The 1,076,181-nt window shown below is 46.8% G+C and overlaps 2 protein-coding genes across 17 annotated transcripts; one reads left to right on the top strand and one right to left on the bottom strand.

Moving 5' to 3' along the window:
• The first annotated feature begins 64,929 nt into the window (after positions 1–64,929).
• On the top strand, positions 64,930–629,340 carry PACSIN3 (protein kinase C and casein kinase substrate in neurons 3). 16 transcript variants are annotated; one of them, XM_069623177.1, is made up of 13 exons: positions 64,990–65,051; positions 155,061–155,130; positions 364,145–364,231; positions 366,150–366,247; positions 403,750–403,906; positions 442,756–442,991; positions 484,357–484,512; positions 538,200–538,375; positions 550,097–550,217; positions 574,134–574,273; positions 581,893–581,958; positions 585,979–586,139; positions 625,449–629,340. In XM_069623177.1, the coding sequence occupies exons 4-13, from the start codon at positions 366,194–366,196 to the stop codon at positions 625,562–625,564; spliced, it is 1,383 nt and encodes a 460-aa protein (XP_069479278.1). In that variant the 5' UTR covers positions 64,990–65,051; positions 155,061–155,130; positions 364,145–364,231; positions 366,150–366,193; the 3' UTR covers positions 625,565–629,340. The 16 variants fall into 16 exon arrangements, with proteins under 16 accessions (XP_069479268.1, XP_069479270.1, XP_069479278.1 ...); XM_069623168.1 differs by lacking the exon at positions 155,061–155,130 and adding an exon at positions 177,051–177,121 and having other exon boundaries at positions 65,001–65,051; XM_069623167.1 differs by lacking the exon at positions 155,061–155,130 and having other exon boundaries at positions 64,930–65,051.
• Positions 71,936–80,426, bottom strand: LOC138503442 (uncharacterized). The gene is made up of 2 exons (XM_069623179.1): positions 78,574–80,426; positions 71,936–75,987 (listed from the first exon to the last, which is right to left on the bottom strand). Exons 1-2 carry the CDS (start codon positions 78,848–78,850, stop codon positions 74,885–74,887), a joined length of 1,380 nt encoding a protein of 459 aa, XP_069479280.1. The 5' UTR covers positions 78,851–80,426; the 3' UTR covers positions 71,936–74,884.
• Positions 629,341–1,076,181: the final 446,841 nt, after the last annotated feature.

Below are 1,076,181 nucleotides of genomic sequence, written 5' to 3' on the forward strand. Positions count from 1 at the left end.
GAAACTTGACTGTATAATGGGAATTGTGCAACCTAAATCTCCACTTTCAAATTTGATCTTATCAATATTGAGAATATAAATTGGAGGGTCATCTGTGCTCCCTCTGGCTTGGAAATTCCAAACCTTGTTTTCGCCGCAAAATACGCTCGTAATAGATTCTGAGTGCGTACAATATCCAGAAGTGCGCGTTTACAACATTTATTGGTATTGGCTCAGCTTGTATATTAGCTGCAATAGAACAAGCATGAAAACCTGCATTAGGTTATGACCTGTGGCAGCTGATTATGAAAGTGAAAACACAGTTAATATGACAAAATAAACGCTTATCGAAACATACGCTCTGAGATAAGTTTAGCCGTCCAGGTAAATCTCAGAGGCTAGATGCAGATTAATATTCGCCGCCTTGTCTTTAATAGAATCTAAACCCCCATCTCACACTAGTGTGGAGGATTAGGTATTCTATGGCAAGACAGGAGGCTCCTATTATGCAAGTTCAAAGCCCTTGCAGAACATTAACAGCTACGTGAGCAATGCGTTTGATAAAATGTTTTGAAAGTTGACTCTCTTGACCAATCAGCTGCTTTAAGGATCTGTTCTAGGCTGCCACCCAAACAAGTGGCTTTAGAGGCCATAGCACCCCTGACAGAATGGGGACCAAAAGAGGAAGTGTCAACTCCCGCGTCTCGCATGACCCACTTAATCCATCTGGCCAAAGTGGAAGGGGATATTGGTTTATGGGGCTTCCTATAGGAAATCAGCAGCTGAGAGGTATTAGGAGGCCGCAGACTCACAGTTTTTAACTCAAAACATTTCAAACATGCTATAACACACAATTTATTGTTTTCAGGGAAGGCTGGATAAGATATTGAGGAAGTCATACACTTTGTTCTTCGTGAAACAAAAAAGGTAACTCCTTGAGGAGTAAACATTTTATTATCTACATCTAAAGCTCTGATATCTGACACTCTTTTAATAGACACCAGGCACAGCAACATTGCTAACTTGGAGAAAAGTTGTTGTAAAGACAGATCTTCATTAGGGGACCAGGCTCTAAAGAGATCTAATACCAAATTAACATCCCAAAGAACTGAATACTTAGGCTTTGGAGGGATTTTGATACGAATAGACTTGAGGGCTCTTCGCACTAAAAAATGTCTACCAATGTTTACCAAGAGGTGTCCTGCTGAGATAGCAGACCTGAAGCCATTAATGGTTCTATAAGCTTTACCTTCTTTAAATAAATCCACTAAAAAATTAACCACCTCTACAGGAGGGGCAGAAATGGGATTGAGGTGCCTAACCACACACCAGCTAACCCAGCGGTTCCAAGCTGAAGAGTATCCCACCTTGGTAGAGGGGGCCCAAGAGTCTCTGATGACTGACATAGAGTCCTGCGAAAGTCCTCGGAAGCACCAGGAAGCGCTGAAATCTTCCATGCCATAAGGGAGAGGTGCCCCTGAAGGACCAACTTGTGAGGAAAACCTGCCGGGTTTGTTAGTAATTGTGGATGAAAGGGAAGAAGGCGAGGAATGTAAACTGAGAGCTCTAGGAGAGCCGGAAACCAAATTTGTGAAGGCCAAAAGGGGGTTATTATCACTAGCATGACCTCTTGTCTGCGAACTTGAACCAATACTCTGGCTATCATTGCAAAGGGAGGGAAGGCGTACAGCCTCTGACCTGACCAATCCTGTAGAAACGCATCGGTAGCTAGAGCGCCAGGATCTGGTCTCCAACTGAAGAACTTGGGCACCTGACAATTTAGTCTCGAGGCAAACAGATCTACCGTAAACGGACCCCAAAGGGATTCTATCTTGGCAAAGAGGCCCCTGTCTAACATCCAGTCGCTTTTGTCCTGGAGGTGTCTGGAGTTCCAATCTGCTACCTCGTTGCTGATCCCCGGAAGGTATTCTGCCCTCAATACAATATTGCGGTCCAGACAAAAATGACAAAATTCCTTCACCAGATCCGCTAGGACCTTGGACCTGGTCCCTCCCAAATGATTGACATATCTCACTGCTGAGACATTGTCCATGCGAAGGAGTACACAACAATTCCTCTGATCCTTGAGGACTGCAAAAGACCCCGCTAACAATTCCAGACAGTTGATATGAAGCTCCTTCTCCCCCTCGGACCACTTTCCCCCTGTGGAGACCTGCCCAGCCTGGCTCCCCAACCTGCTCTGCTGGCATCGGCAGAGGGACCAAAAATTGCTTTGCCATTCCAGGCCTCCATGTGTTTGAGCCACCAAAGGAGTTCCACCCTGGCTTCCGGGGACAGCACCACCATCTGAGAGTAAGTAAGACATCTGCGAAGATGTCAAGCTTTCAGACGTTGCAATGCTCTGTAATGAAGAGGGGCTGGGAAGATAGCTTGGATGGATGCTGACAACATCCCCACTATTCTGGTTAGCGATCTGAGGGAAATTTTGTCCTTCTTGAGGATAACACGGATCTCTTTCCTTTTCTTGGCTAGCCTGCTGTCTGGGAGGAGAAGGATGCAATCTTTTGAATCTATATCGAAGCCTAGAAACTGGATATATTGCGTAGGCTTCAATATGGACTTTTTGGCATTCAACACAAACCCCATGCTCTGAAGAAGAGTTACCGTAAACTCCAGATGAGAGAGCAGAGTCTGAGAGCTCTGGCCTAACAGGAGCATGTCCTCCAGATATATAATAATTCGGATCCCTTTGGACCTGAGAAGAGCCATCACAGGCCTCATCAACTTGGTGAAGCACCATGGGGCTGAGGACAGGACGAACGGGGGGGAGGCAAATTGCCAAACCCGACCCCCCCACTGAAACTGGATAAACCCTTGGTGCAGAGGGAACACAGGAACCACTAGGTAAGCATCCTTGAGGTCCAACTTGACCATCCAGTCCGCTGTAAGGAGGGTGTGCCTGAGAAGGTGAATTCCTTCCATCTTGAAGCGGTGGTATACTACAAAGGAATTGAGGGCTTTTAAGTTTATCACTCGGTGAAACCCCTGATCTGGTTTCGGAACTAGAAAAATGGTACTCAGATACTGAGAAGCCCTGTAAGAGGCCGGGACTACCGCTCCCTTGGAGATGAGGTCTTTGACTTCTACATCTATTAGAGACTCTTTTACCTTGTCCAGAACCAACGGATGGGGAACTGATAACTGGCAAGGAGGGGAATAAAACTCTATGTGATAACCTTGGACTGTCTGTAACACCCAGGGGTCCGATGTGAGGGATTCCCACTGTGGGAGAAACCTGTCCAGTCTGCCCCCTAGACCTTTGTGGGAAAAACTTTTAATACTCGAGAAAGTACCTGATGCTCCTCTGGACCTCCTGGTACCTCTTCCTCCACGTCCTCTCCAACCCGCATTTTGTTGAGGGAAAAATTGGTTGTGCGCTCCTCGAGCAGAGGAGGAATTATGTGCGCCTTGCGAGGCAAACTGACGGGGGCGGGAATGGCCCTGGGAGAAGCGGCTGGAAGAGCAGGCTCTACCTCTTCCGGCCCTGGGGAAAACCTTTTGCGTGAAAACCTTTTTTAAGTTGGCCTGAGCTTTATCTAAAGCCGTAAACGTATGCACATATGCTGAAAGGTCTTGGAGAAAACTATCTCCAAACAAATTTCCTTGAGCGGAAGGCCCAGCTTCCCTTTCAGACATATCAGCAAACTTTGAGTCCAGTCTCATCAGCAGAGACTTGCGCCTCTCTTTGCATATTGAGGAATTGGCATTGCCGAGCAGGCAGACAGTTCTCTGTATGCAACCCGTTAAAACATTCACATCCACAGGGGAATTGGAGGCCGCAGCCTCCTCAGCCATCTCAAATATCTGCGTTACAGGACCCAAAACATCTAACAGCTTGTCCTGACAGCTGCGCCAGGCCTTGTCAACCCCTTTTCTGGGGTCTTTACCCTTCGGAGTCAGAAAAACCGCCATAGGTTGATCTATTTCGGGAGCACAAGCCACCTTGTCCTGCAGGACTGGCCTAGGGCATTCAGCCCTTAACTTGTTCCTGTCCCCTTTACGCAGCGGATGTCTGATCCAATACTCAAGGAAAGAGGAAATCTCTTGAGAGGGCTGCCACTCTGCCAATCTAGGGTGCAATATGAGGCCTGGATCAAAAAAGGGGACCCCATTAACATCTAACACAGGACCTTTCTGTTCGGGGACCGGAGCTACCTTCTTCTTACGCCTCTTAGGGGGCGAATCTGAGTCCTCAGAAGAATCTGAGGTAGAAATAGGTATAGGGGATACTGTGGCAGGGAGCTGCGCATATGATGACCAAGGGGTCGAGGAAAGGGGTTGAGACTCATCTCGCCTGCGCTTCTGAGCTTTGCTAGGGGAAGACTCAGGGGAAGTGACAGGGCAAGGTCTGAGTTGTCCTGAAATGTGTTTTGTTTTCATTGTACATTTTTTTGGGGCTTGGGGCTCGACAGAGGGACCCGCAGACTGAGGGGGATGAAAATCAGCGATGCAGTTAATCAGTCTATCAAATGCTGAGGCTAGTATATTATTAAGACCAGACAAGGCTGAATCCAGGGAGGACTGGATAGCCTGTGCCACAGACGGCTGTTGACTCAACTGGTCTACCCCATTATCTGTTTTTTTCGAAGGCCGCACCTGTGTACTGGCATTTGCTGAAGCTGGGACCATATTCCTTGCCATGACAGTCTTATCCATATTTTTGTCACCACAGAAGTGAAAACTTCCAATCACCAAAGCCGAGCAGGCTGCGTGCAATTGCACCCGAAATTAGCCAAGCAGGCTAAATAATTAACTGCATACACCCTATCTGGGTGTGAGAACCGGTGACAGCCGAGCAGGCTTAATTCAAACACCCTAGCAGGGTGATAGGAGGGAGACAGCCGAGCAGGCTGATCAAATAGAGCACTTAAATAAAATAAAATGAAATAAAATAAACCACTCCGTTAGGTGTTATATCAATGGGAATGCTCTTGCACCTAACCAGGCAAAGGCAAACAACAGACAGGCCTAGCCTCCGTGCCCCTTAATCATACACGAGCAGCGTATATAAACAATCAAACACACGCGACGCGTGTGAAGCATAGACTGTATAACTCAATTGCCGTGACGCGTGTCGGCAAGAAGCTGAGCTTCTTTAAAAAGAGTGTGCGCGTCACGAGCCCCGCCTCAGAAACGAGCGTGAACGCTCTGAGAAGACCGGCAAATGTAAATAAACCCTCTCATGAGGGATAAAGCATTCCACGCATCGCCGCCTGGGTTGAAAAGGTTGGCGACGTGAACAAATTAAACTAAAAGCAATCAGCTTGACAGAAAAACAATTAATCAATGACAAGTGGACGCTCCACACGGAGCACTGCCACAATGAATCAACTTGACCGGAGGTCAGCGTTTGAGTGCGAACACGGCTTCCAGTTTGCTAATGTAACATAAAGAAATTACAATCTTCACAAGGCTATAAATCAATATGACAAAGTAACACTCAAAAGTAACACTCTACCTCCATATAATGCACAGAAAGGCAAGAACTAGGAGGAGTGACTTAGCTCTGTTAGTCAGCAGCAAAGAAAGAGGAGTTGGTGTTAGAGGAAGGGACATTTATGGAACTGGCTCAATGCCCATTGGTTACCTTGAGGGCATGACCTGTCCTCCATTTTGGATTGGGAATATTTTATATATTGTTTGTTGAAGTTGTGAAAAAAAGATTCTTCAAAAAGTTTTATACAAAAGTTTTTTCTTCTTTGCTGCTGTGATGTCAGAGTAAAGATTGAATGCATAATAGGAGCCTCCTGTCTTGCCATAGAATTAGTAAGGCATGCCAAATTACGTGCTTATCAGATGTTATGCTAGACGACAAAAATAAACACCCATTGCGTCTTAGAAATCCAGAAAACTGCGGCGAAGTTTGTTTGTCACGTGATGAGTCATGTGAAGTATAGTGAACGAAATAAAGTTATTGATTCGAATAAGACTGGAATTAGAATACGCAAGTGCGATTTAGAGGTTATTGCCTGCATATTATAATCTGAACTGGCTAATAGGCTGTTAAAAAAACAATTTAAAAAATCTGTATTTTACAGCATAACTAAGTTGGTTAATCACGTGACAGTTCATGTGACATGCGTTGTGAAGAAAACAAATTGATTTTGTTGTTGAGACTTATAATCAGTTATAATATAAATAGGCTGTTATTATCAAGAAATACCTTGATATCACACAAAGTGTTGTAATGTGTTTAATTCTCATAGAAATGCGGTTGTTGATCACATGAGGTTCACATGTGTTTGTGTCAGGGATGGCACTCTATTTAGAGTGGCACAGGACACCCAGAAAGGGTTTGGGTGGTTGTGCCAAATAAAGTGGACAGATAAGAACACACACAGCGGAAAGGAAAGAGAACGAAGAGTAGGAAAGAGTTGCAAGGGAAAAGATACAGAATGAATACCCTCTTGGGGTGTATGCAGATATAGGAAAAGAGTATTCCACGAACCTTGGAAATACTCTAGCCTTCTGCACCGTTTGCTATAACAGAGGCCCACGCTGTTTGCTCATGACTTGGAACAGCAGCTATGGGTGTCTGTAATGTAGAAACGAGACAAGGGAAGGGGCAGAGGTTGACTGATGGGAACCAACAGACAAGCTCTGAACAAAAGGGTCTACAAACAGTACGAGAGAAGATACTACAGACAAATCCAGGAAAGGAGGTGATAGCAAACTAGCAGAAGGAAATGAAAGGAAAGTCGTGTAACAGGATAGGATAGCAGAGGACAGTAAGGAACAAGGTTGAGAGCTCAGAGGAAAAGGGCTTAGGGCAGCAGAGTAAAGCAGACTGCACGGCAAGGATCCCAGAAGGGCCGGGCAGTAAGGAGTGAACCCTGAGGGGCAGGGCCGCTGAACGTAGAAGGTAGCAGGGGACTGTAGAGGGCTGCTAGGCCGAAAACCCAGCGGAAAAGGTAGGTAGAAGGCAGCGGAGCGTGATAAGCTGCAAAGTAGGAAGGCCCAGAGGACAAGGGCTGTAGGTAGCCGGAGTGAGGTAGGCTGCAGAGCAGGGAGCCCAGAGGACAAGGGCTAAGTCAGCCGGAGTGAGACAGGTTGCAGAGCAGGGAGCCCAGAAGACAAGGGCTGAAGGCAGCTGGAGTGAGGCAGGCTGCAGAGCAGGGAGCCCAGAGGACAAGGGCTGAGGCTGGAAAGCAGCAGAGCGTGATCAGCTGCAATGTAGAGAGCCCGCAGGGCAAGGGCGGAGGCTGGAAGGCAGCAGAGCGTGATCGGCTGCAATGTGGAGAGCCCGGCAGGGCAAGGGCGGAGGCTGGAAGGCAGCAGAGCGTGATCGGCTGCAATGTGGAGAGCCCGGCAGGGCAAGGGCGGAGGCTGGAAGGCAGCAGAGCGTGATCGGCTGCAATGTGGAGAGCCCGGCAGGGCAAGGGCGGAGGCTGGAAGGCAGCAGAGCGTGATCGTCTGCAATGTGGAGAGGCCGGCAGGGCAAGGGCGGAGGCTGGATGGCAGCAGAGCGTGATCAGCTGCAGTGTGGAGAGCCCAGAGGAGCAGGGCTGTGAGGCAGGGAGCCTGGAAGGCTATGGCTGGAGGCAGCAGGGTGGAGCAAGCAACAAGGCAGGGTCCAAGCAGGAGTGAAGGTAAACAGCATACAAGATCCGTAGGAAGACGCGAAAGGTGGAGGAAGGACTCTCAATGCCAGAGGCTGAGCCACTGCAGGCAGCAGCCTTTATACTGCCTAGCCCAGCACAGAGGCAGGCTAATTGGTTGCACCTGGCTAAGCACACCTGCAGGCAATCGGCCACCTCCCTTTCTGTTCCTGGGCTGGTGGAAGCAGGGCAAGTCCCTAGGGCTTCTGGGGTGTGTAGTTCCTTTGATAACCAATAGGAACAGTCAGGAATCGATGCTTGTAGCCAGGTGCATTGTGGTATACGTAGTTTGTTGGAAAAAATAATAAAGCACCAAAGTCTCGCAAATGGGAAATAAAGTCCCCAAAGTAAATATAGATTGATCCAAGAGTCTGTTGTAAATAAATGATAACCAAATAGTCCATATTGAGTGCAAATGGATGGGCCCATTGCGCAGGCATGACAGTTTGAGGGAAAATGTGACTGTATTGTTAAAGGTGCTTGTAGCATGTGTATTGCGACCAATGCAATGTGATCAAAAATAACCCAGGATATTAGGAATTCCCTTGGATAGCACAGTGTTATGCTGACTTGTGAATTATGATCAGATAAGTGCTACTACCTAATTAATTCATTCATGTGCTCGCTCACTATGAAGTTAATAATATACCTGTTGCACCTAGAAAATATTTATAAATGTATGTTGTCAACCTCATTATTAGGTAAGTAATATTAGTATAATAGCATCTGCTCATTGCATACTATGGACAGCAAACCCTCTCTAATATCGATACCAATTCAGGTGCAATGTTTAAGCTGTAAATATACTCTCTTACACCTGATGACTGCAAACGCAATCACAGAATTATAAGCAACTAATGGTGCAATAGTCATCGCCTATGTGAGACATGGGTCAGATGCAACGTCAGATGCCCCACCACCATGGCAGACCCCACAAGCAGTACTAGTCTAGCATATTTAAATCATAAAGAGCCTCATACATTGTCAAGGTAGATGAGCTAGAAAATAAACCTGCAATTTCACACCAAGGTTCTCACCAGGCTTCATACAAAAGGAGGCAGAGCGTGAAGTCAAAAATATACGATTATTCCGACAACCACAAACATCATCAGAAAAGATGATCTTAAGTGTAGATCTTCTATTCCTCACCAGAGTTCACACAGGGAAAGACACAACTTCAAGCCTTCAAACACAATATTTCACAAAAACACATTAAGTTTGTGTTCCTTGTTGAGTCCGTATCGAATACATCTTAATTTGCAAATCATTCGCACCTCCAACTGACGGAGATGCAGTTGGCGATCACCACCTCTTGTAGGCCGACAAAACTAATGTCTTTGCGATTATCATTCTGATGACAAATTTGCCAATGTGTGGCAAAAGGAAGCTTGGGGTCTTGACTGTTCAGATTTGCCAGATGTTCACAAATTCTCACACGTAGCTCCTGAATGTTACTTCCTACATAGAACTTCTTGCATACACATACCACTGTGTAAACAACATACTTGGTTTTGCAATTTATAAAGTCCTTTATCTCAATTTGAAGGCCCCCGTGCAGACAAAATTACTGATCGATGAGAGTGCAAATTGGCAAAAGTTGCAGTCTCCACATTTGTATTTGTAGTTATATTTATTTTATTTGTAAAGCACTCCTGGCCCTGGGGCATCTGGGCGTGTGTTTTACAGAGCATAGTGTTAACACAAATATGCAGTCTTTTTACATAGATTACAGCATGAAGTCAGGACAATACACAGTATTGAATACAGGCATGTACAATAAAAAGGGTCACAGCAAGAGGCAGTGCCACAAAGGGAACATAGTAAGATTATATTACATTGGGGGAACTAGTGGGGTAAGGTGTGGTAGGGTGATCCTCTAGTACTTCCTGCCAAGAATAGCTAGGCTTACGAGTACTGCCCAACAAGATCGAGTTCCTGGAGCCAACGTTTAGCATTGCTCTTAAATAGTTGGAAAGAAGGTTCGTATCTGAGGGAGGAGGGAAGCGTGTTCCAGAGCTCGGGCGCCAAAACCGGAAATCTGGAGCCTCCGGATTTTTGGAGCTTAAATCTGGGGATGGACATGGTGTGAATTTGAGCAGCTCTTAGTGGCCTTGAGGAGGTGTGCGGAGAGAGTCTGTTGGTGAGGTATGCTGGGGCAAGATTCACCCTTGCTTTGTGTATTAGAGCAAGCGTTTTAAGGGAGATTCTGTGCTCAACAGACAGCCAGTGCAGGTTGCGTCTTGTGTCTGAAATGTGGAGCTTCTTAGGAATGTTGAGGGCGGCCCTGATGGCATTGTTTTGTGTTACTTAGAGTTTATTGATATTTCTGTGACTGATCCCTATGTAGAGGGCATTACAATAATCAATGTTGGCCATAACTAGGGTTCTAGCAAGAGCAATACTGTTGGAAGTTGTGAGGAAAGGCCTACACGCAGTGATTAGTTTCCAAGCGTATGGTGACGCTGCTACTACAGTGTTAGTTTGTCTGGTGAAGGAAAGTGTGCCATCAAGGTAAATACCAAGGGTTTTAGTTTTATTAGAGACCATGATAGTGTTGCCATCAGTGGTGAAGGATTTGAAGGCAATGTCTAACTTATTAAGTCTAGCATGAGAATCGAGGATTAGTAACTCAGTTTTCTCATCGTTTAGACAGAGTCTGTGATGCGCCATCCAGGCTTGGATGACTGAATAGATTTCGTTGAGGGCGTTTGTATCTGTTGTGTGGTCTCCAGTGATGGGAATGAGTATCTGGGTGTCGTCAGCGTAATTGGCATAAGTGACACCCAGATGATCGAGAATACCGAAGAGAGGCTTTGTGAAGACATTGTAAAGTGTAGGGGAGACACATGACCCTTGCGGGACACCACAAAGTACTGGCAAAGGTTCAGCGGACGCAGAAGGTATGAAGACCCTCATAGTTCTATTTGCGAGGAAAGATCTAATCCAGGATGTGGCTGTATCAGAGAAGTGGGCAGCTATTTTCAAGTGGTGGCAGAGAGTTTGGTGGTTGACCAAGTCAAAAGCCGCTGATAAGTCAAGCAATAGTATGAGCGCTAATTTCCTTATCTTGTATGTCGGATTTGTGTTATGAGGTCAATCGAGGCCGTGTCCGTACCGTGTCTGGGGCGGAAGTCTGAATGCCTGAGGCCCAGGAGATTGTTAGTTTCTAGATAAACTAGTATTTGCTGGTAGGCTGTCTGGTCCAATATTTTTTGTAAAAAGGACACCGTTGTGATGGGTCTGTAGTTGGAAGGATTACTAGGGTCAAGGGTAGGTTTTTTGATTAATGGGATGACCCAAGCATCTTTTAGGTTATTAGGCACAATTCCTGTTTTGAAGGAGGCATTAATGAGATTAGTAATGAAAGGAGCAAGGTCGTGCGCAGCCGCTTTAATGACAGGTGCCGGGCATAGGTCACCCTGACAGTTGGACGGTTTGAGCTTCCTGATGTTTTCTACTTCCCACGTGGACAAAGGTGAGAAGCTAAATGGTGAGGGCTCAGCAGGGGTGATATTGTACAAGATTGGTTTGGATTCTGGATCTGAAAGTAGGTTACATTTTTTGGCATTGATTTTAGTTTGTAACATCGATATTTTATCAAGGAGAGCCTTTTGGATGTTGGTACACCATAAGGCGTCCGTGATAGATTTGTTAGTGGGGGCAATAGGAGATTCCAGTTCTTTGAGAATCTTGAACAATTCTTTTGTATTGGATTCAGCTTGTATGATTTGTTTATTGTAGGTGTCTTTTTTGGCTAGAATGATGGCTTCTTTGTAATTAGAGGACACTGTAGTCAGGGTATTTTTGTTAGCTTCAGACGGGCCGTTTTTCCAGTGTGCTTCAGCATTTCTCTTGGCTTTGCGCAGGTCTCGTAAATGCGGTGTAAACCAGGAGTTAAGTTGAGATCGTGGTTTGGGTTTGCGCAGTTTTAGAGGGGCTATGGTGTTTAATGCTTTCAGGATGGTGTGATTATTTATATCCACTAAGACTGTAGGGTCTGAGTGGGAAGATGATGTGTTATTGAGGAGGGGAAGAATAAGTGAGAGAAGTTTAACTGTTGTAATATCCTTCTTTTTACGTGTATGAGTAGCCGGGGCCATGTTCTGATTGGGACTGTGTGGGGTAGCTTTAATAGAGAAGGTTATTTTGTGGTGATCAGACCAGATCCAAGGTGTGATGGATATCAGATTAGTCATGCAATTAAGGTCTGCGAGCCAGTCAAGGGTTCGTCCTTTGATGCTTGTAGGCTCGTGAATGTGGTGGGTGTAACCAAGATCTGATAATGTACTAGCTTAGTCAAGGGCATTGGTGTTCATGGGGTCTTTGAAACCAAGATTAAAATCTCTGAGTATTATGCTTTGCGAGTTAAGTTTGGCATTGGTGGTAAGTAGTATTGCAATATCCTCTGAGAATGTAGAAATAGGTCCAGGTGGCCGGTAGATAAGATGTACTATGGTCATGTGGTTTGGTGATAGTGGCAGTTTAATAGATAGCAATTCAGCAGATGGGTTCTGAAGGTTGTGAATAGTTCTGGTTAGTGTTTCTATCGCATCATTTCTGGAAGCCTTTAATCTGGCTGCTTAACCAATTGTAGACAAGCCCCCTGTAAGGTTCTGGTTCAAGAAATGAGGGGCTGAGCTTATTTTTCAATGTCTGTGATTTTGTATAAATTATTTTCGGTCATGAGGTGATATATTGAAGCAAATCGGTATCCAACTTGAGTAAGTGCCAATGTTTGTTAAGTAGTCTGTAGCTACATTTACTATTTGGTAATGAAACCAATCTTCTCAGGATATCCGTCCTTCTGTGCAGGGTCTTGATTCAACATCGTATTCCTGTTAAGCAGATTGGATTGAGAGCAGGCTTTATCTACAAATTTGGTAGGGTAGCCCTGTTTCTTGAATCTTTGCCCGAGCAGTTCACATTCTAAACGAAATGTTTGATCCGGGCTACAGTTATGTCTCGCCCTGTGGAATTCACCGATAGGGATGTTATTGATGACTGCTTTTTTATGACAACTAGTGGCATGTAGGATTGAATTCACTGCCATCAGTTTCTTGTGTGTTCTGGTATGCAAGGTGTTATTATCAATGTAAATATGAAGATTAAGAAATATAATGGATGTTGCATCTATTTGCATCTATTTGTCCTGTAAATTCAATACCAAAGGGGTTTTGATTTAGATATTGAAGGAAAGTAGCAAATCTTTCATTAGACCCATTCCATATTACAAGGATATCATCAATGTAACATTTCCATAAATAAATCTCATGAGAATATTCATGTGTGTTATAAATGTATGAATGTTCAATGTAACCCATGAACAAATTTGCAAGTGACAAGGCATATCTAGCTCCCATAGCTACCCCACTACTCTGAAGGGAATACTATTTATTGAAGAGAAATTGATTGTGATTGAGAGTGAATTTTAAAAAAGATGTTATCATTCTAATGTGGGTGGCATGTGGCAGAGTACGAAATGAAAATTCATATGGTGTCTAGTGCTAAATTGTGTTGGATCGACGTATACAAGGATTTCACATCTAGTATAGCTAGACAGAAATGGGTTTGCCAAGACATTTGCTTTAATAGTTTCATTGTTTGGGTAGAATCTTTAAGAAATGCTGGTAGCCTAGGCACCAAACCTTTGAGTGCAGAATCGATGTCCATTGCCCAACCCTGTCCAGTTATAATCGGACGGACCGCAGGAAGGCGGTCAAAGGCTTTGTGAACCTTTGGCAAAAAATACATGGTAGGCAATAGGTTAGTGAATTAGGTTGTGACGATGAGCCAATGTATACATATAGGAATCTACAGAACCTGGATATTCAATGATGCGCTTTAGCAAGGCTTGAAACTGCATGATTGGAAATGAGTTCAGTGTTTCGCAGTTGAAAATAAACTGTTGGCGAAGGAGAAATTCAAAAAAGGCTTCAGTGTGGCCCAGCACCAAGAAGTCGAGGCCACAGTGAGTTGGGCGCCTGTCAAAAATCCTACAGTGAACGTGAGAAAAGAACAATCTTCTGTTTAAAACAATATAAACAAAACACTGAAGGCGTCAAGACTTCATCATTTAATAGTATTAAATGCATAAAAAGGCTCAAAAGAGTGGTCTCCAGTCACATGGTCGAAGATCAAAATATCTTGGGTCAAGCTACACCAAAACCAGAAGACAAGACAGTGCTATACTCCCTTTATTTCCCAGACACAGGGAACTTCTGCAAGACCACGTTCAAAGTCTTAATTGACTGGCAGACTGTAGGAGTGATGATAGATGTTGGGCTAATTGGTGTGGAGGAAAGACTATACCAACCCTCCATGCACCTGGGATGGTAGCCTGCGTGCTGCTAGAGTGTGGGATATTCCAGAAGGGTACAAGTGTGCCAACCAATTGTAGAGGGCCACTTATGAAAGAGCCCTATAGCTTGTTTAACCAATTAATCATCATGTATTTAGTGACAATGAAGATGACTGTTCACTTGGGATGGGCTTAGTTGCCCACCTGACTTACATAACTAATCACAACCCCTGGCTGTATGGAAGGTATACTTAGATATTTCTCTAAAAGCCAGGCACCGTGACTCATAGGTTTTTGTAGTTTGCCACATCATGTGACGTCACAGATGATGATTTTCTGCTATAAAAGTCATGCTTTTTTGTAAAATGTGTTGAGATTGTGCTGTGCAGGGCTTTAAGTGGGCCGGGGCCTGCCGGGGCTGGGCCCCGGCAGGCTCCGAAATTTTGTTTTGAGGCGGGGCCCTGCCGGGGCCCAGTAATCTCCCCTGGCAGCCCCGGCCACTACATAAAAAGGCATTTTTTTCTACAGCCTGAAGCGCTCGCTCGTTTGCGAGAGCTTCAGGCTACAGAAAAAAATGCCTTTCAGCCATAATGGTGGCGCCGCACCTGCGAGGCATCCCTTTAATCAAGAGATTCCCGTCGGCCGGCGCCACCATTATGGAAAAAACGTGAGGCCGCTGAAAGCAGAGGCCTTGCTTTCTAAATAGTGGAGCTGCCGCGCATTCGCGGGAGTTTCAGTATTTAGGAAAAAGGCCTCTGCTTCCAGTGGCCTCACCCTTTCAGCCTTAATGGTGGTGCTGCCCCTCCCCAGCTGGCGAGGGGCAGCACCACGATTAAGGCTGAATAGGCAAACGCTGTCCCCTGCCAGGCAAGCCTACACAAAATAAATGCAGAGATCAGCACCCTCTCCCCCATAGGGGAGAGGGTGCTAATCTCTACAAAAGGCTGCCTGGCAGGGGTGGCAGTAGCCCATTGAGCCGGGGCTCGTCAAGGGGGCGTGGCCTAACGGGCCATCAAGACCCCCGCTGTTAGGCCACGCCCCCTCGATGAGCCCCGGCTCGATTTGTAGTGCCACTTAAGGCACTGGTGCTGTGTGACGTCAGATGATGTCCATTGTAACTCCCTGTTTTGGATAATTGATATTAAAACAGAACAAAGTTTTGCCAACTTCACGAGTCGTTTGATTATTGATGTTTGGGTAACTTGCATCCCCATCGACCTCTAAGTATTGCTGCCTCGTCTTAAAGGACCCAAGGTCTACGGGTTCATGTGGTAGCAGAGGATGGTTTAAAAGACCCATCGACCTAGTAAGCTTAAGGGTCTCGGATTTTTGGGCGTCCTCCGCCCTTTAGCTGGAGGCCAGCGAGGCTCCCTGTGGATAGCGGCCACTAGTAAAAACTTGCAAGTCACTCAAAGATATGTGGGCGGGTCATGGAATCCCCTCCCGGTTTCTACAGGCAGCTCAGCAGACCGAAGGCTACAGTGGGCGGTTAAGGAGGAGACGATCCCGAGGGTCAAGAGCTGAAAAACAAATGGTGAGTAGATTTAGAAATGTGGCAAAAAGTATATTGAATGGGGAAAGTAATAATAGGAAAAAGTAACAGAAGGTTGGTTGGGTATTAGGGTAACGATAGAGTGTTAAGTAAGAGTATATGGACGAGGAGCGATCCATAAGATAAGTCCAGGGTCCTGCGTTCAGGAATGTCAGAAGAGGTTGTTTCAGAATCCGAAGTGGATATTTTAGGTGATGAGCAAAATAGACTTTCCTAAAGGAAACAATCTAAACTCCCTATCAGGAGTCACTTTAGGGGCAACGAGCCAGATTGTCTGTGTGTATTGTATGTTACATATTTTATGTGCAATGGAAAAAGCGAGATGTCGAAGAGCAGCAAATAGCAGACTGTGTTTAAAGAGGTAAGAGTAAAAATGATTTATTTATTTAGTCATTGAGAGTATTGACTGGGTAGGTAGATTAAAGTAAAGAGAGATATAGAGGCTTGGAGCTGTGACGATTGGTGCATGCTCATATTGTATTGTTTTTCGGAAAGGTATTTTTTATGAAAAAAGAACGGTAAGTATTGACTGTCAATTGAGACTCATCACAATGGAGGATGTTACTCTGCTCGTACACTTGTGAAAACAGTTGCCAAAAGATGCACCTAAGTTTAAGCAGTACAGTGCAGAATGGGTTAAGGGCACAGCAGATAAAATGTTCATGCCATGGCCACAAGGTGAATCGCTGTCAAAGGCAGTTTTGCAACACAAGACTACATACTTGCACGCTGCGTACACAGGAAAGAAATTGGAAAAGAAGTTAGCTAGCTAAGAGCTTTGGAAGATATACCTGGAGGAAAGGAAAGATCCGCCTCCTGAAGAATGGATGCTTAACCAGTGCAAAGAGGGGTGTGTTGAGCCTTCTGCACCCCCTACTGTGCCTGAAGTAAACAGCAATAGTGCAAAAGATGAAGGAGTATATCCATTAAGAGAGCTTATAGCAGTGGCAGGATATAGTTATCCGACGTATGAACCACCTGCTTATAGCTGTGACTAGAGCCCAGAGAAAGCTCCAGAAAAAGATCTGATCTCTAAAGTCCCACGGGACAAAGAGAAAAGTGAGCGATCAAATGTGACCCTAGATATGATATGTTATTTATAACGCGCTTCATACCCAGAGGTTTCTAAGCGCGGACCCAGGGACCGAACCCATGTTGCTCTGTGTCGTCTTGCTTCCAAGGCGAGCACGTTTCTGCTGAGCTATCCTCCCGATATAGAAAGAGAAATTAAAAGATGGACAGGAGAGAAAGATAAAACTGACGAGATGGCGCTCATACAGAATGAGTGGATGGGCGGTCACTGGGGCGTAGGAGACACATAAAATCTGGGGGGGACAGGGGATACCTTGGGGATTTTGCTTTTTTAATTTATTTATTGTGTTTTATTCAAAGAACTCGACTTTTCACAACATTAAAATTAAAATAGCAGTACATATTAAATTACAAATATCACTGTATAAAACAAGAGAAAAGAAGAAAAGAAAACAGAAGAAAATTAAAGGATGCAGCAGCAAAGAACATGTCTTTATATGTTGCATTTCTGGATTTGTCATCTGACTATGAGCTCATGGTAAGAGGGAGGAAATAACAATTACTTCCAGTGGGCCACAGCTAGGACGCCAGCTCGTTAAGAGGCAGAATACCTGAAAGTGGATTCCTGCCAAATAAAGCTGTTGCAACCTTTCTACCAACTGCAAGTTGCTACTTTTTTTGTGTGGGCAAGGAGACGTGTGTGTCTCTTGGAATGGAAGGAGGGGGGTTTAAAAGAAAGAGGAAATCTTGCTTGTGCCTCTGAGTAAGCCCTGTTATTGGAGTAGAGGGACCAGGTGTGCTGCTTTGACTGTCCTCCGGGGGGTAGGGGGTACAGCAAACAAGGAGGATGAGCGATCGCAAGCCCACCCCCTTATAAGCACTCCCCAGGTCCGCGGCCGGATGGGTCGGACCCGGGGGAGGCCTAGTAGGTGGGGTGTATGTGGACCCAAGGGGGTGGTCAGAGGGGCAGCCCGCTATGTGGGCTGCCCCTCTAGTGCTCCTGTGAGGGCCGGGCCAGGCTCTCACGATGAGTATGGTCCCTCTTATTCCATCTCATGCTGGCTTTAGAGCCGAGCCTTTCTTTGCCTTTGTTATTCTGAATGCAGAGCTGGACTCAGTTCCTTTCTCGTTTAACATTTGCTGCAAAGCCTGATCTATTTGATTCTCTCATATGTTACTAGGACGACAGAGCATGGGTCCTCTGCCCTGTTACACTATTCAAAGAGCCCCTCTGGCCTTTCCTTGCCCCTCCCTTATCTCACTGCTTGCTTGCTTAATACATACCTCCTTGCTTGAACACTCAACATATTCTCCCTAACACAGCAATGGCAGATGCAGTCTGTCTTAACTGCTATTTGTTCCGTGTCTTGAATTGGCCTCTTATTTCGCTTTACTGTCTGCCGGGGAAAGGCATTTGCCAGTCACTGCCATAATGGTTCTACCTGGCCATAAGAGGGCAACAGCTAGCCAATATTGGAAGAACATAGGCATATTATGCCAGAGGCGGGCAACTGCCTTCCTAATGCCTACAAAAGAGACACAACTGTTGCCTTTGTTTCTACCAGTAATTCAATGGATGAAGAAACGCGAGAACACACATATTGCTTATAAATGAAGGGGATTATGTCACACTTGGTTAAGACATTTTGATCACACTGGGAGCTAATTTCCAGCTGCAACTAAGCGATCACCTTTTAGACTTCTGGCTTTAAATAATGTTAGTATCACCTGGAAAGCAAAGTGGTTGCTCAACAGGGTTCCTGGAGCACGAGGGGTACCCTACTCGTGGGCATGGATGATTGGAGGGCATTCTTTCTGTGGTTTGGATCCTGGAACCTTACCGCCATGATGGGGGGAAGGGCTTATTACTTTTGGTCGTACGTACCCTTTGAGGGTGGGCAGACATTGCCTCCTGCTGTAGCCCACTAACAGCTCTGCTTTGCAACTTTATCACATATACCTGTCAGAAGGCATGTAAATCAATGCTACTAATTTTATCAGCCTCGGAAGTCTGGATTCCTTTGCCGCATCAATTAGGGTATAGGCTTGCCACCTGAGACTTACCCATGTCTGAGTCGGCATCTGTCATCCTGTGGGGAAGACACACAGAAAGAGCAGGGCATGGTGCCCTTGTGGGTTTTCACTCTTCTTCCTCGGGGTGGGCACAATTCACTCCGCAGAGAAAGTGGCACATTCTGGGCAACATTCTCCCACTTTGACAATGTCCCCCAAAGAGCTAAATTGGCCATTTGAAATACCTCTGTCGACTTATTATTGCGCAATCCACACTGATGGGTTTAAGCACCTGTTTAATGTGAGAAGGAAATTAAGGGCATTTGCCAACGCACTCAAGAAGCACAGGACACCCTCTTACCAGCGACATGCCATGCTCACTCATTCTGATCATGAATTGCCATTTATCTGGGGTCATGTTAAATGTATTTATTTATTTATTACATGTGTAGCATCACGCAAAACCAACAAGCATTAAGGCACAAAGTAAACTGCATGGGGTGGACCACTTCCATTGGTGCAAGTTTTTATTTTTCAGCCACAAAATGGAAGATTTTAGCGTAAAAGGCAGGTGAAATCACATTGCTTTTCCACTCTGGAAGAGAGTAAATACCTCACGCAATTAGCGATTGCTGGCGGAATTGACAATGGCTTCCTCTAGACTCACCCGCTTTTACCAGGTTTAATTTCCAAGGAGATGCCAGAGGAATCCCTTTCCTTATTTCCAGCATGAGAATCCATGCTGGCAGTAAGACCGCATTTGTCTGGTGGAGCGGGAAATACAGGGGGTCCTGGTGTGTCCACTCAGCTCCCGAACTCCACACAGAAAATGCACGAAAATCCAGCCAATTACAAAAAGCGACAGTAATAGTGTTTTCCACCACTTTTTCTGAACCAATTGACCTGGAAAATGCTGTGTTGCATCGGAAGCTCAATTCATTCACTCTGCATATTATCCCACCGCAAGATTAAGCCAGGTGTTGAACACAGGTGTTACATATTCCTGTGCACAATCTGCATTTGGAGCATTAACTCACTCAGCTACCTTACAAATTATATCTCTTCTTTGGCTTTACCGTCTTAACCCCTTAACTGCAATCAGTATTTCTGCCAAGGCCTTTTGTGGTGATTTCGGTATGTCGCCATTCAATCCCTTGTAACTTTTTTGTTACAAAAGATATCTGGCCAAATTTGCCCCTTTTTTTCCCCAAATGTAGGCAGTCGTAACATTTCAGACTTTGCCGGGGATTGTGGGTAATAAATTCTGGGGCAATTTGCGCAAGTCAGACCGCTGTGGATTCCCACGTGTGTCCTCTTTTCGGAAATGCATGAGGTTCCCTGTTTTCCCTGGTGGCTTCGACACCGTAGGCCCAAATCTGTATGTTGTCCACATGAGCAAAATCTGCTCTGCTGAAAGGCTTGGGGTTACCAGTGGGTTAGCCTTTTCCCTTCGCGCCCAGGTAGGTGAACCCACACATGTGTGGTACCGTTTTCATTGGGACACCTGTGGGAACGCAGGATGGTTGGACATGTGTTGTTGGCGGCGTGTTTCAGTGGGTGTCCAGAGTGAAATGTCTGATTGTGTTTATTTCACCAAATTTCAGAGACATTTCCCTCTGCCCACCCACCGAAACACGCCGCCAACAACAGATGTCCTACCTTCCCGCGTTCCCACAGGAGTCCCGACGAAAACGGTACCTCATATGTCTGGGTGCGCCTACCTGGGCGCAAAGGGAAAAGGCTAACCCACTGATAACCCCAATCTAGCAATCTGCCCCCGGGGAGGGCTACATAAGATGTCCCCCATCTATTTGGGGTGGGGGGTAGAGGGCCACCCCCTTTCCACTAATAACATCCATGGTGGTTCAGTGGCCCCCCCACACCCACCCAAAACAAGTTATAATTTGTTTTATTTTTGTTTTGCCCCTTTCCTAGGGGCAGATGGGCACATGTGTGTGGCCATCTGCCCCAGGGGGGCAAAATGTACTGCCCCAGGCTTGGGGGCTGGATCTACCAATATTTGCAGTGGCCTCTTCCCCCCAAATGGATGGGGGGCATCTCATGTACCCCTTCCTAGGGGCAGATATCTGCCCCAGGGAGGGCTACATAAGGTGCCCCCATCCACCCAGGATGGGGGGAGAGGGCCACCCCCTTTCAAACAAAAAAACTCCTGGTTGTGTAGTGTGTCTCCCCGGGCCCCCCACCCCCACCCAAGACAAGTTATAATATATTTTTTGTTTTGCCCTTTCCCTAGGGGCAGATGGGCACATGTGTGTGGCCATCTGCCCCCAGGGGGGCAAAACATGCTGCCCCAGGCCTGGTGGGGTGGCTCTGCCAATATTTGCAGTGGCCTCTCCCCCCACCACAAATGGATGGGGGGCATCTCATGTACCACTTCCTAGGGGCAGAAATCTGCCCTCAGGGAGGGCTACATAAGGTGCCCCATCCACTTAGGGTGGGGGGAGAGGGCCCCACCCACCCCCACCCCCACCCAAAACTATGTTTAAAAAATATATATATATTTTTTGTTGTTTGCCCCCTTCCCTGGGGGCAGATGATCACCCATCTGCCCCCAGGGTATTGGCCCCGTGCTTTGGGGATCAGGGGGGAGGGCTGCTTACATAGTAAGCAGCCCCCTCCACCCACTTCAAAAACAGATCCCTGCACAACACACCAAACATATTCTGGGGGGATAAAAGATATTACATCCCCCCACTTACAATTGTGGAGGGGATTTGTCCCCCCTGTCCCCCCCATGTCCTACGCCCATGCGGTCACATATTGCTCAAACTTGATGGGAAGATCATCGAGGAAGTACGGCAAAGGGAAGATCAGGATAAGCAAGATAAAAAAGACAGGGAACGAGAGAAACAATTGAAAGAGGATGGGGCTAAACAGAAGAGTAGATTGAGGTGAGAACAAATGTATCAGGAAGAGCAGTTGAGAAAGGAAGAAAGACCAGAGGAGCAGAGAAAATATGACAATAGGCAGAGAGCAATCAAAGAACGAGACAGGCTAGAAAAGAAGAGAGAAGAAGAGGGGAAACAGAAATTAAGAGAGAAAAGAATAGAAAGATGCAAAGACGAAGAGGTACGTAGGGCAAATGAGAGGAGAGAAGCGAAGAGACAAGAGGAAGAAAGGGGTAGGGAAGAAGCAAAGAATCGTAGGGCATTTGATGAGGAAATGGAACGAAAGAGAAGACAGAGAACACGTGACATTGGACGCATTGAAAAAGAGCTAATGGAACCGAATCCAGTAGCAGAATGGGAAGACATAGAGGATTTCTTCCCATTGCAAGAACCAATGCCAGGGCCCTCTAGGGTAAACCTAGAGGAGGAATTTGAGATAGGAGACATCAGGGATAGAATTGAGAAAGCCTATGAAGAGTTGAGGACTAAAAGTGAATTGAAAAATAAAGGGAAAGAAGATTGATTGGTGATTTCCCAGACACGGGGCAAGAGGGAAGTCCGTTTAGTATAGAGCATAGAGCTTCGTCCTTGGACAGGCTAACTCTAAATAGGGATGAGAAAGAGGACCATCATACAAGTTGGGGACAAGATATATCAGACGAAGAAAGGGAAACCCTCCGTGGGGCGGAGGGAGCATACGGTCCCGAGGGATGTTTTCAGACAAAGCAGTTAGATGGTCAGATCTGGATCTACCTAAAGAAAGGATGCCAGAGCCTATGGCATGCACAAAGCGATCTAAAGGGCGATCTCATAGTGAGAGGGGGGAATTGCCACTGTACAAGAGCAGATTACGGTCAATGCCAGGTAGAAGACGATCAGGAACCATTGTCCCTACTATGGATAGGCAGATGATGGGAGCCGTTTGTGATTTTGGGATTTCACAATTCCCTTTATTAGAGAAAGGAGGGGTCAGACCACAGTATATACTGTGGCTTCAGATGGATAAGGACAATTTAAGATGTAAGTTTCCCAGCTTAAAGTCGGGTGCAGGCAAATGGATATACGAGTTAGAAAAAATGATTGGAGTAAATACTCTGGCCATAGGGGACATTAAGGGGCTTCATGCAGCTATCCTTGGGGAAAGGGCAGATGGTTTTTGGACGAGAGCAGGATACTCAGGTGTCACTGCATAATAGTACGCCCTTTAATAATTGTAGAGCGTCAGTCTGGAAAGCACTTAGAGTACAGTATCCTGACACATCAGATATGGGAGCAATTATGGCGCGCAAAATGCAGGACGGCGAAGATCCGCTTGCTTATATTCAGAATTTCCAAGAGCAGTGGTCTTTGGAAACTCGAGAGCCGTGGGGAAAATCTATACTGGTATTTTATCATATTCTATGTCAGGGATTGCCACAACAGGTATAGAGACAGCTTAAGAAACTGGTGGGTATGGAAGCAAAGCTGTGGCCAGAGATACAACTGACCATTGTGCACCACTGTCGGTTGTTGTAATAGAAAAATTGGAAGAAAGAGCATGCTAGGAAGATCAAGGAAACTAAACTAGTACAGACGAAATTGTCCAAATATGCTCTAGAAGGAGCAATGCTAACTAGTGGAGAAGGGTCAGGATCACAACAGACAGCAGGTATGCCACAGGTGAATAACCAACAGCGGTCAGATCAAGGAAGAAACAGGTTCATACCGATAGGCAGAAGGACAGGTTTCAGAGGAAGAGGAGGCTTCCAGAATAATCAGGGAGGCTTCCAGAATAACCAAGGTGGTTTTCAAAATGTACAGAATGATAACAAAAGGATGCAGGGAGGAGAGGTTAGGAGATTCCCTCCTGTATGTTGGACATGTGTAATGACAGGACATATAGCGTGAACATGTCAGAGCCAAGGGTATGTACAGAATGGTCAATTCTCAAGAGGTGGGACATTTTATCCTCCAGCATATAGCCCACAAAGCAGGGATGGGTTCGCCCAAGATCAGACAGTGTATCAGACTCAAGCACCGCGAACACAACAGGCTTTGCAATCACAGCAAGCACCATTGAATCCGCCGCAAGGGCAATCCAGCATGCACCCATGCAGACACAGCAGAGTGCAAACACAGGGCAGTTATTGACTCCTAGAGTGGGAGGGGTCACCATCGAGGGTGGGAATCCTTTCACTGGTACGGGAATAAGTATGTACCCACAATAGGACAGCTCACAGGGTGACTTCATGTGTTCAGTAATATCTGTGATGCCAAACCCTCAAGAGGAACCAAGGGTTGACGTCACGATAGGAGGCAAATCCTTTTCTTTTTTTACTAGACACTGGGGCAACTCTCTCATGAATACAAGAGGGAAGATTTTCATTGTCGGGAAATGCCATGAATGCTCAAGGTTTCTCTGGAGCCTTTTACCGAGAAATTGACAGTCTCTATAGGAGGATGTGATATGTCTGTCCCATTATTGTATTCGAGACAGACTCCAGTTAATATACTGGGTAGAGATTTAATGACGAAGGTAATCATTTTTTTTTTTTTAACTTCTTTTTATTGTTTACAACATAACGGAAAAGACCAAACCAAAAAAGAACGCATTCCCCATTTCCCTTCTTTCCCTCCTCCCCCCTCCCTCTCCCAAAGGCTGCCGCAGTATGTTCGTAGTCCATCGCCTCCTCGGGCTTGGCTCTAACAGTTGTCGCGTTTATAGCGGAAGGACCGGTCTCTCAGCAGCCTCCTTCCTTTCACTGGGAGTGTCCCTGCTCTCGTCTATGCGTGTGTATGCTGGCCTTTCCAAGTAGGGTTTCCACTGTTCAGCGTCTGCGCAGGCTACGGCCAGGCCTCTTTCCACCCAGTTCTTTCCTATCTCTGAATCATATGGTGCCCTCTGGCGTGGGCGGGCCAGTTTCCTCATTTCCTGAGTCGCCCTGGTCGCTCGTGTCATCCCCGTTTCTGTTACCTAGCAGGTCTCGTACCAGAGAGTTCCATGCCAATAGTCTGGCTCCACTGTTACTCTCCCCCCTTTGAGTGGCTCTCGCCCAGACTGCCGTCTCTGCTATTGTCCATTTTTGTAGGTCGGCCCACCAGCCCTCCTTCGAGGGGCCTTCGCTCCTGTTCCATGCCATCGCTATGCGGCGCTTTGCCAGTATTATCATTAGGTCTTTCATTTTTGCCACATGTGACATCTGCCGGTGCCCCCTTGGGAACAGGCCCAACAAGTATGATGCCGGCGATCCCGCTGGCATGTGTATGTCAGCTGTCAGCGCCTTCTCCTTCACCATGTTCCAGAAGTCTGTTATCTGCGGGCACGACCAGAACATGTGCACCATGTCGGCTTGTTCGACTCCGCAACGCGGGCAGCACCGGGCCTGTCCATCTCCCATCCTCGACATTCTCTTGGGAGTCAGGTATGCTCTATGCACTATGTAGAGTTGCAGCTGCCTGAACCTGGCGTTCCTGGAGACCCTTTTCGTGTACCAGAGGACTTTGTTCCATTCCTCTTCTTCAAAGGGTTGTTGAAGTTCCTCTTCCCATTTCATACGTACTCTTAGTGTCTTTTTGTTGGTGATTCCCAGCAACTGCTCATAGAGTCTGGATACGGTGTGCCCCCCTTCGGAAATATCATACCATGCGTCCAGTGCTCCTTCGGTGTCCTCGGGCTCTGGCATGGTGTTCCACCTTTTCTTTATTGCGCATATTAGGCTATTATGTAGGATGAATTGGCCCTTGTGCATGTCCTGTTCATCTACCAGGGTTTGGAATTCGACCCATTGTCCTTCTCGCCACAGATCCCCTATTTGGGCTACTCCTTTGTCTTCCCATTGTGTTCTGTACGTGGCCAAACTGGCCACTCGGATGTCCACTAGCCCTGCTAGTGGAATATGTCTTGAGCAAGGGTCTCGTATGCCTTGTGACTTCCAAGCTCTTTTCCATAGTGTTTGGCCTAGCTGAACTATGTTGGGAAGGTCTTTGGCTTGGGTGGCCTTTATCCATAAAAGTTCTCTCAGGTGGTATCTCCGGAGTGTTGGCCCAAAAAGTATTGCGTCTATGGAGATTTCTTCCCCTAGCCATCGCACCACAAATTGGAGTTGTGCTGCCAAGTAGTAATGCTCATAATCTGGGAGTTTTATGCCCCCCCACTCGTAGCTCCTTTGTAGTGTGTTTAGTGCCACCCTGTTTCTCCCCTCTCCCCACAGGAAGGTTCTCACCATGGTGTGTAGGTGTTTAAAGAAGGACCTCGGTATGTTATATGGGATGTTTGTAAAGTAATATAAAAGTCGGGGCAGGACCGTCATCTTTAGCAGTGCCGCTCGGCCTATCATGCCCAACGGTAAGGTCTGCCAAAATTTCATGGCGTTTTCGATTTTGTTCAAGGCTGCTAGTGTATTACCTGCATGTGTTTCCGTGGTGTCGTGGTAAATGTCTACTCCCAGGTATTTAAAGGTGTTCGGGGTCCATGCGATACCTAGGTGCGGCAATTGGTCTGTCGGTATTGCGCGTAGGCCAGCTAAGGGAAATAGTGAGGATTTTTCTCTGTTGACCACTATTCCGGACAACCTACCGAACGCGCTCAGCGCTTCCAGCAAGTCCTGCAGGTGGGCGCGTGGGTTCTGTATGTAGAGGAGTATATCGTCTGCGTATATGGATATCTGATGTGTTTCCCCATCTATCTCTATGCCCGTGTCCTTGTAATCCGTTCTTAGGAATACTGCGAACGGCTCCAGGGCCAGAATATATAACATTGGAGACAGGGGGCATCCCTGTTTTGTGCCTCGCTCTATGCCCCATTCCTTAGAAACTTGTCTACCTGTCTTGACCCTCGCTCTCGGATCCTTGTATAATAGTTCAATCCATCGTATGAACCCTTGACCAATCCCGTAGTGGGCGAGCGTTCCCAGGAGCCAGTCCCATCCCACCGAATCGAATGCTTTGATTGCATCCAGTGAAGCCACAGCCCTCTCCCCTCCCTCTTGGTTTGTCCTTTCTATGACATAATGGAGTCTGCGTAGATTCCAGGACGTGTTTCGTTCCGGTACATACCCGGTCTGATCTGTGTGGATCAGGGTGGGTAGCACTTTTTTAAGGCGGTTAGCCAATGTCGCCGTCAGGATCTTGGAGTCCTGGTTTATTAGGGAGATCGGTCTGTAAGAGCCGCATTCGAGGGGTGGCTTTCCTGGTTTAAGGATGGGGACTATTATCGATTCTGACATGCTTCTCGGGAGTCTTCCTTTCTCATATGCTTCCTCTAATGTTTCCAGCAGTCTCGGGGCTATGTCGTTTTTGTATTGTTTATAAAATTCGCCTGGCAACCCGTCTGGCCCCGGAGATTTCCCTGTCGGTAACCGGGTAATCACTTCTGTTAGTTCCTCTACAGTGAGAGGGGCTTCTAACATTTGGGCCTGTTCCTCCGTCAATTGTGGGAGGCTGATTTCCGCGAGGGCATCCTCCAGGTCCCCCTCCTCCGCTTCCTGGACCCTGGAGTATAAATCCTCGTAAAATTGCGAGAACACCTCATTTATACCATCCTGGGATCTTATCACCTCTCCCTGTCTATTTTGGATTGCGTTGATCGGTTCCCGCTTAGTATCCTGTTTGGTTAGCCAGGCCAGGAGTCTGCTGGGCTTGTCCCCTTCGGCGTGTAATTTCTGTATATATTTCCCATAGTCAAGGCGCCCTAGTCTTTCCCAGGTCTCTACACACTGTTGTCGCAGGGTGGTGAGGTTCCCCTGTTCCGCTCCCCTCTCCCCCGCCTGCTCCTCAGCTCTCTCGATTTCCCTCTCCAGCTCGTCTAGTTGCGTTAGGGTTTCTCGCCTAAGGCCTCCCATCTTCCCCATCGCCTCACCTCTGACCACCACCTTGAAGGCCTCCCATACCGTGCCCGTGCTTTCCACACTACCCGCGTTATGCTGAAAATAATCGTCTATTACGTTTTGAATGTATTCTTGGAAACCTCCATCTAGTAATGCTTCTGCCCTTAATCTCCACGTGGGTATAGGGGCTCTCCTGTGTGTGTGCTCCCATGTGATTCTCAGGGGGGCATGGTCAGATAGGGTTCGCGCATGTATATGTGCCTCAGTAAATTCCCCCAGTGTCTCCTTGCCCGTGAAAAGGTAGTCTATCCGTGTGAATGTCCCAGGTGGGGCACTGTAATGCGTGTATCCCCTCTCTTCCCCATGTACCTTCCTCCAGATGTCTTCGAGCTCGAGTTGGTCTAACATCTGTCGTAGTGCTCTCGCTGGTGGCGCCGCTCTCTTGTGCTTATTGTCCGACCTGTCTAGCCGGGGGTCTAGTGTGCAATTGTGGTCGCCCGCCCAGATCATCGTAGCATTCCTGTACGGGGCTAGCCGGGGCGGGAGTGTCCTGAAGAAGGCCGTCGCGACATGATTGGGGGCATAGGTATTCACCAGGCATATCTCCCAGTTTTCCAGCATCCCATGGACCATCAGGACCCTGCCTTCCGCGTCTTTTTCTTGGTTGATGAGCTGGAATGGGATTCCGGGAGCGACCCAGGTCATTACTCCCCTTGCGTAATTGGAGTATGTTGCGCTATACATCTGACCACCCCATTTTTTCTCTATCTTGGCTTGTTTTGCGGCCGTCAGGTGTGTCTCCTGCAGCATTGCAATGTGGGTCCTTGTTTTGTTCAACCAGGTATATATCCTCAATCTCTTGACATATGCGTTCATCCCTCTAACGTTCCACGTGACAATCCTCAGGTCGTCTCGGTCCTTATGGAGACTCGCTCTAGAGGCCTATTTTTTCCCATGGGCCTGCTCAGTGTTCCATTCCCTCGATTTACTCTTGCCAGGAATTTGTACCCCTTCTTCTGCCTGTTGGAATTTAAATAGTCTGTTCGTCGGCCCTCTCGGGTCGGTTCCCCTACTGTTCGCTGTATTCCGTTGTTGACAGTCTCGTTTCGTGCTTTCCGCCAGCTCTCTGCTTGTGGGTGCTGTTCCCTGTGTTTGTCTTCCATAATGATTCTTTGTGTATGACAACTGTTATTTCTCCTTCTGCTTTCCTCTTTTTCCTGCGGGCTTAGCCTTAACTCTCCAACTGCTATAACTGTTAACCAAAAGAACATCAACAAACGCCCAGCCTCCCTCCCCCTGCTCGGGCCCCACCGCTCTCCAGGTGCCGTCTTCCTCTCCTTGGGCCTGCCTGTCGCGGCGTAGTGTCTCAAAACTGACACTATAAACATTGTCATAACTGGGGTTCCACTGTGGGTCTTGGCGGTTCCGCTTCCCTGAGTTTCTTGCTCCTCCTGCAATTCTCTTTACTGTAGGCTTTTCAACTTTGAGGCTGTCGGTCACCCTATTCCGGTATTTCACGGCAGGGTGTCTCTACTGCTCTGTTGCTGTGGCGTTGGGTATGCATATCGCGCTTGGTTTCACTCTCTGTTTCGCCGGGGGGAGTTTCTGTTTTGCTCGCCTCCCTCTGCCAGCTGCGGAATCCCTTGTTGGTCCATCCACTCCTGGGCGTCAGCCGTTGTCTCGAAGATCTGTGTCTTTCCGTTATGCAGTATTTTAAGTTTGGCTGGGTACAGCAGCATGAATTTCACCCCTGCCGCTCGAAGGCGCCCTTTGGTCTGCCAGAACTGGGCTCTCTGTCTTTGCACAAGGACCGTATAGTCTGGATACATCGTTATCTTGGCCCCATTTCTTGTTATGCTCCCTCCTTCTCTCGAGAAAGTCAGGATTTTTTCCCTGTCCTTAAAGTTCATGATCTTTGCAATCATTGGTCTCGGTGGTGCTCCTGGGCGCGGTTTTCTGGTTAGCGCCCGATGTGCTCTCTCCACTACAAAGCCCTGGGACAGGGTCCCAGCTCCTACTTCTTGGATCAGGAGGTTCTCTATGTAATTCGTGGGGTCTCTTCCTTCCTCCCCCTCCGGCAGCCCTACTATGCGTACGTTGTTACGTCGGGCCCTGCTTTCTGCGTCTTCCGCTCTGCGTTCTAGTATATTGATTCTCTCTATTGCTTCTGACATTTGTGTACGCGAGGTGGATACTTCCGCTGAATTGCTGTGCACTTGTTGCTCTACTGTTGTCATCCTCTCCGCCAGGTTCCTCGTGTCTTGTCTGAGGAGACCCACATCCACCATTACTGCATCTAGCTTGCCTTCTATTGACGTCTTTAGCGCCTCTATGGCTTCCAATATGCTGCTTTTCACTTGCCTGATCTCTCCTTGCGTGACATATGGCTCTGGCGTGTCTTTCTCTTCCGCCTCAGGCTGCTGGTCATCACTCTTGCGGGCAAATGTCTCCATGACAGTCTGTCTCCCTCTGCCGCTCTTTGGCTTGTCTGTCATGTTGATACCTGCTCGTCTTGGCCTGTAGTGGAGTCCTACTTGCCCGGGGTCTGCTTTGCGGTCTTTGCCCTCACTTACACACTTCCTGCATGTGTTGGCCTCTAAAGAGCTTCTTCCTTCTGTCTCTCTGTATTTGCCCTTCCACCGTGTCTCTCTGCGGTATTGTCTTCTCGCACACCCGTGGGTGCTTGCGGTCTATCTTACCGTGGGGCGGTTCTACCCCTGGTCACTGCCCCTGTCCTGGCGTTATAGCAGGCGGCCAGTCTTACCAGCTGAATTTGTAGCTTGTGCTTCTATTGAGGAGCCGCCTCGGGGGTTATTTTGCTCTCTTACTTATTGTCCTGAGGCGGCCAGCTGGGCCGGGGTCTGCTTCTGTGTGTGTCCCCTTTGGTTCACTTCCCTGTCGTTATGTCAGCGCCGTCCCAGTGCGGCCTCAGCTCTCCTCGCAGGCTCCGCTTAGTCCTCAGTCCGGGTTCGGGCTTTGGCGTCCCGGTCGCTGCTGCACCTCTTTCTCCTACCGGGTCTCCGTTACAGATGCTCGCCTCCGCGTCGGCAGGGGAGGGCTCTTCTTCGGTCCGACCTGTGGGCCGCTTCTAATTTCTCGCTGCGACTCTGCCCGCTCCAGTTCCACGCAGTTGGTACTTCGCGCCTACTCGTCTCTACGCCGTCCCAGTTCGGCCGCAGCTCCCCTCGCAGGCTCCGCTTGGTCCTCGGTCCGGGTCTGGGTCCGGGCTTTGACGTCCCGGTCACTGCCGCGCCCCTTTCTTCCGCCGGGTCTCCGTTACAGTCGCTCACCTCCACGCCGGCAGGGGAGGGCTCTTCTTCGATCTGATCTGTGGGCCGCCTCTCGTTTCTCGTTTCTCGCGGCGACTCTGCCCGCTCCAGTTTCACGCAGCGCGACTGCTTGCAGTGCCGTCGCGGGCTCCTTCCTCCGCCTGCTGCAGTCGGTACTCCGCACCTACGTCGCTCGGGAAGTATTCCGGTTCTGCCGGAGCTGTGTGTTGGTCGGCTGCCTCCCCCGTCGCCTCCGGTCTCTCCCTTCACCTCCGGTCCTTCTTCGTGTCCTCCTTCGTGTCTCAGGACGCGGGTCGTGGTCTCAGTGTTGCGCGCCCGCCATTTTGTTGGTGTCGCCACGCATCTCTCCCTCTCCATTTTCGCTCGTTCCAGCTTCTGATTTTTCTCGGGTCTTCTCCCGTATGCGCCCTGAGCCTTCCGATGCCTTTCCCTGGCGTTCGTTCGGTCTTCCGACGTGTATTTCGGCCTTTTTTCAGGATCATTAGCCGGATCGAGTGGGAGCCTCTCAGAGTTCGCTCACGCTTGCATGGCCGCCAAGCCACGCCCCCCGACGAAGGTAATCATTATGAATTCTTTCACTGATAAAGGCATAGTATGTTCAACACCAGGAATACACTATTTAAATGTAAGCAAATTCATCATGGCATTCACAGGGAAAATAGTTTTGCGATGGAAGCCGTAAGTGCCTGAGGTTTTTCATTATGGCATTATGTATTTTGTTGACATGGCTACCTGGTTTAGTGATTATGTGAATACCTAATTAATTTTTGTTCAGGCCACAGATGCCCATGGACGAAGAGTGGGGACAGGTTTTTCCCTTAGAGTTACAGGCAGCCATAGTGTGAGGGCAATTGGTCATGCTCGAAGGTTGGGATAAGGGCAGGCCATGGAGAACAGTGATTGCCATTGGGGAAGGATACAGATTGACTGATGTTACTGACGAGGATATGTTCAGAGACGACCCGTCAGACGATGAAGTGGTGTTTGAAATGAGCATCACTTATTCGATCAGGACAGAAAAACGAGAGGTCCCATAGAGAATGTTGATAGTGTGGCAGCGACCCACGTTTTTTGATGAGGACATGGAGAAGATACCGATTTCATTATGGACTATGGGCTCCTATGATGTAGGCCTGTTGAAGAGGGTGGGAGAAGTCAAGATTAAGTTGAAACCAGGAGCAGTTTTACCTCAAGCAAGGCAGTATCCCATGTCTTGAGAGGCAGACGAGGGGATTTTTCAGACTATATCAGCTATGATGGATCAAGGCATCTTAGTGACGTCAGAGTCACCATGCAATACCGCAGTGTACCCTATCAGCAAATCAAGGGGGGCTGTGGCGTTTAATTCAGGACATGAGACCGATTAACTAGATTGTAGAGGCAGAGTTTCATCTAGTCCTGAATCCTGCAATGATTCTGTGCAGTATTCACCCAGAGGCACGATATTTCATGGTGATTGACTTGAAAAATATGTTTTTCTCAATCCCGCTGCATAAAGACTCCCAAGATCTTACGTCATTTACGTATCGTCAGATGAAGCTAAAAAGCACACGTTTACCTCTGGGGTACTATGAGTCACTGTCAATCTTTAATAGGGTCCTGCAGATGGGCATGAGCAATATTGATTTGCCGAGTGTTGTGTTGCAGTACGTAGATGACATTTTAGTTTGCAGCACGATAGAAGAAGAGTGCAGAAGAGACTTGATTCAGTTAATGATTATCCTAGCAGACAAAGGATATAAAGTGGATAAAGATAAATTGCAGTACTGCCAGGAAGAAGTGTTGTACATAGGACAGTTAATTTCACGTGAAGGAAAGAAGGTTATACCTGAAAGAGCTGAGTCGATTATGAAAATCTCAAAACCGCACACGATTAAGCAAATGCAACAGTTTCTGGGACTGTGTAATTATGTAAGGGCATGGGTATTTGATTATAGTTAATACACAAGACCCTTGTTGCAAGCCCTATAAAAGGCACATGGGAATAAGGAAAAGATTGAATGGACTGAGGAGATGGAGGAGGGGGTTGATGAATTGAAAAAAGCTATTTGTACAGCTCCAGTTTTAGGAATTCTCAATTATTCTGAGAAGTTTTTTTGTTTTTTCACACCAATGGAACAGTTATGACAGCAGTACTCACACAGAGAACTACATTGGGGTACAAACCCTTAGCGTATTACAGTGGGATTTTGGACCCAGTAATGAGGGGTCACTTCCAATGCGAACAATCGCTGTCGCATTCGCCATTCGCCATTGAGAAATCTGCAAGCATAGTAATGGGTTGTTCTATGGTATTGTTTGTTGAGCATGCATTATTTGCTGTTTTGGAGAAACCTAAGTATACACTGACATCTAAAACGGCCTCTGCTTATGAGGTGGTTGTATCGGATCCTGCCATCAAAATAGTCAGGTGCAGAATAGTGAACCCTGTCACGTTTGTAGCTGAACCTGTGGCAAAGGTTGAACATGTGCATGACTGCGCCAGTTATGAAGACTCATATGATGACGTACTGCATGTAAAAGAAAATGCATTCCCTGGAGGAGAGACACTCTTAATTGATGGTTCTTCAAAAATTGATCAAAATAATGGAGAAAGACTGACTGGCTCATTTGTAGTGAGATATAGAGAGAATGGAGAATTTGAAAATGTGGCAAGCATAAGGCTGCCATCTCAATTTTCGAGCACAGGCTGCAGAATTGGAAGCGCTTATTATTGCGCTCGAGAAATACAAAGGGGAGGAAGTGACAGTGTACAGTGACTCTGCCTATGTGATGTCAACCGTGCACACAGAATTAGCATGTTGGAAAAGGAGGTGTTACCTCCGAGCGGATGGCACTCCAGTTTAAGACGCCACGTTATTGGATAGACTTATAAAAGCACTACAGCTCCCAGCAGCCAAAGCAATAGTTAAATGCGCACCACATACTAAGAAAACTGACTTTATTTCACACAGAAACCAAGCCGTAGATGAAGAAGCCAAAAGAGTTGTAACTTCTTCAGACATTTCGAGTTTTGACACTCCTTATGTAAGCAAGGGAGAAATCATGGCTGTAATAATGAAAGAAGGTTTTAACCATTTGCCAAAAACCCAGTTAATGGAAATTCAAGGTGGAGCCCCACAGGAAGAGAAAGACTTATGGATATGGAGGGGTTGTTCTTTATCCCCCACTGAAGCACTGTGGCGACGAGACAGCACTGGGAAACCGGTGATGCCTGTAGCCTTATTAAGGGTAGCTTTAGAGCAGCTACACTACCCTGCGCATGCCACTAGGGAAAGCCTTGCAGCAACCATTGCGGAGGACTGGTTTGTGCCGCACCTGTTAGAACACATTGCTTTTTATGTAGTAAATTGCATAGTATTTCAAAAGTGTACTGCTGGGCACATGCTGCCAACAGTTAGAGGAGTCCTTTTCAACATTTACATATTGACTATGTTGATGTGCTGCAGGTCTGTAATGTTTATAAGTATATGATAGCGGTAGTGTGCCCCTTCTCAAGGTAAATCAAGGCTGGTCCATGCACACACCCAACGCCACTTGCGCTGCAAAGTTTTTAGTCCGAGAAGTATGTGGGGAGTATGTGAGGTGTTGAGATCAGATAATGGCCCCCATTTTGTGGATGAGGTTTTTGAACAAATTAGCTTATTATTGAGCATTAAGCACAGGTTTTCTTCTGCTTATCGCCTGCAAGCGAACAGAATATGTGAGACACTCAATGGTCTGCTGAAAGAGAGAATAGCAAAGTTGAAATTAACCCTGAAGAAGGGATGGCGGCATTGCCTTCCCTTTGCATTATATGCATTAAGGAATCAGCCTGACTCAGATCCCCACCTTACACCCCACAAACTAGTCACAGGGAGGCGAATAAGAACGCCTCTAACTCCTCCATCAGGGACTAGGAGTGATGGCCAGACAACTGCAGAATTGTTAAGAGATGCTACGTGCTTACTTAACATGTATGACTGCTAGTATCTCTGTCATTTCAGGTCAAATCAAGCAGATCGGGTGTCGGTCTCAGAACACAAATGAAGACCATACAGCAACCAGAGTTCAGGAATTACCTACACCTAAGGTCTTTCCTAGAGATCAAGTGCTAATCAGGAATTTCACAAGGAAGTGGCACAAGCCCAGATTTGGCAGCCCTTTCATTGTGGAGGACGTCACTCCATCAGCGGTCAGGGTGCAAGGGAGACGAGCTTGGATTTACCAAGGTGATGTGGAAGTCTATGCTGGAGAGACCGACAAACCCCCAAGACATTCAGAAGCAAGTCAAGGAGAAGAGGTTCAGCATGTGCAGACTAGATCGATGACGAGGAAGAAGGATGCATAGACTATCCAGTAGATAGACAAAGAGTGCTTTGAACTGTGGCTCCTTCATGGGCACTCTTATGGATACTTTGTAGGAGTGTGACACAGCAATTGTTCTTGAGTCACAGGGATTCTGTGGCATTGGACTGTGGCTTCCCTGGAAACACTCTTTGTAACTGCTACAGCAAAGAGTGAGAAAGTTACTTTTCTTAAGCCACAGAAGTGTTTTAACATTGGACTTTGGTGTGCGAAAGTAAAGCTAAGGAAGCCAGATTTGGATTTTCGTTTTGACGACTGGAAGAGGGAGCAGTTCCCTGATTCATTCCTCACTAAGTTTCTCTTTGGTGGGCCACATGGTGCTCACTGATGCCGATGTAAACAGACTACTTCTTGCTGTCTTCGTTTTTATACTCAGAGCTTACCCTGCTCTTGTTGGCCGTCATGTTGATGTGTGCAATTTCGGCCAAGATCCTAAAACTGTCCCAGCGATTAGACATCTTCTGGCAGCAATTCTAGACCAGATTATACAATTACCTGAACATGTCTTTGAGAGCACAAATTATTCTTTCTAACAACGTTGTTCGTAAACGATTTGCCAGGATACTCTACTATTTGATCCAAGTTCATCCGTATCTTGTTTGGAGGACCCATAACACTTTTGTGTTCATGAAAGATCCTATCAATTGCCCTGCAATCAGTCAGCTGCTTGTGGAGATTGTGGAGCAAATTCAACGGCTACTTGAGCATTTCCTGAGATTGCCTGAATAAAAATAATTTTTCTTTCCTTAAAAGTAGTTACATGCAATCATGTGGTCCATAAACCACCTAGCTATTCTAACCAATGATCAAAGACAGCAATGAGTGGAGAGAAATTGATGGTGGAACATAATGTACTAGTGTCATGCTCCGCCCTTGGAAGAAGTGGCAGCAATGGTGGTTCCTCTGATGGCCGCTATGTAGTTGCATGTTTTTCTAGAATTGGTCTAGTTTTTTCTTTGAAGATGACTGCCGCCGTATAACTTTCCTTATGGCTGTCAGTGCGGCGCGTTGCAAACTCAGTATTCCCTGCTACGGTTAGAAGCTGCTTACTACCGTGTATTTCTAACTTTTGCCTCCTGTTCGCCTCTTGTTTCTGTTGATTCTCTTGCTCTAGTGCCGCTCGAGGCTGCCTCCTCGAAAAGTCTCAAGCTCTATCTCTCTCCCTTCGAGTATTCTCCTTCTGCCTAGATCCTACCTGCCTTGTTATATCCCGTCCTTTGCTAGTCTCCTGGATATGGATCCTGTTCCATTACTGTGTATTCCTTCCTGGCGGACACAGCAGTTCTAGTTCAGCTGCGCAAAGCCTTCCTGGTGGATACCTAATTGTTTCCCTTATCAGCTTCACTGGATCATTGCCTGTGGACCCTGCATCCTTTGTTCAGCTGTGCTCTGCCTCCTCAAGTGACAGAGTACGCTCCTGATTCTGCAGTTCTGCTAAGTTACATAAGGACACAGTATACACCTGTTCAGCAGCTAGGTGAAATCTCAGCCGTCATTGTTTCCATCACTTGCCGGCTGAGCTGCATTTGGAACATTCCTTTGGGAAGCACCATCAGTAGGTTTTTTCAAGCTGCAAGGTTTTTTTTCCCTGAAAGGGGCGTGCTCCACGGAGTTCCCCTTGCCTGGGGCTCAATTACCTGGTCAAGGTGGCCTCCAGGGAAGCACGTCTTTACCTCTTCGAGAAGAAGAAGGACCACAGGACAGAGAAACCCAAGAAGGCGGGCAAGAAGAAGTCAAAGACATTCGAAAGCACCACTGAGGACTCAGGTGAGGATAAGCCACGGGAGTAGGGCCCTGTTACGCATCAGAACTGGTGCATAATATATGCTTGCTCAATGTTTATTGTTGTTTTCTTGATCCTGATAATTCACACTGTGTATTGTATTGGTCCAAAGAAAGTTCTTTCAATTCGCCCTACTCCAGTAACCAACGTAGAACTAGACATTGTAAGATAGCCTAGGCCCTATGTGATTGTTCCTACACCAGTGGTGCATGGGAAAGCACCTACATCTATAACAAGTAGTTCTGGGCTTCCCTTTGGAGGGAGATCCGCTTTGGAAATTGTTCATGATCTTTGGCTGCCCATTTATTATACAAGAGAGAGACCCAAGAGGAGTGCATGGGAGAATGATTTTTAATTAAATGATTATCTAGACAGTACAGCACATTTGGAGAATAATATGTGGTAACAGCATATGAAAGAGGTGGGCAAAAGAGCCTCTGTGGAGGAATGCTATGTATGTGCACTCCTGCCCTATGCTATGGGAAGGTTTAAGGTATTCATAGCCATTGAAATAGATGTTCAAACAGCTCATTGCCTATCTCATATAGCACTCTGCCTGGCAAGAGGTCAGTTCATGGGCCAAACAGCATCATTGGTATGGGCAACAGAATGGTGAAGCCCAGAGGAAGATGATTATGTCCAAGATTTGAAGACAGGAGTAAGGACATTCACCAGAAATTATGTGATAAGATATGACCAACCTGGAGTGAAAGGAGCTGGAATCAGATGGGAAGTAAATAGAAGACTCGATTGTCAAGGAAAGACTAAAGAAGATATTCAAAGATGCAAGGAAAGAGGCCAGATGCAAGTCTGGGGAACAGTGCTTTCTCCAAATGGTTGGGAGGAAGGTATAGTCATATGCCGAGCCTGGGTAGTGATTGGTCATCATCAACCAGTTATTGACAAAGTGGAAAAAGGATGCAAACCTTTATGGCTGAAACTTGCAAAATTACTGACATGGGTCGAAGACAAAGGAGGTTCTTTGCACATAGTGCCTTTTGACAGTGCAAAGTTAAGTTTTAGAAAAAATGGCATGAGAAAGGTTGGAGAGAATCAAAAGTGTGGTCGAATCTTCGATGTGCCAGGAATATTGGGACAGCAGTGATAATGAATCACTACTGGCCCTGCAGATCCAGATCTTATATGAAGCTACCCAGAAATTGGGGGGGACTATGTTCTTTAGTGATTGTTCATGTTCCAACATTGGTGATTCCAAAGAGTGACCTGAACATCGGTGAGTTCCCGAAAGCAGATGCTCACCTGAGGAAGAAGAGGTCTACCGAACTTTTGAAACAAATGAAGAGAGAAAACTATTTCTCAGCCAAGTCGATAGAGGCTTTTGATGCTATTCCATATGAACATAAACTGTTTCTTTGTGCCTGGGACCCAGACAATGACAAATACCAACATGGGAGCTCCTGCAGACGATCCACACTACCATAAAGGGATTCAATGCTATCAAGGAAGAGCTGAGAGCCATACGACTGATGTCTCTGCATATATCGTATTTTTCCAAGACATGGGGCCTCATTACGAGTCCGGCGGCAACCAGCCGTTTTTTCCGGCTCGGTTACCGCCGGACTCGTATTACCATTCCGCCTCCATGACTCCCGGAATTACCAGGGCATTACAGCCCTGGTGTCCCGGGAATTCCGGAGGCGGAATTCGGTAAATCCCCATTCCCATTGAGTCCCAAAGGACTCAATGGGAATGGGGAAGTGAAAACACTGGCACCATCTTGTGATGGTGCTGGTGTTTCCACGTCCGCCTGCAGGTGGGCGGTGTTAAACCCGCCAGGTCAGACCGGGCAGGAACGCCACCTCCCACCTGCAGGACTCGAGATCGGGCGGTCCGGAATTAACAGTGGCAGCGGGTTTACCGCCACTGTTGTTTCCGGACCGCCCGACCCGTAATGAGGCCCATAATGTTCCTAACTGGTATTCCTAATGTAAAACGAAAGCAGCCTATATGTGTGTGTGTGATCTCATTGCAGTAGTGAATTCCTTCTCTGACTATCATGACAGGGACTCTAACCTAATTATCTCTATTATTCCCCAATCTGATGAAAAATTTCTTCTTTTTTCATATCTCCAAATTCTACTTCTCTCTACTTCTCCCAATAAATCAATTCATCATGCATAATAGTAATCCATATTGTGCTCAATAATTGTGCCAAGCCTTCCTTGTTTTTCCTTGTCAGTTGTTAGCCTGCTTGTACTTATTCATGAATATGTTTCATTTAAACAAACCCTGCAAAGAATATAAATAATGTACTCCTTATTCTTGAAACTCAAACTAATCAGGGTGTGTGCTCTATAAATAAAATACTCCTTTGATCTATTGGCACACTCCTTTACATATTCAGGCCTTAAAAAATAGTAGAGTGATTTCTTGTATGTCTTCATAACTAATCCCTAATTGAGTGCATGTTATCTCCTAGTTATTTACTGAGAGCTCTCCTCAATACAACTGTTAATTTATTATAAAATATATCATGCTTTTTATCTATATTGTGTGTAACCTTAGCCTTGGTGCATTTGAGAGTACTTCTTCTCATTACGTACTGCTTCCCCATTCTAAATACAAATGGTTGCATCAATACATGCACTAACATTGTTGCTGGAGAAAGGAATTTTATCTCCTTAATTCTTGCTATTCCCCATAAATATTTACTGTGCTTAAGCTAGTATCATTTACTATTGTGTTAAACTAATTTTTAATGTAATTTGCACTCATAATTACATTTTTATTCTCGGTGCATGTTTCACAAATTGTGTGATTTTAGGCATTTTTTTAATGCTGCTGTGCTGTGCAGTTGGGAGAAATGCTGTCTGCCGCTCTTGAAGCCTGTCTAATTTACTGTGGCTTTGGTGCATATGCTTGAGTCTGCATGCGTAATATCCTTATGACTCTGTATTGTATTGTGGTGCATATGCCATGCCTCCTCTCTCTGTCCTTAATTACAAATATTCTCACTGTTCTGCTTACTTATAGCACTCTCATTGTCATCAGGGGCCCGGCATGGAAGTTATGGAGTCGATGGAAGAGCCACCATTGATTGTGACTTCACGTCTCTTCCGCAGCAGTCTAGTCTTTTTCTTCCAGCAGCCTTATCTGCCTCTTGACCATGCCCCTCGTAGTGTTGCAACTGTTTCCTTCTTGCATAACGCTCGCCCAGGTTCGCTTGCGTTTCCAGCGCTCATCCTTTGCCTTTCCTTCATTTTCCTTATCCAGCTTCTGCCCTCTCCTCTCAGGTCTTTTGCTTCATTCCCTCTGCCTCTGTTTCTTTTTTCTGTTTGTGCTGTTGTTTCCTTTTGGCATTTTCCGATGCTTTCGTTTGCCTGCTGACCTTTCCGGTATTCTCGCTGTCATTCTGTATTTTACTTTTTGGCTGTCTTTGTTTTTTTTGGCTTGCACCTCCTTCCACGATCCTTGTATTGCCTTTTTCTTTTCTTTTCTTTTCTTAATTGCTGAACTGCGGCCGTATTTTACCTTTTGGCAGCGTTCCGCTCGGTGTCCTTCCTACCTCTCATATGGGATGACTCTCTCTCTCTCTCCCCATCTATCCCACCGCTCTCTTGCTTTCACTCTCTCTACCTCGTTACCTCTTTCGTGTGGAGCTGTTTGCTGTATTCTATCTTCGGTAGGGTTCTGCTTTATACACTGTCCAGCTTGATGCTCTTTCCACATGACACTTTACCCTTGCTGCTTTATCGCTTTTCTTTTTTAGTGGCCTGTTGGGGCTATACTTAGCTTCACTCCTACCTTTACCCAGAACGTGCTCTTGCATTCTTTTCCTCCGGGGAATTCAGGACTCCGGGTCTTCTGTCATCCCTCTGCAGTACCCTTCCTATATCTAGTGAGAAGGCACTTTCTCTGGTACAGCTTCCTATATCCAGTGAGGAAGCACTTTCTCTGGGGCAGCTTCCTTACCTCCACCTATTTTCCCATTGGATTCCATCCAGAGAGAATATGCATACTATTCAAGAAAACAATTGTCTGGCCATTGTGATCTACTGGGGTTTTTTCTGCCATTGGCTTTTTCCCCAGAACCTGGGCTGTGCAGCGGGGGCGTCACTTTCGTTGTGGTGGTCTACATCCGACGACAGTGGCGAGTTCCCAGAACAGACCCTACCTCTTCAAAAATAAGAAGGTATCACAGAGGAAACCATTGTGGGAGTGTCAGAATCAGACATCTCAACCAGTGAAAGCGATTCTGAGTCCCAGGTGAGATCCACCGTAACTGACACTCATGTGCTTTCATTTGCAATTTCTGTCTTAGTTTTACTCTCCTAATCATTTTGTGCCCCTTTCTCATTCTCCTTCTCTCCTTCTGTAATCACTTTCCCATTTCCTTCTGCTGACATACTTCCTTGCCTTTTGGTTCAAATTCTTTGAAAATAAACTGTGTGCACTGAAACATTTTAGCGAAGCACCTTTCCTTTTTTTCCCCAATTATTTTCCATTACTGCGTCCAGATTTTTCTTTTTAATGGTTTCTTTTTAGTGCCTTTTCCTCATCTCTGTAATTGGCCCATGCATGCTTTATGATATATGCGCTTTCAAAATGTCCAATGTATCACTTTTTAAAAATGCCTATATTGCTTTAAAATTAGATTAACAAATCAGGGGTACTCTAGTGTGTGCCTAACAGAGAAGGTATTTAACATTAACTTCGAAATAACTACCAAACCCCTTAAAATGGGAAGTGGCTTTAGTGTTTTAAAAAAGTGATCTAATGAGGCCTCCTTAGTTCACATATGTGCAATGACTGGGGATAACTTGTAGTGTAAAACAGTGAACTCACAATATGGTTTAGTCACATATAGTTTCTTTGGCAAAACAACAATCTTTCAAAATATATACCTTTGCTTAACTTAAACAACCAGGGGCTTAACTATCCCACAATGTCATATAATTTAATCAAGTGCTTCTCTAGCACCTGGCTTCAACAAAACATGCACAAACACCATGAAAAAATGGTGTTCTCAAAACCTACTCAAGTGTCAATTTCTTCAACTGGTGTTGGTCATACGGACCTACAGCTGAGCTTCCCTACTCAAAAAATACAAGAACCTGTGTGTATCACAAAAATCCATAGAAAACGAAAGTCCGTTCAATGAGTTCTGATTCAAGGCTATATTTCCATAAGGGTGTGAGTCAGCCCTGGCTAACTTACAACCTTTGTACACAAAATATGAATATTTCAAAAATGCACAAATTAATCACTACTTGTTCCAACAAAAAAAATACAAAAGCCACACATTTAAAAAAAAAAATCTGTCTCTGTTCTCAGTTTATTCATGCATCAGCTCTGATCCTTCTCATTCCCTCTCATTTTGATCATATTTTAATGAATTTGTATTTATTTTTCTGTTTTATTGTTAATACACACACATACATTGATCATTTCTCTAAGCTTCCCACAATTTCGCTAGTGTTTTATAAATGTATTTTCATTTTTACTAAGAAAAACAGCATATTCCTCTTTCTTTATGCAAAACTGATTCATAGCCGCTTTAACTCGCAGAGCTATCTCATGTTTTCGAATACAAACAGCTCTGTTGTTCTACCACTATAAATCACTTCCTGGCTCTGTGTCAGCCATTTGAAAAGGAGCCTTGTTTTACTTCAAAGGCGCCGCAGTTTTGAAATATAAATCTCACTCTGCATACTGTGCGTGGTTTCTATCAACTATGCACATATTGTGCTTTTTACAATGAATATATTTCTATCTTCTTTTTTACTCTTAGAACATCGCATCTACAAACTGTCTTCATTTATTAAAAACAAATCCAATCACTACTGTTTTAACTCACAACCCAGCTTTAAGGAATGCTTTCAACTGCACATTTTCCTTGTCAGAAAAAAAGGCTTGCAAAATCTCCCATTTTTGTCTTAATCATCCTTCGTTTATGTGTTCTGATAATTGGATTTATACCGTTCAAAGCTTTTCAATCTGTGGAGAGCTTTATCTTTGTGCATATGTCATTTCCATTTCTCTTTAACCCTTTATTTAATTTCACTCCCTTGTTTAAAAAGTGTAGAGGAGAGCCATAATTCACTGCCATTTTTTACCAGATCCTTAAATAAAGCCTTCATTTTTTAAATTTAAATCATCATTTTTAACATTTTAAAACAACACATATGAGCGAGCACGATCAATCGCTGCTGAAGCCTCTAATTTCAGTAGCCTATCTATTCTCTTGATTGGCGCCAATCACTTTGCTATGCTCAATCACTGTTGCTCCTCAACTTTTTCAATTTCTTCATAACTTCTATCACTCTTCTATATTTTATTCAACAAACAACATACAGACTAGCCGACATTACACATTAATAAACACTGTGATCACCTTTTTCTCTCTCGCCTTCACTTTATAACCTATGCAGGGTTTGAGACATCACATTATGTAAACCTGTTTACGCATTATATGTTTCTGCTCTACCCTTGTTGGGATTTGAAAAGTCTCCTTCTGAATCTCCCTTGAGCCAGGAAGTCTAGGCGCTACCTTTTCTTCACAAAATTTCTAGTTACTCAAATATTATCACAATCCCCTTTATATGTACATGAACATGTTTTATTCATTTTCTGTTGCCTCTGTCTTTCATAATATGTACCATAATTCATAGATGCCAGGTGTGCTATGCTGACAGTTATAAGGAGATGCCGCTGACAGAAATGGGACCAAACTGCAGTTTGCCCCATTCACCTTATCATCTTTTTCAGGCATCTCGCCCGGTCCACCAGCACATCACCATGAAGCCTGGGTCCTTGTCCCTGAATCTTATGAAAGACTAGGGCCCTACATTGGCTGCGCCACTTGAAGTGAGGGCCCTGGTCCCCATCCTCCATCAAACACCAGGCATTCATGAACATTCCTCAGAGAGAGAGAGGCGAGAGAAAATCAGGCACCTGGGAGTTTCTCAGCAGTCTGTATTAGCTGTAGTTACAAGACACGTTCTGGACACACTCAAAGACATTTTGCCTTTCCCCTGCTTTTATAGTCTGGTGTACACCAAGACCACATTAGTCATAACTGACATACACGATTTTCTCTGATGCACAAAACTGATAAGCTTATTTTAGACTTGGCTGGACATATTTAGGACAGTTCTCAACTTCTGGGAAAAAAGCCTTTATCACATCAATGTCTACTCTTTATCTGATTTTCAAGATCCTGCCAAGTTAGTTAGTGCCTTAGTGTCGGGGAAATAGATAAACTCTATTATATGGTGCCAAATAATACAGCTGGTCTCTCAAATTGGTCTGCATGAAGCACATTGTGCCCTCATCATTAAGAACATAGATAAATGTATCCAAGTTTCCCTTGCTTTATCTTGCTTGATCATTAATCTTGTCTGCTGTCACGACCCTCGCCCAAAACCCCCTCTGGCAAACCCATTGGCCAGGTGGAGTCAGGACTCGGGCCTCTAGAGCCTGGCATCCTCTTCAAAAGCCCTCATGGGGCCAGTCCTGGCGCCTATGGCGCCGGGCTCATACACCATGAAAAACAATGTGCTTGTGAACTACTTTATTGTATTGTCAGCCAACATGGAGGCATCCACATAGCTTGGTTCCTAAGAACCAAGCTATGCGGTCTAGTGTTTTGGGTCTGGTAGCCTAGGGACTACTTTACCCAGACTATTTTGTTGGGGCTATTTAAACCACACCCGAGCAAGACAACACGCTTTGCGTTACTTTGACGCTCACCGTGTCCAGCTATTCCCTCGAACCTCGGAGAAGCAGAACCTGCAAGGAGACAAAAGGAACATCATTAGCAGCAGCATCTTACCTGCAGTCTTCATCTTTAAACACTAGCAGCTACTGAGAACAGCTTCCTCGAATCTGCACGACTCCCGGACAGAACGACCTGAAAGAGGAAGATAGAGGCAACATTAAAGAAAGCAGTAAAGACATTTACAAATTACGAACTGCTCAAAAGGCTGGTTGCCTCTCGGCTGGCACCACTCCAGACATTCCACTCACACTGAAGAACACCGCGACCTACAAGGAAGGAAAACACAGGTTAGCAAAGGCAAGACTTTGCAGCGCTGCGCATAGCGCTTACTTATTGCATCAAAGCGCTCTTAATGTACCATCATTTACCAGCGGGGCTCAACCAAGCCAGTTCACCGCGCTGAAGCTCCGCATACCTAAGGGAGAAAAAAGAGGCATTTTAAACAAAGAAAGGCATGCAGGATAGCAACAAAACTAAAGAACAGCAATAAGACCTACCTGAACAATATCAAACGGGCCGGCGTCAGTGAATTAACTGGACCGCACTCGCCCATGAAAGTCAATGCTCCCCTGCAAAGAAGGCAGGACGGAGAGCACGCCTAATTCTACCACAAGGCAGAACCTTCCCTGCAGACCACATCAGGGCAAAGCTGAGAAGCATACCAGAAAGTAACCCAGCTGGGTGGCGTCCCTGTGGATACCAGGTGAACATAACAGAACGCAATGCCTACCATAACAAATCCACCTGGGCGCCAAGGAGACATCAGAAAATGGAGCAATTGGCCCAATTACTAGAAGAGAGCTTCGTGCTGAGGTTCATTCTGCCCGACCAGAGACTAATGCCCTCCGGAGAGACCTAATAGTGGCCAAAGAACGCACTGAACTGATTAGCAGGCAATACTTGCAATCACAGGCAGGACAGACGCCTCTACCTGGCAGCAATCCAATGATACAAACCCTGCCATACCACCCACTCCGGTACAGATCACGTTACCTGGAACAGTGCCCCTGGTGACCCACGGAAGTATGCAGCATTCATCAATCAGTGCCGCTTGCATTTTCTTTGAAGGCCTGGAGCATTTCCAAACGACCAAGCTCGGGTAGCTTTTGTCTTATCGTACCTGAGTGGTAGTGCAGCAGATGGGTCGGTGCCATTGGTAACCCATGTCGATCCTCTATTACATGACTTTGCGGGGTTCCAGGGAAAATGGAAAAACTTTTTGCTCGCCATACCCAGGAACAAGCAGTAGACAATGCACTCTTGTCCCTCCGACAGGGGAATCAGGACTTGTTAACGTACATTGCTACCTTCAACAGACTGGTTGCCGAAGTTAGGTGGCCAGAAAACAAAAGAACCACGTTATTCCATCAAGGCTTACGAGGCGAATTAAAGGACGTCTCAGCCCAGGTGGTTGATCCACCCAGAGACTGTGCAGAATTCATAAATCTGGTCGTGCAGCTAGACCACCGGTTGCAGGACCGGAAGGCAGACCGGTCTAAGACGGACCCTCGGACCGTGTATGTTCGACCAAGGGAAAACACACCCCGTGTACCTTAAAATACTGTAGAACCATGCAGATTGGAGGGATACGGCCTCCATTAACAAAACAAGAACGGGAAAAAAGAAGACAACAACAGCTTTGTTTGTATTGTGAGAAACCAGGACTTTTCCTGAAGGACTGTCCAGTAAAACCCCCAAGAAGAACAGTCGGGGCCACAGAGAAGGATGAAGCTAAGGAATCAGAAAACTACCAAGCTCGACAAACGTAGAGGTCAGTTTGTCGAGTGAGAAGAAAGAGTTGCTGACCTCGCACTTTGCAATCCCAGTGATCTTAATTAACCACCAACAGTCGTCAAGAATGCATGCCGTTGAAGCATACATCGATAGCGGAGCAGTTGGAAATTATATTGATCAAGAACTGGCAGCAGAGATGGGGCTTCCTTTGTGTTCTAAGCCAACTATGGACAAGGTAACCGCCGTGGATGGGACAGAAATTCCTTCTGGACCAGTAACCCAGTGCACAGCTAGGGTCACCTTGCTGTGCCATACTTCTCTCAGGTTGTGCACCCAATCACAGTACTATTATGAACAACAACAAAAAAAAGGTTTGCTTGGACCGAAGAAGCAGAAGAAGCCTTTCGGGAACTTAAATGAAGGTTTACCTCTGCTCCAATCCTGCGACATCCTCGTCCAGACCTCCCTTATGTCGTTGAAACTGATGCGTCCAGTCTCGCAATGGGGGCTGTCCTTTCACAGAGAGACCCGGAAACCGGCCAGCTACATTCTGTGGCCTTCTAGTCGAAAAAGTTCTCACCTCCAGAGATTAATTATGCCATCACGGACAAGGAACTCCTGGCTATCAAATCCGCCTTTAAAGCCTGGAGGCACTACCTTCTGGGGGCCAGACACACCATTACAGTCATCGCATACCACCGAAACCTGCAATATCTCAAAACAGCCAAAGCCCAGTCCCCACGCCAATTACGGTGGGCCCTTTTCTTCGCCGAATATGATTATGTAATCTCATTTCGACCAGGAGTCAGAAACAGAAAGGCGGATGCCTTATCTCGCATGGGCATAGATGAAATAGTATATACAACTCCAGACCCAGTACCTATTATACCTGAAGACAAACTCTTGGGTATCACGACAGCCTTAACACAAACAGAACTACGAAAAGAAATCCAACGGACAATGAATCCTGATGCCTAACTCGCATGGCAAACTCAAGGAGAACAATATACCATCAAGGACCATCTACCCTTTTTCAGGGATCGCCTACATGTACCTAAGAAGGAATTACAACAGCATATTATTTCAAACTATCACGATTCACTGACTGAAGGGCATCCTGGGATCGCCAAAACCCTAGCTAAGGTAAAAGAGAACTTTTGGTGGCCTACCTGGCGTAAGGACATCATTCAGTATATTCAGTCCTGCGGTGTCTGCGCACAAAATAAATCACAGAAACAAAAAACATCTAGTCTCCTACAACCATTGGACATTCCTCCAGTTCCATGGCACACTCTTTCCCTTGACTTCATCACTGATCTACCTCCAAGCCAAGGGTTCAACACCATCCTTGTAGCTGTGGACTTATTCTCGAAGAGGCCCCATTTTATTCCTCTCAAAGGCCTCCCAGAAGCAGCCACTTTAGCAAAAGTGTTCCTGGAGGGCGTGGTTAAGCTACATGGCTTCCCTTTGGTTCTGGTCTCTGATCGAGGCAGCCAGTTTGTTTCAAACTTCTGGAAAAAATGTTGTGCAATGGGGCAGATCAACGTTCGGCTATCTACCAGTCACCATCCCCAAATGGACGGCCAAAGCGAGAGAACCAATCAGACACTCGAGCAATATTTACGGTGCATGCAGCACCACGAACAAAGGAATTGGAAAGACCTACTATGGATAGCCGAATATGCATATAACAATTCTTTGCATTCAATCATGGGACAAACGCCCTTCTATGCCCTTTATGGCAGACATCCACGTACCTCTGAACTGGACCTTCCAGCCAGCATGTAAATGCCAACGGTAAAGACTCTACACACAACCATTACTCAGGCTTTCAAAAGGGCAAAGGAACACCTTATTCATGCCAAAGAAAAACAAAAGAGATTTGCCGACCAACACCGGAAAAAGGCCCCTGATTATCAAGTAGGAGACAAAGTTTGGTTAGCTGCTAAATTTGTAACCATCAAGGGAACCCGGACCTTTCATCCCAGATTCTTAGGACCCTATACCATTAATGCAATTATCAACCCAGCAGTCGTGAAACTGGATTTACCACCTAATCTACACATCCACCTGATATTCCTTGTGTCCCTCCTGAAACCTATGCAACCCAGCACACGGATTGGGACACCACCTAAGCCCATACTTGTTGACGGAGAACCCAAATTCAAAGTCAAAGATATCTTGGACTCTAAATCCTCTAGGACCAAGCTATATCATCTCGTCGATTGGAAAGGATTTGGACCACAAGGTAGATCCTGGGAGCCCAGTGAGAATATCCACGCATCACGTCTAATCAGGAAATTCCATCGGAACTTCCCAACCAAACCTGGGCCAGACCGAAGGAACACCATAGGAGGGGCCTTAGGGGGGAGTGCTGTCACGACCCTTGCCCAAAACCCCCTCTGGCAAACCCATTGGCCAGGTGGAGTCAGGACTCGGGCCTCTAGAGCCTGGCATCCTCTTCAAAAGCCCTCATGGGGCCAGTCCCGCCTCATACACCATGAACAACAATGTGCTTGAGAACTACTTTATTGTATTGTCAGCCAACATGGAGGCATCCACATAGCTTGGTTCCTTAGAACCAAGCTATGCGGTCTAGTGTTTTGGGTGTGGTAGCCTAGGGACTACTTTACCTGGGCTATTTTGTTGGGGCTATTTAAACCACACCCGAGCAAGACAACACGCTTCGCGTTACTTTGCAGCTTGCAACGTGACGCTCACCGTGTCCAGCTATTCCCTTGAAGCTTGGAGAAGCAGAACCTGCAAGGAGACAAAAGGAACATCATTAGCAGCAGCATCTTACCTGCAGTCTTCATCTTTAAAGACTCACAACTACTGAGAACAGCTTCCTCGAATCTCCACGCCTCCCGGACAGAACGACCTGAAAGAGGAAGATAGAGGCAGCATTAAAGAAAGCAGTAGAGACATTTAGAAATTACGAACTGCTCAAAAGGCTTACCTGGCTGGTCGCCTCTTAGCTGGCACCACTCCAGACATTCCACTCACACTGAAGAACACCGCGGCCTACAAGGAAGGAAAACACAGGTCAACAAAGGCAAGACTTTGCAGCGCTGCACATAGCGCTTACTTACCGCATCATAGCACTCTTAATGCGCCATCATTTACCAGCGGGGCTCAACCAAGCCAGTTCGCCGTGCTGAAGCTCTGCATACCTAAGGGAGGTAACAGTGAAGTAACTGGACCGCACTCGCCCATGAAAGACAATGCGCCCCTGCAAAGAAGGCAGGACGGAGAGCACGCCTAATTCTACCACAAGGCAGAACCTTCCCCGCCGACCACATCAGGGCAAAGCTGAGAAGCATACCAGTGAGTAACCCGGCTGGGTGGCATCCCTGTGGATACCAGGTGAGCGTAACATCTGCTTTTCCTGCCAAGTTCCAATTTTAACCTCACAAACCAAATTACTTCACTGCAAGATGCTGTGAAAGACTATCTCCAATGTATCATCCTCTGTTGCTTGTCTCAAAACTCTTGGCATTAGTCATAGTCTCTCACACCTGGAAACCATGTTGTACTTGAGTTATCCATTTTGAAATATATCTTTGTCTGACATGTATTTATTTTTCAGAGAGCTATTATTTATTTATTTAAGCATCTCTCACTTTGTATCCCTTAGTCATAATATATCTTTATACACTCATGGTATAGGTGTGATATTTAAAGCACCCTTCATTTCCTGGGCAATCGTAACCCAAATATGCAAAGTGCCCTATGCACTGTTTCCTTAAAGAAGGGCACTATAATCCTGATTTCTGCAAAAATTAGACCATTTAATCTGCCTATCATGTTATCTATATTCAGTTGAGGGGGGAGGGGTTGGCACCCCCTATATATTAACATAGGGAGGTTGGGAAAATTCTTACCAATGATGATTTGGTTTCTTTTAATGTTGAGAGATACAGGTGTCTTGGGAAATATTTCATTAGCCCCATACACGCAGGTAACTCTGACTAGTTTTTGATTTTCAAGGTCTCTCTGCAAAATCAGATCTGCTCTGTTGTTTGCTTGCTACCTGAATCTATCAAGGCATTTACTATCCTTACATTAATGGAAGCCCTTTAATGGGTAAATGCAATAAGTGAGTCACAAAAACATACTTTTTAATAGACTCAATATTGTCTTCTGGTTCCTCCCATTCATCTCCCATCAAACATCCTATTTCCATGGGCTCTTCTTTCTGATTCTTGGGCAAGCTTCTAGCTATTTCACCAGCATCTTTACATGAATAACAGGGAGGGGGGCAATTGGACTTTAGATATTTAGGATTCTGCTTTCCTTCCCTCTTCTTTGATTTTGAATTCTGGTTTTCTAAACTCAGATTTTTCCCTATCCTTTCCTATCCATTCTTTAGTCTTCGGAAGATTCTCGGACAGTGTTGACGTGAGGAACCTTTATGATCTTTTCTCTCATCAAATGTATGCAGAGAGTTAAAATGTTTATTTGCGTCTGAGTAGTTTTGTGTTGTTTAAATGGCCAAAGAAACGATAGACTTGTTCAATAGTGAGACTGTTTTCTGTAGGGAGGGAGGTAGAGAGTTAATTAATTGTTCTATGGTCAACATCTCTATCGGTTCAAGTAAAGTTGTTTTAGCAGTCCATAGAGAAACAGTGTTTTTGATTTGTTCCCCCAAATCTAAAGGAGTTTCTCCAGGATCCGATGTTCCTTAATTGTTGTCTACAAAGAATTGCTTGTTTTTGCTCAAACCCTTCCTTAATATATGCAAAAGTAGTGTCCCCTTGAAGATTAAGTAATTGATGCAATGTTTGTAATTCACCTTGGAGTAATGGGCCTAGGTAACAGATTTTTAAATTATCGTCCCACCCAAAATGTACTACCAATCGTTCGAAGTTGAGAAAATAATTCCCTAAATCCTCACCTTCTAGGTATGGTTGCAGAATACCCTGAGGCAACAGGGGCTTGGCATAAATGGCAATTAACTGTTCTAAACCTGACTGGAGATGGGTTTCTGCTTGCATCTGAAGGGGCACTAATTGGACTAATGTGTCTTCAACAGAGGCCATATCTATATGGGGTATTAAGGTTCTGTCTGATTCTTCTCCAGACTCTGAGGGGAAAAAGATGGATTCAGCTTCTTCCGTTTCGGGATCGATTTTAAAAAAATTGAATTCTTTGGTATCTGGGCCAGATTAGAGTATGGCGGATTGAAGGTTACTGGTAAGGCAGAGGTGGAAGAGGAACTACCTGCGAGGAAGGACATCCCTTTAAGGACGGATTCCAGGGCACTAGGTCTAATAAAAGTAGTAGGTGATCTTATCTTCAGGACTATACGATCCCATTGTTGTAAATGATGATGGGAGATAGGTAAAGTATCAAGTTACAGTTGGGACTTAAATCTTGGTCTCTAATGGGGATGTGAACTTGTAATAAAAGGGCCTTCTTTATGGTATGTATTTGGTCTGAGACTTCAACATTGGCAATTAGTTTCTCTCTGACTGGTAGTAAACTTGGGACCTTCAACTTTTATCAATTGAATCGCATCCCACTACTGACACCATATGTAAGGAAGGCATGGTGTCAATAGTAGACACAGACACAATGGATACAAGTTTCAAAAATCTTTATTTGGTAATTTGGTTGGGTTGGTAGAATGCCTAACTGGCCCCAACTCTAGAATGCGAGTAATCTCGACCATTACATAAATAACAAAAGAGTCCCAGTCAGTCTATTCAGCATAAAAAGGCCTATACTAAGAAAACCTAACCCTGCCCTCCTTCTAAAAATGACAAATGTGTTAAGGTAATTCAAAAGAAAAATAGTGTCTCAAATGAAATGTCAAAATGGCTTTAAATTACAACTCCCTTCCCCACATTCAGCACCACAGGGTCTATAGAGTTTCCTAAAAAGTATAGGTGGATGGCACAGTTCTTTCAGTCTTGCACACTTTGGCTTACTGGTACAATGTAACAGTTCAGGCTTGGGCTTCAATCTTCTGGTAGTTCAATCACTTCCTTAGGCTTCGTCCACTGTGTCATACATATACAGTTACTTTTGACCTTTACTGTACAGGCTTCCCTCTGTCGGGCTCGAGCCTGTCTTTCACCTTTCACTTTATCAAACAGTTCTGCACAGGCTTCCCTCTGCCAGGCTTGAGCCTGTCTTTCACTTTTCACTTTATCACACAGTTCTGCACAGGCTTCCCTCTGCTGGGCTCGAGCCTGTCATTCACTTCATGGGGGTTCCCTTCCCCACGTTTTGTCTCAAATGTCTTTTCTCTCTTTCAATAAGTCTTTATTTATATATTTATTATTAATATGTTCATAGGCATAATAGGCCTTACATATATACAACACAATTATCTTTCACATCCTAACACCAAATCTAAACAATCAGATTATCATACATAAATACCATCAGAAAACTCTTTTAAAATGTTTAAAATCAGCTCATAAAATTTCATCATGTGAAATATCAAATTGATGTCATTCTCTTCCATCAGTCTTTGCCATATTATTTCTATCTTATCATCTAAACAGGAGTTATTATATCTTGTCAAGTATTTTTCACGCAACAAATTAAGATTTTCACAAAAACATATCAGGTGTTTTGCAGACTCAATGTCTGCCATTGAACAAAATTTACATAATATCAGCTCTTTCTTAATGCCTATTTTGGCTCCTAATATCTCCATTGTGTCACATCTATTAAATTTGAATAAGAAATAAGCTCTGACTATAGGCTGATGGGGGAACGCATATTGATATTTGGGTTTCCTTGGCTTCATGGTTCACTGTTCTAAAAAAAGGCCACTAGTTGATTTTGTGGCAAGATATAACATATCTCTTTCTTTAGCAAGAGCATAGATATTGAATTGCAATAGATTTTTCACTTTCGCGTGCGAGAGTAGTAGCCATCCAGCAGCATTACCTTTGCCCCATTTAACATATGTTGAATATAATACACTCAAAGTTTTAAAGTATCTATAATTCTCTCCTGTCTTGAAACTTTTCATCAGTACTACCACAAATGTATTAATTGTCAAGGTACTCAGCTTCACGTACAACATGGCAGATTTATACTCTAAAATATCACTGGCATATGTAAAATCACATTCCAATAAAATATATTCACAAGTTACTGCTGTTGGTTTTCTAAACAGCCATTTTAATATTTTTCCTTCGAATCTGCTAATTTCATTTAAAAGCTTAATCCCCCATATCTCTGCTGCATGTAAAAGACATGATATGATTTTGCTAGAATAGAGTAAAATAATAGTGTTCACTGAGAAACCACCTTGTCTTCCAATGAATTGGTTTATAGCTCCTGCTATTTTTGTGCATTTAAGTTTAGTCTCTAGCCAGTGTGGTTTCCAAGACAATTTATGGTCTACTAGCACTCCTAAATATCTATAGCATTCAACAATTTCAATCGCTGCATTATTCACGAGCCACATAAATTTATTAGAGGGCGATTGGTTTTTGTGCCTAAAAATTACATCACCTTCGTTTTGGCAATGTTTATGACCAAGCCATTACTTTTAGCAAATTGGCTCAGGCAATTTAATCTATTTTGGAAGCCAACTGGCATATAGTCCATCAAGACTAGATCATCGGCGTATCCGAACCAGGATAGCCGAATATTGCCAATCCTTACCGCATCAGCCGATACCAATTCCATCTTATTCAGACAATCCGCCAAATAGAGATTAAATAATGTGGCTGCTAAATTACAGCCTTGTTTTACCACACACTGTGGCAATTGCCTGGGATAGTCTACCTTCACCATCCAGTCGTATTCTGACCAATGTGTCAGAATATAACGGCTGGATCATGTACAGTAACCCTGGCGGAATCCCCCCTTTAGTTAATTTTATCCACAGTTTCTCTCTCACAACGGTGTCAAATGCAGCAGTAAAATTGATAAATACAGCATACACGGGTAGTTTTCGCACCTTCCATGAGTACTCTACTGCAGACACTAGGTTTATAATATTATGGGTCGTGGAGGATTTGACACAAATGCCTGCTTGATTGATTGGGAGGATCATGTTCTGAGCAATCCACTCATTCAATTCTTCCAGTAATACTTTCGCAAATATTTTAGCTGGAATATCCAACATAGCAAGCATTCTGTAGTTTTTGGGATCTTTCCACTCTCCCTTTTTGTGTATGGGGACAATAATACTATCTCTACAGGATTCCGGAATCATCCCATATTTACCTATCCACTGAAACAAGAGAGCAAGTGCTTTTGCACATTCCACAGGTGCCCGTTTTAGGAGGGCATTACTGGTCCCGTCAGGGCCAGTAGCCCTAGATGTGTGGAGTTGTTTTATCATTCTTCTTAAGGTCTTTTCAGTGAGGTTCCCATGCCATTGAGCCTGCGTTACTTTATATCCTTCACTTTCGACTGCATAGGTTCCGATAGTGTTTTTTACATGGATTATCCAGTTACTTTCTACTACGCTATTGATAGGTAAATTTCTTGTTTTAGCCTCATTTATTGCCTTCCACATACCCTGGTGATTATTATTCAGTGCCTGTAGAGCAATATTCTGCCGGCCTTCCCTAGCCTTATCTCTTTTATGGCTACAAAGCCACATCCCTTATTGATTTTTTACCCATTTTATCTGAGTCGTGGCATCATACTTCTGTAGCATTACAATGGATTTGATTGATTGTCTGAGTAGACTTTTGGCCTTATTTATTTCCCAATCATATGTCTTATATTTTCCATTCAAAAGATTCCACCTTTCACTGTTGCTGCAATAGTTCAGTTTACTGGTAGAGACTTCTTTAATTTTATACACCAAATTTTCCAATTTTATCATTTGAAACTTCATCTGATTTATTCACCAATAGGTCCATGAAGGTTTTCAATTCCTTTACAGCAATCACATTAGCTTTTTCTAATTTGGTGGGATTCCAAATTATCCGATTAGCGGAATTATTTACCTCAATATTACCGCACAAATGATATGTCGTCTCTACCTTTGGATATTCCAGCATCGCATATAGTGGTAGATGGTCACTTTCCTCTCGACTGCCGATCATCATAGTAAGTACCAGGCGATTGGCCCTTTCATTCACAATGATGTAGTCTATGGTGGATAGACTACCTCCTCCCACCCGGGTAGTGCTTCGTTTAGCATCTCCTTTTTATTTACCATTTAACATTATCAATTGATGTTTTAATATCAGATTACCCCATGGTCTACCATATTTATTGTAAAATCAATTTTCAATGGGGCCAGAAACTCTCTCAGGGGGTTCATTGTCATCGGGGAGAATTATCTTAGCATTGAGATTCCCAGCTATTATATTGGGTAACTTGGGATCACTTCCTTTTAAAATAAATTCTATTCTAGCCAGATTGACTTTATTATGCGTTCCATTGGATGGATTATATATATTTATCATCATTAGAAGGGGGAAAAGTGGGAGAGTGGTTTTGACCATCACGGCTAACACCATTTTGGTGGACCAGCTAGATTTATCTCCTGACCAAGGATGCTTTATGGCTGTTAGTAATCCCCCTTTTGGGCGTCCTCTCTTCCCTTTCACCGCTAAGCTTTGTAAGCAGCACCAACCATCAATATCATATGGTTCATACAGCCATGTTTCCTGTAGTGCTACGATACAGAAGTGGTGTAGGTTAGCTAGGAGCCCATCATCACCTTTGTAATGCAGGTTACCTCGAGTGTTCCAGGATATCATCACATCCAGTTCATCAGGGACGTTGTTCAAATTGGGATTTGAATTCCATAGGTAGCCACTGACAGTAACCTTCGAGCTTACCATCACTTTTTATCTCACCAATCTCATCAGGTTTGATATCCTTGTAGTTCTTAATCTTTCATTGGCAGATAATTCTTCTTTTGGGCACCCCCTATCATTAGTCTGTGATTGTGGTTCAATTCTACTAGACAAAACCTCTGGCATTGCCATGCCATTCATTCTTGTTTTTACGTTTAAAATCTATTTCCAGCCTCTGATTCTTCACCTTTCGCATAGATGTTTCAGTACATGTATAACCTAGGATAGGCAATAGTTCATGTTGACTTAATATGAACTCCAATATTGCGTTGTCTTCACACCACACATTGGTTGTCACCAGCTTGGGGTCACTAATTGATCTACAATCTTAAAATCACTAGATCTCACCATCCGCAAGGGAACCAAGTTGCCACATAACTCAACAATGCGTTGTCTATTGAGAATCTCTATAGCGCCAGACTTATTACTTGCTTGAAACTGTAGAGCCCTTACAAAATTCTTCAGGTCTTTCTTATAAGTGGGTTCATTATCATCGGACCCTGATTTATCTTGAAACTGCACTGCTTTGTGTGTTGGTAAATCAATTTTACTGTCTATTACTGACACTTCTGAGCATTCAAAAATTGACTGCTCATTGATGACCCCTGCGTACTCTTCATGAAATTAGGTTTTAATCGCTTTCAATACTTTGGTCGTAATTCCGTCTGCTTTATCTATTTTCTTTATTTTTTTCACTTTCTTGTTCTTGATTGGCACTACCCAATCATCAAATGTGGGAGTAGAGGTCTTGAGAGGGGATTCTGTAGTCGGACCCAACCTATGCGATTTCACCATTTTCTTGAATGATCTTTTATTAGTCAAATTCTCGGCTGGGGCATGTATAGCTACAGTATGTATACCTATGAAATTGGGTTCTTTTGTTAGTGGAGTGGGTTTGGATCTGAGAACCTCCAATCTGGATACTGTTGGTAATATGGGGACCGGTTCTTCTACTATATTAGAATTGGCAGCTTCTCTTACAATACATCCATTCTTACCGCTTGCTCCTTGGCTATTGATATACATTACCGCTTGTTTCAATTTCTTGGCCTGGTGTTTCCTTATCTTTTTCCCCTTTCTGTACCTTCCCCTGAGCCCCTCTGCCCTTGGATCACCAGCTATAATGTAACCCGCAGAGATCTCAATTTGCAGGTTCTCAACAGCCGCAGATACTAAACCAGATACAGGCTTCAATAAATCAGCTACCGGGTTAGCTAGCTCAGTGTTGATTCCTATTTCTCTACAGGTCTTACGTCCTTTATTAATACTCTTGTGTAGCAGGACAGAATGGACATCCAGCTTCCGTTCAATGTTTTCGCATCTATCAACCAACTCTGTGAGTATTTTTTCTAATGCTTCCCACAGTTCCTCATTTTTTAAGGGGGCAAAGCTCTCATTATTACCAGATTGGGTACTATTAACTGTTATACTACTAATGTTCATCTGTGGGTTTTGCAAGGTATCTTGTAGGTCTATCTTCAAGCTAGGTTCCTCAGTATGTATTATTAGGCCCGATACTGGATCGATGACATACCTATCTGACTTTTCATTTTTGGCGGTGTCACTGAGTGGGAGCTCAAGAGAGGTAGAGTCTGTCATAGTACATCTCTCGATGTCTTGGGTCTCTCTCCCCATATGAGGCTCATTTGTTTCTAACTCATTCCACCTCGGCATATAGTTTGATTTCTCTGTTAATTTACTACATTTGTTGCTTGTGTTGTCAATGAAAGGGTGTTTATTAGTTATTAAATTAACAGCGTCTTTTCTACCCCAGATTGCGATTTCTCTACATTCAATCTTTGTACCTATAGTCCTAGCTGGCTTTACCTCATTCATCATATTATCATCATTTGCATCTTGGAGCATTCGAGACAACAGCTTTGTCCCTATACATGGCAGTCGGAATGTTAAATCTTCTACCAATTCAGATCTAATTTCATTTTTTTCCTTATCAGTGATTGAGCTGATATTCACCGGAGCTAGTGTTTCAATTTTGTTGAAAAACTTGGTCATTTTTGCAAGCTTGCACTCAGGTAGCAGTCCTTGTTTTCCTTTGATCTTACTTTTGCATGCTATATTAGGTCTCTTCATATTATCAATCAACTCCCCCTCTGACTTGGCTTTGACACTAAGGGACCGTAATTCCATTTTGTTGCAATTTTATAAAAAATAATAATCCCTGTTTAATTATTCAGTGATCTGCACTGTCTCACAACAAATTCTATGTAACCCTACTCAGCTATATCAATCAGATCTCAATTACGGCCGAAGCACATTCATATTTACCTTATTTGCCTCACGGGATCGCCACTTTGAATCTCATGTCTACTCTGGGCTAGTAAGTTACAGCAGCACACTTCGCGCCGCGCACAGTGAACAGTAAACAGGACTTCTCTGTACTTCCAGCTGCACGCGCAGGGTGCGGTGCCTTCTGGGTATTTATAATGAGATGCCGGCTGCCAGCAGGTGGAGTCACTATTTCGTCAGCACAGGGCATGCTCCAGCAATAATTGGGACATTAACATAAAGGAAGGACTTTAAAATCAACACATTAAAATCTTTCTCGCACAGTGCAGGTCACTCGGAGTACAGCAGTCCCCAGTCCCAACCTATGGCTATTCAACAGACTATATTTCCCAGTCTGCCTCAATCACCCTCCCTCTTTAGCAATCAGTCCTTTGTATTTGCCAAAATAATTACTTTTAAAAGGCCGTAGCGGCCCTGTGTTACAGTGAATGTGCTCCTCCTGCAGTCACGCCGGCACCGTAATTATTCCAATTCCAAGTCTAGAAGAGCGAGGCTCGTAGATTCCTTTGTGACAGTAAAGAGTACTTCTCTGTACTTTCAGGTGCGCACGCAGGGTGCGCTGCCTTCTGGGTATTCATAATGAGATGCCGGCTGCCAGCAGGTGTAGTCACTATTTCGTCAGCACAGGGCGTGCTCCAGTTTTAAAAGGATAGTAGTGGCCCAGTGTTACAGTGAATGCGCTCCTCCTGCAGTCACGCCGGCACCATAATAATTCCAATTCCAAGTCTAGAAGAGCGAAGAGCGAGGCTCGTAGATTCCTTTGTGACAGCAAACATTACTTCTCTGTACTTCCAGGTGCGCATCGTCAATTCACCATCGTCCTCCTCTTACAACACCAATGCCTTTTGGTACGTGTTGTTTCTCATTCTCTTCGGTTGGCTTTCTTGGTCTTTTCAAAAATTCATATGTAACACCAATACTTCTTGTTATTTGTAGTTTCTTACTTACTTTAGTTTGCGCTCTGGGCTTCTTTCAGAATGTATATGTGACACCAATACTTCTTGGTAATGTAGTTTCTCATTTTCTTTAGTTTGCTTTCTTGGCCTCTTTTACAAAGTTCATATATTTTGCCCTCTTGGCATATTCAGAGTTCACATATTTTGATCCCACTTTCTTTTTCGGGATCGCAGTTGCTTTTCTTGCCTTTGATTCCCAATCAACTCACGACATTTCACAGAGACTTACAAATGTGTGATTTCCCCTCTCAGGACCACTCTGTTACTTTGTATCCATTCCTCTTACAATCCAATAATTGTCCTTTCCATTGTGCGTTTTATCAGCATACGCGCAACCTTCAACTTTTGAGTTACAGTTACATTACCTTTCGACACATCCCAGACTTGTGTTGCCTTCGATAACTCACTGGTTGTGTTAATCAGCCTTCTTTCATAAATGCTCTTCATGCTGCAGTCAAGGCCATTTCCAACGCCTCCTTTGTTCCTCTCCAACTCTGTCGTTCACCGGGGAGGGTCGCGGGCTGCTTTCAATTACCTTGAAGGTTTCTTTCTTCTGCTCACTCGGTTTCAGTCTTGGAACATTTACGACATCTCGAAAGTGGGGGATTCTCACCTGGATCTCTCTCGATCTTCATAACTGCAGATCAGCCCCTTGGCCTTCCGATTTCCATCGCCTGGTTGGCATCAGTCCCGAAAGAGCTGTTCCTTCTCGTACCCAGCCACGCTCAGATTGTGCCTGTGCGCGCCATCTCTTATTCGTCTGAGCAGGACTGTTAACAAGTAACAGGTGTATATTGTTAGGATTACGTGTCTGACTCTGCCTGGCCTCATTACAGGGATGGATCCAGTGCAAGTTAGTGGAGGTAACCTGCCTGACCTTATTCCTCAGCTTCCTCGGCTCAGTAGTGTTGCCAATGTAAAGTGGGGAGGAATTATGGGAGCTGTAGTTTCCCATAAAATAAGTAGGGATAGGGGTTAGATGAGTTGTGGAAATAGGAAGATACGATGTACGCAATCAGGTCTTTCTCCCCCACTCGCTGATGACCCCCCTACCCCGGTGATCCTCCCTTGCCTGTCCACCCCCAGGGTTGGGATTCAAAAGTGATGGCCTTTCCCTGGCCACCTAAGTACGGGATCTCTGGGGACTAGGTTGTGAAACACCCTCTGGTTTTTCACAACTATAATAAAAAAGGCATTTGTTGAGCAAACCTCACAACGTGGTCCACCTCACATTTCTGACCCCTCGCACCAGTCACAGGTGCAAACTGCCATTGATACCATAGGGGACATAGATGTGGATGAGGGGAGCGTAATAGGCCCTCAACATAGTCAAAGGACACATACTTATGTCGATTGCAGGGACAGGGTCTTCAAATGGGAGTCTGGAGATACTGAGTCTTGGCTGGCCATGTGACCAATGGTCCCCATGTGAAAGAACCCTTTGAGGTGTACATGGTATTCGGGACCTTGTTCATTCCCACTCGCCCAGCCCCCTTGCAAGTGCACACTTACAGGTGCGAACTGCCATTGATACCGGAGGGGGGATGGATGTGGATGAGGGGAACGTAATAGGCCTGCAACATAGTCAAAGGACACATACATATGTTGATTGCAGGGGCGGGGTCTTCAAAGGGCAGTCTGAAGTCACCAGGTCTGGGGTGGCCACATAGCCAATGTTCCCCATGCGAAAGAACCCTTTGAGGTGTACATGGTTTTCGGCACCCTGTTCGTTCCCACCCCCCTAAGCCCCAGTGCGAGCACACAGTCACAGGTGCGAACTGCCATTAATACCGGAGTGTGGAATCGATTTGGATGGGAGCATAATAGGCCTGGAACATAGTCAAAGGACACATACACATGTCCCGGGAGGATAGTTTAGCGGCAACGTGCGCGCCATGGAAGCAAGACGACACGAAGCAACACTGGTTCGATCCCCGGGTCCGCGCTTATAAACCTCTGGGTGTTTAAGCGCGTTATAAATAAGCAACTAAGACAAAAAAAAAACAATTACACAATTAAAAAAATGAACAATTCCTGTAACAGCGCTTTGATGCCCACGGGCTGTGTGAGCGCCTTAAAAATGCAAAATAAATATGTTGATTGCAGGGACAGGGTCTTCAAAGGGGAGTCTGGAGGCACTGGCTCTGGGGTGGCCATGTGGGCAATGGTCCCCATGTGAAAGATCCCTTTGAATTGTACATGGCAATTGCCACCTTGTTAGTTCCCACCGCCCAGTCACCTTGCGAGCGTACGGTCACAGGTGCGTACTGTCAAGAGGGGGATGGATATGGATGAGGCAAATGCAATATGCCTGGAACCTTGTTAAAGGGCACCGATCTTTCATGATCTTCTTGGTATAGCATGCATTTATAGATATTATATGTTTGGACGTGTTGGTGACTTACAATTTAGTTCTAATAACTTTTCATATTACCTCATTTTTTTAAATGTAGTTTGGTATGGTTGATGTCACTGACAAACTACAAATTGTACTGCTTTTGTTGAGGTAGTGTCTGTATAACTCTCTTGTATTGTCCGGAGTCACTGGGGAATTTCTTACGAATGGCTCAAACCACACAGGCAGGTATTACTCGTCAAATGCGGAATCCCCGTCTTCCGTGAATCCACCATGTAAACGCTCGATAGGCCACAAACCTGTACCATCTGTGTACGACATGTAGAAATAGTTTACCGGAATGAATGCAATAATTGCATTTATTTTCGTTTGCTAAAATATAAGGAATTGTTATGCTTAAAAAAATACCTTTTCGAGCAAAGTACTGATAGTACTTTTGTTTTCAGGTAGGGATGAATTTGAAATGTGAACGCCCATTCTAGCAAAAACACTGTGGAACATACGGAAATATTTGTAACTTTGAAGTGATAAAAAAGTCATTGTTTGCTCATTAAATATAATTTTGAATACTTGAGAATAGAATGTGACATTTTTTCAAATACCAGAAAAATTATTTCATCAGTGATCCATCGAAGTTCTAATGATGTAGAGCAACATAAAATGCTAGCGGTCCCGGTTGCCAAATATATAATGCATCAAGAGGAAACGTACTGATTACTTAGATTACGAGGGCGAACTGTTGGTCGAAGTTTGTGCATAATGACTATCATCATTCGCAACACAGATCTTGTAGGGCAGGCTGCCCTGAAGTCATGCAGCTGGGTAATGCATAGTCGTGGTTTGTCTTCTTTGCCTATGTAGGCCAAACAGCCAGAGTTTTCTCTGCAACTGCAGTTCTCCACCAAAGTTGGCATAACCTCATAACGAGGGCCGGTACACCAGGTGGAAACGTCTTTCATGCAACTGGGATCAGGCTTCGGTGAGTGATCGTCACTGCTTTCATCTGATGCCCCATCATTTTGCCTTCTTTCTCTTTCAATCATTTCCTCTTCTGAATATTTGGGCTGGTACAGATAGGGCTGATATGTTGCCATGGTTCTTGAATATTGAATAAGTATAAAATCAACAGTGAGAAAAATAAAAATGTTTATGTTTGTATCCAGTAACGCAATGAGGTTTTACCTAAAAATGCAATGTAAAAGAAAAATAAGAGAAGAAACGCCCATGTTACAAAAACCCATAGCGCAAAGACAAGAATAATAGGCACAAACTTTGAAATTTCGCATTGACACATAAAAAATAAGCCATGTAAATATATATATTCTATGTATTTGATGTATTAATGTTTATCCATGAATTTTTGTAAAGGATTTAAACAAACCAAACACAAATAAAAAAAATATACATATTTATATAATTGTTATATAGTTTGGTAAAGACATTTGTACATAATATAAAAAATGTTTAAATAAAAAGCAATTACAGAGTTAATTCAATTTAGGTACTCTAAGCACCTGTCCTCCTTATGTTGTACTTGGTAGATAGCTGAACAGAGCAAAAATGTGTCAGGGAGGCTCGGAATGAAATAGACTGACATGAAGGAAAAAGAAACTCCAATTATGTCTGATCAGAAAGGGTTTGTTTATACTTGTCATGAAAGAGGCGTCTTGACATTTGCATGGAGACACGTCAATAGATTGCACACAGAGGACGTTGACATGAGACTTGCATTGGCATTGTGAAAAAGGGCATAAGCGTCTAGCAATGTCAGCTTGAGGGGCGGGTGATTTGAATTACTGCCATGAGAGCGCTTGAAATCAGGGCGATGGATCAATGGCTAAGTTTAGCACAAGATAGCAGTACCCAATCTGTCCGTTTTGCATGTGTGCATGAGAGAAAAACTAATCTAAGATTCATTGGCAAAGGTTTTACGATCAAACGATGTATGCTCAAAAATACTTGCCGGATCGATTGGCCAATAACATTTCTGAGCGAACTTCCCCTTTAATTCTTCTATCCTCTATTCATCTCTTGCTTGTTTGCGTTGGCTCCCATTCCAATTCTTTACACTCAGCCACTTACTTTTCATTGTTTTGTCCATGGACTGGCGCTGCCTTTGCTTATTTGATATTCTCCTGTATGCTCTCTTGGCTCAGCATCTGTTTCTTTCCTCCACCCTCTGGTGTCCAGTCGCGTTTCCCAGCTGCCTCTCTTCTTCCCCTACTATGCATCTGTGTTGGTTCTTCTAACTACATGTTCTGTGCCTTACTTTAAAACGTCTTAACTCTTCCGTTTAATCTTGCCATTTCTAAATATGTTTAAATGGAGAAATGTAATTTTGTTCACTTATAACTGTGCCCTTTTACACGTAAAGCACTTTGACGAAATTGCTACATAAATAAATAAGTAAAAAATTGAAAACACACTCCTGTCAGTTGGTTTATTCAGAGGTTCCCCCATCACGACGTTGGTGTCTCAAGGCTGTGTAGTGGCTCGCGCTGGATTCCTGGGCACGCATTGAAATCTAATTATATAAAAACATTGCCTCCACAGCAAAAATGAAAAGCCGGGGCAAGTGTATACAAGTGCTGCGCGAACCACCACCGCAAGGAGGTTACTAGTGCAAGGAGAGCACCACAGGTACCCTGACCTTGGCCAGGAAGGGGGGGGGGTCAGTGAGCTCTCTGCTTTTATTAGCGTGACTTGGAAGCAGTAGGGAGAGACACTTTCCCCTGCACTATCCTGCATACAAAAACATTCAGGACACTCATTTCCAAACATTCTGCACAACCCGGAAGTCTTTGCAAGCCCAATAGTCCCGATCCATGGCTAGCAAACAGCAGAACTCGAAGCACTGCCACTGAGAGCAAAATAGGTCAAGGCGCACCACCAAAGAAAAAGTGAAAAACAAAATGATCACTACTGGAAAAAGTGTAACATAATGTTCTACTTAAGCAATGTTTGGTTGACTTTCGCTTTAATAATGCACCTTGTGCTGCACCCTCGCGTTGTACCCCAGTGAGAATGAAAGTGCCAGAATGAAGGAGGGACTGGAGTGCGGGCCCAGAATGGGAGAGAATGCTATGTGTGGTTTCTGAGAGGAAGCGTGTCCCGGGAGGCAGGCAGGCAGACTGAGGGGATGAGCCGGAGGGCTCACTTGCTTGAAGATTAGGGATTAGCTGCAGAGCCGGAGGGGAATACGGAGCAGGGGAGGGGCATCCCACTAGGGGTGGTGTTATTCCTTCCGGGGATTCCCCTATCGCTGGGCCTCTGACAGGGAAAGGTTGGGGGGGGATCACGGGACAGCGGGCGGTTCAGAAGGGATGCACGGCTGAAGGCTTCCCCGCCTGGTGGGGCGTGATTTCTACCCCTGGAGTGCAGGGAGCGTGAAGGAAAACAGGTGTCAGCAGCGTTGTAGGGGTGGTTTGGGGGCGGTCCCGGGAAGAGGCGGTCTAGTGGAGGGGGTGTCAGGCTGCGGGCGGGGCAGCTTCTGCGCGGCCTCAGAGAAACGCCGAAGCACCGACACTAGGAGAGGGGGTGAGTACAAGAATTCGTGGTGGGGGCAGGAAGGGGCGACTGTGGCTAGGAAGTGGGAACTCGGGGGCGGGAAACAAAATCCCAGGGGAGAGGTGTGCGAGGCTGAACTGCTCAGGAGTTTGTAGAGGAAAACAAATCCCGGCCCAGCAAGAGAGTGTTGGCACAGATGCAATCGCTGCACTCTCCCCCGTTCTTCGGTTAGTTAAGGAGACGAGGGGGTCTTAACTCTGGGGTGGAGGGGAGGAGTTACACTGTGACAACAAGCTCGCGAAGGACCCCCCAGATGCACAGCAAACACACCGCCGTACACAATATGCTCATACTGGAACCCCCGTGCCGCTGAAGCCCACCGTGCCGCCTACTTAGCAAAATACCACAGATTCGCACTACCACAAGGGAGCACTCCAGTATCACAGCAAGCCCACACCGAGCCCCCGTCTATTTGACAAGTATGGACCTATAACAACACCCTTCTTACTTTGGCAATCCCTGCCTGCCCCACCGGCACCGGGGCAGGCTTGTCATGCACTCCGGTACCACGAAGTGGAACCTCGGTTCAACGACAAAGCAGCCCTGAGCCCACGTCAATAATACATTCTGATAGAGGGTACTATGTGTTGTGTACATGGCCAGACCCAGTTGGCCAGCCTCACTCCGCAGAGACTACCCCGCCAAGCCCCTCGTGTGCCGTGTCCATGTAACAGGTGACCCCTGACACCCCCATAACCAGCTCTCCCCTAACGCGGACGTTTAATTCGATTTGTTTTGTGGCCGTGTCGTAGACCACCGTGACACCTACTGGAGTATTTGACTGTGTGCGTGGGCCGTTACCTTTTGTGTCTGAAAATGGAGTGTCACCACTGCTTGCATAAATGGACGGCCGTTTTAAGGGATTTTTGGGCTTCGGTTTACTTTTGGGAGGGGGGGCGTCAGTTTACTTTTTTGAGAGGGCAGCCCCCCCCCCCATGTGTTTCAGGAACTAAAAAAACCGAGGTGGGCAGTGCAACTCAGGTGGAGGGGCTGTGAGGTGGGACGCTTAGCCACAAGACCACAGGAATCCCATAACATGGAGCCAGTAACATGTTTCCTACGCCCTGTTATACCGGATATGTTTAGTTATCAATTTGTAATTATAAGAGGTGCTTAGCTTTTGATACTTTCCCAGTAATGTAATAGGAACATCTGTTTTCTTGGCGAGTGCTTATTTGCCTTGTGCACTTTCTAAGTTGTGAAAGGCAGGTTGAATGAAATGTGCGTGCTTTACTTTTGGACATGCTTATTTCTGTGACGCCACTTCCCAATGCATGCTTCAGTCATCCCACTTTTTTTGTTTTAAGGACTGGCGCCTTGGGCACATTTACAACTTGGGTGCCACAAGGAAGGTACATGGGGCTGGAGTACAGATGCAGGACACAGGACATTATGTGCAGACGGGGCAGCGAAGTATCCCAGTTTAGGTTCGTAGCATCATAGAAACTTAGTGTTCAAGCTTGGCTGGAAGCAATAGGCGTGCACACGCCCTGGCATGCATAGCCGTGGATACGGATGACCAGCTGCCCGGAAAGTGTGTGCATCTGAGCATGGACTGGGAGATGAGGAGGGCAGCGGTTTTCTAGTGGTGTTGCCATTAGTGAGCAAAGGAACACACTACTTTCTAGTGTGCAGTGTTATCAATGGCAACTCTTACTACAGGTGAAGAAATACTATAGCCAGTTAAACCACGAGTGAGTCTTTATTTAAAGAGCATTCCGTACAAACTAAATGCTTCTTTGGGGCTGATCATTTTAAAATATTCAGATTAAACGAGTTGCACAAGATCACTCGCTTTGGTTAAGAGTTGGAGCTGAGATTTGTGCTCAGTCTGCAATTCCTGTACTTGACCACATCGTTTCCCAGTTCTTGTGTTAAAGCAAGGTGCATTATATGTGATTGTTTGACTTCCAAGAACTAAAATAATACCATTACATATAACAATCCAACATGACCATATCTTTTTTTGAAATACTGTGCAGAAACGTGTTATGCAAACAAGGTTTGTTTCTTGTTCAGTTGTGTTCCCTCGAGGGACGTGTACATGCATCAGAATACAAACTGATGTGTGCCTAAAAAATCTGATGGGTTTGACTACTGTATTTTAAAGCTGTAAATACAGCCCCCCTCTATCTCCTCCCCTGCCAAACACACTTGGCGTGTTATTCATGCTGTGCAGCAGAACTTTTCAAATTGTAAAAAATGCAAAACATTTTGGGTCAGATAAGCAAGATCGTAACATAAACTGGCCAGACACATTTGGTTGGATCCTATCTGTATACAATTCCTTCCACGCAAATTGCCCAATGGAAAAGAAAGCAGGCCATTGGCTAAACAAAACCTCCAAAATGTGAGAAGGAAAGCCTTTTCACAGAAGATGACCAGATAACATCTGATCAGTATCGTTTGGTGGCACACCCGGGATACTAGCCTTAACACTGGTTCCGCAGTCTTGAATTTGGCTACTTAACCACTTCTAACACTTCATGCTCTTGATTGGGGATGGCTTAAAGAACGGAGTTCTAGACCTGCACCAGTAATGCTCTTGATTGGGGATGGCTTTCAGTTTTTACAGCCTTGGTTTAAAGGAACTGAGTTCTAGACCTGCACCAGTAATGCTCTTGATTGGGGACGGCTTTCAGTTTTTACAGCCTTGGTTTAAAGGAACTGAGTTCTAGACCTGCACCAGTAATGCTCTTGATTGGGGACGGCTTTCAGTTTTTACAGCCTTGGTTTAAAGGAACTGAGTTCTAGACCTGCACCAGTAATGCTCTTGATTGGGGACGGCTTTCAGTTTTTACAGCCTTGGTTTAAAGGAACTGAGTTCTAGACCTGCACCAGTAATGCTCTTGATTGGGGACGGCTTTCAGTTTTTACAGCCTTGGTTTAAAGGAACTGAGTTCTAGACCTGCACCAGTAATGCTCTTGATTGGGGACGGCTTTCAGTTTTTACAGCCTTGGTTTAACGGAGCTGAGTTCTAGACCTGCACCAGTAATGCTCTTGATTGGGGACGGCTTTCAGTTTTTACAGCCTTGGTTTAAAGGAACTGAGTTCTAGACCTGCACCAGTAATGCTCTTGATTGGGGACGGCTTTCAGTTTTTACAGCCTTGGTTTAAAGGAACTGAGTTCTAGACCAGCACCAGTAATGCTCTTGATTGGGGATGGCTTTCAGTTTTTACAGCCTTGGTTTAAAGGAACTGAGTTCTAGACCTGCACCATACTGATGCTGATCGTTTTTATAACGCTAGAAGTTTGTTTTATAATGCTATTTCACAGTGGCGTTGCTAGGGCGGGGCCAGGGGGCCCCAGGCCCCTCCCTGAAATCCTGTACCCCCCACCCCCAGAGTGGTGTACCAAGTTGGGGGGAGGGGGGCAGGGAGGGAAAAAAACGGGATATTCTCAGCCTTTTCTCCCCCTGGGTCCTGGCTTACTAAATTCATGACACCGATGTCCAGCTCCTATACAATGGCGGCTTCGCCTGCAGTCTATTCACTACATATCTTCTATGATGACTTGGTCTACTTGCGTTTCAGCATCTGTACAAATATTGAACAGTTGATTTTCTGCAGCACTTCACACACGTGAAATATTCTTTTCACATATGAAAGTTGACTCGATTCTTAACTTCGTCATCAGTTTCTGTAAGATCCATGCATTCTCTTTAGCCATTATTCTCGGGGTATCGCACGTTTTTTGTGACATCACCAGCTTCTCTTTCTGCTCCTTTTTGTTTTCCTTCAGGGAGTTCCTCCCTCAGATTGTTGTTTCTTCGGGGATACATTGGATAGTGTTTTCTCAGGGGATATCTTCTTTTGAATATTCGCTGCGGTATTGGCACAACTGCTCGTGTCAAACATGGCACAATCTCAGGCTTCCAACATATAGGGGGTGGGAGTTCCTGCAGAGCCATGTAACTGCTCCTCTACAAGGACACCTACTCTTTCCAAAAGGGAGAGGTGTCCGCCTCCAGGGCAATGTCCCAACGAACTCTGGGCAGCAGAGGGGCTCCCACGTTCCTCTGCGTCAACAGAGCATGTCAGTGTTAGGCATTACACACTGATGGAAGGGAGCAAGGGGCTCTGTTAGCAGGGACATTTGTACCTTTACAATGGGAGGGCGTCATCAGAAGTGAGAAGGGTGCATAATGTTGCATGCTTTAGGAAATTACTATGGCTTTAAAACCCAAAACCCAAAGGGGATTTGTTAACTACATTAATCTACACGATGCTATTGTGACTGCATGCAGATGTGGGAGAATAAAACTAAAGCCATGCTCTTATTGCTCAAAATGATTCTATGACCATGTATATAGTGTATAGTTTTACTATGAAAGGAATGTGGTTTGCTTCCAAGGCATTGCTATAATTATGTAAGCACATGAAATGCAAAGCAAAACCTTAATAAAAATCTATATTAACTAAACCTGGGAAGATGTGCTCAGTTGCTTAAATTGGCCACATCCTGGTTTCACCATTTAACCAAATGTGTGATCCTGGGCAAATCATTTAATCACAATGCGTCTTATCTGCAGCTCTTTAAGTGATTCACTGTATAGCTTATGTTAATATATCGTGCTGTTATTTAAAAAAAAAAAAAGCCTAATGACTATAGAGTTGCTCCATGTATAATAATAGTGCAATTTAGGTATTTTGCACCACAGTTATTTGCCACTTGGCTTACTTATGGCAACTTATTCTAAAGTCACTTCCATGGTGCCTCCAAGTATCAAAGACTGATGATGCTTCTTGCAATGTCAATTTCTGTGAAGTCATTTCTGTTGGGCAATCCATGTGCAAATTAGGAGGTTTGCATGTATTTTGCCCCAGAGCGCCTAGACAGAGTTCTAATAGATGAGTTGCCGGCATCTGTAATGATTCTAGAGTTTTATTAATTTTGTTGTGTTAAAATGCCATCTGCCACTACTGTTAACAAAAAAGTAGAATGTGGCAGGTGTGGGCGGTTTGGGGCCACAAATGGGACTGTATGGTATTGGGCGCACTGCATTTGGGTAGAAAGTAGCAAGACTTTGTTTGGGGCGCGCACCCCCGCCCCTCCCACTCTTGCAATGCTGGATTACCCCCCCCCCACCTTGGCTACTCTCTCTGCAGAGCTGCCTGGGGTCCACCCGCACAGCACACACACACAGGGTCTCAATGCTGCTGCCGGGGCTGTCTATGGGCATGACAAATGCAATGAAGAAAGCACCATAAAGGTGCACACAGAACAGCAGCACAGGGGTGAGGGTCAGCAGTCGGAGTCCAGGGCTTGCCCTTTCTACTGCACGCGCAGCTAGGTGAAAATGCAAGCCCTGCCTGACGTAGTGAGGGTACAATGAAAAAAGACCCCAATTTGAATTTCAACAATCTGGCCTGTCCGGCCATTTGTTGAAATTCAAATTGTGGTCTTTGTGGGTTGCTCGCCCCCGACAAGGGTTTCCCGGCCGAGACCATATCTTTGCTGAGGGAAGCAGGGGGCTTGGTGATCTGATCTGCTGTCCTCCTTTCCCCAGCCATCACTTGCATGTTTGCATCCGCTTTGCTCAGCCTGTTTTTTTTCTTCTGGCCTGAAAGGGACACACTGCCCTCGAGACATCAGAGTGGCCCCATCTCTGCAGAAGACACTGCTTTAAAGGATCGTATCTGGTTGCTGGTTGACCGCTTTTGGAGCGCCGCACACACACACACACTGCGCTCCTCTCGTTCACATGCCCGTCTGGATAATCTCTGTGCTCTTGCTACATTTGCACTGTGAAATGTCCACACACAGACACTGCTGAGAAGGGAACCCACAACCCCAATTGCGATCTGCGCAGACCTTGCAGGAAAACGCCCATAGCCACACCCATAATGCACAAACGGGCATTGCGACCTGTGGGTATTAATGGCATACTTGTGAAAGGTTCCCTACAGCAGATGCGATCGGGACACAATATGGACACTGTTATCATTCCAAAGTGCATAAAATGGCAGGTATCCATTACCAGCCAATGACGACGGGCAACATCTGAACAAACTACCCATGAAGTCCCGAAACCAGGAGTGGACTTACCTGCTACTGGGCAATATACCACATTTTGGAGATATACCAATATATATGTTCAATATCGGCAACATCACTATATCATCTGGTTTATAGTGATTGCATTTAAAAATAAAAAAGCATTGAATGCATTTTTAATGGCGGTTCCCTCCCAACACCCGTTTTTTTTTTTTTTACAATTAAAACCCATTATAATTAAAATAAAACCTTTACCTCTGGAAAAAAAATGCATTTGATGCTTTTTTTGTTTCTCTCGATGCTTTGTATTCGATGCAATGACTGGATATACAGAATTGGTTTCTGTATAAAAGCATGATTTCTACCTCCCGCGGGCCACTTTGAACTACTTTGCCCACGCCAATTTGGGGAAAAGCATACACATTAACATTTTATTGGCAGCCCCGCTACTTGTGTGTGTGGCCCCCATACATTTGATTCCCGGAGACGCCCCTGCTATTTCCTGCAGGCCCGTCGTTTTATAGCACAGTAGCTGTATGGTATATACTCTGAGGCTCATCGGCCCGAGAGGAAAGTCTGCGTTGGCCTATCTAGAATGTGGTACTGTATTTGAACATTGCAACATGGAGCATTGCAACGAGTGCTTAGCGCACCGAATTATGTGGCACTCGAATTTATTAACGGGCATTTCAAATTTGGTTGCAGCAAATTAGCAAAAGGTCAAAGCGCTATAAGCCTGGAAGTGTTTTTGTGTTGGGGAGTGGCATGCGAGTGACATGGATGGATGACAAGTGTGACAAGACAGGCAATACAGAAATGACAGTTGCAAGAGTGAGGAGACTGACGACCAGGATGTGAGGTGGAAAAAACTTTGGCCACAAGCTTTATTTTTGTACCAGCCATGGTGCGAAAGAAAAACCAGCCATAACATCACATAAGGAATAACAATAAAAATATTTTGGGGACAGAGGGAACAGGTGAGCAGGGGGCCCTAATCCCAATTAGGGGCCGCTCGAGGCTGTTCCCCGCCGCCATTCATATGAATGCTTGTGACAATTGTTTGGCCACAGCGTGTGAGCTGTGACATGTTCGTAATTGTTTGTCTTTGGAGCAGGTTCCTCCTGCTTTCTCTTGTCCTTTCCCTGTGAGGTGGGGAGGTGTGCGCTTGTGTGCCTTTATTGATGTCCAACCCGACCGGGTTTAGCACTTGCACCCTCTCTCGCTCACAGGGTGATTTCCGCTGAAGTTATGGCTCTTGATCCGTATTTCTAGATAGAACAGGAACCCCGCGTTGTGAAGCCTTTCACTTGATCATCCGCGGGATGTGTTCTTAGAGCCATTTTTATTTTTGGGTTGTGTGTTCTGTACTTTTCCATGGATGGAGGCGTTTTAGCCTCTTGGTCCACTCTTCGGGGATGAATTTGGCATTTATTACACACATGATCCACTTGAGTTTTTGAAGCCCCCACGCTCCGTTTGCGGGCTAGTTGTTTCATCAGGGGTGGGTTCTTGGAGCCTTACTAGGGTCTTCCCTGCTCCTGATCCCCTTGTGCCACGGGACCCCTTCCGCGCATTAAGCTGCTTGTTTTTACAGCCGGGGTGGGTTCCAAGAGCCTTACTGGGTTTTTACCCCGCTCCCGATCCACTTGCCTTGTGAAACCCCTTCAGCGCTTAAAGCTGCTTGTTTTTACAGCCGGGGTGGGTTCAAAGAGCCTTACTAGGTTTCTTCCCCTGCTCCCGATCCACTTACGTTATGAGACCCCCTCGGCGAGCTGGAAAAAAGGGGGGGGGGGGGGGGTTCAAAAAGAGAGCCTTACTAGAATTTTTTCTGCTCTCAAACCACTTGTGTGAAAACCCCTTCCGTGCTTGTGTTATACTATTCCGCCACTGGGGTGGGTTCTAAGGGCATAGCTGGGAATTTCCCCTGCCCACGATCCACTTGCGTACCCCAGTGTGCTTATCCTACATAGAAAAATGTGAGGGGGGGTGGGTTCCGGAGCCTTACTAGGTACTTACCCTGCTCCTGATCCACTTGTGGTGAGACCCCCCCTTCTGCAAGCATGGGGGTGGATACTTGAGGCATACTAGTACAAGCTTATGCTCAGGTTCCTCTCTCCTTTTCAGTTTTGTAAAACCCTTAGCGCTCCCACCTGTATTGATGTTCTCTGGTGGATCTGAGCGCCTGGGTCTTCTATAACTGTCTTTTCCTAGAATATTAACTAATAGATACAAGACCCCCCGGTATTTTAGAAGGAGGCCCTTCTTGGCGTTGAATATTTATGTTTAATTTATAAAGTGAGGCGTTTTAGCCTACCCTAATAATATGATTGTGTTCCATCTTCTATCTGGCCCTCGATATTCCTTTCCCTACAGTTTTTGCAGGGTGGGAGGGATGGTTTTTTAGACCTGCAGCCGTCCTGCTGCTGTTCGTGGCTGACGGGGAGGAAGAATGAGAAGGGCCACCTTGCCCCAGCCAGATAAAGGCAAAATTCGGCCTGGGGCAAGGCGGCCCCTTCTTTGAACTTCAAAAGGCCCCCGCCCAGCATCCGCAGGCTGGGAAGGGGGGCCTTTGAAGTATGGAGGGCAAGGTGACAAGGGGCAGTGACTACCGGTTGTCACCTGCCCCTCTCACCTCACCCTCCTGTCGTGGAGACGCGCTGTCTGGGTTCCCATTGTTACGGGACCCAGCAGCCCGACCCCACCATGTGCATGCTAAGTGGGGCAGCGCCAAACAGGCGCTGCCCCACGGGACTTCACACAAATCCCCCACCTCCCAGCTTACGTCCCCGGGCCTCCCATCCGGGTGGGCCCGGGTGTATAAGCCTGGAAGTGTTTTTGTGTTGGGGAGTGGCATGCGAGTGACATGGATGGATGACAAGTGTGACAAGACAGGCAATACAGAAATGACAGTTGCAAGAGTGAGGAGACTGACGACCAGGATGTGAGGTGGAAAAAACTTTGGCCACAAGCTTTATTTTTGTACCAGCCATGGTGCGAAAGAAAAACCAGCCATAACATCACATAAGGAATAACAATAAAAATATTTTGGGGACAGAGGGAACAGGTGAGCAGGGGGCCCTAATCCCAATTAGGGGCCGCTCGAGGCTGTTCCCCGCCGCCACCCTGAGGGGATGCTGACCGGCGTCTCCCAGGTCCCCCCAAAATAAGGGATTATAGATTAAGTACAGCCTCTGGCTGCAAGGGTCCAGAAAATATTCCTGGTGAAGATGTCCATGCCTTCAATGGACAGGTGAACCCCGTCACTGCAGAACATGGCCTGGTTGTGTACCGAGATCCCATGCTTAATAAATTTGAGGCCTGAGAAAAGGCAGAAATTGGCCACAGCTTTGTTCAGTTTGCGCCTAGAAATCTCCATGGCTTTGTTGCACTCCGCCCCATGCCAATGTTGGCGAGGGATGATTTCTGACATCATCACTTCTGTTCGAAGTCTTAGCATGTGTGCCAGGGATCTGAGGGAGGTGCAGATTTCGGCCAGGAGAAGCTTCCTGCCCAGCTGAGGCAAGTCATTGCCCCCGAGGTGGATGATGAGAAAATCGGGAGGAGGTGAGCAGGCCCCCAGTAGGCCGGCGAGTTTGTCGTGTAGGTCTCCCCAGCGCATGCCCGGCTTACCCCACCAGTAGGTGATGGTGTCTTGGAAATGCATGCCGTCCTGGGTTTCCTCCAGCCATCTGCTGGCCCTGGTAATGAAAGAGTGACCCACAATCCAAGCCGTCTGGGATGGGGGGTAGCCTGTGTTATGGGGAAAATAGAGAGGGGGGGGGGGGGGGGAGATGGAGGATACTATTAGATCAAGTCTTTCCTGATGTATCTTTTGTAAGCCCCCGATCTCCAACCCCCAATCCCTTTTATGGCTTTCTCTTGCATCCCCCCCATCCAGGCTGAGGTGGCTGCTCCTATCCTGAAGGAGTGGGATCCAAATTCAGTAGGATTCCATCCTATAGCTATTATAGTCTTCTTGAGGACAGACCTCAACTGGAATCTACTGAGGGCAGACCCATTTTTGTGTGTGAATAATTGCCCCCCCCGACTGGTGCGCTTGCTCATGAATGCCTTGGTGGTGCAAATGGGGCAATATTCTGTTTCCTCAATGCAGTACAGGTTGATGATCCTCCCTTTTCCTAACTGGTCAGTTTTGGACCTGCACAGTTTCACAGCCATGGAATCCTTCCCCATGTGGATGTCGCCTATATCCAGCCCTTCCTCTGATCCTGTGTTTTTGGAGGCTATCTCGCTGATCCTGAACGCCCCAAAGTAGTTTAGTGTGAAGGCGGCTCTAAATAGTGAGGTCTCATAGGCATTGTTGCATACTGCAGGGAGGGTGTCTAGCAGAATTTTTAGTTTAGCAAAATTGAGGGGGCGCCTGGTGTCTGTCTTGACCCCTTCCATTTTGGACCAACCCTTGAGAGCATATCTGGTTAGTGCGCCGTGTGTGGGGTCGGGTGCCCCCGCTAATCTAGTGTAGTATGACACTGCTGCCAGATGGGATGAAGCCCATGCCTTCTTTTTGCTTTGTTTGAAAGCCCATTCCATGAAGTCATTGACATGGCACTCCTGTATATCCCTGATGTTGGTGACTTTTGTGATCCTTCCAAAATCAGTCAAGCACTTATTGTACATTTTGGCAGTTTTCTGTGCCAGCGCCTTTTTGGCCAGTTCCCCTAAAACGCCTTTAGGCTCACCTGTAGGAGTGTGGTGCCGGGAAAGGCAACCCCTTTTGTCCAGGCCCGGGGGTGAGGGTAGAGCTGGGGGCGGGCATCTCAGGGAAGAGCTGTTACCGGCTGGCTGGCGGGTGGTGCCTTGGGTGTGTCCATGATGGCCCAAACCTCTTCCGGAACCGCTGTCCTCTTGGCTTCTGCCTGTGGGTTTAGTGCCTTGAAAGTGGAGAACTGAAAACGGGACAGAGCGTCAGCGGCCTTATTATCTTTGCCTGCAATGTGCCGTCCAATTATAACGATGTTATTTTTCAGGGTGACTTTCGTCATTTCTCTCAACACTTTTAGCACCAGAGGGCAGGAGGCAGCACCCTTGTTTAAAATGTGTACAACCGCCATGTTGTCTGACCATGTGACCAGCTCTGTGTTGGCCAACAGGTCCCCCCATAGGTAGAGTGCCAGCCATATGGGGAATATCTCTAGCAATGTGATGTTCCTGGTCCAGCCCCTCTGCTGCCAGCAGGGCGGCCAGTGGCCGGCGCACCACTTGTTACCAAAGCATACCCCAAAGCCTCTGCTGCCAGCCGCATCCGTGAACAGGGACCTTTTGTCTGCCCCATTCATGGGTTTGCGCCATATCACTTGGCCATTGAAGTTGTTAAGAAATGCTTCCCACATGACCAGGTCTTGTGTTATTTCCTTGCCCAGTCTGATGTGGTGGTGTGGCTTTGTAACCCCCCTCATTTTTAGTTCCAGGCTCCTGTGAAAAACCCGGCCTTGGGGCATGATTCTGGTGGCAAAGTTCAGCTTCCCAGCAAGGGACTGTATTTCACGCAGCGTAGCCTTGTCCCTGCCTGCTATCTGCCTTATTGTCTGAAGAAGGTCCTCTATTTTGTCCCTGGGCAGGCGGCACTCGCCCATGGAAGAGTCAATCTCTATTCCTAGAAATGACAGGGTGGTGGTGGGTCCTACAGTTTTTTCGGGTGCCAGCGGAACCCCTAACACCTGCATGGTTTCGCTGAATGTTTTTAGGGATGAGCTGCATAGGAGGGACCCAGCTGGGCCGGTGAAAAAGAAATCATCCAAATAGTGTACTGTTCTGGCTCTGGGCATGGCCTGTTGGAACGCCCACTGTAGGAAAGAACTGAACTGTTCAAAATAGGCACACGCAATGGCGCAGCCCATGGGAAGGCATTTGTCAAAATAGAATTTATTGTCAAAATGGAAACACAGCCACTGGTAGGTGCTCTCGTGCACAGGCAGCAGCCTGAAGGCTGACTTAATGTCTGCTTTAGCCATGAGTGCGTGTCTACCTGACAGTTTTACTAGGTCGACCGCATCTTGCACGCAGCTGTAAGAGACAGCGGCCTCCGTGGCGGGGATGCCGTCATTGAAAGAGCTACCGGGTGGGTGTGATAAATGATGGATCATCCTGAACTCCCCCGGCTCTTTTTTGGGCACGATGCCCAGGGGGGAGCATAAAAACTCAGTGAAGGGGGGATGTTGGAAGGGGCCCTCAATCCTCCCTAGTTGCAACTCTTTATCAATTTTTTGGCTTATTATGGTAGCTAGGGATGAGGCCGATTTTAGGTTCTTGGGTATGGTGGGAGATCCCCGGCCCTTGAATGGGATCCGGAAGCCATCTCTGAAACCCTGAGCCAGGGATGCTCTAGCTGCTTGGTCAGGGTAGTTATCTAACATTTTTTGCAATTGGTCGATTTTTATTGGTGAGGCGCCTAATCTATAGCTAGTGCATGTTTTTGCCATCAGTGACTTTTGGGCTGGGCCTGGAAGGAGAGGCTTTTGTGCAATTGTTGCTGCTGTGGCCACCACTGCATGTGCTGCATTGGTGCTTGTATCTGCACTCTGTGCCCTTGTTACATGACCCTCTGTTGAAGTACCAGCAGGACCCCGGAGTGCTTCCTTTGGCCCCCCCGTTGCTGCGATTGCCAGATTGCCTCTGATTATGCCCTGTTTTTTGCCCCCCTGGGGGCGTTCTTCGAAAGGGAGGTTTGTTTTTGTTAGTATTTATACTGTCCTGTTGAGCCCTGCGCTGGTTATGTTGCCTGTTTCTACCCCTTCTATTATACTGATGCTCATAATCCTTGCTGCTTTGGGCGCTCTTAGCTGAGTTTTCTTTTAGGACATGAAAAAGATACAATTTAGGGTCTTCCTCCTCCCAGCCCAGGTCAGGGAATCTCTGCATCTCCTTCCTAAACTCTCTATCATAGTGCAGCCAAGACTCCCCCCCAAAGGTATTGTGAATCTCCAAAATTCTGTGGTGGTAGGCAATCAGTGCTGTGCCCTCTTCAGGGAATTTTTCTAGAATTATTGTGGAAAGTATTTGGAAAGAGGCCTCCCAGTTCTGAATATTCTTCTCCAGTGTGGGCCTCTTTGCTCTCTCTTTTTCTTCCTCTTTCTTATCCCTTTTTGAAATGCCAAAACCTAAATCTTCATATTCCAATAGGCAGAAAATGTCAATAAATTGCTTTTTCCATATCTTTCTCTTAATTTTCCGCTCAATGTGCCATGCAATGGTCTTCTTTAGGCTTCTATTTACACTTTTGCCGGCAGTGCGCCTCCCATATTTAGTCATATGAGGGGTTGGAGACGGTACATCTTGGCTAGGCCCAACCCATGCTTTAAGGTGGCCCTGTTCCTCCTCGCCCCCCGATTCCGACTCTGTGTCTGTGCTGTCACTCTCGCTGCTGGAGCTGCTCGAGTCATCCCTGTGCCTCCTCTTTTTCCCAGCACCCGCACCCTTGTGCCATTTTAAAAATTGTTCAAGCATAGGCCCCAAATCATTGCTTTCCACAGTACCTGATTTTGCTTTTCTTTTGGTGCCTGGGTGGGTGTCTGAAGAGGCGGGCATGCTGCGGACATCAAGGCGCTGCTTCTTCCTAGCTGGCTGCTCCCTTTCTGCCGGCTCCTCCTCGCCGTCGACCTCCTCTTCCAAGGCGTCTGCGTCATCTTCATTGAGACTGGTGGATGCGAGCTCTGCCATTCTTTCCTGCACCACATCCATGCCATGAACGGCTTCCGCTGCTTTGGCCCATTCCAGGAGTAATGTGTCTTTCAGGGATAAGGCGTTGGCCATCTCTTGCCTGTTTGGGTCTCTGTGTGCTGGTTCGTAATGGGTTGTCCTAGTGTTTCCCAACTTGCTGTGTGGGTCAGGGTCCTCTTCCCCCTTATTGTAGTTCCCAGGCGAGGTAAAATGCTGTGGCTCTCACTCAGTCTCCTTCTAGTGCAGGTCTGTCGATATGTGCGTCTGGGAATTCCAGCTGACCTCTGTCCTCTGCAGCGAGAAATTAAAAAATTGTTTAGCCCAAGTATAATTTCTGTGCCCTCTCTGGGGCTCGAACCAATGTCCTTGTAAGCTTGAAACTGACGCTCCCTTCGCAGTGCTATGGAGACTCTGCTGCTGCAGGCCTGCTCACTCCTTGTGTTGTGCTCGAGGACCCGCCTTCTTTGGGCTCTGCTCGCTCCGTGTGCGGCCGTTCACTGCCGTGCAGACCTCCTCGAGCACTTCGGAGCCTGCCTTACTTGATTCCAGTGTCCTCCCAGAGCCGGAGAGAAATTTAAAAATTGTTTGGCAAAATATAAATTCTAGCACCCTCTCCGGGGCTTGAACCAATGTCCTTGTACGCCTGAGACTGATGCTCTCCTTGCCGTGCTATGGAGACTCTGCTGCTGCAGGCCTGCTCACTCCTTGTGTTGTGCTCGAGGACCCGTCTTCTTTGGGCTCTGCTCGCTCCGTGTGCGGCCGTTCACCGCCGTGCAGACCTCCTCGAGCACTTCGGAGCCTGCCTTAATTGATTCCAGTGTCCTCCCAGAGCCGGAGAGAAATTTAAAAATTGTTTGGCAAAATATAAATTCTAGCACCCTCTCCGGGGCTTGAACCAATGTCCTTGTACTCCTGAGACTGATGCTCTCCTTGCCGTGCTATGGAGACTCTGCTGCTGCAGGCCTGCTCACTCCTTGTGTTGTGCTCGAGGACCCGTCTTCTTTGGGCTCTGCTCGCTCCGTGTGCGGCCGTTCACCGCCGTGCAGACCTCCTCGAGCACTTCGGAGCGTGCCTTACTTGATTCCAGTGTCCTCCCAGAGCCGGAGAGAAATTTAAAATTGTTTGGCCAAAAATAATTTCTTGCACTCTCCCTGGGGCTTGAACCGAAGTCCTTGTATGCCCGAGGCTGACGCTCTGCTTGCGGTGCTACGGAGGCTCTGCTGCTGGGGTTCTGCTCACTTCTTGTGATGTGCTCGATCTCCGTCTGTAGCTGCTCACTGCTGTGCAGACCTGCAGCCGTCCTGCTGCTGTTCGTGGCTGACGGGGAGGAAGAATGAGAAGGGCCACCTTGCCCCAGCCAGATAAAGGCAAAATTCGGCCTGGGGCAAGGCGGCCCCTTCTTTGAACTTCAAAAGGCCCCCGCCCAGCATCCGCAGGCTGGGAAGGGGGGCCTTTGAAGTATGGAGGGCAAGGTGACAAGGGGCAGTGACTACCGGTTGTCACCTGCCCCTCTCACCTCACCCTCCTGTCGTGGAGACGCGCTGTCTGGGTTCCCATTGTTACGGGACCCAGCAGCCCGACCCCACCATGTGCATGCTAAGTGGGGCAGCGCCAAACAGGCGCTGCCCCACGGGACTTCACACAAATCCCCCACCTCCCAGCTTACGTCCCCGGGCCTCCCATCCGGGTGGGCCCGGGTGTATACGACTCGGGCTGCAGCGAACTGAACACCCAAACTCTATGTACTTATAAACGGAACACTGAACGTGCTTGTCACTCAGCACCGAGGTAGCAGACTCGCGGTCAGGAGTGCACGGTGCAGCACCGAGATTCTTATTTACATTGTAAAAAGCAGGCAGCCACGGGGGAGGGAGGGGCGCCACGGGTGGGGGGTAGCCCGGGGCACGTGCCTCTTTTGCCCTCCCCTAGAGACGGCTCTGTTCAAGCGACTTGCATCATGTTTCTACTGTCTGCATCCAGCCAAAAAATGTTTCGCAAATGCGGTTGTTGGTTTAGGGCTGGCTGTGCCCTTCCCAGAAGGAGTGCTGAGGGGGGAGGGGGGCGGGATTCACGTGTGGATTCTCAGCTGCCCAGCATTGCCTTCATGTGACTCTCAGAACCCCCTGTGGCTCCAGCGCGAGTGCATCATGTGTGCGAGCAGAGCCATGCCCCTGGTACGCCCCCCACCCGCGTCTGTGTGTGTGTGTGTGTGTGTGCGCGGTGGCGGCTAAATCATCTGTGTACACAACCACCATCAGGGAGCAGCAGGCTATGTGTGCTGTGCGTGTCCCCCGCAGTGCTTTAAACGGGTAAAAAAAAAGTGCAGGTGCGAAGCCGGACATCGGGCTCAGCGCTTTCGACGCCGGCCGTTTCGGCGTAGCACCTTGGGCACAGGTGCCCCTTAAGCACACCCTGTTGTTTGCAGGCAATACCCAGTGAGATTCAATTAAGGGCCAAGGAGCAGGATCGCAGAGTAGGCTATTTTCCCGAAAGTCCCTCTCCTTACCATGGGACTTAAAGTTGTGATAAAGTAATGAAACGCTTACATTTTCACCGCCCACCATAGTTGGGTAGCGGTAGTCTCTTTCAGGCGTTGAGAAGTGCAGGTACTGAGATTCTCAAAAATAACAAGTGCACGTACTGAGGGCTGGCCCATTGAAGGCACTGGCCCTCCAGCAATTGTCTATGCCCACAGGATCAGCTTCTGGTGCAGATGTTTCTGCCGGCCCCCACCGGCCCCCACAGGCCCCCACAGCCCCCAGTAACGCCTTGCACAGCAGAGCCGTCCATCAAGTTACTTGTGTAATGTTTCCTTCATCATCGATGGCCTAAATATCCCAGTTGGCATTTTAAGCCTAACCCAAACCGTATTGGTTTCATAAAAGTTTTTTTAGATGTGTATGGTGCCCACAGTCTGGAGAATTTGTACTTAATATTTTATAATATTGAGACCAGGCTCTAAGCGCGGGACCGGGATTCGAGTCTGTGTTTCTCTGTTTGTCTAGCTTCCTGGACAAATACGTTGCCCCTGAGCTATCCCTCCGATAGTATGTTTAAACCTAGGGGTGGAATCTGCGTATCTATATTAGCGCCAACACCCGGCCTCCGCCACCCCACTTTCCAGTGTTTGCATCTTGTCTCGCTAGCTTCTCTGTCTGCATCGTGCAGCACCTTCTCCGCCCTCCGCACCTGGTGTTGAATGAAGGACCCCAGATTCTGTCCCCTTAGTTTAGGGCACCATCCTCCGAAGAGTCCCCTGCCACCCTGTTAACTTTGACCCATTTCTGTGCACCTCTTCGCAGTCTTGGGCAGGTGTTACCCAAGAAGCCGGTGCCCTGGAAGCCAGGTCTGCTATGCCAAATGTATCAAGGCAGCACATATTGTTCTCCACATTCCCTACATTTCTGGCCAGGAGACTTGGTTATTTGGCATGTTTGTTTGTCCTCCAGCTTCCCTTTAATTAAGTTGGCAGAGAGCTCATTGTATGGTGCTGTACTCTCCCTGCCAACCTTAATTAAACATTAATCTCGCCAACAGACGTAAGCCACTTCCACAGAGCTGCCTATGGCAGTCTGAAGGGGTACTTCTGCTGTGGGCCTTCTCTTGGTGTTCCTTGATGTACCTGGGAGTGGGCAGGAAGGGAATTAGTGGGGTTCCTACCACAGATGGTGTTTGCCGAGTGAAAGAGGCCCTCCTGTGCCATCCACGGGGATTCCTGAGACAGAGATGCTGGTCAGCCAGACGTGCTGTGTTGTGCTGGTTTTCTCTTTCCCTACAGCACATGCACCCTGTGTGAAGCTCTATGCAGGACACTTGCGTTCATACCTACAATGCAATGCACTTCCTGGTGCAGGTGGGGGAATTCCGAGGCCGAGCCGATGACTTTAATAATATTATGAGGGTATTTATAGAGCACAGAGGACTTAGTTTTGGAAAGCAACAGAGCGCTTTACAAGTCAAAGGGGGATGTGCACAGTGAGGGAAGCAAAACGTACAAGGGAGCTAAGAACCGGGCAGGTGGGGAGGGTGGACATGTGGGCAGCAGGGGATTTATAAGCATCTTCTCCAGTTGTAACCTTCTATAGAACTCCCTCTGCATTGGAAAACGCTTTCCAGGGGGCAATGGCACCGCATAGAAACTCCTGGCTCTTCATATGCACGTTGCAAAACAGAGGTGATGGCTGGAAGGTTTGGGATGAATCCTAACCTGTGGGATAGCTCTAAGCAACCCTAAAGACCATCGTTCTTCGCCTGCCAAGCCATTACAAAAGGGGAAAGATCATATGTAAACCAGGCTTGGTCCCACCCCAAAAGGGGAAGTACAGCCCAAACTGCTTGGCCACATCCTTCGGCACAAGACCACAATCCCCAAACATGTTTTGACCTTGTTGGACCTCATCGGTGAGGAGCAGCTTTGGTTTTTAGGCCCAGGAAGCACAGGACCCATGTCTGGGCATACTCGTCCCCCTTGGGGTGACTTGCGCAAAACAAGAGGTGATGGCTGGAAGGCTTAGAATTCATCTTAACCTCTGGCTTTGCTCACAGCAACCCTCGATGCAATTGTTCTTCGCCTGCCAAGCCGTTAGAAAAGGGGAAAGACTGTATGCAAATCAGGTTTGTTCCCACCTCAAAAGGGGCAGTCCAGCCCGACCTGTTTGAGACCCCAATCCCCAAACATGTTTTGGTCTTGTTGGGCCTCATCAGTGAGGAGTAGCTTGGGTCTTTAGGCCCAGCAGGCATAGGATCCACGTCTGGGCATACCCGTCCCACTCGGGGTGACTTACGCAAAACAAGAGCTGGTGGTTGGAAGGTTTGGAATGAATCCTAACCTCTGGCATTGCTGTGGACAATCCTCCAGACCACCGTTCTTCGCTGCCAAGCCATTACAAAAAGGGGAAAGACCATATGCAAATCGGGCTTGGTAGGCTAAAGACCGATGGTCTGGAGGGCTACCCAGAGCAATGCCAGAGGTTAGGATTCACTCCAAAACTTCCAGTTATCCCCTATTTTGTTTTGTATCTTCATCTACAAGTGACAGCGGTAGATGTTTTTCAAGCCTTCGCTGGCGCGCTCGCTCGCTCTACTCTATAGAACAAATGGGCTTGGTGGCTCCATTTGGTGATAATTTTAGATACTGGTGACCCCGTCCGATGGAACAAGCACTCCTTTCCCTCCACTCCTTTCACCATTCTCTGTAATTTAAATTAATTATCAAGTGTGTTTGTATTGTCTGGTTGTCGCTTTTATGGTGTGACTTCTCCTTTCATAGTGTTTTATTTAATTAGATTTGATGAGCAGGGGCTAAAAGAAGCACCTGCCTGTCTGGTATCACCCAGGAGCTACTGTTGAGTAACACGCAGCTAGTTAGGGAGCCTGCTGCAAATTATGAGATAATGTTGAAAAGGAATGTTTGTATGCCTCCATTTCACTTGGGAAGTCAAAAGCTGCTGCTTGGCAGCTGCTGATGTCAAGCTAAACAGGCTCTTGAAGGCCTCGTGAGATTAGTAGCTCCAAGCAATTACTTGCCCTTCCTTACTACTAACAGTCACATAGCCCATCAGTTTTTCATTAATAAAAACACCAATAACAATTCCCCTTCACGTATAACTAGACACTTTTCTGAAACCCCACTGCCAGATTCTTATAACGGCATAAATAATTCCATTCTCTGCAGAGGTCAGTAACTGCTTCATTGCGGCCGCCCCGTAGAGATTTTAGATGTTCCTAGCCAAGGATCATTGGAAGGCATCCAGTGATTACAGAGATAATTTATAACGAAACAAAAGCGGCGGAAAAAAACAAAAATTTTGTGGAAAAGTAGATGGCGGGTGGGGTAAGGGGATTAAACGGGTGGGGAGGGGTTGGGGTGGGATTAAACACATAGGGAAATTTGTGGTTTGGGGCGACCTCTCCCCCTCCTCCACCACCCCCAAATAGAAAACAAATCTGTGTTTTTTCGCATTTTGGTTTCGTTAAAAACACTGTCCCTGAAATAGTTTATTATAGATATAATCACATAGAACCCATTAGAATATTCCAGTATTTCCTTCACTACTTTGCAGCATGTCTCGTTGTTTCCTCTTTAATCTAACTCGGTCCACAAGTTGACTTATTTCTAGGAATTCTTTTCTCGGCTCCTATAATTTCCTCACAATCTATTGCTTACATCCAAACTATATATAGTTCGGCTCTGGTATCTAGCACACCGCTTGATCTGCTGGGTTCTGGAAGACGTGGCCTCGCCCTGCACTGCTTGTGGAAGGAACTATAAGGCGATGCTCCATAGCCGTGTTTACAGGGAGAACACACAATGCCCTAAAATGGGATAGGTCGCTAATACGTATATTCAGAATGTTGATTTTGGGCTCCTCGGTGCATGCACATAATTTGAATTTTGCGCACAATCGTATTCATCGATTGCATATGCGGAACACATGCAAATCTGTGATCTAGTAAACGGCCTTGATAAAACGTTCCCTGCATGAAACATGAGCTGACCAAGCCCATAATCTGATCAATACAGCCATTGATCAAAGTTTATTAAGCGCAAGGCACATTTGATATTTTGCTAATATGCATAAGACTCCAGTATGAGCATACATACATTTCTACTTACAAAGTGGTATATTGCATGAAATTTGAGTTGTTGCTGGAATGAGTCAGATTTTGATCTCTTAAATTCCTCCATCCTGTACACATTCTCAGCCACAAAGTCTCGTGCTGGGTTTTCCCTGCTTCCGGTGCACCTAATCATTGGCGGAAGCCTTCTCTTTTCTCAAGGTCTTCCTACATTGTGTTATATTCTTAGAGCTGTGTGAATAGATCTACTGCGGGGCGCTTCAAAGGTGCTCGCCTTTGGTTGTTAATGAGTAACGTTCGGCCGAAGGGAGCCTTCATAATCTTAATGAATTGAACAAAGAGGATGTATTTGCTTGGTGAGCTTGCCGGGGTGAGGGGAGGGGGGGGGGCTGCATCTGTTCCTAGTCGTTGGTAAAGTAGAGGTGCTCTGGTTTTGCAAGTAAGTGGCCGTGAGCCAGTGGACCTTTCCGAGTCCTGCCCGAAGACTCTCCTTATTCTTTACCAGTGCTGTGTTGTCCCTTTGTGATGCTTTTCTTCCCCTCTGTCCTTACTCACCCCCCCCCCCTTCTTCACTATCCCATTTTATAACTTCACACCAAAACAACCACAAGCATAATTAGGGATCACACCTTCATCCTTTGGCTAGAGGGGCCATCTGTTTTCTTTGGGGTGTTGGTCCGAAGATACATTTTTTTTCATTGAAACAACCTGATAGTAACTGAAATGCAAAAACCACCTCATAAAGATAAACGCAAATTCTCTTCAGGCGGGGAGTCTTGTAGCCCCAGAAATTGGTGGTAGGTAAACGATACCCGAACCCGCCACCCCCCTCCCCCCTCCTCCAACCGATGACCAGCCCCAAGTTTCAGGTCTGTACCAGTGCACACACTTGTTCTGGAATAGTGGATATTTTATGTTGAATATTGCTAATTGCTGCTGCTCACCTGAGTTTAGGTCCATAGCAATTTTTCATGGTGGAAATCCACGTTATCTAACTTGTGTGCACGCAACTGCCTCCCGTCTCCCTTAGCCAAATTGGAGGTCATCTGCAGTTTGTTTATTTTATCTCTATAGCGCACCTGACTCTGAGGTATCTGGGCGATTTTAGTTTCAGGTAGGTTATTGTCAACATACAATTAGTTTACAGGTAGAATCTTACAGGTATAATACAGTTCGGTCGCAGGATGTTCCAGGTAGGATATGGTAAACATACAGTTAATTCACGGGTAGAGTCTTACAGATAAAGTACATTATGAAATCGGTCTCTAAGAATAAAAGGTGTCCTTTGGTCTACAGGCGTTAAGACCTGTGACAGAAATCTGTGCAACGGCAGCATAAACCCGGGTAGCAAATTTACCTTCCCCCTATTCTGGGATGCCTGCCACTGGAGCTTTGTGGGGCAGGAGATCTAAGCAACGGTTGGCACTATTACAGTGCAAACATATGCCACCAGGTTGTAACAGGAGCCCGTTGAACATAGAATAGTATTAGTATTTTTTTATTTATATTGCACACCTAACCCGGGGGTAGCCAGGCGCAGAGGCCTCAAGAGGATTGCAAAGCTTAGTTACATACAAAGGAATGAGGTCCAGCTGTGGTTACAGTGCTGGGAACGTCAAAAAGAAACCCATCACTCAGAAGAGGCATAAGCTACAGAAATATACAATATAAGCAATACTATATGCACAATGCCGGTTGTCTCATGAAAGGTATCTACGCCGAACAGTAGACAACCTAAGTGTACATATTTACAGTTGTTGTGGTGTGGAGCATCAGGGCAGCAAGAGGTCGTTCTATATCGTGCACCTTCAGCCAATGGAATAGTTGCTTGCTTGGTTCCAACTAGGCGTTCTTGGCTTGTTCCTTATGGAAGCTCCCTTTGTTGGCACTGTGCCAGGGCATTAATGTCTATGTATGAAGGCATGTCAATGTAGCTACTCACAAACAGTTGTAAGGACGTTCCTTAGCGAGGGTGCTGTGGCTCAACTTGCACTTGGCGTCTTAGTTGGATCCGCTGACCGAGAGCTTTACCACACTTATAGACCCAGTCTTCTTTTTGTGTTTTTGATCATGGCTAACTGGATAGATGTCCAATCAGTGACTGCACTCTCTATGATGTTGTGTTTATCCGCAGTCATCTTTTTCAACCGCGCGCTGGGCTCCACGAGGCTGGTGCTCCAGGTCCGTGTTTGGTGTGAGTATCTCAACTGGAATAATGACTTCTTGTTGAAGCACTGGAAGTGGTCAATATTCCATTGCAACCATGGATTAATTGCAGTTGGTGGAGGAGTTTGTCTTGTGAATGGGGTTTACAAGCAGGTCCAAGCTCTAATTCGGCATTGCACATTTGTGCACTCTAAAAGGAAGGGTTTGGAATTCGTATTTGATGAGCAGGAGCTAAAGCCGGCTCCTGGAGGACGGGCATCACTCGGGCAGGAGCTACTGCTGGGGAACCAGGAGCGAGTCCCAGCACACCATAAATCTTCCACTTGAGATGCACACTAACATTTTGTCCGTTCTGTATGATCCATAAGGATTTAAATCCTACCTCATTAGTATTCTAAAATACTCCATGTTAATGTCACATATGCATATTTGTAAGGTACCAATTGGTTTAGGGAGCCAAAAGTAACTCCTGTTAGCTGTTGCTTTCAAGCTAACCAGGCTCTCCTAGATTAGAAGCAATAGCTAAATAGCTTCCAGCAATTTCGAACTCTCGGAGGAGTACTGTTCGCAATTCAGAAGGGAACAACCCACAGGGCGAATGCTTGCCCTGGTCAGTCGTTTGCTCATTTGTTCCTATGATTGGATTCTGTTGGCTAATTCATGGGGGCGGTCACGTTCTTTGCTGATGATGTTGCTTAGCAAGTAGGCTGCTGTAAATTCGGGCAAGAAAGCAGTCTCTCTGTGGCTGACCCTGGAAAGGGAGTGGGTGGTTGGTGGCTGACTCTGGTAAGCGGGCTGTTGGTGGCTGACTTTCAGAAGGGAATGTCTGACTTGGGGAATCAAGTCAGCTAGTAGTGGCGGACTCTAAGCGAGCGGGTTGGTGGTATCCAATTGGGGGTGGAGGGGAGAGGCTTTGGCTGATTCAGAAAAACGAGTGTGGAAATTCCATGATTGCAATTGGTAAAAGCACTCGATCGTTCAAGACCACACTGTCTCCAGACATTTGAAGGATTGGTAGGGATGACTATTGCTTACCTCCACAGCAGAATGTCTTTTGTTCAATTGCCCTGTTTCCCATGTTGGGCATCTGCAGGTCTTTGGTAATGAAAGAGGCTCATTGTGGTGATGGTAATAAAGGATCCTGCAAGACCGTCTCTTTGATGTGATGACAGCACAGAGACATTCATGTTGAATGGGTGGTGGATGTGTTTTCGTATAGTGCCTCTACTCTGGGTATTCCCGGATTGTCTCGCTGCATCCATTTTCCAGGATGGGCCATGCTTCGATTTCTCCTAATTCGTTTCTCAATTGAGTAGCACCCTTCAGAATGGGTATCTCGGTCCCTTTCTGCACTCTTAACTCCACCGGGCTGGATGCCATAGGTCTGGTCCCTGATGGTTGTTCCTGAGAGCTGCAAGCATCACACTGGTGGAGTCCTGAAAGGAATGCCTGCTAATGCTTGCTACCGGAGGAGACTGGAGGGCCTGCCATTTGAATATCTGACCCCTCGCCAAGATAGGGTGGTTGTGGTTGCCTGATAAGTGAGTGACCCTAAAGATGCACCCTACCTTTTTTGCACAGGCATAAATAACTTAAGTTGGAGGTCTCGCAGTCCAGTCCATGAGAGCTCCAACTTGTTTTTTTTAACCCAGGTCTGTGTAAACTACTCCCATTCAAATGTGGATATCCTGCAAACTTGGCATTTATTTGGCTCTTGATGACTGAATATTGAAGACCCCTGCTTTATGCCGATCTCCTATAACTATTCCATCCTGTAATCTTTGTGGATATGTCATCAAAAGCAAAGCAAATGACATACCCCAAACTGTGGCTCACAAGCAGACCTGCTGCCACTTGGAGATTGTTGATAACTTTCAGTGTGATTACGTGAGCCACGAAAACCTTAGATTGCCCCTGAAGCATGATTCAAAGATGGGGAAATGTTGCATGTGTAGGTGGTGTACAGTCCCTCCTTTGTCTCCCCTCTGCTGTTGAACTTAAAATCATGTGAAGTTAATGTAAGGAAGGCTCCCTCCGGTATGTGGTTGCAGAGTATGGACAATACTTTGGAGCAGAAGTGGGGGAAAAGCCTTTCTCCAACATTTCCTAGACAAAGGTTCCCTCATCTACGAAAGAGAAGAGTGAGTAGTAGATGAATTTAAAATCTGTCACAAGACTGTCAAAGTTTGATGGACACTAGATTCCAAAGATAAAGATTGTACTGTAGAGGTACTTTGTTGGAGATTCAATTGCTACACGATGAGGGCAACAACAAATTGTGACTTCATTTCATGACTTAAGTGTAAAAGTGATCGTATAAAAGAGAAATGTAGATACAATGGAGGAAAGATGATGGGGAAATATGTGATGTAAAATATATGGACTATGATGAAAGCGGTAAGGCGGCATGGGAAACTCGCTTCTCCTAGACGTTTTTGCGTCGGCAATAGTTCTCGCATGGAGAATCCCAAGGAATGCAAAGGTTTTGGAGTCCTGTGCCATCAGTGTGGGTGCATAAATCATTGGGCCCAATTCTGTAGGCATTTTAGTCAATCTAATGTGTGAAAAATATCTCATCAAGGCTTATGGGGGTTTGGTACTTTCCACTAGTGAAGTGCAGTCTTATTAAAAATAAGGCATACCGCTTTTCATTGCTTTTCTCAATGTGGTGGAGAACATGATAGCAGATTTTTAATTACATTCCTTTAAAGTGGTTTTTATTGTTTTATTTCATTATAAGGGTAAGTCAGCATGGGGAAAGGTTTGTGTTGGGGGGAAAAGTCAGGCCAACAGAAAGTTTTAGGGATAATCCAAAATCCCAATGATTCCACCCATGTTTTGTTGAAGGAAGGAAATGCTGACGACATTGGTAAAGTGATCTGACATTTGAGTGGTGCCCAGGTTTTTTTTTTTTGGTTGGTTTTTTTTGGACGTTGGTCGGATACATTTTTATTTTTTTGGTCATAAAATTTTGTACGTTTTGGCTAAAGTCAGGACTATTCCTTTGAACCAGAAGTTGCATGTATTTTTGCAATTAAAAGAATTCCTTACATAAGGTATTGTTCAGCCAATTGGTGCCTCGGAAAGGGTTTCGCCACTGGTTGTAGCTCACAAGGTCAATGGAAAGATTAGGTTATGCATTAACTAGAGGGGCTCAATAAGAATGTGCTGGAGGATCCGTTTTATCTCACAAATATTAGTAAACCTCTGAACAAGCGTGGGTAAATGAACAATGCTTTCTTCAGTTAATTTTGTGGCTGCCTATCACCAGGTGAAATTAGACCCTCACACAGTTATCTGGCTATGTTTATCACACTAATGGGATTTTTCAGGCTTGAGGATGCCATTTGGACTACTGTCTTGTTTCCCACAGGTATGTTTCAGACTGTGATGTACAAATTGTTGGGGAGCAAGGCGGGCATTGTCTATTACCAGAATATCCTAATTTGTGGGAAAGATGTAAGTTGGAATGATGACAGATTTAAAAAAGTGAGGCGGGGCTTGCCTTTGGTAAAGGAAAATCTAAATTTAGATGCAAGTCCATTGAGTACTTTGGGCATGTATTACTTAGGATGGTGTAGGAAGCAAAGTCTATCTATTCGATGCCACAAAGAAAAAGAAATACCCCTGAATCTTAGGAAGTTCTTGGTCTTTTCTAATACCGTTCCAAGGCTGTTGCAAAATGTGCAGCTAAAACAAGAAATATGAGAATACTCCATAAAACAAATATAGAATTTAGATGGCGAGAGAGATGTGTGGGAGTTTGTGTGAGGAATCGGAAATTGAACTAGTATTGGTGCTGACGTGATTTTAGAATAATCGCGCTGCTGTTCTGCATAGCTCTCAACTCACACGCTTTTGGCGGTTGTCACCCGCCTTGAAAACAGCTGACTCACACGCCAAGCCTCCAGCACGCCCATTCGTTTCAATGGGCCTCTCACCCGCCAAAACTAAAATCGGGTGTTTTCACCCGCCTTTGCAACACAAATGGTTGAGAGCTATGGTTCTGCATTCAGATGTGAGTGAGGTGCATAGGTGTTGTTCCTGGTGAAGTTGAAGAGGGACAGGAAAAAAAATATAGCCTTTGCCTTGAAGACTAAGAGGTGGCGAAATAATGATCTGTAATTGCAAAGAAGGTGTTGGGATGCTATTGGTCAAATCAGACATTAAACATCTGGATATTTTGTTTTAAGGACCCTTCGAAACACTTGTGTATAGGCATGTTATAAATGCCATATCATATCGCCAGCCACTGAAGTGGGTGTTTTGAGTGTCCAAATGAGCTAGATGGGTGACAAGCCTACACGGTCTGACTTATTAAGTAGTGTTCATCGCTGGCAAACCTGGTTTCACTTTCTCGCAGACCTGTGGATGAGCAGAATGGGTTGAATGAAAATTAATGAAATTTGCGGGTAACTCCGTTTTTTATTCTTTTTTTGAAGTAGTATTCCAATGGTACCATTTATGTTACCGTTCTTCATTGTGTGGGGTATTTGTATGAGTGGTAATAGAGTTAATAAGAGTTGAAATGAATTGGGATTTGAAAGCAACAGCTTCCAATGAGGGCACTGGGTGGTTTCTCCAGAACTCATTTGGGAAAATATGTAAGCCTTGTCCCCCCTGTCCCCCGGGAGTTTGTGGGGTAGAGCAGATTTCACAGGTCTTGGGTGCTTGATAGCTTGACCTGTTCAATGGGGCCATTAAGCAGCACTGTGGTGCACCAAATGCCCAGGAGTGCCCCCCACACTTAACATCCTTATGGGTGCTGAGGCCTTCATCGCCTGTGGAGGGACGCACTGGCGAAAGAAAGTTGTTTCGATGGCTATTGCGTTTTCTGTGCGTTGCATTGTCATGGCAACCTGTCAGTGCTGGGACACGGGGTTCTGTGTGATATTTCCCCTTTATAAAGCCTGCACATCAAAAAGATTTATTTCGGCCATTTTATGTGCAGCCTTTAAAAGCAGACATCGCATACTACTGGGGGGGGGTTTCACCCTCAGGAAACCGTACACGTGGCAACCCCCACCCCAGACATACTGACCCATACACACAAAACATCCATACACACATTCCCGTTTTCCCACTCCCTCTCCCTTCCGCATGCTACAAACATGTCCCTTCCTCCTCCACAGACACACGCAGACAATCCCTGCCTCACACACACCAAAAACAATTACCTCAGGCACGCGCATCCCTCCTTTTTAAAACATTCTTTTTGTATTTTTTAAATTTTATTTGCTTTAAAAACCCATCAAACCTTTATAATCTAAAAGGAAAAAGAAGACAAGAAAAAAAAAAGGAAAAAAACATCACAGAACCCATCATGTGACACACACAGAGGACATGCATACTCCTCCAATATTAAAAACCCCATTAAAAATCATTAAAAAAGCCAACAAAGGTTTCCGTATCAAACCACTGCCGCAATCCTGCCAGTAGAGGCCCCATTCAGGATAGAAGCCACAACATATCTCCATCCACTCTATCCAGATGGTGCACAAATGTCCTATGTTGGTTCAGCAAGCAGGTACATTGTACTAGCAAATGTTTTAGACTCTCAACGGTGCCTGGAAGTTTGCAAAATCCAGTCATTCAAGCAAACCATTACCTTCACCCTACCCGGGGTTTTCCTCGGTTAAATTCATACATTCTTGCTGCTTTTTACAGTAGTTGGTAAAATCTCTCAAAGAGGATCCTCCTTTGCCAAGTGAAAATACATCAAATCATCATTTGAGGTTAAACATTTCCTAAAAACTTCTATTTGGCGCCAAACCACACTACTTTTCAGCGATTGGAGACTTCATTCCCATCGGAGTGCCTCCAGAGGGACATATTTTGGTAGATGGTACAGATTTGTCTCCAAAACTGAGCCTCCAGGCCGCCCAATTCCTCCAATTGCAAATTGTGCCGCACCCAGTTTCAGAACCACCTTTACGTTGTAGAATTGAATTACGGAGCTCAACGAGGCTTTACCAAATCTGTTATTAATATATACCATCTGAGTGGCTAATTTACTCGCTTTCAGAAGCTCACGAGAAGATGATTTCATTGGGCTGGGCATAAAGGAAAACCAAGATAAACCAGACTGGCCACGATCGTAAACCAGGCAAAACTCAGCTTATTCTTTTTAATACTGAAGTTGGAAATTTTAGTTTTCATCTCTGCTCTTTTGGACGTGCCTGTGAACCACTGCGCACAGTTGTGTGCATCGCAGGGGCTGCCAGTTGAAGTTGTAAAGACAGCTTGGATCGGCTCGAAGCGGTCTTTCTAAATCTATTCTTTTTCTCTCCGTTGACAAAAAAAAAAACGAAAAATTCTCTCTACTGGACAACTGAGGAGAATGGCTGCTGTCTGTCAGTATGAGATGGGCAGCAGTACCCAGCGAGGTCTGTGAGTGGGAGAAAAAAGGATGACTGGAGACTCGCCTGCCTTCCCACCACGGTATCCATGGAAGAGTGGTGTTGGTAGTAGGGAGAGGTGCACAAAGACAGGCCGCAAGTATTTCCAACATTCTGAGGGGTGGGGGCTCCGCAAACAGCAGAGTACTAGGTGGAAGGGGCGAGGCAGAGCTGCACTGGCGGACATGACTGACATACTATACAGGACCTTCCGCTTGGCAAAGCTGGGCGGGTTTGAAGATTTAGAGTGCCTAATGGGTTGTAGTGCCCAGAATGTGTGTGGAATCGACCATTGTTCCTGATTAGATCAGGCAAATGGAATGTTCAATGAAGGGTGCTAATGTTGGGATAGTAACGTCTTGGGTTGAAAGAACGCCAGGCATTTGAAAAGACGGGTGAGGCAGAACCAGTGAGATCGCTTGTCTGCGTGGCTCTTGGTTCTATATACACCCTCTAGCTTAATAAAGAAAGCGTCAAGGATTCTCTTTCCAATGTTTACCGTTCTTACGTTACATTGCTTTACCAGGCTGCAGAAATCTTGCATGCCCCAGGGAAACTGCTGGGATAATACGCCTAAGATATGCAGCTGCTTGGGCTCTTTTTGTAATTTAATATCCTTGTTGGTATGCTGCTAGCAGCCCAGATGAGCTATATAGAACGGTGTGGTCCTTCCTGGTTAGATGCAATATTTTCATCAGTCAAAAAGAATACAAAGAAATGTAGGTTGTTCAAAGGGATCAATGGCATTCTCATGCACAGTCGGGGACGAGGGAGGGGTATGCGGGCTTCCCGTGTGCAGCCAGGGAACAGAGGGGGCTGTATGGCCTTCTCATGCACAGCCAGAAATGAGAGAGGGGCCTTCTCATGCACAGCCAGGGATGAGAGGGGGGCCTTCCCGTGCGCAGCCAGGGAAGAGAGGGGGCTGTATGGCCTTCTCATGCACAGCCAGAAATGAGAGAGGGGCCTTCTCATGCACAGCCAGGGATGAGAGAGGGGCCTTCTCATGCACAGCCAGGGATGAGAGAGGGGCCTTCTCATGCACAGCCAGGGATGAGAGAGGGGGCCTTCTCATGCACAGCCAGGGATGAGAGAGGGGGCCTTCTCATGCGCAGCCAGGGATGAGAGAGGGGGCCTTCTCATGCGCAGCCAGGGATGAGAGAGGGGGCCTTCTCATGCGCAGCCAGGGATGAGAGAGGGGGCCTTCTCATGCGCAGCCGGGGATGAGAGAGGGGGCCTTCTCATGCGCAGCCGGGGATGAGAGAGGGGCCTTCTCATGCGCAGCCGGGGATGAGAGAGGGGCCTTCTCATGCACAGCCAGGGATGAGAGAGGGGCCTTCTCATGCACAGCCAGGGATGAGAGGGGGGCCTTCCCGTGCGCAGCCAGGGAAGAGAGGGGGCTGTATGGCCTTCTCATGCACAGCCAGAAATGAGAGAGGGGCCTTCTCATGCACAGCCAGGGATGAGAGAGGGGCCTTCTCATGCACAGCCAGGGATGAGAGAGGGGCCTTCTCATGCACAGCCAGGGATGAGAGAGGGGGCCTTCTCATGCGCAGCCGGGGATGAGAGAGAGGCCTTCTCATGCGCAGCCGGGGATGAGAGAGGGCACAAAACAAAAAAGTGTCCTGACAGGTTCACTAAACATATATATATACATTTAATTTATAATAAACTTCTCAATACCAGAAGTATGGCACAAGCTATCTAAAGTATTTCCTAGGTATGTGTTTTACATTTTTCTGTGTCCACCTAAGTTTTCATTGGGATACATTTTACAAAAATCACCATTCCGTACTTCTGTTTAAGCATTATACAGAAGTAACTCTTTATTATTTCAGTTATTACTCATAAGCAAGGTCTGTCAATTACCAAGCACTATTAGCTCAACACAAATTCCACATCAAGCACAATATGTACAAAAAAGAACCAATAAATATCCATGTTCATGTACACAGTATTTCATACAATGCAAAAGACAGTTATATACACACATTAGAAAAGAACATTTGAAAAAACCTTTTCTCAGAATAGTCAGCACTATATAAATTTTGGAGTTGGTAGGCCCCCACTCAGATTTTCAGTTCCATTGGGGGCATTTTCAATTGGTTAGCTAAACTCGGGGTCTACGTGTGACACCAGGATGAATCTAGAAGGTGTCATACTCGCACACGAATAAAACAGGAAGTGCGAGTAAACTACGTTTCGGCGGAGTGGGCCGTTCCGCCTTCCTCAGGACCAGTAGAAGTCATGACCCCTGAGGTGCAGAGAAAATAATAAAAAGGAGAAAAAGAAAAGAAACATAGTCTCACTAGGGACCACAGGATCACAATCAAGATACCTCAAAATAATGTGTCCCGTGACTCTTGGGGCATGCAGCTACAAGGTCCACAATGCATTGGGCTCATGAGTCTGTGAAAACAGAGTGATGTGAATGAAACCAATCCCTCTATTGAGGGAGCCTGTGGGAAATATTCACCTCTTGTGCAAAAAACAAAAAAACATTATTTTAAAAAAACGGATAAAAACCAATGTAAAACCATTAGTAATGTGTCATGAAGCAGACATATGTATAAAGCTTTCAGAGAGCATAGCCACTAAACCATGGAGTGAGGTTAATCAAAAACCATGAGTTACAGTTAAAAAGTAGTGCGATGCAGTTTTGAAATATTAGCACCTTATATGTATCTGCACTAATAAGAAGTGCACCAAAAAATGTAAGACACCAAATGTACGCACTCACGTGTCTGGGGCTCAAGATCAGATACGTTCCTTCACGTTTACAAATTGACGTTACTATTTCAAAGGTGAAATCAACATATGGAATTAGTATGGGCGAACCGGCATTAGCATAGTTATCCAGAGGTTGTAAACAAAATACATGTTGCTAACTCTACCTTTAAATTGGAGAAGCTGTGCAATAGTCGCTTGGCGTCTCTCTATAGATGCAGGGCACTAGGGTGTTATTAAGGAAGCCTTGCACAATTCGAAAATGTGCCCGGCATGGACTGGAGCCTCCCGCTCCATTATGTTTGAAATCTGCAACAGAATGTCATGGTCAGAAGTTGCCGCTTGTCCACATAGAATAAAGGGCAATGCGGAGGCTGAAGCAAGGCTGCCTAGATTTGTTACCTTAGTGCTGGAACCGTAATGTGCAGGTTATGTCTCTCTCAGCGCTAGAAACGAGTGTGTCAGAGGGTCTTGCAGGCATGACCATAGTGCACTTAACTAGCATGCGAGCCTCGGCAGGGAAAGGCCTCGTCTTGCAACAGCGCCACAGGGGCTGTGTGGTAAAAAGTGGAATAGCAACCAAATGCTTCTAAAAACGAGAGAGGCACAAATACACGATGATATTCATTAGTCTGCAATCCCTCGTTTTCATGTGCCAACAGTTGGATCAAATAGGCTGAAAGAAAAAGCAAAATAAAGTCAGCTGTATGCAGAAGCACATCATCTAGATGTAAAGAGTGGCAGAAATATCCTGCAGATGTACCTCCGTGTAAATCCCCCAAAAAAAGGGGGATACACATATCTCCACTCATGTCTACTGCAGATGATCCCTTAAGGCGTTGCTATACCCACCTAAATGGGGGCCTTCTCATGCGCAGCCGGGGATGAGAGAGGGCTGTAGGGGCCTTCTCATGCGCAGCCGGGGATAAGAGGGGGCCGTAGGGGCCTTCGCATGTACAGCCAGGGATAAATGGGGGCCGTAGGGACCTTCTCATGCGCAGTCTGAATGAGAGGTCGCAGGGGCCTTCTCATGCGCAGCCAGGGATGAGAGGGGGCCGCAGGGGCCTTCTCATGGGCGGTCAGGATAAGAGAGGGCCGTAGCAGCCTTCTCATGCGCAGCCAGGGATAAGAGGGGGTTGTAGGGCCTTCTCGTGCGCAGCCAGGGATGAGAGAGGGTTGTAGGACCCTTCGCATGCACAGTCTGGAAGAGAGAGGGTCGTAGGACCCTTCGCATGCGCAGCCGGGGATGAGAGAGGGTCGTAGGGGCCTTCTCATGCGCAGCCGGGGATGAGAGAGGGTTGTAGGGGCCTTCTCATGCGCAGTCAGGGATGAGAGAGGGGCCTTCTCATGGGCAGTCGGGATGAGAGGGGGCCGTAGGTGCCTTCTCATTCTCAGTGGGGGATGAGAGCGGGTCGGAGGGGCCATCTCATGCGCAGCCAGGGAAGAAGGGGGTCGTAGGAGCCTTCGCATGCGCAGCCGGGGATGAGAGAGGTTGTAGGGGCCTTCTCATGCGCAGCCGGGGATGAGAGAGGTTGTAGGGGCCTTCTCATGCGCAGCTGGGGATGAGAGCGGGCTGAAGGAGGCCTTCTCATTCGCAACGGGGATGAGAGAGGGCCGTAGGGGCCTTCTCATGCGCAGCCAGGGATGAGAGGGTGCTGCAGGGGCCTTCTCATGCACAGCAGGGGAAGAGAGCGGGTCGTAGGAGCCTTCTCATGGGCAGTCGGGATGAGAGAGGGTCGTAGGAGCCTTCTCATGGGCAGTCGGGATGAGAGAGGGTCGTAGGAGCCTTCTCATGGGCAGTCGGGATGAGAGAGGGTTGTAGGTGCCTTCTCATGCGCAGTCTGAATGAGAGAGGGTGTAGGGGCCTTCTCATGCGCAGCCGGGGATGAGAGGGGGCCGCAGGGGCCTTCTCATGCGCAGCCGGGGATGAGAGGGGGCCGCAGGGGCCTTCTCATGCGCAGCCAGGGATGAGAGAGGGCCGTAGCAGCCTTCTCATGTGCAGCCAGGGATGAGAGAGGGTTGTAGGGGCCTTCTCATGCGCAGCCAGGGATGAGAGAGGGTTGTAGGTGCCTTCTCATGCGCAGTCTGAATGAGAGAGGGTGTAGGGGCCTTCTCATGCGCAGCCGGGGATGAGAGGGGGCCGCAGGGGCCTTCTCATGCGCAGCCGGGGATGAGAGGGGGCCGCAGGGGCCTTCTCATGCGCAGCCGGGGATGAGAGGGGGCCGCAGGGGCCTTCTCATGCGCAGCCGGGGATGAGAGGGGGCCGCAGGGGCCTTCTCATGCGCAGCCAGGGATGAGAGAGGGCCGTAGCAGCCTTCTCATGTGCAGCCAGGGATGAGAGAGGGTTGTAGGGGCCTTCTCATGCGCAGCCAGGGATGAGAGAGGGTTGTAGGTCCTTCTCATGCGCAGTCTGAATGAGAGAGGGTGTAGGGGCCTTCTCATGCGCAGCCGGGGATGAGAGGGGGCCGCAGGGGCCTTCTCATGCGCAGCCGGGGATGAGAGGGGGCCGCAGGGGCCTTCTCATGCACAGCCAGGGATGAGAGAGGGGGCCGCAGGGGCCTTCTCATGCGCAGCCAGGGATGAGAGAGGGCCGTAGCAGCCTTCTCATGTGCAGCCAGGGATGAGAGAGGGTTGTAGGGGCCTTCTCATGCGCAGCCAGGGATGAGAGAGGGTTGTAGGTCCTTCTCATGCGCAGTCTGAATGAGAGAGGGTGTAGGGGCCTTCTCATGCGCAGCCGGGGATGAGAGGGGGCCGCAGGGGCCTTCTCATGCGCAGCCGGGGATGGGAGGGGGCCGCAGGGGCCTTCTCATGCACAGCCAGGGATGAGAGAGGGGGCCGCAGGGGGCTTCTCATGCACAGCCAGGGATGAGAGAGGGCCGTAGGGGCCTTCTCATGCGCAGCCAGGGATGAGAGGGGGCCGCAGGGGCCTTCTCATGCACAGCCAGGGATGAGAGAGGGCCGTAGGGGCCTTCTCATGCGCAGCCAGGGATGAGAGAGGGTTGTAGGTCCTTCTCATGCGCAGCCAGGGGTCAGAGGGGGCCGCAGGGGCCTTCTCATGTGCAGCCAGGGGTAAGAGGGGGCCGTAGGGGCCCTCTAATGTGCAGCCAGGGGTAAGAGGGGGCCGTAGGGGCCCTCTCATGGGCAGTCTGGAAGAGGGAGGGTCGTAGGGGCCTTCTCATGCGCAGCCGGGGATGAAAGAGGGTTGTAGGGGCCTTCTCATGCGCAGTCGGGAGAGAGGGTTGTAGGGGCCTTCTCATGCGCAGCCAGGGATGTGAGAGGGTCGTAGGGGCCTTCTCATGCACAGCCGGGGATGAGAGGGGGCTGTAGGGGACTTCTCATGCGCAGCCAGGGATGAGAGAGGGTTGTAGGGGCCTTCTCATGCGCAGCCAGGGATGAGAGAGGGTTGTAGGGGCCTTCTCATGCGCAGCCAGGGATGTGAGAGGGTTGTGGGGGCCTTCTCATGCGCAGTCGGGATGAGAGAGGGTTGTAGGGGCCTTCTGATGCACAGTCAGGGATGAGAGAGGTTTGTAGGGGCCTTGACTTAGCAAAAGCCTTGATTTGGGTGGAGTGTATGCAAGAGGCTTGGAAATGGCAGCTAGGGTTTAGTAGGCAGACCGTTGGTGGCCCAATTGTTCGTTGTAAAGTACGCAGATAAATTGTGGCTATATAGGAAGCCTTCGGACATGTGACCTGTTCTGGATTATGTGTGGACTACAGCTGTATAATTTGGGGATGCATGAGGACTGTTGATTTTGGGAGTTGCATGCTGTCTGGGGTGAGTAAACATGCTGTTGTTCGGCTGAAGGAAGTGAGACGAGCAGACGTCTGCTGGCTGATGTGACTTGACGAGTTGGGTGACGGATTTGGATGCACACTGTCCAATTGTGGCTGACTGAAGGAAGCAAGTTTACTCCATTTTTCTGTGGTAGTCCGTGCTCCAGAGAATAGTTTGAATTGGGATTATTTTTCTATTTTTTAAAATTTGGAGTAAAATGATTTTTAGGTAGTAAAATAGCCCAGCTACCATTGGGAGTATTTTATAAGAAAGGTAAGGCTTTTTTTTGTAAAACAAATGTTTTGTAAAAAAATTTCTTTGGACTTAGTTATTCATGCACATCGAAAGATAATAGTTTGTGAGGAACTAGGTTTACTACTGGTACAAACTGATCCACTGAGTTGTTTGGGTGACGGCAAGGGGACAAACCCTTCTGTTTCGAGTAATTTTACTCCCGATATTTTGTGTGTGGAGTATTTGTCTATTTTAGGGAATAAATACACCCCCCGACGTTCCGCCTGAAGATGGCCAATGATTGTGGAGAAGGGATCATGACCTAGACACACCTCATGGGCTGAGCTAGTATGATGCTAGGACCTTCTATGAAATATTAGTTCTGATTAGGGGCCTTGATTTTGGTGCATAATTGACATTATGCTAGCACTTCCGTCTGTACCTAGACCTCCCAAATATAACGCCATTGATGTCCACATTTTGAGGCAAGAAAACGAAATATTGCTGCTCAAACACTTAGTCTACAACACCTATACTTGGCTACTTGGAGCTATTTTAATATTTAAATATCTGTCCTTTACTGAGCCTTCAGAATGAAAACCATCTCACCCAGAGGTGTTTCCCTCATGTAAATGATGTTTGGCTTCGCAAAGTGCACTGGCCCACTGATGCGAAGTGCACTGGGTTTGCCGATCGGATCAGATTGGGCCACTGATGCGAAGTGCACTGGGTTTGCCGATCGGATCAGATTGGGCCACTGATGCCAAGTGCACTGGGTTTGCTGATCAGATCAGTTTGGGCCACTGATGCGAAGTGCACTGGGTTTGCTGATCGAATCAGCTTGGGCCACTGATGCGAAATGCACTGGGTTTGCTGATCGGATCAGCTTGGGCCACTGATGCAAAGTGCACTGGATTTGGGCCACTGATGCGAAGTGCACTGGATTTGCCGATCGGATCAGTTTGGGCCACTGATGCGAAGTGCACTGGATTTGCCGATCGGATCAGTTTGGGCCACTGATGCAAAGTGCAATGGGTTTGCCGATCGGATCAGTTTGGGCCGCTGATGCGAAGTGCGCTGGGTTTGCTGATCAGATCAGTTTGGGCCACTGATGCGAAGTGCGCTGGGTTTGCTGATCGGATCAGCTTGGGCCACTGATGCGAAGTGCACTGGATTTGCCGCTTGGGCCACTGATGCGAAGTGCACTGGATTTGCCGCTTGGGCCACTGATGCGAAGTGCACTGGATTTGCCGCTTGGGCCACTGATGCGAAGTGCACTGGATTTGCCTATTGGATCAGCTTGGGCCACTGATGCGAAGTTCACTGGATTTGCCTATTGGATCAGCTTGGGCCACTGATGCGTAGTGCACTGGATTTGCCTATTGGATCACCTTGGGCCACTGATGCGTAGTGCACTGGATTTGACGATCTGCTGATTTATAGTAAAGGGGCAGATGGGTAAAATACTACAGTTTGCTTCTTTGCATCATTTCAGAAATGTTACCGCACATTTACAGATTTTGCTTTTTTGCGTTTCGAGTGGAAACTATAAGCTGAATGGTTTATGTGCTGTTCCCGCAGTCATGACCCGGTTTATCCTGTTGTACGCTGCCCGCCGTTTATACTACGGGTGCTACACACTGGAGTGGGGCTTTTATAATGGGTGTTTCGTTTTCGGTGCTACACATTTTGTAGCTCTGAAATAACAGGCTCAGCCTATACCTCATTGGGATTGGCGTCTGTGACCTGAATAACACAGACGTCACGTTTTGGCTTCGGAAAAGGGGATTCTTCCGGCTGCTCCGGCTTCCGCCCAGGTCCCAACAGTGAAAATGGTTCTATCTATTCAGATCGTGAAATGTGCCAGCGTTTCAGCTCACGTGTGGTTTCTACATATGCCGACGTCGTTATTAAGTAAAAAGCAACGCCAGGCATTGGAGCCCAGTATATTATCACAAATGGGACTCTCAGAAGAAACATTCCTTGATGTCAATATGACTGACATGCAAAATCGGGCTGATCAGCAAGCGTGAGATTAATGAAGTCGCACTAAGCTGCACAGTCATTTTGCGACAAACCGATGCACACATTATTTCTCGCATGCTGAGTGGAAGCAATATTATTTACAAAGTCTTGCTGAACAAGTTGAATTGACAACCTCGCTTTTTGACAAAGCATTCTCAAGTGCAACATCCAGACGAGGATATTGTTTGCAGCAGAAGCACCAGGCCCCGCCTTGAGAAAGACCAAAGTTGGTTGAAACACGTGTTGTCACACAATGGGCCTGTGACTGTCGATCAATAAACGGTCCTAAGATTCCATTTTTCAATTTTCTAAGAACAGCGCATTTCCTCAGATCAACAAGTTGTTGTGTCGTTATTAATGTGCTAAACCTTTTCAATACAAGGGACATCCAACAATATGTAATCTGTTTACCGTGTGCAGATAGGTTCACCTCAGTGACCCCACCCATACATTGGGAGCAATTTCTGCTATGCACTTGAACCCTTTGTACGTTCGTTTGTAGCGTACACGTTCTCTGAAAGAAGAGAACAAAAAATCTATGCACTTATCTAAATGGATTTGTTTAACAGTATCTTTGTGTATACACACAGCTGTATGTGTAAGTAATAGAATAAATAGCAGTATAAATACTTTATTAATATGAAATCGTCATCGAGTATGTACAATTGAGTGACAGGAAGCCATTTTACAATGTGTATAGTATATGATCCCCAAATGGAATCCCAGCTCAAATAAAAAAAAAAAAAAAGGGCCTGCCCTCCCTCACACGCGTCCATAACCCAGTTCAAAATTCATCTGATGCAGTAACCAAAGGGCCTGGTTCACTCTACCCAAGTCCTCGCAGTCTAACCTGAGATGATGCATAGTCCCAACAACGGACTTGGTTCTACATATACAGCAATAGTGATACTTCGCCCAAGTCCCAAAATGCTGACATGTTTACAATTTATTGTAACACAGTCGCACCTAATTCCTTAGTTCTCGCTCCCATGGGAACATTTTAATCGGGTTTCGTATTAATAGAAGGGGCTTCAGTTGGTGCCTCTATCAGAGCTGGTAGCCCAGTTGTGGGTTGCTCCGAGCTATCACCAAGGCACAGATTGACATCTGTTCAGTCACAATCAGGGGCCGGATACGATGGACTCCGTTGATGTGGTCACACATGCTTCACTGTGCACAACCATCAACCTCTTTGCCTACAGTGCGGTTTAGGCACCTTTGTTTGTTTTTGCACATGTTTTGTTCTCTCCTTCCCAAAAGAATTAAAACGGGGAGTTGGTAATTTATCAGACAGGTTCATACTTTTCATGGGCTGCCGGGTCCTACACTTGTTCATTTTGATAGTTTTTGCATCATGCCTCAATGCACCCGCCTTGGCGCCGAGTTTGCTGGGCTGCGATGCAGCGTTCCCATCACCAGCATCGGTCACCTGTGTCAGTCTGTGGGAGGCCTGGGGACTATGCTGTAGGCCCACAACCAGGGGATGGCAAATCAACATCCTTGCTCAGTGTAGTTTGATCAGTGTATATCAATTCCGCACCCGTTGTTAAAAACCTAATCTGTGAATCTATCAAACGTGTTAAAACAGGCGATGAACTCGCGACATTTTAATGCTGGTCTTTGCATCTCCTAAAGGTTGTTCAAAATATTGTTTTATTAAATCGGTGTGCCAGGCAGTCTGAGTAGATATTGTCACAATGAGAAACCAAGGACTCCTGGGTGAAATTCAGTGCTTTCAGTTGACCTATTTCAGGAGGGTAAGTGGATAGCAAACAGCCCCTACATAGAAACACCAAGAAGTTTCACATGTGCACTCCAACCTAGACCAGCTAGTCGCACCTTGACGATGGGCCCCATATGATTTAGGAGGTTCGCATGCCTCCATTACTGTGAAGTTCATTAAAACCTGCTCGTGCGTTTTGCGTCAGTTATCAAAGGACTTCGTTGATCAGGGTTCGGCAAACTTTGTCTCTCCAGATTGTCAATGGCATGGGATCAAGGGAGTTCTAGTACAAAAAAACTGGAGAGTCGCAGGTTACAGGCCCCTGTTCTAGATTAACAGACCCTAGCACTGGGTTTAGATCGGACAATGTGTGCACGTTGTACTGTGCAGTTATTGTGTTTGTTTGAGACAAGAGTTCTGTCATTAGAGCTGTACACTTCCATACCTGTCATCAAATGAGTATTGACTGAGGCAAGTAATCCCCTCAACAAGAATTTCAAGTGATTCAACATTTAGTAGTTTATCAATTTTGTGGATTTTAGTGACCAGGAAATCTGTTATTTTGCTTTTATTTGTACAAGCTGCGACAGTCGCAGTTGAAACATCCCTCCAGTTCCCAGTCAGGAGGATAGGACTAACAGGACCAGGCCTGAACTATTCCCAAACTCCCAGATAAAGCAACTAATTACAAAGTACCAGGTCTCGAACAAACATGGTATTCAGAACTACATCTCCAAAGGTGCATCCGGTTTGGAGATTCTAAACCCGGTGTGGATCCCCGAGTGCCATTCAGGCAGTGATAGGCTGTGCAGGAAACATAACCACATCCAGAAATAACACTTAGTCAATATGTGCGGATCGTCAAACGCACAAACCTAACGCATGCCAGCCCACCGCCCTGCTGACCCCAGCAGAGGTGCTTGTGAAGTAGAAAGGTTTTCCCCTCCTCTCCATCATTTAGAGAGAAAAATACTTCCTTTACCCTCTCTAGAGGAAAAACGAGTTTTGCACAGGTGGGAACTTACTAGAGGTCTGATTGCCTTGTTAACCCCAGAAACCAACAAAACGCATTTCTGTGCGTGTGGAAAGCCAGGGTGCATGGCAGGAGCAGAGCAGCAGACAAACACCAGCTCCTGCACTTGGAAGCAAACTGAAAAAAATCCTTGATGGTGGCAGGCTTATTTAAAGACTTCTTCCCCTGGCTTGGAATAGGAAGCCAATTGACCAATACATTTGAAAAGTTGCCTCTGCAAATTGGAGAACTGTGAGGACTCTAGAATTTGGGTTAATGAACACAGTGTCTATTGGGCTGGGCGCTGAGGAGAGGAGTTTGTTGAGGAAGCCGGAGCTCACTAAGGCGGGGTAGAGCCCTTTGAGACCGAAAGAGTGGTGCTGCATTGAAGGAGAGAAAAGTCCCATAAACACCAGAAGAGCGCTGATTTCTAATGAGGGGGAGAAGAGGCCCCTGAACTGAAAAGTGGGATCTGTGCCAGTGAGAGGGAGGAACACCACCTGAATCCCAGAATAGTGTCATGCTCCTGTGAGGAAACGGTGTGCCTCGTACGCCAGAAGAGGGGTGGGCTCCAGTGAGGGGGCAAAGAGCCTCTTGAGAGCAGAAGAGACCCCTGTCTCAAGAGACAGAAGGGGTGAGAAGTAGTATGCGAAAGAGTAACTTTCACCCCCAAAGAGGGGATGTGTAATAGAAGAGGAGAGCCCCTGAATCTAGACGAGGGCTGTGCTACAGGAGAGCCAGACGAGCCGGATGCAGAGAGAGACCTGTATATTTTTTGTAGTTTCCGAACTCTGGGGCTTCTCTGTGCTCTCTCCCCACTCTGGGACTTCTCTGCATTCACCCCACACTAGGGTGCCTCTTCCTTGCTACATAACCCACCTCCTGGTTCCCTGGAGCCACTGCACACCACCTTCTGCCATGCCGTGCGCCTTGGGAGGAGCGTCTGGTCTGTGTGACATGGAGCTGCTTACGCAACTAGTCAGCTGGGTTCTTCATCAGTCACTGTGGTCTCCAGTTTCCAGCTTGCTTCGCATAGGGTTGTGGCTGAGGCTTCCCTTCTGGCCAGTCTCTTGGCATTTCATGGGTTCTCATTCCCTTCGTTTCTCCAAGGCGGGCCCTTCCAGCTGCTTGTTCGGTCGGTGCTGCTGCCTTCCTGCAGTGCACATCTGGCATAGCCTCTGTCTGACCACGCATCCAGTGGGCTTCTGGCCCCTTAAGCGCCATAGGTTAGCCTCTACGCCACTTCTGATTGGTTGTTTATCTGACTCTCCTCCAGGGGGCTATTAGGCCATCCGCTTCTCTGCCGTCTCAGAGGAGGACTGAGTAAAATAGTGGTCAGAATCCAAACCAACCATTACAAATGGGGTTTAGGCTCATTATACAGCTCAGCTCCCACATAGCCAATAAAGGTCTCCATGGGGGAGCAGAGGGGTGAGGGAAAATGATGGTGCTTTGTGTCCCTCTCTGTGGTTTTCCTGTCTCCTAAGGGGGTGCGGGGGGAGTATCTTCTGGTGGGATCCCCTTTCCATGCCCCAAAGCGGGTGTAAGTGTAGCAGGTTCACCTCCCTAGTCCCGGAAGGGGGTGGCTTCTCCTGGAGAGAGGTGATTAACTCTTTGGATTCGTCACACATCCTGAGCCAATTTCCATGAAATAATTGTATGCTTTACTTTTGTTTAATAAAACCCATAAAGCTTAGTCTGGAGATAGTAGTTGTGTGCTCCCTTAATTGTAATGGTGAGGAACAACTTCTTGGCACTTTAATTTAGGTTGTAACCATCGGCTTCATGTCATGAAAGGCAAGTAAGAATTTGGGCAGAGTAACCCCATCTTGCTAAGGAGGCTCCCCTGGATTCAGCACACTTTAATGTGTGTTCCCTATGAAAGATAGCAAAAAGAAACATTTGGGAATCTTACACATTACATCTTCTTCTGGGACAAGCCCCACAGCATTGTGTCCTTTAAGAAGTTACTATAGCAGGAGTGCCCTGTGCCTCGCTTGCACCTTTCTCTCTCGCCTGCTCACGTGACTTACTTTCTAGCAGCTTGTATCCCTGCTTTAGCAGGTCACATGATTCATATTGGAAACCTCTGCTTACTCTCGCACGTCATGCTGCACCTTTGTCCTTTCTAAAGCAGAGCCTCATTCTGGAGGACGGGTGCTTTATAAACGCACAGCCTTTAGGACATGACCACTTGTGAGTGCCAACCAATTATAGGACTTTGCGGCCCTGTCGCCAATTGCGTTACATTAAAACATGGCTACCAATGCCAGTTTCCAGTACCATTTCATATAGACATGGAGGCTCCATTAAAATATTTGTGACAGCGGGTCCAGTAAGTTCAGGCTGGTCAAAGATGGAGCTTGCCCGGGGAATCCCTGTCTCAGCCAGTGGTATAAAACTTTGCATGTAGACATGCTGGATAGACCCTCCTGGATAAATCCTATGGGCGATGACGAAATGCATTGCACGTGTGCGTCCTTGCCTTATTTTGTGGAGGAGGCCGGGCACCCTCTTGGCTACCAACTGTAGTATCCACTGGCGGATCAAAGGGTAGAACACTCCTCAGTCACTGCAATTGTAAGTGCAGCCACTGCTCCAACAGCACCCAAAGGTGGTTAAAAACAATAGCCTCCATGATGCGTATATACCTAGATGTGTGTTGTGGTGTTAGATTATAGCTCCTTTTGACATGCGCCTCTCGCCCGTTCTGCGCTCTCATATGCTGTTAATCTGTTTAGTGGATACATCGTAAGACACTTATTTCTGATTCCACAAGTCTGCTTCAAAACATATGCATCAATGTTAATTTCAGCTACTCCACAGTGATAATGCCTGGTTCGGTCACCTTTTCTCGTGTACATGCATGCATGCCACAGGATCCTCATTCATGTTGAAGCTAGTACCTTCTGTGTTCCCACTGTGTGTCGACTTGCAGGTAAACTGATTGTAATGTAAAGGGGTCTTACATAGCGCCCTTCTGCCAATAATGCTGGCCTCGCTGCGCATGGGTCTGTAAGAAAAGAGGGCAGGGTGTGTTAGACGGATGGCGGGAAGGCAGATGCAGAAACCTTTGGCATTGATGGATGCAGGTCGGAAATGCACGTTACTCGCGTGTCGATATGAACATCTGTTTGTGGTTGGTGTTGAATTGGCAGGTTGGCTCTATAGATGGCCCCCGGATTGTGGAGTGCAAAATAACAGCATGGTTGTTGAAAGAAGGTGGTCAGGGTCTGAATCTGTGAAGTGCACCAGGCCTAGGAGGTCGTCTGTAGGAATGTGGAAGGTGGAAGGATGCAAGATTTCTAAAAGAGCACCACAATGAGAGAACTGCAGTGTCCCTGCACCCCCGCCCCCTCTACCTGCCTCCACATTCCCCGTGCTTTTCAGTGTGCGCTGTCTGCTGCATGACCCATCGCAAATGCAAAATGGTGGCTCTACTTGTGAGCCAGAATTTAAGCATCACCTGTGAACCAAAACTAATGTTGGTATCTAAGCAACACCTAAGAACCAAAACCATGTAGCCTCCATTGGTGAAAGTAAAAAAAAAAAGAAGGCACCCAAATAACATCTGCTGTTGCCCTGAAGCCGTCTCTGTACACCCTTTATACCAAGGTTTGTGCCTCAGTAAGGGTCAACAGTAGGTAGACACTCTTGGTCGTACTACCCTCTGCTGCACTTATGGCATTTGTTTCGGGGGCGGGGGAGTACTGGAGAATATTGACATTGGTTTTGGGGGCTGGGGGGGAGATATTCTAGGCACAGTGAATTGAATTGGGCACAGTTGATAATAGTGTTTTTGGTGGGGATTTACGCTGTCCTAAAAGCTTCTCAAACCTACTTCATCTCAGGGCCCAGCTTTGCGAGGTGAAAGGGGTGTTGCATCACCCCCCATCTGCACTCTGCTTGTGTACCCTGTTGTAGGATTAGGGAGAGTGGTGTCAAGTCTGATGCTGTGTGTCAGGATGAGTGTTGTCGTGACTGCTGTTCGTGGAAGCTCCTGCTTGCTCTCCATTGCAGTTGCATTAGGTGGTTTTCCCAGAAACTTTGATTTACAGCCCCATTGCCAAATAAGGTACTGCCTAGCATGTTATGTGATTTGGCATTTATATAGCGCTCTATATATCATTGGTATGACCTCAAAGCGCTGGTGGGTTGAACGCCCTCTTGGACCGCAGTTCCGGTCAGTGGAAAGAGTAGAGCGGGTTAGTGACGTACGGTGTAGCGTCATGGGAGCTGCATCCTAGCATTGCGTGTGGTGGTGGAGATATCAGTTCAATGTGTGCAGTCTGGTGGGTGGACACCCAGACTGGCTTCTGGCTGCGTTAGGTCTGTAGGACGCTTATGTAAGTAGCTAGGCCGGTTTGTCATGGGATATAGCTGCGTTTTGTTAGTGATGAGGTGTTTATGGGGTAGTGTTTGTATGTGACCAGCTAGGCCGACTTTATTGAGGGGTATAGCTGTACTCTAATGTGTGATGCTGTTGAGTAGAGAGTAAGCATAGTGATATGATATGGTGTGGTAAGATTAGTACATGTGCTTTGTGGATGGGCACACGAGGGGAACAGAGTGTTGAGCTTACTGTGACAGTACGGAGGGTAGAGGGATACATAGGGATATGAAGGGTAAGATGGAGACGGGGCACGCAGCGATACACGGGTACACTGGAGCATACAGCAACGTCATGGAGACGGGACTGGAGGGGAGGGGTACACAGTGACTAGAGGGGCAGGTAATACTGAGGGGTATATAGCTGCATCAAGGGAACGGGAGGGCAGAGGGCTGGGCTTACAGCGATGATACGGGGGTAGAGGGACACTTGGCGACATCAAAGAGCATATGCTTCGTGGATGGGCACAAAAGGGGGACCACGAGACTGAGGGTTGAGGTTGCAGTGACAGGACGGGGGGGTAGAGGGATACATAGCAACATCGTGGATAGCAGGGAGGTAAGGCACACAACGATACACGGGCGCAGTGAGGCATACAGTGACTTCACGGGGACTGGAGGGGAGGGGTACATAGCGACACACGGGCACAGTGGGTACACAGCGACATCACAGGGACTAGAGGGGCGGGTAATGGTCAGGGATATATAGCTGCATCACGGGAGCAGGGGGGGAGCAAGGGTACACAGCCACACATCGGCATAGGGAGACAGAGGGCTGGGCTTACAGCGACAGGACGGGGGTAGAGGGAGGCAGGGTACACAGTGGGGTATACAGCGACATCACAGGGACTAGAGGGGAGGGCAATACAGAGGGATACATTGCAACATCAGGGGGTCGGGTGTCAGAGGTACACAGCAACATATGGGTCACACAGGGACCTCGCGGGACTGGACGAGTTGTCGAACAGGGAAATGGGAGGAGTTTTGATCCAAGGAGATCATTATTCTGGATTCAGGGATACGGTTGTCTGTAGCTGAATTAATGGTTGAATTCAAATGACGATATGGTCCCAATGTGCCGTTCCTGGGAAATGGGTCATGGGGCGGGGGGGGGGGGCAGCTCATGCCCAGTAACCTTTCATGTGCAGCTTTCCAACTCTTCATGAAAAGTGCTATTGTTGGGATTGTTCAGTGTGATGGCCCCGATTTAATTTTGTAGCACATAGTATAGCACATCTCGCAGCACATGGGTAGCCAGTTTAAAGATGAACCAAATAGTTTTGAAAATATTGAACGCTGCCTCATTCTATGATATCCAAAAAGGTTTTACTTTGTGAAACTGTACATTTTATTCGTATAATGTAAAACATGCTGCATGCCACTTTAAAATAATAAAAAAACATGTTTTTTTGATAACACAAGCCACCCTCAACAGATGGTGCAGACAGTCCCATTTTGTCTCGGTGTCTCTTGTTATTAGGGCACCCAGCCCCCCCTCTTTGTATTACGTGGTGTCCTTTTCAGCAGCGCAATTACAACGGAAAAGCAAAACTGAGCAACATAATGCAGAGAAACACAGAGCAGAAGGCACCACACACGCCTAACTAGAGAAGTAGGAGGCCCTCTAGGCACCTTGCATCGATTACAGCATATAACCGCACGTTCCCAATCGCATCAAACAAATCATTCTGCCTGCTGCACACACCACCTTGACGTGCAGCTGCTATAGACCACTCCATGTGTCCAGTGTGTTGTGTGGGCGTGTGACCCCCCTGGGCCCCCGCCGGCATTCACACTGGAAGAACACACCTGGGACGCGTGTTGCCTGCTCGGGTCCCGGCCCCAACTGCTGGCCGGGACTTCCTTTTAATTTTTTTTATTTTTTTAACTTTGTTTATTTTAAATCAAGGCAGGGTGGCAAATATACAAATCATGACATATCACAAGCAATGCTTATTCAGGTTCTTCGATCCCCAGTCCTCATTTCCCCCATCAGGCTTCCTCCCTCCCACCTCCCTTCGGCCTCTCCCCCCCCCTCAGGTTTGGAGGCGGAAATTTCCCTTCTGGGTTGTCCAGTTCGCCCCTTAGCGTCTGTGTCTTCTCCAGGGTCCTCTTGGTGTTTCAAGATCCATCGGGGCCTGGTCGGTTTGTAGGTCTGGGCGGGGAAGCGCTGGTCGTATTCCAGCACCGGGCTCCAAACATTCTGAAAGCGGTGGAGCGTTCCCGCCTGTGCTGCCGTGACCTTCTCCGCGATCAGGATGTCCCAGAGTTTAGACCACCATTGGGCTATGTGAGGTCCTTCTGGGGATTTTCAGGCCCTGGCCAACACCATTTTCCCCGCCAGAAGGCAGTGTGTCAATAGTTTAGACTTGGTCCCGAAGCGCGGGTAGATCGCGGGGATCGGGGCTCCCAGCAAGACTGGTTCAGGTTCCAGAGGAATCGTCGTTCCCGTAATTTGTGCGATGGTCTCTAGGCATGTCCTCCAGAACTGTTGTATCTTTGGGCAGGCCCACCACATATGGATGAAAGAGCCTGGGTGACCACATCCTCTCCAGCAGGCATGATCCACATGAGGGTTCATGTGGTGAAGTCGAAGGGGCGGGTAATACCACCGGAGGAGCACCTTGTATGCACATTCCCTATTAGTAACGCAGGTGGAGGAGGTATGTGTTCTGGTCCAGATGTCCACCCAGGTTTGGTCCTTGACCGGATGGCCCAGGTCCGCCTCCCATTGAGCCATGCAGCGGGTCTTTGTGGACAGGAAGTCCCTTAAGAAGCGCCTATATAGGGTGGATACCCTGCCCCGGGTTGGAAGGTCCCCCAGTGTCAGCTCCAGGGCGGTGGGCGGGCGAGTTGCTGCCTGCAGAGTCTGGGGGTGCGAGCACCAGTGGCATAGCTGTATATAGGTGAATCTGTTCCTTTCCTGGAGTTGGAACTACTCCTTGCATTGGGCGAAGGTGAGGGGTGTCCCTCCCATATATAGCTGGTCTATGGTCTCCAGCCCGCCCTTTATCCAGTTCCGGAAATTGCGGGGGTCTACTCCGGGTGAGAAGGATGGGTTATGGAAGACCGGGGAGCGTGGGCTCAGTCCTCTGGGCACTCCCTTCTGCTTTAGAGCCCAGTCCCAGGAGCTAAGGGTGTGTTTAGTTGATAGGAGGCGGTCTCCCCAGTGTGTTCTAAGGGGGGGCGGAATGTGTGGCAGAAAACGCAAGGGTAAAGGTGTTTGTGATTGTTCCAGCCCTACCCACCTGGGGCGGTTTGTTATGGTTTGCCATGCCTGAAACTGTGCTAGTTGTGCTGCCACACTATAGGCCCTCAAGTCCGGGACCCCCAGACCTCCTAGCTTGGAGCCCCCCAGCATCGTTTTGAGAGGGATTCTCGCTCGTTTACCTTTCCAGATGAATTTCAGCATTTTCCTTTGGATGTCCTTGAGGGTTGGTGTGGGGATCGCTACTGGGAGGGAGGCGCAGGCGTATAGGAACCTCGGCAGTAGGTTCATCTTGCATGCTGTGATGCGCCCCAGCAGTGAGATCTCTTGGGTCTCCCATCGTTTCAAGTCGCCTTCCAGTTCTTTCAGTAGCCGGGGGAAGTTGGCTTTGTAACTGTGTCCCTTGGGTTAGCCGGGATGTGGACCCCTAGGTAGGGGATGGCCTTCTTCACCCATGTCATCGGGCACATCGTCGTCAGTGGCTCCCGTACTGCTGGGGTGAGCCCGATGCCCATGGCCAAGGATTTGTCAAAGTTTATAGTGAAGCCTGAGACCTCACCATAGGTGGTAAATTCTCGTATTGCCTGTTTCAATGATGATTGGGCTTCTGAGATCGTGAGTAGGACATCGTCCGCGTATAGGGCGATTTTATGTTGGTTGGGGCCGTCCTGCAGTCCTTTAATTTGATCGTTTCCCCTAATCCTTTGGGCCAAAGGCTCCATGGTGAGAGCGAAGAGTAAGGGCGATAGCGGGCATCCCTGCCGGGTTCTGCATGATAGGGGGATCGGAGCTGAGCTGTGTCCATTAATTCTTAGACTCGTACTTGGGCTCTTATAATTGGCCAGCACCATTGTCTGAAAAGTTGACCCGAAGCCGAAGGCCTCTAGGGTAAGTTTCATAAAGGGCCAATCTACTCGATCAAATGCCTTGGCTGCGTCCAGAGCCACTAAAACCAGTTTTTGGGAGTTCCGGGAGGCGAGGTCCACCAGGTTCAGGGTTCTCCGTATGTTGTCTCCCGCTGATCGATGGAGGATGAAGCCTGCTTGGTCGGGATGAATGATCTTTGGGAGAACGCGATTCAGGCGGTTTGCCAGAATTTTTGAATACATATTTGCATCAATGTTTAAGAGTGTTATCGGTCTGTAGGAGGCTAGACTCCTTGGGTCCTTTCCTGGTTTGGGCAGGAGGATGGTGGTTGATTCCTGCATCGATGGGGTGACCGCGCCTGTGTCTCTGAAGGAGCTGAACAGGGTCACCAGGTGGGGGGTCAGTTGTGGCCTGAATAGTTTATAGAATCTGGTCGAAAAGCCGTCTGGGCCTGGGGCTTGTGTTTTAAGCGACTTGATGGCCTCCTCGACCTCCTCCCCCGTGATGGGATCCTCCAATTCGTCTCTCATTGTGTTGGCGAGACGGGGAACCGCTGCCCTCTGTAGATATTCCACCTGTTGCGGTCGGTTCCGAGGGGTTGCCTTCATGATTTGGGTCAGGTAGTCTGTCGCGAGCTGTCGGGCTCCGAGTATCGGGTGACCCCCTCAGGATCATGCAGGCCTGCAATCATGTTCACGCGTCTCTGTTTGGCTAGTTTGGCCACCAGGAACCTGTTCGCCTTGTTGCCCTTCGTGTAATATGATTGTTTGGCTTTTGCCATCAATAGGGCGGTTTGTTCCGCGTAGTGGGCTTCAAGCTTTTCCCTCGCTGTTCGCATGATCCGTTGCGTCTTAGGGGACCAGCCTTTTTCTTTGTGGATTGCTTCAGCCTCTCTTAGCTCGTCCTCTAAAGCTTTTCGGGTCTGGCGTCTGTTCCGGTGGTAGGCCGCTCCCTGAGCGATGAGGGAGCCCCTGATTACTGCCTTCATGGCGTCCCAGTTATTTGCCAGTGAGGTGTCTGAGGCTGGGTTTTCGTCAAAGAAGTTTTTAATTCCTGTCGCGATCTTGTCTCTCATAGCCATGTCATTGAGAATCGGGTGATATAGGGTCCATTTGCGTGGGTTATTGAGATTGGGGTCCTGAACCTGGAGTTCCAGGAACCCTGGAGCATGATCGGACATGGCTCTCGTGCCGATGGAGACCTCTTTGACTGAGGGGAAGGTGTGCGGGTAGATCAGGAATAAGTCGATCCTTGAGAAAGTGCGGTGTACGAACGAGTAGAAGGAATAGTCTCTTTCGTCGGGGTGAAACACCCGCCGCGAGTCTATTATCTCCAGAGACCTGAACAGCCGGAGGAGACTGAGTGCTTGGGCGAAATCGCTTGGAGTCGGGGGGTGTGACCGGTCTTTAGTGGGGTCGGGAACCCCATTGAAGTCCCCTCCGACAATTGTTTGGCCCTCCACAAAACTAGCGAGAGTCGTGCCCAAGGAGTCGTAGAAGAGTGATTGTCCCGTGTTAGGGGCATATACCGAGATGAGGGTGTATAGGTCTCCCAACACGAGGCATTTGACTGCTGTGTATCGGCCTTCCGGGCATGTTTTTGTTTCCAGGATTTGTGGGTTCAAGTCTTTTCTAAAGAGAATTGCCGTGCCCCCCTTTTTGCTTGGGCCGGAGGCAAAAAATTGAAGCGGGAATGATCGAGAACGAAGCCGGGTCACGTCCGCCGGCAGCAAGTGGGTCTCTTGGAGCATAGCTATCTCAGCGTTTTCGTCCTGGAGCTTTAATAGAATTGCCTTTCGTTTGTTAGGGGAGTTCAGTCCGTTAACATTTAGGGAGAGGATTCGCAGAACTTGGTGGTCCAGAGGTGTCCCATTCTCTATCTCTTGAGTTGGAGGGGGAGTTTGGGTCGATGGTTCAGCTGCCATGTTTGTTATGAGATCTTGTAGTACCATCCTGCACTTGAGGTTTTAACGCGGGGCCCCAACGGGGGGCCGCAACTTTAACTGGTGGGTAGACCGACATTGTAGGTACGGGCATACCCTTGGCCAACGGGGCCGGTTGTCCCATCGTTTATCAAGTACTGTGGGTTTCCAAGGAACTAAAGTTGGAAAGTGTCCTTGGAGTGGGTATGAACCGTGGGTATGGTCCGCCGTCTCCGCCCTCGAGGCTCGTCAGACTAGGCGTTATGTGGCGGATCCGAATTCAGGCCGGGTCAGAGGAGACCAGGGAGAGATGCAGTTGGAACCTGGAGGTGGGGGGGCGCCATTGTTCATCTCTTTTTGTTGATCCGCTGGGTTGATGACCATGGCGTACGTTTAGGTTTCGGGGTGGAAAGCGGCCCGGAGTCCTCAGCTCCCTCCAGGGTTGGTGTGGGGAGTTCCTGGGGCGAAGTTGGATGCATGATCCTCTCCGCATTCTCCAAGTGACTGATCTGGCGTAGGGTGCCTTTATATGTGAATTGTAGAGCCGCTGGAAACAGCCATCTGTAGCGGACTTGCTGCTCCTGAAGGAACAGTGCCAGGGGTCGGAGTGCTCTTCTTTTCTGGAGGGTGAGTGGTGAGAGGTCCTGATATATTTGGAGTGGCGTGCTCTGAAATGTAATTTACTCCCCTTGGCGGCTGATCGCCGAAATCGCTTCCTTGGTTGTAAAGAAGTGGACCCTCGTAATGACATCTGGGGGGGGGTCAGAGATTGCCCCACGACGCGGGCGAAGTCTGTGGGTGCGATCTAGCAAGAGCTGAGATTTATCCAGGTCTGGGAGGAGGGCCTCAAAGAAGCGTCCCACGTAGTCCGCTAGCTTGTTGTCGGGGACGGAGGTTGGGACCCCCCGAATGCGGTGATTATTGCGGCGCGCCCTATTTTCAAGGTCCTCATGTTTAAACTCCAGGATCTCGCATTTCTGATGCAGGGAGTCGATGGCTCTTTGCATTTCCCCTAGGGTGGTGGCGTGGTCCTGCGAGTGGTCTTCGATTTCTCTGAGCCTCTGTTCGGCCTCCGCAACCCTTAGGTCTGTCTGTTCGATTTTGGTGGTGAGCTCTGGTGGGCATGAGCGGAACTCGGACTTGATGTCCGCCATGAAGGCTATCAGGTCCCCTTTGGTAGCGAGGGCTCCCCCGTCCTCTTGTTGTTTCTGTGGAGTGAGTTTGGGGGGCTCTTGCTTCTTGCTTTTATCTAGCGTAGTGAGCATGGTGGAGATATCTGCGCCCTTGCCAACCTTCGTTTGCCTAGACATGATGATCGTGTTTGGCGGTCTTGGCTGGAAGAGTTGCGGCGGGGCCAAAGCTGTGCGCCAGCCGCCTAGGAGAGTTCAAGCATGGGAGTGCGAGTGAGACGTCGGGGTAGCTGGGATTCCGCAGTAGACTTGGTCGCTAGCTGGATGGGTGGGCCGGGGCGCCCCAGGAAGCACTGAGTGGTGCGTGAAGGGAGGGCCCGCGAGGTCGAGCTTCTCTGGGTGGCTTATCTCGTGGCCTCCGTGTTTCCCCTGTCGACCTGGCCGAGTGCAGCCCCTGATGAAGTTCTCACATGTTCTCCGGGCAACCCCGGCACGATCTGGCTGGATCCGTGTTGGCGGGTCCGTCTGCTACTCCTCTTCGGTCCCCCTGAAGCCTGTCATCATCAGGTTCGCAGTATGTTGTTGAGTTCTGGCGCAGCCGCCATCTTGGTTTCTTCGAATGGCGACGGGGGAGCGGTTCGGTCGCTAAGTTCTAGGAGAACGCTCCAGCGTTCGGCGGTCATTGTAATTGTAAGCCAGGTTGTGCCTCATCGGTTCCGATCGCCGTAGATGGCATTGGCGACTTGGATAGTCGGTCAGAACCGCTTGAATTTGGCGGCGGCGGCGGCGGCGGACATCCCACGGGCGGCCTCAAGGGAGCGACCACATCGATGGTGCTCCAAGCCACGCCCCCCGGGACTTCCTTTATTAACCACACGCATGTGCGAGCCTCGTTATGGGCCGTGCATGCGCATACAGCATAGCCACTACGCAACACAGTGTAACGCGCGAGCAGACCTTTTCTTTTGCATTCTTGTACCTCCTAGTTCTGGGCATGTTGTAGAACTAGCACACGGTAGGGTTGTGGGAATGGAGAGAAGCAAAGATCATCGCGCATGGTGTGGGGGTCGGGGGGGACATATGCTTGTATCGCAGCCGCCATGGGAAGTAGCTACCCATAGCGTACAAGTGAGCGGTCACAGGAAAAGCCAAACCTGTCCCAGAACGCACACTTCTCTAGACCGAACAGCCATCGCGAGATGGCATTACTTGTCACAGTTGGAATCTAGTCCAGTTATGATATGATATTGTATTCGTATCGCGCTCATAACGAGGCAAGGGAGGGGAACAAGGGAAGACAAAACAATGATTTTACTAGGCCCAGTAGTACAGGAGAGGGAACCGTATGATAAGTCTACAGTTGCTGTAGACTTATCAGACTGTCCGATGTCACACGGGAGAGATTAGATGCACTACAAGTACTGGCCTTTAGGCCCTCAATACTGCACACTTGCGACGTGTAGATCTGCTGTTATAAGACAGGACAATCAAACTTTACTACAGTGCAAAGGAGCTAAATGGCATGGCCCAAAAGCAGTGGCAGGACATCGCATATCTGCCATCGGTCTATACTGTAGCTTTGGCGCTATATATTTTTCTGAAATTAATGTGAATTAATTAGTACAGTTAGATGACAAGTCATTCGTCAACATTCGTGTCCATCAAAAATATTCTTACTCGGAAGTTACTTTGCAGGAAGGCTGCTGTGCAGCCAAGCAATCCGATACATGCTGTGTGCCTATTCCCCTCATTGCTGCTTGAGACATCTGGTCCCCCCATATGCCTAGGCGTTCTGGCTGAGAGTGCTTTGCCGATGGTTGATCGCCCAGGAGACGGACGTTCCCTTCTTGGTTTGGACGGGATCTAGTGGTTGGACGTTGGTGGTAACGACGCCTTTTGCAGGAGGATAATGGCAGATGTTGGCCCATTATGAACAGGCGCCAGGTCCTTATGATCGCTGCATTTCATTTTGGTGTAATTGTTCTATTAACCTCAAAATAATGGAACTCGCCCTCTGCAGCATGCATTCAACCCACTGAGCTATGTTGGCATCATGTATTTTACTCTAGCATGTGCCTGCAAACCCTGCTTTCATCAATCACTAAGTGGCGCACAGAAGTATTCATCTTTTATTTATTTTATATACTTCTCAAAAACGTATTCATGGTAAATCAAAGTAGATCGCAGATTTAAGTTTATACATAATTGTTCTTTTTTGCACTCGCCGTTCTAATTCGGAAAGGTAACATGGACTCGTTTTTAGTTTACTACTTTGCTGGATTGCCTTGTACTGATTGTTCTCTGTTGGGGCCGTGGGTGGGGGTTAATGGAAAAACAAGGCGTAGTAGAGGCGGGTTTGCCTGTACATGTTAGTGTTGCGCTCCGTTCTGCAAAGGAGGAAAATGTCACGCAGGAGACCTGGTAAGTGCCAATGTTGGTGGGCCCCTCCCTGCAATTGCCACTTGTAACATATGATGCCCAGAGGCCTATTAAAATGAGCGATCTAAAGCCATCGCAGTCATGGTACAATAGATGGCTATTCTTGTCAAAGCCCTGGTTCCCAGGTCGCCACGCTCTCCTTTATAGTTGGGGACGGACACGCTACCTTGTTGGGTAAACTCTCAACCACCCTCCGCCCCGCTCAATTTTGACTAAGCAGCGCCACTGCTGAACCCGCGTCCTTTTCAGTTTCCAGCACACTGGTGGGGGTCGGGTGGGGCGGGCATATGGCGTTGCTAGCACCGCTCTTAGTTGGACACACAGCTTTCCCTAGTTAAATGTCAGAGGGGCGGTTCCCTGCAAAGCAATCCGCTTTTTCTGCACGCGTATACACGAATAAAGGGTTTCTTTATTTTAAGAGTTGTCCAGGCAAAGACGCTTCCCACGCTGTAAGCCGAGGCATGCCAGGGCAGCTCACTGGCATGAAGTGGGGGCGGCTGGCAAACTGGGTGGGGGGCGCTCGCGTAGATGCCATAGGTCACAAGCGCCAAACAGATGGGAGTGCCTTGCGCATAGCAGTGGCACGCAGACCGCCTTCAGCTTGGTGGCAGCTGCTTGGTCGGTGGCATACTTTGGTGCCTGAAACTGTGTGGGCCGGGCCGAGGAGCCTGTCCGGGTACTTTAGCTGCCAGTGCTCGCTCTGCGCGCCGCTTTTCTCCCGAGCTCTTCACGCCCGGTGGAAACACTCCATTGCCAAGAATTTGGATGAAAACTGGGCAGAGCTCAGAGTACGGCTGGGTGTTGGCCCCTGAGGGCATGTGGCAGCACACTGCTTCCTAGAATAAATACCACTTTCTAATTGATGCGTTTGAGTTTGAAGCACCCAGCTGTTGGATTCCAAAAAGCTTACATCTTCTGAAAGGACCACTCGCCAGAATATTCAACTGGTCTCCAGCCTTACCCTAGCTTCCCTGGCACGAATTCTTGCCTGGTGTTCGTGTTCTGCCTTTTCCAAGAGGCTACAACGCCTCTATATGGGTAGGATGCTGGGATCAGGAGAGTTTTCACTGGGCCTGGGCCTGACCCTCCAGAACCAAGAGGGCCCCGCACCCCCCCCATCCCCCGCCCTTTAACACTCGTCCTTGCTCAATCTTAACAGGTTGTGTGTGCAAGCTCCTTTTTTTATTTTTTTGATTTTTTTACCTTACCTGGTCTCCCCTGGCAGTGACCACGCCACGCACGTCACGCGCAGCAGCCCAGTCAGTGACTGGGAAACTGAAGAACCACTACGAAGTCCGGTTTATCTGCGTCTCTCTGCGCATAGCAGCCTGGTGTTCTTTTTCTGTGTTTCTCTCCTCCTATGTCTTTCTTTTTCTTTCCTCCTCTTTTTGTTTTGTTCCCTCTCCTCCCACCACTGCATCACGATTCCAGGTTTACACACTTTTAAATCTCGCCCCCCCTCCACCCACCAATCCTTCCTGAGTAGGCCAGTCTGTTACCAGCAGCACCCTCCATGGGAAGGGAAGAGGCCTTAGGCCGGTCTTAGGCTGAGTAGTGTGGGCTCCCCCTTGCTCTTCCTCCTTCTACCCTGGCTATGGAAATAACATGACCAACAGTTTTGTTTGTGGAAAAATTATAGGCCGTAGGCTTTTTTATTTTCTACAGAAAATATCACCAACTTCGTGTCCAGGGATTGGAGATGCCCAGCCTTCTCCTCGGCTAGTCTTTGTTACCCTAGGGCATCCGTTCCCGGACTCGTGCCGCCGCCTACGACTTTCTTCTACCGTGTACCGAAGAAACTACTTGGCGTTCCGGTTCCTCCTCATTTCTCCTTTCTTTGCTTTTTTGCAGGGTGGGTTGGGTGGCAAAAACGTTTTCTTCTCCCCCTTTTCCAGGCCCTAGGAGATTACCCGAATGAGGTGAGCTCCTTACCTGGTTTGTGCTTCTCTTGCTTTCTGTGGGGGTACTTGTACTCCCCTTCTCCTTTGTTGTACCTTTGGGGGGCCGGACTTCCTCCTGCCCACCTGCTGCGTTCCTCACACCTATCCCTGTTTGTTGTGGTTCCCTGGGCAACGCTGGGGGTGGGGGCGTCACCTGGCTGCCCCTCCCCTTGCTTTTCCCGCCATTTGTCTCCCTCCCCCACCCTGCGCCTAATCCCCCAGGCCCTCCATCGTGCAGTACTTTGTACAGCATGGGGCCTGGGGCATAGGCTGAGTAGTGTGGGCTCCCCCTTGCTCCTTCTACCCTGGCTATGGAAATAACATGACCAACAGTTTTGTTTGTGGAAAAATTATGGCCGTAGGCTTTTTTATTTTCTATAGAAAATAACACCACACAATATCACAAACAGAAAATATCACCAACTTGCTTTTGGGCACTTCGTGTCCAGGGATTGGAGATGCCCAGCCTTCTCCTCAGCTAGTCTTCGTTACCCTAGGGCATCCGTTCCCAGACACGTGCCGCCACACCTGAGTGGGTGTTGCCTCGGCCGCTCAGGTCCCCCCAAAAGCGCTCCTATCTGCATCCCCGCTCTGCCAGGGCCCTAAAAATGTTCTTTGAAAACACTCCCATCCATTTGCTGGACAGATGTATGACATCTTGGTGAAACATCTCTGGGTTGTTCTGCGACAAGCTGTGTTTTATAAACTGGAGCCCCGTACTCCTACAGTATCTTTCCACCGCTTTGTTTAGCTTTTTCCTTGCAGTTTAGATGGCCTGCCTCCTGTGCGCCCAATACCAGACTCTGCGCATTATTATCTCAGACATGAACATTTCAGTTTTCCACCAGCAGTGTGATATGGCCCTCAGGGGCTCACAAATGTTGCGTGTCAATTTCCCCCCTATTCGTGCTGACCAGGTCATTGCCCCCCAGGTGTATTACCAGGTACTCAGGTGGGTCCCTGAACCTGATCAGGCTCCGACAACCTGTCGTGAATGTCTTCCCAGTGCATTCCTGGGGGCCCCACCAGGACGTTATTGTCTTCTTAAAATGCAGTCCCTCTTTCACCTCCTCGATCCACCTGCCTGCCGGGGTCACAAAGGAATGCCCAACTATCCATGCCGACTTGTAGGGGCTCGTATCTGCATGGGTGAATGGGAGAGAGGTTCATATCAATTTTTCTCTTATGTATTTTTTGAAGCATTGTGACCTCCACCCCCCCAATCTTCTTCACCCCTTTTGCTCCCAGGCCTCCGGCCCATGCTGACGTGGCTGCCCCTATTCTGAAAGAGTGGGTCCCACCCTGCTTTTGCTATTGTTTCCTTTAGCACTGCTTGGAACTGATACCTGCTGAGCGCCCTGCCGTCCCTGTGTATCAGTAACTGTCCCCCGACTTCCGGCAGTATCTCTAGAAATTCCTGGGTGATGCATCTGGGACAATGGTCCTTCTCTTTGATGCAATTAAGCTCTATTGCTCTCCCCTTCCCCGCCTGGTCTGTCTTTGATTTCCTCAGCAGTATTGACATACCTTTGGACCCTATGCTGATGTCGCTTCTCTCCAGTCCGTCCCCTGCTACCGTGTTGCGAGCTACTAGCTCCCCAATCCTAAAAGCCCCATGGTAAGCTAGCGCAAAAGCTGCCCTGAACAGCATTGCCTCATAACTGCTGCTACATGTGCTATGCAATAACCGTAACAGTATTACCACTTTCCCAAAATTCAATGGTCTTCTGCTGTTTAGTTTCTTTCCTTCCAATTTCGCCCAGCCCTTCATTGCATATTTTATCCGTGGGCTATTCGTTGGGTCCGTAACCCTGGCCACCGTTGCGGTATATGCGACCGCAGACAAACGCGCTGCTGCTCAGCTTTTCCTTTTACCCTGGGCAAATGCTTTTTCCAAGAAATCACACATTTTGGCAATTGTAATTTCCCCCACATCTTTTACTCCTGTTTCTGCTAACACATTATTCACATGCCTTTTGTACTGCTTACCCGTTTTGTATGTTAGGGCGCTCCTGGCCAATTTTTCTATCACCCGTCCTTGTTCCTGTGGCCTTTACTCCTTTTCTGAGTTAACCTTGTAGTTAACTGTTTTTCCTCCAGCGCTCTCAATGGAACCCATGCCCTTTTTGGTGTGGGCGTTTTTATCCTTTTTGCATCCGGCCTCAGCTCTCTGGACCTGTCCCACTGAAAACGAGACAAGGCGTCAGCGACCACATTTGATTCTCCGGCGATATGCCTCGCCCTTATGCACACGTTGTTGTTTAGACATTTCAATGTGATTGCCCTCATTAATTCCAATACCAGCGGGCATGCTGCACTTCCTTTATTTAACACGTGTACCACTGCCATGTTGTCTGACCAAACCTTTAATTCCTTGTTATTTAGCTCTGTCTCCCATGCGCACAGTGCTACCCAGATTGGAAAAAACTCCAGCAGTGTGATGTTACTAATCCATGCTGCCTCATGCCATGTTTCTGGCCACTTTTCTGCGCACCACTCTCTATCCAACATTGCCCCAAAACCAAATTCCCCTGCTGCATCCATAAACACCCTCTTATCCTCCTTGTTTATGGGTGAGCGCCAGATCACTGAACCATTAAATGACTTAAGGAATTCGCCCCACACCTCCATGTCTCTTTTGATCCCACCACCCGCCTGCACTGTGGTGCCCCTCTTTGGCCCCTCTTGTTCTCAGCTCAGTACTCCTTTGGAATATTTTACCTTGCGGTATGACCCTAGCGGCAAAGTTTAGTTTACCTGCTAGTGCTTGTAATTCTTTTATGGTAGCCTTGTGTCTCCCTTTCAAGCTCTTAAAGGATAGTTCCGGGACTTTTTTTTTATTGTCCCTACGGGTCGGCCATGTGTTTGTAAGCATAAATCGGTAGATCGTAGGAAACTTTCCTATGGACCTTACCCGACTTTTCGCCCATTATCGCACTCGAAATCAGCCTCCATTTTGTGATAATCCTATCATTCCGCCGCATCGACCTGGCTCACCTGCCTTTGCGGCACTAAATCAAATCCCCCGCCCCTGAGCCTGACATCAGCAGACGCGTACTGCCCATTTCAAGCACGTCTCGTGTCAACAATCGCTGCGCCTCAGCTATTGACGTGTTGCCATGGAAATGGCAGGACGCCTCTTTCCCCAATAAGTATAAACAGACCGTTTCACAACATACAGCAGCAGATTTTCGATTCCATTCCTCTCTGTGTGTTACTTTGAGTATTCTGTGACTCGTTTCTGTGCTCTGGTCAGCTACCTTCGTTGATTGTAGCCCGTGTGAACAGATACCAGTACCACCGCTATAAATTATCTTACTTTCTTTACCACACAATGGCTACAATAATGCCGTATATGTACGAGCCCGAGTACACCGAGGAAGAACTACTGGAAAGGCAAGCACGCGAAAACGATGGGGATTCGGACGGCAGTTGGGAGGACCAGTCAACGGATGAAGAGCCTGGACCATGTCGCATGGACGGCGTCTCCACCTGGTGCACGTGCAATCGGTGCGAGCTAATGCCAACTGAGGACGAGAACTGCTGCTGCCGTGAAAATTCCGGGTGCTTGGCTTACATTTCGGAAAGCGAGCAAAGTCTGCAGGAAGGCGAGCAAAGTCCGCAATGCATCACCGAGCTGCCAGAGTTCAGGGAAGCCTGCCTCTCACGGACAGTGTTGAGGATGATGATGGTGCTTATGCACGAACTTCGTGGCACTGTTCGTCCGCGTAATCCGAGTAACGAGTAAGTATACTCTGTTTGTGATGTCAGTGATGCCACCACTATTTCATGGTCGTCTCCCACATATAAAATTACATTTACATATCATTCGAACGCATGTAAATTGGTTCCATATAGTGCATTTTCTAGATATAATTTTTTTCTAAGAAAAATGACATGTGTTACCTGAATCGACATTGATAAGAAAGTTTGGTCAGTTTAATACAGTTTGCATCTTTTTTTTTCACAGGTGGTACAGGCTGGTGGCCTATCGTTGCTTCACTTGGTGGCTTCACGGGAGGCTCGGACACCGCGTTCGGAGAGTAATACCTGCCTGTGCGGTACTTGCCATTAGACAACATTTCCCCAGTGACAGTGGACAATACCGCGGATTTTCCCTCGATGTGCTGCAACCTCAACTTTACAATGTGTAATGTTTATTATTTATGTTTAACTAAAATCTAAAATAAAGCCCAACATATATTTTAACAATGGTTGTTTTGATTTTTTAAATGAATCTAGTGTATATTCTCCTGGGAGGGTGAGGTATTTATAAACTCACCCCCCTGCCTTCCATGTAGTAGATCCTGCAGCCATCCTCTTACATTCAGTTAGATGGCCTCTCCTTGGTGAGGCCCTGCGGCAAACGGGTCTTGTCTGCACGACCACCGCCCCGATCCACCCCCCCCCCGCCCTATCAAAGGCAGTTCGCACCAGGGTACTTGCGCTGCTGGCAAGTGGAGCTGTCAGGGAGCGATAAAGGCCAAGAGGTGCCAAAGACCATGTACACTTCAAAGAGGTCTATAGAGCATGGGTTGTTGTTCCCGTGTCTACCTCCAGACCCCGTGTCTCCTGCCAAGCATCCCCCCTCACGCTGGACGCCTCCCTGCAATCCACATAAGTGTGTCTCCATTCACGAGTCTTCCTGTGTCTTGTCTGCACGACCACCGCCCCGATCCACCCCACCCCCCGCCCTATCAAAGGCAGTTCGCACCGGGGTACTTGCGCTGGCAAGTGGAGCTGTCAGGGAGCGATAAAGCCCAAGAGGTGCCAAAGACCATGTACACTTCAAAGAGGTCTATAGAGCATGGGTTGTTGTTCCCCTGTCTACCTCCAGACCCCGTGTCTCCTGCCAAGCATCCCCCCTCACGCTGGACGACCCCCTGCAATCCACATAAGTGTGTCTCCATTCACGAGTCTTCCTGTGTCTTGTCTGCACGACCACCGCCCCAATCCACCCCCCGCCCTATCAAAGGCAGTTCGCACCGGGGTACTTGCGCTGGCAAGTGGAGCTGTCAGGGAGCGATAAAGGCCAAGAGGTGCCAAAGACCATGTACACTTCAAAGTGGTCTATAGAGCATGGGTTGTTGTTCCCATGTCTACCTCCAGACCCCGTGTCTCCTGCCAAGCATCCCCCCTCACGCTGGACGCCCCCCTGCAATCCGCATAATGCCACGACATATACACGTCATTCATTCACAAACACACCCCTGTTTCGAATTCTTTATAACCCACTTCATATTTCTAATGAGAACTTCTTTGCGCTTTGCTAGTCAACCCGTGAAGGTGCTGGTTATCTGCTCTTCGTCTCTGTGAACTTCCGTGACCACTTTGAGCAAACTCGTCAGTTTGCAACCTGTGAACTGCTCCCTGTTCTACGACAAGAAACTACTCTGATCCCTGCATCTAACTGTTTGTTCGTCAAGGTAAGTCCATGTACCATAATCATTTTGCGTCCAATTTTTTAATTTATATCTATTTGCTAGTAGTCATCAAATTGCATCCATGTTTTCTTTTCGTTCACGACAGTACATGCAAGGAACTAGTCACATGTTCTGAGTTTAGTCAAATTACTTTTTCTATTTTTTGAAAGTTATTGAAATACTTATCCGCATGTGAATAACGTGTATAGTTCCAAGAACCAAAACGGACCTTGCATTGAACCTTTTATGTGTCATTTAATGTTTTAACACATTGGTATTCATAGAGAATTGTTGATCTTTACTTTTCAGAACTTTCCATAATGCCTGCCTGTTCCATTGGCGGTTGCCCTTCGAAGACTCATAACAAATCTGAAGGTACTATAATGCATGTTTTCCCTAAGACAATAGATCAGATAAGAGAATGCGTCCGATATTGCGGATATCCAGCCTCTGAGCTAGAAAGTAGAGTCCTAGAAGTCTTTGCGGACAAGAGGGGTGATCGATACCGCATCTGCAGCAGGCACTTTAGCCCAGACATGTACTCCACATCATTGCTAATAAAGAAGAAAACACCGCGAGCGAGGCGAAAATTGCTCTCAACCGCTATTCCCACTCTATTCGTCCACATCCCTCCACTGGTGAGTCAAGTTTACGTATTTGTCTCTCGGCCTTGCGGTAGTGTGTAGCATTAGCTAACAATAATTTCCCCATTTATGTATCCACTCAATATGAAGGCGGAAGATTCTCCATCCGTGTCGTTATTGCAGTCATCAGCCACTTCAAGCGCTTATCGGGTAATCTTACTTAGCTATTCTGACACTGACTTGTTTTAGGCATGTAATTCAATAGTTTTAATTGATCCAAAATAATGCAAGTACTGTCTTTCAGGGAGATGCTGAGGAGTCCAACGCATTGACGACAACCGTAGATGTCACTCAGATGCTCGAGGTACGTTTCCGGACAGTTCCATCGATGGAGATCATCAGATCTTGCATTCTTGTAGCGTGATTGTTACACACAATGTTTCTTTCGTTTTTAGCCATTGGTATGTCCTTCTGTCGTCGCCCTCCTATGTGTCTTCTTTTTTCAATATTGTGTTCATTACTAATGAAAGTCCTATGTTTCAGGGAGTCGATGGAGCATTAGTCCAAGAAGAAGGGGGAGCATGCAGTTACGGGTCGGCGCAACAGCTTGCAGAAGTGTGCACCGCAGTTACAGCGTCCCTTGATGTTCTTATGCATTTCGAGGTATGGATACTGACAGATCAATCATGCGAGATCAAATGACGTGATTACATCCGCTATACTTCCTTCTTTATTAACGCAAGTACTATGTTTCAGGGAGCTGACGGAGCTTCTTCTACAAGAACATCACCCCTAGTAGTTGATGCAGATCTCTGGGTGGTGACACTTCCAACGATGGAGCAAATCGAATCATATTTAGATATCCATTATTTATTTTAGACAACTGATCATTTGTGCAGGTCTATTTAGATGAGCCGTTGACGCCTGCAGAAAGTTTATGTTCTTTTAAACAAAATAGAAAACCATACTAATGCAATTACTGTGTTTCAGGGAGTTGCTGAAGCGTCATCTTCAATATTATCATCAATGGAAGTCTATGCGGAGCCCGAGGTATGGATCTTGACAGTTCAATCTAACTAGATCAACAATGCGTGAACTATTGTCGTTTGAATGTTCTACACAATGCGTTCATTCGTGTTTTGCTATTGAGATGTACGTATGGGTATTGGTCCCCAAGTACATTTTGTGTTTTCAATATTATTATACATACTAATGAAAGTTCTAAGTTTCAGGGAGTCGATGGAGCCTCAGTGAGTGATGGATGTGCTTATCATGAAAATATAGTCGTTGCAGCGCGAGAGGAAGTGGAGACATGCACACACGAGTCGGAGCAACAGCGTCCAGATGTTGAAGTTCGAGGCAAGAAAGTTTCAAAGAAAAGAAAGCAAAAGAAGGTTAGTGTCCTGTTCACTATATTATGTTGTCTGTCACTGTCAATAGTTCTATACTGTAAGTTGTGTTTAAACTGAACATCCCTTTTCTAATCTGTCCTCTAGTTGCGAGTGGGTGTAAGAACTAGATCTACACAGACAGTGAAGCGAACGAGAGATGTTGCTTGTCAAACCTTTTGGCAGGGACTTGAGACTGGAGATGCATCGTGCCAATGGGAAGAATATGAAGTGATTGACAACGGAGCTATACCACCACCAGCCATTGATAGTGAATGTCCTCCTGGTAGTTTGGATGCAGTCGGAGATCAATTCACAGAATCCACACCCGCAAAAAATAAGAGCGCGCGAAAGTTGAAGACATTGTTTTCTTCTCCCATCTCCGGACAAGGAACAGATGTTGCAATGGAAGCGAATGAAGTGGACGACAATGAAACACCATCAATATCACTCAGCATAGCGGAAGACGATATCAGAGATTGTACCTTTCATGCGAGTGACATGTCCTCAACGTTACAGGCCGAACCAGCTGGGACGCAGAGTGACAGTATAAGGAAAGAGGCCAAATTCATTGTATTCGATAGCTGTTTGATGGATATTATTATGATGATGAAATGTGGGCATTGGGTTGGTGGGGAAGTATGTGGGGAGCCATTGATTAATGTGACTCGTGCAATTCGAGGCACTAACCTTAAAATACATGCCACCTGTACACAATATCATCCGTTCGCATGGTCTGCACAACCCATGCTGGGGCAACTGCCAGCAGGCAATCTACTTTGTGCAGCGGCTGCACTTTTTAGTGGTTCAAGTTTTAAAAAGTTAGAGTCTTTCTTTCAGTTTGTGGGAATCCATTTCATTGCGAAAACTCAGTTCTACAAATACCAAACCGATTATCTATTTCCAGCCATTAGCGAAGCTTGGAGAATGGAAAAAATGTCTATTGATAGTACATTCGCGGGCAAACGGTTCAGGCTAGCCGGTGATGGACAGTGCGACAGCCCAGGATTTTCAGCCAAGTACTGCACCTACCACTTTCAGGACATGGAAAGTAAGAAAATTGTGAGTTCGGTGGTCGTGCAGGTGTCACAAAGTACATCCTCAGTGGCCATGGAGAAAGTTGGCTTTGTAGCATCAATGCAAGAACTACAATCGCGGGGAATGGTGATCGACCTGATAGCCACGGACAGACACGTTTCAATTGCCAAGACAATGAGAGAAGAGTACAAAAATATAAATCACCAATTTGACGTATGGCATCTTGCAAAAACAATCAATAAAAAATTGTCGGCTGCAGGAAAAAAAAAAAATATGCAAGGTATTTCACAGTGGTCCAAGTCAATCAGCAACCATCTTTGGTGGAGCTCAAAAACATGTGAAGGGTCGTTGGAAATTCTACTGGAAAAATGGCGGTCAGTAATGTTGCACTGTAGCAACGTACATCGATGGTCGACAAATGAGCATTTCCACAAATGTGAACATGGTCATTTGTCCACAGAGGAGGCACGGAAGAAGAAGTGGTTGATTCCTTCATCACCCACTCACAAGGCCATTGAAAAGATTGTATTTGATAAAACTATAACAAGAGATTTGAGGGGACTCACGGAATTCTGCCACACAGGAGATTTGGAGGTGTTCCACAATATGTGCCTAAAGTACAGGCCCAAAAGATTGCATTTTGGCATGGAAGGCATGATAAATCGGACTCTTCTAGCGGTCTTGGCACATAACCATAATGTTGGCCGTCAACAAAGTAGGACGACCGGAACTTTAGGGACGCTTCGCTACAATAAGGCCTTCGCTAAAAGAAGTAAACAATGGGTGATCAAACCAGTGTTTGAGGATATGCAATATGAGTTTATTGAGAGACTTATCGTAGATGTCCTCGATAGGCACATACATGGAGTGGTGAACGAACCTATGCAGGGGACAACTGCATTGCCACCCAACATTGCCTCTGTTCCATGTCCACCTAAAGCAGAGCTCATTGAGAAATACACATCACGGTTTAAATGATTGGAATTTGATTGTCTGTTCTCTTGAGTCTCCTCATGTTGCAGGCCCATTGCAATTAAACCAAACAGTAATATAAATCATTTTTACAAAAATTATAGAATGTTTCCGTATTACAAACACATGGCCGACCCATAGGGACAATAAAAAAAAAGGCACGCAGACAAGATGCCCTTACACTGACTGCAGCTAACTAGAAATGTGTGCTCGCTGAAAGTGAAGGTCAGCTGCTTTGATGTTTTGCTCGGGTGGCGGAACGGCCCACGACCCAGTATAAGGTTCTATTGTGATTTGACCTTGACAGGCCGGGACCATCCTGAAAGACTATGAAAAGATAATGAATAAAATTTCAGAAACGAAACGATGAGCCACGTTCATTAGAAGAAGTAACGTCGGCAAAGGAGTGGTGTTTCGGGTCTGCCCTACACAGAGACACAATGGAAAATGCAAATATAATGTAAGTAACTTTTGATGAGTGTATACCGCAATTTCATTACTATACAGTGGCTTTAAAGACGGGTTCAGTTGTACTTGTTCGTTCTATGTGGCATATTGTTTTCTACCGCGCACTATCTTGAGGAGAAACATCTGCTTTTACTGAAGCACCTCAAAACCTTCCTCTTTGCTTCTGCTTTCTCTCTCCCTCTCCCCTGCTACAACTGGTCCACTGTCTGCGACCTCGGTCCTGGGCCCTTCCACTCTCCACCTGCACTGCCTCTCTGTCAACCCCTGCACTGGGGGACTGTCTCAGTATCCTACAGCCCCCCTTCCCAGCACTTGTTCTGCACTTACCTTGCACTTGCCACCAGCTGGCCCTATTTATTTATTATTTTATGCTACTTACCTTGTACTCCACTCCCCCCCCCGTCCCTGCCTCGCCACGCCTTTAAACACTTGTGTACACCCAGTAGCGCTGTCCTCGCTATGATTTTAATAAGGATCTGATGGTGAGACTAATTTCATTTTTTATGTTTTTAGGTACATCACTCACTACTGTCTGTGTCACGAGTACCAGACACCGGCGGACGGCTTCTACAGCCGCCAGTTGCTTCTCCGCGTGAACAACGTTACCACCCTGACCATTTTATGGGACGATCGCCAAGTACAAATATGCCCTTACGCGGTACTAACGGTTAGATGCAACATACCTACCGTTGTGGTGGCCTAGTGCCTCGTTGTTGGAACAGCCATGCGATTATCAGTGCGACCGAAGAGCTTATTTTTATCGTAAACCAACACCCTGTCTACTGCACACGAACATCGCTTCCCTCAAGACGAACTAATTTGGATCGAGAGCAAAGAAAAATGCAAATCGCTGAATATTCTCTAAACATTTGATGTCCAATAAACGTACTTTGCCAAATGTACAATCGTGCCGTTTGCTTTTAAACCACGGTTTCACATTCCGAATTGTGTATTGTGAGATGCTCTAAGACCCTGTGTACAGCAAAGGACCATCGCGTTCCTCAATACGAACTTTTTGGAACATGAGCAAATAAAAATGCAAATCGCTGAATATTCTCTAAACATTTGATGTCTAATAAATGTACTTTACCACATTTACAATCTTGCGGTTTGATTTCAAAGTACAGTTTCATATTCCGAATTGTGGCGCGCTGTATTGTGAGCTGATCTGTGTTGATTTCCGGGGTCTGTGTGGAGTCGCGTAGAAGACGCCTGGGCGCGTTTGCCTACGCAGCACAGTCACGTCACGGAGAGAGGCGGGGAATATGAATGTTTTGATAATGTCTGTTTCAGGGGCGGGGGATTTGATTTAGTGCCGCAAAGGCAGGTGAGCCAGGTCGATGCGGCGGAATGATAAGATTATCACAAAATGGAGGCTGATTTCGAGTGCGATAATGGGCGAAAAGTCGGGTAAGGTCCATAGGAAAGTTTCCTACGATCTACCGATTTATGCTTACAAACACATGGCCGACCCGTAGGGACAATAAAAAAAAAGTCCCGGAACTATCCTTTAATTGTTTCTAGTAGGTCCGCCACCTTCTCCTCCGGGATCCTGCACACCCCTTCCCTTGAGTCAATTTCAATTCCAAAAACTGGATTGTTTGTGTTGGGCCCATAGATTTTTCTTCTGCCAGCGGGAAACCCCAGTCCTCCGTTAACGCTATGAATTTATTCAAAGTGGCCCTACTCAGATCTGACCCCTGTGGCCCTACAAATAAGAAATCGCCCAGGTAGTGGACCACTTTGGCCTCCTCCATTTCCTTTGTGAGTGCCCATTGCAGGAATGAGCTCACTTTTTCAAAATAGGCGCATGAGATGGCGCATCCCATGGGGAGGCATCTGTCCATGAAATATTCGCCCTCCCAATGCATACATAGCCATTTCTGTGATTCTTTGTTAACTGGTAGCAGACGAAAGGCTGACTTTATATCGGCATTTGCCATCCATGCCCCATTTCCTGCCTTCCTGACTACTTCTACTGCTACCTGAAAATCTGAGTAAGTCACTGACACTGCATCCTGTGGTATGCCATCGTTCACTGATGCCCCTGGGGTGTATGATAAGTGGTGAATCAGCCTGAATTCGCCCATCTCCTTTTTTGGAACTAGTCCCAACGGTGAACATATGTATTCATTAAATGGCGGGGATTTGTAGGGGCCCCCTATCCTCCCCAGTTCTACCTCTTTCCTGATTTTCCTGCACACCAGCTCCTTGTTCTCTAAAGCGGATTTTAGACTTTTTGGGATGTTCTGAGACCCCTACCCTTTGAATGGAATGTTGAAACCCTCCCGAAAACCTCTCCTGATCGCCTTTGCAGCTTCCTGGTCTGGAAAAACCTGCAGCCACTTCTCCATGTTCTCAATCCTAACTGGCGTGGCCCCTTTCTCATCTCCTCTCCTAATTCCGTTTTCCATTCCCCCTGTGGGTGTTTGTCGTTGCCCTGGTGCATTTTGCGGTACTATGGTCTCCCCTACAATTCTCACACCTGTGGCTTAATTTGCACTTCATGCCCCAGCTGCATGGTACCCCATTCTCGAAATTTCGACATTGTGCTGCCTCTGTCCTTGTTGCCCCAGTATTGCCCCTGCCACCCCTCTGGGCTGTTGGTGGTATGCTGTTCTGCCAACTTCTCTTTGTGCTGTACTGCCTGTTCCGAAAACTCTGATCCCTTGCTCCGTCATAGCTGTTTTCGTATCTTCTGTTACTACACTTGTAATCGCCTCTATAATCGTATTGCCAGTATTGCCTTCTCTGTTGTCCTCCCGAACTTTGCTCACTGGTGTCCCATTTTTCTTTTAATACCTTGAATATGTACAGGTTAAAGTTTTCCTCATCCCATCCTATATCTGGGAAGGAATCCATTTCTTTTCTAAATTCGTGATCATACTCTTTCCATGCCCCCCCCCACTCCCTCAAATGCTTTGTACACCTTCAACACTCTCTGCTGGTATGTGACCAAAGGTACCCCGTCCTCTGGGTATTTATGCAGTATAATAGTGGACATTATTTGAAAAGCTGCCATCCAGTTATCAAAATTCCTTGCTACTGTTGTTCTCCTTAATAAGCCTTTCTCATCTTTCATGTCCTCTATTGATACATTCCTTCCCCTTTTTTGGCATTCTAATAGTGAAGAAATGTCTATAAACTCCTTTCTCCATATTTTTTCCTTCACTTTTTCATTAATGTACCATGGCTGTGCCTTCATGGACCGGCTTTGCGTCCTTTCCAACCGTGGGCCTGCCATACTTTGTCATTGCTGGCTCACCCTCCTTGCCTGCTGTTCCTGCTGGGACTGCCCCCTGTGGGGTTTCCCCAGTCATTGCTAAAGGTGTGAGCCCTGTGGGCATCCCAGATGAGTTGGGAATCGTCCCCTGGGGGATGGACCCCGGCGGTACCCTTTGTGGACCTGGAACAGCTGGTATCCCCTGTGGTGCGGGGACCCTGCTGTCTATTGGACCTGGCCCCCCCGCCCCTTGACCTTTACCTGCTCCCTCCAACCCCGCGCCCTTACGCTTTTCCTTGCTCACTACTCCCTTCCATTTCACCCACGCCTGCAAGTGGTCCCTCTCTTCATCCTCACTGTTTTCTGTGTCTGATGTAACAAACTCTTGTTCCTCCCTTTGCTTTTTATGCTTCTTCCCTCTCCCACCACTGGTTCTGGGCAATTTACCCTGAACTGTGATGCAAGATTTCAACATTTTTACAATCTTTCTCCCAATTTTATCATCATTTTTCAGAGTACCTTTTTTGTTTCCTTTTCTTTGCCGCTTCCTGGGCACCTCCGTCTGCTCCTGGGTCCTTCTTGGCTCGTCTCACCCCCTCTTCTGTCCTTGTGGTAATGCGTCCTCTCCTTCGCTGCCGCTGGACTCCTCTATCAGCAAAGGCGACATTACCTTTGCCCTCTCCTACTTTTGCATGACATCCAGGACCCATTGGGCCCCATACTCTTTCAGGCCTTTTGGCCCATTCGCTGAATTCTTGTGCTCTTCTTGCTCTTTCATCTGCCAGTCTTTGAAAGTCTTCCTTCCTGCCGCAATAAACACTTGTATCGTGTTTGCTTCCCTTCCTCTAGTTTTATGGGTTTTTATGCAAAATCGTAATTTTCTGGTCACAACACTGCCAGAATTTTGAGGTTGGAGGATTGGTTTGCACCCCCAACCTTTCAGGTACAAGGCACCACTCATTGACTGTGCCACATCGATTGGCTTAAAACATCCCCTTGTCAGGAGCAAACCAGGGACCTTTTGATCTTCAGTCTAACGCTCTCCCAACTGAGCTATGTCGGCGACTTCTTATTGCTCCTCTAGGTGCCTTTGCGTTTAGGCTCACCGTGGTGCCACAAAAATGATTGGGTAGCTGCCTCTTTAACTCCATGCCTGGTCTGCTGTATGCGTGCCCCCGCTTGCGAGATTCGCACATTCACTGCTCGCTGTTACCAGGCAACGGCTGCACCAGTTGCAGATGGTTTCGTTTTGTGTCCGTGGGCGGGGTGGCCCCTCCTTCCCGCTCCGTTGGTTGCGGCCGCTCGATGCCGATCTTCCGACTGCCTCTCCCCGCGGAGCTCGGTCTCCTCACTGCGGCACGATGACGCGGCCCTCCTGCTGCTTCCTTCGTCAGCGGGCGACATCCTGTGTCTCCAACTGGTTCTTCCTATGGCGGCGAAACTCCCCTACGGCAGCCGGCTGGGTAGACGCCTTATTCCTTCAGTTACCTGCACGAGGTGAGCTGGCCGCTACTCCTTTCTTCTTCTGTTCCCGGCGAAGTTACTTCCGTCGACTGACAGTGGTGCTCGCATAGTCCCTTGGCAAGAAATTTCTTACCGCTTACCCGACAGAAGTGAGCGGACCGCTTCTCCTTCTTTCTTCAGTTCCTCCGCACAACTTCCTTCCGCTTACCCGACCGAGGTGAGGGAAATGGACGACCCTGTGAAAAGAACAAAAACGTTTCTTCTCCCCCTTTTCCAGGCCCTAGGAGCTTACCTGGTTTGTGCTTCTCTTGCTTTCTGTGGGGGTACTTATACTCCCTTATCCTTTTTTGTACCTTTGGGGGGGCCGGACTTCCTCCTGCCCCCCTCTTGCTTTCCTCTCACACCTATCCCTGTGGTGGTTGTTGTGGTTCCCTGGGCAACGCTGGCGTTGGGGGCACCACATGGCTGCCCCTCCCCTTGCTTTTCTTGCTGTTTGTCTTCCCCCACCCTGCTCCTAACCCCCCCAGGCCCTCCATCGTGCCGTACTTTGTACAGCACGGGGCCTGGGGCATCTTGCTCTGGTGCCAGTGTCCTTCAAAAGGACCCCACCATACACGCTGCCACCTGAGCAACACACAGACGCATGCCGAGAGGAGGTATTGTGATATTAAACATTCCAGACACAGGCTCGGGTGTCGCTCAAACAGGTTGCGCGTGACCCACTCCCACCAAACAAAAACATCAATCACCCTAAATCTGCTATCACTGGGTGCACCTCGGTAGGTTGAGAGGAGAATCTCTCGGAACTGCAGCAGCGCGTGAAAGGCATTTTGAGAGAACCAGGGCGTGTTGGTTCAAAACGATTGCGCCAGCATTATCTAACCACTGGATAGCATTCCACTACTGAGTGTGTCTGCACATGGAGGCTAAGCACACGGCAACCCAGTCATGTAGTTATTTGTTGTTTCAAGTATATTTATGTGAAAAGTTTAAATGTAATAAACGGAATAACTTTTTTTTTTTTAAAAAAAGCCAAGCTACTAGACATGTTCTCTGCCCGCTACCACAGGCACCCCCTGGTAAGTTCCAGCCTCTCATACATTGTTCACAGGATAGAGCCACGTTGTTTTTCTTTCTGAAAGCAAGGCATTTGACGGTCAGAAGAGCAGCTTGAAGGGAGCTCCAGAGCTGGGGGCCAGGGTTTTGGGTGACCAGCTCTGACCTTTTTGTGTTTAAAATGAAGGGCTCTGAAGCAGCTTAAAGGAAGAGCCGGAAGGGTAGATCAGTATAGTGAGACAGCTTGGCTAAAATACTGGCGATCGTGCCCATAGGAATTAGAATAAGTTCTGCACAACAGGAGTGATGTGCTCAGATGAGTGTTTGTTATCAAATGGGCTACTGTGAGTCTGGAGCCTAATCGGAAACTGGGGAAAGCATCGATGGAACGTTCCTCTAAAGGAGATGCCACAGTGGCAGTGATGACTGTAGTCGGATGCAATTGGGGAGAGGGGGAGAACGTGGAAAACTTGTGACCCTTAAAATGGAAATACCATTGTGTGGGGGTGGGGGGGACTGCACAGCCAATGGAGACCAACAGGAGTGTCACAGAGTCCATTGGTCCCCAGGCTACTGTTTCATCAGAGTGGACAATGAATCGGTGAATGGAGGAACCGCTGGCATGGAACTCTCAAGCAATCCCTAAAATCTGCAGAATTTGGGTGTCATTGGTTTAGGAATAAGATGGAGAGTTTGAGTGGCTAGTAAGTGAGGCGGTGGCTTGATAAATTGAACAGAATGATGGTGAGTGACCCTATGATGCTCCACTGGAAAGGTAGAAAGGGAGAAGAAGAAGAAGAAGAAGAAGACGAAGATCAAGATCCAAGGTCATCCAATACAGTGAGGTGCACAGACTCTGCTTTCTGGTGGGATGGTTGCCCACCTGATGGAACCCTGGGAGTCTGTGGGCTCGAAATCATGAAGGGCAGTGCCAGCTTTAAAGGAACAACCATGGCACATGTGAAAGTCTGCTGCTAGTCAGGAGTGGGGCATTGGCCACATAAATTAATAGAGCAGCAACAAGAAGTCCTTTGTCCTTGACAAGCTTAATCAGGCAAGGGTCAGTAAAGGAGCATTGGTAGCACACGACCCTCGGAGCATGTTAATATAAAGCATATTAGCCTCTTGGCTCCCCCGAGCCCACTTTGGCATGTACGCCCTATGTGGCGCTCAATGGGGAGCGCACACTATTGCAATCCCATATAGTGATGGTCTTGCCCCCTACATACAACATTACAGCAAGTAGGATGCATAACTGTTTACTATGGAAGAAGTCTAGCCTATCCTCCACCCTAGCACTTGCTCTACAGTTGCGGATCATCTGGAGCCCATTGGACTGGTTCAGTGTATTGTCACTGCAGCCACTTTTGATGCTGGACCTCTGTCGTCGGCCACACATGCCCCTCCTGCTGAACAACAGCAGTTCCTAAAGCCCCAGAAGAACTGTAATGCATCCCCATGTAGAGAGGACAGTCCAGCTGTAAAGTAGTTCAGTGCTCCGTTGCTACATTGTAGCCCAACTGCTATGTATGGACCGCGCTCAGAGGCTGGTGGCCTGGTGACCAGTAGTTCTGGTTTCCATTAGCAATGAGAGATGGGGTTCCTGCACCCATCCTGATGGGGCACATGTCAGCTCTCTCCACCTTCTTGAGGTACTGTCTGACTTCCAGCACAGTCCACATCCTTTTCTGGGCCGGAACATTGGGCAATGGCATACCCACCTCTACGTACCATATTCGACAGATCAGGCCAAGATCAATGTCAGTGTTGCTCTGATGTAACTCATGTCCTGGAGGGGTGGGGCAGTCTGGTGGCGACACTCGCCGCCACTATGAGGGGAGTGGGCATGCCCTCATTGCCTCCCAGCAGACAGCGACGCATCCTTTTACCCCTCGACACTGCCACGAGGGGTACTGGCATGCCTGTTGTTGCTGCCCCATGCTCCAGGTGCAGTCATGCACATCCTTCCCCCTGACTTCTCAAGACACTCATGGCATGGGTCATCTCCCTTCAGTAGGAGACGCTTTTGCTGAACCTGGCGGGCCCATGGCCCTTTCCTGTGGCGGGATGTTGAACCGTCCTCGACCCAGCCCTTTGAGATGGATGGGGATTAACATCAATAATCAAACTAACTCAGGAAGTTGACCAATCAAAGCTGTTTTATTTGCAATTGTCTAAAACAGGCAGTTACAACGAACATCGCCCATTTGTTTCGATCTTCTCGCACAACAAATATTATAAAAAAGCATCTTCTATAATAAAACCTTGTAATTGCTGATGTCCTCCTACGTGGCAAACTACAAAAACCAATCAGAGAAAGTGATTGGGTCCAAGGGAACATCTAGGTATAAGTTCCATACTGGTCTAAGAGAGTGATAGGGTTTCTAATATCAGGTCGGGGAACTAAGCCCTCCCCTCACACAGGTCATTATGAACGTCATCAAATACACGACATCCCATTGGTTACACAAACTATAGGGCTCTTTACTACCTGTCCCTCTATAATTGGTTGGCACCCTTACATCCGTCAGTACTTTTCCACATATGTCAGCAGCACGCAGGCTGGCCTCCAGGTGCTGGTGGGTTGGTCTTGACTAACTTCCCAGCAATTGGTATACTATCCATCATCACACTGCTGTCTGCCAGTCAATTAGCCCTTTGAAGATTGGCCTTGAATTTGTTCTTCATGCCTGAGAATAAAAGGGAGTATAGCATACTCCATCGCCTTGCGTAGGCGTAGCACGTCGCAATTGTCAATTTTCAGCCATCTACGTGACTGAAGACTATGGTTTTGAGCTTTTGGTGCATTTAAAATACTATTATTTAATGAATCTCTAACGTCTTCATTGTTTTCGTGCCCGTCTTCTGAACAGGAGTTTTTTCTTTCACATGTTTTGTTACGGATTTAAAGACCCGGCACACTCCAGAAAGGACTCTTTCCACTGGTGAGGGATGTGGTGCACAATAAAAATGCTTTTAATTTATTGATTTTGGATAATGCTTTGAGAAGGCACCCAACCCGTCTCACACCCCCCTTGACACCCGTGGACCATGAACCAGGCCGGTGTGTAATACAATATTTATTTTTAAATTCAAAATCAAACTTAGGGCAGCAATCACCAGTGTGGTGATAATATACAACAAAATGTTATGATACACTTAATATAACTTTCTGACATTTGACACATACATTTCAATGGATGTGGAAGCAAAGTCACTTTTGGACATACTTATAGATGGCACAACTGTTAGGCACTCCCCCGGCAACATTCCCCAAACACCTTCTGGATAAGTTTTGTGTGGTTGGAAAGGAGTTGCAAGGAGTCATGTCATGAACCGTCGTCTATGTCCTTTCTGGACCTCCTGGTCCCTGACTCGCAGGGGATTGCATGCAGTTATCCTTCCAACATGGTTGCCCGGAACAGAATGCTCCGGATCAGTCTATGCGTTCCACGCTGCTCATCCTATAAAAGAGAGACGCCCCACGGCTCTGCGCGTCTCAACGCTACCGCTACCTGTAGTCCGACGTGCTTAGCCGGAGTTCGATCGCTGCTCTCGCTTGATTCCTTGTTCCCAGTCCCTTGAATTCCCTCCTGTTCCCTTTCCTCCCCAATATCCTGGAAAACCTTCCACGCTCGATTCACGGTCCCACGTGCCTCCGAGCGTACCTTAATTACTTCCTAGAATTACCCTGGACTTTTGTAACGCTCCTGGAAACTGAACTGCTACTCTCACGCTGGACGCCGAAGATCGGCGTTCAGGTCTATACAAATCCCGGACCGTAAAGAAGAAGAAATCCCAGAAGGTCGCAAGTACACAACAGAAATGGGTGAGAAGGGGAGACACTTGTGACAAGTCACAAATAAGAGGGATCAATCAGATTGGAAATTCGATTTACCACCCCAGAATGGGAGGACAAAATGACATGAAAAACACTTGAAAAATGAGCAAAATGGCACTCGGAAATCACTGGATAATTAAGTCAGTTTACATGTGCGGTAGAATGGATACGACACGAATTTGTGTCTCTGCACTAAAAGGCAAGTAAGATTACAAACTACAGGGCAGGGAACTACAACAACATGAATGCAGGTAAGAAAATGTACTTGGGAAGGAACGCAATGCAGCAAAAATCAGACATGACAGAATTGCAACAGCTAAGTCGGTTTTTCTGATGGGGTACTAAGGCACATAACAGGGATGACACTTAAGTGAAAGGATGACTTTTTATGGTATGGCAGTATGGGATTCTTTACAGGAAAGGTAAATCGGATTTTATAATGAAAACAATTTCACGGGCAACTCTGTTTTGTTAACAGAAATGATTTGTTCTACTGAGGCTGTATTTTAGTGACTAGATCATTGAAGAAAGACACTGCACGCAAGGAGGTTAATTTGCAATTTTAACCAATTCACACTGCGTTCCTCTTTATATGGAAATGTATTACTTTTTCTCAAACATGGTACTACGGAATTACACAAGTAGCTGAATTTGAAAAGAGTTACACCAACATATGGAGACTAGCACAGATTCTTCTAAGGACAGGATAAAGCAGAGGATGCTGACAATCTGGGAAATTACTAGGGTGTCTTATAGGATTTGGACAGAATGCAAGATAACAGAGCGGTGTATGCATCTTTTTGGTGCTGGGGATGGTGATACTTACAAAATGCACTGGAGTTGGGTTATTGCGACAGCTTAGCCGGGTCTCTGGACAGCGAGGCCAGGGTCTGGTCACTGGGCAGCGGCTGGTTTCTCCTTTATGGGAACAGCTGGGCAAAAGGGGTCTGGATTCTCCCAAAAGGGATCAGCGGCCTCTCTTCTTTTCTCACTGGATTAGTGGTTCTGCCTGCATCTAGATCAGGATAGGTGGTTCTGGATCAGTGGTTCTGCCTGGATCTGGATCAACTACCTCTGGATCTGGTTCTGGAGTCTTGCAGGGTGTATTTTGAATGTCCATATGTCTCCCTCTTATATAGGCAGGATGATATCAGAGGAGTCTTACAATCTGAGCGGAAGTAATCTGACCATATCCCATGGATAGGTTAGGTCAGGCTATGGTTGTACCCTCCTCCCTATGGGTGGATTGGTTCCAAGGAGGTGACATCAGTTTAAATATGGGTGTTTTATGACTGGATTTGTTTCACCGCAGTTACTTTTACAAAAATAAGTTATGGAACAACAACCCTTACATTTACAATCATCACCATTATAAAAATCAGATGGGCAAATCCCATATTTCACAAGGAATATGCTGGTTCAAATGCCCAGTCTGTGCGATGCTGCTTCGCCCTTTTGTCACTCTTTCACAATTTCTCATGGAAAAAATGTTATCTAAAATTCTACAAATAGCTACACATAAGGGCATGTTGTCATCAAGTTTCATATCTGTGCTATTTACACTTTCCCCAGAAATGCCTTTTTACTGACGTTCATGTCCACCACATGTCAGGAAGACCCACATGGTCTTTATTTTACTTGTGCAAAAATATTAAAACTGTCATAATTTCACATTACTGCTTCTTTAGATTACTGAATTAAATGTCTTAATGTAAAAAGTCTTTTTAATTAAATGGGCTGGATTTGTCCCCAAATGTGTGCAGTCTTTCCAACCCCCAGCCAAATGTCTTCCCTTGGTCAGCTTACACAGGGGTTGCCATGACTCCCCCTTTGAAGTCCTCCAGTTTGAATGGAAGGGAACTTGCACTTCTTTGTGAAGTGCTAATTCCCCATGGTCCATTGTTTCTTGCTGTAGAAATGCCGGTCAGTCTGACGAGAGTGCGAACTCCCACACTCGGGCCATTTTTAGATGCTCATAGGGGCTGGTCCCTTTTTGGAGTGCCTGGCTTGGCCAAACTGGTTTTTCCCTTTTTCTCTCTTTCTTCCCCGGAACACCAGTCCTTTTGTAAAGTCCTTTTGTAAAAAATATAATCTACATAATATAATCTACATTTAAAACACCCCAGCCCCACACATATAATACTGTTTGTGTGTGAATATTGGGATGATTTCACATTTAGCTTTCAAAAGAGCAGTTTCCTTGCTTTTGCAAAATCAGATTTCACACGTATGTTTATTTCAGTTCATTCTGAGATTCCCAATTTGGTTTCTGTAGCACATATTTTCTTTGGCATTAACCTTCTGAAAGCTTTTATAACTCTGGTCAATTTCTGTGCACAAGGATATGCTTGGCAAATGGGTTCTATGAAACTGACACATAGCAAGTGGGAGAGCTTCTTTTGAAGTACTGTGCGTGAGTTCACTTGTTTCCAAAAGTAAATTCAAGACGTGTTTCAGTAGAAATCCGAATTCTTGGCCTTTCAAGTGGTTTCCCAGCACGTTGGCTGCTCTGGGAATTCTTTTGCCTCACCTCTTGCTACTCAGCAGAAATGAAACCTGCCAGGAGGGGTTTCCTTGAAAGGCACAATCTTTGTGGGGGAAATGAATCAAGATCACAATTCCAAGTCGTCTTGGGAGTCCTGTGCGCAGCTTTAGTATTCAACCTGACAGACCAGAAAAAGGTGATGCCGTTCTGAGCAGAGGTCATTTTCTGGTTGATTTAGATGAAAGAAGCAAATGCAGCCATTCTTTGTAGTGGCAGGGTTGAACGCTTGTCACCCCTACGCCATGAAAAGAAAGCACAGCTGCTTTTGGGTGCAATGTGGAAATGTGGTTTTGCTGTAAGGGGGGTTTCTGTTGGGGCTGGCAAATGTACCCCACAGTTTGTAGCTATTGTCTGAGCATTCCGGCCCAGAGTGGCCTTGGCTTCTTGGGGCTGGTCCAGCCTTGCCCTTCTTTGATTCACTTCTGTAATTCGATTACTTTTCTGCTGCGACACACTGGAAAAGCCTTCCTTTTTCTGGTCCAGCTCTGCTAAAATGCATAGTGGATTCATCCATAGTTCACTCACTCCTATATATATTGGCGCATGCTGCAATCTATTCACTACATAGCCAGCCTTAAGAATACTTTGTCTACTTGCGTTTCTTTGCATCTGTACACGTGTAAAATGACTTGATATCTTCATTGTTTCAGTAACATTAACATCTTCATCTCGATTCTCGAAAATAGTCTGATCTTTGATACTTTCCTGATTGTCTATAGAATATCTGTTATTTTGTCTCTGCATCTCTTCTGGGTGCATCAGTCTTGCTTACTCTTTTGCTCATTTTTCATACTTCTGGTATTTCATTCAAATGGCCGTCATATTGTCATGTGTGCAGGTATGGCTTTCTTAATGGAAATCTTGCTTCCAGGATTCTCTTTGGTATCAGTATCTTCACTGGTACTGCACGTATTTCACATTCTGGTTCCAGCATACAGGCAACATGGGCGCGATGCTTGAGGTCGGGGTACTTGGCTCCCTCTCTGCAATGTCTGTCTCCATTCTCTCCCCTCCCCCCCTCCCTACATAGAAGAGTGTTCCTCGGTGTAAGGCCTGAGGCGGCTGCTCGAGGCACCAGCACCGCAAGTGTCTGTTCTTTGCCTTTCTCCCTATTTGAACCATCCTCCAGGCAGGCCATCCCTTTTTTCAGCATGGGGAAGCTAAGCCATTGCGCAACAAAATGAGCATTCTGAGCAACTCCATAACATGGCAATCTTGCTCAATGGTTTACCTGCCTTGTAGAAAAAAACAATCAGTGCTACTCAGTGATTTATGTGGGATGCCAACAAAAGGGCATGTCCTAAAGGGTTCAGGGCGTGGCCTAAAGGTGTGGGGCACCTGCCTCAAACAGTACATCATGACACCCTGTAAACGTGTATAGTGGGTCACTCTGCATGGTCTCTGGTGGCCTTGTTTGCATCTTGTATGCCAAAAGAAAATCCACCCCTTTGTGTCTGTCTGTAGATAAATTGCTGTCTAGAAATTTACAGCTCTCTGTATATAAACAATTTAGTCAGTAAGGCCCCCCCTACCCCAAATCCCCACTGTTCTATAAATAAATTACCAACGTGAAAGGGAGACCCTTGGCACTTTGCATAAAATCAAAGAGCATCTTGGGAGCATATGAATTACTACAGATTTGAATCTTTGAAAAAAATGTGTGAGACTTAAGAATTCCATCCTTTTGAGCATTTAAAGCCCACTTGGTTTGGTGCTGAGTCATTTCTTTTTTTAGGCAAAGCACTACCCTAACAGTGTCTGCTGAGCATGAGCCATATATACTGTGTGTGGAGTTTAGGCTGCTCACAGTGGAGAGCAAGGTCTTCCTTCCCTAAATGCAGTTATTAGCTTGCCGCTGCACCTTTCCTCTAGTTTAAGTCGCACTTACTAAAAGCAGCCTCGCAGCCACGGGCAGACCATGTCTTAAACTGCTGTGGCACTCCCGGGCCACCTCTTCTAACCGTGATGTTAACATTTTTAATTTTAGTGCACATACTACAACAATGAATATGCGGTTGTACCTTAATGACCAGGCTTGTGCATTTTCTCCATTACATATGATGATGTATCATACAACCTCTAGGATGTGAGGCTCATTTGCAGGCAGCGGCCACATGCATGCCACTGTAGTGCGACTGTCCAGACTCCCGGGTGCTGCCCTTGTCCCCGCCGGACCTGCCCTGGCCACTTCAGCACCGCACCCACACCCAGCCGTGTCACTAGAGGCCATGTACGATTCCCTTATGCTGCCCTCGTCTCTTCTGGAGTCCGGACCTTCCCTGGCCGCTTCGGCTCTCTGCACCCCACACCCAGCCATGTCACTAGAGGCCATGTGCAGACTCCCTTACGCTGCCCTCGTCTTCTCCGGAGTCCGGACCTGCCCTGGCCGCTTCAGCTCTCTGCACCCCACACCCAGCTGTTAAGATGGATTTCTGAACTCTGTCCTGGAGGGGCAGAGGTTCAGAATGCCAGCCTAGTTTCTTGGAACAGGGTAACCTCTGGACAAGCCAGACCAATCGGGGTAGCGATGGCGGCGGTCAAGACTAGGTCTCAAGAGGGGTGAGGGTGACTGAAAGCCCGCAATGAGCACACAAAGCAAGGACGCTTACAAATTACTCCAGACAGGTGTTATATTAAAAATATAGACACATTTATTACAAGGCCTTTGTAACATCGACCATAGTAAAGAATCGCGGTAAAACTCCAGTAAACCAACACATCACAATCAATACAATATATATACAAGACCAAGGGGTCTAAAGAGTTAGAAGCACGAAATATGCAGACCACCTAGATGGGGAGGAAAACGGGCAGTGCAAGTAATCGTTGGACCCAGTTCGACATCAGAGGCCACCTAACTAGAAGGAAGTCGGAGCCCTACGAAGAGTGGAGCCTTGTGCTCAAAAGTACCTGCACACGCGGGTGCGAACGGGCAAAGGAGAGTCTCTTCAGGGAAATCGGGCAGTTCAGAAAGGTGGACGAAAAGATGGTGAACAAATCCCTGTGACTCAGGCAAGGCCTCCACTGGGGGGCAGAAGCAGGGCGTAAGTGCGGGAAAGGGTTTGCTGTTTTCAACAGCGATGGAAAGCCACAGGCTCCTGCAGGAGGGCGACCGGTTAGGGTATTGACTACTCACCGGTCCCCGATGCAGGCAGACCCAGGCTTCTCCGGTTCAGTTTCCGTACTGGCAGGTTCAGATGCGATCAGAGGGACGTCTCGACGCTGTGTTGATTCCGCGACAGCAGGAGTCGGGGTCGAGGGTGTCCCAGATGCAGCGAACACGCACAGGTTTGTTACCACAGCAGGGCAACTCGGCAACCGCGGGTATTCTGGTCCCAAAGCACACGTCTCACTTCAGACCTGGGAACGCCAAGTGTACGAATCGTGTGAGAGTGCCGAGGAACGGGATTAGCAGTAAGCCAGACGGCAGTGACAGAGCAAGGTTCTTGTGTAGGCTGGTCAGTCCACTGGATGGCCCAGGGACGCTTCCGAAGGCTTACGTACAGGATTTGGTGAAGATGCCGAGAATAGTTCCCACTATTCTAAAGGGTTGAAGCGCCTTTGCAGACCTTCTCGTAAGATCAGAGGCTGAGTGGTCTCGCAGGACGACAGCAGTGCAGGGTGCCAAACCTTCAGCGGGTCACCAGCGATTCCTCGACTCAGCTTCTTAGTTGCAGGATACTTAACTCCTGATCCTTTGTTCGTGAGAACTCAGGAGATCGACATGGTAGTGGTGTTTTCAGCCTCCTCTTATCCAAAGTTCCCTTCGCGCAAAACGGAGAGGGCCCAATGGGAGATCCGCTCACAAACACTCACACCGTACATGGACCTATCACGGACCACGGTGGTCCCAGGAATTCAGGACACTCTAGACTCTCTGGCACCCAGGATGTGTATTGGGAACAGACATCCCAGCCCGCATCCTGGAGGCACACACCAGGCATGCAGAAGCCTGCGAAAGCACTGTTTCGCGGGAAAGTGCATGACCTAATAAGGACTGCCCCGGGTCGACTCGACCTGGGTGAGGGTGAAGGTGAAGGGGCAAGACGGTCAGGAGACAGGACAAAGAACCTCGTGGCATGGCCATTTTGGAGGCCAGGCCACCCATTTGGGCCAAACGCGGAAAGCGCGGTTAACATGGCAAAAAGGGGTTCAAAACACAAAGAAACAATAGCTGCCACCAGTCCTGTCTGTGACACACTTGCACATTTCATAATAAGTCCAGCGAGAGGTTCTAGGGCCTTTGGAATGACTAGAGACCCAAGAGCGCTGTAATGTAAGTTACGGTGCACTCTTGTTTCATGTTGCTCAAAAGCTGCAACATGAGGAAAGGACTAAGGAAAACGAAGCCTCCCAGTACTGACTGTTTTAAGGGCATGTCAGTTTCCCCAGAAGAATTGAGTGAAAGCCCAGAGGAGTGCAGCGGAGGGCTGCACTTCTCTGGCAAAGTCTAGATCAGGGTGTAAGACAACAGCAAAAACTTTGGGGGTTGCCACATGGAAGGAAAATTACTTACAATTATGAAATCTTTCCTAACACTCGTCTTCTCTGGAGTCTGGACCTTCCCTGGTCGCTTCAGCTCTCTGCACCCCACACCCAGCCATGTCCAGACTCCCTTACCCTGCCCATGTCTTCTCTGGGGTCTGGACCTGCCCTGGCCGCTTCAGCTCTCTGCACCCACACCCAGCCATGTCACTAGAGGCCATGTCCAGACTCCCTTACGCTGCCCTTGTCATCTTCTCCGGAGTCCGGACCTTCCCTGGCCGCTTCAGCTCTCTGCCCCCACACCCAGCCTGGCAGTGGCCAGGCCTAGCCTACAGGAGGGGGCGTGGGCGCGTCTTGGTTTTCAGGGAATCTGTCCTGCTGGATCACCGAGCCGCACCTCATCGTTCTTGTCTTGGTACATGCGTAAACAAGCCTTGCCTGCTTCTACCTTGTGCCTGCTGTTGCAAGGGGTTCCCGTCGCGCGGCCCTGGGGTGGATGTGTCTCACGAATTCATGCACAGTATCTATGAAAGGTAAAGCGACGGAGGCATTGGGGACAGCTGGTGTGGCAAGCCATGGCATGTTCTATGTACGATCTCATGGGAGAGGGCACGGCGCATGGCAACCCTCGCATCGCAAAGTGGCAGCCTGGCAGCATGCGCGTAGTAAAACGAGGATGTGGAAGTACTGAACGTCCTCTGGCACATCATAACTTCCCCCTCCTACCCCCCCCCCCCCCATCCCCCGCCTGCCCAAACCTTCGAGTTCAGGATCGGAAACTGGCTCTGCTGGTTTGACGCACAACACTCTACACAGACGTGACCGACTGAACGGCCTTGGCTGTGTTGCTCTGCAGCGTGACGGTAGTGCCAGAGACCGCACGGCTGGCCGGCAAACGTGGGCTGCTTTGCCTCTTGGAGCTGGGATTGCACCCTGTGGATTTCTGCCGCTTCGCCGCCCGCGTTGTGTTTTTGCTGCAATCACACCCTATTCCAAGTTAACGCGTGAGGGCGCACAAGGGGGCGGGGGGGGGGTGGGGGGCGCTAATTTGACATAACTGAAGTTCAGATGCTTCCACAGCCTCGCTCCCACCCTAGTTAGTGCTCTTCAAAACGGTTGAGCGGCGCCTCTTGTGAGTGCTGGGCTGCTATCCTCTTTCCCCACGACCCTGCATTCCTGGCCTTTGCACCACCAAGTTTCAAATGTTTTTTTTATTTTGTTATTTATAGTATTCATTTATAAAGCCCTCCACGGGCTGTGGGCATCGAGGCGCTGTTACAGAGTGCTTTGGGATTGCTTGCAAAATTACCGGTATCAGTTATACATAGTTACATGGGAACAGGAGCGTGGGAGGGAGGTGCGATAGGGGAAAGGGTATACATGGGTTTTGGTAGTTCACCTAAATGTACGCATCCATAACACGGCCAGGCTGCTGTGATTCATGATATGTCGGGGAGCTTGTGCCCCCACACTTCAGCAATGCTACCCTAGACATCAAGAAATGCGTGCCTGCCATTTCTCGGGCACTTTTACAGCATTTTGTTTCCAAGCAGATCTATGCATTTTTCCACATCTAAGCACATCGAGCAGACTACTGTGGGGGGGAGGAGCGGGTGGGGAGGGGAGTGGGGTGGGTGGGGGGGGGGGTCAAGGGAGGCCACCAATTGTTTATATAGCGAAGCTACAGTTTCCGTGTCCGGGTTCATGCTTATGTAAGGCTTAGTAAATGCTCGAGGCAGTTTGCTTGCTTAGTCAATGCTTAAGGACACCTTTCATTTGGTCCCAGGCCCCAGTGCATCAAGCTCCGGGGCCTGCGATGGCAAGGCAGGGCATCTGCTATTCAGCGGGCAATGTGTCTGTTCTTTCACGATTTGTTCATGACCCTGCAGCTCCCTGTGTACCCTCACTCTGTCGCGCAGGAGTGATGTGCGAGACCCTTTGCAGATGCTGCCTCCCAGGGTGGTCCCTGTTTAGCGCACCCACTGAATGGGTGAATGAATAAGGAGGCACTGCTTCTCCTATCGGTGTTTCTTGCCTCAGGGGATGCCTTTCTGCGGGTCAGAAGTGGGGAATCGGAGGCATAAGGAGCGAGAAGGCCACGAGTGGCCCAAGCCACCAGACAGACTTTTGTTAGAGAGGCGACTCCATCACCCTTAATTAAGCAAGTTATTGGATGAGGGGGACAGTGTCCCATATTTAGAGTGTGAGTGTCTGCAGACCAGCACCAGAGCAGGGTCGCATATAGGACTCAAATGACTTGATATTCTGTCACTTTGCTTTGACCTGCCTTTTATTATCTGCACACTTCTATCTCGAAGCCAAAACCCTACACTATCCACAAATGGCTGCTCGTTTTCTACCTCCATGCAATGAAATCAATGGACAAAATAAGCTTTTCATTTTCTGGATGTCTCCAAAAAACAAATGGACGCATGTAGAACCTCTTGTTTTATCTCATACATATCCTCATCTCTCATACTTGTGTCGCAGAATGACTAAAAGCATGTGATTTTATTACAGGGTCTTGTGGAGTCTCTCTTGTCGGTCTTTAAAGTAGTATGAGAGTGTATAGGGATCTCGGGTTGTCTTTCGTCGAGTGGAAGCTGGTAGCAAATCTTGCTGTTAAGATCGCAACCCTTTTCTATTAGTTACTCTTAGTCCTAGGTTTATAAAGGAGAAATAACACTAACAAACGATAGAAATTAAAAGTATGAGTTATAGCCTGAACATGCAAAATAACACGTGTGGTCTGTGCAGGTTTAAAATAATATATGTATATATCCGTGAATTCCCAAGGATTGTCATTGGGTGAGAAAAGTGATCAATAGTTTGTCAACATTTATTGGAACTTGGCATTTTCAATTCCACGTTTACTTTCGATGCTGACAACTACAGAGTGGCATAAGAGGAAATGTGCTGCTGCCAATTCATGTATTCAAATGGACCAAATAAAAGACCCATTTATTGAAAGGGGCTGGCATTGCCTTGCTGTGATCACTTCCTGACTAGCCTTCTCCCCTTGTTAGCACTTTTGCCCTGCAAGCACTCAGAGGGACCACATGGCATGCAGGTGTGGAGTAGACTCCACATACTTCTGAGGGCTCCCTGAGTTGTGCCCCAAATATATCACTAGCCACAACGCCCTTCGTCCACGCTGCACCCATCTTATGCTTTCTTGTTTTGAGGCTTCTGTAGTGATTTGGTTTCCTTGTTGCTTTTGCGAGTATGAGTGGAATGCTGGATGAGTGACATGGAATGCTGCCTGTGAGAATGTTGGTGTATGGTTGACAGTTCTGAGTGAGTCAGTTGGAGTTATGTAGCCTACCTGAGGGGATGCTGGTGCATGTCGCATGGAGCTCACATGAACTTGACGAGATAAACCTAAAAGATGTACTGGAACTTCAATAAAGGAACAACTAGAACATCAACTGATGATAGTCATCACTGGGAACCCAGAGTTTTACAATGGCGACGAGGATGCTGGCTGTGCTGGGGGGACGGCTCTAAGGAGGGCATGTGCACCGCCCCCCAACCAAAGAAGATCCTCTCGGGTAGGGCGAGCGCTTTGTCAGTAGGCAGAGAAGGGCCCAGCGCTAAGGGCGCAGGTGATAAGGAGCAGGGCCTGGGGCCAGCGGGTCTGCCAGCTGGCAGGGCAGCAGTGACCGGGAGTGCCAAAAAGCTATGAATGACATTTGAAGGGGTTTGGGACCCAAAGCTGCAGCATGGAGGGGCTGGCAGCTCATGGCAGCAGCACTTGAAGAGGCTTGGAGCCTAAGCTGCACCTTGGAAACTTTGAGGCTATGCTGTGCAGCTGGGGGATTGGAGCTATTGAGAGAAACATGGAGGGGCTTGGAGCCCATGGCAGCAGCATGTGAAGAGGCTTGGAGCCTGAGCTGCACCTTAGAAACTTTGGAGCCATGCTGTGCAGCTGAGGGGGTCAGTTTTGGACAAGATGAGGGCCAATAGTGACATTGGTGGGGCTTGGAGCACATTGCAGCACCTGGAGGGGTTTGCAGCCTACATGCTGTGCATAGGAGGGTCCTGGGGGGCATTACAGCGTGTTGGAGGGGCTCAGAAGCCCTAATTATGTCTTTGCGATGGAATAAGACACTACAGGTGTTTGGAGGCAAGGAGATACCTTCTGGAGAGTCTTACCTCGGTGTGAGTGGAGCTTCTGAGGTAGCGTTTTGTGGCCAGGTGCTGTGCAGGGAGTCCCGTTGTGGTAGCGGCGACGGTTGAGCCGAGAGCTCTGTGCTCTCCAGAGTTGTGCCAAGAATGATGACGTCAGGTAGAAGGGTTGGTGATGCTGCAGAACGTTTACAGTATGCATCAAACGCAGTGTATATTCAATCGGCATAGGAGGCGTTCGTTTCTTTGGAGCTTTGGGGTGAGAGAAAAGAACCCTGCAACGTGTTGACATTGCAACGTTAAGTATGGGAAGTCCTTTCCGGTAACTTGTGGGCTGCATTGGAGCCGTATGAGGAGGGTCACACTGTAGCACATATGATCATTAAAAGTTTGGGAAATGAGGCGGAGACAGACACATCAAGAGCCAAGTCACTCAGGCGAGCAGCGTGGGAATTGGGGAAATCGCAAAGGAGCGCTGCTGGTCTGTGACTGTAATGATGGTCCTGTGCCCAACTAGTATGGGGCCGTGTCCCCGTAAGGTTTTGTTATTTAAACTGTTACTGAAAGAAAAAAGTAAGGGCATCAGCGGCAGTGCATATTGCCGTGCGGCAAAGCAGGAAGAGAAGCGAAGCCACGTCTGTGCTTATGTGGGCAAATGCCGACTGCAAAGTAGAGGAGGCCGTCTACAAGTTCAGTGCTGGTGAGCACTGCAACACAGCCGGGATGACGTTTGAATGCTTGTCCAGTGTCAGCTGGAAGAGGGGCCGTGTCCCCTGAGGTACTGTTTTTGTGTCAAAAAGGAGCTGACGGGTTAAGCATATAATGTTGAGGATTTGTGTTGTTCTGGGTACAAAGTTTGGTGTACTAAAGTTCTGTTTGACAACGCACAGTTGTGTGTTTTTGCATATGATTTTAGAACAATGGTATTTTCAGTAGTAGTGATGTGAGGCCTGTAGTTATTTCCCGATGATTTTGATGAGATGGGTGAGTGCAACTGTTTAGGTGTGCAATGGGTGAATTTGGATGACGTGGCCTCTGTGATAGAAATGCATAAGAATTAGTAAGCATGTACTGTGAAGAGTCATGGTAAATAGTTGTCTAACAAAATGTTTTTTCCTACAGATGGACTTTAGAAAGGAACAGGCATTGTGCAGTAGCTATACTGCAACAAGATGTTGATGATATTGCTATGTTTAACAATTTTGCCTTCCCACCGATGGACTTTTGGCGTAATAGCTGATGTGGACTGTTCAGGTTACAGTCAATGGAGTAGAAATGTGATTTATGAAATATGACTACACTAATGATTTTATTTTGCAGGTGGGACTTTTCATTTTAGCTGGAAAGTTAAGTAGTTGACTTTTATCGTTCTAGAAATGTTAAGTATTTTGCTGTAGTTTTGTTTTGCAAAGTGTGGATTGATGTGTGATGTTTTGCCTGTGTTCTAGAGGCTTTTGATGAGTGGTGTGCTAAATGGTGATGTTTCTTCACAGCAAGTGAGTTAGCTAGTGTGGTCTCAGAGAACACAGGTGACGGATAGGGGGTGGCAATACTGCATCTTGGGTGTTTTCGTTGTATGTTGTTTCACTCGGGCGTTTGGAACGTCCACCCTGGTTCTTTGTAAGGTTGGGTGCACAGCAGGGTGTTCTGTGTTTATTGAGGCTGTGAGGAGAGGAGTGTATATGTAGTGCAAGTAGTATGCAGTTGTGGTGAATGCGAAGCATTTGGTGATGTGATGTGGTGTGTGATGTGATGATGCTTCCTCATAGCAGTGGTTGGCCTGTGTGTTGGTTCATGAGGACACAGGTGACGGATGGGGGTGGCAGCTATTGCACTTTAGGTGTCATGTTGTTTTGTGTCATTTCACTCTGGTGTTTGGAACTCCCAGCCTGGTTCTTTGGATTTGTGTGGGTGCACAGCTCGGAGTTGTGTGTGTGTGTGTGTGTGTGTGTGTTGTGGCTGTGAGGAGAGTAATGTATGGTTAGTTGGCTAGGCAGTGCAAGCTGTGTTGAAGTGGAGAGTAGTGAGATGCTTGAGGTTGTGGGGATTTGTATTGGTGCAATTTTCAGTGGTTGGTGTTCTTTCTCCACTGTGTAGAAAAGGGGAAGGGCACTGTTGGTATGTGTTTTTGCTACCATTTATGATGGCGACGTCTTCAGGGTGTACAAGTGTGGTGATTGTAGTTTATGGTTGTGATGCACGCGCAGAGTATGGAGTGTGTGTGTTGTTAGTGTGACCTGGTTTTGGTAGGTGTAGTTTGTGTTCCTTAAGGAGGGAGATATGTAGTGATTTGGTTTCCTTGTTGCTTTTGTGAGTATGAGTGGAATGTTGGATGAGTGACATGGAATGCTGCCTGTGAGAACGTTGGTGTATGGTTGAGAGTTCAGAGGGAGTCAGTTGGTTATGTAGCCCAACTGAGAGGATGCTGGTGCATGTTGCCTGGAGCTCGGATCAACTTGATAAGATAAACCTAAAAGATGTACTGGAACTTCAATAAAGGAACATTTAGAACATCAACTGATGTCAGAGTCACCACTGGGAACCCAGAATTTCACAGCTTCCTTGTGGTTTCCTCACCCCTAGATCTCGCATAGCAGCTTCCCTTCTGTCTAGGCCAGGACTTATGCCATGTCCAAGCTCAGGTGCTATTCTAGCCCTGCCTACACTGGGGGTATGGGAAAGTTCCTTGTAAATAGTAGATTGTACCGAATGCTGTATGACCCTAGCCTTTACAATGCACACCTACATCTGCTATTCTGGGTAGCTGATGGGTGTCCAGGGAAACCTAACCAGCCCAACACCTGGAGGAAGTGGTGCAAAATAGATCCAATCAAAAAGGTGCTGGCTTGAAGGTTTTGAACTAGTCCTAACTATGGCCATTGCTCTGGGCCACCCTACTGACCGTTGTGTCAGCTTCCCAAGCCATTACAAAGGTGGGAGAACCATATGTAAAACAGGCTTGCATCAATACAGATATGCTTCCTTAGGCCCATTAGCTCACAAACTAAACCTGCCCTAAACATTGTTTCACTTTATCTGCTATACCAAAACTGTCAAATATACCCTTTCCTCGTTGTACATTTCCAGTTGTTTGCGGAGTTCTAGCCTACTGCACCTTCTCTTATCTTCACACCTGTTTTCCCCCATCTTTCCTCCAGAGACCACGGTCTGGTTCACGCCAGGTGGGGGAGGTGCCAGTACACCATTATCCGGACAAGCCTCATTGCGGTAAGACCACTGTGCTGGTGATGGGGCAGTATAAAAGCATACTAACGTAACTCGGCATAACGTCGGCACCGCAGCCCTCTCATTCTGGCCTTTTTCTCCCTGGCCTCCTTTCTCCTCTTTCAACCTTCTCTCCTTAACCAAGCCTCTCGTCCACTTTACATTGTATTGACTTCTGTGCCCTCTCTTTGTAATCGTACTGCAGACACACCATTCATCTCATTGGCTAATAGTCCGATTTCTTGACCATTGGGCCCTACAAAACATGTTTGACCTTTGGCAGTGCGGGTCTCCTTCCACTACTCTTGGAATACAATTTAAGCTAATCAACTCTTACGCCCACCCTCCCCTTTCCAGATCCTGCAACAAATTGCCCAACACCAATGTGTCAAGTTTTCCAACATCCAAAAATCTTCCCCAGGTGGTGGACTTTCATTTCCCCCTTTGCCACCAATCATGCTAATTTCAATTACCCCTTTAGAACATTTGACTTTAAGTATTTCTGCAGCCCACGTTGTAAAGTGTTCCTCATTAGCTCCCCACCCAAAACCTTATATTGAATACTTGATTTGATGCCATTGTTCTCCAAAACCACAATTTAACCTCTGTTCTCCGCCTTCCACCACCACTTGATGACTCGATCTTTTATAAATTGGGTTGCTTCCCTCCACACTCACCTTGCTAATGAAACTTTCCATATGAGCCCCTCGTCTCCTTTCCCTTGAGCTCGGGTTGTATTGCCGCTCACGTTTCCAATCATCTCCTGCACAAGACCATTTTCTTGTAAAGGCATAAACAGCTGCTCACTTTGCTCTTATTTGAGGAAGACGTGGCAGTCGTTGCACAGATTGCATGCCATCCGCCCTCTACCCATGGCACCTCAAAACTGCTTCAGTTGGTTGTAACGCAGCATCTTCTGCCAGTGAAATTCATGCAACTTCCCCAATGGAGTGGCCACAGAACCAAGCTTACTTTCATGGCTCCTTGTGGCTGTCCGATGTAGCTCAGAACCAAAGACCTCCAAGTAATGTGAGGTCCCCGTCTTAATTTGGCCCAAACGGATATAGTCCAGTGCGCCTGCGATGCTTTCTAGACATTTGTCTTGCCAGAGTCAAAACGCGTATTGCTGTGTCCCATCTGTGCTCTTACTTCTGCTACTGGGGATGTTCTGAGGGTGTGCAGCTTAATTCTTCTCCTTCCCAGATGCCTTCTACAAAATCCCTAGTTATTATACCACCACTTGCCGTTCTTCGAAACAGCAAATATTTGACCAGTTTGATAAGCAAATGGCTAAGTCTCCTCTGGGGGTAGAGTGAGTTAAAATGTGATTGGGCACCCGAAGCCTGAGTGGGCCGCTGCCCACAGAATAGGGGATGTCACATTTTTGGAACATGTTGAAATGCTTCAGGTTTCACAGTCAACCATAGTCTGTGTTATCCAGGTGTGGACCCCTTGTTCTCTGCGCCTACAGAAACGTTGCTCCATTGCAAACACCTCAATGATTCCCCTGCCTTCAAACATCTTGTGTGGCTGGCCTTTCTTAGGTTTGATGTTCCGTTTCAAATCCTCCTGATTGAAATCAAAGCCTATCTCTTTCCTCTTGTAAATCCTGACACTATGATGGTTGGAGGGCTTTTAAAGTAAAAGCTGTGTGAAACATCTATTTATTCAATGTTTTTGAAACTCTTTCCAGCAAACCTACAGCCACTGCCCAACTCTTCTTGTCTGATACCTATTCCCCCTTCAATGTAGACTTACCTTCCAGCCCCCAACCCCACCCAATCTTCCCTCCTCCACCCAGAGGTATCGTAAATCAAAACCTTTTACTATAACATTCAGTGCCGACCAACTTTGCATCTATTTTAGCAAGTGGCATTTTTTTTATCAGTCAATATATACTTTATAACACCCAATTTCCCTCCTTTAGGCCTATTTTATTTCCTCTTCTCTTTAGCACACTACTTTACTCCACTCTCCACCAACACCTACTTCGCATGCCCCTGTATCGGCCTTAGCTGATGCTATGTGTCTTTTTGGAGGCCCAGCCTCGAATCCAAGTGATTTGCCCGCGGCTGAAACTACCGCAGGCAAATTGTTCGCATGAGAAAGGTGCAAACTACCAAATGTTTGCACCTTTCTCATGCGAACACACATACATTCTCACACGCACACAACACACCCATAACACCCCCCCCCACCCGCACCCTCAGCACACACCCACACTCCCAACATAAACAAACCCCACTTAGCTTCATCTTCACACTGGGTTCCTACAGCGCCAGTTCCCTTTCACTTCTGTGATCGGAAACCGGCGCTGTAGGGTCCTTTACTTTTACTTTAAAAAAAAATGTTTAACAGAAGGCTGCAGGGGTGTCCCCCGCACACTATACCATAAAGTATAGTGAGCGGGGCGATGCGGGGGACGCCCCGTTTAAGGGATGTTCTGCTCTTATGTCTGCTTGTTTTCCCCAATCTCTTTCTTGCTACTGCTTCCCAACCCGCAGTTCCGCTTGTGTTCTCCAAAAATGGTGGTCACAGGAGTTGGCCATAAAAAAAGACAAATGGTTAAAAGAAAGAGCCTGGCAAAAACCAAGCTGTCCCGAGGATAAACTAGCCTGGAAATTTCTAGCAGCTGTATACAAAGATGCTATATCTGATGCAATATTGTAATTCCTGTATTCTATCAGCAGAAAACAATACGCAGAAGACATTTCCATTTGAAGCAAGTTAAACTGCTCTTTGGAAATGGGACATTGTTTTTCCCCACATCCAAGATTGTATTAGAGTTCAAGATCACTTCAAAAATAAGATTCAAAGATAATTGCTTCTAATTTAGCAGAACCACGTGGTAACGCTACAAGTGAGTGCTCAATGGGAGCCTTAGTTGTGCCTATTGATCAGAATCCATATGTTTTTAAATCTATCGAGGTGCAAGATATGTGTTCTACTCTGTGCCCTGCAACAGTGACATTTCCAGAAATGTTTGCCCCTTTTTTGATGCGCTTTTCAAATGCTACTTTCCAGCACTGTTCCGTCCCAGGTATGATCAAACATGTCCAAGTTGCACCAATGGCTTCGATCTATAACCCAAATAACTATCGGCAATAACAAATGTTTTGTTCTTACTTAAAATGGTGGACAAAATAGCCACATGCCAATTCCAACAAAAGATGGAAAAGAATGATATGCTACACCATATTCCATAGGGATTTCGTCCTGGACATGGCACAGAGTCAGCCCTACTTCACCTCCAAACCCACATGTTTGGTATTATTGACTGGGAAGGTTTGGGAATCCTTATATTTCTGGATCTTTAGGCAGCATTTGATCTTTTGGAGCATGAGATTTTAGAGAACCGTGGATTTCCACAATCTATTCACCATCTAGAATCCGTTTGGGGAGGTAATATGTCAGAGGAAAAAGTACTGACCTGTGGAGTCCCTCAGGGCACCTGCTTGTCTCCTTCTCTTTTCAATATGTGCATGAAGCCATTGTTTTATTATTCGATCATAATATTTCATTTACTAACTTTGGAGATTGCAACTATCAATCGAACTTACTGGTGACTTTATTACTGATCAAGCGAAGATCAATACTGTGCGATATATTGACCCACTCAACAGCATTTCCCCACATCACCAATTTGCAGTTGCGCAGAAACCACAAAATGGTTGCGCTGACTCCTGTGAGCGCCATGGCTCAATACTGCGTTTAGCAACAACAACAAAAATGGCTGCACCGTCCTGCCAAGCACACATCGTGCAGGATGGAAAAAAGGGGGTACATTGAAGGAGATTGCCAGTGTGTTCCGGCATCAACAAAAGGAAGAAAGTGGAAAAAGCAGTGTTGCTGTGCTGCAAAAGCCAAAATCCTATATTGAAAACAAACCCTTTTTTCACCTTTTTACAAAAATGGTTTTGGCGCGAATTCCCTCTGTTCCTTAAAGCCACTGAGATTAATAAGCCCTACCAAGCCCTGTGTGTCTCACTGTGCCTCAGAAAAACCAGGCCTGATTCTGAATTGACTAGCCCAGTCAAACCAACTCTAAACAAATCAACAATGAACTTTACTTTTACTCACACAGGGAACACGTTCATTTTCTTTGCAAAAGTATCCAAAGCTCAGCTGTTCAGAGAAAGAGTCTAATTAGCTGAGCCATATCTGTGTCAATGTATCTGTGCTGCAGACCAACTCCAGCATTCAAGAGAATAACTATAGCTGCACGACAGTGTGTTCAGCTGCTTGAGATGAAAAGTTGTATTCAAGAAGGAAAGGCCAACCGCACCACGTGTTAAAAAAAAAAAAGAGAGAGAAAAAATGGGTTTTTGCAAATTAAAGAAACAAATGCCTGTGTTTTGGAACAGTACACTCGTGAATAAAAGCCTGGCAGTCTTTAGCAATATGAAGGGGTTTGTTGATGATGATACTATATAACAAGGGTTATTTTATGCAACCGGCTTGCTTTAATTCTGGATCAGAAATTAAAAAGTTACAAAATATGGTGGCTGGAGCTGCAAGTTGAAAAAACAGGTTTTCTGCTTGGAGGGGTGGCACCGAAAGGAGGGCTCTCTCTCAGTAGATACGGACAACCCCCTGATAATTACGGGGTTGAACAGACTTTTGTCTCTGCTGGGACCCAAACAATGAAGCTCCCAGAAAAGGAAGTGTGAAGGGGCACTATAACTTCAATCAAGGGAAACCCCCACCATGCACACAGGAAATGACAGTTGGCAGCAGTGAAGCACAGAAAGAAATATGGACCCAGGAACAACGAGACTGCCATTTGGTCCCAAAGACTATTTCAGGAATAAACTTTAAAGAATTCAATCTTTGCAGCAGATCTTTGTAAAAATGTCAGTTTAAAAGTGATTTTTTTGTGCTTTCTTTAGAGACATGGTAGAACTCACTGACACATTGGGGACTGAAAGGGCAAAGTATTGAGGATAAATCAAAAAGTATCAATGCTACAAACATAACATTTTCTACATACATCCCTGGGGATAATTCGCATCTGTGTAAAGTAAGGGAATTTTATGCCGAATCTTTAATACTAAAAATTACCAAAATGTATCAGAAGGGCGAAACGAGGTCCCACAGACTTGAGGATTGGACTGATATGTGCTGCACATAATATGTAACCTGTGTATATAATTTACTAAGAGATTGCAATTGTATAAATGTCTATTTGTGGCAAAAGCGGGTTTTAAGTAAAGTAAATGTGGGAGTTTTGGACATTGTAAAACTCACCTCATAAATCTGACATCATTCTCTTGGAAATCCAACCAGTTGAGAGCAAGGCGGAGACTAGCACCCCTGCCCAATCCAAGTAGTTTGGGGGCGTGCTTAGTTAACCCTGCCAAGCCTATACTTCGATGATGTCATTATGTACTATAAATAAGGGTCCCTGACAAGACTCTACACACACACACACACTCGTCCTGATTTCCTGTGTTTAGAAAACATCTTAAAACTCAGGTGTTTGAGAAAGATTATTGATACTGGAATTTGTTCTGTTCCTTGATTGGCTTCTCCTGTTGTCGGCTGTTTTTTCTGTTTGCTTTTTGTGTGTTCATTTTGTTCTGTTATGTGCAGCACCCTGATGCCTGTGGGTTCCGGCACTCAATAAGCAAACAAATAATGAAATACACTTCTTCCTGCTGCCTTGCACCAATAGTTCTCTTTATTTTTTATGCTCTCTTGACTTTTTGGTGATCAAAGTGGGCCGATCTCAGCTGTGTCCTTTTTGCAGCTGATCACTGCATATAGTCTTTTTGGCTTTTGGGCAATGTCTCCTTCCTCCATATTTTTAATATATGCTCTTGTAGCTATCCATATGTTATATACTGTACGGTATCTAACCATCAACACCAGCACTATGTTGCCCTTGGAAGCGAGTGCTCTAGCCTTTTCTTGCATGCCACATGACCAGCAAGGCTGCGCTCTCCTACTGCCGCCCACGTGATCATTTTTTGGCTTCAGACCTTGCTCCAGTCCATGTCCTCTTTCGCTCTCCTGTTATTGTGTCTTTCTCTTAACTTAGTTCCTGCCTTTTTTTTTTCATTTTTGTTCATTTTTTTCCCCAGTACATTATCTATCTTTGGCTGGGGACCTGCCGACCACTTCTGCTGTAGATGATGCAAATGAGTCTTCCTGGGGACAGTTTCCTGTATCCTCTCTCTCCTTCCATACTATTTTGCACAGAGCAGTCTCTCTGACACTACTTTCCCCTCTACTTCGTCTCAGATGATACTTTGGGCTTCCCCTTACGTTCCCATCATCACCTGTAAGCTCCCTGGAGCTGCCAACAAACACCCCTACCAGACCATTATTACTTATTACTGGTTAAGTGACTGCTACATATTCCTGCATGGGTGCTTCTTGTATGTAACTCTCGCACTAATCTGTGAATGAGTTAAATAAAAAATAAATGGGGTTACAACACATATTCAACGGGAAGTGATGTCAAAAGAAGTGAACATCTATTAATGTGAAATATGCACATTAAGTTCAGTTGGCCTCTTCAAATTGAAGAACGTGCACAGGACAAATGATCATTTGCTTTTTGTTTTTTTAATGAATCGGCAACAGCTTAAAAGTAGCACAGAAGAGGGCGTTGCTGGCAATGTATATAAGGTGCACAACTTTTAAACTGAAAAAGACTTATCCACCCAAGCAAAATCCCCTTTTGAGATATTTTACACATGCTTTGATCACAATTTGATGTGGTCTCTTTGGGAACTAGCCTACATATGTTCAAATCCAGGCTTCCATCTATAAGACACACTACTTGGATGCAATAAAAATGGAAAGTTTTGACTTTCAAATAGTGTGCACCATTTTTAGCGTTCAGTGAAGTAGTGAGAGATGTTAGGGTGAGCTTCCGGTCTATGCCTCACAATATATAGTTGTCTAAGCAGCGCTCTTTAGGGGCAGGACAGCCGTGTGAGGGACAGAAAGATCCTCATTTGGAGACACTTAGTCATTTGTAGGTACTGTAGCAGCAGGAATAACTTTAACTAAAGTGGCTCTGTCTCTTTTTATGTGAGTTATATATTTCAACCAGGGACGTCATATCACCAACATGCCAGGGGTAGTGGAAGTGACAGCACACGACCCTTGACCTCTGACATCACAGGAAGTGATGTCATTTGACCCCACCCCAAGTGACATCGCAGGAAATGATGGAACACAGCCTTTTACCCCTCGACAAAACAGGAAGTGGCATCGCATAGCATCACATAGCATTGTTTCTAAGTACACTACGAAAAATGTAGTTACGAGATCACTGTAAACTGATATACATTTATACAAGAATCACCATATGTATTATTAATATCGGTGTGTATAGGCCCATATTGCTTTGAATGCAACCAGAGGTCCAAGGCCAAACGATAATAATGTGTTATCATATAGAACAATTATATATTACCCAACTTGAGTTGGTACTCATTTATCAACCTCAGCAGGATGAAAGGCTGAGTTGATCTTGCCGGGAGTTGAAACTGCAACCTGCAGATCACACACACATTGCAGCAGCGAGCGCTCAATCCACTGAGCTATCTTAACAGCTATAGCTATCAGAAAACCTGCCACTCCAGAAACCGAGCCACATTCTGCAGACCACAGTCCAGGAGCCTCAATTGATTTGTTTTTAAAAATAAGAAAAAACAAGTTATATAATTTTTTTTTTTAGGGGTAGCAAGAGTGACCACAGGGGTATCAAGAGGGACCTCGGGGGTCACAGGTGCGACGCCTGACGACCCTTAAATGACGTCCCTGCTTTCAACAGCATTGGGGTTAATAACATCCAATACCAATTGATGCTGTTTGTTCCACTGATTTGTTTGCCACAGGCCTTGCAGGTTATGTTCCTCTGCTCCTTGTGGATTTCTACAAGGAGGGCTACTCTCCGGCCACCTTTTGGGTTCCTTCTACAACATCAGTTAGCTGCTGTTAATGTCTCTTGTTCAGGTTTGCCCCTTTTAGGAAAGCTGTATCCTCTTTCATTTATAATTGCCTTTCTTTGGCTTGGGCAATGCTGGTTATTTTGCTTTTCTGGGAATCTTGCCTCCTCTTTACTTTGATAATATCGGTTGCAATATTTCTCCACTTGCACGCTCTCTCAATAGGAGTGTAATGCCAACATTGCTTTAATTCGTTAGGTATTCAAAAGGCTTGCAGGCAGTCAGTGGTCTATTGTGGAGCACCCCAGGGTTACCTAATGAAGACCAACTCACCGGTCTTTCCCTGCGCTTCTGTTTGACCCACTGCTGCTTTAACTTCTTCTCTTGCCGGGCCCTGGGTGTCCAAAAAAGGGAGTCTGCTGTCTTGCTCCTCGTATCCTCTGTGAATGCCAACCACTGTAGGAGAATGCCAGGCCAGGAGAGCTGCTTTCTCCTACGGGACAGCCAGTAACCGCACTGCTTCCAGCTGCACGTCCTATGCACTAAAGAGTCACAACTTCTTTCGGCACCGCGTCCCGATGCAAACACAGTGGCGCCTCTGACTTCGTCTTTCTACTTCTACTGCTGCCACTACTGTCTAATGGCCTGCCCCTGAAGGGTCTTCATAAATGTCCCGCTCAGGTGTGGGTGATTAGAACCACTAGTCTGTACATTGCAGTTATGCACTTTTGAGCCCCTCTTCCTCGTCCCAGTACTTATAGCATTATGGGACTTGAAGTCCCCAATGTTCTTGTTTCTTTTTACTTAAAAGGCTTCAGTTGTACAATATGCCATTAAGACTGTGGGATCATTAGGGAAGTTGGAGGGTTCTGAAAATTCTCCTGACCTGATCTCCCTCTCATGTTATCCTCCTGCAGAACACCACCCTCAGGGTCAGGACGCATCTGCCTTTTCCTGGCCACATGAGAAGGGTCCCAGGCTAGGATCATTGGGATGAACACCTCTGATTCATCACAATACCCCCTGCAACCACCTTTGGTAGCCGCGCATGCACTGCATCTCCCACAAACATGATCCCAGGACACCTTTTTCCTGTATAGGAAAATACCTGAGCTGTGTCACTGTGCTAAAAAAATCTGCTGGCGAGTAATGTGTGAACTACCAATTATGAAACAGATAATTATGTGTTAATTGGGCATAATGGAAAATCATGCTAGAGCAATTAAAGTGGAACTACATTTGAGAAAAATTAATTACACTATTTTGTACATTATGGTGCCATTTCAACTTGGATTATTCGAGGGGCTTATGAGTGGACTACTACGTTTAGTGGTGCAAGAATCTGTCAACTTTATGAATGATTCTGTTCATTTATAATAATGTTCTTTTCTTTTTATTTTTTTTTACTGCATGTTGCAAATTTTATTGGCTCGAAACGATTGTATGTCGGGTGTGTGGTCCTTGTAATGGTGCTTGTTTTATTGCCCGTGAAAGGATAAAAAGCCCACTGGATTTTAAATCTGTGACCAGTAGTTCTCTGCACAGGGACTATTCAAGCACTAAACAGTGGAGCAAAATAAACGTTCATGAAGTGACACAGGCTACATGAGTAGAAAAGTTAAGGTACTGATTTCATCTGCACAAGATTGTTTTTTTCCCAAATATTTTTTTTTTTACACATTGTGACCTTGAATGTATGTGCACTCGGAATTTCATGTTTGGTTGAGGAATTTTGTTTCTTTTGGGAATGTCCTTCAGCAGTGACATATTGTGGCGGGGTTGGTCGATCGACACTTGGCGGTGTTTCCTGTGAATGCAGGATGATTGCAGCAGTTTGATCATGTAGGTGATGCCACAGTTCTTGAAATTGCTGTGTTCGATAGCTTAACCAGTGAAGACTCAAGAACTGAGGCAATAAACTGTCGTTCTTTGCTCATGGTATGAAGTGGTCCATGCAGTGCCAGGTTGCCTAAAAAACCTTCTTCAGGCAAAGGTTCTTCTTACAACCAACCGCTTTGAAAGGAATGAAAAATAATAGCAACCGACTAAAAAAGGTGCACCAGAAACCTGGGCTAATTTACGGCAAGCACATTTAAAAACTCTTGGCATTACTGTCTGTAAGAAAGCTATTTTATTCATTGTTCCTCTGCTGAATCTCTGTGAATTCTATAACCAAGACCTACAAAGCGACAACTGACACACTCGCCCCACCTTCTCCACACCTCATCCCTCCACTGAGTCCTCGCTACTAAACTCTTACATTCTTACACGTCCCACACTCCTTCAGATGAACTCCAGGACTAGTGTGTTTAACAGATTAAGACCCTATCCATCTTCTTTCAATAACCATGCTGTCAAATTTTGTACTTTGCAGTCCGGTGGCTGGTCATATGGCTAACCTGCCCGGGTTGGTACCAACCACAAACATCATAGAAATGATCATATTGGCACATGGGTAACCGGTACTTGTGACCTGCATCCATCAACATCTAAGGTTTCTGCATCTGCATCCTTTCTTACGCAGCAGTGCACAGCAAGGCCAACATTATTGGCAAATGGGCGCTATATGAGACCACTTTACATTACATACCGGTTAGAACAGTGCTTCTCCAGATTGGTTAAAGCCAGGACTTCTATTGGCAGCTTTCAAATTGTCTGATGGTACGACTGGGTTTTGCCTTGGCCACAGTGGAAGTGGGCTGGGTTAATAGATTTGGCAATATGTTGATTGTAAATTTGGGTGAGATGACCTCTTATGGGAAAAGTTGCTCCAGTGTCCCACAAAGAGCTTTGGTGGCTTTTGCGGCTGTGAAGTAGTTCTTTTTGACTTCATAAGTATCGAGGGCAAAAAAGCCATCCTATTCGTAAAGGTGTTGATGACATGCGTGGCGTTTGGAACAGTCACGCTTGGCTATGAATGGGTGTCATCGGTGTATTGGTGAATTGTTGTTTCCTGGTCCATCAATAGTGTATTTGTGAACATAATAAGATAAAACCATATCGGCAAAATGTTTGAGGCTTGGCAAGATCATGCGGTGGAGGAGGTGTGGGAGGCCTGGATATTGTAGAAACTGTGATTTTCCTGACGTAAAAGTAACAAACGGATTGGGTGGCGTCCCACTGATCCCCAAGTGAGTTTTTAGTATGCACTTGTTCATGGTTTGGTTTGCTGATATTGTTTCGGTTAGTTTAACTAGAAAGTTGACTTTGGAAAAAGGTCTTTGAAGTTGCCTGGGTTTGGGTTTAATTGTGCTGGGATACACTGCCAAAATAGCCATGGGCGAGAAGGAAGCATCTTGCACTAAAGGACGCTCAAGCTCCAAAGTTGAAGACCTTCATTTATCTCGAGAAAACTGCAGTGTACAACATTGAGAAATGTTTCCTTGTAAAATACAAAGCAAAGTGCAAACCACTGCATCCTATTTGCTCCTAAAACAGAAAACAAGACAAACATGGAAACTGCAAATTCCTCTGAAAATATTCCGACGATCGACCGAACCTCTGATGAAAGAAAAAGACCAGACTTGTATACGCTGGTATCTTTGGCGGTCTGCCAGCAAATTCCTCCCTTTCTTTGTGCTGAAGCGCTAGTCGCTAGGTTGTCTGGAATTCCGAATAGATCGTTTGGTATTGATCGTCCTAGTCTGGCTTGAAGATACATGTATCCGGAAGTAGCTGACTGGGTTCAATACACTGGCATTTCTATGCCTCGTCAAGGGACCGTTCTGAGTTCATCACGCAGGAGCAGAGGCAAATTAGTGAGGCAACATTAGGGTCAGTCATCTAGTGCCTAAATAGGAAGGAAACACCACAAGGCACCGTGGAGTTTAGGAAGGTTATGTTCATAGTACAAATGGAGAAAGTCCTGAAATTGGTAGGTTCAAATGCAGTGCCTGGAAATTGTTCAAAGGGGTGGCGTTACTCTTTGCCAGCTGTATTAAGACTTTGTTGCAGTGTTGGGCCGCAACACTTGTGCGTTTTTTAGCATGCTCAAGGTTTATGTGAAAGCGTACATGAGAAAGAAGTAGCCCAAGAGGTCTAGAGTGTTAATGTTATGGGGTCTTGTACTGCGCACTCTTGCCACTTGGGTAGTCTCTTGGCGCTCTGGCGGGTCTGCAATGGAAGGAGGGTCGGGGATTAAGAGGGAGAAGTGCAAGAGAACTTTGATGTGCTGTTGGAAGCTTCAGTTTGGTGAAACGGTCAGTGAGTGTTAGTGCGTTTTCAGTTTTAGCAGTCAGGTGGTGTTGAGGTGTGACTGTGTATGGTTTGGTTTCATGTTGGGAGTGGTATTTAAGAAAAGTTTCTGAGAATAGTGTCGCTGTTGGTCCTGAGGTTGTGCGAGAAAAGCAACACTTGAGGTTTGGCTTTCATCTGCTCTGGGGGTGGGGGATGGGAGAAGACTAAATCTCCTGAAAGGAAGACGTACTTCTATACAGTAAGTATTCCTCGTGCATAGTGTTTCAAAGGTGTGCTCCCTTTGCAGATAAAGCAGTGCCTCCCAGGTCATGCTACCATTGAGGGGAGGGTTGGTTGCTGTATAAATTGACAGCTCGTTCTGTGCAAGGCTCGGTGGGTGATGTCTCATACATTGAAACTAATTTGGTTAGACTGGGAACCAATGAGAATATGGGGCATAGGGCTTCAGGGATCCCAGAAGATCTCCCGCTCTGGAGTCGGCGTATTACCTTTGCCAGGATAAGTCCACTTGAATAATAAATATGTCGTCATGATGACTTGGAAACACTGGGGAAAAGAGGGAAGGAAATATGTGCCTATGTGTTTTGAGGCAGAAAGAGAATTCTTTCACTGCAGAGCTGATTTGTGAAGTCTGGATAGATTTTTGTCAAAAACAGCCAGATTGTCAGATTGTTTTTACTGCCACAAAGGATATTACGTACTTTTTAAAAAAAAATTTAATTTATTTATTATTTTTTATATAAGAGCAGAACCCCAGGTGGCTATTCAGATTGTCACCTAATTCCAAAAATCATTACCTTAGTTTTGTCTGAGTTTAGCTTCAGGTGGTTTGGGTAGAATCTAGCAAAACAAGAAGTTTATGGCTCGAAGGTTCAGAGTTAATCTTAATCTCTGGCAATGCTGTGGGCACCCCTCCACACCAACATTATTCGCTTCTCAAGCCATTACAGAAAGGGGAAAGACGTATGCAAATCGGGCTTGGTCCCACCCCAAAAGGAGCAATCCAGCCCGAACTGCTTGGCCACATCCCTTCTGTACGAGACCACAAGCAACCCCAAATAGCATCTAGCTGTTCACACGAGGCATTTGCACAGGCCGATGGAGTTGGTGTGATAGATTTTTTTTAATGTTGTTTTAATTTCATTTAAGTAGGATTGTGTCTGTTCTCAGCAGAGCTTGTAGCAGGTCATGCAGAAAGAGGGTCTCAGATTGTAATCGGGAGATGACATGTGTAAGTGATGAAGAGTAACTACGTTTTCACCCTAGCTTGTGAAGTGCCTTCTTTTAGTAACCCAGTTACGTTTATTTTGAAATCTTTTGGAATAAAGTGCTTTTTTGAGATGGTATACCTGTCTGTTTCTGACCCGACTTTCCAGTATCACTGCTCGGCCATGGCAGTTTTGGCACTGTGGCTGTGCCCAGATCACTGGCACGCATCTGTTGATTAGGATCCGCAGCCACCTTCTGCCCAGCCGCTGGAGTACCGGGAGGCACTGAGGGAATGCTAGCAGCCTGCTTGCTGGGATCCTACAGGATTGCTGAGAAGATCGTGCCACGGAAGTGGAAATTCATCCTGCCTTACACTTTGCGTGCGCAGGACAGTACCATGCGCTCCTGTCTGTTGCGCATTTGTGTTTGCGTATCTTAAACACTTTGACGCCATGGGTATAAAGAAGGCCAATAACCTGCATCTTCTGTTTTAACGATTGTTCCTTCTCTTGAAAGCTACAAAGGCTCTGTACCAGATCCTGAGTCTCCAGCCCCTTATGCCGAACGTCCTGCTATGGCCTTTGTCTGATCTCCCGTAATGACTTCCCCCTCTAGGCCTGGCTCAGCTATCACATTCAGCTTACGGCCAGAGAAGGGGAAACTCGCCCATCCTATCCAGTCTGGACTGCTTCCATTTGATCTCTGCAGAGTAGGCAAGGATTCAGTTGAACCACCACTGCACGTTATTCTTCTCCGGGAGGGGGGAAGACTTTAGGAGGGAGTGAAAGGTTGTAAAGTCAAGGATTGAGTTTGCCTGTTCCTCGAAGAGGAAGAGGTCAAGAAGCATAGGGGATTCAAGTTTTGCTAGGACCTTGCAGTGCTCTTTATAATATGTGGGGAGCGCGTGGAGGATGGGCGAGAAGGTTGAGGCAGTGCGAAAGAAAAATGAAAGTGTCTTGTAGTTTACACAATGGGTTTGGGTGGGGGGAGGTGCGCAATAGGTGTGAAGTAGTCAGTCGTCAGGGAGAGAAAATGGCTCTGTACCTTCTTCAGTCCATAGAGGTTTTCAAGGATCAATATTAGAGGAGGGTGTCCTTTTTGTTTGAGTTGTCAAACTAATAATTGAAGTCGAACAGAATTGTGAAACTGGGGCGAGTAATGCATTAAATATGGCCACAGTTCAATTAATTTTTGACACAGATTCAAGACTTGCATTTAAGTTAAGAAAAAGACTGACCTCATTAAACCACGGTGCTATATTTTACATTTGATCATATCCATTCCCAAAACCTCAAATTAAAGCAAATATTGTTTGCCGTGCCATTGAGAAGGAAAAGGGGGCACACTTTGCTGTCTTAACTGTTTGATTCTTAAAAAGAGGCTACATCCAGTGATGTCTGGCCCCCTTAAAAGGTGCAAGAAACTAAATCTGTAATTTCGATTGCACGTGAGCTTTGCAGAACCGACGCATGTGGTTAATTCCTGGTGGAATAATGAGCCCCTTTTGAGCAAAAGCATAATCGCATGAACTATCCTTAGCCACGGGTTCTCTAGCATGTCACTGAGGAAGGGCAAACTCCTGAAAAGAGACGAGGAGCACCACAACAAATAACCAGTCTCTCAACTCCATGCCAGTTTAGCACACTTGAATGATACACTGTTACTCAGTATGTTCCAGAAAGACCTTGTTACTAAGCTGACGGACCCCAAACTTGGCAGCATCAATATTTATTTTCTGGACAATGCGTTTTATAGAATTTTTGAATTGATTGTGTCAGGTCAGAAGGAGTCAGACACCCGTTGGACATTTTAGATGTTTTATTTAAACAATAAGAACAATGCCTGCCTCTCCCTATTGCTACCAGGATGTGACCTGCCTAACCAAACTAAGGGTGCTCACCTGTAGTCGAAATGCAGAAGAAAAAAGGCCCCAGTCCAAGACCTACTTCTATATGGCTCTACCACTTGAACTAATAACAAAACAAATTGCCAAAATATATCTCTTCTGGAACCTTCTCGTTAGCCAGATGTCTTGCAGCTTTATTTCAGGATTTGTCAAAGTACAACAATCCCACTTAGCTGCAAACAAGTCAATCGAGACTATTCTTCCTGATTCGCAGAATCTTTTTCATAGGTCTGGTACTCCAAGGGGTGCAAGAACTATATGTCCTCGATATCCTGACAGCATCTTTCCTGTTGTTCGCTGCTCTGAGCCTCTAGTGTCTTTCTTTGGCATTCTCGCCTTCGCGGATTGCTGCATGCTCTGCGGCTCCACAGTGCTCTACCCTTCCAAGGCATAGCTATGTCGGAGGGCTTCCCCTGCGCTTGGCTCTCTTATCCTCTCTGATCGATGCGTCCTGGTTACATACAAGTCAACGCTGAAATGGGTGTTCCCTTTTCCTCCATGCGTCATATTTGATCCAGCATTACCCGAAGCCTAACAAACAGAAGGCACATTACTTGTTTCTGAAGGCAATCCCATTTAGGCAGATAATGTTGGTGGTAAAGGGAGTTCCTTGTGAGAATTAGTCCATGTCCCTCAAAGGAGGTGGCTCCCCTCCTGGGGATAAGGGGAAAATACTCTTGATTCGTCACATATACCTTAATTCACTGGTGAGCAAAGAAAGTAAGGAGGCATGCAATGCTACAAATCTCAGGCTGGCAGACTTTAATTAGTGCCATGTTGAGGTCAAACACAAGTCCAAGCAGATGTCTATATAGGGATGCGATTCCGAATGCAAACTTTCAGGCGATCCAGATGAATGCAGGGTTGCAGGTTCCAAATTTCTCTACCAAAGATCGTCATCTGGTTGATGATCACTTACTCCCTAAAAAAACTTTTACTATCCATCGACTTAAAGTAAAACGTCCAATACTTCCCATGGCTGCTTTTATTCCCCACCTTACATGCTTTACATAAAGATTCCATTTAATACCACTGTGACATACTCGTTCCATTGTTATTAAAAAACGGTCCATTTCACATGTTTGAGTTTGTTCCTCCCGAAGCCCTGACCTAGAATTATGGTGCCTAGCCGACAAAGATCTGGTTTTAATTTTAGATTCACTAACTAGCATTTATCCGACAATAGAACTTCACATATGTAGGGCTCATTGAAGACGGACCGAGTTCGAATCTAGTAAAACAAGATTGGCATAAAGCAGAAAGCTGGCCTGTACCGGTTCTAGCTTCTGAGCCAAGCATCCAGCCTTGCTCAAAAATGTGGAACATCCGACAGGTTAAAAAGAGGCAGCAAATGAAGCGATTCTGCAAAACTGGAGTTATGCAGATTGGATCTGCAGCGGAAGAGAAAGGCATGAGAGATTTTAGTCTTCCATCGGCATCGAAGCAGTGGATTCAGCCGGGACATCAGGTAAAGAGTCCATGTGCCGGCTATGTGTCCTTTATGCTCTGTGGCTTTACCTCCGGCTCTCTTGAATGGTGACATCACCTTAACTAGTGGTGAAAAGCCCTCGGAGAACCAGCTTGTAATAATGTAAATGAAGTCAGTGATTTTAGATTTCTGAAGCTCATTTTTCGGCTGGCGATTTGGAGTTGATGTGTGGGGGGGAGAGAGAGGAGATGGAGAGTGGAAATTGATCTGCACTGATGGAGGAGGTCATGTGGCAAAGTACAGGGGGAGCAATTAGAGGGGGGATGCATGGGGATCAATGGGGGAAGGAAGCAGAAGAAGAATGCAGCCTGGCAGGCAGAATGGGAGGGAATGTGCGAGTTGTTGAAGGGATAGGATTGGATAACCTGGAAATGATTGTATATGGTAATGGAGAAACACAGAGGGTGTAGAGATGGCAGCCGGGGGTTGTTTCTTTCGTATATAAACCGTCCATCATGCTACAAATGAAACCTTAACTGGCACTGTCCACCAGTACTTCACACGGAGCTGTGTGATTTGGCCGTGGCAGAATAGTTTACGGCGGATTTGGCCATAGTCAATTTCGCAGTGAATGCAATTTTACCGTGGACACACTCTGCAATTCTGTCCCTCGCAAACCCCCAATACATTCCCCCACTTACCTTTTCCTTGGCCGCTGCCTCCCTTGACCCTGCAGCGGCCGTTCGGTCCCTCCAACGCGGGTCGGATCCTACGCTGCAGGGTCCCTTTTTTCTCTTTTTTTTTCATCCCCTGCCCCCAATCTTCAGGAAGCGAGGGACACCCCTACAACACCCCAAGACCAAAAATGCCGAACGTGGGGAGCAGGGGACACCTCCGCAACCTCCCATTCCCCATGTTAGGCCTTTGTTACCCAATCACATTTTATCGATTGACTGGTACTGGCCAAATTCGGTCAGATGTACTATTTATTCCATCAGAAAAATGCGATCAAATTGGGTAATACCCTTCACATACTCCGTCGTAGTTTTGATTTGTAGTGTGATGGAATTTATTATTTTGGAAATACTTAATGTAGATGGAGTGTCTATAGTACACACTTAACTACGCTTATATACTTTTGAATAGAAGTGCCGGGGGTCAAACAAAGTCTCGTCAGTCCTGTTTTTAGAATAAACACATGTTCTAAATGCTAATATAGGCAGGTACGTGGTAAATCTACCCGTGCAAATAAAGGTGACTTGATGCACGCTCTGTACCTGTTTGCGTAGCATATATTTCAGCCCATTCTTTAGGCAAACTGGAACGTTTTCTTTTTTAATACATTTCTGCAAGGGCTGAAAATGTGTATTCGAAACCTCTGATGCGAGTCGACCCAACATTGACTGATGAGGGTGTAGCAACAGTGCAGGCACCATTGTGTACACTCGTGTCACTGGTAACGGACAATGACCAGCACTGACAGATGTGTGAGGTCACCGTGGCCAAGCTTGAACCCTGCATCGTGCTGTCCTTCAATCCCAGCTGAGAAGCTGAAACGAAGGTGCATTTTCTCTGCTTAAAGTTTACTCCCGTTCCCACCTGTACCCATGCTCGTTCTAAGTTAAGCAACTGCAAATGGTGGGAGAATGCACTGAAAGAGGCTGTTGCTGAAGGCGAAGTGCTGTTTTCACTTCGTTTAAACTAGGACCTGCTCCCCTTGAATGAGAAGCTTATGGCGGAATCCATTGTGCGCCGCTGGGGGGCATTTGTCATCCAAGTATTCCCTTTGTTAAGCGACGGGGAAGTGACCTTGGCAGAGCCCTTGGTATGCGGCGTTTGTTTGGGCGTGTTTACCCAAACGCCGTTTTCCACAATGGAGTCACCTGGCAAGGCTCTGCACTCCCTGGGGAGGGGGAGGTCGAGTTGTGGGGGTAGGCGAGCACTTAAGAATCTAGGGTAGGAGGTGGTGCGCGGCCAGCTGTTCATTTGATACGAACATTGCATGCAATCCTTACTTTTGACATGATTTTACCAGCGAACACCCTTTCTGTTTTCTGGAAATTAAAGCACGTAGGTGACACTCACGGCATTCCTTATGCGTACAATTCTTCTAGCTTATATTAAAAATGCTGAAATATTTCCCATACTTTGTTTTAGAATCTTTAAGACATTTTTTTATTATTGAAAAATCAATGCCGTTAATAACTGTCTAATCAGAGTTTTAAGATAATTTGTGTGTGTAGGCAGGAAGAGGCATAAGGGTACGGCCCATATAAACTTGATACTGACTTAAAGGGGGTATTATGGGCTTTGGTGGAATCATGTATTTAAAATCCTTTTTATTGAGACAATGTATATATTTATTTGTTAAAATAAATGAAATATGAAAAATGGATCCTGGTTTGATATGTTATTTAGAAATGGGAACCCTTTTTTTTCTCGTTTTGACTTTTTTTTTAACAATGGCCCTCTGATATGAATGTGCCTATTTTACAACTGTGTTAAAACATGAAACTACCCGCACGAGAAAGAAAGCAGGCACACTTTGTTTTTTGGTACCGCGCACTGCAGCCACTTACGTGGACTCTTCGCGCTCTTGTGGATATGAAACGGAAGGAGGGCTGGGGGGTTTGTTAGTAGGATTAGAGAAAAGCGCAAGAACTTTGATGTGCTGTCGCTAGTTTCAGTTTGGAAAAAACAGTCACTGTTTGCTGGTATGTGCTATTTTGTAGTGGTTGTGCTTGGTGTGTGTGTCTGTGTGTAGTTTGTGTGGTTGGCTTGGTTTCTTGTTTAGTGTGCAGTGTCTGTTTAGTTTGTTGTAGTTTGATGATCTTATGTTTTGTTGCTGTAGAGATGTTTTTGTATTCTGTGTTTTAGGTTGACTAAGCAGAATATTTAAGAGTTGTTAGTGGGTTTGTGGACATTTGTATCGCGTTCTTCTAAATTCAGTACCTTGGCTACCCCTGAATTGCATCCAAATTCAACGCACTGATTGCCCTCTGGTTATATCCAAACGTAATCAATTGATCAGCCTCAAACACATCAAAATCCAATATACTGGCTGCCCTCAAACACACCCAAGTTCAATGCACAAAACCTACCCACAAAATTTGCCTTCGACAAGGCACAACCCATGGCAGTAGAGTACAGTGGAAAACAATTTAAGCAATACAAGTGGCAAGGTCCTACGTAGCATAGCGGGGATTGTGCCTTTGACTTCCATCAGTTTACCGTTTGGTAGATATTTGTTGTTTTGTGGGCGATTGTATGAAGGAGTTTGCGGTGTTGTGGTGAGATGTTAGTGTCTATAGTTTCTGTAGATCCTCACATGCAGATTAAGGAGTCGTATGTTGCACTCAAAATTGGAGGTTGCATTGGATGTTGTCCCCTGTTGGGCCTATTGCTGGTCCAAGGTTCCTACTAGTATCCCTTTTCCAAAGGCTTTTGATGAAAGCGGGGATTGTGAGGGCACTTAGTAACTGTACTTTCTTCCTTATGTTTCTGGCTCAGCCTTTTACAATAAGAGCACAGGTTTAGCCCCCAGTGCTTGTTCTCTGGGCTGTGGGTGGGCGCAGAAATGAGCTGCTTATTGAATCCTAGCCTGAAAAGGCCTACCTTCTATTACCTTGACCAGACCTGGCTAACGTTTTCCATTTTAAATAAATCTATTAAAAAAAAAAAAGTTAATGTTGCATGTAGTCGGGAACGTATACCACCCTTCCACTTACTGGTACATAAAGTGTTGACTAAAATAGATCTAATGTTGATGAAAATAATGGAGTGCAATAAATCCGGTGGAAAAGAAAATGTATCGGAGAAGAAATTGCATCGTGCTTCGCTTGACACGTGAATTTGCAGACTGCCATTTCCGATACTAACCTTGGTTAAACAAACCTTTCCCAATCGAAGGCTGTAAGTGATTAGTGCAATTGAATATCGACGCTCCAGACCCCTCTGCTTCAATCGCATTGGAGACTTGGGAAGCATTTTATCAGAGTATCTTGGCTATAAAGCATCCGCTGAGGGAGATGGTACATTATGAACAGTATTTTTAAACATTGGAAAAGTCATTGGGGAACGTAGACTTATTGCTGGATTTATGGGATGTAATATATATATGCTGTAATGGTTCAGAGAAACAACGATTATGATTAGCAAGCCACAAAATACAAAAAGGGGGTATAGACCTTGAAAAATGAATCTCGGAGCTGGAAATGTGATCACTCACAATAACTTAGACAAACCTCCCCCCAACACAAGGCTGCTCGCATAAACCCCAACCGTTATTGTTCAGAGTGTTTGGGCATGGAACCAAGATTATTATGTATTCTCAGTCCTGACACCAAGAATTCCAATTGCTGAAATACCATAGGCGAGAGGTTAATTTATAAAAGACTCGCATAACCAACCAGGGCGACCTAAATAAGGTCTTTCGAACATACTGCTCTCCCATTTAGCAATAGGTAAAGCTAGTGTCGAGACAGAATTTTATAGAGGTCACAATTCTTTTCCCTATATTGAGGGCTCTAGGAAAGCTTGTGAGGGGTTCAACTCCGAATTCCAAAATAAAAGGGTGGTAATGTCTTGGGCAAGACTGCCATTACTATTATCCATGAACAGAGATTCTACAGAAGCACTGGCACCTGCTGAACTTAGACAAAGATTTGACCGCCTACTTGGGTGCAACACCAAAGATCATTTTTACCAAGGCCCCCACTCTTGGAACCAAATTAAGTCCTTCCTTTTTTATCAACACCACAGATTGAGACTGGTTCTGGCATCAGCTGGTTACAACAACGGAAGACTGACTTCTCAAAAATGTGGAACACGCACATATTTGCGCGTTCAAATACAAGGTGTCAAATTGACCATTAAGGACATGGTTAACTGTAGGTCAAAATATGTGGCGAATTTATTTGTGGCTACGTAGGCAGCACTATCGGAGAACTAAGACTTCAGATTCGAGAACACATGGCCACCATTGGGAGTCAAGGTCATAAGTTCCCTTTGGCATCACACTAGTAAAAGACGTATCAAATGGACAACAAGAAGGATAAAGCGACCATTGGCCAGAGGGGAGAAGACCGAGAACTCTGAGACAAATAGAGTCCAAACTTATCTGTAAAATGCGCACAACTGACTTTTTGCCTAAACCATGAACCCGAGATGTGGGGGGGGTCTTTTTATGAACCTGTTGTCTAATATGAGCATGTCGAAACTGTACTAGTAAGAATGCCTAGTCATAAAATGGTAAACTACCAGATGAATTTCTTTTCAGGTAATGGGGATGAGCTATTGATGACTTGCGGTGTGAACAACGATACGCACTAAGAATTAGGCAACGCAAGAGTGAGTAATGCTAATTACTGATGGTCTGTATTCAGCAAAAACTGTCTGAATGAAGGTAATCTACAGTTGGCAAGGATTTGCATGTTTGTAATTACTTACGTTTTGTGTTTAGCACATACTGTCTGAATGAAAGTAATGTAAAAGTGGAAAGGGCCTTCACATGTTTACTTAACAGGCTACATGATAAATAAAATCAGGATTTAAGAACCAAGATTAGGGTAATACCAAAGTGGTTAAAGTCGGTGACTTATCAAGTCATATGTCATTTATCAGGATTTAGAAATGTCCATAGTACTAGCTTTGAGGGACGACAGGACATGTAGACCGAACACAAAATATCTGCCACATCTTATCAATGAGACTATCTCACAGGTCCATTAAACGTGCACACTCGAGGGATTTTTGTTAACATTGTTAGATTCGTCCAAATTGGTGATGTCTTGTTGAGGCTGTTTGCAATTAGCTGTCTATCATGTGAGAAATTACAATGCGAACTAGTTTTACTATTGTAACACGTGCGCAGGGGCTATTTGGGATCCTCGTATCATACATGAGGTTACCCTAATATAGAGAGCTAACTGATGGCTAAATGGGCATTATCTACCTGATGCTATCATTTGTGTCGCAGATGGCGATTCTTGTTTAGAACAGGTTGCATGGTTCCATTTTAAACAAATCTTAGGATTTTCTCTTAAAGAGGCCTTCATTGCGACTTTACAAATGATAACTGTGCTTCTTAGGGCCATTAGCACTATATGTACTCCACAGGCAGCTCTTTATTACAAGCAGTTCGATAGTGGGTATGACATCGGTGTTTACATATTTAAATACAGGTTTCAAGATGGCTCCTGTGGCAAATGCACGTGGGATGCCACTACGGCAAAAAGTCCTACGGTACAACAGGGCCTACAATCTGACTGAAGTACACCCATTCCATAAGGGTATGTAGCACCTGTAGTGCACAATGCAAATGTTATTTGGTAGAACATCTGAAAGGGAGTGAAGTAATGTATACAAGGCAAAGTGAATCCTTAGTTACCCGACATGAGGAAATGGCCTAGCCCTTTACAGACATAATTGAATAGAAGATCAGTGCAATGATTAAGTGATGTAAGACATAAGTAAGTCTTATGCTAATATATTGATATTACTATTTGAAAGGGAGTCAAGAATATTTGGCACTGGCACTTGAATTGTACTTAACAGTAGCGCCACTAATCAATGACTTGGTATCATATAATAAAGGCAGTGATAAAATGATGGGCCTTAACCAGGCCTATGTATACAGAACCAAAACTACTGTCCGTAGCTCAGTAGAGGTTGACAAGTTGTATGTTTCTGATGCACAAGGAAATCCTGTGAACATAACGCAGAATGTATGGTTATTTTCTTTATTCCATAGGTATTACCTACTCTACTATAACATATCATAGCAGGGGATCTCCCCTACAGAACTGTCATTCGGAAAGAGGGTGAGCAGTAGTTGGCAGCTTTGTGTCATTTTCACGGGTATAAATAGGGATAGAATTGGTCCAACCAATCGGGTTAGTCACATAGAGCAACATGGGTATATTTTCAAATCTGTTGTGGTTCCACGTCAAAGACCTTACTGATGATGGAAACTTCAAATCTGATGCTGTACACACTGTAGTCATATGGGTGATTTGTACCATAAAAGCAATATGCACATTGAGGTGACTTTAGGGTAACATGGACAGTAGGATCATCGCTTAGAATACCATTGTCACCTAACACCACAATTTCAAACAATTACTGAATTGTAAAGGGGTCAATGCTATATATAATCATTGTGAATTTTCTTTTTCTGTGGATCCCTCCCTTCCCCTCTGTTATTTATTGTTATACATTAACTGTGGATGAATCCAAATATATTGCATGTATATTCATTATTTTACAAGATTATCTTTGGTTTTCTGCTTTGGGTCTCTTTCATTTCTTTCAGTTACAATGTGTTTTTTTTTCTCAATGTTTATGGTAAGGCCCACATTATGAGTAATTAGCCCGGCCTTGAGAAAGACCTAAATATGATTGAAACACGTGTTGGCAATTGGGCATCTGTGAGCATGACACTTGGGGAATAAACAGTGTCTTGGAATCCAAACCATGACTGATTCTTACTATTGAGAGGAAACGCTAAACCGTGAGCTCTCACCACCTGCTATAATGTTAAACAAAATAAATGAACCTCGAGGCTTTTGGAACTTGGGGGCTGAGCGCCAACAGGAGGTGCAACATTGTTCTATTATCGGTGGACGCCTCCTCGGGAAGTCCACTCGCCGATGGGTACAGATGTCCAGCTTCTGAGTTAAACTCTAGCAGCCTGAAAGGATACCGAGATATTGTTCTAGTTTTTCTCATTTACAGGTTTATCCGAGGGCACACTAAATTGCTAAATCTTACCTGGTTTACCATCAATGCTTTTACAAAAAGATGCGGGGATTCCACTCCCATTGGCGAGAGATGCATTTGCCAAGGGGTGTTATGATTTCCTAATCTAAACCAGACTTCAGGAAAGCAGCTTACTTGTATTCTCTCTAAAAAAGAGGCGTTGCTGGGTGGGGTAAAGGGGGCTATAGCCCCAGGTCTTCGGGTTGTAGACCCCGATAGCTGAGGTGCGACAACCTAAATGGTAGCTAGCCCCGAGACTCAACAGTAACGACATTAGCTTAGCCCTGATATTTTCCAGACCTAGCAACACCCATTTCCCAACAAAGAAAAAATGGGGAGCAACGGTATGGATGTATCTGTCCCCATTATACTGTTTGTTGTATTGCTGATGAATCTGTACACCATTCAGACGTACTTCAGCACTTTGTCATTTAAATAAATGATAAGCATGCCACCTTGTACTGCTCACGTGTGTGCAGACCCGGTGGCATGAGCAGCACTTTACACAAAGAGGAACTTTGCTATAGTGCAGCCTGATGAGAAGGCAACCACTATGTTATAAAGGCTGCTTCTTCAGTTACAGGAATTGCTAGCTGCAATCATTACCATTGCAAGAACAATAGCTGCTTTATTTAATAAAATATAGTTTTACTTGCGTAAAAACGCACAAGTTCGGAATGAGAGCTGCACTTTTAATCGCAAGTTCACAAAATAAGGAGTAAAATTACCCTTATCTGAAATTCCTTTCCGCAGTGCAGATCGGGATGCTGGGAAATTAATATTTCAGGTGGGTGGTGATGGAATTGCTGTATGGTTAACCCACAGTGGGAGCCAGAACAAATTGCAAGATGGACAACTTTTTGTTCATGAAGCATCTATAAGGGTGTTTAAGCAGGAAGCCGACACAAGGGTGGCATGTTGGTTACTGGAAATTTTTTTTGTTTTTTTTATAGAAAAAAAAATATCCTCACTATCCCCATCTCTAATGGGGGTTTCTCTGCCTCAAACTATTATTAATGGATCTTTCAGAAGGTCTGTCAAAATCAAACTACACCGTCCTGTGCCACAACCTACTTCAATTCCTTACATCACCTTCAGACCATACCAATGGTATATAAGGCGCTATATAAGTGCAAAATAACATAACATAACATTACAACTAAAGAATAATCTAATCCAACAAAGTTCCTTCTCCGGGAGATTGACTCCCTTATCCTAGTATATGGGTGTTGTTCCCAAAAATGTTCTCTTAATGGATGCTAATGGGAATGACTCACTTCCCCTGGCTTGTAGTTCCAACACCTTGTACACTCAACTTTCTGGACCAAAAGACTGGTTCCCTTCACCTGATACTGGTCTGCGCTATTCAATATAGTTCAACGACGTCGGAAGCGGCTGTGTCTACGATGTTCGATCTCACCGTGCGGCTTGACGTGTTTCCTCGTTGCCCTTTGGGTCCTTTCCTCTAGTCTAAGTTCGGAGGAAGTGCTGCAGTCCTGCTGGACGTTCTGCGGGTGGCTTGTACAGGGGACTCGCAGCGAAAACAGAGGAGAAACAGATGTGGAATCGATTTGGCGAGCCCTGTGGAGACTTTCCGTGTTCTGGCACCCGCAGCGACTGAGTCCTGGGAACAGGTGCACGTAGTTGCTGATCACTGCCCGTTCTGGTCTGGGTAGCGGGCTGCCGAGGTAACGCGGAAGGCTCCTGAGTGGCGTGGCTGCAATCAGTGGGCAAGAGCTGTTTATCTCTGAATTCCAGTGACAATCCCACGGCCGCAGCGCTGCCTCAGGTACTTTGTAGTCTTAATTTACCAAGCATCTGTTTGAACTCTCTCAAAACCCTGCACTCGCACAACATCAAACCAACTAACATTTGGACACTGTGGGAATCTGGCCTCTGCTGTGATTCTCACACTATTGAAGTCCGTGTCCCACTAAAGTTTTACTCAGTACACATGTTAATATCAAATTAGTACCGCACACCACAACGCGCATGTTTATTTTTATAAAGACTCTAAGCGATCCAAAATAGTACTAACGATTGGAAGATTGTGACAATCCCGAGGGAGACTGCGGGGGCCAGACCCCTTTTGATCCCGTCGCGTCTGGTTCCAACCAACTAATTGGTTTGACTTATTACCACAATAATCAGGCAATTGGACAGCGCAGCATCCCTAATCAAGGGTGAATATGCCACCTAAGGGTAAAACTAGCAAGGCTTCCTATATAATCTTAGGAAGAACAAAACAGTCCAAGACAAAGCATCACCAAAAGCAAATAAGGAGGCGGTCAACCAAAAAGGTCAGGCGGAGAAAGGGCCAATACCCGCCTTGTTCCAAAAAATCACCCCTATGACTGAGGCCCCCTTCAATTGATATCGCATCGCCCAGTCAAAACAACAATATCCCACTGGAAACCACGAACTATGAGGATATTGATAATAATTCCTTATTAGACTTATGCCTATCTATCCAACGCTCCGCTCAATGGCAGCTCCAGTGAGAGAGGAATCAAATTGTAACAAAGACCTGATGGTGGTGGAAGCACAGGTACTAAAATCTGTGAACCATCCAAATACTACACCAACAATCCCTATTAATAGTTCCTATACCACTAACCCGGGTGATCACCATTACCTCCCACCAATAATGGATCACTGACACCACCAACTGGGCGACTATCTGAGTCTCCTAACTTGCTAATTGACTTAGAAGACTCGAGGCCAACTGAAGAACTCTGGTCTAATGAGACTCAATGCTCTAATATTGGAGCAATTGCAGAATTACAGTCCTCTATGGCCTCTATGCAATTTGCGCTGAAAGTACTGCTGAAATTATGTGGTAGAATCCACATGAATTCGGTATTACAATTAGGTCTCCCTGATCCAAGGACCACATATATCCCTTGTGAGCACTCTGAACCAGCAACTATCAATGATCAAGAGGAGATTACTGCACAGGAAGAAATCAACCCGGATCCAGAAGTGAGCTCTGTCGTCATCCTCTCAAAAAAACAAAGACGTAAAGCAAAAAGGGCAGCAAATAAGACAGGCAATGCTGATAAAGCCCCATAAGCTTCTGCTGCTCCCCTGCCGGTCAATTAAAAAAAAAGCAAGGAAAAGAGCCCGTAAAACAAAGAAATGGCAGGCTAGCTAGATCTTATCAGAAAAATTGAGTGAGACATCAATAATAAATAGTAATGAAACAGGCTCAACATTCAATACAACGGATGAAGACAGTGAGTGCGAAAAATACTCTACCCCACGTAGAAGGAGTGTACCAAGTGTCCCAGTAGCCTTGACACCAGAAGTAGACAGGCCCATCTTGCGGAGAAAAACTAAAACACAAAGTGCAATATGTATCATTAAAAATATGAACCAAAAGAAGAGGGACAAATGGCTCACAAGATAAGAAGTTCTAACCAAGCTACATTTTATACCCCAGCTGCGAATGATCCTATCTGAAGGCTTCTTATTTGTGGAGCCACTCAGTAGCCGTAATCCCAATGTGACAGCCTTACACTGCAGAGACCTGGCCACGGCGCAACTAATACGGGATTATAAAAACAGTCTGCTGCATGTCGACCTAGAAGTGGATGTGGACCAAGAAGCAGAAGATAGTAGCTTACCTCTGGGAGTCATTAATCAACCTAAAAACAATCGCAAACCGACGCTACCTGGAGGGAAGAAGGTGCAAATGAGCGACATTCAGGAAACCCTAAAATGGCTGGCCGACTATCTTCCCATTAGTGTTGCAGAAGCCCTGAAATTGTTCGTTAATATCGTGGAACACTCAGGGCTTCAAGCACCTTCCAACCGACAGTGTATCATTACCTGCCATTCTGAACCATACTTTATTACTTCAGGAGACCTGGTTAATGACACCCATTGTAATTGACGGGTTTACGCTCTACCACTCGCCTGCAAAAAAGGGGATACGGGGTCATCCCTTTGGTGGCTTGATAACTGGTGTTGCAAACTCACTGACTAGCAGGAAGCTCATAACCACCTGAGAAGATTTTGTGCGTGCGGTAGAGATAAAGCTCCCAGGGGAGTTGGAAGATGATGATCTATTATTGGTTAATGTCTACAACACCTACCTCTCCCCCCCCCCCACCCCCGGCGCCAGGATCCAGGAAATGATTCAGTCCTCGCTACATGATCTGTTGGGTGAATGGCTGTCTGAGACAAGGAACCACTCTGTTATCGTGGCAGGGGATTTTAACTGTCACATCAAAGGACGCAGTGGCACGGCTAACAATCCGCTATTATATCCGCATTGTATTATGGCTCATAATGTCGATGATATGGAGGGAGACTGTTGGCTGAATTTCTTTGACGGGTGGGAACTAGAGATCATCAATGGCCGGACCCCAGGTGACAGGCCGGGCAGGTTCACTTGCAGTAATGGCTCTTCCTGGAGTACTCTCGATTATATGTTTACAAGCGACAATGTCGCCACGAGGATTAGAGACATGGTAATATCGAAAGACCCCCATAGTGATCACGACCCACTGATTATGAACCTGGGACCAATTAATCAGCTCCCTAGGATTGCCAATGCCGTTGAGACACTGGTGAACCATGCAGCCAATCGGATACAATGGTCTGACAGGGACATCAGTAAAGCTTTACTTGCATCTGATGGCTTGGACAAAAGCAATGCAGAGATGTTCAACTCAATGACATTTGAAGAAATCGAAGGATGGATCACTAGGCTTGTGTATAAATATGCAAACATCCGGGCACCTATAGGTTCAAAGGACCTGATGAAAGATGAGACTTACCACAAGGAAATCTGAGACGCTAAGCGTAAGCTAAGAAGGGGAATCCGTGAAATAAGGGCTAAACATTGCTCTATGATTGCGATCCACAGAAATATCAGAGTTCTTAAAAATAAATATAGACAAAAGACTAACGTATGGAAGAGGAAGCACAAGCTGGAACAATGGCAGAAAACGGTCCACACACTATGCACCAAAAATACCCGTAATATCTGGGCTCTCCTTGGGGAAGCACGGGGAAACCAGATGAAACCATTGATCAATCCAATTGGTGCTAGTGAGTGGACTAAGTATCTTGAAGATCCGAATGGGCCAGAGTCTGTCCAAAAAGGGGATCCCATGAAGAGAGCATGGGTTATTCACCTGTTCACAGTTTCCATTGACGAACTCGTGGATAAGATCAGTATGTTGAAATCCTCTAGGGCACCGGGGCCTAACGGGCTGTCTAATATGGTCATGAAAGGCAACCCCAAATTGTGGGCTAGCCTGATGAAGATCTTAATTGACAAAGTACTAATAGATGGCAGAATTCCAACATCCTGGCAATCAGCCATACTAGTTCCTGTCCATAAAAAGGGGAATAAATCCGACCCGAGGAACTATCGATTGCTCTCTATGCTTGATTGTACCGGGAAACTGTTTGCTTCCTGCATACTAAAAGAACTTCAAGCGTGGACAGACAACGCCGGGATTCTGGACTGCTTCCAGAGTGGCTTTAGAACGGGCTGCTCTACGTCTCACAATCTGATTATCATGGACATTTTAAGGAACAATGCCCTGAAACCTAATAAGCCCCCACTGTATGCATTATACATTGATTTTACATCAGCTTTCGATCTAGTAAATAGGGAAAAGCTATGGCATAAACTACGTATCATGAATTGCCCGGAGGAACTAGTATACTACTTGAGACTCCTTCATACCAACAACTCTGTCCAACTTAAACTTGATCATAAGGGGACCAGGACCAATCTGATCAGACAGAATCGTGGTGTAAAGCAGAGATGTAGCACGGCTCCCCTGCTCTATAACCTTTTTGTCTCAGACATCCCAGAATCTATAGCGGGTATTCACAACTGCCCACCTAGGGTTGGCAATTCAAAGTGTGCTATCATGGCATATGCTGATGATATTGTGCTTTTTGAACATCGGCAACTCAACTATGGAAGTATGCTGAGTTAAATCAATCGGTCATAAATCACAATAAAACTGAGCTCCTACTTTTCACTGCTGGAAAGGTCGCCCACCCTCGCTTGCTCCTGGAAACAGAGATTAGATATTCGCACTCCTATAAATACCTGGGAGTGGATTTTGAAAGCAGAGGCAATTATGAGCAGTGCATTCAGCACCGCAAAATAAAAGCAGCACAATTAACCACAATGGTCTACAGGTTCACACAAAATCAGAGTGGCTTTTCTATATGGGGTGCTCGACACCTTTATGTGCAATGCCTGCTGCCTATGATAACTTATGGTCTAGAGGCACTCATTACTATGAATCTAGAGTGGCTTCAGATCATCGAAGGACATTTCTGGAGGAAATTGTTGGGCCTACCGCAATGCATCCCCATGGCTATCCATCCATATTCAGGCTTGAACTGGGAATACCGTCGATGAAAGCGATTGTACTGGGGAAAAGGGCAGAATTATACCTCAAAATTCACTCTTGCCCCAACACTGCCTTTCTTAAGTCTTTAAAGGAGGCTTTCGCAGTAGATACACAATCCAGGTTAACAAATGCAATGAATAGCCTTTTTGAGTCTGAGTTGGACACCTAATTGGGAGGAGGATCCTGAATGCATAAAGCATTATATATGCAACCGACTAAAACTCTGGGATTGGCAGCACAATTTCGCTCATTTAGCTAATCTAAAAAGCTACCAGTTTGTGTCCCATGTTTTATATACCTATAAAAAAGCACAAAAATACTTGAACCTCTGCCCATCGGAACATCTTGGGCGTTTCATTCTATTATTACGAATCAATCATCTTCCAACTCTGTCAACGCTAGGTCCTGAGAGATCCATACCCGAAGTGGAAAGATACTGCAGGCTGTGCAAACAACGAACCGCTCATGAAACAGCTAGACATATACTCACATGCTGCACTATCCTGACTACTAGCTACATTGAGAACTATGAGATGCATGTCCATAATATTGACCACATTAGGGAAAAGGATTTCTGGCACCGGTGTGTTAACACTCTGTGTTAAGCTTCAAATGGCACTTTTCAGAGTTTGGAACAACGCTGATAAAATGATGAACCTGGAGCTAACACTTGGACGTAGAAACAACAATAACATTAATAATGGACAATAATTGACATTAAATAAATACTTTGTAACTGAATGATGGTTAACGCCTACTCTGTAATTGAAACAACTATACATATTGTGCCAATTAACTGTTAACTCCGCCATCTGATAGGTAGGACTGAAGTTCACACTGATGATCCTCCAAGCTGATTTCTTGACTCTACGGCCTTCTGGGTTTCTCTCGAATTATCCATTCCTCTTCCTCCTTTTAACTCATTCAACTCATTTTATTTCTATTTGATATCTTTATCTTCTATTTCCATTCTTATTCTTTATTTTATTATCTTGAACTTGAATTAGAATGTGATTTTACGATTTTATGATCAATTCTGAATTTTGGATTTTTGAATTTGGATTTATGGTTACTAAATTGGAAATAATCAATTGTATTTTGTTTGTGTAAAGTTTTGTACAAAACTGTATCACATTAAAAACAAAATAAATAAAATAAAATATAGTTCACAACAAGGGCCAGGGGGAATGACTCCCTTCCCCTGACGTCTCTTCAGTGTACTTGAAAGGATTCAGTGTCCCCACCAGAAGAATGGCTCCCTTCGCCTCGTGTTTGGGAGTTCTTTTTCAACTTGGGGTTTCTCTTGGCACTCTCTCACTATATCAGCCAAGTTCCACATCATTCTCTGGATCCCAGTGGACATGGCTCTGCCACTGCGATGAGGAAGATTTTCTTGGATGCCTGTTCCAGCGGCATTAGTCCCAGAGCCTTCTCTGATCATCGGTGGGCTTATCTCTGCTGCTGCTGTGAGGATAATTTACTCCAGTGTTTGTTATGTTGAGGTCCCAGACCCCCCTTTGGGGGTCCGTGGGCTTGTTTCTGCCACTGATACAAGGACACCCTCCTCGGATGCACTTTTGTTGCTCTGTTTTGGGTCCCTGGCCCTTGTTGACCCTCTGATAGACTTTACGCTTGCCTCTGCATGTGGCAAATACCTTTCTAGCCCCCCAAACCCTCCTACATCCCTACCAGTCCACCTGTGCTTCCTGTGACCTTCTGGGAGTTGATTGCACAATGTCGATCTCATTCCTGCGGCCACCTGCTTCGATACTGCTTCTGCAGCTATTCCGCATGTTGTGGCGCCTTGCAATCTTGGCACTGTTAGAGGGCTGCACGGTACACCTCCTCTTGGAGGTCATGCCACTGTCTTGCCTGCTTTCAGCTGGGCTTGATCCTGCTGGCGCATGACCCGTCACAGACTCCCTCAGCCACTTGCTGGAATCCTCAGCAATGCCCCTTCCTCGAGTTGAGTGCAGACTTTGATCTCCCGGGTTCTCTCGACGTGGAAGGAAGATGCAAAGTCCTTCTGTTTCCAATTTATAGGGGTCATTCTGCCCCAGCGTAACATTGACACCTCTTGTCCATGGCTCCTTGGTACTCCTCATGCCTTCTGTGAGCCACCTCATCTTAATACTAGCACAGTCAGTAATCCTCCTGTTTTCTGTGCTCTTATTCGTCCTAGTAGTACCTGTCTCTGCTGTACCCCATGTACTACAGAATTACATTGGTCTAATCACAATATAGTGGTTTGAAATGGAGGGGGGGGGCTAAGGAATGTAGGGGTGTGATGTTCAACGGGTTGTACCTGAGGTGGTAGTCATTATTTCCAGGGGGGGGGGGGGGGGGGGGAGTCCCTCCCCATGAGGTCCTCCTGAATTAAACCACCCCTGCAGGGACTATTGGGCAGCGGCCGCCCCTCCCTAGCCTACTGGGAAAGGTCTCCTCCCTTGGGAGAAGTGACAACATCTGGTGAATTGTCACAAATCGCAGAACTGTGAGCAAGACATGGGCAGAGCATTCCCAAAAATTGGTTGAATGTTTTGGGACTGTGTATTTGAAAAACCTAAAGAAGGTTTACCTTAGAGAAGTCTAAACTGGGGGTTTACAACCGTGGCTCTCCCACTGTTTTGGATTCTGAGACCAATGATTCCTCACCATTGAAAGCACATCACACCAGCCCTGAGAAGTCTACACTGGCAGCCAGTAAAGAAATGTATCAACTTCAAAGCCCTCTGCATTGCCCATAAATCACTACATGGACAGGGAGTGAAATTCCGCCAAGCAAAATCAACAGATGCCAACACAAGAGATTTGAGATCTAGCACTGACTTCCAAATAGAAAGAAGACACACTGAGAAAACAACATTTGGAGGACAAGCCTTCTCCTACCTGAAAAAAGATGGAACTCGATTCCTAAGGAAATAAAAATGACAGTGGACCACCTAGCTTTCAGGAAAGCGGCTATTACCCCGGCTATTCAACTCGCAGAGATAAACTTAGACAGTCTATAAAACAACCAGCCCCACGCGCAGACCATTGCATCTGCATCCAAGGCCAAAACCACATCCACAAACTGTAAGCCCGGATTAAAGGAACTGCAAGATAAATGCAGACAAAAAACAATAACTACACAATACCCAGAGACCACCCAAAACCCACCAACCATCTCCCCTTTGCTCCTCCACACCTCTCACCACACACGCACAGATGGCTAGCGAAACAACCTACCAAAACATGCAAACTGCAGATCACTCTCTAAACAAGTTACAAATCCAATAGCCTCTGCACCAAACACAGTGGACAGCACCCATATCATGAAGTAGACACAGACGGCTGAGTAGAGTTGTTTGAGATATAAACTTTTATTAACCAAAATGTGAGGTTGGAAAAAGGCCTAACTTGCCCTATACTAACGTGGGATTTCCCTACTTAAATGAAACAAATGATTGTCAGGGAATCCAAAGCAAATGTCTGTCTGTCAAAACCTATACTTGCCCTCACAACTAATTTGTATATAACGTGTAGGGATGTCTGCATCAAATGAAAATTGTTCAAACAAAAGTTCAAAGCTTCTTCCAACTCTTGGATGGAAAACGGTTTTCCCTTCCCCAAGGTTCAAATAATGTTATCAGATGGGGGTTCTCTTGCCCGGGTTTTCTGGTGTCTCAAGGTTCTCAAATAAAACAATCTTCCAGATCTCTCGATGTTCCAAACACAAATCCCAAGGATGCTCCCCAGCTCTTCTGGTTTAGTCAACTTTCACAAAGTTATAGAATTCAGTTCACATTTATCTTCCCTGGTTCAATCACAAAAGTGGCTTTTTCCTTAGGTGGATGCACTGCATCTAGGTGCAGTTGTTGGACCACACGGTCCACCCATTACAGGGCACGCAACAGTGCTGCAGGGTATCGGACACTGGGGACTGAATACTTTGAGATCTCTACTGCACCACCAATACAAATACTAGGGAGCTATCACCTCATCATACCATTCGTGATAAAATACCAGCAAAGCACTCAAACAGCCCCAAATGCTTCTCACGATCTGGAAAAGAAACTGGAATACCATCGAAAGTAGCAACTTAAAAGATCTGGAATCCTAGAAACCATCAACCTCAAGCCTGGACAGAACCGACCTAAACGAATAAGCAGACCTAATCCAGAAATGGATTGCCGATACAATAGACAGCATTTCCCCGGAAAAACCTTTCACAAAAGAAAGCAGTGGGGAAGATGGTTCACCCTCGCCTCTGTACAATGAAAAAAACAACCAGGAAACTGGAACTATAATGGAGGAAAAACTGTGACCGTGCCCACTGTTGCATACAGCCAGTGTACCGCATTGTGAATTCATTAGAAGTCGCCTGTTGCTGTATGAGATCACTTGAACCCACCTAGCACTTCTGTAACATTTGCCGCCAGGACAGGCTCAAGGGTTTCTTCGCCTCGGACATGCAGCCAGCCTGCACTTTGAAATATTGAATCCCTGACCGGTTGACTCCCGCTTCCGAAGTCGGTAATGTGAGAACCATAACACTAGGTAAAAACAGCTTCTATTGTGCTGCTTCGAAACAGGATTCATCTGTAATGAAGCCCTATACACAAATCATTAACAACCCAGTATCATATGTGCCTAGAAGTGTTCCACTGGTTTGTACTGAACGACTGCCACTCCCTTAGTTGGAGGTTGACTGGACCATACGGAAAAGTCAATGGGACTAGGGCACCCTGCTAGGCTGACACGAGTGCCCGGCAATGTCTCTGCCCTACCAATCCGCTTTTGAGAATCGTGTAGCTTCTTGTAGAAACCGTCCATGCCCTTTTGTGAATACGTGACTTTGTACTAAGGCTTGACGTTTGTCCAGTGACAATCATGGCAGTGTGGGTAAACTGGTAATAGGTAGCTACTGAACTTTGAGGATTACCTTTCCATTGTCCTTATTTTACCACCGGATGGAAAGCAATCGGTTACAAAGGAAGTTTGTCATAATGGCACGTGTGTGTTGTGCCTGACTCTGTGAGGAATGTTGGTGTGTGGAATGTTGGTGCGTGCTTGACGGTTGGAGTTGAGCATTGTGGAGTGAGAACGGAGGTGGCTTCAAGGGGTGTGAGGAGCCTGGTGTCTGGCGTCCTGTCTTGTTCTAATGTGTGAACCTGTTGGCACTAAACCAAGGACAATAAAGAGTGTTCTTACCGCAGAGGACGTCCCCACTTCCATTACATCACTGGTGACGAGTTTGGTTGAAGGACGACTGTGTGGGTGGTGGAGCCGGTACCGGACACCGTCCCCCGTCTGTTTCCCCACACCCCAGGACAGGGACAAGAAGCCGTCTGGTCCCGGTGGCCAAGTAACGGTGCGGCTGCCGGGAAAAGGTGTTTGTTGCTGGCATTGGAGAGATGGCCATAGCAACGTGCGGCCGGCAGGTGGTCGCATCTGCCCAGGAGGTATAGAGGTGGGTGGCCAAGTCTTGGAAGTCTGCGCCTAACACAAGCGTGGTCTGTGCGCATATCAGAGGGCCAGTGGCGTCAGCAGCGGCGAAGGTAATGGCATCTGACCGAGGGAGTGATTGTTGGTGTGCCTGCAGCCATTGCCCTACTCATTTTGTGATGGAGGTGTTGGTGAGTGGCATTGCGCCATGTGTTAGCCGGTGTGGTCTGAGGGGCACCCATGGCGGATTGGACCGTGGGTGGGGCTTATGTTCAAGGGTGCCCCACAGTGTGCGAATATGCCCACGACTGCAGTGGGTTGCATCATGTTTTAGGATGGTTCGAGGATCCGGGAGGTGGATGAATGTTTGATTTGACTTTGGGGCGGTAGGTGTTGTTTTGGGCTTGTGGTTGTGCATGTTCGTGGCCTTTAGTTTGTGGGTTAGAGCACCTTCTTCCTGGGTGTGGCGTTAGTTGTGGAGCAGCAGTTGTGACGTCTTGTGGCGTGTGTACGTTTATGTTGTGGCCTCGTATGTAGGTCCAGGGTCTTAGTAATCCTTTATTACACTGGGGGCTTTTGGGGTTGGACTTTAACTTGGGGTTGGGAATTTCTGAATGGGGATAGCAGATTTGTCCTGTATTAGGGGAGTAAATGGTCGTTTTTGGAATTTGCTGGGATCCGAATGGAGCCGGGGAACGGCCAGGTTCAGGTTGCTGTTTTTAAAAAGTAGCTGCTGTTATGGAACATTTCTGGGGTTACTGTGGGAGGGGGGGGGTCTGTCGTTACGGCACAGCGTGCGGCCCCACGTCTTGGCGGGGTTCCAAAGTAGCTGCTGTTGAAGGAACATTAGAGGAGTTCCTGTGCGGTCGTGGAGCACTAAGGACAGTGTCTTTGGATTAACGTGAACTTGTGGGGAGTTTGGACATCTGGGTTGGGGGATTGGGACCCATGTATAATCCATTTTGGATGTGTTTCATTCATCATCGTATGCATAGTGTGCATGGTGAATGTTGTGCTTTTGGTGCATTGGATGAAGTGTGCGGCACAAGTGTTACAGCGTTGTGAATGCATCATGCGGATCAGGTTGGAGGGTCTGTTAGCGGCGGTGGGTGTATTGTCAGGGTCGGTTGGGCATTCGTTAGGCCCTTTTGTGGGGGTGTTTTATTATGTTATATTGGGTCTTATTGCATTCGGGGGAGTGCAGTTCGGGGAGTTTCGTCACCCAAAGTATTGTGGGTGTTCTTTGGTTGTGGGGACTATTGCATGTAGGACGTCCCCGCTTCCATGATATCAAAGTTCCTTCATATAAATGATGTCAGCTGCTTGGAGGACACCGGTGCTTGGTTGGGGCAGTGGATATCGGAAATTGACATGGAGCTGTAAGGTCTGTTAGCCACACTTTTCTTTTCATTTATAAAAATGTTCTTGCATACTGAACAGACCCTGACCAGTGTCTGGGTGCTTCACATGGATGTCAGAAAATCTCTCTTTGGAATATATGCGGTCCAATGTGATGTGAGCGAAATCAGAAAGCAGCAGAAAAGAGGCAAATGGTTAGTGCACCATACTATTAGAAGAGCACAGTTGGAACAAAGAAAACATAGAGAGACTCCCTTGCCTACATGTGTTTTATCATGAGGTCCAGGCATTAGCCCACATGATTACCAATAGAATACATTTCTATCCGAAAGCACCACTGAAGCTCTAAAAAGGAACTCATTTCAGTAGGAGTTTGAAGCATCTTAGACCCTAAGGTTAAGCTACAACATGTGGTTAATCACACCCATACTGACATTTTTCCAGGGTAGCCTTACTGTCAGCGCAAGGATTCATAATCTGCACTTTAATTGCTGTTGGTCTTGGATTCTAGCTGCTGTTGTTGCGTGGGGAGGAACCCCCTCCACTCACTTTAGCATTTATGGACCTACTGGATGAAGTCTGAACACCTTACTCCTTTGTCTGTGGCCAAGTAGTGTAGGTGTTTGTACTGTAGAGTTTGTGTGCGAGTGGGATAGTGCGATCATTGGGTTTATTGCCATGCTGCAGGCTTTTTGCGACTTACCCCCGCACGCTGTTTGTGTTCACTGGCCGTGAAGCTACTGAACAAGCCTGGACTGAATATATAGATTTCTTCTATAGGACAGCAGGTCTTGCATGACTCTGCAAGTTCTGGAATTAACCGGTTTGCGTGAAACTTGATATATGCACTCCACGCTGGCAACTTGAGCGTGATGAGCTCAGATGTCCTGTAGCTGCACATGCAAACACAACATTGTGTTCCTTGTGCTCGACGCATGATTTTGCTCCAGAGAGGTCGGGGTGCGGGCTGGAGTGTGGGTTACCTGATGAGTAGCTGCTGTACATGGTATATGTACTTAATGGTTTGCACAAATAATTTGGTGTGGATCCTCGTGCAAGTTGTCTATAGTACACAGCTTGAGCTTTTACACTCTGAACTCAACCATGTGGTTTCTCTCTAACAATATGGCCTTCAATGGGGGTAATTGGAGACACTAAGATGCTGCAGGTTATTGAACACTGGGGACCGAATGTTCTAATGAGATCTTGGTTGCACCAATCCTGCTCCGATCTCACACCAAACTCCAATGACAGCAAGATGCAATTCCACCGCATCAGAGACTCCAACACCGCTTGGGCAGCGTGAAAAAGGAAGAGAAGCCATTGTGCTTTCTGGCCATGCGTGCTTGCGTTGGGTGCCCGTTCTCTGAGTGATTTACTATGAGAATTTAGGGCATTCTGTGCCCCAAAATGCAAATTATCTTTGCTGCCCTCACTTGCCCAGGAGGCCCACTGTGTATAGCATCTATGGAAGCCACGATGAGAACTAAGCTTGCTCTAAGCCTTCCCATCCACATCCCTGCAAAGGAGACCTCTTGCCCAGTAGAGCACTATCTAACAGACTCCAAAGTTAATGCTTCCCAGAATTCCAAGCACACTTCCCTCTCGTTTTGCATTCTCTGATCCAATGTCCACAGGATGTTAATTGAGAGAGAGTAAAATATGAAGGCTGTCTGCAAAGGCAAGTGGGGTAGATGAGGGGCCTTAAGAGCAGTTTGGGGTTTGGGTGAGGCATAGCAAAAGAGGATAACAGGGCAAGGTACATCTATTCCCCCTTTCCCCCGCATTCTCCCCAAGCTTTTCATTGAGGATGGACCAAAAGCTAACCTCTAGCTCTCTGCCTTGCATCCTGGCACCCACGTTCCTCTGAACTTACATGCTGATGCCACTGGCCCCCTTCATGCTGCCTCACTCTTCTCTTCCCTTGAGGTGTAGCAAGTGTGCACTCGCACCGAACACCCTCTTCTAACCTTCACATCACACAATGATCAGCAAAGCGATTGTTTCCCATGAGTCTATTGACCTAGGCCAGGAGGTTGCTTCTGGACACCATCTGGAATGAAACCAGACCACCACCCCAAGATCCCACCCACTACACAGTGGCCAAACTTTTCTTAATAGGTGGATGATTTTCCTGACCTCCGCACAGTTTCTTCGATCTGCCTCGCACAAGGTTTTTAGCCCACAAAAGCCTTGTTCTCCTTTTAGCCAGTTTACCACTTGTGAAAGGTCAGAATTGGGAGACTGATGAGGAGGCATGTTGTCCGAACACGTCTTCGTTCTTAACAAGAAGGCCTAACCTATCCCTAAGCACAGTCCCAAACATGCACTGACTGTCTTGTCTTTCCTTCGCCACACTGGTCCATCAAAGCCTTATTTCCTTCTAATCCTTGATCCTTTCAGTCTCTCCTCTGTTCTTTTCTCACACCAGGGTTTATCTTTCTTCCCACCCCATGAGTTCACTGTCGCCCACTGTTTTTATTATTTGTTTGTTTTTTTATTCTCTCTCTTTTCCCAGTCTGGGACGTTTGGATCATATCCCTACTATGGGCTTGTCTCACTCCCAACACTGGTGTTCTTCTCTTCCTCTTTTACCATTCTGGGACCTCCTGATCGTATCCCCACTCTGAGGTATTTTGATGCGCTCCCCACCTTTGGACTTTTCTCGGTTCTCGACGCTTAGGAGTCTCTTGGCTCTCACCCTCTGTTGGGTCTTATTATACTTCCCCTTCTTGGGGCTTCTTGGAATTCTCAATGCTTTGGCCTGACCTCCCTTCTCCTGGTTTCCCGAAACCACTATGCACCTTCGTCTGTGGTGTGTTCCCCGGGAGGTTGGTGAGTCTGTCTGACGCAGCGCCGCTGATGAGACTAGTCAACTGGGATCGGCCTTGGGCGCCATCGGTTGTTTCCCGCTGGCTTCATGTGGGGACTCTGGCAGTGGCTTCCTTGCAGGCCAGTCTCTCGGCTCTCCAGAGGGTCTCACTCTGCTCCACTTCTCTGGGACGGGCCTTTCCGGCACGCCGCTTGGCATGAACTGCGATCTTTCGGTGGCATTGACCGCCTCCTAGAACGCCACACCTGGCATACTCTTTCGGTCTTGCCACACCTCCCACAAGAACCTCTGCTCTCTCGAACTCTGCAGGCTTCTCGCCCTCTCGACACTTCAGATTGGCCCTTTATCTAGCACTCCTCAAGGGGCTGGGCTATTCACTGTTCACTTTAAATAGAAGACTGTGGATTCCAGCCGTTTATAGCAGGAAGATTTAGATTATCATACATCTCTGCTACGCTATCTGGACTTTGCATTGAATACCTTTCATTCGAATGCATTTGTATCGAGGGATTTGCAACGAACAAATGCATGTTTTTGGGGGGCAACGGGTTCGTTTTTTTGTGGTGGGGTATAAAGGGGTTGGGGAGGAATAAGAAAATTCGATGCACATTTTTTCAATGCAAAAAATTCGATGGAAATACCATAAACCCTCTGCTACCACGAAACCAAGAAAGGCATTGGGTTGGGGGGGGGGGAGACTTCTATCTCTTTATGTGGATTTCCTGTGCCCCAAAGGGGATGGAGATGGTCACCCAAGAGGGATCCCACTTGCCCTGTCCCTAGGGGATGTTATGTTTAGCAGCCTCACCGTCCCTAGTCCCAAAGGGGATGGCTTCCTCTAGGGGAGAGGGGACAAACTACTTGGACTCCTCCCACAATCCACCATCCTCCCATGTATGATACAAAGCACATGGAGGCTGTGAAAATGACAAAAGACCTGTTCTGTAATCTGACAGAACCTGCCACAACATTTGTGTTTTGAGGAGAACAATCTTTGGTGTCTTTGTTGGATGAATTGGATCATTGAGCCTGGATTGTTGTGTGGCTCATTGGTGGCATGGATTGGATGCGGGATCTTGATCTCTGGCACCTCTGGTAAAGTGGCCTGTTCGTGTCTGGCTTTGTGGTGCATGTGTTTATTCCTTTTTTGGGCGCATAGCTGTCTTGATTGCAACTTGTTTATTACTTGGAGTGTGCAGAAGACTGGATCATTTGTGCCTTGGGGATAATCGCACCTTTGGGGCGATGTCTCCTTGTCTGATATTGATTTTTTTTTTCTGCACGCACTGTTGACTGAACAGGCTGGAGCTAAGCATGCCAGGAATCTTCCTTCGGGCCTGAACGCTTCTCTTTGCAATTTTTCAGCCTCCTGACTGGAGATCCCTGAAGGCCCCTCTCAGAGCCACACCTGAGACCTCCTGTTGTGAGGAGCAGTCTTCTCTCAACCAGGCATAATCGCTCCGTGTGTGCCTTGGAGCTCATCCCTGTGCAAGCCTTCCTCGAGTCCATGTATCTCCAATGCCTTTCCTAGGGGACCAGAAGGCTGTGTCTCTTGCCTTCTTGTGAGGCTTACCGAAGTGAGCAGACAGCCTTGTTTTTTCTCCCTGTCAACTCGGCATCAGGAAGCCCTCCTTCCGGCATACATGCGCACAGTTCCTGAGCATTGGGAGGTGGGGGGGGGGGGGTCCTGTGTCTCCGTGACATCTACTATGAGCTGGTGGGAGGCAGCAGAGACTAGACCCCAGTATGAAGCCAGCCCCTGGCTGCAAAACGGGCAAGAACAATAATTCTGCAGGCTGGGCCCAAATTCTGGTTCACCTCTTAAGTGTGTGATCCTCAGCAACGTTATCTCACTTTACAGTATCTACCAAAATTGGGATGCCATGTAACGCTTTTGTTTTGGGGAATATAGAGGCAGGGAACTAGGTATGTGTATTATTGGGGCGGGGAGTCTTCTGGGTGTGGTGGCAGCGGTTATGGGTTATGTGTGGTGGGAGGTGGAGAGGTAGGAGTCCAGAGAGGGGTATTTTGCTTGTTCGACTCTCGTTTGGCTTCTTGAATCTAGCCAGACCCCAACGGCTCAGCCTACACATGGATTCTCTGGCTCCCTCAACTCTACAGCCACTTTTAGGACAGATTGGCCTCTCGCTCCCTGCCTGTACTTGCAAGACATCTTTCCAACTACCAAAGTGCTAATTTTCTAAAAATGTGGTCACTTCTCAGTCCGCCTTATGTGAGAACAAGTGCTGCTTGGCTTCTCTCTCTCTCATCCCCATGTTGGGGCCTCGTTGGACTGGCCAACGCGTGACTGCGTGGAGTGAGGCTGTTGTAGACCTGTAAGATACAGTCCCTCAGAGGACTCTGGTAGTCGGTGTTTCTGTAGGACCTATCCCTCTTGCTCCCCTCTGATGCCCCCTAAAAGACCTGTCTCTCTAGTGGTCGCATGACTGACCATCTTAAATGAGGGCCTGTAGGCCATGTGTCTATCCCAGATGAGGGCCCATCAGACGACCTCTTGGAGTGTACTGTTCCTGCCTATTCGGTGTTGGTTTTAAGCGGAAGCTATTGTCATTGGAAGTGAAGATGGGGGAGGGATGAGATTTGCGGAGGGAGACACAGCCTGCAGGTGTTTGGTTCTTTACCGACCCATCAACTGCCCACGGCCATACCAGCCCCGTCCCACCCCATCACCGATGCATCCACCTGGCCTCTTTGACTCTGGCTCTTTTCTTTCTGAGCAGCCTTCTGAAACGTAATTCCTTAATTGCAGCTTTAAACTAGTTAAACCAGCTTCTGCTGTGATATAGACTCTGAGCCACTTGCTGTATAAGCAGTATGTGTGCCCTTGTCCCTGTTCCTTGCACTGAATCCCTGTTAAAACCAAGCATTGGCAAAACCAACAGTTTTGGCCCCTCTAATGACATTAGACTGGCATAGTTCAGTAACTAGCACCTTTTGTCAGCTGTTGCAGTCTTATGGCCAGGTAGTACCATTATGACAGCACCAGAAAACACTGATCCCTTTCCTACAGAAAATCCCAAATATATGGCTTTGCCAGTGCTCATTTCATCTTCGTGACAGCTCCCCCATGCTAGAGGCCCTTGTGCACGTTGCCTCGTCTCCATGGGAGGCCTCTAAAGGCATCATTCCTTCCCCACAATCTTGATTACTCCTGGAGGTTTTTCCTCTCCATTTATTTTAGCCTGGTATCAGGATATTTGCAGGCTGTCACTTTCTGCCAACCAAGTCTATACCCCAGCCACATATGAGGACACCTACACGCCATATTTATTTCACAGACCCGGATATGAGCCATTCTACAATAAGAATGCCTGTTTTATTTGTGTCACTCCAAGCCATATCTGAGGGCGCTTAAAGTTGGTAGTCGAAATGTAACAAAATCTGGAGGCCTTCTCTGGGGTTAGAGCTGGCAAAGGGCAGGACTAGGAAAAACCCAGCTGTTTTGTTGTTTGACTTTGGAGACAAAAAAATGTGAGGAAGCTGCATAGAAGTGACGGACATTTATCAAAAGGCCCTAATGATCATAGATGTGGTAGCCCCCCCTCAGTAAGGGCTCTGAAGTAGAATGGAAAACTCTTAACAATGTAGTAGTATTGCAACCAGAAATGCCACATCTCTCACACCTCTCCTTCAGTGTTGCTACTTCTGGTAAGATAGCTTGTCTGGTTAGTGCCCAGTTATAGAGACCTACTTCTACTTTGAAGGTCCCTGGTTTCAATCAGTGCGATAGCTCAGAGTGTTATGTTCCAGCTGCATGTGAACTGTGGATCACAGATAGAATGTCCTTTGTGCATGCCCAGCTGTGACGAATTAACTTCCGTAGCACCAGTGGTCCAGGGATGAATATCCGTTTCTAAACCATCAATCCACCCCACACCGCCAGCACACCAGATCCAAACAAATTGGAATACAAGTGAAATATAAGATCTCCCTGTCCAATTTTGATAATATGGACAGAACGGCAAGCTTATCTCTGGAAGGCTGTGGATCGTTGGTTAGTTGCAACACAGCAAAAATACAATTATTACTCAATAATAAAAGGGACTGTCCAGTCAAGGTTTTATAAAAATATCTTAAATTATCACTACAACAGACAGTTCTAGCACACTACAATTATGACCCACCCTGTAAATGAACACAGAGGACACACAGTTTCACGAAGGAAAGGAATGCTCTCTGGATACTGACCAGAGGGTCGTTTGTAAAATGTGATCAGTCTTACTGTTCAAGGTTATTTGGTTCGAGCACCTAGTGGGCAAAGGGTCGTAACTGTCTCAAGTGGCCTTCGGAGAAGGACCAGCGGGGCAGAACCACAATGTACCTGGTGCTGAAGAAGTTCTTGGTGTTAGAGAGTGTCGAGGGGGTTCCAGGCGCGCTCTTGACACTGAGTTAGTGATGGGAGACAGCTGCGGGTACCAGGCGGCAGGCAGTTTGGCAAGTGAGGCTGGACAGGCATCAGAAGGCTGTCCCGCATGGCGGCTCTGGGCCAAGAACCGTTGTCTCTGTACTTGTTGGCGGATCTGGAATGCTGGTCGTGGCGGCTTGGACGGCTGTTGTGACTGCGGTGTGACAGGTCGGTGGTACAGCCAAATGCGGTTCGAGGGCTCGACTGTCTCGAAAATGTCCTTAAAAGATGGACACTGGATGATGCTTGTGTGGCACTCCTCCCAGCTTCTTCGCAGGGCTTGTGTCCTTTCAAGGCAGACGGCCCAAAGCTCAGAGTGATTGCAGGCAACGACCTTGTCCTTTGTCCAGAGACCCTCCACCACTTCCCAACTAGTAAACTTGCTGGCAGAATATAGCCGGGAATGCTATGTGCTGGCTGGGTACTGATTTTAGAATAGCTGGGCGGGTCCTCTGAGTCCGGTATCTCCCTCTGTTCCCTGGGAGATGTTTAGGGGAGGGATCTTGCTTCCCTCTTGGGACTCCTGGCTTTCCTTCACTGGCGGAAGATGTAAGGTAGACTGTACCTTCAGCTCGGGTCCAAATGAGTCCTCCTCCTTACTCCTTTCGAAGTCTTCAGATGATCTGCCAAGTGAGGGATGCAGCCCTCTTTTAAAGCCAAATGGGCCCCAGTGATTGGTGCAGGCTAAGCCTACCTTAATGAACCAATCCTGGGTCCCCACCAACAATCTTCTGTTATGCATGAGGTCAGGACCAGAGTGTTCTGCAACAGGACAGACCAGGGGTGACGACATATACCAAAGTCCCACCCATCTCCCTGTCTGTTGTGATCAAAGTGTCTCTGGTTAATTGTGCCCTCTGTAACTCTTGATTGAAGCTCAGTGTTCCCTTGAAGTTTGTACTGGGAGCTGACTTCTTGTCTCCCCTAAAATACATACTTCTCCCCTCGGAAAGGGGTCAGCTCTGCACGGATTTGCCTATGGTAAATAGTGGACCCAGACATGCATTTCACTGCCTTTCATACAGAGGTGTGGGAACTAATTTCAAGTTGACACATTGCATACCAAAGGGGTGTTAGTCCTGCCTTCTTGTTGTCTCTTCCGGCAACCAAGCCTCTCCTCTAGACTTGCTTCAATTATCTCTTTAGTATGTACTGTCACCAGCCGGGGTAGTCAAAAGGAATGCAGATCCATGGAGCCTTTGATATTTAAATTAGGCTGCTCATTGCTGGAGAAAGGTGTGCCTTCCCCTTTCTGGAGATGCGTTGATATACCCGGGGCTGTCACATTCCAGCTGAATATTACAGGGGAAGATTGCGCCTGTAGGCTCTTTTCCCAGAGTACATGGGACTATGGCTTTTGCGCGGGAAGCAGATGGACTGTGTGCAGAACGGCCTCATAGTCCTCATAGGTTGATCACCCATCATTCATATTCCTTATTAAAAAATGTAAAAGCACGGGCGAGCGCACTCTCCCTATGCAGATAGTCGAATTCCTCACACCAGCAATAGGGAGGTCGTCACAGGTGGCCTCAGGAACGCACCAACTCTCGAAGAAGGTTCAAGGGTTTTATAAAGTATTTTAATAGGGTCCAACTAAGATCGCTCACTCTCCTCTCATTCTCCTCTTTCGTCTCTCCTTTTCTGTTCTGAACAACCCCCACTTCCTTGTTCTTCCAGTTCCCTTTATCCTCCTCCCCCTTCCATTGTCTGTGTCAGCTGGTTCCCTGGGCCAATCTCAGCCTTGCTTTCCCCCAGGAGTGGGCTTAGAGCAATATGAAAGCATAGAGTGCCTATTAAGCCCTGCCCCCTTTTCTTTTGTGTGTTCCCTGTTATCCTGCTGCAACCAAAGTACCTTTCACAATTGGTGTCCTTCCTTGGATGAGCGCTTGGATTGCCGGTCTGCTGCGACTGACGTTTCTCTGGCTTGTTCACTGCCAACTGCCTCAACGGATGTGTGCTCCATTCTGCACTGCATTGGATGTGGTCTTGGCAGTCCTGAAAAGTAAGAGAACATACTGGCCAGCAACTTGTACGGAAGTGATGGGATGATAAAAAGTTGTACTTTACAATGGAATCCAGGCACACGGAGTGGGGACAGAGAATGGTGCCCTCCCTTGCCCCTCCTCTTGAATAGGACTGTCTCAGGCAAACTCCCAGGTTAGCCTCCTGTCCCAGGTTGAGGGGTGTTCCTCCCCCACCCCCCTCATTGGCAAGGTCGGAGGAGGAGGAGGAGGAGGAGGAGGAGGAGGAGGAGGAGGAGGACGAAGAGGATTATTCAAGGGTCTACCAAGAAAGTAAAGAGCTGGTGCATGTTGACTAGTGGCCTACCTCTTGATAAGAGACTGTGCAAAACCATAGAATTGTGGGAATCTCAACTGGCCGTTAGCAAGGGCAGTCTGTGCTGTTGATTTTGGCCCCGCACTTATGGTTGCCCACAGTCTCCAGCTGCCGTGTACACCAAGTAACAGTGTACAGAGGTTCTGCTGTGCTTCCAGGCATGAGGCTCTTTCCTGTCAGTCCTAGCAATGCTGTGCTGTTCTTTCTCAACTGAGGCCCTGGTGACATCCCATCCCTATACTGCGCAGCAGGTTCTACTGGGGCCTACAAATCTTTTCCTATTTCACACTCCCTTTGTTATGACAGAGCATTTACATAGGAAGCTAGTTGTTCATTTGAGTATGCGTTGTTTTGGACAAGACCTTAATTTTAAACCTTCAGATGATAAGAACTGCAATAGAGGCACACACAGGATCAGAACCTAGCTCTGGAAGAGACAGAAGCAAGAGATTGTATGTAACCTCTGTGTCTAGAGACCAGGCCCAATTGACATTCCAAGATCAACTATGTACCTGGTCTAACGTTGCGGGGCTCTGTGTGATATCAACACAGCTAAGTGGCTTACAGCGCCTGGTGCAGATAGCTGCATAGAAGCCAAAAATGGCTGAGACTAACTCTCCCTCTATGGTGAACAGAGAGTAACTTTGATTTGCAGAGCTGTTGTATATATATATATGTGGGGGGGGCGGTTTATACATTCCTATTCAAAGCACAAGAATAGCTACCTGTAACCTACCCCCACTCCTGCCTCCAAAAAATAACTAATGAAAGAAAAACCTCTCTTGGCAGACAGTAGTCATTATTTACCTGCTGTGGTCGAAGTGAGCGGGAGCAGTCGGAGCGGTGCTCTTCTACTTTTTTAAATTACGTTTTACAGCTCCTATACTTTTTATTTTAAAAATAAACCGTTCCGGTTGATTTCGTTTTCAAAATAAAAGTGTAGGAAGACGTTGCAGCTTGCACTTTCAGTGCACCGCACGTCCCCTTAAACAGGTACTTCGTTTCGTACACTTCGACCACTGTTTACCTGGCAAATGCAATGAGGTATACACGTGAACTGGCTCTCTCATTTGGAGGGTGTCACCTGTTTTGGGCCATTGTAACCTGTCAAACATCACATGGCTGAACATCACATGGCTTAACGTCAGTGGGATCAGCCGCCCATCGCCTGCCAAAAATAGCTTGCCTCATTCGATCACTTAAGTAAACGCCTGACTTTGAGGCGCTGTTCTGTGTTCACAACTCCACTACTGCACCCCAGCCAACCGTATGAAATGACCATTCCGCAGGCCAGCGCGAGAGTTCCTGTCAGTCTCTGGGAAAGGCCAATTTCGTGATGGTCCCTATACTTACAATGGAACTTTTAAAATGTTTGTTTTTTGGTTTTTTTTTGCCGCCAGCCTCCGCCAGGAAAACCAAAAGTCTATGCCCCTGGTCTCCACGTGTGGCCTCCTAGACCCACGCTCCCCCCCCCAAGCCTCATGCTTCATCAGTGCTTATGTTTAATGGCACCTCCTGTTCTAGAAGGATCTGAATATTTATCTGAAGTGTGTAAATACTGTGCGCTGCTGCTGCTGTCCCAAACCTGTTTTGCCGGCGGCAGTGCAGGAGGACTGAAACATATCCTTGCCAGCAGCAGAGGTTTGCTGGTTCTGGAAAAGATCCGGGGCTATGCTAATGTCGGCATTAGCAGCGGACCCCTGACGAGGTAAGGAGTCTCCTGACCCCCACCTCCCAAGACAGCCACTTTAATTGTAAAATAATGAAATGGCGCTTAAAAGCACCATCTATTACGCACTCGGCGCGTGGTTTTGTCTCCCCGGGGCCGGCCGCTTCCTGCTTCTCCTTATGCCCACCTCCCTACCCGCCCACTGCACCCAGATTGGTCCACACACCCCATATCAAGAACACTCCAGGGCAGCCCTTGCGACGAAGGACCACGAGGCAAAGGGCGGCTCCTGCAGGGGCGGCTCCAAGATGTGTCTGCAGGTGTCCGCAGGGGACGCCAAGGAAGCCAGCAGCTAACAGACACCAACAAAAATCGGGAGTGTGACATGGGTGGGGAGTAGAGCAATCACTCTACTCCAGAAAACCACTGCCACTTTATCTTATCTCCCATTAACATAGAGTGCCATAATATTAGCATGTCCACACTTAGATAGAATTGTAAAGATTAGCATGTCCACACTTAGATAGAATTGTGAACATTAGCCTGCGTCGCATCTAGATGGAATCGTGAATATTGGCATGTCCACACTTAGATAGAATTGTAAATATTAGCATGTCCACACTTAGATAGAATTGTGAACATTAGCCTGCGTCGGATCTAGAAGGAATCTTGAATGTTAGCATGTCCACACTCAGATAGAATTGTGAACATTAGCCTGCGTCGCATCTAGATGGAATCGTGAATATTGGCATGTCCACACGTATTCCCACTCTTAGATGGAACTGTGAACTTTGGCCTGCGCCGCTTCTAGATAGGACTGTGAAAGGCCAATAAGTGCCACACTTAGAGAAAACTGCGAATATTAGCATGCTAAAGGTCAGGTAACCCACTAACCAATATAACGTCAAACTCTGCATACTTACCTCACTCAAAAACTCACACAACCATCTCTCGCACCACAAGCCGCACGCACTTCACAACACTGCAACAACACATAAGCCGGAGCAACAGCACACACGGACTGACACCAGTCCAATACCTGCACCAAAGCTCAGCACCCGGTGTATACCGAGCTGAAGCTGCCAACAGAACACCACTCCTCTCACTATCCTACTCCCTCTTCACCCTACTAACCCATCCCACCTTATCGTTGACAGATCCGCCAGAGCGCCTGGGGACCAATTCCATTGGTGACGGTGTGCGGTACAAATACCTTTAACATTTAACACTCTGGGCTAGCTAGCCTTTGGGTTAGCCCCTGAGCTTCTATCCGGGGCTATACCCCCGCTCCTGCGCCGCTTCGGCTAGCCCGTTCAGCACTGGAAACTATTGCGTGCCACGAGAACCCATTTCACGCGTGCTGGGGCACATGAAAAGCCGCTGCTTTCCTTACCGTGCGTGCTCACGCTCGGGCCCTCTAGGGCGTTGCACGCTTTAAACGCCGTCCTGGAATTTAGATAATTAAAAGAAGAACATTAAAAAAAAACAACTATCAGGACGACCGCGGTATCCAGCAGCACTGTGGATGCAGGTTTCGCAATCCGTGAGCAATAATTTGTCTGCATTAATGCGAGCTAATGCAGAAAGGGATGCTTCCTCTCCGACCTCTGCCCGCATATTCTCCGAGATTAGTCCCCCTTCGTTTGCGCAGAGCATTCTCCACCAGTGTGAAGGCCAGGACTCTGGAAATGTGTACTTGATGACGTGATCGCCTGGTAAGCTTTTCTCCTGGTGTGCTTTCGTGTTGGGGCTTGTATTCTGTTCGACTTTTACATAGTGCGAATCTAGCTAAGAAACAACCGAGTGTTCTCCCTGTTGTGTGTAACAGGTAAGGAAGGAGGCCTATGTCTAGGTTGTTTCCCTTGCGTTTCAGTTTTATCTTGAGCCTATGGATGGCCTGGTTCCTGGTGGAGCGCAGCCCCGTTTGGGAGCTTCCTGTGGAATTCTGTAAGATCCTGTTTTCCTGGTGAATTAAACCTACTCTTTTTTTGTAATTTTTTTATTCGATAACAAAGACAATATCATATCGTCTGTATTCCTTGGATTCTAACTGACCACTAACTTGCCCTCTTCAACCGATATAAATCTTGCTACACACATGGCATCGGAACAAAACAAAGTGTACCTTCATAAAGCAAAAAAGTTATTGTGTAGGCAGACCATTACTTTTATTGGGGAAGCCAAGTTTCTTGAAAACGACTAATTGTCATGAATGCAATATAAGCAACCTAGAAAGGCGAGGCCTTGCTTGGGTACATCTTATAACATGCACTTCCCGTGACCCCTTGCATGCTTGGCATGAAGTGCCTTTAAATGGACCTTGTAGATGAGAGGGCTGGGCCAGGATTAGGCCCAGGTCCTGACCCAGAGAGCCATCTGTTTCAAGGCGAGCTCCTCATTTATAGGTCTAAAACCAGGCTCCCCCTGTCGGGATCAAGTCGGGAGGCCGAGTAGATCCTTATGAGATTTTTAGAAATCTGTTCTCAGCTTGCTGCAGGAAGAACATATCCCCAGAGTTCACCTGCATACAAAGATTCGGCAAGCCCTGTATGCTTTTACCTGTGCACTAACAGTGTCCTCCAGAATGGTGGTTGAAACCGAGAATCTCGGCCGTGACTTGTTTTAAGGTCTGCAGATACTCTTCTGCACCTGGGCCTTCCAAAAGCCAGCACCAGAAAATCTGATGCCCAGGTAGATGAACTTCTGGACTTACTCTGGGTCAGCTCCTTCAATCACTATCTTTGAGTGCACCTCTTTCTGCCTGTCTTTAATCAATACTTTGGTCTTTGGCCCATTAATGGTAAGGTGTTTGAACCAGCAGTATTCATGAAACTCCTGTCTGAGTTGCTGAAGGCCATTCTCTGCCTTGGAAAGAACTAATGCATTGTCTGTGAAAAGAAGCCTTGGTATAGAGACCTTGCCAATTCTGGGGGGGGGGGGGGGGGAAACCCCGGCCCTACGCTGTAGCCAACCATCAACATCTTTTAAGAAAAAAAAGTAACTTCCATGACCCAACTGCACCCTTTCTCTCGAGTCCTCGTGAGGACCTTAATTAAACTAATCAGTGCAGTGTCCATTCTTTTCAGGTGGGACCTCCCATGGGGAATTCCTACCAACAGAGTCAAATGCTGACTTTAAACCCCATGAATAGCAAAGCGTTCCATAGGTTTAAATACTTGATGAGTAAAAACATTAAACAGATGCCCTGTTCGATCGAACTAGCCCCTCGACGGAAACCCCCTCTGTGCCAGAGTATAAAACCTTGCCTCTATTCTCCCATTCCTGTGCCCTTTCCATATTATCTTTGGAAAACACTTTTCCTTAGGAGTCCAAAAGTGAGATTGGGCTGTAGTTTGCAGGATGGCTCCATCATTTTTGTGTATGAGTAGGGATGATTTTGGACAGCTTTCAGGCATAGGGTTTGCACCTCTAGACAGGATGGAATTAAACCAGGAGAAAACGTTGGGACCAATGCTACGTGATCTGATTGAGAGAACCACTGGCTCTCCATCTGGGACGGGGGCTTTTCCTGAAGCCTGTGAGTGTAATGCCCTGTTGACCTCCTCCAATGTAAGTGCAGGGATCTGAAGTAGGGCATTAGCAGTGTTATGCCCTCCAGAATTACCACTTGAGTGGATCGTCTGTCGCAATCTGCCACGTGGCCGTATAGAGAGGGCAAATGATTCTTCCGGGCATCTCAAGAGATGTCGCCTCCAACTCTAGGGGAGTAGCCCTTCAGCCCCATGTTATCTGGCACAAAAGGTATTGTATGCTTACCAGAAATGTCGTTTCTCGCCGGCTCTTTTCACTGCATTTTCTTGGTGTGCACCACTTACCCGTGCTGCTTCCTGATTGGTCATAGTACTGGTATTAAACTTTCTTTATACTGACTACAGAGGATAACTTTCTTCTTACTGCAAGATTCCTTGTCAAACCACGAGGACTCAACGAGGCCCCTCAAAGTGACATGGTTAAGGTGAGAGTTACAGAAGATCCTTAATATCCTGAAAAGTGTGTGCCATTCTGCTGATCTTGGTGCATAGGTGTTCTTCCGGAACCGGGATACTCCTTAGTATTGCATGATGGCTTTTACTGACCAGAATAAACTAGGTGTGTCTACCTGTGCCCATTTCATACTTCACCCACTAGATGCCACAATCATCCTACCCCGGTTCTCTGCTTCATAACTCTCGCTGAGAATAGGTAATAAGTCAAATATGCAAAAGCTTGTGGACAGTTTCAACACATCAGTCAATGTAAAATACCTTAAAATCGTCTCATGCTTCTACTGCCAGAAAGCAGTAGTCTAGTCTAGAGGATCTGATGAGCACAAAAGGTATTTGTTGCTGGACTAACCTTTTGTGATCTACCATTATAGGGATTTAACATCAACCTCAAGTGACAATTCTCCAATTAAACCTCTTACCTCTTCTCTAAAACAAAGTTCCTAAGCAAGTGATCAACACAACCAAATCGAAAACCTGTGAGTGCGGTTATTCACCAGGGAAACCCTACTGGAGAAACAAACTTGTACAGTTAGGACAAGACAGCCAACCTGTATATAAAGGTTATGGTTTGTATGTGTTGCACATCGCTGGCACTCACGCGTTTTAGAATGTGGCTTACCTTTCTCATGTTCTCAGGAGGTTCACCTAAGACCTTCCAACTTTCCCAGACCTGTCCTTGTGGCTTCTCCACAGGTCCGACCTACTCTATGGAAGCACCTTAATCTGGGAACTTTCAGGGCCATGCTTTCTCCTCACTCGAGAGACTGACCAGGGAGACCGTATACTCATGTGTACGGGGCAAAATATCCTGGAGGAGCTCTTTTCAGCACATGTAACCAGGGTGGGACATACGTTTTGCGATTTCATGTGACTGTAAAGAATGAATTCTGCTTCCCATGAGTTTTGTATGTACATAAAGTCCTCCGTAGTATGAACTGTAGAAATTGAAATGGGGAAATTGTTTGTCTGTTGGACTGGTACGCCATTACGTGGGGGTCAATCTTGGCTTTTCTCCATTTTGCTCTCCTCTCTGTTTCCTTAGCTTTTTAGCATTACCCTCTGCATTGTACTTGGGTCCCTTCATTTGTTCTGGGCCGATATTCTAGGCTGCAGACTGTCGCAAGCGTGGACTGTTGTTTCCCTTGTCCAGTTTTCGTTTGTTCATCTCCTTTTCCACATTTTTGCCCCCTTAGGATGAACATTAGTTTGCCCTTTTGAGGAAGGAAGTTGTAATATTCTTCCATTAGTATTGTGAACAGTAGATTTTACATCGAGCATCACTTTTTACAAATGCAACTATTTCTCATCCTTTGGTATATATGAAACCATGGCAACTACCAGGAATACTTAACCCATTAGAGTTATGCTGCATGAATACGTTTTGTAACCCAGGTACCTAAATAACATGTCATGTTTGGTGCCATTCCATATCTTTTACCTGCTTTACTGAATCTTCATCCATCAAATATTTATGGTCCTAGCTTCTTAGTGAACATGTTCGAGATGTGTAGCCTGGGCTTTTAGGAAGTATGAGATGATGGTTGATCATTTTACTGCATGTCAGATTGTCGTCTGGGCACAGGAGTGAGTTTTAAACTTTTTGAAAACGCATTTTTATAGCTCACACTGCGAAATGTATGGTCTCGTTCTTGGCATTCTCCATGGCAGCCCAAGATGTTTTCGATGGTTGTGCTCTCTGCCCTAGCTCGCCTCTTCGAGCCATCGGATGACGCTTCCAAACACACTACTTTCTAATGTTCTCACAAGTTCTGGGGTGGTACGGCCGGTGCAGAGAATTGATTGTGAAGAACACTGCATGAAATTCCAAAGTCTTGGTAAGAGTTGCCCTCAGGTTATCTTGGCTCTTTACAAACCTCACAACAAAATTACTGATTTCTTTAACTCGTTACGTTCTTTGTTTATGAACCCAAGACCAATCGAAGTCTGAAGCCACTTTACTGGGAGGTGGACCCTGTGGCCTGCAGGTTTTACACACATCTTTGCAGGGGAAGGCATTAACTTAAGAAGCGGTCTTACTTTATTAAGACACGGATCAGTGACTAAATATAATGTATAATTGTGGTCTGTAAGCCGAAGGACTGCAGCGACGCACAAATATGTCACAAGTAGGCCGTCGCACAGTACATTGTGCTTCAGCGTAGCAGGCCGGGGTACCAGATACAGAGAAGGAAGCCGTTGCGTGTTAGGCGAGGATGTGGGGGGGAATGGGGCTGCGGGGGTCACACAGTGGAAAGGTAAGTGTGGGTGGCCTTGACATACCCCGTACCCCTCCCCTAGAATGACCAGGGCGGCAGAAAGAGCTATCTTGAAGGGACGGCCTTTAGAGGATGGCTCTTGGGACTGTGAGATTGGGACCTAAATCCACAATGTAAACAAAAAAGGAAATATGCCATTTAAACCAGATAAGGAGTCCTTACTTGTGCAACTAGCGATCCGAGAGCTCCTGAAGCAAGAGGGTTTTTACTGTACCTGATCTCCAGGGTCGCTGCACCAGGATAAAGGCCTGCATCGAGGGCAATTAAGAGTTTGTGACGCTTGTGTGTTGTGAATCTCTAATCTACCCTTCTTTGTTGATGGTACCCTATGAGAAATAGAACATGCCCTCTCGGGATTATAAAACTCTATAAATGTGTATTAACTGTGACAGTGTGTACATGCTGGCCAGGGCATGGAGTAATGATCCTGTTTTAAGATCTGATCCACTGATGGTACACAATATTGTGCCTCGGGATGTTTCCGTTTATATGTTTGAGCAATTCTTGTAAACCTCTTCCGTAGGTTGCCTACGGTAGCCCCCACATCGGAGCCCTGGTGTACAGAGCAAGCTGGGTGACTTAAGTGCTCGCATTTGACCTTTATAAGGGCCTATCCACTTTTGCCGACCTTTGACCTACTAAACTCCTTGTGGGAGAAAGAACCCTTGTTTTGTGAGCACCTCTTCCCATCATCTGAATAACTGTCCATGGGCACATACTGTCCTGCCACGCCAGCCCAAACCGCCTGGTCCTGCTTCCCACTATTTGTTTTATGAAATATGTTATTAAAGAAAACAATGATAAGTGTCTTGTCATTACGACCACACACATCCAGCGTACCTGGCGGCTACGCTCCACATATCTGGTGGCAACCGCTCATCGTGCAGCAAATTGACCAACCGGCTTGAATTACACATCTCTCGCAAAGAGAGGACCCGCAAACAATCCTTTGCTTGTCATGTACCCACCCTCTGTTACTCGATCCATCTCTCTAAACATGGCTCTTTCAACAACCCAGACCTCACAGTGCTGTGTTACTGTTAAAAGATGCCAGCCCAAATGCCGGCTACCTACGCTCTGCCCAGCACTCTGCTGCTCTCGAGCTAGGTCATCGCTTTAAACAATAAAATACAACTAGAAATTGACCAACCTTGATTACCTCCTTTATAGTGCAGAGTATTATGCAAACAGTTTATTGAAACATCCTCATATTTATCAATATTTTGGGTAGGTTTATTATTTTCTTGCATGTAGACCGAATACTTATATCATGAATCCAGTCCTCATGGTGGGCGTTTCCACTTTTCCAAAATGACAGAATCTTTTTTGGCAGTCATCAGTGTTCTGCGTAGGCATTGTTTTAATACAAATGTAGGCCTAAAGATTCAGGTCACATGCACAACTAGCTGTACTCGGCATATTGTATATGCTGATCTAGAGCCTCACTCTTTTTGTCTCATGTGTAGGGGATTTCATCTGCCTCTCGTCCCACCAGGGGTGTTCTGCACAAAGGACCCTACTAGAAAGTCGGGCCTCATGGGATTGCCCCAGTATTCCCTCTTTTGCTTACTAATGAATCCTCACTGGAGAGGCTGGTACAATGTGTACATGGAGACTGATTTTATAAAAGTAATCAGTCTGAGCCCACTGAGCATGGACCAGTGGGGTAAATTGCCTGGTGTGTGGCGTCATTGTTTGCCTGAGTGAACCCTGCTTGTGAATTTGGTGAGTTTTATTCCCATTCCAGAGTCTTTTTCTCTTGCATTGCGCCATTTTTGCCATGATGAACATTATCCCCCCTCCAGGAAACTGGTTACTTGTACTTCCATGCACTTCTCTAAAATAGTGGTCTTACAGGGGTTCCATTTTGATTTCCCTCTGATCTATTAATGGTAATTATTTAACAAAAATTGAAGGTTTTTAGAACTTGGTCTGTACATAAAAATCTAATGCAGCGTTTTCGCTTGGCGCTCGTGACGTGCTTGCACCAATTACATCTCTTGAGAAATGCCTTGCCCTTCGGCAACATTTACGAAATGGAACCCAAGGGATATATAGGGTCTTTCAGTTTGCCTCATCGGAAACCATCTCCCCTAAAAAGGCTGCTTTTCACCGTCTATGTCCTTTCATCGCCGGGCATTTCAAAGCCTGCATTTTAAACGTATATAATATAACAAATAAGTTAATCGAATGTTTTTTTTTTTGGGGGGGGGTGGGCTCACCCCCAAAACCCCACCTATTTTCAACTATACGCGAGCACCTCCACCCGCCCCCCCACCTCACCAAAATTTGATTATCTTTCGTTATTCTTTACACGTTTAAAATGCAGGCTTTGAAATGCCGGACAATAAAAGGACGTACCTTTTTCACACTCTGTCTGCCTGCCTTTCTCTCTCTCCGTCTTTCTGCCTCGGTCTCTCCGTCTTTCTGCTTCAGTCTCTCCGTCTTTCTGCTTCATTCTGTTGTACCCTTCCTAGAGCCACTCCAGCCGTTGATGACCGCATTGCAATAAGCGAAAAAGCAGATCAGGGTAGATGCTGCTTTTCATGGTTGGACTGGGGTAGAAGGAGAACAGCCGCGACGGAGGCATCTGCAGAGGTGGGGAGAAGCCTGGTATTTGGAGAGATCCATCGTGATTGTTCAACCTGCTGGAATGTAGCCTTCCCCATTGGGGCACACTGTCCATGTGGCAAGATGTGAGGGATATGCTGATTGGCTCTGCCGGAGGTGCTGGGATTCTGACAGACGTAAGACACCAAACGACTAGGCGTCAGGGTCTTAAACAGTAATTTCAGGGTCTTAAACAGATTGTTTTCCATTTTTGTCGATGTTTGTTTATACTGCAACACATGCTTGGTTTCAACAGCATTGCCAACCAGTTGGTGGCTAGCATACACAATTGAACATTGCCTTGGTGCTTGCTGAAGAAAGATTGGTTGTGATCTACACGTGGCCTTTTCCAAGATGTGAGGATATTTTGCGTGACAAAATCTATTCTCCTCCAAAGAAGCTGTTCAATAATTTCCTTTTTGCGTTTAACATTGCAAACTGGATCTTTTGTACATTTTCTAATGTTTGTTTCTACTGATTATTTCCAGAATATGTTGTACTCATGATAAGATTGTTACACTTGTCTTACTGAGCAAAGAACATTATACAAACTAAGAATTCCCATAAATACTATCCGAGAGAAAGGTATGTTTAAATAAATAAATCTTTTTTCGACCTAGTCATCAGGTTACATTATAAAAATCAAATTACAATACATTAAAATCACGCAATCTATCACAGTACAGAAGATCGGTGGCACAGGTAAAAATATAAAAACAAAACTGAGTTATCCTGACATGGACAGCGTGGACCAAACCTATTTTCCTCGTTCAAAATACTGCTATGAGAAAGATGAAGAGGACAAATGGCACCAGTGAGGGTTACCAGCTGTTTTTTTATAAAATGAGATCGGCTTTCGGGAAATTATTGATAACACAGATCTTTATTTTTGACATTTGTCTGTGATAAAAGGGTTTCATGCTTTAATCACTAAGCACATAATACACACTTGGCTAGTCCCCGTTATTTTTTCCGAACTCTCGCCCAACAATTACATTATTTTGAAAGTTTAACCATACATTTATGTATTCATTCAGACAATCTTGTGATTCGGCTGTGGGGATGCAATGGCTGTGACATCTGCCAGTAGGTCCAACATCAATTAATGGTATGAGAGGAGCCTTACAGATTTTTAGATGAGGAGGGTCTGAGTTTGGGGAAACAAGGTCTCGAGGATGTGTAGTTGTCCAGTCCCCAATTCTTAGAAAATTATGTTAATAGGATAGATCAGTAGGTGCAACCTTCTGAACAGTCCTGTTCAGTTACTGCGTCATTCTTTTCCCACCCATGATCACACGAATAATCCTTTACTCTGTTACTACCTCACAACATACTTCCTACATACTGTGCTACATGCCAAACCTCTCTCAAAATCTGAGGGTATCATCTGATTCTATTGTGTAGGTGATCTTAATCTAAAAACATTATTAGTTGTGTGTGTTTAATGATACGTTTCTTGCATAATGTTTCTTGCAGTGAAGTAGCCTGCCTGCTAATCTCATTTTATCTTCACGATATGGCATTCTAAGTAATCTGGGCATTCAGTTCTACCTTTTTTATAGCACCAATAAAAGGGCGCCTATTTGGCTTATTTCGGAATCTTCAAAGCAGGCATGAAGGTTTCCTTGATTCCTTGTGTTATGGCTCTCTCGTAAGCATAGAGGTCTGAATTCCATTCATATGAGTCAACTGTGAATCTAGCATTTACAGTGTTTTTTAAAACGGGAGAGGTCCAATCTGGTGTTTGCTCAAGTGGGACCATACTATATTTTGCCCACAAATCGCCAACCGTACCTGCCTAGGTCCAGCTTAATTTGCAGCTGCAAATAGGGCTGGCTTTTGCCAGATTGAGGCTCCCAAAGGCAAATCTTATGGTAATCGCCAATGATGTAAATAATGGTTCCATTTTGTGTGTAGAGAGAGACCCACACCTCTCCCTTTCGCTGCTCGTCCTCCCCGAGCAACATGTCTATCCAGAGTGGCGATACGATCACCTTCCATATGAAGTCATTATGGCGTATGTTCCCAATCCCACATCTTTTTCAAATTTCTCCCAGGGCAATGCCAGAGCCTGGAAGAATTTCAACATGTCTTAAATAATGTTGATTTCTTTCCCCCATTAGTAAAGTATACATTCTCTCAGTCACACCTCATCTGAGATTTTCTTAGACGAATATCTAAATTCACATCCACAAATTGGTTTGAAGTTCAAATTCAATTATTTTTTTCTGCCAAATTATTTGAAACCATTCTTGGCTCGTTGGATAGCCATGACTCTAAATTGATGACTTAAGCAATTTTTAGATGCAATTGTTAGATGCTGAGAAAATCTAATACATTTCCAGCAACGTTCCCAAACATGATGATTTTCGAGAGTTTTCTTTTTGTCCGATATCCACACTAAGGTGTCATCTGCATAGCATGACAAATGTCCTTACTTTTGTATACAATTCCCTTAAAACATGGATACTTCCTTATTGCAGCACCCACCTGATTCATTGCTAAAACTACACAATAACTGCAACAAGGAACACACTTGTCTTCTACCTTTCTCCAGAGGAAATCGAGAAATCAACCCGGCTGCCAAAATCTTTTGCTAGTCAGTGGAGAGGCAAGAGGATGGGGTTGAGGCATTGGGGACTGCCACCTGCTCTGCAATGTTGGCCCCACATGTGGTATTTTGGGGCCTCCTCCTCAATCCCCAAAGCCTGCACAACATCCATGGCCTTGTTTGTTTTGGCATCATTACCTCCTGGGGTACCCATTATGATTTACAAGATGTAAATAGGAAGGAAAGTCACTGGAAACAGAAGAGCTTTGCTTGCACATTCAGAATTTGAGGGCTCTGTGAACTGCAACATGTTATGAAGATCAGTCTGAAAAACAAAAAAAAAGGCAAAAAAAGAGGTTTCATGAGTTAGCCACTCGGAGACCAGAGAATTGTTCATTGATCATACTGAGGCAAATGTAAAGCAATGGCATATCTCTGTGGCGCTATCGCTGAGACGCAGCTTGACTGAAAGATAGCAGAGGACCTCATTATGCAGAGCCATGTGGAAGCCACCAGCCAAACTCGTTTTTTGGGGTGGGGGGGGGGGAATTGTAGTCCGAAGTGGGCCCTCTAGTTGACTTGGACTATGCAAAGTAATGCATAGTCGGTGTTGGTTACCAGCTTACAATCTCAATTACATGGACGCACACCCCTTATGTAAGTAAGACCTACAGAGCGGGAGGTGTGGGAGTTAGAAGTTGGTTTGAGATTAGAGTGGTGAGCAGGGGGAGAAGTGAATGTGAGACATGGGAGTGGTCGGAGTGAGCGTAGGAGAGATGGGGGAAGGTGAAGCAGAAGAGGGAAAACTGAGCAGGGGAGGTGTAGAAGAATATCAAGTACGGAAGGAAAATGGAAAGGAAGGAGGTGTTGAGAGATCATGAAGTGTGCAAGATCAGATGCAGTGTCGGTTTGGTAGAGAGAACAGATCAACTCAACACGGACCTCTTAGAGAGGCAGAATGAAATCTAGGTGGAGCAGGGCCAAGAGCGGTGCATGGCCATATAGGGTACCGAGGATCCAAACGGAAGTCTTTCCTGTGAAGAAACATTTTTAGGCTTTTTGCTTGTTCTCTACAGATTTAATGGTTCTAGGGAAATCATTCCAGCGGTAGGTTGTAGTTGCCTTCAATGAAACTGTACACGTGTGGAGGTATTTAATTAGTCTGGTAACTCTGGTAAGCTATGCGGCAGTAGGTGAGTACAATTTCGTATGAACAGCAAGGCATGCAAGGAGTCCTGCCTTGGGGCACTCTCACTGGGGGTGGTGAGGATGTGTACAAAGTCTTTATGGGGCTTTCTGTCAGAGCCCCGTGGTGAGTGTATGCTCTTCGCCTACTCTGGGCTCAGTCTTGCGCATTAAATGTCTAGCAGGATCTCGCCAGGCTATGGCTCCACAGAGGTGCCTGCAGCATCGTGTGTTCTGCCGGCAAACATTTATTTAAGGCAGCAATCTGTCAACGAGCCTGCTGAGCCGAAGGGCCTTAATTGGGGCCCTAGAAAACCCCTGGCCTAAATTGTTGGTTTCCCAAGATCTTGTGTAAAAGTTGAGCTGGGCATTTGTTCCAAAAGGCTCTCTGCAAGAGTTGAGGAATTTTGAAACTGTTCTACTTGTTCTGTTCTAACTCTGGTATGGTATTCGACCTTGGTTTGCTCGAATCTTGTATGACAATAGTATTTCTTTTTTTTATGTGCGGGTTATCCCACCCCCCTCCCACCCAATAGGCCCACTTTACATGCATACATATTTGAACTACAAGATTCGATCAAACAGAAGTCGAAGTAACTGTCGTTGAGCACATGAGTCGGTGCCAAGAGAGAAGAGCAGCTGTGATCTGATCCCAGTGTTTAAGGCCAGGGGTCAGTCTAGCAGCTCTTTAGAATGATCTGAAACTGCCGAATCATCAGATTATTTGAGAAACTCAGCAAGGGCTGTTAAAATAGTTGAGGCATGACTGGACCATTGCAGAGGTGACTTGATCTTTGAGACCTATTCAGGAGGGGGTGGATACTTAGTCCTCTAATGCGCGCTGGGTAAGGAGTGCATGCTGAAGCCTGACTTTTGGCAGTTATTCTAATGTGCTGTTGAGATGCTGGACCAGCTGTGTTGACACTTTCTTCTTATAGTAGTTGCTGGGTGTGGTCTTTCAGTGTACTCGACTGTCATGGCGGCCAGAGCCCAAAATTATAAAATGTTTCTGTCCATGTGCACAGATGGGTGATTGGCATATTCATAACCGTTTTGTCTGTTTTTGTTGCTGTGTTGCTCATTGGGTTTTAACAAAGGAAGATCCGAGCAGGGATATTTTTCTTCCTCTCTCGGCTATGCCCCGCACAGGAAATGGAGCACACTTGGTGCACTATCGTCTGATCCTACTTATTGAGCTATACAAATAGCTTTCCAAAAACCCACTGAGTACTCCATACCAGACTGACTAAACCTCTTTACCCAGAATAACATTATCAATCTGTCAGCTGAGCTGCATGGACATGGAACTGGTTACTAGGCAGACTGTTGGCTCAGTGTGCTTGGCTGGCACTGCTCTGCGGGATTATAGTTTATTTTTTATAGGCTCTTCGCACTGCACCTTAGATTGATGATCTGGTGAATGGCCCATCACCGCTCAACAGTGACAGAGCCAGGGGGAAGCGTGGGGCTGGGCAGTTGCCCCTATGGCTCCACCCTGGTGCCCGGGACCCCTCCCGCTACCACAGGGCCAGGACCAGGGCGCTGGAACTGCATTGCAGCCGCGTCACTGGTATAATGCGCAAGGCAAGCCTGGCCGCGTACCTGCGTTGCACTATTCATTATACTTGAGAAGCAGCCGCGCTGGAGGCAGCACCGGCATGAATCAGGCCCCGCGTAGCTCAGTCCTCCTGGCTGATCTGTCTGAATGTCAGCAGCCACTGCCAGGGTGCACTGCTGGACTGGGTGGTGCAGGGCCTGCTCTCAGGCTGCGCGTCGCAGAGATTGACACTTGGGGCTTGCAACTGTCGGGAGAGCGCGCACAGCTGGGGGGGCTGAGGCTCACAGTCGAGTGGCGTAGGCAAAGAAGACAAAGTGCAAGCAACCTTAAGGACTCATGGGTTTTACCACTGCTCAAGAAACCCACACTAGACCCCAACATCCCTACCAACTACAGACCCATCGCAACAGTACCTTTCCTCTTAAAAATTCTGGCTAGAGCAGCCTACTTGCAGATCCAGAACCACCTAGAGGAAAAACAACCTACTTGGACAAAGACAATCTGGCTTCCGCCCCAAACAAACACCCCCTGATCGACCTCAAGACACAAATAGACAACCTAAAAGACAACGCCAAACTGGCCCTACTACTCCTCCTTGACCTCTCTGCCGCTTTCGACTTGGTAAATCACGACATTCTATGCAAACACCTAGCGTCTGCAGCCAACTTCTCTGACAAAGCCAATGCCTGGATTCAGTCCTTTTTGAATAACGGATCCATGAGGGTCTTCACACCCTCTGCCGCAGCCGAACCAGACCCCATTACCTGCGGCGTCCCACAGGGATCCTGCGTCTCGCCCACATTATACAATGTGTTTACCAAACCCCTATTCGACATTCTGGACCATTTGGGTGTCCTCTACACGAACTACGCAGATGACACTCAAATACTCATTCCACTAACAGGCGACTGACTATTCCACTGACAGCAAAGTCCTCCATGACATTTACTCTATCATTCAAGAATGGATGGCCAAGCATGGACTTTGCCTCAATGACGACAAGACAGAGCAGCTTCTTCTAGGTTCTCAATCCAGACTCAACAACCTTGACAAACTTTACCAAACATTCACCATTGACGGCAACAACATCTCTGTGTCCAACCATGTCAAAACCTTAGGGATATACCTGGACTCCTTGCTCACCCTGACCAGACAAATCAATGCCATCTCATCCTCTACCGCCTACACATGCAAGCTTATTAAGGCCTGCAGACCTTAACCTTACTACATTGAATATGGCCACACCTCGGACGAGGTTAGTTGGTGGATATTGGAAGCCCTCCCGAGGAAGACAAGTACACCTCATAGTCTGAATGTGGCAGAAGCAAGGTGGATACACCGTTTGGACACCATACAACGCGGTCTAAATGAAAGCAATCCCCAACGATGGTGAGCCTTATGCTTTGTACCAAATACCATCTGGGACCATAATTTTTTTATCCTAACGGTTCGACCCAAGGTGATAGTTTTTCAACACCTTTGGAGTTCCCTGTACTTCGTCGTTTATGTAGGACACATCTTTACTCCTGTGGGCGCCCTTATGAGATGCATTTTATTTGTCTTGCATCGTACTGCTACCACTAGCATTCCTCTATCTTGCTAAGTGTATTGGCACTCGTAAATAGCACTTGTAGTACAACATGTGAGATGGGAATGACTAGGTATAATAACGCTACTAGCCCCTTATTTTTTACACGCAATCACCGAAATAGTCGCTTAGTAAGCAGTAATGAGGAAGATACGTGGCATTAGATGATCTATGGATTAGTGATTGGACACGTTTGGACAACATGCAATATGGGACAGGTGGACAGTTTAATAATGTCACCTGCCCCATGCACCTCTACACACTCCTGTTTATTCCCTAATAGCTCTGCAGACACCAGCAGGCTATATGATGTACCGTAGCTTACAACTTACGGGTGCAAGGAAGCTAGAAGAGTGGAATAGTAAGGTGTCCTATTTCTTTCTCTATGATTGAATCCACCAACTAGCTCCGGGGAGAGTGTGATAGGTCCTTTAGTGTCCTACCTCTCTTTCTGCTAGCAGGCTAGCAGCGGGCGGCCCCCACGGAGTCGTTGGCACTTATATTGAGCGTGCAGATATGGGCGTGTTCCAAACGGAACTGTTGACGCTCTGTTCTAGCGTTCTCGTCACATCGACGGTTTGTACCGGGACTGCAGCGACATTTCGAAGGTAGGAGTCTCTGGGGATTTGTTTCTCTGCTATACCCTACCAATATGGTCTTGTTTAGTATTATCTTGCATCGCACAGGAGATGGTTCGGCTTTCCTGTACCTGATGCGTTTCTTGGATGAGCTGACCTCACTATTGTTTGCTTTGTGATACAGCGGAGGATGATCAGCTTCAGTTAGTGATGGTCAGCTTCATTGTGTGCTTATCTATTGCATACTAGAGTGTGCAGAGTCGCACGTTTGAGGCTGCTATTTTGGGACCTGAGCACCTTCGTTTTCTTATACCTTTTGGGCTTGCGTCCATACATGGGCTGAGGGTTACAATTAAGGAGGTTATTGGTTACACTCTTTACATCACAATGTTTCCATTCTGCTCTATTACAGTTTGGCATATGGGATTCGTCACTATCCAAACTGCTTCAAGATCGAGTTTCCCAATTTCTTGAGAGTTTGGTTCTCACTATGGATACTAAGCATGGGAGGATGTTTGTAAACATGTCCGTATCTGTAAACTAGGTGAGTACCCCTACACGTTCCTTGTTCGTTTTGAAGATGATTGAAATTTCACTTAATATATCACATGAGCACACTTTAACTATGAGTGAGGTAATGAACTTTCCCCCCTCTATCTTTTGGTAGTGACATCACCAGCTGTGGGCCTATGCACCATTTTTCTGGATAAAATACATATATATGGTGCTGGCAACATCAAAGTGACAATCTATTTTGGGAGCCTTTAGCCATTCCATCAAGTAAGCAGAGGGACAACTGTGTGGACGATTCGCGCTGTGTACTTCTTGGGCCTGGGTGTAGTGACGGGCTGCTTGACTATGCTGGTGTTCCATCCTCTACCACGCATAAACGTGGGGAGGCTTAGGGCCTTTTTCCCCTCCCCTTTTGTTTGTGTTCCCCTCCCTGCTTTTTAAACAATCCTAGCGGAGGATATAATTGTACTTACTGCTAGGGAGGTGGATTTTACATTGGTGAGGGTGCACATAATGGGTGAAATTGTCTGTTTCGATTGTGCGCACACAGAGGTTTCCTGCTCTTCTTTCTTTATCAATTTTAGACTTTCCTCAATTTGTTCGTCTTGTTGTTGTTTAATGGATTCTTCACATGACAGTAATTATGGAATTTATCACATCCACAGAGCTCCATTTCCCTTGGGGTCCTGACGAAGGCAGTATAGTCGATGCTCTGCCGAAACGTCCTTTGTATACCTTTGTGCCACCAAGCTATGCCACATGGTTTAACAACGGAATCAAGAACGTAGACCTGGGATGTGTTTTTTGGTCATGAATTATGTTTCTTTTTGAATGCAAACCAAGTGACACTGTCTGACGGAGGAAATCTGTGATTTATTAGACAGATAGGGCAATTAAGATAGTTTATATCTGTGTCTCCTCCAATCTGATCATCACATGGTGTCACTGAAGTTTAAAATTGTTTTATATTTAAACAAAAAAAACTTTATGATAAAAATGATGTGATACATACGCCGCACGTTTTCTCTGACATTAGTCTATGTAGCTGTACTATGATTAATTTATATAAGTACAAATAAGATTTAATACATTTTTTTATATGTTGTAATAATAGGACCCATGGCCTACATAATAAATTATGGAATTTTTAACATAATATAAATATTATTCTCTGTGTGTACTGTTCTTCGAGGTAATTAACCCTTGGGCCAGAGCCGAGTTGGTGAAAGAACTGGGCATTTAAACGATTTGATGAATGGTTCATCTGGGGGACCCCCCCATTTGTGTGTTAGACCTTAACCTATCACCTTCCAACTGCACAACCTTAGCCAGAGCACTAGTACTTTCAAAAGTCGATTGTTGTAATGCACTCTACTTGGGCACTAGCCAAAAGAACAAGTTACAAGTAGTTCAGAATAATGCTCTAAGGGCAGCCCTGAATATACCAAAATCTTAACACATCTCCGATTTGAGACGCTCCACCAAATGGCAATCTGCACCTCAAAGAATTGAGTACAAAACGCTTTCCCTCACCCACAAGTGCCTGTCCAACCAGGCCCCCAGATACCTTGCTGACAACTTCACACACCATACACCAGCTTGACCAACCAGATCAGCTCAAACCCACAGCCTAAATGTCCCCAGACATAAGCTTCAAAGAGAAGGTGGCTCAAGCTTCCCTGTGCTTGCCTCGAAACTCTGGAACTCCCTACTTCTCGATCTCAGAACCGAACCATCCTTCCAGTGATTCAGACAAAACGCCAAAACCTGGCTACTCACCAAAGAAGCCTAAGCCCACACATTACTCACTTGCAACATTTTGTACATATATTTATAGATTCACATAGCCACTACAACCTGTAAAAACCTACTACTCAGATACTTCTGTATATATCTTACACTCTTCTGACTATTTTCGGTCCACAACTGATCGTACTTACTTGGCATATCATGTACTATAATACTACAATAACTATATATATGTATATCTTATCCTATACTGCACTAACTTTGTATATGTATATATTATCTGTAACTATGTTAAAGCACCCAGATGCCCTAGGGCCAGGCCGCGCTATACAAACAAAAAACTAAAACTTTACTCGAAGTACGTTTTTTAAATAATTTTTTTTATTGTAAAAATGTGTAATTGAAGATGTGCATGTGTGTTGTGTGCACAGTGCATGTGAATGGAGGTGCACGTGTGAGTGTTAAAGCATGTGTGTTCACTTCTGTGAAACTGAATGATTATGCTCTGGGTGGAATGAAGTGCATGAACGTTATGTTGTGTGACTGGGTATTCTCCCTTCTGTTTTTTTGTTGTTGCTCCATTCATCCTTTCAACGTCGTCCTCCTAACCTCTACCTATGTCTTCCTTTATCCGTCTTCCCTTCCATTATATCTCTTCCCTCCTTCCTTTCCTCCACTCCCACCTTCCCCGCTTCTCTTCCATTATCTCTTCCCTCCTTCCTTTCCTCCACTCCCACCTTCCCCGCTTCTCCATCTTTGTCGACCGCTTTCCCCAACTACTCTCTCCCCAACTAGTCATCTCACTCTCCCACTCTTCCTCTAATGATATTCAGGAGGGAAGGAAAATAAAAATCCTATTCCTGAAATGCATTTCTTTATTATGGCACTTCTGATTTCAAACCTCCTGAAAGCGCAGTCAAGCATTATGCAAGCTTGCAGGGATTGTATACATTTAGTTAAAGGACTTCTTCGGCGCTAATTGGAACAGGGAGGCCCATTTAATATATATATATCTCCCAAAAGCCCCACGAGATATCTCCCCTCCACGAGGTTCTGAACTATTGTAGAACTGTTTGTATATGTTTTGATGTTAGTCGTGTACATATAGCTAGACGTTTTTCTATGTCAAAGTCCTTTGTAAATTAAATGATAATCGGCACATGTACTATTGCAATATATTTATTTCTCCCATTAGAAACTTGCATCGGCAATTGGTGTTTTACACTAATACTTTATTAAAGCTCTTTCTGCGTTATTCATGGTAAGCAGTGATCACTGATTTTGGTTGGATAAATTATCATTTTGTGAATGCGGTCTCTCAGGTTTCGCGGCACGTGGTAATAATCGAGATGCGCTTTTTGATCTCCACGTGACCATGTAAATTAATTTGCCTGGGATATCGCCCTTGATGTGGCCATTTAGCATACAACAGTCTTGTGCGTTCAGTTCTCGATGCCATAACGCTGCTCAGTGCTTGAGATCAGATTTACTGATTCTCTTACCCTCACAATCTAGACCCTTGATATTGAGATCTCCACATAAGATCTGCGGATCAATGTCTTGAATATAGGCATCAGCAAGGGTAAGGTATCAAGGAATGCATTCTCGTCTGTTTTGCCCGGTTTCCGGTATAGATTGAACAGTATCAGTTTTGTGGAAAGAGGACACTGGATCCAGCCAATAAAGTTTCAGCTGCTGTATGAAAGGGTTGGGGTACTTCTCATGAAGTACTGTTAAGCCTTGTCTCATTCTCACTCGTGTCATTAGACCAGAGTGAAGATTTCCAGTCATGCTCTTTAGTTTTGGGTTTAGAAAAACATTGTGAAGGATTCAAATAGGTTTTTTGCGAAGCCATGTTTCTTGAGAGCATAAAATGTCATACTTTTTTGGCCCCATCGCATCCTCATTGAATAGATGAACGTATCCTCTCGTGTTCCAGGATCCCATTTTCAGCAGCCTGGGTGCATTATTTGTTAGCTGTTAACTTGTTTGTGAGTAGCCTAGGGATGCCGCCACCCACGACCAATGTTGTTGCTGAGTCAAATTTGCATCATTTGGATTTGGAGCCGTCCCTTTTCTTGCCTCCACATCATTCGCATTGTAAATGACTTTTGTTCTCCAACCCATTTGGGTTGGTGGCTGTGCTAATTTATTTGTCGTTTTTATTTAACATTGTTGGACATATTGTTTTTTGCTGCACCAGTCTAGTTTGACGGTCTAGCTGCACCAGTCCAGTTTGACGGTCTAGATGCACCAGTCCAGTTAGACGGTCTAGCGGTTGTTTTATTGGTGTAAGCTGACAGTTATCCTTCCGTCCATGGTTTAGTTGAGATTGTGAGTCAGGGCTGATTTCAAATCCGTATGGTAATAGTTCAGGCATTGCATCAAGTAGTGGTGTTGGGATCCGTTTTGAATTTAGATGCCTAATGAACCAGTTCAGACTATCTTCGTTTGTGATTTGACGTAGTTTAGAGCTGCAGTGTAAGAGTTTTAGGACTTTTAATCAATTTAAAATCAATCCGTCCTTAGTGGGCAATAGTGTCTCAATTATTACAGATGTTCGCGTTCCATTTGATTGCTGTTGTGGGTGTATGGCTCCGGTTTTGCGTTGAGAGGCTTCATTGTGCATGGTTTATGTTTCCGAGTCCTAGACCGCAGGTCTTTCTGGGCAATGGCTTTCCTTTTTTGTTGCAGCGTTTGAAATGGAGATTCACCTTTCTGTCATTTCTTATCAGCAGTTTGAATTGTGTTTGGTGGTGGACTAGTTGTTTTAATCCCCGCAACTTGGACATTGCTAATCACAATTCTGCTTGGGGGCAATATAGAAAAATGTGCCACCTGTGGTTCGTCATCCGAATAGGTTGAAAGATCAACCAGATGTTTGTGGTCTTAGCTGCTTTCGGTCAACGTGTCAGCAACGTGTCAAGTGTCTTATTAGATTGGCTTTTAGATTCTTGTTGTCCTGGCTTGGTCAATGGTGGTAGTGCTTGTGGAATAGACCGATTTCTCAGGAAGGTTCGGTATCCATTTGACTTATTTTTGGTTTTCAAGGTTTTTGATTTTTTTTTTTTTCTTCTGTAAATCTTCTTTTCCTGGAATTCATTTCCGCTTCGTGGAGGTTTCACTAACCGAAAACATATTAGTTGCTCCTTGTTTGCGATTCAGTTGTACCAAATTATGAATTGGTACGGTTGGCATGTTTTTGAGTCGCTGGAACATTGATTAGGTAATGCAGTTGATGTGTTTGATGAAGACACCATCCCATTTTGTGGGTCTGCGATCTCTGACACTCATTATTAAACTCTTCTGTTAGTCTCGATGTTCAGCCTTGCGCTCGCTTCAGAATCTTGCATCTCCTGCACTCGTGGTTGAGTTCAGTTTATTTTCATTTAACAATATTTTCTTTGCTGTTGATTCCTGGCTGCTTTACTCAATATCGCTCAGGGGGGGTGGAAGACCCTGTCTCCGCCCCAGCATTTGGTGCCCTCCTTCTTGGAGCTCCCATTTGGTGGACATTAAGAGCTTGGCTTGCCTCAGGGATTTTATCTGCTCACTCCTCTCCCAGTGCAGATTCTGCCTCAGTCCATGGCAACTCAAAAGGCAACAAACCATCACTACCTTGGAACAGGTGTCCCAGTCCTCCCTCCCCATTGAGTCAAGGGATTTGCGGTGTTGGACTGAACTCAGAGGGAGACTATAGATGTCCATATTTATGGAACAGAGGTCGCTGTTACGTTTAGGTTTAGCAGTTAGGCTCCAAGTGAATAAATGAAGTGCACCACCCCAACAGAGACGCGGGTGTTGTGGGGTGTTTTTCATCCACATTGGGTACCAACTATTTTCATATCAGTTGTAGATTTCAAAGTGCCCTCCACTCTTTCCACCCATGACACACTTCTCCCGCCACCTTGCTTACTTTAATTGACATAGTCAACCAAGGTGGATCTTGCTATGCTCTGACCCTCATGAGCTGGGTAATTTCAGCCATGTCCAATCAGAGGATATATTCCTCATTCTAAGTTTGAAACATTGTGTCCTTGTGAATGCCGGAGGGTGTTCCTTGCTGTGGAAGAGCTGTGAGCCGGTCTGTGTGACCTTTGATAAAACCAGAGCAAGAGTCCAAGTACTTGAGCTGGACAGCACAGATTTGATTGGCATCAACCACAGTCCTGTTTTGGAAAAGTATGTGGCGCAATTATGCATTTGTCTATAGCCGAACGCCAAAGTGGGGTTGGTGTTCGTAGGTAGTCCATGTCAGTCTGTGCTTTAAACTAGTTCCTGTCTATAAATGGAATTTGGAGGCAGGGTCTTGCAGCGGACCAAGGGGAGCATAGCTCTAGTTCTCGCTCAAGCCATTGGAAAAATGAGCCTCTGTCCTTGCAGCCAGGGATGGTGCTCCATCCATTACCATCACGGTGTGAGCCTGCATAGTTTACAAAGCTCAGTTGTGTCACAAATAGAAGACGGCAGTAGTGCTGGGGAACCAGAGAACTCCTCGTGGGTACGGCTAATCCATGGCTGAGCTACGGGGATCTGGCTTGGAGTTGGCACTATGGGCCAAATGCGTGACGGCTGCTTGAAATGGGGGCCAGTTCCAGTGTTTATAACATGGTTGCTCAGGAGAGAGGGGGTGGGGGAACTGTGAATAAGCAACATTCTTCAGAGTCGCCACCTGCCATGCCATATCAGAAAATGGAGTGCTCCTATCCTGCCCAGCCAATCAGTGAGGGGTGTTGTACGTGTATACAAAGTTACCATATGTGCACATGTGTACAGTACTCAAACTAGGGCACTCGGTGAACAGATGCCTCACAGTTTCCGGGCTATCCTTGCATTTACAAATTCGACAAATCCCGTTTTCCACAGAAATGGTGACCTTAAAACCGTTAAGATTGGAAGTTGATTGATCCGGAGTCGCGATATGAGCCAGCGCATTTCTGGGCTAGGACACAGTAGCAAGTGTTTTTACAGTTCATTGAAAACCAGGGCCTGAGCAATTTTTGTCCCCGGTGCACACCCCCACGATCCCCGATCCCCATGTTCGGTATTTTCGGAGTCAAATTGTTCGAAAAAATTAAAACTAATGGTAGTGACCAAATTTGGTCAAATCTACCATGCATTAAAAAAAAAAAACAATGTGGGTAATACCCACTCATCTCTAGGATGAGATAGGGATAATGATCCACGTACTCTACACAACCAGAGGAAGAATCCAGCTTCACCCTGTTCACACTTTTTCCGGCTATTAGGAGAATGTTAGTTTTTTTGTAGATTCATCTCAAGGTCATTTTCTTTAGCGTATCTAGCCAGTTCGTTCAGCTTTGCTCTGCAACCTCTCAAAGTGTGATCAAGAATGACTAGGTCATCTGCATATAACATGCATACAATTTGCATTTGACCATTTAGGGGGCACCCAACAACCTTAAGCATTCTCTCGGGGAGGTCAGAGATGTACATGTTGAATAAAAAGGGGGCCAACACACAACCCCGCTTGACCCTCCCACCCCCTACCAATCGGTACAGATGCAGATAGACCACAGTTGTTGTCCAGCCTAATTATTGCCCCTATGCCTTCATGAAGCTTCTGTGTGATGTCTTAAGAGCCATCTAGGACAACCTTGTAGCTTCATTTTGTTCCGGAGCCCAGCCCTGTTGACAAGGTCAAATGCTGATTAAAAATCACCCAATTATTTTTTGGCCGCCTCTAAAATGAGACGACCAAGGAGTCAGATGTTATGTATGGGTTGTTGAAGACCCAGGTCGAAATCCTGTCTGGAAGTCGTACATAATTTTCTCTGCTTTGATAAATCAAGCAAATGTCTTCCCGGTCACGTCCAACATGGAGAGAAGCCTATAGGTTGCTGGCAGAGCCATGTCTCCTTTCTTGAACCAGCACTGACTGCCTCCATGTGGACAGAATGGTAGGTGGACTTACTTGTATCCAGTTTGAACACTGTAAATAAATCCCTCTAATGCAGTATATAAACCATTCCATCCCTAAATAAATCACCCATGAGAAAGGGTAGGAGTGCAAATAGCACAAATGTAGGTTTCTGGAAGCTTTTCATAAAATCGGAGCGCTTTTGGGACTGAAGAATTAGCAGATTTTTAAATTTGACATATGTCCGACAATACACACTGGCCTCCGTGCTTATTTCATTTGTCATAACACTCTTAACAGTAAAATGTCTGCAACCCAAAATCCACGCATAGGCATTCAGACAGCTTTTTCTGTGTGTAAGCTTAGGATGCTATGCTTCATCAAGGGAAGAGGTCTTATTTCTTTAAATGCATTCTTTGCAGAGCTTGTAAATAATCGCTAGGTCCCTGCAGTTGTACATCACGCAGTCTCCTGCAGCACATACGTCCATACTCTGGACATGCACAGAAGAAAAATCACATGGGCTGCATACCAGTGGGTGACCTTTGAGTGAGTTTCTTTGCTAGCTTCACTAGGGACATTCCGAGTACACTTAAAGCCAGCCGTGCACTACAGTTCCTAATATCTACAGGCTTTACGAAAGCTTTGTCCAAGACTTGAGCACTGTAAGCAAACTATTGATACTACTGACTGAGAAAGTCTGGGTGACTTGCAATTTCTATCTCAGACCCTTTCAAGGAGTCTCTCTGGTCTAATTCATCTGTAAAACTTGAACCAGCATTTGTTTTTGTGGCTCTATATTAGCACTTGTCATTGAGTCTAGATACTTCTTTTATTGTCTGACTTTGACTCTTTGATGCTGCACAGGAACTGATATGTGCCAGCACCATTGTGGGGACACCCACACTTGGCTGCTCTGACCACCTTCCTTCCAGGGTCCTCCCCCTACCCACAACCATTCCTCCCCCGCCCCCCAATAATTCACAGCTGCACCATTTTTGTGGGTGATCAAAGTGCTGGAACTGCTTTATTTTGGCGAAAGTTGGCTTACAGGTGATCCGTATTGACGATCCCAGCTGCAGGAACAACGCTGAGCTGGAATCCATTGGTCCACCGTGTCTTGCAGGTAGCACTTTCCTCTCTAAACGCCCCAGTTTGCCTTTGCTGGCAGTGGCCAGTTAACGGTGTTCCCCAATCACTGTTCCTGGCTGGCTTTTCTGACCTTCCCTCTTTGTATCACTGACTTTTGCCGTCAGCCTCTCCCCTTTTTGTGGACGATGGTCCCCCCTCCTTTCTCCAGGTCCTTCCTCCCCCTCGTTACATTTACTATGGCCATACTTCCCTTACCTCGCTTGCAACGGCAAGATTCCCCTTACTCCCTCACTTTTATGTGGTCCCTTGACCCCAACCTACTGCCCCCCCACACCTGCTGTTCCCACGCCTTCTCTTGGCTTTATTGTGCGCCCTACTTCTGTCCGTTTCAACTTTACATTCAGACCGCTTGCCCTTTCTTTCAAATCTATTTAATTCGCTTTCTGTCTTTTATTTCTGCGCTGCTCGCACGCACCATTTCTGTTACTTTTTTCATTTTCTCTTTTTCTATTTTCTGTTTCTTGAACTGTCTTTCTTACTTTCTGCTTCATGCTATTTTACCAATCTTGCTTTTTCTTCCTTTTCTCGCTCTAGCTACCCGCACGCTCTCGAGTTTCTCTTTCTCATGCAAAACTTACTGATTAGCATAGCGCTGGCGAGCTGTCTCTCCGGGATGCTTTTGGGTCGAGGTCAGGGTCTCGTCACCTGCCCCTCGGACACCTTTGGGCCCTGCACACGGCCCAAGGGAACGAGCACTCGCACAGACTCTGCCAGCAGGGTCTCAGCTGCCTCGTTCCTGCTCTCAGGAGACACAGCTCCTGAGCCACGCTGCATCTCTCCTCACACACCGGGCGAGCATTGCAGCATGCTGCTCTCCTCCATATACTCAGCAGCTCCCAGCTTCGTGGCTTCTCTGCTCCTAAATACCTCTCCGGCTCGCCCCTTCACGTGTGATAAGTCATGCCTTTTTATAGTTGAACACACAGTCAAGTGGTGTCTGGTGTGAATGGTTACTTGCAAATGCCTGACTCTGCCTGACTCCATTTGTGGGACAGTGGTTTTCTCTAAAGTAGGTTGCCCTTACTTTCCCCATGGTATTCCTACGGATAATCTTTACTGATGTTAGCTACCTCTTCCTCGTCTCAGAAATTGTTGGAAATGGGGCAGAAGTGGAGATACCCCAAACAACTCTTCCCTCAGCCTTTGTGGGGTATTTTTGGGACTGGGGAATACCATGTCTCACGCTTGGGTATCCTCCTGCCAAACAACTCTTAACCCTCCACTCAGATGATCCTCCCTTGCTTGTCCACCCTCAGGGTAGGGATCCAAAAGGGATGGCCCTTCCCAGGCCACCTGAATGGAAGATCCTGAGGGAGTGGGGGGTAGAATACAATCCAGTTTCTCACACCATTTATGTGGCAGGAGCTGAGCATTTTGGTACACTGTAAAACAGAACAAAAATCAATGTGAAGCTTGGTTTAAATGTGTGGCCATGCTAAGGGATTGTGACCCCTGCCTCCTCCATACCACACTACTTTAATAATGTATCTTAACTCAAGGATGCCAGACGTTTACCTATGAAGCAGGCATGTGGGTCACCACTCACCACCTAAGTTTCCTTTTTTTCTAAAGCATTCCATCTTCTTGTTTCTCAGTCTGAATTATGCTGATCTTGGCCGGACAACAAGCTTCTCCTGCTAATTCACTTCACAAGATGTCCTAGACATTTGTCTCTATTTTTGTGTGCCTGGGATTTTTAACAACCAGGCAGGCTAACTCTCAGAGGCATAGCCAGGATTGTCTAACAATTGGGTCCTGAAGCTAATTTAGTTGGGCACACCAGCGTGACCTTAACATCTTTAAATGCCCACACAGCACTGCTGAGTGTTGCATTTACAGATTTTGGTGGGCCTTGCCCGCTCAGGCCCTACCCTATCTATGCCCTACCCCATCTATGCCTCCAACTCCTCGCCCCAGTCTGCACACACATGAATAGCCTAGTTCTCTCCCTTTGATCCTGATGTTGTGGCCAGCATATTTACCACACACTGGGGGTCATTACGAGTTGACCAGTCCGGTAATAACGTGCTGGAATTACTGTATACCGGCACGAAACCACACCGGCCAACTAGGAGTTTCCCGGTGAGGTGGGGGAATGACCTCCAGCTAAGAGCGGCAGGTCATTCCGCCACCTCACCAGCACAAATCGCTGTTATTAAAAGTGCCAGTAATACCTTCAGAATCCCCCATGGAGTCCAATGTGACTCCATGAAATGGGGTTTTACACTGTCTACCGCCACTCAAAATCCGGTGGCCATTCCACCGGACCAAGTGGCAGTAACGGTTATACTGTTTGCCAGTATTCTGTTCTGGTGGATTTACTGCTTGCCTCGAGAGGTTACAAAGTGAAGCCACTTTTCATCTTGTGTAGATTAAGATCTTGTGCACTTGAGGTTGCCTTTTGCTCAGCAGAACTGGCTAGAATCCGGGAATAATCTTGTAAACCCTATCAACACTGTTCAGAAAAGAATGTGTTTTTTTGGTCAGTTTAAAAAAAAAAAAATGCTTGTGTTGCTCCTCAAGTTCGGTATTTAAATAACACTGGTTGTTATGGATCATTGGCCTTTTAAACAATTACTTGAAATTGATTTCTTTTTTTTTTACCTTGTGGCCAATTCCTCTTTGCTATGTGGCTAACTGACATGTATTACATCCGCATCCATCTTCCTCGTATCATTTCTTGCTCGGAGGTGGGTCATCACACAGGAGGCGGGCAACTCCACCCAGAAAATTGATTCTTTCCACGTTGATTTGATTTAAGCCATGCTCCTCCTCCCCAGTGCAGAATACAAAACCTCTTTGAAGTCACCGGAAGTTCCTGTTTTACCCATCTCTACTGGGAGCATGTTCACATATGCCCCCCTCTTCTGCAGCTCGTAAGGTAAATAACATTAGGCTGTATCTGCGCCACTGAAGGTAATTATTTGCTTTTAATTGCATTCTTCCCCTCTAAGTATTGTTTTCATTGGCTTCGAGGATTATGGATCAATAATGCTCCAGCATGTTCCTTTAGCATATGTAAGGCCAGTCTATGTGGATGACATGTTGAGGATTCGGGTGCTGTTGAATGCATCCTCCTAGAGTAAGGCGCGTGCAAAGGTTAAAAGGAGGTATGTTCATGTGATTTATTGCTACTCTTGATGACTACATGTCTTCCTTGTCTCAGTCCTTGAGCTCCCTCCCGGAGCCCTTTTGGAGTTTGCAAAATGCATGTGGTCCACTACTTGATTTTTAATACAGGAAGTCCCTTTGACTCCGGGGAGGCTTCGTACTTTTTGGTTTGTGTGTGTGGTTGGCAAAAGCTTCCTATTTCCAGGGTGAGGACTTGTACCATAAAGACTGCGACAAGGAAGAGTTGGAGTGATGAAGACTGACAGGTGAGTTATCGGGCCATTGACTCTCCTAGCAAGAGTTCAGAATGTTTTAATATTCCACTCGCTGTTAGGTAAGAATTAGTGCAGTCCAACTGTTGAGGACTTATCTGCTTGGTATTCGGTAACCCACCTTTTAATATAGGCCTGTACTACGCATGTTGGTAGTGGGACTGAGCAGCCAGGCTTATCTTAAGAGGGTTAATGTGAACTGTAGAGCTGTACAATTGAAATCAGTAAATACAAGTATCCAAGTAACACTTACACACTAAAAGTTATATGTAAATATTTATTTACAATATAAACGAGGTTAAAATAAGCATTATTTAAAAATCTTTATCTACTAGTAACATTCAATCAAAGTTAAGATTCAGTTGTAAAAGACAATAAAAGTTGGTAAAGACTTTTCTTATGCTAACCCATGTTAAGGCACACAGAGTGACTTCAGTAAAGGTCAGTATTGCACTTATTTCAGTTACCAATTCAGTTATTGAGTTGTTTAAGGAAGGAAATGTTAGAATAAGATTTAGAACATACTTTCAACAGTTTGCAAAACCATTACAATCTCCTAGAGGTAGGCAATCTCCTAGAGGGAGGCAGGTAAACCTTTATCCCAGTAATAATAGTGTCCACAATTATAACCTATGAGGGAACATATACTGCCTAAGCCAGTAGGTTCAGGAGAGTACCTTTAGGGAGCCAGGACAGTCAAAGTCAATGAACAAAGTCAATAGTTCTGATGCACTTCTTCTTAGATAAAGTCTTGACAAAGTTAGTAAGTTCAGAAGAAATCACTAACTCGAGTGAGCTACCTTGTAGAGAGCATAGCTGTTAGGGCAGTGCAGGTGAGTTGAGATCAACTCCAAAAAGCACTTCGCAAGATAGGAAGCACAGCCTCTGGCTAAAAGTTGGAAACCGCAAGCCCCACATTACCTGTGATTCGAAAAAAAAAAGAAAAAAAAAAAGATTCCAGCTGGATTCCTCCTTGCTACAGCTTGGTAGACCCTTATTCCTGGACTTTGGTCATGGTGACGAAAGGGAGGACATCTGGAGGGTTCCTGTGGCAGTACAGGGTCAGCACAGCTGCAGGGCTTCACCGGGCACTTTGCGGTCCAGGAGGATTCCTCTCCACTGGTCGACTCTCCCTTTAGTCCCAAAAACCTCACGTATTTATGCGATTTCTCATTCATTCACAGCCTATGCTGTCAATCACACAGCAGGGTGGCAGTCCTGCCAATCGCGACTGGTTTCGCAGGCATACCTGGAGACAAAGGACGGGTTAGTTTTGGGACCTTCCCTCCCTGCCTTTCCAGACACACTGGAACGTGGGCAGACTTCAGGGCTGAAGCCCGCCAAAGGCAAAACACACAAAGGGCTCAAACCAGTTTCTACTAACGGAGTAAACGCCAAGAAAGAACTAACAAACAGAAAATGGTAAAAAAAAATTTTTAAAAAAGACAGGGCCATTTTGGGAATAATGGTCACTGATGGGTGCTGTACTGCAGCAGAGGGTTCAGCCTGTGGTAGAAATGCATGCTGGTGGTAAAGGTATACCACTTCCACCAGCTATTTAAAGTAAGGTAGTGTCAAAAAAAATGTTATATGAGCAGTGGGAGAGGGAATGACTAAGTAATCCCCCAGCACTCCACATAGGGTGGTTATGTGCTGGTCCCACAAAGAAATAGGTGTAAGACAGGGATCATCTTACTATTCTTGGGAACGGCAGTTCACCCAAGAAAATGTATTTGAACCTTAAGAGAAGTCCAAGGGAAGGTGCTGTGTGTCACTATGCAAAAGCAGATCCCTATGAAGTTTGTCAGACTCCATAAAACAGTGAAACACAAAAATCCTAGTCAGGAAAAATACATGAGGGCGGGAGAAAAGGATCCCCCTCACTTGGGAGGTAGAAATCACAAGCCCCAAGTCCAGCAAAAGAGCTGGGGGGGGGGGGTGGATTCTAAGGTTGAAGGGAATTAGCACAGAAATTAAAATCCTCCCTAAAGCTCGCCCCAACCCCACAGTCTTTTAGTCTAAGTGGGAGATTTTTTTCCCCCTCCTTTTCTAGTCTTCGATCAGAAGAGGACAGTCTGTAGCTTGGGTTCAGTCAGGATCCAGCAAAGACCCTTTGAAAACCAAGATCGGCTTTCATTGCCTGTGGGGGATGTCCTAGTCAGGGCAAGCAAACTTTGCAGAGCCTCTTGTGGTTGCTGGTGGTGTCTTGGAATGTGTCACGCTTGGATATTATCCTCTGGTGTACACACGCATCGTTTAGGGAAAAGGTGACCGCTTTAAGAATATCTTCAGTTAAAATGAAGCCTCTGGTGTGCCCACTGCCTATCTGTAATTTAAATGCTTTCAAATAAATCCACAAACTTGCAGGAAGTGGATCTAGATTTAGAAGAAAGTTACCCATCCCATAATATCACTTTTTATATAGTGCTAAACTATGGATTCCTGTAGTTTCTCAGCACTGTACCCACTGTAATGATGCACAACTTTTGGATGAAATGTTTAGTTGGCAATTGGGGTATAGACTGGAGACTTGCAAGCAACTGAGTACATCAAGTGGTGCTGTCTGGCTTCAGACCTATATATTCACTGTTTCTAATTTTTATTATGTTTTTGTGTGTACATTTTGAAAGGGGTATCCACTTCCTTGCCCTGAATACTGGACGTCTCATAAGTCCGGAGAAAATAGTTCTTGCGATCAACACAAGCTCCATAGGCAGAACTGTTCCAGGCTACATTTTTAGCTTGTTTAATCCCAGGCTTCTGCCTGGACGGGCCTTTTCGGTGGGGGCTCGGCGCCGAGAGCAGATTTACTGCAGTGTTCCTTGCCCATCATCCCACGATATCAGCTTTTTTTAATTTTTGGATGCCATCCCACAGTCCACAAACTCATCATGCTACCTCTAGATCATATGATGATTCACCGGCACTGCCGCTGAAGGGCTTGGCTATTAAGCTGCACAGCGCAAAGATTCCTCTTTTTTTTAATTTCGGAACATTATTGCTTTTCAAATGCAACCCAGGCCTAGAGGAAGGGCCCAAATACATTCAAAGCTATTTAAGCTTTGGGGGGGCGCTGTTGTGCGGCAACCAAGATGGCCGCTTAACTGTCGAGCTCCGGAGTAGCAGAGCGCTCGATCCTGTCTCGATCTGCCTAACGCCGCCGTTGATCCTTCTGGACCACTCCCGCCCCTTCGGGTGCCCTGCCGCCGCGGCTGGGTGCTGCCTGGAGCCGCTGCGCGGCCCGAGGACGGGGCTGCGCCTTCCTTTCTACCGGCGGCTGTGGCCTCCCGCTCCCCCCCGCCCCGCGGCTCCGGCGGCGTCGGCTCTCCTCCCACTTGAGGCCGTGGCCGACGGACCTCTCCTCACTCTCTAAGAGTCCCGACCTGGATCGCCGGCGACTGCCAGCTCCTCCTCCATTGCGGCGGCGCCCGCCAGCGCTGACCAACATTGGGCCCTCGGGCCTGGCCCCGGGGGGCCCCGTCGGCACCGGAGCACCTGGAAGGTAGGGGGAGTGTGGGGGGGTGCTGTGCCTGGCTGCTGCGGCCCCGGATTGATCACTCGCTCCCTCACTATCCTGTGAGTGATCCCCCTGCACTCAGGCCGGCGTCGCTGCTGGGCTGTGGCGGCGCGGGGCCCCCCCCACCTCCCCCTGGACCCTGCCTCTCTCCCGATAAATCCTGACTCCTATCTGTGGCCAATTGGGTCGCCCTGGACACTGTGACCCACCGGACTGTGGCGCACCCTTCACGGCAATATACTCTTGGGCTGCCTGTGTCCTGGAGCAGCGGAGACTGGGCACATACTAGGCTGTTGCCCCCACATGCTTCTCTGGAGTTCCGCGCCTGCCACTGTGCCTCGTGCCGCCTGGGCGGGCTCGGGCCTGCTGCATTCCCTTTGCCACCAACTTCGGCGACACCTGCCTACCAGCCTTAGAGGGATCGCGGCCTCTCCTTCTCCTCACCTGGACCTTGGGTGAGCCCACTGGTTGCCCCTCGCCTGCGGTGTCCCTGTGCACGCATCGGTCCCGGCTGCCTTGAGGAGGTGCCCCGGCACGAGTATCTAGTTCTCATTTCTCCCCCTCTCTTCTCCTCGATCTACGTAACGGCCAGGATGACCAAGGGGGGTGCGAGGAAGCAGAGCTCCATCAACATGTTCACGAAGGCTGCGGGGAGATCATCTGGGGATGCCGCCGAGCAGACCTCTACCGCCCCGCCTGACGCAGCCCCGGAGTCCCAGAATATGATGGATTTTATACGGGAGGGGTTCACCGCTCTTCATACAAAACTAGATGATATGAACGGCACCATATCTTCTATTAAGGCCCACATCGAGAGGACTGACAGCCGTGTATTGGAGGTTGAGACGCGGGTCGGTTCCGCTGAGGATGCGCTGGGGGCCCTGCGCACCGAGGTTGCCGCTCTCTCCAACCGGGTCCTTGAGGTGGAAAAGAAAAACGAAGATTTGGAATCCCGCTCGAGGCGCAATAATCTCCGCATTATCGGGGTTCCGGAGGAGGAAATCCGTGAGCCATTGGAGGACTTTGTTCAGCGCACACTGTTGTCGCTTCTGGATGAGCCCGAGCTTTCTCCACACTTCGCAATTGAGCGGGCACACCGCGCTCTGGTGGCTAAACCTAGGCCCGGGGCCCCACCTCGGCCCATCATAGCTCGTGTATTGAACTACCGTGACCGCGACACCCTCCTCAGGGCAGCGAGACTCAAGGGTGAGCTATTACTGGGCGGTGCAAGGATCCATCTTTACCCTGACTTCTCAACGGCTGTCCAGCGGGAACGCAAGACCTTCCAGGCGGTGAAACGCAGGCTACGAGACCACTCAATCAAATATGCTATGCTCTATCCCGCCAAGCTCCGCATAGAGCATGCCAACCAGGTGCTGTTCTTCACGATTCCAGAGGAGGCCTCCAAATTCATTGATGATCACTTCCCTGGCTGATCCCTCTCCCCTGACCTCGGTTCAGCAGTTATCCTAGGCCCCCGACGAGGGGCGCTTGGGCCCCTCTGCCCTCCCGTACCGGGGCCACGTTGATCCTTCATCCCGTAGTCTGCTTGCTCAGTTCAACTTGCAGGGCCCGCCCGGATCGCCACGTGCGAGAACTTTGTCCAATCTACATTTCACCTCCATTGTGGGCATCTTATGTTCTACTTGCTCTGCTGCTTCCCGGAGCGATACGGCCAGTCAGGCCTACAGACCCCCAGGCGCTGATGCCTTTGTTTTGGTTTTGTTTGCAAGGGGATGGGCTTGTCATCCCCCTGTTTGGGGGGGGTGTGGGTGGGGGTGGGTCATGTTGGGGTTTTTGTTATTGAAAAATTAGCGCTGGCAGCGAAGGCGGACTGTGCCGAGGCACTCTGGAACTGTTGTCGTAGGACTGTGTACCCGACCCTTTGGTCACTGACATTTTTCTTATCCCGAACACTGCCACATTGTGACTGAGAGTGCCCTGACCTTTGTGAGCTGGAACGTGCGGGGACTGGGTAATTTTAGAAAGATGAGGCAACTTCAGTTGCAGGCCGAGCGCCATGGATCCAAGATTCTTTTCCTTCAAGAGACTCATGCCCGTTCTGTACAATGCATGCGTTTTGCCAAATCCTGGGGTCCCCATAGGTTTTTCACCGATTACTCCTCTCAAAGCCGGGGAGTCATGACCCTCATTCACAAGAGTCTCCATTTTACTCTCATCTCCTCGACAATCGATCCCCAAGGTAGATATGTATTGCTCCACGCCATGCTGCATCACAAGGAAGTGATTCTGCTGAACATCTATGGCCCCAACCTTGATGACCCGGATTTTTATGTGCAGGTCACCTCCCTTCTCGATGGCTTCCCCCTTGTTCCAATCCTCTGGGGTGGGGACTTCAACACGATCTTTGATGTAGCTCTAGATAGATCAGGCTCTAGGCCCCGTCACCTCTCCAGGGCGGCTTACGCTGCACTGTCCTCCCTCCCCCGTCTGGCCATGGTGGATGCATGGAGATTCTTCTACCCGGATTCTCGCATCTACTCTTTCTACTCCTCTGTTCACGACTCCTATTCTCGCATTGATAGGTGGGTGATCTCTAACGTATTGGTTAAGAGCGTAACACAACTAATGATCCTTCCGAGAACCCTATCTGACCACTCTCCCGTCACCATTACCGTCGATTGGGGCCCCGATCCCGCTCGCACTCGACACTGGAAATTGAAACCCCTCTCCCTACTTGACCCGGAGTTCGGCTCCGAGCTGGAGTTGTCGATCGAGGAGTTCTTCGAGACCAACATGGGCTCGGTGACGTCTCAGGCCACCTTATGGGAGTCATTTAAGGTTTATATTAGAGGGATTGCGCTGTCCAAGGAGAATTGGGTCCTTAAGTCGATCCGTAGAGACCTTGCCACCAGCGAATCTAGACTCTCGACCCTGGAAGCTACTTGCTCTCTTCACTCTACTCCGGGTAACCTGGCTGACATCGGGGAGGAACTGGACAGGTTCCGTTCTCTTGCGGATCGTGAGCAGAGGTTCCTCGATAACCCTGGCATGGCAAGGAGGTATGGGGAGGGGGAGCGCCCCGGCCGCTTTCTGGCTCGGTTGATCCGACACGAGATGGGTTCCCCGCATATCCTCGGGGTTGAGAGGGCTGATGGCTCTATGGCGGTCTCTTCACAGGAAATCAACAGGGAATTTTTCACCTTCTATGAATCCCTGTACTCCAACGCTGATGAGGTTTCACTGGCGGAGATCGACTCCTTTCTCGACGCTCTCCCTCTGTCAACTTTGTCCCCGGAGACGGCGGGTTCCCTCGACTCCCCTCTCACGCGGGAGGAGCTGTCGGACGCTATTGATTCCCTATCCTCGGGCCGCACCCCTGGCTCGGATGGTGTCCCGGTCGAGTTCTATAAACGTTTCAAGTCACAACTGCTCCCTCACTTGCTGGCTCTCTGGGAGGAGTCCGTGGAGGCCGGTATGCTTCCCCCTTCTCTCCGTGAGGCCACAATCACAGTACTACTTAAGTCCGGCAAACCCCCTTCGCAGTGCGGTTCGTATCGCCCGCTCTCACTCATAAACTGCGATGTCAAGATATTCGCCAAGGCTCTGGCTCTCCGGCTGGCTCCCTTCTTACCATCTATTATCCATCCGGACCAGGCTGGTTTTATCCCGGGCCGCTCTACCTCCCTGAACCTGAGGCGCCTATTCAACATTATTGACAGAATCAGTCCTGAGATACACGCTGTGGCTGCTGCCCTTGACATGCAAAAGGCATTCGACTCGGTTTCGTGGAGGTATCTGTGGCGGGTTCTCGAGTGCTGTAAATTCGGCCCCTCTTTTCTCTCCTGGGTCAAACTGCTTTACTCTGATCCGGTTGCCAGGGTCAGCACTGGCGACCGTCATTCCCCCCTTTTCAAGATCGCCAGGGGGACGAGACAGGGGTGTCCCTTCTCTCCCCTTGTCTTTGCAATAGCAATCGAGCCTTTCGCCGACATGCTCCGCCAACTTCATGCTCATAGGGGCCTCCGCTCCGCTGGACAGACGGACATAGTATCCCTTTATGCGGATGACGCTCTGTTGTTTGTGCGCTCTCCTTCCACCAACCTACCCCCTATACTAGCGGACATTATCCGTTTCGGCCAAGTCTCGGGCCTTAAGGTGAATTGCTCGAAATCCATTCTTTTCCCGCTCACGGAATGTACTTCTCCTCCCCCCCGACACCCTCGGTTTCACATGGGCCCCAACCACATTTACATACCTGGGGACGGTGGTGACTCGCCAACGTGAGCTGACCTTCCACGAAAACTACCAGGAGTATCTCACACACTTGACAGCTAAGATTCAGGTCTGGGATGAACTCCCGATTTCCTTGGCGGGCAGGATAGGTCTGCTGAAAATGGTGGTGCTGCCCCAGCTACTCTATAGGTTCGCTAACATTCCCTTGTGGCCGTGGATGGGCTTTTTTCGCAACTTGACTCGCACCGTGAACTCCTTTCTTTGGCATTCGGGTGCGGTCCGCCTTAAGATCGGGACCCTTTCCACTCCCATGTCTAACGGGGGCTTCGGTGCCCCTGACTTTCTTAAATACTGGCTGGCATCACAAATCCAATACACCTCCTATTGGTTTAATACTACAGATCCTCCCCCGCACGTCCGACTCGAGAGGCTTGCGGTGATCGACCGGGATATCCGCTCCCTGGTGTTGCAGCCTGCCCCTTTGGCACGGGACTCGCAGAATCCGGTCGCCTGCACGGCCGTTGCGTTGGCGAAAATGTGGAAGCTGACGGGGACCGCCTACGCCTTCCATGGCAATCTTCCTCTTTGGAATTTTCTCCCTGGGGTCCCATGGGTTCCACTGAGCACGGTTCGCCGATGGGCAGACGCAGGCTTCGAGTTGTTACGCGACGTGTTTGACCAAGGTATATTCGTCGAGTGGCCCAGCCTCCCCTTGCCCCTGAGAAGAGACCGGAGTGTATGGCTTCAATACGCATCCCTTCGTAGGACCCTTAAGCACCATTACCAAACGTTCCCTGCATTGCCACCTGACGACCCTGCCATTGAGGAGCTCACCTCCCCCGGTCCCACGAGGGTTAAGATCTCTAGGTTATATACCATGCTACAATCCAGATCGGTCCCAGACTTCGCTAAACTGAAACGTGCTTGGGAGGCAGACCTTGGTGTTGAGATGTCTGATGACCGCTGGACCCACCTATGTGAACGCACACAACGGGTTTCCTTCAACTCCCGGTTCAAACTTATCCAATTCAAAGTGCTCCACAGGTTTCACCATACCCCGATCAGATTACACCGTATGTCCGTCGATCACCCTGCCAGCTGCCCCAGATGCGGCCAGGTTGATGCCGACTACATCCACATGATATGGTCCTGCCCCCGCCTCGCACAATTCTGGGAGGCCGTTTGTTCAACAGTATCCGCTGTAACTGACCACCCTATTGGTCTCTCTCCCCTGGTATGCCTCTTTCATGATCTCCCTGGCCTCCCCCGAGATTCCAAGAAACTAGCCGGTCTCTGTCTGCTTCTCGCGGTGCGTTCCATCCTGCTCTGTTGGTTTCGCCCTTCACCTCCCACACATGCCCAATGGCTGAGAGCGGTAACGTGGGCCTCTGACTCCGAGGATGCCTGGTCCCACTTACAACCCATTCACTCCAGACCTAGAAACATCTGGCTCAGGTTCCGCTCCTATATGTCGGACCTAGTCGAGACTCCAGACACCTCCTCCCCTCCCGCTTCCCCCCACCAGCTTGGGTCCTCACCCCAGTCATAGCTTCCTGATGTCCTTCTTTTTTTTTTTTTTTTTTTACGATGTGACTGTGTTTTGGTCTTTGAATGTTTCATCATGTTTAGTAACCCCTGCACTCCTACGCTATGTATACTGTTCTTTTACATTGTTACTGCCTGACGCTGTTCGCCTGTGTTTTGCTGCCACGCTTATAATAAAAAGAAGTTTAAAAAAAAAAAAAAAAAAGCTATTTAAGCTTTTATATAAACCAGTTATTTTAATAACAAATATTGAGTCACAACCACTAAATCCCTGCTACACACATCCCAGGTAAACCAGCTGCATGTGCATCACAACTCCCCACATTGCCCCCCAACACTCCCACACCCAGTGCGCACACTGTTCTTATGTCCCTCCAGCCCACAGGAACCCACGTATCCCCACCCACCCACACACAACACACACTCTACCTCATGCTCCTAGTGCTCTCTGCACAGTTCTACCTGCAGCAAACATTGCGGACCTCATTACCACTTGCAAGGTAGGCTCACATTTGATCACCTAGAGATGTATCACCACCACACGCATCATATCCTGGATGTCCTCATACCCAGAGGCTAAAGCAGCCAACAAAAACCTCAAAGGAAAGCCTAGCGGGGAGGGGTCGCAACTATCCACAAGACCTCCTGTACATGCACCGCACAGGAGCACACCGCCAATGCATCCATGGAATGCCTCACCTGCAACTTCCCAATCACCTTCACAAAGACAACTGCCTTTCATATGATCAACCAAGCATCAAGATCTATCTTGACAAAATCAAACCTCATCACAACATCCGTCAACGTAACTAACATGTTTCTTGTAGAGACAGCCACCTACCCAGTAGCCAAGCCAACAAGAAAACCAAAGAGAGACTACTAGACACCATAAATGTAAAGAAACTCGTCAGAAAGCCAACACACAATTTGGATAACGCACTCAACCTGGTATTCAACAATGTATGTTTTTCTTCCCCTGAGCCCTTGGACTGGACAGATACTGCAGCGATACCCGTCCTGCTCCACCACAGACGCCATCCACGACACCAGGTCCAAACCAACCAAGGCACCCCACTACTCGTACAAGAAATTCCCTATGGACTCACTTGAAGGGAGCCTAATCACCTTGGCATCCATGTCGCACCCCTCGGAGATTGGCGGCACCCAGTTCAGCGCTCTCAACCACATCCTGATGGTATCGAAACCCATTCAAAAAACAAGAGTAACGGGATACCAGGGATATCTCAATACTGTGACCTGGCCTGGATAGAACACAAGAATACTTAACAAAGAAGGTCAGAGTACTATTCGTGTTTATATGGTGAGTCCCAGTGCAATCTATCTGTCTCCCAACACCCATTGGTTTATGACATAAAGACACAGAATACAACAAGGTGTCGTATTACAAGCATTAAGCTGGGTAGAAACAAATTGAATTCGATCCAGTCGACACACCAGCATTATTAAATATAATTTATTAACATTTCTTGAAAAAGATTATCATAAAAAACACACACTATCAAGAATGTTGATATTATTCACATCGTAAACCAGTCCCCCAAATTCATACGTGGGCTGGTACAATATAACATTCCCATCTAAAAACCACAAAGCAACACACATCAACCATACCACATTCTCTCTCAAACCATTCATCAATTCACACACTTTTTACAAATACTTATCATTCTAAAAATGATTATACTAAAAAAACAAGTTTATAGTATATGTCCAATATTTAATGTGGACTATACACACTCACTACTGAGTCGGACTCAAGTGCTACACTCCAGTCCGACTCTAGCTAGTTATACTTGAAACTGTTTATAATTAACAGTACATTCCCCAACCCAGTTCAGCGCTCTCAACCACATCCTGATGGTATCGAAACCCATTCACCACTGAAACTTGAACTCACATTGGAACATACAGGAACTCGTCAACAGCGGGTGGCATTCTGCAGGCAAATGTTCTGGGGAAAGTCCCACCAACAGAAATACCCCTGCACCCTGAGAACTCTCCATTCAGCTTAAAGGCCACGCCTCACAACAGCCAAATCCAATTACTAACCAACAACCATCATGCCTGCATTCAACAAGAGCAGAGCGATCTTACAAGCCAAGAAGCACTGTGGCACCCCTGTCTTTGTAGACCAGATTAGGCAACACATTGACCTCTCCAAACACACCAGAGATGTCCCATCTATACCAGACTGCAACCTATCAAGATGGATGAATTTGGAACGATTATTCGAAGACCTGTCCAACATTTGTGTTCCCTCAAACCCACTACATACAAAGAAAACATCCTTGCCTCTTCAATTGTAAAATATATCACAGGGAAAGCATTCACCACTGCCTAATATAATCAAAGCATCCATCACATAAGGCACCTGAAATCAGACCGATCCTCTCATGCTGAAGAAATCCGCTCTCGTCCCGGGTGACCAGGCCAACTACTGCTCTGTTACTTTATTTACCCTTTCCCAGCAACATGATTGATAAGACCCCGCTATCAAGCTGCGCAAGACCCACTCTGCATGATCTAGAAAACTACCAATCTGGTTTCTGACCATGATGCAATACAGAGACCGCTTCCATCTGAATTATGGATGATGCTCTACACCTTTTGGGTACAGGGGATTCCTGCTTGCTTCTCTTATTAATAGCCCTCCTCTACACCCTCACCATGTGCAAAGGCTTTGATGGAACTGTCCCGCAGTGGTTTGCCTCCTACCTCTCCAACAGAGGCCAACTCGTCGTGATGGGCCGAACAGATCTTAGCTTTACCCACTAACATACAGACTTCCAAAAGACATCACCATGTCATTTGCACACTCTACATGGAACCTCTGGGGGAACTCCTTGTCAACACAGACATCAAGGTCCACTAATGCACAGACGACTCACTGCTTTGCCAAAGGATGACAATGACCTCTATTGACTAAAGCAGGGTCTGTTCTTCCTCCAAACCTGGATGTCCAGCAGCTACCTGAAGCTCAACCAAACAAATGCCAAATTAATTCTCTTAGCAAACCCCACCGAATGCAAGTGCAGAATTGACTGACACGAGATGGTTGGATTCATACCTCATCTCGCACCCATTGCAAAATCTCTTGGCTTTAACATCGACGGCGACATCTTATTTAATATGCACATCATTGAGACGGCCCGAGCAGGATGGTACCAGCTTGCTCTCCTTCACCAATTCAAGCCTGTTAAACCTGCTCTGAATTTGAGCAGCTGTCCCAGCCCTGAGTTTCTTCCACATGTATAGTGACAAAGCCCTAAGCGCGGGAGTCACAGATGCCACCTTGGCCATTCTGAAACCCATATAGCATGTTGGTACACACCTCATAATAGGACTAAGGAAATTCAACCTCATTACCCTCATCCTCAAGTGGCTGCGCTAGCTAACCATTCACACATGCATCATGTTCAAGACCACCGGTATCCGCTACAAAGCAGTCTCATCCAAAACACATGGCAGAGAAACTGTAGAATCGCTGCTCGCCGGAGGCCAGCGCACCACCAGAAGAAGCCACGGCATTGCTAGACTGGAAACAGAAGAACTGCACAAAGGAAATATACAGGAAATGGGCATTTTTCCTGCTGGATAACCTGTCCCTGGAACATATTCTAAATGCCGACGAAGACTGGTCCCATCCGTCCTCCACTTCAGGAAGGACCTGAAGAATGCGGATTGCCCTCGACTCAACCCTATTTCTCCCCTTCCGGACTTGAACAATGTTTGCTCTGAATCATTATATGTGTCACTTAAGCATTCCCCATGTAGAGGGTTTCTAGATTATGTAAACTAGTGCAATGCACGAAACCGATCACTCCTTCAGCATGGTCGCAGACCTTTCTTGCGGCCAACAACATACATTTCGTTAATTGGTTGCTGTTTCCTGCAGTGGTGGTGCTGATTACTGTTTTAAAAAGACAATTATGCATAGAAGTACCCCTTAAAGCATGGTCTGTGGGTCTAAAAAAATGTGAATGTTCTGTAGGCCCTCTTTTAACTATCTGTGGCGACACCCCGGAGGTGTGGAAATATCGGAGTCTAGTAATGCTGGGCACCATGCAACGACATTTTGAAATAGAATAACCAAATTGGTTGTTGAAATAAATGTATTTGGAAAGCCCAAGAACTCGTTCAAGGAGACTAATGACTTATCCATTTATTTTATAAAGCAGATCCTAATCCAAGTGGAACTGGGTTGGTGTACAAGACAAAACATCAACCAATAAAACCATTAAAAATAAGTAATCATAAGAAATAGTACCATAAGAAGGAAATTAAATATAAACCCAGAGCATAACAAATGACGTAAATTGAGAACAGAGACATTAAGTTTAAGCTAAAGTAAAAAGATATACGCTTTTATAATGTATGAAATTCCACCCAAGAGTCATGGAGTCGGATGAAGATGGGCAACAAATAAACCGAGAGGCAGGTGCCATTAAAGTGTGGCCAGAGTGACTTGCCTATTGAAACTCGGGGATAAGCATTGGGATGTCAGTGCTTCTGGTGCGCCTAAAGCTGTCTATTATATAGAGCTTAACTGCAGGGTAAGCAGGTTGTCCCAAAAACGTAGCCTTGAAAGTAATGGAGCAGAGCTTGTTGCGAAAACGATTGGTGGTGGGTGAGTCAATCAAGAAAACTGTATTTAAGCTTGGTAGTCGAGAGTACAGCATCCTGGAAAGGAGAAATCCACAGATTGCATACACAGTAGCAGTGCATGGACAACCGAGAGGGTGAATAAACAAATCCAGATACCTCCAGAACAGTTTGCTTCTGCACAGACCCATCTCCCTCCCCCCTCACTGGCCAGGCAATCTCTGCCCCCCGATATTCCATTCACTGCTCACACTCTTGGCCTTGGTCCGAGAGCTGATTAGCCAGGTATGCACGAAATCCCCCCCCCCCATATCTCCTTAGGCTTGGAAGTGGTCTGCAATGTCCCAATAGAAGCCTCCTCTAAATTCTTGGCCCACTCCCGATCATCCAACCACTCCTTAGTCCGCGGTGGGGCCTTGTCCTTTCACTGCCACAAAATGCACCTCTTGGCCCTCATGCATACCATGTTGACAAACGCTCTATAATTTTACTGGTATGTCCGACCATAGGCCAAATAATACCTGCAGGGGCGAGCATGCAACAGGGTAGCCCCACACCACCTCAGTGTTTTAAGCACTGAACCCCAAAATTGACCTAGTCGCCTGCAACCCCAGAGCATATGCAGGTGAACAGCATTGTCTGAGCGACATCTCGGGAATGCACTGTCAACCGAATGATACATTCTGCTGATCTTACCAGGGGGGGGGGGGGTGTGTGTGTGTGTGATCTTATATTGCACAAGTTTGAATCTGGAGTTCATGATACAGCTTTAGTGTGGGAGCACATCCGCTTCCATTGATGATCGGACAGATCAAAACCCATGTCTTCAGCCCATTGGCACCTAACTTTGGTGTTCAGTAGCTCTATGTTGCTTATTATCATTTTTTATAGTGAAGCCAGTGGTCTGCGCCCACCCCAGGAGTTAGCAGTGTATACCAGGCGTTTGTCTTTCGGGGGCTCAACAGGGTAGTACTCCCACCCTGTGGAGACCGCTACACGCAACCTATACTATTGTACAATTTCTAGAGCCTTGCCCCTATGTTCCTGCTTCCACGTTTGCAGTGTAATAGACTTCCCCTCTGGGAAGATGTCGCCTAATGCCCTATATCCCATCTGCTCCCAGTGTGCAATTCTACCAGATGCAAGGATGAGGCCTGGGGATCTCCACAGTGGGAGCCGTTTATAATATGGATGTGTTACTCCTATTTTCGTGTAAATGGTGTGCAATGCAGTCACTGTACTAAGAACAGGATCGTATGGGCAGTCATCTTTATACCCCACATCAAGTAGTAATGCCCTAGTGTCAGCTTCGCTTGCTGCTTGTTTCTCCAATTTAACATGTGGCAGGGCCTGTCCAATATATGTCGAGTTGTGCCTGGGCAGCAAGCAAATACACTTCAAAATGCAGCACTGTAAACGCCCCCTTTCGTAAAACTGCGTAAATTCCAATAATTTCTTTGGGATGGCAAAAGCATGCCAAAGGAGTTGCGAGAGGGACCCATGGATCCTTGAAAAATAAGTTTTGCCAGGCCAGAGGGGAATATTTACCAAAATGATAAAAATGTTTGGGCAATAACACCATTATTACAAGGGCCAGCCTGGCCACCATTGGGGGCCATCTTCCACCTAGTTATTTGCTCTTCCTCGTAATGCTCCTTTGCACCGTAGTTGTCCTGGAGGAGCGTGCCTTTTTCTCTAGCTATCGCAACCCCAAGTTATTTAATACAGTTGGGCACCCAAGGCAGAGGGAAGTCCCCACGCGGTTCCCTTGTGGTGGCTATTAGTGGGAAGATCTCAGACTTGGTGTAGTTTACTACAAAGCCAGAGTATTCACCGACACGCGTGATATTGTGCATAATCTGGTAGAGTAGAATGTTTGCGTATAGTGAAATTATCTCGGGGGGTCACTTTAATCGTATCCCATGCTTCCCCTGGTGTTCTAAATCTGCCATTGGCTCGATAACTAGGGCGAACAATAGTGGAGATAGGAGGCAGCCCTGCCGGGTGCCTCTGCCAAGGGCAAACTGCTTTGAGACTTGAGAGTTCACCAACACTCTGGCCACTGGTCGGGTATATAGCAGGTTGATATGGCAGAGCACATCAGAGCCAAGCCCCATCTTACCCAGTACGTTAAATAGATATTCCCATGACACCATATCAACACTTTCTGCGCATCTAGAGCCACTGCCGCTGCAGAAGCCTCAGGGGCTAGCCTCACCATGACATTAAACAGATTTTAAGGGTCGTTGATCTGCCCAGAATGAAGCTGGCCTGATCCCTCATGGATTAGATGCAGCATCAGTGGGAGCAGGCGATATGCCAGTGCCTTTGCATCTATTTTAGTATCAGCATTCATGAGTCACGGGCCTATATGACCCACAGTTGTTGCTAGGTTTATTTGGTTTAAGTAACAACGTTATTGTGGCTTCGTGCAGTGATTCCGGGAGTAGGGAGTTCTCCAAAGATTCCTCAGACTCCCAACAGGTGAGGGGCCAGTATTGCACCATACTCTCCATAAAACTCGACTGTCAATCCGTCCGGTGCTTTGTGCTTCGGGAGGTCTCCGATAAGTCAATAGTTTTTTGACTACGAGTGGCGTATTTATTTGGTCTCTGGCCTGTTCGGATAGTCGTGACAGCAGGACATCTTTGAGCAGGGAGTGAATAGCCGGTACCCCATGCTGTTGACCAGCCCTATACAATGTCTCATAACATTTTCGGAACACCCAAGGCATATCTTGATCAGTCCATGTATTATCCCCTGCGCGTCTAAGACAGTCAATTTGTGTGGGTCCTTTCTCACTGCGCACTAATCTGGGCAGTGTCTTCCCCGGTCGGTCCGCCTTGCCATATTTCCTAGCGGCTGCTGGCTTGTCAAACTACCTTGTTTCCCCTCTGGGCATAATACTGAAACTGTTCCAAAGTGGTACGTATACGTGACAACAGTTCTGGGGTAGGCGCCACAGCATACGTTCTCTCCAACACCTTGAGTTTATCTCACTTGTCTGCAGGTCTCGCCACATAGACTTAAGGACCACAAATTCTCATATTGCCATCCCTCTAATGAACACCTTAAATGCCTGCCAACTTGTAACCAGGGATGTGGCATCTGGAGTATTACACAGGAAGGTTTTTATATCGGTTTCTACATCAGCCTTAAACACTGTGTCCTGTAACGCCTTCGGAAAGAATATGCAAGTATGCTCATGAAGACAGCATGGACCCCACTGAGCAGGGAGAGCACTAAAGCTTGAACTGTGGTGCAGAAATCAATCCAAAGAGGGAGGAATATTCTTTGGGCAACTGACCAAAGCAAGACTGAGAAGTAGAAGGAATGTGAGTGGAGTCCAAAGTAAATATCAATTGATTTAAAAGAGGACACAAGAGTTGTGGCTGATACCCAAAGAAAAGAGTTGTTTGTTGAAACCAAAGCAAACAAACCCATTTGATTAGCAATTTTTTACTAATATGTTTAATGTCACCAGACATTATGTGTACCCAAGGCATAAAATGAGCATCAATACAGGATTGTTGTGTACCGCGGATGTTAACACATTAGTGAGATGGGTGCAGCCTTGAAAATTCTTTAAAGGTTCGCTGGGCCTGCAGGTCGAGTAACGTAGTTTACCTCCTCGACCTAAGAGAAATGCACTTGACATCTGGCAACGAGTGACAAAAATTTTAAATGCGCTGTCTGTAAAATGATGCATGTCGCCACAAACCCACTTTTTCTGTCACACTGCTGCCACCCAGAGGTCATCCATGTAGAGTGAACCTTTATTTGACATTTGCTGTAAACAAAGTAAATGTTAAATAGGTTTCAAAAACCCCCTGCAAATGATACTCGTCCTTCATAAAATCTATTTTACACTGTGATTGGGAGAGTAGCGGTCGCGAGTCCTGGATGAGTATCTTTAAAATGTAAAGGGTTAGCTGAATGAATGGACACCAATAAATAAGATGCGATAAAGGCTCCGAAAACATTTTGGCCAGCTCTCTACCACAGGTGCTAATATAGAATGCAATCATAATCATAGAACAAAGTGAGCTCTGGAGGCTCACTAGTGTGTTCATATTATTGCAGTAGATTTGTAGATGTACAGCCTAGATAGAACTATTGATCACTAGTTTGCGTAAACATTTAGTTAGCTTTGTGTATTCATTATGTAAGAGGAAAGAAAGTAAGAGACTAAGCAGAGTGGATGTCGTAGCAGGCATAGAACTGGGCAAACTAGAAGGAATAGTGTAGTTTGCAGCCTTCCCACCAGTGGTCGAAGTGAGCAGGAGCGGTCGGGAGCGGTGCTCCTATACTTTTTTTAATTAGCTTGTACAGCTCCTATACTTTTATTTTAAAAAGAAACCGTTCCGGAATGGTTTTGTTTTAAAATAAAAGTGTAGAAAGAAGTTGAAACCTTCACTTTCAGTGCACTGCACTCAACGTTCCCTTAAACAGCCGGTGCAAATGTTTGGGGGGGTGTATTGTGTGTGGGAGGGGTTGTGGCAATGGGGTTTGTGGGGAGCAGGGGCAGGCAGCTGGGAACATATAGCTCCACTACTTCTTTTCATACACTTCGACCACTGCTTCCCACTTTCTGGGTAGCTGGTATAAAGTAATAGGGTGATGGGATAGAATGTCAAGGAGTATGGGATCAGCTCATGGGTTGATCACTAGTTGCACAGATGTATGCAACAAGCAGGTCACAGAACTAGGTTTGCCATCAAAAGCATTTGGCTGTGTGATCAGGTACCTTTCCAGAAGTGTTCACTTGTCAATGTGATGCAGCTTCCCCAACAAAATTAAATATAGTTGACAGTATGAGATTTAAGTGCACTAAGCTAATCGTTACTGTAGCAATATCGTAATTATGCATTTTGTAACAAAATACATTTTTAGGAATGGAATTAATTGCATGACATCTTTAAAAAAGAAACCGCATATGCTGATCTTTGACGGACAGGATATAGATAGCATGATAAAAGGATCATCCCAATTGCTTCTGGTTTTCAATTATTTGACAATGAGACACATCTTGCCTAGCACTTCTACACAGGGCTAAGAGTGGAGGAGATTATTACTGCTGCATCACTCTCCATTAGCCCCTATGACCTTGCAGTGAACCGAGCAAAGAGGAGAGGGAGGGAGAGAGCCCCAAGGGCAAGGGAGGAATGTAGGGTGAGCTTTGCTTGCATTAAACACAGTAACTTAAATAGCTAGCTTTGCTACACAAGTGTCAATTTAATTAGCAAACCTACAGAATTGCATAGCAAATTGCTATGTGACACTTCCTATTTTATGTTTTGGTGGAAACCACTATTGGATGGGCAAACTAGAAGAAAACGGACACAAGGATATTAACAAAAACTCAATCTCAGTGAGGTTCTGTTTAATTGAGAGGGAAACATCCATGGTACTGTGATCCTTTTACAATAGGCTGAAGGATTGAAAGGATAATCTTGGCACAGGCACTTTAAAGGATGAGAGGAATGTAGTGCCTTTATCCGGTATCCTCAGATGGCCTATTGATATGCAACGTTGATTACATCAACCTCAAACTTGCTCCTGGTTACATTTGAAAAATGAATAAACTGGAGATATTGGGGCTCATTTCGAGTAAGGTGCTATCCTGGTGGTAACACTACCAAGATACCACCAAACGGTATTACCGTTACCACTACTTGGTCAGACAGTATTACAAGCTGTGGTTTGGTGTTGTGAATCCCCATTTTATATAGTCATTGGGGAATTCTGACGACATTACCACCAGTGGAATTACCATATGGTAATTTCACTGATTCTTGGAGGTAAAGGTAAATCCTCCACTTTACTGCCAACAATAGTCTGAATTGCCCTCCGTTCATTCTGCCAGTGGTAATACCGGGAAAATTGAGGTAACGGAATTACCTCCACTTTTGCTCTGCACCGCCAAACTTGTAATGATGCACATTATGTTTGTTTATTGTGCTTTTTGGTTTGTAGCAAATGTTTGTCATGATTTATAAGAAAAGAAAATTGAATAAAACTTCATAGTGAAACAGAACAGTAATTCAGATATAAAAAGCCTAAAATAATGTATGTAAAACCTTTAAAGCAATATTAAAATGTTCCCTATTTAACGTTATACATTTGGAAAAAATCCAATGTGACTTGTGAGCCGCAGACCAATTGTGGCCACAAGTCACAGCCATTGATATTTCATGTGACTTGAGTAAATGCCCAGTGACGTGTGCTCTGCTGAAAGGTTCTCTGGTGCATGTGCTCATACATTGCGAATTAATGGCTGCCATGGATCGGTAGAAGTAGTAGATACATGTAGTTCATTCTCCTGATCCATGGCGGCCTTTTTTTAACTATTTTAAAAGGCCCTCTTGTTAAGGCCTGCTCTTCTCTCTGGCCTGTAACTATGGGCCCCGGGCATTACCTGAAGCGGTAATTGCCCCCCTCTCCTCCAACTCCCCTGCTCGTGGCTTATTGCTTAAACTCCTCCTTGGGTACTAAACAAAAGGCATGATGCGACGATGGGCCCATTTTGTCATTGGTTACTGAGACCATTTTGCACGTTCTGTATTGGTTGTGTTGAGCTATACCTTTGTAGTGCGCTGAAAAATAATGGAATAGGCAAGTAGTTATGATCAGAGTTATAAATTCCTTTTAATTTTGTGATATTAGAGCCTTTGTGGATGACACGTGTTTTGGCAGAGCTGCCTTTTTCAAATCCAGGCTCGAATATACGGAGGACTTCTTTGTCCAGGAGGGATTCATCCCTGTGAACATCAGTTTCTTCATGCATTATGCAGTGACCTATGAGCTAACCATATAGCCTGGATTTGAAAAAGGCAGCTCTGCCGAAACACGTGTCATCCACAAAGGCTCTAATATCACAAAAATAAAAGGAATTTATAACTCTGATCATAACTACTTGCCTATTCCATTATTTTTCGGCGCACTACGAAGGTATAGCTCAACACAACCAATACATATTGTCACATACGGAGTGGAGGGGCTCTAAGTCTCCGTAGTAGCTAAACCTGGTGCGACGCAAGATCTCTAACGTCACCTTAACTCTCAAGGACAAATCCTTCTAATTCAACGGGGCGCGTAGTTACTGCAACATGTGTTATCACAAACAGTCCCTCACTAGCAATGCATTTTGCACGTTCTCCTGCGCTTCAGTTTCTCATTTGTATTTATGGCAGCATTGCGACAGGTCTTGAGACATGCGCACATTCAAGTCCCTGCCACCAGTCCAGCGCCTCCGTTGGGTGTCATGAGACCGCTTTCACGCAGTGGCGAACACATAATGATTGTTCTAGGTAAAATTACATCATATAAGCAGATTGGTAGAGTTGGTGCATTTGACACCCACACTGAATGCGTGTGAGGAGGGAAACTGCACAGGGGACCGCTGAAGTGGACACATTTTGGATGGAACACAGATTTCGAGATTGCCATTGGCGGGGCGAGTTTCAAGCACAAAGCTCTGGGAGGAAAGTGCGATTGCTCTGGGGGTTGCTAATGTTATTAGGCATGGGGTGCTGTGATGTGCGCAGTGATTGTGTAGTGGGATCCGGGGATCGATAGTGGTATAAGGGGGTTGGTGAGTGCGGGAGAGAAACACATGGGGGGGCTGGTTGGCAGTTTTGAAAGCCTGTAGTGAGTGGGGCCATTAAAACCCATTGCACTGTTGATCCCCCCACCTTTCCTTTGCCCATAGGAGGCTGAATAGATATTACACCTTCATTTGGCCCATTAGATGCATCTTTAACCCCAATTCAAAGGATATTTACTTAGACAAAGTGATGCAAATTATTGGCGGCGTGGGCGATCTAAAAACGGAGCCCAGCACTTAAGCCTTTAGCTTCACTGTAGGTGGTATATTGATATGGCCTGGGGAGACTTTTGTCCTCTGCTACTGTATGTATGCTGCCACCAGGGCTGGCCTTAGGACAGGGCGGGCCGGGTTACCTCCCGGGGCGCCATACCCCCAGTACGCCATTAGCCCCCAGCCAGCTCAGGGTTCTTTCAAAGGCTTCCCCGCGGTGGCGTAATGGGAGAAGGCGCGGCAGGTGGCCTTTTGTTATTAAATGCGACGATTACCACCCGCTCCGACGCGGGAGTGATGCGGTTTTCATTGGAATAGGCCTCTCATGTATTGGCATGAGCGCCCTATTCCATTGATTAACTCCCTGCTCAGGCGCCGGAGCGGGGAGTTAGAAAAATATTATGGTGCTCCTCTCTCCCCTACGCCCACATTGAACAGGGGCATGCGGGGAGGGGGGGGGGGGCACATTATTATTTTTTTTAAACCACCAGGAGTGCTGCCACCACTAAGGCCGGCCTGGGCTGCTGGTGACGTGTTAATGACTGTTTAAAAGTAACCAAAAACATCCTTCTCCGAGGTGAGACATTAGACACAGTCTTGCCATTGGAGCCACAGGATGGGCTTCATAGCAGAGTGATGCCTTCTGCCTCAAAGTGCGAGGGCTTGAGCCCTCCCAGGCCCTAGGCTGGCACTGCCCATGCATATGGGAGTGTCCCTGGCACGTAATTGAGGTGCATGGGCATGTTAAATGTTAAAGATATTTGTACCGCGCACCGTCCCCTACGGCGTTGGTCCCCAGGTGCTCTGGCGGATCTGCAAACGAGAAGGTGGGATGGGTTAGTAGGGTGAAGAGGGAGTAGGATAGTGAGAGGGGTGGTGTTCTGTTGGCAGCTTCAACTCAGTATACACCGGGTGCTGAGCTTTTGGTACGAGTATTGGGCGATGTTAGTCCTCGTGTGCTGTTGGTGCGATTTGTGTTTTAGCGTTGTGGTGAAGTGCATGCGGATTGCGGTGCGAGAGGTGGTTGGGTTAGAGTGAGATAAGTATGTAGAAAGTTTGGAGTTTTTTTGGTTAGTAAGTTAAATGTTTTGCAGCTAATCACAGTATGGCTGAAAGCCTGGGTTTCGGGAATCCTGCTTGGTGCGGGAACAGCTAGACTTGAGAGAACTGCATAGTGGGGAAGAGGCCCACGCCCAACTGAGCAACTGAGTATAGTAACTTACTTTGCTGGATTTCAGAGACAATTGAATAATTCAGTGCAGTCCTAAAACACAGCTAGAATCGAGAATCTCGCAAGGTGAGAGAGAGGCCCACACCTGACAAAGGTTCGGTTTTTGCGCAATGCATTCCCTGTTGTGTTCTAATGAGCTATGTCTACTGTAGTATATTATTGAACTGTCTATAGTGAGGTTGGAGTGTCTATTCTCCCCTTGGATGTTGGAGCAGGAGTAGGGGTCTCCTCTTACCCTACCATCTAAGTGAGAGTGTCTGCTTGAACTTTCGGTGTGGGACGTGCTGTGATGCAGTGGGTGAGTCGACGGAGTGGTTTTGTCTTGATCTGACTGTGTTTGGTCTGAGTGTCCTCCTCTTGTGACTATCTCCCTCTCTTATGGACTGTCGTGGGGTGCATTCTGATCGAATTTGGTTGTTTGGTGGGGGCCGAGGTTGGTCTCTTTATTCATAGTCGATAAGTGGTGTGGGTGTTCTTGTGGGTGGTCTTCAAGTTATGCCGTGAATAGCCAGGATTTGAGCAGTTTCCTGAATGCTAGGTGGTTTCTTGTGTTCCGTATATTCTTTGGTAGGTCATTCCATGTTTTCGGTGCCTGATGAGAAACCACGATCCTCCAAGTTTTCTTTTGTTATAGGGTTTCGGTTCTAGGCGTATGACGTTGTTTCATCCGAGTGTTCTTGTCGGCTGGTGTAGGTGTAGTTTGTCTCTCAGGAATTCTGCGCCGTGTTTGTGTATAGCTCTGTGCGTGATGCACATGGATTGGAATTTTATTCGCTGTTTTATTGGTAGCCAGTGCAGTATTTTTAGCGCAGGTGTGATGTGTTTTCGTCGCAGTAGTTTGAGAAGGAGTTTGGCCGCCGCATTTTGTATGCGTTGTAGTTTTTTTAGAAGTTTTTCAGGCATGCCCAGGTATAGGCTGTTGGCATAATCTACTCTGGACATGACCAGGGCGATGATGGTAAGAGTTTTGTTGGCGAATGACAGGAACGGTAGGATCCTTTTTGCCGCTCGTAGGAGAAAGCATTTCTTGGGTAGAGCATTTTCTTGTGGCTCTAGGGTGAGGTTGTTGTCCATCAGGACCCCTAGGTTATTTACAATCCACGATGGCGTTGGGGTCGAGCCGAGTTATTTTATGTAGCAACATAGCTGTCACTCGTTTGCCACATGAGCATATGAAGCTATACCAGCGCATATGATGGCAGGACCGGGGCATGCGAGGCAGTTCCGAAGCAAACGATTGCAATAAGTGACCTTGTGAGGGTGAACCTGGGCCTATGGTAACTGTACTTCCTGAAGTATAAACATATTTTCTGGCACATGATGGCAGTGCTGTGGGGTGCCATAACCGTCAGCACTGCTTAGTCTTTAGCTCTGTCTTTGCTCTTACAGTATATGTTAAGTTCATACCTGGAAGGCGCTTGGCACAATTAAAGGAACTCCTATCTCATCCCTTCAGCGCAGGGTCCGCCTCGTAAGTGCTCCCTTCCGGAAAACTACTGAACACAAGTATGACGCTGTGAAAACACAATTGTACAAGCTCACAACGCACAAAACCTGAACTTATTAGTCAAAGACAAGTCTGTGGGCCTGTCAAGGGTTGCTTCTAATTTTAGGAGCGCTGGAATGCAGAGGTCCTATGAGGCTTTCGCTGAAAAATGAGCAGAAGGAGCAAGTTGCGGGTCTCGTGAAGGCTAAATTGCTGTCGTTTCCCACAAGCCCAGATGAGAATTCAGGGCAGAGGCCGAATTCCGGAGTTTGGCGACACAACTCCACATACCTGTGTCCAGTCAGACGGGATGTGCATGCACGTAAGCATAAGGGACAGGGGTCAAGTTTGCGCAGTGCCCCCCACCATCCCGTACATAATTACGTGTTTCTTCTTCAGAAGTTCAAGAATGTGAGAAATCTGCTGCTCAGTGCAAAACTGCATGGCACTCGACTCCTAGCCACGCTCGTACTGCCAACCAATGAGAATGCCAGGAATGACGCGCACTACTAGCCAAAGCTGTGGGCAGTTGGTACTGTGCATGGGCCCTCCATACACACCTCTGTATGCCCCTGCCACGCCGCCTGGCTGCCCACTCACTTTCTTGCTTTACACGCGATGCTCTGGGCTGGCAGCTCCTTCATAATGGGGGCATTAATAACGCTGCTGAAGATGAACTCTGCTTTTCTAGCACTTTGTTCTCTGGCTGCTGCGCCTGCTTTTTATCGATTTTTTTTTTCAGGCACTTGGCTGGTTATAACACTGTTGTCCGTTCTTGAACCACTTATGCTGTCTGTGGCTCGGGGCAGCTTACCCTGACACAAGTTCTGTGCCCAGCTGGGGTATAAAGTAGTCTATCCAGTGACCTCGTGCCCTCTCGGTGCGGAGGTCGTACTGAGTTTTGCTGAGCTGATTGGCAAGAATACGTGATCCATATGAAAGGAGAGGGGAGACGCTGTCTTGAATCTCAGAACAGGATTGGGTAAGAGTGAGCTTCCCTTCCTCCCTCTCCCTTGTATTGCAGTAGTCATATATATAGCGCCTTGTTCCATTTGTATGGCCGCAATGCACTTTGTGGTAAGAACGCCCTAGGGGACCAAAGTCCAGGTATGGAAAATATCTTTGATTTTGAAATATTTATATCGCGCACTTGACAAAATCAATTGTATCTAGGCGCTGATTAAACCATGGTCGGACCCGGAGTCATGAAAGACCATGTCAAACCACAGGTCAAAGCTAAACTGAACCAACCAGATGGATTTTAGTATAACCCACCTAGTCCTTTTACTTGGAGATGGGTTTTCAGCGCCCTCCGAAACTGATAAAGCAATTCAAGGGCCCCGATCTTGAGAGGAAGCTTATTCCATATTGTCGGGCCATACACTCCAAATCTGCAGTTACCTCTAAACACGAGCTTCGACAAAGGAATTTCCAGCTGCGGTTTTTCACTAGATCGCAATTGACGGGTTGGGTGGTGCCGTCTGATTTTCTTGGATAAATAGAGTGGAGATAAGTTATTTATACACTAACAGACGAAGCACAGGATTTAAAAATCTACGCAATCCGTAATAGTCAGGCAGTGCAAAGATGGACAGGTTTGAGATTGGGGTAGGACGGCCTTACTCCAAAAATCATCCTTACAGCAGCGTTCTGGGCTTTGTGCAAATGCTGCATTTGAGTAATGGAATACCTGCCACCAGTCCGTTACCATAATGTAAGCAGGAGTTCACCATAGCCCCCACCACCACAGTGGCCCTCCATCGGGATAAATGGTAAAACCTGTGGCAGGAGGTGAAGGGTGCCAAGACGGACAATCTTAGTGCGCACCTGAGATTTTCCTGCCATATGCACCCCAAGGTTTTCTTTTAATTTTGGGAGCGAGCAATAAGTCTGCACCCAAGAATTGTGGTGGATCTGGCACCTACTCAACTGGAAAAGGTTTTTTGGGCCGCACAGTGCTACTTCTGTTTTGCTAGCATTAGAAGCTTATTGGCAGACATTCATGCCCTAACGTCCACCAAGCATTGTTCGACCATCTGGAAAGTCCCCCACTTTCCCCATTTTGACGAACACCTGGGCGTCGTCTGCATAGGAGTGGAAATTGACTTGTGTCCTAAGCAGGTCCATAAGGGGGCGCATATTCAAATTAAACAGGAGAGGAGAAAGTGATGAGCCCTGAGGGACTCCACACTCCTGTGGGAGGGGGCATGAGATGAATTTAACCAATTTCAACTGTTGCTGCCCCTCCGAAAGAAAGGAGGCAAACCACTTACTGGCTTGGTCTGAAATATTTCCGCTCTCGCTGAGCCTTTCAAGTAAGATACAGTGATGCGCTGTATCAAAGACTGCAGAGAGATTGGATAGGATTATCAGAGACATTGCTCGCTGATTTGCCACGATTAGGATTTAGGAGGGCTGGCTAGGCTCCAGTAAGCAAACTAAGAGCCCAGGTATGTGGAAGGGTGCTGAGGGAGGTCACAACAGAGCGCTAGTGCAGGAGACTCTATATGTACCCAGCTAGACCGAAATGTGTTGTAGGTTGTCGCTGTATTCTAATGGCAGATGTGTTGAGGCAAGTCTCGTGTTTCAGTGCGAAGCGGTTATGTCACCAGCTTGACTGAATTTGTTGTAGTCGTAGCTGCATTTTAAAGTGTGTAGATGGATAGCCGTACCTGCGGCAGATGTCAGAGTGGTGCGTTTATACATATCTTAAGCTTAGTCAGTGCTGCTTAACATCTGGCAAAACAGTCAGTCGCAGTAATAATTGTTTCTTGACTATCTTGTGGTTGTGGCTGGTGTTGCCATTGTCACAGGTTGGACTAGTTGACGTTTCTACCTGGTACTCTTCAGTCTTCTGACAGGGGTCAGATGCCCGGCTGTTGAAAGATGAGTTCCAGAGTACTGTCCTCCTTACCCTCATGTGAGGTTGAAACTACTGGTCTTTAATACTGGGGTTGTGCCTTACTCAAGCTCATAGTCCAACATCTCAAGGAGTTCTATTTGGCCAGGGATCTACGGGTTGTTGCCCCTCTCCTCTTCCTCCTCACTTCTCTCCTCTTTCTTTCTCCTTCTTCTCTCCACTCTTTCATTTCATCACTTTGATGTCCTCCATGCTCTAAAGTGCCCTGTGATACTGCCTCACCTCTACACTCTTACTCCAACACATTCCCAATTCTTATCTCCCCTTCTATACGCTAGTGGCACTCAGGATGGGCCATGTACCTGTGATATCCCTGTTGACTGTGTGTACAAGGTGCAGGTGGCCTTGGTGATTGAGTAAAGTATGGGAAAACTACAATTTCCTCAATGGTCAGAGTTGGACGCTAGACCATCTGGCAGGTCTGCATGTCGAGTTTTGAAAGCATCTGCCATTTTGAAATTATTCAGCTCCCATCTCCCAGTCATCCGTTTTACCCCTTGTAACTGCCAGGTTTTGTGGTAGCCTGCTCTTTACGGTGTGGCTTGCTTCTGGAGGGCTCATGTGTCTCGGGTAAGCGGGACCTGTATGAGCACCTGCCAGCGAGGCGTATATGCAGACCTCCAAATAAGTGTCATACCAGGCTATTCCTTTTTACGTATTAAAACCTTGGAAATACAACACATTTTATCTTACTATGCGTTACATTTAAGCACCAGTTGAGGTCACTGGAAAGGGCAGGTGACTTGACAGAAACCAGATGCTTATCTGCATGGATGAAAAAGTGGCCCATTTTGACTGGCCTACACTAGCATTTTGCATTTTTGGTACGGTCATCGCCCTATAGGCCAGTCCAAGCCTGCTGGCTCATCCATAATGGTTGAGGGGGCGTCCACCCACTGGCCACCTCACCCATTATGGAGGAGCCAAGGAGCCAGCCCAGTGAAACTCTGAGCACTCCCTCAGCAGCTTTTTCCAGCTGAGGGGAGTACTCCTGGGCTGGCTGAACTGTCAAAGGGAAACACTGTTTGCCTTTGACAGTTCATTGCCCCAGCCGCACATGCTCACCGAGCCATGCAACGCTGGGGGTGTTTTGCTTCGCCAGCCTTGCTTAGCTCATTGGAACCAGACCAGAGGTCTTCAAACTGTGGGGCGCGCCCCCCAGGGGGGTACGGCCGCCTCCCAGGGTGGGCGCCCGAGCCCAGCATGAAATGTACAAAAAAAATGTTCTTTTAGATTGGAGGAAATGGGAAGGGGCAGCTCATATGATCAGACTGGACCATAAAACGGTCTTAGGCACCAATGAAAAAATGGCCAGCAGTTGCAAATGGATATTCAGTCTCTTAGTCACAGACTGTTTGAATAGTACCCAAGGTTTTTTTTTTGTTCAAATGTAAACTAATGGTGATATTTAAAGAATATGTATTCAGCAACAAAGGTCAAAACTACTAGCTGCATAGTGAAGTAACTCCTCAAACTGGCCTCTTTCAAATCTTCAGGACTACACTTAAAACCTGACACTTAATCCAGTGCAAGTCCAGTGCAGTCCAGCGCTGTTACAATACAATGACATTGTTGCATTTACAAATGAAATGGAAACTCATCAAAACCTGTCCCTATAGAGGTAATCTAGATAGGTATTTGTGTTTGTATGTAGCACTACATGCAGGATTCCTCCAACTTCTAAGCACTGTTATTATTATTAGCTCAGTCAATAGTCACTTCGACTTCTGAAGGTTGTAGGGCAAATTTGGGCCAGCCAACATTTGACCATGAGACAAGATACAGATTTTAGCATTGAGCACTTGCCTCTTTGCGCTATCGTATCACAACACTGGCAGACCATTAAACACCACTAGTTCCAGTAAATTCAGGCAAGAGACAATTCTCCCATCAATTGCAAATCGCATAATACAAGGCATGCTTGCTTGACTGTGTTAAGTGACTCGGTTCGTTTGTGTCTTAAAAATTGTAATATATGCGCAGAAGATTTCAAATGTGCAGACCTTTGTAGAGGTGAAAATGAAAGGCCTGTTGAGTGAATTATCCTACTGTTATATTAACATCCCCTTCTGCAACTTGCTTTAGGAAGTGGACCACCTGTAGAGTGGCCGAGAAATGGTACACAAATGTGTTGTTCTAAAGGCTACTAAATTCCTACTATGGGGAGATTTTCTGATTCCGGAAGCAGAGTTAGCCTTCACATTTGATCTTGTCGCTATCAATGCTATAGTAGTTCTATCTGTGAGGAGCTTGCAATGAACTGTTCCTGTGCTATGTGGGTGGTGCTCTCACTGCTGTTATGCTATTACTTGTCTATGCGAGGAGAGCATTGATCACTTAACCACCTTGTGGGCATGTTCCTTGTGAGGGGTGTTTGCACTGCTAAGGCGTATGCTGCTGTTCTTCCATGCAAGTGTAGCTTGTTTTTCTGTTGTCTTTAGTTTATCTGCTCAGTGTGGGTGTGCTTGCACTGCTTCATCCAATGCTGTTTCTTGTCTATGCAATGGAACCTCTACTGCTGGGACCGACTTCTCTGTGGTAGACGTGTACTGTTGAGACCCATGATGTTCCTGTTAAATGTGAGGAAAGAATCGTAAACCAAGGTCCATGTCATACCTTTTCTATAGTTGGAGGGGAGTGTGCAATCCTGAAGCTAGACCCATTCCTTATCTGTTTTCTGTGTAGATATCGTGTACCTTTGTTTAACTTGCATGGATCCACTCCACGTGGGTGACTTGGAGGATCTCCTGTATAACACCTCCAGGGGTCCCTTCCGAGGACTCCAGAGGCCCCAACTACCGCCCACATGTGATCTTGTTGCTGTAGGACCAAATAGGAGGATCCACCAACTGCCTTCTGTCAGCCTTTCACAGGGAAAACCATTGAAATGCATGCCGTGTGTGATGCTTTTATGGGTTCCAAACACTGGGTCTTGCATCCAGGTAACTGATGTTTTGTTAACCAAACTGCTTTGTTTGGCCGCGGGGAGAGCCCAAGGTTCCCCTTACACGTGCTTGTGTAATCCAGGAATTGATCAGGGTCTGACCCCAAAACCTCTCACTTAGGTCTTTAACCATTCTATGTACCACGTAACTTGAGTGGAGTTTGCCACCGTTTCATGGTCAAAGCAGATCTTTGGTACTGCGTTCTCCTGTCATAGATGACGGTATTGCCAAATCCCCCAAAATCCCATCCTCGTCTGCTGCTCACTGTGGCCAGATTAATAGGGTGACGAGTGAACAGCCTGCCATCGCAATCTGTGGCTTGCGCATCCTCAAACATCTAACCGAAAGAAGTTGAATCTTTAGTAATTATGCAGAAATCTTCTAGCACCCCATCAAGGGGGCGGGGCGGTATCTGGACAAGCGGTTCTTTATCCCTAGTTTGGCCTCAATCTCCTCGGCATGCTTTCGGGTTGGAGTTGCCACCCATCCGGATGTATCCGGACTGCCCATATACTATCCGGATTTTCTCTCTCCCGTGGGTCGGCAGTCTGAGTTTAAAGACTTGAAGCCAGTGGTGTAGCAACGGAAGCAGCCTCTGTGGTTTTGAAGGTGAGTGTTGTTAGGCTGCCAGACTGTAAATTGCATTTTACTTCCGTGGTGTTCCTCGGAGCTGTGATTTACAACTCTATTGTTAGATAAGGGATGCCCAGTAGGCGGCAAATAAAACGAAAAGGTCCTGGGGTGCGTTCCCCTTCAAGTGATCCTTTCATGCGCAAAATTCCAACTCTTGATAGAAAGGGCTAACGTTACGGCTGTTAATGTTGATGGCCAATACGCAACCCCTAGACAACAGGTCTCACCAGCTGTTTGGTGTATTTGTGAAAGAATAGGTAAACTGTATATGCAAAGAAAAGCACAAAGTTGCCTGTTTTTTTCCCCCCTCCGAAGCTGATCATTTTATTTACACCAATGCATAGTAATATGCTGGATGCCTGTTTTCAACAATGAAAAAAACAGGAATGTTTATTAATACAACTAACCAATAGGAGAGTTCAGACACCTGAAGGTGTTGGAATATCATGTGTGAATAGGGCATCCAAGCCTGCCTCCTTTCTTGCCTTCTGTCACTCACAGCCCTGCAATGATGAATGAAAAGCACAACCATGAGCACCAGAATGCAGAGAAACATTTGGCACGATAGGAACCACTCCCACCTGACTGGCACAGAGTGAGGGAATAGAGAGCTGTGCTCCACAACCACCATATAGAGTGTATAGTCAGTGGTGGGAAAGAAGCGAACCAGCAGTCAGTGTTTGCGTTTTAGCCAATGGCAGTCTGCATTTGCTTTGCTGTACTGTACGCACATTTGCGAAAACCTAAACTACAAGTCCCAGAATGCACACCGCTGTTGCATGAACAGGCAGAGCTAGTTTGGAAGTGTCCGACGTGCCATGGGCCCACTTCTCTATACTTACAGGGTTTTTGGAATCTATGGCCCTCTGAGAGCTATATCGCAGCTAACCAATTTCTAGTGAGTGCACCATCCATGGCCCCCAGCCCCACATCAACCTTAAAGCCTGCTGTTTCTAGATGGGCATTACCATTGAGAACATAAAACGTCATTATTCAGCTCCACCAAGACAATGCAGCATGAAAATGAACTTGAGATATGAAAAAGGATCTTTGTAGCCACAAAAATGTATTTATTGCAGCATTTCTGCTTCACATTTTTTTATTAACTGGAGGGTGTAAGAGCCAGGTTGCAACAGTGTGTGTGTGTGTGTGTGTGTGTGTGTGTGTGTGTGTGTTTGTGGGGCTGCATAGAATCCAGATTGTCATTATTTGCACCTTTTTGTAGTTCCTGCTATCAAGTTAATATAGTGCCAGATGTCCCCGGCTTCAAAGAAGTGTTTACTTTGCTCTACTTTTTTTGTTTTTTATATCATTAACTTTATCCCCGTTGGCATTTGTGCAAATATTCCCATTCTAGGTTCTTTCAATTCCCCCAAGCAACTGCACACCCGCCTAATCACCAACACCCCTCACTCAAAGATTCTCCATTATATCTCATACTTGCTTGCTCTGTCAAACTGCTAAGCCACAACTCGCACTTCAGTGCCTGCCACTCCCATCAGTGTTCTCAACTCACACCTTCTACTCTCTGGATCCTCCTGCAGTCTACAATTCTTTCTTAATCCTCCATCTCGCACCCTTTCTCCCAGTCTATTGTACTCTTCCTCATCCATATTCCCAATTTGCACATTTCTTCTCACCTCCGGCCCACTGCTCCCTCTTTCTGGGTCACCGCTCGCCCTCTGGATCACCCCTCCCTCTTTCTGCTTTCTGGCCCACTACTTATATTGCTCACTGCCTGGTTCACTGCTGCCTGCTCTCTCCCCCCCACCACTCCCTCTCGGTTTCACTGCTTTCCCTCTCTTTTTTACCCCATTGCTCGTATAAAATTAATTTGGTTTGGGATATATGTCACCGTTTATTAAAAACTGCAACAGATCTGTTATTGGTGTGCACTTTATAAAATTGTGGAAGTATCACTCTCAGCTTTTCTCCCCGTGGGATTATTTTTTAATATTGGCTTGGTGGGTTAATGTTCCTGCTGTAGTAGTAATTTATGCGAAACCTGTGGCTAGGGCTCTGCTGCATGTTATTAACCCATTGAGCTATTCCAAGGATTCACTGGCTTCCAAAGCTTAAAATAAGAAATGTAGGCATGTTTTCGAGCTTCTTTTAAAACTAAAAAATGTCAGAAATGAAATGATCACTGTAATTTATTGATCGGGCAAGATGGTCAAGTGGGTTAATACACATCTTGATAAAATTTGAACAGATTGACAGTAGCTGGATCCAATTTTGGCAGAACCAGTCCAGCTATCCATCCTTTCTAGGCCAAGAAATGTATGGTATATCATTTAGTGAAGTCCTTTTAGCCTAACATAATTATTTATTTTAATGATGCCGATTGCCTTTAAAAAATGAGCATAGGAACATTAAAAAAATAACTGCAAGCATGTTTTTTCTCTCCTGTTGCTATTGTACTACAGTTCTCATATCTATACAAGGAGTGTGACGAGGGGGGCGGGCTTCTACAATGTGGGGAGAAGGGGGGTTCAAATCCGGTTTTTGCTTCAAACAAAGATGGCCACCCCAATTTAGGTCAATAATCATTCCACGCTAGTTTGTTTGCCGATTGTGTGGCCCTCACCTGTGGTGTTGCTGCTAAAGTTACTTGAATCTCCTTTCTTATTATTCAGTACTGCTCTCGACTCCAGCTGCTAACCCCTCCTTTTTGATATGTGGGCAAAGACGATATTTCTTTTATGGCTCCTTCATTAGTCCCCATGCAAATCTTTCTTCCATCTGTTGTTGGTGGTCCAGCGAAATAAGTTTCCTGTTCTTATTGCTCTGCCCAACATGCATTTTCCCATCCTGAATTTAGTCTTTCGTCCGCAAGAAGGCTGGACTAGTTTGTGAGGTCCTTCATCTAAAACAAAATTCTCATGTGAATGACGGCAATTTATAATCCACGATTTCAACATTAGATGCTGGATTCTTGATCAGACTGTTTTATTTCATTTCGGAGTATTCCTCTCCTCTGCCCTAAAGTGTATAAATGCTAATCTTTGTGTTTCAAATCTCTGGAATGTTTGCCTCATTATGTATTGGCTTGTTTCCGAACTTCAAAATGATTTGCTTTTTGGTGGAGGATCATTTGTATTTTCATGTACATGCACATTATTTTATATACTACATCTTGTGATTACATCTGTATAACATCTAACGTGTGGTAATTGTGTGAGCAGTTTCCTACATTGGCACTAGCAGTAGGTATAGTGCGTCGCCATGGAGTCCCACGTGCTGATATGCTGCTGCGCACAGAAAACAATGATTGTTGCACTGTGGCAAGCACCTCTGGGGCTGCCTCGTGTGATTGTTACACTGTGGCAAGCAACTCTGGGGCTGCCTCGTGTGATTGTTACACTGTGGCAAGCAACTCTGGGGCTGCCTCGTGTGATTGTTACACTGTGGCAAGCAACTCTGGGGCTGCCTCGTGTTGCACTGTTGCAATATTCTAAGTGTACTTTAATAAAGGAAATAATACTTCCGTTTTGGTTACAATTATTAGAACGGAGAAATGCAAGGTTTGGCTAAAAGACAGTCCATGGTCGAGGTTCAAATTAGGGTGTAAACGTGCAAATCGGGTGGGTGCAGGCTAGGCTGGTGGGAGTTAATCAATACTCTTGCTAACCATTTAAGGGAGTGTTTTAGAAAGGTGATGACTGTTTCTATCACACTCATCAATAACTTTCAACTTTTTTGGAAAATGTTTGTGTTTAAAATGTTGTGACTGGTGGAAAATAAAAAAGTAACCTTTTCAGAGGTCGCGTTCTGGAAGGTTAAGGTCACCATTGTAAAGTGAATGATACAAAACCTGAATAATAAAATCAATCGCAAATGAGACAAATAATCAATGCACCGTTTGGGAGGAAAGCAAGGTTTTATTACATGCAAAGAGTATCAGAGTCCCGTAGAACCAAGCTAACACGGCGCTCGCCACCCAAAGAAGTTAAATATTTTATAGCGGAAAACTGCAAATGAACAAAACTATGCCTAATCAGGATTACAACATGATCCTGCACTCCCCTTTGGCTAACACCTATATATAATCCTATATATATAATTCTAATTATTCCCTATACCCCATTGCCCTATTGGTCACCCATTATCTGAAGCACATTCCCATAAACACGTAACCTACTACATAGTCACTATAACTTGATTAACTACCAGGTACATTGTTCACCATAATACATTTCTCTAACAAGTAAAATATTCTTGACAATCACGTGATGTGCACCCCGTCGGAGCCTGATCAAAGTGTGAATAGCGAGGTCAACTCTGCTATGACAATATGATAGACCTCATTATACCAGACACTGCGGCATGTGCAAACGGCTCCCTGCTCTTGTAGATAAATGTATTGGCATCACCTCTGCTTCTCCCGTCCTAAATCACTGTACACCTCATCTTTCTGGGAACCCAGATGCCCATCAAAGACGTGATCGGGGCAGCACTCTTATGTTTGAATTTTGTTTTTTTCTTTGTCACTAGAGCGCAGCACCTGCAGTTCAAATAGGATAACCACTCTTGGGTGAGGGCAGTAGTTCTCTAAATCTTCACCATTTCTCTTGGCATCACAGAAACCCATGCCCTGCTCACATGAATTCAACCTTCAAAAGGTGTATCCCTACATTTCCTCCCTGGATTCAACATTCCTTTCCCAGAGCCTTTGAGCTCTGCAGCTGGACTCCATTAACTTTTATCGACACAGCGCGGCTGCCTGTCACCTTGGCAGCATAACCTCTCTGAAGGGAGGAAAGGGGGACTTGTCTCAGGATCCACTGGACAGAGCCACAGCTCCATGTTAGGCCTGTCTCTCATACTTTCACAAAACACATCCTGTAACATGCCCTAAAATGCAACATGGCGGAACTCCAGCTACCTTTAGCCCCTGGACCTCACCTTTACCACATCACTTCTGACTCCATCTTACACGTCTACCTGTGTCCGCTATCTACTAACAGATCCCTGAAAACATAACTCCATATACTACAGCTAAATGCAAACTACATCACCCTCTCTTTAACCTCTGCATCTGCAACGTGAATACATGTTTTTGCTCTTTCTGTGTGGCTATGTGGTGTTTCTAATATGTGTCTAATATGTGTCAAAGTTAACTACAAATGGATACATGCACATTCTGCCACGCCCATTGAGAACTGTTAGCACTGGTCTGCCTGCTAATGTTTTGCGCAGTCGGAATCTCTTCGACTGCTTAGGACATTGCACTTCCATCCCAACACCAGAACTGTTAACATCCACCACCCCACTGCAGGTTGCAGATTGCCTAACTAGAAAAGTCGGTATTGTGTCAAGAGGCATGCAAATGCTGACCTTATTCATAGGATGGCCATTACAGCTCTGTTTTCGGTATTTTTTTTATAAGAATAGAACAAGTTCTCTGCTTGCTAGGTCTGTCTTTGGAATGGCTTTTGCCAGACGTTCCCTGGCTTTGTATAGTGCTTTGAAGCCCAATGGTCTGAGTGCTTAGCATGAAACTAAAAAAAATACAATCCATTCTTGTAGTGCCTTTCTGCCCCTGGATAAGTGCTTCCTGTGTGCCACATGGATACACACAGAAGCTTATTCTGCCAAGGGCAAACAAAATGCCCCCCACCGGTGTGCACACTCCCATGCCACACATTTCCATATTATGCAACCCGCAAACACTCCTCAATGTGATCCTCCAGATCATTGTGCCTCTTTTGCCTCATGCACAAGCACAGCAATAGGTGGAGCCTCCACTGGTGCAAGCCCAAAGACATGGGGGCTGGCATATTGCAATTTGATGGGCAGACTCCCCAATTAAGAGGCAATTCAAAGCCCCCAGTCAGATCTCTTCGCCTTCCACCATTCACCTCCCCATTCTATTGGGACCAGTAAATGTCACACAAGTAATGATGCCATGAGTGGGCTGAGGGGCAATTCAGGCCGTGATGCACACCACACACATGATAAACATTCTATATGGGGAATACTTCATTCCGTTAAGCCACCTATAAGTAACCCTTTTTGTGCAGCACAGTGGGCGGCACAGTTAGCAGGGCCAGTGGGGGGGTGGGGACACCAGACAAATATTCTTTGTTCGGCATTAGGCCGCATTTATTATTACATTTCTTATATCATCAAAATGCGACGGACCATGACATCAACTCTTACGTCATCATTATATAATTACTGACGTCATTATTAAGTACTTGAGCGTGGGTGGTGGCAGTGGGCATCCCTCTCCCACAGTCTGGGATGGGCCTGAGGGAAATATGTGACCCCCCTAAACCGACCAGACCATCTCCCCCTTGTAAGGACCGTTCTATGAGCCTCTGGCCTGACACCCAACCATACCTAGGACCATAGGCTGTACTGAGCCCAAATCTCCCTTCCCGTGCATTCAGTGACGCAAATGGTTGAGCCCGTAGCTCAATTTAGTGCAATGTGCTCCAACCTACTGTAATGCACCCTCCTAACAGGTGGGTGGGCGGGAAAGCAAAACTGGTGCTGCCTTTTACAGCTCGATGGTCCCAGGCAGGGTCAAAGAAGGGGAGAGCACTTTGCGCCTCCTCTCTTTACACCCTGCTGGGACCACTTGGCTCTACTTCCGGCGCATGCCAGGGATGTTGCCGTGCTGCCCCGCACCAGGTGGTCCCCTTCCACAAACTGGTGCCCCTCCCTCCTTGCCCCGCCTCCTAATCCGCTGCCCTGGATAAACACCAGGGATGCTATTGGAGGATGTATTTTAGGCTGAAAATGTTTTTTTTTCCCCAGACGTTAATGAAGCATGCTTTGGTTCGCACAGATCAATTAAGCGTGCCGTATGTAGATTCCATCTCTGTATCTCCATATTTCATCTTAAAAATCTGTCAGAAATTCAAGAGAATAAACTTGAATACCAAGTCCAGTAATTATCAGGTCAGGGTAGGGTTCCGTAGTATGGTCACCGATATGGGTGGCCAAAAAGCCACATTTCAATGGCCCTCATTACGACCCTGGCGGAAATCGAAAAACGATGGCGGAAATGCAATACCGCCATCGAATAGCGCTCGGTGCGACTATGACCCGTCACCGCAAAGTACGAAGCCATTAGCGACACCGTAGTGAACGCCAACGCTAACTGCACCAAGCACGCGCGCGCGCGCCATGCCAAACCGCAAACACCACCATGGTGCAACGGTACGCCAATTCCGACCCTAGCGGACATGTACCCAACGCCATCAGGCATGGCGGAATGTACCATTCCGCCATGGCGAGAAGTACGGCATCGCGAATCAACCGTAAACGGCCCCACTGAGTGCCTGTACACCGCTCCCTGCCCACAAAGTACAACTCCCCGTAGGTGCAATGAAGCCACAATGCAACCATTGAAATGTACAAGTCACCCATGCATGCCAACGAACAAAAGAAACACAACAGGGGCCAATGGGAGCTGCAGGGCACAGATGGCACGAATACAGAAGCCATCCCAATGGACATGACCACAGTCCCCCACCAAGAAACGCACGCAAACACAGGCACCTGTGACCAGCAATATACCGAAAACCACATCATTCAACCAGTCCACCTGGCTGACCGGCATCTGTTACACAAAACCCAATCCCCCGCCCCTGAGCATGACAACATTCAAACTGGCATATTGGCAGCCCCCATCCCTGACCTCACTGGGCTTCGTAGGCAAACGCGCACAGCACAGTACCACGCAACGAAACCCCGAAGCTGGAACCCAATGCAGATCTCCTCACAATACATCGCCCCCCAAATAGGCATATGCCACATCACTTGCAAAGAAAAACGCTACACGGGCCAAATCAGAATAGATATTTATGCACATCAAAATCACCAAGCACATACAGCCATCAGGCCATGAAATCCAAAACACCAATCACCATTGTGGGCTGCTTCCGCAAGAAATGACCAGCCACTACCTGTGTGTCGCCCTGTTCCCCCATGGTACACAGAGCCACATTCACGTCCGATAAGGCAACATGGAAGCGCACAGAACCGCAGGGCCGTCCCAATGGGGAGGCACTAGTCCAGCTGAAAGGCCGAAATGTTGCTCCGAGCCACCAGTACTGCGTAAGGGCATGTGGCCCATTGGCGATCGTCCCATAAGATCGTAATGCTGCTCCACTGATTAACACGAAGCAGCAGGTGTCGGGAGTAAAATCCATCTGCAGGAGTGGCATACAGATGGCAGTGGCAAAAGGGGAGGAGATACCTGTCAACCAAAAGAAAAGAAAAAGAACAGAATGGCCATCAGAACTACATACCAACAACTCACTTCAATGATCACACGAAATCCACAGCCATATGCATGCTAGCCCACTCCAAAGGAACATCACCACCCCAAAACCACTTGCGACTCATAACCATCTATATCGAGGTGCAAACACCATCGCAAACGAGTGTCTGAGGGCGCCTCGAGACAGGGAGGGCTCAACAAGGCCAGATGGACGATGGTCCCACTATGGCAGCCCTGCATCACATAGCGTAGGGGAGGCGGATAGATCCCAAGAAGCCCTGTACATGGCTAACTCTGTATCAAATCACCTGCCCATGCATCCATCCATCATTCCCTCATCCCGGGATCAAAATGCCTGAATAATTACTCACATGACATTAGAAACATCCATTGAGTCTGTGCGTTATGCAGCCTGCTAAATCCACAGTGCCCCAGCCCGTAATTCCAGTGTTGTGAAGTAACATGTATTTGGGAACGGACGGCCTCATCGCCCACGTAGCTATTGCGCATCCCAAACTATTCATATCAATCATTGCTCCCTCGCCATGGGCCCTGTCTCAAGGACATAGAACAATAGAACGTTACATTTGCAGTCAGACCTGTGGGCATCTCCTCGCCGCTAGCTGGAAACCGAAAGCGCCGCCCTTCGAATTCCTCATTTGCAACATCACGTCGAAAAGGCATCTGTGGCCGTTTGAAATCACTAATCATCCCATCGAGTGCGGCTGTGTGTGAAAATGGCAACTGCCTTCACCCACGAATGGGACGCCCCGCCCGTCGTTGCAACTCGGTACAGTGATGCATGAGGGCCCACCGTTACTCGAGTACTACGTCCCACTGACCCCTCACAAATCTGTTCGCGACTGCACAGATAGTATGTGAAACAATGGGACCACAGCAGAATGAACATATCAACCAATCTTACACGGCCATCGGGTACTAATACATGATTGCAATAGCAAGATACAATTCCCCGAATTGCAGCGTTGTGCGCGGGACGTGCTCGGCCAAAGGGGAGAGCAGTTTGCACAGGTGGAATCAATCACCACAGGTGGAGGCCATACAGCCTGAAAACACATAAATTGCACAGCCAGTCTCCTCCCACAACCACACCGAAATGCTACCGGCAGGACTCGCGATGTTGGCCCTGGGGGACCTGATAGCACTGCAAGTGCTCCGACTCCAAGAAGTAGACGAACACCAACTACAACCAGCCGCACGGAGGAGACGCAGGAGGAGGAGGAGGCCAAGGCAGGGCCAACAAGGCCCACCAGCACAGCCACTACCACCACGCAGGCAGCCCGCAATTCAACGCCTCCGAGCACATCCGTTCAACCTCACTGATGAGCAGATCCACACCCTCTACCGTCTGGACCGGGACACCATAGCCGCCATTGTGGACATGACACAGGCTGACCTTGTCAGCATGATAGATAGCCCAACCGCCATCCCACCCCTACTGAAGGTGGTGTCTGTACTCCACTTCCTGGCCACAGGCACCTACCAGCACACAGTCGGACAGTTGCATGGCATTTCTCAGCCACTGTTCTCACGGACACTATTGCAAGTGCTCGATGCCCTCCTGAAGCACGCAGACGACTACATCTCTCTACCACGCTCGGAGCAGGAAATAACCAACACAAAAGTGGGATTCCATGCACTTGCCGGCATACCGGGTTGCATTGGTGCCATCGACTGCACCCATGTTGAATTGGTCGTCCCACATGCCATGGAGGCCCAGTACCGCAACCGAAAACAATTTCATTCTCTGAATGTACAAATGGTGTGTGACTCCAACAGGATCATTACACATTGTTGTGCCCGATTCCCTGGATCAACCCATGATTCTATGGTCTTGAGGAACTCTACAATACCACGCTACATGGAACGACACGCAGGGAACAGATCCTGGCTACTCGGTGAGTCTCATTACATGCATGATGATGTGGGGTATGTGAATTGGCATTGACCTGCCAGGAAGGGGGGGGGGGGTGTGCGTACGTATCAATGGCATTCCACATCATACGTTTCTCGTCCACATACAGGTGATGCTGGATATCCACTGAAGAGATGGCTCCTCACACCAGTCCGGAACCCACGGGACCAGCATGAGGAGGACTACAACCATGCCCACTCACGTACCCGTGTAGTCATAGAACAGGCATTCGGCCTACTGAAGACCCGTTTCCGCTGCCTCAGCAGGTCTGGCGGGGCACTCCTGTACCGCCATGAGAAGGTTGCAAAGATGGTGATGGCATGTGTCATGCTCCACAACATGTGCGTACGTAGAAATGTGCCCATGCCCCCTGACGCAGAACTGCAAGCACCTGATGATGGTCATGATGAGGGTGGGGATGTGGCAGCACCTCATGGAGTCTGCGAGGCACCGGAGGGCCGTGACATTCGTCAGCATCTCATTGATGTATGCTTCTAGCACTCACGCCTGGTGGCTGATGCATGGACACGGGACTCGTGGCACTGCGTGTGTCTGGGACATGCACAATATGGACTGTACGCCTATGATGGCCTAGTACACAAAGATCAATGTCCACACTTCTCATTGGTTGATCGTGCACTTTTTATGGCATATGTGATATCATGTTGAACACCCTATCGACCCGCCACCCAAGTGAGCCCAACACACCCCCTCCACCCTCCTACCTCCCACCCGAACACCAGTGTCCAAAGATGCTCATTGTCAGTGGGCTGTCGCTATTGCATGCCCCCTCTGCGGGTATCAGGGGCACCCCTGCCTGTGGAGCGCAGGTTCCTTCCAGATCTACGTTGGGGGCTGCCCTGGACGGAACTTGCAACGGATGATGTGTCTGCCTGCTCACGTCCATGCATGTCCCTAAGGGTTTGCGAGAGCTCAGTGAGCACACGGCGCACTGCGGCAAGTTCGGCACATACGTCTTTGGACGTCGCATGCAGTTCCCCCCTCAGGCTCTCGGTGCTACTCTCCATTTGGACTCTCAGGCTCTCGGTGCTACTCTCCATTTGGACTCTCAGGCTCTCGGTGCTACTCTCCATTTGGACTCTCAGGCTCTCGGTGCTACTCTCAATTTGTGCCCTTAGCGTCTCTGTACCTCTCTCCATTTCTGCCCTAAGTGTCTCTGTTGATGTTTCTATGTCTGCCTTGGTGCCCCCACATTCATCGGCATGGCCCTTGAGGAGTGTGGCCATTTGCTGCTGTTGGACGATTAACTTGTCGAGGGACTGTTGCCTCTGCTGGGCCATGGCCATTTGCGGTGGTGTCACAGAGGGGCTGTTGTCCTCATGTTGCCTTGCCACAGGGCTTGTGGGGGATGGCCAGTCGTCGTCTTGTGGCTGCACCTGCGTGGTATCCTCATGTTGTACGGGAGGGGACAGACAGGGGGATTGGGACAGGTCATGGATGGATCTGACCTCGACATCCCCGTCTTCTGTGTCCGAGCATGCTGCCATCAATGGGGTGTCACCTATGGTGCTGCTGCCACCAGAGGCAGTGCCTTCTGTGGCATCCATTGGGGGGACCTGTGGTGGTGGTGTTGTGGCCATGCTGGCTGCTGGGGTGCCTGTTGATGTTCCCTCCTCTGTGCTGCCACCTGATTTGTGCTGCTGCCGTGTCTTGATGCGTGCAGCTGAGGTGGAGGGTCTCTGGCCGTTGGTCTTGGCCCTCTTTGCAGGTGTGCTGGTAGGGGTGTCCTGTAGCTCGTCGTTTGGATCGGACCCTGTGGTGGAGTAAAGGAGGGCGAGGGTTATTGATGGGTCAGTGGGAATTGGAATGGCATTGTATCACATGCATTGGGGTGGTACCTGAGGGTGATTTGGGTCGGGGTCTTGGAGGTGCTTTGATTTGTGTGTGGAGTGAGGGTGCAGTTGTTTGGCAGCCTGCAGTTAGGGTGTGCCTGCTGCACGTGTAGTGCGTGTATTAGGGGTTTTTAATTATTTATGTATTTATTGTGGGTTTTGACGTGCGCTTTCAGGCCGATGTGTGTGGACGTTATCCTGGACATGTGTTTCTGTTGCACTATGTGGACGCATGGTACTTCACATGGTTGGACTTTGTGGATTTGGCATTGTTTTATCTGGCCCACCTACCTGAATCTTCGGATGTCTGCACTCCTTTCTCCATCCCTCCGACTCCCTCTATGCTCTCCATTCCGATGGTGGAGGCACAGATTTCTTCCCAGGGGGTCAACTTGATGGGTGATTCAGGACCTCCCCCGGTGGCTGTGGCAATGTTGCGGTTGGCAGAGAGTATGCTGCGGACGCGTATCCGCAGGTCGTCCCATCGCTTGCGGCATTGCTGTGGGGTGCGGGGTGCGGTCCCCACCGCACTTACCCGCTGTGCCACCAGAGCCCATATGGCCTTCTTGTTTGCAAGTGCCGTCCTGGTCATTTGCGTGGAGAAGACGACGGCTGCATTCTCCTGGAGGGTCTCTGTTAGCACGGTGAGTTCCTCACGGGAGAAGTGGACCTGCCGCTTGCGGTCGCACGCTTTCTTCGCTACTTTTCCCATTTTTCGTGGTTTCGCTAGGGTGGTTGACGGGTTGGGGTGTGTTTCAGGGTAGTGATTTTAGTGGTTGTGTGGTTTTGGTGTTTTTATAGGTGTACGCCGGGATGTTTCCCGTTCCGGGCCCATGTTTTAACTTCCGTTTCCGTATATTTCCGGGCACCGTACTTTCCGGTAGGCGCACACTGCGGTGACCGCTAAGTGGGGTGGCGGTATTGCACCTAGGGCGCCGTACGGCGGCGGTGTGGGCCGTTTTGGGGTCATTTCCGCCATCGCGGACTTTGCACTTCCGCCGTGGCGTGGTGCTCGTGCCCGATGGGTCGGAATGGGCCGCACTTTGCTCCTTCGTACAATGGCGGAAACGCTATTTACGCTGTGGCGCTCCGGTCAGTCGCTTTCCGCAAGGGTCGTAATGAGGGCCAATGTGTTGACAAAAATGCCAGCTTTCGCCATCTGGCCAGCAGAGTAAAATTGTTAATTGTGACGTGGCCCCCCACATTTAGGCAAGCACAATTTTGCCCAATTCGGGGGTCCACGAAGCATTTTGCCGGAAATTTACAACGGCTAAAAAAAAAAAATCCAAAAACGAAATGTAACCAAAACGGTGCCATAACAGGCTGAAATCCCCACCTGCAGAGAAGTGTACTATCAAGCGCCACCCGTTTCACCTGGCCATAGCCACCAGCACCAAGTATCTAAGATGCAAAGATCCTGCTTGACAATTGAGTCTGTGTGGGCCCTGGATCCAGACAGTGGCGAATATTGTAGACTTCACTGGGTATTAGAGCTATAGGACCATAGTAGCGCCATTGGAAGAGGTAACCTACTAAAACCACTCGCCTTCTGTGACTATGCATTATCCAAATCAATTCCTCATGCCATGAAGTGTCCAGGTCCTTCCCTTCAGCTTGTTTCCTTGTGCCAGTGTCCTGCTCCTGTTCTCCTGCCACTCCCTCAATGGTCACTACTTCCTAACGCTCAATTAAGCCCCCTCCCTGCCCCCACTCTTAGCTTCCACTCTCGTTTTGCTTCATTTCACCGTTCTCAATTTTGACTCTCACACGTACCCTTTTCTCTTATGACCCAGGCCCCGGGCCGCATGAAATGCGGGATGATAGAGGGTCTGGGAGTTTAGGCGCGGGGTGGGGGAAAACAGCGCGAAAGCGTAGGGAGGGGCGTCCGAACGGCGCCACAAGAAACAAAAGCCCAGGAAGTGCAGGAAACAGCACCTGGGAAGGTGCGAAATGTAACAGCAAGGGGTCAGGGGGGGGGGGAACCCGGCCACCCCCATGAAGGAACAAAAGGCTGGGGGGGTATAAGTAAGCCTGGAAAAGGAGAGGCGGCACAAACCAGGTAAGAGCTCACCTCTCTCGGGTAGGCTCTTAGTGCCTGGATAAGGGGAAGGAAAAACGTTTGCCACCCAACCCACCCTACAATAATAACGGAAGAAGAAGGGTGCAGGCAGGAGCAGGTACGCCGAGTACTCTCTCTGTACACGGTCCAAGAAAGAAGGAGCAAGCGGAAGTAAAAACGCTGAGTACTCTTTCGGTACACGGTCCAAGACATGTCATAGGCGGCATGTGCCCAGGAATGAAGGCCCAGGGATAACAAGGACTCAGGAGGAGCCTTGGGCAACTTCGGGACTGGACACAAGGTGCCCAAAAGCATATGGCAGTGTATTTATTTTGTTGTGTTGTATTTTCTGTAAGAAAATAAAATGCCTACGGCCTACAACTTTTCCATACACATACGTTTTCTGTGATTTATTGCTTAGGTAGGGATCTGGTAAGAGAAGCAAAGTGAACCCACACTACTCAGCCTATTAACCTTTTCATCTTTCACTCTCTCCCCATCCATTTCCTCTCCTTCCTGCTGCCTTCTCTACTACACATAGCGTCTCTCTAACCCTCCTGTCTCTTGCAGAACCATCTACATCACTACCTCCAAGCCTTCTCTTGCACTTGCTGGTCTCTGACACCACATCCCCGCGTCAATCTCTTTCCAGTCCAATCTCCTCTCTACCTCTCCCAGCCTGCCTTTCATCCCTTCCTGCTCTCTATACATCTTTTTTCTCAGATTTATCCCATTCGTTCTCACCACCTCCGTCTTACTTCTCACCTTGATCTCTCGCAATCCCCTCCTCTCCAGTTTGACTCTGTCCAGGTCTGCGCCTCACCTCAATCTGAGCTATTTATTTTATTTTTGCATTTTTAAAGCACTCGCACAGCCTGGGGGCATCAAGGCGCTGTTAAAGGAATTTTTTGTTTTTTCAGTTGTGTAATTGTTTTTTTTTGTCTTAGTTGCGTATTTATAATGCGCTTAAATACCCAGAGGTTTCTAAGCACGGACCCGGTGATCGAACCTGTGTTGCTTCATATCGTCTTGCTTCCAAGGCGAGCACGTTGCCGCTGAGCTATCCTCCCAGGCTTATCAACTTCATCTTTCTGTTTCACGCTGACCCCATCTTGCCCATTGGAAGTCTCTCAGCTACGCTCCTCCCAGTTTTGGAAGTGACACCATTTTCATATTCACCTCTTTCGATTCTCTTACCGTTGTCTGCATTTTCCTCACCTCCATCAGTGAGCTTTCCTCACGGGTTCATAGAGTTCCTTTTGTCCCCACTTCAGGCCGTCTTTATTGTATGTATTCCGAAATTCTTCCCACCTCTTACCTTGATTATTCTTCCTGTTTTCCTTCTTCTATTTTCATAACTACTTCTAACCCATCATTCACTCCATATCAACAATTTTTTTCTTTAAGACCACCATATTTCTTCCTCTCTACCCTTCCTGCTAAACATTTTCTCCGCTTCATCTCTCTACCCCCCGTTTTACTGTCTCCTTTTACTGCTCTTTGTTTCCTTTTTTACGTTCTTGTTGCTTTTGTTTTGCATTTAATTCCCTGCTTCCCTTTGCTCTTCCCCATTTACTGCTTTATTTGACAATTGCTTTGCGCTTTTGCATTATCTTTTTAACACCATTTATTTTTTGATTAACTTTTTCCATTTCTTTTCTTCATTTATCACTCATGCATTTTGTTTGCTTTTCAATATTCTTTTTTTTCCTGTTTACCTGTTATTTGTCTTTCCTTCTCCCTTCACTAGCCACATCCTCTATTTCTTACTCTTTCTCGCACGAACTTCCTTCTGTCCCTCAATGTTCCCCCTTCCTGCCTTCTAATGTTGCCTTTCTCTTTAGTCGTGTTTGGCTTTTGATGGGATGGTCGGTCTGGCTGCCTGGCTTTGTAGCTCCTCCTCAGTCCCATCTCTCAGACCTGGCAAGTCTCTGTGCGGAGCTGATAGCTAAACCGTACCGATGTCCAGGAGAGCCCCATCAAAGCTGAAGTTGTGTAATGAGGGGCCTAATATTTGGGGTGGTGGAAGGGATCCTGATGAATAAAGGCTATGCTACCTGCATGGGGTTTGGGGGATTTGGGGGGGGGTAGCAGGGCATTGCTAGGGCCAGAACACAACAGACTTCCATACTGTGCTCACTGTGTGCCCCGCTGATCAGCTGCTATTTAATGTATGTAATGCTGGTGTGGCTTAAGTACCATGCACGACTTCTGCTGAGCAGGCCAGCATAGGGGGCGAGCCCAGACTTTACTACGTGGTTTTGGGTGGTGTCTGTGATGAATCAACTTCTGGGGCATCAGTGGTCCAGGGATCAATATCTGTTTCTAAACCATCAATCAGCCCCACACCTCTAGTACACCAGAAGGGATACGAACAGATTGGAACCGAAATTCAATTATAAACCACCTTGTCCAATTTTGGTAACGTGGATGGCACGGCAGGCCTATCTCTGCAAGGTCGTGGATCGTTGGTTAGTTGCAAGACAGCGAAAATACAATTATTACCCAATGATAAAAGGGACAGTCCAGTCAAGGTTGTATAACATCTACTTTATTACTACTACAACAGACAGTTCTAGCACACTACAAAATACTACCCACCCTGCAAAAGGGACATAGAGGACAGACAGTTTCACGAAGGAAAGGGCTACACTCTGGATACTGACAGGAGGGTAGTTGGTAAAGTAATCAGTCTTACTGTTCAAGGTTATTTGGTTTCAGCACCAAGGGGGGCAAAGGGTCGTAACTGTCTCTAGGGGCTTTCAGAGAAGGACCAGGGGGGCAAAACCACAATGTACCTGGTGCTTAAGGAGTTCTTGATGCTCGTCAGCGTTGAGGCGGTTCCAGGGCGCTTTGCAGCTCCTGAGAGAGCGTTTGAGGCGGGAGACAGCTGCGGGTATCATGCGGCAGGCAGTTCAGCAAGCGAGAATGGACGGACGGCTGCAGGCTACCCTACACAGCAGCTCGGGGCCAAGAATCGTCGTCTGTGCTGGTTGGTGGATCTGGAGCGCTGGTGGAGGCGTCTCGGATGGCTCTGGTGACTGTGGCAGGACAACTGTCAGCGGTGCAGCCGGTTGTGGTTCGAGGGCTCGACTGTCTCGAAAATGTCCTTAAAAGATGGACGCTGGTTGATGCTTGTGTGGCACTCCTAGCTTCTTTGCAGGTCTTGTGTCGGCCTTTCAAGCGCAGGGCAGTGTTTGCAGGCAACAGCCTTGACCTTTGATACTCTCCGGAACTTCCCACCTAGGAAGCTTGCTGGCAGAATTTAGCAGGGCACGCTGTGTGCTGGCTGGGTACCGGTTCTGGAGCTGCTGGACGGCTCCTCACGAGTCCGGTATCTCCCTCTGTTCCCTAGGAGATGTTCAGGGGAGGGATCTTGCTTCCCTCTTGGAACTCCTGGCCTTCCTTCACTGGCACAAGATGTAAGGTACCTCCAGCCCAGGTCCAAATAAGTCCTTCTTACTCCTTTCAAAGTCGTTGGATGATCTGTTGGGTTCTGCCCTCTTTTAAAGCCAAATAGGCCCCAGTGATTGGTGCAGGCTAAGCCTGCCTTAATGAACGAATCCTGGGTCCCCATCAACCATCTTCTGTTATGCATGACGTCGGGACCATAGTGCTCTGCAATAGGAAAGGTAAGGGGGTGACAACATATACCTAAGTCCCACCCATCTTCCTGTCTGTTGTAGATCAAAGTGTCTCTCTGGTTATCTGAGCCCTCTGTGACTCTTGATTAAAGCGCAGGTCTCCATTGACGTTTGTGCCGAGAGCAGACTTCCTGTCTTCCCCAAATCACACCTTTCGTCCCTCTTAAAGGGGTCCGCTCTCCACTCTGCAGGGACACCTGCGGTAACTAATGGACCCAGACATGCCATTCACTGCCTTTCATACAGAAGCGTGGGAACTAGCTTTGAGCTGACACATTGCATACCAAAGGAGTGTTAGCCCTGCCTTCTTGTTGTCTGTTAGGCAACTAAGCCTCTTTGCCAGGCTTGCCTCAATTATCTCTCATTAGTATGCACTGCCACCAGCCGAACTAAACAATAGGAAAGCAGATCCATGGAGCCTTTTGATATTTTAATTAGGCTGCCCATGGCCGGAGGAAGGTGCGCCTTCCCACTTCTTGAGATGCTTTTATGTACTTGTGGCTGTCACATTCGAGCTGAACATTACTGGGGGACGGCACCTGTAGGCTGTTTCCTCCGGTAGTACATGTGACTATGCGTTTTGTGCAGTGAGCAGAGAAAATGTGTGAGGCATGGCCTCGCACATTTTCGGAGGTTGATCTCCCATCATTCATTTTCATTATCAAAAAATCTAAAAAGCCCAGGCGAGCACACACTCCCCGTGCAGATGGTCGAATTCCTCCATGTCCCCAAAAAACATTTTGAAAAATGGTCCCAAAAGGTGCATTTTGTAGCACAATTTGCAAGACCTGGGCATACAATCCATAGAATTGTTATTACCCAAGGTCTGACATCCCATCACCTTAGGAAGGAGTGGGGGAGGGATACCTTCCTGTCAGGATCTGGGTGTTGTGACCACAGACCCATTGAGTAGTATTAAAATGGGTAATATCTGTTTTGAAGCGCGTCCAAACTGAAATGATCTGTTATGAAAAGCAATATAAAAATATTTTTGAAGAAGCTTGATTATTGGTGGATATAAACAATATAATAAAAATGTTGTTTTATACATGAGTCGATCTTACTACCGTGGGATTTGCAGTGTAACGGGTGTAGCTATTGCACTATGTAAGGTCGGCAATTTGGTAAACTCCAAAAGGAAAGGTAAAGTTCATGCTGCCAGGATTCAATCCTATGGCCTGCAGGTGGAACCCAACAAACTTAGTGAGCTATCTGATCAGGTATATATTAGTTAGGTTGATTTCGGTATGATTGTATTTGATCAAATATACAAATGAGCATTGGCAATGTCAACAGTTTGGGCTTTGGTGCAGGTATGGGGAAGGCACTTGCTAGGCACAGTCCTAGTGGCTGGTCATTGATGGTAGCGGGTGCAAAATGGTGCGAGTACCTGGGCATCCAATAGCAGTGCCTGGCAAAAGCTTAAAACGTGTGCAGAAGCCCAAAATGTTGGCTTTTGCCAATGCTTGTTTTACACAGGACCTCAGTGAACGACATACAGAGTGGTTATACATGGAGTGGCTGAAGGCAGGACTGATAAGACTTTTTTTACTACACCAGTAGCATGTTTACACCTCCAATTAAGTCATTAACGTTCAGAAGACTGCTTTGAACAAACTCTGGCATGGCACTTAAATGCAAAGCCTGATGGTAAGGCTTGATTAAGGCGACCTGCAAGAGTTCCCATGAGGTGGTGTGTTGGGCGGGCAGAAGCAGGAGCAGGTGGTAATGCAGTTAATGGGTGGGCACATAACCAAACACCTACAGACTGTGTTCCTCTTCATATGTCATTACTCCCATCTGTACTCCAGTGCAATAGTTTTGGCTTATAGGTGTCTCAAGTGACACCGAATGGCCCAAACTAAAAAGACATGGTGCAATAAAACCGAAATTTAATGGCTGAACTGACTGGATTAATTTTTATATATTTTGGCAACAGGCAAAGTAGGGGCTTGATTTCTCCTTTTAGGTTTACAGTACACATGTTCACAGAAGGCGCAGCCCAGGCTCCATAGTTGCATGAAAAGGGCATATTATTGCTGCCATCAACTGACCTGTCAGTATGATTGTCAAGGCTCACTGGTCAACCCGAGTGATCGTGTGTGTATTCCACGTGACTATGGTCCGCAGCATGAGCATGAACGCAGCGACTTTGGTAGCTCCTTCCTTGCGCACTGGACGGGGGAGAGGGACAGAAGGAGTAGCGCTCATCGCTGATGATATGTAGTACATATCGTGCCACCTCTTTGTTAGTGTGAGCTACTAAGCCTCTGCCTGCCGGCCTCCCAGGGTACACCCTGCCTTTCTTTGTGTATAGCTTAGTCACTCTGCAAACCCGTCCAGTCCCGCCTCTAGGCTTCAATGGATTTAAGGTGATTCATTCGTGGACCCCGCCTTGCAGACGGTTCCAGCGTAATGCTGCCCACCTCGCATGGCCACTACACATCAAAGGTGCATGTGTGGATGCGGGTCGTCTCTTTACCTTTCTCTGGAGCCCTGGGGCAGATTTACACCCGCCTCCCTGTGGCCCGGCGTGTACGCTTCAACATATTATTGCTTTCTGGGAGTTGTAACCTTGCTTGCATTCGATTAGCACCCGTGGGCATACGGTGCTTGCCCTTCTAGAGGCTGGGAATGCTGGACTTGCGCTGCTAGTATGACCCATCTTCCTTTCCAGCCTCCTGCGCCACTCCACCTGTGCCGTTTGATTGTTGTTGGTGCTCTGTCCCTGCTCCACCCTCAATGTTTCCCCCCTCACACCTTCATTCCCCTCATTATTAATTAACATGAATCTGGTATAGCCACAGGGCCGGGATTCAAACCTGTGTTGCTCTGTGTTGTCTTGCTTCCAAGACAAACGTGTTGCCCCTGAGCTATCCTTCCAGCCCAGCTACCTTATTATTATTCTTAGGGTATTTATTGGGCGCAGACCTAGCTTCGGGAAGTAATGGAGTGCTTCACAATCATAGGGGGTAGAACCCTTGTTTATCGGCATCCCTCACTGGGGCAGGGATCTAACAAGGGTGCGCGGGGGAGGGTGTATAATTTGGCAGCAATAGATCTACAAGCAACCAGGTGAGGAAACAGTGGGTAGCAGATCACCCAGTCTCCCATAGGGTGGGGGAGTGGAGGGTCTCTGTACCTAGGAGTCAGAGAGGAGCCATTCCTTGAAGAGTAGGGTCTTGAGCTGCTTCCTCTGCTATTCCAACACAAGGCACAAGTTGAGGGGCCGTGCGGGTGGACAGAGCCCACCCACTTTTTTAAGCGGACTGCATTTGCCCCACCTGTTTTAACATTGGTGTACCCACATTGAATGGGCAGTGCTGCACTTCACTGCCGGGAGTTCTGCGGCTGTGATGTAAGGCACTTAGCCACAAGACCACACACATCGCTTACCATGCACTGTAAAAAAAGGTCTCGTATTGACATTGTGCTATCCAGGCCATGTTTTGTTATAGATTTTTATATCTAAAAGGTGCATATCTTTTTTACTTAACTAGTAATGGAATAGGAACATCTGTTCTCTTGTTAATTGCTCATTTGTCCCGTGCACCCTCTTCAATTGTGAAAGAAAAGTTAATGACAGTAGCATATTTCACTTAAGAATGTTACATTTCTGTGATGTCACTTCCCAATATTTTTTTTTGGGGGTCGAGTGTAGCTCGTTTTGGCCTTAAGCCCTCGCCCTCTTTGCTCAGATTACTATGGCTCAGACTAGAGGCCAAGCCTGCTTCCAAAACTTTTAATGCTAAATTAGTACCCAGAACAGTGCTTAGCCAAACCAGTGTCCTCCTGGACACTGATTCTCTAAGCACAGCAGCTATGCTGCCTGTGCCCAGTTTCTGCTGCCAACCCATAAACCCAAAAAGAATTAATTTCATTAAAATGCACTGCTGCCAGCGTCCACAATCCCATCTCTATCTTGGATCCTCTGTCAGCCGCCATGGAAAGTGAAATCTGTTCTGTACAGGGCTCCCCTTTCCTTCTCCCATGACTTCCATGACTTCCCATAGTATGCTGTAGCTATGTTTTTCTTTGTTGCTAAACAGTGTTGCATAAAATGATTTTCTTTAAAAAAACCAGTTGGAAGATATTTCTTCTCATCCTGTGTGATAAGTGGGACGTCGGGCTGATCCTGCTGGTAAAGGCGAAATTTGCTGTCAGAAGCGGCTGTGTGATTGAGGGGGTGCGGCTTGACGGCGAGGTGACTATACTACGTCATTTCCTCTGACTTCCCCGACTTCTCAAGCATTGCAGGTGTAGTGGGAAGTGGTGTGGCGTGGAGGAGAAGCGATGGGAAGCAGTTGAATTGGACGCAAAAAGCTGTAACATGCTGTAGGCTTGAGGTGCCGATGCAAACGGTGCCTCGGTGAAGCGCAAGGTGCGAACAGCCTGGTGGCCTAGAGGCCTCGACATAAGGTATGGTGCCCCCCCTGTTCCTGGCTAAGTGCGTTGCAGATAGAGTATTTTGTCGCTGCCATTTGCACTTTGTGGCCGGTTGGGGGGTGGAACGCCCTACTTTAGGAATTCGTATTTGACGTGGACCCTCAGTTGAAGCCTTTTGTGGAGTTGGGTTTTTTGTATTAGACACCTGGCATATTAAGCCCCTCTGTTTCTTTCTGCCTACAGCCTAAAGGTGCGGTCGCCTTTGTTTTTGTATAACCAAGGGTGGTCTACTGATTTTATCTTTCCGATAGTGGGATTTTGATCTCTGATTTTGTCCGTTGCAATGCTGAAGCGCAGCGCTGGCTCTCTAGAGCAGCACACCAAGTGAAGCGCCCTGCTTTAAACCAACCAGGCACACTGAATAACCAGATCATGCCCGTTACCTCATTTGATGAGGTCTCTGCTTTTGTATGCGAGGAAGACCTGAATGGTGCTGCTTCAGATATTCCAGCAAAAAAATCAGCAAAAAATACCAGACCTGCTTCTCGTGTATGTCCTCAAAAAACTGTTAAATTGGAGGGCTTGTCATTTGAAAATTCCAGATTTTTACTCTACCGCTAAAGATCGTAAAGATGGGAAATTGGCTGAATCCAATGACATTGAAACGAATTTTAATAAAGATCTTACTGATTTCACCATCCTTCTCATGCCTGGGGTCTAAAACGATTGCATCTGTAATTAAGGCCCTCACCCACCCACCATAATATCAGATGTTACTTCTGTAGGGCCTCGGGTAACTGCTGCCGACCCCCTTCCTCCTGTTGTTGCCTGTAGTCCCACGCAGATTGGCTTGCAACAAGAAGGTCCTCACGCTTTGGAGGAAGCCGCTGGAATTGAATTTGATGTGAAGAGCAAGGTCAGTTCTACCCCTGTTGATGAAGGTCTCACTCCAGCCCTTTCAGAAATACCAGTGCTACCACTTGAGATTACTTACTCGACTGGTATTCCCATACTCCTTAGGGGGACTTCTGTTATGGTCGAACAACATCCTATTTCATTGTTTTGTCCCAACAGCGTATTATCAGTGCCTTCAGATCACTCCTTGACCATGTTTGACCAGGTCAACGAAAGCAGTTCCTCTGCAGTTTTGTTTAACATCCTTGAGACAATGTTAATGGAACGGTCAACGAAATGTGAGGTCATTATGGTTAAATTAGACCAACAAGATAATCAACTTTTAAAAACCATGGCCTTTGTTGATATCCTTAATTGCCAATTTAATACACAGATGACATCCTTGGCTGAAGTATGCTCTTTCATCTCCTCTTCTTTAACTATTCGACCACCTGATCAGTTATCTTTGAACACGCTTTTGCCTTGCTTATAACAGGAAAGTAGCTTGGTGGCTTTGGCTGAGGGTCCTGCAGGCCGGCCTACCTTAGTTGCCAGGCAAAGGCGACAGAGGAAGCCTGTAAACCCATGCGTTGATGTATGAGACTTTGACAACTAAAAGGAAAAGAATGAGCAAGGTGCCTGAGGTTCTAAAGGATGCTGTGGGTGATGCGCCTGTGGCGCCATTTCCCATTTTTCGATCACGTCTCTCTGATAAATATGCGCAAAATATAAGGTGTGGGCCTTTACCGTCCTCAAATTGTGCGGGAGTGAGTTTTGAGACCTCGGTTTTGGCCCTTGACATCTCCCGCATTACTTGCCCCTTAGGCTTATCACCAAGAAAATCACTCACCAGCTCAAGCAAGAAGCTTTTGACCCAGAAATCTATCACAGTATTATCTAACCCAAACGGTAAAAAGGTTAATTTTACTCCAATCCATTCGTCAAGGCATATTTCTGGATTAGATACTGGGGAAATAGAACAAGACGCTAACTTGGAATTGTTGTTGGGCAATTAATTGGATTCCGTAATGACCACTGTGAATACTTCTGCCCAGACTGACTGGAGTTGGATCTGGTGACATTGGGCCAGCTGCCACTATTTCTTTGCCTACGAAGGCTGTGAGATGTGGTCCCCAGTATCAAGCGTATTTGGAACGGAGTACTGTTTTTCTAGTGGCCAATTTCAAGCATAAAGTTAACTCTAAGGCTCTTCAAATCTATAGCTTTTTTTGTGATGGTAGTGGATTGATCTTAAATCGTGCTTGTCTTTTGGACTTATTTCACAGCATTATTCCATTACGCTATATTCAAAGAAGCGATATAAAAACTGTTGACATTTTTGAGAATTAATATGCTACCTCAATAGTATTCTTCTTTGTGCCTAGCACTTTGACATATATTTTGGAGCATGCCGACCTTTTCAACCGATTGAGATATATTTTATTTGTATCGCGCTCATACACGTGTGTTTCAGAGCGCGACAAGGCTAGGGAGGGGAACAGGGGAGAACACAACAACGATTTTACTAGGCCCAGTGACATTGAGAAAGGCACAAGTGCATGGGAAAGGGAAAGGGGAGAAGTGCGTGGAAGGGGGAGAGTGGAGAGTGCGAGGCAGAGGAGAAACAGATCAATAATAATAATAATAAATAAAAATAAATAGATAATGGAGGCAATAAACAGTGGTAGTGCAACCAGCAAGTGCTGCGTTTACGGCAGCAGACTGGGTAAGTTTGATAAGTGCAGAAAAAGAAGAAAAAGGAAGGCTGGGGGATTGTATGGGTACAGATACAGTCCCCAGTTAAAGGGGTAGCCAGGCGGCAGTGCAGGAGGAGTGACAAGGTGAGCAGGTACTTGGGCCCAGGGAAAAGAGGGTGGCCAGGTGCACAGTGCCAAGAGAGCAGATCAGCAGGGGAAAGGGGTAGCAAAGGCTGAAGCAAAGAGGAAGGTCTCGAGGTGCTTCCGGAACTGGAGATGGTTCTCCTCAAGTTTTAGAGTGGCAGGGAGGATATTCCAGAGGGAGCCCCCCGGCCCCGCTTGTTTCTTTGAAAAACGACTGTCCCGGAGGGAATTAGAGGAGCGAAGAACTCTAGTGGGGTGGGGGGGTGTTTGTGGAGGGATAGCAGAAAGTATTTTGAGTGGAGTATTTATGAGTGTGTAGCTATTGAAACAGAGTATGGCAGGAGATTTTCTTCAGCAAATTTGGGTGGGAAAAATGGCATTGCTCACCCTTGTAGTAATGACTCATCCGCTGTCCCTAGCTTGCCACTTGGGGCAGTGGACGACTCACGAGGGGAAGTAATTCACTGGGCGTGGTTGGCCAATTTGGTGGATGTGCGATTTTAGCACCTAGCTAGTTGACGCCTGCCCACCTCATTAGTTGGAATACTCACGGGCATGTCCAGTTCAAGGGTGATGGCTTATTGGGTATACAGTGAAAATAATGAAAAATAAATATCAAATTACTTTTTCAGTGAATACAAAATAACAGAAAACATTGAATTATGGGGTAAAGTTATATATGAGATGTGGGGGAGGGGATTGGCGTGGAATGATAAATCTAGGTAAACAGGGTTTGGGGCGAACCCCTAAATTGAAAAACAAAACAAATCGATATTTTTTTCGTTATTTTAAATTCACTAAAACAGTTTTCGTTTTTACTGAATTCATTATAAGCACATGGAACCGGCTTACTGGAGCAAATTGGCCAATATTTGATTGTAGCATTACAGGAGACCTGGCTTACTTATCCAGTAGTTGTTGATGGCTGGCAGTTTCTCCATAAATTGGCCAATCGGGGCCCTCATGGGCGGCCCAAAGGGAGGATTGATTTTGGGTGTCAAGAAACCATTGTGTTTGGTGGAACTCGCCTCAAACACCATGAATGTATTGGTGGGTACGGACACATTGCTGGTTGATTACTGCAAGGGAGGAGGTAATGAGATAATTATCGCCAACTTATATGATCCACCTTATAGGCTCCCCCATGGACTATTACTCTTGGAAATGGAGGGTTTGATTTATACCCGAACAGGTCGTCTTCAGTGTGTCCTGTGTGAGTTTAACTCCAAGATCCGAAGGGAGCTTAATATCTTGGATCGGAATGTTGCATCATCCTCCACTATGGCGGATGGGGGCTTGCTCTCATATTCTTGTAAGAGGGGACTGGAGTGGGCATGCATCCTGGTTTTCCATGATTAATGGTGCATTCCCGTCTGACTCCCCAGCCCAATTCTACCCGCATTGGTCATAAGTCTTGTAATATTTTGGACTATGCCTTGATGGCTAATGCTCCTTCTCTGATTATTGACATGGGCATAAAGCATAGACTTGAAAATGATCATCTACCTCTTGTCTTGACCTTGAATGTCGTTGTCACCTTTGCCCTTAATTTTAGAGTAAGTCCTGCTTTGAATCGCATTACTTGGAATGACCGGCGGGTGGAGGTCAGGCCTAGCATGCAGACAGCTCTGGTTTCTTGCATCGAACGCAGTGAGGAAAGGCTTTCTGAAATCACCTCTGCTACATCAGTTGAGGCTGTTAAGGATTTTGGGGATTCCATTGCTGCAAAAATTTCCAGGACCTTTGTTAAGAGAACTAATAGTGCTAGACTGACCCATAGGCATCATACAGATGCCTATGGGTATAGGATTACCCATAGGCATCTGTATGATGGGTTCATTGTCAACCGGAGGAGCGAACTGCACGTTACTCTGAGTTATCCAGATCGGTTCTGGACTAGGCAGAACTTGCTATACAGGTACATTTAGCAAAAAGTAAATATCGTAAATGGCTTAGAAACCATAGATACCATCTGGATTGTACTGGCTGGCGTTATTTGGTAGGATTTACATTGGCGTTTGATGCCCGACAGTTCTGGAGAGCCGTTGAGGGTCACACCCCGGCAACATGTGATATTATAGGCGCCCCGGAACCAATATTGGCTGAATACATTTCCAACACCCTGGGGAATGGGGATGTAACTACACTGATGCTGAATCTTCCTCTGGGGAATTGGATCTACTCTAAAGGCCCCCTTGATAAATTGAAATTGATTAGGGGTAGTAAATCGAGCACCCTGGGCCCCGATGGCATATGCAGCTCTTTGATCAAATCGGATGCCACTGATTGGTCCATTACTCTTCACTGGCTTTTCCATTGGATCAGAAAATCTGCAATCGTGGCGTGACCACATCATAGTCTATATCTGGAAAAAGGGCAACCATGCATACCCTGTTAATTATAGTCTGGTAGCGATGTTGGACACCTCTTCAAAGATATTTTCCTGCCTGTTAAACTATGGACTTGGGCGGAAGGTGCTAAACTCATTCCTCTATATTAGACAGGTTTCCAGAAGCGACTCAGCACGACAACTAACTGTCTCGGCTTGTTGACCGCTAGCCAGCAAGCCTGGAGTGTTCGTCAGAGGCCAGTCTTTGTGGCATTTATAGACTACAGTGCAGCCTTTGGCTCTGTCAATACAGCCAGACCTTGGAGAAAACTCTGATAGAGAGTAACCCAGCTGGAATATTTCAGATTATGGCCCTTCATGAGGGTACCAGTTAAGATTCTGCTTGACAAATACTCTGACCAGAACTCTTTCGCTGTTAACATCAATAAAACCAAGGTTATAGTTTTTACCCCTCACCATCGTAAAACTAAACTCTTTAATTGGAATTTGTATGGGATTGCGTTTCTCCTCCTCCTCCTCCTCCTCCTTCTTCTCCTTCTTCTCCTCCTTCTTCTCCTCCTCCTTCACCTCCTCCTCCTTCTCCTCCTCCTCCTTCTCCTCCTCCTTCTCCTCCTCCTTCTCCCAAACTAAAGCAGGATCCTACACTGTTCATTCAGTGAATATATAAACTTGACCGCAAGTTATCCGGCTCTCACAGAGAACACATTAAACTGAAATGTTCACAAGTTTTGGGTAGCCTGAATAAAATGGTCTGCAGAGGAGGGGGATATTCTTTGGGGTTTTTGGTACAACTCTACTGGGCGAAGCACCTACCCATTCTTGTGTACGGCGCAAAATGCTGGGCTCCTCGTAACATCACAGAATTATCTAAATTGGAGTCTGCACTGTTGAAGAAGCTCGGACTTCCGGTGCGCACTCCTGTGCAAATGATCTACATTAAATTTGGCATGGTCTTGAACTGGATGGACCTCAGCCGGCCCATAAGATTGGGGGTCTCCAAACAGCCCTTTAAGATGAGGAGCAGCACCCTCGAGATAGATGGGGATGCAGATTTGTACTCTTGCATCAAATAATAATGAAAACTCAATAGTTTGGCAAAGGGAGTCTGTTTAATGACAAGTACAGAAAATGGGGAGTTCAATGAACATCAGCAACCGCTCGATCTTCCTTCTCGCTTAAACTCCAATTAATATCATGAAAAAACACATTTATACCAAAACACGCGTCATCATTGACGTGTAATCTTAAAATCCTAACCTGCAACTTGATTGGTTATAGGAAGGTAACTTTAACATAGGTACAATATCTGTATATGGTAACGGGGAGAGGGGATTGGATAATCAATGTCGGGTGGGGCAACTAAGCCCTTCCTTCAAACTGGCCACTGTAAACGTCACTAAAAGTAAGACGTCCCATTGGCGCTTCACTGTATAGGACCCTAGATTACATGGTCCATTATGATTGGGTTGGCATCGATCCCACTCATACTTTTCCACTTGCGCTTAGCAGCATGCAGAATAATTAGCCAGTTGCAGGGAGTAAGTCTGCACCCCAGCTTCCCTCCAATTATGTTACAACCATTCATCACCTCAGTGGTCATGTGTCAATTACTTCTTCTTAGTTTGGTCTTGAGTCTGCTTCTTGGTCTGAGAAAGTTGAGGAGTATGGGTACAGCAAGGCTCCATGCATAGGTGTGAGTCTCATGCCTGCCTGCCTGCCTTGCCACGTGATTTAGACACAGTGAAATTGGCCTCTTCTTCATGCATTTGATTTAATTCTGCCAGTCGTATACCATCTGTGGCTTATCTCAACCTTGCTGAACAGGATACTCTGTTCTTTTTCTTTTAATTGCATCCATTATTGGCTATTCCAGCCTGATACGGCCTTGGCTTTCTTGCATGGTTACCTTCAGCTGGGTTTCTCTCCGTCTTAATTCTTGATTTGTTTGTTGCGGCATTCTCCTCTTGAGACCTTTAGTAACCTCTGTTCAATTCTGCTCATGTGCATAGTGGATTTTCACTCATCTATGAAGTGCTTTTGAGGTAGATATATGTATAGTTGGCACTTGCCGTAATCTATTTTCTACAAAGCATAAGCAAGTTTCATGATTTTTGTTTCTTGCAGTTTCTTGCATCTGTACACGTTTAAACTGACTTAATGTCTTCATCGTGCATATGGCATAGGTTTCTTAATCTTGAAATCAACTGTTTCACCTTAGGCTCAAGATGTCACTTATCCATGGTATTTTGTCTCTTGTCAGCATTCCTAGGTCATTATATATTCGATATGTGCGTCCGTCTGGTTTTCTCATGACGTCACTTTCGTCGTCTTTTAGTATCTTCTTGACTTTTGTCTTGCATGTAGATCTGGTTATCTCAGTGTGTACCTTACTGTCCAGGTTTGCTTAGGTGTCAGTACTTCAATGGGTGCTGTTATTCTGATAGGCACTGGGCAGAGCCCAACTGTGGGTCTCTGCTGGTTTATCTGTTCTCCATACGTCACATATTTTGGCATGAACGTTCCTGGCACTTCAAAGGGGGTGGCTGGAGTGCGGATGAAACCTGGCACTTCCTCTTCAGTCTCATGCGTGGTGAGATTCCAGCTTTCCTCTCAATACTTATTGGAAACTGATCAATGCCCCAATGGCAGCCTAAATTCCTTTATATTTGAAGCCGCTCGGACCAAGGGCCAGTTTATGCAAGATTATATCTTGGTAAATATCAACTGTACCTCTGATCGATGGTATCCTGGGGGCTTTTGCCACCTGCTTGAACTCCCATTTTCAGCGACATAAAGCTGTTATGAGAACAGTTGTTCTCCCATTTTATAACAACTAGCATTTTATGGCACTTACTACCAAGAGCAATAGTGCCTTATTCATTGATTATATTCTGACTCTGGAGCGAACCCCGAACTATATTCAACAGTTTGTGGGTAAATCCTTGATCTGTGAATATCTGAGGTTAAAAATCAACGAGGCCAAGACACTCGAAATCATAGGTGCTTGGACTAATACGGGCCCATGATTTTTGCCACTTGTGTGGTGGTTTCCATCTTGAATCCGTCAAACATCCATTAATGAGTTCTGAAGCATTAGTTATATTGAGGTAGAATGCTCTTAAGGCTGCTGGAATAGATTGTTACTCAGGAGGATGTGGTGATTGTTCATGAACGATGACCACGAACCTTGTATTCTTTTTTTCAAAATCATGTGCAAAAAGATGGTACTTATTTTGGAGGACCTTCACTTCCAATGAGGAAGTGGAGCTGGGGGAAGAGGGATTGGTGGATGAAGGTTGGGGAAATGTGGTTGTTATGGGAAGGTTATGCCTTTTTTTAATTTAATTTTTTTGGATCCTCTTGTGTGGAAAAGTCGTCATTCTGTGTAACATGTTAATGCATTTTTTTTAAATGACTCCACCCTCTGCTTTTAGGTAACCCCCTTTGATCGGTCCTTTTAATTGGGTAGCATACCATTCTCGGCCGTGTTGGCCTGCTGTCCTGGTTACCACCTAATTGAGACAATGGGTCCAGCACACCAGGTGCCTATTTTTTGCTAAAATAAATGCAGGGATTAGATAAAGTGGTGTCTCGGTGACATGCAGTCATCTTATCACCCTACGTCTAGCCTAAGTCTTGTTCAATTTGCTGTGCTGTGTCATTGTGTAGTGTTTCATGCTGATTTCTATGCACTGTGAGTACAAGTGTTCTTTCCCTCTGTATGGTTGATAATACAAAATGTGTATAGTGCACACCACTGAATGTTTACCTAAATGCGTGTTTTACCCAACTAAAATGATCCCCATTCAAGCAAATGTGCGGGGGGCTGGTGGTGGAAATCCCCTTTTGGGATTCTATCCTGTGATCAACCTCTCGCCATACCTTCAACTTGTACAGTGCCCCATTGCTTTCATGGTAGATTCATGCTCAATAAATCCCCAAGTGTACCGACTGCGGAGGGTCATTCACTGAGTTCTAGGTGCTTAAACTAACTAAGGATAACTTTGTTTACTTTGGGACCCAAAGTCAACCCTGTCTTTATTCCAATCGGATGCAGAAGGCTGGCTCTCTGCAGAAGGTGCTGGTGCACGGTTTTCTGCAGCACAGGTCGGGGGCAATTCATAAATGTTGGAAGGCGATGCCACCAGATAAGCATCTTTTTTTATATTTTTTTTTTATCACTCTTGTGATTTAATTTGCCTTTAGGAGTTTTTGTAAATTCTTGAATGATGGAATTGCACTGCATGGATCTATTAGATATTAGGGGTTTACCGTTTTAGGGATTGTTTTGTGCGTTTGATGCAGCATGGTGTCTGTTTCTTTTGTTTCTTTTGTATATATTTACTGCAGAGGACTCACAACTTTATTAGCTTGGAAAACCTTTGGCAAGATGCAAAACACCCACTTTATGGGACTAGTATAGACCAGTGGCCTTCAAAGTTTGGGGCTTGCACCCACAGGGGCCTGAAGGAGGTCCCAGGGAGTGGGGAGACGAAGGCTCTTCAGATTACTAGGACTGCTTTTAATAGAAAATATAAGCAGTTATAGATTGGAATAGTAGATATAAGCAGTATTGGCACATGGAGATCGTTATTGACCTTCCAGCCAATCGGAATGTTCAGAGTGCAGTCAATAACTACTGGTATTGACCACATTATGAATATTCTCACTTCTAAAGCAGACAGGGAGATAATGCAATTTCCAGACAAGGTATCTTTATACAAGACACTTCCTCAATAGGAGGAACTCCTTTTTTGCATTTATTTTTTTGGTTTTGTTTTTTTTAGCTCTCGGCAGCGCCAATGATACAATATAATTCAGCAATTCAAACCATAACTATGACCGGAATACCCATCCTCCCGCTATAAACCATTATCCGGTGCCTTGAAAATGGGCCCACTGTCACTTATAACCTAGCTTCAGCAAAGGACAGAATCTGTTCCACCTCAAGGAACTACGTTCTGAACCAGGCGAGGAATCTGTCAAGGCAAGCTCCTGCAAGTGACATTGAGGTGCTGTCACCAATACTCTAAACGCACACCAGATCAGGAACACCCTAACCCCCACTGCATGTAACACTGCCAGTTCAGACACACCCCTTACATCACATCCTGATTTATTTGACCTTCGGGCTCACCGAGTACCAGTCTTCATTCCTAGGATGTACTTGTATGGCTGATAGAACAGAAATGGATGTAATTGTACAGCGAGAAGGTATCTTCCAATAAACAATGGCAGACTCAACAAGAGACGGGGACGACCATAGACCTGTAATTCGCTTAACTGACCTGGACTACAGTCCCACAGGGCGTTCAACCCACAGCACTTTAAGATCATAACAATGGTTTATAAGGCATTCCTTCACTTTCTTATTAAAAATGTTTACTTTTGCTTAATCCCTAATTCATGCTCATGGTAAACCCTGTGGTAGCTCAAAGGAGTCAGTAAGCACTTGTTAGCGAACTGATAGGCGGAGAACTAGTAGCGTCCCCACCAACGGATCTAGTCCAACGGACAGCAACCTTAGAGAATGGAAGCAGACTGAATTATCAGAAGTAAAGGACCATTTCCATCTCGCTGACACGGCTACCATCGTTCAGTAATAGAGAGATGTACTACGTGTAGGAGGAGAATTGGAAAGTAAATACCAGCATGCAAGATAGACGCCCTGAAGTCCCTGACCACTAATTCAGCGACAACAACTAAGGAATTTTGAGAACCCTATTTCCTGCTCAAGGTGAACGATCTCTACACATAGAGGGATTTTCTACCTAAGAGAAGATTTTTCTTGCTACATTCAAGACTCCTTCTCTAATATTCTCCACAGAACAGACCAGTTACAACGGTTACTTTATGAAGAAAACTACAGCCACACTGTTTTACAAGAAACTGTGGAAGCCCTACAGCTGTTTACATTTAGAGTAGATCTTGTAACTATTTTTTAATAGACTTACCAGTGACACTACTCCTGACGAAGGTCCCTTTAATGTCTTAGAGGACGGAAACATGTTGAGCATATGAAAATGGTTGATGTTTTTTCCATTTAGAACAGTTATGTCAATTAATTGATGTGTGTGTTGAAGAGAAGCTAATTTGAACCTCTCTAACTATATTGATTCCTGATCAATTAGGATCAAAGCCAAGTTGAAAAGGCAGTGTTTGTCACTATTTAGAATTTGTATTTTTATACAGTGTTTTATAAATGTCGAAGTTTTTATAACTTGTATTTTTTACGATTTAATAAATTACGAATTGATTATTTCTAAAACAAGTTACGTGTTTAATGTTGATAACTGTTGAATAAGAGCTATCTATCTCCTGTTTACTAAAGTAGCTCAAAGGAGGATAGAGACTCGTATTAGATATTTCACTGGTGTGTTTCATTAAGGGAAAAATAGTAAAGCCCATCTTTCCCTATTATACAAGGTTTCCCAACCTAACTAAACCATCTAAGGTGTTCGTCATTCGTCCGTGAATGTCCATCATCCACCATCCAACTCTAACCTATCTGACTACCACTATTTATAACAACTTCGAACTCAGGAAAATGTGTCCCTTCTCTTGAGGTTTGTGTACCTCTTTTTCAGCCACTTCGTAATATATAATCTTCAGAAAGTCTCTGGTTATTACATTTATCAGTTCATACAGTTCATTGATGAATTTTAGACTTCCTATATGGATTGATTCTTTTCTCATCCCTCGGCATACTTATCCCAGGATTACCTTCTCCATCTGTGCTATTTCCTGTTTTCTTAAATGTCCTATTCTTTCTTTTGCTCTTTATCTGGATGTCTTTGTACAGTTTCCAGCGTTTTCTCATGTGTTTAATTAATAGCCAGTTCCTTCACTTTATTTGAGCTTTTCTGGCATGACTTATTATGACTGGAGTAACTTCCAATATATTTCTCTTTCACTTGTCTTGGTATTGACTGTACAACACTGTTTCATGTTGCGACGAGTTATAGCATCCGAATAATGATTCCCATTCACTTCTGTTAGGCTTCCTCGCTTTTGACTGTAATAAGTATGACCATTCCCATAATGATTCTCATTTACTTTTGTTATGTTCTGTCTCATTATTGTAACAAGTACGTACATTCCAATAATATTTCCGGCTTGCCCCTCATTCTGTTGGATGGCCTTATTTCTCTCGTAGTTGTGTGTACGATTGTTCCAAAAATATTCCTTTATTCACTTTTCCCCTGGTCTTCTGACTGTAACAGTGAGGGAAATGAGGGTTCCACCAATATCCCTAATCTACTCTTCTTTCTGGGCTTACAACCTTATTTCTCTTGCACTTAAGATTGTCCCAATGAAATTGATTCATTAACTCACCCAGGTCTCAGTTTATCCCTGTTACATTCTGTTCTTCTTAGGGTTGTCACCAGGGTTTGAACCAGCTGAGGATCAATTTCTTCTCTTCTTAAACTGGCGTATCTTACTCTTTCACCAGCCTCTCCCTCCTTTGTTCGTCTGGGACAGGTTTCGGGTATCTCTGGTTTTTGCTTGTCCCGAGCCGGCTGCATCAGGACGTTTCGTCATCGTTACTTGGACCACTTGTCTACCACTGACTTCTCGTGGTCAAGCCACCATTCTGTTTCTCTCTTAGTTTTGGTATGCCTCAAATCCAGCGGTGCTTCAGCTTCTTTCCTTGTTACTGATGATAACATGTATGGTCTCTCTCGGTTTACCGTATCTGCAGGATGCTGCGAGTCTTGCCACAGCTTTGCTTACCAGCCCAGGTCTCTGCCCTTTTGACGTTTGTTGGCTCTTCCTTAATTTCCTCAGGCTGCACCTCCTTTCTTCCTGACTGACGTGGCCGTGTGGCTTTCACTTTGCAAGGGTTTGTTCCTTTTTCTCTTACTATGGTCTGTTCTCCCTTCCTCCACACATCCTCTTGTTCGTCCCAATGGACTGGGAGTTAAAAAGGGGATCTATTTCATGAAAGCAATAACACATTTTGACCACCTTAGGGAGAAGGGATGAATTCCCACAATTCATCACAACCGTCTCCAGTATAATCAAGTTTGCAATTGGAATGCTTAACCTTTAGACAACCTTGTTTAAATAGTACAAAATAAAACAACATTTAAGTTACTGAGTTTGATTCTGTTTCTCATTCAACTAACATTGGTCACCACCGAAATAAGATTTTCTAGTACCCCCTATATGGTAATAGCTTTTTAGACACCTCAGAGGGGGAGGCGGGCATTATTGCTTGGGATAATTACCCTTTCCCAACTCATGGCCCCTTTCTTCGCCTCAGGCCGTAAGTTGATGACCGGTCATTAGCCCATGAAAATGACCCCTCCTGCAGTCTATAAGGCTGTAATAGCCAATTGGGGGTTGGGAGGGTGGAAACAATAATTTTACTCAAATGGGAGCAGGGCTCAGCTTAAACACGTTTGAATACCAATGGTATACACCCACTTTCGGTGTTATCCTTGGACTCCTGTTCATATTCTCTTCTCGCCCTGTTCACCGCTAAGACAACCCTGGAGCATTTTTCATTTGCAATCTGTTCCTCTTAGTCGTGGGACTGTCCAAATAACTAGTCGGTGTCTGTTTTTACTCCACTCCAGAGGTAGCACTGCCCAGATTTTAGCCCCTTCCCTGGTTTGCGTATACGCAGACCTCTGTCTCCAAACTGTACCTGCTCCAAACCCCCAGGTCATCTTCTCCCTATGCTGCCTTCCAATGAGACCCCCTTCTTTAATATCAATTACCAAATGTGTATTTGAGCATTGCCCCCAGGGGTGTATCTGGCAACATACACCACCTCTTCCAATTCAAAAATGTGTTTCTGATGTTCCCTTCCCAAACTGCCCTTGCTCTCACTACTGCCCATTGGGTGCCTGTGATCTGCCCAGGTAGGACCTAGTGACGTGTCTGTAAATTGGTGGGTTTATAGGTAGCGATCAGGCTAGCATCTGATCCTTCTGCTCTGTTAAGTGTGTGGCTTGTGTAGCGCTTGTGAAGGAGAGGGTCTTCCCACCCCCATAGGCGATTCCGAATGACAAACGATAAACCGCCCTTCGAGAGAGCAGGGAGGAGGGGGGCATACATGCAGGAGAGTGCACAATCGCGTAGTGCATGCGTTAGGAGCTATATAGTAGAGGCAAGTGCAAATGCCATCTTAGTTACTTGCAGCCATTTTGGAGCGTAGGCCCAACCGCGGCACAAGCACCAAGCGTGTTAGTATTAGGCCACATACATAATCCACACCACGAGGGGAGCTTCAGCGAGTTACAAGCCTTTTACTGTCTCAGAGGCTGTAGGCCTTCGTGCCCCGGGAAGAATGTGCCATGAGAATGGGGCAGAGTGCTTTTTGGCAGTTACCATCCCACGAAACAGCATTGCCCCTCAGCCCTAACACCCGCCACCCGCGTCAGAGCTCCAGTCCTCCTATGCTTTGATCCCAAAACACCCACATACCATAGTGCCAGCCCGGCCCAGAACACCAACTATAAAGCTGTAAGTAACTGGTCAGTTAGCACAGTGAGTAGATTGCTCGCTTTGACATCCGTGCAGAGCCTGCTGACGCAGGTCCGAATCCCGGCAGGGCCACCTTTCATCCTTCCGAGGTCGATAAATGAGCACCACACACCGTGGGAAATAAGCAGGGCTCAGATACCTGAGGGTTGGTAGTGCTATATAAATGCACATAAACTCTTGATCGATCAGAAAACAATGCTCTTTCACCTTCACATTTGGGTAATGTGATTTGTGCTGCAAGGTGCCTCGGAGGGATGAAATGATAGCCCACAATGAGGGTGGAAGACCTTGGGAGGTTGCTGGTGCATCTGGGAATGAGTGCAGTATCGGAGTTAGTATGACCTCTGATCTCCCCCTGGGCCCATATCTGTGTCTGCCAGGTGCACCATTACAGTTTTTTTTGTTGTTTTATTTTTTATTTGCATTTTTAAAGTGCTCACACAGCCCGGGGGCACTGTTAGAGGAATATGACATAGTTGCAGATTTATAACGCGCTTAATACCCAGAGGTTTCTAAGCACGGACTCGGGGATTGAACCTGTGTTGCTTCGTGTCGTCTTGTCTCCAAGGCGAGCATGTTGCTGCTGAGCAGTCCTCCCGGGACCGATTAGCATTGCTTTCAAAGTAATTAATTGCTTATTAGGCCCTGTTCTACTGCAGATGAGCACAGCAGCACCCACGTGGATGGAGATGAACAAGAAGGCTGAGACCAATGGCCTAGCATCCCCTATGGAGTGGGCTGCCCATGTATAGGGTCTCGCCAACCAGCCTTGCAGGTTTTCACGGTATGTAATGACGACATAGATGACGCCAGGCTGCCTTTTTAGCTTACTGCACACCCCAAATTTGGCTGAATGTTCGGCGGTAGCAGAGTTCTTTGCTGATGTCCTTCAATTTTGTAAGAATAAAACTCCTTGCAAGCAGTGTCTTGGGCTTTTTTCCCTAGCGGGTTCTATTTTTTTCTGGTGTGAGCTTGCCGGGGCTTGGCTTCTCGCTTTACACCTCCTCCGATATCTTTCAGATGACTGTACACGTAGTGACTGGTTAAGGGTTTGGTCTGGGGCACTCCCTTCTTCTCCCTGATTCCTTCAGCCTTTGATTGAGCATAGTGGTTCAGCTCATCAATGTGACTTCTTGGCAGTTGGGCTTCTTGGTAAGGCTGGGATATCTTGCTTCAAGTACCCCTCTCTGCCTGCTACCCTTTGCCCCCTGGCTGTTTCCACAGTTTAGGCTATTGACTAGTGTGGTGGATCAGAAGAATGACAGAGATGAGTGTCTTCCATTTCAAGGATTTTTATTTTATAAAATAAACTGATATCCCACACAATGGGTTTTCCCCACCTAACACAAACTAGCTAGGGTGCTAGTCAGTCGTCCAAGGAAGAACTGACCTCTGTCCAAATCTAATCTACTCTGCCGCTACCACCATTTACAAAGCACTAAGGCACAGGAGAATGACTCCCTTATCCCATATTCTGGTTCTCAGCAAAGTCGCTTTAGTAGTTGATTTGCCGGTTAGTTCTTGACAACTACTTTCACTAGTTCATACAGTTCAGAAATGGTATTCTCCAGCCTTTATAACGTGTCCCTGACGCCATGCTTTTTGATTCTGAGGATCCTTCGCTCTTTCTTGTTTTTCTGTATGTATTGCTTTTTCTTGACCTGATGTCCACTCTCTTCCCTGTCTGGGGCAGTTAACACTTTCAACAAGTTTCTTACTTTGCTTCCACTCTTCACTCTAACTGGGATGAGTAGAATTCCTCTACTCGATTTCGTTATCCCTCCAGGGTCTCTTGCTGTCCCTGTGACCTCTTTTCCTTGCGGTTAGCACTCCCGGGCCTGCCTGCAGGATGGGAAACTCGTCTCGCACTGTCAGGTTGAATTTGCTCTTCTCTCCTTCTCGCTCTCTCCCTCTGCACCCATTCTGCAATGCGGGAGGGTTTGTGGTATCGCCGTTACTGGACAGTCCACAGTGTCATGGTCATGCTACCACTCACTGTATAGCTTCTCCGTTGGGGGTTCCCTTTCCCCAGATTCTAGCTGTTCTCATGTCACTCACACTCCAGCTGTATTCCCGGTCTGCGTGCTGCAATTCACAGATTCTCTCTGTTTTCTCAGCAACACGGGATTGCAACTCCTAAGCTTTGCTTCCTTCTAGAGCTCCTCCTTTTTTATGATGTGCAACTGGGCCTTCCCCAGTGGAGCATGAGAGTCCTTTCTCTCTGTTAGTGTTCTGTATTCCTTGAGCACACTTCTTCTCGGTATTGGCAAAATACGTTTCTTCAGAGTGAACTACTGGTGTTGTTATATCACAATAACAAACAGTGGTTTGTTCTTCTTGGCTTCTTTGTCTTGTAGCTGTCAACGGTGGGTTGTGAGTTGGTGACTTGGGGAGTTTCTCTTTGAACCGTGATTCCTCCTCCCCTAAGGGGAGGAGGAAGGGGGGGGTGGATCTCTCCCGGTGAAGTTCTGCTCACCTCTACCCCTACGGTGGATATCGCGTAGACTCAAAGGAGATGGTAAAATACTGCTTTAATCTCAAGAATAAACATTCCGTAAATCGACTCGTCCATGATCACAGTATCTTTTAAATCATTTGTAGTTTATATAATGCTAGATGTGTCATCTATGATGTCATCTTACGTGGCAAACTTCAAAAACCTATCGAGGGTTGGAATTGGATTAAGGGATCATATCTACTTATAGAAAATGTGCATGTTAGTCTCTCATTGGTGGTCTCTTTTCTGTAAGACACACCCTGAGCTACTTCTAAACACCTGTTGCAAGGCCCTAGTCATAGCAGAAAAAGAGGCAGCAGAATAATATTTTGCAACATTATATGTAAAGGTGCATGGAAGGCTATTCTAATTGGTTGGCACCCCAAATCCAAACTTGGACATTTGGCTTGTTAGCAGCAAGTACATAGAAACAAAACCCATGTGGTTGGAGATGCATCAGCTCTCCCCTTGTTTCCCCAATTAGTCTACCCTCTCATCGGTAGGCCTCATGCCAGTGTCTTTTATTTTAAGGTTGACCTTGCCAGTCGTCACTGTCTCGGGACATTCGAGGGAGTGTAGGCACATCACTATCTTCGCTTCAAACTTAATGAATAGCCCTTGTTTGCGAGCAGTTCGTCATGTGTTACACGACCGTAAAATTGTCCATATCGACTGTGCTTTTAACACCATTTGATTCAATTCTGCTAGGTGCAGTTGCTCCTCTTGTCCTTTAGAGATTTAGAGACTTGCTCACTCTATCCCATATTAACTTCATGCACTTTTAATCATCCAGTATTTGGCATCAGTAAGAGTTCTTGTTCCTCATAATGTTTGGGAAATATGTCATTGTGCGTGGTCTGCTCATACTCACTTTGTGCTTTTCCTTCATCTCGAAATAGCATCCTTGGTTTTGAGCCAATGTACTCTGTTAGTCTGTAAAGGTAAACGGCTTCTTCATCTTTCCATATTCAGATTCTGGGCTTGTGTTTTGAGGTTGCTGGGTTGATTGACATAAGCCGTTATCTATCTTATTCTGATGGTAGTCCTGAACTTTGAATATATACCTCTCATAAGCAAGCTTCTGCGTATTCTTTCTACCTTGCATTTCAGCGTATTTACAATCATTGACCGGGGGTTACTTCTTCTTTGTGTTCACACGTACTGCATCATGGAGCACGTGTTTCTCTTGGTGCTTGAATTACAGTTTTTCTTAAGTATTTTCCTATTGTTTCAACATAGATTCATATATCTTTGGGACACTCTTTTGCTGTCATTAGACTTTGTTTAACGTACATCCATGTTGCACACCATTTTGTTAGTGGCTGGATTTCGGCAACTCAGCAAAGGACAGGCTTCTTGGTAGCTTTCCTTGGCTGTTTCAACATGAGGGAATCTTCTGGATGGCTGCCTGAGTGCATATCATCTTTCATATAGTCGATGTGATATGGACATGTTGCATAACCTTGTGCATGGGTTCCCAAGTGTGGCTTCTCGTCTGTCATTCCATTAGGGTGGGGTGAGAGGGCGTGACTAGGGAGAATGTGTCCACTTGCTCCTCTACGTTTACATAGCATATAATTGCCACACCCTCAAAGTTTATTTATTTTATGAAAATTGCAGGGAAAAACAAAGCATTTTTGTAAAAAACAATGCTTACAAAACTTTTTAACATTAATTTACAGAGCGGAGGACGAGTATCCTCAAATAGTTAAAGATACTTGTCCTCCGCTTCGGGTGAGCGAATGAGGATATAAGACCAGATGATGCGGGGGGTGTAGAAACATGAACCAGGGACATGGACAGCAGAGTGAGCAAAGTGCTTTGGGTAGTCTGGCATTTCGATAGACCATAGACATACTTGAAAACCTATGTGAACATTGCATGAAACTATGCTTTTTTTCAATACGGGTTTATGGAAATGTTGGTGGAAATGACAAGTACAGTTAGGTTTTATATTAGCAGTTATGTGTAGGGTGCTGTGTGGTTTGCCATGTCAGGAGCAAGTAACCCGATTACACACGTCTCTGGAGCAACAGTTTACTGTTGAGGTATCTGCAGTACTTTACATGCAGATTACATGCACATTACACGCGAAACCGTGCATTAAATTACATGCATGCTTGTCAGACTGAAGCCAGATCTTAGTATGAAAACCTTCCACTCAACTAGGGAGATCTGTAAGTTGTGCGCTTTTGGTAAACATTACCCCCAAGCGGTAAATGTGCCATCTGTTAAATTCTGGAGACATGTCAAACCATACCGCTGCGGTGCATGCACGTCCTGTTGACCTCCGACCAGTCATTGGACGGTGGGAATGCAAGACCGTAATCCGAAAACGCACACCAAGCAGCACAACAAATTGGGGAAGAAGGAACATGGATGATGTCAGGTGGCACCTTATATACACACTAGGGTCCGGGAGGTTGGTGGACATAAGCAATATATATATATATATAGTTCATTACATTACATAATAGCACTTTCTTTAGATTACATGCATTGGCAAACATCAAATGTCATATGGCACATTATATGCACTCGGGCATATGTAGTATATATAGTGGGTGCATGAAGAATGTATGGATTGAGCAAATTGTTATGCGAATGAATTATGGTGGGTTTGAATTATGCTGTAGACGCAGGGACTTGTGGTGGTTCAACACTTTGAGCCTGGGTCACAGTTGGTCTGTCTGCTTGCGTTGGGGGACGGTTTTATTACAGGTCTGGGGGACGTTGGTTAAGTGAAACCACCTGGTGCTTTGATGCGAATACAGCAGGGGGCAATATTGATGCTCGGCTGGTAAGAAATGGGGTGCTGTGTGTATCTATAGAATTGAAGTGGCAAGTGCCAAGCTAGTAGCTTTCAACTTGAATCTTTGCCCCCTAGAATACAGCATTGGTGATGGTGGGTCTGGGGGCCCTGGGGCCTTGGTGGTGGAGCTAGGGGGCCCATGAATGCTGTTTTGCAGAAATTGAAGGCCTGTTTCCAGCGCACAGCGATGGCACAGGCAGCCCAAAGCAGGGCATAGCTTTATATATTGCATAATTACAATCTCTCCACTCATCCACCATCCTTGATGCCGGAGTCCCTCCATTCAGATGGTCCCAGAGAGTGCCCTCCAACCAACTCAACCCCAGGGTGCACATTGGTCTCCAGTCTCCCTTCCCAAAGTCTTTCCCCCTGCGTTGACTGCCCCCTCCCAAAGAGCGCACTTGGTAGGTGTTGGAAGCCTCAAGTGATGCAGGCAGCCCCCAGCCCAGGAGAAGCAGTACGAGCAAGTGCAGCAGGAGGGAGAACAGAGGTTTCCACCTCACAATGGTCATTCTGGCTCAACGCAATGAGGACACCATCGATGAAGGCCCCATATGAAACGCAAAAACCAAAGTGGGTTCTGAAGCCAAGGATACAAAATGAAGGTAAGTGATCTGATTATATTGCAACGTCATCCCCAGCTTGATAGTAGGCCCCCCACCTAGAATTCCAGATAAACTCCTGTCCACAGCAAATGCACCCAACTTCGCTCTAGACACATGAGTGAATAGGTGGGGAGGAGGGGGTGGCGGGGTCTTGATTCCTTTGTCCCCTTGAGTGACCGTTATATCCTCCCATTTGCTGTATTCATGGATGGGATTGTGTTCGTGTCTTCAATCGCTCTTCTATTTAGTGTCTTGAATCGCTCTTCAATAGGTCCCTAGGTCTTGCTTCCATCCTTAGCCTCTGGATGACCCCTATGGAAGTCTGTGGTTCGCCCAGGTAATATGCCCGTGGGTGATGAAAAGGATGTGGCGGTTGGTCCCTCTTTATGTTGCATGGCGTTTGTGTTGTGCACCTCTGCCATTTGTAAGACCTTGTGCGTCTGCCATTTGCATGTGATCGCTGAATTACTGGGCTGTCGGCCAGCCATGCAGCATATCCGAGTGGTGGTGAGGGACCGCTCCTGGTAAAGGGGGGGGGGGGGAGGCTAAAAACCAGACGACCCTTGCCATCTCCTTCCAGTCTTGGCTTATGTTGGGGTTTTCAATGCCACTGAAGGACCGCCCCCTCGTGAAGATCCAGTCCGGATTTGTTAATTTCATTCCAGTCTAGTAGTGTTGGCAGTGTGGCTGGGTTGACTGTAGGACAAACCTTCTCCTCCTCCCCCTTTCGCCTTGCAGGGATTGATTTTTGTCAGTGGGTTTAGGTTTCTTGGGCTGTCAGTGCGTGAATCTTGCCATATTCATCTGTGGTTGGACTTCTCGATGTGTTGGGGAAAGAGACTGGGTGTGTTGTGGGAAAGGCAGGGTACCCTAGTCTCTTTTCCGCCCCAGCCCGACACCTCTGTACTTTTCCCACCAACTCCATCCTGCCCGAAACAGACTCCCACTATGATTACAGCATCGCCCAGATGGGTTTTGATGCGAGGAATGCTTCCAAGTAGCCGGCGGTGGCACCTGGCTGGAATCGCAGGCAAACTGAGCTTGGCTTTCTCCTTAACTGCTGCGGGTGTTCGTCCTAAATTCCCAAAAGAGATCCTTGTAGGCTCCGATGACTCCAGCACAATGCACGTATTGTGTATATATAAAACTTTGCAGTGCTCGTCCTCCACTCCCACTGCTGTATTGCAGGATGGATTAGGGGTCCCGCTGAAGAACCCCGAGGATGGCCGTGAAAGAACATGTGCACTTCCCCCATCAGACCGGAAGCACCTCCAATACGAACCTTTCACCCTAAACATGCTTGTTCTCAGAGGGAAAATGTACAGTCGGCCAGGGTAAGAAATAAAAGGGCTAGTCCACAATACTCCCCGGTCTGCTCAGCCCGACTGCACACGAGACTGACAGGCCGATTCATGGAATAATTAGCGCGGCGCAAGTGGTCAAAAACGTGCGAATCGCAGTGGAATAGCGAAAATCGCAGTGCAATTGCGAAAATCGCACGAAAAGCAGCGCACGTCGATTCATGGAAGGCCGTGCGCGAGAAAACCAGCGGATGTGCGATAAAGTGCGCGGCGCACGTTGGCGCACAGGCCATCTAACAGCGTGCGCCAGGTCACAGCGAAAATCGCACAGGCCACAGCGAAATTCGCACATAGCGCGGCGCACGCAACAAAAGTAGGCGGAACACGGGCGTAACACTCGGAATGGGGAACAACTTGCCAAAACGTGGGCGTCACGGGGGAAGTACAGGGCACAAGTGCGCGGAACGCCCACACGCTCGCCTACAACACGTATTCATGGAATAGAATAGGGCAAAAAAGCGCACGCTCAAACCAGCGCACAGGCACAAACACGACCGCCACAAGAAAGCAGGCGGTAGCGTCTCTGCGGCTGTAAGAAATGTGCGCCAAAAGGTGCGCCAACAAATAGCACCTATATACTGCCATGATGAATGTCCCATACTGTTGCCCTCCAGGAAAAATGACGTGCAAAGGGGTACCCACAAACACGGACACCCGCTGACAAAAAATACGTGTGCGTGTATACCGGGGTGCGCGGGAAGTCTAACACGCGATTTCAGCAGGGTACGTGCATCACAGGGGTTCGCGTGAAGTTATTCACGCGATCGGGCCTGGGGGAGCGGGCTACGTGTATTTCAGGGGTTCGCGTGAAGTTTCACACGCGATCGGGTCTGGTGGAGCGGGCTACGTGTATTACAGGGGTTCGCGTGAAGTTCCTCACGCGATCGGGCCTGGGGGAGCGTGCTACGTGTGTATATCAGGGGTGCGCGGGAAGTTCCACACGCCAATAGCCTGGGGGCGCGTGTATTCCAGGGGTGCGCGGGAAGTTCCACACGCGAATAGCCTGGGCGCGTGTATTTCAGGGGTGCGCGGGAAGTTCCACACGCGAATAGCCTGGGCGCGTGTATTTCAGGGGTGCGCGGGAAGTTCCACACGCGAATAGCCTGGGCGCGTGTATTTCAGGGGTGCGCGGGAAGTTCCACACGCGAATAGCCTGGGGGCGCGTGTATTTCAGGGGTGCGCGGGAAGTTCCACACGCGAATAGCCTGGGGGCGCGTGTATTTCAGGGGTGCGCGGGAAGTTCCACACGCGAATAGCCTGGGGGCGCGTGTATTTCAGGGGTGCGCGGGAAGTTCCACACGCGAATAGCCTGGGGGCGCGTGTATTTCAGGGGTGCGCGGGAAGTTCCACACGCGAATAGCCTGGGGGCGCGTGTATTTCAGGGGTGCGCGGGAAGTTCCACACGCGAATAGCCTGGGGGCGCGTGTATTTCAGGGGTGCGCGGGAAGTTCCACACGCGAATAGCCTGGGCGCGTGTATTTCAGGGGTGCGCGGGAAGTTCCACACGCGAATAGCCTGGGGGCGCGTGTATTTCAGGGGTGCGCGGAAAGTTCCACACGCGAATAACCTGGGCGCGTGTATATCAGGGGTGCGCGGGAAGTTCCACACACGAATAGCCTGGGCGCGTGTATTTCAGGGGTGCGCGGGAAGTTCCACACGCGAATAGCCTGGGCGCGTGTATTTCAGGGGTGCGCGGGAAGTTCCACACGCGAATAGCCTGGGCGCGTGTATTTCAGGGGTGCGCGGGAAGTTCCACAAGCGAATAGCCTGGGGGCGCGTGTATTTCAGGGGTGCGCGGGAAGTTCCACACGCGAATAGCCTGGGCGCGTGTATATCAGGGGTGCGCGGGAAGTTCCACATGTGATTTGACAGTGTGGGTCCTCCCAGGTGTACCCTGTACACCCTCCACGGCCCCTGCAGGCAGCCCACACCACAGGGGACTACCCTGCATCCCTGGTCATGTCCCGCAGGCAGCCCACCCACCATGGGCATGCCCCCCAGCAAAGGCACATGTCTCCTTGAACTAATGACCACCAACTCATGTCCCCTTCCACCCCCACTCCCCAGCACTGTGGGGCACCTGCCAGCAGGCCCCCACCCATGTCCAACTCATGTCCCCCACCACCCCCACCCCCCAGCACTGTGGGGCACCTGCCAGCAGGCCCCCACCGATGTCCAACTCATGTCTCCCACCACCCCCACCCCCCAGCCACCAGGGTCACCCTCCACCAGGCCCCCACTCATGTCTCCCACCACCCCCACACCCCAGCAGTGCAGGGTCACCCTCCACCAGGCCCCCACTCATGTCTCCCACCACCCCCCAGCCACCAGGGGCACCCTCCACCAGGCCCCCACTCATGTCACCCACCACCCCCACACCCCAGCACTGCAGGGGCACCCTCCACCAGGCCCCCACTCATGTCTCCCACCACCCCCACACCCCAGCAGTGCAGGGGCACCCTCCACCAGGCCCCCACTCATGTCACCCACCACCCCCACCCCCCAGCAGTGCAGGGGCACCCTCCACCAGGCCCCCACTCATGTCTCCCATCACCCCCACACCCCAGCAGTGCAGGGTCACTACTCCACCAGGCCCCCACTCATGTCTCCCACCACCCCCACTCCCCAGCCACCAGGGGCACCCTCCACCAGGCCCCCACTCATGTCACCCACCACCCCCACACCCCACCAGTGCAGGGGCACCCTCCACCAGGCCCCCACTCATGTCACCCACCACCCCCAGCCACCAGGGGCACCCTCCACCAGGCCCCCACTCATGTCACCCACCACCCCCACACCCCAGCAGTGCAGGGGCACCCTCCACCAGGCCCCCACTCATGTCTCCCACCACCCCCACCCCCCAGCCACCAGGGGCACCCTCCACCAGGCCCCCACTCATGTCTCCCACCACCCCCCAGCCACCAGGGGCACCCTCCACCAGGCCCCCACTCATGTCTCCCACCACCCCCACACCCCAGCAGTGCAGGGGCACCCTCCACCAGGCCCCCACTCATGTCTCCCACCACCCCCACACCCCAGCAGTGCAGGGGCACCCTCCACCAGGCCCCCACTCATGTCTCCCACCACCCCCACCCCCCAGCCACCAGGGGCACCCTCCACCAGGCCCCCACTCATGTCACCCACCACCCCCACACCCCAGCAGTGCAGGGGCACCCTCCACCAGGCCCCCACTCATGTCTCCCACCACCCCCACCCCCCACCCCCCCAGGGGCACCCTCCACCAGGCCCCCACTCATGTCTCCCACCACCCCCACACCCCAGCAGTGCAGGGGCACCCTCCACCAGGCCCCCACTCATGTCTCCCACCACCCCCACACCCCAGCAGTGCAGGGGCACCCTCCACCAGGCCCCCACTCATGTCTCCCACCACCCCCACCCCCCAGCCACCAGGGGCACCCTCCACCAGGCCCCCACTCATGTCACCCACCCCCCCCACCCCCCAGCAGTGCAGGGGCACCCTCCACCAGGCCCCCACTCATGTCTCCCATCACCCCCACACCCCAGCAGTGCAGGGTCACCCTCCACCAGGCCCCCACTCATGTCTCCCACCCCCCAGCCACCAGGGGCACCCTCCACCAGGCCCCCACTCATGTCTCCCACCACCCCCACCCCCCCAGCACTGTGGGGCACCTGCCAGCAGGCCCCCACCCATGTCCAATCCATGCCCCCCTGCACCTGGGTCCCAACATTCCCCAATCATGTCCGTAATGGCCATCCTCCCCTGCCAAAAGGGCCAACCAACTATCACACCCACCCACATATCAAAGGCAATTACATGATACAACCCCAATTTAAATAATGCAATTCAACACATGTCTGTCACACACAATGGCTGCAAGTGAATGACAAAACACCCAACATGACATGCCTGAAAGCAATGAGATGATACGACACATTGAAGATTAAAAAAATAATATGTATTGAACAGCAAGTAGAATGGAAATGAAATAAGAAAAAACACAAAGCAAATCAAACAAAACAAGATGAATGTCCAAGAAAATAATCTGAAAAATTAAAATAAGCCAATGAAGAACCATGAAGATCATCATCCTGGGTCCATGAGCCCAACCAAATTAAACCTAACTATGACTACTAACTAAAAACTGAACGATATACAAAAAAGTGGTGCATTGTCCAATCGCAACCAAAAGAAAAATCAAAAAAACAAAGGAAACCTAACCCTAACTATACAACTATATACAAAGGCAGCGGGCTATTCGGACGGCTCACTGGTTGTTGTCATGGGCCAGGGCATCATCGAACTCCTGGTCAATGGCTTGGAGGCGGGCATGTTCCCTGGCCCCGAGGTCCCGCAGGGATAACGCAGTGTCAAGCTCAAACTCCCTGCGAAGACCCTCGAGGCACTCAGCCCGCCTCAGCGCCCTCCGCATGGAGTCCTCCGCCCTGACCATCGTGAGCCGTTCCTCCTCTGCCCGCTGCCGCTCCGCACCTATCCGCTGGCACAACCGCTCCCACACGGAAGCCACTCCCATTCCAGGGTTCTCCTGCCCTCCGGCCGATGCCTGCACCCCTGATGTTGATGGCCCCGAGCCATGATGCCTCCCACGTTGAGCCTGCTGCTGCCTCCGACGCAACTGCCTGTGCCAGCACGACGGCATCCAGGCTGATGGAAACCACCGACGCCGTCGTGCACGTGCCCTGCCCGATGATGCCGTCACATCCTCCATCTCCTGGGGTCCAGTTGCTCTGGTGTCCACCCCTGCTGGATCTCTGACTCCCGACTGTGGCAGGGATGGGATCCCCACTGAGCTGGCTGCATTGGTCGGGGCAGGTCCACAGGGGGCCCTGGTGGCATCTGGGCTGGAAGACGGCAAGGAGAACGACTGGTGGATAGCCTGCACAGAGGAGGAGAGGGCCGCCACATTGGCCAACACATGCAGGAAACCCCCGAACATGGCCGATCCCAATTGGGCCACGTCGGCACGGTGCACTTCGTGATGACGTGCGTGCTCCTCCCGGGAAGCACGCACGGCATCACGAATCACAGCCGTGCGCATCGCGACCCCAATCAGGACCTTCTCCGCACGGCCAGGGGTTCCCACGTCCGCAGGTGGAGGGGAGTCAGGTGACATGGACATCCCCTCTACCTGCGGACAGGCCTGGGACGGGGCATCCCTGCTGGTGCATGGTGGTGCACTCACAGGGTCAGGGACAGCGACATGCACAGGCCCCTCCACGGTGACCTGTGCTGCCTCCTGCCCCTGGACTGCACCACTTACACCAGCAGGGATGCCCCCACCGGGCCCCATGTGTGCCCCAGTGGCGGCCTCCTCCTCCTCTGTGCAAACCACCAACCTGGATGGCTCCTCACCGTCTCCCACCGTAGCAGGCCCCTGTGGGGGCTCACCCACCCCTTCCGCTGCAGCCGTGGGGGCATCCCCGCCGCCTTGCTCCACAGCGCCGTCTCCGCCCTCTTCTTCACTAGCCGCTGCGTAGAGGGAGACAAAGAACACAAGCATCAGGGCACTGTACAATGGTCCCCTAGACAGGAAGCAATAGCAGATGAGCACCACTATCAAAGTACACTTCCATCATGTCCCTCCTCAACACATGGGTCAGTCCAGGCAAAACACACACAGTAACAGGCATGGTGCATGCCATGGACATTTCCATGCATGTCCAATGGACTCTTGAAACATTCAATGATATGTAACTCACATGCATCATGGCTCATGCCCATCACATGCACACACTTCACCTCAGTCACATCCATCTGGCCCCAAACACACCAAACACAGCAGATACAAGGGTAATTTGGCTGCTTTACTGAATCTGTGCATTGTCACACACATGTGTCATGCATCCATGGCATGCACAAGTCACAGACACGCAGGTCAGGCACACAGACATGGCTACCATATATGTACCTGGCATCAGCACCCATCCCTCACCCCCACCCATGTCCAGGTACAGAGACTGGCATGCTCTCATGTTCAAAATCTGCATAGGGCTCCCCATGCGGCATTTCAACACATGCAACAACCATGTGCATCACACATCACTGGTTGCACATGCATTACCATGATGTCCCTGCACACATACAGGCAAGTATCATAGAACCAGCACACCGCAACATGCCCTGTCTCACACAGTAATGCATGGACACTTACCGCTCAACTCCAGACGGGCCTCCCTCTCAAGGATCTGGGCGTGGAGCGCTGGGCGTACGCGTTCCAGGACCCTCATCTGGATGGAACTCATGCGGACCCGGCCCCCCTCCACGAGGCGCCGGCCCTTCACAAGGGTCCTGGACCTCAAGTCCTCCCAGCGCTTCTTGATCTTCAGGACGTCGCGGGTTGCCACCCCCTCCGCGTTGATGGCAACCACACAGTCGGCCCAGATCCTCTGCCGTCCTTCCTTGCTGGCGCGGGACGATCCAAAGAGGGCATCATACTGCCCCAGGACATGCTCCACCAGGACACCAACTTCGGTGACAGTGAAGCTGGTGCCCCTCTGCCCCTCTGGCCTGGGGTTGCCACTGGTGCCAGATGTGGAAGTGCCCGACATGGCAACCCCAGAGGCAGGTGTGGGTGGGCAACTGGGTCCTGGGGCTGGGCTGTGGAGCGATGTAATCCCAGTCGGGAGTCTTCAGTTCCAGCAGGGGTGGACACAGCAACTGGACCCCTGCAGATGGCTGATGTGCAGGCACCAAATGGCAGGGCACGGTGGCAGCAGGCAGGCAGGCAGGCAGGCAGCAGCAGACGGCACGTGGGAGGCTGCTCGGGGCACTGGGGGGCAGTAACTCGGCCTTCTGGGCAGGAGCGTGGGCTTCCGTGTGTTTTCGCGTGGCCAGCTTGATACGGAGTGATTTGGCACGTGAAAATCCTGCACGTCAGCGTGAAATCAGAGGAAAGGCCCTTAGCGCGTAAGCGCGTCAGCACGCATACGCGATTCTATTGGACCAGAGTCCCTCAGCGCGTAAGCGCGTCTGTGACGTGACCCACACGGGTGTTCCCCACTCAGCACGTGATGACGGGGCACAAGTGGAGATACTGCACGTCAGAGTGTCATCGCGTGTAATTGGACAAAAGTGCGCGTACACGCGATTGGCCTATGTACGTGTATTTAATGGGTGCGCGGGCACTTACACACGCAAGTGTGTCAGCGAACCTGTATCCCGTGGTGCGTGTGAATTTCCACACGCTATTGGACTGGGAACTGGATTCCAGGGGTGCGCGGGTCACACGCTGTATCCCGTGGTGCGTGTGAATTTCCACACTCTATTGGACTGGGAACTGGATTCCAGGGGTGCGCGGGTCACACGCTCGCCTAGAACACGCGCAAAGCATACATTTGCGGACTTTAACAATAACAAGCTCAGACGGCAGGATGAACATACCGTTCCTAGCAGCAGTGGCAGTGGGCTACCAAAGGAGGAGGAGGAGGATAGTCAGGGCCAGAATATTCACACCCAGAACCAGCCTTTTCGGGATGCCTGATGACCAGGTGTATGGGAGGTACAGGTTTCCACCGCACATCATACTGGACCTGGTGAGTGAGTGGGAGGATGACCTCACATCACCCACCCTGTGCTCCCAAGCACTCAGCCCCCTGGAAAAGGTCCTCAATGTACTGCACTTCTTAGCCACTGGATCATTTCAGCGGACAAGTGCCATAGTGGGTGGGGTGTCACAGGCCACCCAGTCACGCTGCCTACACCAGGTCTTGAACATCATCACTGCACGCCCATCAGTCCGCAGGCACATATACCTGCCCAGAACACCTGCAGAAAGGCATGCTGACGCCCTGGATTTTTACGCTGTGGCACGATTCCCCAAAGTGCTAGGTGCCATCGACTGCACCCATGTGGCTCTACGTCCCCCCAGGGCATCTGAGCACATCTATAGGAACCGCAAGCACTGGCATTCCATCAACGTGCAGGTAGCATGTAATGCCAAGGGAATCATCACCTCAGTATATGCCAACTATCCCGGCTCCACCCACGACAGCTTCATTTACCGAATGTCCACCCTAAGCCGGGACCTAGAAGCTGGGCGGCATGGCGATACATGGCTGCTTGGTGAGTATGTATGCCACTGCACATGCATGCATGTTGGATACTGAGCAAGGTCACAACCCCACCAATGATATCAATCGCCACCTCCACAGGGGACAGTGCCTACCCTCTCAGCCCCCACATGATGACGCCAATTCGGAACCCCACCACGACACCCCAGGTTAGATATAACACAGCCCACATTACAACCAGGGGCATAGTGGAGCGCACATTCGGAGTGCTAAAGTCACGCTTTCGCTCCCTTGACCGTTCTGGCGGGCAGCTGTTATACGCTCCCCCAGTAGTGTGCAGGATCATAGTGGCAGCATGTGTCCTGCACAACGTTGCAACACGCCGGGGCCTGGCCGTGGACATGGAGGTGGCCCCACATCCCCAACCACATGCACAGCCGCTGCGCATGGGAGGGGAAAGGGCACGGGGGGAGGCAGCCCGTACACAGCTAGTGGCTAATTACTTCACATAGAAATCACACCCCTGTGGAGTGCACACTGCCCTGGCACATTCCATCTGACAATCAATGATGACTCAACCTGACACTGATCCTGAATGTCTGGAGAATGAACCGGGAATACCATGTCAGCCTGAGATTGTTCACCTGGAAGTGTCACAATGTGTGCATCCCTACCCACACAGACACCACCAATGCAGTATTGTGAAGTTACACATGGAAGCAGCTAAAATGAATACCCACTTGCAAAATGCAACAAGAGGACAGTGCCATGTCAGCCAACCCCACCCCAGCACCGCCACACGACACACCGTGCCATGTCATGCTAATTGCAGGTAAACAAAGTAATCCCCACAACATGACATCAGTCTCACTATGTACAGTGGCACTATTAGAAACCTGCAACACCTGAAATGCTCACAGCAATGCCGGACCAACAACATACTTGAGCACGTAGTACCATTAACATGACATCACAAATGTTACATATTAGTAGTCTCACCACCTGGAAATGCCTGCACTCCCACCACTACCAACTGTGCAGTGTTGTCGCCATGTAGAGTTGTAGGTGCACTGCTGCCAACATGGTCCCCATCTCCAGACTAGAGGTCCTTGTGTGGACATGAGGAAGGGACCTGCAAATTGGGAGGTAGACACAGAAGAAGAGTTACACATCAATGCAACATGCAGTGTACAACACAACAGCAATATGCACTATGAATGTATACACAGTATTGACTACAGACTGGCCACACAGCTCATGGGAGTCCAACGTCACTGTGTAATTCACTGTCACTTGGGCACACCCTTTGCAAGCCCATGGAAACGGGAAGCAGGAGGGGTGTGTGTGACTCAAACCCAAGCATCTGAACCAAATACATTACAAGCCTGCATGTGCCCAGCCACAATGCAGCGTATGCCCACAGGAACCACGGAAGCCAACAGATCGTCCCAAAAAAATTGGGAATAAAAGAAATCAAAATAAAAATAAAAATAAGAAACAATCAAAAATGGCCATTGATGGGCCCGGGGGGGTTGGGGAGGCCACCCAGGAGGTCCGAGGACAGGATGCACACCAGAACCCACCTGCGTGGATCCTGGGAAGATAAAACACCTCCATGGGCTCATGGCCCACACGGCTACCCTATTGTGGGAGTATCACTGCTGTCGCTATTATCACCCTGTGCAGCTGCATCCGGAGGTGGTTGCACTATGGGAGGCAGCCCACGCAAGGCCCTAGTCTGCTCCTCCATGGCTGCAAGCATGCGGGTGTGGTAGGTCTGGTTCTGGAGGATGAGTGTGCGGAGGTCCCCATGCAACAACTCACGGGATGCCCGGACCTCCGCCCTCGTTGCCTGCATCTCAGCTGAGAGCGTACGGGTGAGACGCTCCAGCTGCTGTTCTGTCCTTTGGTGTGTTGAAGCCTCAAGCTCAACAAGAGTCGTCCTGAGGTGAAGGAGCTCCTGCCTCAGGGCTTCCCTGTGGCCCTGGGACTCAATGGAGATGGCCTCCTGCAGAGTCGCCAGTGCCGCCCGCCTGTCCCTGTTGGACCCCAACATGTCCTCCCTGTGTGACTGGCAGATGGAGTCGGTTGCCTGCTCTAGTCGCTCCATCAGCCTTTCTGGGGGGACAATGGAAGTGGCCACCCTATCCATGGCCTGAGCCATCATCTCGGATGATGCAGCCTGTTGGGTTGCCATACCGTAAATGGATTGCTCCCATGCGGTATTGCCGGGTGGCGTACGGCCACCACGTCGGCGGGCACCACACCTGTCTGGGGCAAGGCGAACTGCGCCTTGCTGTGCCGGCACTGCCTGAGGCTGCAGGACTGCATTCCCCCTCTGATCTGCTGGCCCAGGAACAGGATCAGATGTCGCGGAGTGTGACCCTGCATCCGTAACCACCGAAGGCGTAACTGCCAACACTGACATCCCCATGGAGGGTCCTGACCCTGGTGCAGGTGGGTGAGACAGAACAGAATCCCTCCCTGGAACACTCACCTGCGACGGCACGTAGGTCTCATCCGAATCAACACCTGAGTACAGCTCGGGGGAGGTGCAGCCAGAGACACCCCTTGAGAGCACGACCTGCAGCACTTGTGGGTTCTCCCCCACCACCACACCACGTCCCTCACTGGTGGTTGGTCGGCCCTCGGACCCCTCCTGGGTCTGCACCATCTCCACAACCCCAGCAGTATCAGGTGCGTCTTCCCCTGCAAAGACATGAAAACAAAGAAATGGAAACAGGCATTAGCACCATGGCACACAATGAGGGCTGAGAAGCAAGAGAACCAGTACTTGATTGACACATGTCCCACATGACTAAAACCCTCCCATGCATGCACCCTCACTGCGTATGAAGTGCAGGCAAAAGGCACACACTGATGACACCAAGATGGAAGATGAACACATTTTCTGCATGCTGCCTGGCAGTGGCATCACACATTGGCCTGTGATTGCCAGGTGAAACACACATGCCATCACACAGATGGCATGTACCATTGCAATTGAGTGAAGATGGAGAGGAGGGCAGCACCTATTCATTCAGTCCAGTTCCCGCATGTAATTGCTTTTCTAATTCTAACAGGTCAGATTTTTCACCTGGAGCTGCCAGTCTGAAATGGTCCAATTGCACAGGGACATGTGTGTACAAATGATATCCAGGTAACAAAGTCACTCCACTTTACCATACCCATGTCAGACATGTGACTAGTGGACAGCGACATGCCTAGTGAAAGTGGTGGAATGCAAACAAACTGACTGAATGAGCAGTGAAAAATAAGCAAATATGTTGTGGCAAGGTGACACTTCAAGGGCAACTGGCGTGCAGTTGGGCTAGATGTCTACTGTTGGCAGAAGGGATACTGCTATGGCCAAATGCAGCTGCGCAGGAAGGATTGCATGAAGCACATGGCTGACCCATACGACTCAGGCGCACACACTCTCACCTGGCACACAAACAGAAGCCCTCACACACACACCATGCACATGGATGACACACACATGCATGTGCACTCACCGGACAATGCCTCGTAATCAGCCAGATCTCCCACGCCTTGGATCTGTTCCTCCGTGACGTAGGTCCCAGCGACTGACTCATGTGGAGTGAGTTCCATGTCTACTACTGGAGACCCACCTCCAGTCACTAGAGTTGCGGCATGACTTGAGGCCAGCTTACTCTTTGCCCTGCGCTTTAGGTCATTCCAGCGCTTATAGCAATCATTGGCTGTGCGCCTCACAATTCCAAGGGCACTTACGATGTCCGCAACGGTCTGCCAGTGTGCCTGGTGTTGTGCAGGTGTGGTCTTGGATCCTGCAACAATGACCATCTCGTTGTCATGTCCGGACACATACTCGACAAGTGCATTCAGTTCGTCATCCGTGAAGCTGGGCTTCCTGGACGGGCCGGACTGTGTAGCCGTGTCTGGGGCATCAGCCTGTGCCGGACGAGCACTCTTCCTCTTCCGCTTGGAAGGTGGTGGTGATCCTGAGTGTCCTGCGCCGCTCTGGACACTAGGGGCAGGAGCCCTGGTGGACTCTGTATCAGGAGTGTGGGATTGCACACTCAGCATGGGAGTTGGTGCAGGCATTGGCTCTAGTGTGATGGTGTCAGGGGGAATGTCAGCAGCATGGACTAGGACCGACACTGTCCTGGCTGTGTGTGTGAGGGCTGGGGTGGATGGAGCCGCAGCTGCCCCTGCAGCCTCTCCGCCCTGCCTCCTTGGTGCAGCAGATGACCTTGCTGCCCCAGATCCACGTGGCATGATGGCATCAACGTGCACCAGCGCACGTGTCGTAGCCCTGCTGACCTGGAAGTCAGCCATGGAGTCAGCCAGGTCTGGTGCCACAATGGGCTGGTCCAACAAGGGCTGAGCATGGATGGTGTCAGCCACATCAGCCTCAATGGGAGGGGGGAAGGGGGGGGATTATGGGTGCCCGTGACTGGTCCTCCACACACGGGGGGACAGGCTCACCCTGCAAGTTACGACCACGTCCCCTACCGGATCCACCACGGCCACCACTTGTGGCTCTTCCACCTTTGCCACCCTTACGGAATCCTCGCCTCCCAGCCATGGCACTGATGTTAATGTGCGTATGGGAGTGGATGTAGACTATTGTCCTGGGCAATTGGGGGTCAAAGGGGTTGGGTACCAGATGGTAATTGTACCCTAGTGCTCTAGCAAGGCTGAATGTAACCCCTGGGGAAAGATGACGGGTCACGCAACGCACAGGAGGCCCAAAAAAGGGAGATGACGTGCACGCAACCCCTCCTAGACCACGTGTGCAGAAAGAAAAACCTGCACTACGCTGTGGCACCCAGTAACACAAGAATGAACGTATGCGTGTCACACGCAGCCTAGAATGACCTCTGAAGGGGTAGGCTACACACGGGGCAAGCACAGATGTTAGATACGTGCGTGACTCACCGTCTGCCTGGTAAACGAGCGTGTAAAAGGAGCACGTTTGGTTGGCAACACCCCCGCCAAAAGAAGATTTGTACGCTGTCTGAGGAGACAGGACAACAGTAGAAGGGAACACTGTTTGAGGGAACAGGCCCAGGTAAACCAGTAAAAGCGAAAGAAGAGAAAAATCTGTCAGAGGTAACAGGGAATACGAACTTGAAACGCCGTGAAGTAAATCGCGTGTGAAACGACAAGAAGTACAGAATTCACACACTCGCTCTCCACGAAAAGCACGTACAAGGAAGTGGTGTTCTACGCGTACCTTTTATACAGGCCCACACGTCCAGCGTCACTTACGCGGCGTGTACGCGCTAGGGCCATTTCCTCCAATTACACGCTTTGTCACTTCTGCGTGTACGGACATTTCCTCCAATTACACACTTTGTCACTTCTGCGTGTAGGGACATTTCATCCAATTACACGCTTTGTCACTTCTGCGTGTAGGGACATTTCCTCCAATTACACGCTTTGTCACTTCTGCGTGTAGGGACATTTCCTCCTATTACACGCTTTGTCACTTCTGCGTGTAGGGCCATTTCCACCAATCACACGCGAAGAGACTCTGACGTGCAGTCTTTCCACGTGTGCTCTGTCATCACGTGCTGTGTGGGAAACACCCGTGCAGGTCACGTCACAGACGCGCTTACGCGCTGAGGGCCTTTGGTCCAATAGAATCGCGTATGCGTGCTGACGCGCTTACGCGCTAAGGGCCTTTCCTCGATTTTCACGCTGACGTGCAGGATTTTCACGTGCCAAATCACTCCGTACCAAGCTGGCCACGCATAAGCACACGGAAGACCACGCTCCTGCCCAGAAGGCCGAACTACTGCCCCCCAGAGCCCCGAGCACGCTCCCACCTACCATCTGCTGCTGCCTGACTGCCTGCTGCCCACGTGCACTGCCATTTGCTGCCTGCACATCAGCCAGGGGTGCTGTTGCTGTGACCACCCCTGCTGGTACCGAAGACTCCCGACTGGAATTCCATCGCTCCACAGCCCAGCCCCAGGACCCAGTTGCCCACCCACTCCTGCCTCTGGGGTTGTCATGTCGGGGCAAACACCATCTGTGACCACTGACAACCCCCGGCCAGAGAGGCAGAGGGGCACCAGCTTCAGTGCCACCGAAGTTGGTGTCCTGGTGGAGCAAGTCCTGGGGCAGTATGATGCCCTCTTCGGAAGTTCCCGCGCCGACAAGGAAGGACGGACTCGGATCTGGACTGACATCGTGACTGCCATCAACGCGGAGGGGGTGGCAGTCCGGGACTTACAACATGTCAGGAAGCGCTGGGAGGACTTCAGGTCCAGGACCCTGAACAAAGCCCGGCGCCTCTTGAAGGCAGCGGATGCCAAGGGGCGCCGGGGCCACTTGTCGGAAGAACAGATGGGGGTCCTGGAACGCATATCCCCAGCGCTCCACGTCCAGGTCCTGGAGAAGCAGACCCGTCTGGAGTCGAGCGGTGAGTGTACATGCATCCTGATTGTGAGCAGTGCGTGTGGTGATTATTCGGTATTGTGCAGGTTGCACATCTGTTTGTATGGGGTCGAGTATGGGTGGGGGTGTACATGGCCGTGGGGCTGACACATGCGAGGGCTGTAATGTGTGAGACATGGATGGTGCTTGTGTGTGTAGGCTTGCATGGCAAATGCAGTTGTGCGTGCACACATGTTTGTATGTATGTATGTGTATGTAAGTAGACATGTCCGTGATGTCACGCATGTATGTTGTATTGGGCTGCATGTATGAGCACTGTGTACATGTGCATGTGTGTGTATTTGACAAGGGTGCAACAGTGATGCAACATGGATGCATGTGACTGCGGTTTGTGTAAGCCTGATTGGCAGATGTGACATGGATGCCCGTCTGAACAGTGCGACACTTGGCCGAGGTGTAGACATGCATGCAAGTGTGGTGGTGTGTGTACATGTGTGGTGCACTTCCTGTGTTGCATGTGATGTCTGGGTCACCTTTGGCTGCTCATGCTGTTGTATGTGTATGGATGGTGGTGGCAGTTGCGATATGGCTGTGGTATGGCTCATGTGTGCGAGTTGCAATGACGTGTGTTGGGGATTGTGATGACATTTCTGAGGTTTGCCAATGCCACTCATGTGCAACTGTCATGTGTGTATGTGTCCATTGTACAGTGCCCTGATGCCTGTGTTTTGTTTCTCCCTGTCTGCAGCGTCAACTGATGAAGAGGGCGGAGAAGGTGCTGTGGAGCACAGCGGCGGGGATCCGACTGCCAGCCGGAGACGCAAGGCCCGGCTCCCCTCCCGTGTTGTCATCTCGTCGGGGAGTGAGGAGTCCGGTGCCGCGTCCCAGGCCGCAGCTGCCGGGGGGAGGTCCAAGAGGCGGAGGTTGGACTCCTCGGCAGCAGAAGGGGCAGCTGGGACCCCACAGAGCCCAACAGGGGAAGATGGCACGGAGTCATCCAGGTTGGTGGGGGGTCTGGTGGAGGAGGAGGCCGTGCAAGCACCAGAGACGGGGTCTGGAGGTGGGGATCCCACTGGTGCTAGTGGTGCAGTCCAGGACCAGGGACAGGAGGCAGCACAGGTCGCCGCGGAGGTGCCTGTGTACAATCCTGTCCCCGATCCTGTCCCTGCATCATCTTGCACCAGCAGGGATGCCTACGTCCAGACCCGTTTCCAGGCAGGGGATGAGCTGACGTCAACTGGCCTTCCTCTGCCTGCGGACGTGGCTATCCAGGTCCGGGTTGAGCCTGTCCTGGCTGGTGTGGCGTTGCGTCAACGGGCCATGCGAGGTGACCTGCAGTCTTTTCATGGAGAGACTGCACGTCATCTCGAATGGCTCGTTGACCACGTCAGCCTGCTGGGACAGGTCACCCAGACCGGATTCCTCCGTCTGATGGGGCTTGTTCCGACCCCCTCCTCAACTGGACCCCCTACGCGCCAGTCGTCCTCTGTGCCATCTTCCCACCCATCAGTCACCTGGGTGCCCTGTGGAGCTGCCTCTGACAGTGCGGCCAGGCTGGTGGAGGAGGCATCCCTCCCACAGTCGGGAGTCGGACGTCCAGCAGGGGTGGCCACATCAACAACTGCACCCCAGCCGGCGGAGGATGTGCAGGCAGCAGGAGGCAGTGCACGGGCAGAGGCAGAGCAGCAGCAGCAACATGGTGGGAGCCATGAAGGCTCGGGGCCTTCGACATCGGAGGGGCAGGCATCGGCCGGAGGGCAGGAGGACCCAGGACAGAGAGTGTCTTCCGTGTGGCAGCGGTTGGGCCACGCCATAGGTGCGGAGCGGCGGCGGGCGGAAGAGGCGCGGCTCACAATGGTCAGGGCGGAGAACTCCATGCGGAGGGCCCTGAGGCGGGCCGAGTGCCTCGAGGCAATCCGCAGGGGGTTGGAGGAGGACACGGCGTCGTCCCTGCGGACCCTCGGGGCCATGGAACTGGACCGCCTCCGGGACATCGAACAGGAGTTCGATGATGCCCTGGCCCGGAACACCACGGAGTGAGCCGCTGGACTTGCCCGCCGCCTTTGTATATAGTTCTTTAGTTTTAGGTTTCCTTTCTTTCGTATTATGATTTGGAGTCGACGGACACTGCTCCACTTTTTGTATATAGTTGATTTTTAGGTAGATTTTTTTGTAGGTTTCCTTTGTTAAGTTGGGCTCATGGACCCTTGTTATTTTTGTACATAGTTCTTCATTGCATGGAGATTTTTTAACATTTGACTTTGGACAAAAAATTTTTCTATTTGGATTTCAAGTTTATTTTTTTCATACGGACATGCAGCTTACTTTTTTCTCATTCACATTGTAGTTAGTTTTCTTTCTTTAGCATTCTTATTTTTTTTCAATACAATTTTGTTTGCATACTTCACTGTGTGGTATCATCTCATTGGTTTCATGCATGTCATGTTGTGTGTTTTACCATTCAATTGCAACCATTGTGTGTGACGGACATGGCTTCATTAGCTTCATGAACATTGGGGGTGTAACATGTGATTTCCATTTCCATGTGGGTGAATGGGTTACTTGGTAGGGCTTTTTGGCTGTGGAGGCTGACCATTACGCACATGATTGGGGATTGTGAGGATCTGGTGGGGGCTGCCCATGGTGGCAGGGCGGTGGGGGGTGGTGGGAGACATGATTGGGGGCCTGGTGGAGGATGCCCCTGGTGGCTGAGGGGTGGGGGTGGTGGGAGACATGAGTGGGGGCCTGGTGGAGGGTGCCCCTGCACTGCTGGGGTGTGGGGGTGGTGGGTGACATGAGTGGGGGCCTGGTGGAGGGTGCCCCTGCACTGCTGGGGTGTGGGGGTGGTGGGTGACATGAGTGGGGGCCTGGTGGAGGGTGCCCCTGCACTGCTGGGGTGTGGGGGTGGTGGGTGACATGGGTGGGGGCCTGGTGGAGGGTGCCCCTGCACTGCTGGGGGGTGGGGGTGGTGGGAGACATGAGTGGGGTCCTGGTGGAGGGTGCCCCTGCACTGCTGGGGGGTGGGGGTGCAGGGGGACATGAGTGGGGGCCTGGTGGAGGATGCCCCTGCACTGCTGGGGTGTGGGGGTGGTGGGTGACATGAGTGGGGGCCTGGTGGAGGATGCCCCTGGTGGCTGGGGGGTGGGGGTGGTGGGAGACATGAGTGGGGGCCTGGTGGAGGGTGCCCCTGCACTGCTGGGGTGTGGGGGTGGTGGGTGACATGAGTGGGGGCCTGGTGGAGGGTGCCCCTGCACTGCTGGGGTGTGGGGGTGGTGGGTGACATGAGTGGGGGCCTGGTGGAGGATGCCCCTGGTGGCTGGGGGGTGGGGGTGGTGGGAGACATGAGTGGGGGCCTGGTGGAGGGTGCCCCTGCACTGCTGGGGTGTGGGGGTGGTGGGTGACATGAGTGGGGGCCTGGTGGAGGGTGCCCCTGCACTGCTGGGGTGTGGGGGTGGTGGGTGACATGAGTGGGGGCCTGGTGGAGGGTGCCCCTGCACTGCTGGGGGGTGGGGGTGGTGGGAGACATGAGTGGGGGCCTGGTGGAGGGTGCCCCTGCACTGCTGGGGGGTGCGGGTGCAGGGGGACATGAGTGGGGGCCTGGTGGAGGGTGCCCCTGCACTGCTGGGGGGTGGGGGTGGTGGGAGACATGAGTGGGGCCTGGTGGAGGGTGCCCCTGCAGTGCTGGGGGGTGGGGGTGCAGGGGGACATGAGTGGGGGCCTGGTGGAGGGTGACCCTGGATGCTGGGGGGTGGTGGGAGACATTAGTGGGGGCCTGGTGGAGGATGCCCCTGGGGGGTGGGGGTGGTGGGAGACATTAGTGGGGGCCTGGTGGAGGATGCCCCTGGTGGCTGGGGGGTGGGGGTGGTGGGAGACATGAGTGGGGGTCTGGTGGAGGATGCCCCTGGTGGCTGGGGGTGGAGGGAGACATGAGTGGGGGCCTGGTGGAGGGTGCCCCTGCACTGCTGGGGTGTGGGGGTGCAGGGGACATGAGTGGGGGCCTGGTGGAGGGTGCCCCTGCACGGCTGGGGGGTGGGGGTGGTGGGACACATGAGTGGGGGCCTGGTGGAGGGTGCCCCTGCACTGCTGGGGGGTGCGGGTGCAGGGGGACATGAGTGGGGGCCTGGTGGAGGGTGCCCCTGCACTGCTGGGGGGTGGGGGTGGTGGGAGACATGAGTGGGGCCTGGTGGAGGGTGCCCCTGCAGTGCTGGGGGGTGGGGGTGCAGGGGGACATGAGTGGGGGCCTGGTGGAGGGTGACCCTGGATGCTGGGGGGTGGTGGGAGACATTAGTGGGGGCCTGGTGGAGGATGCCCCTGGGGGGTGGGGGTGGTGGGAGACATTAGTGGGGGCCTGGTGGAGGATGCCCCTGGTGGCTGGGGGGTGGGGGTGGTGGGAGACATGAGTGGGGGTCTGGTGGAGGATGCCCCTGGTGGCTGGGGGTGGAGGGAGACATGAGTGGGGGCCTGGTGGAGGGTGCCCCTGCACTGCTGGGGTGTGGGGGTGCAGGGGACATGAGTGGGGGCCTGGTGGAGGGTGCCCCTGGTGGCTGGGGGGTGGGGGTGGTGGGACACATGAGTGGGGGCCTGGTGGAGGGTGACCCTGGATGCTGGGGGGTGGGGGTGGTGGGAGACATGAGTGGGGGCCTGTTGGAGGGTGCCCCTGCACTGCTGGGGGGTGGGGGTGGTGGGAGACATGCATTGTTGATCAGTAGTGCAAGGTGACATGTGGGTTGGCTGGGGGGCATGCCCATGGTGGATGGGCTGCCTGCGGGACATGAACAGGGGTGCAGGGTAGTCCCCCGTGGTGTGGGCTGCCTGCAGGGGCCGTGGAGGTTGTGGAGCATACACCTGGGAGGACCCACACGGCCAATTCACGTGTAGTACTCCCCAGAACCCCTGAAATACACATACCCTGCAGAAATCGCGTGTGGAACTTCCCGCGCACCCCTGGAATACACATACCCTGCTGAAATCGCGTGTGGAACTTCCCGCGCACCCCTGAAATACACATACCTTGCTCGCACTGGGCCAATCGCGTGTGGAACTTCCCGCGCACCCCTGGAATACACGTACCCTGCTTGCACGGGGCCAATCACGTGAGAGACTTCACGCGAACCCCTGAAATACACGTAGCCCGCTCCCCCGGCCCGATCGCGTGAGAAAGTTCACGCGAACCCCTGTAATACACGTAGCCCGCTCCCCCAGGCCCGATCGCGTGAGAAACTTCACGCGAACCCCTGTAATACACGTAGCCCGCTCCCCCAGGCCCGATCGCGTGACAGACTTCACGCGAACCCCTGAAATACACGTAGCCCGCTCCCCCAGGCCCGATCGCGTGAGAAACTTCACGCGAACCCCTGTAATACACGTAGCCTGCTCCCCCAGGCCCGATCGCGTGAGAGACTTCACGCGAACCCCTGAAATACACGTAGCCCGCTCCCCCAGGCCCGATCGCGTGAGAAAGTTCACGCGAACCCCTGTAATACACGTAGCCCGCTCCCCCAGGCCCGATCGCGTGAGAAAGTTCACGCAAACCCCTGTAATACACGTAGCCCGCTCCCCCAGGCCCGATCGCGTGTGGAACTTCCCGCGCACCCCTGAAATACACATACCTTGCTCGCACTGGGCCAATCGCGTGTGGAACTTCACGCACACCCCTGAAATACACGTTCCCCGCTTGGCGTTTGCTGTTTGCCAGCCCGGTGAGCTGGTCCAGGGTTAGCGCAGCCCTTTGCGATGATTTAGCGATTTTGATGGCTTTTCCTTGCGCGAGGGCGTTCTTGGGGGCGTAACTGGCGCTGCTGCAGGGTCGCTGCGATTCTCTGCGCCACGGCTGGTTTGGGAGCCTAAAATCCATGAATACGCTGTGCGCGGAAATCGGTTTTAGCGCACGTGCCTGGCGCAGTCAATCGCACGCGGACACTCTGTGCCAGCCGCTTGCGACACTTTTCTGCGAAATTCTATGAATTACCCTCTGAATGTCGAACAGCCGAAACCCCCATCCTGCTCAGAAGCTCTCCAAATTGGTATGTATGTCTTGTGAATACAGACATTTTTTGCTCGGGTGAGTAGAATCACTTTAAGGGGCTCGGCCAAGCCCTCGCAACTTTTAATGGCCATTATGCGCGCGCAGACGCACGCACGTCACCGGCTTACATTCCCATACTTATTACTTCAGTCCCTGCGAGGGCGCTGGGACTATCCCCATGGTGAAAGGCGCTATAAATGATGAAATGAAATAACGGGCGTTTCAAATTTAAAATTGTGGGCGTTATGCTCCCGAAATGCTCTTTGGTTTTATGCAAATTGCTAAGCTTGGTTTCCATGAAGATATAGTGTTGTGATCTGACCTGTGGCGACGCCCCTCGGCTTCCCACGCTTTGCTCGACCCCAACTATGCCCCCTTCTCAAGGGCCAAAGAGGGAGAAGGTTCCCACAGTACACTTCCCCCCATTTCCAGCACCGAGTCAACACACACCCTGCTTTGTGGTGCATCGTTCGGAAATTAACCACAACCGCTGCTCGCGCTGTGGCGGAATGATTAATCCAACAGGGTGGCCTGCAGAATTAATTGTGCAATATGCACCCACGGCATGTAGCCTTCACATTAGTGTACGCCGCTGTAGTCCTGCGCAATCAGTGGGGCCAGGAGGAGGTGGAGGTGGTGGTGGTGGTCGTGTTTTGAGGAATGGGGCACATGAAGCCCACATTTTCAGCAAAGCACATATTGTTAGCATTTGCCTGGGACTCTACCTATCAACGTTTATCGTGTATTTCCCGAGTCTGTCATTTATTTAAATGGTCACTGCACATTTTCTGCCTTGAAATGAGCATGCACGTTTCTCAACCTCGTTTGTTACGTTCTCCCACGATAGTTGAATGGTCTCTTGTGTGTAGGTGTGAAATCGCCACTTGGCGCTGTAGGATGCTCCAGCAGCTCCTCCCTCCCATAGTCTCGGGCTCAACATCGCCGCCCCCAGGATCTAGTACTACAAAGGCAGGGAAGGGTCATATTTACCAGCATTGTGAGACAGGGGCCTGCTTTCTCAGTTCAAATCCGCTACAATGCCAACAAGAGCTAGGCCAACAATGTGGACAGTGCCTTGAAAGGCCAAGTTGGCTAGGAAAGTATTGGTCACACAATGGCCTACTGATATGTGGCTGACCCTCCCCTGTCCCCAGCCCTGCAAGCCTTTCAGAAGCTTCCAGAAGCTTCAGTCAGTATTCACCTATTTCCGTAGTCCAGGAGACGTGAACTTAAAATGTGCAGAGTACATGAGAGCGAGTGACTGCGAAAAGGCGAATTGCCATGTTGCATGCTTTCCCAATATCCACATTATATGTATGGGAGGGATTTCAAGCTGTTAAGAACTTTAAATATGCATACCCAACCTTGCTGCCACAGATGGTGCACTTCCATAGGTGTAAATAAACCCTCCTAACTATTACCACAACAGTACTCGGTTTATCAGACGGAACCACAAGTGACTGAATTGGCCCCTTCCAGAATTCTTTCAACTGCACTTGGAGTACAGATCTAAGCAGCTGTTATAGCATTGTTGGTTAATGTGCTTGTTGGAGAAATCTGTGGGCTGGCTGGATGTCGCAAGATTAAAAACCACGCAGGGGGATAGCTTAGTATGGTAAGTGCTCACCCCTGAAACTGGGGCAGCTTGCACTTCTCAAGTACGAAAATGGTAAACTCCACTCTGTTCTTCAGCCTACTGAGGTTGATAAATTGAGTAGCAATACATTGGCTAAATAGCTATTATGTTTTCACCCCATTGCCAGAGACTTCTGCTGAATGCACAAGTACTCAACCAATTGCCAAAGGTTCCCATTAAAAGCCCAGGTACTTGCCCTATCATATATGATTGCCATTGAATGCTACGACACGCTCCTTATTGCCAAAGACTGCCATCAAAATGCCAGGGAAAGCATCAGTGTCCATGCCTAGTGGTGGTGGCCAGTCTGGCATTATACAATGCTGCATTCCGAATAGGAGTAGTACACGAAACGAGCGGTAATGGGAAATCCGTGCTCTTTCCTGTAGGTGCTAATCCAAAACTTCATATCCCATTCTCATGGCCAGCTGCCTTGGACCTCGGTCTATGACGCCCAATAAAGCAAAACCTGTTGATAACTCAAAACCTAGAATGTAATCACCAAATTCATTTTAAGTGACCAAGACCTCTTTTTTTCAGACTTTGAGTGTCCCTCCACGGTTTTCCAGTCTTAATGCTGTTCTGGCCATTTTCCCCAGTGAATCCTAGCCAGATCTCACTGGGGATGCAACTCTTAATGCAATTACCTTTTTAGGGACCTGTGTACTATTGCCAAGGTGCCCCTGACCCAGACGGTCATGCTGGTTCTGGTTGCTGGCAATATTCCTTAAAATGGCGGCTGTAAAAGCTAGGACTATGGCCATTTTGGCTCAAATAAAGTCTTTCTTTCTGAAGGCTTGCAAAATGGACCCTATAAGTTTTGTCAAATTCAATTAAAAGCGAACTGTACTTTTTTGCCCTGGTGAGTGATTTGGTGGAGACTGGGAATTAACGTGCAGGGTAATTTCCTTGTGCACTCCAACCAGGAGCTCACAAATGAATGTGCAGGGGTATCTGGCTGGTATACTAGCAATCCACATCCCCTGAGGTGGCCCGGGAGAATGACCATGAAAGCTAGTGTTTGGTGGCCAGTACTGGTTGGTCCCCCCCCGTCCCAGTTTAATTGGTGCATGTGTGTATAATGGTGGTTTAGGGTTGCTCTGTTCCCTCTGCTTTGCCATAAAAGCCATAACTCTGCAATAGGAACGTTGTCAACTGCTGGGATTTGATCCTAAAGCCTCTAAGAGAGACTGCTGGACTGAGAGCGACTGAGGAAGCTCTGCGCCAGCATCTTTTGGGATTTTGAAAATCTTTTGGTGAAGCTCTGCCTCGCTACCGATCAGGGGTAACTGTATATGGTGCTCCTTTCTGCTGTTTCAGTGGGAACACCTGGATCATTCCTTCCGGAGGCAAGTGGAGGGGCTGGCGGTGGCACATTGTGTTCCCAAGGCATGTGTGTCCTATGAATAGCCCAGTTGGACTTCTCTGAACTATTTGTGTTATTTTTTATTATTGTTACACAGTAGTACTAAAGACAACTTTTCCACACACAACCGGCCAAAGAATAAAAAAAGAACATCCACCCCGTCCCCCCCTCAGATACCCGCAGCGCATCCATAACATTTCTCTACTCACTCACCACACACTAGAAGAAACAAACCTTAAGCAGAGGTAGCAGTCAGGCCCCAACCAACAACTATAGTCCCTCTCTTCGCTCACTCTTAAAACACTCCAAGAGCTTCTAGGATCGATACTGTCTCTCTCCACAAAAAGGTGAAGAATGCAATGCAAGATTCATTACTACCATCCATCAGTAGTGACCACACCTCTTTCCCCCAGTTCACGGTCGGTGGCAGCTGCCCTAACGGCATTCAGTCTCAATGCAGCCAGTGCATCACAACTCATCAGCAAATTTGTGACTGCTTCCAAACAGGAGTCTCCACACAGGCGGCTGAAGCGTTGGTTTCATGGAGTATTAATCCACGCTCCAGTAATTTCATAACTTTTAACCGCATTAGTTTTTACCCTCGGATAATCCCAAACCAGGGAATTACCCATGAACTCCTTAAGGTAGCCCAGTGCACTTTCTCGGGTCATAATGTATTTCAGAAATTGGGCACTATTACTCTTAGTTTGGGGTTCCATAATTTGCAGGTCATTATGAGATGCAACAACATTCTTTCTCATCACAGATTTGTAACACTGGAGCTGGAGTTTGAAAGGACTACCCAAAGCGACAGTGTGCAATCTAGTAGAGACAGAAATTATATTAGCCAAATTGCTATGTGGTATATAAGGTACCTTAGTCCACAGAGCTTCGAAGATGAGGTGGTTTAACCTACTGATTGAGGCATTGGCCAGTTTCCAATGGGTATTTAGGCAAGAAAGCTGGATTCTCGCTGCACAGGATACCATGCCACGTTTAAGATAGATCATTTGCACCGGTGTAAGTGTCGGAAGTCGAAAGGGCTTCTTCAGCAGTACACCCTCTAATTTAGAGAGTTCGGAAATATTTGCAAAATCCCAACTTTCCATACCATACATAAGGATTGGCAAGAGCTTAGCCGAGTACAGTTGTGCCAAGATCCCCATGGAGTAGCCCCCACATTTTATGTGCCAGTTTATTCAAGTGTTCCATGACCTATCCGCCTACCATGTGAGAGGTACCAGGTAGATTACGGTCAAGTAGATTTCGAAGATATTTATGTTCACTGACCACTTCCAACGTGTACTCTGTCAGACTCCACCCCAAGTGTTTCGTTTTACAATGATGTGGGCGGAAAACCATAACCTTTGTTTTATTGATATTAATAACTGACGTGTTGGAGACGGGAAAAGTCTTCAGCTGATTGAGGGAGGCCTGAAGGCCAGCCGGGTTGTGAGGTCCATCAGCATGATGTCATCTGCATACCCCATCCATAAGAGCAGAGAGGTTCCCAATTTGAATCAAGGTGGCGTTGCTCAGTACCGCTCCCATGTCAGCTAAGTACACATTAGAGAGGAGGGGTGCCAAATTGCATCCCTGCTTCAATCTTCGTTAAGTGGCAAACAAGATTGATGTCCTTCCAGTTTGGTCCAGCCGGATCTGAACTCTAGTGCCCTCATGAAGGGCGATTATCATTGAGAGCAAACCGGCAGAGATATTCCAAGCCAATAGTTTTTTCCAAAGCCTACCCCTGCTCACACAGTCAAACGCTGCACTGTAGTCAATAAATGCCACGTAACCTGGCTTCCGGCGTATACTCTGTAGTCACTGCGAGACAGTTTGTAATAGTACTTAGTCCCCTTTGGAAGCCTGTCTGGTTTAAGGGTATAAGGTTAGAGCCTTCTGCCCATTTCCATAACTCACTTAATAGGCGAGAAAAGATCTTGGACGAGGCATCCAACATCGCAAGCAGGCAATTTTTGCCAGGCTCAACATATGACTGCCCCTCTTCCAGATGGGTACGATAATGCTAGCTCGTCACGATGGTGGAATAAGCTGAGATTCTTCAATCCAGTGACCAAGCCAATTGAGGGCATAAGCCCAATGGGTGGCATCCATTTGGTCAAAGAGCTATGCCATCCGGGCCCGGAGCTCTTGAGGAGTTACTTCCCCCTAACCAGCTTCAAGATGTCAGGTGTGCCCTTACTATAGTGCCATTTAGCCCGTTTAATGAGCAACATAGGTGGAGTAATACCTCTGTCTCCTAGGGTTTTAGCAAGGTGTGCAATCCATACCAGTTTCGGAACGCCAATGATATCTCAAGGTGCTGAGGAATGGCCCTCGACGGCTCTCATGAATTGTTAGGCATAATTTTGTTTCTGCTAAACCAACCAAGCATCACCAGTAGGCGCACTCTAGATTCTATCTGTAGGATCTCAGCCTTTTACCGTAGATACTCTTTGCTAGATTCATACAAGAGGCTAGTGTGGCTCGGTCCAAAGGCAGTCTTGATAACTCGCGCAGATTGACACGCAAATTTCCTTCTCCTAACAATACGTCGGTCAAAGAGGTGGGTCTAGTGGTCTGACGCACACTGGTGTTTCTCTTGATGAAAGTACCTGAAATAATTGTTGCTATGAAATCTCCGAAGTCCTTAATAGCGAATTCCGGAGAAATGGGGTTGAGGGGAATGTTAGATGCCCATTCTTTACTACACTCAATATAAGAGACCAGTGCATCCTGCATATTGGCCGTGACCACCTCCAGCAGTGTCCAAAATGTTACAGGACTTGTGCCCCATATGAGTGAATTGAGGGGGGGGGAGAATCCAATGGAAACGCACCATAGTATAGCCAGCAGAGCAGAGGATGCTTGCCCACTCCAATCCCCACTTAAAAGATTTTAAAAGCGGGTCCTCTTCAATCTTGAGGGGCTCAAAAGTGACGTCCCGGTCCAGGGAGTCAAGTTCTTTGGGGATCTTTGAGTTAAAGTCTCTGCATAAGATGCACAGAAGGCCTCCCAATGGTTGTCAATCAGGGTCTTTATTTCTGCTAGTACTGACCCATGTGCAAGCCTATCGGGAGGCTCATAGATGTTAACAATGATAAATTCATTAGTGTCTCCTTTGCAGCAAACTCCTGGGCCAAAGACTTAACCCACCAGGGTGTTGGGCGAGTTTGAGCCAAGTTCCTCGAAAACACCAGGTCTTCTTGACACCCTGCTTAGCCAATTTATGAAGAAAGCACCAGCTGTCTTTGAGAATAGAGCAGGTGAGCCAGGTCTCCTGTAAGGCCACTAAAGAATATTGATCGATTTGCTCCATCAAAGCATCTCCCTCAAAAAGGTGATGGTTGCCACGAGTATTCCAGCTGATCAGTTGAGCAAAATGTTCCCTATTGCGAGCTAAGAGCCCTTTTCCTTTTTGTGCTGCCAAATTTGCGAATCAAGCCCAGTGGGTGTCTTTCCCCCCCCCCCCCCCCGTGGTTCATCCTCCAACCTTGCTCCAGATGCAGGCTAGTAGCAATGGTGGAGTCACTACAATGTATCTTTTGAACGCGGGATTTCCGGGCATAATCTCTTGCCATACTCAACATCCACGGTAAGGCACTCCTATCCCAAACGATTCAGACAATCTGCATCCTCAAGGATGTATTTTAAGTTGCTATTCACATAGAAGAATACTATAGATGTAGCATTGTATACTTTCTTGCATATGTCTACAGTTTTAATGTCACTGCTTTGGATGTATCGTAGAGGTATTATGTTATGAAATAAATCTAATCAACAAGCTGAATTTAAGGCTAGACCACTGCCAGCACCAAAGAGACTCTGTATTTGAAGGGCCTGTGTGTAGTACAGCTCCGCTTCCTAGTGGACAATACTGGGTCACTGAATGGCCGTTATGTCGATTATTTCTATTTCTATAGAATTTGGCCAGACTTTCTCACACACTGCATTAGTTTGCATCTGCTCTTGCGACACTGTTGGGTTGTTAAACAAGGACCAACTGTTTTTGGAATTATTAGCCAAAATAGTATGTAACATGGCTTCTCCATCTCATTGTTTTATAATACGTTTTCTCACTCTGAGCCAATTTGTATTTAATCTGCCTTGCATTTCTAGCCTGCATTAAATAGTTACAATCGGTAAGACCGATACGTCTCAATTGTCTCAGGGTGAATCTTAGAGAACCTTTTTTTCAACTGGATATCCACATCAAAAGTTCTTCTAGGTTTAATCTGAGAATAGTTTTGTTTCGGTCCTTCATCACAGCACTCGTATATGAAATTGCTAAATGACAAAGGTGATATAACTGTTTTTCTTCTATGGTTGTTTTATTTGAAACTGCACCAATTTTCTTACAGAATATGTTCTAATTTCCTATTTTCTTCACTATACACTGTCTTTTTATGTGTGCAGTAAGTTCGGACTTGGATCCTCCAGGGGCACAGTAGTATTTATTGTAAATACTGCCCTTAAAGGTCTGATCACTAGTGGTTTACTCTAAAATGTTCAATGATTCACAACATTCAAAAAGCGGTGCAGTAGAAGAGTGATCTGGGTGCTAGAAATAAAGCCCAAGTAAATCTCCTGGACATCAATACTCTCATAAAATGCACATTTCCAAATGCATCCACTAAAAATGATCCTACCATTCCTCGGAAACACAAAACTGAAACAATACAGGCTCCAATTCTTAGTAAATTGACTATTGCAACAGCCTACCACAAGACGTGCTCAAACTACTCCAGCTAGTACCAAAAAGCATACATCTTTCCCGATTTAGAGTGTCGATTTGTTGCAGCATTGCAGCTCGACCGCTCAGTCCAGGGTTTTCTGACCTTTCACAGTAGGTATATTCTGTGATCTTTTTGATCAGAATCCATGTACTCCACAAGCCTGTGAAGAACGTCCGTGCATTCTGCCATTCCATCACCCAAACTGTTCAGGAAGGGCACTCCCTGTTGGAAGTTGCAGTCTTGAATAGGCACTAATATTTTCTATGAGAAACTAGCAGGTTAAAGGTCCCTAGATGAGGGTTTCAAGACTGTAACCATATTGATGATATTCAATACGTGCAACAAAAATTCAAAGCTGTTTGATGGTATAGGGGGGAAGAAGATAAAAAGGAATCCCCTTTGTGGCTATGCATCAGTTTTTATACAAAGTGTGTTAATAGTTTTCCTAAACTGTTCAGTGAGAGATTATCTGCATTATAAACTTTAGCGAACTCTGTATACGTTTTCAAAGGTTTGACATAACTCAAAAGTGCTTCTGCTATTCTGTTAGCAAAGTATAATCTCTTCACGGATAGTAAACATTTTTTATATTGTTTAAAAGGACTATTTCAAAGGGCTTTATGCTCCTAAAAAACAGATTTCTTCCATTCTGATTGCCCTGCCCCTTTTTAGTAGTATTAGATGTGGGTTAAACCATAGAATTAACATTTCTTTAGGCGATTTAGAATTATTTTTAATGGATAGGTGCCACCTGATTTAGTAATGATATGATTGTTAAAGTCTGCAGCATATCCGGTGACAAGGTAACACGGAGTGCATCTTTCATAGCATGATGTATGTCGAAAAGGTATTAAGAAATACAGCGTTCTGTTTACCGTGGGTATTGGTCAATTGCTATGGTATGACTGATTGAAATGAAAACTTAAAACCTGATCAAACGTTTGCTCCTTCTGGTCCATATTGAAATCTTAAGATTGCATCTAATAAATTAGCAGCTATAGGAGTATGAGTAGGACCTGAGGAACGCTGAGTAATTCCTAAAGTATCCAATAAAACTAAAAGGTCCTGTGCCCATAACGAGTCCTCATTATCAAGATGTACATTAAAATGCCCAAAGATTAGAACGGTCCTACCTAATGTATTGAGATACCCACAAAGCATTTGGTACTGAGACATAAAAAGAGTGTAATGTTTTGATGTCCAAATAATCATGGACACAATGACCGAAAAATTGTTTGCAACTGCAATCTTGAGCTTATGATTCTAAAAATCAATACAGGTTTTAATTGAGTCTGAAGATATCAAAAAGCAACACCACAGCCCTTTTTGTCTACTGTATGCTTGCAAAAAGCTGAAAACCTGGGCAGCAGCATTTCGTCGAGGACTGCTGGGCAATCATGGGTAAACCAGAAGTCTGTTAGTGCTAATAAATTATGGTGTTGCTCTGTTATTAAAACAAGCAAGGCCTGGACCAAGAAGATGCAACACATGTGTAATCAGAAAATACCTTGAATCCCCTACAAAAGTTATTGAAAAGCTGCCCCAAACAATCAACAAAGAACACTTTGATTATCCATAGTGTAAGGGAGCAGAAGTAAAGCAGGGACACAAAGGTGGAATAGTTTTGGTTATAAAGTTTTATTAACTAATAAAAGGTTTGAAAAAGTTGCCTCGGCCCCTAAAGCGAAGATGGGTTTCCCTGCCTCAAAGAAATCTATTGAAAGCGTCAGGATGTCAAACAAATAGTTACTGTCGTGTCCAAAGAAAAAGACTGCTTTTGACCCTCACACTAATAACTTAAATGTAATGTGCAAGGACGTTTTTTCATAACGTGGTAATGACAGTTCATATCAACAAAAAGGTTCCCAATGACTCCGGTGGTCAAAACAACAAAAGAAATGTTCCTTTTCCTCAATGTACTACCCCAATGCCTAGGGGTTAGCTCCTTTCCCCTGGATTCCTTCTGATTCTACTTTAGGATTTCCACAGTGCAATAGTCCCCCTGAGGGTGGTGCGCCGGAGGAGGATCACGTGGGAGAGGAAGCCCCTTATGGGATTAGGGACGACCATCCCCTGAGAATGTGGTATTCATCTGCTTTGTTAGACCCTTATCCTATTTCCCCAAGCCAAACTCTCCTTCCTTCTTTCCTACCAGTGCCACTATGTTATTTTAACGTCAACTAACCTAGTATGACCACGAGTGGTGGTCATGAAAATACAAATTGCTTTCCATATAGCTCCAATAAAAGTACTGTGAAGAAGTTAACCAGAAGTATTAAGAACACTCCAGAGAACCAGAGAGAACGCTCTAGTCTCATGACATTTCATTGGTCAAAGGAAATACAAACTATCAGAGGGAAAGGTGGCACCATGTAGAATGGCGTCTTGTTTCAAGTTTAAAGGTCCGTTGTGGGCAGGCCAGGGCTGGACATTGAAGACTGGGATTTATGAACTCTTTTATTGACCAAGACTTGGATCATTCGGTGGTGTAGCGTAGGGCTAGCCAGCAGGCAAAGGACTTGTTAATATTCGTTTTTCTATATTTTTGTTGGCCATAACTTTGCACATTGTTTTGTACAATAGGGTGTGCCTGATGGGATAATGTTTCTTAATAGATTACAAACTTATTTTTGGAGAAACCCTATTGGAGGGGTTGGGGATACACAAGGCTTATCCCAGTTTGGTTTGTTCCATACCTGATGCTGTTTTTATTAGGAACTTCCTTTTCATTTCCTGTAGGCGTTTTGAACTTGGCTTAACACTGAAACAAACTTGTTTGAAACAAACCTATATTACATCACTTTTATCTTTGATCGACTTTCCTACCCTACCTTCATACCTTGCCCCTTCCCCGCTGTTTTTTTTTCTTTGTAAGCGCTTTGAAGAAAATTGTCATTTGCAAGTGGTGCATGTACAAATCACAAATAATAAATCCCATCAACTGAAATCAAATGCACATTATTCAAAATCTTGCCAAAGATGTCTATCAAATTCCCAGATATGCAGCCAATACTAATTATTCAAATGCTCCGGTACTTGCACCAAATCCAGGTATTATCAACCAATGCCCAAGCACTTGCATCATTGCCAAGGGTCACCAATAGGCTTGCTCTTCCCCGTATGATTGTAATGTGCTCCGTTGTTTCCTGAAGCTAAGTCCACGCTCAATAAATAACCCTAATAATAACCATACAACTTATATTTGTCCTATCAAAGTTACCATTGGTACTACCATTCTGTCTACCAAAAGACATGGCCCTAAAGGATGTATAGCATCAGTGGATAATGGGATAGGAGATATATATATTTTGCATGGACGCGGTAGCGTCTATGTAGTTATGGTTAAGTTGGTGTTTCCATAGGAAGAGCATTTTTTTGGGTGGCTTATAACTTTGCTTCCTCTGGACGAATCCTCACCAAACCTTGCAAAAAAAGTATATGGCCCACTCTGAATTTTTCTTGCAAAGTTTGGAGAGGTTTGGTCCAGGGGGGGCAAAGTTATAGGGGGGGTCCCAAAACTTGTTTTTTCCCATAGACATAATGGGAAAAAACTTTGCGCACGCCTACAGCCCAAACCGCTGGACGGATTTACACTAAATTTGCAGCAGGAGCGGGGGCTTGGTCCCGAAAGTGTGCTTTTGGAAATTTGGTGTAAATCCGTCCAGTAGTTTTTTTTAAAATGACCAAAATGGAAGGCAAAAAAAATTAAATGAGTGATATCTCCATTCGCTCCGCGGACGGACTTCCCGGTTCGCTCCGCGGACAGTGCCCCGATTGGCCAAGCGGCTTGCGGGATGTCCGCGGACATGAGACGTGTTCGCTGATTGGACGGCATGGTGCGTGAAGCGCATCAGATTTTCTGTGGTGCCCGCCATCTTGCATTCGCGGACGACCACGGACAGCGCAGTGAAACTTGGATTAAAAATTGTATTTAGTGGAGTGTGTTGGTGTGTAAGAGTGTTTGGGGAGGGTGGGGGAGTATGAGATAGGTTCAATGTTCTGTTTTTTTATGTGCTAGACACTTTTGTTGTGTTCGATTTTTCTGCGGATAACACGGCTGTTCTGAAATGTTTGTAAATAGACAGAATGGATTTGTTGTCAATTTGAAAGTGTTCTCAGAAGACTCGTGGGGTCCTGGAATGTTCGCAGGGGGTGTCCTGAAGACGACATCTGTATTGTTCGATGTCAAGCTGAAAGTGTTCTAAGAACACTCGCGGTGTCTTGAAATGTTCGTACATCAAGAAAATGGGGGTGTTCTGAGGACGTTGTCCGTATTGTGTGCCTGCTTAGCTGTATCCAATGAGGGAATGGCACAGAGAATGAAGTGGAAATGGTAGAAGGGCTGTCTAAGAGTTATGCAGTCTGCGGACAGGGCGTGCTACATCCAGGGTTTTCCAGCAAATCCAGCATGGAAAGAAGACTGTAGGGATCAGCCAATCAGATGTTGAGGTTGTGGATTTGTGTTCAAAGAGACTGTGTGTAGTGAAGATGGCAGAAGTGGAGAAAGTCAGGGTGTTGGTGCTCGGAGATATGTTTGTGCATGGTTTACAACAGTATGCTCAATGCAGGCATGTTGCAAAGAATTTTGATGTTAAAGGAGTGGAGGTGGTGTGGAGCACTGTGCCTGATTGCAATGTACAGGGAATTGTACAAGTTTGTGAAGATATGGGCAGGATCAACAGTCCTCATGTGGTAGTTTTGCACTATGGTGCTTTCCATTTGGACTATGTCAGTGCCCCTACTTTGTTGGCAGATTTGGAACACTTGGTTCAAGCAGTAATGAACATCCTTCCAAATGCCAAAGTAATTTGTTCTGGATTAGTACCTAGGGCAATATGGGACAATAGTTCAGTTTCTTTTCCTCAGCAAAACAATGCTAGGTGTGTAATCAACAGAGGCATGTGTGCCGTCATGCTTAGAGCTGGTATGTTCTTCTGTAATGAGAATATTGATTCCAGTAATGCTGTTTATTTTAAAGAAGATGGCATTTCCTTATCTTTTATGGGAAATGCCATTCTGTTTTGGAATGTAAGGGTTGCTTTGGAGAAGGTTATGTGAAGATTTTAGGAGTAAAGTAAGAAAAAAAAATACAAAATAACATGTGTCTGTCAAGCATCTGCAAAAAAAAAAACTGCTCTTTTCAGAGCCAACCTCAAGGGGGAAATGGGGCACACTATTTAAATTTACATTCACCACGCTCAGATTTTCGATATGTCCGCGGACATCGAAATCACTAGATAGGGGTTCAGTATGTTCTATGTTACATGTATATAAAGTCAGGGATATTATGGTTAAGTTGTGCTACTAAAAACCTATGAAATTCAGTAAAAAAACTTTGTTAAAGGGGCGTTATGGTTAAGTTGCGCTACTAAAAACTTCTCAAATTCAGAAAAAAAAGTTGTTAAAGGGACGTTATGGTTCAAAGTAAAACCGAAAAACCCCTGAAATGCGGCAGTTATGGTAAGATAAGCAACCATAACTCGCGCCACCGTGCACTGCTAACACTAACACCCAGGACATCAAAGATGACATCACAAATGTCATTGTTGACATCACTGATGACATCACATGGCTGGCTCTCCCTTTTTATCCTTTACTGACATATCTAAGCCACATAGTTTTCTTCAGTAACAGTCAGGAAGAAAAAATTGAAAAGGTACTATATTTGTAGACTTAGGGTCAAGTCATATCATATGAAACATACATATAGCGGAAGACACAGGCTTGAAAGAGCGCAATCCTTTCTGTGCTTGAAGATAATCATTAGTTATCAGCACTTTATCATAGTTTTATTACTATACCTTCCCTGTATATGCTCATATTTGTATACATTGTACTCACACTTCTTTCCTTAGGGTTCACTGACATCATTTGATACACATACATACATACATACAGTAAGTAGCAGCTTTGAAACAGAGCAATCATTTCTCTGCATAAAGATAATCAGTTAGGTTATGAACTCTTTCTGCTACTACTTCTGCTTTTTTGCTTACTTCTCTGTCCCTGTATATACTCATATTTGTATGTGTTGTTGTCTCTTTGTGTTTTGTCTGTATTAAGTGTAATTATGTATTAAGTGGGTTTTATTAGCTACTTATTACATGTTTCAAAGTACGCAAAACTCTAATAAGAAAGCAGTTACCATTTCATTATTCTACATGGCAAGATTATGAATATTGCACCTTCATGTATACTGCACACACTGCTTACGTTTCTGCATGAGTTGCTTAGTATACTGGATAGAACTTCATAATAGAATGCTATTTATATCAATGCATTGCTTAAGGCACTAATTGGCTCATGATATTCATTCAAATGATCCTTGACACTTTTTGGTCAACGTTATAAGAATCCCTCCTACAGAGTTTTCATGAAAAGTAAATGCACATGTAATGTCATCAGTGATGTCATCAATGACATTTGTGATGTCATCTTTGATGTCCTGAGTGTTAGTGTTAGCAGTGCACGGTGGCGCGAATTATGGTTGCTTATCTTACCATAACTGCCGAATTTCAGGGGTTTTTCGGTTTTACTTTGAACCATAACGTCCCTTTAACAAAGTTTTTTTTACTGAATTTGATAGGTTTTTAGTAGAGCAACTTAACCATAACGTCCCTTTTAAAGGATAGTTCCGGGACTTTTTTTTTTATTGTCCCTACGGTTCGGCCATGTGTTTTTAAGCATAAATCGGTAGATTGTAGAAAACTTTCCTATGGACCTTACCCGACTTTTCGTCCATTAACGCACTCGAAATCAGCCGCCATTTTCTGATAATCCTATCATTTCCCCCCATCGCCCTGGCTCACCTGCTTTTGCGGCACTAAATCAAATCCCCCGCCCCTGAAACAGACTTTATCAAAACATTCATATTCCCCGCCTCTATCCGTGACGTGACTGTGCTGGGTAGGCAAACGCGCCCAGGCGTCTTCTACGCGACTACACACAGAACCCGGAAACCAACACAGATTAGCTCACAACACAGCGTGCCACAATTCGGAATATGAAACTGTACTTTTAAATCAAACCGCAAGATTGTAAATTTGGTAAAGTACATTTATTTGACATCAAATGTTTAGAGAATATTCAGCGATTTGCATTTTTATTTGCTCTCGATCCAAAATAGTTCGTCTTGAGGCAAGCGATGTTCCTTTGCTGTACACAGGGTCTTAGATCATCTCACAATACAGCGCCACAATTCGGAATATGAAACTGTGGTTTAAAAGCAAATGGCAAGATTGTCCATTTGGCAAAGTACATTTATTGGACATCAAATGTTTTGAGAATATTCTGCGATTTGCATTTTTCTTTGCTCTCGATCCAAAATAGTTCGTCTTGAGGCAAGCGATGTTAGTGTGCAGTACACAGGGTGTTGGTTTACGATAAAATAAGCTCTTCGGTCGCACTGATAATCGCATGGCTGTTCCAACAACGAGGCGCTAGGCCACCACAACGGTCTGTATGTTGCATCTAGCCGTTAGTACCGCGTAAGGGCATACTTGTACTTCACGATCGTCCCATAAAATGGTCAGGGTGGTAACGTTGTTCACGCGGAGAAGCAACTGGCGGTTATAAAAGCCATCCGCCGGTGTTTGGTACTCGTGACACATACAATAATGAAGGATGTACCTGTTTTAAAAACATAAAAAATGAAATTAGTCTCACCATCAGATCTTTATTAAAATTATTCATTTTATATATTAGGTCGGGAAATTATTTCATAGCTAGGACAGTGCAACTGGGTATTATACGTCAAGGGGGGGCTGTAGGATACTGAGACAGTCCCCCAGTGCAGGGGTTGACAGGGAGGCAGTGCAGGTGGAGAGTGGAAGGGCCCAGGACCGAGGTCGCAGACAGTGGACCAGTTGTAGCAGGGGAGAGGGAGAGAGAAAGCAGAAGCAAAGAGGAAGGTTTTGAGGTGCTTCCGTAAAAGGAGATGGTTCTCCTCAAGATAGTGCGCGGTACAAAACAATATGCCACATAGAACGAACAAGTACAACTTAACCCGTCTTTAAAGCTACTGTATAGTAATTAAATTGCGGTATAAACTCATCTAAAGAGTTACTTATATTATATTTGCATTTTCCATTGTGTCTGTGTGTAGGGCAGCCCCGAAATACCACTCCTTTTATGCCGACGTTATTTCTTCTAATGAACGAACATTAAATGGCTTTCGTTTCTGAAATTATATTCATTATCGTTTCTTACGTTATTGCCCCACACCCCCAAAAAGAAGTCTTTCGGGATGGTCCCGGCCTGTCAAGGTCAAATAACAATAGAACCTTATACTGAGTCGTGGGCCATTCCGGCACCCGAGCAAAAAATCAAAGCAGCTGACCTTCACTTTGAACGAGCACACATTCCTAGTTAGCTACATGCAGTGTAAGGCCATCTCACAGGATTTGAAATTTACACTCCATCTTTGCATTTTGTCTGCGTGCATTTGCAGCCCCAGAGAACCATAAATACGGAGACATTCTATATTTTTTGAAAAATGATTTATATTACTGTTTGGTTTAATTTAATGCGCAAATGAACAAGGTTGGATAGACACATTGCATGTACATTGAGCAATCACTTTTATTTACACAATACATAGCTACACATATTCAATGGGCCTGCAACATGAGGAGACTCCAGAGCAAAGTCACAGGTGACACCCGGGTGGTTCGCACAACTGCACGGTGAAGGGAGGGGCAACGGTGGAGAGACACATTGCATGTACACTGAGCAATCACTTTTATTTACACATTACATAGATGCACATATTCAATGGGCCTGCGACATGAGGAGACTCGAGAGAACAGACAATCAAATTACAATCATTTAAACCGTGATGTGTATTTCTCAATGAGCTATTCTTTAGGTGGACATGGAACAGAGGCAATGTTGGGTGGCAATGCAGTTGTCCCCTGCACAGGTTCGTTCACAACTCCATGTATGTGCCTATCTAGGACATCAACAATAAGTCTCTCAATAAACTCATATTGCATATCCTGAAACACTGGTTTGATCACCCATTGTTTACTTCTTTTAATGAAGGCCTTATTGTAGCGAAGCGTCCCTAAAGTTCCGGTCGTCCTACTTTGTTGACGGCCAACATTATGGTTATGTGCCAAGACCGCTAGAAGAGTCCGATTTATCATGCCCTCCATGCCAAAATGCAATCGTTTTGGCCTGTACTTTAGGCACATATTGTGGAACACCTCCAAATCTCCTGTGTGGCAGAATTCCGTGAGTCCCCTCAAATCTCTTGTTATAGTTTTATCAAATACAATCTTTTCAATGGCTTTATGAGTGGGTGATGAAAGAATCGACCACTTCTTCTTCTGTGGACAAATGGCCATGTTCACAATTGTGGAAATGTTGGTTTGTGGTCCAGCGGTGAACGTTGCTACAGTGTAGCATTACTGACCGCCATTTTTCCAGTAGAATTTCCAACGACTCTCCACATGTTTTTGAGCTCCACCAAAGATGGTTGCTGATTGACTTGGACCACTGTGAAATACCTTGCATATCTTTTTTTTTACCTGCAGCCGACATTTTTTTATTGATTGTTTTTGCAAGATGCCAAACGTCAAATTGGTGATTTATATTTTTGTACTCTTCTCTCATTGTCTTGGCAATTGAAACGTGTCTGTCCGTGGCTATCAGGTCGATCACCATTCCCCGCGATTGTAGTTCTTGCAATGATGCTACAAAGCCAACTTTCTCCATGGCCACTGAGGATGTACTTTGTGACACCTGCACGACCACCGAACTCAGAATTTTCTTACTTTCCCTGTCCTGAAAGTGGTAGGTGCAGTACTTGGCTGAAAATCCTGGGCTGTCGCACTGTCCATCACCGGCTAGCCTGAACCGTTTGCCCGCGAATGTACTATCAATAGACATTTTTTCCATTCTCCAAGCTTCGCTAATGGCTGGAAATAGATAATCGGTTTGGTATTTGTAGAACTGAGTTTTCGCAATGAAATGGATTCCCACAAACTGAAAGAAAGACTCTAACTTTTTAAAACTTGAACCACTAAAAAGTGCAGCCGCTGAACAAAGTAGATTGCCAGCTGGCAGTTGCCCCAGCATGGGTTGTGCAGACCATGAGAAAGGATGATATTTTGTACAGGTGGCATGTATTTTAAGGTTAGTGCCTCGAATTGCACGAGTCACATTAATCAATGGCTCCCCACATACTTCCCCACCAACCGAATGCCCACATTTCATCCGAATAATATCAATCAAACAACTATCGAATACAATGAATTTGGCCTCTTTCCTTATACTGTCACTCTGCATCCCAGCTGGTTCGGCCTGTAACGTTGAGGACATGTCACTCACATGAAAGGTAGAATCTCTGATATCGTCTTCCGCTATGTTCAGTGATATTGATGGTGTTTCATTGTCGTCCACTTCATTCTCTTCCATTGCAACATCTGTTCCTTCTCCGGCGATGGGTGAATAAAACAATTTCTTCAACTTTCTCGCGGTCTTAGTTTTTGCGGGTGTGGATTCTGTGAATTGATCTCCGACTGCATCCGAACTACCAGGAGGACATTCACTATCAATGGCTGGATGTGGTATAGCTCCGTTGTTAATCACTTCATATTCTTCCCATTGGCACGATGCATCTCGAGTCTCAAGTCCCTGCCAAAAGGTTTGACAAGCAACATCTCTCGTTCGCTTCACTGTCTGTGTAGATCTAGTTCGTACACCCACTCGCAACTAGAGGACATATTGGAAAAGGGATGTTCAGTTTAAACACAACTTACAGTATTGAACTATTAACAGTGAAAAACAACATAATATAGTGACCAGGACACTAACCTTCTTTTGCTTTCTTTTCTTTGAAACTTTCTTGCCTCGAACTTCAACATCGGGACGCTGTTGCTCCGACTCGTGTGTGCATGTCTCCACTTCCTCTTGCGCTGCAACGACTATATTTTCATGATAAGCACATCCATCACGCACTGACGCTCCATCGACTCCCTGAAACATAGAACTTTCATTAGTATGTATAATAATATTGAAAACACAAAATGTACTTGGGGACCAATACCCACGTACATCTCAATAGCAAAACACGAATGAACGCTTTGTGTAGAACATTCAAACGACAATTATTCACGCATTGTTGATCTAGTTAGATGGAACTGTCAAGATCCATACCTCGGGCTCCTCATAGACTTCCATTGATGATATTATTGAAGATGATGCTTCAGTAACTCCCTGAAACACAGTAATTGCATTAGTATGGTTTTCTATTTTGTTAAAAAGAACATACACTTTGTGCAGGCGTCAACGGCTCATCTAAATAGACCTGCACAAATGATCAGTTGTCTAAAATAAATAATGGATATCTAAATATGATTCGATTTGCTCGATCGTTGGAAGTGTCACCACCCAGAGATCTGCATCAACTACTAGGGGTGATGTTCTTGTAGAAGAAGCTCTGTCATCTCCCTGAAACATAGTACTTGCGTTAATAAAGAAGGAAGTATAGCGGATGTAATCACGTCATATGATTTCGCTTGATCGAACTCTCAGTATCCATACCTCGAAATGCATAAGAACATCAAGGGACGATGTAACTGCAGTGCACACTTCTGCAAGCTGTTGCGCCGACCCGTAACTGCATGCTCCCCCTTCTTCTTGGACTAATGCTCCATCGACTCCCTGAAACATAGGACTTTCATTAGTAATGAACACAATATTGAAAAAAGAAGACACATAGGAGGGCGACGACAGAAGGACATATCAATGGCTAAAAACGAAAGAAACATTGTGTGTAACAATCACGCTACAAGAATGCAAGATCTGATGATCTCTATCGATGGAACTGTCCGGAAACGTACCTCGAGCATCTGAGTGACATCAACGGTTGTCGTCAATGCGTTGGACTCCTCAGCATCTCCCTGAAAGACAGTACTTGCATTATTTTGGATAACAATAATTATAACTGAAAACAAAGACTAGAGGACGAGTACAAGGGTGTACCATTAGGTAAAATAATCACACGATAAATTAAAACTATTGATTTACATGCCTAAAACAAGCCAGTGGCAGAATAGCTAAGTAAGATTACCCGATAGGCGCTTGAAGTGGCTGATGACTGCAATAACGACACGGATGGAGAATCTTCCGCCTTCATATTGAGTGGATACATAAATGGGGAAATTATTGTTAGCTAATGCTACACACTACCGCAAGGCCGAGAGATAAATACGTAAACTTGACTCACCAGTGGAGGGATGTGGACGAATAGAGTGGGAATAGCGGTTGAGAGCAATTTTCGCTTCGCTCGCGGTGTGTTCTTCTTTATTAGCAATGATGTGGAGTACATGTCAGAGGTAAAGTGCCTGCTGCAGATGCGGTATCGATCACCCCTCTTGTCCGCAAAGACTTCTAGGACTCTACTTTCAAGCTCAGACGGTGGATATCCGCAATATCGGACCCATTCTCTTATCTGATCTATTGTCTTAGGGAAAACATGCATTATAGTACCTTCAGATTTACTATGAGTCTTCGAAGGGCAACCGCCAATGGAACAGGCAGGCATTGTGGAAAGTTCTGAAAAGTAAAGATCAACAATTCTCTATGAATACCAATGTGTTAAAAAATTAAATGACACATAAAAGGTTCAATGCAAGGTTCGTTTTGGTTCTTGGAACTATACACGTTATTCACATGCGGATAAGTATTTGAATAACTTTAAAAAAATAGAAAAATAATTTCACTAAACTCAGAACATGTGACTAGTTCCTTGCATGTACTGTCTTGAACGAAAAGAAATTGGACGCAAAATGATTATGGTACATGGCCTTACCTTGACGAACAAACAGTTAGATGCAGGGATTAGAGTACTTTCTTGTCGTAGAACAGGGAGCAGTTCACAGGTTGCAAACTGACGAGTTTCCTCGAAGTGGTCACGGAAGTTCACAGAGACGAAGAGCAGATAACCAGCACCTTCACGGGTTGACTAGCAAAGCGCAAAGAAGTTCTCATTAGAAATATGAAGTGGGTTATAAAGAATTCGAAACAGGGGTGTGTTTGTGAATGACGTGTATATGTCGTGGCATTATGCGGTTTGCAGGGGGGCGTCCAGCTTGAGGGGGGATGCTTGGCAGGAGACACGGGGTCTGGAGGTAGACATGGGAACAACAACCCATGCTCTATAGACCACTTTGAAGTGTACATGGTATTTGGCACCTCTTGGCCTTTATCGCTCCCTGACAGCTCCACTTGCCAGCACAAGTACCCTGGTGCGAACTGCCTTTGATAGGGCGGGGGGTGGATTGGGGCGGTGGTCGTGCAGACAAGACACAGGAAGACTCGTGAATGGAGACACACTTATGTGGATTGCAGGGGGGCGTTCAGCGTGAGGGGGGATGCTTGGCAGGAGACATGGGGTCTGGAGGTAGACATGGGAACAACAACCCATGCTCTATAGACCACTTTGAAGTGTACATTCTATTTGGCACCTCTTGGCCTTTATCGCTCCCTGACAGCTCCACTTGCCAGCACAAGTACCCCGGTGCGAACTGCCTTTGATAAGGCAGGGGGGTGGATTGGGGCGGTGGTCGTGCAGACAAGACTCGTTTGCCGCAGGGCCTCACCAAGGAGAGGCCATCTAACTGCATGTAAGAGGCAGGCTGCAGGATCTAGTACATGGAAGGCAGGGGGGTGAGTTTATAAATACCTCAGCCTCCCAGGAGAATATATGGGTGCAGTTCACCCTGGAGACCCTGGATGCCTAGGCAGTTAGTCAGCAGCAGGCTGGCCTGTGGTGGCAAGGCGGCACGGGCCAGAGGGGGTCATCTCTGTACCCGGTGCCCAAAAGGATGATTTATTATGATCAACCATATTGATTATTTACCTATAACCATGTTTTGTATCAATAAAATCCAACGGCCTTTTATTGCCAAAGCTTGAACAAAGTGGTGTGGTAAGTATTTTTGGGGGAGGAGGCAAGGCCGGGAGGCTTGATGCCAACCCGCAAAATAACATATGCATGTCTGCTGCATATGGGTTCAACGGTTATGTGGATTGAAGGTGGGCGGCCAGCGTGAGGGAGGATGCTGGCCGGAGACATGTGGTGTGACAAGACAAGGCACAGGAAGACTATTCAATGGAGACACACTAGATTCATTTAAAAAATCAAAACAACCATTGTTAAAATATATGTTGGGTTTTATTTTAGATCTTAATTTCAATTGAACATAAATAATAAACATTACACATTGTAAAGTTCCGGTTGCAGCACATCCAGGGAAAATCCGCGGTATTGTCCACTGTCGCTGGGGAAATGTTGTCTAATGGCAAGTACCGCACAGGCAGGTATTACTCTCCGAACGCGGTGTCCGAGCCTCCCGTGAAGCCACCAAGTGAAGCAACGATAGGCCACCAGCCTGTACCACCTGTGAAAATGAAAGATGCAAACTGTATTAAAATGACAAAACTTTCTTATCACTGTCGATTCAGGTAAAAAATGTCATTCTGCTTTGAAAAAAATTCTATCTAGAAAATGCACAATATGGAACCAATTTACATGCATTCGAATGATATGTAGATGTAATTTTACATGTGGGAGATGACCATGAAATAGTAGTGGCATCACTGACATCACAACCAGAGTATACTTACTCGTTACTCGGATTACGCGGACGAACAGTGCCGCGAAGTTCGTGCATAAGCACCATCATCATCCTCAACACGGTCCGTGAGAGGCAGGCTTCCCTGAACTCTGGCAGCTCGGTGATGCATTGCGGACTTGGCTCGCCTTCCGAAATGTAGGCCAAGCACCCGGAATTTTCACGGCAGCAGCAGTTCTCCTCCTCAGTTGGCATTAGCTCGCACCGATTGCACGTGCACCAGGTGGAGACGCCGTCCATCCGACATGGTCCAGGCTCTTCATCCGTTGACTGGTCCTCCCAACTGCCATCCGAATCCCCATCGTTTCCGCGTGCTTGCCTTTCCAGTAATTCTTCCTCGGTGTAGTCGGGCTCGTACATATACGGCATTATTGTAGCCATTGTGTGATAAAGAAAGTAAAATAATTTACAGAGATGGTACAGGTGTTCACAAGGCCTAGAAGCGGCGAAGGTAGCTGACCAGAGCACAGAAACGAGTCACAGAATACTCAAATTAACAGAGAAAAATGGAATCGAAAATCTGCTGCTGTGTGTTGTGAAACGGTGTGTTTATACTTATTGAGGAAAGAGGCGTCCTGCCATTTCCATGGCGACACGTCATTAGCTGAGGCGCAGCGATTGTTGACACGAAACGTGCTTTGACGTTGGGAAATGGGCGGTACGCGTCTGCTGATGTCAGGCTCAGGGGCGGGGGATTTGATTTAGTGCCGCAAAAGCAGGTGAGCCAGGGCGATGGGGGGAAATGATAGGATTATCAGAAAATGGCGGCTGATTTCGAGTGCGTTAATGGACGAAAAGTCGGGTAAGGTCCATAGGAAAGTTTTCTACGATCTACCGATTTATGCTTAAAAACACATGGCCGAACCGTAGGGACAATAAAAAAAAAAGTCCCGGAACTATCCTTTAACAACGTTTTTTTAACTGAATATGAATATATATATATATATATATATATATATATATATATATCCTTCTGCCATTACAAAAACGTCAGTTAAAATGTTCACCTTCATATCATCTCTTTTGTTAACTGCAGTGATTTATTCCTTCTGTTCTGTGCCCCCCCCGCTCTTATTTTTGACCAGAGCCAAAGTAAGTGCAATTCGATTTCCCAATAGTAATTCTCTCCACCACTCTTCAAGTGTTCTTGGGCCATATTTCTTAGTCACTTTCGTCCTAAGATTCAATCTAGTTTGCTTCATAACTGGACAGGCTAATACCGGGTGTTCTAATGTTTACACTGCAGATTCCTCCTGACAGCCTACAGGTTGTTGCTAGCTTATAACCTTTTCTTCCGTTTAGGATCTCTCTGGTCAGAAATAAACCGTGTCAAAGACCTGGGAGAGGTCTATGAAGGCCATGTAAAGCTTCTTGTCTTAACTTCTTTCCACTTGGGCCTTCAAGGTGCTAATAATAAGTTTTTAGTTTAGTTTTATTTGTAATGCGCTCCAGACCCAAGGGTATTCAGGCGCAAGAAATAAGGATATTCAAACCTTGGTTACAGCATGTAAAATACATTTGTGTGCAGGTGCCGATTTGGTTACATGTGGGCACAATAGGTTACCATAAATACAGGTAGGTACATTGAGGCATGCATAGTTTTAGAAAGTAGTTGATGCGGTTGGTGCGTGCATTGTAGACGAAGGGGCCTGGCAAAGGTCAGCCGGGTATATGCCTAGATGTCCGCATCTTTGAGCCATCTAGTGATGCTCTGACGGAATTTGTGATAGGTTTGATCGATTCTTAGGGGGGATGGTAGCGAGTTCCAAAGGAGTGCTGCCTTGACCTGGAAGCTGCTGCCTCCGATTTTAGCACGTTTGTATCTGGTGACCCAGAGGTAGTTGGTGTTGGCTAGTCTGGTGATTCTTGTGGTAGGCTTCAAGGTGAATCTGTCGGATAGGTAACTGGCTGCTGCATTGTTCAAGCATTTGTGGTTGAGGGAGGCAGTTTTTAGTTTTATTTTATCATCAGTGGAGAGCCAGTTGTTGGCTCTTCTGGTATTGGAGATATGTTCTCTCTTGGGGATTCCTAGGGCTGCTCTGAGCGCATTATTTTGTAGGAGTTGGATTTTTTTTGATGGTTTGTTCATTGGCTCCTATGTATAGAGCGTTGAAGTAGTCCAGCCTGGATAAGATGAGGGCCCTGGCTAGGGTGATGCAACTGTCCTGTGATAGGAAGGCTTTGCCTGCTCTAATCAACTTGCATGTATATGCCGTGGTCGAGGCCAGGGCATTGACCTGCTTGTTGAAGGAGAGAGTGGAGTCCAGGTAGAAGCCCAGAGTTTTAAACTCCTTGGCAACAGTAATGATATTATTGTCTATGTTGAATGCTGAGTATTCGGGGCTGAGTTTTTTGAGGGTCTAGGGAGTGCCCAGGATGATGATCTCTGTTTTGTCATCATTCAGGCATAGACCGTAGGTGGCCATCCATGCCTGGATGATGAGATATATCCTTTTCACCAAGGCCAAATCCTTGTCGTAATCACCTGTAAGCGGTAGGAGAATCTGTGTCTCACCTGCATAGTTAGTGTAGGTGACACCCAGAAGGTCCAGCTTATCGAAAAGAGGCTTGGTAAAGATATTGTAGAGGGTGGGTGAGACGCAAGATCCCTGGGGCACTCCACAGGTTATGGGGATGGGGTTGGCTGCTGCCATAGGAGAGAAGACTCGCATAGTCCTGTTGGTTAGGAATGATTGTATCCATGCTATGGCTTCTTTGGAGAAGTGAGCTGCCGAGTGCAGGTGGCTGCATAGGACCCTGTGGTCGACCAGGTCGAAGGCAGCTGATAAATCCAGGAGTAGGAGGGCAGATTTCCCTTCATCCCAGAGTTCATCTATCTGTGACTTGAGGTCTAAGAGGGCTGTTTCTGTGCAATGTTGGGGTCGGAAGCCTGATTGCCTAGTTCCTAGTAGAGAGTTGGTTTCCAAGTATTTTTGTATCTGGGAGTATGCCATTTTATCAAAGATCTTTAAGATAAAAGGCACTGTAGCAATTGTCGGTAATTGGATGAGTTAATACGTTTTGTGATAAAGGGGGCCAGATCTCTGGATGCACCCTTTAGAAGTTGAGCGGGGCATAGGTCGCCTTGTCAGTTGGTGGGTTTGAGAGATAGTATAGTAAGATGTTAAGTGCTGTACCCACCTCCTTGAAAAAACCTGCTTGCCGTTCATCCCCATTTCCCGATTCCATACACCAATTTGCCAAGTTCTTCAAAACTAAAGATGCAAACACGTTCCCCATTACGTCCAACAACGCAATGGGGCGGTAATTAGTTGGTTCGGATCAGAGGTCTTTTTTATAAATTGGGATAACGACAGATTTTTGTCCATGTCGTTGGAATTAGTCTTACACTAATATGCTTGAATCAGATCATCAAGAATGTTGACCATTGGATCTGGTTTTCTTTCAAGGGGGCATTTGTCATCCCTTCATGACTTGGCGCTCTAGAGTTGTTCAAGTTTGTGATGATTGCTTGGACATCAGATAGGTTGATATTTAATTGGTCCCACGTCTTGCTTGTCTTTTGGAGCGTTGGTCTAACCATCTCATTAGGGTCAAAATATTTTGAACAGAATTTGATCCAAGTTGCCGCTGGGATCGGGTTTATCAACAATGCATCCTGCGAAGCATCCAGATTGTTTATCATAGACCAAATGTCAACTGTATTCTTTGATCTTATATTCATAAGCATCTTCTCTGTGTCCATGCAAACTAAACATTTTTTATGAATTTTTCGCCAGTTACGATAGTGTTTTAGTTTGCGGGTCTCTTGTTTTGTCTCAGTCGTCATATGCTTTTTCAGGGCTCATATAGAATTAGTTAATTTCTTTTTTTTTTCCCCCCAACTTGCTTGATCGAAAACATGAAGTCTGCGGATAATGGTCTTTTGTGCAATGCCTTTCTTGTTCTCATATGCTTTTAACAGGCATAAATAATTGATCAGATGACCGATTTGTTGAGCACTGCTTCGGAATATAGCCCTCTCAAGGTTTACTTGCAGGGCTGTGATTTCCTCCGTTCTTATCCTCAGTCTGTTTCTTCCTGGGATAACTTCTGGATTACCATTTGTCCATTGGCTGACCATTTCATGGACCGGAGATTGTGGTCATTTGTTGCTTTTTCTTTGATCTCTAGTGATTTGATTAGCATGATCATGTTACGGGAAACACAGATGTAATCTATGATTTGGGCTCTGTTCTTTACTTTCCAGGTTGCATGCCCTGGCGTGTCACTGTGGGTGTTTCCATTCAATTTCAATAGATCTCTTGAAATTGTTATATTTCTCCAGCATTGCCTCCTAGTCAGGAGCATGTTGTTATTGCTAAGTCATCTTTAGTTCTTTTCCCTTTTTATCAAAACATTGGGAATTTAGATCTCCTCCCAAAATAAGATAAGGGTCACTCCATTTTTCTCTTTGGTCGTCAATAATGGCATCCACTTGATCTGGAAATGCTTGCAATTCCTGTATGCCAGGGTTCCCGTACAGATTTATGAATGACACGATAGTCTCTGGTTTTTCTTTTTCCAAAAATATTTTACCCGCTACTAATTGTATGTGTGGGTTCGGGTTGGTCTCTTCTAATAGTTCAAATTGCACCCTATTACTGATGGCTAACAGGTGGCCGGACATTGGACGGCCTCTCTCTCCTTTTATGGGCTGGGTTTAGGTAGATGGTATAACCTTCTAAGGTGGGTGGTGCCCTCAACCAAGTTTCTTGCAGATAGATTACATCATGTTCCCCTATATCTGGTTCATCATTGTTAAATAGGTGGGAGAGACCCCTCGTATTCCAGCTGGCAGATTTGAACTGGTTCCTGTCCAGAATCTCTTGGCAATTGGGCTTTCCTATCTTTTCAGCAAGGAGCCCTGCCAACCATTTACAATTTTCCTCACCTCTTTCATGATCTGTATTTCTGTTTTCCCTCTTATTATAGTTTGATCTGTTTGGGACACTGCTCGTTTTGGGGCCCGTTTGTTTAGAAAGGGTGGCTTCACACTTTCTGATGGCCTCTCCATCACTCCTTATGTGTCTTGATAGTTCTTCTTTTGGTCTTAATGAACCTCCTGACCCCGAGCTGGGCTCATCGTGCTCAGTCAGATCAAATCCCATCGGTCTTAGACGACCCACCTCTTCTAATAATAGCTGTGCTATCAATAGCGTCGCTAGATGATGGATATGACTGTCAGTCCGCTCTTCTTCTAGAAATGCAATTATATGTAAATCGTTCATCAATAAGGTTCTCAGCCCTGGGACATGATGGAAAAGCCTAATCACTTTCTTCCTGTTTAGGATTAGACAGTCCTTCAAGGGCGTCATTCTTTCTAGTAGTAGACTTGACAATGATACCCGTGGGTTTTGGTGATCTCTGGCTCTCCCGCCACACTCCTGCTTTTGGTTTTTCCTTGTGACTTGAAGATTACTAGGATCCTTATTCTGGTCGATTGCTTAATGAGTCTCTGAGGTGATATCACATAATGGTCTTGTTTGTGTACTGGTTGTTTCTCTGCCACTCGATTTAATTTCGTTGGTGCCACTTTGCTTAGTGTTTCTTTTTGTACTGGCACACTGGTGTTTTATTTCTGGTTTGCACTTGTTAGGTACGTGCTCAACCTCTACTGAGTACTTCTTCTGGTTCCAGGTTAGGTCCTTCATGGGATTTTGTAGTGGTTCTTGACCACCCCTGCGATACAGACCCTTAGGGCCTACCGGTCTCTTGGACCATCTTGGCTTATCGTCCTCGGTCTGCTCCTCGTCACTCTCCGGTTTACTGGTTCATAGGTCAGATCTTCAACTTCAGACAGTTCTTCCTCCTCATCTTCTTGACTCGTGACAGTATATGTTGATAGATATAACAGCTCTGCCATGTTCGTGACCTCTACATTTTCCCCCATGTCAACCACCTCCTAATTGTGCATGCTTTGATCTTTATTTAGTCAGGGTACTATATCTGCAGCAGTGTGCATGAGCGTGCTCCTCCCCAGCACTCCACTGATGGTTTTAGGTAGAGTGATGTTTCTAATAAACGCTCTGCTCCCATTGGTCTTTCTGTTCTCTAGGAGGGGTTGGTTCTTTCATTTCTTTCCCTTAGCTCCATTATTAACTTCCCCTTGTTTCAGTTTAGCGTTTGCCATCTGTCTATTCCCTGATGGTAAGATGGTAAGATGGAATCTTGTTGTGCTTCTTTTTGGGTGCTTTTTGCCCTTACAAAAATTTCTCACAATTTCTGGGGCCGAGTGGTGGTCGAATTGTTACCTTTCTCAATATTGTTTGGTGCTTCCGGGGTGATATGTTGTGATGGTTGAATTGATGGTGAATCTTCTGGATCCCCGGTTTGTTCGATAACTTCAGTATATCCAATTACCTCCTAGCTGGTTGTTTTTTGCAGCACCCCTTACTTTTGTAGCGTCTGATTGACCGCAGGCTGTGGAACTTGAGTTAGGTTCTGTAACTTTCCTTGATCTGTCTGGGATTCTGCAGTTTTGAAAGTGTGGGCCTGCGGTGGAGTTTGTGTCTCCTTGGCTACTTTAACTGCTAATACTGCGCCATCTGTTGGTTGCATCTCCCCCAGATCGAAGCCTCGCGACTTTCTCCTATTTTCTTTTTCTTTGATGAGAGGGTCCAAGATGGTATGCAATAAACTCGTAACTTTTGCTGTGCTATTGTCCATGTTATTCTGGATCCCTGTCACAATGCCCTCGACATACACCATTTTAGAGTGGAGCATTGCTAACATTGTTGTTTGGTCTTTCAGCTGCTCAACCATTTATAATTTCATAAATGGTGCCATTGTTGTTGTTAATGTTGAGATAATGATGCCTGAGCCTTCAAGGATTCCCTTTGATCTTTTGTGTTAATTTGTTGGTCCGTTTGAGTAAATTGGGATGTCTTTGCACGGTTTACCGCCAGTGCCCCTTTGTTTTTCTTGTATTACTAGGGTCTTCCCTCTCACATTTTCTCCCTCCATGAGTTTGGAAGGCTTAGTCAAGGTTGCCACTGATCTACTTGAGCAATTACAAATGGTTGGTGGGGTCCAACTCTGTTCACGGAAATTGTTGGCATATAGTTTCCATGGTGCTCTTATTGTGTTTCACTTTTAGGGTGTCTAGCAGCTCTTGCGGTTGATAATCCTATGCAGTCTCCACTACTAGAGATGTTTCCAGCATCAGTTGGTCAGAGATTTCTCTCTGCACGTGTTTATACTTCTGGTTTATTGTTGTTTTGTTCTGGTCTGCAGGTGCAGGATGAGTGGGATTAGTCAGTTTCCTTAATTATTCATGATAAAAGAACCTACGTCCATTAAGCTCCTCCAAGTTTAATGGCCTTGGCCGCCAGATGTTCTTTTGAATGTAGGTTGTTGCTGATTGTCGTTTGCCCCCTACTTTACACTGGTTAGCCATGCCAGGTTGTCTGTTCACAGCAGTTCTTACCAGCTTGTGGCTCTTGCCACGTAGGTTCTCTGAGCTTATGTTGGACCATATGCTGGGATGAAATAATTTCAACCTTTGTGGCTCTTGGAATTTGAAACCCTTCACCGGTGCTTTTGGGCCGCCTGTGTTGAGTGCTGCAGCTTTCCCTATTGCTGCATATGGCTCATACACGTCCTGTGGTTAGTCATGTTGTTTGTCATGATTTTCATGGCACTTCCCACCTCTCCTTGTACCACCATGTTTCTTGCTTTCAATCTGCTCTTTTGCATTTTCCCCGCCGTTTAACACTGAAGCCTCCAAACTTTCTATTAGCTGCGTTAGCCTGCTGCACGTCAGTGTATCTAGCGGTGCTAGCTGTTACTGACACCTCAACGTTTAGAGGAGGCAGTGATCTTTTCTCGGGAGCACGGCTGATTCTCTCGGCAGTCATTAATTTCCAATGGATTACTTTCAGCGTTGAGTATTTCCCAATCATTGCAAAGCAGCTCCGGGGAGAGAGCATTCAAACATTCTTCGTATGCTATTTCACGCTCACACACGCCACTGCTCCTGCTGTGATGTACAGTACCTTGATCCGGGTCCTGGAACAGCCTTGGTGAGCTAACCTCTTCCCCGTACACTGTGCTCCCGACCATCAGCACGAGCACCATATCCCTATCGCACTTGGTGTTCTCTGCCATTCGCCCACTGTCGCTCCTCCGTTTCTTCAATCTTTCGCACACGGTAAGCGGATACTCCCAGCAGACAGGGGGGGCGGAAGAACGGAGACCGTGACCGTACTGTGCACCCTTGCACACAGTCACAGTGTGTCACTGCCTCCACTCCGCCTCGTCTCCACCGCCCGCAAATGTTTTGAATTGCAAATAAATACATAGTAGGTGCAAGCAAAGAAAGACTGCGCTCCAGCTCCTCCAGCACCTCCTTGCTGCACATTGTCACTCTGCCTCAGGGGTGTTGCTAGGTCTGGAAAGGATCAGGGGCTAAGCTAATGTCAGGACTGGCGGGTCTCGGGGCTAGCTATATCCTTTTGGTTGTAGTCCCTGAGCTTCTATCCGGGGCTACAACCAAAAGACCCAGGGCTATAGCCCCCTTAGCCCCCCCAGCAACGCCTCTGCTCTGCCTATATATACCGTCCTAACCCTTTCTCACCGTTTTATGGAAGTTGGGAACATACCCAACAATTGGTTTTGTTCAGTATTGCATGAGTATCATTTGTTATTCTTATCAAGGTGTTATTGAGATATCCCTCTCGGTGCTCAAGATCAAAGGGACGAAGTGTGTATGTGTGTACATAGAAATGAGACGTAGAATTGGAGCTGCCCGTGGGCAATAGTGAGCTGAGGGGGTGTGAGCTCTCCAGAAACCATTAAACAGGCATTAAAATGAGTATGATACATGCCACAATAATTATAACCACAGATTTATCTCTAGTTGACCACAATCCTTTGGACCTGGTCATTCCAGTGGTAAAACTTTCCATTTCATCACTTCTACGCACTCCAAACGGAAGCATAGTCTCTCACTGTCCGTTAAGAAGCCTCACTGATCTAGACTTTATAAGTTCATCTGTGGGTGGCACCTGACCACGTGGCTTATCTTGCTTGGAGTCATCTCTTCCCTGCCCCTCTCTACCTCCAGGCGTCGTTTGGTGGTGTGCAGGGAATGTCGTTGGTTTCTTGTGGGTGCAGCACAAAAAATAACACTTTCCTACCTACAAGAAGTCCTTCCCTAGATATTTCCATGCTCGAATATTATATCTGAACACCCCGGGCACGGAGTGATACTTGAATGTTGTGTCGGTGGTTGGCAAAGGTGAAAAGTCTGGCTGCTTAAAATGTGGGTTAGTGTATTCTCGGTCACTGAAGGATACGTGCTGAGGAACGTATTCGCTTTCACAATCCCCTACCCCCTCCTTTATCCATCTGTCATAGGGCAAAGGCACTAATTTCAGATGTGCTGCATGTATCCAGCGTTTCTTCCCTTCCACGCGCACAGCAGTCTGGGTGGCCAACAGTACTTGTAGTGGACCCTTCCAACGCGGCTCAAGGCTGGATTTCCACTGGAAGTCTTTCACTAGAACGTAATCGCCAGGCCGAATGGTGTGGCCAGGACCCACGTATCGATCAGGCTATGCAGAATGGCCAGCAGTGTAGCTCTGTCCTTAATACTGTCATTGATTGATTCAGAAAGTTTTTTTTTAAAAAGGAGCCAATGCAATAGTCGACCTTGACATGTCACTGCAAAGGTCGGACATAAGGCCTTTGCCCATGGGCTGGGCGTTCTTACAACGGTTACCCCTATTCACCTCCTGGATTGAGTATGAGGATTCTGAGGACTGTGCTGAAGGGGAAGCGTTTGCTGAGGCAAATGCAGGGTCGTCGTCCTCTACCCCCGTGTTATCCATTTTCCTAGTCGGGAGTATGCATTTCCCTAAATCTTGTAGAGTTTTGTCGAATAATTCCTGCGCCACCTCAATACGTACTCTTTGCATGGAATGTTCAGGGCCTATGCTCACATCCAGTTGATTCATTTGGCTTGCCTGGTTTGCCAAGGCCGATGGGCATCCTTCATCCACCAGTTCGATCATCTTCTCCATTCTGGCAATGTCTCGCCTAAATTGGCGTTCCAATGCCTTATCACTGTAGTTTATCACCGGCCTTCACCTCTGCAAATGCAATTGAGCCCGGCGTGCTTGTTTGTTGTTCCAAGAGCATCATAAAGCCCCTCTCCAGGTAGTTTGATCCATCATTTAAGGTTCTTAGTCGTATCTGGTGTAGGATTTTCTGAAAAACAGGGGGTGGCTCTATACACCCACTTAATTTGAGTGCAAGAGGCAGTTAAAGACGAACCTGGGGCCTGTGCCACCAACTCGGATGCCCACTCTAGTATTTCTGCATCAGTGACATCTACGGGGGCAGTATGCCACTCCTGCCTAGCTGAACACTATCAGTCCGCTAGACTGGGTTGCACCCCGGCCTTAGTTGCGTTGTAATTGGGGTTTACACCCACCCCCAGCGTACTTTGGTGGTAATGTGGTGGTAAATTTAAAACTACCTCACACCCCCCCGCCTCCCCCATTGCCGCCAGAGTGTTGGGTTTAGACAGCTCATGTTGGGTTTGGGAGGTCACAACTTCAATGATGTTTGCTGGAGCTGATGTTTCCCGTACGTGAGAGGCCAAATTATGTTGTATAGACATCTCTGTTATGGCGTTAGTTCTGGAGCCAAAATTAAAAACTGAAGACTACTGGATTCAATATGAGTTGCCAGTGTTCATGGATTAGCGCCTTTTTAGTTATAGGTGTCGTAGGGACCAATATAGGGCAACCATCTTTCCCACTGACAGCTGGAGTACGTACCCCCCGGTTCAAGCCCCAATCCTCGGCGGCCACACCCCCTACAACCTCTTGCCCATTAACGATTGATCCTGGGCTCAAAACCAAGTTTAATGCGGACACCCGCAGAGTCCCGTCATTGCCAATACAGGGTCCTCAGGACAGCCAACCCCTCCCGTCACTTGATCAGGGACTGAGGGGCTCGGGCCAATCATCACAGAGGAGACTGGCTGCTCTTGTTGACCAGCCGGACTCCCCCTCTTATGCCACTGCTGATCCTTCCACATAAGAGTCAGAAGTGTGAAAATCTCCATCCACACCTGCACTCCGGTCAAGTGAGCAGTGCCCCGCCATATGACCAGCTGCGGGGGCGGTGTTCAGCAAAACAGCTAAGCCTGAGTTCGAAATTAGGCATCCACTTGCAATTGAATTATTGTTTGGGGTTGTATTTCGGCTTGTATTACAGGCTATCCCATGCAACACGATGAGTGTGAGTCCAAAATTTAAGGGCGAAGTGATGGGTCCAAGCGCTTTTAGCATATATTGACTAGCCGACCTAGTCATATGTGGAGAGGTAACCTGCTGTCCTGTTCCCCCAAAGTCTGCACCCAGGAGACCGCTAGTGTTGGCATTACTGGATTCTGGTATGCCCTTAGCTGCCCCATCAGGACTGAAGAAAATAATGTTCGAGGGACTTGCGGGAGGGTGGGGGGGCGTTTTTCCCATTAATTCAAGAGAAGTTGCGAAACAGTGTGGTACCACAACCTTACCTCCACTCGCCTTCAGCGCTGAGTGGTCCATTACCGACACAGAGGATCCGCTTCTGCTTCCACCACCACACTTCCCTCTGCCACTCCACGGGTTTTGGCTGTGGCACGATTCCATACCACAATAATCCAAACTTGGGTCCACCTAGTCCACCAAAACGAAGTGCCACACACCAGCAGACCAGGGGAACACCGTCCACGTCCGTCAGACTGTCGGCTGACTGGACTCTCCACTGGACTCCCGTGCCGGTGCTCCGCGCCTCTTTGTGGGTTTTGGTAGTTTATTTAAGCGATATACGTCTTGGTAGGGCGTGCGTGCGCGGCCCAAAACGACGTAGATAGGACACTAAAGTGTCGAAAGTTTTCCTATAGGAAAAGGCTATATAAGCTTACCGAGGGGACGGGGAATATTCTAGGCATGTGAATCCATGAAAGATCCAATGCTGGAGAACCTGCAGTGCACATTTTAGTTGTTCATGTGGCTATGACAGTTTTCCTTGCAGTGAGGACGAGTAGTGGATGGTAGATGAGGGAGACTGATTAAAGAAGAAGGGAGCAGAATGGAAGGTAAAAGTAGCTTATGGATGGAGATGAGGGAGCGGATGGAAGAGAGCAGAAGATTTTGGAAGCGGGTATGGGCGCACATGTGATTTTGGAAGCCGTGTACGGGTAGAAGGGGAACAGCTTGAGTGATCATGGACAATTCACTGTCAGCGAAACCTGGTGAGGTGGTCAGGCTAGTTCCAGCCATAGCAGGCAGATCCCTAGTCGCATTACTTTAATAGTAGGAAAGGGACCTTAAAATGCAAGCTCGTTTCTCCCTAAAGTTCATTGTCGCACTTACCTGCCTACCCAGGGCCCTCTGTCCGTCTTGCCCACATGGTCCTTTGCTTGAAATATGCCACCGGGATGTAAGAAATTAATTTAAGAGGGTTATGATAAAATGTTGTTAAGGTATGTGAAACATGCAAAAATGGCAATATTTAATCATAATAATTTAACGTGAACATTTGTAAGCTTTTGTAATGTGTGTATCGTTTATTTCAAGCCTCTTTGCCTTTAATAATGCAAATATATGTATTTAAAAATGCAACAGTACTATAGCAATGTCACTACGTTGCTGTCGTAGGTCTAAAGCCACGCTTGTGTGAAATGTGCCACCTGCTTGCAGTTGCTCTGAGAGTCCCAGACACCCTGAAATTGTAAATGGCCACAGACATGTCACTATGTGGCCTCGCTTGAAGCCGTGTGAGCCCCCAGATATGGAATCGCGGAGCTGGCCAGATCTGGTCCCACTCAGACTGTCGCCCAGCCCACTCTCCCTGCCCCTGGATGCTGGCTATAGCTGACCATGCTTTGGCCCAGCGTTAGGTCTACTGGGGTTCCTATTCACTTGAGCCGCTGGGTGGGTGGGACTGGTCCCACTTTTCCTCTAAGATGCCTGATCCGACAGCCATGCACCGTTCCTCTGGGCTCTGAGTGTGCCTTCTGTTCCTTAGTAATACCTGCTCTGTGGGTGACCTGTTCCATGTGTCTGGGCTGGGGCGCTTTTTCTAGCGTGACTATGGGATGCATGATACCAGTAACCCTCGTAGGGGTTGGCGAGGTCCCCTAATCCCTTGGGCCGAGGCCGGTGCGGGGGGCAGACCCCGGTGCCCCACCGGAGCATGAGTCTCCTGCATTGGTCTGCCTCTGATGGACGGACCCATGCGGTTATATCTGTCCGCAGTCTGGCCCAGTCAGTGACGTGTCGGCGGATGGCATTTCAGCTGGCGTCGCTGGAATGCCCACCCCCGGCTGCAGCTATATTGGGGTCTCTGCCTTGTCACGCCGGGGGGTGGGGGTGGGGGCGGAGAGAAGGGGCCCCGCCTAGGCACCCTTCGGACCCTCTTGTGATCAGGCGTCTCTTTCTCTTGCCAGCACCTTGGACGAGCAGCGCCTGGACCCCACCGCGGCGAGCTGCACACGGACCCCTCCAGCCCGTCTCCCATTCCGCCTGGCTTCAAGGTATGTTCCTGACAAGAGCACGCAGGAATGCGTGTAGTGGGGCGCTGGCATGGCGGCCTGTCTCTTACCGGGAGAACAGTTGTACTGAGTACATGAGGCCAAGACTGGAGACCTTAAAGGGGGCGGTAATACGCAGATGTGCCTGGCGTGTCGTAGGGTGTCTGAACAGGTGCGCCCCTCACGACTCGGCCTTGGGGCCTTCGCAATGAACGCTGCCTCGTCTTGCACGCATAGGCCTCTCTTGTGACTAGAATTAGAATACCTGTTGAGTTGGTGAACGCTGCCGCCAGGGCTGGAACCTGGTCTAGTCGGCTACAGGCGCTCCCTCGTGGGACGGGGCGCTCATAGAAGGGTTGCCCCCCGCTTGAAAGCCGGTCAGAGAAAAAAGCGTGTTCGAGCGCTGCATGGAGCCCCTTTTAGAGGTAAAGTTGCTCTCACTCGAATGTCTGGACGCCCTCCTAGGATCCCGGCCTGCTTATAGAAGGGGTGCTCAGCCTCTCACAAGCGCTTAATGAAAGGCGACGCATTTTATTTCCCGGGCTGATCCTCCATGGAACCAATCTGAACCCATAATTGAGTGTTGGTGCTTGGACCCACTCCCATGTAGGCCGGAAGTCCGGGGCGCTCGGTCCCCCCCCCCCCCCCCCCCGCAGGCCTTTTTACACACATCAGGCAAAAATATGACATTGGACAGAACGTAAGACAGGTGCTCCACTAGCGTAAGGTCGGTGCTGAACACGTTGGTGAGGGGTGACGAGTGGTTTGGTATTTGGTTGACTTAAATGCACACAGGGAGCACATTTCTAGTATAGCGCTTGCTGTGACCATAACCTCCTCTGGGCACCCAGGTGACAGATCTCAGCTGAGCAGGTATCGGCAGTTGGGTCGCTGCGGTAATGGCGTCTGCCTTAACTGCAGTACAAGGGTCTATGTACCTCCACCTCCCACGGGTAGAACTAGGACCTGTGTCCTTTGTCTGTAGTCGATTGTTAAGCTGTTGGCGAGAGCTGTTAAAAGTTCACCCGTCTTGCATTGTAACCTGTCGGATAAACCCCCCTCACCCCCCGCCCCCTCTTTCTTCCCCTGTGCCACCACTTTCGGGGAGACCATTTCTGGCTACTCTGGGCACCTGGGCCTCGGCTGCGACGGACGGGTTGCGAGGAGATGTACTCGTCTGTTGTGGCTAAGGGGAAGAGTGGGATGGAGGTGCACCCTCCAGCCCCTCCCAACTAGAGTATGAGACTGCTGCCTGCATTGTGTTGGAACATAGGAGCTGGTGGTTCTTGCACACAGACTCCCCACGCCCCAATCGCTAGTGCTGGATTATTGTCTAGTGCGAGACTTGGAGTCTGTCCTTGGAAGGAATGTGGAGCCGAGGCGTCGGCCAGGCCACGCCAACCGGAAGTGACCACAGCACCCAAAATAAATCATGTGTAACGCACAGGGCATCCTCTGCTGACGCATGGCAGGATCTGCCTGGTCAGGAAGGGAAGCCTGGCTACTGCCAGTGTGGGAGTTGCGGGAATGCCTTGCCGTCGGGCTCCCGTGGAGGGAACCGTATTATTGTTCTGATGTGAGCTGCAGTTAATGTCCTGATGGGGTACTGGGATGCCTTTGCGGGGTATGCCTGTTTCTGTCCCCGGGGTAGAATTCAGAGACGTCCAGAAGAGGGAGGTGTGGGGGGGGGGGGGGGGGTCATATGTGCAGCAAGCTTTTTTACAGTCTGCGTACTGAAGGAAATGTCCAGATGTGGGTACCCCTCTCGAGGGAACCCAGACGTGGGGTTAGGCTCAAGAAGGTCCTGCATTGGGGGCACTTTGTTGGTAACCTGCTGTGACTTGCACAAACCATAACTCCTTTATAGGGACACTCATGTTAGCTTATCTAACTCGGATTCTTTTCTTTATCCACATTTCAGCCACCTATAAATCTGCAAACATTCTGTGCTGCAAGAAAACCGCGATGTCGACCGATGGGGATGCCGGGGACGAGGCCCCTGGAGGCAGCTTCTTTGAGGTAAGAACGTTTGAAGTTGTTATTGGGCTTTGTACCATGCTCCGCCCCCAATCCTATGGTCTTTTGGCGGATCTGCAAGGAGGCTGGGTTTGGTTATTGGAGAGACTGGGACGATGCAAGATGGCTTTGCCTAATGTTTTGTTGTGTGCAGCCCAGAATTAACCCCAAGCTTTGGATGAAAGTCTGTTTTTATTGTTGTGTGCCGATGGAGCCTGTGTGCTCATGATCCATTGGCCAAGGCTGTGGTATGTAAGTAGTTAGTTGTTGGGAGCTTTATCCAATTGCTGTGGGGGTGGCTTAGTTGAGTTGCATTTTTCTTAATTTTTTTTTTATTTTGATTGGTTTATTTTAAACCTTACAAAAGAAGAATACAATTAAAACACTGTCAGTTCCATTTCATTTTTCCATACCTCAATACAAAGTTTTCATACCTCATTAAAAAGAAAAGAACACTAGAAACAAAAAAAACAGAAACCAGAGTTGTACCGCCAATTAAAAAACCTAAGTAAGCAAAAGTCAAAAACAGCTAGGTAACCAACTCCAAATAATGGCCTCCTTTATCAAAGATTTCAAATGGAGGTTCCCTTCCCTTAACTGTACACTTCGAAAATAGACGTAGTGATTGCCAACTGATCATTGAACTGAGAGATTGCAAGCCCAGTTCGAATTGGGCAGAGACTGAGGCAACGCTAACGCCCTCCTCCAAAAAAGTCCTTCCAATCGATCCCAAGTTGCCCAAGGGAGGTGGGATACAGATTCCGCACCATATGTCAATATGGATGCAACCTTAAGTCGATAAAAAGTAATCAGAGGTTCAATTGTAAATTTGCTGAATTTATTTATTTATTTTCCTTGATTGTGTGGCAAATCTCTCACATTTGAGTCTAAGGCCGTCCACCCAAGGTTTTTCGAGTATAATACAATTGAAAGGGACTCCCAGATAGTTCATAGTGTCAACCGTTTCGATTTTCTCCGAATCTACTACCCAACCGAATTTTAGCTTTTTTCTTATTGATGTCTTAGGTAGAATCATGATTTTAGTTTTTTTTGTGTTCACCCTCAAGTTATTTTCTTTCAAGTAACACTCCAGATGATTTGTGTTGTCAATCAAGACCAAGTCGTCTGTGTAGATGACCCACGGGACCGGATGGATATAGATTTTAGGAGGAAAGTCATTGACCTCTGCCTGGCTCTTCTCCATATCCGACAGATAAAGGTTAAATAATTCAGGCACCCTGTTTGAGTACTCTAGATGTACTTATTGAGCTTGTTAGTCCCTGCACACGACATCCTGGTTTGAATAGATGTACAAGTTCTTTATAGCTTCTAGAATGTCTTGGGGGCAGTGGCAGTTAGTACGTTTTGCTTAAAGCCTTTCCCTACTGATTGAGTCGAAGATCTGCTCCAGGTCAATAAAGGCTAAATAAACCTTCTGCCTTGACCTACAGGCCTTCGACTTTAAGATTTTAAGAAGAAGCAGGTTAAGGCTAGTGCCAAACCCTGAGACAAACCCACTCTGTCGTTTGTCAGGACGGTCCACTTTTACAGCCCAGTCCTTAAGATGGCCCAACAGGATCAACACAAAGATCTTTCCTAGCGTGTCCAATAGGGCAATGGGCCTGTAATTTGTCGGATTTTCTCAATCCCCCTTTTTGTAAATTTTCACAATTATTGCTGCCTCCCATGAGGCTGGGATCTTTCTAGATCTCAAAATCTGATTGAACAGAGTCTAGCAGAAGTCTGCCCAATCTTTTGGGCAATGGACAGGATTGGTCCTGGATCCAGCCTGCCCTTAAGACTCTTGAGACTATTAGGCAAGGTCCTGGACATGCATGACAGTATTGAGATTGAAGTGGTTTCTTGGAACGTATGTGGAAGTGTTAATCTGCTCTTGTTTATGGCTAATCAATCTGATAAGTCTTCCAAGAATGTATATGTTCAAAAAAACGATGCTTCTGGCCGACCTCTTGCTGGAAGGCTTCCACACTATTATCTGTCCGGCAGTCAGGGGGTATGGGGGGGGGAGACCTAGAGGGGGACCTATAATAGCCATTGATCGTAACCTGAGGCTGAAATGGGAAATTGTTTGCACTAATGAATGGCTTTTGGCAATCAGGCTGGAATTGGGGCCGGGTCTACTGTCCATCTTCCTACTGAATCTCTATTGGAATCCCATGAGGGTTCCATTTGAAAGTATTGAATAAGGTCTGGGCAACATCCTTAGTGCCTGGCATGAGAGGGGTTGTAGCAACTGTATAATCCTGGGAGGAGACTTTAATTCATTCTGTGCAGAAGGAGCCTTGTGGAATAATATGGGGGCCACTCCTATCTACCACCACTTGAACACTAAGCGAGGTATCCATTGGGATATCTTTCTGGAGGATTGGGATCTGTCCTTACCGGATCATTCTCCATCTTCACTCTCCTCTAGGTACACCTGGCATAGAGGGGAACAGAGTTCGAGGATTTTTCTTTTTTTTAAATCTCTAATGCCATTAGGAACAGTTGTAGCCATCTAAAGAACATTCCTTCTGAGTTGAGTAACCATATATCAATCTCCCTTTCTTTAACTACTCCTACCTTCCAAATGAGACCGGATCTGGTTGGATTATCTACCAATAAAAAGGGGATGATAGTTGTATGGAATAGACAGACTATCTACAAATTCAACCGTCTGCTGTCATCTTCTCTGACGGATCGGACTCTTTCCCTTTCCTTGAGAAATACGAGTGTAGGTTTTAAGGATTCACATTACAACATGATTCTGGCATGTGTTTTTCACATCAGGCGCCAGTGAACCCCAGTTAATGTAAGATCAGGTGGATACTTGGGTGATGATAGAATCTATCAATCTAAGATCCGTAAACGTAGTAAACTAGCTGCTCTGAAAAAGGCAGTTTCTGAACATTTCCGAATATGAGGCAGGTAAATCCAAACTTGTACAAAGACATAAGAACTTTGTCAAATCATTGAAGATGGATGCATTCCATAGACTCCGCCAGACTATGTTGGAAAATCTCTGTAAAGGGAAAGATCAACAATTTTGGTCTACTGTAAATAGAACCCTCGGAAATGCTAAGGGGGGGGGGGTTTGATTGTCCTATACAATCTGATACTTGGGTGGAATATTATACCAAAAAATATTCCCTACCCGTTAACTTTAGGGGCATTGGAGGATTTGATCTGGGAACTACTGTTGAAGGCCTGTGCACTTGGGATAGAGAAGACATTGCCTGGGCCATAGGTCGACTCAAGCCGTCCTGAGCCCCAGGACCGGACGGCATACCTCCCTTTGTACTGAAAGAGGCTCCTGAACTATGGGCCAAACTCTTGAAGCCTATGTTCGACCGTATTGATCAGTCCCATACTGTTCCTGCCTCCTGGGCGCAATCTACTATCATACCCATTCACAAAAAGGGAGATAAATTAGATCCAAATACCTACACACCCATAGCACTGAAAGACGCTAAAAGCAAAGTCTTCTCTATCCTTCTCCTTAGGGATCTCAATCGTGTGATTAAAAGCAATAATCTCTTGAGCAAGTTTCAGGTGGGGTTCAGGGAAGAACTGGGTACCTCACTTAACGCTACTTTTCGCTTACGCTTACCTTCTCGATCTCTTCGCTCATCTGCCTCCAACTCCCTCAGGGTCAGTCACTTCTCTCCAAGCAACGAGTTGGTGGTAGATCTTTCTTCGGCTGGTGCCTACTACTGGAACAGCCTCCCTGCCTCCCTTATACTTGAGGAGAACCATCTCCGGTTCCGGAAGCACCTCCAAAACCTTTCTCTTTGCTTCTGCCTTTTCTCCTCCTCTCCTGACCTCCTGGATGTAACCGGAACTGCACTGGCTACCTGGACACTCTCTGATCTCGGACCCAGGTCCTTCCACCGCCAGTGTCACACACCTGCACTGCCCACCTGGCAACTGCCGCACTTGATGACTGTTCTCTATCCCTACAGTCCCCCTACCAGCCCTTGACACCTGATGCCCGCACTTAACCATGCACTTGCCGGCCGTTTATTTACTTATCATCTTTCCCATGTACTGCACTGTCCCTGCCCCCTTCCCACGCACTTGCACAATCTGAATGACACCTGGCCTAGTAGGATCGTTGTCCGTCCTCCCTTTGTTCCCCTCCCTTGCCTCGTCACGCCTTGAAACATTTGTGTATAGGCGCGTTACAAATGCCATATCATCTCATATCATACCACTTTGGCCCATCTAAGGCATCATACACAAGTGGGGGATGTCTACTTGGCATCATTAGACATGTCTAGTGCTTTTGATGGTGTCATATGGTCCAGGTTCTGGCAGAAAATGCTTAATATGAATATTCCGCATAAACTGGTTCATATTGCATTATTACATACACACTGTCATACTGAGGAGGGGTCCCTATCACCAGTGATATATTCATTTATTCGAGTTAAACGGGGGTGCACATTGGCCCCTATACTCTTCAACCTATATGTTTGCGATGTGGAGAAAATGTGGTAAGGTCCTTCCATTGCGCCAGCTAAGTTGGGGAGTACTAGGTTGGAGTGGATGGCCTTCGCGGACGATTTCATCCTGCTTGACAGAACTCTGTGAGGCCTGAAATGCAAAATGCTGTTGTTTTTTCAATATGCTCAGGACAATAACATCTTGCCTAATGCATCCAAATCAAAGGTCCTGGTCTTTTCTAGGAGAACCAAGATACAGCTCTATGTATGGCCAATGGGGCCAGAAGTTGTGGAACAGGTCAAGGCTGTAATTTACTTGGGCTATCACCTCACGAATAGGGTTAGCATTGATTTTTCGAAAGGTATCCTACTCGATGAAGCCAAAAAACGAACTGTACAAAGTTTTTGAGGCATAGAGTTTGTACATCTTCTCTGCTACCCCTGAGGCGTTACTACCTGGCCAAATTCAAACCAATTATCCTGTATGGCCATGACCTATTTATCCACGATATGGGACATACGTTAAACATACAAGGGGAGCTATGGAAGGGGGTGTTAGGCCTCTCGATGGCTATCCCGAACGCGGTCATAAGACACAAGCTGTGTCTTGTTTCTCTAAAGACCAGGTATGTTTGGAAGCAGCTTTCTGTTTACAGAAAAATAATCCTCCAAAACTTCTCTTTATGAGAATCTACATCTAGCCATGTCTGCAGGAACTGTCCCCTCTATTCAAGAATTTAGAGAGGTATGACTTCAATACTGGTACACAATGGGGTTACTGAGGAAGATTTTGTGCAGCGACCAGGGATCGTCAAGAAGATTTTGTTTAGGACTGATTGGGCGGAGGCAGCCGATTGCATTACCTCCTATTCCACTTATGAGTACTCCCAATTCTTTCATGCAAGAGAGTATTTACCATTGTATCTCCAGTGCTTTCCTTGTCCTAACATACGCATGACCTACATGCGTTTTAGGTTAAACCAACTTCCTATTTTCGAGAGGATTAAGCACTGGAGTGATTCCTCACTGTTGCCAACTAACAACTTATCTGACCTTAACTGCAGGTTTTGTGGAGCTCATGATTCTCCTGAAACCCTGAGACACTTGGTTACCGTGTGTCCTTATTTTAAGGAAAAACGATGATCATGCTTTAAGGACAATATTGTCAGCAGTTCGGAAGTATCCAAGAATCTTCTTTGGTGCATATGCATGTGGGGCACTAGTATTTCTCTGGTTTTAGTTCTAAATGTCTTTCTAATTTTTGTCATATCAGAAATGGACAAGATCAATGTGAAGTGTATGATGAATATGTTGTTATGTAGATACTTAGAAATTGAATTGATTTTCTATTTTCTTTCATTCTACATTCTTATTAATACTGATCTTCAATTCTTTTTTTAATATATTGTTTTTATGTGAGACAAATGTTTTTATGTTCTTTTGTTTACCTATGCTGTGTAAGGTTTCTTGTAAACTATGTATGCAACAATAAAAAAAAACGTCTGCCCAATCCTCAAGGTTGCGTTTGAGCATTTCATTATGAAGACCATCTGGGCCCACTGCTCAAGAGGGGTTCCGTTTTTTTAAGTTGATGCCCATATCGTCTCGGGTGAACCCGATATACCACAGCCTGCTAGACGACTCCGTACTTGATGTATTTGAATCTGTACTGCTCGAAAAGAGCCCTGAAAATAACTCAATCCAAGCCCTTTCAGAAACATCCAAAATCATTGCCAGTTGGAACGTAAAGTTGTTACTAAGTAAGGCCTATAAGTCACAAGTATTTATTTTCATTATGACTTCTGCATCCAATTGAAGCAGTTGTGCCTTTGTGGCCAGCAGCCAGTTCCTATACTGCTGCTTGTGCTTATCAGGGCGATCTTTTTCCTGCAAAATGGTATGTTGGAACATAACATTTTAGCATGTTGGTGTGGAGAGCAGTCAGTGGGGACCTCAGTGGGCAGGTTTGGTTAGAGGTGCAGATAATCTTGAAGCCACGTATACTTAAGCAATATGACCGAGCAGTCTAGGGCTTGTAACTGATGCCCAGGGCGTGAGGGAAGCTCAGGGGCAACACGTTTGTCTTGGGAGCAAGACAGCGCATAGCAACACAGGTTTGAATCCCAGACTCGCGCTTATTAACTGGTCTCTGGTATTAAGCGCATTATAAAAGAACAATTATAATTACCTGAACAGTAATGTCCTACTGCGATGGTTATATTACTATTAGTGCCCCGGGACATTGTACTGGGGGACTAATAGTGTGTTTATCTCAAGCTGAGAAAAACATGTTTGCAGTTTATCAGCTCGAGATAAAAACTACAAATCAAGATGGTAGCCATGGATTGGGGAGAAGAGAACTACACAGTCCTTTTTCCCTTTCCATGGCAGCCATTGCTGGATTGGGGCTGTGCCAGGATACTAGTGTTCCTGGCGCCTATGAGGGATGTGGCAGCACAAGGAAGGTGGGGTGGGGAGGATGGGGCAAGGGGCAGGTGCTGCGGGGGACGCACTTACCTGATTCCAAGCAAGGGAAGATGGTGGCTTTCCCGCTGTGAAGCGGCTCGAAGCAGAGTCTTTACCGCATGGTATAGACCCCATTCTGAGCCTCCTCATTAGCTGGGAGGCTGCCACACCCCCCTCACCGGCTGCTGATAAATCATAACATGGTATAGAAAATCATAACACATCATTTTAAGTTGCAGCAGAGCATGAAAAGGGTTTAATAAGGCAAAGCAATCCAATCTCCTGCATTGATTCCTTTCACTGGCCTCTGTAGACCACTCCCATTTTGCTTTACCACATTAAAATCCGATCTCTTTCACTCGTTCAGAGGTAACAGAACAGATGTACAGTGGGAGGTTGGATACAGCGGGGCACAGAGGAGCGGTACAACTGTACCGGGTGGCGGCGAGGAGATGGGCGGGCGTCTGAGTCATGTGGTGCGAGGGGTGATGTGATGGCAGAGTTTTTGAGGCAGAGAGATTTCTTGAAGAGGTGGGACTGGAGTTCTTTTTTGAATTGTAGGAGCGTGGGAGCGAGTCAGATGCTGATGCGGAGGTTCCATAGCCTTGGGGCGTAGGCAGAGAAGGCTTGTTTGCTGGTAGTTTCCTTTGTGCAGCAGCAGCTTTCAAGTCTGCACATGTCCTGGCTTCTGGCGGTGCGCTGTCTGCCGGAGATGCTGAGTTTCTCTGCAAGGTAGCTGGGTGACTTGAGGACGAATGCTGCAGAAAAACTTGAAGGTGATTAGTGTGTGCAGTGGGAGCCAGTGAAGGTCGATACGGGCCAGGGTGATGTGGTTGTATCTGCATAGACCATTGGAGGCGTGTGTGGCTGCGTGTTGGACACTTCTCAGGGGTACAAGGAAGGACGACGGGAGGCCTTCGAGGTGTGCATTGCCCCCATCAAGGCGAGATGGGACAAGTGCTTGAACAGTGGATCTAGAGCTGTCCGAGGGGGGGAAGGGCTTGACCTTTCGCATGAGGGAGAGCTGATACCAAACTGTGTGGGTTTTCTTAGCTATGTGTGTCTTGAAGGAGAGATGTTTGTCGATGTGGAACCAAAAGAACTAGACGCAGGAGGTGAGCTCGGGTGTGAATCCCTCAGAGTTCATGGTTGATAGGCAGGTCTGTATGTCTGGGTGAGCAGTAGGAATTCGGTCTTGGAGGGGTTGAGCTTCAGGTATGCACTGGACATCCAAGACTGGATCAGCAAGAGGCAGGTTTTGAGCCTATGGATGTCCTCGATGGAGTCGATCTTGAGGTGTAGTTGTGTGTCATCGGCATATTGGTGGATGTTGTGTGTGGCTAGGAGGGCTCCATATATAGATTCCAGATCACTGGGGAGAGGATGGAACCCCGCAAAACTCCACAGGTGACGGGTAGTAACGGTGGTCTAGAGGAAGCCATCTGAACAAACTGCTGGCGCTGGGTGATGTAGGACTTGATCCAGCGTAGGACAAGGTTGCTGATCCTCATGCATCGATGTAGGGTGTCCAAAAACAACTGGTACTCTGTGTCGAAAGTGGCTTCAGGTTGAGTCGAACAAGGCAGCAGGGGTGGCTGTCATCAAGGATGTTGAGGGTGTTGTCGACCACTGGTATGGTTGCTGTCTCTATGCTGCATCTGAACCCGGATTGGTAGGTTTGGAGATTGTTGGTGTTGATATGTTGCTGCACTTGTGCAGCTACTGCTTTCTCGATGATCTTACCTAGGAAGGGAAGATGGGTGATGTGGCGATAGTTTCCTAGGTTGTCGGGATCCAGAGTGGGTTTCTTTACTAGACTGAGGATCTGTCCTGTTTTTAGGGTAGCTGGGAAGGTGCTTTGAGTTAGCAAGCTGTTGTTGATCCTCGGGTAGGGAAGGAGAGCTTATGCCAGGAAGAGGCTCAAGTATGAATGTTGGGAGAATGTCGTCTGTATACAATTTGGCTTTGATGCCGACCAGGGTTTCTACCAGGTCCTCTGTCAAGAGTGTTTTGACTGTTGTCCAGGGTGTGGAGATTTCACAAGGAGAAACGTGAGGTTGGTCTGCGGGTGCGGGTGCAGAGCTGGTGTCTGTGCTGGCGAATCTTGCTGATTTTGTCGATTTAGGTGTTGAGGACGGTGGATTTTTCAATGGAGTGTGGTATGGCAGGGCGGGTAGCGAGTTGACGCAGTGCTTGATCACTTTGAAGAGGGCTTTGCTTTTGTTGTCGGCTTCTGCTATGGTGTTCTGATAGTAGGAGGCCTTGGCTGTAATCTCGAATTTACAGTATCTTCGGCCCCTTACTGGTTACTTATCTCTGACATAGCTCATTGGAAAGCTCTGCACACGAGCTAAAGAATGAACTATGGCTAAAGCATTTGACATTTGAATCTATTTTTAGGGGCTGTTTTTCCAGAAGTGGGTAGGGGTTGTGTGGGGCTAACTGTAAAATGTTTGAACTGTTCCCGACAGTGTGTCCTGGAGCCAGCAGGATCTGCTGAACCCATAACCTGCCATTTGTACTGCAAAAAGGGAGTAAGATTCTGCTTTTATGCCGTACAGTGAGGTTGACGGATTTCTTTTAATCCAAATATTTGCACTTTTATGCAATTTGCAATGATTTCTAGTAATGGTGTCGAAATTGTGCTTGCCTAGTTCCGAAGCTCGATCCAAAAGCTACGAAATTGCATGTTTTTGACCATGTGGGCTACTTTTGATTGTCTGGTCATTGTCAAATGATTAAATGGCTTAAAATAATGATTTCAGGGAGGTCATACAAACTTGAACGGTGTCTCCTTGAGTTTGGTCTGATGTGGCACATGTAAAATCTTGCATGCTGAGATTTGTAATTTTTGGTTGGCATTTTGCACTCCTGTGTCAGACAAAAGAAGTTTGTGATTTACCTCTGTGCCCCTGATGTGAGCTTGGCTCTCTCACAGTGACCTGTTTAACACAATTTGAGTCTATTTTTTTCTCCCAGACTTAAAGGTCTGCTCTTCCTTCTCTTCTGACCCCCAATAGTCCTGTCGACCCACGGCTCATAAGACTTGAGTCTTAGACAATGAGGTTATCAGATGTTTTTAAAGGAATCAGAAATGGAGCCCAACCTCTTTTTCAATTTGGAAACACCATGACCGAGATTCTTTTCAAAGGCAAAACACAACAAAGATAAAAGGGGGACAATTATGTTTGATAAACAGTGTCAGAAATGAAAGAAATAAGCATTACAGCCAGAACAACGCAGTTGTCTGGTATTAGTGCTTGGTGTCCATTCTTTCACCTGCAGGGATGTGGCAGGAGAAGCCCCGCTAACCCATTTGTTACCACTGTAATCCCCTGATGTTCTAAGGCTAAAAGACATTGATGGTCCTTCTCCGGTCTGGCTGGCTTGCTCTCTGACAAAGGGAAGTAAGGCACCAGTTACCTGTACTTCTTTTGCAGCTCGACATCCCTTATAGGTTAAATTGCGTGGCATTGCCTCATGCCCAGTGGTTTACTTTGGAATTGTAGATTTTACTTCTTAAATTACAAAAAAGTCAACCTCGACCTTGGCGTGAGAACCCTCTATGGCTTTGACTGCTATTCTGCAATACCCCTTTGAGGTAGCACAATCTTTGGATTGCTATGCAGCGGTTTTGAATGTATTATACGTTTTTTCTTTACTGATCAATCTCCCAAGGGGAGGCTGAGTGGGTCACATGTGAATCTATATCTGATATAAAGTTGAGAACTGTGGTTACCGGTGGGTAACTTCTTTCTTTACATCATAAATACAGAGTTTGTAGATTAGTGGTCCAACCTTGTATGGAGGCGTGTTTAAGGTTGGGCCGCGGTTGGCTAAAGCCTTTGAAACGCATTGCATTTGCTGTTCATCTGTGTTTGTGTATTAATGCTTTTATGAATGGGTGTATGAAGGGGATGCTGGCTAATCAGGCTATTGTGTTCCTTTCACTTGACTGACCTATGGATTAGGCTTGTGCAGCAGTTCCTTGCCTACCGATGTATAACTTGTTTGTATGTGCTGCACAATCTGTATTGCTAATCAAGGTTTGCAGGTATAGTCTTTCTGAAGTCGTTTGTCCAGACTAAATAATACCCACCACTCTGTAACACTCTGTGTGTAAATCTTTATCTACATTAGATTGTGGATCCTTTAAAAAGTCTGGAATTGAGGTACTTTTCTGCATGTACATTTTCAATGGCTACATAGTACTACCCATTTCTCGACCTTAACTGTAAAGGTTATCGTATAGTAAGCAATATATTAATTGCAACTCAATTACTCTCCTGATAAATGGGGTTGCAGCTTGAAATGCAACACGTAAAGCCAGATCTTGTCCGGTTCTCCTGTGCATTGGTTTGAATAGAGGAGATCTTGGTTTGTGCAGATTAGATTGAGGTCCCAAGCAGACATTTGTCTTAAAAAACGTAAGATTCTTTTTATTAAACTTTTAATTAGGTCTTTTTCCGGGGCATCCTCCTCCCGGATAGCCTGTGTTCAGATCTCTTCAGTTAATGCTGCTAGATCAGGGGACAACATTTGTCTAAATAGATGTTTTGGACTACAACTACCATCAGCACTAGTCGGCACAGCCAGCAGTGAAGGGATCATGGGAGTTGTAGTCCAAAACATCTGGAGAGCCAAATGTTGCAGAACCCTCTGCTAGATGTACTCCAAAGGAGATGTGAGACAAATATCAACTACGTTAAATAACGACATGTATTTAATTTGTAAGGCACCTACTGAAATGCACACGTTGCATCAAGTCACCCAAAGGAAGAGTAGGGGAGGGCAGAGAACAGATAATCATGGATTACACATGAGGACATCTGATCGTTCTTAGTCTTTGCTACTCAAACTTCACTTATCTGAATCAACCAAAGAGAAGGGGAAAGGATCTACTGTGGGTGTCCAGTGGTGTGAAGTGTTGCGGGTATCACTTAGTGGACACTCTGAGGAAAAGAGCCAAGGGTCTGCGTTCTTTCTATCTTTAGCTGTTTAGGATTTCAACTCCCATCAATCCTAGTCAGTATAATCCTTGCTGAGGGATCATGGAGCCATAGTCCAAAATAACTGGATAGCTGCAGGTATATCCATTATACATGCCTCTGGAAAATCTGCAGGTATCTGGCTAGCAGGTCTGGAGCTTGAAGTGCTAAAGTGTGACAATGGTTGTTTACTGCGCAATACAGGACTTATAGGGTCCATCCATAAAGGGAGGGTGAGAACTGGTCTGAGCATTCTCTGGGAGAGGGACTTTCTTGAAAACGTTTTTAGTTGTGATGTGCATTTTTCAACTTATTCAGCACTGTTCTGGTTAGTACGTTTGGTCTATGCACCAACTAACACATTTTAATCTGGCATCACACCAAGACCTTGTATTTGGCTTCCATGCATTCATGAGATATAGATTTTTGACTATGTGGAATTATGATCCTCTATCGAGCGTATAATGTCCCTGTGGCCCAAGTTGGGGCCATGAATATCATTGACCTGCACCTCATTAATGAACTGGTTGTTCATTTGGGAAAGTTGTTGCAGACCCTTCTAGTAATATTTAATTGCTGTTATTGTTCAGTCAGAACACATTTTTATTAAACAATTACTAGAAAAGCTCCCTGTGGATTTTATTATGGGACAAGTCGGGAGCGAGTATCAGAATGATGTTATTGTGGCAGGTGATTTTAATGTAAAACTAGGAAAACTAGGTAATTGCATTTGTGAGGAACTAATATACCCAATTTGGGGGGCAGGGGGGGATTTAGCCTCTGATATTCCTCTTGGAAACTCTATGTATCAGAGAGTCGGCACTGAGTGGTTGACTTTTTACTCTTCCTTAAAGAATTGAATGTCTACTCATTAAATGGAAGAAGCAAAGGTGACATTCCTGGTAGGTCCATCTACATACATAACAAAGGGGAATCAGTAATGGATTACGATCTTGTTCAGGGAGAGGATTGGTGCATGGTCAAGGATATGAAGGTTTTCGAGTGATATGGAAGTCCCCATTTTCCACTTGAATTTATCATATTTCTATTGTAGGTGGTCAGTTTGAAATCAAGTACATGTAATGACCACCAATATGAGGAATTTGAGATGGCCTTTCCTTGACTCAATATCTTCCTTTAAACAGATTGTAAGGCTGAGTAATGGGGACATTTGGGAATTGTTTACATAGTAACTGTGATCCTGTGAAGGTGATTGCTAATTTCATCAAATTATGCAATAGTTTCTGCTCGTATGGCAAAAAAGCACCTCAGAAAAGGGTGGGGTGTCATGAAAAAGAATTCAAAGCATAGAAAAGGTCCATTTATGCATTGAAAGGACAAATACCTCTTGCTTTTAAAATTCATCATTTTATGGATGACCCCATCCTTAAGAGACCTTTCAAAATATGTAGACACATTTCCCATTAGTGTTTTCTTTTGTTTTTTTGTTGTTGACTTAATGTGTCTGCACGTGAATTTTGAAAGCCTCAATAGGTTCCGATTCAATATGTGGTGTTCCTTACACTGTCATATGGTCCATTCTTCACAGCATAGGATTGTTTCATATAGTTTGAAAGACGGCCGCTAATCTTACTGGGATTAATTCCAACACATTTAAAAGTAATATTTCAGCTGTGTGGTCCAGGTGAAATTAGCTTTCTTGGCCTTGAAATGGGCTCCCCATGCTTTTGGAGATGCATCTGCTAGTCACCCCAGACTCTGGGTTTGCCAAGGTCCCTCTCGTTAGTAGACTACTTGCATTCAAGGGAGTATACATTCACTAGAACCTTCCAGTCTGGGTCAACCCAAATGCCTGCAGGCATCACCCCTAGTAAATAATTTCATAACTTTTCACAATGGTGATTGTTGAAATGCCCGACTTGCTCCTGTGAAGGATAAATAACCCAATCCCGTGTGTTTGGGCTCACAAGAATGTCTTGCCCTGACTTGGTAACAGATGTTACATATTCTAATTGACCATGATCCCAGTTTGTGTAGTGGGCTCTGTCTCTGTTGGACAGTTCTGCTGACTCCTACATCCAGAGAAGGATGTACACATACTGCATTTATGTGACAAGGTGCTACAGCAACACCATAACATTAAAGAAATGTTCTTGGTGTTGGTTTTATTTTGAGAACATTTTGAACTGGTAATGCTCGACACCCACCTTGCAGCACAAGTCTAATGCAGTGGAACACAAAAGTATGTTCTTCAGATTTAATGGTGGTCATCATGTCACCACCTAAAACTGGAGTGACTTCTTGCAAGATAGTTGTTTTAGGTTCCTACCCAGCAGGTCTTGGGATAATTTATGTGAGGAGGGAGAAGGAAAATGATATTCAGTATTACTCACATCCTGGGCCTCGATCACCGCTTTCTCTAATGATGCAGTTATTGATTCAAGAGGTTGCTGTGCCTTTTTACCACATTTATTTGGTGGCGTGTTCTTTGTAGAACTGAATTCAATATTGTAGAGTATCCAACACCCACAATCTGTTTCTTTCCGTGCATTAGTGTACAACCTTAATCCTCCACGGACAATTACACCCTCACCCGGCAGGAGAGTATGTGGCATTCCATGTTTGTTTGGAATTTTTGCTTGCACTCTTGGCATACAACTCTGGAAGAGGCTGCTTTATAACATCCATAGTTTGTTCCACATGATTTTTGACACCATTGTTGAGGCTGGAAGGCATGCCTTCATACCTGAAATTAACATTTGGGTGATCCGCTATTAGGAGGATACGATCCTCTTATGATGGTGCCTCCTCCTTACGGAGCCCAACACCATGACAGTTTGTTTAGCTCTGTGCTTTTTACAGAGCATTTTCTATTGGTGCACTGTATATAAACATTATTTTGAAGACTTCAGGTTGTGCCTCCCAATCTCATTCTGGTTGAACGCAGTCCTGTCTCTTCCATACTAGTTTTGCTCCAACCTGTCGTTCCATCATCCCTGTTGTCTAAGCTTCTCCTTATTGTGTTACTTTTGGATAATGATGCAAGCCCCTTCATCTTGGTTTTCTGATATTGCCTCCACTTAATCCTATTGACTCCTATAGGTCTGAATCCATAAAGCCAAGGAATTGACTCCCCTCAAATAAGCTGCTGGAGTTGCAACTCCTTTTTTTCACCAAAAACCTCTAATGGAGTACTTGCGTTGTCGGGAGGAGGATCTGAAGTATTTAATAGATAAAAGGAAGGTGTTTGATCATCTCCTCTTCACTAAAACTTGGGTTGAAAGTGGATGACTCCTCCGTTATGGAATCAGTAGTTTTAGCGCTCCTTTTCCATACTTAGATTGACTGAGCAGCAGAAACCAGATTCTGGTTGATAAGAGTAATATTTGTTTTCACCTCGGACAATAATTAGTAGGAACTGGCTGATATTTTGTGGTGGGTGTAAAGTTGCCACTTTTTCAAAACGGAGGCTGACCCAATTATGGACAATGCTTTGACAGGTCCCTAATGAAGACCTCTTCAGTACTCGCCTATTGCGAGCAAGCTGAGCATGCCTGAAGAAGAGTATAGAGAGGTGAGGGAATGGTCTAGTGAAGGATGGCAGCAAACGCAATAAAAGAAACATTGAGAGCTGGCGAATGAATGATTAAAGGCTTCAGGAAGTGGAGTAATAGCAATGCGGAGATGTGCTTGATGCTGAAGGCATGCCGCTGTATGCTCACACCAGAAAAAATCAAGCCGCTGGGGAAGAAGGCCCAAGATGCGCGTTTATTTCTACAAAACAGAAAAAAAATCAGCAAAGGACTCTGCTGCACGAGAACGCTCGGAGCTTCGGGACCACGTGCAGTACCTTATTGCTACATGCAGCGTCACTCATGATGTCGTACTATACAGTGTAATTCTACCATCTCAATTGGATGGGCACAAAACATATAGGGTCTGCTCCATATGAGATGCCAGGCCATTGGTCTATCTTCATCTCTCCGTCCACGTGGGTGCTGCTGGGCTCCGTGGTGGGGTTGGTCTAACAATTAGCTACTCTGCAACAATGATAAGGCAACATTGCATAACGAACACCTGGCAGACATATCGATGTCAAGGTTACACTACCCAACATGCCTCACTCATTCCCAGGCAGCTCATCAACTCCCAAGGTCCTCCACCTTAGTTTTTGGCTATAATTTAGTTGCTACCCTGCACCTCACTGCACAAATCACGTGACCCAGTTCTGAAGGTGCAATAGCCTTGCCTTCTGATCTTGGTGATAGATGGAGGGTTGTAAAGATTTTATGGTCAGTGGTCTGGGTTTGGGTGATACTGTGGCATGCGGGGGTCTCGGGATAAAAGCATTGCAGAGATGTTTTTCTCATGCAGGGATCATTGGGGGCAGGGGGCATTGGTATCTGTCTTGTGGGATGGTACTGCAAAGAGGCGCGCTGCTCCCTTCTCATGACCTTGCAGGCCACATTCTTCCCTGTGTGCGAGTGTATGTAATTCTTTGGAACAATGGAGGATTTCATGGTCTGTCTGGGACCTGTGAGAAAACTGAAGGTGTCTCACCCGCTAGTCCCCGGGGATATGTCATCCAGGTGACCAGGACACAACCACCGCTTTTAGATTCAGTTCCTGGGGGTGGACCAGTGCGGCAGGATCACCTGGATGAGGGGTCTTTGGTGAGGGGAAGTTGGACACTGGAGGGTGAGACGTGGTATCCCCTTCCTTGTAACACATTTTCCTCATCCTACCAGGTAGGATACCTAGGCACTCAACCCCCTTACCCGACACAAACACTTTCTCATGGGCAGTTCATTGTGAGCGACAACGGACTAACACCCGAGCCGTATACCTGACATGTCCCAACACGATGGTTGTGCAATTACGGAACATTACACACACCTGACTTCATCTCACTTCCCCACACGGATAAAAGGTGGAGCACGAAAGCACACTCTGAGTGAGGCAAATCACACAGAAAACAGCAGTTCCAAGATAGCAGTTTAATATAAGGAGAAAGACGGCGAGAGCAGAGGGGGTTACAAGGAGGGAAGTGCCCTAGACCTATAAAGACTGTTACTTTCATGAGCCATGGAAAGTAAGAAACTGAAGACCATGAACTAAGGCCGATCAAACCGCCACAGTGTGTCTGAGGTACACAGGGCTCTCCCGCATCGATAACCAAGGCAGGGAGGAGCGGATGCCGCTGTGGTACTGTCCTTAGCTTCTACAACAAAGCGGCGTCAGAAAAGACAGCACAGCCAGTGAGTTGGAGAGACTGATACTAAACCAGCTTGTGTTTTGAACCAAGGTTGCAAGCAGCGACATTGTATAAGGAGAGCAGTGTGAGGCGTTGGGGATGAGCGACGCAAATACAATTGGAAGCCAAAGGAAGTAGTTGAACTTTATAATTGAACTTTGGGAGGCCAAGAAAAGATACCATACACAGTGGTCCAGCGCCACGTGGGTGCTCATTCGAAAGTCTCTGTTGGGTATCCAACTGATGATGAGTGTGAGAGAAAGAACTGAGATCAAAGTGGTCATGCAACGGGTCAAGCTAAACCCTGTGCACATTCAAAAGTCTTCGATAGTTAAATGTGTGTCACAATTGGTCTGAGCCCAGCTGTGGGAGACCAATTGAAAAAAAGCAAGGAATCTGAGGCGGAGGGGGTCCCGGGGTGAACACCCAAATTGAATACTGGAAAAAGGAAAATAATGTTTGCGTGTATTGTTTTTGGTACAGAAGGCACTCTGTGTCGAGAGACTTGCAAGAAGTAAAGAGACTTGGATACAGAAGGTCCTAAACTGGTAAAATGGAACTATATCCATTGTTTGCGCTCATGTGAGGGGCCCAATATTCAAGCACCTAATACTATTCAACACGATTGGGCCTATGCTGTAGGACGGCTGCCATTTGTTTAAGATGGTGTTTGCATTTGCATTTCCCTTATAGTGCCTACGACATGCATTACAGTGATCGTTCAACCCCCTTTGTGTGCGCCTCCCTCCCCCCAACCACCGAATATGTCTTATTCGGTATCACCTAGGGGGTTTGGAAGACCCTGTCTCCTTCCCATCAATGCCTGGAATAAATGAGATGGTTCAGAAGATGATAGTGAGGATATTTCTTTCACACTCCTATGGGCAAAGAAAGGATGCATAATTTCAAACACTGGAGATAGTAATGCAAGATGAATGATTGTGTTTTGTAATGATTGTCTTGAAGACAATGCTGATTTTTATATACTAATTTAAAATATCCATGGGTTGCAGTTTGTTTCTATTTTGGAGTGGAACATGAGGCAAATGTGATGCTGATGAAGATGCTACCACATGTGACAGGGTCATGACCCTGTTGGGGGAGGGGAGGAATGGGACCACTCTCAACCTAGGGCAAGGAGCTCACCAGAACAAAAGCCAGGGCCAGCCCTGTCCCAGATTCAGGAAGTGGGAATTTTAGGGGCTCGGGCCTTGCTAAACACTCACCCCCCCCCCATCCCAACCAACCCCTTCACCCCCCCATTTGCCACAATTGTCTCCACGGGTACCACTCTTTATCTCCAAATATCTCCCAGTACGTTTCCTTGCCACAGTCATCTTTTCTGTTGCAGGAATCCAACTCTTGTAATGCATCTGAGAGCAACAAAGGAAACCTGGACCGGAACCCAAAGAGTGGAATCTAGCACAGCCAGGGAATGGAATAAGACTCTTCCTACCAAACAAGAACGAAACCACCAGCACCCGACTGGACAATACCAGACAGACCCCAGGTGGGGGGAGCCAGCAGAAAACTGGGAGTCAGGAGGGACTGCAGGAGAGATGAGGAAAACCTCCCCATCCCCAAAATGGCAACACTCACCGACACCCGAGGAAAGCCACAAAGAGAACAAGCAGCCTCCTAGCTGCTACCACATTCGAGACTGTTGCTAAAACTGTGATGTGATGGAAAAGGGGGAATGGCATAGAGGGGCTTTAAAAGCCTCTTAACTGCAACACCGCTCCTGGGAAAAGACAGCCACTGGCTGGTGCAGTCATGTGAGGGGGCAGGGAATCGCTAGCACCACAGTATACAAGGAGCCATAGTGTGTGGGTTGTTTTGCGATCAGAGGAGGTGAAGGTGCACAAAGAGATCAGGCAGAGGACAGATGGAGGAGCAGAGGGCTTGGAGCATTGGTGGTAGAATTTAAGCAGAGTGCAGGTGAGGTATTTGTTGTGTGAGGGAGTGTAGAAAAAGGGGAATGGGGTGTATAGAAATGTGAGCGAGAGAGAAAGATGGATAGTGTGGGAGATGGGAGTAGGTAAGTGAGGGTAGTAGCTAGCGTGGATGTTGGGATAGTGCGAGGATAGTAGAGAGGGGTGAAGTAGTGGGGTGCAAGTAGAATGGTGTATTAACAGGTGTAGAGGGGGTAAGAAAAGTGAGAGAGGCTTTTGTAAGGGTGAGCAGGGCCATATCCCTGAGTTCAGAGAAGAGTAGCAACGTGGAGGAGGGAGTAGTAAGTTCAGAGAGAAGGTAATAACATCAGAGGGTGGAGGAAGGAGAGAGCAAGACAAAAGAGAAACAAAGGCGAAAGACATAGGAAAGAAGGTGGGTGGAGTTAGATGGAGGAGAGTAGCGGGACGAGGAGAGTAGTGAGGAGATAATGGGGCTTGAAGATCAGATGGCCCATGCATACATGCATACATGACACTATAGTGCCAACATCATTGACAGTGTAGGGTTGAAGAGAGGGAGCCTGGACTGGCCCTCAAATCCCCTATTCGCATTACTGCCCGAAGGACGAGAAATGACAGATGCCGGTCACTGTTTGGCCAACCCTGAGGCAGACAGGTGCATTCCACGTATGTGAGCAGATAGTTTCTTAGGCAAGAGCAGGCAACTATTCAAACCCTATCCAGCTGATGTCTTTGCAGATAAAGGTGCCCCATCACTGGACCAGGTGACTAATGATAAAAATCCAGCCGTGCTGACGACATTAGGGACACCACAACATGGTAATGTTAGTCACTCTCATCCCTGCCCGAAGCTACACAGACACCCGTGCACACACAAAGAACATGCATACACAGTTCTGTAGGTAGAGGACAAATAAATATACATACTGTCAGAAGCCTTTCCTTTTCACTAGCCAAACGCAGAAACGCAAGAAAGCAAAAGGTCACATAAGGCAAGCTTGTAACCGCTTCAATACAACTAACCATATGGAACTATAGGGATGCATAAGGCACCTGGAAGAGCCGAATACTACTAACCCCAAAGAAGAATATTATAATGTACATGTAGGGAAACCATAGAATGACCGTAGTGAATTCCATGAAGCCACAGGCCTCAGAATGAGGAACGAAGAGATGCAGACTCTGCAGCACAAAGCCAGTGCTTGCAGACAAGGGCGAGTGGAACATTCCTGGCTCCCCGGGCAGTGAGCCACCTGCAAAATAACAAAATAAATCCTCACTAATTTCAGACCGAAAAGCCCAGTTTTGTGGTCCTCGCCCATGTGACTTAGCTAAGCCGAACAATAGCCATTTACCCGTGGTGGAAAGAGAAGCTGTTCCCAGCAACGACCGACAGAATTGTTACATGTGTTGCCCAACAAACATTGCAACCTGCTGCACTCTACCAGGCTAGGTGGCTATCCCAGTGGCAACAATTGGGACAGTCTTTCTCATTACCTTGAAGAAGGTACACCGACTGCCATGAACAGAGCAGGGTCCCAGGCCTGAGGAGACCCACTCCAGCCAATCATGGCACACAAATCCTGGGGTAATATGTAATTGGGCAAGAACCAATGGTAGTCCTGTGACAATGTAATAGTTCGTTTTTTGGGAAGTCTCGGGCAAACCCACCTGACATGGAAGGACCAGTTAGACCACTCATATAGGTGACACCTATAGGTGATAGTACTCAAGCTACCCAATAGAAACCGCTCTTAGGTTTTTGGGGAAGGGTTAGAACCTGTGATGTCATCTGGGGATAAAAGCTTGTGGCATGGGCTCAGAAGAACAAGTTACTTCTTACCTTGTAACGTTCTTTCGACGGGATTCCTCATCTTAGATATCTCCTTCCAGCTCTGCTGGCCTCGGAAAATTTTTTCTCTAGAGGGCGCTGCGCTTCAACGGGAGTACTGACTTCACGCTGTCTTCTATTGATGAATAGAATGCAGTACAGCCCTTCCAAACCTAGTCTCTTGACTGGAGGAGGAATCCAAATTGTAAAAACGTGTAAAGGTATGGACAGACGACCATGTAGCGGCCGCACATATGTCTTTAACAGGCACGCCTCTTTTGAGTGCCGATGAAGCTGCAATACTTCTGGTCGAATGAGCCCTAAGGTTTTGAGGAGGCTCTTTCCCTGCCAGTTTATAACATTCCAGAATGGCTAGAATGATCCATCTGGAAATGGTCTGCTTAGTTATTGGTAACCCCAGCTTGTGACCTGCGTAACCTACAAACAGCTGGTCTGCCTGTCTTATCCTGGCTAGTCTACTGATGTAAAAACTTAAAGCCCTCCTAGGGTCTAGCCTGTGTAACCTCTCTTCCTCTTTCCCCGGGTGAGGAGGAGGATAGAAAGATGGTAGGGTAATCTTCTGAGTGATATGGAATTCAGAAACCACCTTTGGGAGGAAATTAGGCTTCACTTGCAGGACAACTTTGTCTTTGTGAAATATTGTGTGAGGGGGTTTACAAGAAAGAGCTTGTAATTCGCTCACCCTTCTAGCAGATGTAAGTGCTATTAATAAAACAGTTTTAAGGCTAAGGAATCTTAATGAACAAGAATGGAGAGGTTCAAAAGGTGTACCCATCAGGAAAGTTAGTACTAAGTTTAAATCCCATAGGGGAATTTGGAATGGTCTTGGGGGATAAACATTGGTTAACCCCTTTAGAAACTGTATTACCAAGGGTAATTTGAAATAGGATGGTTCTTCCGCAGTACGCTTAAAGATGGATAGCGCTGCGAGATAGCCCTTAATGGTGCCAACTTGAAGGCCTGAATTTGCCAAATGTAGTAGGAAGGACAAAACCATTGGTTGAAAAAGGGTCGATATTCTGTTCTCTACACCAGCTGCAAAATCTGTTCCAACGGCCGCGGTATAAAGACTTTGTTGCTGGCCTCCTTGCCGAAAGCAACACCTCCATAACATCATCAGGGAGGTCCCAATCCTTGTACCTCAGCCTTTCAGAACCCAAGCGTGAAGGTTGAGGGTTTTGATGTCTGGATGGAGAACCTGACCTCCCTTCTGTGAGAGTAGGTTCTCTCTGAGTGGAAGCCGAATTGGAGGGCAGATGGACAAGTCTAGAAGGTCCGGGTACCACGTTCTCCTGGCCCAATCCGGGGCAATTAGGATCATGGTTCTCCGGAATCTTCTCAACCTCCTGATCATTTGAGGAATGACAGGGACCGGTGGGAACGCGTACAGAAGCGGAAACTCCCAGTCCACTATGAACGCGTCTCCCAGAGCTCCTCTCGGGGGAAATTCCCTTGAGCAGAACAGGTTGCATTTCCTGTTTAGGCTGGTGGCGAACAGATCTACCTGAGGGGTTCCCCAAAGGGCGAAGATCTCTTGAAGGACTTCCTGAGCTAGCTCCCACTCGTGGGAGACTGTGTTCTGCCTGCTCAGAGCGTCCGCTGTCAAGTTCTTCTCTCCGGCTAGGTGAACTGCCGATAGAGAGATTCCTTCTTGGATTGCCCAAAACCAGAGCTGCATCGCCTCTCTGCACAGGGGTAGTGATCCTACGCCTCCTCTTTTGTTGAGGTAATGCATGGCCACCGTGTTGTCCGTCATTATCAGGACTTTCTTCCCTTGTACAGCTGGCAGGAACGCCTTCAGCGCAAATCTGATGGCTCTCAGCTCTAACAGGTTGATATGTAGTCTGGACTCCGATGGAGACCAACGACCGCTGATGGTCAAGTCGTTGGCGTGGGCTCCCCACCCCGTGAGTGAGGCATCCGTGACTACTGTTATCTCCGGCCAGGGTTGCCAAAACTGTTCTCCTTTCAGAATGTACTCCTGACAGGCCCACCACTGAAGGTCTCGAGCCACCCTGCCGGGAACCTGAAGATCGGTCATTCTCCCTGAGAATTGTGACCACTGAGTCCTCAGTGCCCACTGGAGGGATCTCATTCTCAGGCGAGCCTCTGGCACTAGGAAAATGCAGGATGCCATGAGGCCTAGCAACCTCAAAAAGTCGAAGGCTGGGCGACGTTGGGCATGTTGGAACTTGGTAACCATCTGTAGAATATCTTGAGCCCTCACCTCTGGTGGCGAGGCTTTTCCCAGGGAAGTGTCTAGGATCGCTCCTATGAACTGGAGTCTCTGCGATGGTATAATTTGTGACTTCTTTAAATTGAGGGAGAAGCCCAGTCTGTGAAGGAAGTGGCACACGTGATTTAACTGGATCTGAGCTTGTTCCGGAGAAACAGCCCTGATCAACCAATCGTCCAGGTAGGGGTAGACGTGAATCCCTTCCCTCCTTAGACTTGCAGCCACTACCGACATTAACTTGGTGAAGACCCTCGGGGCGGAGGTCAGCCCAAATGGCAGCACTCGAAATTGATAGTGAGAGTTGCCAATTGCGAACCTCAGGTATTTCCTGTGTTTGAGATGGATAGGCACATGGAAATAAGCGTCCTGAAGGTCCAGAGATACCAACCAGTGCTGGAACTGAAGGGCCTGGAGGATCTGAAAAAGAGTGACCATCTTGAATTTGTCTTTTCTGAGGAATTTGTTCAAGTCTCGCAAGTCCAAGATGGGTCTCAGTCCTCCGTCTTTCTTTGGAATGAGAAAGTAAGGGGAGTACCAGCCCTTGTTCCTCTCCGCTACAGGTACCGGTTCTATGGCACCTTTCTCTAGCAGGTCCCACATTTCCTGCAAGAGGAGCGGATCTGGAGCTTTCTGAGAGCTGATCCCCGGTGGATGACTCTGAGGTATACTTAGGAAAGGCAGGCAGTAACCTTGGGCAACTGTTTCCAATGCCCAAGCATCTGACGTGATAGCCTGCCATACCGCCAGAATTTGAGTCAACCTGCCCCCTACAGGTGTCCTGTGAGGGAAGTCCTCAGAGTGGTTTTGGGGCGGCTGATGCAGATGCCGATGGTAAAGAGGTACCTGCTGTTGCTGCGGCTTTTGAATATCTACCCCGTCCACCTCGGGTAGTTCTTCTTTGTCCCCTTTGAGCCGGTCGTCCTCTACCTCTTCCGAATGCGGAGTAGAAGCGAAAGGACTTGCCCCTCACAGAGGTTCCTGTGGGACGAAATGGAGTCTGACGGATTGTAGCTCCTAGGGATTTTGCTGCTGCTTTTGAAGTTTGCAGTTTCTCTAAACTGTCATCCGCCTTTTTCCCGATCAAAGAAGAGCCATCGAATGGCATGTTCAAGAGCCTGGCTTGCACATCTGGGGCAAAACCAGACTTTCTCAACCAAGCGAATCTCCTGGTTGATGTACTTGCCGCCATTGCTCTGCTGATACTGTCAGCCGAATCAATGCCCGTCTGGAGGGATTCGCACATAGCGTCTTTACCGTCCTGTATAATATTCAGGAACGCATCCCTTTCTTCTCCCTCCGGGATGCAGTCAGCCGCTGTAGAAGCACACTCCCAAAGTGTATGGCTGAACCTAGCAAGGGTGCAAGTAGCATTAACAGATTGTAACGCCATGCTACATGCTGAAAAGACTTTCTTTGCCATAGCATCATATTTTTTATCGTCTCTGTCCTGTGGGACGGTAGGATAAGCCGTCTTGACATCGGTAGAGGATGCTGCCTGTACCACCAGACTTTCTGGGGATGGGTGTTAAGACAAAAACTCTGGGTCTGTAGAAGATACCCTGTACTTTGTAGACAGTTTTTTTTATTTACTGCTGGTACTACATCTGGGGTTTCCCAGTTTGTCATGATCTTTCTCTGAAGAGCTTTATGAAAAGGCACCACAGGATCCTCCTGTGGGCCTTTGTCAAGAATATCCGTGAGGTCATCTTGTTGGAAAGATTGTGAAGGTGCAGACCACCCCATGAACTCTGTGATCCTGGCCATCAAGGCTCAATAGGGGGTTTCAGCATACTCCCCCGGGTCTGGTTTAGCAAACTCCACCTCAGGGGAAGTGTCTAACCCACTTGCCTCATGCAAGGAATCATGAAGATCCTTTAACCTGCGCTCTTCAGAGGAAAATTCCTCTCTAATTGGGGTTACAGGTCCCTGCAACTCAAATGTGTCTACCTGTTCAGACAATTCACCCTCTTCCAAAATTGAGGACATAGTTCTCAATTGTTCTGAACTCATAAAAGGAGTAAATCCCATTTCCAAGGCAGAGGGTGCCGAACTTGTCATTATCGGCCTCGAAAAAATCGATGTCGTCGAAGGCTTCGAGCGTGGCATCGAAAACAAAGGCGGAGGCCTCGAAGACCTCGACAGAATTGGAATTCTACTCGACAATCTCGAAGCCATCGACGTCGAGGACCTGGGGATAGTCACGGTGTGTCGTAACCGTGACTTTTCTTGGCGTCGACGCCGGTGTCGAAGCTGGCGTCGAGTCGACAGACCCGTGTGTCGAAGGTCCCTTCGACAACGGCGTCGAAGACATCGACCTCGACGTCGACGGAACCCGCGTCGACGGAACCTTTGAGGAAGGTTTGGAGGTCATAGTCCTACTCGAGGGTTCGAGACGCGCTCGAGAGGTTTCCTTCGCCGGGTACTGCGACTCGCGGCGTTTTTGACCTTCGGTTCTTTCGACCAGAGCATCGCTCTCGGCAGTCTTCGAGGGGGTCGAGGCCGCTTTCTCGAAGACGCTCATCATATTTTTGCGGAATTCCTCCCATTCAGCCCGGGAACTATGTTTCGTGGGGCAAGGGATTCTTTTTGGCGAAACAGAGGAAGACGGAGAAGGGGATCTTCGACGTCTCCTCTTCGAGTGCTTCGATCTCGAGGAGTGATGAGACCCACTCCGAGACCTGGAGCGCGAATGGTGACGAGGAGACGAATGTCTCGACTTCGTCGACAAAGAAGAAGCTTTAAAAGTCTTACCTTTCTCCAGCTTCCCCTTATGCTCCTTCAGGGCCTTAGCTGTCATGGACATACAGTCCTCGCATTCCGAACAATGGTGTTCAGCTCCCAAACACCACAGACAAACTCTGTGAGGGTCAGTCAACGACATCTTTTTCCCACAATCTCGACATTTCTTGTAGCCGGATCGAGGAGTTGTCGGTTCCGACGAGGAAGCCATCGAGTACGGATCGAATGACTCGAGGTAAATAGGATTAATCTGACTAAGAACTGAGCAACGGTATTCCGAGGCACTGAGTAAGCGCGGAAAAACGGAACTGAGCAACGGACGCTGCGCGCGGCCTTTATAGGCAGGATGACGTTGACGTCGATACGGCGGCTGTCGAGGGACATCAACTCGGAGGACGTCGACGCGCAGCGCCCTCTAGAGAAAAAATTTTCCAAGGCCAGCAGAGCTGGAAGGAGATATCTAAGATGAGGGATACGTCTGAGGACACAATCCCTTCGAAGCTGTGATTGCTGGAGATTATCTGCATTTCATGTATGATCCCGGTCTGTGTGGAAAATAAGACAGATATGCTTTGCCCCATAGCAGAGTCCTCTTATCATTGCCAGGAGAGGGTTCTGTGGGCCCTGGGCACTCTGCTAAGCTGCGATTTGTGGTGTGGATCCCCCAATCCTCTGCACTGCCTTACAGGGTCAGTTAGGAAGTCCCTGAGGGAGTTTAGATAGCCTGCATTCAGGGAGCCATCTATAGTCTTAAGGCAAGTTATTAGACAGTAACACACACTGGAGACTTACCTGGGCCCAAGGGCGCCTGGGTTATGGGGTGTGGGGTGGAGGCTGCCAAAGGAGAAGAGGGAGTCGGAGACACGGGCGGCCCTAGCACATCTACCCAAATCCCTTTTTCCAACCTGGACTGTTTATTAAACCATCTACCTGTTTCTATCCTGGATAATCACTTATTGATCAAAAGAACAGCCCTTTTACCTCAGGTTGCATTTAAGATAAACCCTATAAACCTTTGAGACTTGGCAAATTATTAAGGCCATCTGTGAAACATTGTCGACATGTACATAGATCATCATTCTGAATTTGTTGTTCATTCTTCAGTGAGGTTAGGAGTATACACTGTATTTAATAGTATTTCCACATGGCTGAGGTCTGTTGATTTGCATCTATTTTTGTTGTTGGAGGTAGAAATGTTTTTTTTAAAAGAAATTTGTTGAGTCGATAGATCTATTCATTAACCATTTGACGATATTGCCTCCCCTATCCCTCCCGAAGTTAAAGATAACATTGAAATGTAAATTATTTCCATGGAAGATTTCTTTTGATGTATGTAAAGTTGCCACTTCAATCTCTGTGGCTTGCATTTTCTCCTGCACGCCTTTTTTGTTTGGCTGCAGATTGTTTAATTGTTTTGCTGTTGTAACTGGGTCAGTAGCCTGACCTTGTCAAGAAGGGATGTGGCAGGGAGGACCCACCGTGGGGTAAAACAGACATTCCTACCACAGGGGGATACAGTTTGGACAGTCACTATCCTTTCCTTATGTGTCTGTGTAATTGACCATAATAATCACTCTTGATCACACCTCTGTGTGCCAATGCTGCATAGTCGTCCCCTGTCTTTTTATAGAGAACTACAAGACCCAGCAACCTCTGTGGTTGAGTGAAGAGCAGCCACCAGAGCCACTCCGGGGACTTGTGTTTTCAGCACACCCCAATCGGCAGATTGATCACAGAGAACATGAAAAAGAATATACGCAGGTGCGGAATACTGCCACCCACTTCCAATGGCAGCAACGCTTACCGGTATCACAGCCACAGACCTGCATTATGAAACTGACTAGAACTATAACTGTAAGCCGCAACTGCGGTATGCTGATAACTGGGAAAGGCACCTTAACAGGAACTATCCCTTTGCAGCTTTTGACACCCAACACAAACTCCAACTCAGTAGTGCGTCACCCTTACTGATCTGTGGTAGTCCTGCATGTCGGAAAGGGACGGGGCTTAGACCATACGTGTTTTTTGATTTGTAACACCTCACAGGCAGGGAAAGCAGAAAAAGATTGGCCTGGGTACCAATGGAGCCTGGAGGGAGTGGATATAAGGGACAGCAAGAAACTGGAAGGTGTGGGTTATTCGTGTGAAGTCTGAGCAGGCGCAGGTGGCAGATCACAAGACCAGAAGAGAGAAAGCGACAAAGTAAGGGTAAATTAAGGGTGGTGTAAGGGAGTCTGTTTGGCTGGTAGGGAAAGGGCTACTATGAGTGTTCATGCAAATTGTCGGAGTGATCGTAGAGATGGGGATGAATGAAAGGGTGACTCGAAAGTGGAGGGATGGAGGGAGACCCGAGCCGAAGGTTGGGGAGGAGGTGGAGGAAGAGGAAGATTAGTAGAGGAGAGAAGACAGGAGTTGTGTGGAGGTGGGAGTAGGCGCAGTGTGGTGAGGAGAGAGTAGTAGGAAGTAAGATGTAAGGGTGGAATTAGACCATAGAGAAAGTAAAGTCAGAGTTAAAGGAGAGATGGCACCAGGGAAAGAGGAGAGACAGTGGGCAGGGCAGGGGTGGAGAGTAGAAGGTAATGGGAGAAAGATTTTAGAGTGCAGAGGAAGAAGCTTCGTCTGGAGGGCACAATCCTCAACTCATACCATGGGGAAAGATGTTAGTTTGTTCCCTGAGGGAGGCTAGGTAGATGAGGCATTTTGCCTTTAGGTCATCGCCTAAAGCTTGATGGTTTTCTTAGATGATGATGGATACTGATCACTAGCACCAACCCGGGTTTAGTGAAGTCTGGGATAGGGTTGGGTTGCCCATTCCTAGGGTAGTGGTACAGGAACGTCCATTGTTGGACATCAAAATAAAAACCCTTTAACCTCATTCAGGAGTTGCTGTGTTCAGGCCATCTGTGACATGTATGACCCATGGTCATAAACGGATGTTTTAGAAAACTTTCTGTTCAGGGGCGGTACTCTGTAACATCCCTAAAGCACACTTGGCCACCAAGTTTATGTTCACATTCTGATAAATAGGCCTTATTCTGAATGGGAGTCTTGAGTGATAGTAACTTGAGTGATCAGTGGTTGTTCAATAGCTTCTACTCTACTTTTTTCTGTGGGTCTTTTGCCTCTGTCTGTTACCATTTAAAGCAAGTGTCTTTTTGTGTTTCCAATAGTTTTGTTTTCATGAGTTTGTTTATAGTATTCATGTTATAAGACATATTATTTTAATCAGTTTACAGAATGGAAAGTATTTTGAAGTTATATGTAAAATGACCCTTTTCTGCTAATTGACGCCAACATTGAAGCATGGCTTTTCGCATGGGGGTACCGAAATCTGACCCCCATCTTTTTGCCACAGAAGCAGCCAAAGGTGTATTTCATTTTGAAACTCAGGTGCACCTTTCCCAAAGGAATGTCTTGCTCTCCAAGCTTTTATAAATTGAATCATCCTTTAAAGTGGCGATCTTAATCACTGGAACTTCTACACGGCCTCATGGAAAGATGTGCACTCTGAGGCCTTCTGTATAGAGTCAGCCTTGAAAATGGCATTCTACAACATTGTTAAGATGGATTTCTAGAAACTGACCTGGTGGACAGAAGGGGACCACCCTAATTATGGTGAACAGGGAGCTCAGAATTTAGCCAAAACCCAATCATGGTAGCAATGGAGAGGAGTCAAGGCTTAGTCTCAGGCGGGCGTGAGTGGGGTCAGGAGCCCACAACGAGTCCACACAGTTTAGCACATGCTAATTCACTTTAGACCGTCGGTTACAAAAATAGTTATTTTTTTAAGGCCTATAGAACACACTGAAAAATTAAACTAGCAGGTAGTACTATCATACAACCTCTCTGCCTTTCTGGTCCGTCATCTCGGAATGCATTCCAATTCTACCTTATCATTGTTTTTACGCCCCACCTTTGTGTTATTCAACAACTGCAGCCCTTACGATACTACAGCTGCAACGCCCGTTATCTCAATCCCCAGATACAGCTCTTTCCACTTAGGGATATTTATGCGGACCGCACCTTCTTTCTATTTCGCAAACCCAAACACATGCGACTCTATCATCGACTCCGTAACTTGTACCTTTATGATGCTGCCTTCCTGCAACATGGGACAGGCTCCATGCAGGTGAACTGCCTTTTGTGACTTTTTATATCTCTATGATGCTGCCTCCCTGCAACATGGGACAGGCACCTGCTCTTGCTTACCTACGTTGACCCCGCAGTTGTATGTAGCTTCCGCCCTGGTATGACACAATGTACTATGATGGAGCTCCCTGCAACAGAAGGCGAGCGTTGCCTGTTATGTTCTTCTTGTTTGCACTTCCACTCTTGCCCGCCTGCCTTATAATTCTGTGCTTATATGATGCTTTGCTTGCTGCTACCGCCCTTCAAAATGGGGTCGGGCAGCATGTCTATGCCACCTATACTGTCTTTTGCATTGTATGCTGCAGCCACCCTTCAAGATGGGGTTGTGCATCCTGTCTATGCCACCTATACTGTCTTTTGCATTCTATGCTGCAGGCACCCTTCAAGATGGGGTTGTGCATCCTGTCTATGCCATCTATACTGTCTTTTACATTGTATGCTGCTGCCGCCCTTCAAGCGTCACGACCCACATCGAGAAACCCCCCTGGCAAACCCATGGGCCAGGAGGGGTCTTGGCTCGGGTCTCTAACAAACTTAGGCATCCTGATTAGGGAACTACTTTATTTCAAGTGCCAGCCAACATAGAGGCATCCACATAACTTGGTTCCTTGGAACCAAGCTATGCGGTATAGTGTTTTGGGTGTGTTAGCCTAGGAACTACTTTACCTGGACTACTTTCTTGAAGCTATTTAAACCACACCCGACTTGGATAACATGCTTCTCGTTACTTTGCAATCCTGCAACGTGATGCTCATCGTGTTCAGCTGTACCCGTGAACCTCGGAAGAACAGCATCTGTAAAGAGACAAAAGGACATCGTTAACAGCAGCAGTTTACCTGTAATTTCATCGTTGGCTGCCCACAGCTCCTGCAAACAGCATCCTAGGATCAGCGCGTCTCCCGGACCGGCGGATCCGTAAAAAAGGAAGAAACAAGGCATTAGACACTTTTACAACATAACGAATTGTTCCGAAAAGCTTACCTCGCAAGTCGCCCATCGACCAGCATCGCCTCGGGATTTCATACACCGGGTGAGCACCGCAATCTATGGGAATGAAAAGACAACCGGTTAGCAAAGGCAAGGCATCATAGCGCTGCATGTAGCGCCTACTTACCGCATCAAGGCGCTCTTAATACGCCATCATTTACCGCCAAGACCCAATTCAGCCAATGCATCACATTGGACTTCCGCGCACCTAAGGAAGAGAAAGACATTATTTAAACTAAGAAAGGCATGCAAGAATAACAATAATATACAACAGCAATAAGACCTACCTGAAAGACTCAAAACGGGCCGGCATCAGTGAAGTGACTAGATCGCATTCGCCCACAAAGGACAACGCACCCCTGCCAAGAAGGCAGGACGGAGAGCACACCTGAATTAACAACAAGGTGAGGAGAGGTCCAGAGGGGGCTGTGGGCATACAGGGTGGTGGGGGGTTGCTTACCCCAATTGCCCAGTCTTGAACGCTGCCCACCTGTATTCCAGGAAGAACTTCCCCGCTGGTCACACCTGGGAATCGCAGAGAAGGATACCAGAGTCCTTAGGGCTGGGTGGCGTCCCCGTGGATACCAGGTGAGCGTAACATCAAGTTTGGGTCAGGCAAACTGTATGTCTCTGCTAGCACTTATGTAACCAAGTAAGCCACCTTAACAGCACCACAATGCCCGAGGGCTGATGTGCGCTTTACAAATAAACTCACTCTCACACTCTCTCTCCTTTCCTGAAAGGGCAGGAAGAATGCCATCTACAGTATGCGAAAAGAACAATTTAAAGTGTTGTGGCATGGCCATTTTAGGGCACTAGCCACGTTTAGTAGCCATACGCCATCAACGCGAATTTGCACACTAGAAATAATGCAAAAATGTAACTGCCTCCAACAGCTTGTATTTAGCCACATATAAAAATACTGTAAAACGCTACGGTGGTACAAAAGTATCCCCATTGCACTGCATTGGAAGATGCTGTGCGCAATATACAAATGCAAGAATTCAAAAGGAAAGATGTTTCCCAGTACTGGCAGTCTGAAGGACTGCTCAGTTTTCCCATAATAAGTGAGCAAAAGCCAAGGGAAGTAAAGCTGGAGGCTTTACTTCCCTTTAAAAAGTCAGGGAGGGGCAAAAATAATTGGGTTCCATAGGAAACTATGGAGGGAAAGTTGCAAAAGAAAACCTTTCTTACAAACATTGTGCATGGTCTTAATGAAAACGCATGCACTTCAGGTCTTACTACTGTGGTAGGATCAGAATGAGGACGTGGATGCAGTAAAGACATTTTTACAGTGAGTTTATTTGAAGTAAAATAATGCCTTTCTTTCCTTAGAACTATGGGGTTTTCCATACCTATTTGACTAACTAAGGTGCTTGTCAGTCATTGTATATGTCCAAAACAAGTATGTCCACTGTCCAAATGTAACCTTTCTCACCATACCACCAATCTAATTAAGACCAGAAGAATGGCTTCCTTTCTTCTGATTACTCTGTTCTTCACAGGGATTCCGTTTTGATTCTTCTGTTTCACTCAGACCAAATGCAAATACGTTATGTAGCTCCTCTAGGGGACTGGTAGTTTCCCTTTCCTCTTTATCTCTAAATATCTTAGTTTGATTCAAGCTTCTTCTCTCTCTCTCTCTCCTACAGGGTTTCAGGTTCCCCTATATATTTTTCTCCTCTCGTATACTCTGAATATTCAATTTCAAATTATAACTCACACTTTCACAGAGTGCTGTTTCATGTATGAAGTCTGTCTTCTTGCCGTCAATAGACTGTATTCCCCCAAGTGTCGTTTCCTCTTATATTCTCCTTTTTACTTCGTGACATGGGTTACCCTTTCAATTTTTCCAATGTGAGAAGTTTCCAACTTTTCTTCCCTCCCACTTTGTAGTATTCAGGTTAACTTCTATTTCATTAACACATTTTCTGGTTTCTTACTTAATTTCTAATTCCCTTCACAACAATACTGGGACGAGTTTGGTTTGCTTTACATTAAGTCACTCTTGCCCTTCCAGTATCCCTGTTCCCTGTATTATCTTCTGTGTTCAGGGGCACAGTACCGGTACCTGGTGGACATTGGATTCTCTTTAGTCTGCTTTGTAGCTCCGCAGCTTACTTTCCGCAGCATCTTTCTTCTGTGCCTCGCTCTCATCTTCTAAATATCACTGGTGCCGTGACTCAGAATGGTAGTGATTTCCTCGCGCTGGTGGTGGTGGTGTCGTAGGGGCAGACTGCCCACCACGACTACTTCGTGGTCACGCCACCACCAAACTCTCTTCCACCAGCCTTAGGATGTCCTTCGCACACGCCAGTCTGCCAGTGTGTGCCGCTCTACGTCTGTGTTGTTCTAGCTTACGTGGACTCTGCATTCTAAGATATCCTGCCTTCTTCCGCTCTCTTACGTACAGAGGGCTTCCCCTGATTCTTGCAGCATTTGTCTTTCGGCTCCCTGCCTGCTCTCGCTGGATCTCTGGCATATCATCCCTTATTGGATTCCTCGGCATAGTCCATTAGAGAGTCTGATTTAATGGAATGTCCTCAGTTTCTTGTTGCTGATGATATTGGTTCATTTTATCTACATGAAACTGGTAACAGGATCTCGGGGAGTTCCTCACGGGAGTGGAAGTCCATGTGCCCAAAGAGGGAGTCTTTCCCGGTGATATCCCACTTTACTCTTCCCAGTTGCTGTGTCGGCTCACCTCTCCAGCCTCACAGGGGAGGCTCCCCCTTGGGGGAAAAAGTGACGAGTTCCCTCGATTCATCACACTGCATAGAATCAGCTTTGGGGATGGATATCTCCAACACTGGAGCCCTTCACACCGTCTCTGTGGGTTTAGGTTTCTCTTCACCACACTGTTCCATGCCACCCCCTGACCACTCACTTCACCGCTTCATCTGTAGGCTTGGGCACTGCATCCCCATTAGATTGCATTGCTCTGCTGCCTGATATTCTAAATGCAATTGTGCGTTTACAGTTTGAATCTCCCACAAGCTGCACACAAAGTATTGTCAAGATCCTTAGGTGTAAACTTATTACATACTCTATGCATATCAATTGAAGGAGACTACACAATAGACAAAAGTGAAATGAAGATTTCTCCATCACAGAAAGCATCCAACACACATGCACCCCAGAATTAACAGAAATATTTACTACCTGCCTCAGTATTTGACATTTAGAAAAAAGGGAAACAGAATGATAATTCAGAGCCTCCTTTAAAAGATCCATGTTGCAAAGCTTTTCATTTCCTTTCCTGCCCGAATGAACAGTGCGTTTTGACGATGTATACACCAAGTTTGTATATCACGAAGGGGGCGTGGACTGACTTACACAGGTACAATGTATTGCATAACTATTAACCACCCACATGCACCTTGGTACGTTTCAACATTACCCTGGTCTTTTTTGGCATATGTTACTTGTAGTGTGCCATCAAGGCATAGTAGGTTGTTTTTGAATCCCGCATTTACACAGATCTGCTCCCCAAATCCGCTCCTCTCTGGAGAGTCACTCAGACCTGGGCCTTGCTTACTATTCTCTCCCTCCGTGTCTGAGTTCCTTCCAGTTGCACTGAAGTCATTTGTTGCTTGAGTCGATAGGAGAAAGACAGAATAAAGTAGTATGATACTTTGGCCCCTTCTATTCCACCACCCATCGTTAGGAAATATTTCCCTTAGGTGCAATTTTCCCTCCATTTATGGGCCACCCAAACTTTTAGCTTTTATTTGGTTAACCTTACCTGACATTTAACAGTGGAGCACAGCCTTCAGCTGCGCTTCTCTGGGGGTTGGCTCATTAGTCCTGGGGAAACTGACATGTCCTTCAGGCTGTCAGTACTGGAATTGTTTTTGGTGTTCGTACAAGTGTGCCTAGGGCGAACTGGTGGCAGCAGTTTACTTTTTACTATTTTTTTACTTTGTTTTTATGAACCATACCGCATTTACTGCGTTTGGCACAAGACTGTGGCCAGTCCCGAAAATGGCCGTGCCACGAAGGCTTTTGTCTGTCCTTTGGCTATTTTGTCCCTTTGCCTTCACCCAGATCAAGAGACCCGGGTATTCCTTATTTGGGCATGCAGCCTTGTGCGAAAAGCGCATCTTTTGTGGGCTTCTGCATGTCACGTGTGCTAGTGCCCAGGAAGAGGGTTGGGACTATCTGGTCCCAATCTATACTACTGGTACAAGTATGTCTGGTATGCCTGAATAACTGCGACCACCGTATGCCACGATTGGCCCAAGCCTGGCATGCATGCAAGGGAGCAGATCTTCCATTGGTTATCCTAGATTTGTACGCAAAACGAATCTTGGATAAGAGAAGGGGCTCTGCATCCATTCCAGGTTGATCACCTGAAGTTCCCACCGAACTACAGAAGGAGCCAAATATCCTGAACGAAAGAGCAAACCTGTGCCATCACTTCAGCCATGCTAGGAAGGTTTGGCACCCTGACCCTGCTGCTGTCCTGTCGGACCCCTGCTTCTTTATCGTACCAAGAAGGCCTGCCAGGGCGCTTCGACCCTTTTGGAGTAGTGGGACCAACTACTCTTGGCACCTCCTGCTTACCCTCGCAAAGAGCCTCTTCGGAAGTGCTCCTGGGCCATCCAGCTTACTGACCAGCTGGAAACCAGGGTATCGTATAGGAGTGCCGCCGTCCCAAGGTGAGACTTTGGGAATCGCTTACTTGTGGTCCTGGGCCCTCTCATCTAAGTCACGGTTTGAGTGTGCCACGACGCAAGCATTTGTGGTCCCTGGGTCATCCCGCTGTGGTGACTGTCGCTGTAAGTGCCTGCAGACCTGCCCCACTGTGTCCTTAGACGAGCTGCACCGGAACTATCCTTCTCCTTTCTTCAAGAGCTGAGAAAAGGCTACTGTCCCACCACGAAAGAACGTCCTATCCCATAGATGCTGAGAGCCAGAGCGTCCTGCAACTGCAGGGGTGAAACCTACTAGTGAAATGGACTGGTAAAGTTTGGTCCGGACTGTGTCGAGGATCGGTGAGTACTTGCATCACACAATGGTGGACCCTTTGCGCATCCATCTGTTTGAACGCACGCTAATCCCTGAAAAGATACTCACCTTAGCTGGGCTAGCCTGCGCGCCCCATCTATTCCCGAACTCCGAAAGTTCTGCAAGGATAGACCCTCCTCAAGGAGTAGGGCTTTATTCTTCAACGCCTCAACCCCTTTCCTGAACAGCTACAGCTCCCTGAAGCGAACCCGCTTTTCGCTTTACGCATGACCGCACGTTGTTAACGCACTGCTGCACTTTGAGCATAATGGTCCCCACTTCTTAAGGCTGGACTACATAAGATAGGGATTGACTTCGAAGAACTGCCTATTGCGATAACTGTGTTGAACCGGCCTCTTCTGTTACAGGTTGTGGTTATTTTCTTCCCTTTCATCAGCATTAGGCTAAATGCATTTTGTATATATGTTATATAGTGAAAAGCATGTGTGTTATCTGTTTTATTATTACTGTGGTTTATTCGTGTTTAGTTATAAGACCTATAATACATGTATCTTTGCTATACATCTGTCTAAGAGTATTCTGTGGAGTTTTACTGTGTGCGCTCATTGTGGGCTTCCGATCACTCTCACCCCTCCTGAGACTTAGTCTTGACTGCCTGTCAAGCTACCATAGATTGGTCTACTTTGTCCAGAAGGTTTCCCTGTTCCACTAAACTAGCGTGGCCACCTAAGCCTCTGCCCACCAGGTCAGAGTTTAGAAATCCATCTTAACACCCATTATGAAAAAGCATGTTTCCCAGGTGGGTAATATGGTTTTGGTATAGGGTTCATCCCCTTGAGTGCAAAGCTGCCTCACTCCATGCTTCCATCGGGCTATGAGAAGTTGGGGGTGGGAATAGTTCAACTCCATGTCCTGCAGTATGTAAACAATGTTGAAATAGGAAGTATTTGCTAAGCATTATTTAGTTGTATTAAAAGATCTTGATGTGAAAGCTGTAAATGCTTATATATGTACATTTTACAATGACTCTGTGATCTCTGATGGCAGTGCCTCAGCCATCTTGTGGCCGCGCTCTACAATTCACTGCTGCTTCAATCTCCTATTCTCCTCAGGTAGGGATGGTTTTGAGAGCAGTGAGCCTCTTGAATGCCCAGGAAGGACAGGCACAGCCCAGGGGCAGCAGTTGTAGTTGAAAACATGTAATGTTTAAGTGTACCAGTATCATTAAGCAAAACTGACATTCCTATTATGGCTTGATTCTAGCAAGGCAGGGCAGTTTCATTGATTGTCTTAGGAATGTTGAAGACCTATATGCATCTGATGACAGACAGATATCCTGCTGTGCACAGCAGCCTGTCTTGGTGAATGCAACTCATGAATTCCAAACGTTATTTCCAGCAATTCTATGTTATCTCTATGAACTCCTCTTGTCAGGTAGTGAAGATTGTTTTTAGTGGGTGTCTTGAACGCCCTCCCCCTCCGCCCCAACCCCTGACCTGCTTATACTGTTTTTGTCATCACTTTTTTTTTATTGGATTTTTTAGCCAGGTAACTACCGCCAGACAGTGAAGCGGATCAATGATGGGAGCAAACTCTGCAACGAGCTGGTCTCCTGCTTCCAGGAACGGGCAAAGATCGAAAAGAGCTACGCCCAGCAGCTGTCTGACTGGTCCCGTAAATGGAGGACGACTGTGGAGAAAGGTGAGTGGTATGGCCCTGGGGAATCCTGACGCATCTCTGAGGCAGTTGGCCGGTGTAAGGATGGACCTTCCTGAGTTGGACACCCTTTTGTTGGGGCTTCACATCAGCACCTATCTGTTGCCTGCACTTGCACATTAACATTGATGGTTTGGTTTTTAAAGAGTTGATTTCTTGCTTTGGCAGCTGGATTGGGTTTAGGCAGGTGGTGGGAAATGGGTTTGAAAGTCTTATTCAGTGTAAGTATAGGACTATGTCTATCTGGACTTGCAACATCAAAACCATGGATATCATTTAGGGCTGCTGATGGTCAGGAAAAAAGGGGTAGGGGATTTAGTCAGTCATTGCAAGTACAAGCTTTGTACATTCAGTGCTGCACATGGCAAATGGATGAGGTATAGTGCATGTGAATTACTTTTTAGGTAGTCGAAGGCAGATCCAAAAACATTCCTATGTTTTACTTGTAATGAAAATTACTGCTACTTTGCAGGAGTACAGGGATGAGTAGTGGCTAAACCTCCTACTCTGCCCCACACTACTACAAAACCAGCAGTGATCCTAATCATAAAAGTAAAACTGGCACAGCCAAGAGAAAATAAAACCTTCACTGTTTGTGGTAAAGTGGATCGAGGGCAGGCTACATTCTTAAGGAGTGATGTGAAGTGATCACAGTAGCAACATAAACAGCAATAGACTCCAAAATAAAGGATTGTCGAATGACAGTATATGCACTTCAAGAATGCATCATCTAACTAGAAAACACAAGGAAAATCACGCACTAGTGGAAAGAATGTAACATTTGTAGAGAATTGCTCTTTGGGTAATTTAACCTGCAGTGATCAGGTAAGCAATTGCAGCAGGGGCATATTAAAGGTTGATTCTATAAATCAAATGTTTACAGTACCTTATTCATGTCTCTGGGGGCTCAACAACTTCAAGCTAGGCTTCCAGGAGCTTCCCGAGGTGGTGGTTTGTCATAACGTTGGTTCACTGGATGGCTGGGTTCAACAAGTGTTGCAGTCTAAGCAGCAACACCATGTGCCACGAAGAAGCTTGGGACAGGCTGGCAATACCATGGTTAGTGCAGCTCACAAGTGCTTTAATGTGGGCATCTGGGTCCAGAGTTGTTCCTCGACTTCTCAGTTTCCAGGAGACGCAATCCAGGTTTTCCACAGACAAGATAAGTTCTTTGGTTGCACTCGCACTACAGACAGGATTGCTTACACCTACGAGGAATCCTTCACCTCCAGAACAGGGCCCTGCTTCCAATGCAGCCGGCAGTGAGGCGTTGGTCCAACAACAGCCACCCCCCACTGTTCCCTTGGAATTGTTAGGGGACAAAACTCTCTACCTTGGATGTTTACTGTCTTTACTTCAATGGCAGAGGACTCTGGAATGGACTGTACTCCCAACAGAGATCCAAAGATGAATTATGGAAGGAGTGGAAAACTTCTTCCTTTTTATAAAGATAAAAGGTCAAAGGGAATCAGACAGAAGCAAGCCATAAGCGGTCCAATCCCTGTTACTGTACCAAGTTTAGTTTTCTTGCATCATACCCATAGGGCTCCGTTCCAGAGGAAATGGAGGGGCAGGAAAGAGATAACGACAGGAAAGCAAGATGGTGAATCCCTTTAGTTGCCTCTCTGGCTACTCTTATTCTGCCCCCTTCCCATATCTGCAACTTCCAAGGCCCTTTGGTTTGTAACATTCTCTTGTGAGACTGGCCTTTGTTCTGTGACTTCCCCTTTGAAAGCAATATTCCTAGGAGATTGTCTGGTGGGAGCACCTTTGTCGTTTACCTTCCTCCCATGGGTAGGGGGCGGGGGGTGCAGGATCAAAGGTTCGGGGAAGGGTGTCGAACTCTCGCCCTCTTGTGTGATCTTGACAATGCATACTGAAATGATAGTTATTTAGATTAGAGTGTTACGGATTGCCAGTAAAGTTGGGATGGATGAGATCATTATCGCCAGTTCAAAGAGAACCTGTTTATTCTGTTTCCTCATGTGATTTGAACTATCTATCCATGCGAACCATGTGCAATTACATTTAGGGTTAAGAGGTTTCAGGCCAGTTGTGACCTGTAATGAATTATGTTTTTGTATGAATGTGTACCAATGTGCTGATGCCATGACCTACCACTGACGAATCCCAAGAAGGGGTGTGCTATGACTACGATCTGAAGATGGTAGTTAAGATATCGATAACCAATTGAAGAATTGGAGAAAGATGGGATTTCTTTGTATAGGTTTTGCCCAATGATATGTGGGGGGTGGATTGCAATAAAATGCGCGGGGGTGTTTTAACTGTTGCAAAAATGTATATAGTTGGTCAACTTGCGTAGTTCGGCGAGACTTGGATTAGTTTGACTCTGCAGTGCCATCTAGCTCCTCCCCAGACGATTGTACAATAAACTTGCTTTATGTACAATCGTGCACTCTTTCCTTAAGTAGTTGGCCCGCCTGGGTTGATTAGGGGCCCATCCATATAGTTCCATGGGTGAAAAGCCCTTATCCCCAACCAAGTTTCTATTCTTCCAAATGTATAAGTGAAGCATAGCTGGTCAGTTTCCATCAGGACCTCGACAGGAACCTTTTTAAAAAAAGTGTCATATTAATTAAACATGAGTAGCGATTTAGTTATTTATTGGAGATTTATAATGTTCCAACTCCGGACACAGTCCTGTAATATTACCCGTCAAGCTTACAGAAGGGGAAGTGGGAAAACCAATCAGTCACAGGGTTTAGAGACCGTCTGATCATTTAAGTGTGAAGGAAATGAAAGTGGTAAGGCGAATAGAAGAAGAAGGTCACAATAGAATAAGAGCAGAGTAAGTGCCATGATGTAAAGGTTTGAATAGTATGGGGGACACACTGTTAGTACAACTTAGTCATTGCATCTACCAATCAGTTTAATAGAGCATATGGAACCAGACATATTAGTAATAGCTGAAGGGTTCAAAAGTTATGCAATAAGTGTTTTTGAAGAGGGAGGTTTTTATTCTTTTCTTTTTTTAAATGGCAATGGTTGTGAAGAGATTTGTCCCTACATAAGGAGCCCTCCAGCCTTTTTCTTTGCAGATGGGGAGCAGGTGCAAGTGGATCTAGGTCACCTGGCATAAGCCCCGCCCACCTTCTTAGCCCTGCCTCTTCCTTCCTGCTCTTAACTCTTAGATCAAGGGTGTCTCTCGCACGGCCGTCCAAAGCGAAGGGCAGACAAAGAAAAAGGCAATTCCTGTTTGGACCTGTTTGGACCAGGAGGACCCAGTGCCTGACACCCCTGTGTTTACTCCCACAGGCCATCCCCACCCCCTCTGGTCCCCCTGTGCCCCACACCCTTCTCGCACACAGGTGTTACCTGTTTTGCTTGATTCTTCTAACCTGCTCCCTCTCCCACCCCCCACCCACCCCCCAGCCTACTTCTGCAGGAGTCTGTCCGGATACATTTTGGTTTCACTTCACCATCACCGTCTTGTGGCCAGTGCTAGATTTTACTTTTATAGACTTCATTGATTCACGGTGTGTCACTCTTTCTCAACTCTCATGCTGGACTTCCTTTGCATCTTGTACTCATGGTGGCCCTGAATCTTGTTGTTCCCATCTTCATCTTGTATCCTGGCTTGCTACTTTGTGTTACTACTGACCTCTGCAATTGTATTTGCTCTCTCCTCTTGCTTCTCCACTCTTTTTGACTGCTTACTCTCTGTTCTCTCCTCCCCTCCCTTTCTCCCTTTTCCCTTCTCCTCCCCTTACTTTCTTCTATGCACTTACTCTAACAAATTGTCCATGGACCTAGTATGATGGCAACCTCGTCTGTCTCCACCCCCCTCCTCTTGCTTGCCCCCCCCTCCAGCACTCACTGAAATGTTGTCATCGCAGGCTTAGTACGATAGTTGCTTGTTTTGTTCCTCCGCTCCTGCACCCCTCTCCCTCACACATGGTGTATAGGCGCTATATAAATAAACTATTTTATATCAAAGGAGGAAAGCATCTTGGCCTATTGTCTCATGGGAGCAGTACAGGCGGCCATGGTGTCGTGAATATACATTTCTCTCACATACCTGGTCTGGGATCACAGGGTTGACACTTGTATGATATTAAATTGGTCTGGATTTAATAATATGATCTTATGTCACTATACGATAACTAGGTGCATCATATTCTTAGCGTTTACCCTGCCACCAGGGTATTATTATATTTTGTATCAGGTGCAGGTTTTAAATGCCGCCCCTGTCTGCAGTGACTTTAGGGGGACAGCAGCTATGAGGAATGCACATGTGCCATTGGAACGCACATGTGCCATTGGAACCTGCTATGTGCCACTGTAGAGCAGGTGATGCCTTTGCCAGGAGACTGCTGCAGCAAGGGCACATTTATACACTATGCTATTGGTATGGAGCTTCATTAAAGGGTGGGTCTGATGAGCAAAAATCAAAAAAAGCCAGTGCTTGCTGCTCGAAACCTGGCATAGGACCCAGAGACCACCTTGGAAAGGTGAAATCGGCACTGTTCTGGCAAGTTCAACCATGGGAAGAATTTAAGGTGTTTTAAATCTTGTGACCAGTATAATGCAGAGAGCCACTGTAGTCTGGAGTGGTGATGGGCAACATGCGCTGGACTTTTCAGTGACCATGTACCATGACGAATTTTAGGGTTTTGTCACTGCTTCCATGGGGGAAGCGCCTTCCCATAGGGCCAGGGAGGTGGGACCGCCTACCGATAATCACCTTGGGGGTGGATCTCATGGTGAGGGAAATCCTTCATGGTACCGGTTACAATGGCCCTGGGAGAACACAGTATCCATTCACCCCTTTGGTGTCCCCACTCACCTCCCCACCCCCCAATTCACGTACCTCTGGTCCCGAATACCACTATATGTTATAGTAAAGTAGAGGGTGTCCTTAACAAGACTGGCTTTTTGTAAGGTAGATTCCCAATTTTTCTTTTCGGGGGATCAATTTCTCAGAACGGGCAGCTAATATAAATTTTCTATATTCGAGGGTGAGAAAAAGATTACCCCTCTCTATACCGGTTGCTGGTAGGATTAGTGCTTTTACATAGTTAGCAGGTTACCCAATTAGCATTTGAGGCCATACTGGATAAGCTTATCTGAGATATATATACACCTATCTTAGAACCAAACACCAAACTTAAGTGCAAAAGGTTTTCAATTTATTAATAAGTTGTTAAAACCACAACAAAAGGGAGGGAAAAATAAGGGTGGGGAGGGATAATTTTGTACAATCATTAAAAAATGAATTCATACAGGGGTCGATTTTACTCAATTTAACATAGACTCTTAATAATTGTCTTTTCATTTTGCCGACATGTTTCGGCCATTCCAATTGCATTAGACACTATCTCTAGTGTCACTTCCAAAATCAGTTCTAAGGCCTTCTTCAGGACGGTTTGATTTCTTCAATTCAGTAGCAATACTGTCTTGTACCCCATAGCTATTTTTTAGATGATCAGAAAACGGTATGAGCAATTCTATTCCTTCTGGGCTATGAATTTGTCCAAATGGATGTAGTTTTGCCAGGGGGATCCTTTTTGTCCCTTAGCAGCCACGGTTTGCTTGACTCGGGCGTTAATTACACCTTTCTTATTCTTGTAAACATTATCTTCTGGGTTGTTTTTACATCGCTATTCCCTCTTCAGGATTGTATATCTCAATTGGATTCTTTCTTCAGATCGGCGCATAAATGACGACTGTCATCGTCAGACTTTCTTATATGCACAGGTAAGACCAGTTTTTTGCCAGTTATCAGTCTTTAGTGCTTCACATATCTAATTCAGCCGGGGGGGGGACGTATTTCTCAGATGGAATGGGCACTCTTATCCGTTATCGTAGAGCTTTCTCGGATCTGTGCGAAACGCCTCGCCTTGCTGTGTGAAGCTTGCACGATTAACAGCGCGTGGACAGAAGCTTGCTTTGTAATTTACGGCTTAATGGTTCTTTTGCGGCAACCTTTCTGGTTACGGAAAAACTATAATGAATTGGAATGTAGTTTTAGGTTTGTTGGAAAGCTTAGGATCTTAGCTTCGAACGACAGTTACATTTCGGTTCTAGGATGTGCGGTTCAAAAGTTACGGAGGTTTTTGTGAAGGTAGATTTTCAGAAATAAAGTCATGATTTCAAATATGACAGATCGCGCTTTAAAGATTTAGCAACAAGGATAGGCTTAGACTAAGGGGCTTTGAAGAAGCAAGACACTCAAAGGGCAGCAACCAGAACAGCGCACCTCCGCTCTGATCTCTGTCCGTCAAAACACTTGTCCCTCTGAAGATGATTATTGCTACAATTATCACAAACAATATAATGAGAAGAATTCAGGATGGACATAGGATTCTATAATGCAGTTCTGGATAAGTGGAATGGTTGGAATAAGATTACATTAAACTAAGAGATGACTATGGACAGTTCTAGACTAAATACACACTCCTAGGCTTTGGACTGGAATGGGCCTCGTCAAAGATCTGGTCAAGGGTTTGGCTTCACTCGCCACCGGACAGGTCTCAGGCACTCAGGGTTCTGCTCTCAGCGCTGCACTGCGGTCTGCACGGCCTCTTGGACTGGATCTGATGGGTTCTGGATACAGCACTGCTTTCTGGGTCTGGAGCTTGGTTCTAGCACAGGGCTCTTAGCTAGAAGCAAAACAGCTCAGCCAGGCTGTTGAATGGTTTCGTTAGGCCCCGTGGAAGTTTAGGGGTTAGAATCAGGTTGCAAAAGATGCTGAAGGCCTGCTGCAAAGTTCAGTTTTGGGTTAGGCCTCTGCTTCAGGGTTTTAGAGTTTGGTTCTAGAGTTGGTTCTAGATCTGGAATCTGGAGTCTTGTCTTCCTGCAGGGTGCTGCGCCAAGAAATCAGTTGAGTAGTGGAAAGGTGTGTGTCCTATCTGTCCTCACAGTCCCTATTTATGTATTTCCAAAGTGGTTGGGGAGGCTGATTCTACAATACCCAACCCTCTAAGGATCTGATAGATTAGAAGATTTCCTATCCCCTGATTGGAGAAAGGATCAGTGTGTCAGAATGAGTCAGAGTGATGCTGTGTTTATGGTCCAAAAGAAATCCCTCCCTTTTGCTTTTACATAGAAAATCTATTTTTCCCAAAAAAAACACCTTTGCAGATACACAAGTTATTGAGAATACATAATTACATGACAGATTGCTTAAGGTACATTTCTGTTCAAGTCCCATGTTTCTACAAGCTTGGGTTGAGAAATGACAACATTTTCGCGCTTTTGGAGGGTTTCTCAATATTAATTCTGCACCAAATTTGATACATGCATGCATATCCTCTCTGGGCATATTACTGTAAGTTTTTATGTTTCTAGCATAAACACAGCATCTACAATATGAATAAATTCCGGGGTTTAGTCACAGAACATTGCACGGATTTCAGCTTAGTCTTAAACTGTGAGTGAATTTTTCATTTTCACAATCTCAAAGTTTCACATTTTTGTCAGTTCAGTACACTTTGTTATAAGAATTTTTATAAAACATACATTTACTCCAATGTTAAATCCACATCTCAGTCTGGTCCGCCCCTAGAGCTGGGCTGACTCAGAGGGTCACATGTCTTGTTTCCTGCTAGCAGTTTGTTGTCAGTTACACCCCAAATTAGCATTCCCTATTCAGTTCAAGGAATCTATTGTTCCTTTCTCCGGGCTGCAGAGAAAATCTCCTCCCCTCTTGATTAGCATGCCAATGCGACATCCTCCTTCTGGTGGGAATGACAAGGTGTGAAGGGTTCTCGGGGGAAGCAAGCCTTTTGGAGTTTTAACTGCCATCAGGTTACTTTCTGATCAATTGTAACATAGTTCATTGTGAAAAAACTAACATTTATAAACTTAAAATAAGCAACATATCTTTAAAGCAAGTCTTTTTCAACATGAAATCACTGTGTAGCACTCTATATGGCATTTTGATGGAATTCTCTTCTTTTGGCATCTTTAAAATAGGATTTTGTTCTGAGAACATATGATTTTTGCTGACATGGTATTTGTGTGGATTCTTGAAGTAGAATAATGAGTAACACCCAACAAAGAGGTTGGATCTGTCATGATGCCTACCTCCAAGGAGCCCAGACCAGGCCCAGCTACCCCAGAGGCAGACATCATGTCCCCGAGGGAAGTCTCAGCAGCCCCAAGTAGGGGCCCTTTGGACTCAGTCCTGGCGCCTTTGGTGCCAGGCTCATATTGGACAACAGTCCTGGCGCCATAGGCGGCAGGCTCATAAAAGATGACTTTGTGTTTAAAGGTGCTTGGTGTAAACTTACCTGATGCAGACCATGCTGCAACATCCGGGCCATCTAGAGGCCTGAATGGGACTACTTTATCTTTGGGGACTACTTAACCACACGGGTGTGGCCGGAGGAAGAATACATACCTGAGAGGAAGGATACATAACTGGAACTACTTTGAAGGCTATTTAAGCCACGCCCAAGCAGCAACTCACGCTTCGCGTTGTTCTGCATCTAGCAGCTGGACGCTCACCGTGTCTGCTCCTGCATCCTGACTTCTGCCACGCCCACCAGTATCCTGGAACACCTGCAAAGGGAGAAGAGAATAGGAGAAAGAAGAGTCCTTACCTGCTAAATCCGCATTCTGGAGACATTTCGCCGACGATCCTGAAATGGAAGACATTTATTTTAAAAGCACATCGCATCGATCGCTGCAGCGCCGCATTCCACTCAACTTTACTAGGCGCCTCCATGTTCATCAGCGACCATCTGGATCCGCAGCCACATTTCAGCGCCTAGGGAGAAAAAGGCACGAACAAAGGTGAGCTAGGGAAGATAATCAGAAAACCTTAATTTGCCATCATAAGACTTACCTGTTGGGTCATTCCCACTTCATTTCGGGTCGGTACCGCATCCTGGCATTTCCGGACCCCGGCCCCTAAGGGGAAAAAAGAGACATCAGCATTAGTGAGTGAATGCTAAGACATTACCTGAACTCTCATTAAAGACTTACCTGATATCTACTGGAACTGCACCTCTCACTTCGGGTCGGTGCCATATCTCCGGCATTTCCGAACCCCGGCCCCTATGGGGAAAAAAGACACAAGCATTAATGCAAGGACACTAAGGAACCTCATCAAACAACTCACCGGAGTTTCCTTTGTCGGTTCCATTGCTCATCTCGGAATCTTTGTTCTGCACCTGAAATGGAGACAACGGACAATTATTATTTCGGCTCATACTTATAAACAGAATTCTCACAGTACTTTACCGGGAATGTCAAGCAAACTTGAACTCTCTACAATCCATGATCCAGTGAAGTAACTGGATTACAACGCGCCCCTGCATCAGAAGCAGGATGGAGAGCTCGTCCTTTCAGACCCTAAGGTGAGACTTCACGGGGAATCGCAGAAGGGTTTCGTGGAGGGTGAGAAGGGAGTGGGAGGCTTGCACATTATCCCGCAGATTGTTAATACTCCCTTTTCACACACAGAAGGATATTTCTGCGAGCCAGACACGCCAAATTTTAGGGTCCTGGTCCTGTCCATCTTCCGAGTCCTGCGCTTCACCATAGAGAGGCAACAGCACTCCAAACCAGGCCTGCGCCTCCGTGGGAGTCAGGTGAGCGTAACAGGATCTTTTAGGTGATTTGTGAGCCATGCTTTTAGCAATTTTTGACAATCAAGAAACAGATTTTCAAACCGCTCTGTTTCTTTTTCAATCAGCATTGCTATTTCAAAGTGTTTTCAGGCTACTTTGTGGGTAGCCCAATGGTGGTTTTTGGCAGTGATCTCCTGTGCTCACTAACTTAGGCAAAAGTAGATGGTGCCTATTTTTCAGGTTTTCACTGTGCAATTTCTGGTGATTTCTAGCGAGCAGCATGCTTTCCGGTGGCCATTATGATGTTTCTGCTGCCAGCAATGCACAGTGATGTTGCAGGGCTTGGATGAGTGGGTTGATACATCCCACAAGAGTATTCCAGGTCTGTCCAAGTGGACATAAAGGAGGCAGGAGATGGGGTCTGGGGACCCACATGCAGGCAGGGAGGCCCCGCCAACATGAAGCAGGGCCTGAGACCCAAATGGAATCGAGCAAGGCCCAACAATAAAAGAGCTAAGAGTTGAAGGCCCTCATCAGTGCAGAGATGACCACAACCAGTGGGCTGCAGCCCAGTAGCAGTTGGGGAGACCCCAACTAGAAAAGGAGAATTAAAACAGGAAACCAGCGACCGAGCAAACCTCTTTTGGGACTAAAAAGTTGTGAAGTCAAGCTTGGCAGGGTATTGAACTAGACTTGATATACCATTTGAGGAAGTCTACAGTCAGGTCTGGCAGTTTAGTGAACCAGACCTGATAAAGACTAGAAAAGTTTATTTGGTTTTAACAAACAAAGGAAAAGGATTCCTCCAAAAGATCTGAGGAACTGTATTACGTTCACAACTGGGATCAAGATCCAAGAAAAGGGTTCTTCCTAGGAGTTTGAGGAACAGACTTTTTTCGCTGGTCTGAACATGCAAGCAGTGAACATCCAGTTTTCGATAGTTGAAAGTTTAAGGGACGAAACCGAGACTGTGGACATTTTACCTTACGGACATCCTGACTGCGTCCTTAGTGTTTGTGTTGAGGTAGGGCAACCTGTCATAGTAAATAGGGCAAGATAGACTTTTCTTTTCCTTTTGGTGTTGTAAATAAATTGTATATCAACCAATATGCCACCTCTGTTCTGCACCCTTACAGTATCCAAGAAAGAGTTTGGTAGAAACCAGATTTGATCTGCTGCAGTCTCTCCTGTACGTTAATTGGGGTAGCTTGAATTCTTCACCCAATTATGCAGAAAAAAAACACACCCCCAATGAAACTGTGATCCAAAAGAGTTCACAACTGAAGTCACCCTTATTTGTGACTCCTCAGCCCTCACCCCACTAGGAGGTGAAGATTCCCTAGTAAGCCGCCCCATCTTTTTTCAAAACATCTTTTTATTGTTTTTATACAAGCGATAATACATCGTGGCATACTATTACATGCACCAAGTGCAGCGCTCAATTGCTTGACATTAAAGGAGACAGTAAACATAAACAACAAGACTATATAATCTCAGTAGGGAACGGGGTGGGGAGGGAGAGGATGGGACGGGTGACAGGGGTGGGAGAAAGTAGTTGCTGTTTACAGTTCAACTTTGGCTTGGGAGAGAGCAGATACTCTGTGGCTATGAACCTTCAGTAGTCCGAGTAGGCTCTCTCGGGCGGGTGGCTGGAGGAGGGGTAGGCAGATGATAGTCGCAGGCCCATATGTCTTTTCCCGATGGATTCCCCTGGCTGTGCATTGTGTCCTACTCCTCTGACCACCTCTTTACTCTTGATTGTCCATCCAACGGAGAGTGGGGGGGCGTCTGGCCAGGCCTGGGTATTGCTGTGTGTAGTCCAGGAATGGGGCCCAGGTTTGGTAAAATTTGTCTGTTCCCAAACCGAAATGCCGTTATTTTCTCGGCCGCTATTATGTCCTAACATTATGCCCACCACATCTGGACTGCCGGTCCTTCTAGGTTTTTCCAGAGCCTGGCTATTGAAATTTTAGCCGCAGTTACTAGGTGGGCGCATAGTTCTGCTCTGCGGCCCGACATGGGGAATTGGCCCTCGCCACTTGTTCCCAGTAGGACAACTCCCATGGGGTCCCATGGGATTGTGAGGCCGGTGATCGCTTTGACTTGGTCTAGCACAGATTTCCAAAATTGGGTGGCCTTGGGGCACGTCCATAGGTGGTACAGCGTGCCTTTTTCTGGACATCCTCTCCAACAAAACTGAGGGATCGTGGGGTCCCATTTATTGAGCATCTCCGGGGTTCAGTACCACCTGTAGCATACCTTGAATGCCCCCCTCTTTGTTAGATATGCATTTAGAGCTTCTGTTCGCTCTGGCCCAAATGTGGCCTCCCTATGTCTTCCTCCCATCTTTGCATGTATGGTTCCTTGCAGGATGGGTCGGTTCTGTCTAGGATCTTGTAGAGGGTTGATCTTCTTCCCTTGGGGGGGGGTCGCTATTAGGGTTTGCTCCAGGGCTGTAAGATCTCTGCTTCTGTGTTTTTTCATAACGCTGCTTGAGAACCAGTGCTTCAGCTGTGCGTATCTGAACCTCTGTCTCCGGAACCTTGAATTTCGCGCCTTGCAGGCTTCAAAGCTTCAAAGTGTAGGGGGGTTCCATTCTCAAAAAAGTCTTGGACCTTCTCTAGCCCTCCTCCTTTCCATCTGTGAAAATTATTAGGGCTAGTGCCCGGAGTGAAGTCTGGGTTCTTCCATATTGGGGTGAGTGGGCCTGTTGTGCTTCGGCATTTCCAGTGTCGCGGCTTTCCTCCAGCTCCAAACTGTGTTTTCGGTTGCTATAAGGGGTTCCCTGCTTGTTCGACCGCTGGGTCTCTTCCTATGCGGCAGTGAGTTTATCGGGACTGGGCTCCAAACTTGCTCCAGCCAACGGGGTTTCTGGGTGACGGCGTTCCAGGCGAAGGCATGCGAGAGCTGCGATGCAAGGATATATCTTGCTACATCTGGTGCTCCCAGGCCTCCCCCCGCCCGCCCTCGGAGCATAATCCTCCTCGGATTTCGGGGCTTCTTTCTTTCCCATATATATTTCCTGATGTTCCTTTGCAGCTTCTGTACCGCTTGTTTCGGGATGGTAGCTGGCAAGGCTGAGCAGTGATAAAGCAGTCTGGGAATTAGGTTCATCTACAGAGCTGTGATTCTCCCAAACCAGGATTTCCTGTTTCTGCCAGCGTATCAGGTCACTTTTGAGTTCTTTGAACAAAAGAGGGAAGTTCGCTTTATATATTCTGTTGGGTTTGACTGGGAGCTGGACCCCTAGATAGGGCAGTTGCCCTCTCGCCCAAGGTTTTGAATAGTCGTTTTCCAGCCCCGCTGTCAGTGTCTGAGGCAGGTTGATGCCCATCGCTGTGGACTTGGAGAGATTAACCTGGAATCCTGATGCCTATCCAAATTCCTTGAGCTCCAACCACAGTGCTTTCATGGACTCCTTGGGTTGGGCCAATGTTAACAGGACGACTCTGTGTATAAGGCAGCTTTGTCGACTTGGTCTTTGATTTCCAGGCCATGGATTGCCGAGTTGTGGCAGATTCTATTTGCGAATGGCTCCATGGAAAGTGCAAAGATGAGGGGGGGAAAGGGGGCATCCTTGCCTCGTACCTCTCGTTATCTTGATTATGTCCGACCTAGTCACATTCATTCTGAGCCTGGTGGAGGGATGTTAATTGGCTAGTGTCCATTTTATGAAATTAGGGCTGACCCGGTAGTGCCTTAGTGTTTCTTGGATATAACCCCAGTCTAGCATATCAAAAGCCTTATGCGCGTCAAGCAATAGAACCATCATTTCCAGGCCCTTCCTGTTGGCGGATTCAATTATATTTATGGTTCGTCTTATGTTGTCGTGGGTGCTACGGCCGGGGAAAAATCAGGTCTGGTCAGGGTGGAGGATAATGTCTGGGAGTAGGGGTGCCAGCTGGTTCGCTAACATTTTCGCAAATATTTTGGCGTCATTGTTCAATAGGGTAATGGGTCTGTAAGAGGCACAGAGGTTTCGATCCCTTCCGGGCTTCAGTATGAGCAAAGTTAGTGATTCCTCCATGGAGGGGGTAGTGGTTCCCGATGAGAGGAACGTGTTGAACGGGGCCGCCAGCTGGGGCACGAGTATGTAAGCAACCTTCTTATAGAATCGGGCCGTTAGCCCATCTGGTCATGGGGTTGAGTTTTCTAATGTTGAGATAAACTCGCTCACCTCTTCCGCTGAGATCGGGTCTTCTAGGACTTTCAGTTGAGGATTCGGAGGGGCCAGACAGACACTGCCCGAATGTCGTGCAAGGCCCATTCCTCCGCAATCTCCTTCCCACACTCAAAACCTTTACAGATATTTGGATTGTGCAGATTTTGTTGTTGGTGGCCCTGTCATGATCCCCTTGTGGTGTGCTGTCATGATTTCCAGTTTCTCTGCGTTGGAGTGGGGATGGATACCTTGGCTATCGAGGAGACATTGAATATTGTTTCTCGACTGGAGCTTTTTAAGTTTATGGACCAGAAGCCGGTTTGCTTTATTACTGCTCACATAATAGAATTGCTTTGTGTAAGTTAATGCTCTGGCTGCTTGGTCCACTAAGTGCATTTCAAGAATTCTTTTCGCTTTCTTGAGTTCGCAGCTCGCTTTCTTTGTTTGGTCTTGTTTGAGGATACGCTCCGCTTCTACCACCTCAGCCTTAAGTTTGTCCTGCTGTAACTTATTCAGTCGTCTGAGCCTTGCTGTGCAGTCCCCTGTGACGCCCCTAATGACAGGTTTCATTGCGTCCCAAATGATCGATTCCGCCGTGTCCCTGGTGGTGGTCTCCTTGAAGTAATTCTTGAGGGCATCCGCCATTTCTGTTCTGATGGCCAGGTCCGTCAGAATTTGGTCTTGTAGCTTCAAGTATTGCTGAGCCGGCTCAGGCAAACCTTGTACCCTTAGGTTCATTGTGACCGGAGCGTGGTCCAATAAAGCTCTGTGTCCGATTTGAAGGGTTTCGACGCAGGGGATGAGAGCGCTGGAAAGGAGCAGCAGGTCAATCCTCAGATGCCCAAGGTGGGCGTGAGCGAAGAATTTATAGTCTTTCACCCCCATGTTGGAAAGTCTCCAAACGTCTATGGTTTTGGTTTCTCTCAAATTCCGCCATGGCGAGAGCCTTGCTGAAGTCCTCCTTTATTGGGGGGGGAGGGTTTTGTCCAGATTCGGGTCTGGTGTTAAGTTGAAATCGCCACCCATTATTAAATGGCCCTCTGTAAAGGTTTTGAGTGTGGGAAGGAGATTGCGGAGGAATGGGCCTTGCACGACATTCGGGCAGTATATTGCAGCTGGAATGATGGGAAGCTCCACAAAGAGGCCTTTCAGTAGTATATAGCGCCCCTCTGGGTCTCTTTTGATAGTGATTTGTGTTAGCGGCAGGTCTCGTCTTAGGAATATGGCTACCCCCCCTTTTCTTTTGACCCGCAGAGGCGAAATAGCGTCTTGGGTAGCATTGGAATGAGGTACGTTTTTCGTCTGTCACCAAGAGGTGCATTTCCTGTAAGCAGACGATGTTGGACGCCAGCTGAGAGAGTCTCTGCTCCACAGATTTTCTTTTACGAGGGGCATTCGGACCCTGGACATTCCAGGACTTCACTGAGAGTTCGTTATCTAGCTGGGACATTTGAGATTAAGATGGTTGAAGGATTTGTCCTGTCCCTGTTGGATTGTGGATCCTTAGCCTCCCCCTCCCCGGTGGGAAGGAAGTCCGATCTGGAGTGTTTCTGCTTCGAAGATCATCCTCCCTTGAGCTGTATTTCTTACTGAATGTCTCCCCTCCCCTTCGTGATGTCCCATTGGTTCCCAGTTTCCCCGCCCCCAAACCGTAACAAAGATAAAAGAACACAACCAAAACCAAAAACAGTTATTCCGGACCAGCCTTCTACCAACGGGGCGAACGGCTGGGCCACAGCTACCAATTCGGTAAGAGGCCCGAGGACCTCCCTCAGTATTGGTGAAATTGCTGAAAAATGGGTTTGCGTTTCATTGGTTGCTCTGGCGATTGGTGTAGTTGTAGGAGGCTTAACCCTCTGGGGCCCCAGGAGTCAAGTCTGTGTGAGGCTCTGACTTCCATCCCGAAGACCCCAGGGGGATGATACGGGATCCCAGAGGCTCCAGCATCGGTAGCCCCAAGCAGACAAGTTCGACAAATGTGGCCCGCAGAGAGGGTGCCATGCCACTGGAGGGTAGTCTCAATGATTATTCTGCTTTTTCCCTTTGGCCAAGGGGCCCCGCACCCTGCAGTGACCCTCCACCCGGGACCATGCACAAAGGGGTTCCCTCTCTCCTCCCTCTGGATTTGAGCTCACAGAGGCTTCCTCTTCTGTGTCAGTGTTCAAGAAGGTTGCGGCTTCTTTCGGGGAGTTGATCTGCCGTGATTTACCTTCCTATGTGAAAGCAAGGGCTGTAGGGAAATTCCAACTAGTGACTTCCCGCTGACTGAGCCAATCAGTCATGGGCCTGAGAGTCTTTCTTTTTGCTAGTGTGGATGCAGCTAAGTCCTGGAAGAGGGAGATTGATGCACCTCTGAAGTGGATGCGCTCCATGGCCCTGACTTCACGCATTATCTCCCCTTTTTAAGCCTGTAAAAATGGACTCACTAGTACGTCTGCTGCGGTGATGGAACTTTGTCTGGTTCTTGCCCTTTGCACTCGGTCGAGTCCTAGTGGGGAGTCATCTAGGAGGGTAATGATGATGAAGCGCAAGAGGTCACTTACATAGGCGGGAAGATCTTTCTCCGGGATCGACATTGGAATTCCCCGCAGGCAGATGTTATGTCTAGAGCAGTTTTCTGCATCGTCTTGCTTGGCCTCTAGTGCATCACACCTGGATTCTAGGGCTCTAATTCTATCTGCCCCCTCTCCGATCTCAAAGTTCTGTTCATACAGTGTAGTCTCGATCTCTTCCGTTCTTGATTCGATTTCCCCCACTCGCTTGTCCAGGCTTGCAATCTGACTCTTTACCTCCTCAGTTCCTTTCTGAAATTCCTTGGTGAGAGCCGATGGGAGCTCTTGTAAGTCTGATTTTGTGACAGTTTGAGATGGCATGGCTGACTGGTTCTCAGGCGGATAACTTCCTGACCCACATTCGTTGCGCTAGTTTCTTTTGCTTCCCCCCCACAGGCGTTGCTAGTAACGCTGTTATGTCTGTTTGCTTAGTCGCTTTGAGGGTCTTGGCCATACTGATACAGGCAACCCTTATCTGGGTCAGGTAGGAGGGGGAAGGGTTAAGCAGTTGAGGCCCTCCCCCGTTGCTCACAAGCTGCCACACCCCTTGTTGACCAGAGCAGGGGGACCTCGTGGGCCCCTTAAATTGGTGTCTCGCTGCACGATGGGCTGTCGGGGAAATTGGCACACATAGTCCAGGGTGGGCCACGAGGTGTGTGGTGGGGAGTAGGACCCCCTCGGTATTGCCAGCCTCAGTAGGTTCCACCTTCAGATTATGGCAGTTAGTGTGGGCTCCTTCCCTGGTTACCGTAGATCACCCTTATGAAATATGGCATGTTTGTGGAGCTCTGACAGTGTGGAGCTCTCTGGGGTAACAGGTTTACATTACTTTCTCTGGGCCGGAACCTCCCCAGAGCTAGTGGTGGTGGTGGTGTCTAGGGCCCCCTGACACTTCACAATGGGAGAGAGGCCATACGTCGTCGTCTTGGGTGGATTAGCAGACTCCCCAGGAACCCCTAGGGTCAGAAGCCAGGATCAGGTGCCGGGAGATTTGTGCATTGGCTATGGGTGGGGGTCACAGAACCCAGCCCCCCTCTGCTGTGGGTGGTCACTGGTCCCCACACTGTTACATGAGGCCGTTGAGCTGCAGCCTCGCACGTTCCGGGAGCCCCGAGCGCAAAGGGCCCAGAGGCACAAGGGCTACTGGTTACTAGAGCTTTGCGGTAGGTGCCGCCCTACCTCTCAGAGGGCCCAGAGAAGACCGCAGGGCAAACGAGAACCCGATCCAGGGACCCTCCGGAGGCACTCTTGGTGCGCTGCAGGGAGATAGAGGCGTGCTTGATCCGGAACTCCGCCCGAGGCTCTGGGGGTGGGTTATTCCGCTGCCGACCCGGGGGTGATGGATGCGAGAGGACCACTGCGCCCTTTTGTTACTTCTGTTATTCTCCTCTACGGTTATCTCCTGGTCCGAAAGTCTCTCCATGGTTTCCACCTCAATCCTCTGCGTGTTCTCGTTGTCCCTCATACTTTGCCACCCTTGATGGTCTCCTTCTGTCTTCTCATTCAAATCGCTCTCATCATCTCTATTGTCTCTCACTTCAGATACTCCCCTCAGTTTCTCTTCTTTTAACCTCACATTACCACTTCTGTCACCTTTTCTATAATCTTCCTATATTATGTAACCTCACACTCTTCACAATTCTCTTTCCTACCACCGAGCCGGTTCCCTTCATGTCCTTTCCCCAAATGGTACCCATTTTTTCCCCTCACCAAGCTGGTATCCCTCCTTCTAACAGACCTACTCTTTAACTATACCCCTCCATGCTTCCCCCAAGTTACCTCTGACCGGGGCTTCATCCATGCATTACTTTGCTGTTGGACTCTTCTTCTTGTGGAACCTCTCTGGTCCAGGCTCCCCAGTGTCTGCTGCTCCTTTCTGACCAGCTCCCCCCAAGGCTGTTTTCCTCTTCTAGCGATGTCTCTGCTTGGGTCTCCCATGATCTGCCTTCCTCCACTAAGCTCTCCCTAGTACGGACACAGACTGAGTGCTTTTTATTTGCCGTTTGCTCTGCTATTGGACCATTTTAAGGGAATGTTGGGACTGGTGCTGTCCTCTAATTGGGCGAATCTATGTGCTCACTGTGCCGTCTGTATTTCCGCCGACGAAAATGTTGACCACAATTACGGCACAGTGATCATATCACTTTTGCCCACCTGCCCCAGCTCGCAATCCTCAAAACCGCACCACCCACTTAACTTTTCTGTGTGCGCCTCCAACATCCTTGTACCCCTGCGGCATCAGTTCCTCCCACTTAATGGGGGACAGTGCTGACGCTGCAGGGTCCTTTTTTAAAATCTTATCTGCCGCTTACTGTAATGGTAAGCGGACGATAGCCCTGCAACCCCTTACCCCTGTTACTGCTTCCAAGGAGGGCAGGGGACACCCCCACTTTGCTTGGGCGCAGTAATGGGGGTCAGAAATTTTGTACCACGCTCGGGTGCAGTTTTAGGAATGTCAGCACAATCGTGGCAACATTTTGATACGATTCCAATTGGGCCACGTGGTCCTGCTCGGGTGGGTGTTCAGGGGATTGGCCTTAGTCTATATAGAGATTAGCTGCTATCTTGGATTTTGTGCTGGCCTCTGCTGCATGTGTGGTTTCATACCCCTCCCTTGAAATCTCTTGTGGTGCTGCCTGCTTCCATCTGTGTGTACTAGCATGTGTTTTTATATTGATTATTCTTGATTGGGGTTCCCATGTTTTACTTTGATTCATTAAAGAGGAAAACTGAAACAATCGGGATGTCCTTGAATACAAAATAAGAGCCTTTGTTCAATTTGTAGAAAGACTGTTTGCTTGTGGGTTTAAACTGGCTCAGTCTCTTCTGTATAAAGAGAATGGGATTGCTTACAGGGAGCTTTTGTCTCTTTGATCTTTACAGGCTTGCTTTGGAAGTGGATTTCTGGCCCACAGGCCACAGTACCACTGGAGACTTGTAACAGCACACTTTGACAGACACCTTGGCTCAGAAGGCTGCCTTGTCACAAGGCCCACCTTGCAAAGAATGCAGGCACCCCTTCCCCAACTCAAAAATACGAAGGATACCAACCAAGAAGAGGCCAAAGGTCTTCCTTCCAGAGCCCCCCTGAGAAAGACACTGACCCTACTGAGGGACCAAGGACCCTTTTGCTACACCTCCACTCTCCTCCCTGCTTAAAATGGATGTAATTGATATTTGAAGAGAGAAGGCCTAGAGCATTCCATGCCCCACTAATGCCTGTACCATAGCCCTCCCCACCCGACCCTGCCTTTCCGCTGGAGTACAACCTTTGTTACACCTCCCTTCCTTGCTCCTCCCATCTTTTATGTCTTCTGCTGCATCTTTTTGCCAGTGAGCCTCCAGCTCAGAGCCATGAACTCATCCCCAACCTTAATGTTCAAATGTCTCATGGCACCATCAGAGCGTAGGAGCACTTGCAGACAGTTCACCAAAGAAGACCTGCAACTCTGGTTGTGAAACTGGTCACTGTCTGATATTTACGCTTCCAAATCTCATATTGCCCAAGAGGGTTCTGTACATTGGTTGGCTTGAAAACAGAATGCTGCTACCACTTTACAAAAGGAGGGTCAGAATTCAACATCCCTTTGTATAAGTGTACGAATGGAGCTCCTAATACAGGAAGATGAATGAAATGCCACTGCTTTTTTCAGTCAAACCCATAGTATGGCTGTGAATGTTGATTTGGACATTGGTTTAGGCTTTTCTGTTTCTTATGATGAGCTGTTCCACTAGTTGACCCCCCCTTCCAGTACCTCCTCTCACCTACCCCTTTTTGTGCCTCATTAAACGGTGGGTACTTTAATTTAGCTGATTATATCATTTGACTGACCCAGGCATGGTTGTACTCATCACAGTTGTGACTAAAGGATTGTTTTTGCATTCTTTCCCACATAATTGCAAACATTTTGTTTCGCCTTTCTTCATCTCTAGGATTCTACAGATGTGCAGTGTTCTGTTAAGGCGAGCCATCATTGTCAAATATGACTAAGGGGTTTCCCTTGTAAACCCCTGGAGCACCCTCTCCTTGGGAGCGAGAGCCCCACCCACATACAAAACCGGCCTCTTTGCTTATTCTACATTGTATGATTCTCTGTCCAATGCCATTGGGTTAGCTTGGGTATGACCCCTTGCAATCTTCAGCAGAAAGTGACTGACCTTGCTGTCTGAAAGGAGACCGATGAGTTTCTTTCAAAGTGTAGGGTAATAGCCTAAAGCTTCCTAGTGTCTTAAAGTAATTAGAAGTTGGAGCATGTCCCTTAATGGGTGTGGGGGTTCAAACCTCTTCGAATTTCTCCATAGTGAATTGGGTTGCTACCTAGCGTTGTCTGTATCAGCAGGCCTATAAATCCTTTCCTGGTTGTATTGAGGTCACTCATAGTGAGAGTGAGTTTACAGACTTCCAGCACCATCTTGACATTTGTGGTGAATCCATAGTTCCCCATGGGTGCACCTGAAAAGATATGATAATGTTATTTATATTGTGCCTTAACCCAAAGCGCTTTACAGAGCACATATTTACATACAATGATGTGCGCCTTGTAGGCATTAACCTACTGCTTCATCCCAAGTGCTCCACAGGTATTTGTGGAGAGATTTTGAGCTGCCATATGTAAGGTGAGAAACTAGTGTTCTAGGATTTTATTATGGTACTCTGTATCTTTAGTCACCCCTATTCATCTTTCTAGAAGACATTTGGGATCCGGATGTATATATTGTGCACAAATGATTTATTCTATACATGCTTGACGTAATGAATTAAACACTAGTGCACAGATGTCAATTAGCTTCCTGTGTTGATTGGAGATTACAATCGGTGAGCCACTCTTGTGGAGGGTATTTAAGAGCATCTTCCAGTTCCTCATTAGTACTCGTGGTATGTAGAGGCACATTTTATAAGGCTTGTACCCTACGTGGGTATACAGTAATTTGGCTCTTCCTAACCCTTATAGGGAGCTGTATAGTGTAGATTGGGAGGGGGAGAAAGTCCTGGCCTTGTTGTGTTACAGTCAGTAGTTTGTCCCATGGCATGCATGGGGTTATCCTGTTTTTTCTGAGGTGGATCTGCAAACATTGTTGCTCATGTATGGAAAACAACGTTGTAGGTCTACTGAAAGATTTTTTCCCCAAGTGTAATGATTAATCGCATTGACCGTGGAGTGCTGTTTGATGTTCCTGGTTCAGGAACTCGTATGATGAGGAAAACAGATTACATCTCTACAGCAGAATGCCACATTCTCAGATGTATGTGAACTGTAAAGATTTCAGATTATCATCTTAAAACACCATGCATTGATTCTTCACTGAGAGCACCGTATGGAGGTAAAACTCTGAAAATACTATGTTTTTACAGATAGACTCCTGATGTAACAAAGATTCTTCTACTCAAGTTATGTTATTGCCATGTCTAAGCATGCCATGGGAATCGGAGGGCATCTCGCTCTGAATTCTCATTGTTATCCTTGCATGCAAGGATGGGTATTCATGGGCCTGAGCCAACACCTAAGCAAAGGTATATATTTGCTGTACTGTGATAAAATAACGCACACCTGCTCGAAGAAATGTCAAATTTCCAAATACTAACATGGCCTATGGACAATACATGTGGGATACCACTTTGATCAAGTAACACCAGATTGTATTGTGGCTTAAATGCCCTTTGTCAGTTCATTTTAGTTATGCATAGTTTTCAGTAGACAATATTTCATAGTTCTGTGGATGTTGGAGTGACTGTGCTGCTCTACTGCCTTTCACTAATTGCCAATAGGCAACTATAAGAAATCTAATTTGAAATTGATATTCCATTTACACTCCATTGGACAGCATATATGGGCTTCTCCAATGTTTGGTATTTCACCAGGACATTGTAGGGGTGGTGGGCATGAAGGTCTCACTGGAGTTTGTTAGGTTTCTATTGCAAATATGAGCAAAGTTATTTTATGAAATGTGATGTTACACAAAGGGGAGTACGACATCTGTGTGGGACAAATTTCGACACCACCATCGTGGATTTCCCCAAGTGCTAATCGGGTGTGTGGTATGCAAGGCATGCATGGGTGCAGGTCTCCCTCGGGCACAGCACGTTGCAAGCCAGTCTCCTGGTATTTGTCATTCATGTGTGCTGTAAGTGACACCTGACCTGTTCAATTTACTGTAGCTAGCCTATAAATCCAGGACAGATGGGTAAATAAAATTTTTTGTTCAACTGTTCCTAAGAACAAACTAAACCTGAATACATTTCAGTTTCCATTTTCTGAATCAATGTTCAGTTAAGAAATGTTTGCATGTCAGAAAATGAAAATCTTGTATGATGGAAATTGTATTTGCTAAAAATGAAATGAGTAAATTAATGACTTTTTAGCCATTCTCATGTGGGTTTTTTAGAACATCCATATAGGAGAATCTGGTATGACTACATTGTCAACACCTAGAATAAAACTATTCCACCTTAAGTTACAATTGCAAACAGTAGGTGATTCATTACTGGTATTTTAGACAAAAGGTTTGATCATGTGGCATTTTACTACTTTGTAGGGAGAGTGCCTGCTCAAAGGAACCATGACGCTGTCATGATGCAGGGGCATGGCCTCATTCCCGCACAGTTTTCAATTAAGGGTGCTGTATCCCACTGTTGAGATGGATTGTCAGAATCAGCCATGTGGACCGATTCTGCAAGGCCAGCTTATTCTTATGAATGGGCACAAACACTAATGTCTAGCCAAACTCTATCTGGGTAGTGTGGCTGAACAGCAAGGCTTAGACATTGGAGGGTGTGTGGGTGGTGAAGGGTTCAATTAAGTGCACACAGAGCACTCCTAATACAAGCTGGGTAGAATATATAAAAAGTAATTTTCTTTAGGCCTTAAACAACTCTTAACAATGAAAGACCACAGGTAAGTAACGCACTAAAACATTCTCTACTAATACATACACATTCACTTTGGTGTGCTCTGCTAAGAGCACTAGCAGTTCACTTTTAAATACAGTTAGAATCACTTTTCAGTATATACTGTAACTTTAGCAAAGCAAGCAAATAAAGAAATATAACCAGGTATGTAATCAATATTTTCAGACGTAATAGGTGGGGAATGAAGTTAGCAAACCCCATACAAATCCTTAGAATTAAGGCTCTAATATTAAAACATCATTCCCTAGCTAGACGAGAAGGACCCTAGTGCCCTTAGAGCCACATGTTCCAGTAAGTCTTTTCAGGAGGCTATGAGTCTCTATAGGGAAATTGAACAAGTGTTGACTTGAGCTAACAAATGGGTGTATGTGCTGGAAGGTTTGGTAAAAATAAGAGGAACGTCTTTAATATACCCTCGCCCAATACAACTGCCTTAGTTCAGACCCAGGGAAGGACACCAGGCCAGAACACCACTGTTCAAGTCTAGGCAACGGAGAGATGGGGCTAGACCTTTACACCCACACAACCCAATGGGAAAGGGCATGGGCAAAACGGGTGTTTACTCACCCCCTATACTCCGATTCACTCGGGAGTTTGAGAAACACTGGTCCTTCTGGTTTCATGCCTTAGTTCTGTTTGAGGAAGCCCAGGGGTCTCGAGTATAGAAGTCACTTCAGGTATCTGCTTTTTGGGTCCAGCTAGTTTGCGGTTCAGTGCTCTGATGTAACGGATCAGGATTGTGGACAGATGGGCACATGGACTTCGGGGCCAACACTTTGGTGACGGCCACAGAGGACTCCCAGGTTGCCATGCAGGTGGCCAACAGCGATGGCCTCTGGAAGAAAAGGGCTGAAGTTGACATGGCAGAAAACAAAAAACCTGATCTTGCAAGGCCCCTCATCATGGTGGAGAGCTGCAAAGTCAGGGAAATGCTTCTTTTTCAGTAAGCTGATGATCTGCTAGGTCTCAAAGCTCCACTTGGGACTACCATTGCTGCAAAGAAGCCCAGGAGGATTTCTGGCTAACCCACAGGATGGTTCCAGTACTGTTTACAGTACTTGAGCAGCTGGATCTTCAACCAGTGGTCGGGATGAGTTGTCCCGCACCCAAGCCTCTCTCCTCTACCCCAGCCATCCCTCTTTTGCGGCCCCTCCTCCCCCCACCATGCCAGACCGGCCCAGTGCATGGGTCGAAGTATTGATTGAAGCGCTTTAGTAGATCTGCAGAGATATCATGTGTCCTAAATCATAATCTGACCCGCACACTTTATAGGCTCCAAAAACCTACTACAAGGGCAAATTTAATGTACTTTGCTGCTTTCATGCAGCCTTCCTCCACTTGGTTATACCAGGTTTCAATTTGAAAGTCCAGTAACTCAAAGTAATCCCAAAACAAAGTTTAATACACAAGAGCAAGTAAGATTCTCTTACTTGTGGTTAATTTGCCAGTAGGAAAAGTGACGTCCTCCTCTTCAGGCTGATTCAACAATGCAGGGTCGACTATCCACGTCCCCTAGTCTTTCCTTTACAGTGTTAATTGTAGTCACTACAGACATAGTGTTCCCTTGTATATGGTAGACTTGACTTTCTTTACTGCCAATTTATGTCCACATTAGCTGCCTGGAATCACTGGGACGAGCAAGAGTAGGTCTTGCTACTCTTTAACCCGGGTTTCAGGTTTTACTTGGTGGTCCCTCATCTTTACCCTCCTTGCGAGTGGGCTTACTCATTTGTCTAATTCACAAATTAATGTCCCACGTTTTGTGTCGTAGTGTTGTTAGTTTACAGCTTTTATAAACCCTTTTCCCCCCAGTGCTTGCCTTTCTCTGCTGGTACATGTGGTTCCTGATCACTGGATGGTTAGTCCTGCTGTCACTCGGCTTCTGCTCTGCGGGTCTCTCCAAACCTGTCTCTTCTCTTGTGGCTGGATAGCATGACCCCTGTTGACAGTGGAGGCTTTCATTGCTCACCCTCCTCCTTCCTATTTGACTCAGCCGTCGCGGAGCGGGCAGCGGTTTGACGACTAGCTCGCCTTCCTGCCGGCATTGTTCCCAATTCCCTGCCACTAAGTCGGGACAGACGTTTTCCACTGGTTTTCAGGTATTTCCCATGTATTAATGTTTTGTGCAGCTTTGGACAAGCACAGTTCAGGGGCGTTTCTTGCCGCTGGACCCGTATTAGAGTGACCTATTAGGAAGCGTGGTCTGCCACTGTGGGCGCTTTGCCTCGGTAGATGTTTGACCGGCATCTAGATCTACTGCTTGACACCACCTGCACTCAGCTATCTGTTGTGCATCATAAAGCGGAGAAGGGACCACTTTACCAAGCCCTAATTTCTGATGTCTCTCGAGCTGGTTCAGTGGTTTACCGCCGGCTTCGACAATAATGTATTGGTTTGAAATATTGTGTGCTGCACTTCGCCTTTTTCTTTCTCCTTCACGTCCTGTACCACCGACGAGTGTCGCGTCTCTTTCCTTCTGCGGCTCCTCCTTGCCCAGCTACTACTGCTACTGCTATTACTACTTGTACTGCTTCTACTACTTTTACCGCTTCCACAACCACTGCTACTACAACTGTTACTGCTCCCTGCTCCTCCTTTTATAGGAAAAGGGTCTCTTGCAGCTGGACAACATCTACAACGTTGATACTTTTCCAGCACCTCTCTGTAGGTCCTCCTCGTTGCAGTACAATAATAATTATTCTTCATAGGACTTTCATGGTATTTTGTCACATTTACTTCCATATGCAAAAGCGTTTCAACTTTGTCTGGGCCAGAATGAGTAAACATTAGATGTCTTTTAGAACAATCTTCCACTTTTATCATGAGGGTGGGGTTTCTTGGAGCTGAAAAAGGTGTGACTATGCCAGAATTGTCACAGTACTCTTATCCAGCATCCGGATCTGAAGTTTATTTTATTTTAGTTTATTTTCTTACATAGCGCACCTCATTCAGGGGTATTTTGGCGCTTATACTTAGACAATGAAGCAAGGTTGCACACATAAAGTAAAAAATCAATATACAAGGCCCGCCAGGCGGGGAGGAGGTGAGTTACAGTTCACCTTATTGCAGAACGTAGGTACTGGCGGTGTGGTGCAGATCACCTTGAGGCAGAGTCAGTGAGCATCAGAGCCGATCATAGGCAGGTAATAAGAGCTACACGAGCGGAGCAGGGCTAGATGAACAAATGGCTAGGCAGATAATTGATATTGGTTACATTTATAATTATAATACATAGAATTGGAGCAGTGGTACATTTATGCAGACCAGCACAGGACTGCACCCACAAGGAGTGTGTGGTTAGTATGATGGTGATGGGACATGCTTAGGGGTCGTTAGGACTGAGGAGCCAGGCTTTGGTTTTGACTCTAAAGGTCCAGAAAGCAGGCTCTGCTCTGATGTCGGAGGGGAGAGAGTTCCAGCGTTTGGCCGCTAGTACTGGAGAACTGGCCCCTCGTTCTGTTTTAGGTTGAATTTGGGTATTGTGAGCTGGTTGGATCTGGTGGGTCTGTTGGGCTGGTGTCTTGAGAATTTAGCTGTCAAGTACGCAGGAGCTGTGTTGGCAAGGCACTTATGAGTGATGACCAGTGAGCAGAGAGTAATTCTGTCCCAGATGGGTAGCCGTAAAGCTTCTCTTCTGAGGGAGGAGATGTGGCTCAATCGCGGGATATTGAGGGCTGATCTAAGGGCATTGTTTTGCAACACTTGGAGTTTAAGTTCCGTGCTGAAGTTCCGATGAAGAGTGTGTTGCAATAGTTGAGCTTGTAGAGAATGAGAGCTCTTGCTAGGGTGGTACAACTAGTGGTAGATAAGGGCTTGCATGCATTGATCAATTTGTTAGTATAGGATGTGGTAGAGGCTAAGGAATTAACTTGTCTGTTCAATGTCAGCGTGGAGTCGAGGTAAATACCCAGAGTTTTAACTTCCCTTGAGACTTTAATGATATTCCCGTCAATGTTGAATAACTCATAGCAGGAGTCTAATTTGTTTAAATGATTTTGAGACCCAATGATAAGTAGCTCAGTTTTATCTTTTAAGCAGAGGCTATTGGTGGCTATCCAAGCTTGTATCTCTAGATAAATACCATTAATGAGTTTGAACTCTTGAGCGTGACATCCATTGAGTGTGACGAGGATCTGGGTGTCGTCTGCATAGTTGGTATACGTGACACCCAGATTATCGAGACGGTCGAATAGGAGTTTTGTGAATATATTGTAGAGTATGGGCGACACACAAGAACCCTGAGGGACGCCACAAGTAATGGGCACCGGGGGTGCTGAGGCTATGGGTGAGAAGACCCTAGTGGTTCTGTTAGAGAGAAATGATTTGATCCAGCTAGCTGCATTCAATGAGAAGGCGGCTGCTGATGTTAGGTGTTGAGTGAGGATTTCATGGTCAACCAGGTCGAAGGCAGCTGATAGATTCAGCAGGAGATAGGCAATCTTTCCTTTGTCTTTAAGCTCATCCACCTGAATCTTGAGATCTAGTAGTGCCGTCTCTGTACCAAGTCTAGGTCTGAATCCGGATTGACGGAGGCCTAGTAAGTTGTTGTCTTCAAGGTGTTTTTGTATTTTTATGTAGGCTGCACGGTCCAGGATCTTTAGGAGAAACGGTACCGTTGTGATGGGCCTGTAGTTTGTGGGCACATTAGGGTCTAAATTAGGCTTCTTTAATAGGGGCATGACCCAGACTTCCTTGAGGTTGTTGGGTACTGTGTTGTTTTTGAATGATGCATTTATCAGGGTGGTAATAAATGGGGCTATTTCTCTTGCACTGTCCTTGATGACTGCCGAAGGGCATATGTCACCCTGACAGATGGTTTAATTCCTAGAATAATATTTTCCACATCTTTGATGGAAACTTGGGAGAATTGGAAGGGGGCACACGGTGACATATTGTGCTTAGTCTTTGAGTGAGATTTGGGGAGTACGTTTTTTTTTTTCGGTGTTGATTTTAGATTGCAGGAGAGCTATTTTGTCTGAGAGGGCCTTTTGGATGTTCGCACACCAGGTCTCATTTTTGGAGCAGTTGTCTGATGGGGGCAGGGGACTCTAGTTCCCTCAGGATAGTGAAGAGTTCCTTAGTGCTAGATTCAGCATTATGGATTCTTTCATTATAGATTTCCTTTTTGGTTTTAGTGATGGCTGTTTTGTAGGCGTTGGCAGTAGTCATGTATTTTTCTTTATTCGCTGAAGAGGGTTTATTTCCAGAAGGTTTCTGCTGATCTTTTTTTAGTCCGGTCCACTTTCAGTTGCTCCTAGCCTTCCAATGGCAAGGATCTGCACCATTCAAACTGGCATGAGCTGTCCAATTCTTGACAGCCTCTGGGCACTGCATCTGCCCGGCACAGACACACCTGACTTGGATCTGGACTGGGACCAGACAGACATAGGCTCCAACATCCAGCTACACAAATCTGGGCACTCCAGGGTAGAAAGAAGGTCAAACTTCAAGATGGCCAAAGGACAGGTGAGAATCTCTTGGCACAGCCATTTTAGAATATATGGTACTCCTAAATGGCACTATATGGTAAAATGCAAAAGTGCATGAGAATATTAAAAAATACTAAAGTATTTGCTGCCACCAGCCCATCCTGGACACATCATGCAAGTAACCACAGTTACCAAAAACAAATTTACAGGAACACAGTGTTCATACCGCACTTCTCGCAATAGGGACTGATCAATTCCCCCAAAACAGACAAGCTTTGCGAGGCAGGTATAGCAGAAAGCCTTCACTCCTGAAGTTAAGAAAGGGTGAACACAATAGCAACATGTAGGGTGTCTTATTGATCTTTATAGAGGGAAAGGTGCAAGACGAAATATCTTTCAGAACACCCACTTTTAAATAAGTTTGAGGTGACATAACCGAAAGACTGCGATCAGTACTTTAGAGGCCCACCATACTGCAATGTTGCTACTGTTACATATGACATTACTTCAACATGCAATAATATGCATGCACTCTTTGATTGGCGTTGACTTTTTAGTTGAGGCCTATTCTTCAGTTCTATGCTATGTTGTAATATAGTCAAAATACATCAGCCAGTATCATGCAGACTCTTATTTTTATAATGTAGGTTTTCCCAGAACCAAAGTAAATATAAACAAAAAGGCCAGTTTTGGTGCCATATGTGGCTGGTGTACATGAGCTATTGCATACAGTCAAATGTACATGGCCATGCTTCAATAAAAAAAAGGTTTAGGCACATTGCCAGCTTCACTGTGGTCTAATTAGTAAGGGAGTATCTGATGATTCCACAGTATAGGTCATACAATCACACAACTAAAGATAAACAAAGGTTCAATTTAGCTGCCAAATTATATCACTCAGCCACTTCACCATCTTTGTTCCCTGTTCACTCTTAATTCACCCTCCCTCAACTATCGCCAAATACAAATTTAAACCAGACTCCTTGATCCACTACCATGTCCAAATGACAAAGCCCCTTTAAGTTCTATCCGCAGTTTGCTCATTTTGTCAAACGCCTCCTCATTACTGCACGTATTACCCCTTTGAACTATCAGTATCCATCCAACTCCTTCACACGGTCTGGCCGCCAACCTCACCCAAGGATTGCCCCAGCCATCCGTGCATCTCCACTTACACCACTGGTGCAGTGCTTGCTTCCGTACTCTGCTTACTGCCTACAAAGACTCTCACCTTGCATTTACAATTGATCCTGATTGCATAATAATCCTACTAGATTGAGCTCATCTTCGCTCTGCTCACACTCTCGCAGACCCTCCAGACCTGGCTTTCCCCACCAAAATAATCTTCATTCCATAGCTTACTTCCTCAACTGTCCACCCCTCCTACTTCACCAAAATAGGAGACACCATGTCCACCCTTGCATCACTCCCCCTTTCTTTTTCCTCTGCACCCTTTTTGACCTCCCCCCCCTCCACTCACTTCATTCTCATTTTGCTCCTGCAACCCCAGCTGAGCAAACTTTTGTACTTCACTCTGGCAGGTCATGGTGCACTTTCATTGTGCCCCTTAAAACCCAAATGATCAAAGGCGTGCTCTTGTAACCTTTTCCTACTTCTTGTGACAAACCCAGGGAATTCCTCCCCTCTCCCCAACAGGGAGCCCTCCCTTTTGGGACTAGGGAGGTGAGCCTGTTAAGCTAGGGTGCCCAGACGCCCCGGTTTTGATGGGACCATCCTGGAATTAAGGCCTCTGTCATCCCAAAACCACCCACCCCTCCAGTCCAGAGGGTTTTTGATTTAAAAACCACATCCCGGTTTGCAAAGTGGGGGGTTTGGGGAGGGCTAGGGGGGATTGTCCACTGTAATGTAATGGAGTAATATATATAAAACGCGACAACACGGCCAGAAGGCATCTAGGTGCTAAGAAACAGCCAGTAGCAAAGTCCCCTACGGAAATCTTCCGAAAATGTCAAGGAACTGAAAGTAAGTCTTAGCCTTCCAAAATGCTAAATGGTCATTAATGCTTCATAAATAATTAGGTAGCGCGTTCCACAAGCCAAGTGCGAGAGTGGAAAAAGCCTGACCGCCGACCCAAGCTCCTTTTGAAGCGAGGGACCCTCAGAGGGTTTTGGGACTCCGAATGGAGCCACCTTGAAGGAGTGTACAGAATGAGTTTCAAACTGGGGATACTCAGCACCCAACTGATAGAAGGCCCGATGAGAAATGTAGAGAGTCTTAAACTCGATGTACCTAGGCACAGGAAGCCAATGCAATTGATGAAAATGATCTTGAGAGTGGGACATTCAACCAACTACAAGAGCCAGCCGGGCTGCAGCATTCTGAAGGAGCTGCAGTCTTTGAACCATGAAAACTGGCTGGCCAAGATGAAGTCCATTGTAGTAATCCATAGAACCAAGAATTGAGACTGTGAGAACCTTTGCTCGAGACTCAAAGGGTAGAAATGTCAGTCTTCCTCAAAATGTTAAGCTTCAAGAACCAGGAGTTGCATACGGATGCAATCTGGAGCTCCCTGGAGTCTGAGGATTGAACTTTAACACCAAGACTTTCGACGGAATTGACCAGGGCCGGACATGAGCCAAAAGAATCTGGCCAAAAGTCAGTGGTCCAGGCTGCCTGCGATTCAGCAGCACCCGTTACCATAATCTCAGCGTTTGTACCGTTTAACTTCAGACAATTATTTGCCATCCAATACCCCACTGCTGTAAAACAGTTCCTCAATCGCGACAGGGGATCACTTTCCAGAGTGTCAAGCTGGAAAAGTAGCTGTGTGTGTCATCGGCATAGGTACAGAACCTTACCTTATGGTCCTGAATTAGATCTGCCAGGGGGCGTAGATATAAATTAAAAAGAGACAGTGACGATCTCTGGGGACACCACAGGTCACCGACCTTGGGAAAGATTGAAAAGGAAATAATGACACTGTTTGCGTACGCTTCACAAGAAAAGACTTAAACCAGGCAAGTGGTGCCCCAGAGATTCCTATTCCCTCCAGGCCCTTCAACAGTATACCATGGTCGATCGTGTCAAAGGCCGCAGAGAGGTCTAGCAAAATCAGAACTCCAAAACTCCCCGTGGTCTTGGAGGCATGTCCAGTAATCCAGGACTGAAATCATAACCATTTCCGTACCCCTCATGGGGCGGAAACATGATTGAAACTAATGCAGCAATGCTCTAGATTCTATGGAGCGTGAGAGTTGAGTAGTCCCGATAGCCTCCATAAGTTTCCTAACACATGGTAAAAGTGAAATTGGCTGGTGATTGGAAGCCAGAACTGGATCTAGCTGTGGCTTTTTAAGTAGAGGGGAATCAAGTGCATGTTTTCAAAGCCTCCAGGATAGAGAGCAAAGAAAAAGAAGACTGCAATGCTGCAGTGAAAAGTGGAATGACCACCGCAAGCGATCGAAGCACCCAGAGAGGAATCCAGTCAACCAGTGAGCATGATTTCAGCCTCTAAAGGGCCGCCCTGACCATATCATCTGTGACAACCTGTTCGATCCCAGGAATAGTTCTTGTGTTTCACGGCTGCTTCCAAGACTTATCTTCCATTTCATCGGTCTCATTACCCACAATAGAATTATGAATAGTCTGGATCTTATCATCAAAAAAGGAACTAATGAGATGTCACTGTGCTTGTGAGCACAAAGGATCAGTAGAAGGGGTCACAGATGAAAGCTCTTTTGCTACTTTGAAAGGTTCTCATGCTGGGCATGAAGCTGATATAATCCGTGCAGCAAAATGTTGAGATTAGGTGGCTCAGATAGCTTCCTGGATAGCACTGCAGAAATCCAACAATTTGAGAGGATATTTGTACATAATATACATACTATGCACCTTCCAGTTATAACCTTTGTCAGATCTCTAAGGCAACACCAAAACAACAACCTTTTTCTTCATACCCATAGGCATTTACTGATTGCTCCATGAAGATTGGTGAAAAAACAAGCATAGCAAAGCCTGTAACAACATAAAAAGATAAAGCTCCTCAAAGCGCTATAGTGACATATATTTTTGCAACTCTGCAGATAATATATCGGAGAAGTGCTGGTAATATTTGTTTTACTGCGTAATCCCATGGATGCACGACAGAGAGAGAGGGGGTGGGGGGGGGCGGGGGAGTTGGTTGAATTGGCCTGGGATGCTAGTCTTACTTGTATGTTTTTGGCCTATCTTTTTATTTTTATTTTCGAAACCTGGTACCCCTTTTGGGGGTGTTAAGCTTTACACTCCCAAATCGAGGGGGCAAGCAGGATCTCAGTGGGTGTGACCCCTCCCCTTAAAGGACACGAAATCCCTAGAAAGGGTCACAAGTTATCCCCCCTTGTCTCAAGATCCCAATATCTTTGTTGGATATATGGGAGTTACTGTATGATCACTTGAAACTTCCTATACAAATGGTTGATATGGTTACTGACCCTTTGTACACACCGTCCTTGCCTGGGACAGAAGAACAGTTGATGGTCCCACCCACTAGCAGACATGGGGATAAAGAGCCAATCAGCACAGGAGAGGTGCCGAGAGCGAGATGGGGATGCAGAAAGACACGCAGAGCGCATAAACCAAACATGGTTGACTGAGCAGCAGTGAAGCCTGTGGAACACTTACGACTCTGCTGGGACAGATGATGCAATTGCTTGGCTGAGAAAAGGGCCCGAGAACAGACTCCAAACAAGACCCAGGCAACTGGCACACAGCGAAGCGACGGACCAAACTCCCTCCAAAAACCTGCAGAAAGAAAATGCCAACTGCACCCACCCTGGGGCACAGTCAAGAGGCCGAAGAATAGTGCCGGTCTCCTGATGGGCACCGCCGGGAGATCAAAGCTGCATGCTGGCTCCAAGGAACCGGGAGGAGAGCGGTGATACCACCAAAGACCCTAAGGTGGGTGAGAGAGACCTGACCCCAAGGCGGGTTAAGAGAAGCATGGCATGTTCCTAAGGCGGGGAGAGGGAGCCGAGACCCCAAGAAGGTGTTGAGAGGAACGAAACCCCAAGGCGGGGTACAGTCCCAGAAGTGCCAAACTTGAGAGAGCGCTAGGACTTTTCTTGGTGGGGGAACCCCAGAAGAAAACCTAGATTGAGCATAGGAACCAGGGATTCCAAAGTGGGAAAGAAGCGAAGAGACATTCACCTTAACTTTGTATCTGGGCGAGAAGGCCATTCTTTTGACCAAGAGATACCAGGGTTGAGGTCACAAACCAGCTATCATTCATTTTTTGGGCGAGCACCCTAATTGTAGCTCTTTTCTTTACTTTAGCAGTAGGGACCGAATTAAGGTTCGCATAGGATACTGGACAGAGTACTTTTGTTTCTACGACATCCTGATTAGCACCCTTTTAAACTTCCTTTCTTAATAGATATGGGCAGAGAATGTTAGTGTGAGGTATAGCTTAGTCCTTGTGCATTCTAATAAAGGAACATTTCACGAAAATGCCATTTTGTCAGCCTCCTGATTCTGATCTGCCACACTCCTCCCTCTTCAATCTAAATGTACTGCCATCTTCCCAACATGCTACAAAGTTGATAGTCCTAGGCATTTAAAAAAAAATAATACTGCTCACCCAAACAATCCCTCCTTCTACCGATGCCCACAATGCTAAAACCATCAACAAAGTGATATTTAACCATATAGTAAACAAACTATTGAAACCCACCCTATCCAACCCTCTCCAATCTGGATTTTGCAGTAAACAATCCGCCTAAACCATTCTGAACTATATGTAAAAAGGTCTCACCAATGCTCACCACTCCAAATTGCCACCATCCTCATTCTGCTAAGCCTCTCTATGCTCAGGAGCACCACTCTTTCCTGCCTAGGCTGCAGACATCATACTTAATTGGGTGGCAGCCCATCGCCATGATCGCTCCTTCAACTTTTCATGTAACTGAATGATTTCCAGTGGGCGTCCCTCAAGGATCAATCTTGGGCCCACTCATCTTCACCCAATGTACCTCCTCCCTAGGAGAATCAGGTATATCCTTTGGCTTTCATTGCCACCTCTTTGCAGTTGATGCCCAGATTTTCTCTTTTCCCCCTTCAGCCATGACGTCTAAGAACCTATGACCAGCTGCCCCTCTGCCACCTTTCCGGATGGCTCAACACTACTACATGTTTAACTCATCCTAGACAGAAGTCGTCTTTCTTCCGGCCTTCATTGTCAGCCCTATTCTCCCTTCCCCATATCTCCCGATTGCCTCAGTCCATCACCCAATGCTTGCTAACTTCAGGATCCTCTGTGATGAAATGGCATTGAAGGTCACTAGTGGCGGTGTGGCCAGGTTTAACCATCTAAATATTAAGAAGAGCTCAATGTACCTCACCCATCACTCTGCAGAATTCTAATCTCCACACTTGTCCTGAAACAACTAGATTACTCCCCTTTACTTTCAAGCTTCACGCAAAGAACTTAACTCTGTTACACAGTCTATACAACCTACCTAGATCCTCTCTCTTTCTCGGTGTACTGCTACCACATTACTTGGCTTTTAATGCAAAATCATTCCCTCTTCTTTCAAAGCTATTAACACAGTAGCCCCCCACAACTTTGTTCACTACATCCCTCTAATTCCGTCACCCCCTTGTTGGTCCTCCACACCTCTCCATAATCTGTCTCCTACCCCTATGCACTACCTCTTCTCCCTAACTGCCTCCATCACAAGAATGCACAGTCATCAAAGCAATTCCATCAATGGTAGTATTTAAGAGTGGACTTGAGCTTCACCTGCTCGCCAGTGAAGGGACACTCGGCTCCCCTTTCTCATACCCCCAAACACCATCTCATCCCCAGTGTGAGACAACTGAATATATGTAAATTGTACTAATTTACACAAAGGCCCCTTGCCTTAATATACACTGTATTTAAGTAATTCTGACTGTCCCCCTGGCTCCCCTTTCTATGTACCTATGTATTACCCCTACATAACTGTCTTTCCTTTACCAATATGACCAATGCATCTTTGTAAAGGCCCCCCTACTGAGAGACTGCTTCTGCAGCCTTTTGCCGTATGTACAGTTTTTCTACCAACCTACCAAATATACACAGGCAATAATGTTAAGGAGAAAGAACAGGCACAATCCGGTGTAAATGGTCATGCTGCAATAAAACGTTTTGAATACAATAACCGCATCATTGGATCAATTCATCTGATAGAGTAACTAATGGGGCGGTATAGCATTATTTAAATGTCACCCTTGTTGGAAGAACTACAAAGAAACAAGTACACAAATACCATTGGCAAATCATAAAAAATGAACATGATGCACTTTTCAGGTGTGGTTAACGTGGAAATACAAAGAAAGTACTATACATTAGGACCCTGTGTGGGGGCTGGGGTTGAGCTCCTGGTATAAACCTGTGTTCCGAGTTCCCTGTGGCTGTGCGTCCCTCACCCTGTGCCTCCCTTACTCCCCCTGCACCCACCATGCAGCCTTTACCACCTGTGACTAAACGCAATTGGTGCTAAATGCTATGAAAAGGGGAAAAACCATCTTTCTCCTGTCCGGTGACAAGGCATCTGATACAGTCTGCTTTCAGTCTTCATTACATCAGCGTAATCAACACTGAAAACAGACACCTGTTGCAGACGCAGCGTTGCAGGACAGAAGAAAGGTAAGTTTTCCATTTTTTTTAAATGTCCTTAGCCATTCGCATCCACGTGTGGTTACTCATGGGTGCTAATGGCGATATGACCCTCTGCTTTGGGCCGAACATGCTGCTAACTGCACATCCGCCTACGTTAAGGGACACTAGCTTTGTGCGGGCTATTACTTGCAGGGTCGTCCCACTGCCTCTGGTCCTATCACCTGGAAATAATCTTGTGATGAGAACTGAATATTGCACATACATACACAATAGTTTCAGAGGAAACTTCTTCCTTAATAGTCAATGCCAATAAAATGGGGAAGATTTTAGCATTAAACGTAAGGGAACAGCAAGTGAGGACCCATGTTAAAGATGTAGAAATTAACAATGGGAGGACTTTAAAGTATATCGAAGGTATTCTGGTTGTCTATAAAGCATACTAAAGTAGATTATATATTGATATTTCTCTAGTGGATATAGCCACTAGCCAAGATTATCTAAATGCTACTCATGAATTGTTGATGGTGGGTCACCTCAAACTCTAAATACCGCCTAGTATAAGCCATAATACAGGCCTTCATTGGCACCAGTGAAAAGTAAATTGTACGTCCCAATGGCATACCGAACACATTATATAAAAGTAATATTGTGTTTTCTGTTTGTCCATCTCATGATTAACTGAACCATACTTCAAACATTGAAGGAAGCATAAATGGCTATCTTAAAGGGAAAAAAAAAACACTGGTTCATACCAGCCAATATCTCCACAACACGTGAATAGACAAAATCAACTAGTAATAGATTGAATAAAGGTATTGCAATATTAGCATGTCCCAGGCGATTCAGCATTGTTCCTGGTATTGGCACAACTGAATCTACTAATGCACTCTTTAAACGTCTTGTTGTCACAGAAACTGATCATTTTAATTCTCCCTATTCTACTGATGGACATTGAGAAGGCATTCAACAGGAACTTGTGGAGATTTCTATGGCGCCTCATAGAGAAAATGGGCCGCTGAAGAAAATGTATTTCCTGGATCCATGCAGTCTGTATGATCTCTTTGGCATATATCTTTGCAAATAGGAAATGTTCTACCACATACAACCACAGGCACAATACTGGGATGTCTACTCTCTCCCTTACACCTTCCTTGCATACGCAACACTGTTAATGCATTTCATCATGAATTGTCAAGCCATCCGGCTAATTATCGAAAGTGAAAGCATTTAAATTCTATCATTTGCAAATGAAATGGCAATTTGTCCAATAGATCCCTCGACTGCCATTAACAATTTAGAGGTCTCATAATCGGCACAGGGCCATAGCCATATACAAATTCAACGTTGGGATTGTCTAAACTTGCTGTCGTCCAAATTAGATAGCAGAACACAGTGATGCCAAGATTGTCCGATCTCTCTACAGGTCATTAGAGAGGGGTTTCATGTTCCATGCTAATTCTGGGAAATTATTACCTAGTACCATCACACAACATGAGGTTGACGTGATCTCCCATTGGCCCGATATATGCTTACCTCGTTCCAGCATACATGTGTGACCACCATGGCTAGTACATTTTTATATGCATCTGGTGCCACTGTTATCCCAAAAGGAAGAAACCTGAACTCGTAATGGATATCCCAATGTGGAGTACTCCTTAGTTTTCCTTTTGAAAGATTTGTCACTGAAAGTCTTTGGTTGTGGGGTGCCTTTGTTATTGTTGTTGGGTCTTGGTTTGTTCTGGAGGTTCTCTTGGCAGTTTGCGGTTTCTGTTGGATCTAGCTTAAGTATCTTCCTCCCCTGGGTCCAACTCTTGTCTTTTGCTATTGTAATCCTTTTCCTTGGCAAAGACCCCCCCCCCCTTTTTTTTTTTTTGGATCGTTGTTTTTTCATTGAAAAAGCACTTGATCCCCTAATATTAACTTCTGTCGGTAGTCTGATGGTGCTTGTTGAGATCCCTTCTTACTTGTCCCTGTTTCCGCGTCTGAACGTTGTTCACGTAGTAGTCATTGATTCGCTATACTTGGCTATCCTAAGGGTTGGACCCATACTTGTTTTGAAAACTAAAAACCCTGCCCTGGCGATAATTGTGTCACCACAATTTAGTTGTTTAAACATTGTTTAGTTTGTCATCTTGTTCTTGTAAATGTTATCAAGTATAATTTTTCATGGATGACTTGAAGTTTTACTTGTTGAAAAGGTTTTAACTTACTTGATTTCAAGTTCACCTTTTGCATTACATTAACCTCGGTTCAAACATTTCCCAGTCTTTGAAAACATCAGTGTGGAAACTTTAGGGACCTCTGCGGATGGGGAAAGGAAGTGGTAAAAGGATGTGCTAGCTAAGAATGACCTGTGGGTATGAACTAGTTTGCGTTGCGGTGGATATTCTATGATGGCTGGCAACAGATTTGGGATGCTAGCGTGGTTTCCTCGCTCTGTAGTAACTAGGATGTCATCCTTGGGTGGTAACTGGTATGCTATGATGGTTGGGAACCATGCTATTGGCATGTGTGTGTATTAAGCTGCTGTTCTCCATGATGGGTAAGGGCAGCGTGATCTCTTCTGTGGTGGAACTGCTGTGATGATTGGCAGCATGTTTATTTAATTTGTACCTCTCCCATTTAATCTTTTCTTTCTGCTCTAGGCCCCCAATATGGCACCCTGGAAAAGGCCTGGCATGCATTCCTAACAGCTGCCGATAAACTGAGTGAAATTCACCAGGAGCTCAGGGACCACCTGGCGGGTGCAGACAGTGAGAAGGTGCGGTCCTGGCAGAAGGAAGCCTTCCACAAACAGATGATGGGTGGCTTCAAGGAGACTAAGGAGGCCGAAGATGGATTCCAGAAGGCGCAGAAGCCCTGGGTGAAGAAACTGAAGGATGTGAGTAGTAGCATGAGGAACAGGGATGAATACATGGATATGGTGTGGAAGAGTGTGAGCAGGGAAGGGGGGGAGGGTGTATGAAGGTAGTAAGGGGCACAAAGAGCAGGTTAAGCAGCCAGATGAAAGGAGATGAGAATGGGAGTAGGAAGCAGGGAGTCAGAAGAAGATATGAGGGTGAGCATGCATAGAGGGGTATTGGGGCCACCAACCCATTGTTGGGATTATCTGGGTCCACTTTGTTTATCCCCCCTTAAACTTTCTGCTTGTGTTACTAATGTTTTCCTTTACTTTAGTGGCCAGAGGAACATCTACTTAAGTTTCTGTCACTGCAGCCCTTTTTGTGATCTACTGTCCTAGTAGCCAATTTGACTACCAGGACATGGGTGCTTCCTAAGCACCCCCGTTTTTGGTCCTTGAGTGATTATGTAACCCTACATGTGTTTTGTGGCGTAGGCTGGTTACTGCTGTAATTTTAGTATTGGTTTCACTAGGGGTGCAGTAATTTTTACATCTTTAGTTGCCAATGCACCAATGTGATGGGCAATAGTGTACTCATGTATTCATCCCTTGCTTTTTGGACCATGAGACGGGCTTAAAATGGCCTTTGTGCTGATAAACTCTTCCTCTGAGCCCATCCATGCACCCTCAGAATAGTTTAAAGGGAGTCCGCATGGGTTTCGTCCAAAGACAGTCCAATTTACATCGTTTGGGAGGATGGGCCAATATGTTTGCTGATTTTTAGGGCCAGCCCAGTTGGCTGGCCCTAAGAATTTGTGTGCTGCCCTATGGTGATTGGCCAGCCCTTGAGTGAATCTACTGGGGAGAACCTGTGCCTAACCCAGTCTTAAATGAAATGCTGGAGGCTGCTTCCGACGACCTGGTTTTGCCACACTGGCTAGACCCTGGCTTCTTTGTCCTTAATCCTAGTTTCATCCAAAGTTGCCAGAAACACATACTGTACTCTTCCTAAATCTCCTTACCGCCCCCCCTCAAGTCTTCCTTGCTGGTTGTACTATCTGTCCGTCCCGGCTAATGCAGTGCTGCGCTCCTGTGAAATCCTCCTGAACAAAGCGCCTTCGGGAGGGGGGGGGGGAAAGTTAGTGATTTGATGCCACTCTGCCTCTGCTGTCTTGCAGCATCTTGGGCCGCCTCCAACTGTTGCTCCCATTTTGGGATCAGTCTTGTTTGGTAGAGACCTCCAGCTCCTTTGCTAAAATTTTGCTAAACTTTGGGACTTTAAACTTTTAAATTCTATGGGGTTTGTGTTTTTCTTTTGGTTATGGAGTCTGACACACTCATAGGCATCTTTTACAATGTGTCGCACAGCACCTTCAAGTGGCACAGGCAAGTCTTTCAGATTTCCCAAAGGTTTAAATATCCTCTCTGGGACAAGGGAAAAAAGGGGGAAAAAATATCACATGTGGGCCAAGACACCCTGCCCACAAAGTCACGTAAGGTACAATATTATTTTTAAAGCTCAGCCAGACAGCATTTTCTCTGGCACACACAGTACTTCACTAAGGCTTACCCTTGACCTGGAGGTACCCCAAGAGTACCTGATGAGTCCTAACTGTGCAAAATCCCCCACTAGTCGATTCCTCAAATGAAGACCAGACTGCTTGAGGCATCACTTAAACAGGGCGCTGGGCGTTTTAATACTGACGCGCAGCAGGATGCTAAAGAGAGGGATTTTATTGTGGACATTTCTGAAAAGCCAAAGATAAATGCTCAATCAATTCTGATTTTACGACTGGTAAATAAACAACAAACCAGCTACTGCTAAATCTGTGAATGCAGAAAAGAATGCCAGTTTAACTCGGGCATCACCAAGGGGCAATTAATCAGACTATGCAGAGAGAACTATCTGCAACTGATGCAGCACTCCCAACTCCAGTGATTTCACACACACACGCCCATCTTCTCAATGGCCAAAAAGATGATTAATGCTGTGGCATACAGTGTTGAGAAGATAAAACTGCTTAAAGTGGCATGACATGTAGGGCCTGCTTGATGGTTTGCTAGATAACATCTGCTCGATAGCATCTTTTCTCCATCATGGGGTCTTGTGTGGATTCACATGCTCATGAATTTTCCCTGTCTTTAGGCTGAAATGGTCTAATATTCCCTGTCTATGAAGACTGCTCTTTCAGCGGCTGCAACACCAAAGGGATCATCCACAATCGTCACCTTTACAGCTGCAAAGGTTACCATGCTGAGGGTTTCCTTGCTGCTTGGGCCACTGTCAGCGTTTCCGACTGCTCAATCAACGACTGGCCCTTTTCATGCACCGAAAGCACCCGTGGTCACCTCTTTGCCTAATGGCTCTGGTTTGGTGAGAGATGAGGAGTTTCTACCTAGAACCACCAAGGCAGCACCTCTCTTCACGCTAGCACCTCAGGGATCCGCCAGCAGTTCCCCGGCAATACACACCAGGTCTGAAGAAGACCTGCCAGAGGGTTTTTACTCTGATCCGTAAGGGGATCAATGGGAACCCGATCCCATTCTGCCAATGCCTCATCAGGGGTCACCGACCTACTCAGCAGTTTAGCCCTCCACGGGGCCCACATCTGGTCCCTGCACATGCTGCGCCTACTCCTGCACCAATGGATATGTCTCTGGACATCTTGACCACCTTGCACACACTGATGGCTGAAATCCAGCAGCAACTGACCACTGCTCTCGTCTCTGTTCTAGCAAGGCGCCGTCTCAGTCTCTGCTGACTCTGCCTCTTAAGGCCCCTGTTACCTCTCAGCCATTGCCGATGGCGCTGCCCTGTGTGTCAGAGGAACACAAACGGACACATTTTATTATGTTCCCGTGGATGGGGAATCCCCTGATGTCGATACACCCTCCAGGTCCTCTCCGCTGGATTCGATCAGTTCATTCCACTCTGATGTCTAAAGCTGCCAAGCTGTTCAACCTAGTATAGGAGAAAAAGGAAGGTGTCCTTTTTGAATGACTGAAGTCCTCCAAGAAGACCAACGTCTCAGTTCCCCTGTTGGATGACATGTGGGAGGATGGCCTAGCTGTCATGAAGGCCCCTAATACTACTACTGCCAAAAAGGACTAGTTTGAGAAATAGTACTGGGTTCCAGACTCAGCCCCTATGTGTCTCAGTACCCAGCCCTTGCCAGACTCAGTGTTTTTCGGACACCGTTGGGAAGAAGTCTCCCGCCCTCTCGTCTTAGTCTATGGTTCCTCCTGACCAGGAGGGGAAAAAGCTAGATGCAGCAGGAAAGTACATCATTACTACAGCAGCATCAATAATCAAGTCTGCCAACACCCTTGTTATCCTGTCAAGGTATGACCGGGAGTTTTGGTATAAGTTGGGGCTCATCCTCGACTGCCTCCCTGATAAGAAATCCGAAGCTCTAGTCTTGTGCCAGGAAGGGGAGGTAACTTCCGACCATGTGAGCACGTCACCCTCGAAATCGTGGACTCCGGCTATCGCCAGATGGGCAGTAATGTGCCTCTCCGCCACCAGGGTTGGCTCAAGGCAACCAACTTCCTCACAGTTGTGCAGACCAAGGTAATTGACATGCTATTCAATGGCAATAACCTGTTTGGAAAGGCGGTCGACAAAACTCTACAGGCCATTAAGACCGACAAAGAGACCGCGCGCTCTCTGGGCACCCTTTCGCAAAGGAGGATGTCCTTTTGCTCCTCTAAAGGGAGAGTCTCAAGGTCATTCAAAGGCTACACCCTCCCCGTCCCCCCCATCGTCAGCCCTCACGCTCCACCACCCAGGAGGCTTATAGGGTATGCTTGCAGTCCTACGGCAGTGGCCCCTAACATTGTCGTCGCCCTCCATCCAGGGTGCAGATGATGCCAAAGCAGGTCCTAAACCTGCCCAGGACCCACGCCCCCACTTCCACACCCCAGTGGCATGCCAGTTATCGCAATTTGTTAACCAGTGGCGAAAGCTCTCCACAGACAAATGGGTGCTCAATGTCCTTGAATAGGAGCAAGCTCTGGAATTCCAGGACAAATGCCCTCACATTCCTCATTTTCCACGACAAGAGCTGCATGGAGCACAACAGCTAAAGGAGGTTCAAGCCATGCTACGCAAAGGGGCAATAGAACCTGTCCCTCAGCGCCTCCGGGGCTCTGGAGTGTACTCCTGATACTTTCTGGTAAGGAAGAAGTTAGGTGGTTGGAGATTCATTCTAGACTTGCGATACCTCAACAAGTTCCTCAAATCCCAAAAGTTCAGGATGGTTACTTTGTAGCATGTGCTTGGCCAACTGGAGGAAGGTGATTTCCTGGCAACCCTCGACTTGGAGGATGCTTACTTTCACGTGCTAATTAATCAAAAACACTGGAAGTGCCTGCGTTTTGTCGTTCAGGGACGCCATTACCAATTCAAGGCCCTTCCCTTTGGCCTGAAATCGCCACAAGAGTGTTCACCAAATGGTTGGCCCTGGTGGCAGCGCATCTGCGCTGCAAAAGAATCCACGTCTATCCTTACCTGGACGATTGGCTCATTCGATCTCGCTCTCACGCGCTGGCAATCCAGCACACGGCTGAGACCACCCAATCCCTGACATCTCTGGGGTTCTTGATATATTATCAGTAGTCTTGCGTACTGCCATCTCAGAACACACTATTTCTGCAGGCACACCTCAATACACACTCGTCTAGGAGAGGGTGAGGCCATCCTGGGGAAGTTCCAACGGCTATCGCCAGCTTCTGTTGCAACCCTCTAGTACAAGTCCCTGCTGGAAATTATGTCCTGCATCCATCTGGTTGCTTTTTGTAGACTGCAGATGAGATCCCTTCAAGAGTTTACTAGCACAAGGTCCGACAAGATCGCCCTCAATCAGGCATTCCGCCAGGCCCTGCAATGGCAGTCAGTTTGCCCGCATCTCTCGCAGCGCGATCCCGTCCTGATTCCGGCATATCAGGCGGCAGTCAAGATATGTGAGAGAGGCCCACACAGGACCATTCTCACACTAGAGGACTCTGGCTCCTGGAGAAGGAGCTGCACAACAATGTCCTGGAACTGCGGGCAGTCTTCTGGGCCTTCAATTCTTTTCAGCCTCCACTCCATGGGAAGGTCGTGTAAGTCTTCACGGACAATACCACCGCCATGTTTCACATACAAAAAAGGGGGCGGGACACGCTCCCCCGCGATCTCCCTGGAAGCACAGAATCTGTGGTGCTGGGCCAATGCTCAATGCATGTTCCTTATCCCATTTCACCTGGCAGGTGTCAAGAACACCATCACGGACTCTCTCAGCAAGGAACTGCGGTCCTGCAATTAATGGGAGCTTTAGCAGGTGCAAGTGTCTAGTCTCTTCAATGAGTGGAGTTGCCCTCAAATCTACCTTTTTGTGACAGCCACCAACGCCAAGTATCTGAGGTTTGCCAGCAGGTACCCTCAGCCATGTAGTCTAGTGGATTCCGTCTCGTTTCCTTAGGAGAGCCTCTTCCTGTACGCTTTCCACCGATTCCATGTTGCTACGTGTGATCAACACACTCGGACGTTGCAACTGCAAGATAATCCTCATTTGACCAGGGTGGCACAGGCAGATCTGGTACTTGGACCTTCTCCAGCTGTCGGTGGCAACAGCCATCAAACTGCCTCCACTGCCGTACCTTCGTGCTGGAGGAGGGTCAATCCTGCACCACGACCCAGTGTCTGAGCCTCACGGCCTGGCTCCTGCAGCCCCAGAATATTGGCACTTCTCGCTGCCTTTGGAATGGAAGAAGATTCTAACTAAAGCCAGGGTCCTCTCTACGCTTCCTTGCTACAAACACAAGGGGGGTGTCGCCTCTGGAAGTTTTCTCCACTGCGCAGGACAGCGCTGCAGCTTCTTAAGTACCTGCTCTCACTAGCCAAGACTTTGCCCACGCATCTATCCTGTTCCACCTAGCTGCCATGTCCCGGTACACCTGGGCTCCGTGCAAGTTCTCCATGTGGTCGCACAGGCTCGTCAATGAGTTCCTAAAGGGCTTCTTCAGAACATTTCCTCTGGTGAAGGCTCCTGCCCCAGTGTGGGAGCTAAACGTCTTACTGTCCAGACTGATGGGTCCTTCGTTTGTACTGATGCATCGAGTCCCTTTGAAGTTTCTGTCACGGAAGACCACCTTCCTGGTGGTGATCACGTCGGCTAGGCGGGTTGTGGAAATACAGGCTCCCTCCTGTAAACCCTCTATATTTGTCATTCCACTCAGCTAAAGTGGTTATACGAACTCATCTCTCATTTATGCCAAAGGTACTGTTTTCATCCAAACAAGCCTTTGGTTCCACCAGTTCTCTTTGCAACCCCTTCTTTGCCTGATGAAATCCCTTTTCATTCACTGGGCGTTGTGCATGCCCTGAAGTTCTACATTTGAACCTTTGAAAGACTTCTCAGCTTTTTGTCAACTTTGGACCTGTGGGACATGGGAAGGCCCTGTTGAAGGCTTCCATCTCCAAGTGGCGCTCTGGCTGTATCGTGCATTGTCATCGCCTGGCCAACAGACAGCTTCCATGCCGGCCAAGAGCCCACTTCACCAGAGCCATCGCAGCAACAACAGTGTTTCTCTCTGGTGTTCCCCAGCTTGACATCTGCAGGGCTGCTAAGTGATGTTCTAACCACACCTTCACAAGTTTCTACTTTGTTGACAGGGATTCCAGGGAGGTGGCCCGGGTCGGCCAAGCAGGGATGCGCAACCTGTAAGTTTGAGGTGAGTCTGTTACTTTTGTGACCCTTGCCACCTCCCGTGGTTGTGTATTCTGCTCTTAAATCGTATTCATGAGCATGTGAATCCATTCAAGACCCATGCTGGAGAACAAGAGTTACAGGTAAGTAACCTGTTCTTTCCAAGGCACAAACAAATGTTATTGTTGAGGACCAAATAGCTCCTGATGCAGTCATTCAGCAGGATGCAAAGCAGCCAGTCCAACTGTTTTGAAAACAAGATGCGTGGTTGAGGTAACAGAATTTAAGGCAGAGACTTGAGCCCAGCTAAGAAACAAAGGCGTATTGTTTTCTTGTCCCCTAAAAAGGGCAGACACATGTGATCATTATGGTAGGTAGGCCAAAAACAGAAATCTGTTCAAGGTTCTTCCTTTTGGCACAAAATCAACAACTCATTAAAGGACAACTGTGACATACTATCCTTGAAACTGTCGACCTCCCCCACAAACACAATCTCTGCCCATCCGGTCAACCGCCCACCTGGTCCCACGCTATCATTTAAAGAAGACCTACTTCATACTATTGCTCACAATATCAAGCCTTCATCACAAGCATTCCTCCTAGGCAATCTCAACCTAGGTCTTAACAACCTCACTGACCTACCTGGCACTTCCCTAGCCAACTCTCTGGCAGCTTTAGGTTTCTGCCAGTGCATCCATAACCCCACGCATGACAAAGGCTGCTCCTTCACTGGTTTGCGAATCTCAACTGCCACATCCCCATCAATGGCAATGTCCCTTGCCCGTAGTCAGACCACCATGTCCTCTCCTTCTCTATCCCCATCAGCCCACCTGACAAACCACCCACCAATATGTTACCACCCATTCTGGCCCATAGCTCCAGAAAATTAACTAAAGACAGCCTATTCCCCCTTCTTAGAGATCCTTAAACCAGTGCTCTTGGACACTCCTGACACCAAGGATCTAGTGGAGCTCTACCCTAAAACATTGGCCAATGCAATTGACACCATTGCCCCACTAGCACTAATAAAAAGCCAAACCGGTTGTTCACCTCAACTCCTGGTTCACCCAGGACCTAAAGGCTCTCGGAGCTAACAAAAAAGACTCACGGAAATCCACTGGAAAAAGAACCCCTTAGACACTGCTAAACTAACGTTTTCAAACCTCTCCTTAGAATACACAAAAGTGATCAAGTGATCCTCCATGCCAAAGCTACTACCTAAAATGCTAGAATAGCTAAAGCAAACTCGGACACCAAAGAATTATTTGCCATCCTTGGGGAATTTGAAGCCCCAGTCGCCCCAGCCGCCTCCTGGACTAAAGACCAGGCCTGGTGTGATGTCATACAAAATGCTATGCTGCTAAAAATTGAACTGCTAAAAAAGAAATATTGTATAAGTAAGATAACCTCACCCACTCCAGCAAGGCCATGCACATGACTCTCGCCAATCCCTCTGAGATTCCCTTGTTCACCTTCCACAGCATCTCCACCCATGAAACCCTACACATTCTAAAAAGCCTAAAACCATCAAGATTTAAAGGGGACATCTACCCGGCACCCCTGGTCAAAGACTATACTGGAGCACTGGCGCCATTTATCGTGGCTATCATTAACTCATCCTTCTCAACTGTTGTTCCCTCCAGCCTTAAGGAAGGCCACTCCTATAATAAAAAAAAAACTACTCTTGACCCAGCGTCGCCTAATAACTACCGGCCCATTACCACAGTGCCCTTCCTACTATAAATGCTTTAAAGAGCAGGCTATTTGCAAATACAACACCATCTAGAATCAAACCTTATCCTAGGGACCCGCCAATCTGGCTTTTGCCCAGGACATGGCACCAAGTCAGTTCTCCTCGACCTGAAAAACCAAATAGACGAGATTCGATACCAAGGGAAACCTGCCCTACTACTCCTCCTAGACCTGTCTGCAGCCTTTGACTTAGTCGTCCATAGTTTGCCCTGCCCCCACATAACCGCCTCAGCATCCTGGATCACTTCCTTCCGTGAAGGTAGAGTAATGAGGGTTCTCTGAGAATGCCTCTGTGGTGGCGGCCCCCATCAATTGTGGTGTACCCCAAGGTTCCTGTGGCTCACCTACCCTTTTTAACCTATTCACAAAGCCCTTCTTCCACCTTCTAGATTTCCTCAGCATAGCCTACACAAACTATGCTGACAACACACAAATCCTCCTCCCCCTCTTCGGCTCCTAAATTAACAACAATGCTGCGCTGAGTGCTACCTACACTACAATCCTAGCCTGGATGGCAACCCACAGCCTGAACTTCTCAGCATTGCCCCCCCCCCCTCTCCAGCTGTTCTAAAAAAAATTGGACCTCAAGTATGCAGCCTTTAACATAAAAGGATCTCTGATCCTGGTCTCTCAGCTGTTAAAACTCTTGGAATCTATCTTGATGCAACCCTCTCCCTCACCAGGCAAGTGAATGCCATCTCATCCTCATCAGCCCACTCAACTAAGTTTATAAATGCAGCCAGACCCTTCCTCTCTAGTGATAGTTGCCAAACGATTGCCTGTGCTGTGGTGGGCGCCAGGTTGGATTATTGCTATACTTCGGCCCAAAACTTAAACTCCACACTATCCAAAATAATGCTTTGTCCTTTGCACCTCTCTCAACATAGCTAAGCGAGAACACATCTCAGCTGCTTGCAGAGCAGCTCATTGGCTTCCCAACAAAGATAGGATCTCCTTCAAGACCTCACAATCACCCACAGGTGCATCTCCAAATCTGCCCCGCCCTACTTCATTCAAAGTATCACCAAGACTCACTCAACCAGACCTACCAGAACCCCCTACACCCAGCTTCCCAGTCATTGCCGCCAAGCAATGGAATGCGCTCCCACATGCACTAAGAGCAGAGGAATCATACTGGAACTTCTGCAGAGCCCTTATAACTCTGTCTGTCTAATTTATTCAACTCAAACTGTTAATTGAACCACCTGCCTGATATGTAACTACTGAACATAACAAAATGTATGCTTATATGGCTGCCTACGGGCCTTATGTAACTGGTTTCTATAGCTCCCTAATGCCTAAGGGCTTGCACGCGCTATACAACTGTATGAAAATAAATCAAATAAAAATTAATCTGGACCTCAGGTGTTCACAAATGTGTTGCAAGTAGTTTTCACGCATCTTCCACGGCAGACTACTGGATTATAACTAGGTCACAAAAGGGGTTTGACAAGGCTGCATAGTGGCATCAACCCTCTTTAACATGTATTTGGCTGACCTATGGAAGGAAGCATTGTCTTGGGGTGGCTATGCTCCAAAATGGGGGGATTTGCGGGTGGGCTGTATAGCCTACGCTGATGATTTGGTCTTGGTGGTCTATACTCCGTCTGGGCTGCAGCACTGTTATACTGGGATTGGAAAATATTTGCAGAACCACCACCTTAAGGTGCATCCAGCCATATCCATGGTAATGACATGCAGCAGAAGGAAGAAGCAAACCAGCTATACAATGAGAATTAAGTACGTACTGATTACAAAGGTGGATTGCCTCCAATACTTAGGATTCTCAGTCTGCTTTAAGAGCAAAAGGAGAATTCAGGAAAGTAAGATGGATGAATGGAAGGGTCGGAGCAGGTCTATCCATGGTCAAGAGAGTCAGGAGTACTCTGTGAATTCTCGCTACTTCCTTTCATAGAGTTCTGTCGGGCAACGATTTCTGCGGTGGCCCTGTGTGGTTGCGAGCTATGCACCGGTAGGTATAGAAAATTCTATGACACTATAGAAGCTAGGATCCTGAAGCGGGCTCTTGGGCTGCCAACCTCGGTCCCAGTCAGCCTGATTAGACTTGAGCTGGTGGGCGCAGTTGATGAAGCAGTGTATTACACTATACTTCAAGTAAAAAAAAGCAGAACATACCCAGGTAGATTACTATTTAAATGTCTTGATGGACTAAGGATCTAATCCCTTCCTGTCTAAATTAAGAAAAAAAAGTGTGTGAAGTTCATGGATGAGTTCTAACTTAGGGGTCCTGTTTCGGATTCCATACTAAGGTCAATATTAAAACGATGGGATAACATGGGAGGCGCTGTTGCGCACGTTCAAGATGGCCGCCTAGGTGGAGAGCTCCGGCTCGTTCAAAATCCTTGCAACAAATTCATCCTTCCAGCTCTAAGTTGGTTGACGGTTGACCATAAAATACTGCGGCGGAAGATCCAAGGAAGGAATCCTGAAAACGCTGGCCACGGCGACCCCAAAACAATGGAGATATCCGGGTGTGAGGCTGCGGCAATTGCTGGGCTGCAACGCGGCCGCCCGAGGTCTCCACACAGCATCTACGTGAGCCCGGTGCTTTCAGCCGCGGGCCGGCCGAGTGGGGGAGGGGCGACGCGTCAACACCCGTACGCGGCTGAGGGACTGCAACGCACTACATCGCTGCCCCCCACCTGGGATAAGACACGATCGCGGACCTCGCCGTGTCGGACCAGGAAGGTTGGACCCGGTCGAAGGCTCTGCAGCGACGCGCTTCCCCATCGAAGTGCAGGCCCGGCTCGAGTGCCGCTGGCGCGGTGAGTGATCCCCACGGGAGAGAGTCACGAGAGCTCAATAATAACCCGAGGTAAGGAGTATACACCTGGGTCGCGCCAAGCCTCAATCCCTCATTTGTGGTGCGACAAGCTCCTTGCTGGCAGACAGGGCTAAGGCTGCTACACCACCCTCCCATACAACTGCTGACATCAGAATCTGGTCTCCGGGGCACCCATCACGTATACGTGGGAGAACACAATCCACCCCACACCAGTGGTGGTAACTACTGCTGGGCCGCAATGAGAAGAAGGTTGCAGGGGGGGGAAAAAACGGCCCAATGGATTCCTTTGCCAGCTCCCAACCGCAGGCGACAACGGGGGGGACGGCACAAACATCCGGAAGCGAGACACGGACCCCTTGGATCACCTGGCAACAATCGTGCAGAATGGGTTCCTGGCTGTTAACGTCAAGTTGGAAGACATAGTGGCTACAATTGGTTCCCTGAAGGCGAGAGTGGAAAAGGAAAGCACGTGCATCACGGAGGCAGAGAACAGAATAAGCTCCAACGAAGATGTACTCACACAACATGGCCGTGAGATAGCTCTACTTCAAACTGAACTGCGGAAAACCTAGAATAAGTGCGAGGATCTCAAATCTAGGTCCCGCAGAAACAACGTTCAGATAGTCAGGGTTTCAGAGACGTTCGGCAAATGCTCCATGGAAAGGCAAGTGGAGGAACTGCTAAAGTCTGTGCTGGGGACTGGATCCCTCTCGGACCACTTCCTTGTTGAAAGAGCTCACCTTGCCCTTGCACCGCCTCCGGAGCCGGGCGCTCCACCCCGCACCATCATAGCACGGCTCCTCAACTACAGGGACAGGGATACAATACTCCGGCTGTCCAGAGAAAAAGGTACACTACAATACGAGGAAAATAGAATCCACATCTATCCTGATTTCTCTGCGAACATACAGTCACAGCGCAGGTTCTATGAGATGGTTAAAAGACAGCTACGGCTCCGTGGTGTCCCCTACGCTTTAATGTTCCCCGAATAAAATGAGAATCCAGCACAGAGGGAGGGCCCATTTCTTTGAGAACCCTGCTGAAGCTATGGCATACGTGGAGGCCTCCATCCCGTTGCCTCCTAGAGACCGAAATGTGGATCAAAATGCGAGACTCAATCCTGGTGAAGACTGAAGAGATCTGGCAAATGGATGATACTACATCATCCCCGCAATTGTATTTTGTTCACTTTCCTTCATATAAGGCGATACAACTAGACTGGACCGATCTCTGGACTTACGGAGCCTGGGGCCTCCGGCGTGGGCGGCCAAGTGGCGACATTGGCTGCCCCTTTGGAAATGTCCACTAACTCAATAGGAAAGCCCACCAGGCGAGTTATGAGTGTTAATGGGCTGCATCGTCGAGTTGGGGGAGATGATGCGGGTGGGGGGGTCAGGTTGCGAGGCAACAGTTAGCTGCGTTGAGCTGCGGGTGAAAGGGGGATGGGGGTAAGTTTCTTTGTTATTGAGCTTGGTTTGAAGGTTAAGTGGTCTTGCAGTTGCGGTTGCTGCTCCCGTCATGTGAATACTGGAATCGGTTGATGGTATAGCAAGTGTCATTACACATGGGACTGTTTCCAGAGGGGGGCTGCGAATACCGCTGCTGTCCTGGAATGTAAGTGGTTTAAATAACCCGATGAAGGCCAGGAAGGTCAATAACTATGTTTCTAGACATTGCCCTCAGATCGTGATGTTACAGGAGACTCACGCTATGGACGCAGTAAATATGAATATAATACCCAAATGGGGAAAGACACGGTATTACACAAGCTATTCGTCCCAGTCCCGGGGGGGTCATCACTCTCATCCATCCCTCGCTGGGGTTCCGGGCGGAGGGGCACAAGGTGGATGCGATGGGTAGATTTGTTCTTGTGTGGGGGGAAAATAGCAGGAAAGCAAATTACTTTGGTTAATACTTATGGCCCCAACATCGATGAATCAGATTTTTATTTAAACATATATAAGACCCTCAACAAACTAGATGCTTCCTCCATAATATGGGGGGGGGGGGACTTCAACATGGCCCTGAACCCAGTGATGGATAGATCCAGTACAAAAACGAGGACACCAACCAAAATGGCACTGACACTGGGGCAACTCCTTCCACAAATGGCATTAATAGATGCATGGAGACATTATACCCACTACTCATCCGTTCACGACAGTGAATCACGAATAGACTATTTCTTTATATCATAGAATCTCTCTTAGACGCTGCACAGCTGTGAAATCCTGCCCCGCACACTGTCCGACCATTCCCCTGTTACACTGGAGCTCAGGCTGAGAGATGCTCCTAGACCTGCCAGAAGATGGTGAATGCCGGGTGGGATACTTGGTGACCCGGGTGTAGTGGAGGCCCTATGGGATGAAATAACTGAGTTTTTCAGTAATAACGTTGGGTCGGTGGCACGAGTCTCTACGGTATGGGAAACCTTTTAAGGTCTGGGCTAGGGGGGGCAATTATCTCAAAATCCACTGGCCTGCTGAAGGGAGTGAGGAGGGAGCTAGAAGGGGTAGAAAATACCTTGAACAGCTTTGAAGGGACGTATAGGCGTACACACGATAAGGCCGTTCTAGCCGAGATTACTAAACATATTCACACCTTTAATGATCTGGCCACTAGAGAAATACAATATATAGCGGCCCCTGCCAGGGCACGTAGATATGGTGAGAGTAATAAGGCGCGCAGAACATTGGCTAACCTGATTAAACATGAGCGGCAGCCGCACCTAATCGCTAGCATAGAAAACGCTGCTGGCGAGGTACAGACGAGCGAAGAGGGTATAAATGGGGAATTTGCCAAATTTTATCAGACGCTGTACTCAAAGATAGGAAAACGACTACTGAGATTAAAACATATTTGGCGTCACTGGGGCTCCCACAACTCCCACTCGAGAGTAAAATGGCACTACATCAACCGGTCACTGCAGAAGAAATGAGTGAGGCAATTATGGGGCTAGCGTCGGGCAAAGCACCGGGCTCTGACGTGTTGCAGGCTGAATTCTATAAGGAGTTCCGCACGGAACCGATTCCCATAATGTTGGAGACCTGGGAGGAAGCCCTAGATTGAGGCATACTACCCCCGACGATGAGGGAAGCCATTATTACTGTGTTTCCCAAACCCCGACGGCCACCTAGTGACATGTCATCATACAGGCCCCTTTCGCTCATCAATCTTGATGCCAAGATTTTTGCTAAGGTACTGGCGAATCGAATGTTGCCCCTGGTCTCCACACTAGACCATCCCGATCAGAATGGTTTCATTCACCTGAGATCCACCGCGCTGAAGCTCCGTAGACTATTTAGCATAATGGCACAGATTGACCCGGGCAGAAGCGCAGCAGCTGTAGCCCTAGACGCCGAAAAGGCATTCGATTCTGTATCATGGGTCTACCTTTTCACGGTTTTGGAAGCGTTTGGGGTGGGACCCGCGTTAATCAGATTGGTAAGGCTGCTCTATACTGCTCTGGGCGCCAGAGTTTGCACTAATAGAACCATTTCTGAGATGTTCCAATTGGGTAGAGGAACTCGGCAGGGATGTCCCTTCTCACCCATCTTGTTTGCCCTAACCATTGATCCTATGGCAGCTGCGGTTCGGATGAGACACGGGGACAAGGGAATTAACATGAAAGGCTCTATCCAGCTAATCTCACTTTACGCGGACGATACGTTACTCTACGTCCGCAAACCAGAAAAAAACATAACACCCATTATAACTGATATACATGAGTTTGCAGACTACTCAGGATACGTCATTAATATAACCAAATCGGAAATATTCCCACTCGCACCCCACACTAAATGCCCCGAGAGCACCTGCGGCCTTAAATGGTCGGACCAATATATTAGATACCTCGGGGTGTTGGTGTCTAGGACCAGGCAAACCCTCTATGCGGACAACCATGAGAAGGCGCTGCAAACATTAAGCATAGAGTTACAGATCTGGGGACACCTCCCTATATCCCTGTACAGCAGGATAGCCCTACTCAAGATGATAGCCCTCCCCAAACTATTATATTATTTTGTAAATATACCCATATGGCCGGGTAGAGATTTTTTCTCGAAACTACGGTCGCTGGTAGTAACCTTTATATGGAACGGGAAGGCGGCCAGAATTTGGTGGGAGAAAATGACCGAGCCCTACGACACCGGGGGTATAGCGGCTCCAGACTTTGAGCTCTATTACCTGGTCGCTCAGGCACAGTTTGCAAAGTATTGGTACGAGGAACCTGGGGAAACACCACACACCTGGATGGAAGCACAAACTATATTCCCAGCAGACATTAAGTTGGTCCTATTTAACTCACGTCACAAAGACACCTGTGATTACGATCCGGTCAGCTGCACGGTCAGGGCCTGGAGCGCATTATTTAAACGACTGAAGCTGGAAACACCATATAACCCAGAGGTCCCCTTGTGGAATTTTCCGGGCAACCCCCCCATGTCGGATGTGAGTATCCAGGAAGGCTGGGATCCACGTATGGAAATGAAGGTGGGCGATATGTTTATAGATGGTAAATTTGCAACCAGAGAGGACTTTACTAGGGCGATGGGGGGGTGGGCCACTCAAAATTCTGCAATAATACAGAGTAAGGGCCGCATTTCAGAAAAGATGGCCAATGTTCCCGATGAACCTCCAACACCCCTGCACACAACTCATCACCATGAAGGCTGGGCTAGGCATTTCTAAACTATATGGGGCAGTACAGGCCCACACCCCCTCGGTGAACCGGGTCAAGGACAAATGGGAGACAGACTTGCAAATACCTACCCCGGAGGACAAATGGAGCAGATATTGTTCACTCACAAAAAAGGTTTCATTAAATGCAGGACTACGTTTGAGACAATTTAAACTCCTAAATAGGTTACACTACACGCCAGCTAAAATGGCAAAATTGATTGCGGAACATAGGGGGGCAAGGGGGAGGGAGTGCCCCAAGTGTGGGGCCCAACATGCGGACTCCTTTCACATGTACTGAGTGTCCTGCTCTCCTGAGATTCTGGGGAGAGGTGGCCGAAATATTGACCAAAATTACACAGATACCCCCACAGATAACCCCCCAAAAATACTTATTCGGAGACATTGGCAAGTGCTCGGAGAAAACCAGGAGGCTATTTAATGTCGCATGTGCTGTGGCGAAGAAATGTATCCTGCAAGCCTGGAAAATGCCTGTGCCACCAAAAGTGACCACTTTCCTCCGCGAACCTACATACATCAATGAATGTGAGGAACAATTTGTTTTGACTTTGCCAGGGGCAAGCCGACCAAAATACATATGGGGCCCCTTCCGTACCCATCTGTGTGAGTTGCTCTCAGATGATGAAATGTCCATATAATGTTGAATGTAAATGCTATCTTTGCTTGTCGACTTGTGTTTCTTGATGGGTTAAGTTGCTGTAACTGTTGAGACCACCGTTGAACAATAAAAAGAGTTAAAAAAAAAAAAAAGATGGGATAACATTGCGGATCTGAATCACGTACGTCAATTTAAAAGGTATAAGGGAATATGAAGCAGTGTTCCTACCATCGAGGGAACCTCGATTATATGTGAAAAAGTTCCCCTCAGCTAAATTTGGGAAATTGGTACCTAAAGTTTAGGCTCAATTGTCTCCCAAGCCTTGAACTATTGGGGCCCAAGTGGGGGATTACACTGGAGTTGAGCCTGTAGATAGTTTGGGAATGAATTACAAACATAAAACATCTAGTAATGGAGTGTCAAAAGCTAATGGGGAAAAAGGCTTCATTTTCTGGGTCCATTTGTAAATTCAACAGCGGGCATCATAGCGGAATTGTGGCTCGGGCTCCTCAATATGTGATCTTTTTTCCTGTGATTTTTGAGAGCATTGATGCGGTAATGATGGTAGCAGAAGCAGATGTGGAGAATCTGAGGGGGGACTAACCAAGTTTGACTCCGGCAAAATGACATGGACTAAAATTACTGGTAGGGTATTTTATGTACTCTGACTAGTGTTGAAAATGATTAACGAATTTGTTACGAGGGGGTTTGATTGAGCATATTTTATTTTTTATTTACTTAATGTTATTTTACTGGAGTGATTTTCAGTGACATGTAATATAATGTAAAAAGTACCATGTGTACTGAAAACCTTTTAATAAAAGAAAGAAAATTTAAAAAAATCCAGCATTGCTAGATGGATTGTCAGGAGCATTAAAATCTGGCACAAAAGACATCGAAACCCAATGGGCTCACTCCACCAGAATGACGGGTGCTACATTTACACTCTTGGCCAATGTACCACTAGACAGTTTTTTGAAGGTAGCAACTTGAAGTTCAGTGCACACTTCACACACCACTATTGCATAAATAAAAAAAAAAATAGAGCAGATTCACTGGTTGGCCAATCAGTAATTGGTCATCTATTTCCTGATATGCCTTCTACCTGCCCACTTCTATACACAAACACTTCTCACACGGCTCTGTATAGCATGCGACTCTAAATAGACTCACAAGCCCGAGAAGAGATGTTACTTAACCAGTATTAGGTTTTCCGATACTTGTATCTGTTTAGGGTCCCTTTCACTCACCCATTTTACCTGTGTGAGCATAATAGAAATCACTCTGAGCTAACACAACCTGCTCGAAGTCGACTGCATTTAAAGAAAATAAACAATCTGCAGGTCTTTATACACAAAGGGGCATTGTGGTAGCCTGCACACACAGGAGAGAGCTAGTGTCTGGAATGCCCGGTCAATGCTACATTTACTTTAGAGAGGCTTGTGGATCTGCTTCGAACACGTGCTTTGCATAGGCCGACGTCTAGTGGTAGATGCAGAGTATTTCACATGTTGTTTTCGAAGTTCGAAAAGGGACATCAACTGGTTGTGTTTGTAATATTATCCCTCGTGTGACGTCTACTGTACCCATGATCCCTCATGCATCTAGGTCTCTTGGATTGTTTTTTCCACCATCGTGGTCGGACGTGTTGCGCATAGTCTGTATCACTGATACTTTTCAGAGTTATTAATTATAACCTTAACTTATTTTGACAGTCGAAATTCGATGCACGTTCCGATGAACATCCTGAAGACCTTCTGATTGCCGAATCTGACGAGTACTCTGATTCGGCGACCGGCTTCGGCCTACACCAGGCTTCAGCCTTGCAGCAGGGAGAGTGGGGGGCTGATTACCCTTATTAGCGAATGCATACTTCCACTTCCCATATACACTGCCTTTGTCTAGCTGCCTTTCCACTCAAATTTAAGAATGGAGAGAACTCCTTTTAAATTCTGTCAATATAATCAGTGCGCCAATTTACAATAATACATCAATCAGTTGAGTTATATTTTTAATTCCATTCCACAGTCTGACACGTGTTTCGAGCAGAGCTCTTCTTCAAAGGCGTTGATGCTTGTCGAAGGCGAATAATCAATAGTACGATTAATTCTAGGGTACAATTCCAGGACTTAATGTAAATTGCAATTGCAACGACTAATTATAGTAGACAGCCTTCCGGCAACAACTGTATCCATTGTATTATTGTAAATTGGCACAGTTCACTGATTATATTGACCTTGTTTCTTACCGAGGGCACTTGGTCTAGGTACCCTCAAAAATTAATGTTGAACGCTGCCTTTTATATTTATAACTATTGGCATTAGCGCTGGTCGTTCTTAGTGGCCTTCTGGACCACCTTGTTCTACTCCTTTTAAATTCTATCCATCTTGCAACAGAAAGTACCTGTAGAAAGACGCTGATCTAGTGTGCAACTACTGCCTTCCCCAAGACCACCCAGAGGGGTACAGTGCAAGTTATTTAGGCCCAAAACTCTTTATGAACGTCACACCAAACGGTGGGAGGCCCATGACATGATGGCAGAGCCCGGAACCCCTACTGGCATCTTTGAATCGGCCATAGTGGGCCAAGCCAGCGATGGCCCAGTTTCAGAAGCCAAAGACATTTCGAGAAAACCTTCTGGCTCCCATGCGTCAGTCCCCAACCCGAAAGGCAGTCGCAGCGCGCTGCTATCTGCCCTACTGGCGACAAAGACACTCACTCACATACACACACTTAAAAAAACACACAACCCGGAGTCGTTCTTCGACAGATGCACCTAAAGAAGGCCACATGCCAGGGGGAAGACACCTCATGGCCTACCAGCCATAAGACCCCTGAGCTTCCAAACCGCATCTAGGGCAAGGCGAAAACACTTAACAGGCACTAGTGGTCGTGCACAACAGTCCCTCCACAGATGTTTGTCAAATGCCGAAACACAGATTGAAATCACATAAAACTAATTCTAGCAAGAAAGTACACCATAAAAAGTCTCACAAACAGATCTCATACACCTACTGTCCCGCAAGACGGGCCAGAATATACTCCTTTATCTCAGCCTCTCCAAAAGAAAAGGTCTAGGGAAGACCCTGAAGCTATTGTGTTCCCTCTACCTGAAACACCCAAGACAGGAACATGGTCTAGAGAATGTTTCGAAGACACTATGAATAAGGTCTCTTCTTTTGTAACATTCATGGAAAAGTACCCAGTTAGGCAAACAACCTTAGACTTAGAAATGGGACAGCCTTCAGCTAAAACCCCAAGCCGTCAGCCTTCTCCCTCACATACTATTGTGGATATTACTGAGCAACCTCATCTTGACTCTCATGACTCTTATCAAGATCAGGGGGAGGAAGATCTAAACGTGTGGTATGACGATCCAGATAGCTATGATCTGGATGACCCTGAAGTCACCATTATAGACCCACCTGATCTTACACCTGAGGGCGGTTAAGTTCCCCCCATTGATGATCCGCTTTTATTCGACTTGTTAGAAAGGGCTGCTAATCATTTTAATATTCAAACTCTGGAAACCATGGGAGACACTGATTTCATAGTTATTTTAAATGGGAGGAAAGTCATCAGTCATGCTATTCCTCTCTTAGTCTGCAAGGAAGAGAATTGCCCCATCTCGAACTATACCATCACTTACTCATGCAGTCAACCCCAGGATAGATTATTATTTTTTTTTAAGCCATCACCCTCAGACCCTCTTTTCATTAAAGGTCATGTAAAGATTGATTCACTATTCACTAGTCACTACCACTAGGAAGAGTGCGGGTGTGCCACCGGGCAAATGAGTGATCACCTCTGGAGCTTATTTGACTCGCATAAAAAACAATACCACTTTGCTTGCGAGCTATAACGATACTCTGTGGGATGAAATACAGAAACTGGGTTCTGTCTCTGAACCAGTTAGGTCCCACCTACTCAAATCACTACAGAGGGGACGGAGGTAGCCCAGAATATTTTCTTTAACAGACTCGTTTCAGGTGACTCTTCTAGAACAGTGCTAGCTGAGGGCACCGTGTTCAAATGCCAATCATGGCTTCGGGATTCAGGATTCTATCCCGAGACCTAGGCAACCTTCATAAACATGCTCATTGAAGATTCTGGCCTTTTCTGGAAGTCGGTAGACTAGTTGGAAACCACCAAGAAAGGAGCATGAGACCCTAAAAACATTAGGGTAAATTTCTAATAAAACCTTTATCCATCAGGGCACCCTTAATACACAGGGTTGTTCTCAGAGCCAAGGATTCCAAAGGGACTCATAGTCTCTCTTTGGAGCCTCATCTGCTTGGTACCATCCCCATAACCAATCAGCCTCTTTTCTAACCAATCGGCAAAGAGGATTTAGGAGAGTTAAAGGTCGGGGCACAGATGCAGCCTCTAGAGGCTCCGTTGCCCCTGCCAGCAAATGACGCTCCAGTCCAGGTACCCTCCCATGCTTCCCCAGTAGGGGGCCACATAACATTGTTCACCCACACATGTGAGGGGATAACATCCGATCACTGGGTGCTAACAACCGTTGCCAGAGGTTATTCAATAGAATTCCTAGAAACGCCTTGTCACCATCCTCCTCAATCAAGAAGAATGTAGTCAGAACATCACTGGATTTCACAAGAAGTTTTAACACTACTACAAAAGCGACAGAGCTAGTGCCACCTCTGAAATAAATCCAAGGTATTTATTCAGTATACTTTCTTGTTCCCAGCAAACACTTATGTCAAGCCAGAAAATGTCTGGATGACAACACTGCAGGAGGTATCACCTCTACTAAAACAGGGGGATTACATTGGAGTTGAAAGATGCATACTTTCAGATTTCAATATTCCCACTGCACAGAAAATGTCTAAGATTCAAGGTGGGAGACCAGCACTACCAATTCAAAGTGCTACCATTCGGCATAGCCTCGGCATCACAAGTGTTTACGAAGGTCCTTACAGAGGCAGTCTGTTCCAGTATACCCTTACCTAGACGACTGGCTAATAACAGGAGACATACATCAGTTGTGATAGCAAAATACTCAACAGTCATTCTGTCTGCTGTTTCAATTGGGCTTCTCCATCAATTGGACAAAGTCAAGCCTAATGCCCAGTCAAGTAAAACAATTTCTGGGGGCACTCATTCGAACAAATGTCTTCCCATCCAACGAGAGGGTACAAAGCATGCTGTTTCAAATCCCTCAATACATAGCCATTCAGGTAACCGTGCAAAAGGCCAGGCGCCTTCTGGGAATTATGGCTTCCTGCATTTACCTTGTGTTGCACGCCCGGTTGCACATGCATCCAATGCAAGAGTGGCTAAAGAAACAATGGTCGCAAGCAAGCGGTCTGTGGGAAGATCTAGTGGGGTTCTTTCATCCTCTGGTTCCATCTCTGCAGTGGTCGACAAAGGAAAACCTTTTGAAGGGCAAGAGGTTCAACACCCCAGCAATCAAGGCGCCACTCACTACAGATGCATTGCTAACAGGGTAGGGAGCTCATTTTCTCAATCAGACTGCGCACAGGGTGTGGACACAAGCATTAACCAAAAAGCATATCCACCTTCTAGAACTGCTAGCAGTCTTCATAGCTCTACAAGCATTCAGACATCAGCTAGTAGGAAAAACAGTGCTCATACTAACACAGCACCACAGCCATGTTCCACATAAACAAGCAGGGAAGAACACACTCTCCAGGGCTGTCCAAACTAGCCCAGCACATTTGGCTGTGGGTACTAAAACACATGTTTCTCCTAGCACATGTTCCAGGGCAACACAATTCTCTGACATACTAAGCATAAGTGCACACAACACGAGTGGCAGTTTAATACTACCATCCTACACAATGTCTTCACAAACTGGGGGTTTACAGACCTAGATCTCTTTTCTACACAAGTGAATGCACAATGCCACGACTAGGCATCCAGGTTTCCCCAAACAGGATCCAAGGGGAACGCTCTGTTAATTAACTGGTCAGGGAGATTTACATACGCATTTCCCTCAACTCTGCTTCTCAACATGATAGTCCACAAGCTTCACCAGGAACACGTAACCTTAAGCCTGATAGCTCCTATATGGGCGTGAAAATGTCTGTCCTCCAATGAAACTACCATGCCCATACAACATGTAACAGAACCGAGGGACAACACTCCACCCATGCCCTCAGATGCTGAACTTAGCAGCTTGGCTCCTGAGTTCATAGAGTTTGGTCATTTAAACATAAACCAAAGGTGCATGGACATTTTGAAGGAAGCACACAAACCTAATACAATGCACTGCTATTTTAACAAATGGAAATGTGTTGTGTTATGGTGTAAAGCACGTAACATCAACCCAATTGACTGTTCACCTTCACATATAGTACAATATTTACTTCGACATACTCAACCCTCCTTGACCGCTTCCACTCCCTAGGAATTTGTGGAACCGCTCTCAAATGGACAGCATGCTTCCTCAAAAATAGGAACCAAATGACCCTACTCTCCACCTATTCCTCCCAAGCCTGACCAGTTGACACTGGAGTTCCACAAGGAGCATGCCTATCAGCCCTCCTGTTCAATCTTTACATGGCCACCCTCCCACGAATAATTCGTTCACACAACCTCCTGTGCTACAACTACGCTGATGACACTTAACTAATTTTAAAACTCCTGAACTCCAAACACAACTGCCGACCTGACCTTGCTTCCTGCCTCCTCGACATAGAGCTCTGGATGACCACAAACCACCTCTTGCTAAACCCCTCCAAAACAGAAATCTTGGTATGTGGCAACACCAAACTTCTTCCACACCCACTACCCTGGCCATCTGCCATGGGCAACTCACCGACTCCCTCTAATTCAGTTAAAAAAAACTTGGATGCACCCTAGACTCTGACCTAACACTCGCGCGCCAAGTCAACAATGTCTCAGTCCTGCCACTACCACCTTAAAACTCTTAGGCGCATTTTCCCATACCTCTCCTTTCCCAACAGACTCTGCGGTCCAATCAATTGTTATATCAAGACTGGACTACGCTAACCCCCTCTACCTCGGAGTCCATGCATACCAACTGACTAAACTACAAAGAGCACAAAACGCTGCAGCCAAACTGCTACTAGCGCTTGGCCCTGGAGACCACACCTCCCCAGCCCTCAAAACTCTGCAGTGGCTTCCGGTTGCCCAAAGAGTGACCTTCAAAACCTTGTGCATTTCTCACCGAGCACTGCATAAAACCGGACCTCAATATCTTCAAGACAAACTAAAACCCTATCACCCTGCACGTACTCTAAGATCAAGCTCAGCCGGCCTCCTAGTCATACCAAAAACAAACTCAGTCAGGTTAGGCGGATCATCATTCTCAGCCTTGGACCCCACGCTGTGGAACGCACTCCCACCCCACATCCGACTCACTGAAGACCTCATGTCTTTCCGCAAATTACTGAAAAGTGGCTTTTCCCCTAAAACCGACCCCGAACTCAAACTAACTCAAATTGGATAACAGCATTTCAATGACTTTTGCCCAAATGCTAGATCATAAATAGCAATGCAGCATCATGATCCGAGCGAGAAATCGGAAACTAATAACCTCTATTGGATAGCTAAAAAGGACAAACAAAATATGAGTAAAAAGGATCAAACCTGCGAAGTAGATAAAAAGAATAAGTTGTACGAGAGCAGTAAAGTGGCTGAAATTAATGAAATGGACGAAATAAATGTAATGAACAAGAGGATCAATGTGGACGTGAGGAATAAAGTGGATAACAATTAAACTAACCCAAACTACTAGGTCATAAATAACAATAAAACAAATAACAATAAAACAAATAACAATACAACATCAAGATCCAAGCGAGAAATTGAAAACTAATAACCTCTAATGTAAACTAAAAATAACAAACAGAATAAAATGAGTAAAGTAGATCAAAGCAGTGAAGTGGATAAAAAGAATAAATTGTACGAAAGCAGTAAAGCGGTTGAAATTAATGAAATGGATGAAATGATTGCAATGGACGAAAGGGACAAAATGGACGAAAGGAATAAAGTGAAAGGATGGAAAGATGAATACAGGAGACGGATGAGTGCACAGACAGATGGCATGGAATGTAAAAGTGCATGGTACAAATGGAAAGTACAGAATAGACGATTCGAGTACATGAGACGGGTGTAGTTCATGGGACAGATGGAGAGCACGGAACGGATCTAGTGCGTGCGACAAGTGACATGGGCTGAACCGATAATGCAGGATGAATGAACAAAGTGCGTGGAGTGGATGAAGTGCGTGGAGCGGATGAGTGCATTGAGCGGATGAGTGCCTGGAGCAGATTTAGGGTGCGGTGGTGTTGAGCCGATGTAGGGTGTTGAGCGGATGTAGGGTATGGTGCGGGTGCGGAGCGGGTGTAGAATGCAGAGCGGTGTCATGAACCATGGACATAGCCCCTTCTGGTCTTCCTGGTCCTGGTCCAGACGGAGAGTGTGCTCCTTGATACTTCCAACATGGCCGTGCCCAGTGCCGTGTTCCGTACTCGCCTGTACGTAGGACACGGCATGTTCTAGAAATGGGCCACGCCTCCGCGCGTCTCAACGCTATCTCTAGGTAGTGTCTCGACGTGTGTGTGCTGCTCGGCGTTACCCTTCCAAGTTCCTGGCCAACTCCCTTATTCTTTCTTCCCTTTTCCCCTGTTTCCAGTATCTCTTCCCTTTCTTCGATCCCCTTCCTGGACGTCCTGGAACACGCAACTTCCTGGAACTTTGAACGCTCGCGCTGGAGTCCGACTCGACTCGCGCGCACTTATACAAGTCCCGGTCCGGCCGGGAGAAGGAGTCCTCTGTGGAACGCCACAAGAAGAGAACTCAGGTGAGCCGGGGGGAAAACTTTGACAGATTGAGACGCCAAACGATCAACACTGATACCGCTATGCAGAAAGCGGTCCAGGACCTCATGCATGGCATGCAGGAGCTAACAACCGAGGTACAGAACTTAAAGGCAGACAATGCAGCCTTGAAACAATTAGTGCTGTCACGTGACTCTGCCAATAAGGAAAGCGTGATACTGGGTGGAGTGGTAGACAAATACGATGGCTCGCCAAAATCCTTACGTGGATTTCTGGATTCCTGCTTGGTGCATTTTACATTCAAGCCCTATTATTTTTCAACTTCCAGGGCCAAGGTGGGCTTCATAATCTCCCATCTTACAGGGAATGCGTTATCTTGGGCCACTCCCCTAGTGAACTCTGGAGACGTCCTCCTGGACGATTATGATGCATTTATCCAGGCGCTCAAGTCTGTTTGACCGCCCCGAACAAGTGTTCAGCGCCCAGGAACGCCTACTTGATTTTCGGCAAGGATCCCAGGATATGCTAACGTTCGTTACCTGATTCAAACAGCTGGTAAAGGAGGCTGATTGGGGCCCTGAAGCGAGTTTCACCTTATTTCGCAGGGGTCTAAATGACAATATCAAGGATGAATTAGCCAGAGTGGCTCGCCCCAGTTCCTTTCAGGCTTTGGTAGATCTAGCCTTACAAATAGACTTTCGTATCCAGGAAAGAAGGGCTGAAAGAAAAAAGGCTAAAACTGCCTTTCAACAAACCCCTCCGGAGTCGACACTGAAATCCAATCCTGTCGCAACCCCTGATAACGACTCCGAACCAATGCAAATAGGCGCCTTTCGTGGGCCAATTACTCCACAAGAAAGGATGAGAAGAATTCACACCGGCCTGTGTATGTATTGTGCCTCAGACAAGCATCTCGTTAGAGAATGTCCTTTAGCCCCTCCACGGCGTTCGGGAAACGCCAGCTCCCGGCCCTAGATGGAGCGATGTTTCGGGAGAAAGATGTCTGCTCCACATCAATCACATCCTTGAACTCTCCTGGACAAAATAACCTGGTGGTGCTACAGGCCTTTCTATCGCCCTCCAAGCACAAGACCTATCCCATACTGGCCCTGGTGCACTGTGGAGCTATGGGAATTTTCATTGATCAAGACTGGGTTATCAGACATAAAATACCATATGAGTCACGGAACATTAAACAGCCGGTAGAAGCAATTGATGGGAGACCTCTCTCTTCAGGACCCATAACCCTACAGACGAAAGAGGTCCGTCTCTCCATAAACCACCACCAAGAGCAGATTACATTCGACATCATCAAATCAGCCCATTACCCAATGGTTCTAGCTATGCCCTGGCTTCAAAGACATAATCCGTACATTAATTGGACAGCAGGGTCATTGTTTCTGGGCTCTGAGTTTTGTATGTCCCACTGTTTATCCCTGGACCTCTCCTTAACACCAGCTATTGAACATTCAGGAGAGCAAAAAACCTCACTCATGGTTTCCAACATTGTACAAGTCCCAGAGGTCTACCAAGGATATACTGATGTCTTTTCGACTGCCATAGTCTAGGCTTTACCCCCTCACAGACCTGAAGATTGTGCCATTGAGACAGATCCCTCGGCAGTAATTCCCTTTGGCAGAATGTTTATCCTTTCAGAACCTGAGAAAAAGGCCCTCCGAGAATACCTGGACAACAATTTAGGAAATGGCACCATAAGACCCTCAAAATCTCCAGCGGGTGCCCCATTGTTCTTCGTTCCTAAGAAGGATTCCAAGGAACTCAGACCCTGCCTCGACTACCGTGGTCTAAATCAATGCACCCTCAAAGATCGGTACCCTCTGCCTCTGATTTCAGATATCCTGGAAGCTGTCAGAGGTGCTGTAATATTCACGAAGTTGGACCTCCGGGGTGCCTATCACTTAATCCGTATCCGGGAAGGGGACGAATGGAAGACCGCCTTTAGAACGCCCTTTGGTCACTTTGAATATCTATTCATGCCCTTTGGATTAGCTAATGCCCCTGCAGTTTTTCAACGTTTCATGGATAGGGTGTTTTCTGACATGCTTTTTCTCTTTGTCATTGTCTATCTAGACGACATTTTGATTTATTCCAAGGATCCCTTGAAACATGAAGAACATGTCATGGCGGTACTACAACGGCTCCGTGAAAACAAGCTCTTGGTCAAACCTGAGAAATGTCTTTTTCACGTGACTTCAGTTCATTACCTTGGATTCATCCTCAGCCCAGAAGGAGTTGGAATGGACCCTTCAAAGGTAAAGGCCATACTGGCCTGGCCTGCTCCTTCATCGGTGAAACAGGTTCAGTCTTTCTTGGGACTTGCTAACGTTTATCGAAAGTTCATTCCTACCTTTTCTGAGCTCGTCCAACCGATCGTTGCTCTGCTGAAGAAGGATGTTCCCTTCATCTGGTCTTCCTCGCAAGAGAAGGCTTTTCAACGCTTGAAGACAAGATTCACGCAAGCCCCCGTCCTGGCTCAGCCTGACTTAGATCGCCCTTTCGTAGTGGAAACGGATGCCTCCAACCATGCCATAGGAGCAGTCTTGAAACAGGTGCTTGAGGACAAGATGGACCTCCCAGTGGCTTACCTCTCTAGAACCCTAACAACCAGCGAAACCCATTACTCCGTCCTGGAAAAGGAGCTGTTGGCAATCCGCCAAGCCTTCACAGAATGGCGACATTTACTCCTGGGTGCTAGATATCCAGTCCAGGTCCGTACGGGCCATCGAAATCTACAAATTCTCCAATCTATGGAGTGCAGGAACAGTCGTCAGGCGCGTTGGGCCTACTTCTTCGCCCAGTACCAATTCCAAATCACTCCTGTTCCTGGATCACAAAACGTGATTGTGGACGCCTTGTCCTGACGTCCTGACTATTTAACCACTGAAGATAGGAGCTATCCTACAATGTTTCCCAACACAATCTTTATAGCTCAAGCGATCAACCTCTTGGAAGAGATTCGAGTCAAAACCCAGACCTCTGTAAGGACGTCTCTAGGAAGAATCCCTGGAACTTAAGAATCAAGGAAGGATACTTATTCAAGGACAATGCCTTGGTCATTCCCACACCGAAACTTCAACATAAAATAATGACTCTCTGCCATGATACTTTTCATTCTGGACATCGTGGTGTAACCAACACGCTCCGTCTTATACACCGACAGTTTTGGTGGCCGGAAATGAAATACAAGGTACAAGAGTACATCAAGACCTGTACTGCCTGCAGTCAGAATAAGCACGACAATAAGAGACCGGCGGGCCTTCTATTGCAACCTACACTGCCAACAAGACCATGGGAATGTATAGCTACAGACTTCATCGTGGAATTACCACCTTCCCGGGGTTACACGACCATCATGGTAACCATAGACTTGTTTACTCATATGGCACATTTCACGCCTCTCTATAAACTTCCTTCCTCTTCAGAGCTCGCAGGAATTTTCCTAGAACACATTTTCCGTCTTCATGAACTCCCTTCCAAGATCATATCGGACCGAGGACCGCAATATATTTCACAATTTTGGAAACATCTCTGTCGTGTTCTAGGGATTCAACGCGCTCTTTCATCTGGATATCACCCACAGACCAACGGGGCCACAGAACGTGTTGATCAAACCCTGGAGCAATATCTTCGTTGTTTCGCAACCAAGGTACAGGATGATTGGTCCCTCCTTATACCCTTGGCCGAATTTGCCTATAACAATTCAGATCACTCCGCGATCAACGTTAGCCCCTTCTATTGCAGTCAAGGTTTTCATCCCTCCGTGTTACCTTCAGTTCTACCACATCCAACTCCAGTACCTTCACTTGATTCCTGGATTGAAACTCTCCTCAACATCCACAAGGAAGCCAAGGAACAATTGGGAAAGGCCCAGATTTGCACTAAGCGATATGCTGATTCCAAAAGAAGACCAGCACCCTCCTATTCTATTGGTGACCAGGTCTGGTTGTCCTCGTAACTATTACCACGACATCTACGCCCTAACAAGTTAGCCCCCCAATATTATGGTCCATTTTCCATAAAAGAAATCATCAATCCTGTTTCTTATCGGCTCAAGCTACCAGACTCCTGGAAGAGAATACATCCAGTTTTTCACACTTCTATACTCAAACCCTACATCCACTCCACCCGGAAAACCTGCAGACCCAATCCTATGATTGTGGACAATCAGCTGGAATATGAAGTATCCAGAATATGTGACTCCAGGTACAAACGGGGTCGGCTTCAATACCTGGTCGAGTGGAAAGGCTATCCTCCTAGCGAGAGAACATGGTAACCACTATCCAACCTAAACACCCCTCGATTGCTGAGAAGATTCCATCTCATACACCCTGGCAAGCCTGGTGGGACGGGGATTCGGAGGAGGCATGCTGTCATGAACCATGGACATAGCCCCTTCTGGTCTTCCTGGTCCTGGTCCAGACGGAGAGTGTGCTCCTTGATACTTCCAACATGGCCGTGCCCAGTGCCGTGTTCCGTACTAGCCTGTACGTCGGACACGGCACGTTCTATAAATGGGCCACCCCCCCCGCGCGTCTCAACGCTATCTCTAGGTAGTGTCTCGATGTGTGTGTGCTGCTCGGCGTTACCCTTCCAAGTTCCTGGCCAACTCCCTTATTCTTTCTTCCCTTTTCCCCTGTTTCCAGTATCTCTTCCCTTTCTTCGATCCTCTTCCTGGACGTCCTGGAACACGCGACTTCCTGGAACTTTGAACGCTCGCGCTGGAGTCAGACTCGACTTGTGCGCACTTATACAAGTCCCGGTCCGGCCGGGAGAAGGAGTCCTCCGCGGAACGCCACAAGAAGAGAACTCAGGTGAGCCGGGGGGAAACCTTTGACAAGCGGGTGTCGAGTGTGGAGCAAACGGGTGATGTATGTGGATGGAACGGGTGAAGTGGTTGGAAGTAACGGGTGTAGTAAGGGGAAGAAACGGGTGAAGTGGGTGGTAAGAACGGAGGATGGATCTGGAAGAACGGGTGATGTATATGGATGAGACGGGTGAAGTATGAGGAAGGAACGGGTGAAGTGGATAGATCAAGTGAAAAATGTGGTTGGAACGAGGAAGTATGGGGTTGGAACGGGTGAAGTATGTGAGTGGAACGGATGAACTGGGTGGACGGAACGGGTGAAGTATGTGGATGGAACGGGTGTGGGTGAAGTATGTGGATGGAACGGATGAACTGGTGTAGAATGGGTGAAGTGGGTGGAACGGGTGAAATGGTAGAAAGGATGAAGTAGGTGGGTGAACGGGTGATCTTTTTGGAACGGGTGATCTGTTTGGAACGGGTGAAGTGGGTGGAACGGGTGAAGTGGGTGGAACGGGTGAAGTGGGTGGAACCAGTGAAGTGGATGGAACGTGTAAAGATGACGTATGTGGATGGATGATGAATGGAGAAAGGATAACGTGGGTAGAACGAATGAAAGGAGCAGTGCATAAAATGGCTTAGAGTGCATGGAAGGGACTGGAGTGCATGGACCGGCGTGACTTACATGGACCGGTTTGAAAGAGCATTGAAAGGAACGGTTTTGAGTGCTTGAAACGGTCGTAATGCATGCAACAATCGGAGTACATAGAATGGATGGAGCACATGGAACTATTGGAGTGGGCTCGATCTGAAGCACCTAAGGTAAACCACCATATCACATATCCACGCTTACTCTCTTCTTTACACCACCACTCAACTAGAACACAGCGATACTATGACACCATTCGGTATAGCTGTTCTCATACCATCATTTGCCTCATACTCCCCATCACTCTAACTAAACACTGCTGGTTACACACCCTCCAGCCTAGGCATTCTCCTCAGGCCTATTGCAGCCAAAATCAGTCTGGATAACAACCTGCCAGAATGAACACATACTCTTGATCTCTCAACCACCACACCTACTGCTAAGAAGCAGCTATCACGCGAATGCCACACCAGCTGCACACACATCTGGTGCTCACACGCACCTTCTGACTCTCTATTCTCTCTACTGACTTGAACTTTGGTTCCCGAGGGTGTTCAACCTGCTAGCGCCTTGAGACCATACCAATGGTACATAAGGCGCTATATAAATGCAAAGTAACATAACATATCTCCAGATTAGTCTTTATTTTCCTACGAATGCACCTAGCGGCTCTCTCAACCAACACTGCATCACAAATTAAAGTTTCCTGGTGGAAAGGGCTTGTGGTGAAAGCATTCATGAAGTGTGTGTTAAAAACAATTTTACCCACCAGTTTCAAATCCACCTCCCGGCTGGGACTTGAATGTTGAGCTTTGCTGGGGGGCGTGGCCAGCACGCATGGAGTGAGGACTGCTCTCCACGAAGCTCCTGCCCATGATCCTGAAGCGCGATCAATCGCGGCCGAAATAATGCACTTTTGACGCTGAAACTCAGCTGAGCCACAGATGAACCACCTCTGGGGGACCGGCGAAAATACCGGAGAAAATCGGAGCGGGTAACACCGAGAACGAAGCGTCCCGAAACTCCCCCCAAGACGTCCAAGATGGCGGCCGGACCATGGGACCCACGACGCTACGGCCTGCCGAGAGCGTAGGATCGAAGGGCGGACTGCGGCCATAGCCACACTCCTCCACCAAGCACAGGAAGCGGACGATTGCATCGCCCCGAGGAGAAGGAGGAGGGAGAAAGCGGAGAACCTTGCGACAGCCAGAGAGCGAGGGGACCCGGCACCGCCGCTAGCTGTCCCTGCCGGCCCGCCGGCGAGAGCACACGCGGAAGCAACACACCCGAGCATCGGTGTGGGCCCCAGCTGGAAACCCACGGATCACCCAGCCCGGGTCAAGGCCCGGATCAGGAGAGGCAGCCGCATCCCCGACCAGCACACCAGAAGTAAGTGCCTGCCATTACGAGCGGATACACGGCCACCCACCGGCGGGGGCCGTCGACCGTCCCATCAACTGCAGGGTGCGGCGGCGACCAACGCCCGGAACTGCTTCACACCACCTAACCCCGGGGGGAGCTATCATTCACCCAGCTACCCGAACTGCAAGCCCACGGACAATCCGCTGAGGGTCGCGCCGCGGGGGGCGCCACGGACGGCCGATGACGCGGTTATAGCGGGACTGTGGAACCATCTAACCACCCCCCACGGCCGACGGGGGTGAACACGAGCACCAAGCCAGGGTGTGACTCAGCTCTGAAACGATCCCCAGAGGAGAGATCCTCATAACTCAACGTGGCTATCCATAAACTGGCACCGGTAAAACCAGAACCATCAGGCGGTGTAATGTCTCCTCCCAAAGGCAGATCAAAAAACATAACGATGGACGCATTTACTACCCCCAAACCGAAACAACAGATATCACACGCGGAGAACAACATGGCCGAGGCGCCAACACCGACGGCAGACCCTCGTGACTCACAGATCCTTCAGGCAATCGCGGCACTGAGAACAACGGTAGAGGACATGAGGGGGGAGATAATATCAGACCTCCAATTAATAAGGCAAGACGCCCGAAACCTGGCTGAAAGAGTCACCGCCACAGAAGCCACCACACGTGAGACCTCAGAGGCGACGCAGGGACTACAAGCGAAGGTCAAAGCGCTAGAAACAACGGTGGCAAGACTAGAAGCAAGATCCGAGGAAGCAGAGGGCCGGGCACGACGGAACAACGTTCGAATCTTGGGAATTCCGGAGGGCATGGAGGGCTCAGACCCCACAGAATTCATAGAATCATTGCTACTACAGGAAATTGGGGCAGGCAACCTCACCCAGGGGTTCTCCGTGGAACGTGCCCACAGATCTCTCCAGAAACGCCCACCCCCAGGGTCTTACCCGAGACCTATGATTGCAAAAATTTTGAATTTCAGGGACCGAGAAACTATACTGAGGTTCTCCAGAGAAGGGGGAGAGATTAAAAGAAACGATGCATTAGTAGTCATGTACCCTGATTACACGCCGGTGGTGCAGCGAGCAAGAAATTCCTTTGTACCCATAAAGGCCAGACTACGCAAACTAAATCTTAAATACATGCTGCTGTACCCAGCAAGACTTAAAATAATACACAAAGGGAAGGCGATCTTCTTGGAAACCCCGGACGCGGCAAACTTATGGCTCGAACATAATAACCTAGCGGAAGACACAGAGGAACAGGCGAAAAGCAGCAAAAACTGACTCCGCAAGAGCCCAACGCAAGCGAAATAGAACGTAAAGATTGAACTCAGATCCGCATCGAGGAAACAGAAAGATTGGGCAGGAAGCAGGAGCCCCAATCACAAGACAGCTGCTGAACCCCCCCAACAGACAAGGTGTAGTCAACGCAGCTACACACCGCCCGAACCTGAAGACCTGGAGAGGTATGGAAGGCTTGGGAGCCCCCGAGCGTTGTGAGTTTGAAACAACTGCTGGGGGCAGTTTCTTCTTTTTGTTTTGTAATGTTAATCCATTCCCCGGAATGGTAGTTGAAGTAGTTAGTCAGTCTCCAAATGAAGAAGCACAACTGGAGGGCCAGGGGGCCAGAACGGTGGCTGGGAGGGGCAGAAGTCCACGAGCAAGGGCTGACCTTGAGGCCCCAGATGAGAACGCAGACACACCAGGGAGAAGCAAGACCCTCCCGCACCTCCAACATAACCCAGATGGCAACGCACATTAAGATACTGACCTGGAACGTAAGGGGCCTGGGCACCTACCTTCGTAGAAATAGAATCAAATCCTACCTAAGCAGGAAGAAAGTGGACATAGCCCTGATACAAGAGACACACTGTGACAAGGAAGCAAACGCAAAGCTTGATGAGTACTGGGGGGGACAGGGCTTCGGAGCACCTTACTCTAAATACGCCAGAGGGGTTTACACTTGGATCAACCCACGAACACCAATCCACCTGCATAAAACGGAAATAGACCCAGAGGGCAGATACCTCATAATATGGGGCACCCTTGAGCACAAAGAGATTTGCATAGTTAACTCATACTTCCCCAATAACAACATCCCCAACCACCTGAAAAAACTGGGTTCCAAGATGGTGCAGTACAGGGAGGGCCTCTTTTTGTGGGGAGGCGACTTTAACTGTGTTCATGACCCAGAACTGGACAGATCCTGGTCCCCACAGAAGGGTCCCTCCGCAGCCACTTTATCCCTAGTCACCTTATTAAAGGAACTGGATCTGACCGACACGTGGAGGGAATTACACCCAGTCGAGAGGGCCTACTCATACTACTCATCACCCCACAAACTCCACACCAGGCTTGATTACTTCTTCATAAGCAGAGAACACCTACCCCAAGTAAGTGACACGCAATACCTAGGGAGGACTATCTCCGATCACTCCCCCCTACTGCTAGACTGGCGACACAATAGCCCCAGACCACCCATCCCCATGTGGAGAATGCCCACCGAGGCCCTAATAGATCCAGCTTTCAGGGAGGAACTACATGAAGTTATAGAGAACTACATAACTGAAAACTCAGGTAGCGTCGAACATGCCAGGACATTATGGGACGCCCTAAAAGTAGTTACGAGAGGGGAAGTTATAGCGAAAGCCGGAGGAATCAGGAGAACCCTAAAAACCGCCCTTGAACAGAAAGAATGTGAGATATTATCACTTGAATCCACACCAGTGGATACCCCCGGGAGGGAGAATGACCTCAGAACTCTTAGGGAGGACTGCTCAGGGGCATGGGACAGACTAGCCAAATTTGATTTCATAACCAGAACAAACAGAACACACTCAGAAGCGGACAAACCTGGCCGGCTACTAGCCTGGCTTTGTAAAAGAGAGCACCCTAAACACATAACCACGACACTACAGGATGAACACGGTGCAGTGCATGGTACCCAACAGGGCATCAACGATGCCTTCAAAGCTTACTATGCCAGACTATACTCCCATACAGAAAAAGTCCCGCAAGAACAAATCTTGGACACCATAGAAGAAATAGGGCTACCCAGACTATCGCCAACACGATCCGAGACCCTAGACTCTGACATTACACAAGAGGACATATCAGAAGCCATTCGCTCCCTAGCCACATGTAAAACCCCGGGGACAGATGGGCTCCCCCCCGAGTTTTATAAAGCATTTGAACCTTCCCTGACCCCCCTACTACACCAGGTCTTCTTAGAAGCCTACGAAGAAGGCATCCTACCAGACAGCATGAGAGAAACCCTGGTGATACCAATGCTCAAGCCCGATAAACCTCCCGATAAATGCGACTCCTACCGACCGCTCGCTATGCTGAATTATGACGTCAAAATATTGACGACGGTCCTAGCAAACCGACTCTCCAAAGTGATTGGAGACGTCATACACATAGACCAGAATGGTTTTATACCCGGCCGAAGCACGTCCTTGAACTTGCGAAGGCTCCAACATATCATAGCCCAAACCAACGCATGTGACGAACAACTAGCACTACTGTCTCTAGATGCCATTAAGGCGTTTGACTCCATATACTGGGAGTGGCTCATAGCGGTTATGGAGGGATTTGGAATTGGCCAAAGGTTCATCAGATGGGTTAAGATCCTATACAATAATCCGAGGGCTAGGCTCAAAACTGGGAAATACGTGTCGGAAGCCTGGGACATCCAAAGGGGCACTAGGCAGGGCTGCCCACTCTCTCCCATGCTTTACGTTCTGGGACTAGAACCCATAGCAATTTACCTTAGAAACCAGTTCTTTGATGCAGGGATCAGGCTGGCAGGAATAGACCACATCATCTCACTATATGCCGACGACGTCCTGATATACGTAAACAACCCCCATAAAAATGTCCCGACAATATTGGACGTCCTTGACAACTATGCCAAATACTCTGGCATTAAGTTTAGCAAAACTAAATCCTGCTTGTTCCCACTAGCAGGATTAAAAAATAGAAGCACCGACGAACTCCCCAAGGTGGGCGTCGAGTGGCGGACGACGGCTTTCCGTTACCTTGGGATCCAAGTAATGCATACCCCGGAGCTGATGCATGAGCATAACACGAAGGCAGCGGTTCCCATACTTAGGAAATCCATAAAATTCTGGGCAAAGCTTCCATTATCTGTGCTAGGCAGGGCCTCAATAGTTAAAATGATCATCCTCCCCAGATTCCTGTACGGGTTTCAAAACGTGCACTTCTACATTACAAAACCCTTTTTCCAACTCCTTGACGCGATAATCAGGGAATTTCTGTGGGGAAACGGCAGACACCGGGTGGCCTTATCTACGCTGGTCCTGCCGTATGAGCAGGGCGGAATTCAACTACCAAACTTAGAAAAATACTACCTGGCGGCCCAACTGAGCCATGTATCCAAATGGCTAGCAGACGAAGTCACTTCCGAGTCCCCCCTGCTGCAAGGGCTGATAAAGCCGCTTCGGCTGAAAGAATTGATCTGGGCCCCTAAAAACCTTATGTGCAAACCACCATTCCTGGCAGACCTAGGCAAGAGAATATGGCACAGAGCTATGATGATCCAGCATCTGAAACAACCATACTACCAAGAAGTGCCGATATTGGCTGGCCTGGGTGAAACACACGTTAACCTGAACAACATCAGATCGTGGGAAAGGAAAGGGCTATACACCTGGGGCGACCTCTACATGGACGGTTTATTTAGAGAATTTGCCGAAATACGGGAGATGGAGGATATCCACGCCGGACAATTCTTGTGGTACCAAAAGCTCCGGAACATAGCCCGATCTAGATGGGCCACCTGGCCCGAGGAACCGGAGGCAGATCCCTTTCTGACATTGATATACAACCTGAACGATGGCGGGAGGGTAGTATCGCAGTTATACAGCATCGTGCGCAACATCCCCAACCCTCGAAGCGAAGCAATGAGGGCCCGCTGGCAAATGGACATGAGGCAGGAAATGTCCGACAACGAATGGCTCAGGGCACTGTCGTTCCCGAAGGAAGTGTCAAGGAACCAGAGATTCCGATTAATACAAATCAATGTGCTCTACCGCACCTACCTGACTCCAAGAAAACTAGCAAAGTTTAATAAGACCAACCAAGCACAGTGTAACTGGTGCGGGACGGAAGGAGCAGATCTGATCCATATGCTATGGAACTGCGTTAAGACACAAACTCTCTGGGCAAAAGTGAAGCAGACTTGCGAAGCAGCTGAAGTCACGAGATACAAATGGACCCCAGCGGAATGTCTCCTGGGTAGCTACCCCAGGCTAGCCAAACTTAAACATGCTGTGAAATTGATGGACCTGTTGTGTATAACAGCCAAGAGGACCATCGCCATGGCATGGAAAAAACCTGCGGGTCCGAGCTGTAAAGCCTGGCGCATCGAACTGGAAAGGTGGGCAAATGCTGAAACCAAAGCCTGGGAGGACAGCATAGCCAGATCCACCGAAGAATCAAGCACGGCACTGGAGGCATGGAAAGACACTATGGCTAAAATATTTCGATCCTCCGATGATAAACCCCCTTGAATAATGAACTCGAACACCCTACCGACCCACTGAAACGAATAAACATTGGAATACGACCCCCCGTCAACCAGGCCATCCCAGAAGGATTCCCGATGGCCCCCCCAAAGCCGTGCCAACCGCCCATCCCCCCCTCCGAAGACGGACTAACCTCCAGCTAACCCCCATAAGGAGACAGTTAATGTTTTTATGTTGTATTAATGTTGTTAACTTTTGTGAATGTAATGGCATGTTACCTGCAAGTAAGTCAGTCAGCCTGAGCTAAAGGCCTGACCAATGAAAATGTGTAATGCATATAACCACAAATGCCAATAAACAAATTTTAAAAATTGAATGTTGAGCTTTGCTAGCTCAACATTCATGGGAGCCCCCTTCGAGCCAATGCACAAAGCCAGTCTTAAACATCTAACATCTAAAATTGCTCTCCTTGTCGCTATCGCATCAATAAGGAGAGTACGTGAAGTACAATCCCCTCCCAGTGCAAGATCCTTTTGTCATTCGCAAAAACAAGGTGGTACTACGCCCACTTCCACACTTTTCTTCAAAATTCATCTCAAAGTTCCATGTAAATCAATCCATAGAACTTCCTGCTTTCTTCCAGAACCCAAAGAATGCAGCAGAAAGTAGTCCACATACCTTAGATGTCGGAAGAGCTGCCATATATTGCCTTCAAAAGACTAACTCGCTCAGAAAAATAGACCATTTGTATCTCTAGCCACAGGGAAAGCGGGGATCATATCTCAAAATCAGCTATCTCAAAATGGTTTGTCAAATGCATCTGACTTTGTTATTCTCTTTTCAAGAGAAAATTACCCTTCAAGCCCAGAGCACAGTCAACTCGGGGCACAGGGGCTACTCTAGCTTTCATTGCAAATGTCCCCTTAGATGCCATTTGCAAAGCTGCCACTTGAAGTTCTGTACATACTTTGACACAGCACTACTGTTTAGATACACATTCTAAAAGTAACACGCACAGATGGGTCAGGCGGTGTTTAAAAAAAAAACAATGTTGTCGGTCTACCTTCAATCAACCCACCAACTTCTCCAAGTAGTGCTTGCTAATCTTTGCAAAGTATGCTATTCTAAACAGATCCAAAAGCCTCAGAAGGCATACATTACATACCGTAATTGTATTTCTAATGCTTGTATATGCTTACATTCACATACTCCCGCCCTTCCTCCCCTCTTGGAGTTGAAGGTTCTAGGGCAGATCATAGATATTTCACATCTCATCACAACTTACTATTCTCCACGCATACACTCCATATGCCCACATGTCAGAAACCAAAACAATCTGAGGTACCTCGACGCGTGAGGGATCATGGGCATATAGATGTCACACTAGGGTAATATTACAAACACACCCAGCTGACGTCCCTTTTCGAACTTTGAAAACCATGTGCAATACTCTGCACCTACGACTAGATGTTTGCCTATGCAAAGCATGTGAATCTAAGCAGATACAAGCATCAGACTTACAATTACGGTAATGATATCTTTTGATGCTAGCACTATTTCTGGAGTGCTGCCTGCTTCGGTGGAAGCTGTTTTGTTGGAGGAGATGGAAATATATGTATGCGTGTATGTGTTTAGGTTTGCATAGGTTGCAAAGCATGCCACTATAAGCCGATAAATGCCTCAGACTATTACTGGGTAAGTTTGATTGATGCATAAAAAATGTATACTCTTTAAAAAGGATTACACATAAGTCACACAAAGTTAAAATACATTGTTTAGATGGATAGACTATGAACTTATCATTTGTGTGGAACCCTTTTTTAAACAGTATATATTTTTCAATATTTCTGTGTAGTGTGCTCTTTTGTTTTACCTATTGAGCCTAATTGTAACTACTTGCCAGCCTTGTGCCCCCTTCCCTTAGAAGATCCCAACTGCACTGCACTGCTCCGTAACGCAGAGTGTTTAGACTACCTTTGATGGACACCCTATATCCAGTTAGGAATTTAGGAACACTTTTCCTAATTGGAGGGCTGTGAAAAAACCTAACTAACAAGAGGGCATGATGATTGGAATGTGGAGCCAAGGGAAGGCACCGCCGGTAGACAGACTGGGATGCAGGCAGAGGGAGCACATGAAGCAGTATAAATAGGAGGAGAATAGGAGAGCTAGAAGGATTAGGGTAGAGAGGAGAATTGGTAGACGACACACCTTTGTAGACCAAAATGGTATCCAAGGGCACCTGGAGAGGGAATTAGCGACAAGGGGACCCATGAAGAGGAGGGTCAATTTGCTTGATAAAGAGTGATGGGTGGGGAAGAGTAGTGTGGCGAAGTGGCTGGAAGTGAAAGATTTTCAACTTTCCACTGATACAGGTGGCTAAAAGCTGTTACTGCCAAATCCGACCGCTGCTCTCAATTTAATGGAATTCAAAGGGCAGCATGAGGTTTCAGGGAGTTGTGTGAATTAAGAGAATTGCTGGATCTGCCTTAACAATGAATTGAAACATAGAATTTGCAGGTTTCAGATGGCCTAGAACTTCCCCAAGCCCCTAATTTGGTAAGGTCATTCGGCAACGTTGATCTGAATCCCTACATAGACTTGGCTTACAGTCATTTCATGTTTTAGGTGAGTGGAGGATAACCAAGAATTGCATTTATATTAACCTTTGTATGGGCCATACATTCAAGAAGCTTATGAAGGTACAAACCATGGCAAAGATGTTGGGGGCATTCCAAGATTAGAATTCCAATCTGGCATTCTGCAAATCTTGCAAGATGTGGCTTTATCATTGTGTCCAATATTTTCTCCTCCTTAAGTTCCTCTGAGGACTGTAGCTATACTGGGTACACCTACTCCTGTGTTCACTTTGGGCCTTGCAGCCCTGGATTCTCAAGATTACGACCGGCTTGAGATCAGTCCTGATGTATCTTTGTCTTTTGCATCCCCGGAAAGCCTTATCTGGATGTAGGCCCCAATGGCACCATAGCATGTCCCATAACTCCTTTTTTTATAGGCACACACGGGCTACAAAGACCCCAGTACTTAAAGGAATCTTTCCTTTTTCCAGATCACGGAAGGCTGGCACACCCCTCTGAGTTCCATGGCAGACCGCTGAACATGTTAAAAAAAACAGTGCCAAAACTCCAAACCTGAAGGGAATGGGCGGTGCAGCATATCCGCGGACCTGTAAAATATTCTTTTAGTAGTGTTAATCATTGGCTCGCTTGTATTTATTTCCCACAGTGCTTGTTTGAACAAAAGGAAAGATCGGCCAGAATAGCAGAATCTGCTCTCGTCTGCAGTTAAAATGGTAGAAAAGAGAATGGTGTCTCCATAATGTTTGAACATCCTACTGTTCTGTGAATTTGCTTGTCTCAGTGAATTCCCTTCTTTAATTTGGTGCTCACAAAGACACCCCTATGTGCATTAACTCCAAATCTCTTGCTAATGTTGTCATCATTCGCTTTTAACCTACTGGGCACCTTTGACTATGCAGAATTCATGGACCCAGCCTCCCCAGTGGAACTTCCATTGCATAAAGCAATTTAGTTCCTCCATTGTAGGATCCCATCACAGTGCAGGAATTAGGCTGTCCTCTGAATTGGCTGCTTTCATGAAGAAGATATCTGGGTATAACTCTAATGGGCTTTCCTCAGGTTACAGGGGTTCTGCATTGTACTAGTTACCTCCTTTAAATCTATTCTTCTCCCTAACAGGTGGAAGCAGCTAAGAAGAGTTACCACGTAGCCCGTAAGGATGAAAAGACTGCTGTAACCCGAGAGAGCCACTCCAAAGCGGATGCCTCTGTCTCCCAAGAGCAGCTGCGCAAACTGCAAGACCGTGTAGAGCGATGTGGCCAGGAAGCCGAGAAGGTAAGGAGAGGACAAAGCGGGAGCTAAGATTTATTTATTTTATTTGTACCACGCTGGCAGACGAGCCCGGAGGCATGATAGCGCACCAGGTAAACAGACGGACATGTAGAAGCAAAGAAATAGCCGCACAACAACAGACGATGGAAGGATGAGTTCAGAGCCAGGAGAGCAGTCAGATAATCGTCAAACATTATTCAAAAGAATTTGTTTTCAATCTGCTCTTGAAAAGTTGAAGATTGGTACATGACCTCACATTTAGTTGAAGCATGTTCCACAACCGTGAAGCTGCATGTGGGGGAAAGATCTACGTTCCACGTAATCCAGCTGTGCTCTTAGTGTTTCCAAAAGTTCCTAGAGTTAGACCTTAACGCTATATGTGCCGGCAGGCGCGAGGCACGACTAGCCAGAAACATGGGGCTTGCCCCGAGAGACAGTTGTGCGTGATACATATTGTACGATGGATGATTCGGCTACGGATAGGGAGCCAATGTAACATGTTATCTCCTTTGATGAGCATGGGCAGTTGGGAGTGAGCAAAGTGGAATATGGGTAATGATTTTGGTGTTGCATGCGCTTGAAAAAGGAGAGTGGGGGGAGTGAGTTGGGAATGGGAGGTGAGGGAGGTTACTGAGTATAAGAGGATGGGTTGTGAAGGCAAAGAGGGGAGCAGTGTGGTTGAAAGCAATTCAGAATCATTTGATTTTATTTGTTGGGTTTCATTCATCGCTCCAACTGACCTGCTGCTTCAGCATCCATACATTTAGCGGGGATAGGGAAAAACAAAGGCACTTGGTTGGTGTTTGGGCCCATAGGTTGAGCCTAACTGGTGGGGTTTAGAGCACTTGTGAACTTCAGGTCAGGTTCAAGTGGGATGTGCACGAGAAGGCTGTTCCTGAGAGTAGAGCCCTTAAGTGTATGCATCAGCTTCGAAAATGTGTTCTTAACGGGAATCTGGCCTTTTGGGTAGGTAGTCTGGGAGCCCTCAAGTGATTTAAAGGGCGAGGTCATAAAAGGTGTGTGGACTAGGCAGAGAGTCCTGAAGCTGATGGAATGTTCATCCCTGGCTGGCCAGTGCAACGTCTTAATATCTTTGGAGAAGTGTGATATGAGCCTTTGAGGTCCAAGATTAGGCTGATATTATTTTGGATTCTTTGTAGTTTATTTAGAGTTTTGGCTTCCTGCTACAGATTGTTGCAGTAAAGAAGGCAGAAAATTACTAGAGCCAATGTCGTAGCAATCCTGTGCAGCAGCAGTAAGAGTGAGATGATCGACCAGACAAGTCACAGAAGGCCAACTAAGTAATAGAATTGATGTGTGCTTAATGTGAGGGAGTTGCTTTTGGCATGCTCCCTGAACATTTTTTTCGGTAGTGTGAATGTCAGGATCAACTTTCATACCTTCAATGTTGATGCACTCAGACTTGAAATGAATCCGTTTCCGTGGGAATCCATGTAACTCCTCATGAGTGGGTGATTGGGCAGAGTAGCAAGAGGTGGTAACGCGTCATTTCCTTGTATTCTTTTCACTGCAAGGAAATGTATGTTTCTGGGGCATGTGAATCTGTTTGGGCTCAATGCTGTGTATATTCCATCACCTAGTGGTTGGCCAGGAGGATTACAAATGGTTTATTTCCAAAGTAAAATCGGGTTTCTTGTTGCACTATTTGTCTCTTGTGTCTTTAGGCACTCACAATCTGGTGCCTGCGACATCAGATTTTCCGTTGGTTGCAGTAGCCGAAGCGGAAATCAATGTCACCAACACCACGTGTGTCGAGACAGTGAACCTTTTTCCAGAACGACAGTAGCAAGATGACTTCATAATTCAGCTCTGCCAACTACAAAGTTTTGACAGGGGAGTACAACTCTGCCTCTGAGAAACACTGCATGGCATGCTAGGATTAGGTTGCATCACCAGAGAATAACTGACATAAATGTTGCATTTGGGCTGCTATCACTGACATGTCACGGCCCAAACAAACTAAAATAAAAACTTTGACTTCTTAAAGGCTTCCCTCTCAACTTTAGGGGACACCCATGCTGCAGACACAATAACTCACACTCTGCACAAGAGAAGTCAACATCTACATCCTTGGGAACAATGGGAAGAATACAGTGATTGGGATGTTGAGGAGGGGCTTGCGACTCATGACACTGCATATAGAATATTGACGATACACCCCCATGATAAGAGCAATCACACAAGCGTTAGCTAATGTTAACCTGCTAATGCAAGAAAAAGATGAGGACCCAGAGGGAAAACGATAAACCGCATATAAGCTCAGACACTCTGCCTACCAAGTCCACAAGTGTACGCCTTTCTTTGTATGACTATCAGCCAGAGAATTATTATCTGCAAAACATAGTAGTTCACAGGGGCTTACTCCTAACATTGAAAAGCCCACAGGAATATTTTGTGTGAGTGCCCTGATGATTTTTAATCCCCACAGTAGATTCCCCAATTGATCAACCAACGTACGGTGCATTGCTTAAAAGGGTGACAGAACATTTTAATATTTATGTGCAACAGGCCACTGAAGACAGGGATTTCATTGCGGGCATTTTAGAAGAACCAAAGCCAAAAGCTTAATATATCCCTATTTTACAATTGGAAAAGAGGCAACCAAGTTAAGATTAAGTCAGAATTCCTATGGCCATTTTTTAGGCCTCCTCAACTTTCTGCTTTATTTCCATGTGTTTTTTTTAATCTCCGTTTTCATTTTGGTGGACAGGGGACTTCTCTTGCAGCCCCTCTCCCATTACACCCCTTTTTACTTTACGTAAGGTTTACAGTTGGTTACCCCCTAAGATTACCCCTTTTTAGCCCTAGGATCATTCTATCACCTGGCACAGGTTTTAGGGAGTTTAGTGGCAGCTAGACGTTTGGTCTTCAACGATGGTACAAACCATTTTACTGCATTGGTATCCCAGTGTACCATTTAGGTAGACATTGGGATACCAAGGTTTTTTTTTTATTTTATTCTGCTCTAGCCCATTTTGTGTTTCATGGCTTCCTTTGTTCAGGGTGATCACGCAAATGCTCAAAATGGCAGTTCTGACCACATGAGCTCTTTGTGATCCCACAATGGCAGCCTCTGTATTGGTCTTAAATGGCTTAAGCGGGTAGGTCCCTGGATTCTCCCTCTCACTTCCTGTGGGGGGTGGCTTTTACTAAGCCGCAGAATGGTTGATTATCTGATGCTTTGCCACCAGCCCATTTCAGTGATTGGCTGGCTAGGCTTTGGCCATCGCCTTTGTGCTTGTGTATTCAGGCTTTGCCCTGTCACTGCTTCTTTCTGTTCTTGATTTGTTCCTGCAACGTGCAGGTCGCAGGTCTGCTGAAAGATTTTTCCAGCCATTTGGGCTATTCTTAAAGCCGCCACTTGCTGAGTGCAGTGGATTGGGCATAGCCCAGTTGGGGTTTTCTGCCTCTGAAAGTCCAGTCTGAACTTCTTAAAGACTTCTGCTGACTCCCCACATTTGCTGGGTAAGCCTTCCACTCTGGAACCATTTAGTAGGCTGTTAACTGCCTCATCCCGCCAGGATCATCCGCTGGATTGTGGGCCACTGCTTGTGTCCACAGGGGTGTTGAGACTTCACCACCCCACCTGTTTTACAGATCTGGATGTCTGAGGATGCCTCTAGCTGTTATACATGTGCTTGCATCATTTGCGGCTGTGCTACCTTCGTGTTTTGTCCACAGCAGTTTCTGTCTGTAGAGGTTTCTATGTCTTCCTGGAGCCTTCCTCACTGAGGTTTACCCTCCTGGTTTAAAGGTTGATGGCATCAGAAGAGCATTTGTTCCTTTCCTGGATCTCTGGCACAGTTGCTGTGGAAAAGGAGCACTGTACTTATCAAGTTGTTTAGTGCTGCTGAAGCCGTTTCTGCCAAAACTACTCATGTGAGTACTTACTTTTGCCCCCGGGATAGGTGCTACTCGCCCCCAACGGTCCCTCTGGTCAGGGGTAGAGTTTCTTTGAGGATGAGTCTTTAAGAAGTCTCCTATAGACTTGGATTGGGGGTGGTCCTTCTCTGCTACTTCATCCTCTGGGGCTCTTCATCCTTCAACCTCTGGCATTCTTCTTTGGGGTCCTCTTTGGCCGTCCCTGTTGTTGCTCACTGCAGAATCCGCTCCTGTGGGGGGTGGGAGGGGGTCTGACTTGGCTACACTAACACTGATGGGCCATTAACTCTTCTCCCATGAAATCCTATGGCACATTGAACCTGATCTGGAACTCTGTAATATTGACTCTAGGATACTTACATGCCCCTGGACATTTTTCTTGGATCCCCAAGGGATTTGGTGAGTTCTGGATTAAGTATTATAATGTTGCAACTTAAAGTTGATTTTTAATTCATTTTTAAAGTCATGCCCTTCATTTCTTCAATGGGACTATTAGTAACATTGTGGCTAATCTTGGTAACTGTAAAACGTTTCTCTGAAATATATGATTAAGCCAAAATGTTCTAATAACGCTTGAACGTGTTGGGCTTTGGTTTAAACTGTTTCCTACCCTCTAAGGCTTTGTTTTATGATCATGTGCGCATTTGTATTAATTGTGATATTACACACTCGGGGGAGGGTCCAAATCAAATTTGGAGTTGAGTTCTAGGACTTGGAAATTCTTAGCATATTTTCTTCACTGTTAAAATTGCCAGCTTTCTCTTTTTCTTCCAACTACTACCTCTGTTTTAGGTGCGGACCATCTAGTCTAGGACCTTCCATGTATACCAGGGTTGGTTGTGTCATTAGTCACGGACTGTAAACAATTATGCTGGCCCATAGTGGGGCTCTCCTGCTTATTAGATTTTCTGGTTTCCTTTTTCTCCCCACCTCCCTGTTATTTCATGTTGGGTGCCGATCTCTGGTAGTGGTCCCACATAGATACGGTGGGTTAGGAGAGTCCTTTATAGACATTACTGTTTTCATTATACATTTTGGATTATTTGTAATACTGTGTTTTATTATCTAAGTACCTATTTTGGCCTGATAGTGTTGTTACTTAAATACAGTGTATATATTTCAGTACATCAGTTTGGTATATTTTCTGGAGATGTGTATGGACTAATTGTTACTGTGTGTTGGCCTACTACCCCTATATGGAATTCAGCTTTGTCCTTCCATACACGTTACCTACCTGGATAGGTTTGGCTTCTGCAATAATGCAAAAGGAGACAAACACAGGTGGCATAGCGATTGCTACAGACTTGTATTAGTGTCGCGCTTCGTATGTTCCACGATCAGTCTGAGAGATCACTTGGGCTAGATGCCGCTAAAGTAATTCAGACTTCCTTCCTGAGAGCACAGCTTGCAGGGAAAAGAACACCTGTCAGGCCAAGGGCTCAGGCAAAAAGGCGGAATACACAGCAGAGCTAGAGGGAAGAAAACAAACAAAGCAAAGATTACATACCGTTTGTTGACAATTCCAGTCCCTCTACCTCCTCCGAGCCCCACAAGCTTACCTGTGTATTCCTTTTTTCCAGCGGAATACCTACTTGTGACAAGACACAAGACTGGGAGTGAGTGAAGGTCAGAGGAAGTGTTCTTGCTTGAAAGAAGGGGGGACCAAAGACTTCCCCCAATAATGGATCAGGGATGTCAACAGCAAAGCGTCCCCCAATCCAATGAGTGAAAGCAAAATCCAATGTTCCGAAAGCAAATAAGCGGGAAAAAACAGCAGAGCGTCCCACAATCCAAGGAGTGAAGCCAGGAGCCAAGTGTCTCAAGATCCAAGGGAGCGGAGCAACACAGCAAAGCGTCCCAAAAAGTTAAACAGCGCCGTACTTGCTAGCCCGGAAAACGGCACTCGGGGAGAGATTAGAAGTGGTGTTTCTTTCTTCGCTCGGGGAGCGGATGGCCAGGAGCGATTGAAGAATACAGGATTGAAGGGAGCCGGGAGCCAGACATGAGGAGCAGAACCCAAGGCAAGTCCGATGTGTGTTCCGTGGTCGAGCAGGGGAGTTGATCAAACGTAAGTCTAAGACAGAGTCAGGAAAACGGATAACAAGGATAACAAGGTCCAAGGCAAAGGTAGAATTCAGCAACCAGGTAAGCAAGGAAAGAATAACTCATCCCAGGAGTGTAGCTCGCGTAACGCAATGGTTTAGGAGCACCGGCTTACTGGGGGCGTGGCCAAATATAGGAAGTGAATACAAAGGAGGCGTGAAACGCACGCAAAAGAAAGTCAAAACGTTCCAAAGGTTCCTTGCAGGCACGGTCCTCTTGGGAGATGTAGTTGATTACCGGCGGTGGCGTCGGCGTTGCTGTAAACGCCAGGTCAAACGCCATGGGCTTCTCCCCTGGGCATAAGAATGTCCTAGGAAACCGGAGGGCGTGACAATTAGTCAAAAAAATAAAGAGAGAACCTAAGTTTTCCTATATCTCTAAGAGGGGTTTCCCTGCCTCAACGTAAGTACTAAAAGGGGTGCCAGAAACTTATTATATCTTGGAGTCCACCGTTCTGTGTCAATCAGTCCCTATCTTTGTCCCTTACACTTCTAACTAAGCTAAAAGTTACACCAATGTTCTTGGTCCAGGAGAATGACTCCCTTCTCCTAGACTGGGTATCACAGATAATGGTTGTGATTTGCCTTGCAAGTTCTTTACCAGGGGAAATGACTCCCTTTCCCTGGCCTTGTAAGCGATATTCAATAAACACTACAGCTAAGTCAATGCCTAGTCTGGGATGCTGAGGAAAACCCTTATTGATGTATTTTTATATCCAGTTCAGTACTCTGGATGACAACCCTTGTATAACACCCCCCTCTTAGAATCCCCCTGACCCCACTGAGCCAAGAAGTAGGTTTGTTTTGCAAATTAAAAGGTTTATTTGAAAAATTAAACAATATATATATATCACACTTTTACAATAAATTAATATCTGATAGTACACTTAGATATATGATGTTGATCAACAATGGGTAATCTGGCACTAGCACGCTTCTTTACAATCAATGAGGAGTTAGTATAGGATGGATAAAGTAGCACAAATTCTTTTATGGTTTCAAGGGAAAAGCAATGAGGAATAAAATGCAGTACAGAAATACTTGATATGATTTTAGCAAAAGATAAAATAATCACTTTTTCTCTGGCAATTCACCCCCCTCCCCTATGCAATGTAAGAAATGGAAGGAGATGGAAAGAGGAGCACACAGTTCTCAGGAATGCAATCAAATACAATACGAAATTCAGTTCCCCCCCCAGCAAGCTTAGACGAAACAGGTAGGAGTTCGAAACACAGGCCCAAAATGCTTTTTAAATGTGATGGCAATGGATGGGAAATGTGCCAACTGATTCTAATTCCCTCTAGAGATTCAGGGTGAGTGGAAGATGCGTGTTGGTATTAGTTCAGGCTCACTTTGGCAATGCTCTATGAGTTATTACCAAGTTGCAACGGATTTTAACAAAAGAAAGAATGGAGCTGCTATTTTGACAAGTGGAGAAATTGAGCCAAAATCGCAAATCGCGGTAAATTTCGCGAGTGCGTTAATCGCGATTGCGGTAAAAGTATAAATATCGTTCCTAGCCCAAACGGTTCCAGAGATACGGACGATTTAATAAAGGTAGTTTTTCGGATTTAAAGTAAACTCAAAATGACAGGTGACAGCTTACAGCTGCAGAATTGACAGGTGACAGTTGTGCAGCTTTAAAAATGACAGATGACACGATTTCTAGGAGGCAGTTCTACTTAGGTTAAAATAGTTTGGATTAGATTATTTTAACTAAGAGATTGGTTCTGCACAGTTCTGCTAGGTACTCGCAATATAAATTTGAACTAGGCCTCGTCACGGATCTTTTCAACACGTCCGGCTGCGGTTCTGGCTGCTCGGCGGGTCAATCGGGCACCGGTTCTGCTCACAGCGATCTGGGTCAGCTCTGCTCTGCTGGTCTAGCCTCTCTGGTTTCTGGATGTAACACTGCTTTCTGGGTACTGCTACAGGTTCTTGCAAAAATTCTCGGCAAAACTTCAAACAGCTTGCCCGGCTGTTGAATAGTTTGGTTAGTTTTGAGGCCTGCTGAAGAGGATTCAGCTGGTGGATTCAGGCCTCTCTGCTACAAATTCTGGAGTTAATTTCTGCTGCAGGTTCTGGAGATTGATGGATTTGAAGTCTGGATCTCTGGATGTGAAGTCGTCGGTCAGCATGCTCCGCAGCAAATGGAATTGAATCTCTACCTGTCCCAGCAGTCTCTTTTTATGTGTTTCAGAAAGTGGGTGTGTGCGCTGGTCATAACTAAACCTGCCCCTCTCACTTATCATTGGCCAATTCCTCCTCTCTCCCTTGATTGGGGGAAGGAAATGTGAGTCAGAGTGATGCTGTAGGTTCTATGGTCAGAGGAACCTCCCCTTGTCAGATTGCACACAAATCTATTTCTGACCCAAATACATATTTATCTATGTACAGTCTTTCTAATGTTATAGGTCCAGTTAACATATTTTCTGTAGCACCAAACCATCCGATCCCTGTATTTGTACGATGTTGTGTCCACTGATGACAGAATTCTCCCCTTTTCATCCAGATAACGACCTCTAAACTTTTCCAGATTTTACACAAATGTGCACCAGGGATATGGGTTACAGATGATAAAGTGTCAGATTTTTAACATGCATACATTTCGAGTGAGACCCTATTTTCCGCTAGCAACCCCTCAGAAAACACCACAGGGTCCTAACGCCTCTTAAAATGTTCACAGAAAAATCACAAAAATGATATTACTTATATAATTCTGACAAGTCTGCACTGAGTTATCTATCTTTTTAAAATTATGCTCTGGTCAAAAAGGGGTGTGGCTTCCACATCACAGGGTGGAATAACTGGTTTATCCACTTCCCCCAAGCCAGCTTGTTCACAGAGGCACAGCTGCCCCCCAGTTTCTCCCAAGAGGAAGCTATTTTACGACACCCCCAATATAACATTTGCCTGAGTCAAGGAAGTTGCATTGTTCTGTTCTTTCCAGTTCCCGGTTGCTCCACCCCTAATCTAATCAGATAGGTGACAACTCCTTTTGGCAAGGGGAAGAGTGGCTGAGCAGGTTTCAATTCCTGTCGGGGGTAGTTGTCAGGCAGAATCCAGTTTCATTAAGCCAGGTTTCAGCTAAATGTCACTTTTTATTCCCAGTTTAAATCACTTACAATTTTTACATATACCTTTAAATAATTACTTCCTTCAAGTCATTTCAGAATATAGTTTTACATTGTATCCACCTCTTAGCAAGTCTTTCCTTGGTCTGGTTTTGTTTCATTTGTTCAGTTTTACACAAAAGTCTGGTGGTTTTAAAACGCCAGCTTTCTGATAGTGGTGAGTACTGGTAATGCAACCATTTTTGGGATTAAGAAAATGAATTCCCCACAGTTCTGAGTTGCTTTTTTGGCAATCAGCATTGCCATTCCCAATGGTTTCAGGCTACTGTGTGTGTAGCCCAATGGTGGTTTTAGGCAGTGCCCTCCTGTGCTCACAACATAGGCAAAAATGGGTGGCAGCCTATTCTTCATGTTTTCCCTGTGCACTCTCTGGGGAGTTCTGGCCATCATGATGTTTTCCATGCCAGTACTGCACAGTTTTATGGTAGGGCTTGTATGCATGGGTAAAAACATCCCACAAGCCCCCCCTCTTGCGATGGCCATTCTGTCCTTTCGCTGATGGAACTCACAAGATCTGGGATGTTCGCCTCCTCTTCTTCCAATTCCATGGATGGCACAGTTCAGCATCTTTTCCTCCCTCCAGTCTCTGCTCCCGGTCCCCAGTCGTCCTCCTTGGTCAGTCTCCATGGTTTCATCTCTCCTAGGATGATAAAGCAAAGCGGCAATACCTATTCGTAGACATTTCTTCACCACTATTAATGGTGTGGCGAACATATACATTTTATGAATCAGAAGATATGAACATATACATTTTCTTGTTTAAATTAGGAGACAAGAACATATATATACACAAGGATCACAGAATTTGATATGCTATATGTGGAATATTTTAGGGTTGGAACTGAATTACTCTGGAGCGGCCCCCTCTGGGATTCCAGTGGATTCCTCCAGTTGTTGCAGAGTGTGCCTGAGATGGCAACACTTTAGCCGATTTATATGTACCCACTTGTCTTCCCCTTCCGCCAGACTGCCTTTGGGGATGCAGATCTTATAGGCAACAGGGGAGATCTTGTCTATAATTTCAAACGGTCCCTTCCATGTAGGCAAGAATTTTCGCTGTTTGGCCTGGTTCCTTTGGAAATTCTATAGATAGACCCGACCACCCACCTTATATTCCTTTCGGGTAGTTTTCAAATCATAGTGGGTCTTCATGCTCTCGGCTGATCTTTCTAGATTCCGCTGAGCATAGGCAAAAGCATGCTGAAGGTGTTTCCTTAAATTCTCCACATACTCATGAGTTGTGGAGGCATTTATCAATGTTTGCTCTTGGGTTCTGTAGAGCAAATGCTGGGGAAGCACCATCTTGCATCCAGTCATCAACTCAAATGGTGACATTTTAGTTGCAGATGAAGGGGTAGATCTGATGGCCATTAGGACCAGAGGTAATCGGATATCCCAACTTGGCCCAGAATCTGCCACAAACTTTTTTAATATGCTCACAGTGGTTCGGTTGGATCTCTCGACTGCTCCAGAAGAAGCTGGCCTGTAAGCAATATGTAACTTCCTTTTGACCCCCAGTATCTCCCACATCTTTGTCATTACTTCACTGGTGAAGTGGCTACCTCTGTCTGACTCAATCCTTTGAGGTAGACCAAAACGGGAAAAGATGTGGTTAATCATCAGGGCAGCTGCTGTTTCTGCCTTGCAATTTGGGGCTGGGAGACATTCCACCCACTTGGTAAACAAGCATGTAACGTCAACATGTACTTGTTTCCTCTAGACGAGCGAATCACGGGGCCTACAAAGTCGATTTGCAAATCTGACCATGGCAGTGTCATCCCCCTCTTTTGGAGAGGCGCACGGTGTGTGAGGGATGATGGCTGAAATTGTGCACACACAAGACACCCCTTCAAGTATTGGTCGAGGTCCTGCCCCATGTGTGGCCAGTATGCAACCTCTCTTAAGATTTCCAGTGTTGTGTGAAACCCCCTATGACCGGCGGTGGCCGCATCATGGGCGTGACTTAACATCAGGCTTCGGAATGAGGTAGGAACGACCCACTGATCGTGGCCAGCTTTGGATTTCCTTACCAGCAAACCGTCTTGGATTCGGAACATTTTTGGACCTTGCATCAACACTCTTAGGTCCTTTTTCCCAATGTAATCGGTATCCGTCAGGGGAAAGTTCTCAGGGTCCTCAATGTGGTGGTAAAACTTATCAATTATTGTATCCCCCTTCTGAGCTGTAATCAAATCAGCATCAGGGCTCTCCTTACTCCATTGTGCAGTTGAAAGATCATTGTGAGCATTGGTCTGGGACCTAGAGATGGCAGTGACTTGGATTTCCCCGAACAGGGACTCTGTTTCTATTAGATCCCCTTGGATGGCCCCGGTTTTGGCCAGCTGATCAGCTAAGTCATTTCCAGTTTTGTCTGGTCCCTCTACTTTGGAATGACCCTTGATCTTCTTCCAATAGATGGTCATCCCATTCGAGGTGACCAGATCATCAATGTTTTGGATTAACTTCCCATGTTTCAGGGGTTTGTTATTAGCACATAACATGCCTCTGGTTTTCCAATTAACCAGGTGCTCCACAAACCCATTCCGTACATAATCCGAATCGGTGATTATGACCAGTTCGTGGAGTTGATGTTGGACAGCAGTGAGGATGGCCTGATGCACAGCCATCAATTCTGCCACCTGACTACTTCGGGGACCAATTTTGTATCCAGCGGAGGGTTCTGGAAACTCCTTCACCCATGCATTCCCTACGCCGGCCACCAGTTCTTTCTCCCCGTTGTTAACATGGTAAGAGCATCCGTCCACATAGACAGTGGGCATTCCCTCACACTTGTCTTCTTCAAAGACTTTGTGTGGGGAATTAAGGTATGCCTCCATGTTGTCCTTGATTTTTAGACTTTCGTCCTCGAGACAGTTTTCTCTGGCACAATCATGCAAGTCAGCCAGACCTTGCGCGAGGGGACTCTTCTTGTTTTGGCCATATCTGACCTCCACAGGAAAGCCTTGCATTGACAGAATCCAGGAAGTAATTCGGGAATTACTCACATTTCCGGCCCGGATTCTGTCACTTTGGAGATATTGCAGAGGCTGGTGTGGAGTCTCCACTATGATGTGTTCCCCCTGGATAAACGGGCGGTAATTCTTCAATGCCCACACCGTTGCCAGGAGTGCCTTCTCACAATCGTTGAATTTTTCCTCCACAGAGGATAAAGTTTTGCTGGCATAGGAGATTACTTTATTGACCTTGTCCTGCTTTTGGTATAATACTGCCGTCAATCACCTATTAGAGAACCCTGTCTCCAGGAAGAACTCCTTGTTTCTGACAGGGTAAGCTAGGCAAGGCGCTTGTGAGAGGCTTCTCTTGAGTTGTCTTACTGCCTCGGATTGTTCTGGACCCCATTCCCACTTGACCCCCTGCCCCCTTCAAGAGATGAATCGGGGGTCTAGTGATCTCTGCATAGCCTTCAATGAACTTTCTGCTGCAATTAGTCAGTCCAAGGAGGCTCCTTAGTTCCCGCAGAGTTGTGGGATCCTTCAGTTTCTGGAGTGCTTCCACTTTCTTTTCCTGGGGACAGAGACCCTGAGGAGTAATCTCATGCCCTAAGAAATTAACACGGGTTCTACACCACTGTGCTTTCTGAAAGGAAAGTTTTGCTCCGGCGGCCCCCAACTGCGTCAGAACATAACGGATCTCCGCTATGTGTTCCTCCACAGATGAACTTTTGATGACGACATCATCTACATAAGCCAGGTTACCCCTCGCACCCATGTCAGGCATGGCCTTATGTAAGAAGATGTTGAATTCATTGCCGGAGTTGAGGTATCCGAAGGGAGTCCGGGTCCATGTGTACTGCTGGCCCCCAAAGGTAAAAGCCAGTTTGTATTGGTCCTCCCTACTGACAGGCACGGTCCAGTATCCATTGGTCAGGTCTATTGCAGTGAATACTTGTGACCCCTGGATCTGGGCCAGCCCTTAGTCAATGTAGGGAAGAGGCCATCGGGAAGTATGGACCCGTTTGTTGAGCTCCCTAAGGTCGGCGCAGAGTCTCCACTGGCCGTTTGGCTTCAATATTCCCAGCACCGGATTATTGAAGGTGCTGTGTACTGGACGGATTATTCCCCGGGACTTAAGGTTCTTAATTATTTCAGTAAGGGACTCCATGGATGCGAGAGGCAAACGATATTGCTTCACAAACACTGGAGTCATTCCAGGGTCCGTGGGAATTGTTGTGGTGTGGATGTCGGTGCGACCACAGTCATGTGAGTCTACCGCAAAGAGATCTTGAAAATCCAAGAAAACTTGTTTCAACTTTTGCTTTTGTTCCAGAGTCACACATGCATCAGCTAGGTTGACTCTCCCTTCCACCATCTGTCTGAAGCCTGGAAAGACTTCTGGTTTGGCTATCTCAGCGGCCTCCTCCAGCTGGGTGGAGAAGTCCCCGGTCAGAGTGCTGATTTGGACTGGAGGCTTCAGGTGGGAAAGGCAGCCCTCATGGACCTGGAAAATCACCTTACCCTCCTGAAGTCACAAGTCACATCTTCCTTACCATAAAGGCAAGAGGTGTACACGAGGAAGTTCCCCCCATGCCGGGTGAAAATCCTGTCTGGTGTTGTATTGTCCTCACTGTCACTGTCAAAACAGTCCTTGGGGATTGGTCCTAACAGTTCATTTCCTAAATCAATGGAGAAATGTCGGTCATCAATCGCCATTCCAATAATGGTGCCTGCGGCGAGAGTAATACTCTTTAAGTCGTTGTTATCCACCTCTATTGGAATGGTGTCATGTTCTATGTTGACTAATGGTGTTGGGTTTACCCCTAACCCTTGCTGTTGGAGAGAAGCATTTAGATGGATATAAGCATCAGGGTTTTCCAATTTTTGTCCTCTTTTAACTTTCACTTCCAGGGAGAATTGTCGGGTCCTTTCTGGGATGGTGACTTCCTCTTTGATCTGAATTTCAACTGCATAAGGTAGCAATTGAGCTGACCTAAATGCTTTTTCTGGATCATCAAAGCCCATGGGATTATCCGCTAATCGGGACCAAGCTTTGAAGTTTATTAGGTCCAAACTAATGGCAAAGCGATTGTGAATGTCACTGCCTAAGTAAAAGGCGGCAGTGACGTCTCGCACGACCCAACAATTATGGACTATGCTCTTGTTGCCAATGGAGATTTTGAGCATACACCTGCTTGGCAGGAGATGTTTGGAATTAGGTGCTTCCAGGTCCATTTCCCATTTGTCTATCAGTTTGAATGTGGGAATGGCTGGATCTTTTGGGAGTTGGCGGAACATGGCTTCGCTGATGAAGCTCTTACCGTTGTTCACACACACTCGAGCGAGAACAGAGTCATTCCCATCATTTAACTGAACAGGGATGAACAACTGCTCTCCAATTTGCTGAATATCAGCCAGTCTCTGAGCTGATTTCACATCTTTCTGGACTATAGGAGTGGGAGTTTCTGATTGTGGATTAGTAAAGAATTTCAGGGTGTTTCCTTCCAGTGTGGAATACCACCTTAAACTGGAAGGAAGGTTGTTTTTCAGAAATAGAGAGGACCCCCCATCACCAGTCTGTTGTCCTACTGCTATTACTGTCACGTCTAGAGTTTGGTTGTTCTGGAAGTGAAATTCTACTTGGTCAGATTTTTGTTCAACCATGTGGCAGGTGCCGTTTAAACTAACATGGTTGACACTCTGTTTTAATTTTATTGGTCGGCTAGTCTGGATCCAGAGGACCTTGTTTACACAATCTATTAGGGGTGACAACCTTCTCAGGAGGTCATTCCCTAGTAAACAAGGGGTGCCCTCTGGAGTCAATACTATGACCGGGTGTTTCACCTTGTGTCGCCCAATTTTAATGTCCAAGTCTGCAGTCCCCTCAACGGGAATTTCCTTCCCGTCAAAGTTCTGCAGTTGTCCAGGAAGAGAGGTGAGAGGAATTCGGTAATTCTCCCCCCTTCCTGCATTTAGTTCCTCAAAGGCCCTTTTGGACAGAAGGGTAGCTTGGGATCCAGTGTCCACCAATGCCAAAATTGTACCCTGCCCCTGTACTTGTACCGGGGCATAGTATCTTCCCTCCTTCTCCTCAAGGGGGCACAGATAATGCAAATTTTTGGACAACTGGTGGGCTAACTTTCTGGTTTTGGACATTGCTAGCGAAGAGATTAGGGCAGAATTCTGTGGAGAGCCTTGGGAATCTGAAAGAAAAAGTTGGCAACTGGAGATCAGAGCCATTGTGGGTTCCCCTGGTTCCGGTTCTGGGCCACCCCGCCCTTTTTGGAGGCAATCATCAGGATGGGTTTGACCCATGGGATTTTGGTATTGTCGGTTCTGGGATGAGATGATGGGCGGCGGTAGCTCAGTCTCCACATCTCCCCAGTCTGAATTGGCATCCCTTGGGACCCATTTTTCCATGGGAGGAGTTCCCCCATCTCTGAAGGAGCAGATCCTTTTCCCAGGATCTTCTGAGGATAACTCTCCCTCAAATTGGAAGACCTGTACCTCCTCCACAAAGTGGGTCTGTTTGGGTCCTTTGTTTCTCCTACCCCCCCTCTGCTCCTTGGGAGGCAGGCTTTCAGGGGCTGGAGATTTTGTTTCCGGTTCCTGGTTTTCCAGGGGCTGTTTACAAGTTGGGAAGGAAGCTTCTTCCAAGGCTTTACACCCCCTTTCCCCTTGTGCCTCCTCCCTGGGAACCGGTGGGTTATCGGGGTGCTGCCCCCGTCATTGTTCTGGAGCACCAGACCCAGAGTTTGGGGCATTCTGCGGTGGCATGCTCATCTGAGGGTTCTGTTGAGCCCTCAGTATGTGACCCAGATCTTGTGCCATATTTTGGACCTGGCGCTCAAGTTGTGAAACCCGCTCAGGCTGATACGGGGCTCTATTTTCTCCCCCGGGCTGATCCCGGGAAGGGTAGCTATCCCTTCTCTGCTAATACCCAGGATTGGGAAGATTTGGGTACCCCTCCACCCTTGGCCTCCCCTCTCCCGGATTAGGTTGTCTGGGCTCAGGGAATTGGGGAAGGAAGGATGGATGATTTTGGGGCTGGAAGTTGGGCGGATACCTGGGGAAAAAGTTCTGCCCAGGATTTGGAGAATTTCTGCCCTCCTGTGGGAAGTTGGGAGGGAAGTTCCCCGGGTCAGGTGCTTGGCTGGACCCCCCCCCTTGGGCTGGAGGAGTCCACACACAACCCAGGATTGGTCGGTTTCCCTTGTAGCGGGGACTTACATAGTCAGGGGAGCGGGGGGACCCCATTTGTGGGACTACCTCCTCGACTACCTGTCTGTGACTGGCCCGAGGGCCTTCTGGGCTGTGCATTATTAGGTGCAGGTAGGTTTTTAGGCCCCCCCATCTCCAAATCCAAAACAGGGGTGACCTTTACCTCTGCCACCTTGGCAGCAGCAGCGGTGCTGTTGGTTTTGGGGTTTTTCGGCGCATTATTTTTATTTTCGAAGGGCTTCTGCACCTCATAGATCCGGGTAGCCTGTTTAATGACCCAGTCTAAAGATCTTTTCTCATGAAAATATCTCACGAGCTGGGTCATTATGTATTTGGGTAAGGCATGGAAAAATGTATTGATAAATTCTCTGCTATCCGTGCGCACCCTTTTGGTGGTCTGCGCGAAAGCACGCTTTAATTCTTGCACAAACTCTTGTGGGGCCTGATCCTCCCCACATTGCAAATTGTAGGCTGCCTTGAGAGCCTCTTGAGGATTTCTGTGCACAGAAAAATGTTTCAAGATGGCCGCCCTGTATGTGGACCACCTTGAATTGTTTTGATCCTCCAGCCCTGCAAAGAAACTGGAGTATTCTGGTGAGAAGGTCCATTTGACGTACTGGATGCAGCTACTGCTGTCCTTCAAATGGAAAGTCTCCATCATTTGTTCATAGAGCTCCAAGTGTTCCCAAACAGAATACTTGGCGTTCTTATGATAAGGCGTGATGACACTCCTTATTGCCTTGATTTGTTTCAATGGGTCCTTAAGCAAGGCCCTTTTTGCCTTATTGGCCTTTTTGGTTCGGGTAACCCTGGTCCATTCATCCTCCGACTCAGAAGCGCGGCTCCCAGAGGTGCCCGTCTGATCTTCCAGGTTTTCCCGGATTCTGCGAGCCTGGGAATGGCTGGCAGAATGTGGGGACCTGGTCTCCTGTGTCCTGTGACGCTCAGAGGAGTCTTCAGATCCCTCCTTGCTACCAGGATTTGCTGGGTATCCCCCCCACTGACCTAACTGGGCAGAGGTTTTCAGGATGACCTTAGTGGGCCTACTCTCCTGGGGTTCCCCAATAAATTGCACTGTGCTTGGGTGCCCATACCCGGATGCCCGCCCCTCCATTCCTGGGTGGTACTGGCCTATGAGCCCCATACTTTTAGCTGGATAGTGATCTGCCATCCCTGTAGCCCCGTGCTCATGTGCGCCAGGGAACAGGTGGCAGAGTCCAGGGATTGGTAGAGGTGAAGGCCTCTGGCACTAGGGCTCCTGAGGTTATGCTCAGGAGTTTCTCTTTCCCAGCGAACCTCATCTCTATCCGCCCCTGTTCCCTGTTGCAATGCAAGAGCCTGCGCTTTCCGTTCCTCAGTTAAGGCCTTACTAGACTCTATCAGTCTCTCCTGCATCGCTACCTGTTGCTGGAGCCTATCATTGTGCTGACAGAGAGCCTCATTTTCTCTCTGTGCCTCCTGATTGGTCCTGGAGTACTCGGCCTCCAGGTGTGATCTAGCAAGCCCTGATGCTCTTTTTGGAGGTCACCCAGCCCCTGGAGGGCCAAGTGATTTTCTTAAATTTTTCTTTTTAAGTGGCAGACTTCCTGGCCTAAGGTATCCCTTTCCTGACCAAGAGCCTGCATTTGTGACGCCAGGTCGTCCCTCTGCCTTTGAAAGGCACCAGCTTTCTGGCGTTCTTCATCAAACTCTGCCTGGGTATCCAGGTCTTTCAAAATCAGTTTATTGCTCTCTGCCTTCTCCCTATCTAGGTGGCTTTGCAGGGTGACTACCTGCTCAGCACATGCCCTATTGAAGTCTAATTGTTGCTCCAGCTTTTTCTGGCTCTGCAGTAGGGAGTCCAAACCTTCTTGGTACCCCTTCTGCAAGGCCAGAAATCTGGTATCCTGGTCAGCCTTTTCCTGTTGCAGCACATCCATATCCTCCTTTATTTTAGTGATGTACTGTCTGCTGTCCTTTTCTGACTCCTGGCTCCTGAGCAGCCTCTGCTCAGAAGAGTCCAGATCAGATTGGGCCTTCTCTAACGCCATCTGTTGCCTATTTGCCAGATCTTGGCCTTCAGCACATTTGTCCTGCATGGCTCCCATATATAGATACAAATATGCCGCTATCCTGGCAATCTTATTATGTTCATCTTTGGCTTTAGGGGCCATATGTAGTTTACTCAGGGCCACATGTAGGGGACTCTGATCTCCCCATATATCTGACCCTGTTTCAGTGACCTGTTGCGCGATTGCCTGCAACCAGACCGTTTGGTCCTGATGAGTCCACTCACCTCTCACAAATAGCTTATGTAAGAAGTGCTCTCTGGCTATTTTCATATCTACCAAGGTCGTCATTCTGGAATTTGAGTTCCTTCCTGACTTAGAGGTTTGTATTTTATTTTGCAAAACAGACCGTTTCCTTAGAGCGTTCCTTTGAGGGATGCTTTCACAGTGTAAAACAGCGTGGTGATCTAACCGGATATGTGTATCTGGTCAGTTGGCACACTGTATTAATCTGCACAAGTGGTAAATCTAACCCAGAATATCCCGGCTCCGATCCCCCACTTTTGTAAGCGATATTCAATCAACACTACAGCTAAGCCAATGCCTAGTCTGGGATGCTGAGGAAAACCCTTATTGATGTATTTTTATATCCAGTTCAGTACTCTGGATGACAACCCTTGTATAACACCCCCCTCTTAGAATCCCCCTGACCCCACTGAGCCAAGAAGTAGGTTTGTTTTGCAAATTAAAAGGTTTATTTGAAAAATTAAACAATATATATATATCACACTTTTATGATAAATTAATATCTGATAGTACACTTAGACATATGATGTTGATCAACAATGGGTAATCTGGCACTAGCACGCTTCTTTACAATCAATGAGGAGTTAGTATAGGATGGATAAAGTAGCAAAAATTCTTTTATGGTTTCAAGGGAAAAGCAATGAGGAATAAAATGCAGTACAGACATACTTGATCTGATTTTAGCAAAAGATAAGATAATCACTTTTGCTCTGGCAATTCACCCCCTCCCCTATGCAATGGAAGGAGATGGAAAGAGGAGCACACAGTTCTAAGGAATGCAATCAAATAAAATACGAAATTCAGTTCCCCCCCAGCAAGCTTAGACGAAACAGGTAGGAGTTCGAAACACAGGCCCAAAATGCTTTTTAAATGTGATGGCAATGGATGGGAAATGTGCCAACTGATTTTAATTCCCTCTAGAGATTCACGGTGAGTGGAAGATGCGTGTTGGTATTAGTTCAGGCTCACTTTGGCAATGCTTTGAGTTATTACCAAGTTGCAACGGATTTTAACAAAAGAAAGAATGGAGCTGCTATTTTGACAAGTGGAGAAATTGAGCCAAAATCGCAAATCGCTGTACATTTCGAGAGTGCGTGAATCACTATTGCGGTAAAAGTATAAGGAGTGGGAAGTTGGTTCTAGGCTTGTTGGAAAGCCTAGATTCTAAGCTTTCAGATGAAAGTTAAATATCGTTCCTAGCCCAAACGGTTCCAGAGATACGGACGATTTAATAAAGGTAGTTTTCGGATTTAAAGTAAACTCAAAATGACAGGTGACAGCTTGCAGCTGCAGAATTGACAGGTGACAGTTGTGCAGCTTTAAAAATGACAGATGACACAATTTCTAGGAGGCAGTTCTACTTAGGTTAAAATAGTTTGGATTAGATTATTTTAACTAAGAGATTGGTTCTGCACAGTTCTGCTAGGTACTCGCAATATACATTTTGAACTAGGCCTCATCACGGATCTGGTCAACACGTCCGGCTGCGGTTCTGGCTGCTCGGCGGGTCAATCAGGCACCGGTTCTGCTCACAGCGATCTGGGTCAGCTCTGCTCTGCTGGTCTAACCTCTCTGGATTCTGGATGTAACACTGCTTTCTGGGTACTGCTACAGGTTCTTGCAAAAATTCTCGGCAAAACTTCAAACAGCTGTTGAATAGTTTGGTTAGTTTTGAGGCCTGCTGAAGAGGATTCAGCTGGTGGATTCAGGCCTCTCTGCTACAAATTCTGGAGATAATTTCTGCTACAGGTTCTGGAGATTGATGGATTTGAAGTCTGGATCTCTGGATGTGAAGTCGTCGGTCAGCATGCTCCGCAGCAAATGGAACTGAATCTCTACCTGTCCCAGCAGTCTCTTTTTATGTGTTTTGGAAAGTGGGTGTGTGCGTTGGTCATAACTAAACCTGCCCCTCTCACTTATCATTGGCCAATTCCTCCTCTCTCCCTTGATTGGGGGAAGGAAATGTGAGTCGGAGTGAATCTGTAGGTTTTATGATCAGAGGAACCTCCCCTTGTCAGATTGCACACAAATGTATTTCTGACCCAAATACATATTTATCTATGTACCATTTTTCTAATATTATAGGTCCAGTTAACATATTTTCTGTAGCACCAAACCATCCGATCCCTGTCTTTGTACGATGTCGTGTCCACTGATGACAGAATTCTCCCCTTTTCATCCAGATAACGACCTCTAAACCTTTCCAGATTTTACTCAAATGTGCACCAGGGATATGGATTCCAGATGATAGTGTCAGATTTTTAACATGCATACATTTGGAGTGAGACCCTATTTTCCGCTAGCAACCCCCCAGAATACACCACAGGGTCCTAACGCCTCTTAAAATGTTCACAGAAAAATCACAAAAATAATGATATTACTTATATAATTCTGACAAGTTTGCACTATGAGTTATCTATCTTTTTAAAATTATGCTCTGGTCAAAAAGGGGTGTGGCTTCCTACATCACAGGGTGGAATAACTGGTTTATCCACTTCCCCCAAGCCAGCTTGTTCAGAGGCACAGCTGCCCACCAGTTTCTCCCAAGAGGAAGCTATTTTACGACGCCCCCAATATAACATTTGCCTGAGTCAAGGAAGTTGCATTGTTCTGTTCTTTCCAGTTCCCAGGTGTTCCACCCCTAATCTAATCAGATAGGTGACAACTCCTTTTGGCAAGGGGAAGAGTGGCTGAGCAGGTTTCAACTCCTGTCGGGGGTAGTTGTCAGGCAGAATCCAGTTTCATTAAGCCAGGTTTCAGCTAAATGTCACTTTTTGTTCCCAGTTTAAATCACTTACAATTTTTACATATACCTTAAATAATTGCTTCCTTCAAGTCATTTCAGAATATAGTTTTACATTGTATCCACCTCTTAGGAAGTCTTTCCTTGGTCTGGTTTTGTTTCATTTGTTCAGTTTTACATAAAAGTCTGGTGGTTTTAAAACGCTGGTTTTCTGATAGTGGTGAGTACTGGTAATGCAACCATTTTTGGGATTAAGAAAATGAATTCCCCACACTTCTGAGTTGCCTTTTTTGGCAATCAGCATTGCCATTCCCAATGGTTTCAGGCTACTGTGATGTAGCCCAATGATGGTTTTAGGCAGTGCCCTCCTGTGCTCACAACATAGGCAAAACTGGGTGGCAGCCTGTTCTTCATGTTTTCCCTGTGCATTCTCTGGGGAGTTCTGGCCATCATGATGTTTTCCATGCCAGTACTGCACAGTTTTATGGTAGGGCTTGTATGCATGGGTAAAAACATCCCACAGCCTCTTGGTTTGCTATCTGGCTTTCACTGTTTCACACACATCAGGGGGAATGACTCCTTTCCCCTGACTGAAGGTTCTGTTGTCAGCTTTCTCAATTGTCAAGAGAATGACTCCATTCTCTTTAATGTGGCTTTTCTCTAACTTGGGGCAAAGACTCCCTTACCCAGGCTTCTTAGATTTTTCTTATGGATAGAGTACTACCAGGAGAATTACTCCCTTCTCCTGGTATCTTGGTTTTACGGTCACGTCCCGGTCAGCGGTAGCCAGGGGAATATGACTCCCTTGACCTGGTGATCCTTGTTTCACAGTTTCCTTTCTTTCACCACCTTTCATGCACAAGTATGATCCTAATCCCAGGTTTCCCCAATATAGCCCACTTGGTCTTCTGGCTTGCCAAGTACTGCCACGATGGAGATGGTTGTTCTCTCGCCTTTTTAGATCCCTGTTGCTCACTGCAGGATCCGCTCCTGTGGGGGCTGGGGGAGGGTCTGACTTGGCTACACTAACCCTGATGTCCCATTAACTCTTCTCACATGAAATCCTATGGAACCTTGAACCTGGAGGAGACTGAAACACAGGTTGCAGATCTATATTTCTCTATTCAGCTCGTTGGACAGACCTGGTTCACTATTCTGCCAGGTACTGTCACAAAGGAAAGGATTTACAAAGTTATTTTCGTTCACTCTTAGTTTATTGTACAGCCTTGGTTCACTAACCTGCCAAACACTGTGGCAAAAAAGAGGATTTACAAAGTCCTCTTGACGTTCTCTCTCTCTCTCTCTCCTCCTTTTCCAATCACAATGTATCTTTATTGACTTGGGGTGTGGGGGGGTCTTTCATTACCCCTATTCTTAATCTGGATTTCTCTGACACTTCCCCTTAAGTGCCAACACATTCTTTTGTCCCCACCAGCCGGCCCGTTTCTTCTCTACCCTTAGGGAACTTCTTGGTGCGCTCCGCTCTGTCCTGGGACTCAATCTCTGGCTTCCTACTGCCTCTGTGTACTTCTCCCTTCAGTCGGCGGCTCTACAGCTGCTGGCTTCCCCCATTGTTGTTGCCCGCTCTGGACTACGTGGTACCTCTGCTTTCTCTGCTCTGGCTGTTCTTTCTCCAGCCACCGGATCAGTCCTTCCCCATTGGACCCTGTAGAGACACCTGCTTCCCGCTGACAGCGTTTCGGTCTGCCACCTTCAATTCTTCCTGGGCTGGACCTCCTCTCGGTCCTCGGCTCCTGCTGGGATGGCGTGCCAAGTGTTACTGTCCTTCACGTTTTATACTACTGTGCCTAATAGGTCTCAAGTCGAGAACATGAATGCTCCCCTATGTTTGTGTTAGAAATCTTCTTAGTCCTGTGCTGCCTCCTCTCAGTCTTTGTCATATGAGACTCACTATATTAGGGTGGACTCTTCTTGCTCGCTTCAGTATCTGGTGGACTGATGGCTTTACACACATACATGGGGTAGTGAGGTATTGGGACAGAATAAGAGGTGTGTAGGGGTCTGTGAGGGGTCGATGAAGGTGATCAGGATGAGTTCTCGCTAGATGTCTTTCCCTGCTCCCCAGAGTGTGACTCCATCCCCATGAGATGCTCCCGCTGTGCACCACCCCCAGGGGGACAATCGGGTAGCGGCCTCACCTCCCTGGTCTCATGGGAAGGTGCTCCCCCTTGGGGAGAAGTGATGACATCTGCTGATTAGTCACACCTTCCTTCCTTGAAAGGTGTTAGCCTTTTGTTAGGGTTAGTGGTTGTAGTGCCCACAACAGAGGGTAGTACAAAAACTGCCTTAACAGTGGTGAATGCCAGGATTTAACAATTATAAACCACCCTCCACCCCCCTCTGAATCCCACATCAAGGGGCAGTTAATCACTGACCCTTTGGTCATAACTGCTTGCAATTTCTGTGGCAGGCGAACATCCACTAGTGACTCACCCACTGATGAACACAAAAGAAGTACTTTATTGGTGAATAGATGGGGGAATAATCCACACAACGTGAGAATTGGAAACATGACGGCCCCCATGAGCAAATAAGACTGCTTTCAGTGTAACGCCATGCAGGGTCTGCTTTAGGAATTACCAGACGGTATCCTTTCTAAAGCACAAACCATCATTTAAGAGGGTTTGCTTAGCTTCTAATCTGGTAATTATTCACAACCTTGGTGCAGCTGAAACTGGTGGGTGGAATGCAGCCGTTGCAAAAGTTTTAAAAAGATGTGCTTCGTGACTTGGTGGCAGAAACTGCCTGTCCTGTTCACTTTTGGGGCCCTTTTCAGCAGTACCTCCTGACCCTACGAGATCAGTTGGAAGTTCCATGACCTGCTTTGAGGGGTGTACATTGTGGGTACGGGACTGTGCTGGCAATCTATCCTGCATTAAAGTGCTCCATAATTTGCTTGTATAGGAATATGCTGGGCCACGTGGGTGTGGAATTTGTTGTGCAAACGCACGTGTGTGCACTGTGATGGTTAATGGTTTTAAAACATGTATGCTTGATTGAGGGTGACAGGACTTGAGCTTGAGGCGTAGGCACAGTTAATAAACCCCGTGACGGAAAATACCTCCAGAGTTGATGAAGGTCTCAAAGTCAAAGAGGGATTTTGATACTCTAAAAGCATTAGGGCAGTTTTCTGCCCATCTGTTCTTTCAAATTTGGGCCTCCACTGATGAAATGATCGTGGCATTTGTGTTCTGAAACTGCTTGCCAGTCCACATAAGGACGTGGCCAAAAGCACAACCTTCTACTAGACCTTCCAAAGGCAGTACAGGCAACCTCTTAGATAATATGGCTGCAGCTCCCCAGGAAGGGCCTTTTATACAACTCAAGTAGGAGGTTGCAAACAAGTGCTCACACATGCATTGAAGGAGAGCACGTCAGTCATTGGAGTTAAAAAAAAAAAAGTAGTAATGCATGGAATTTCAAGAAACTCTGTACACAGTGCCACCAAAAATAGCTGCAGAAAACTAAAGTCTGCTACAGTTAAGGGAAGCGTTGATGGCATTTGCTACAAAAGGGGGCCATTGAGGAGGCTCTGATTTATGAAAGGAATACCAGAATATATTCTGTTTACTTTCCTGCCCTCCAAAAAAGAGGCGTATGGGACTGTCTTGACCTGTGACCAGCAAACTGGTTTATAAAACTGTAATGCTTAAAGATAGCAAATCTATAATAACTGGCTTCTGGTAAAGAAGAGACTCCATGAACACTCCCAACATGCGAGATGCATACTTTCGTATTGCCATGTTCCAAAGCCGTTGAAATTTGCTTCAATTCAAGGTATGCTGAAGAAACAGTTCAAAGTGCTTCCTTTTTGCATAAGATAAGCACCGTGTGTGTTCAAAAAGGTGTTGCTTGTAGTTTCTGCGTATGTGCACAGACCAAACATACCAAATCTACTCGTAGCTGGACATTTTATGGCAGAATTTCACTTTTTGAGGTTCTACTGTCTAGTAGTTTTGCTTTTCCTTTTTTTGTTTTTGGTTTCCTTAACCTTTTTTTGTCTACAGAGGGACTTCTACCAGTTTCTCCTACCCACTTTAACACTTCTTCAGTATATGGTTCTTGGTAGCCCGTAAGACTCTTTGGCCAGTGGTGCTTTTTAAACACCCCATTTTTGCCCGAGGGTGTTTGGGCCTATGGAGTAGGCCGGTGGAAGCTGTCATTTTAGTTTTGGCTTCAACAGGGGTCTAAGCCTAATTATCGCACAACGTAGCTTTATGGTAGCTATTGGGACACCAATGTATTTTGTTAGGCCTACCCCCTGCCCTTTTGTTTCTGTGACTATTTATCTAGAGAAACCATGAGACGGTCCCAAAATGGCCATTGTGCACATATAGGCCTACTTCGAGCCCAGGCCTGCATCCTCCATAGTTCATTGAACTTGTCTAGACCAGTCCATGACCGTGGGAGGTGGTGGTGCTGGGATGGCTTTTCTTGGGGCCAGTTGATTGGCTGGCCACCAAAACCTTTGTTTGAATTCCTTTGTGTGAATGGTGGGCTGGCTTAAGCCAGCGTCTGTGAGTGAGTAGATCTAGGGGACAGAGATCCTCTCCTCAATTCTGTTCTATCAGGTTTTCAGAAAAGAAGCAGGTTTACTTATCTGCTGGAGGAGGTTTGCCCTATTTCTGCATTTGTAGGGCCATATCTGGTCTTGCTATCTGGACGCTGTCTAAGGTTTAGCTCTGCTTCAGATTTTCAGCTACTGGACGTCAAACGTTTTACTTGCACTTGCCATTTAGTCTCCTGCCTAGTTGTTGGAAACTGCAGTTACCTGGAAGGGTGTTTGCATTCTAGCACGCACTTAGTTTGCTCGTATGGGCTATCCTGGTTCTCCCCCACCACAGACTTGTTTGTGGGGCTGTCTTCTGTTGGTGGGCTGCATACCTTTTTATTTTTAGTATTTCATTTTTTTTTTTTTTTTTTTAATTTTTTTATTGAGCTTCGTATCCTGTTTGCTGGGTACTTCCATCCTTTTGGAGCCACCTCAGAAATGCCTGTCCCCTCTGCTTGCAGTTTCCCCCGCTAAGGAATGGTGATTGTTTTTTCATCATCTGTGTTGCTGCTGGTCTGTTTTTAAGTACCTGTGTGTTCAGATACTTTTAATCAACTTGCAAAATAAGAACCATACTTACTGGATTGATTCACATTACATTGTTTTCGGGACATGCGACTAAGAGTACTTCTCTCTGGACCTGAGTTGTTGAGTTATTGTCGACACCCCCAGGGTTCCCTGTGCTCGAGGATTTGTGCAGACGTGTTTCAACATTGTGTTCCAAGCAGGAGTCAATCCAATACATCTCTTCCTTAGGGATGCTTGGTCTCAAACCTGGCCCTGTACCCCTTTAAATGGGTCTTCTGCAGTTCCCCCTGGGCTGGGTGCTGCCATCGATGCACCTGTGGGATAGAACTGTGACTTACTTTGCTTTTCCACAACCACAGATCTGCATACTGTAATTTCCATTATAGCTTTACAAGCGTACCGGAAACACATTCAAAAGTGGCTTTTACGGGTACTTACCTGGACATAGACATTTTTCCTAGGTTCCCTCTAGGTCCTTGGAGTTTTAGGTTCAAGGGACATGATTTCTAGCATGTTCCTTCTTGTATTTCACTCCTGTCAATGTGAAGTACTTGGTTACATTGTATTACTGTTACATGTTACTGTAGCTCTCCTTCCTAGACGTTTAATGTGTGGATACTGTTGCACTTTTGTACTCTGGGTAGGGTTGCTAAGTTCTACTTTTATCCCTCTAGGTCTATATTTATTTATTTTTTGCATTTGTATAGCGCACACAAACCTTGAGGCACAGTGATGATTAGACGAATACATGGCAGTTGCATACAGAATGAACATGATGATGGAGCCTCTTTCAGATAGGGGCTCACATGTTGAATTGAATTATGCATTTTGAGGGCTATGCGGAAGGCCCAGTAGGATTCCTCTGCTCTTAGCGCGTGTTGGGAGGGATTCCATGGTTTCCTGCTTTGGCGCATTTGAATTTAGTTTGAGCAACCCTGTGGGTGTAAATGATACTGTCGACCCTCCCGCCCCCTTAGACTATATGTACAGTGCTCATCACTTTATTGTGGATTTACCTGTTCACAGTGGGGGCGGAGTGTGTATTATCTGACCATTGTTATTTTATTACATGCACTGCTTCCATCTTATGTGTACCAAATGTACTTAGTTTCAACTGATAGTTAATATATGAGACTTTAATAAAGGGTATATGTATTCAGTATGCAAGTGTGGGTTGTCTTTCGTCATCTTTGTGAACGAACTGAAATTGCCTGCCAGCTCTCCTCCCCTCCTGAAGTGAAGCAGGACAGATCTCCATTCGCTACTACCCTTAGAGAGGTTTGGCGTCCACTTTTGTTGGAGTTGTTGTTCTGCCATTAGGTTAGATCAGTTGCACATCCCCCACCAGATAACTGTGTAAACCCCACTCCTCCACACCCCCTTCCAGGAACAATGAATAACAATGGTTCTAGAACACAACCCCCCCCCCTTCTTAATCAGTTAGGTTTCTCCATAAATGTACCAAAATAGAGCCTGGCTCATCGCAAATCGTTTTCTCAAGGGACAGAATAAAACACAGTAGAAGCACTGGGCTATCCTTAAAAAGAAAGGGTCCAAGCTTTCCAAGCACTTGTTGCCCTTTATCACTTAGTCTCTGCTAGCAAGAAGTGTGATGAAACTGTTGGGCATGATGGTGCACTGTATGGATCTGGTGCCACATGCAACACTTCACGTGAGACCCTTTTAGGATTGACTCAGTTCACATTGGTCACAAGCAACAGTAGACTGGGAAGATCTAGTGGTTGTAATACAGAAGGTCATAAAAGCTCTGCTATGCTGGAACACCACAAACCTATTAAAATGATGACCATTTGTGAGTCTTTCTGTGCACGTGACCGTTAAAACACAGCCCCTGCCCTTCCAAGGTGGAGAGTACATGTCACTCATCTTAGAAGGTGGACAGCACATATGCACACCCTTGTTTTGGAAATCAAGGTGGCGTAAAATGTGTTAAGCTTCCAAACACAAATTCTTAGCAAGAGTGTTCTCATCAAAATGGACAACACAACAGCAAATGGGGAAAACAAATTCCCTCTCACTACCCAAGATATTGCAACACATTTGGCACTGCTTCATCCACCGAAACATATGAGTGGACAATTGTTTAGCAGATAGCCTCAGCAGAAATGTTTGTCCAACAAGAATGCTAATGAGAGCTCATCAGAAAAGCACCAATACTTTTTTTTTGTTTTTGCCAGATGGGGCACTCCCGATATAGATCTATTTGCACCGTGTATACATTGAAAATGCCACCGCTTTGACTCCCGGTGCACAGAAAATGTCCTTGTTTAGCACTGCTCTGTGGATGACGCAGTCCGGGATTTTTGCCTATGCTGTCCACCCACCCTGAAACCTCTAATCCAGAAAATAGTCCACAAACTACAACACGAAAGCAAGAAGAGAACCCTGAATGTGCCAACATGGGTACAACGGGTGTGTGGTTTCCCACCTACTAAAAATGACAGTAGAACTGCCCATCAAATTGTTCCAATGCATCTTTTATTAATGCAATAGCAGTTACTCCTTCCAAATCCTCACAAACTAAACTTGGGCATCTGCATCCTGAGGCAGTAGATTTTGGACACTTGAGTCCCCCTCGAAGGTGCACAGATATCCTCAGGGAGGCATGCAAACCAGACACTCCCATTTGCCACTTTTATCCTTACTAGACTCTGGTATAGTTTTCTGTTCTCTGAAAGTATATATTGCAGCCCTTGTGGCATACACTAAATTTCAACATTGTTTCATGGTGGAAATTACCAGTGGTTAAAATCTTCATGACCTGGAAAGAGTTAACTGTATACACCTGCCACCTCGCTCCCAGCTGTGATTTAAACAGTGTCTTGGTACAAACTGCTTCCTATATTTGAACCTATTCATAACTTCTCACTAGAACATCTTGCATATAAGGTAGCTTTCTTTGCTACTATCTGTGGTGATTTCCCTGAACTCGCCATTCTAACGTGGGGATTGAGGCTGCAAGGTACATGGCTGGCCCGCCCGCTACTTGATGTGCCTCCCCCTGGGTGGAATAGGTGCAAGTCAGCAAGGTGGCTGTAGAGATTAGATTATAGCCCCTACGTGCGCAGTAGGCCAGGTGGAAGTTCAGGGATGACTGGCTGTAGAGGAGCCTGTACCCAGTGAAACTGTGAAGGTACCAAGCAACCCATCTATGCATCAGACAGGAAGGTTGTTAGGGGAGCGAGAGAGACAAGGCAGAGTAGAAAAAGAGGGTCTTAAGCTGCTTCTGGAACTTCAGATGGGCCGGCTCAAGTCTGAGAGGGACAGGGAGGCTGCTCCAGAGGGAGGCACCTGCAGAGGAGAGAGATCTATGCCACGCTCTCTGTCTGGAGAAACATCTGACACTTGGAGAATTGGAGGTAGCTGACTGAGCGAAGGGCTTGAGAAGGAAGAGGGCAGAGAGAGTAAGATGTAGTGTGGGCCACGGCCCCAAAAATCTTTGTGGATAATGCAAAGGGTCTTGGACTTGATCCTTACAGCCACTGGGAGCCAGTGGAGAGATTTCAGGGCTGGAGAGATACAGTCCCTGGGCTTGAGGTGAAGGATACCTCTCGCAGTCTTGGTAGGGATTAGTTGCAGAGGGTGCAGAGTAGAGACATGCAGATTGAGAAAGAGGCTGTTGCAGTAGTCCAGCATGGAGAGAACCAGAGCTCTGGAGACAGTGAGATTCTGGGGGAATACAGTTCACACAGTTACCAGGGCTCCCTTACCCAAGTTCATTGTAACAGTTCCCCCAAAAGAGGGGGCCTTGAGGCTCCGTCCTCAAGACATTTGCAATTTCTCAAATCTCAGGGGTCCCTTCCCCAAGATCTCAATGTAGTACTTGCACTAGTTTCAACCTTTCAATGTTCAACACAAAATAGGTCCACTTGACCCTCCCTCCTGGTTCGCTTCACCAGTTCACTCAGTGCTCCTTAGTGTATTTCAAAATGTCTTTTAACTTTAATTGCTTAGGTCTCGCTGGTCTAGGCGCAGTTGTCAGAACACACGGTCCACCCATCACAGGTCGCGCCACCAGGAGCCCTTTTCTGCTTTGTATGCCGTTATACACTTTTCTGATTTCTCCTGGTTAGCCTCTTGGCTTTGTCACCATGTTATACACTTCTTGCCAGTTCCTGGCTTTGCCATATTGTATCCGTTTATAAAGTTCACTTTACGGTGGTCTTTTCCTTGCCCAACCTTGGTGTGGTATTCTTTCACACTGGTGCTCTTTTCAGTAAGTTACTTGCAAACTTTTTGGTTGTAATCCGTTGTTAGCTTTGTCCATAAAGTGTTATTCAGTTCTGTGTGCAATAAGCTTACTTTGGCTCAGTTTCAACGTGTTAATTAATCTCGACATTACATGTGTAAATCAGCTGTTTCAAAATGTCATTCAATACAGCGTTCAATAAACGTATTTCAGCTTTGTTTTCAAAGTTGCATGCAGTTTGTTATGCAATCATTTGCGGCCCTTAATTGCTTAAGCGTATCCCGCTAGGAGCGTCCCCTGACACACACAGGTCCTGGTGTTCCTCTCCAATGACTCAGCTTCTCCTCTGTCTTGTAGACCGCTGGGCCGGCTTCTGCAAGCCCTGCTTGCATTCCGGATGCTGTCCTCCACATGCCGACAGCCCTGCTGCTTCTGCTTGGACGCGGACGGCATCCTTTCTTCCTCCTGTCTTGTTTGCAGCTCCAGCTGCTTTCCGTCCCATGCAGAGGCTCCGACGCCTATGGTAGCTTCCCAGCCCAGCAGGTGTTGGTCTCCACAGGTCCTCTTGGATCTCGGCCGACATCCTGGCTGTCTGTCGGATCCCACCACGGCTGCCTCCTCGTGACACGGGTCCCCTGCTGTTCTCTGCCACCCAGGCCTCCCTTTTGCTCTCTCTGTTGAAATGTTAGTCTCACTTCATACACCTGCAACCGGTTGGCAGTGTGGATTTGTAATTGGGCTGGCATGACCATAATTCAAATGTAATCATCCCTCTAGCGGTGCAAGGGGGATGTTTGAAGTGCTTACCTCATACGCCACGGAAAACGACCTGCTTGTCAATATGGACAAAACGAAAGTCATGTTGGTCTCAGCCCAGAAGGTTAATAGCCCCACTTTCTCAAGTCTGAGAACTCTTGAATATGTGGATAAGTGCCCCTATTTGGGTTTAGAAATGAGCCCCAGTAAGACCTACACACATATAATAGAGGCCAAAATCAATAAGGTTCGATGACTGACCAACATGATTGACAAATTTGCCAGACAGCTGGCTGCTCTATAGAGGGGATAATTATTCTTTACAGACAAAGCTTCTGGAGGGGATAATTATTCTTTACAGACAAAGCTTCTGCCCCATGGTTTTATATGGCCTCAATGTAACGGGAGACCTGATTGGTTAGATAAGCTGGAGGGCGATTTCTGGAGCAGGGTGCTGCACCTACCACCCTCCGTTCAGATAGAATATCTTAGGCTTGAGCTGGCGCTGGTTTCTTTGAGGAGCCTACTGCTTGCCAGGCAGGGAGAGCTCCACATAAAGGCCAACTCCAATCCGAAATGCCAATGCTATCTCTAGTGGGGTTGACGGGAATGAACTGTAACGCCGGGAGGTGAATTTACACTCATGAATAACAAGCTGTATGAGACTATAAACTGGCAACCCAACTTCAGATGGGGGTTCAAAGTATAGTGTCTTGAAAGCCCTATTCAGGAGGAAACCTGAACAATGGGACTAGGCTAACTACGTACGTTTATCGACCTTGTGATCCTATAGATATATCTCAAATGTCACTCAGTTACCTAAAAACTCAGACCTACCTCCAACAGAGCTCGATTCCGGCTGTGCTCAGCCTAATACATAGACTGCGCACAAACCAATTCCCACTCTGTTTGTCCCGAGGTGCCTACCTCAGGATTCCACTAGCCTAAAGAGTATGCCGCATATGTAAACTGCCAGGAATGATGGAGACGGAAACACAAGTCTTTACAGAATGTAAATTGCTGGGCCCAATGTACATGACTACGCTTAGTAGATAAGTTCATAGCTATGACACGATAAAAAGTGAGGCGTTTTGGGACTATTGCTTAAACTCTGAGTCAGAGAGTTTGCACATTGCGTTGTATTGTCTGTGGCACCACATTGTGAAATTATTACCTGCAGACAGGGAGGCTTCTTAGCAACCCCTTTGGGCCAAACGATCCCCTGCACGTGAAACCTAGAGCCCAACCTGTAGTTTATCCGTTACGAGATTGTATGTATAATTGTGTTGTGTTAATTGTAATGTTTAAGAATTTTAGTGTTGAAATAAGGGTTCTGCTCATTTAAATATGGCTAACTTGTGCCCCAACGCTATGTACCATTTTTTACTCTGTTCTTTTAACTAGTTTGTTTCTTTGCTCTGTTTTAACCAGTATGAATTGAACTTCTTTTAGGTAATGATGATGAACCGTATTTTTAATAGTATTTTAACGGGAACTATTAATTGGAATTACATGTTTTGTAAAGGTTCTTTAAGAATCAAATACAAATAAATAATAATAAATAACAATTAAACAGACATGTCTGACCTATGAAACACTCCACAGGCCTCTTGGTCCCAGTACTAGTGGTGAAATGAGGTTAGTATTCATCACTCTTAGTCGCCTCTTCCTCGTCCCAGTACTGTCAAAGGTAAACGATGGGGAAAAGAGGGAAGATGTCTTTCAATAGCCTATGATGGTTGGAGAAGGGTTAGGTTGGTCTACAATAGGGAAAGAGGGATACCATGTCTCTCCTGTGGGCACCCCACTCACAAACCCCAGGGACCCAACATTCAGGTGATCCTCCCTCGCTTCTCCACCCCCAGGGTCAGGACACAAGAGTGATGGCCTTTCCCTGGCCATCTGAGCAGAGGATCCAGTGGGAGTAGGAGTGAGAATGCCTCAGGTTTCTCACACTGGACTGCAGACTGAGAATAAGTGGCGACTTCTAGGCCCCCAGCTTAGTGATTTTGGCTAAGCCAACAAGAAATCAGAGTAGGAAGAAGGAAATGAGACTGGACGAGAGAAAGGAAGAAATAAAAGGGAGAAGGAAATATGGAAGTGTAGAGGAACATGTCATGTAGGTATAGCGATCCAAATGTGGCTCTGCCATTCCATCTCTTCCCCTCCAAACCCATGTTGTCCTGACATGTAAATACTGGTTAGTTTTTCTCCCTATGGAGGTCTTCATACAACCAGTTTTTCTGACCCGACAAGAGTATGTATCTCCCACAAAGATTCATCCTTCATGCAAGATACCTGCATGCAAATATACAACAAATATTAGTAAAGGCCTTTTCCTGATGTTCAGAAATAGTATCTAAAGAGGCACTGAAAGAGTTTAAGACTAATGCTTCATATATGAGAGTAATGAAACAGGAGAGTATTAAAAGGAGGTGTGATCATGTTCTGCAAAATTCTAGTGTCATGTTATGGACAAAGCAGTTGAGAATAATATGCAATATGCGTCCTTTGTATACTTTGGTGTAATCATTGGCTTGAATGAGTATGGTGTACTAGCTTATGGGTTCTTTACCATACGGACAGGGGAAGCCACTATAGCGCTAGATCTGAACTCATGGCACACGTTAAGCAAGATTCCACAATGGATGGGAATTAAGAATGAGAAAGAGTTGTGTTGACATAGGAACTCAGGTCATTACCCCCACAATGAATAGCCTGTTAGAACATGTAAGTAGTTCCAGGAAACATGTTGAGAAGAGGTTCCAGATTGGTTAAGGGCTTCTTGAGCAGAAAGAATGGGTGCATTAACACTTGATTTAAAAATGTTTGTGTGAAAGTTATCAGAAAGAGTGAATAGTTTATCTTTTTGATAGGACCATTGAGCTCTTATTTGGAAAGTAGGGTTCCTGGTCCTTAGCTGAAAAGTCAGGAGGCTGGGAGGTTTGGCCAAAAGTGGGGCAATGGAGCATTGGGCCTGGGTGGGCAAGAGGAAGGAGGAGTGAGCTTGATCGGTACAGTAGCAAGCTAGGTTTAGTGGCTTGGTGAAGAAGAGGTTCTGCAGAAGGGCCATGTGGTGCAACTGGTTGAACGGAGTGATCGCCCAGGGGTTTGGACAGGTTGTCAGTGGAAATTGATATGATCTTTACGCTTTTCCTTTAATCTGTGAAATTCTGCGGTTTAGTCGGAAAGAGGCTGAACTCCGGAGTGAGTTGACTGGAATGGATTCTAGCAATGAGGGACAGTGGGTGAGCAAATTAAGGGTGGATGTGTCAGGAAGAGTTGGGACCCTGTGTAGTGGGTTGTCAGGAACGGTAATGTTCCCAGCGGGGAGGGGTTGTGGTCTGTCCAGGAGGGGTGAATCCTCCTAGGGCTGGGTGTTTTGGGAGCAGTTGTCTTACAGCATTACTCACATGGACAGAGTACGTTTTTTGCGGAATGGGTGGTGCAGTCTTTGGGACTGTAATGAGGACTGGTCCAAGGGTTTAGACGGGAGAGCCAATGGGCAGTGTTAATTTACTTGAAATGGGCATTGGCATGCTTGTTGGCGATGGGAGCCGGGTTAAAGAGCAGGGTTATCATTTGTTTGTTAAATTGATTGGGGCAGTTCTAATCTCTTCTAGTGTCTGTTTATAGTTGTGAAGAAGCTGTTGAATTCTTGTTGGTCGACTGAGAGGTGGAAGGGTAATAAAACAGTGTTTTCAAGTAATATATTTGTACATGGCTCTTTACTTTGAGAGGGAGTAAATATTTATGAATATGGGAGGGAAGGTACGTTAATGGGTTACTTTTCCTACTGCCCTCGCCTTCGTAGGCATACATCTCTCCTCTCTGCATTGCACCTGGTGCTCAGCTGTGACCTTTACCACTTTTCAGCAATGCTGCACTGCATGCACCTATGGGTTTGGGAGTCTCTGGTTATTTTCTCCCATCCCCTTCCCATCAGACTTGTTCTTGCATCTTTGACTGCCCTTTATTATTAGGGTATTTGAGTGTGGACCTAACTTTGGGAACCAATGGAGCACTTTACAATCATAGGGGGAAGAACACAGTGAGGGAAGCAGAGAAAAAAAGAGCGAGGAGCTAACTGAGGAGTGTGGGCATTTGGCAGCATAAAGGGGGCGGGGGACAGTGGGGAGCAGATCAGAGTCTCAGTTGGGTGGGTAGTGCAGGATGTGTGGACCTAGGTATTAAGGAGGAACCATTCCTTGAAGAGCAAGGTCTTGAGCTCTTTCGTTGACTGTAGAAGTGATGGGGTAAGCCGAATGTTGACTGGGAGGAGGTTCCAGAGTCTTGAAGTGTAGACAGAGAAGGCTTGTCTTCTGGTTCTTTCGTTCCTTCTTGCAATGTCGTAAATAAAGTCTGCACATTTCCTTACTTCTGGTGGATCACAGGCCTCCGGAGATGCTGAGTTTCTCAGCGAGGTAGCTTGGGGACTTAAGGATGGCAGCCTTGTAGATGATGGAACAGGATTTCAAGATGATGCAGGCTTTCAGCGGGAGCCAGTGCAGTTAGATGTATGTCTGGGTGATGTGGTCGAATTTGCGGAGTCCTTTACTGAATCTTGCTGCAGCATGCGTGATACATTTCCAGGGTGCCATGCTAGTCGCCGGAAGGCCTTCCAAAAGGGCATTGCCACCATTCAGTTGGGAGAGGACCAAGGCTTGGACAGCGGATTTGAAGGGCTTGATTTCCCGCAGGAGAGAAAGTTGATACCAGGCCATTTGTGTCTTCCTTGCTGTATGATGTTTGAACATGAGGTGTCTGTCAATGTTGAACCCAAGGAGCATTGCACAGGGGGCCAGCTGGGGTATGAATACCTCAAGGTTCATAGCAGAGAACCAGGTCTGGATGTCGGGGTGTTTGGTGGTGTTGGTCAGCAGTAGGAATTCAGTCTAGGAGGTATTGAGTTTCAGGTAAGCACTGGACATCCAGGATCAATGTGAGGCAGGCCTTGAGCCGGTGGATGTCTTAGATGGAGTATATCTTGAGTGAGATCTGCGTGTCATCTGCGTATTGGTGAATGTGGATGTTTGTAGAGAGGAGGGTTCAAGGGTTCCATGTAAAGACTGAAGATATACAAACTGTTGGTGGTTCGCAAGGTAGGATTTCAAACAGCTGAGGATGATCTTGCGCAGCCCCATGCAGCCATGTAGATTGTCAGGGAGTGTCTGATGGTATACTGTGTCAAATGCTGCTGAGAGGTCAAGGAGAACTAGGAGGCAAAGGTCAAGGAGAACTAGGAGGCAAGGATGCCTTCATCAGGGATTTTATTGACATAGTCAATCACCTTGATGGTAGCTGTTTCTATGCTGCATCTGCTTCTGGGTCTGAAGCCACATTGGTAGGACTGAAGGAGATCATTGGCTTTGATGTGTTGGAGTTGTGCGGCTACTGCATTCTCAAGGATCTTATCTAGAAAAGGAAAATGGGTAATGGGGCAGTAGTTTCTGAGATTGTCAGGATCCCGTGTTGGTTTCTTAAGAAGTGGGAGGATTTGTCCGGTCTTGAGGATTCCGGGGAAGATGCCTTGAGTTAGGGAGCTGTTAATGATTGTCAGATCAGTCAGCAGGGTCCTGAGTAAGGTGTCAGGGAGGATGTCATCTGCATATGATTTGGCCTTGAGTGATGCTAAGGTGGCAGTGAGGTTTTCCATAGTTAGTGCCTTGAAAGGTGTCAAGGAAGTTGTGGTTTAGCGAGAGAGGATGTGTAGTGTGTGGTCAGTTGTGGGGTTGGTGTCTATGTTGGTTGTTCATGTTGATCTTGTTGATGAAGAAAGAGTTGATTGTTGTCGATTTTCCGATTGAGCGTGGTACGGATGGGTCGGGCATAGGGTTGATGCAGTGCTTGATGGCTTTGAAGAGAGCTTTGCTTCAAGTGTTGGCCTTGGCTATGGTGTTCTGATAGTAGTTTGCCTTGGCAGTGTTGATCACTCTGCTGTGTGTAGCACAGAGTTCCTTGAGCAAGGTGAGATCGGAAGCACTGCAGATTTTCACCAATTCTTTTCTTGTTTTCTGATGGTTTGTTTGTGGACGTAGAGTTCTGGAGTGTACTGTGAGGAACTCTGGTGGCAACATTAAAGACAGACGCAAGAGATCACAGTTCAAGGGTGTTTATTAGAATGTATAATGGGTGGGATAAACGCCTAATCTAAACCTAAATCTAAGATGGGAGCAAGCTACAACCATCAAATGATAAGAAGGCAATCTTAGTGGCGTCTTGTCAAATACAAAAAGAAAACTATTGCCAATCCTTACCTCTAAGTTACAAAATAGTGTGGGATCTTGTTCACAAGAAAAGAAAAGTGTTCACCAAATGTAAAGTCAGGATGGTATGGCTGGGGTCACCCTTCCCCACATTACTAGCACTGGACACATGAGCACAGCCCATTCCTGGGGCCTCGTCAGCACAAGGTTACAGTTGAGTTCCAAAATTATCAGGGCCTTCTGTGGCCAAGTCTTTCACACAATCTCTTGCCTCGGAGGACCTGGTGTTTCACAATCAACAAAACAAAAAGGTTCCTTCAATAATCTTAACAAGCGGCTACTCTTCGTCTTAGGATCCCCCTCTGCCGGGCTCCGATCCTTCAGGCAATGTGGGCCTCCCTCCGTCTGGTTCACTACGGCCTTTCTCTCATATTATTAGCAGCTTGTCTTATTCAAGAATCTTAATGTCTTTTTATACAACCAATCACTGTGGACAACCCTCAGCTGGGATCACTCTTGTCGACACAATGTTCACGGGTGTATCACTGTTCACCCCAATATGCAGGCATCCCTCCGTCAGGTTCACATAGCCATTCTAACACAGTTCATAATTTACTCATCTCATCAGAAAGCGGGGGTTCCCTTCCCCTAGCTTTCCTTGGCAACGGGTCAGAGACTTTCGATTGTACAAGGGATTTGACGTGACCCTTGTAGCACCACACCTCTCGCCAGCCTCCCCTAGGGCCTTCTGGCACTTGCAGTTTCAAAAAGGGAGCCAGCCAGAGTCCTTAGAATGGGTGCTCCCTCAGCACCTGACCACTCGGCAGATGGCCCTTCACTGGGCTTCCCGAGTAGTTAAAACACACACAAGTTCTTTGTTAACAAGATCCTTGCTTTCATAGAATGTTGCCGATAGCAAGCCGGGCGTTGTTGAGCTGAAGGTTGCAATCAGCTTTCTCTGACTCGCTGGCTGTGTTGAACTAATTGGCCTTTCTTCTCTCTGGGATCAAGGACGGTACCACAGTAGCAAGCGCGTATCCCTGCCTTGTCTATCAGCACGGGAGAATCCTGTGCACCGTTGACATCTGTTGCCCCACACGTCACCTGTATCTCCCGGTCTTATAATTCCTTTCCCAGAGGTTTCGCGTGTCTGGGTCGGAAAAGGCAAGTGCACGTCCCTCCTTGTCCTTTCCTGTCTCGCCGCTATTCTTCTCCGTTTGAACGGCAGGTCCGGAATAGCTACTTCCTTGTGCATTCGGCCTTGCTAAAAGTGTGCCTTTTATCCCGGTGGGGAGAGATTTCAATCTTCAGGTGAGAGTTCTGGGCTTGGTTAGCCTGACTTGCCTGACTCTTGTTAGCAGGGTTGAGCCATGGTAAGTCACAAAAGGTAAAGCTCCCATGGTCTGTTTTCCCTTTCCTTACCATAACAGTGGGATTGTAAGGATTTTGGGAGTGGTAGTGTTTTCCCAAATTTGTAGGAAAATTATTTAACTGGCTGTTAGTAAAAGAATAGGTGTGGTGTTGTGAAAAGGGAGGACTTGGTGGTCAACAGGGAAATAGGGATTGTGGGAGATGTAGTTTTCCCATACCACTGGGGTTGGGGTTTAATGTTATGGATTTTGGGAAAGGTAGTTCCCTGGTTCAGGGTAAAAATGTAATCTGTTAGAAGGTGGGATTGCAAAATGATTGAACACAGGTTGATTTCTGTATTGGAAACAGGGATTATGGGAGTTGGAGTTTGATGTAGAAATCATAGGAAAATCGTACAAATCCCTATCAGGATAGTGGGGACAGGTATGTTGTGGTGAAGGAATGCATCTTAGTTTCCCTGCTTCTACTCCCGAGGTGTTCTTTCTGGTTTTTGCCCGTCTTCTCCTTGTCCTAATAGATTTGACACATGTAGAGGGTTTGTTGGATTTACCTTTAGGTAAGGGAGATTCGTTGGGTAAAAGGGATGATGAGTGGGAATAGCCTATAAATGCTTCAAGGACTTCACCCTCCTCATCATCTTCCCTGTGATGGTTCCGCGTCTCACCTGCGGTATTCCCCCGATCGTCGCCCCAGGTTACCCTACCGGGTGATACTCCCCCACTGGTCCACCCCCAGGAGCTGGACCCAATAGTGATGGCCACGTCCTGGCCACCTGGATAAGGGATTCTTGGGGTCTACTTGGGAGAACACCCTTGGGTTTCTCACAGAACCAGAGTGCTAAAGGTTTAGGTTTGAGGGTTCGCTGTTTCACTGGACCATGGTGGGTGATGATTTTGAGGGTGGTGTTGAGGTTTTGAAGAAGTGAGTTGCAGTCCTGGTTCATAAGAGCTAAGTTAGCCCATGTGAGGTGGAGTTTGGTGAGGTCTTCTTTGAGAGCCTCCACTGGGAAGTTTTTGAAAGGGATCTGAAGGCTTGATTTGCTTGAGAGGTGTGGTATGATTAATCTCAAAGGGTAGCGGAATAGGAGAGCTGTGATAAAGGGTGGATAGTGTGGTGATGATGTTGAGGAGATTACCCTTCCTGTGAGTTGGTTCTTTCGTGTGCTTTGTGAGGTTGTGTGTCAAGTAGGCAGTGGAGATCATTCTTCATTTATTCTGTTGTTGGGTTGCTAGGGATGTTGAAGTCACAGAGCAAGATGTTGGCATGCTTGAGAGACATGGTGGTGACAAAATCTGTGAAGTCTTCGATGAAGGTGGTGTTGGACTTGGGTGTGTGGTCTGTGGATGAGATGTAAACTGACTGTGTCCGTTGGGGTGGGGGGGGCGGGAGGAAGTGGCAGAATAGGTTTTCGAATGAGCCAATGGTTGTGACATCCACTTGGGTGCATGGCCATGATGCCTTGTGAATGATGGCGAGGCCACCGCCGATCTTGTTTGGACAGTCTTGTTGTAGAATTCTGTAGCCGTTGGGGGTGAGGACCTCTAGGATGTTAGTGGAGGTGGATGTCATCCAGGTCTCAGTAGTGAAGATGGCATCCAAGTCATGTGTGATGATGTCAGCGATGTCAGCTGCATGGTTTATTGTTGATCAATTTTCGTCTAATGGTGGATGGAGTGGTGATGGAGTATATGGTGACATGGGTGAGTTTGCTGCGATGCAGTGTCCATGATGTTGCTGGTGAGCCGCGTGGTTGGCAATGAGTGGTGATGGTAGGAATGGGCTGTTGGGAAGAGAGGAGTGAAACGCATATTCAAGGCATTTTACCTGATGTTAAGAGGGGCAGGGGTTCTGGTCCAAGGTCCTCCCAGTCTGAAAAGGTCCAAACAGAAATTACCCTCTTCTCTGTCTGCCCTTCAATTTAGACTCCTGGGCGAGGGACGGCCTTGATCTAAGAGTTGAGAGTAGAAAGAAAGAGGCAGGGCTAAGAAGATGGTGTGAGGCTTAGGCCACATGACCTAGATCCACTTGCACCAAGGATCTGTGTGATCACTACAAACTGAAAATTCCAAATCCGAAAAGGTTGAAAAAAAACATTCCGCACATGTCACCCCCTGGCACGCATATAATTGTGGTGAGATGCACAGCAATATTTAAGGTTTTTCGTGTTCGGGATTTTCAGCTTTGGTATTTTGGTACGAGATCATCACCAATCGCAAAGGAAAAGAGGCTGGGGGCTGGTTATGTAGGGAAAAGGGGCAGCAAAACGAGAAGACGCCAACAGATTAGCAGTGATTGACAGGGGGGTGAGGCTTGGGCAACGTGATCTAGATCCACTTGCACCTGCTTGCCAACTGACCTCATTCTGGTCAATAACTCGTTCACCCAGTTCTGCTTCATTCCTGCTGCCTTTGTCTGCCCTAGGGGTCAAAGGTTCTTGAAAGGCTTCTTGGCGGTACTGGGCAGCTGAAGCCTTTAGCCCACATCCTGTATTTGTCTCAACCTTTGTGGGCAGCAGTTCGGCACTGCAATTTCCCATGAGTAGCTGTTCCCTTCAAGCTTGTAGTGGGCATGGCTCCATCCAACATGGACATTATATGGGATGGGTATATTCAGAAACCTCTGAGGTGGTTTGGGGTTTTACTTTGTGATCAATCCAGTCTTTGACATGACATTGCTGTTTCCAAAGATTAACGTCTGAGAGTTCTCGGTTTCTGTGTTCTATGGCAAGAGTGTTCAAGCAGTCCTTGTCACATATAGCTCCATGCTTAACGCAAGGTATACAGGTATGTTGTTAGGCGTTCTGGACAGAACAGAGGGTCGAGTAGAGCAGGGGGTATGGCACCTTGGTTACATCACAGTATAAATCTATTAACATGCTATTTTGCAGATTCATGAAAGTACCAGTCAGTAAGGTATTAACATGGAAGTTGGGCATAGAAATCGTACTGTTTCAGACTAATTACTTAAAATGGGGTTCTTATACTTGCCACGCAGCAGAGATTGGGTTCCATGAGGTAGTGGTGAGGGTTGTACTTACAAATTTGAATGGGCCAGGGGCCACATTATCTACCTTTTTCACAAGTGCTAAAATTTGATGAAATGCTTAGATAATAGAGAGTGGTGCGAACCGGTTTTGTCACAATCTGTATTATATATAAATGTTTTCACGTGGACAAAAAGAATTTAAATAATTTTTGTGCTCTGTCTTTCAGAACGTAAAAAGAAATGTCTACTACATTTCTTCTCATGTCATGCAACAGAGAGTAGATAGAGTTGGCTTAATTTTTGCCCTACTGAAAACATTTTTGGATAACATTGATTGCCCGTCCATCCCATAGTATCTAAGCAGCAAAACTGATGGTATTTGCTTCCTTTGTGAAACATTTTTTACTTTAAGATTTGGCCATGTGTGTATTCCTGGAAGATCCAGCAGAAGCCAATTCCATCGGAATCTTGATCCTCTATACATACCTGATCTCCTTTGCTTTTTAAAGGCTATTTATCCGCTCATTTGAAAAAGGAGGGTTTTTCTGCACTTAGTAGGGAACTAATCAAACCATTGCTGTAAAGACCACTGTTGGCACCTAGTTCATATTTGTAAACAGATCTGACTTCTGACCTTTGCTTTGCACTCAACAGTGGTTGTGATGCATTTTTGACTTCCACAAGTGATTCAAAGAATGAAATTACCAATCAGTGGTTTGTAGAGGAAAACAAGAATGAGCCTTATATTGGTCCTAGAACCCTGGCAGATGGCACTGAGGTTGTCATATTGGCAGACCTCAATTCTTCAGAGTACAGCACCTTCCTGAAATACCTCAAGAGGGAGGATGAAGATCTAGAGGAAGGAGGCACAAGGAAACAAGGCACTTCAAACAAGAAGTGTAAGTGACAAGACAGCAGCTACAGAAAATAGTTGTATCACTTTGTTCAACAAACCAGCTTCCCGCCCACCACAAAAATAAGAGATTTTCCGCATCAGCTGTGTCAGTCTTGAACAAAAGTAGTGTGCCTCTGAAATAACTGACCATTATCAGGGGAGGGGGGGCGTCAGCTCAGGTCTTGGTCTTTGAGTGAGCTCTTGAGGATCAGAGCAGCAGGAATGGTAACTGTACTGTTGCCACCGGAGGAATCCAGTTTGCTATTATGCATTCGAGTTGGGAGAGGGTGCCACAGTGTCCTTTTGTTCTGCTCACACTTGTGTACTTTCCCTAAATGGTGTTGCGTTGCAGAAGCTTCTCAAATATGTTGTAGACTCCAGGAGAAAGCAGCCCCCAACTTAGGGACATGGCAGCTGCTAGAAGACATGACCAGTGATCTAGTTTCTCCATGCAAGTTATTAGATAGTCCTGTGCTCTGGTGTGGCATATAAATTGCTTGCTAGTCCTAGACTAGGTAAGAAAGTCAGTGAACTAGCATGTCCTAAGTCAAGGCCTCACTCGGGCTACAACTGCATGTTGTGCCCGCTGAGAGACTTATATAATTCTCAGTTTGGGGTGCATCATAAACGACTGTGCTTTCACTGAGCAAGCAACTTTGTTCTGTTGGCTCTCTGCCCCAAATACGTTGGCAGCAATACTGTGTTGTAATATTCTTACAGTTAGGTATACATACACTGGCACACACAGCTCCTCGGTGGTGCTCTTGCATTAGAAGCTGATGGAGTGCCTACTCTAAACTTGGTTAACATGTGTTAGAGGGAATTGTTGCACAAACCTATGGTGAAGGCTTCGTAACCATATATCCTAAAAGCAGGAACGTGTTTCTCACCAAAAGGAAAGGCCAGACCCTCTGAAGTGGTCGCTGTGGCTGGGCAGTACAGCTAAACTCCAGCATGAGAGGAAGGCTGGTAGTGAAGTTTGGTTATTCTAGACCATTAATCAAAGAAAACACACAGTATTGGTATTCCGAACAAACATACAGTTTTAGTAAATCAGACAAATATATAGGGTCAAATAAGTACTTAGGCTAAACATAATACATAATAAAACATAGTGTATGTATAAAAACAGTAATGTTGAGTTAAGACCCAACCCCCTTCTAAACTACATGTGCTGCCTCTAACTGGTGATCAGCACGAAACAAGGATCGCAGTGGCAAGAAAAGGGGAACCCTGGGCAGTCAAAATGTACAGTAACAAAGTCCTAATCAGGAGCTCATGTCCAAGCACAAACAGTGTAGTTAATTCCTGAACCACTGTGAAAAAGTATTAGAAGTGATACAAATGCACACCATACGATACAGTGTAGTATCTATAGGCAGGGAAGGGGTCAAATACTTGCGAAAACAAGGCCAGAGGCATATAGCACCAGACTCCTTACAAATAGTGCTTTTCATATGAATGAAGGGTTAGACTTTACAAATACAGATATAATGTGTGGGACTTGTTAAAATTATAGTCTTTGACCTAAACCTCCGCTGACATAAGGAGGACCCAGGAAAATTGTGCAGAGGAAAAGTCAACCAAACCCAGGGTAAGGGGGCACCATAGGAGACCCTCTTTTAGAGCACCAGTGGCAGGTTTGGGGACCAGAAGCACGGCAGGAATAAATGTATGGAAAAACACTGTAGGAGGGGGCCTTCAGTATCCCTAATAATCCACCAACCCACGACCCAGAGGTAAAATAGTTGGATCAGGAATAGCAAAACAATCCGATGCGTAGGGCTCTTCTTTTGCAAGGTGGTATACAGGACCCAGTCAAGTAAGGACTTGAACACTGGACAAACGACAATCCAAAAGATGGAGTATTCCTTGGATAAAGACACACCAGCCAGTAATGAAAACAATGGCAAAGATGGCACCAGAAGAAACCAACCAAACAGGTTGCAGAGGCTCCAAGGGCAAAGAGAACTCGAGACTGCTAAAGCAAAAAAAAAGGTGGTGTTCTAATACACTTCAGGGTGATGAAAGCTTCCTGCACCAAGTTGCATGACAAAGTGGGTAAAACGGGAGAGCGGCAGTAAAAAGGCCCCGAGACCGTCCCAGCAAGGCCAATAAAGGGGGACCAAAGGGAGGATGAGGACAGCCCAAGAAGGATGTTAAGTAGTCAAAAATCAAAACCGGAGCAAAGGGTATGGGACACAAGCCCAGCCAAAATGGCCAGACTTTGTCCAAAATTCCAGCATCACCTTCTTGGAGAATCTCCTCTAGGAGATAATGGAACTGAGTTGGTCTCCCTAGATAAACCCATGCATTGCCTGGTCTAAGCAAGCCCTCCAGTCCAGTCGGGCATTCAGGTTGGCCACTAAACTGCCAGAATTTCAGGTCCAGCCTCGCAGGATGTGTAATGGCTTGGTCTAAATAGGCCCAGCCACAGTAGAGGATGCAGGGCAGGGCTGGGCTTAAAGTGAAAGAGAGCCTATGTGTGCACATTGGCCAATTTTGGTCATACTTGTGGTTTCCCAAGACCAAGACATTCTCCAAAAAGAAAATGGCCAAGTGCAGGTCTTAATTAGTACACCAATAATAAGGTACACTGGGCTGCTACTGGGGTAAATATGCTTGCAATCCAAGATGACAAAGCCAAAACTAAATTAATTGCCACCATTCTAATACATTAAAAATAATGTAGGGTCATATCATTGTAGAGGCCACAGTGGGGCTGTTAAAAAGTAACCCTCTTTTAGAGCACCAGGTCGGGAACATCTCTTTTCCAAGGACACCATCATCAGTTCTTTTGAAATCACCAGTGGGCACTCGTCACTTTAGCTATGCGACTCTGTGTTGGGCTAATAAGGTGTTTTTGGTGGCGACTCGTCAAATTTTACGCCTCTGGAAGACAAGAAAGAAACCAAGTATTGATGAATGGTTATCGCAGGTGCTGTTGCTCTCAAGATGTGAGAGGATTAAGTATTATGCTTTACATAAAGAAGAATTTTATAAGGAACAGTGGGAGGCTTTTAATGAACTCTGTGTGAATTAAGTGCTGATGGGCGATGGTTTTTGTTTCAGAGTGGTTAATTTACTATTGTGTTCTTTTTATTGTTTGTCTTGTGTTGTGTGTTTTTTTTTTCTTGTTTTCCTCTGATTTTTGGCTAGTTATCATTTCAAATTAGGTTTGTTGCGATTAGTAGAGATAATTGATAGGTTTTTCTTATTTATTCTGTACTATTTGTATCAACTTGTATAATGCTTTTTTCGTTTTATTTGTCGTTTTCTTGTTATCATAATTGTTGTTTTGGAATGATATGTATTTCTTTTGATACATCTTTAAATAAAGTTGTCCAAAAAAAAAAATGTAACCCTGTCCTGTCTACCATAGGACCATATACTAAAAAAGGGTTGAAGTGGCAGGGGGACTCTAGTAAAATGTCCTTTGACCAGAAATAGAGGTCAGAGAGCCTAAAAGCCAAAGGAGACAAAAATAAAAGGTTTATTGGTGCCCTGAAAGAGGCATCAAAACCCTCAAAAATTGAATTCTGTGAATTGAAGGATCCAGCTGTTACTATATACTGTCTTGACCACTATGTTCCAAGGAAGACTTGGACAGACAAGACCAGATTTGGGAAGCATATGAATTTAAACAGGATTCCTCATCCTGTGTGTTTACCTAGGAATAATCTCTGGAAAGAGGACTGTGGTGAGTGCCCCACCTACTGAGTGGCTAGCCACAAAATGTTTGAAAGCATGCACAATTGTACGTTAGAGCAGAGTGCACATGCCACTTCCAATTTTCCTGTAAATTACGGCAATGTGCACACATGCTTTGTCGATCTCTGGGACAAGCCCAAAGTGCTTAGAGGCAACACGAAAACTTGGGAAGCTCTGCTGTAGCATCTGCTCAACATCAGTCTGCCAGCAAAGCTTTTCTGGCATATGTGGCTACTAACCATCTCAATGAACAGTGGCAACAATGAGTGCCGCTTTTTCCCCTTGACCAGAGGGCACAACTGGTTTACAAGTCTCAACGAGAACCCTGCTTCCATAAGACTCCTACCTGCTTCTCCACTATTACCAGGCATATAGAGGCAGAAGCAACGGACAACCTAAGGGTGGTAACCGTGAGAGGCAAAGCCCTACGGTTAGAAAAGGCAATGTACAATGAAGGAACCTTCATCAAAGACCCATGGGACACTGAGAAACCGTTTTGACCTAACTGGCATCTGACCCTGCTTTATCAGCTAACCTGTTAGCTGCACCATACCCCAACTTCAAGTAACCTTGTCCCCAGCCCACCATTACCTCCAGTGACTCCAAAGTAAACCAGCTTGCACAAAATCTGTGCCGCAAATAAGAGAAGAGCATCTGTAGTGAACTTTGATTTTTAAATGCTGTTATAAGTTTTGACAGCACACTGTTAGTTTGGGATAACCTCAAGGGAAGCTCTACATTCTATACAGCACTAGAACTGACCTTACCTTTATAGGAGAGGTTCATTCCATTTTGAATGAAGTGGACTTGAGGGACTTAAAAACACAAAGCTGGACGATGTTGGGGCCCAGAGGCTGGGTTGACCCTAAACTCTTCTTGTTACTGTAACTGGTGGGGTAACCACTGTTATAGAGAATTCTCAGAAATGTGCTTATTTCACTTCACCTTAGAGACCCCAAGCAACTTTGCTGGATTTTGAAGACTTTTTTTTTCCTGGAGAGAGTGTGAGCCCCTTTTCCCCTCTCGGGTATTTTGATGTGTGTTTTACACTTGTGTTCTTTGGTTATGGAGTTTTAGATAACCCCATAGGCATCATCTTTTTATTGTTGTCACACCGCACCTTTAGTGCAGTGGCACAGGAGTGTCCTTTGGACTCCCCAAGGTTTAAATATGTTCTCTGAGACTGACTAGTGTCTCCCAGAGAATGTAAAGTTAAATTGACTTTACTAGTCTTTTTAAATTCCTAGACCCTGCACAAAGTATCTTCCTATAGAGTGCTGGAGGGGTTGCCTAGCATCCCCTATGTCGAAACACTCTTGTAGAGTCAAATGTTACCCTTTCCTATTGAAATGGCTGGCGGCAGTGGTTTTTATAACAAACTACCATGTTTTCCAATATGGAGCCCATGACCCCTCTGTAAAAACGGACTCCGGTCATCTTTTTTCACCGTTTCTTTTGGAAAGGTCCTTCTGGTGTTTAACTCTGCGCACCAAACCAGGTCTGGTCCCTTTGTTCGTGAGCCTTTGGCAGGCTTCGGGGCTGAAGTCCGCCCATGGCGCCTGAGTGTATGGGGTGGGCAGGAAGTGAGGGAGGTGCTCGAAACTCCCTGTGCTTGGTCTCCTAGGGTACCCGAATGCACTCTGGCGTGATTGGCTGGCTGACTGTCCGGCAAAGACGCCCACCCTGCTGGGTGAGTGGCAGATAAGCTGGAATGAATGGGAGAAAACTGTTTAAAAGGCGAGTCCCCAGGACTGGAAGGCAGAGTCGACCACTGGAACGAAAGAACCGAAGACGAGCTGAAGGAAGACGACTGCTGCAACTCCTGGACCGTTGGTTTGCCCGGTGAAGCCCTGCTGCAAGTCCGAATTGCCTGAAACTCCCTAGACAGAGAAGCTCCTTCAAGGACGGCTTCTTCTTTTGAGTTGGTGGGACCAATCAACTTGGCAAACGCCTGGATACCATTCTCAGAGCTGGTTAAGGTTAACCAGGGGGAAGGACACCAGTTTGTGTTTGGAAGCCACAGTTACTTAAGCTGAAGTGACGCCATTTTGTTTGCTCCGACGATCCCGTGCAGTACAGGAGTCCCCGACGACCTCCTTCTTGTCCCCACGACTCTGGCTTAGGAACAGCGAGACCTGCAGGACCTGCCAGGAACCAACGTCTTCAGCTGCATCTTTTTGCTCCACTTTAAGGTACTGTGCCGTTTGGTTGAGAGATCCTAACTCTCGCGGTGGAAGTTTGTGAAACTTTCCCAACTCGCAGGCCTAATCAGCTTGTGACCCAGCATATTTTTCTTTGTCAAAACTACTTCTAAAAACTTTTACAAAGACTTCTCCACTTGTACCATAACTGTGCTGTCCTATCCAAGAACACTAGACTATTGACTTTGACCTGGCCTATTGAATCGTACTGACCCTCCTGGTACATTGAACCTTTGCATTATCTAAAAGAAGTGTCTTTCTAACCCTTTGTACAAACCTATGCTTTTTATTCTTAAAGTATTGAAGTGCTATTTGCCTCCTTTTTCAGGGGAGCGCAGACTGTCCTTTCAACTTAGTTTGTGACTAGTATATTGGTGTTTAATATTGAATTGATTGCTGCTAGTGAAAGTTATCTAAATGACTGTAAATAAATGTTTAAGTATTTTTGACCAGGAAACCTTGAGTGTAAGTGTCTACTTGAACCACTGTGATTGTGCTACTTCTATGTAACTTCTGCTACTGCTCACATTCCCTCTTGAGATAAGACTGGCTGCCCAGCTCTCTACCAAAAGTGTGTTGTACAGACGTATACCAAAGGTTTTTTGCTTACACCTGTAGTCCTAATTGTGTGTGGTGTTCCCAGATGGTATTGCCTGCAATTCTGCCTAACAACCACCCAGACATTGAACTAACTCAATTTCACCAAGTTATACTATTGTTTGTCTGCATTGCATTTCTTCCTACATTAGGATGGACCTATTTTCATGAATACTTTTTTAGACACTCCCTTACTGAATATTATAAAGTTCTACACTGAGAGTTTAGCAGTGCCTGTTCAGCCATGTTTATCACTAGGGGAGTCACAGGGATTTGCGGGTAACTTTGTGCTAGTAAGCCTTTCTCACCCCTCTTTTGTCAGATGGTGAGGCTGGCCTTGAAGTTAATTTGGACACCTTCGAACTAGAGGGGTACCCTCACTTTGTCCCTGTCCTAAGACTGGCAATGTCATCACCACCCCCAACCTATTTGTTCTCACTGAAAGGTTAGTTGGATTGGAGAGCAGTGTCATGCAAACCGTTGACAAGTGAGAAAGGTTTTGTGAACAAAGCATCTGTGAAAACACTTTCTCAGTACTGAAACAAATCACAGATGCAGAGTTCAGTACACTATGGTTTCACAACCAGACCCACAAACGGACATGTCTCTCCCTTTGGTGGTTGGTTAAGGGGAAACACATCTTCAAGAAGCACATGACAGATGAAATTGAGTCATACATTGAGTCAAGTTTAAAAAAAAAAAAAGACCTGCGCACTTTAAAAAGAAAAATAGGTTTGACTAAATCTGAGTCCTTAAATGTGTAGAGACTCAAAAAATCAACAGTAAATACCTTCATTTATTGTAACTCTAATGGAGGGGGGGGTGACACTGACTTGAATCTTAGTTCTCCTCTCCAAACATTACTTCAAGTAGGTTAACATGGGCTTGGAGGGGACAGCCAGGCACCCAGTCAAAACTGGATCCAAGCAGACCTACTGGAGGACAAAGACCTGAGGAATTTCGGTGATCTTCCTGTCCTCCCAGACACACTTGCGCCTCCGGCCAGGCTTCTCATTGAGATCCCGTCTAAAACAAAGGAATGAGCAGGACTGCCCCCTCCCAGATTAGCAGAGGAAGGCTCAAACCATTATGAGTTGGCGAAAAAAGACTGGTAACCATTGATCTAAAATGGTGCCCATGTGTCCCTTACCGCAGCTGCGACAGCAGCCTGTGTGTAAAATGGACAAAAGACCGAAAAATATATCCACTGCCACCAGCCACTAAGATAAGACTTGCCACTGTAACTAGAAAGTTACAGGATAAGTAGAAAAAGGGATACATTGTCCCCTCAGGACTCCACATAAGGTGGGGTGTGCTGATTCCACAGTATAAAAGTCAGGTAGGATAAGAAGTATTCCCCTGTCCTTGATAACGTTTGTTATCACAAGTGAAATACAAAGGGCAGCTCAAGGAGCTACCAGCAACACTGCACAGTAAGTTCTGTGTGCTGCAGTAACGCATTGCAGATGCCTTGAAAGTTGGAGGGGAGCATGACTCCAAAAAGGCAACCAAAAGTGTTGTTGAAGGTTCCCAAGGTTAGAGTAAAAGACTGAGTGTGTGTGGAAAAAGGTTCCCACTCACTGAGGAGAACTGGTAAAAAAAATCCAAGAGTCCAGCAAAAAGTGCTGGGGGGCTCACAAGTGAGGAGAATTACACCCAAAAAGGAAATTCTACCTAAAATCCACCTCTTGGCTCAGTCTCTTTAGGATTGTCCTCTGCCATGTCAACACTACCTCCTGGGTCATGAACCTTTGAGTGATTGCTGTGGGAGAAGCTCAACTTGCATCTCCTTCAAAAAGCTCCTAACAGATTCCTTGATCTTTCAGGGTAGAGACAATTGAGCAGTTGGTGAAATGTAAAACCGGTGCCAAAGATGTCCAGTCCCAGGGTATCATATAGAAATAAAACACCAAGTTATTCTCTGCTAAGTCCAAATACCAGCTTCAGTGTTTCAATCCTCCCAAGCCCATAAAGGTCCATGTATGCACTCTGAACACTGTGAGTTGTCCCAGGGTAGAGCTGGTCAGTCCACTGGGTTGCCCAGGGACACCTACGAAGGCTGAACAGGGGTCGGGACAGGTTGTTCCCACCAGTCTAGATGTCCAAGCACTGGCAAGGGTGTTTGAGATCAGCACAGAGGAGCAGGGCTTCACCGGGACTTGGCTGGAGGCAATGCTACTCAGCTGCAACACTCCACAGGCCTTCAGCGGCCTGCACTTCTTTGTAGGAGTCTTGGCTCCAATGATAATCTGTAGAATAGCTGCACAAATACTCCTTTTATCCAGGATTTGTACTGGATTCGCACCAATGCAATAGATCTGCACTATTAAAACTGATGGGGGCTGTCCGATCATTGACTGCCAATAGCCAAACATTCTGCCCAGCAAGAGACACACACTGGCTCTGACGTGGCCTGTTTCCAGACAGACATAGCTGGCCACACACACAAACACACACACACAATATCTGAGACTTTGGTTTTCCATATATGGCAATTCCAGTCCCTTCGGGGGGCAGGCACCGTGCCAACATACAAAATGGCCTACAGACAGATGAAACTCTCATGGGAGAGCCATATTAGAGTGCATGGTACTCTTAATGGCATTATGCAGTAAAATGCAAAAGTGCACGAGTAAAACGTCAAGAAAATGGCAGAAAAATATCAAGTGCCAGCGGTCCATCCTGGACACATTGCAAGTGTAACACAATGGTACAAAAGAGAAAGTTATAAGGATAGAAAGTATCCTAACCTCACTGCACTTTAAGGTAATGCTGCTGCATGTTCACTTGTGCCTACATTTTACTTAATACAATATTTGTTTTACTTTATCAGGTGATATGTGCAGTTTTAAAAATACAATAATTCTACTTGGGGAGACAATCTCTCACTACTGAAGGTCTTAGGGACCACTCCAACCTCTTATATGCTCATCCTGTTGGTCCTCTCATCCTCACTCCCCAGGGCATTTGGTTTTGCCTGGATCACCTCCTGCCTGGAAGAACAAGCCTTTAAAATCTCCTGGAACTTCCTCTGACTCCCCCGCTCCTCACCCTCCCCATCTGTTGGTGTCCCCCAAGGATCAGTCTTTGGATCCCTGCTCTTCAACCTCAATATATCAGCCTTTAGGAACACTTATCATGTCCTTTGGCTTTCACTATCACCTCTTTGCTCATGTGACTCCAATCATATTTTTCCCTTTCCCTCCATCACACACGCCATCTCAGAATGGATTGCCAACGGTCTCACTGCAATTCGTCACTGGATGGCTCCCTGCTATCTCATGTTTAACTCTTCAGACACGAAAGACCTTTTTCTCCCGAATCCAACGCGAACCCTATACTCTCCTCTCCTTCCCACCTGACCTTCTTGCTCCATCACCCAAGGCTCACAACCTTGGAGTCCTCTTTCATAGTGACCTCCATCTGTAACAATTCATCACTACCCCTACCACTCATATTAATCTAATTAACATTTAGAAAATGTGTCCATTTCTTACTAAGCACGCTACAAAAATTCTAATCTACACACTCGTGCTCCACAAACTGGACCACTGCTCAAGCTTACTCCTTGGCCTTACTCTCTTCTCCTTCATTCCTGTGAACAAAGTTCTCAACATTGCTACCCACACTCTGTACAACCTTCCTACATTTCTACCTCCTGACAACATGCTGGTTGGCGCTCCATGCACAACCACTCAGTTTTCAAGTTCCTTCTCCCAGTCTACAAAGCTTTCCATTGAATTGTTGCATGCCCCGTGCCTTCTCTCACTTGTGCTTACTTCCTATTCATCCTGCTCCATTGGAACCCTCTGCCCATCACAATCAAAGGCAACCCAGTTGTGGATCTCTTTAAGGCTCGCCATAAACTTCACCTACTTGCTAAAGAGGGAGCTCCCCCTGCTCCCTTTTCCGTTTGCTCTACCTGACCCTACTACTCCCTCCTCTTAATAATGTCATTTTGTATATTTGTTACTCCTCTTTAGTTTGAAGCACTTGCACCCTCCGTTTAACGTTGCCTTTGTAAAGCACCTTTTTCTTATATATATTTCAGTTTTTGTCTTGTCCCTGGTATATGTGCCACTTTTTCAAACCATCATACACTAGCTCACACTTGTTCGCATCTTTGTACTATTGTACAGGCACCCTTTGTGGGAATACTTCCACCATCTGATAGAAATTGACATCCTTGTTCTTAAGAAAAAAAAATACAAATAGTTCTTAAGTGTATTTGCCACATTGCAGTGCGTACCCCACAAAACGGTAATTGCCATGTTAACGCTGGTCCTGGCGCATCTTTTTTCAACAGTGCAAGGACCGATATGAGAAGATGTTGGACGAGCTGAATCGTTACAACCCTCGCTACATGGAGGACATGGAGCAAGTGTTTGAGAGCTGTCAAGAGGCAGAGCAGAAGCGCCTGCGCTTCTTCAAAGAGGTCCTTTTGGATTTCCACAATCACCTGAATATCTCTACCAATGAAAGGTATATCATCCATCCCTTCTTTCTCTCTTTGGTCTATCTTTTCACCATGCTATCTGTTTTGCCACAGTCCTCTCCACCCACTCTTTTGATGGTGAGCCAATCCTGTTGGTGAGTGGCAGATGTGATCTATTCAATTCCCATTCAGATTGGCTCTCACCAATTTACCTATGCATGTGACAGTTTGTGCAGAATGTGTTGGCACTTGTGATTCCAATTCAGAGACTTGTTAGACTTGCCTACAGTAATGTGGAGAGGTCACTGCTGTCTCTTTCCAGAGGCGGCCTTACATGCATGACGTTTTATAAAGCCTTCATTTACCTGGCCACTGGGTTCAGAATGGGAAGGAGTGTATGCTTCTCCTAGGTAGGCGATATGCATCTTATCTTGCTGGAGCATCTCCAGGCTTTGGTACAGGAGTTGTCTCTTAAAAGTCTTGAGGTTTCAAACATGGATTAAGGGTCCAAGCTTGTTGATATATGAACGTGGATGCCATTTCTTTGTCCTTCATATGGCTCATCTTAATATTGATAGGAGAAACAGTCAAATACTTAGATCGGAAGCACTGTAAACAAGCAAAACATCGAGCATGCCTAGCAATCGCTTTGTATTGTTGTGCTGTACAAAAATGAATAGTGATTAGTGAGTCAATTATGACTCGGACACCTTCAGCTCCTTGATCCCGGACCCCCTTTGTAAGCATCCTTGGATGACCAACTATGACTAAATATATGCACCCATATGTGCTTTTAACAAGAGAGAAGGCTTCCCCGTGTGATGCAATGTAGCATGCTGTGGGGACATTGGGTACACTGCTAACACATTTATGATGAAACTCGGGTATTTGCAGGTTTATATTGCTACTTTTGGATCCTCTTACAAGTAGAATGCGGGTGCATAGTCTCCTTGTGCTTCACAATTAGGTTGGTTAAGCACAGATACGAGGAGCCCTTGGATAGCTAAAGATAACAGTCACGGAGCCTCTCTATGGCCATGTGATTTCAGAACTGCAGAATGCACATAAGATGTCATGGCTGCAGTAGCTGGAGGGTCTGCCATTGCCTTTGCTTCTTGCCCAATCGCTGTCTGTCATTAACATGTCCACTATCACTGCATTAAAGACTGCTTCAGACATGGGTCAAGGCTGATCATGGGTTGTGCTTAAAGTACACCATGCTCTTCTTCTTCCTGAATCCCTGCCCTTTCTTCTTTACCGCTCTGTCAAACACGTGTGGCAGTGAATATGTTTAGCCTCTCTGTAAGGAGGGTAGCTTACAGGAGATGTTTCATGGCACACCCTCTCCAGGGTGGAGCCCTGTCGGGTACCTGGGAGCTGGCATGCCTTCAGCGAGCTGACAATGAAGTTGCTTTGTATGCCTTCTTTACAGTCAAGTGCTGCCAAGCAGATGGCAATTTAGGAGAAGGGACTAGGAGTGCAAGTTCTTCTTCAGTGACACTTTTTTGTGTTAATCCCAAATACATTAATAAACTGAATCTATTTCAAACAATGATATTAGCAGGTGATGTACTCTTGATGATACAAATAGCGCATCTAGTACCCACCTCCTTTACTTGTGTTCTGAACCTAGTAGTGGTAGGAAAGTGTCCAAGTTTGTTTGTTTATTTCTATAGCGCACCTAACCCAGAGGTATCTGGGTGCATTTTGCAAGTAGGTTTCAAATTGCATATAATAGGATAGCGAGAGAAACAGGTAAGAACAAGACAGGAAGTTTGTAAATATTAAATCATTATTTTTATTTCATTCTGATTGAAGTATAAAAAAAAATATAGGAATCACTTAACATTTTTAATTCTATGAAAGGCATCCTAACATCATGCATTCATACATTCATTCAAGCTAATTTAAATTCTAAAAAACTTCATAATTTTAAGATCTTAGACAAAATTCCAATTAATTTCTACTGTGTTTCTAACAGTAGTTCGCTCCAAACAAAGTATCGACTATCAGTGCCCCAACATATAGATCTTCTTTAAAAAAAAAAAAAAAAAAAAAAGAAGGGCTTCCAGGTTGACAAATAGTTTCGACTTGACAGATTGTGTGTGTCTTCATCAGGCTAGGTGAACATTAACAAATTCTGCAAACCCAAATCGGTTCACTGTATGACTTTTGGACCAATAATCTCTGGAGTTAGTCTGTAGTAGTAGTTCCCAAGGCTAAGGCTTCAATCCAAAGGCTATCCATTCCATGTTGGCAATAAAGGAATTAAGTATCAAAAGTATTCTTGACAATACTTCTCAAACTCCTCTCCGTTCTAACAACTGCCTCCTGACCACTGGGATACATAGAAGCGGCCAAAATGCGTGCTCTTCCAAGACCATGGAAAAAGCTCTTTCCTTTTTAGGCCTCCAACAGCCGTCCTATGCGATCATAGCGAGGATCCCCAACGGAACTGGAAAGGCGTTGACATCCGGAACGCAGACGGGAACATATTACACACAAGAAAAGTTAGACAGTATATATACAGTGATACAGCAAAGTAAGTTTCAAATGTTCAAGTTGCACACAGGAATAATTCCAGTCCATATATACATTAATGCAACAGGGATCAAACAGAGTAATGCAAATAGTATACAACAAAACAGTATGCAGCGTAGCTCAGTGTAGTTTTGAGATATGCCGGTGTCCTGGAGCATATCGTGCGTCCCTATTGGCTAGCCAGCTTTTGATATTTTCTAAAGCTATAGAATGACTGGCTGATTCTCAGAGAAGTAGGGAGGGAGTTCCATGACTGGGCAGCCAAAACAGGAAAGCGGCTACCTGCTGATTTGCTCTTACGCCTAGGCTCTGTGATGTGTTGTCTCCTCGGAATTCTAAGAGCTGTTCTGAGTGCATTATTTTGGAGTTTCTTGGTAATATATTTGATGGCACCTAGGTATAAGGCCTTGCAATAATCAAGCTTTGAGAGAATTAAGGCACTCGCTAGAGTTGCTCAGCTCTCTGTGGATAAGAACGGTTTGCAAGCCTGTATCAGCTTACATGTGTAGGCTGTGGCTGAGGCGGTGGCGTTGACTTGCTTGCCTAAGTTCAGAGTTGAATCCTCCTCCTTAGCCACTTTAATGTTAATGCTGTCTGTTAAATGAGAGGTAGTTGCTGCTAGATTTGTTCAGGTTGACTGGTGCTCCTAGGATCAGTAGGTCTATCTTATCATTCATGCATAGGCCATGAGAGGCCATCAAAGCCTGAATGATTAGATATATTTTGTTCACGAGGGCCAGGTGCGTTCCATAATCTCCCGTAAGAGGAATGAGGATCTGGGTGTCATCTGTGTAATTGGTGTAGGTCACACCCAGATCATCAAACAGTGGCTTAGTGAAGATATTGTACATCGTGGTTGATACACAGTAGCCTTGTGCATCCGCAGGTTATAGGTGTGGGTTCTGCTGAGGCCGAAGGTGAGCACACTCTCATCGACCTGTTATTCAGAAATGATTGAATCCAGGCTGAAGCTTCTTGGAAGAAGTGAGCCGCAGTGGACAGGTGTTTGCACAGCACTTTATGATCCACTAAATCAAAAGCGGCAGATAGATCTAACGGGAGCAAAAGAGCCAGTTTCCTATTGTCTTTGAGTTCATCGATTTGGTTCTTCAAATCTATCGGGCCATTTCAGTGCCATGTTGTGGTCTAACACCAGATTGCCGAAGGCCGAGAAGCTTATTAGTCTCCAGATACAATTGTATCTGGAGGTAGGCCGCTTTGTCTATTCTCTTTAATAGAAATTGGTAATCGGTCTATAGATCGTTGGGATGGTAGGGGGTCTAAAGATGTTTTTTTTTTTTAAGAGTGGAAGGACCCAAGAATCCTTGAGATTGGTCGGGACACTGCAAGTTTTGAATGAGGCATTAGTGTGGTGATGAAAGGGGCCAGAACTTTGGCTGCTTCTTTGATTATCTGGGCTGGGCAGGAGTCGCCCTGCAGTTAGACGGTTTGAGCGAGGCAATGATGTTTTCCACCTCTTGGTCAGTAACTTGAGCACATTTGAAGCGCTGGGGAGGTTTAGAGGTGTGGGTTTGGACTCTGTGATGAGTGTCAGTTATAGAAAGGTTCAGCTTTTTTTCCTGAGATTTTATCTGTAGGAGGGAGATTTTGTTAGCCAGTGCATTTTGGATATTGGTGCACCAAGTTTTATCCTTGGTGCAGTTATCCGCAAGGGGGTTAGGGGTTTCCATTTCTCTTAAGATAACATAGTTCTTTGGTGCTAGAACTAGCTTTATTGATCCTGTCGTAAGTCTCGCGTTTGGTTTGTAGTATTTCTGCTTTGTATTTGGCTGAAGTTTTCAGTAGGTTCTTTTTATTCTCTTCAGTGGGAAGTTTTTTGCATAGGGCTTCCGCTTTTCTTTTCTCTGTCCGCATGACTTTTAATTGGGGTGTAAACCATAAATTCAGATGGGCTCTTGGTTTACCTTTGCGCATTTTAAGCGGGGCGATGATATCTAAGGCTTGTGTCTTAGTGGAGTTCTATAACTCAACTAGCATAGCTGGGTCTGATGTGGCAGGCAAGTGGATTAAGATTGGTTGGAGATGGGTTATTAACTTGTCTACCGTAATGTTCTTTTTATTCCTGATAAGGAGAGGGGAAGCAATTAGGTTGGACCTAAGGGGCGGAGAACTTGCTTATATATTGAAGGTCAATAAGTAGTGGTCACTCCATGTCTGGGGTTCATTGGAGGTGATTGTTGTCTTGCAGTTAAGATCAGCCACCAAGTCTAGGGTTCTGCCTTTTACATGCGTGGGCTGATTATCTCTTTGCGAGAAACCTAGTTCAGTCAGGGTGTTTGATAATGCCAGAGCATGTTGGTCATTAGGGTAATTGAAACCAAGGTTGAAGTATTTGTGTAATTACATTAGTATTTGTGAGGTAGGTTTAGTATTTGCAGATAGAATGGTTGTGATGTGTTCCTCAAAGGAGCAAATAGGGCCGCAAGGTCTGTAGATGAGGTGAGCCGTTAAGGTGGGAGAGTTAGTGATGGGTAGTCTCACAGTAAGTAGTTTGTTTGCAAGATGAGATGTGAGGAAGTGTAGCTGCCCTAAGCCCTAGACTAGTCTTCGCAATAAAGGCAAGGCCCCCGTCTTTGGTGGCTTCTCTATCATTTCTCACAATCGTGTAGTTATTGGGTATAGCAAGTAGGATGGACGGTCCCAAAGCTGCGTGGAGCCACGCCTCAGTTATGGCCAAGAATTCTAATTTTTCAGCTGTGATGAGGTCAGCTATGTATATGGCATGTGCTACCATAGATCTTGCGTTGATTAAGGCACCTTTGATGGTTGGGGTAGTAGTCGTGCTGTAGGGTATGGGGGGGGGGGGTTCTCTGGCTTTCTTTATTTTTACTGATATGGTTGATATTGGTGTACAGTTGTTGGAGAGGGGGCAGGACTAGGTTTGCTAGGAAGGCTGGTCTGTATAGCATGAGTTTTAGTGAATCTTGAGCCAAGTCTATCATTTCTGATACTATTGGTGCAGGGTTGGTTAGGTAGTGGTCTAGTGGCAAAGCGTTTGATCCATTGGACTGGTGTTAAAGTACAGACTGAGTTAAGAGAGTTGACAGCAGCAGTATTGAGATGGGTGATGCTCACATTGAGTTGTGGTAGGAACTTAGTAGGCCTGATGGGCATAGTCAAGGGCCTATGCTTAAGGGGGGGCAGGAATTTGGTGGGCTTAATCCATGGTGGTGGTGGTGAAGTGGGGGAGGGCATGGTAGTGGTTTGGCACTTAGTATGAGGTGATACTAAAGCTGTGGCATAGTGTTTGACACTAATGAGAGCAAGTAGTAAATTTACAGACCGGGCATAGGTAGCATACATAGTGTAGGTGGAGCAGCCAGCTGGCGCTAGGGTTGAGGCTGTAGAAATGTTTCAAGGCGAGTGGGTCATGTGCAATTGAATAAAATTATGTAGAATACATAGGCTAATCAGTATAGGATGCAATGTAGCGTGGTACAAATGTTATTTTGCTGACAATTTAGTGGTAGGAGCAAATTCTCGATATGTCAAACACAGTAATCACAACATTTATGGCAGAGGACGAGCATATAGTCCCCATGTCGAAAACATTGCATTTAGATGTCTTTTATAAAACAATAGGGTGCATAAAGTAAAGAGTCTACCGAGGCATGCAGATGGGTTACAGTGTTAGTGGTAATGGTCAATTGGTATTGTAGGTGTTCGGTAGTTACATTATAGGTTACAAACTGACCTTAGTGAAAAAACAGGCGCATTAGTATACTTAGAGCATGTATACCATGAAGACAGTGTAATAGGGGAGGCTAATCATTTGATTACGCTCTGAAGTTTTCGAGTGTCGATAGGGGCGGTGAGCAACGTTTTATTGGGAGGAACTGGCGAGGACTAGCTTGGAAGCCTCGTAGTCTCATAGATGTGGTGTATAGAGGTGGTTATATTGAGCGACACGGAAAGTAGCGAGCTCCCTTAGAAGAGGGACGACGCAGGCAAGGCGTGCAGGACTGTGCGGCTTACCTTTGGTTGGTGTATGTATACGGTCACATCAGCCTTGAACTAGGGGACGGGGCACGGGCCAAGCGCAGACGGGGCCTTTTTCTTAGGCCTTCTTCTGTGGGCCGGCTTGTTTCTCCTGCCGGTGGTCGTGATAGGATAGAAGTAGGCCCTCGTTGCTAGGCAACCGAGTAACCATGCTCAATATGTGGTTTGCATTGCGCCGGCCATTTTGGAATCAGGCGGCTGCTAAAGATGAATAGGCAGCGTGCAGAATGATTTCGGATTACAGCAAAAAGGACATTTGCGGGTCGGGGGCGGGGGTTTAGCCTTCATAACAGCGTAGGCTCACCGTATCTCCCAAGCAGAAGGAAGGTCTTATTTGTGTTGATCAGCTGACACGCGGCATCCAGTTTGATTAGAACGGTACTAGTGCGGAGAAATCAGCAGTCGCACAACGGTCATCAAGGCGGCTCCTGCAGCGGCAGTGAGGAGGGAGAAGGGCTCCTGCTCCCTCCACTTCGTGGGGATGATGTGACGGGTCTTTGCATTTTCGCCAGCACCACTTTGCATTTCGGTATTTTTGTGTCCAAATATATGGGAAAAGCAAAACTAGAAGTTACAGAATGCAAACTAATTTTCAATGACACACCAGGCCTGTGTTGGGAGGTTGTTATGAAGTGACTTCCAGGCTTCTTGGGATTACTTATGTTTATTACAAGTACTTAAGTCACAGTTACATTAAGTTATATACATAAGTGGACAGGACATAACACTGGCTCCCATCACCCAGGCTGGGAAACTCCAACTCCCTGGGTGTGGAATCCTTGGGTAAACATTCCAACATTCACAAGGCAACACTCCACATGACATCACCAGCTCTCACATGCAGAGACAAGCACATCACAACACATCTCCTTCCTTTACTGATTCACACTGCACCCACACAGATACACCAAATAGACACAACATATTTCCCTTCTTCTCAAACGTCAACCCACACGAACAAGCACACCACAGTGTATTCCCCTCCTTCTCACATCCATCACCAGCATGGGGAATATCACTTCTGAGGGACACTCTCCCTACTTCTGTGGGCCACTATCCCTACACACCCATCTACACCTTCATGCATCTGCGGCGCTATCTCCAATCGCACTGGTGGAGACACTACCACCAAATACTCTGGCGGAGACGCAACCTTCAATTACACTGGTGGAGGCGCTAAGTGGACAGGACATAACACTGGCTCCCATCACCCAGGCTGGGAAGCTCCAACTCCCTGGGTGTGGAATCCTTGGGTAAACATTCCAACATTCACAAGGCAACACTCCACATGATATCACCAGCTCTCACATGCAGAGACAAGCACATCACCTTCCTTTACTGATAAACATTACAAACACACACAGGCACGATATAACAGAGGTCACAGGACCACTTAGTGAGGGATAAAGTCTTGTTTAGAACTTGGACACCTCACTGAAGATCCTTTGGGTTCTACCATGTCCAGTACTAAATACTCAGCCACTTCTGGAATCCATGCTCCTTTTTAAAAATGTTATATTTATTGGTGATTTATATTGCACTTGATGCAAACTCCTCCAGCTTCTAAGCACCGGACCGTGAAACACATGGCATGGCCTTGTTGCTAAGGCAAGCATGTTGCCCCTGAGCTATGCCCTGCTTCCTCACTCCTATGCCGATGCACTAGTTTCAATTTATCATTTATAATGGGGAATTTGAGCTTAAATATTGTATAAGAAAGCAAAATTGTATGAGCCAAAACACCAGGAATGGCAGACCAGCGCTGATATTATACATGGTGCTACACAGGAACTCTGTTTCTGCATATTTTCGAGACTTGAGTTTTAAGGAATGAGTTAAATTGCATGACAAAAGTGGGCAGCAAGTTGTCGTAGTTATAAGCTTTATTGACCTTCATAAATGTTTCTTGGCATGCAGATTACTATTGTGAGTCTAAACAAGCCAAGGTACTCCGCTGCCTCCACATTACTAGTAGGGAAATCTCATATGTATCTCCTGAGCGATGTCGGTGGCAGTTAGTAATTTATAATCCGGCACACCAGAATGTACCTTGTGTGTGTATTCCCTTGAGCACAAGGCATTGGATCTAGCAGAAGGCAGTTCGTGGAAAGTGTGCCTTTTACTGGTGTACAGTGCAATAATAATGTGCCCCTTAAAAAAAAACCCCTAGTCTTTGTGTCCCTATTTGATTGATAGGTGTTACTTCTGCCAGACATAAGTGACACTTTTAATTCACCTTGGATGAAGAAACTCCATGTCAGCCTCACAAACATGCAAGCGTGTGTCCTATAGCTCACACACCTCTACAGCGGCCATTTAACCCAGTGAACTATGTTACCGTCATTGTCCTCCCTCTTAGGGTATCTGCCCAGATACTGCTACATCTGAACAATCTACACTAATCAATCCTCAGGTCGTATGCTTTTTTTAATCAAGTTTGTCAACTTCTCGTAGTAGATTAGTGGAGCTCACTGATTTCAACCTCGCCACACATTTGTTTTGCTTCCTTGTATCTGACATTGTATTATGGGAAATTATGTTTAATGCACTTCATTTGTTGTATGACCTTGCGATCATTTTGCAATGCACACCATCAGCTGTGCTCCTTTGCCCAATCAGAGTTAATATTCATTTTGCAACACGTTTCTTAAAATGTTTTATATGTTTTCAGGTTCATTTACCATTTGGTTTAACACTTTTTTTTCTGAGGGCTTTATTGAACGTAGAATACTACTTTAGCTTTCGAAAGGTAACTGTAAGGAAAGCATTGTATGTTGGTGCAAAACTAATGATGAGATGGGATGGGATGGGATATGGACTACTGCCTAAATTGCAAAATGCCAGTGGAACCAAATAACTTGGGATCAAATCCGGCCTTGCCACTTGACCAAAATGTGATCCTGGGCAAATCGCTTCACATTGTTGTTCTTGTTTCCCTTGGCTTTTAAGTGTGCCGTGTACAAAAGCACATTTACACTACAATGTTTGCTGGGTTAGGCCCAATTGTTTTCTATTTTTAGTGCGAGCAGACACTCGATCTGCGCAGATTGCCCTCCTCTGCCGGATCGTGGTCTTCTTTGAACACTTGAACTTTTATTTGGTCATAACTCACTGAAAAAGTTTGAAGTTCCATGCACCTTGAATTACCCAAAGTTCAGGTGGCTAGAGTTTACCCTCACTCTTCTTTGCACGACTGACTATGAATTTGAGTCAACCCTGCAAATGCAGGGCAGTATAATTGCAGATATAAATGCACAGCCATTCTAGCAAGATGTAGCCAGCGCCCCTTGTGTTCATAATAATGGGCCAATTTCCTGCTTGTTAAGCCGTATGTTTAGTTGGCTACACCCCTTTAGTTGATGGGAAATCTCACAATCACAACCCTGCATTCACGATTACTGATTAAGCTACATCATTGCCCACCATTTTTATGCATTTGCCACTGGCTCTGCCCCATAGTTACTCAGAATGCAGATGCTCTTTGGTGTAGGGGTAAAAATGACCTGAGTTGGGAGCATGCACGTGGTATCCAGAGACCAAAATGTGCTACTTGGTGCTCTGCTTGGGTTATGTTTCACTGTTAAAGTGATTGTGATTCCAACCAGGGCTCCAGATAAGATTTTGAAGTGGGAATATTTTGCACCCTATTTTTTGAAGTTGGGAGTTAAATGATTTTATTGGTAGGTGTAATTTCCAATGCCAATGAGCGTATTGCTTTAATAGAGTAAAAAGGTTTGATCTCTAAATCGCATCTAGAGCCCCATTCCCTTTTGCATCTAGCAATTAATGCAAACTAAGACGCATACACTGCTTCTTCATTTCAGAATGTTATAACATTAAAGCTGCTATTCAGGCCCTGCTTTGTTGACATCACTGATCTATGCTTGTGGAAGTGGGGGCAGGCTTCTGTATGTCTGTTTACTATTTTTTGTTGGTAATCTCTTTACTACTTACTTTTTGGGGGAGTATTGCCTATAAATGTGGTGGATACACTGCTTATCTGTAGAGCTGAATCCAACCATTCTTCTATGCATCTTGTGCCAGTGTTCATTGCATCTTCATTTTAGATAACTAGACAATTTGATGAGACTGTGCTTTAAGTGTGACCAAATTTGTACCAAGGTGAGCAACCTCCTAATTATTGTGCTGTCTGGATGCACTTGGAATGCCTTTGGAGAATCCTGTTTTTGTCAGCAATCTCTCTAGGCTCGGAACTATTGGAATATGGAAGATGGGCGGGACAGTGCCACAATTTATTGGCACATAATTTGTTAAATTCATGGTGACTACTGTAGAATGAACTCAATACTTTAGGATCTGCAGTGTACTGTAGAGTATGATGGAGTTGTGAAATAGTTTGAAAGTTTGGTTCTTTGAGTCTGGGGTAGGTTTGTCCTTGGTGAGAGCCTTCTGTGTTAGCTGGTCGTTTGGTAATGAGTGCTCAAAGCAGCCTGAGGGAATACTTTCAAGGTGGCGCAAGAATCATGAAAGGTGCAGGAGTTTGGAGTTGTGTGTGAGATAATTTGGTGGGAGAAGCAGGGACCGTAGCAGGGGTGGCTGAAGCAGGAGGGGTGCAGAGGTGGAAGTAGCATATAGGGGAGAAAAAGGTGGCCGATACAAGAGGGGTGCAATTCCTTATTGGAGCAAGAGGGGCTCGGGTACATGCTGGGAGAATGAGTTTGCAAGGAGTAGAATGAGTTTGCAAAGTAGTGTTGGAAGGAAAATGCATGCGAGTTGGTGCATGAGGCAATACAGGTTGTGGTGAAAGGTTGTGCGATAGATGAGAGGTTGTGAGGTGCTGGTTGGATGATTGGAAGGACGGAGGCTGAAGAAGAGGAGGGTGGCGAAAGAGGTGTATGTTAAGGGTGGAGCAGGAGGATGTGCTACACAGGGGATTCCAGGCAGTGCAGGTAAAAGGGGATTCCAGGCAGTGCAGGTAAAAGGAGGATGTGTGGCACAAGTGGGAGGAGAATGAGGCAGTGACAAGGATATGAGGAGAAGACCTCAGACACTGCACCAGAAGCACTTTGCATCCATTTAATCTTAGTAAAAGGTTTAGGTCAGCCTGGTAATGATTTTGGCTCCAATGATCTGTGCCATTTGATGATCTTGGGTGGCAGCTTCACCTAGCCTGTGGCCGGTGAGTTGAAGGCTCATGGGATTGATGCAGGCTGTATTCTAAAGCTGTCTACGGTTCTTACTTGCAGGTTCCATGCTCTTTATCGGGACCTGTACCAAGGCATCATGGCCTCCGATGACCAGGAGGACCTAAAGTGGTGGAGGAACACGCACGGGCCCGGCATGGCGATGAACTGGCCACAGTTTGAGGTATAGAAGTGACTTTTCAGCAACACGGTTTCTGAAGCTTAGCGAACATTTTGGATTGACTTTTCACATGTTTTGCATGGTCTTCCACCTAGTGGCCAGTTGAAGTGTTTTACATTTGTAATTATTTTATCTGTATTGTAGTTTTAAATATATCTAGTTAATGTGCAGCTTTGTTACATTGAAGTAAGAACCCATCACATTCCCATGCAGTTCCTCTTAACAAGCATTATTCAACAACCATGTGATTGAAATGCATCTGTGCATTGGTTCTCGCTCACACATCAGTCCTCTGTTCATGAGGGTCCAGCATTTTCTTGTGTATTAGTGTCCTTTGCATTTAAACAACCCTTCCTGGCCACATCACCCCCGCCGCCCCCCTTTCAATGTCTGTCAAAAGCTTAAACTGCCCTCCTTCCCTCTTTTCTTCACTCCTTTTCCTTCTTCAGACCAAGGTCCGGTCATTTAAGATCTTTGAAATCAAGTAACCAAGCTTCACATGTTGGGAGAGGGCCCCTATACTATGTTCTGACTATCCGCCACCTATTCACCACCAAAGCCACACTGAGAAATCTATAATTTGCCACACTTTTATATTTGTCTGGTGGTTCAATGGTATGCTTTCAACAATTATAGTAGTGACACTGTCGGCCCCTTTCTCCCAGCATGGTGTGATCTTAAGGCAGATCCAAGCTAGGGGAAGAGAAACCATGATCAGTGATGCACAATGGGAAATTGCTTCATTGACTGCCAGTATAGCTACAAGATATTTCTTGGGTGTAGAGCAGAACTGTTGCAACAATGTATAATGAAGACCATATCTCTTTAGTTAAGTCACAGTGACTTTGTTTGAGCATATGTATTTTCCAACTCTTACTCGCCTGAAAGAAGGGAGCCAAGCGCTAATGCCCAACTGTAGTAGGACATAGGAACTGTCTCATGGTCAGCATCATCTTGTAGATGATGACCACTTGATTGAGTTTCAGGAGAACAGTGATGTTTTGAGCAAACAGATAACACTTGGGTTTCACCGCCATGACCAATACATTTGATTTCAGAGTGCAATAATCCTGAAGTACAAGAAATTTGCGAGAGGCAAAACCTCACCTAGTCCTCAACTGGACCAGAGTGAGAAATGTAACATCAACAATAGATCTCCCAGTGTAGTAATGCCCAGTTTACTACAGTGTAATGGAAGTTGCATATCAAAAGTGACCACCATACGCATTGTGGTAAATAACATGTGATGGGGAGTATAGAAAAGCTGCATTGGGCGTTCAGATTTAGGAACCATACTCTTCCCCCACAGTAACCTCCTTTTCTAGAGTTGATATGTGTGTTGATTATGGAGTCACCATATAGTGTATTGAGTTATATAAAAATAAGGCTCCAAATCTGGGACTGGTAGGCCCCATAAGGCTGACAAGGATCACATATGCAATACGTGGCTGTTTGGAAACCCATATTCATATTTTAATTGAGGGGTAACTGCTTATTTTTTAATATGTATGACCCTTATGTGCCATGGCATTCCACATCTTAACATAGTTCGACTGGAACACGTCCATTGAGATTTCTATATCCAAATAATTTATCCTGTCCAGTTTACATCTAAATCTTAAGCTTCCTCCTATTTCACCAGTTTGCCCATAAGTGGAAGAATCTCTATATTTTGTCCAATCAGTTTGGAATTCGGACACACTCCCAAATCCTTTGATTCCCTCTACAGTTATGTTCTGGTTCTATGACATACAGCAGCATGTCATTTGGTATAACGATACTAGTGTCAACGAGAAGTATATTTGTATGCCCCGATGAACAAGTCTGTCACAGAGATGGCAGGCAGCTGACTCCATAGCTAGTGGATTTGTCAGTGGAATATTGTTCCTCAACTTCTTTAAGCTGGTATTCTACAGTGTTGCATGTATGTCGCAGAGCTTTCGATATCCCACCTTCCTTAGAGTTGCAAGCCCCTCTAATGCAAAACTTAAATGGTTCCTCCTGGGTTCCGAGACCACGCCTGTGTTGGCGTTGAAGTATGGATCTATATCCATGCCCATTGCCCATCTAAAAGATTGGTTTGTTAAGAAGCCTTGCTTAAAGCGCCAGTGCCCAGGGAGCCTCAATGCCAACAACAGATGTGACCAGATGTACTGGGGAGGGATTGGACTGTTTTAGGAAGGATGTTGCCATCTCTAGCCACTTGCTTACTAGATGTGGCAAACTGTCGAGTGACCATTAACTCATCTATCCTGGATAAAGCATCACAAGGAGAAGAAAAAAGCATGCTCCCTGAAATGTAGGTGGAACCATAAATCTCGTAGTTTGGTGTTCTCTGCTAATCTCATCCGATGCAATGCTGCCTTAGGAACACATTGCTTTGAGTTGCTGTATCTATTGAACTCTGTTGGTGCAGAGTTCCCAGCCCAAAACAATTTGGTAGTTGACATGGAGAAATACTTAAAGAGCAAAATGTCTTTTTCTTTGTTAGGGGCTCGTTGGGGGAGGACTGCAATACAGAAAGGGAAACCAGGGAGTCCACAGAGAGCTACCTATTAATGTCACACTCTAGGTTGGAGATTCAACATCACATTCGGTGAATACAAGCTATCATCTTTTGTTGGGCACAACACATATGGGAATTCTCTTTGAACTGAATTATATTTCAGATTGTTTGAAGTCACCCATAAATTACTAACATCACTTCAGTTTTGATGTATATTATTGAGACACCAATATGTGAATAAGCACACTTGTGCTGCAGAACCAGCTTTTGTTCTCTGTCACATTGTGCTATGTGTTATGTTTTTAGACAAGGGACCAATGGTGTCCACATTTTTTATTTATTTTGTTATGGAATAAAATTAAATATATGTTTATAATCCCGACCTTCTTTCATCTCTTGATATTTGTTTCACAAAAGATGATGGCTTGTATTCACCCAATGTGATGTTGAATCTCCAACCTAGAGTGTGACATTAATAGGTAGCTCGCTGTGGACTCTCTGTTTTCCCGTTTAGTTGACATGTCCACGAAAAACTGTCTTGATACCACCTGTACTCCCTGTTTCTAAGCAAAACCAACCCTTTTCATCCTCAGTCGTGTGGTGTTTGAAATGCAGTAATCTGTGAATGTATATAGCAAACCCCTCTAGAATTGAAGGAACATGGCTAGTAATATCTATGTAAACCACAGCCTGCTGGCGACAGTAGTTGTTGACTCTCCTGCAAGCAAGTCTCCTGCAGCATTAGTATATTTACACAATGTCCATTAGTGAAGGATATTTGTTGATGCTTCCTGCTTTGAGGTATCTTGTATTCTGCGTCAATGTACCGAAGTACACACCACTAGGATGGGGTTTCAGCATGCCACTGCTCAATATCACCATACGTTTAGCTAGAACCACACTGCAATTGTGTGCTATACAATATCTAAGAAAAACTGCTAGATTATAGACTGCTTCAACCATCTTGTCTGTCCACAATAGTCCTATTGAATTTGCATTTCCAACTTAATCGCTAACCAGTGTCCCCAACTGACCAGCACAATGCTGATAGCATGCTCTGATGAATCTGATGGCGTCCTCACTTCTCCTGAGACAGTCTCTTCCCATGTGGCATGGGGACAGCAGCCGCTGCCTGAGCCAGACCCTGGAGGTGGCTACATGAGGGAGGACCATGTGGGGGGAGGCGACCCTCATGGGGCGGACACAGCGTCATCGGATGAAGTCACACACCCCATTCCCTTTCAGGGATGTTCATTCCTATCTTATGCCTTGATTACATATTGTAACACTCTGTCAACCCCCTGCCAAACCTACTTCGAGAGCTCCGCAATATCGTCCAAAGAATAATGTATCACCAACTGAGACGGGGAAGAAGCTGGGGATGGCGATGATTACTCCCAACAAGATCCAACCTTCATTTCCCCAACATCAGATAAGGAACAGTATGCCAACAACTGGGAAGAGGCAAGGAGTAATGATGATTACTCCTAATACAAACCAGGATCAGCGGTCTAGTTGCTGACGAAATTCAATTGGCCCGACATGGTTCAAAACCATGCCGTGCCGGGAAGAGAAGCATGGAACTCCCCGGCACTAGGCAGAGGGAAGTACAGGCGGTGGTGCCGGAATCCAAGCAGTTACACTGAGCAAGGGGGCCAGCTGTGGTGCAACACACTCGAAGAGGCTCTGTGGAAACTGAAACTAAGCACAAGGAAGCAAGTCATGCTTCCGGACCACTGCAGAGATTGGGAAGACGTCCAAAGCCTGAAAGACTATTGGAGGTGCCGGCAAAAGCAGAAAACTACGCCAGAGCCGGAGAAACACCCAACTTGGAGTTGGGAACGCCACGAAAGCACAGGAGAGAACAGCTGAGCACAGGGAAAGGGTTGGGATGCTGAAGCACTGTCTGGCGCATAACAAAAGCCCTATAGAGTGGGACTGGGGTCTGGGACCCTTAGTACAAACATGCTGAGGCCAAGAATGGAAACCAGAGAGAAGGTGTATGGTGTAACTTGGTAACAAACTATACCAAGTGTTGGTAATGCCAAGTGTTTATTAGTCCTGGCAGCAGAGTATACCAGGAAAGGACAAGTATTTACAAGAAAGTGAAAGAGTGTGCATCAAAGATGAGGCAGGAGAGTATACCAGGCAAATTCAAGTATGTATGATGAACAATAGTAAGAAGAGAATCTTAAGGCAGATCCATGCCCATAAGATTGTGAAATGTCTTGTTTGTTTTATTTATTTAACTGGTTTGTTTGTTTGTTTTATTTATTTATTTCTAATGCGCACCAGACCCGCAGGTAACAGGGCGCAGCAATACGAGGATGCAAAGTTTACAAAGTTTCAAATAATTACAATGTGATCACAAGGATATACAGGTGACCTTAATTACAGGCAGAAGATAGGAAAAAAGTTAAGGTCATATACAATTCAATCTATACAGTACAATTACAACTAATATTTACAGTGATGAGCAGCATAGGAGAGAGAAATATCGTATCTGACTAACCTTCCATCAGGTTGAACGTCTGACTAGCCTTCCATCAGGTTAAGGTGGGTGATATCTCTTTCTAAAGTGTAGATAAGGTTGGTCTACTCCCAGTACGTGAGGTAGGGAGTTCCAGAGATTAGCAGCCTTCACAGGAAAGCTATTGCCACCAATCCTGGAAGTCTAAATCTTGGTACCAGGAGGCAGTTACAGTTGCTAACTCTAGTTGGCCTGCTGGATATGTTTCTCAGCAGTTTGTCTGTTAAGTCGCCTGGGGCAGCATTGTTTAGGGCTTAATGGGTCAGAGAGGCCATTTTGTAACTGTATTTTGTTATAGATAGAGAGCCACTTGTGTTGACGTCTAATCGGGGCAATGTGTACTTTTATTTATGCCTAATGCAGCTCTTAGTGCATTATTTTGCAGAATTTGTAATCTCTGTATAGTTGCTTTGTTAGCACCACTGTATAAAGCATTACAGTAGTCTAACCTAGAGAGGATTAATGCTCTGGACAGGATGATGCAACTGTCATTAGAGAGAAATGGCTTACCAGCTCTGATAAGCTTACATGTGTAAGCTGTGGTAGAGGCCAGGGATTTTAGTTGTTTATCAAAGGACATAGAATCGAGGTAGAATCCAAGGGTTTTTACCTCCTTGGAAACTTTAATAATGTTTCCATCGATGGTAAATGATGAATATTCGTTGCCGAATTTATTGATGTTGGAGTGAGTACCTAGAATTATCAGCTCTGTCTTGTCATCATTCAGGCATAGACCATAGGTGGCCATCCATGCCTGGATGAGATATACCCTATTCACCAACGCCAAGTCCTTGGAGTGATCCCCAGAAAGCCGGAGGAGAATCTGTGTATCATCTGCATAGTTAGTGTAGGTGATACCCAGAAGATCCAAATCATCGAACAAGGTTTTGGTTAATATATTGTATAGGGTAGGGGAAATCCTGAGGTACACCAAACAGGATCAGGGTAGGGTTCGCTGCTGCCGATGGGGAGAATACCCTCATAGTTCTCTCGCTCAGGAAGGATTTTATCCATTTGATAGCCTCTGTGGAGAAGTGTGCTGCTGAGTCCAGGTGCCCACAGAGGACCCTATGATCCACCAAGTCAAATGCAGCTGAGAGATCAAGCAATAAAAGCAGTGCTGTCTTCCCTCTATATCTCAGCTCATCGATCTGTGTTTTCAAATCTATCAGGGCAGTTTCTGTCCCATGTATAGGATGGAAGCCAGACTGTCTGACCCCTAGGAGTTTATGCAGCTCAACGTGCTTTTGAATCTGTGTATAGGGCACTTTATTGAGTATTTTAAAAATGGTACTGTTGTGATGGGACGGGAGTTGGTAACAATAAGTGGATCTAAGTTTTGCTTCTGTAGGAGTGGGAGAACCCAAGATTGTTTTAAATTGGCTGGGATAGTACCAGATGAAAAGAAGCATTGATTAATTTGGAGATAAATGGGGTGATATCTCTAGCAGCATCTTTTATAATCTGTGCTGGGCAAATATCTCCTTTACAATTGGATGGCTTGAGGGATAATATGATTTTTTTTCTACCTCTAAGACAGAAGTTTTGGTAAAGTGGAATCTATTAGTCTGGTCAGTGGGTATAACGCTAAGTGGAAGGGTATTAGCGGAGTGTGGTAGGTTCAGGGAATCTTTCTGTGGTTTTATTTTTTTTGTAGAGTATTTATTTTATTAGCTAGTGCCTGTTGAATGTCTGAGCACCAGATCTTATTTTTGTTGCACAAGTCAGGTATAGGGATCGGTGACTCAAGTTCTTTTAGTATGGTAAATAATTCCTTCATACTTTGGTTAGATTTGGCAATGCGTTCGTTATACGAGTTCCGTTTTGCCAGGCAAACTTCATTTTTATAATGCACAGAAGTAGTTGTTAGTTACTTTTTGTTCTCGATGGATGGGCATAGTCTCCAGTCCATTTTGCACCTTCTCTTCAGTAGGCGAAGGTCCTTTAGTTGTGGAGTGAATGTTGTGATCTTGATGGTCGTGTAGATGAAGATACCTCCGTCCCCAAGTACCACACTGGTAAGAATAATATCACTACCAATGCAATTCTTGAGGCCACAGGTGTGGAGTGCCGTCAAGCTGGAACCAGGAACACCGGAAGGACCCCCTGACCACTGTAAGGCAATAAATGATTAGGGCAGACAGTCACAATGATCACAATACCATATGATGGAAGAAGCTAAAGGGCTTACCCAAATGTGCTGGTCAGGATACCTCAAAGGGGTAGGGGAAAACAGGAGGGTCCTTGTGGGCACTCTTGATGGGGAACACCTGTAGGTCAGGTAGCCAGTGGATGATCCATAAACAATCCGTTAACAATCCAGGGTCGAAAGGCAAGAAAACAGTTTCCAAGGTCCAATATCCAAAGTTCAAAAAGTTTATGCAAAGACAAAGGTCGTGATGCCTGGAGATCAAAGTTCGCCTGACCCTGAGGAAGAAACCAAAAGCAATCCATGCAACGTTCCGTGGTCAAAGAAATCCGAATCCTAAGCAAGATCCAAAAACGCCGTGCATCACTCCGAAAAGCAGCTGTGAAGCGTTTGTTCCACATTTCCCCTGTCCTTTTGACTGCATTTAATTGAGCACGTGATAGTCACGAGGGAAACGCGGATCCGCGTCACGTGACCCTCAACGCTGCACGGGGAGTCTACCGGCGATTGGCCGCCTGTTGCCGGCGTTTGGTCACCTGATCGGAAGCACTCCGTGCGCTGGATCGTAGTCTCCGGGGGCCCGTGGACGGGCGCCGTCCTGGAGAGAAGCGCCATGGCAGATTCCAATGCAGGAAAGGTCGTAGCCGTCCTTGATAATTCAGTTGCTGAGTGCGGTGAGTGTTATGGGGAACACGCCGGATGAAGTGTGCATGGTTAGGGGTGGCGGATGTGAAATTGGAAGGCTGTCTGGCAATGGTGTGGCAGGGAGGAGGCGTGACAGTGAACCACTTGTTAAGGTGGGCTTTAGCTTTACTTGTTCTTAATTTAAGTGGGGCAATTCTATCCAAAGTAGTAAGCATGATTTTATTATATTTATGCACTAGAGTACGTGGGTCAAGGTTATCTGGTAGAGCGTTTAAAATAGGGAGGATAGCAGGCATCACTTTATCTACGGTGATGTTCTTTTTATTTCTAGTTGGACAAGGTGGAGCCTTGTGTGGGGTCAATTGTTGGGGTCTGGTAGTTAATAGTGTGAAGGACACAAGAGAGTGATCAGTCCATGGTTGAGGCGTGATAGCGGTAATGGTGGCTGAGCAGTTGTAGTCTGCCAACCAATCTAAGGTTCTGCCCTTTATATGAGTAGGTTGGTTAACTTTTTTGCGATAGGCCGAGTGCAGTGATGGTATTGGCCATTTCTAAAGCCTATTTGTCCGCTGGATCATTGAATCCTAAGTTAGTCACCTAGCAACAGTAGTTGGGAGGTAGATTTAAGGTTGTTGGCGAGTATACTATGTAGGTCTTCCTCAAAGGCCCCAAGGGGCCCGGGAGGTCTGTAGATTAGGTGCATAGTAAGTGATTGTGAGTTGTTTAGGGGAAGGGAGCCATTTCCTCAAGAGCAGTGAACACATCAAGAGGAAGAAGTTGTCCTCTTGAGTTACAAGGAATTTGTTATTCTTTTTGTTGGATTTGAACATTTGTGCACTTTGAAACTCAGAGACAATATCCTTTGCACCATAGTTTGTTTTTAGTGTGAGGGCCAGGATACGATTTCGGGCACGGGATACATTTTTGGTTTGGACATCTTGACAAAAGACAGATCCATTAGTTTTGGTTGAGGTAGGGACACTTGTACACTAGGGAAAGAAATGCATTCTTCAACCCCTTTATCATTTAATAAATGTTTATAGCCAGAAAATTTCTCTGTGTCCATGTCTCATTCCTGACTCCTCACAATGCTTTTAAAAAAAACGACCATAGTATAAGATGGTGTTCCACGCTATGGGGTTAGCAGTAGCACTCCGATCACCATCCATTACTACTCCAAACCAGCGGATCGAATCTACATGAACGCAAGAAGCATTGGTAATGCATAATATTATGCCTATTCATAATGACTATAACTATAAAATGCAACAGGGGTTATAAAAACAAAACATCACGTCAAGCAAGCATCTCTTCGTGTTGGAACATCATTGGCAAAAGGGTTATGCAGACCATCACTTTATTGTTCTGCATGTCTAGTGCTTATGTAAGCTCAGCGGAAAAAGTGAGTTAAGCCACGTGAAATTGTGCCTCTTGAAAATCGAAGTACATTGAAATGTGTTGTTTTGGTATCTCAGTTCACTTTCTCTCTGGCAGCCGTCAGCGATGCGTCTCTGACCATGTAGTTAAATGTCCAGGTTATGATAGAGCGTAGGGGAACACCAGGAGGGTATATCAGGCGTGGTGCTTTGTGAGCCCTGTCGACTAGAAAATATGGCAATATACTGCGGTTCCCAAAGACCATCATGTTGAGAGTTTCCGGAATTGCTCTGTTTTCTTTTTGTATTTGTGTGGATACATGCATTCAAAGGACTGTTACATCTTGAGTGCCCCTATAAATCCTCATTCTTAATTATTGCCTTTTGAGGTCCGTCTTGTACACCATTCATTCTTTCTGGAGCTTAGTCACAGAATCGTCCATCACACTGCTGCATCATTCTGCTACCGTCAGCCTGGCACAGAGTTTCTCAATGTGAGCTGTTGATTGCTAGAATTGTCAGACCATATTGTGTGTTTGACGAATTACAAAGCTAGAAAACAATTCTATTTCGCGCCTAGAAACACTTGTATATTGGCGCGTTATAAATTACTTATCATATCATTGATGCAGAGGAATGGTGTTGGTGCACTGGAATAAGCGGTTCAGATTGTGCCATTGTTTTATTAGCTTGTTGGCTTGTCCATCTGTTGGGGACATGTTTTCATAACCCTCTGATGAGGGGTGTGAAGAGACCTATGCTGAGGAAGAAAGGAGGTTTTCCACCAAGTTAGAAGAATGTTTTTTCAATGTGTAACATTAGTGGGGGTGGCCTAGTACCAAAGTAGAATTACTGTGACACAATAAAATATTCCAAACATAATTACAGTAGAAATAGATATACATTTATTTATTGTCGCTTTATGATTCAAGCCGTCAAATGGAGTACTCCTAACATACACCACAATGTAGTACTATAAAAGAAAACAACTAATAAATGACATTGGTTTCAACTAACTCTCCCAAGACATACTATATAGGAGACTGACCTAATGTGTGAATGTTAGGCCTATGATAGCTTTAAAAAAAGAGGGTAGAAAGGGGTTGGATCCCTTTAGGAAACAAGCTCAAAAGGCCAACACAACGGCGAGTAAAATCAGAATGCTAGTACTGGTCCTTAAGAGGTCCCAGTTCACCTTTTAGAAACAGTTGCAAAACAATGTAACATGCAGTGAATTGCAGTGATTTATTATATTAAAACCCATACTAAATCACTGTCCCCATTCTTTGTTCTAAAAACTCCAGTCCCCGTTGGGGGCGGGGGGACAGGAAAAATGGCTGTTCCGGCATAAACCTTTAGTAAGTCACTTAAAAGGACTTTAGAACTTCCAACAGCAAAGAAAGGGACCAAGTCCTACTGGTCTGCCCCGCGTATAGGGGAAAGTAATGCAAGTTCTCATTTTACCTCACAAGTGCAACAGAAGAGGCGACCAGCCCGAGGGGACCCAAAGAAGAGTTTCAGCCTAGGGCACGAGCAGGCCAGGAAGAGCTGTTGAAGAGGGGGCACAAGCCCACTCTAAGCCATGGGATTCAACAGTAGAGCGGGCACCACTCACAGATCCAAGGGACACCTAACAACATCATCAAGATCTATCAGGATATTGGGACAAGTACTCATGATGCTGGATGTGTCAAACTCTGCCCAAGACCTGTGGGTGAACAGAGATCTTAGGTGCCAAGTTTAGGTCTGGCTAGCCATGGTTGGGGGCTCAAAGCTGAACAAACTCCAACCCCAGTAAGAATCCAGACTACCAGAAGAAGCAACAAACCAGACATTTGGTAGGATGACCTACGAGGCAGAAGACCCAGCAGTCATGAAGACGGCAACAGGTGCAAGGGCGAACCAGACCAACTTTCCTGGTCCGCTCAGGGAAACAGGAAGGGCAGCAAGCAAAGGCCGCATAACTGGGGCAAAATCAGGAGGCCACCTTGTACATCCCAGAAACTGAGTTTAGACAAAGCTCAGCAGCAGCAAGTCCCTTGACTTTCAGAAGGATTTGCTAGAGAGACAGTGCTGTGGACCAGGTCACAAAGGGAATAGCCAATCCAGCCAACTCAGTTGACCGGAAGTTACTGCCCCGGAAGAGACTCCACCTACTGGAAAGGAACCCAGAGCCAACCAGTGTGCTACACCAGGATCCTCATCAGCCTATCCTCATCAGTAGTCTTCTAGGAGTTCAGAATCTGAGGTTTGCAGTCTCCCACTGATGATAAATTAACTTGGGGGTGGGGGGGGGACTGGTTTATGCCAGACCTCCAGCAGTCACATCACAGGTGAGCACACATAGGTTTTGGACGTCAGCCAATGGGGCCTGCCCTCAAAACCTCCAAACCCACTGACTCACTCCAACAGGATGTAGATCCAAAGTCGGGTGGAACTTTAATGTTTTAGTCAAAACAAGAGTGCCTTTGTGAGGCCAGGATAAGCCTACATTAGCAAAACAGACGTGTTGACCATACACAGTTGTCCACATAGATGAAAAGTATGTCCTGGAACGGGGCTTAAAAATGCACTATAAACCCCACGGCTAGCATATATGTGCTTCGGACTAGTAATGCAGTAGAAGTGGCTAAAACCCTAGTGTAGCCAAAACTAAATTGCTACTGCCACCAGCCCAAACCACAACACACTTTCGGGGGACCAAAACTGGGTGCTTAAAAATCACCATCACAGCTAGCCATATGGGCGTGGTGGCAAGGTGACCAAGTTCTGAAGTCACACCATGCCCTGTGCATATTTGTAAGGGATATCCGCCCTCCCACCAGTATGTGGAGGTGTGTGGGGGCAGCATCCCACACATGGCAGACAGATGGAGAGCTAGCAGGTTTGGCATTTGATCACCCTTAGACTTCCCAACAGAGGCAACATACCCCTGTACCTCTGGATACTTTCAATATAGAAGCAGAACTTGAAGCTGTGGTACATGCCTGATCAGCGAGAGCAGTGAGAGGGGCTCCTAATGTGATCACTATCCTGCCGTAAATTGTTGGAGCCCAGTCAGTCCTGAGGAGCAGCCCATGGCGATTCTACAGTGTTGCATCAAAATCAATTACTGACTAATAGCATACTTAATTTCTTTTTCTTGTAGATTTAGTTTATGGGTGGAGCCCCCCTCATCCCGTGTACCCCTCATCACTTCCTCTCCACCTCATGCTCAACACTTTGCCACCCCTCCATAAACCTTTTATCCTTCAATATATATACATTTAATTCCCACGAGGGAAACAATGACTAACCACACAGTCATTAATTTGATAAAACAAGCGTGCACTCTTGGGCATTTGGATGGCCAGTGGAGGCTTTCAGCTTTCTTGCATGTAATGACTCTTGGTGGGGAAGCGGCAGACGCCCTCTTATTATAAGCGGAGTGGTGGAACTCCTTGAGAATGATACAGCCCATGGGGCCACTCCCATTGGTCATAGGGGTGTTTTGGAGCAATTGGGAGGTGGCGGGCAGGATTGCCTACAGGAGACTGATCAGAGTGTAAAACCAATGTCAGGGCAAATCTCTGGAGGTTCATATGAACATAGTCAATAGCGTGGAGCACGATGGTGCGCACAGAGCTTGTGAGAGTTGGTGGCACCTCTGGAAAGAGTGGAGAAATCTACGTCTACTACAGAGATCAGATTGTAGGCCATGAACATCTGGATTAAGCCCACTGAAAGATCTCCAGCAGGTACACAATAATAAAACAAACTTACAAACGGAGGCTAAGAAATCTTGGGAATCTATTCAAAGCGCATCTGAACTCTGTGACAATACGCCAATTGAGCTCCTGGATTCCCCACTGGAACTGATAGAAAACATAAAGAGGGGGCAGCTAATTTTCCGGGTTTCCAGAGCGCCATCTTCAGCAAAAGACTGACTTAATTTCAGCTTTGGAGTCTGTTCCGGATGCCCAGTGGTTGTTTCAGCAGAGCAATAATGGAGGTTTTATTAAGAGCATACCGTGTTCAAAGTACAGCAAGTGGTTCAATTCAATCCTATACTGGTACAGTGAATCATAGTGCTTGTGGATAACCCCAGCAGAGATGTGCTCCTCTAGGAGAATGAAAGATGCGCATAGATGGTAGTTGGCTTCTCCTTTTTAACTGGCGACAACAGTGAAGAGAAAAACATTGGACATTAGGAAAGCATGGGTCATAGTGGGGGCTGTTGTCAGTGCCTGGTGTCCAGTCAAACTGAAGGTTAGCTATGGAGGAACCAAGTACACATTTTCAGACACATGTTGTTCAACATGATCCAGCAAAAATGAGGGTAAAAAACTGCATGGATTGGACACAGGACAATGTTACATGCTTGCCTTCTTTTTTGCCCCCCATTCACCCCAGGCATTGGGCGAGGTGTGGGGGTACTATGAGGCTTAATCACTAAAGCTGAACATGAAGTGCTAGGGGAGGGGCGAAGAGTCCAGTTCATAGTTTAAGCAATGTTCTGTCCTCCTTGTGGGGGCTGGGGGGGGGGTCGGCTTGAATAAGTGGTCTGACCACCTGATCATCATCTCCTATTAGTTTTGGTTTCTTTTTTTCTTTCCCATGTGGTGATAATTCAAGAAACGTTGTGTTGTACAATTTGACACACTTTAAATATGGCTACTATATAATGCATTTGTTAATGTAAAATATGGACAAATGCACATGTCACTTTGTTGAAAATGTAAATTTGCAGCTCTGTTTTGTTCTTTTACACTCTTGTGCTTAGTCTAATTGAAAGATGTTGAATCCATTCAAAAAAACTATATGCAAAGAGCTTTATAAGTGCTTGGAGTACATGGAACTAGATCCTGAGGAGACTTTGAAGGATCTGACTGCATTATCTGTCGGAATATGTAGCCCAGGCTTAAAATTCCATAGTCGGTCAGTCTAGGGGCGCTAATCCCGCATCACATGGCAACCAAGATCACTACTTGTTAGACCAAGACAGACGATCAGTGTTCAGTGAACGAGTCTAGGCTCCCACATCAAGGGTTTCTCTAGGTTGGTGCTTTTAAACCCTTGCCTCATATAGTGGTGGAGTGGTTTCTATGTGAATGTCACTTTGTTCACTATAAATGATGGAAGAGACTGAAGAGTGAACAGTTTAGATCATTGTCTCTAATGGGTGTTGTGATTAATCCTACAGGGTAATCACTGATCCCCAGCCTAAAGTCTCTTCCAATGTGGCAATGGGAAGGCAGGCGCTACCTGATCCTGACCCTGTGTGTCGCATCATGAGGGTGGATCACATGGTAGGAGGCTGGCGGGGAAAAGTGGTGACTCACTTAGGAGACATGCAGTATACATCTTTTTTGAGGACGAAGATTCTGTAATCCCTGCATACCTGATGGCATGCTGTCACTGTACAAGGCACTCCCAGGTTAAAACCCAAAGAACATTATGTGAGAAACCACCTGAACAGAATAAGCTTCCCTTAGAATGCCAATGGTCACATGTGATGTCCCCTGACTATAAGGGTTCTGTCTTGGGTAACAGTCTGGAACACAATATTACAGCACATGATATTCACAGAACATCTTCTGGTTTCAACAAACCTTGTTCTACACACAATTGAAACAAAATAACTTTGGAAAGTGTAAAAACATTATGACTTCAATCACTATAACTCCCATGGCACTTGGCTGAGGAAGAGGAGAGAGAAATTAAAGTGGAACAGGCACAACCCTAATCTACAGATGCAAGCTAGTTATTTGCAAGATCATCAGCTATGCAGGAGATTTCCAAATGGTGCGGCTTACTGTGCAGAGGAGGGTGGCAGGAGTGGAGGAGCTGGTCGCAGTCTGAAGGAAGAAACGGAAAGCTGCGGAGCAGGTAACTGGCTCCAAGGAAGAACCACAGAGGTGAGCCGTGCTGAAGGAGGACGACGCTCACGGGCACCCGCCTGGAGGTGTCTCATGCCACAGGAAAGAGACTCCTGGAGAAGTCCTCTGCTACAGGATCTGACGAGACGCGATCTTGCGGAACAGCGAAGTTTCCATTGTGGAAGGCGCGAGAGAGCGATGCTTGAACCCAGTTAGACTCTGGGTACCTGGGGCAATCAGCCCAGTAACAGTCCCTTGTGGCAGACGCATGTTAAGCCAGTGAGTTGACCACAAGGAGTTGGGTGCCCCGGGATGTGTAGTAAAGCTGACAGACACTTGGGGAGGCAATCTAAACCCCGACCACGCAGACCAGAGGGGCAAAGAGTACAATTGTCCTTAAATGAAATGCCAGTTTGGGGAAACGTGGAACCCGCATTACCATCAGTCAAAAGACTGAAGCGGAGACAGAAGGGCTAAAAGGGTACAATTCTCCATACATGAAATGTCAGTTTGGGGAAACCTGGAACCCATTTTGCCATAAGCAAAGAACCAGGCAAACCTTGTACAAATCTCCTCATATGGGATGTTGGTGTGGAGTGTCTTGGAACAAACTTTGCCACAAGCAGTGAACATTAACATCTTGTGTGAAGTTGAAACCATTCCTGGCAGGCGAGTAAACCAGGAAAGGAACAGTTGCTTTAAAGGACAAATCTTTGTCATTATAAAGAGTGCTGTGGAAAGAAAATATTTGCTTTATCACTCTGACAACAAGAGAGATTTGTTTTTTCATTCTGACAAGAGTATTCTACAGAAAAGACTGTTGGTCTATCCGAAGTAAGCCTTTAGACCTCTTGAGAAGAATACTAGGTGGAAGAAACAGTTGCTTTGGTTTTTTAACAAGTGTTCTATGGAAGATACATTTAGTTTGCCATTTTGATGAACATGGTGAATAAAAGAAATGTTTAATTGAACTGAATCAAACACTGTTGGGACAAGACTTTTGAAAGAGTTCCTGACTTGAGGATTACTTTATTGGAGTTATAATTTGAAATTGTTGATTAAACTGGAAACAGACACGTTTACTTGACACATTTTTGGTTGTTTAAGTGTGAGTGTCGGATATATTTTGGCACTAGGTACATTTTATTTTGTTTTAGTTTGCTAGCCAGGAACATTCTTGTTAGGATAGAGACAAACGGGCTTATCCCATCCCACTTTTCTTTCTAATAAACATGGAAAATGTTGAGAAAATTACAACTTTGTGTCGGTCTCTCATTTCTGACCCCTCCATCTCTCATTTCTGACCCCTCACAGTGTACTCTTAGAACTTTGTTCTCGTCCCATTCCTTATACCGTGAGACTCCTCTTGATGCCTTTTTAATGCCAATAGTGTTAAATGTCTTACCTGATTATGACCAAAGGCACCCCTGCCATTTGGGAAAAGCAACGATGAAGCCAAAACAGTTGACCAAACCTTTTTTTTTTCTGTAGTCACCTCTCCTTCTCTTGCACCCTGGCGGAAATAGATCTAAATTTCTTATAAACAACTCATTTTAGAGTCCAAATGTAGCAAACATATGAACATCCATCGGTAATGTCACAAAATTGATTTCTCAGACTCACTTAGACTTTAACTTGTCGAAAGGTTCAAGGAATATGAAATAGCTCATCTAGAATCTCAAGGTCAAAAGTGAGGTGTTGGTATACCGATTAGACTTTGGGAGGGGAACAGTGAATGTCACAGAATTGATTATTTAATGATGAATAATACCAGCATATCTTGAGATTAACTTGCCCAAAGGTTTATTTAATGACAATTTGGAATACTGATCAAAGCATTGTAAATACTTTGAATGACCAAACCATTAGGCTTAAACAAAAACAAGAGGAGAGAGCATGAATCTTGGACTCCAATATTTCAAGTCAATTATAGGGTCTCTACAGGGTTTGTAAGACACATCCAAGAGTTCTTACTCGTGCTTATCTCATGCTCCCATCACGATGGTAATAACCAGTGGCGCATTTGCAGCAATCAAACACCCCCCTCGCTTGCATGTTCTTATAAAATAAGTTCCTTTTTTGTTAGCCATTATTTCGGCTTATGGATTGGAACGTTGTTTTAGCTTTTTGCCTGAAGTCTTGTTATTGCTATCTTTTTCCACACCAAAGTTCTTTTCTGAATTTAATATGGCACAGAAACCTATTTTTCCTAATTTCTGCCTTGGATCAGTTGTCCCATTTGCTGCACTTTGGTAAGGCACTCATGTTTACTTAACTAAGATGGCTATTTCGAGGGGATTGGGTCCTCCGACGTATTCCATATCTATGACAGGTAATCACCACAGCTGTGCTGCTTCGGAAACTTTTTTCGGCGTCTGCGTTGATGACGTCGATGCGCCACCATCGAGGACCTCCTCCGTCATCCGATGTGATAAGTAGGACGCACGACGCCCGTAGCCTCAGTTCCGTTTTTTTCCGCGAACGTTTTGCTTCGTGAATCTCGGTTACGCCTCGACTCTTTGGAGTTCGTTTCTTCGAACCTGTTCGTATTTTGTGCGAATATCCTTCGTAAGAAGATGTCTTCTACTTCGTCTTCGACCCCGCGTCCGGGCTTCAAGAACTGCGGGGAGTGTGGGCCCAAGATGTCGGTGACGGACTCGCATGACGCCTGCCTCTGGTGCCTCGGGGAGGCCCACTACACGGATGACTGTATCTACTGCCAGTCGCTCACGTCCAAAGCCTTACGGGAACATAAGAAGAAGTTGTCGCTAGGTCGGGTGTCCAAACCCCAGAAGTCGAAGTCTGCAGGGCTTTCGACGGATGATTCGAGAGGTGACTCTCCGCGTCGTCGTCGGAAGTCTCGTGGGTCTCCTAGGAGTCGTCTCGCCACTCCTCGGCCTCTTCGAGGCATTCTCGGAAGCGCCGACAGCGGTCGTCTTCCAGGTCCTCTTCTGAGGACTCTGCCCGGCACGTCGCTTACCCCACCAGCCGTGCGACGCCGGAGGAATGGGCTTCCTTCAGGAAGAAAATGCTGGCGATTATCGAGTCGCAGGGTACTAAGCCGTCCACGCCCCCGAGTGGGGTCGGCCGCGAGAGGTCGAGACACCGCTCGCAAGAGTGGTCGGCACAAGTCACGGGAGAGGTCCCGTTCAGACAAGGGGACTCGTTCTCGACGTACCTGTTCCAGGTCCCGGTCCTCGACGCGTTCGAGACCATGTGCACCGGTGATGTCTTCGAGGAAGACATCGACGCCTGAGGCGTCGAGGGCGTCGACAGGCTTTCTCGAGGCTCCGGCTCCGAGGAAGTCGTTGAAGCCGTCGACGCTCAGGTCGTCGAAGCCGTCGACGCTCAGGTCGTCGAAGGACACGCTCGGAGCTCCGGCTTTGAGGACTGCGTCGACGCCGTCGATGCTGGTGGCGCTGCATCTGACGTCGACGCCGATTTACTCGACGCTGATGCCTGTTCTCTCGACGCTGATTCACTCAACGCCTTTCGAGGCCGGGGTGTCGAAGGTACCCCGTGGCAAGGGGGAACCCCCTAGAAAGGCTCTGGTTAAGAGCAAGCACTCTCGGGTGCCTTCTTTTCACCACCTGGAATATATTTCGGAGGTGGATGAGGATTCTGATGGCCTGGTTCCTAGTCAGGTTCCAGATGAGATGGTCTCGGGCCATAGTCAATTTGACGATTTGAGGCAGTCACTGCATGATGCCAGTGGACTGGACACCTCTCCGGAGGTGGAGTTTTGTAGGCCTGAGCCTGGCTCTCATGCCGATGCCTCGCACCGGCGCCTTATGGCTAGGGTCTCCGAGTACTTGGGATGGTCTGCTCCCCCAGGGGAGTTTGTGCAGGATGATCTCACGGACATCCTTGATGTTGGTCCCCCAACTGACCCGGTACTGCCGTTTCATATGGCTCTACAGAGAAGGGTGGCGGCGGCTTGGACTGCTCCGGAGAGTCTCCCGGCGGTAGGCAGATCCTTGTTGCTAAAATACCGTCCAGCCAGTAGCTACTTGACCAGGCCACCCCACTCCGGAGAGTTTGGTGGTGCAAGCGGCCACGGCCCCGGCAAAGCAGGCGTCGTACCCTACCATCCCTCCTGATAGGGGCGACATCGTTTTGATGGTTGGGCAAAGTGTTTTCTTCTGGGGGTATGGCGCTTCAGGCGGCCAACTCCATATGTGCCTTGTCGCGTTTCACTCACACTTTGTGGAACTGTGTTGCGTTAGCGGCTGAACATATTCCCGAAGGGGACGAACGGGATGGTTTCCTTGCTATGGTCCAGGATGGTAAGGATGCCATGTGAGAGTCCGTTCAGTCGGGTTTGGACATGGCTGAATGCGTCAGCAGGTCCATGGCGGCGAGCACCGTGATACGCAGGTTTGCGTGGTTGCGGAAGTCGGGGTTTGCTCCTGATGTGCAGTCCCGGCTCCTCAACATGCCCTTTGACGGTGAACACCTTTTTGGCAGCAAGGCTGACGAGAGCCTTGAGAGGTTGCAGACCTCCAAAGCTGCAGCAAAGTCATTGGGAGCTGCAGTTCGCCAACCTCCGCCTTTTTGTCCTAGGGGACAGCAATGGAGGGGTGGTTCCTTTCGCTATTACTCGTCCTTCAGTAAAGCGAGAGGAGCGAGCAGTCAAAGAGGCCAACGCAGGGGTACCAGAGGTGGACGACAGGGTACCCGTGGTGCTAAGGCCGCTCGGGCAGTTGCCTCTTTGCCCTCAGGTAACGCCGCAGCCGCTACCACTCAGTCATGAGGCCAAGTCCCATGGTTCGCTGGTTGGGGGAAGGCTGGCGCAGCATCTTGTAGAGTGGCGTGCCATTACTTCAGATGTGTGGGTTCTGGAGATCATAACCCACGGCTACTGTCTTCCCTTTCGGCAGAGGCCTCACGACAATCCACCAGGGAACCTCTCTTTGAAGAGTCCGGATCCGCTCATTGTGCAGGAAATTCAAGCCCTGCTGGAGAAAGGCGCCATAGAACTGGTGCCTGTAGCGGAGAGGAACAAGGGATGGCATTCCCCTTATTTTTTGATTTCGAAGAAAGACGGGGGATTGAGGCCCATCATGGACTTGCGCGGTTTGAACAAACTCCTCAGGAAGGACAAGTTCAAGATGGTTACTCTCTCTCAAGTCCTCCAGGCCCTTCAGCTTCAGGACTGGTTGGTGTCTCTCGACCTCAAGGATGCTTACTTCCATGTGCCGATCCATCCCAAGCATAAGAAGTACCTGAGGTTCGCAGTTGGCGACTCGCACTTTCAGTTTCGGGTCCTGCCGTTCGGATTGACCTCGGCCCCAAGGGTTTTCACCAAGCTCATGGTGGTGGTGGCAGCGCATCTCCGGCAAGGGGGGATTCACGTCTACCCCTACCTGGACGATTGGTTGATCAGGGGAGCTCTCCCGAGCAAGTCCTGGATCATCTGTCCGTCACCTGCCACTCCCTTCAGAGGCTGGGCTTCTCCCTCAATTTAAAGAAGTCCCATTTGACGCCAACACAGCGGCTCCAGTACATCGGAGCAGTGCTCGACACTTCCCTGGGGCAGGGTTTTCCTCCCCCGGTGAGGGCTCTTCACATTCAGCAGATGGTGCACAAGTTTCGGCATGCCCAGACGCTCCCAGCGTTCGAGTTCTTGAGGTTGCTCGGCCTCATGGCATCCTGCATTCTTCTGGTGCCAGAGGCTCGCCTGCGGATGAGATCTTTGTAGTGGGCACTCAAGATGCAATGGTCGCAGTCCTCCGGCAGGATGTCGGACCCGGTTCAGGTGCCGCCCTCAGTCGCCCGGGACCTTCTGTGGTGGGCCGTCGAAGGCAATTTGATGAAGGGGGCTCGGTTTTGGCTTCCCTGGCCGGAGGTGACGATTGTGACGGATGCATCCCTCACGGGATGGGGAGCTCATGCCAACGAGCTGACAGTCAGCGGTCGTTGGTCTCCGTCGCCGGAAGTGCGAGAGGTTCTGCTCACGGGAATTTCCTCCAAAAGGAGCCTTAGGAGACGCGTTCGTGGTGGAGTGGTCATTCCCACTGCTGTACGCGTTTCCTCCAGTCCCTGTCATCCCGCAAGTGCTGCGGAGGCTACGGAAGTTCGGTTCCCGGATGATCCTCATTGCTCCGGCGTGGGCTCGGAGGACGGGATACCCGGACCTTCTCGACTTGTCCATCTGTCCTCCACGTCATCTTCCCTACCGAGACGATCTGCTCTCACGGGACGGGGGTCAGGTTCTCCATCCAGAGTTCAGATCCCTCAACCTTCATGCTTGGCTTCTGAAAGGTTGAGGTATAAGGATTGGGACCTCCCTGAAGACGTGATGGAGGTGTTGCTCTCGGCCTGACGGCCAGCAACAAAGTCTCTGTACCGTTGCCGTTGGCGTAAGTTTTGCGACTGGTGCAGAGTTCAGTATGTGGATCCTTTTGCATGTGATATCCCCATGGTTCTGTCCTTTTTACTTTCTTTGGCCCACAGGGGCTTGCAAGTGGGTACCATTAAAGGTTACCTGGTGGCGCTGTCCATCTTTAAGCGCTCGTCTGAAGAGTGTTCCAACTTTAAAATCCCTTTGATTTCACAGTTTCTGAAAGGGCTCACTAATGTGTTCCCTCCGTCACCTTTCCTGGTGCCCGGTTGGGATTTAAACCTTGTTCTTAAGTTTCTTATGGGTGCTCCGTTTGAGCCTTTACATTCTTGCCCTTTGAGGCTGTTAACTCTGAAAACTGTTTTTAGTTGCGGTTACTTCCGCTCGCAGAGTGAGTGAGTTACAGGCACTTTCAGTTAAGCCACCCTTCACTGTATTTCACAAGGACAGGGTTGTCCGAGTTTGTCCTTCTTTTCTTCCGAAGGTGGTTTCGGAATTTCATTTGAGCCAGAAGGTTGTTCGTCCGGCGTTCTATCCTCCTCCACATCCTGGTAAGGAAGAGGAGAGGCTCCATAGGCTTGATCCTAGGAGAGCTTTAAGCTTTTATGTTTCACGCATGTCCCGGGTCAGAGTGGATGATCAACTCTTCATTGGTTACGCTGGTAAGCGTTTGGGACAAGCTGTGACGAAACAGACTGTCTCGCTGGATTATTTTGGCCATCTCAGAGTGTTACCGCTTGGCGGATAAGGACCCACCGGCTGGCTTGCGGGCCCATTCTACCAGGGGTATGGCTGCATCTACTGCCCTGCAGAGGGGTGTTCCTATTCGCAACATCTGTGATGCAGCCACCTGGGCTTCAGCACATACATTTGTACGTCACTATTCCTTCGATTCCATCCGAGGACAGGATCTGGCCTTTGGCAAGGCAGTCCTTTGCTCTGATATTTGATTGGCAATTCTAAATTTTGAGTCTAAATTCTTTCCCTCCTCCTTGCTCTGGTACTGCTTTGGGAGTCTGTCATAGATATGGAATACGTCGGAGGACCCAATCCCCTCGAAGAACAAGTTACTTTCTTACTTGGTAACGTTCTTTCGATGGGATGGTCCGACGACGTATTCCATATCGCTCCCTCCCTACCTTCCCCGCGGCAGAATTTCTTTTGCGATTGCAGCTTACGTTCCGCAAGGCTTTGTGTCTGACTGGCAATAGACTGATGTCACACGTTCTGGGGGAAAAAACTACAACTGAGGCTACGGGCGTCGTGCGTCCTACTTATCACATCGGATGACGTCGGACGTCGGAGGAGGTCCTCGACGGCGGAGCACCGACGCAGGACGCAGACGCCGAAAAAAGTTGCCGAAGCAGCACAGCTGTGGTGATTACCTGTCATAGATATGGAATACGTCGTCGGACCATCCCATCGAAAGAACGTTACCAGGTAAGAAAGTAACTTGTTCTTTTTGCTGTTCTGTTTCAACTTGTGGCCTTTGGTGCTGGACACAACGGAAAACTGCCACCACTACCTAACATACATGGGTGAGACATGCTGAAGTTGTTGCTTATGAGGAAAAGGGAATTTCTTTTCCAAATGTTATTTAAGACTTGGCTGGGGTTGGGGAGGGTTACGGCTTTGTGGACTGATTAGAGTGTCTCTATGGCAGACGTTTGTAGGGTTGCCACTTGAGTCCATTAAACATTACAACCTTCATATTCAGGATGCTGTTGAGAATATTTGGGTACTGCGGATTAAGAATCCTCTCTGCAAATATGTTGCATCATTGTGATCTTGGGTTTTATTAGGCAAAAATGGATGTTGTATGGGGCTGGGACATGTCCCGATTACGTACCGGAGTACCACAAGTCCTACTCTTCCTCCTCTCTCTCCACCTTTCGTTCCTCCCGCCTTCGTCTGTGCCATCCTTTGCTTGAGAGTTTAGAAGATGGACAGTAGGCTCTGAGAGTGTAGGGGTATTTCACCTTCCCAATACCAAAGTGTAGGGGGCCTTGGTCACTATCAATTTGGGAAGAAATGTAAAAACTGTTTGCTTTGAAAGGGGTGTCTCTAAAGGTGAAGGACCTCACATCACGACTTATGCCTGAAAGTCGAGGAGTCGGAGTGATGTCTATTACCAGTGAGTAATCTGGGCAGTGTCAAATGTCTCGGCCTTCCTCCTAGACCTTTCCACCTTTCTCTTGCGTGACAGGTCTTCCTCCTTGGACCTAGGCCCAAGCTTGCTGCTTTTCTCTCATACTTGCCTCATGCGCCTCCTGCTTATTTGCAATTCACTCCTGGACCTTTGCACCTGCCTCTTATTTCAGGGTCTCCATACCCACCCTTTACTTGCTGCACCCCCTTTTGTTTTCTGCATCTCTTGGGCCTGTGTGGCTTCTTCCTGGTTGGCTATGTCTCTTCTTTGGTTGCTGCATCTCTCTGCGCTCTTTCCTTTCCATCTCATTTCTCTTTTCTGGATTATTCTTACCAACCATAAACCAATGCTTCCCTTGTACAGGAGTGGTCCATGGAATCACAACGACCAATCAGCAAGAAGGAGCGGAGCAGTAAAAGTATTGACGAGGTGACACTTACCAGCATTGTGCCAACTGGGGATGGTGTGTCCAATACCCCTCCCCCACAGCAGCTGCGCAGAGGGTAACTATGCACCACTTGCAGGAAAAGGATGAAGGGACACACTTGCGACCTGAATGCAGTGGAAACTCCCAATGCATGCAACATTCTTGGCAGCATGCACACACTGTAGAGAATGACGATGCTAGGGGAGGTTGGCAGTGTAACCAAGCGGTGGCTCAGCATGCCTGCTGCTTGTGGGAAAATGGAGTCGGTGTGCAGTACCAGGGAAGGGGTTGACGTTGAACAAAGTGCTCTGTTGGTGCACAGTGAGTAAAGTGGGTGCTAGTTGGTAGCCCTGTGCGCTTGAATTGTTATTCTGGTGTTGAATATTTAATGGTTTGATATGTTGCTTATGGGCACAATCTAGGTCACGTTATGTTGGTATCGCTGCTGTGTGCAGTATGCTTGTTTTTTCTTTAATATGCTGTTTTTTGGCTTTGTTGGTACAATGATCTGTGGCTTGAGTCCTGTGTTGATTGTGGGCAATGTCTTCTGTAATGTTTGCAAGATTTAGCTGGTCTGATTCGCCAGCTGAGAACTGTCCAGGTCATGCTGTTGGTCGCTGTTGGAGTGTGCTTTGTTGGTTAAGTGTGCTGGCTGTCTGCACTGTGTGTGCTTTGCGATGTTGGTATGTCTGTCTGGTTTGCGCAATATTTGTTTGGTTTGTTGTGGGTCTTGTAATTTGGGGCCACTGGCATGCGTTTCCTACGTTTGCCTGGTTGGTTGTGGCTACTGCAAGCGTGATGCTATACAAGTGTCCCTGTTTCGTGTGCAGTGTTTACTTGGTTGGTAGTGGATGCCGCCTTTTGTACATGCTAATGTGAGCAATGGCAATAGGTTAGGTGTACTGTTCCCCATAGAGCCCTCCTACACTAGAGCATCCATATAAATGTCAACATCGCTTGGCAGGTGATAACATATGTTGATGCTTCACTACTTACACTAGCGTTTTGATTTCCTCACTATAAGGGTGGAGTGATGTGTTTAGAACAGACGGCCAAGAATGTGACCCCCCAACTCCACAATTCAAACAATCTGAAATGTACAGTTGTAGTACGGGCGGGAGAGGAGCAAAGAACCTACAGGGAACAAATGACACACTTAGACCTCTCATAAGGAGTGGTGTCATTTTAGCTGCCCTAAAATGCAATTACTTTAATAATGGCTAGCTTTCATACCAGTTTTGCGCATAGCTCCATTATCGTATACTGCAACACACCTGCTAAATATAATAGTCAGAAGAGAATTAAACTTTTGGTATAGAGTTTAAAATACAGGGTGAGTCTCACTCATATAATATTAACATACACATACATGCACGCACACTACACATGTGCACACCTCCACAAAGAGACACAGCGCACACGCACATTTACGAGGAACGTGCAATACAAATGTTTTAACTTACAATGAGCTTTTACATCACACCAACACATGAGGGTGAAGGGAAGCATTATAGGCATTCTGCACCTAAATATTTTCCACCATTTTGTCTCAAGACATAATTCACAATGAAAAATGGCAACTTAAAGACACGCACACACACGCTACTTGTATGATAGGGTGTGTAATATTTATGTATGAACTTGCTTAAGCTTTTTTTCACAATTTCAAATATGCATTCAGAATATTTTAATGCTGGTTGTGTCCTAGTATGCTTACCAGTAGCCCACTATGGCCACCAATTGAAAAAAAAGATCTGGTGCTTTCAACAGCAAATAAGGTGTTAACTTCAAGAAAGATTGCATACAAAGTGGCCACTCAAAAATGTCGCTATTAGCACCCCTGGGTGCTGACAGTAATTTATTTATTTATGGCATTTGTAATACGCCAAAACCCGGTGGTATCACGGCATACGTTACATGGTTACAGTGTCAAAACGTATCTGGTTACAGAGGACATAAAGAGAACATAAAAACAGTAGCTTACTTGTCTGGTTACAAAGGCAGTTGTAAAGCAGAGTACATGGTGAGGCATTTGATTACAATCAGATCTCAGAAAAAAAGAAGAAAAAACGAAAAAATTCAGGTACAGTGTGGTTACAATTTGTACACTGAAGATTCGACGAAGATGGTTAGTACTTATTGAATAACCAGGTGTGATTATTTTCTTGAAACTGGGGTGGGATGGCTCCTGGCTGATGCTCAGAGGGAGCGCATTCCAGATTCTTGGTGCTGCTACAGGGAAGCTGGCCCCCCCCACCCTGGAGTTTTTAAAACGAGGGATGAATAAGTATGCACTAGAGCCAGATCTTAAAGGTATAGTTGATGTTTTACGGGCGAGACAGTTGTTGAGCTATGTGGGTGCCTTTTGGGTGATGCATTTATGCGTGATCGTTTGTTTTGCAAGAGTTGTAATTTAGCTAAATTCTTCTTTGTGGTTCCTAGCAGGAGTATATTACAGTAGTCCAATTTTGTGAGTATGAGCGCTCTTACTAGGGTGATACAGTTATGTGGGTGAGAAATTGTCGACTGAGGGCGATGAGTTTTGCCATGTAGGCAGTAGACGAGGCAAGAGTATTGATATGTTTATTCATGGTGAGGTTGGAGTCCAGGTACACACCTATTGTTTTGATATAGGAATGGGCGTTACGTCGATGTTAAAGGAGATGTAGTCAAGATGCAGCATTTTTAGTTTGGCCGGGGAGCCTATCATGAGGATCTGTCTTTTCACCATTCAGGCACAGACTGTTTGTAGCTATCCAATTTTGAATGAGAGTACATTTTGTTGATGAGGGCGGAGTCATGCTCGTGATCACTGGTGATTGGGATGAGAATCTGAGCATTGTCCGCAAAATTGGTCTATATAACTCCCATGGCATCTTGTGCTGCAAATAAGTTTAGTATAGGCATTGTATAACGTAGGCGAGAGGCATGTGTTCTTGCCACGAGGCTCCCTGTTCATTTATACAAAACACTTATGCAAATGTCCACCAAGGAACTTGAAGACGGGGCTCCAAGTGGAGCCCCTCCTCCATTTCCGTGGCTGCCAGCAGGGCCACAGAGCAGCGGGGGCATCACTGCCGCTGAAGCATTCTGGTAAGTGGGGACTCTGGGTGGGAGGGACAGCAAAACTGAGGTGAAGATGACTGGGCGGTGGAAGCAGCCACCAAGTAACTTGGAACCCTGATTGGTTGCACCCCCCGCCTTGGGTACTAAAATTTGTGGATCATTAAAGAAGCATATGGGTCATACCCAGTCAACTCGACATAAAACACTTTAACCATAGGTGTTCATTAAATTAACAAATTCAGAACTACCCAAAGTTCTACTTCCCATAGACTGCTAGATGTGACTAATAATTTTAATTTACAAAGTCGCATACCAACCAGAGTCTATATGCATATCCATTACAGTAAGTTAAACTACATGTTTGAATTTCTGTTCACCAAAAGAGTTATGTAAAGGGTAAGAACAACTTCTGAGGTTTGTGGATCTGCTTAGAAACACATGCTTTGAATTGGCCGACATCTAGTGCTTGGTGCAGAGTATTACATTATTTATTTTCAAAGTCGATAATAGGACATCGACAGGGCGCTCCTGCAATACTATCCCTACTGTGACGTGTAGAGTACCCATGATCCTTCACGTGTCGCAGTCCTCAGATTGATTTCTTTCCACCATCGAGTTGGTCGCATTATGCAGAGCTCATAAAGATCAGTATTTGGCTCGAGACTGAGCAATACTTATTATTCGTGACCGTCTTCATTTACGATGATCACTCGACAGAGCCTGCTACTTGCTTGAGATGATCCATCAATAGCAGGCCTTGTGGTTCTGGAGGATCAGCTGTTGATGGACTATGATGTCGCTAGGCATACACCTTAGTTTTATATTGGCAAATGTCTCCATTTATTTCCCCCTTAATTTACAAAGGGTCCCTGTCCACCAGCTTCGACTATGTCAAATACTCTTCAATTGTTGCCACACATGCAATACAATATTTTCTTGGAAAGCTGGAAACATTTCCTTGGAAAGATGCACACAACTTGTGTAACTATTGTCACTGTAGAGATCACCAGGAGGATAACTGCAGGGACAGCAAGTTCGTCAAACTGAAGACGCTTAAAGATTGGCAGTCAAAACACTGGGTGGACTATGCGGGCAGAGGCATCCACAGAAATCCACGCTGTAGCGGAGGACTCCAAGGCAGAGCTGGACAGACCCTGTTTCGTTGGCATCACCTAGGAGACATCAGATAGGGAACCTTCAGATTCCCCTGAGCCAGTCCCCAGGTCCGACAGGCAGAGTTAAAGCTTTATGGAGGCTTCTTCTGGTGATTAAGCCAAACATATAAAACATTCTCATAGGGATCGGCCAGGATCGACCTCCGACACAAGTACGCTGAGCAAGTCGAACCCCATCGGCACACAAAATCACTCCACTCCTGTTTTAATGCAAACATCAGAGTTTCCCAAATGAAATCCTCAGCCCTGAGTAGCTCTCAATTGTCTCATGTTTCAGCAAGAATTCTGCTCCAAAATGAGCTATTCACACTATAAAACAGAACATTTGAGTGCCAAAATCAACAATTTCGGTGGCAGTTAGTAAAATTCAAATGTCAAGTCACCTAGGCGGTTCCACTATCATTACTGGGCTTTTAAAAAAAGAAAAAGACCCTTCAAAGTGATGAGTAGGAGGATCAGGGGGAAGATGTGGTCTTTTTCACATATATTAATTTGGGGGTCCCCCCACACACCCGTTTCCCCTGTTTTACTAACCTCCCCCCCAAAGCCCTACCGCCTTTTTTTTAATCCCTTACCCCAGCCGCACATTTATTCTTTTACTATAAATGTCGACATATTTTTCATTATTCAGGTGTCACTGAAAATGTTTGTCATTATTTATTTTTCCTTAGAAACACTGTTTACCTATATACCTCTATTGTAGTCTCACTGCTCCGACACTTACAAAAGTGGTTCATCTACGCATAGAGAAGAGGTTTCAACGCACTACAATGACCCCCTTTACATCAGAGGGCATATAAAACAAGACTCGCTAGTAGTTGCCACTAAACGCAAAAGGGCAGGAACGCCTTTAGCCTTTTCTGGAGCGCCGCCACACAAGGAGAGCAAAAACTTGTGCTCTGGGTAAAAAGGTTGAGTGTATGTGTTTATTTGAATACCTGTCACTGTGAATCTCTGTGTTACAACTCTACAGCTCACATTGACCCCTCTTGAGATCGGCCTGGCTGCTCAGTCACTCTACCAACTTGTGTAGTACATGCTATACCAAAGGTTGGGTTAACTATTGCCAAGAGGTCAAGGCCGGTGCAGTCTCCCACAGGGTACTGCATACAATCTTGCCTAATAGTGGTCATAACAGGAGCTCAGCCAAAGCTGGCACAGAGCAAGCAAAGAAACACTCCAAACATGGCACCCTCGAGAACACGCTAAAAAACAAGTTGCCGCCTGCCTCCGAGCTGGCGCCAAGCAGACATCAATACCATCTACACCCAGTAAACAAGCACTTGGAAGCCCAGCAAAGCACAGCACCAATTGGTCTGCAGCAGAAACACTGCAAACTGAAAAGCTAGGTGGTTAGGTGCCAAATAACACACCCTGCACTCCCATCCCCCTCCAGTGGCCAGCCAAAAACCTCTGCTTCTCAGGGACACCGGGTAAGTGCGTAGCCTGTGTATAGCCTTTACTCTCCCGCACATGTTTAGAGACTAGTGTGTTCAATGCCAACATACTCAACTTCTAGAACAGCTTTATGCTTTGCCACTGCTCATGTAAAGGTGTATGGACTCCGTATCCACGTCCAGCATTCCAACAGGCAACTAAAATAGAAGAACTTTCAATGTATGATGCAAGATGGCCACCACAATATCGTATAGCCTTTGGATAGCCAACAACGCGACAGCTATTATTACCACAGTTACAATGGGGTCAGCTCGGAACACATCACAGAAGGTTAGCCACATCCTAATTCCTTGGTGGGGGGGGGGGGTGCTGTGTGGGCACTGTTATTCTCAGTGCCTTTGCCTAGATCCACTTAGGTGTTTGGATACTATCACTGCCTTGGTTGGCGTCCCCTAGTAAGGCCCATGCTGTTCCTGCAAGATATCAGGTAAGGCATTAAGGAGTGATTCAGTTTGTGTGCTCTGCCTTCCAAATAACTCTTAAGGCAGGGATTCACCAATGTGATCCCATAGAGGGTACCCACTCTCTTGTTAGTAATGCGATGGCAAAGCTCTGCCTCTACAGAAGGCTGGAAGAAACTGACTGTGGTGCTCCTTCTCCCTGATGGAGTGGGGCCGACTTCATCACAGCTCTTTCTTCAAGCCTTAATCTTGCTGAAGCTTCCGACTGTTCCTGCATTGCTGGATCCAGAAGTGGGAGCCCCTTCGATGCCCTTACTGTGAAGACTTTGCGCAGAACTTATGAGTTTCTTCAACCTAGGATTCAATTTCTCCCATTTGGGAAGCTCCAGCAGCCTGTGCTGTTCATTGTTCTGCAACTTCACAAACATGCCTCCTGGTCCTCATTTCATGGTTGTCTCCTGTCTGGTGTGACCTTGCAAGAACATCTTCAATAATTGTTCTTCCCTGGGATCATCTTAAATGGACCCCAGCCTCAGAAGCTGAATCCTGTGCCTGAGGACAAATGGACGAAACTTGCATCGCTGGTTACTGCCGACTCTGCATCTCCAGCTTTTAGGTCCTCTGGCTCAAGCCCTCAACTCATGAACCTCTGAAACTGAATAATCATCTTTCTGAAGGATCTTGTGTTCCCTCCTGCACTGGTGTCATTTTCACTGGAACTTTCAGTGGTTGCAAAACAACTTGCATAGTGACTGCCTCTGTAAACTGCAAAACTACCTGCCGAATATCTCTCTCCCAATCCTCTTGTGCTGCTGGCGGTTTTTTTCAATGCTGAAATCATCTTCTGAGTTTGGGGCAAATGCAGATTTGTTTTTGCTCTTCATCTATCGAACAAGCTCCCATTCACCTTTCAAGAAATTGATAATTGACTTAACTTTCGCAAGACTCTTGCGGCTTAGCTTTTCTGTAATGGTTACATTAAGGGCCATCTTTTATGAATCATGTGCACTTGTGTTTTCTTGATGCTGATGCGTTTAGAGGGGGCCTGGGTTGCGGGTGTGGCCTGAAGCGTTTCATTGCTTGTCCCATGATACCACCAATGTTAAATTTTGCAATGTTTTGCTGTTGAGTGCAATATAGGTGGGTCTCATGGCCACTGCATGGATGCTGAAGTTCTGATTTGTGTCTATGTGGACGAGTGGTGCATTGTTCTGTGGGAGATACAGTGCTGGTCTGGTGGATGCACTACAGGTGTGTGTTAAAGTGGTGGTATAATTGGCACGTAATGTTGGTAACCTGGTGGTTGCATTGGTGTGTTGGTACAGACCTCTACTGTGTGGGTGGGTGTGTGGTAGGTTGCTTGCTATGCTAAAGGATGCAATGCTTCTGACTGATAAATGTTTTGGCATGCAAAAAGCTATGGAGGCAGTTGAAGTAGGCTACTGCCAGGTGCAGTATGTTGCTGGTGGGTGAAGTGTTTCAGGTTGTTTACAGTACTGTTGAATGCACTGCTATGCTGGCGGTTGAAGTGCCTTGCAATGCTTGCTCTGCTAGTTGCATGCGCCTGTTTTCAGAGCCTGTTTGCCAATTTGCAGGTTTTCCTACAGAGATGACGACAATGATGATTTCTATGCGGCCTTGACGGATTATCAGCCGGCCAAGTTAGTACATTGCCCCCATGGCTTCCACACAACACACTAGGGGTAGAGTGGTGGCAGCTCTGTCATCACACACTAGGGTCTGCACTCTCTGCACCAGTTCTGCCCTTCATTGGGGGAAGCGGTGACTCCTGCCCCAATCTCCCCCCCTCACTTTTGACTTCTCACAGTGGTGACTATGATTCTTATTGTTTTCCTCATGTCTGTTTACTAACCCTGGAGGAGAGGTGGGGAGCCTAGCTGGGAACGTAGAATTAAGGGCCTTGGACGGGGGTTGGGGGAGGGGGTGGCTGGAGATAATGGTCTCCACCCCATCTGATCATTTGTTTTGTCCAGAATCCTCCATCCACTGCCTTCCATTCCAGCCACAGGCGATGCACCACGTGTCTGTCCTACATCTCATCGCCACAGCATACTGATGGGATACATATCAAAGCTTTTACAATGTTGGCGTAGAAGAGAATCAATGTAACCCAAACTCAAACTGCAAACTAGCAGAAATTAGATGGAGCATAGACTCCATCCCACATCATTGCAACTTGGAAAGGTTCCAGTGAGACTTCCTGAGATGTGGTACGTGTGAACTGTGCCAATCTAGAACATTATCTGCCAGCTCCTTGCTTAACATTGTGCTTGTATGCCATCAGCTCAAGCTTCTCTCCTAAATGTATCCAAAAGCATTGTAGGCTTTCTTTCCTAACAGTTTTGGGGTCTAGGACAGATCAGGCCAGGCACTAAGTCACTTTTGTGCAGTTGTCTCTGGGCCCTTACTCTTTCCACTGGTTCTCATTCCTGGTTTCTGTAAAGCATGCACAAAGACAAAATCCCTTTTGTCAACACTATGAACCAAGGCTGATTCATTATCCTCCACATACATAAGGAGAGGGCACACTTTTCACCAAAGCTGTGACATTACACACAGCAGTGGCCTAAGATGGAGGACCATCCAGCATTCCCAGCAGTATGCAAATCTCAATTTTATTGATCACCATAAGCCTGTAGCCAAGGCAACAAGTGTGCTTTGACCTGTTCAAGAGTCACCTGACACTTGGAATTGTAGTGACGACAGAACCCTCAATCTAGAAACCAGTCGAGCTGTCTGTTTATCCTCTGCCTCTGTGTGTTGCAAAGCAATACATTTAATATGCTCAAGCCTACCTTGTGCTTACTATTGTGCCCAAAACCATTTGGTGATATGATATAAGCCATTTATAAGACGCCTGCATATAAGTGTTCCTAAGCGCAACAAGGCAAGTAGGGGGAAACGGGAGGAGGACAAAACAATGATTTTACTAGGCCTTGTGTCATGCAGATCACGCAAGTGCAGGGAAGAGGGAGGGGAGAATTGCCGGGGGGGGGGGGAGTGAAGGTAACTCAATAAGTGCTGCTGGAGGGTGGCTCATAAGTGCAGAGAGAAGGGACTGTAGTGTTGCAGATACAGACTCTTAAGTGTTGGGGGAGCCCTGAGGCAGCGTGAGGGCAACTGGACATGCAGGAGCCTGGGCTAGAGTTCAGTGGGTGGCCAGGTGACCAGTGCATGGAGCAGTCGGGGACATCAGCAGGGGGGTATGGGGGGAGAGAAAGCGGATGCGAAAAGGAAGGTATTGAGTTGCTTCCAGAAACAGGGATGGTTCTACTCCAGTTTGAGAGCGGCAGGGAGGCGGTTCCAGAGGGAGGCCCCAGCCGAGGAAAGAGATCTGCGCCCACTCTCTGCTTGGAAAAGCATCTGACCTTCAGAGTTGGAGGAGGATGAGCTTGAGAAGGAATATGTTTAGGAACAGAAAGTTGGAGGTGGTGTGGTCCAAAACCGCAGAAAGCCTTGTCGACGATGCAAAGGGTCTTGAACTTGATCCTTGCAGCCACAAGGAGCCAGTGAAGAGATTTCAGAGCTGGAGAGATACAATCACTGGGCTTGAGGCCAAGGACAAGTCTTGCAGTCCTGTTCTGGATAAGTTGTAAAGGTTGAAGAGTAGAGACAGGCAGATTTAGAAAGAGGCTGTTGCAATAGTCCAGCCTAGGGAGAACCAGGGCCCTGGAGACAGTGAGCTTCTGGGGGAAAGTGAGAAAAGGCAGAATACCTCTGAGGAGGTGCAGCAGATGGTGCTACTACTTAGAGATGTCGTAGATGTGAGGAGAGAAGGAGAGGGTGGAATCGAAGATGACACCAATGTTCTTAACCTCATAGGCAGGAACAGTAAGTAGCCCAGGGTGGGTGCCCAGAGAGAGGAAAGGATGAGCAGGTGTCTAGATGAGTAGGATTTCGGTCTTACTGGCTTTAAGGCAGAGATCATTGGCTGCACACCATTCCTGAATTGTGGCAAGACAGTCTGGCATGAGAGAAGAAGTAGAGGTGGCTGGTGGGAGTCTGACAGAGAGCTGGGTGTCATTTGCATAACCCTGAAAGAAAGTTGGAGCAGAATGTAGCAATGGGGTGGATAAGAGGTGCCAGGCAGTGGTTGAAAAGCCAGGGTGAAACGTTCGACCCCTGGGGAACACCACAAGTAGAGAGAGAGAGATAAAAGAGAGAAAAGACCCCAGTTGGAACTGGGAGGGTCGGTCAGTGAGAAAGGAGGTCAACCAGACCAGGACCTGATCATTGATACCTAGGTTGTCACGGAGGCGATTGAGCAGGATGACATGGTTGACCGTGTCAAAAGCAGAGGGTTGATTGAGGAGAATGAGGAAAGAGGAAGATTAGAGCGCAAGTCTTCCGTGCTTCTGGCAGCTCTAAAGCCAGACTGGTGGTCGTGGAGACAACCAACAGATTCAGTATGCAGATTAAGCTGTGAGAAGGCCAGCTTTTCCAGGAGTTTGCCCGGGAAAGGAGTGATGGAGATCAGGCGATAGCGAGAGAGGAGGATCGGCCAAGGGCTTCTTTAGAAGGTGGTGCACAAGGGAGTGCTTAAGGGGGAGGGGAATGGCTTGCAATAGCATACACATGCTTCCCTAAAACCCTGTGTGAAAATCTGGTCCCTGGCATCAGAAAAAAACACCCTTTATGACTTTGAAAAAACCTACAAAAGAAAGTTTGAGGACCGTTTGGGTAGATCCTTCGCATCTGGACCCATCCATCATACGATGACTCCAACATTCTAGTTTCCCCATGGAAGGGTTGCCTAATTTGAAAAAAGGATATGCGTTCAGGCCCAAACCAAGCCATAGGTTTTAAGGCACTGTCTGATATGAGTAGACCTTTTAAATTCTTAAAATCCCACTAGACCTGCAATGCGAGTTCCATAGTTTACATACTCAACCTAAGAGAAATGCACTTGCCTCATGGTGATGGGTGAGAACAGAGAACATTTCTGTAGAATGGTATCACCATAAGCACTCTTTATGTTTGGTGCAATGCTGCCTCCCAAAGGCCAGCCAAGCATAGTACAACTCATTTTGTCCTTTACTGCAAACCGTTATATTGCAGCACATGTCAAGTAAAAGTTCCAAACATCCCCAAACTTGCCAGAAAAAGTACCATGCAAATGGCCCTTGCCCTTCTTAAAATCTCCTCGCCATTGCAAGTGGGCTAGTAGATTTGCAAGCCCTTAGGTGGTGCCTCCCTAAAAGTATGGATCCTGCCAAGATGTGGGTATGTTTAGCATGCAGGGATCTACTGGCATGGGGGCTGAAGGTAGCTGTCATATCCTGCAACTCCACCGCTACAATGTCCACGTTCTACAGGATGCGAAGTGTCATAGAAGTTCACAGACTGTAGCTGTGAGTCTACATTCAGGGAAAGGGAGTAAAGGAGAGTGGGGAGGGGGGGTAATATGGCTCTTCCCACTGTATCTCATGGGTCCGGTTTGAAAGTACAGTTCACAATTCTCCATTTCACAAACCCTTAACCTCTCCTCCCACCCTGTTACTGCTCTTTGAATCTCTGATCATACTTTTTTGCTGTTCTCCAGTGTCACTTCACATTAAATTTCAAATTCCTCCTCAGATGTTTGCGGTGATGGGCGCCCTTTGTCCTGTCTTTGAAGCATTGCTATGACTTTCTGTAATGATGCTTTTCTCTACCTCCAGTGTTGCCAAAGACGATGGTTCTGAATGGTCAGACGAGGAGACCCCCAAGAAGCACACTAGCCTGAATGGGCAGGAGGCAGATGTTCAGGTAGCTGGCGTGCACGTGCGGGCTCTGTATGATTATGCAGGCCAGGAGGCCGATGAGCTCAGCTTTGCAGCAGGTATGCACTAACCGATTATTAACAGATTGCTAACCCACACAAAGACTGCTGGCTAAAGAACCACTGTTAATCAAAATCAAAGATCTGGATGTAGGGCAACAAGAGCACAGAAATTGTGTTTGGGAACTGGGAGCAAGAAGATGGTTAAAAATTGAGCGAGAGAATAGTACTGGCAAAGGAAAATGAGAGAATAGGGCAGGAAATGGAGGCGGGGAGAAGTTATGGACTGTGAGCAAGATGATAGTGAAGGACTCCCAAGTATAATGTATGACTGAGAAAGAAAATGACAATGAGCTGGGAGTGAGAACAGTGCAATAGAGCAAGAATTGGGAATAGCTAATTCCTTTGTGGGAGAGAAGGGCAGAATTTAGAAAAGGGAATTATGGTTTTGAAGGATTAGTACAGGACAGGGGTGTTCAGATAGTGTGGCTAAGAAAAAGGCATGAGGCAGCTTAGGTTAGCATGGCGTTTCTTCAAAATAGGCATCCAGATCTTCGCAGAATTTTTCTGTTTTGCTTTGACTATATTATTTGGCACATAGATTGCAGACCTGACTGGGCATGGTCCCATGCTTTCGAGTGAGTATGCGCATGAGCCTCGTCCGTGTGCATGATTCACCAGTAAGTGTGTAAAGTGATGATGCATGGCAAGTCAATACATATTTCAAGCTTACCTCATGCTTCGCTCCTTATGACTTGTGCGTAGCCACAGATGCACATGCAGGCACTACCATTACTATATACTCAATCAACTCTTCATCCTGCAGTGAAGAGCTGCTGCATTCCTTGGATGAGCTTTGCTTTTTCAGTCAAGTCAAGCTTTTGGTAAGGGGATGAGGTACAGTACAGGTCCCACTATACCTAAGTGGGAGACAGTGTGTTCAAATCTTAGTCTATCAGAGGACATAGCTACTCCCTGGTTCACGTTGAAGAATACCCTTAACATTTTGCCTGTCTATATCTGTTGCCAACCAAGTGAGTTGCCATGTTATTTTGGGATTTGCCTCGCCCTGCTGCAGCATAAACTGAATACCATTTTAGCTTGCAGGATTTAATACCAAGGAAACTGTTATGGTTAGTGCAAAGCTTCATAAAGAGGGGTTTGTGGCTTAGCCAAGGCACAGATGTTCTGGCCTGGCCTAACACACAATAAGGCACACCATAAATAAGGGAGAAATGGCACAGTTCCCACACAATCTCTCAAGTATGTTCACTCATCCAGCCAGTGATGCTCATTACGCATCACTCGGACCACAACCATTTATCAAGAGTAACTACCCCAAAGATAGGCTTTGTTCGTGGTTGACAGACTGAGTGCCTGTAGCACCTGCCTCTTGCCCGTCTTGCAGCTTCACTTACATTCTTACCCGCTATTGCTCTAAGGTTCTCCAGCCGGGGGTCTGGCATGGATTCACATGCTCATGAATATTCCCTGTCTTCAGGCTGGAAATCCTCGATAAAAGAAAAATCTGTTTCTGAACTGTCTTTCTCCTAACAACCAATCACTGCCCCCAGCCAGTGACTGCCCTCTACCCAAGCCATCTTCAGATTTGTACTGCACGTTCAAGTGTTGGGAGTCCTCGTGCTTAGCTCTCGAGCTTTTACTGCAATTTTCGCTTTTTGGAAGAGTTTACTCTATTTTTTTGTTCAATCGAGCCTGTGTGCTCAATCGGTCATCCTTCCGATGAACAGGTACCAGTTTTTCAGATTCTTGAGCGGCCCTCAAGGGTGGATTTCGTCAAGTTTCTTCGTGGAAGTTTCCAGAAGATTCTTCAGGCCTACACCACGTGGATCATGTCAGACGAGAAGGATGATTCCCCTTCCCTTTCTCAAGCTTTTTTCCGACTGCGGTTTGCAGGATGTGTACATGAATGACAAACATTCCCAGTGCCTGTACTGCCTGTACCAATGCATAAGGAGTAGAATTGTGCATTTTGCCGTGATCTCTCAAAACACGCGTTGAAGCACCCGCGTAAGCGGCTGGAAGAATGGCTGCAGGCCAAGGGCTCTGCACCGCGTAGTTCCCAGGGGATCCGGAAAAGCTGAGCGGGCTTCTAAGTCCTTTTGAGGGCGCCCCTCCTGTGGGCGTCCAACAAAAGGCCAAACACTGCAAGTCCGCTACCGTTGGGAGAGCCTCTGCGGCGGGCTCTGCAACGGACAGGGTGTGTTCGACATCCCCAGCTGCATCGGTCTCCAGTCAATGTTCTTATTATTCATCCAAGAGGAAGTTGGATCACCCAGGTAAGCTAAAGGTGGCCCCGGAGACGACGAAGGAGAAGGCCAAACAGTACGGCATCCGGCCTACCCTCGGCGGAGAAGGCCAAAGGGGATCGTGGATCCGATCCGACCCCTAAGGAGAAGGCCATGCAGGACCAAGTGTCCGGCCTGACCGTGAAGGCCCAGGTGCACCAGACGAAGTCGGCACCTTCCGTCGAGGTGGTGGTAGGGTCTCTTTCAAAGGCCGCAGGGCCGGACCCGCAGGGTACCCTTCCGACCGCAAGTGTGTCCCTCCTTCCCAGCCCATTGAGAGGACCCCGGAGAAGAGGATGCCGAACATCTCCTCGAGACCATCCCCTCTGGACGCAAAGAAAGGGCGGAGGCGTTTGTCCTCCAGGGCACGCATATCTCCTCTGCCAAGGAGGATGAACTTGTTTACCTCCAAACCATCCAGGCGGACAATGACAACGACGAGGATACCATCGAGGAAGGCGACAGAGGGCCTCAGGACGACGAGGGTCCAACGCGCCAAATCATTTCATTTTCATTTAATTTATTATATTTATATAGCGCACAATGGACCCGGAGGCATGATGGCATGTACAGACTACATAAAAATATAAAAAACATAAAAGGGAACGCAGAATGCAATATGAGAGAAGCCGCACCATCGCCAACAACTGAAAAAGTCTATGCCACCTAGAGACCTTTCAATGGACATTCTCTCGACCATTCATGAACTGGTATCAGAGATACGGAGGAGGATGCCAGTGAACCCGCCACCTGCTCCTCCCACTTCGCCGGTGCCGGCCGCTCTGCTGACGACGGGCACGGATGACTATGGCAGGAAGGACTGAGTCATTAAGAACCCTTCTACAGCCCCAGGGAAGGAGGACCGGCTGGAGAAGTAATACAGGGTGCCAGACTCTGCACCCAAGTGCTTGCAGGCCCAACCGTCACCGGACTCGGTGGTTTCTGCAGCGGCCAAGAAGAAATTGTCGAGCTCGATGTCTTCTGCAGCGTCCACCCCTCCTGATAACGATGGGAAGAAGTTGGATGCGATGGGTAGGAAGGTTATCTACTCTGCGGTGACGGCAGTCAAGGCTGCCAACGCCCTTGCTATAGTGGCACAATACCACTGGGAGCTGTGGTTTAAGCTCGCCCCCCCTACTGGACTTCCTCACCGATGATAAGAGGGTAGAGGCTTTGGAGATTCTACAGGAGGACGAAGTGTCGTTGGACCACGCTATCACGGTGGCCATGGACATCGCAGACGCAGGTTTCAGCCAGATGGGCAACAGCGTTTGCCTTCGCTGTCGTGGTTGGCTCAAGGCCACCAACTTTTGACAGGAGGTCCAGACAAGGGTTTTGTATGTGACCTTTGACAGGGACAGTCTTATCGGGAAAGCTGTGGACGAGTCCCTACAGGCCCTCAAGGTAGACACAGAGATGGTACGTGCCCTGTGCAGCACGCTACAGCAGCGAAGACCATCCTTTCGGTCCTCGGGAGGCAAGTCTAGCCAATCTTTGAGGGGTTTCGGCGGGGACTCCTCTTATTACTGCCAAACCCTCCCGCTCCTCGGCCCAAGAAACCAACAGGGGCTGCTCCAAGGCTTTCGGAGGACGACGCGTTGTTGTCGGGGACGGCAAGGTGGCCCATAGACCTCCAAGCAAGAATGAACCGCCCAGGACGTCACGCCACCACCCGTGCACCCTGGTGGGGGGCCAGCTGGCGAACTTCATCAGCGTGTGGAAGACCATCTCCACTGACCACTGGGTGCTGGACGCTCTCACCCACGGACACACGCTAGAGTTCTAAAGAAAGTGTCCCTGAATACCACTGGTGGCCTGTAGGAAACCACGTCCCTCAGCTGCTATTGGAGGTTCGGGCCATGTTAAAGAAAGTGGCGATAGCGCTAGTTACAAAGTGGCTCCGCGGCTCCAGAGTTTACTCAAGGTACTTCCTCCTATGAAAGAAGACCTGCGACGACTGAACAAATACATAAAGTCCCCGAAGTTCCGAATGGTCACTCTTCAACACATGCTCAGGCAGCTGGAAGAGGGAGACTTTCTGTCGTCGTTGGAACTGGGGGGATGCGTACTTCGACATCCCCATTCACAAAGGACACCGCAAGTTTCTGCACTTTGTCGTTCAGGGGAAGCATTACCGATTCAAGGTCCTTTCCTTTGGACTGAAGTCGGCACCCAGAGTCTTCACCAAGTGCCTGGCGCCAGTGGCGGCCCATCTACGGCTGCAAGGGATCCACGTCTACCCTTACTTGGACGACTGGCTCATTCGGGCCAGATCAAGAGAAGTTGCTGTCGACCACACAGTGAGGACCGTCTGCCTTCTAATGGATCTGGGGTTCTCAGTGAACTATGCGAAGTCCTGCTTGACTCCATCGCAGGACGCGCTGTTCCTGGAATCCCGACTCAACACGGTGTCATGCCTGGCGTCAGTCGGATGATAGGATAGCGGCCATCCTGGGCAAGATGCAGCGGCTGCTAGCACTGAAGATTGCCACAGTGAGGGCCATCAAGTCTCTGCTCGGCATGATGTCATGCATTTACCACATCCGACTCTGCAGGTTACAGATGCGCCCGCTGCAGGAGTTCCTCGACGCCCGTTGGGTCCAGGTGTCCGGAAGTTTCCAAGACAGGATCGTGCTTGACTAGGGTTTCCGTCGAGCGATCAGGTGGAGGGGTGTGCGCTCTCATCTGACCGGAGGCATGGATTTCCAGGCCCCACTGCACCAGGAGAAGGTCACGGCAGACGCTTCCCTGGTAGGATGGGGAGCCCACACCGGAGGTCTTCACACCAGAGGCCTGTGGCTGCCGGAGTAGAAGATGTTGCACATCAACATCCTGGAGCTATGGGTAGTGTTTTGGGCCCTCAAGACGTTCCTGCCGTCACTCAAGGGCAAGGTGGTGCGGGTCTTCACAGACAATACCATCATGATTTTTTACATCTGGAAACGGGGGCACCAGATTCCCAACGCTCTCCAAAGAGGCGCAGGATTTATGGCACTAGGCCATCACCCAGGGGATGGTCCTCGTTCCATTTCATCTAACAGGAGTAACGAATACGGACGCCGACTCTCTGAGCCGGGAGCTCCGCTCTTGCCACGAGTGGAAACTTCAGCAAGACCTAGCAGAGCACCTTTTCATCAGATGGGGCAATACCCAGATCGACTTGTTTGTGACGGCAACGAACACCAAGTGCGGGAGTTTCGCCATCAGGTTCCCCAACAGGGGAGCATAGGAGAAACATTCTCATTCCCTTGGGAAGGCCTCTTTCTGTATGTGTTCCCTCCGTTGCCATTGCTACTTTGAGTATTCAGTCAACTCAGACGGTATCGGTGCAGGATGATCCTCATCGCACCAGCGTGGCCGAGGCAGATCTGGTACCCAGACATTCTCAGCATGTCAGCGGCACCTCCAGTCAAGCTGCCAGTGGTCGCAGATCTTCTCGCCAGGGAAGGAGGTGCCATTCTTCACCACGATCCAGGGTCTCTAAACCTGAAGGCCTGGCTCCTGCAGTGCTAGAATTCGGTGGCTGCGATCTTCTGGCGGACTGCAAGGATGTCCTTGCCAAGGCTAGAGCATAGTTTACTCTGAAATGTTACGGCATTTTGCGATTTTGGTGCGGGTCACGGCTCCTCAAGTGCTTCCGCATTTGCTGTCATTGGCCAAATCGGGACTAGCCCATGCTTCCTCCAAGGTACATCTGGCGGCTATTGCCCGCTACACCAAGTCTCCGGGACAGTCTTCTCTGTGGTCGCACTGCCTGGTGAAGGAGTTCATCAAAGAACTGTTCTGATTGTTCCCGCCGGTGAAGGCTCTGGCCCTGGCGTGGTAACTCAATGTGGTGCCGGGGGGGGGCATTCGAGCCAATGCATTCAGCTCTGCTTAGGTTTCTGTCGTGGAAGACTGCTTTTCTCGTGGCCATCACCTCTGCACGCGTGGGGGAGATCCAGGCCCTGTCATGCAAGCGGCCTCCGTTGACTTTTCATAAGACGACGATGGTGGTGCTGCGGACACACCTCTCCTTCATTCCCAAGGTGCCATCGGAATTTCACCTCAACGAGCCCTTGGTGCTACCTGTGTTTTTCCCCGACACCTTTGTCACCAGCTGAAAGGACTTTGCACTCGCTGGATGTGGCTAGAGCGCTGAAGATTTATGTGGCCTGCATAGAGTTTCCGGATAACTTCTCAGATTTTTGTGGACTTTGGTCCTGTGAACTATGGGAAGGCCATGACCAAGGCTTCCATTTCCAGGTGGCTCTTTGGCTGTATCGCCTACTGTCGCTGGTTGGCAAACTGACCGCTGCCCGGCCGTCCGAGAGCCCATTCTACCAGAGCAATCGCTGCTACTACGACGTTCCTGTCTGATGTGCCCCTGCTGGACATCTGCAGGGCTGCTACTTGGAGGTCGACACACACCTTCAGAAAATTCTACTCCGTCGACGGGGTTTCTAGGGAGGAGTCCAGTGTCGGCCAAGCAGTGCTGCGCAACCTGTTCGCTTGAAGGTGAACATGGCTAGCAGGTATGAGGTGCTTATGTTGAACCTTGCCACTTCCCGTGGTTGTGCATGTTTGTAGTGCTATGTATTCTTTATTCATGAGATTGTGAATCCATGCCAGACCCCATGCTGGAGAAGGAACAAGTTACTTACCTGTAACTGTTCTCCAGCATGGGTCTGGCATGGATTCACATGCGAACCCTCCTGCCTACCCCTCTGCGGCTCTTCTCTTGGTCCTACTGCCACTTTATGGGCTATCAAATCTGAAGATGACTGCCAGAGGAGGGGCTTAGGTAGAGGGCAGTCATTGGCTGGGGATAGTATGACCCAGAGCTCAGTGATTGGTTGTTAGGCGAGACAGTTCTGAAATGAAACTGATTTTTCTTTTACCATGAATTCCCTGCCTGACTACTGGAAATATTCATGAGCATCTGAATCCATGCTAGACCCATGCTGGAGAACAACAGTTACAAGTAAGTAACCTGTTCCTTCTTGCAGGCTACAGTCCAACCAAACTAGCTGTAAAGCACTAGGACTGCGCTCAGATCCCCAAAGCAGGCATTACTGGCCTCTAGCCAGAAATCTGTTTCCTCCCTTAACAGCCTTTGACTGATGATTTGCTGTGATGTGAAACCACCCTCCACTAGCATCTGCATGAAGCCCACCCTGGAGATGTTTTAATGTCTCCCCTAACATTAACAGCCTTCATAACCTTGTTCAGGGGGGTTGGGTGGGCAGGAGTAAATTGTCATTTGGAAGAGGATGTGTTCTGTGGCTGCTAAGTGCCAATCAGGTAAGTGCTACTGGCCTTTTTGCTGGGGCAAATCTCCAGTGATGGGATGGTGTGTGTTATGCTGTGGGATGGCGCCTGGCCACCTTCAATTTTGCATTCGGGGGCACAAGGGGATGACGCACCTGGAACCCACCACACGTTGCATGGATAAGATATTACAAAATGTGCAAATGTGCAATTTGGTGGCTTTGTCTGCACCCACTCTGCAATGTTTTCTACTGGAAGGGAGCCGTTTTGTATTCCTTGGATCCACTTGTCTCATTCCCTGAGATCATTCTTTTTGCAGAAGTGGGAATAAAGTGTCTGACAATTCATCCTTCACGCTTGTTTGCCCGCAGTTGGCTCGAAGATGCATCGGCTCTGAGGATCTTGGATAATTGGGGGACTTCAAGACTACCTCAGACTTGACAGTAGTTAGAAATTCTGCACTGTCATTAGACACAACAGCGAAACTGAAAACAAAAAAGGTTAAACGTGCATCTTCTAATTTGTTTGTTTTCCTTGGCCAGTTCAAATCCTCTTTTGGCACAATATAATTATTAGGACAGAGGTGAGAAATCCAAGTCTGAGTGTTTGGTGTGGTCGACTGCACAACATGACATATAGCAATGCGCACAGTGGCGTAACACAATGTGGGGGCCCCGCTGCAAGCCATGCTGAGGGCCCCCTCCACCCAACTCTGCAACAAATCATGGGTCGTGCTGCACTCTGGGCCGGACTAGATTGTCACGCTTGTGCAATATACACAAACGTGCTGTTGAAGGGGTATGCCGCACACTGTACTAGGAGAAAGATATAAATATGTATTTTAATGCAACATACAACACACTTTCTGATAAAAATGGCTATAAAGCCACAGTGTTAGCAGTTAACAATTGTTTTGTAGGTTAACACCAATCCAATACATGCAAGTCACCAACAGTGCACAGGAACATTAATGCGTTGCTATTAAAAATGCCATGCCACAATGAAAACATGTCGAACTGGCTGCACAATGTAGACCAGTGTAAACACATAATAACATTACAGCATGCCAGGCCACATTTAGACATACTTAGACTGGTTGCACCAAAATGCCAGTCAAAGCAATAACTCATCAAGAAGAGCAAACATTAAAGCCTGCGTCGCTGCGGCCTCTACCAACATGGCTGAAATCTTTAAAATCTGCAAGGAGAACTGGTCAATTCTGTTGCGGTCTCTACCTCTCCTGTTCCCTTCAAGGCCCTCTGTACGGCTCTGGCCTTTCAATTTTCCGCAAAATCTCAGGACATCCTGTCCTCTTCCTCTCCCTCTCTCGGCCCCCTTTGGCCATCTCTACCTCTCCCCCTCCTTTTTCCTCTTTCTCTCTGACAACACCTGACGAGGTTTCTAGACAAGTATGATCTATGAACGCGTCATCTAAATGGGTGCTCCCCTGCTCCTCCAGAACCATCAAGGACCATATTGACACCCTCGCTCGAGCCTTGGCCGATTTCAGTAATCACTCTTTAGCCACTGGAACGTTCCCCTCTCCCCTTAAACACTCCCTTGCGCACCCACTCCTCAAGAAGCCGTCTGCTGATCCTACCTGCCCGGCAAACTATTGCCCAATCTCCATCACCCCTTTCTTGGGCAAACCCTTGGAAAAGCTTACCATCTCCCAGCTTAATCTCCACACAAACTGTTGGTTGTCTCCATGACCATCAGTCTGGCTTCACAGCTGCCGGAAGCATGGAAACTGCTCTCCTGAACACCCGTGAAGATCTGCTCTCTAATCTTGATTCCAGCATTCCTTCTGTCCTCACCCTCTTGCTTTCTTCTGCTTTCGACATGGTCAACAACGGCATCCTGAGCAATCGACTCTGTGAGAACCTGGGCATCACGGGTCAGGACCTAGAGTGAAAGACCTCCTTCCTCTTGGACCGCCCCCCATGTCCAACCTGGTCCCAATCTCTCTGCCACCTCTCTCTACCTGTGGTGTTCCCCAGGACCCTATACTCTCAACCTGATTTTTCAACCTCTACTTAGCCCCTTTGGCCCACCTGATCTGTACCTTCTCCTCTAACTTTCAGTGTTATGCGGATGACTCAGCTTTCCTTCAGGCTCCCCTCAGCCTCCTCTCCAACTCATTCCTGGTTGTCTATCTGCGATTCAGAATTGGTGCGCTTCCAACGATCTCTGCCTTAATGCCAGTAACACGGAGATCCTTCTCATTGGGACCCCGGCACCAGCTTTACCTCTCTCACTCTGGCCGTCCGCCTTCGGCCCTCTTCATCTTCCTGCGAGGGAAAAAACCTTGGTGTCATCTTCTATGCCACTCTTTCTCACCTCACATCTCGGATGTCATCAAGAAGTTCCACTACCAGCTGCTCCTCCTCAAAAGGGACTCTTCCCTTTCTCGCTTTCCACCAGACGCTCAGTCTCCAGAGCCCTGGTTCTCTCTAGGCTGGACTACTGCAACAGCCTCTTTCTCATTCTGCCTTCCTCTACTCTCCGTCATCTGCAACTAATCCAGAACAGGACTGCAAGACTTATTCTTGGCTTCAAGCGCAGGGATCATATCTCTCCAGCCCTTAAATCTTACCACTGTCTCCTGGTGGTTGTAAGTTCAAGACCCTTCCCATTGTCCACAAGGCTTTCTGGGGCCGGGGCCTGCACTTAATCTAACGCTCTCTTCCAAAATACCTTCCATCTCGAGCCCTTCGCTCAGCTACCTCCAACTCTCTAAGGGTTAGATGCTTCTCCCGGCAGAGAGTGGGGGTGAGGGGCAGGTAGATCTCTCTCTCCTATGCTGGTGCCTCCCTCTGGAATGGCCTCCCTGCCCCTTCAAACTTGAGCCAGACCATCAGAAGTTTCGGAAGCAGCAAAACTTTCCTTTTCTCCTCTGCTTTCTCTCTCCCTCCCCTGCTGACCTACCTGTCTTCTGTACCGTCCGGTTGCTTGGATGCCCTCAGAGTCTCTCTGAGTCCAGGCTCTTTCTTGATTGCTCACCCTTGCATTGTCTCGTGCCTACAATGCACTTAGGGGCTGTAACTGTAACCCTGCAACCCCTTGTTCTCCTTGCACTACCCATAGCCGCGCTGCCCTGGCTGCACTTAATCAGAGCATTGCAGCCCTGTTTTCCCCTCCCCTCTCCCTTGCACTTCCCCCTTCCCTTTCCTCTTGCACCTCTCGTTCTCGCAATGACACAAGGTCTAGTGAGATCGTTTGTCTTGTCCTCCCTCTATCTTCCCTCCCTTGTCTTGTCACGCATAGAAACACTTGTGTACAGGCACGTTATAAATGACTTTTATCATATCATTTTATTACAGATGCCCAGAAAAATATACAATGCCGCAGTAATGAAATGGTTAGGTTGGCAGCACCCAAATGCCAATCTAGCCAGGTAATTGCACTTAGCAGGACTGCTTTATCACAAATTCCCAGTTAAAAGGAAGTCATACCAAACTGAGGAATGATCAGACTGGCTGCACCAAAATGCCTCTCTAGCCACTGATGCCACGTTATGCCTGCTTAGCCTGGACATGGACAACATTATGATTTATCGCACAATCCCGCCCCCCCACACATGCCTTCCCCCTCCCCCTCCTACTCCAACCCACAGAATCAGCTCCATGGCCAAGAATTACTTCCACATCCCTCTTCCTTGTCCCAGAGCTTATGCATGAGGCTCCTTGCCTCATAGGAAGTACTGGGATGAGGAAGAGTGGGACTAGGAGTAATGAAGATTACAGGTAGCTAAGTCAGTTATTACCTCCATGTAGCTGTACTTTATCCCAGTATTTGTGTATGAGGCAGAGTACTGGGACGTGGAAGAATAGGGCTAGGAGTAATCAAGGCATTAAACACAAGTAGTGGCGCAACACCATTAAGTTGACTGGGCTTCAGCGCTCCCGCCCTTCCCTCTCCCCTGACATTTTGGACTATGCTGACTCGACCTGGCTGACCTTTAGTCACTCTGCCTTCATAAAGAAATGAGTTCTGTTGCAGAAATAATTTCTTTATTAATGCAAAGTGAATTCAAATTGAAACTTTCTTTTTGAAGTCTGAGGGCTCCCCCAACCCATGACATGGAAGACCCTAGGCTGGAGGGCGTCATGGGGTGGGGGGAGCCCTATGACTTCAAAAATAGTTTCTTTTTGAAGTCACTCTGCCTTCATAAAGAAATAATTTTCTTTTTTTTTTTCTTCAAGTGGGGCCCCCTCCCAGGACATGTGCTGGTGGGGCCCCCGCACCGCAGGGCTGCGGGGCCCCCTATTACGCCAGTGAATGCGCATCACCCTACAAAGGTCTGTTTTTCTCCTGCTGTGTTGATTTTGAGCAGGGGTACCAGCACATGTGAGTGTGCTCAATGTGGTGGGGCAGGGCCCTCTGTATGTCGGGACCTATCCACCTGAATAAGCACACAGAGCCAGTTGCTTGACACTGGGGTTCACGTGCCCCGTGGCATGGGTGGCCCCTTTTTATTAGCTCTGTACCTCGTGACCTGATGCATCACAAGACCTAAAAGGGACATACACCACACTCCTCCTTTTTCATAACTGAACAACGTAAATAACATTCCAGCACACTTTCTTCAATCACTCCAGGACTGCAGATCGAATGATCTGGCAACAAACCCCTTGGGACCCTCTGGAACAAAGCCTCCACAGGCAGTACTCCTGTCGAGCAGTGTGGAGTGGAGCGATATTCAGATAGGAACTGGTATAGTGCTTGCCGTTGGCATCTTGCCTGTCCATGTGCAATGCAGAATACCTTATTGAGTGTTTTCCTCATTCTTTCTGCATCCCTGTTGGCTCAGGGCCAAATTGGTGTTATTTTCCGGCGTTTGATTCCCAGGCCTTAAAGATATTCAGAGAACCCTCTGCTTTGGAAAGGCGGGCTGTTATCAGTGCAGATTTGATAGGGGAGTCCGTGGGTGGCAAATACCTTTTCTAGGACGGGTATACGTCTTCAAGTGTGGTGGATTCTACAACTTCTGGATATCTTGACCATTGGTCCACGAGGACTAAGAAATGGGTATCTCGGCAAGTGGTCCCAAAGTCCATTGTATTGTTTCCCTGGGGACGTTGTTTCGGTCCATGGATTCTATGTACAGGTCTCTTTGGTATGGTAGCACAAGCATGCTCGGATAAATTCTTCCACTTTATCCTTGAGGCCTGGAAACCAGACCTTCATCCTGAGCCGAGCGTTGGTTTTGGCCACTCCCTGATGTCCTTTGTGTGCCTGTTCCGGCTAGTCAGTAACTAGCGGAAGCACTCGTCATTTGCTGACGCCTCCCATATCTCCTCGAGAGACATTGATGTGGGCGTTGCCAAGGATGTTGGGGTATGCAGAAATTCTTCTGTCTCTTTCCCTTCTTCCTCTTCTTCCTGATCCTTTGCCTCTATAGTGTGTCGGGACACGTAGTCCGCAGCGTTTGCATTTCCCGGGCTGTACACCAGCTCGATGTCGTATTCCTGCAAAGCTAGAAGCCACTCGATTCTCGCCGGTCGCTTGGAAGACGACCCCATCATGATTGGGATAAAAGGCTTGTAGTCAGTGAGCGCTGTCACTGATTTGCCAAATACATAGAGGTGGAAGTGCTTAAAGCCCCAGAGCACAGCCAGAGCCTCGTGCTCTATTTGTGAGCATCTCTGTTGAGTGTCTGAGAGGGCCCTACTTGCTGGGTTAGTATAGCCCCAAGACCATATGGGGTGATGTCTACGATGATATCCGCTCTCTCGTTTGGGTCATAGTAAGCCATGCAGTCCCTCGCTGTGTGTGCATTCTTGATCTCCTCAAAGGCGCCCTGTTCCAGAGCAGTCCCTTTCCAACTGCTGTGCTTTTCGGTGAGATTGCGAAGGGGTTCTGAAAGAGTGGCTAAGTTACGTATAAATCTCCCACATTATGGGATCATGCTGAGAAAGCTACGTATCTCTGAAGCATTGGTAGGTGTTCCGCTTGCCTGGATGTCCTTTACCTTGACGGAGGCGAGGAGAAATCCCAGTCTTGAAATACAAAACCAAAGAATTCAATATTTTTCTGTAAGAATGCACATTTCTCCTTGTGCAAAATGAGTCCTATTTGTTGGATTCGCCTTAGCATGCTCCCCAGCCTTTCCAAATGCTCTTGTTCAGAGCTGGCGTAGACCATGATGTCATCACTTAAGTTGATGGCTCGCTTCAGACTGGCCAGCGCACCACGGATTGTGTTCCTTTCTGATGGAGTTCCTCCATTAGGAACTTACTTTGTTTTCCTGGAACACTTCTGCCATGGAGGATATGCCAAAATGTAGGCGTTTATACCTATACAACACACAATGTGTAGTAAATGTGGTCAGGTAACATGATGCTGGGTCCAACACCAATTGGTGATATCCCGATCTCCGGTCCAGTTTGGAGAAAAACTTTGCTCCCTATAAGTCGGCTAGAATGTCATCCATCGTTGGTGTGATGCGTCTCTCCCTCCTGATTGCTCCGTTTGATAATTGCATGTCCACACATATGCGAATTAAGTCTGGCTGTCTTGGCTTGCTGGCAATCACAATTGGGGAGACCCATGGGGTTGGTCCTTCTAATGTCTCTATGATGTCCGTGTTGACCATGTTCTCAAGTTCTTTGTCAACCATTACTCTTAGATGAAAGGTGCACGCCTGTGCTTCAATGTCGTTGACTGTACTGTGTGGTCAATGTGTAGTCGAACTGGCTCCCCAGTGAATTTCTCTACAATGATAAACGCCTTAGCATGTCCGGTCAGTAGGTATTAAATGTCCTGTACGTATATTCTGAAGGCAAAGTTTACAACGATGTGCAAGGCTTCTGCCGCGGCGCATCCCTAGTAGTGTAAGTTTGCTGACTTTGGTGACGATGAACCTTGCTCTGTTGGTAGTGTCCTCATGACGAGCAGACGCAACAAAGACTCCTTCCAACGGCAGTGGCACCTTCGCCCCAAATGTGTATATCTGTACTTGTGTTTGTTAGGGGTGGGACACTTGTCAAGCTGCAGTGGTGATCATCCACCATGACACTTATGGATGCCCCAGTGTCAATCAGTAAGGGGATCTGGGTGTATCCAATGTGAACCGTACATTTTGGTTGTCGTTGTTTTGAAGCATTTAGCTCTGACACGCTGGAAATAAAGAATACATCCTCTTCATCTGTTTCTTGGTCTGCCAGTGGTTACTTTCTGTGTAATATTCTGAAACTATTGCCTCAATCCAGCTTGTCCCCGCAGTTGTGATGGTGCTGGCGCGCGGCAGACTCAGGTGAAGTGACATTGTACTGCATCTCCCACATGTGTGGCCTCTCGCTAGTCAATCGTTCGAGTGGGCAAGGTCATAGCCACAGTTTGGGCACATTGTTGTATCCTTTCCTCGCCCCTCCTTCTTACTACCTGGTGGGTGTCTGTCTGGCTTGCAAAATAGTTGTCAATCTATGGTGCAGGCGTCTTCTAGCTTCATGGCGGCACGCATCATGTCTGCTCTGGCATCCGCCAATTCGTGGAAGTGCCAGAGTTCCAGGATGTTATATCTGGTTCGCACAGTATTTGTCTACTTAGTTTACCTGATGAACATCCTTGAATTAGTTGTTGGCGCATCTCGTGTTTCTCATCTGGCCATGCGCACGTCGTAACCATTTGGCTCATCCTGCAATGGTTGGCATGGAAGGATTCCCCTTCTTTCTGTAGAGCATTTTATCATTGGGGATCTCTCATAATCCAGGTTCACCTCGGATGCAAAATACTCCTGCAGAGCTGTTTTGAATGCAGCGAAAGACCTGTCAGTGGGTAGGAGTTTTGAAAAAGTTTGCACACGACAGGGCCAGCAGAGTGGAGCATAACTGACCTCTTTGTATTGTCATTTTCCTCCCCTGTTGCTGCCAAGAACATTTATAGGTGCTTCACCTTGGCAGACAATCTGGGACCCAGGGCTCCGACACATCAAATCCTTGTAGGGTGTGCCACACATGGATTGGCGTTGTACCCCGGCACCTGCAGGGCACCTCCTGCATCATCTGCCATCCTCTGTGGTCGGGCGCATCACAGATGGACACTGACACACTGCTGTGGACTTGTTCAGACTGCAGATGGCTGTTGTATGTCAGGTTTGAGTGCGCTTGGGACAGCGATGCGCACAAGCGCTCCGCATAGGAGCTGCAAACCTTGCCAATCAATTCCGCGACAGAGTACTCTTTTTCCGGTGGCCCAGAGAGTGGCACTGTACAGGGCTGGACACCCGCAACAGGGTGTATGTAGGGCGCACAAGCACTCCTGATGGTAGCTGCAATTCTTGGTTTGGTGAATGCAGGACGATGGGGAGATCTCCACGGTGGTCTGAATGAACTTATCCTCTCTGAAAATGCAAACCAAGAAGCATGGGGTTTAAACATCAAACGCTTCGCCGGTTAGGCTTGTGTTGGCAGTTTGTGCTAATTAGGAATGCAACGCACACTGCACACTCTCTGGGAGTAATAAGGCTGTTTTATGGCACCGAACCTGTGGGCATCGTACGTGCAGCGTCACTGCTGGGTCTGGAGAACGATGCTCTGCTAGTGCGCAGCGTGCACGCACTGTGAGATGTGGCTGGCAACAGGACAGCAGGTTCACGACCACGTGGACCAAGTCCAGCATGGTAACCGCCTTGTCGCCAGTGTGGTGGAGTCGGGCCCTCAGTGTATCAGGGTTACCCACCTGGAAAAGCACACAGAGCCAGTTTTTGCTTGACACTGGGCTCCTTGTGTTCATATGCCTGTGGAATGGACGGCCCCTTTTTATTAATTCTGTACCTCAAGACCTGATGCGTCACACGGTCCTAAAAGGGACATACAACACACTCGATATACCTTTCATTGACTAAAGTTTTCGATCCTTCACTTATGTAACCTACAGTAGACCAAAATTGAGACCCCACAATCAATGGGCTCTTTGTAACCAAGACTTGTGCATGGATCCAGTAAACTATCATTCAAAGGATACCAGCAATTGAATGCGGGCTGCAGAGTGATCAATATAAAGACAATCGCAAAGATGCAGAAATGAACGTGGTCAGAGACATTCTGATCAAATCAACATGGATGGTGGGGGTCCTGAGACGTTCCATAACAAATGAAAACTTGAGAGAGACGAGCAGAGGCACAGTAAGGAATGGAGGTGTTTGCACGTACCGAGTGAAAGTAGACCACCACATAAAAGGGCATCTTAAATTCAGGAAGGGAAGTCAACCCCACATAACCTTGTGCTACAAGACGTTATACCTTTGATGAAACCAGCACGATGAAGTGGGTATCGGGTGATATTGCTGGAAATAACATCGAGGGTGACTCAATATTTTTTTAAAGGCACTATCCAACACTCCCGTTTCTTTATTTAATTGCAACAGTCCTAAAATAGTTTGGGAAGAATGTTTAGTGTCTTAAAAAAATATTGAGTCACCCCTGATGTTATTTCCAGTGATTATATCACACAGAACCCAATAAGTGAATCCCTCAGGAACAGTAGGAAAAATGTACACTCATCAAATATCTTGATAACAAAAGGGCTCTGTTAATTAAAGACTTACAAGGCGAAACACTTGCCATAGAACAAAGAAGCTGCATCTTCTAGCCGTGGCAGCACTGCACCTAACCACTCCTCAGTTTACTTATTAACATGGAAAATGAAAACCTCAGATTAGCCAAGAATAGGATGTTCTTGGCTGCTAGTACATATGCAAGCTACAAGTATTCTCTCAGGAAAGGGAGTTGCTCGTTCATAGGGGCTTTTCATTCCCAATATGTGCAGTTCTGCCAATTGGGGGAAAGTGAATGTAATCGAGCTTGATGTGCTAATCCATCCAGTCTGTACGAGGAGCCAGGCTATGTGCATGGATGAACAATCGAAAGTCCTAATGGGATTGAATGTTTTAGTGGCTGTAGCTGGTAGTCAATCATACAACCAGCTCAATCAGGATGGGAAATACACAAACAGGGAACTAAAGGCCATTTGAGTGAATCGGGGAGTAAATTCAGCGTGAATTCTCTTGAATTCAACGGTCCATTTGGTTGTCAAATGAAACACTCTGTTTTGCCTCAACAGTCTTGATGTGGACTAGCACAAATGCGTTGAATTATATCGTGGCGCAAAGAGCAGCCCAACTCCAACAACTATCAAGAGAGGCTCAAATATTGTGGCTTAGGGACAAAGAGAAGAAAAAGTGCCACGGCAAGAGAGCTGGCTCTCTTCTAAAGACCATTACAAGTTTGTTGTGTGCTACAAGTAGTAGGCTACGTTGTAATACAGTATGGAACACCAGGCATATTTTTGTTTGTAACAAATGAGCACAGGCAATAGTGAAATCTGAACCTGGGTATCCTAGCTCACTTAAAGGGTCCTCGAGCAGTGCAGTTTTATCAAATGCTCCGGTCTTTACTTACACATTATCACTATTCCTCTTTATTCCACATCTGGTACTTTGGTTATAATACAGGCACGCTTGTGATCCTCATTACCCCTGTCAGCAAGCCTTCAAGATCCCCATGTTGGATTCAAATATTAGTATGCACACATATAAGAATAGCATTCGAGTAGGTCTCATTGATCTGAATGAACAGGAGCGTGCGACACCTCAAACCAGAGGCAGCATGATGTCTGAAATTACAGATGGCAGATCTTTCAATGCAAGTCCTGTGAGGGGTCAACTTCGAGACCGACACGTAAATGGAGTTTTCTCAGTTGTCATTTTATTTAAATAATACCGGTTCAGATGAATGCCAATCTTTTCCTAGACTCACAAGGCTTTCCCTACCAAGGCTAAAGGAAAATGACCTAGTGTCCAAAAATGACTGTCCCTCACACTAATACACATAACAAAAGAATAAAGGAATCACTTGGTGATTTAAACTTCACAAAAATAACATGTAAATTAAAACACAAAAGTCATAAACAAGAATCCTTGTGACCAGGATTGGATCCCCTTCCCCTGGATCAGTACAGGATGTTTCAAACCAACCATCAAGTTTGGGGGAGTTCATTTTACTAGCCATGTTCTACTCCGGGTAGAATAAACAGTTCCAATACGTCTTCCATTTGGCAAACCAAAAATATTCTCTCTTCGTATGTCAGGTCAAAATTCAATGTAAATATCCTTTGCTCTGAAGACCAACCACTTTTGTATCACATTGCATTTCTTCTTCATAAACAATACCTTTGCAAGGATCGGTATACACCATTTCATCAAAACACAGTAGTGGAATTATCACTTCCTTTCCGCCATAACCTTCAACCATATTGCAGTACTTCAAATCATATTCCTTCTGGTCCACTCGCCTGCCAGGACTAACCACTATTTGTCTCTTTCCTGGTGTACTTGCATGCCAGGAAGAAACTCTATCACTACGACTTGTAGTCTGAGGTGAGGTTTGTTCCAAACTTTCCACACTTCAATCTACAATGCGGTTGAATCGACAACTGCTTCTTGTTTGTCTTTTGACTTTCAACAAACTTGTTACATAACTTCTTCCACATGTGTATTGTACAATAGGACAATGCTTCTCATATTGGCAATCTGTCCCACTTGATCCTTTCTATAAGGAGGGCTGTTGTCCTGCAGTCTCTGATCTGTTTCTACACAACCTATTTACTGTAGGCCATGCAGTTTACAACGTTCTCCTAAAGGGTATCATATTCTGGAACTGTTACATTCAGATGGTCTTGTGGTCACTCTTAGCTTTCTGTGGCTTTGGCAGTGCTGGTTACGTCTCCTTGTCAGACATCTCCCTTCAGGCAAGTTGTATCCCCTCTGCTTTATTGTTGCATCCCTTTGGCTGTGGCAATGCGGGTTACAATGTTCTTGTATTCGACCTCTCCCCTTAATAGCAGAGTCACGCTCAAATTACTTCAGTTCAAAAGTTCTGTATTCAAAATATGTATTCTTATGCAGCATACTTTAGGGTACCGCAGGGTCACCTATGTCAAGCAAACTCACTGGTCTTTTCTGGTGTCTCCTTCTGACTCGTTGCTTCTTCACGTGTCATGGTTTCCTTGGAGTTGTAACCGCTCCGGTCAGCCTTCTGATGCTTGCACGGTCTATCAACAGAGCTTCCACTTCTCCACACACGCTCCAGTGAAAACCTTACGCCAGGGCGACATGCAGGACACAGAGAGCTGCTCTATCTCTCGGGGCAGCGGGGCCTCACACTGCTTCCCATTTCGCATCCTCTGCATCTCCCAGGAAACTCAAACTCTGCCAAGTTTTCTGTTCAATGTACAGCGGTGGTGCCTACTTCTGCTTTCTTCTGCTGCTCCCACTGCTTTCTACTGAATAGGAGGGCCTTTAAATGTTTATAGGTCCGCTCAGGTGTGGGTCATTGGGACAACTAGACTGCTCACTACGGTTTAGTAACTCTGTGCCCTTCTTCCTTGTCTCAGTAGGAAGAGCATTATAGGACCTGAAGTCCTTAATGTTCTTAGTTTTTACAAAGTCTTCAACTTTTATGGTAAGCCGTTAAAATTGTAGCAACATTTGGGAAATTATCCAGAAGGTTCGCCCATGTGATCCTCCCACAGAATACCACCCCCAGGGTCAGGATCGGGTAGCGACTGCCTTTCCCTGGCCATATGAGAAGGGGTCCAGGTCAGAGTTTTTGGGATGATTACCTCTGATTTATCACAGCCCTGATTTTATAAACATGCTGCAAGAAGCTAGAACACCATTGACTAGACCATCTTATTCCCTAAAATTGAAGAAATGTACTGATTGGTACAGATGTTTTGCAGTGTGAATTGCACTATTTCCTCTCCTATATATCTAACAGCATGAAGTTGTTGATTAGGTGGAGTTTGGTGAAATGGCTAGTCTCTTGGACAGTGCAAAGAGAAAACTGTGGAACTATTTTGTTTTTGTGAGTATGACTTTACTATTTAAAATTGTAATATGCAAGGAGAAAATGTCCCCTAATAAGACAGCCGCCTTCTTTCTAGGAACTCTGTTTAGGGCTATTCAGATTGAATTGAGCCACTCTTTTCAACCAGTGCAAAACTTGTATAAAGAACCACCCATTGAGGCAGTCTTAATTGCAGCAAGTTTGTTAGCTCAAAAATTAAGCAAGCGCAAGGCTATTGCACTAGATGGACATTTTAGTGTTTATCAGAAATAACTGAAGGGGATATCCCAAGATCTAATGGGTTGAAGCCCTGTGGGTCTGGGTTAGTGGCAGATGTTACTGGGCGAGGATGCTTGCCATGGATTACTGGTGCCGTGTTGCTGAATAGATGTGTTCTCGCTGGTAGGTAATGTGTGAATTTCCTTCTGGATTCCCAGCCCTTTTTGCGGAAGGCACAGTAGGCGATGCATAGAGTTGTGAAGGCAATCTTCCTTTTGTTGCGAGCCAGTGGGGAGAGTGAAGTGCTTGGGTGATCTGTATATATCTTTTCAGCCTTCAGAACAATCTTGCTGCTGTATATTTGTTTCTTTTGGAGTCTGTTAGTAGATTTTCTGGGAGTCCAAGCTACAGATTGCTGGTGTTCTCTGGTCTTGAGAGTACCAGTGCATTGGACAGTAAAGTTGATACCAACAATGGATTTAACCTGTTATAGTTAGATTACTGTTTATTGTGATTCAAAGGCCCCTCACTGTTGACATGGGCTGTGGACAGTAGCACATTGTCCGGTTAGGACTTATTGTGCTGCAGATTATAAGCTTCATTTTAATTCAGTTGTTCTGAAGTCTGTAATCTTCAAGAATTGATGTGAGCAATAGATGTGCTGAGGTCTGCTGTGTTCATTGTTGGATTATTTGTGAGTTTTTGTAAACTATTTGCTCGTCAACTGCGTAGTTAAAACAGTTGAGTCTTGAGATGTTAATAAAATCCATTTGTGGGGTCATGTTATATGTTGTAGAGGTGAGAGGCTGAATCCTTGGGGGTACTCCACATGTCAAGTTGTGAGGACGTGACTTGAAAGAGGCCATTAGTATTGTACTCCATTCACTTGATCTGGAATGAGAATTGAGAATAGATAGATTACATTTATTCCAATGTTATTCGATCTTTCTAGTAATTTTTCATGGCTGATGGTGGTGAAGGCCGATAAAATGGCTAGTAAGAGAAGTGCACTTGGTGGGTCAGTGTCTTTATTTTGTCCCATATCAAGCATAATGTGCAATATGTTCCTCACTTAATCAGTGTTGGGACTTGTGAAGGTTTTATTTTTAGACTTATTCCTGCAGTAATATTTGCTTTATGGATTTCTTGAGACAATGAAATGTGTGTTGGAGATTAGACAGTTTGCTGGTTTGTTTAAGTTGGCTTTGTTTTTTGTTTGTTTTTTTAAAACAAGGTTTATCAGGGTTTTGAAGGTGATGGGGTTGTCCACATGCTCGATGGAGACATGGAGCAGGACTAGAAAAGGCATTTCTAATTCTGGTCGCTGAATTAGCAATTTTTTGTAAATGGTGGATGGCCATGGGTCTTCTGGTGAGCTTGTCTGGGTTGCTTAACTTGACCGTGGAGAAGAATTCCTGAGTGGTGAATAGATGAAAAGCTGTTTGTCAGGGTAAGTTGTTCCATGTGAAGGATTTCTCTGGTTGGGAAAGTGCATCCATGTTTTTCCTTTCCATGCGGTCTTGGATTTGAAGAATTGTGTTGCTGAAGTGTTGAAGTGTGTTGTCATGGAGTTGCAGAGTTCTTCTGTAGGCGTTGTAGCTATGTTGCAGGCTGCCGGGTTTTTACTTTCTTGGGTGATTTAAAATAATTCTATGTTCCTCTGATTAGATTTGGTGGGAATAATGAAAATGTTTTGCTTTGATAGTTTCTACTTTATATTACCACAGCGACCGATGGTAGGCCAATTTGTCTGACAGTCATTTTCTCCATGTTTTCTTGAGCTGCAACTTTTCGTTTTTAATGCGATTGAGCTTGGGAATGAACAATTTGACATATTTTGCAGATATGTAAGCTTTATACATCAAACCATCATAGAGATTGCACTCTTGCTGGGCAATATATGCCATGGCGGTCTTTAGTGACATGGGTCAAAAAGGGAGCTCAAGTTGATAAAAAACCATCATGATAGCCCTTCTCCACTTTATTCTAAAAGATATATCTAATTTTTGCTTGCCATGTTTTTTAAAAAATTATCTTGGTCACATGAAATAAAGAAGTCTTCATTTTGGTGCTGTTACTTTTGGGTTCAGTAACTCTGTTTTTCGTGTTCCTAATAGTTTCATCTACATATAGCCACAAGGATATTTGATCAAGTATATTGCATAGTCCGTCTGAAATGCTGCATAAAGTTTGCAGGACCACAAATGCAAAAATTATAGTAACATGAGCTATAGAAGGGGAAGGGGCGTATGTCAGATGTCAGGTTATCAATAGAGTGGGCACCACAAGGGCAGTATCTTTAGTGAGGGAGGCAGTCTTGGTCAACAGCAAAATATTTTTTTAACAGTTTAGTCTCTTAGCTCCTTCGGATTATTATTGGATCTGAGGACAATTGGAAGCTCATTGCAGAGGGAATCCAATGAGGCGTCAAGCGTTCTGACTGTTTACTTCTTTCTGAAGAATGGCACAAAACATTTCCTGTTACTAGGGGGACCTGAGGAGTCTGGAAGGCAGGATATCTTGGCTTTATGATTGAGGTAGGCAGACCTGTAGTCCCGACAGGCTCAGTGGTTGAGGCAAATAAACCACTCTTATTCAGCTGCTGCTGGCCCCATTGATGGTTTTGCTTGGCAATGTAAACAAGAATGACATCTCTTCACTGCGCAAACTGCAAATTCTTCACGTTGTTGTGGCCGGACTGCCACTGGTAAATGAGAGGAAATAAAGGACAACCCCTTGCTGGGCATACAGTGGTCCAGGATTTAAAGCATTCTTGTTCTTAAAAAAGAAAAATGTAAAACATCGGCAACTATCTCAGGACATGATCCATCTTCCTTGACTTGTGTGTTAAATGGCAATAACCAATTGTACAACTTTACTTTGCATTGGATTCACCTGTTCCATTGTGCCTCTAGTCACTCTTTCAGCCCTCCATGAAGGGAGCTCAAGTATTCCTGCCAGCGATATGCCGCGTTTTGAAATCTGTTTGTGTTATACACTAAGCTTTCTTGTGCCACTATGATGCAATCACATGCATCCTATTCAGGAAATCTACTATAAACGAGCCATGAGAGCATTCACTATTAGCCATACTGTTGCTCTAGCATGCAAGTATATGGGCAGGATTGCCTTTGGAAATTCTCTAGAAAAATCCATGGTTTCAAGCACTTTCCAAAGAAATCCCTGCTTGATTTAAAATAAGGTCTTTTCCACAAATCTGAAAGGAGGGGCCAACAACCAGGTGTACTAGGTAGCCACAACATCTACGAGTTGGTATAGACTCTAGTGTCCCTACCAGGGATGACCATATGTTGATCAGTGGAATAATAAGATCAGCTAATCTATTGGCAATGCCATTCAGGGAAAATTACAGTCTGAGTCTAGCAGGTCAACTGGGCAATGTGAAGAGCAAAGGATAATGGTCTGTCCCCCCTTTCCTGACAAAAAAAGCATTGTGCGCCATATACTATGACATTGTTTTCTATGTGTGACCATGAGGAATAAGTCGACTAGTCCCCAGAACACATAGTGGAAGGTCATCTGGCACCCTGGATGACCATGGAGATGTCGTCTACCTGTCGAACGGGCCCTCGCTCTGAATTTATATATGGCCAAGCTCCAGTAGTTAACCTGCTGGGAGGGGTATGTAACACGTACCGGTGATGGCAGCTGTGTCAGCTTTATTATCGGAGCCAATGCCAGTTGTGAAAGGAGAAATCGGGTTCTATTGGCCAGTATGGAGTGACCAATAAGATTCTGCAGTCATTGTCCCTCATATTGTGCAGAGAATGTTTGAGATCAGAGAAATGAGTGTGGGGATTGAGGGGGGGCATAGAGGAACACTCCAGACCAAGGAGTATTCAGGCCATAAGGTCCTGGAATTGGACAGGATGCTGGCCAGCTAAGTGTTCTCCTGGGTTAATGTTAAAGGATATTTGTACTGCGCACTATCGCCACCGGAGTGGTCCCCTGGCGGATCTGAAAAAAAGGGGGGTAGGTTAGGGCGTGTTAGTAGGACAATGTTTGGAGAAGAGCAAGGGAGCTGTGAAGTACTGTTAGCAGCTTCAGTTCGGTTAACACGGTTCGCTGAGCTTATTGGTGTGGTATTCGGTTCCGAGTCGGCCATTGTGTGAGAGTCTGTGTGGTGTGATAAAGTGCATGCAGGTTGCTGCGGTTTTAAGAGGTGTGGTTGTGTTTAGTTGGAGTGTGAAAGGTGTGTGAGGAGTGGTGAGATTTGTTTCAAAGTTTTGTGGGGTTAGTAGTAGCCTTGTTAGGAGAAATGCACACTCCTATTCAGTGTCTTTTTGGATTTAGAGAAGGTTGTCTTCCTTTTAGTGATTAAGTTCCAGCATAATAGGCTGTCTCATCTCGGTCATTATGTTAAGTTAGCTAGTCTTTGTGTTTCTACCTTTGTATTTGCCCCCCCCCCGTATCCCAGTTTGTGGTTGGTGCAAGCTAGTCTTTTTCGGCTCAATTTACTTGCGACCTACGCCCGTACCCGATGCCCTTTCTGAATGGGTAAGGTTGGTGGTAGTGCCTTTGTGTTAGGCATGTTTGCTATTCTTCTGTACTCATGGGGTTGTTGCTCGTGTTCTGTTCCACCTAGCATTGTCTCTCTTGTTCTTGTAGGAGTTTCCCTTAGTCGGTCCTAGTTGTCTGCGCCGTCATATAATTCTGTCAGTCTGTTCTTTTGTATTTCCTATTTGATTGTTTTAGTTGTTTCCGTCTGGTTCCAATGTGTTGAAGAGCCAGGTTTTTAGACGTATTCTAAATTTTAGGTGGTATTTGGTGTTTCTTATTTCTTTCAAGAGTTTGTCCCATGTTTTTGCGGATAGGTGAGAGAAAGAGGAGCCCCCTAGGTTTTTCTTGGCGTATGGTTTTGGTTCCAGGCAGATTTCATTGCTTGATCTGAGGAGTCTCGTTGGCTTGTAGATTTTCTTTTGTAGGAATTATTCTCCCTATCCGTTGATTGCCCTGGGTTATGCACATTTTTTTGAACGTGATACAATGTTTGATTGCAAGATAATGTAGCATTTTTAGCGATGGAGTGATGTTGTCTCTTCTGGATAGTTTGAGGAGGAGTCTAGCTGCTGCATTTTGGATGCGTTGCAATTTATTTAGGTGGTGTTTCGGCATCCCGAGGTAGAAGCTGTTTGTGTAGATGATTCTTGACATGAGGGTGACGATTGTCAACGTTTTGTGGGTGAAGGAGAGGAAAGGTAGGATTCTTATTGTTGAGTGAAGGAGGAAGAAGCATTTCTTAATGTTCACGTTTACCTGTGGTTCTAAGGTTAGAGCATTGTCCATTAGGACTCCCAGGTTTTTAACTACCTTGTATGGTGTGGGCGTGGTTCCCAATTCCGTGGGCCAGGGAATGTAGGTCTTAACTTGGTATTTGGATATAATCATGATTTCTGTCTTTCCTGGGTTGACTTTTAAGTTGTTGGTGTTCATCCTGTCATAGATTTCTTTTAGACATTCTACTAGGGTTGAGTGATTGGCTTATATCTTCGATTTCGTAGATGTTTTTGCAGTGTCTGCATAGTCGGAGCAAGTAATGTTATATTTTTTTTAAATCCTGATTGACGGAGTCTGGTAGATGTTGAAGTATAATGGTGATACTGAGGATCCTTGTGGCACTCCACAGTCTTTAACTTGAGGTGTAGAATTGAAGAGTTTTATCCATACAGTTTCTATTCTGATTGCTAGGAATGATTTAATCCAGAGCAGTGCCATGTCCGTTATACCTATATCTTAAAATCCTTTGATTAGGGTGTCATGGCTTACTGTGTCAAAAGCTGCTGAGAGGTTCAGCAGAATCAGGGCCCAGGTTGTGTTGGAGTCTGCATTTGTTTTTAGGTCGTCCCAGATGGATAGTAGTGCCAGTTTGTGGTTCTGAAGCCGACTTGTTCTTGGTCTAGCAACCAGTGTTTTTCTACGTGTTGTTGGGTTAGTTTGTATACATATGTTTCTAGGAGTTTTGCTGGCAGGGAATGTTTGAAATCGGTCTTTAGTTGGAGAGGTCATCCACGTTGCCACTTACGTTTTTTTAGAGGTGGTTTAATGTATGCTGATTTGAAGGATCGTGGTACAGTTCCTGTCACAAGCGACATATTCAGGAGATTTCTGTAATGTTAGGATGGTGTTCCTTGTGGGAGGATTGATTTGTAGAGGTCAGGGGGGTGGGGGAGGGCAGGGATCCATGGGCGATTCCTGCTTTCTTGTTGTTTTTTTACCAGCTCGACAAATGTCTCTACTGATATTTCTGGGAAGTTTTGGAGATTGTTCTCTGGCTCCTCGTCAGGTCTGGTTGGTTGAGTGTTAAATTTGGTCGGTCTGTTTTGTATGATTTGTCAGATGTCATTGATTTTGCTTTTGAAATGGTCTGCCAAGTTGTTGCATAGTTTCTGTGAGGCTATTGGAGTGTTTTCGCAACCTGGTGGGTTTCTCATTTAATTTGTTATTGAACATTTCTTTTTGTGTTGGTGGCTTTGGTGATTCTATCATAATGCCTTTTCTTTGCCTTTTGAATTTCCTTCTTATACGAACGGATTTGTCTCTGGAACTGGGGTTTCTTATCTTGTTCATATTCTTTCCTCCATTCTAGTTCCAGCTTCTTGTTGTTCTTTATCATGGTGCTTAGTACTGGAGTGAACCATTTTGCCATTGCTCTTTTTCTTGAGGGGGTAAATGTTTTTTTTGGTGAGATGTTTTCGATTGTATCATCAATCCATTTATGGAGTAGCTCCACTTTCCCGTCTAGGTCTGCCTTCTCCAGTTATGCCGTTGAAGGAATGGTCAGCTTCAGTTGTTCTATTAGGTTGCTTGATTTGACGGTTTTCCAGTTTCTTTCTGTGGTGGTTAGGAGCTTGAGGGGCTGGATGGTGACTTTGGTTGGTAGTGTGATCACAAATGGAATGATGAGATGGTCGCTCCAGAGTATTTGTATCAGTGTTGCAGTGGTGATGTTTTTTCTTACCGAAGATTGCATCAAGGGTGTGTCCTGCCGAGTGTGTTGCCCTTTGACCAGTTGTAGTTTCATGGTTGTTAGCTGCCCGATTAGTGATTTTTGAGTGTTGGCATGTTTTTCTTCGAACCAAATGTTGAAGTCCCCCAGGATTATCAGATGCTTGTGTTGAATGGCTATGTTGGTGATGGCTTCTATGAAGTTGTCGTTGAAGGTTGCATCGTATGTCGGTGGTCTGTAAACCAGTATGAATTTGTTTGTTTTTCTATTCGCTGATAAGTGTATGACCATGGATTTGCAGTTGCCGATGTTTAGAGGTTCGTCTGTTTTTATTTTCAGGTGTTCTTTGAATACTATTGCGAGGCCGCCTCCTTTTTTATTTTTTCTGTTTATCTGAAGGCATTTGAAGTTGGTTGTCAGGCAGCTTTGGAGTTTGATTTTGTAGTTGTCGTTCAGCCATGTTTCTGTGACGAATAGGATGTCGATACCGTTGTCGCAGATAAGATTGAAGATCTCTGTTATGTGTTTTGACATGGATCTTGCGTTTATTAAGTAGCAAATGGATATATGGCTGGCCTTCCCAAAGTATACGTGATCTCCCTGCAGATGTCCGTTCTTAGGGTCAAGTATTGGTAGTTTGGGAAATTCTGGCAAGTGTGTTCCGCATTTCATTCCATTCATGTGGTACTGAGATGGACAACGGGCTATTTTCTACCCAGCCCGAAAGAGATTGTTGCAAAGGATGCAGATCTGTTCCCACCTTTTCGTTTGATATAATCTAGGGCAGTTGCACTATTGCAACGTCCTATTCCTAGGCACATCAGCTAAAAACTTGAAGAAACTACAAACCACACAAAACAATGCACTCGGAGCCGCCCTCAGCATCCCTAAGAAAGAGCACATCTCCCAGTCTAGACGGGACGCTCAATGGCTCCCTGGAAGAGAACGCATTCTCTTTAAAACACACTCTTATCATACACTCCTGCCTGTCCCAAACAGCACCTCCCTACCTATCACAAGTTATTCACCAAGCCACCTCAAACAGACCCAAGCGGACCCAAAACTGCAACCAACTCGCAGTCCCTACCTTCAAACGACAAAAAGCGGGAGGCTCCAGTTTTCCTGTCCTAGCTCCCAAAAACTGGAATGTGGTACCACCCGCCATCAGGAAAGAGACATCCTTCACTTCATTCCGCAAGGCCCCCAAAATACAACATTTCCACTAAACCTCACTTCATTCCACAAGGCCCTCAAATCACAACTTTCCCGCTAAACCTCCCTGCCTAATGCTTACATTGTCACTGCTACTACTGTTTTGTTAATATGTGAACCATTATTCTGTGAGCTGATATACTGCTGATATGTAAATAGGTAAACTGTTCTTCTGTGAGCTCAATATGGTTAATTTGTTCTTTTAAGCATGTATTCTGTAACAGCGCCACAATGCCCGTGGGCCGTTTGGTGCTTTATAAATCCAAATATCAGTGGTCTGCAGATGGCCTCCTGTTCCTTCCAGTTTGAGATCATTGATCCCCCTGAGCAAACCATATTTCCTTCATGGTGGAATCCCCCAGGAAGGCACCCTTCCCTCAGTGGCTGGCATCTGTCAGGAATTTTATGTGACCGGGTTGAGGGAAAAACTTTCAGGAATTTGGACGGCACCATCCACCACTGTAGGAGCTGTTAGAGTGCAGGCTTCTTAGTCCAGCGATGATTGTGACCAGTGGCAGTGAGCCAGAAGAAGGCATAGATGGCGCCAAGTCCATGGGGTCACAGAGACATGTTGCCGTCAACCCTTGAACCCATAGCCAATGCCTGGTCAGAGCCTCCGCCTACTTGCACAGCATGAACACTTATTGTGTAATTGACTCACTCCCATCCAGGCCAAGTCAGACTTACCCTATGTGTCTGAAAAAGGATGCCTATAAACATTCCTATGCTGGAGTCTGAGGAGATTGTTCCTGATTCTCGAGGAAACCATACTTTGTTAATCGGCTCTTCTCTACAACCGAGATACTGCACTTTCTCAAGTGGGACCATAGTTGAGCCAGTCGTCTACGCATTGAATGACTGCTAGTCCCTGCTCATGGAATATCCCTACCAGTGGTGCCAAGATCTTTGTGAACACGAGTGGGGCGGAGGGGAACTTAAATGAGATTAATGTAAACTTTAAGTTATGATCCTGCATTGCAAGTGCAGAAACCTGTAAACCTTTGGTAAAATGGGGACCTGGCGGTAGGTATATGGGAAGTCCAGGAAATGTGAATTTGAAGGAATTCCATCTTTAAATTTGGATTTGGAATGAGGCAGTAGCCATTCTTGTGATCCATTATCAACCGAAATGGTGATTTTTGAGACGGCTCAACTTTGTTTAACACTGGTGCGGGCACCATTCCTGAGAAGGTCTGGATATCCTTCTTAAGGACTGTCCTCTTCCACACATGTTTTGGTCAGTATGTACTTATGGTTCTGAGTTCCGGGGTATTGTTGAGAACTTGGTGGTAAAGCCTCTGACGAAATGGTACAACCACGGATTCCTGATGAATGAAAGCCAGTGTTTGCCAAAGAATCTTTCGTCCTCCCACCTCTGGCTAAGTTCTCATCCACTCCGGAAGAAGACATCATGGTGGAAGACTTTCGCCAAAGATGGAGCTCATGGGACATCCACTGATGATTAGCTTCCTCCATTTGGATTGCTAACAGAGCCTGCTGTTTGCGTGCTGAGGGGCAGTGGGGTGTGGTCTTTCGCAGTGTTCCCAGGTTTGCCTTGCTTGTGCCCTTTATTCTCTAGCTTGTCACCAAACAGCCCCACTCCCTGGAAGGGGAGAAGAGAGCCACCGTCTTTTGACCTGTTGGTGAACCAGTTTCGCGCATGGATATGTTGTTTCGCAGCTATGACATTCCCATTGTGAGGTTTGCAGTGCGTTTCTGGTCAGAAGCCAACCAAGAACTCAATATGTTGGTGAATTATTCCGCCAATAGTGTTGAGCAATTTGTCACATCCTACAATTTTGTGTGGAAGTCCTGAAAGTAATGAACGAGTGTGTATAAACGTAATTGCTTTTCCTCATGAATAAATGACCACACATGTTGTTTACTAAGGGTGGGGGGGAGGAGGGAGGAGCGTGGGCCACCTTTTTATTTAGTCGTGAAGTGCTACTGCCTCTGTGGCTATTTAGGGGGGGGGGGCGCCAGTGAGGATGGAGAATGGAGATGGGAGGGAGTATTCTTCTAGCCATTGTGGAAGGGTTTTTTCCAATCCTTGCGATACGAGAGGGACAGGCATGGCAAGCACCACCCACAGAAATAGTGTCCTGAGTCACAGAAAATGGTGGTGTATGTCTCCTATATGCCAATTTTGAAAGTGAAACTGGTGGGGAAGATGGATCGTCTGCACGGTTTAGTACTGGGAAGAGGGACGTTACGGTAATGAAGTTATTGACCTGTGACACTGGTTCTCCTTCCCTGGTGTTGTATCCATACATTCAAATCGCCCTACTGATGAGACTGTTGGGGACACATTAACAAAAAATATGTATATAAAGTAATAAAACATGTGATATAATGAATCGCATATATCTTATAGCAAAACAGCATACATTACAGGATGACGTGTGTATGTCATATAAGGACATTGATATTCCATGGTGAAATATTGAGGGCATAGACTGAAAATGTTATATAATGAAAATAAATATTCTAGTAATGGAGAGTGTTATTTCATAGTGAGATGTTTATGCTTACTACTGAACGCAGTATGATTTATGTTAAATATAATATATGGTGAAACACTGTCCTAAATGTTAATGTTAAAGGATATTTGTACCGCGCACTATCACCACTGGAGGGGTCCCCATTATAGTTTGCATATAACCTGTACCGAAATTCACTTTGACAACTAAGGGTAATAAGTCATATTGAATTGAATTCTATATAGCATAGAGTGAAAAATGCCCATTCTGCGGAGTGAAGCCAAATGCGGATTTATACATAGTTTATTCCATACAGCATAGAAAAACTGTTGCGTGTATTTTGGTAAACAAAACTAAGGTGTCTCCTGGTTAAAGGGCTGTGTTTTGATAGTTACACGGGATGGTTGGATCCTTTCCTAGATTGCCCCTTGATGGTCAGGTCAGTATGACCTCGGCTTTGGTCCCTGCTTCCCTGTTTTTCCTGGGGAGAGCGGTGCCTCTCATTGCTTCCCCCCGGGAGTCCACCTCCTATTAGTATACACACACCTGCTCCCTGTGGATGGGGGGCACACGTGGCCTTCTGATGTTCTGGGAGCACAGCTCATAGAACAGCAGCACACAGAGCCCTCTGCCTTTATATCACAATGATTCACATAGAGCAAAGAAAAAGGTTTTTTTTTGTTTGTTTTTTGTTTTTACAATATAGACTTGTATCTCACAACTGACCAAAAGGGGCAGACCGAATGGAAGTGCAAATCATACATATGCAAAGAAGGAGAAAACAGATGTTAGGGTTAGAGTACCTTCTACAATTGGTGATAGTGTGAATCACTCAGAGTAGCACGCTATAGTTCATCCACTGAGTCGGTCTCTTAAGCAATATACGCAAGAGATTCTTTGCTTGCGCTAGTCCATTACAAAATAGAGTAAATCCATTAAAAACACTGCAATAAACCTTCGATCTGAATAGGTCTGTCAGATCCCACCTATACCATTATGCATTCATTAGGAGCACATAGTTAACTCTATACTCACCTTGGCCATTTTGGCTGCTTGACAGCAAGGGAGCAACCAAAAGAATCAGGTTATCAGCAAACTTTACTCGTGAGAATTAACTAACAAGTGCTCCAGCAGTCAGAATGTCAAGTGAACAGTTCATTCTTCCTGTGCAATAATCACATTCCCTCAGGATATCTTGGGAAGCACCATGAGTTTTCCAACCAAAGTTACAAAATGAATAAGTTGCAGAGAGGGGAGCACAGTCAATGATTTTTGCATACGTGTGGACGTCATCTCCTTTTCGAGGGGATTGGGTCCTCCGACGTATTCCATATCTATGACGGGTAATGTCCACAGCTGTGCTGCTTCGGAAAATCTTTGGCGTCTGCGTCCTGTGTCGATGCGCCGTCCCCGAGGACCTCCTCCGACGGCCGACGTCACCCGATGTGATAAGTAGGACGCACAACGCCCATAGCCCCAGTTCCGTTTTTTCCGCGAACGTGTTCGCTTCGTGAATCTCGGTACGCCTCGACTCGTTGGAGTTGCTGTTTTCTATTCTCGGTTCGTTGAACCTGTTCGGTTGGTTGTGAAGACCTGTTCGTGGTGATGTCTTTCTCATCTTCGACCCCGCGTCCGGGCTTCAAGAACTGCGGGGACTGTGGGTCCAAGATGTCGGTCATGGACTCGCACGACGCCTGCCTCTGGTGCCTCGGGGAGGCCCACGATACGGACTGTCGACTGCCAGTCGCTCACTGAGAAGGCCTTGAGGGAATGCAAGAAGAAACTGTCGGTAGGCCGGGTGTCTAAGCACCGGAAGTCGAGGTCTGCGGGGCTTTTGACCGATGACTCGAGGGGTGACTCTCCGCGTCGTCGTCGGAAGTCCGGTGGGTCTCCTTCCAGGAGTCGGTCTCGCCACTCCTCCGCCTCATCTAGGCATTCCAGGAAGTGCCGGCATAGGTCGCCTTCCCCATCCTCTTCCGAGGACTCCGCCCGTCGGCGGGTCGCTTATCCCTCCATGCAAGCCACACCGGAGGAATGGGCTTCCTTCGGGAAGCAGATGCTAGCGATTCTGGAATCGCAGGGCACCGGTCCGTCTGCGCCTCCGAGTGGGGTCGGTTGGCACAGGTCGAGAGACACCGCCCATACGCCTTCGGGCTCGGGTGGTCGGCACGGCTCGCGGGAGAGGTCCCGCTCAGACAAGGGTAGCCGTTCTTGCCATGCCCGTTCCAGGTCACGGTCCTCGACGCGCTCGAGACCGCGTGATGCTGTGCCGTCTTCGAAGAAGACGTCGATGCCTGTGGCGCCGAGGTCGTCGACAATTTCTCTCGAGGTTCCGTCTTCGAGGGGGTCGTCGACGCCGTCGGCGCCCAGGTTGTCGAGAGACACGCTCAGAGCTCCGACTTCGAGGACTGTGTCGACGCGCAGATGCTGGAGGTGTTGCAGCTGACGTCGATGCTGATTCGCTCGACGTCAACGCCTTTTCTTTCGACGCCGGCGCCGACTCGTTCAGCGCCCTTGACGCCTTTTCCCTCGACGCCGACTCGCTTGGCGCCCTCGACGCCTTTCGAGGCGATGGTGCCGGAGGGGCCCCGTGGCACGGGGTTTGCCCCTAAAAAGGCTATGGCTAAGGTCCGGCACTGCTTTGGTCCGCAGAGGTCTTCCTCTCCCCGTGTGGAGTACATTTCAGAGGGTGATGAAGGCTCTGATGGCGGCTTGGTTTCGGTTACGGTTCCAGATGACCTTATCTCGGGCCGTAGTTAGTTTGATAACCTGAGGCAGTCACTGCATGATGCCAGTGGACTGGACCCTCTCCGGGGGTGGAGTTTTGTCGGCCGGAGCCTGGCACTCATGCCAACTCGTCATATCGGCGCCTTTTGTCTCGGGTTACCGAGTACTTGGGTTGGTCAGCTCCCCCAGGGGAGTTCGTTCAGGATGATCTCACGGACATCCTTGATCTCGGTCCACCCACTGACCCGGTTTTGCCTTTTCATATGGCTCTGCAGAGAAGGGTGGCAGTGGCTTGGACTGCTCCGGAGAGTTTCCCGGCAGTGGGCAAGTCTTTGTTTGCGAAAATACCGTCCAGCCAGTAGCGACCCCTGCTACTTGTCTAAGCACCCCACCCCGGAAAGTTTGGTGGTGCAGGCAGCTATGGCCCCGGCAAAGCAGGCGTCGTATCCTACCATCCCTCCGGATAGGGACGACAAACGTTTTGACGGCTGGGCGAAGAAAGTGTTTTCTTCTGGGGGTATGGCGCTTCAGGCGGCCAACTCCATATGTGCCTTGTCTTGTTTCACACACACTCTGTGAAACTGTGTTGCATTAGCGGCTGATCATATTCCCGAAGGGGACGAACGGGATGGTTTCCTTGCTATGGTTCAGGATGGCAAGGATGCCATGTGTGAGGCCGTTCAGTCGGGTTTGGACTTGGCGGATTGTGTCAGCCGGTCCATGGTGGCGAGCACCGTAATGCGCAGGTTTGCGTGGTTGAGGAAGTCTGGGTTCACTCCTGATGTGCAGTCCTGGCTCCTCAACATGCCCTTTGACGGTGAACACCTTTTTGGCAGCAAGGCTGACGAGAGCCTTGAGAGGTTGCAGACCTCGAAAGCTGCAGCGAAGTCGTTGGGTGCTGCAGTTCGCCAACCTCTGCCTTTTCGTCCAAGGGGACAGCAATGGAGGGGAGGTTCCTTTCGCTATTACTTGTCCTTCAGTAAAGCGAGAGGAGCTAGCAGTCAGAGGCCATCGTAAGAGTGCCAGAGGTGGAAACAAAGGTACTCGAGGTGCCAAGGCAGCTCGAACAGTTGCCTCTTTGCCCTCAGGCAACGCCGCAGCCGCTACCACTCAGTCATGAGGCCAGGTCTCATGGTTCGCCGGTTGGGGGAAGGCTGGCGCAGCATCTTGTAGAGTGGCAAGCCATTACTTCGGATGTGTGGGTTCTGGAGATCATAACCAACGGCTATTGTCTTCCTTTTCGGCAGAGGCCTCACGACAATCCACCAGGGAACCTCTCTTTGAAGAGTCCGGATCCGCTCCTTGCACAGGAAATTCAAGCCCTGCTGGAGAAAGGCGCCATAGAACTGGTGCCTGTAGCGGAGAGGAACAAGGGATGGTATTCCCCTTATTTTTTCATTTCAAAGAAAGACGGGGGATTGAGACTCATCATGGACTTGCGCGGTTTGAAAAAACTCCTCAGGAAGGACAAGTTCAAGATGGTGACTCTTTCTCAAGTCCTCCAGGCCCTTCATTTTCAGGACTGGTTGGTGTCTCTCGACCTCAAGGATGCTTACTTCCATGTGCTGATCCATCCCAAGCACAAGAAGTACCTGAGGTTCGCGGTTGGCGACTCGCACTTTCAGTTTCGGGTCCTGCCGTTCGATTGACCTCCGCCCCGAGGGTTTTCACCAAGCTCATGGTGGTGGTGGCAGCGCATCTCAGGAAAGGGGGGATTCACGTCTACCCCTACCTGGACGATTGGTTGATCAGGGGGAGCTCTCCTGAGCAAGTCAACTGTCACTCCCTTCACAGGCTGGGCTTCTCCCTCAATTTAAAGAAGTCCCATTTGACACCAACGCAGCGGCTCCAGTACATAGGAGCAGTGCTCGACACGCCCCTGGGGCAGTGTTTTCCTCCTCAGGTGAGGGCTCTTCACATTCAGCAGATGGTGCACAAGTTTCAGTTTGCCCAGACTCTCCCAGCGTCCTAGTTCTTGAGACTGCCCGGCCTCATGGCATCCTGCATTCTTCTGGTGCCAGAGGCTCGTCTGCGGATGGGTTCTTTGCAGTGGGCATTCAAGCTCCAGTGGTCTCCGTCCTCTGGCAGGCTGTCGGACCCTGTTCAGGTGCCGCCCTCGGTAGCCCGGGACCTTTTGTGGTGGGCCGTCGAGGGCAATCTGATGAAGGGTGCCCCATTTTGGCTGCCCTGGCCAGAGGTGATGATCGTGATGGACGTATCCCTCACGGGACGGGGAGCTCATGCCAACGAGCTGACGGTCAGCGGTCGTTGGTCTCCGTCGGAGTCCAGACTCCATATCAATCTGTTGGAGCTGAGGGCCGTCAGGCTAGCCCTGAAGGCTTTTCTGCCGACTGTGCGCGGGAAGAGTGTCCTGATTCTGACGGACAACACAGTGGCCATGCACTACCTCAACAAAAAAGGGGGGGGCAGGGTCACTTCCGCTGTGCAGGGAGGCAATGCAGCTCGAGTTCTGGGCCATCCAGCAGGAAGTTTCGATCTCGGCAGTTCATCTGGCCGGAGATGACAACGAGACGGCGGACGCTCTGAGCAGGCAGAGCACGATCTCTCACGAGGGGGAGCTGGCTCAGGAAATTCTCGTGGAGATCTTCGCCCTTTGGGGGAAACCTCAAGTGGATCTCTTCGCCTCCAGTGTCAACCAGAAGTGCGAAAGGTTTTGATCGCAGGAATTTCCTCCTCCAAAAGGAGCCTTAGGAGACGCGTTCGTGGTGGAGTGGTCATTACCACTGCTGTACGTGTTTCCTCCAGTCCCCGTCATCCCGCAAGTGTTGCAGAGGTTAGGGAGGTTTGGTTCCCGGATGATCCTCATTGCTCCGGCGTAGGCCTCGAGGACGTGGTACCCGGACCTTCTAGACTTGTCCATCTGCCCTCCACGTCGTCTTCCCTACCGAGACGATCTGCTCTCACGGGAGGGGGGGGTCAGGTTCTCCATCCAGAGGTCAGATCGCTCAATCTTCACGCTTGGCTTCTGATAGGTTGAGGAATAAGGATTGGGACCTCCCTGAAGACGTGCTGGAGGTGTTGCTCTCGGCCAGGTGGCCAGCAACTAAGTCTCTGTACCGTTGCCGTTGGAGAAAGTTCTGCGACTGGTTCAGAATGTGGATCCTTTTGAATGCGACGTTCCCATGGTTCTGTCTTTTTTGCTTTCTTTGGCCCACAGGGGCTTGCAAGTGGGGACCATTAAAGGTTACCTGGCGGCGCTGTCCATATTTAAGCGCTCGTCTGAAGAGTGTTCCTATTTTAAGATTCCTTTAATTTCACAATTTTTGAAAGGGCTCAATAATGTGTTCCCTCAGTCACCTTTTTTGGTGCCAGGTTGGGATTTGAACCTTGTTCTTAAGTTTCTTATGGGTGCTCTGTTTGAGCCTTTACATTCTTGCCCTTTGAGGCTGTTGACTCTGAAAACTGTGTTTTTGGTTGCGGTTACTTCCGCTCGCAGAGTGAGTGAGTTACAGGCACTTTCAGTTAAGCCACCCTTCACTGTGTTTCATAAGGACAGGGTTGTCCTTAGAGTTTGTCCTTCTTTTCTTCCGAAGGTGGTTTCGGATTTTCATTTGAGCCAGAAGGTTGTTCTTCCGGCGTTCTATTAGTCACATCTGTGATGCAGCCACCTGGGCTTCAGTACATACATTTGTACGTCACTATTCCCTTGATTCTATCAGAGGGCAAGATCTGGCCTTTGGCAAGATAGTTCTCTATTCCGCAATTTGATTGGGCATGCTAAATTTGTATTCTAAATTCTTTCCCACCTCCTTGCTTGGTACTGCTTTGGGAGTCTGTCATAGATATGGAATACGTCGGAGGACCCAATCCCCTCGAAGAACAAGTTATTTTCTTACCTGGTAACGTTCTTTCGATGGGATGGTCCGACGACGTATTCCATATCGCTCCCTCCCTGCCTTCCCCGCTGCAGAATTTCTTTTGCGATTGCAGCTTGCAAGGCCTTGTGTGTCTGACTGGCAGAAAACTGGTGGCATACGTTCTGGGAAAAAACTATAACTGAGGCTATGGGCGTTGTGCGTCCTATTTATCACATCGGGTGACGTCGGCCGTCGGAGGAGGTCCTCTGGGACGGCGCATCAACGTCACTGACGCAGGACGCAGACGCCAAAGATTTTCCGAAGCAGCACAGCTGTGGACATTACCTGTCATAGATATGGAATACGTCGTCGGACCATCCCATCGAAAGAACGTTACCAGGTAAGAAAGTAACTTGTTCTTCTATGGCAAAGCCACAACGTCCAGGAACCGACGAGGAGTCGGGTGAATCAAAGTCCGTTCTTGTCCACAGTAAAGGTTAGCAGAGTATTAAGCTGATCACATGATCGCGCACCTATGTATGCTGTGTGCGATGAATGCTGCCACTGACTTTCTTTTGGTTGCTCGCTTGCTGTCAGATAGGTACCATGGCTAACGTGAATAGTTAATATGCTCCTGGTGAATGCATACAATATATGTTGAAACATGTTGGCCCAATAAGAAATGCAAGTATTTAGACAACTCTAGCCTATATAGGCAGATCTACATTTTGTCAGTTTCATACAATTTATTTTCTTCTCCATTTCATTAAATAACTCGAGGACATATTGTCTATATATTGCTCCAGAGACAGTTTTTGCAGCTAGTGGCAAGGGACATAAGCAAGAGTAACATTTTGGCTTCAGCCCCTTCCTTATTTTATCTATTTTGTTTTGCTTCACACCTTGGGACTTGTTATAACCCTTGTTAGCATTGCTTAATTAGGAGTATTCTAGCTCATAGACTTAAAACATAGCAATGTCAAGGCCGTAGAACACTTGCATACATAGGATCTCTATACACAGGTGGTACCTAGGGTCAGATCTACTTTTTCCCATAATTATCATTGTTGTTTTATAACACGCGTAATACCAGCGAGTGGTTTCTAAGCACAGGATCAGGATTCAAACCTATGTTGGGCTGAGCCCCTGAGCTATCTTTCCACATAAGGAAATATGGGTTATTTTAACAGTAGGACCTCTTCTCTCTCTAGAGAAGAATAAGCTGGGAGTCTGATGATAACACTTGAACAGAGTCCTCTTGTTTCAGTGTCCATCTCCAGTTGCTCAAGGTGCCCTAGGCCCTAACCTTTGTTTCCCTTTTTTAACCCCACCAGTCTTAGATTATCTGACCTTCTAATTGGCACCATATTGTTTACCTGCTTCTCTAGTGTATGGAGTATAAATGAACAGATGGGTATTATATGGTCTGTCCTTCTATGAGTGAAAAGCCACAGAGTCCCCTGCTACTATACTGCTTAATGAGTATGTAGCATACCAATGTGGACTTAATTTATCTTTGTCTCCTTCCCCTCACAGGAGAAGAGCTCCTGAAGATCACTGAAGAGGATGACCAGGGCTGGTGCAGGGGCCGACTACACACAGGCAAGGAGGGGCTCTACCCTGCCAACTACGTTGAAGTGGTGGGCTCGTGACTGGGAGAAACTGGGCATGGACCTGTTTGGAACTATTGACCTGAGAAATCGCCAGCCAATTCTGAAGTGGATCTTGCTAATGTTGCCTGCATCCTGTAAGACCTGTCCGGCCCCCCATCTTTTGGGCTAGTTGGCCCCTGTGGAGGTCAGTGGACCCTTGCGGGGGTAGCTGGACAATTGCAGGGAGTCGCTGAGCTTCTGTGGTTGTCCCTGGACCCATCTTGCCTGCCCCTGCAGTTCTCACCTGCACGTATATTTTCACACGGCAAGGTTGAACATTTTGGTTCACTGCCTTTATATTCCGTCTTCTTTTAACATTTTAGAGATGTAGTATTTGTTTTTTTTTTCTTTGTTTTTTTTCCTCTGCAATAAACTCAAGTTACGGCAGAGCTGAGAAGGCCTCTTTTGCATAGAATGAGACAGAAGGAGAGTAAGAGCCTCACAACACTCGCTGTACAAAACAATGTAGCCCTACCACACAGGAGGGGACGATTGAGGCCCCCCAACACTGAGATGGAGAGACTGGGCCCCCAAAAAATTCTGAGTGGTCTCAAATGTATGCCCACACTACAATGAGGTCTGACCGATCATGCCTTACCACACTTAAGGAGCGAGCAACTGTGCTCCACCACAGGGTGTACAGGGAATTGGTGTACCATCATACAGGATGGAGAGATGGGCCCCAGCACGCTAGGGCCATTCAGACTGGGCCACACCACACAGGAAGAGAGGGAGTTGGGACCACACGACAGAGGGTAGAGGGAAATGGGGTAAAACCTAACATTAAGGTAGCCTGAGCCCATTGCCACAGGAAGAGGGAGATGGCAACTTCCCCCACACACAGAGTAATCAGTGACTGACTAGCCCTAAAGGACCCTGTGTGCCACTAATGAGGGAAGCAAGAGATTCAGGCCATGTCGGTGAGGGGCAAAGAAAATGGAACCCTAGCAGACGGGAAGTGAGACCAAGCTCCAACCAATAGGCCAGAAGACAGACCTCGGCAAACATGGAAATAATGGAAAGATCTAGCTTTCCATACTGGCGTAATGGATAGAAGAGCTAGGGTAGCACTAAACCGAAATAGGGAGACTCTACGCCATGTCACAAAGGTGAGAATAAAAGACTGCACACTGCACCCCCCACCCCTCCACATGCCCCCACTAGAAATCGGCTGAATAAACACTACTGTACAGTTAAGATTAAACGGCTACTCCCACCGACTCATATGGACCTCTAGCGAGAAAGGTCCTAGAAACCGCACAGCGTGTAGACCGAGATATCAGTGTGATGGTGGAGTGATTTGCCTAATGTAACCCTCTTGTCATAGTAGGGGGAAATGTTCAGAAACCAATGCGAAGGCTGGGTTGTTGGTGTCTTCCAGCCCTCTGTTAAAAACTCTATCTCTGCAGTTGTTCAGTATATGTGCACTGGGAGATGTTGTAGCAGTGCCTCCGTACAGCCTAGACTTTATAGCGCTGCTGCCGCTTTAGTGGCTTTGATGGATGCAGACAAGTAGGTGTGTGAAAGGACATGGCTCTTGTGGGTGCTAAGAGTTCTACATGGCTAAGTCCAAGGAAAGCTGTTGGAAGTAGCTGAAGGTAGCATTGATCTCAGATAAAGTTTACCATGTTGGAGGAAGAGTTTTTCAGTGCAGCCAACTGAATACTGCAGAGGACTGTACTGCAAGTGAGGCTGCCACTCTAAGACCTGGGCGAGGTTTATCAGAAGTAAACAAACTAGTGTGAAATTGGAGAGTGATTACTGTTAAGGAGCCAAAGATAGGGCACTAGTGGAGTGTATACCAAGTAAGCCAGTTGATGTACACCAGAGGGGATGCGTGATACTGTAAGGGGAAATAGCGGCCCATGGGAGTATTCTATCCAAAGTATGCCAGCCAACGTGCAGCAGGGTATGTGGTACTAGAGGGGATACACTGGAGGTTGGACAGTGGGATTATACACTGATCTATGATAAGGGGGATGGTACTAAAAGGGAGCTAGAGACTGAGCTGTGTGGCAGTGTATCCTAAAGAGGATGGGTGACCATTGTCTGGTTTTTGGAATGGGATTGGTCAGGAAAATCGGCACTGCAGATGGAATTTTAACACCTTTTCCATAGAGCCCTGTTCGCTTTGCACGTCACGGTCCTGAAAGGAGCGGGCATTTCCCAGATCACATCTATGGCCAAGTCTTCTTCATTCTGACGGTGGGTGTGTTGCTTCCATAGTGTACTTGTGGGTCATTTTGTCCCACTAACTTTAGTTTTAGCTTTTCATATTTGGAGAAATGAAGCTGTTCCCTTATGATCAAGCTCATATCTACAAACCCTAAAAGCTTAATGTATTCAAGAGTTGCACCTTGGAGAACAGTAAGAAACTTATAAAACTATCCTAACCAGCCCCAGAAATTGCCTGTGCGTTTTTCTCCTTTTAGTAAGGCATTTTAAAGTTAATCTTTCGCACACAATGCTTTCTTTTTAATAGAATGACAAGGACTGGGGAGACCCAATAGTAGCCATAATAGACTTTGCTTGCAGAAACCCTCATCAACCATGAAGTACAGTGAAGCCAAGTCTACTACTATGGATGCTTTATGGACGATTCAATGTAAAATGTCTGTCTATAGAAGCAAGCCGCAAAGATCATGTCTTGGTCTAATTAAGATAATTGTACAAGTCTATCTATGGCTGTTCTCTAAGCCACAACTGGTGATTCCTTGAATGTTTTAAAAAATATGCGTGGGAGTGCCTCTTTATCATCCTATTCAAGCACCATCTCTGCGACAGCTGAGCTGCTGCTACCTTCAAACAGACCTTGCACAGAAATAAATTATGGCACCTCCCGCACGACCGAAATGTAGTGAATTGTCCAAAGGAAAAACAGACAGGAAACAGTTGAGGCTTCTCAGAAGAGCGGTGGCAAAAATAGAGGCCACCTGTTCTGGCGAATAACCCAGAATGCGGACTTGGAGGGCTACCTGACGGCTACCCTGGTTTTCCACTTTCTGCACCACTTTATCCTGTAGTGTGCACCACTGTCACTTGGAAGTGCCAACACCTCCTCTACCGAGGGACTCTCTCGTGTGTTGTGATGAGTACATGATACTGTAAGTCTCTTCACTGTCTCACTTGGACTTTCCTGAACATAAGCTTCTCAGTTGTCTAGTGGGTGTTCTTGTTGGCTCTTGATCATTGTCTGGGCTATTCTCCCCCCTTTCATCCTCTACACAATGCGCATAAAGACACATGCACACCTCACACGTACACCCCCACCCCTGCACACCCACACTCCCCCGTGTACACCCACACAGATACTTACACACTAGAGGCTCAATGATGAATGCCAACGTGTTGTCAATTTAACAGGGACTGCAGAAATGACATTGGCGGAGATTCAGCAGTAGGGCAACTTAGGTAGCGAGCAATGAGTTCCAGCTCTCTCCTCCCCATGACTACGACTTCTCAACCTAAATAGGAGTCTCTGGTGCACTTCCTGCTGGTTGCTCAGCTATGGGAGTTCTGAATTGCCAACTTTCCCGATACACACACACACACACACACACACGCACACTATTTTTATACCTGAAAACTACTCTGCTGTTACAGACTGATGCTTCCGGATACCAGAAATGGCCTTAGAGGCACACAGATATTTTTGTAATCTGACTGAAGTGATCTGGGCTGGGAAAATCTGTGGCTTGCCAGAGATCTGAATTGTAACTAATAAATTGATTTTAACAAAGATTGTAAGTGAAATCTATTAAAATATGGAAATTGAATGCTTCGACGTCTTCTGTTTTGTGAGCACTAGAACATGCACATCACAGTGAATGGGGTGTCAAATAATGTGCAATGCCGTGTCAGATATATCTTTACCTGGACCTGAAGCATTTTCATCAGTGTCACCAGTTGCCGGGTTTTGGAACTAAAGCACCTGGCCGGCACCCTACAGTGCATGTCCCAGCCTTATTTGCTTCAATGACTCTAACAGGCAAGGCGTGGGAGCCTTGCATTATATTGTGTTTACAGACAAGACTGTCGCATTGCAGAGTTGCATTTAGCAGCAGTGGTTTTTCGTGCTTGCAGCACAATGGGGAGTTGTTGTCATAAGCATATTGGATGGAAGAACAGGTGTCGCTCTGAAATTTGCAGACCTGTAACATTTTCTTACAGAATGCACAGCTCCCTATGCAGTTGAGGTGACCCTTTTGGATTGACAGTGTTCATAATTCATGAAAAAGTTAGTTGGCCGTGTGGTCAACTTGAATCTGTAGGTGGGAGGGTCTGGGATGATGGATGGCATTTGAAAAACTCTTGCTTGTACGTATTGTCCATTCAATCCGGATGCAGAGATGGAGGCCTGCAGAATGTGCTGCTCTCATTGGTGCTGCAACCGGGCAAAGAGCCCAGCATCCTCTTGGTGGCCACCCTAGTCGAGCACTTGTGCTCCATTTTTGTTAATTTTGTTTAAACTTATGTAAGAATTTTGATTTACTTAAGTGAGACCTCTTATTCTGAGACAAGTCGGATCACTTTTTGCAATGGAGCAACCTCAAGTCTTCTTAGGATAACTTGTAAGGTTTATTACCAGCTTCCTAAGTACCTTTACAAGTAGTTACAGAAGTTACATGAATATGACAAACACTGGCGACCCACCACCCACGCAGGGGGCTTCCTAACTGCCTGGGCTAGAACCCTCGCCCACACATTCTGACATTCAGGCATCAACACTCCACATGACATCACAACGTTCCTTCTTGCCTAAGCAGGCAATACACAACACTTTTGCTTAGATCTATTTATTAAAATTGATTGGTAGTGTAACAGGTTTCAACCACTTAGAATACGAATCAGTTAAGATCGTTTTTGCCGGTACATGCTAGTGAATCTATAGCACCTTGAGGAAACCTCAACAAATGAGACAGAGCTGAATCGTGTTGGCAACAGAGACCTAATTTGTAGGTGTTATGGAGGCTTTGTGGAAAACACAAAGCCAGCAGTTGGGTGATGTCTCCAAGTCTAGGCGTTTTTACAGATGTAACAGCACAAATCTAATCTCCCAGGAATAAAGTGAATGGAGGACCACACAGGTTTGTGTTCTTAACAGAGGTTGTGTCTGAGGGAGCATGTGGGGATATATGTCAGTGGTTAAATGCTGGAGTGCAAGAAGGTGAGTCTAGGCCGATCACACAGGCACACACAGAATATTATGATTCATAACTAGTGCAAGTTAGTTGTGCCCTACTTAGGATGCAACATGTGCCCACTGGCGGGATGCATTTGATTATGAGCTGTTTAATCTAGATTGTTTTGGTTGACAGGGTGATCATGCTTAACTGGTAATTGATGTTCCTTTTTGCCTATGAGCAATAACCTTATATAGGCTGACATTTCCCAGACCACTGTACGAAACGTGAAGACTTACCTGAGTCCAAGTGATAGAGGGTCGGGTGGAAATTAAATGACCTTAATCCCCTGATCCGGGTGGCCAGATATCCATATGTCAATAGAAAAACATCCTGCCTACTGTAACATTCAACAAATGTGAGTGGCATAGGGACAAATGTTGGGACTGAGAAGAGCCATGTAGGAATTGGGAGAATCCCTGACGGTGGTGTCCAAAGTAGGGTAATCACAGCTCTCCAAAATACAGCATGCACACTCAAAGCCTGGGTTCATCCATCAAAATAATGTCCTTGTTTGTTTTTTGTTTCTTAATTTATATAGCGCTCCAAACCCGGAGGTATCTGGGCGCGTTACATATGAATATTCAAGTTATATATGGTCAGGTATACAATGGTTGTTAATAATAGGAACTCCCGTCCCCTGCACACCTCTTGATATTGGAAAAAAGATCCAACCAAAATTTAAATAAATGTCACAATTTTCACTAATTTTTGTTTTTAGAACAGCTAAATGTGTAACTCATTTTGTTTTGCAATTCTTAATTAGAAAGCAAATTTCAATACACACAATGTTGTACAAACATTTATCAACATAATATTTTTAGCACTTATTTTCAACAAAAATCAGAGTTCAATTCACTCAAAGGTACATAAAATACAAAACATTCTCGATATGGAGCTCTACGCGTATCGAGAGTGTGCCTCTTCAGGAGCAATAACTATTTAATTAAACAGTGTTTCCTAATAATACTGATAATTCAAAAATACTCTAAATGTGAGTTTCAACAAATAGTTTCTCTTCCAAACACAAAACAGTATTTTTCTTTCCTTTAGGACTTCAAATGTCCATTTCGATGTGGAATTGTGGAAACGTCATCTTATGAGACAGTTCTCTTGTGTTCTGAAAATAATAGTGATACGTGTATTAGATAATAGTTAGATCAAATAGTCACTGTGGTGTTATAAGGGTAAATATCCTTGTTCCTACCTGTGTATTGTTGTCAAAGCCTGTGTTTTTCCAGATTCTGTAATGCACTGTGTGTCGTCGTGTTTATCCACCGTGATGCCTAGTCAGAGGTTGCTGGTTTTCTCCCCCGCAACCCTAAAGAGTATTTAACGACTGCACAAGCCATTGGAGCTTTGAATTTTTCTAATTTAGATTAACAATTTATTTAAAATATAGGGTGTGCAATATCTTTTTGCATTTTCTAGTATAGTATCCCATTAATTTGGTGTGGTATCAACACGATATTAGCACCCCACCACTCTGAAGTGAATACCCTGGCTCTTTTCATCAGAAGATGTCCTTTTCTAAAATAAATGCACTTACAAGTAAACATGCAAAAACGTTAGCATTTACAGAAGAGGAAGCTGTACGGATATTGGGCCTAATAAAAAGTACAGGGAAATCAACAACAATTCAGGACAAACCAGATAGAATCATCAATAATCTAGAAAAACTCATTAGGAGAGAAATAGCATAGAAATTACACGCTACAACCCTAACTGAATATTATAAAGCACAAAAAATACTGAGAGGACTACGAATTTATCTTAAGCCAACACTCTGCAAGGACAACAGTGATTTTGTGGCTAGATGGGAACGCATTAAATAAATGCTCACTGGACCTAATTCTTCTTACAATTGAATAACTAGCATCATCATTATCCAAATTAGATACAGAAATAGCAGAATTGAAAGACCAACTAGAATTGAAAGACCAACTAGTTTTGTTAACCTCTGTAGATAAATTGAAGAATGTTTTGGCCTTTACGGATGAGAAATTGGATTCATATAAGAAAGACATAGAACAGAGGAGGATACGAAAGAACCGCAGAGATACATTAGATTATTCAAGGGACATAGTATACACGTGGCAAGAATATTACCATCAGCATAATCACCAATTTCAGAATTAAAAACAAATAACACCTCCACACAAAACACCAAGAAGTGGAAGTTAAAGCACAGATCCATCAAGTGACGTATCAAGTGAGGGAAGAGACCCAATATCTTACCACCAATTACCATCAACATCAGGAGTTACCCCGAGAGGAACAACTCCAACAGCCCAGATTGAAGAAATCCAACTAGACGCTCCTAATTCTTTAGAAGACGGCGAGCGCGAAGAGGAAGGAAGAAAGCTAAGGAGCAAAAAGAAAACTCCCCCCTGATCATAAATATTTTGACGAAAGTTTTCAATAAACAATTGGACCTGCTCAGTTTAGGTTTATCCTTTGTACCAACAAACCAAACGAATTTGTTTAATGAGGAAGTTAACTTATTTAAACTAATAAGGAAAATTAAATTGAAATTATTTTTTGATTCTATACCACCAATGCAAGAGAGATCAACATCATTTGACACATTAGAAAAGAAGCCCAAAAGTAGTTTCATCCCTAATGTTAGAAATTCTACGTTAGATCTGTTTGAGATGAAAATGAAGAAAGATCTGAGGTTGATGACATTTTCAGAAGTTCGACAACAAAACCTTCGGAAACATCAACATATAATACTTCAAGAATTAGCAAATGACAGGACGATTGAGATTAAACCAGCTGACAAAGGGGGCGCAATAGTTATAATGGATGCCAACTTATACAAGGGTGTCTGTCCTTACTTGATGATACTAACATTTACATGACTCTTGAGCATGATCCAACAAAAGAGATCCAACGTATGATTGAAGAAGTGGTGAATAAAGCTGCAGAAGAAAGGTGGATCACAGAGAAAACCAAGGATTTTCTATTGAACAAAAATCCAATTCTTCAGGTATTCTACGGATTACCTAAAGTCCACAAAAATCTAACAAACTCTCCATTCAGGCCAATTGTGGCAGCGACAGAGTGTTTGATCCACTGTCTAGGTACCTGGATAAATTACTTCAACCAATTATTCAAGCAACATCAACCTACCTACGAGATACCACTCACCTATTGAATATTTTGAACACGCTAGATCAAGTTGAAGAAAATTGGACACTGTTCACACTTGATGTACAATCTCTGTACACATCAATCCCGCATGAAGGAGGACTGGAAGCTCTAGAATGGCTGTTAACTCAACAAGAATTGTTTCCATCCAATAAAACTTTTGCTATTCAACTTGCCAAGATGATTCTTTATAACAATTACTTCAGATTTCAAGGTCAATATTATTTACAGATATCAGGAACTTCAATGGGGGCAGCCATGGCCCCGGCATATGCACACTTTTATGTTTTATTTTGAAACTCAGCATATTCTAGAAAATCCAAGATGGTCAGACAAACTGATAATGTGGCGACGTTATATTGATGACATTTTTGCAATATGGAGAGGCACAATAGAAGAATTGGGAAGTCTCATTGTATACCTGAATTCATGCAACAGCCGTATTAAGTTTACCCTTGAAATTGGAACACCGGCAGTACATTTCCTAGACACAAAGATCTACCCAGATAATGGGAAATTGCAAACAACGGTTTACAGGAAACCCACGGATGTGAATAACAGGTTATACTTCACGAGCCATCACCCTCAACATCTTAAAAACAATTTACCTCTAAGCCAACTGCAAAGAATTAAACGGATTGTCTCAAATCAAAATACATATGCGGAAGCAGAGAGTGAATTGATTCTACGATTTGAAGAGAGAGGATTCCCGGAAAGAATTCTAACAGAAGCTAAAGAAAAATGCCAACTAAAGAAGAGATCAGATCACCTGACTCAAAAAACTAAACAAGACAAGGATAATCCTCCACTAATCTACCTGTCACAATACTCCACTAAAAGTACACAAATTAAAAGGACATTACATAAAAATTGGAAAATTTACTAGATTGGACCCACAACTCTGTACTCTGTTCCCAAAACCACCGCTAATGGCCTATACAAGAGGGACTCACTGGTAAAGGCAGAGAGAACAAGTACAACACAACGGTTATTGTTGAAACCAAAAAAAGGAACATTTCCATGTTTAAACCGTAGCCAGTTGTCATGATCTCTGCTTCCAAAAGGTCAGGGTTTTCCCAACTCCCTTGGAAGCAGATCCATAACCCAGGTTCCGAGTGCCAACCAGTCCCAATTGGGACCTTTTGGACCCAGTCCTGGCGCCAGTGGCACCAGGCTCATAAATATGCCCAGTCCCAGCGCTGGAAGCGCCGGGCTCATAATGCTTGGGTGGACTTACCTGCAGCAGACCATGCTGCTTACTTGCCTGCCAGTTGAGCCTCTGATCCTCTTCTGTTTGGAACTACTTTTCCTGTTGGGTGGGGCAGGAGCCACTCCCTAGATTCAGAACACTGGAACTCTTCTGGAAAGCAGGAACTCTTTTCTTACCTAGGCGTGGCTGTGGAAGGAGACACCTAAGCACTACAGGAGGCTATTTAAACCACACCCGATGGATGAATCTTGCTTTGCGTTATTCTGCATCTTCTGCAGCAGAACGCTCATCGTGTCTTCTGCATCTGATCCTGGGCCTAAGGAAAAAGGCTTACCATCCTGAATCCAGTCTTCAGCAACACCTATAAAGACAAGAAAGAACAGGTTAGTATTACGGTCTTCAGTGACAGCTCTTCACTTACCTGGTCCATCGGCTGTCACCAACGCCTCGCGCTGCATTCCGGCATCTGAAAGACAAAGGCTTACCTACTCTTCGTGCGCTCCGGAGGTCTTCACACTGCATTCCGGCATCTGAAAGACAAAAGCTTACCAACTCTTCGCACGCTCCGGAGGCCTTCGGCGCTGCATCCCGCATCTGAAAGACAAAACAAGGTGCGTTTAAAGACATTGGGGAACTTTAATACTCACGTGCCATTACTCCTTTCCACATCTAACCCAGTGGGTATTCCGGCACCCTGCAGCCGCTCCGAACTTGTACCTGCAAAATAAAAAGACAGTTAGAGGGCATCGTGAAGCAGGCAACAAGCGCTTACTTACGTGCTTCCAGGCGCTTCTATTCATCACACGGGCTCCATCTTCAACTCACTTCAGCCCGTCATCCGCCATCGCCGGAACCCTGCAAAACAAGAAACATCATTACTAAAGACTTTAAAGACATTAGAATTACTCGAAACTTACCGTTCGTGCAGTAAACGACGGACAGCAGTTCTCTGAAGTCAAGAGGCCTGCTCCCCTTATCCAGTGAAGAAACTGGTTACAGCACCCTGCCCCGAGGCAGATGGAGAGCACGGCGTTCACTTACCTAAGACATCTTACCCTTCAAGTCAGACATACAGTGCACAGAGGTCCAGCCCAAAGAGCCAGCCGTGTGTTACACATCACCTTTGCAGATACGGTATACGCCCAGTCAAGACCGGCGCCTCTACGGGAATCAGGTGAGCGTTACACCAGTGTAACAATGTCCAAAAAGGTCCAATGATCAGACATCCATACACAGGTCAGAAGATTAACTTGCAACACTTTGCCACCTGTGAGAACAAATGTGTAATATATGGACTAATTTGCCCATGTGGCAAATATTATGTTGGCCAGACGCTGAGACGGGTGAAAGACCGCATCTCGGACCATAAGTCTAACATAAGAACAGGAAATCTTAAGTCACCGGTTACAAGACATTTTAGAGATCACAAACACACAATTTCGCAACTCAAATTTGTTGTTCATAAATCATCACACGACCAGCTAGATGAGGGAACCTACAACAAATCCTATCCCGTAGAGACATGTTTTGGGTACACAAATTAGATGCCTTAGAACTTAGAGGCATGAACGAAGAGTATTCCCTGAAAGTATTCTTATGAAAAACACCAAAAAAATAGTGATGTGATTAGCACTTGTTGCTGTGAGAAAGGTTGATTGACGTTCCCATGAATATTCCTTTGTTACCAATATTCGTTTTTCATACCTGCTTTTACATTCATTTTCATATTGTTGTATAAGTAATAATCAAGGTGAAATGATGTGGAATAATGGAAAGACAGTCTGGAGCTTAATAACCTACATATATTATGCACATCGCTGCAATAAAGCAGTACGAACAGTTAATATGTCGAGACACCATTCAGTATAAAAGACCACAGTTCCCAGAATACCACACCATCAGATGGAATATCTTTATATACACAATCAGGTACAGATACCTTTTGTAACGCTCACCTGATTCCCACGGAGGCGCGGGTCTTGGCAGGAAGGTGTCTGTGACTCAAAGTGATGTGCAGGACTCGATTGGCTTCTGGGGTCGAACCTCTTCGCACTGTGTGTCGAACTCGAAGGGTGAGGTTTCTGCAGGTGAAAGAATATGGGGATTAAAGGTCTGGGTTGTTGAATGTCCCTATCTCTCTCTCTTCCCAGCGTGTCTGTAGAGCCCCCCTCCCAGGTCAACGTGCTCACCTTAGATAGGTGAATGCTGGGCTCTCCATCTGCGTCTGTGCAGGGTGCCGTTGCCAGTTCCTTCACTGGTGAAACCTTGACCTCTTGACTTCAGAGGATGGTTACCGTCGTTGTCTGCACGAGCGGTAAGTTTCTGGACACCTTTTGTCTTTATAGTCTTTAAATGCGTGGCACGCTAATATTGAAGACTCTGTATAATACTTTTCCCTTATGTATTGCAGGACTCTTGAGATGGAAGATGGAGTGAAGCGCCTGGAAATTCGTAAGTATGGCAAGCGCTCTAACTGTCTCTTTCCTTGCAGCTTAGTTCGTGTTAAAGAGACGCCGGAGTATTCGCAGGCGTTTCATTGCGACGAGCGTGATGGGCGTGAGTAAATACCTGCTTAATGTCTTTTTCTTTGTCTTTACAGGCGACGATGCAGAATGAAGAAATCCGGAATTCACAGCGTGCCGGTAAGTGTAACCATGCTTTTGTCTTTGCAGGCGAAGATGCAGCGTGAAGAATCCGGAATGCACAGTGTGCTGGTAAGTATAACAATGCTGTTGTTTTTGCAGGCGCAGGTGCAGCGTGAGACACGGCCGCTGCCGATGGATCAGGTAAGTAAGCACTGCGTGTAAAGTTCGTCTTGCTAACCTGTTGTTTCTGGTCTTTTGCAGGTGCTGATGTTGACTGGGTACAGGAATGGTAAGTATAATTCTTGCAGGTTCAGAATCAAAAGAAGAAAGGCTGGAACAGACTCGGTGAGCGTTCTGCTGCAGATGCAGAATAACGCGAAGCACGTTTCATTTATCGGGTGTGGTTTAAATAGCCTTGGAGTGATGAGGCGTCTTCTTCCACGGCCCCGTCTAGGTAAGAAAAGAGTTCCAGTTTCCAGAAGAGTTCCAGTGCTGTATACAGGGAGTGGAGCTGCCCCACCCAGGTAAGAAAGTAGTCCCTGTTTCACAGAGGGCTTCTAAGTGGCTGGTAAGTAAGCAGCATGGTCTGCTGCAGGTAAGTCCACCCAAGCACTTTCACACCAATTATGAGCCCGGCGCTTCCAGTGCCGGGACCTATGGTTTTGATGAGCCTGGTGCCACCGGCGCCAGGACAGGGTCCAAAAGGTCCCAGTAGGGACCGGCTGGTGCCTAGGATTAGGGTTAGGGGCCTGCTTCCAAGGACGTTGGGCTGGTCCTGGCTCCTTGGAAACAGTGATCATGACACCTTTTGATAACGTATGAACTCATGTTCTCTAATGTCCGTAAGTGTTTGTAGACATATCCACCCGTTGAACATTATTATTCCCAACAGCTAGATGATTTATACCACTCGCGTTAATTAAACCACACGGGTTAATGTTTGACAAAGTGAGAGATTATACCCAAAGTAGATGCACCTTTTTAGAAAGATATAATGCATATTTTTTATTGATATCATCTAATGTTTTACAAATTTGTATGCCAACTCCCAGAAGCTTAGGATATCATGTGATGTACGTCACATGACATTAGTGAACTGCTCCGTCTGTCATTTTGAAACGAGGGGTCTTATTTGAATGCCAGATGCGACAAAGAAATTCATAGGATGATTGCACTCATTTATAATGACAAAGGCTATGTCTTTAAGCCATTGAAGTCTTTGTAGGTCTGTGACCACTATAACTCCCAGAAGTCTAGGACATCACGTGACGGAGATCATATGTCACATGACATTAAATCTCACGTCACATGACTTTAAATAGCCAAAGGTAGATAGTGAACCGTGTTACCCGCGAGAAGGCTGCAGGATATATCTTTTGAGGCGAGGGAATTCACTGACAGAGGTAAGAAGGTGGATGGACCAGTATCTAAAAATGACTGGTACTTAGTGGATTATTCAAAACACTTAGACAAGTTATTTTTCGTGTAGATTTTTCGAGAACTAACAGAATAGACTTCTGTGCTGGGATTGTTAACATCGCTAGTACCCGATACTGCAACACACAGGTAATACACTGACTTTTGAATCTAAACTTGCAGAATTGGAAAAGCGTTTGATTATAGCCTGACACATATTATAATATTTTATGTAGAATGTAAGCTGACTAGGCATTACGGTGGATAAACACGATGACACAGAGTGCCTTACAGAATCTGGAAACGCACAGGCCTTGACAACAATACACAGGTAGGAACAAGGATACTTACCCTTATAACACCACAGTGACTATTTGATCTAACCATTATCTAATACACATCACTATTATTTTCAGAACACAAGAGAACTGTCTCATAAGATGACGTTTCCACAATTCCACATCGAAATAGACATTTGAAGTCCTAAAGAAAAGAAAATACTGCTTTGTGTTTGGAAGAGAAACTATTTGTTGAAACTCACATTTAGAGTATTTTTGAATTATCAGTATTATTAGGAAACACTGTGTTTAATAGTTATTGCTCCTGAAGAAGAGGCACACTCTCGAAACGCATAGAGCTCCATATCGAGAATGTTTTGTATTTTATGTACCTTTGAGTGAATTGAACTCTGATTTTTGTTGAAAATAAGTACTAAAAATATTATGTTGATTAATTTTTGTACAACATTTGTGTATTGAAATTTACTTTCTAATTAAGAATTGCAAAACGAAATGAGTTACGAATTTAGCTGTTCTAAAAACAAAAATTTGTGAGAATTGTGACATTTATTTAAATTTTGGTTGGATCTTTTTCCAATATCAAGAGGTGTGCAGGGGACGGGAGTTCCTATTATTAATAGGAATTCCATGTTTTTTCAAGATATTACTGACCTTTGATACCGAGGTTGTTGTTTTTCTCCCCCACGCCGCTAAAGAGTATTTAACGACTGCACAAGCCATTGGAGCTTTGAATTTTTCTAATTTAGACTAACAATTTATTTAAAATATCGGGTGTGCAATTTCTTTTTGCATTTTCAGGTATACAATGGTTACAAGAATAATACAGGGACATGTTACATCATTAACACAAAGCTAGGAGTATAATACATAAGAAATATAAATGTGAACCATTTAGAAAGATAAGAGTTGAAGCGGTCTGCACAGAACAAAAGGCAGGCCTATGTTGCAGTTGAGTCTTTCATAATCAGCCAACTTTTGGTAGTTTTTCTAAAGCTGTAGAAAGACTGATTGGCTCTGAGGTACAGGTAGAGCGTTCCAAAAATGGGCTGCGAGAACGGGAAAACTACCCCCCCCCCCCTGCCTTTTTTAGTTTAAATCTTGGGACTTTCAGGCCGAATGAATTCACAGTCCTCATAGGACGTGCTGAAGATTTTGTTACCAATTTTTCCTCAAGATATTTTGGCGCTGAGTTATTGAGACATTTGTGTGTCAAGGAATTCTGTCCTTAACTGAAAGCCAATTGATCTTCCGTTGGGCCTCAGAGATATGTTGTCTTCTTGGTAGGCTAAGAGCTGTTCTAATTGCATTATTTTGTAAGATTTGGAGTTTGTTTATAATGTATTTGTTGGCACCTAGATATAATGCATTACAGTAGTCGAGTTTTGAGAGAATGAATGCCCTTGCTAGGGTAATGCAACTTTCTGTGGAAGGAAAAGGTTTGCATGCATGGATCAACTTGCAGGTGTAAGCAGTTGCTGAGGCCGTAGTGTTGACTTGCTTACGTCGGTTCAGTGCTGAGTCTAGATAGAAGCCCACAGTTTTTACCTCCTTTGCCATATTAATGTCAATACAGTCAATATTGAATGAACAGTATTGGTTGCTGAGTTTAATAAGCTTGGCGGGGCTACTGGGTGTAGGAGTTCTCTTATCATTCAGACACAGGCTGTGTGCTGCCATCCATGCCTGAATGACGAGATGGATTTTGTTAACTAGGGCTAGGTCCGCATCGTATTCTCAGTCATCGGTATGAGGATCTGGGTGTCATCTGTGTCATTAGTGTAGGTGACACCCAGATGGTCCAGGTCATCGAACAAGGGCTTAGTAAACATATTGTACATTGTTGGCGAAGTACAAGATCCTTGCAGAACTTCACATGTAATCGGGGTGGGGTCTGCGGCATCAGAGGGTGAGAATACTCTCATAGACCTGTTATTCAGAAAGGATTGAATCCATGCTGTGGCCTCTGGGGAGATGTGGGCTGCGATGGACAGATGGTTGCACAGCACTTTATGGTCCACCAAATCAAAAGCCGTGGATAAATCTAATAGGAGTAGGAGGTCAGGATTCCCATTGTCTTGCTATCAATTTGGTTCTTAAGGTCGATTAGGGGAGTTTCAGTGCCATGTTGAGGTTGGAATCCTGATTGCTGAAGTCCTAATAAATTGTTGATTTCCAGGTATGATTGTATCTGAAGGTAGGCTGCTTTATCAAGTATTTTTACTTGAAAGGGACTGTAGTGATGGGTCTGAAGTTCGTTGGAATGCTTGGGTCGAGGGAAAGTTTCTTTAGAAGAGGTAAGACCCAAGCATCCTTTAGGTTAGTAGGCACGGTACATGATTGAAAGGAAGCGTTGATTAAGGTGGTAATGAAGGGGGCCAGGTCTCTGGCTGCTTCTTTAATTATGGAGGCTGGACAAGTATCACCCTGGTATCTCGAAGGCTTAAGCAAAGCTATGATCTCTTCCACCTCTTGGCTAGAGACTTGAGCAAATTTAAATTGCTGATCAGGTTTCATGGCGATGGATAAGGAACTCCGAGTAGTGCCCAAGTTAGGCAAGGTCAATTTTTTTGCTACCATTTTATTTTGGAGGAGCGAGGTCTTAGTGGATAAGGTATTTTGGATATTTGTACACCATGTTTTATCCCTACTACAGATGTCTGACGACGTGATAGGAGTTTCCAATTCTTTTAGGATTATAAAGAGCTCCATTGTACTGGAACTGGCTTGACTAATTCTATCATTAGAAGTGTCACGTTTAGTTTGTACTATTTTGGATTTGTAGGCAGCTGTAATTATCGTTAAATTATCTTGGTTGGCCGTTGTGGGGTGATTTTTCCACAGGGCGTCCGCTTTCCTTTTTTCTGTGCGAGCAGCTTTAAGTTTGGGAGTAAACCAAGAGTTCTGGTGGGCTCTAGGTTTGCTTTTGCGCTGTTTGGGGGGTGCAATGTTGTCTATAGCTTAGGAGACAGTGGCATTTTAGAGGTCTACTAGCATAGCTGGATCTGAAGTAGCCAGTAGTGGGTTTAAGATGGGGCGGAGGAAAGACCTTAGCTTGTCCACTGTAATATTACATTTGTTCCGAGAAGCATGGGGCGGGCTGGTAAAATTGGTACTGGTGTTAGGCGGGGAATCTTGGATGGTAACGTTCACTAGAAAGTGTTCCGTCCAGGCATAAGGTGCGATGGATGTAATGATTGCATTGCAGTTGAGGTCCGCCACCCAGTCTAAAGTTCTGCCTTTGACGTGTGTTGGCTGATTGACCCTTTGGGTAAGTCCAATCTGAGTAAAAGTATTGGTCGGAGTCGGGGCATGCTGATCGTTGGGATCGTTGAGACCAAGGTTAAAGTCTCCTAGAGCTAATATTTGAGAGCTAGGTTTAGTGTTGGCAGATAGTATCGCCGTAATGTCTTCCTCGGATGAGCCAATGGGGCCGGGAGATCTGTAAATCAGGTGCACTTTTAGTGTGCGAGATTTGGATAGGGGTAGTTTAACTGACAACAATTTGCATGATGTGAACAGAAGTTGTCACTACTCTAAGTCCCAGACTAGCTTTGGCAATAAAGGCAATGCCTCCGCCTCCAGACGATTCTCTGTCTAGTTTTAGGATAGTGTAAATTTCAGGGATAGCAAGTAAGAGAGGGCCTGGCAGCTATGTGGAGCCGTGTTTCTGTTATTGCTAAGAAGTCTAGTTGTTTATCCGTGTTCTGGTCCGCTATGTTAACTGCATGTGCTACTGAGGATCTCTCATTAATTAATGCACCTTTAATCTGGTGAAGTTTGTGACTAGGAAGTTTGAGTTTAGGCGTGATATTTCTAGTTTTTCTTGCTTTGTAGATCTTGGATAAGGAAATCCTTTGGGAATGGACAAGGCTAGGTTGGTTCAGTCGGCTGGTGTGAGTTGGGTAGGTTAATTGTAGTCTAGAGCCCAGCCTTTCATTTATTTTCATATCTGAGCATGGTAATTTAAGTGTCAGATTGGCATCTGAGGCTTGAATACCCTGGTAAGGTGTTAAGGCCCAGTGCGCTCCAACAGAAGGGGATCCTAAATTCAGGTGATGGACTTCAAAGTCAAACTGAGGTAGAAGCCTAGTTGGTCTGATATTGGTAGGCAAGATGTTAAGGGATGGCAGGAAGCTTGTTGGCTTAACCCAAAGGGGTGGTATATTAGCAGAAGAGATAGTTTGGGTCAGGGTCTTAATTAGCATCCCAGATTTGAGGGATCTGGTTATCTGTATGCATGCTAATTGCAAATAGGGTAGAAAGGCTAACAAACAGGATAGTTATCAGACGACTTAGTCAAGAGAGCGATGGCCTGCATAGTTGGCAACAAAGATCTAGCTAAGCCAGAGTTGTAACAATCATGACACAAGGCGACCCCCTATTGCAAGGACACCAGTAGTCTAACTAAAGATGTTCACAAACAAGCCCCCTAATCTACTGTATAGTGGAGCCGAATTTAGATTTAGACAACATATGTAACTGCATTTCAAACTTTGGCAACAGTATCAGATGTACATATAGTCCCTGGCACATACGTAATGATCAAGTTAGGACACCCAGCCGTGAACGATGGATGCACTATAATGTTAATGCAAGTGCTGAGCCTTCAAGCCGTCGCCTTAGTTGACAAAGGGGGACTATGGTAGTCTGTAGCCAGGCAATGTCCTCCGTTATGACAGGCTAAAGAGTATAATGTATAGTAGGACTTAGATACTCTCCAAAACGTTAAACTTAAGCTAAGTAAACATGAGCTTTACAATAGTATGATCTTTGGGCAAAAGAAATCGAATAAGCGAGAAATTTAGCAGCCTATTTTCACTTTCAGGTGACATTAATTCGGGGCTAGTCTCCCTTACTCATTGTGATAAATATAGATCTAGCGAGTGTTAGATGTGTTTCCGTATGCGAAGTAACAGTCAGTCTCTTGGGCATCCAGGTTTGACCACATTAGAATACTGTCGAGTATCGGGACCGCTCGATATGCTGGTAGTTATGTGAGTGTCACGCTCACCTGATTCCCACGGAGGCGCAGGTTTGGCTTCGAGTGCTGATGCTTCTTCAATGGTGAAGCGCAGGACTCTGAGGATGGACAGGTAGGGCCCCTCTACTCTGGCTTCTCTGGCTCGCAGGAATATTCCCCTGTGCGTGAAAAGGGAGTATTACCTACTGACGGAATAATGCTCAAGCCTCCCACTCCCTTCCAACCCTCCACGATACCCTTCCACGATTCCCCGTGAAGTCTCACCTTAGGGTCTGGAAGGATGAGTTCTCCATCCTGCTTCTGATGCAGGGGCGCGTTGAAACCCAGTTACTTCACTGGATTGAGGTTTGATGGGAGTTCAAATAAGCTTGACTATTCAGGTAAGGCGCTGTAAGAGTTCTGTAGCAAGTTCAAAAGTTCAAGCTTAATAATAATGTTCATTGTCTTATTGCAGCAAGCACTAACGCTTATGTCTTTTTCCCCTTAGGGGCCGGGGTTCGGAATGCCGGAGATATGGCGCCGACCCGAAGTGAAACGTGCAGTTCCAATAAATGACAGGTAAGTTCTGGATGAGCGTTCGGGTAATGTCTTTGCATTCGCTCATTCAATGCCTTTGTCTTTTTTCCCCATAGGGGCCGGGGTCCGGAATGCCAGGAAGCGGCAGGACCCGAAATTAAATGGGAATGACCCAACAGGTAAGTCTTAGAAGGAAACTGAGCTTTTCCTATTCCCTTCCTTCTCTCACCTTGTGTTCTTGTCTTTTTCTCTCTAGGCTCTGGAAAGTGGCTGCGGATCCGTATGATCGCTGCTGAAGATGGAGGTGCCCAGGAAAGGTGAGTGAAATGCAGCGCTGCAGCGATCGAAGCGAAATGCTTTTAAAAATGATGTCTTCCCTTTCAGGATCGTCGGTGTGATGTCTCTGTGATGAAGCTTTAGCAGGTAAGGTCTTCTTTCTCTCCAATTCTCTCTTATCTCCCTTTGCAGGTGACCCAGGATGCTGACAGGCGTGGCTGAAGTCCAGATGCAGGAGCTGACACGGTGAGCGTCCAGCTGCGAGGAGCAGAACAACGCGAAGCGTGAGTTGCTGATCGGGCGTGGTTTAAATAGCTTTGGAAGAAGTTCCAGGTATGTATCCTTCCCCGACCACACCCAGGTGGAAAGTAGTCCCCCAGGTAAAGTAGTTCCATTCAGGCCTCAAGAGGGCCTGGATGTAGCAGCATGGTCTGCATCAGGTAAGTGCACATTAAAACACTTGAACATATGTCTAGCTTTATGAGCCTGGCGCCTAAGGCGCCAGGACTGTGTCCAAAGGGCCCCAGCTTGGGCCCGCTGGCACTTCCCTGGGGGGAATGATGCCTGCCTCTGGGGTTGCTGGGTCGGACCTGGCTCCTTGGAGGTAGGCATCATGACAGTGAGTTTATGGCAGCATCTTACCCTGAAACTTCTGCGGATCGTGAATCGATCTGAGGGGGTCAGGCGTAATGAACGTGGTATCCACAGATGCAATGATTTACAGCATCACCAGCACAGCCATTGTGCGGACAGAGCCTTTTTCTGTGCCATTTGTGGGCTGGCGTTCGCTAGCCGGCGAAGCGAATTGGCTATAAAAGTTTGCAATAACTAAAATAGGGCATGAACATGTGGGACCGCGATCCCCACAATGGCATTCCCCCTATTCACCAAATATGGTTCTAAGGAGCTCATGAAAGCCCAATGAATGTATGCCTGAATTCCGCAAAGAGGCGCAAAACCAATCTGAGGTCAATGAAGCTGTTAACCTGCAGCTAAAAAAACAACTGGGCATATAGACCACAACACCCTCTGCACTTAAAGAGGCCATTGGCACAATAACATCCAAGTGGATTCTGGTGTGGAAAACGTTTGATATTGGCAAAGTAGTATATTTGCAGCATAACATAACTTGATATATTTTATTTATATCGCAATCATACGCAAGTGTTTCAGGGCGCGGCCAAGCAAAGGGAGGGAAACATGGGAGAACAAAAATAGCGATCTTACTAGGTCCAGTGACATTAAGAACGCGCAAGTGCATGGAAAAGGGAAAGGGGGAAAGTGCGTGGAAGAGGGAGAAGTGGAAAGTGCAAACCGAGGAGAGACCAGAATAAGTAAGTGAAATAAATGAATACATGCGTGAAAAGGGTAGTGCAGCTAGCAAGTGCATGATTAGTCAGATGGGGGTTTATCTGATAAGCGCAGAATAAGAGTGGGGGACTGTATGGGTACAGATACAGATCCCAGTGTCAGGGATGGCCCGGAAGCAGTGCAGGAGGGAGGCAAGATGAGCAGGTACCTGGGCCAGAGGGAAGCCAGGTGCACCATGCCGCGAGAAAGGGAAGATCAACCGGGGAGAAGAGGGGTAAAGGCAGAAGCGAAGAGGAAGGTCTTGAGGCGTTTCCAGAACCAGAGATGGTTCTCAAGTTTCAAAAGGGAGGCCCCAGCCGAAGACAGAGATCTGCCCCCAGCTTGTTTCTTAGAAAAACGACAGACCCTGAGGGAGTTAGAAGTAGAGAAGCGAAGGGCTCGAGAGGGGAGGTATTTACAGAGGGATAGTTGGAGGTATTTTGGACCCAGGCCCCAGAAAGCCTTGTGGACAATGCTGAGGGTTTTAAATGTAATCCTTGCATCCACTGGGAGCCAATGAATGGATTTCAAAGCTGGAGAGATACGATCCCAGGGCTTGAGGCCATGGACAAGTCTCGCAGTTCTGTTCTGGATTAGTTGTAAAGGGCGGAGAGTGGAGGCAGTTAGATTTAGAAAGAGGCTGTTACAGTAGTCCAACCTAGAGAAAACCAGAGCTTGGGAGACACTAAGCTTCTGAGGGAAGGAGAGGCAAGGCAGAGTACCTCTAAGGAGGTGCAGTAGGAAGTTTGACTTTTTAGAGACGTCAGAGATGTGTGCGGAGAAGGAAAGTGTGGAGTCAAAGATGACCCCGAGGTTCTTAGCCTTGCAGGTAGGGGAAGGAGGAGGGCCAAGGGAGGCCAACCAGAGAGTGAAGGGAAAGGATGGTGGAGGAGTGCCAATGAGGAGGATCTCAGTCTTGTTGGCATTTAGACGAAGATTGTTGGCGGCACACCAATTTTGAATGGCGATTAGGCAGTCGGAGATGAGGGAAGGAGAGGAGGTGCCTGAAGGAAGCCTGAAAATGTGTTGGGTGTCATCAGCATAGCACTGGAAGTTCGGACAGAAAAAGGAAATGCGATAGGCGAGAGTTGTCAAGTATTGGTTGAAGAGCCAGGGAGAGAGGATAGACCCCTGAGGAACACCACAGGTAGAGAGGGAGATAGATGATAGGAAGGACCTGAGTGTAACCTGGGAGGGTCGATCCGAAAGGAAAGAGGTCTGCCAGGCCAGAGTCTGACCGGTGATACCCAGCTTGTCACGGAGACGGTTGAGCTGGATTAAATGGTTGACCGTGTTGAAAGCAGAGGAGAGATCAAGTAGGATGATGACGGAGGAAATGTTGGGAGTCAAGGTTAGAGAGCAGTTCATCACAGATGTTTACGAGAGCCGTTTCCATGCTTCTGGCAGCTCTGAATCCAGATTGGAGGTCATGGAGAGAGCCAACAGCGTCAGAAAAAAGGTTAAGCTGGGAGAGGGCCAGCTTTTCCAAGAGCTTCCCCCAAAAGGGAGTAATGGCAATTGGGCAGTAGTTAGCCGGACAAGAGGGATCAGCTGTGGGTTTCTTGAGGAGAGGATGCACAAGGGAGTGCTCCAAGGGGGCCTGGGGGTAGATCCAGAGGCAAAAGAATGGTTGCAGAAATCTGCAAGGGCTGGAGTGAGGGTATAGATTTGGTCCTTAATGGTTTTAGAGGAACCGGGATGGACCTGCTTTGAGGAGGCTTTCATAGATCGGACTTGTCTAGCAACCTCGTCAGGAGAGAAAAGAGGAAAGGAGGAGGAAGAGGGCGGGGTGGTGGCTGAAGGAGGGTTTGCAAACCAGGTCAGAGAGGGCAGAGGAGGCAGGGGCAGAGGAGAGGGTGGACAAGATGTCCTGGGTTTTGGCATTAAAGTGAGAGGCAAGGGCATTGCAAAGCGTCTGAGTGGCGAGAGGAGGGGTGGAGACTGCAGCAGGGTTGGCCAGCTCCTTGCAATTTTAAAGAGTTTGGCTGAGTTGTTAGATGCCGCAGAGAAACAGGCTTGAATGTGGGCTCTCTTCTTGCAGCTGACAGTAAGATGGTAATGCCTTTGAAGCAGGCGGCAAGCCAGTTTGTCAGAGGATGAGCAGGAAGCCCTCCATTTCCTTTGAGCCGCCCTACACTTGCATTTGTGCAGCTAGGTCTGAGTCATACTAGCAATTACACTTGGCTTTGGACTTCAAATGGATCCTCATGACAGGGGCAACAACATCAAGGGTAGCAGAGATAGAGGAGTAGAGCAGAGACAGGGCTGTGTCAGAGTGAGTCAGCCAGAGGTGGGGGAGGGGGGAGAAGGTGGCAGCGAAAGCCTTGATTGACACACACTTCATTGGATGGATGTCCGAGAAGGTGGGTGGCAATCTTGGGGAAGGCTTGGGGGGGGAGGAGATGGACTGATGGGAGGAGAGGAGGCAGTGATCACTCCAGGAGAGAGGAGTGGTAAGGGGAGTAGAGTGGTAGGCCAGAGGAGATCAAGACATCTAGTGTGTCACCGGCAGAGTGAATTGGGCCAGAGGGGAGGATAGAGGGGGAGAATCGGTCGCAGGGGTCGCGAAAGAGAGCAGATGAACAGGGAGAGTCAAGATGGATGTTGAGATCACCAAGAAGGAGGAGTTGAGTGGTTGAGGCAAGGAGGGAGGAGGAGAGGTCTGCCCACTCGGAGAGAAAAGTGGTAATTTGACCAGGGGGCCGGTAGAGAGTTGCAACAGTGAGTGTGTCCGGGGGGGGGGGGGAGAGAGCCTGCAGACAAGGCATTCGAAAGAAGAGTAAGTCTGAGTGGTGATGATAGAGGCAGGAATCCACTCATGAAGATCAAGGCTATACCCCCTCCAGGCCGATTGGATCTGGGGGAGGAGCGGATCTTGTAGCAGTCAGGGAGGATGGTGTCAAAACTCGTGACAGAGCGGGCCGTGAACCAAGTCTCGGTAAGACCAAGAACATCAAGGACTTTCTCAAGGACTTAAATGCCATAGATCGCAGCACATGTGGTGTCATCACAACATACTGACAGAGGCTGCAAAAGATACCACTGATCAGAATACTGGTGTTTGGAGCATTCTTACAGAAAACCCTCCTTCCATTCAAGACCACTACTAGTAATAAATAGTATACTGGTTAGTGCACTGTTGTAATGCAAGCACATATTAAATAAAATGTGTGCCATGCTATTTGTATTGTGGTTCCACGTGTAGAGCTTGAGCACGACTCATCCTTCCGGTTTTAAATAAAATGTTCACTACAATGAATAGGATGGTAGTATGACCACATCTCGTAGTCCAAGCGAAGTCCTTTAAGATGTTTCAGTCCATGCAAGATTGTGCTACCAGTGTTCAAAAGGACTGATGCTCACAGAAATGACTCTGCAAATGGTGAACACAACTAAGGAGTCCTAGGTTCTGACCAGTAGAGCTGAGAATAGAGTCCTGATGAAACCATTTGCCGCGTTAATCAAGTCTGGCACACACAGTTAAGAAATCCATGGATGCATTCAAAGCTCTTTGCACAAGGTGTAAAAGGACAACATTAGCAGACTTACACATAATGAATTTCAACGTTTTCTTGACCTTTGTAGAAGACTTGGATTGTTTTACATCAAGTTCAGCCCGACATTACAAACAAAATGGAGCAGAGGCTCAAACTGTCTGTCCATTTGTGACTTCCAATTTAACAAAACGGTCTATTTGCTACACCTGGAACCTTTTTATGCGAATAAAAAATGCTTCACTTGAGTTTTTAATAGTGCATTCATGATTAGCCACCTTGCTGTTACTAGATGTAGGTTTCTCATTAAATGTATATGAATAACCTCAGTTTTTCTATAGGGATTGAGTATGAACCAGACTTTCATCCACATTTCCCACACTTATTTGAGAGGGAAATAGAAAATTCTCTGCTGAAGGAGGTGATTTGCCATATATATAATATATACATAAATATTCAAGGAAACAACTTTAGTTGCAGGGACATTAAGGTGAGAACTTAATGCAACAAAACCCCTGAAATTCAGCTAAAGCCACCTTAACTTTGCACCCCCTGTTGCGCAGCCTATTACCCCAATGATGACATCACTAATTACATTACAACAGTAACTGACGTTAAGCATGGCCTTCAGCCATGGCCAGTGTGCATGGCCAAATATATTTTAACACACGTATGGGTACTAGTCATGGCCTTCAGTTATGGATAGTGGTCACAACCTTCACCCATGTGCACTGAATATTTTAAAACAACAGGCTACTAACCATAGATTTTGGCCTTCACCAGTGGATACAGCTTTCAACCATGTCCACTATATATTATATACACTAACCAGCCACAGTCTTTTACACAATACTAGCCAGTGACCACGGCCTTTGGCTGTGCCAACTGTATATTCTAGCTATGGCCTTTAGCAATGGTCGGGGACTACAGCTTTCAATGTTGCCCACTGTATATTTTAAAGCAGTGATGGGCTACTAGGCATGGCTGTTAACCATGCACATTGGTATTTTTGAATGCTTACTGACCACTAGCTATGGCCTTTGATGCTGGCCAGTGACCCCAGCCTTTGCCATGCCAACTTATAAATGATATGTTTATTGATGTAATCATTTATATACAATGTAATGTTGTCACCAGTGATGTGATTTGTAATGTCATCAGTGTTCTCATACAACATGTAATTAGGGATGTCATCAGTGATGTGATCTGTGATGTCATTATTGTGGTCATAGGCTGCCCAACAGGAGGCATGAACTGAAGGTGGCTTTAGCAGAATTTCAGGGGTTTTGTTGCTTTAAGTGCTCACCTTCACGTCCCTGCAACTAAAGTTTTTTTCCTTGATTTTTCAAGGGTTTTCTCATGCCATAGATTTTTAGAAAGCTTCCAGACCACTAGCCATGGCCTTTGGGCATGGCCACTCAATATTTTGAAACACTTGCAAACCATTGCTCAAAGACATTCATCGATCACAAACTGATTTTGTCCTGTTTTGACAGTGGCATTTTTATGTATAAAATATTGCAGGGTTTGAGAAGTCCAAATGTTTTTAGGCAATGCGCAGTGAGATTAAGTTATTTGCCATTGACCAAACACTTTAGTTAAGTAGTGTGCTCCAAGCCCCTTGTTTTATGGCCAGTCTCTTTGTGACTGTTGTGCTACATCGCACAACCCCAACTAACCACATTTAAGCAGCAAGGAAAGGGGAAAATAATTACCGGCTGCAATAATAACATATGTCCAGGTACTTTCTGCACCCATAGCGAAAATCAAAAGCTGGCACCCATGTGTATGTGCACAGTAAGTGAACATATATCTTAAATATACAAATGTAGTTAATTTGACCTTCCCCTGTGAAGCAAGTGCACAAGACAAAATAGCATTGGACTTTAAAGAAAAGTAATGAACACCAGTGAAATAACCCGAGAGGAAATGTTCCAATAAATAAATATGCTGGCAAAGTATAAAGGGTGTTCACCTTTTAAACCCACAATCTGTCGTGAAATATTCCCTGGAAAACAAAATCTCAATACGAAACAAGTGACTGTGGTCTTGTGAGTAAGCGTCTTCACTGGGAACATGACAACCAGAGTAAAATACCGGAAGCCAAATACTTGAGCAAGCTTGCCAACCTCAAACTCCAAGGGGCTATTTCCGCCTCGGTGTGCAGTCATAATGTCGACATCAATAATGTCGACAGTCAAAATGTCGACAAATTAATGTCGAAAAACAATGTCGACAAACAAAAATGTCGACATTATTCGATATTTTTTCGACATTAATTTAATGTATGCATAATTAAATAAATATATATATGATGTGTTGAGTATGAGGGGTGGTTGGGGGGGGGGTGGCAGGGGGGTGTTGGGTGAGGGGGGGTTGGGGGGGGACCCCCCCCATAGTAAATACAATTTTTATTTATTTAATTATTGAATAAATAAATAAATAAATAATTGGTACGTGTTGAGTATGAGGGGTGAAAGGGTGGTTGGGGGGGTGTGGGGGGGCGGCAGGGGGGTGTTGGGTGAGGGGGGGTTGGGGGGGACCCCCCCATAGTAAATACAATTTTTATTTATTTAATTATTGAATAAATAAATAAATAATTGGTATGTGTTGAGTATGAGGGGTGAAAGGGTGGTTGGGGGGGTGTGGGGGGGGGTGGCAGGGGGGTGTTGGGTGAGGTGTTGATAGTTTTAAGGGTTTATAGTCATAATGTCAAAAAAAAAATGTCGACATTTTTTTTTCGAAAAAATGACTTTTTACATTATAAGTATAGGATGTCGACATTATTATTTTCGACATTTTTTTTTCGACATTTTTGTCTGTCGACATTTTTTTTTCGACATTATGACTATAAACCTTCCGCCTCATCTGAAGAAAAGTTACGCTGTCCACCTACGTGTCCTTTACTTTTGCCCTGAAAAGCAGCCACAGTTAGGGGAAAATAACTGCACCAGTGTCCAGGATTGCAAACTCTTGAGACATCGTGGGCAAATACTCATGACTAACTTGCCCTCATTTCCCCTCCACACCCAAATCATTGGCTTTCAACAATACTCTGCGTTATAAAGATAATCAGTATCATTCAAATATATAAATCCTTAAAGAACTACGTTGGGCACAAAGTGTACAATTGTGGAATTCTTCCCCCCCATATCTTGACTGTGAGACTACAAATACCAGAATGCAATTCAGCAAAAGGCAAACAAATTGTCTGAGTGCAGAACATTGAAGGACTGACCGTAGCACGGTTAAAAAAAAAAATTGGATGCCCATTCAGTCCCCTATCCATGAAGTAACCAGGACTGACACTGCTTAGCTACAAAGCGGAACTGACCCTGCTTAGCTTCAAAGCAAGGAAAGGGCTAGCCCGTTCTAAGTGGTCTTGTAACTTTGGCTTATTTATAGGGCAACATGGCCTGAGGAGGCTGGCCCCTTCCTCCCTTTGAAGCTAAGCAGGGTCTGTCCTGGTTACTGTATGGATGGGAGACCTGAATGGCAATCGTGTCACCGTCTGTGGCCATTGATTTTTCACCCCCAACATCACTATAGCTGTACAAATATCTTAAAAAAAAAAATAATAGTAACCACGGGTACTGAACTACACATACCCTCGGCTATCCTTAGTCCATTATAGCCACGAATATATCGGAAAAATTCTGAAAATCCCCCCCCCCCCCCCCCCAAGGCCCTCATCTGTGCCAGCTCCCTCCACACCCCAGATGGCCTCCTCACCTCCCCTGCCCTCTCCCCCCCCCACACGCTGTTTCTGTGACAGTTTGCTTTGGGATGTTGGCTATTCGTGGCTATAGCCGAGGCTACCCTCTACCCAACCCCACCACACCTCTAGCCTGATGGTATTTGCATGTTTTCCTGTGTTTCATTTTCCCATATTCTCTGCTATAACCTTGACTATCTCTCACTTTGAGAGAGAAACAAGATGGTAGCTGTTTCAATTGTAAAAACGCCCAGTTTTGGGTAAATCTGAGATATAGCTATCTATTTTTGAGAAGGGGGCACCCCTTTCTCCATCAAATATTTAAATAACTACTGCACGGAAATAACCCCAAACCAAGCATGGATCACAAGTTAACGCTTCGTGCCCAAGTTTTGTGCCCAAGTTGTTTTGGACCTGGTCCAAATCCATCCAGTGTTTGGGCTGTGCGCTTTGGAAAAAGTCGACCTTCTTGGTCTATGGGAATATGAATGCGCTGAGTATGCTGCAACTTTGGAAAAGAAATCTTTGGTCTTAGTAACCGTTTTATTTTTTAACGTATCTTTACGAATCTTTACAGTCTGGGAGGGCCGGTGTGTCCCTAATCACTTCCAAAATGTCTGGCAAATCCGTTACTCGAATCAAAAGTAACAATATAATTTTAAGGGGTTCATATGGGAGTCCAACTCACCTTAACTTTATATATATTCATTCATTGAAAAAACTTTAAAGTGAAGTTGACCAGATTTAATGCAACAAAACCCTTGAAGTTCCGCTGATGTGGGAAGTCATGACCAGCTTACATTGGCACGCTCCCGTTGATGCCCCAATTATGCAATGTTGCGCCATAATGGCATTTTTTAAAAACATTTTTTATTACTTGTTTGTAGCCTAATTTAGGCTTTTACAAGGTTGAAAAAAGCTTTTGTAGGAAGGTGTCAAGACAAAAAGGTAAAATGAGAAAATTCTTGAGGTCTAGCACGGGTGTTACTTTACAGATTCAAGATTTGAGATTTTGTCCATTGTCAGTCTCTAGATTTTGGCTGCGGCGATGGTCCATCTGGTGGTGTCGGCGGAGAGAGAATACGTGTCCACCAAAGCTCTTCTTCCCGAAAGTCGGTATCGAAGAATAGTGGAGAGTGGTACACCTTTCGCAGGTTTTGCGTGGCAGGACATTTCATCATTAGGTGCCTTATAGTTTCCGGCTGGTTAGTTTCTTGGCAAAGTCTACAATCACTCGTTGCAGATTGTGATCTGATTTTCAGGATTTCCCTGGTCGGCAGAAGATTGAGCCTTGCTCTAAGAAATGTCCCTCAAGGTTTTACTGGGAAATTTCTTTATGTACGCTGCTACCTCTTTTCTTTTGCACATTATTACAGGAAGATAGGACAGTAGTTTGTTGGGACCTGGTTTAGGGTCGTAATCCAGTCTAGGTCTTCCATCTTGGTTTTTATCCTCTTAGGGTTATTCATCAAGTCCTCTTCCGTACATGCTACAGTCTTTAACTGGGCTTTGTTCTTTTCATACCAGACATTTAGCTGTGCACAGGTCCCTTTAACAGCTTCCCCTTTGATCAGTTTGTAGATGCACAGACTATCAGGCAGCAGGAGTTTTCTGAAGAGTTGTATTCTACTATTGTCTATTTTAGCTGATAGAGAAAGCAAGCCCAGTTCACGCCGAATGGCTGCGATAGATGAAGATGTAGGGATATTCTAAACAGAGCACCAAAGGAAGCCCTCCAACTTAGGCCAAATCATTGCTGGCGTTCCCAGACTTGCATCCATGCCATAGACCATTGACGGAATGACCTTTGTTGTATAAAATTGGATTGCCAGCAACAGCGAGAACCTTCCGTAGTGTCTGCCGATCATTCTTGTCTGAGCAGTCAGGTTACGGATCTTGGACCAGAGGACTCGTTGCATATGGGCCTCGGTTTTGGAACAGTCGAAGGTAACTCCCAAGTATTTGAAATAGTCAACTCACTCTATCTTGGTTCCTTCCAAGTACCATGTTGGTTTCGCTTTTCTCATTGGGGCTTTTTCCATGGTCAGGATTTTAGTTTTGCTTTTGTTAATCTCTAGGTTGTTGAGAGATAGATATGAGAGATAGATATGCCAACAAGTGGTCGAGCTTTCTTTGCAGCCCGACCAGGGTTTGGTCAACCAGGATCATATGGTCAGCATATAGTAGATGTGGAACCTCCATGGTGCCTATTTTTGGAGGAAAAGCCCAAACTTACTGCAGACTCCTTGTAATCACCAAGGAAGGCAATAAAGAGGGCTGGGGCCAAAGGGCAGCCCTGTTTGACCCCTCCAAACGAGGGTATTTCTGAAGAAAGCAGGCCGTGGCGGCTTAAGTGTACACGCATTCGTGTGTCAGTGTGGAGTGCTCCAATAGGGGCCAGGATGGTTTGAGGACAGTTCCAGTTAGATAATTTCACCCAAAGCTTGTTCCTGTCCACACGGTTGAATGCTTGAATTAGATCCACAAAAGCTAGATGCACTTTACGTGCACCTGCTCTGACCTTGCTTTTGAAGATGTTGAGAAGCATGATATTTGCAGCTGTGTTGGCATTTTTCAGAAAGCCGGTTTGAAAGGGGTCTGCACTGGCAGATGACTTGGCCCATTGTTGGAATTTTTCAAGGAGTAACGATGCAAAAATCTTGCCAATGGTATTAAGTAACGCTATCGGACGATAGTTGGACGGGTCTTCTCTGGGGCCTTTCTTAAAAATGGGGACCACCATTACCAAAGTCCAAGATAGAGGTATTGTTTTGCAATCTTTGCAGCGTGCAAAAATTCGACTGATCAAAGACGCCCATTCTTCAGGATGTTGCTTCAGATCAAATTTGGTAAGACCATCGGGGCCCGGTGCTCTGGAAGCTTTCAGCTTCTTGAACTTTCTGATAATATCATCTTCATCTGTAAGGTCTTCCCAAGGAGCAGAGGAAATCTTCTCAGGCCAGGGGTATCTTCGATGGAAGCAAAGAGTGCCTTGAAGTTGACTACCAATTTCTCTTTGCTTACAGAGTTAGTTAGGATTTCATTCACTTGGGTGGCTGAAGGTCTAATAAGTGACCAGAAATCCTTTGTTTTTTGCATTCTCTCAGAATCTTGCTGATATAAATTAATTCTGTGCATTCTTGGCCATGATCTATATTTCTTGGATTCCATCTGGCATAGAGACCATGCTTCGGGAGAGTTCTGTTTTAAGGTTGACCATTTGCGATTTCTTAGCTTCTGCCTTTTGTTCGATGAGAGCTATGCTATACGAGTGGTGGCCTTTCTCAGAGTTTGTTTTGTAGGGCAAGCGATCTTTCCAAAGGAGAGTTTGATAGTCTAAAGCGGCTGCTTTCCCTTCGCCATCGTTTACTTCACGTTGTTCACTGTATTTTTTGCTATTTCAGCTATGTTGGAAGATGCTAGCTTAAGCCGAGTTTGTTGGTGATTTCGTTCGATGTTTGCTTTCCATGTAGGGTTTTGAGTGCGGCTAGTAATCCAACTTGTGGCCAAAAGGTTATGGTCACTTTTGTCGGTCCTCAGAACTTTGAATGTCGTTAGTGGGGCGAGTATTGCTGAAGAGACGAAGATCTAGTCCAGGGTCGCTGTAGATGAGGTTCTTTCCCATGTTGGTAACAAGTGCTCTTCAAGGGCGATGGATGAGGCGTTATGAAAGTTTCTTGAGTTCATGAGTGCCTGCCACTCCACACCTCTCTCGTTGGTAGAAGCCCTCTGCAATTTCGAGGTTGACGGGTTGTTTGAGTTCGGGCATTTTCTTGTGATCGGTTTCAGCCCATCACAAAAGTCCCAGGTTAAGAGGGCAGCTATGTGGCCGTAGGATTCTGATGTTTTTTTATTAGATTCACTCCCGAACCATTTTGGACTGCCAAGAGGAGGCCAGAAGAGGGTCTACCCAAATGTCACGACCCTCGCCCAAAACCCCCTCTGGCAAACCCATTGGCCAGGTGGAGTCAGGACTCGGGCCTCTAGGGCCTGGCATCCTCTTCAAAAGCCCTTATGGGGCCAGTCCTTGCGCCTATGGTGCCATGCTCAAACACCATGAACAACAGTGTGCTTGGGAACTTATTGTGTTGTCAACCAACATGGAGGCATCCACATAGCTTGGTTCCTAAGAACCAAGCTATGCGGTCTAGTGTTTTGGGTGTGGCAGGCCTGGAACTACTTTCCCTGGCACTACTTTACCTGGGCTATATAAACCACACCCTGACTGCAGAACATGCTTCGTGTTACTTTGCAGCTTGCAATGTGACGCTCACCATGTCAAGCTATTCCCTCGAACATCAGAGAAGCAGAACCTGCAAGGAGACAAAAGGAACATCATTAGCAGCAGCATCTTACCTGCAGTCTTCATCTTTAAACACTCGCAGCTACTGAGAACAGCTTCCTCAAATCTGCACACCTCCCAGACAGAACGACCTGAAAGAGGAAGATAGAGGCAACATTTAAGAAAGCTGTAGAGACATTTACAAATTACGAACTGCTCAAAAGGCTTACCTGGCTGGCCGCCTCTCGGCTGGCACCACTCCGGACATTCCACTCGCGCTGAAGAACACCACGACCTACTAGGAAGGAAAACACAGGTTAGCAAAGGCAAGACTTTGCAGCGCTGCGCATAGCACTTACTTACCGCATCATAGCGCTCTTAATGCGCCATCATTTACCAGCGGGGCTCAACCAAGCCAGTTCGCTGCGCTGAAGCTCCGCATACCTAAGGGAGAAAAGTGAGACATTTTAAACAAAGAAAGGCATGCAGGATAGCAACAAAACTAAAGAACAGCAATAAGACCTACCTGAACAATATCAAACAGGCTGGCGTCAGTGAAGTAACTGGTCCGCACTCGCCCATGAAAGACAAGGCGCCCCTGCAAAGAAGGCAGGACGGAGAGCACGCCTAATTCTACCACAAGGCAGAACTTTCCCCGCAGACCACATCAGGGAAAAGCTGAGCAGCACACCAGCGAGTAACCCAGCTGGGTGGCGTCCCTGTGGATACCAGGTGAGCGTAACACCAAAAGGCTTCTAATGGCAGAGGATGCAATTACCATAAAGCCGTCTAGAAGAGGTGTCTGTCCAGCCAGGTTTCTTGAAGGCTTAGTATATCGAAGGCACCCAAATCAATTCGTCCGGGTTTAGTTAGATGGTGATGGCCTCTGGTGTTCCATGATCCCAGCTTTATGGTTGATGCTCTAGGTTGGTTGGTCGAGATGTCAGAGTTTGTAGAAAATGTTTACTGGAACTGTAATCATTGCTCTCTCTTACTTGTTGGATCGAAGGATTTCGGCAGCCATGCCCATATTCCTTTCCTCGGACTTGCCCCTCGTCTGTTTTCAGCAAGTTTGGGTTCAGTGGTTTTCGGGTCTGGCGCCCTATTAGTTCGTCTTCCAGTCTTCAGACTCAAATTCTGTCATGGTGATCTATGGTTGGAGGGTTGGTCCAGCTCCTTATGTTTTCTGTGCAAGGGATTTGTGCCAAGTTGTCACGAGTAATCGCTATCAACACATGGTCGATCTACGAAAGTTTGGTTAGGACGTTGTCGGTTGTGGCAAGAAAATTCGTTATTTGGTTCTGTAAGGTCTCTCAATTGCCTTCCCATTCTTGAGTTTTTGTACAGTTCTTCTGTCTTCGAGATGTATCAATTGTGGATACTGCCTTTGCTGCTTTTGTCTCTACGGTTCGTCTTGTTGGTACTTTGGTTTACTAATTCGGTCAGCCGATAGCCTCTTCTTTCAAGATCCCGGGGCGCGTCTGACTGTAGATCCTTGAGAGAGGAAGCTTTGATGTGTAGGTAAGCCTTAGCCAACCCTTTGCGATGATAGGGTTCTATTGGAAGAAAATCTTCTGTTTTCAGGGTCTTCATCTTAGTTGTTTTTGATAGTAGATGAAGAATTGTCTGCCTATTTAGGATCAAGTCTTCCTTTATCGCAGAGGTTTGCTCTAGCTTAAAGAGTCGAGTCTTGGTTTTTATCGTATAGCTATAACGGGGATACATATTTGTGGTAATTTTGCCGGGAACTTTTGTTTGATGGCGGTCAGACCTTTGTGTTCGGTCCTCCGAAAGTTCAGAGCTTGTGGTCATCTTTTCCCCGCTTTGTTCTCTCGAAAAGGATCTCTGTCTTTCCCTCTGGGCAATGTTCGCAGAGGAATACAGGCGTGTCTTTCGGGGTTGGTCAGGGATAGAGTCTCGGGCTTCTAGAATGGTTCAGCCGATGTCCTTGGCAGTTCAAGGTGAAGTTATGCCTTTATGGTTAGCTGCGGGGCTTGAGGCTGATTTTTTTTTCTTTGATCGGGGTCAAGCCCATGTGGTTTATTGGCGTTCATTGCTGGTGGGCTCGACGTTTTTTCTGTTTGGGAGCCTTCATCGGGATCCAAATGTATAGTTAAGTCCATCGAGTCTTTGTCTTGCAAGAAATCGTTTACTGTGATGGGGGAGGGTGGAAGAGCACAGGAACAGAGCTACTTTTCTAACCTCGTCGAGTTTCAGTTGTAAATTTGTTGGACGGCTTTGGTGGCTCTTGATGTAGTGGGGCCCTTTTTGGACTGTAAGTTGCTTTGTTGGTAATTGCAGAGCCACTTGTCTCTTGTTCGCGTTTGCCTTTTTTGTTTTAGTTTGAGGATTTTCGAAAATTGGGTAGCCAGCGGGTAGGTCGATAGATGACGTTGGACTTGTAGACAAGATTTTGGAAGATCCTTCCTCTAGAGTTTGAGTAGGAAGAGGGGCGATTGATGTAGGGTTAGTAGAGGCGGTTGGCTTGATGGACTGATGCTGAGTTTTAGGGATTGTAGGTAGAGTATGCCCAACAGAATCTTCCACAGATAGGCTCCGGTTACATTGCGTGCCTTTTGTTGACTGGGTCAACTGTGATGTAGCGTTGCAAGCGTTTTTTAGAGACAGTATTTGGAGTTCTAATGCAGCCTGATGTTCTTTAGATTTTGACTCCATAGCGGTGATATAGCCCTCCAAAAAGATAATCTTTGAGTGTGTCATCGCAATAAGCGTTGTTTGGTCTTTTGGGGAGTCTGAAGGGTGCTAGAGCGACTGTTACTGTTGCCATTATCGACAAAAGATCAGGTTTCTTGATGGGGTCACGCTAGGAGTTGCACATTGTGTGTCGCTCATCCTTCTGTTGATTTTTGGGCTGGGGCCACTAAAGGGCCGATGAGGGGGTGAGCTTGGAACAAAGTCTGAGGTACTTTACTAGTTGATCTCCCCTGAATGGACGATCTCTTAGAGGCAACTTCTGAGCTCCGAGTCTGGGAAGGTTCGAGATTTCTTTGCTCGGGATCTACATCTTCCAGTACCAACTGGCCTTTTTCACATGATGCTAGGTTCGGTGCAGCAGGTGACCTCTGCGATTGAGGGCTCCGCAGAGGGTTATGTTGCCGGGACGTGGATAGCCTCCCTTCATCTTTGCCCAAGGAAACACTCGCCGATTGAATGGGCTTCTCGTGTATGGGGCGGGCTGGGGTTTGCACACCCAGCGAGCCTGACCTCCTGTTGAAAACCAAAGGAAACTCATCGAGGTCCAGGCAAATCGAGGGTTCTGATGATACTCTGTTAGTTGGTTGATACAGGGCACGCATGCTCTCTTCTGGTGTACTGGGCACGCAAGCCTGGGAAGGAGCATAGTCAGGTAATGTCATAGTGAACCTTCGTCGATGGTAGGATTTCGACTCTCCGCTCTTTGGGAGATGGTAAGTCTTGTATGGCGTCTAAAATTTCACTATCAGAGTTCTGAGGAAGAATCGAATTTTCTCTTACATTGTTTTTGAAAGACTTTTTTTATGCTTTTGAGAGGTGCGGGGTAGGTAGTATTTTTGCTTTAATGCCTCCTGTTTTCCTTATGTGCAAATTAGAACCGTTTGAGGGGTTTTTTCCCGCCGCCTGGGGCTGGGCGTTTTCCTAGAATGTTTTTCACCTGATAGGGATGTATTATTGCCTTTTTTTTTGTGGGTGACTTTCAGGTACTGTGTTCTCGGGGGCTGCAGTTCCCAAGAGGTATTTCAGCTCATGGTGATCGACTGACTGGAGTCGCCGGCCATGTCAAGGTTTAGGTTCCGCTCTGGGTTTTCTTTGGAGGAAACTTCATTATCCAGTGAATTGGAAAACTCTTCATTTTGCAGGTCATTTTGGAAGTCTCCAAATGGTTCGGCTCCAGAATTGGAGCTCCGATTTGGCTCGTATGGGTCAATGGACCTCGCTGGTTCGGGTTCTGGTTCATTGTGTACGGTTGCTGTGACCTTTAGTGTATTTGACGCCCCCGCTCCGATGTACGGATTTGTTGTTTTGGAATTGGAGGCAGTTGAGGTCGGAATCGGAGTCGGCGGCGTATGTTTTCATATTTCGCACACATTTTTATTGGTTTCATTTTGTGAATGATTTATGCTGGGATTAACAATGTTAGTGTAACGCTCACCTGACTCCCACGGAGGCGCTGGTCTAGTCTGGGTGGCTGTGGTCTCTTCAAGCATGATGCGCAGAACTCGGAACACCGACTGAACAGGACCCTCAAATCTTGCTTGTCTGGCCCGTAGGAATATCCTTCTGCAGATGATAAAGGGGATTAACAGTCTGCAGAATAGTGTGCTTGCTCCCCCATTCCCCCCTTCGTTCTTCTCTAACTTCCTCCGAAATCCCCGGTTGAAGCTCACCTTATGGTTTGAAAGGATGAACTCTCCATCCTGCTTCTGGTGCAGGGGCGCGTGTTTGTCCAGTTTCTTCACTGGTTTTCAGAATGGCGCTGGCAAAATCCACTTGACTTTTCCGAGCGGAACGCCGTAAGTATGAAGATTACAAAAGTTCAAGTGTTGAGCCTCCTTTTCTGTTGCCTTCCTAACCTGTGATCTGTCCTTTATTTCAGGTGCAGAATAAAGGCGATGCGTTGAGGGATTGAATTGCCGATGGTAAACTCAGGTGAGTTAGCGATGGGGGCGATCCCTCTTAATGTCTTTATATTCCTCCAGTAATGTCTTTTGTCCTTTCCCCATAGGGGCCGGGGTGCGGTACCTGCCAACGAAGCGGCGCCGACCCGAAATGAGGAATGATCCACCAACAGAAGACCGGTAAGTGTTATGGCGGAAAATTAGGCTTTCCTCATATGTTCCTTCTGCTCACCTTTTGTCCCTTCTTCTCTCCCCTAGGCGCAGAGATGTGGCGACCGGTGCAGACAGTCGCGGTGGAGCCAGAAGAACTCCCGAGGATAGGTGAGTGAAGCGCGGCGCTGCAGCAAGCAACGCGGTGCTTTTAAATGAAAGTCTTTTCTCAGGAACGCTGGTGTGAAGGTTCCGGATGGAGGTAAGAAGTTTGATAAAATTCTTGGTTTTCACCTTTCTCTCCTTCTTTCCTTACAGGTTTTCCAGGATCGAGGCGGGTGTGGCTGGAGACCAGATGGAGGAGCAGACACGGTGAGCGTTCAGCTGCTTGGATGCAGAACAACGCGAAGCGTGAGCTACTGTCTGGGCGTGGCTTAAATAGCCCCCAAAGTAGTTCCAGGTAAGTATCCTTCCCTGGCCACGCCCGAGTGGAAAAATAGTCCCAATGAAAAAATAGTCCCTTTCAGGTCCCAGGGAGGCCTGAATCTTGCAGCATGGTCTGCATCAGGTAAGTGCACAAAACATCTTCCTTTATGAGCCTGGCGCCTATGGCGCCAGGACTGATGTCCAACATGAGCCTGGCACCAACGGCGCCAGGACAGAGTCCAAAGAGCCCCTATAAGGGCCCGCTGGGCTTTTACCCGGGGGCATGATGCCTGCTCCCGGGGATGCTGGGCCTGGCCTGGTGCTCCGGGGGTAGGCATCATGACAGTTAGAACCTTGGATGTTTGTTCCGTTCTGTGGCCTGGAAGGAGTCGGCGCGGCAGTGCATTCTCTGATGGTAGCAATGGCCGGTCCCTAGTTACGGGAAATGGCAAAAGCTGAAAGGCCGTGCTTGTCGAAAACGGCGCCGGAGGCTGCTTTAGTAGATTGACTTTTAATATCATCGGAAGAGGGTGCTAGTCTCGCTTGAAGTGTCTTTCTGACTCCTTTGGCTTGTTTGACCGTTAGTGTCTCCGGGTGCCACCCCCAACTCTGGAAGCACCTCCCGTGGACGACTGGTAGGTCCCGCCTCCTGGGAATCCCGCTCGGCGCCGTCCAGAGCCATGGACTCCCCGGACCCACCTCGAGGGCCCACATAGTCCACTGCAGACGGTGAGTTTGGATATTTTTTTTGAGTATTTTTTTTAATGTCTTCTGAGGGAGACTCGGTGGGTGCGCGGTGGCTTCTCAGGCGCCGGCCCTCTCCCTCATCATTGGATTTATTAGTTTTGTGGTTTGGTTGGGATCCCTGATCCATGATTTATTGTGATGGGCAAGTTGCGGATAGTGATTCTTCAACGCTAAAGCACGTTTTCTGTGTCCAGATTGCAAATGACAGAATGACGGCAGAGTAGTAGCGATGAGCGGCTCTTGGCTCCCTCGAGTCCCGAGATCACTGCAGATCACGTTCTTCCCCACTTTCTGCTCCGCGTTCCTCGGCGGAATGATGCTTTTGAGTGCTGCTGCTGGGCTCGGGCTCAGAGACCCCTCCTTCTCAAGAAAAATAAACAAAAGTGGAAGAAATACGGCAAGGATCTCGCAGGCACCGCAGATCACTTTCTTCCCCACTTTCTGCTCTGCAGCGGAATGAAGCTTTTGAGTACTGCTGCTGGGCTCAGGCTCAGAGGCCCCTCCAAAGCCTATACCTAAAATTGCAGGAAGTATGGAAGTCTTGGCAGTCAGCACAGCAGGGCTGAGCACTACAAATTGGCGACAGTGCTTCGGGGCAGAAGAGAATTGCATCAAGGTAAGAATGGCACCAGCACTTCGCTTCCTCAAACACCATTTTGTATGTCATTGTGAATCCCCTCTTATAATATGTATGTGCTCATGAGTTTTGCAATGGGGGCGCGCCGAGTTAAGCTGCTCATGACTTTCCACGTCTGCTGAATTGCAAGGGTTTTGTTGCATTAAATCTGGTCAACTTACCTGCACTTTATTTTATTTATTGGACTTTTGTATGACACCTATGCATGGGTTTTTCCAGGCACCACTAGACAAGATGGGGGTTGGAGGGCATGGGAATCTTAAGAATACAACAAAGAAACTGTTATATTGGCCTTGTGACAATTCTACTGTGCAAGTGCATGACAAAGTGATAAGTACAAGAGGGTGGGGGGACAGAGGGAGAAGTGCAAGAGTGGGGTATCCCCATGGGGGGCGGCGGGCAAGTGCTGCTCAGGCCAAGGCGGCAAGTGCCAGGGGAAAGAGAGGGGGTGGGGGAATGCGGTGGACAGGAGGCCCGGTATTGGGATAGTCCGGGAAAGGGAGCCCGAGGGCAAGTGCTGGCAAAGAATGCTGGAAGGGACTTGTTGGGGGGTGGTCTGCTCCCTGTATGACTCTTAAGGGACCAGGCCCCAGTCGCAGCTGCAGGTGGAGAGTTTAGCACGGGAGATGGAGAGGGAAATAAGAGGCGAAAAGGAAAATCTTGAGAAGTTTCCGGAACTTAAGGTCTGGCTCAAGTCTGAGGGGGTCGGGCGAGGCTGTTCCAGAGGGAGGTGCCAGCCGAGGAGAGGGATCTACCTCCCACACTCTGCTTGGAGAAACCTTTGACCTGCAGAGAGTTGGAGCCAGAAGACACAAGGATTCTGGCTGGCAGGTATTTCAGGTGAGAAAGCTGCCTGCATGTAGAGAGGTTCCAGATCCCAGACAGCCTTGTGGATGATGCAAAGGGGTTTTGCATTTGATTTTTGCAGGCACCGGAGCCACTGGAAAGATTTTAGGGCTGGAGAGATGCGGTCCGTGGGCTTGAGGCCAAGGATAAGTCTCGCAGTCTTTCTGTATTAGTTGGAAGGGGCAAAGGGAGGAAAGAGGAAGTTTAAGGAAGAGGCTATTGCAGTAGTCAAGCCTAGAGAGAACCAGGGCTCTGAAGACATTGAGCTTCTGAGAGAAGTGAGGAAGAGGAAAGGTAGAATGCCCCTGAGGAGATGAAGCTGAAAATTGGACTTCTTGGCAAGGTCCGTGATTTATGGAGAGAAGAGTCCGATGATCCCAAGGTTTTTTGCCTCGCAACTGGGTGAGGGGCGGGGACCTAAGGGGGCTGGCCAGAGAGTGAGGGGGAAACTAGAAGCATGCGTTCCAGTGAGAAGGATCTCTGTCCTGTTGGCGTTGATGCAGAGATCATTGGCTGAGCACCATGCCCGAATAGCAGTCTGCTATAAGGCAGGAGGAGGTAAGGGAAGGCAGCCGGAAAGGGAGCTGTATCATATCTGTGGAACACTGGAAATTAGGGGAGCAGGTGATCCGGTTTGCCTGAGGGGTCAGTTAGATGTTGAAAAGCCATGGAGATCGGAAAGATCCCTGAAGGATGCCACCGGTGGACAGTTAGGTGGAGGAGAGAAAAGGACCCATTTGAACTTGGGAGGGTCTGCTGGAGAGGAAAGAGGTAAGCTATGCCAGTGCCTGGTGCCTAGGGTATCACAGATACGGTTTGAGGATGGAGTGGTTGACAGTGTCAAAAGCAGAGGAAAAATTGGGAAGGATCAGAACAGAATGAGCGTTGAGTCAAGATTAGAGAGTAGGTCTTCTCGGGTATTCAGGAGAGCAGTTTCAGTGCCTCTGGCTGCCCTAATGTAACGCTCACCTGATTCCCACGGAGGCGCTGGTCTTGGCAGGAAGGTGTCTGTGACTCAAAGTGATGTGCAGGACTCGATTGGCTTCTGGGGTCGAACCTCTTCGCACTGTGTGTCGAACTCGTAGGGTGAGGTTTCTGCAGGTGAAAGAATATGGGGGTTAATGGTCTGGGTTGTTGAATGTCCCTCTCTCTCTCTCTCTCTCTTCCTAGCTTCTCCGTAGAGCCCCCAGGTCAACGTGCTCACCTTAGATAGGTGAATGCTGGACTCTCCATCTGCGTCTGGTGCAGGGTGCCGTTGCCAGTTCCTTCACTGGTGAAACATAGGCCTCTTGAACTCAGAGGATCGTTACCGTCGTTAACTGCACGAGCGGTGAGTTTCCAGACACCTTTTTAGTCTTTATAGTCTTTAGGGGCGTGGCACGTTAATATTGAACAGGACTCTGTATAATGCTTTGCCCTTTTTTGTCTTGCAGGACTCTTGAGATGGAAGATGGAGAGAAGCGCCTGGAAATGCGTAAGTAAATGCAAGCGCTCTAACTGTCTTTTTTCCTTGCAGCTTAGTTCGTGCTGAAGAGACGCCGGAGTATTTGCAGGCGTTCTATTGCGACGAGCGCGATGGGCGTAAGTAAATACCTGTCTAATGGCTCTTCTTTTGTCTTTCAGAAGTTGGGTTGCAGCGCCGGAGTCCGCGGAATGCCCGTAAGTAATAACAATGCTTTTGTCTTCACAGGCGGCGATGCAGCGTGAAGAAATCCAGAATTCGCGGAGTGCCGGTAAGTAATAACAATGCTTTTGTCTTCACAGGCGGAGGTGCAGCGTGAAGAAATGGCCGCAGCCGATGGATCAGGTGAGTAAGCACTGCGAGTAAAGGTTGCCTTGCTAACCTGCTGTTTCTTGTCTTTGCAGGTGCTGCTGTTGACTGGATACAGGAATGGTAAGTATAATTCTTGCAGGTTCAGGATCGAAAGAAGAAAGGCTAGAACAGACTCTGTGAGCATTCTGCTGCAGATGCAGAATAACGCGAAGCACGTTTCATCTATCGGGTGTGGTTTAAATAGCCTTGGAGTGATGAGGCGTCTTCCTCCACGGCCCCGCCTAGGTAAGAAAAGAGTTCCAGTTCCAGAAGAGTTCCAGTGCTGTATCCAGGGAGTGGAGCTTGCCCCACCCAGGTAAGAAAGTAGTTCCTGTTCACAGAGGACTTCTAAGTGGCTGGTAAGTAAGCAGCATGGTCTGCTGCAGGTAAGTCGACCCAAGCATCTTCACACATATTATGAGCCCGGCGCTTCCAGTGCCGGGACCGATGGTTTTGATGGGCCTGGTGCCACCGGCGCCAGGACAAGGTCCAAAAGGTCCCAGTGGGGACCAGCTGGTGCCTAGGATTAGGGGCCTGCTTCCAAGGACTTTGGGCTGGTCCTGGCTCCTTGGAAGCAGTGATCATGACACCTAAAACTGGACTTGTGGTCATGGAGGCAGCCATGTTTGTGTGGATGGTCAGTTGGGGAATGAACAGCTTCTCCATGAGTTTGCCCAAGAAAGGGGTGATAGAGACAGGTCAATAGTTAGCCGGGAAAGAGGGGCAGAAGATGGCTTTTTAGGAGAGGGGTGCACAATGCGAGTGCTTGTGGGAAAGAGCCTGTGGCAAAAGAGTGGTTACAGAGGTCAGCCAAGGCAGGGGCGAGAGTGTCGATATTGTCCTTGATGGTTCTGGAGGAGCAGGGTAGCACCTGTTTAGAGGAGACTTTCATAGAGCGGACAACTCTAGCAATCTCATCTTGTGCAATTGGAGAGGGAGGAGAATATGGGGTGGGATAAGGGGTCCGAAGAGGTGAAAGGAGGGGGGGAGCAGTGGCAGAGAGGACAGGATGTCAAGGTTTTGGAGAAAAAGTGGGAGGCCAGTGCAGAGCATAAGGCCTTGTAGGGAGGCGGAGAAGAGGAGACTGCAGCAAGACTGGCGAGTTCCTTGCTGATTTTTAAAGAGTTATGCAGTGCTATTTGTGGCTCCAGAGATGCAAGCTTGGACATGAGCTCTTTTCTTGGAGCAGATGGAAAGACGGTATTGCCTTTGGAGTAGACAGCAGTTTGTCAGGGGATGAGCTAGATGTCTGCCACTTCCGCTTTGCACTTTTGTTTCAAAGCGGCTAAATCAGAGTCATACCAAGAGTTGCATTTAGAAGTAGGCTTCATGTGGATCCCCATGACCGGGGCAAGGATGTCCAGGGTGTTAGTGATAGAGAGATGGAGGTTAGTTAGGATAGAGTCAGAAGTGGAGTCCAAAGAAAGGGTGTGGGGAGGCATGAAGGAGGAAGCAAAGGCAGCAACTGACACACGCTTCATTGGTCGAATGACGAGGAGACGACTGGGAGTGCCGGGGAAAGAGACTGTGGACAGGGGTGGCAAAGGAAGGAAGAGAGAGTGGTCGGACCAGGAGAGAGGGGTAGTGAGGGGGTTAGAAAGAGGGATGTCTGTCGAGATGAGGGCATCCAGGGTGTGCCCTGCAGAGTGGGTTGTGCCAGAGGGGAGTAAAGTCAGGGAGAGTGTTGCGGAGGTCATGGAAGAGAACAGTGGCCACATCAGGAGAGTGGAGATGGATGTTGTAGTCCCCAAGGAAGATACATTTGGGGGAGGAGGAAAGAAGAGAAGAAGAGAGGTTGGCCCATTCACAGAGGAAGAGGGAGGGAGGAAGGATCGGGGGTCTGTAAATGGTAGCAAGAGTCACAGAGAAAGAAGGTGAGACAGACAGTCTGCAGACTGGGCTTTCAAAGGAAGAGTAGGATTGAGTGGGGATGATGGAGGCAGGAACCCGCTTGGGGAAGATCAAAGCCATTCCACCACCAGATCGGGATGGTCTGGGGTTGGATATGGTCTTGTAGCCATCCGGAAGAAGAGTGTCAAAAGCAGTGATTTAGTTGGACTTGAACCATGTCTCAGTGAAGGCGAGGACGCTGAGGTCTTCAAGGAGGCGAGGGATGTCAGAGGAGTGTTTAATGGCAGAACAAGAATTGAGGGTAGCTAAGTGAAGCTGGAGACTCCCTTTAACTAAAAAACGTTCAGTGAATTTCAAGAGTTTTGTTATACAATCATTTTTTTATGGGCCACTATGTTCCCCCAATATGTTTCTTTTACACCCACTATTTGGCCACGGTCTTCGGCTGTGGCCACTATACATGCCGTAACCACTATATCCACTATTCTTAAGAACGTTTTAATTTTTTGACTAATTGTTCCCAAAATGTCCAGTTTGGTGGGGGGGGAGACTTGACAATCCCTTGGTTTAGAAAATTTCACCCAAATCCATCCAGAAAGCCAAATGTTATTAGCCTCTCTCAGCTGCAAAGCACCAACACAGATTTTACAGTTTTATGGGGCAGGGAGCTCCTCGTTCTCTGAATATTTTAAAAACTACTGAGTGGATTTAACCCAAAAAATCAAGGAAATTAAGTCATCGCTGTGTGCTCAAATTGTTTATTTGGTCCAAATCTGCCAATCGGTTTTCACGCTACTGTTCAGAAAGTACACTTTTTCTCTATGGGAAAAAAAATGCGAGTAGGCTGAAACAGTGTTTTTATGTTTTCTTAATAGCTTCTTCATTTTCGAAACAAATCGTTCCCAAAATGTCCTGTTTAGATGGGCTCTTGAGACAGTTTCCAAAGAAACAGTTTATCAAGTCCATCCAGCAAGTCAAGTTATTAGCCTCGCTCAGCCCCTCTGCTGTAAAAAGCACCAAGGCCCATAAGGCTTAAGTCGAATATTTTAAAAACTGCTGGATGGATTTACCGCATATCAGTGCAGAAATGCCAATTGAATACCATATTCTAGCTTGCACCTCTTTTGTGTTCTTGCTTTAAAATGCGGGAATATGACACAGAACCTAAACGGTAGTAAGTGAAAAGATCATTTTCACTGTACCGAAATTAAAAGATCGATTTAGAAAGACCGCTCTGTGACCCCACCAAGCAGTCTTTCTAAATCCAACTGTCAGCTCCTGCTGCACACCAGTGCACACAGAGGCTGACGGAATCTGTGGTTGCGGGAGTCGGAGGTTAGGGTTCGAGAGTTAAACCCTCCAAAGTAACGAGAGAATGAGTGTGGGGAACGAGGGGGCATCAGTATGTAATAATCTCGCATTTTAAAGCAAACACAAACGGCCAAAGCAAATTGGTCTTTTTTGTGTTCATGCTTTAAAATGTGGGAATATGACATAGAACCTTGTAAACATAGCAAAATATCCCTCGAATAATGAAAATATATGTATATTATAGAATCCTTCAAGCAACTATATGGCTATGGTTAAATTGAAATGTACGTATTTACATTGAAATGTACATATGAATATACAAAATGTGTTCCTATCACTTTTTTTCCCGTACAGGAAAACTCCCCAAATTTGGAATGCAACTGACCTCGCCAAATCAAAATAGTTCGGTCACATTGGTTTTATCAACGTATTTATGCCTAAAATGATAGAGGAAAAATCAAATTAGCACAGGGATTTCAATAGAGGCTGAAAAATTGACTATTTAGCCCAAAATACGTTTTTACCACAATGTTCATGATTTATGGCACATACTTGGGGCTAATGCTAAAGTAGGGTTTCTGGCAACCATGTTTAAAATTGGACAAGGCAAACTCCACATTCAATTTTTAGGTCTTGGAAACGAATATCTCAGTACATGTGCAGTAGGCAGGGCGGGTCTAATGAAATAAGTTTATAAACATTCTCCAGAATTGGATCTTTCATGGATTCACATGCTGTGAATATTTCCCCTTGTCAGGCTGGGAAACCTCGCTAACTTCAAACTAGCGTTTTTCCTATGGAAAACTTCGACACCTTAGTGTCCTATCGACGTCCTTTTTGGGTGCTTTAGGCTACCCAATAGGACGTTCAGTATAAATAGCCCTGCCCCGCAGCTTCCATTCAGATTTTAACCGTCTCCAAACAGTTGGGATCACCTTGTATCTACTCTTAGTGTTCTACACATGCTTTTCGTACTATCGGCCAGTATGTCATCTGTGGGACAGAAAAAATCGCTGTTTAGGCCTTGTGCTACCTGCGGCTTAACGAAGGTGTTCGAGGGGGATGGCCATGCAGATTGCCTGCATTGCCTTTTCCCAAATAATTTGGCGGTTGCCTGTGAGATCTGTTGTGGGTTTTCTCAGAAAACGCTGAAAGACCGCAACTGCCGGTTGATTGCTTGGCTTAACGAGGGCACTTAACCGGGTTCGGAGGTTTCGTCCCGGGGAAGCAAGTCCTCTGCTCTGGCGGTGAAGACATCTACGCAGCGGAGGGCGATATCCTTGGAACCCCTGTCAAGAAGCAACGCACAGTGGTGCCGGCATCGGAGGTAGGGGAAAGGTGGTTCCTCTGAATCCAAGTCGCATCTGTCTAGAGCCGCGAGTGGCTCTTCGCTCTCGTGTTCGGCAAGACCGGACAAGTCCAAGGGGTCGAGTGATAGGCCCAAGAAGTCAGCGCATAAGTCTGCATCGGTGCAGAAGGAGAAGGTGAGAGACTCCTCTTCGAAGCACTTGTCGTCTAAAGACTGACCTAAGTCCTTTTCCAGCTGAGACTCGTCCAAGCACCATTCCGGCACTTCAACCACGCGTCGCCGGAAAGGCCAGGCCAGTGGAGGCCTTGGTGTCATTGACGAGGTTGTCGATGAAGGTTCCATCGTCGATGATTGTGGTACAATCCTCACTCCCTTTGTCGACGGGGGTGTCATCAGCACCGTGTACGGCCGTGACTGTCAGTGGTCTGCAATTGCTGTCGACACAGCTGGAGGCGGATGGTGGTTTGTTGCTGACCGGAAATCCATGACAGTCTGGGGCTGGCTCCGGGCTGTTGCTCCCGGTGGACATTCTCCAACAGGATCAGTCTTCGTATTCCGTCTCCTTGGGTCTGGAGGAGCATGAACCTGGTTTCCATCCGTCGGTGCTGGATCTGCGGGAGGCAGGTCAGTCTACGTCGAGAGGTGCTGGAGCGCCCCTGTACCCGTTGGTGAACCCTCACTCTCTGCTGTCTATGCAGGTGTTAAGTACGCTCCAGACGCTGTTGGGACAGTTCGATGCACGACTTCCAGCGGCTCAGAGCCTGGTGCCTCCAGTGGTGCGTAGTGTGCCTGTTGAGGCGCCTTACCCGAGTCTCCCCAGGAATTTGCCTCCAGTGAGGCTGACGTTGCTGTCACCGGTGGGGTTGGGCCTTCCCAGAAGTCATCCAGAGGAAGGAGAGCTGATCGATTCGGATCAGGAGAGCAGGCCTCGTGACACGGTGTCCTCGTCGCCCAGGAGAGAGAGGTGAGATACAGACCCGGAGGTGGAACCGCCTAGCAGCCCTGCTCAGATGTCTCCGCCGGACGATATTGGGGCGTTTCATGCTGTGATGGCGAAGGCATGCCAAGAATTTGGCCTGGCTCCTGAGGAAGAGCGGAAAGACTGTTTTATTTTTTACCACATGGGGAAGCGACGGAAGGCAGTCTTCTCTGTATCCATTTTGGACCATGTGTGGCAGGAGGGCTTGCGCACAATGCGCCATCCTTTTTCGTACCTGGCCATGAAGGGACGTATGGAGAAGTTGTTTAAGGCACCTGATTCGACCCCTCCAAGTGCCTCATGTCTCCGCCCATGCCAGAGTCTGTGGTTTCCGCGGCGGCGAGTCTGAAGGCAAGGCGCCAACATAAGTGTGTGACGGCACCGGACAGTGAGGCCAGGAATCACTATGCTTTTGGGAAGCGCTACGACAGTGAAGGCAGCAAATTCCTTGGCTATTATGACCAGGTATCTCGGACAGATGTGGCAACGGTTGACCGCGCTCTTGGAACATCTCCCGGAACAACGCAAGGAGGCTATGCTGCTGTTTCGAGAGGGGGTGGAGGCCTCCAACCACAGCATCAACATTGCAATGGACTTGTCGGAGTTGGGCTTCAAACAAATAACAAGGTTGTTCTCCGGAGGCAGGCATGGTTGCGCTGCACTGACTTTTGTATGAAAGTCCAGCATAAAGGTGTGGATGTGCCCTGTGAGGGGGACCAGCTCTTCGGAGAGTAGATCAATGAGGCGCTCAAGGGCATGAAGGAAGACACTGGGACGGCGAAGTCCCTAGGGGCTCTGCAAACGGGACGTTCTTTTCGCTCCTTTCAGGCGTTTCTAGGGGTCTCTGGTAATGCCAGATTTGCTGCCTCCCGCAACCAAGGTTACAGTCGCCCAGGCTATTCTTCCCCCTCAGCGGCTAAGGGACATCAATCTAAGTCTCACCAATGACTGCCATGCGGGCAGTCAGCTTGGGGGAAGAGTGTTGTTACACATCGACGAGTGGGATCTTATTACTACAGACCACTGTGTACTGGATATGGTACGTCGTGGCCACTCACTGGAGTTTCGGCTCTCTCAACTCCCAATTCCACCTGTGCACGGGGAGCAGCCGCACCTGCCTGTCTTGCGGCAGGAGGTCGAACTCATGCTGGTGGAAGGGGTGATGGAACCAGTCCCAGTGTCAGAACGGGGCCCGGGGCTGTACTCCCGGTATTTTATCATAAAAAAAGCCCAATGGAAAGTGGAGGCCTATTCTGGATCTTCGGCCGTTGAACAAGAATCTGCAAAGCCTGAAGTTCAAGATGCTGATGCTGCAGGATGTGATCTGGGCGGTGCAGCCGGCGCAGTTCCTGGCATCGTTAGATTTGCAGGAGGCTTACTTCCACATCCCGATGAGGGCAATCCATCGCAAGTTCCTGCGCTTTCTGGTCGGGGACGACCATTACCAGTTCTGTGTCCTCCCGTTTAACTGAAGTCGGTACCCAGAACATTAGCAGGGAGGGGCATCATGTGTACCCATATCTGTATGACTGGTTGGTACATGGGGGCTGTCGCCGGAAAGGGCGTTGGAGTCTCCCCAGCCGCGATGCACTTATAACAACGGCTGGGCTGCGCAGTAAACTTTGCAAAATCCTTTCTGACGCCATCCAGGGAGTTGGTTTTTCTCTGTGCCCAATTTCTCACACAGGACAATCTGGTGAAGCCGTCGAAAGAGAGAATGGTGAAGTTGCAGGCCAGAGCGGCCGAATGGGGCCGAGGAATGGTGGGGTCTGTTGCATGTCCCTGCTGGGGTCCATGGCGTCCTGCATCCCCCTTATCCTGAACGGTCATTCATGCAACCGGTACAGAAATTTATCGCAAAAAACGGGGAGTTCATGAATATCAGCAATCGCTGGATCTTCCTTCTCGCTTCAACACCAATTAATTTCAGAAAAAACACCATTTATACTAAAAACTCGTCAGCATTGACGTGTAACACTTAAAAATCTGGCATGCAATTCTATAGGCTCTAGGAAGGTAACTTTAATATAGGGACTATATCTGTATATGGTAACGGGGAGTGGGGATTGGATAAACACTGTCAGGTGGGACATCTAAGCCCTTCCTTCAAAATGGCTACTGTAAACGTCACTAAAAGTACGACGTCTCCTTGGTTCTACTAACTATAGGACCCTAGATTACTTGGTCCACTATGATTGGGTTGGCAACAATCCCACTCATACTTTTCCACTTGCCTAACAGCGTGCAGAATAGCCGGCCAGGTGCAGGGAGTTCGTCTGCACCCCCAGCTTCCCTCCAATTATTGCTACAATCAATCATCACCTCAGTGGTCATGTGTCAATTAATTCTTTGTGGTTGGCCTCGTGACTGCTTCTTGGTCTGGAAAAGTTAAGACATCTGTGCATGGCACAAGTCCACGCGTAGGTGTGAGAGTTTCATCCCTTCTCGCTCGGCTGATCACGTGATTCCCACACCGTGAAATTGTCTTATTCTTCATGCAATTTGTGTATTTGATTTAATTTTGCCAGCCATTTGTGGCTTATCTTGCCTTTCTGAACAGGATACTCTGTTCTTCTTTCATAAATTGTATCCACTGTTGGTCTATTTCAGCCGATAAGACCTTGGCTTCTTGGCACGATTTGCCTTCGTCTGAGTTTCTCTCTGTCTTTATTTCTCGATTTGTTCTCTGCAGAGCTCTCCTCTTGAGACCTTTAGTAACCTTTGGTTGATTCTGCTCTTGTGCATAGTGGAAGTATACTTACATAAAGTGCTTCTTTTGAGGTAGATATGTATAAGTGGCGCTTGCCGCAATCTATTTTACTACTAAGCATAAGCAAGCCTCACAAGTTCTTGCTTCTTGCGATTCCTTGCATATGTACTAACTGAATATCTTCATCGTGTATGTGGCATCATTTCAGCTATCTTTGACATCAATTATTTCACTTAAGCCTCATGCTGTCACTTATCCATGGTGTTTCGTCTCTTTTCATCATTCTCAGGTCGTTACATATTCTATATGTGAGTCAGTTCGGGTTCTTGTGACGTCACTATTCGTCTTCCTTCAGTATCTTTTTAGCTTCTTCAGGGATTGCATTCTGACAATCTTCATTCTGCCTCATTTGTCGATATGGTTTTCTCAATGGGTACCTTACTGTCCAGGTTTTCTTAGGTGTCGGTACTTCAACAGGTGCTATTCTTCAGATAGGTACTGGACAGAGCCCCACTGTGGCTCTCTGCTGGTTTATTTGCTCATCATACGTCACATATTTCGGCGTGAATGTTACTGGTACTTGAAAATGGACGGTTGGAGTGCGAGTCGTGCTTGGGGCCTCCTCTACAAGGTATTTCACAGGAGTGCTGTAGGATCCTGGAGGCGGCAAGGGCACCTTCCACGAATGTCTCTTACAGTAGAAAATTGGCAATATTCCGTGCCTGGTGTGAACGGCAGCCGGGAGTGCAGCCATTGGAGGTTACACCGGCCCAGGTTCTCCCATACCTGCTGCATGTAGTGCAGGGGTACCTGGCGTTGTCTTCAGTCAGGGTGAATTTGGCAGCCATTTCCAGATTCACCAGATGGCGCCATGTTACTCCTCTGTTTAGTGACCGATTGGTTAAGCATTTTCTGAAAGGTCTTTTCGGACATTTCCCCTGGAGAAAAAGTTTGCTCCTGTATGGAGTCTTAATGTGGTTCTCGCTGCTCTCATGAAACCGCTGTTTGAGCCCATGTCGACAGCCTCCTTGAAGTTCCTTGTGTGGAAAGTTGCGTTTCTAGTGGCAATCACATCTGCCAGGAGGATTTATGAGCTTCAGGTGCTGGTCATTGACCCACCATACCTTCGATTCATGAGGGGACAAGGTTCTCCTGTCTACTAATCTGCACTTCATACCAAAAGTGCCTTCGGAGTTTCACAAACACGTACAATTGCATTGCCCTCGTTCTTTGCTAAGGCAACCAGGCCGGCGGAAAGAGCCCTGCTTTCTCTGGACGTTAATAGGGCGCTAAAGTTTTATCTGACCCGTACTCAGGACTTCAGGCAGTCAAAACAGCTGTTTGTGGCGTTTGGTCCAAGCAGCAAGGGACGATCCATTTCCAAGCAAGGACTTTGTCCACAATTTCATTTTGTCACAAGAAGGCTGGCAAGCCCTTGAGGGACACTTCTAAAGCCCATTCTACAAGATCCACGGGGTTGTCGGCGGTGCTCTGGGTTGGAATCCCACTCATTGACATTTGCCAGGCGGCTTCTTGGGTGGTGCCGCATACCTTCACCAGATACTACTGTCTGGGTCAGCAACATGTGGAAGATGTACAGGTGGGATGGGCGCCGGTTTCAATAAAGTAAGCCCGCAGCTTCCAGGGTTTGTGTTTTACTCTATCACTTGCTGGTTCTGTTATCATGCATGATGTTGGATGTTATTCTAATATGTTCGTGGTTATGGCCTGGGGGCATGGGGTTGTTTTGCTTGTCATGCACCTCCAAGGGTTGTTTGTACTGCTGTGTTGTCTATTCACAGCATGTGAATCCATGAAAGATCCAATGCTGGAGAACGGATTTGTCTCTTACCTGTAACTCCATTTCTCCAGCGTTTGTATCTTTCATGGATTCACATGCGTTCGCCAGCCTCCCCCGGCAGGCAAACCGTGATTCGGGTTTCCTCTAATTTGGAGGTTAAAATCTGAAGGGAAGCCGCAGGTGCGGGTCTATTTATACTGAACGTCCTACTGGGTTGCCTAAAGCGCCTAAAGTACCCAAAAAGGACGTCGATGGGACATTAAGGTGTCAAAGTTTTCCATAGGAAAACACTAGGTTTAAGTTACAGAGGCTTCCCAGTCTGACAGTAAATATTCACAGCATGTGAATCCATGAAAGATACCAACGCTGGAGAAATTTTGTTACAGGTAAAAAACTACTCCTTTATACTTCACAAACCACAAAACATCTATCGCACCCAACAAGGAATGCATGTGCGCAAAGGTAGGTGCGATAAATGCAGAAAAGTTGGAGGGACAAAGGAAATTAAGATGTATGCTGCACAATGCATATGATCATCCGTAGCATCTAAGACACCCACATATTGACCCCCCTCTTGTCAGGCCATTCTCTCCTCTCACCTGGGTCACATCAGCCCTCTGACTGTACTTCTCCCAGCCCTGCCAACCTCATTTACGAGCATTCGTCCGATAAAACACGTGTCAGCTGCTGCCTTTGCATCCACATTCATTGCCGCCCCCCCTGCCCCACAGGCTCCACTAGCGACTCTGCTCTCAGTAACCTCCATTTGGCCATTACAAACACCCTTGACATTCTTGCCCCAGTCATGAGGATCCGCCTGAAACCCGCCTCCAAACAGAACACCTGGTATGATTCCGAACATGCAGCCCTGAAACACAAGTGCAGAGCTGTGGAACAGAAGTGGCAAACCTCAGGCTCACCCTTTGACAAACTGGTCTGCTGCCTACTCCAAAGACAATAGAGACTTCATCAGTGCCAAGAAAAGGGCACACATCCTGGCAGGGTAGCTGGTGCTTCCAACAACACCGCTGAACTCTTTAAAATCTACTGGCAACTAGCCAAATCTTCTGCAGTCTCCTCCTCCCCTTGTTCGTCCCAGGCCCTCTACAATGCACTAGCCACACACTTCATCACTAAAATACTGGACATCCTGAGCACCCTTGCTAACCTCCTGCCCAAACCGTCCCTCACTCCCCTGCCTCCTATGGCGTCTTCACACCCTCCTTCCTCTCTCGCCACCTCCTCCCCTGTCACATCTGAAGAAGTCACCAGAGTTGTCTGCTCCATGAAGATCTCTTCCAAACAGGTTTCCCCTTGCTCCTCCAGAACCATCAAGGACAACATTGGCTCTCTTGCCCCCGTACTTGCTGATCTTTGCAACCACTCTTTTGCCACTGGATCTTTCCCCTCCTCCCTTTAGCACTCATTTGTGTGCCCCCTCCTGAAAGAATATTCAGCAGACCCTACCTGTCCAGGCAACTACTGCCCTATTTCTATCACCCCCTTCCTTGGGAAACTGCTGGAGAAACTGGCCTTTCCACATCTTTCCTCATACACTGAACTTGTTGGTGGTCTCCATGACCATCAATCTGGATTTACAAGCATCCCGAGGCACAGAAACTGCTCTTCTGAATACCCATGAAGAACTGCTTACATCTCAGGACTCCTGTTAGGGAGAATTCTCTCTTTAGGCTGAATTTCCTAACCTAGTGAGTCCCCCAGCAGCTTTGCAGGATTGCTGGAGTTTGTTTTTTTTCTCCTGCCAAGAGTGAGACTCTTTTTCTCCCACTCTTGGACATGATTTATGGTGTTCCTTTGACTGCTAATGTGTTTTATGGGCTATAGGGTCCTTTACTCCATAGGGTCTCATGTGGTTTTCTCTGTGTGTTACACAGCACCCTCCGTGCAGTAACACAGGGGTGTCATAGTGACACCCCACCATAGACTCCATACCCTGGGACTGACTACTGTCTCCCAGGGCATGTAAAGTCACCATTGGCTTTACTAGTCCCAAATTATTAACAGAAACCAGTACAAACCATCATATTGTGGACGTACTGGCCGGGGCAATTCGATTGCCCTGGGGTCTGTTAGTCGAGGGGGCACGTCTCCGTCCCCCCTGATCGAGTTTTGGCTGGTGGCAGTGGATACTACTTTTTATATTCGACCGCAAACAAATTCCTATGGGATCTTCCCATTGTTCGAGGCTACCAACTTTAATTATTTAATTATCATAGCCTCGAACATACCGCCGGTTTATTTATTTAATATTAATTCGCCGGTTGGTATTTTTTGCCAGGACTCGATTCTAAAATGGCGTTTGTGTTCTCTTCTGTGACTCCAACCCAAGTCGAGCCCTTTGTTCCACTTTTTGGCGGGCTTCTCCACAGAAGCCTCCAAAAGTGGTGCCACTCTGTCTGGGTACCACAGGAGGTGTGGGAGGGGGTTTAGGCACCCTGGACTGAGTTACCTTGGTAACTCAAGTCGCACTCTTGTGTGATTGGCCCAAGTGGTGAGCCGGCCGGCTCACCACTTAGCATGTTTGACAGCTAGGCTGAGTGAATGGGGGTGTGCTGCATAAAAGCAGGGCTTTGGGGACTGGAACCTCCGAAGTCGCCACAGGACCTGAGAATCCGATGAGGGAGAAGCTGAGCCGACCTACCACGACGACACCACCGGTGGAGCCCTGCGGAACCGACTCACCACTTCCCGACGACAGAGAAGATCTCCCGGCAGGAGAGGCTTCTTCCCCTGACTGGTGGGCACAACCAGTTTACCTTCTTCTCTTCGCACCCCAGACCGGCTTGTGGTCGAATTGCCCGTGCCAAGCACCCCGGCAACCGGATAGCCACTTATCACTGGACCGCGAATAAAAGGACCGCTCCTTTTAACTGAGAACTCCGCGGCTGGTTTTTCCCTGGCAGTGCAACGGACTCCTGTCTTCCTCCCCGACGAGATCCTCTCTTCCCCCGGACGAAGCACCGACTTGCATGCGCTGCCAGGAACAACTGCCCCCACTGGAGTATTCTCACCACTTTAAGGTACCGTGTCCGCCAGGCCTCCCTTTCTAAAGATTGCTAAAAGGTAATAACCCCTTAACCTTCTGGACTGGGCTGTCCACCTTGACCCTCTAACTCAGAGGTCTTCAATCTGTGGGGCGCGCCCCCCTTGGGGGCACGCCACCATGCCTGGGGGGGCGCGTGATGCCTGGCGCAGAAGAAGAGTAACGCTTTTTTTTTCCCTGCACTGAACTGAGCATGTGCATTGGGGAGCCACTGGCTCCCATGCACATGCTCAGCCAGTGGGATGTGCTGGGGGCGTGGCCATGAAACAGGAAATAAACGCAGCCTGGACGCGCGCTTTCCTGCATTTGGATCGCGCGTCCAGGCTGCGTTGTGGTGTCCTGTGTTCCTTGCTCCTGCTGCCGCGCCGCCCGTGAGAGGTAAGTGACCCTTTATTTACAACACGGCTCCCCCGTGGCAATCTGCCACGGGGGAGCCGCGTTATTAATACAGTACCGGCCCCCCTTCTCCTCTCTCCCTCTGTGTCCCCCACATTAGGGGGCATGGAGGAGAGGAGGCGAGCGGGGGGCCAAAACTGCTCTGCCGGTGCTGTATTAATAACGCAGCTCCCCCATGGCAGTTTGCTGGAGCCCAGCAATCTGCCATGGGGGAGCTGCGTTATTAATACAGCACCGGCAGAGCAGTTTCTGTCCCCTGCTCGCCTCCTCTCCTCCATGGGGCATGGAGGAGAAGAGGGGAGCAGGGGACTGAAACTGCCCTGCCGGTGTTTTTACAACGCGGCTCCCCCCTGGCAGATTGCTGGAGCCCAGCAATCTGCCATGGGGGGAGCCGCGTTATTAATGCAGCACCGGTCCCCCAGGCGCCCCTCTCCCTCTGCAACCCCCCACATTAGGGGGCATGGAGGAGAGGAGGCGAGCGGGGGACCAAAACTGCTCTGCCGGTGCTGTATTAATAACGCAGCTCCCCCATGGCAGATTGCTGTCTGCCATGGGGGAGCTGCGTTATTAATACAGCACCGGCAGAGCAGTTTTGGTCCCCCGCTCGCTTCCTCTCCTCCATGCGGCACAGAGGAGGAGAGGGGAGCAGGGGACTGAAACTGCCCTGCCGGTGTTTTTTTACAACGCGGTTCCCCCATGGCAGATTGCTGGAGCCCAGCAATCTGCCATGGGGGGGAGCCGCATTATTAATGCAGCACCGGTCCCCCAGGCGCCCCTCTCCCTCTGCAACCCCCCACATTAGGGGGCATGGAGGAGAGGAGGCGAGCGGGGGACCAAAACCAACGTGGTGTTTGGCATTCACTCCTTCGTTAGGGGCACCATTCTACTCCAGCGCGCGATAACCGTTCACAACCGAGTACAATTTTGCAGTCCATGTTTATAGGGGTGGGGGCCTGGGCCGGAGAAATTTTTCTTAGGGGGGGCTCGGGGTCAAAAAGTTTGAAGACCACTGCTCTAACTGGTCCCTTTCTTTGGTCCAACTCTTTTTGAACCTTTACAAGACTTATGCACTGCAACCATGTGACCTTGGACACATTTCGTTTTGATCCCCTTAAAGTGGATCCGGCCTACTGACTCTAAACTCACGGTGTTACTTTGCCTTCCTCTCTTGTTGTGTTCGTGAAAAAGTGTTGGGATCTGTTTCAATCTATTCTCTGCTTTTATCTCCCTTTTAAAACAAATTATTAGAGTGACATCTACGTTAAGCGCTCACCGCTGTCTGAAAATAAGTGGGGCTTTACTTAAGACTTGTCTAATATTCTTCTAAGGGAGTGTATATCTTTTAGTGACCGTGTTTTTGAATTGCTTACTATTAGTGCCTTTGTGTTTTTCTAGATGTGGTTTTAAATAACTAATGTCTCTTTTACACCAAGCCCTGGTCAGTGTTTACTTGTTCTACTGTGTTCTTCTGACCTATTGTGAATACTCTGTATACTGCCTAACTCTTCTTGAGGGAAGTCCGACTGCTCAGCCACAGCTACCAAGTGAATCTGTGTGGTACCGACTGCTACCAAGTGGGTTTACTGCCAAACACCTGTACTCTTAAATCTTTTGCAGTGGTCCCAGAGGGAACTGCAGAGGTTTCTGCCTAACAACTCCTAACTCTCCAGCTGTCCTCATCCTACTTGATCTCTTATCTGCCCTTGGCATCTCATAGCCGTCACTGGACTGGCTGGCCTCCTTCCTAACTGATCAATCGCCCCTAGTCATTTTGGGCACTTTTTTCTCACCTACTTCCTTTTCTACCTGTGGTGTCCCCCAAGGTTCAAACCTCTCCCCCTGGCTCTTCAACACCTAGCTTGCTCACCTGGCACTCCTCCTTTCCTCCTTCTCCATTAACTTTCAGTGATATGCAGATGACACAACTCTTTTTCAAACTTCCTACTGACCCTCTTGCATTTCTCATCATCCACGACTGCCTATCTGCCATCCAGTTCTGGTGCACTTTCAACAATCTCTGCTTCAATGCCAGCAAGACCACAATCATTCCCATTGGGACCCCTGCTCCCTCTTTTTTCCCCTCACTTTGGCCATCCTCTATGGGCTCTCCCCCTGTTTCTTCATCTGTAGCCAGAAACATTTGAGTCCTCTTCGACTCCTCTTTCCTTCCTCCCTCACGCTCAGGACATTGCCAAGAAGTCCCACTTTTAACTCTTACTTCTCAAAGGTATTCTCCCTTTCCCCCAGAAGCTCAATGTTACCCGAGCCCTGGTTCTCTCTAGGCTTAACTACTGCAATAGCCTTCTCCTGAATCTACCTTCTTCAACTCTGCGACTCCTCCAGCTAATCCAGAATAGGGCAGCAGACTTATCCTTGGCCTTAAGCCCAGGGACCACATCTCGCCTGCCCTAAACTCTTCACTGGCTCCCGGTTGCTGCACAGATTACATTCAAATCCCTCTGCATCAGCCACAAGGATGTCTGGGGCCTGGGAACACACTATTTGCAACTTTCTCTTACTAAATACTCTCCCTCTAGACCTCTAAGGTCCTGTGGCACCACCTCTGTGTGTAAAGCATTTCGCTAAACAGAGGGCCAGAGGCCAATCACTTTCTTCAGCTGGCTCTTATGGAACAGCCTCCCCCTGCCCCTACCCCCTTCCTCTTCGTCTTGAGCAGGGCTTCCTCAAATTCCAGAAGCTTCTCAAGACTTTCCTCTTCACATCCTCCTTCCCCTTCTCTACTAATCTCAGTCGCTGTGATTGGTGACCAGGGCCCTTATGTATCCTTCGTGGTCCTGGCCTCCCACACCCAATCGCCCCAACCTCTGCCTACCTCACAGCCCTTGCCTTGGCTCCCACTGGACTCCTTCCTGTAGGCTTGCACTATCTACCCAATGCGGCTCCAGGTCCACAGTATAGATGATTATAAATTCTGATGCCTGGCCCCTCACATCGATTTATAACTGCTTGAGGCATGCTCACAGTATACTATATGATCTAGTCTGTAAACCTCCTGGCATGTTAACCACATGGATTTTGGATGGGGTGCATTACTATCATCATGATGATATGTGATATGTATATATGGAAGTCATGTGTATGAAATTGGGTCTGTCTGTGTCTATCTGCAGTTTTCTGCTCCTCAAGAACAGGAATATATCCCAGAAACGCTTTGAGCACCTTTGGTTGCCATTCTGAACATTAAAGAATAAAGAACATTGGATGATTTAAATGGAATTCTTACATTTGGATATGTTGTTGTATTGATTATAACTTTGTTAATCTGAGCCAAGAATTCGGCTGATTCTTTAGCACTAAGGTGTGCAGTGTAACAAAGGCATGGTATCAACAGTAAAACAGACACAAGTGACCATAGTTCAAGGGGGTTTATTGAACTTCAACAAGGGTATGATAAATGCCTATCTAATTCTAAATCTACAGATGGAAGCAAGCTACGACCATCAAATAAAAATAATGCAGTCCTACAGGAGTCTTGTCAAAATACAAGGGCCTATACTAAAAAACCTATTGCCAATCCTTACCTCTAAATACAAATGGGGGTAGTGTTTATGAAAAAGAAAGAAGAGTTCACAAAAATGTCAGGATGTTCAGGCCGTTGGCCTCCCGTCCCGATGTTTTCAGCACAGGACAAGGCAGTTCACTCGATCGTAGCACACTCTGGCTTCGACGGCATGAGGATACAATTCAAATACTAGCATCAGGGTCTTCTGTGTCCAAGTCCCTTTACTTATCAAAGTCTCTTGATTCAGAGGGCCTGATGTACCAAAACAAATGAGTTATATTCCTCTTAAAAGTACTCAATTTAGGTGATTCAATCTTCAACCTGGATCCCCCTCAGCTGGGCTCAGATCCCTTTTTATACAACAATCGTTACTTTGGATCCCCCTCTTCTGGGCTCAGATCCCCTTTTTCAATGTTCAGAGACTATTCTTTCTTGGGTGACGGTTCACCCAGATCTCCCTCAGCCAGGCTCAGATCCTTCCCCCTACACGATTAGTCTCCCTCAGCTGGGCTCTCGTATTCACCTTCAAAAGTCTTCGAGAGTTAACAGGGTTTAGCTTGATCCGTTGCAGGGCCACTTTGATCTCACAATTCCTTTTTAAATGTCCTACCTCTCAACTGGATACCTAACCAAGACCTTCGAATCGGCACCCACGTGGCACCGGAACATTCGGCTTATGATATCCGCTTGGCTTCAAAATTTGTCAGTCATCTGCCGTTCTTGTATGTGCGTCGCTCGTCACATACACTTCACACACTGTTCTCTTCAGATTTCTCCATAGAATGTTGCCGCTTGCAACCTTGGCTCTAACACAGACCGGTCTTGTATCGGTCTCCCCGACTAACCAGCTGTGCTGACTTTACAGGGGCTGCTTTGTTGTAGGAGCCAAGGACAGTACCACGGCGGCAAATGCTCCTCCGTGCCTTGGCTATTGACGCGGGAGAGCCCCGGGTACCTCTGACACACAATGCAGGTTCCTTCAGCTTTAATTCCAGGTCTTATGTTTCTTGTTCTCAAAAGCTCATGAAATCAACAGTCTTTCTCTGAAAATTTCAAGGGGACTTCCCTCCTTGCAACCCTCTCCTGTCTTACTCCTCGTATTAAACTGCCATCTTGGAACTGATGCTTCTTCGTGTGCTTTGCCTTGCTCAAAGTGTGCTTTCATGCTCCGCCTTTTATCATTGTGGGGAAGTGTGATGGAAGTCGGGTGTGCATAATGATCAGTAATTGCCTGACTCTGCTTGACCATTGTGTTGGAACATGTCGGGTATACAGCTCGGGTGTTAGTCCATTTTCTCACACAGTGAGCTGTCTGTGAGAAAGTGTTTGTGTTGGGAGCGGGTTGAGTTCCTAAGTATCCTACCTGGTAGGATGGGGAAAAGGTGTTACAGGGAAGGGAATACTGCGTCTCGCTGTCCTGTGTCCCTCTTCCACTTCCCAAAGACCCCTCATAAAGGGGATCCTCCCGCACTGCTCCAACCCCAGGAAATAGATCCAAAAGTGATGGACGTGTCCTGGCCACCTGGATGACAGAACCCGGGGGACTAGCGGGTGAGACACCTCCAGGTTTCTCACAGCAGGGAACGGGGGTGTTCTTAGATTGGACACCATTGTTTCATATTTTGTTGTGGCTTCGTGTCAGGACCGGTATTCCTCCCCTGCACCCATACATTGATTAAACAATTGACTGCTTTGGTGAATAATCTATAGACTTATTAGGTGCGCAATGATTTTGGTTTATTGTACACCTTGCAGCACTTGCCTCGGCACCCACAGGCTCCTTCCTGTAGGCTTGCACTATCTACCCAATGTGGCTCCAGGTCGCATAGCACTTACCATACTATGCACTTCATGTGCTGCTCATCCATGAGCACAGACATTCCAACACCTACCCCCACTTCCCCTCTTCTCGCTGCACTTGCACGTTCTGAACACTCACAAGGCATAGAAGGTTCGTCTGCATCATCCACTGCATTTATTGCTTCAATACCATGTTCCCTACCTGTTGCCCTGTGGGCGCTTTGAAACAGAATTGACTTACTGTACAAGCGCCTAGCAAATGCATAATAAATATTTGTCTCCCCCTGGCCATCGCCACCATGCCCTAGGATTAAAAGGGATGTGAGGCAATGGCATTGCACAAGATAAATTGGCAGAATGTTTCATAGCATGAGGCGCTAAAAACATCACAAACAATATGCAGTTTAATGCACAACGTGCAGGGAATATGGCCATGCAGAAAATCAAAACAAACCCCTATGATAATCTAGGCAAATGTACAGTAGTAGAAAAAAGTCATTACTGCAGAGCCTAAAGCTCAATACACATAATGCAATAAACTACACACTGCACAACACCACAACTGCATACTTGTGACCAGGTTGCCTGCCTCACCTCATTGGTGGATGGTGGAGTGATGGGTGGGGTTAGTCAGATGCCATCACAAGCCATGTGATGCTGGACCCGGGGGTGGCATGGGAAGGATCCTTCGGCTACCCCCACCATGACATGCATGGAGGACTCTTCATATTGCCACCTTAGATACACCTGGCCTTTTAAGGGATGAGGCGCAATGGTGCGGTGGTACCTGCATGCTTGGTTCCTGATGCATGTCTGTAGGAAAGCCATATAAACATACAGTAAAAGAGAGCAGCCTGAATTAGGACTGGACATTCAAGAGTCCGGCATCCAGCCACCGCACAAGGCCTCCACACTCATAGAGGTAAGATCAGATAGGCTAAGGGAATTTACCCCGAGGGTGGGTCAAGATGTGATAATGAGAGAAGGAATTGGCCAAGAGGCGGAACAGCCGGCCTCAAAGCCAACATAAGAAAGTAAACTATTCTCTGGGGTAGGGGCTGCTGTCACAACCTCTGGCCCAAAGAGACAGATGCGACCCCCCCAGTCCCCCCAAGTAGTGGGTGCCGTGAGCTGCTACCCAACACTGGCTCATTTTAGTCATTTTAGGACAAACACAGAGGGCCCGGCTGGACTCAGTCCTGGCGCCTCTGGCGCCAGGCTCATATGCAGAAGTAATGAGGGACTACTTTATTTCCATTAGGCTGATTATTTCCAGAGCCAGCTCCACGTGCAAGCTGCTAGGTGTGGCTGGGTGTGGCAGGTATGCCAGGCTAATAGGCGCGGCCCAGAAGCCCAGCTATATAATCTGCTTTGTTCACAAGGCTCGTGCGTCACGTTACTTTGCACGCTGATGCAACGAGACGCTCACCGCCGCGTGAGCCTTCAGATACCTACCTCCTGAATCCTGCGATCCTTATCTTGATCTTGCTTCACTGCAGTCTTCTTGCTGCAGCTCATCTTCTGGAATCAAACGATCCAGCTTCTTTCTTCGCTCCACAGCAGTCTTCTTTCTTGCAAACTCGCCCGCAGCAAAAGGAACAAGGACAAGGTTAGAACATTTCACTATTAGGAGATCGCGCTACATTTCAACACGTATGCATTCCTACAAGTCAATTTACCAATCACTGGCAGTCGCTGTCACCGTTCTTCACTCCAGCAGCTACACGGGCCTGCACCGTCGCCTGCACAAAAGGGAACAAAAGAACGGGGTAAGAAGGGAGCGAACTATTAGAACGAACACTTTTACAAGAAAACCAACATTAGCAGGAAAAGACGAACAATACAGATGAACAAGAATATTGCTACTTACCTAAAGGACGAGTGAAGGAACTCGGTCCTCGACAGTCCAACGTCTCCTGTCAGAAGTAGATGGAGAGCCCACAGACATTGGATCAGTGAAGGAACTTGGTCCTCGACAATCAAACGCCCCTGCCAGAAGTAGCAGGATGGAGAGCCCCCAAACCCTATACACCAGGTGAGCTCCTCGCAGCAGGGCATCTACGAGAACCCACACCTCGAGAGGACGGGAAGTGGGCAAGGGCCTTAACCTAGTAAAACTCACTCATTCACTCCACACAGGTGCGGCCCTAAAAAAGCACCTTCTCATCATCGCAGCCATCAGCATAGAAGTTGACCGTGAACCTAGGACCACTCACATTCCTGGGAGGGCTGCTACCATGCCAACGCCTCTGCAGAGACCAGGTGAGCGTAACAGACACGAAGCCTCCCAAGAATCTCTGCCTGGGTATAATGGAAACCTCAGAAACCGACCAGTTGGCCAAAATGCTGGGGGAGCTAAGGGCTGAAGTGCATGCCTCAAGACAAGAAACCAACGCTCTGAGGCTGGAATTAATTGTGATTCGGGAGTGCACAGACGATCTGGCAAGACAGGTGCTGCAGACACAGGCCGGACAGGCGGCACTGCCTGGCCCCGCACCATCTGTTGCAGTTTTGCAACCTGCACCAGTGCAGGTAGTCCTTCCAGGGGCGGTCCCTCTGGACCCTCCAGAATTCTTCACAGGCGACCCCAATAATAAGTACGCAATTTTTATGAACCAATGTCACCTACATTTCTTGTGTAGACCTGGAGCATTTCCCAACGAACAATCAAGCGTTGCGTTTGTGCTTTCATATCTGGGAAGTAGTGCAGCGGACTGGTCAATACCTTTGGTGAACCGGGATGATCCATTGCTTCAGGACCTCGGAGGCTTTCAGCTCGAAATGGAGAAGCTGTTTGCTCGACACACCCGAGGTCAGGCCCTGGATAACAAACTGTTGTCACTCCAGCAGGGCAATCAAGACTTATTGACGTATATCGCCTCTTTCAATCTCCTTATAGCTAAAAGCAGGTGTTAAATTCGCCATGGCGCTAAGGGAGAAACAAACTGGCCGGAGAAGAAGAGGACGACGCTGTTGTACAAGGGCTTGCAAGGAGAACTAAAGTATGTGTTAGCCCAAGTTGTAAATTGTCCCGAAAGATGTGCAGAATACATTGACCTAACAGACCAGAGGTTGCAGGATCGGAAAACTGACCGAGCAAAGTCAGAGGGTCGATCGGTTTACGTACGACTCTGTGAAGCTCAAACTAAACAACATGATCAGCCTGAACTAATGCAAATCAGAGGCTTGCGCAGCCCTCTCACCAAGGCAGAAAGGGAGAAAAGGAGACAGCTTCAACTTTGTCTGTACTGTGGTAGGGCTAGACCTTTTCTCCGGGACTGCCCAGTGAAGCCACCCAGAAAGACAGTTGGGGCAACTGACAAAGCTGAGGAAGAACAGACCCTTGTAAACTCCAGCGCCCGACAAGCATAGGCGTCCACTTGTCGAGCGGTACAAAGGAACTTTTACAGACCTTACACCTGGTCATTTCTGGGCTCTTGGTCAACCATAAGCAACCGTCAAAGATACATGCTTTAAAGGCGTACATTTTCAGTGGAGCTGTGAGAAATTATGTCGACCAAGATCTATCCAACCGGCTTGGTCTTCCCTTTGAACAGAAGCAGACATCGGAAAACGTCACAGCAGTTGATGGGTTCCAGCTGTCTTCTGGCCCTGTGACGCACCACACAGAGTAAGTCGCCCTTCTGTGCCAAGACGGCCACCGGGAGGACCTTCCCTTTGATCTCATCGGCACCCTGCAATTTCAGTTGATTCTAGGGATGCCCTGGCTAGAGACTCACAGCCCTAGGATTGACTGCGTACACAAGTTCTGACCTTCCCTCGAGAGTGTGCAAGCACCCGTTATGGCATGGAATCTCCTTCACAAGGCTTAATGAAACCGGACCGAAGGAGAGAACCATACTGGGCATAACCGGAACACTACCACCAGAATACATGGACTATTTATACATCTTCCAGAAGGAGCAGGTGAACACTCTACCCCCACACAGGCCATACGACTGCCAGATAGATCTAGTACCGGGTGCACAAGTCCCCTGCTGTCAGATCTATGCCTTAACTGAGCAGGAGAATCGACATTTAAAACCTACCTTGATCAATACCTAGCAAACGGCATCATACGCCCGTCCAAGTCACCTGCAGCCTCGCCCTTCTTTTTGTACCTAAGAAAGAGGGGGACTTGAGAACCTGTATTGATTATCGATCACTCAACCAAATCACAGTGAAGAACAGGTATCCGTTGTCACTCATCCCTGAACTTCTGAATCAAGTTAGGTCCAATTTTGTGTAGATTTGGGCATCTAAGAGGGGCCTACCATCTTCTACGAGTTAAAAAGGGGGACGAATGGAAGACTGCTTTTCGTACAAAATATGGCCTGTATAAATACCAGGTAATGCCCTTTGGGCTCTGCAATGCCCCTGCGGCGTATCAATTCTTCATGAATGACTTGCTCCGTGAGTTACTGGACGTCTGTGCACTAGTTTACATAGATAATGTTCTGATATTTTTGTGGAATACGACTTTGTAATCACCTACAGACCCAGAGTACGCAATGGGAAAGCAGATACTTTATCGCAAATGAGTGAGGATGAAAATGCATTTGCCACACCAGACCCAGTGACCATCATACCAGAAGTGCGGATCTTAGGTTAAATTGCCGCAACCACCATGTTAGACAATTTAAAATTGGACCTGCAACACCTCTTGGATCCTTTGACACAGCAGAAATGGTTAGAAAAAGGGAACAAACATATAATCGTAAACAATCAACCATACTATCAAGGACGACTCTACGTCCCAGACAAGGAGCAACAAAATCAAATCATAGCAAGTTATCGTGAAGCATTAGTGGAAGGCTATCCGGGAATAGCCAAGACCATGGCCAAGATCAGGAAAAATTACTGTTGGCCAACATGGCGAAGGACGTTGTCCAGTTTATTGTAACCTGTGGAGTCTGCACACAAAACAAATCTAAAAAACAAAGTCCTGCAGGTCTGCTACGTCCTCTGGTGATACCACCTGCACCATGGCACACCGTGTCAATGGACCTTGTTACAGACCTTCCCTCCTGTAACGGTTACAATACCATCTTAGTTATCGTTGATCTATTTTCAAAAATTGCCTATTTTATTCCACTGAAAGGCCTTCCCACTGCATCCACTCTGGCTACCGTGTTTCTGTAACAGATAGTCCGGTTACATGGGTTCCCATCAGTATTGATTTCAAACCGAGGAACTCTGTCTCTGCCTTTTGGAAAAGGTGCTGTAAAATTGCCAAAATTGATCTATGTTTATCCACGAGCCATCATCCCCAGACCAACGGCCAGACGGAACGAACAACCCAAACACTGAAGCAATGCGTGAGGTGCATGCTGCAACAAACTGAAAATACCTGGCACAACATACTTTGGTAGCGGAGTACCCATATAACAATTCTGCTCACACCAGTAATGGTCAAAGCCCGTTCTATATTATGTACGGACGACAACCACAGACCTACGATTTTGCCTCACCTGAAGCATTAGAAATGCCTGCAGTAACAACTTTACACAAGACTATTACCCAGGTCCTCAAAGAAGCTACAGAACATCTAACCAGGGCCAAGGAAAAACAAAAGAAATTTGCGTATCAGCATCGAAGGAAGGCCCCAAACTATCAAGTTGGGGACAAGGTTTGTTTGGCATCCAAATACATTCCTCTGAAAGGACCACTGGCATTCCATCCCAGGTACTTGGGACCCTACACCATCAAGACGGTGATCAACCTCATTGCTATGAAGTTAGTTACCACCCCATATGCGGATCCATCCTGTGTTCCATGTGTCTCTTCTAAAGCCAGTGCAACCGGGTACACGGATAAATACTCCGCCAGATCCTGTTATAATAGATGGAGAACTCAAATTCGAAGTCAATATTATCTTAGACTGCAAACTGGTCTGATCCAAGCTATATTATCTCATAGACTAGAAAGGTTACGAACACCAAGACCGAACCTTGGAACCAAGTGAGTATGTCCCCACCCCACAGTTAATCAGATGATTCGATCGCAATAACCCAACCAAACCAGGTCCAGATCTAGTGGACAAACCATCCTTGAGAGGGGCCTCAAGGGGGAGTGCTGGCACGACCACTGGCCCAAAGAGACCGATGCAACCCCCCCAAGTAGTGGGTGCCGTGAGCTGCTACCCAAGACTGGCCCATTTTAGTCCTTTTAGGACAAACACAGGGGGCCAGGCTCATATGCAGAAGTAATGAGGGACTACTTTATTTCCATTGGGCTGCTTATTTCCAGAGCCAGCTCCACATGCAAGCTGCTAGGTGTGACTGGGTGTTGCAGGTAGGGCAGGCTAATGGGCTTGGCCCAGAAGCCCAGCTTTATAAGCTGCTCTGTTCACAAGACTTGTGTTTCGCATTACTTTGCACGCTGATGCAACGAGACGCTCACCGCCGCGTGAGCCTTCACGTACCTACCTCCTGAATCCTGAGATCCTGATCTTGCTTTACTTCAGTCTTCTCTACCTCTCATCTACCAGAATCCGATTATCCAGCTTCTTACTGCGCTGCACAGCAGTCTTCTTTCTTGTGAACTCGCCTGCTACAAAAGGAACAAGGCCAAGGTTAGAACATTTCACTATTGGGCGATCGTGCTGCATTTCAACACGCGCGTATTCCTACGAGTCAATTTACCAATCACCGGCAGTTGCTGCCACCGTTCATCACTCCAGCAGCCGCCATCGGATCCAACAGCTACACGGGCCCGCACTGCCGCCTGCACGAAAGGGAACAAAAGAACGGGGAAGAAAGGAGCAAACTATTAGAAGGAACATTTTTACAAGAAAATCAACAGTAGCAGGAAAAGATGAACAATACAGACTAACAAGAATATTGCTACTTACCTAAAGGACCAGTGAAGGAACTCGGTCCTCGACAGTCTGTCTCCTGTCAGCAGTAGAAGGAGAGCCCACAGACATTGGATCAGTGAAGGAACTTGGTCCTCGACAATCAAGCGCCCCTGCCAGAAGTAGCAGTACGGAGAGCCCGCAAACCTTATACACCAGGTGAGCTCCTCGCAGCAGTGCATCTACGAGAATCCACACCTCGGGAGGACGGGAATTGGACAAGGGCCTTAACCTAGTATACTCACGCTCATTCACTCCACGCAGGTGCAGCCCTAAAGAAGCACCTTCTTGTCATTGCAGCCATCAGCATAGAAGTTTAAGGCGAGCCTAGGACCACTCACATTCCTGGGAGGGCTGCTACCGTGCCCCAACACCTCCGCAGAGATTAGGTGAGCGTAACACCTACCTACCAACCAATCCCTACACCTGCTGCCTGAAAAGACATACCTGATTTCCCTTGCCCCCAAAAAGAAGCTGTAAGGCAGGGCCAGGGTGTGGCAGGCTAGGGAGGAATTCCCAAGGGGAGGGACGATTCAAACTCAAGTCGCGCATCACAGACAAGGAGCAACCTAGTTTTAGTTGTAGGTAAGGAAGCCTTTAGATCAGGGTAAATGAGGCCTTTTCTCTTTATTTCTAATAAATACTTGTTAAAAATGGCAAACTCTTGCCTGTCTCCTACTTCTGACCCGCCACAATATGCACATCCTTTTGTTTGGCCTTTAAAGCGCCAGGCAATGTCAACCATGTGACAAAACACACCCAACCTGTTCCCAAAAGAAAAAGACTTTGCTGAATTTACACTATGTGAGCAACACCAGGCCCAAGCACATTGCCATGTTCCTGTGTAAACAAGTTGCACACATAGGGAGACACCCACACATGTGCCACCTTAAGGTAATCCAAATCACCGAACCTGAACATGGGCATCCAGTCACTGCACCACTCTCTTGCAGCCACTGCAGCCAGCAGAGCTGGACCCAGAACTAATAAACAAGCTTTCTGTTCATACCCACAGATTACTTATACATACATACATGCACACACATACATAAACTCACCTCCTCCTACCTACATCACTCACAAATGTAACATTAAGAGGTTTACATTCAGCCCCAAGATAAAAAGAAAATGTGTCTGGCTGACTGAGGCCTAATAGTGCAGAACATTGAAGGCACACTGTTGAATGGCAGACAAAAAGGCAGCATTTCACTAGCAACTGCCAGACATTAAAATGCTGTTTTCAGAGAAAGAAAAATACAAACCGTGCCTGTAGACTGCCCCTGGGTGGTAGCAGTGTGTGGTATGAGATAACATAACACTAAATGGGCCCTGTTTACGAATGACTGAGCCAAAGGCCTGAAACTACTTTCCATTACATGTCTGATGCCTGAATCACAGATAGACAGTCCGGAATAAGCAAGAGAGAATAGGAGGAGCAGGGGAGCATGGAAGAGAGGGTTCCATGTGATATAGCCACAAAAATATCGCCATACAAAAATTTTGCAATATTTTTGCTGCAATATTACCCCATGGAACCATTTTAAAAGGGAGCGGGGGACACCCCCGCAACCCCCCCATCCATTTACCCCATAAATTATCCCCACCAAAAATATTGCCTATGGCCGTTCCCGATGACCATATGTACGGCGATATTTTTGGTGGGGATAATATTACCTAATGCCGAAGAGAGCTGGTTGTCATCCGCGTAACACTGAAAGTTGGAGGAAAAAGTAGAGATCAGATGGGCCAAAGGGGCCAAGTAGACATTAAAGAGCCAGTGAGAGAGGTTGGAGCCCTGGGGGACGCCACATGTGGAGAGGGAGGTGGTGGAGAGAAGGGACCCAAGTTGGATCTTGGAGGGCCGTCGGAGAGGAAGGAGGTCAACCACTCCGAGGCCTGATCCGTGATGCCCAGGTTCTAAGAGTTAATTGATCAGGTTGGCGTGGCTGATGGTGTCAAAGGCAGAGGAAAGGTGAAGAGGGATGAGGACAGAAGGAAAGCTGGAGTCAAGATTAGAGGGCAGATCTTCACAGGTGTTCAGGAGAGTGGTTTCCATGCCTCTGGCTGCTCTGAAGCCAGACTGATGGTTATGAAGACAACCAACAGATTCATTATGGAGAGTAAGCTGGGAGACGGCCAGCTTTTCCAGTAGTTTACCCAGGAAAAGAGTGATGGAGATCGGTCAATAGTTTGCTGGACAGGTAAGATCGGTGGAAGGCTTTTTGAGGACCTTGCCACCAATGCAATTCCTCGATACAAGGGTACAAAGCCGATTCAAGGGTATGTGTATACTCCCTGGCACAAAGGGGGTGGGGGGAAACCAGGCAAGTGCTCACTAGGAAACTTCCCTCAAATGTTCCCGCAGGAAAGAAGTACCAAATCACTTCCAAACCTGAATTTTTCAAACTGATACCTTCCTAATCCTAAATTTTCATTGCAATCCTTCTCCTACCTGGTTCCAGGACAACATACCCCTGAACCAAGAATAAGGGAGAACCAGGACTGAAAATTACGGTGCAAATTTCCAATACCTGATCTAATTTGCTAGAAGGAGGGGTATAGTTACCCTTTTAGGGAGCAGCAGCGGTATGAACAGAGACCTCACAACAACCAAGAGAAAGTTACCCAACTGGAGCGACAAGTACAACAATTGACCACAGACCTGGGGCACATGCTGAAAGCTCAGTCAAACCTTGAACCTGACCATGCTTCCCAGAACACCCCAGCACCCAGGGCTGATGCCCCCTGGGGGAAATGACTGAAGGAAAGTCCTGATAATGAATAGGTTCCTGAGGATGGGGTCTGCGTTAAAGGAATATGCCAATCCCGTGAGGAAGCTTCCTTCCTTACCAGGACAGAACCCCTGGAAACAATTTAGCCTGATAGTGAATCATCTACCCCCGGGAAGCTAGAACCCAAGGAACAGAGGCTAAGTAGAAGAGGTCGAAGAAAAACTCACTTTGAGGAAGAGGAAAACAAGAGAAGATTCTCTGGAGGATTCAGGTAAGGAAATCTTCAATTTCAATAATGTGGGTATCCCTTCCAAAGAAAAATGGGTTCCAAGAGACCCAGAGTCAGACGGGGTAGGGCTGAAGACTGACCTAGATTGAGAAATTCCTAGACCGCAACCGTGCGAGACAATCATAAAAGGACTGTAAATGTATCCTCCCCACAAACCGATCCGGAGAACTGTCTTCAAATACCCAGAGATAGCAAAGAATCTGGGAAGAAAGAGGACCCCACCCCTAGTACCCACACAATTTCAAAATCTAGATTCATTCCACAGATTTCCGACTTCAGACACGGAAAATCACCCAAGATCACACCGTGATGGAGTTCAACATTAAGAGGATGACTGCTGATCTATCAACTAACTCACACTTTGCGTGTAGACTTGAGGCAAAAGAGAGCAGATTTTATGCCTTAGTGAAGGTACAGGGTCAGTGTGAATTTTCAGATCTGGTGGAAACTGGATCCTAAACTACTCTCCTGTCCAAAGAAACTTTTGACCGATTGAATCTAGGGATAGGGAGAGTCACCAGATTCTCCGCACACCTCTTCGCAGAAAACTCCAAAGCTTTGATCTGAACAGCATTCCTGTAGAAAGGACTCTGTATCTAGAAATATAAATTGTGCGACATTGTTTTAAAACACCCAGTGATGGTTGTGACTCCAGAGGGCACCCCATGCTTACTGGTGAACGATTTCCTTCAGAGTTTATCATCTCTGATCAACTGCGCAAACTAGGTCCTCTGGGCCCAAACTAAACAGGCCCATCAAAAACAAATAAGTACAAATTATGTGAGCTTAAATGGCCATTTGATTGAGTGACAAACCGATCAATTTGCATTTCACGTCCAGAACCACCAAGTCCCAGAAATCACCATCATCTCTGTAGGAGAACAAACTGGCAATGGAAACTCTTCTGAACTACTGAAAATCAACCTTCCTCCCAGTTATAAGTAGTACTCCACACTGGAAGGGAACACCTTGAGATTTTATACAAATCAAAAGTCCGAAGAGAAACAATCCCTTGAAAGAGGAAGATGGAAAAAGCAGCTCAGTCTGACCGACATTCAGAAAAAGAGCGAAAACTTATTTTTCCCCATTCAGATAAATGTGGGTGGAGGAGCTAGTGCTCGCCAGTGTATGTCTGAGTAATGGGAAAAAGCTCCATCAGCAAAGGATTGTTCGGCCAACTCCAAAAAGATCAGACTATTCCCACATTTAAATTGATTGATAAATGGGAAGTGGGTTTGGAAATATTAATTCTAAGCATTTCCTGCCTAGCAGGTGTATGCTAGAAATCAGCTTAGATCTCATTAACAACAAAGTTAGTTCACGACTGGGGGATAACCCCATGAGCTTTAACAATGCTCAAAGGGCATTTAGGTAAGCTCAATTGCTGCCATATGCAGTTGAGGTTCAAGTGGGAGAAGAGGTCACCATCCCACGACAGGTGCGACAATTCACAATTCTGCTCAAAATTAAGCGAGGACAGAATCTCAAACCTAAGTACGCTTCCATAAATTTGAACTCTCCCCTCCAACAACAAGGTTTGTATTTGCATCCTGTGAAAGCAAAAAAAAGGATATCGAGGCTGAGTACGCCAAAAGGAAATACACCAAACGCGGGTTACAAAGAAAGATGGAGATCTTTTTTTTATAACTGAACAGTTTCAAAGGACAAAGCAACAGATAGCTATCAGGCCCTCAGTACAACACAGCAAACTCCAGCCCTGCTCCGTGTGTTCAGTGAGTGGGGCTGTACATTAGAATAGTCGCACCTTTTATACAGTCCAAAACATGATGTCCAGCCCACCTACAAGTTAATACATCACGGATCTAGGGTTCGTGCCGAGTTCGCATCTTAATTCATGCATCCATACATTTAGGGGTTATCCTTTATACATTCACCAACAAGTTACAATAACAACAGTGTCTCTTCGGATTTCTCGTTGAGCTTTCGCACATCTCTTTATACAATGCAGTTAAACAAGTGTTCACATTTCACTATTTGACTATATTATGTTTAACATGTGCTCGCGGATTAGCTCCGTTGGCACAGGTAATCCTCTATACACAGGTCAACGAAGGACAAGGTCTCAGTACATGACCCTAACATTTGGCCTTCAGGCAGGTTACACATTAGCTTGTACACAGAGGTCAAGACGGTCATGTTATATTCGGAATGACACTGTCCACCATTTTAGGACACAGGGTGACTTTAGAGAGAGAATCTAAAATGGCGGATGAACCTAAAATGGCGGCTAGCACAGATTTAAGGTCAGGACCTTGCAACGCGAATTTTCACGCAGAGCGACTTGGCCTAGGTCAATAGATATGACTATATACACACGATCTAGAGGGTATAATCTGATTTCCTGGTCGACAAACCCTCCTTTTGGCCTATGCCAAGCGCTAAACTACTTCCAATCACTTTACGAATACTTCCACGTCCCAATGCCCACACACTCTGAATCACTATCAGAGATATCAATTGCCATTAGATCGGTTACCAGAATTTCTTTCAGAACATATTCGTTGGAGTTCTTGTCTGGGGCGTATACCTTGCGTCTGAACGTACCCATCGAACATATACCAGGAAGACACTGTATACAGCAACAAAGGAACAACAGAATTCCCAAAATGATCAGCAAGACCGAAAGTACCTTCCAACCCCAAGATCGCAAGAAGTCCCAGAACCAAGTGCTAAAATCCCAGTTTCCCTCGGGAACATGCACTTCTGAACTTCGGACATGCAGATTCTGTATTGCCTTGAAGATAGTTGTGGAGGAATCTGGCACAAAATCGCAGCAAGCGGACCCCACTAATTTACATACCCCTCCACGTTCAGCCAGGATGACATCTAATGCCATCCGGTTCTGAAGTGCTACTAACCTTATTGCTTTCTGTTCTAGAGTCATATTATAGAGTATGTCAGTGGTCCGGTCGATGGTTCTCTCCAGTACTCTTGCTAGTCTCCTGATATCCTCATTATTTGTCCCCAAAATGGCACAAAGGATTTTGCTACGTCTCACAGAACGTGTGCTGGAGTGTCACCATCCTCGTCCTGCCGTGGACGAGCCTTTGAAACCTCAACAGTACTGGCTATGAATACCCCGGGTAACAGGATCCCTAAATAACAAGTTCCCTGCCAATCCCTGGGTAGCCAAGGAAATGCTACATTACCGCAAAGTAGACCGGTTCACCTACATACAAAGGTCTGTCTTCCCCAGTCAAATTTGCAACATTGGCGCAACCTTTAAAATCACCCATTGACTGAGTACCATTCCTCTGTATGCAGAAAGAAACTGAATCGGGGCTATGGTTAACAGTGTAAGAAGGAGGCATGGCATCCTTATTGCCTATAGGAGCCATTTTAAAGGAAATCAAAGATTGGAAAGGACGAGACAATCTATCAGAAGGCCTAATAGAAGCAACATTGAGCTTACACCTATTTGCAAAAAGCGAGCATCCCAAGGGTTTCTCAAACTGATTCAAATTAGTCCCAGCGAAGTTCCCTGAGATGCTATCGTTCCAGCGACCAAAGAATAGTGCTCTAAGAGAAGCATAGCATGCAGTTGTCAAAGGTAAAGGATGAATATACCAACCTAGCCCCTTATCCCCGTGTTGCGGTAAATGCGAGCAAACCCAACAGTGGGACTTATTAAAGATGGCATTTGTGGCATTCATGATGAGTAATAGCGTATTGTTGTGATATCTCTGTCTATGCTGAGAATCTCTAGGAGATCGAGTGTGCAGGTGCACGAAAGGAGTAGAAACAGTAGGTACATTTTCAGTTGGTAACACATTTTCAAACGGATGTAATTCTTCTAGATATCAGAAGCCTAAAACAATAACTATTATAAAACCAATTAACATTATCAAAAAACAGCAGTACGTTTTCGTGGCCCATGTTACGGACTGTCCTTTTTCGCAGCTGGTCACATGTTCACTTATCAGTCCTTTACGAGCGGTAGCGGCGGCAGGCATTGCAATCTTCAAACGAACACGCCAATGTTTTTAGCTGGCGACCTCCAGGCCGAGCATCTTCTTAGTCCTTCCACAAACCCTAGCCAACAGAATCCCTGTGTAGACAATAGATCGGGCCAAAAAGGCAAGCCCTTGATGATTTTCCTTGATCGTACAGCCGAACCGCGCAATAGTGTCATGATGCATACTCCCGGAGAGCCAGTCCAAGACCGGCAGCCCCGGAAGCACACATCAGGTACCCAAGGGAAGGTCCAGCAACCCCAAATAGGGGCCCTTTGGACACAGTCCTGGTGCCGTAGGCGCCAGGCTCATTTCGGACATCAGTCCTGGCGCCATAGGCGCCAGGCTCATAAAGGGAGTGCTTTTGGTGGACTTACCTGATGCAGACCATGCTGCCAGATCCAGACCTCTTTGAGGCCTGAAAGGAACTACTTTACCTGTGGGACTATTTTGCCACTCGGGCGTGGTCAGGGAAGGATACATACCTGATTGGGGAAGGATACATACCTGGGACTTCTTTGGAGGCTATTTAAGCCACGCCCAGACAGCAGCTCACGCTTCGCGTTGCTCTGCTCCTAGCAACTGGACGCTCACCGTGTCTGCTCCTGCATCCTGACTCCAGCCACGCCTGCTTCAGTCCTGGAACACCTAAAAGGAAGAAGAGAGGAAGAGAAGGTGAATAAAGGACATTACCTGATATTGCATGGGATCCGGAGCCAACACGCCGACGATCCTAAAGGAAAAGGCATTATTTTTGGATTCCTCGCGTTGCTCGTTGCAGCGCTGCACTCAACTCACCTGTCCACAAGGAATTCCGTACTCCTACGACCATCCGCACGTTCCACCGCATTCCAGCACCTAGGAAGGAAAAGAGAAGAACAAAAGGTGAGCCAGAGAAAACATTGGGAAGAAACTGATTTGCCAGAAGGCTTACCTGGCGATTGGTGGGGGAAAATCCTTCCTCATCTCGGGTCGGCACGCCTTTTGGCAGAACCGCGCCCCGGCCCCTATGGGGAAAAAAAGAACACGCGCATTAGTGGGTGAATATACAGACATTAGAAAAACCACCCCAACATAAGCTCACCTGAATTATCCACAGCGAATTGTCTTCTCTACGTGGAATCTTCGCTCTGCACCTGCACTAAAAGACTAAAAGCAGTCCATTGAAAATAAAGGCCAAAAAGGAAGGAAGAACAACCCTTGAACTTGATAAGTCATATACTTACGAAAGCGCCTTATTCATCCAAAAAAAACAGTGAAGCAACTGGACCTGAATGCCCGTCCGATAACCAGTGAAGTAACTGGATTCTACCGCACCCCTGCACCAGAAGCAGGATGGAGAGCTCGTCATTTCAAATCTTAAGGTGAGAATTAACGGGAAGGTTCAGAGGTGGTTTGAAGAGAAAGTAAAAGGGGAAAAGGTGGGGTTCGACTCGTCACTCCGCAGGTGATTAAAATCCTTTTCCCCATCTACAGAAAGATCTTCCTACGCATTAGACAGGCGAGGTTTGGCGGTCCGGCCAAATCGGTGTTCCGAGTCCTGCGCATCACCTTAGAAGAGGCCGCAGCAGCCCAGGCCTGGTCAGCGTCTCCGTGGGAGTCAGGTGAGAGTTACAAATAGGTCTGTTTCCTTGGTCGCAGATCGTACCTCGTGCTTCCTAGTACTGAGTGATCTGAGAACGAGTCGTCACTTCCCGTTGGAAGAACAAGAGAGGATGCAAGATCCTGAACAGTTTCCGGAAACAAAACTGTGGGAGAGTGTGGAGGCAAAATGGCTGTTTCCTTGGGACCCCCACGGGCTAAGGGAGGGTCTCCGACGCACTCTCGATGCTATTTACTGCTTCGGGATCGTTGGTTGCAGTATTGAAGAGGGGTTCTGTTTCTTCTGTATTGTATGGCACTGGGTGTGGAATGTTCTTGGGGTGGGTCGCATGGATCCAATTTTTCCTGCCTGACACCCGCACTGCCGTTTGCGTGACCAGCAGGGCTTGGAAGGTGCCCCGCCACCGAGGTGCAAGGCAAGAGGATCGCTTGAATACCTTCGTCAGGACCCAGTCACCTGGCTGTATGCTGTGACCAGGGCCCTCGTATCGTACAGGTAAAGCCTCTCGCACCTGGTGATAAATCAAATACAAGTTTTTAGTCAACTGGCTACATTAATCTGAAAGAAGTACATTCTCAACATTTCTCAAGGAACGACATTTCAGAATGTTCCAGATATTAGCAGGTCTCCCCATTACCACCTCAAAGGGAGAGAGCCCAGTCTTAGTGGTTTGTACGCAAGGATAACAACACGATTGGTAAGGCGTCCGGCCATTTTAGTTTGGTGCCGGAACACGTCTTAGCGAGTTTGTTTTTGATGATGCCGTTGTGTCTTTCTACTAGTCCGGCACTCTGAGCGTGCTTGGCCGAATGGAACCGTTTATCGATCTGTAATCCCACGCATATCTGCAGAATTACAGCAGCGATAAAATGTGGACCATTGTCCGACCAGATAACTCTTGGTAGCCCGAACCTCGGGAAATATTCCTTTAACTTAGTTTTTGCAGTAGTCATGGCTGTAGCGTCTTTAATAGGAAAAGCCTCAACCCATTTGCTAAAAGCACAAATGACAACTAACACGTACTTCAAGTTATTACATCGTTCCATTTCAATAAAATCAAAGTGTATAACCTCGAAGGGGACAGAAGGTGGACCAAAACTTCCCCTAGGAGTTGATGTTCCCTTTCCCACATTATGCTGTAAACAGATCATGCAGTTTTGGACAAAACGTTCAGCTACCTTAGAGATTTTGTCATTCACCCATACATTTTCCAACATTTTTGTAATCTTGCGGGCACATATGTGTGTGGGACCACGAGCCATAACAACCATCATCATGATGTACGCATCGGGAAGTAGCCATTTTCCTTCAACTCTGTCCACCCAACACCCATCATCATCAAGTTTCCCCAAGCCCTCAGCCCATCTCTTTGACTCTTCTAATGTGGTATCAGCTTGAATATCCCTCACGGAACCGGTACCCTCATCCATAGTAAAGGCATTTGTGGCTTCCCTTGAAGTACATGTGTCTGAAGAGAGATCAGTGGCAGTCTGTTTAGCTATCTGATCAGCAAAAGCATTCCTTTTTCCTATATCATCTACAATCTTTTGATGCGCTGCGCATTTCACAATAGCCAGCTGAGTAGGGAGTGCAAGCGCCGAGAGTAGTCGTACTATCAGGAAGCCATGCTGGATCTTTGTACCATGTGAAGTCAGGAACCCTCTTTCTGACCAAATTCTCCCAAAGTTGTGAACCACCCCAAAGGCATACTGACTGTCAGTATATATATTCACGGTAAGCCCTTCAGAAAGTTCACAAGCTTGGGTCAATGCTATGATCTCTGCGGCTTGCGCTGAGTTATGCACAATTCTCTTGGTTTCCACGACCGTGCTCAACGTAGTGATTGCATAAGCAACTGTGGATGTACCATCCCGAAGTTTGAAGCAGGAGTCATCGCAAAACAGCTCCCCTTGTGGATTGTTCAAAGGAGTATCTTTTAGATCAATTCTACCCTTTGTCTCTTGTTCGGTAGTGTACAGGCAATCATATGACTCTTTGTCACTGCAAGCAGTACCTTGCGGGAAAGGTAAGAGTTCAGCCGGATTAAGAACACAATACCTCTTAATTTGTACGTGTGGTGCAAACAAGATCAATTCATATCTCGTCAACTGTGCGGAAATGAGGTGTTGCCTTTGAGTTCTGTTCAGTAGAACATCGACAGTGAGGTACCATTAGGGTTAAAGCATGGCCTAGGACCATTCCATCACTGTGTCTTACAGACGCAGCAGCAGCAGCGACAGCTCGCAAACATCTTGGCAAAGCGCACGCTACAGGATCAAGGGCGGAAGAAATGTAACCGCACGGCCTATTCTTCCCTCCATTTCCTGCGTTAACACAGGCAAAGCACATCCATCACATTCATGCACAAACACAAAGGCCTTTTCATAATTTTGGTGTGCCCAAAACCGGTGACGAGCACAATGCAGTCTTGAGCAAATCAAATGCACGCTGGTGCTCCATGTTCCACGGCAATGGCGAAAAAATGCCCTTCTTCGTCAAAGTCAACATCGGCTTAATTGTTAACGAAAAAATTGGGGATCAACTGCCTACAGTAAGAAGCCATTCCCATCAAGGCTCTAACTTCTTTCTGCGTATTTGGGACAGACATGGTAGAAATGAGTTTTATCCATTCCGGCGTCAATCCTCTTCCCTCCTTTGACAGGAGATAGCCTAAATAGGCGACCTCCTGACAACAATATTGAAATTTCTTAAGCAAAGCTTTGTGTCCATATTTAGCCAGGTGAATAAGCAACAGCACAGTGCCCTCCTTACAAGCGTTCTCTGAGTCGGCAGCTAAAAGGAAGTCATCAACATATTGAAGCAGTGTACAAGTAGAGGGCAACTCAAGGGTATCAAGTTGCTCTTTCAGGGCCCTACTGTAGATGCTAGGACTTTCCGTGTAACCTTGCGGTGCACGAGTAAATGTGAAGGAGTGTCCCCCTAAGGTGAACGCGAACAGGTATCTACTGAAAGCATTCTTAAGATCCACAACACTAAAATGAGTAGCTGATGGCGCGTAAATCAATTATGAAACGGAAAGGAATTGCATTATCGCCTTTTTTGTACACAGGTAAAATCAGACTATTGGACAAACTACCTGCAATTTCCTCAATCACCCCTCGATGCACAAAATCGGAGATGATGCATTTCAAAGCTTGCTCACCCTCGACTGAAATCTTATATTGTGGAATACGTGGCAGCTTTACTCCATGTTTCAAGACAATTTTAACAGGCTCAATTTGCAAAACACCGCCATCATTGTCAATTGCCCACAAACACTCCGGAACTTCACTAAATTCTGGCGGCAAAGGTCTAGTCAAGAATTGAAAGACAAAGTTGCTGTGGTGAAATCGTCAAACGCACTCCATCAGAGGAACAATGAATTACGACATTTAATTCCTTCAACAGATTTAACCCCAGCAAATTCTCTCCACAATTCAAAGTCAAAAGGAATGGACAATGGTCCGTAAATGGACCTAAAGAAATGGGTACCGGCGAAGAAACCGGACAGACAACTGGTGTGCCAGAAAACCCTACAGAAACGTTAGTTTACCCTGACAGTGGAATGTTTGGAACCTGTGAATGATCAATGGAACACTTTTGTGCCCCTGTATCTATCAAGAATAGATGTTTCCTATTTCCCACTAACATTTCAACATAGGGACCTTTCTGATCAACGGGAATAGGCGTTGGTTCCAAACCCTGCTTCAGGCAATCCTAGAGAAACCGAATATCGTTGAACGGAAGTTCTTCAGAGAGGTAAGCGGCAGAAGGATGATCAAAAATGTTTCTAGTATCCACACTTGGTGCCTGATTATCCTGCGAAAAAGGTTGCTGTGAATCTTGTGAAAACTGACCTCTACTAGGGCCCCCTACACCTGGGCGACCTCTGGGTCATCTACCCATATTCCCAAATGTGTTATTTGACCTCTGTCAAAGGACCGGGCATTGTGCACGCCAATGACCCTCTTGCCTACAATAGGCACACTGATTCATGTTTATAGGACCCAAGGGCACATTTCCTTGTGGAACATACTGACCTCTAATTTGTGAATTCACCCCTCTAGGGCCTCTAACAATTTGCTGTAATAATACTTGTGTTTTTAAATCACCTTTTTGTCATGATGCCTACCTCCAAGGAGCCTGGTCCGACCCAGCAACCCCAGAGGCAGGCATCATTCCCCCCAGGGAAGTGCCAGCGGGCCCAAGCTGGGGCATTTTGGACACAGTCCTGGCGCCCTAGGCGCCAGGCTCATGTTGGACCCCTGTCCTGGCGCCTTAGGCGCCAGGCTCATAAAGCTAGACATGTGTTCAAGTGTTTTAATGTGCACTTACCTGATGCAGACCATGCTGCTACATCCAGGCCCTCTTGAGGCCTGAATGGAACTACTTTACCTGTGGGACTACTTTCCACCTGGGTGTGGTCGGGGAAGGATACATACCTGATCGGTGGAAGGATACATACCTGGAACTTCTTCCAAAGCTATTTAAACCACGCCCGATCAGCAACTCACGCTTCGCGTTGTTCTGCTCCTCGCAACTGGACGCTCACCGTGTCAGCTCCTGCATCTGGACTTCAGCCACGCCTGTCAGCATCCTGGGTCACCTGCAAAGGGAGATAAGAGAGAATTGGAGAGAAAGAAGACCTTACCTGCTAAAGCTTCATCACGGAGACATCACACCGACGATCCTGAAAGGGAAGACATCATTTTTAAAAGCATTTCGCTTTGATCGCTGCAGCGCTGCATTTCACTCACCTTTCCTGGGCACTTCCATCTTCAGCAGCGATCATCCGGATCTGCAGTCACTTCCCAGAGCCTAGAGAGAAAAAGACAAGAACACAAGGTGAGAGAAGGAAGGGAATAGGAAAAGCTCAGTTTCCTTCTAAGACTTACCTGTTGGGTCATTCCCATTCCATTTCGGGTCCTGCCGCTTCCTGGCATTCCGGACCCCAGCCCCTATGGGGAAAAAAGACAAAGACATTGAATGAGCGAATGCAAAGACATTACCCGAACGCTCATCCAGAACTTACCTGTCATTTACTGGAACTGTACGTTTCACTTCGGGTCGGCGCCATATCTCCGGCATTCCGAACCCCGGCCCCTAAGGGGAAAAAGACATAAGCGTTAGCGCTTGCTGCAATAAGACAATGAACATTATTATTAAGCTTGAACTTTTGAACTTGCTACAGAACTCTTACAGCGCCTTACCTGAATAGTCAAGCTTATTTGAACTCCCATCAAACCTCAATCCAGTGAAGTAACTGGGTTTCAACGCGCCCCTGCATCAGAAGCAGGAGGGAGACCTCTTCCTTCCAGACCCTAAGGGGAATATTCCTGCGAGCCAGAGAAGCCAGAGTAGAGGGGCCCTACCTGTCCATACTCAGAGTCCTGCGCTTCACCATTGAAGAAGCATCAGCACTCGAAGCCAGACCTGCGCCTCCGTGGGAATCAGGTGAGCGTGACACTTTTCTCTTTTCAACTCTTTCCTTTTCATTATTGCCATGATTCTCATAGTACTGAGCCATGTGCAGTACTTCAGACTGAGACTTAGCTTGCCAAGCGCTCTCAGAAGGCATAATTTGCGACTGGATGTCGGGCAACAATCCACGCACAAATTTGTCTACAAATAATCTTTTCTCAGACTCTCTGCCTAAGTCTTGTCCACTGAAATCCGAGAATACCTGTTCGAACCGATTAAAGAACTCTGTAGCACCATCAGACCTCCCTTGGACACAGGCGGTAAGCTTGTCCCAAATAATTATCTTCTCAGGAATTATAATTTTTAATTTTGCCATGATTCTGTCAGGTAAAGTTAATATCACCTGAGGCTGTCTTTCGCCAGCTGGCCTTTCTCCATCGATTCTAATTATGTTAGCCCATGTATCTCATAACCCTGGTACGTCGTCTATGGTCCTAACCTGTTTCGACAAATCTACGGGCAGGAGTACAGGAAATAACAGATCAATATCACTTAAAGTGAATACTGAGGATTGTAAGACAGACTCTATTTCTTTATAGAGCCCTGTCAGATTTTTCCTAATGTCGGGAATAGATTGTCTAATGGTGTTCACTTCCTGCCTTGAGAACGGGATGTGAACGAACTGTGACACATAGTGTGCAGGAATATCCTGAGCAGCTGCACTCGTTGCAGGGTTAGCAGGAATCTCAACTTTTGGGACGAATGTCGGAGGAACCTCTCTCATAGGCAACTGAGAAGTAGGCGACTCCGAAGTCTTACTAAGCAACAAAGCCAAATCGAGCGCTAAAGCAGCCGAAGAAGTGTCAAGTGAAAAAGCTCTCTTGTAAATACTTAATAACTCTGCAGGACAACAAATCTTTCTTTTTACACACTCATCCTGTAGGTACTCTATCATTACCTGTATCACTTTCCTCTGCATTTCTGGTGTATACTGACTATATGTGTCATATACTTCAACTGGAGTTATCGATGTGTCTGAGATCCATCTAATCGCGTCCTTCATGCAAATTCGCATTTCCTCAGATATCAATTTGCGACAAGGAAAGAACCGTTTCTGCACATACATACTATCTCCATCTTCATCCTCATTCTGTAACCTTTCCAACTCCTTTCTATACTCAAATACCCTCTCAACATGCTCTTGTACCTTCTCCGCAGTGTCTCTAGAGAATGCTAAGGTGTTGAGATCCCTCAACCCTTGTGGGAAATCTGAATTGTTCAATCTGTCCCACATTACACATAAATGAATACATAATCCCTCAATAAAAACATTTTTCTCAGGAAAATTGTCCATATTAGAAAGTGTGGCAAAAACATTCGCTCGATCCCCCCTCCATGCAATGCTTGGCCCACGCAATCAATTCACGTTTCTTCTCTGGAGGTACAGTATTGCGAGTGACAACCCTCGATCCCGCTCCCTGATCTACTACAATCGGTGCAGGACCACTTGGAAGAGGGAGAGGAGGCATATTCAACGGAGGTGTTATCACTGGTACAACAGGAAAAAGTGGAGGAGCAGCAACAAAAGGAGGAACAACTGGAGGAAGAGGAACAACAAGAGCAGGAAGGAGGGATAACAGGAATAGGCAAAGCAGCAGGAAGAGGAACATACGGAGGTGGCTCAGTGGCACCAGGCCTTCGTTCATTTAACAATTTATCAATAAGTTAATCGGAAACATGAAAGTCTTAAGAAGGATACATTTTCTGGATGCCGAGTAAGAAAGCCCTATCCATATTCCTAGCTGACTCAGACTGTTTATCTTTGTCATATAACAGTGCTTTTTTGGCGTTTGTCTTATGACGGCGCACATGTTTTTCTCTACTCTTAAGCTGCTGTAAAGCTTCTTTTTTCCAATTCTGTAATACAGCGAATGCTGCAGGTCTAGCCTTTTTCTTTAATAGTATAGATTCTAAGTATTCTATGTGAGGTATCTCAAAACTACCATTGATTGGCCACTGAAGTTTGGAAGCATGTCTGGTTTGTCTGTGCCAAATATCATTAAACACTATACTACCAATGCCATGCTTACAGTACATAGTACAAGCAGGCGACCCCTCCTGTGGTGCCGGACGGCTAAATTCCAAAGATTGGTTGTCGCTGTGGAATAACACCCTGAAGCAGGCAGACAATTTCCCAGGCATATCAGAATACTGGTGTTACCTGTTCAATAATTGTACTTGCAAGTGCAATGCTCCAAAACAAATTATCAGGATACTTTAGAATCGGGTCACGACTCACCTGATCAAGCATAAGGAGGTCCAATCGGATTAGAAAGTTTTTCTAACGAATTTTACCTTTTGTTTGGTGATTTTGGCAAATCTGCCCGCCTCAATATGTGGACCCTCGTCAATATACTGACTCAGACCACGTGCTCACCGTCCAGGGATCGGGCCGTGCAGCACTGCTGAGGTGTTGCTCTCAATCAAAAAAGGCCCCTTTCAACACAGTCCGACCCGGGTCCGATAGCCTTCATCAACCTTCAACGAGCTGGCATCAATCTTAAGGGTCCCTATTCGGGCGCCATCTGTGAAAGCAAAAAAAAGGATATCTAGGCAGAGTACCCCAAAAGGAAATACACCAAACGCGGGTTACAAAGAAAGATACAGAGATCTTTATTCTATAACTGAACAGTTTCGAAAGACTAAGCAACAGATAGCTATCAGGCCCTCAGTACAACACAGCAAACTCCAGCCCTGTTCGGTGTGCTCAGTGAGTGGGGCTGTACATTAGAATAGTCGCACCTTTTATACAGTCCAAAACATGATGTCCAGCCCACCTATAAGTTAATACATCACGGATCTAGGGTTGGTGCCGAGTTTGCATCTTAATTTATGCATCTATACATTTAGGGGTTATCCTTAATACATTCAACAACAAGTTACAATAGCAACAGTGTGTCTTTGGATTTCTCGTTGGGCCTTCGCACATTTCTTTATACAATGCAGTTAAACAAGTGTTCAAATTTCAGTATTTGACTATATTATGTTTAACATGTGCTCACGGATTAGTTTCGTTGGCACAGGTAATCCTCTATACATAGGTCAACGAAGGACAAGGTCTCAGTACATGACCCTAACATTTGGCCTGCATGCAGGTTACACATTAGCTTGTACACAGAGGTCAAGACGCCCATGTTACATTCGGAATGGCACTGTCCTCCATTTTAGGACACAGGGTGACTTTAGAGCGAGAATCTAAAATGGTGGATGAACCTAAAATGGAGGCTAGCACAGATTTAAGGTCAGGACCTTGCAACGCAAATTTTCACGCAGAGCGACTTGGCCTAGGCCAATAGATCTGAATATATACACACGATCTAGAGGGTATAATATTGATTTCCCGTTCGACAATCCAACACCTCTAGTGGTTCTAACACCATTTGAATATTGGTGGATAACGGCGACCCTTAAAGTATTACATTGGGTGTGGACACCTCGTTTGGAATGGCAGTTTATGCCCAGTGTTATTCTCCTGAGTTAGGGAATGAAATCATCTGACCAATCCCTAACTGGTATGACAGCAGTGACAGTATTCCTCTAGAAAAGATGTTTACCTGTCATGGGGGGAATATCTTAGTGTACTCTTCATGCCCTTATCAGATGGCAGAGTAACCTGTGACATCAGGAAGGAGGAGGTGGTATTTAGAGTTAACCACAACTACCTCAAATCCATGGAACCTTGTGTCCAGGTGAACACCATTAAGAGATCTCTCCACACAACTGGAGGATCCCGCTGAGATTTTGAAGCCCAAGGTCTTCCCAGGTTTCAGGCAGATGGTCGATGAACAGATCAAACTAGCTGATGCCTCTGAGACAGATGAGCAAAAATAGCAGCTGAAATAGTTATTCCTGAACTTCAGGATATTGTTTCAGTAGATTCTTATGACTGTGGACGTACCTCTTTTCACTCAATCACCATACCCACGAACCCATAGATGGCTCCAGTATTCGTTAAACAATACCAGCTACCTTTCGCATCCATGGAGTCACTCACCGAGATTATCAAGAACTTGGAATCCTGTGGGATAATTCATCCGATCCAAAGTACCTTCAATAACCCGGTACTGGGGATAAGAAAACCCAATGGGCAATGGAGACGATAGACCGGAGGGAGTTAAATAAACTGGTCCACGTGTCAAGATAGCCACTTCCCTACATTGAGCAAGGACTGGCACAGAGCCAATGGTCAAAAGTGTACAGAGCCCTAGATTTAACCAACGGTTACTTACCCGTGAGTAGGGAAGTCAAGTACAAGGTTATCTATACCTTTGAGGGCATCAATATACATGGAGCTGAACACCCGCTGGATATATACTCTCCAGAAATGAGTTCAATATATTCCTTCATAAGACATGTCCGACTTGGGCGAAAAGGGAAACCTGGCCTATGTAGATGATGTATTGATCAAGAGCTCAACTGTGAAAGAACATTTTACTGAAAATTTGCTATGTTCTGGCCCAGATGCAGAAAGCCAGTCAAAACTGTCTTTCAGAAGGCAAAATGGTATAAAATCAGAGTGAACTTTCTCAGGCAGGAAATCGCCCCTAAAGGTCTCAAACCCCAGGTGAAGAGAGTGGGTGCGTTATTAAAATTAAAAGACCCTACCACTCTGCGAGAATTGAGAAGCCTTCTTGGACTCACTAATTACAGTTGAAAGCTCATTGAAGACTACGCAGAGGTCAATCTGTCTCATTTCGGGTTTATTAAAGGCCGGAGTTGAGTGGGGTCCGAAACAATCAAATGCAGTTAAACAATTGAAAAGAAGCCTTTCTCATACTCCTTGTTTGGCTTACCCCATTAAGAATGAGTTCTTCTTAGAGACATGGTTTTCGGATAACTGCCTAAAAGCGGACTAGTACCAAAAGCACAATAAGATCAACAGCGTTATCTCTTACGTGAGCAAAATTTTGTCCTCTGTGTAGGAAAAATTCAAGGATTGTCAAAAGGCACCCTCGGCAACGGTATGGGCATTGAAAAATTACCACCTGTTGGGGGGCGTGGCCAACTGGCCATGGAATAGGACGTGCTGCGCGAGGAGCTCCTGATGATCCGACTCTATTTTTGCCAAAGTTACCCGTTGAAACTGTAACGAGCGCCTAGAACTTTGGGGATCAGGTATCGGAAGCCGCACACCAAGTGAAGTTCGCTGGAGAAGTTCATAGTCCCTGGGAATCGTGACATATACACATTTTTGATGGCACGACTGTGCGGCCGCTTCGACACCAAGATGGCGGCTAACAAAAGAGAGGCCTCCGTGGAGAAACAACACTGATTCCCCGCAACTGCGGGAGAGGCTGCGGTAAATTGCCTGGAGGAATAGTACGACAGGGAGATATGTCGGAGTGTTCGAATTAATACCATGAGAGCGCCCGGCCTGGCATACGCTAATGGAGCCTCGGCAAGCGGACCGCAGGCGGAGATAACATTGGATGCTTGGGCGACGAGACCCACAGAACTTGAATGGGGAGTGTGAGGCCATAGCCCATTCGTAAGACAATTCGAAGTGCCATCTCGAATGTGAGTTAGGAGACTTGGGAGCCAGACCTTTGTCGGACCGAGGACAGTGCAATAGCTGCACTAAGGCGGAGGCGTACAAGAGTGGAGGGCAGCGCCATGTCGGCGAAAGGGTTGAAAACCAAGACTAAGCAACCCACGATGGAGACTTTCACGAAAACGCAACGGACCCCCTCAACATCGGTGCAGAGCATGGTAGTGACCCCTGCGGAAGACGCCCCCGAAGGGGACCAGCACCAGATCCTGGAGGCTATAACAGGCCTGAGCGCAAAATGGGTCTTGCCAATGGCGGACCTGCGCACAGCTCTAGAGAATAAGATCGATGCTGTAGGTACGGAACTCACCCTGCTGCGTCAAGATGTTAGAGCACTTGCAGAAAGGACCAGCGGTCTGGAAAGTGGGGTGAAGATTAATACCGATGTTAGCACGAGCAATGCGAAGGAGATTCATGCCTTAAAACAGGTCGCCAACCTGGAAAATCGTGTGGAAGAGGCGGAAGGAAGAGCGAGGAGGAACAACATTCACGTGGTTGGCCTTCCGTAGGGGGAAGAAGGCCAAGACCCCACAAACTATGTCGAGAACATGATCCTACAAGGGATCGGACCCGGGAATCCTTCGCAGGGATTTACGGTGGAGAGGGCGCACCGCGCCTTAATGAGGAAACCCCGGCCGGGGGCCCCGCCAAGACCGATCATAGCGAGGATCCTGAATTACAGGGATAGAGAAAAGATCCTCGAATATTTTCGGAAGGGCGACACGATAGAGAGAGCATCCACCAACATCACAGCATACTCGGACTATACGATACTGGTGCAAAGGCAGAGGTGCAGTTACGTCGCCGTCAAAAGAAGGCTGAGGGCGGCGGGAGTAAAATATATGCTGTTGTATCCGGCATGATTGAAAGTGCTACACAAGAACAAAGCGCTATTTTTTGATACCCCTGAGGATGTTGTCACATGGCTGGACCTGCAAGGCTGCCCGGAACAAGAAGCGGATCGTGACCGGCAGGATCATACCGAATGAAGATTTCATAAGGAGAAAGACCCTGATGGTACAGAGAAACTGTAACTAACTGAACTTTGTACGCAATCTGAGCCCGGTGCTCTATTTGGACTGGAATATAGTGAGTGTAACTGGTAACGGTTTAGCAACTGTATACGTAATGTTTTTTGAAAGGAGCAACACAACGTGGACGACCTACCCCAATAGATTACTAGTTTCAGCGGCCATTAGGGTGGCTTAACCCTACTGAGCCCTGCGTAGAAGCTTGTGCTAGGCAGGGCTAGATGTGGGGGTGCCTGAGATCCAGGAATGGAGCTGGGCAACGGTTGGGGAGGGTATTGTTGGGGGAGGGGTGGGTGGGTGCAAGGTGGGGGGATGGGAAGTTGTGTGTGTGGTTATGGGGAGTTTAAGTTTTGTTTTGAGCATATTTGGAAGAATCAGCATGGTGTACTTGCGGTGCATGAAGGGGCGTAATCGGCGGAGGATCGGGAGGGTGCTTATTAATGACCTATGGGGGACCTCAGGATAATAACGTGGAACGTCAGGGGCCTTAACAGCTATCTGAAAAGAAACAAAATCATGATGTATCTGAAAAGGCAGAAAATAAATATTGCACTACTACAGGAGACACACTTGACGTGAGAGAAGTTGGACCTGGTTAAGAGAAATTGGAGAGGGACCGTAGTGGGCTCGCCATACTCTGCATATGCCCGGGGGGTGTTAATCTGGGTGGCACCGCATGTCCCGTTCAAATCGATACAAGAGGTAGTTGAAACTGATGGAAGGATGGCTATATTGCGAGGGCTGGTGGAGAGCAGGGAGATATGCATAGTAAACACGTATGCCCCCAACCAAAACACAGCAGCATATTTCAGAGCCTTGTGTTCCAATCTTAGTACGTGTATAGGGAGCGCGGTGATCTGGGGTGGGGACTTTAATTGTGTTTTGGATCCTGTGGTGGACAGATCCGATGGCAGGGCGGGTAAGCCTAGCCCAGCGGCGAGAGCATTGCAGATGCTGTTAACTGATTTTGGCTTCACAGATGCGTGGAGGATGAAACACCCCACTGAGGGACAATATTCGCACTATTCAGCCCCACACCAACTGCATACTAGGCTCGATTACGTCTTTGCCACAGCTGATGTGATGTCTGAGATCACCCAAATCGAATATAAGGCCAGGGTCCTCTCGGATCATTCGCCCCTGATCCTCGGATGGCAATATTGCCCCCCCGAGGGCAAAGATCCATACATGGCGCCTCCGAGCGGAGGCGCTCAAAGATCCAGTCTTTAGAGAAGATATAAGGGAAGAGATTACTAACTTCTTTGAAGAGAATACTGGAAGTGTTGATTCTGCGGGCACATTATGGGAAGCTTTTAAGGTGGTGATGCGGGGGGCGGCCATTGCTAAGTTAAGAGGGTTACAAGGTGGGGTCTTGGCTGACCTGCAGAGGGTGGAAACTGAGCTAGAAATAGCATTGAAGAGCGTTGATGTAGACACGGAGCTGGTACTCCAACTACAGCAACAATGTGCAGGGCATTGGGAAAGACTCTGCAATTTCAATTATAAGAAATATGTTGAGAGGCAGCACGCGGGGGGAGACAAGACAGGCCGCCTTTTGGCCTGGCTATACAAAAGCGAGACCCCTAGGCCTCCGATCAGGACTATTATTAGGGAGGACAGAGATGAGGTGGCCACACAAGAGGGGGTTAACAAAGAATTTGTGGAATATTACAAAGTGCTGTATGGAGACGATGAGATGGGTGACCAGCGCAAGATAATCGAAACGTTAGAAGACATAGGGTTGCCCAAGATAAGAGAAAGAAGAGAGAGAGGAGTTAGATGAGCCAATCACGTTGGAGGAGTTAGAAGAGGTTGTGAAGCAGCTGCCTACCTGTAAGACCCCAGGAGCAGATGGGTTCCCCAGCGAATTTTGTAAAGTATACAGAGAGGAAATCCTCCCCCCAATGTTAGACATGCTTAATGAAGCGTTTGAGATAGGACGGTTGCCTTAGTCATTCAGAGAGGCGATCATAATACCGCTGCCTAAGCCCAATAAACCGGAGCACAGATGTGGTTCCTACAGGCCTCTGTCGCTGCTGAATCAGGACAGCAAGATTCTCACGGCTGTCCTAGCAAATCGATTGCAGAAAGTGATTGGTAGACTCATACATCCTGACCAACGGGTTATGTCCCGAGCAGAAACATAACACACAATCATAGGTGGCTTCACCGGGTGGTCGAATGGGGTAGTAAGAACGAGGGTGAGATGGCGATAGTGTCTCTAGATGCAGTTAAAGCTTTTGACTCGGTCAAGTGGTCATGGCTATTGGCTGCTTTGGAAGGGTATGGAATGGGGCCGGGCTATATCAGGTGGGCCAAGATGTTGTATAGCGAGCCGCTTGCCAGGGTCCGAACTGGAGCGGTGATATCAGAGAGATGGCAACTTAGCAGGGGCACCAGACAAGGGTGCCCCTGGTCCCCGATGCTTTATATCTTGGCCCTGGAGCCTCTTGCAATATGCTTTAGGGCACAGTATGATGCGATTGGCATTGAGGTAGGAGGGGAACGACATTTTATATCCTTGTACGCGGATGATCTGTTACTGTACCTGCAATACCCAGAAGAAAATCTCTTATACATACTTGAAGTGATGGAAAGGTACGCAGAGTTGTCGGGCATCTCGGTGAACCCCCAAAAGTCTGTCATATTCCCGCTAAGTAGCTATAAGGAGATCCCTGTAGAAGGACTACCGGTGCTACAGGTACCATGGGCAACTAGCTCTTTTCGCTATTTGGGCGTAGATGTATATCACAAGGTGCAAGAAGAACACAACACAATACGGAAGTAGCCGTCGAGAAAATTAGAAACAGCATGCAGTTCTGGGCAAGATTGCCCTTGGCGATGAGCGGGCGGGGGGGCCATGCTTAAGATGGTAGTTCTGCCCAGGCTCCTGCACTACTTCAGTAATATCCCATACATAATACCCAAGAAGTTTTTCAGCAAATTGCATAGTGTGTTTAGGGACTTCCTGTGGCACGGTACCCGAAATAGAGTGGCGTTTTGGAAACTGCAGAACTTTTATGAAAAAGGAGGTATCAGACTGCCTCATTTTGAGGTTTAGTACTTGGTGGGACAGTTACAGTATGTAGCCAAGTGGCTTTCTTATGAAGGGACCCCTGAGCATAGGGTGCTTGGACAGGACTGCGCCCCGTTTTATTTGAAAGAAATGATTTGGCTGTCCGAAACTGAAATGAGGGGGCGTCCTGCGATGTTGAGGCTTGGATGGAAAATTTGGCGTAGGGCTTGTTGTTTGATGGAAGTCCCGTGCCCGTGCCTCCCGCAGATACCGCTGGTTGCTCTGATGATCAGTTGAGGGCGATTGTTAGGACCTACTGGGAATCAGTGGGGCTGGCAACGCTAGGCGATGTTTGGCAAGAGGGATCCATTAAGGAGTTTATAGAACTCAACGAAGAAGTGGGGCTACACACGGGCCAATATGTTAGATTGGTACGGATGATTAAGATTACCTGGCCAGAGACAGTTTTGATAGAAGAACCAGATGCAGTTTTGGAAACAATATATGATATGTCCGAAGGGGGTCATGAGATCTCGAGACTGTATGAGATGGTGATGGCTAAGGCGGGGAAATATTTGACACATCTGAGACTGGACTGGGAGGTGAAAGTGGGGGCCCTGATGGAGGACTGGGTATGGGTGCGTGCCCTGGGTTACCACAAAAAAGTGTCTAGAAATGCCAGATTAAAACAAATACAGCTGTATGTAACGCATAGGGCATACATGACCCCCTTGAGGATATCCAAGTTTCGAAACGCTGGAATACAAGTGTGTCCTAAATGTAACCTAGAAAACGCTGACATGACACATATGTTTTGGTCGTGCCCGATTATCAGGTGCTACTGGGGAGAAGTGGCACAGAAACTGGCTGATAAAGGGGTTACTCTTGTCACAGACACGGCCTGGGCCTGCTTACTGGGCGGGTCCCCTAGGCCATGGAAGCTCAAGCATATTGAAAAACTGAGAAATCTGGCGTATTTGCTTGCAAAACGCAGGATTGCCATGGGGTGGAAGAAATGCCACAAACCTAAGGTGGATGTATGGTGGAAGGACTTGCAGAAATGGGCGGAGGCTGAAACGGTGGCATGGCAAGAAGCTAGTAGCCGGGCTGATGAAGGGGAGGCGGGTACCCTGTTGGCTTGGAAAACGCTAATAACAGAATTGTTTGGAGTAATACCAGATCCAACAGACTCCGAAGAGAACGAAACCCGGCCGTACGTGCCAAACATTGAAAGGGATTGACAAATAGGCGCACGGGGGGAGGGAGGGATAATGGGAGCAGTGCTTACGATAACTTGATTTTGTAACTGAACTATTATGATTATGCTGCTTGTTTGGTTTTTGTTGTTTTGTTTGCATAAAATCAATAAAAGAATTTTTTTTTAAAAAAAAAAAATTACCGCCTGTTTATCCAGGGAGCACATCATCGTAGAGACTCCTCACCAACCCTTGCAGTATTTAAAAAGTGAAAGAATCTGGGCTGTGAATGTAAGTAATTCCAGAATTACTTCATGAATTATGTCTGTGCAAGGCTTTCCTATGGAGGTCAGGTATGGCCAAACCAATAGAGTCCTTTAGCGCAAGGATTGGCGGACTTGCATGATTATGCTCAACAAAACTGTCTCGGTAACGAAAGTCTAATAACCAAAGACAATGTGGAGGCGTATCTCACTTCACCACACAAGGTCTATGAAGAAGAAATGTGTCCAGGGATACCCACAGTTTGTGGACGGATGCTCTTACCATGTTGCCAATAATGGGGGGAAAAATAACTAGTGGGTGGCATTGGGAATGCCTGGGTGAATGATACCCTGGAGCTCTTTGCTGGCTACAAAATAGGACCCTGAAGTAGTCTGGTGGCAGAGTTGCTGGCCTTTCATCAAGCCATCCTTGCTGCAGTACACCATCAACTCCAGGAACTGGTGATCATCACTGATTCTGACCATCAGGAATGGGTTTATGGAACACCTGATGAACTGGAAGAAAAGAGGCATGCTTTGTGCTAAGAATAAACCATTAAAACATGGGAAACTGATCCAGTCAACTGATGATCTGGTGACCTCTAATGGGATGACCATCTATTGGAAAAAGAGTAGAGGTTATTCCAAATAGAGGGGCCGGATGAGACTGGGAACGACTTGGACGACCAGCTGGCTAAAACCGGAGTTCTGCGGGGGGGTTTCATGGATATGTGCCCGGCCCTCCAGATAAGGTGCATATAGGCCTTTTTACACACAGAAATATTGTCAATACGGCCCTTTTAATTATTCCTTGCATACCACTTACACAGGCTATTTATGTTACTGTTAAAGGATATTTGTACTCTGCACTATCACCACCGGAATGGTCCCCTGGTGCTGTGGTGGCTCTGAAAGAAAGGAGGGTGGGGGCAGCACCCCCATACATCATGGAGCTCACTGGTGACAGCCTGGCTAGCAGCTGTTTGCAAATCCACTCTTTCATTTAGCAATCCAAAGAAGCAACTGGGATGAGTACTGGCCTGTGTAATTTTTTAAGACTCTCCCCTGTTAATGATTTTATCAAGATAATACTTTCTGAGTAATGTAAAAGGGAATTTGTGTTTTGTTCACTTTAACTGCTTGCATTTTGTAGGTCACAGTGTTATTAAAGCATCTTCAATCATCAACATGCTTTTCACTTTGTCATGTATTATGTAAAATGAATATTGTCTTAAACAAGGGCTGCATTTCTGCCTCATTTTCCTCAGTCTTAATCCGCTTTAATAGAGGCAGCACAGTTGAAGCAGCATGGGCATTTCATAATTTGCTTTCTTTTCATCACAGAAGCACATCAATTACATTAAATGGCGTGGGCCTCTTGATCTCTTTAAGTTTTAAAAGATCCTCCCAGCAAGCAGTTGTTTGGATGTTCTATATGAAGATGTGTTTTTTTTTGTCTTAAGATTGCATGTGGTTGCGTGCATGAAATGGCACTAGACATAGTCCGTTTTCTTAGAGGGCAACAAATAGCTATGTATGTGGTCTGAACTTTTACTCCCTTTCTGACCACCCACCACAAGCAAGTATAATGGATACAGGTAGAAACAGTGCTGTATATATTTTCAGTGGCACACATTGTACTGGTACTCTCAACAAGACTGCTATATATTCAGGCTCTATGCATGTCATGGGATAATGCCAAATATTCACAGCCGGGCATCATACCCACATTTCTTAACAGAACTGCTATGTTTTTGGACAGTACCAGCATTTCTTAAGAGAGCTGCTGTAATAACAAAGCACAAATGTGTTGCCATTTTCTTCAGCAAGCTAAAATACTGAGCACAAACAGTGTCTGAGCTTTTTCCACCAACCTCCTGGGCTGGTGTGATGCACACTGGCAAACAGTGTGAAAAGATGGAATGGTGTCATATACTTCAATCCCTTCTACTCGGTCTTGCACTTTTGAAAACTTCTGCTTCTCCCATGTCTGATTACTGAGTCCTACTGCCAAAAATCTAGAACATTTTAAAGTCTAATTATGAATCTCCTGACTCATGTAGGATAATTCAAACATGCGTATAGCTTTTGACAAGCCATTTAGGTCAGGCACGCCTCACATGGAACTGACAGTGCCCTAACCCTATGTGCATTTCAGTGTCAACAGCCTGTTGGGAAAGGTAGCTCAGTGGGTAAATAACCCTACTGTAGAGATTGTGTAACCTGTTCAAATCCTGTTGATAGGTGAGTTAATGAGTCTGCATCAGAGTAGTGCATTTAAGATGCAGGTAATATTCAATTGTAACAGAGTTGACAACGTTTGATTTATCAAAAGGACTACTAAATATTCAGTGATTCAGAAGACACAAATGTCATCGGGGATGCTTTACATGTATTGGCTCAGAACACAGAAATCCTCAGGGCTGTTATACCTGTGATTGCTCAGAACTCCAGGGCTCCTATGCTTGTAATGACTCGGAACACACAGCTCATATGGGCTCTTATACTTGTAATGGCATACAGTGTGGTAAAGCATATGCATTCAGGCAAGTGTTGCATCTGGTCAGAAAAATGTCTAACTCTATAATTCCAGCATAATGGTCAAAAGAAGGGTTGTCCACACCTACAAAGGAGCACCCAATGGTAAAGCTGCACTAGATTTTTCAATAGAAAAGGCATTTTCAGCTTTTGGGATATTTATTGATGCTATGTTAAAAGACAAGGAACAAGTTACTTACCTGTAACTGTTGTTCTCAAGCATGGGTCTGGCATGGATTCACATGCTCATGAATATTCCCCGTCGTCAGGCTGGGAATCCTCGGTATAGAAAAAAAATCAGTATCCGTTTAGTTTCTGATCTGTTTTTCTTAGTAGTAACCAATCACTGGTCTCTGGGTCATACTGCCCCCAGCCAATGACTGCCCTCTCCCTAAGCCCCGCCTCCAGCAGCCATCCTCAGATTTGGTAGCACGTAAAGTGGCAGTATGACCAAGTGAAGAGCCGCAGAGGGGTAGGCGGGAGGGTTTGCATGTGAATCCATGCCAGACCCATGCTGGAGAACAACAGTTACAGGTAAGTAACTTGTTCCTTCTCCAGCATGGGGTCTGGCATGGATTCACATGCTCATGAATAAGAGAATACATAGCAGTACACACATGCACAACCACGGGAGGTGGCAACAGGCTCAACATTAAGCAATACAACAACTCAACATTAAGCAACTCTTACCTCCTCACCAGGCTCACCTTAGGCGAACAGGTTGTGCAGCACTGCTTGGCCGACCCTGGACTCCTCCCTGGAGTCCCGATCGACGCAGTAGAATCTTGTGAAGGTGTGCGTCGACCGCCACCTCGCAGCCCTGCAGATGTCCAGCAGGGGCACACCAGACAGGAACGCCGTGGTAGCAGCGATCGCTCTGGTCGAATGGGCTCTGGGACGGCCGGGCAGCGGTCGGTTTGCCAACCGGTGACAGTGCATGATGCAGCCGGAGAGCCATCTGGAAATGGAAGTCTTCGAGAGAGCCTTCCCTTGATTCACAGTCCCAAAGTTCACAAACAGCTGTGACGTCTTCCGAAAACTCTTTGTGCGGTCCACGTAGAACTTCAGCGGGAAGAAAACTGGCAACACCAAGGGCTTGTTGAGGTGGAAGTCCGACGGTACCTTGGGCATAAAGGAGGGGTGTGTCCTCAGCACCACCCTCGTGTCATGAAAAGTCAAGTATGGAGGCTTGCAAGATAGGGCCTGGATCTCTCCCACTCGTCGTGCGGAGGTGATGGCCACGAGGAAAGCTGTCTTCCATGACAGGAACTTCAAAGGCGCCGAATGCCTAGGCTCGAATGGGGCCCCCATGAGCCTGGTCAGCACCACATTAAGCTCCCACGCCGGGGCAGGAGCCTTCACCGGCGGGAATGATCGGAATAGTCCCTTCATGAATTCTTTCACCAGGCGATGAGACCACGAGGACGCCCGTCCCGTAGTCCTGGTATATCGGGAGATTGCAGCCAGATGTATTTTGATGGAGGCGTGAGCCAGTCAAGCTTTGGCCAGCGACAGTAGGTACGGCAGTGCTTGAGGGGCCGTAATCCGCAGAGGGTTAATCTTCTGTGCACAGCACCAGACAGAGAACCTCTTCCATTTATGTCCGTAGCACTTGAGAGTGGAGGACGCCCTGGCCCTTGCATGAACCTCTCTGCAGTCGGCCGGGATGTCATACCCTCCAAACTCTAGTGCTGCAGGAGCCAGGCCTGCAAGTTCAGCGACTCCGGGTTGTGGTGAAGAATGGCGCCTCCTTCTCTGGAGAGGTCTGCGTCCGTCGGCAGCTTGACTGGTGGGGACGTTGACAAGTCCAGAAGGTCCGGAAACCAGATCTGTCTCGGCCACACCGGTGCAACGAGGATCATCCTGCACCGGGACCTCTTGAGCTGGTTGATGAGCCGGAGCAGCAACGGGAGCGGATTGAACGCATAGAGAAATAGGCCGTCCCAGGGGAACGAGAAAGCATCGCCCCCTGCTCCTCGGCTGGGGGAACCTGCTGGCGAGCTTCCGGCACTTGGAATTCGCCGCCGTCGCAAAGAGATCGATTTGGGGTTCGCCCCATCGTCGGAGGAGTCGATCCACTTGATCCTGGCATAGTTCCCACTCGTGGCACGAGCGCAGCTCCCTGCTGAGTGAGTCAGCGATCGTGTTTTTTATTCCTGCCAGATGAAGAGGCACCAGAAACATCCCTTGGGCGACGGCCCAATGCCACAGATCCTGGGCTTCCTTGGATAGGGCCAGGGACCTGGTTCCGCCCTGCTTCTGGATGTAGAACATCGTGGTGGTGTTGTCGGTGAAGATCCTCACCACCTTGCCCTTGAGGGATGGAAGAAAGGACCTGAGGGCCCAGAACACTGCGCAGAGCTCCAAGTTGTTGATGTGGATAGACTTCTCCTCCGGGAGCCAAAGGCCTCTCGCGTGAAGATCTCCGGAGTGCGCTCCCCAACCTTCCAGGGAGGCGTCCGTCGTCACCGTCACCTGGTGAGCTGGGGTCTGAAAGTCCGTGCCCGCCGACAGATGGGAGCGGGTACCCCACCACCGGATCGCCTGACGGAACGTCTCGTTGAGAGGGATCCTGTCCTCGAAGCTGCCCGTCGACTGGACCCAGCGGGCGTCGAGGAACTCTTGTAAGGGGCGCATCCGAAGCCTGCTAAGGCGCACCAGATAAACAGGGCGACTTGCGACGGAACCAGGTGGGATTTTGGAAAGTTGATGGAGAATCCCAGGTCCGTGAGCAGCTGGACGATCTTCGCAGTGTGCTCCACGGCGAGCTCCCTTGTCCTTGCCCGGATGAGCCAGTCGTCTAGGTAGGGGTAGCCGTGGATCCCCTGTAGGCACAGCCGCGCCGCCACTGGTGCGAGGCACCTGGTGAACACCCTGGGTGCCGATTTCAATCAGAACGGGAGGGCCTTGAACTGGTAGTGCCGCCCTTGGACCACGAACCTGAGGAACTTTCTGTGTCGCTTTAGAATGGGGATGTGGAAGTACGCATCCTTCAAGTCCAACGACGACAGGAAATCGCCCTCCTCCAGCTGTCCCAGCACGTGCTGGAGGGTGACCATACGGAACTTCTGTGCCTTGATGTACTTGTTTAGTCGTCGTAGGTCCAGGATGGGGCACCATCCTCCTGTCTTCTTTTTTACGAGGAAGTACCTTGAGTAAACTCCGGAGCCCCGAAGCCTCTTTGGGACGAGCTCGATGGCACCCTTCTTGAGCAACGCCCTTACTTCCAACAGTAGTTGAGGGACGTGATTTTCCTTCCTGGCCATGGGTGGAACGCGAGGGCGTGCCCTTGGGCCAGGGCGTCCAGCACCCAACGGTCGGTGGAGATGGACTCCCACACGCTGACGAACCTCGCCAGCCGGCCTCCCACCGGGGTGCTTCGGCAGGGACCCGACCCCACGGTCGGTTCAATCCTGTTTGGAGGCCGCCTTGCCTCCTTGACCTCCCTGTCGACGATGACGGGCACCACCTGACTTGCCGCGTCCCCTGTAGGCTTCCTGGGACGAAGATCTTGCCGCTTGGTGGTACGTGGAGGAGCCACTGCCGGATCCCTTGGAGGCACCTTGTCTGCCTCCAGAGCTCCGAAAGGACGGCCGTCCTTTTTGGAGCACTCCCAGTGCCCGGGCAGTCTCTGTGTCTGTCTTGATGGCCTGAAGGGACTCATCAACCGCCTTCCCGAACAGGTTGTTCCCATCGAAGGGCATGTCCAAAACATTGGTTTGTACGTCCTGGCGGAAATCCGTGGCCTTGAGCCATCCTCGTTGTCTCAAGCAAACGCTGTTGCCCAACTAACGGAAACCGGTGTCGGCGATGTCCATTGCCACCGTGATGGCGTGGTCCGAAGCAATCTCACCCTCCTGTAGGATTTCAAGGGCCTCAGCCCTTTTGGCATCCGGAAGGAAGTCCAACAGAGGGGCGATTTTGAACCACAACTCCCTGTCGTAGCGGGCTGCGATAGCCAGGGCATTGGCCACCTTGATAGTCGTCGCTGCGGATGAGATGATCCGCCGTCCCATCGTGTCCAACTTCCTGCCCTCGCCGTCCGGCGGGGAAGTTGATGTCGAGGCCGATGCCCACCCAGCTTTCTTCTTTGCCGCCGCCGCCGAGACGACCGAATCCGGGGTAGGTTGAGCCCGAAGGCACAAGGGGGAAGCTTCGGGGACCCGGTACTTCTTCTAGTACCGGTCCCTCTTTGCCGGCGCCGTGGTAGGGTTCTTGAAGAGGGTGAGCCCCTCATCCCAGATGTCATCAAGAAGCGGTATGGCGAGGACAGTCTTCCTTTTAGCCTTGCGCCGTTGGTAAAGGAACCCTTCCTTCTTCTTCTCTTCTGGGCAGAGCTGGAAGAGCTCGGATGCCCTAGAAATCATGGCATGAAAGGATCCAATCTCGTCGGGCGGGGACGCCCGAGCAGGGGGCGACGGGGGACACATCCCGTCGAAGCCTCCATCGTCATCTGTACCTGTCGTAGCCGTGTCAGTGCCTGTATCATCCCCGTGGGTAGTAGACCGGGGGGAAGGCAGAGCAGGCCGCAGAGGTGGGAGAGGTGGCGTAGGATGACTCCTCCTCTTATGTGGTGGACTTTCCGAAGGTCCTGGCTCCGGTTGCCCCGTCGGGTCTGGCTCAGGTACCTCCGTCGGGGGGAGGGGCAACCTTGTCCTTATCTCCGAACATAAGGACTGGATCGCTGACAAAATGGCCGCCGAAGTGTCCTGCGGCGCCGGAAACGACAGGCGCGAGGGCTCTTGAGGAGCCTTGTTGGCGACACCGTCGCTCTCGTCGCCCTCGTCGGGATCCCTTCCGATGGGCTGGGCCTCTTCCACGACTTCGATGAGCTCTTCTTCAGAGGTCGTGTCCGTATCCACGATGGCCACCAGCCCCTCCCCCACCTTTTCCAACGAGGACTTTGTGGGGGTCTTCTCAATGGGCCAGAAAGACGACTCCCTCTGCGGTGGCAGGGAGACTCTGGGTCCTGAGGTCACCTCCACTGGTGTAGCCTCCACAGGCTGGGCCAGGGCCGTGGCGACATCCTCAATCGAGGTCTTAGCAGGGTGAATTAAGTCCATCGTCACCTTCTGGACGCCTGGGGCCTTCACCTTGGGGGGAGGGTCCGAGCCTCGCTCCCCCTCTGCCGGAATCTTCGAGATCGACCGGGGCCTCTCCAGAAGCTTCGCCGGGTTCTCGGACTTCCTCTTACCCGAGCCAGAGCGTTGGCTCATGGTTGATGGCGCCGGGGAGGATGCGCCCTGCCTGGCAGCCAAGGAGCCCGACCGTTCGGCGCTCCTGGTGCCGGCGGACTTGCGGTGCTTAGCCTTTTGTTAGGCCCCTGTCGCCGGGGCGCCCTCACAGGACATAGAAGACTGCTCTGACTTTTTTTTCTTCTTCTCGCCTGAGGGGCTCTTCCCTTCCAGCCAGTTGGCGAGACGGAGGTGGCGATCCTTCATGGTCCGCTCCGACATGTTCCCACAAAACGCACAGTCCTTCTCCGTGTGCGTCTTGTCCTCATGGAGACAGTAGAGGCATAACGAATGCTCGTCCTCCTTGAAAACATTCTGAAGCTGGCATCCAGGGCAGGTCCTGAACAGCTTCCCGGGCGTCGTGCTTCCTTTCTCCTGGGCCATGTCCGGGGTAGGCCTCCAAACTTCTGGAATCCTCCAAAAGCGTAACTCGACGAAATCTTCACCCTTGAGGGGCGTAGAAAACTCCAAAACCGATCCCCGTTGATCGGATGTAGAAACGGTGGAATTTGAGGCTCTATTTAACCGAAAAATGAGAAAAATCTCCTGAAAAAGCACGAAAACGCAGCAAAAGCTTGAGCTAAAGCACGAGGACTCCCAACACTTGAGCGTGCAGTAAAAATCTGAGGATGGCTGCCGGAGGCGGGGCTTAGGGAGAGGGCAGTCATTGGCTGGGGGCAGTATGACCCAGAGACCAGTGATTGGTTACTACTAAGAAAGACAGATCAGAAACGAAACTGATACTGATTTCTTTTCTATACCGAGGATTCCCGGCCTGACGACAGGGAATATTCATGAGCATGTGAATCCATGCCAGACCCCATGCTGGAGAAACAGAAAAACAGGAGAGGAAGAGCAACTTTGAACCTAAGCTATACAGGAGAACAAAGGTGTGGGTGGCGGAGTGGGGGCGAAGGGACAGATAACATACTAGACAATCCAAAATAGGAATTTGAGCAACAGGAAGAGAGAGCAATTAGCTATATGATAGGGCAAAAAAGAAAGTGAGAAGGGAAAAAGAGTTCATAATAGGACAAATACACAAAAGGAGTGAGGGATAGAAGCCAAGCAAGAGAGACATGTAAAGCACAGATCAACAGCAGGTGGGGAGGGATGGAAATAGAAAAGCAAGACTAGAAAAGAGCCGGCCAATATCATGAGAGAGTGCAAGAAAGATAATCAAAAGGAGTAGCAACCACAACGAGAACATGAAAAAACAGATAGGGCCAGAGTAATGACCTGAGAGAGGAAGAAGAGTTATATCAACCGATACAGTGAGATATAGGAGGGAAACCACAACAATAGAATGCTGAGATGGGAGAGGAGGAGTGACAGAAACAGACCGCAAAATGTGGCATTGCAACACTTAAGGGGTGAGTGATATAGCGTCAAAGTGAGAGACAGGGGAAACCGACTAGCAAAGAGGAGAGATGGAGCAAAAACATGGTGTGGCTGTCAAGCAGGTAGTGCCAGACAGCAACGGTAGGCCCGAGAGGCAGATCGGTGATGCCGGTAGATTGAGGGACTTGCTTTATGAATCACCCGATGTAACTAGCTCGCATCTCTAGTAGCTCTTAACAGAGTTTGTGCGCAAGTATTATGAAGATAAATCTGGGTAGTATGCATCTACAAGGTTCTTGTGTGGGGAAAATGTTTTCCACAGGTGCAATCAATTATTTAGAACCACTTTGAAATACAGATGTTTTGTCACTAATATTTTTGAACAAAGTTTTTCATTTTACACCAAATTGGATAGTTGTCGGGCACTTTTTACTCTCTTGTGAAGGAGGAAACTCATTTTTACTCTTTTAAAATTGGATTTACTCTCCAAATCAAAAAATTGGGAGTAAAATACTCACTCCAAAATCCTATCTGGAGCACTGCTTGTGCCAACAGTGAACGCTCAACTGCTCAGTGGAGTAAAGTGGCCCCAGATACAGATTTGATCACTGCACAAAAAGAAGACCCTAGTATTAGAAAATTCTATCAACACATTGAAGACCCAGCGCGTTTTCTTGTAACAGAATTGGATTATACCGGCAAAGAGGATATCTGGGGGTTGATGATGATATTTTCCAAACTTAGTCACAAGGGTTTTCACACATCACTGGAAATCTTTCAAGAAGTTGCATACTGGCCATACATAGACCAGGACCTTGACACTTGGCTATAGGGGGTATCTTGTGTGTGCTCCATTTCTGTCAAATTGCCCCACAGACAGAGCTCCTCTACAAAAAAGGGGAATGACACTGCCTTGGTCAGATTTACAAGTCGATTTCATTGGGTCAGTGATTTGCTCCTCTAAAGGAAACAAGTAAATGTTGACCGTAACCTGCTTGTTTACAAAGTCAGCAGAATGCCTTCCCGGCACCAAATTGTAAGGTGGAGACCGTTGCTGTATTAATGATCAACCACATCTTCACGTTTCGGCCTCCTACAAAGTATTCAGTCAGAATGAGGCAGTCATTTTACCAAGATGTGGGATATTCTACGGGTAAAACAAAAACTCCACATCAGCTACCGCCCAGCTTAGATCGGAGGATTGGGAGATACAACAAGACCACTGTGAGCATACTGAAGAAATTCATGGCTGACTCTGGACCCATTTGGGACATGCGATTACCACTTGTCCTGATGGCTGTTCGGTCTACACCATCTTCTGCAACCAAGATGTCTCCATTTGAACTTATAACCGGACGAAAAAGTGTTACCTCACCATCTGCTCTATAAAACTCAGGAGCAGACGCTGATAAAGGCTTCCACCACTCATGAGTACATTCAGAACCTAAGGAAACTCCTCCAGCATGCGTTTGCTTATGTCGAGCCCAACTTGGAGAAGTCGGCTGAAGGAATGAAATCATACTATGATTTGAAGACCACGAAAAAGGAATATGAGGTTGGTGACGAGGTTTATCTGTACACCTCTCAGAGAAACCAAACCAAGGAACAAATTCCTCCCATCTTGGCGTGGTAGTTTTAAGATTGTGGATAAAATATTCCCTGTTGCCTAGAAGATCTGCATCCCTAAAGGAAAACAGATGGAAGAGAAATGGCTCCATATCAATTCGTTAAAAAGCTGTCATCCTCGGTGATTGAGGAGCCCAGTGGAGTTAGAGCTGAGGAATTATCCGAGGAATGAAAGGTAAGATCAAAACCCCAGATGGAAACTACAATATATAACTGGTGAGTAATTCAATTAAAATGGTAATCTGTTGTTGATTGTAAATGAATATTGTCGGTGATGGAAAATGTTCTAATTCTGCAATCATTGTCCGGGGAAATAATATGTAAACATAAATGCTTAATCTTTTTTCTACTCTTTAGAAACATTAACTTCATTACTTCCAGACTGGAGAAAGGGGTAGTTCTGGTGGGCCTCTGGAATCCTGGAGAGATCCGGATGATGTTTGAAAGCCCCAGACCAAAGCGACTGGATCACCAGAGAAGCCAATGTAAACTCCACTCTCTCATTCCCTTTCACTGGAGTTCTACGTGTGATAAAAGAGCATGGGGGCACTTGTGGGGCTTAAATTCAACCCCCAGATAAAAGGAAAATGTGTCTGGCTGAATGAGGCCCAAAAGTGCAGGACGTTAAAGGCATACTGTTGGCAGGCAAAAAGACAGCATTTCACTAGCAACTGGAAAATCTCAAAATGCTGTTTTCAGAGAAAGAAAAATACAAACACTAAATGGGCCCTCCATTTGAGTGACTAGGCTAAAGGCCTGAAACTACTTTCCATTACATGTGACTGATGCCTAAAGTGTAACTTTGTTTAACAAAATAAAAGTTGCCATGGAGAAGCCTGTGCATTTTGCAATGGCGAACCATGAATATTTAAAAAAGACACTCCATTGACGGAGTAATGTGTGTGTGTATGTGTGTGTAAATATATGTGTGTATATATATATATAAATATATATATATATAACTGTAAGGATGGACATTGATGGCATGGTGCAGGAGAAAGCTACACATGATATGAGGTCAAATAATAAAGCAGGCCTCATGTGAAAAGGAATTGCAGCATTGAAAAATACTAGCTTTCTGTGCATGAAGAAAAGCTGTGCTTAGCTCAAAAAAGCTTTCCCATGAGATTCAAAGACCATGAACTGTTCACCTTCCCCTTACACTTACCAAGCACTGTCTTTCCCCTTATCTGTAAATTCATTTGACGCTTTTGCAGAGACAGGAAAGGGAAGGAGACTGTGCCGGACCAAAGTTTTATGGTGGTGATTTGACCCACACTGTGAAAGCAAAAGACCTAGCTAATGGATTTGAACTTCAAATTCAATGTGTAATCCCTCCATGGGCTGACTGGCAGATGACATGTAACAGAAGACTGCCACATGATGCCCGGCGGTGGAGTTATCCCATCTGCATGTGGAGATAAGCAGACCCAGGGTCTTTAACTTAGAAAGAACGCTAAGGTGTTTACTTTATTGCAGGCCGAACCACAAAAGAAAGATTTCTGGATCTACATTTAAGGAAAGAAAAAGAAATGCACTGTTTATTGAATTGATATTCTGCATTCTATTAGAATGTTCATTGGATAGTATGACATAATCACGTACGTCTATTAACTTGAGAACCGTGACTCTTAGAAAAATGTTTCAAATATCCCCAAAAAGCTTGAGAAGCCCCATCTGATAATGCACCTCCCCTAAATATGTGTGATGCTAGCTTCCCAGAAAAAGTTGGAATAGAGTGTCAGGAAGATGATAGCTTATTAAATTAGATATCTGTCTGTAAAATCTTGTGATAATGGTTATATTTTTTGAAGAAATCTAAAATATCTGCCATTCACACTTGCAACCACGTGCTGAAATGAGATGCAGTGCGTTACGATCGGCATGATCGGACCATGTCAAAAATATATAGTTTGACTTTTATTTGTAAATTGGAAACAGTTGTCATGTTTTAGATTTTATGTTCATAACTGGAGGGTTCAGAAATACTAATGCAGATGGGTGGAGTAACACTTCCCAGAAATGGAACCTAGTAACCTCAGGGCCAATCAGAGAGAAGAGGCGAGGCCTTGATAATAAGCTGGTGCCAAATAATGTTGCTATTTTGGTGTGTGGTTAGCGGTTTAAAAGTAGACACAATATAGGAAATAGGAGAGAGCTGTGTGAAATGATCTGAGTGGGAACTGCTGAAAAATTGCTGGAGAACCAACATTGCTTGGGAGATGGAAGGAGCAAGAGGAAAACCAGGAAAGAGACAGAGGCTGGGTATTGATAATCAAGAGATGCAAATAGAGGGATGCTGGAGGCTATCCATGATTGATGTTGGAGTCTGACCATGTCCCTGTCCTTTACCAGGAGATGATCCAGAAGACTTCATGTCTTTTCCTGAGCGCAAAACCCAGAAATGTTCAATAGAAGTAAACCTGTCCAACAGAACCAAGTATTATGGGAATCTGTTTGAATTAATACCTTCTGCTAATATATTGGGTGGCGTACAGAAGTGGATCGCTAGCCTTTTCTTACCAAGTAATTTAATTAATTTCCATATACCCAAAAGACACGGTATGATTTTGTGGAAGTTCAACATCTACAACATCTCTCGCAGTCTGGATACCGGTATAGTCATATAAAGTAATTTTGGGACCACATTTATCCTTCTTACCAACCTCAAAATTCCCTAACCGGTGGTGGGGGGGTGGTTGCAAACTGAATATCTGGATATGTGCTGGGGGCAGAAAAGTGTCTTTCCCAGTTAAATAGAGTGAAGTCACTGATTTAAAAACACACTAGACCTCATTACAAGTCTGCCGGTCTGGAATTAAGGGCGCCGGTTCAACGTACTGGCACCCATTCCGGACCGTCAGACTACAACTGTGCATGCCGGGGCCTCTGCGCCCAGCAGGGTCTGACCTGCTGGGCGTATCTGCCCCAGTAGGCACAGTTTTCAAGGACGCACTGGCCCCGTTAAACGTTCCTTACCAAGCAAGATGCCACCATATATCACCTCGCTATTGCGGCATAGACAACTCAATTCTGGAAGTCCAAATCGACAAATGTTGCGGGCCGAAGTATTACAGTGTTCCAGATCGATCATGAATGGAGACACAAATAAACATACAGCTGGAGTGAGTGTTGGGGGGAATTTACTCATATCCCCACAATCACATACAGCCCATTCACATATCTAATGTTAACCTACAAACACAAACCGTACTCGAATGAAGCCTTTCGGCTACTGACTCATAGTTGTAAGTGGCTGCTGCCGTTTGAGAGGCTAGTTAAGATTTCAGCCTCTCGACTGCTGACACTACTGCTGATGCATGTCCCAGCCCACCCACCATCTTTGTTGGGCTAGGTTCTGCATCTACCTCGATATGAACATTACATTGACACTATCCTAATAGTGAAACTGAGTAAAGAATGCAAGCAAGCCTTTTCCCACCTAAACAGAAACGGCACGTTCATCATAGGCAAAACTGAAAAATAATCTCCTTAATTGTTATTCATTAATAGATCCTGATCAAGGTATTTATTAATGTTTACGACACGTGCGCAATCTTGCCAATGCACGTACCTCGTTGTGCAACATTACTGAGTGCCATCATATTAATTAAAATATAAAAATTATAATATTACATCAGACGCACAATCTCTAGCAAACTGGCTGCATCTAATGGAAGGTATGCATACTTATACTCAAAAACATATTGCCATGGCTGAACCTAATTAATGTGGGGTGAGCCCCGTATGTAAATAATTTCCAAACTAGGCATAAAGGCTTGGCTTCAAAATAAGGAGTATGAATAACCACTGCAGTGCTGTTGATGTGACAGTACACATCATGTTTTACATATATATATATATATACAAATTCCACATTAGGTAAAAGACTGAACAGATTTATATGTCACACAAACATCTTGTATGAACAGAGATGGCACCACATTTTGCAATTGCGCCAAACTATTATAGTCAACCACTATTTTAACATTATAATTATGGAAGGCTCAGATAGAGCGAAATGAATAAAACGCCTTGCTGCCTGCTCACAGAAATACCGATAATTTGTGATCTGTGTTAAGGCCGTAATGGCCGTTATGTACTGTCCGGTATTTACATATTAGACATGCCTCAAATTTACGTAGTTTGAGTTATAAATTACCCCCTCGCAGTGGAAATATTAGCTTTGCCATTCCTACAAAACGTATATCTTTTGTATCCTCCATTTGATGAGAACATTGCCAATATGTAGCCAATGGATACTTGGCATCCTTGCTAGCAATCAAAGGGGTTCTCTAATCCTAGTCTTCAATGGCCTGATGGTACTCCCAATATAGTTTGCTCCGCATACACAGATAATGCAATATACTACATATTTTGAATTACAATTTTGTATTTATTGTTTTATATAGCGCCTGCCCGTTGTGCCAAAGTCAACCAGTTTGGTTTCCAATGCATACGGGTACATGGAGCAGCCACAATATTTGTAAACCCCTTTATTTTGCAAGCAATGAACCAATGTTCTCGATTACTTACATTACTCAAATGAAGGACCAAGTATGTTTCTAAGTGTGCGTGCTTTGCTATATGTAATGCTTGGTGTTGTGTCAATATGTTTTAACAGATCTTTGTCCAATTGCAACAGGTGCCAATATCTCTTAAGCACTGTATATAGCTTGTAGCTGTCTGCATTGTATCTAGTGATCAACCGCATGTTTTCAAATGTACTTGTTGATTGTCTCACTATAGTTGTCAACAGGTCGACACTCTCCATTACATTAACTTGTTTCTGAGCCTTGTCTAGTGACCCTTTTTTGTATAAGTTTTGTTTAACTTGTTGCAGACCTTGCCGGCTTTTGCTTCCTATTTCGGCGATTTCTGAGTGCAAAAATTAACTATTACTTTACCTGGATGCTGCACCCTTAAGTGTATATTGCGGCTGCTGCAATATTTTATTCAATTTTCCTTTTTAGAAGACACTTATGTGGAATGCGCTTTGGGTAAAAACAATATATCACATCAACAGGATGACTTCTTTAGTGATATTTTATTTTTTACATGTAATTTCCTTTTTCATTCATTAATTCACATTCTGATTTTATTTTCTCTCAACACGCGTTTCCCCACGTTTTGTGCACGTGGTTCATCAGGAGAGATACTGAATAGAAAGAGAATATGAAAGAGAATAAGAAAAAAAATTAAGTAAACTTTAGTTGTGTTATGTATATTTAAATCATGAGTAGTGGTGGTGAAATGCGGTGAGCAATTATGATTACATTGCTTATTAGTTATACTCACCTAGATTCTTCATTAGGCACTTATATCTCTAATTTATTTATTCCGTTTTCATTTTTGTCTCATTTGAGAAGATATAGCTTTGGTTACCATGGAGAGATTTATGGAAACCATGAATTCCACTACCTTAAAGAAAGTTTAAAATAAAGTCTGGGAAACTACAATAGAGTTTGGGCTAAACTTATGATACCTTCTCTCATTATTTACAGAAAACTTACTAAACAATATCTTGGCATTCGTTGATATACAATGCTAAAGGCTCTAATATGCCTCCTTTTCCACTAACTATAGGTGTGCCTTCAGGTATACATTTAAAATATTTGTGCATTTTCAGGAGGAAGTATAAGGTGGGCAAAACAATTAATTTAGCATGACTAGCATTGTGTAAATTAGTTGCAAAATCCTGACCGGTACGAAGTAGCTAACATTAATTATACAATATGTTTTTGACTTTTAATTTGGATTCAGCACACAAGGGACTATATAAAGTACATGTAGGGGTGCATGGCATTATAATGCAGTTTTTGGTGTGACACACTACACACATGTTATTTATTGATGCATGTTTACCTAATTGCATATATGTTTTCTCTCTTTGTGATTCCTATTTGGGATATGGACCAGATGAGGGAAATGTATCCTTATATCGCATATCTGTATATATATAATTTGGGCTTTTGGGATTGACAATGCACCCCATTGTCTTCTTTGTGGTATGTCTGGTTCTCTTAATGTTGACCTTATAATTCTCTATATTGTATTATGTATGATTTTTAATTCTTCAGACCTAGAAGAAGAGCTGAGCTCGAAACACGTGTCGCCTGATGCAAAAAATAGAATGTGTCTGTGCTCATTAAAAAAGTGGAGGACACACGTGTAGTGTGATTGTATTAATTGTTTCACATTTTGTCAATTGTTGGACACCTGAGCAGAGGCTCCTCGACCAGATACCTTCACCCACTGCGAGCATGTCATCTTTTGATTATCGGATCAGGATTTGAATTTTGTTAAGTGGATATTATTGTGTACAAGCATTGGGGTTCCAGTTCTTTTCTGCTCTGTGGATATATTAAAAATAAGTGTTTTGTTAATTGTGCTAGAGCACTGCTGGCATTGCAAAGTGTGCAGGGAGATTAAAATAAAGTGTGCTGCGTATGTTAAATTATTTTTACCAACAGAAAAGTGTTGCATGTTAGTGAAACCAAAACCCCTGCAATTATATTGCCAAGAGTATGGTCCTGTAATGTTTCAAGGTGCGGCATAATTCTTTACATTAGGGGATCTTGTAAGCTACCAAAGGTATCTGAAGTGTTCATTTCACCTGTTTTTTTCATGAGACCTGAATGAAAACTGTATATGTTGTTGTGCAAGAGGTTCTGTGATTTTTAGTTAAAAAAACCAAAGCGATTTGTGCTCAACTTGTGAGGGCTAAAAGTGGTGTAAAATGGTTCACAGATGGGGCTAGATTGAATTGTATAAACGGATATATTATTGTGGTGCACTTGATTGAGGGGGCTCACTACATTAATTGGTGCCCCATAAATATATATTGCCAACAATAAAAACATGTTTTCTTTGTTTGACAGGATGTCTACCACACAGAGCCTTCACCCTCACTGAAATATCAACAATGAGGCTATTAAGGCAAATTAATTTGCTTGGCCAAGCCTAAAATCCTTTGCAAAAACATCATGCATACTCTGAATCATAAACAAACCTTGTCTTAAAAAAGCACTTGTATAAAATACCCCACCACACTTAAGGGTTCACACTGTTACCAGTAAGCAGGCCCACAACTTCACTGATGCAGCGCCTCACAAACAAACCGCCAGCATTCTGAACCTTACCCAAATCCAAGATCTCAAAATGACATTAGATTTGGTATATGTTCTATTTTTCGATAATAAGCCCCTCAACACACTGCAATATACCCACAACTATATATGTCATTCCCATACTGCACCAGTACATGATCTGAAACATTGCATTAGAGTCAAAACAACATGTTAGCATGTCTTAAAAACCGAACACAAATTCATTTAATGCATAAAACTATGAATGTTCCCACTCAAAGTGTGTATTTATATCTAGCCCACGATACGCAGCAATACATAACACAGTAGACCCACAACTAAATATACTTGCACGTACTGCACCAGTAAGGTTTACTGGCATGTTCTGAAATATTACACCACTCGGTATGTAAAATAAATTGAGATTTGCAACTTCACTGATGCAACACAATGCAAGGCCCCCAAAACGCACATGTGCAACAATGTTTAATCTGCAACATTGATGAATGTAATACAAGGGAAAGAAAAGTAACAAAACATTTTGCAGACCACCCATGCATGTCACAGCTTCTTACTGCCCCAAATTGACCCAACACATTACAGCCATGCCAAATCTCAGACCTCCAGCAAAGAAAAAAAACATCAATTATAAGTTATACTATGGATTAATGAACAGATATGGATTAATGAACAGATATGTACATTAAATAGATCCTAAATGACTACAATACAGCTAAACAAATTATGTAAAAATATCTAAACTTTAACTTACTAAGCAACAACGGGTACTTAAGGTAGTGGCCTAAAAAGTTTAAGAAAAAAAGGGGAAAAAAGGAACATTTGAAAAAACATAAAATTAAGAAACCCAAACACCAGCAGACAAGCATGAGGCGAATAGTTGTATGTGAAGCCATGAAGAATGTGTGAACCTACCGAGAATCAGTCCAAATACCACTCAAACTTGGTGAACTATTAGTACATCTTGGCATTGGAAAGAGAGCCACTGTGAAAAATCAGGAAAGTCAAATGGTGTGCAAAGAGTAAAACGTGCAACGCTACAGTATTAGAAGGAAACCTTAAACGTGTTGGTTAAAAAAAAAACTATTGTAGTTATCTACAGTTAATAATATCGGCAGATAACTACCATTGTTCATGTTTTTAAGGGACAGAAATAAAAACAATATGTATTAAACATCAAGTAAACTAGGTCCAAAACACATGTAAATATCTCCTTCCAGTCCCACACCCCTGAGGATTCTATGAGGCAGCGTGGTCTCATTGGTGCATTGTGAATATGGTAAATTCAATAAATTAAAACATAAAAACAAAACTAAATACCACAAGAACTAAATCATAAAACACATTCCACAACCTTGTGTTTTTCAGGTAGGTGTCCAAGTGACACAAACACAACCCACTCACATCCATGACGAACACAGACTACATGCTGTGCACAACTTACAATATGCCTTCGCTAACCACCATAACTACTACAGACACCTGCTATTAGATGCACAAATTGAAATTAAAATTAAGACCCAAAATGTCTTCCATGTTTACATCACAAAACAAATTGATGCCCACAACACACTTTCACACAATAGATATCTTCACCATCGCCATGCATGCCTACACTGGTCAGCCTATCTGTAATAAGAGGGAATCTAGGCTCTAGGGTGTGAGAATTCTGTGAGGTCCCACACCTCTGAAATGTAAAGACCACCACAGCAGTCATTTGGCCCATATACCTGATGCATTTAAAAAGAGTCAACCCCCATAAGTACAAACTAGGTAGATCTTGTAAACTCATCAACATGCACCAAAACACTGCACACACATGAAGTCTCGACAGAACACATGGCCACTAACCACCTCATACCCCCTGCCCCCATCTCCAACTATCACTAAAGTAAGCCTTAAAAACCTGGAAAACCCCATATCATACACCACACATTGTTATAGCACAAACGGAGACATCTGCACAGACAATTGATGCACCTTGTGTTGGCAAGTCATACTCTCCCACCCCCAGTCACAATTTTATATTGATACAGCCTCCTTCGATATAGGCATATATTGTCTGAAGTATATGAATACCTTTTTATGTGACTGTAGTAAATGCTGAGACGCAACGACAATTATGGGCCACCACAAATTCTAGCATCATGCATAAGGGAACACCATATAATGTAGATCCTGTAGATAATGATTGTAGATAGTCATTAGAAATGGAACACAATATAATCTAAGGAGATAATGATTATATAGTTGTAGAAAAGGTAACTAGACATAATATACATATTGTATCTGATACATTAAATACTTGTTGCAAATAAGTAAGGTGAAAATGGTTTAGGAAGAAAAATGAATACATTTGATCATTAAAAATATATTAACCTGCAGGAGAAATGCTTCATGTGTTATTATTCAACAAATATCTGTTATGTTTTTTCAAGTAAACCATGGTTTTCAATGGCAATTTCAAATGGAGGAGTGTCTTGAATCTAAAAGGGCCATCTTAATGTAAAGGTGGTGCTCCAAGTCCACTGTAAAATTCATCACCCGATTTGACTAATTTAAAGAAGCTTTATAGGTTCTCATTTTCTTTGCACAGAAACACTGCACATAAAAAAGGAAATAAGAAAGGTTGAAATCAAAAATGCATAGTGTAAAATACCTGTCAAGAAAAAAGATTAAAACAATTTGGCTGCAAGTGGATCATTATTTTACCTGTGTAATTACTAAAAATATGCCTCCAAACCAACGGACAAGCCAAAATTAAAAATGATACACTAATAAATGAGAAGGGGATATGCAGAAATGTAAAACACCCTGTGAGCCTACAAAGTGCAATCCTCTCTTACCAAACCTGATAAATCCAACAATGTTGCATTTAAAACACATTTCATCAAAAATATTTTTTTTAAACTCCCCAATTCCGGTGGGAACTAGAGAGTCCTGGTCCGCACGGACAAATAAATTCTTCATCTAAATACTATCATCAATTTGGAACTCATTCTCCAGACCCCTGCCCTTAATAAATGTACCAGGAAAAACGCAACGTTATGTGACATGCCAAAAACTTGGTCTTGTTAAGAGGAGATGGGATCCCCTCAGCCGGCAGTAGGAGGGCCTACCAGGGAGGGATACTGAGCGAGTCCTACTGAGGACGGCAGCAGTTGAGGGCCCCAATTCCTACATCCTACTTCCCACCCCTTCATTCCTATATATGAGTGTGCAGTACTGAATTGCATCTCCCAATGCCTGTGAAACAAATTGCTGGCTGATTGTCCTCTTCATCCAGAAATATATAGAAGCATGAACTAATCCAAAGATGAGATGCTGCCTTGCCCCACACACAAACCAGTGGATATCCCGAAGAGAAAGCCCAACTCTGGGGAGAAAGATGTGATCCCTGCAGTCCCCTCCATAGGCGCATACTCCAGTGGCAGCTCTGCAGGAGGTACAGAGACAGGAACTCAACTCATAAGTGGCAGAGCGTTCACCCGTGCAGTGCATGCCAGCGGGACACCCAAGTAGGAGTACCTACTGGGCCCGCTAGACCATCACAGACTTGAGCAAGAAAACCCAATTGGAACTGCACTTACCTGGGGATACAGGAACAGGGCCCCTAACCAGAACTTGGACAAAATACAACATGGTCTGCCATTGTTGTTGCACGGCTGTCCCTTGTCAAGAAAGTGGGCAAGGCTTAAGTTGCTATTTAAATCCTGCTTCACTTGTAACACCTCCTGGGCAGGGAAGACCGGGCTAACAATTGGAGAGGGACAGACTGCTAGCCAGGTAGGGGATAAGAAGCCCATGAGGAAACAGGAATTTGTGAGGAGTTTGGGTGAGGTTTACAAGAGGGAGATGTGGCAGGAAGGACAGTGGAGGCAATTAGTGGGGTGTTCAGTCATAATATCGAGAAAAGAAATGTCGAAAGACAATCATTTTGAAAAAATAATGTTGAAAAAAAATATCGAATTCTTTATTTTTTTATTTATATATTTTTTTGGGGTTTCGCGAGTAAAATAAAAAGGTAAAAATAAAAAAAAGGGGGTTTGGGGGGAACCCCCCCCTTTTCGAATAAAAAATGTAGTGAAAAAGAAATTCAATGTTCTTTTTTTTTACATTATTTTTTTGAAATTATGACTTTCGACATTTTTGTATTCGATATCACTATAAACCAATTAGTGGTGCAGGTGAGTCATTGATTAATGTGTGCAAGTGGTACTGAGCTGAGAGTGTACATGGAAGAGCAACAAGTGTGGTTAGGTGAGCTAGCATAAGTAGTGACTGAAGTGTGTGTGTGATTGAAATGGAGGGTGTTTCAGAAGGAGGTGGGTGGATTTGAATTATTTTATAGAAGAGGGTAATGGTGAGGAGAGAGAGCTGTAGTGTGAAGGATGAAGTAGTAGTGAGTAAGATGGAGTGTTTTGTGGATGGGAGTAGTTATGGGTAGGAATAATTGAAGTTTCATGGAAGAAGTACTTAAATAAACTAATTTCACCTTTGGTTTTCTCACACATTGACTACTGTTCTTCACTTCTAATTGGTCTACCTGACTACCAGCTTGCAGCTCTGCAGTCTATCTTTTACACTGTTGTCGACACGCTTTGCCTGCTCTTACCCCGCTCTTAAATTTCCCATCTCTATGTCCTCTGGCTTCGGTCAACATTTGACCGGTGCATACTTTTCCATTTTCTCTGTATTGTTTACAAGAGTACTCCTGGTCTAGCCCTGTATCTTTCCCCTCTGTTCTCATTCCCTGTAGCACCCTTTTCTTTTTGCTCTGAATCCCATTTCCTTCTCTGTCCCTAAGCCACCTTGTGCCCAATCTGGCTTTTGTTCCTTAGCATTAGTTTCAGCAAAGCCCTGGAACTCTCTCCAGCACAGTAAGCAAAAGGCGATGGCTGCAGACAATGTGGGTAAAAACCACTGAACAGGTTATCATGCCATGTTATTTCTAGAGAGGGGTGCCTGCTACCTTTTTTTGTATGATTCTTATCACCTCTATCTCAACAGCCTTTTCTCCACCCCAAGGGGAGTGACCTAGATCTCCCCCCAGCCGGGGCTGTGGTAGAGATAGAGAAAAGCATATACCTGTCACTGTGCATCAGTAAAGAGAGCAGGCAATCAACCCCTGCAGTGGGTGGCTGCTTCTCATTTGGCTGCACAGGAGTGACTTATTAATGTCCCATATTTTTATTGTACTTCACTGCTCAAACCTTCCAGTAACCCTTTCTACATGTATTATAGACCTGTACCACTTATAAAATATCAATAGACAGTACTTCAAAGAGATGCCCACTCTTAACATTCATGTTGAAATGCTTCTGACAACATTCTCAGTAATGAGCCCTCAACGAATGCTTCTTAGACTCATGTATAATGTCACTCTTTTAATTATGAGAAATTAGTAATAAAGGAACATTGCTACCATTCTGATCACTACACACACACACATGTAAAATGCAAACAGTCATTAATGAATAAGCAGCAATCCTCGTCATTGCCTCTGTTTACTCAAGACCAAGACAAATCAACCTTCTCTGAGATGATATAGCCACATTAAAAACCACTACCTGTCTCACCAGGTCTTGCTAGGCAACCTCCTCAAATCTTGCTAAGCAATCTTCATAAACGCACCTGCCCTTTCAATACCTCCATAGCTTTCTCAATGTGATATGAATGATGTGTAAAACTTCTCATACTCACTATTTGTAGAAGGTAGGGAGATGAGGGCTGGAGAAAACGGGATTCCTGGAGCAGTCTGCGCAATCCAAGAAAAATACCAATACATATAAAAAAAGCACCTGTCAAATCACCATGGTCTTCCTAGCAAAAAGCAGGAAAATAGGAAGCATGCTTTTAAAAAGAGTCAATGCAATTTAGGATCAACCATGGTGCCAAAATCAACCATTTAAGAATAAGATATGTTTATAAGTGGTGAGGTGATTTGCCTTGGGTGGAAATGTAAAAATATTCTCCATACAGCTCAGTCAAAAATAATAGTTCTGCTCAAAAGCCAATAGCCAGTCCTTTGAGGACTCAAATGCCTAAAAAAAAAGCCTAAAATCCAATTTATTGTCTTCAAAAGGTTGGCAAGAAAAATTGAGGGACTTGGCCCCTCCCTTCTTCATAGAAGATGATACCAGTGCTTCTCTGTCTGACGGTCCTTTCAGCCTTCTGTCAGTTTTCATCTGTCAACGCCTGTCTGATCCGTGCATAGCTAATTTCCTGCTCTGCCTTTCGCAGTCAGTTCTTTTATACTTTTCTGAACCAAATGTGTCAACTTCCCTTAATAGCATATCTAACAGAAGCAAAAACCTGTTTAGACCAACGGCCCAAAAAGCTGTTCAGTTTACCAGCCCAGTATCAGTGTTCAACATCTTTTCAAAGAGGCAAAAAGCTTGTTTCTGTTAAAAGCAAGGTTCATGCGTATTGCTGAAAGCTTTCATCTAATAATACAAGCCGCTGTCATATCGCAGGGTATCGACAAACTTTGCAAGAAGTGCTGTAGTTCTTTCAGTTATTGCTATTTCAGTTTTATTTACTATAACCGAGGCACTTGAAACACTTCCCAGAAAGTCGAGAATACAGTTACTTGGTTACCTCCAAGTATCATAATAGAACTAAGGTCTGGCATGGAGCCTGGAAATCCTGACCAGTGCTATTTTCTCCACTTAATTGTGAATCCTACTCATTGCCCGAATGTATTAAATGCATTACGTTAGGTGCACATGTTGATGACTACATGGCTGGGAATTCCGCTCAGCGAGTATACCCCAAGTAAGGTCAACAACTAAAAATGCATAAACCCTCTCCCCCCATGAGTTGGAAAACAAGCCATGGGGGCATATTAGGAGTCATGGAAATGAGAGTGAAGGGACAAAAGAACATGAAGAACATCACATACTAATGGTCACCCAGAATCTTCACTGATTGCTAAATATTAAAACATAAACATATGTCTTCATGAGAAGAGCCGGCTGCTGCAGGAACTGGTCAGTGAACATTTTCCAGTCGGAATCAGAGATGGGTAGTTGTTAGTCACACACAAATGTTACTAACCATACTCATCTGTCAATCACAATACAGATTTGGTGCCTTGAACAAGTTCTTTGTTACTTTTCATGACAAAATTTAAAGATGATCAGGATGAACCCAGCTGCGAGGATGTAGAACACAGTTGTGATTTCCAAGATTGTTTCCAAAAAAAGTCCAGTATGCTTTTCAATAGTGTTGAAAGAAAAGACTGTTCATCAGTCAGTCAGTAATGGATCGCAGGATAGAGCTCCCATTGTTTGGAGTGAAGCTTTCCAGTAGGGCTTTAATCTCCTTTGGCCAGTCTGGTGTTCTCTCCAGTAGATTTGTAGACTATTGCAGTGCCCTGTTTGATGCTTCCACAAAGGTTTCTGTGCTGCTGGTGATGTGTAGCTTCCTATCCAGGAGAGATACCAGTTTCAATTGTAATTGCAGGAACTTCAGAGGTGATCGCTTCACTTCAAGCCAATTTAATAGCACTAGTTCAGTCCACACTGGGGGAATGAAGGATAATGTCATAATATTTTACCACCTTCAAGACCGTGATCCGGCTAGTAGTACCCATGAACGCACCACAGCGTGAAGCATTGAACTGCACGATGTAGGATCCATTCAGTAGTAGTACAGCTTTGCTTCTAAAAGTTTCCATTTGTATTGCACTCAAGGAGTTCAAATTCTGCTCACATGCACCGATCGTAACGACGTCCTGTCATCTTGCATGAAGCGCTCCCACACAACCTTTCAGGGAGTACAGATGAACTTTAGACTCCTCATGCATCACAAAGGCATGGGTATAGGGTACCTCATAGATGGTTTGTATCCATTGCTTGTCTACCTGGTAGCCCCAGGACTGCAATTCTTCACACAGCAGAGGGGTACTTGCTTGCACAGAAATGTTCAGGATCCTATCCAGGTTCTACGACATAAGGTCTTTGTCCCACGCCGATATTCCATAGAAATGCTTTCTAATTGCACTCAGCAGAGTATAGGTGGACTCTGAAATGGCCTGTCTCTGAGCTTCTCTTGATAGGTTCAGTTCTGTCAGTTGGTCTGGCCATGGGATGGGAGTCCAGTCTGCAACTCCTGTAGACCATGTGTCCAGGAAGTCTAACTTTCAGATGTTCAACAAACAATTGCGTGTTCCTCTTGTAAAGTTTCTAAGTCTTTTTGGATGACCTTGACCATGTACACTACCACATCTTTCAGCTTGTAGAGTCCCTGCTGCAATGCAACAAAGTTGTCATCCCGGAAAGTCGGCTCATCTCGATGGGCTGCCTAGCCAGCCTTGCATTTCCATTACAGCTTTCTTTCCTGTAGGTTCTGCTTTCTTCACCTCCAATGTTCCCTCTAATTATTTTTCTCCATGTGCGGAACTGGTTGGCTGTCGTGCGCACATTATTTTCCATGGGCGTAACTGACTAATGAGGTAAACCACTTTCTGAGCATGCAAAGTTAGTGAGCTACTGTCTCTGAATATAGTTTGGAAAGGAATGTCCGCTTCCCATCCACTGCAATTCTTTACAAATCTGTGTAAAAGTAGCATCTTACAACACGTTTTTCCAAACAAATAGGCTAAAAAATATTTTGTTATTGTAAAGACCACTCATCAACTAGTCGAAGACTTCAAGATCTGCCTCAGTACCTAGAAAAAGTACTCCTGTGCAGAGAAAACGGTGTTTTTAAGCAACTGGAAAAACCCTCATGTGTATTAAAAAAACACATTGCATAAATCATGTAGCTGTTAAACTATTCAGGCGGAATACAATATTCTCAGATGGGATAATGGCAACAAAAAGGAATGTGTCAGAACACATTCTAATAGGAGTTTGTGTGCTACTTTAAGTAATCCAAGGACGAGTTTATGGCATGGTTTGTGTAAGGATGTGTCATAATAAATGCATCAGAATAACTGCACCTCAGAATATGATGGTCAAAATGTCTAGGGCTCTGCTTACTATCAACATTGCATTGCCCTGTGAGTTGTGACATACTCAAAAACAAGCTTTATAGCTAAGAGACATATACACCATCCATTTTTACTCCCTAAAAATAGGAAAATGTGCCCACAAAAAATAGGAAACGATGATCACATGGGAGCCCACCCCCTGCTTCTAGCCACAAAGCTGCACTGATATGTGTTCAAGTTAGTTACCAGCAGAACAGTGGCATAAGAAACCACTTTAATAAGATTGCTGCCTCATCTGAAGAGGGGTTTTAAGAGGGAAGAATATATTTTAATAAGCATAAAATATCCTTCATGGCAAAGCTAATAACTTGTTTACTCTCTGAAAAATCATTTGTATCCAAGCAGGGAATAAAATCTTATCAGAGCCCGGCTTGCAACCCTGACATGGGTTGTGAAATGACAGGGCTCAAAGTACAGCCCATAGTTGTGCCCTCCCTTCCTCACCAGAGTCAAGACAAAATTCAACAAGTACCTTACTGAGGTTTCTAATGGAAAATGAGAAATTCCCATATACATGCCTTCTAATTTAGTAGCAGCAATGCTCATCATTACAACATATTGAGTGCCTTCTTCTGTAACCAGGGAACTCTCTTCTGTAATTCATTATCACTTAAATAAGTTGCAGGGGGATACTTGAGTCAATAAATGGAAGAACACATGATTATATAGAAAAGCTTCAGCAGCGGAGAATAGATAGAAACACAAGGTGCAGTTTCCTACACTTCAGCAAACGAACAACATATTTCCTTCCCTGTCTTGCTGAAAGGTGTGACTTGGGTTTTTTAAGTTTGCTGATTTGTACATCACCAAGGAGTGTTCTCCCCTGCCCTTCTACCTGTACTCCCGCATCCCCGGCTTCTGTGCTAGCCTCCAATACTAGTTGACAGAGCACTGTAAAAAGTGAGGGATTGTAGTAGTAAGTATTTACTGCGATATGTGCATACCAACAATACTTTGCAAGCAAAACGTATGTAATGTCTCATTATGATATTATGTGCGTTTTAAGAAAATGTCATCAATCGGCATTGTTGTGTCTGGCTTAGCTTGGTAGTGGGAATGCAGAAGGAATGTTGTGATGTCATGTGGAGTGTCGGAATGCCTGAGGGAAGGTTCTATGTTGGGCAGGTAGTCAGCCTGAAGCCTGGGTGATGGGCTGCCAGTGTTTCTGTCCTATTAATGGAACTTACTTAAGGACTATGTAACTGCTTGTCAAGGTGTCCTGAGAAGCTGTAATAAACCTAGCATGTCAACCTAAGAAGGCTGGAAGCTGCTTCGTAACATTGGCGACAAGTTGGTCTTAAAGAAGAAGAACCCAAGTGCAAGAAAAAGTAGGAAGCTGAAGAAACCTGCTGTGGGGGGTGCAGGAAAGGAAAGGACAAGAAGAAGGACAACACTGCCCCCAATACAAGTAAGACCCATCACCCAGGGCACCATAGGGGGAGGAAAAAGACCCCGTAGCATGAGGGACCAGCAGCTCATGATCTGGAGGGAGAGCTGAGTCCCGGGGGCTGGAGAGGGAGCTGGGCCAGAAGATGAAAGGAAGCTGTGTCCCAGTAATGAAATGAGAAGTCATGCTGCATAGGATGTAGAAAGGAGCTGGCCCATAGGGAGAAAAGTGATGCTGTCCCAGTTAAGTGAAGTGGGAAGTAGTTGCTTTCAATGTAAAGTGGGAGGCTTGCCCATAAAGGAAGATCGGAGCTGTCCCATTACGTGTAATCATATGTCCCAGCAGGTAAAAAAAGGGACAAGGCAAACCAAGGGAAAGCTCCCCATGATGAAGAAAATGAAGCCAGGGTGCAGGGATGTGTCCTTTCTACTGGTAAAGCGTAAAGCGATCATGGTGCATAAAGCAGAGTCAGTAGATGCCAGAGACAGTGACCGTTGGGTGAGCAGAGATCTTCACTACCCTGTCTGGCAAGGGAATGGTGACATCAGTATGGCAGTGAATGGAGTTGGCGAATGAGCCGAATGCTCAGGAGATGCAGGAATCGTTGCTTGTGAGGTTTAAACAAGCCAAACTTTCAGGAGTTGCAAGAATCGGGAGGCTTAAACAATGCAGCTGTATCGCGTCAAGGGTGAGGAATGATGGGGATTTCCGAGTAAGGAACCCAAAGGCGTGAGGCTGCGTGTTCAGGACGCAGCGTAACATTCATTGAGGAATAGTACAGCACACAGATGTTGAGTGTGCACTGTGTTGTACTGTGGCGGGACGTTCGGGTAGCGGTGTACCCAGCGAAGGAAAAGTATGCAATGCCCCGTTGGAGTACTACTTATGCATTCTGAGCGGCATGGAGAGGGAATAAGTCTATCTATTGTAAATGCAACGCAGACTTGGAGATCTATCATTCTCCCCACCCAAGGAAGAACGGTGCGGGGGCCGAGGTGCTGTTTGTTTGTCTAAAAACTGATGGACAGACCACTCAGATGGTGACAGGTTATCTTCTTAGGATTCAAGGAGAAGGGACTAAAGTATCCTTTTGTGATATTATCCTTGTGTGTTGCGCCACTGATATTTGGTGTTTTAAGAGTGGATGGTTACACTTTGAGGATTTGTAGATACATAGGAGGTGACATTGACGTCTTGTTTTAAGCAAATGCATTTCTGTTTAGCAACTTCAGGTAATGGTATGGGTGTTTGCTGCATGGATTTCTCATGATTATTTGTGAGTGGTCTGGGTTATGTTAGAAGACTAGGATTAACCTTTTGAGGACTTTCAGCATTTAGGCCGCTTTATAGTGACATGGACTTTTAGGATTGGATATGGAAATGTGCCCATGACATTTATTGTATTGTATTAGAGTCTAGAACTAACCTTCTTGAGGATTTTCAGCGTTTAGGTCGCTAAATTGCGACATGGACTATTAGGATTGGATTGGTTCGGAATTCAATGAATCTGGTGTTTTAAAAAAAAATGCATCATTTCAAATGTATAGAGCAATGCAATGTGAACTGTATAATCTCTTATGTGATGCATTGTGTACTGTATAGAAAATCTGTATTGGCTCGGAATTTAGTGAGATTGGGGGTAGCGCCTTCAATTGTTTCTTGTATAGGTGTGGATATGATTGTTTGGTGAATGCGGGGGTAGCGCCTCCCATGTGTTTGGTTTTGGGTGAAGCTTATATGTGATATATAAGTATGGTTTTGCTGATGGTGTGAATGCCAGGTCAGCATGTTTGTGCCTTCCAAATGTGATTTCTGGGGGTAGCGCTTTCAATAATATTTTTAGTATGGGTGTGGAATGATATACACAAGAGCATTTGGGAGGTAGTGCCACGTTATGTGGTGTTTGGGGGTAGCGCCTCCAGTACAGTATGGGCGTGATCGTGATGAGTCGCGCAGAGTTAAACAGTGTACGTGGGTTTATGGTGGTAGCGCCACCATATGTCTGGGCATGACTGTAATGAGTTATGCATGATTTTCCCACGTATGGCCGTGTGAGGTGGTAGCGCCACCAAGTGTTGGAGCTTGACTGTGGTCAGTCATCCGAGTTGAATGGTTTGGTATCTGGGTGGTAGCGCCCCCAGTAGGTGTAGGGTTGAGACTGCAGTATAAGTCACGCATGGTTAGGGGTATGTGTGTACGGGTGGTAGCACCCCCGGTTTTGGTTGGTTTGGGCGTGCCTGTGGTATTAGGCATTGCATGGTCACGTATTACTTCAACTTTGTGGTTTATTTACCACAAATAATGTATTGTTCTATTCGTTGTGCATGTGCGGCTGTGTTTAGCTGTACTGTGTGTCCTTCTATGACTCTTTTCATCCCATCAGGGTCCGGAGTGCGACAGTGACATTAGTTGTTGGTCCTGGTGTGTCTGGCCAGCACATCGGGTATGAGGCAAGTGTTTGAGTGTCAGAACACATGTTGTGTGCTTGCCCTGATGATGTGAGTCAGTGTGAATGATTTTGATGTGTATGGAGGTGTGTTGTGTAATGTCTGTGTTGTTGTCGGAAGAGGGGAGGTGTGTTGTGTATGTGTTTTGTTGCTCTGTGCAAATGTACCAATGTAAGGGGAGGAGATGTGTTGTGTCTGGCTTAGCTTGGTAGTGGGAATGCAGAAGGAATGTTATGTCATGTGGAGTGTTTGTGTCTGAGTGTCGGAATGCCTGAGGGAAGGTTCTATGTTGGGCAGGTAGTTCGCCTGAAGCCTGGGTGATGGGCTGCCAGTGTTTCTGTCCTATTAATGGAACTTACTTAAGGACTATGTAACTGCTTGTCAAGGTGTCCTGAGAAGCTGTAATAAACCTAGCATGTCAACCTAAGAAGGCTGGAAGCTGCTTCGTAACAGGCATGTACATTATTATTTTGCAGTGCATACAACATTTCTTGCAACATACCCCACGCCTACAACCCTATAATATTAAACAAGTGCTCAGTGAAGCCGTTTGTGTATACCAGCAAGTTACCATATACTTTGTTAAGGTCTATGCTCAATGGAACTCTGAACACTTGGAAAGGATGCAGATTGGAATTCAGTAAATCCCCATTCCCATTGAGTCCAATAGGACTCAATGGGAATGGGGATTGCACTCAGCATAGTCCCATAGGACTCAAAGGGAATGGGGACCATGGAAACACCGGCACCATCTCGCGATGGTGCCGGTGTTTCCACGTCTGCCTGCAGGCGGGCGGTGTTAAACCCGCCAGGTCAGACCTGGCGGGAATGACACCTCCACCTGCAGGACTCGAGATCAGGCGATCCAGAAAAAACGGTGGCAGCGGGTTTACCGCCACCGTATTTCCGGACCGTCTCACTCGTAATGAGGCCCCAAATCTGTGACAGCTAAGCGAGCAACACAATAAAGCATGCACCCTTTTAAAATGTGTTCATACCGATAAAATCTAATAGCTTGATATGCTAAAAAGTAAAGTTTGCTTTGATGTCCTAAGTTGAATATTCTTTAATAACCATGCATAACACGCTGGAAGTTTGTGACGAATCTCCAAACCTAAGTGAGTTTATGGCACAACTTATTTTTTGGGGTGTATTTAAAGCACTGAAAATGAAGTGGGTAAATGCAGGATGTTTTGCCTTTTGCATCTTCTAGTTTCCCATGCAGAATGTGGAAAATAAAGGTACAGTGATATTATTTTGGCACAAAATGCTGCTATAAGGATTTACATGTTATGATGCTTTACTATGCAAGTAAACTCTATAGGACATTATTACTGTAGGTCTTGACACCCAAAACTAAAAGTTTTGTTCCAAGTAAAGCGCGGAAGAAGGTGGCCATACCCAAATTGAAAGAGCGGGTTAAAATCCCAGCTTCGCTGTTTAGCGTAAGTGTGTGATGCTGGGCAAATAATGTAATCTCACCCTGACTTCAATTACAAAAATTGGAGTGCATATGAGTTTACACCTTATAAAAGGACAGTTTTAATAAGTGTAGGGACACATTGGTGTATACTGGTGCTCCTCTGCTAGTGGCTCCAATACTGCTGCATAGAGTTGCATTATTGCTGCACTGGCCCTCCCCATTCTTGTAACACTGGGTTTGAAAGGCAGTCATAGTGTCACCAGCCAGTCAGTGCACCAGAGATTCTAGTATAGCGGACTGTGGTAGACCCAGCATTACATTTTCTCCCCTGTAGCTCCCAGCCACTGAAGGTGCTTGGGCCGTCCAGACCACTGCCCCACACTCTGCAATGCCCCGTAATGCTAGGATATTGAGTCTTTCATTGCACACCATCTGCCATTTTCACACTTTCTAGGACCTTCAGGTTCTACAAGAAGTGGGTATTTCAAACTCAAAGACAGAGCAGTTAACTGATTGTAACATTGAAGCTAGAATATTCTTATTACAATGAGTAATGAAGTTAGATGCCCCTACACAAGTAAGTTTGCCTTTCCTCCACAGTCTCCGCAGTTAGTGCCTCTCCCAACATTTGAAGGGTTAGCCCCAGCCTACATTTTAGCCTAGGTGCACCTCTGGATGTGCGCACTTGCATTTCGATGGACAGGGAGGTGAGGGAAGTCTTTCCCCCAAACTGGCAGTGTTCAAGTTTTACTGTGTGCGCTCAGAAAAATGTACTTGAACAAACGCAGTAAAACTTTAAAGCTGTTACTTGCAAGAAAGTCTTCATCACCTCTGCATATTGCGCTTTAAAATATGCTATTCAATAGTTCTTCCCCACACCAGACCATGGAAGGAGTTGGGTAGAACAGTGGGGGCAGAGCCTCCAAGTTTTCCCTGCCTATTTTCTGAAGTGGCCCCTCCCATCACAACTTAATTCCCCCCCCACATGCCCCATCGAAATGTAGGTTTTGTTGTGCCCCTGCATGGGAGAGAGGTCAGGTTTCGGCTTACTCTCACAAGCCACCCCCACGTACACACTGCAGATGTGTTGGCTCCTGCTCCTTTATTTCAGCACTTTGAGAGGAGTCTCAAAGTGCTGAAATAAAGGAGCAGGATCCAACACATCTGCAATTATTCCTTTACTTGCTGCCTGTTGTAAACCTGCTCTGTAATGTATAATTTATAAAGTTATGCTGGTTGTATTAAGACGTGCGCTTGCTGTTGGGCTATACCACGAGGGATGGGCCATTACCCCATGCAGGGATGAACGGTTCCATTGGCCTGAACTGAATATATTTGCCAATAGCACATGCAGGGAGGCCATGTACCACTGGCGCTTGCAGAAAAGAGATGCTCAGTTAGCATTTGCAGAGAGGAGATGTGCTGCTGTATGTGTACGGAAGCTATGCCAATAACGGGTCGAAAGGGAGTATGTGTTCTTACATAGCGCTTTTAGCCAAATTCCTTCTGCTTTTAAGCACTGTGGTAGCGGTTATTACCCCATTTCGAATGGTACTTAATTTATTACAGCAAAACACAACAGAATGCCAGGGGAGCACTGTTGGGCATTGTGGTGGGGGCTGGCGAGGACATCTTCGAGTCAGGCTGAATAAGGAAAGGGGAGGGGGAAAATGGGGTACATTTGGCCCCAGTACATTTTGTCAATTCCCAGCACTGATAGTAACTTGTGTGAACGGTCATTCTTCATTATAGCATTTCTTGTAAGAAAGAAGCGACTCATCTGTGGTCTTCCCTCTGCGCCACACACCCATCAAAGCTGCGTCACGTAATTGGAACTTGGGAAGTGCAGGCCGCCCTCCTGCCCAGTAGCTTTCCACCCTTTCTTTGGATGCAACGTTTTAGCCTGTGCAGAAGGGAGTCCTGCCGTTAAGACTGGCAGAGCGGAGATGTGCTGTTATAGCATGGGCAGAGGAGATGCTACGTTAGCACTCACAGAGCAGAAATGTCCCCATAGTACGTACTTAGTAAAGATGTGTCATTTGCACGTGCCATGGAACAGAAGGGCAATTAGCATGCAAAGCCAAGATGTGCTGTTAGCATGCAGAGCTGAGATGTGCTGTTAGCATCTGCATAGACAGGATGTGGAGTTTGCACATGCTAATTGCACATCCCGTCGCTGCACAGGATGTGCAGTTAGTACGTGCAGGCATGGGATGTGCAGTTAGCATGTGAAGAGAGGATACGTCCCATTAGCATCTGCGTAGAAGACATGTCGTTAGCATGCACATCCTCTGTGCACATGGGCGCAGTTATCACACATGTACAGAGAGTTGTCCCACTAGTATGTGCGCAGAGAAGATGCACCATTAACAGACAAGAAGAGATGTGCCAATAGCATGCGCAGAGAAGAGATTGGAGGTCACTATGGGGTAGAGATATGTCCTGTTAACGTGTCCAAATATCAGGCTTGCTAAACAGAACATGTTCTATCAATAAATGAAAACAATGTCTGCCATTAGCATATGATAGAGATGTGCTGTTAGCATGCGCATTGTGTAAAGGTGCAATTTACACATGCAAATGACACATTTGCTCTTCAAATGCTAACAGCACATCTCTGAAAATGCTGAAAGTAGATGTGCCTTTACCATGTGCACAGAGTACGTGGCATACTCGTTAGTATGCATCAAGAGGAGAGGCGTAGCTAATATGTTCAGGGAGGATATATGCCATTATCAAGTGGAGTGATGTACTGTTACTATGTGCCCAGACGGGATGTGCCGTTTGCATGTGGAGTGAAGGACTCTGCACAAGCCAGACCACTTTGATCTACAACGCTTTTGGTCTATGGGTCTGATTTTACGTATGAATTGGGTGTATGTGTTGGATAAGTTTTACTCTCTTGCATAGGAGAAAACTAATTTTTACTCTCTTGAAATTGCATTTACTCTCTAATTTGAAAAATCATGCGTAAAATACTCCAACCTCAAAATATTATCTGGAGCACTGCTGGGCATAGTTGATTTTCCCTTGCAGGCCAAGAAAATGATATTGCAATGTTGCTCTTCACCTATAGGGTACTGTTAGCACTGTTAAAGTAGGAGATGCTGAGCATAACATGTGTCTACTCAAAATCCTTAGATTGCAAGTTATTATTTGAGTTTCATAATGTGTTAACTTGCAAGGGAACCGCTGAAAAACACTTGCGTGACATATGTACAAAGAAGCAGAAGCATTGAATGAGGCTGCACATCCAAGCAGACTGCTTACTTGAAGCCAGTGACCGATTTTTGGCTGATAGTTGGTTTACATAGTGTGGGTGACACATTTGGCGAGGCAACAGGAGCAACAGAAATTCTGGTACTTGAACGTTATTCATATTACAACAAATATAAAACAAGTGGATGTCGGTACAAGTCTGGTAACCTTTCATAGAGCCAAAAGAGGAAGAGTCCAGGTTGATATCTAAATGTGTTCTGGGGCACAAGTTAGAGTCATAAGGTTAAAGTATTGTAGAGCCAAGTATCGGAGTCATGGGTGGGAGGGAACATTATTTGGTTAATGTGTCCATGCAAATCTTGGTTAGATTCTGTTATTCATGGAGCCACTTTTTCATATTAGGATTTAACCTCTTGTGGGTTTATCCTGTTGGGGTTTGTAGCTTTTTAAGGTCATGCTTACATAGTAGGGTAATGCAAATGAGCTATACCAGAATATTAAGATTAGTTAGTCATTTTAAGAAAAAGCAAATGTTAGATAATTGTTGTGGCTTGTACCTTATTCAATCTTTTTAGTTAGGTGAGAATTGTCCGTGTGCGATGCTAACAATCTTCTGAGCAGCACCCAGAAGCAAGGTGGGCAAGTGCACATGCGCACAGCTTAGAGAGAACAGTGGCTGTCTCCCAAACCTATTTCTGTCCCGTACACTCCAAAGAAAACTACAAACTTAGCAATATACTGGTTCCAGACAGATGGCTGCCTCCTTCTGGATGGTATTTAGGCAGTTCATCAATGATGGGGGAATATCTTCCTTTGTTTGGCCTTTTCTAGGCCTGTTTCCATAATACAAAAAAGTTGGGGGCCTAGGCCGGTTTTGACCGCACAGGAAAGTTGGGGGAATGTCTCCCTTCCCAGGGCCGCCTTATGCTCTCCCTTCCCCAGGCCTCCTTATGCTCTCCTTAAATAGTTCAATGATATCTTGATTTTACCAGAGGAGGTATTCCTCCCCTCCTGGTCTTCGCTTGACTTTTGCCAAAGGATATTTCTCTCTTCCCCTGGTCTTCTCTTGCCAAAGGATATATCTCTCTTGCCCTGGTCTTCTCTTTACTTTTGCCAAAGGATATTTCTCTCTTCCCCAGGTCTGCTCTTCTCATGGGGTGGTTCCCAGACCCTCGTCTCAGGTTCATACGGTCTCTTAATAAGGCCCAGTTCACTAATTTGCCAGGCATTCTCTTGCACGTGCAATTCACCAGTATTCTCAATATATGGGTCCCAGACTCCTCTCTCTTTGGTTCCTGTTCGGGTGCCCTCTCAACCAGTATGTCTGTTTCCTTTCTCTGCTCAGTCCCACTGGGACGAGGAAGATGGTTCCACTCTTCCTCCCAACCACAGCCACAAGGGGTTCCCAGCACCTTCCTGTTAGGGAGAATTCTCATTTATGGCTAATTTCCCTTACCTAGTGAGTCCCTCAGCAGCTTTGCTGGATTATTTTTTCCACCTGGTAAGAGTGTGAACCTTTTTCCCACTCTCGCATGTGTTTTCCATGTGTATTTCTACTGTTTGTGTGATCTTGGGCTCTGGAACCACACCACTCCATGAGCCCAACTTTTTGTGTGTGTTACACCTTCAGTGCAGTGACACAGGTTTGTCTCTAAGACTTCCCACTGACTCAATTTTTCTGGGGCTGACTACTGTCCCCCAGAACCAGGTAAAGCTGCCATTTACTTTATGCAGTCATTTAACCTACAGACCCAATACACCCCGTCTTATATGGAGTATTGGAAAGGATTAACTCCAATACCTTTTTGTCTGTACCTCCTGGAGCCTTGTTTCGTTCCCTTAACACTATGACTTGGCTGGTGGCAGTGGTATCTACCCTATCCTTTGTACCGCGCTTATACTATATAAACGTGGTAGTGTTGTAGGCTATTGCATTAGCCTTGAACATAAACCCGCTTGACCAAATACATTTTATTTTGGCTCTGGTCGGGTTTAGTCGCCATTTCTTTGTGTTAATATCCTTCTTGTGTTTTAATTTGCACGGCAAACAAGGTTTGCCTTCTTTGTTCACCGTCCTTTGGCGGGCTTCTGCGAAAAAGCCCTCCTTTGGCGTCTGGGTGTCTAGGTGGGCTGAATGTTAGGGAGGGGTTTAGTAACCCCCTGCAGAGCCGAGGTGGTTGTCCGGGCTGGACAAACCCTCCTGCTGTGTGATTGACAGCCAGGCTGTGTGAATGGGGGATTTTGGCATAAAAGGCAGAACTCTTGAGTTGGAAGTCAGAGTCGCCACTGGAACTACAAGAACCGATGAGAAGCAGACGGCTGCTGCAACTCCCGGGTCCCGGTAAAGCCCTGCTGCAGTCCTGAGCTATCTACCCTTCAACGACAGAAAAGATCCAGTCCGGAGTCTTCTTCCCTTGAGCCTGGTGGGATCAACCAGCTCACCTTTCTACAGCCAGAGAATCCTCTCCTGGGTCGAAATCGCTGCACGAACATGTAGTGGTCCGGATAGCCATCAGAAAAGCACTCTCCTGTTTTAAAGGAGCGCACCTTTTATTCACCGTTGCTTTGCTGCTTCTGGCCTCATCCCTGGGTAGTGCAGATCGCTCCACATGTCGTCCTACTTGTCCCCACGACTGAAGCTTCAGGAACCGTGAGTCTGCAGGAACTAATAGGAACAACTGCCATGGCACCAGCTTTCTTCATTCGAATAAGGTACTATCCATTTGGTCGTTCTCTCCGTCCGACCTTGAGGAATCGGGGTGATCCCTTTTCCTTGCCGAAGGCTTGTCCTTTCTTCCTTCCCTCTCATCAACTTTTGCCTCCCTTTGACAATATCCAAGTACTCCTGGCAATGTTAATCTCGAACTGTTCTAATCGTGTGATCCTCGACAACAGAGCCCTGCTCCATTTGACACTGGCGCAGGCCTATTAACTTTATCTGTCTTTTAGAATACGTCCTCTGATTCAAGTGCCTTGACAAAAGTATTGCCTATGATTTTTATCCCTTTTTCCTTGGTTTTTATTCAATGTGCTAAATGTGTTTTGACTACGGTTACAATTCTTCCCGCGGGTACGCTTTTCTTTCGTAAGACCGAACTGTCATTACTGTCAAAAAGTGAGCACTGCTTAAACCGCCGGTAACGTCTTTTGTTTTGCAACACCGGTCTGTCAAACCCCATAACCTTGAATCGACCTGAGCCAAAGGAATTGGTTGTGTGTGGTATATTTAGAGTGTGGTTTTGTTTAATAGAAGTGAAGTGTTTTGTGAACAGATGGTTTAAAAATAAATGTACTTATATGTTTTTAACCAGAAACCTTGAGTCAGTGTTTGTTTGAGTCACAGTAATTGTGGTCCTTTGTGTAATCCCTATTACTGCTCATTTGCTCTTGAGATAAGTCTGGCTGCTCCGCTACGGCTACCACTAGAACTGTGAGGTACAGGCTTGTACCAAAGGTGAAATTGTACTACCACTTGTAGAGTTGTCTGTAGTGTATCCTAAGGGTACTGCAGAGGACTCTGCCTAACACTTCCCGGTCTCCCTCAGTGTACCTTCCAACTTGATCTGCAATGGTTCTGGTCCTTGGCGACTCTGGTAAGCTTAAGAGAAAAGGAAAAGGATCCAAAGTTGGAATCCTCCCGTCCCCTGCACACTATCTACATCCGCCAATGTGGTGGTTAATGAGTAAACTAGAAAATTAATCAACAAGTTTTCATTAATCCAATGTTACAAAGTGCCCATTCAAAAAAGAATACATATAAGCGGATATTCTAAAACAAAGACATTTAATCATGAAACAGTATATAAGCAAAGCACATCCAATAGTCCAATGTCAATGGCTGATGCGTTTCGAGGCATTTCCTCTTCTTCAAAAGCCTAATAGGACTGAAAACATTCAAGAGCTGCCTCATGCAAGATAGTAAATTGGATTTACACGCTTATCTGTCCCGGGTTAATCCCTCGATCCTCAGTTCAGCTGGAGCTCAGATCTTCGCGTGGCCACGATCCCTGTGAGAATGGTAAGCTTGTCTGGCTTCCCCTTGGTTCTTGCAGTCTTCTCTTGGCAGCTCTCTGCAGCGCATCCTCTCTGCGCAGCCTTGCTTCCTAGCACGATGCTCATCTGGGGCAGGACTCGCAACGAGGAGAGACAATCGTCCGTTGTTATGGTCAGTTGGCTCGTAGCTCTTGAATAGCTAGTATGTTTGTCTTGGTTCCACGTTGCTCTTCATTGTCCTGCTCTTCTTTGTGTCAGTACTTGTTGAGCCATCCACTTCCTTCCTCTGCCTAGTTCTGTCTTTTTTATAGACCGGGCTACTCTGCATGAAGCAACTAACATAAGAAAGAGGAGAAACAGAGAATGGGGGTGCTTGAGTCCTATCCTTGTTGTGTGGTGAATAATGCAGGGCAGAATGGTGGTTTGTATACAGCGTGTTCCCCTGATAGGCTTCCCTTCTCCCACAGAGGGCATCCCCTCCAATTGGATCCTCCCACTGAGTACCACCCCCAGCGGGACTATCGGGTTATGGCCTCACCTCCCTGGCCCAAAGGGAAGGGAGCCCTCCCAGAGCAGAGACGTGACAACATCAAGGGATTTTTCACACCTTCCTAATCAACAGCCTCAATATTCACGTGTGCTTCCTACCAGCCTCCTTCTGCTGAACCCACCACGATTATGCATCCACAACAAGTAATATGTCATGTATATGTGCCAGAGCAGGCTGTTTAGCTAGATTTTCATAACTTTCTTGGTTCATCCTACACTGCCATTCTTCTAGCATCTCTTTAGCACCACCTCCTTCTTGGCCCCCACACAATAGTGCAGAGCAGCTAGCGAGTAACATTTTAGGGTGCTGCGAGCAACATGTTGCTCCTGAGTAATCCTGCCAAATCTACAGTGGTGGGGTTATGGGAATCTACGATGCTTTCTAGTTCTCTAACACATTTTCTAGGGGTTGTACAAAGTGGTGGAAATGCTTCCTTAAAGGACTGTACCTGATCTGGTGTTCAGGCCACATGGTTCTGCACAGTGTGAAATCCCTCAGGTGCAGGATTTATCATGGTAGGGTACGCATGTGTTTCCATTCCCACTTCTTCTAGGGGTGGTATGTTTTCCCATAAGGGTGGTGTATGCCCTAACCAATAATCTTTGTGTAATTCATCCAAAACACTGTCTTAACCCTTTATTAGTAGTGGCACACTTTCCTGTAGGTCATATTGTTTTATAACTACCTATACCCCCCCTTTCCTTCTGAAGTCCCTCAGCTGTTGCCGACTCATTATGGAGGGGGATTGGTCCCTAGACGGGCTTGCCAGGTGATTCTGTATTCTTTGTAATGCTTGTGTGAGAGAGGCTGTGCTGGGAGAGTGTAGTAGTGGCGTCAGGGAAAGCGACTTCCGAGTATAGCAATGGTGGGGATGCGGCAGAGGGTATTTGTGTACGACGTGGCAGCACTGTAGCTGGGTAGTATATTGGAGGAGGGGTCAGTGTCATAGTTACTGGACAGTTTATCAGTGGAGCTGGGACAGGGTAAAGGGTGTGTTCTGCTTTATCACTCTGTTGCTTATCATATAATTTCTTCTCTAACTTAAGTTTTTCTTTCTGATTTCTGTGCAATAGTTGTTGTGCCCTATCTGCAGACTACTTAGTCCAAAGTACAAAAATCAGCAAAGCAGATTTATTATAAAATAACCATCTGCAAATTCTTGATCTGAGTAAAGACAAGAATACTCTGTACAAACAATCCTGATAAAACTTTCTACACTTTTAGGGCATTTAAGTAGTTAATTGTTGCGTATTGCACCGATTTTTTTTTTGTTTGTATGAAATAATGTACACCATAGTTGTTCATGCATGACATTGACGTATCCTTCAAAAAAAGGCTTAAATAGTTTACATCTCAGTGCTAACAGATTCACACAGTCAACCAATAAGTGCCGTAGAGTCTCAGGTTCAATTTGGCAGAACCGGCAATTAGCTTTTTCTTGAGGCAACATATTGCGTTTATATTGAAGATCTGCCGTAGGGCATAAATGAAGTCTGAAGCGCAAAAACGCCAAGCGTTGCTGAGAATTAGGTGACACTATTAAGTATCGGGCTGTTTGACCATATTTTTTTAATTCAAAAGGATCTCTTGGAATTTTTTGTAACGTATGCATTGAGCATATGTTTGATTCCAATCATATTGCCACATTTTTTTTCTTAGCTTTACAGGGATTTCTGATCAGCAATTGTGTGGATATATCAGCATCGCTAAGCAGTTTGAGCGCTCTAAGCCTCCACATTCTTATGAACTCATCATGCATTTCATCTGCAACATACACTGCTATCAGTCGTGCTAGTCCATTTTGGAGATCACCCATTATGAATTTACAATATAAAGAGCACCATTGCCATTTATATCTACCATGTAAAGATATTCATCCTAGCTCATAACAAATCAATGGTAATGGCTCGGAATTGGGTAGTTGTAATATTCTTTTCCAGTAGGCTCCTTCAATTCTGACCCAATAGATGTAAGGACGCCATTTTTTAGTTTCTGTTCCATATAATAGCACTGGTGTCATTTTCTGTTTATAGTATGCTAGCAGGGGTTGTATTGAGAATTTACAGAATTTCACTCTAAGAAGTCTGGCTTGCGATATAGCATTATTTAATTTGGCCTGTTTGACTTCCTCATAGGGTAGATCAGCGGGATGATTGTTTAGAGCAGTGAAGGCTCTACTCAGCAATCTCCTTTTCCTGAGTCTATTCTTACTTTCTTCTGGGGGAGGATACAAAAAAACATTCAGACCGCGGAGCCGTCGCAGGGCCGTTGCAGAGTCGAGCGCAGTCTCTGCAGTGAAGGCTTTACTCGGCAATCTCCTGTTCCTGAGTCTATTCTTACTTTCTACTGGGGGAGGATATAAAAACCCATTCAGACCGCACAGCGGTCGCGGAGCCGTTGCAGAGTCGAGTGCAGTCTCTGCAGTGAAGGCTCTACTCGGCAATCTCCTGTTCCTGAGTCTATTCTTACTTTCTACTGGGGGAGGATACAAAAACCCATTCAGACCACGGAGCTGTTGCAGAGTCGAGCGCAGTCTCTGCAGTGAAGGCTCTACTCGGCAATCTCCTGTTCCTGAGTCTATTCTTACTTTCTACTGGGGGAAGATCCAAAAACACATTCAGACTGCGGAGCGGTCACGGAGCCGTTGCAGAGTCAAGTGCAGTCTCTGCAGTGAAGGCTCCACTCAGCAATCTCCTGTACCTGAGTCTATTCTTACTTTCTACTGGGGGAGGATATAAAAACCCATTCAGACCGCGGATCGGTCGCAGAGCCGTTGCAGAGTCGAGCGCAGTCTTTGCAGTTTATGGCAGTGACCGCGCCCCCTGGAAGTTGAGGGCGAGGGAAGAAGCACCAGAAGTAAAAGAGCACGCCTACCAGGCTTTGCAGGAGAAAGCCTGGCAGAGAGTAGGCACCCAGTAATGCCCTTACCATTGCCCTCACAACTGGACCCTCATACGGCCCCACCAAACCAGCTGAATAAAGAACTGCAAAATGAGCACCAAGCACAATATAATTGTCAACAGCCTATTAAGGACGCCAGTGGCGAGTTAGCAGGAGAAGCCCTGCCACTCGCAGTGGAAGTTAGTCATGCCTTCAGAAGCCACAGCTGAGAACTTCCCGCACAGGCTGGCAGATACCCGCACTGAGCAGGAAGTGACATCTGAAATGTTAATGTCACAAACACTTCCAAACACACAGTTCCAAAAATTAGAGGCAATAAAGCCAATTTATGAATGAATTTACTCGGGAGACCTGGGGGCTGTTGTTTCAGTTACCACAGTATCGAATTGATACTGTGGTAACTGAAACAACAGCCCCCAGGTCTCCCGAGTCCATGGTAGGACCGCCGCCCACTGATCTTACACTCCCTATCATCAAGACTCAAGGGAGAGAAACCACGCAACCAAGATACCTCACCCCGTGTGATGATTCGGAAGCTCCAGCGGCGGCGGCTCTGGCCCACGAGGAGGCGGCTCACGTGGCTCCTCTTCTGTGTATGCTCGCCACAGTCCACACGCACCTGGAGATCAGCGATCTCGTCTCGCCCCTCCTGCCTTCGCCACTCAAGCCCCCGCCAGCCTTGCGGGGAGAGGGGTCTCAGACTTGAAGCGTCTCTCCCTCGTTACGCGACTAGGAGGCGTGCCCGAAGAGGGGCGGGGAGGAAGGAGGGGCCTCTGCACTGATTGGCATCAGTCATACCACTGGACACAGGCAGCCTGAGTGCATTGTCAATTGCAGCAGTAGAGACTTCGCCAAACAAGGAGGAACAAACTCCAGTAGGACAGCTCTCAACACTCAAAATAGTGGGCAATAACCACAAAACATCAGCCCGAAAGACTATGGGCCTCATTACGAGGTAGGTGGAAAGGGATTACCGGCACTGGTAAGGACACCAGTGCCCGTAATCCCTTACCACCCTATTCCGAGGTCCCTTAGCGGGTCCCTTCCTTAACGCCTGGTTTTACCAGGCGTTCTAGAAGGGACCCGTTAAGGGACTTCAGAGCTAATAACGGTACCACAAATTGCGGTACCGTTATTAGCTCCATCCCCATTCCCATTGAGCCCCCTCGAATGGGAATAGGGAATGGTTCCCGGAATAGGGACTTACCGGGTCCTCCAAGATTGGAATGACCCGGTAAGTCCCTATTTCAGGAACCCGGAATGCGGTAAGGGGGTAGCCATGGTGCTAATAGCACCATGGCTACCCCCTACCACGTAATGAGGCCCTATATGTTCTAAAGCACCATACAAAAGAACATGCAAAAACAAAAGTAAACTGAAGGCTTCCAATGCAGCTACCTCTATGAACACGCTCAGAGTGTACTTTGCCCAAAAAGGGCAACAAAGGGGAGCCCCCCAACAAGATATAACAGACGCCGAGCTTCTGGCGATCGTGGAAGACACTGCGATACACTTAACAGGCCTAAATATTCCTCAAATGCTCCTAGCGAGGAAAAAAAACACCTCCGTACTAAACAAACCTGAAGCAGGGTCTAAACCTACTGGTACACAAGCCTCTGAGGGGCAACCACCCCCACCTATGACAACAGGGGACGATATCAACAAGACTCCCGCTTCACTCTTAAAAGAACCCACAATCCAGCCAGAGACTCTTCGTAAGCCCCACTTGCTTGAACACAGTTCAGGAGAAGGCCATGGCCCTGAACCAGCTGCAGAGACACCAGAACCCAGACTTCTCCAAAGAGATCCAAGAGACTCATCTCACGGAGACGAGAGGGACCTTTAGAAAGAGACAGACAACTAATAACACGCCTCTGACAAGACAACCATCGTCGACACATATCATTGACATTTCGCCTCCATTAGAAGCCAAGGAAAAGATAAGAGTTGCTAAAAGCACGTCCACAAGCATAAGAGACTCAAGGGGAGACTCTCCAATGCCAAGTAAACGGATGAGCAAGATCTCCAGCAAACCGATGCAGGACTCTCCCCAAAAGAAAATAGATCCGATGACAATTCTTTCCACAGTGACAATTGCATTGGCACCATTCGGAAAATTGTATGAATCTCTCAATGATTCGCTGAAAGACCAAAACACGCTCATAGCCATGATGCATACCAAGGTAACCTTCTTAGAGGGATTCGTGACGGCCAAGCTAAGAAACCCAGACTGGGAGCAATCATCTACTACAGACCAAGGTCAAAATACGGTGAAACCAAGCACCGAATTAAACACCAGAAAGCACGAGGCAAAGGCTACACGATCCCTACACACCCAAACAGATGCCATGGGGGCTTCCACGCCAAGCTTTACACCGAAAGCACCGAACGCCGTGCCACTGGCTGTATCAAGACCTGTTGCCAGATCCCAAAAAGAAGATCCACACTCACTCATCACCTCCTTACTGATGTCCCTACAGATTGGCTACTCTGGTGGCATTCAGCCAAACCCTAGAGACAAAAGAAGAAAAGGTGATGGCAAACAGCGTGAACACAAGCACGAAACAGAAACCAACTTCAGCAATCTTCACCTTCACGGCAGACCACATTTTTCCTACATTCGAGATCTTCTTGCATAAGGGATCTACCCAAAAGGAAGCAAAGAAAAAGACTGATCCAAGTCAAAATAATACAACAAACGACCAAAGTGAGAAATTAAAGGCCAGGAGAAGAGCAACTAATGCAAAATCAAGAGCTAACCACAAAACTACTGAACTTAACCATAACACCTCTATGTGGAAAAACTCTCCTCTCCTCCAGACCCAGAGTGATCAAGGAGACGGGGACCCACCATCAGAGGAGCCATCACAGGAGTCAATCGACCTAATGAACTTGAGTCTATATACAGTCGAAGACTCTGAATCAGAGATTCCTGAAGCCCCGCAACAAAAAAGGACAAAACTGGAACCAGCAGATACTCGCCAGATGCCAAATGGAAACAAGAGGGTGCTTTTCGCAGGCACCAAGCACTCTCCACAACCCCTTTGTTCACAGGTCAGGGAAACCAAGACCAAAAGTACACAAGGATGCTCAGATTCAACAAACCTTAAAGGACTTAAGCGGAGACACTTGGAGTGGGCGCAAGATTCATGCTCACCTAAGTCCTATGTAAAAGGGAAAAAAAAAGTCAAGAGGAACGCATGGACAAACCAGAAAAAGATGAAGAGATTCACCACCAATCAAGTGGACGAAGGGAATCTAGTCGCCTACTCACCAAACCTAAAACACATTACAGGTTACGTGTCCACAACTCTAAGGAGAGCCTTAGCCCGCATCCTCGGAAAGAAAAACTTTGGCTGGGTAACCAAAACAACAGTCATACACCCATACCAACCCGTACATTTAAGCTTCAAAGAAGTCGGGAAGAGCGGGACAACTGGACCCTGAATTACAAGGCGATCACAAACATCTTTAAGCAAATCAAATCCCTTTAGTTCTCCTCGCCAAACATCATCAACATACTGGAACCCAACCCTAATGGAAGAAAAGAAAGCTCCTATTTACACATCAATTCGATCAAAGCTCAAAAACTCCTATGGAGCACGAAAGATGATCTAAGCAACCTTGGGTTAGAGCTAAGCCTGGCAACCAAAGTAACGCCTAACAATGTCGAAAAAGGAACGAGGGAGAAGCTCCCCCAAAGTCCATGATTAACATTGAGAGGAAGAAATACGAGCGGGCTGTATAATTCCTTATCGCCTACACCAAGAACTTCTGCAAGGCTACCACAAGGGCCTCCAGAGAGAACAAATATATTTCGAGGAGAAAAAGATAAAACCGTAGTAAAGGAAACTTGGACCAATAATACGCAGTTTCAGCAACGAGACCAGACAAAAGTAAAGCAACACCACTCATCGGTTATACATCACCGGAAAGATAAATATGACTGCAAAAAATCATACAACACGACCGAAAGTAGCTGGGACGCCAAAAGCAAGAAAGGGTGGGACTTTGGAGACCATATGCTCACAACTCCAAATGGAAATAACAGCGACTGGTTCAAGACACAAGTTAACAGGCTGAGAACAAAATAGCCATCACTTAAGGAAACCCGAGCTCAGTGGCACAAGAATACCACTCGGGGATCGGAAATTACATCTTCATTGTCACTGGCATCTTGGAACACTAGGGGCTTCTCCCATTTGACCGCAAAATCTGATGTGCACCTACCCAGCTTTGATGTACTATGTCTGCAGGAGACATGGCTCATTCGAAAACCCTCTCTGGACGGATTCGAGTTGGCCCACTCCCCTGCCCACAAGGGCCCTAAAGGTAGACCCCGCTCAGGACTAATAACAGCGATAAAATCAGGAAGCACCTTGACCCTGATAAAAGTCACCAAAAGAACTCAATTCGTTCTAGCAACTATCATTAGTTGGTCCACGCCCTCTCCAAGCAGCAAGAAAGAGACGCAAGAACAAATCTCACTCCTAAACATTTACTGGAATCCGCTGCGAATACCAACCGAAAAATTTCTGATGGAACTGGAATCGACTATCGACTCTGCCCTAACTGAGGAAGACGTCAGACATAAAATGATCACAGGAGACTTGAATGTCAATCTACTTGCACGTCAGGTTAATCCGAGAGGTCGAGCTGCGTTGTGGTCCAAACTAACGGAATCTAGAGATCCACACAACTTGCATCTCATAACTGACTCAGAGCTCAGTCACACTCCAACATGGGAGAAAAACGGGGAAGGAGCAGCCATAGACTATATTTACGTGTCCAGATGTCTGCTACAATATTTAGTTTCTTTCAAAGTGACAAGAAAAGCAAACAGTGATCACAACTTACTGTCCTTTGAGTGGCACACAAATAGAAAGGAAAAATGGGCAATGAACTGAATCCTAGAAGTCAACACCTATGGCACCCGTCTTTGTCTCCCAGACTCTGCTATCAACGTACTGACACAAGATTATGTAGCTCGTACGATCCATAACAACTCAAGCTCCGGAAATATTGCAGACTATTCGACAGCCATAGCAGTCTTTAAAACCACTGCAAAAAAGGGAGCTCAACGCTCAACTTCTACAGTACACGTCTTCAACAAAAAACTGGTGGAAAGAAAGAAGCACATCAGAAAACTAAGAAGAGAAGCAAATAGGCTTCAAAACTCAAACAGAGGAACTAACCAAAGCAATCAAACAGTACCAATTTTGGCTGAAAGCAACCAAACATCAGAGAAACCAAGACAACGCAGAAATGATGTTGCGCATAATATGCAGTAAGAAAACGAAGGATTTATGGTCGCTAATCAACTCCAAAGTAAAGAGTGACAACCAGCCACTAACCAATGCAGTGGGCGAATTGAGGTAGGTTAAACACTTTGAGCAATTGAATAAAGCCCCCGAGAAATCCTCAACACACTCACTGGCAACAACAAAAGTAAAATACGAGATCCCCACGGATCAAGAAACCATCATCAGCAAGATCAAAAAACTCAACGGCTCACGTGCGGCGGGGCCGGATGGCATCACAAACTTCGATCTAAAGCAAAGGGCCAAAAGCTGGGCCACGTTTGCTGGGGAAGTATTCAAAAACTGTAACACAGCGGCAGTCATCCCACCGTCCTGTAAGAAGGCCATTGTCGTTCCAATTTTCAAAAAAGGCGCAAGAGACAACCCAAGCCACTATCGACCCATAGCCTTACTAGACTCAATTGGGAAACTCTTTGCTTCATTCATTCGGGAAAGCTTCCAAGGCTGGGCATCTTTGGGCAGCATGAGCGACCCATCACAAGCAGGTTTTGCTAAAAACCTAGGAACGACAGCTAACATTCTAGCCATAAGCACCTTGAAGGCCAAAGTTACTGAGGGCCATCCCAAAATCTACATGGCATTTATCGACCTGACAAAGGCCTTTGGCTGTGTGGACAGGACACTTCTATGGGAAAAACTGGAAAACAACCAATGCCCACTGGCAATCCTGAACCCCATCAAGGAACTGTACAGCAAAACATCAATGTGCGCACGATTGAACCAGCAAGGCCTATTGTCATCTTGGATAGAAACCAACCGAGGAGTGATGCAAGGATGCCTGCTCGCCCCGGCTCTCTACAATGCATATATAGCGGATTACAAAGAACATGAGACCAAAGTTTGCATGTTCCCACTAAAATTGGGTGAAGAGAAAATATCAAGAATGCTACATGCTGATGACATCATCTTGATGGACCAAACGCCATAGGCTTGCAAAGACAACTAACGAACCTTGACTCCTACCTGCAAGCCAACTACTTACAGATGAACCAAGAAAAAACTAAAATGTTGATCTTGGGAAAGGATACGAGAAAAAGAGAGAACTTTGCCTGGAAGGTACAAGAGGAGACTCTAGAGATCGTGAATGAGTTCAGATACATCGGAGTCATACTGAACAAAAACGCGAAAAAAATCCCGATGTGCGAAATCCTTTTGAAAAAACTACGTCTTCTAATAACACAGACTAGAATCCTATCCAACAAGTACGGCAGCTTCTCTTTGTCACCTGTAATAACATTCTACAGGATGAAAGTTATCCCCACAATAACGTATGGAGCAGAAGCGATGCCTTACATTCCAGCATCCTTCTGGCAGAGAGTAGAAGATCTGTACTAAGCTTACCACAGTCTACACCAGTGGTGCTAATCAGGAGAGAATTAACACTCCCATCACTGAACTCCATAGTAACACGGAATGAGCTCCTGCTCTATAGAAAGATGCTCCTACCACATCCACCACTGATACTAAAGGCAATAGAGCAAGAAACCAGGGCAGGAACTCCCTGGTAAGATGCTCCTACGAAGGAAGGAGAAAAATAAACCATGCCTTGACTGGGCAGGATGCTCCTAGGATGACCTCATCAATAACCCAGGAAAAGTAAAGAGGCGAGTGATGGAGAGAGATTGGATTCAAACATTGGGTGAAGCGCAACTAGTAAAATCCACAAAGGACGGGCCGGTTAACCTGGCGAAAGTCAATGGAACCAGAGCTTACCTACTAATGTGCCCATCTAGGAAGCTCTGCAAAACCTTTTTGCGTATCTGCTTGAACATTCTTTACACAAATGAAATACTGGCCAGGCGGAAACAAGTAAATACCAACTTCTGTCGATTCTGCTCTCAACCAGACACGATCGAAACACTAAAGCATTTGCTTCTAAGATGCAGAGGGGTAGATGTGGCGCGCACCCTCCCCTTGGGCCGCCTATTCAGCAATGCTTTGACGAAGAGGAGAGATGGAACAACTTGATGAGTGGAGGAAACACCACACAGACCATAGCCATGGCAGGATTCGACGAAGACCTAGGTCTATTAAAACACCCGGAACTTGAACAAATAAACCCTACAACCGGAGGCAAACAAATCTCTCCTTGAAATGACAGAGGCTGACATGATCAGGATAAATCTTTTTGACTGCAAACGGAGTGACGGATTGTCAAAAAGGTATCTTGTAAAAATTGTTTCTTTTTATCAATTGAATCAAGTAATAAATAAAAAATCAACCATTCTTTTGGATGCAGTTTATACCCTTTGCTGTCCATTAAAACATGAACAGAGTTCAATTCCCCCACCTGAACTATGCCCATCTGTGGATACTCTTTAGTCCCCTGTGAAGCCGCAGCAGTGTGTTTGTGCCATTTAGACACAAATGTAATTGAGTCCTTCCCATAAACTGTCTCCATCTGTCCAGTAGAAGTCCTGTGCAGATAGTGAGTTGAAGGTATGTGTGGATGCCTTTTGCCCAAAATGAATAGGGAATGGACTGCTGAAATCGCCCCAGAGACAACAAGGGAAGGGAAGGGATTGGTGAAAAAAAGAACGACCCAGAGATGAGAAAACCATTAAATCCAATTAGTTCGCAAATTATAAAATACTCCTTTTTAAAAAATTATTTTTTATGTTTTACTAGCTGCACCCGGCCACGCGTTGCTGTGGCTCAGTCTGGTTAAATGGAAAAGAAAGAAAAGAGCGCCCGTTTCTAATATGTTTAATTTCACAATGCTTGTGGGTATACAATATTTTTGTTGTTCTATTGTCTGCGGATATAGGGATTGTCTGGTTTGCCGACTCTAGAACACGCAACATATAATTGTCCATTTGAGAAGCAATCCGTGTCTAGATCTAAACCGCACAATTCTAAAGATTGTCCTTGAGCTTTGTTGATGGTAATTGCAAACGCAAGTTGGCATGAATTGAGCTGTTACGATTTCTATGCTGAACAACGTCATTTGGAAGCATGAGTTGTATTTCCTGATGCCAGATAGGAAATGCTTTGATTCTTCGGTATATCCGGCAAAGTTTTTAATGTCTCTGGCAGTTCTCCAAGTTGAGGCAGTTTAATTTTCCTGGCAGCACAACACATTCCTTTCGTTTCTCGTTTCGCCAATCATAGTGCCGATGAGAACATGCCTGCTCAAACTATAATCATCAGTTGGGTTGTACCGTAATGCAAGGCGATTGTAATCGCGCGATTGCTGAGCACGGAGTCATGTTTGACGCTGATCTGCTGTTTCCCGTTGACGTCTTTCAGCCACTCACAGCCTGTCACGTTCATTCTGTTGAGAACAAAGGAGATCTAAAGCTGCAGAACGTGATCGCCGTGTTCGCAACTGTGCATCCTGAAGTCTGGCTGCATGTCACTCTGCTGCTTCCACGGCACGTATTGCAGCCATTCTAAATTGGAAACATTGAAATGGAATCGTAAAATATTTAGTATAGCTCATGTTGCTTTTACGTCCAACAGATGGTGCTGTTTTTGGGAAAAAGCATGTTTTTACCTGTCACAGGTGTGACATCTATGTATGGTAGGTATATAAAAACACATGCATATTCAAATGCAACGTTGTGTCAAAATTTAAAAGCATTCAGTGAAGAACTTTCAGAGATTTAAGATTTTGAACAAATGAACATTTACATTTTTATTTATATAGATTGGTTGAAAAAATAACCTTTAACAGAGTATATTTTAAAGGAGTACGAATATAACTCCAACACCTAAAATGATTTGTAATCAACATACATAATTCTCCTCAATTAAAACAAACCCTGTCTATTCATCAGCAGAGAAAATAAAAAAACATAGAAAAGTTCATTCATCAACGCTGTGGCCCAGGTTTAAAATATTAACAAAGTTCACTACTGCTAACACAGTGTCGGTGGTTCGGCCAGCCAAACATATTTCCCATATGGTGTCAGGATCCATGACTTGTAAATGCTCTTGTTGTTTAATAAAGACCTGCCCCCTTTTTCCCAACAACGAGGGACAGTCAATAAGCAGATGTTTTAACGTCTCTCTATGGGTCCTAACTTGGCAAAACCTACAATATGACTGGTCAGAATTCACACAGCTGTAGCGTGACAGGATTTCCTTGGTATGCAAGATTTAATATGAAATCTTAAGAGCGTATTCTGCATGCTCCTCCTACGGTATATTGTGTCACACTTTGCCTGAAATCTCACCTGTTTATCTTTCGAAGTCTTGGTCTAGGGTTTTTCCTTCTTCCGGACGGCTTGGGTCTTGTAGAGACACGGTCGCGTGTCCTCCTTCGCCAGCGTGCAGGTGAAATCCGACCGAGGTGAGTATGCGTTCAACTCCAGGAAGGATGAGGAAGATTTTGCAGAGTCTTGGGAGGAGGGAAGCCAGGAAGGAACCAGGACACGTACAAAGGTGGTAAGGGATAAGTGCTACGGGCGGCAAGGCCCCAGGAAGGAGAAGCGCTAGAATTAAGCTAAGGGAGAGAAGGGGGTTTGAACAAAACCTGGAAGGGAGAAGGTACAAAGCACAAGGGAAAGTAAGACCACACTTGCCGAAGTTCGGAAAGTTAGCGTTGAGACGCCCAGCGCCGCGGGGGCATGTCTCTTTTCAAGGGACTGGCGAACTCCTGGAAACACTAGAGCGGTTGTGATGGACTAGCGTCGGCCATGTTGGATGTACTTTGGAAGGGATGTAGCAGTGTCTTATGGACCACGTAGTCCAAAAGGGACTGAAACGTCGAATCATGACAGCATGCCCCCTCTTAAACTGCGATCCTCCCAATTTGCCCGGATGGGTCAAGTGGAACCGTTGTAGCAAGCGAGGGGCATTCATATTGGACATTGGTTCCCAAGTACGTTCACTGGGTGGATATCCCTTCCATTCAAACAAACATTGTAGACGACCCCTCCTATATCTGGAGTCACAAATCCTGGAAACTTCAAATTCAACTTGTTCATTGTTGAGCACGGGAGTAGGTCGAGGAGAGGTCCTAGTGGTTTGTGAATAAGGTTTCAGCAAGGATGTATGAAAAACAGGATCGATCCTTTTCCATGAGCCGGGTAATTGTAGTCTAAAGGCTAAGGGATAAGCGCTACGGACGGGAAGGCCCCAGGAAGGATAAGCGCTAGAAGTAAGCTAAGGGAGAGAAGGGGGCTTGAACAAAACCTGGAAGGGAGAAGGTACTAAGCACAAGGGAAAGTAAGACCACACTTGCCGAAGTTCGGGAAGTTAGCGTTGAGACGCGCAGTGCCGCGGGGGTGTGTCTCTTTTCAAGGGACTGGCGAACTCCTGGAAACACTAGAGCGGTAGTGATGCACTAGCGTCGGCCATTTGGATGTACTTTGGAAGGGATGTAGCAGTGTCTTATGGACCACAAAGTCCAAAAGTGACTGAAACGTCGAATCATGACATATTGTTAAGTAAGGTGCCAAAGTACCCCGTCTCTTGTGATCTTTACGAAGATGTGCCAGAGAGGGATATTTGTGAAATTCATCAACTGTTAAGGTCCAGTCTCTGTCAAATAATTTCTTGGACCTGCACAGATTACCGACCAACTCCAAATGAGAGCTGCCATTTCCAGTAGGAGGTGAGCACAGTAGGCCTCTAGCTCGATCAGTGTCTTTGATCCTTTCACCTGGAGGATCATTTTGTGATCGGAATACAGTCAAGCTCTCTCTGAGATGTAGAACTTTCTGTATTGGGCCAATAGTTTCCACTGAGCTCTGGCCAGGGTAAAGGTCAGGCCCAATTCATAATACCTGTGACCACAGGAAGTGAGGACGGGAGACGGAGGGCACCCCTCCATACGTGGGACTCCAAGATGAGCAGATGTTTAAGGGCCAAAAGCTTGTAAACCTCAATACCATACAGTATTTTGGGAACTATTTTTGAGTGCTAAAAAACATATACAGGGTTTGAGTGAAAATTTCCCAAATTTAGAGTCAATTCTTAGTAGCTGATTTGTCAAGTTTACTGATTTAGCTTGGAGCTTTTCTGAGTTGTCATGCCCGATTTGTTCTGATTAATCAGGAATCCCAAGTAAAGGATATCCACCCTCTGAATCCTCTCCCCTGGCACATGCCAGTGGAAAGTTGACCTTTTCCTTACATGGGAGAATTCAATTACTTTTGGCTGGGATAATTGTCATTGAAGGAGCGTCCAGAAACTGAAGTTAGCCATCCAGTAGTCGTTGGAGGTCAATTGGTGTGCTATCAAATAACAAGAAGTCATTGACATAAGCAAGCCACGAGGCACAGAGATGTTGTCGTTTTGGGGTGGCCAAGGCACAAGATTGTAAAGAGTGTGCAACATCTGCCATGTATAGATTGTAAAAACACGGTGCAAGTACGCACCCCTGGTGGACTCTTCTGGCCACACTCATTCGCCGTGATAAACGTCCCTGCTGATCCAGGTACACCTGAATTGATACATTTTCATGCAAGCCAATCAAAAGCCTCAACAGACCCTCCGGAATGCACCGCAACCGCAGTTTTTGCCACAGTAGGGAGCGATTAACTGCGTCAAACGCTGCCGTCAGGTCCACCGAGGCTACTTAGACTGGATTTGCCACCCTTAGCCCTGACCTGATGTTGAATACATTTTACAAGGATGCTGTTTAGAGGGGTTCCCATCCCTTTAAGGAATCCTGTCTGCCATCTGATTAGAATTCTCTTACTTGTGGCCCATTGCTCTAGATGATCAAGCGGAAGTGATGCAAATACCTTGGAATCTGCATCCAACAGGGCAATTGGATGGTAGTTAGAAGCAAGGGCTCTAGCACCCTTTTTATATATGGGGATTACCAGTGCCTGGCTCCATGTTGGCGGACATCTTTCTGTCTTTATTATGTCTGTAAATAATGTTTTAACACCTCAGGTTTGAGTTGAATTTGAATAGAAAATTCAACAATTTGTTGGGACCCGGGGCCCAGGAAGTACTCATGCCCTGAATGATCTTCTGGAGGACTTCTGAGTTGATTTCTATTTACCCCAGCGCTCTCCAGATGGTGTTCGCGGAGGCTAAGACTTATTCAGAAGTTTTCACTGATGCATACAGTTCTTCAAAATGGGCAAACCAGTCTGCTTTAGGGACAGCATTTAATAGTCTCCCCGTCCGCAATTCGGTTTGCCCATTAATCATCATCCAAAATGATTTTGAATTTTTGTTAATTAGGGCAGCCAACATTGATTCGGCATCCAGTTGTGTTATGTGAGCTTTTGAGGCTTGCCACCAGTTTTTGTAGGACTGTCGTGCTCTTTTCTCAAGACTGATCTTCTCACTTGGAGTGAAGTTGTAATCACACTTGATCTTCCGTACTTGGGTTCCGAGTTCTTTCTTCCGTAGGACAAGGGCGATGTTATATGCATGTTGATGGATCCTGGGAGCAATGCATAGTTTGCCTGGACGAACGGTAGCATCAATTGCCTCTTTAATAAAGCAATTAAAGTAGCCCAATGCAAGGAGGTCATACCTGTCTTCCATGGATTTATCTTCCAGGGAGCCAGCGACGTAGTTGTTGACCCACCTTGCCTGATTGTAAGTCCAGGCAATACGATTACCCTGATATTGGATGCTAGGGTGCTTCTGGGTATTTTTGCCACTGAAATACTTACTCATATTAAGATGTCAAAATATGCTATGGGCATTGCATGATCACTTGCAGTCGATCCCTCCACAGTAAACCAGGTACAATGGTCGTGTGACCATTTCCTAATGCACATAATCCATTGTTGACCTGGAGGCTCCATTGGACCAGGTGAAACATTGGGGGATATCTCCTCTGACTGTTCTGTTGATTATCCGTAACCCCAAGCCCAACAGTTCTTCATTCCACAATTGTCCCCACTTTAGCTTATGTCCAGATGTGGTGGTGGGAGCTCCCAAGCTCAACTTTTCTTGTCCATGCACACAGTCTGAATTGAAATCACCATCCAGGAGAATGTGACCGCTGGACTTGTGGTCATACCAATTCATTATAAAGGCTATTAAATCGAAGGCCTCAGTGAGCTGACACGTACCCTGAGGCCAGTAGATATTTACAAGTAAGATGTTTGAGCCGCCCTGGGTGCCCACTCCAATGTGAGTCACCATTGCTCCGAAAAAGATTGTTGAATTGCATATCATTGATATGTTTGAATCTGATCTTATCATTGTCAACAGACCCCTGTACGGGCATCCGCTCTCTACTTGGCGAGCTGATTGTGAGTGTTAATTAGCCATCAAACGAAGGTTGTGATTTTATCCAGGTTTCCTGCAAAAAAAGAAGGCTATGTTGCCTGAGTCGTCCACATAGATCATTGTTGTTGAGCAGATGATAGTTGCCTCTAGAGTTGAAAGATAGAAGTGAAAGGCAGTTATGATCCTCGCATGAATTCCCCTGGGACCACTGCCCCGGGATCTAGGCTGATGCCATACTCTGGAGCTAAGGCCAGTCTCACTCAGGTTTCTTCTGAGGCAAGGATATTCCTTTTCAACTTCAAAATCGGCTCCTCCGTTGTTTCACGATTTCCCGTCTGGCATAATTGTGTATTCTGTGACAATGGCGTCTTATTCAGGGCAGGATTTCCATTCCTAAAGATTCGGTTGCTGCATGTTGTCAGATCAAAACCCATTCTTCACAGGGAGTCCTTTTCACTCAAAAGGATGTCCATCACCATCTGTCAAGCAATTGTAGGAATTTTCCACCCTCCTCCTCACCTGGACCTTCTGACGAGCTGTCCTTGGACTCGGTTAGAGTCTTCTTCCTTAATTTCTTGAGTTCAGTGGGCTCACCTTCTTTGGACTTCTTCTTTTTCTTCTTGTCGTGCAAGTAGGGTCTAGCTTCTCCAGAGGCCACCTTGACCGGGACTGGAACCAGTGTAAGGGGAACCCCGGGGAGCTAGACCCCAAGAACAGCGAAAAAGCCTCGGAGTAATAAAAAACCCTGGAAGAAGTGGCCGATTTGGGGTTCCTCGATTTGGTGTTCCTATGGGATGATGAGTTACAGTTCCCAAATAAGTCTGTAGGAGTCTTGAACAGGACTACGAGCGGGAATCAAGAATCGGCAAAGGAAATAGATTCTCAGGCTGAAACAGTCTGAATGATGAGAATAACTGAATGAAGTTAGAGGACAGAAGAGTACTATCCCTAAAGATAAAAGTGAACTAGGGATATGAGGAGTACTGGATAGAGGTCTCAAACTACTGAAACTACAGTACCCAGAATGCAGTTGAAAGAAAGGAGTATAGCCAGGGGGGGTGCGGAAAACCGCCTCAAGTGGAGTCCACTTACCGGAGATGAAGGAGAAACACTGCGAGTGAAATATAGTCAGCGGAGATGCGGGAAGATGCCGAAAGATGAGTCCACGTACCGGAGATGAAGGAGCAACACCGTGAGTGACAGGTAAGTAAAGGTTAGTAAAGGATGTGTGAAAGAAAATGAAAGTAAGAATCCTAGTACCGAACGGGCGGAGGTAGAGAGCAAGAGAAAGATCAGAGTAGCAAAAGACCACACTGAGAAAGGAAGATTAGGCGGAATGGAAAGTAGGATAGAAGTGAGTCGCGCAAAGAAGGGAACGGGAAAACAAGGAATAACAGAACGGGAAAGCAAGCAATAGACAGTAACGAGAGGGAACAACCGGGAAACCCGGAATTGGAAGGAACAGGGAAATCAAAAAGGGTTGCAGAACGAGAGGCAAAGTATCGAAGCGCTGAAGTAGATAACCACGAACAACAGATACAATGCCAAGAGACGTGGGCGTGGTTATCCTTTATAGTATCAGTCGCCATGTTGGATGAGGACTAGATGGGGGAGTCTATTCCTTAGAATCCCGTAAGCGCCAGGAGTTCCACAGCTTCCACGGACGATGAATCCTGACACTATCTTTGAATTTAGAGTCATCACAGCTCGATCCAAATGCTGTCGGTTAAATAGAAAGACCCTTGCTAAGTCTCCTGAGTTGATACTGGAGAGCGCAGGGTTTTCTCGTAACAAGTGTAGAATGTTGGTCCTGTTCATTGTGATCGGGCATGTTTCTGGAATCACTCTTTGAAGATTATAACATTGTTCTTTCCCTACGTGGTAGAATGACCGATTCTGGATATTAGCGGCAAGAGGAGCTGGGCCCACAGGATAGCACTCGTTTTGATTACGTTGTTGCGCTGTGCTCTCCCCAAGACCAAATTTCCTGCCATGCTGTGTGGGCCCCTGTCCCCAGGTCAATAGTTTTGCAGGAAGCTGTCAAGGCTGATCTCCTAACTGGTCTGTAGGAGCCATTTTGTCTTGAGGTAAAGGTATCAAAGTTTGTGCAATGTCTAGATGAGGCACTCAAGCTCTGTCCCTGTTCGTCACTGAGTGATGCTTGTTGCTGACTCTGTGATATTTGCTGTATGGACTCAATCCCTTTATATTGAGGTGATACATTCCCTAATTGTTCTGAAGTCAGACTTGTGGTCTTTTCTTGGTTAATTTCCTTTTGGATCTTTGCATCTTTGCTTGCTATTACCGGGTCCATGAGAGCAATGTTTTTTGGGTGCGGCCGAGCTACGGCTTTATTGGCTTGTAGCATCGCTGCCTGAACCGTTGGCTGAGAAAGTATTGTACGCATGAATTGTTTTGCTGTTTGTTTTTTTACTCTCCTCTGAGTACTGTTCTTTGTCTTCATTTGCAGGCCAGATTTTTTTTAATAACGGAACGGATGTTTCTTTACTCCTTTTGTAGGTTTCTTTGGCTGAGTGCCCACTATTATAATTGAGTCTTGTTCTCCAGATAGTTCTATTATCAGGGAATTTGATGTAATCTCCTGTTGCTTACTCAAGCTCAATTGCACGGCAGTATGAGAAGAATCTCATTGGGGGGGTGGGACACCACTCCCACACCATACATATGCTGTTTTGCATGCATCCCTCGGTTCTTATCAATCACAGTTCGTGTCTGAAGCTTGTGTGCATGATTATCAAGTTGTTGTTTAGGGACTAGCTTTGTGGCACCCTGTATAAGAGACACGCAATTGGATGTTCTTGTATTTTCTTCTTCAACCCCCCCTCATGGTGGAGCTGTCCTCAGTGGGGTTGACTGTTGTCGGACTCACTGTCTGGGCAAGGTTATAGCCGAACAAGAATTCTTTTGCAGCTAGATGTAACTTTACGTGTTCAAATTTAAAGAGAATGGATTCCAAGCGCACTGTGTTTGCCTTGGTCCCTCATATAGAGAGACCAAAATACAGAGTACTTGATTTATCTCAGTTAGACATCCTCTCAATCTTCTTTAGTACCATCCTCCATCTTGCACATTACTGCAGAGAGCCTTTAGGCGGGAGTGGAGTTGAAGAGGGAGCTGGTAATGATTCAAAGAAATCTGTTCCCGAAAAATGATTGACTTTGCAATGGAAGTTTGGGTGAGAGGTTCAGATACAATGGTATATCAACCATTTGCATGTTTATTGAATCAAGTTCCGAGGAGCTGTTGTATGGCAGATCCACATCAGCCTGCAAAATGCTCCCCTCCTTGACCGCCTCCTGCTCCTCCTCCACCACCACCCCCACCAACCCCTCCCACCCCCCCCTGTCAAGGGCTCCAAGAAAGTTCCTGAATAGACCTCTGTCTCCCTGACAGGCGTAAAGGAGGAGGTAATTAGTTTAGATCTGCATGGCTGACCTTCAACAGGGTGGCCCTTGCAGGCTGGACGTTCCTGAGTCTGAGACTGATCAAGGGCCTGCTCGCAAAGAGAGGGTGGTAGGGGAGAGACGTGCTGCTGCAAGCAGTTCAGCATCAGTGGTTTTACAGGCATTGTTAGGGTGGGGCATCCGCTCCGCGGATTGTACATGATTTCTCTGCCGCAATTGGCCAGCACAGGAGGAGATTGAACTAATGCAACACTCACTGCCCAGGCCCAGTCTGTTTCCTGATGGTTTTTAGTTGCACTGGTGGGGAAAGTGCTGAGTTGTCTCTCTGTCAACTCCAAACACTCTCAACACACTGTGCACACCAGGCGTGCTCAATGCTGGATGGGAGGTTTTCTCTACTGGCGCTGCCTTCCAGTAGTAGACAGGGTAGTCACACTCGAGCAGAATGAGTCAGACCTGCTCACATTGCTTTCTCCCAACACAAAGTGTGCACTGCGTGCTGGATGGAAGGTTTTCTATGCTGGCACCTCCTTCCAGTAGTAGACCGGGTAGTCAAACTCTAGCAGAATGAGTCAGACCGGCTCACACTGCTTTCTCCCAACACACTGTGCTGGATGGAAGGTTTTCTATGCTGGCGTCCCCTTCCAGTAGTAGACAGGTCAGTCAGACTCTAGCAGAACGAGTGAGGCCTGCTCACACTGTCTCGCTCAACACACTGTGCACAACCTCCTTTTTAGCCCGGGCATTTCCTTCAAACTCGAGAGTACATCGTGTAAATAAAGACATTGCAGGGATTAGAAATAAGGCATGCATGCCTGCAATGTGAAAAGCAACATATTTGAGACTTACCCAGCCGAAGTACGGGTGTCTTCTCCCCCCCCAGCAGTAACTTGGCTTAGCCTCTGTTATCTGGGACACAGGCACCACTGTTAGGTTCAGATTCTCTGCTGTCTTCTGCCTGAAGGGACATTTCTTTAGAGAAGTGGCTACACACATAATTATTATAGTAAAGAAAATAATGTACTTGCATTAACGTTTGGCTGTCCATTGAAGCGATTTAAAATGTAGTTCTGTCTCTTTCAAGAGCTATTGAGAAATGAAACTTGCCTTTAAGGCAATCTGTTGCTTTGAAGTTCATGTTCTCTATATTTTTTCAGCTGGGTAAGTAAATATTCTTCTCAAAATGTTTATTCGAACAATTTCAGGGATGCTGTACAATTAAACTCTTATTTCAGTCCTGTAAGCTTTCGGTCTCCGCTTTCTTGCAGAAATGAAAAATATTATGCTCCTATTTATATTAGTACAGTAAGGTAAATAGCAAGACAATTGTTTTTCTACTGACCATAATATAATACATTTTTGAAATGTAACTATTATTTTATATTTTTTCTAGCTGATCATTGACAATAATTAGTAAATAAAGAAACACATACTAACAATTAGGAAAGCATATAATTGTTACTGCTAAATATTTGAATGAAATATTAAAGTATCATAAAATTGAGTATTCTTGGTCGATAATAGCAAAAACAAAGTATTCTCTTACATTGTTACCGAGATAATGAAGGGATGGATGGAGTCAGATGTGGACTGGCGGAGGGGAGCAGGGAGGAATAAAAAGTTACTATGGGGCAACGATGTGTCTACATAAGCTGGACCTGATCGATACAAAGAACAAAGGCTAGAGTCATAGATGGACCTTTGTATTATGATGTCTGGCTGTACAACCATCTATTTGCGAACGCGGAGGGTGCAGAGTTACAAACTGAGATAGATACAATCAGACACAACACTTCATACAGACATAAATAAAGGCAGACATTGGCTTGGGGGCGACATATCTATTGAGTAAGTCAGAGTTCACAAAACTAAGGTGCATAGTGGGGAGAGATGGATAGAGAGATACACACAGGTGCATAGAGAGAGATGGATTGCTAAAGAGGTAGAAAGAGGATATGAATAGAGGGAGATGTATAGAGAGATGCATACAGGGTGATGGACAACGGTAGATGGATAGAGATACATAGTTATCTTTGCAGTGTGTGAGAAACCAAAAGGTACTCTCACATCTACTTCCCAGGGATCTTCTGTTCAGGTGGCCAGAGAAGGGCCATTGCTTTTGGATCCCGACCCTGTGGGTGGACAAGCGAGGGTAGAGGGTCCTTGGGGATTGGAGAGAGGGTACCTGAAGGCAAGACATGGTATTCCCCTTTCACTAATACTGACCCTCCCTCAGTCTTCATGGGATATTGTCAATCATATCCATTCCATTGCTGTAGTTCCCCACCAAGTACTGAGAAGAGGAAGAGGCAGCTAAAAGTAGTCCACATTTCCTCCTGCATTTATTGAATACCGAACTGAAAGAAAGGTGCTATTTCACCAAGCACAAGTTAATGCTGCATATATCGAATACTGAACTGAAAGAAAGCTGTTATTTGACTAAACTAAGATTTTCTGAATGGTGAATGAACACTTTAACTCAAATGGACATATCAAGAGGCACGCTGTCAGTTAAACGCAATATAAACTGAATTAAAGACGTGATGAAGTTGAAGAGTTGTTTTGAGTATTACAAGTGCAAAGAATAATAATAAAGAATATCAGTTATAACTGCAAACGTGGGAAAGAGTCATATGACAAGTCAAGAACTGGTATAAAAGAGTGTTACAAGAAATACAAGTGTGGAAAATGAAAGACCCAAGGCAGAAGAGCCTATAAAGGGGTACAGCAGCTTTGGGGAGTTTTATGGTTGCGTGACCTTGATGGGTGAACTGTGCAGTCTGATAACTGTGCCCAAACCAGAAAGTCTGCTAATATGAAAGTTACCAACATCAAGCATCAAACCAAAGGCAAAATATAGGGTTACTGGTTGCTCTGACTTTTGATGGGTGGACCGTGTGGTCTAATGACTGCGTCTAGACCAGGCAACCCTGAATGGTCAAAAAGCTGCAAAGAATTGTGAAGCTATTGGTTTGTTTGTTTATTTTATTAATATAGCGCGCCTGACCCAGAGGTATCCGGGCGCTTGCAGTGAAGAACAGTTACAGATTACAATGATACATACAAAATATAGAGTTGTTGATAAAGGTGATGTACAGTTTACACAGACATAGTACAGTAAAATAAATATAAACATTGGGAACAGTTAGAGTACATATATACAAAATATAGAGTTGTTGGTACAGGTGAAGTACAGTTTACACAGACATAGTACAGTAAAATAGATAAACATTGTGGTTGTAATATGTGGTGTGCGGGCAGGGTATACTGATGTCCGATGTGGGGTGGGTGAAGTTACTATTTATTCAGTAGTCATGTGATGGCGTGACTTCAGAATCTATCAAATGTTGGGATAGTTTTGATGTCCTGAGGAAGTATGTTCCATTTTTGGGCGGCTCGTACCGGAAAGCTAGTTCCGCCTGCTCTTTTTAGCTTAAACCTGGGCACAACTAGGCAGGAAGTATTAGTGGATCTATAGTTCTAGTCGACTGTTTCAGGGTGAATCTATCTGTAAGATATGGTGGGGCTTGGTGGTTCAGGGCTTTGTAGGTGAGGCAGATGGTTTTTAGGTCGTTTTTTTCTTGAATAGAGAGCCGTTTGCAAGACTTTCTAGTTGCCGATATGTGCTGTCTTCTAGGTATATTTAGAGCCGCTCTGAGCGCATTATTTTGCATTGCCTGTAGTTTGTGGATTATCGTCTTGTTGGCTCCTAGGTATTGGCCATTGCAGTAGTTCAATTTGGACTGGATGAGTGCTCTGGCCAGTATGAGGCAGCTATTGGAGGATAGTAGTGGTCTGCAGGCTCTAATCAGCTTGCCCTTGTAGGCAGTAGCAGAAGCCATCATGTTAATTTGTTTGGTGAGGTTGGGGTTAACATCAAGATAGAATCCCAAAGTCTTTACATTTTTGGCTATGTGAATGTTATTGCCATCTATGATGATGCTACTGTAGTTGTGGCTCAGTTTCGCCAAGCTATTGGGTGAACCCACACGGAGTAGCTCAGTCTTATCATCATTTAGGCAGAGGCCATGTGTGGCCATCCATGCCTGAATGATGGTGTAGATTTCGTTGATCCGAGCGATGTCTAGGTCATAAGAACCTGATAGTGTTAGGAGTATCTGGGTGTCATCTGCATAATTTGTGTAGGTGACACCCAGATGGTTCAATTTGTCAAATAGTGGCGTTGTGAATATATTATACAAAGTGGGTGATACACACAAGCCTTGTGGTACACCGCAGGTAATAGGGATGGGGTCAGCTGCATCTGTGGATGAGAAGACACGCATGGTTCTATTTGTGAGGAACGATTTTATCCAGCTGACAGCTGAGTTGGAAAAATGTGCAGCCGACAAGAGGTGGTTGCATAAGATATGATGGTCAACCAAATCGAAGGCTACTGATAAATCAAAGAGAAGTAACATGGCAGTTTTACCATTGTCTTTTATTTCTTCAATTTGGCTTTTGGGATCCACAAGGGCAGTTTCTGTTCCATGCTGGGGTCTAAAGCCAGACTGACGGGTCCCTAGTAGTTGTTTTTTCTCCAGGTAGTCTTGGATCTGCAGGTATGCAACTTTGTCCAGGATTTTCAGAAGGAAAGGGACTGTAGTAATTGGTCTGTAGTTAGTGGGGATAGACGGGTCTAATGTTTGTTTCTTGAGTAGGGGGAGAACCCAGGATTGTTTCAGATTGCTAGGGATGGCGTTGTTGGTAAATGACAGGTTGATAAGTTTGGTAATAAATGGAGATACATCTCTCGCTGCATCTTTAATGATTTGTGCAGGGCAACTGTCCCCTTTACAGTTTGAAGGTTTCAGAGAAGCCATAATTTTTTGTACCTGCGGTATGGTAACATGGTGGAATATGAAACCTGCGTTAGGGTGTGTGGCCAATAGTGAGGTAGGGATGGAGGTGTTGCAGGATGTGAGTTTGGTTTGCTTGTCGGCTATTTTGGTTTGGAGCCCTGTGATTTTGTTGGCGAGTGCATTTTGAATGCTAGTGCACCATGGTTTGTCCTTGGTGCAAGTGTCTAGGGGGTGGATTAGGGTTTTCTAATTCCTTTAGGATGTTGAATACTTCTTTGGTACTGGAGTTTGCCTGGTTGATTCTGAGGTTGAATGTTTCTTTTTTGGTGCAGATTATTTCGCTCTTGTAGATGGCTGTGATGTTGGTTAAATTAGTTTTATTTTCCATAGAAGGGTTTGATTTCCAGAGTGTCTCAAGTTTTCTTTTATCTGATCGTAGTGTTTTGAGTTCAGGGGTGAACCAGGAGTTCAGGTGTGCTCTGGGTTTGCTTTTGCATTGTTTAAGCGGGGTGATGGTGTCTATAGCTTTAGTCATGGCCTCATTGTAGGTGTTGACAAGTATGTCCAGGTCATGTGTATCTGGTAAGGCATTAAGTATTGAAACAACCAAAGGTATTATGGCCTCAGCTGTGATGTTCCGTTTGTTTCTGGTTGGACAGGGTGGTGCAGTGGCGGGTTTTATAGACTCTAAGTTATTCCCATTGATTTCAAGAGTCAAGAGATTGTGGTCAGTCCCTACGAGGGGTGAGGAATCCTTTAGGGTAATGTTGCAATAGAGGTCTGCTACCCAATCAAGAATTGTGTCTTTTTCATGAGTGGGTAAGGTGCTAATTTGTATCAATCCTTGTTCGAATAGTGCGTTGGCTAGGGAGGTGGCTGGTAAGTCATTGGGGTCATTATAGCCTAAGTTGAAATCAACTATGATAATGCTTTGTGCCTTAGGTTTAGCATTCTCAGCTATTAATGACGCAAGGTCTTCTTCAAAGGATGTGGGAGGACCTGGAGGCCTATAAATGAGGTGTATGGTGATGGTGTTTTTGGGGGAAGTTTGGTACTTGACTGAGAGTGAAGCAAACCTGAAGGTGGGTCAAGTGGACCCGGTGTTTTCTTGTTAACTTTGAACGGATGAAACAATGTGAATGCTCAGGTGAACTTTGAACAGGTTAAACCATTTGAATGCTCTGTTAAAGTCTTGGGGAAGTGAACCCTGAGAGCCAAACAACCAGAGAACATTATCTTGGGGAAGGGGGTCCCAGGACCTCTGTTTTGTTTGAACTGTGCGACATTTCAACTTGGGGGAAGGGAAGCCCAGAGTGAACCTATATTGGAACTGTATTGCACTTGAGATGGAGAACTCAAGAAGAACTCAAGCTGCAAGTAGCTTAACCTTTACATTTGAGCACTTACATTTTTCTGAGAAAATTCCCCACAATCCTAGTTATAGATGTCAAGACAAGCATAGGTTTTGACACCGACAGAGTCTTATTTTGGACTTGCAAACACATACTTTCCTTAGTTTTTTTAGGTAGGGAAAGTCCCACCATAGTATAGGCCGGTACACCATCCTGATCATTAATAAAGTTTTATTTGGGACTGTACATCTGTTGTCTGTGTCATCTCTCTTGATTCCATGCCTGTCTCACAAGTGACAGACATAGATAAATGCATAGATGGGGATAGATAGAGATGGGTAGAGAGAGATGGATAGGTAGCTAGGTGGAGAGATGCATAGAGGGAGCTGATATAGTCCGAGAGATGCATATAAATAAGGCGAGAGATTCATGGATATTTCAAGGTGGAAAGAGATATATGTGTATAAATATGTGTGTGGACATAGAGATGAATAGATAGATGGATACATAGAGATGCACAGCCAGAGATGGATAGATGGAGCCATTCGTATAGAGAGATTGAAAGGCAGGTAGGGATGGAGCGAGATATGGAGATGCATCAATAGATATGGATAAAAGGAGATAGATGGCTGAAGAGAGACATGGATAGATATTATAGAGGAAGTTTATGTATCAAGTGGAAGCAGTGGGTGTCATATATAGATTGAAGAAGAGGGGAGGCAGATTGGGTCTGTGAGGGAGAGAGTCAGGGAGACAGTTATGAATGGAGTCATAGTGAGATGAATTGATAGCGAGTGTGAATAAACAAGGTGTGCATTGGTAGGGGCAGAGTTATACAAAGCCAAAACGGTAGTCACACATGACTTGATTTAGTCAAAGGACGTGTGGCTGTAAAAGCAGGTATGTATGAAATAAAAATTGAAATGCTAAGAAATATGGAGAGATACACATTCTTGTAATACCTATCAATATCTAAGTGAGTACTAAATATTGAAAAATAATTAATGGTGGACATATATGGTCAAATATGTAAACATGGACCACAGTTGATATAATAATATATTATTATTCACGAGTTCAATAAAATACATGCAAGCGAGAAAAAACAGATTACATAATTGGTCCATGTATAGTCTGTCAATGTGACAGGGAAACAGGGAAGAGACAGATTTGCGCAGACGTTTTAACATGGTGATTTGTCTGATTTGAAACGATAGACAGAAATGAATTACAATATCTGAAACATTGAAATAGAGGCAATAATAAGTATAAATGGATGAATACCTAATGATCAATACAGACATAATGAATGAGTAATACATTCTGGCAACATAAATTGATTTTGCGATTGTTGTTCAACAATGGATATATGCAGGGGTGGTCTAGGAAGGGGTTTCAAGGTCGCAATGGCCCCCCAGTCTGACTGGTCTGCTTCCTGGTTCAGTTACAAAAGCATTCAGTCAGCCTCAAAAGAACAGAGTTCTTCAATCCCTTGCTAGGCTACTGAGAAGATGTAGTGGTAGACGTTTCTCTATTTCAGCAATGTTTCCAGTCTACCTGGTCGGCTTCTACACATGGGCATCCGTAATGACTGAGTCGGATGTAGAAGAGGCCATGACCCAGACACATTGTTATTGCACCCAGTGGCAACAATGGTTGGTCAAATTGGCACCACTCTGTCCCATATCCTATCGGTCTCTTTCGTCATCATCTGACTTGCCAAGTAAGTAACAACCCATGCATGTTTTAGTTGGTTCTCAGTATCATTGTTTAAGATTGATTCATCCATCCTTTTCTTTAAAAATGTCTTGCTCACTGGTGACTTCATTACACAAAAAATCGAGAATAATCTTGACTAAGAACCACCAAGGTTACTTTATGATGCCCATAGAAAACTGTTTTTAATATAGTAATAGTAAGTTCCTACAAAACCAAATTCGAGGCAATTTGGTTTTTATTCCATCTCTTCTTGGATGTAGTGAAAAATAAGCAAAAGGGCCACTTATAATACTGCTACAACTATTTCTGTGCACTACTGTCAGAGGTATGTGATCAAACCCAGGCTTTTCCAGACGGTGAAATCTGGTGCAGTTTTCAAATTCAAATTATTTTAACAGTACCACCGAGGTCTGAATGACTAAACAAGCATTACATGTAATGTCTTTGTCCAGAACAGTCTTATGTGACCAAGAAAAGACACATATTCAAATCATCATATTGAAATAGAAAAATGCATAATCACATGAACAGACACATTACTTTGTCCATTTACAAGTATTTGTATTTTGAGGTATTTGTAGAGTGTTACATTCGCCAAAGGGCATCTTGGCGCTGCAAACAAATGGTAAGAACTCGCAAGAGATAGCTATTAGAACAAATAGGTTTTTAGAGACTGCCTGAAATCCAAATAGTCCCTCATGCAGTGAAGCAGCAAAGGAAGCCAGTTCCAGAGTAGGGCAACCAAAATAGAAAACGCCTGGAAAATATCAAACATATCACTGTCAGTCAGAGCTAAAATATATAAACACAGACACGCACGCACTTGTAACGCTCACCTGATTCCCACGGAGGCGCTGATCCCGGCTGGGCTGCTATCGTTTCTTCAATTGAGAAGCGTAGAGCTCGGACGACTCTCAGGACTGGGCTTCCTCTTATTTGAGGAACTTGCAGGGTAAGTTTTCTGCAGGTGGAAGAAAAAGGGTTAATCACCGTTTGATGGGATTCCTTCTCCCACCAATCGCCAGTTTCTCCCACAGCCTAGCTTTCTACTTGTCTCGGCGAGCTCTCACCTTAGGCGTATAAATGCTGAGCTCTCCATTCTGCGTCTGGTGCAGGAGTGCGTGGATTCCAGTTACGTCACTGGATGAGTTCAGTGTTGAGGCTCAAGCCTTTGCCGCCTTAGTTGTGGCACTGGTGCTGGGATGCCGAAGAGCGATGCCGCCGTTACTGCACGAGCGCATGACTGTAAGTATACTGTAGTCTTTAGGCTTTAAAAGATGGGCACCTCAATAATGTCCCTTTTCCTTTGTTTCAGGCCTCGGGATGCTGTGGGCGTAGTTTTCCGTTGCCGCTGCACGTGCCGATGCACTTAAGTATAATGTTCGTTGGCCGCTTTTAATGGCACCTCTAATAATGTCCTTTTTCTAGTTTTCAGGTGCCTGAATGCTGCGGGCTTTATATCCGTTGCCACTGCACGTGCCGATGCACGTAAGTATAATGATCGTTGGCCGCTTTTAATGGCACCTCTAATAATGTCCTTTTCCTAGTTTTCAGGTGCCGGGATGCTGCGGGCTTTATATCCGTTGCCACTGCACGTGCCGATGCACGTAAGTATAATGATCGTTGGCCGCTTTTAATGGCACCTCAAATAATGTCTTTTTCCTGTTTTTCAGGTGCCGGGATGCTGAGGTTGATGCGGCCGCTACTGCGCGTGCAAAAACCGGTAAGTTAAGATGAATGCGACTGCCTTCACCCGAACCCCTTTTTAATTATGTCCTTTGCCTTTCAGGTGCAGAGAAGCTGCCGAAGAGAAGGCCGCGGTTAGCTCCGTTGCAATCACGGATGGATCAGGTAAGCGGGCGCGGCTGCGAGCGAGTTGTACTTTTCTAACCTTATGTTTATTCTTTGCAGGTTTTGCCGGTGACTGGATTCCGGGATCTGGTAAGTATTGTTCTGTGTCTTTCTTCATCCACAGGTTGCTGCGCGGAAGCTGAAGATGACTCTGGACCTGGAATGCAGGAGCCGACTCGGTGAGCGTCCTGCTGCTGCTGCAGAATAACGCAAAGCACGTGTTTTCCATCGGGCGTGGTTTAAATAGCAGAGAAGCGCTTCCAGTGTGTGTTCTTCCACCGGTTCCACCCAGGTAAGAAAAGAGTTCCTGAATGGAGGGAATAGTTCCTCCCAGCCCTGATGGCTGGGGACTTCAACCAGACTGGTTTGTTCTGGGTAAATATGCAGCATGGTCTGCCTCAGGTAAGTCCACCCAAGCATTATTACACTGTTTATCAATATGAGCCCGGCGCCTATGGCGCCGGGACTGAAACCCTTCATGAGCCTGGCGTCAAAGGCGCCAGGACACGGTCCAAAGGGCCCCTGTAGGGGTCTGCTGGGTCCGGAGTAGTGGAAGACGGGTCTGCTTCCGAGGGCGCTGGGCCAGTCCTGGCCCCTCGGGAGTAGCGCCCATGACAGCACTCCACCTTCCTTGAAAAAATAAATATGATTAGGTTGCTCTTACATCCTCTCCATTAAACTGGGCCTTTGTCCACTCCACTCTCAGTTGGCTTTGCTTCCAGGAACTGCAATCTGCAGTCTACTTTCCAATAAAATGCATTATTGTTGCATAATAAAAGCCAAGAACCCTCAGCCTCTTTGGTCTGCATTGTCCAAGAAGAGACCCAGACCTACTATTACTAGCAACACCACAACTAATGCCTCTTGTCCTGTCTGGCTGAGGGTCACTATCAAATGAAAGTGGTTTACCTTCTGCATTTAAGCCAGGGAAATGTGATTATAAATTGTAGTGTAAATCACCAAATAAATATTAAACATTTATCTAATGCATGTTAATGGGAAGGAAGGATGGCAAGTGAGTTTCTTATATTTTGTGAGAGTTGCATTGACAGGGAGCCAGTATGGGTTTTGGGTTGTGGTGTGTGGAGGTAGGAAGCAATAGAATTTGTCTTCTGACGTTCCTGCCCATGTTTGACTCTTTCAGAGACGCCAGACCCCGTGGATAGTCTGTGTCAATCAATTCTCTAGCCTTTCTGCCCTTTCTATTGGTCTAGAAGCAAATCTCTAGTCTAATGGAGTGAGATAGGAGGACATGTAACCTTCTGTGAAATAGCAAAATGGGACATGAGGCTACATCATGTATTGGCTTTTTCCCCCTAAGGCAATGTCCTGGTGACATATTTACTACTTTTGCTATGTGTGGAGGGTTCCTTGGGGCCCTGATCTCTAAGAAACTCATTTTTGACTATTGAACAGAAACAATTAACATTTAAAAATAAATACAGAAATGTATGTTTCATTTTCAAGATAAATATACACTATAAATGTATGTGACCAAGAAATACAGACATATAAGTAAAATAAAAAGCATTTTGGTGAAGAAATAGTATTACTTCAAAGAAACATTGACTAAGAAAAATAGATACAAATGTATTTAAAACAATTGGACGAAATAAAAAGCAACTTACATTTACTATCATAAAAAATATGGACAGTAAAAATGTTTACTTCTTTTAAAGGACATGATTAAAAAACAAATATTTTGCTCTTAAATAATGATTTCAACAAAAAGAGGAAAACATTTTATATACCAGACCACTTCACTTGAATCTTGATGTCAAATTTTCCACAATTTAAGTTTTTGGAGGACGAACCACATTAGCAATGTTCTGCGGCATAGACTGTCCCCTCGCAACATAATTTATTGTCAGTCTGTGTGGTTGCATGCTAGCACAAAGTCAGATCTTTCACAAAGTCAAATTACATCTGCTCTAATATTGGCTGAGCCACCCATTGTTTTTTTTCTTTTGGTGAAGCCATGGTGTAACAAAGCATACCAAAAGCATGAAATGTTCTTGCTTGTTCCCTGCCAGCGTTCTCTTTGTGGGCAAGTACAGCCAGCCTTTTTCTGGCTTCCATGCCGTCTATGCTGAAATGCAACATTTTAGGCCTGTACTTTAGGCACTTATTATGGAAACCCTCCAAATCCCCAGTGTGGCACAATTCAGGGAGGCCTTTCAAATCTTTGGTAAACAATTTGTAACACACTATCTTTTGAAGGGCCATGTGAGGAGGAGAGCTGTGCACCAACCACTTTTTTCTTTCTTTTAATATTCCTGCTCCTCACTCAAAGGTTGATGAACACACGTGATGGTGCTAGTTATGTTTGAACTATGATGGAGTGATGGAGCAGTGGATGCCACTTTTCAACCAGAATTCCATTTACAAGTCCCTTGATTGCAGAAGTTCACTGGATGTCATATTTCTCCATGGCAACAGAGGATGTACATTCTGAAACTTGCACCACAAGAGAACTCACTATTTTTTGGGTGTCCATGTCCCGTAAGTGGTAAGCATAGGACTTCACTGAACATCCAGAACTGTCACACTGTTCATCACCAGCAAGCCTGAGCTGTTTGCCTGAAAAAGCATTGTCAATGGCTATCTGTTTGACATTTCAGACCTGACCAATAACAGGAAACAAGAACATTCTCTGATATTTGTAGTACGCTGTTTTAGCAATAAACTTAAGCCCTAAACGTGTTCAGAAACTTGAGATCTTACTAAATGTTGATCCACAGAATAACAGAGCACAAGAACAAACTACATTTCCAGCTGGTGCTTTTCCAAGAATGGGTTGAGCGGACCACAGAAATGGTGAATGCTCCTGCATACAGCCCCGCTTGATTTTCAGGTTAGTTCGTTTGACTTCTTAAGTAAACGCCAAATCCTCTTACATTTCCCATAGTTGCATTTAATATTTTTTTTATTTATTTATAGTTACAAAGTAACTTTTACAAAACAAGATTTTCAGTTTTCATACATAAAGGACAATCAATTTTAGAAAAAGAAATTCACACAGAAATAACACTTAAAATAACCCAAAAATGTTCTGCATTAAAGGATTAAAATCTTGCAATGATACATACTAAAAGAATAAAAACACTCTGGTTATCATAGTGGTGTACACATTTACATGAGGCAGCATCAAGCTCCAATCTTCAAAACTCATCCCGTATAACAGATTTTAAAAACAGTTAATTTTAGGGATCCCCTTCTTTTCCACATTCCATTAGGGAGCAGTTCGGAATCCATACCTGAATCCATCGAAATCGAGGAGCTACAGACCATTAGGGACTGTCCCAAGGAAAAGTATGAAGTAAACACTTGTAAAAAATGATCCACAATAAACCCTACAGGAAACTGTAAAATCTTCAAATCTAAATAACTGAAAGAAAGAATCACAATACATCTGAGTACACTCAGAGATCAAAATGTTCATACCTCCTTATGAGCCACTGCATTTAAAAGTGGTGAAACATGTGTAGAGGATAATTGTCTATAGTTACAATCAATAAACCCACATTGGAGCGCATGCCGAAAAGTGTTTTGGAGTTTTCTTTTTGATCCACATTGCATTAACTCAAGTGCAGACTGGGTAGTGGGGGGCACAGATTCACTTGTGCCGCCAGAGGGTTACCGTTACCGCGACAAGTAAATCTAGAGTCATTAATCCCGTTATGATACGTACCCCCGTTTTTATTCATATTTTAATTTTTTGTTAAGTTATGTTGTTTTTTAAAATATGGGGGGATTGGGGCCAAAGTTACTATCAGTCAGTACCTTAGCAAGCTTGGCTTCATAGACCACAACATACTTTAAGAAATCTCACTACTGCAATCTAGAGATTAACTCTTTTACCATCAAGCATATCCCGCCACAAAAGGTCTAGGTCCACGCATTCAGTATTGGGTACATAGTTACTAAAATAACTTATGCGCTCCTTCCTTACACCATCACATATAGTCAATAAGTGCTGCAATGTCTCACAATGCTCCTTTTGCTTGCAAAACCTGCAAAGGGAGTACGCCCTAGTCATACCATTTCGAATATCCAGTATTTCCTCAGTGCCCAACACGTTAAAACGGAATCTCATAAATTCTTGTCTCCATTCCCTATTCGGAAATTTAATTAAATATGGTGCCGGCTCCCCCATTTTTTTGTAAACATTTATAATTTGATGGTATAAATTTGTCTTCTGTACCTCGGCCACAGTAAGGTTCCAGTCTGCATGTAACAGTAATAATTTCACTTTCATTGGGTTACTGATTAACAGATCTCTCTGTACCCGCAATTGATCCAGTACATTGTTAGCTTCCTGTATCATATCATTCAGGTATTTTGATGCGGGAGCGCCACTCCTAATGCCCTTCCCCTTGATATTGTATAGTGTTGATTCATGGCTGATTAACAGTTTCCGATAATGACTTAGTCTACGCCATTCAAGGACACTCCTCAACGAGTGCAGACCAAGCTCATAACGGATCGCCATTAACGGTACACATTTGGGTAGGCATTTGACCATTGCTCTTAGTATCTTGGATTCATATATTGCCACCTCTCCCCTACACCAGTGTAACGCTCACCTGATTCCCGCAGAGGCGCCGGTCTTGACTGGGCGAATACTGTATCTTCAAAGGTGATGTGTAACACACAGTTGGCTCTTTGGGCTGGACCTCTGTGCACTGTATGTCTGACTCGAAGAGTAAGATGTCTGCAGATAGAAAATATGGGATTAATGAACTGGGGTTATTGGGTGTCTCTCTCTTCTTCCCCTTCTCTTCTCCTGTAGAACCCCAAAGGTTAATGCTCTCACCTTAGGTAAGTGAACGCCGAGCTCTCCATCTGCCTCGGGGCAGGGTGCCGTAACCAGTTTCTTCACTGGATAAGGGTGCAGGCCTCTTGACCTCAGAGGACTGCTGTCCGTCGTTTACTTCACGAACGATAAGTTCCGAGTATTTCAAATGTCTTTAAAAGTCTTTTGTAATGATGTCTCTTGTTTTGCAGGGTTCCGGCGATGGCGGATGAAGGGCTGAAGTGAGTTGAGGATGGAACCCGTGTGAGAAATAGAAGCGCCTGGAAGCACGTAAGTAAGCGCTTGTTGCCTGCTCCACGATGCGCACTAACTGTCCTTTTATCTTGCAGGTACAAGTTCGGTGCTGCTGAAGGGTGCCGGAATACCCACTGGGTTCGGCGTGGGAAGGAGTAATGGCACGTGAGTAATAAAGTTACCCAATGTCTTTAAACGCACCTTCTTTTGTCTTTCAGATGCGGGATGCAACGCCGAAGGCCTACGGAGCGTGCAAAGCGTTGGTAAGCTTTTGTCTTTCAGATGCCGGAATGCAGTGCGAAGACCTCCGGAGCACGCGAAGAGTAGGTAAGCCTTTGTCTTTCAGATGCCGGAATGCAGCGCGAGGCGTTGGTGACAGCCGATGGACCAGGTGAGAAGCGCTGTCACTGAAGACCGTAATGCTAACCTGTTCTTTCTTGTCTTTATAGGTGTTGCTGAAGACTGGATTCAGGATGGTAAGCCTTTTTCCCTTAGGCCCAGGATCAGATGCAGAAGACACGATGAGCGTTCTGCTGCAGAGGATGCAGAATAACGCAAAGCAAGATTCATCCATCGGGTGTGGTTTAAATAGCCTCCTGTAGTGCTTAGGTGTCTCCTTCCACAGCCTCGCCTAGGTAAAAGAGTTCCTGCTTTCCAGAAGAGTTCCAGTGTTCTGAACCTAGGGAGTGGCTCCTGCCCCACCCAACAGGAAAAGTAGTCCCAAACAGAAGAGGATTAGAGGCTCAACTGGCAGGTAAGTAAGCAGCATGGTCTGCTGCAGGTAAGTCCACCCAAGCATTATGAGCCCGGCGCTTCCAGCGCTGGGACTGGGCATATTTATGAGCCTGGTGCCACTGGCGCCAGGACAGGGTCCAAAAGGTCCCAATTGGGACTGGTTGGCACTCAGAACCTGGGTTATGGGTCTGCTTCCAAGGGAGTTGTGTAAGTCCTGACCTTTTGGAAGCAGAGATCATGACAACCAGGAAGGGGCTAGTTCTAATCCATAACGGAATTGGGCCACAATTATACTTAAAGAGAATTTACCATATTTAGTGTCTATTTTACGTACTTGAGCGATCAAAGTTACAGCCTTCGCATCCAGTAAGGTTCTAAAATTAGCTTTTTTTTGTCTCCAAAGACCGGATATCCTAAATACCTAAAGGCCATGCTTGTAGGAAGTTTTTCATGATTTAGGAACCATCATTTTTATAATCTCAATAAGGCAGCTGTGGAAAACAATGTATTTTTGTTCCCTAAATAGCCAATTGTTCTGCGATCTAGTTTTAGATTTTGTGGTGGTGGATAATTTCTCTGCACTACTCGTGGTGTAGTCAGGTTCATGTAGATTGTCGATTAATTCAGAAAATGCCTCAGTGATTTCAATCTGTGATATTTCTAGATTTTTAGACGATTGGGAAAATATGGAAGATTATCTCTGACATAAATAGTTTCAAAGCCATAGATTGGGTGAGTGGATCATAATTCTGAACCTTGGGATGAGCATTTGCAACCTCAAACAATAGTTGCTCCCAAGTGACATCGGATTGGCAAGCAACATCATGTGTTTGTGTTGTGGTCTGAGTCTTCCTGTTCTTCTTCCTAGGTCTCTAATTGATTAATACAATAAGCATTCTTTCCCTTTTACAAAACATATGCATAGCAACCTTACAATCTAATACCAATGAACAAATATCCAAATAAGGACTTTGAACCACTTTTCAAATCCTGCATCGTATTTAACCTAGTTTTCCTAATGCGTTTTGAAACAGTCAGTCCTGATGTGCCGAGTTCATCCCCTTTATGTAACAGAACATTCACAATATATTGTAAACAACCATACATTGAATATGTGGTACCTTTCCTCCTTCTGTTGATTGGCAGTCAACTACATGAGTGTTTAAATCCATGTACATTCCAAAGCATAAAAAATATTGGCAACGTATTTGTCATTTGATTTAGTATTTGTCACATTTCAGTTTAATATACTACTTGTGATACTTTGTGATATTATGAAGATTTGGAATATTCTGGATCTATATATCGTAGCTATGTACACTGACACCTCTGTAATTTGCTGTTTATACTTTTAATCAAGTCATTATGAATCTATCCATAAGATGTCATTATGTTTAGAATGCACTTTTAAGAAAGTATACTATACTAGAAAATAAATGTATTATGAAGTTATAATATTACAAATACTTACTCAAAGTAAGGATAAGACAATATTTTTCAGTAGAAAAGATACGTATTGCTTTACCTTTCATTACGTTTACCGTTGGTAAAATGTATTTTAAAACATTGATTTACATACCTTGTGACCATGACAAGTGCCATGGGTAATGGATGGAAGGTATTCCACTAATGTAGCCTCCTGCAAATGATAAAGAAAAATATGAGTTGAACACAAATAAGAAATAAATAAAATGTTTTAATTGTGTTTCAATTAATCAATACTTTAAAAAGTTATATCTTCAGCACCAAGAAACACAAATACAATTACAACAAGCACACTATTTCCGTTTGATGAACACTTTGCACAATAAAAGGAACATTAAAGCCCAATGGATGATAAATGATAACTGCCACTATTGTTTTTATAATTGTGATCCTTGGGTCTCTTCCATCACCACTGCTTCATTAATAGACTTTTCACATAAAAACACATGCAATAAATATTGCATAATAAATAGCTATTTGAATGTCAAACCATATTATATTGTGATAAGTGACCTTTTACGCATAACTAATTGCAACAACTGATCAAAGACAAGTCAAAGATATTGAAAAAGAGGCACATTTTTATAATTGAAAAAACATTTCATTTTTCTTTTAAAAAGTCAACCATTATATTCAAAAATGTTTAACAATTATTATGAAAAATACCTGTTGAACTTCACTGGTGTCAAAAGGATTTGATGTTAGAGTTTGCACAATACTCTCTTTTAAATGAAATGAAAAATAACTATTTATACAAAAAATATATAGTATTATAAAGTTAATTTTCATTTAGTGCTCTTTAGTTCCACAGTATATAAAAACATATATAGAGCATTTGAAGAATAACAGAATCCATAAATTGTTCTATATTCATAGTTTTATGTAGGGGTCCCTGTCAATCCTGCATGTTGAAAGGTGCATGACACTACATTGACGATTGCAAGCAATTATATATTTCCAAACTGTTGTTCATTGTAAGCATGTCGAACATTTAATTAATTGTTTAATCCAATAAAACTTTGATTAATTTAACATGCATGTTATTATTTGGAATATAATAGTTCAAAGTTAACGGAATATCATTCAATATTGTTGATTTATCATGTATCATACCTTCTCCGTGTGACCAGTTCCAATGAAGAGAGAGAAGTATGTTGCTGAAGTACCAGCATCCTCCTGTATATAAAATGTGGTTATTTCCAATTATAATGTTTGAAGAGAAGTATAGCAATATAAAATAGCTTAAAAAGAAAAGCAAAACTGTTGAAAGTTATGGCATTCCAAACATTGCCAAAAAGATTTTAAAAAGATTATAGTCATTAATGAGTTCAAAGTTGAACTTAACCTATAGTATACTTGCAGACAAATTTAGAATTTAAAAATATTGCTTGTAAGTTAAATAGTTGTTGATGAAGCTTAACCATTTATTCAATTGATAGTTTCATGGCAATAGGAAATATATTATTTATAAAACATTGACAATCTAATACACTATATAGCAGTTTCTGTGCATGTCAGTAGGGTACACCGTTTGGTTATTGGAAGTGTCTGTCGTTTCTTCAGAGGTATCAGTCTGCACTTCCATCAGCGTGGTCTATGTAATTAAAGACACTGGGCCTCATCACGAGTTTGGCTGTAGCCCTTAAATGTGGTGCTAACGGTATTACTGCCACATTTAAGGGCTGGCCCAATCACGAGTTGGGCGCTAAATGGGCTGTTTTACCTCCAGCCTTTCTCTGGAGGTGAAAATCCCCTGTTTTCGGCTGTATTACCGCCGGCTGTATTAGCCCGCATAATTAGCGCTGAAAATGCGCCATTGAATCCAAAGGACCAAATGGGGAATGGGGATTTACTGTTAACACCCAACCCGTGATCCGACGGTAATACCGCCGTACCGGTCAGTGCTAGGGCTATTATAGTCAGGCTGTATTACAGCCGGGATAAAGCCCAACTCGTGATGAGGCCCATTGTAATCAATAAATCATAAAAAATAAGCCAAAGTACAGATACTGTGTTTAACATTTGACAAAAAGCGTCACACTGCAGTCAACGTTTTGTGTATCCAAAAATAAGGAATATATTGTAGCTCAAAGTCTAAAATATAAAGACGTGTAAATTCAAACATAATAAAAAAATTGACAAAACATATAATACAATGTTTTGTTAAAGAAATCCATGCTATCATTGCAGTTGCCCCAGATATTGAAGAGATTGTGTGATTTCTCTATAAACATATATTAGTGCATACATACACATACATTAATCATTCATGGTTACTACTCACATGAATGTGTGTGTGATGACACACTTGGATCCGCATTGAGAAGTAGCTTAAAAGTGAGTCTGAGCTGACACTTTAAAGTAAACTTAGATGTTAATATCTTCCAAGAAGTGCATGCTGCAGACACTGAATTGATTGCCCTTTACGTCCTCCAAGACATCCTTGACTCTGCGGTCAATCTTGTATACTGGAAGGCCACAGTTGAGCAACCATGATTGTATCAACGACATATCCTTAGGGCAAATGTGCATCACTGTACCAGGAGTCTTATCATGGTTGATATTAGGGCAGCCCAAAACTATACAAGAAGGCATTGTTTTATGCTCTGGAAGATCTAGTAAGAAAATGCCAAAAAGTTAATAATTGTTAAAGTATGATAGTGTTTATACAACAATAAAAACCTCTCAAATACAAAGTGCTTTAGAGTTTGGTAACTGCCCTGTAAGCAAGTCTGATGCACCAGGCCTACCCACTCGCTTATATGTCAATGGTTTCTCACATGAAGAAAAGTATTTCTGGTAGTTTGATCATCCATGGTGCCACAAAAGATAAGGGTGATAACAAAATATTGCATATTAAAAAAAATAACATGTAATGTACTTCAAGATGTAATAATACATTAAAAGGTTGATAATGGAGAAGTAATTGAGATACATAAAAGGAACATTTGGATGTAAATTGGGTAACATGCACTTTGAATGTACAAAGCTGAAAACATAAAAACGGTAATAACCAAGATGCCAATTACCTGTAGTTGGGAAAATCTACGAGCAGATTCTACACTGAAGATAAGCCATGCAAGGATGATATCGTAGCAGACGGCAGGGATGTTTTCTTGCTAAGGATTTAAAGTAATTTATAAACACTTTGAAAAGTGGGTTTTTATTTATGTGATTTTGTTGCATGGAAGGAGTGCCTGGTGTGGTATTGTATATTGCCAAATCCATATGTGGGTATGTATAAAAAGCATGAAAGGTGAAGAATTGATGATGTACAATTTCATAAAACAACATGGGCATGGCCCAAGTGAGAACTGTCATTGATTATGAAGGGGGCGAACAAGGGTAGATTAAGCGTAAAAGGTCCAGGGCCTCATGAATAGTTGCATACATATCTTAATTGGAGAGACAGGATCTTCAAACGAGAGTATGATAATATTGAGTGGCCATGTGGGCAATGGTCCCTCAAGAGAAGACCTTCTTTGAGTTGTAGATGGTGTTCCTCCCCTTGTGAGTGCACCCCCACCCACCCCCATTGCGAACGCATGGCCCAAGTGAGAACTGCCATTGATTATGTATGGGGTGAATAAGGATGATTTAAGCGTAAAAGGCACAGGGCTTTGTGAATAGTCATATACATATCTTAATTGCAGGGACGAGATCTTCAAAGGGGAGTATGGATACCGGGTATCAGGTGGCATGTGGGCAAGGGTCCATAAAGTGAATACCCTCTTTGAGTTGTAGATGGTGTTTGTCACCTTGTGAGTGCACGCCCACCCACCCCCCACTGCGAGCGCGTGGCCGAAATGTGCATTGGCTTTGTTAAGGGAGGGTATGGATAAGTAGGGAGTGAGAGCAATAGGCCCGGCATCTTGTCGAAGGACACATGTTGATGGAGTGGGGCAGGGTCTTCAAGGGGGAGTTTGGAGACACCGGGTCTAGGGTGACCATGTGAACAAGGGTCCCCAGACGGAAGATCCCCTTTGGGTTGTACATGTTGTTCGGCAACCGGTACGTGCCTACACCTTCCCATTGCAAGCACATGGCCCAAGTGAGAAATGACTTTAAGGGAGGGGAGTAGGATGAAGCGAGCGCAATCGGTCCTGGCACTTGTCAACTGCGACATGTATATGTTGTTTGCAGGGCAGGGGCTTTCAAAGGGGAGTATGGAGACACCAGGTCTGGGGTGTACATGTGGCCAATGGTGCCCAGGCAAAAAAAAACCTTTGAGTTGTACATGGTTTTCAGCACCTTGTGTGGGCTCACCGGCCCACCGACACCGAATGTGAGTGTATGGTGAGAACAGGCTTTGGTAATGGAGGTTAAGGTCACATACATATGATGATTGGTGGTACAGGGTCTTCAAAGATGCAGACCCCTTCTCTGGGGATAGACAGGTGTTGATAGATGCAGGTAAATGTTGGGTTGTACATTGACTTTCGCTCCGGTGGACCTGCTGGCCCAAAACACACCCCAAATGAGAAGGCATGGACAAACTGATAACAGTGCATTGATAAGGGAAAAGTGTTTGGCTATATTACAATTGCGTCTGATTAGTATTGGTCACATATTCAAGACTGTCCCAATAACATTTGTTGATCTTACTGGTGTAGCATACCATTTTTATAAGTAGACTGATATGTATTGTTAGTGTTGGTGACTTGGACAAACCCTTTCATTCACTTCTTATATTACTTCATTACTTTTATTTCCTATGACTGTAAAAGTGTGGATTGTTAACATTTAATAAAGGCCTTGTGTATTCATAAATACAATTGAATGAAATTTAGAGTACGTGAAACAAAGAGTAGCACTTGAAGAAATAATAAGCATAAGAAATGCAATCCACCTGAGAATGCAAGTACTGAGTATTTGGTATTGTGAATTTAGGATATGTGCCTTGTTCTATGTTGTTGGGGAACATATGCGAAAAACACGAAAGTTGTTAGTAAAACTAAAAACTTGAATGAAATTAAATACACTAATTTTAAATAATTAGAAAGTAAGCAATACCAAGTTACTAGAGACATCTTTTGTAATTGAAATGAACATATTTTAATAAAAAGTGCATAAAAGTGCATTTAAAAAAGAATGTGTGAAGTTGTATACAAACTACAGATTACATTGGTCTGGTAGTATTACTATCTGTATAAATACAGTGTATTGTCCGAAGGCATTGGGAAATTGTTTATGGATCACACAAATGACACATGTAGTTATGACATGGTTAACATGGATTCCCAGTCTTCATGAATCCACCAAGTAAACGCTCTATAGGCCACAAGCCTGTACCATCTGTTTAAACGATAGAGAAATAGTTTTGCTGAATCGATCAAATAATTGAAAGGATCTTTTTTGGCATATCTTTGAAAAAATAAGGTATAAATATGAATTCAAAAAGATAATGTGTGATTCCAAGATGGCCGCCGCACCTTGAGGATGTGCGTGCGGTGTGCTCCGATTGATTCCTCCAACATCAAAGGAGCAGCCCCTTCCCACTGTGACTTTTGAACTGCGGAATGAAGCTGGGAGCATCACAGTCAAGCCAAAGTAGCGGGGTGGCGGAGAAGCGAAGTGTGCCCATATGGCAGCTGTGACCACACATAAGAAACGTGTAGAAGGCTTGCCCTCTCAGGGCATGGCCCGCCGGATTTCGCTGTGTACTGGGAAGGCCAGGCAAGTGTGGATGTCTAGCACCAGCAGGGCACACGACAATAACAAGAACTCCAGATTAAGCTATTAGGGCATGAATACTTTGAAACCTTAATTTGCGCGTGTCCACCTGTGAAATAAGTCTTGCTCCAACAGAAGCGCTCACTCCCGGGTCCAGCCCTTTCAGGGAAGCATATCCTCATTGTGGGGGATTCCTCAAGCATTTTGGAGAAGGAGGAGGGGGCATCGCAATAAAAGCGTTATGACACAGCGCAATCAGCACAAGGAATAACTGGTGGGACAGTGGTCAGTGATCTTTCATCCATTGCATCTGAAAATAATCTGGCAGAGCTGTGGGCAAAGTTTCAATAAGAAAAAGATATCTTCACCCCAGGCTTGGAGGTGGATCTCAGTTGGTCTTTATCTTCATCCACATACCCGTGCAACAACCTTCCCAGTCACTGAACGTTACTGTGCGATCTCCGGATATACAGTCCAGCATCTTTCACGTAACATGCCGAGGGGAGAAAAGAAGCTCACCCAGATGGGCACCACTAAAGACCCTTACAGTAAAAAGAATCTGCTACAAAAACAATGGGGGGCATCGGGCCAGGCGACAACTCTAGCTTGAGAAATAGGGACATCTACCTTTGGTGAAGAAACTAGCGGTCCCAACTTTAGAGATAGTGGCTTCTAAAGAGGACTTTGCAATGAGCTGGCAGGAATTTCAGGATACGTTTTCGGCCTCATTTCAGCTACAGTTTACCTCCTCACCACGGAAATTAGGAAATACTTATCTGACTTCAGCAAGGAAATCGATACCCTCGGCGAGCGGATTGATGCTAACGACCGGGCTTTCCAGGAATTGACACAGTAATCAATCGGATATTGCACTTAAAGAGTTGGCCAGGGTAACACGCAACCTTGAATTACAATGTGAGGATCTAGAGAATAGATCTTGACGCTCTAATATTCTAATAAGAAATCTGCCAGAGTTGATTATGGACTCTGACTTATAGGACACTGTAACCCATATCTTTGCAGACTTAATCCCGGGTGAGGAGACTCCCACAGTCCTACTGGACCGCTTACACAGAACTGGCCCAAAAAGAAATGACCCAGGGCCTCGTCCACGCGATGTCCTAGCAGCCTGCATGTCATACTCACAGAAGGAGCAAATCCTAAGTAAGGCATGGGAGAAGTCTACAATTACTTACAATGGGAAGGAGATCCAACTTATTCAGGATCTCTCTCAGACCACCCTCCAAAAAAGACGCCAGATGCAGCCGGTGGTTAAAACACTACAATCACGAGGGATCAAGTATAAGTGGACTTGCCCTTTCGGATTGATCTTTTCTTTAGAAGGTAGACAGCACAGGATCACCTCACTAGAGTCAGGCATGGTCCTATTACAAATCGAGGAGGAGGAGGTGGAAGGCCCATCTGAAACTGGGAGGTGAGTGGTCAACCTCATCGCGCTGAGGGAGGAAGCAGAGAGTGAAACAACAAGAGGACTGGAAGGCGCGACTTAGAGGACCCATCACTAAACCACCAGAATAAGGAAACTTCAATCAAGTTAGCTAGTAACAAATGAATCAAGCATTGAACTAATGATCATAATTGGAGGAAGAACGGGGCACAACATTTTGGAACTCATCTGTTCAAGTAACAGATGGGGGTACTAGGATACCCCACACATTGCCCTGGGAGTAAAGTTGACTCACGGCTGGGGTTTTGGGCCCCAGGTTATGTTAGGTACTGTGGCTCACACCAAGGGACATTGTTTGGGGACTTAGTGTCACAACCCACATCCGAAAACCCCTCTGGCATGCCCTTGGGCCAGAAGAGGTCTTGCTCGGGTCTCCAATAAACCTTGGCATTCACTGCCTAGGCCCTCTGTGGCGCCAGGCTCATACACAGTGAAGTCATGTGCTTGGGGAACTACTTTATTTTGAAGCAGCCAGCCAACATGGAGGCATCCACATAGCTTGGCTCCTAGGAACCAAGCTATGCGGTATAGTGTTTTGGATGTGGTAGCCTAGGGACTACGTTACCTGGACTACTTTCTTGAAACTATTTAAACCACACCCGACTTGGATAACACGCTTCGCGTTACTTTTGCAATCTTGCAACGTGACGCTCACCGTGTCCAGCTATACCCGCAAACCTCGGAGAAGCAGCACCTGTAAGTAGACAAAAGGAACATTGTTAGCAGCAGCCTCTTACCTGCAATTTTCATCTTTAGCTGCCCACAGCTCCTGCCAACAGCTTCCTACGATCAGCGCGTCTCCCGGACCGAAGGATCTGAAAAAAGGAAAGAAACAAGATACCTCTCCCCTCTCCTACCCTCCTCTCTCTCTCTTCAATTTCCCTCTTCTAACTCTCCACCACGCCCTCCCCCACCTGCCTAATCCCACTCCCTATTCCCTCTCCCCTTCAGTCAATTGCTCTTGTCATTGTTTTATCGAATGATTCATGATATCATTTTGCTTCATCTGTTACATTGTTGATGTTATTATGTATAATGTTGTTCCACTGTACAGCGCCTTGGTGTAAAGCGCTCTATAAATCAATAAATCAAACCAAATCAAATAAAACTGTGCCGAAAGGCTTACCTGGCAGGTCTCCCCTCGACCAGCATCACCTTGGAATTCCACACCCTGGGTGAACACTGCGATCTATGGGAAAAGAAAACAGGTTAGCAAAGGCAAGACATCACTACGCTGCGCATAGCGCCTACTTACCGCATTAAGCGCTCATTACGCGCCATCATTTACCGGCAAGACCCAATTCAGCCAATGCACCCCACTGAACTTCCGCATATCTAAGGAAGAGAAAGAGACATTATTAAACCAAGAAAGGTATGCAGGAATAACAGCACTATACAACAGCAGTAAGACCTACCTGAAAGACATCAAACGGGCCGGCATCAGTGAAGTAACTAGATCGCATCCGCCCACAAAGGACAACGTGCCCCTGTCAAGAAGGCAGGACGGAGAGCACACCTGGATCAACAATAAGGTGAGGAGAGGCCCCAAAGGGGCTGAAGGCATACGGGGTGGTGGGAGGCTAATTACCACAGTTGGCCAGTCTTGAACATAGCCCTCCTGTATTACAGGCAGAACCTTCCCCACTGGCCACATCTGGCAACCGCTGAGAAGGATACCAGTGTCCATACGGCTGGGTGGCGTCCCCCTGGATACCAGGTGAGCATAACACTTAGTTGGGGAGGTTGGGGTTAGGGAGGTAACAGTGAGGGGGAAGCTGAAAAAGGGGGGAGGTAGGGGTCATAATCCATGGTATTCGATAGTAAGTTCAAGAATGGTAGTGTTCATTCGATCTTCTGATTTAATGTGGTCAGTAAATTACTGGGATAGTTAATGTTTGATGTTAAATATTAGGGGCATAAATGCGCCGGCGAAACGCAGGAAGTTAGAAGCTCTCTTGGAGCGTTACCAACCAGATTTGGTGGCGCTCCAAGAGGCGCACACATGCTTGGCAGATAGATATACATTGCGCCTCCGATGATGCCCAGTGGTGATAAAGGCAAATGCTTTGGGAGAGGCCGCAGGTGTATTGAAAGCAATTAGGCTCGCTCCCCATATTAAAGTGCTTAGAACAAAAACCCACAAAGAGGGATGGATGCTATTTTATTACAATTCTGGGAATAGGCCCAAAGAGAGTAACAGTGGCTTCGATTTATGCTCCTGATACTGGTCAGGAAGGCTTTTTAAAATCAGTTATCACATTATTGGAAGCTTTTAGTGAGGGAGAAATAATGTTGCTAGGGGATTTTAATTTGGCTTGGGACCCCTTACGCAATCGGAGTGCAGTTGTACATTCAACGCAATTGGTGTTTTCAAAAACACTAAGACATTTTTTTGCAAATTTAACATTGGCGGATGCCTGGCCAACATTAATGGGAAAACAAAAGGATATACATGTACACCCATCTTTTTCACACATTGATTACGCCTGGGTCTCAAAACCACTCCTCGGAATGGTCACTGAAATCTATTGCCAGGCAATCATGTTTTCGGACAACACACCTCTGGTGGGGGCAAAGCAGAGGTTATGAGCTTGGTGATTTCCATCTGAAATTTTGCAGGACTCTGTACTAAAGGAAAAAATTGAAAGAAAAATTGGTGAGTTTTTTTAATTCAATCTGATGCAAGAAACTTCTGCGAATGTAACCTGGGACACTTTTAAAGTGACAAATTTAGGTGACGTATTTAGAAGCAGTTACCCTCCCCTGGATAGCAGTAGAAGATCGGGAATACCTCGAGAGGTATATCATCCCAGAAGAAGTCATTAGGGTTATAAATTCTCTCACTCCAAATAAATCTCCAGGTCAATCTTGGTGCTAAAATGTATTCTAAAATGTTGGCCAATAGGATAGAAGACCTACTCCCCACAATCATACACCCAGACCAATCGGGCTCCATAAAATATTGTCAAACTCACGACAATATCAGGCGCACCTGTCATATCTTAGAGAAGGTCGGGAAAAAACATATTACAGCAGTTCTACTGTTACTTGATGCCGAAAAGGCTTTTGACCGGGTCAAGTGGTCATTTCTCTTTCAGGCCATGGCCAGGATGGGTTTTGGTCCGCAGTGTTTAGGGAAAATAAAGGTAAACTATAAATCGCTGGTAGCCCGTTTATTGATTAACAGACAACTTTCTCTGCCCGTCGCTCTCCAAAGAGGGACTAAAAAGGGTTGTCCGATGTCACCCTTATTATATGCCATATGTTTGGAGCCATTTCTTGCTAGGGTTCAACAAACAGAAGACATCCAAGGAATAAAGATTGGGGAAATAGGGCAAGAAATTATGGCATATGAAGACGCTATGTTGCTTGTTATATCCGAATCGGCAAGAACACTATCTGCAGTAGAACGCGAGTTAAAGAGGTATGGCTTGGTGGCATTTTTAAAAATGAATCTCTCTAAGTCAGCAATCCTAAATGTATCTCTTTCCCCTAATGAAGTACAGTCTCTGCAAACTCAAACACAATTTGGCTGGGCACAAAATCAAATCAAACTATTGGGTGTCACTATAACCCCTGAAATAGCCGGTATGTATGAGGCCAATTATGCTCCTCTATTGAAAGAAATTACGAACCAACTTGTGAAATGCGGTCCATTAACGACCTCCTGGCTTGGGCGAACCAATGCGGTACAAATTATTTAATACCTCACTACCGCCAAACCACTTGCATGATACAGATTCAGTGATTCTATGAACATTTTAATCTGTATCAAGGGGGTTTGGGGGTAGGGAGGTGGGTATCGAGCATGGATGGGGAAGGGCGAGGAGAGGGGAAATGTTTCATTGTAAAATGCGAAATGACAATTAAAATTACTTTTAAGAAAAAGATACTTTATGAGTTAAGGAGTTCACAATCAAATATTAATTGCAATTATAAAAATGTGTACATGCTTTGAAAAGAAATGAGCTAGGATGATAATTTGCACGTAGCTTGTAAATGATCAAAATTATTTTGTTGACCCTCAGAATACAAGATGGAATCGTTTAGCATGAAAAAACAACAATACATTTTTCAATATATCAAATATATGTTGTGAGTGAACCCATGATATCACAATGGGCTTGGAAAACAACATGAAAGGCGATATGGCAAATTTGGCACAGATAAAACAAATATACACAATATTTACTCATTACTAAGAACACAAGGGCAAACTTTTGCAGTAAATGTGTGCATCACCACCATCATCATTCTCAACACGGATCTAGTAAGGCAGGCTGCCCTGAAGTCTTGCTGCTGGGTCACGCATAGTGGTGAAGGTTCTTTTTTAGCTGTGTAGGCCAAGCAGCCAGAGCTTTCTCAGTAGCAAGAGTTCTCCACCAAAGTTGGCATTACTTCACATAAATGGCACATACACCAAGTGGAAATGTCTTCCATGCACCGAGGGCCAGGAGCCTGCGACTAGTCATCACTCGATTCACCATATTTCCACTGCCGTTCTCTCTCACACATTTCCTTTTCGTTGTACTCTGGCTCGTTAAGGAATGGTTGAATTCCGGCCATAATTATGGTATTGATGGCAGAGAAAATTAACTGTGGGAGAAAATAAAATGTTTTTTTTTAAATAAATGAATGCATTGATGGTTCTTTTTAAAATTACACGTATAAGAAAAGTGAGAGAAGACAGACATGTTATAAAAACCCATACTGCAAAGACAAATGTTATATGCCCAAAGCTGGAAATGTGGGCACATGAAAAAACCTGATCTAAGAGTATGATTTACTGCCGCCAGGACACTCGAATTTAGGGCGATTGATCAATGGATAAGATTATCACAAAATGGCGGTGTGCGACGCGTATGGTTCGGTTTGCATGTCTAAATGTCCAAAAATCGAAAGTAAGATGTATTGGAGAAGAATGTGATTGATCGATATATGCTCAAAAATACATGCTCTTTCCATTGGGCCACTAACAGTTCTGAGAGAACTTCTTTAATTTTAGTATGGTTTGAGTGTATGAGAGTGTGAGGCATAGGGCATGTGTGGCATCAGGCATTATCGTTAAAACCCCATACTTGAGAGCCATAAAGTTAAAGTTTGCGATCTTTGGCCTCAAAAACAATAAAAGCATCAGGTTTACTTGGTGAACATTACAGCCAAATTAGAAACCCTAATTGTTTTTCATACAGCATTATTGTTTTGTAACATGCTACACGTTGGAGTTGAAGAAAACCTCATTGTTAGAATACTCCTTGCCTGAGTGAAAAAGGAAGGATTACAAAAAATGTTTTATGATTGTTTGGTGTGTAAATTCCTGGCATGTGGAGTATATGGTATAAAGTCATATGAAACGCACATGTCCTATACGGTTAAAAACTCACTTTAAAGTGAGGTCTCACTTTGTCAGTTTTAATACATAGGACGTCATAGAGGTTCTACATTTTGTACAAGTACACAATTTACACCTCCTGCGTATATAAAACCCACATCATTGCCCTCACTCCCCTTTTAGATCCCTATCTCCTTGTTTCTCTGCTCCCTAACCTTGTTCTCCCCCTGGGATTGTAAAGCGCTCAGTTGTTCTCTGAAGCTAGGTCTGTGCTCAATAAATAACAATACAAATAATCATCATGACTTTTCTAAATTATCATGCATATAATAGTGTACAAAATGTAAAAATGTAAAACTCGCCCTCCGAGTTTGATGTTAGCTGTCTTGCGTGTTGTAGTGTACAAAATGTTTCCTATACATATATAAACTCATATCAAACTCCGATATTACATGTACAGTTCGTATATAAGATTTACTCCTTCTGCAAATGAGTGAGATAGATCAATCTTAAAATCTTAATAATAGGTCCTAATGAGATCAGGGTGCATGCGTAAATCGAAGCAGACAATTGAGATATTTGGGCTGAATACATTTATATTTTTTATCTGATGAGAAAACCTTATGTTAAAAAAAGTGCTCAAAACACAATTACAATGTTTTTGTAGCAATATGAAGCAGTCAATCAAAAATTCTTATATTTCTTATGCAGGGGCAGGTACCTGCAAAATGTACTGTGGCCATTTTTAAAACTTTTCCATGCAGTAGTAAAAATGTTGTTGGGATTTCTTTTCTGAAACTCCATGAATAAATCATTGTAACCTTCACTTTGCAATTGATTTTTTTTATATATATATATATATATATATATATATATATATATATATATAAAATTCAATGAAAAAACTTTGTAAAAGGGACGTTATGGTTAAGTTGCAGCTTTTACATTAACACCAGATCCCCTGCTTCTCCTAAGCAGTAAGGCTTGCATCATTCACATGTGTCACAGTACGGTTCAAAAACTTCCTTTCAGTAAGATTCACAATCTTTCTTTCACTCCTCTGAAGCTGCAAGAGTGTTCCCAACTTGCTTTCATTTCCTTCGGTAGTCAAAATGCCTTATATCTGCTTTGAATTGCTTTCATTTCGTTCAGTATTCAAAATGCTTTAAAACGGCTTTAACTTCAGCAATGCGTGTTTTGTATTTATTTCAATGTCCATAGCTTGATTTCTATGAACACCTGCCAGCCCGGTGTTCCCCCTTCTGGTGGCTCTCACTGGTCAGACCTACGGCTCCTTGCGAGGTCCTCCATCACCAGAGGTGTGCGGTCCCTTGCGTCTTCTCCTCGTGGTTGCCTGTGGCTCGCGCACACCCAGCAGTGCTTCATCTGTTACGCAGGACTCACACAACCATTTCCCTCGGTCTCGCCAGCCTCCCCCTTACAGCTTGCCACCAGCCTCCAGCCTCCTGTACCTTTGCTTCCCGCTGCATACGTTCTGCACTTTTCCACGGGCCTCGAGCGCTCCTCCTGCCACACCAGAGAGGTCTGCCTTCACCCAGCAGTTTGTGGGTGTTCTCCCAAAGGTGACTTTGGAATTCCTGCTTTTAAATTTCCGGCCTCCATTCTCATTCCAAAAAGGACTCGACCGTTCACCATTAAAGTGGTGGTCCTGCTTTTCTCTTGTTGTCCCAGTACTTAGCTGGGGTCGATAGATTGATGTGTGTTCGCTTTCACAAAGTGAGGATGTGTTGTTCTAGGTATCCTCTTCTTCGTCCCAGTAGCATACTGGTGTATTTTGGGGAATACTTCAGGGGAATCACAGGGAAAGGGCTGACAAAAACCTGTAAAGGCTTGAAGGATGGATGGTGCATTGTGAAAGGGAAATGGGGGATACCATTTCTCACCTAAGGATGTCCTCTTCCACTCCCCAAGTGTCCTCCACCCAAGGCGATCCTCCCCGGATCCAAAAGCGATGGACTTTCCCTGGCCACCTGAGAAGAGGATCCCGGGGGAAAAGAAGTAAGGATGCCCTCAGGTTCCTCACTATATGTATACATATATATATATATATATATATATACACACACACACACACACACTCACACTCACACTCACACACACACACACACACACACACTCTTGCCCAGTTATTTTGCACTCAAATTCCAATTAGATATGCCAGTCGCAGGCATGCCATTCATGTTGTTCACCTAGAAAGAATGCTGCACAATTTGAATCAGTTGAAAGTGAAGTTTCATTTTAGAGCCAATAGACTACACAAGCAGCGTACATCTATGAGAGAAATGCGTGATTATGAATTTAGAAGACTGTAGTCCTTCACTGAAAGGAATTCGTCAAATTACACCAAATGTTAATAACTCCTCCAGTTCCAGGCTAGAATCATCTGATCCAGGAACATGACCATTATGTTAAAAGTTCTTGGAGGAATTAATTCAAATTACTTTATTTTTGTGTTACCGCTAAAAATAGAAATGAAGAATTAATAAATCAGTACCATCAATACAATAAATACAAATGCAAACAAGCCACACCTAAAAAAGTAATAGTATGCAGTAAAAAGTTAACATTCCAGTAGTATTGAAACGCAAAAATGATGTAACTGGAAATGTAAGACTTTATGTTCTCTTAACAAGTGCTTTCCGGGTCAAGTGCATTAAAGGGCACGTGGAAAATTGACCACATACATTAAGGAAGTACAGCAGGGTCAACCGGCAATGTCTAATAGTAAATTCCGAAGCACAGACAAAAACAGTATATTATGTTTGATTGATGCATTTTCTCTTTTCTTTTCCCTTTCCGTCAAAGATTCGACCTCATTCGCACAAAAGGTACATACTTTGAATCTGCCCTTATTCCCTTTCCATGATGATATAGCTGCATTTTAAACCTAAACAGTTAAACCTTCCTTTGGTGATTGCATTTAGGGATTGGCATGGTGAGATCAGAGCAAATACGGCTGGATGCCTGAGCAATAAGTGATCCCATTGTGCATTTTGTTCATCAATTTGGTCAACTTTTATTTTCTCGCTGGGGCCTATAACTGCAGAAGATCAGTGTTAGAGGAGTTTTCCTAAAGTCTACCATAAGGTGAGGCTCTATAAAACTATCCCTTGGTATACAGGGCCCAACTCTTAGTGTAGGTCTGTACTACCCAAATGTTTGGTAGAATGGCAGGACAGCCAGGCTTATCTTGGGAGGAGGATGTGAGCTGTAGGGAAGTACACTGAACTCAGTAAATACAAAGACCCAAAGAAACTCTCACACACTTATAGTAATAGTAAAATAGATATTTATTTTATGTACCCAAGGCAAAGTTATATACAAGTAAGTACTATTTAAACTAATCAACACAATAGAAAACATCAGCAATAATTCAGGTGAGTAAACTAATAGTAAGGGAAAGTACAGATCATGAACACAGTGCAATAGTAAGTAAAATCCCTTATAATAGTCACTCCGAAAATGTTCTGTTGTAGGAATAAAAAGGGTTTTTTTACCACCAGCAACAGCAATTCAATACTTTCATTGACTTATAATACTTTTCATAGGCTACCAGGCTTTAGCAGTCCATCCCTAACTGATTCTTCAGAGTCAGTTTGGAGGGAATGCAGGTAAGGCACAGCAGCAAATGAAGACTTTGATTATTAGTCAGTGGAATGCTTTTGTTGGTTGAAAAGTTATCAGGGGCCTTGTAAAGGACTCCCTATAGGCACAAAAGCATTAGGCCTGGGCGAAAGGTATGGATGAACACCCAAACACCAGATTCAGCACTCCAGTAACACAGGAGCAACACATTGGCTGGAGGTGAGTACTACCCAGAGCCCCACAGTACGTGAGGATTGATGAAGAAGATGCAGCTGGATTCTTTCACGATGCAACAGCGGTGGACCCGGTCTCCTGTTGCTTGGTCATGGTGACGAAAGAAGGGATGTCGCCGCAGCAGTCAAGAGAAGGGACTCTCAGCAAGGAATACTTTGTACTCCCACATTGGTCTGCAGTTTTGGAGCCTTTTTAAAAGCCCCAAGGATGAACAATTACTGCCGGTCAATCTGACTCGATGCTTCGATCCCACACTCTTGTGAAGGGGGCTTTGAGGAGGGGGGGTCTTGTCTCTGGAGGTCCAACTGCAGCTCACCAAATTTCTGGGAGGATTCATTCACGGAAAGACGATGAATTGCAATTGGGTCGGAGGTCCATTGGTATTGGTGGTTTTGCATCCCAGGAAGGTCACAGCACATCGGAGGATGGCTCAATCTGCCGGTTGTCATATGGCTAGTTGGTCCTACCTGCCAAAGGGAAGGAGTCACCCTCTTCGGAGCTCCTCTGTCGATTCAAAAACAGGTCTGGACAGCAGTGGTCTCTTCACGGTTACTGGAAGGGGCAGCAGACATTTCTGGTTGTCTTCTTCTTTGGATTTTCTGTTCCAGTGGTTGACTTGCCTTCAGCCACAGGAACCTCACCATATATCAGGATTTGATATGATATGATAGTTTATGACATGATCTCACTCATCCTCTGCAAACTCCCCCTGCAGTTTACAGAAAGGGGTGGGTGGCTGTCCAATCAGGAGAGCCAGCCCCCCAATGGGATCTGGTTCCTTTCAGGCACACCAGAAGACAAAGGAAAGCAGAGTTTTGGTATCCGCCCATGCTTCCTGTACTCGCAGACACACTGGAGCCTCGGCTGGCTACATAAAGGGTTCCTGCCGAAAACAACACTCAAGTCAGTGCCTCCTCCTCCCAGGATGGTAGAAGAAGGACCATGAAAGAACAACCAGACAAGAAATGGTGAAAAAAGAAATGAGCCACCATTTTAGAACAAAGGTGACACTCCTGTGCATAGCTGCAGCTGTGGATACAGCTTGCAGTGAAAAATAGCCCAAAGGTCGGTAAAACATGTCCACTGCCACCAGCCATAAATATAGGGTTGTTACTGTAACAGAAATGTTACACGAGCTGAGAGAAAGGGGATACTAGGCAACCCCTCAACACTCCACATAGGGTAGTGTGTACTGATCTCTCAAAAGGATGAGCTAAAAAGGATCAAAAGTATCCCTCTATCCTTGAGAACAGTAGTTCTTAAGGAAAATAAAAATATAAAAAGGAGAGCCCAAAGGGCTCCGAGCAACACTGTACATAGGGTGCTGTGTGATGCAAAAGTGAAACACAGATTCCTTAAAAAAAAAGGTATGGAGGACAAGACTCCATAAAATAAAGTAAAACGTACAGAACAGGGTTATCATTATCAGAGCAAGAAAGAATTAATGGGGGAAAAAGGCTCTCCTCATTCAGGAGAACAAGAAAGTGATCCAGAAATCCAGTAAAAAGTGCTGTGGGTCTCACTAGGAGAGGGGATTAGGCATAAAACTGATAAATCTCCCTAACAATCAGACCTACATTTTTTAATCATTGGTTTGCTAAGCAATATATTCATACATTAATCTAGGGATGAATTGATTTTATAGTGATCAGTCTTAATATGTCCAATCCAGGGTACATATTGAGCATGTCCACTACACCATAGATCTTCAGTTATACGATGGGTAAGAAAGGCTTTAGGATTAGGATTAGCAATTATCTGGTCAGAAACATGGACAAGACCGAGTTCTGTGTGACTGGTCAAGTTCAGTGCAGGCATATGCAAAGCCAGTACTCTTGTAGCATATTCCCCCATTATTGTTAAAACCACCTACTTGAGACTCATAAAGTTAAACTGTAAGAACGTTGGCCTCATAAATCATAAGCATCAGGTTTACTTGGTGAACATTAAAAGTAGGGGCCCAATTAGAAGCCCCCAATTGGTTCTCAAACAGCATGATTGTTTTGTAACTTGATACACATTGGAGTCGAAGAAAACCTCATTACTAGATAGACAAATGTATTGACTGTGAAAATCCTCTCTGCCTCAGTGAAAAAAGAATGATTACAAAAAATGTTTTTGCTGAGAAGATTATTGCAGACTTACTAGCACCAATAGTTGGGCATCACTCTGTCATATATTTAGTATAGGTGTCCGATAAAATTTGAAGCAATTTAGGAGTACTGGTGAACAAAACATAGTCATCCCCATAGGCTAATACCAGAATCTTAGTATTTCCAAAACACAGGTGTCTGCATGTGTTTGGCAAAAAATGGCATACAGGGAGTTTGTGACCAAATTAGACAAGAGCGGTGCCATGACACAACCTAGGTGTACCCCACAGGTAGTTGAGAATGACTTGGTCATCCTACCCTGATGAGAATCACTGACTCTAGAATAATTATTCTGGTGCACTGAAATTAAAACAGATGGTATACCTATTGGGATACCTTGTTTAAATAAACAGGACCATAATATGTTACAATCAACGGCTATAGGCAGGTCCAGAAAAACTACATAAAGCACTCCCTGTTTAATGATTTAGCTGCTATTAGATTATAAATTAAAATCCTGATAGGGACTACCTACACCTTTGCAAAAACCTAATTTAACTGGAGATAACATATTAGAGGAATTCAAATTACTCCATCTAGATATCAGACATACCATGAGGCTTATGTTGAGGATGAAGAGGCAGTGGTGACCACCAGAAGATTATGTTTTACAACTTGGTTTAACTTTTTCTCCCACAAAACATTTTGACTATTATGATTCTAAGCTGTTACTGCCCCTTGTATCACATTAGGAACATATTGAAGGATCCAAGATACAGACAATCATCAGCAATACTCCGCATGGTCTGGATTGAAAATGGTGAACTAAAATGTTTTCACTACTGGAGAACCTGAGGAGGCAGCTTGTGTGACAGACTGCAAGTTGTGCTGCTGTTGGGAAGGTGGAGTTGGAGAAAGACCAAGAGAAGGACAGACGGTGAGCAGAGTGTTGGATAGGTGGATTTTAAACAGGGAAGTGCATTGAGTGCTAACATCAAAGCAGTTTGAGGCAGCATGAAAGGAACCATAACACTGTAGACTTCATTCACAGTGTAGTTGTTACATTGTGACACTAACTCATTATAAATAATGCCTGAGGAGCAGAGCACGTTGAGTGCTGACATCAAAGCAGTTTGAGGCAGTGTGAAAAGAACCATAACGCTGTAGAATGCCCTCACGCTGTACTTGTTACATTGTGATGTCGGCACATTATAAATCCTGCCGGAGGAGCGGAGCGATGCAGCGCATGTCAAGTGCTGAAATTAAAGCAGTTTGAGGCAGTTCAAGGCATCAGGGCACCTAAAGATTAACTAAAATCATCACTATAATGTGGTAAGAGACATTTGAGTTATGCTTATGCATTATACTATGATGAAGCCAAACTCAGCGTGAGTCTGCGTGTGGTAGGTATACTGTTGAAAAGCTATATCCACTTGGTGATATTAAAGATTGTCTTCTGGCTGGTTTTGGTCATGCCCTGCATACATTAGCACACACTGAACACCTCTCAATTCTGCTTGGTCGGTGGACCTGGCTGTATACTGTTATAACCTGCTTATCTTCTATGACTTGCTGAAGAGATTTGGTAAATTGTGTATTTGACATATTTGAGCTGGTTTAGCCAGGTTTAAGTGATGTGTTGTTTGTTTATTTATTTATTTTGTCATTTGTATAGCGCACCTAACCCGGAGGCATCTGGGCGCTAATGGGTACATTAATAACAAATATTCTGCATATACCATGCTTCCACCCACACGAAAGAACCTATTAAAAAGTGCATCCTGGAAAGAAGCTGCCAAACCCTATACAATCACTAAAGCAGGTGGGAATGCACTTGATGCTACTGCTCTAGGAGTACCAAATCCTCTCTTGTGCACCAAGACTGATAATGCAGCTGATAGTACATCCCATGCTGGTAAAATCACAGCTTTTTTCGCTGCTAAGGATCAGCCTGTGGAACATGATGTAAGATAAGAAAGGGTGGTGACTTCCTTGCCTAATATGTATTTTGAGAGGGGATCTTTGATACTCTCGCTATCGATAATAATAATTCTTTACTGAATTTGTGCTACTCATTACAGAGAGATTCTCTGGGGGGACGGGAGATCATAACACAAGCTGACCACCCACCTACCAAGAATATAGAGGATACTTTAAGTACAATGAATCAGAGACTATCTAAGTCTCCAGTTTAGTAAAAATTGCAGAGGATGCAATGAGAAGATCTGAGATAATGAGTACAACTAACACTGCGGATATACTGCTGGCTGAGATAACTGTTTTAAAATCATTGTTGGCTCTATGGTCTAAGATAGCTTTTGATCAAAAAGTGAAAATGTTTGTGATTAGCAAAATAGCTGATGTTATATTAACAAATGGTGGTATGTCCCCTGTGAGAGACCTGATGGTATTCTGCTACCTACTCCCTCGGAATATTCCATTCAGGTGGCCAGGGAAGGGCCATCGCTTTTGGATCCTGACCCTAGCAGTGGACAAGCAAGGGAGGATCCCTTGAGCGGAGGGTCACAAGGGATTGGGAGGAGAATTCCCAAGGGCCAGACATGGTATTCTCCCCATTCCCAATATTACCCCAAACCACTCTTCCCGCAATGTTCATGGGGTATTTTCAGTCATAACCCATATTCCCCTCACTATTTCCAACAAACACTGAGCTGAGGAAGATGCAACTAAGATCAATGAGGATTACCCATAGGAAAAGCATTGGGAAACAACACAAGGCCTACTACTATTACAACCTACCACTTGACTGTCCCACTAATAGAGTCAGGCAAGTTCTGGCACTTTATCCCAACTGTGCACACCTGACTCCACTTGACTCTTCCCTATACTCTAAAAGGTGGAGTTCTGCCAGAATAAGCAAGCAAGCTAGGGAGGCTGTCCGGACCAGAGAAGTCCAGGAGCAGAGAGCAGCAGGAGTTGAAGCCTGGAGGAGAGCGACAGGCCGAGACGCTGGTCCTCTGTTGGTGAGGGGCTGCAGCATGGCTAGGGAGCCATGCCTCCAAGGAGCCAGAATGAAGCAGCCTGCATCCTGTTGGCAATGGACAGTGATTTGCTTGTTCCCTTGGGACCTGTGCCAGTCCCAGGTGTGTCTGAAGGGCAGGTGGTGAGACCATGACCTCAACCCCCCGTATCCAGAGGGACACGCCTGTCAATACGATGCTGCCCGGTAAGTTGCGTGAAAATCTGAGAGAGAAACTCGGGAGCGTGCGTTGGACTGAAGCGGAGCAGGTGAAAGGCACAGTTTGCAAAGCGGCAACGGAGCGTAAAGAGGGAGAGAGAGCATAAGAAGTTCAGAAAGTGTAAGAAATAACAGAAAGAGGAAAAACAGAAAGAAGGAAAAAGCTCTAATGGCGCTGAAAGGAAATAAAGCAGAGTAAAGGCATGTGAAGTGTGAAAGAGGCATGAGATACAAGTGGACAGGTGCAAGTGTGCATGATAAAAAAAGCTGTGCGAGAGGCACGATATAAAGACAAGAAACCAAGGGAGGTGCAAGTGTGCACAGTGAAGAAAAGGTTGTATACGAATTGTTCGTATTACAACTGTTCGAATGACAATTGACCTTTTCACAATTGACCGAATTGTGAAGGTCAATTGTAACATATATGCGGGGGGAAACCCCCCGCAACCCCCCACCCAACCTAAACCCGCCCAAACCCCTTATATATATATATATATATATATATATGTAGAAAAAAGGACTGGAAACCAATCCGGGTTACATCGGCACTCCGGCTGTGATCAAAGCGAAAGGCTGGATGTCTTCAATAAATCCACACACAGACTATATATACGGTCAATTGTGAAAAGGTCAATTGTGACCCTTTAAATTCGGTCAATTGTTCATTCCGAACAAAAGGGTGCAAGTGTGCACAGCGAAATAAAGGAAAGCAAGACAGGGTGCACGAAGCACCGGAAAGTGCCAGGTTGGAAAGAAAGAAACAGATGGGTGCAAGAATACACAATAAAGCCAAGGGAAAAGAGGAGAGCAAGAAGGGGTGCTGGAAGCACCTGAAGGGAAAAGATTAAAAAGGAAGAGCAAGGAAAAAGGAGAGAGGTTAAAGGTCAGAGTGGTCGCGCTTGGGAGGAGCAAAGAGCCCTGCGTTCTCGAAAGTCTTTGATACTACCCCATGTAAGAACTGTACAGAGAAAGATACATCCTGACTAGGAGAACCTTGTTTGTTAAAAGATGGAAGGGGCCAAAGCTTGAGGAAGCGAACCCCTGAGAGGGCTGACCGGGACTGTGTTTTCTTTTTTGTTTAGAACTGGAAGAGTTTTGGGTAAGGGAACCCCAAGAGACCCAAGGATATTGTGATCTTTGTTGATTTGTTGCAAGAGCCCTTCGTGGAAGGTCCTAAGGGCTCCTCTTTTGAATTGAACAATTTTGCACTGGCAGAACTAAACCCATTGGTAAGACTATCTGAAACCAGCTGTGGTTTACATTTACTTTTCTTTGAACCACTATTTTTCCTTTCTCAAGACTTCCTAACACATTTTTGTAAAGAGTGAGGGCAAACCTAGGTTTAGACACAGAAAGATTATTGTTTTGGACTTTCAGACACTGACTCCCATTAGAAACCTCAGTTAAGGGAACCATCCCTGTAGAGTTAGGGCCAGGTAGGCATTACACCAACAAAGGAACCTTAGTAAATAAAGCTTTTTAAAACTAACATCTTTGAGTCTGAGTCTATCTTGATACCATGCCTGTCTCACACCCCAGAAAACGATCTAATTAGCATACTTCATATTCCTAGTGCTATTTCCCAATTTGAAAATTGTCCTCAGGTTGAGGATCTAATTATACTAGAGCATGCAGACATCTATGATGGGGAACATAGCGAGGTATCTATACCCATTAAAAAGAGTCTTCCTTTGTCATTGGTAGCTATGGAAACCACTGGCCAAATTTGGCTTTACGCAAGAAATAAAATAAAAACCGCTTACAGAGACAAAGTAAATGACAGCGATGTAGGCTCTCAAAAATCTCCAATGAAGTTATTGACAACTCTATAAGAGATACCCAGAATAATATACATGTGGATAAATTGCTCGCAAAACACAGAAGCCTGAACAATATATGACTATTAGGCAAAGCAAGAAGAGGGTGATTGTGAGTGATAAATAGGGGCCTACGGATCATTGAAACACTTGTGTATAGGCGCGTTATAAATGCCATATCATATCATTGGCTTGGAATAACAATCCCAGGTCTGAGACAGTCTCTTACCTATGACACAAATTAAATTAAATGTTTCTAAGAGAAAGGTATTAAAACCTCCAGCTAATGCTATAGCCCACACATTAACAGAAGTATGGTGATCCAAATTATGCAAGATATCCCTGAATTGGTTACGATCACATCCAATGATATCTTGCACATTGAGATACCTGAAAATGATAGTGAGACAAATTGGGCTATAGTGCACCTCACTTTGCCTCTATTTGTTGAATACATACTTTTGCATGCAGGGGAGCTTTCAAAAATGGGGTTTGAAGTTACTCCCCTTCAGACAATTGTGGCTGACCTGGAGGCTGATTCACTCTGGAATGTAAAAGATCTAAATATTTTTAAAATTGTAAAAACAGATTTGGCCCACGGTGTTAAATAATTGAAAGCTAAACTTGATGTCCTCAAAACTTTACTAAACGCGATGAATGGTAGACCACATGTGGTTAGAACAGGCAGACAAAAATGAACGACGGATACCTATCCAGGCCTCACAGATTAGAAAAGATAAGCCTAACATTGTGGAATTTACGTGGATTCCGCTTTTTTTTATACCATCAGGAAGGCCTGGACTTGGTGACTAGCTCTACCATTGTATCCTGGTTGCAGGAGACTTTGTTATTGCATGCATGTTTCATAGATGGTTTCATAGATGGTTATACAATAATTAAAATTAAAAGAGCAGCCACTAATGGTACTTTGAGCAGACTTCCTGACGTTTTGATAATTGGAGTGAGGGCTAATCTCCAAGTCAGAGAATATGCTACTCAATGGAGAAATGATAATGCAATCTCAGTATTTATTTCAGGATTTGGAGATAGCCCTCATAGCAGGATGGTGTTGATTAATTTGTGTAGCCCTCCTGGGGATGTAAAAACTCTAAAGTTGCAATATTATATAGATAATCTGTTAAATCAGTGGCTCGAAGAGGATATGGGACACCACAATGTGATCACTGGAGATTTTAATTCGGTCTGCCATGACATTAACAGAAATTATTCCAAAATAACGATAAATGAATTTGAAGACGTAAGGAATTGGTCTATATTCATGGATGGGTGGCATATGGAGTTTTTGAACCCTAAGGAAACTCAAATGAAATAGATGCCTTTACTTGGAAAAGAGGTGTTCAGAAGTCACACTCCCTCGAACATATGGTTAATGAGTATAACTCTGAGCTAAAACGTGGTTGTAGACCATTTTGAGTGAAAATTGTTTCCATACAACAGGGTATTTGACCCATGTTCGCTCTCAGCAGAGGGGCTTCAATGCTCCTTTTTAATTTTGTATAACTCAGTCTTCACTGATCTTAGTGACCATGTTAAAATTGGATGTACATTTAATATAAATAAAACTGTAAGAGAAAACATTGTGCTAGGAGAGGTAGGGCTTAGTTATCAGATGAACGTACTTAGTTGGTCTGGAAAATATGTGGAGCTATTTAATGATTTACTAATCCAGTATTTTGGGAATAATATTAGGGATGGAAATGTTGAAGACTATCTAGTCTATTTGCAAATTATGAAAAACGTGATAAATGACTTAAAAGAGAAATTTAGAAACAAGTCAAAAAGGGCAGTCCATCTAGGTAACAAGACAAATGTATCATATTATGCAGACATTGTCAAAAGAAGGAAAGACTGCTACAAGAGGAATTCAGAAAGATCTCTTTCATGATGAGCTGTCATTAAGAAAAGCCATTATCAAATTACGAACTAAATATAAAAACTGGGTGCGTTTTTTTATAAACAGTCTCAATCCAATGCCCAATGGATGGTAATGTTTAAAGTGTTGTCCTTAAAGGACGATACAAAATGTTGGCACTATGTTAACAAATATAGGAACAAAAGGCCAGTTGTGATAGCTAATCCTATCTCTGAGGAAATATGGACGAGCTATATCAAAGCCCTTTACTTTAGGGAAGGGATGGCTGTGTCTAAGATAATAAATACAGAAATCACAACCAATAAAAACAGTATCCCAAAAACTAGCTGGTGTTCATATAATGAGGATCATATATAAAATGTTAATGAGAATCAAATCCTCTATGGAACATACCTAATATAGCAATTAAGGCGCAACCTGCACTGTGGGCCCCATTGTTCTATACACTTTTTATTGATATTCTGAATAGTGGTTCAGTTCCTCCATCTTGGAAAAAGGCGAGCTTAATTCCTATAGTTAAAAAGGGCCTATGCACAGACCCTGATAACTATAGATTATTATCTCTCAGATAGTATGTCAAAGATGTTCGAAATCTGCCTTGTAGAGAGGCTCAGAGCATGGTCAGATAAATATAACATTATATCTAGCCAACAAATAGGCTTTCAAAAGGGCATGGAAACCTTATATAACATATTTATGGTGATCCATTTTATTCACACCACCATAGAACCTAAGGATAGCAAACTTTATATATGCTTCATTGATTATAGCAAAGTTTTCGATTCAATATCGCAGGAGTTGCTTTGGGAAAAGCTATCCAAGTGGGACTGCAATTAGTTCAATATAAGCGGTTATCAGATAATTATATGAAGGAACATCTGTGAATATCAGAAAAGATGACAGGGGTGTCTCATTTGACATGGCAACTAATTGCAGGGTTAAACAGTGGTGCGGTCTCGCACCCCTGCTATACAATCTTTTCAATTCAGCCAAGCAATTTTGTTGGAACAAGTGCAATTTTAGTTCTACTAAAACTGGAGGACAGACCATTAGGGTGGCTCTCCTTCGCTGATGATACCCTGCTTATGGATCATACAGAAATTGGATTACAACGTGGTTTAGAGGCCATTGGTAGATACTCAAGAGAAAAGAGAAAATGGTCTGATTATTAATCCCCTTAAGACAAAAATAATGGTTATTGGTGGCAAAATTAGAAAAAGACGCAATTTCGCCTGGCGATTAGTTGATCGTAATATTGAAACAGTCAAGGAATATACATATTTGGGAATTCCTAGTTTCTCTGGGCTAAACGTTGACATTCTGCAAAGCTATGTTGAGATAAAAATATGAAAAAGCATGCTTGATTAAAGTATTTGCAACTTATAAAGGAGGCTAGTCAGTTGCAGGTCTTGTCAAACTATATAAAAGTTGTTATACCGGGCATATTATATGGACTCGAACTCTTTTGGAAAGGGAAGTATTGTCGCTACACACATTGGATGGGAAATTTCAGAAATACTTTCTGGGATTGCCAAAATGTGTATCGATAGAGGCTATAAATTGCAAACTGGGCTTAACCTCTTTGAAAACATTTTGGAAGAAAAACCACAGGGTGTTTTACCTTAAATTGCTGGGTCTGGATTTTAATTGCAATCATTTATTAAAATATTTCTCTCTTATTACTAAAGGAAAATTGACTAAACTAAAACGTTTTAAAGATTATGAATTGGAAATCTGAAACTGTTATGATGATATTGATTTTATGGTAGCAGAGCCTTTTAACGATAGCCATAAGGGAATTTAAAGAGAAAGCAAAACTCTGGGATAGATGTCAATTTATACAACATCTGTCAGCTAAATCTAAATATTTGTTGTACGTAAGGCAAGGGTTTACATTTCTTTATCAAGTCAACTATCTGGTAAATGCAATAATAAGAGGGCCCAGGATTTTATGTTGTGTTTGCACCTTAATCAGTTGCCTACCATGGAGATATTGAGAGAATGCAAGATTATTCCTCTGCTCTGGCTGAGAGACCCTGCTGATTATGTGAATCTGAGTTTGAAACTATCTGCCATATAGCCACTAAGTGTTCTTTGATTATATCCAATTACAACAGTGTTTATAGCTCCCTTGTTTCTAAAATTGAAAGTGTTGAAACAGATCAATTTTGGGGAGCTATCTACTCTGGTGAATGCAACTTCCAGTGTTACGCAGATGACACACAGCTCTTTTTCAAACTCCCTGCTGACCCTCTTGCACCCTCCAACATCACTGACTGCCTATCTGCCATCCAGTCCTGGTGCTCCTGGTGCGCCTCCAATGATCTCTGCCTCAATGTCTGTAAAACTGAGATCCTTCCCATCGGGATCGCTGTGCTCCCTCCTTCTTCCCCTCACTCTGGTCTTCCTCCTTGGGCTCTCCCCCTGCGCCTTCAACTGATGCTAAAAACTTTGGATTCATCTTCGACTCCTCTCTCTCCTTCCTCCCTCATACTCAGGACATTGTCAAGAAGTCCCACTTTCAGCTATTCCTTCTCAAAGGAATTTTACCTTTTCTCACTTTCCCTCAGATGCTCAATGTGACCCAAGCCCTAGTTCTCTCTAGGCTTGACTACTGCAATAGCGTCCTCCTGAATCAACCATCTTCCAATCTGCGACCCCCTCAGCTAATCCAGAATAGGTCAGCAAGACGTATCCTTGGCCTTAAGCCCAGGGACGGCATTTCTCCTACACTAAAAAGTCTTCACTGGTCCCCAGTTGCTGCACGGATTAAATTCAAATCCACCTGCATCATCCACAAGGCTATCTGGGTCCGGGGACCACCCTATCTTCAACTTCATCTCACTAAATACTCTTGCTCTAGACCACTACGTTCCTCTGGCACCAAATCTCTGTGTGTAAAGCATTTTGCTAAAGAGAGAGTAGGTGGTCGTTCACTTTCCTCAGCAGACTCCCTCTTGTGGAATAGCCTCCCCCTCCCTCTGCGCCTTGAGAAGGATCTTCTCAAATTATGGAAGCTCCTTAAGACTTTCCTCTTTTCTTCCTCCTTCTTTTCTTCTCTCCTCTGCTAATCCCACAGTTGCTGCAATCGGCGTTCTGGGCCCTTATGCATCCTCAAGGCCCTGACCTCCCACACCAATCCTGCTCAGCTCCTGTCTATCCACAGCACTTGCATCTGCACACCCTCTGCCCTGGAGGTTTGCACTTACACCTCCTGCAGCCCCAGTTCGTGTAGCACTCAACATTCCTAGGCTCACCCATGAGCTCTGCCTCCCCAGCACTTACCCCCTATTCCCTCTTCCTTGCTGAACTTGCACGTTCTGAATACTCACAAGGCATAGTAGGTTTGTCCCTTCTACCTTTTTCCTCCTCTGCTCTTAAATATTGTGTTTTCAATGTATTTTTTCCCACCATTGCTCCCTCCCTGCCCTGTGGGCGCTTTGAAAGAGTATTTTCTTATTGTATAAGTGCCTAACAAGCAAACATAAATAAAAAATAAAACAGAAAAACTGGGCAAGGGTAGCCTGTGGTGGGTGGCCTGTGTGGTCTGATAACTGTGCCAAGACTAGAGAGCCCTCAGTGATGATGGGCAAAAGAACTTGTGAATACACCACAGAGAAATGTGAATTGAATACTAAAGCAAGCCGGAAGGTGGGTCAAGTGGACCTATTGTTTTCTTGTATTGAACATTTGAACTTAGTGTAAGTGCTACCGTGAAATCTTAGGGAAGGGAACCCTAAGAATCAAAGGAACTGAGAAACGCTGTCTTGGGGAAGTGAACCTCAAGACGATCTTTTTGTGTGAACTGTGGTATATTGTACATGGGGAAGGGTACCTCATGAACCGGCAGAACATTAATGAGCCAAGCAACTATTGGAACTGTGTTAAACTTGTGATAGGGAGCCCAAGAAGAACTTTAAGCCAAGACTTTATTTTTGAACACTATTTTGTTAATTGTGGAGAACCCCATGCCATGTTTATTTCGAGATGTGAGGGCAAGCATAGGTTTTGACACAGACAGACTTTCTGGTTTGAACTTACAGATACAGAATTCCTTTTGTTTTCTTTAGGTAATTGTAAGGAAGGCATGGCATCAACAGTAAGACAGACATAAGTGACCACAGTTCAAGGGTGTTTATTGAACTTGCACAAGGTTGTGATAAACGCCTATCTAAATCTAAATGTACAGATGGGAGCAAGCTACGACCATCAAATAATAATAATGCAGTCCTAGTAGAGTCTTGTCAAAATAAAAGGGTCTATACTAAAAAAATCTATTGCCAATCCTTATGACTAATTTACAAATAATGTGGGTTAATGGTCATGAAAATAATGTCAGGATGCTCGGGCCATTGGCCTCCCTTCCCCACATTTTCAGCATGGGGCAAGGCGGGTCACTCGAACAAAGGACACACTCGGGATTCTGCGGCACAAGGATACAGTTCAATTTTCCCATTTCAGGGCCTTCTGTGTCCAAGTCTCTTTACTTCTCGCTAGTTTCTTGACGAGCGGGCCTGCTGAACCAGAACCACATAGAAACGTTCTGTTCAGTATTCAGTTTGGTTGTGCACCCTGGATCCCCTTCAACCAGGTTCAGATCCTTTTCACAAACAAAAATTTCAATGTTGGATCCCTTCTTCCAGGCTCAGATCCCTTTCAAAATATGGTTCTGAGAATTATTTTTCGGGTGACTCTAGGTTCACCCCGGATCCACCTCTGCCGGGCTCCGATCCCTTTCTTTTGTTCAATTAGTCCCCCTCAACTGGGCTTAGAGCAATTGTGATGTACATTAAACTATCGAAGACTTTCGAATGTGCACAGGGTTTAGCTTGACCAGTTGCATGACCACTTCGATCTCAATATTTCTTTCTCTCACACGCAGTATCACTTGGATACCTAACAGAGACTTTTAAGTGAGCACTCCCGTGGCGCCGGACCACTCTGTGTATGGTACCTTTTCTTGGCCTCCCAAAGTTCAATTACAAAGTTCAATTATTTCCTTTGGTTTCCAATTGTATTTGCATAGCTCATCCCAAACGCCTCACACACTGTTCTCTTTATACAATGTTGCCTCTTGCAACCTTGGTTCAAAACACAAGCTGGTTTGGTATCAGTCTCTCCGACTCACCCGCTGTGCTGTCTTTTCTGACGCTGCTTTGTTGTAGGAGCCAAGGACAGTACCACAGCTGCAATTGCTCCTCACCACCTTTGTTATCGATGCGGGAGAGCCCTGGGTACCTCCGACACACTGTGCAGGTTTGATCAGCCTTAGTTCCTGGACTTCGGTTTCTTACTTTCCAATGTTCACGGAAGTAATGGTCTTTACAGGTCATGGGTGGTGCTTCCCTCCTCGCAACCCTCTCTGTCCTTGCCGTCTTTCTCCTTTTATTAATCTGCCATATTGGAACTGCTGTTTCCTGGTGTGTTTTGCTTCGCTCAGAGTGTGCTTTCGTACTCTGCCTTTTATCTGTGTGGGGAACTGTGATGAAAGTCAGGTGTATGCAATGATCCGTAATTGGCTGACTTTGCCTGACTATGGTGTTGGGACATGTCAGGCATACGACTCTGGTGTTAGTCCGTTGTTGCTCACGGTGAACTGTCCATTTGAAAGTGTTTGTGTCCGGAAAGGGGGGTTGAGTTCCTAGGTATCCTACCTAGTATGATATGATATGATATGGCATTTGTAACACGCCTATACACAAGGGTTTCAAGTGTTACAAGGAAGGGGATATCGCGTCTCACCCTGCGGTGTCCCACTTCCACTCTCCGAAGACCCCTCAATCAGGTGATCCTCCTGCACTGGTACAGCCCCAGGAACTAGATCTGTGTCCTGGCCACCTGGATGATAGATCCCTGGGGACTAGCGGGTGAGACCCCTTCAGGTTTTTCACAGTAGTGAAATTCCCACCATAGTTATAGGGCAAGTTTGGCATTACACCAACCTGATACTTAATAAACTTTTGACTGTTGAATTGGAAATCTGTTGTCTGTGTTATCTCTTTATACCACACCTGTCTCACAGTACCCATAATGCCTGTGATGAGGAAGAGGGACTCAGAGTTGACGAAGAATAAAGGTACCATGAAACATAATGAGGAGTCTAGTTGTTGTAGTGTGAAGCACCTGAGCGGGACATGAGATTCAGGAGAAGGAAGGAGACATTGATGGAGTAGCAGAGATGGCAGCAGGACTGAATGCGGGATACTCTATGGAAGCAGAAAACGCACCAGCTGGGGCCGACGTGGGAGAAGACGCACAGCAGTGCATAGAAGAGTGCAGCTGGAAGCGGCATTGAGGAAAGCTATGTTGTGTGGGAGACAAGTTCCCAACACGCTGGGAACCGCTCCCATAAGGAAGCAGAACTGGAGACCTCACGGAGCTGTCAGAACTCCACTGAAGGACTTTGCTTACCAGTCATACCAGAGCTGGCAGCAGTGCAGACAGACCTGAGGAGATCTGCTGCAGTACCCGCGAGTGAGAAGGAGACACAAGGGATGACCAGTGTGTTGGCCTGGGACACCAGGTGACCCTGGGGTGCTTTGAATGAGACATTTAATCAGAACTAATGATTTTGAATACTGAACAAGTGAAATAAGGCAGCCAGGGTGCAATTCCTCTTATATGGGGTACCAACTGGGGATATTTGTAACCTGCATTGCTAGCAGCCAAAAGGCTATAGAAGAGTAATGCAGAGACAACAAGGGTGCAACTTCCCTTTTATGGAATACCAATATGGGGAGATCTGTAACCCACATTGTCATTAGACTATGAAGAGAAGCAGGTATTGTTCAAACCTCCTCACATAGGAGAATCTTGGAACAGGCATTACCACTGAAGCCAATTGTAGTTGTACGAGTTTTCATCCTGGCAAGTGAGTAAATCAGGAAAGGGACCAATAGTAGTTAGCCCTGGCCGGTAAGTATACCAGGAGAGAAGAACATCATTTAAAGCAATGTGGTTGTGATAAAAAGGTGTGTTGGAAAGAACTCGATAATTTGATCAACTTTTTTGATAAACTGTTGCATTACCAAAAGTAATTGCTGTGCTATCCTGACAAAAGTGTTTTCTTTGGGAGAGGCCACCAGGGGGCGCAGGCAAGATGGCCACCTGAGCCGACAGCTCTGCACCCAGCCCCGGGAACTTGGCAGAGTTTAGCAGGAAGAAGGTGCCCATCTCTCGCAAGCATCGCAAGAGAGGCTGTGTGAACCCCTGCCCATCCAGGGGGTCCAAACCAGGAGTTTCTACGACGCCCCCGCGGCCCCTCACCCCGTGGTCCTGAACAGCACGCAGGTGGTGCGCGCCAAGGCCCGCCGAGGCCGCAGCAGAGCACAGGAGCGGAGACACCTACGGAGGGAGTACCTACTTGGAGCGAGGAGAGGCCAGAGGTGGGGGGACCTCGGAGGCTCCACCGGACCCTGGGACCCCTGGTACCCTGTCCCCAGAAGGGCCGAGGCAGTGCGGAACCGGCGTGAGGCCGCGCTTGACACTGAACGAAGACACCGGAGGTGCCGCAAGAGCACTGCATTACCCTGACACCCCACCCACACACGGGGTATATCAGGCCCACCCAACTGCACGCCACAACTCCCCATCCTGGGCCGTCGCGGGAGCGCGCCCACACCGGACCCGGCCGACACACGCCAAGTGAGAGGCCCTCGGGCCAGGACTTCGTGTATAGGCCGCCGTTCCACTGGCATGGAACCTCTCGAGTTATTCGGCTGGCGCAACCATAAGCGCCCCCCCCCATCCGGCGTCCCTCCTCATACATTCAGCCGCAACCAACACCCCATGAGTTGGAAGGAGGCCCTCTCCAAGTATCAGTTTGCAGCCGGTGGGGACAAAATGGCCGCCGGGTCTCCATCGGTGCCGCCTCCCGACCTGGGGGCCATCCAGATAACATCCAGTTGATTTTGGAGGAGATACGCAGGATTCGAACCGACATGGGTGCTAAGTTGGCAGACCTTACCACCAAGGTCACCACCCTGGAAGATCGCGTGGAGGGAGTCGAGAACAATCAGCTCTCCACTGCGATCCTGGAGACGCAAATGGAGGCCAGATTTCAGGAGGTACACCGTAGGGAGGAGGAACTACGGTTCAAGGTGGACGACATGGAGAACAGGGAGAGGAGGAACAACTTGCACATTTTTGGCCTTGTGGAATCCGAAGGGGAGAGCCCGCAGGCACTGGAGGGCAAGGTCCACGACATCCTAAGAATCGTCATGGGGGAGGAGGCCGACATCGAGATTAAATTTGATAGGGTGCATCGAGCCGGCGGCGATGGCAGGGGCCCGAGGTCAGTGCTGGCTCGACTACACTACTATAGAGACAAAGCCAGGATCCTGGAGACGGCGAGGACATTTTTGCGATATCCAATACGGAGACTCTAAGGTGGCAATCTACCAGGGCCTTTCGGCCCTCACCCTCGCAATGAGAAAGAAATGCGGGGCCCTAACCAGATGGTTGCAGGATAAGGGGGTCAGGTACCGCTGGGATCACCCCTTCTACCTGGCATTCGAGTGGTCGGGGGAAAGACACCACCTGGTGACAGAGGAGGACATTGTGCGGGCCACCGACGACCTGGTGGGAGATTGTGCAGGCCCGTCCGGCGGAGCGGGGGGCGAGACCAGGAACCCACCGCGGGGCCCCGACAAACTGGGTCAACCTAGCGGCAAAACCAAGGTTAAGGGGGCACGCAAATTCCAAAAAACCAGGCACCCATCATCGGCCTCTGAGGATCACCTGAAGTGACTGTAACTTTTTATAATGTTGGTTGATTGGTTCAACGGACCTCTGTTCCGGGCCTGTGCCTGGGGACACGGGGGACCACGGGAATAGAGTTACGTCTCATAAGTTTTGTTTGAAGGTTCACACGCGTTCATTCTGGTTTAATAGAGAATGGGTTATCTACATGCTTACACTACCCGGGGCTGGGGTAGAGTCCTTGGTGGTTCGTTGACCGTCCCCGAAGAAGATCGGGTGACATGGACGAACGCCTCAAGACAGGGGGGAGGGGGAGGGGGACAGGAGCAGGGGGGTAGGGGGGAGAACGACCATCATCAAGGCCAAAATGGGAACGTTTAGTGGGGTGCACGGGGGGTTGGGGGGACTAGCCAGCTTGAAGAGGAATCCTATATTTTTCAATGTGCCAAACGCAAGCATTACACTACGGTGAATCTAGAGGCGGTCTACCTAGACGATAATGGTTGAAGTAAGATAGGCACACTCAATGTCAAGGGTCTTAATTCACAAAACAAGAGGTCCCTGACCAGTAACATCGGCGCCAATTTCTGGGCCTCCCACAGGAGCTCGAAGAAGGAAGGGGTGGGGATTCTCTTGAGCAAGACACTCCATTTTACCAACACAGAGACCAAGAGAGGCTTTGGGGGGAGGTTCCTGGGGATCAAGGGTGCATATGAAGGGGAACGCATAACCCTGGCCACCCTCTATGCTCCCAACTCGGGCCAGATAGGTTTCCTAACCCAGATCCTGGGGGTAATGGATAAATGGGCTGAAGGGGCCATGATACTGGGGGGGGACTTCAATCTCATTTTGGACCCCAGGCTGGACTGGTGGACGGCACGGGTGACTGAACCGAGAGGGATCACCAAGGACAACCTAATGCTCCAGACCCTGCTGAGGGAACACTACTGGGAGGACGTCTGGCGAAAGACACACCCGGAGCCCGGGGGATATACATTCTTTTCCCCCCCACACCACACCTACACCAGAATCGATTTCCTCTTGACTTCCAAAGAGGGGAGCGGGGTGGCTACAGCTCCGAGGGTTGAGGCAATAACATGGTTCGATCACAAGCTTCTGGTGGCGGACTGGTCGCTTCTCCTGTCCCCCAGGTCGGCCCGGTGCAGGTGTAATGACACGCTCCTAAGGGACCCAGTCTTCAGGGAATTCCTCAGAGGTGAAATGGAGGCATATTTCGAGACAAATGACGATGGGGGGACGGACATGGCGGTAGTGTGGGAGGCGGCGAAGGCCACCTTCCGTGGTCTCCTTATAGCCGAGGGTTCTAGGATCAAACGGGAGAGAGGGCTCATTGAGGCTAAGAAACGGGCTGAACTCAAGAGCCTGCGGGGTAGGCTCACCCAGGAGGGGGTTGAAAAGGAGTCCCTCCTATCGGAAATGCGCGAAAAACGTCAGGCTTTGCACACGGTCCTCATTGGGGAGGTGATCAAGAAGTTGAGATACACTCGACAACGGTACTACGAAAAGGGGGACAGGGTGGGGGCCCTATTGGCACGTAGAGCTAGGGGTTGTAGACTGGAGAGGAGGGTCGGACCTATTAAAGATGGGGAGGGCAGGGCTCTCAACAGAAAGGCAGAGATAGTGGGTTTCTTTGCAACTTTCTACAGGGACCTGTACACAAAACAGGAGGGGGAATCTCTGGAGGAGATTTGGGCTTATCTGGAAGAACACCGGCCACCCTGCTTAACGGAGGCCGAGCTGCAGGGCTTAGAGGGGGACATAACGGTGGACGAGGTGGAGGCAGCCATCAAGAGACTTAAAGCAGGGAAGGCCCCCGGAGGTGATGGATACACGGCTGATTTTTATAAACAATTCTAACCCATTCTGACGGAACCCCTAGCCAAATTGTTCAACCACATTCGTAGTAAAGAGACGATTCCCCCCACATTCTTACAGGCACTCATCTCGGTGATCCCAAAGCCAGGAAAAGACCCCACAGAGCGCGGCTCTTATAGGCCCATCTCCCTCTTGAACCTAGATGCTAAAATATTTGCCAGGATTCTGGCCACTCGCCTGGAGAGATGCCTGCCCCGCCTGGTCCATCCAGACCAGTCAGGCTTTATATTAAACAGACAAGCCTCGGACAATATGCGTAAAACCCTCCTGCTGTCCCTGGACGCAGAAAAGGCCTTCGACCGGGTGAGTTGGGCCTTCATGGGGGAGGTCCTCTCTGCAATAGGGATGGGTCAGAGATGGTTGGGATGGATGGCTGCACTATATTCAGCCCCCACGGCTAGGGTGGCTGTCAACGGGATGTAATCGGAAGCCTTTCCCCTAGAGCGTGGTACGAGACAGGGCTGTCCACTATCACCCCTGATATACGCCCTTGTTATGGAACCCTGAGCGATCTCGGTGCGTAACAACGAGGCTATCACTGGAGTACAGATGGGCGGCTCCCACCACAAGATCAGCCTGTTCGCCGACGACGCTCTCCTCTGTTACCAAACCGACGCTGACGGTCCCTCATGTGTTGCGGGCACTGGAGCATTACGGGAGCCTCTCGGGTACAGGGTCAACCTGGGTAAATATGTGGCCTTTATGGGGGGTCGATTACCAGACACTGAGACGGAGTATGTGGAGGGCCTTCCCTTTCAATTGCAGAGAGAGGGATTCCGGCACTTGGGAATCCAAATAACACCGGACCCAAAGGACCTCTTCCCGAGTAATTTCACCCCTTTGTGGACGGAGGTCAAAAGAGATATAGAGAGGTGGGCAGCCTCGGGGTTCTCGTGGATGGCACAACTCAACCTGATCAAGATGGTGGTACTTCCCAAATTCCTATTCCTCTTCCAGATGCTCCCCACCCAGGTCCCGGCCACGTTCCTACAGTCCATGAAGCGCACCCTATTCAGGTTCCTCTGGGGAGGGAAAAAACACAGGATCTCCTACGATGTCCTAACGAGACCTAAGGAAGATGGCGGGTGGGATTTCCGGACTTCGATACATATTATAGGGCCTCCCAACTGAGGATTTTGGTCGACCACTGTGTTTCTAATTACACCGACATTAGTCTACACGTGTTTCGGTTGTCTTTTTCGGGACATCTTACTCCAGAGTAAGTCGATAAACGAGACGGCATGTAGGTGGGACCTGCAAAGAGGAAGCAAGACCGTGTCTAATGATATAACAACTACAAGAAGAGATTGGTTATTCGTTAAGAATTGGTGTACGTCGTGCACATTGGCGAATTAAGACGCGTTTAAAATTGGTTTACTACGAGATCATAGTCGTTGGACCAATGATAATTAATAGGTCCCTCCTGACTGAGCTGCGAAGAATCCCTCTTGAGGAAAGTTTTTGAATATCCTGTAAAGACACAGAAAGGGAATACACAATCTAGTTGAGTGGTGATACTCACCCTACTCGATGCGTATGGGAATAAGGAAACTCCCCTAATTTTGTCCTGAAGAAGGTTGTATGAACAAAGGGCCGATGAATGTTGATGTCCCGAAAAAGACAACCGAAACACCTGTATACTAATGTCGGTGTTATTAGAAACACACAGACGGAACCATCAGATAATCGAATGGAGGACTTTTGTGTAATCTGGAGTTAGGGTCGGAGGCCGTCCATATATGAGGCCACTTATATTTACATGTCAAAAAATTTCATACGAAAAAGCAAAAACTGAATGAATGGTAGGAGTGATTGAGTATAAGTGGAACTTGTAGATATTTGTCTGTGGAAATGTTCTAGTATTTTATATGAATATGATATGCAAATAAAAGTTTTTATAAATTGAAAATTGAACATTTATTGGTATTTATGAAGTAAATAAATGTGTTGAGAGGCTATTCCTGGTTCCATGGGTCCAATTGTTCTGTTGACACAGCAGACCCCTACAGAAGCACGAGGCAGATTCCCAAGAGTACAAGCTGCAGCAGTAACGGCAACAGCCAGTAACGACTTGTTGACATGGGAGAGCACAATCCACCTGCTGAGTAATCCAGCGGAAGTCGGCGTGAGTGGGAGAAACCTAGGGCAGTATCCCACCGGACTAAGGCTGTGCATTACACCTGAAACAAGCGTGATAAACAGAAAACCTGATACGTGGGAGGGCCCAATCCATCGGGTCTGCCAGAACCCACACTGAGGCAGGCTGCACTGCCTAACCCAACAGACTACAGACAATAGCACCTCGCGGGCATTTACCCCCCACGCTGAAACACAAAGCAAGGCCTAAGATAGGCGCAAGCCGAGGGCAAGGAAACTGCATGGGGCATTGGAACTGGCCCTCTGGGCCCACGGAGAAGAAAAGGAGGAGAAGACCCCCCAGTCAGAGCCGACAGCATTAAACCCATGCCACAAAGTCTCGCAAGAGACCATAACAGCAGAGGGACACCTCAGACATCCTCGTGATAGCATCACTTGGGGGGGTTGGGGACTGCGCTGTAGGTGCCGAGGATGCACCCGAGTCTTGCATAAGGCCACGAGGAGAAGGATGCCAGATAAATCGAAAGGGGGAAGAGGCAAACAGACCAGCATGGAATCTTTTGCCAAGAATTCAGACAAAAGCGAACCCACCTCATCGGATGCAAATATGGCTGCGACCAGCTCTGAACAGCAGGAAGGAGGCAGAGGTGAGTCCCCTATACTGGAGGCTATAGCGGCCCTGAAGGCGTCCCTGGAAAACAAACTGGATGCGGTTACGGTAGATATGGGCCTCCTTCGGCAGGATGTAAGAACCCTGGCAGATCGAGTGAGTACGGCGGAACAGCAGGTACAGAACAACACCACCGACATTGTCACCACCCAGTCCCAAATGTCAGATGTATTACAACGGGTGAAGATCCTCGAGCACAGGGCGGAAGATGCAGGGAGGAGGGCTCGAAGAATTAATATCCAGATTGTTGGACTGCCTCAGGGGGAAGAGGGCAGACACCCCACGAATTATGTCAAAAATCTGCTGCTTTAGGTGATAGGGCCAGGGGTACTGTCCCAAGGCTTCACGGTGGATAGAGCACACAGGGCCCTGACTAGGAAACCTAAACCGGGAGCCCACCCAAGATCGATGATTGCTAAGATCATGAACTTCAAAGACCGGGAGAAAATACTGACATTCTCAAGGGAAGGGGGGTGATAACCAGAAACTCCTCCAGAATAACAATTTACCCAGACTACACTGTTCTGGTCCAGAGACAACGGGCATACTTTGGCCCAACTAAAGAACGTCTCAGAGTAGCAAACATAAATTACATGCTGGTGTACCCCAACAAACTGAAGGTGATACAAGAAGGCAGATTGTACTTCTTTGAAACGACGGAAGAGGCCCACACATGGATGGACCAACAAGGCATGCTGCAACAGAGAGCCAGAAATGCTAATAACAGCGAGAACCTATCCCTGTGACAACTCGTGTGGACCCAACACGTGAAAAACAAAATAAAAAGAAAATAACATTAAGACACCATTAATATGACACAAGCCAGAAGTAATATACATAAAGGAGCGACGTGCTTTGGTTCTGCCGCAGAGGATGACAGGACACGAAACCCAACCGATTTCCAAAAGTTCAGATGCCTTTTCTAAGGCATCATGCTGCTGCGGGCCTGCCCTAACTAGTGGGGCAGTGCAAGAGAAGCGACAGAGCCCGAGCAAGGGGGCGGGTGGCTGGGCATTTGTTTACAGTTCATGTTTTATTGTCTCAGAACGAGGCACAAGAAGGGGAGAACACTTTACAAGGATAAGATGCTATGGTGGCGCAAGAAACAAATGCTGCACAAGGGTAAGAAGAGGAAGGCAGGGCTTCATGCCACCCAGCGGTGGGGACTGCACAAGAGTCGCCCAAGGAAGCAAGAGTAACGCTCAACAAAAAAAAAAGAGTCCAGGGCACAGGCAGGAGAGCCAGCATAGGCCCATGGGAATGGAAGGGCCCACATAAGACACAGTGATATGAACCCAGAAGAACTCCCAATAGCAACCTGGAACGTCCGGGGGCTGAATGTGTATGTGGAATGCTTGAACGAAATACGAGTTAAAACAACATGGCGTCGGTGCGCAGCCATTTTGGACACTCATCTCCCATCATTATTATAAAGCCTGCGTTTCCGTGGGCCTCAGAAAATAAACGCGCATTTCAGTAGCGAAAGCAGAGCAAGGTCACATAGCTACATAAATATTATTGCTGAGTGGACTTACTGTGGAGAATAGTTGTTGTTTTGTCCACTGAAGGATGAATACGAGCAGGGAGTCGGAGCGTCCTGCAGGTGCATAAGGGTTTCTGGGAATGAATGCGAGGAGAGGGGCGCTGGGTTTTTCCACTTCTGACTGGTTTTTTCCACCCTCTGTCCCTTCAACTTGTGATCAGCTCTTCGGCTGAGGGCAGACACAACTGAGAGGGGCTGGGATATGCCCCCATAAAGAAGAGGGCATTCTGTGGCAAAGTTAGTTAGAACTTGAACCCCCGGGTGATGGAGTTTCGCTGAGATGGAGGATGCTCTGCCTCAGACCCCGTTAGTACGAGTGATCTCTTTGCCTACCTGCTCTGGGACTAAGCAGTGTTGAAGTGGCCAAGATGAAGATGTCTTCTATGTCCTTATTAATGGTGATGCTTTCTTTTATATGTTTTTATATGTTTGATTATATGTTTGCCAAGCTTATATCAATATATCTATATTGAGTGAATAAAGGGCCTATAACGAGCCATTTTTATCATTTATTATAACGATTAGTCTGAGTGTGATTTTGTGCCCATCTGAGTCCACTAACTTGTTTTGCCAGGGGCCGGGGAAACGTAAGAATAAGGGTTCTCCTCATTTGGCCTAGCAAAAGCAAAACATGTTAGTGATGTGCGCAGGGTCTTTGTGCAGATATTGATACCAAAGGATCCTGTTAATAAATTGAAGTTAAACGTTTTGGACTCGGAACGACAATAATTTATTTTCCTTTGTCCCTTCGTGTTGAAAGAAAAAAAAACTAATATATAAGCGTGTTTGTGTTGTGGTATTGACGATAGGGAAGTGAAACATCCATTTGATACGATGAGTTCCCTATTTAGGAAAAAAGGTAGTTCCACAGGCAGTGAATGTCCAGAGGTGACTATCCCAGAGTGGACAAAGGGCCCACATGATAAAATTGCACAAACTTGGGCATGTGGTGCGGGATTGAGTGAGACCTGGGATACGAGTATAGGAGAAGCAAGTCTGGCCGAAGTGACAAAATATTTACAGCACGTCTCTGTGGAGAAGGGGAAGGAATGTTCGGCTGTAGGGAGAAGGGGTTGGAATCTGTTGCATGCTTTTTGGAAAATGCATCAACAGAATGTGGAATTACAAGCAAGTGTTGAAAAACTTGAAAAAGAACTGGCTGCTGAAAAACAAATTGCGTTAATGCAGCAGCTTCAAATGAAATTTTATAATGATAAGGCGGACAAATATCAAGCGGTTGCTGAACGAGCTGCGGTAAGGGTGGCTCGCTATAAGTATCGGAAGAGAAGAGGAAGAGTTAATTCTCATATGGTGGCAATTGTAATTGCTTCCGCAGGTGTAGATTGGGACCTCAATCAGTGGGATGGTGATGTGTTCGATAGTACTACCACTGATAGTGGTTCTGAACCAGAATTTGTATCCAAACCGGAACCGACATGTAAAGAGGTGACGGTTAAGCCCATAATACGCAGAAAGATCGGTCGTCATCCAATGAATCCGGGAGGAGGTGTAGTGGATATGACAGCGCTTGAGGATTATTCACAGCAGGAGGTTGGTGAACTAATTAACCGATTGAAACAGAGAACTGGTGAATCTTAGGTAGTCTGGATGGTTAGACTTTTATGCGGGGGCGGCGGGTCTCTTGGTAGAAGCAATAGATTCTTCTAGGTTTTTTGCCCTTGTCCCATGATGTTCAGCTACAGGAGACCCTGCGTGCAGGTCCTCCTCATGATGGTAATGGTGACAAAGGACAAATGTCTCTTCTGCAGTTAGCTGCGCAGGGATGTAGTCATAAATACCCCATTACCTCGGATTGGCCGACTGATGATAAGAAGTGGTACACATTGAAAGAAGCTTTTCAAAGAGTTACGGAACATCCTATGAAGGAGGCCATTCATCTGGAAACTCCGGAGCATATGGGGATGGTAAACCTACCAGTTTCTGCTAGAAACACCCTAGTTCGAACACCCCCTCCTGCATATAAAAGCATCATGATGACCCTATTGGTGGGTATGACGGGTAAGATAACTGATGAAGTAGTTGATACAATTAGGCAACTTGCAGATTAAGAAGAATGGGACAGGCCAGAAGAACGATCTAGAGAGTGGGAGCGGCAAAATGAAAAACGCACTCCTGGCAGAAGGTTTAACAGCCGAGATTCTCGCGTGTCTAGAAAGGACATGTTCCTGGCTTTATTGAAAGATGGTGTGCCACGAGAGGATATTGATGGGATTGAAATGCTATAAATGTACTTGTTGTATAAAAAACGAGGTCTAGATGGGAAGGAGCGTTACAAACGACTGAAACAACAGGATGTACATAAGCCAAAGAAGGAGGTGGATCCTTTTGGATCATCTCCAGATAGGGGAGACAATGAGTCTTCCGACAAATTGGTTCCTTCCCAGCCTACTTATGCTGACTTGAGGAAAATGGTGACTGAAATGGTGGAAACAGAAGCTAAAAACATGCACTCCAAAAACAAATAGGATGAGGGTCAAACTCTGGTAACGACCCTTCCAGATTTAAGGGTAAACATTTTATGATTATGGATTGGGAGGTAAGGAAAGCTCAGCAGTCCAGGCAGAAATTGACATGAAAATTGGGCAATTGAAAAGAGACACTTATCAAGTATTGATTGTTCCCCTTGCTGAATATATTATAGAATTTGATATTTTGGAAGGATTGACCCAGGGATTAGGGGGTAAGATTTACCAATTTTGGATGAGTGCATTCACTTGTACACCCATAGTTGTTGGACAATTGAGAATGTCCCCGGTGCAGGTTTCCGATAGCCACGAAAAGGGTGTCCATGAAACAATATCGGATTCTCAGCGGGGGAAGGAAATTTCAGAAACCATCAAAGGGTAGGTTGAAGCAGGTGTGTTACGTTCCGTAATCACGGCTTGGAACAATCCGATCAGGCCAGTTAAAAAACCAGACGGTAGCTTCAGAATGACAATTGATTATCGTGAGTTGAATAAATACACTCCTGCGCTAGTACCGGCAGTACCGGATGCAGTGACTTTGGTGGAAAATGTACAGAAATTTGAAAGTACTTGTTATGCAGGGTTGGATTCGGCTAACGCCTTCTTCACCATACCAATTGCGGTTGAATGCCAAGAGCAGTTTGCATTTTCATGAAATGGGAGGCAGTATACGTTCAATCGTTTGCCAATGGGCTACATGCATAGTCCAACGATCTGTCACCGGCTGGTGGCGGAACACTTGGACAAAATTCTGTGCAAACCACATGTACAGATCGTGCATTACATTGATGACATATTGATTCAAGGTAAAAATGAACAAAGTGTGCCATTACACTTGGATCTCATTAGAGAAGGATTGCGCATAGAGGGATGGGAAATTAATGATGCTAAAACTCAAGGTCCGGCAGAAACTGTGATTTTCCTGGGGATACAATGGCATAATGGGCACCGTGAGATGATGCCGAACGTGAAACAGAAGATCCTCGAGTTTTTAACTCCGAGGACTAAGAAACAAGCGCAACAGTTTATTGGGCTGTTCGGATTTTAGAGGCAGCACATCCCACATCTGGGGCAGATTTTGGTGCCCCTTTACAAAGTGATTTGCAAGAAGTTTGATTTCGAATGGGGTGAGGAACAAGAAACAGCGTTCCAATTAGCGAAAGACACCATTCAAAAAGTGCTTGATTTGTGGCCATTAGGGGATGGTGAGATGGAGTTGAACGTGTCCACACAGGATGCCTATGCCAATTGGAGCTTACGTCAGAAAGCGGACAGAAAGCGAGTACCCTTGGGATTCTGGAGTAGAGAGTTGCCTGATGCGGGTGACAGATACTCCCTTTGAGAAACAATTACTAGCATGCTACTGGGAGCTCATAGATACTGAACAAATGACGATGGGCCATGATATAGTGATTCGACCTGAAATACTGATTATGCAATGGGTACTGAGTTCCCTAAAGACACACATAATTGGTCATATACAGGAGGCTAGTGTTATTAAATGGAAATGGTACATTCAGGATCGTGCCAAGCCTGGTAAAAGTGGCGTGGCAAAATTATGCCTCTCATACCGGACATCTTAGAGGCAGTCAACGGGGCTAAGATCTACACCAAACTGGATCTCTGTGGGGCCTACCATTTAATTCGGATTAAGCAGGGCGATGAATGGAAAACGGCTTTTCGTACCCCTTTTGGGCATTACCAGTATCGAGTCATGCCTTTTGGTTTATCAAACGCACCTGCTGTCTTTCAGCATTTTATGGACCAGCAATTTGCAGACATCTTGTTACACTATGTAATAATTTACCTTGATGACATCCTGGTTTATTCCTCCTCGTCCCAAGAGCATGTGCAGCATGTGAGAGAAGTGTTTTGTCGGTTACAGCAAAATCACCTGTTCTGTAAACTGGAGAAGTATGTGTTTGATCAACCTCAGGTGGTCTATTTAGGTTATGTCTTGTCCGCAGAGGGCATAGCAATGGACCCAGAAAAGATTTCAGCCGTTCTGATTTGGCCTACTCCTTCTTCGGTCAAGGACATTAAGCATTACATAGGATTCGCCAACTTCTATAGACGTTTAATTCCACAATTCTACACCCTTGCCCAGCACATGACGTCTCTCCTGAAGAAAGGGGTTCCTTTCCATTGGTCAGTGGATACTTAGCAGGCCTTTAAAAGGCTAAAGAAATTATTTACAAGTGCTCTGATTTTCATTACACCCGGCCAGAACTACAAATTCATTGTGGAATCAGACGCCTCCCAACACGCCTTAGGGGCAGTTCTCCTACAAATAGATGTGCATGGTCAGAAACGTCCAGTAGCATATCTCTCCAAGACGTTATCACCAGCTGAATTGAATTACACTGTTCTGGAAAAGGAACTTTTAGCTATTAAGAAAGCCTTTGAGGAGTGGCGTCACCTGTTACTTGGAGCCAAATATCCAGTCGAGGTGAGAACCGACCATCATAATCTTCGAGCCCTGCAATACGCCCAGACACGCAACAGCAGACAGGCCTGCTGAGCCCATTTCTTCTCTCCTTATAGGATCACTTTCTCATTTATTCCGGGAAGAATGAACCTACGGGCAGACGCATTGTCACGGAAGGACCCCATCACCTACACTCGGTTTAAATCCAAGCACATTTTCCAAATGACCATCGTAGTTCAAGTGGTTTCAGATTTCTTATCCCAGATCAAGAAACCCTCAGGTGACTTGGAAACCCAACAAGCCTCCTTCCTCAAGGATCTCCATCTTACAAAAGGAGGAGGATGTTTCTTTCAGAGCCAAAGAGTGTACGTCCCTACGAGGACTTTGCAAAAAGAAGTATTGTGTTTGTGCCATGACTCTCACACCGCAGGACACAGGGGATTTGCCAATACCAGGGAGTTGGCCCTGAGGCATTTCTGGTGGCCTTCTATGAGCAAGCATGTTCAAGACTATATAGCCTCATGTGCTGTTTGCCTTCAATCCAAGACACCACGTACATCTCCTCTCAGAGAACTAGTCAAGATGCCGATTCCAACCAAACCCTGGCAGATCATCTGCACCGATTTTAATGCGGAACTAGTGCTGTCAGGGAGTTGCTCTACAATCATGGTTACCATAGATTCTTTTTCCAAACTGGCTCATTTCATCCCGTTGCCGGGACTCCCCTCGGCAACACGTATGGCACAGATTTTTATAGAACTAATTTTCTCTCTTCATGGTCTGCTGGAAGACATCATATCGGATCACAGATCACAATACACCTTGTGCTACTGGAAACAAGTTTGCTCCCTTCCTGGCATCTCACACGCCTTCAGCTCTGGGTACCACCCGCAGTCCAACAGGCAGACTGAGCGACTGAACCAGACACTGGAAGGCTACCTCCGCTGTTACGTTTCATCTGCTGAGGATGACTGGAAAGACCTTTTGCCCATAGCTGAGTACGCTTACAACAACTCATAGCATTCTTCCATCAAGACCAGTCCATTCTTCTGTACTTTTGGTTACCACCCAACATTCTTCCCTACTTTGGTTCCCCCGGCTACATCATTTCCCGGTGTTGACATGCTGATAGATGACATCCAACAAGGCCATAAATTGGCCTGAGACGCCCTGCAGGGGGCTCAAGAGAGGCTTAAGAAGTTTGCTGATCGTCATCGGACTCCAGCCCCTGTGATCAGGGTAGGGGATTACATATGGTTGACTTCTCGGTTCTTGCAGCATCACTTGATTCCACCCAAGTTGTCACCCAAGTACTTTGGTCCCTTCCGGGTTCTGCATCGGATTGGATCTGCAGCCTTCTGACTCTGACTCCCAGATTCTTGGGCCCGCATACATCCAGTGTTCCACGTCTCTCAACTGAAGCCAGATGTACGTAATCACTTCCATCCAAGGGTTACAACACAACCCCCTCTGGTACTCACCTCGTCAGGACCAGAATATGAAGTTGCGCAGATCTGTGATTGCCATTACTGCAGGGGGGTACTACAATATCTTATCGATTGGAAGGGTTACTCTCCTGCGGAATGCACCTGGGAGCTGGCAACTGCAGTTCATGCACCACGCTTGGTGCAGGTTTTCCATCGCCGTCACCTGGGGAAGCCGGGGGTGTGTCCCCCTAGGAGTGGGCATACTATGATGGTGCCTCAGCTTCAGCGCCGTCACCAGGTACCGGGACGCCTGCCACGTCGGATGTGTGCTGGGCTGGGCAGAAGTTTTCTCAAAATAGTGCCACGTTTTCCTTGTAACATTCCAGCCGTGCAGCCGATACTTGTTCATCAGGCCACGCCCCCAACACCGGAGAGGGTATTTGCGTCCTGGACAACAACGCAGCTGTGCGTTGCTACTCTCTGAGTTTGTTCGCGCTTGGTAGGTTTGTTCTAATTTCAGCCTCTTACAGGTATTCTACACCTTTCACTGCTCATTGACATTGCGGTTATGTTAGATTCTTCTCCCTCTCTTTCCTTAGCTTTCTGTTTCTCACAACACCGCTGACAGAACAGAACACGCTATTGAGGACGTCCCGCTCTCACCTGCAGCCGGTGCGCCCAAACCCAGTGGGTAGGTTTAGGTTCTATCGTGCTCACTATTCGTGTGTGAGGGAGTTTCGTACACACAGTGACGACTACCTTTTCCCTAGGCATTGTGCACAAAAACCGCCTCTCTCTCTCTGGACTGCATCTCCCAGAAAGCCTCGGCAGTGCTATCCCAACATTCTTCATATTGCTTACGTGCCTCAAACACAGTACGTAGACCAAACGCAGGGAGGGGGGGTTGAAAGTCTTTTTACACCACCCACTTACCTCTCATATGATCTATCCTTAATATTTAAGGGCAATCTTTGTCAGTTCTGTGCGGAACAAGGCTTCAACTCCTGCTCCTTCTCCCAAGGAGCCGGGAAGAGCTTTGTAGTCTGGATAAGGCTCTTCTTCCTGTGCGTGGCTAGAAGAATCAAGGTTTCTAAGTGGGAATTGCCTCTAAAACCTGTCTTACCTTGTAGCTGGCTATTGGGTAACGCTGCAAAGGAAACTCCGCTTCAGAGCTCACAGTCTTCACCACATGCCTGCATCCTTCAATCCCTAGCAGCCCAGCCAAGGGTTTTCTCCCCCACAAGGGTTTCCCTGGAAACCTCTCTCTGTTACGGTCACATACAGGAGCGCAGAGAGGTGACCAGGTGAATCCTCATTTCTTCTAGCCGCACCATCTGGACCAGGATAGTGGCACCAATTATCCTGATTGCTGTTTATTTTGATATCCTGCTTGAAAGATTGGATAAATCCAATCCAGGCATAACAGTGTAATGCTTGTGCGAAATACGAGTTAAAACAACATGGCGTCAGCCATTTTGCACACTCATCTCCCATCATTATTATAAAGCCTGCGTTTCCACAGGCCTCAGAAAATAAATGAGCATTTCAGTAGCGAAAGCAGAGCAAGGTCACATAGCTACATAAATATTATTGCTGAGTGGATTTACTGTGGAGAATAGTTGTTGTATTGTCCACTGAAGAATGAATACACAGAGGGATTCGGAGCAGGTACATGATAAGGGGTTCTGGGAATGAATGCGAGGAGAGGGGCGCTCGGTTTCTCCACTTCTGACTGGTTTTTTCCACACTCTGTCCCTTCAACTTGTGAACTGCTCTTCGGCCGTGGGCAGACACAACTTAGAGGGGCTGGGATATGCCCCCATAAAGAAGAGGGCATTCTGTGGCAAAGTTAGTTAGAACTTGAACCCCCGGGTGATGCAGTCTCGCTGAAAGGAAGGACGCTCTGCCTCCGACCCCGTTAGTAAGAGTGATCTCTTTGCCTGCCTGCTCTGGGACTAAGCAATGTTGTAATGGCCAAGATGAAGATGTCTTCTATGTCCTTATTAACAGTGATGCTTTCTTTTAATATGTTTTTATGTTTGATTATATGTTTGCCAATGTATGCCAAGCTTATATCGCTAAATGTATATTGAGTGAATAAAGGGCCTATAACGAGCCATTTTTATCGTTTATTATAGCGATTAGTCTAAGTGTGATTTTGTGCCCATCTGAGTCCACCAACTTGTTTTACCAGGGGCCGGGAAAACGTAAGAATAAAGGTTCTCCTCATTTGGACTAACAAAAGCAAAACAGTATGTTAAGAGGTTGAGGGTGCATACCTGGCTCAACAAATTGAGGATCAAAGAGCACTCAAGAACATTTTGGAGCAGCTAAAACTGGAGGACATCTCGAGGAACCTGCATCCAGACAAGAGGGGATATTCTTACTATAGTGCCCCACACGGTACATTTACACGCATAGGTTATCTCTTCACTGGCAGTGAGACACTAGGGGAATTCACTAGCGCGCATCACAGAGCGAGAACACTCTCAGATCATGCCCAGTGACTGCAATATGGGCGTACACGCACAGGAAGGCCCCAATACCGACCTGGAGATTAAGGGCAGAGACTCTGCTAGAGGGGGAGGTCCAAGGGCATCTACAAGATACAATAGACGATTACTTTCACCTCAACACACGTAGCGTAGATAGATCAGCAACAGTCTAGGACGCCTTTAAGGTGTAAGTTAGAGGTGCAGCGATTGGCAAAACAGCGGTACTTAAAGGGAGGACCCTGACAGAACTTGGGGAGATCGAACGGGGGATAGAGAGGATGGAATTGCAAGCGTGCTCACTTGGGGAGGAACCGCCTGAACGGGTATCCCTTAGAATACAGTGCAAAGCAACCTGGGAGAAACTAGGCAATCTAAATCATGCGAAATACAGGCAAAGACTACATGCTGAAGGGGATAAACTGGGGAGGCTCTTGGCCTGGCTAACCAGACAGGAGGTTAAGAAACTCCCGATCGACGCAATCGGAAATAATGCTGGGGAAGAGGAGAGGACACAAGAGGGAATAAAACAGTTTTTTTCAAAATTCTATGAAAATCTATATTCAAGCACTCGCAAAGCACATGATTTAGATATTACAGACGCCCTAGACCAGATTGCCCTCCCAAAGCTCGATGCAGAACACGCTCAGATGCCTGAGGCCCCCTTAATGGTAGAGGAAGTGGAAGCGGTCATAGACAGCCTCCCGGCATCCAAGACCCCGTGACCCGATGGGCTACCTGGAGAGTTCTACAGGGTGTATAAGACCACTGTAGCTATCAAATTATTTGAGGTGTATCAAGTAGCGTTCGAAATGGGCCAATTGCCGGACAGCATGCGAGAAACTTTAATAATACCCATTTTCAAACCGGGTAAACTACCCCCTAGACTCCAGCTCTTACAGGCTCATTATCTCATTGATAAATCAAGATTGTAAAATCCTAATGGCAGTCCTTGTCATGAACCACCGTACGCGTCCCTTCTGGACTTCCCTGACCCAGAGGAGATTAAACTCAATTGTGCTCCCAACATGGCCGCGGAACTCGTAAAGCTGTCTGCCAGTCTTCACATCGTATGTTCTACGTTCTACAAAACAGGCATGCCCCTGCGGCCCCGCGCGTCTCAATGCTACCGCTTGCAGTAGTCAGACGTGTGCGGCCGGAGTTCGTACAGCAATTTCCTCTTGTTCCTGGTTCCCGGTCCCCTGATTCTCCTCTCCTAACATCCTTCCCTTTCTTTCCTCATCCTGCACTCCTGGATTGTGAGCGCATTCTTCGAGTGCGCTCTTCGTCATTCCTGGACTTATCCCGGACATCTGAACGATTCCTGGAGTCAAGTCACGAACCACACATTGGAATCCGAGGATTCACGCACAGGGTTGTACAAGACCTGAACAGTGCGTAAGAAGGCAACTTCGAAGATCCCGAAAAAACAATACAGACAGGTGAGAAGGGGGGAAACCTGTGACAGATTGAGACGCCAACAAACTGATACAGTTACGGAAATAGAGGCCGCAGTTCAAGACCTCATGCGCGGCATGTAGGAGTTAACAACAGAAGTCCAAAACCTTAAAGCCGAAAATGCTGCACTGAAACAACTGGTCCTATCACGTGACTATGCAACCAAGGAAAGTGTGTTGTTGGGCGGAGTGGTGGATAAATATGATGGCTCTTCAAGGACCCTTCGTGGCTTCCTCAACTCATGTTTGGTGCACTTCACCTTTAAGCCCTACTACTTCTCCACCCCTATGGCAAAGGTGGGTTTTATGATTTCACATCTCTCCGGGAATGCATTAACTTGGGCAACTCCCCTAGTTAATTCGGGAGATCCCTCTTGGATGACTATGACGGGTTTGTGCAGGCGCTGAAAACCATTTTCGATCGCCCAGAACAAGTTTACAGTGTTCAAAAACGCTTATTGGACTTCCAACAAGGATCCCAGGATATGCTTACTTATGTGACATGCTTTAAGCAACTAGCCAAGGAAGCAGACTGGTCCTCAGAGGCCTGTTTCACCCTCTTTCGAAGAGGATTGAATGAAGAGATAAAAGACGAGCTAGCCAGGTAGCTCGCCCAAGTTCCTTCCAGGCTCTCACGGATCTTTCTTTACAAATTGACTTTCGTATCCAGGAAAGAAAGGCGGAGAAGAAGAAGAATAAAGTATCCTACCAAAAGGCCTCCACAGAACCTTCCCCTAGACCTGAGCCTGCTTCTTCCCCGACCATGGACCCAGAACCCATGCAACTAGGAGCCTTTTGCGGACCCATAACTCCGCAAGAAAGGATGCGACGGATTCACATTGGTCTATGCACGTATTGTGCCTATGATAAACATCTTATGAGAGAGTGCCCTATCGCCCCTCCACAGCGTTCAGGAAACGCCAGCTCCCGATCCTGGATGGAGCAAAGCTTCGGGAGAGAGATGTTTGCTCCACATCTATTCCATCCTTGAACTCTCCTGGAGAAAACAATCTTGTGATTCTGCAGGCCTTTCGATCGCCTTTCAAGAAAGAATCTTATCCCATTCTGGCATGAGTGAATTGTGGGGCTATCGGGATATTCATAGATCATTATTGGGTCACTACCCATAACATCCCTTATGAAACTCGAGACATCATGCAACCTGTAGTGGCTATCGATGAAAGACCTCTCTCTTCAGGACCCACTACCCTCCAAACCAAAGAGATCCTGCTTTCTATAAACCACCATCAAGAGAAGATCAAATTCGACATCATAAGATCAGCCCATTACCCAATGGTACTTGGTATGCCTTGGTTACAGAAGCACCACCCCTTTATCAACTGGGCAGCAGGATCCTTGTTTCTTGGTTCAGAACATTGTATGTCCCACTGTTTATCCCTAGATTCCTCTTCAAGCCCCCCTGAAGATACGCTAACTAACCAACAAGGTTCACGCACTCTCTCGAACATCATCCAGGTTCCCAGGGCCTATCAGGACTACACTGATGTGTTTTCAACCGCCATAGTTCAAGCCCTTCCTCCTCACAGACCTGAACACTGCGCAATTGATACTGAACCCTCAGCAGTGATTCCCTTTGGAAGAATGTTCATTTTATCAGAACCTGAGAAAAGAGCCCTCCGAGAATACCTGGATACCAACTTAGAAAATGGCACTATACGACCACCCAAATCCCCGGCGGGAGCTTCATTGTTTTTTGTTCCTAAGAAAGACACCAAGGAGCTTAGACCTTGCCTGGATTATCGTGGGCTTAATCAATGCACCCTCAAAGACCGCTACCCATTGCCCCTAATCTCGGATATCCTGGAAGCGGTAAGAGGAGCTGTAGAGTTCACGAAATTAGATCTCAGCGGTGCCTACCATCTGATCCGTATAAAGGAAGGTGACGAATGGAAAACAGCCTTTAGAACACCTTTTGGTCATTTTGAATACTTGGTTATGCCCTTCCTGACTACGAAATTCTTGAAGACCGATCCTTTCCAAAGATGTTTCCCCATACAATATTCGTTGCCCAAGCTATCAGTCTCTTAGAAGACATTCGGATTCAAACTCAGTCTTCTGAAATCTGGAAGCAATATAGTGGGAAGAATCAATGCAACCTCAAGACGAAGGGCGGATATTTATTCAAGGACAATTGTCTGGTCATCCCCACTCAGAGACTACGACAAAAGATCACAAGCCTATGTCATGATACCCTTCATTCAGGACACCGTGGCATCACCAACACCCTCTGTCTACTACAGAGGCAGTGTTGGTGGCCGAAAATGAGGGATGACTTCTAGTATTACATCCAAATCTTGCAATCTGCACTCAAAACAAGCATGACAACCAGAAACCGGCAGGTCTCCTACTCCAACCAACGCTGCCAACAAGACCTTGGGAAATCATCGCTACGGATTTTATTGTGGAAGTACCACCTTCCAGGGGATACACAACAATTATGGTTACCATTGATCTATTCACTCACATGGCTCACTTTACACCTTTATATAAACTACCATCCTCCTCTGAACTTGCCGGAATCTTCCTGGAACACATATTCCGACTTCACGGACTACCTTCCAAGATCATATCTGACAGAGGACCCCAGTACATATCTCAGTTCTGGAAACAATTATGTTGCATACTAGGTATCCAACGTGCCCTATCTTCCGGTTATCATCCACAACCAATGGGGCTACTGAACGCGTGAACCAAACTCTGGAACAATATCTTTGCTGTTTTGCCACCAAGGTCCAGGAAGATTGGTCACTCCTAATACCTGTGGCTGAGGTCGCCTACAACAACTCGGATCACTCGGCTGTCAAGACCAGTCCCTTCTTCTGTAGCCAAGGTTTCCACCCTTCGGTTCTACCATCCATTCTCCCGCATCCTACCCCTGTACCTACAGTCATCTCCTGGATTGAAACCCTCATTAACGTATACAAAGAAGCAAAGAACACCTCGAAAAGGCCCGAACAGACACCAAGCGCTATGCTGACTCCAAAAGAAGACTAGGGCCATCATAAACAATAGGTGATAAGGTCTGGCTATCCTCGAAACTTCTGCCTCGACACTTACGACCAAATAAATTGGCTCCCCGGTATTATAGACCTTTCTCCATAAAGGAAGTCATTAACCCAGTCGCCTTCCGACTCAAACTACCAGAATCCTGGAAAAGAATCCACCCAGTTTTTCACACTTCTCTGTTGTCAATGATCAGTTAAAATACGAGGTTTCCAGAATATGTGACTCCAGGTACAGACGTGGACAGCTACAGTATCTGGTCGAATGAAAAGGGTATCCTCCAAGTGAACGCACCTGGGAACCAGTCTCAAACATAAATGCCCCCAGACTGCTCCGAAGGTACCACCTTATACACCCGGGTGTCATCCGCAGGCGTCCCGACTGGCGGATTCTTCCACGTTGGAGTTTGGGACATAGAGGTAGGAGGTTCTAGTCCCTCCTTTGTGTCTATGCGGTGATCCTCCCTGGTAACGCGGGGCCACTGGGAGTATATCTTTCCTCCCTACCCAGCGGTCCCTGCGTTTCAACTACCACGGAAGCCCTCGTTCTTCCGGGTTCCTTCGCTCCTGTCTCTCGTTGTCCTTGTTTACTCTTGCTCTCGCTCTTAGCGGAATTCCCTGTCACTTACCTTGCTCTCTCCTCCAGTTTTCTATGCTCGCTGCCTTGCGGCGGTTCCTGGTCTCTGCTGTTGCGGCCCCGTCCTCGCGGATAGGCGCCGCCCCTTTTTTCTTCGTTTCCCTCTTCTCTCCCCGTTTCTTTACGGGAACCTCTTTCTGCTGCTTATCTTACCGCTGGCCTTCCACCCTCTGGTTGCCTTGGCTGGTGGGTGTTTTCCAGGGTGTCCGGCCCACGGGCTCTCCACTCCTATGCTGCAGTACTCTCCCGCTTCCCGGCAGTATTGGTCACAGAGCTACCAGACGGATCCTGTGCAAGATCTTCCTCCGGCTCACCTAGAATCCAATTTCTCCGTTGGGACACACCTTCCTTGCTGCAGACCAAAGGAGATACAAGGGTTTTTCCCCATTTGGGGATTTTTCCCTCGTTCCGGCTTGATTCCGGAAGGGGGGCCCTCTGACAGCTGTTTGCCTCAGCTGTCACGGGGGCCTCCCTCCGTGACAAGCAAGCTCATCGGAAAAAGGAGAGAGATTACCTGACTTGAAGGCATCTGCAGGACCCCGACAGCAATTCTGGCAGTTCAGGTGAGGAGAGCTCGACAGAGGGGGGAGAGAAGGGAAGCCAGGCACTTAACCTATCACAGTTTGCAACGCCAAAGAAAGTCACGATGTCGGCCGAAGGGCAAGTGCAGGAACTTTGGAAGGCTATTCAAGCAATGTCCCAGGAACTCCAGGGGGCCAAGGCTGAGAACGCCCTTCTTAGACAAATGGTATCAGCCAGGGAGCCCCCTCCTCCAGAACTACCGCCTACGGCACTATCCTCGGGAAAGTTTGATGGTGCCCCCAAGAAGGTGAAGGAATTTCTAGAGGCTTGTACGGTCTACTTCACTTTCCGACCTTGCACTTTCTCTACAGACCAAGCGAAGGTCGGCTTCTTAATCTCTAACATGACCGGAAACGCGCTGACCTGGGCCACTCCACTGGTCACAAACAACAACGCTATTCTTCAAGATTACGCTGCGTTCTAAAATTTGCTGAGGCAGACTTTTGAACGTCCAGAGTTGTCGTTTACTGCATCTGAAGAGTTGATGGATGTAAGGCAGGGTTCTTTGGACGTCCTTTCATATATCTCGTCTTTCAAAACAGTAGCTTCTGGCGCAGGCTGGCCAGAACCTGCACAATATGCAATTTTTAGGAGGGGTTTGAAAGAGGAAATCAAGGATGAGTTAGCCAGATCACCCTGCTCTCCTACTTTCTCGGATTTACTCACTGCGGCGCTACACATCGAATATCGCCTCCAAGAAAGGAAGACGGAAAGACGCAAGCAACGAGGCTCAGGATTCCTCTCAGATTCTCAATCATATTCTCCCCCTGGTCGCTCTCCTGCTGCAGCTTCAGAAGAACCGATGCAGATCGGCTCCACTAGAGCACCTCTGACTGCCGCCGAAAGACGGCGAAGAAGAGAAAAGGGGCTCTGCGCTTATTGTGGGTCGGATCTACACCTTCTAAAAGACTGCACTGAACTGCCGAGCAAGAGGCAGGGAAACGAACACCCTCGGCATCAATAGGGACTAGTGTCCGGGGGTTTCCAGTTCTGTGTACTCGTCCCTATGTTTCTCTTACCGTTTCGTCCTCCAACTCCAAGGAAGACTCCAGACTCATGGTTGTTTCAGCGATCCTCAAGGTAGACAACAAGCAAGTGGAGACTCTAGCATTATTGGATTGTGGAGCAGCAGGGAACTTTGTTGATACTCTATGGGCCGACCAGGTCGGTCTACGCAGGATACCCCGGAAGGAAGGTCAGAAGATAGAAGGAGTTGACGGCTCTCCATTATCGTCCGGACTCATTACTCATACCACGGAGGACATATCCTTAACAGTTTTCCAACACTCTGAAGAACTAAGATTTGACATCATCAGGGCTGCACATTTTCCCATAATATTAGGTATCACATGGCTTCGCAGACACAATCCCCAAATTGGTTCGACAAAAAACCAGCTGAGTTTCTGTTCTTCATATTGCACTGAACACTGTCTTCCGCAGAAGAGTCAGAAGGACCTTCAACCAGTTACTACTCTCACCTCTGACTATGTGGGGGTTTACGCACTACCTAACTATTGTTCGAAGTACTCTGAAGTTTTTCAAGAAAGCCTTCACTCCAAACTGCCGCCTCTTCGGCCAGAAGACTGTACCATAGATTTGGAACCCAACGCACTAGTTCCTTTCGGAAGAACGGTCTCCCTGACACACATGGAGAAGCGGGTGTTGCGGAACTATTTGGACACAAACCTGAAGAATGGGCTTATTCAGCCTTCGAAATCCCCTGCAGGAGCCCCCTTATTCTTCATCAAGAAAAGGGACTCTACCGATCTTAGACCCTGTATAGATTACAGGGGCCTAAATAAGGTGACTATCCGGGATCGCTATCCCATGCCATTGATCTCCGATATCATTGAGGCTGTACAAGGAGCCAGGATATTTACTAAACTCGACCTCAGGAATGCATACCATCTGCTCCGAATAACCAAGGGTGACGAGTGGAAGACGGCATTTCGCACCCCATTCGGCCTACACGAGTATAAGGTAATGCCATTTGGACTGGTAAACGCCCCTGCAGCATTTCAAAGATTTATGGACAGAATGTTCTCTGACATGCTTTCCACGTCCGTCATCATCTATTTGGATGCTATTCTCATCTTCTCTTCCAACCTGAAGGAACACATCATTCACGTCACTCAAGTACTAGAACGCCTACAAGAGAATGAGCTATTAGTCAAAGCCGAAAAATGCAGTTTTGCGGTACCTTCTGTGCAATACCTTGGCTACCAGTTATCAGAAGAAGGGATAGAGATGGATCAGAGGAAGGTTAAGGCCATTCTCGAATGGCCCGCTCCCACTTCTGTCCGAGAGGTGCAGAGATTCCTGGGGCTCTCTAACTATTACCTAAGGTTCATTCCTAACTTCTCTGAAGTAGTGTACCCTATTACTCGCTTACTTAAGAAGGAGGCCTCCCCGTACTGTTGGTCGCCCGATACCGAGAACAGTTTCAAGCTGCTCAAAACCCTCTTCTGCTCAGCTCCGATTCTCCAACACCCTGACCAGACTCTACCTTTCATCCTGGAGACCGACGCCTCGCCCATTGCAATTGGAGCGGTACTGCTCCAGGCTGTCAATGGTGTGGAACATCCGGTAGCCTACTTGTCCAAGACACTCTCACCCAGTCAATTGAACTATTCCGTCCTAGAAAGGGAACTGTTAGCAATGAAATTGGCTTGCGATGAATGGCGTCATTTGCTTATGGGTGCCCGTAATCCCTTTCTTATCAGAACAGACCACAAAAACCTGAAAGCCCTACAGGAAATGGAGTGTTCTAATTCCAGGCAAGCACGATGGGCCTATCTTTTCTCGCAATATGATTTTCAGATCTCCTACATTCCTGGGTCTCTCAACCGTCTGGCGGACGCGCTATCACACAAGGACTCCAGCAAGGAAAAGGCTTCGATATCTGCCGAACCCATGTTTCATCGCAATCGGTTTTTGGCGCTAGTGGGTTCTTTCCTCCAAGAGGTAAGAACGGCAGTGGTTCAGGGACTTCCCCAATTGCCATTACACACCAACTCTCCCTATCAGGAGAAAGATGGCTGGCTGTTCTACAAAAAGCGGCTGTATATTCCGGAAGGCCCATTGCGGAAGAAGATTCTTGATTGGTGCCACACTTCTTGCCTTGCGGGTCACCGTGGGGGAATCAACACTCTGGAGCTCATTTCGAGAACTTTCTACTGGCCCACCGTGAGAAGAGATACCCTGGACTTTGTGAAAACCTGTCCGATATGTGCCCGGTCCAAATATTCGACAGGAAAATCCTTGGGGCTGCTGACTCAAGTTGAGATGCCTACCCGCCCCTGGGGGCTTGTTTCTACGGATTTTATCGTAGACCTTCCTGAGTCCGAATCATATTCTTGCATCATGATCACCGTAGATGCATTCTCCAAGATGGCACATTTCTCCCCTCTCTCTGGGGTTCCTACAGCTACTAAAATGGCTGAGGATTTTGCACGAGACATCTTCAGACTTCACGGTCTACCAGACAAAATAATCTCGGATCGAGGGAGCCAGTACACCTCAAGATTCTGGACAGCCCTATGTAACCGATTGGGAATTGAGAGAGCACTCTCCTCAGGTTTCCATCCCCAATCCAATGGTATGACCGAACGCCTAAACGCCACTCTCGAATCATATGTGAGATGTTACGTCACTCAGCATCAGGACAATTGGGTTTCCCTACTCCCTACGGCGGAATTCTCCTATAACAATACCAGACACTGTGCCATTGGTCTTTCACCGTTCTTTTGTACCTATGGTATTCACCCTAAATCCATTCTACCTGAGGTACCCAGTTTCACCAACTCCCCAGCAGCTGAAGAGGTCTTGGGTTGTATCAAGGATGCCCATACCACTGCATTGCGGAGCCTGGAGAATAGCAGGAGACAGACGAAGATTGGAGCAGACAAACATCGCAAAGAATGCCCAGAATGGAAGCCAGGCGACAAGGTGTGGTTGTCCACCCGGTTTTTGCCCAGATGGACACGGCCCTCTAAACTCTCCCTTCGCTTTTTGGGACCTTTTCCCATTCTTCTCAAAATTAATCCTGTGGCATACTGCCTCAGACTGCCTCCCTCTCTGAATCGCATTCACCCTGTATTTCATTCCTCTCTCCTCAAACCATTCTATTCCGATCCCCATCACAGACCGGTGCCCAGACACACTCCCTCACAGGTACCTGATCAAGCGGAATATGAGGTCTCCAACATTCGAGACTCTAGGTTTTACCAAGGAAGGTTGCAATGCCTTTTGTCCTGGAAGGGTTATCCGGAGTCGGAGGACTCTTGGGAACCGGCCTGCCAGGTTCATGCCCCTCGCTTGCTTGCCAGATTCCACCGCCTGCACCCAGGGAAGCCTGGGGTGGTGCGGACAGGAAGGGGGCATACTGTCATCCGCAGGCGTCCCAACTGGCGGATTCTTTCGCGTTGGAGTTTGGGACATAGAGGTAGGAGGTTCTAGTCCCTCCTTTGTGTCTATGCCGTGATCCTCCCTGGTAACGCGGGGCCGCTGGGAGTATATCTTTCCTCCCTACCCAGCGGTCCCTGCGTTGCAACTACCACGGAAGCCCTCGTTCTTCCGGGTTCCTTCGCTCCTGTCTCTCGTTGTCCTTGTTTACTCTCGCTCTTAGCGGAATTCCCTGTCACTTACCTTGCTCTCTCCTCCAGTTTTCTATGCTCGCTGCCTTGCGGCAGTTCCTGGTCTCTGCTGTTGCGGCCCCGTCCTCGCGGATAGGCGCTGCATCTTTTTTCTTCGTTTCCCTCTTCTTTTTCTTTACGGGAACCTCTTTCTGCTGCTTATCTTACCGCTGGCCTTCCACCCTCTGGTTGCCTTGGCTGGTGGGTGTTTTCCGGGGTGTCCGGCCCTCGGGCTCTCCACTCCTACGCTGCAGTACTGTACTTCCCGGCAGTATTGGTTACAGAGCTACCAGACGGATCCTGTGCAAGATCTTCCTCCGGCTCACCTGGAATCCCATTTCTCCGTTGGGACACACCTTCCTTGCTGCGGACCATAGGAGACACAAGGGTTTTTCCCCATTTGTTTTTTTTTTCCTTGTTCCGGCTTGATTCCGGAAGGGGGGCCCTCGGACAGCTGTTTGCCTCAGCGGTCACGGTGGCCTCCCTCCGTGACAAGCAAGCTCCTCGGAAAAAGGAGAGAGGTTACCTGACTCGAAGGCATCTGCAGGACCCCGACAGCAATTCCGGCAGTTGAGGTGAGGAGAGCTCGACAGGGGGGGAGAGAAGGGAAGCCAGGCATGGAGGAGGCATGCTGTCATGAACCAACGTACGCGTCCCTTCTGGACTTCGTAGTCCCTGACCCATAGGAGATTAAACTCAATTTTACTCCCAACATGGCCGCGGAACTTGGAACGCTGTCTGACAGTCTTCGCATTGTACGATCTACGTTCTACAAAACAGGCACGCCCCGGCGGCCCTGCGCCTCTCAACGCTACCGCATGCTGTAGTCAGACGTGTGCGGCCGGAGTTCGTACGGCGATTTCCTCTTGTTCCTGGTTCCCGGTCCCCTGATTCTCCTCTCCTAACATCCTGCCCTTTCTTTCCTCATCCTGCACTCCTGGATTGCGAGCGCATTCTCCGAGTGCGCTCTTCCTCATTCCTGGACTTATCCCGGACATCTGAACGCTTCCTGGAGTCGAGTCACGAACCACACGCTGGAATCCGAGGATTCACGCACAGAGTTGTACAAGACCCGAACAGTGCGTAAGAAGGCAACTTCGAAGATCCTGAACAAACAATACAGACAGGTAAGAAGGGGGGAAACCTGTGACAGTCCTAGCCAACAGGCTTAAATGAATTATACATACGCTAGTGCACCCCGACAAAACGGGCTACATCCTGGGGCGTATCACCTCGTGGAACCTGAGGAGGCTACACCATATGGTGGATCAAACCAAAGATATGCAGGGCGAATGCGCAATAGCGTCCTTAGACGCAGTTAAGGCCTTCAATTCTGTGCATTGGAATTGGCTGCTAAGGATGATGGCCCACTTTGGTATGGACAAGGGCTTTCTTGGATGGATCAGGTTACTGTACAAAGACCCCAAGCCCAGAGTTAAGACAGGGAGGCATATCTCGGAAACATGGAGGATATATAGCGTCACGAAACAGGGTTGCCTGCTATCCCTAATGCTTTACATACTGACCCTCGAACCCTTAGCGGTCTTCGTGCGAGCGCTATATGCAGACATGGGGATATGCATAGATAATGTCACACATCTCTTGTCACTATACACCGACGACATGCTTTTGTTTGTCAGGAACCCTCACGAAAACCTCCTTGACCTACTGGAGGCAATAGACATCTACGCCAAACTTTCGGGCATCTTCATAAACAAAGCAAAATCCATCATATACCCCCTCCCGGAACTCAGACAGGTTCCCATAGAGCAGTTGCCACAACTGGGTCTCACATGGGCACCTCGCACCTTCCGATATTTAGGTATAGACATACATCACAACCCCACACACAAACACACACTGCCAACACCCAAGTGGCCCTAGAAAAAACAACAAAGTCCATGGAGTTCTGGAGGACGTTGCCATTGGGGATGATAGGGAGAGCAGCCCTGTTAAAAATGACGGTCCTACCCCATCTGTTATATTATTTCACAAACATAAGAGGGACATTTTTTAAGAAATTGAACACAATAGTGCGAGAATTCCTGTGGGGAGGAGGGTGGAACAGACTGGCTCTACACGGTCTACAAAGGGACTACCTGTCCGGGGGAATCAATGTACCGGATCATGAGAAATACTATCTGGGAGGGCAGCTGCAATTTGTGGTCCGATGGTTGGGGGATGAAGAATACATAGGGCCTCATTACGAGTTGCCCAGTAAAACCGGGTTCATTACCGGCATGCCGGAATGAGCGGGTCCGTGCTCGTATGAACCCGCTAATAGCGGGTGATTACGAGTGCGCGAGTACGCGTGTTACCCCATGCCGGTAGTGGCAAAACCGCATTGCCGGTAACAGGCCACCAACCCCCCTATACCGGCATTGCGGGTACCGCCCATTCCGTAACCGCATCATAACAACCACTAAACACCGGCACAGTAATACCGGCACGGCATTACCGTGGTCGCAAAAAAGGACCCGGAAATTATGTCATCGCGCAGGAACGGGAAATGAGCCGGCGGCCATCTTTAAAAACACAATCCATTGCCATCCTCCATAACCACCACTACACTCGTGTTGTTGTGTGCCACAACTGAAGCAGGATGTCGAAGGCCACCAGTAAATCCTCCCAAAGGAAGAGGAAGCAGCTGTTTTCTGATGCTGAACTGACTATGCTTGCTAACACCCTCAAACAGCATGCAGACACAATCAGGAGCACAGACCTCAAGCATGCGGCCCAAAACAAAAAAAATCAGGTCTGGCAGGGGGTCGCTCAGAGGGTGTCGGCAGTGGGGAGCACCCCAAGGAGTGTACGTGACTGCCGGAAGCGCTGGGACGACCTCCGCCTCCGGGTCAGGAAGATCCTGGCGGAGAACAGGAGGGCCGCAATGGCGACAGGTGGTGGCCCACACTCCCCTGTGAAGCTCACCGCATGGGAGGAGACCGCAAGTGCATTCATTGACCCGGAATCCATAGAGGGAATAGGAGATCAGGAGTTTGGCGCTGCAACTACCACAGAGGAAGGTGAGTGAACCATCACATCCACGTATACCAAATCATGATGTGGCACAAGTGATGTGGAAGTTAGACTAGGCAAGGCAATGCATGTTCCAAGGCTACATCAACACATCCATAGAACAATGAGTGCCACACCCTGCACCACACGCATGCTGAGTGAAAATCCCAATCCAAACAGAGGTGCAACATGACCCAACCATGCCCATGGGACCCACCACACAGACACCAAACCAATGCTATGCCACCAGCCATGCATTGATTGCCCCTCAGTACACCAAATGCCACACACCAGAAATGAAATGATGCCTGAATGTATGAACATATCACACCGCAATACATCATCGCTGCCATTTGACAACATCACTGATGACCTGCATCTCTTCTATCTCCCAGGCACTGATGAGGAAGGTGGAACACAGGACAGGGGTGCGAGTACATCCAGTGCACGCAAAGGGACCAGGGCCACCACCACCCCCCCGTCAAAGAAAATGCCTGCAGCAACACCCAGTGTGCCACGCAAGGCATCAACCCTGCAGGGGGCACCTGCAGCGACAGACCGGCAGCAGGCACCCACAACAGTGGGAGCCGTTCCGACAGCCACCACGGACGTTGTGTCCACCGAGGTGGATGATGAGGCTGGAATCATGTCTGGAATACCCACCCCAAGCCCCATTGCCAGCCCCCACCCACCTGCGGAGTCTGAGAGCCTGGACGATCCGTGTCTCCATGACTCTGACCTTGGAGAATCAGACATTGGGATCTTCCAGGAGGACAGTGCCCAGGATGAGGAGCTCACGCAGGTGCCTTCCACCACCCTGCCAGCCACCACCCTGCCAGCCACCACCCTGCCAGCCACCAGTACACCTGCGGCCTACACCTCCTTCGGGGCTCGCCTGGCAAGGGTAGAGGCCTGCCAAGAGTCAATGCTGCAAATCATGCATTGACAGGTCTACGCTGGGAATGAGGCCATGAGGGCCATTGCCACGGCCATTGCAGCTAATACAGCTGCTGTGGAGGCATCTACGTGTGCATTCAGGGAGTGCATGGGGTCACTGACACAGGCCCTTCTTGCAAACATCCCGCAAATGCAGCGGCACACCTTGGCCCAGCCATGGGACTGACAATAGACACCTCCACTACAAAAACCCCTTCCACCTCGGTGCAATCGAGCCCTGTGCAGTTAACGCGCAGGAGCGCACGGCGCTCGGCCATGGCACCCCCCAGACCCAAAAGTCTCAAAGAAATAACAGTATGGCCAATGACAATGTGAAGAACTACATTGGTGAAGGGAACACTGTTTGTTGCACACATGGGGACATTTGGGATCTGTTGGGTGGGTGAGGGAGTTTGTTGGGGTATTTTCTGGGGTTTGTGTGGTGGGTGACGGGAGTTTGTTGGGGGGGTCTGGGAGGGGGGAGTGGGCACATTTTTGCAGTTTTAAATAATACACAAGTTGTGAGAAGAAAAATCCATGGCTGGACATTGTTATTTTTCGTGTGTATCCATTTAATGTGTTACGGTGTTCAGTGCCCAACTCCCAACATTCCCTGTGTGCATGTTCATATTGGCCCAGTGTCTGACTGACACAAGTCTTTCATAGTCCCTGTGTTTCAGAAGTATACATGAATTTGTGCTTACCGTACAGCATGGCCATCCCGTGCATCACGTACTGGCATTGGGGCTACTTCACCTCCGTCTCCGTCCTCATCATCCTCACCCGGCCCATGCATGTCAATGTCAGGTGACAATGTTACATTTCTCCGGACGCACATGTTGTGCAGCATGACACAGGCCCTGGTGATCTTTGCCACCTTCTCAGGCCTATATAGGAGTGCCCCACCAGACCTGCTGAGGCAGCGGAACCACCCCTTCGACAGGCCAAAGGTCTGCTCAATGACAATACGGGTACAGGTGTGTACACGATTGTACTCCTCCTCATGGCCATTCTGCGGGTTAGGCACAGGGGTGTATAGCCACGGCCTCAAGGGATATCCTCCATCACCAGCAAGCAGATTCAAATAGGTGTGTGTCACTCTGAACTCCCGTAATTCAGGGAGCACAGTCATGCCGCCAGCTATTTGGTGTGGCCATGCACATGTCCTTGTAAGCATGAAAAAATGTTATCTAGGTGCAATCTGTACTGTCATGAGGTGTGGTAGTCTGGTTGGCATCCAATAGATGATGCAGGGTGTAATCATGCATGCTGAGGCAGATATGCTGTGGTAGTGCAACAATGTTTTGACTCCAATTCATGCTGTTCATTATTTACTATGCATGGTCCCACTGCCCACATAGCCACACTTGCCGTCCTGTTCATTCATGCATTGCTTGCCATAACCATGGTGCCCTGGTTGTGCCTCTTACTTGTTCTCATTGATATGCATTATTTGTGATATGTGGCCCAGTGAAGTGTCATGTACCGTTTGACTGGTTCAGGTCAGGAATGTTTGGCTCTGCTTGCATTCTCCAATCACCGGCTATTCCCACCCAGGTGCAGTATTGCCCCCCCCCATGCATCCCCACACATCAGTACCCCAAAGCACTGCCATGGGACGGTTGTGCAACTCACCAAGCAGCCAGGCACGTGGTCCGGCATGTCGCTCCATTTGATGGGGTACCGTGGATTTACCCAGTAACATGGCATCATGTGTTGATCCAGGAAATCGGGCGCAGCAATGGGTGATGATCTTCCTGGAGCCACATACCATTTGCACATTGATGAAGTGGTATTGTTTGCAATTACGGTACACGGCCTCTATGGCATGGGGGACTATCAATTCCACATGGGTGCAGTCGATGGCACCGACACAATTGGGCATGCCTGCCAGTGCATGGGAACCTACTTTGGTTTCAGCTATCTCCTGGGCAGTCCATGGTAGGGATATGTGGGTGCTTGCGTGCATCAGGAGGGCATCCAGCACTTGGTTCAGCATGCATGAAAATAGTGGTTGTGAAATGCCATGCAGCTGGCCCACTGTGTCTTGGTAGGTGCCTGTGGCCAGGAAGTGTGGCACAGACACCACCTTTAGTAGTGGGGGATGGCAGTGCATAGTTGTATGTGGCTGGCAATGTCATTCTGTATCATGTGCACTATGGTGGTGATGGTGTCACGGTCCAACCGGTACAGGGTGTGGATCTGCTCAGGGGTAGGGTTGAATGGGCTGGGTCTGGTGCAAGGTATTGCTGGCTGCCTACGAGGCTCTGGTGGCTGCACTGGTGGTAATGGATGGGCCTGTCTCAACCTCCTTCTCCTCCTCTGTCTCCTCTGTGCTGACTGTTCTTGTTGCTGTTGTTGTTGTTGTTGCAGTTGTTGCTGTAGTTGTATCAGTATAGGCAGGTCCTCCTGCGTTTTGTTTACAAATGCTAGTGGTGGCATTTTGGTGTAGGAAGGGGTGTGGTGTTTAGTTGTGCTCCTTTTGTACTGGGCAACTCTGCATTGCCTACACCGGGGGCGGGGGGTTGTGGTATGTGGGTGTCCTCAGTTCATACTGGCACAGCCTCCTTTGACTCCACCTGTGGGGATTGTGTGCACCTGTGGCAGCTGCCTTGTATCTTGCTTGCTGTTTGCGGGTGGTCCGCGATGCCTGTTTTGCCGGCATCATGCAGCCCGTTATTAGCGGGTTCGCAATGCCGGTATTTGCATGTTTGCGTGGGTTGAAATTACCCCCTATTACCGGCATGCCCGTATTTACTACCTGAAGAGGCGCGTGTACGCGCCTATGCTGCTATTAGCGGCACGTTGTTTGGTATGCCGCTAATACCGGGGTTCAAGGTCGGAATGCTACAGAACGGTAAATGATGCCGGTATTTACATACCGGCATCGTTTTTCCATTACCGGCATACCTCGTAATGAGGCCCATAGACTCACTACTATTCCAGCCGGCACTGCAGAACTGCTACTTATGAGAAATTATCTGGATGGAAAAATCCTGGGCCAAAGGACTGCCTCCATGCTCAAACTGGGGCTAACGTTATGGAAGAGGGTATGGAAGATTCAGGGAAGCCAGGACCCATGTTGCTTGCAGATCCTCCTAGCGGGACTTGTGGGCCCCAGATCATAAGCTCTGGCTACATACAGGACACACTGGGAAGCTAAAGGAGTGGCACAAGTCGGAGACCTGTGGAAGGAAGGTAAATGGGTGGATTTCAACACCCTCACAGAAGATAATGGAATACACAAAGGACAGTTCATGCTGCACAATAGCATGGTCCAAACTATCAAGAGAAGGTGGGCGGACCTCACCGGGCACAGGGAACTACATGAAGACCTAGATAAATGGTACGACATCTCCGAATGGAGGACACACGACATGAAGGCTGTATGAACAGCTCAGGAAAACTAACAATACCAAGAAACTGCAGGTGCGAGACCAATGGGAGTCGGAGCTCCAGAAGCCCTTTACGGATCAAGAATGGTCAAGGGTCCTCAGATATAGGTCAGGCCTCAGTCTGGTTTCCGCCCTAAACACTCCACTGAGACTGCTCTCACTTATGTACTCAATTCTCTCCTCACTGCTCGCTAGGCTAAGCAATCCTAAATTCTCATCCTTCTTGACTTCTCTGCAGCCTTTGACACCGTAGATCACCCCTTACTCCTTAGCACTGTGTCCTCCTTTGGCTTCAAAGGCCCTGTCCTCTCCTGGCTCTCCTCCTACCTCTCCAACCGATCCTTTACTGTCTCCTGGGGCGCTCGCACTTCCTCCAACTTCCCCCTGAACTATGGCGTTCCCCAGAGATCCGTACTTGGACCTTTTCTTTTCTCTCTCTATACCTCCCTTCTCGCCCCGTCATCTCTTCTTTCGGCATCTCCCACCACTTCTACGCTGATGATACCCAACTCTTTCTCTCCTTCTCTTCCTTCACCTCTGACCTCCACCACACTCTCTCTTCCTGCCTTACGGCCATAAAAAACTGGATGTCATCCCATTTTCTTTCCCTCAATACTGACAAGACTGAAGTGCTTTTCTTCCCTCCTAACACTCTCTCACCTTCCCCCCTCCTTTCATCCTCTTTCCCCCTTCCAATCTCCCCATCTCGACCCATGCCCGCAATCTTGGCCTCCATATTGACTCCTCTCTCTCCTTCTCCAACCACATCCCTCTAACCTTTCGTGCCTGTCGGCACCACCTCTTCAACATCTGTACGATCCGCTCCTCTCTCACGCTTCTAAACTCCTAATCTCCTCCCTTATTTTCTCCCGTCTCTTCTACTGCTCCTCTTTTCTTTTTGGACTCCCTGTCTCTCACCTGACTCCCCTAAAATCCATCTACCACTCCTCTATCCGTACTCTGTCTTCTTGGCCCTCAATGCTCTATTACTACCCCACTCTCTCAACTCGGCTGGCTTCCCTTCCTCTAACAATTGAAATTTCAATTCCTCTGCCTTGTCTACAAATCTCTCCATGACCTCGCCCCCTATCTTTCATCCCTCCTCTCATTTTACTCTCCCTCCCGCTCTCTCCGCTCTGCTGATCTCTACCCTCTCACTGTACCCCCAGCCCCTTGTGCCTCCTCATGCTTCCGCTCCTTCCAACTCTTGGCCCCCCTCCACTGGAACTCCCTACCTCTCTCTATCCGCTCCACCCCCACCTACTCATCTTTCCGCTACTCCCTGAAAACCCTTCTTCTCCACTCCCAACTGACCCTCCTTCCCTACCTCTCCCCCTTCAAACCACTGTCCCCCCTCCTTCCCCCTCCTCCCGATGACCTCATATTGGATACTGTAACCACCAGGGGGCGTAGGAGGTCACCTGGGGCCTCCCCCCACCCCTTCCCCTTCCTCCTTCCCCCTTCCTCCCACTCCCGCTGACCTCAAATCAGACATTGACACCCCCTTCACCTACCTCCTCTCCCCTCCCCCTCTCTTCCCTTCCTTTTGAGTAAATTGTTCTACATACTGTACCACTGGTTTGTTTCATGTTTGTAAATATGCTTCTTTCATTATTGTACCTTGTTGTTATTTTGTAAAGCGCTTTGGAGTAAAGCTCTATATAAACTCAATAAACATAAACATATACGAGAACGGACTACAGAAATGCAAGATTTAAGCAGACGCAGCTCTGTTACCCACAGGGCATACCTCACCCCAAAAAGATTATCTAAAATGGGAAACAAAGACTTTCAATCTTGTCCAAGATATGCCACGGAAAACGCAGACATGCTCCACATGTTCTGGCGGTGCCCAGTAATGCAAACACTTTTGGGAGGATATTAAGGCAAGGGTGGCTACAGGCAGAGTGCAAATACAACAATAGACACCAGAAAGCTACTTGTTAGGACTATTCCCAAGGGGGGCAAACAAAGTACGCATATAGCCAAGATGAAGGACTTGATGTGCATCTTGGCGAAACGCTGGATCGCTATGGCGTCGAAGACCGACACAGGTCCCAGAATAGAAGCATTGTGGGCCGACTTGAATCGTTGGACACTGGCAGAGACAGTAGTATGGACCAGCACAGTACAGAGAGGACCGGGAGAAAGTAGCGACAACTTATTGGCGTGGAACACACTCCTACAGGATATGCTGGGATCCAGAGAGGACAGAGACCCTGAGGACCCGGAAGGGTCAGACAATGAGGTTACGAACCCGATGGACCAAGTGGAAAGCCCTACAGAATACGTCTAACCAGCTGTGGGTGCCATCCGAACATTAGCTCATCGGGTTGGGCGAAAGGGCACAAAGCTAAAAAATGAACACCTGAGAAAAGCGCATGGTAAAAAGAAAAAGCAACATGATTGTCATAATTGAGAGAGACTCCCCGCAAGCAGTGCCTTCTGTATGTTATGTTGTGGTGTTGGTTATATTGCTGTTGTTTTATGTTGAATGTTATAAAATACAATAAAGAAATAAACAAATAAAAAAATGAAGTCGAGACTGATTGCAAATCCCCAGAAATGCCATCTTCTAAGGTCTGCCATTAAGTACTTGGGGTTCTTAGTAGGGAACGGTTTGGTACAGCCCCAAGTGGAAAAGGTTAGAGTCGTTCAGGAAACATCCCCTCCAAAAACAAAAAGGAAACTGTAGGGCTTGTTGAATATTACTGCTGCTTTAGACAGAGAATTTCTACCATCACTGCCAATCGCACAGATAAACTTAAAAATGCAGAACCGCAGAAATTAAAATGGGAAAAACAAGATCAGTACAGTTTCAATATGCTAAAACATATATTTTGCAGTGAGCCTGTCCTTAAAGTTTGCGATTTTAATAAGAGGTTTATTCTCCAGACGGATGCGTCCAAAGTAGGTCTTGGGACAGTTTAGGCACACGAACATAAAGGAATAGAGCACCCTGTCCTGTATATCAACTGAAAGCTTCTCCTTAGGGAGCCCAACTATGCTACTATTGAATTGAAGGCCCTAGCCATTAAGTAGACTGGTTCTTATTTGAAATATTATCTTACTGGTCGGAAATTTCGACTCATAACCGGCCATTCCCCTTTAATTTGGCTAGGGTTGCGAAAAGACACAAATCCCTGCATTATGCATTGGTTTTTCAATCAGGGAAGGAACAAGGGAACGTAGAATTCCTATCCAGGTTTCCTTTCACTGAAGATGGAGAAGGTAATTCCTCTACGGGAAGGGTATGTGATGAATCGTGGGATCACCTCACTTCTCCCTATGGGGAGCCTTTCCCTGTGAGACTAGGGAGGTGAGGCTGCTACCCGATATTCCCCCTAGGGTTGGTAAAAAGTGAGAGGACCTCACAGGGAGGAACGTCCCTCATGGGGATGGTGACTCCCATTCCATGGTTGAACTCCCTAACCCTCTTACATTTGAGTCCCCAAAATCCTTAAGGTCTGGAAACAAAGCCACTGATAGTACCACTGTATGCTATTGTGACACACCCCCCTTTCTTCCTATAAAGTCAAATGCATTGTCTTATGAAAATGCTGTGAAGTAGAAGATTCCAGGAGTTATGCAAACTACTCTTTCATGTGACTTCCAAAGTACTGAGAAGAGGTGGCCCCGAGGAGGCCTGAAGAGTGCATCATTTATACAGACATGGGACTTTCACATTGCGCTGGGGAATATCCAGCTACTGACTATAAAAATAGACAGAGGGCTGCCTAAAGGTGAACCAGGGAAACCCAAGAGAATCCAGCATGACGACACACCTGCCTGGGAAGTTCAAACCCAGCAACTAAGATGCGGGTCAGAGAAGCTAGTCCTCGGTCGAGTGGATGTGGCTGGAAGGTCGGAGGAAGCCTCTGGAACTTGGAGGCCCAACTAAAGCAGAAGAGAGGAAATAGGGTTTCTCTGGTCTTGGCTCAGTAGTTAGACCAAATGGTCCACCCATTACAGGTCATGCAACCAGGAACCTGCATTCTCTTTCAGCAGTTAATTATTCAACATGTAGGAATTTCTATGTGCTGGGCGCAGTTATTGGATTGCACGTTCCACACATTACAGGTCACGCAACCAGGAACTTCAAGTTCTCTTTGAATAGTTCAATATTCAGCTACACAAGTGGTTCCACAAATGCAGCTCCACAACTTCAATAAACAAGTGGTCTCTCAAATAAGTGGTCTCTGGAGTGCAGCTCTACAACAAGCACTTGCTCAGTCTTGACTTCAACTCCGCGGTCAAAGTCCTTCATCCAACTTAGTTTCCTGGCAGCTCCTCTTGGCGTCTTCTCCCCAAGTGGGAAAGCCTGTTCGCCGGGTCCTTCCTTCAGCACACGCTGGCCTCAGTGCTCAGCTCTGCCTCCACCGCAGTGCCTGCTGCCTACCCTCCCTTACAAGGTTTCCCCATCCTACACAGTTCCACAGGCAGGACTCCCGGGATCTTTGTCCGTGTCTCAGCATCTTGGCTTCTTGCTTTCCGGCATGGTCCTGGATATTAAAATGATCCTTGCCCAAGTGCCCCAGGTCTTTCCTCCTTCTGCTGCTTCCTCTTCCCATGCTATTTCCATGTGCTTCTGCATTCCACTTTTGATAGACCTGTGGTCTTTCAATGCGCTTCAGGTGTGTTCCATCAATCAATGCTGCCTCACTCTGATTAAAAGGACATGCCTGACCTTCAGGCATCTTCTTCGTCCCAGTACCAAAATGGTGAGAGTAAGTGTCACACAGTTCTCCCTGTGAGGTGCTTCCGTCCAGGCTCCACTTATTTTGAGGGGCCTTCCTGCTGCTTGTGGCGTCTCTATCCATGCTAGCGCTTTCTCCGGCTCCATTCCGTGAGGTTGCAGCATTCTTTGGGCACTGCCATTGTGGGTCCACTGCGCATGTGTGGACTGTCCTTGCTCTGCGCATAGGTAGTGTACAGAGTACTTGGCAATGACGGCTTGCTGTCCAAGCCTCGTTGTGGTACTGGTGCCATAAAAAGATCCAGAGATGTTTGATGCCTCACGTCTTAACGCTTTGGTTTTCTTCCCTATGTTGCGCTCCAGGAATCCAGCTTTCCTTCCCTGGTACTCCAATGTCCCCATTGTGGGTCCCCCGTCCTTTTGCCCAATGGTTCTGCCCTGCTCCCCCCTGCCTCTTCCTGTCATCTTGTCTTGCCTCCTTGGTTCTACTCTGCCTTTTTCAGCCGTACCATCTTCTGCCTGTTCCCTGCCAGCTCCACCTGTTTGTCTCTGTAAAGACTGTGCTTGGGACCTTGACATCCTCCGGAAGTCCCTGCCTTCCATCAACATCCTCTTCAGAGATATAACTTTGGACATCTGAACTCAGTCTGGCTTTCCCAGTCAGTGCTTGCAACGTTCCTGCGCTATGTAAATCTGGGAAGAGCCGTCCCGTGGTGTGGGGAGTTGATGTAGGACTCCCCAGTCGAATTCTGGTGGGTCTTGAATTGGTTTCTCACGTTGCCTTACCTTCACAACACAAGACAGTCAGGCGCCAGCGGCACAATCATCTGGAAAACCAGGTATGCATCGCCAGCGAGATGCATTGCTTAATAATAAGTGATGTCTATTACTCTCAGTTGCTTCTTCCTTGTCTTTGTACTGTCAGGTACCCCAACAGGGGAATAAAGGGGAACTGCTCTACAATGACACACAAAGGTTGAGGGAGGGTTAGGTTGGTGGTCACTATCAAAAAGGGGGTACTGTGTTTTGTCCCAGGGTAACTCATCCCCAATCCTTCTCCTCCTCTTTCTCTTTCTAACATGACTAGGGTGGCAATACCTCCTGTCCTTCGCAGTGACAAGGGAACATGGTGAACAATAGCCCATAACCACTTCAGGGTTAGGGGTTCCTTCCTGAAAGGAGGTTGTGGAGTACTGTGTCTTACCTTAGGGTATCCCAATTCCCAGGGACCGTCCATCCAGGTGGTCCTCACTTGCTTGTCCACCCCCAGGGGTAGAATACAAAAGTGATGGCTTTCCCTTGCCACCTGTATAGAGGATCCAAGGGAGTAGATGTGAGAATGCCCTCAGGTTTCTCACACCCTGCAGAACCGAAGCTGGGCCGAGAGAAGTGAGGAAAGAGTGGCAGCGAACGGACAAAGCAGAAGAGATGGCCTAACGTCCCAGGAAGAACCAGCAACGTGGTCCCAGGATGAAAGAGGTAACAGAATCCACAGTAGACCCTGTAGGGGTTTGAGGGAGAGTAACAAATGCATCAGGAGGGATCTCCCTCATCTTAGTAATTGTTGTAAAACTGATCAAAGCATCGGGAGGGATCTCCCTCATCTTAGTAATTGTTGTAAAACTGTCCAACGCATTGCAAGTGATCTCCCTGGTCCCAGTAATTCTTGCCAAGCTAATGAAAACATTGGGAGTAATCTCCCTCATCTCAGTAATTCTTGCAGACCTAATCAAGACATCTGCAGTGATCTCCCTCATCTCATTAATTGTGCTAAAACCGATCAAAGAGAACAAAGCTTCAGGAGACATCTCAGTCATCTTAGTCATGGTTTTAAAAGTAGCCAAGATGGACGAAAACCTTGTACTTATCTCCCTCGTCGCAGTACTTGTGGTAAGAGGAAGCAAAGTGGAATAAGCATCGGAAATTGTTGCAAAGCTGACCAACGCCTCAGGAGTGATCTCCCTTGTCTCAGTAATTGGTGCAAAGCCTACCAAAGCCTTGGGATCGATCTCCTGCATCTCAGGGATTCTAGTAAAAATAGCCAAGGACTAAGGAGTAGTCACCCTCACAACAATAATTGGGGTTACAGCAAACAAAGTGAAGCAGGAACACTTAAATCAACTCTGTAGAAACCCTGGAGAGAAGTACAAAGCCAAATAAGAATTGTTAAGAAATATTGTCATGAAGAGTCAGGTGAACCAGGAGAAGGAAGATATTCTCCTGGCCTCCCAAACAGTTTTGTTGATTCAGATACTAGGGCAAAAGGTTGCCAAAGATATGGTCAAAGACACTTAACTATTGGACTAGGAGGAGGGAGTCATCTCCCTGGTATTCTTTATCTTTTTGGAACATTAATTCTTAGTCAAGACTTTTAAACACAATCCCCAAGGTGGACACCAGTGAACCAGGAGAAGGGAGTCATCCTACTGGTGTTCATTATGTTGTTTGTGTATATAGTGGTAGGGCTAAAGTTAGGTAATTTTGGACAATGGACAGGACTGACGGCGAGCACCACTGTTTTCCTTAGTTAGGTAGGAAATGCCCTTTAGAATAGGGAGAGTAAGGATTTTCTTCTTATTGTTTAATAAAGAAGCGTTCATATCATGCAACCCCTTTGTCTGACTCCTTCCTCCAGCATGCCACAGATGTTACAGCAGGATTGCAAAGGAAAAGGGACAGCAAGAAAGATGTATCCCAGATCTTGATAGGTATATGGACACTCTGGGTTTAACCGAGCTCCAGGAGTCCAGCACCCCACCAAGCTTCTGGCATCCAGAGTTAGCCTACTAGAAATGTTCCAACTACAATTCTCTGTCCTTGAGAGGACACAACAGACCCTGTAGAAAGGTGCAGTACCTGGTTGATTAGACAAAATGTATGGGCATCCCTAAAACACAGTACTAAGACTTAGTTTGCCTTGAAATGTAGATTAAATTATATTATTTGCCTTTTTTTTGGTGAATGTCTCTTTTCTTTTTCTTCTCCTTGTCAGAGGTGAGCTTAGTTAGCTAAATCCTTCTTAAACTCATCATAGTTCAGTTTATCATGTTTAATAAAAAGGCATAGCATGTTTTCAGAACAGACTTTGAACCCTTGTTCTCATTCTACCAAAAATACATCATTCTTCTCCTCTTACATCATTCCACATATGTGTTAGGCTGGTGAACTTCCACTACTTTGAGAGTGTTCTGTTTAATTTGTTTAACTTTTTTAATCTGCCCAACATAGTAGGGAAGCTCTCTTGAGTCTGGTTGTCAGTTTTTTTATTCACAGTAATATCTCCAACTTCAAAAGGTAGCTCAACCAACCTAGACTGGTCTTTGATTAAACACATGCCATGGTGCTGGTGACTGGGAGGCCTCTTCCATCCCAAACAGGGGGAAGTAAAGCTAAACTAACCCTTCATGTGCGCCTACATTTTTCCCCAATAATTGACAAAAATCTCAGGCAAACAGCAAAAAACAGTTCAACTGGAGGTGCTAAAAGAACTATGTGAAGACCAGCAGCATGCTTTATCGTTGTTGTCGACATATATGGGTAGCAGCATGGTACTCCCTAGTGAAATACCTGTCTCTAGCCAGTTTCACATCCTGAAGAGTCCTAACTGTATCTCAAGATCCATGCTTTATCGGTGGCCTATGCTGGTGGGTTGGTAGCCAAACACTTTGATCTGAGCATCCCACGCAAAGCAAGAAACCTGCTGTGTACGGGTGCCACATGACCAAGCACCATGCAATAACCTCAATCACCTGCAGGACCCATCCCTCCTCCCACACTTACCTGACACGCTCTGAACTAACAGAAGTAGCCCCGACTGGCGACTTTCCCTGCGCTGGTCCTCAAGAAGGCTGATCGCTTGATATTAGTCAGGCAAACCTCCCGGACGCCGAACTGTAAGTCAGGAAGACGTCTTACTGTTCACACAGAAAAAAGGGCAAGACGGTGCTTGACTCTGCGTCCTTGGAACAGCGTGATTTCCAGAGAGAAATGCAGCACCATTCAGACCCTGAATCAGAGAAGTAAGGTATAATTAGACTTATGGCCAGTCAAGATGACCAAATATCTTCATAGCTAGGTAGACTAAGTTTATTTTATGCTCATGTTCCCACAATATATTTAGACCTGTGTAATCAGGTCAAGGGTAAAAGGGGGAAGGAGTACAGAGACATCTCTGCACATTCATAGGGGTGAGGTTAAACCCCTCACTTATTTTTTTATTTTTTTGTATTTATTGGATAATTATAAGGCGCTTATACAACAAGACAGTGTTTCAAAGCGCCACAAGGGAAGGGAACAAGGCGGCAAATAAACAACGGAATTGACAATTTATAAATAGAAACAAACAGCGGTCCTACTAGACCTTGTGACATTCGGAGCATGCAAGTGCAGTGAAAGGAAAAAGGGGGGTGAGAGTAAGTGCTATTAGGGTTCCCTACAAGAGGAAGTGCCAGAGGTGCCCATTGGGGAGGCAACAGGAAAGTGCTTGGGCGGAGACATCCCAGGCAAAGAGGGAGGTCTACCGCCCAACAGGTAAGTGCAGGGCAGAGGCAAACCGCCCGACAGGCGGGTGTGGGCTCAGAAGGCAGTGCAAGGGGGGGTGCTGGGGACGATTGGGCAGAATACCAGGACACTATTGGACTGTTGAGGGACCAGGCCGCCAATCTCAGCACAGAGGGGACGGTTAGCATGGGAGGGGGAGAAGAGAAAGGTCTTGAGATGTTTGCAGAACCTGAGGTGACATGGTTCAAGATGGAGAGAGAGAGAGAGAGGGAGACTGTTGCATAGAAGGGAGCCAGCTGAGGAGAGAGATCTGCCCCAGCTTTCTGCTTGGAGAAACGTTTGATCAGCAGAGGCTTGGAGCAAGAAGATCGGATGGATCTGGAAGAAGAGTATTTAGTGATAGAGAGTTGCAGGTAGCGTGGTCCCAGGCCCCAGACAGCCTTGTGGATGATGCAAAGGTTCTAGTCACAATTGTTAGTAAAAACCCACCCAACCCAAGGGTGCCCTCACCATTGATAAGACTAATAATTGTTGTTCATTAACTATGGCCTTCATTGTTATTCTTTGATACCTGCATACCCTCTTCCTCGTAAGTTACTGTCCTGTTCCCTTCTCCAGCCCGGTGCCATTCTTGACCCTCCAGCCGTACCATTAAGTCTTATTAGGAAAAGGCTGAATCCTGATCCACACCTTTAAGCCACATACAGTTGTCTCAGACAGGCTAGGGTTAGTAGTGTTCATTGCTTGTATGTAAAAGCAAGGGTCATTAACAGCCTCAGTGGTTTGGCCATCCTCTTCCGGCACCGACCTTCATGTGCAAACACTAAGACCGGTACTAGCATGGCTGTTCCTGTGTCTCACACCTCTTACACAACACCTCCACATGGAGCCACCACGCAGGTACCAACAGTCTCTTTATACTTGCAGGTCGCAGTATCCTGCAAAGAAGTCTGCTCATCAATATTTCAACCCAAAAGTGCAAACACTTGCCCTGCAGGATGAAGCACTCCTGCGCTAAGCTCAAGGACATAACAGGAGATCTGATGTGCTCTCAAAGGAACTGAAGGCGATCCACTAATGTTGCTTCATACTGCAAGGGGTCAGCAATGCAAGGCAGCCAACTGTTTGATGATTGTTCAAAACATGCAATTTCATTAAAGTATAAATTAATTAAAATTCCTCCTTATGCATACTCTGCTGAGGATTTCCCTGCCTAATCAAAGCTAAAGGGAAAGACTCTAATACAGGATGTCTGGCCCTCGCACTAAACATCAAATTTACAAAGAAAATATATGCCAATTAAAATAACATCAACAACATTCACAGTTTCTTGATAACCTCTCAATAATCTGAGCGAGTTCCCTTCCCCAGGATTCAAAGAGAATTCTGCTCCAATGTTCAACATAAGAAAGAAACACAGAAATCCCTGTAGTCCCAACAATAGCAAATCTTTTCTCCTTGGTGAAATATGGACTTTCCACTTCCTCAGAACAGCACCAGTGGTAATCCCAGCTACAATGCTTTGTCGCCACTTCCAGTAATCCAAGAAGACTTGCCACAGTTCACAAGAAATGCAACTTCTACAAATGTCAGTGAAACATAGTTCTTGGTTAACAGTTAGTATGTCATTAGCTACAAGATTAGGATTCAAGGTAGGTATATTTGTCAGGATGACTTTACAGTGCTGCGGCTTCTACTTCAACAACTTCACTTCTATTCAAGTTTACCATGAGAACCTTCTCCTTCGTCTCATAGTACTCCACTTCGCTTGGGCTAGTGAAATGTTGCATCTACTGACAACCAGATATACCACCACAGCCTCAGTACTTTGTGATACCACCACAGCTTCAGTACTTTGTAATTCAAAACAGGTTTATAGTTCTGACAAGATTTAGGTTAAGGCACTCCAACACATTCCAGCAGGCAAGGCACTCTTCTTCTGAATATCTCTGTTCAAAAGGGGCAGCCTCTTTGCCTCTCCTGTTTGTCTGTCTGCCACAACAACTTCAGTGTGCCTGTATGACCCACTTCTCTCTGTTGCTTAAAGTCTTTGGCAATATAGATTGTGTCAACTTCAAATAATATTCATGAGCAGCAAGTTCCCCTTCCCCAACTTTGTCTTCTCTCTGCCAACTGTTAGCTGAAATATTTACCCAGACGCGTTGGTGCCACTCTCATGGTTCTAGGTAATGCTAGGTAATGCTTGCACACTTGCATCTTAGGCAAGGTTAAACTTATATTGGGCTCACAGAGTTGTTTTCTGACTTTAAGAAAGGCTGCTTTCAGTCTTAATAGGGGAATACTCTTGGTGTGGGCAATGCTTGCTCTCTCTTCAATTTTAGATACAATGGGGGTCATTCCGAGGTTGGAGGTAATGGAAAACCAATGCCGGTAAAGGATTACCGGCATCGCATACAGCTCCAGGCTATTCCGACCTAAGTCCCCGCTAATAACGGTGCCGCTAATAGCGATATGAGCGCGGGCACGCGGCCCATCATACCGGCAATAGCAGCATGTCGCTGAAGGGAGGAAATCACAAGTCAGGCGGACAAGCAAATACCGGCATCATGAAGGCGATAACAGTGGATACCGGCAGGCCGTTAATACCGGCATCGCAAGCCCACCGTAAAATGCTATGTGCAGTGCTCCCAACTGCCACAGGTGTACACAATCAGCACAGGTGGAGGCAATGGAGTCTGGGCCAGTACAAAAGGAGCACACCCACACACCACACCCCTTCCCACACCAAGATGATTCCAATAGTAGTAGCAATACTGGAGCTGGAGGACATGCTTGCATTGCCACACCAGCAACAACAACAGCAACAGCAGGCACCACAGAGGAGACGCAGGAGGAGAAGGAGCGTGAGACAGGCCCAGCATGCCCCACCAGTGCAGCCAGCATTACCACGCAGGCAGCCACCAATCCCTTGCATCAAAGCCAGTCCTTTCAATCTAACCCCTGAGCAGAACCTCACCTTGTACCGTCTGGACCGGGACACCATCACCACCATCGTGGACATGATACACGATGACATTATCAGCCTCATTGAAATACGCACCGCCATCCGTCCTCTACTGAAGGTAGTGTCTATGCTCCACTTCCTTGCCACAGGCACCTACCAGCACACAGTGGGGCACATGTATGGCATATCACAACCCTTATTTTCTCACATTGCAAGTGCTGGATGCCCTCCTCAAGCACACAAGGGACTACATATCCCTACCACGGACTCCCCAGGAGATATTTGATACAAAAGTTGGCTTCCATGCACTGGCAGGCATGCCAAATTGTATAGGTGCCCTCGACTGCACCCACGTGTAGTTGGTGGTCCCACATGCCATGGAGGTGGTGCACCGCAACCGCAAGCAGTACCACTCCATCAATGTGCAGATGGTATGCGAGGCCAGCAAGATCATCACACATTGTTGTGGCCGATATCCCGGATCAACTCATGACTCTATGGTCCTGTGGAACTCCACGCTACTACGTTTCATGGAGCGACATGCTGGACGATGTGCCTGGCTGCTTGGTAAGTTGCATGACCAGCACATGGTATTGACATGGGGGGAGAGATGCACACACCATCATGGTATCAATGTCGATGTGACTGCACAATGTGCACATCACCAAACACTGTGCCCCAAAGCATCCCAAACGGAAACTGACACCCAAATCCTATAGGAATGAAGTAAGGTCGACAACTATCATAACATGACTAACAGTAAACCACCCCACATCTCACAACACATGCACCACTCATCAGCAGACCTTACCCTCCGTAATACCATCCAGCAACATGCAGTGTAAATGCACTATGTTGCTGTCTCCAGCAAATCACCACAGAGGACAAGCATCCTTGGGAATGCATTGAATTGAACCACCAAGGGAATCCACTGTCTGTCACAGGGCCGCCACAACCACAGGAATGCTGCATGTCACCATGCGAAAATTCAGTGCTAAATGCCTAATATTGAAGAGACCACTGCCAACGCTCCCAGTAAGAAAATCATACAGAACACAACACATCACAAATTTGACATGAACACAGCTGTATGCATACACAATGCATGAGCAACAAGACGTCAGAGCACACCGTGTGTCATATTGAAGATGCAACCCACACCATAATTTCATGGCACAGGACAAATTGAGGGCCTAAAAATGGCGTGCATACAACCAGGGACATGTGCATGTGACCAATGGTAAACTGCAGGCATGTGTGACTAGTACAGCTGTCCATCATGAATCGACTGACATATACCTTTCCTTGCCTCCCTTGCAGGTGACAGTGGCTATCCCTTGAAGCCGTCGCTCCTCACCCCTGTCCGAAACCCACTGAACAGGCACGAGGAGGACTACAATCGATACCACACCTGTACCCGAGTGGTCATTGAGCAGACCTTTGGCCTGTTGAAGGCACGGTTCCGTTGCCTTAGCCGATCGGGTGGAGTACTCCTCTACAGGCATGAGAAGGTTGCCAAGATCATCATGGCATGTGTCATGCTGCACAACATGTGTATCCGACGCAACGTGCCCCTGCCCCCTGACATTGAACTGCTACCACCTGGTGATGATGAAGGGGATGAAGAAGATGTGGCTGCAAATCATCGTAGTGCCGATGCACAGGAGGGACGTGCTGTGCGTCAGTCAGTGATTGCACAATATTTCTGACACACATGGCTGCAGAGGGTGATATGATAGTTGGACAGAGGGCACTGGGTGTGGGGGTACATGTACACTATGCACTGCATATGAATGAATGACACATGCGCAATGATGAATGTCCAATCAAGTCATTCTTTTTACGCTACGGGTGTATTGAAATTTACAATGAAGATGAAAGTGCACTAACCCTCCACCACCCTTCCCCCCTCCCCCCACAACTCCCCCACATACCCTCACCCCCATCCGCCTCCCCCCACAACTCCCCCACACACCCTTACCTCCCTATGCCTCCCCCCACAACTTCTCCACACACCCTCACCCACTTCCCCCTCCCCCAGAACTCCCCCACACATGTCCCAACAAGTGTCTATTGCCTTCATCAGGCTTGCCAGTCTACTTCCTGCCACTCCCTGGACCTGGTGGCGGCATGGCCGGCCGGCCCAGTGTGTGCGACGACCTGCGGAGTGGGCTGGTCTGTGTTGAGCTGGAGGATGATGGGGTGGCCGCCAGCTCCATTTGGGGGGCCGGACGCTCAGCCTCCATTGCTTCTGCGATGTGGCTGAGGACCTGCCGCAGGGCGGATACCTCCTCGCACAGGCGAGTTGTATTTTCTGCAAAGATCTTGCCCAGGGAGGCAGTGTTGTCGGCAATTATCTTGCCCAGAGAGGCAGTGTTTTCACGCCACTCCTGCCTTACTTGGGCATTGTCACTCACAAATTGACGCACAAGGGCAGTCAGCACCTTATGTCGCTGCGGCCCCGCCGGTACACCTGTGGAGGGTGCTTGGGTGTCATGTACGACTTCTATGGGCTCCACTATGGGACTCATGGCCCCTAGGTTGTACTCCCCCCCCAAACTGCTCCGGGGTGGTGGCATGGTCGGACTCTAAAGATGTGATCTGGGGGATGGTGCTGGACTCGGTGTGCGAGGCAGTTCGGAGGAGTCATCCTCCACGGGCACCCACACCTCTTTCTGCGCCTCCTCCTCAGCCAGGGGTGCTGTGGCTGCCACCTCCCTGACTGAACTGGACTCTGCTGAGTGTGGAGCTTCAGCTGTGTCCTGTGGCAGTGTGAAAGGAGTTGTGGGTTCCGTCTCGACGGCCCTTGGCGGCACCAGTGCCGTGGCATGTGGAGTTGGTTTCCTTGGTGGTGCATGGCGGGCCTTGTTTTGGGCCTTTGAGGTCGCTCTCATCCCGAGCCCTCTTCCGGGGTGTGGTTGGCTCTGGGGGTGAGTCCCGCGTCTCGCTGTCATGGTCTGAGCCTGTGGGGGTGGAAGAGAGGGACGGCTTGATAAGCATCATGCATACATTTGTGTCATTGCTCATCTACACAATAGAGGGTAATAGGCAGTTCAGTTTGGATGAGCATGTTGCTTGCTACATGGGTGGGTAAAGCAGGCATACGTCGGGTTTACTCATGTTGGGGCAGATGTATGGTATGTGACATGCATATTTCTTGGGGCCTGCATGCAGTGTGACTCATGCCATTGACCTCTTAGTGTGGTTTGTGTACGGTATGGCATTGCCTTGCTGCAGGCATCTGCACGTGTCTGTGCTGCGTATGACAACTTTGCTGGGAATGTGTGTGTATTGGGCCATGGCTCGCCTCTTTAGACAGACATATTGGTGGACTATCATCAGACTCTGCATTACAGTGTTTTCTTAGGTCAACACCTCTGTCCGCCGATGACGTGGCACCACACTCCATGTCTCCCACACCTTCTATGGACTCCATGCCAATCAGGCTAGCACATATGTCCTCCCACCGGGACAGCTTTATGGGGGAGCTTGCTCCTCCGCCAGTTGACATGGCCTGGCTCCTGTTGACCGAGAGGATGTTGCAGATTATTTATTAGAGCAGGCCAACAATACAAATCTACGTTATGCATTCTTACTTGTGCAGTAACATTTCAACAAGCCGCTTTGTTGTGTACATGTTCATAATTTAACTTTTTTTGTAACCCCCCTCTCTCCCGGACCATTTAACATGCTGATATGCAGTTGAGATAGAGTACATTTCACTGGTGTATGTCCGTTGTGCTTGTCAGGTAGGTCTTGCCACCCTGCACTCAAGTACCTCTCAGAGGACCGAAACCTTGCAGAGCGTATTTGGTTTCAAGTATATTTGTTCCCTGTCTACCATGAATTCATGAAAGGGCATCGATGTGGCTAAGTATTTTTTGTAAGTACCATCTGCCAACACTGTCACCTTTTCCATGGCCATCACTCCCCATAGCCTCACCCACCACATGGCCACCACCGGCCCTTGCTTGTTCTTCCATGCTTGTGCCAAGTTAATCCTGGCCGCGCTCAGCATATAGGTGATAAGAATGGCACTGTTTCATGTGGCTGCATACATTGCCTCAACTGTCGCTCTCAACAACACCACCACTGGGTCTTTAATGTGGCTTAAAATTTCTTTCCAATATGTTTCCACCACGGGGCAACCCCACCACATGTGAATCAGGTCCCAAGTCTGCCCACATCACTGCCAATATGCACGGGGTAATTCGCGTTGATGGAGTGCATGCGTTGTGGCGTCATGAACCACCTCAGACATAGTTTGTATGCTGCTTCTTTAATTGAAACGCACTTCGAGCTTTTCATTGCCCGTCTCCATATTTGGGCCCATGTGTCCCCAGTGATAGGTTCTCCAAAGTCCTGCCCCCATTTCGACATGTATGGCAAGATTTCTTCCGGATCTGCCCCATCCATCAATCGATAAAGCCATGACACCCCCTTTTCCGGTACCCCCTCCTTTACCGTGAGCTCCAGGCCTATTGGACTTCTGTTGGCACCTTCCTTTACCCTTGTATTTAAGATCCAATTCCTAATTTGGATGTATCGAAAGCACTCGCCTTCAGGTATTTGGAACTTATTTTTACAATCCTCAAATGTCACAGGGTTCCCTTCCACATAGGAATCCCCCAAGGCCAGGGCCTGCCCATCCCCCCACTGAAGACAGAAGTTGGGTTGCATCCCCAGTGTAAAAACTGGGTTGTGGGCCATTGGTGCAAGCAGGCCTCCTCCTAATTTTATTTTCTTCGCCCGTAGAGCTTTATCACAGTACCATAGGGTAGCTTTTGTAGTCTCCAGCAGCATGCCCCTTTCCCCCTGTTTTGGATACAGGAAGCCCAAGCTCTCCAGCGGCATGTTTGTCGCCTCCCTCTCCATGGAGGCCCACCGGTTCTGCTTGTCCCGGGAAGCCCATTGGAGCATTGGTGCCACCTGAGCCGCCCATAAATACCTGCCGAATTTTGGTACCCCTAGCCCTCCAATTACCTGTGAGCAGGAAAGCATTTTTCTAGGGACTCTAGGCTTCCTCCCTTTCCAGATGAAGGACATAATCTCCCTTTGCAGGTTTTTAATCGCTAGGCTCGGGATCTTTAATGGGAGCGCTCCTACCACATACAAGTACCTAGGCAGCAGGGACATCTTTATGGCCGTAATGCGTGCGAACCTGGACCACTCCTGCATGGCCCACATTCTAAGGTCCTCTCTCAAAGTTTTCAGTACCTCCGTGATGTTGGCCCCATATAGCTTCCCATAAGTAGGTGTCAGGTTTATTCCCAGGTATGCCATAGTTTTCGGTTCCCATTTTAATGGACTGCGTTGTGAGACAGAGTGCCTTGGACTTAGTATAGTTGACATGGAATCCTGAGACCCTCGCAAAGCTGTCTAACAGCGTGAGGATCCTGGGGAGAGATTGCGACATGTCCCTGAGAAACAATAAAACATTGTCTGCGTAGAGGGCTACTTTCTGAGTACTGCTAACTGCTGTAGACACCCCTTGAACCTCCCTCTACGACCGGATCGCCTGTGCCAGTGGCTCCATGGCCATAGCAAAAATGTACGGGGACAATGGACACCCTTGGCGGGTCCCTTTCCATATGGGAATGTTATCTGTGAACCGCCCATTGACCATTAGTTTAGTTGTCGGGTTACCGTAATTGGCTAAAACCATGCGGGAAAATACTGCCCCACACCCAAATTTACCCAAAACCAACTGTACGAAGTTCCAATCCAAGCTATCGAAAGCCCTGGTAGTGTCCAAGGTTAGTACCGACATGCCCTGTCCCCCTTTCCGGCCCCATTCAATAGTATTTATGGCTCTGTGAATATTATCGTAAGTATGGCGTCCTTTTACAAATCCGGCACGGTTTGGGTGAATTATCGCTCGGAGAACCCCGGCTAACCTCTGTGCCAAAATTGCTTTATACAATTTTGCATCTCCATTAAGTAGGGAGATGGGGCGATAACTTGCGCAGTCCACCAGATCCCCCTCTGGTTTTAACAAGATCACTGTGGTAAATGGGCCCATATCCCCAGATATTTGCCCTGTGTCCCTTATTTAATTGAAAAGCTTTGTCAAGGGGCCCACTAGAATAGTCCTGAATGTCTTATAATACCCATTTCCAAGCCCATCACGGCCTGGAGATTTGTTCCCCTTCAAGGCACCTATAGCATTTCACACCTCTTCTTCCATTATCGGGGCCTCCAGTGCCTGCCTATCTGCCTCTGAGATCTGCGGTAAATCCACTTTTACTAGAAATGCCACTTGTGCCTCCCTCTCTAAGTTCTCCCCTGCCAGGTTTTGCTTGAAATATGTGTGCATGAACTTGGTCACCTCAGCCTCCCCTCTTCCCAACTCCCCCCCCAGTGTTTAAGTTGCCAATTTCTTTTATTTTTTATTATTATTATTTTTTATAGTACATTACAAACTTTTAAAATATTATGCATTCATGAACCGTTCCATTCCATGTGTTAAAAATCTGCCATAATAACTGAAAAAACATACAATTTGACTTCTTGTATATACAGAAATAAAACTCAACATTTACATCATATTATTCCTGAACTTGTGAAGTATTCACACGTTAATCTTAAGGTTCGAACCGGCAGTAGTCTCCTCAGTCCTTTTCTGCCAAAATACCTTGTAATTTTTCCAAATAGAATGTTAGGGCAAAGGTTAATTTTTTGTCGGTTCCCTCCGCCATCATGTTCCACCAATCCTCTCCATTCAGATGTGGTCTTTTTGTGATTTCAGCCCCTAAGTGTGCGGTTCTTATATCGGTGAATTTCATACCGTTTCAGTGTTTCTTTTTCTGACCCATAGAACCTGCAACCGTCATCACGATTCTTAGCTTTGCTTCTAATATTCATTAGAATTTTGGTTTTGAACAGGTTCAGGCGGAATTTCATAAAGATTTTCCTTTTTTGCTGTACAGGAAAATGTCCAAGTATTTTGGAAGAGTATTGAGAGCTCTTGCCTCCAGTGCAACCTGTCCCATACACCTATGTTTAGCTCTCTGCTCCAGATTTCTGCACCAGTCCTGATTCCACATTTTTTTTAACTGCATTAGGATTTTGAATTAGCGTTTGTTGATCGACTTGCAGTTGTTTTAGAATGTTAACACTGTTTTGCTTCCACTTACTCAGGATTAATTCGTCTTGGATATTTACATCTGTTCACAAGATTTGATATTGCGGTAGATCGTCCGCTCCAAGTATTTTTATATATACTGAGAGCACGTTCCACATCACCTTTGCATTCATCGAAGTTAAACCCAATTCATATCTAATACAGGCAAGTGGTGTCCCTCTTGGCAGCTGTAGAATTTTGCTCCAATATGTGTTTTCACACCATGACCATGTTGAAGCCGGGCATCCCAACATCGCTTCCCCAACAAAAATCAATGCTGGAATTACCTTCGCTTTGTAAAATTCGATTGTCGGTTTCAGGGTGAAACTCCCATACATTTTATTTATTGCAGTTCCCTGGGCTGTCAAGGATTTACATTTCCGACAAATTTTCTGCACCATTTGCATTGATGCGTGAATTTATGATTACTCCTAGATATTGGGTCTCCAACGTAAGTTGAATCGGTTTTTTGACGATTGCCCATTTGAATTTTTCTGACGTTCTTCGTGTAGAGCCTGTGAGATTTCTGAGCACCAATATCTCTGTTTTTGTCAGATTGATCACTAGTCCATTTGCTCCTGTGTATTGTTTTAAAGCCGACAATTTTCTCTGTAGACCTATCTGAGTGACATCTATTAATACGATGTCGTCAGCATACAGAATGTAACTCAGTCTGTTTCCATTTATCTTTGGGGCAAAAGTTCTTATTGCCTCAAACGAACTTCCAACATCCGAAATAAACATACTGAATAGGGTTGCCCCGAGAGGGCACCCCTGTTTCACCCCTCTAGATATTGTAATTGGCGGCAAAAGGGTTGCATGTTGGTCCAATCTAACTCTTATGGTGGTATTTGAATAAAGCTCTTTGAGTGCGGCAAGCAAACTTCTTGGACATCCCAATTTATTCATTAGTTGGCTAACATAGTTCTGGGACTTACGTTTTCTCAATTTGGCCGCCAAAAACCAATTAACCTTATCCCCTCGGTGTGCATCCAATATCGCCATAGCCCTCTTGAAGTCCCTCCAGGCCTTTTGTGAACCTTTCTTTCTGTGTTCTGCCTCCGCTATCCCCACCTCTGCTTCTAGCATTTGCCTCGTATTTTCTTTCCCTTTCAAAAAGTGTGTGGTCTGTGCGATAAACTCGTCCCTTACTACTGCCTTACTGGCATCCCAGATCGTTCCCCAGTCTAAACCTGGAGTCACGTTCTCTTGGAAGTAGTTTCTCAGAGTGGTTTCCATTTGTGACCTAAGGACCTGATCCCTCAGGATCAGTTCGTTTAGTCGCCATGGCTTGTGAGTGTTATGCTCACCTGGCTCCCACAGGGGCGTCGATCCGAACTGGACAGCTGCAGTCTCCACCAATGTGACGTGTAGTGCCGAGATGACAGACTGGACTGGCCCACCCAGCTTGGTTTGCTTGGCCCGTAGGAGTATTCTTCTGTAAATAGAGAAAGGGAATTAACCACCCGTGGAGTTGAGAGTTAACCCCCACCTCTCCCTGCTGTTCTCCCCACTGATCGCCTCTAATGTCCCCTCTAAGGTTTTGACTTCACCATCTTGGAATCTAGGATGTTCTTAACCTCAAATTCGGGTTCCCCGTCTATAAGGATGGGGTCTGGTGGCTTGGTTAGTCTTGTCCCTGGTTGCGCTGGCTTCAAAAGTGACACATGAAAGACGGGGTGAATTCGCATATTAGTAGGTAAGTCCAACTTGAGGGCCACCGGGTTGATAATGGCCTTAATAGAGTAAGGTCCCAAATATCTATGGTTAAAGGTCCACGTTCCCTTGAGAGGTATGTGTTTTGTGGCCAACCATACTTGATCCCCTATCTGGTACTGTGGAGTATCACTTCTATGCCGATCAGCATCTTTCTTATATTTCTCCTTCGCTTGTTTTAAATGTGCAGTTGCCTCCTTAAAGGCTTGTGTAATCGTAGCGTGTAGATGGTCCACTGCGGGCATTTCTAAGTGTTGGGGTGAGTCAAGGTCTGAGGTTCGAGGATGGTGCCCATATAGGGTGTAAACGGGGCTTTGTCCAGTTCCAGAATGTACTGAATTATTGTATGCATATTCGGCGATCCAAAGAATATCCTTCCAATTACTCTCAGTCTGATGTAACATACAACGCAGGTATTGTTCAAGAGTCTGGTTGGTCCTCTCCGTTTGACCATCGGTCTGGGGGTGGTGACTGGTCGATAATCTCACGTCGATTTGCACCAATTGACAACATTTCTTCCAAAAATGTGAAATGAATTGACTGCCCCGGTCAGAGACCAACACGGACGGAAATCCATGTATGCGAACAATGTTTTCGAGGAATTATTTGGCCAGGATTGAGGCTGAAGGTAATCCTTTTAAAGGAATAAAGTGGGCCATCTTGGAAAAAAGATCCACAATAACTAGAATGGTGTTAAATCCATTGCAAGGTGGTAGATCAGTAATAAAGTCTAACGATAAGGTGTGCCATGGTGTAGGCGGAATGTCTAAAGGTTGTAAGAGTCCAGCTGGTTTTTTCTTTTGACTTTTGTTTTGGGCGCAAATGCCACAAGACATCACAAATGATTTAATATCCTTTCGCCAGGTGGGCCACCAGAATTGTCTTTTAATTTTAGGTTCAGTTTTTGCAATACCTGGGTGCCCCTCCATTAGGGTATCATGATAGCGGGAAATGACTAGCTCTTGTAGTTCCTTGTGTGGCACAAATAGCCGCCCTTGGTAATAAGGCAGATCATTGGTGACAGAGTAGTCCGGGCCTTTCTTTACCCAGTCCTGCAGGGCTGTAGGATCAAAGAGTTGCTGGATCTTTACCTGAATGTCCTCTAGTGTCTGTAGAGTAGTCATGCCAAGAATCCTTTGTTCGGAAAATATAGGTACTGGTTCTGGGTTCACTTCTGCCTCTCCCATCCCTATTCGGGATAAGGTGTCTGCTTTACCATTTTTACAACCTGGTCGATAGGTTATCACGAAATCGAACTCGGCAAAGAACAATGCCCATCGGAGTTGACGTGATGATTGGGCCTTGGCTGTTTTTAAATACTGTAAGTTCCGGTGATCGGTGATCACAGTAATGGTATGCCTGGCACCGAGAAGATAGTGCCGCCAAGCCTTGAAGGCAGATTTAAGGATTTAATGGCTAATAACTCCTTGTCGGTAACCGCATAGTTTAACTCGGGTGCCGAGAACTTTCTGGACCAAAATGCTACTGGGTGAAGCTGGCCAGTCTCAGGGTCCTTTTGAGACAGGACAGCTCCCATGGCTAGACTGGATGCATCAGTTTCCACTATGCATGGAAGTTCAGGGCGCGGGTGCTTTAATACAGGTGCAGACGTGAATTTCGCTTTCAGCTCTTGGAAGGCATTTTCAGCTTCTTCAGTCCACATAAAGCGTTTATTTTTTCGCAAGAGGGCTGTGACGGGATGTACGACATGTGAAAAATCTGGGATGAAGCTGCGGTAGAAATTGGCAAAGCCGAGCATGCTTTGTATCCTTTAACTGAACTTGGTGATGGCCACTTAAGGATTGCGTCCACCTTTCGTGAGTCCATTCGGACTCCCTTTGGGGTCAGGATAAACCCAAGGAATTCAACTTCTGTGGCATGAAAAACGCATTTATCCAGTTTTGCATATAGTTTGGGCTGGCGCAATTTCTCAAGGACTGCTCGGACGTGCTTCACATGGTCAGATTCTGAAGAGGAGTATACTAGAATATCATCGATATACACGACAACACAAACGTCAATGAGTTCACGAAGGACATCGTTCATGAAGTATTGGAAGGCTGCTGGTGCATTGCACAACCCGAAAGGCATCACCTGCTATTCGAATAACCCATACGTAGTGCGGAAAGCAGTCTTCCATCCGTCGCCCTCTTTTACATGTACCAGATGATATGCCCCCCGGAGATCTAATTTAGTGTATATGCAAGCGTCCTTCACTTGGTCCAGTAGTTCAGGGATCAGAGGCAATGGGTATCGGTTCTTAACAGTTATCTGGTTCAATGCGCGGTAGTCTATGCACGTTCTGAGGTCACCTTCCTTTTTGGGCACGAAGAACAAAGCTGAAGATGCAGGGGATTTGGATGGGCGAATAAAGCCATTGGCAAGGTACTGGTCTAAGTATTGTCGTAGGTGAAGGTTCTCAGGTTCCGTAAGGGCATAGAACCTGCTGCAAGTGGGTTGTGCACCGGGTATGAGATCGATTTGACAATCATACGATCTGTGAGGAGCTAAGGTGTTTGCCTGTTCTTTTTGGAAGACATCCTGGAATTCTTGGTATTCTGGAGGTAGTTGCATGACTGCTGTGGTTACTGTGGCCAGGCCTGCGGTCAGATTTTTCTTTGGGTAACAGGTTTGTGCACAATCCAGGAAGGTTATTCTCTCGCCAATCAATACAAGGAATATGTGTTTCTAACCAAGGTATCCCCAGTATTATTTGGAACTGTGGGGCTTTGATTAGATCAAACACAATAGTCTCTCGATGCCCATCCTGACCCAATAGTGTCATCTCTGCGGTGGAATGAGTCACAGGCCCAGAGGCGATTTCAGTTCCATCGACTGTGGTGATGACATCTGAGGTGGTTTTTCGGCAGAGAGGTAGATTCATCCTGAAAGCCAATTCGTAGTACACATAGTTTCCTATGGCCCCGCTATCAACGTATGCCCTTACTGCGTGCATACGCGATGGCTGCCCTGGATCTACGAGGACCATTGATATAATAAAATGCGAGGTCTGAGTATCCTTCTTCAAGCTCGGAAAGCGGACCTCTACACTTGTCGGGCTTGGTCGTTTCCCGAGTCTGACTCCATATGGCTTTTATCCGCAGCTCCTACCACCTTCTTGGGTGGTTTCACAGGGCAATCCCGTAGAAAATGCCAAGAAGTTCCACAATATGGACACAATTGTATTTGCCGTCTCCTTTCTCTTTCCTTCTGGGTTAAGGGTCCTTTAACCCCTCCGATTTGCATGGGTTCTGAAGCATCTGCTCCTTTGGGGTTAGCGTGGGTTTTAACCAACACCGATTCTCAAACTTGGCTCGATCAGCCTTTCTGTTCTGAAGTCTGTGATCTAACTGGACCACTAAGTCTATATATTCAGCGCAGTCTTGAGGTGGCTCCACAACTTGAGCCAAGACATCCTTGAGTTCTCCTCGAAGCCCTCGATGAAATAACATGATTCGTTTTACCTCAGGCCATCCAGTTTCCACTATCAACCTTTTAAAGGTTGTGATGTAGGACAGAAGGCCCTGGTTACCCTGTCTTAGGGACAAAAGTTCGTTATCCAGGGCGTGTCCTTGGGAGTGCCGGGCAAATAGTCTTTCCATGCTCGTTTGAAAGCCCTGAAAATCTTGAAGAATTGGGTCATCCTGAATAACTAGTGGAATTGACCAATCAGCAGCACTGCCACTGAGATATGACAATACAAAGGCTACCTTGGCTTGATCTTTTAGGAAGGCTCCAGGTCTGCATAAAAAGTGCAAGCGGCATTGGTTCATGAACACGGCGAACCTTTTAGGGTCCCCGGCAAAGCGTTCGGGCGGAGCTAATGGAATAGTTCCTGGTAGGTTTATTTGCACAGGGTTACTCGATGAAACAGGAGCTGGATTCCCTCCGAGTCCTGGTAGGGGCGTTTGTCCAGCCTGGCTTTGCAGTAATTGCCTAGCAAGATCATCAGTTCGCTCCTTTGACAAAATCAGCTCTCTCCTAAGAGCATTGGTCTCTTGACGGGCGGAATGCACTTCTGCCCTCAGTTCCCCTAGTAGTTAGGCCAATTGGTCAGTTTCTGAGGTTTCCATAACGCCCGGGTGGGAATTTGTGGGTTGACTTTGCGTTCTGTTACGCTCACCTGGCTCCCACAGGGGCGTCGATCCGAACTGGACAGCTGTGGTCTCCACCAATGTGACGTGTAGTGCCGAGATAACAGACTGGACTGGCCCACCCAGCTTGGTTTGCTTGGCCCATAGGAGTATTCTTCTGTAAATGGAGAAAGGGAATTAACCACCCGTGGAGTTGAGAGTTAACCCCCACCTCCCCCTGCTGTTCTCCCCACTGATCGCCTCTAATGTCCCTTCTTAAAGTCTCACCTGATGGTTTGGAAGGATGAGCTCTCCATCCTGCATCGAGCGCAGGGGCTCGTAGATAACCAGTTGCTTCACTGGTTAGAAGGAATTGGTGAGTTTCAGAACATTGTAGTTCGTAAGAGTTCAAATGTCTGACTTTCACTCTTGTCCGATTCATTGCAGTTTACAGCTTGACCCCAGCGAAGAGTTCCTCGTGGTAGCTGACAAAGTTCAGGTAAGGATTTGTCTTATCCAACACAGTTCAATAAAATAAGGCCAGAATGTAACCTGTTGCTTTCTCATTTATTCAGGTGCGGAGTTAAAATATGAAGTTCGGGGAATAATGCCTGCGGCAGTAAAATTACGTAAGTCTATTGTGGTGAGAAGGATTCCCCTTGTTTGTTCCTTTGTCTCACTTTGTTGTCCTTTTGCTCCCCTTAGGGGCTGGGGTACGGCGAGGATGCTATGGAGACTGCGCCGACCCATGAAGAGGAATAGTACCCCACGGCGGTAAATCAGGTAAGTCTATGGGGGTAGTTACTATTGCCTCTGTTTATTCCCTTGGCTCACCTCTGCTGTTCTTGTGTTCCCTTTAGGTGCCGGAGTGCGGCGGGAACGTGCAGAAGGATGCAGTGGATCGTGAGGATGCTGCGAAGGCCGGTGAGTTCAGCGCGGTGCTGCAGCAGGAGAGGCAGCGCGCGTAAAATACTTCTTTCTTCCAACTCGAAGGCGCGGTGGATCCGGAATTCAGGTAAGGATCGAAGGTATTGCTCTTGTTCTAACCTTTTCTCCTTCTGTTTTCCCCCTTTTTCTAGGAGCTGCAGACTCGAGGCGGGCCTGGCAGAAGACTGGATGCAGGCTTGCAGACATGGTGAGCGTTACGTTGCTGGTTGCAGAATAACGCGAAGCGTGTGCTGCTCTTCGGGCATGGTTTAAATAGCCTCCAAAGTAGTCCCAGGTAAGTATTCCTCCCCAGCCCCACCCGAGTAAAAAAATAGTCCCTAGGTAAAATAGTCCCTTCCAAGCCTCATTTGGCTTGGAGCTCTTGCAGCATGGTCTGCATCAGGTAAGTTTGCAGCATGGTCTGCATCAGGTAAATTCTACTCTATGAGCCTGGCGCCATAGGCGCCAGGACTGACTCTCCATATGAGCCTGGCGCCATAGGCGCCAGGACCGCACCCAAACAGCCCCTAGCAGGGGTTTTTGGGCTTGCTCAAAATAACTTGATGCCTGGTACCGGGGTTGCTGGACCTAGTCTGAGTCCCCGGGGGTAGGCAGCATGACAGTGAGTCTGCGAAAGGGGGACTAACAGGTCCACCCTAAGGGAGACAGGCTCATGATCTGACAGGTATCTGACCCCTATTTACAACCCCTTGACCTGAGGAACCAGAGTGTCCGAGACCAAGATCATAACTATCCGCGAGAATCCCCTGTGTGCAGCCGAACAGTGGGTGTATGACTTGTCTTGCAGATAAAAAAAAAAGCCAGTTCTCTATTAGATGCAGTTCTCTGAGAAAGCGAGCTAAAGCCTGCCTATATTTGTTGTCATTAGGAGTGGTGTGGAGGGTCTTATCCATTATGGCATCCATCACACATTTGAAGTGTCATGGTCATGAAGTCAGGGGCACAGGCATGCATGGGTTGCATGCACAGGAGACCTGGGTGGACACTATCCTGGCACCTTTGGCGCCAAGCTCATGAACAGAAGTATATGTTACTGAAAGACACAGGAAACCCCACACTCTAGATTAGGGTATTAATAAAGTATTGATCTCGGAAAGAAAATCCAGAGGCTTCAATTTCAAAAAAGTAGTATCCAGAATTTTATTATACTAGATACATTCATTATTTTTGTGAATTGAATCACGATTTAATCAGCACTCAGGCAATAATTTTACATAGCAGGAAAAAAGATTTTTAAGATCACAGAAGTTTCAACAATTTAATTCAATACACACTATACCCTCATCCAACCATTCCTACACACTCATTCTTCATACATTAAACCACTCATACCAGGCATCAATAGGTACAAGATAAAAATACAAGGTAAAAAACTATTACACATTTATAGCAAACAATTCATCAACAAGTTAATCATTATACACAAAAAAATGTGTGTGCAAAACAGAACATATGGCCACCAAGAATCTTATAAATGGTCCACAATTGAGGTGGGCCCAAAAAGATCTTCAAAAGCGGCCTCAACCCTAATATTCTCAAAGTAAACAAGAACATCCATTTAACACCAAAAGACTTTTATTATGGGCATATCACTTCAGATGCATTAACCTTGAACATTCCATCCATTAAGCAGGATGCATTAACCTTGAACATTCCATCCATTAAGCAGCCCCAAGTGTATTCTTGGGTGTGGCTGCTAATGGATTGCCTTCACACATGCTCACTCTCTAGGTGTGGCTGGTAGACCGGCCCTAATGGGCGTGCCCACGATCTCAGCTATATAAGCTGCCCCGATCCTCAAGACAGAAGCTTTGCGTTATTCTGCACTTGCAAGTAGCGTAAAGCTCACCATCCCGAGGTCAGACTTACCTTTGAAGATCCTGCTTCCTGGACATCCTGCTTCCTGCCAGCATACTTACCAACTTGGAGAAGCTGTTCTTACCTGTACATCTCTTCGGTAAACCAAGTATTCATCTTTATACTTTCCGGAACGCCAAAATCTTCATCTTGGCACCGCAGCATGATATGATCCATTGTCGACAGCAGCGCCTGCAAGGAAAAACAGAAGACAAGGTTAGACATCGAAAAAATAGTCAGTTTAAGGTTGCGCTTCACCATACTTCACGCTTTCCTTTAAATCATCACTTATCTGCTGTCGGGCATTGCGGTTGCATCCATCTTCCATTCAGCCGCGTCTCAGAGCTGCATTGAGGCCGCATTTCCATCTAAGGGAAGAAAACAGAAGAGAGACATTATTGCGGGCATAAATAGGAGCAACATATACCGACATTAAAGAGAACGAACAGCATCACAAGAGCTCAAGAAAGACTTATCAATCATAAGGATAAGCATAGTGGCAGCTGCACTGGACTAATCCTTATCAGTGATCAGTGATGGAACTAGATCCCATTCGACGCGCCCCTGCCAGAAGTAGCAGGACGGAGAGCTTATCTTCCATAATTCACAGGTGAGCTTTATGGGCCGGCGTATGCTCACAGAAACTGTACTTTGGGGTGAAGGGTTAGAGAGGTACAACAATCACAGATTGGCGCACTCACACACTCTTATCTCCACACATGAGCAGTATCACCATGTACCACCGCACACAGCTTTTCTAGTGCGGGAGAGACCTGAAGGGGGTGATTCAAGTTCAGGGAGGGCTGCAACCATGCCCCAACGCCTCCGCAGAGACCAGGTGAGCGTAACATGAAGTCCCCCCCGATTAGGAGTTGTCCAACACACCACTCTGCAACCTTAGGTATTAGGCCCAGCAATACGCTATCCTGTTTTTTATTAGAGGCATAGATTGCTATCAGGGTTACCGGTTGACCCATCAACCGTCCACTCAGCACTAGGTAGTGGCCCTCTGGATCCCACCTTATAAACTGCTTCTCAAACTGGACCCCTCTTGCAAACAATATGCCCACCCCTTCCTCTTCACCACACTTGAGGCCAAATATTGCGTGGGAAAGGCTCTATGTTTTAATCTGTGTTCATCCCCTAGTAACAAGTGTGTTTCCTGTACCCATACCACTGAGGCTTGTAATTCCGTCAACCTCCTGATAATCGATTTCCTTTTGACCTGAGAATTCAGCCCTTGTACATTCACCGTCACAAATGTCAAATCAGACCATATTCGAGGTCTTGTGTCCCGCTAGCTGCATGCCCTCTAAACTCTTCTTTTCCCCTGAAGATCAAAACTGCCTTATGAACTCCCTGAACCATTGCACATTTCAACTGTAAGTCCCCCCCGAAATCCCAACTTTCAACTCCCCATTAAACCAACACAGAAAAAGAAAAGAAAAAATAAACTGATACTGTAGCAACACCACAGTGACTCACCAGGTTTTCAGACCGCACCCGGGAAAAAAAGGGTCTGAATCCCCCAGTCCCGCACCCATCCCCCTCACTCCCATGACTTTGACCACTTTACTATCCCAAATTGGCCACTTCTATTAGGAGCAGACCCAGCCTGCGGCGGCCGCCCCACCATACCAGCGGTACTCCTCCTTACAATCCGGGCAATACATTATGCGTGGTCGGATCCTAATCGCTAGTCCCTCCTTTGGCAAAGATCTGCTCAGGTAGGGTCGGAAGTCTTAGTCTCTCTACTACGCCCTTTCGGGCAAAGGCGATTTGGCCTCCACTTCTCCCTCTCTGGTCGTGATTCCTTCCCTATATTCCTTTCCGAGGGTCCTTCCAGGTCACTTGCCCCAGTTTCTTCATCTTCATCATAAGCGCTTCCATTCCCTCTTCCCTTGAAATAGTGTATCGCTGGCCCTTCCATTCGAATCAAAGCCTGCTCGGAAACATCCACCGATAGCGCACCTCCTTAGCTCTCAACCAGTCTGTGGCAACCCTCAGGCGTTTCCATTTTTGTAGGGTGGCTTGGGCTAAGTCCTGGTAAAGTAGGATGGATGCTTGCTGAAAGCGAACCAGCTCCATTTTCCTGGCTGCCCTCATGATGTCTTCTTTCGGTTGGAAGAGGTGAACCCTCGTCAGCACATCAGGGGTCAGGTTTTTGCTTAGCTGATATGAGGAGTATACCCTGTGGGTGTGATCGAGGATGATTTCTTTCTCTTCTGTTGAGCCCAAAACGTGACGGAAAAGGTCCACCACATAGTGCTGCAGGCCTTCATCCGTTACTGATTTTGGTATCCCCCTAATGCAAATTGTGTTCCACCTTGACCTGTTGTCGGCTTCCTCTTGTTTGCATTGGACCCGATCCATCTGTTGTTCCAATGCCAACACCCTCTTAGCCAATTCATCTTGTTCATGCCCTTGTTCTGCCACTGTTGTTTCTACTTCGCCGACTCTTCTTTCCCCCACCAGTACATTTCTGTTAAGGTCCGTAATATACTTGGCTAACAAAACAAAAGATATTTATTAACTTAAATGTAAGGGGGGTTGAATGCCAAACTTGTCCTATGCTAAGGTGGGATTTCCCTACCTGAATGAAACTACGGAAAGTCTGAGTCAACTTAAAAGTCTGTCCGTATCCAAAACCTATCCTTGCCCTCACAACTACAATTAACCAATGTGTAGGGGTGTCAAAGGAAATAGTGTTTAACTCGAAGTTCCGAGCTTCTTTCAGTTCACAGCTTACTTTCAGCTTCACTTCCCAAGCATAAGAAAGTTCCATGAAAAAGTCTCAAAGTTGACCTTTTCCCAGTTCAAGGTGATATAATTCCAAACCAATCCTTGGGGTTCCCTTCCCCATGTTTCAAGTAACACAATCCAAAAGCAAAAGGGGCCTTGAGACTGCTCTCAAGACAACCAGTGTGCGTCCTTAAAGCCTCAGGGTTCCCTTCCCCAAGATTTCAATCCTGTCTCTTATAGTAGAAGAGTTTTAACAAAACACCAGGTCAACCTGAACTTCTTTCTGGCCCACTTTGCCAGCGCGTATGCAAAGGTTTCATTAGGCCGTTGCTCTGTGTCCTTATGTTTCACCATGAAGGGCTCTCTGGTCTAGGCGCAGTTGTTAGACCGCACAGTCCACCCATTACAGGTTGCATAACCGGGGCGCTGGGACTCCTTAGCACACACCCACAGGTTCCTTGGCCCTTTCTCCTCTGCACCAAGTCACCTTCACTTAGCTCCTTTTATTGGCCTCTTGCCTTTGTGGGTATTCTTGCACTTCTCTGGCTTCTCCTTATTAGCCTTGTGGCCATGCCACCATGCTTCACCCACCTCCTGTCGTGCTGTGACCATGCCACAATGCATTCACTTATAAAAGTTCATTGTTTGACTCTTTTCCACTTTTAATACTCTTGACTGTGATATTTGAATTAAATTGTTTTGCCACATGTGCTCAATTCAGTTAAGTGTTCAATGTGCACTTTTATTGTTCAGATTTAAAGTTCTATTCAGTTCAATATTCAATATGCATCTTTTGGTTTCAATGTTTAAGTTTCCCTTTGGTTCAGTATTCAATGAGCATTTAGTTGTTCTTTGTTCCGGTATTCAATGAGCATTTAATTGTTCAAAGCTAAGTTTCCCTTTAGTTCGGTATTCAAACAACACATTGTTGTTTCCAAAGAAACACTTATGCGCAGGCGTGCTATTAATGCCATATCATATCATATTACGGACCAGTGTTCCCTCACTGTCCTGTTGGAGTGCCTGGAGCCTCTCTGCCCTTCCAACACTCACTGGTCTTCTGTGCTTTACCAGCCCGGGCATAGCTGCCTGCCTTGTACCTCTCTGCGCACACCGACAGCTTCTGTGCTTCTGCCGGCACATGAGCAGCATCCTCTTTTCTCTGGCTCAGTAGCAGCTCATTCTGCTCACTCAGTGGTCTGGAATCTCCCAGGCTTGGGGAAGTCACATCGGGTCCCCCAAGTCCACTGGGTTTGGTGCCGGCGTCCTGGCTCATGCGGCTCTAGTCCCACCATGGTTGCTCCCTGTGCTGCACTCTTCTCCCTTTTTCTCTGTCTGGCTGATCTCCATTTATACACCTGCAACCTTTTGACAGACTTCAGGTGGGAATGTCCAATTAGCCCTGCATGTCAATCAAAGGGACATACCTGAACCTCAACTCTTAGTAGGCATCTTCCTCGCCCGAGTACCAAAGTGGTGAAAAAATGAAATCTTCACTGCTCTTAGTGGTCTCTTCTTCGTCCCAGTACTGTCAAGTGTTACATGCGGAAGATGGAGGAAAACTAGCTTATAATAGCCCATAAAGGTTGGGAGAGGGTTAGGTTGGTTGTCAATAGGGAAAGGGGGATAGATACGATGGGCCTCATTCCAAGCTGGGTGGTAAGGGGTTAACAGCGCCGGTAATGGTGCCGGCACTGTTAACCCCTTACCGCTCTATTACGAGTCTGCTTGCGGGACCCGCAAAGGGCGCCTGGTAAAACCAGGTGCCCTTAGCGGGTCCCGCTAGCAGTCCAGGGAGCTAACAACGGGCCTGTTATTAACGGGCCTGTTGTTAGCTCCCTCCCCATTCCCATTGAGCCCTATGGGGGCTCGAATGGGAATGGGGATGGGTTCCCTGAATGGGGAAATAAAGGGTCATCCAAGGTTGAAATGGCCCGGTATTTCCCCATTCAGGGAACCCGGACCCGGTATGCGATATGGGGGTAGCCATGGTGCTAAGAGCACCATGGCTAGCTCCAACCTCGGAATGACCCCCTATGTCTTACCCCGGGGCACTCCACTCTCAATCCTCAAGGACCCTCCACCCAGATGATCCTTGCTTCTCAGCACCCAGGGTCAGGATCCAATAGCAATGGCCTTTCTCTGGCCACATGCGCAGAGGATCCTACGGAGTAGGAGTGAGAATACCCTCAGGTTTCTCACACGTGATACCATTCGTATTTGAAACACTCTGTCAAGTCTTTTTGCCAACACAGGCTTTCTCTCTCTGAACCTGTGTCAGTAATCAACGTTTGTCGTGTATTCTCCTTGGCAGAGTTTTGGCTCTGCCGCAACATATATCTTGGCAGTCTTTTGGTTTTGCCACAACTTGTATTCACTTCATTCTGTGGTGTATATTCTCTTCCACCACCTTGCTTTCACATTGTCCATGCAAGTTCAGAAACTTGTCTTTCACACTTGCTTTGCACTTAATTCATAAGTATTCATTACAGGCTTTCACTTTGTTCAATAATGTCTCTGAGCGGTTTTCACTCCTTTCACAACCCCCTTCTAAGCAGTTTCAGTTCGATCGCTATTATCAAATGTCAATTCCTGCCCCTGGAGCGCCCTGGTATGAGTGTTCCCTGTCTTACACTCACCGGGGCTTGTCGACTCCTCCGGGCATCCTGCTTTTGCACTCTGGCTTCCACTTGCTTCCCGGGTCCCGTCGGAAGCTTCAGGGAGCAGCACTCGCCACCTGTGAGCCTCGCATTTGCAGCCCATGGCGATTCAGAGTGTTCTGTGTTCCCCAGCTCCAGCTGGGAAAAGCAGTATAGGGGAATGCAGGGGCTCCGACCTCCTTCTGGCCCGCTCAGGTCAAGTCGCAGCGCCTCACTCACCCCTCTGCAGTACAGTGTCCTCTCCTCTGGCCCCTCTTCAGCCTGCTCCTTGCCTCACAGCTGCATCCTTCTCACCAGGCAGGTTCTCCATTCCTCTCTGCCGGCCTATCAATCATCTTCACCGTCTCAGCACTAAAGGGGTGAAACTGACTAGAAGTGTGCATCACTCCTAGTTGCCTCTTCCTTGTCCCAGTCTTAAAGGCTTATGATTGTAGGGCAGTCGGTGTGTATGGAAGGGAAAAAGACTTACAATACCCTAAAAAGGCAGGGGGAGGGGAGGATGCATTCTCTCATGAGCAAACGGGGGATACCATATCTCACATGCAGACAGCCTCCTCCCACTCCCAAAGGTCACGGCAGCCAGGTGATCCTCCCTCGCATATCCACCACCAGGGTCCGGATCCAAGAGTGATGGTGTTTCCCTGGTCATCTGAGAGGAAGATCCAAGGGGAATAGATGGGAGGATGCCTCAGATTCCTCACAGCGAACAGGACCCTCAGAGAACAAGCAGGGGAAATCTGCTGCATCAACATTCCAGAGTCCCTTTGGTTCTCACACATTTGCCTGGATTGCCAACACTGTGTCTTCTTCTTTCTGCCTCTGCTACTACAGCACACACTCCAGTCACAGTTCCAGCTCCTCCTCATTGCCTACACCTGAGTGGGCCTTTTATGCCTCCCACGTTCTTTCAGGTGTGGGCTGTTAGGCTTAATTGCCTGACTACTAGTACAGCATGCCTCGTCAGTCCTCTTCCTCGTCCCAGTACTCATGGGATAATGGGACTATTAGTCCCCAACAACAAAGTTAGTTCTTTTGAGCAATTTCTTGATTTTAAGGGTATATTAATTCCCTTTAAAATCATTAAAAGATTAACCACTATGGAACTGGGAGGCAGGGCTCCATGCAGAGCCCCATTTCAATGGCTGCTGGGGATGCTGGAGCAGCTTAGTGGAAAAAAGGTAAGCGGGAGTGGGGGCCAGGTGGGGGGCCATGGAGGCAGGTAGCGGCTAAAAGGGGAGGTTAGTGGGAGATTGTGGGTGGGTGCGAGCAGCTTACAGTTTGCTTGGAACACAAGCTTGGATCCTGAGATTCAGCCCACGATCAGAGAAACCTAATTGGCTGCGGCGCCTGCCCTGGGTGTTAAACATAATTCATCAAAAGGTTATACAAACTGATACCAAAAACCTTTCAAAAGCAAAATCATAGGCGTTCAGCTAATGCACCAACAGTGGCATTCTAAAGGTCATGGCATGTAATTATATTTCTAATGTGATATGTTAACAGAAGAAAATTACACAATCATTTCAATACATTACCAAATTACTGACAATAACATTTTTTTTGTTTAAATCTTTTTATTGATTTTTGATATAAAACAACATAACCATTAACACTCCAGAATTTAATTTTGTACAACTCGATAGAACATTTATATCTCAACAATTCTTCCACATTTCATCTGCTCAACATAGATGTTAGCGGTAAGTAATAAAGTGTACAATGCGTTATTTCTTCAGTTCATTCTTTTTGTGTGATAAAAAGAAGCTGGGAGGGGGGAACGAAAGATAAGGGAATTAATACACTAAATTGAGTTCATTGGGTCAATCATCTCTCTTTTAACCAGAGTAAACCATCAGTTCATTGTGGAGTAGAGGATGTCAAAGAATTCGTAAACATAGTTACCACTGCTGTATCTCTTCCATTCGAAGTGTGCAAATGCAAAGTTAATGAGACCATGGATAATTCAAGAATTCATGAAGTGCTTTAAGAGTTGTGGTCGGAAGTACATTTGCTCCTTGTCAGAGACAAAGTCTAGGAAGGGATGCCAGATCTTCCGGAATCTCGAGAGTTTCCCTTCCATTACCGCTGAAAGATTTTCTAGACCTAACAATTCCCATAATTTCCTACCACCACTATGCTAGATGTGGGCCTTCTATCGTTTTCCAAAATCTAGCCCTAGTAATGCGGGCCGCCACCAATAAGTGGGAGATTAGGCTTGCTTTATGCCCTGACATAGGGAAGGACCCATCCTCTGGGGCATCTCCGAGCAGGAACACCCTAGGGTCCATGGGGAGCAGGGAACCCGTGATTTCCTTGATTCTAGATCTCACCTCCAGCCAATATGACTGAATAATCCGGCAATGCCACCACACATGAGCCATGTCTCCTCGCTCACCACATCCGTGCCAGCATGTGTCCAGATATTCTGGATTAATGGAGTGAAGTCTGCTGGGGGGGAAGTACCATCTAAAGCAGATTTTGATAGCGTTTTCTTTTATTAGGGTACAGCGAGAGCTGGTTGGGTGCGGTGCCAGATACGCTACCAAGACTCCCCCGAGATCTCCAGGCCGAGCTCTCTCTCCCAAGCTTTCATATATGGAGCTTCTCCTCTATGGAGACTTTTTCTAAGAGTTTATAACATAGTGAAATCTTATGGGATTGGTGACTCTCAAGGATTTTCAATTCTATGCCCAGGGGGGTTCTTTGGGCTGCTCGGCGGGTGTCTCTATTAGTGAGCCAGTGGTTTCTGGGAGACCAAACTTCTCTTTACATGCCTGGAAAGTCAATGGTTCCTGATCTACGTATAGATCTCTCAGGCACAGAGGTTTGTCTCTGCACCAGGCTCCGTATGCTGCGGGTGCAAGGCCTAGGGTGAAAGCCGGGTTTTGGGTGATAGGGGACAGTGGCCCTAGTCCTGATGGGATACCCCTCTGCGATTGTGCCTTATCCCAGCTCGTCAGGGTGGACAAGGTGGTTGGTAGTATTCCAATCCTGAAATTATGCGCTCCTTACTGAAGGAACGGAAGATGCGCCAGAGGTAGCGCAGCAGCGGCTTGTTCTATCTCTAGCCATTTGGGAGGGTCTGGGGAGTCTCTCCAGGAAAGCATTACGGCTACCTGCGCAGCTCTATAATAGCGTGGTATTGAGGGAAGGCCTAGTCCTCCTAATGGTTTTCCCCTTGTCAAGAGTTTGCCAGGAATACGTGGTTTCTTCTTCCTCCAGATAAACTTTTGAAGGTGTATAAGCTCAAATTCTGGGATGGCTATTGGCAAGGAGTGAAAGGCGTACAATAGCTTCGGGAGAAGTGTCATCTTAACCGCATTAATGCGGCCCAGCCACGAGATTTCCTGGGAGTCCCATCGCTGCAACCATTCCTTCAACTCTTTAAATAAAGGGGGAATGTTTGCCCTGCAGAGGCCCGCGTATGTTGGGGTCAGTTTCACTCCCAGGTACGAAATCTACGTTGGGGACCAGGGAGAATTCGTTAGTGCTCGCAATTCTTCTAGTCTACCCAAGTCATCGGACAGAGGCATACCCACCGATTTAGCTGGGTTTATCTTGAAGCCAGATATCATGGCGAAGTGGTTTAAAAGATCTAAAAGGGGCGGAAGTGTGTGGGGGGCGTCTCGTAAGAAGCAAAGTAAATCATCTGCGTATAACGCGATTTTGTGGGATTGCCCCTCTACCTCAAAACCCCGAATGCCTGGGTTTAGTCTAATGTGCTGGGCAAAAGGCTCCATCGCTAAGACAAATATCAACGGGGACAAAGGGCAGCGCTGCCTTGTACCCTTGGCTGATTCAATTAGAGGGGTCCAATTTTTGTTAACTTTAATTTTAGTTGAGGGAATTTGAAAATTTGGGAATATTAGTCTGGAGAATTCCGGGCCAAATCCTAACCCCCTTTAACACTAATTCCAGGTACCCCCAAGACATACTATCAAAAGCCCTGTGGGCGTCCAGGGACAGGATAGATAGGTCTCCCGGGGTCTTCGGGGCGAGGGCAATTAGGTTGATGGCACAGCGTATGTTATCATAGGTGGATCAATTATGTATAAAGCCTGTCTGGTCTTTATTTATCAATAGTGGAAGGGCCGGGTCTAAGCGATTCGCTATTATTTTCCCTAACAATTTAGCATTCGTGTTTAATAGTGCAATAGGCCTATAGGAGGCACAATCTGTAGGATCCCTCCCCGGTTTCAACACTAATGTCGTGGCTGATTCTGCCATGGATGCTGTGACCACCCCCACCCTCCATACTGAGTTGAATAATTTCGTTAGATGAGGGGTTAATTCCTCCCAAAAGGTTTTATAAAACTTATTAGTAAAACCATCCGGTCCTGGAGTCTTACCTACTGGGAGGGAGCAAATTGCCCTGTCTGTCTCCTCCAAGGTTATGGGAGCCTCAAGACATTCCCGAAACTCTATAGATATCTGTGGGAGATCAGCCTTCTGAATAAATTCCCTGGCTGTGAGTCAGTCACATGGACAGAAGAGTGGTTTCTGAAGAATTCCTCCACAATTTGAAGTTTTCCTGATTCAGTGAAGATCCGCCTCCCCTCTGCGTCTTTTAGAGAGTCTATATGGTTGCGCTTTGCCTGTTGTTTAAGTTTGGCCGCCAACAATCGGTTCGCCTTGTTCCCCTTAGAATAGTAGTATTGTTTTGTACGCATTATACCCAGGGCTGCTCGGCTCATATGGTGGGCTTCAAGAGCTTTCTGTGCCATGCGGACCTCTCTAAGTGCCCGTCTAGAAGGCTTCCTTCTGTGTGTCTCTTACGCCTCACAGAGCTGCGTCTCCAGATGTGTCTGGGTCTGTCTATGGACTCTATTACGTTCAATTGTTTGAGTTATGACATGACCTCTAATAAGAGCTTTCGCCGCATCCCACACTATCGCATATTCCAGGTCCCCCCTATCATTGTCTGCAAAGTAGTGATCCATGCATTCAGCAATGCAGGAGCGAGCCTGAGGATCTAGTAACACCAGTTCATTCAGTCGCCTGGGTCGAGGAGGTGCTGGAGACGCATTAGGCGGAGACATGGAGACCAGTACTGGGGCATGATCAGATAGAGCTTTTGGAAGGATCTCTACTTCTGTGACATGGGGGATCAGGGAATCAGAAAGGAAAAACATGTCCAGCCTAGAAAACCCTCTGGGTACAGGGGAGAAGAAAGTATAATCCTGCTCACCCTGGTGGAAAAATCTCCATCCCTCAATCAGGGAATGTTCTCTAAGGAGAGAGGTCAAGGCCACAAAATTCTTCTTGTCTGTCGGAGTTGGAGGGAGAGACTTGTCTTCCAAAGGGTTAACTACTGCGTTAAAATCACCTCATTTTAAGGTCACCCTCAGCATGTTCATTCAGCATTCCCAATATTGCAGCAAAAAACTGGTGTTGATTGACATTTGGTGCGTACAGTGATAATAGGGTCACCCTCCTTCCATATAGTGTGACTATCGCTAGGACATATCTTCCCCCTCTGTCTAACCAAGTTCTATGAATTGTCAACAGGGTCCACTTTCGAATGAGAATGGCCACACCACATTTCTTCGTCCCCGAAGAGGCGCAGAGTTTGGTCGGGTAGAGTCTATCATTCAGGCGAAATTCATCCCCCGGCAACAGGTGGGTTTCTTGCAAGAATATTATTGTCGGGTTATATGTTGCCAGCCGGTGAAATAACGCCCTTCTCTTAACCGGGGAATTGAGGCCCTGGGCATTGAGAGTCAAACAGACTATATTCGGTGTCATGATCTCAGAATTCCCTCGTGCAGTATATCTGACATAGATTGCTATTACATGCCAACCTCCCTTCAGCTCCCTCCCGGCCCAGGTCTGAGAATCCCCGAAGGTAATTTTCAGTAAGACATGCAGTTCCTCCCCACTGACCCCTCCATCAAAGTACTCTGTCAATCTTGCAGGTTTAAAACCGACATTATGAGATTTACTCCGTCGCTGACAGCCTCTATCCGAGGCCGACCCAATCATAGTGTACCAAAATAGGAAAAAATTATAGAAATCATTTTGAAAGACAACCAAATCGAAAAAGAGAACAAGTGAAAAAACAGGTTGTGCTGTTGAACAATATGCTGCAACATCTTGAAATATGATAACCAGAAGTCGCAAGTAGTTTTCGCTAATCTCAACTTCCATTGAAACTACAGTTAACCTCAGCAAGTTTGGGCGCTTTCCGATTTAGGTGCCCCCACTTTAAGAACCACATGCAGCCCCGCACATTGCTCAAACCCCCCTCAAAAGTGTTCTCTCTTACGATTATCCGGAGACTCAAGTCCAATCAGGGGACCCGCAGCAGGCCGCATGGCCCTCAGGTCTATCTCGCAAAAGCTGGCCCATTAATATTTCTCAAGTCTGCCAGAATTCTAAACCCCTCCAGGCTGTTACAATCATTCGAGTTACAACTCTACCTCCATGTTCTCTTCAGTAAAGCTGAGGATGTGTTCTCGTTTCAGAATCGTTCCCATTCGCCTTCAGGCAGGGACTTCGTCCAACCGCAGGGGGCTAGAAGAATTAGAGCGGCCGCCCGGGCAGCTAGGGCCAGGCGAGACTGACCTTCAACCGTAGCTCGCTTGTTGTGCGAGGTGGGACCACCTACTCGTCTCCAACCCCTAGGCTTCCTTCTTCTGTCCGGTGTGGCAGGGCGGAGGCTGGAATCTTCATTTGGAAGAGCCTCCGGATCCAACGCGGAAGTCTCAGCAGTCTCCGCCATCAGCTCCCTTGCTTCCAGCACTGTAGAGATTGCATAGTTTGGTTGCGAAAGTCAAAGAGTAGTTTACAGGGGAACCCCCAGCGGTAGCAGACTTTCTGTGACTGGAGCCATATGGTGACTTTTTGCAGGCGGCGACGGCAGGCTAGAGTATATGAGGAAAGATCCTGAAGTAGGCGAACTGACACCCCCCCGAAACTGAACAGATTCTGTTTTCCTGGCCGCCATCATAATCTCTTCTTTTTGGCAGAAGTAGTGGACTCTGATCAGGACGTCTGGAAGAATACACGATGTGGGTGCTGTCCAGTAGCAGGGCGTCAGAGGAGGCGAGACCCAGAAGGCCTCGGAACAGGTCGCTAATATAGGCAGGCAATTCCTGATCAGAAATTTGGCGGGGAATACCTCGAATGCGCACATTATTTGTCATGATCTCTGCTTCCAAAAGGTCAGGGTTTTCCAAACTCCCTTGGAAACAGATCCATAACCCAGGTTCCGAGTGCCAGCCAGTCCCAATTGGGACCTTTTGGACCCAGTCCTGGCGCCAGTGGCACCAGGCTCATAAATATGCCCAGTCCCAGCGCTGGAAGCGCCGGGCTCATAATGCTTGGGTGGACTTACCTGCAGCAGACCATGCTGCTTACTTGCCTGCCAGTTGAGCCTCTGATCCTCTTCTGTTTGGAACTACTTTTCCTGTTGGGTGGGACAGGAGCCACTCCCTAGATTCAGAACACTGGAACTCTTCTGGAAAGCAGGAACTCTTTTCTTACCTAGGCGTGGCTGTGGAAGGAGACACCTAAGCACTACAGGAGGCTATTTAAACCACACCCGATGGATGAATCTTGCTTTGCGTTATTCTGCATCCTCTGCAGCAGAACGCTCATTGTGTCTTCTGCATCTGATCCTGGGCCTAAGGAAAAAGGCTTACCATCCTGAATCCAGTCTTCAGCAACACCTATAAAGACAAGAAGAACAGGTTAGCATTACGGTCTTCAGTGACAGCTCTTCACTTACCTGGTCCATCGGCTGTCACCAACGCCTCGCGCTGCATTCCGGCATCTGAAAGACAAAGGCTTACCTACTCTTCGTGCGCTCCGGAGGTCTTCACACTGCATTCCGGCATCTGAAAGACAAAAGCTTACCAACTCTTCGCACGCTCCGGAGGCCTTCGGCGCTGCATCCCGCATCTGAAAGACAAAACAAGGTGCGTTTTAAAGACATTGGGGAACTTTAATACTCACGTGCCATTACTCATTTCCACATCCAACCCAGTGGGTATTTCGGCACCCTGCAGCCGCTCCGAACTTGTACCTGCAAAATAAAAAGACAGTTAGAGCGCATCGTGAAGCAGGCAACAAGCGCTTACTTACGTGCTTCCAGGCGCTTCTATTCATCACATGGGCTCCATCTTCAACTCACTTCAGCCCATCATCCGCCATCGCCGGAACCCTGCAAAACAAGAAACATCATTACTAAAGACTTTAAAGACATTAGAATTACTCGAAACTTACCGTTCGTGCAGTAAACGACGGACAGCAGTCCTCTGAAGTCAAGAGGCCTGCTCCTCTTATCCAGTGAAGAAACTGGTTACAGCACCCTGCCCCGAGGCAGATGGAGAGCACGGCGTTCACTTACCTAAGACATCTTACCCTTCGAGGCAGACATACAGTGCACAGAGGTCCAGCCCAAAGAGCCAGCCGTGTGTTACACATCACCTTTGAAGATACGGTATACGCCCAGTCAAGACCGGCGCCTCTACGGGAATCAGGTGAGCGTTACAGAACGCAAAGCCTACCACAAAACTCCCGTCCAGGCGCTATGGAAACCTCGGATACCGACCAGCTAGCCCAGTTACTTGGGGAACTAAGGGCAGAAGTGCATGCAGCCCGTCAGGAAACGAACGCTCTAAGAAGGGAACTGATTATTTACAAGGAGCGAACAGATGATCTCGCTAGACAATTGCTACAGTCACAAGCCGGACAGACCCCGTTACCCGCATCTGGGGGAAATCTTCCTTCTACATCCTTTATGAATCCAGTGCAGATCAACCTACCTGGGAATGTACCTCTGGCTCCGCCCGAACGATTTTCTGGTGACCCAAAGAGGTTTGCAGTATTTATCAATCAGTGCCGGTTGCATTTCTTATGCCGGCCAGCAGCCTTTCCAACTGATCAAGCTAAAGTAGCTTTCGTGCTTTCGTACCTTAGTGGCAATAATAAATAAAATAATAATAAATGGCAATGCGGCAGACTGGTCGATCCCTCTAGTAAATCAAGAGGATCCGGTCCTCCATGATTTTCAAGCTTTTCAGCTCAGTATGGAAAAACTGTTCGCAAGACATTCACAGGGGCAGGCCTTGGACAATGAGCTTCTTTCGTTGCGACAAGGTAATCAAGACCTTTTGGCTTATATTGCGTCTTTCAACAGACTGATAGTGGAAACTCAATGGCCTGAGGACAAAAGGATTACGCTGTTTTATAGAGGTCTACGTGGAGAGCTCAAAGATGTGTTTGCCCAAGTAGTGAATCCCCCACAAGATTGTTCGGACTATATAGACTTAGTCGTTCAAATAGATCGCAGACTGCAGAACAGGAAGGCCGATCGTTCCCAGTTGGATGCTCGAGTATTTTCCAAACCGCCAACTCCTTCCAAAGGAGTAGACTCCGTGGGGAACCCATGCAAATAGGGGGTCTGAAAGGTCCTCTAACACAAAAGGAGCGGGAAAGGAGAAAACAGTTGCAATTATGCCTCTATTGCGGAAACTCAGGGCACTTTCTTCGAGACTGTCCGGTGAAACCTGCCAAGAAGGCAGTAGGAGCTGCAGTTACCAAAGTTACAAACTCTGAGCAGGGAAACGACCTCGCCCGACAAGAATAGAGGTCCTCTTGCCGAGCGTGAAAACCAGTTCCGTGACCTCGCATTTCGTGATACCTATGGTCCTCATTAGCCCTGATAATCCGGATCGATTACATGCAATTGAAGCTTACGTCGACAGCGGTGCCATCGGCAATTATGTGGATCATGAAATGGTTTTGAGGATGAATCTAACTCTTTGTCCCAAGGCTGTAAAGGACGTCATTACTACGGTGGATGGTACGGAGATAGCCTCCGGGCCAGTAACGCATACCACTCAAGAGGTGACGCTAGTAAGTCAAGATGGACACCATGAGAAGATTGTGTTCGATGTGATCAAGGCCCCTCAGTTTCAGATTATTCTAGGAATACCTTGGTTAGAGAAGCACAATCCTCTGATCGATTGGCGAGCAAGAACGGTCTAGTTTCCAGAATGTGTCTCTACTTGTCACCCTCCACCTAGTGTTGCACTGGCAGCAATTTCTTCAGAGACTCCCCAGTTACCAACCGAATACCTAGAATACCAAGATGTTTTCCGGAAGGATCAGGCTAACTCTCTACCTCCTCATAGGTCTTATGACTGCCAGATAGACCTGATACCTGGATCTACTCCTCCTTGTAGTAGAATTTATGCCCTCACCGAGCGTGAGAACCTTCACCTTCGACAATACCTGGATCAATACCTGGCAAATGGGTTTATTCGTCCTTCCAAGTCCCCTGCTTCTTCAGCTTTGTTCTTCGTTCCAAAAAAGGAAGGAGACCTTAGAACTTGTATAGATTATCGCTCCCTGAACCAGATCACCGTTAAGAATAGATATCCGTTACCTTTGATCCCTGAACTCCTGCACCAAGTCAGAAAAGCATGCATATATACAAAGCTGGATCTTAGAGGAGCTTACCACTTGGTACGAGTAAAAGAGGGCGATGAATGGAAGACGGCCTTCCGCACCAAGTATGGGCTATTTGAATATCAGGTCATGCCCTTCGGACTTTGCAATGCCCCGGCCGCCTTTCAATATTTTATGAACGATGTCCTCAGAGAGCTCATAGATGTGTGTGTTGTTGTTTACATTGACGACATCCTCGTTTATTCTTCATCGGAATCTGAACATCGGAAACACGTGAAAATGGTCCTCGAAAGATTGCGTCAACACAAACTTTTCGCTAAGTTGGAAAAATGTGTTTTTAACGTGACTGAAGTTGAATTCTTGGGATTCATATTATCACCTGGCGGAGTGCGTATGGATTCAAAGAAGGTCGATGCAGTTCTCAAATGGCCATCACCATCCTCCGTAAAAGGTGTGCAAAGCATGTAAGGCTTTGCTAACTTTTACCGCAGGTTTATCCCCAAATTCTCTCGAATAGTCCAGCCCATCACTGCCTTGTTAAAGAAAAACAAACGTTTTGAATGGTCTACCGAGGCGGAACAAGCTTTCCAGGATTTGAAGACTAAATTTATCTCTGCACCAATCTTAAAACATCCTCGCCCCGAACTCCCCTACATCGTGGAAACTGATGCTTCAAGCCTTGCCATGGGGGCAGTTCTATCACAAAAGGACCCGGTAACCAATCAGTTGCATCCCGTGGCATTTTGGTCCCGCAAATTCTCGCCTCCTGAAATCAATTACACGATTACTGACAAGGAACTTCTGGCTATCAAGTCTGCCTTTAAGGCTTGGCGACATTATCTGCTGGGGGCCCGACACACCGTTACTGTGATTACGGATCACCGAAACCTGAAACATTTGAAAACCGCAAAAGCCCAATCCTCTAGACAACTCCGTTGGGCATTATTCTTTGCCGAGTTTGACTTCATAATTACCTATCGACCTGGTACAAAGAACGGTAAAGCTGATGCCCTTTCTCGGATGGGAGTGGAAGAACACTTGATCAACCCTAAACCTGTACCAATCATTCCCGAACAAAGAATTCTGGGTGTAATCGCCACAGAATCCATAGAGGAAGTTAAGGATAAAGCCAGGCAACTTGTAACTCCAGCAGACATACAGAATTGGCATCTGCAGGGAAAGGACTTTGCAGTAAAGGACAACTTATTGTATTTCTAAGAACGATTATACCTACCCAGCACAGATTTACAGAAAAAAGTAATCTCTTGTTATCACGATTCTTTAATGGAAGGACATCCCGGTATGGCCAAGACCTCAGAAAAGATCAAGCGCTACTTCTGGTGGCCGTCTTGGAAAAAAGATATCAGAGACTTTATAATGTCCTGTGGAGTATGCGCCCAAAACAAGAGTCAAAAGGAAAGACCAGCAGGCCTCTTACGCCCTATTGACATCCCACCTCGCCCTTGGCATACGCTTTCTATGGACTTCATCACCGATCTACCTCCATGCTCCGGATACAATACGATTCTAGTAATCGTGGACTTATTCTCCAAGATGGCGCATTTCATTCCGCTCAAAGGCTTGCCAACAGCAGCAACTCTGGCCCGAGAATTTCTCGAAAACATCGTCCGACTGCACGGTTTTCCTTCGGTTCTAATTTCGGATCGAGGTAGTCAATTTATTTCTCATTTTTGGCGAAGTTGCTGTCGGTCGGCTCAAATTGATGTGAGACTATCGACCAGTCACCACCCTCAGACCGACGGACAAACCGAGAGGACCAATCAAACTCTGGAACAGTATTTACGCTGCATGCTGCAACAAACTGAAAAAACTTGGAAAGACATCCTTTGGATAGCCGAATATGCCTACAATAACTCTGTCCATTCGGGAACTGGGAAAACCCCATTTTTTCTTTTGTACGGCAGTCACCCTCGAACCTCGGAGTTGGATCCCCTCCAAGATCTTGAAACACCAGCAGTAGACTACCTGCATTCTACAATCACCCAAGCCTTTAAGGAAGCTGTTTCTCACCTTCAAAGGGCTAAAGAACAATACAAGAAAGGAGCAGATCAACATCGGAAGTAAGCCCCTCAATATCAAGTAGGGGATCAAGTCTGGTTATCCACCAAATATCTACCTCTAAAAGGGCCACGCACATTCAACCCAAGATACCTTGGTCCCTATTCCATCACTACCATAGTAAACCCAGTAGCGGTCAAGTTGGACTTGCCCCCGCACATGAAGATACATCCGGTCTTCCACGTCTCTCTATTAAAACCCGTGCAACCTCAAACCCGACTAACTAAATCTCCAAAACCTATCCTAGTTGATGGAGAACTCGAGTTTGAAGTCAAAAGCATTCTGGACTCCAAGATCTCCAAATCTAAACTATTTTACCTAATTGACTGGAAAGGCTACGGCCCCCAAGAGAGATCCTGGGAACCTGCTGAATATGTCCACGCTCCTCGCCTAATCAAAAGATTTCACCGAACATTTCCTGACAAGCCAAAACCCCTGGAGAAGCCCGGTTTGGGAGGGGCCTTGAGGGGGGGTACTGTCATGATCTCTGCTTCCAAAAGGTCAGGGTTTTCCCAACTCCCTTGGAAGCAGATCCATAACCCAGGTTCCGAGTGCCAACCAGTCCCAATTGGGACCTTTTGGACCCAGTCCTGGCGCCAGTGGCACCAGGCTCATAAATATGCCCAGTCCCAGCGCTGGAAGCGCCGGGCTCATAATGCTTGGGTGGACTTACCTGCAGCAGACCATGCTGCTTACTTGCCTGCCAGTTGAGCCTCTGATCCTCTTCTGTTTGGAACTACTTTTCCTGTTGGGTGGGACAGGAGCCACTCCCTAGATTCAGAACACTGGAACTCTTCTGGAAAGCAGGAACTCTTTTCTTACCTAGGCGTGGCTGTGGAAGGAGACACCTAAGCACTACAGGAGGCTATTTCAACCACACCCGATGGATGAATCTTGCTTTGCGTTATTCTGCATCCTCTGCAGCAGAACGCTCATTGTGTCTTCTGCATCTGATCCTGGGCCTAAGGAAAAAGGCTTACCATCCTGAATCCAGTCTTCAGCAACACCTATAAAGACAAGAAAGAACAGGTTAGCATTACGGTCTTCAGTGACAGCTCTTCACTTACCTGGTCCATCGGCTGTCACCAACGCCTCGCGCTGCATTCCGGCATCTGAAAGACAAAGGCTTACCTACTCTTCGTGCGCTCCGGAGGTCTTCACACTGCATTCCGGCATCTGAAAGACAAAAGCTTACCAACTCTTCGCACGCTCCGGAGGCCTTCGGCGCTGCATCCCGCATATGAAAGACAAAACAAGGTGCGTTTTAAAGACATTGGGGAACTTTAATACTCACGTGCCATTACTCCTTTCCACATCTAACCCAGTGGGTATTCCGGCACCCTGCAGCCGCTCCGAACTTGTACCTGCAAAATAAAAAGACAGTTAGAGCGCATCGTGAAGCAGGCAACAAGCGCTTACTTACGTGCTTCCAGGCGCTTCTATTCATCACACGGGCTCCATCTTCAACTCACTTCAGCCCATCATCCGCCATCGCCGGAACCCTGCAAAACAAGAAACATCATTACTAAAGACTTTAAAGACATTAGAATTACTCGAAACTTACCGTTCGTGCAGTAAACGACGGACAGCAGTCCTCTGAAGTCAAGAGGCCTGCACCTCTTATCCAGTGAAGAAACTGGTTACAGCACCCTGCCCCGAGGCAGATGGAGAGCACGGCGTTCACTTACCTAAGACATCTTACCCTTCGAGGCAGACATACAGTGCACAGAGGTCCAGCCCAAAGAGCCAGCCGTGTGTTACACATCACCTTTGAAGATACGGTATACGCCCAGTCAAGACCGGCGCCTCTACGGGAATCAGGTGAGCGTTACATTATTGCGCTGAGATCTGTTTTCGAGGTCTGCCTGTTTGGCCCAGATCTTCTTGAGATGGTCCTTGATCACTCAAACCCGTTCCGAGAGCACCTCTGTGTCATGTGTTAACTCGCAGGTAGTGTCCTCTAGGTCATTCACTCTGGTCTCAATGTCATTTAAATGGGAGGTGAGTTCCGCTAAAGACCTGGCCAGTGTGTCCTTAGAGGTAGTTATCTCTGCCTTGATGTCTTGAGTGATCTCCTGCTTAAGTGCTCTCAGCATATCTTCCAAGTCTGATCTGGAGAGGGCCATGTCTGCTATAGGGTCTTTAGCAGGAGCCGGGTGAATGCCTACTGCTATTGTATGCCTCTGGGGTTTAGGTGCCGCTTGGGATGTCAGAAGAGCCTTTATGTCGTGTACTTGATCTCTCTTTTTGGAACCCGCCTTGGGCATGGCTGGGGCGGCGAATCTCAAAGCTCCAGATAGGACGTTGCAAAAGGGCAGAGTGTTCTTAAAGTCAGTGAGGCTTTACAGTGCTGTCCGGGGAAAGCATCTAGCATTAAATGTTCAATTAAGGACCAGCGCTGGGACTCGCGGTGAGGCGGGGGCCTCCGTAAGGCTCTCAGATAACCGCTGCAGGAAGAGCCCAGAAAGCCCAGCGGGCCCCGCGGGTACCCCCTGCTCTGCGTATCGCGGAGAGTAGAAGCCCAGCGCTGGATTTTACGGCCCCCCTCCCCCGAATACAACGGCCGTGGTTTTGTCTCCCTCCCCGTAGGTCGGGGGCTCACCTCGGGTCTTGGGACAGTGCCGTCACTCTCCTGGGTCGCCGCGGCGCCCCTCTGGTCTCCCCTTCACAAGGGCCGGCGGGCAGAAACTCCCGCTGTATCAAGGCGAACGTCAGCTCCACTGTTTCCATGGGTCCGATGCAAAGCCCGGAGCTCCGCAACGCCTCCCAGCACCAGCAGGCACCGGGTCTCTCGGGTCACCTCCTCGTCTGAGGTCGCTCACCTCATCCGTCTTCCTGCACCAATATAGGGCTCACTCCGCTCTTTCTCCGATGGTCGGAGGACGAGGAGGATCTCTTCTCCGTCAAGCTCACGGGCGGGCGGCTGCACAAAGACCCCAGGGGTAATGGAGCCCAGCAGTGGCCCGAGTCCAGGCTGTGTCGCAGGCGCTCTGCTCGTCAAGAGGCAGGGGGGCTCTCAAGGTCTCCCTGTCCCAACGCGAAGGTCACTGCTCCGGGCCTCGGAGTCTCCCTGGCCGCGTGGCGAAATGGCGCGCGTCGCCATCTTGGCTGCAGCCATTGTCACAGGGGGACTCTACCGTGTTGCGGCGAGTTCACCCACGCCCGCTCTCCGTTTCTGTTCAAAACTGCGTTCCATGGGGTCCTGCCAAGTTTCTCTCCAGTTTCGTGTACTTGGAGGCCATACCAATGCACAGGGCTGCTTAAATAACACCAAGAAGGGGGCCCATCGGCGGAGCTCACAGAAGACACGTCTTCATTGTGTGCTGCCTAGCCACGCCCCCCCTTGACAATAACATTTTATAGTACTCATTCACCAATAAATGTGAAGAGTTAATTATGTAAGTTCATCCCAGTTGGGGACAACAATTTAGTACATAAAATCCATTTGCATTTCAAACTCCATGAGGGTCATTCTCTGTTGTCACTGCCATCAAGGCCCCAACATACATTTCTCTGATTTTTACTTAAAATAGGTTGTCAAAATGGTTAGTATTTGTATTGCAAATCTTTGGTGTGGGATCACCACAATGTTGGATAAAAGCTTCTCTTTTTTACATGCCAAGTCTTTTATTTCTGGTTTCATATTTCACTAGGAACGTCTTCACTACATGACCTAGCATGCAAGATTTTCTTATTCACAGTTCCTTTTGTTATAAGGTTTTTGTAAAGCATGCGTGTGCCATCAAGGTTTGTATGGCACTGATTTTGTAATTTGCTTCACTACAGGTCCGATACGCTTGAGACACAATGTGTATGATTGTCATAAAAGTGTATTATTTCGGTGTTATTTACACGGAATAGAACGAGACGGAATAGAACGAGTCGGAATGCCTGTAGGATTTAGCAATGATAAGGGGCTTCTAAGAAAAACAGTCACATGGCTGGGTTAAAGATGTGTTACCAGCATTGATCGTTTACACCTTGTGTATTCAAAATCCTAAAGTCCTTGCTCAACCTGGGTCCCTCTATTCTACAAAGTAATGTTGAAATGGACTCGCCAACGGAAGAATTGAATCTAACAACTGTAATTCTCTCTCTCTCTCTTTCGGTAGGATTTCTCATTCACCTCCACTAGTATATTTTCTAGAGGAAACCATTTTCTCTTCAGTAATTTTCTCCTGTGGTTCTGCAATCTCAGTAGCATGGCATTTTGCCTTGGCAACGGTTTCTGCTCCATGAATTACTCCCACGGAATTACAGCAGATTTTTCTGTGAAATGGAATTTAAACCCACAACAGGTTCTTCTCAATGTTTTCTCCAGTGTTGTCACAACCACATTTTCAACAACATGCAATTTAAACTTGCTACATATTTTACCTTAACAAATTCTCCAGCGATAGCAAACTGCGCCTTGGTATTTAACTTTGCTACAGTTTCTCCGCAATTATTTTTTTCAGTTTTTCTCTTTACTCCCACCTACATTTGCCCTCAGACCTTTCACTTCTACCCCTCCTAGCAACACTGTTACTGAGGGCTATCCTTCGGATTGCAGCCTTACTCTCTGCATCTTTCCCTCTCAAACCAGAATCACTTCACTGGCCCTTCTGAGCAGTCTCACCTGCCCTTCGTGCCTGGTGTCTTCACTTGAAGTCCCACTGACTCCACACCAGATTTCTCCAGTCCACGCTCGTTGGTGACCCTACATACACAGAGTGCTAGTGTTATTCCTTCCTTCTGGCTATTCTCCTGTGGCCGGCTTTTGGTTCAGACACAGACAGGGTGGGTTTCTCGCCCTTATTGCTGCCTGGGGATTTCTTCTTTGACGGGAATTGCTTGGGTCTCCCATAATGCTCGCCTGTGAACGTGTTCTCAGTTTCTTCTCCCTCTTCTCCTTCTCCACTTTCTCTTGAACCACTTCCTCATCCCCCTCCTCCTCCCTTCAAGAAACCTTTTCTTCCTTTGCCTTTTTCTTGCAGCTTCAGACCTATGGCTGGGCTCACATGACCACCAAAGGGGGGGGGGGGGCAGATTGCTCAAGTTGCGATTGCATTGGCTCCTCTTCCTGATTGCAAATAATTACAAGAAGTCAGCTATGTGTACTGTGGTGGAGTATGCATAAGAGCTAAATGAAGGGAGCCTTTGTGAACTCAGGATGAGATGAACCTACATTAGGAAAACATCCATTTTGCCCAAGCCTTGTAGTTTACACACCAAACAAGGCTACCGCGGATGAACTGGCCTATAGGTAACTGGGTTGTAACCTATTTTATTTCCATAGGAAAGGGGTTGAGCTGGCTAAAAATTTGTAAATATGGGGTCACTTTGAAGATTATTTCCAGGGTCTCCTTTGATTCCCAGTACACCCCTGAAGGTCACAAAACAAAATTGCTCTGGTAAGACTCAATAAATTCATAAGTACCCAAATGGTTGCCATATAGGTGCATTGTGCGCCAAATGCATACATTGCTACAACCCTGGTGTAGGTAAAGGTAAATTATACCTGCCACTGGTCTACTCCCCAGCATACTTTAGAATCACTGTGATACCCACAAGTGTTACTAAGTGCAGGGCATCAGAAAAAGGTGGAAGTGATTGGGCTTTGGTAGACTCCCTCTAGTCATAAAATGGAAACTGTAAAACTATGGAAACCAGCAAAACGTTTACGAAGTGGAATTCTGCTATAACAGTACCAGAGGGTATAAAGGCAATGGGAGACGTGATGCTGCATTCTGGAAACGTATTGAACATGTCAAAGTGCCTCTAAGACATTAGGAGGCGAACGAGAAAATGCAAACATCAGTCTGGGAGATGGAGTGAAGAACTTAAACATAAAATTACTCTTTACAAAACAGGTTATGTGTTCAAATAAACCCTTGCAGTTTGATCTGGTTTTCAAGTTACTGTCACAGTTAATGTTATTCTGTTTGTTTTGTTATGGGAAAGGAGGAGTGTTATGATGCATACTCCTTTAAAAAGAGAGTCGCCATGTACGTCATGGTGTAAGGAGAATAAATAGGGCATCGCGGATGGATAGAGCACGAGCAGACACACATGTCACAGTACATCTATGCCTGTGTCCTCATTAAGCTGTGGATACTTTATTGCCCCCTCAGCCCCCCATCACTAGGAAGTGAGAGAGGACGCACAGGGGGTGTTGGCCTGAATTTGGAGGAAGTGAGTGGAGGACGATGGCCCGCCCTCCGAGCCTGTGCACGCTATGTACCTGTACAATGGCAGAGACAATACAATATATGTTTTGGTCATCCGCTTGCATTATAGATCTAGTGAACATTGTGGATAAACACACACACGCAAGAATATGAAGTTGTGACACTCTATTACATATCTGCACCAGAATACCACACAGGTACCCAGTTGGTATATATGCCAAGGCATATTTGCCAACATCACATTTTTCATTCGGGAGGCTTAGTCCAGTCCTATTTTTACCTTTGCATTCTGGGGCTTTTAGTCCTGTATTTCCCCCACTATAACCCCAGGACTACAAGTCCCAGAGAATAAAGTTAAACTCGGGGTTGGACTAGTGTATCCCGAATGTAATGGATAATGTAAGCATGTATGCTAATGGCTGCGAATGGGATTGGTAGAAGAGGACTATCTCTTTTTATCAGCACCTGTGTGTACTAACCCACATAGTATTATTACAGGACATTGCATTACTGATTCATATTTCCGCTTAAGATTCTGGAACAAGCTCCTCCAAGTACATTGGTCTTCTCCTGGACATTCCCGGGGGGATACCTATGCAATGAATTCCTTGCAGTGTGTGATTCTCCAGTCATTCGAAATCATGCCCTGTATCTCCCTCGGCTCCTGCTGTTCCGCATCATCCGAGTCTTCAGAACACGCCTGTCCTTCAATATTATCATGGTGATTCCATGCTTCTTCGGATCCACTCCTTTGTGTAGCAACGTCATCGTGCTCATTTGCAGAATCTCGAAACTTCTTGAAGAAGCTAGAGTTTCATGGAAAAGTTTCACATGCATCTGATACGTCAACATTGACTCCTTATCAACCACATGAAATGGACGAGGTTTATACTTAAGGCTTAACTTGCCGGATGGCTGGCGTGCTCGCACCACCAATCACCAGCTCTTGATCATGTAAGCCTCTGCGCCTAGACTCATGTTCATGACTCCTCATTCTTTCGTTCTGTACAGTGTCATTTTCAATTTGTAATGGCTCACAAGATACACGATGGGGAATAAGTCACAGGGCCACCATTCAAACAACGCCTCAGGTGGCACAACCCCAGTGGATGAGTGGATCATCAGATAATAATCTAACAGGGCCTGGTCCATACTCATACCCTGCACCTAAGCTATTTTGATTTTCTTTTGGGGAATTCCTCTTTCTTTCAGAGAATGATGGAATACATCACCATGAAAGGTTGGATCATTGTCTGAGCATATCTCCTTCGGATATCCATGAGATGCAAATATGTTCTCCGAGGTAGACATCACATCGGCTGCGGCTGCTCGCTGTGGAAGGTACAAACTCTAGTTCAGGATATTGTGACCATTGATCAGCTACTACAAAGAAATCTCTCTGGACACTTGTGGGCCCAGAATCAATGCTGGTATTTTCCCAGGGACTGCAAATCCTCGTCGTTGACTGCCTGGGAATAACCCATATTTCTGGGGGTGTAGCCTGACACCGTAGGAAGTTTTTGACATAGTCGCTCTACTTTTTCCTCCAACCTCAGAAACCAAACTTTTTGTCGCAGTCTGCCTTTTGTCTGCCTTTTGTTTTAGCCTCTCCTTGGTGACCATGGTGAGCAAGTCCTATGTATTTGGGTGTTTACCTATGTGAGAAACCTGAAGTCCCCGGGGATCTTTCATCCAGGTGGCCAGGACACGGCCATCACTATTGGATCCAGTTCCTGTGGGTGGACCAGTGAGGGAGGATCACCTGGATGGGGAGTCCTCAGGGAGTGGAAGTGGGACACCGATGGGTGAGACCTGGTATCCCCCTTCTTCTAATACCTTTACCCATCCTGCTATATAGGAAGCTCAGAAACTCTGCCCCGCCCACCCTTTCTGACACAAATACTTTTGTGCACGATGAAAGACGACGGACAAACACCAAAGCCTTTTACCTGGCATGTCCCAACACAAGGGTCAGGCAAATTCAGGCAATTGACCAGGATTACACACACTTTACGGCCTTTCCCTTCCCCACAGGGATAAAAGGTGGAGCACGAGAGCACAAGATGAGCAAGGCAGACTGCACGACGATAGAGCTAACTTGGCACAGCAGTTCAAGAGGAGGAGAAAGACAGCAAAAACCGAGAGGGTGACAAGGAGAGAAGCAACTTTGCAGTTTCCTACCAAGGCCCGTGAAACCTCCACAGAAGGAAACTTAAGACCACAAACAATAGCTAACATGTGTTTTAGCAGATGTCATACATGGGGCCCTCCTACGCTGATAACCAAACCGAGAGGAGATGCTTGCCACCGTGGTACCGGCCTTGACTCCAGAGACGAGAAAAGCCAAGTGGTTCATCACAGCCGGGCGAGAACCGATAAGAAACCAAACTGTTTGAACAAAGTAGCAAACAGCTAATTGAAGAAAAGTACAAAGAACACATCTCCATTCGAGAGGGGAAAACCAGCTACAGGGGAGTCAGGCACCACACAGGTGCTTACTTGAAACTCTGGCCAAATACCCTATAGTTGAAACTCCCGTTACCAGAATGCATGGGGAATGGCGCAAGAGACTTGGGTTGAAGTGGTCATACGGGGGTCTAGCAAAATCCTCTGTACAGTCGAAAGTCTTTCACCGATAAGTGAAGGTGAAATTAAGGGACATGAATCCCACATTTTGTGAATTGCAAAAGTTGGTAAGAGTAAACCCAACGGAGGGTCACCGACGAAGGGGCAAAGTCTAAAGTCCTGGTGAACAGTGTGTTGACAAAGGTGAACCCGGCACAGGGGTGTCCACAGTGAACTGTTTAAAAAGACATTAAGACTTGTGAAAACAAGAAAAGCCATAGTGAACCTGACAGAGGGAGGCCGATGATCATAAGCGATCTGCACCCGGAAAAGGGGGATACAGGGGTGAAAAGGCATCACCCTACATGCAAGCAGAGAGGAACTTTGTTTATTATTTTTGGAACACATCAAATCCTAGGAGACAAGAGAATTTTTTGTAGAAAAGAGACTTAACCACCAAAGGCCTTGAAAGTGGAACTGTTAGCTAGTGCTGGAAAAGTTCGAGTGTGTGCTGTGCTCAGGAGTTCCGTCTTGTCCTGTGCTCAAAACGTGGGGAAGGGAGACCCTGACTACCACATCCTGACTTGTTATTTGTGAACACTTCTTTCTTTCCTGTAAACCTTATTGCACACTCATTGTTTGTATTTAGCATAAGGATTGGCAATAGATTTGTCTTAGTATAGGCCCTTTTATTTGACAAGACACCACTAGGACTGCCTTATTATTATTTGATGGTTGTATCTTGCTCCCATCTTAGATTTAGGTTTAGATTAGGGGTTTTTCCAATCCGTATATACAGTTTAATAAACACCCTTGAACTGTGATCACTTGTGTCTGTCTATTCTTGATACCATGCCTTCCTTACATATGTTGTCAGGATTGGGATGTGACTCAGTTGAAACAAATTGGGGAACCCTACAGTTTCAAAAGCTTAGTCAGAGAGCTTATAACCCTTCCATCGCCACCAAGGAATTAATAGGATTTGACATCTGTAGCAGTAGGGAAGCTTTTATTCCCCCGGGGAAGAGAGGGATGATTCCTACAAATCTAGTTTTGATATCCCCTCCGGAGTGCTACATAAGACTGGCCCCCAAATCTTGCCTCGTGTGGAAGTTCGGTATAGATGTCTTAGCAGACGTTATTGATCCCGACTTCCGGGGAGATGTAAAGGTTCTTTTACAGAGTCATGGTGAAATCCCTTTTGAGGTACACAGGGAGATCAAATTGCCCAGGGAATTTTGGAAAGTGCTCTATTTCCTCAGTTTAAAGAAAGTGAACCAGACAAAACTGAACGGGGTAACCTAGGCTTTGGAGAAGCTGACAAACCGCTTAACATCGAAGAAAGGAAGGGAGAAGAACCTACCACTTATCCGGACCTAGCCTTCATCCAGCGAAATGCTCCAGCCCTAGCTGAAGCTTTGCTACAAGCAATTCCGGAAGAAGAGGGCTTAGAGAAGGGAAATCTCTTTTTCTTCTGAAAGCAGGGGTTGCTTTATAGAAGAGAGACATCTACAGAGGGTGTAATCAAAACCCATTTGCTAATATCCAAAAGCCCCCAAAAGGTTGTACTGGAGATCGTGCATTCCCATCTTACCGGGGGGCATTTAGGACAAGCTAAAACCCAGGCGCATATTAGTGGCACATTTTATGGGCCTGGTATCCACTCCAATATAAAGACCTTCATCCAGGCATGCAAAATATGTCAAAAGACCAGTCCGCACATACCAGTACCTGCCCCTCTGAACCCGTTCTGATCATTGAAATCCCTTTTCAAGAATTGGTATGGATATAATTGGACCGCTAGAAACATCCAGACTAAAACCTGATATCCCCAGGCATTCCCAATGCGAAACAACACCACACAGCAGATCCTTAAGCACCTTCCACCATATTTCTCCAGGGTCGGCTTTCCCAAGGAAATACTATCCGACCAGGGTTCAAATTTTATGAGTAAGCTTATGGCCCAAGTCAAAGAGCTACTCCACATTACCACCCTGCAAACTTCTGTGTACTATCCTCAGACCGATGGTTTGGTAGAAAGATTCAATAAAAACCTGAAGTTGATCTTACGAAAACTAGTAGATAAGGATGGGAAAGACTGGGACCAAATGATACCATGGACACCATTTGCCATAAGAAAAACCCCTCAAGCTTCCACAGGTTTCTCTCCTTTTGAACTACTCTATGGGAGAGAGAGCCAAGAGATGTCCTAGACATGCTCAGAGAAACATGGGATGAACGAGAGGAGGCCACCATTCCCATCTTGCAGATTGCCACCAGAATGCAAGAACATATGAGATTGGTTTGTGACTTAGTCCGCACTCACATGGAAAAGGCCCAGAGCCGACAAAAATCCACATATGATAAAAAAAGTTAGTTTAAGAACATTTTCTATAGGACAAAAAGTATTGGTCCTCTTACCCACCTCAGAAAACAAACTGGTCTCGAAGTGGCACAGACCTTATGCGATTGTAGAACGAACGGGACCCTGTACTTATAAAGTAGCCCAACCGGACAGACAACAGAAAGTACATTTGTATCACGTAAATCTCTTGAAAGAGTAGAGGGAGAACCCATCGGACACCCATGCCAAAGTACTAGCATGCCTGGTTCCTGAAGAAATAGATAACTCAGATTTAATTCCTCCTGAGTTACCTGTCCAAAAATAAGAAGACCTAAAAGATGTAGTGGGCTTGTTCCCCGATGTATTCTCAGAAAAGCCAGGAAGACTAAAAGGCACCTACCACTACATTAAAACACCCAAAGGTAAAGTGGTACATTTAAAACCTTAAAGACTTCCAGAACCCTGTAAACAGATAGCGATTATGGAAGTCAACAAAATGTTGAAAGCCAATATTATCGAGCCTTCTTCAAGTCCTTGGTCCTATCCTATCGTGTTGGTCACTAAACCTGACCGTTCCTGGAGATTCTGCATAGACTTCTGTCAAGTTAATGCTATTTTGGACTTTGATGCCTATCCCATGCCACGCATGGATGACCTAATTGATAAACTCGGAGCAGCCACCTATCTATCCACCCTAGATCTAACAAAGGGGCATTGGCAAGTTCCTATATATGGGCCAGATAGAGAAAAAGACGTGTTTTCAACGCCTCTAGGACTGTTTCAATTCAAAGTCCTTCCTTTTGGCTTAAACAGGGTGCTTGTCACTTTCCAACGCCTCATGGATCAAATCCTACAACCTTATTCCAATGTCTGTGGAGCTTATATTGACGATATCGTCATTTATAGTAAAACTTGTGAGGACCATCTCATCTACCTTTATACCATCATGAAAGTCCTCAGAAACGCGGGCCTAATTGCTAATCCAGCTAAATGCATACTAGCCCGGTTAGCCGTAAAATATCTTGGCTTCTTCGTTGGAAATGGGAAGCTAAACCTCAACATGAAAAGGTAAAAGCTATCTTAGATACACCAACACCCAAGACCAAAAGAGATCTTAGAGAATATCTTGTGTTGATGGGATATTACTGCAGGTTTATTGTCATGATGCCTACCTCCAAAGAGCCAGGTCCGACCCAGCAACCCCAGAGGCAGTCATCATTCCCCCCAGGGAAGTTCCAGCGGGCCCAAGCTGGGGCCCTTTGGACGCAGTCCTGGCGCCTTAGGCGCCAGGCTCATGTTGGACCCCAGTCCTGGCGCCTTAGGCGCCAGGCTCATAAAGCTGGACATGTGTTCAAGTGTTTTAGTGTGCACTTACCTGATGCAGACCATGCTGCTACATCCAGGCCCTCTTGAGGCCTGAATGGGACTACTTTACCTGTGGGACTACTTTCCACCCGGGTGTGGTCGGGGAAGGATACATAACCTGATCGGTGGAAGGATACATACCTGGAACTTTTTCCAAAGCTATTTAAACCCCACCCGAACAGCCACACGTGCTTCGCGTTGTTCTGCACCTAGCAGCTGGATGCTCACCGTGTCTGCTCCTGCTTCTGGACTTCAGCCACGCCTGTCAGCATCCTGGGACACCTGCTAAGGGTAATAAGAAGAGAATTGGGGAGGAAGAAGGCTTACCTGCTAAACCTGCATCACAGAGACATTTCACCGACGATCCTGAAAAGGAAGACATCATTTTTTAAAGCATTTCGCTCCGATCGCTGCAGCGCTGCATTTCACTCACCTTTCTTGGGCGCCTCCATCTTCAGCAGCGATCATCCGGATCCGCAGCCACTTCCCAGAGCCTAGAGAGAAAAAGACAAGAACACAAGGTGAGAGAAGGAAGGGAATAGGAAAAGCTCAGTTTCCTTCTAAGACTTACATGTTGGGTCATTCCCATTTCATTTCGGGTCTTGCTGCTTCCAAGCATTTTCCGGACCCCGGCCCCTATGGGGAAAAAAGACAAAGACATTAGATGAGCGAATGCAAAAACATTACCTGAGCGCTCATCTAGGACTTACCAGATCTTTACTGGAACTGCACGTTTCACTTCGGGTCGGCGCCATATCTCCGGCATTCCGAACCCCGGCCCCTATGGGGAAAAGACATCAACATTAGCGCTTTGTTGCAAGAAGTCTCCAAAGGAATCTTCATTCATCATCTGAAAAAAGACAATGAACATTATTATTTAAAGCTTGAACTTTTGAACTTGCAACAGAACTTTTACAGCGCCTTACCAGTATAATCAAGTTTACCTGAACTCCCATCCAACCTCAATCCAGTGAAGTAACTGGGTTCAACGCGCCCCTGCGTCAGAAGCAGGATGGAGAGCTCGTCCTTTCAGACCCTAAGGTGAGACTTCACGGGGAATCGTGGAAGGGTATCGAGGAGGGTTGGAAGGAAGTGGGAGGCTCGAGCATTATTCCGCCAGATTGTAATACTCCCTTTTCACGTACAGGAGGATATTCCTGCGAGCCAGATTAGCCAGAGTTGAGGGGCCCGTCCTATCCATCTTCAGAGCCCTGCGCTTCACCATTGAAGAGGCATCAGCACTCGAAACCAGGCCAGCGCCCCCGTGGGAATCAGGTGAGCGTGACAGAACGCGAAGCCTACCCACAATTTCCCACCCGGGCGCTATGGAGACTTCCGAGACTGACCAGCTGTCCCAGCTTTTGGGGGAATTACGGGCAGAGGTGCACTCAGCCCGCCAGGAGACTAACGCTCTCAAAAGAGAACTGATCCTATCCGAAGAAAAGAACAGATGACCTGGCCAAAAGGTTATTGCAGGCCCAGGCAGGGCACACTCCTTTACAGAATTCCGGTGGTACTTCCACATCAATGGGATTGAATAACCCGGTACAAATGAATCTACCTGGACACATGCCTTTGGCCCCGCCTGAACGTTTTGCAGGGGATCCCAAGAAATATGCCGTCTTTATGAACCAATGTCGTTTACACTTTCTATGCAGACCCGAGGCCTTCCCTAACGACCAAACCATGGTAGCCTTTATACTATCTTACCTCAGTGGCAGTGCTGCCGATTGGTCTATTCCATTGGTAAATCAGGATGATCCCATTCTCCAGGATTTTCAGAGCTTTCAGGCCAGCATGGAAAGATTGTTTGCTCGACACTCTCAAGGACAGGCCCTTGATAACGAACTGCTATCCTTACGACAAGGTAATCAGGATCTCCTCTCCTACATTGCCACCATTAATAGACTGGTTGTGGAAACTGGATGGCCAGAAAATAAAAGGATCACATTGTTTCATCGAGGCCTGCGCGGAGAGCTTAAAGATGTTCTAGCTCAGATAGTAAATCCACCCCAGGTCTGCGCAGACTACATAGACTTTGTGGTTCAACTTGATCACAGACTTCAAAATAGAAAAGCAGATCGGTTCAAGTATGAAACCCGAGTACCGATCAAAACCCACGCTAACTCCAAGAGTGCCGATGTATCCGAACCGATGCAAATCGGCGGTGTTAAAGGACCATTAACGCAGAAGGAACGGGAGAGAAGGCGGCAAATGCAACTTTGTCTGTATTGCGGGGCTTCTGGTCACTTTCTTCGAAATTGTCCGGTTAAACCACCTAAGAAGGTGGTTGGAGCCACTGATAACGATTTATTGACACCTGATTCGGGAAACAACCTAGCCCGACAAGCGTAGGGGTCCGCTTGCCGAGCTTGAAAACAAACTCTTTGACCTCGCATTTTGTCATGCCAATGGTGCTCGTGGACCCAAAACAGCCTCAGCAGTTGCATGCTATAAAAGCATACATCGACAGTGGAGCTATTGGAAATTACGTAGACCGTGAATTGGCTTCCAGGATTAAGCTCCCTCTCTGCCCGAAAGTAACCCAAGATGTCATTACTACAGTAGATGGAACCGAAATAGCCTCAGGACCTGTAACGCATTCCACTGTTGAATTGACACTGGTGGGTCAGGATGGACATCGGGAAGCAATTTTGTTTGATGTGATCAAGGCCCCACAATTTCAAGTAATTCTTGGAATTCCTTGGTTAGAAACACATAATCCAAGAATAGACTGGCGAGCAAAGAAGATAAGTTTTCCTGATTGTGAACCAACTTGTTATCCAAGAAATTCAGCTATGGGTTTATCCTCAGCAACTTCCACCTCTGTACAGCTACCGTCTGAATATCAAGAATTCCAAGACGTTTTTCAGAAAGAACAGGCTAACACGTTACCTCCCCATCGATCTTATGATTGCCAAATTGATCTGGTACTCAATGCTCAACTACCTTGTAGTAGGATTTATGCTCTTACGGAACCTGAGAACCTGCATTTGCGTCAGTATTTAGATCAGTACCTAGCCAATGGTTTTATTCGCCCGTCCAAGTCTCCTGTCTCTTCAGCTTTGTTCTTCGTGCCGAAAAAAGAGGGCGACCTTAGAACATGTATAGACTATCGCGCCCTAAACCAAATAACGATTAAGAATCGTTATCCTCTGCCCCTGATCCCTGAGCTTATCGACCAGGTGAAAGACGCTAGTGTGTACACCAAGTTAGATCTCCGAGGAGCTTATCACCTGGTGCGTATAAAAGAAGGCGACGAATGGAAGACTGCATTCCGCTCCAAATTTGGGCTCTTCGAATATCAGGTGATGCCCTTCGGTTTGTGCAATGCACCTGCCGCCTTTCAGTACTTTATGAATGATGTTTTTCGGGAACTTATTGATGTCTGTGTCATTGTTTACATTGACGACATCCTGGTGTACTCTTCTTCAGAATCCGATCACAGAAAACATGTTAGGGCAGTTCTTGAGAAATTGCGCCAGCACAAACTATTTGCCAAGCTCGAAAAATGCGTTTTTCATACCACAGAAGTTGAGTTTCTCGGAATCATCCTGACACCTCAAGGAGTCCGAATGGACTCGCGAAAGGTGGACGCCATCCTCAAATGGCCATCTCCTAGCTCGGTGAAGGGAGTTCAGAGCATGCTTGGCTTTGCCAATTTCTATCGAAGATTCATCCCGGAATTTTCCCGAACAGTCCAACCCATCACAGCTCTCCTAAAGAAAAATAAACGCTTCGAATGGACTCTTGAGGCCGAACAAGCTTTTCAGGACCTGAAAACCAAATTCACCTCTGCACCTGTATTGAGGCACTGTAACGCTCACCTGATTCCCGCAGAGGCGCCGGTCTTGACTGGGTGAATGCCGTATCTTCAAAGGTGATGTGTAACACACGGTTGGCTCTTTGGGCTGGACCTCTGTGCACTGTATGTCTGACTCGAAGAGTAAGATGTCTGCAGATAGAAAATATGGGATTAATGAACTGGGGTTATTGGATGCCTCTCTCCTCTTCCCTTTCTCTTCTCCTGTAGAACCCCAAAGGTTAACACCCTCACCTTAGGTAAGTGAACGCCGAGCTCTCCATCTGCCTCGGGGCAGGGTGCCGTAACCAGTTTCTTCACTGGATAAGGGTGCAGGCCTCTTGACCTCAGAGGACTGCTGTCCGTCGTTAACTGCACGAACGGTAAGTTCTGGGCACTTCAAATGTCTTAAAAGTCTTTTGTAATGATATCTCTTGTTTTGCAGGGTTCCGGCGATGGCGGATGGCGGGCTGATGAGAGTTGAGGATCGAACCCGCGTGAGGAATAGAAGCGCCTGGAAGCACGTAAGTAAGCGCTTGTAGCCTGCTTCACGATGCGCACTAACTGTCCCTTTTATCTTGCAGGTACAAGTTCGGAGCTTTAGAGAAGCTGAAGGGTGCTGGAATACCCACTGGATTCGGCGTGGGAAGGAGTAATGGCACGTGAGTAATAAAGTTGCCCAATGTCTTTAAACGCACCTTCTTTTGTCTTTCAGATGCGGGATGCAGCGCCGAAGGCCTCCGGAGCGTGCGAAGAGCTGGTAAGCTTTTGTCTTTCAGATGCCGGAATGCAGTGCGAAGACCTCCGGAGCATGCGAAGAGTAGGTAAGCCTTTGTCTTTCAGATGCCGGAATGCAGCGTGAGGCGTTGGTGACAGCCGATGGACCAGGTAAGAGATGCGCTGCCACTGAAGACCGTAGTGCTTACCTGTTCTTTCTTTGTCTTTACAGGTGCTGCTGAAGACTGGATTCCAGGATGGTAAGCCTTTGTTCCCTTAGGCCCAGGATCAGAAGCAGAAGACACGATGAGCATTCTGCTGCAGAGAATGCAGAATAACGCAAAGCAAGATTCATCCATCGGGTGTGGTTTAAATAGCCTCCTGTAGTGCTTAGGTGTCTCCTTCCACAGCCACGCCTAAGAAAAGAGTTCCTGCTTTCCAGAAGAGTTCCAGTGTTCTGAACCTAGGGAGTGGCTCCTGCCCCACCCAACAGGAAAAGTAGTCCCAAACAGAAGAGGATCAGGGGTTCAACTGGCAGGTAAGTAAGCAGCATGGTCTGCTGCAGGTAAGTCCACCCAAGCATTATGAGCCCGGCGCTTCCAGCGCTGGGACTGGGCATCTTTATGAGCCTGGTGCCACTGGCGCCAGGACAGGGTCCAAAAGGTCCCAATTGGGACTGGCTGGCACTCGGAACCGGGGTTATGGGTCTGCTTCCAAGGGAGTCGGGCAAGTCCTGATCTTTTGGAAGCAGAGATCATGACAGCACCCCCCGTCAAGGCCCCTCCCAAACCAGGCTTCTCCGGGGGTTTGGGTTTGTTAGGAAATGTTCGATGAAATCTTTTGATTAGACGAGGCGCGTGGACATATTCTGCAGGTTCCCAGGATCTTTCTTGGGGACCGTAGCCTTTCCAGTCAATCAGGTAAAATAGTTTAGATTTGGAGATCTTGGAATCCAGGATGCTTTTGACTTCAAACTCGAGTTCTCCATCAACTAGAATAGGTTTTGGAGATGTAGTTAGTCGGGTTTGAGGTTGCACAGGTTTTAATAGAGAGACGTGGAAGACCGGATGTATCTTCATGTGAGGGGGCAAGTCCAACTTGACCGCTACTGGATTTACTATGGTAGTGATGGAATAGGGACCAAGGTATCTTGGGTTGAATGTGCGTGGTCCTTTTAGAGGTAGATATTTGGTGGATAACCAGACTTGATCTCCTACTTGATATTGGGGGGCTTCCTTCCGATGTTGGTCTGCTCCTTTCTTGTATTGTTCTTTAGCCCTTTGAAGGTGAGAAACGGCTTCCTTAAAGGCTTGGGTGATTGTAGAATGCAGGTGGTCTACTGCTGGTGTTCCAAGATCTTGGAGTGGATCCAACTCCGAGGTTCGAGGGTGACTACCGTATAAAAGAAAAAACGGGGTCTTCCCAGTTCCCGAGTGGACAGAGTTATTGTAGGCATATTCGGCTATCCAAAGGATATCTTTCCAAGTTTTTTCAGTTTGTTGTAGCATGCAGCGCAAATACTGTTCCAGAGTTTGATTGGTCCTCTCGGGTTGTCCGTCGGTTTGAGGGTGGTGGCTGGTCGAAAGTCTCACATCAATTTGAGCCGACCGACAGCAACTTCGCCAAAAATGAGAAATAAATTGACTACCTCGATCCGAAATTAGAACTGAAGGAAAACCGTGCAGTCGGACGATGTTTTCGAGAAATTCTCGGGCCAGAGTTGCTGCTGTTGGTAAGCCTTTGAGTGGAATGAAATGCGCCATCTTGGAGAATAGGTCCACGATTACTAGGATCGTATTGTATCCGGAGCATGGAGGTAGATCGGTGATGAAGTCCATAGAAAGCGTATGCCAAGGGCGAGGCGGGATGTCAATAGGGCGTAAGAGGCTGGCTGGTTTTTCCTTTTGACTCTTGTTTTGGGCGCATACTCCACAGGACATTATAAAGTCTCTGATATCTTTTTTCCAAGACGGCCACCAGAAGTAGCGCTTGATCTTTTCCGAGGTCTTGGTCATACCGGGATGTCCTTCCATTAAAGAATTGTGATAACAAGAGATTACCTTTTTCTGTAAATCTGTGCTGGGCAGGTATAACCGTTCTTGGAAATATAATAGGTTGTCCTTCACCGTAAAGTCCTTTCCCTGCAGATGCCAATTCTGTATGTCTGCTGGAGTTACCAGTAGCCTGGCTTTATCCTTAACTTCCTCTATGGATTGTGTGGCGATTACACCCAGAATTCTTTGTTCGGGAATGATAGGTACAGGTTTAGGGTTGGTCAAGTGTTCCTCCACTCCCATCCGAGAAAGGGCATCAGCTTTACCGTTTTTTGTACCAGGTCGATAGGTAATTATGAAGTCAAACTCGGCAAAGAATAGTGCCCAACGGAGTTGCCTAGAGGATTGAGCTTTTGCGGTTTTCAAATATTGCAGGTTTCGGTGATCTGTAATCACAGTAACGGTGTGTCGGGCCCCCAGAAGATAATGCCGCCAAGCCTTAAAGGCGGACTTGATAGCTAGAAGTTCCTTATCAGTAATAGTGTAATTGATTTCAGGAGGCGAGAATTTGCGGGACCAAAATGCCACGGGATGCAACTGATTGGTTACTGGGTCCTTTTGTGATAGAACTGCCCCCATGGCAAGGCTCGAAGCATCAGTTTCAACGATGTAGGGGAGTTCTGGGCGAGGATGTTTTAAGATCGGTGCAGAGATAAATCTAGTCTTCAAATTCTGGAAAGCTTGTTCCGCCTCGGTAGACATTTCAAAACGTTTGTTTTTCTTTAACAAGGCGGTGATGGGCTGGACTATTCGAGAGAATTCGGGGATAAACCTGCGGTAAAAGTTAGCGAAGCCTAACATGCTTTGAACACCTTTTATGGAGGATGGCGATGGCCATTTGAGAATTGCATCGACCTTCTTTGAATCCATACGCACTCCGCTAGGTGATAATATGAATCCCAAGAATTCAACTTCAGTCACGTTGAAAACACATTTTTCCAACTTGGCGAAAAGTTTGTGTTGACGCAATCTCTCCAGGACCATTTTCACGTGTTTCCGATGTTCAGTTTCCGATGAAGAATAAACGAGGATGTTGTCAATGTAAACAACAACACACACATCTATGAGCTCTCTGAGGACATCGTTCATAAAATATTGAAAGGCGGCCGGGGCATTGCAAAGTCCGAAGGGCATGACCTGATATTCAAATAGCCCATACTTGGTGTGGAAGGCCGTCTTCCATTCATCGCCCTCTTTTACTCGTACCAAGTGGTAGGCTCCTCTAAGATCCAGCTTTGTATATATGCATGCTTTTCTGACTTGGTCCAGGAGTTCAGGGATCAAAGGTAACGGATATCTATTCTTAACAGTGATCTGGTTCAGGGCGCGATAATCTATACAAGTTCTAAGGTCCCCTTCTTTTTTTGGAACGAAGAACAAAGCTGAGGAAGCAGGGGACTTGGAAGGACGAATAAACCCATTTGCTAGGTATTGATCCAGGTATTGTCGGAGGTGAAGATTCTCAGGCTCGGTGAGGGCATGAATTCTACTACAAGGAGGAGTAGATCCAGGTATCAGGTCTATCTGGCAGTCATAAGACCTATAAGGAGGTAGAGGGTTAGCCTGATCCTTCCGGAAAACATCTTGGAATTCTAGGTATTCAGGAGGTAACTGAGGAGCCTCCGAGGAAATTGCTGCCAGTGCAACACCAGGTCGAGGGTGACAAGTGGAGACACATTCTGGAAACTCAACCGTTCTTGCTCGCCAATCGATATGAGGATTGTGCTTCTCTAACCAAGGAATTCCTAGAATAATCTGGAACTGGGGGGCCTTGATCACATCGAACACGATCTTCTCATGGTGTCCATCTTGACTTACTAGCGTCACTTCTTGGGTGGTATGCGTTACTGGTCCGGAGGCTATCTCCGTACCATCCACCGTAGTAATGACGTCCTTTACAGCCTTTGGACAAAGAGTCAGATTCATCCTCAAAACCATTTCATGATCCACATAATTGCCGATGGCACCGCTGTCGACGTAAGCTTCAATCGCATGTAATCGATCCGGATGTTCAGGGCTAATGAGGACCATAGGTATCACGAAATGCGAGGTCACGGAACTGGTTTTAACGCTCAGCAAGAGGACCTCTATTCTTGTCGGGCGTGGTCGTTTCCCTGCTCAGAGTTTGTGACCCTGGTAACTGCAGCTCCTACTGCCTTCTTGGCTGGTTTCACCGGACAGTCTCGAAGAAAGTGCCCCGAGTTTCCGCAATAGAGGCATAATTGCAGCTGTTTTCTCCTTTCCCGCTCCTTTTGTGTTAGTGGTCCTTTCAGGCCCCCTATTTGCATGGGTTCCCCGGAGTCTACTCCTTTGGTAGGAGTTGGTGGTTTGGAAAATACTCGAGCATCAAACTTGGAACGATCGGCCTTCCTGTTCTGCAGTCTGTGGTCAATTTGAACGACTAAGTCAATATAGTCCGAACAGTCTTGCGGGGGATTCACTACTTGGGCTAACACATCTTTGAGCTCTCCACGTAGACCTCTATAAAACAGCGTAATCCTTTTGTCCTCAGGCCATCGAGTTTCCACTATCAGTCTGTTGAAAGACGCAATATAAGCCAAAAGGTCTTGATTACCCTGTCGCAATGAAAGGAGCTCATTGTCCAAGGCCTGCCCCTGTGAATGTCTTGCAAACAGTTTTTCCATACTGAGCTGAAAAGCTCGAAAATCATGGAGAACCGGATCATCTTGATTAACTAGAGGGATCGACCAGTCTGCCGCATTGTCACTAAGGTACGAAAGCACGAAAGCTACCTTAGCTTGATCAGTTGGAAAGGCTGCTGGCCGGCATAAGAAGTGCAACCGGCACTGATTAATAAATACTGCAAACCTCTTTGGGTCACCAGAAAATCGTTCGGGCGGAGCCAGAGGTACGTTCCCAGGTAGGTTGATCTGCACTGGGTTCGTAGAGGATGTTGAAGGAAGATTTGCCCCTGATGCGGGTAACGGAGTTTGTCCGGCTTGTGACTGTAGCAATTGTCTAGCGAGATCGTCTGTTCGCTCCTTGGAAATAATCAGTTCCCTTCTTAGAGCATTTGTTTCCTGACGGGCTGCATGCACTTCTGCTCTTAGTTCCCCAAGTAACTGGGCTAGCTGGTCGGTATCCGAGGTTTCCATAGCACCTGGGTGGGAGTTTTGCGATAGGCTTTGCGTTCTGTAATGCTCCCCTGATTCCCGCAGAGGCGCCGGTCTTGACTGGGTGAATGCCGTATCTTCAAAGGTGATGTGTAACACACGGTTGGCTCTTTGGGCTGGACCTCTGTGCACTGTATGTCTGACTCGAAGAGTAAGATGTCTGCAGATAGAAAATATGGGATTAATGAACTGGGGTTATTGGATGCCTCTCTCCTCTTCCCTTTCTCTTCTCCTGTAGAACCCCAAAGGTTAACACCCTCACCTTAGGTAAGTGAACGCCGAGCTCTCCATCTGCCTCGGGGCAGGGTGCCGTAACCAGTTTCTTCACTGGATAAGGGTGCAGGCCTCTTGACCTCAGAGGACTGCTGTCCGTCGTTAACTGCACGAACGGTAAGTTCTGGGCACTTCAAATGTCTTAAAAGTCTTTTGTAATGATATCTCTTGTTTTGCAGGGTTCCGGCGATGGCAGATGGCGGGCTGATGAGAGTTGAGGATCGAACCCGCGTGAGGAATAGAAGCGCCTGGAAGCACGTAAGTAAGCGCTTGTAGCCTGCTTCACGATGCGCACTAACTGTCCCTTTTATCTTGCAGGTACAAGTTCGGAGCTTTAGAGAAGCTGAAGGGTGCTGGAATACCCACTGGATTCGGCGTGGGAAGGAGTAATGGCACGTGAGTAATAAAGTTGCCCAATGTCTTTAAACGCACCTTCTTTTGTCTTTCAGATGCGGGATGCAGCGCCGAAGGCCTCCGGAGCGTGCGAAGAGCTGGTAAGCTTTTGTCTTTCAGATGCCGGAATGCAGTGCGAAGACCTCCGGAGCATGCAAAGAGTAGGTAAGCCTTTGTCTTTCAGATACCGGAATGCAGCGCGAGGCGTTGGTGACAGCCGATGGACCAGGTAAGAGATGCACTGCCACTGAAGACCGTAGTGCTAACCTGTTCTTTCTTTGTCTTTACAGGTGCTGCTGAAGACTGGATTCCAGGATGGTAAGCCTTTGTTCCCTTAGGCCCAGGATCAGAAGCAGAAGACACGATGAGCATTCTGCTGCAGAGAATGCAGAATAACGCAAAGCAAGATTCATCCATCGGGTGTGGTTTAAATAGCCTCCTGTAGTGCTTAGGTGTCTCCTTCCACAGCCATGCCTAAGAAAAGAGTTCCTGCTTTCCAGAAGAGTTCCAGTGTTCTGAACCTAGGGAGTGGCTCCTGCCCACCCAACAGGAAAAGTAGTCCCAAACAGAAGAGGATCAGGGGTTCAACTGGCAGGTAACTAAGCAGCATGGTCTGCTGCAGGTAAGTCCACCCAAGCATTATGAGCCCGGCGCTTCCAGCGCTGGGACTGGGCATCTTTATGAGCCTGGTGCCACTGGCGCCAGGACAGGGTCCAAAAGGTCCCAATTGGGACTGGCTGGCACTCGGAACCGGGGTTATGGGTCTGCTTCCAAGGGAGTCGGGCAAGTCCTGATCTTTTGGAAGCAGAGATCATGACAGGCACCCGCACCCAGATCTCCCTTACATTGTGGAAACCGACGCATCCAGTTCGGCCATGGGAGCTGTCCTGTCGCAAAGAGACCCAGAAACCAACCAACTACACCCTGTGGCCTTTTGGTCCAGAAAATTCTCTCCTCCTGAAATCAACTACGCAATTACCGACAAAGAGTTACTGGCTATTAAATCTGCTTTCAAGGCTTGGCGTCACTACCTTCTCGGGGCCAGACACACCATCACCGTAATTACGGACCACAGAAATTTGCAGTATTTAAAGACGGCCAGAGCTCAATCTTCACGACAACTCCGATGGGCTCTATTCTTTGCGGAATTTGATTTTGTAATTACCTATCGCCCTGGGTGCAAGAATGGTAAAGCAGACGCCTTATCCCGGATTGGCATGGAAGAACCCAATTCGAGTTTAGAACCTGTGCCAATCATACTTGAACAAAGAATCTTAGGCTTAACTTCATTGCAAACTATTGAGGATATCCAAACGCAAGTAAAACAACTTCTAGACTCTTCAGCCTTACTGGAATGGAGTCAAAAGGGTCCTCATTACACCGTTAAGGATGATTTACCCTACTTCCAGGAGCGGTTGTTTCTGCCAAGTAAAGAATTGCAGGAACTTGTTATTGCCCATCATCATGAATCATTAATGGAAGGACACCCTAGTATCGCTAAAACAGAGGAAAAAATCAAACGCCACTTCTGGTGGCCTTCTTGGAGAAGAGACATAAAGTCTTTTGTGTTGTCTTGCGGAATTTGCGCCCAAAACAAGGGTCAAAAGAAAAGGCCAGCCGGCCTACTTCAACCCTGGGATATTCCACCGGCACCATGGCACACCTTGTCAATGGACTTTATAACTGACCTGCCTCTTTGTGGTGGTTACAACACTATCCTTGTAATTGTGGATCTATTCTCCAAAATGGCCCACTTTATCCCTTTAAAAGGGTTGCCTTCAGCTTCCACCTTGGCCAAGGCATTTCTGGAGAATATAGTTCGCATACATGGTTTCCCTTCCATATTAGTCTTGGATCGTGGAAGTCAGTTTGTCTCCCATTTTTGGAAGAAGTGTTGTCAACTAGCACAAATAGATGTGCGGTTATCCACCAGCCACCACCCCCAGACCGACGGACAAACCGAGAGAACCAATCAGACTCTCGAGCAATATCTTCGGTGCATGTTACACCAATCCGAGTTGAATTGGAAAGACATCCTTTGGATCGCAGAATATGCATACAACAATTCAGTGCATTCTGGAACCGGACAAACTCCTTTTTATACTTTGTATGGTCACCATCCTCAGACCTCTGACCTAGATCCACCTCTGACCCTGGAAATGCCCGCAGTAAATCATCTGCATTCCACAATAACCCGAGCCTTCAAAGAAGCTGCAACTCATTTAATGCAAGCCAAGAAAAAGTATAAAGAAAACGCTGATTTGCACCGAAGTAAAACTCCTCCTTACCAAGTAGGAGACCAGGTATGGCTAGCAACTAAACATTTACCCCTCAAGGGCCCGCAAACCTTCAATCCCAGATTCATAGGACCTTATCCCATCAAAGCTATAATCAACCCAGTGGCCTTTAAACTGGATTTACCGTCCAACATGCGTCTTCATCCAGTTTTTCATGCGTCACTTTTGAAGCCAGTACAACCAGGAACCCGACTGTCCAAGGCTCCAGACCCAGTTCAAATTGAAGGGGAATTAGAATTCGAAGTTAAAGACATTTTATACTCAAAGGTGCTAAAGTCGAAACTCTTCTATCTTGTTGACTGGAAGGGATATGGACCTCAGGAGAGATCGTGGGAGCCTAGTAACCATGTTCACGCACCTCGATTAATACAAAGGTTCCACCGGAGATTTCCGAACAAGCCAAAACCCCCGGAGGGAACAACCTTGGGAGGGGCCTTGAGGGGGGGTACTGTCATGATGCCTACCTCCAAGGAGCCAGGTCCGACCCAGCAACCCCAGAGGCAGGCATCATTCCCCCCAGGGAAGTTCCAGCGGGCCCAAGCTGGGGCCCTTTGGACGCAGTCCTGGCGCCTTAGGCGCCAGGCTCATGCTGGACCCCAATCCTGGCGCCTTAGGCGCCAGGCTCATAAAGCTGGACATGTGTTCAAGTGTTTTAGTGTGCACTTACCTGATGCAGACCATGCTGCTACATCCAGGCCCTCTTGAGGCCTGAATGGGACTACTTTACCTGTGGGACTACTTTCCACCCGGGTGTGGTCGGGGAAGGATACATAACCTGATCAGTGGAAGGATACATACCTGGAACTTCTTCCAAAGCTATTTAAACCCAACCCGAACAGCCACACGTGCTTCGCGTTTTTCTGCACCTAGCAGCTGGACGCTCACCGTGTCTGCTCCTGCTTCTGGACTTCAGCCACACCTGTCAGCATCCTGGGACACCTGCTAAGGGTAATAAGAAGAGAATTGGGGAGGAAGAAGGCTTACCTGCTAAACCTGCATCACGGAGAAATTTCACCGACGATCCTGAAAAGGAAGACATCATTTTTTAAAGCATTTCGCTCCGATCGCTGCAGCGCTGCATTTCACTCACCTTTCTTGGGCGCCTCCATCTTCAGCAGCAATCATCTGGATCCGCAGCCACTTCCCAGAGCCTAGAGAGAAAAAGACAAGAACACAAGGTGAGAGAAGGAAGGGAATAGGAAAAGCTCAGTTTCCTTCTAAGACTTACATGTTGGGTCATTCCCATTTCATTTTGGGTCTTGCTGCTTCCAAGCATTTTCCGGACCCCGGCCCCTATGGGGAAAAAAGACAAAGACATTAGATGAGCAAATGCAAAAACATTACCTGAGCGCTCATCTAGGACTTACCAGATCTTTACTGGAACTGCACGTTTCACTTCGGGTCGGCGCCATATCTCCGGCATTCCGAACCCCGGCCCCTATGGGGAAAAGACATCAACATTAGCGCTTTGTTGCAAGAAGTCTCCAAAGGAATCTTCATTCATCATCTGAAAAAAGACAATGAACATTATTATTTAAAGCTTGAACTTTTGAACTTGCAACAGAACTTTTACAGCGCCTTACCAGTATAATCAAGCTTACCTGAACTCCCATCCAACCTCAATCCAGTGAAGTAACTGGGTTCAACGCGCCCCTGCGTCAGAAGCAGGATGGAGAGCTCGTCCTTTCAGACCCTAAGGTGAGACTTCACGGGGAATCGTGGAAGGGTATCGAGGAGGGTTGGAAGGAAGTGGGAGGCTCGAGCATTATTCCACCAGATTGTAATACTCCCTTTTCACGTACAGGAAGATATTCCTGCGAGCCAGATTAGCCAGAGTTGAGGGGCCCGTCCTATCCATCTTCAGAGCCCTGCGCTTCACCATTGAAGAGGCATCAGCACTCGAAACCAGGCCAGCGCCCCCGTGGGAATCAGGTGAGCGTGACATTTATCCCCAAATTTCTGGATAAAACAGCCTGGCTAACAGATAAACTTAAGAATGTCAAACCTCAGAAACTACATTGGAATTACGAGGACGAATTATGTTGTAACACCTTGAAATAAACTTTCTGCCAAAACCCAATCCTGAAGGTAGTTGACTTTTCTAAAGAATTCGTATTGCAGATGGATGCTTCCGTTACAGGGTTAGGAGCAGTCCTGCCCCAGGTTTGTGATGGATTGGAACACCCAATATTATTCACTAGTTGTAAACTATTCCCACGTGAAAGAAATTACTCTGTGTTGTAACTAGATGCCCTGGCCATCAAATGGGCCATACTCCATCTTAGATACTACCTATTAGGATTAAAGTTCACACTTGTTACCAATCACTCACCTCTAGTTTGGATTAGCCAACGCAAAGACTCCAACCTCGGGTCATGTAATGGTTTCTAGACCTAAAACCCTATTGTTTCAGTGTGGAATAAAGACAAGGAAAAGACGAGGGAAATGTAGATTGTCTTTCCCAGTTCCCCTGTGAAACAAATGTGGCTACATCGCATGGAGGAAGGGTATGTGAACAACCTGAAGGTGTCCCCCTGACGGGTCCACAGGGATCTGTCATCTAGGTGGCCAGGACACGGCCATCGCTATTGGATCCAGGTCCTGTGGGTGGACCAGTGAGGGAGGATCACCTGGATGGGGGGTCCTCGGGGAGTGGAAGATGCAGTATTCCCCTTCTACTAATGCCTTTTCCCCATCCTGCTCAGAAACTCTACCCCGTCCCCCTTTTCCGACACAAACACTTTCACACACCACAAATGACGACAGACAAACACCAAAGCCATTTACCTGGCATGTCCCAACACAAGGGTCAGGCAAAGTCAGGCAATTGACCAGGATTACACACACCTGACGGCCCTTTCCCTTACCCACAGGGATAAAAGGTGGAGCACGAGAGCACAAGATGAGCAAGGCAGACCGCACGACGACAGAGCTAACTCAGCACAGCTGTTCAAGAGGGAGAGAAAGACGGCGCAAACCGAGAGGGTGACAAGGAGAGAAGTGACTTTGCCCTTTCCTACAAAGGCCTGTGAAACCTCCACAGAAGGAATTGTAAGACTATGAACAATATGCAACGTGTGTTGCAGCAGAGGGCAACGGTACACAGGGCCCTCTCGGCTGACAACCAAGCCTAGGGCAGACGCTTCCCACCGTGGTACCAGCCTTGACTCCAGAGACAAGAAAAGCCAAACGGTTCATCACAGCCGGTGAATCAAGGGGAGAACTGATAAGAAACCGGACTGTGTTTGAACAAAAGTAGCAAACAGCTAATTGAAGAAAAGTACAAAGAACAGTTATTTCCATACGAGAGGGGAAATCCAGCTACAGGGGAGTCAGGCACCATGCAGGTGCTTACTTGAGAAACTCTGGATGAATACTCTATGGTTGAAACTACCGTTACCAGAAGGCCTTGGGAACGGCGCAAGAGACTTGGGTCAGAGTGGTCATACGGGGGTCTAGCACAACCCTACATACAGTCAAAAGTCTTTGGAAAGTGAAGGTGAAATTAAGGGAAGTGAATCCTGCATTTTGTGAATTGCAAAAGTTGGCAAGAGTAAACCCATCGGAGGTTCACCGACGATAGGGCGAAGTCTAAAGTCCCGGTGAACAGTGTGTTGACAAAGGTGAACCCGGCATAGGGATGTCCACAGTGAACTGTTTAAAAAGACATTAAGACTCATGAAAACAAGAAAAGCCATAGTGAACCCGATGGAGGGAGATTGATGAGCAAAAGGGATCTGCACCTGGAAGAGGGGGATCCGGGGTGAAAAGGCATCACCCTACGTGCAAGCAGAGAGGAACTTTTGTTTATTATTTTTGGAACACATCAGATCCTCGGAGGCAAGAGATTTTCGTAGAAAAGAGACTTAACCACTGAAGGCCCTGATAGTTGAAAGCAGAACTGTTGGCTCGTGCTGGGAAGGCTAGAGCGTGTGCTGTGCTCAGGAGTCAAGCCTTGTCCCATGCTCAAAACGTGGGGAAGGGAGACCCTGACTGTCACAGCTGCCAGCTGGTTCCTTTGGCATCGATGGCATAGAGGACGCGTAATGCTGCATTTCGTATGAGGGATCAGATGTACGAGTGCTACATTATGTTCCTGCTCAAGCTTCAGCAACTGTCTACTGTATTACCAAGATGGCCACCATACCTCTGGTGTTCCTCTTTTAACAGTGAACACACAACACACATTGCTTGCTACCTCCATCCGTGTTCCAGCATTGACTCTTGCTCTTCTCCCTCCTTCCGTATCCCTGCAATCTGGACCCTGCCTTCAGTATTCCATCCTCTGTGGCTACGCTCCCGCTCTTGTACTGCTTCTCTTTATCCCCCCTCATTTTGACACCCCATTGTCTTATTGCTTGGGTTTGCATATTGTATTCCTTGGATCTCCTCACTCCTTCAAACAACCTATTCAGTGCTAGCAAACTGAACAGCTTACATCTCCTGACTCCTTAGTCAAACAACCTCATTCAGTGCGAGCAAACTGAACGGCTTGCATTTCTAACTCCATCTTCAAACAACCTTGTTCAGTGCAAGCAAACTGAACGGCTGGCAATCTACACTTTGTTGGGATTGAGGGTTTTTGTGCCTACTGGGCTTTCCTCTCAATACTTTGGACACATCCTGCCAGGTCGAAACAGTTTCAGACCAGTGGTAATCTATAGGAGTCACTGTGGCATCGTGCGAGGATAGGCCCTATCTCTTCCAAGATTGGCTTTGAGATAAGACCAAGACAAAGGGCCTCATCACGACTTGGGCGGTAAATGTGGCGGATTATCCGCCGGACCTAAATAGCGCTAACGCCAAGGCACCCGGCAGATAATCCGCCAGATCACGAGTCATCGTGCACGCGCCCCGGTCCAAGGCGTTAGCGCGATTAGCGCAAACCCTTAAATCCGGCGCACCGTGCGCTACCGCCACCTCGCGCTTATAGCGCGCGGGGAACGCGTCACCGCCGGAACGACAAATAAAGCGGCAGCCATCTTGGAAATCACAATCCGTCGGATATCACAGCCACTGGAAGCCATCCACGCGATCTGAACCCTGAAAATGAGTCAAGAGCGCACTAGGGGCAAGTCTGCACTGGACAGGGTCAGAAAACCCAAGTTCAGTGACCAGGAGCTTGAGGTACTTGTGGAGGAGGCACTGACGTACCACAATGAGCTGCAGCAGCGTAAAACCAGCGCCCAGCGCAGAGGCCAAATATGGAGATCCGTCGCACAAAGGGACAGTGCAGTGGGGCACGTGCCCTGGGATGGGGAGGACTGCCGCAAGCGGCTGAATGACCTGCGCGTGCGAGTGCGAGGCATCCTGTCCCAGCACAGGAGTGCAAGCAGGGGCACAGGAGGAGGGCCACCCCCCCCACCCGACCTCATACCATGGGAGGAGAAATTGACGGGCCTCATCGACATCGGAACCATTGAGGGCATTGGTGGAGCGGAGGCAGGGACTGGCATAAATCCAACGGCAGGTGAGTCCCATCCCCAAATACATGCATCTGAATGACAGTGAAGACATGTGTCTGAGGCACTGCATACACCCGTAAGTGAGGGCCACATCCCTAGAACGGTAGTGCTGCCTAGACGACCCTGTACGTGCAGTGCATGAATGACAGGGGCAGGGGATAGACTCCCATACCCATGGGACAGCTACATAGCGTGGTACTGTGCATCAACACAACCACAAAAGCCTGAGCGCAGTCCACCCCAACCACGCGTTCCCATGCAGTGTACCTCCATGCACATCCACAACAAGCACCACATGGTGACTGAACGGAATGCAAGTTGACTGCGTCATTGTCACTGTGTTCATTCACACTTGTTTGCATGACCTGCATCAAACAAATGTATGTAGCATTGTACTCAAACCACCCCCTATGTACCCCACAGGCACACGTCGATCCCAACAGCCTGGTGATGATGGCGATGAGGCCACACCGACAATGCGCCCACAACACCGTGCCTCCACCAGCACCAGCACCCCCCAAAGACGCCGCACCCATGGGAGACAACACAGGGGAACACCCACCTCACCCCAACGCAGCCCCGCCAGACAGCAGCGGCAGCCACATGGCCGCAGGGAGGCGACCGGCAGCTCACCAGAAGCCACCATCCACAGCCCCGATGCCGAGGGAGAGAGGCCTGAAGTGGAGCCCGACGTGGGAGCAACACCTCCACGTGGGCATCATGCCGCCGCACAACACTCGCAAAGCAGTAGTGATGGAGAAGGGGTGTCAACACCCCATGGAAGCCCAAGCCCAGGCATACACCAGGCAGGGAGTCGCCATGTGCCTGTGCGTCGCTGCAGCACACCGCAGCCCGATGTGGACACTCCGTCCTATGGGAGTTCAGAGGGCCAGCGATCTGAGCCAGGCAGCCCAGTCCAGTCTGGTGGCATGTCGCCATGCAGCCCCCCCCACCACAGCACCCAATTCGCGGTCCACCACCTGACGCACCAGGAGAGCCCTTTGTCACTGAGGCAGCAGTCATGGGCCGACTGGATATCATTGAGGCAAAACAGGCCCGGGTGGAAGGAATGGCAAGGGTCCAGAGCCGGCACATAAAGGCCGTGAGTAAATCCATCTGGCATGGGTGCAGGTACATTGCGCGGGACAATGCGCGCACACGGCAAGTTGTGCAACAATGCACCGCTGCCCTGACAGGCTTTGGGCAACGAGTCCGTGAATTCACGGAGGCAGTGTCAGCACTGGCAGAACAGCAACGCAAGGCCAATAACCTCATGCGCCAGCACATGATGGCCAGCGCTTCCATACCCTCCACTTCCACAACACCCACAGAGGATTCACTAGACCCATCTCCGAGGCGCCGGTCCATGCGCCACCTGAGGGCACGCACACCGGAGGGTCCTGGGAGAGGGAAGCGCCCGCGGCCATCCTAGTGGTGCATGGCAACATTGTTGTTGGCCTGATGAGGCAACTGCACAGTTGGGGGTTGTACACTGGGGGGAGGGGGGATTGTTGGGTGTTCACTGGGGAGAGGGGGGATTGTTGGGTGTTCACTGGGGGGAGGGGGGATTGTTGGAGGGAAATAAATCACGTTACAAAAAACACAATGCATGGACAGTAGTGATTGTAACAAATGCAATTTGATGTTGAAGTGACATGTTCACAATTTACCTAATACCCATTTATAATGGAATCCATCAATCAATCCCTGTCTGGCCGACCTCCCTTCCCTCTGCCCAACCCTTTGTGCATGTGCAACACCTTCTGGCACTTTATCGCCCTCACTACCATCATCAGGTGGCTGCACATGTGCATCAGGGGGCAGTGGCACATTTTCTGCGACAACAGATGTTGTGCAGCATGGCACATGTCAGTACAATTTTTCAAGCTTTTTCTGGTGCATACATCATTGCCCCTCCCGTGCGGTCGAGGCACCGGAAGCGTGCCTTCAGCAGTCCAAATGCCTTCTCCACGCAGATCCGTGTACGGGCATGGCCAAGGTTGTATGCCCACTCCGCCGCCGTGTGTGGGTGACGCACAGGGGTCATGAGCCACGTGTACTGGGGATATCCAGAATCACCTGCAGGGGAGAGGAAGCCGGTATGGGGACAAGGTAAGTCCAGTGGGTGTACAGAGCCCTGTCATCAGTGTGATTTTGCCATATTTGGCATGTGGCCTATAACATTGTGGAGTGTGCTGTCCTACGGGCACGATTGAATCAATGGGGTACTCTCCACTTTGTACACCTATGTTTCTGTATGTAACAGTACTCATTCACTTGTCGCAGGATGAGGGGGCCCTTCCATCTACTTCTGCTTGACAGAAGTGGCTGCCTCATGTGTCATTGCAAATCCATTTGGCTGCAGTTGCGTTTGCTGCTCTTCACTATTCTGTACTGTTCTCCATGCATTTCCATGGCCATTTTGGGAACAGTGTCTGTGGGATGTGCATTGTCATTACTCGGCCTACTTATGTGTGGGGCATTCGTGGATGTGCCAGCTCATGGTTTGGAATTACATTACTGTCGGATGGCCAGGGTGGGATATCTCGACTGTGTCAGTGTTGTGAGCCATGGTGCTACTCACACAGGAGGCTTTGTTGTGGTGGGGATTCCATATGTCACTGTGCCGCCACATGTCTTACATCCTGCATGGGTGTGTTCTGCTGTGTAGGACATGTCCAAGGTTCATCGTGCAAGGTGCTTGAATGTGTATGCTGCTGTGATGCTGCTGACTATTGGGAATGATGGATTCTGTGACAGGCACCATCAGTTGTGGATTGACATGCTTTGTGGGATACATTTGTACTCACCCAGTGGTCATGTGTTTTGGCTTCGGTGCCTTTCCATGTACCCTGGCAGGGTACTGTTGCGTAGGACCATGGAGTCGTGGGTGGATCCTGGGTAGCGGGCACAGCAGTGGCTGAAGGTGAGGTCAGGGCCACATGTCATCTGCACATTGAGGGAATGGTACTGTTTACGGTTTCTGTAGGCAGCCTCATGTGCCTGGGGTGGTACAAGTGCCACATGTGTGCAGTCCAGGGCTGCTATTACATTCGGGACTTGGGCAATGGCATAGAATTGACCCTTAAACTGGTGCACCTGTGCCTGTGTGGCTGGCAATGCAATGTGTTAGTTCACATGATTCAACAGTGCATCAGACACCTGTCCCAGCATGGCACTGAATGTGTACTGGGCCATTCCATGCATCATGGCAACGGTATGTTGGTAGCTGCCAGTCCCAAGTAATTGAAGCACAGACACAAGCTTCACTAGGGGAGGTACTGCCGTGCTGGTGGCTATGCGGCTGCATATGTCACTCTGGATTGTGTCCAGCAACTGGGTGATGGTTGCGCTGTCCAGCCGATATTCTGTCACCAACTGACCATCAGTTAGGGCCCAGGGTGTTGGCCTGACTCTGGGGATGGCTGGCCGCCTTGCTGGTGCTGCTCTCCTCCTCCTTCTCCTCATCCCCACTGCCACCTGCACTCCCAGGGACTTGGCCTGGTTGACTGGCCTCTGTAGCTCCAGACGCAGGTGGTAGAAGTCGACATCAAGGCTCCCGGCTCCAGATGGCAGCATGGTGTTGGGGAGGGTGTGTTGTGCATGGGTGGGTCCTTTGTAGGCCTCTGATTTGCATTGCTTCCACCTGGGCCCTCATTGCTGTCTCCTCCCTGCTCCTGCTGGTGTGATGGGGTTGGGGAGGGTGTGTTGTGCATGGGTGGGACCTTTGTAGGCCTCTGATTTGCATTGCTTCCACCTGGGCCCTCATTGCTGTCTCCTTCCTGCTCCTGCTGGTGTAATGGGGTTGGGGAGGGTGTGTTGTGCATGGGTGGGTCCTTTGTAGGCCTCTGATTTGCATTGATTCCACCTGGCCCTTATTGCTGTGACCTGTGTTCTGTTACCTCCAGCTTTTTGCTGGAGGTATTTTCGGCGGATTATCCGCCGCTTTTCTGGCGCTAATAACGCTTACGCCGGACTCGTGATTGATGATGTTTTAGCGCGAATGGTTCCTGGCGCTGTTATGGCCGGCGCTTGTACAGCCGGCTGTCCTTGCGCCGGCTGTTATTGCGCCGGCGGTATTTGGAGTCGTGATCCGACGGACCCTTAAAATCGGCGCTAAGAGCGTTACCGCCGATTTTAAGGGTTACCGCCCAAGTCGTGATGAGGCCCAAAGAAAGGAAAGGCCAAAACATCCTGCAAGGACTCATATTCTTCAGACTCAGGTGAGACCGACTACTGCATCCTGTCTTATTATTTGTGAACACGTCTTTCTTTCCTGTGAACCTTATCCCACACTCATTGTTTGAATTTAGGGTAAGGATTGGCAATAGGATTTTCCTTAGTATAGGCCCTTTTATTTGGCAAGACGCCACTAGGACTGCCTTATTATTATTTGATGGTTGTAGCTTGCACCCATCTTAGATTTAGGATTAGATTAGGCGTTTTTCCAACGCGTATATACAGTATAATATACACCCTTGAACTGTGATCACTTGTGTCTGTCTATTCTTGATACCATGCCTTCCTTACAGCTGGCAGAAATCCATTATCCTGGAATCCGAAAGCAATAGACCATCCGAAGTCAAGATTAGTTCATGTTTTACTTTTCATAGCTTCTCAAGTGTATTCTTGACTTGCTGTGTCCTCTTGCCAATATAGTGAAGGACCTGTTTCCAATCTCCATTTATGATGGCCCGATCAATGATTTGGAAGCATTCCTCTTGTTTTGACACTGTTAAAATTTCCTTCACTGACATAGATCTCAAAATAACATTTTCAGTTATTAGACATAGGTAATTTTCTGTATCTTTTTCTTCCGTTTGTATACCTGATTCTTGGAAAGAAGGATGCTTGATAGGTAATTTGCTGGATTATCACCCCCCAACCCGGGAAATATGAAAGTGTCACATTGTAGTCTTGTAGTGCAAGCAATCATTTCTCAATTCTTGCTGGGGGGCTCAATGACGACCCCAATATGATAGGTAATAATGGTTTATGATCTGCAATCACTGCAATGGGTCTCCATATACTTACAGATGCTAGTGGCGACACCCCCCCCCCCAACTGCCAATGCCTCACGGGTATTAGATCTCTTCTTTTCTTTTGAAATTAAAAAAACATTACCTTAGAAAGACTGCTCAGAGAGTGGTCTTTCTAAACCAACCTATCACACCCCTGGATGCACACAAGTGTGCATAGGGGCTGACAGTGGCTGCCAGGCCCGAACAGGGAAGTTGTGGGCCTCAAAGCTAAGTGTTTTGTGTGTGTGTGTTTCTGTCTGTATATTTATGTGTGTGTGTGTGTTTAGGGGAAGAGGGGAAATGTTTGTAATAGGAATGTGAGGGGGCAGTGGAGCGGTGGGTGAGTGAGACTTTTTGCACGTTTATGTTTGTGTAAGTGTGGTGGGAGGTTCAGAGGGAATGATTTGAGTTGGAAAAGGCTGGCAGTGGCGGAGCAAAGTTTTTTTTTTAGGGCAAACCCCCACATTTTAACTAATCCAGCCAACGCAGGAGAGCGTCTAGGCAGGCGATCAGCATCCTAGGGTGCGAAACCCTCTACCTCCAGAAAAAGTGATAATTCTGCTTTTGAAGGCCACACAAAATCAGGCAAAAAATGTTTTTTGTGTGCTGCATATAAAATACAGAATTATCACATGGAACCGTCTCACATTGTATCTGTGAATAGTGTTGTTCAGCGGACTAAATCTCCTGCTGACATATGCCACCGGGTCAGCTTGCAAAAGAACAGTTCCGAAACCAAACAGACTTGCGTCAACCACCCCCCCAAATGCCATTCCGGATCGAAAAGAGCCATTGTCTGCTCTGATATCAGAGGAGTTTTAAACTTCTTGAATACTGCTTCCTCAAGTGTAGTACATAGCCATTAAGTTAACTTTTTAGTCAAGTATCTGAGAGGTTCAGACAGTATTGCCGGATTCTCAATGAACCGGCCACAATACATGACCAGGTCCAGAAAACATCTTACTTCTGACACACTTGTGGGTGTCTGGGTCTCGCATATGTCCAGTACTATTTTACGGTCAGCAGGTATACCATCTTCTTAGAAAACATAACCAAAGAGCTCTAGTTTTCTTTCAAGGAGCACTCATTTTTCCTTGTGCAGTGTCAAACCCACTGACTTTATCCTTTCAGAGACATTTTCCAAACATCCAGGTGTTCCGCCTTTGTCTTGGTAAACATAAGAATGTTGTCACTGATATTTATCGCTCCCAGGAGGAAAGCTAATGCTCCTCTGACTGCATATCAAAATACTTCTGCCGCAGAGGAGATGATAACACTCAATCTCTCATAGCGATACAATGCTTTATGGGTAGTAAAGGTGGTAATGTATCTGGAAGAGCGGTGCAATACGAGTTGATGGTACCCCGCTCTTAAATCAAGTTTTGAAAAAAATGCGGCACCCTGTTAGTCTGACACTATATCATCAATCATAGGTGTTATGTGTCTCTCTCTTTTAATAGCTTTATTGGGCAGCCTTGTGTCCACACAAATTCTGACGGAATCAGCTTGATTGGTTTATGGGCCACCACCATCGGAAAGGCCCATAGGGTAGGACCTTCAACCCCTTCAATGATGTCTAGGGCTAATAGCTTACCTTGCTTCACCTTGTAGCTCAAGTGAAATGGCAACCTACAGAGTTTCAGTGCTATGGGCTGAACAGTGTAATTGATAGGTAATCTAATGGGATGCCCTTCCATTCAGCCCGCTCCTTCATCGCTAATCAAAGTTGCATAACTTATTGCTCGGATATATTGTGATCCCAGTAGAAAAGTAAAAGAAGAAGAGGAGGTGGGCACTACTTTGTAAATATCTTGATTATATGAATCTGGTCAAGGTGAAAATCAGTAACCGCTGTAAGGTACTCATGGTGGCAACAGTAAAGACATACACAAGTGATCACAGTTCAAGGGCGTTTATTAAACTGTATGTAGGTTGGAAAAACGCCTAATCTAAAACTAGATCTAAGCTTGTATTTTATAAGATATCTGAAAATGTTCGTAATGGATATTAAACCTTAAAACGTTGCACAGCAATGCTTGATTAAACATGCTTCACCATTCCTCAGAATGTTCTGGTTGCAGATTGAACTGAATCTTCTATTAACTAATGATGTTAAAAGGAGTCGTTCAAGCTGATCGTGTATGCTGTTGTTGTAGGTTGTATTGTTGTAGGTTGGGAGTTGAAACTTTGAAACATCTATTAGTTGATTGTTTAATTTTAACAGATATTCGTGAAGAGAGTTTTAAAGTATATTTTAGTACTCGCCTGTTTTTATCTTGGTATGATTTATAGTTTCATGTGCTGAATAATCCTAATGACAGGCTGTTAATTCTTGTTTTACACTTTTTAAGTTGCTTTATAAAAAAAACGTTCTTTATTATTTTCCATTAAACAGATACCCACTTGGGTATTCAACTCCCCCCACCGTGTCCCCATCCATCCCACAACCCTTCTCAAAAGACTCACAATTTACATCCAACGTTAGTTTGCACAGTCAAAACTCATATACACTCCAGAAACAAACACAATGCAGAATTAATTGTATGCAGAGTCCGTAGCGGTACTAAGAAGTCACTTTAGGTACGCTTTGGCTATTCAATTCAGGCACTAATCACCTGGCAATGCGGCCCGGGGAGGAGCCGGGGATCTGCGCCGCGTGCGCTTTGTCCAGTTGGTACTGCCTGAAGGGAGGCCAATAATCAAACGGGCTACTAGTACTCGGGAGTGTCGAGGCAAACATAGTCTCTTTACATTCACAGAGGGCCATACATTCCAATCATCCCGCAAAAGTTGGAGGGTTGATCTTCCCCCAGGCTCTGGCCACTAAATATCTGACTATTACCGAGGCCATGCCCAGAAGCTTCTTTTCTGTGCGGGTGCCTCCCTCAATCAGAGCCAGGAGCCATAGTTCTGGTCAAAATGTTTGCGGTGAGGTTAGCATCTCAGACAGTGCCTCCTCTACACTACCCTAGAAGGTCCCAATGTTAGGACAACTCCAATTTACATGATAGAAGTCAGCCCGTTCTGCGTTGCATCTTTTACAAGACAAAGTGCTCTCAGGTTAAAATCTGTTTAGTGTAAAAGGAGAGTAATAAACCTGGTGCCCATACTTACAGAGAATCAGCCTGTATCGGCAGTTTAGAGAAATGTATTGTGACTGGACACAAACAGATTTCCACTGTTCCTCATTCAATGTTTTCCCCAGGGATGCCTCCCATGCGGCTTTGTAGGCATGGTTCTGCACCACCTTCCCACCCCTTACCAGTTTATAAATGGTGGATACTAACTTCTTAGAGGATGTGTGGTGTATTATGTAGCTCTGAGCTGGGTGTGGGGATGGGGCGTGTGGAAAATCGGGCCATTTGATCCTAAGGGTACACCGCAATCTGTAGTAATGAAGTAGAGTAACTGCATCCTGTTCACCTCTAGGATTCAGTTTGTCCCATGATACAAAGCGGCCATCTTTTATTAGGTCCCCCATGGTATGCACTCCCAGTGATTTAAACCGCTCTCTAAAGGACCTGTCGTACGTGAGTGGGATTCCTACTATATTATACATTGGCAACTCCGGTAGAAAGAAGGGAGAGGTTTGCATTATTTGATTTATCTTTTCCCATGCCCTGCACGTTATAGCATTGGGTTGGATCTCATCCCTAGGGACAAAGTCTCTGTCGCCCCACAACATACCCATCAAAGCATCTGGATATGCAGAGGATTCCAAGATGGCCGCCGTGGTGAGGAGTCGCATGTGAACTGCGCTCCCCCCGGACCGCCATGCAATATAGCACGGACTAAGCCATTTTGAAGTGGCCAGACCTGCTGATCGCCCCAGCGACATCGGAACCCCCCCCCCCCGCCCCGGGGAGGAATCAGCACCTGAGGAGAACGGAGGTGCTCTTAAAACCAAAGCGGGAGAGACATTGCAACCTCCCCCTCCCCCACAGCAGAACTCGGAGGCGTGCGCAGGAGCAGCCGAAGGCCGCAGAGAATCTTACCCGGAGCAGAGGGACCCGCGGACTCTCCCCCCATCCCCCGCCACGAAGGACAGGACCCCCCCCGGATCGCCGCTGCTGGACGAAGCCGGCGGGCGGGGTGGGCGCGAATACACAGGAGTGGGGGACGACGCCCTCGGAGGGCCCACATAGGCGGAAGGTGGGGAGCACAGGAGGGAGACTCCAGAAGCCGACACGCGGGGCGGACCGCTAGGATCCCAGAGCGGGGGCCACCCTGCAAATACAAAGGCTCTGCAGGCCCACAAGGTGAGTCCGGATGGGAGGGACTCTGGTGCCGACCCCAGGATGAGAGGAGAAAGGTGAACGGAGGGGTGGAGGTGAACCCCCAGGAGAGACTCTGCATACCCACACGCTGCGGGGACACCCTGGGAGGGTGAGACCCTTATAAGGACTTCCATTACCAGACGGTAAACAAGGCTGGCGGTGGGTGCAACACAACAACAAAAGCTCACCAAAAGCAGGTCGGATACCTGTGAGAGGCTCATTAAAGGGGCCAGAACCATCACTGGGAGAGGGGGGAATCTGACACTCGAGTGGAGGAGATAAAATGGGGCTCCCTTCCCCCCCCTCTCAACCCCCACAGAGAACGCAGGCGCATCCTACTAGGAAGCGGATCAGGAGCACCCAATTCACCATATGCGCAAGAGGGCGGCTCCAGCAAGACCAGACAAGACTGCCCCTGCTTTTTAGGGGATAGGAAAGAGTTACAATCCAGTGGGACCAAAGGAAGGTGAAACAGGTAAACAAGTTCCCCAGGCCCGTGGGAAGAGCTGATAAGCCCAGAAAAGCAGGGTACTATGTCAAGAGCCAAGGGGAAAGGAAACACCTCGCAACAAACACCGCAACCCTCCAAGCAAGACGCAAACATTTTACAAATGTGGTCGACAGAAGAGATGACAGAAAACAAAAATCACCCACAAGAGTACTCCCAGAAAGGGGGGGAAAAACAGCCACCCACGAGAGAGGACATGAGAACATGGTTTCAGGACTTGCAAGAAAAATTTATGTCCACGGTGCAGGAACAATTTAGCACGATGAAGGATGACATGAAGCAGGCGGTGCAAGACCTGAAAATAGACATGGCCAAACTAGAGGAGAGAACGGACATAATGGAGAGATCAATCCAACAGGTGGAGGAAGAAACGACACAACTCAGCGAAACTCAGGAACACCTAGTAAGACTTACCCACAACTTGGAAATCCAGTGCGAAGATTAAGAAAATCGATCTCGTCGATCTAATATTCGCATCAAAAATATGGCGGAGACCGTTTTAGATAAGGACCTGAAGCTCGCAGTGATGGAAGTTTTCAGAGATGTCCTGGGTGCTCAAAATACGGACGAAATTGGAATAGACAGAGTCCACAGGTTAGGGCCAAAGAGGTTGGGAGCTCCCAGAGAAAGACCAAAGGACGTCCTGGCAGCTCTCTCATCATACCCACAGAAGGAACAGATATGGAGGAGGGCGAGAGAAATGGAACACATCAAAATGAATGGGCAGGAAATACAATTATATCAGGACCTCGCCCTCGTGACACTACAAAAGAGGAGAGCTATGGGCCCCCTTGTCAAGACGTTGGTAGCGAAACAAATCCGCTACAAGTGGACTTTCCCTTTTGGCTTGCTATTCACCTGGGAAGGGAAGCAAAGGCGAGCTACCACATGGGAAGAAGGCCTTAGCATGATGGGTCTGCAGGAAGAGGAGGCAGACTCGGAGGAAGCCACGTCAGGGGGAAGAAACTCAAGAAAGCCGAGAGGCTGGGAAACGGTCAAGCAGAGACGAACGAACCCTGGAAGAGAGAATCGTAGGAAATAACGGACGTGAAAGAGATGACACTGAACACTGAGACCTAGAATAAGGGGAATAGCTAAATCTGGGCTCACGCAGGGGGTGAGCGAGGAGATATGATATGAATAGCCACTTTCAGTATGGGTTGGCGGTCCGGGAAGGACCCACGGGCTTGGAATCCTAGTGGTGATGATGGAATTGTGGGGTTTAGAATTCCCCACAAATTAAACCCCCGAGGATAAGATGGGCAGGGAGCGATGGGCGCAACACCCTAGTGTCATTAGGAACCCTCGACCAACTCGGGGGCAAAAAGTTTGGTTCTTTGTTTATTGTTGGGGGGACAGTTAATGGGGGTGGGAGAGGGGAAATGGGGCGGGCATAAACCACTCTGGGCACGCAAGGGGACTGGAAAAACTGGTATGAACACGTAGATAATGGGGACACTATGCATTTTAAGCTATAATGTGAGAGGCATAAACCATCCAACAAAAGGGTGAAGCTGGAGAAACAGCTAAAAAGGGAGAAGGCAGACGTTTTGCTACTCCAGGAGACCCATGTCAGGACAAGGGATAAGCAGAAAACTCGCATCAGAGGGTATAAAATATGGGCGCATGCAACAACAACAGAGAAAAAAGTGGGGGTGCTAATTGCGATAAGGGAAGGGATAGGGGCTACTCTGGTAGATTATCTCGTAGATAAAGAAGGGAGATATATTCTGGCTAATGTGGATATAAATGGTTTTCGCATTACCCTAGTATCGATATACGCTCCAAACCAGGGGCAAGATGGCTTCCTTAGAGAAGTACTTGGAAAACTAGAAGAATTTGCAAGGGGAGAGTTGATCTTGGGAGGTGATCTCAACATGGCATGGAATCCCTCAATAGATAGAAGTGCAGGCAATGCCCAAGGCCAGGGAGCACCATCAAAACGCCTCAAACAGCAGATGGACCACTTGGCCCTAAACAATGTGTGGAGGGAACTGAAGGGGGAACGAAAGGGGTACACATAATTTTCGCATGTTCACAATTCCATGTCAAGAATCGACTATTTCTGGGTCTCGATGGGCTTACTGGGAATGATACAAGGGATATAACTCGGAGTGATAGCACTTTCGGATCATGCCCCGCTGTGGCTAGACATAAACCTACCAGGGAAATCGAATGGCCTGTGGAGGTGGAGACTACCCCTAGACATAATCCAAGATCCGATAACAGGGGAATCAATAAAAGAAATGATCGAAGAATACTTTGCACAAAATGTCACAGGGGAGGTCTCCATGGCCACAATCTGGGATGCGTTTAAAGCAGTACTGAGAGGGAGGATCATAGCCCTGAAAAGTACGAAAGACAAGCAAATATATATGTGGGAAAAGGAACTGGAAAAGTCCCTCGCAGAGCTGCAAGAGGAAATCCTGACCCGTCCCACTAAGGCCAACAAGAAAGCACTGAAACACATACAGGGCCAATTGGAACAACTGCGCTCAAAAGGAGCAGAAAAGAACCTATTGTACCTGAGACAGAGATACTATATAAAAGCTAATAAAGCAGATAGACTCTTGGCGAGACAACTCCGCACAAAGCAGAAAGAAATAACGATTAAAGCCATACGAAATTCCAAAGGGGAACTTCAGACTAGAACGCAAGCTATAGGAGGGGTGTTTAGAGAATACTATCAGAAATTATACACCTCAGACTTCCCAGATGCAGAGGCACAAGACACATATTTGAAAGACTTACCCATCCAGCGAATCACAGAAGAGGATAGACAATCCCTGGAGAGTCCAATCAGGGAAGAGGAAGTAATAAAAGCAATAGCAGATCTCCCAGTAAATAAAGCACCGGGTCCAGACGGATTCTCGGCCCCTTTCTATAAAAAGTATGTGGAACAGATATCCCCAATTCTCACTTAGCTCCTAAACACATTCAAAGATAGCGCCAATGTGACCCCCACAATGAATGAGGCGAAGGTGCTAGTCTTCCATAAACCAGGGAAAGATCCGACACTCCCCGAGTCCTGTAGGCCGATCTCCCTGATAAACATAGACGCGAAAATATACACAAAGATCCTAGCAGCAAGACTATCCCCCCTCCTCCCGAAGCTAATTAATCCAGATCAATCAGGCTTCATCCCGGGAAGACAAACTCATGATAACCTCAGGAGACTAATCCACCTAGTGGAAAAAACAGGCATAACACATACCCCAGCGTCGTTACTTGCTGTAGATGCCGAGAAGGCGTTTGACCGGGTAGAATGGTCAATGCTATTCAGAGTTCTTACCCACATGGGATTTGGGGAACAATATATAGCTATGATAAGGGCGAACTACAACTCCCCATCCAGTAGGGTAGCTATCAATGGAGAGGTTACGGATAGGATTCTAATATCTAGGGGCACGAAACAGGACTGCCCAGTATCCCCACTGTTGTATGCTATATTCCTGGAACCATTCTTAATAAAAATAAGGGAGACCGCACACATTAAAGGGATAGCAATGGCAGGAACACAGCATAAAGTAATAGCATATGCAGATGACATGCTGATAGCTATGGAAGATCGGAGGCTACTTTACAGGCAGTGGTGAAGGAATTAGAAGCATTCGGGAGTATTTCAGGACTGAAAATTAACAGGAAAAAGTCGGAAATTCTGATCCTGGCGGGAGACGAGGAGAAGATAGTAAGGGCAGCTAACCTATTAGATCTAAAAGTGTGCGGGAAAAGCATAAAATTCCTGGGAATCAGAATAACACAAAAGATAGAGCACATATATGGGGAAAATTACCCGCAACTCCTGGCAGATATACGCAGGGATCTAGAAAGATGGAACCCCCTACATATATCATGGTGGGGCAGGATACAATCGGTCAAGATGACCACTCTCCCAAAGATATTATACTTCTTTCAGGCTCTCCCGGTGGGCGTCCCACACACCTTCTTCAAATCGCTCTCCAAGGCTACCTCCACCTTTACATGGAAAGGAAAGGCCCCGAGAATAGCTAGGGCCACCCTCACAGCACCAATCAGGGAAGGGGGGATGGCGCTTCCCCATTTTAAGAAGTATTACCAAGCTGCTGAATTAAAGGTACTGAGGGAATGGATGGGGGAAAAGCCACAACCGATATGGGCACAACAAGACAGGGCAGTAGCAAGGACCCCCTTAGTGGAATTACTTTGGAAGCAAAAACAACATAGACACCCTAATCTAGGGATAAGCGAAATAATGAAAACCACATTAGAAACATGGGACACCCAAATACGGAAAGGAAAAATGTCCACGTCGTTGGGCCCCTTTACACCTATTTGCCGAAATCCCCAATTCCCACCAGGCATGGAACAAGGGGTATATGAAAAATGGGAAGATGCGCGAATAAGAAGATAGGGGAAATGTTTGGTGACAATCAAATCAGGTCACTTGACTCATGCATCTTAACAACATCAAGCTCCAATCAAGATAAATACAAATATGAACAACTCAAACACTGGCTGAGAACACCGGAAATTACTAAAGCGGCTACAAGGAACCTTACCCCATTTGAAAACTATGTCATCTCCAACACTGGGTCAAAGAAATGGGTGTCGATGCTGTACTCATTCATAAACACACAAGACGAGGAAATCAAATGGTCATACATGATCAAGTGGGGCAAAACACTGGGGGAAGAACCGTCGAAAGCCCAATGGGAAGACTTATGGAAATTAATCCCCAAAATGACACGCTCCGCACAGACCAGAGAAATGTTGACCAAAATTGTGACTCAATGGCACTTCACCCCAGAGAGACTACACGCCATGTTTCCCAACACTCCAAACAAGTGCTGGAGAGGTTGTGAAGAAGTAGGAACGTGGAGGCATATATGGTGGGAGTGTATAGGGATAAAACCATTTTGGGAAGAAATTAAAGGAGAGATGGGAAAGATGTTTCCAGAAGTGAGGGAACTAGGAGAAGGAGTTTGGCTGAGCGGATTGAGAGACCAAACAGCAAAAAAAATCAATAAAACGCAGTGGAGAGGATTCATGGGGCTTCTCATAGCAGCATGGGCAACCATCGCCCAGAATTGGAAAAACAAGGACACCCCACCTACCTTCACATGGCTTCAAAAAGTGTGGGCCCAAATAACTATGGAAAAGATCACCCACACACTTCAAGGCACGAGGAACAAGTTCACAAAGGAATGGGAAGGGGTCCTGGACTACCTACAGTCGGATTTCATGGAACAGTGGTGTCCCCAAAACGTAAAAAAGTATCGGACTTCTTCAATGCTTGAATAAGTCCCCGGAAAACTGGTCATCAACGCCCCAGGGGGGTTAGTTGATTAATCTGTTAAAATTTTGTTATGTAAAATCAATAAACACATGTGTAAAAAAAAAAAGCATCTGGATATGCGATGGCCGTGGCCATCTGAGCGTGGGGGGATTCAGGGCAGGGAGAACTCCATCTGGATATATATTGCACTTGAGCGGCCAGAAAATAGAGGTACATATCTGGGTATTCCAGACCACCCAACTCAAAAGGTCCAGCCAGGGTGTCGTATGCTATCCTAGGTTGTCTACTCGCCCACACCAGCCTCGTCAACATTCTCCTGACCCGGGACCAATAGCTTACTGGAGGCCATATCGGGACGTTATTATATACATATACAAGTTTCGGGAGTATTACCATTTTTGCCAGTGCTAAGCGAGCGGCCTGAGATATTGGGAGCAGGATCCATGCTTCCACTTTCTGTTCCAAGTTGTCTAACGGCATAACATAGTTGTTTTTATACACTGTCTCTCTACTTGTGGATATTGTAATACCCAGGTAGCTTAAGCGCTGTGGGCACCATCGGAATTCATTGCCCACATCAGTTCTCTGAACTTCAGGAGTTAGGGGGAGAACTTCAGATTTCCCTCAGTTGATCCTGGCCCGGAGAGTTCCCCGAATCTAATCACCTCTTGCATCAGTGGCGGAAGTTTTTGGTGGGGATGTTTAACATAGAGAAGGACATTGTCTGCATATAAAGATATGATGGATAGGTGCGTGCACGTGCGGATCCCTTGCTGCAGATGCAATTCTCGAATATGACAGGCCAGGGGCTCCATCGCAAGTGCAAATAAAATCGGGGAGAAGGGGCATCCCTGTCTGGTGCCACGTGTAGGATATTTATGTATAGAAGTGAAGCCGTTTGTATATATATATAGCCGCTTGTGGTGCCGTGTATAGAAGTTTAATCCATTTGATATACATACATCAAGCCTAGACCAGAGCACTGGAGCACCTCAAAGAGCAAGTACCATTTGACAGAATCAAATGCCTTTTCGGCTCCTAGGGTGACGACTGCCATTGGTATTTCAGGTTTGACGTTATGCATAAGGGTGAAGAGGCGCCGTAAGTTATTCTGGGTAGAGCGACGGGGGATAAATCCTGCCTGGTCTGGTAGGACTAGAGCAGACATGTGCGGGAGTAATCGATCAGCAAGAATTTTAGCCAATATTTTATTATCAGTATTGATAAGCGAGAGTGGCCTGTAAGAGGAAAGCTGTAGGGGATCTTTCCCGGGTTTTAATAAAACCGTTATTAACGGCAATCTGGTGGATTCCAGGAGGGCACCACTGGAAAGGGCACTGTCATACATTGTGAGCAGGTGTGGGGTGACCAGATCTGCGTAAGCCTTATAAAATTCGGCTGTGATACCATCTAGGCCGGGGGCCTTTCCATTGGGGAGCGAGTTTATAGCCTTACGGACTTCATCCTCGGTAATAGGGTCGTTGAGGGCGCTACCTTGTTCAGGGTCTAACCATCCCAACGCCACCTCATCTAGGTAACGTAGCAATATGTCATGTCCGGGAGTGAGACGCGAGGCGTACAACTGGTCGTAAAATGCTCTAAATGTATCATTAATCCCCTTAAGGTCTCTTATACGGGCTCCATGTCTATCCTCAATTTCCGCTATGTTGGTGGAAGGGTGCTCCCTCTTGATGGCCCATGCCAGGGTTTTACTAGGTCTGTCCCACTCTCCGTACCGGGCTGCTAAAATTGGGTCGCCTAGGTATCTTTCCTCGTTATTGGCCAGCTCATACAGTGCCTTCCTATGCATTCTAAGCTCTTGTCGGAGCTCAGGGGTGTCTAAGACACTTTGCCGTTTTTCTCCCTCTCGTAAGGCCTCCTCCAGCCTCCTCATGGATCCCCTAAGCGCCTTCAATACACCCCCTTCACTTGAGATACAGCATCCCCGTATATACACTTTGAAGGCCTCCCAAATTATGTCTGGATCTGGAACCGATCCTTCATTGGTTTGAAAATATGTTTCTATATCTTTTTCTATATCCGTGCGAAATACCACGTCCTGCAGGGCAGAGGCTCTGAAGCGCCAGAGAAGTTGGCTGGAGGGGCATGCTGTGGACCCGATTCGAACTAATACTGGTGAATGGTCAGTCAGGGTCCTAGGAAGGATGGTGGCATCTATTACCGCTCTGAGGAAAGGGGTCGTGGACATCACATAATCAATTCTGGAGGAGCTACAATGAACCCCTGAAAAAACGTGTATTCCTTCTCAGCAGGATGGAGACTACGCCATACGTCATGCAGGTCATAGCACTGTGAAATATTAGACCATGCTTTGACTGCCTGCGGGAGGGTTAGGTGTGATGTTGCGGACCTATCCATGTCCAACGTCAGGGCCAAATTAAAGGTGCCAGCCCATATCGTCTCATACCCTGTAAATCTATGGAGGTGTCTAGCGCATTGACAGAAAAACTCAGGGCAATCAGTGTTTGGTGCATAAATATTTACGATTAGCCCGAGACCAAGCATCTCACCAGCCAAAATGAAATATCTCCCCTCTTCATCTTGGAACTGTTCATGTAACCTGTATTGCAACGTCTTGTGGATATAGATGGCCACCCCTCTGGAGTGCGATGAATATGAGGAGTCGTACCTGTGGGTGCCCCATCCAGGTTTACCGGGAAGAGCGGTGTCCCAGGGAAGATGTGTCTCTTGTAAGCATAGTACATTCATCCTGTGATTCCTGCTATAGTTAGCTATCAGACGTGTCTTTTTCTGATTGTTCAGCCCCCGTATATTTCAGGTCACCACAGTCAGAATCGGCCCGGGTTAACCATTTATTGTGGCTGCAGCCATCTAGCCGGTCTAATTTGGACAATGGACCCAGCAGAGTGTCTGGAATGAAGGTGTGTGAAGCAACTTATGTCACTTGGCTGTAATGTGATTGAGTGAGTCTTGTAGGGCATAGTGGAGACTACGGTTATCTTCAATTTGCTTTTACCCTTATATGATATTTCTTTGACTTAGTTGTGTGTTAACTTGCGATTAATTGTTTAAATGTGTTAACCATTGTGATGAATTGTTTACATGTGTGTAAAGTTTGACTTTAACTAAATCACACAATAAATAAATAAATAAGCTTCCTTCCTACACCTGCTACTCCTTCTTTCACTCTCTCTGTCCCCACTCCTCTTACGGGTGTACCACGCCCATATAACCCTCACTGGAAAACCTTCAAAGGCAGTGGCCTGCTGCATCTAACCATGCTTAATGCTCGCTGTGCTATCAAACACTCTGCTGTCATCTGCCTCCTCCTTGAAGACCTTGATCTCGATATCCTCGCTCTTACTGCAACGTGGCTCAATGCCAGCTCAGTCCCTGCTTTTGACTCCCTTCTCCCCGATGGCACAAGATCAACTCCAAGCCTCGCCCTAACCGTGCTGGTGGTGGGGTTGCCCTTATCTTCCCTGAGTGGGTCCCTTCTTCCCTCATACCCACCCAGCCATACTCCTCCTTTGAGAGCCTGGTCTGCAAGGGGGTCATCTCTCCCACTTCCTCCCTGACTATTATCACCATCTACAAACCACCTGGTCCTATCACCCTGTTCTCTCGGAATGGACTGATTTCTCCTCCTCTCTCCTCACATCTACCTCTAAACTCCTTCTCCTGTGTGACTTCAACATCCACCTTGACTCCCCAATCACGATGTCCACTGTCTTCCGTGACCTCTGCACCTCCCTCTCCCTCTCCATTCTCCCCACTGGTCCTACCCACTCGGCTGGACACCCTCTCGATGCCTTGATCCATACTGATCTTTTGCTCTCCGCCGCACTCACCACCCCACTCTCCTGGCCGACCACTCCCTCCTCTCCTCTCACCTGGGACCTCTCTGCCATCTGAATGCACCCCCCCAGTTCTGCCAACCTCGTTCGCAGACATTCGTCCCATGGCACGAGTGTCAGCTGCTGGTTGTATCCACCTTCATCTCCCCTCTCCCTCTGATTCCGCTCTCAGCAACCTCTGTCTTGCTATCACTAACACTCTCGACATTCTTGCCCTAGTCATGCAGATCCACCTGAAACATGGCACCAAGTGTAACACGTGGTACGATTCTGAACTTCCAGCCCTGAAACGCAAGTGCAGAGCTGCTGAACGGAAGTGGCACACCTCAGGCTCACCCTCCGACAGGCCATGCCTTCTCCAAAGTCAATACTAACGCTCCATTTGTTCCAAGAAAAGGGCCCACATCCAGGCTTGTGTTTCTGGTGCATCTAACAACACGGCTGCACTCTTCAAAATCTGCAGGGAACTAGTCAACCCTTCCACAGCTCCATCCCACCTTTTCCGTCTCAGGCCCTCTGCAATGTATTGGCCACACAATTCAGTGCAAAAACTCAGGACACACCTAAGCACGCTCTCTTCCTTCCCCAGACCTCCATGCCTCTGCCACCCATGGCCTCTCACCGTCTCTCTGCCTTTCTCTCCGCCTTCTCCCCTATCACATCTGATGTGGTCACTAGAATTGTCCGCTCTATGAAGGTCTCCTCCAAACAGGTCTTCCCATGTTCTTCCAGAACTATCAAGGACAATATCAGCTCACTTGCCCCTGCACTTGCAGATTTTTGCAATCACTCTCTTGCTATTGGGTCTTTCCCCTCTTCCCTCAAGCACTCTCTTGTGCGCCCACTCCTGAAAAAAACGTCCACCGACCCCTCGTGTCAGCTATCTACTACCCCATATCTATCACACCCTTCCTTGGGAAACTCTTGGAAAAGCTGGTTTTCCCCCAATTGACCCAACGCACAGAGCTTGTCGGTTGCCTTCACAACCATCAATCTGAATTCCGAGCATCCAGAGGCATGGAAACTGCTCTCCCGATAACCCGTGAAGAACTGCTTGCATCTCTTGATTCAAACCCTCCAGCCGTTCTTGTTCTACTTGCTCTCTCCTCTTCATTCAATACGGTCAACCACTACATCCTCATAAAATGGCTCCATGATACTCGGAGCAGGCACTGAACTGGCTGACCTCCTTCCTCACTGACTGTCCCTCCCAGGGTATCCTAGGCTCTTTCTCCTCTCCCACCTCTATCTCCACCTATGGGGTTCCCCAGTGCTCCAACCATTCTCCTTGGCTCTTTAACATCTATCTTGATCCGCTTGCACGCCTAATTTCCACTTTCTCCCCTTACGTCCAGTGTTATGCAGATGACACACAACTCTTCTTCAAACTTCCCTCTGATCCTCTCCTTACTTCCTCCATCCTTCCAAACTGCCTATCTGCCATCGAGTCCTGGTGTGCCTCAACTAATCTTTTGCCTCAACCCCAGCAAGAATGAGATACTTCCCATTGGGACTCCTGCTCCCTCTGTCTTCCCTTCACTCTGGCCACCCTCTATGGGCTCTCCCCCTTCTCCTTCATCTGAAGCCAGAAACCTTGGAGTCATCGTCGACTCCTCTCTCTCCTTCCTACCTCACATCCAGGACCTTGCCAAAACAGCCCTCTTTCAACTCCACCTCCTCAAAGGAATCTTTCCTTTCCTCACTATTCTCCAGCAGCTCAATGTCTCTAGAGCGCTGGTACTCTCAAGGCTGGACTACTGCAATAGTCTTTTCCTTAATCTAGCCTCTTTCTCTCTACTTCCCCTCCAACTTATCCAGAATAGGGCTGTGTGATTTATCCTTGGCCTCAAGCCCAGGGACCACAGCTCTCCAACCCTAAAATCTCTCCACTGGCTCTCGGTTGCTGCAAGGATCAAATTCAAATCCCTCTGCATCATCCATAAGGCTTTCTGGGGCTGGGGACCACGCTATCTACAACTGACTCTCACCAAATACTCTCCCTCCAGAACTCTACACTCACTCCTCCAGCACCAACTATCTGCACGTCAAGTGCTTCTCTGAACAGCGAGCTGGTGGCCGATCTCTTTCCTCGGCTGGCTCCCTCCTCTGGAACAGCCTCCCCCTTCCTCTCCGTCTTGAGCCGGATCTCCTCTAATTCCAGAAGCTCCTCAAGACTTTGCTTTTCACCTCCTCATTCCCACCCCCTCCCTTGCTAAACCTCTCAGTCGCTGAGATTGGTGAACAGGGCCCTTATGTGTCTTTCTGTGTCCTGCCCCTCCGCCCCCAATCGCCTTCAGCCTCGGCTCACTCCCAGCACTTGCCTTTTGGTGCCCACTTGGCTGTCTCACAGGCCTGCACTTATGGTACTGGCAGTTGACCAATCTTACCAAGTGATCTCTGCCAGGTACTTAACAGCTGCATCCAAACGTACTCCCTAGCACTTCCCTCCGTGAACCCCTAGCACTTGCCCCCCTCATCCCTTCTCTCGCTCTGCACTTGCACATTCTGAATGCTCACAAGGCCTAGTAGGACTGTTTCTTTCTTTCTCTTCATTGTTATTATCTTTGCCTTTCGCTCCCATGTTCCCTCGCTGTTGCCCTGTGGGTGCTTTGAAACACAATTTACTTGATGTATAAGCACAACAAATACATAAAATACAATAACCACTGCCCTTGATTCCAGATATTCTCGATATGGTGAGATGATGTTACCTCTTTACCAAGCTTGATCTCTGTGGAGCCTATAATCTCAGCAGCATTAATCCTGTAGACAAGTGAAGGACGGCATTGTGAACGCTATTCGGGCATTATGAATGTCGTGTGATGGCTTTTGGGTTGTCTAATGCCCTGGCGGTCTTTCTAAAAAGCTATTTCTTTACATATTTGCCAGGAACTCAGAACATAGTTGCTAACTTCCAGTTTCAGAAAGATACATGTCGAAAATCCCTTGTACTACTAGATTATATCATACTGAAGAAGCTAATGATATGCCATTATATACCTTCCAACAGGAGATCAAAAGAGATTCAACAGAAATTAACATAGGCAACAGTGTTTACCATCTCAGGACACAAGATTGGTTGTTATTTCATGATAACCAGCTATAGGTTCATATGAAGGAATGGCAACTTCAAACACTATGTTCTGTCATGACAGCTGGATGGTGGGTCATAGAGGTGTTTTAATTCCACTTTGGACACCGTAAAATTACCTTTCTGGTGGCCATCCCTGGGAAGGGATGTGCAGGACTATCTGTCATCATGTATGTTATATCTGCTTTTGAAAATACCTCAACAAAAACCGGTTAGTAAACTCTGGCAACCTTAATGACTACTTGCATTGATTTCATTGTGAAACTTCAAGAAGTGTACGACTATAATGTTCATCATTGATTCCTTTATAAAAACTGGTTATTTTTCCCCAATTGAAGGAAACCCTACTGGCAGAGAATTGATTTGATGATTCTGTCATGATATGTTTCATCCACACGGCCTACTTACCAACATCACATTCGAATGAGGACCACGATTTTGGTTAGCGCTTTGCAAGACTTGAGGAAACACTGGGCCTCCTTATGAGTTTGCTGATAATACAGTGGTAATTCCGCCTTGGAGGGCGGAAAAAGGGTTACAAACAGATTTCTAATGGACTCCACAGTAGGTGAAACCAATTGCGACATGAGATCCATCATGGAGAGGATTAGATCCTCCTGTCCCTTAGTCTGGGATGGACGAGTGTTAGGTAAGATTTTCAAAATGTGAATAATCATCCTGAGCTGTGTCAACTCCAGAGCATTTTGCTTGGACTTGGGGATTATTGTTCCTTGTCCCTAAAGAAGTGGGAATCCTTTTACCTTCTCACCTAGTATTTTACTCATTTTATGGGTGACCTTTTTATTTCTCTCCATGGTGTGTGATTGAAGTTTTAACTTTTGGGCTTAGGCTGGGTTGCACCTTTGGGCTTCCCTGTTAATTTCTTTTATAACCTCTTGCGTGAACTACTGTTCCCAAGAAGTAAAGTGGGATTCCCATCTCCTTTACATTTATTTTAGTGAGCCAACACACCTCACCTTATGTGGAGTGCTGGAGAGATGCAGTATATCCTCTTGCTTACTTACCTGGTGACATTTTTGTTACAATTACAAGTTATCTTGAATGGCTGGTGGCAGTGAAACTACTTTTATGACTTTTGGTCATTATTACTCACAGTCTGTCAAATCAGCCACGGTAATGACATGAGGGTCACCATTCTGCTAAAATGGTGGGCTACTTCTTTTTTTTGCCATTTCTCCTTTGCTTGTTGTTTCTTGGGTATTCTTCTGCCATTCAAAGTGGGAAAGACCCTGGTTGAAGTTTTGCTTCGGAGAAAATCGTTTGTATTCCCTGCCGAGGCTCCAGAGTGTCTGTGAAGGCAGAAAGCAAGGGAGGAATCCGAAACTCGGCAGCCTTTTGTCTTTCACCTTGCCTGAAAGGAACCAGTTCCCACTGGGGAGCTGGCTGTCCTGTTTGGACAGCCAGACAGCCCCTTTCCTTTCTGTAAAATGCAGAGGGAGGTTGCAGAAGTTGTGCTGTAGTTCCTGATAAATACTCCGATCCTGTAAGCTGCTGACAAATCAACCACTGGAACCAAATCCGAAGGGCAAGATGAAGAAACGATGGCTGTAACCATTTCCAGTAACCAGAGAGCCTGCGATGCAACCGGAGCATGAAGTAACCATACGTTCCAATTGACCTTGCGGTACCAAATACTATGACTCGTACCCAGAAGCTGGTTAGATCCACTAGTTTCATGAAGACCTGCAAAATGAGACATCCCTCGATGTGCGTGCTGTGACCTTGCTGGAGCGGCAAAACACCAATACCAGGGGACCTCAAGCCTGAGTGCAGTGCAACATCTTCCAAAGTCCAATTTCGTCCAAAACATTGGTGGATTCCTGCTGGACCTTGTAAGGAACTCAAGGTGGCAACAAGTAAGACAGACACAAGTGATCACAGTTCACGGGTGTTTATTGAACAATGAATGCAGGGTGGAAAAACGCTTAATCTAAACCTAAATCTAAGATGGGAGTAAGCATCAACCATCAAAAGAAAAATAAGGCAGTCCTAGTGGCATCGAGTCAAATAAAAAGGCCTATACTAAGAATCCTATTGCCAAACCTTACAACTAATATCAAAAAGGGTGTAGGACAGTTTTACAGAAAAGAAAGAAGTGTTCTCAAATAATATGCCAGGATGCGGTAGCACGGATCTCCCTTCCCCACCTTTTGAGCACGGGGTAAAGTGGTACCTTGGAGCATAGTACAGTCTCGGGCTTCTCCAGCACGAGGCAAAGCTCTCAGGACCGTCGATGACCAAGTCTTGTTTCCTTTCAAAGTATCTTGCCTTCGAGGGCCTGACATGTTCAATATAACTAAACAAACAAAAGTTCCTTCAACAACTGAAAGTTCATATCTTTTTTTTAATTTAGGGTGAGGATTCTTCACCCTTGGGTCCCCCTCTTCTGGCATTGGCCCCTCCTGATTCTTTCAGCCTCCCTGCTCCGGGTTCACTATGGGCCTTCTGCTTTCCGCAAAACTTAATGTCCTTTTCTTAACAGTTCAATGTGGACAATCCTCTACCGGGTTCACTCTTGTCAACACACTGTTTCCTGGACTTTGGACTTCGCCCCTCTTTACTGGCATGCCTCGTTCTGGTTCACACTAGCTCTTGATTAGGGTGATAGTAGCTCATCACTGGGTCCCCCTTTTCTGGGCGCTGAACCCTCTTTATTTTTAACAAATCTCTTTTACACAGTTCAATGCTTGTGAGATTTGCTTCCCTTGTTTTCTCTCTTTCTGGGATTCACTTCCTTTGCTTTTCAACAGTTTGTAGATCAAAGTCGTTCGATTCTACAGGGATTTTGCTTGACCTCCTGTATGACCACTTTGACCTATCTTGGGGGCCTTTCTACGGCCCTCTGGTATCTGTAGTTTCGCTCAGACGGGGAACAACCAGAGTCTCAAGTTAGCACCCACGTGCCAATAGTTCCCTTTGCAGCTGGTCTCCCCTTTACACTATTACAGTTCTTTGAACTTAGTTCAATTTGCCACTTTCATTCACCACAGCCCGGCTCTTATCGGTTCTCTCCTCGACTCACCGGCTATGATGAACTGCTTGGCTTTCCATCTTTTGGAGTCAAGGCTGGTACCACCGTGGCAGGAATCTCCCTCGTTCCTGCTTATGGGCGTAGGCCTGCACTGTGTTCCGTTGACATCTGCTGCAAGATACTTGTGCTATTGTTTGTGGCCTTATGGTCTTTTACACAAAGGTTCTGCAGGACTGGCACGAAAAGGGCAAGATCCCTTCTCTCCTTGCCACCCTCTCGCTTCCTGACGCCTTTCTCCTTCTCTTGAACTGCCGTGCCTCTTTAGCCATCTCGTTGTGCTGTCTGCCATGCTCGTACTGTGCTCTCTTGCTCCACCTTTTAACCCTGTGGGGAAAGGAAAGGGCTGTCAGGTGTGTGTGATTCTGATCAATTGCCTGACTTTGCCTGACCCTTGTATGGGGACACGTCAAGTAAACGGCTCTGGTGTGAGTCCGCTGTCTTTCGTGTTGTGTGAAAGTGTTCATGTCTGAAAAGGGGGGACAGTGTTTTTGAATGTCCTACATGAGAGGAGGGGGGAAAAGGTGTTGAAGGAAGGGGGATACAGCGTTTCACCCGTTGGTGCCCCACTCCGACTCCTCAAGGACCCCCATTCAGTTGATCCTCCCTTACTGGTCCACCACCAGGAACTGGATCCAATAGCGATGGCCGTGTCCTGGCCACCTGGATGACAGATCTCCGGGGACTAGCTATGGAGACACTTTCAGGTTTCTCAAATAGCCTTCCTCCTAGCCAAATTTGCTTCTCAGGGGAACTGGGTAAGAAAATCTACGATTCCCTGTACTTTTCCCTTCTGGTGTACCACTGTGAAACAATAGATTTGTAGGTCTAGAAACAATCGCATGACCCAAGGGTTGGGCTCTTTACATTGGCTAATCCAAACTAAGGGTGAGTGGTCTGTTACCAATGTGAAATTCCGACCCAATAGGTAGTATCTAAGATGGTGTTGTCATGATGCCTACCCCCGCAGCACCAGGCCAGGCCCAGCACCCCCGGGAGCAGGCATCACGCCCCCGGGTAAAAGCCCAGCGGCCCTTTATAGGGGTTCTTTGGACTCTGTCCTGGCGCCGTTGGCGCCAGGCTCATGTTGGACATCAGTCCTGGCGCCATAGGCACCAGGCTCATAGGGGGAAGTGTTTGGTGCACTTACCTGAAGCAGACCATGCTGCACACTCACCTGATGCAGACCATGCTGCATGAAGAACCAAACCAAATGAGGCTTAGGAGGGACTATTTTTCTGAAGGAACTATTTTGTTACTTGGGTGGGGCTGTGGAAGAATACTCACCTGGAACTTCTTCCAAAGCTATTTAAGCCACGCCCGGACAGCCACACGTGCTTCGCGTTGTTCTGCATCCCAGCAGCTGAACGCTCACCGTGTCTGCTCCTGCACCTGGACTCCAGCCACGGCCGCCTCGAACCTGGAACACCTGTAAGGGAATAAGAGAAGCGAAAGGCGAAAACCAAGAACTTATTCAACCTTCTTACCTGCATCCGGAATCTTCACGCCAGCATTCCTGAAGGAAGACTTCCATTTAAAAGCACTGCGTTGCTCGCTGCAGCGCCGCGCTTCACTCACCTGTTCCCGAGACGCGACCGGGCTCCAACGCGGCTCTCAGCACCGGTCGCCCCATCTCTGCACCTAGGGGAGAGAAGAAGAGACAAAAGGTGAGCAAGGGAACACAAGAGGAAAGCTGAATTTTCAGCCATATTACTTACCGGCTTTTCTTGGTGAACCATTCCACATCTCGGGTCGGCGCCGCATCTTTGGCAGGTACCGCACCCCGGCCCCTATGGGGAAAGGACAATTACTGGGGAATTATAAAGACATTTAGAGAGGCCGCCCTCATCACTAACTCACCTGATTTTACCCCCGGCAATTTAACCCCTCAACGCATCGCCTTTGTTCTGCACCTGAAATAAAGGACAGAAAAAACAACATAAAAGGAGGCTCACACTTGAACTTTTGCATCTTCATACTTACGGCGTATCGCTCAGAAAAGTCAAGTGGATGTGCCAGCGCCATTCTGAAAACCAGTGAAGTAACTGGACAAACGCGCGCCCCTGCACCAGAAGCAGGATGGAGAGTTCATCCTTCCAAACCATAAGGTGAGCTTAAACCGGGGGTTTTGGAGGAAGTCAGAGAAGAACGAAGGGGGGGAGGGGGGAGCAAGCACACTATTCAGCAGACAGTTAATCCCCTTTCTCATCTGCAGAAGGATATTCCTACGGGCCAGACAAGCAAGATTTGGGGGTCCTGTTCAATCGGTGGTCCGAATTCTGCGCAACACGCTTGAAGAGGCCACAGCAACCCAGACCAGACCAGCGCCTCCGTGGGAGCCAGGTGAGCGTTACAGAATGCGAAGCCTTCCTACAAATTCCCACCCAGGCGCTATGGAAACTTCCGAGACTGACCAGTTGGCCCAACTACTGGGGGAATTACGGGCCGAAGTACACGCCGCTCGTCAAGAGACTAATGCTCTCAGGAGGGAAGTGATTGTAACAAAGGAAAGAGCTGATGACCTGGCTAGACAGCTTTTGCAAGGTCAAGCTGGACAAACTCCTTTACCCGGTTCCGGAGGGAACCCCGCTCCTGGCCCCACCCGAACGCTTTGCTGGGGACCCCAAACGATTCGCCGTATTCATGAATCAGTGTCGTTTGCATTTCCTGTGCAGACCTGGGGCCTTCCCTAATGACCAGACCAAGGTAGCCTTTGTATTGTCATATCTCAGCGGCAGTGCTGCCGATTAGTCAGTTCCACTGGTAACTCAAGATGACCCGATTCTTCGTGATTTTCAAGGATTTCAAGCAAGCATGGAAAGGTTATTTGCTCGTCACTCCCAGGGGCAGGCTCTAGATGACGAACTTCTATCTCTGCAACAGGGCAATCAAGACCTCCTTTCCTACATTGCAACCTTTAATAGACTAATTGTGGAAACTGGGTGGCCAGAGGATAAAAGAATCACGTTATTTTATCGAGGTCTACGCGGAGAACCTAAAGATGTCCTGGCCCAAGTTGTAAATCCGTCCCAAGAATGCTCAGAATATATAGACTTAGTGGTCCAATTGGATCACAGACTGCAAAAAAGAAAAGCAGATCGGTCCAGGTTTGAGACCCGGGTGTTAGTCAAGACCCACGCTATCCTCAAGGGGGCTGAAGCCTCTGAGCCAATGCAAATCGGAGGAGTTAAAGGACCTTTAACGCAAAAGGAACGTGAAAGAAGACGGCAGATGCACTTATGTCTTTATTGTGGATCCTCTGGACACTTTCTAAGAGATTGCCCGGCAAGGCCGCCCAGGCAGGTGGTAGGAGCCGCTGATAAAATCCATGAAACCTCTGTGTAGGGAAACGACTCCGCCCGACAAGCGTAGGGGTCCGCTTGCCGAGCTTGAAAACAAACTCTCAGACCTCGCATTTCACTGTGCCAGTGGTCCTCGTAGATCCGGAACAGCCTAAGCGGTTGCATGCAATAAAGGCATACATCGATAGTGGGGCTATAGGAAACTACGTGGATCGTGAATTGGTCTCCAGGATTAACCTTCCCCTGCGTCCTAAAACCAGCAAAGATGTCATCACCACAGTTGATGGAACCGAAATTGCCTCGGGACCGGTAACACATTCCACAGCTGGGGTGACACTTGTAGGTCCGGACGGCCATCGGGAGGCAGTTGTGTTTGATGTAATCAAGGCTCCACAGTTTCAGGTTATTCTCGGAATCCCTTGGTTAGAGACACATAATCCTCAAATTGATTGGCGAGCAAAGAGAATAACCTTTCCGGAGTGTGCACGAACCTGCTACCCAGAAAATCTGAAGATCAGTCTAGCATCAGTAACCTCTGTCTCCATGCAACTACCTCCGGAATACCAAGACTTTCAGGACGTCTTCCAAAAGGAACAGGCCAACACGTTACCTCCTCACAGATCGTACGATTGCCAAATCGATCTGGTGCCCGATGCACAACCCCCTTGTAGCAGGATTTATGCCCTTACTGAGCCGGAGAATCTGCATTTGAGACAATATTTAGATCAATACCTAGCCAATGGTTTCATTCGCCCGTCAAAGTCTCTGGCATCCTCGGCTTTGTTCTTCGTGCCAAAAAAAGAAGGCGACCTTAGAACTTGTATCGATTACCGCGCATTGAACCAGATAACTGTTAAAAATCGTTACCCTCTGCCTTTGATCCCTGAACTCCTTGACCAGGTGAAGGATGCTTGCATATACACCAAGTTAGACCTCCGGGGGGCTTATCATCTGGTACAAGTAAAAGAAGGCGACGAATGGAAAACGGCCTTCCGTACAAAATATGGACTATTCGAATACCAGGTGATGCCTTTCGGGTTGTGCAACGCGCCTGCTGCCTTCCAATTCTTCATGAACGATGTCCTTTGGGAACTCATCGATGTCTGTGTTGTCGTGTATATCGATGACATTCTGGTGTACTCCTCTTCGGAATCTGATCACAGAAAACATGTCAGGGCCGTCCTTGAGAAATTGCGCCAGCACAAACTGTTTGCAAAGCTGGAAAAATGCGTTTTCCATACCACCGAGGTTGAGTTTCTTGGATTCATCCTGACACCTAAAGGGGTCCGAATGGACTCACGGAAAGTGGATGCCATCCTGAAATGGCCATCACCTAGTTCGGTGAAAGGTGTCCAAAGCATGCTTGGTTTTGCCAATTTTTATCGCAGTTTTATCCCCGAATTTTCACGGGTGGTGCAACCCATCACGGCACTTTTGCGGAAGAATAAACGTTTTGAATGGACCGAGGAAGCTGAACAGGCCTTCCAGGAATTAAAAGCTAAATTTACGTCCGCACCTATTTTGAAACACCCGCGTCCTGATCTCCCATATATAGTCGAAACCGACGCATCCAGCTTAGCCATGGGAGCTGTCCTGTCTCAGAGAGACCCCGAAACCAACCAACTGCACCCCGTAGCATTTTGGTCCAGAAAGTTCTCGCCGCCGGAGATAAATTATGCAATCACCGATAAGGAATTATTAGCCATTAAGTCCGCCTTTAAGGCTTGGCGGCATTATCTTCTTGGCGCCAGGCATACCATCACCGTGATCACTGATCACCGAAATTTACAATATTTAAAAACTGCCAAGGCTCAGTCTTCACGACAGCTCTGATGGGCTTTATTCTTTGCTGAGTTCGATTTTGTAATCACCTACCGTCCCGGCTGTAAGAATGGCAAAGCGGACGCGCTATTTCGAATTGGAATGGGAGAAATGGACACCAACTCAGAACCTGTGCCGATAATTCCCGAACAAGGAATCTTGGGGATAACCACTTTACAAACCCTTGAAGACATTCAAGCACGGGTAAAACTATTCCTGGACTCTTCAGCCTTGCAGGATTGGATCCAAAGGGGGTCTGCCTTTTCAATCAACGATGGCTTACCTTACTTCCAAGGACGTTTATTTTTGCCAGAAAAGGAATAGCAAGAACTGGTTATTTCCCGTCATCACGATACTCTGATGGAAGGACATCCTGGCATTGCCAAAACAGAGGAAAAAATTAAACGACAATTCTGGTGGCCGTCCTGGCGAAAGGATATTAAATCTTTCGTGATGTCCTGTGGAGTTTGCGCCCAAAACAAAGGTCAAAAAACAAAACCCGCCGGTCTTCTTCAACCCTTAGACATTCCACCAGCACCTTGGCACACCTTGTCACTAGATTTTATCACGGACCTGCCCTCTTGTAATGGATACAATACTATTGTCATGAGCACTGCTCCCGAGAAGCCAAGTCAAGCCCAGCATCCCCGGAAGCGGGCTCACGACCCTCGTCCCCAGCTCCAGCAAACCCCTATTGGGGCCCTATGGACCATGTCATGGCGCCTCTGGCGCCAGGCTCATAAGGAACCTCAGTCCCGGCTCATAATTCTTGCAAAGGTGCTTGTGTGGACCTACCTGTAGCAGACCATGCTGCATACTCACCTTTGCAAATGCTGGCAGGATGAAGTCCCCAGCCTTCTGCTGGGAGGAACTATTCCCTGAACTGGGACTACTTTCTTACCTGGGTGGGGCTGGTGCCACTCCTTAGCTCTGGAACACAGGAACTCTTTTACTTGGGCGAGGTTGAGGAAGAAGACACCCAATCACTCCAACACTATTTAAACCACACCCGATTGGGAAAACGTGCTTCGCGTTATTCTGCATCTGCAGCAGGACGCTCACCGAGTCAGCTCCAGCATTCCAGTAACATCTCCTGCTTCAGCTCAGCAACCTGTGGAAGAAAGACACGAAAACTATACTTACCATCCAGGAATCCAGACACCGGCAGAACCTGCAAGCAAAAGAAACATAAGGTTAGCAAGTTGCAACACGTTCGCAGCCGCGCTCGCTTACCTGATCCATCTGTGCTTTCACGGATTCTTCGCGGCCTTCTCTTCAGCAGCCTAACGGCACCTGTAAAGACAAAGAACATTGTTAAGTAGGAATCGGGTGAAGGCGGCCGCATTTACTTTTCTTACCTGCTTTTGTGCGCGTATTACGATCTCTTCAACCGCAGCAGCCCGGCACCTGAAAACAAGAAAAGACATTATTTAAGTGCCATTAAAGACTACAAGAAAGCCTAACACTTACGTGTTTCCCCACGTGCATCTGCGACTGGGAAAACGCCCGCAAGGTCCCGACACCTGCAAATAAGAAAAGAACATTGTTAGAGGTGCTATAATAAGGTCACAGATCATTATACTCACATACTTCGCACGTGCAACGGCAACGGACAAACAACGCCCGCAACATCTCAATACCTGAAAACAGAAAACAAGGGACTTTATTGAGGTGTCATTGAAATTCCCATACCTACGTACAACCGCACGTGTCGCGCTCTCAGTGACCACGCCCTCAGCATCCAGGCACCTGAAAAAGACAATGCAAAGACTTCATTAAAGGTGCCCATCTCTTCAAGACTATAAACTCTTTATACCTACTGGCATCCGCTCGTACAGTTACGGCGCGGCATCACCTTTTGGCATCTCAGCACCTGTGCCACTTCTAAGGCCACAAAAGACTTCGAGGACCTCCAGTGACGTAACTGGAACCCACGCACCCCTGCATAAGTCGCAGGATGGAGAGCCCAGCATTTACACGCCTAAGGTGAGAGCTCACCAGGACATTGGACTTTTGGAGAGTTGGTGATTAGTGAGGAGGAAGTCCAGCCAAACGGTCATTAGCCCTTTTTTCTTCCACCTGCAGAAACCTTACTCTGCAAGCCAGACGGTCAATAAGAGGAAGCCCAGTCCAGAGAGTCATCCGAGCTCTACGCTTCTCAATTGAAGAGACTATAACAGTTCAACCGGGACCAGCGCCTCCGTGGGAATCAGGTGAGCGTTACAGAACGCGAAGCCCTCCAATAGCCTCCTACCCAGGCGCTATGGAAACTTCCGACACTGATCAACTGGCCCAGTTACTAGGGGAATTAAGAGCTGAAGTACATGCTGCCCGCCAGGAAACAAATTCCCTGAGGAGGGAATAGATTATGTCCAAAGAACGAACTGATGACCTCGCCAGACAGTTATTACAAACACAAGCGGGGCAAACCCCTCTACCTAATTCAGGAGGGACCTATACCCCGGCGGCTTCAGCCAATCCTGTTCAAATCAATCTGCCCGGAAATGTGCCTTTGGCTCCGCCCGAACGCTTCTCTGGTGACCCTAAGAGGTTTGCGGTGTTCATAAATCAGTGCCGATTGCACTTTCTTTGTAGACCAGCTGCTTTTCCGACTGATCAGACTAAAGTAGCCTTTGTGCTTTCGTATCTTAGCGGCAGCGCCGCTGATTGGTCGATCCCTCTGGTTACACAGGATGACCTGATTCTTCGCAATTTCCAGGCCTTCCAGGCCAATATGGAAAGACTTTTCGCAAGACATTCCCAGGGGCAGGCCCTGGACAACGAACTCCTTTCCCTACGACAGGGAAATCAGGATCTTCTGGCTTATATTGCATCATTTAACAGACTAATCGTAGAAACCAGATGGCCCGAGGACAAGAGGATCACGCTTTTCCACAGGGGCTTGCGTGGCGAACTCAAAGACGTCCTAGCCCAGGTCGTGAATCCCCCTCAAGATTGTTCAGAGTACATTGATTTAGTGGTCCAATTGGATCACAGACTGCAAAACAGAAAGGCAGACCGCTCCAGGTTCGAAACTTGAGTATTCTCTAAGCCACTAACTCACACCAAAGGAGTTGAAGCCATAGAACCTATGCAAATAGGGGTCGTAAAGGGTCCCCTAACCCAGAAAGAACGCGACAGGAGACGACAATTGCAGCTATGTCTCTATTGTGGAAATTCAGGACATTTCCTCCGAGATTGCCCGGTGAAACCTCCGAAGAAGACAGTGGGAGCTTCTGATAAGAATTCCGAAAAGCCCCAGCCGGGAAACGACCTCGCCCGACAAGTGTAGAGGTCCGCTTGCCGAGCGTAAAAACCAGTTCTTTGACCTCGCACTTCATAATGTCAATGGTCCTCATAAATCCAGAACGACCGGATCGTTTGCATGCCATTAAAGCATACATTGATAGCAGAGCGATTGGAAATTATGTAGACCGCGAGATGGCTTCCAGGATGAACCTACCCCTTTGTCCTAAGGTAATTAAAGACGTCATTACCACAGTGGATGGTACGGAAATAGCCTCCGGACCGGTAACCCATACCACCACAGAAGTGACGTTATTAGGCCAAGATGGACATCGGGAGGTAATCGTGTTCGATGTGATCAAGGCCCATCAGTTCCAAATAATTCTGGGGATCCCTTGGTTGGAGAAACACAATCCTCAAATTGATTGGCGAGCAACGACGATACAGTTCCCAGAGTGTGCACCTACTTGTTATCCTCGACCCAGTATTGGCCTAGCGGTAGCAACATCCGAAGGACCGCAATTGCCTCCAGAGTATCAAGAATTCCAAGATGTCTTTCAGAAGGAACAGGCTAATACCCTGCATCCCCACAGATCTTACGACTGTCAAATAGACCTGATACCCGGAGTTACTCCCCCTTGTAGTAGAATTTACGCCCTTACCGAGACTGAAAATCTTCATTTGTGACAGTATCTGGACCAGTACCTGGCCAATGGTTTTATCCGCCCATCAAAGTCTCCAACATCCTCGGCTCTGTTCTTCGTACCTAAAAAAGAAGGTGACCTTAGAACCTGTATTGATTATCGTGCCCTGAACCAGATAACGGTAAAGAACAGATACCCCCTACCTCTGATTCCGGAACTCCTTGACCAAGTTAAGAACGCCTGCATTAATACAAAGCTAGATCTCCGGGGAGCCTACCACTTGGTACGGATTAAAGAAGGCGACGAATGGAAGACGGCATTTCGCACCAAGTATGGACTATTTGAATACCAAGTGATGCCCTTCGGACTATGCAATGCACCAGCCGCTTTTCAGTATTTTATGAATGATGTCCTCAGAGAACTCATAGATGTTTGCGTAGTCGTCTACATAGATGACATCCTTGTGTACTCATCTTCAGAAGCAGATCATCGGAAACATGTTAGAGCCGTCCTTGAAAAACTCTGCCAACATAAGCTTTTTGCTAAGCTCGAAAAATGTGTTTTTCACGTCATGGAGGTCGAATTTCTAGGCTTTATTCTGACACCCAAAGAAGTCCACATGGACTCGAGAAAGGTGGACGCTTTCATCAAGTGGCCATCACCTACTTCTGTGAAAGGTGTCCAAAGCATGTTAGGTTTCGCCAACTTTTACCGCAGGTTTATTCCAGAGTTTTCACGAGTGGTGCAGCCCATCACCGCCCTCTTAAGAAAAAACAAACGTTTCGAGTGGTCAACAGAAGCAGAACAGGCCTTTCAAGAGCTAAAAGCCAAGTTCACCTCAGCACCCATACTGAAACACCCACGCCCAGACCTCCCTTACATCGTTGGGACCGACGCCTCCAGCTTAGCAATGGGGGCGGTTCTATCACAGAGAGATCCGGAAACTAACCAATTGCACCCCGTGGCATTCTGGTCTCGCAAGTTCTCGGCGCCTGAAATTAACTACACCATCACAGATAAAGAGCTTTTAGCAATTAAGTTCGCTTTCAAGGCCTGGCGGCACTATCTCCTTGGAGCCAAACACACTGTCACGGTAATCACCGATCATCGAAACCTACAATACCTGAAAACCGCCAAAGCTCAGTCCTCCAGACAGCTTCGCTGGGCACTTTTCTTTGCCGAATTTGACTTTGTAATTACTTATCGCCCCGGCAACAAAAATGGCAAAGCGGATGCCCTTTCCCGGATTGGAATGGGAGATAATATTGTCAATCCTGAACCTGTGCCAATAATCCCAGAACAGAGAATCCTGGGCCTGATTTCTTCACAATCCATCGAAGATATCGAAGCAAAAGTTAAACAACTTGTGACCCCTTCGGACTTACAAAACAGGCAACTGAAGGGAAAGGACTTCTTTACAAAAAGAAGACCTGCCTTATTTTCAGGGTGGACTATTCCTACCACATGCCGATTTACAAAAACAGGTAATCTCTTGCTACCATGATTCCCTGATGGAGGGCCACCCAGGGCATTGCCAAAACCTCGGAAAAAGTCAAGAGACACTTCTGGTGGCCATCATGGAGAAAAGACATAAAGGAGTTTGTGATGTCCTGTGGTGTGTGTGCCCAAAACAAAGGTCAGAAGGAAAGACCAGCGGGTCTCCTGCATCCGCTAGACATCCCGCCACATCCCTGGCATACCCTCTCCATGGACTTCATCACCGATTTACCCTCCTGTTCCGGATACAACACTATTCTAGTAATTGTAGATTTGTTTTCTAAAATGGCCCACTTCGTTCCACTATAGGGCTTACCTTCAGCTTCAGTTCTAGCACGGGAATTCCTTGAAAATATTGTAAGATTGCACGGCTTCCCTTCGGTTTTGATCTCAGATAGGGGGAGCCAGTTTATCTCTCACTTTTGGCGAAGTTGCTGTCGTTTAGCTCAAATCGATGTGAGACTTTCAACCAGCCATCATCCCCAGACCGACGGACAAACTGAGAGGACAAACCAAACTCTGGAACAATATTTACGTTGTATGCTACAGCAGTCGGAAAGTAATTGGAAAGATATCCTTTGGATAGCCGAATATGCTTACAACAACTCGATCCATTCAGGAACCGGAAAAAGTCCCTTTTACATTTTATATGGGATTCATCCTCGAACCTCCAATCTCGACCCGCCCCAAGATCTTGGAACGCCTGCCGTGGATCAACTTCATAATGCTATCACTCAAGCTTTCAAAGAAGCGACAATCCACCTACAACAGGCTAAAGAACGGTACAAAAGGGGAGCAGACCAACACTGAAGAGACGCCCCTCAATACCAGGTTGGAGATCAAGTTTGGTTATCCACCAAACATTTATCACTTAAAGGACCTCACACCTTCAACCCAAAATATCTGGGACCATATCCAATTACAGCCATAATAAACCCAGTGGCTGTCAAATTGGGTTTGCCATCCCACATGAAAATACATCCGGTGTTTCATGTATCTCTACTCAAACCTATGCAACCTGGAACCAGACTGAAGAAACCTCCAGAGCCTATTCAAGTAAATGGAGAACCTGAATTTGAGGTTAAAAACATCCTGGACTCCAAGATCATCAAGTCAAAATTATACTATCTGATCGACTGGAAAGGTTACGGACCTCAAGAACGATCATGGGAACCCTCTGACCACGTCCATGCTCCTCGTCTAGTCAGAAAATTCCATCGAACTTTTCCCAATAGGCCAAAACCTCCGGGGAAGACAAGTTTGGGAGGGGCCTTGAGGGGGGGTGCTGTCATGAGCACTGCTCCCGAGAAGCCAAGTCAAGCACAGCATCCCCGGAAGCAGGCTCACGACCCTCGTCCCTGTCTCCAGCAAACCCCTATTGCGGCCCTTTGGACCATGTCCTGGCGCCTCTGGCGCCAGGCTCATAAGGAACCTCAGTCCCGGCGCCAGGGGTGCCGGGCTCATAATTCTTGCAAAGGTGCTTGGGTGGACCTACCTGTAGCAGACCATGCTGCATACTCACCTTTGCAAATGCTGGCAGGATGAAGCCCCCAGCCTTCTGCTGGGAGGAACTATTCCCTGAACTGGGACTACTTTCTTACCTGGGTGGGGCTGGTGCCACTCCTTAGCTCTGGAACACAGGAACTCTTTTACTTGGGCGAGGCTGAGGAAGAAGACATCCAATCACTCCAACACTATTTAAACCACACCCGATTGGGAAAACGTGCTTCGCGTTATTCTGCATCTGCAGCAGGACGCTCACCGAGTCAGCTCCATCATTCCAGTGACATCTCCAGCTTCAGCTCAGCAACCTGTGGAAGAAAGACACGAGAACTATACTTACCATCCAGGAATCCAGACACCGGCAGAACCTGCAAGCAAAAGAAACATAAGGTTAGCAAGTTGCAACACGTTCGCAGCCGCGCTCGCTTACCTGATCCATCTGTGCTTTCACGGATTCTTCGCGGCCTTCTCTTCAGCAGCCTAACGGCACCTGTAAAGACAAAGAACATTGTTAAGTAGGAATCGGGTGAAGGCGGCCGCATTTACTTTTCTTACCTGCTTTTGTGCGCGTATTACAATCTCTTCAACCGCAGCAGCCCGGCACCTGAAAACAAGGAAAGACATTATTTAAGTGCCATTAAAGACTGCAAGAAAGCCTAACACTTACGTGTTTCCCCACGTGCATCCACGACTGGGAAAACGCCCGCAAGGTCCCGAAACCTGCAAATAAGAAAAGAACATTGTTAGAGGTGCTATAATAAGGTCACAGATCATTATACTCACGTACTTCGCACGTGCAACGGCAACGGATGAACAACGCCCGCAACATCTCAAGACCTGAAAACAGAAAACAAGGGACTTTATTGAGGTGTCATTGAAATTCCCATACCTACGTACAACCGCACGTGTCGCGCTCTCAGTGACCACGCCCTCAGCATCCAGGCACCTGAAAAAGACAATGCAAAGACTTCATTAAAGGTGCCCATCTCTTCAAGACTGTAAACTCTTTATACATACTGGCATCTCCTCGTACAGTAACGGCGGCATCACCTTTTGGCATCTCAGCACCTGTGCCACGTCTAAGGCCACAAAAGACTTTGAGGACCTCCAGTGACGTAACTGGAACCCACACACCCCTGCATAAGTCGCAGGATGGAGAGCCCAGCATTTATACGCCTAAGGTGAGAGCTCACCAGGACATTGGACTTTCGGAGAGTTGGCGATTAGTGAGGAGGAAGTCCAGCCAAACGGTCATTAACCCTTTTTTCTTCCGCCTGCAGAAACCTTACCCTGCAAGCCAGACGGTCAATAAGAGGAAGCCCAGTCCAGAGAGTCATCCGAGCTCTACGCTTCTCAATTGAAGAGACTATAACAGTTCAGCCGGGACCAGCGCCTCCGTGGGAATCAGATGAGCGTTACAACTATTCTGGTTGTGGTGGATTTATTTTCCAAGATGGCCCATTTTATTCCATTGAAAGGATTACCTTCAGCTTTTGTTCTTGCCAAGGAATTCCTCGAAAATATCATCCGTCTGCATGGATTCCCGTCCATACTAATCTCCGATCGGGGAAGCCAGTTTATTTCTCATTTTTGGAAAAAGTGTTGTCAACTTGCACAAATCGACGTAAGACTCTCCACCAGCCACCACCCACAGACCGATGGTCAGACGGAGAGAACGAACCAGACCCTTGAACAATATCTACGATGTATGTTGCACCAATCGGAGGGTAATTGGAAGGATATTTTATGGGAGGCTGAATATGCATACAATAACTCGATACACTCTGGAACTGGTCAGAGCCCCTTTTATACCCTATATGGACATCACCCTCGTACTTCAGACTTGGACTCACCTTTGAGCCTCGCAGTGGACCATTTGCATTCTACGATTACTCAAGCCTTCAAGGATGCTACTGCACACTTACACCATGCGAAAGGGAAATGCAAAAAGAATGCGGATCTGCATCGAAAGGAGGCGCCTCCCTACCAAATAGGGGATCAAGTATGGTTGGCTACCAAACACTTATCGCTCAAGGGACCTCGGACTTTTAATCCAAGGTATTTAGGCCCTTACTCAATCAAAGCTATAATTAACCCAGTGGCAGTCAAGCTAGATCTACCAGCTAACATGCGGATTCACCCCGTTTTTCATGTGTCGCTTTTTAAACCAGTGCAACCAGGAACCAGATTAATAAAGCCACCAGAACCAATCCAGATAAATGGGGAGCCTGAATTCGAGGTGAAGAACATTTTGGACTCTAAGATCTCAAAATCAAAACTTTTCTATCTAATTGATTGGAAGGGGTACGGGCCTCAGGAAAGATCTTGGGAACCCAGCAACCACATACATGCACCTCGGCTAGTAAAAAGATTCCATCGGAATTTCCCGGAATTTCCCGAACAAACCGAAACCTCCTGGGGAAACGACCTTGGGAGGGGCCTTGGGGGTGAGTGCTGTCATGATGCCTACCCCCGGAGCACCAGGCCAGGCCCAGCACCCCCGGGAGCAGGCATCACGCCCCCGGGTAAAAGCCCAGCGGCCCTTTATAGGGGCTCTTTGGACTCTGTCCTGGCGCCGTTGGCGCCAGGCTCATGTTGGACATCAGTCCTGGCGCCATAGGCGCCAGGCTCATAAGGGGAAGTGTTTGGTGCACTTACCTGAAGCAGACCATGTTGCACACTCACCTGATGCAGACCATGCTGCATGAAGAACCAAACCAAATGAGGCTTAGGAGGGACTATTTTTCTGAAGGAACTATTTTGTTACTTGGGTGGGGCTGTGGAAGAATACTCACCTGGAACTTCTTCCAAAGCTATTTAAGCCACGCCCGGACAGCCACACGTGCTTTGCGTTGTTCTGCATCCCAGCAGCTGAACGCTCACCGTGTCTGCACCTGGACTCCAGCCACGGCCGCCTCGAACCTGGAACACCTGTAAGGGAATAAGAGAAGAGAAAGGTGAAAACCAAGAACTTATTCAACCTTCTTACCTGCATCCGGAATCTTCACGCCAGCATTCCTGAAGGAAGACTTCCATTTAAAAGCACCGTGTTGCTCGCTGCAGCGCCGCGCTTCACTCACCTGTTCCCGAGACGCCGCCCGGCTCCATCGCGGCTCTCAGCACCGGTCACCACATCTCTGCACCTAGGGGAGAGAAGAAGAGACAAAAGGTGAGCAAGGGAACACAAGAGGAAAGGCGAATTTTCAGCCATATTACTTACCGGCTTTTCTTGGTGAACCATTCCACATCTCGGGTCGGCGCCGCATCTTTGGCAGGTACGGCACCCCGGCCCCTATGGGGAAAGGACAAAAGACATTACTGGGGAATTATAAAGACATTTAGAGGGGTCGCCCTCATCACTAACTCACCTGATTTTACCACCGGCAATTTAACCCCTCAACGCATCGCCTTTGTTCTGCACCTGAAATAAAGGACAGAAAAAACAACATAAAAGGAAGCTCACACTTGAACTTTTGCATCTTCATACTTACGGCGTATCGCTCAGAAAAGTGAAGTGGATGTGCCAGCGCCATTCTGAAAACCAGTGAATTAACTGGACGAACGCGCGCCCCTGCACCAGAAGAAGGATGGAGAGTTCATCCTTCCAAACCATAAAGTGAGGTTAAACCGGGGGTTTTGGAGGAAGTCAGAGAAGAACGAAGGGGGGAGCAAGCACACTATTCAGCAGACAGTTAATCCCCTTTCTCATCTGCAGAAGGATATTCCTACGGGCCAGACAAGCAAGATTTGGGGGTCCTGTTCAATCGGTGGCCCGAATTCTGCGCATCACGCTTGAAGAGGCCACAGCAACCCAGACCAGCGCCTCCGTGGGAGCCAGGTGAGCGTTACAGGTGTCAAGGCCACAGGCCCCAGAACACAAAGACCCCACCATCTAGTGATGGGGGCAATGGGTCAGATGACTCACTTATGGCCCTTTGGCACCCATAAACACAGAGGCCCTGGCTGGACTCAGTCCTGGCGCCTTTTACACCAGGCTCATATAGAGATGTGAGCAGGAACACTTTATTTCAGTGCAGGAGTGCTTTTACATTATTTCAGTGCGGGAGTGCTTTTATTTTACAAGAACTTTCCAGGAGCTGAACGCCTTTATTCCAGAGAACATCCTCATGTGCTGACTCATCGGTTGTGGCTCCCTAGGCCTGATCTTCATATGTTGACTCATCGGGTGTGGCAGGGTGTGGTAGGCAGGCTGAACCTGGTGGGCGTGGCTTCAGAAGCTCAGCTATATAGGCTGCTCCATCCTTAAGGCCGGTGCTTCACGTTACTGTGCACTCGCGTGCAACTTGACGCTCACCGCCGCTTGGACCAGTTTAGTTACCTTTGAAACCAGACGTACTCCTGCATCCTCACCTCCAGGAAACCGGTGCTTCATCGCTTCTCCATCTGCAGACTCATCTCCTGACATCCAGTGGTCTTGATCCCGACACCGCAGCACCGCACTCAGCATCCACGAACTCGGACCCTGTGAAGAAGAAGAAAGACAAGGTTAAAACATCCGTCCTAGGGCCGCGCCGCACTTGAACCCCACGCGCCCCCTAGTTAACAATTTACCAGCTACTATACCGCTGCAGCTTCGTTCCTCATTCCCTCCGGCTGCCGCCTCAAGCTCTGCAGCTTCTGCCGGGCCGGCAACATCACCTGCAAGGGAAGAAAGCAAAAGAGCAAACATCAAAAGTGGAACGGATAGCAGTACAAGACAACAAACTTTACAATACAACAAAAACAGATGAGGAAAGACAAAGGCAAACAGGAACACTTACCTGAAGTATAGTGGCTTAGTCGCAGCAGGACTGGACTATCACGTGCAAGGGACCAGTGAAGGAACTCGGTCCAGATCATACAAGCACCCCTGCCAGAGGCAGCAGGAAGGAGTTCTCGCCAAAACTAATCAACAGGAGCAGTCCCGAGCAGCATCACCGATTACCACCAGTCACCACATAAGCACAGAGGGCGAAGTCGGACCCGAGCGACCTCAACCCTGGGAAGGCTGCAACCGTGCCTCAACGCCTCCGAAGAGACCAGATGAGCGTAATAGAACGCAAAGCTTCTTCGAATCTCTGCCTGGGCGTTATGGAAACTTTTGAAACGGACCAGTTGTCCGATTAATGGGAGAGTTACGGGCTGAAGTTCATGCCTCAAGACAGGAAACCAATGCCCTAAGGAGGGAACTAATTGTGAACCGGGAGCGGACAGATGAACTAGCAAGCCAAATGCTCCAGGCACAGGCATGCCAGGTCCCACTGCCATGGTATGCCCCGCCCCTCCTGCTGCACCTCCACAGCCCATGCTAGTACAAGTGGTTCTTCCAGGGGGGGTTCCCCTGGACCAACCAGCACGCTTCACAGGCGATCCGAATAAGTACGCCATCTTTATGAATTAATGTCGCCTACATTTCTTGTGCAGACCTGGGGCATTCCCCAACGATCAAGCAAGAGTGGCATTTATACTCTCATATTTGGGAGGTAGTGCAGCGGACTGGTCAATACCCTTGGTAAACCTGGATGATCCTTTGCTTCCAGACTTCAGAGGTTTCCAGAGTGAAATAAAGAAACTATTTGCATGGCATACTCAAGGGCGGGCTCTGGACAATGAACTATTATCACTACGGCAGGTTAATCAAGACTTACTAACATATATCACTCCCTTCAATCGTCTGATAGCACAAACTAACTGGGCAGAAGAGAAAAGAACTATGCTCTTTTATCGAGGCTTGCGAGGGGAATTTAAGGACATATTAGCCCAAGTAGTAAATACCCCAGAAAGATGTGCCGAATACATCGACCTGACAGTGCAGCTCGATCACAGATTGCAGGATCGGAAGATGGATCGGGCCAAGGCCAAGGGGCGGTCGGTCTACGTACGACCCCGTGAGAATCAAACCAAATCACACGATCAGTCTGAGCCAATGCAAATCGGAGGCTTGCAGAGCCCACTCACCAAGGCAGAAAGCGAGAAAAGGAGACGGCAGCAGCTTTGTTTGTACTGTGGTAAGGCAGGTCACTTTCTCCGAGAATGTCCGGTAAAACCACCCAGGAAAGCAGTTGTAGCAACTGACAAGGGTGAAGAAGAACAGGACTCTGGAAACTACAATGCCCGGCAAGCGTAGGGGTCCACTTGTCGAGCGGTGAAAAGGAACCTATACAGACCTCACATCTAGTCATCCCTGTGCTCCTGGTAAACCACAAGCAACCGTTGAAAATACATGCCTTGGAGGCATACATTGAGAGTGGGGCTGTGGGAAATTACATGGACCAAAGATCTGGCTACCCGGATAGGCCTTCCTCTCTGACAGAAGCAGGTTTCAGAAAACATCACAGCAGTTGATGGATCTCAGCTATCATCCGGCCCAGTGACACATTACACCGAGAAGGTCACGCTTCTGTGTCAGGACGGTCACCAAGAGGACATCACCTTCGATCTCATTGGTGCTGCTCGGTTCCAGATGATATTGGGAATGCACTGGCTGGGGACCCACAATCCCCGGATTGACTGGCGTAAACGAGTTCTGACCTTTCCCCAAGTCTGTGCCGACACCTGTTATAGCAAGGGATTCTCATTAAAAGGTCTTACCAACCCAGGTTCGTCGAAGAAAGAAACCATACTGGGCCTCACCAGTTCACTACCACCTGAATACCTGGATTACCAAGATGTCTTTCAAAAAGAGCAAGCAAACACCATACCTCCGCACAGACCGTATGACTGCCAAATTGATCTGGTACCTGGAACTAAAGTTCCCTGCAGCTGGATTTACACCCTAACTGAACAGGAAAACCAGCATCTAAAAACCTACCTCAATCAGTATCTGGCAAATGGCTTAATTTGTCTGTCAAAGTACCCTGCATCTTCGCCCCTCTTTTTTGTGCCTAAAAAAGGAGGGAGACCTGAGAACTTGCATTGACTACAGAGCACTTAACCAGATCATGGTAAAAAAACGGTACCGGTTACCGCTTATCCCCAAGCTCTTGTATCAAGTCGAAAACGCTCAGATATATACAAAACTAGACTTACGAGGGGCCTACCATCTAGTAAGAGTCAAAAAAAGAGACAAGTGGAAGATGGCCTTTCGCACAAAATATGGCCTTTATGAATATCAGGTTATGCCCTTTGGACTATGTAACGCCCCGGCGGCGTTCCAATTTTTCATGAATGACGTGCTCCGCGAACTGGTGGACGTCTGCACTCTTGTCTATATTGATGACATTGTTACCTATTCGACCACCAAGGAGGACCACGCCAACCATGTCCGGGCAGTTTTGGAGAAACTGCGGCAACACCGGCTATATGCCAAATTGGGGAAATGCTTCTTTCATGTGACAGAGGTAGAATTCCTCGGCTTCATTCTCACACCACGGGGCATACGCATGGACACGTGCAAGGTAGACGCTATCCTTAACTGGCCCTCACCGACATCCATAAAGGGAGTACAGAGTGTACTCGGGTTCCCCAACTTTTATCTCCGGTTCATTCCCGGGTTCTCCCAGATCGTCCACCCAACCACCTCTTTACTACGGAAAAATAAACAATTTAATTGGTCCGCAGAGGCAGAAAAAGCCTTCCAGGAGCTAAAACAAGCATTTACCACAGCACCAATTCTACGGCATCCTCGACCACAACTACCATACGTGGTCAAAACTGATGCTTCCAACATAGCAATGGGAGCAGTCCTGTCACAACGAGACCCCGAAACAGGTCAGTTGCATCCAGTGGTATTCTGGTCTCGCAAGTTTTCAGCCCCTGAATTGAATTATGCAATCACTGATAAAAAATTGCTAGCAATTAAGGCAGCATTCAAAGCCTTGAGACATTATCTTCTTGGAGCTAGACAAACAGTCACCAACGTCATGGATCATCGCAATCTACAATATCTGAAGACCACTAAAGCGCAATCATCACGCCAACTCCGCTGGGCTCTCTTCTTTGCGGAATACGACTTCGTCATCACCTATAAAGCCGGAGTACGCAATGGAAAAGCGGACGCCCTGTCTCGCACGAGTGAGGGAGAAGAGGCATTCACTACACCAGACCCCGTGGCCATCATCCCTGAAGGACGAATCCAAGGCATGATTGCCGCAACCACCACTCTAGACAACTTAAAATCTGACCTGCAACACTTGATGAATCCACCAGCGCAACAGGAATGGCTAGGGAAGGGAGACCGGTATATGATCCTGGACAACCTACCATACTACCAAGGACGATTGTACATCCCGGATAAGAAATTACAGAATCAAATCATCGCAAACTATCACGATTCATTAGTAGAAGGGCATCCGGGAATAGCCAAAACCCAAGCTAAAATAAAGAAAAATTACTGGTGGCCAACTTGGCAAAAGGACATTGCCCAGTTCATCGTAACCTGTGGCACCTGTGCACAACACAAGTCCCAAACACAAAGTCCCGCAGGTCTGCTACGTCCTTTAGAAGTACCCCCAGCACCTTGGCATACGCTATCAATGGATTTTATTACATACTTTCCCTCCAGTAACGGATATAATACCATCTTAGTCGTTGTAGATCTGTTTTCCAAAATGGCCCACTTTATTCCCCTGAAAGGTCTCCCAACTGCTTCTACTCTGGCTACCGTGTTTTTGGTACAGATTGTCCGGCTACATGGGTTCCCATTAATATTGATATCAGACCACGGAACTCAGTTTGTCTCTGCATTCTGGAGAAGGTGTTGTAAAATTGCCAAAATCGACCTCTCGTTATCTACAAGCCATCAACCCCAAACCGACAGCCAGACCGAACGGACTAACCAGACCCTCGAGCAATACATAAGGTGTATGCTGCAACAAACCGAGGATACCTGGAAGGACATACTTTGGTTAACAGAATACGCATAAAACAACTCCATTCACACCGGTATGGGACAAAGACCATTCTACTGTCACGACCCTCGCCCAAAACCCCCTCTGGCAAACCCATTGGCCAGGGGGAGTCAGGACTCTGGCCTCTAGAGCCTGGCATCCTCTTCAAAAGCCCTCATGGGGCCAGTCCTGGCGCCAATAGCGCCAGGCTCATACACCATGAAAAACAATGTGCTTAGGACCTACTTTATTGTATTGTCAGCCAAAATGGAGGCATCCACATAGCTTAGTTCCTAAGAACCAAGCTATGCGGTCTAGTGTTTTGGGTGTGGTAGCCTATGGACTACTTTACCTGGACTATTTTGTTGGGGCTATTTAAACCACACCCGAGCAAGACAACACGCTTCGCGTTACTTTGCAGCTTGCAACGTGACGCTCACCGTGTCCAGCTATTCCCTCGAACCTCGGAGAAGCAGAACCTGCAAGGAGACAAAAGGAACATCATTAGCAGCAGCATCTTACCTGCAGTCTTCATCTTTTTTTTTTAAACTTCTTTTTATTATTCAGCGTGGCAGCAAAACACAGGCGAACAGCGTCAGGCAAATACAATATGAATACAATGTACACAGTGTAGGTGTGCAGAGGTTCCTTCACATAATAACACAATCAATAGGCACATTTACAGCATGGGGAGGGTGACAGAGAACTATGATAGGGATGAGGACCCGAGCTGGTGGGGGGAAGTAGGTGGGGGAGAGGCATCCGGTGTCGTGTTGAGGTCGGACATGTAAGAACGGAACCTGAGCCAGATGTTCCTAGGCCTGGAGTGGGTGGGTTGCATATGAGACCAGGCTTCCTCAGAGTCCGAGGCCCACGTGACCGCTCATAGCCATTGGGCGTGTGTGGGAGGTGAGGGGCGAAGCCAGCAGAGCAGGATGGATCGCACCGCAAGAAGCAAGCAGAGGCCAGCTAGTTTTTTGGAGTTCCGGGAGAGGCCTGGGAGGTCATGAAAGAGGCATAACACCGGGGAAGGGACAATGGGGTGGTCGAGCACAGCAGACACCGTCGAGCAAACTGCCTCCCAACACTGTGAGAGGCGGGGGCAGGACCAAATCATGTGAATGTAGTCGGCATCATCCTGACCGCATCTAGGGCAGCTAGAAGGGTGATCACTGGACATGCGATGTAATCTGATCGGGGTGTAATGGAACCTATGTAATACCTTGAACTGAATAAGTTTAAACCGGGAGTTGAAGGACACTCGATGTGTGCGCTTGCATAGGTGTGCCCAGCGCTCATCCGACATTTCAACACCAAGTTCTACCTCCCACGCACGCTTCAGTTTAGCAAAGTCTGGGACAGATCTGGATTGCAACATAGTGTATAACCTGGAAATTTTGCCCCTCGTGGGCAATGGGGAGGTGAGTTCCTCGATGGCAGGGTCATCCGGTGGTAATGCGGGGAACATTTGGTAATTGCGCTTAAGGGTCCTGCGGAGGGATGAATATTGGAGCCATACACTCTGGCCGCTCAAGGGCAATGGGAGATCGGGCCATTCAACAAATATACCATGGTCAAACACATCACGCAGCAACTCGTAGCCCGCATAAGCCCAGCGACGAACCGTGCCTGGTGGAACCCGTGGGACCCCTGGGAGGAAATTCCAAAGAGGGAGGTTGCCATGGAAGGCGTAAGCAGTTCCGGTCAGCCTCCACATTTTTTCGTCAATGCGAGGGATGTGCAGGCGACCGGATTCTGTGAGTCCAGTGCCAGGGGAGCGGGTTGTATCACTAAGGAGCAGATGTCGCGGTCAAAGACCGCAAGTTTCTCAAGTCGGACATGCGGGGGAGGGTCCGTTGTATTAAACCAGTAGGAAGTATATTGGATCTGGGATACCAGCCAGTATTTAAGAAAGTCAGGGGCACCGAAGCCCCCGTTAGTCATGGGGGTAGACAAGGTATCGATTTTTAGGCGGACCGCACCTGAGTGCCAAAGAAAGGAATTAACTGTATGGGTCAAATCACGGAAGAAGCCCCCCCCTGGCCACAAGAGTACATTAGTGAACCTGTAAAGCAACTGGGGAAACACCACCATCTTCAACAGCCCTATTCTGCCTGCGAGGGAAATCGGGAGTTTGTCCCAGACCCGGACTTTAGCCGTCAGGTGTGTAAAATACTTCTGATAGTTCTCCTTGAAGGTCAGCGCCTGCTGGCGCGTTACCTCTATCCCCAAGAAGGTAAATGTGGATTGAGCCCATGTGAAACCCAGGGTGTCAGGAGGGGGTAGAGTGCATTCCGTGAGTGGGAAGAGTGTGGATTTCGAGCAATTCACTTTAAGGCCTGAGATCCGGCCAAACTGAATGATGTCCTCCAGTATTGGGGGTAAGTTGATGGAGGGAGAGCGTACAAACAACAATGCGGCATCCGCATATAGGGACACTATGTCCGCCTGGCCCGCAGTGCAGAGGCCTCTATGAGCATGGAATTGGCAGAGCATATCAGCAAAGGGCTCTATTGCTATAGCAAAGATCAAGGGAGAGAAGGGGCACTCCTGTCTCGTCCCCCTGGCGATCTCAAAGAGAGGGGAGCAACGGTCGTCGGTGCAGACCCTAGCCACAGGAGTTGAGTAAAGCAATCTGACCCAGGAGAGAAAGGAGGGTCCGAATTTGCAACTCTCGAGAACCCGCCATAGATACCGCCATGAAACTGAGTCAAACGCTTTTTGCATGTCGAGTGTGGCAGCCACTGCGTGCGTCTCGGGACTGATTCTGTTAATTATGTTAAATAGACGCCTCAGGTTCAGGGAGGTAGAGCGACCTGGGATGAAGCCCGCCTGATCTGGATGGATGATAGATGGCAACAAGGGAGCTAACCGGAGCGCCAGAGCCTTGGCGTATATTTTGACATCACAATTTATAAGTGAGAGCGGGCGATATGAACCACATTGCGAGGGGGATTTACCAGATTTAAGTAATACTGTGATTGTGGCCTCACGGAGTGAAGGGGGAAATACACCAGCCTCCACAGACTCCTCCCAAAGAGCCAGCAAGTGAGGGAGCAGCTGTGACTTATAATGCTTGTAAAATTCGACTGGGATACCGTCCGAGCCAGGGGCTCTCCCCGAGGATAAGGAGTCAATAGCGTCTGACAGCTCCTCCAGTGTGAGTGGGGAGTCAAGGGAACCCGCGGTCTCCGGAGATAGGGTTGACAAAGGAAGGGCATCGAGAAAGGAGTCGATCTCCGCCACTGACACCTCATCTGAGTTAGAATATAGGGTTTCATAGAATGTGAAAAATTCCGTGTTGATGTCCTGCGAGGAGACAACCATAGAGCAGTCAGGCCTCTCAATTCCAAGTATGTGTGCGGACCCCGTCTCGTGACGGATCAGTCTCGCCAGAAATCGACCAGGGCGTTCACCCTCCCCGTATCTCCTCACCATGCCAGGATTATCCAAAAACCTTTGTTCACGCTCTGCAAGGGATCGGAACGTATCCAACTCCATCCCGATGTCCGCCAGGTTACCCGGGGTAGAGTGAAGTGAGCATGTAGCTTCCAGGGTCGAAAGTCTGGATTCGCTCACGGCAAGATCTCTCCGGATCGACTTAAGGACCCCATTCTCCTTGGACAGCGCAATCCCTCTAATATAAGCCTTAAAGGACTCCCATAGAGTGGCCTGAGATGTTACCGAGCCCGTATTTGTCTCGAAGAACTCTTCAATCGACACCTCGAGCTCGGAACAGAACTCCGGGTCCAGTAGGGAGAGGGGTTTCAACCTCCAGCTATGAGTCCGGCCGGGATCTATACCCCAACCGATGGTAACAGTAACTGGAGAATGGTCAGACAGGTTCTGGGAAGGATCATTAACTGTATAACGTTCTTAACCAATTCGTTGGAGATCACCCATCTGTCAATGTGGGAATATGAATCGTGGACTGAGGAGTAGAAAGAGTAAATGCGGGAATCCGGGTAAAAGAACCTCCATGCATCTACCATGGCCAGACGGGGTAGGGATGATAGTGCAGCGTAAGCTGCCCTGGAGAGATGACGGGGCTTGGAGCCAGATTTATCGAGGGCTACATCAAAGATTGTGTTGAAATCACCCCCCCCAGAGGATGGGGACAAGGGGGAAGCCATCAAGGAGGGACGTGACCTGCACATAAAAAACCAGGTCATCTAGGTTAGGGCCGTAAATGTTCAGCAGAACCACTTCCTTGTGTTGGAGCATGGCATGAAGCAGTACATACCTACCTTGGGGGTCAATTTGTGAGGAAATGAGGTTGAACTTGAGACTCTTATGAATGAGGGTCATGACCCCACGGCTTTGAATAGAGAAATTGGTGAAAAATTTATGGGGGCCCCAGGTTTTGGCGAAGCGCATGCACTGTTCCGTGCGAGCATGTGTCTCTTGTAAAAAAAAAATCTTGGACCCGTGGTGCTCGGCCTGCAACTGGAGCTGCCTCATCTTTTTATAATTACCCAACCCCCGTACGTTCCAGCTCATAAAGGTCAAGTCACTCTCCATCACAGATGCAGTGGCGTTTGAAACAGAGAAAATGTCAATAACCAGTGGGTCAGATTCGCAGCCCTGCGGCAACAGTTCCTGAGTGCCACACCACAGTCCGCCTTCGCTGCCAGCGCCAACTTTTTAATAACATAACCCCAAACATGTCCCACCCCCACCCACATCCCCCCCCCCAAACAGAGAGATGACAATCCCAACCCCCTTCAACCAAAACCAAACCAGAGGCATCAGCGCCTGGGGGCCTGTAGGCCGGACTGGCCGCGTCACTCCGGGCTACGGCAGATCCAGTAGAACAAAAGGTGCCCACAGTAGGAATCGCATGTAACTTGGGCAAGGGACTTGCACATGGTGATATGGCACGTATTTGTAAGATGAGCAGAACAAGCAGATTACGGGATAGAGGATCAGTGTGGCCCCGATGCAGGAAGGCGGCTGGGCCTGGCCTCTCCCCGTCGGGCACAAAGGGTAACTGTAGAACCGTGGTCAGAGGAGGGAGATCAGCCAGGGAAATGTTCGTCCATAAACTTAGAGGCCTCCCCTGGGATCGTGAAGAAGAAGACCTGGTTAGCGTGTTCTATGCGAAGTGTGGCGGGATAGAACATAGCGTATTTGATTGAGTGGTCTCGCAGCCTTCGTTTCACCGCTTGGAATGTCTTGCGTTCCCGTTGGACGGCTGTTGAAAAGTCTGGGTAAAGGTGAATCCTTGCGCCGCCCAGTAGTAGCTCACCCTTGAGCCTTGCGGCCCTGAGGAGGGCGTCACGGTCACGGTAGTTCAGCACACGAGCTATGATGGGCCGAGGTGGAGCACCGGGCTTAGGTTTAGCCGTCAGGGCGCGATGTGCCCGCTCAATAGCGAAGTGCGGGGAAAGCTCGGGTGAGTCAAGGAGCGACAGCAATGTGTGCTCAACAAAATCTTCCATTGGCTCGTGGACTTCATTCTCGGGAACCCCGATAATGCGGAGGTTGTGGCGCCTTGAGCGGGATTCCAAGTCCTCTTCTTCTTTTCCACCTCGAGGACTCAGCTGGAGAGAGTGACAACCTCGGAGCGGAGGGCACCCAGCGCATCCTCAGCGGAGCCGACCCGTGTCTCGACCTCCGACACTCGGCTATCAGTCCTCTCGATGTGGGCCTTAATGGAGGATATAGTGCCGTTCATGTCATCTAATTTTGAGTGAAGTGCGGTGAAGCCCTCTCGGATAAAGTCCATCATATTTTGGGATTCCAGAGCTGCGTCAGATGAGGCGGCAGGAGCCTGCCCAGCAGCCTCCTCCGGCGATCTCACCGCCGCCTTCGCAAACATGTTAATGGAGCTCTGTTTCCTCGCGCCCCCCTTGGTCATCCTGGTGATGTTGGAGGTCGGGCGGAGAGAGGGGGGATCCCCAGCAGCCCAAGGAGAAGGCGGGGGGAGCTCGGACCTTGTACCTCGTAACACAGTGTGCAAAGTATGGTATGGAACAGGAGGTAGTACGAAGAAACCAGAGGCTGTGGATCAATGAGTATGAGATATTGCGGCTGCCAGAGCAGAATGTGGAAGCTTAGCTAGCCCAGGGAGAGCTGGGGGACAACGCCAGGGGAGCACAGGTGCAGGAGACCCCAAGGGCAGGGGTGGCGATGTCCAGCGGTCGCTGTGAATGCATGGGTCCAGGCGTAAATGACTGAGTGCAGTGAGTAGAGAGGAGCGCCCCCCAGCACAATGCCCCGGCGGTAGGGCGGGCCGATCGCGGCCTCGAGGTCAGCAATGTGGGGTAAGGCAGGCCCCAGGTAAACAACAGATCCTGCAAGAAGTAGTGGCCCCAGGAGCGCTGCGGCCCACTCAGGAGATAGGACACCCCCCAGTGCAGGGATGCGGGCGGCCAGCAAAGATTAGGGCTCCCCCAGTAGGGCGGTCGGGTGAAGATGGAACCACAAAGCAGAGGGGCCCACAGCCCGAGCACAGCCAGCACAGGAAAGGACCAGTGTCTGTGATTTGCCCCAGAGTCTCAGAGCCAAGCGGGGGGGGCCCGCAGCAGAACCCCCCCCTTGACGTACCTTTATCTCTCCTGGCTCCGTCACACAAGCCTGCAGGGGAGCGCGGCACCCGGCGTCCAAGGGCGTGCCGCAGCACCACCCCGCCGCTGGGGCCTAACAACAGGGTGGGGGGGCCACCAGCAGGATGCGGCCCAAAACCGGAGGAGGCCCGGCCACGGCAGCGCCGAGGGAGTCCTTCCGGGAGGCCCGAGCCAGCCCGCAGCAGCGGCCGCAGCCGCGACACCCCCGCAGCAGCCGGAGGCGGTCCAGGGGCCAGCGCGGGGCCGCGGCTCCAAGGGGTCCGCTCACGCAAGACGGGCCCAGGTGGAAGCAGGCGGTGGGGGCCGGGACCACGGATCACAACACAGGTCCCCCCCGGAGCGGTCGGCAGTCCACGATGTGCAGGGGGGGAGGGCCTCCAGTCCAGGGGAGGCGAAGTGCTGCCCAGCAGCAGCGGCCGCAGCTGCGGCACCCCCGCAACGGCAGGAGGCGGCCCCGGGGCAAGCGAGGGGTCTGCGGCCCCGGGGGGCACGATCCCACACGGTGGGACCAAGCAGGAACAGGCGATGGGGGCCAGGGCCCCGGGGCGCACCGCAGGCCCTCTCCAGAGCGGCCAGCAGTCTCCGGAGCGCAGGGAGGCAGGCGCGTCTTCCCCAGCCAGGCCAGGTATTGGCGCGAAGCCGCGCCGACGATGGGGGAAGGGCGAAGGGGCGCCCGGATCTCAGGATCCCCAGCTCCAATCCAAACAGGAGTAGGACTAGGTGGTGCCAGGTCACCTCAGAGGATAGGTCGTGCCCTCCAGGGCAAGGTACCAGATCGGGAAGGTGCCCAAAAAAGGATCGTGGGATCTGCAAACCACAGAGAGATACGCTCAGGCGGCCATCTTGTTCGGCGCTCAACATCGCCCCCTCAGTCTTCATCTTTAAACACTCGCAGCTACTGAGAACAGCTTCCTCGAATCTTCACGCCTCCCAGGCAGAACGACCTGAAAAAGGAAGATAGAGGCAACATTAAAGAAAGCAGTAGAGACATTTACAAATTACGAACTGCTCAAAAGGCTTACCTGGCTGGTTGCCTCTCGGCTGGCACCACTCCGGACATTCCACTCGCACTGAAGAACACCGCGACCTACAAGGAAGGAAAACACAGGTTAGCAAAGGCAAGACTTCGCAGTGCTGCGCATAGCGCTTACTTACCGCATCATAGCGCTCTTAGTGTGCCATCATTTACCAGAGGGGCTCAACCAAGCCAGTTCGCTGCGTTGAAGCTTGTTGATTCCCGTGGGAATGCGCAGAGGTTTGACTTGCGCGAAGCGGCCCAGAATTTGTTACCCAGAACCCCAGACAAAGTGAACATTGTGTTTTCCCCCACCAAATATCACACTTTGTCTGGGATTGTGGCTAATAAAAACTGGGGCAATTTGCACAAGGCAGACCTCTGTGGTTTCCCACAGGTGTCCTCTTTTGAGAAATGCATGGGGTTCCCTGTTTTCCTTGCTGGCTTCGACATCCTAGGCCCAAATCTGTAGGTTGCCCACATGAACAAAATGGGCAGTGGCGAAAGGCGTGGGGTTAACAGTGGGTTACCCTTTTCATTTTGCGCCCCCTGTAGGTACACTCACACATGTGAGGTACCGTTTTCATCGGGGCACGTGTGGGGACGCGGGAAGGTAGGCCACGTGTTGTTGGCGGTGTGTTTCGGTGGGTGGCCAGAGCGAAATGTCTGAGAATTGTCTTCATCTGCAGCCTATTTCAGAGATATTTCCCTGTGTCCACTCACTGAAACACGTTGCCAACAACAGATGTCATACCTTCTCGTGTTCCCACAGGTGTCCTGACGAAAAAGGTACCTCACATGTGTGGGTGCACCTACCGGGGGCGCAAAAGGAAAAGGGTAACCCGCTGGTAACCTCAAGCCTTTTGCCACAGCACAATTTGTTCATGTGGGCAACCTACAGATTTGGCCCTAGGGTGTCGAAGCCAGCAAGGAAAACAGGGAACCCCATGCATTTCCCAAAAGAGGACACCCGTGGGAATGTGCAGAGGTCTGACTTGCGCGAAGCAGCCCAGAAATTATTACCCAGAACCCCGGACAAAGTGAACATTGTGTTTTTTCCCCACCAAATATCACACTTTGTCAGGGATTGTGGCTAATAAAAACTGGGGCAATTTGCGCAAGGCAGACCTCTGTGGATTCCCACGGGTGTCCTCTTTTGGGAAATGCATGGGGCTCCCTGTTTTCCTTGCTGGCTTCGACACCCTAGGCCCAAATCTGTAGGTTGCCCACATGAACAAAATGGGCAGTGGCGAAAGGCTTGGGGTTACCAGTGGATTACCCTTTTCCTTTTGCGCCCCCGGTAGGTGCACCCACACATGTGAGGTACCACTTTAATCGGGACACGTGTGGGGACGCGGGACGGTAGGCCACGTGTTGTTGGTGGTGTGTTTCGGTGGGTGGCCAGAGCGAAATGTCTGAGAATTGTCTGCATTTCCAGCCAATTTCAGAGACATTTCCCTGTGTCAACTCACCGAAACACGTCGCCAACAACAGATGTCATACCTTCTCGCGTTCCTACAGGTGTCCCGACAAAAAAGGTACCTCACATGTGTGGGTGCACCTACCGGGGGCGCAAAAGGAAAAGGGTAACCCGCTGGTAACCCCAAGCCTTTTGCCACAGCACAATTTGTTCATGTGGGCAACCTACAGATATGGGCCTAGGCTGTCGAAGCCAGCAAGGAAAACAGGGAACCCAATTCATTTCCCAAAAGAGGACACCCGTGGGAATGCGCAGTGGTCTGACTTGCGCTAAGCGGCCCATAATTTATTACCCAGAACCCCAGACAAAGTGAACATTGTGTTTTTTCCCCACCAAATATCACACTTTGTCGGGGATTGTGGCTAATAAAAACGGGCAATTTGCGCAAGGCAGACCTCTGTGGATTCCCACGGGTGTCCTCTTTTGGGAAATGCATGGGGTTCCCTGTTTTCCTTGGTGGCTTGGACACCCGAGGCCCATATCTGTATGGTGTGTCGGTCAGCAGAGAGTCTGAAATTCCGGTCTGAAAACAGACTTGGGGTTACTTGTGTTTTAGGCTTTCCCCTTGGCGCGCAGGTAGGTGCACCCACACATGTGAGGTACTGTTTTCATCGGGACACCTGTGTGAACGCGGGACGGTAGGCCGTGTGTTGTTGCGGGCGTGTTTCGATGGGTGAGCCGAGCGAAATGTGTGGAAAATGCATTTTTTTTCCCACATTTCGGACTTTGCGGGGGTGTCTGCGTAATAAATTCTGGGGCGATTTGCCCAAATCGTACCTCTGCGGATTCCCACGGGTGTCCTCTTTTCGGAAATGCATGTGGTTCCCTGTTTTCCTTGGTGGCTTGGACACCCGAGGCCCATATCTGTATGGTGTGCCGGTCGGCAGAGAGTCTGAAATTCCGGTCTAAAAACAGACTTGGGGTTACATGTGTTTTAGGCTTTCCCCTTGGCGCCCAGGTAGGCGTAACCCACACATGTGAGGTACCGTTTTCATCGGGACAGCTTTGGGAACGCGGGACGGTAGGCCATGTGTTGTTGGAGGCATGTTTCGATGGGTGAGCCGAGCGAAATGTGCGGAAAATCAGTTTTTTTCCCCACATTTCGGACTTTGCGGGGGTGTCTGGGTACTAAATTCTGGGGCGATTTGCCCAAATCGTACCTCTGCGGATTCCCACGGATGTCCGCTTTTCGGAAATGCATGGGGTTCCCTGTTTTCCTTGGTGGCTTGGACACTCGAGGCCCATATCCGTATGATGTGCCGGTCGGCACAGAGTCTGAAATTCCGGTCTGGAAACAGACTTGGGGTTACTTGTGTTTTAGGCTTTCCCCTTGGCGCCCAGGTAGGTGCACCCACACATGTGAGGTCCGTTTTCATCGGGTCACCTGTGGGAACGTGGGATGGTAGGCCATGTGTTGTTGGGGGCGTGTTTCGATGGGTGAGCCGAGCGAAATGTGCGGAAAATGCTTTTTTTTAATCACATTTCGGACTTTGCAGGGGTGTCTGGGTACTAAATTCTGGGGCAATTTGCCCAAATCGTACCTCTGCGGATTCCCACGGGTGTCCTCTTTTTGGAAATGCATGGGGTTCCCTGTTTTCCTTGGTGGCTTGGACACCCGAGGCCCATATCTGTATGGTGTGCCGGTCGGCAGAGAGTCTGAAATTCCGGTCTGAAAACAGACTTGGGGTTACTTGTGTTTTAGGCTTTCCCCTTGGCGCCCAGGTAGGTGCACCCACACATGTGAGGTACCGTTTTCATCAAGACACCTGTGGGAACGTGGAACGGTAGGCCATGTGTTGTGTTTGTGTGGTTTTCATAACATTTTGACCCATTTGCTGGTGCCCTTTGTCACACAACCCTTTCATTTCCCAAATGTGACCTACATTTAGTCGCTGCTTTAGGCACCATACACTTTTGTAACCTGCACAAGTCACCTACCTTTGAAAAGGTCTGCCTGTGCTCTTTCAAAAAATGTATGCTTGCCGTTCCTCACCACATTGGTTTTCCCGATTTACACATGCTAAGTGCGTCTGTTCAGTCCGTGAGCGTAAAACTCCTGTGTACCATAGCTCAGTGTTTGGCTTGTGGTATTGCTTGTTTTGTAAAACACTACAAAAAATGTGTGCTCTCCTAACTGCAGGAGTCGGGGGAATGTAGCAGAGCACTGCTTTTCTCAAAATTCATAGAAGCCATTGCCATACCAAGCCAACCATGTCCAACACATACCTTTTTTTTCTGTCATTTTCCCGCTTTTCCCCCAATATACGGCAGTTTCCCCAACCTAGTTGTTGCCTGACCTACGCAAATCACCCCTTCCTAAACTTGGAATGTTGTCTACTTTTCAGAAATATATGCCTTTCCGTCCTCCAAATCGGCTTTCCTACCCTTTTCTTCCATTCCGTCCATGCATGTCCAATTGGCAAAAATGGCCAAAATCGCCTACCTCTCACAAAACGGTTGATAACCACATCAAAATATTTTTCTTCCGTTTCCACTCAACCTGTTCTTGAAAGCCAGGAAATTGGGGAATTCAGCACAGCAAACCATTTGTTCCTAGCTCTTACAAGGAAAAAACCACAGGCTACTTTGTTCATCAGTTTATTGGAATTTGTTGAAAAAAACCAAAATTTCCCCCCTTTTTGGTTATTTTCTCTCACCCCCCTACAGCAACCTAGGATTCCTGGGTGGCGTTACGACCGCCTACATGTAGGAAAAAAAGGAGCCAAATTTGGCAGAGATATCTCATGTAACAAAAAAGTTACAAGCCATTGAATGGCCACATACCAAAATCACCAAAAAAGGCCCTGGCACTGGGGAGAAATATCCATGGCACTTAAAGGGTTAAGGTTAGGTTAAATTACTACGCAAAGTTCTAGTACAGCATCGGTTACAATGCTGTGCACATCATCATCATTGAACAAAACAGAAATAGATATATACAGAAAGTAGGTGTGCACTATGTACAAGGATCAAGCAGTAGAGGGGTAAATTATGCACTACTGAATTAGTAAACACTATAAAGTCGAGTATATACAGTATGTCGTGCTGTGGTGCAGTAAGAGGGTATGTGTATAGTGAAGCTCTAGTAATTAGAGTGTGATATTAGATGTTGTGTTCCTTAATCCAGTGGATAAGGTTGGATCTGAATTGTAAGTATGGAAGGTCTTCCCTTAGGGTGGGAGGGAGGGAGTTGCACTATTGTGCTGCTTTGACAGGAAAGCTGCTTCCACCAGTCTTAGTACGTTTGAATCTAGGCACTAGTAGGAGGATGGAATTAACCTTTCTCGCAGGACGGTTGGAAGCTTATCTCGTAAATTTAGCTGTAAGGTAGTGAGGGGCGGCCTGGTGAAGACATTTATGAGTCAAGGAGGCTGTTTTGAGGAGGATCTTATCTTTCGTAGATGGCCAATTGACGGATCTTCTAAGGTCTGAGATGTGGGCTTTCTTAGGAAGACTTAAGGCTGTTCTAAGGGTGTTATTTTGTAGGATCTGAATCTTGTTTGTAATGAATTTGTTGCTACCTACATATAGGGCCTTATAATAGTCCAACCTGGACAGGACCAAGACTCTCGCTAGTGTAATATAGTTGTTCGATGAGAGGAAACGCTTGGCTGCTCTGATTAATTTGCAAGTGTAGGAAGTAGCGGAAGCCACAGCATTTACTTGTTTTTCAAAGGTTAAAGTGGAGTCTAGATAGAAACCAAGGGTTTTGACTTCCTTGGCTACAGTGATGTTATGTTGATGTTGGAGGTGGTGCCAAGAATAAGAAGTTCCGTTTTGTCATCATTTAGGCATAGTCCATGAGAGGCCATCCATGCATGGATGATGAGGTACACTCTATCCACAAAGGCCAAATCCTTACTATAATCTCCCGTCAGCGGGATGAGGATCTGTGTATCAACGGCATAGTCGGTGTAGGTGATACCCAGGCCGTCTAGATCATTGAAAAGGGGCTTTGTAAAGTTGTTGTACAGAGTGGGGGATACACAGGAGCCCTGAGGGACACCACAAGAAATGGGCATGGGGTCGGCAGCTGCTAGAGGTGAGAAGACACGCATTGTTCTGTTGTTGAGGAAGGACTGGATCCAGCATACTGCTTCTTGAGAGAAATGGGCTGTGGAGTCCAAGTGGTTGCAGAGAATCTTATGGTCCACCAAATCGAATGCTGCTGAAAGATCAAGTAGCAGCAATAGTGCAGTCTTACCCTCATCTCTCAGCGTATCTATTTGTACCTAAAGGTCTATGAGTGCCGTCTCCATTCCATGTTGGGGTCTGAAACCTGACTGTCATACTCCTAGGAGGTGGCAGAAAGTATTGGATTTGAAGATATGCTATTTTATCTAAAATCTTTAGTAGAAATGGCACTGTGGTGATGGGACGGTAGTTAGTAGATATAGATGGGTCTAGTGTTTGTTTTTTGAGAAGTGGGAGGACCCAGGATTGTGTCAGATTATTAGGGATGGTACCTGAGGTGAAAGACGCGTTTATGAGTTTGGTGATGAAAGGGGAGAGTTCACGAGCTGCATCTTTTATGATTTGTGCTGGGCATAGGTCGCCATGGCAGTTGGAGGGTTTGAGGGTGAGGATAACTTTTTCAACCTCTTTGATAGATACTTTATGAAAGTTAAAGCGAGGTATGAGTGATAGTGGTGGAGGCGGGATGGTCTGGGGCATTGACACAGCAGTTTTGCTGAGACTCGGGGCACGGAGGAGAGTGTCTTTTTTGTCGTTTATCTTTGCCTGAAGGGTTGTTATCTTGTTGGCCAGAGCGTTTTGTATGCTTGTACACCAGTTTTTATCCTTGAGATGGGAGTCTGGGGCTTAAATGGGTGATTCCATCTCTTTGAGGATTGCAAACAACTCTTTGGTGTCGGATTTGGCTTGACAAATACGAAGGTTGTAGGAAGTTTGTTTGGCTAAGATGGTTTCTTTTTTGTATAGGGAGGCTAATTTGCTGAAGTTGTTCTTATTGGAATCTGAAGGATCTAGTCTCCAGATTCTTTCACTTTGACGTTTCTCTTGTCTAATGGCTTTCAGATGAGGAGAGAACCACGTGTTTTTGAGGTTTAATCTTTCTAGTTTTCAGTGGTGCTATGGTATCAAGGGATGATAGCATCACTTTGTTGTACGCGTCTACCATAGTAAATGGGTCTGTATGGGCAGAAATTAAATTCAGAGTAGATAGTATCAAGGGGATAAGTCTTTCAGAAGTAATATTTCTTTTATTTCTAGTGGGAGCAGCTGGAGCTATGCTATCAGCATGCAGGGGAAGTGTGGCCTCTAAGGAGAAGGATATTAAGTGATGGTCAGACCGAGGCTGTGGCATTATAGAGGTGACAGTGGTTGGGCAGTTATGCTCAGCAATCCAATCAAGGGTCCTACCTTTGATATGGGTAGCACCTGTGATCTTTTGGGTGAATCCTAGTTCCTCTAAGGAGTTGTTAATCTGTGTGGCATTAGAGTCTAAAGGGTCGCTAAAGCCGAGGTTAAAGTCTCCTAAAATGAGGCATTGTGATACATTTTTGAGATTGTCAGATAGGATGTTCGTCTGTCTGTATGAAAGTTTTTATATCGGCGTGGAGACGTGGCCAGTATAACTTTCCACTAATATGCACCTGGGTTTTAGCTTAGCCCAAATTGTGATGCTGGAAATGCATCGGAGGGACAGGGCCTCCGTATCCTTGTCCTTTACTGCTTTTCATTTGTGTTCTGTATTGTTTTCTGCCCAGGAGTCCATGTGGGACTCCTGGCAGTGCAGCTCTTCCTGTTTTTGGTTTGGTGTATAGACCCATGGGATACTCTTATGGGACTCACGGGAGGGGGTGCAACCCTGTGCCCCCAGTGTATGTTTTTGGGCACCTTTGTGTGGCCCACAGAGCAGGGTATGGGCTGGTGGCAGCTCCATGCTGAATTTGACAGGTGCTCTGAGTATCCTCCATTTTGGGATACCCAGGCCCTGGCATTGGAATTAGTTGAGTCCTGATAGGAAACAAGATGGCCCCTGTGGCCTCTTGTTTTCTATTGCCTGTTAACTTGTTTTCCCAAAGTCCTGGGAAGCCCTGACTCTGTCCCTTCCCACTGACTGGCTGTTGGGTGGAAGTTCCATATATGGCGTTGTTGTGAAGTCCAGGCCAGACTGACTGGAGCCTTCCCAGTGATTGTATGTTGTAGGTACACCCTTTGGGTGGCACCTGGGTGAATGGAGTGTGTGACGAATATGCACTACTTGTTGTGGATGTCTAGTTTCTGGTGTTTGACACAATGACTGAGACAGCCCTGCCCGAAACTGGTATGAATGCAGTGTGGAGTGTTGAATGGCTGGGTACTTGTCCCAATACACATAACTTGTTGTGAGTGTCTGGAGAGAAGTGAATGGCCTGAATACATTCTGCACCTGATTGGCTGCCTGCCTGCATGAATGCCCTTCTGACCGATTGGTTGCCTGAGTGTGACCCAGCAGAATGAATGGGAGATAAACTAGTATATCTGGGGGCCTCTCAATGCTAGAATTCGTGTTCAGAAGCTGAAGAGAAACTGGAGTTGGAACTGAAGCTTAACCTTGAAGCCCTGCCGGAAGAGAAGTCTTGCTGCTGCTCTACTTCACCAATCTGGAAGCTGCTGTGTCTCCAAGGACTGACCCAGAGAGGACCTGGTTAGGCGCCCTCTTCCCAAGCTATGAGGGACCATTGTGCACGGTTAAATCTTTGCCAGCGCTCCCTGGTAGACAGACCTACAACAGGCTGCCGACCGGAGACGGGGACTGCTGCGGAATCACAAGGAGAAGCGCCCGGACACTGTTGTCCATCACCGTCGACGACCGCTGTTGCCGACCAGAGCCGCCGTGCTCCCTTTGCCTAAGTAACATTTGATCCAAGGATGCCCTCGCCTGCACCGTCGACCGATTTGTCCCGCCGGAGAAAGTCAAGGCCGCTGCCATGCAGAGGAGCATCTGCCGGTGGGTTTCCCATCACCTGACGACCGTAGAGACGCCGGACGACTCTACGCTCTTGCTGGGCCACAGTTCTTCACAATCTCTTTGCGGTCCTGAACTATCGTCACCGAGGTGCCCCGGACGCCTCTTCCTTGCAGGACGCCAAAGCTCCATCTTCGACGAGCACTGCTAGGAACGAAGCTGCCACCTCACTGTCGTCGTTCAACCCTTTTCCTCGTGGGATCTTGACGATCCGTGGCTCCTGCCTTAAAGGGAGCCGCTCAAGAACGATCTGTCGACGACACGACAACTAACTCTGCTATTCCAGGTACCTTGGGGTTGTAGAACTATTTTAGAAGGAAATAAGACCTCTAGAACAATATATGGACTGGGCTTGTGATATATCTTTACTTTAAAGGTTGCCCAAGTGGGGGGATCTCCACACAGAACTGTGTCTAGTGGTAGGGGCCAGTATTCTGCCAATTGTTCTAACCAACTGTTTTCCTCCTATTTCGATTGTTGGTTTCCTTTATTGAGTGATCTAAGTGACATTTGACCAGAGTATAGTTGATGCACGTTAATGAGATCTGAGAATAATTGTTGTACCACTTAGAACTGTATATATTTTCCATTATAGATCAACTAAGCACAAAGTGAGTTATTGTGATTGAATATAACCTTGAACTTAATTACATAAAAATTGTGTTTTAACTAATACAGTGTGTGGACATTCCTTTGTGGGGGCTTGGGGACTAGACTGTACTCAAGAACCAGCCTACATCATCTTCTGAGAAACTAGGCCTTGATTGCTCGACCACGATACCAATACTAGAGAATCTTGGCTGGGGTCATCTGTGCCTCTCCTCTGCCATATAGAGAGCAGAAGTACAGACCCCCCCTCCAGTCTTTACACTGGTGGCAGCGGTGGAATGCTTATGGTTTTAAGAATCCGTGTATAATCGTGCCACTTACAATATATCTGCACTTTGTTAAATTGAGGTTTAGTTGTGTACAAGATAACTGCATTACAAGCAATGGAGTCTATTGTAAATGGTAAAGTGACTAGGATGAGCTTAGAGGCTCTCCAGAGTGCTTGTGAAGCCAGGGAGTTAGACTTTGTGGAAAAGTCTAGGGCTGAGCTGATAGCTACCTTGATGGACTACCAGACTGATGGTGAAACTCTCGAAGGGGGGGTGCAACCACTGAGGTCTTTGCCCTTGGGGTTTTTGCTGAATCTGATTCTGGGAATGCCACCATTCCTGCTGCCTCTGTTCCAAACCCCAGCACTGCTCTTCAGGGGGAAGCCTTTAAGATTGAACTTTTAAAATTGGAGCTACAACGGGAACAGTTAGCCTTTCAATACAAAAAGTTGGCAACAGAAGCTGAGTTGAAGAAAGAGCAGTTGGCACAGCAAGTGATACTCAAAGATAGGGACACTGAGCACTAGAGAATCCAGCTAGAGAAAGCTAGAGTGGAGATTTCAGCTACACCAGTTGAGAGTGGCAGGTCCCCAGCCACCAAGTTTATGAAAGATTTGGTTGGTGTGTTTATGGAGGGTTCAGGTATCCTCCAATGGATTGATGCGTTTGAAATGGCTTGTGCAATTCATGATGTTGATAAAAGAGATTGGGCTAAGTGTTTGTTAAGCAGAGTGCCTCAGACTGGATATGACTGTATTCTGAAACTTAGTGTGGAAGAAAGGGATCAGTATGAGTGCATGAACTCTGATTTGATCCCAAGTTTGGCAAGACACCTACCCAATACCTTAAAAGGTTCAGGGATTTTAAGAAAAGAGAGAATGTGTCTTGGGTTGACTGGGTGAGTGCTGCGCACATGAACATGATGGGGTGGATTGATGGTTACAAAGTGAAAAAGTTTGTTGAATTGTCCCACCTGTTATTTTTTGAGCATTTTTCTGAAGCCTGTTCACCAGAGCTGTGTCAGTATGTTGCTGACCAGAACGTTTTGGACCCCTTTAAGCTGGCTAAATTGGCTGACAAGTGGGTCTCCAGGAGAAAGAAAAGGGGACCTCTCAGAAAGCTGAGGAGTCCCAGAAGCAGTCACAGTCGAGTAAACCAAAACCTTCCTCTCCTAAGACCCCAAAATCTAGTGGGGATAAGTCATCTGTGGGTGGGAATAAGAGTAGGGGTACACCTGCTGCAAGGCAGGCTCCCGGTGGTTCCAGTACCGTACCCCGCATTCCTGGCACTTGTTGGGAATGTGTGGTTCTTGATCACAAGAAGGGTGACTCTAAGTGTAAAGGTAAGGTACTTGGAGTACAGGCTGTCAGCCTGAGCTACCCTTACCCCATGTCTGAGGTGGAGGCCACTGTCCTCCCCTCCTCTACAGGAATCACATTTGGTGCTTCTGTAGAGATTTCCTTAGTGTCCCTTGGGGCCTGGGACCAGTATGCAGAAGTACTGGCGACTATCCCACAGAACACCCGTAGGTTTTTGAGAAGTGTCCTCTTGAATGGCAAGCCTTCTACTGGTTTGAGAGACACTGGGGCAAGCATGAGAGTGGTGCACAGGACCCTGCTCAAGCTAGAGGACTATGTAGGTGCTCCTCTGAGTACCACCAGGTTAGCTGGTGGGCCTCCCAAATTATTGCCTGTAGGCTTAGTCACACTCATGATTGGAGACAAGACAGCAAAGCTTCCTGTCCTGGTTCAGGACAATGTCCCTGCTAACATTCTGTTAGGTAATGATCTAGTAGAGTTGGGGTTGATCTCGGATGGTCTCACCATGGCTGCTGCTGCAGTCACTAGGTCACAGGTGACACAGGGTCTGGCTGTGAGACAGGTACCCGAGCCAAAGGCGAGGCCTAAGGCAAGAGGACGGAAGAACAAGAAGGCCACCTCTGTGAAGGGGGCTCCTTCTCTTCCTGCTGTTCCTACAGCACCCATTGGGATTCATGCTCCAGACGGGCTGGGTCCAGTGAAAAACCCAAACGCAACGCCTGAGGGAGAAGAGGCAGAAGGCTCTCCTGTGGGAGAGGTTCTCAATCCGGAGGACCACCCCGACCTTCAATGCCTGTTGGCTGAAGGGGGACCCTCCCGGGCGGACTTCTGTAAGGGACAGAGAGAGTGCCACTCTCTCGAGGGTCTGAGGAAATAGGTCCTGTCCCAGGCACAAGGAGAAGTGCCTAGGACATTCCGGATCTATTGGGAGGGTGAGGTCCTTGTTAGTGAGCCCACTAAGCCTGAACCTGGTGCCCTCAAGAGGTGTAACGCTCACCTGGTATCCACAGGGACGTCACTCAGGCTGTTCTGACCTCTTACGACCTCGTACCCTTCCCTGGAATCTATTCGACTGGAGACTGGGCCTGAAACACAGGATTGGTAGAGTTTAACTCCCTATTGTCTCTGTGTGCTTGAACCCCTTCTTCCCCGGGGTCCAACCCTTCCCATTGATCCACAGCTCACCTTGTTTTCTTGGAAAGTGTGCTTTCCGTTCTGCTTTCTGCGCAGGGGCGTGTTGATTGATGCGGGTTCGCTGCTGCCTAGTTACTTCACTGACAAGAGTCCGACAGGTAAGTATAATGAGTCTTTTGAACAGTTCTCTAACTTCATTCCTTTCCTTCCTTAGATGATGGCCGGCGTCTGGGGATGGCGATGTGCTGCTGAGATGAGTAGCGCTGAAGGTGAGAGCACGATGCGCGATGCAACCCTTTCGTATTTGTATTGAACTGAGTTATTTTTCTGTGTCTTTTAGGTGCCGCAACGTTTTCAGCGTGGATGCCGGTTATGAAGAAGAAATGCAGTGAGTAAGCGCGGTATGCGGCTCCTCTAGATGTTTCCACGCTAACCTGGAGTGTCTTTTCCCTCTTGCATATGGATGAGATGTTCCGGAGACAGAGTTCCCCCAGAGCGGCTGGGATTCAGGTAAGCGTTTGAAGCTCATACAGTCTTTAAAAAATAAGGAAAGATTTGCTGAATGCTTACTAATGCCTTTTTTCTGTTCTTTTCCCTTTTCCTTAGGAAGCGGCGTGCCGGGATGGGAATGACACTGCCGAAGATGCCCGCAGAACAGAAGAAGCAATGAATGATGGGCAGAAGCGCCACAACGTAAGGCTGTTCCTAACGGTGTTCTTGTTCTTGCAGGAGATGAGCGCAGAAGAAAGATGCAGGCCTACAGGAGACCGATCCGAACACGGTGAGTGTCACGCTGCAGGTGCAGAAAACACAAAGCATGTTTCTCAGCCTGGGCGTGGCTTAAATAGTCTCTGGGTATCCCAAGTGTCTCTAGGCTGAACCCCACCCAAAAGACTAGACTGCACATGCAGTTCTGGGAACCGAAATATGTGGAGGCATCCATCTTGACCCCATCAAAGCACTACAAGTCCGATCCCCAATGTTATCCTATGGGAGTGAGTGAGTCTGGTGCCACAAGCGCCAAGTCTGACTCCAAGTGGGTCTTTGGAGGGATGGAGAGGCCCTTGAGGGCCATGTAGGTGATCGTGGCCTGGCTCCAGCCTGACATCTTGGAGGGCTGGGGACATGAGGGGCAGGAATCAAGACAAGAGGTTGGTGGTACCCCAGGTTTACAGACCTTTCCTGCTGTAGTTGGCGCATGGGGTGCCCTTAGCTGGTCATCTTGGTACCAAGAAGACTAAGCAGAGGCTCTCTGCTCATTTCTACTGGCTCAGATGGGAGTAGAGGTGGAGTCCCACTGCCGGACCTGCCCAACTTGTCAGTTGTCTTGAGAGACTGGAGGCAGTGTCATTGCCCCACTGAAGCAATTGCCAGTGGTTGGCACACCATTTGAGAGGGTGGGCATCTACATTGTGGGTCCCCTTGTCCCTCCCACTTCAGGTGGACATCGGTTCATCCTGGTCTTGGTTAATCATGCCACCAGGTACCCTGAAGCTATACCCCTTCGGACTGTTACTGCCAAGGTGGTTGCCAGGGCTCTCCTGGGCATTTTCACCCGTGTTGGATTCCCCAAGGAGGTTGTCTCTGACAGAGGATCCAACTTCATGTCTAGTTACATGAAAACCATGTGGAAAGAGTGCGGGGTGACCTACAAGTTCTCCACCTCTTACCATCACCAGACCAGTGGTCTAGTTGAGAGATTTAATAAAACTCTCAAGGGCATGCTAGTTGCTTTGGAAGAGCCCCTAAGGAGGAAATGGGATCTCCTCCTGCCATGCCTGCTGTTTGCTTACAGAGAGGTACCTCAAGAGGGTGTTGGTTTCAGCCCCTTTGAGTTACTCTTTGGACATCCCATGAGGGGGTCCCTTGCCTTGATCAGAGATGGTTTGGAAGCCACCCCTCCAGGTCCCGCCAAGCAAGTGGGGGACTATGTGTTAGGCCCCAGATGGAGGATGACACTGATGATGGGTCAAGCAACAGCGAATCTCAAGGCCAGCCAGGAACTGAATAAATACTGGCATGACCTTAAAGCCTCACAAGTGGATTGGACTCCGGGACAAGAAATCTTTGTGATGGAACCTACCAAGCCTAGAGCTTTGGCAGACAAGTGGACGGGACCCTTCAGGATTATCTCCAAGATGGGCGAAGTCAATTATCTGGTTGACATGGGAGTCCCTGGGGTAGCCCCTCAGATATTCCATGTTAACAGGCTCAAGCCTTTCCACAGGAGAGCAGAAGTCTCATGTCTCTTGCTAGCTTCAGAGCAAGAAGAGAATGAGAGTGAGCCCCTTTCTGATTTGCTTCATAGCAACCCTCAGGATGGCTCAGTGGAGGGAGTGCATCTCTCTCCCGATCTGATGACAGAGCAGCAGAAGGCCTTCAGGGCTTTGCTCCGGCAGTATGCCTCTCTGTTCTCACTGACACCAGGCCTTACACCTTGGCGTAGGCACGAAATTGACACTGTGACAGTGTGCCTGTCAAAAGCAGGTGCTACCGTATGTCAGATACCGTTAACCACATCCAGGATGAGGTCGCCAAGATGTTGGATCTGGGTGTTAATGTACCCTCAACCAGTCCCTGGTCCAGTCCAGTAGTCCTTGTCCCCAATGCAAGTTCCCAGGCAGGTACCAAGGATTGGAGGTTCTGTGTGGCCTACCGTGGAGTCAATGCCGTCACCAAAACTGAAGCGCACCCATTGCCTAGGGTTGATGAGCTTGTGGACACCATAGGTGCTGCCAAATTTGTGAGCATCTTTGACCTTACCTCAGGCTATTGGCAAATAGATCTCACATACCATGCCAAGGAACAGACAGCGTTCTCAACACCTGAGGGACTCTACCAGTTTAGGGTCATACGTTTTGGGTTGAAGAATGCCCCTGCCACCTTTCAGAGATTGGTCAATCATGCACTCAGTGGGCTAGAGGCCTTTTGTGTGGCCTACTTAGACGACACTGCTGTCTACTGTTCAACCTGGGAAGAGCATTTGACACATCTGGATAAGGTGTTGCAGGCCTTAAATAGGGCTAACCTCACTATCACGGCCACCAATTTCCAGATAGCTCAGGGGAAAGTCACGTATCTTGGTCATGAGGTAGGAGGAGGTCAAATCCAACCTCTCCCCAGTAAAGTACAGGATGTACATGACTGGGAGACTCCCATTACTCAAACCCAGGTGAGAGCCTTTCTGGGCCTCACTGGGTATTATCGCAATTTCATGGCAGACTATGGAACCATAGCTGCACCTCTGACAGCTTTGACTTCACCCAAACAGCCTAGGAAGATTAATTGGACTGAAGAATGTCAGAGGGCCTTTCATGGCTTGAAAGAAAGTCTGTGTAGGGCACCTGTGTTGTGTGCGCCTGACTACAGCAAACCCTTTATCGTCCAGACGGATGCCTGCAACACCGGAATTGGAGCTGTCTTGTCCCAGTTAGATGACAAAGGGAGGGAACATCCTATCATATTCATCAGTAGACAACTCAAGGGTAGAGAACTTAGGAGGGCTACTGTTGAAAAGGAATGTTTTAGTATAGTTTGGAGCCTTAGGTGTTTTAGGCCCTACCTTACAGGGTCCACCTTCAAGGTCCAAACAGATCATAAGCCCCTGAAGTGGCTTATGCAGATGAAGGGTGAAAACCCAAAACTGCTCAGGTGGTCCATTAGCCTGCAAGGGCTAGACTTCACCATAGAGCATAGACCAGGGAAGAGTTACGATAATGCAGATGGCTTTTCCAGAAGGTATGTTGGCCGTCTGGATGAGGGTGTTTATCTCTTGGGAGATTAGGCACCCTAACCTCAGTCTGGGGGGGGGCGACTGTGATGCTGGAAATGCATCGGAGGGACAGGGCCTCCGTATCCTTGTCCTTTACTGCTTTTCATTTGTGTTCTGTATTGTTTTCTGCCCAGGAGTCCATGTGGGACTCCTGGCAGTGCAGCTCTTCCTGTTTTTGGTTTGGTGTACATACCCATGGGGTACCCTTATGTCACCCATGGGTGGGGGTGCAACGCTGTGCCCCTAGTGTATGTTTTTGGGCACCTTTGTGTGGCCCAGATAGCAGGGTATGGGCTGGTGGCAGCTACGTGCTGAATTTGACAAGTGCTCTGAGTATCCTCCATTTTGGGATACCCAGGCCCTTGCATTGGAATCAGTTGATTCCTGATAGGAAACAAGATGGCCCCTGTGGCCTTTTGCTCTCTATTGCCTGTTACCTTGTTTTCCCAAAGTGCTGGGGAGCCCTGACTCTGGCACTTCCCCCTGACTGGCTGTTGGGTGGAAGTTCCATATATGGTGTTGTTGTGAAGTCCAGGCCAGACTGGCTGGAGCATTCCCAGTGACTGTGTGTTGTGGGTACACCCTGTGGGTGGGACATGGGTGAATGGAGTGTGTGACGAATATGCACTTCTTGTTGTGGATGTTTAGTTTCTGGTGTTTGACACAATGACTGAGACAGCCCTGCCCAAAACTGGCATGAATGCAGTGTGGAGTGTGGAATGGCTGGGTACTTGTCCCAACACACATAACATGTTGTGAGTGTCTGGAGAGAAGTGAATGGCCTGAATGCACTATGCACCTGATTGGCTGCCTGCCTGCATGAATGCCCTTCTGACCGATTGGTTGCGTGAGTGTGACCCAGCAGAATGAATGGGAGATCATCTAGTATATCTGGGGGCCTCTCACTGCTAGAATTCGTGTTCAGAAGCTGAAGAGAAACTGAAGCTTAACCTTGAAGCCCTGCTGGAAGAGAAGTCTTGCTGCTGCTCTACTTCACCAATCTGAAAACTGCTGTTTCTCCAAGGACTGACCCAGAGAGGACCTGCTTAGGCGTCCACTTCCCGAGCTACGAGGGACCATTGGGCACTGCTAATCTTTGCCAGCGCTCCCTGGTAGACAGACCAACGACAGGCTGCCGACCGGAGACAGGGACTGCCGCGGAATCACAAGGAGAAGCGCCCGGACACTGTTGTCCATCACCGTCGCTGACCGCCGTCGCCGACCAGAGCCGCCGTGCTCCCTTTGCCTAAGTAAATTTGATCCAAGGACACTCTCGCCTGCATCGTCGACTGATTTGTCCCGCCGGAGAAAGTCGAGGCCGCCGACGCGCCGAGGAGCATCCGCCGGTGGGTTTCTCGCCACCTGACTACCGTAGAGACGCCAGACGACTCGACGCCCTTGCTGGGCCCCAGTTCTTCACAATCTCTTTGCGGTCCTGAACTATCGTCACTGAGGTGCCCCGCATGCCTCTTCCTTGCAGGACGCCAACGCTCCGTCGCCGACGAGCACCGCTAGGAACAAAGCTGCCACCTCACTGTCGTCGTTCAACCCTTTTGCTCGTGGGATCTCGACGATCCATGGCTCCTGCCTTAAAGGGTGCCGCACAAGAAGGACCCGTCGACAAACTCTGCTATTCCACGTACATTGGGGTTGTAGAACTATTTTAGAAGGAAATAAGACTTCTAGAACAATATATGGACTGGGCTTGTGAGATATCTTTACTTTACAGGTTGCCCAGGTGGGGGGATCTCCACACAGAACTCTGTCTAGTGGTAGGGGCCAGTATTCTGCCAATTGTTCTAACCAACTGCTTTCCTCCTATTTCTATTGTTGGTTTCCTTTATTGAGTGATCTGTGTGACATTTCACCAGAGTATAGTTGATGCACTTTAATGAGATCTGATAATAATTGTGGTACCACTTAGAACTGTATATATTTGCCATTATATGTTAACTAAGCAGAAAATGAGTTATTGTGATTGTATATAACCTTGAACTTAATTATATAAAGACTGTGTTTTAACTAATACAGTGTGTGGACATTTCTATTGTGGGGGCTTGGGGACTACACTGTACTTAAGAACCAGCCTGCATCACCTCCTGAGAAGCTAGACCTTGATTGCTCGACCACGATACCAATAATAGAGAATCATGGCTGGGGTTCTCTGTGCCTCTCCTGTGCCATATAGAGAGCAGAAGTACAGACCGCCCCTCCAGTCTTTACACAAACGCGCTCCTGTGAGATGGGAATGTGCGATTTCTAGCCAAACCTTTCGATGGCTTTTAGGTATCACTAGCTGGGTTTTTATGAAACCTTCTGGGGAGGTTTCTCTTCTGTAAAGTAACCCTAGTTTTAAGAAGAAAAAGGGACTTCCCTTTTCTATGCCTTCTTCTTCTGGAATTGCTTGTAAAAAAGCTTCAGCGAGAGCTGGATTATTTTGCTGGGCAAAGGCTAGGTCGGGATAGAGGGTGGGTCCTTCTCCTTTCCTTTCTTCTTTGGTAAGAGATTTATCAGCTTCCCCAAAGCCTAAGTTACCTCTTTCTGTTTTATCAAGTTCACTTTCTTTGAATTGAGGGAACAGAGCTTTCTCAAAGATTCCCTGTGCAATTTGGTCTCCCCTACGTACTTCAAAAGGGACTTTGCCATGATTTGGAAGAGAAACTTCACGTCTCCCCGAAAGTCAGGGTCAATAACACCTGCTAAGATGTCTATCCACATGTAAAGAACTCATGGTGGCAAAAAGGAAACAGACACAAGTGATCTGAGTTCAAGGGTGTTTATTGAACAATAAATGCAGGGTGGAAAAACGCCTAATCTAAACCTAAATATAAGATGGGAGCAAGCGTCGACCATCAAAAGACAAATAAGGCAGTCCTAGTGGCGTTGAGTCAAATAAAAAGGCCTATACTAAAAAACCTTTTGCCAAACCTTACAACTAATACCAAAAAGGGTGTGGGAAAGTTTTCAAGAGAAGAAAGAATTGTTCTCAAATAATATATCAGGATGCGGTAGCCTGGGTCTCCCTTCCACAGGTTTTAAGCACGGGGTAACACTTTACCTTGGAGCACAGTACAGTCTCAGGCTTCTCCAGCACGAGACGACAGTTCCAATGGCAGCTCTCAGGACTGTCGATGGCCAAGACTTGTTTACTTTGAAAGTCTCTTGCCTTTGAGGGCCTGACATGTTCAATATAACTAAACAAACAAAAATTGCTTCAACAACTGAAAGTTTGTATCTTTCTTTTTATTTAGGGTGAGGATTCTTCACCCTTGGGCCCCCCTCTTCTGGGCGTTGACCGCTCTTGATTGTTTCAGCCTCCCTCCTCAGGGTTCACTATGGCTCTTCTGCTTTCCGCAAAACTTAATGCCCTTTTCTTAACAGTTCAACGTGGACAATTCTCTACTGGGTTAACTCTTGTCAACACACTGTTTCCTGGGACTTTGGACTTTGCCTCTTTTTACTGGCATCCCTTGTTCGGGTTCACTCTGGCTCTCAATTAGGGTGATAGTAGCTCACCCCTGGGTCCCCCTCTTCTGGGCGCTGACCCCTCTTTATTTTTAACAAAGCTTTTTTGCACAGTTCAATGCTTGTGGGATTCGCTTCCCTTGTTTTTTTCTCTATCTGGGATTCCCTTCCCTTGCTTTTCAACAGTTTGTAGATCAAAATCTTTCAATTGTACAGGGATTTTGCTTGACCTCCTGTATGACCACTTTGACCTATCTTGGCGGCCTTTCTACAGCCCTCTGGTATCTGCAGTTTCGCTCAGACGGGGGATCAACCAGTCTCTCAAGTTAGTACCCACGTGGTAATGGTTCCCTTTGCAGCTGGTCTTCCCTTTACACTGTTACAGTTCTCTGAACTTAGTTCAATTTGCCACTTTTATTCACCACACTCCAGCTTTTATCAATTCTCCCCTCGACTCACCGGCTGTGATGAACCGCTTGGCTTTCCATCTTTTGGAGTCAAGGCTGGTACCAAGGTAGCAGGCCTCTCCCTCGTTCCTGCTCATTGGCGTAGGCTTGCCCCGTGTACCGTTGACATCTGCAGCAAGACACTTGTGCTATTGTTTGTGGCCTTATGTCCTTTTACACAGGGCAAGGTCCTTTCTCTCCTCATCACCCACTTGCTTCCCGTGCCTTTCTCCTTCTCTTGAACTGCTGTGCCTCTTTAGCCGTCTTATTGTGCTGTCTGCTGTGCTCATACTGTGCTCTCTTGCTCCACCTTTTATCCCTGTGGGGAAACGGAAGGACCGTCAGGTGTGTGTAATTCTGACCAATTGCCTGATTTTGCTTTACCCTTGTATGGGGGTATGTCAAGTAAACAGCTCTGGTGTGAGTCTGTCACAGTGTGCAGGTCTGAGAGAGTGAAGAGAATCCGACTGGCGATATTCGTTCTTCATCAGGTACCTGTAAAAGGGTGCCAAATCCACAGAGCTGTGAAAAGCTGTAAAGAATCCTTTGTTGGAAACCTCCCCCATTGATGACTGTCACCAGTTTTCCTTCAGTGTCCATTTCTCCAGTCTCCAGACCACGAAACAAGGACTGGATCATGTGCGGCTGCATCCTGAAGGCATCCACCCTAAAACTCTTATTTTCTGCTGAAGTACTGTGTTGCCTTGGGTAATACTTACCTTAAGTATTGCATGACTGCTGTGAGGCTGAGTGGGTGATTCAAGTGTTTGGGAGTTTGCCCATACCGTTTGCCCAGGCCTAATGCTGGAGCACATAGAGGGAGCCTTCTGTAAAGTACCCAACTACTTTTCAACTAACTCAGATGTAATACTTACTTGTCTGAAGAGATATCCTCTGGAACGCGGACTTTCCTGCAACTGAACCCTCTCCTGACCTGCCTACAGCTGGCTCATAGACCACTAGGGCCACGCTTCTACCACTGAGAAAACTCATGCTCTAGAAATAGGGAAGGACTTTGATGATAAGGCTTCTGTCTTGAAATCTATAACAAGTATTGAAAGTATTTAATTGTAAATGAGTTGTTGAATAACTTTGGTTCTGTAATAGAAAATGTTACACACTGTCTAAAAGTGTATACTTACTTTTAAGTTGCTTGTTGCTCCTTTAGAAAGTATAGAAGTTATTTTACTAGCTTTGAATTGAGTTGTTAGTGTTTTATAATTTCTAAAGTAAATGAGTGTAAAAGCCTTCCAATAGGATTTACCCACTGTAAGGGAGGCAAGTTATCACAAGTTGGACACTGACAAAAGAGCTACAATTTTTAAAACCTTTATTCAATTTTCGGGGTTTGGAAAAACTCCTACTTTGCCCAGTAGCTATGATGGGAGTAGTCTCTACTATCAAATAACAAAGAAAACACAGTCCTAGTCAGTCTCTGTAAAATCAAAGATGGCCTATACTAACAAAACCTAATGCCTGCCCTATCTCTTATACAAACAGTGTGTAAGGGGGAATATGTATGCAAAGGAAAATCAGTGTTATAACATAAAGAATCAACGTGGCTGAGTCAGCTCTCCTTCCCACGTTGGACAGCACGGAGTAAGGCACCCCCTGTAAACAGGATGACTCCGGCTCAGGTTCCCAAAACAAAGGCAGTTCAAAACGTGGATTGAGGCACGCTTGGCCTTCCACGTTAAAGTCACTTATTACAGCTTTCAAAGGTTCTTTCACCGTTCAACAAAAGTTCACGCAGGTCTCCCTCGGTCGGGCTTGGACCTCTCAAAGCAAAAGAGTTCACGTAGGTCTGTCTCATTTGGGTTCGGACCTTTCAACCCAAAAAGTACCTGATTCAATCACAGCACTTCCAGGAATTCTCTTCTCCAAGCTTTCTTCACATTTGTTAGGGATTTCCTTCCCCTAACTTATCACACTTCCGGTCTCTCTCAGTGGGGATCGGACCTTTCACGGATGTTGAAGACTTTCGAATGTGCGAGACTTTTACTATAGACCTCCGCAGGACCACTTTGACTTTCTCTTCAGCTCACACTCTTGTGTTATTTGCTCCTGTGTTTCTTGTGTTATTTGCTCCTGTGTCTCTACTGATCTTGGTAGTTCAGTACCATAAGCACAAAAGTTCAAAAGAAATCTTTCCCTTCAAGCATTCACCTTTTAATTTCCCCTTTTGCTGGGGATGATCTTGACCATTACGCATTTCGGTGTTCGTTCACTTTGCCGCTTGAGGCTACTCCCTTTCGCCGGACCACTCCGCTACTCTGTATCACTGGCTTCACAGATATCAGCCTCTTAAAAATTCATCACTGGTTAGCTTTCTTTTGCGTCTCATCAGCATGTGCGCATCCTTCACAGATACACTGTTGCGGCTTCAATCTCATCTTGACAAAAACCGGCCTTTCATGTCTTTCACTAACTCGCTGTTTGTGCGCATTCCTTTCTTGTCTCTGCGATTTTGATTCATGAGTCAAGGGTAATACCACAGGCTTGGCCTCATTTCCCCAACTATGTCCTTCACCCGAGAGGGTCGCTGGCCTCCTTGCAACACAATGCAGGTTTCTTCTTCTCTGGGATTTGGCTTTCTCCACGTCTCCTTCATGGCTTCCTGGAGGCAACAACCTCCTGCGGGGAACTTCAGGATTCTCTACCGTTTACCCTACTTCCTCGATCAGTCGTCCTGCCCTTTTTACTTTTCCCTGTAACCCTGCCCTTTTTATGGCCTTTTGCCATTCTAGAGAAGTGGAACAGAAATGTTCCAAAACAAACTACAAGTCCTAGAATCCCTCAGGGACTGTGAAGAAGAGGGCTAAAGCGGCAGGTAAGAGTCCAAGTCAGGCAGGCAAGCCCAATGACTCTATACAAGGTCAGGCAATTAATCATGAGGGCATTGTCACGACCCTCGTCCCAGATCCCCACTGGCAAGCCCATTGGCCAGGTGGAATCAGGACTCGGATCTCTAATAAGGCCTGGCATCCACTTTAAAAGCCCTCTTGGGGCCAGTCCTGGTGCCTATGGCATCAGGCTCATACACCGTGAAAGACATGTGTTCAGGGAACTACGTTATTGAGGCTTTCAGCCAACTTGGAGGCATCCACATAGCTTGGCTCCTAGGAACCAAGCTATGCGGTATAGTGTTTTGGGTGTGGTGGCCTAGGGATTATTTTACCTGGACTACTTTGTTGGGTCTATTTAAACCACACCCGAACCAGACAACACGCTTTGCGTTACTTTTCAGTCTGCAACGTGACACTCACCGTGTCCAGCTATATCCACAAGCATCGGAGAAGCCGAACCTGCAAGGAGACAAAAAGAAACATCTTTAGCAGCAGCATCTTACCTGCAATCTCCATCTTTTTCCGCTTGCAGCTCCTGTTAACTGCTTCCTTGGATCTGCACGCCTCCCGGACCGAAAGACCTGAAAGAGGAAGGTAAAGACAACATTAAAGAAGGCATTAGAGACATTGCAAAACTACAAACTGCTCAAAAGGCTTACCTGGCTGGTCGCCTCTCGGCTGGCAGCGCTTCGGAAATTCCACACGCGCTGGGAGAACACTGCAACCTACGAGAAAAGAAGGAAAACAGGTTAGCAAAGGCAAGACATCGTAGCGCTGCGCATATCGCTTACTTACCGCATCATAGCGCTCATTACGCGCCATCGTTTACCGGCGAGGCCCAACTCAGTCAGTTCGCCACGCTGAAGCTCTGCATATCTAAGGGAGAAAAGAGACATTATTAAACAAAGAAAGGCATGCAGGAATAACAACACAATACGAAAAAACAGCAATAAGACCTACCTGAAAGACATCAAACGGGCCGGCGTCAGTGAAGTAACTGGACCGCACACGCCCATGAAAGACAACACGCCCCTGCCAAGAAGGCAGGACGGAGAGCACACCTAATTCTACAACAAGGTGAGGAGAGGGCCCAGAGGGGCTGAAAGCATACGGGGGGGGTGGGAGGATACTTACCTCGATCGGCCAGTCTTGAACACAGCCCTCCTGTATTTTCAGGCGGAACCTTCCCCGCAGACCACATCTGAGAACCACTGAGAAGTATACCAGCGAGCAACCCGGCTGGGTGGTGTCCCCGTGGATACCAGGTGAGCGTAACAGAACGCGAAACTTACCATAAGTAATCCACCTGGGCGCCAAGGAGACATCGGAAATGGACCAATGGGTCAAATTGTTAGGGGAACTTCGTGCCGAGGTTAATTCTGAATGACAAGAGACTAATGCTCTCCGGAGAGACCTAGTAGTGACCAAGGATCGCACTGAGGTGATCGGTAGGCAGTTCTTACAATCACAGGCAGGACAGACTCCTCTGCCTGGGAGCAATCCACTAATGCAAAACCCCACCTTATCATCCACTACACCCACTCCAGTACAGATCACGTTACCTGGAACAGTTCTCCTGGCACCACCAGAAAGGTTCTCAGGCGACCCACGGAAGTATGCAGCATTCATAAATCAGTGTCACCTTCACTTTCTTTGTAGGCCTGGCACATTTCCAAATGACAAAGCTTTTGTTTTGTCATACCTGAGTGGTAGAGCAGCGGATTGGTCGGTGCCGTTGGTGACCCATGATGATCCACTGTTACATGGCTTTGGGATACGACCTCCATTAACAAAACAAGAGCGGAATAAAAGAAGACAACAACAACTTTGTTTGTATTGCGGGAAACCAGGACATTTCCTGAAGGACTGCCCAGTTAAACCCCCAAGGAGAATAGTCGGGCCACAGAAAAGGATGAAGTTAAGGAATTGGAAAACTACCAAGCTTGGCAAACGTAGAGGTCAGTTTGTCGAGTGAGAAGAAAGAGTCGCTGACCTCGCACTTTGCAATACCAGTGATCTTAATTAACCACCAACGGTCATCAAGGATGCATGCCGTTGAAGCATACATCGACAGCGGAGCAGTTGGAAATTATATTGATCAAGAGCTGGCAGCAGTGATGGGGCTTCCTTTATGTTCCAAGCTGACCATGGAAAAGGTAACCATGATGGATGGGACAGAAATCGCTTCAGGACCAGTAACCCAGTGCACAGCTGGGGTAACCTTGCTGTGCCAGGATGGACATCGGGAGTCTATTTCGTTCGATCTCATCAAGGCACCTCAGTACCGGCTAATACTAGGGATGCCATGGTTAGTTGCTCATAACCCTTTGATAGACTGGCGGGCACAGAAATTAACCTTCCCCGGCGACTGCTCCCCTGCCTGCTATTATCAAGAGCAGAAACCTGACGTCTGTATCTCCATGACTCCCGGAGCGACAGTATGAACCCTGGAGGTAACTAATACCTTACCAAGTGAATACCACAATTTCCAGGATGTATTCCGAAAGGACCAAGGAAACACATTGCTGCCGCACTGGCCCTATGACTGTCAGATCAACCTTGTTCCTGGTGCACAAATCCCTTGCGGTAGGATCTATGCTCTCACAGAACCAGAAAACCTTAATCTGAAAACCTATCTAGGCCAGTAACTTTCAAACTGATCTATCCGCCCATCGAAGTCTCCGGCAGCCAGTCCTTTGTTCTACGTACCGAAGAAGGAAGGGGACTTGTGGACCTGTATTGACTACCGCGCATTAAACCAGATCACTGTGAAGAACCGCTACCCCTTGCCACTTATCCCTGAAATGCTAGACCAAGTCAAAGATGCCCAGATTTATACCAAATTGGACCTTCGAGGAGCATACCAACTGGTCCGAGTCAGAAGCGGAGATGAGTGGAAAACCGCTTTCCGAACCAAATACGGCTTGTATAAATATCAAGTCATGCCCTTCGGGTTATTCAACGCTGCCGCAGTGTTTCAATATTTCATGAATGACGTCTTGAGAGAATTGACGTCTGCGCCTTAGTGTACATAGACGACATCTTAGTGTACTCAGCCTCGAAACAAGATCATATCAGGCACGTTTGTTCAGTCCTTACCAAGCTCTGCCAACATCGCTTATATGCAAAGCTTGAGAAATGCTTTTTTCACGTCACCGAAGTAGACTTTCTTGGGTTTATCCTTACTCCAGGAGGCATCAGAATGGACGTGCACAAGGTAGACGCCATTTTGAAATGGCCATCACCGACATCTCTGAAAGGGGTACAAAGCATGCTGGGCTTTGCAAACTTCTACCGCCGGTTCTTCCCAGACTTCCCTCAGGTTGTGCACCCGATCACAGTACTGTTACAAAAAAACAATAAAAGGTTTGCTTGGACCGAAGAAGCAGAAAAAGCTTTTCAGGAACTTAAACAAAGGTTTACCTCCGCTCCAATCCTGCAACATCCTCGTCCAGACCTCCCTTATGTTGTTGAAACTGATGCTTCCAGTATGGCAGTGGGGGCTGTCCTTTCACAGAGAGACCCAGAAACCGGCCAGCTACATCCTGTGGCCTTCTGGTCAAAGAAATTCTCACCTCCGGAGATTAATTATGCCATCACTGACAAAGAACTCCTGGCTATCAAATCCGCCTTTAAAGCCTGGCGGCACTACCTTCTGTGGGCCAGACACACCATTACAGTCATCACGGACCACCGAAACCTGCAATATTTCAAAACTCGTATGGGCATTGATGAAATGGTATATGCAACTCCAGACCCAGTACCCATTATACCTGAAGACAAGACAAACTCTTGGGTATCAGGACAGCCTTAACACAAGCAGAACTATGAAATGAAATTCAACGGACAATGAATCCTGATGCTTTCCTTGCTCACCGTGTCCAGCTATACCCACGAGCATCGGAGAAGCTGAACCTGCAAGGAGACAAAAGGAACATCGTTAGCAGCAGCATCTTACCTGCAATCTCCATCTTTATCCGCTCGCAGCTCCTGTAAACAGCTTCCTTAGATCTGCAAGCCTCCCGGACCGAAAGACCTGAAAGACGAAGGTAAAGACAACATTAAAGAAGGCATTAGAGACATTGCAAAGCTACGAACTGCTCAATAGGCTTACCTGGCTGGTCGCCTCTCGACTGGCAGCGCTCCGGAAATTCCACGCGTGCTGGGAGAACACTGCGACCTACGAGAAAAGAAGGAAAACAGGTTAGCACAGGCAAGACATCGCAGCGCTGCGCATAGCGCTTACTTACCGCATCATAGCGCTCATTACGCACCATCGTTTACCGCCAAGGCCCAAATCAGCCAGTTCGCCACGCTGAAGCTCCGCATATCTACGGGAGAAAAGAGACATTATTAAACAAAGGCATGCAGAAATAACAACACAATACGAAAAAACAGCAATAAGACCTACCTGGAAGACATCAAACGGGCCGGCGTCAGTGAAGTAACTGGACCGCACACGCCCATGAAAGACATCGCGCCCCTGCCAAGAAGGCAGGACGGAGAGCACGCCTAATTCTACAACAAAACCTTCCTCTTCGCTTCTGCCTTCTCTCTCCCTCTCCCTTGCTAAACCTGCTAAACTCCCCACTGAAGTCTGCACTAAACCTGCATCTGGGCCACTCTGTGACCTCGGTCCAGGGCCCAGCCACTCTCCACTTGCACTGCCTCCCTGGCTCCTCCTGCACTGTGGGACTGTCACTGCATCCCTACAGCCCCCTTCCCAGCACTTGCTCTGCACTTACCTCGCACTTGCCACCAGCTGGCCCTCTTATTTATTATTTATTATTTATTATTTTATTACGCTACTTACCTTGTACTGCACTTTCCCCCCCACCTCCTCCCCCTGCACTTTCTCCTTTTCCCCTTACCTCTGCACTTGCACGATCTGAATGACACCTGGCCTAGTAGGATCGTTTGTCTGTCTTCCCCCTGTTTCCCTCCCTCCCTGCCTCGTCGCGCCTTGAAACACTTGTGTATAGGCGCGTTACAAATACCATATCATATCATATCATAACAAGTTGAGGAGAGGGCCCAGAGGGGCTGAAAGCATAGGGGGTGGTGGGAGGATACTTAACTCAATCGGCCAGTCTTGAACACAGCCCTCCTGTATTTTCAGGCGGAACCTTCCCCACAGACCACATCTGGGAACCACTGAGAAGTATACCAGCGAGCAACCCGGCTGGGTGGCGCCCCATGGATACCAGGTGAGCGTAACAGGCATGCACCTGAACCTAACAAGCCTACCTGAGGGGCATAAAAGGCTGCCTGGGGAGAAGCAGTAAAATGAAGCCGGGGCAGGAGCGGGAAGCAAAAGAAGCAGATCACTTAGCCAGCAGATCACAAGGAAGTGTGACAACAGGGACGCCGGAGTAGAGAGGCAACTTCCAATTGCAAACTCTGAGTTGGTCCTGTGCTAAAAAAACCTGAATAGCTGTGGAAGGACTGGAAAGAAAAGGAGGCAATAGGCAGTCTTTCCAGATGTGCCTCATTGCTTTGAAGGCAGAGCTGAAGTTGCAGTTTTTCCTAAGGCCCATGTGCTGAGGCAAGCCGAGGGAAACTGGAGTACGAGACGCTCCCTTAATGAGGCCGGATCGGAGACACCTGTGCAGCAGAGGGGTGTGGATCCCAAGTGTGCCCGCAATACTAGCAGGAGAGGAGACAAAGTCGAGAAGCTGCCGCAGCCTGCATTCGTTATAACTGGGAAGGTCTGTATCCCTGAGAAGCAGACGTTCATTGCTGGTAACTGTAGCCAGGTTTTAATTGCACTCGCTCTGAAATATGAGCGAGTAGAAATTAGCAGCAGATGTGGGAAGTCATTTTATCAATGGGAAAGTAACATGTGCTTAACTGAAACACTTGCATGTGATGAAAATCCATTCTTTCCCAAATATCAGCAATACTTTGTTGCTGAGCGGCCACGTGGCTCTGGGTAACATGGAAAAAGCTGCTGGTAGCCAAATTGAAGTTGAATTGACTTTCCTGAAGAGTTGCAGGTATTGTTTAAAGGGACCACACGCATGAGACAATGGCCCTCATTACAGCTTTGCTGTTCCGGAACAAACGGTGCCGGTAAGCCTACTGGCACAGTTGTTTCTAGACCGGCAAAGTACTGCGTGGCGGGTGCCGTTCCGCCCGGCAGGTCTGACTTGCCGGACGGAATGGCAACCGGCCGCAGACTTTCATGGAAGCACCGGCACCGTTATTAACAGTGCTTGTGCTTCCGTGGTCCCCACTCCCGTAAAGTACTATGGGGTTTTATGGGAATGGGGATCAACCGGACCACCAGGGTTGTAATGCCCCAGTGTTTCCGGCAAGTCAGGCGCCGGTAAATCATTACGGTCCCGTGGCTACTTGCTAGGTTTACTATCACGGTTACCGCTGGACCAGTAATGACGGCCAATGATTCCCAATACCTTGGAGGCTGAGGGATAACCGAAAGGTGGGAACGCTTATCTATTTGAAGTGGCAGTTCAATACTAAAACGCAATCGTGTGTCCCCAATGTTGGTTTCAATTGAAGATAGTCATCTTGCAATACATCAAAGGCTGAGGCAGGAGAGTGTAGAAGTAGTAGAAGCTGAAGCATTACACAAGCTCATAGAGGGATCTCTATGAAAGTGAATCATGTACACCAGTGCTTTGAAGTTGACTGATTAATGTGCTGTTAACTAAGAGTCTTTATCCACAGTGGGGAGAGTGGCCCAATCGCTTTGGGGTAACCATTGAAGGCAGGGTGTATACAAAGCTGGGGAAGGGAGTTGGGTACCTGTTCACCAAAGTGTATCTGCATGGCAACAAAGGTTTGCAAGAATAAGAAGTGGTCTAGAAGCACAAAGCAGGTTCTATGGTAGCTGCAAGACAGGCAAAGAGGCTGCCTTTTCTTATGGTATAGAAAGACGAGTGCCTTGCCAACCTGTGGTGATAGAAGATGTCTTGCAGAATTGCCCATCCTTGAAGTTGCCGTGGTAGCAGCAAATTACACAGCACTAAAAGTTGTAGTAGTAGCAGGACTGTGGCTGTCAATATTTGTCAGAACTGTTGACGGTAGCTTTAGGGCTAAGGAACCTGTTCTCATAGTTATATCGCAGAAAGAGGTTGCTGGGAGAAGAGCAGATCTCAAGTGAGAATATCCAGACAATCTGTACATAAGAAACTGCAGAAGCTGATAGTGGAGAAGTTGTTGCTAAAGTGGGAGAGGTACTTTTGTCAATTTCATCTCTTCTTTCCTGGAAGGGAGACGTCCATTGGTGCTGTTATTTCTTTGTGGAATTATAAAGAAAGAAGTCTTTCACCAAACAAAGAAAATACTTGGCCAGTGGATTTTATTTGTGTGAACCTTTTGTTTCTTTGGAACTTTTCAAGACATTGGTTAATACTTTTTGTTCCTTGGAGGAAATTGACTTTGTGACATTCTTGGGGGAGCAAGATCTGCCAAGTATCACGAGAAGTCATCTAAGACACTGGGTGTTTGTTAACCTTTTATTTATGTTGTATTTATGTTATTTTGAATGTTTATATTGTTGAGTGTGAGGGTTAGTTTTGTGAATGCTAGGAGGATTTCCCATAGATCTCAGAATAGGTAGGGAATCCCCTGGTAGAGTAGGTTTAGTTAGGATTTCTGTTATTTTGTGTGCAATAAAGTGGCAAATCTTGAGAAACCTCAATACAGTTGTGAGCCTCACATTACTGACCCCTCACATGTGGTGTCAGAAGTGGGTTGTGAATCTATTGATACAAATTGCGGAACCCTGCGATTTGAAAAACTTAGTAAAAGAGCTTTGCGCCCAACTATAGCTATGGAACACTCTATTGTATTTGACATTTGTAGTAGTAGGGTAGAATTAATCCAACCAGGGGAAAGAGCGTTGATCCCCACAGATTTAAATCTTACATCCCCTATGGGTACTTGTATTTGCCTTGCCTCTAAATCTGGCTTAGATTGGCAATATGGCCTAGATGTGTTGGCAGGGGCGATTGATCCAGATTACTGAGGTGACATAAAAGTTCTAATGCAAAATAATAGAAATAAAACTGTCAAGTTAAAGCCGGGGAAAGAACAGCACAAGGCATACTGGAGTGCATCTTATTCCCAAAGAATAAAGAAATTCTGAAATCATGAACCACTACCCGGGCGACTCAAAGATTTGGCAAAGCAGACCATCAACCAAAAAGTCCCTTGAATATAGACAAAGAAGAAGAAATCATCCCGGACGTAGCTTTCGCCCAGCATAATAATCCTCTTCTGGCCAAGGCATTTAAACAGGTTATCGATGAAAAAGAAGGCAGAGGAAAAGAGGGTACTTTCTTTTTCCAGAAGAATGTCTTATTTTATAGAGGTGATGTAGATGCAGGTGGTTAAACTCTGATCCCAGATTGCAGTACCAAGGAGTCATAAAGACATAGGGCCTCATTACGACCCTGGTGGACGCCGTGCCCTTATTAAGGGCACGGCTGCCACCGGTAATTATTTTTTACTGGGTCCAAGAAAAGGGCAATAACCGGGTTATGCCGTCCTTGGCGGACCCGGTAATTGCCCTTTTCTTGGACCCAGTAAAAATCAATCCCCATTCACATTTGAGCCCCATAGGGTTCAATGGGAATGGGAAGGATGCTAACAACGGGCCCGTTAATGACAGGCCCGTTGTTAGCATCCTGGCCTGCTAGCGGGTCCCGCTTTTCACGTCTGGTCAGGCCAGACGTGAAAAGCGGGACCCGCTAGCAGGCCTCGTAATAGGGCATCCCGTAATGAACGGTGCCGGTCCCGTACTGGCACCATTCATTACGGGAGCGCCAGGGTCCTTATGAGGCCCATAGTATTACAAATGGCACATGCCCATTTAACAGGTGGACATCTAGGTATTAATCAAACACAAGCCGACATTGTGAACTGATTTTACTGGCCCAGCATTTCTGCTGATATTAAAGGCATGGTCTAGTAAAAAATGTTATTGTCCCTACGGGTCGGCCATGTTTTTTTAAGCCTAAGTGGCTCGATTTTAGAAAACTTTCCTATGGACCTTACCCGAGTTTTCGTCCATTAAACGCACGCGAAAACAAGCACCAGGGAACCGCCATTTTCTGATAATCCTATCTTTTCCCCCATCGCCCTGGCTGACCTGCTTTTGCGGCACTAAATCAAATCCCCCGCCCCTGAGGCTGACATTATCAAAACATTCATATTCCCCGCCTCTCTCCGTGACGTTACTGTGCTGCGTAGGCAAACGCGCCCAGTCGTCTTCTACGCGACTCCACACAGAACCCGGAAACCAACACAGACCATCTCACAACACAGCGCACCACAATTCGGAATATGAAACTGTACTTTGAAATCAAACAGCAACACGGTACATTTGGTAAAGTACATTTATTTTACATTAAATGTTTAGAGAATATTCAGCAATTGCCATATGAACTCCGAAAGCCATTTATTTTCTTTTATCTGTATCCGCCATGGTAAACAGGGTGTTGCTTTTCGTTAAAAGAAGCACTTTGGAAGCACGGTGAACCGCAAGGCTGTTCCATCAACTAGGCACTAGTCCATCGTAAAGGTTGATATGTTGCTTCTAGCCACTAGTACAGCGTAAGGGCATGTGGGCCCTTGGCGATCGTCCCATAAAATTGTCAGTGTGCTCCAGTTGTTCACACAAAGCTGCAGGTGTCTACTGTAAAAGCCATCTGCTGGTGTCTCAAACCGATGGCAGTAGCAGAAGGGGAGCAAATACCTGTTATGAAAACAAAAAAATTATAATTAGTCTCGCCAGCCGATCTTCATTAATATTACTTATTTTATTTATTACAGCCGATCAGAAACTATTTGCTTGCAAGGATAGTTCAATGGAGTATGTTCGGCTCTAAAATCAATGCGAAAAGTAACAAAATAAATCGAGGCCAACACACAATGATAAACGACAGTTAGTCTACATGCGTGAGGAATGATATGATATATGATATGGCATTTGTAACGCGCTTATACTCAAGTGTTTCTAGGCGCAACGAGGCAGGTGGGGAACAAGGGCAGACAGACAACAATCCTACTAGGCCAGGTGTCTTTCTGATCGCGCATGGCGAAGGGCTGTACATGGTTAGTTGAATACAAATTAAATAATAGGGCCAGCTGGTGGCAAGTGCAAGGTAAATGCCGGGAGAAGGGGCTGAAGGATACAGAGACAGTCCCGTAGTGCAGGTAGGCAGTGCAGGGAAAAGTGGCTGGGCCAAGGACCGAGATCGGTGAGACCAGTGGACCTGCATGCCCATGTGCCCACTACGAACACGTTTTACTTGCTTTTCCTAGCTCTTCATTCATTCATTTATTCATGCATCCATTCATTAAATCTTCATTCCGGTATAAAAGCGTGTAAAGATTTACTTACATTATATTTGAAATATTCCATTGTGTCTCTTCGTAATGCAGTCTGTAAAACGGACCGTGCTCTTGACAACGATTTTTCGTATACTGAACTAAAATGAAACTCGGTCTAGTTTCTGAATTTTCTGCCTTATCGTCTCTTACGTTATTGCGCACCCCCTTCAAATGTAGGTCTTTCGGCATGGTCCCTGTCTCAAGGTCAAAAAACAATAGACCCTTATACTTCCAGTGCGACTTGTGGGCCTCATCTGGGCGCGAGCTGAAAATCAAAGCCGCTGTCCTTCGCATTCTTTATTTGCAACATCACGTAGTATAGGCATCTGTGAGAACTTGAAGTTTAGAATACGACTATGTAGTGCGCCTCAATGTGCAAATGCGAACTGGCTTCTCTCCCAAATGCCACGGCCCGCTTGGCTGGCGCATTCTAAGTGCCCCAAATTTGTCCCCGTTGTCTGCGAGCTTTGCAGCCCAAATTGAGACATTTAATTTTTGGCGGAAGGTCAGGGAAAGTATAAAGTACCACAGGAGTTGAGTTAAAAGTGAGATTTATTGTTTGTTTTATTATTTGCAATACGCAAGCCTCCCCTCTGTTAACAGTGTGCAGCATTTACATTTACATGAGATGAGACATGAGAAAAATATATACATACACATATATGAGGTGAATAGAGAGAATTCAAAGATGACACCCAGCTTGTTCGCCACCCATGATGGTGAAGGTAGGGGTTAGGTTTACAGGTACACTGTACAATAACATTTATTTACAAAAAGACAATCGTATTGCAATTATTTAAACCGGGATTTGTACTTCACAATCAGCTGTGCTTCGGGTGGGCATGGCACAGTCGCAATGTTCGGTGGCAATGGATCACTGCTCTGCACAGAAACGTCCAAAATTCCATATCTGTGCTTCTCTAACACAGCAACAATAAGGCCTTTCACAAAGTCGAACTGCATTTCATCATAGACTGGTTTGATCACCCACTGCTTACTTCGTTTTAAAAACACCTTAGTGTAGCGAGGCATCCTTACTTGACCCCTAGTCCTAGATTGTTCACGTCCGACACTGCTGTTATGGGCCAAGACCGCTAGTAGAGTGCGATGTTTCATGCCCCGAAAGCTAAAATGCAAGCGCTTTGGCCTGTACTTTAGGCACATATTGTGGAACACCTCCAAATCTCCTGTGTGACAGAATTCTGTCAGTCCTCTCAAATCTCTTGATAGAGTTTTGTCGAAAACAATCTTCTGAATGGCTTTGTGTGTCGGTGAAGATGGAATCAACCACTTCTTCTTCCGTGCCTCCTCTGGGGTCAAAGGGCCATGTTCACATTGGTGGAAATGTTGATTTGCTGTCCAGCGGTGAACGTTGGTACAGTGGTGCATCAGTGACCGCCATTTTTCAAGTAGTATTTCCACTGACCCTTCACAAGTTTTTGAGCTCCACCAAAGATGGTTGGTGATAGAATGTGACCACTGCAAAATACTTTCAAAACCTTTTTTTTCCCTGCAGCCGAGATTTTCTTATTGATTGATTTAGCAAGATGCCATCCGTCAAATTGATGTTTAATATGTGGGAACTGCTCTCTCATTGTCTTGGCAATTGAAACGTGTCTATCCGTGGCTGTGAGGTCGATGTGCATTCCCCTTGATTGTAGATATTCCACTGATTTTATAAATCCTAGTTTCTCCATGGCCACTGACGATGTACATTGTGTTACCTGCAAGACCACCGAACTCACAATTTTCTTACTATCCATGTCCTGAAAGTGGTAGGTGCAGTACTTGGAAGAAAATCCAGGGCTGTCGCACTGTCCATCGCTGGCTAGCCTGAATCGTTTGCCTTCGAATGTACTTGCTAGAGACAATTGTTCAATTTTCCAAGCATCACCAATGGCCGGAAACAGATAATCACGTTGGTATATGTAGTACAGCGCTTTAGAAATGAAATGTAGTCCCACTAACTGAAAGAAAGCCTCTAACTTTCTAAAACTGGAGCCACTAAAAAGTGATGCAGCTGCACACAGTAGATTGCCTGCTGGCAGTTTCCCCAGCATCGGTTGTGCAGACCATGAGAACCTATGATTTAATCTACAGGGCGGCATTTATTTTGACGTTACTGCCTTTTATTTGACGAGTCACATTAATCAATGGCTTCCCACATACTTTCCCTCTAATGGAATGCACACATTTCAGCATACTTATAATTTCCATCAAACAACTGTCGAATACAAAGTATTTGCTCTCTTTCATTAGACTGTCATCCTGCTTCAACGTTGTTTCGGCCTGTGACGTTGTGGAGATTTCAACACATTGGAAAGTAATATCGCTGATATCAAGTTCTGATGCGTCTATGGATGTTGCGGCTGGTTCATTCTCTGTCATTTCGACATCTATTACTTCAACATTGATGGGAGAACACAACAATGTCGACAGGTTTTTTGGTGGCAAATTTTTGGCGGGTGTAGATTGTGTGAATTGATCTGCAACTACTTCAGAGCTATCTTCAATACATTCAATAACATCTTCTTGTGGTGGTGCGGTCGCACTGTAGCAATGGTCCAATGCAAGTTTGCTGTAGTCTCCAAACATGTTCTGGCCATTGGACATGAGCATCTCGAGCCTGAACATGCCTCGCCTCAATTAATAGTTCCTCCATAGTGTACACGGTCTGGCAAGCCACATCTCTCATTCGCTTCACTGTCTGTGTATGTATAGTTCTGACACCCACGGGTAACTGGAGGAGAGATTGGAAAAGGGATGTTCAGTTTAAACACAAGATGGAGTGTAGTAGAATTGACTGGAAAAAAACATAAAATAGTCCCCTGCACAAACATTTTTTTTAAGTTATGAACTGTTTGTAACTAACCTTTTTTTGTTTTTTTTCTTTGCAACTTTTTTGACTCGACCTTCAACATCTGCACGCTGTAGCTCCGATTCGTTTCCGCATGTCCTCCCGTCCTCTTGCGCTGCAACGACTATATTTTCTGTATCCGCATAGACAGCACGGAATGAGGCTCCATCGTCTCCCTGAAACATAGTACTTTCATTACTATGGGCCTCATTACACGGTAGGCGGTGAGCCATGCCGCTATTAGCGCCATGGCTCATGCCGGTAAAATACCGGCACCGCCTTGGTGGAAAGGGGATTTACCGCCCCATTCCAAGGTTGGAGGGGTGGTAAATCCCCCTTCCACCATTGCCCTTCCCCATTCCCATTTCTGCCCCATAGGGCTCTATGGGAATGGGGAAGGCGCTAATTACGGCATCGCAATTTTGCGGTGCCGTAATTAGCTCCGAGGTCCCTTTGCGGGTTGGATTTTAAAGCCTGCAAAAAGCAGGCGTTAAATCCCCCAACCCGCAAAGGGACCTCGTAGTAAGGCGGTAAGGATTTACCGGTACTTTACCGGTACCTGTAAATCCTTACCGCCATCCGTGTAATGAGGCCCTATGTATCAAAATATTGTTAGCATAAAACACACGTGAGGACGAACACACAGGTACATCTCAATAGCCAAACACGATTTAAACATTGTGTGCAACAATCAAACGACAATTATTCGACCAGTGATGATCTATTTCGATGGAACTGTCAGTATCCATACCTCTGGCTCTGCATGGACTGCCATGAATGGTTGTATTGGAGAGGAGGCATCCGCATCTCCCTGAAACACAGTACTTGCATTAGTATGCTTTTCAATATTGGAAACACAACACACACTTGGGGTCGACGGCACAGGTACATATAAAGAGTAACCACAAATGATGCATTGTCCAAAAGAATCAAGGAAAATCTAAATATGATCACATTTCATCGACTTATTTCTCCGATTCCTTTACATCTGCATCATCTAAATGAGATGTTGTGATTGTGGTGGAAGCTCTGTCGTCTCCCTGAAACACAGAACTTGGATTAGTATGGTTTTCAATATTGGAAACATAACACACACTTGGGGTCGAACGCACAGGTACATTTAAAGAGATAACCGCAAATGATGCATTGTCCAAAAGAATCAAGGAAAATCTAAATATGATCACATTTCATCGACTTATTTCTCCGATTTATTTACATATGCATCATCTAAATTGGATGTTGTGATTGTAGTGGAAGCTTCGTCGTCTCCCTGAAACACAGCACTTGCGTTAATAGGGAAGAAAGTATAGCAAATGGAATCACGTTATATGATCACGCATGATGGAGCTGTCATTATCCATACCTCGTGCTGCTGAAGAATATCTATGGATGTTGCAAATGTAGTGCACACTTCCGAAAGCTGTTGCGCTGATTCGTATACGCATGGTCCCGCTTCCACTTCCCCTGGAATTACTTGAATGTCAGGCTCTGCATCAAGTGCAGGGGTTGACGCTCCATCAACTGCCTGAAACATAGTACTTGCATTAGTGAGGATTACAATATTGAAAACATAACACACACCTGGGGTCGACAGCACAGGTACATATCAACGGCTAACCACGAATTAAACATTGTGTAGAACAATCAAACGACAAGAATTCCAGCTCTGATGATGACGCTCGATGGAGCTGTCAGTATCCATACCTCCTGCTGGTGAAGAACATCTAGAAATGTTGCAGATGTGGCGGACACTTCAGCATCTCCCTGAAAGACAGTACTTGCATTAGTATGGATAACACTAATTATAACTGAAAACAAACACCAGTGGACGATAACTAAGGTGTATATCAATTGGAAAGCACTAACCAAACATTCGGTAAAATAATTACACGATAAAATAAAACTATTACATGCATAAAACAAGTCTGTAGCGGATTAGCCTAGTAGGATCACCTGATACGCGCTAGAAGTGGTTGATAACTGCGACCACGTCAAGGATGTAGAATGTTCTTGCTTCAGATTCAAGGGATAGTCAAGAAGTTGTAAAGGTAAATTAATGATTAATAATGAAATGCCAATATTAAAAATAGCCATGTAAGTTGACAAAATACTTGAAAAATGCTCAATACAGCACAGTTCCCTGTTCCCATATATATACATTGCGTTTGTGGGTCATGAAATCGAAAAAGAATATATTGATGAATGTCATTATTCAAAAAACTATACACTCATATCAATATCGAAATTATTACAAGGGATAGAACACCTACAATATCAATTAATCCGTTCGGCTACCTACACACTACCGCAAGGCCTAAAGGTAAATCCGGACACTTGATTCACCGGTAGCGGAATGTGGACGAATAGAGTGGGAATAGCGTTTTCGAGCAATTTCCGTGTCATTCGCCGTTTATTCTTCTTTGTTACCCAAGATGTTGTGTCCATGTCCAAGGAAAAGTGCCGGCTGCAGATGCGGTATCGATCACCCCTCTTGTCCTGTAAGACTTGTTGGACTCTACTTTCCAGCTCATCCAGTGGATATCCGCAATGTCTGACCCATTCTCTTATTCGATCAACAGTTTTCGGGAATACATGCATTGTAGTGCCTCCAGATTTCGCATGGGTCTTCGAAGGGCAACCGCTAATCGAACAGGCAGGCATTGTTGATAAATCTGAAAAGTAAATATCGACATTATTATATAATCTTCAAGAATAAAGATTTGATACAAAAGTAAATGAATCATACAATGATCAATGCAAGGTTTGTTTTGGTCGCAGGAACTATACCAGTTCATTATGTGCGGCTTAGTATTTGCATAAGTTGCAGAAATGTATAAATGATGTGTCTAAAATCTGAACATGTGACTCGTCCCTTGGATGTTCTGTCTTGCACGAGAAGGAAACATGCTTACATTATAGATTGGACCCCCGAAGGATGCAATTCGATGACAATAGACACAGATGAAAATAAATAGATCTATTGATAGCATAGCAATGGAAACTCAAGTCAATAGCAATGAGACCAATGAACATAGCACTATTGTGTACTCTACTCGCAAATCGATAGAAATTTAAAAATCGGCGAAATATGACTAGGATACATGGCCTTACCTTGACCAACAAACAGTTGGATTCAGCAAGCAGAGCAGTATGTTGCAGGAGAATAGGTGGGTGGCCACAGGTAGCACACTGATGGGTTTGCTCTAAGCGGTCACAGAAGTTCACGGATAGCAAGACGACGAGCAGATTAGCATAGATCTCAGTGGTTGGCAGGTAACACGTTCAGGAGTTGACTTGCAAAGCACAAAGATGTTCACATGAGACATATCAAGTGGTTTATAAAGTATTAGAAACAGGGGTGTGTTTGTGAATGAATGACGTATGTATGTCGTGGTCTTAGGGGGGCGGCCTGCTTGAAGGGGAGGCCTGGCTGGAGACACGGGCTCTGAGGAGGCCATATGACCGATGGCCCCTTGGCGTGGGATACCTTTTGAAGTGTACATGTAGTTTGGCACCTTGGCCTTTCGCGCCCGACTGCCCCCCATGCCAGCCCGCATCCACTGGCGCGAACCGCCTTTGATAGAGGGTGGGTGGGATGGATGGGCCTGGGGCGTGCAGATAAGGCACAGGAAGACTGCTGAATGGAGACACACTTATGTGGATTGCAGGGGGGCGGCCTGCTTGAAGGGGAGGCCTGGCTGGAGACACGGGGTCTGAGGAGGCCATGTGACCGATGGCCCCTTGGCATGGGATACCTTTTGAAGTGTACATGCTGTTTGGCACCTTGGCCGTTTGCGCCCGTCACAGCCCCCCATGCCAGCGCTCATCCCCGGGTGCGAACCACCTTTGATAGAGGGGGGTGTGATGGATGGGCCTGGGGCGTGCAGATAAGGCACAGGAAGACTGCTGAATGGAGACACACTTATGTGGATTGCAGGGGGGCGGCCTGCTTGAAGGGGAGGCCTGGCTGGAGACACGGGGTCTGAGGAGGCCATGTGACCGATGGCCCCTTGGCGTGGGATACCTTTTGAAGTGTACATGCTGTTTGGCACCTTGGCCGTTTGCGCCGTCACAGCCCCCATGCCAGCGCTCATTCCCGGGTGCGAACCGCCTTTGATAGAGGGGGGTGGGATGGATGGGCCTGGGGCGTGCAGATAAGGCACAGGAAGACTGCTGAATGGAGACATACTTATGTGGATTGCAGGTGGGCGGCCTGCTTGAAGGGGAGGCCTGGCTGGAGACACAGGGTCTGAGGAGGCCATGTGACCGATGGCCCCTTGGCGTGGGATACCTTTTGAATTGTACATGTAGTTTGGCACCTTGGCCTTTCGCGCCCCTGACAGCCCCCCATGCCAGCGCGCATCCACTGGCACAAACCGCCTTTATATCAATATATAGTATATCGACTTTATATCAATGATAGTATATCGTTGCTTATCAATAACAAATGCCACATACCGGAGATTCTTGTGAGCACAGACCCACACTTCAACCGGTGTATTATAGTGGTCAAGACCCTAAGGCCTGTATAATCCAATAGTAATTGTTAGTATAGATATATGTGTGACTTTTATAGAGACATAACCTACTGAAAGACTTTGAACAAGTGTTATTTAGTGCATGCATTATCAAGAATATGTTATGTTAGCTTAGATAGATAGTGACCACCCTGCTTCACAGCGACCAGACCTTCACCCATTCGGAGCACAGATGTCTGACATCCATCCTTGAATGGAGACACACTTGAAATATATTGTTAAAATATATGTGGTGTTTTATTTTGTATCTTATTTTCATGACACAAAAATACAAGACTTTAAAGATTATACAGGTCAGGTTGCAGCACAGCGAGAGAAAATCCCCTGTACTGACCGCTGTCACTCGGGAACGTTTCTCTAATGGCACGAACGGCACAGGCGGGTATCACTCTTGGAACGCGGTGTCCAAGCCTCCCGTGGAACCACCATGTAAAGGAACGATAGGCCACCAGCCTGCACCACCTGTGAAAAGGAATGAAACAAACTGTTTCTAAATGACCAAGATAAGTTTAATAAACGTGTGTTGTCAATGACAATTCTTGTAACTAATGGCATTCTGCACGGACACATGCTATCTAGACAATGCACACTATTGAACGACTTACATGCGTTACAATGATATGTAGATGTAATTTTGGATATAGTAGAAGAACATGAAATAGGAGTGGCATGACAAGCAGAGTATACTTACTCGTTACTCGGATTACGAGGACGAACAGTTGCGCGAAGTTCGTGCATAAGCACCATCACTGTTCTCAACACGGCCCGTGTAAGGCAGGCTGCCCTGAAGTCTGGCAGCTCGGTGATGCATTGCGGTCGTGGCTCGCCTTCCGAAATGTAGGCCAGGCATCCCGAGTTTTCTCGGCAGCAGCAGTCCTCGTCCTCAGTCGGCATTAGCTCGCACCGATTGCATGTGCACCAGGTGGAGACGCCGTCCATTCGACTAGGCCCAGGCTCTTCATCTGTTGATTCGTCCTGCCAACTGGCGTCCGAATCCCCATCGTTTTTGCGTGCTTCCCTTTCCAGTAGTTCCTCCTCGGTATACTCGGGCTCGTACATGTAGGGCATTATTGTAGCCATTGTGTGTTAAACAAACTAAAATAATTTATAGCAGTGGTCCTGGTATCTGTTCACACGGGCTACAAGCGGCGAAGGTAGCTGACCAGAGCACTGAAACGAGTCACAGAATACTCAAAGTAACACAGAGAGAGGAATGGAATCGAAAATCTGCTGCTGTGTGTTGTGAAACGGTCTGTTTACACTTATTGAGGAAAGAGGCGTCCTGCCATTTCCATGGCGACACATCATTAGCTGAAGCGCAGCGAATGTTGACACAAGACGTGCTTTGGCGTTGGGAAATGGGCGGTACGAGTCTGATGATGACAGGCTCAGGGGCGGGGGATTTGATTTAGTGCCGCAAAAGCAGGTCAGCCAGGGCGATGGGGGAAAAGATAGGATTATCAGAAAATGGCAGCTCCCTGGTGCTTGTTTTCGCATGCGTTTAATGGACGAAAACTCGGGTAATGTCCATAGGAAAGTTTTCTAAAATTGAGCCACTTAGGCTTAAAAAAACATGGCCGACCCGTAGGGACAATAACAATTTTTACTAGACCATGCCTTTAAGAAATATGTGAACGCCTGTGAACTATGACAAAAGATCAGTACAACAATTCCTCCCCCTGTTCCCTTAAAACCTTTACCTATTCTTGATGTGCCATTCTCCATAATTGGAATGGATATAGTAGGACATTTGGAGACCTCAAAATTAGGTAATAAATATATCCTAGTAATCTTGGACAATGCCACTATATATCCAGAGGTTTTTCCTTTAAGGAACAATACCTCTCAACACATTTTAAAACATGTTATCATTTTGTTCTCTAATTGGTTTTCCCAGAGAGATTCTTACCGATCAGGGCTCCACCTTCACGAGTAAATTTATGTCCGAAGTAAAGAATATCCTCCAAATTAAAACCCTCAGAATATCCATTTACCATCCTCAAACAGACGGGTTGATGGAAATATTCAACCAAACCCTAACACATATATATATATTATATTTTTTTAAACTGTAGTTTTTATTGGCATACACAGTCAAGAGACCAACAAAATGAAACAAGAGAAAAAAAGAAAAAAAAAGAGCCCCCTGGCCCCTCCCAACCCCACACCCCAACCTCTGGCCGCCCCCCTACCCTGTGTCCAGAAACCTGTATTTGCCTTGGGAGAATTTCAATGTTCAGTCTTTCGTCTGTACCATGGAGATGATGCGATTTGTGGCCTATCATCTGTTGGTTAGATGCCGCTTTTCCCCAGGTCGTGGGGTCCCTGGCGTATCATTTCACCTTTCGGGGTCAATCCCAGCTCGTTCAGTCCGGAGGCCTGGCGTCAAAATCAGTGAACGTCCCAACCCCAAGACTGCTGCACACCGTACCAGTTTGTGAGGAAAGTGCTACTTTCTTTGTTCACCATCACAGTCAGTTTGTCCATCAAGAACATATTTTTCACTTTTAGCAGCCAGTCCTCTTTGGAGGGGGGCTCGGGGCTTTTCCACTTCTGGGCAAGGGCCACTCTGCCCACCCTCAGCATGGTTTCCCACATCCTAGGGTATCGATATAGCTCTGTTTCCTCCGGGGGGAGACCCAGCAACATTGTTAAGGGATTTAGTGGCAAAGGTTCTTCTATTACTTCCGCCATCCAATCCCGCACTGAACCCCAGTAGTCCTGAACTTTAGGGCAGAGCCACCACATGTGGCCTCTGGTGCCAGTCTGTCCGCATCCTCTCGGGCACCTAGGCGAGACCCCCGTGAACATCCTCGACAACTTTGCGGGGTCCCTGTGCCACCCCTGTAACACTTTAAAGTGATGCTCCATGTCCGAGGTAAACAAATTTTCGTGAAATGCTATCTTGAAGATTCTGGCCCAGGAGTCCTCGGAGATCTCTTCCCCTACTAGGTTGTTCCAAAACATACGAAAGTTCCTTCTGCCTTGAGGATCGTAGGTGTTTAAGATTGTGTACATGCTGGACACCGCCCCCTTCCTTGAGGTCGCCAGGTCGAGGAGGTTCTCAAAGGGGGTCAGCTGTCTCCTCAGGTTCGGGCCCCATGTCGGGTTGCAAAGGGTGCCCTTCAGGCAGAGGTATTCGAAGATGGATAGCGAGTCTCTTCCGAGAGCGTCCCTCAGGTCCTCGTAGGTTAGGAATTCCCCTTCTCTGAACAACTGCCCGCCCATTCCATTCCCTTGTCCGACCATTCCTGAGAGTGCCGGAACCCTCTGCCTCCCAATCTGAGGGGGTGGCCCCAGAGAGAGGTCATCGGGGACGGCCAGGTGGTAAGGTGAGCAGTACGGGGACCCTCTTTCCAGATGTCCCAGAGGACTGCCAGGGTCGGGTGGGACCTTAAGTGCTACGGAATTGACCAGCGAGGGGCCCACAAGAGGTCTCAGACATTCAGGGGATGGGCATCCATATCTTCCAAGTATGACCAATACGTCCCCATTCCCTCTTTCATATGCTCCAATAGGACGCGCAGTTGGGCGGCACAAAAGTAGAGGTGAAAGTCCGGGGAGCCCAAATCCCCCCTCCTCCCTAGGCAGAGTCAAGGTGGTCCTTCCTATTCTCAGGGTTTTCCCCTGCCACACAAAGTCTTGAACCCCCTTTTGTAGCTCTCTAAAAGTCTGAGCTGTGATGTTGGTTGGGAGTGCCGTGAAAAGGTAGAGAAGCCGTGGCAGTATATTCATTTTTACAGCAGTCATTCGGCCATACCACGACAGGATCATCTTGTCCCATCTCCTCAAATCTGATTTGATCTCTGCCATCGTGGGGTCATAGTTAGCAGCACTCAATTTGAATATATCTCTGGTGAGGACTACCCCCAGGTACCGTACAGTGGCCTTCTCCACTTTAATCCCGTGAAACCAGTCCAGAGGGTCGAGCCCCGGGTCTATTGTCCTCATAGGGAGCAAGACAGATTTTTCAGCGTTGATCTTCAGACCTGAGAAGAGACCGAACGAGGCCATCAGCGCCAGGAAGGGGGGAAGTGATGCTACATGGTCCACCAGATAGGCCAAGATGTCATCCGCAAACAGGGAAAGTTTGAATTCAACGTCGCCCCTTCTGATCCCCTGATGTCCGGGTGAGCTCTAATCGCTATTGCCAATGCCTCCATCTTGAGGACATATATCAGGGGGGAGAGAGGGCAGCCGTGCCTTGTCCCTCGGGAGAGGGGGAATGGTTCGGACAGCCTCCCGTTCACCTGAACCCTTGCCTTGGGGGCCCTGTAGAGGGTGGTCATCCAGCTCATGATGTGAGGCCCGAAGCCCATCCTCTGGAGGAGGAGACCCATGTATCGCCACTCGACCCTGTCGAAGGCCTTCTCCAAGTCTAGGGAGAGGATACATGCATTTATCCCCGACGTTTGGGCAAAGTGGAGCAGGTCTATTGTTTTGCGTATATTGTCCGACCCTTGCCTTCCCGTAATAAAGCCCACTTGGTCGCCATGGATTAGCTTCGGCATAATTCCCTCCATCCGCCTCCCCACCACCTTGGCCAGGATCTTGACGTCAATATTTAACAGAGATATGGGACGATAAGAGGAGCATTCCACGGGGTCCCTCCCTTCCTTGGGCAGAACTGCTATTATGGCCCCCATCATGGACTCGGGGAGGATGCCATCCTCCAGTACAGCGTTGAAGACTCTCGCCAAGAACGGGGCCAGGGTGGAGCGGAATCTTTTATAGAAATAGACGGAGAAGCCGTCGTCCCCGGGGGAGGTTCCCACCTTCATCCCACCTATCACCTTGTCAACCTCATCCTCAGTCACCGGGCCCTCCAACCCCTCTGCCATCTCCCGCGAAAGGGATGGGATCTGTATGGAGTTCAGGAAATCCTCTATCTGGGTATCATCCCCGTCATACTCCTAGGAGTAGAGGGTTTTGTAGTATTGGCGGAAGGCCTCTCCAATATGGGAGGAGTCACGGCCGAGATGCCCCTGGGTATCCCTCACCTCCTTCACCCTTCTGCTTCTCTGGACCTCCCTTAGCTTCCAGGCTAGGATCTTATCCGCTTTGTCCCCCTTCTCATAGTATTTTTGTTTTACCATTAGGAGGCTCCTCTCAGTTTTGTGTAGGAGCAGCCCTTTCAGTTGGAGCCTGTAGTCCTCCAGTGCGGCCACACGGTCATGCTCTAAAGCCTGGTCTGGGGATCCCCCCGGCTGGAGACGGTCTATTTTACCCCGCAGGGCTTTCTCCTGGGCCTCCCTCTCCCTCTTCTTCATGGAGCCTATTTTTATGAGGACTCCTCGTAGGGTTGCTTTAAAGGCATCCCAGAGTGTGTGCATGGCCACCTCTCCGTTATCATTAAACTCAAAGAACTCCACTATGGAGTCCAGGATCTCCTGGGCGAGTACCTCATCTCTTAATAGGGCATCATTGCATTTCCAGCGCCCTCTACGTTCTTCACACCAACCCATCGTTAAGGTGACTTGGACCATGTCATGGTCCGACCAGGGGACAGGGTCTATCCTATAGCCCGCTACATATGGAGTGAGGACCTCGTCCACCAAAATGTGGTCTATTCTTGAAAACGAGTTATGAATGGCTGAGTAGTAGGTAAAGGAGGGGGTCCCCAATCTGGGAGTTGGCATCGTATCCGACAGTCCTAGGTCCCCATTAATCCTCTGAAAGTTCTGCGCCATGGCTTCATCCGCGGAAATGAGGTGCTGGGGGCCAACCCGTCTTCTGTCTATAGTTGGGTCTAGGACCATGTTAAAATCTCCCCAACCACCAGTGGGCCCTGTGCGAACAACCTCAGCTTGTCTCTTACCTCCTCCCAGAATTGGGCCTGACCTTCATTAGGACTATACACTACTGCTAGAGTCAAGGGGGATCCCTGCAGGGAACCCCGCACCATCAGGTACCGACCCTCGGGGTCCCTCTGGATGGCCTCCTTCTCGAAGTCCATGTCCCTTGCCGCCAATATGGCCACCCCTCTTTTTTTAGCCTTGTGGGAGGCGTGAAAGACCTCCCCAATTCCTCCCCCTCGCATTCTAGGCTCTTTCCCCTTTGCCCAGTGTGTCTCCTGCAAAAAGAGCAGGTCCAGTTTCGCCCTCCTAAACTCCCTATGAACCAGGGACCTCTTTGTGGGGGTGTTCAGCCCCCGCACGTTAAGGGTACCCACACCCAGGGCCGGATGGGCATCAGCCATGATCTATGTTTTCCTCTCTATTAGCCAATGTCATCGAACATTACTCCCTTCTTGCTCCCCTTGTTTCACCTTGTGGACACTTTTGGAACATTCCCCCAACTGCCCCCAAACCCTTTCCCCAACAAACAAACCCCAACTAGTTCGTACTCCCCCTCCCCCCACCCCGGCATCCAGCCAGTTAGTTCCGCCATTGCTGGTATTTGGCCGGACCACCAGCCTACCCTCCTCGGCTAGGCAATCAGTAGAGTGCTCGTGTCTTTGAGCCCCCCTCACCCCCACTGCTTCGTCCCTTCAGTTGACCCCGTTATACTTGCTGTTCAAGGCGACTGTGTATTCTGAGAAACCTCAGGAACTTCCTTGTTCCGACCTGCTGCGGGTCGGGGCGTCACCACCGTCAGCCCTCCGAGTCGACGTGTTTGCCTTCCAATGCGGGCGGCGGGGTGTTCAATTTTTTTGAATTTTCTCGAACTAGTTTTCTTTCTTCTGGCACCCGGCTGGCAAGGGCCGGCGCCTCCGGGGAGTGGATTCCGCCACGTAATCCCGGATGGCTCCCCTTATGTCTTCTTCCGTAATCAGCATTGTCCGTTGGCCCATGTATTTGAAGGCCAGGGAGAAGGGGTACCCCCACCTGTATCGCACCCCCTTTTCCTTTAGTAACTGCTAACTGCGTTAGGGAACGGCACATCCTGCACTTGGCCAGGGTGTATGCGGAAAGGTCTTGATAAATGGTGATCTGAGCGCTGTTATAAGTCACCACCTCTGCCTTCCTTGTTTTCTCGAGCACCTTAGTCTTTTCCGAGTAGTAGTGGAACTGGGCCAGGACTGACCGGGGGCCCCCTGCCCTGTGCACTCGGTCGAACGTGAGCTCTGTGGTCATCTCTTCTGAAAACAAGAGTGTGATAATGTCTCTCAACACTTGGATCAAGTCACTCTCCGTTTCGCCCTCTGTTTCAGGGATCCCAAAAAATCTAAGGTTATTTCTCCTTTCCCTGTTTTCATAGTCATCCATCTGTCTAGCCCTTTCCTTGTCCCTCCTCTCCAGGGCTGCAAGCCTCATCTCAGTTTGCACCTCCTGGGCTGCCGTTGATGACTGGTTGGTTTCCACTTGCAGGAGTCTGTCCTCGACCTTGTCCACCCTTTGGTCGATCTTTTCGAATTTCTGGGCGATGTCCGAACGCATGTCCCTGATTTTCTGTAGAATAGAGGCGAAGCCCCTCTCCATCGCTATCGTGGACTGCATTGAGGCCTCCGGCTGTGCCATGTCCCCAGCGTCAGTGGGGCCGCTGGCCGTACTCTCCGTTCCCTTAAAGCGATATGCCTGCAGCGCTGCTTGCCAGCTCATGCAGTCTTCCATTATGCCCACTACGGGGACCTCTGCGGTCCGGTGGCTATAGGGAGTCTCCTCGAGGTCCCGGCTTGAGGCCCCCAGGCTGTGTCGTCCCGGGGTAACCCGCGGGAGACTGGTGTCTTTCCGTGGGGGGGCAGCTCCCAGGCGGGCACACGCCCCACCAGCGCCGGATGGGGGCCTCACACCTGGGTTCCTTCTAGATGTTGGCGTTTCTTTTTGGGGGGGTGCCCGTCCGTGCCGTCCCACTGTCGCCGTCTGAGGTTGCGTTCCCCCTCCAGGGGGGTGTCAGGCGGGCACACGCCCTGGGGATGGGCCCAGGGGCCACCACCTGCAAAAGTCCAGTGCAGACTAGCTAGGCCCCTCTGCGTGTCCTTAATGCGGGTGCAGGCTGCAGCGATTCTGGGATCCCTCGAGAGAGAGAGAGGGGGGGTTGAGTTTTCTGCTCCGGCGGTTATTGCGCTCTGGGGGTGAGTTTCCACAGGACCCAGTAGCATTTTTTTTTATATATTTGGGAGGGGGGGGGTCGTGGTGTTGTGCGGCCCCCCACACGCCCTGACCCCGCTCTCCCGCTCCGAGGGGGGGTCGGGGCCTGGAACCTCCTAAATCAGGTCCTGGTTGCCGTGGCCGAGACGGCTTGCTCGATGTGTTCGCTGGGGCCCGCCCTGCCGGGGACTTGTCACGGCCCGGGGGTGGAGGGAGGGGGCGGTGAAAGCCCGAATCCCCTGCCGGGGCCGCTGTCCTGAAATCTTGTGGGCCCCCCGCGAGGGAGGGGGGGGGCATTTGGGCGCTGGGAGACGGGCTCGTCGGCAAAAGGCTCTCCCGCGGGCCGCTCCTCCTCCCCTGGCGCAGATGCGCTCTTTGCCGCTCCTCCGACGCGGCCCGTTCTCAGGCTCCCAGGGGAGCTCAAGTTCTGTTCTTTTTGGCGGGGGCGTCACGGGGGGCTCACCAGCTCACGTCGGGCGAGTGAATCCGCCTAGGGGATCCGCGGGGGCTCAATCCCTGTCAATGGCCCAGCCTCATCGGGAGCAGGGCGCTCAAGCAGCCATCACCTGTGCGCCCCCTGGTGGCCTCCCTAACACATATTTTGAGGAAACTGGTGGAAATAGATGTAAAAAACTGGGATGCTATGATACCTTGGGCTTTGTTCGCCATCTAGAATACTCCTCAGGCATCTACAGGAGTTTCGCCCTTTGAGTTGTTGCATGGAAGAGAACCTAGAGATATGCTATATATGTTATAAGAGACCTGGGAGGAAAGGGAAAGAGCTCCTATCCCGTTATGCCAAACAGTACAAACATTGAAGGAACAAATGGCTGCTGTCAGAAAAATAGTACATCCCAACATGGTAAAAGCAAAAGAACAACTAAGGAATTACTAGAATCAAAAAGCAGTCTCAAGATTCTTCTCCATTGGGCAAAAGGTATGAATTCTCCATTCGTCATCTGATAATTAAATGCTATCTCAGTGGCATGGACCTTATGAAGTCCTGGAACAGACGGGCCTTATAATTATAAAATCTCACAACCTGATAGTAAAATTAAATGTTAATCTGCTAAAAGAATGGAAGGAACCTACATGTACAGATACTTCTAGTTTACTATCTGAGGAAAACCAGGAAAATCAACTAATATCCCCTGTATTACCACAAAATCAAAAACAGGATTTATTAGATCTATTGGTATAGTTCCCTGATGTGTTTAGACCAGAACCCGGTAGAGTGCAAGGAGTTTATCAATACATTTGCACTCCTCCCGGATAAGTGGTACATCAGAAACCCTACAGAATACCAGAAAGTAGAAAAGAAATCATCAGAGCGTAGATAAGGCCATGTTATAAGCCGACTTTATGGAGCCTTCCGAAAGCCCTTGGTCTTTCCCCATCATTTTAATAGCAAAACCAGATAATTAATGGAGATTTTGTATAGTCTTTCGGAAAATTAACGAAATATCTCAATTTGATAGTTATCCAGTCCCAAATAGATGATCTAATTGACAGGTTAGGTGATGCCAAATTTCTGTCCATTCTGGACCGTACAAAGGGATATTGGCAAGTACTGGTTAATCCAGCAGATAAACCCAAAACTACCTTTTCCACACCTTTTGGGTTATTCCAGTTTAACTTTGTGCCTTTTGGCCTGCGTGGGGCTCCTGCTACTTTTCAAAGACTAATGTGGGACCTATATTGATGACATCATTATATAGAGTAAGAACTTGTCTGAACATATGTTCCATTTATATCACGTTACCAGAGCATTGAGAAAAGCAGGGTTAACAGCTAGACCCAAAAAGTGCCATCTAGCCAGATCTGCTGTTTAATATTTAGGGTTTTTCATTGAAAATGGGTTAGGCTAGTGGATTTTATTTGTGTGAATCTTCTGTTTCGTTGGAACCTTTCAAGACTATGGTTAAGACTGTTTGCTCCTTGGAGGAAATTGACTTTGAGCCATTCTTGGGGGAGCAAGATCAGCCAAGGACTACGAGAAGTCATCCAAGACACTGGGTGTTTGGTAACCTTTTATTTATGTAGTATATATGTTATTTTGAGTGTTTATATTGTTTAGTGTGAGCGTTGGTTTTGTGAATGCTAGGAGGTTTTCCCATAGGGAATCCCCTGGTAGAGTAGGTTTAGTTAGGACTTCTGTTATTTTGTGTGAACTAAAATGGCAAATCCTGAGAAAACTCAATAGAGTTGTGATGTCACAGGTTTCCCCCCTTCTCACCTGTCTGTATTGTTTGTTCGGGATCTTCGAAGTTGCCTTCTTATGCACTGTTAGGGTCTTGTGCAACCCTGCGCGTAAATCCTCGGATTCCAGCGTGTGGTTCGTGACTCGACTCCAGGAAGCGTTCAGATGTCCAGGATAAGTCCAGGAATGATGAAGAGCGCACTCAGAGAATGCGCTCGCAATCCAGGAGTGCAGGATGAGGAAAGAAAGGAAAGGATATTAGGAGAGGAGAATCAGGGGACCGGGAACCAGGAACAAGAGGAAATCGCCGTACGAACTCCAGCCGCACACGTCTGACTACTGCAAGCGGTAGCGTTGAGATGCGTGAGGCCGCGGGGCGTGCCTGTTTTGTAGAACGTAGAGCGTACGATGCGAAGACTGGCAGACAGCGTTCCAAGTTCCGCGGCCATGTTGGGAGTACAGTTGAGTTTAATCTCCTATGGGTCAGGGACCACAAAGTCCAGAAGGGACGCATACAGTGGTTCATGACATGTGAGTCTCACATTAATAACCCCTCACAACAGAAATAGGGTAATGGTTTAAATACCAATAGGTACTGACCTTGAATAGTTGCTGCTCTTCTTAAATTGTAACTGGGTTTTGCTTTCCCTGAATTGCTAAGTGCACTTCTAAAATAGTTTAATATGTTCATACTTATCCTTGAGTAGCTGAAGGCCCCTCTAGAAAGTATATGAGTTACTTTACTAGCACTGAGCTGTGTTCTTGAAAGTAATACTGGTTGTGTAACTGTATCCATGAAGGGACGTCATTTCACCAAAATGCCAGGGGTAGCGGAAGCGGCATCACATGACCCTTGACCCCTGATGACATCACAGGAAGTGATGTCATTTGACCCCACCCGAAGTGATATCGCGGCAAGCGATGGAACACGACCTTTCACTTGTTGACAAAACAGGAAGTGGCATCACATAGCGTTGTACACTACAAAAAATATGGTTGCGATATCACTATAATGTGATGTACATTTCATACAAGAATGGATCGCCATATGTATCGTATAGGTCCATATTACCAAATTAGTGTGAATGCAAGCAGACGTCCATGACCAAATGATAATGATGTGTTATTATATAGCACTTAAGCGTAAGCGCTTTATATAGAAAAAATATACACCCAATATAACCCAACCTGTGTTGGAACTCATTTATTGACCTCAGAAGGATGAAAGGCTGAGTTGAGGCATTTAAGAACAGACTAAATCAGTGACTCACCCCCTGAAGTGTGCCTGAAATAAACCTTTAATGAGTCTAGCAACTATTGTATAGAATTCCAGAAAGACACATTATTTGGTATTCATATTCTTTCTTATTTAGGGTCAGTGCTGAAAGTGTTAGACTTGTGGCACCCCTGTTCTTATTTCTCTTCTTTTTTTAAGGGGCCTGAACAAGAAATCCAGCCACTCCAGAAGTAAAGAGTCACATGGTGCTGGCCACAGACCAGGAGCCTGCATCACAAAAAAAAAAGTAAACTTTTTTTTTTTTAGAAGTCTCAAGGGAGACCTCAGGGGTCGCAGTTGCGACCTCTGGCGACCCCTAAATGACATCCCTGTATCCATGATTAATAGAAGAAAGTTACAGAGGTTGCAAGATATTGTATTGTATTGTATCTGTTATTTATATAGTGCTCATTCTCCACTTATGTGGCCTCAATGCGCTTTTTCCTTGGTTGAACGCCCTTGGTGACCGTAGTCATTGTGGTTAGAGATTCTAGGGGATTAGCTCAGATGCGTGATTGCATATTTGCCATTCTAAGAATTGGGTGGCTGACAAGGCTCGACTAAGCAGCCCAGTGGAGGTCAGACACGTGGGTGGGTGCTCTTGAAGGTTAGAGATAGAGTGCTGTTGTCGAGAGAGTTTATGTGAGGCCAGCTATACCAGGTTCCTTTTGGGTGGTGGTCGCTGGCAGAGGTGTTGTGGTACATCAGGTGTTTCAGTCTGGATGGCTATATGTGAAACTAGGCCGGATGTGCTTAGCCATAGACGTGTTCTATCGTGCATGGATATTTGGCCATGCCTGCAGCCTGTGTCCACGCTAGTGGTGTGAGCTATACGTACAGTAGGCTGCAAGATTGTTTTTTTTGTCCAGGTCTAGAATTGAGAGTCCTGTAGTGATGGGCCTAGGGTTCCTACTGTAGCCGTTATCAGCGCATGATCAGCAGATACTGAGTCAAAATTAGAGGATCCTGTACAGTGGGGGAAAAGGCCTATGCTTCACAGTGCCAGAGGTTTAAACATATGGCAAACCTAGGTTGAGGCTACACCTAGATTTGAGGATTCTGTATAGGGTAGAGAGCCCTGGGTATCTCCTGCAGTGTGATTTGTCATATAGTAAGCCTAAGATTGAGAATCATGTGTGGTGGGCAGGTGGCCCAGGTTTTCACAGTGAAGGAGGTCTCCACATATAACGAGCAATGGAAGTGGCAACCTCTAGGTTAGTGTGGTGGAGGGGAGCCTAGGCTTGAAAGGTCGTAGGTTTCTGCCTATTGTATAATAGTTTTCCGTAATGTAACAGTCATCAATGGTTTGATGTACCTAGCTTAGGAAATGGGTTTGTGGTGGGGGGTTGCTGGTATTGGGAGCTTCCCAGAATGAGCAATGCGGGTTAAAGATGGTAGTGGATAGTTAATGCTGTGCATGTGCTAACCAGGGCCACTTATCTTACTGTTAGTTGTCTCTAATGTGGACTGGTGGGTAGGAGTGCGGTGAGTATGATGTGAGTATAGCCACGGCGAAGGCTGCTGGCTTAGCTCGGGTGCTTGTCGGGTTGGAATGTTGTTGTCGGTGGATTGATGGTAGATCAGGAATGCCACAACGAAAGCTGCTGGCTTACCTGGAATTCTAATCGGCATGCCGTGTTGTTGAGCAGTATGTGGTGGTGTGTCAGGTGAAACTGCGAGAGCTGCCGGCCTCTGAGTTATGATAAAAATACTTGTAACAGTGCTGGTCTGATTAAGTATGTTTATAACTGAATAATACTGCATATTGGGACCAATATGGCCTACTGCCCTTGAATTACTTAATGTATTTTGAAAGTATACCTAACCTGGTTTTACTCCCCAAGAATAGCTTAATGTCATTCTGAAGGGGTTGTAGGTTTGACTCTCCTTGACTACTTATTGTAATCTAAATAAGGTTATACTTTGGTTTGTATACCATAAGTATTGATTTGGTTTTTATAATTGTGTTACATGATATGTGATGGTACTTACCTTTCCCAAGATTTATCTTGGCCTTCTTGTATTTAAATAAACCCTTCATTTTTACAATACATAGGGCCTCATTACGGGCCCGGCGGTAACCGTGCTGTTGATATCGGCGGGTTGCCACCGAACCCATAATGATTTACCAGCACCTGACTTCCCGGTTACACCAGGGGATTACAACCCTGGTGGATCAGAAAGTCAGGCGCCAGTAAATTGTAAGTCCCCATTCCCATAGAGTCCTACTGGACTCTATGGGAGTGGGGACCACAGAAGCACCGGCACCGTTAATAACAGTGCTGGTGCTTCCGTGAAAACTCTGGAGGTGGGTGCCGTTCCAATCGGCAGGTCTCACTTGCCGGAAGGTGATGGCACCCGCCCGCACAGTTGTAGTGTGCCGGTCCAGAAACAACTGTGTCGGTAAGCTTACCAGCACTGTTGTTTCCGGACCGGCACACTTAGAATGAGGTCCACAGTGTTTCAATGTTTCTTTGGCCCATATGTAAGCTACCATTTCTTTGTACCAAGCTACAGCCCTCTCTCCCTCCTAAGATAAGCCTGGCTGCTCTGTCTACGCTACCAAATGAACTCAGGTGGTATAGCCTTATAATAAGAGTGGAGGTTTGTACTGTCTCAGATATGGTTTTATGACGCCTTTAGTTGGACTTTAGAAAAACTGTCCTACCACATAAGCGTTTTCTCCCACTGCTTAGCTATATGAAATTCTGGCGTATCTGCATGTACTCTTGAATCTCAAATGTAGGCGTTTTCTACCACTGCTTAGGTATCCCAAAGTTGGGCATTTATGCATGTACTGTTGGGTCTCAGGTTTGGACGTTTTTTTTCTGCCACTGCTCAGGTGTCCAAAATGTGGGCGTTTCTGCATGTACTGTTGACTCTTAACTTAGATGTTCCACCATGTACTGTTGATTCTCAAATGTAGGCATGACTCCCACTCCTCAATGTTCTCAAATCTAGGTGGTTCACCATTCACTGCAGTACCTAATATTTTAGGTTTCTTTCCATCCAATGTTGTGTCTCAAACTTGGCATTTCTTCCACTGCTCAATTGTCTCAGGTCTCGGTTATTCAACATTTACTGCTGTCTCATATTTGGGCATGCTTCCATTTACTGCTTTGTCTCGGACTTCAGAGCATTCCTGCCGCTGCTCTAGTTTCTCGGATCTGGGTGGTTCTTCATTTGCTGTTGTGCCTCATACTTGGGTGTTCTTCCACTTGCTGTTGTGCCTCAGACTTAGGAGTCAATCCCACTGCTCATTGTCCTCACATCTAGGAAGTTATTAGTTTGCAAATCTAGCCAATCGCTTTGGACCTATGAAAGCGAAATCGAAGATGAACTCCATCCGAGTTTAAGGTTTGTATAAATCGCACGACATATGTGGACAAATGACACAGGCATGGATCCCATCCATGCACTCTAGAATGCAGCTACGGCTACGACAAATCCGGTTTAGCTGCATACATAGATGTTGATGCGACAACCTACGAAAACCTTCGGTCTAGCTGTGCACTCAACGCGTCTCCTGCATAAGCACTCTACCTCAACCAACGACAGCACACGCCCATGTGCCTGATCTCTGGGTTACTTACTGGAGCAAAACAAGCCCTCCTAAATCCTAATCCTGGCAGAATGCACACACACATTTTAAACTAAACTCTTAGAACTTCCAATACCTCGACTTCGGTCCCTGAGGCCGTTCCAATCACAAAGAGCATTGAGGCCATACAAATGGGGAAATGGCGCTATATAAATATATATTCCACACTCCTCATGGCCAAGGGCAGGAGCCTCCCCACTGCAGGAGCAGCTAGGATTCCGAGCCACAGCTGTGCATGCTGCAGGAGCAACCAGGAAGCAAATCCAAGGCCTGCTAAGACCTAATCTGCACTCCCCCACCTGTGTTGACCTACTACTGCCCAGATCTACTTGGCATCACACCATCCTTACCCCACGTGGAGCCGTGACTCCATGGACCATTACAAAGAAGCCTCGAGGACCCTAATATGGCCGCTGCAACGCATGTTCAATTTTGTTTACAACCAGTTGCCTAGCAACCTGCTACGTTGTCCTCATAGGCCAGGAGAGGAACCGGACGGTGAAAGCTGACACTTCCATGCCTAAGGCCCCCCCAGCAAAAGCCCACCCAGGTCTGAGCCTGTCTGAGCCTGTCTGGGCCTTACGTGCCTCATGCCAATCCCTCTGCCTTCCTAGCAAGATCCTTCGACCTCTGCTACCACAGGACACTGCCAAGTGTTACATTAAAGGTTGCCTGGTGCAGTGTTCATCCTTTGCTGGTGTGAGTCCGTGAAGCTGCCCTTCGATCACCTGTGTCTCCAAGGTAAGCGTGCTGCCTGCCTCACTTACTAAGTATACATACAAGCACCCGGCCCGTGGCGGCTACGCGCAACCTAACAGGTTACCCCAATAGCCTCCTTTGCTCACGCACAAGTCCCATTGTCCGAGCATCTGGCGACGCCTTATGCCATCTCCAACTCTGCTATGCTGTGTCCTATAAGCCTTCCGCCTCCACTTGTAAAGTGAATTGACCATGTGAGTCAATCAGCCCATCTCTGAGATCTGATTTTGCGATTGATAGATGATTCATGATCGGACTGTGTGCCACTCTCACCTACCAGTGTCCTGCTTCTGTGCTGCATGCCATATCCAGCCTTCTGTGTTCAATCGTTATAGCACTGCACTCCTTAGCCCCCCATTGCTTACGAGCCACACTCAGCCATTCTTTGTAAGTACTTTCATGTTGTACCTTGCCTAGCATTGTAAATTGCTCTCTTGTTGTACCTTGCCCTACATTGCAAACTAACCTTATACTGTACTCAGCCTTGCATTGTAATTTGATTTTATGCTGCTCCAGAGTCCTGCATTGTAATTTGATTTTATGCTGTTCCCAGCCAACTCTGCGAAGGGATTCTATACTGTACTCAGCCGTGCATTTCAACTTGATTTTATGCTGCTCCTAGCCCTGCATTGTAATTTTGTTAATGTAATGTGAGCGCGTCTCTCTCCAACTAGCTCACCCTATTTACGCATCATCACCAAGCCTGGATCCCATCGCAAAGTGGCCAAGAGCACACTAGTATTAGCGCCTGCAAAGATTTGCGGCCCTCACTCAGCCTGAGCCTCTACAACAGCCACTATCTCCTGTATCAGCATCAACCCACTCAATGGGAGCCTTCCCATTAGACTACCTGTAACTCTATGACACTACCCCTAGACAACGGCGCACACCAACCACTGAACCGCATCCATCCTTTGCTTTGGTTCCCCTCTCTAGCATACTGTGCCCATCCAATGCATATTTGCTGAAAGCCATTTGCCCCAGTTGTGTCATACTACAAGATCCACTGCACTGCATTGTGAGATAAGTATGTGATCAAGCACATTTGTCGTGCCCTCACTAGCCCACTGTGTCCAACTGTTGATCGTGTTTGAACCTTAGTTGAAAACCAACTGCCCCAGTTGTGTCATGTTACAAGATCCACTGCACTGCCTGTAAGATTTGTTGTGTAATTTATTGCATTTGTTGTGCTTCACTAGCATATTGTGTCCAACTGATGATCCTCTATGCATATTAGCTGAAGACAGGTCTATTTTCTATAAATCTTTATTCAATATTAGAAAACCTCCCTCACCTCCTCCCGCACATTTAATGCCCAAAGGTCTAGCCATATATGCACAATGCACTACTCCAGTCTATATAAACTGTAATGTGATGCTGTAACTTCAAACGTGCCTGTGAAAACTTCCACTGTGATTTACTGCATACTTGAAAAATTGCCTAAAATGTCAGCCAAATGTATATGCCACTACACTACCTAAGACCCAAGACTCACTGTACAACACTATCCACTAATACTGGTGCACAATACTTTACGATTCTGATAAAGGCCAACCTAATACCCACACTCACCTTCATCCTTAGTGTCCTCCTAACCATGGCCCTAGTACCATCCAGCTCTAGCACCTCTCAACCATCAGCACCTAAGCCTCAAACAGCTAGCGATGAGTCATACTCACCTTACAACATCACAGCCTCCTCTGTACGTACATGTGATCAAAGAAACGCCAGACTCAGAAATAGGACAAAAAACCACTCCACACTATGGTCCCACCCCACAGGTCTCACAAACCTCACCAGCAGCTCCACTGCCACTAACCTAGCTGAAGAAACCATCATTACACACCGGACCAAGATTATAAGAATCAACACACACAATCATATGCCTAAACATACTCTAACTACACTTAAGATTAAACCTATGAGCAACAAAGCAGGAAACATGCCTGATCAAATTAAAGGAGCCTTAATCAATGCCAGATCAATCACTGCCCACGTCTTGGACATCTCGGATCTCATCACAACAAACAACCTCGATTTCATAGCCATAACAGAAACTTGGCAGCACCCTGCAGCTGGCCCATCACTAGCCCTGACTCTACCAGACGTTTATAACATTATTAGAAAGGACAGAACTAATGCAAAAGCGGGAGGCGTAGCCTTAATTTCCAAACTGAACCTGAACATCAGAGAAATTACAAACATCCATTTTACATCAGGAGAACTTATATCCACTAAAATTACTATCTGTGCCACTACCTCACTCAACCTACATCTCATCTATAGACCCCCAGGTCCCATCTCCTCCTTTGACGGGGACATAGCCACCCTTCTAACCACAGACACTAAACACACCTCCAAGGTAATCGTCCTTGGAGACTTCAACTTAGGCCTTCATGACAGTGCAGACACTCAAGCCTCCACTGTAGCGAAAACCATTGAATCACACGGATTCACCCTGCAATCCTCTGGCCCTACCCACGTCAAAGGTCGTACGCTCGACTGGCTCGCTGACCACAACTGCTCTACAGACATCTCCAAGAACACCCCTTGCCCTTGGTCAGACCATAACACCATACTTTTCTCAATCGGCACTAGCCCAGCAACTATTCTTCCAACGAAGATAGCTCAGGCCGCACAGGCCCGCAACTCGCGTAACATCACGCCTGATATCATTCTCCCATTGATCCCACAACTCACTACATGCATCGAAAAGACAGCCGACCCTGCGTCCATGGTCTCTACCTATAATCAAGCCATAAAATCAGCTGTAAGCTAAACCAAAAGCACATCTTAATCAGTGGTTCACCACCGAACTTAAAGATCTACGCAACAAAAAAAGAAACGCAGAAAATAATTGGAGAAAAAACCCTTCAACCAATAACAAAGAACAATTCACCTCCATAGCCTCTGACTACAAAAAAGCTACCCATCAAGCCAAAAGTAATGCATACAACCTGCGCATTGAAAATGCCAGCTCCAGCTCAAAAGAGAACGAGAAACCCCCTTGCAAATGCCGGATCTTTGTATCAAAGACCAAGCTTGGTGCGAGGACATACAAAAGGCCTTAATGGACAAAATCACAACTCTCCAGCACAAAATTAACAACAAAAAATTGAAACTTAACTCACCCCAAGAACTTACAACTAAACGTACAACACCCAAACCCTTCACAAAGTTTGGGTTTTCCACTATTACCATAGAGGTAACTACTAAAATCATCAAAGGTCTCAAACCTACACACTGCCAAGGTGACATCTGCCCTGTGACCCTAATCAAAGACTGCGCAGATAACCTGGCCCCGTTCATCACCTCTCTTATAAATAACTCTTTTGTCTCTAATAAAGTACCAGACAACCTCAAGGAAGCCTGGGCAATGCCTCTTTTGAAACTACTAATTACCTTCCTATCATGACGCTACCATTTCTTTTAAAAATCTTGGACAGGGTAGCTTATGTCCAGGTCCAAAATTACCTAGAAAAACACCACCTACTGGGCCTTCGACAGTCAGGTTTCCGTCCGGTCACGGCACGGAAATAGTTCTTGTTGACCTAAGCACAAATGGATCTCATCAGAGATAAAGGTGATCTACCAATCCTCCTGCTTCTAGACCTCTCAGCGGCATTTGACCTTCTAAATCATAACATCCTATGCCATCACTTAGCCAACAATGCCCACTTCTCCAACAATGCCATAGCATGGATTAAATCATTCCTCACTAACAGAACAATGAGAGTATTCTCCTCTATAGCAGCTGCTAGCTCCGCACCAGTCACTTGTGGAGTCCCCCAAGGATCATGCGTTTCTCCCACCATGTACAACGCTTTTACGAAGCCTCTCTTCAACAAACTGGACTATTTGGGCGTCGCATACACAAAATATGCGGACAATACCCAAATACGTATTCCAATCACAGGAGACTATGTCACAGATGCAAATGCCCTAAATGCAATCTACCACACAATCCAAGCATGGATGGCCCAGAATGAGCTATGACTTCATGACGACAAAACAGAGATCCTCATTCTGGGCAGCCAAGCAAAACTCAAAAATATCTCACCACTGTACCAATCCTTTAACATAAATGGAAACATGATCCCCACCGGCAAAGACGTTAAGACCCTAGGAGTCTCGATTCCTCACTCACTCTCACACGGCAAGCCAATGCTATCACATCAGCATCTGCCTACACAGCCAAACCTATCATGGCCTGTAGACCCTACGTCACAGTAGAAAACCAAATCACCCTGCAAGAGCACTTATCCTTTCCAGAGTTGACTACTGCAATGCCATCTTTGCAGGCTCCACATCCAAAAACATCCGGAAACTCCAAACAGTGCAGAGTAATGCCATAAGAGCAGCATTAAACATTCCCAAATCAGAACATTTCTCCTCCACCAGAAGAAACATTCACTGGCTACCAGTGAAGGACCGGATTAAATTTAAAATACTCATGCTGACACACAAGTGCCTCTCCAATACAGCCCCACGCTGCCTATCCAGCATGATAAATAGGAACCAATCCTCCTGTCATGATGCCTACCCCCCGGCATCCGGATCGAGTCCATCAGCCCCGGGAGCAGTCATCCAGATACTCATTAAAACCCCAACAGCCCCGGCTGGGGGCTGTTTGGATTCAGTCCTGGCGCCTTAGGCGCCAGGCTCATCATAGAAATCAGTCCTGGCGCCATAGGCTTCAGGCTCATCATAGACTTTACTTACTTTATGCAGACCATGCTGCAAAAGAGTCCAAGCCAACGTGAGGCCTGGATGGGACTATTTTATTACAGGGACTATTTTTTACTCGGGTGTGGTTCTGGGGAACTTCTTACCTGGGACTACTTTGCAGGCTATTTAAAGCACGCCCGAACAGCAGCTCATGCTTCGTGTTATTCTGCATCCAGCAGCGTAACGCTCACTGTGTCTGCAAGTCAGCATCCAGTCTTCTGCCACGACCGCCTCGCATCCGGAGCTCCTAGACAAAAGGAAAAGAAAGGAGAAGAGGTTAGATCACGGACATTATTTGATTCCTTACCTGATTCCGGACCCAGCACATCTCCGAGCCTGGAAAGGACATTATTTCATCATGCGTCGCTTCGCCAGCAGCAGCGCCGCGTTATACTCACCAGTCCACAGCATCTTTCAACTCCATCATTTTCTTCATCGAAACCCAGCACCTGGGGGGAAAACAAAAGGAATAACAAGGTGAGCCTAGAAAACCGACAAAGACAATCTCTTTGCCACCATAGGCTTACCTGCTTTACCACCGGAGGTATTATCCTTTAATTTGCCGCATCTTTCTATGCCGCACCTATAAAGGGAGAGAAAACAGTAAGTTAAACTCATGCAACTTTAGCCGGACAGTGTTTGGTAATACAGACTCTTAACTGAATGCCATCAGCTGCCTCCGGGCAATATTCTTTTGGACCCAGCTGCAACCTAACGAGGGAATGGAACAAGAGTGAACATCGGACATATTGAACTCTTTGAACTTTATAGACACTGGAGTCAATATTCCTCCGGAACTACTCCAGTACCTTCAAACCAGTGAAGTAACTGGTATCTACGCACCCCTGCATGCCATGCAGGATGGAGAGCTCATCATTTAAAAACATAAGGTGAGGTTACCAAGAGGGGATATCAGAGGTGATTAGTGGGGAGAACGAGAACAGTTGGGGGGGCGATCACTAAAGTCCACGGGTGGCTAAATCCCTTTCACCACTTGCAGGAGAATACTTCTACGAGTCCAGCAGACAAGATTAGGCAGGCCTGTCCAGACTGTCATCTCTTCACTACGCATCACGTTGGTGGAGACCGCAGCTGTCCGGGTCCGATCGAAGCCCCTGTGGGAACCAGGTGAGCGTAACACCTCCAGACCCACCCGCACTGCAACCTCGGGCAAATAACCATGCCCAGATACAAAAGACAAAGAGCAGGTGGCTCAAGTTTCCCTGTAATGGCAGCCAAATACTGGAACACCCTGCCACTGGAGATAAAACTGGACCCAGCCCTATTCTCCTTTTGCAAAAAACTAAAAACCTGGTTCTTTACTCAAGACATCAAATTACACCCTCCCTCCTGTAAGTAACCCATTATGACCGGTAACCACCTACCTGCACAAGGACCTACACCCCACGTAAGTCTCCACAAGACGTGCAACCATACGCTTAAAGTGACACAATGTGGCAACACTAAGCCCAGACCCACTTCTGCCACGCTATCCTGCAACCATATACTTAAGCATGCCTCTCTATGATCTGTTACCTGTAACCATATTCTTAAACAAAATCCAGAACTAATCTCTTAAGCATACTGATTCTGCAACCATATTCTTTAATCATGCCTATTTAGTATCTGCATTTCATGTAACTACTTCCTTAAGTCAAACCTGTAACAAATCTCTTAAGTTGTTGTCTCTGTAACCATGTTCTTAAGATTGTTATGCGCCCAGATGCCCAAGGGCTAGGCGCGCCTTACAAATGTTATAATAAATAAGCAAATAAATAAATGACTGGGTCCGGGTAGGCGGTATGGGGACTTACGCTAAGTCCCCATGCCAATTACCATTCCCCATTCCCATTTGAGACCCCATAGGGCTCAATGGGAATGGGGAAGGAGCAAATAACGGTACCGCAATTAGCGATACTGTTATTTGCTCTGAAGTCCTTCAGCGGGTCCCGTCCTTGATGTGTGGTCTGACCACACGTTAAGGACGGGACCTGCTGAGGGACCTCATAGTAGGGACCTCGTAGTAGGGCAGTAAGGGATTACCGGCACCCTTACCGGTGCCGGTAATCCCTTACCGCATAACGTGTAATGAGGCCCAATATATTTCACTATTAACTACTAGTTCACTTGAAGCAATGCTAGGACAATCCTTTTTGTGTGAATGTGATGTATACAAGACGTGGCTATATACAAAGGTGATTAGCAAGTGATTATTGATGTGTTAAAAAATAATAGTCAATTTGTTTTTGCTGCACCAGACGACCATCCCTTCCATCCTCACGCTCACTACGTGGCAGCACTGCACCTGCAGATAGTGAATCATTGTTTTCTGGGGGTGGCAGGTACTCATCGTGGGTCAGGAGAGCATTTTGCCTGAGGCAGATGTTGTGCAGCCTCGCACAGGCAAGAAATATTCATTCAACCCTCTCAGGCCTGTACATCAAGGCCCCTTCGGTCCGGTATAGACACTGAAAACGACCCTTCATTAGGCCAAAGGTCCACTCTATGCACAGCCGGGTTCCCGACGTGTGCCTTATTGTAGGCAACCTCCTGTGGCATACGTGGACTGGTATCATTAACCATGGCAGCTGGGGGTGTCCAGATTCACCTGCATGGGCAAAGGTCACAGGTGTCAGTCACAATGTATTCTGGATGTGTTGTCTTTCTACAGGCATGTTGATGGACACTTTAAGCATGCATTGTTCCTAAATTATAGTACAACATGATTTTCCATCCTAGTAATAGAATGTAGAGTCTTTTACTATGGGGGATCATATGCATTGCCGCGTTACACCATGCACACAGCTTACAACCAGAAGTTGTCACTTACATAGTCTGTGATTGGCATTGCAGAGTGCATATTGCCTGTGTCAGGCCTGTCCATTGCTCTCATGCATGTGCTCTGAAGGCACCATGAAGTAAGACACAGACAACAGATTCAAATTCAGTTTCAAAAGGTTTATGTCACTTATATGTCAGGATGGAGTAAGGCCTAACTTGCCCTATGCTAAGGTGGGAATTCCCTACCTAAAGAAAACTAAGGATAGTCTGTGTCAGGAAGTCTGAATCAAAATCTGTCTGTGTCCAAAACCTATACTTGCTCTCACAACTAACAGTATATAATGTGCAAGAATAACAGCAAGAAAATGAATAATGGTCAAAATAAAGTTTTGAGCTTCTTCCAGCTCTTGGTTTGTTCTAAGCTTCCCCTCCCCAAGTTCAACACAGTTCACACAGTCTCAGGGTTCCCTTCCTCAAGAGTTCCAATCTTCCAAAACCAATATCAGTTCAAATCTTCCAGTTTTTGCAAACTAATACAGTTCTTAGGGATACTTCTCATATCCTTTGTCATCAATGCTTTTTTACTGGTTCATACAGATTGTTCTGTTTCTTCAGTTCAAAATCATTCAAGCAACTGTTGCGAAACATAAGCTTCTTTATATTTACTTTCAGCTTTCAAAAGAATACAGTCCCTTGCGACACTTCCCAGTTCCTTTAAGATTAGTATCTTGTACCAGTTCACTTAGACAGCTCTGTTTCTTAACTTCAATGTCCTGTTTCAGGCTGTTGCAAAACATAAACTGCTTTAGACATACTTTCATTGGGCTTCTTCCATGTAGGGCACTCAGTCTAGGTGCCATTTTCGGATCACACTGTCCACACATTACAGGCCACGCAACCGATACCCCTTCTTACGGTTTCCACAACAATTATGCACTTTGTTATCCTTTTCCATATTCCTCTGGCTCTTGCCAACCCAGGTTTGCTTTTAGCCTGCAATTCCTGGGCCCCCTCTGGGCTTCGGGCCATCACCCCCCTCTCCGCTCACCTTTTCATTGGAGAAGAGCGCCTGCCGGTAAGTCATCATTCCTTCGAAGGCAGCACTCGAGTGACGGCTGCCATCTTCCCCTTCTCTCTGCGATGGCTCAGAGGTAGAAATCGGGAGAACTCAGCACTATCGGTTTGCAGACCGCGTCGTTAGGTGTTCGCAACATGGTGTAAATGGCCCCAGGAGTGCGTATAGGCCGTCTCCGGCCGTTGGAGCTCCACTAAAGAGCACCAATCGCTGTGCGCACTCAACAGCACCACCCCTTGTTTGGCCATTTTAAATACGTCTGCAGCAGTTCACACAACACTTGCTTCAGTGATACTCATTTGTACGGATGATTCTGCATTAACCCACAAAAACACTTTAGTTGTTCTTCAACTTCTTCAAGATTTTTAACCACACCACAGTACTTCAATGGCTTCCACCTGGTCCACTCACCTGCCAGGCCTACCAAGACTAAGTTCTCTTCTTTTGTGTACTCTCCTGCCAGAACAGATCAAAATACTACAACGTTCTCTGCCCTGGTGTACTCTCCTGCCAGGCCAGAATAAATATTACTTGCAAGTACTTCTGTGGTAAAGGTTAAGCTCAAACAGATTAGCAATGTATTTTGCTCCACAATATCACGTATAAGACACTTTTTAAGGGAAACAACAACCACACTGGTGCAGCTTGTTACACCTGTTTGATTGCCACACTCTCCGCAGGTTATGCTCCAATCCTTCTGAATATCTTCTTTCAGAAGGGCAGCCGTCCTGCCACTCTGGTTTCTCCCCTTTCGCACTAACCAACTGCTGATGAGGATTTTGTTTCACTTTCACACTTCTTTGGCTTTGGCAATGTGGGTTTAAGCCATGGGGCCTCATTACGAGAATTGCGGGAAAAACACAGTAATTACCGGCATGGTGGTAATAGTGCGTCCGTGTACCCTCAACCCTGCAAATAGCGGCGGATTACGAGAGCGCGAGCACGCGCCAGCCCCCATGCCAGTAATGGATGCACTGCCATGCCGCTAAAGACCCCCAACCCCCGATAGCGGCATCACGGAACCCGCTGATACCGCCTCCGCCCATGAGTAACCCCTTAATAACGGACCCGGCAATACCATCATGCAAATACCGGGTTCGTAATACCGGACCCACAAGTAATGTCATCGCGCCGGAACGGGAAATGCAGCGGAGGTCATCTTAAAAAACACAATCCATCGCGATCCTCCGAACACAGCACTGGTACTGAGTTGGGAGTAGGGCAAATCACCAGAAAATGTCCACGGCAACAAGGAAATCCACCCCCCGCTTGCGCAAGAAGAGGTGCTCGGACGAAGAACTAAATATTTTAGCCGACATGCTGGTTGCACATGCAGAGGAAGTCTTTGCTACAGATCTGAAGCGCCCAGCACAACTGCGGAAAAAAGAAATCTGGGAGGAGGTGGCGAGGAAAGTCACTGCGGTTGGCACCACCACCCGCACAGAGAAGGATGTTAAAAAAAGGTGGGACAATCTACGTCTCTGCGTTTGCAACATCCTGTCTGCCAACTGCAGGGAGGCCATGGCAACAGGTGGCGGGGACCACTCCCCCACCAAACTGACAAGGTGGGAGGAGACGTGTAGCACCACCATCAACATGGAGTCGATAGAGGGTTTCGGAGACATGGAGGCGGGTGTGCCGTCATTGGCAGATGGAGGTGAGTGTCCCCACAAACCACAGAGAACCAAAGCATGACGTAGCACAACTGATGTGAAAGTGAACCAAGTCAATGCATGGCCCATCATACACACATAAACAGATCCATGTCCAGATGGTGGCCCAAACCCTGGGCCATTGATATGCATGCTGCGTGCCAATCCCATTACCAACAGACACCCAACACACAGTAAAACATCACATGTCACACATCACGTAAACCGCAACACATCGGTATGCCACATAGCACACATCAGTTCAAAAAGGAGAGTCCACGATGTATGCCAATATGTCCCCCCCCTGTGCATCACACCTACAAGTATGCAATACATGAAATGTGAACTACTGAACAACACCAATGTATGCATCTTGCACGTACCACCCTCACTGATGCCCTGCATCTCTTGGTCCTCCACAGGCACAGATGCTGACAGTGAAGGCCAGGAGCCTGCTGCACAGGCCACAACATCCTCCAAGGGATCCAGGGCCAGCCAAGAAGGCACAGGACCATCTACCTCCAGGGCAACACCAACACCCAGACTGCAACACAGGCCAGCTCCAGCAGTACAGGAGAAGGAAAAAACATGTGAGACACCACCCGACGAAACAGCCACACCGGATTTGTCCAATGTTGTTGAGGCTGAAGTGGATGGCACAGTCTGCTGCCACCAGTTCAATTGGGGAGGTAGCTGCCTCAGCCCCCCTCAGCGATGTGGAGGGCCACGTTGAAGAACAATTCGACATGGACGGCCACCTACATGTGGAATGTCCACAAACCCTGAGCCCTCACCCCCTGCACTCCACACAGGGCACACCAGTCAGCCCCGTGCAAGAACAGGCCGGAGTACTGGGGAGTCCACATCTGTGGTCCCCATCAGAGGGCAGTCCAGCATTGGCCCGCCCTGCCACTGCCCCGTCCACCTCCACAGCCACCACTAACATGGAGGCCCGCATGATGAAGATTGAGGCCCGCCAGGATCATATGATTGAGCTGGTCCAGCAGTACGTGGCGGAGGAGGAACTGACCCACCGGGAAATACGTGATGTCAATGCAGCAAACATCCTAGCCATGAACAATAACACTATGGTGATCCATGACAATCTAGTAGCAGTGACCCAGGTCCTGGGAGGATTGTTGAGCAACTGCAGCAGCAACGACCTGCACCGACCGTTGCACAGGCAGCCACCTCTACCCCATCAAGCACACCTGCCAGCTCGGCTCCGACAAGCCTTGTGCGCCAGACCAGGCGCAGCGCATGCCACACAGACATGGAGCCCCCAAAACCAAAGAGAAACCACAACTAGCAGGGCCACCTTGCATGTGCTGACTGCATCCTGAGGAAAACCATGATTGGCACATCATGTGTGGGATGTTAATGGGGAGGGGGTATGGGGTGTTGGGGGAGGTGGTGTTGGGGGGAGGTGGGAGGGGTATGGGGTGTTGGGGGTATGGGTGTTGGGGGTATTGGGGGGAGTGGGGAGGGTTTGTGTGAGGTGGAGGGTTCAACCACTATAATGTTTAATTTCCAATACACCCATTGTGTTTAAAATCATATCATGACTGGACATTGTTCATTTCGTGTGTGTTTATTCAATTCATGACAGCGCACAGTGCCCAACTCCCCACACACCCTGTGTCCATATGCACACGATCCCTGTGCCCAGTGTAGTACTAACACAGAACCATCAGCATCCCAGTGGTTCAGAAGAAATCGTCAATCACTGATTGGCGCACAGCACGGCCATCTTGTGCATTGCGAACTGGCAGGGGTGCTGCTTCTCCTCCATCATCATCTTCATCCTCACCCGGTGCATGCAGGTCAATGTCAGGTGGCAGTGGTACATTTCTCCGGATGTACATGTTGTGCAGCATGGCACAGACCATGGTGATCTTTCCCACCTTCTCAGGCTCGTAAAGGAGTGCTCCACCAGACCTGCTGAGGCAGCGGGACCGTGCCTTCAACAGGCCAAAGGTCTGCTCGATCAGAACACGTGTACGGGTGTGAACCCGACTGTACTCCTCTTCATGCCTGTTCTGCGGGTTCCGTGCAGGGGTAAGAAGCCACGGCTTCAAGGGATAGCCACCATCACCTGCATGGGAGCACAATGAGGTATGTGTGAGCCAATATCTGACATGACACCTGTAGAAATCACTGTCATGGATGCAGCTGTTTGGTGTTGACATGCACATGTCCTTGGATGTATGCACACAGTTTCATTTGTCGCAATGTGTGCTGTACTATGGTCTGCAGGTGTGGATTGCGTTGTCCAGAAGATGCAGGGTGTTCACTTGCATGCTGTTGCAGATGCACTTTGGATGCGGAACAATGTATTGCGGAACAATGTATTTGCACTCATATTGGTGATGTATAGTACTCTGTATGTATTCCCACTAGCAGCATTGGCACAGGTGTGATCATGATTTGTCATCCATCGGTTGCCATTCCCATGGTGGCATACAGTACAACTGTGGTGGTGGGTCAGTGACACTCAGTATATTCCCTCGGTGGAGTTTCTTTGTTACCACTCATGGGTGCATGTCCTGTGTTGTGCTTTGCTGCAGTCATGTCTGTTACGCATAGTCACTGCATGTTGCTGGATTGTGTCGCAGAGGGTATTCTCAGTTGATGTGCAGTCGACGCGTTGAGGGAAGTGGCCTGCTTGTATGTCTGGCCTATTGTCATTTGTGTGCAGCATTGGTCTTATGTATGGCATTGATGTGTCATGTTCAGGTCAGGATGTTTAGGGCCACAGTGTTTTGCTGTATGTGTATTGCCCACTCACCACCCAATCTCACCCAGCTGGAGTATGCACCCCCCCAATCTCACCCAGCGGGAGTATGCATCCCCCCCACTGCACTGCCATGGGTCTGTCAGGCAACTTACTGAGCAGTCAGGCACGTCGTCCAGCATGTCGCTCCATGTAGCGGGAAGCAAGGAGTTCTGCAGCACCATGGCATCATGTGTGGATCCGGGAAATCGGGCACCACAATGTGTGATCATCATGCTGGAGTCACATACCATCTGCAAATTGATGGAGTAGTATTACTTACGATTGCGGTACACCACCTCCATGGCATGAGAGACCACCAATTCTACATGGGTGCAGTCGAGGGCACTGATGCAATTGGGCATGCCTGCCACTGTATGGAAGCCAACTTTAGTGTCAGTGAGCTCCTGGGCAGTCCGTGGTAGGGATATGTGGTTGCTTGCGTGCTTCAGGAGGACATCCAGCACTTGGGTCAGCATGCATGAGAAGAGGGGTTGTGATATGCCATGCAGCTGGCCCACTGTGTGCTGGTATGTGCCTCTGGCCAGGAAGTGCAGCACAGACACTACCTTCAGTAGAGGGGGGATGGCAGTGCAGATTTCTATCAGGCTGAGGATGTCGTCATGTATTGTGTACACTAAGGTGGTGATGGTGTCCCGGTCCAACCGGTACAGGGTGTGGATCTGCACAGGGTGAGGGATTGGTGGCTGCCTATGTGGTACCACTGCCTGCACTGGTGGGACTTGCTGGGCCTGTCTCACCTTCCTTCTCCTCCTGTGTCTCCTCTGTGCTGCCTGTTGTTGTTGTTGCTGGTGTAGCAGTACAGGCATGTCCTCCAACCCCAGGATTGCAACAGCAAGTGGGATCATTTTGGTGTAGGAAGGGGTGTGGTGTGTGGGTGTGCTCCTTTTCTGCTGGGACAGACTCCATTGCCTCCACCTCTGGTGATTGTGTGCACCTGTAGCAGTTGGGTACACAGAAGGTTGCTATTTACGGGTGATCCGCGATGCCTGTAATAACGCCATCGTCCAGGCCCAATTTACCACCTTCGGGATGCTGGTAGGTGCGTGGCCGCGTGACTTGTGATGTCCTCCTGTTAGCGGCATCGTACAGGCGGTGGCTGTAATGCCGGGTTTACGGCTCGTAATGGCCCGGACCGGTTCCTTTTTTGCTTACCTCCATGCTCGTAATGAGGCCCATTCTCTCTTAGGACCTCCTTTTCATATGGGAAATAGTTTTACCAACATTGAAATTCTCAACTTCCTTCTTTTGGCTTGGGCATTTCTGGTTTATCTTTTCTTCTATGGAAATTGCCCTTTCTTGTTGCTGGCCCCACCATATCACAATCACACTCTTCTGATACGATAATCAGATTCTCATTCTGCCCTCTGTGCCTCTTTAAATCAGCTTGGTTCACAACAGAAGAATTAACCTGTTTTAAATTGGTTTGATATTCAAAAAGTTTCCTTTTCTTCAACTTTACTACATCTATCACATTTCTGAGGTTAAGGCCCCTGGACTTGGCCAGTAGGCGGTTACAGAGCGCTCCTCGGTCACAATCTAACGGTGAACTCGCCGAGTCTGCCGTGTGTGTCCGTTCCCCTCGCTGCCTCCTGGTCCTCTGCCTCTGTTTTCCCACGCGGCCTGGCAACCTCTCCTTCACAGCTTCCTGCGACCCGTGTCTGTCACCAGCAGGGCTCTCCTGGCTCCCACAATGCTCCGGTGCTCGCCTGCCACCGGTGCTTGTTTGACAATGGCGAAAACATTTAAATGGTTTGCTTTCCACTGTGCGACCTCTGCAGCTGCGATCCACAGAGGTGAAGACGTCTCTCCCAACGCTTCCCACTCTGCAAGCACTACAGTTACGGTCTTGAGCTTAAAAGACCCACTGAGGACCGGCATCTAATTTACTGCGGTCTCGACATCTCAGCTTACATCTAACTTCAGCTGCCACGTGGAGGTATGAAAACAACTCCACCTTCTGCTACTGCTCATCCTCCTGGCATGCAACGGAGGGGGCTTTTAATGCCAATGCCTCTCAGTCCTCCTCAGGTTTGGGTCATTATTCTTAATAGGCTGCAACTTGCAGTCTGGTGCCTCTGCAGTCCTCTTCGTCGCTCCAGTACTTTGGGAATTGTGGGACTTTAAGTCCACATTAAGAAAATTGTCTTTCTTAATGCAAATATCATCACCAAGTTCACTTCTCGCTCTATACTATATCTATTTCCTAAAGGAATATCATAAGGATTAAATGCAGTATTTGGCTTTACTGGAAAATTGGGGTTTTCAATGTCTAAATTGGTAACATTTAAAGACTTCTCTTTATTATTTCCCTGGGATTCATAAAGGCTTTCATGTCAATTCATGTCAGTGATTTTGAAAGGGTTTTTCTTACTCCCAGTACATGACTGCTTGTCATTATCTTTATCTATGTTCCGACAGTTAGTTTGAAAAAACAACAGCTCTCTCTGACAGCAAGCCATTACATATTCTGGTATCAATGATACTTCCTTCGAGGAAGACAAATACTGCATCTCATCCCACAAAGTCTTCCTGTTCCCCTAGGACCCTTCTCCTCCCAGGTGATTCTCCCGGCTAATCCCATCTCCAGGGTTAGGATCAGAAAGCGTCTGCCTTTCCCGGGCCACCTAGGAGTAGACTTTAGATAGGGTTTTTGTGAGGACTCTGCAGGATTCATCACAGTTCACTTGCATTGTGGTTCCTGCAGTCCTCTGTGTGTGTATTGCTTACTTGTTGGGGCAATATGCATCACCGACATACTACTGCATTGTTCTGCATAGCCTAATGCTGTGGGTTAGTGGCTGTCATGTGCTGGGTGAGAGTTGTGAAGGCATCATGAAGCAAGAAACAGACAAAAGATTCAAATTCGTACTCAAAGTAAATTTATTTACTTTAAAAGGCAGGGTGGAGTAAAGCCTACCTTGCCCTATGCTATGCTAAGGTGGGCTTTTCCTACCTAAAGAAAACTGAGGATAGTCCGTGCCAGGATGTGCAACTTAAGTCTCTGTGTCCAAAACCTATACTTGCCCTCACAACTATCTGTATACAATGTGTAGGGATGTCAGAAAAATTCAGAGCTTCTTCCAGCCTTTGCCTTCGATCAGCTTCCCCTTCCCCAAGTTCAAAATAGTTCTCAAAACAGTGCGATTCCCTTCCCCAAGAGTTCGAACCTTCTTGCTTCCACAATAACACAGTTCCTTGGAAATCTTCCCAAGTCGGGGATTCCTTCCCCCAAGATTTCTAACTTCCAGACCAACTTGCTTACAAAATACCACAGTTCCTTGGGATGCTCCCCAAGTCAGGGTATCCTTCCCCCAAAGGTTCAAAACCTACAACTTTCAAAATTGCCACAATTGCCTAGGACTCTTCCCAGTCTGGTACTACTTCTGTTCGAAGCTCAAAAGCTCCCAGTTCTTAAAGCTAATACAATTCTATTTTTCGCCTTCAGTTTTTTTGCGAAGATATAAGCTTGACTTAAAATTGGCTTTCACTGGCAGTTCAAAATTAATAGTTTGGTTTCCTAATTTCAGTTTCTCAGTCAAAAATGTAGTAACACATAAGTTTCAAATCTACTTTCATTGGCTTTTCAAAATCAACACATTTCTGTTTCTCAATTTCAATTTCTTAGACAAAGATGTAGCGACACATAATCTTGACTTCAAATATCCTTTCATTGGCTTTTTCCATATGGGGCACTCAGTCTAGGCGCAGTTGTCGGACCACACCGTCCACCCATTACAGGTCACGCACCTGGTACCCTTTCTTACTGCTTCCATTAAGACCTAGCCACTGGTTCCATCTGATAGTGATGCTTAGATGATTCCTCAGTGTCACAGGTTTTAGACACTTTCCCGTTGATGCTTTAGTCACCATGCACTTTAGTATTCTTGTTTGCATTTCTCTGGCTCTTGCCACCACAACGCTGTCTATTGCCAACACAACTCTGACTCTTGCCAACACAAGTCTCAGTTTGCCATGCCTGGGCCCCTCTGGACTTTGGGCCACTTTTAAGTTTCCATCTTCGTACCTCCTTAGTACTCTCTTAACTTTGCCTTTACTTGTTTCACACACTGTACTTCTTGCCTCTTGTTTCATGAACTACTTTGCCTTTGCTCCATTCCTGAGAAATCGACTGTGGCTTTATGTGGCATTCACAAGTGTTTTCACATACCTTTTACTTTGTACGGCCTTCACAATTGCTTGCAATACTTTATACTGTATGGTATTCACAAATGCTTTCCAATCATTCTTACGCTGTTCGGTATTCACAAGTGCCTTCAATTGTTTGTACTTCATTCGATAATTCAATAATATTTGTTCCAGCATTCAACAAGACTTTTAAACACTTTGCTTTTCACTCAGAAGCTGCAAAGGGCTTTGTTAAACATTACCGAAGCACCCCGGTCAGAGAATATATTGATTCTACACTCACCAGTCGCACATGGCAGTGTTCTTTCTCCTGGGATCCTTCGCAACGGGCTCCTCCAAGCTTCTGCTGCTTCACGGCTTCTCCCCGCTCCACCTTCCTATTGCGGTCTGCACCACTCATACCACCCGCTTTTCTGGCTTCTCTAAGCGGTGGCTGCGGTTACGGGGAGATCCACTGCTTCTCCCCTCCAGACCAGCTTTAATGGATGGCAGGACCGCCAGTCACTCACACAGCTGACCACGGCTGGGGTGTCTCCTTCTCCTGCGCAGCACTGCTCCAGCCTCCTGGGTCTTCAGCTTCCTTTCCTCCAGCCCATTTGTCTTCCCTCAGAACGCAGGCATTTTTATATCCTTGAGGTGTGTTAATCAACCCCAGGTGTGGGTCGTTGAGTTCTCGTGCCTGACTCTGGAGGCCTCCTTTATACAGACATGCCTGGTTGTTCTTCTGGTATGCCTCCATAGTCCTCTTCATCGTCTCAGTATCAGATGGGTGTTTGAAATTGTCTGATTTAATAAAAGAAGCCTTTTCACCTCTGTTTGGTTTCTGATGTATGTGTGTGTTGTAAGGAACTCATGGTGGCAAAAGTAAAGACAGACACAAGTGGTCACAGTTCAAGGGTTTTTATTAAACTCTCTACAGGTTGGAAAAATGCCTAATCTAAACCTAAATCTAAGATGGGAGCAAGAGTCGACCATCAAATGAAAAGGAGGCTGTCCTGGTGCCGCTGTTTCAAATAAAAAGGGCCTATACTAAGAAACCTATTGCCAAACCTTACAACGAATACAAAAAGAGTGTGTGATGGTTTTCAAGAAAAGAAAGACGTGTTCCCAAATAATATGTCAGGATGCGGTAGCTTGGGTCTCCCTTCCCGACGTTTTGAGTACAGGGTAAGATGGGATCTTGGAGCACAGCACACACTCGAGCTTTCCCAGCACGAGCTGACAGTTCCACTTGCAGCTATCAGGGTCGTTGATGGCCAAGTCTTGTTTCTCTTGAAAGTCTCTTGCCTTTGAAGGCCTGATGTATTTAAATAACCAAAAACAATGAAAGTTTGTTTCCTGGTTTTACTTAGGGTGAGGACTTTTCATCCCTGGGTCTCCCTTTTTCGGGCACTGACCCTTGTTCCTCGTGGTTTTGGTTGATAGGTTTTCAACCCCGGATCTCCCTCTTCCGGGCTTGGATCCCAAGCAGTACCTATCAATATCAAGGCCTTCAGTGGTTGTGATTTCCTGGTCCAAAGGGCCTGATAGGTTTACCATAAAAAAAACAAGCAAACAGAAAGTTCTGTTCTATGCATTTCTAGGCCCCCCTCTTCTGGGCGCAGACCCCTCTTTGTTTTTTGCCTCCCTCCGCCGGGTTCACTCTGGCTTTCTCGGGTGATGGGTTCATCCCTGGGTCCCCCTCTTCCAGGCGCTGACCCTTCTTTTACTTTCAGCCTCCCTCCAATGAGTTCACTATGGTTTTTCCTTCACAATTCTCAGTGTCTTTTTAAAAAGTTTCAGTGGACATTCCTCAGCAGGGGTTACTTTTATCAACACAATGTTTCTTGGGACTTTAGACTTTGCCCCACCTCGTCAGCATCCCTCTTCCAGATTCACTCTTGACAACTTCACATTCACATTTACTTTCAATGTTTACAGGATTCACTTCCCTTTCTTTCTCATAGTTCTTAGGTCAAAGGCTTTCGACTGTAGGGGGATTTTGCTTGACCTCCTGTATGAACACTTCGACCTATCTTGGCGGCACTCCTACGTCCTTCTGGTATCTGTAGGTTCACTCAGACGGGTAGTGACCAGAGTTCCTTGGAGCAGCACCCATGTGGTGCCGGTCCCCTTTTCTAGCTGGTCGCCCCTTTATAATGCTACAGTCTTTTAAGCTTTTCTCACTTTGCGACTTTCATTTACCGCAGCCCGGTTTTTATCGGCTCTACCCGGAACTCACCGGCTGTGATGAGCCGCTTTGCGTTCATCTTAACTGGAGTGAAGGCCTGTACCACGGAATCAGGAGTCTCGCTGGCTCTGGCTTATCAGTGATGATACGCTCTGTGTACCGTTGACATCTGCTGCAGCACACTTGGGATTCTGTCCTCGGCCTTATGATTCTTTCAGCTGAGGTTTCGTAGGGTTTTGTCCAAGAGGGCACGGTCGTGTCTCTCCTCGTCGGCATCTCGATATTTGCCGCCTTTCTCCTCCTCGTGTTAGGCGGAAAGCTGTGCAGTTCGCTCTGGGACCACTGCAAAAGATTTAGGACTACAGGTGTTTGGCAGTAAACCCACTTGGTAGCAGTCTGTACCACACAGATTCACTTGGTAGCTGTGGCTGAGCAGTCAGACTTCCCTCAAGAAGAGTTAGACAGTATGTGGAGTATACAACATAGGGCAATTCTTCACAGTAAGACAAGCAAACACGCAACAAGGCTTCAGTGTAAAGATATAAAGGTATTTATTTATAACGACACATCTATAGAAAACACTCTGGCACTATTACGGCAAACACTTCAATTGCAATTACTCTATGAAGAAAAAGATCAATCCCCCTAACAATAGTTCGACAAGTCTAGGTTTTACCAGCATCACTTATTTGCAGACAGAGGTGTATGCCTCAACCTAGATGGCACTCTAGTATTCGTTAGGATGGGAGAGAAAAATAAGCAGGTTACGAAATCAACACAGTTCTAATACTTAACGGACAAATGCAAGGCAAGAAGACAAAAACCACGGTAGATCATAAAGTTCAGAGGCCAGGCCCACTTGGAGAGAGGCGAGGCGATATGTCCCAAAAAGTATCTTAGTGGAAATGGGTTCGAGTCTTTGTAGCAAATTGTTATCGGCAGATTGGACCAGTTCAGAACAACACGCTAGAGAAAGCTTGGAGGCGACCCTATGGAGAGGCGAGGATTAAGACACCTCACTCTATCCGGCAACAAGGGAAGCCAGCGGACACAGTACCTTGATTGTGGAGAGGCAGCTCCGGCGGGGGCAGTTGTTCCTGGTGGTGGGTGCACGTCCGGTCTTTGCCAAGAGAAGAGAGGATCTTGTCGTCGAAGGAAAGTTGAAGGTCGTTGCACCACCAGGGAAGAGACTAGCCGCGGAGTGCTCCGTCACAAGGCACCACCTTTTGGTCGCGGTACAGGGGTAATGGCTATCCGGTTGCCGAGGTGCTCTGCAGGGGCAATTCGACCACTGCGTCCTGAGGCGAAGAAAAAGCAAAAGGGACTGGTTGTTCCCACCAGTCAGGGGAAGAGACTCTCCGGCAGGGAGATCTCCTCTGTCATCGGGAAGTGGTGAGTCGGTTCAGCAGGGCTCCACCGGAGGTGTCGTCGTTGCAGGTCGGCTCAGCTTTACCCTCGTCGGATTCTTAGGTCCTGTGGCGACTTCTGAAGATCCAGTCCCAAAAGCCCTGCTTTTATGCAGAAAACCCCCATTCATTCAGCCTAGCTGTCAATCAACACACGCTAAGTGGTGAGCGGGGAGGCTCACCACTTGGGCCAATCACACCAGAGTGCGACCGGAGTTGGCAAGGCAACTCGGTCCAGGGTGCCTAAACCCCCTCCCACACCCCTGTGGTAACCCAGACAGAATGGCACCACTTTGGAGGGTCTCTGTACAGAAGCACGCCAAAAGTGGAACAAAGGGCTCGACCTTTGGTTTAGGAGTCACAGAGACGAACACAGACGCCATTTTAAAAACCGAGTTCTGGCAGAAAATACTATCTGATAGACTTATTTAAGATAAGTAGACCGGTGGTATGTTAGAGACTAACGAGAAAAAGTATCAATCTCCAACAATGGGAAGAATCCCATAGGGTTATATTCGGGGTCGAATATAACAAGTAGTTTCCACTGCCACCAGACAAAACTTGACGAGGGGGGACGGGACAGTGCCCCCTCGAATAACAGACCTAGGAGTAATCGAATTACCCCTACTAGTACGTCCACAATAGGATGGTTTGTACTAGTTCTGTTAGTATATGTATGTCTAGTAAAGCCAATGGTGACTTTACATGCCCGGGGAGACAGTAGTCAGTCCCCGGGTATGGAGTCTATGATGGAGGTCCGCTAGGATGCCCCAGTGTTACGGCACGGAGGGTGCGGTGTAACACACATAGCAAAACATATGAGACCCTATGGAGCAAAGGACCCCATAGCCCATAGAACACATTGACATTCAAAGGAATTACACACATTCATGTCCAAGAGTGGGTGAAAAAGAGTCTCACTCTTGGCAGGATGGAAAAAACAAACTCCAGAAATCCAGCAAAGCTGCTGGGGGACTCACTAGGTTAGGAAATTCAGCCTAAACAGAGAATTCTCCCTAACAGTCGGCATCTCGATATTTACCGCCTTTCTCCTCCTCTTGAACTGCTGGGTCTGGATAGCTATCTCGTTGTGCGGTCTGCCTTGCTCGTACTGTGCTCTCTTGCTCCACCTTTTATCTCTGTGGGGAAAAGGAGGGGCCATCAGGTGTGTGCGATTTAAGTCAATTGCCTGACTTTGCCTGACCCTTGCGTCGGGACATGTCAGGTAAACTTTTTTTTTTTATAAATCTGTTTTTATTTTGAAGTAAAAGACACATAAGAAAACAGAACTAAATGGTTATGAGATAGTACAAAGAATACATGGGTGACTCGGGTTAGCAGGGGAATGAGTGCATCAGGTTACTGCTCATTCAGTACGTAGTGTAGTCAGCCCCCCCACCAAGACATTCCAGTGTTAAGTGCACACACGGTTCCTGTCCATTTCCCCCAGACCTTCTGAAACTTCCCAGGGCATCCCCTGGCATTATAAATTTGCTTCTCAAGGGGCGCACATCTGTCCACTTCATTGACCGAACAGCTGAGGCTCAGTCTGTCTGCAGAACCCCACGGGGTAAACAGCTTTAATGTTACCGCCTTGTCAGTCACTGTGCGAGCAAGTGTTTGTGTCAGGAAGAAAGGGTTTGTCATGGGAAATTATATTATTTGTCGTAGGGGTGTTGATTAAGTCAGAAAGATGAGATTGATAGGGTTGGGAAAGCAAACGGGAGTGACCGGAATATCAGAAAATAAACAAGGGGGATTGTGGGAACGGTAGTGTTTTGCTCGAGCACGTTGGAAGTGCTGGAAATAATAATCAGGGGGACGGGAAAGAAAATGACTGCGAGTATTCCGGGAGGACGTAGGGAAACAGGGATTCTGGGATGAATAATCCTCGGGTGCAAGCGGGCTGGAGATCTCAGGGGATTGACTCTGGATGGAGAGGCCATTTGATCTGGGTAGGAGAGATTTAATGGGACGAGGCGAGGCAGATGTATTGTAGCCTATAAAGGCCTTAGTGATATTGTTCACCTCTCCTTCTTCCGTGGCATATTACTGTGTCTCTCCTGGGGCATTCCTCTGAGGATAACTCAGGGTTCCCTTACCCAGGTGATCTTTCCTCGTTTGTTCACCTATAGAGTTGCAATCTGAATGGAGCAGCCCATTCGTTGGCCACCTGAATAAGGGTTTCTCGAGGTTCGCTATGTGAGATACCCTCAGGTATTTCATAGTGTCCATGAAATGAGGATGTGTCCTCCTAGTTGGTCTCTTCCTCATCCCAGTACTAAGATGCTGTTTCTGTGGAACAGACTGAAAGAAACAGAAGGGAAGGGGTTGACAATATCCCACAAAGTCTTTAGGAATAGAGGGCTCATTGTGAAATGGAAAGGGGGACACCACGTCCCACTCAATGACGTCCTCTCCCTATTCCCTCCACCCAGGGATCCTCCCTCGCATATCCAACACCAGGGTCGGGATCCAAAAGCGATGACCTTTCCCTGGCCACCTGAGAGGAGGATTCTGGAGGAAAAGAAGTGAGGACACCCTCAGTTTCCTCACAGAGGGCAGGTCCTGCACGCAGAGGGCCTTGATCGGCAGGAATTGATCAGTTGCGGTAATGTCCTCACACCCCTTTCACATTGCATTTCACAAGTGCTGCGAGTTTGTATGGTGGCACTTGTACTCAATGAGTATCCATGTCCTTTAGGCCTCTGTGGCTCTCAGTCTATACTGGCAGTGTGCTGTATAGCTTTGTGGGTGGAACCAGGGAAGCGGCACAGTAGTGTGTGATCACAAGGTTATCATCGCAAGTGACCTGGACATTCATGGAATGAACTGCTTCCTGTTGCGGTATGCCCCTTCGGATGCCTAGGTGGGGGAGACTAACGTCAGAAGGGTGCAGTCCAGAGCGCCAATTATGTTGGGCCGGTGGGCTGCTGAGTAGAAACGTGCCTTTGTGGCATTCATCTTTTCCAGGGTCGAGGGCAGGGAGATGTGTCAGGAGGCATGGCGCAGAACACCTCCAGCACCTGCCCAAGCACAAATGAAAATGTGAGCTAAGACATGCCATGCAGCATTCCCACAGTGTGCTGGTAGGTGAAAGGAAATGAAGGACCGACACAAGCTTAAGCAGCAGGGGTAAGGCAGTGTTTATGTTAATCCTGCTATGTATGTTGTCATGGATCAGGGAGAGTTGCTCTACAATGGTCTCTCTGTTCATCCGGTGCAGGGTAATCAGCTGGCTATCAGTTAATGGCCAGGGTGAGGATCTGACCCGACCCAGGGAATGTGCACTTGCCTTCAATAGCATCTCCTCCTCCTCTCTGCACCCTGTGCTGCTGTTCCTGCCTCTGCAGCTCAATTTAGAGCAGCACAAGCTGCATGTCCCAGTTAGAGATAGCATGATGTTGGAAAGTGTGTTTGGGTCAAGTGCAAGCCTTTTGTAGTCTTTCAGAGTGAATTGGGTGCACCTGTAACTTGTTTTCCGTTATCTGTATGCATTTACCTCCACTTTACTTTACATATTTGTAACGTACACCTGGAGACCAGTAGGCCTATGGGCGCAAGACCGACAACAAAAGTATAAAGGTCAGAGGAAAAATACAGATTAAGATAACATAATGGCAAAAGTACAAGACTATCTGAAAAGCAACATCTTCAGTTTCTTGATAATATTTCAATATTTAAGGTGGAGCTAACTGCACTGTGTTTTCAGCAGAATTATCGCCTATTTCCAGCAGTATTTTGACTTGTGATGCAGCTGAAATACTGTTTTCAATCTTGGCGGTAATTCCATTGGCGCTACATCCGCCCGATGTTGCCGGTACTGCTGGTGCTAATTCCCCCGGTGGAATTAGTGCCAACTCCTTAATTGGAGGTGTGGTAAAAGTGGCAGTAATTCTGTCACCGCAACTTTTACTATAGACTGCCAAACTTCAAATGAGCCCCACTGTTCCATATCCTCTCATTATCATCCTCAGTCGAATGGTAAAACAGAACGCCTAAAGAAAAACCTTGAGTAATGCCTCCTGTGTTTCTACTCAGCCACAGTGGATTATTGGGTGGATCTCTTACTCATAACACCACTTATACCACAAGCAAATATAGTACTTTTTTTTGCTCCTATCCTTTCCATGGATGTATCCAGGCAAGTATGCAGACACACGTCATTTGTAAACTTCCTTACTTTAAGATGGTGATCAAGTTCAACTGTCTTCTTGCTGTTTACCACAGCAACTAACCCTGTCCAAGCTTTCTCCTAGATACTTTAGCCTGTTTAAAAAACGACCAAGGATCAGCACGGTCATGCTTGCCTGGAAACACCCCCCCCTGCATGGTCACATATTCACCCTATTTTGCATGTGTCTCCACTCAAGAAATACCAAGACAACCGGGTTGCCACACCAATCTGCCTCCCCAAGTGTGAATTGAGGATGGGCCAGAATATGAGGTATGGACCATGCCACTGGTCCTAGGAACATGCTGGACATAGTTCATGCTCCTGGCTTTATCCATAAATTGAACCATCTCCATCCAGAGAAGTCAGGCTCTCCTTTGTATAACAGGGCGCATACCATCACATCAGCGTGCCAGACCAGCTGGCTGCTCTCATGAAAGTATACTCTGGTATTAACTGCTTGTCCTTTAAAGTTTACCTTGCACTTGAAGTATCTAGGAGTCTAATGTTTGCTCCACTGCAAGCTGAGACCTTGCTGGGTTAGGCCAAAATGACCGAGGTTAAAAGGACCGAGCACCAAAAGTCTGACCCTCATTTCTTCGCACAAATATATGTGGGGGGTAAAGGAAATATAAAATGTATAGGCGTAAGGTGGAGGGCCGTGGGGGGTCTCCCCCCACATATATATATATGCGAACAAATGGGGAAAAAAGAAAACAAAAATCTGACTTTTGGTGGTCGGACTTTTAAACTCAGTCATTTCACGCAGATCCCTTGCTTGCCGCAGCAGGAATATTCTGAGCTCTGCTGGACATGTGATATCTTTGGCCATGTGGAAAATGGCTTCAGTACCTGAGAGACCTCATGGCTTTAGAGCTCCTTTTTTCCCTTCTTAGCTTCTATTTTTCACTTTCTCCCACCTAAAATATTTCTAACCCCATTGCAATCCTATGGGAGAATTCATTTCTCATGCTTTCTGTAACAAACTCTCCCACCAGGTGCTTTGATGGTGAACATTGCTTATCTCATGACTGCCTTGTGCAGTCTTTTATACTGTTCTGGCTATTTGTATAGCCCTATCTGAGGATATTTCATGTTCATGTATGTATTTATTTTGCATCTTCTTATCATGATCATGTCAGTCATGATCATGTCATGTCAGATCATGATCAGACTTATCATGATCATCAAAGACTGCTCAGAAACCCTCATCCATTCATCAACAAATTCAAAAACGCATCCTTCTACACAGGCAAAGTCCCCAGCAACCTAAAAGAATCATGGATTCTCCCCCTACTAAAAAAGCCTCTGCTAGACCCCTTAGATCCCAACAACAACTGCCCCATCACTATGGTCCCCTTCCTTCTCAATATTCTGGATAGGGCAGCCTATGAGCAAATCCAAGATTTCCTGGAATTCAACCACATCCTTGGAATGTGCCAATCAGGTTTCAGACCAGGTCACGGAACGGAATCGGCACTGCTGGACCTAAAAAAACAGCTGTATGCTTTCAGAGATGAAAAAAAGCCAGCCCTATTACTCCTCCTCGATTTGTCTGCCGCATTTGACCTGTTGGACCACAACACCCTCTGCCACCACCCTAAATCTGCCGCACACTTCTCTCAAGAGGCCACAACCTGGATAGCCTCCTTCTTTGAAGAAAGAACCAAGAGAGTCTTCTCAGACATTACCAGTGCACCTCCCACACCTATCCCTTGTGGGGTTCATCAAGGCACCAGCGTCTCCCCCTCCCGCTACAAAATGTTTACCAAACCCCTCTTTGACCTCGTCGACTCCATTGGCATAGCCTATACCAACTATGCTGATGACACTCACATCCTTCTCCCTCTAAACGGCACCTATGACACAGATTCCCACACAAACAACAATATCTATGCTACTATTCAAGCCTGGATGGCCATGAATCATCTCTGCCTCAACAACGACAAAACACAGATCTTCAGAGAGGGATCTCCGACCAGGCTAAAAAAACTAGATCCCCAATACTCAGCCTTCACCATTGATGGCATCCACATAGCTATCTCAACATCAGTCAAAACTCTCTGTGTCTATCTAGATGCCTCCCTAAACCTCACCAGACAAGTTAACGCTATTGCCTCCTCTGCGGCATACACAGCTAAACTCATTAACATCTCCAGACACTGCCTCACATCATCCAGCTGCCTCACCATCCATCGCCAGAGCAATCACTGGCACGAGGCTCGATTAATGCAACACCCTATTCGCCAGAACCTCGAAACACAACATCAGGAGAATAGAGGTGTTCAAAAACAATGCCCTGTGCACCCATCGCTCAACATTCCTAGAAATGCTCACTTCACAGGCGCTAGAAAGGAAGTGTGATACTCCCATCCGCCGGGGCACGGGCGGATGTGTGAGGCAGAGCTAAGGCCTCGGCCAGGGTTCGCGCTGGTTCGCAGTGCGCGGGGGCGGCGCAGGACATAAGACACGACCACTCTCTCGGATGCATAAACCCGGACTGGCGTAACCACGCCAGTTCCGGTGATACCTTTATTTCTACTCTTTTCTTTTCCCTGTGTCACGTGACCCTGTCTGTCGGGACACGTGACACCACATTCCTCCCCAACTTGGAGGCAAATTCACCCTGGTTTAACAACAGTACTTATGTTAAATCTTACTTCTGAACAGGTAAATGTCTCTGTCTCTGCTACTCCGTCCACTACATATCCCTGGAGGCGGGATGATGGCTTAGGTCTTTCTCTCAGACTGTATCGGGAGCTTCTTTCCCGGGGTGTGTCTTCAATGGCGGCCTCTGCTTCAATTTCTTCTTCTTGTGGCGCCTCTATGCTCTGCTGTGGTGTGGGTCTTTGGGGTGAGTGTGCCACTTCTCCTCTCTGGGGTGACCGTTGCTCTTCCCACATTTCTTGGGGCACTTTTCTGAAGTGGGAGGCGTTCCTGGTTACAGTTTCTTCCCCTCGGGTTGCTGTAATCATGCTATGGTTGGTGGTCTTGACGGTCCATGGGCGAACTTCGAAGTTGAGGGACATTTTCTTCGGCGGTGCCCGGTTCCTGACGAGGACTGTGTCACCAGGGTTTAGTTCTCTGTGGTATGCTCGTCTGGCGATGCTTTCTCCTTCATTGTGTCTTTCCCGCTTTGCATCCATTTTGAGGATGTCCGGATCTGGCGCTGTCTAGTTGGGGTGTACAGGTAGTTCTGCCTGGATGGGTACTCCAAACATGAGGGCGGCTGGACTGACTCCCGTGGCCGAGTGTGGGGTTTGTCGGTGTGTTCTCAGAAACCGATATACAGACTTCAACCAGGGGTGTCCTTGTTCTTTGGCAATCCTGATGATTTTGTTCAGTGATCCCATGAAGCGCTCCGCGTCACCATTTGCTTGAGGCCATCTTGGGGTGATGCGTTGATGTTTGACGTTGACCTCTTTGAAAAACTCACGTAGCTCTTGACTGGTGAACGATGGCCCGTTGTCGCTTTTTACTTTCCTCGGGATGCCATGTGTGGCCAACACTTTCTCCAGTGTGAGGATGGTGGTTTCTGCGTTTGTCGAGGCGACGTGTTCTACTTCGGGGTATCTGCTAAATTCATCGATTACTACTAGCAGGTATCCTTCTCCGGCGATGGTGCAGTGGTCCATGCTGACGGCGTCCCACCGTTTTCGGCTTCGTGGGGCGCAGCTGATTGGTTCTGGGTTTGCTGGTCTCCGTGACGCTTGGCAGGCTGCGCAGGATTCTACGAGCTCGGTTATCCTCTGGTGCATGTTTGGCATCCACATTCGGGATTTTAAGTAGGCGGTTGACTTAACGATCCCTTGGTGTCCACTGTGGGCCAGCTTGAGTGCTCTGTCTTCTAGGGATTCTGGCAGTATGATCCGGTGTCCTTTCAATATTACCCCTTCTGGAGCTATTGAGAGCTTGTGTCTGATACCGAACAGGGCCCTGAGTTTGGCTTGGGCTGTTCGGTGAGTCATTGACGCGAGGTAGTTCTTCCAATTTCCTGATTGGATGGCAGCGGTCGTGTGTTTCAGGACGGTGTCGTCTTCTGTCTCCTGTACCACTTCCTGCAGTGTGAAAGCTCGTGGTCGGGCACACGCTATTAC

This window comes from Ambystoma mexicanum, chromosome 11, assembly GCF_040938575.1.
Source record: "Ambystoma mexicanum isolate Mex_15411 chromosome 11, UKY_AmexF1_1, whole genome shotgun sequence".
In the NCBI taxonomy this organism is placed as follows: Eukaryota; Metazoa; Chordata; class Amphibia; order Caudata; family Ambystomatidae; genus Ambystoma; species Ambystoma mexicanum.

What these genes read in the sequence shown, in the direction of transcription:
- PACSIN3 (XM_069623164.1), top strand. Translation starts at nt 65,218, where the DNA reads ATGCAATCGCTGCACTCTCCCCCGTTCTTCG. An exon ending in GAGGACGACTGTGGAGAAAG is followed by an intron (nt 403,907 to 442,755) that starts GTGAGTGGTATG and finishes TTTCTGCTCTAG; the next exon opens with GCCCCCAATATGGCACCCTG. An exon ending in TGAGCTCAGCTTTGCAGCAG is followed by an intron (nt 586,140 to 625,448) that starts GTATGCACTAAC and finishes TTCCCCTCACAG; the next exon opens with GAGAAGAGCTCCTGAAGATC.
- LOC138503442 (XM_069623179.1), bottom strand. Translation starts at nt 78,850, where the DNA reads ATGGCCAACGCCTTATCCCTGAAAGACACATTACTCCTGGAATGGGCC. An exon ending in CAAAAGAAAAGCAAAATCAG is followed by an intron (nt 75,988 to 78,573) that starts GTACTGTGGAAA and finishes TCCCGTTTTCAG; the next exon opens with TTCTCCACTTTCAAGGCACT.